The sequence below is a fragment of the Spermophilus citellus genome (genome assembly GCF_964194105.1).
Source record: "Spermophilus citellus genome assembly, chromosome: 9".
Lineage (NCBI taxonomy): Eukaryota > Metazoa > Chordata > Mammalia > Rodentia > Sciuridae > Spermophilus > Spermophilus citellus.
In genome coordinates this window covers 138,284,034-139,373,481 of record NC_138191.1, presented here as the reverse complement: position 1 = coordinate 139,373,481, position 1,089,448 = coordinate 138,284,034, and the positions used below count along the sequence as shown (strand labels likewise).

Below are 1,089,448 nucleotides of genomic sequence, written 5' to 3'. Positions count from 1 at the left end.
TCAGACCCTAGCAGATGATATACCAGTAGTAGCCTCAGTTGAAGGGGCAGGAGGGAGATTTGGGGCACAGGCATGCCACATTCTTGGTCTAAGCACAGCACATCCCACCCAGACCTCACTCCCAGGTCAGTGTGGGCCCGGCTGGTGCCTTGGCTGTGGGTGAGTTGGTAACAGAAGCACAGTGGTCACCAAGTGGTCCACTCCAAGCCCAGCTGGGCTGGTGTCTGCTCCAGAAGGGGATGGTGAGCTGTCCCTCACTCCCACCCAGGCCTCCCTCCCCTTTTAGAAGGCGCTGTGCAAACAGGCCTGTGGTCCACCTGAGGCTCCCAGGGATGCCCTGCTGGAGTGTCTCAGGGGGTCAGGGACAGGCCTGGATTCTGTGTTGGGATGTGAGACCACTTTCTGGTGCATCTAACATGACACACCAAAGACAAGTCACTCTAACCAGCTCCAAGCTCCAGGGCAGTTCTCAGTTTCTTTTCCTAAAAAGAAACTCCAAGTTCATGCAGAATGGTGTGTGGGGTGGGGGGGCTAACCAGAAGGCAGACTGACCTGCCCCCAGAACGCCTAAGTGGGCATGGACTATCAGAAGCCTCTTTCTCAGACCCCCTCCTACTGGGGACAGAATGTAGTGGTGTACGCACTCATTTTGCCAGCTCTTCACCTTCCTCATCCCCACTCTGATTCAGTCAACTACTCCTGCCCCACGCCATGGCTGACACTGTCCTGAAAGCAGACATCCTAGATTTAAAACAGCTGTGTGTCATCAGGAGCTTCCTTGGCTTCTCTGATTCAGGTTCCCAATCTATAAAATGAGGATGATGATTAAAAAAAAAAAAAAAAAAAACCCTCAAGAGTGAACAAGTGCACTACAGGAAATTTCTATCCTTTGCACAGAACTCAAACTCTCCACAAATCCACAACCTCACACTCTGTACACGAAGAGAAGCACCCTGCAAACACTCCTACCCAGAGCCACAGGCTCACACACTGGAGGGGCCAGGGAAGCTGGATCATCCACCCGGAGAAAAGCCACCAACCCAGCTGCCCCACAGGGGGTCCCAAACTCAAGCCTGAGACCCAACAGTGACCTGGTGCCCCATCTGGCTCGCGTGCATTCCCCAGGGTCTCCCTCCCTTCTTTGCTCTGACCCGAGGTAGGGGGGGGGGGTGTGCAGCCTTGTCCCGCCTCACAAACTCAGTCGACCGTCACGCACCCCCCGCTGGAGCCCGCGCCCGCCCGCCGCGCCGGGGCTGTTTAAATGGGCCAAGTTGTGGCGGCGGCGGCGGCGGCGGCGGCGGCGGGAGTCTCCCAAGTCCCCGCCGGGCGGGCGCGCGCCAGTGGACGCGGGTGCGCGGCTGGGCAGCAGGGCGGGGCGGGGCGGGAGCTTGGGACCCCCGGGCAGGGCGGGGAGCGGGCCTGGCGACTCCGCGACTCCTCACTGCCCCGCACAGCGGGCAGCAGGACTGCCCCAGGGCGCGGGCTCCAGTGGACTCCCGACGCCCCACTGAGCGCCAGCGCGGGGCACCTGCGGCGCAGGGCGAGTCGGTCTGTGATCAATAGCAGCTCCGGCCACACCATGTCTGGGTCCGCCGAGACCCCTCCAGCAGACCGGGTAGCAGGCGGGGGCGGCCCGGCGGGCGGCGCGGCGGCGGCGGCGGCTTCGGGTGCCAGGGCGCAGTAGCGGGCGGGGTGGAAGCGCGGCCAGGCGCCTTCAGGGCCGGCGGAGACGCAACTCCAGCCAGGGCCAAAATAAGTTGCGCCGGCGACCGAGAGCCGGCTGCTGGGCCACCCGCGCGCCATGCCGGCGGTCAAAAAGGAGCTCCCGGGACGCGAGGACCTGGCCCTGGCCCTGGCCACCTTCCACCCGACCCTGGCCGCGCTGCCTCTGCCTCCGCTGCCGGGCTACTTGGCCCCGCTGCCCGCCGCGGCAGCTCTGCCCCCCGCCGCCTCGCTGCCGGCCTCTGCTGCAGGCTATGAAGCACTGTTGGCTCCACCACTCCGGCCCTCGCGCGCCTACCTTAGCCTGCACGAGGCCACGCCGCACCTCCACCTGCCCCGAGACCCACTAGCCCTCGAGCTCCTCTCGGCCGCCGCGGCCGCGGACTTCCAGCCGCTGCTGGACAACGGTGAGCCGTGCATCGAGGTGGAGTGCGGCGCCAACCGTGCTCTGCTCTACGTACGGAAACTCTGCCAGGGCAGCAAAGGCCCGTCCATCCGCCACCGCGGCGAGTGGCTCACGCCCAACGAGTTCCAGTTCGTCAGCGGCCGCGAGACGGCCAAGGACTGGAAGCGCAGCATCCGCCACAAAGGTGCGGCCGCCGAGGGGGCGCAAGCCGCCGTCCCTCTCCTTCGCTACTCGGGACCCGCGGGTCCGAGCCCTTCGCTCTGCCACTGGGGAGACTTGGTTTTGGCCCAGAGAGGGCGCTGCAGCTCCAGAGCTGCTGCAGGGACCCACACACACCCCGCCTGCCCCCGCACGGTTGCTTCAGTGGACACCGCAGAGCGCCCTCGGCCTCCACTGTCTTCCCAGTTCGGGCCATAGAGTGCTGGGGTCCCGAGCTACGCAGGAGCGGGCGCTCCCTCAGCTCGGCAGGTCTTTGTGAAGCCCCTGGGCCTTCAGGCCCAGAGGAAGTTTACAGGAAGTCGGGAGACGGGTTGGGAGGGACGCCTTCCCTCCCCAGGCTCGGAGCCACTGGTTCCCGCTCGAGTGGAGAGGTGCACGTGCGGCCGGGGTGCGAGTGCACACTGGTTGGGGCTGCGCGGGTAGGTGGGGCCGCGGGAGTGGGGCGGGGCGTGGGCGCGCGGAGCTGGAACAGTGTCAGCGAGACCTGGAGCAGCCCGTTTGGATGGTGACTCCAAAGGTGCGACAATACACCTTTGGGGGCCAGATCGGGGGCACCTGATAAGCGCGGCGACCGTCTGGCGCGGTGAGGGTCTTGGGAAGTTTGGGACCCGGTAGCGTTTGGTTTAGGAGTTCAGGCTGCGCAGTGGCTGCCCTTTCCTGCGTTGGGGACTGACGCAGGCCTGGGTCGCGACCGCGCCGCCGCTCACCAGTTCCCTAGCTCGACCTTCCACTGCCCGGCCACAGTTCGGGCGGGACCAGCTAAGAGAGGGTGGGGCAGGAGGAGGGGCGCCAGGGCTGAGAGGAAGCCGCCCTCCACCAGGGATGGGCCTCACCCAGGATTTGAGTTTCAGAGCCCAGCAGATCCCCTTCTCGTCCGCGAGGGTGGGGCGGGCAGCAGGCTCCGAAGTTGGACGACAGTGGGTTTGGAAGGTTGGTGTGCATTGCATACACCTTCCGGGAGTGGGGACTGGCTTTGCGGGTGACTGCGCCCCAGAGGCTCCATCTATGCCCTGACTGCCCCTCACCAGCTGTGCTCGGCTCTCCTCACAGGAAAAAGTCTGAAGACGCTTATGTCCAAGGGAATTCTGCAGGTGCATCCTCCAATCTGCGACTGCCCGGGCTGTCGAATATCCTCCCCTGTGGTGAGACCTGGGAATAAGCTGGGTTGGGGTGTCTGGACTCCCCTGAGAGCCTGGTGATCTCTAAGATTGGGAGTCCTAACTTCAGCCCTCTGGGCAGGCTGGAGGGAATCCTCCCAGGGCAGATGGGGTGGGTGGGGTTGCTTTGTGCTTTTCCAGACAGTCCCTGGGAATGGGTGGGAATCCTGGGTCACAGGATCCTCTCCTGTTTGGATGAAGGGCGGGTCCTGCCTGTTCTTGAGCAGCCTCCCTCATGGGTGTCTGGGAGCTACTTCTCCAGCCTTCCAGGTTCCAGGGTCTTCCCACTGTTATTGTCATTCATTTGGGCCTGGGGACTTCCCTGTCCCAGGTCTGGAGATCACCAAGTCATCTGGCTCAGCAGAGAGAGGTGCTGGGTGCTGGGGCAGGACTCTTTTGAGGTGTAACAGTGTTAGCTGGCCAGGTTGCACATCTGGGTTATCCCAAGGCTTGAGCCTGAGTGGTGTGTGTCTTGGTGCTCCTAATGTTGAAGTGCTGCCCTGCAAGGGTCTGGACCTCGGAGGTGGACAATCTCTGGCCTCCCCACTGGCCTGGGGAACAGGTATGAGACTCCAGGCAGTGAGGAGTAGAGGGTTGATCTGAAAAGGAAATTGCCTCTAGAGAGGAAGCTCCCCCTGTGGGGTACCTCTAGGGACATGGGGGTAGAGGCTGCTGTTCCTAGATCCACCCAGCAGTCCCCTCTTATAGGAAGGAGCAGGAGGGGTGGAGGTACCACTGGTCCTGAGAGGGCCCAGGCTGCCACCTTGGGTTTATTCCCTTTGACCGGGTGGTGGGGTATCCTGGCTTCCCTGTGGGCTCTGCAGGGTGCACGCTGAGCAGGCTGGGAAATCTTGGACACATGGATGCTGGCTGGGGAAGGAGAGCCACAGGCCCAGCCCACACCTGGTCTGCCACAGTCACAGCCTCAAGCCGCCCGCCCTACCCACTTGAGTCTACAGGAGCACAGGGCACCTGTACAAGAGCTCCCCAAGCAGGTGTGCAGAAACACCTTTTGCTTGCTGTCACATACCTACTGGGCAAAAGATTGAAGTCCCTCTCCATCGTTGCACCCCTTCAGGCAGCTGGAACTGGACGGGATCCTCTGGGTGCCCACCTCAGACTAGTCTGGGTTCTGTTTTCTGTTTGGATGGGAGTGCCCCACAGTTTCCAACCTGCCACCCCTGAGGCCTGCCACAAGAGAGGGGAAGAGGGTGGCCTGAGCTCAACATCTGCCATCACCTCAAGTGGCAATCTGAAGCTCAGAGAGGGATGGAGCTGCTGCCCTTCTGAATGAAGCTCCCTGGTACCTGCCCTGAGTGAAGGGCACTTCAGACCTGGGCCTGCCTGCCTCTCTGTGCCAGGTCGCTTCCTTGGAGATATCTCCATGGATCCCCTTTCTAGCCCCAACCTGTTGGTGCACAGAGGCTGTCTCCACCTACCCTTGTGGCCAGTTTCAAAGGTGTGTGCACTTCATGGTCACAGATACTCCAGGGGTAGAATATGGTGTGCATGTGACTGTGCATGCTGGAACCCACTCCTACCATTTCAGAAGGGGTCAATTATTGGTTAGGAGCCAGGTTCTCAAATTTGTTGAGCAGTGGGGAGCTAAGTCTCCGCTGTATGGGGGGGGCATGTGTTCCCCATCCTTGGGCAGGGTTAGAGTGGCCATCTGGGTTCTCAGCATGCTCCCCCATGAGCCACCCCAGACCTATCCTTCCAGGGTGCTTTCAGGGCATACCAGGGACTGGAAGATCCTGTGCCCAGCTCTGTGCCTCATGGGGCTAAGACTGGCATATAGCCTGGGCTCCTTCCCAGCCAGCCGGTCCTGGCCCTCTTCCAAGTAGCAGTCTTATAGACTTTGTGTCCCCCTCTTCTCTTCCCACAGATGAGAGGCAGAGAGATGTTTACTCCTAGTCTGGGTTCTACTTTCTGTTTGGATGGGAGTATTTCTGCCACAAAAGAGGGGAAGCAGGTGGCTTTGAGAAAATACCCCTTTTCTTTTCATGAGAGTATTTCACCTAAGGCTGAAAGTTGACTGAGGAGAAGGGCAGACCTCATCTCCAGATGCCTGGCACTGGGCTTTGGCAGGCTGGACAAGGCAGAGCCATGGGCCAAGGGGTGTTGAAAATGATACCAAACCTATGGATTGACAGAGGCCGAGGCATAGGTGGGCACTCACCACTGCCGTCTCCCTGTGCTCTGCTGTCACTGGACCCTGTCATCCTGTGGGCTGGCCCTGAAAACCCATTGGCCCCATGCCACCGTGCCCTTATATTGCTGGGTCTATTTCACTCATCATGTGACAGAGGGAAACAGGGTATCCTGGGCAGACCCCAGCAGATGTGTGAGGGCAGGTGTGGGGGATACTGTGGCTCCCAGAGCTGGGGGAGGGAGCACTGAGCTGGGCAGAGCCAGGCATCCGGAGATGATGTGGTGCTGAATCTGAAGAGAAGCGTCCTTGCAAGGACAGGACTCCATGCAGCAGCCCACCTCAGGATCCTGGATGACCTGGGGCAGGGACCCTCCTTGACCCCTTCCTCACTAAGCTCATGGGTGTGGTGAGGATCAACTCTTTCTGGCAATGGGAGGACTGAACAGGAGAGGAAAGTAGATACTCTGAAAGCCCATGCAGCCTCTGAGCCAGCAGCCTCTTAACCAAGTAAGAAAAAACCTCTGTACACTGGAAGATAATCAGTGACTTTTTTTCTTTTCCCTGGGGCAGCAGGACCTGGAGCCAGGAAGTGTGGAGAAATGCCAGGACTGGGGCCACACACTCATATCCACCGCTCTGTGCAGAAATGTGTGAGCTGGGTGCAGAGCTCCAAGCTTGAGCATACACAGCGCCACACACTCACACATGGTGCAGGGGGGACGCTGAGGAGAGAAATGAACCATCAGGGCTGGGGAACAAAGGGTCGGGGCTGTTAGTGCTCTCGGGCGGCCTGTGGCTCCCAGGCCTGCAGATTGCAAGGGACCAGCAGTCTCAGACAGACTTCCCCTGAGCTGGGCTCTTCATGGTGCTAACAAAATAGCAAAGAGGGGCTGGGGCTGCCGCTCAGTGGCAGAGTGTTTTGTGAGGCCCTAGTTTCACCAGCACTGCAAAAGAAAAAGAAAAGTGACTTTGCTTGTTGATATTGCTGTCAGTTTTCAGGGACTGACAGAGGAGATGGGATGTCAGCCAGACACGTTTAGAGGGGCCTGCTCCCTGACTGCACACCCACCAGGACCAGCCCCATGATCCCTGCCCCAGGCTGTATGCACAATCCCAGAAGACTCTGGGGACCCAGGAAAGGAGCTGAGGGTCATAGCTCAGGCATCTCCAGGGCTCCCTGCCACAGGGTGGGCACCCACACTCAGGCTGGGCCTGCAGAACAGCCCACACTCTGCTGTCCTCACAGGCTGTGCCTGCAGCAATGAGGCCCCTGGGCCTGGGCCCAGGCCCAGGAGGCTGATGTCTAACCCAGCCTTAACATTCTCCTCCTCCTGCCCAGAACCGGGGGCGGCTGGCGGACAAAAGGACAGTGGCCCTGCCCCCTGCACGCTCCCTGAAAAAGGAACGGAACCCCAGCTTTTCTGCCAGTGATGGTGACAGTGATGGAGGTGGCCCAGCCTGTGGACGGCAGCCAGGCTTGAAGCAGGAGGATGATCCGCATGTCCGGATCATGAAGAGAAGGTACTTATTCCAGATCTGGGCCAGGAGGCTCAGGCTCCTGTGGAAAGGGGCACCAAGACCCGGGGTCTCCTGGAATGCTGCTGTGGGGCGGGGATACAGGCAGAAGCTGTCCTCTCTCCTGAACTCGCACCCTGGAACCTTGTTCTGCCTCAGCCATGCCATGGTCACTTCTGGGTAGAGGTTGGCAAGCAGAGAGACCCAAGGTCCGGTACCCACCTGGGCTGACACCCACAACCTCCCAGAAACTTGTTTCCTGATATGGGCCTCGTCCTGCCAGCACCTAGGGGTTGGGTGTCTGTGAGTAAGGATGGTGGGGGCTGTGGTGCCTGGTGTTGCCCGGGGCTGTTCAGCCTGCTCCTCCTCCTCATCTCTGGGAGGCCAGAGCATCTCAAGCCCTTGGGTTTGTTCAGTGGAAGCCGCCACCAGGTTGAACTGGGCATGAGGTGCCACCCTCATGACTGCCCTGGCTTCTGGCTGGTGGGATGTTAAGAGTCAGGCCCACACCCCGCTGCTGTCTCTATGCCAGTAATGGAGCCACTAACCCTCTTTTCTCTCTCGGTAGAGTCCACACCCACTGGGATGTGAATATCTCCTTCCGAGAGACATCTTGCAGGTAGGAGCCTGGCTTGGGCAGGGGCAGCTGTTGCCATTTCTCCTTGGTCCCACCCACCCTGCCTCCCTCCTCTGCCCATGGTCTTTTGTCTTGTCCTCTGTCCCAGTCAGTGTGAGCCAGTGTGGGCCATGCGGTTGCCAGGCTGGTTTGGATGTGTGTCCTTACCTGGCCTGGAAGGTAGGTGGCATGGTGCCCAACTGAGATCAGGAGGCCCATCTCAGCCAAGTGCAGACTTGTGCCAGGCCTCAACAGCATGGGCAGGGTTCTAGACAGCCCACCCGTGGAGACAAAGCATGCTATGACCCTCACCACTGGACTGTCCATTGGAGCCCAACAGCTCTAAGATGAGGCTGTAATTTTCACCTCTCACCCTCCCATTGACCCACCAGGAGGTGAGAATGGTGATGTGTGAGCAGGTTCTTGAAGGATGCATAGGAGTTCACTGGGAAAAGGTGGTCTGCAAAGCTGTGGAGGGATGAAGGATGGGATGGAAGGGAGGAGAATGGGAACTTGGCAGGTCTGGCTCAATGGGATGCTAGAAGGTCTGCACCTTAGCTGCTGGACCAGTTGGGCTTTGTTCTCCAAGCTGAGCAAGCCACAGAAAGTTCCTGAGCAGGGAGTGACCAGGTATGTGTTTTGGAAAGATCCTTCTGGGGACCCTGGCAGGTTGGGGTTTCCTCACATGGATTTGGGTTATGGAAACAGGCTGGGGCCTGTGAATCCAAGACATAGAGGATAAAAAAGAAGCCCCCGAGGAGGAGGTCAGGTGTCAGGGACCCAGTTCCTGCTCCCAAGGGGCAGGGGCTGGCTTCTGGTTATTGAGGCCAAGTTTTTCCCCGGGACTTCAAGGGGAGCACCACAGGAAGGGCCTGATGGGGAGCAGTGGGCACCAAGGGCAGGGAAAGCCTCTTGTGACTCAAGCTGTGGGTGCCTGGCCTCCCCAGCCCAGCTGCAGGAAGGCAGCTTGTCCTGGATCTCTGCCAGAGGTGTCATTATTTATGTCTTCAAGAACGTCTGGATCCTGGAGCCGAATTACAATAAAAACATCTTTAAACTTATTTCCACCTCATTTTGGAGTTGCCAGCTCAACTGATCATTTTTATGAACCGTCATGAACATTGATGACATTTTATGAGCCTTTTACTCTGGACGCTACAGGATAAATTTGCCAGCAAGGCCTGCAGGGAAACCCAATGGCTGTGCCTCCCCTCCAGACCTGCACTTCCTTGGGGTACACCTGGCCTTGGGGTGCGGGGAGGCCCCAGGAGTCCCATGCTGAGTTCTCACCAGTACTGGCTGCTGCAGCCTGGGCTGTGCCTGGGAGGAAGCAGGCCTGCATTAGTGGAGACCCTGGTCCCACAGAGGATCCAGAGGGGCAAGGATGACTTTCTGGATTTCATTAAAGGGAAGGTTACAGTTCTGGAGAAGAGCACACCCCAGAGGACTAACAGCCCATCATATCCCGTCTGCTAACAGCCCCCAGTGTCTGGACAAGGAGGGCAGTGGACCGCCAGCTGCCTCACACTGGGTCATCAACTGTCTTTGTCCCATCCCGACTGTCTGTCCATCCGCATTCGTCTGTCACTCTTCACTGGTCTGTCTGCCTCTTGCATCTGTCTGTCCTCTTCGTCCTTCTGACCAGTCCTGCTGGGGATGCCTGCTGCTGGCTGCAAGCAGAGGCCCAGGGCCCCTCTGCCCTGTGATGCCCCTGCAGCCTGGCTTGCAAGAAGGGCTTTCTAGGTCCCTGACCTTCTAGGCCCCCAGCTGGTGAAGGCTACATGAGAGAGTTGGGATGGGGAGGCCCTCAGGGGGGAGTCGGGTCTCGCCCTTCTCCTGGCCTCCTCACAACCCTCCCTGCAGCCTTCCTGACCCTGCCCCAGTCTCCTCCCCACGTGCCACAGCAGCCTGCTGAGGCCTTGCCTGTGTGTAGTGGCCCCATACTTTGAAGACAGGTGCAGAGCTCTCAACTCTCCAGCCTGTGTGTGAGTCTCTTGGCATTTTTTTTTTTAATGAACCCAGCATAATTTGTTCAGTGAGTAACTGAGTGACCAGAACAGGTTTTCAGGACTGGCCCATCTTGGGACCTGAGGAATGAACCCCCAAGGCAGGGACTTGGGTGTGGAATGCAAGGGCAGGTCCTGTCTAGCCAAGGGTTGCCCCCATGGGCCTGCACCTCGAGAGCCCGGGTAACCCCCAAGTCATTGAGGCTGGTCCCAGATGCAGGTGCTGCTGGGGGTCCAGGCCAGGGCTCACAGGAAATTACTGTGCTCACCTCTCCAGTCCCTGGAAGCAGGAAGTGTCCAGTGCACTGTAGGGAGCAGCTCCATGGCAGCTGCAGCCCTGTACCCGACCAGCCCAGGCCCCTTCCCCATGCTGAGGACAGCAGTTCTGTCCAACATCCCACATCAGTGAGGATGATGGGGGATGAGCCTCCTGAGATTAATCCCATAAAGTACTTACTCCCCACCTGCCTCCCGCCTTCACGGGGGTGGGGGAGAACCTACATCTGGGTCTCTTAGGGGCTCTGGGGCCGCCCCTGGGTATCTGGTGCTGAAACTGATCTGCTTAGGGCCTGGCCCTGGATTAGCCTGGCTCCTGCCAGCCCAGGCTGGGGGCTGGGGGCTATTTAATAAGGTTCAGGGTCGGTTCCTAGGTCACTGTGAGGAGGCTCTGCTAGTGTCAGTGCTGCTGAAGAGGCTGCTCCACCACAGGTGGGCCGGGAGGGCACTGCTGGGGGCACTGGGCTTCCCTGCCCCTGCTCTGGCTGGCCTTGACTTCCTGTCCCCTCCTTCTCTGTTGATGATGGGGTTGCTCACATAACCCCAGGGGTGCCCCACTTTCTCCTCCCTCTTCTCTCTGGGGCTGTGGGTGAGGGCTCAGCAGGAGGGAGAAGGGACAAAGAATCACATGCAGGGTGATTCCAAGGCCAGGCCTGGGTGCACCCTGGGGATCACAGGTGTCCTGAGCCGGCCAGGGCAGATCTTTTTATCTACGGGACTTTGGTCTGAACCTCAGTTTCCTGATTTGGAGAAATGAGGGCCCCAAGAGGGTGTTGCAAGTTTTAACCAAAGTGGCACGTGCCAGGTGCTTGCTTCAGAGCTGGCAGCACATGGGTGACAGTGTGCCCTCTATATGTCTGTCCTGTGAGACAGCAGGCCATCCTGTCCTCCCTCTGAGGCAGGGAGCCGAGCACAGCACTGCCTCTCTGGAGAGAGGAAGGTGGGAGGGGCTGCTCTGACTCTGCACAGACCAGCTGGGTGCTGGAGTGGGGTCCAGGTGCCATGTCTCTGCTTTCTCTTGGCCTGCCTGCTGAGTGTGCGTAGGTGTGGCATCCCAAGCCCACAGAGGTAAGCGCACACATCACCATGCTCAGTGCACGCTGTCCTCAGCCCCAAGCACCCTTGTACTCATGCTCATCAGGTTGCACTGCCAAGGCTCATGGCTCCATCCTCTGTCTTGCTCTGCTGCAGCCAGGACAGTGACCTTCCCACACTCATATCCAGTGTGCACCAAAGCCGCCACCTCGTTATGCCCGAGCACCAGAGCCGCTGTGAATTCCAGAGAGGCAGTGTGGAGGTTGGCTTGGGACCCACAGGTGAGGAGGCCCCTGGGTCCTGAGGGCGATGATGGGGCTGCCAGGGCCACAGCAGCTCTGCCTAGGGACAGCCACCCTCCCTGTGTCTGTTCAGCAGCTCTGGAAGCCTTGGCGGGCAGCCAGGGAGGCCAGCAGAGGAGGTGGGAGGTGTGAGGCCGGCTGTCCCCTGGGGCTCCATGTGATGGTAATTGTGTTAATCCCAGCCAGTCAGGCAGACTGGCGGCCGAGGGTGGCTCCAGCGTGGCTGCTGCTGGGGTGGGCTTGGAGTTTCGAGGCCAGCCACCCCCTCCTCACAAGACAGGCACAGGCAAAGACCTTCCAGAGCTCACCTCCCACCAAACCCACAGGGCATGTCGGCCTGGTCCTGCTTCTCAGGGGTCCTGGGAGGGAAAAGGCCCATCCCCTGCAGCCTGGACGGCTTCAGGTAGGCCAAGAGGGCGCTGGCCAGGAGCTGCCAGGGCCACCAAGGAGATCTGGTTCCTGGAGGCAACAGGAACTCAGAGGGAGAGAGCAGCTTTGGGACCCAGGCAGTCTCCCAAGGAGCAGGTCAAGATGCCACTGCCGAGAGTGGGCACAACTTGACCTCAGGGGCCTTGCCACATGGGCCCTGGACAGGGTTGTTTCTGACAATGGCTACTGCTCTGGGAAAGCAGGGTGGGCATCACCCACCACCCTGGATACCCCCAACAGAGCCCCCATGAGCCCAGAAGGCCCTTGTGGATGGGGGTGGGGGTTGCTTCTGGAGCTGCTTTGGAGGTGGCTGAGCCAGAGGCTGATAAAATCTAATTGCCCCATCGATCGGGCGGAGCCCCTCAGTGATTGAGATGTTCTGAGGCGGCAGGCCCCCCCCTATGTACAACCTCCTCAGGTACACAGACCTGCATGTGCCCTGTGTGTCTCCTGCAGGGCTTGCTCAGCCTGCCAGGTAGCCCTCCGCACTCTACAGTGAGTGCAGGTCACATGCTGTGCATAGCTGCCAGGGTGGTGTGTGTGTGTGTGTGTGTGTGTGTGTGTGTGTGTGTGTGTGTCCCCCGTGGGCTTCCTCTGGGCCCTGCAGGGGTCTTTACTTGTCACCATGTCTCCTTCCTTCCTGTGGCCCAAGGGGGTGTCCCTCGAGCCACAGCTTCCTGGGCCCTGGACAGGAAGGATCCCAGAGGACTGAGGAGCTCAGCACAGGTCTTGTGACTTTGTGGTCCACCCCTGGTACGTGTGTCTGCCTCGTGTCACTGCCTACATCAGGTGTGACTCTGAGCTTATGCAGTCTCCTCAAGGCAGCTACAAGGCTAGGTCTTACTGCAGGGCACTCCAACCCCAGTATCACCTCCCCCAAGCTGTGACTCTCAAGCTTCCCAGGAGCAGAGAAGCCCAGCAAGGAGGCGGGAGTTGCCACTGTTGAAACAGGGAACAGACTGCAGAGGTTACCCTTGCTGACCCCTGAGCATGTACAGGGAGCAGGAGATGGGCAGCAGGTGTGGAGAGAGGCTGCAAGACCCACTCCCTGCCTGGTGCGCTCAGGGTGCCCTCCTGCTTGCTGGACTCTGACATGCAGCTCGTGATGCCCATGTGCACCTGAGTGCCCTCCATCTGTCCTACAGGGTCTGTCTGACCTGACCCCTCATGCAGGCAGTGGGGACTGCCCCCTGTCTTTGGGGCAGGGCCTGGGGCCAGCCAGCTAGACCAGTGGCAGTGAGGTGGCTGAGATCAATAAGTTATTAGCACCATTCTGTCAGCTGTAATGTGGAGATTGATCGGTGCTCTTGCTGCCGCCGCACTTCCCTAGCCTGATAAAAATGACAGATTAAAGGAATAAGGAAAAGGAATTAGGCTCCTGAGCTGACAGCAGGGCTTCCTGGGGGCACAGGTTTGGGACCCCCAAGTACCAAGGTGTCATGAAAGGCTTGAGTTCCACACGGAGCAGCCCCTCATCCCTGCCACCCTGGGTCCTGTGAGGAGGAAGAGATGCCAGAGGCAATAGGGTCTGGCCTGGAGGCCAGGATGATGACATGCTATCAGCAGGGCCCCCTGATGTCAGGGTCCTCAGGAGGAAGCAGAGCTTGGGGGTGCAGGGACAGGTTTGGAGATGGACCTATAGATGTGTGTGGCTTTTATTTTTATTTAATTTTTATGGTACTGGGGATGGAACCCAGGGCTTCTTACATGTGAGGCAAGCACTCTACCAACTGAGCTATATTCCCAGCCCTGTGTGTAGCTTTTGATGTGGAGATGTGATCTCTAGAGGGGATAGTATAGGAGCCAGGCACATAGGGTCTGTGTAGGGCAGGTCAGCTGTCCAGGGGTGACCTTTGGAGCGCAGAGCCTGGCTGGGCAGGTATGTGCTTGCCAAGGCTGAGTGCAGGAAAGAGGAGGGTCTTGGCTTTTGGTGCAGAGAGGAGGGCCCCACTGAGCACACCCCTTGTGTGGGGAGTGACATGTGCCTGACTCTCCTCCCCAGCACCTGCATAGCCCACCCCAGCCCTGCTCAGAAAAGGAAGGTAGTTCTGTTCTCCAGGAGAAGCTGAGGTGGGCTCATTAGCACACATGGGAATGGACTGGCTGGTCAGGGGCAGCCAGAGGCCCGTGGGGACACAGTCAGAGTCACGTGTCGCACCCATCACTTCTATTCAAATGCAGCCTGGGGCCCAGGGTCAGGGCTGCCCTGTTTCCTTGCCTTGCTCCATACCTGTCATGATGTCCTCCGGCCAGCTGGGTTCACCAGGTGGAAGCCTGGGACCCAGGGCTGGCAAGGCCTTGCCCACCAGAACCCAGGATGCTCCTGAGTGGAGGGGACTGGGGCTCACTAGACTGAGCTGGGGCAGGGGTGGGTCTTCCCCACCTGGTGTTCCCTGCATCCTCCTCCAGTCCCTGAGACTGGGTGTGGCTCACTCCACCCTCTGCAGGTGGCTTGCTAGGCAAGAGACTGGGCTGCTCCCCGCACGTCACCAGTGACTGCTCTTCAGAGAAGAAGGCCCGAAGCGAGTCTGAGTCTGAGTACCCTCGAGGTGGGAGCCCAACCCAGGGAGGAGGGACAGGTCACTGGAGGAGGAAGCAGTAACTGAGTGCTTGGAAGTGTTGTTAGACCTTCCAAAAGGGGCAGGTGTGCATGGAGGAGGGACTTGGGTTTCTTCGCAGCAGGGGTGGAAGGTCCTAGGCTTAGGGTGAGGTGTGCCTTCCCGACTTACCTCTCCACCTTGGTAGTATTTCAAGGAAAATCCCCTCCCTATGTGCTACCCCCACGCAGAGACTCTGCTGCTGCCAGAGCTGCGACCCAGCATGGCGCCTGAGGACCACTACCGCCGGCTGGTTTCTGCTCTCAGTGAGGCTGGCAGCTTCGAGGAACCACAGCGTCTCTACCACCTGGGCCTCCCCAGCCATGGTATGTGCCCTCCCCACCTGCCCCCCCCACCTGTGTACACTCTCAGTTGCCTCTCCACCCCAGAAGAGGGTGTTGGCTGCTGACATCAAGACCAGGATTGGATCTGTCAGTGACCCCCAGCCCTTTGTGGGTAGGCGATGAGGCCTGGCTGCCCCAGGTCTTGTTCCAAGTCCCCACTTTTCATCACATTCTCAGGATCCCCTCCAGGCATGCACACAGCTTACTCAGGGGTGAGCCCAGGTGAGAGGAAGGGGTAGGGGCTTGAGTAAGCCTACCTGCCCCCTATCCAGGAGACCCTGTGGTCTGTGCCCATTCTCCTGACTCCCACAGCAGTTGGTGCACAAATTTAAGTCAGTGGACACTGACCTGTGGTCACATTGAAATAGTGCCCGATCCTTGTCCTGCATGGGGGCAAGCCTCCCAGAAAGACAGGACCAAAAGGCAGCTGTGTTTGGCCACCATGGCTCTCCTGGATGCCAAGAGAGGCCCAGCTGGAGGCTGGGATGAGGCTCTTGCCCCTCTCCACTCACTGGGTCTGCTCTGTCCCTTGTGGTCATAGCCCAGGGAGCAGTCAGATACCTGTCCAGCTGCACTCTAGCCTCACAGGCTAGGCTCCTGTAGGTGAACTTGGCTTTTATGGTAGGAGGTGGATGGGGTGCGGTGAAGGGGCAGGATTTCCTCTCCTTGCACAGGGCACCGTCCCCCAGGGCGGCTTAGCCACCAAGAGTCTGAATAATTCACCAAATGTTAATAATTTAAAAATCTTCCCTTTTAATTGCTTTCCCTGCCCTGCCTGGGGCCGGCTCTGCTGGCCTCTGTGGGGGAGGGAGCGTGGTCGCGGTCGCCAGGGAGCTGCTGTCAATCACGGTGCGCGCCGCCCAGCCTCGGAGTCTGCTGCAAATAGCTGCGACCGCGGGCTGGAGGGCGGGGGTGCGGGCCCCGCTGGGATCGACGCGGGCGGCCGCGCCGGCTAGGCTCTGCGGGCTGGCACCCAGCCCAGGGCAGACCCACCTCCGCTTTTCGGGTAATTAATTTATAAACAGAGGCGGCGGCTCAGCGGCAAAGCTACGCAAAGGGGGGTGGCGGGGACTCGAAGGCCCGGCCCTGGGCAGGAGCACAGTGCATCAAACCACTGCATGTCCCGGCGTCCAGAGATTGTGGCCGGTGTGCCTGCAAGGACGCGTCTGCATGGGCCTGGTGTGGTCTTGCTGGATGCTGACTGTATGCGACCACTGCTGGATGACCGATGTGGACGGATGTCGGCGTATGCTGGTGTGGCCACGTGTACAGGTTCAGTTTCCTGCCTCCCATCTAGGAGGCGGTCACCTGGTGGAGTCTGGAGACCCACTCCTAGACTTGTCACAGTGACCTCCAGGAACTGGTCTATGCTCTCATGGATCTGTGCACAGTCCCTCCCCTCAAGGCTCCAGCCTCAGGTTCCACAGCCTTGCGTACCAGCACTGGGCTTTCCTCCCACCTCCCGTTCCTTCCAGGTCCTCCTGCAAACCTGTCTCTCCGCTGCCCTGGGGCTGCTCCTCGGCCCCAGTGACTGACATCAGGGCTGACACACAGCTGGGATGGTGTGGAAGTGGGCCCCTGGTTCCCTTTCTCCTGGGCTCCCCTGGGCCAGTGTCCTGTGCTCACTAGGATGAGGGGAGAAGTCCAGGGAAGGCTGGGCCTCAGGGTCGCTGCTGTTGCCCATCCCCTACCCCCCCCACCCCCCAGATCTCCTGAGGGTCCGGCAGGAGGTAGCAGCTGCAGCTTTGAGGAGTCCCAGTGGCCTGGAAGTTCACCTGCCCTCATCCACAGCAGGTCAGCGCCGGAAGCAGGGCCTGGCACAGCACCGGGAGAACACGGCTCCAGCTGTTGCCCCGTCCTTCTCAGAGAGGTACTGGGGCTTGGTATCCGACTTCTGCAGGCCCCATAGCCTGCACCTTCCACCCACTTACTCCTCCCCGATTGCAGCTGCACAGTCATGTGGGTATTGCCTGCTTTGGGTTTAGGGTCTGTTGGGCAAAAAGTTCCTGAGGCCGGCTGAGCTGGGCAGAGGCCCAGGAAAACATTTTCCGGGGCAGTATGTACCTGGGTGCCTACAACCCTGGGCAGGAATGTGAAGGGTCAGTCTTGTTTCTTTGTTGAGCAACTGGGAACCAGCAAAATCCAGGTGCCCCTGGGACAGTGAGGGGGGGTGAGGTTGGGGAAGCAGAAGGCAGAGCGGCTGGAAGTCTGGAAACCCAGCCCAAAGTAAGTCGGGAGGGGTCGGCCAGAGGACTAGAACTGGGGGAGGAGGGAAGCCCGCTTCGACAGTTCACACACACTAGCGGTCTGGGGAGAAGGCCTCCCGGGCGGGCGGGCGGGGACAGGGGGCGACCTGTAGAGAGCAGGGAGGCGCTCAGGGATGGGGCCCCCCCGCAGCGGGCCGTCTCCAGCCGGGCGCACCCCCGCCCCCCACCGCCGAGCGCGGCGTCTGCAGCTGCCGCCGCCTCCGGATTGCGGCTAATTACGCTTCGTGCCCCCGGCAGCGCGGGGCCCGCTACGGGGAGGGGGAGGGGGTGGGGAGGAGGGCCCCGCGCGGTAATTACCGCTGCAGTCGCCACGGCCCGCCGGGTCAGCGCCTCCTCCGAGATTAATTGGCGCCGCCGGCGGGGGCGAGAGCGGGGGCAGCGCTCGACCCAGAGCCATAACGAGCGGCACATCGACCGCCCGCAGGGCCAGCAATTAGCGGCGACGGGGATGCGCTTGGAGGTGGTTATGGGAATCCGGGGCGCGGAGGGGGCCGGGCAAGCCACGCACGCCCCTCAGTCCTGCCTTTCGCAGGGAGCTGTCGCAGCCGCCCCCTTTGCTGTCGCCCCAGAATGCCCCCCACATCGCCCTGGGCTCCCATTTCAGGCCTCCTTTCTTGGGGGTGCCATCGGCTCTGTGCCAGACTCCAGGTAAGGAATAGGCAGGTGTCCTATGGGCACGCTCCTTGAAACTGGTCCTGTAAGGTCGCCCATTAATGTCGAGGACGGACCAAGGTGGTGCAGAGGGCCAATTCATCAGGCCAGCACCATTTGACCACTTGGCCCTGGTCTGACCCTTTTCCCCAGGGTACAGCTTCCTGCCCCCCGCCCAGGCGGAGATGCTCGCCCGGCAGCAGGAGCTCCTGCGTAAACAGAACTTGGCCCGGTAGGTGCAGCCGAAGCCCGGAGGGGAGGTGGGTGGCCCTAGCGCTCAAGCTGATCCTACTACTCCTGGCCTAGGCTAGAGATGTCCGCGGAGCTGCTTCGCCAGAAAGAGCTGGAGAACACACACCGGCCACAGCTGCTGGCGCCTGAAGCGGCCTTGCGTGCCCCAGACAGTACAGAGGAGCTGCAGAGGCGCGGGGCCATGCTGGTGCTGAAACAGAGCTCCGCGCCACTTCTGGCCCTGCCTTCACAGGGTGTCTCTGGTCCGGAGCCTCCAACCTCGCCCCAGGAGCCTGCTGGCAGAGCACCGCGGAAGGGGGGCCCTAGTTCTGCCTCAGTTCGGCCCAGCGAATCCAAGGAGACAACAGCATCTGGGCTCTGGGCTCAAGATGTCTCAGAAGAGCCCCCCAAGGACTCAGATGGAGAGGACCTGGAGATAGCACCGACAGGGGGCCGGGGCTCCACCCCAGGTCAAGCCCTAGGAGGGACCAGCACTGAGGGAAAGGGGCTTCTTTCGGGGTCCACCCTGCCCCCTCCACTGTCCCTGGGCTTCCCCTACTCGGTCAGCCCATACTTCCACACAGGTGGGTGTGGAGACCCAGGCAAGCCACCCTTGGAGGTCTTGCCCGGGGAGGGGGTGCAGGGCCTCCACAGGCGAAAAATCTTAAGTCATGGATTGCATGTCTCTAAGCAACTAAGGCAAGCAAAGGTCAGCAGACCGGTGGGGATATGGGATGGGAGGAACAAAGCCCTAGTGACACCCACTCACACCTAGGCACCATGGGGGGACTCTTCGCTGACGGGGAGGCGGCCACATCCCCTGAGGACGTCAGCAAGTGGACTGTGGATGATGTCTGCAGCTTCATTGGGGGCCTGTCTGGCTGTGGGGAGTACGCTCCGGTGAGGCAGAGCTGTCCTGGGTGCACAGCGGGCCTGTCACTTGCCCTCCTCTCCCTTCCCTACACCCCTCAGCCCCACCTGCTCCTGCCTCATGCTGGCCCCTGCCCAAAGCAAAAGGGGATTCCTTCATTTGACCACTCCCTGAAAGCTACACAGCCTGCTTACTCTCCCTGGCTGCTCTCTGGGCCTTTGCTGGGCGGGACTGATAGGCCTGACCCTACCCCTGCTCTAGGTATTCAGAGAACAAGGAATTGATGGGGAGACCTTGCCCCTGCTGACAGAGGAGCACCTGCTGACGACTATGGGGCTGAAGCTGGGGCCTGCCCTCAAGATCCGGGCCCAGGTAAGCATGGACAGTGGGCAGAGGGCATAAAGGCTCTTTGAAATCACCCAATGTCCTTGGCAGGCACCCATCCAGGCTTTTCTTTATAGGTGGCCAAGCGCCTGGGCCGAGTTTTCTACATGGCCAGCTTCCCTGTGGCTCTGCCTCTGCAGCCGCCAACCCTGCAGGCTCCTGAACAGGATCTTACCTCCAGAGAGCAGCCCCTGTCCCCACCAACAGCCAACTCCCCCTATGGGGGGAGCCACCCACCCACTAGCCGAGCCTCACCCAAGCCAGAGAATGGAATAGCAGCAATACTCCCAGGGGCCCCAGATGCCACCCAGTCTCTGTGTTGAGTTGGCCAGCAGGCTGCCCACAGTCCCAGCACAGGATGCAGTGGTACCTCCCCCACAGCTTTCTCCCTTTCAGTTTTGGATGCAGAAACACCAAGAATTTTTAAAAGGAAAAAATGTGACTTAAAAGGACTGAATGAATTTTCAAAAACTTTCTGGGGGTGAATGCAGAGGTCCACAGACAAACCAAAGACAAAGGAGTAGAGGAACCAGGGAGCCACCTCTCTGGAGCAAGCTGCTGTGACCTGGCGGCAGAACCAGCCTCCTGTATAGGGCTGGCTCTTGCTGCCCAGGTCAGCACAGCTCTTGGTTCATCTGGTCTGTCGTGCTGTGACAATAAAGCCCTGTCCACTGTCTACTGCCCTCCTGCTGCACAGACACTGGCCTCAGGGCCTTTGGGGCACTGTAGGAGACCCTTAGTCCTCCTCCGAGAGCTGCAGATCCTCTAGCTCATCCTGGGGCCCCTGGGCCAGCTGCCACAGCTCACCAGGGTCCAGCCCCGCCTCTGCGTCTGGGCCTCCATCTGCAGGGAGAGAAAAGGCTACATAAATTCTGCTTATCGGGAGGAAGCCAGTCTTGGAGGTTAATCATCACTAATTAATCACAGCATTAATTAATTTATTGGTGCACTATAAGCTGGCTGCTAGAGCCCATGAGAACAGAGCAGCTGGCTGGGCACCCCAGGGAGGAGTGGGCCAGGCTTGGGGCTGCCCTCTCATGGATCTCTGTTGCCAGATGGGATTAAGGACCAGATCCCTTGCCCCAAGAACCACTCACCTTCTGAGTTGCTGCTATCCTCCTCATCCTGGTGGTCGTTATCATCTTCTTCTGCTTTGAGCCCCTGCCGAGTTCTCAGGGACCCAGGTGTTTCTGTGAACCGAGAAGAGTCCATGATGAGCCCCCCCACCCAGCGACCACCAGCAGAGGTCCACAGGAGGGTAAGCCACAAGCTAGAGGACCACCCTTCTCTCCACTTGCAGGTGGAAGACCAAACAGAATAGTTAGAAGTAGGGATGCTTAGCAATCAGCACAGAAACCCCTCTGGCTGTGAGGTCCCACAGCCATCCACACCCTCCCCATCTCCAGGAGCACATGCTTCAGCAGGGGCAGCCCCCACCTCTCTCCCAAAAGTCTGTGGTGTCCTCATCCTCAGTACTGTCCAGGTCAAAGAGGTCTTTAAATTCCTTCCTGTCCTCATCCTTCCTGTCCTCTATCTTCCGCCGTTTGATCTCTGGGAAGTTCAGATCTTCTAGCTGGAATAATCAGAACCAGAGGAGTAGGTAGGCATGAGCAGGGGATTCAGAGAGGCCAAAACTATTTCCTTCATAAGCCTCCAGCAGCCCTCAGGAGCACCATTCTTGGCCACTTGCTACTTGGCAACCTTTCTGCTCCCACATCCGTAGCATCCCTCCCAGGACAGCCAGCACCTTGGTGGCATGCTACTCCAAGAAGCAGTCTCTCAAGTCACCCCAACTCATAGCCACAGCCATGCCCAGGGTCAAAAGCTAAAGCCCTTCTTGCCTCTTCTACCTGCCTTCCTGGGGTCCACAGGCTGGCCTGTGTGACAAGTATGTGTAGCCGCTCCATTCCCCCCAAGGCCCCTACCCTTGGGAGATGCCTGGTTGTGACAACTCCTGACACCACCCCATAGGATCACCACCTCCTCAAACAGCCGTAGTCCTCCGATGCCCCACCCACACCACCACCAAAGTCATCCCCATCAAATCTCTGCCTGGTCCTAAAAGTCATGCCAATGTCCAAGATCTGAATCTAGCTGACCCACCCACTCCCTTGGCACCCCAGATGTACCCGCTCTTTGCCACTGATCTCCAGCTGTATCTCGCGGTCCCTCAGCTTCCGCCAGTGGCTATAGTACCTGGTGAGTGGGGTCCCCTCTTCTCGGGTCTGCTTCTCCCAAGCATCCTAGGGGTGGGGCAGTTCAGAGTCATGTCACACTATGGGCAAACCTCAAACCCAGCCATTCCCTGACAAGTGCCCTCAAGCAGCACCACCCCCACTCCAGATACCAGTTCCCTACTGACCACTGCAAGCTGGTCAGAGACACCAAAAGAGACCCTCTGGCGGTGACTGCGGATGTGCTCTGCATTCTCCTGCACCTTTTCCAACAACTGGCGCATCTGCCGGCAGTAGTTGGCCACCTTGCACTCCCGGAGGAAGGACTTGAGCTGCAGAAGTGGGGGGGCAATCAACCCAGAAGGCAGACAGGCTATCCTGCACCCCAAAGGAAGTCCAGGGCCCATCAAAACCTCATGGCAACTCCAGGGAGGTCCAGAACCCAAGTGCACACAAGTGGGCAGTGGGCCACAGATGAAATCAGGCTGCTCTCCAGCCTGCCCATCTCTGTAAATAAAGCTCTTCTGGCAACAGCTGCACTCATTCCCTCACATGCAATGAGCTTTCTGTGGCTGCTTTTGTACTGTGGCCAAAGACCAGTAGCCAGACTGAGAAACCATGCAACCATAAATCCAAGAACACTTATTGAAAATACCTGTTTACCCCTACTCTAGTCCCCTATCCCTGAGACCTTTGAATCCAGCAGCAGAAGCTTCCTGACTGCCAGGCACTCCTATCTGGGACCCAGGCCACTGCCAAGTGCCAAAGAACAGCAAGTGACTATGCATGTGTGCACAATTATACGACTGCAGCCTTGCACACACACACACACACACACACACACACACACACACACACACACCCTGTCTGGATGGGCCTCAGATGCAGCTCAGTTGTGAGCAGCAGCACTGACCCTCCCCCATGAGAGGTACAGGCCTGAGACAGGGAACAGCAGGCAGAGAGCCATACTCTCATGGGAGAAGCAGAGAGAAACTCCCACCCCAGCCCCAGGACCACATAGGAAATCAGTCAGGGACCAGCCCACCCCAGTGTAAAGACTTCTGCAGGCGGCTGGTCTGGTCCCTGGAAGGCTTAGACAGCCTTTCAATGGACCAACATGATGCTAGGACCCTTGGTGAGCCATCCAGATGTCCCAACCTCCTGAGTGACTGATAATCTCCTACACCCCCATGACCAGTACCACACATTGTGGTCCAAGGGGTCCAGCTACAAGGCGGTCCCTGTGTGGAGACCATAAAGGATCAGGCTCTGCTACTAGCCCTGTAAGCTGGGACAAAGACACCTCCTTTCAGTCCCTGTGTACAAAGGGCACTGAGTCCATTAAAAGATAATCGAAGTACATCATAAAGCAGGCCCCCAGGGGATTTGGGGAGGGGGCCAACCATTGGGTACACACCTGTAAGACAGCAGGCAGTGCCAATTCAGGGAAGGCAATACTGTGGGCCTGGCCCTGCAGGTACTCCAGCATGAGGTCATACAGCTGCTCCACTAGGCCATCCTGAGGCAGCAGGGAAGGACCAAGCTCATCAGGGGATGGGGCCCAGATGCTCAGAGTTCTCCAACTCAGGCTGATGAGTCTGCTCCAGGTCCAGGGTGGGGGCCACAAGGAAGTGTCCACAGCCTCCCAGCCACACTCAGGCTCATGGGGGCTGGAACTATGAATCCACTGGTCTCCAACCCAGGGAACCAGGAAGGTCCACACCCAAACATCATAGGATGGCAGGACCCTCCCATCCACCTCAATGCCCTCTGAGGTCCTGCTGTGACCTCAATGCAGCACAGCCCTAGGCCCATCTACAGAGACTTAGAGGGCAACTCACCCGGTATGCTTTTTCCTGCAAGTTGACATTCGATAGTTTCAGGACTACAGAGAAGTTGATGGGCCTGGAGCTCATGCGGCCGGGTCGTTTGTTGAAGTCCACCTGCTGGAAAACCTACCCCAGCCCATCCCAGTGCTCAGATCTTAGCCCATAAGCCCCATCAAGATAAGGGGTGAACAGCCAGAAAGCAGCACACCCCAAAGCCTGCAGACCCCTCCAAACTCTGTTTGCTTTCCAGAGATCTAGCCCCCTTTGCTTCTTCAGTGGATAGGGCAGGACCAGGAGCACTGGCCCTCCCTCAAAGTCAGGGAGGCCATAAAGACCAGTTTCAGAAGGCCAAGAAGGTGCCCTCTATAAAGAGCCCTGCCACTTAACCTACCCTTCCCAACATGCAGCACTGAGGCCTGGGCCTGGCACAGTTTCAACCAGTGTTACAAGGCCAAAGCAACAACAGAAGGACAGAGCACAAGAAGACGGGAGTCTTGGGAGGGTCTGACAGCTTACCACACCCTCCATACACTACAGGCTGTGCACCCAAGCCTTCCCAAAAAGGGGAGGGAGTGGGCACTGAGCCTGGCCTCTTGGCCTTGATATTCCTCCTCAATTCCTCAGTGGAAGAGACTGGGGAGACACCTAGAGCCAGTTGACAGGGTAGGAGGCCCTCAGTGGGGTGCCAAGGTAGAGAGGCCACAGCAGGGGCAGTTAGGAATCACACCTGGCTGTCACAGGGAAACACATGTGGCTTCCACAACAGCTTCACAAAGCACAAACAGCAACCTGACTCAGTGGAAGGGAATGGGAACAGGCATGGGTTCCCTTTCCTTGTGACCTGGAGACAGCGAGTCTTTGAACATCCTGTGGGCTGAGGCCCAACCTGACACTAACCTGCCTTCCTCAGAGCAGCACTGGTGCTCAAGTGCACAAAGTGGTCCAGGCAGAGCCTTGGAAGCTCTGAAACTACAAACCTGGGTTTGAAGCCCAGCTCTCCTGCCTGCTGCAGTCCTGAGCAAATATCTCTGTAGCCAGAGTCTGTTTCCTGACTGCAAACCCAGTGTCCTCAGGCTCAACCCTCAGAGCCTACGTGACTGCCACTCACAACCAGCTTAGGAGGTAAAGTGCTGAGCAGAGTGATGTGCTCCTTGAACCCATGCAAAGCTTAGGGAAGTGATGTGGACCTCTCACAGCAGACTCAGGGGCAGGCAGGAGAACTGAAGTACCCTGACCCAAGACTGCAGAACCCACTCACCTCAAGGATAAAAGGCAGCACTGGGATGAAGGTGCCGGTGCTCTCTGACAGCAGTGTTAAGGCACGCACACAGTGCATGCGCAGGGGGTAGAAGCGGGCAGTGGGGACCAGCCTGGGAGGGGCAAGGCAGGAAGGGGCAGAGGCTGGTTAAGTCATCACTCAACACCAGTTTTGGCTACCCACTGCCTCTGAACCCCCAGGAGGGCCTTCCTGTCACTCCAGCCAGGTGAGGAGTCACAATGCCAACAGGAAGTAGCATCACATTCCCCCAAACAGAACAGGGTACCACAAAACGCTTTGAACTTGGTGCTGGTCTAAGCACCTGCTTCCTTGCTCAGCGATGGGATCGGAGGAACACCCATGCAGCTTTCATATTCACTACACTTTAACATGGGTGAGGGCTGTTCATTCCTGGCTCCCTTTCTTCCCCATTCCCTGCTTTCAGGGCTCCCTCCCCTGGACTTCCACCTTCCCTCCTAGTCTAATCGCTAAAGCTCAGGAGGATGCTTTTCAGGACAAAGATGCCCCCTCCTGGTCAGACTGGCACAAAGCACCTCACAAGAAACCAAAAAGGCCTTCACACTGTTGCTGGGCCTATTCAGTCCTCAGAGCACAGAGCACTCTGCAGCGAACTTGACTGCAAGCAGCCCTGCCCAACAGGGATTGCCAAGACCCAAAGACCCTGGACACAAGATTACTGGCCAAAAACTTGCCCGATGAACTCACTTGATGCAGCCAATGACCACCTGCGAGAGGGGATAGAGCAGAGGCTGGAGGGCTTCGCTGGAGCCAAGGGTACTCAAGACGCGGCACCACAAGTAGAGGCAGTGGACATACTGCCAGTTGTATACTGACTGGTACGTGTCCTGGTCAGAGCAGAGTTTGCCTGAGTGTCAGCACCCAGGACAGGAGCCAAGTGTGCCCACCCATCACATCCACCAAGGTGCTAGGCCTGGATTCAAGGAGGCCCCCAGGCCCTCTGCTGGTCAGGCTCCCAAGTCTGGAGGGATGGCTGTGTGCACCTTTTTGCCCATAGTCATGGCACTGCGCAGGTGGATGGCGAGCTGGCGGATATAGAGGAAGGCGTGCTGGTAGGAGATGCTGGGATCCAGGGCAAGCAGCTCAGTCAATGTCCGTTGCATGAAGCTGATGAGGGGCAGAGTGCCTGGAGAGGTGAACTTGCAGTTCCTCACATACGTGATATACATTTGCTGCCAGAGAGACTCCAGTCAGAGGCACCCGAGCACCCACTCCCTGGCTCCCAGCCATCTGCCAACACCTAGACATTTCTCTTGGAGCTGCTGCCTCAAGCAGGAACTACAGCCAAGCCAATGGCTGCAGACCCCCTTGCACAGACCCCCAACTCCTCAGGATTCTGATGCTGCTCAGCCTCATGCATATGCCCAAGCGTATGCTTGCCAGACTTACACAGTCTAACCTACGCAGAGGGACCCTGCAGGGAAGGTGTGTGGTGAGGGGTGCTGCACGCTGGGCCAGTATGAGGGTTTCAGAGGGTCCCTGCACACAGATGGGCCCCCCTAGATCTGGAGTTGGACAGCAGGGTTTGCATGCTGACTGTGACCTCAGACCTATTCTATTCTTCCTGTAGAAAGTTCTCATCCACTAACAAGATGTTCCCCCTTGGGGACGGTTATGTGAAGCAGAGTCGAGGTAGAGCCCAGAAGGCTGAGGGTTCCTGTGTCTGTCAGCACTCCTACATTCTTGGTGAGGAATGGGATCTGAGGACCTTAGTCTGCCCTGAGCCGTGATGCCAGGGCCCAGCTAAGGGCACTGACCACAAAGGCAGCCTGTTAGACCCTCAGGCTGATTCCCAAGACAGAACCTAATGGACAGATTCAGGGCCCACACTACCTTCAGGACAGGGCTCAGAAAGATGTCCTTCTTGTGCCGGCAGACTCTAATGAGGACCAGGAAAGCCAGCACCCGCAAAGACTCCTCACCCGTGCTCCATAGAACCACCATTCTCTGAAAAGGGAAGATGTCACTGTCTGCCCCAGCCTTCTCACCCAGGAACCCCTAGAGCCAGCACATGCCTCCCTAAGCCAAGCCTGAGGCTCCGGTGTTACTGCTGGGAGACAGCCCTTCCCAAAACACATCAGGAGAAGCTGGTAGCAAAATAGTAAGAGGCACCAAAACACGGAACACAGTATGTCATGCCCTGTAGAGGCAAGACCGTGACAACTTGCCTTTACCATTAGGTGTGCGTGAGAATGCTCTCAAAACTTGTTAGGACACAGATGCCTGAGTGCAACTTGTCCTCACATCACCGAGTTATACTGGCCTGCCTGGGTCAGGGGATGCCCTAGATGAGGTACCCAGGTGGAGGAGGGCTGGAAAGGAGCTGGCCAGAAGCCAGTGTAGGTGCAGGTGACACTTCTGCCCTGAGCAGGAATGGGATGTATTTGTGGGGTGGCTGTGTGCACCACCAGCCACACCAACAGAGCGTGATGGGCCTGGCCTGCTCACCTTGAGCAACATGCGACACTGCTTGGGGAAGGTTAGGTAGTAAGGCACAAGGCTGCTGATGTGCTGCAGGACAGCCGCTGACACGGTAGCTTCTGCCAGAGAGGTCACCAGCTAGGGAAGCAGAAGGGGGCTGTGAGGCACTATCAGTGAGTCTGAGGCACAAAAACCACTGGACCACCCAATATGGCAAGGGCCCTGCCTGTAATCTGGGCTTCCATGCTCCTTCCCCACAGGAACAGCACCTGCATGACTGCACTTAGGTATGCCTTGATGTCCACGCGGAGTCTCCCCCAGAGTGCACTGCTGGACGGCTGCAGCATCCTGCAGAAACCAAATCATCCCCATTCCTGCAGCTTAGACTCAAGGCTGCCTCAGTGAGTCTCAGACCATACCTTGCCCTGAGCAGACTTCCCACCTCTTTCCACAAAAAGCTGAGGGGCTTTGTACAGCTGACAGACACAGCTGCCCACCCCCCCAGTAAAGCAGCACCAGCCCTTCCCACAGACCACCCACCCAGCCAAAGCAGAGCAACTGCCCTCTGAAATACTGAGTCCTATTCTTCCCAGAAGGGCCCAGTTGCATCCCTCATACACCAGCCTCCTCTGGGTTCCTTTGGCCCTGTCACACCACAACCTTCAGCAGCACTCAGGACCTTTGGGCCTAACCAGGCACCATTCACTGGTGCAGACTGGTGGCTCTGGCCCCTACGCACTGGGAAGAAGACCCAACCATGCACATTCACAAACATTTTTCCCTAAAACTCTGGAACCTTAAATCTTCTGGACTGAACATCTGACAACAAAAGCCGGGTTCCTGTAAGTTTCTCGATGTTCACAGAAATCGGCTAAACACACCAAGGACCAAGGGCAGGGCCCTGAGAGTTTTCCATTCAGCTCCCTTTTGGCATCTCAGTCAGAATCAGCTGTGGATCCCCTATTGCTGCTCCCCAAGGTCCAGTTGCATGGACCACTTGTCTTGTTGCCTGCTCATCTCACTGCTTTGTCCTCCACCCTCCTTGCCTGACCCCTTCGGTCTGCATTGCCTACACACACATGAACACTCTCATGCACTAGTGAAGATACTCCTACAACCCCTCATGATGCTGACAGCCCAGTGGAACCATTCTGCTTTCTTTCAAAGGTGTCCCGACAGAAGTTGGATTTCCAAGCCCTGGGAAAATCTAAGATTAAAACCAAGCACATGCTGGGCACAGTGGTGCACGCCTGTAATCCCAGCGTCTCAGGAGGTGGAGGCAGGAGGATCATAAATTCAAAGCCAACCTGAGCAATAGTAAGGCGTTAGGCAACTCAGTGAGACCCTGTCTCTAAATAAAATATAAAAATAGGGCTGGGGATGTTGCGCCCGAGTTCGATACCCAATACCAAAAAAAAAAAAAAAAAAAAAAACAAGCACACACCATGCTCTCAAGAAATCCTCAGCATAGATTTTCTTTTCTGGAAGAAAAAGGCAAGGAGTGGGGCCACCCCCACTGGCAAGAGTACATCCCCCAAAGGCTTTTGCTCTTCCTTCTCAGGAGCCCCCAAAGTCTGCCATGCCTCTGTCCTAGGTGGGCCAAGGCCCTGAGGACAGTGTCCTCTCTTGCAGAGCAGAGCTCTGATCACCCTATTTCTCTCACCTGCTGGTATCCTTTGGGGCCTTTCCAAACAGCAGCTTATGTAGGTATCCAAAGAGATCTCTGATGCAGAAGGTGACTAGAGCATTGAACACTGTGAGGAAGGGACACAGATGTCACTCACAGGAGAGCAAGTAAGCCAGCATGACCCGCCCTGTAGACCCTGCTCACCAGTGCTGTCTGTAACCTGAAACCTGCAGGCCTCAACACCTTCCTGGTCTCCTTGGGTGGTAGCAACAGCTGCTCTGAATGCCTGCACCACTTCATGGAACAGCTTGGGAGTGAGGTGCTGAAGGAGCAAGAGACCAATAACTCCGGGGGAGCAGGAGGTTGCACAAGGCAGAGCAAGAGATAACTGACTCCAAGAACCTGCTCCTGAGAGAAAAGAGACCCTTCCCCACACCCTCAGAAATAGGGCAGAGGTAAGGGCAGGGCCACTAAGCCGTGTTCTGGCAACTAAAATGGAGACAAGTCTATAATCCTCCTGGAAAGGGAATGAGCCCAGCTCAGGAGCCCCAGGGGAAAAGGCTGAGAGTCCTGAGTTGGAGGAGCAAGCTTGCTGTCTCACCAGCCATGTGATGATGCTGCACCATGCTGTTGTACTTCCCACCTCCAGAACTGTGAGCCAAGTAAACACCTTTTCTTTCTTTTCCTTCCTTTCTTCCTCTCTCCTTCCCTTCCCTCCCCTTGCTCTTTCTTTTTTTCCTAGTGCTGGGGGATTGAACCCAGAGTCCATACATGCTAGGCAGGCACTCTATTACTGAGCTACATTCCTAGGACTAAATATCTTTTCTTTACGAACTATCTGTTGGCATCCCACTATAAAGCAAGAGAAACTACACCAAGACACACTTAACAGATACACCCACAATGGCTTTACTTCAGGGAGCAGAGCCCCTGAGAGAAAAGCTGAACTATGACTGAAGAATCCCAACCAGGGCATCCTAGCACTCTACACACGTGGACATTGTGTGCTACTCAGAGAAGGGCTCTTCCCACCTGTACAGCCATGAGCACTTCAATGAGACAAGGGAGAGACTCCTGCCTGTGGTGGGGTCCAGCTGCTCAGACCACACTCCTTCTTCTCACCTTTGCAGACTGCTTCCATTTCTCCACCATGGCAAGGGTCACAGGAACAGACTCATTCTTCTTCCGCTGAGGTCCTCCAGGGACTCTGTCCCCATCCTCTCCTCCATCTTCTTCTTCGCTTGCTTCCTACACCAGATACAGAAGAGTCATGCTGGGGGAGGGTGTAGAAGCCACAGATGCCCTGCTGGACAGGTCTGTGCTGTCCTCACCTCCAGTGCACCTGGCAAGGAGTGAAACTGCTCCTCTTCCTCCTCAGAGCTGTCTGAGTCACTAAAGTTTAGCAGGCTCTGGTCATTGTCTTGCAGGAACTTGTAGAATTCTGGATCTTTTTCCTTCAGACGAGAGAGCTGGTCCTTGTGCTCAGAGGCACTGCCTTTATGCCCACTGAGAAGGCAGGAGTCAGTAAACCAGTGAAAAACCAGCAGGGGGTTGGCTTCTTGTCCATATAGCCACTTGTGGGCCTCCTCAGAGAGGCCACAGGGTTATTCTGCTCCCTGCCCAGCAGCCATCAACAACAAGCAGGAGGTTTCCCACAATGTTAAGTTTTCAGAAAACACAACTCTCTTCTGGACTCCTGTACCCAGAAGCCTCTCCCCATTGTTTTAACCTCTAGCACACAGACACTCAACCTGTGCTCTCCCCAGACTTGCTGTGCAGGCACCATGCTCTACTGCAGTCCCCACAAAAGATCTGTCCCTAGAACTCATCAACAACATCTTCAAAACCACCAAAGTCTCCTTGCAAACCACCACATCTCTCAACTCTCAATCACCATAATGGCCTCTCCATTCCCACCCTTGTCACCTATGATCCTTTTTGGCACAGAAACTGGAGTAACCTTTTCCCTTTTTTAAAAAATGTCACATGATGTTCCTTCACAGCTCTCGCTCTGAGGAAAAACCTGATTCCTCATCACCCACCCTTCTGGGTGCATCTTCAACTACTTTCCCACTTCTCCTGCCAGTCGCCCCTTCCTCATAGGTTCCCACTTCAAGACCTTCTCCGTTCCTGCTGTACTGTCCACACAGCCTACCCCTTCGGGCTGTCACTCAAAACTCAGGTTGTCGCCCTCCCAAGTTTGGCCACTTGGCATCCGCTTTGTTACTGTAGTTAGGACACTCGAGACTGACTCCAGGGCTCCTCAAGCGCTAGGTAAGCGCTCTTCTTCTGAGCTACATCCCCAACCCTTTCTGTTTTGAGACAGCGTATTGATAAATTGCCCAGGCTGGCCTCAAACTTGGGCTCTCCTGCCTCTGCCTTCCCAGTGGCTGGGTCCGCCGGCAGGGAGCCGGCCCGGCTCCCCGCGCAACGCTCCCTCCGGCCCCCCGCGTGGTTCCTTACCGCCCCTGCGCGCTACAGAACGGTCCGCCCCACACGGAACTCTCCCGGGTCAGAAACGCAACTCTGCGTCACCCGCCAGCGCCCGCCCCACCCGGAGGAAGGCTGGCACAGCAAGCCACCCAGGCGGCGCCGGCTTACCGGGCCGCGGGGCCCCTGCCGGGCTCCAGACGCCGCGCAGCTCCACGTCCGCGTGCCTCCCGCTCCCGCGTCGCCGCCTCCGGGGCGCCCTCGGACTCCGACTCGGACTCCGAGTCGAAGCCTGAGGCCAGGAATTCGTCCACCGTCAGGTCCGCCAGGCGCCTGCGGGTCACGGAGGGTCACAAGGCGCCAGCCCACTAGCCCCAGCCTTCGACAGGGTGAGGACAGCCCGGAGCACAGGCTCTCGCCAGGAATACAGCAGAGACTCACCTCCTGCGGCTCCTCGCCTCCGCCATGACGCCGAGCCCGCCGCGTGCGCCGCACTTCCGGCCCCAGAAAGCCGTGCGCTACCGCACTACCTCCGGGTCGGCCCCGCCCCCGGCCGAGCCCCGCCCTGTCGCTGGCTCTGCGATTCTCGACTGCGTAGCCGGTGGCTTCCAGGCGGGAGGGCGCGTTCGCACCCTCATGGCCTCAGGTGGGTTCTGGCACGGCTCTGGCATTCATTCGCCCAACGCGGGCCGGGCCAGGTCAGAGCTCTGCGTCCTTCTCCGTGACACGCTGAAATAACAGCTCCCACCTGGGGAATCGAGGCCCTGTCCGCGGCCCACCCGTGCGTGTACAGGGCGCTGACAACAGACAAAACGTGCGACAGTGGAGACTTCTATACTAAGAACACACAAACCAGTGACAAGCCAAGGGTCTAATGGAGAAAACAATGAAAACAGAAACCGCAGGGTTACAGATAGACAGTCTGACAGGAATCAGAGCATGCTGGGAGGCGGGACTGGCTTCGCCTGATGCGAGGTCGGAGCAAGAGCCCTGTGTCTATCTCGCTGGACGGTCAGCAGCCCCTGGCAGCACCATCCACATTCCGTGCAGCGAGGTCCCACGGAAAACGCACCCGAGTGTCTGGCCAGGGGCCCGGGGCTGGGTGGAGAGGATGCATTCCTCCTTCCAGGCTGCGGGGTCCGCGGGCCTGGACGGCTGGACCAAACGGCCAGCGCACGGCCCAAGACTTGACCCACCACAGCACAACCGGCAGGTGGCTGGCCATCTGGGGCCCGGAGCTTGTCCGCCTGGTGTAGTACGCGGGGCCCGAGGGCTACGAGAGGAATCGATCCAGTGGCGCGACGCCGGGCTGACCCGTGTCCAACGCGGATCCTCGAAGCCTCCTCGGAGCGCGAGAGATGGGGCGGGCGGCGCCGAGAAACAGCGTCTGCAGCCGGGGAGGCGCGCGACGCTGAGGGGCCACAGCTGCGGAGCATCCTTCCAGCAGTCGCGCTCGCTCGTCCTGCGCGCTTCGCGGCGGCAGTTCAGTGGCCGAGCTGATGCAGCCGCGCGGCGAGCGCCCGGCCGGCAGGACGCAGAGTCCGGAGCACGGCAGCCCGGGGCCCGGTCCCGAGGCGCCGCCGCCGCCGCAGCCACAGCCGCCGGCGTGAGTAGGGCGGAGAGCGGGCGGCGCCGAGGACCGACGGAGGGACCCGGGGACTCGGGAGGACGGCGTCGCCCGAGAGACTGCCGCAGGCCTGGGCCGTGTGAAGTCCGAGCTCCTCGGTCCTTCGGCCACGGCAGCGGTTCTGGGAAGTCCTGAGTGCTGCGGGAGGGCCAGGGGTGCTGACCCCTGGAAAGAGAGGCCCTAAGCCCCTTGCCTGCCCTTGAATCCCTCCACAACGGGAGGTCCACCTGCTGTACGGGGGCCAAGGGGTCTGCTTTAAAGCAGGCATTGGCCGGTCCCCTGCGTACACCTCCCACATTCCCAGTACTGCTGAGGGATGGGAAGGGTGGCTGGCAAGGCAGGAGCCCTATCCTGTAGAGGAGGGTAGAGGATACCTCTTAAGGGGAACAAGAGATGGGTGAACTTAGTAGCTGAGAAGGGAGGTGGGCAGAGGAAGCTGGACAGTCAGGGCAGCAGTGTCCGGATGGTCTCCAGTGGGAGTAGGCTTAGAAGAGAGTCTGGTCTGGCTCCAGGGTAGCTCCCTGTACAGGAGGGGAGGTCTTGCTCCAGGTGGGCAGCATGACTAGTTGGGCCTTGATGCAGACGTTACGGCCACTGGACAGATGGCTGACTTGGCTGCCCTGGCCATACCCAGAAGTCTGGTGGCACAGAGGAGGTGGGTGAGCAGCCCCCTACAGGGCTAACCCTGACTTGGCCCTGCCCACCTGCAGCACAGAGGCAGAGCGAGCGAGGCCCAGGCAGGCCCGGCCCGCAGCCCCCATGGAAGGTGCCATGCAGCTACTGAGCCGCGAGGGCCACACTGTGGCCCACAACTCCAAGCGGCACTACCATGATGCCTTCGTAGCCATGAGCCGAATGCGGCAGCGTGGCCTCCTGTGTGACATCGTCCTGCATGTGGCCGCCAAGGAAATCCGTGCACACAAGGTGGTGCTGGCCTCCTGTAGCCCCTACTTCCACGCCATGTTCACAAGCAAGTACCACAGTCTGGGTGGCACTTGGGGGCTCTCTGCAGCTCTCCCGGGACAGGTACCAGCCTGACTACTGTCCCCACAGATGAGATGAGTGAGAGCCGCCAGACTCATGTGACACTGCATGACATTGACCCTCAGGCCTTGGACCAACTGGTGCAGTTTGCATACACCGCTGAGATTGTAGTAGGCGAGGGCAACGTACAGGTGAGGCAGTGTGCCTCCTGCCAGGTCTCCCCATGCCCTGGCCCCTCACAGGCCTCTCCCCAAACCCTCCAGTTACTTTCACAGCCTGGGCACCTCCCACCAGACCCCATCTCCATGTTCCACAGACGCTGCTCCCAGCTGCCAGCCTGCTGCAGCTGAACGGCGTCCGGGATGCCTGCTGCAAGTTCCTGCTGAGTCAGCTGGACCCCTCCAACTGCCTGGGCATCCGGGGCTTTGCCGATACGCACTCGTGCAGTGACCTGCTCAAGGCAGCACACAGGTATGTGCTGCAGCACTTTGTGGACGTGGCCAAGACGGAGGAGTTCATGCTGTTGCCGCTGAAGCAGGTAACCTGCCCACAGGGCCCAACCCACACCCTGCCCCTTCCCACCCCAGCACCCTCCTTCACCCCTTGCTCTTTGTTCCCCAGGCCTCGTTCCCAGCTTCTGACCCATGCCCACCCTGTGACCTGTCGCCTGGGCACCCCCAACCCTGTTCCCATCTCCTGGCTCTACCCAGGTCTTTGCCTTGGACTCTTCATCTCATCTCATCCTTAACAGCCTCTGCTCCTAAACCCCAGTCTTGGTTCCATGTCCCCAAGACTATTTGGGATCTAGGCCCCCAGGAACCAATCCACAGCTCCTGACCCTGCTGGGCCCCTTCCTGTAGAAACACTGACCCCACCACCACCTCTAGACCCTCCCTCCCAGGTACCTTCAGGGGGCTCCCTGGACTCGCAGGACCCTCCCCAGATCTCATGCCTGAGGACCCCTATCCCCAGGTGCTGGAATTGGTCTCTAGTGACAGCCTGAATGTACCTTCAGAAGAAGATGTCTACCGTGCTGTCTTGAGCTGGGTCAAACATGACGTGGACACTCGGAGGCAGCACGTTCCAAGAGTAAGGCCAGGCCTCGGGACCCCTTGTGGTGTTGGGGAGGGACCATGGTGGCTGAAGCCTGGGTGTGCCTCATGGAGTCCCTGGCCTCTCCCGTTCAGGGACACCATGGGGGCAGTGCAGGCATCTGTCTCAAGAACCCATCGTACAGGTGGTACAGGCATCTGAGCCAGGGTCTCAGCCCTGGGGCAAGTGTGCCTGAGGGTCCCCTGACCCTGGCACTCCTGCCCCAGCTGATGAAGTGTGTGCGGCTGCCCTTGCTGAGCCGCGACTTCCTGCTGGGCCACGTGGATGCTGAGAGCCTGGTGAGGCATCACCCTGACTGCAAGGATCTGCTCATTGAGGCCCTCAAGTTCCACCTGCTGCCCGAGCAGAGAGGTGTACTGGGTACCAGCCGCACACGGCCCCGGCGCTGTGAGGATGCCGGCCCTGTGCTCTTTGCCGTGGGTATGCCCATCCGGCCCCTTCCTGTGACACCCCTGCCCTGGCCATACCCAACACAAGCCCAGCCCACCACATTGGTCAGGTCTTGACCTGCTCCCTCCTCCTCCATCCAGGGTCTCTCCAGGCCCTGTGGAGTGTGATCCACCCCCAGAGTCCCAACACTCTTGCTCTCAGGCTATGCTAGACTCCCACTGGTTGCCTCTCCTCCTATCCTGTCACCTCCCCTTTCCTAGGTGGCGGGAGTCTTTTTGCCATCCATGGGGACTGTGAAGCATATGACACTCGAACTGACCGCTGGCACGTAGTAGCTTCCATGTCCACACGCCGGGCCCGAGTGGGAGTGGCTGCTGTAGGAAACCGGCTGTATGCTGTGGGCGGGTAAGCACAGAGGCCAGGCTTGGGTCCGGGGCTTGGCACATGCCTGCTAGGCCTTCCTTGACCAGTAGTGGACCCCTCTCCTAGCTATGATGGGACCTCAGACCTGGCTACTGTGGAATCGTATGACCCTGTGACCAACACATGGCAACCTGAGGTGTCCATGGGCACGAGGCGCAGCTGCCTGGGCGTAGCTGCCCTGCACGGGCTCCTGTACGCAGCTGGCGGCTACGATGGGGCCTCCTGTCTCAACAGGTAGTAGCTGGGGTTGAGGCCCCCATGACCCTGCAGGGTGGCTCGGCAGCAGGAGGTGAGGCTGTACCAAGTTGTGTCTGATGGGGGATGGCAAGGGTACTGCCTGCCCAGGCCACCAGGGTCCCCAAAGCCTCTTTTACCTCAAGCCAAGTAGTTCTTAGGCTTGGTCTCTCCCCATCCCTTTTCCTTCCTGGGGTCCTCTCCTCCAGTCTAGGGCTGGGCCCAAAGGGGACACTTGTCCAGGAATACCCAACCAGGCAGCAACCCATGCCCACCCCGCAGGTCCTGCTGTTGGCTATGGTAGGACTTGAGTCAGAGTCTTCGTGGTGGCCTCCTTGGGATTTCAGCTGTTCCATGGGGGAGGGCAGGTCCTGGGGATGGAGAACCTTTCTCTTGTGGCTACGGGTCAGCAGCAGTCTGGTGCCCACAGCGCTGAACGCTATGACCCCCTGACGGGAACATGGACATCCATCGCTGCCATGAGCACCCGGAGGCGATATGTGCGTGTGGCCACACTCGGTGGGTGAAAGGGCCTGCTTCCTGTGGTGCCCATCCTCCTACCTGCACCCCCCACCCAGCAGGAGCACCAGGGTATATTGCCTTCCGCAGATGGGAACCTGTATGCTGTGGGTGGATATGACAGCTCTTCACACCTGGCCACTGTGGAGAAGTATGAGCCCCAGGTGCATAGTGCACCCCATGGCAGTCCCCCCCCCCCCCCCCAGCCCACTGCTGCCTGGGGGTTCCACCCTCAGGCCAGCCATTCATATCCACCCTGTCTCACAGATATCCTGCCTGGGTTAGGGTTTGCTTAGGGGGATGGGTGGGGTGCCCTTGTTGTGTCAGCCTTCAGCTCAGGCCTCACCACCACAGGTGAATGCATGGACCCCGGTGGCCTCCATGCTGAGCCGGCGCAGCTCTGCAGGTGTGGCGGTGCTGGAGGGCGCTCTGTATGTGGCCGGGGGCAACGATGGCACCAGCTGCCTCAACTCAGTGGAGAGATACAGCCCCAAGGCCGGCGCCTGGGAGAGCGTGGCACCCATGAACATTCGCAGGTTTGCAGGCCAGGTTGGGCCATTCTAGCCAAAGCAGTAGATCAGCTCCACTGTCTCCACTCCACTGGGGACACCCAGCCCCGCCCCCGCTCCTCCTGTGGCCCCGCCCCTGGCTCCTCCAGTGGATCTGCCGCCAACCCAGTGGCTCCTCCTGTGGTCCCACCCACACAATTCATTTGGCTGCCCATCCCCAGGAGCACACATGACCTGGTGGCCATGGACGGCTGGCTGTATGCTGTGGGCGGCAACGATGGCAGCTCCAGCCTCAACTCCATCGAGAAGTACAACCCAAGGACCAACAAGTGGGTAGCTGCCTCCTGCATGTTCACACGGCGCAGCAGTGTGGGCGTGGCAGTGCTGGAGCTGCTCAACTTCCCGCCACCGTCCTCGCCCACGCTGTCTGTGTCTTCCACCAGCCTCTGACACACAGCACCGACCACGGAGAGGCCCCGCTGCCTCCCACATGCCTTAAGCCCCTCGGGTCGACCCCAGCACCTCCCTCTCCTCAGCCATGTGTCAGGGGCTGGACGTGGCCCCACCAGAGACGTCCTGCACCGTCTCTTCACGTCTCTGCTCACTCCTTGTTCCTCTATGTGTGTGCTGTTTATTTATTTACTCACCTATGTATTAATTCGTTATTTATTGATGGATGAGCACCGTTGCAGTTACCAATTCATGTTTACTCTCAAAGCGTGGGCACTTGTGTGCACAGGGGACCAAGTTGCCCTCGGAGTGTCCTCCACCCAGTTCCTTGTTCCAGGCAGTGAGGGGTGATAGGGTGGCCACTCGCTGCAGGGAGGTCAGTGGCCCAATGGTACTCTATAGACCCTGGGTCAGGAGCAGCATAATAACCAGAGTTGGTGGAGCAGGAGCAGGGCAGGGATTTTTAAGCAGGTGCAGACAGGTAGTCTGAACTTTGCACACTGCCCTTACCTGGCCCAGCCAGGGCTGTCCCCAGGAAGGGCACAAAGCAGGCTCCCTTCCTGCATCCTGTGTCTGCAGTGTGGTGTCTTTTCTGGATCTCACATGGGGCTGGGGCACATGCACTCAGACCCTACTCAGCAATATGAGCCATCTTGAACAATAAACATGTTTTTTGGGCTCCCTGAGCCAGAGACTAAGCGTCCATCTCTGGCCCCTTTTAGCTCTTCTGTCTTGTGGAGGTGCAGCACAGCCTGGGGTTCTGTCTGGGCTCTAGTGTGAGGTTCTGTGGACAAGTGTGCAGCATGGCTAAAAGGGAGCATTAGTGCCTGGGGACTGCAAGGTAGCACTTTTGCAGGGGGAGGCAGGGGAGATGGGCTACTAACCTGTCCTGAAAATTCCCTGTGACATTCCAGGTTTGGGGGTTGGGATCACTTGTGGAGGATAGGCCCTTCACGCTGCCATTACTGTCTGGGCACCTGGGAAATGTGTGACCTTCTTGCATTTAGTTAAGTCTTGGGGACTCTGACTTATGCTTGGAGTGAGGGTTGGCCCCAGGCTTCTGGCTTCCCCTTCCCCGTGGTTGCAAACTCCTGCTTCTGTCAGACCAATTGGGATAAGCATAAAAACCGGATGTGTGCTCAGGTTGGGGGGTGGGCAACTAGAAGGGAAGGTCACTGGATTCCTGGGCTTTAGTGCCCAGTCACCCCCAACCTGAACACAGGCAGGCGTGGTGCCCACCAGAGCAGGCGCTACTGATCCTCCTGGGAGGCTGGAAGCTCTGGTCCCCACCTGAGGAGATGCCCTTTTCCTCTGCCCCAGAGCTGTGGAGAAGAACCCAGCCCGGGTCGATTGGGAGGCTGGGCTCAGGTGGAGCCAAGCCCCTCCCAGAAGGGCTCCTCCCCCCACCCGAGTAGGCGCGAAGCCGTCCCACAGCCCCGCCCACTCAGGGGAGGCGGGGGCAGGAGGATCCCGACCCAGGGACCCAGACCTGTCTGCCGGCTCGGTCCCAGCCAGCCGCCGCTTGGACCCATGGGGAACAGCCACTGCGTCCCTCAGACCCCCAGGAGGCTGCGGGCCTCCTTCTCCAGGAAACCCTCGCTGAAGGGAAATAGGTGAGAGGGGCGGCCTCAGCCACCCGGGAACACGGTCCCCCTCGGCCCGACCGAAGGCCGAGCCCCAAGCCCCCTTTCACTCGTCCCCAGAGAGGACACGTCGAGGAAGCTGGCGGGCCTGTTCGGCTCCGAGGCTGGCCCCGACGGGGACGCCGCGGCAGACAAGATCTTCTACTACATCCCGGGGACGGTGAGCCGAGGGCGTGTCCCGCCGGAGCGGCAGCTGCCCGCGGTGTTGCGGCGTTGGGCGAGGCCCCCATCTGTCGCCAGGCCTGGGGTCTGAGTGCAGCTCTGCGCTCTCTTCTGTGTCGTACGCCAGCGTGTGCGTCGCGGTTTTGCACAGCTAAGGGTCATCCCAGTCAGCTCAGGGGATTTAGATCCAAAGGGAGGTGAGGAAGTGGACACTGCCCCGCCCTGGGAAGCTCATCCGCCGAAAGTCTAGCCCAGAACGAAACCCAGACTGGGACTGAGTCAGTGGTGAGCCGTGCGCCTGGCCTGGGGGCGGGGCCTCTGAAGCTTCCACTCGCTTCTCGGGGGTGGGCGGCGCCAGCTCAGATCTCCAGCTCACCGGTGGAGCGCTCGCATCTCAGTTGCAGTTCCTTGGGTGATGTCTCTTGAGAAAGTAAAGGGTTTCAGGAGACAGAGAGCCAGCTGGTCACCTACTGCAGGCCTTGGTTTCTCCTTCAGGATCTCGCAGGAAGGTGCTCCCAGATATCCACTGCCCACGGCAATCCTACCTATGCTGGTGCCTCCTGCCCCAGCACAGAAAGGAAGTGACCACTAAGCACTTGTTAGGCTACTTCTCCTGAAGGAATTGAGGGTGCCCCTGTGGGACGAGGGACTGGCTGAGTAGAGGAGCCCTAGCCTCTTTCCCCAACAGCTGGCACTGGTTTGGGCAGAACCGCGGATCTTATGCTGGAAGTGGGGGCGAGGACTCTGGGCCAGGCCTGAAGCAGCTGGCATGGGCTCTCAGAGCCTACCTTTCTCACTGTCCCACCAGGCTGGGACCCCGTGTCATCCCCTGTCCCCTGTCTAAGGTCTCAGGGCTCTTGCAGTCAGCTGCTGGCTTCAGAAACTATGCTGCCTCAGAGAAGGGGCTACATCTCAGACCCTGACTCTCTCTGTTCAGCCCAGGATAGGCAGTGTGACCCTGGAGGGAGTCCCATGAGGCATGGTGTCCCTAGTGGTCCTCCCTTGGAAAAGGGTCAAGACCCCTTGAGCCTTGGGAAATAGGGGCCAGGGAGGGCCCTGGCCAGGCTTGGACAGCATCCATGCTTCCATCCCTACTGTAGTTCCTAGCTGTCCTTCCCGGGCCCCAAGGCTGACCTAGGCCACAGGACCAGTGGCATAGCCCTTATGGATTCATGGCCTATTTTTTCCAGAGTGTCATCTGGAATCATTTCCCACACTGGGTGTGGGTGCAAAAGGCCCCACCCAGAGGCAGAGAAGCCGGGGGAACTGTGATCTGTCTGTTCACATTCCTAGGCTTGCCCAAGGGGCAGCTTGACTTGGCCAGGACACAGCAGCCCTGCAGGTGACCCAAATGTGACCCCCAATAGAATTTGCCCCTAGGCTAGTAGGTCACAGTCCTCTCCAGTCCCTTAGCACCTGACTCCTATCTGACCCTGGCTCTGATATCAGAGCCCCCATTTGTAGAGAACGAACTCCCTGCCAGGACTACGTAAGTGCTGTGTAGACATTGGCCCTTCTTCCTTCCCTTCAGCATAATGCATTGACCCCCCCCCCCCCCAGCACGTTCCAGGCCCTGGAGACTCAGCAGTGGCAGATAGACAGGACGACTAAGTAGAAATAGAGTAAGTCACCTGTGGTCAGGCAGCTAACTAGAACAGGAAAGGCTGGAATTTTAGAAGAGTGTGCAGCCAGGGAGAAGGTGAGAGCTGAGCAAAGTGGAGAGTCAGTGCTGAGTGGCCCCAGCCAAGGGAACAGCCTGATTCAGACATGTGCCTGATTTGAGAGAAAGAGAGAGAGAAAGAGTGGAGGGGCAGGTCACAGAGAACCCTTAGTCATTGCCGTTTTTGTGTGAGAGACTGAGGCCCATGCTTGGTATGCTAGAGCAACTAGCACTTGAGCACCCAGAACTCATGTTGGTATCCAAGCAGGCTGCAGTGGGAATATTTACACCAAGGAAATTGGTGGATATTACAGATCAGGGCTTGGGTTTTTGCTTTTTTTTTTTTTTTTTTTTTTGGTCTGTTTTTGCTTATAGAATCAGGTATTAAACATTTACCAGTTTATTGGTAAAAGGCAGGGTTTTATGCACTACCTCACCCAGACACCCCAAAACTCTTTTGAAAAGTCTGGGGAGATTGAACAAACAAAACAGAGCTGCAGAACCAGGAGGTGGTGAAGATAAGGGTTGACTCCACCGAGTCCCAACTTCTCTGTCACTGCTAGACCAGGTAGCATGGACTGGGGAGCTGTGTATGTGTGCATGTTGTGTTTTCTGCCACCATTCCATGTATACAGGCTGTGTGCATCTGCCTGTGTGTGTTGTGTGGCCTGGCATGAACAGGTCAGGCCTATATGGGTGGCTGAGTAATGAGTTGGGGTTGCTGGCCCTATCTGGCCACTCCCCAAGCCCTGCTCCCCTAGGACTTTCCAGGCCTGGAGAATCAGCCGGAGAACTTGGAGCAGCCCATCCTGAGTGTGTTCAAGAAGGGGCGGCGGAAGGTGCCCGTGAGGAACCTGGGCAAGGTGGTACACTATGCCAAGGTCCAGCTGCGGTTCCAACACAGCCAGGTGGGGGCTGGGGGGCATGCTCAGGGACCCATACCCCACCATCCTGTCACACCCAGTCCCTCAGATGGGCATCTGCTCTCCCCAGGATACCAGTGACTGCTACCTGGAGCTGTTCCCTTCCCACCTCTACTTCCAGGCTCACAGTTCTGCAGGACTCACATTCCAGGTAAGGGGCCTGGGCAAGGGTTGGGGAAAGGCCCCTGAGAGTTCCTGCAGCTGCTACTACCTGTTCTCTGGCAGGGGCTGCTGCCGCTGGTGGAATTGAGCATCTGCCCCCTCGAGGAGACTGGAGAGCATGGCTTCCAGATCACAGGTATGTGAAGGACACTGGCCTCCTAGAGGGGCGCCTCCCAACCAGGGCCATGGATCAATCTGCACAGATCCCTTGGAGAGGGGCCTGTGCTTGGACTCTGGGGCTCCAAGCTGGGGCCCACCTCAGCCCACACTGCTCCTCCACCCCCAGGCCCACTGCCTGCCCCACTCCTCGTTCTCTGCCCCAGCGAAGATGAGCTCCGCTGCTGGCTCTACCACTTGGAAAAGCAGATGGCCCTGGTTGGGGGACTGCGGCGCTGCCACTCTGTGCCCCCGCAGGTCAGTGTCAGGAACCTGCAAGCCCCTCCCCCCTCTTTCCCTGCCAGCCTACCCTGATGGCCTCCTCCACAGGGCCCCTCAGGGGATGAGCTCCCCTGGTCCCTGCAGCGCCGTCTGACCTGGCTGCGGAGGGCATCTGGGCGTGAATCTGTGGGCAGTGCCATCTGTGCCTCAAGGGTCAAGCTGCAGCACCTGCCTTCACAGGTGGAGGGGATGTGGGAAAGGTATAGGGGAGGTGGGGCAGCCCCTGGTGCCCAGCCCCACCCATGCTGTCTTTTGACCCCTGGCAGGAGCAGTGGGATCGGCTCCTGGTCCTGTACCCCACATCCCTGGCCATCTTCTCTGAGGAACCAGATGGGATTGCCTTTAAGGTGGGCCCTCTGCAGGGTGGACCTGCCCAGGGAGGCATGCTGTGTGGAGTGGGGGCGGCAACTCGGGGAGAACCTGTATGTCAAGGCCTGTTGGGACAGAGCACAGGGCTCCACCCATCTGGCTCACTGCCTGGTCAGTCTGATCTCAGCTCTGAGGTGAAAGAGTTCCTCCCTGGAGCACCTTCCTCATCCTGAAGGGCCCTCAACCACCAGCCAGATCATCGCCCTGGGGCAGGTGGCATGAGGTGGGACCACTCCTGGGAGTCATTGGTATGTGCCCCTGCTGCCTGATGGGCATGTGCATACATGCCAGTGAGCATGTCACTGGTGTCCACTTAGGAGACACACAGGGGCTTCCCTGCCTGGGGGTCAGTCCCCATCTGCTATGTGAGCTGGTGAGCAGACCTGGGTGATGGTGTCCCCAGGATAGACTCTAGCTGCCCCACTCCCTCAGGGAACTGGCCTTGGTGCTGGACTGTCTGGGTGCCCAGCCCAGCTCTGGAAGACTGGGGGATGGGGCCAGGCAGGGACTGGGGCTGCTCCCAGGAAGGCATAGGCCTCACTCACTGCCCACAGGGGGAGCTGCCACTCACTGCCATCCACATCGACCTGGAAGAGAAGCAGACCCGCTCATTCCTGATCTCAGGTCGGTTCTGACCCAGACTCTGCCCCTGCCTCGGGGCCAGGGGGAAGGGCGGTGAGCCTGGTGGACAGCCCAGCTCTTTATGGGGACTCTGTGGGGTACACCTGTGCTGCCAGGCCCCACCTCATGGAGTCTGTGTACAGGCCGACTCATCCATACCATCCGGGTGGTGTGTGCCAGTCATGAAGATTACCACCACTGGCTGCTCTGCCTCCAGACGGTTTCCAGACAGGATGGGGGCCCCCTGCTGCTCAACCCTGAGAGCTTCCCAGGCCTGCAGGGGCCCACACAGGTGAGGGGCAGCAGAAGTACCTTGGCTCAGGCCCTGGGGATAGAGGGGTGGGTCCAGACATGGATGGGTGGGGAGAGGGATTGGCCACCCAGCTCATCCCCTGACTGCCCAGGTCACAGGTGGTGTCCGAGGCTCACTTTCCTCTGATGGACGGACCAGCTGGGATTCAGGGTGCCCAGCGCCCCCCTCCAACCGCACCAGCCACTCCCTCCCTGAGTCCTCAGTGCTGTCCACTGCAGGCTGCCCTGCTCCTGCCCAGCCTGCACCTGTGAGTACCTGGGGGAATGGCTGAGGAAGAGGGGTAGGAAGCATGAGGCTTCTGTGTACCTGGGAGACTGGTTCCCACGCCTCATCAACCTGAGCCTGGACCCTGGTTCCTGGGTTGGGGGGACTTAGACTGGAGGGAGTGCCATGGGGCCTCAGAGGATTGAGTGGGAAGGGCCAAGAGAACTTTCTGGAAGGTTTTGGTCCCCCACAGGGCCAGCCCAATTCTGAATCTGACTGTGCCAGCATTGGCCAACGGAGAGCAGATCTGAGGCGCAGCAGCCGGTTGAGGGCCCAGGCCCGAGGGGAGCTGCCTGGTCCTGCCGTACCACCACACATGCATCTGGACCTGACCAAGGTGGCCCAGCCCTGTAGGGTGGCTTTCCCTCCTGCCCTGCCTCCCTGGCCTGGTCTCTCAGCCTGGCTGGGCCTGCAGCTCCCAAGGCCTCTTTCATGCAGATAGAGGTTCTGCCTCTTCTAACTCAAGGACTGTCTCTTCTACACCTTCGTTCAGGTGGGCAGGCTGGGCCTGGAGTGTGGCCCAGAGGCCCCAGAGCAGCCCCTGGAGGCACCACACTCCCCGCTGTATGCTGATCCCTACACCCCACCTGCCACTTCCCATCGCAGGATCGCAGATATCAGGGGCCTGGATGAGGTCAGTTGCCTGCTGCTGACAGGGCTGAATGTGCCACAGCCTGAAGTCAGGGAGATGCCAAAACCTGAGGTTTGCTCAGGCTCTGATGGGAGGCTAAGGGGGTGCCTGGGGCAGGAATCCCTGTGCTCCCTGGTGGCCCTCACCCAGGGCCTCACGTTACCCACATTCTCCTGGCAGTTCCTCAGTGCAGTACGAAGCTCACCTGCACCAGAGCCTTCCAGCCCATTCCCCTTGGTCCCTGTGTCTGTGCCTGTCTCTGATCCCTGCTCTGGACTCTCCAGCTCTCCTGGCCCCCCAGCTCCCCATTTGGTCTCCAGGAAAGGAGCCCTGCAGTCCCGAGCTTCTCGGAGACACCGGGGTTCCATCAAGGACCGGGGTCCACAGCCCCCAGATTCCCCTCAGCTTGTGAGTAGCAGCCCCCACTGTGGGAGGAGGAGTGAGGAGGCCCAGTCCCTGGGCCCAAAGGGTGCTGGGCAGACCTAGAACTTGGAGCGAGCAGGAGAGAGAGAAATAGGAGAATGTGGGGCAAGCAGGACCAGGAGACAACGATGGGAGGGTTGTGGCAGGTTCTAGGCTGATCTTTATGCTCCCTTCCCGGGGATCTGCCCTACTCTCAGACTTGTGGTTTGGGGTTCCCAGGTCTCCCCTGCCAGGGAAGTGTCACCCAGCCCTCTGCCACCTCCCTCAGGTGAGTGGGGTTCCTGCCTCCCTGGGGGTAAGTACGAACCAGGATGTAGCTTCCTGCAGGCTGATGGGTCTCTGCCCTCCCTACCAGATGGTGACAAGACTTCATCTTCCTCCCACCAGAAATGGCCACAGCTCAGAAGGCTTGAGGCAGAGGGGGGGCTCATCCAGTGGATCTGATGGCCCCTGGCCAGGGCTGCTTGTCAGAACCACAGCTGTCCAGTTCTGACCCTGGAGAGGGATCTGCAGTCACCTGATCTTTTGACCCATGTCAAATCCCCAGCATGGGTCTGACCCCAGCAAGTCCAAGGAGTGTCCAGGACCTGAGGGCAGATGGGTAGCAGCTGGAATAGCTAAAAATAGGCGTCTCATCCCTGGGGACACCCTGGCTATGTGGCTGACCACAACCCAGCAAGGGTCTTCAGGGAGGTGCTGAACATCTGCAGATGCCATCTGCAGCTCTGCCCTCAGGGAGGGAACTTAACCTGGAAGTTGGGGGCCACATGGATGTGCAGGACAGAGGGCTAGGTCAGGTTGGCAGGGTCTGAGTGTGTGAGGTTGGAGCATGAGGCTCCTAGGTCTCAAGGTGTGAACCAGCACAGGCAGAGGCGTGAAGGTGTCCCTCAAAGTGGGCAGGGGTGGGGGTCAGTGCTTGGGTGTATGGATGGGGCTAGTCAGACACTGATGCCATAAACAAGGAAGAGAGAGGGGATTTTATTGGTGCTGTCTACCTGTGTCCTCCACCAAGGAACCAGGAATCTCCCAGCATCCTGAAGACCCTGTGCACACTGCCCTGGGCAGACCCCCTGCCACTGCTCTGCCACCTCCGGCCCCACTCACCTTCCCACCCCATCTCTGACTCTCAGCCTTGACCACCACACCAGCTGACCCATGGGAGCAGGGACAATTCCAAGCCAAGTCCTCATGGGTGAGGCCACCAGGTTCTGCCTGAATCCTCATCCAGGTCTCCTCAGAGGAGCCAAGGTCCTGCCCCATAGACTCCCCACCACAGGGGCTGCAGCCACCACTGGAGGTGTCTGGGTATCTGCCCAGGTCTACCCACCACCACTACCTTGACCATGTCCTTTGGGGCTCAGGGTTCAAGAGGCTCTTGTGAGCAGGGCAGATGCCCTAGAACATGCCCCTAGCTCCTATGGCCCCTAGCATCCCTGTCCTGACCCCACCCAAACCCAGCACTGCCTTGCCCCTCTCTGCCACTCCTAATTCCAGTATCTTCTCCTGCCACTTCCCCCCAACCTATAACCAGATGAAACACAATGCCCAGTTAAGTTAGATTTCAGATCATCAACAATAATTTCTTAGTGTAAATTTATCCCAAATATTGCATGTCTGAAATTCAAATTTAACTGGATGCCCTGTGCTTTTCATCTGCTAATTCAATACCCTATTAACTAGTTCCCTGCTCAGTCCCTACCCACCCAGAATTCCAAACTTCCTCCCTCCAAGGGGAGGGGAGCGGCCTCAGCCCCTGGCTGGGCCTCAGGTGGAGTCCAAGGGAGCCAGCTCCACAGACACTGGCTCCCTCCTGGACGCCCTGGAAGACAGGGGTCAGAGGGCAAGGAGGAGGGCAGCACCTCCTGGCACCATGCTTGTCTCCTGTCCTGCGTCTTCGTGGTCCAGGTCTGGCTGCTAGGAGGTGGGACTTGGGCTGCGGCTACAGCTGCGGCTGGGACTGCGCCCTCGCCTCACCCGCCTGCGGAAGTAGCGGATGGCAGAGATGGTGCCAAGGTTGGCCAGCAAGACTGAAAGAGAAGCACAAGGTCTCCTGGTGCCGGCTCCTGCCAGTCATCCCTTTCTGGCCACATGACTCAGTCCTCAGAGGGCAGGACAAGGCCAGCGGGAAAGAGCAATGGAGTGGAAGCCGGTCGGCAGGGGAGAAGCAGAGCTGGGGAGAATCTGTGCCTCCAGCGCACACCTCCTCCCTCGGTGCACACCTCCTCCCTAGGGGCCCAGGTGAGGCTGAACAAGGAAGCCCCTCCCTCTGACTCCTAGGCACAAGCTCCCTCTGCCCCCAGAGCCCCACACCTGTTTTCCAAGCATCCGGGGTATGTAGATCTGAGGTTCTCACAGCCCAGGTGGCAAAAGCCACAAACACCAGACACATGTCATTCTGACTGAAGGGAGAGGAGGCCAGGGGACTGCAGAGCTCCCCTAGGAGAGAGAAGTACACCAGAGCTTGACTGCTGCACCCTGAGACACGCCTGCCAGGACACGTCCACCCTGGGACATGTGTACCCTAGACACACCAGTCCTAAGAATCACCTGTGCTGCTATCACCTGCCTCACTAAGGCCCAAGTCAGAGCACCCCCAGCACCTATCCTGCTAGAGGTGATTTAGAGATGGGCTTTCCCGGCATTTGGGCCTGGACTCGGGTCAGACCCCTGAATGGCCATGGTGCCTGGCCTCAGCCACCCCATGTGGACTATGTCCTGGGATTCCTGGAGCTTGCCCTGACCTCCCCACAGGTTCCCAAGCCCCCCCCCACCCAGAGGATGTTGACCCAAGATCATGCTCCATCCCCACCCCCATGGCCCTTCTGGCTGGGCTCCCTGGACAGTGTGTTCCCAGACCTGGATGGACTTAGGGCCTAAGCAGAACGCACCTGCCCGCCTGACCGCCAGGCTGAGTTGTTCCACTGTGGCTGGGCTGGGCTCAGGCGAGATCCTGGGCCCCGCTTCCCTGGGGTGCTCTGAGGCCTGCAGCTGGAGAAGGGATGGCAGCACACCCCCAAACCCATCCTCCTCAAGGAAGTGTTCGTAGGCCTCAGGGATAGAAATGGGCACCAGGTCACCAGGGGGTGCCACTGGCACAGCCTCGACCCTCGGGAGTGGGGCTGCAGCTGGGGAACAGCACCCCTGATGCTGGGGCATCTGGCCCTGGAAATCCCGGAAGAAGAACTCGCATGTGTCCGGCCACTGGACTTCGCCTAGGGCCTGGCTGGCTCCCTCCTCTGCCACACTTTCGTCCTCCTCCTCAATGGTGTCACAAAAGAAGAACTCATAGGCCTCTGGGAGGGTTACTGCATAGCTGCTGCCCAGTCCAGGCCTCACTGAAGCAGAAGGGGCAGGGGGCGGCAGGTGCTTGAGGATCCGTGGCTGGGGGGGCCGGGGCCCAACTGCCACAGTGTTCCAGGCTGCAGACCCCTCATGGCCCCCCATTGCCATTCTGAGGGCTGAGGGCCGGGGTGTGACTGGAGAGGGTGGGCCCTCGGCCCCTGCTGACCTTGGCTTCTCCGGTCTGGGCACTGCCATAGAAAATCGTACCTTCTTCCTCTTGGGAGCCTGCATGGGGCCCTGCAGGGGCTTGCCCTCAGGGGGTCCTGGGGTCCCTTTAGAGGGCTGCTCTCTGGGCTTCTCTTGGGGTCCCCCAGGAGGAACAATCACCTCTGTCCCCACAGTGTCAGACCCTGCTTGGGGGACAGGGGCCCAGGAGGGCTCAGCAGCACTGGCTCTGGGGGCAGGTGTGGATACAGGTGCTTCAGACTCAGCCTTGGAAACAGAGTGCGGCAGAGCTGTGCACGGCAGGGCCACAGAGACAAGAGTAGAGGAATCCACCGCTGCTGCATGCAGGTCCACACACACTCTTGGTGTGGAGACAGGTGTAGATCCAGTCTGGACACGCTGAGGCTCAGAGGCAGATGTAGACATGGCCATGTCAGGTTGAGGCTTGGAGGCAGGTGTAGATAAAGCCTCATCAGGTTGGAGTTTGGAGGCAGGTGTAGACAAATCCATGTTGGGTAGACTTTCAGAGGGAGATGTAGATGAAGCCATGTTGGGTTGAGGCTTGCATGCAGGTGTAGACAAAGTCACATCAGACTGAGGTTTGGAGGCAGGCACAGACAAAGCCACATTGGGTTGAGACTCAGAGGCAGGCATAGACAGACCCATGTTGGGTGGAGGCGCAGAGGCAGGTGTAGATGAAGCCATGTCAGGCTGAGGTTTGGAGGCAGGTGTAGAGAAAGCCACATCAGGTTGAGGCTCAGAGTCAAGCATACACAGATTCATGTTGGGTTGAATCTTACAAGCAGGTATAGACAGACCCATGTCAATTTGAGGCTTGGAGGCAGGTGTAGACAGAGCCACATCTGGCTTAGCTGGGGAGACATTTGGGTGAGTTTCCTGAACAGATATGGATACCGTGTGTAGCTGAGCTCTAGGAGTTATTCTGATCTGGTCTGTACCTTGCTCAGTGACAGGCATAGGTGTACACAGACCCCAGTCTGGCCCTGGACTGGCAGCATGCTCAGGGGGACAAACACTCAGCTCCGGAGCACCTGCAGAGTCTGGCTCCAGTGTGTCCTGCTGGGCTCCTGCTGTCAGCTTTGCTGCCGCAGCCACAAACCCCTTGCCCCTGGACTCAGCCAGGCCAGTGCCCTCCTCAGGCCTGGTCTCAGTGGGCAGCAGGGAGCCCAGATGGGCAACAGCAGGGCCTGGGGCTCCTGAGCGCCCTCCCCCCTTTGCACCCACAGTACGTCTCTTCTTGCGCCCAGGGCTCCGTGCTGGGGCTCCAGGGCTGTCGGGGGGTTTCTGGGAGGTGGGGCTGAAGCCAGGAGACTCGGGACTCCGAGGGGGCTCACCAGGGGGGCAGGGGGCCGGGCCCTGCAGGAGCCTCTGCATCTCCTCTCTGGAAGCTGCTGACCGTGGGAGGACTGAGCACTGACCGGGAGGGGCAGCACCTGAGCCAAGGGACAGAAGAACTTCTGACTGTGCGGACGTGCCGGCTGCCTGCTGACCAGGTCCCAGAGCCAGGACAGGCTCACCCTGAGACCTTCTGACCAGCTGTCCTGTGGCCACGGCGTCCTCCTCTTCACAGCTCTGACAGCCCCTCCTCCTGGGAGCAAGCTGCCCAGTAAGAAGGGGTGGGGGCCCAGGGGGGCTGCTGCCACTGCTGTCCCCTTGGTCAATATCACTGGACAAGAGCTCATCTCCAGAGGCTAGGCCAGCCTGCAGGAGACCACACTCATCAGCAGTGGCAGAGAACTCAGCCCAGTCCTGGTCACTGAGCTGGACGCTGTACTGGAAGTTGTCCATCATGGGTCAACAGAGGTGCTGGAGAGGCAGCAGAACTTGGGGCCGGGTGGAGTCTTCACAGGTCCAGGCTCTGGGCACCAACCTGCTCACCTGGCTACCACCCCACCCACCCCAGGGGTGCCCCCCATCTCCCTGGTACACCATCTCCACCCTGAAAGAAAGCAAAAACCTTTCTTCTGAATTAAAAAAATCCTCGGCTCCCACTTGCCTTGTCTCCTAATCATCTCTAAATAGTAACTTTATCACAACACACTGCCACTTTCCTGCAATCAAACATGACCCTGGATTAGTGGGTAACCCAGCATTCATGGCATTTGCCTCCCCCCCCCCCCAGCAGCCCTGAGCCCTGCTCAGCAGCCTTTCTGACCTCCTGACTGCCTCTGCTCCCTCAGAGCAGACTGCACCAGGACAACCCGCCACGGATCAGGGCCCCCGGAGATGGTCAGCCCTGGGCGGTCCCAGCATGCTCTAGTTGGCAGCAGGTCACAGACTGGAGGCTGCAGTGTCCAGGAGGTGACCAGCCTTGGGCAATGACCTTCACCAGCTTTGGCTGGGACAAGATTCCTCTGAGCTCACCAAGGTCAGAGCTGGCTCAGGGGTCAGCAGGAAAAGCTTGGGCTGGATGTCACAGAGCAGAGCTGAGTCCCTGACTCCCAATGGCCCCCTCACATTATCCTCAGGATCTGCACCCCTGGCTGAGTTCACCTGAGCTGGTGAGAGCCAGCCTCTGCCTCATGGGGGCTGCTCTTAGGCTCTTGGTGAGACACTGCCAGACCCAGAGGAAAGGAGGTCACTGGCTGGGACAGTCCTGAGCCAAAGCTGTCTGGAGACCAGAGTACGGTGGCTTCCTGCCCACTGACTCGAGCCCTCCTCTCTGGCCTGGGGGCTCTTTGCTAATGGGAGCCTTGGACAGGAGTGTGGGGCTGATCACCTCCTACCTGGTCTAGGCAGCCAGCCGGGCAGTGGAATTGGGAGTTCACACAGCTTGTTCCAGGGCAGCATGGTGCTATGCTCTCCCTGCAGGCTCCACCCCTACTGCCCAAAATACCTCATCCCTGTGCACACATGACTCGTGCCAGTCAGGGCTCAGGCCACAAATAGATGGCATTTGAGGAGCCTTCAGTTACGTGATGGACGTCGTCCTGGTGCAGATCCAGGCCCAGAGTTGGTGCCAGCAAAGGTCACAGCAGACTCTGGCCAGAGAATGCTGACCAGTGACCAGCCCTGCACAGGCCTCCCTTTCCCAGGCAGGAGGCTGCCTGTACCTCCATCTTGCCACGAGCCTCAGGCCCATGTGTACCCTGCCTCCAGAGTGTCTCCCGCCCAGTTTTTCAGATGAACCCTCACCCACCCAGGGCAGGACTGTGCCTCCCTGGCCAACCTCCTGGGATCACAGAGTCCCCCCAAGGCACGGCTGAACCTGATGGTGGACTTGAGAGCAGGTGGGGGCATTCTTTGCTCTCTGTGGAGGCCTCCCATAATGGGCCTCAGAGAAGGTCCGGAAGGGCTGGGGGTACAAAGTGGTTTCATTCCTGACTCAACTCTTGTGGACAGACCCAGGATGGGGTGGCCTTTTCCTCAGGAAGAGTCTGGCAGGGCGATACAGAATCTTTGCAAGCCCCTGAACACTTCTCTGAAACTCATCCATTCTGAGAGGGGAATCAGGATTCCCTTATTCCTGAAGGTTATGAGGCACAGAGAGGGTGAGTAATGTGCACACAGCCACAAAGTCAGTGGCAGAGTTGGGTCACATGAACCTGTCCTTAACCCTGCTTCAGCTGCAGAGCAGGGGCACCCTCCAGGTCCTCTAGGGCAGGATTGGTGGCCATTCGCAGACAGGCCCCGAGTCAGAGGACAAGAGGAAAAGCAGGGGAGTCAGACAACATGCATCTGAACAGGACAGGGAGCAAGCTCATTCACAAGCAGCATGTTCTGGGAGATGGAGCAGGAGTGCCCAGAGGAGCCCAAGGCCTCGATGAGCCAAGAGGCTGCAGGGTCCGGCAGGAAGCTGATGGCAGGCCAGGTGGAGGGTTGGCTCTTTGATCTGAGTGTGTGTGCCTGCAGGAGGTGCTGGGAAGTGGGTGGCAAGGCAGACTTCTGCAGAAGGGTGTGGCACTGAACAGGCACACCTGGGTGGGCAGCCCACCTGCTTTTATCCCTAATGTAGTGCTGTACCCTTGCACTGATAGGAGTGCCTTGGGGTTACAATCTATGCAACTAGCTACTTTTGACATTGGGGTAGTGGAGAGAATGGCTGTGGTTAAAAATGGCTACAAGTGGGTCTCTACATCCCAGTTGAAACTAAATACTATATTCCGAAAATGGACCTCAAACTTTCTGCCTCTCACCAGCTGCCTGGGCCAGGCCAGCCCAACCTGGCTGGAGCTGTGAGAGGAGCCCTACCCCACCGCACTTCGAATCTGCTCCCCAACTCCAGGCTGCTCATGGTTCAGGAGGCAGCCATGCCAGAAGGGGCTGCAGTGGAGCGCCCAGCGAGGGCTGGCCACGTGCACATCTGCCCTGTGGCTGTCTGCCTGTGGGTGAAGTGTCCCAGCTGGCGGCTGTGCAGGCATGACTGCTGTGAACATTCTGGAGCTTTTTCAGGAGCCCTGGGTGAGCTGTAGAAGGTTCTGCCCAGGGAGTCCCCAAGCAGTGTGCCGACACATCCCCCAATCACAGGGCAGGGGCTCTGTGGCCTCCTTTGGGCATCTGTCTCTGCAACGCCATCAAGTTACTGTGAGGGTCAAACTTCATCACTGCTGCTGTGTGGACATGCTTCTGTGGTGCGCTCATATCACTCTGTGCCTGTGTGGGTTTGCAGTGTCTCCTCTTCCACCTTCTTTGTGCTGGGTGCTGGGATGGAAGCCAGGGCCGGCAATGTGGGGCAAACATCATTGAGCCACATCCTCAGCCCAATTAAGCATGACTTTTGATGAACAGAAGTTTTTAATTTAACATAGTACTTTTGCAAAAATTGTTGCTTAGTACTTTTTCATTGTTTTTTTTTTTTAAAGAGAGAGAGACAGTGAGAGAGAGAGAGAATTTTTAATATTTATTTTTTAGTATTTGGCGGATACAACATCTTTGTATGTGGTGCTGAGGATCGAACCCGGGCCGCACGCATGCCAGACGAGCGCGCTACCGCTTGAGCCACATCCCTAGCCCTGTTTTTTTTTTTTTAAGTAATATCTTTATTTCATTTTTTTTAATGTGGTGCTGAGGTTTGAACCTAGTGCCTCACGTGTGCTAGGCCAGCGCTCTACCACTGAGCTACAACCCCAGCTCCACTTCTTCATTTTTTAAAGAACTCTTTGCACCCCCCCAAACCACAAGAATATTCTTGTTTTTACACAAATCTTCATCGCTTTATCTTCCACACTTGGATCTGCAGCTGCCTGGCACTGGTTTTCCTGGGTCACGGCATACTGTTTCATGTCCATATGGCCCTGGGGCCCAGTACCACGTCCTGCCAGGCAGGGCAGTGGCATCTGGTCACGTCTCAGAGGCACCACGTGTGTGTGAAGGAGCACACAACCAAGTCCCACACGGCCCACAGGGAGATGAAAAGACTGCAGGGATCTTGGGGCAGGAGATGACAGATCTATCACAGGCTTTTAGACAACTACCCGCCGTCCCTTGGAGAGGGAACACAGGGCCCCAGGGAGGCAGGAGGCCGCTCCAGGCTGGGGAGGGGAGCTGTGGGCAGGACTGGAGAGAGAGTCAGCAGGTTTGATGAGAACAAACCTCATAGGTCAGGTGGAGCTGACCCAGCCTTCAGAAGACAGCCCTTCCTTCATTCCCATGCCCTGTGAACCTTCCTGGTGGTGGCCTGCCTCAACACAGGGAGGAAGAATATGCCACGCTCACGACTCAGCTCTACTGTGGAGCCTCCATTACTGGCAGAGACAAGCACCTGGTCAGTGGGCCAAGTGATTGGGTGAAGAAGAGATGGCCAGACCTATCCAAGCAGCTGAGTCCCCTACTACACAGGAGGGAGTGGGTCAAGGAAGAGTGCTGTACCCCTGAATACCACTAGAGGGCATCAGGACTCCTCAGCGAAAAAGACAACCTTAAAGCCACTCTGCCTGGGGTCCCTGGGTCCTGACCCCTGCCATCCAGATAGGAGAGGGATAAGATGGAGGTTCCTGGGGGATTGCCAAGCCCTTTCCTGAAACCATGTGGTCCCTTTCAAGCCCTTGAACTTGAGACAGCTCTCAAAAGCAAGAGCTAACTTTCAATGAGCAACTAATGCATTCCATGCTGTCTTAGATACTCATTAAAGCTGGGCATAGTGGTGCGTGTCTGCAACCCAAGTGACTGGGGAGGCTGAGGCAGGAGGATCTCCAATTCAAAGCCAGCCTCAGCAACTTAGGCCCTAGCAATACCCTGTCTCAAAATTTTTTTTAAAAAATTAATTAATTAAAAGAGGTTGGGGATGTGCCTCAGTGGTTAAGAACACTTAGGTTCAATCCCTGGCACTAAATAAATAAATAAATAAATAAATAAATAAATAAATAAGCTTGGTAAAGGGTGGGCTTCTTCCTGTTGTTTTGAAATAGTTTTACTGAGGCATGATCATGCATAATAAACTGTAAATATTTAAAGTGTACTATGTGCTAGGCTTTGACATATGAATATACTCAGAAATCATGGCCATAATACAGAGAGATGACATCTCCTTTGCCCAAAGGTTCTTGTGCCCCTCTGTGATTCCTTCCTCCCTCCTAGGGAACCATCAGTCTGCTTTTCGTCACTACGAAGTGGCACATGCTTGTTCATACAGTAAAAAAGAGAACAGTATGCCTGGCGTTGCCATACAGTATTAAGACTCACCCATACTACTGCATATATCAAAATTTTAAAAAAATTAGTTGTAGATGGACACAATATCTTTGTTTTATTTATTTATTTTTTATGTGGTGCTGAGGATCAAACCCAGTGCCTCACACATGTGAGGCAAGCGCTCAGCCACTAAGCTACAACCCCAGCCCCATACCAAATTTTTTAAATGATAAATATTCTATTGTTGGATATATCACAATTTGCTACCACTAATTAATATGTTGGTGAACATTTGGGGTATTTATAAATGTTGGCTATTACTTATAAAGCTGTTTTGAAATTTGTGTGAAAGTTCGTGTATGAGTACAAGTTCTTGTTTCTTTGGGGTAAATACCTGGGAATGGATTGGCTACGTCATGTAGTGGCTATGCATTTATCTTTTTAAGAAACTGCCCAACTATTGCCAGTGTGTTTGCTTTTAGTTTTGTTTTGTTGCTTTGTTCTGTTTTATATATTTATATATATATATATTTTTTTTCAAGTTATAAATGGACACAATACTTTCTTTATATATGTGGTGCTGAGGATCGAACCCAGTGCCTGTATGTGCCAGGTGAGTGCTCTACCTCTGAGCCACAACCTCAGTCCTGGTTTTGTTTTGTAATGGTGCTAGGGATGAACCGGGTCCAGGTCAGGTGGTCAGGCGCTCTGCCACTGAGCCACCCCCACTGGCCATCCAGGATGGCTATACAGTTCCACGGTCCCCCAGTGGGGATGGAATGTTCCAGATGCCCAGTCCGTGGCCTGGCCAGTCTTGTCTGGTCATGCCAGCAGGTGTGCTGTGGTGTCTCCTTGAGGTTTAATTTGCCTTCCATGTGACATCCTGTGTGCTTTCCTGGATGCATTTGCCATTCATACGTCTTCTTTGGTGAAATAACTGACCAAATCTAATTTTCTTATTTAGGTTGTTTTTTTATGATTCAGCTTGAGGATTCTGTGCACACTCTGTTTATCAGTGTGTCTCCACCTATGGAATCAGCTGTCACTGACCAAACACCTGAGAACCAACTGAGAAGGAGGAAAGACTTCTTCAGAGACTTTGGTCCATGGCTACTAGGGCCCACTGCTTTGGACCCGCGTCAAGCTAGCATGCCATGGGAAGGAGCAAGTGCTGGAGAAGGTCTTTACCTCATGGCAGCCAGGAAGAAGAGACAGAGCAAAGGGCCGGGTTCCAGCAGACCCTCCTCCCCTGGGGCCCTACCTCCTGCAGGCCTCACCAGCTCCCATCAGTACTGCAGGCCTTTAGCAATGGGCCTTGGGGAGACCGTCACGGTCTAAAGGGCAGCACCCTGCGTGTGACTTGCGTGTTTCTCCCAGGCTGAGGCTTATGTTTTCATTTTCAACAGTGTCTCTTGGAAAGCAAGCGCGCGCGTGCACATAAGCCCAAAACCCAAGCTTGCTGGGCAAGTGCTCTGCCTTGAGTTACATTCCCAGCCTTCAAATTTTTACTTTTGATAAAGCCAGTTATTCAGCCTTTTTTTTTTTCCCATGCACTGTTCTGGTTTTGTATCTAAATTTTCTCCAGAAAGTTCTGTAGTTGGACTTTGCTCTGAGGGCTGTGTTCTATTTGGGTTAACCTGTGGTGGCATGAAGTGGGGTTAACTGGTTCAGACATGCACATCCAGTTGTCCCTGAGTCTCTCCCTGAAGAGACTTTCCTTTCCCACAGAAGGGTCTTTCCACCTCTGTCCAATGTCAGCTGACCACATTGTACACGGGTCAGTTTCCACCTCTGTCCATGTCAGCTGACCACATTGTACACGGGTCAGTTTCCACCTCTGTCCATGTCAGCTGACCACATTGTACACGGGTCAGTTTCCACCTCTGTCCAATGTCAGCTGGCCACATTGTACACGGGTCAGTTTCCACCTCTGTCCAATGTCAGCTGACCACATTGTACACGGGTCAGTTTCCACCTCTGTCCATGTCAGCTGACCACATTGTACACGGGTCAGTTTCCACCTCTGTCCATGTCAGCTGAACATATGTATATAAGGGTCAGTTTCTGCTTCAAGTACTGTGAAGAGGTGACTGTCTTCTCTTTTGCATTGTTCCCACAAGAAATCTGCTGTCACCCGTTGTTTTATTATTCCTCCTGAATGTGCCTGTTTTCTCTAGTTGCACTTTTCTTTCTCTTGGTTGCTTTTGGTGGGGGGGGGGGGTTCAAAGCTTTATTGGCACGTCATACAATTCCTCCACTTACACTTGACTCTCTGGTCCGAGTTGTGCAGCTCCATCAGGATGGGTTCTGCAGGGGTCCCCCCGCCAGCTCCAGCCAAGCACAGATTCACCTTCCATCATTGGCAAACTGGAAGGGTCATGTAAATGGGCGAGTGCCGTGTGGCCTTCGTGTCCAGTGCTCTTTCCTTGGCACATTCTCAGGCTCACCCAGTCTGCAGGGGTGCCAGTGCCTCACTTTCTTATTGTCACATACTATTTTATGGCAAGGACAGACCATATCCTGTGTCTGGGATGCTCCTCCCCTGGGCCTGGAATTTCCATGGTGCATCTCCTCCTAAGGCTGAGCTGGAGGCAGTTGCTCATGCTCAACCAGATGATGCCCAGGTGAGTCTCCATTTACTTTCAATTCTTCCTGGTCCACCTCAAGGAAAAAGCTTGGCCTTACCCTGGGCTGGATGGGAGAGCCGAGGCCAGGGCTCCACTGTACCTGGGGCCTTGAGAGGTCATGGGAAGGGATCAAGAATTGAGGGTGCACCCTTCGCTGTCACTTCGTCTCTGAGGCCCCAGAGCCACCCTTCCTGCTTTCATGAGTTCTAATGGACAGATCATAGAATCCCAGAGCCATGATTCTGACGAATGTTGCAACCGTGGGAGTCAGGATGAATCGCCTAAGAGCACTTCTGGCATATGACAGAGAAAATGCCAGGAGATGCTCAAGAGGCCAGCAAGGGAAGAAAATGATCCGAAGGGACTGCCAAAAGCAGTTGGCTCAGAGACAATAATAGGCACTGGGAAAAGCAAGTACTTCTCGGAAGCAAAGTGAGAAGGTGTCAGGACCCAGGAAGAAGAATGTGAATATCTGGAGCCACAGGTGGTGGGAAAGGAAGTATCTCGTGGTACATGAAGAGATCAGCTACCCTGAGGAAGAAGACTGACTCTCTTCAGGGATGTGACCTGCCTGTGATGAGAAGCAAAATGTGGTGACCTTTTTTATAGTCATGGGCATGGATCTGAACTCCTGACCTTCAGGTGTATAAGCAAGTTAAAGAAAGAATTCATAACACTAAAGATTTAAGCATAATTTATTCTTACTATCTGCTATGTATTCTTTGGAATTTTTCTTGCTATGTGCCCAGCAATCTGTTAGATATTAGAGTTTGTTGAGCAAAACATATATCTAATGTATATATCTGTGTGTATCCATGTGCCTATTTTCAAAACCAAATAGTGTTAGATATTCTCTGTATTGAACAGCACTACCTTGCCTTTGTTCCTGGTGGGACTAGCAAAGATGTAGGCATTTAATTAGAATTTTTTCTCTGCATTTACACACACACACATACAGAGTACCACATGGGCATCTCGTATCTTCTTTGTCCCACTGCTAAGTTGTCTGTCTGGACAAGTACCCCTCAGTCTGTTTCCTGTTCGACACGTGCTTCCTGCTGCAAACTTCCATCCCTCATTTATCCTGCATCTGTCATGAACAATCGGTAAACATTTGCCCCCATGTAGACATGGCATTGGGCTGTGGGGATGACCCAGGTGAGGATTGTTGGAGCAGGGGAAGCTTTGCCAGCTAAAGGCAAGATCCCCTGTGGCCATAGGAGGCCCTTGACAGCGAGGTGCACCCTCTTCCTGGGAGTGTCCTACCCTGACCTTCTCCTACCTATCCACACATGCCTCAGGCCCTTTACTCACAGTAGGGCCAGGCAGGTGAGCCTGAAGCCACCAGGTGGGTGCTGAGACCAGGCAGGATGTCAGCATCATCTCTGAGGTGACCATGGAGGTGGTTTGTTTAAAATATATTTTTTTGTTGTTGTCAATGGATCTTTTATTTATTTTTTTATTTGTATGCAATGCTGAGGATCGAACTCAGGGCATCACACATACCAGGCAGGTGCTCTACCACTGAGCTACACCCCAGCCCTGGACATTTGTTTTAATGCGTCTGTCACTGTGGCCCCCATATCCCACTTGGGCAAGACAGTGTGGTCAAGTGTGTCTGTGCAGAAGGGTGGCAGGACCACCTGAGAGGTTGTCTGCCTAGGGTAGGAGGCACAGTAATCACAGCAACTGATAACTGTGCACACAAGTCATAGGTTCACATTCACCTGGGGACTGTGAGTCCTCACCTGCCCTGATCCAGGGTGCCCCTTCAGTTACAGCCAGACGGGACCCCCAATGCTGGCAGGGGCGAGGCCACCAGGGCGCCAGGCTGTTCAGGCACTTGGGGAATCTGTGCCAGGTGAGAGTAGGCGGTAGCACCACCTGAGTTCTGCACATCACAGTGGCCACAGTGGCTGCTCCTACTTCACTCCCAGCAACCTCTTCCTCACTCCCATGGCCTCTGGAATCCCTTGGGCACGTTTTCTAACCCCTGGGGTCTGTACTGCTAATGCTACTTGCATGTATTCAGTAAATTACATAGAATTTATCAATATTGTTACTTATTGCTGCATAACAAAAATTTAGCAGCTTGGGGCTGGGGTTGTAGCTCAGTGGTAGAGCACTCGCCCAGCACATGTGAGGCCCTGGGTTCCATCCTCAGCACCACATAAAAATAAATAAATAAAATAAAGGCCCAACTACACTAAAAAAATAAATATTTAAAAAATTAGCAGCTCAAAGCAACAAATGCTATGGTCTCACAGCTTCTGTCACAGGAGTTCATGCTGAGGTGCTGGCACAGGGCTTGTCACGGTCAAGGTCCTATCAAGGGATTCATGTCTAAACCCACTGTCATGGCTATTGGCAGGAGGCCACTGCTGTCCAGTGCCCCTCCATCTATTATGTTGCTCTCTCCATGGAAAGGGCAGCTGGCTTCCCCAGAGCAGACAGGAAGGAGCCTGCAGCCTTGCCTTGAATGACAGCCCGTCCCCTCTCCAGGGCCCCACTGTTGCATAGGCCAACCTTGGTGCAATGGGATGTGGCCCATGGAGGAGACTATTGGAGGTGCCCAGGAGGCTGCCAGGCCAGGGCCCCAGTTTCCTTGATGTAGCCCAGGGGTTCCAGGGAGCAGAGGGAGAGCATCCAGGCACAGGTAGGACTGTAGGAAACAGACAGCCTTGGAGCAGGGATGCTAGGTGAGGGGAGGAGGGGGAGGGGGAACAGTGGGCCTCACCTCTCATAAACCAGGAATCCAAGCAGCCCCAGCCCGGACCCTGCCCCAATTTTCCAGTGCATGGAGTTTAATGGGCCTGGCCACTAACTTTTGTCACCATAGGGATAAGTTCTTCTCCAGATTTCAAATACCTATAATCTGTTGTCATTGTTCAGTCCCCCAGCCACAGGAGAGGACCCAGTTAGACCCACCACACAGGCAGGTAGCCTGCCGACAGTGCACCTGAATTGAGCACTTATTGACCCTTGGTCCAGTCCAGGCATGGGGCTGGAAGGGGGGCTGTTGGAGATGAACTGGGAGGGCCCTGACCAGTGCCCCTCCACCCAGAAAAGGGGACTCCATCTGTTATTCAGCAGGAAGCCTCTGTAAGACAAGAGCAAAGACATGAACAGCTGGGGGGGGGGGCAAGGAAAGACCCAAATATATAGAAGGGTAGGGAGGAAAGGAAGAGGCCCCCCGAGAGTGGGAACACCCTGCATTTGGGGGCGCTGCTCCCACTATGAGGGCAGCCCTGCAGAAAAGCACCTGATGAGGGTCTATATGGCCTCAGCCCACACAGTGGTGGTAGGAAACAGGGTCAAGCAGTGTCCTGGCTAGTGTGTAGAAAGGCTGAGACTCAGATGCAGGGGACTCGCTGCTCCTGAGCCCCAGCCACTCTCAGTTGCGAAGAAGGGGGGCAGCCTGGGAGACCCAGAACCACCCCTTTAGTGTCCCCTGCTGGGGACCCAGCTTCAGCCCAGGCCATGCTTCCTAGGACCTCCCTATTGACTCAAGAGAGACCCCAACTCCCATTCTGCACACTGTTTACACCAATTGATTAGCTCAGCATGGGCTGAGGTTGGAGAGACCCCAACTCCCATTCTGCACACTGTTTACACCAATTGATTAGCTCAGCATGGGCTGAGGTTGAGCTCACTGTTTTAAGCAGGTGCTAAGTTTGAAAGGACACAGGTGTGGCTGGCGGGAGAACAGTCCCACTGGACCCAGACAGCTGAAGAAGCCTGAAGCAGGGGAGTGGTCTGAGGTAGATAGAGAGTGGGGAGAAAATTGGGGAGGGGACTGAGTTCAAGGAATAGAGATCAGGAGGGTCTGCCCATCTGAGAATAAGGGTCCTGTGGAGCCAAAGTAGTCCCCGAAGGCTAACTGGTCCCCACCACAGAGATTCCTTTGGCAACAGTGCCCATAACAGATCCAGGAATCAAGAAGTAAGGGGCAGGGGCAGGGGTGGATGATGCTACTGCTTCTGGGGAGAGGGGGGCATCTGAAGCCCAACCTCACAGGTGGCATCCTGGTTGGCCTCCTCTTTTTGGCCACCCAGGCAGAGTCCTACTTTCCCTGCAGGGTGTCTGGAACCCAACTCTGAGCAAGTGGCCTCCCCTACCCACCACCAGTCTCAATTCCCAGCAGGAGCCCTACCCTCCCTGAACATCTCCCCTCCTCCAGTCACCCCTCTGCAGATCCCTCCAACCCTCCTGCCAAGGGCAGCCTCCACCTTCTCCTTCCACCCAGATCTAAAGGGAGCAGGGTCCCTGCATGTACCTACACCCAAGGGTACAGCAGCTGGACCACATGGTGACCTGCTGTTCAGGGGCACTGCCCCAGCCCCCGGGAGCCCAGGGAGGCAGGGAGGCAGAGAGTAGGGTGACTGTCTTGGTAGAGACTTGGAGGCTTCTGCCAGGTTCCATGGTCCTGTCCAGGAGGACCCAGGCGAACCCATGGGAAGAGGTGAGATAAGCCTGTGGTAGAGGGACTCACCTCCCTGATGGCCCATCCAGGCAGGTGCCAGGAAAGTGTCTGATGAATTCGGCCACCCTGGGAAGCAGGTCTGGGTACACCTTGCACAGGGCTCTGGAAGACTCCCTGCCGTCTGAGCTTGCGGCTGGACTACTCCCTCAAGCACCTGGAGCCCAGCCTCCAGCAGCAGCTCTGAGGGTAGCAGGACTGTGGCTGCAGGGGTGCACAGGGTGCGTGCCCAGTGTGGCCTGGCATTTCTGCTTGGTGACCTGAGTTGCATCCAAAGGCAGGGGCTCAGGATTCATAGAAGGAATGTCTCCTGAGTCCAGATTACCATCTGCCAGCCTCTCCCAGACACCCTTCCCTGCTGGGACCCCTACCAGTGCAGGCCTGGGGGTCGGCCTAGGTGGACGCGGGCGGCTTTGTGCTGAACCTTGAGCTTTCAAGGAAGAAGACAGTCCTCACCCCAGCGAAGGACAACTCCCGGGGAAACAAGGGCATGAAAAGGCGGATCTCTACCTCCCAGGGTCCGGGGAGAAGTTGGGATAAGTACCCTTAAAGAAAACTTGCCCAGTGATGCCGTGCGACCGCCTTCCAGTACTGAGATACATTCCGGGAAGCCTTCCTGCCTGCGCCGCCTGGGCACGCTTCCCATTCCCACCCCAGCGTCGCCGAGCGGGTCGCCCGCCCGACCGCGGACCAAAGCAATCCCCACGCTCCAGAGGCAGGGGCGGCCCCATAGCAGGCCCCGGCTGCGGGGCGGGCCGGAAGAGGACCCAGTCTACGAAAGGGCTGGGTCTGCGAGTAGGCGGGGCCTCGGAAAAGAGGCACCCACCGGCGCGTCTGCCCAGGGCCGGCGGCCGAGCCGCCAGAAGACCACCAACTTGGGCGCTCTGCGGGCCTGAACCAGGCTGTTCACAAAGACCACAAAACCACCCCAAGCCTCTGGAAATAAATACTCTCTGCTGCAGTCTTGGCCAAGGCCGCGGCCCTAGGACCCGCTGCAGTTCACTGTAGCCACGGCCTCCAGGGTCCGCTCCGGCCTGGAGAACCCATCCTGGAGGCGGCGGGAGGCGCCAGGGTCAGCCTAGGTGGCAGGAGCGGCGCGAACGCGGCCCCTGGGCGCAGCAGGGGAAAGGGGCCGTCGAACGAGCGCCGCAGCGGGCGGCCCGCGTAGACCTCGGACTCCGGTTCGTCTGCAGCGGCGGGCAGCGAGGCAGAGCGGCGCGAAGACCCCAGCTGGAGCAGGCAGGCTGCCAGGTGGCCGAGTAAGCGGGAGCGAACTTCGGCTGGGACACCCTCGCAGCCAGCCAGGAAGCGGGTCACCTCGGCCAGGCACTCGTTGAAGCCTGCACGGTACTTGCCCAGGACAGCGGGGTCCGAGCTGAGTGCGGCTGCGGGAGCAGCAGAGACCAGCTGTCGTGTCTAGGGCGGTGGCGCTGTGCGCCTCCCGCCCCCTAGCCGCTGCCACCCGCGCCTCACCTGTCACCTGAAAGCGACGCAGGTTTTGCAGATGTATCACCGTCATCTCCAGGATGTCGGCCTTCTCCAGCTTCGAATGACGGGAGCTCTGGGGGCAGGGACAGGGTGGTGGTCTGTAACTCAGCCACGTCCCATTCTGCTAGCCTCAGTCCTTGGATGCCCCCTTCTCGGCCCCGACTTACATCCTTCCTGACCGCGTCCAGGATGAGGGTCTTGAGCTGAGCAAGGCTCTGGTTGATGCGCGCTCGGCGCCGCTTCTCCATGATCGGCTTGGAGGACTGCGGGTCGGGCAGCGGCTGAGTCCCGCGTTCGGCCGCCCCTCCCCCAACCGAGCCCCCCACGCCTGGCGGGAACCCACCTTACGGTGCTCTGCCGCGCTGCGGGGTTTATCTGGGGTCGGGCTGGCGCTGGCCTGCGCTCCTGCCCACGGCGAGGCGCTCGGCTTCTCTGGGGTGTCTGCCGGCATCCTGCACCCGCGCTCTGGTGCCGGGCAGAGCGTTTGCGCCCTCTGGCGGGTTCCGGCCAAAAGCCCGCGAACCGGGACAGTGGCGGGCTATATAAGGCCGCACCGCCGCGGGGCCTGTGAACCTGGCCAGGCGTCCTTTCCCACGCTAGCGTTGGCCAATGGGCAAAGCGCCTCTCCAGCTCCGCTCCGCGGGCGTGCGACCCCGCCTCCCCAGCTGTCACTCACTGGCGCCTGCTCCGCCAGCCGGGACAGTGGGACCGCGACGCCCCGCTCTGGCCGGTTCCCGGCGCGAGCCAGGAGGGGTGCTCGGGCTGTAGGCTCACCTACCCGCCGCGTGGAAGCCGGAGTGCACTGGGGATGCGGTCCGTCGCGGCGGTGCAGTAAGTCTGAAAGGAAATTTCACAAGCCCCTCTAGGAGTGGGGAGCCCGACCTCCACAACTCCTCAGTCTGCAAATTTGTTCAGGCTGCACGTGTGCAGCATGTAGTGCAGGCCTGGGCCTCTAGGGACGTGAACCGAGCTTTGCTGGGACGAGAGAACCAACGCCAGCCACTGGGCTGGAAAGAGGTGACTGGCTGAGCTCGGCAGGCAGTTGGTGGCCTTGGGTGACACCAGAGGGCAATCTGATGTGGGCAGACTGGCAGTGTCTCAGGGTAATGACCCAAGCCAGGTAGAAGGATGTAATGGTGATGTGCCTTTCTTCTGAGGGCAATTGTTAGAAAGTTTCTGTCTGTGGCTTGCTGTTGTTTTCATTTTGAATCACACCATGGGCACTGCTTTTCTGTTTAGCACTCAGGGTCCCCAGCATACATGGCCTGACAGACGTCCTGCATCCATGGTGGAGGTTTCCTGAGGTCCTGGAGACCCTCCTAGTGCTCCCAGTCCAGTGGAGGAGGCCTGCCACCCACCAACAAAAAGCCAACACACTTTTGGAGAGACAGAAAGTGAGGGGTCGGCTGTGGTAGAGAATCTCCTTCCTCTGGGTGGTCCTGAAGCCTGCAGGATGGATTCTTCACGGGAAGGAAGCTCTGCAAGGTCCAGGTGGAGGGATTGGCATCCCCAGAATCCTAAGGGGCACCGGGGCCAAGAGAAGACTGGAAGTGTTCGGTAGGGCCAGCAGGGTCCTGGGGGCTTCTGGCCCAGGGAGAGGTCTGGAGAGCCAGTCCTTGGGGCCCCATCTGAAGCTGCCCCTCTGAGGTCAACCCTAGTCTGGCCCTAGTCTAGAGGAAGCACAGCCCCTGGCTTCACCTTGGGTAAGCCCTCTGGAATCCCAGCACTGAGCAGATAGTCCTCCGGTTCTCATGGGGCACTGAGGTGGGGTGGGGGGAGAGTCTGCCTATAACCCCTGAAGTCTACATGGGGTGCACCCTCTGCTTGGCTGTCAATCTGGAAAGTATCCCCGTGTCCACAGCATCCCCTTCTCCTGCAGGGAGTCTCCTCTGAGGGCCTGAGCCTGTTCCTGTGTTCTGGGCCTCTCCTTGGGAAGACAGAAATCAGGCACACGAGGGACCCAGAGTGAAGCGGAAGCCTGAGAGCAAGGTTCTCCCTGGTCTCTCTGTGTTCCCTACCTCTCCCCACAAGGCTCCTGCCCTTTGAACCTTTGGTTTCTCTTTTTACCCTAGAGTCCTTGGGAAAGACAAATGAGATCTTATCCCCAAAACCCATTGAGGGTGCCCAGCACGCAGTGAGCACTAGATTCTCACCAGCCGCAGCCCTGTTCCTTCCCCAGGTCTGGCCACCTCTGCTCTGCCTGAGTGCCCCCTCCTGCTGAAGAAAGCCCCCCGAGGACTGAGGGGCCTGTACAAACAGTCGCTAGCAAGAGTACATGAGCACCAGCTTTGTCACAGGCTGGGCCTGCTGTCCAGCTGCATCTCTCTGAGACTCTTCCCTTGTCCCTCTACTGTCCCTTCATTGCCTCTTGAATATGAACTTGACCTCTAAAGATCTTCCTGGGGGCGTTGGGCCTCCACTATGAGTAGGAAGGGAGGGTCCTGGGCTGCACAGGGTCATGGCGGTGATTCCCTTGTGTGGCAGACTGGGTTTTCCAAAAGGGGCACTGACCTCTTGCTCCATAACCTTGTGATGTGTCCCGGTGAGGACCGGGGCCTGGCAAGACATGACTTCTCAGGCTGAGGGTTTTTTTTAATATATTTTTTTTTTTTTTAGTTGTTGATGTTTAGTTCCTTATTTTATTTGTTTATATAGAGTCCTGAGAATCAAACCCAGTGCCTCACACACGCTAGGCAAGCACTCTACCACTGAGCCACAACCCCAGCCCCTAAGGCTTAATTTTAAAGGTGCTGTACACACCCACCTGGCTGCCTTGGGACATTTGCTGTTGAGACCTGGCCCCATGCTATGAGGAAGCCTTCCCTGGCCTGTGTGTGTTGCAGCTGGCACCCTGCCAGGGTCTGATGATACAACAATAACAAAAAATCAGTGTGTCCTACTCTCTTATTCAACAATGGAGCAGCTGGTGTCCTCAAACTCAGATGACACTGTTTGCCTGGAGATCTCATCAGACTCCATGCATGGATTAAGGATTTGGCCCCATTTTGGATGTCAGCCACCAGCTCCAGGGGTCTTACCTATGCTTCTGACCACCGGCAAAAATTCAGGGTTCCCACAACCCCCTCCTTGGTTCAGTTAATCTGTGCCAGTGGATCACAGAATGCAGGGAATCACACTCACTGGTTTATCATAAAGTGTACTCTAAGCCACGCAGATGAAGTGACACAGGGGAAGAGGGTGGAGAAGGGTCCTAGATCTTCCATGCTCTCCCTGGGCACTGTCCTCAGGAACCTCTAAGTGTTCATCTGGAAGCTCTCGGAATCCTGTCCTTGGGGGTTTGTTTGGTTGGGTTTGGTTGGTTGGTTACCAGGGATTGAACCAGGGGCACTTAACCACTGAGCCACATCCCCAGACCCATGTTTTCAGGGAGAGGGGACCTAAGTTCCTAGGGCCTTGCTAACTTGCTGAAGCTGGCTTTGAGCATGCCATCCTTCTGCCTCAGCCTCTGAGTCACTGGGATCACAGGTGTGGGCCACCATGCCTGGCTGTTTGGGTTTTAATGTAGGCTTCTCATGTAAGCATAATGGATTAGAGCATTGGTCAGTGGTGATCACCTGGACTTTCATCTGCTCCTCAGGGCCCCTCCTGAAGTTACCCAGGGGGTTACTAGCCAGCACTTGATATACAAAGACACATCACTCTTTAAAAAATGTTTTGTTGTTGTTGATGGACCTTTACTTTATTCATTTTTTTAAATATTTATTTATTTATTTTTAGTTTTCGGCAGACACAACATCTTTGTTGGTATGTGGTGCTGAGGATCGAACCGGGCCGCACGCATGCCAGGCGAGTGTGCTACGGCTTGAGCCACATCGCCAGCCCTACTTTATTCATTTATTTATAGGCGGTGCAGAGACTCAGACCCCGTCTTTCACACATGCTTGGCAAGTGCTCTACCACTGAGCCCCAGCCCAAGACACATTATTTTGAAGTTACAAGGTATTTTTCAACTTGTGTGCAAGGAGACAGAGATCAAATATGTACTTCACGGTATCATAAAGGCCTAGCTGACAGCCAACACCAGCCCTGTACATGCACCTCCACAGGACACCAGATGGTCCCAGCTGTAGCTGTGAGTGGCCAGCTCACACGTACCGAACCAGGAACCACACCTGGCAAAGCAGAGGCCCTGCATGCCCATTCCAGTATCAACCCACAGAAAAAGGCAGTATTTGGGGGTCATGGATTATGTAGCATTATGACTGGGACATTGGGGATGGACTGAATCCTGGACCCAGGGTCAGCGATCTTTCCCTCCTCCCTACTTCCTGTTCCAGCAGAGAGCAGATAAGAGGCAAAGAATCTGTAGTGGTCAGATAAGATTATGAACCAGCCAAATAGATCGTTCCTGGCTATTTGGAGCTGTCAGAGTGTAGGCACTTATTCTAGGCCAAGGTTCTGGCAGAGGCAGGTTCACAGTGTCCACTTGGATGTCAACTTTAATTGTTCAGCTTGGAGGGGGCCGTGTGTGGGCATCACAGGCTGGAGGAACCACACCATGCTAACCCTGGAGCACAGATATCTGGAAGATCCTGGCTGTGGTGATTTTCCTGGGCAAGGCTCCTGACAAGTGACCAGGTGACATGGGCAGGGTGATGTCATGTCCAGTCTTGGGGTACCCCTCCTTGTATGGGCCTCAGGTGAGGGCATTATGTCATTTGGTGCTCTGGGGTGTTCGATAAGCTCATGGGCCTGGTTTTTCCGATGTTTGGTACACCCTGGCACCCCTGTGCTTCTGATGAATTTGATAAGTTCACAGGGGTCATTCTCATAAGCATGGTGAATTCATTCATTTATTATTTTGAGCCTTAAGGCTGTGCCAGGCAGATGGTGGCTGTTTACTTGTAGAAACAAGGTGTGGAGTCATGCACCTCAGTCCTTGTACTCAAAACAGAGCAGCCTATGGCAACCACTGCTTCATGACTCGGAGTACTCAGGGTGGGCACAGCCTGGGGACTGCTGTTGTTCCGCTGCGGGGGGCTCGGAGCCGGGCAGAGCCTTCTCTCCATGGTGCAGCTTCCCCACTCCCGCTGGGCCGTGGCGCCTGGAGCGGGCAGGCTCCCCCCCATTGCCACTTCCTGACCAGACCTGTGTGGAAGGGCCCAGTGCTGACCCTGCGCCATGCTGCTCTTTCCTAGATACTCCTCCTGGCTCCCGCCGCTCTCCCAGCCCTGCTGTCACAGTCCTCGGGGACTCCACAGTCTTCACGATGACCTTCCCTCCCTCCTGGCTCGGTGTCCTCCTCGCTGGCCTTGTGCTGGCCAAGGTCCACTCCAACCTTAGGGTTGGGGTCCCCAACTACCTCCAGCCTGGCAGCCACCTCCCTCTCCTTTAGCCCTGAGAGGTGAGTCCTAGCAGAGGCCCCAGTGCAGTGTCCTCACGCTGGGCACCCTCTCCTCTCTTGTCAAGGGCACTTGTCTGCGGCCCTGTGGCTGCTGCTGCTGCGCTGCCCATCTGCTCCACCTGCCTTAAGACTAAGTGTCACATGGTTTAACAGCCACCTGCCATCTTCCTCTCACCCGGGGGCTCTGAGGGAGCCCAGGCTGCCTGAGGCCTCGCTCATGAAGTTGCTGTTGGCTGGGGGTCAACTGGACTGAGAGGGCACTGTGCCGGATGCTCAGGGCCGCATCACTGATGCTAGGCTCTCTAGCAGCTGCCTGGAATCCCGCCCAGCCTACCCTGCCTTCTCAGGGAGGCTCAGCCAACATACCAGGAGGGTAAAGTGGAGGTCGGGGTTCCAAACCCAATAGCAAAACTTCCAGCACATTCCACCAGTCAAAGTAGGTCAGACCAGATTCGAGGGTGGGACCCTCAAAGTGCTGTGCTGCAGCTGCGTGTATCACCCTGGCCTTGGTCACCCCCACAGCTGTGCCTCAGGTGGCCCTGATTTGCCCAGGCGTGACACTAGTCCTGGTCAACCCTGCTCCTGGTCCACTCTTCAAAGCCTCTGTCTCTTCAAAGTCCTTGGGCTGATCCTTTGTAGTTGAGGCAGGTGTTCCCTCCTTATGCCACTTATGCCTCTGCCAAACCCACCATTCTCAATGCCTTTCTGCCCAGTGACACCACCTTTCCTCAACTCTGGGTGGTGACAGTACCCATCAACACTCAGGCAGCCATTTGATGTCAAATATGATTTTCAAGGTCAAAGCAAGACTTTCAAGTAGTGTGAGCACATGTCCATGGTCTGTCTTGCTCATAGACCAGGAAACCAGCAGATGGGAGCCCCTGAGGATCCTCTTTACAGGCCCAAGCAGGCAGGGCTGCAGGAGTGGGACTGCTCAGGCCTTTCAGGGTAGCAAGACCAGCCTTTCCCTGGGACAGAACCTCACAACCACCTCACAGTGTGGGGGAAGAGGCTACTCCATGGCACACAGCATTGGTGAAGCCACCTCCAAGGCTGTTGGGGACAGGCAAGGAGGCTTTGCCCTGACCTCCAGGTCTGGAACGAAGCTACTCAACCTGTGGACTGTGAGCTTCACTAGCACTGTTTCCTGGGCAGGTGCCACAGGGGCCTCTCTCTCCTAGACAGAGCTCTGACCCCGGGGCGGGGGATGGCTGATCTGTCCTGGTAGCCTCCCCACCTGAGCACTCCCCTGTCGGTTGGGTATCTGAGAACCAGAGGCCAGACATGTCATTCTGTGGCAGGAACATGAGGGGGCCTGGTTTGGCCTTAGCCCAATTCTCGACTGCCTGTGGCAGTCCCCACAGTCCTGGGTCTGTACATGGGTCTGGATTTAGAAGACAGCTGACCTCGTGTCATGTCATATACTGAGGGCTCCTGCTCCCATCAGACCTGCAGCTCCTTCTCCTCCTCCTTCACGGGCCTGGTGGGTTTGAACTGTCCCATGCCTGCTCCTGCCAACTGCTTTTCACAGATTAGCACCACAGCCCTGGTCACAGACCTGTCTCCTCCTCCAGGTTTCTCTACAGATATCACCACCCTGTCCTGAGAGCCCTGTCCCCAGCCCAGGTCTGTTTTACTAAGAACCAGAATCCAGGTGGTTCTGCAGGGTCCACTGGGCTGCTGCATAGTGTTAAAAGAGGTCTCTTTCTTGCCCTGTACTACATCCTGCTCTCCCAAGAGGCCCATTGCTAGGGCTGCCTCTGGGAGGGGCTGTGCCAGCCCAGGGGGCCGTGAGGAAGGAGAGCTCTGGTCTGGCTGCGACCGCTCAGTCCTCCTGGTCCTGGTGAAGGGTCTGGTGAGCTCCTGGCTGCTGTTTAATCAGCCCGGCCTGGGAGCCCCACCCAGGTCTTGGCTGACACTTCCCTGGTCATTGTCCACTGGCTAAAAAGAAAGCTCTGTGCTCCAGTCCTGCAGCCATAGCATACCTGTAGCCCCTGCATCAGGAGGCCTGTGGGGAAGGCCCAGCCCCTCTGCCCAGAGACATGGGGTGACCTTTGAGCTGTGACCAAAGGCCACCAAGGGACACAGGGTCAGGTGTCTGGAGTCAGCCAGATGTCATCCAGAATGGTGGCCTCGGGTGGTGACCAGCCCACTAGGGAGACGGGGAGAGGGGTCTGGATCTGACGCCGGCAGACTTGCACTGGATGGGAGAATCTGGTCCCTTGTGCTTCTAGACTCTCAGTGAGGCCAGGTCCGGGCACTGTCATGAGGAAGGCTCTGTCCCCCCTGGAGTCCAGGGACACAGTCTGTGCATCAGGACCCCAGCCCAGCCCTGGTGAGGCTCACCCGCCAGAGGCACCATAACATCTCAGATAGGAATGTTCTTGAGTGGGCATGAAACCAGCTAGGATTAGGTAGAGGAAGAAGCAAAAGCAGACTCCTGGTGCCTGCTGTGCAGACAGCATTCACCACATTGTCAGGGCTCTCCATGGCCATGACAGGAACACCATGTCAGACCAGATGAGCCTGGAGGCTCTAAATGCTGATTTATGGTCAATAAAATATTTAGGTTTATGCTTTCAGGCAGACAGTCGGGATGGTGCTTGCTCTCACCCTGAGTAAAAATCAGAATGATCTTGAGAACATAAGATCCAGCACATGTGTATAGGTTAACAAAGATAGATATATTAGATGTAATTAGATGTATTAGGGATTCCACTCCTTCACACAGTGTCCTCTGCATGGCTAGGGGCAGGCACAGCAGTGAGCAGGCTGTAGAGGGAGGAGAGGCTCAAGCCGCTGAGAAGTGAATTGCAGGGCTGCTGAAGGCCATAGGCACAGGCAGAAGTAGAGGAGAAGAGAAGTAACTGGGGTAAACCCCTTCTCTATGGACCCCCCTGTGGTCCTCAGCTTTGCAACACTGTGACAAAATACCTGACCCAGTCAACTTAAAAGGAAGACAGGTTTATTTTGGCTCAGGGTTCAGAGGTTTCAGTCCGTGGTCCCTTGGCTCTGCAGCCTTTGAGGAAGCACATCGTGGCAGGCATGGGGGAGAGCTGCTCACCTCATGGTAGTGCAGAAGCAGAGAGAGGAGGGGCCAGGGTACCAGGGCCCTTCCAAAGCAGCCCTGTCTCCTACTTCCTCCCACCAGGGCCCAACTCCTAAAGATTCTACCACCTCCCAGTAGTGACATGGGCTGGGGACTGAGCTGTCAATGTGTGGCCATTCCAGATCCAAACCCTAGCAGCCTTGTTCTGGACTTTTGATATCCTTAGTCTCACAGCAGGTGGCTTGTTTCATTCAGGACTGTGGTGTGCTGTGACAGAAGCTGGTTCCTTGTCCTGGCCGAGTAATACTCCATGTGTGTGCACACACCACATTTTCCTTGCCTATTTATCTGTTGATGGACATTTGAGTTGTTTCTACCTGTTACCAATTGTAAAAAAATGCTGGTGTTCAATTCTTTTGGATATGTACTCAGGAATGGAATTGCTGGGTTATATGATAATTGTCTGACATTTTGAAGGACAACCGGCCTGTTCTGCACTGCGGCTTTCACACTATGAGCAGCAGTGCCAGGGCTCCGGGTTCTCCAGGTGCTTGTCAATGCTCATCACTGCTTCTGTTACTGGTATCCTGCTGGGGCAGGACAGTAACAGGCTCACTGTGCCATTGAGCCATATGCCCACATCCCTCTTTATTTTAATACAGGTCTTGCTAAATTTCCATGCTGGCCTCCAACTTGCAATCCTCCTGCTTTAGCCTCCTGAGTAGCTAGGATTACAGGTGGGTGCCAGCACACCACCATGTCTGGCTCAGACTGGTTGTGGTTTGCATTTCCCTAAAAATTAATGAGTGAGTATGTGTGCACACGTGTTTGTGTATGTGTGTTGCTGGGGATGGAGCCCAGGGCCTTATGTAGACTAGGTGAGCATTCTGCCACTGAGCTACACACCAGCCCTTTTTGCTGGCTTGGAGATTGAGTTGAGCTGTTTGTCCTGCTGGTGTGTGGTAAGAGTTGTTTTTGTTTGTTTGTTGTACCAGGAATTGAACCCAGTGGCACTTAACCACTGAGCCATATCCCCCTAATAAGACTCAATTTAGGGCTGGGGCTGTAGCTCAGGGGCAGAGCATTTGCCTAGCATGTGTGAGGCACTGGGTTCTATCCTCAGCACCACATTAAAAAAATAAATTAAATAAAGGCATGCTGTTCATCTACAACTATAAAAATTTTTTAAAAGACTCAGTTTATTTATATATAACATGGAGTTAATTACTCTTTGCATAGTCATTGAATAAAGTTAAATTATGTATAAGTAGGTCCCAATATCAAGGCTACCTCATGGTAGGAACACTTTTTGTTGGTGGGGGGGGTACCAGGGATTGAACTCAGAGTGCTTAACCACTGAGCCACATCTTCAGCTCTATTTTTTTTTAAATAGAGAGAAAGAGAATTTTTTAATATTCATTTTTTAGTTTTCCGTGCACACAACATCTCTATTTTACTTTTCTGTAGAGCTGAGGATCAAACCCAGCGCCCCACGTATGCCAGGCGAGCGCACTACCACTTGAGCCACATCCCCAGCCTTTCAGCTCTATTTTGTATTTTATAGAGAGAAAAATTCTCACTGAGTTGCTTAGGGCCTTGCTTTTGGTGAGGCTACCGTTGAACTCGCAATCCTCCTGCCTCAGCCTCCCAAGCCACTGGGATTACAGGCCTGTGCCACTATGCCCACCCAGCCCTTTTTAATATTTTATTTAGAGACAGGGTCTCGTTGAGTTGCTTAGTGCCTTGCTAAATTGCTGAGATTGGTTTTGAACTCGTGATCCTCCTGCCTCAGCCTCCTAAGCCACTGGGATTATAGCTGTGTACCACTACACCCAGTTGTAAGAGCTCTTTATATATCCTGGATAGTGGACTCTTAGATAAATGATTTGAAACATTTCATCCCAGACTGTGGGTTGTCTTTTAACTTTCTTTTCTTTCTTTTTTTGTCTTTTAACTTTTTTGATAGTGTCCACGAATTAATTTTTGTACAAAATAAGATACATTTCTTTTTTTTAAATCTTTAATATTTATTTTTCAGTTTTCAGCGGACACAACATCTTTGTTGGTATGTGGTGCTGAGGATCGAACCCGGGCCGCACGCATGCCAGGCGAGCGCGCTGCCGCTTGAGCCACATCCCCAGCCCCAAGATACATTTCTTTCACTAAGAAATAATCTGAACAAATATTGTCCTAAACCAATGGTTATCTCTGGGTAATTTGGATTTTCCCTATCTTATGATTTTTTTCCAGATTAATCATGGTGAAAATTTCCAAGCTAACTAATTTGTAAACTGGTAAATGGAAAGTGAAAGTTATCAGTCATTAGTTCATGTTACTATGACTCTTGTGCATCTTGTAGGCAGACTGAGTGCTGGACATTTACGAGCTTCTGAATGCACACCCTGGTGGAGCCTTGGGAGGCAGGGACGGGGTCCTGGCCCTCAGGTCCTGTTGAGAGCCAGGCCCTCCAGAGTACCTCCCTGTCATTCTGTCTTGTTTCTTCACTCACGCTGGGGCACGCACTGGGAAAAGGAAACCGAAACTGAAGGCTACCAGCCACTGGTGTGGGCTGTGGGAGGCTCCGCCCTCTGACGTGTGTAGCTTAGACTCATAAATGGACTGTGGAGCAGCTAGAGGGGAGAGGAAGCCAACTCCTGAGCCCTTGAGGTGGACCAAGCACTGGAGACCACGGCCATGGTGAGGCAGATGGCACAGTGGGGCAGCTGGGCTGCTCCAGCCCACTTTCCTCCCTCCCCTTGCTGGGGTCTCCCAGCAGCAGAGCACCCATTGCCAAGCCCTGAGCTTGGCCGGGTTCCCAAGTGTGAGGAGAGGGGATGGGCCCACAGGGGGACGCAGAGGGTGACAGGAGGAACGTGGAGGCTGTGGGAGACTGGCCTTCCTGTGCACAGTGGGTGGAGGAGGCAGCCAGCAGAGAACAGCACCCAGGGCCTGTGGCCAGTGTGGGGAGCCCAACCTCTGTGATGCCCGCAGGGCTGGAGCCTGAAGGTGAAGATGCTGGGGGGCGAGGAGCTCCAGGTGCCCCTGAGTGACTCCGCCATGCTGTTGGAACTGAAGCAGCAGATTTCCCAGAAGATTGGCGTGCCTGCCTTCCAGCAGCACCTGGCCCTGCCCAGTGGACCCGTGCTGCAGGACAGGGTCCCTCTCACCAGCCAGGGCTTGGCCTCTGGCAGCACAGTCCTACTGATGGTGCAGAACTGTGACAGCCCCCTGAGCATCCTGGTGAGGAACGACAAGGGCCGCACCAGACCCTACAGCATCAGGCTGACGCAGAAGGTGGCGGAGCTCAAGCGGCAGGTTGGCCAGCAGGAGCACATCCAGGAAGATCTGTTCTGGCTGAGCTTCGAGGGGAGGCCCATGGAAGAGCCGCAGCTGCTGGGGGAGTATGGACTCACCCCTCAGAGCACTGTGTTTCTGAACCTGCGCCTGCGCGGGGGCGGGGCCCAGAAGAAGAGAGGAGCCCCAACCAGGATCAAGTGCTAGGAATAAAGATGATGTAAAGGATAAACTGCCTTCTGTCTGTCTGCCTGATCTCCCCCTCTCTCTGCTGATGAATTAGGAGGGACGAGGTTTGAGAGAGAACCAGGCCTGGGTGACAGGCCTGGGGAGAAGTCAAGGGACCAGGTGTCACAGAGCCTAGTGGTCTCCACTGTGACTCTTCTCCCAGAAATTGAAGGGAGACCTACTTCCACACCTCCTGGGGTCAAGGGGTCATATCTAAAGAATGATAAAGAGACACATTGGCTGGGGCTGCCTGGCCAGGCTGAGCCACAGACTCACAATGGCTCCACTTTCACATTTGGGTGGGCAGAATTAGGGAGGAACAGGTCAGGCCAGGTCAGGTTCCACAGGCCACAGTGTGTGGCTCCCTGGGATCAGCCCCTCCCAAAGCCCTGGAAGCAGTGAGGGTGGGTCCTTAGACCTGTGGGTGGGAGGGCAAGGGAGCCTCTTGCACAACACTGGGGGCTGCAACCTGCCCACCTGCTTTGTCCTGCCTGCAGTGAGGTGGGGATGGATGAAGGGGGCATGTGTATCCTCCAGAGAAATGCCTAATGAAGAGGCCAAGTGCAGCAGGCCGGGAATTGGTGGTTTACCCTGTCCACCAGGAGAGCATGTCCCAGACCTCCCCGGATGAGCCAATTCACTCCCTTCTTCTGGAAATGCTTCTTTCAGTCTTTTTCTCCTGTACCAACTTACCCAGTGAGTTCCACAGGAGCCAGGCCGGGCACCTAGGATCCGGGTACGGAAGAATGTGCACCTCTCTGGTCCCTGGACCACTACCTTGGGGGCACTTGGACCTTAACTTTCAAATGCCTCAGGATGATTTGGCTGGAGGCCCAGAAGACCACTTTTGGGTGCATGGGATGCAGATCTAAGACCGCCCAGGTCCCCCTTTTGCCATGCTGCAACAAAGCAAGTGTAAGTACAGATCCTTGGAGTCACTTTCTCCCGGAATCCCCCACCAGGGCCAAAGTGGGCTGGGGTCCTCCTCTGGGGGAGTGTCTACCACCCACCACTCAATGCCTCTGGCTCAGAAACCTGTGCCTCGCACACTGCAGATCCAGTTCTGAGAGGACAGAACGGTGTCCTTTCCCTCCATCTTCAGCTAGGCCGGGCTCTAGCTTGGACTCTCTGAGCCTCACCTATCCAGGGTAAGCTGGAGAGAGCGGCCTGGAGCGGCGAGGGGGCGTGTCTGGCGCCCAGACAGGACCACCAGCCGATGGACAGCAGGGGGCGCCCCGCTCCCTCGCGGCCAGGCCGCGATGCCCGGGCGGGAGGTGGGCGGGTCTGCGCGCCGCTTCCGTCAGTCACCGCCCGCACCGGTCCGCCGTTGGGGGGCACGGCCTGCTGGGGACGCCCCCGCGCCCTAGTGAGCAAGAGTCTGGACCCCGAAAGCTCGGTCGCGGAACCCAGCTGGAGGGACCACTCCCCCGCCGGGGGAGGGGCAGGCCAGAGGGCCGAGGGGCCGCGGGTCCGGACTCCAGCAGCCTCTCTTTCGGCCCAGTTGTCTCCGCGAACCCCTTGGAAGTCCAGTCACGTCGCCTCTAGATTATGCATTAACCCGACTTCAGCCGCATTTCCTGGGGGGGACGACCGCGCAGGCGGGGGAGGGGCGTCCGCAGGGGTGAAGCACAGCAGAAAGCCCTGGGCCCGCCCTGCCCCGCCCCCGGCCTGCCTAAGTCCCCGGACGGTCTCACCGCCACCCGGCGCGACGTAGCGCCCCCACCCCCGGCCTCCGCCCGGCGCCGCTGTCCCGGTGCTTTGTTCGCGGCCGGCGCGGGTCGCAGGGCGCCGGGCGGGCGGGGCGGGCCCCGTGGGGGAGGGGCAGCGCTGCCCGGCCCCGCCCCCGCCCCGCCCCCGCGCCGCCCGCGCTCCAGCCGCCTCCCGGGGCTGCGTCCCGTCCTGTCCAGTCCGGTCCCCAGCGCGGCCCGGCCCGCGCGCTCTCCCGGCCGCCTTCCGCCGTCCTCGGCTGCGCCATGGCCAGCCTGCGGCCGTCCGGCCCGGCTCCGATGCGGCCACTGCTGCTGCTCTTGGTGGTGGCCGCGCACACCCTGCCCATCGCCGGCGGGACGTGCCCGGAGCGCGCGCTGGAGCGGCGCGAGGAGGAGGCGAACGTGGTGCTCACCGGCACGGTGGAGGAGATCCTCAACGTGGACCCGGTGCAGCACACGTACTCTTGCAAGGTGGGCCCCGCCGGGACCCCAGCCCCGGGAGGCCCGGGCCGGGGCCTCTTCCCCGCGCTGCCGCCCCAAGGCCCTCCCCTCGCTTGCCGGCCGCGCTGCTGGGACCCCTATCCCAGGCCGTGGGAATGATCCCGGACGCTCCGCAGCCCCCGCTCGCGCTCCCTTGGCGACCGCCAAGCCTCCGGGTGGGGCGCCTGGTCCCGGAAAACTCTGGAGCGACAGGGAAAGTTCCTGCGGTGTTGCTGCGGTACCGCCCGTGGTGCCCAGGCCGGGCAACCGGGTGTTGGCTTCCCCTCCGCCCAAAGCCCTTTCCCTTATCGAAAACAAGTGCACCTCCCCCCAGGAAGGATGGGGGCTGCCGCGCCCCCTCCCCACCAGCCAAAGAAAAGGGGTAGGGTCGGGGAGCTGACGCTCCTTGCCTGGGGTGCGGACGGGAGCTCTACCTGTGATCAGTGCTGTTTCCCCCTTCTCAGAGGCGGATATACCAGTGCTAAAGGGGGTGCCGGGAGAAAGAGGTGCACAGCCTAATTTCCTAACGTAGGGAGACTGCTGAGGGGTGCTGCGGCCACGGTTGTGGGGGGCTGGGGCAGGGAGTGGGCGGGGCCGCTGCTGAACCTCGCGTGCCTGGGCCCAGTGGGGGAAGGGGAGCAGGGGCAGGTGCTCTATCCCGCTCCCGGGAATACTGGAGCTCCCCTGGCCCTAGGGAGGGGAATCTTGTTCCACTTCTCCTTCAGCTGGATCTGGGAGCTCCTGGAGTAGGTATGGTGGGTTTCCTCCACAATCTTCCAGGGAGGGCCCTGGAGACCCAAGGTTGGTCCTCCCTCCGGCCCCCCAGACTACCTCACTCGACCAGAAATGGATCATTCTTGTTCCAAGGAGATGGGGAGGGTTGCGGCTTGTTTCAGAGTGGTCTGTGCGGGCTACAGCTGGGGTCCCCCCTCACCGCTGGGCACTTTGCCAAGCCCCTGCAGGATTTTCCCGACTTCCTCCCCTGCTCCTGGGTGTGGCTGGGGTGGGGGGAGGCGATGAAAGCCAACAGGCCCTCTCCTGCCTGGGTTCTCTCCTGCTGGAGCCTACTGCGTGTGTGGAGGTTAGATGAGGCTGGACCAGCCGATGGAGGGGTCCCTGCAGAGTCTGCAGTCCTGAGCTGGCAGGTGGAAAGGCTCCTATTGTCTTTTCACTCCCACTCCAAGAGCCCTGGCCCCCAACAGCTCTTGAAGAAGGGGCCTCTTCCCAGAACTCCATTTGCAGGGAGTGAAAGGATCCGTGGACCTGTTATGTGGGCTGCCTTGGGTGGGGGCTGTAGCTGTCCCTCCTGCCACAGTGTCAGAGTAGATGCCCTCAGGATCCCAGGAGGAGAAGTGTAGGGTGGGGCTGCCTAAAGCTGCCCGAACTTGACTTTGTGGCTCACGGCTACCTTGGCTGCCCTGACGCTGGAACTGGAGGAGGGGGCCTTCATTTCCTGGAAGGAAGGTGTCAGCCCACCCACAGGGGTGTCAAGATCCTGGCTGGCCGCTGGCCCCCAAACCCCCCTCCATCCCTGTGTCCCAGTCCTGGCTTTGCCCAGAGTGTGAGCAAGTGGTGGTAGGCAGGGGGGGGAGAAAAGGAAGGGTGGAGGAGACAGGCACTCCAGACCAGGTGGGCCCCTCCCCAAATCCAGCTGGAGCTGAGGTGGACATTTTGGAGTTGGGGGTGCTGATCTTGGTTAGACCTGGAATAGGAGCTAACTCCTGGGGTGGGCATGTGTTCATGAGACATCACATGAAGAGGTCCCATGTCCTCACGTGACATAGGGGGGCAGCACCACCCCAGCACTGTGTATATTTACCTGCAGCCTCTGCCCAGGGGCAGTCCAGAGATCTCTGCCCAGGCCTGGTGTCTACTGTGGGCATTCTACCTGAGCAGCTGAGGTCGGAGCCCGAAGGGCCCGGGCCATTGTCTGGGGTCCTTCCCCCAGGAGGAAGAGGACCATTAACACCTGCCCCTGTGTCTACTCAGGTTCGAGTCTGGCGGTACTTGAAGGGCAAAGATGTGGTGTCCCAGGAGAGCCTTCTGGATGGTGGCAACAAGGTAGTCATTGGTGGCTTCGGAGACCCCCTCATCTGTGACAACCAGGTGTCTACCGGGGACACCAGGATCTTCTTTGTGAACCCAGCACCCCCCTACTTGTGGCCAGCCCATAAGAATGAGCTGATGCTCAACTCTAGCCTCATGCGGATCACCCTTCGCAACCTGGAGGAGGTGGAGTTTTGTGTAGAAGGTGCGTGGGGGGTCCGTGCAGGGATCCAGTGGGGTGGGCAGAGGGCTACCAGGTATGTGTGAAAGGTGGGCTTGGAGGTGAGTGGCAGAGCGTTGGGCCCAGGGAGAGTGAAGAGGGGTTTACTTGCAGCTGGAACACATGCTGTCTGGCTGTGTTCCCACCTCATTCCTACTTTGCTGCTCCCTGGCCGCATTTCTAGTCATCCAGCCATCAGAGCCCAAGGAACAGAAGCAAGCCCTGCAAAGGGACTGGCTTCCTCTGCTTCCTCGCCCCTTCCCCCTTGGAGGGCTCTTTCCCAGGGGAGGAGCTGGGACCAGGTAAATGATGGACACCAGCTGTCATGCTCTGGCAGAAGCCCCAGGTCTGCCTAGACTGGTTGCACACATTTGAGCAAAGCCCTTGTGGCCAGGCTTAGGGGTTGGAGGTTGGGGGCCTATCCTGTGTGTCCAGAGGCCCACGGTTTCTGGGAAGAGCTGCTGTGTGGGATGAGTGCTTCTGGGGACTAGACAGGTTAGTGCCTCTGGGAAGTGACCTGTCACATGATAGGCCAGGGAATGTGGTGGGAGAATGTAAGAGTTTGTCGCCTCCACTTCCTGTCTGTTCCCTTATGGCTATCTGGAATGGGATGTGGGGTGGGGGACGGAGAGAAACTTCCTCCTCAGGGCAGTGGCAGGGGTCATGACTTCCACTTATTTGAGGTGCTCTGTTGGCCAGTGGGGAAATCCTAACTATTGTCTGCCTTTCTGCTTTGATGCAGCTCCTGAGGGGGATCTCTTGGACCCTTCCCCACGCCCCCTGTGTTGTCTTGCTGGGGGCACTGTGAAGGAGGAGGGACATAGCCCAGAATGGGCAGCCTTGTGGTCTGTCCCCCAGCTGTGGTCAGCTGCTCCTGGGCTACCTCCAGGTCCCCTGGATTGGGCCCTGCTCAGCAAAGGCTGAGCCGTGGGAGTCTAGCCAGGCCATCCCCCTGGGCAAAGACCAGTCCTGGTCCTGCCCTGGAAGCTGTGGGCTGGGCATGGCATGGAGGCATGGGGGGATGAGTAGGACAGAGGAAGGCCTGGAAAAGGAGGGTCTGGGTGCTGTCCCTGCTCATCCCTGAAAGATCGAGAAGGAAAATCATTAACTCTCTGAGGGGTGGGTCCCTCCTCCCGAGGGTCTGTGACTCAGTAACTGAGGCCTGATAAGGAGTCAGAGGTCACACAGAGGAAGGTGTCCTGGGCCCAACAGATTCAGCTTCTGAAGCCTACTTTGCCCATGCCAGGCCTGGGCTTTGGTGTTAGGCATGACCAGGCCCAGCAGAGGGACAGCTGGGGAGGAGAGTTCCCAAGGAGACCCCCCAGGTAGTGTGGCTTGACCTATTGTGAGCCATGTGGCTCAGGGATCAGTTAGGACCTGAAAGCCAGGTGGGGGCTTCCAGACAGGCCAAGGGGACACAGGGGAGCCCCAGGAAGAGGGGACAGAATGAGGAATCTGGGTTCCGCGGTAAGGTTTTGGGGAGCCCAGAGAACTTGAGCAGGGTTGAGTGACAGGAGGCTTTGGAGGCAGACCAGGGTGCCGTGGCTGCTAGGACAGGGACCATGCGTCAGTGACGCAGGGTGAGACAGGCCACCCTGAGGCCTGAGGGACCCAGTCCTCCCAAGCTGGGTCCCTCTTCTGTTCTGAAGATGACCACATCAGCCCCCTCCCCAGTCCTAGTGATGGTGGACAGACAAGGCTACAACCTAGTCGACCCTTCCCCAACAGGGCACAGGTGGTCTAGTCCTTCAGTGGTCCCGAGACCTACAGGGCCCTCTGTGTGGGAATCCAGTCTGGGAACATGCCCTCCCCACCCCTGCCTAGACACTGCCCTGAGGGGTCCTGCTGCAAGGGCCTTTCCCCCTTCTAGAGGCTTGTTTCCTCAGTTTCTCCCCTGGGCCAGCTGGAACTTCCTGGCCCTGTCCAGTCGGCCCCTCCCCCAGCCACGGCCCCCTAGGAAGTCTCCTCCTCCCTCCTTTGCCTGGGGAGCCACATTCCTGGCATAACTGAGACAGGTATGTGCCCCTCCCCCTGTACCACCTTTGGGGGCCCCTCCTGCTCCTTCCAGAAGGCAACCCCACCCCCTGCTTCTCTGGGGAGAGTGGCCTGGCTTAGCCTCTCTCCTGGGCCAGCAGCTGCCATTTGGGAGCCTGCTCAGGGCAGCCCTCTGCCACCTTGTGCCAGTCTGGACATGGTCCCACACTCCTATCACCTCCCTCTCCACCTCAGGGAGGCCATCCTGGTGCTTCGCAAAGCCTCAAAGCCCCCAAGAGGGACACAGGCCTGACTGGGGGCCGGCAGGGCAGCCTGAGGCCCTTCCCTCCCCACTCCAAGCCAGTAGCAGAGAAAGGAAGTGTTGTCTGCCCCTGCCGGGGCCTGGCACAGGGACAGGGCAGGGGGCCAGGGTTGGAGTGAGCCTGGCACCTGCCCAGCTGGGCTCTGCCCAGCCCTGAAGCTGGGGGTCCTGGCAGCCGGGCTCCCAGGTCTGGCCTAGCCAGCAGTGTTCTGGTCAAGCCCTTCCTGCCAGGCCAACTGTCCAGGGCCTTCAGGAGGACAGTCCCAGGGCAGTGGGTGGGGGCATCCTGACCCCCAGGCCAGGTTCCTTTCTCCGATCTCTTGATCTCTTAGGCTGTGGGGAGGCTTCTGGGCTGCTCTCTGCTGTGTACTCCATTTCTGTACCCACCCCCCCCAGCTTTCCCACATTCCTCTGCAGATGGGAGGTAGCTTCTCCCTGTCCCTGCTTCCCTCTTCTAGACTCCAGGTTCTCAGCCTACCCCTTGGCCACACCTAGTGCCCTCCCAGCCCCTCCCCCAGGCAGGTCCAGGCTGGAGGCTGCTGGCACCGGAGACTGCCTGCCACAGGCAACCTGCCTGTGTGGCTGGGGGAGGGGCTGTCTCCTTCCCACCGGGTGCTGGTGCTGCTGGTGCACCTGAGTGGGTCTGTCTTGTCTTTGGCTTCCCTGGGTTTCTGGGGCAGTTCTGGGATGGGTGGGGAATGCCCTGGATTCTGTGGGGTGATCTACCTTACACAGGCAAAGGAGGGCAGGACTGGAAACAGCTCTTGGCTTTTTCCAGACCCACCCCATTCCCCCAATCCCCACCCAGAGAAGAGCCCCCACTTCCGTCCCCCCACCCCCCACTGGAAGTGGAAAAGTCTGCTTTGAAGCAGCCTCCCTCCCTCTCCTGGGCTGCCCAGTGGGTGCTAGAGGGAGTTCTGTTGGGGCCTGCCTGCACCTTCACAGCACCCCTGTGGGTGGGAAACTTCACAGGGGGCTGCATTCAAGGTTAGAGGCCACCTACTCAGGACACCCACGCAGGTCAGAGGCCAACTTCCCAGCCCCAGAGGCTGAGGTGGAGAGACTGGAGGTCAAAATGGGGCTGTTCCCACACTGAAGGGCAAGGGGGCCAGCCCAAGGTTGCTCCTGCCAGCTCCCTGCCTCTTCCCACCTGGCCCTTCTGCTCCTTTCAGAAGGGCTGATCCCCCAAACCTAGAAGATCAAAGCCTACCCCCATCACGACAGGGGGTGGGAAACTGCTGTGGCTGCTGCAGGGAGTGGGGGGCAGCTTCCACTGTCTCCACTGTGGGACCCAGGCCAGCTGCTCACATCAGAGCTGGGGGGGGGGGGCTGGATGGGGTGGGAGCTGCCCTCCTGCCTCTGTCAGCTCTTCCCTATGGGGCTCCCCAGCTTTGAGGCCTTGCTGGGCTGGGGGTGACTGCAGTCACCATGGTAGCCTTGTCTAGCAGACTTGATCCTCCCAGGGATAGTTACCTCTGGGAAGAGGCCTCTGCCCCCTGTATGTTCTGCTGCTGGGCCCCAGGCTGGGGAAGGTCTCCTTGAAGCCTCCAGTGGAGAGGGACCCTCCCCAGTGAAGGGCCCCCCCTCCCTCCAGCTCAGATCCTGAGAACTTCCTCTGAGGAAGGCCCCCTGCAGGGGCTGCTAACAGCTGGACCTGGGAAAGGGGAGATGGTCTCTCCCAGGCTTCCCTGCACACACCCCCACCCCGTGGAGTGGAAGCATGGGAGAGGGAGGAGAGCTGCTCTCCAGCAGGCTGTTTCCAGCTGTGCTTGTGTGTGCCTGGGGCCAAGCTGTGTGCAGTCATTCTGTACTTTCTATTGGCCTGGCTGGCAGTGGTGGTTCCTGATGCTCTGTCGAAGTGGAGAGAGGTGGAACCCATCTCCAGAGGTCCAGGGTCTGACTCCCTCCCAGATCTGCACCTGAGAAGCTAGTGTCCCTGGGCTCAGCCTGGGAGGAGGACGCTCAAGTCTTGGCAGTGGGCGCCCTCTGCCTGTGTCTGAGAGGCCTCTGCCTTCATGCACATGTATCACCTCTGCTTGCTGCTTATTGTCCAGTCTGTCCCCTTGCCCTGTCCAGCTGGGCCTTGTGCCTGCCAGGAGCCCAGCACCTTCTCCTGTGGGCTCTGCCCGTGGGAGTAGCTGAGGTGGTGAGATGAAGGGCATGCTTGGTGGGGCTGCAGTGAGGATAGTCCCTCAGGGCCTGCCTGACCCTGAGGCTGATGCAGACACTTCCCCTCCCCACACAGCCAGACAGGGTGCAGGGCAGTTAGGCCTGAGGTTGGCCTGAACCCTCCCTACCCTTCCCTTGGCCACACACGCTGGGCCCTTGGAGAAGCAGCCTGGCCTGTGGGGTGTCAGGCTCACAGATGTGAGGTCCCAGTGCATTCTGGGGCGAGTGAGCACTGATACTCAGGGAAAGCAGCGAACAGCAACTGCACCCTGTGCCTTGGATGAGGGTGGGAGAAAGGTGCCATCAGCATGGGGAGGACAGAGGACAGAAAGCCAGCCATGCTTCCAGGACCCCCTGGCTGGGAGAACCAGCTGACCCTCCTTTCCACCTGACTGACCTCCTCTGCTGATCCTTCATGAGGAGGCTCCTCCCTGACAGCCTCCACCAAAGCTCTCCCCTCTAGGGTCTGCCTCTGCCCTCTCCTTCCTGCACCTTTGGTCCTTTGTACCTCTCCCTTCCCTGTACATCCCAGTGCCCAGCTGGCCAGCACCTCCGGGAAGCTCCCTAAAACTCAGCCCTGGGCCGCGGAGTGGTACCAGCCCTGTTATGCCCACCTCCCCTGTGTCTGGTGCCTCTGGCCCAGCTCAGGACAGCTGGACTCAGAGGCATTGACCCACATCTGGGTTCCACCTGTCTCCACACAGTCTCTTTCCTCCTGAAGATGGACAGGGCCTGGCTGAGTTGGGTTTGCAGCTGCCTGGGAGAGGAAGGGCATATTTTATGGTACTTGCTCACCTGGCACCCCCTGGTGGTTGTGGCTGAGGCCCAGGGTCGGACTCCCCCCCAGATCTGCCTGTTGCCCCTCCCGCTGTCCCTGTTCCCCAGGCTTCACCACTGGCCTCCTGCTCTCCTGCAGCTTCTTGAGCTAGTTCCCATCCTGGGCCTTGGCAGTTGCCTCTGTCTGGGGCTCTTCCTCTGAATCTGTGGAAAAGCCCTCTTTCTGTCCCTGGGCTGTGTGCAGATGTCACCCCAGAGGCCACACTACTGTCTGGGCTGTTAGAAACTGCTACAACATAGCCTCCCTGAGGCTGTGCCTGGGACACTGAGCCCTGCCAGGGACGCAGACTGGCTGGTTAGAGCTCGTTTGTGATAGAGTGGGGCCAGCTGAGAAGTCAGGGGTGGAGTCAAGAACTGCAGGCTTCTGGAGTGTGGCTATTCTGTGTGCTAGCCCTCTGTGCCTCTGTCCCTTAATTTTCACTTACTCACCACCCTGAATAGCAGGCTGTTCAGGGAGGTGAGTACCTGTTTGGGGACAGGTAAAGGGCACAGGCTTGACCCAGACACCTCCTGGCCTCACCTGAAGTTGGCAAGAGGAACCACAGAAGGCCAACCCTTGGTGGCTGGCCTAGGCCCAGCAGGGACATCCTGCTGTGAAGCTCCCAATGTCTTCTGAGAGGGACAAGGAAGATGTGGCACAGCTTGAAACTGCATGAGGAGGCTGCAAGTGGTGTGGTGGGGAGCCAGGCTGACAGATAGAGGCTCCCCTCTGAGCAGGGCACCTCTGGGCAAAGAAGCAGAAGGCCTCGCCCTCCGTCTGAGGTCAGACGGTGCAGGTGCGTCTGCAGATGGCAAGGGGGAGGCCCCCGTAATGGAGATAGTGTGTGCCTATGTGCAGCATGTTACCGTCTGACAGCCCCGCAGTTAGGTCCCTGGGGCTCCCAGCCATCCCACCCCACCCCATCCCTTCCTTTCCAAGGGAGCCCCACCCCCTCCAGAGCGGGGATCATCTGCATGAGAATGGGCCAGCCGGGTGCCTCAGGGCTGGACTTTCTACCCTTTCCAGGCCCGTGGAAGTACCTGGAAGTTCCCAGCCAGATCTTAAGTGTGTACACAGCCTGTATGGGGCGGGTGTTAGTGTGTGCAGGCAGGTGGGGGCGTGTGACCCCAATGCTGCAGACTTGGCGGGTGGGAGTTCCTGCACATCCCAGAGGAATGCTAGTGTGTGGGATTGCTGTTGCTGCGGGGGGCTGTTTCCTGGCTCAGTATCCTGTTCATTCCCAGGGCATGGGACTGCGTGGGCTGCTCCAGGCTGAATGATTTTGTCTGAAGATCCCAAAATAGCTTTAGTAGCCTGAGCTCCCCTCCCCCTCGGGCCTGGAGCCTCAATGGCTCTTTGTCTCTCAAGACATCCCGCCCCTGCTGGGGGTGAAGACACTGCCTGGGGCTTAGTGGGGCTGGGCTGCCAACCTTGTTCCCTTTCCTATTGGCTGATACCAAAGGACCCTAAGCCCCATTCTCAGTGTTGGCTGGGGCCATCTCGGGCTCCCATGTGAGCATCCAGGCCAGCCTGTTGGCACTCCTTCAGTACCAGATCCCAGAGTCTCTGGGGGAGCCAGACTTTGCCAGGGGCTCCCACTACCACTCAGACACCCCTGCCCCCAGCCCCGCTACCCTATTCCTAGCTTCTTCCTGCAGAGCATACCTAGAACATTCTTAGTGTTTCCTGAGGCTTGGCCTCTGGCACTTTCTGGGAGGCTCTCTGCAACCCAGCAGTGAGAGGCCAATGGGAAAGCCTGCATGAGCCACTCTGGGTGCCCCACACCAAGTCTTCCATCGGCTTTCTGGCTCTAGGAGTCAGACCCTACCCTGGGCAGGAAGTTGCCAGCACCGCCTGGACACTTTTTAGTGTGTCATGGACAGTGTCAGGGGTCCAGAGGTGTTTGGGGCAGGAGCTCCCCAGAGAAGTGAAGGTGGCCAGGGACTGGGACTTCTTGCAAAGTTTCATTAGAACAATGGGTTTCAGGGCCACGAGAGATGGGAAGGTCCCTAACACAGGTGATGGGCAGGGGTGACTCCCAAGTGGGATGTGGCAGTGGAAGGAGTAGGAGCAGAGGGACAGGGTAGAGTGCGAGTGCCAGGAGGCAGTCGGTAGGTTGGGGGCTCCGGCAGGCTACCTGTGGGATGGAGGCCATGTGGGGGTGGGGCCATTTCTGGGCCTGGGAAGGACTCATTCAAGGACTGGGCAGAAAAAGCCCCACAGACAGACCAGGGACTATGGGGGAGGTGGGTGTGGTCAGTGCTTTTTTCCCAAGGTGGACTGACATGAGCTCAAGTGACCACCAGGTGGCACTGGTAACTGTGGCAGCAGAAGTTTGGCTGGAAGGGAGACCTACTGAGGACATGTAGAGCTGACAGCAGAGCATGTGGGTATGCCTGGGTGGTGCTATGGGAAGTGAGCACCAGGTGCTGGCAGGGTGCACAACCTGGCCTAGAGGAGGAGACCCCTAGTGCTGAAAGGACATGGCACACGTGGAAGCTTGTGGGGGGGGGGTGTGAGTAGGACCAGTGAAGGGTGGGGGCATGGGTGCTCAGAGATCTGTCCAGGATAGTGAAGGTGTTAGCCATGGAGGTGGTCACCTTGGCCTCAGGAGGACAGATGTGGCTAGTCAGGATGGCATGGGGATCCAAGCTATGGGACCTCTCCAACCCATGGTGCCCCCAAGTTTGGAGGGAGCAGAAGTCGGGGCCCGTGTGTAGATGCCCTACTATGGATCGTGGGAGATTCCAGACTGGCTGCCCTCCTGTCCCGCTCGGAGTTCCAAGGGAGGCCGCGGGGGGGGGGGGCGCTCTAGGCCCGTGGGACCACAACTGCTTTTTGCATACGGCTTATTTGCTTGGGGCTCATTTGCATTTTTTTTCTCTTTGCACTGAAGGGAGTTAAGGTTGCACTGATGATTTGAGGTGTTTGCTGCGAATTCCTAGGGGAGAAGTGGGCAAAGCAAATTCTGGACACATCACTTTACACCAACCCTCCTTCCACCTTGCACCCTACCTGGGGACCCTTGCCCACACACAACAGGGTGGAGACATCAGAACAGACATATTTGCAGGCACACACAGACGAATCCCAGAACCCCTAGAACCGGGTCGTATGTGCAGGTCGTATGTCCAAGCCCCCTATAGGTATGTTAAACCTTACTGCCCCGCCCCTGCCTGCGACTCAGCCCCAGCTCCTATCACCCTGGCCCCAGTGAGGTTCCTGTTCTTATCTTTCTCGCTCCCCATCCCCGGGCCAGCACTAGCCTCCTCTCCAGCCACCTCGCCAGCACCTGGCCCGCCTCAGTTCTTTTTCGGCCCCTCCCCTGGCCTCAGCCCCTACCTCCTGCCCCTGGCCAACCCCTCCCTAAGCCCGGGTCCCCTTTTTAGCACCATCCTGCCCCTGTGTCTGCCTTAACCCCCACATCAGCGCTGCCCCTCCATCTCTTTTGTGACTCGCGTCGGCCCTCATCCGCCCATCCTCTGCTCTGAGCTGCGACTCCCCGCGGACGCCGGGGTCCCCCGAGGCATCTTCCTTTGTCTCTGCTCCCCGCCCTCCCTCCGCGGCGCCCCCGGCCCCTCACTCACCGCCCCAGCCTCGCGAGGGTGAGGGCAGCCGCTGTTGCTGGAGGCGGGCGAGCGCCTCCGCGGCCGGCTCTTTATTCTTTCCGACGCTGTCGCTCCTCCCGCTGCTGCCATCGCGCTCCCGCCTCTGCCAGGCGCGAGCAGCAGGCCCCGCGCCCGCGGTCCCGCCGGCCTCTGTCTCTCCGGCTCCCGCTCCCGCTCCCGCTCGGCGGACAGCGCCGGCTGGCGGGCGGAAGGGTTGCGGCGGCAGGGGTGGCCCTGGCCTTCTTCCATCCTCCTTCGCCGGCTTCTGAGCCCACATTGGGGATCTCTGCTCCTGGATTATTCTGCGCACATCCCGTTATGAGCCTGGAGGGCCGGGGAGGGCCAGGCGTGCCCCAGGCTGTGAATGGGGCTGAACTTTGAGAGCGCAGCAGCTGTCCACTGCCCCAGGGGACCTAGAATGGGGGCAGTAGCCCCGAAGAGGCCTAAGGGCGCTCCGTGAGGACCCCCCACTCCCCAAGAGAGAGGCCAAGCCCCAGGCCATGCCTCCGTTGCCGCTGGAGCGGCCCCCCCGGCAGCAGCCTGGCGCCTCGCTAGTGGTGCGGTACTTCATGATCCCCTGCAACGTCTGTCTGATCCTGCTGGCCACCTCTACGCTGGGCTTCGCGGTGCTGCTCTTCCTCAACAACTGTACGTGGCGGCTGGGCGGGGCCCAAGTGGCCCAGCTTCTGCTGGCCAAGTCCTGCTTCCCTGCTGGCAAGGGTACAGGGCAGGCAGGGTCACAGCCAGGCCAAGGGCCACACATTCTTCTGGGGATGGAATGGATTGCTCTGGACCCCTTGAGACCTGTCCTTGGGCTCCTGGCCAGCTGACCCCCATCTTGATGGGGCAGAAACAACTTCCTGTGGGAGTAAGAAAGGGGTAGTTGCACTAGGAATGGGGGGTTGGACTTATTTGGTAAATCAGGTGACTTTACTGGGGACCCACTTGGCAGGTGATGGGTGTCAAGCCCTGACCATGCAGCTAGAAGGGCAGAGGAAAGTAAGGGCCCCTGCCCTCTTCTCCAGAGTCTGAGCCAGCCTATGGGGGAAGGGCAGAGTGGGCGTGGTGGTCTCTGGAAGGCCTTGCTCAGAGGGCCCTAACTTGGAGATTTGTTTTATTCCAGACAAACCTGGGACCCACTTCACACCAGCACCTCCCATGCCTCCTGACGGTGAGTGGGGCAGCCTGGGTGGAAGGCACAGCTCGGGGTAGCAAGTGGGCAGGGCACTCCTAGGGTGGGTTCATTCTAGGGTGTGTAGACCAGGGGTGCCAGGTGTCTGGAGAGGGGAGGCTGGGCCAGGCAGCCCGGGTTCCTCCTGGGGCATCCACTGAGTGTAAGCCCGGGGTCTCAGCTCCTGGCCGCGCTCAGGCAGGCTCTGGTTTCCCTGGGCCTCAAGATTGGGAGGAACCATAAGAAGTGAGATGCTGGCAGGTGGTGTGGGCAGGGTGGGGGTGGGCAGTGGAGTAGGCTGGTTGTGGGGGGGGGATTCCTCTCCTTTGTCCTCCCTTCTCCCTTTTCAGGAAGGGCTGGGGCCAGGCAGGGGTGGAGAAAGTCAGAAGTGCAGAGGGGAAACTGGGCTGGGGGATGGGGAGTGTCTTAGCATGACATGAGGAGTCAGAAAGGCTTGCATCTGTCTCTGGGAGGATGCAAGTGATGGAGGGGTGGGCTGACCTTCTTGACATCCCTGTGGGTTGGGATGTCCTCCCACCAGGCTGCTGGAGCATGGGCCTCTGTGATTAGGTTAATGTCGTAGGGAAAAAGAAGGTTCTAGTGCTGCAGAGGACAAGGACCAAGGGGTTGCCAGGGTCCGTTCACCTGCATCCTCAGCAGGCGGGTGGGAGCTCCCAGGTCTGCTCTCCGTCCTGTCCCATCACTGGGTTCTCTGTCAGGCAGATGTCTGTCCAGTATCACAGAGTCACATGTCTAGAGCTGTCTGACATAGGCAGGACATGGGTGGGGAGGACCATCTGAGAGAGCCCTGGGTGGCCTGGGGTGGGGGCATGGCCCTGGGCCTTCTTCTCAGGATGCACCCCTGGGTTGCATTAGTTAGGGCTGCTTACTGAATCATGGGGCACCCAGAAGCAGGAGCTGGATTCCTGGGTACAGGATGAAGGGGCTCTGCTGTCCTTCAGTGGCCATCTGGGCAGGGGTCACCTGTGACCAACTATTCTTTATTCCTGGAAGCTGCAGGGTGATTGACTGCTTTCTTTCTTTTTTTTTTTTTTTTTTTTTCCCCCTTGTGATGCTGGGGATCAAACCCAAGGCCCTACCACTGAGTCCCAGCCCTTGCCCCACCCTCTTTTTACTTTTTATTTTGAGGCAGGGTCTCACTAAATTTCTGAGACTGGCTTTGAACTTGCAATCCTCCTGCCTCAGCCTCCCAAGTAGCTGGTATCACAGGCGTATTTTCAAATGTACCAGGGTCCCTGGGCTGGGCAGCATTTAGGGTGGGGCAGTAGGAATGGGTGATGGTGGCTGTGGGGACACACATCCTGGCCCTGGGCTCTGCTGTGCAACCCAGGTCTCTGACACAATGCCCCTCTTCACGCTGCTCCCACCAGACCTGAAGGCCCCTCACAGGTCCGAGCCCCACCTGGGCTGTGGGAGGGGAGTCTGTGGCCCCTGGGGTACCTCTTTCTGGGGGATTGCAGTCCTTCTCCTGAGACACAGGAGCCTTGGGGTCAGAGCAGTGCAGCACCCCTTCATGGTCTGTGACCCTTGGTATTGGCACGTATTGTGGGGACCAGGGGCTGATGGGGTAAGTGGATGTGGGTACATCCCATTTGTCTCAGACCATTGTCCCCCTTCTGGCCTGGGGCAGGAGGCTGTGACCCAGACAGGTCCCACATCTTCCAGGAAGGGGCCCATGCCCTCCAGTGGGGTGACTAAGGAGGAAGCCAATCTGCACTGGGCTGGGGCTGAGCACTGAGGGTCTACAGCCTCTCTCCTGAGTCCCTCGATTTAACCCACCCTCCCCACAGCTGCCCACATGAGTCCCTGTGCACACCCTAGCCATCAGGGCACACATGTGGCCACAAGCAGGGCTCTGGGCGTTGGTTCCATCCCCCAACCCACCCTAGACCAGGAGGAGATTTAAATATACCAGCGGCATCTGTGGCTATAAAAAGCCCTTCCACCTCCGCACTGCAGCGAGAGATTGCTCCGGTGGGACGCTCAGTGGCCAGAGAGAGGCTTCCACTGGGGACTGAGCAGGGCATGCATGGTGGGGCCCCCAGAGGTGACCCACTAGGGAACCATGTCACCTGAATTTATGAGGGGTCACGGGCAGCAGGTGTGTCTTGAGCCCAGCTCTTCCGTTCCTTAGTGACTTTCAGGAGACCTCTGCCCTCAGTTTCCTCTTCTGCTGAGTGGGCTTGAGGAGGGGCATTATGTGTGTGAAGGAGTCTGCCTAGGAGGGCCTGGCTGCTGTGGCAGACCCTGCCTGCACCTGTGCGCAGGTGTTCCTGTGTGTGTGCTTGCTGGTGGGCCTGTGGGGGGGGGGTCGTCTCTGTGTTTATGACTCAAGAAAGTTCAATCAAGAAACTTATCTTCAGCCCTCCGGATCTCCTGGTCCCATGGGCCAGGGAGACACATAAAGGGGCAGTCGTGCTATAGGTACCAACAGGGGACCAGGGAGCAGCCCCTCTCCCAGCCGAAGCATGGGACAAAGTGGGGCCCATCCTGAAAGTGGGGTTCCTGAATTGACTTGAGAAGTTACTTGGCTCTGACCAGCTGGTGGTCACACATGTGATCCAGCTGCTCTGGGGAGTTTGGCAGGGTCACAAGTTCAAGGCCAGCCTGGGCAGCTCACCAAGACTACCTCAAAAATAAGAAATGTGAAAATGCCTGAGTATCTCTGGGTTCCATCCCCGGTACCTTAAACCAAGGAAAAAGAGAAGTTACTTTGTCCTGGCAGGGGACAGAAGTAGGGACCAGCATGGTGTGCTCTTAACTGTGGCTTTATAGTGGAAACATGGGTGGACTGTGGAGTGAGGACCAGGTTGTGGTGGGGAGGAGTGTGCTGCTCCCCAAGAACAGCTCTTCCCGGCTGTGGGGTCAGGACCTTGGGAGAGAGCTGGTGGATCCGGTGACAGAGAGAGGGAAAGCCCAGGGCACAGATAGCAGAAGCTAAGGAGCCCAGGGGCAGGGTTGACTCAGGTTCAACCTGGAGACCTTGATCAGCAGGTCCAGCTGAAGCCCAAGAGCACCCCTGGGCATTGGCACGGGCCTATGGGACTTGGCTTGGGAGTCACAAGGAGCCTGGGCCAGAAAGGGCTGCATTCAGAGGGATGTGCCACTAGGAGAGAGAAGGGGAAATGGAGGGAGCTTACAGCCTGGCAGGAAGAGGGGACACTGGCAGACATAGATGGAGCCAGATCGAGCCAGGATAGAGAGGAGGCCAGTGGTGGTGACCATCCATTATTGCAGGTGTAGCTCATCCTCCACTTGGTGCTTGTGCCCAGTGCCTCTTGAGCTTTGCAGTCATTTGGAAGCGGGTCCTATTGTCCCATTCACAGAAAGGGACACTGAGGCATAGTGAGGTGGGGGGAAGGGGAACATGGGTGGGGGCAGGGAAGGCAGGCTGCGGCCTCTGTTTTTTCAGCTTTCCAGGGTTGGGTCAGGCAGGTGGAAGCCTGGGGTGGGCTGTTGGAATGGCAACAGCTGGCTCTAGCTCCTGGGCTATGCACCTCTCCTAGGAGATGGGGAGGGGTCTTCTGCTACATTTCCACCACCTGCGGGAGTTGATGGGAGCCCTGACACCATGACTTATTAATGATAATTGAGCCAGATTAAACATTTATTAGATCCAGGCAGCTGCAACCCCTAATGGACCCGCCTCCCCCATGGGTACACTGACCTGAGGAGCCAACCTAGCCCCGGTCCCAGTGCTGGGCTCAGGGTGGCTACTTGGGGCTATCCCTAACGACTCTGGGTTTCCATGTCCCCGTTTGTACACTGTGACAGAGGGCCAGCCTTTCCCTGTGCCCACACGGTGGGACGCAGTGGAGGCCTAATGATGATGGGGCGTGTGCTGCACCCTGCTGTCTGCAGAACTAAGGGCTGAAACGGCAGACTCAGATGACAGGCCCAGCTGTGCCAACAGCTGCGCGAGGCTGTGCAGAGCAGCTGCCCTGGGAGGGGCTGTGGGAGAAGGCTAGGAGCTGGGAAGAGGCCGGGGTCAGGCATGGGGAACACCCAGACAGCTCCCCGATGAGGCCCCAGAAACTTATGGCCTGAGTTGGGATGAGCCTGGCCTGCATGGGGGTAACAAGATGGACTCTGGGGCTGATGTGGAGAGAGGGCTTTGGGCAGAGTGGGGCCTCGACTGCTTGCTTCGGACTTGGCCTGGGGTCCTCTCCTGTTGTGTGTTGGGGAATCTGCTGAGGTGGGATGGGAGTGGGTGGCTTGTCCTGTTATGGGGACAGGAGGCCCCTCTCCCCTGGTAGAGGGTATAGAGAGTGTTCTCCAATGAAGAAAGGTCCCTGGGTTGGCAGGGGAGCCATCCAGGGGGCCAGGCCCTGTGAACATGCACAATAGAGTGTCCGTGACACTTGTGGCCATGCGTGGGCTTGAACATGCTTGCACACCCGGGTGTGGATGTGCCTCTGAGGGCTGCAGCAGTGCCCAGCCCTGGGACCTGGCTTCAACAACCCCTTCCTGTGCCCGACCTCAGTTTGCAGGGGAATGCTGTGTGGCTTTGGCGCGGTCTGTGAGCCCAGTGCAGAGGATCCAGGCCGGGCTTCCTGCGTGTGCAAGAAGAGCGCCTGTCCTGCTGTCGTGGCGCCAGTGTGCGGCTCAGATGCCTCCACCTACAGCAACGAGTGCGAGCTGCAGCGTGCACAGTGCCGCCTGCAGCGGCGAATCCGCCTGCTCCGCCGCGGACCCTGTGGTAAGGGAGTGTGCCCAGCGTGGGGGGGTGGGCCAGGTGTTGGAGGTGGACAGACAGCCAGGGTGACCCCACCCTGCCATCCACAGGTTCCCGGGACCCCTGCTCCAATGTGACCTGCAGCTTCGGCAGCACCTGTGCCCCCTCCGCCGATGGGCAGACCGCCTCCTGCCTGTGTCCCACGACCTGCCGCGGGGCCCCGGAGGGCACCGTGTGTGGCAGTGATGGTATGGACTACCCCGGTGAATGCCAGCTGCTGCGCCGGGCATGCGCACGCCAGGAGAACATCTTTAGGAAGTTCGACGGCCCCTGTGGTGAGTGTCCGCTCCATGTGGGGCTCCTCTCCTTGGGCGTGCAGGCAATAACCCTGACTCCTGCCTGTCCGCCCCCAGACCCCTGCCAGGGAGCCCATGATGACACGAGCCGCGTCTGCCGTGTGAACCCGCGCACTCGCCGTCCAGAGATGCTCCTGCGCCCAGAGAGCTGCCCTCCCCGGCATTTGCCTGTGTGTGGGGATGATGGGGTCACCTATGCAAATGACTGCGTCATGGGCCGCTCAGGGGCTGTCCGCGGTCTGCTCCTCCAGAAAGTGCGCTCTGGCCAGTGCCAGCCTCGAGGTGGGCTGCTTCCCCTGCACACAGTGTGTCCCCTGCCTCCGTGTCCGTCGGGCCCCTGCTGTGGAGGTGCTGGTGTGGTTCTGGCCTCCCTGATCTCCTTGCCCACCCCTAGACCAGTGCTCCGGGACCTGCCAGTTCAGTGCCGTTTGCCTGTCCCGCCGTGGCCGACCCCGCTGCTCCTGCGACCGTGTCACCTGTGATGGGGCCTACAGACCAGTGTGTGCCCAGGATGGGCACACGTATGACAACGACTGTTGGCGCCAGCAGGCCGAGTGCCGGCAGCAGCGAGCCATCCCTCCCAGGCACCAGGGCCCGTGTGGTGAGCACCCTGTGGTCCCCGCCATCAGTCCTTGCCCACCATCACATGCCATCTTCATTCCTTGGCACCCACCTCCCAGGGTCTTGGGCCAGGGTGGGTCCCCTGGGAGGGTGCAGGGTGTGGAGGGTAGAGGCTGCGAGAGGGTGCCTGGATACATGGGGAGGCGGTCAGAGATGGGCCTGCACTTGGCCATGCAAGTCCAGGCTGTAGGTCCTCTAGTCTGTCTGCCCATCCGTCTCTGTTCTGCCTGAGGGTATAGATTTCTTGGGTGGGCAGGAAGTGGATACAACGGTGGGGTCCCTCACTCTTGGGACATAACTGTCACCAGCCCCTTCAGAGGCAGGATCTCAGTTGATCTTAAGGGGCCATTGGAGGGTGGAGGCAGCTGGGAAATGGCCAGCATGTCCCATGGGGACCAGGGCTGCAGTGACCCTGTGTCCATCTGGGTCAGTCCTCTGTCCATCTTTCTGGTCTGTCTTTCTGCGTCTGTCTTCTCCTCGGTCCTTCCCTCTCGGCTCCTCCTCTTGTGTCTTCCAGCCTGACCTGCTGGCAGGATGAGGTGCCGCGCCTGCCCACCAGGAGCCCACAGCCCGAGGTCTGCCCCTGGTGCGGCTGGGGGGGGTGGCTCGCTACTGCCTGGCCTTGTGGTTCTCAGAGCAAGTGGACAGACACCTCCTCCCCGTGCAGCCCTGGGTGTGACTCTGGGGTGCAGACTCCTCTTAGCCTGGAGAGAGCCCCCACATGCATGGGTGTCCCAGGGCTGCTGGTGGTCGGGGTCAGTGGCCTGCTGTGGGCAGTCAGGAGGCTCCTGTGTCCCCATCTGCCTCTGTCGTGTGTCTGTCCCTTTCTTTGCTATGTCCTGCACATCTAGCTCTTCCTTGACCACCCCACCCTGGGAGAGGGCCTGCTGCGTGGGGCTGGGGGCTTTGCCCAGTATGGGGGGTAGCAGGTGGGCTGAGTGCCCTGTCCTTCCCAGACCAGGCTCCGTCCCCGTGCCGTGGGGTGCAGTGCGCATTCGGGGCGACCTGCGCCGTGAAGAACGGGGAGGCTGCGTGCGAGTGCCAGCAGGCGTGTGCAGGCGCCTACGACCCCGTGTGCGGCAGTGACGGTGTCACCTATGGCAGCACCTGCGAGCTGGAGGCCATGGCCTGTGCCCTTGGGCGGGATATCCGGGTGGCCCGCAGAGGACCCTGTGGTCAGTAGTGGACAAGCAGGTCTGGGGGGGGATGGCCTTCCTGACACAGTGGTGACGGAGCCCCCTCCCCAGACCGATGCGGGCAGTGCCGTTTTGGAGCCCTGTGCGAGGCCGAGACCGGGCGCTGCGTGTGCCCCTCTGAGTGCGTGGCCTCCGCCCAACCCGTGTGCGGTTCTGACGGGCACACGTATGCCAGCGAGTGTGAGCTGCATGTCCACGCCTGCACACACCAGATAAGCCTGCATGTGGCATCAGCTGGACACTGTCGTGAGTGGGGCCATGGGGGCCAGTGGGCTAGGGTCCCACCACTCTCCAGCTGGGTCTGCTGACCCCTGCTGGCTCCATATGTTTCAGAGACCTGTGGAGACACAGTGTGTGCCTTTGGGGCTGTGTGCTCAGCCGGGCAGTGTGTGTGTCCTCGTTGTGAGCGCCCCCCGCCTGGCCCCGTGTGTGGCAGCGACGGTGTCACCTACCGCAGTGCGTGTGAGCTACGGGAGGCTGCCTGCCAGCAGCAGATACAGCTTGAGGAAGCCCGGGCAGGGCCCTGTGAGCAGGGTAGGCTGGGGCAGCTGCCTGAGCTGTGGGGCACCAGCCTCCGGGGAGAACCTGTGGGTGAGCTGCCCTCCTTCCCCACAGCTGAGTGTGGCTCAGGAGGCTCCGGCTCCGGGGAGGACAGCGAGTGTGAGCAGGAACTCTGCCGGCAGCGTGGCGGGGTGTGGGATGAGGACTCAGAGGATGGACCATGCGTCTGCGATTTCAGCTGCCAGGGTGTTCTCAGGAGCCCGGTGAGCCCCCACCTCCCCCAGCTAGAGGGGGGCAGTGAGGAAGGGGCCAAGGCTGCCCACGCTGACCCCACCCCTCCAGGTGTGCGGCTCAGATGGGGTCACCTATGGCAGTGAGTGTGACCTGAAGAAGGCCAGGTGCGAGTCTCAAGGAGAGTTGTACGTCGCAGCTCAGGGACCCTGCCGTGGTGAGTGGGCCAGGGCACATTCTTGTGGGCTTGTGCAGCAGCCTCTGCGCTTCTGTGTGTGCATATTCAAAGGTGTATGCCTGCACTGGTGTGGGCATGTGGGCATCCATGTGTGCTGTGGTATGCTTGTGGTCTTGTGTGTTCTTCTGAGTATAAAGCACTGATACGTGCACTGTGGACACAAGCCCATCTGTCAAAGTATGCACCACACTCGGGAGGGTGGGCAGGAGGATTGTGAGTTTGAGCTCAGCCTGAGCCATGCAGTGAGATCCTGCCTCATAAAAGCAAGTGTCTGCTAAGTACCTACTGCAGGTCAGGCCAGGCTTCTATGCAGGAGGCAGCAGGAAACCCCAGGGCACCTTCTGGGCAGGAACTGACAGTGGTCTGTAAATGTCACATGTCACACACGAGTGCTCACGGTATGCTCATGCACGTTCACAGATGTGTCTGTACAGTTGTATATAAATGTGCATGGTTTGGAGGAATGTGAGTGTGTGTCCGTCTTCATGTGTGTGTGCTGCCTTTACACTTAACTGTAGGTCCATAGCTCTGTGTACACACAGGGCTGTGTCCGTGACTTTGGGTATTCTGTGTGTATGTGGCCCTGTATGTTTCCTGTGTGCTGGGTCCTACATTTGGCCATTGCATGTCCTTGTATGATTATGGTGGCCTCACCCAGGGCCTCAGCCTCAGATTCCAGACCTGAGGGGCCTGGTGTCAGGCTGAGTGGTGGTGTGGAGGAGGTTGAGGCAGAGGGGTGGGCATACAGCACTGCCTCGAGTCTGACCCCACACCCCTCTCTGCAGGCCTCACCTTGGCCCCACTGCTGCCTGCAGCCCCTGCTCACTGTGCCCAGACCCCCTACGGGTGCTGCCAGGATAATGTCACTGCTGCCCGGGGTGTGGGCCTGGCCGGTTGCCCCAGTGAGTACCTGAGTACCCTCACCCCGAGCCTGGCACAGCTGTGTGACTGGGCTGACCCTGTCCCTCCCCCCTGCCCTTGCAGGCAGTTGCCAGTGCAACCCTCACGGCTCCTACGGAGGCACCTGTGACCCAGCCACAGGCCAGTGCTCTTGCCGGCCAGGTGTGGGCGGCCTCAAGTGCGACCGATGTGAGCCTGGTTTCTGGAACTTCCGTGGCATTGTCACTGACAGCCGGAGCGGCTGTACTCGTGAGTGACAGGGCCCCAGGGCTGGCTGCCAGTCAAGTACTCCTGCCTGTCCACCCCCATCACTGTGCTCAGGCCCTGGCCTGAGCTGCACCTGGCAGGCTCTGCAGCAGGTGGAGAAGACTGTCTAGGTACAGACTCAGGCTCCCCTCCCCGCAGCCTGCAGCTGTGACCCCCGGGGTGCCGTGCGGGATGACTGTGAGCAGATGACTGGGCTGTGCTCCTGTAAGCCAGGCGTCGCTGGGCCCAAGTGTGGGCAGTGTCCTGATGGCCACACCCTGGGCCCCACCGGCTGTGAGGCAGGTGAGGACAAGATCCGGGCTGGCCTGGGGTTTGCTGTACAGAGGGACAGCCTGAGCTGGTGGGGTTTCTGTGTCCACCCCAGATCCTTCAGCACCGGTGACCTGTGCGGAGATGCACTGTGAGTTTGGCGCTTCCTGCGTGGAAGAGGCAGGTTCTGCCCACTGCATCTGCCCAGCCCTCACCTGCCCAGAGGCCAGTGCCACCAAGGTGAGCCAGGTGAGGGTGGAGAGTGTGAAGGGCAGTGGGTGGGGGAAACGCCTGAGTGCCCCTGCCTCGCGCCTCAGGTCTGTGGATCAGATGGCATCACCTACGGCAGCGAGTGCCAACTGAAGACCATCGCCTGCCGCCAGGGCTTGGACATCTTCACCCAGAGCCTCGGCCCGTGCCAGGGTAGGGTCTGGGAGCCACCACCCAGCACTGACAGGAAGGCCTGGCCCGGCCCTGACTGCAGCCCCAGCTTCCCTCTCCTTCCAGAGGCTGTTGTTCCTGGCGCTCACCCAACCTCCAGGGCCACGACAGCCCCGGGGCGCTTGCCAAGCGAGCCTCTGCTGCCTCCACCCAGTGCCCTCCCCCTGGCTCCCAGCAGTACCCCCCAGAGCCGGCCCACCCCTGCACCCACCTTACGACCTCGGACCACAGCCAGCATCCCCAAGACCACAGCTCGACCCGCACTGACCATGCCCCCCATAGAAACCTCCACCGCAACCAGTCTCTCCGCGTCTGCCTTTGGAGAATCTGGCAGCACTGACGGGAGTGGCGATGAGGAACTAAGTGGGGACCAGGAGGCCAGTGGGGGGGGTTCTGGGGGTGAGCAGGGGCTCGGGGACGTGGGTGGGCCTGGGGTGAGCAGGGGCTCTGGGGTGTGGGGCGGGCCTGGGAGGTGAGCAGGGGCTCTGGGATGTGGGGTGGGCCTGGGGTGAGCAGGGGCTCTGGGGTGTGGGGTGGGCCTGGGGTGAGCAGGGGCTCGGGGACGTGGGGTGGGCCTGGGGTGAGCAGGGGCTCTGGGGTATGGGGTGGGCCTGGGAGGTGAGCAGGGGCTCTGGGGTGTGGGGTGGGCCTGGGGTGAGCAGGGGCTCGGGGACGTGGGTGGGCCTGGGAGGTGAGCAGGGGCTCGGGGACGTGGGGTGGGCCTGGGGTGAGCAGGGGCTCTGGGGTGTGGGGTGGGCCTGGGGTGAGCAGGGGCTCAGGGATGTGGGGTGGGCCTGGGGTGAGCAGGGGCTCTGGGGTGTGGGGCGGGCCTGGGAGGTGAGCAGGGGCTCTGGGGTGTGGGGTGGGCCTGGGGTGAGCAGGGGCTCGGGGACGTGGGTGGGCCTGGGAGGTGAGCAGGGGCTCGGGGATGTGGGGTGGGCCTGGGGTGAGCAGGGGCTCGGGGACATGGGTGGGCCTGGGGTGAGCAGGGGCTCTGGGGTGTGGGGTGGGCCTGGGGTGAGCAGGGGCTCTGGGGTGTGGGGCGGGCCTGGGAGGTGAGCAGGGGCTCTGGGATGTGGGTGGGCCTGGGGTGAGCAGGGGCTCTGGGACATGGGACAGGCCTGGGGAGTGAGCAGGGGCTTATTGGGGCAGGGCCCAGAGAGGCTCCCACCTGTGGCTGGACTCAGACTGCGCATCCCTAGGACTGGAACTCTCCATGGACAGCAGCGTGGTGACACAGGGACCACCCATTGAGAGAGCCTCCTGCTACAACTCACCTTTGGGCTGCTGTTCGGATGGCAAGACACCTTCACTGGACGCAGAGGGCTCCAACTGTCCTGGTGAGTGGGTGGCAGGGCAGGTGGAGCTTGAGGAGCGGCCTGGGCAGCCATGGGTGCTGCTCCTACCCGCTGGCAGCAGGTGGGTCCAGGTTTATGGTCTTTGGTCTCAAATGTGTATGAGATCTTGGGGATCCGGCGCCCACGTGCACACGTGTGGTCTCAGCCCGAACACATGGGCATGCCCAGGACCGTGTACCTAACCCGTCTCTCTCCTTGCAAGCAAGCCTGGGGCAACTGCTCTGAGGAGTCTGCCTGGTAACTGACGCCAGCCCTGCCCTGGGGTCCCCACTAACCTCATGACCATCTGACTAACATCCACCTGCCCCTGCACCCTACGTGGCTCGCTCCAGGGGCCGGCACCAGGCGGGTGCCAGGCAGGGCCTCACCGCCCCTTCTCCCACAGCCACCAAGGCGTACCAGGGCGTGCTGGAGCTGGAGGGGGTCGAGGGGCAAGAGCTGTTCTACACACCCGAAATGGCCGACCCCAAGTCAGAGCTGTTTGGGGAGACAGCCAGGAGCATCGAGAGCACTGTAAGTGGGGGCGTCCTCCCAGGTGAGACCCAGAGGGGGCCAGGGCAGGAACCCCGCAGGGTAAGGGGACCGATTTCAGTGGGTTGGGCGGTGTCCAGTATCCTCACTCACTCCCTGCCCACAGCTGGACGACCTTTTCCGGAACTCAGACGTCAAAAAGGACTTCCGGAGTGTCCACCTGCGGGACCTGGGGCCTGGCCGATCAGTCCGTGCCACTGTGGATGTGCACTTTGACCCCAGTGAGACCCCCGCACTAAGTCTCTCCCAGGAGGTGATGGGTAGGGGCTGCACAGGGCCAGGCCAGGCTCAGTACCCCCTCTTCCCCAGCCACAGCCTTCAGGGCACCTGACGTGGGCCGGGCCCTGCTTCGGCAGATCCAGGCCTCCAGGCGCCGGGCCCTGGCGGTGAGGAGGCCTCTGCAGGAGCACGTGCGGTTCATGGACTTTGGTGAGCACCAGGCCAGGCCTCCTGGTCTGTTCCCATCCTCCACCGCCCCGCCCCCTGCTCCTTGCAGACCCTGACCACTCCCTGCCCCACAGACTGGTTTCCTGCATTCTTCATGGGAGCCACCACAGGAGCCACCGCTGCAGTGGCCACAGCCAGAGCTACCACTGTGGGCCAACCACCTTCCTCCGTGACCCCTCGGGTCCACCCCAGTCACACCAGCAGGCCCATTGGAAGGACCACGGCCCCCCCACACACACACCGGCCCCCCACCACAGCTCCCGGCCATGTGGCTGGACACCGGCCTTGGCTCCCCAGTCCCAAGCAGCACCCAAGGTCCTGTGATTCTCAGCCCTGCCTGCATGGCGGGACCTGCCAGGACCAGGACTCTGGCAGGGGCTTCACCTGCAGCTGCCTGGCAGGCAGGGGAGGCACCTTCTGTGAGGACGGTAGGCGCTTTTGTCCACCTCTCTGGAAGGACAGGGAGGCTGATGGGGGCAAGGAGGGAGGGCAGAGATAAGCCACCGGCAGGAGGTGGTAGGGGCAGGGTCCTGGGTACTCTTCCAGCTCACCCTCCCTATCCCCTGCAGTGCTACGCCCCTCTGTCTCTGTTCCTGCCTTTGGGGGTGCCTCCTTTCTGGCCTTCCCCACCCTCCGTGCATATCACACGCTGCGCCTGGCGCTGGAATTCCGATCCCTGGAGCCTCAGGGACTGCTGCTATACAACGGCAACGCCCATGGCAAGGACTTCCTGGCACTGGCGCTGCTTGGTGGGCGCGTTCAGCTCAGGTGCAGAGAGGGCGGGTGGGCAGGGCTAATGCTCAGTGGGCGGGGCCAGGGCCTTCCAGGGAGGAATTTGTGGGTGGCTCCTGACCAGACTGTGGATGGAGCCAGGCCAGGGCTCTAAGCACCTGCTTGGGTCTCCAGGTTTGACACAGGTTCTGGACCAGCAATACTGACCAGCTCAGTGCCTGTGGAACCAGGCCGGTGGCATCGCCTAGAACTCTCACGGCATTGGCGCCAAGGCACACTGTCTGTGGATGGCGAGACCCCAGTTCTGGGCGAGAGTCCCAGTGGCACAGATGGCCTCAACCTAGATACCGACCTCTTTGTGGGCGGAGTCCCAGAGGACCAGGCTGACGTGTGAGCAAGAGGGTGGAGCATGCATCAAACTGGGTCTCTGACCTTGATCTTGACCTGGGATTCCATTCCACCAGAGCAACCTCCATTGGATAGCAAATGGGATCAGAAGAATGGTGTGGGTGTGGCTAGGACCCTGAGCTCAGCTGGGGCTCCTGGCCCTTCCCTGTCCCATTTGGGTGGCTTACCTTTGGTGCCAGAGTGAGGAGGGCCTGGGCTGACCCTTACCTCCAGTCCTGACCCTTAACCTCGGCCCCACCCTCTGGTGGGTCCTCTCTGTGGGGCTGGCCGCTTTGTCTAAAGGGTGATGGGATGGAGCAGCTCTGACTTCTGACCCTAACTGTACCCCTGTGACTCTGGCCGCGAGAAGGAGGCCTCTGCCTGAGCTTACTCTGACCCCTTCCTGGTGGCAGGGCCCATGAGCGGACCTCCGTTGGCGTGGGCCTGAAGGGCTGCATCCGCCTGCTGGATGTCAACAATCAGCGCCTGGAGCTGGGCCCCTGGCAGGGCGTCGTGTCCCGCAGCTCCGGTGTGGGAGAGTGTGGAGAGCGCCCCTGCATGCCTAGCCCCTGCCATGGTGGGGCACCCTGCCAGGCCCTGGGAGACGACATGTTTCACTGCCAGTGTCCACCTGGCCGCTTTGGTGAGGGCAGGCTGGGATCCGGGTGAGGGCTGGGAACCAGGTGTCAGGGGGCCTGCCTTCTTGGAACTCACCTCCATCTCCCTCCAGGCCCAACCTGTGCGGAAGAGAAGAGCCCCTGCCAGCCGAACCCCTGCCACGGTGCAGCCCCCTGCCGCGTGCTACCCAAGGGCGGGGCCAAGTGCGAGTGCCCCGCGGGACGTAGAGGCACTCTCTGCCAGACAGGTAGGGGCACCAGGCTGTCGGGAGGGGACAAGAAGTCAGGGTCAAATGTTCAGTTTGAATTGTGGCCCAATCTTCAGGTCCAGGAAGAGCTGGGATTTGGGTCCTGTGGGTTTCAGCCGAGTTGGGCAGGACAGTGGGGTACACAGCCTGAGTAAGCCCTGTCCTCCCTCTGCAGTGTCTGAGATGGATGGTAGTGCCCAGCCCTTCCTGGCGGACTTCCATGGCTTTTCCTACCTGGAGCTGAGAGGCTTGCACACCTTTGAAAGAGACCTGGGGTCAGTAGGGTAGGTGAGGCAGAGGAGGGGAGGCAGCCTGTAGGGAAGGGGCAGTGAGACACCCTGACCCACGTGACCCAGGGAGAAGATGGCCCTCGAGGTGGTGTTCTTGGCCCGAGGACCCAGTGGTTTGCTCCTGTACAATGGGCAAAAGACAGATGGCAAAGGGGACTTCGTGTCACTGGCCCTGCATGACCAGCACCTGGAATTCCGCTATGACCTGGGCAAAGGGGCAGCAGTCATCAGGTGGGCAAGCATGAGGGCTGTGGGCTCTGTCCTGGGCTGCCCACAGGGAGGGCCTGGAGGCCTGGGACTGGACAGGGGTAAGGTTGGGGCTCCTGACATTGTCACTCAACAGGTAGGCAGAGCCCACAGCCTGCTCACTCAGCCTCTTCCTCACAGGAGCAAGGAACCCATAGCCCTGGGCTCTTGGATTAGGGTCTTGGTGGAGAGAAACGGCCGTAAGGGTGCCCTGCGTGTGGGTGATGGGCCCCGCGTGCTGGGAGAGTCCCCGGTGAGTGTCTGAGGTGTGAGGAGGGCCCAAGTGTCCCCCCACCCTGCCCTGCTCCTGCGCCTCCTCCTCCTCCTCCTCCTGGGGGCTTGGCAGCCCCCATGCCAGTTCTTACAAAACTCTTTTCTCTCGTCTGTCCTGTGCCTGGTCTGTCTCCTCTCTGCCCTGCTCTCTGGCTCTTACTCTGCACCCCCATGCTCTCCGGATGTCAGAAATCCCGCAAGGTATTGTCTGCTGCTCATACTGCTCATTGTCTGACACCACCCTAGAATAGCTCCTCCCCATTAAGGCCCCTGTCCACCATTTCTGTGTGGTTAATGCTGCCTGCTAGTTAGCTAGGGGCTGGGGTGTGGGTGTCAGGCAGTTGGGCACCCTGGTCTGGGACTCAGACCTGCCCCTGCCTAGTGGGTAGGCCCTGCACACCCTCATCCAGCGCCTTCTGCAGGTGCCGCATACCATGCTCAATTTGAAGGAACCACTCTACATCGGGGGTGCCCCCGACTTCAGCAAGCTTGCCCGGGCAGCTGCAGCATCCTCTGGCTTCGACGGTGCCATTCAGCTGGTGCGAGGCATGGGGTGGGGCCCTCCTGCCAGGGCTCTCCACAGCGGGGGAGGAGGGGCTGCCCCGGGCTGACTGCAGGGCAGGGAGGGTGCAGCTGCTGAGACACAGGCTCTCACCCTGTGCCCTGCAGGTCTCCTTGGGAGGCCGCCAGCTGTTGGCCCAGGAGCACGTGGTGCAGGCGGTGGACGTCTCATCCTTTGCAGACCACCCTTGTACCCAGGCCTCAGGCCACCCCTGCCTCCATGGCGCCTTGTGTCTCCCAAAGGAAGCCACCTACACATGCCTGTGCCCCATGGGCTTCTCAGGGCTACACTGCGAGAAGGGTGAGCACCTGTGGCTGGGCCAGGGCTGCAGGCCTGCACCTGCAGCCCACCTCACGCTGCCTGTCTCCCAGGGCTGGTTGAGAAGTCAGCAGGGGACCTTGAGGCACTGGCCTTCGATGGGAGGACCTACATCGAGTACCTCAATGCTGTGACCGAGAGGTAATGCATCGCCCAGGAGCCGGCACATCGTGCACCCTCCGCTGTCTGTCTGGTCCTGTCTGTACACACCCCACAGGGCAGGACACCATGCTCTGGCCAGGCGGGAAGCCCCAGTGTCCACCCCTCCTCCCCCTCCTTCCTTCTCACCTCTCTGTCTCTTTGTTTCCAAGCGAACTGACCAATGAGATCCCAGTGTAAGTAGCCCCTCGGCCCCCACCTGCACCTTCCACTCATCCATGCCCATCTGTGCTTCCCTGACCGTGCCACAGCACAGTCCTGAGCCCCTCCAAGGGCAGAATGTCCCTTCTGGATGGAGGTGGGGGTTAGGGCCTTTAGTGCTGTGTGAGGCTCAGCTTCTTCCCTGGGAAATGGTACCCCCTCCCAGGACACGTGCCTCATCCACCCTGCAGCCACCACCCTACCCCAGGCCGGCGTGAGTGTGTGCTTGTGCCTGTGCCTGTGTGTGCGTGCACACACTTAGACATACCTGTATGTGTGAGTAAAGGTGTTCCTGTGTGTGCCTGTGTCTGTGTGCAGAGATGTAAGGCGTGTTTGTGTGGATCGTGGGTGAGTTCATGCGTGTAGGAGCGTGTCTTTGCTTATGTGTCCATGTTCTGTGCACATGCATGTGTGCTGGGGCATCAGGGCCACCCCCAGGCAGATGAGCCCTCTGCTTCCATCTGCCATTCACGTCTCATTCCTTGAACTCTGCACTAGCTTGGGCCATGCCACCAGCTGTGTCTGCACACGCGTGTTGCACACACGTCACTTCTATGGCTCTCTGGTGGGTCATCAGTGGGGCCCAGGGCCACGCGTGTCCAGGTGTCTGCTGGCTTTTCCCAGTGCTGGAAATGGGACTTGGGCCTGTGCTTGGCCTGTCTGTCCCTGGCTCACTGCTTCCCTCTCTTCCTGTTTCTAAGCCCCGAAACTCCGGATTCTGGGGCCCTAAACAGGTGAGCATGTGGCGGTGCCTGAGGGGCAGAGTGGCTGTCACCCCACGGTGTGCCTGCCTGTCATCCTCGATCTCTGATCACCTCTGCCAGTCCCTCCATCTGTCTGTCTCTCCTCCTCCCACCGTTGGTGTTTCCCTCACCCAGCCACCAGCCCCCGTGGCCTGTGAAGTCCAGGCTCTGCCCTCCTGCCTTCCCCATCCACCCTGCCGCCTTCCTGGAGGCCTGACCCACCCCTTCACCCTCCAGCGAGAAAGCACTGCAGACCAACCACTTCGAGCTAAGCTTGCGCACTGAAGCTACGCAGGGGCTAGTGCTGTGGAGTGGCAAGGCCACCGAGCGTGCGGACTACATGGCGCTAGCCATTGTGGATGGACACCTTCAGCTGGCCTATGACCTGGGCTCTCAGCCCGTGGTGCTGCGCTCCACCGTGAGGGTCAACACCAACCGCTGGTTGCGAGTCAGGGCTCACAGGTTAGCGCCAGCACTTTCCCAGCCACTCCTGGTCACCAACTGCCTGACCCAGGGTCACTGTTGGGGGGAGGAGAGGAAGGAAGGACCAGAAGATGCAGGAGAAGCAGTTGTGGCAGGAGGCTTATTACTGCCACCATCCTGGGCTCCAGGGTGACCCTGGTGTGGGCCCAGCCTGTAGCAGCTGTAAGGCATGGGGGGGCTCTGATCTGGAGGAGGTGGGGAGGGACCCCTGATAATCTTGCCCCACCCGTACCCTCAGGGAGCAGAGAGAAGGTTCCCTTCAGGTGGGCAATGAGGCCCCTGTGACTGGTTCCTCTCCACTGGGTGCCACACAACTGGACACGGATGGAACTCTTTGGCTCGGTGAGTGCTCGAGAGAGGTCAGGCCAGGGGTCGTCCAAGGGCCTCTGCCCATCAGCATCACCTAGCCACAGCTGTGTGATCTCCTGCTGTCTGTCCTGTAGGGGGCCTGCAGAAGCTGCCTGTGGGCCAGGCCCTGCCAAAGGCCTATGGAACAGGTTTTGTGGGCTGCCTCCGGGACGTGGTGGTAGGCCAGCGTCCACTGCACCTGCTGGAGGATGCCCTCACCAAGCCAGAGCTGCGGCCCTGCCCAGCCTCCTAAACTGACGCCGGAGCACCCCCATCTGCCCACCCTACTGTAATTATTTTCTATTTTTGTAAACTGTTGCTTTTTGATATGATTTTCTTGCCTGTGTGTTGGCCAGAGGGACTGCTGGCCTGTCCTCCCTTCCGTCCAGGCAGCTGTGCTGCAGAGACAGACTGGTATCAAGAGGCTCCCAGGGGTGGTGTGGCAGCTTCAGGACGTGCCCCTTTGCCTCAGGGCACCACACCAGCCCTTTGCACTGTGTGTCCCCGTGTGTCGGCCCCCACACTTCCCTCCTGTACCTGGTCCACTGGCAGACCCTGCTCCCGACCTCACCCTTGCTGCGTTTGTCCCAGAGCAGGAGGGGGTTGCCAAGGCTTGAGGGGGCCATTCCACTGACACCCCCATGGGACCTTTCTTGGTCCTGACTTAAGCTGCTGTTTCTTCCTTTGTGCTGTGGGTAGCCTGGACCCCAGGACTCCTGTGCCAATACTGTGACTTAGAAATGATGTTACCCTTGATGTCATATTCTGCCATGGACCTGGCCCCCACACACACACTCCAGGCCCTGTGAGCAGCCCCTGAGAGGGAATGGGCCACTGTGCATGATGTGGTTGACCTCTGTTGCCTGTGTCCTCCTCTAGAGTGATGGATGTCCAGGCCTGGCCACCCAACATGTTCTTGGACCATTGGTTTTATTTGGTGCCCAAAGCAGAAGAGCTGTTATCTTTCCTGTCCTGACTCCAGAGCATTTAAGCATCCTCATCAGGGCCAGTATGAGAAGTGGTTATCTTTATCTGAAAGTGACTGGGGTCTAGCCAGTGTCTGAACAAGACCAAAGTGTAGGTGCAGGGGTGGCAGAGGTGGCCACAGAGTCAGAAATGCCTTAAACTGCCACGTCGACCCCCATTCCCTGCCTGGATGCCCTTCCCAGTCCTCTTGGGAGTAAGACCAGACAACGGTGGTGGAGTTGGCAGCCTGGCCATCCTCTGCTGGGGGTGGGGGGCTGCAGGAAACTGCCCTGGTGTATCCTTACTAACTCCAGTATGTGTCTTGTCAAGCACCGTGAAATAAAGTTTGGAAACTTTAAAAGAAGGGCCACGTCTGTCCTCCCCAACTGCCAGCCCTACAGCCTGGCAGCGCCCTGCTTGGCTTCATGGTGGGGACACAGGCTTCCAGCTCCCTTAGGTGGCCTTGTACTGAGAGCTGGGGCTCCAGGCTCTTTTTGGTGAGGAGCCCAGTGTGTGGATGAGCACAGTGCTGTGCAGTGTGGAGACAAGGTGGGGCCACAGACAGTATCCAGGTGGCCCCCCAGGTGTGGGCTGGGTGGGGTCACAGAGACTAGTCCAGGTGGCCTGGGGGTGTGAGGTGGAGTTCTGGGAGGGCTGTGGACTAAGCCCATGCCCATCTGCACTCACACACCAGCCTCCCTCCACCCCTCCAGGATGTGCAGTGGGCTCAGGGGGCCTGCCAACTGCACTGGGGCAGTCACGCTTGTGGAGGCCAGAACCAGGGCGGGTGGGTGTAGGAGGGTCTTGTGTGGTGAGTTGGGTGGCAGGCAGTTGCTGAACTGGCTCCAGTGTGCAGGGCCACCCATGACCACTTCTGGGAGACACTGACAGGTGGCCCAGATGAGGGGTTTCTGAAGGGTGGTATACAGGGTGCTGTATATATAGGAGCTTCTGCAGACGCAGCCCATCCCTGGCAGAAGTCTGAGCTTAGAAAGGAAAGGGAGACGAAGGGGGCCTGTGTGGTCACATAGGTGACCCCTCCCTCAAACTCATGACTTTAATTGAAGATAATAAGTGCACCTGTTTGATTTTTGTATTAATGAGCACCCCCTCCCAACAAAAAGACCCTCAACCTCAGACCCAGGGACCCAGGGAGTCCTCGGGCATTCACTTCCTACCCCCTCACTAACTTGTTCCTTAAGGAGTGTTGGCTGCTGCACACCAGGCAAATCAGATGCTGGGTTGGGGGAGGCAGGTGCTGGGGGTTGCAAGAGGCAGTGGTGCTGGTGGGGGCTGCCCTAGTTTAGGCTTCAGGGAGGGTTGGGAGCACTCGACCAGCTAAAGATATCAACCCTTACCCAAGCACAGGGATTGCAAGACACATCTGCACCAGGAGTGGCACATGTTAAGTGTCCTGAGTCTGGACAGAGGTTCTTGGGGCAGAAAGGAAGCATAGGAACAGCCAGAGGCTAGGGCCAGGTCAGAGAAGCCATTGAGGGTGAAGCTGTTGGGGCTTGAGGAGGACTTTAGGCACGAAATATTCAGGTTTCATGAGAAGGCCTGCCCTGGGACACAGGGTGCTTGGGAGAGACCTGTGGCCCAGCTGGATGGGGTTTGGGTCATTTAGGACAGGAAAGACAGGCCCTGGTTGGCAGCACCTGGCCAGGACCCCTGGCTTGGGGAGCTCGGGCCCCTCATGGACTCCAGCATTTACATGGCCTGCTGCAGGGTGAGCCAAGGTGGAGGGGAGAGCCACAGGGAAGCAGGAAGGGAAGGTGAGGACCCAGAAGGGAAGACAAGGAGAGGGAGAGGGTGACATGCCCTTCTGGGATCAGGGGTGAGTCAGAGAGGAAGTCAGGACAGCACTGACCCTGCTCTCTGGGGCGACAGTGCATCGGGATGCAGGAGCCAAGGTTGAAGTCAAAGACCCCAGGGGAGATGGTTCCAGGCCACAGTGGACCCTTCTTGAAAGTCTGCATGACCCCAGAAGAGTAGTGGCTGTGAACCCCAGGACACAAGCAGACTTGACCACAGCCTGGTGCCCCTGTGACAAGGAAGTGAAGAGACTGCAGCAAGGAAGGGGATGACCTGGTGTCCACCTCCCACCTCTGCCCGGAATTCCGGGGCTGCAGTGGGGGAGGGGGGTTCTACTCGCCCTCCTCTGGCGGAGATTCTTCGAAGGAGCAGCTTCCAGCCTCGGGCTGATCCCTTAGTAATCGTGTAGACTGAGTGGCAAGGCCATAGGCCCCTAGGGCCCTGCGGCCGGCCGTGATACTCCTTAACCTTCGGAACCCGGAATCCCGTGCGCATCCCTTGGCTCTGAAGCGCGGATACCCTGGGAAACTTCAGCACCTTTATCCGGAGTTCCCAGGCTCCAAGGCCGATGGGGCGGTTGCAGCGGCGGGGGTTTGCATTTTAATGAAGCCGGCAGGGGTGGGGCCTCTGCGGGACTGGTTAGCCCCAGGGCACAGCTGCGGAGTTGGGTGGGGGGCGGCTTGTTGGAGAGCGGCTCTGGTGCTGCCGTGACCTCGCAAAGAGGAGCCTAGCCTGCGTGCGTCCGGATACGATACGTCATGCCAAGAGATGCGCTTCCGCTCCGACCAGCTCTCACCAGTGGGCGCGGGATTCTTGCCACCCAGGACTTCCCTGTGCTTCCAGCCTGTTGCCTCCAGGCCCGATGTTCTGACACCTAGCCTCCCCAGAGATGTGGGAGGGACGCTCTTCACTAACTGCAGAGGCTTGGCCTGGATGAGGTCAGCTGCTCCCCACCCTAGGGAAGGTGCCCTGCAGGTAGCCCAGGTGTGGGGGGTGGCTGTGGAAGGACAGTGGCACCTCCTCCTGCTTAGTGTGGCAGGCCCTGCTCCTGCTCCCTTTTGCCACCAGAGATGCAGCCTGTTAGAGGGCACTGAAGGCAGGCCTGGAGGTTTGGGGTAGAGACCCCATTACCATCAGCCTGTACACACTTGGGCTGTCTGCAGAACCAGCCCTCCCTCAACAGGCCTCTCCCCTCCAGCCCCCCCAGGGAGCCCAGTTCTTTGGAGCAGGATTCCCTGGCCTGCTGAGAGGTCTGAATTGAGGCTCAGGGCTAAACCTGCATGAGAGCTGGGTCAGGCCACAGGCCAGCACTTCCTGCTCTGGCTGTGGGACCCCTGCTCCTGTGCACCCCATGTAAGTGCAAATTCTAGCTTGCATGTGGGCAGGGGTAGGGACCGGCAAAAGCATGATCCACATAGCCCTGTGTCCTGGCATCTGGCATATCACCCAGAGTGCCCACCTCTGGTGCTTGGTTAGGCTGGAGTTCACAGGAGAGGTCCCCAGTGGCACTGAGCAACCATCCTCAGATCAGGGTCCTGGGATCTCTGGGTAGAGAGTGAGGTATGGGATGCAGAGAAGACAGGCCTGGCACAGTCTTGGGCCCTCACAGGCTGAGGAACTGTGGAAGTGAATTGGATCACAGAACTTGCAAGCCAACAGCCTCGTGATTCCAAGGTATAATGTCCAGTTGAATACCAAGAAACAGAGCTATGTGTGTATGATCCATCTCAGAAACTGGTTGGTATGGCCCCTGGGTCCCCTTGACCTCATTCTTACTTGTCCTCTGAATACAGTACTGATTCTCAGAGAGGGCCATGTCTGTCATATGCGGGTAACCCAGGTTGGTCTGGGAAAGCCCCAGATTGGGCTCTACTCACTTGCTCTCCCTCCCTACCTCACCTGTGATGACTGTTCCTCCTCTGGTCCTGGGCCCCTGCCCACAACCCTATCAAGCCTGGCAGGCCCCACCAAATTGTAGAGCCAAGTCCTCCCCTGCCCTCTCACCATAGTTTGTGGGTCAACAGGCACCACTCACCCCCCTCCCACTCAGCATAGCGAGGCAGGATGGGGACAGGACTGGTTCTGTGCCCATGCTAGAACCTGGGAGGATCTGCACCCCATGGGGACCAGCCTACTGTACCCCCCTGAGTTGGAGAGGAAGCACATCTCGGTCCACTTGGTCCTGTAGAGTCAGGACAGATCCTGGTTGGATTTTTCTGGAATAGGAATAGCTGGGGCCAGGGAAGGGCTGGGATAAAGACCTCCAGGTTCTCTGGGGAACTGACCCTCATCCCCGGAGTCTGGCCTAGAACACTTTCCCCGGCCTTATGTCTCCCACCACCACAGACAGGCACGTCTGCACCCATGTGTGCTTGATCCCTTTGAACTGAAGTTCATGCTCTGGGTGTGTGCAGGTGTCCTGATGAGCTGTGGTGTGTCCCCTGACCCATATTTGTGGGGTAATGTCCCTGGGTCCATATCTAAAGGGACATCAAGGCCAAGGCTGTGAGGGGATCTGGGCCCACCATGGCCAGTATGGGTTCAGGCTGACCTCTTGGGTGTCCTTGACTGTCCCTGGGTTCCTGAGTGGCCTAGGCCCAGTAGGCTCTGCCCCCGGGTCCCCTCAGGAGGCCTGGTGTCGCCAGGTTAGATTTACGCCACACCCTGGAGCTGGCCAGCCCCTGAGCAGCATCAGGGCAGCAGGGCTCTGAAATGGGCACCTGTGGCCTCCCTTCTTCCCTCCCTCTTCTTACCAGCCTCGGCCAGATGCAGATGCCCACTGGCCTACTGGGTACCCACTCCACCATCAGACCCGCCTCAGACTGGCGGGAGCCACTGCAGCTAGCCCCCATTGGAGGTTTCTACCCGATGGACTCTTGGCCGCCTGGTGGGAGGACAGGGGATTAAAAGTATGATTAAGAGTCCCCAAAAGGACAAACAGGGGCCCTTCACCCCTGTGGCTTTGAAGCTGGACCTGGGCACTGCCCTTGCCCCCAGCTCTGCTACTGCCCATCTGGGGCTGTTGGACAGCACCTGGGTTCAGGATGTGGGTCAGCATCGTGGGCAGCCCAGGCAGGGGCAGGAAGGCACCTCTGGGTTCTGTCCCTCTTCCTCTGCAGTGTCAGTACTATGCAGGGACATGGAACCTTTGCCTGCCTTTTTCCTGTGGCCTTGCCTGCTGTCCTAGACTGGCCCCAGGGGTCACCATCTAGCATCTCCTCCTGCAGAAAGCCCTCCTGGGTTCCAACCCACTGGCCCCCTTAGTGGGAATTGTCCAAGGTCTGCCAGCGTGAGAGGGAGCTCAGGCACCAAGCCCAAACTCTGCCCAGAAACCCCTCTTCCTCACAGGGAAGGTGGCACCGGAGTGTACTGCTGGACCACCCTGGAGCAGCCCCTGGAGCTCTTGGTCCCTTTGAACTGAAGTGTATGCTCTGGGGAGCCATCAGGTTCAGAACAGAGCTGCTGATGGGTTCACGCCTGGGCAGAATCCACAGGGCGGCAGGTCAACACTGAAGTGTACAGGGGGACACTTGTTCCTCGCACATGCCACAAGCTCCAGTGACGTACAGAGGGACAGTCATGGAGGCACAGTGGCATTGGGGTGGGCCTCTCAGGCAGTGTGGATGCCTGAATCCATGGGGCACACCTGCTGGCTGGGGGACTGCTTTGCAGGACTCTTGGTACTTCCCAACAGCCGAAAGGCCGATGACCAGCAGTAGGCAGGTCCAGCTGGAAGTTCTGAGAACACAGCCATCTGCCATGGGGCCAGGGGTGGGGAGAAGGGAGTGACTCTGCGCATGCTGCAAAGGTGTGACCAGAGAGTGCTGATGGATCATTGCTGGGGTTGAGGCCCAGGCAGTGAGTGCACAGTGGCGTGCTTTGCTGAGAGGGAAGATGGAGAAGGGGAGACAAATCCTGCAAATATTGCGAAAGATGCTGCTCTCTTTACAAATGGAGATGCTGAGGTGTCTATGAGCTTGCAGCTCCATGCAGAGCTAGGGCTGGAGGTGAATGGCAGGTGGACTCAATGGGACCCCACATGAGAAGCCAAGCACCATGGCCAGGCCCCGGAGGTGGGAGAGAAGCATGGACTCCTGAGGAAGAGCAGGACCTGGGGCCAGAGGTGGGGAGGAGCCTGGAAGGAGGTCTCAGTGGGGCTGGGGAGGGGGAGGCAAGCCCAGGGACACCTGGAGGGACACAGAGCCTCCCTGCCTGCACTTACTCGGAGGCTCATGTTCAGTGGACAGCAGCACAGGCTCTGAGTCTTGTTGGGAGGGGAGCGGAGGCCTGCCATGTCTGGGCCTGCTGCTGCTCCTCCCTCCCAGCACCTGCCTCTGTCCTGCCGTGCCCTGTAGTCAGTGAACTCGTGGCCTCTGGCTTTCTCAATGGCTCCTGCCAGCTGCTGGGCTTCCACCCATCCATCCACCCATCTACCCATCCACTGACAGCCCTCTGCCATCCACCGCCTGCCATTCTTAGTCATTCACATCTTCTTTTAGTGGAGCTTTAAGGTCACACGTGGTAGTTGGGTTTATATCAACAAACTCCTACAGGCATGGAATTCGACTCCAATTCCTGATCCCCCTCTCCCTCCTCCGCTCTGCTAGACTTCCTTCACTTACATTGATTTGTATTTGGTTCTTTATGTTATCCTCTCCTTCCCTCCCCGTCTCCTTTGTTTTACTCTAGCTTCCACAAAGGAGAGAAAAGATTTGACCTTTGGGTTTCTGAGTTTTGCCAGTTTCATTTTGTGTAATATTCTCCATTTCCATCGATTTACTGGCAAATGCCATAATTGCATTCTTTTTTTATGGTTGAGAAGAACTCCATTGTGTGTGTGTGTGTGTGTGTCACGTATCACATTTCCTTTTTTTAATATTTATTTTTTAGTTGTAGTTGGACGCAATACCTTTATTTATTTATTTTTATGTGGTGCTGAGGATTGAACCCAGGGCCTCGAACATGCCAGGTGAGCGCTCTGCCGCTGAGCCACAGCCCCAGCCCACAATTTCTTAATCCATCATCTATTGACAGGTATCTGGGCCAATGTCATAACTTCCCTGTTGTGAGTTGTGCTGCTGTGAATGTTGATGGTGATTCACTTCTTTTTTTTCAAATATTTATTTTTTAGTTGTTTAGGTGGACACAATAGCTTTAATTTTTTATTTATTTATTTTTAAATATTTATTTATTTATTTATTTATTTATTTTTCAGTGGGCACAACATCTTTGTTGGTATGTGGTGCTGAGGATCGAACCCGGGCCGCACGCATGCGAGGCGAGCGCGCTACCGCTTGAGCCACACCCCCAGCCCCTATTTTATTTTATTTTTATGTGGTGTTGAGGATCGAACACCAGTGTCTGGCGCATGCCAGGCGAGCACGCTACCGCTTGAGCCATATCCCCAGCCCAGGTCATTCACTTCTTGATTCAAATGTGACTATTTTCTGATCCCAGGCACTGTTTTCAGCCCTGGAAGACGGCAGCACACAGAGTGGCACTTGTGGAACTTAATTTTTGAGTAGGAGACATTCAGCAGGCTACTCAGTGTGGTGCCTGTGATGGGGGCTGAACAGCAAGTGCATAAGCCAGAAGGGCACAGCAGCTGCCGGCCTCTGTCAGCCAGGGCAGCGCCCCCCAGAGCTGGACAAAGCCTTCCTTCCTGCAGCCAGGAAGCTGAAGTCTTCCAAGACCCAGGGACCAGTGGGGTGGCTCTGGGGGGTCTGAGCAAGGGCTCATGCTTGTGGCAGGCCCCAGCTCCACCCTGAGAAGCTGGGTCATGCAGAAGGGTGCTTCTGACGGCTGTCCTGTGGACGAGCTGGAAGGGTCTCCCTCACCCACCTGGCCCCCGCCTCCTTCCTCATCATGGCCCATCGCCAGCTTTGAGCGTGGGGAGGCCCACTTGGCAACTGTGGGTGTGAGCTGCAGAGATGATGCAGGGGCTGGGGCAGGACTGGTCAGCAGTCTCCAACTTCCTGTCCCCATTCCAGGTGGTTTCACCCCAACACCAGTGGGGTGGAGGCAGAGATGCTGCTTCTGTCCCAGGGCCCCACAGGAGCTGCCCAGGCAGGCCCAGCAGAGCAGCCCAGGGGGCTTCACGCTGTCTGCAGGAGGGTGGGCCTGGCCAGGCAAGGGTTCTGAACACCTGAGGATGCTCCCAGAGGGTAGTGGGCAGTAGCTGAGGGAAACTGGGTGCTGGGGGGCAGCTGCTATGCCTCTGGGCAGGACTCTGTTGGGGTGGCTCAGGGAGGTGAGGGAAAGCTGGTCCCACTGCCTGCCCTCTGGGGGCCAGCTCCTGGGGACTGTGTGGGAGGAGAGGCAAGGAAGGAGTTCTGACCAGCAGAGGAGACAGCTGGACCCATGTCTGCCTGGACTAGGAGGCATCAGTCCGTGAGGAGAAGTGGCCGCTGGGGCTCTCACAGGCTTCAGATCTGCCGAGGTTCTCTCCTAAGCCTGAGGCAGCAGGCTCACTTTGAAAAGAGAGAACTTCTTCCCCAGAGCTCCCCAACTGTAAGGTGGCACCCGGGACCCTGACTTGAGCACACAGGGGGTGGGTAGGGGCCTGAGCCTGATTGTGGAGCTCCTGGGCAGGACCACTGGTGGTGGGCTGCCCCAGCCTTGGCCTCCAGGTTAAGGAACTTGGGCCCCGGGGTCCCAAAGCCTAGTCCTGGGCAGGGGGTGGGAGGAGGTGCCCACACTGACTGGACAAGAGCTGCACTGGGGAGGGTCCTGGCCCCACCTATTTCTGGCAGGAAAAGCCCAGAGACTGTCCTGGAGGCTGAGTGAAGGTGGGAGGCGGGGGATGGTGGGAGCCAGGCTGCCTTCCCATAGCTGCCCTTGAACCTGCCCTCCAGGTGGTGCAAGGAGGGACCCACATCATGATCCAGAACGTGGGTGACAACTGTGACCTGTAGGGAGGGAAGGAGTCTGCCACGCCGGCTGAGCTGGTGCAGCATTGCACGGGCCAGTGTGGGCGGCTGCTCCATGATCACAGCAGGGCCCCCTGCGCTGCCAGGACCCCATGTCAGAGTGATGAGCCTGGGCTACTGGCACCTGTGTGTGTGTGTGTGTGCAAGTGTGTGAGTCTGCTGGGGACCGCCTCTCACCTACTCTTCAGTCACCCGGGTGCAGTGGCCACCAAACTGAGAGTGTCGGCAGCCCTGCCCCCGTGTGCTATGAGGCCGGTGTCCCCCAAGTCCAAAGCACAAGTGCAGGGGTGAGAGAGCAGGGGACTGGGCCCTGATGCCACCACTACCCTCCTGGCTAGTGACTGGGGTGAGCCAGCTCCTGCAGTCTGTTTCCCCCACTACAGGAAGCTGCTTGTGCCAGGGACCTGGTGGGCTGGTCTGGGAGGCCACTCTGCTTCTTGTTGCCGAGCACCAGGCTGCCACCTGGCGGCCACCCCGCACCCTGCTCAACACAGCTGTCTTGTCTTTTAGCACTCCTGGGGGAAGAGAGGGTCAGAGGGTTGGGCCAGCTAGTCCCAAGGCCGTTGGGCCTGAGGTCTGATGCTTGTCTGTCTCTGTCTCCGTATCTGTTTCTGAAGTGTCAGCTTCCTCCGAGTCTCTCCCAGGCTAGGGCCTCCAACCTCATCTGTGCTTCACCCTGGGCCAGGTGGTACCACAGGCACCTGTCTGGCCAGGAGGCTGAGAAGCTGCTGATGGAGAAGGGGCATCCGGGCAGCTTCCTGGTACAGGAGAATCAGAGCAACCCTGGGCAGTTTGTGCTCACAGTGCTGACTCAGGAGCCAGAGGAGGCACCGGGCACCGACCGCAGCCACGCATCACCTACATGATGGTCTGCTTCCAAGAGGTAGGCGGCCTGGGAGGGCTGTGACTCTGGGAGGGGCGGGCTTCACAGCCAGGCCCCTCACTGCCACCCCACAAACAGATGGGAAGTATGGCGGGAGGTAGGGAGCAGTTCTACATCCTGAGAGACCTGGTGGGACACTACAGGAAGGCTTCTCCAACCCCTGGGTGGAGAAGTCGGGCCGTCATGCAGCTCAAGCAGGTAGGCTGCTGCATGAGCCCTGGGGCCCCAGGGATGCCAGCACTGACCCGTCCACGAAAGAGGCCAGGGGTAAGACTTCCTGCAGGCCTGCCCTGGGAATCTGAAGGACCAAGAGAAGGGAGGAAGAGGCAAGGCCCCTGGACATGGCCCCAGTGTCCTCTCCAGAATGAGGGTCCTGGGCCTGGTCAGGGCGTGGTGGCCACCTTGGTGAAGGGTGCTGGGGGCTCTGCTAACCTCAGCTCAGGCCTCTGCCTGGAAGCCCCGCAAGGCCACAAGAATCAGTGCCGAGAGTCGCGTGCAGAAGCTCACCCAGGCTGCAGATGCCCGTGGGAAGACAAGCAGGGCCTCTGGGAGGAGTCTGAGGTGCTCCCTTCCTGCTGCGACCTCTGACTCCATCCTCCAGGGCTGGGGCGGGGTGGTGGCATTGAGGGCTCTGCAGAGGGACAGGGCCACAGCTGAAGCCTCCATTCTCCCAGGTGTGGCAAGAGCAGGAATGCTGGCTCCTATAACCCTGGAAGAAGGGACAGAGGCCAGAGAACAAGCCCAATAACCTCTGCAAGAACGTCCTTCCCCGTCAGGCAAGTGCTTCACTGTCATGGGCATATGGAGACCACCTGGCAGGGGTCCTGGGGGAGGCAGGGAGTGCCCACCACCAGATTTGGCTCCCTCTTACACACAAGGCCCCAGACTTCCCCACCTCTGCTCACCACAGGTCAGTGGGCAAGGAAACAGGGTGTGTCGTCTCAACCCCAGCTCCAGGGCCTGGCCCTGGCTCCAGGTGGCTCATGCTCACATCTGCCTCCCCAGGTCTCTGCCTGGCTCCTGTCAGCAGCTGTCTTCTCTGGGTGCCATTGGTGCCTATTCCTGCCCTGGGCACAGATCCTTCCCCCTTCCCAGCAGCACAGGGCTCTGATCTGACCAACCACCTCTTTGTGGGAGGGTCCTGCGAATTCCTCAGGCAGGAGGCTGGCTCTGCCTAAACAAAACTCCCTGTCCCCACTCCTGCCCTGCCATGCTCCTTCTTTCCTTCCCTTTCTGTTCCACCTCCATTTTCCTTTCCTTCCTCCCCTCCTGCTTGGCCTTGTCTGGTCCCCAGCCCCTCCACCTTCTCCCAGCTCACCCCCTTTGCCCCTCCCACCGAGGGGTCCTAACAGGACCCTCTCACCCTGGTGGCCCTACCTGGGAGCTGCGACTCACATTCTCCAAACCAGACCTGCCCCACCCAGGAGGAGCCACCGCGCACAACCAAGCACTTTCAGTACTTGACCTGGATGAGGTGAGCCCTGCCAGGCGCTGGGCTCATAGTGGTGCATGGCCAGGTGCTACCAGGGGTGGGACTGCAGGGAGCAATAGGACCAGGCCTTCTGGTAAGGATGGGACCAGGGCTTCGCTCCTTGAATTCACTAAGAGGTCGCCTGGTTTGACCCCAGCACGGGCATTAGACGCAAGGGCACCACCATGGTGTTTGACTTTCTGGTGGACCTCATCCGCAAATTTGGTGAGCAGTTCCGGCCCCTCCCCTCCCGGAGGCCACGCCCCATAGAAGCCGCACCCTCCCCGTTGCCCCTCCCCCAGGCTCCATTCTCCCGACTTCATTCTCCCTGCTCCTGAGCTCATGGCCCCGCCCTCCCACGGGCCTCGCCCCTCCGGCCCGGCCCTCCCCGCTAGCCCCACCCAGAGCCCACCCTACGACTCCGCCCCCTGCGCTGCTGACCCCTCCAGCTGCCTCCGCTTGCCAGCTGCCCTGAACGCCGTTGGTTGTCCCTAGGGCTGGGCGAACCAGCTGGTGCGGCAGCAGCGCTGGCGGATGGTGCCAACCTAGCGCGACAGCGCTACATCCGAGGCCAGCAGCTGCGCTTGCGCGAGCAGGTGGGGGCGGGGCGGGGACTGCGTGGGCCCCCAGCGGAGCGCGAGTCCGAGCGGAGGACTAGAAGCTCGGCCCCAGTCCCCGACCTGCGCAGTCCCGGTCGCCCGCGGCGTGAGTTGGCTGACGGTCTGGGGTGCAGGCGAATCCCACCCGTTTTGGGGTGGGATCTCGTGGGAGCCAGCTGACCTGCTTCTCCGCCCGCAGGCCTCTATGAGAGCCTGCAGAGCCTGGGGCTGAGGGGCCTCTGCCACCCTCCACCCACGCCTCCCTGTCGGTGCCCTGGGGTAGGGCTGGAGCCCTTAGAAGCTGTTGGCTCCTCAGAGGGCTGCTTCAGGGCCTGAGATAGTCAGGTGTTGGAGTGGGGGGGGGCTGGAGTCCACCTCTCAGACTTGCGTGCCAGACCTGGACCCGACTGATAGGACAACAGTCTGGAGATCCAGCGTCCTTGGCCTTGTGAGGACTGCAGAGCTGACAGTGACCACATGTGAACCTGAATGTGCCTCAAGTCCAGCCACTCCATGTTGGCCCGTGTGTGAAGTGAGCAACAGGGACAGTCCATGCCTGACATGACTGCAACCATCGGTATTAGTATCCTGCTGACCTGTGTGCCCTGCCCATCACCACCATGCCTGTGCAATAAGGCCTGTGGAATGAGAGCCTGTGGAGATGCTCATGTGACCATGTGTGCAGACTCACGTGCCTGGCCCTGCTGGTGGTGAGGTGACTCTACATATGCGTGACTGTGTGTGACAGGGTGACACCCCGGCCTGTGTCCATGGAGGCACCCTTCCTTCTCACAGCTTCCTGTGGCATCAGGGCATCTCTAGAAAAGCTGGTTTTAGTTCTGTTTTTAGGCTGATCCCTGGCCCCCCTAGTCCTGGGCCAGGGGTAGATGTGGTCCCTAGGACTGGACCCAGATTCTACAGGGTCTCTCTCTGCTCTCGCTCTGCCCCGTCAGAGGCCCTGCTGGTAGGAGCAGGAAGTATCTGGGCCTTGGGGCAGGTCTGGGCCTTCCTGGTCTCACTTACCTTGTGGTACAGGATTCCTGGGGCCATGGCAGAACCTGGGTGGGGTGAGGTGGGCAGGATGCCCAGCCCACAAAGCTGCATGCACTTGCTCCAGCAGGTGGGCTAGCTCAGGAGGGCTGAGGGTCTACCAGAGGGACCCAAGGTCTAGATCATCAGGCCACCACTGCTTGTCACCACCTCTGCTTCAGGGACCCTTGGGCCTTGGTTTCCACAGGGGTCTTGGGTCCTGTGGTTCCCTAAACAGCTCTCCTGGTGGGCCTGGGGGTTCACAACTTCCTGCGGGTATGCAGGGATGGCCATGGTGGGAGATGGGGAAAGAGAAGCCCCCTTAGAGCCACTGGGTGCTGGGCCAGGCTGAGGCTCCAACCTGCTGGGGTGCCCTGGGACTTTCCCTGTTTCCCTAGGGGAACCTCATGGTACTAGAGCTGGCCCCCTAGTCCTTGGTCCCACCCATGATCCAATGGGGAACCTGGACAGAGGCTAGGCTGGGTGGAACAGGAGGCTTTCTGGAGGGGTGGGGACTGAGTGACCGTGGGGACACAGAGTGAGAACATTTTACCAAACATGGATATAAAATATTTTATTTTAAAACGTACTGTTTGCAAGCATAGAAGGGCATCTGGGCAGTTTCTGCAGTGGCCTGGGCAGAGGGCCTGCCCTGCCTCTGCTCTCTGATCCTTCCAACAGAAGGGGCCAGCCCTGCCTAGAGAGAGCCCTGGGAAGGCCCTGGTGAAATGGCCTCAAAGACAGTAAGCCCTCCATGCACTGCAGTGTGTGGAGGAGGGCAGGGGTCTGGCCAGCACCTCCTGGGTCCCTTCCACCACCTGTGTGACAGGGGAAGGGATAGCTTCTAGGGCCTGTAGGAGCCAATCAATCTTAGAGACTTTGGGCACCCTTTGTCCATCTCATGAGGACCCTCAGTGGGGTCCTAGGGGATAAATTTCCAGTAGCTGCTGTGCTCCTGACCCCAGCAGACCAGAGGCCTGGCCATAGGCTGGTGACCCTAGTTGCTAGCCAGAGGCTCAAGGGAGAAGGCAGTGGCAGCAGTGCTGGAGGCGGTGGGTGGCCGGGGGAGGCAGCGCAGGTTCCCAGTCTTGAGCGCACACTGCACGGGCCAGAGCACCATGCAGAATAGCACCAGCAGCAGGACAGAGACCAGTGCCAAGCGCCGCCAGTCCCTGCAGCGGGCCCAGCAGTGGGCCAGGCGGCCCCGGCGTGGGGCCAGGTCTGGGACAGGCACAGGTGGGGTAGGTTCAGCAGGCTTGCTCAGGCCCACATCCACACACACAAAGCCGGGTGCCTCACGGCCAGGTGTGGCAGGCAGTGGGCGGCAGCACAGCTTGGTGCCCTCTAGCCACACTGGCTCCTCTCGTTGCAGGTGTGCGGGCATCTTGGCCTGCAGCTGGCGGCTGGTACGCAGTGCAGGGGCCCCAGCAGCTGGCACAGCTGTGGGCTTCCGGCAGAATGGGCAAGGCACAGCCTCACTGCCGGAGCCCGTGGGCTGGGCGGCCGCTAGCCGGGCCAGGCACTCCAGGCAGAAGACATGGGTGCAGGACAGTTCCTTTGGTGTCTTGAAGATGTTGTCATAACCTGAGAAGCAGATGGAGCACTCCAGTGGGGAGGCCACCTTCTCTGAACCAGGGGTGCCGGGTGACCCAGGTGTCGAGACTGTGGGGCTGCTCCGGCAGTGGGGTGGTACCACCGTGTGCCATACCTGCTGGCCTGTTGACATGGTGCTGGGCTGTGGAACAGAGGCTGCTGTGAGTGTCTCCTGCCCATCCTATGAGGTCAGTCTTGTCCAGCATCAGCCCCCAGATTCCAGGGAACACACTGTCCGCTTGTGGGGTACCTCTAAAGTTTCTGTGCCCCTGGAGCTCTTTCACCCCAGCTATCACCTACCCTCCCCTACTTGTCCCAGGGCTGGGTGTCCAGCGGGCCCCAGGCCTAGATGGCTCAGAGGGTGCTGGGGTGCATCTCACGGCTCAGTGGACACCTTCTGCCCCCTGCCTCTACTTATAATGGCAGTGGTCTGTGATGGCTCCTGCAGCATCCCATCTTTGGGGGAATGGGCCCTGTGGGAAAGGCAGCTTGAGGGTGGGTAGCTCCACCAGGTTGACTCAACCCGGAGCCTGCAGGATGGGGGCCCTGGGCTTGTGGGCTGCCTGTAGGCGGCTGAAGTGATGTGAAACTACGTGCAGCGGGCGCCTGGGTTGGTCCGCACGTGCTGGAGTTGTAAGTGGCCAAGTAGAGTGGGTGGGGGTCTCTGGGTCAGAGGGCAGCGGAGCCATGTGATGGTGGGAAGACTGGGAAGGGCTTTCCCAGCTGCACCCTGGACACTTTGGGGCCCACTTGTCTGGCTGGTGACCAGGGTCTGGTGCCAATGACCAGGGATTGGAAATGCCCCCCGGCTAGGGTGAAGCAGGCTTCAGCCACCCTCTCTGTGCCCTTGAATGTCAGGTCATGGCTGCCCTTTGAAGAGGAAGCAGGATGTTGAAGGGTCCAGGGCCTTCTCTTCCATGGCCATTTCTACGTCCCTGATGGGCTCAGAAGACCCCGCTGACCAGACACCTGCCCTGCCCTGCCTGCTGCCCCTCCCCAGCCACAGGGTTCTGCCTAGAGGACAGACAAGTGACAATGCCTTTCATCTCAAAGGCTCTGGTCCCAGGACCCATGGAGCCCAGGAGGCCTCACTAGAGGTGGCCCCTTGCCTTCCTGGCCCTGATCTAGGCTTACTGGCCAGTCCTGGGGGCAGGTGGATGGTGCAGGTATTGCTAAATTGTCACTGTGATCCTGTGAGTCACCTGACATCACCGTGATGTCACGAGGGCCCCAGGCTCCTGGCATGTGATGTCACCACATCTCAGGGATAGCTGTGGTCCTGGCAGAGCCTGGGAGGACCTCGGGACTGCCCTCCCCCACCTTTCTCCCACAGAACTTGCTCCTTGGCACCAGGCCTCACCCTCACAGAGGTGCTCCGCCCGGGGCCTATTCAGGTGAAGGGTGAGGACAGGCTGAGCAGCCTTACCTGGCAGCGGGGGGTCAGTAGCTCCTGGGCATGATCCTCTCCACCCACCACAGAGGGGTTCTGAGCCTCTGGGCTCCCCAGCTCCAAGACCGTTTGCTCCCCCTCCTCCAGTCCTGGCTTGGCCTCGGCTCCACCTGGCAGGTGTCTCTCCTGGGGCCAGTGGCCAGCAGCTGTCCTGAGGTACTGGCAAGTGTACCTGGGCTGTCAGGAGTAGAGGATGCGTATGCTTGTCCTGGTGTGGGCTGTCTGCGACAGGTGAGAGTTCTCAAGGCATGAGCTGTGGGCAGGTGCCTTTATACCTCCAGGGTGGCTGGGGGTGTGGCTTGGGCTTCAGGATTGGCTGGCCATCCTCTTTACCTAGCAGGACAGGCATGGCCGCCTGGGGATCAGAGGTTCTGGGTCTGGGGTCAGCCCAGGCCTCTGCAGCATGGGGGTCTGGACTTGGGTGGGTGCAGAAGCAGATCTGTCCACTCTGTTCTAGTTCCGGCTGCCCATGGCTCCTGGGTGGGCCCAAAGCAGGGGAACCCACAAACACCTCACAGTGATAGCCCAGCTTGCCACCTGCACTGCTACCTGCCTCCCCAGAAGCTCCACCCCCTCCCACCCATCCACCTGTGACTGTCCTCAGGATTCTCAAGCCGAGCACTCTTCTGCCTCTGCCCAGGGTCCCACTCCAGCCCAGCCTCCCTCTGTTGGGGTCCAGGAAGTGAGGTGAGAGGTCAAGGCTGGGCAGGGCCTGAGCAGCAACTCTGAGGATGAAATCAGAGCGAGGACATTTGTGATCTGGGTGGTCACAACAGCTGGGGGGCAAGAAGCCTCCCCCCTCCCGCACTGTGTACCGTGGGGCAGGGACCAGGGGCCGAGGGAGACCCGGGTCCAGTAGAGGATCGCAGAAGCTTTCCTGGCTTTGGCCAGTCAGCCTGGGGCTCTAGTCCACCACAGGGCAAAGGCCCGGGCGTGTGTCAGTGTTCACCCAGGGCTGAGGCTGGAGTGGGGGGAGGTGAGGGGACCACACCAAAGCCGGATAGGCCAAGCAGGTAGCCAGTGGCACAGACAACCCCCTCGCCAGCTCGCCTGAGCGCCCATGGTGAGCGAAGGTGTACTGCCCACTCCACTCCAGTGGATGTCGGCCCCTCCCCACCCTTTCTGCCATGGTTAGGCTCTCCTCCCAGGTCCTGAGGTTTCCCTGCCTTCTGCCTAGCACAGTGGTGGATTCACCAGTGATGCTGAACTGGGGATGTGGGCCCCGCTGCTAGCAAGAACCCAGGTTCTGAGGTTGGAGCCCACACACAGGCCTGTAGAAAGAGGGCAAGGGATGCCCCTGCTCCTCAGGGGCCCACCCACCTGCAGGCACCACTGACCACCTCAGTGGACTGGGCATCAGAAGCCCCTGCGGTGTTGCTCCCCAAAATCCTGGCGCTCAAGGACAAGACTCCCAGGACCTGAGGGAGAGCTGGGGGGTGATGCCTTACCAGAGGGGAACCTGACCTCAGGAAGAGACCTAAGTTCCCTATCTGCTCCTTGAGTGGAGAGAAGTCTCAGGGCCAGGAAAGGAGACGGGGGCCCAGAGAGAGAGGGCCCAGATAGGAAGTAGGGGAACAGAGAGCAGTTGGGGTCCTGGAGAGGGGTGGGGCCCCAGGGGGGGTGGGGACCAGAAGGAGGTAGTGACTAGAGAGGGACTGGCTCCCTGAGCAGGGTCAGGGGCTCTTGGGGTGCCGTGATCAGCCCCTGGAGCCAGTTCTGCGAGCCAAGTGACTCAGCATCACAAGCCCTCCAGGAAGTAGACTCCTGGCTGCCCTGAAACCTCCTCCCCAGGCTCCTGTGAATATTGCCACTGTGAGGTCACCGGGCTCCTCAGGGGACAGTCAGTACCCAGAGGCGAGTGTGACATAGAGGCCCAAGGAATGTACCAGACCTTGTTGCAGAGGTGGGGCCAGAATCCCTGCCTTCCCCCACCTGGGCCTGGGGGAGTCCCACCCAGCAGTGAGGGGACTTGGCAGGCTGTGTCCAGGGCAGTGGGTGGGGCATGAGTAGGCAAGAGAGTGAATGGGGTGTGTGCACCAGCACCCTAACAATGGCTGAGTGAGCACTGTGCATGCATGAAGCGTATGGGTGCATGTGTGCACACAGGGTCTGCCTCACTCTCTCCTGTCTCCTCTCCCCCTACCCCTCACCCTGGGGGCTCCCTGGGCAAGGCTTTCACTCATCCCTCCCCACCCAATGTGGGTGGCAGATAGAGGAGCTGTCCTTGTGCAGGTGAGTCCAGGAGAGCATGGCCTTGAAGGGGCACCCTGAAGCCCATGGTTCACAGCTCTCCCACTTCCAGGGCCATGGGTGAAGCTGGTCTCCCATTTCTGACAATGCTGTACTTGGGGCCAGAGTGGAGAGGCACTCCGAGCCAGGGTGAGCCTGGTGCTGGTCATTCTGCTGACTGCCCACCCTCCCTGAGTTGCTGCACCTGAGGCTGTCTGCATGTCCCAGTGGCTCTGCTGGCTCCAGGCTGGGATGCTTTCACGCAGGCCCAGGTATGGATGGAGGCAGAAGCTGGAAGGGGAAGGTAGGCTCTGGGGTGGAAGGCACACTTGGGTCTGCCCTTTGCCCCACCTTCTGGGGCTGGCACCAGGCCTGGTCCCCAGCCTCTGGAAAGGAGGCAGCCTGGACAGCATTGTCCCTTTTGTACTCAGCAGTGAAACTGCAGTCCCCAAAGATCTCTTGATAGCCCCTGCTCAGAACCCCCATCTGCTGAGCCTGATACACACCCCACTGTGGCTCAGAGCCCAGGCAGCCCCCAGACCCAGGCCCCATCTAACTGTGCACCCACCACCCACCTGACATCACTCTCAGGTCCACCTGAGTCCTTGCTCAGCTGACCCTTCCCTGGTCAGCTTGGGCACCTCCCCCAGTGCTGCCCAGGGAATACTGAATGAGCAGGTAAGGGAATGAAGGGTGGGGGGCTGGGCTCTAGGGAAGAATGTGCAGGGGGCTGTAGTGACCTGTTTCCAATTTTGGCCATGGGTGGAGGCGAGGGAGAGGTCCCAGGTCGGTATGAGTGAGAAGGGTCTGGGCAGGGGTTGCTCAGGATGACCAGAGAGGGAGGGGGCCTTCTCTGTCTGCCACAAAATGTCCCTTCCTACCTGCCATCAGAAATCATGTTGGTGGGGCTGGGGTTGGGGTTGTGCCTCAGTGCCTAGCACGTGAGAGGCACCAGGTTTGATCCACAGCACCACATAAAAATAAATAAAAATAAAGGTATTGTGTCCACCTACAACTAAAAAAATATTTTAAAAAATCACGTTGGGGTCCCTCAGTCTGGCCAAAGCACCTGTCCTGCTGCAGGTACCTCGGGATGGCATGGCCCTGGGGAGGTCCCGGGTGCAAAGAGGCATACTGGGGTCAGACTCCCTCCTGTGGTTCTCGCTGCTCCTCATGTTCTGTCTCCAGGGTGGGGTCCTTTGTTCCCAGAACAAGGTGATGGGGGTAGGCCTACTGGGGGCCTTGTTCCCAAGCACTTCTCAGGTAGGCAGACCTCAGGCTGGGCCTTTCTGAGGCTGGGCGGCAGCAGGTATCTGAAGACACAACCCCCAGTCCATAGTCTGGGCAGAGGGGCTGGGGCAGGGCCAGGACTCTGGGCATTCCAAGTGTTAGGTGCTCTGCCCTCCTCTGGGCAGACTCTCAGTGCCCAGGGGAGGGGCAGTAACTGCCCTGCTCCAGCTTGCCCTCCTTGGCCAGTTCTGCTGCCCATCAGCAAATGCCTCCATGCCCACCAGCCTCCCAAAGAACTGTCCACCTGTGGGCTTGAGGAGGGACTGCTGCCCTGGGCTCAAGTGGCCAGGACACGGGGGTTTCCCCAAGGGTGAGTCAAGCCCATAAACTGCTATTTGTAGCCTCATCCTAAGGGTTTCTAGGGGTGTGAATGAGGCCTGGCAATCCCTGCCAGGTCTCCATGGCCCTGTCTGCATGCCCCTGCCAGGCCTGGCTCTTCTGCACAACAGCCCAGAAGAGATGCCCACATCTTCCCATCTTGGGTCCCAAGGAACCTTGGGTGGCCCTCTCCAACAAGGGGATTTGGAGCAAGCTGTCTTTTGGGGGACACCCTGAGAGCTGAAGGGGTGAATTCAGGGGTGGGCCCTTGGCAGGAACCAGGCAGTCCCTGATTTGAGGCCCCTGACTAGGAACTAGGTAGTAGCGCTCCTGGATCCTGCTGTCTCCCTGTCCCCTGCATATGGCAGTGGGGTGGGTGGTACCAGCCTGGAAGGGGGTGGCAGCCACACATATTTAAAAAAACAGATGACCCTTAAGACCCTGAGAAGGCAGGGAAGGAGAAGCTCTGAATAGTTTACTCGACTTGACTTCAGATCGGCACCTCACCCCTGTTGCCGGGCCAGTGGCTGGCCAGCCTCAGAGATCAAGTCCACCACTTGCGGATGATGAGCTACACACAGAATCACAGTGCCAAGACCACAGCCACGTCCCCAAGAAGTGGGCCAGGCTCGATAGAAATGAGGCAGGACACCTGAGGACAGTGACAGACCACTAAGTGCTGAGCCCAGCACGTAGGAGGCGGCCACCATCAAGCCTCCTCTACAGGAAGCCTTGGCTGGTGGCCCCAGCCAAGCTAGCCATGTGCAGGCAGTGTCTGGTGGCCTGGGATGGCTGGGACAGGACCACCGGGCAAGGGCCGCTGGCCAGCATGCCTTCCACAGGCCCAGGACACCTGGGGATTCAGATGTGGAAGACCCATGTGTGGACACTTCGCTGTGGGTGCCCAGCCTGGGTGTCTGCTGGCCAGTGTGTCATGCCTGGGGTACCAGGCCTGGGACTGGGACAGCGGTGCCTCAGGGAACTCAGTTCTGTAGCTCCTGAGGGTGTGGCTGTGGCCTCCCGGCCACCACAGGAGCAAGACAGCCTGGAGGCCTCAGTCTCAGGCGGCTGGTTCACAGCTACATCCTGCCTGCTGGCCAGGCCTCAGCTTCACTCCTCTCAGAGGGGTCTGTGGGGGCCACTGGGCTGGGTGGTACTGGAGGGTCCTGCTACCATGGACACCAGAGGGTAGAGCCTCCCCTGGTTTCTCCAGGTGCAAAGCAGCCTCGGGACCCCTGCCGTCTCCTAACAGTTCTGGCTATGTGGGTCTGGCTGTGGCCTGAGCCCCCCAGTCTCACATCGGCCCGCTCCTGTGGGTCAAACCAAGCAGTGTGGATGGAGCAAAAGGACTTTCAATGGGTTCCCATTCAGCCTGTCACTCACTGGGAGCCAGGTCTGGCCTGTCCCCAGCCCCAGGTGACAAGCCCTTTGTGTGGAGGGCTCATTGAGGGGGAGTCCTCCAGCTCCAAGCTGCAGGCAGTGCAGTCTTGATCAGCTTCCAGGTCAGACGTTGCTGACTCGGGCCTCTGCTGTGGAGAAGGCAGAAGGGTCCATGGCCCGGTCCAGAGGCCGCTCGCGCCTGACATATCTTGGTTTTCGCACTGAAATGGGGCCAGAGATGAGCTGTGTCAGAGCCAGGGACAGAGGCTCGAGGACGGCAGAGGATGTAGCTGGAGGTGTGGGGCGCCACAGGGGCCTGTTGACTCTGACCCCGGAAGAGACCAGGCGCTCCTGCCTTAGAGCTCCCACAGGCTCCCACTTGTCAAGAGACAGCTCCTCCTGCCAGATGCCCCCGGGAGCCCAGCCTGGCTGTTTCCCATTAAACCCTGGGACCCTGCACCCACACATCTGGGCCTGGATCAGGGCCCAGCTGTCCCTTACGCCTAAGGTGCAGGCATCATGCATTTCTAGGACCATGTCCTAAGCCCCAGAGCCTGCAAGTGTGACCTCATTTGGGAAAAAGGTCTGGGAAGATGTGCTTTAGATCTCAGATGAGACCCTCCTGCCTCAACCAGGTGGGCCCTAAATGTCATGACCAGTGTCATCCTCCGGGGGGGGGGGGGCAGAAAGAAAAAGACGTGAGGGAGCAGAGACAGAGGGCATGCAGCCACAGCCCAGGGACACCTAATTGCCTAGGAGCTGAGAAGGTAGGAGGGCCCCCCTCTCCCACTCCTTGAGAGCTGTCAGAGAGCTCCTGCTGTCTAAGCCACCTGGGGTGTGCTCTGCCATGAGGCCCCAGCCACCTGGGGCCCCCGTGCTCTTGCAGATGCTGTGGATGAGGCTGCTTCAGACCTGAGCCAAGTGCTGCCTGGAACAGGGTAGGCTGGGCCTCGGTTAGGAACTGCTCTGCCCCAGAGGGGAGGAACACGCTGCCTGTCCCCACCAGACCTCTGCACAGTGGGAAGGGCATGGCCTGGGGAGGGAGGCTGGGTGATTCTGCTCTGGGCTCACAGCTGTGACTGTGGTCAGGGACTCAGCTTCACAGTCTCCTCTTAGAGTGAGTGGTCACAACTGGGTGGGGGTGCCTGGTGGGGCAAGACCCAGGGGCGGACCTGCTCCCTGTACCCTTCAAGCAGAGATGGACTTGAGCAGGGCTGGAGGAAGTACAGGGGAAGGTCTGGCCCTGTGTTGGGTTCTCCTCTCTCAGTCTCAATACCTGAAGAGGAAGGGACAGCACACAGCCATGTAGGCTGATGGGCACCAGGGGTGCCTGTCAAGCGCCTGTCCCTCCTTCATGTAGTGGTCTCCTTGGGACCCAAGAGGTGGGCATGTGTGTCTAGGGACAAACCTGTAGAGGTCCCTGGGTCTGGCATTTGGAAACTGGCCCAGAGACAAGAACCCCCGGGTGACATAACCTGCCTTTACCTGAGGACTGCGGTGGGGGGATCATTGCAGCCTTGAAAGGAGAGAGAGGCAGAGTGAGATCTTGAGTGCTCAGCATGGGACACGGAACCCAGGACGCTCAGCCGGGAGGGTGCAGATTACTTACGACTTCGCCAGGCTGCAGGCCTGGGGCTGCAGAAGAAAACAGCACATCACCCTGGAGCCAAGCAGCTGCCTGCATCCAGTGAGGTCCACAGGCAGGCAGAGGCTCTTCCCAGGATCCAGGCTGGGTCTGGTACCACTTCCACACTTCTACCCAGCAGTGCCCTCAGCTGAGTCTCAGCTTGGCCACATTCATGGCCTGCACCTGGGGCAAGCCACTCAAGCATCCCAGGAAGAGCCACCTCCCAGAAACCTCCCTCCCACTTTCCCAGAGCATACAAGCCATGCTCCTCAGGAGGTTTCTCCGGCTCAAAGAACCCAGTGTGGGGGACAGAGACCCCTCCACCCTCTGGGTTCCCAGAGGTGCTGCAAGTGAGGCAGTGGCCATCAGCCCCAAGTTATTCATAAGGGCATGGGTGCCTCCACTGGGGTTCCCTGGGCCACCTGAGATGGCCACACCCAGGGTCTACTCTGCTCTAGGGATGGCCTGGAAGGCGGAAATGCTGGGTGGGCATTTCTGGGAGCTGACCCCAAGGCACCTAACTTGACTGGAGACCCCAAGACTCCTACCAGCAGCAGACGCCCAGCCTTGGACTCTCAGGACCTGAAGCTATAGTAGCCCCCAGAAGGCACCCAAATGTTGGTGTAGGGTAGGCAGAGAGGGGTCCTGGCACTTGCTCTGTCCCTTTGGGCACCACCTGGGCCCCTGAGTGGGAGAAGGAGGGGTGAAGTACCTTTGTCTCTCCTGTAGAAGACCCTGGGGAGCTTACTGGAGCGCTTGAGGTAGAAGAACCCAGCCACAGAGAGGATGAGACCTGCGCTGACGAAGAACGTCCCCAGGAAGAGGGAAGCTGCCACATGGGAACCCCCTGCAGGCAAATCAGCCGCTCTAGTGGCCAGTCTCAACTGTGGCATGCCAGGGGCCCCGGGTCCACGCCCAACCCAGGCCACCATTCCTGAACACACCTGACACAGGCCCAGGCTTCCTGGGGAGAGGGAGGGGGAAGGTAAAAGGGAAAGAAGCTTTCATGAATTCCATGCTCCAGAAGTTCACACCCTAGGCTCCCCCTGAGACTGTGCAGGGTTGGAGCTCCAACCTGCAGCAGGTACTTCTGCCGCACTCTACCTCTCAGGTGCTGGCAGCTGCTCCTTGCCCATCTGTACCTGCTTAGTGTCAGGACAGGATGGCTCAGGGCCAAGGACTGTGGACAATCTGTGACCATGGGATGGAGGCGATGCTTTAGGTGCCTGGGGAAGCCACTTTTTCACCCTGAGGCACAGGTGCCCTTGCCAGACCCATGGCCTTGCCATCCAACTAGCCCTGTGCTGTAGGAGGCCATGAGCTGTCAGGCTGGCCCTTCCCTATGGGCCACTGCTCTGTGCTGCTGGCTTCTGCGGTCCAGGCCAGTGCTGGGCCTGAGGCCACCTTGGAGCTCAAACATATTTTCTGGGGAGGGGAAGGCCAGGCTCAAATTCCTGGGAAGAGCAGAGCCTCTCAGAACAGAACTCTGAGCCTAAGATCTAGGACCCAGGCCCAGCCCAGGGCTGCTAGATGAGGGGCCGGGATGATGTTCCCCACAGCAACTCAGTCACCTCGAGCAAAGGAGGCCACCTTGCTCTGGAGCTGGGTTCACTCCCTGACTGTGGTGCCCTCCTGCTGGGTGCTGGCCCCTCTCCCAGCTCCGGCCTTGTCCGGATCTTCCCTCTCACCTGGTCCCACCCTCCCCAGCCACTCCTAGCCACACTCCCACCTCTGGCCTGACCAGGCCCTCAACTCAAGTAGACTGCAGGCCAGGGAGAAGTGACTACCTAGAGACAGGGAACGTCCCCAGGACAGTGCTGTGGCAGGCATTTCTGTGTGGCCCATATGCCTGCAGTCTGGGAAGCCTCTGCCCTGGAGAAACCACTTGGGACGGGCAGACTCCTGCTGGGGCCTGAGTTCACAGGGGCCACGGCAGCCATGGAATGAGGCAGGGACCAGACAGCAGGTGCGGCAGTGAAGGCTTCCACCAACAGCCCTCTGAGACCACGGAGGATATGGCACCCCCCCCACACCAGGGCACACCCAGTACCTGCCACACTCAGCCCACAGACCTCAGCCTCAGGAGCCACTGGATTCTCAGAAATCCCTCTTTCATGGTCAGGGTCCCTGTCACAGAGCGCATGGCTGGGTCTGAAGTCTGATCGTGACCTCCAAGGTACCCTGCTGTGGCCCATCAGCTGTCAGGGTCGGTGCTGCCATGGCTCTAAGGAGCCTTGACCCCAGGCCTGGCTCTGGCCTGGTGAACTGAGACTTACCAAAATGTGGCCGTCCAGGCAGCCCTGTGCTTCTGTTCATGGGGAACTGCGCACCCCAGGCAGCAACTGTGGGGAGCAGAACAGAGGGGAGGCCAGGGCCAGGCACAGGACCCGAGCAACACCCCAACCTGCCTGAACCTCAGACCAGACACTAGAGAGCCCTCGCCCCACCGCTGCTCCTCACGGACACAGGACTCAGGAAGAAAGGGCTCCTGGGGGCTATTTGCTGATGGATAGTGGTTCTGTGGGGACATGGGCAGCCACTCCAGTTTCCCCTGTGAGAAGTCCAGGACCTGGGAGGAGTAGGGGGCAGCAGTCTGGGAGACATACGGCTTCTGCACTCAGAGCTGTTATAGGTCAGCACCGTCCCGTTCCTGCACTGGATGCAGCTGGTGCTCCCGTCCGCGTTCCAGCGTCTATAGCAGCCTACACAGGAGGCAGGCGGCTCTCAGTAGAGGCAGAATCCAGGCCAGTTCACTGTATCCTGGGGCATTTCTGTATCTTTTGAGTTTATAAATCAACCGTCACTCAAAAACACGGACACTGGAAGTTTGGGTGGAACAAAAGGCTCTAACTCCAGAGAAAGAAAGAAACACCACAGGAAGCACGTCACTCTGGCCCCAGAGTCCTGTGGAGGCTGGTGCTGAGGAGGCCGCATCCTTTGCTGAACACCGTAAGAGACAGTCCAGAGGCTGGTGATGGGAATCTGAGATTCACAGTGTGGTGGCCTCATGCTCTGGAGGTCTGGAGGCCTGGCCTCCACCTCCTGCCACCCAGGCTCATGGACCACGGCTCCCCCAGGACCACGCATGCGTGCAGCTGCCTCAGGCACTCCACACTCACTGGGACCCACTCAGGACAGATACAACCCTCATCTGTAACTACTGCATCCTTGTACTGTCCCCCCCAGGGTCTCCCTGCAGGATCAAGCCAAATTTCCATATCAGACTATCACTACCTGAAGTCCCACCCTCTCCCTGCCCAGGTGCTGGAGTGGCCTAGCTCCTACTGGCCAACAGCATGTGAGCAGCTGTCTTCCAGCTTCCTGTAAGGGTAGCGACTGGGTATTATTCCTGTACTTCTTTCCAACATTCAACACAGCACTGAGGCCAGAGACATAGGGTCCATAAATATCGATAGTGGGTGTTGAAAGCTAGCACTGGACATGAGCTGTATTGGGGCTAAACCATTCTTGTCCTCACCACTGAAGAGGGGCAGGTGGGGACACATGCCTACCATGGGCTGGTGGCTTGGTAGCTGTTCAGGGGACTGCTTATGACAAAGTGGCTCACCTGGGCCACACAGGCCTGCGCTTGGGCATGTGGTGTTGGCGTCCATCACGTCCACACAGCACTCAGGCTGCTGGGCCTGGAGGGGTGACAACAGGCAGGCTCTGCAAGGGCAACACTGTCAGTCCACTGTGAGCGTCCATGGCTCTGCCTCTGCTAGTCAGCCACAGGCTCCCAGCTTCCCCCTTGGCCTAGAAGCAGGTGAGGACACATGGCTGCCCCTGCAAGAGCCCCACTCTGGACAGTCTCCAGGGAAAACTTCAGGGTAGTACAGACTGATCCAGGGAGATCCAATGCAGCAGGGTGGAGACTGGACTACTGACCCGGCATCTCAAGAGTCACTGCTCCATTCTCCCCCGGGGCCCTGGGTGCCCCTCCAAGGTGAGGATAGCACTGTCTGAGCTGTGCAGGGCACGTGGCCATTGAACACTGGATGACCACCTGAACTGCCTGGGGCCCAGACCCACCAGACAGGTTCCACAGCAGCCTCCTCACTCCCAAAGGCCAGGCAGGAGAGGCCCGGGGAGCCTGATCTGCACTGCGGCCTGGAGGTGATGACTCAGAATTCTGTGCATCTGAGAAAGAGCAAAAGCAGGTCTCTCTGACCTCCTCTGCCCTCTGTCCCTCAGGCAGACCAGGAGATCCCAAGGGAGAGGGCCTTGCCCAGGCCCCAGGAGAGGAAGACACAGAGAAGAATCTTGACCAACCCGCCTGGACAGATCCTGGTTCATGGCCATCCGATCACACTCTCCATCCAAGCACACTGGGTCAGAACCACCCCTCTTCCTCCAGCCTCGCACAACCACTCAGCATCCCCACTTCTCTGGGACACCGGTTCCTTAGGAAGGCTCCCATGTAATGTAAAACTTACATTCAAATGCTTTCTCTCATACGTCTGTCCCTTGTCGCAGGAGCCTCAGTCACACGGCTGAGGGAAAGAACACTTCCTCACCTACGGGGGTAGGAAGGTGTCCAGCCCCACCTGGGGAGATGTCCCAGGCTGTGGGCGTACATTCATGGGGTCTCCTCTCTCTGCCCCTGAAGACCTCACTAGGGAAGTTGAGGTGGCCAAGGCCCCTTCTCCACAGGGTCTCCCTGGTCAGGGCAGAGCTGCTCCAGCCTCAACCTCTCACCTTGTGGGCCACAGGGAGAAACAGGGCAGACACTCCTGTCAGTGAATCATTGATATCAGTCACTCCAGGAACTGTAGTGCCAGTTCTAATGACACTGTCTTGAAAAAAAGACACTCTTCTGGACCACGAGGAACACTGGGAGGCTGGCCAGGGCCTTGCCAAGGCTTGGCACGACCAACATACCCCCACAGGGATGGGCACTTCACTGATGCCCTCTGCAATTCCACTTATGCCCTTGATTTTGCAGCTTGGTCTCAGACATAAGTGCCCAGGCCAGGTCAGCCGTTCAGGGGAAATGAACTCATGCCCAACCCTTGAACCCAGGTACAATACACATGCTGAGCGCTGGCCTTCACTGACAGCAGGGCAGCTGACAGACCATGAGGCAGGGGGGTCCCCAGGTGTGACTCTACTGTCACTGCTGGGCCATTGTTTCCTGTGACTTTAGTTTGGTGAACAGTGAGGGGCATCTGAGGAGTGTGAGTGACACAGGGCAGCATCAAGGCCACACAGGAGGGGCCGAGGCCCAGTAGCTGCACCCTCACACTAGCCTGGGCCCGGTCAGTGAGGGATGCCCCACCCTCTTGCCACCTGGCCCTGGCTCAGCTCTTCTGGACACCAAAGCTCAGCATACTGGAGTGTCACCAGCTTGGCAGAGCCATGATACCCCACTGTCACTCTCCTGAGCAAGTAGCAAGTGGGCAGGCAGCTCCAGGCTGCATCTGCAGAGACCCTGTGCGCTCCACAGAAACAAGTAGGTCTGGCAGTCTTCTAGAAGGTAGAACCAAACAGCCACCGTATGGGGGCATGTCTGCTGCCCTCTTCAAGACACAAGCCCCTTGGACCCCAGCAGGGAACTCCATCATCCCTAGGGCTGAGTGCCAAGACTCGTCAGGTTACAGGGGAAGGCCCACTGCCTCCCTGGAGGATGGCCACCGGGACATGTGACAGGAACACCAACCTCGCTTTCTGTGGACTTGCTGGCAACTCCCACCAGAAGGCCAGCCAGGAGCGCGAAGCGTTGCAGTGCCATGCCAGGAGCAGGAGGACAGCGGGGCCTGCGAGAGAGGAGGGCAGTGCCAGGGACACAAGCAGGAAAAGAAGGGAACATGTCAGGGAGGTGGAGCCATAGCTGGAAGGGGCGGGGCTGCAAAAGGAGCAGCTCTGAAAGGGGCGGGGCTGCAATGCCAGTGAGAGTGCCCAGAGCTGGGGAGGACCTGGCAGGCTTGATGGGCTGTGGCAAGCAGGGGCGTGCGCACAGGTCCCTGCCTTGTGAGGCCTGTGGGTGCGGTCCAGGGCACCCTTACCTGCCCCTCCAGGATGAGAGCTGCAGACATCAGCTCCTCACCCAGGTGCTCAGTAGAAAGCCTGGCCAGAGGGCGTGGAGTTCATGGGCCTGACCGTTGAGCTCTGCAGGCCCAGGGTCCAAGGCCTGTGAATCAAGACCATTAGGTGAGGCCTGCTGCTGGTCACTGTAAAGACCACTTTCCCAGCAAGGTGAGTCCAGAGTTGGTCAGAGGGGCATCCTGATCTCTCTCCAACAGGTTCATTGGGTTGGCGTTTGCAAACGAGGTCACTGCATCTCTGGTCTCCCAAGACCAGATGACACCTCTCAAGGGTCTGTTGGAGTTTTGGGCATGGTCACCCAGACTTTTTCCCCGTAGGTGGCTAGGTCCCTAGGGCAGGCAGACATGGGTCCAGAATAATGCTAGAGTTCAAAAAATTCTAGTCCTGGGCGGAGGGACTCAGGGAGCAAACACATCGCAAGGAGACTTCTTCACCCTAACTCCTGACACCTGACCATCATGTGGCTTAGTAGTCACACCATCTTTATTGTTTTTTGGTACTGGGGATTGAACTTGGGCTGTATCCCCAGTCCTTTTTTTTTTTTAAGACAGGGTCTCAATTAGTTGCTGAGGCTGACCTAGAACTTGGGATCCCCCCTGCCTCAGCCTCCCCAGTTGTTGGGATCCCAGGTCAGCAGGTCTGGCTTCACCTCACATTTGTAACATAAGAGAGAGCATGAGCAGCACCCACCACACAACCTTGAAGTGATATCATTTGTACCACTTTTTTTTTTTTTTAGTTGTAGATGGACATAATATCTTTATTTATTTTTATGTAGTGCTGAGGATGGAACCCAGTGACTCACATGTGCAAGGCAGGCGCTCTACCACTGGGCTACAGCCCCAGCCCCCCATTTGTATTACTTTCAACAAATTTCACTTAACTCACAGGGTGATTCTCATGGCGTAATGTCCCAGACACTGCTGGATACATATTTTCACATTAGTTACCTCCAGGAAACTCTGCACTTAAACACAGCTGCGGGGTGGGAGCAGCACACTGTAGGACACCTTGGCACCAAGGACACTCTTCCACAGCAGCAGTCCCCACTTCCTTTCCAGGCAGGTCCTCAGGAAGAATGCAGAGATGTTCCAGTTCGAGGCTGGGGAATAAGGAACGGTGCTCTCTGACTGGCCCAGGGCAGTGGGCAAGTTCCCCCTTGGGGATCCTGGGGAGAGGACTATGGGGTCCACACAGCCCATAAGGCAAAGACTGAGGGCACAAGCTCTGGTCCCTTGACAGGGAGGGGCCCACATCTGTCCTGTAATTTGCTTTATGCCAGATTCATCCAGGTCTGTTGGCAAAGTAACCACACGGTATGGTTCAGACAGTGTCCAGGCCTGCAGGATAGTTTTCTATGAAGCCAGGTCCAGTGCCCTCCTGCCTACAGCAGCGCTTGCCTTTTCTGGAAGAGTGCCAGCGATCCACCCCACTATAAGTGCACACTTCCTGAAGTCCTCCTTCACGGCTAGTCCTCTTAGATGGTGCCTCTCACCTGCAGGATGTGGTCAAGTCTCACCCTTTCTTTTTGTCCATTTAACATGTGCTCAGTAGATCTCCCCATGCCCCGGGGAAAACTGGTGTCAGGGTCCCTTCTCACTTTCTGGGAAAGGTAACCAGGGCCAGGTCAAGTCACAAAAGGAACCAAAAGTCCAAGACTCCAGTCACACTGGCACTGCTTAGTCAACTTTATTGAGGTTCGATTGGCACACAACACACAACCTGGGGGTTCTGGAAAGCTGTGCACACCACACATCTGTGAGACTGCACATCATCAGGGCATCTGCAGTGCAGCCCTCTGCAACCCTTCCTCCTGCAAACCCTGGCCCAGGCACCCACTGACTGGCTATCACCACAAATCTGCTTTCTAGAATTTCTTTGTTTTTTTTGGTCCCAGGGATTTAACTCAGGGGTGCTTAACCACTGAACCACATCCCTAGCCCTTTTTTGTATTTTATTTAGAGACAGGATCTTACTGAATTGCTTACTGCCTGGCTAAGTGTCTGAGGCTGGCTTTGAACTCGCAGTCCTCCTGCCTCAGTGTCCCAAGCTGCTGAGATGAAAGGCATAGGCCACTGCACTGAGCTGTATTCTAGAATTTCTTACACAGGGGTCACTTAGCAGGTATAGCTTTGTGTCTGGCTATGTCACATGGCACAGGGCCTCTGGAAGTGCCTCGTTGATCTGCACATCTGTGCCTTTCAGTGGCTAAGTGGCACTCCACCCAGGGAGGCTGGGCCTCCTCTCCCTCACCACTGCCCACCCCTGTCTGGGGTGCCCCTCAGTCTTTTCCTGGCCTTGCAGTAAACCTGTTCTAACCACCATCCCAGCCTTGCTGTACTTGTCTCTGTGCTGGGCAGCTGCTCTCCTCTTAGGCATCACTCCACAGCCAACTCAGCTACAGGACACTCCACTGCTGAAGCTGTGTATACACAGCCAGAGGTCAGGCCACAAGAACCCACTTTTGACAACAGTGTGGGCAGTTTTAGTCACATGCATATCCACGTTTGAGAATCAGCTTGTCACTTCACAGAAAAGGCTTGCATGAGTTCTGCAGGGAGGACTGGTCTTCCAACAGTGTCAAGTCCTCCACTTCAAACACGTCTCCCCCATGCTAGGTCACTTCAGTTTCCCACAGCCAGTGTGCTGTGTTCTCAGTGAAGAGGTTTTGCATATCTTTAGTTAGACTTACTACTAAATACTTTATTTCTTGGTATGATTATAAACAGAAAAGAATTTCTGATTTCATTTTCTAATAGTTTGCTGTTAATAAATAACAGAACAGTTAATTTCTGCATATAAACTTTTATTTCCAAGATCTTCGTGATTTTACTTAATATACTCAGCTTTTTTTTAATATTTCTTAGGATCTCTACATAACCACATCACTTGCAAATGCAGTTTTACTTGTCCTCTATGATCTGATGAAACCAACTTGGTTTTTACCTCTGACCTTACTGCCAAGGTAAGGGCTCCAGGCGCAATGCTAGCTGCTTGATTTTAGGGATAAAGTACTTCATGTTTTCCACTGCTAAGTACAACATCTAGTGTAGGTTTTCCACAGATGCCTTTTATCACACAGACAAAGCTCCCTTCTCCTCCTAGTTTGCTAAGAGGTTTTTCCTTCATCACGAAAGGGGTTTAAATGTTATTAAATGCTTTTTCAACATTTACTGGAGTGATCATGTGTTTTTTCTCCTTTTTAATAGGGTCATTACATTATTTATCACTGTTTTATGGTTTTAGCCAATGTAGTAAAAAAAAAAAAGAAAAAAAGAAAGAAAAGAAAAGAAAAGCCATAAACATTAGAAAGGCTCAGCAACTTAGTAAGGCCCTATTTCAAAATAAAAAACAAAAACAGGCTGGGGATGTGGCTCAATGGTTAAGGACCCCTCAGGGTCAACCCCTGGTACCAAAAAAAAAAAAAAAAAGGTTTAGAAAGGAAAAAGTAAAACTGTCTCAATACAGATGATACAATTGTTTACATATAATCCTAAGGAATTTACAAAACAGAACAACAACAACAAAAAACTCCACTGTAACTCACAGAACTCTGTGCTCTACTTGGTAACTTTTTCTAACGAGCCTAAGGGATATGAGGAACAATTCTGAGGGTGCTCTGCATGCACACTGGGGCTGAATAAAGAAGGAAATGGGCTGCAGATGGTGGGCAACAGGGTCTTACCCGGAGTGGCAACAGCCTAACAGCATGTTCCAGGTTAGAGATTACAGACACACAGATCTGACTGTGTAATCAGCTCCATCAGCAAGTTCTGTCCACTGAGGTCCTAGAAACAAAAGGAGCACCTGGGCCTTGATTCTCATATCTACCTCTATCTCTCTCTCTCTCTCTCTCTCTCTCTCTCTCTCTCTCTCTCTTAGGAATGAGGGCTCCCTGGAGAAGTGGCTGATCCTGGGTCTAGGGCAGGAAACATAGGAGCATGAGCCCAAAGTACCTTATAGCATGAGAAAGAAAGTGCTCAAAAATCAAAAACGACAGTAGCCAGATGAAAGTGCCCCAACACAAAGCTGAGACTACACAAGCAGAAATACACGGCCGAGCCCCAAACCACAGCCAGTGCACAGTGCCACACTGGTGACAGTACATGAGCCACAGCCAGTGCAGGCACGTCCACGCTGGCAACAGTGCATGAACCACAGCCAGTGCACAGTGCCACACTGGTGACAGTACATGAGCCACGGCCAGTGCAGGCACGTCCACGCTGGCAACAGTGCATGAACCACAGCCAGTGCAGGGCACGTCCACACTGGTGACAGTGCATGAACCACAGACAGAGGAGGGCACGTCCACACTGGCCTCAGTGCATGAACCATGGCCAGTGCAGGGCGTGTCCATGCTGGCAACAGTGCATGAACCATGGCCAGTGCAGGGTGTGTCCATGCTGGCGACAGTGCATGAACCACGGCCAGTGCAGGGCACGTCCACGCTGGTGAAAGTGCATGACTGATAGCCAAACACCACGAAAGAGACACTCTTTACAGAGGAATCTCAGATAGCATCCCCAGCATGGGCTGGACAGAGACTCACTGTAAGACAGCAGGGACAGGGGAAAGGAGCAACTCTGCAGCAGAGACACCTACAAACACCATCTCAACCAGGCCAGGGGTATTCTGTGGACGTCAGAGAGGCCCTAAAGGGGTGTAATGGGATCAGCACCTCACCTGATCACCCCTGGTGCTCCTTCAGTCTGCCATGAGTGACGTGACAGTCCCTCATGTCAGTCCACCTGAGGAACCCAAACAGGATGTTCTACAAACACCCCACCAAGCCTCTTCAGATCCTAAGAATTCACCAGAGAGTGAGACACAGCCACAGCCTGGGGAAGACACAGCAGCCAAACACAATGTGGGGTCCCGCATAGGGTCCTGGAGGGGCAAAGGTGGGGACATGCACAGTGATGCCACTGCAGCCCCATAACTTATAAGGGCACCAAGGTCAGGTGAGCCCGTCGTTATCTCAGGGCAAGTTCAAACAAGGTCAGGTGAGCCATTATCTCGGGGCAAGTGCATCTGTCCCAAAATAAGAGTCTAAATCTGTTCCAAAATAAAAAAAATGTAAATTACACTACTGATAACATGAATAGGCAGTTCAAAGAATGGGACTCTGGAGGCCAAGGCAATTTAGTGAAGCCCCTCAAAATCTTAAAAATGATTGGAACATAGCTCAGTGGTAAAGAACCTCTGGGTTCAATCCCCTGTAGCCAAAAAAAAAAAAAAAAAAGAGTGTGGGGTGTTAATATTTGCAAGACAAATACTACCTAACAAAAGCCCTGTTTATAGAATACAGAAGAGACTGTCACAACTCAGTAATAAAAAACATGATGAAGCCTTATGAGACACTTCAGAACAGACATCTGAGCACATAATACACAGAAGAAAAATGCATGCCACCATCACACCATGGGAGATGAATGACAGACACCAGGCACCTGGATGGTGGGGATGCAGAGCTGAGGAACTGCACACTTGGCCATGGCGGTGGCACTCCTGCTGTCTTCCCAAGAGAAAGAAAAACACATGCCCACAAAAACGGTCCAAAATTGCACATAACATTTTCAGCCACACCAGAAATACACCCATATGGCTGAGTGGTGGGTGGCACAGCTGTAGGTGGGATGTGACTCCATGACACTACAGAAAGTGGTCAGGTCACAAACACTTGCTGAGGCAGGGTCCTGAAAGGCTTGAAAGGCAACCTCAAGGGATGATAGGCAGGTTCTACACCTGACAGGAGCATGGGGTAAGTGGGTGGATGTGTATATCAGAACTCATGGAACTGGATACAAGACCTGTGCCCCTCACTGGACATAAATTACACTTCAACAATTAACTAAATGCAGTTCATTTTCTACTTTGAAAATCTCAAGACCAAGCTTTCAACAACAAACTTAGCAACCCAGATGGGACCCGAGAGTAGCCCCTGCTCCAGCTTTCTTGGGCAGGCCTGGCTCTCCAAGGAACCCTATTCCCATGATGAGGATTCATGGTGCTGTTGAACTTGTTGACAGCCAACTGCAGGACAGTTAGGGGACAGTACTGGTTGCTCCATCATGGTCCACTTTGAGAAAAAGGAAACTGAACTCAGGACTAAGTCACAACTTTGGCCATCTGACTGGTGAAACAGGCTTGCTGGGTGTTTAAAACCAAAAACTTGGAGACCAAAGTCAAGGAAGTAACAGGGCCAAGGAAAAAGTAGCCAACATTTTGACCCTTGTCCTCTAAGGTCAGCCAGGACAGAGAATGATGAGACCTCTGTCTGGGTCCTGCAACTCTAGTGAGTCACTCCATCTGCTGATGAGGAAGATCGAGAGGACCTTAGAGAACAGAAAGCTCGGAACCGGTGAACTTACCCTCCTGATCTAAAATTCCATCTTGTGCTTTGACAGAGAACAAGCGCTGCCAGCCATCTGATGGGCTGTAAAAAAAGAATTCTAGACCTCTGGTGTTGCTGCCACCAGAGCAGGGCTGGACCTGGGGCCTATCCAGGGTGGCTCCACACTAAGGGTACCAAAACCTCAGTGATATGGTGGCAAGAGGTTGTTCTTTAAACAAGCTACCTGATAAACCCCAGTTAACAGGGAGAACAACCAGGATGAAGGGGATGGGGGGGCCGGAGGTGCATTCGGCACACAGGGATGCTACCTATGGTCCAGATAGCTCAGGTGACTGCCTGTCAAGATGTTTGCTTACTTGGCTTTTGGGAGCAGGATGTGTCAGGAAAATAAAATCCAGATCTCGTTTCCTTCTACGAGCTACTAAAAATAAAGTAGCCATTAATCGTGGCCCAACACAAACTATTGGTCAGTAGCTCTTAGCAAGAAATAAAACAGGACAATGAGGTGCGCTGTGAAACTTCCTTCCCAGCCTTGACCGCCCAGGCTGGGCCTTCAAGCAAACACTGTCCGCCAGGTTTTCACCAGAGGAAAACCGTGGGGGAAGCGGTAGGGCTCAGCAGCAGAGCTCACACGGCCTAGCACATGTGAGGCCCAGGGTTCAATACCCAGCACCACAAAAACCAACAACACAAACAAAAAAACGCGAAGAAGCCCCTCTCACTTCTGCCTTCCCTGTATACAACACTAAGAGACAAACGACCACAAAAAGGACAAGTCTGACACCTTCAAATCTGCAGGGCTCTGCAGTGCAGAATTCAGCCAAGAGGTGCGGGGGCATTTGCCGACGTGCAGTAAGAAACGCGTCCACACCCAGCCCAAGCTGCACGCTGAACGCCGCTTCGGCGTAGTGGACCAACAGAGCTGGAGACCCAAGTCGCTGACCGCACGACTGGGCAGCCCCGGGACCCGGGGCCGCCCCCGCCTCCTCCGAGCCCGCGCTCTGCCGGCTCCAGGGCGCCTCCTCGCAGCCCTCTGGCCCTGCGTCCGTCTGCGCGCCCACCGCACTTCCTCTCGGCTCCCGGGCGAGGCGGCGGCGGACTGCCGGACACTGGGGGAGTCCGCTGGGCCTCAGGCGGCCCGCAACAACCCCTTCCTCCCGGTCTTTGTCCGGCCTGCCGCCCCCTCCCGCCCCAGCCCTTCACTCACCCCGCGCCCCGGGGTTCCTCTTTCGTACCCCCCGCCCTGCGGACAGCCACGCAGCGCCACCTGGGACTTGTAGTCCCTCCTCCGTCCCCGCCCCGGCGCAGGCGGGTGCGGCTTCTGGAAGAAGACTACAACTCCCGGCGGCCCACGCAAGAGCCCGCTTGCCGGGTGGATCCGGCCAGAATTCTCGCGAGACTTAGGGAAATACGCACGGAGTGCTATGGGAAATGTAGTCCGGATGACTGGGTCCCCAGCGGGCAAAGAAGAACTACATTCCCTAGGATCCCTCGCGAGGCGGCTGTCGTGGGTGTTGCTAGGAGAGGTGCTCCGGGAGGCTGACGCCTCCTGCTGCCGCCTCGTGGGTCCACCCGCTCTCCGGCCCCTGAAGGACGCACCCTCGAAATCGTGACCCCAAGGCGGCCAGCAGAGGCACTACATCCTTAGGATATTTTCCTGGCTCTGGCGGGTCACCAAGCCGAGCTCCGGGGCGTGCCAGGGCCCTGCGTGCAGGCCTTGCTTGAACCCTGCCGCGAAGTCTGCTCCTGGCCACTTTGTCGCCCACCCCCGCCACGGTGGAGACGTCGGCGGCTTGGCAGCTGCGGTCCAGCGCGCTCCGGCCCCCCAGGGGGGTGGTTGTCTCCGCGGGCAGTGCCAGGAAAGGACACGAAGGCCGGGAGGGTGTCCAAGGAGGAGGCGGGTGGACGCGGGCCTGGGTGGGCTGGCCGGCCGCGCCCAGGCGTGGAGCTGCCGCGTGAGCATGTGCTCGCCCTAGAGAGGTTGGGGACCTTGGCCTGGACCAGAAGGACCCAGCCCTCCAACGCTCTCCCGCACTCCTGTCTGGCATGAATAGATGGTATCCGAGCTGGTGGAGCGGGTCCAGAGGGTCAGAATTGTCACTTCGTTGTATTCACTTCCCTGGACTCTACCTCATCCCCAATGGTTCTGGAGACTCAGGCATGGGGGCGTTGTGGTGCTTCCCACGGCCAGCCCTGTCCACCAGAGTCCTAGGGTGGCAGGACTGTCTGGCATCCTTGGCTGGCCTCCCAATAGGATAGGAGTTCTGCTGTGGGGTCCCAGACTCTGCCTCAGAGCTGCTCCAGAAAGAAGGTGTGTGCGGGCCCCCAGGTTTATTTTTGGCCAATATTTGTAAAGGCTCTCCCTGAAAAGATCATTTATGTGTATGCTAATCAGATGCTTGGATCACTGCCCCTGGGAAACCCAGGAGGGCCTGCCCATCAGGCCCTCTTTCCTGACCCAGGGGTGGAGAGATGGGTGTTGCAGGCAGTTGGGGCTCAGGGGCCACAGGAGGTTGGTGCCTGCCCCTCCCAACTCTCTCAACCCGGCAGCCTCTTTCCCAGCCAACCTCTGCCCAGTGGCTGTCCAGCATTAGCCCTGAGGTTTGGCTGTCCCCTTTGTGGAGGCCACCTCAGTACTTTTGTCCCAAGTTTAAATGTCTAGAGATTTCTGTGGAAATAGAGCTCCAGTTGTACAGTGATAGCATGTTTTCTAAGGAGGAGTATCAGGCACCAGAGGGAAATCATTAGACTCCCAGGGCCTGTGTGGCAGCAGTTGACGTCATCTGTCTCTAAGTATCATCCTGGAAATGGCTATAAGTGCTTCTGGCCACCAGTGCTTAGGTGAGTGTGCTAGAACCACAGGATTCCCTGAGCACTGTGGGTTTCGGAACAGTGCAGCTGTGATGGTGACAGTGAAACCTGTTCGGAACAGGGTGGTTCATGTGCACCATCTGGTCAAGAGGGACTGTTGGGGGAAACTGGCATTGATGGACTGTGGGGAGAGTTCCACCCATACCTGCCCCTGGGAAACCAGACTACGCGACAGGTCTTTTGCTATATGCAGAAGTTTCTTTGGGCCCTGCACCTGTCCTGTTTTCTGAAGACCAGGGACACTGAAGCCGCATTTCATGGTTGTGGGTTTCTTTTTCTCAGCCCCAGTCCCCCCCCCCCAATTCTTCCTTCTGATCTTTTGATTATTCATAATTGATTGATGCTTTCTATATATGCATAAAGATGGATTTTCTGTGGTGTATTTGTAGGTGTAATTTATATGGTTTTGTTAACACCATGCCATGGCCCCTCCCCTTTCCCCTCCCTCCTCCCCCTTCTCTGTCTTCTACTCCATTGATCTTCCCTTTATGATTTCTAATCCCCTGCTTCTTTCCCTATTTTGCTCTAGCTTCCACTTATGAGAGAAAATATCAGCCTCAGGGTAGAGCACCCCTGGGTTCAACCCCCAACACCACTGGATGAGTTCTTGCAGAGGGTGTATGTCTGGGTGGGAGGGCTACATCAGGACATTTGGCAGGCTAGGTGAACATTGGCAAGTCCAGGTGGACATAAAATCAGCTCTACCTTCTGTCTTGATGTCTCTAATACCCAGCGCCCCTGCAGCCTCTACTGGGACACCTAGTTGGTGCCTCATGCCCCATACATCCAAATGGAGCCCTGATCCTTTGGCTGAGAGTTTTGTTTTTGTATTCAATAAAGAGGTTGGATTTTGTAAAATACTCCCCCCCACCATCTGTTAAAATACCATGTTTTTTTTTTCTTGTTTTTCTGGTGAATTTGTTGAATTTTCTAATGTGAAGCTAATATCACATTCCTGGGGAGAGCCCCAGGATTTGTTTTCCTTTTTATGTATTGCTATATACACTTTTCAGAAACTCCAAATAATTATTATTTTGTTAAGAATTTTTGTATCCAGCCAGGTACAGTGGCACATGCCTGTAATCCCAGTACCTCAAGAGGCTGAGGCAGGAGGATGGCAAATTCAAGACCAGCCTGGGCAGCTTGGTGAGACCCAGCAGTCTCCAGAGAAAGGGGTGCCAGCCCACCAGGGATACTATCTGAAGCCTCTGTGCCTCCTCTCCAGGTGGGGAGGGCTATAGAATCCTGGCTGGGAAGATCCTTCTGGGTACCCAGGCCCTGTGCATGGCCTGCATCCCTCTGCTGAAGCCCTTCATACGCCACCCCCACTCAGAAGTTTCTCTGTGGCCATCTGCCTGACTGAGTGCCTTTTCTGTCATTCTGGGACTGTGTCTGTCACTTTCTGAGGTCACCTTGCTGTGGCTCAGATGCTGGGCCTCTTGAATGACTCGTAATGTCCCCATGTTTGCATCCTGTGTCCTTCCTTCAGCCTTCTCTTTATTACATGTCCTGTGTGACACTGCTGCTGCAGTTAGTTCAGGAGAGTCTCTTGCCTGGGCAGGAGAGCTGGCCGTGTGCCCACTTCCTGTCCACATGTCCTCAGTCAGTGCTCAGACAGCGTCACTGTCACTGTGCAGAGCAGTAGCCTGGAGGCCAGGGCCAAGTGGCTTGTCAGGGAGGAGGGCAGGGCCCCTGCTGGCAGGCACAGGTCTGAGAGTGCCCTGAGGTCTCTTTGGGCAGCCAGGCCATAGCAAACTCATGCCCAACTTTTGAGTTCTATTCTGCTTTCCGTGTTTCCTGTGCACATCGCTCTACCTTTCTAGAACCAGGCAGGAAGTTAACAGTGCAATGGCTGTGGTTGTTATTCATAGGTGGTGCCAGTAAAGCCAAGTGGGCCCTGCCCGGGCATGGGGACAGGTGCAGACCATGGCCATGCGAGGGTATTGTATCTGAGGCAGTGTGCCCACCACTGCCCTTGTCACCACTGGAACCACCAGCCACGGCATCTCAGCAGAGGTGCCAGTGCTGGGCACACTGGGAGGCGTGAGACCTGGCCAGCTGCAGTCAGGGCAGCCAGACCCAGACCCAGGGGCCCACCAAGCTGGACCAGAGAAGCAAGTCGCTCGTGCCTCTCTGGGTGTGAACTGGTGCAGCTGCTTCTCCGAACACACGCTGACCACAGAACCAGTGGCCAAACTCCCTGGCACTTATTCCTGAGGACCGAAGGCTTTCTTCACACCAAGCCCACAGACTGCTCACAGCAGCTCTATGGCAGCCCAAGCTGGAAGCCATCACAGCACTCTAGCTGGTGCATCTGCCATGGGAATAGCATAGCCATGAAAGGGACCAGTCACTGATGAGCAGCCTTGAAGTGAGGGAGAGGTGGTGAAGACAAGGTGCTGTGGGGTTATTGTAGGGACAAATGAGGCCAGGCACCAAAGATAGCAGGAAACAGTTTTATTTGGCTGCAGCCAGGTTCAGAGGGTACAGCCTGTAATCAATCAATCCCCTGAACCCCGAGTTCAGGGAGTTTCAGAGTTTCATACCCAGGTGTAAGGGGAGGGGCTCAGAGGTTCACAGTCTGCAGAAGTTCACATAAAAGCAGCTTTTTCTCTCACTGTTCTGGGCAAGTTAACCCTCCAAGGACCACACCTGAGAAGGGGAGAACTTCTTCTCCCCTCTCTTTCCTCCCCCTGCCAGCTGTTACCATGGGGCCCATTTGTAACTTATCTTAAAAATGTAGACATCTCTGTGAAGCCCAGCTCAAGGCCAGAGGCCTGGTTTGCACATTTCTACAAAATACTATACTGGATACCTTTGTGAAAAACTAGTGAGGGGCTGTCCAGCACCTGGAGGGCTATCTTCCCGGCCAGTGGCCAAGTAAGCAGGGCGACACGGAAATAGGAAGCTTATCTACAATGGACTCTCTTGCTGACAGTCCTAAAGTCAGCCCTGGTGAAGAGGGCTTTTCTGTGGAGAAAGGGGGTGCCACTTCAGGGTCACGGTGGGGCAGCAGAGGGAGACCCTCCTGAGCACGCATAGTTGTGGGGACCTGAGGCACACAGGTGACGAGGGGATAGAAGCCCACAGGAGCCTCAGCGGTGTCCTGGTGGCAGGATGCCACCCCTGGTGCAGGTGAGGCCCACAACTCCCAGACACCTCTTGAGGTCCCTGAGGCTGTTACTGGGACTGGGCTTGACCTCCTTGGGTCTTTGACTTCTGTCCTTTTTCCTGCAATGAGGCAGTCTGGACAGAGTTTATAAGACCCTGCACTAGAAAGAAAGGACCAAGGCAGAGCTCCTGAGAGCTCCAGGGCCATTCCATCACCAGGTGCCACCACTGCATGGCTTCAGGGCTCCTCGGAGAGGGCTGCAGAGCTCCACTGCGTCACCTGTGTAGGGTGGGCCCCAGGGGCAGGCGTGCTCAGGCCTGCCAGCTTCCTGCACACACAGGGACACAATTATCTGAACTCTGCTCCCAGAGGGTTGTTCCTCCCAGCAGCCCCTGCTCCTTGGCTCCAGGACACCGTTCCTACATCCTGGGACCTCAGGGCCCACCCAGCTGGGCAGAAGCTCTGGAAGAGCTCAGTGTCCCCCAGGGCACAGGGACACTTGCCCCTCTCTACAACCTGAGTTGCCAGGGAGGGGCAGGTGGAAGTCCTCAGCTCTTCCCAAACAGGCTGTGAGGGGCGGTTCAAGGACTGCACACCCTTGATCCTGTCATTAGAAGGCAGCCTTAATTGCTGTGTTTACTGCCCAGTCAGGTACTGTCCCTGGGCTGCCAGCTGCAGGTGCTGTGTCCTCCTGAGGGAGAATGCAGAAGGAAGCAAGTGGGGATCATGACCACAGATCTTCCTGCTGGTGCCCAGACTGCACCCTGCAGGGGACTGTGTCCACCTCATCTCCAAATGACGTCTGCTCTGCAGTGGAACCAGGGAACCCTGGCGTCCCAAAGCCTTGGGTGCAGGGTGACCTGGCCAGGAGCCTTCTTTATGGGGGGGCATGTCGGGTGAAGACCACCTCACAGCTGCCCTCGCTGTGGGGGTAGGAGCCTTGCCTGTGGCCTCCGTCCTTACCTGGTGGGGGTTACGGGGCTTCAGCCGGCCCAGCCCTCCTCTTTGGCCTCATTGGGCTTTGAACCCCGGCTAGAGACTTTCAGGGATTTAGGATCATGGGTCAGCTTTGGGGGCCACTGGGCAGATGTGGGTCTCCAGGGGTGATGGTCCTGAACTGGCCTGCAGGTGGCACCCCTCTCAGGACCAGGCCGCTTGCTCCAGGTGGGTCGCTGCCCCAGGTGGTGAATAGGCCACAAGAGGGTGTCGGGCAGAGAGCAGCCTGGGCCCCTTCCAGTGGGTGCCCCAGGGTACAGCCTGAGGCAGCCTCTTCCCTGGACTACACTGGGTGTGGCATGAGGACGGGATTCCACCTTGAACCCACTACCAGCTCCCTTCCCAGAAGCCCCACCCAGGAAGGGCCCACCTCGCTAGCCCTCCCCCGCAGACCACAGTTTCCTGGGGTCCTACAACCTCACTGGTGCCCCAGGGTGTGGGCCCCCATGATGCCCCCCAGCCCACAGCTCCAGTGCTGACCCCATTCTTGTAGAGGGGGCTCTTCCCAGATGGCAGTGGCTGGCCCCTCCCGAGTCCTCTGTGAACGGACGGGGACCCTCACGCAGAGTTGGCCCTCATCTGCCCCAGGCGAGCGTGGGGTGCGGGAGTTCACACCGGGTGTTCTGTGAGGACCTGCTTCAGTGCGATAAGCCAGGAACCAAGTGAGTGCAGACTGGAGTTGATGTTTGGAAATCAAGTCGCATGCTGAGAAAACCCGTTGAGGATGTCAAGGCTGCTGCCCGGGAGCCCTGGGCAGGGACACGGGCTGCGAGGGGGCCCTTTCTTGGAGACTTCTCTCCAGCCCGCGGTGGGGCGCTGTGCACGCTGCGTTTCTGTGATTTAAGTGAAAACAAAATGCTGATCTGGCTGTATACTATTACCCAACCAATCACCAGTCCATCAGCAAAGACGGACAGATCCATATGTAGAACAAATGTTTTCCAGGACTGGTCAGAGCAAACAGACCAAGGGGCCAGGACTTGACCAAGGTGGCCACTGGTCCCCTCCCCACGCCCACCAGGGGCCCAGAGGACAAGCAGGAAAGGGATGGGCAGTAAGTCGTTCAAGACGGGGGCCTCTCTCTCTGAGGTTCACTGGGGGCCAGCCCCAGGGCAGCCAGCAAAGGCCCCTGGAAGAGTGGGGAGGCAGCCTCCGCCTGAGACAGTCAGTCATGGCAACCACATCCTCCTGGCTGCAGCCTTCCTCAATAAGGCCACTCGCTACGCAGCCACAGGTAGCAGCACAGGATGCCAGGTGAACTGGGGCGGGGGCGGGGGCTGACGTGGCTGCTGCTCCAGGATCCTCTCCCTGCATCCTCCACCTGCTGGTGGGGCTTCCCTAAGCCGTCCTTCCCGGGGGGAATTCAGCTCTGCACATGCTGGCCATTGCTCAGAGGGTCCGCTCAGCCTCTGGGGTCTTTGTGCCTGAGCGTTGGGGGCACCAGCCTGAGTGAGCTGGAGAAGCTGCTGAGGGAGACCAGGGGGGTGCCTTTCTCCCCTGCCCCCCTCCCCCAGGGCTCAGTCACCCAGGTCTCTGCGGCACTGTCATAGGATCCTCTGACTTTAGACCTGTTTAGTACCTAACCCTGAGCACCAAGCCCCACCCTGGATAAATATTTATTGGCAAATAAGGGCTTGCCGGGACAAGGCCGTGGGCGGCTGCTCGCAGCCCCTGCAGCTCAGGAGCAACCCGCAGCATCCATGGCCCCCGGGGGTGGGTGAGTGTGGGAAGGAGGGAGAACAAGGCCAGGGTGCAGGGCGGCCGGGGCCAGCCAGCCCCAGGAAGGGAGCTGGGGGCTTCGGGCCCCTGGAGAGGACACTGGAACACTGGCCGCTGGCCTGGCCCCAACCAGCCCTCACAGAGCCTGACGTTGGTGCCCCCTGCTAGCCTGGTCTCTGTTCTCAGGGGCGACTGTGGAGCACTCGAGCAGAGCAGCCCTGGGCTGGAAAGACGCTCCCGATGCCAAGGGCGGTGCTCCATGAGAACTGAGATGGGGCCGCCTCCTGGCCAGCCAGGCAGAAGCTCCAGTGGCCTGCAGCTCCCACCCTTTGGCCATCCCGGGGTGCAGCACTGGGACCCCAGAGCCCTGAATGCCGTGGGCCCAGCAGGCATGTCTGCCCCTCAGGGCTGAGGGTCACATGTCTGTCTCTGGGGTCTCCCGGAAGCCCTTCTCTCAGGCCTTGCTGACACGAAGACCAGCAGAACCACAGGACCCAAGGCTAGAAAGAGGCTGCCCAGTCACATCCGAACTCTCCCTGTCCCCAGGGCCAGGGGTCTGCCGGGCTGTAGAGGTGTGTTCTTCGTCCAGCCTCGGTCCCCCAGCCCTGGGAACCCCTGGCAAGCCCAGGCTCTGAGGTGGGCCTGGAGTTAACGGAGTTGGGGGTGGAGGGTCGGCACCAGGGAGACGGATGGGACCCTGTCCTTCCCAAGGCTACGCAGAAGCAGCTCCAGGCTGGGGCCTGTTTCCAGTGGAGGCCACCACGGTGTGGACGTCGTGAGGCTCTCCAGAGCCACATGAAGTGCTGGCTTCCAATAAGCCAGAGCCATTGGCAGCCTGGAGCCGCTCCCCAAGTCACCTGAAGTCAGTCTGGGGCTCGTGGGAAGACCGAAGGCAGGCGGGAAACCAGGAGACCCCTGGGGCCCTCACAGCTCCAGCTGGCAGCAGAGTCTGCTGGCTGCCCTGGAGGGCTGGTCAGCCCATAACTGTCCATGTCCTAAGAGCGCAACCCCCCGCCTCCAGGGGCTGCTCCTGGCCTGACGTGGGCCCAGCACCCAGGCCACCTGTTAGACAGAGGTGATCACTGGCCCTGCTCCCCTGTGGTGGCCACATCACATCACACCTCCTGGCCATTCAGCCCTCAGTGAACAAGGTGTGACACTGTGGGAGGAGGTTCCCAGCACTACCTGCATGCAGAGCACGGGGCCTCTGACACTGTACTCGCTTCTATCAATGCACAGAATGAGGCCGCAGGGAGACTGACACCTCAGTGTGTCCCTCCGTGGCAGGGATGGTGGCTCGCAGCCTGCCTGTGGGTGGCACCATCTTCTGAGGCTGTAGGAAGGCGGATGCCTGGATGGATGGCCTCTATCCCCGGACAGCTGCTGCCCTGCATCTGGGTCCCCCTCACAAGGTGGGCTTCTGCACTTGCAGGCAGAGGAGGCCTTGGGCAGGGTCACCCCACCTGGTGGTCTTGGAGCTCTGGGCTCTACTGGTTATGGCCTGGCCCTGGTTGCTGCCACTCGGGAAAGTTGGGGGGCAGATAGGTGGACAGGTTGGTGGGCAGTTTGATGGAGCCTGTGGGACACACTGTGCACACATACGCACCCATATCCCCTGCTGTCACGCACCCTGTGAACACGGGCAAGTTCATCCTGGTGCTGGACCTTCTCTGCAGCTGAAGGGCCTCCAGTTGATGCAGCCCTTCCATCTCCTGGGCGTTTAAAGTCACTGCAAGCAGAGAAGCCCTCCCAGCTGGCAGGATGGAAAGCTGGATGCAAAAGAGCTGTCAGGCCTGTCTAGAGAGCAGCCTCCACCTCTGCCCCCAGCAGCGGGATCCCCTGCTTGGGGATGGGGCCCTAATTCCACACGTGGCCCCCTCCAGCCTTCTCTGACCTGGCCTACTGGCCCTACTACCTCAGACAGGTCCTGGACAGCAAGGCTTCTCCTGGCCCTGGTTCCTGGCCCCAATGCTCACTTCTCCCAGGGTGGGGCAGCTGAGGCTGTTGGGCATGCTGTGGCTCCCCTGCACTGCCTGCCCCAGCCCTTCCCTCACTGGCCCACATGTCCTCTTCCTTCCTGGGGCTGTGGTCCCTGCTGCTGCCCTGCTTGAGACCACCATCCTCCTTTTCCTGTTCAGTACACAGGTCACCCTACTGGCACCACCTCTCCAGGCCTGGCACTCATCCCTCGCTGTGCCAGCCAGGTGACTGTTTCTAACCAACCAGGTTAAAGCTCAGGCACCACCTGGGCTGGCTGCAGGTCCTTCTCAGCCCCTCTGCAGCTTCAGCGTGCCTAGGGAGGGCTGTGGCTGGCCCCGGGAGCTGCGGCACTCCTTCCAGGTTCTCTTCTCTCGGGTCTGTAGCAGAGGCTCCCCAGCACCTCGCCGCAGTTTCAGCCCTGGAATCAGGTTCACTGTACAGGCTGGATGCTGGCTTCTCTGGGCACTGGGTATTTCCAGGAGTGACTCCCCAGGAAGGTTGGTGAGTGCCAGAAGGCCTAGTGCTATGGGTCTTCCAATACCCGTGGGTCAAAAGGTCAGCGTTTTCCTGCCATGTTCCCCACTGCACGTCATGGCTTCCTGACATAGGCCTCTCTGCTCTCTGGTCTCTTTCTGAGAAGGACACAGACGTTTCTAGGCGCGCGAGAACTCACACACCACAAAACAGTGACGAGAGCAGTGACTTTGAAGACTGCCCCCTCAGCAGCCCCTCAAGTTCCCAGGGCTTCACGATGTCCTGATGTCAGGGAGGGACCACCCCACCTGCCGTGCCCTCCTGCTGCAGCCACCTGCAGGAAAAGGGCACAGGGTCTGGCTACAGCTCCCCTCTGCCACCTATCAAATGCCTGTTAAAAACCACTTAGTGTGTTCCCATGGCTGTCCTAGGAAGGCAAGGAAGGATTGATGAGTAAAAGCAAATAATCTGGTTACTGCAATTGATGCAGAGAAAGCCAATAAATTTCAAAAACTACTTATGACTTCAAAAAAAAAAAAAAAAGACTTCTTAGCTGGGCACGATGGTACTTGCCTGTCATCCCAGCAGCTGAGGAGATGGAGACAGGAGGATCACAGGTTCAAAGCCAGCCTCAGCAAAAGTGAGGTGCTATACAACTCAGTGAGACCCTGTCTTTAAATAAAATACAAACTAGGGCTGGGGATGGGGCTCAGTGGTCAAGTGTCCCTGAGTTCAATCCCCAGTACCCCCCCCCCCAAAAAAAAAAGACTTGCTGGAAAACCAGGGGTGGAAGGGAAGTTCACTCCTAGAATGAGGGTTATAACCCTAAACGCCACAGCAAACCTCACTGAAGGACCATATTTCTCTCGAAGGACCAGCCCAGCTCTGGGGCACCCAGCACAGGCCTGGAGGTGGAGGCCCACAACCAGGAGAGGAATGCAGGAGAGGTCAGGCTCTGCAGAGAGAGAGGGTCGAACTATGTGCAGAAAACCGTGGCTCTGTGTAGAGAAACTGAAGACTCCAGGGGGAGAGCATCGGGGCGAGAGGTCAGCGGGAGTGCAGAGCAGAAGACCAGCCCAGAAAAGCCAGCGGCAACCCCAAGGACCTGCCAGCTGCACCCACCAGAAGGCTGAGGCCCGGCCAGCGGGGCCAGACAGGGTGGATGGGTGCCAGGTAGGGAGGGGAGCCAATGTTTGATGGCGTCGGTCTTGGCTTGGGAGGAGGGGCAAGTCTGCAGACAGAGGTAGCTCGACCAGGTAACTAGCTTGCTACAGTGAGCAGTCCACCTAGAGGCCGGAGAGAGGAGCCATGTGTGGGGGCAGGGGACACACCCATCATCCCAGCCACTCAGGGGGCTAAGACAGCAGGATCACAAGCTGGAGGCCAGCCTGGGCCACTTGGAGACCCTGTCTCAAAATAAAACTTTTTAAAAAGGGCTGAGGGTGTAGCTCAGTGTTCAAGCACCTCAGTGTTCAATCCCCAGTACATCCCCCCCCCAAAAGTCAATCTGGGAAATGTTGTTACATTTATTTTCCCACAATAAAAATATCAGTAGTATTAAAAAAGTAAGGTGCAACAAGTCACTTAATGTGTGATTTTGTTTGTAAATGTCCTGAAGACTTGGATCTGCAGAGACACTGCCAGGGGCTGCCAGGGCTGGGTGGTAGGGGTCTCCCTAGGGTGACAAACTGTTAGGGAAGCAGACAAGGCAGGGCTGCTCAGGGCTGTGACAGTAGTAAATGCCTGAAACGTACTTCAGGTAGGTTAATTCTATATTAGATAAATTTCACCTCGGTTTTTTTAAAATGATAAAACAGTATTGCTTCACACCAGTAAAACCAATTAGCAGACAACAGAATTCCTAAGAGCAAAAAAAGCTATGAATTAAGGTACTTTAGAAGGTTGTCTACCAAAAGCTTCGAAACCCAAGATGCCCCCGCTGGACAAAGGCACCAGCTCTTGGGAGGGGGGTCGTATGCCAGCCAGAAACCAGTCCCTCACCTGCAGCCCCCAACACCCTGTTCAAAGCCACACCTGGAGACTCTTTAAGAGCTAGACCCAATCACCATAAAATTTATGGATGAAAAAGGCATGTGTAGCCAAGTGAATGTCAAAACAGACAGAAGCGGGAACTAGCCCTTCCAGATGCTGGGGGCCCAGCAAAGACAAGCAGGCACTCGGCCCAAGGGGCAGAATCGAGCCTGGGCAGAGACCCTTGTGACCACGATGCACAGTGACAGCCTCACGGGACAGCAGGACGTGGGTTTGCCGGATGATGTTGGGAAACATACTCAATGTGTGGACAAAATGAAGCTGCATCTCCCTGTGCCACCAGGCTCGAGGCGAGCTGCCCACGGGGAGGCCCAGGGGTGGTGACTGCATGCTTCAAGACAGAGCAAGAAGGGTGCCAAACCCAGAGCTCCATATGCTCAGATCACAGATCATGTCAGAACCAGGGCTTTTCTCCAGTGAGGGACAATGTGACAGGATGCCGGCCATGCTCAGTGTGAGCCGGGCTGGTGTGTGGGACCAGTGGGTCCTGCAGCCCCACAGGAATGCCATGGGAACAGCCTCTTCAGAAGGAGAGACCCTGAACCTGGAGGTCCCACATGTAATGGGCAGCTCAGCAATTTCAGAGGCAGGTGGGGCTTCCCTCAGTGGCCAAGCCCGAGCTTGTGTGGGGCCTGTGCGGGGTGCAGACGGGCAGTGTGATGGGACTCCTGCAGAGGGTGTGCAGGACAGCACCTAGCCATGGTGCTGGTGATCAGGGGGAGAGGGGAGGGGTCCAGAGCAGGCGGGGGGCCCACAGCACCCCTATCCATGCAGAGTGGGGGCCACGGGCACACAGAGAGTGAGCACCCCCTCCCCAGGTGAGAAGGGCAAGGACCCCATCTTCAACTTTCTGGGTCCACCCGTGCAGGGCAGACCAGCCCACTGACCACCAGCTCCCATGAGGTGTACATGGACTGGTCTGGTATGGGCCTGGCACAGCCCTCACCCAGGGAGCAAAACCCAGGGGTGTGTAGGGCCTAGGAGATCCTGGTGCTGAGAAAGGGTCCACACTGCAGACCCGGGCTCTGCCACTTCCACCCCTGTCCCCAGCACAGGAGGGCCACTGCCTGCAGCAGCTCCAGGGAGGCTGAGCCTGTGGCCCACGTGGCTGGGCGAAGCAGCTGAGCAGCAGCCTCCTGATCCCTGGCCACCTGGGCCCAAGTCCCCTGAACTGGCCCCCATGCCCTCTTTTGGTATCAGGGGCTCTGGTGATCCTGGGGGCCAGGCACCCCCGACCAGGGGCCTGGAGTGGTGGTCCGCACGTCAACCCCAGCTGGTGAGGCACATGGTCTCTGTGAAGGGAAAGTCTGGTTTTCCTGGGTGACAGTCACTCGGGGCCAGGCTGGCTAGGCTGTTGCCCCTGCCCAGGAGGCCGCAGGCCCTTGGGAGCCCAGCACAGTGTCTGCTTTGTTTAGCCCCAGGCCCTGAGGTCAGCATCACTGCTGCCTTCTACTGGGGCTGAGGCTGGGGGGAAGGGATTGACCTGCAGCTGGGGCCACAGCCTTGGGGGAGAGTGGAGCTGACCCCCTCAGGGGGCCCCCCTGCCAGTGGCTGACCCTGGAAGCTGATTGCAGGTTGCAGTTGGATCCTGGCTCAGCAATTCCTAAAATACAGAGCTCTAGAGATGTCACAGGACTGGGCCCTGGGCTGGGGGCCACTGTGTCCAGAGACCTGTAGGGAAAAATGTCTCCACCCTACCAGAAACTCAAACCTGCTCTGGGCTGGGAGTTGTCCTGCTTCCATGGCTTTTCCACAGGGACAGGTGTTGTCCTTGAGAGGACAGGTCGTGGGCCAGCCAGGGCTGGAAATCACCAGGGTCCACAAGCCCTGGACTGCTTTCCTTGTGTGTGTGTGTGTGTGTGTGTGTGTGTGTGTGTGTGTGTGTTTAGTTGACAATGAACCTTTATTTTATTTATTCATTTATATGTGGTGCTGAGAACCAAACCCAGTGCCTCACATCTGCTAAGCAAGTGCTCTACCACTGAGCCACAACCTTAGCCCTTTTTCTGTTCTTTTTTGTTATTTTTTTCTCTTTTCCAAGGCAGGCTTATTCTGGATACCAGGTCTTTACTTTTAAATGAAAACCACCCGGCATTCCTGTGTAGATGGACACTATACACAAACCTGGTTTTTTCTCAGAGCAGAAGTTAAAAATTATTCAATGCAAAATTCCTGGGCTGTGGAACAGTGGCCAGTTGTACCAGGCAAAGGTTTCCACCACATTCCGCCCGCCAGGCCCGTGATAAGACAGCCCTGCTGGACCCACACTGCCAGGCCGACCACGGCCTTTGGGAACCAGGTAGGACTGGGGCTCCTCTGGAGCTGGAGGGGAGTGCCCAGGAGCAGGGTCTCTGCTTCTGAACAGCCTGAAATCCCCATGCTTGAAAGTTTCTCTTCCTGACCCTGTGATGTCCTGGGGAAGGTCTGTTTCCCAGCGGGGCAGGGGCCTGGGGCGTCCAGCCAGTGAACCTGGGCTTAGCCATGTGGGAGGCTGGAGCCTGCAGGAGGGAGCAGCTTGCGGGGGTCTTGCAGGAACCCGAAGTTCCTCCTGAGTGTTGGGGGCGGGGCGAGGGTTGTGTTGTGAACTGGGGTCATTTGAAAATATCCAGGAGAGCTGGGCCAGGGCTGTGTCTTGGTAACCGAGGGCTGTGGCCGGCAGGAAAGTCACAGAAAGCCATGGGTGTCCCACATATCCCCTAGAAGTTGGGGTTCTCCGACTTCTGTGATGTTTTATGGGTGTTTTAACCTTCCTGGTGGGAAGAGATGGCCATAAAGGCCCTATACTGTCTATAGGGTCTATTTATGATGTCAGTGCATGGCCCCATAGTGCCCAGGAGGAAACCACCCTATTCCATTGAGTGGCGGTGTGTGTTCTGGGAGTCACCCTGCCAGGGTGGGGTCTGGACTCCCAGCTTGCTTTACCAAAGCCAAAACTCAGTCCTGAGGGGTCTACAGCAGCCCTGGTGCCATGGTGAGCGGCCTGCCCTCCACGCGGACAGACACCAACCTCCGCAGCAGGTGGAAGGGGGACGGTGGTAGTCGGCTGTTGCAGGAAAGGCCAGTGAAGATGCACCGACAGGACAGAGCAGGGGTTCTCGGCCAGGGTCCACCATGCCCTTAACAGCAGGCCACTCCTGGGCCTCGGAGAGTGTACACCACACTGAGTTCATTTCCTCTGAGTCAGAGACAAACATTTCCATAAGGAATGGACAACAGCCTTCCAGCCACCCATAGGCCAGGCAAGGCCTCTGCTTCCAAAAGCAGGCGGTAGGACCAGAATAGCTTCCCAGTGTATCCACCGGGCTCAGCTTGTTCCTCCCACACTCTCCTGTCCCCACTGTCACTCCAGCTCAGCAGGTTCTATGTGGCCAGAGCTGCACGTGAGGTGTGACAGATGACCGTGCGTGCCTTCCTCCTGCTGGCTTGGTGTTCTCCAGACTCATTCCTGATGCATGCCGGGCCCCCAGTGCTCCAGTTCCAAGGTCCTGGGCATTCCTGGGAGGCTGCTCTGCCTGGGAAGGTCCAGGGCAGGGCAGGTACTGGGGAGGTGTCCTTGTCTGCATCCTGGGGACACCCCAGGCCTCCTTTAGTGGGGCTGGATGTCCCTGCTCCCCACTCTTCCTTCCTGGGTAGCTGGAGCCTATCTGTTGGTAGCCCTCCGAAAAGGACTCAGGGACATGCGTGGCTTTGAAATGTGGGGCTTTGGGGCTTGGGCGCAGATGGGGCTGGGCCTTGGGTCCAGCCCAGTCCTCTGGGCTGCAGTGGCCTCGCTGCTCCCACTCCTGGTTCTTGGTGTGAGACCTGGTATTTGTCTCTTCTCTGCAAGTCTTTGGGCCTCTTATGTCTGCTCTTCTGGCATTTCATGCACATTGAACCTTCCTGTGGATTGGGGTTTTTTATCCCCTCTGCTAGGTGCCCAGTGGATCCTTCCATCTGGAACTTCTTTCCATCCATTCCTAGGAATTTTCCTGAATTATACTTCTATTTTCTCTGTCCCCCTCTCAGTGGTGGACACTGAGAGTGGACCTGCTGCTGGGGTCCAGCTTGGGTGTTGGGCCTGCGGTGCCTGGTGGAAGGCGGAGTGAGCTCCCCCAGGCTGGCTGGGCAAGTCTGGGGTGTGTCTCAGCTCAAACCACAACAGCAAAACACCACACCCTGGGGACGCACAATAGCAGTCCACTTCCTCCTGGTCCTGGGGGCCAGAGCCAGGTCAAGATGTGGGCAGGGCTGCTTCTCCAGGCCTCTCCTCCTGGTGAGATGGCTCCTGCCTCATCCTCACTGGTCTTTCCTTCATACCCATCCCTGGCATCTCTGTGGGTCTCCTCTTCACGAGGAACCAGAGGGAAGGGCCTTTCTCAGGGCCTCATTTACCTTAATCGCCTCTTCGAAGGCTGTCTCCAAACACACATTCTGAGTTCCTGGGGCTCTGGGTGGAGCTGGACCAAACGTGGACAGGTGTCTGGGCCTCCCTGTGAGCCTGCCAGGTGACCCGCCCTGGCCTGCCCAGCGCCAGCCCTCCTGGGGAGCGGGAAGACAGCCAGACCCACTCTCACTTGCTCCCTGTCGGTCCGCTGATGGCCTCGAGCCTGCACAAGCCGGCCCTGCGCCTCAGTTGCCAGTCAATGCCGGAAACTCTGGGCAACCCCCCAACACGGTCCAGGGAAAGGGTGGCACAGGAGTTCCCAGGCAGCCTGGAGGGGGCAGTGCTGAGGTTTGCCTGTGGTGGGGGAGCATCCGAGGAGGGAGTGTCTGTTTTGATTCAGGAAGAGAAAAAAAAAGTTTTGATGAACTTGTGCTGACTGGGCGCGTGAAGCTGGTGTCGGGAAGCTGGGTCTTCTCCCAGGAAACGGCCCTGTGAGCATTCCCAGTGAGCATCGGTCCTCCAGGTCCTGTCTCTGTCCTGTCCCTGTCCCAGGCCCCATCTGCTGTGGTCAGCACAGCAGGGAGCCTCCTGGGCCACTCCTTCAAACCATCCCTGCTGTCTGACTCCTACCCACCAGGAGGGGCTGCTGTGCAGGACATCACAGAGTGGCCCTAGCAGGCACCGTGGCCTAGAGGGTCCCTGCAGACTTTGGGCACAGTATGGCTTAGGACACAGAACTCTGGGCTGGGCCCTGGTGGAGACCAAGCCCTTGTGGTCACAGCCTGTGAAGCCTGCGGGACTCTAGGGTCCACCTCAGTGCCCAGCACTAGACCACACAGAGATAGTAGTAGATGGGGCATCCACATGTGGTTCCCACACACAGGGCGTGCCAGGCGTCCACTTCAGGCGTCCAGGTCTACTCTGGCAGGACAGGCTCCAGGAAAGGAGTCAGAGGTGGGTGGGGTTGGTAGCAAGGGTGGAGCCCCAGAGAAGCACTGGCCCTAGTGTGACAACGCGTGGGGAGGGGGTCTGCTGACCAGTGAGGCCTGGGAGGACAGGGTGGAACCAGGTCTGTGGCAGGCACTGACCCCAGCTTGGACCTTGAGCTCCCAGCAGCCCACAACTGCTGGAGGAGCTGCTCTCCCTGCTGGTCCTCTGAGGCCTCATGTCTACACCCTGGTCACTCCTACAGCCACTGCTGTCCTGGACTCTGCCCCACCTCACTCTCATACCGGACCCAGCCCTCTCTCCTCCCATCACAGACAGCCTTTGTCTTCTGGGAAGACTCCCCAGTCCCTGTTGAACAGTGTGTCTGGGCCCCAGCCCTTGTTCTGTGGGCGGCCTAGCAGAGATCACAGCAGTCCCTGCCCTGCCCCCACCTCCTTCCAGGTGGGCACATCACGGCTGCCTGGGACCCAGCCATTCAGGAGGGGAACAGCTATGCCAGGTGGGGCTTCCTCCACAGGTTCCTGGAGGTCCAGGAGGGGCACCCAGCTTCCTGGACGCCCCCCCCCCCTTTTATTTGGTACCAGGGATTGCATTCAGGGACACTCAGCTACTGAGCCACACCCCCAGCCCTATTTTGTATTTTATTTAGAGACAGGGTCTCACAGAGCTGCTTAGCATCTCGTTTTTGCTGGGGCTGGCTTTGAACTCGCCATCCTCCTGTCTCAGCCTCCCAAGCTGCTGGGATGACAGGCGTCCACACCCAGCTACCTGGACCCTTCTTGAGTCTGACCTCAGTCAGGTTCCCGAGGCTTCAGAGGGCTTCAACCTCTCCAGTTTGGGAGGCCAGCAAGGCCCCTTCTTGATAATCCCACCTCCCAAGGTGGGTGTCCTGCTGTAGCCTCTGACCACCCCAGGACCACTGTCCCCTCAGCTTCCCCTGCCCCCATGACCACTGCTGACCAGGCTGGAGACTGCAGGGGGATTCTGGGCAGTGGAATCCTCGGGCCTAGGTGAGACCAGGCAGGACTAGAGAGCCTGGCCACCTCCCTGTGCAGGGAGGGGCCTGGGGAAGTCTGGGAGTGAGGCTGCAGTAGGGCCAGGGGCATTTGCCTGGTACCTCCACACTGCCAGGCTCCTGTCAGGCTGCAGACAGTGACCTTGGGGCGCAGGAGAGAAAGAGGGGCAGCCAGTCAACAGGGCACTTCCAGGGTCTCCCTGTTTTCTGATGGGGAACTTTGGGGTGTCCCATCTGGAATCCCTGCAGTCTGTGGGCAGCTTCCTCTGCATGGACCCCGCACAGGTTCCTGCTCACAAGTCCTGCTGCTGTGGAAATGGGACTTTTGCATTTTAAAATCAGAAATGGGTCCCTCTGCCTACAGTGGCCAAAACCTGAGTCAGAAAGCAGGGCCTGTGGGGACGTCTGTCCCACAGGATGCCCACATGCTGCCTGCCCCTCCTTCTCCACAGGGACATGGAGGCTACAGGAATGACTCATCAGTTGGGCCATACTCCCAGTGACTCAGAAGGCTGAGGCAAGAGGATCACAAGTTCGAGGCCAGTCTCAGCAACTCAGCAAGCTCCTTTCTCAAAATAAAGGGTGAAAAAGGCTGTGGATGTGGTTCAGCAGTAAAGTGCCCCTGGGTTCAGTACCCAGTACAAAAAAAAAGTGAACAGTCCACCAGCCTGAGCACTCAGCGCCCCCCCCCCCCCCAGGGAGCTGCTGCAGCCCAGGGCTTGTGGGGTGGGGTGGGGAAGGGCGGGTAGTTCCCTGATAAAACCAGGTTGGGGGGACCCTTGGTAGGGTGCAGATGCATTGTAGGGGTGGTGAGCAGAGAGCATAAGGTCAGAGGTGTGGGAGAAGAGAGGTTTTGTGTGCCAGGCATAGGGTCATCCTCCTGAGCCTGTAAGCCCTACAGGCCGGTGTCCACTGAGTCAACCCATTCGGGGCAGAGCAGCTGCACCAGGGCAGGTTGTGGGGAGGGGCCCATCTCCAGGGAGCCCTGGGCCTCGGCTAGACCTCCCTTTTCAGGGGCTGATGAGAGGTCCCAGGACTGGGGAGGCTGTAGTGGCTTGCTCGGATCCTCCCCTTAAAAACCTGCAGGGAAAGTGGGGTCCCGACTACTGAAGCCCCTTAAAATCCTCTAGGGTGAGGCAGGAGTACGGAACAGCTGCTGAGCTGGGCCTGCGACTGGGGCATCTGCCCGGATGTCCCCACTGCTGGGGGCAGGGCGGGTTCACCTTCATTTGGGAGGGGTTAATTGCACGCAGGTGCGATCTCAGGCAAACAAAGGCGCGGTCCGCCGGGCCCTTCCCCGCACTGCGGAGCCTGGAGGCCTGGTGTAAAAGAGGTCGCCTGGAGGTCCGTCAGTTTTCTGACTTGTGGAGATGGCTGTGCGGGGCCTGACCAGTTTTCTGACTTGTGGAGATGGCTGTGCGGGGCCTGACCCCGTGGACGCGGCCGGGAAGGGCTGGCGCAGGTCGGGAAGGGACGGAGAGGCTGCCCTCACCGGGGCCCTGGAGTCCAGTGGGCGCACCTGTTCCTGCCTCCCCAGACCCGCCCTCTCCTTGGTTTTCGCGAGGACAATGGTGTGGGGGTGCCCCGCGACGCAGCCCCCTTATGCCTTTCTGGGTTCCAGAGCAGGAGGAGCTCTGCAAGAGGAAACCCGAGCCCCGCCAGGTGCGAGAGACAAAAGCGGCGCCGCCGGGCCCAGTCCTGGGCGGGCCTCCTGGCTCCCCGAGCTGGTGCGCCCAGGGGCCTGCGAGTCTCCCGGGTGCGCACCGCGGCCTCGCCCAGGGCCCAGGGAAGCCGCCTTGGCCGCATCCGCAGGGGCGCCGGGCGTTGACCTCTCTGAAGTCTACTGCGTCCTCAGTGCGGGTTTCCGGAACAGGGTAACTGCTTTCGCGGGTGGGAGTGTCCTGGATCCGGCTCCTGCCCCCACACTCTCAGCCGTGAGGTCCACAGACCTCCCTAGCCCTCCTGGTGTCCATGGATCTGGGTCTGGCTGCTGCTCAAGTGGGTTCTCCTGGGGTCTCTTCCACTCAGGGAGGGGCTTCTTAAAGAGAGGACTCCATAGCCCCTGGATGTGGCACAGCCATGACCCTGCCATTCTGTCACCAGGGGGCAAGGTCCCACCTTCAGAATCCCCGCTCCCTCTTCTGAGGGCTCCACTTCCAGTTTCCTCCCTCCTGTGCTCCACACTCTCCTCTTCAGACATGGTCACAGGCGTGTGCAGATGTGATATACATGTGCTCACACTTGGTAATACACGTGTGCATACAGAGAGACGTGTGTGGGGTCACATACTTGGTCACATGCACATGTGCACAGAGACATGCTCACACTGGCATTCACACGTGTGGTCACATACATGAGCTCACACAGTCACACACATTCAGACAAACGCACACCCTCCCATACTCCCCTACACACAAACACAAGCACCGCCTTGGCCTTGTGCACACACACAGGTATATCCTGCAGCCTTGCCAGATTCCTACCTGGCAAGTAGGTGCTCTCTGCCCCAGCCTGGGGCTCCTCTCATTCAGTTCTTGCCCAACGTCCCACCTCAGTGGGATTCCTAGGCTTCCTGCCTACTGCTGGCCTGGGACAAAGTCCTTGGGGCTTAGGAGGGGGCAGGGCAGCCCACAAACAGAAGTGCAACTTGGCTTTGTTTTGGGGAGGGTCCTCTTGACCTGCCACTGACCTCTCCAGGTTGGAGGCTGGACCTCCTCCAAGGCAGGTCTGGGAACCTCCAGCCACCCCCAGGCACTCCTCCAGGAATCCCTCCCTGCTGCTCCTTGCTCTGCACTCAGCATGGCTGACCTGCCTGGAGGGTGGAGAGGAAGGGGGCCAGGGCAGCAAACTGCCTGCACAAGGCTGGCCAGAAGCGCTGCAGGCATGAGCAGGAGGACCCCTCCCAGAACCCAGACAGGCTCACCTCACCGGCCTCCAGGCTGCACCTCAGCGGTCTGGGCAAGGTTTTCAGGACCGGGAACGTTGTGAATTTTCCAGAAAGCCAAGTATAAACTGAGGCAATTTAAAGGAAACCTCCCTTATCCTGAGAGTTTATCCACCTCTCAGTGCTAAAATGTCATTTGTGGGGATACTGTGCAGCTCAGTGGGGGAGCAATACCCAGCACCTGGGTTCTGGCCCTGGGTTCTGTCCTCAGAACAACAACAACAGGTCATTTGCTTTGTAAAGTGACTGTTAGTAGACAGTGGCATTTTAAAATGCGCTTTTTAGCAAATAAACACCTGCTAGTTCTTATGTCTGAAATGGTGGGTCCGGTACAGGTCTGTGGTTTTCTGTTTTTGTTTTTTCTTGCATTGCTGAAGATGGAACCCAGGCCTCCCGCATGCTAGGTAAGTGCTCCATCACTGAGCTACACTCCACTCCAGGCCTAGGGTTTTGCGAGGACAGTGGCATGGGGGTGCCCCACGGCGTTGTCCCCTTCTGCTTTTCTGGGTTTCAGAGGGTTCCTAAGGAAGGGGCAGACAGTGGCTGAGTCTGCTCCAATGTGCGATGTGGTCCTGCAGGTCAGGAAGCCCATTCATGCCCGCCAGCCTCATAAGTGGTCTACAGCTTCTTTAGCTGTCCTGAGTGTGATTGGCCATCAAGGAACAAGGGTTTCTGTAGTTCCAGGTCCTGGTGCCAAGTGTGGTGGTGTGAGGTCAAGGATGATGCTTGGGGAAGGAGAGTGAACTAAGGTGTAGGTATGCCAACTTAGAATCCAGGTGTTTGTGTCAAGGTGCGCTCCGCTTCTGTCCCCAACTGGTGCAACCTTTGTCCTAAGTCGATGTCCAGAAATGAAACAGGGTTTGCTGCAGCTCTGCCGAGAAACTCAAGTGGAAGCGGTATCTGCCGTGCCCACGCATCTTGCCATCTGCTGCTGCAGTTGCCCTGGGCTGCTTCCTGCTCCCAGCCTTACCTGGGAATCTGACTTAAAAAAGACAAAAAGAAGGGGGAAGGCAGGGCTGTCCCTTACTGTGAGCCCTTGTGAGGCCAGGAATGATCTTGTGTGGCCAGGAGGGTTTGGACAGGAAAGGGGTGGGATGGGCTCCCTTGGCAGCAGTTCCTCCTGGCCCAGTGCCCTGGGTCCCTTTGCCCTCTGGGTTCACCTCTCTGCATGGTGGGCGTGCTCTTGGTCAGGCCTGCAAGGAGGCAGTGGGCACAGAGGAGTCCTGGGAAGGCAGTGACACATTCTAGGCGTCCGCCCTGAACCTGTGAGATGTGGCTGTTGTGTGTTGCTTGAGTTTTGATTTTGATGGCAGCATCTTTCCTGATACCATGCTTCCATTCGTGTCCTCTGTTGGTCTTTTGCTTCTGTTTCAAGAAGGCTTCTTCCTCTGTGGTCATGAACCCTGAGGGTTCCTCTCAGCCCTCGGCCTTTGCTCCCTTTTGTAGCTCTGGGACCGTGGGTTCGAAGCTGCTCCACTCTCCTTGTCGATTTCCTTAATGGCGTGTGGCTCCACACTTGGCAAGGGGCTCTGCCTTCCCTCCGGATGCCCCATGGCTGTGAGTCCTCTGCCATGCCCACTCATCTGTTGGGCCTGCACTGGGTGCCTGATTTCAATCCTTGCAATTCCCGTCCGTCCGTTGCCACCGTCAGGCTCCTCAGCAGGACTGCCCACCTCCCTTCCCAGCGGTGCTGGAGCAGGCTGGTTGGTTCCTAGAGCCTGGAAAAGCTGGGTGGGACTGGCATTAGAAACAGAATTGCCCTGGAGGAGTGGGCTTCTTTGCGGTGACAGTCCTGGGCCCAGCTCAAGGTGAGCTGACCACACTCGGGTCCCAGGAGACCTTTGGGATCGACACCTGGACACTGCTCCATGCTGGAGGCCTCTTGGCCTGCTCCCTCCCAGGCCTGGCTCACCTGGCTGGGAAGACCCTCCGGCGAGGGCAGCCATGATGCCCTGTTATTGTGCTTCCGGGGGCTTTTCCAGAGCAGGGGTGGTCATCATCCTCTGCTGGCCTGAGGTTGGCTCCTCCTCTGGGCCCGCGAAGGAAGGAGCACAGACAGCATCACTTTGCCAACGTGGTAGCACCTGGAGCCTCCTGTTGGCTGGACCCACCTCTGCCCCACCCCCCCTCACGGCTCCTGTCTCGTTCGCTGTTACACCCAACTCCAAGAGAGGCGGACCAGTGCCAGTGGGTGCCTACTGTGTGTGTGCCCACTCGTGCGCTCACCTGTGTGCAAGCACCCACTAATGTGTGCCTGGCTGCATCAGAGGACCTGCTCACCCGGGCGCCTGCCTGTGTTGGCCCCCCTGCTCAGAGCCCACATGTGCGGCCTCCTCCCTGCAGCCGGGCTGCTGTTGAGGGGCTCCAGGCCTCCCTGAAGGGCAGGGCACCCCTTGTCAAGGCCGAGTCGGAGGCCAGATGCCAGGCGCAAGGGACTGCACCTGGAGAAGGTCTGGGAGTCTGTGGGGTGAGGACTTCAGGGAGAATCCCCAGAAGGGTCAGCTGTCCAAACAGAGCATCCACACACCAGGAGGGACAGGGACCTGGGGCCTGAGGTGCATGGTGACGGGTCCTCAGGACTCAGTGGTCCTCCATACCCCTTCCTGGGGCCCAGGCCGACTCAGTCTCCAGGCTTGGAGGCCTGGGCACCATGCTGGGCAGGGATACACTTGTCAGGTTTGCTGGCCTCGGGACCCCCCAGAGGTGCCCAAGGGTGAGGTCCAGCCTGGCTCTGTCCCAGGGTCCTGGGGGCACCAGATCCAGGATGAAGTTGGAATGGACTCCTGGATGAGACTGGTCCTCGGCCCCCCAGGCTCAGTGAGCTGCTCTGGCACCTGGGGGCAGCAAGATGGGGGGTGGGCAGAAAGCATGGCCGCTGATGACCTAAACGGCCTCTCATGCAGGGCCACAGGGCTCGGCCCTGGAAAAGACCGGGAGTGGGGCCCTTCTAAGTGCCACCCATCACCCTCACAGTGACATCGATGGTCCTGCAGCTGGGAGCCGGCTCTGCACCTTCAGCCTCTCCCCCACCCCCTCTGGGTGGGTGAGGGTTCCTGGACACTTGCCCTCTCCAGGCAGACATTTTCCTTGGAAGACTGGAAGCCCCAGATGAGAGTCAAGAGCCAAATACCAAGTGTGTCCCCCAAGGCCATGTCAGCGCCCTACGGGGCTGGTGCAGGAGCTCAGGGTGTATCGGGCTGTTATTAGAAGTGTGCAAGCCTGCGTCACCCCAGGAGAGGACAGCAGTCTGTGCTAGGCAGTGCCATTGCTCCCCACAGCTCCCACACTGCCTGCAGCCCCTGCCATTGGCTGCTCAAAAGACACGCAGAGTTGGCTTTCCCACGAACGTCACTGCCACAGCAGCCAGCTCTGCACACCCGAGCTGTGGGCAGGCCTGATGGGCTCAGACCCTTCCAGCAGCTTGTGGCTCAGGGTGTGGGCCCCAACAGAGCCCAGGCGTGCGCCACGCTCCTGCTCATCTCTCTGCAGTGAGCTTATGGACCACCGACAGTCGGCTGAACATCCAGGCCCCTCCAAACAGGAGCTCTGGGGGAAGGACAGATTTGTCTGGTCCTGGCGTCACATAGCAGGGGACACCCAGTGCCCTGGGCAAACTGCCATGATGGAGGGTCCTTAAGGAGCTCAAGTCACAGCAGAGGTTCACAGCTCTGGGGGCTGGGGGAGGCTGCCCGGTGCCCAACTTGTCCTGCCCCCTTGGGGCCTGGGCCTCAGGAGCACAGTCCTGTGGCCTGGGGCTGGCCCCGGCCAGCCCTGGAGTGGGCCTGGACCCCTTCCAGGCTGCAGCTTCTCTGCCCCTGGTGTCCTCTCCCTGCACCTGCTCCCACAGCTGGCCCCAGCAGTAAGAAGCACTGGCTGGTGACCTCCTCTGAGAGGAGCCGGCAGGATGCTGTGCCCCCCTGGGTGACCCTTCTCCTTGCTGGCAACTCTCCTGTTCCCAGGACACACCCCCATCCCATGCTGGGCCTGGACTCAGCAGTGTCCTCCTTTGCCCCTCAGCACCTGAGTCTGTGTCCCCCACCTCTTCAAGAGACCCTCCTTGCCCAGTGGGACCCTGCCATGTCTCTGCCTCCCACTCCCCACCTCTCCTTGGCACGTCTATCAAACCCACAGACTGAAAAACAAAAAAACAAAACCCACAGACTGACTGCTCCTCCCGCTACACCCCCAGTCCTCAGGCCAGGTCCAGTGACCTCCTCCCACTGGCTTGGCCTCCCTTCCGTGGCCCTTCTACAGCCAGGACCTCCTGCTCCCCGACTTCTCCATCTCCTCCTGTCCCACTCTGAGTGGTACAGGCCCAGGCTCTGTCCCCGGGGCTCCTGCTTGTCCATCTACATGGTTACCCTGGACTGTGTTCAGCCTTACAGGTCAAACGCCCGCCCACCCAGCAGGACCAGAATCTCTGGGTGCTGTGGTACAGGAGAAGTATCCTGGTCAGACCAGATTTAGTCCTGGTGCCGCCCAGACACCCAGCCTCGTGTCCCTGGCCACAGGTCTGAGAAAACTGTCCCACAGCAGGTGGGGACAGTCTCAGTAGAATCCTTTCCCCAGGACATCTCCATGTGGTGTTGAAATGTCAGCTCTCACATTCTTATCAGGTGCCCCTCTGCTGGGGCCCCAGCTCGACAGGCCCCACAGTGCTCTGGGCAAGGCTGACCCACTGGGCAGAGAGTGTGGAATCTCCTCACTAATCAGCTCGGTCCAATGCCAGCAGGCGTGGAGGGCCATGGGCCTGTCACCAGCCCTCCCAGGCCCACAGGCCCACGCCTGGAACCCAGGACACTCTCGACTATGGGAAGAGGGACATTCTTGGGGACCCTGGCCAGACACAAAAGGACACAACTGTGCTGTTTGTAGAAAGTGCTGGATAGGCCAGGGGAACAGCTCCCTGGTGGTCTTGGGGATGTGCAGCTGCTCAGTGGGTTTCCCTTTAGGCAGTGGAACGTTCTGGAGCTGACTCAGTGAGGCTGCCCTGCATGGTGGAGCAGCAGGTGCCGCTGACTTGCTGCCCTGAGGTGGTTGGTTTGGCAGGAATGTGGTCCCGGGTAAAACCGAACTCCATGGCCCCCCGCCCATCCCTGCCCGGGGAGTGCCGGGGCCTCAGTCCAGCCCCTGCCTGGTCCTGAGTGCCAGCCAGGAAGGGCCTTGCCCCTGGGAACAGCTGGAGTGAGCCTCCCTCCCCAGCGTCCCCCCACCCTCGGTGCCTCTGAAAAACAAGCTCGGAGCTGGGGGCGGCCCCCGAGCTCAATTAGACGCCAGCGCGTGGAAAAGGGAGTGATTGTCTCGCTCCCCATCCGCAGGCCCCAGCTTCTCAGTGACACTTTCCTGCCTTCAGAGACCAATTACCGGGGTGGAGCCCAGTGGCCTCATTAAGTCAAGCGGCTGTGGGGAGCCAGCTGTGGCCCCCCAGTGTGGCTGGTCCAGCTCAGGGCAGCTCTCAGCGTGGAGGGGCTGCACTCTGGCCCTGCGGGGCTCTAGCCTCTGCCCAGGAGCAGGGGTCTGGGGCTGGCACCAGGGCTGCAGAGGGCAGGCCCCTTCCTGCCAAGGCCACGGCCCGCAGTGACCATCTTTCTGAGCCTGGGTTGCATCAGACGCCGCCCTGGGGGCCCAGCTGCAGCACCTGGGGCCTGGGGAGCCCAAGAAAACAGGGACGCCCTCCCCCGCGGACTTGCCAGGCAATGACTCCCAGCGCTGGGCTGGTGCTGCCTGGTCTCATGGTGGAGCAGTCCAGGGCCAGGCCTGGGTTTCTGGGGGTCCTGCCTCCCTCCTCCCTCCTCTGCACTGCCATCTGAGCACTAGTCCCAGTCCAGACCGGGGGCTGGCTCCAGAACAGGTTCCCTCCAGGGCCTCTCAAAGTTCTGGAGGCAGGAGCTGGAGTCCACAGCCTTCCTGACCCTGCCCCTTGCCCTCAGAGCAGGAGGAGCTGAGTCCACATCTTGCTCCACCTGGGCTCTGGCTCTGGTGAGGCCCCTCAGAAGAATGTCCCTACCATGGCCTCTTGGGCTCAGGGCAGCCATTCCCTTGAGGGCGCCAGGAGGCTAGCAGGGCCTTGGCACAGGGCCTCTAGGCTCTGCCTCCCTCCTCGGGGGTCTCCATTACCCCAACCCTGCACCCCCTCAGGGCTGGTGCCCCTGGCTCCTCGTGGCCTGGTACCTGTACCCCCAGCCACCCGGGATTGGGAAGGCAGCCCTCCCCAGCAACCTCTTCACTGACCTGAGAGGTCCTCGTGGCCAACCCAGGCCCAGGCCTCTTACTGTGCTGGTCCCCAGGGTCCTGGGATGGATGGAGCCCCAACCCCTAGGCCCTTGCCACCCTAGGGGGGTCAGAGTGAAGCTGTATCAGTATTGGAGTGTGTATCAGAGTGTGCCAGAGAGGGGAGGGGAACCCCAGGGCCTGAGTCGTGAGGGTTGACTGCAGGGTGTGGAGGGGGAACCTTCTAGAACAGGCACAGCCTGCCCCAGATTGGACTGGGCTTCTGAGGCCTCACGGGGAGTGGGACAGAGCTCAGGGGAGGAAGGGCTGGAGGTCAGACACAGGAGCCATCAGGGCTGGGAGCCACTGTGGGCTGCACTCTCCAACCAGCACCTGGAGCAGAGGGGGAGGCCAGTGTGGGTCCCAGTACCCGGGAGCCCCACAGCAGAGCAGGTGTCTCCATGCCTCGTCTGGCCCCGTTCTCCACACACCTGGAGAGACTGAAGTGGCTGTCACTGTCCTATCCCACCACAGGCTCAGGGAGGCCAGCAGGTCAGGGCCACAGACATCTGGCCCAGCTGGGTCAGGGCTGCTGGGGAGCCAGACGAGGACCAGAGTGCAGGGGCAGGAGATCTGGGGCCAGATGAGACCCCACCTGCTGAGATGACTCTCCGTCCCACCCTGGCGGGGACAGTGGCCTGCTTTCCACAGGTGGGGGGCGGGGGATCCGTCCTGGCAGCCCAAGCCCTGCTGGTGCTGTGGGCAGCTCTACTGGCTCTGGGACCCCCTTCCCTCCCCCAAATCTTAGAATCTTCACTCAAATTAGATGCTAATACTGCCTCCAACTGCTGCTTGGAAACGCAAATCTGTCACCTGCACAAATGCCACCTCCTGCCAGCGCCTGGGTTTGGGATCGAGCCAAAGCCAGGGTGGGGAAGGCAAGGCACTGAGCCCAGCTGCCAGTGTCAGGGAGCCCGCCCAGACCCGACTCCGTGCCCTCCAGCATGACGGTGCCCTGGAGCATGTGCCCCGGAGGGGCACTCACAGGCTCCTGTTGTCACTGGATCTGCTCCTTCAGCACAACCCACAGGGTTGCAGAGGTGGCTACAGAATCTGGCCAGATTCACCCACGGGGGTCCTGGGCTGTGGACTCCGATGGGGGAACTAGGCCTCCTCCTCTGGCTCTAGTCAAAGTCTGAGCAGCCCCTGCCCCCTCAGGGAGGGCTCAACTGAAGCTATTTATTTATTTGGTACACCTGTAATCCTAGCAACTCCGGAGGCTGAGGCAGGAGGATGGCAAATTCAAGGCCAGCCTCAGCAACTTAGCAAGACTTTGCCTCAAAATAAAAAAATAAAAAGTGGTAGATAAATTGGGTTCCCTCCCCAGACCATGCACAGAAGCCTGTGTTTAGACATGCTCCCGCCATTTCACCCAGGCAGGTCTCCAACTCGCAGGCTCGAGCTGTTCAGCCTCAGCCTCACAAACAACAGGGACCACAGATCCCAGAAAGAGCCACTTTTACATAAAACCCAAGCCGGCTACCTGTATGGGGTTTCACCTCCACTGGGACAAGAGAGAGTGACTCCTCCAGGTTCTGATGTGGGGGCCAGGCAGGGCATAGAGCTGACCTGGGTCCACCAGGAAGTGGCTGGATCAGGGGCTGCTGTGGGGGGGCTCATCCTGACTCCTGGCAGTAGGGAGCTTGCGCCTAGGCGCTCACAGGCTCCTGTTGTCACCGGCTCTGCTCCTTCAGTGGATGCCGGGGGCCTTCTGCAGCTGGCACCTGGACTCTTAGTTACCCCCCAGGCAGCACTGAATCCAGCTTGGTGGGACCCACCTCAGGCCACATGCAAAACCCATCAATAAGTCACACTTAGATTTTGGATGAGGCAGTGGCTGGCCCTGAGGCTCTGAGCGTCACCAGGTGTTAGGGCCCCTGAGAGGTAGGAGGGGCACAGGGCTGCATGGACACTGGAGGTCGCTCCCAAGGGACACCCACTGTGCAGAGGAGGGGAGGGGAGGCCGACCTGGGCAAGTGTTGGGTTTGGGGCTGATGCCCACAGGGGTCTGTGCTCAGGGCCAGCTGGGGGCAACACCCAGCTCCCTGTCTCCCCGTGTAGCTGTGTGACCATGGACTCCTGGGCCAGGCTGTTGGCCGGGTAAACGCAGATGCTAAGGAGGCTGCCCAGGTCTTGTTTCCAGCCCCTGCCGGAGGCCCCACCCCAGGCTCTTTGTGCCTCGTCCTGGAGGGCTGAGTCATCTGGTCCTGTCCCCACCTGAGACGCCACACCTGTGTCCCCAGGGCTCAGACAACTCCATTTCCCCTAGCACATTGAAGCCAGGAGCCCTGGCTCTGCAGGCCCTCATCCTACTGGCTCAGGAAAGCATCCTGTAGTGGCCTGGCTGAGCGGGCGACTTACGTGGTCTTCACGTGGCCCCCAGGGTCCCAGCCTCAGCCACCCAGTCCACTCCTTCCTGCCCACAGTCTGTGAGGCCACTGCCGAAGATGGGGCATCTGCTGGGCATAGCATGGGGCCTGGGGCACAGCCACACACCCTGTGGCCCAGGCAGAGGCAGAGTTCCCAGGGGGCCAGCAGCACCCTGCAGCTAATGGGGGCATGGCCAAGGAGCTGCTGCTGGCCCCCCTCTTCTGTGGACATGGAACAATGTGGGCCCCAGAGGGACTGGGCCCTGGTTTGTGTGTCTAGTCGCCCAGTGGTGGTTTGTATCCTGCTCTGTCCTAGTCCTGTGGTGACATCAGGGGACAAAACGGGCCTCACCCCTCCCCACAACTGGGAGTGGCCCGTTGACTTGATGCAGATGAGGAAGTGGCCAGCAGCCTGCCAGACTCGCCTGCAGGTGTGGCCAGGAGATGCCACTCCCCTGGGTGTCTGTGTCCATGCTGAGGGTAGGGCCAGTGTCCTCCAAGATCTGGGAAGCCACTGCCCCACGGGTCTTGCACTCTGGCTGCTGGACAACTGGAAAGGAAGGCTGCATAGAGAGGGAGGCTGGGAGACGCTGAGGTCAGAGGCTGAGAGTTTGGGGTGCAGGGCCGGGTGCCCTGGAGGTCAGGTGGTAGGTAGGGCACAGCCAGCCAGACTCAGGCAGGGTAGCCCTTGCTCCCCCGCAGCTTTCCTGGCTCAGGGGCTTTGAGGAATTCTGAGCTGAGGGATCGGGCAGGAGTTGGGGCTTGGGCCCTCCTCACCTCCTCCTCCAGTGGCCCATCCAAGGCCCTGCTGTGCCCACCCAAGGCCTCTTGGCTCTCCAGAAAAAAAAGTGGCTGCCTTGAGGGCCACTCAGATCCTGGGCATCTTCTCAGAGTCTCAGAGCATCTTCAAATTCTTCAAGGACTCCCCATGGGGACCACCCCCATGTCCTTATCTGCTCCCAAGTCCCCAAAGTTCCCTATGAAGCCAGAAGGGGTGAACCCACAGCAGAGTGGGGCTGCTGGGGCAGTTCCACACCCGGGCTCCTCCCTGCAGCCGCCTCAGGCCTTCCCGCTCCCCTCTGTGCTGGGCCCGGGGAGCAGCAGCCCTGGAGACCTGGCTGGTGGCCCTCAGGTGCCCAGAACCATCACAAGGTCAGTGTTAGTTACTCAGTGCCCATGATGCCAAGGCCCGTGGCAATCCTCTGAAGGGTCCCAGATTGGTCAGGAGGGTTTCGACCAGAGGTGGCCCTCAACAAGGACCTCATGGCTCACGGTGTGTTCAAGAGTCAGGCCTCACGGTGGCAAGGGACGGCCATCTGCACCTGACACCAGAGAGGGTGCCCCTGTACATGGGAGACTGGAGAAGCCTGACTCCTGGGCCTGCTGCAGCACCCGAGGCTGCACCCTGGGGTCAGCTCACCTGCTGCAACCCCCACCTGCCCCCGAGCAGGAGTGTCCCTTCCCTGGCCTCTGCTGTCCCAGGCAGGGTTCATCTGACTCTGCTGATTTGTCCTGCTGGAGATTCACTGGGCTTCGAAACCTGTTTGGAGTCTCTCAACTGTCACGGGGCATTCTCAGATGGTATCTCTTCTGAGTGAAGTTTCAGGGGGTCACAGTAGCACCTGCCTGCCACCCCAGCAGGATTGGAGACTCTGCCTGCGAACAGGAGCCTGGCTGAGGCAAGAGCGTCACTTGAGCTCAGCAGCTCTAGGCCCACCTGGGTGACACAGCAAGGCCCCATCTTACAGAACAAAAACAGGCAGCCGCAATCGTCCCCGCCTATAACACCGGCTACTCAGGAGGATCACAATTTCGAGGACAGAATGGGCAACTTAGTGAGGCCCTGTCTCAGAATTTTTTAAAAAGGAATTTTTTAAAATATTTGTTAGAGTACCCCTGATTCCATCTCCAATACCAGAAGAAAAAAAATCTTTATTCCCTCTCCTGCCAACTCCCTGTGTTTTAAATTTATATTTTATGCTCCTGTTATCCACATTATCTTTTTATTTATCTGTCTTAGTTATTCTGGGTGATTTATTCCTACGTAGCTTCCAGTTCCCCAGTTTTCTCTTCAGTGATTTTGATCTTCCGGCAACTCTCATGAGTTCTAAATGGGGGTCACTGTGTTTTCAGCCATGAGTCCCCTCGGCCTTTCTTCCAGTCTACCATACACTGTCACGGGCTCGAGCTCCCGGCAAAGACTGAACTTGCTGTTCTGTGCTCCTGGCACGGACGTCTGACTGGCTTTTGGTCTGCGCCTGATAGTCCTGGGGCGGAGGCGCTGGCCCGACTCCCTGGAGTCCCTCTTCTTTCTGGGGAGATTGTGCCTTGAGGCCTTGTTTGCCTGGTGACGGTCATCTGTGTGGTGGCCCTTGCACTGGGCAACTGTCTGCAGGGTTATTTTGCTTTCCAGTGAAGCCCTGTCCTGCTTTGGCTGGTCCTGCTGGGCTCCTGGGGCCAGCCCTCCTGGGGGTCCTGGCAGCCAGGAGCTGGACCTGGGCGGAAAGTCCTTGCGTGGGGCTCTCTGGCCTTGTGCCCACTGTGGGTGCACCGTGGGGCTCTTGCCGGACGGCCACATGCGTTCAGTGGGGCCCTGAGGTTGGTCGTGTCCTGAGTTCTCGTGGCCATCAGCGCGGATGCTCACACCTGATAATCCCGGGAGGCAGTGCCTGGGCACATTGGCTTCTCTGAGTGGCTCCCTTGGCCGGGAACCCTACCAGCGCTCCTCAGCCCTTAGAGCTTCAACTGGGTGGGGGGGCCCTGGGGCTGATTTCAGTGAGGAGTCCAAGGACCTCCCCAGGGCTCCTCCACTGGGCAGTTAGATGGCCATGTGCCTCCTCCTCCATCTGCGGAGATGGGTGAAGGCCTTCAGACTCTGGGCTCTCTGCTCACATTTTTGGATTTGGAAGACACCAGGGCTACGTGTGAGGATCCTTGGAGGACACAGGAGCAAGTGGAGCAGAGACTGGCGCAAATCACTTTCATGGAAAGTGGTTGCCAAGCTTCCAAAAAACTACGAGTTTCCTGAAATCTCAGCACACATTTTTTTCACCCAATCTTGATGACACTTTCAGGTAATGATCAGTACCCCAATCCCACTTGGCTCACCAAATTTCGTTCTTCTAGGTTAAACCGTTCGTTGGCAGTAAGGGGGTCCAGGCCAAGATGAGCTGTGCATGGCCAGCAGAACCTGTGAGTGTCCTGCTGGGCCCTGGCTGCACACTGGGGCTGGCCCCGGGGCTGGGTTCCAGAGAGAAAGTTGGGGAAAGGTGCATCAGGACTGGCTTAAAGGCTGCTGGGATTTCCTGGTGGCGCTCTCTGGCTTGGGCCAGTCTGCCCTGGGGCGCTCTTTGGAGAGACAGCCTCACCCACACGCGGGCCCAGGACAGCTTCACCAGGCTGCTGAGGGCCTCTCTCAGGCTCGCCTTCCTGGCTGGGACCCTCCAGCACTGGGTGGGCTCCGCCCACTGGGTTCCTGGGCCCTTGAGGAGAAGCCAGAGCCCGAGGGTGGAAAGGAGATCACAAAGTGGGTGCAGGAGGGTCCTTTGTTCTGTGAGTGTCCCACTGCTATGGGGCCACCCTACAGCTGGGGCTTATCTGGCAGCTCGCGGGAGGGAGGGGCTAGTATGGGAAGCACCTGCCTGAAGATCAAAGGTAGGTCCAGGGCCGGCCAGGGAGCTTCAGGCTCTGTGCCCCACCCCAGGGCCTTCCTTGAGGGTGCGGCAGAGTCTGTGCTACAGAGCAGCTCAGAGCAGGAGCGGGCAGGGCTGGGGCCCAAGGAAGTACCGCCCGGCTCCCATTTGCAGGCAGAGTCTCCATCCTGCTGGAACTCCCGATGCTAGGGTTGGACTCTGCTGGGCCCTGGGGCTGCCCACCAGCACCACCCTGCCAGACCGGCTTTCCTCCCAGGTTTCCAGAAAGCAGGCCTGTCTGTGTCCCACCCAGACCCACCCAGCATAGGCAGAGGTGAATTCAGCCGGCAGAGCCAGCCCCCAGGTGGAGCCCCACAGCGTCCTCCTCCGACATAGCAGAGGACTAGGGACTGGTGACCTCCGGAGTCAGGCCCCTGGGGCTGGGTGCTGGCCCTAGGGTAGGTGGCTGAGTCCAGCCCACAGAGGGCTGGAGAAGTGGCCCCCAGCACGGCCAAGCCCAGGCGGAGCCTACAGGAAGGTTCCTGTCCCTGGTCAGAGTGCAAGAACCCATGGACGGCTCCCAGCCTGGGCCCTGGATCCCAGAGCCGGCCCTGCCTGGGAAAAGTCTCAGCCCTGAGTGTGGCTCCAGGGCTCTCCTCCCTTCCCCAGGCTACCCCAGCCAGAAGGCAAGGCCCTGGCCCAACATGGGACCCTCCACCAGCCTGTTCTGGGTGCCGGCTGTGGCTGGCGGCCATGCAGGAAGTGGCCTGGACACAAGTACAATGGCCCTTTGTCCTGCTGCCACACCCAGGGAGGCCTCAGGCCTGGCCAGCCTGGGGCCTGGGGACTGAGTCCCCCAGGCTAACTCTGCCATAAGTCATCAGTGTGGGGGTCTTCTGCCATGCCTCCTAGGTCAGACTTTCCTGAGAAGAGGCCAGGCAGGACCAGCCATCCCTTCCTGGTACCAGGGCCATACTGCACCCAGCAGCAGGCTACCCTTTGTCTGGATGGCAGTGATTTTCCAGAGATCCTGATGCCCAGGGAAGCTGCTGCCACCAGCCTGGTGTGTTGTGTGGAGCAGCCCAGTTGACCAGTAAAACCACCACGGCTCTTCCCTTCAAGCCTCCAGGACCTGCCAGTGTCCCCCCTCCATTCATGTCCTTGATGGGCGGGCTGCACAGGAAGGGCCTTTCTGAGGCTCAAAGCCTGCCCAGAGAGACCTGTCTAGGAGACAGTCCCAGGCCTCACCGCGGCACCTTTGCCTGCAGCAGGTGCTGGGCAGACCCTACTGCTGCCCAGAGTGAGGCTCCTCACTCCAGCTCAGAGCTAGCCATCTGCACAGGAGTCCAAGGGTCCGCAGGGCCCAGGTGGGGGATGGAAAGGCAGGAGGTCTGTTGCTGGTTGGGTGAAGCAGCTGGCCTGGGCCGGTGATGCTGGAACTGGTCATTGATGACCACATCTAGGCTCATCCCTGAGGGAAGGAGGGCAGTAACAGGTCATTTTGCTCAAAGCCAAGCGACATTCAAATGCATGTGGACCCTGCCTTCCCTGGACCAGCTGGCTGGCACCATCCACTCTGGTCATTTTCACCCCACTGAGGAATCAGTGGTGGGAAAGCAAGGCCGGCCAGAGGAGACCGCAAAGTCAAATTTGCTCGCTGGGGACACACACACCAGGTCACTAGGTGCCCAGTTGAGGGCTGGGGCTCCACCCAAGCAAAACTCAGCCTCCGGCCTCTTCCTGTCTTTTCCCCTCTGGGGCTGAATCCTTGCCCGGAGCAGGAGGGATGCATGGAGGAGCTTCCGCTCCCAGGGCTGGCTGGTGCCTGGTCCTGCTGGTCCGGCTTCTGGGTGGAGCTCTTCGGTCAGACCTCCATGGAAAACCTGGAGGAGCAGGCGCTTCTCAGTGAGGCTGCCGAGGTGGCCAAGGTGGGCTGCGGGCTGGGAGCCGGGGGGTGCTGGGCTCAGCCGCAGCAACAGAAGGGGAAAGAAAGGCCCGTCCTCACCGGGCCACTGTGTTCCTGCCAGGAGCCCCTGGGCAATAGCCCTCTCCACCTGGGCAGCAAGCATCCTGGCCCTCCAGCTCTGCTGGCCATAAGACCAAGGCCCGTAGAAGGAAGGCCCTGCCCTGCTGGCCAAGGCACAGAACCTGCCCCTGGCCACACGGTGCCCCCGGCCTCCACGCTGCACACCCGCTGTTCACCCCAGCCAGTCCCAAGACCTGTCCAACCCTCTCCTCCCTGGAAGCCACAACTCACAAGGCCATCTCCTCGGGCATCCTTCCTGCCAGCCCTCTGCCACCTACAGCAGCTGCGCCTCCCCACTGCCGGCACCACCCCAGCCTTGTCCACAGGAGCTCTGCCGGGCCAGCCCCCTGCTCGGGGCTCTTGTGTCCTGCCCTCCCCAGCCTAGTCCTTCCCTTCCCAGGAAGTAGTGGGCACTGTGTGGGCAGTCCTGAGGGGGACAGGCCTCCGACTGGTACCACTGTGTCCTGGCTGCCCATCATTCTTAGGGCCTTTGGCTGTCTGTCCACACCATGTCCCACCCCTCAGGAATCGTTTCTGGGATGGATGAGAGTCCTGCCATGCAGCGGGCAGTGTGCAAACCTAAGGCTGAGGGTGGGGAAAGCAGCCTCCTGCCCAATACCAATGACAAAAGCCTGGGTGGGATCCGTCGGCAGCACCTCTACTTCCAGATCCCAGGCGCCCACTGGCCAGCTGAGGGATGGTGCCCAGGGGTGAACTTGGGTGGTGGCAACTCGCTCTCTGGCCGTGTCTGTCCCTGGAGGACCGTCTTGGGACCTGAAGGCCAGGCCAGGTTGGACCCACCAGGCCTGGTGAAGCTCTGCTCCTGGGTGCAAGACGAGATCGAGAGGCCGGCCCTGGGGACAGTCTCTCTGTAATTAGGCGTTTCCAATGGAGTTGGCTGTTAGTTATGGAAAACAGCTGGGTCCCTGGGGTCTCTCTTCTGGTTGGGCTAATTGCTGAAATCGTTTGCCGTTTCATTATGGCCCGTCCACTGGGAGCCCAAGAAACAAACATGTCTGATGGAGTCATAAGGAAATCCCGGAAAGGGGCTGGAGGGTCTCCCCCAGACCCTTCTAAGTCCCCAGGAAACCAGGCACTCCAAGCCCAGGGGTTCCACTGTGAGCCCCCAGAGCCACAGGAGGGTGCTTGGGGGCTGTGGCAGTGTGCTCCTCTTTGAGGAGATGGAGGCAGCTGCCCTAGTGTGTGCTGGGTGTTCCAGGGCCACCTGCTCACAGGGCTGAGGCTGGGCGGTGCTCCTCCGAGCCCTGGAGAGTTGGGTTCTGGCAGCCCCCCACCCCTGCTGCCACAATAGGAGTGGAGCCTGGAGGTGAGGAGAGAGGCCTGCCCCCTGCTAAAGCAGCCCAGGAGCCACCTGCGCCCCAGGGGCCAGGTGGTACCTGCTGCCCACGGCGGCCCCTGAGGCCAGGGCCTAGGTGATCTGCTGCCCGCGTTCCACCAGGGCCAGGCCCTGCAGAAGCCTCCCCACCCTGGTTTTTGTTCAGCCCTGGCTTGGCGGGCAAGGCAGGAGCAGGAACGTGTGGGCCTGAAGCCCGCCCTCACCACGTCACGGCAGCTGCCTCCTCCTGGCCTATGGGAGCCCTGGGGACACACCTGTCGGTGGCCAGGAGCAGAGATTGGCCGGCTGGGCGCAGGCACCTGCGTGGGGCGGGCTGAGGAGTGCATGTAAGGCGAGCCCGGCCACGCCGCCTCTTCCTTCCCGGCCGTCTGTGGCGCCCGCCATTGTCCCCGGCTGTCTACCTGTCCACCCTTGATCTATGCTTCCCTTTGTGTCTGAGCCTCACCCGGAGGGAGACAGTCCTTCCTGTGCTTCCTGAGCTACAGCACCTGAGGCCAGATCTTGGTTGGGAGAGGCTGGGCCGAAGTCAGGTGTGGGCGCAGGCCCCGTGGACCACGGGCTGGCAGGTATATGGGTGAGGGGCGCCAGGCTGCTCCGCGTCCTCTCTGAGGTCTGTCCATACCCCACTGGGTCCTGGGCTTGGGGACAGCGCTGGCTGCTGAGCTGGGGGCGGGAGCAATTCTCACCCGGCTCCTCAGCTGAGGAACCTGTCAGGAACCTGTTGGGGCAGGTCAGGGCGGGCAGGCCCCACAGGCCTGGGGGCCTCTGTAAGAAGCTCAGCAGCCGACGGAGCAGGGTGACCGTGACAGAGGGGCCACGCCGAGGACACGGCCACGTCCAGGCGGTTGGTGGGCATGGAGTGGGGCAGGTCCTTCCTTCCTGTGGAGAGGGTGAACCCCTCGGGCTGCGGCGCGGCTGGGTTTCAGGTGTGGAGCCATCTTGAGCTAGACTGGGAGCCACCCTGGTCCATAGGCCGCACTCTGTCCAGGTGGGTTCCAGCACCAAAGGAGAGAACGGACTCCCAGAAGGGCCACAGACCACTGTCGACCTCGCAGTGGGACCTTCTCAGAAGTTCTTTTCAAAGTGGCCCCTGATTTTTCCAAAGGGAAGGTTGTGGTCCCAGAAGTGGGGGGGGTCAGCCAGGTTTGGGGGTTTCTGGGGCTGGTGTATGACCCTGTGGCCAGTCGGCTGGCCCAGGCCTGCGGGCTGACGAGTGTGGGAGGCTGGGCTTGTCAGGCCTCTCCGGGGCTTTTCTAGATGCTGGTTGCTGAGGTGCAGCAGAGCCAAGACCACCGGAGGAGGAAGGGTGGGTGCCCTAGCTGTCAGTCAGGGCCAGGGCCAGTCTAAAGATGTTTCACTGCACAGTGTGGGTGCTCCTGGACATCGGCCGGCCTGCAAGGTCGGCCGGGCCCTCTCGTCTCATGCTGGTCTCCCCAGATGGGCCCTGAGAGTCCCCAGCTCTAGAGGCTGTGGTGTGGAGGGAAGGGAGGCTGTTCTGTCTGAGGCACGATAGAGAGTGGCTGCTTTCACTGTTCTTGAGCAAAACTTTCAGGCCAGAGGAATCGATGTTGTGATTAACCTGCTGAATGTTTTAGGCCTTTTTTTGCTGAGCATCTGGAAAAATGGATGAGTTTTGTTTTTCTAGTAATCCAGATCCAGTGTTAGAGCGATTGGCAGATCACTGAATTAGGCAAAGTAAGTTTTGCATTTATGAAAACATAATGCAACCCTGAAATACAGATGCAGTCCTGTTAATTCTCAGACATTTTGGTAATTTGCAAATACCTTATTTGCAAAATCGGTGTGTCAGGAAGTTCTTGGTGTACTTAGGATCAGGTGAACCAACCACTCTAAGGAAGCCACCCACCAGGAGCCTGCCCCCTCTTCGGGTGCAGGTGGACAGGGGTAGATGCCGCCAGACCTGGAGAAGGGCCGAGGGACCATGCCAGCGTGTGGGCGAAATGGCGGTCCTGCCTCTAAGACACGTAGCTCCAACCGACGCTGAGGAATAGCCAGAGTGCAGACACGCCAAGCCTTGGCCACCCCCACCCCCCCGCAGCTGCTGGCGTCTGGGTCTGGCTGATCCCAGGGCCGGGAGGAGAGGTTGGGTTTCAGGCTTTGTTCTCAGGCAGCCTCGCCATTGATTAAGGCCCGAGGGCAGGTGAACCAGCCTGTGCCTCACCTGGGACTGCATTCCTCCTCCCGCCGGTGCAGGTGGGGCCCCAGAGGAGCTAGCAGAGCAGGGGGGCGCCCTCCTGGCCTCTTGAGGCTGCCTCGACTTTCCCAGGCTGAGCTGGTGGAGGTGATGATTAACGAGTCAGGGACCATGACACTGGTGGCACTCCCCAGGCTCAGCTGACCAGGAGGGCGCCAGGCAGCCAGGAAACGTCTATTTCACTTTTCATTTCTCGACCTGTGGCTTTGGTGCGTTGTCCTGCCCTCAGGCGTCCCTCCCGTTCCCGTTCCCCACCTGGCCAGGCTCGGCTCTGGTGCCCAGGGGCAGCCTTGGGTGAGGAGTTCGCTCCAGGGGTGCACAGGTGCTGTGTTCAGTGGGACCCTCCTGTCCACATCCCTGTGGTCACTTCTGACCCCCTGGCTTGTGGTCAAGCCAGCTCTGGGCCCTCCAGTGTCCCCAGCCTCAGAGCTCCCCAGGAAGGTCTGGCCCTAACAGCCAAGGGCACTGGGGAGACCAGGCTCTGCCCGAGCCCAAGCCTGGGGAGGCCCGGCCTGTCCACTGGGTGCTAGGAGAGGTGTGGACCCAGCCAGGAGGGAAAGAGTTCTCACCCAGCCCCACTGCTGCCCTGGAGGGGGCTGAAGTTCCAGTCCGCAAAAAGGGTTCCCGCAGCTCAGGAAAAAGTAGACTTGTGAGGGTTTTTGTTTTGTTTTGTTTTGTTTTCATATTCTGTTGTTGTCAATGGAGAATCGAACCCAGTGCCTCACCCATGCGAGGCAAGAGTGCTACCACTGAGCCCCAGCCCCAGCCCTGGAGCTGTGTTCTTGAAGCACTGACTTTCAGGGGTCGGTGAAGCAGAGCTGAAAGAGCAGGAGGAGCAGACAGCACCCCTACCCACCAGGCCTGTGCTGGGGGAGGTCCCCTGAAAAGCGCTGGCCGTGGGGAAGACCAAGTCGAGAGCCAGGTGCACCAGGCCGTGTCTCAGGGTGCCGTGGCCTTTGTGGTGGTCTCTGGGAGCCCCGGGGAACCAGCATGGGGCTGGAGCCCCCTCTGTGGGTGGAAGGCGCTAAAAACTGGAGAAGCCGCCCCAGCCGGCTCTCCAGGCCCAGACGGCAGGGTCTGGCCTGGGAGGGTGTGCTGCAGGCTGGCCCTTCCTCAGGCCCCATGTCCCCCAGGGACAGTAGGCGAGGCCACAAGAGGTCAGGGGGCTGAAGAGCCCCGACCCAGACACTCCTGTCCGGAGATGACCTGGCCCTGAAGGTGCCTGGCATTCTCAGTGTCTTCGGGGCGGCTGTCCCCATCGACTCTGCAGTTGGACCTCAGATTAGAGGCAATGAATCCTAAAGCCGGCCAGGGGCTCCCCTGTGCCCAGCACCTTCCCACCCTCGGACCAGAGAAGGAGAGACAGACAGACGCACCCACACAGAGACACATGGACACAGAGGGCAGTGAGGGCCCCAGTGGGAGGAGGCTGTCCTGCCTCTCTGGAGCCACTGCCGCTCCATCCCTTGTCCTGTTCTCTTCTGGGTCCTTGAGAAGGGCGAGCGGGGGCTGGGCAGGGACACGCTGTGGAGTTGGTGTCCTGAAGACAGAGGCTCATGGTCCAGTGGCTGCAAACCCCCCAGCCCCAGACCCACATACCAACACACATACCTGGAACCCTGAGGGGGCTGGACCTGATGTCCAGGTTTTTCTGTGGGACACCCGAAGGGTGTGACCTGACCCTGACCTGGTGTTGGTCACCTGGCCTGCTCCACCAGCCCCTGCCTCCCATCCCTTGTGGCTGTCAGCCTCAAGGTGGGACACCTTGCCCCCACCAGGTGCCCACTGGTGTCCCAAGCACAGTGGGCTGGGCAGGGGAGGCAGCCTCTAGGCAGCCCTCCAGCGGAGCACCTCACAGAGGCGGAGGCCTCTGCCCTGCCCTGCCCTACCTGGGGCTGCTCCCCCCCAAAGTGCCAAAGAGGACCTGGCTCTGCCTCAGGCTGAGGAGCAGGTGATAAGCACCCCCATCAAGTTCCTGCTTGAACCCCAGCCAGGCGGCCCCCAGACCCATTCGGGCAGCCGTGGCCATCTTACTGGGCAGCATTGGATGCTGTCTGATCTCTAATACTGCCTGGTAATGATGACGGCGGAGCCCTGCACGCAGCGAGGGGGCCGCCTCCCCCCCCACCTCCCCGATTGTCCCCTAGGGCCTTTTCTCCCAGCTTGCCCACCCTGTCCTACTTGGGTGGCTTCTGAGTGGGCAGAAATCTGACCTTGGGGAGGCGTCTCTGAGAGCCCTTCAGGCCTCAGGATGAAGGCTGCCAGCAGCTGCATGGGGGGGCACCCCAGCACCCCCCACAGGGTTCTGCGGATTAGGACGCTCAGGTATCCGGGCCCTGCCCATGGGGCCCTGCCCATGGCGCCCGGGCAGGTGCTGCCACCACACCTGGCAGGTGTGGACTGGGCGGAACAAAGGGCTCTGGAGAGCAAAGGCCCAGCCTGGGCCCAGAAAGCCTCCCGCCAGGAGCTGCCACCCAGAACTGGGAGCTGTGTACTGACCCAGGAAGGGCCACTGGGTCCAGACCCCTCTCCCTTCCTGTGTCCAGGATGGGCAGGTCAGCTTGCAACCGCCAGCCTGGGTCGCAGGCCAGCAGCCCCGGGTCTCCTTGCTCTGGACAGACAGTGTGGTCTCAGGATCTCGGGAACTCTCTCTTGCTGGCCTGGTCCAGCCCAGACGCAGCCCTGGCCGCTCACTGTACTGGATCCTGGCTGGGCCTCCACCACCACCACTCAACCCGGCCTGTAGGAGCTGCATGGCTTTGGGCCGAGGTGCACCTGGGCCTCTGTGGGCATCTTACCAGACAGTGCTGGATTTCTTGGCTCAACTCTAACACTGTCTGGTAACGATGTTCAAAGGTGACCCACCACTCGCCGGGAGATGGCCCAAGGATGCGCCATCCTGAGCTCCTGGACTCCAGAGAGGCGCCAGGCCAAGGGCTGAGCTGAAGGCTCTGCAGCTGGCAATCATCGGGAGCTGGCCTCTGCCCAGGATGGGCCCTCTTCATGCCAGGGGCTCCCCATGCCACTATGGGGCACAGGGCAGGCTCTGTAGCACTGCCCCCACTCTTCCCCTAGGCTGGACTTTGGAGTGATCTGGGTCCTGGAGAGGCCACAGGGGTCCAGATACTGGGCTGGGTGGGGAGACCTTGTGGGCAATGGGCTGTTACCCCCGTGGGCCCACTGGGGACTGGGGAGGCAGAGTGGGCTCCATGGGCCTAACCCCACACAGAGGTCCCTGCAGACATGTCCTGGCTGTTTCCTGACTAAGGACAAGGAGTCTCCGCTCCTCCCCCTGGCAAGAACAGGAACTTTGTCCAAAATCACAAGCCAGGATCACCCATTGTTTTATCTTTTTGATCTGAAGCCAGGACTGGGGACTCAGGGCTCGGGGCTCGGGAACCCACCCAGCCTGAGCCCCGGTGGCCTCTCCCTAGGGAGGGGCCGAGGGTCTGCCCTGTGTTCTCCGGTTACTTATTAACCAACCGGGAGCCACTCTGGAAACTGGCAAGGTGCTGGGGGAGTGCAAGCCCAAGATCAAGGGCAGGTGGCTGGGTCGCTCCCCAGCTGTGCCTGCAAACACCCCACCTGGGGCCCGGTACTGTGGGGGGCACCCCCAAAGTCCTCAGAGCAGTCCTGGGGGGCTCCAGACAATCCCAGGGCCAGCCCTCAGGGCTCTGCAGATGTAGGAGGGTCAGGGGCCAGCATGGGATGGGCAGGAGCAGCCCCCACCTCCTCTCATAGGCACCAGGACTCTCGCCAGGACCAGGAGCAGCCCTGCCATGCCTCTGATGGGCGTCTTACCAGACACGGTTAGATCTCGATGCCTCTGTCTAATACTGTCTGGTAATGCCGTCTATCCAGGGCCCCATCACCGCAGGAGGACCGCTCACCTGGGTGGTACAACTGCCCAGGGCTGGGGCTGGAGCCCTGGGCGAACTCCCCACCTGCAGGACGCTGGCTGCCTCTCCTGACAAAGGAGTGCCAGGCCCTCACAGCCCCTGGTACTGCATTGAGGGTGTGGGAGCTGCAGTCACCTCCAGCCAGCACTCATGGGACAGAGGGGACCCTGAGCCCAACCTGACCCTCAGTGCCCTGTCCATCTGTACCCAGCAGTGGAAGACAGGCATGAAGAGCCCTGCCCCACCCCAGTGTTCCCCAACCTAGAGAAGGGGAGAAGACCCAGCCTCTCAGCACCACATGTCCTAGGCAGCATCAGGACCCCAGACTCCTGGGAAGGGCCAGAAGCAGGCCCTGAGGTGGGGTGCAGTTGACATCTCCCTCCACCGGGCTGAGTGGCCCATGGGCCCACGCGGTCAGGGGGCACTGCCCAAGTGCCAGGCCTGGTGAGAGGGAAGGCAGGTTCTTGGAAGGCGCAGAGCCCGTGCCTTCTCGGCTTGCCCGCTGCCCTTCTCTCAGCAGCCCCAGCTCCAGGATCAGGGAACTGCCCCCTCAACCAAGCTGGGAATCATGCCATGCCACCTTGCGCCTTGGTCCCCTGAGAGTGAAGCAGGCCCTTAGTAAAGCTATCAGGGCTTGGAGATGGTTCCGGGCAGTTGGTTCACTGCTGCATGACATGTGATAAGAATTCAGAGTGAGCCCCACTCTGGAGTGCGACGTCCTAGCCCTCAGACCTGGAACCTGAGCCACTGATTTCAACCCGCGACTCCAGAACACAGGCTGCACCCAGAGGGCCACACACCCAGCCTGGCCAACCCCTCACATGCCCCGGTGTAGGGTGCACCTCAAGCTCCACCAGATGTCGCCTCCCTCTCTCCCCACAGCACTGTTGAGGCTGACACCCAGTCCTGCTGAGTGTCCCCAGACCCCTCCTCCTTACCCGCCCTTTGGAGACACTGGGAACAACAACTGCAAAGATCTCTGTACAATAAACCCCATGACTTGAAAAACTTCATTCTGACCACCTCCTTATTCTAACCATACAAAACTGACCCAGAGCTTTGCAAAGGACCCTGCTGTAGACAGCCCTACTGCGAGCTCAGAAGGCCCGCAGCCCCAGCCCCAGGAGAGGCACCCCCCCATTCTTCCCTCCCCCCTCCCTTTCTCCCTCCCCCTCCCTCCCTCACTGAGTCTGTCCTGCCTCTTCTGTGGGCAACTCAGAGACACTGAGATGCAGGAAAGCCCCCAGCAGGAACCACAGGGATGAGTGGTCACAGGGCAGAGTTTTCCTGAGCACTTGGTGCCACCATGTGGGCAGGGTGTCACATCCCCAGAACCTGGCTGTGGTGGGGCTCCATCCGAGGGGAACCCAGGGACGAGGGCAGTGGCCTGGCAAGAAGGTTAGACTTCCAGGCCCCTTGAAGGGAGGGAAGGAGGCACTGGGGGAGGTCTGTAGGCTCTGTGCTCCTACCAGGCCTTCAGGAGGAGGGTATGAGCCCACACGCCCAGGTGTCCTCACACAGCCACCACAAAGCTGGAACAGGGATATAAGCAGTCCTGTGTGGTATGTACCCCAGAACATATCTTCCAAAGGTCAGGGTGCTCCTGAAATGAGGCTCCCCTCCCAGCCCAGGGGCCCCTGCTCCGTCTGGGGAGCATCAAGACTAGTGAGGGTGAGTGCATCCTTCCCACCCAGGGTCAGCAGCTGCTGGCCACCTGCCCAGACCAGAGGTTGGCAGGGCCAAGGTGCAGGCCCAGGCTCGGGGCGTTTGCCCACTCAGCCCAGGCTTGGGGGAGCAGCTCCCTGGCCAGCCCGACTGCAGCCCCCACAGGCTGACCTATGGCTACCTAGGACAAGGATCTCCTGGGCCATCACTGGACTAGGGTGCAGAAGCTGCCGTCAGGCAGGGTGGGCTAGGGCCACCTCAGGAAGCAGTCTCCCACCCACAGAAATAGGAAAGGGTAGAAGACCCCAGCCCCACCCCACCCAGCACCTGGGGCTCTGAGGAATGGCACCAGGCAGGGGGGGACTCTGGGGGGGTGAGGGAGCCCCAAGAGTAGGCAGGAGCAGCACCCAGCCGGGCCCCTGGAAGGTCCTAGGGGGCTGTGTGAATGTCCTGTGCAGCTACCACAACCAGCCGGGACTGGTGACTCTCTCTCCCAAGGCCTTGTGGCTGGCTGTCCTGCCACCAGGGCTCTAGGGGACCTACCTACCTCCTGAGCTCCTGAGGGCTCAGGTCCCTGGGCTTGTGGCTGCACCACCTCCATCTCTGCCCCCAACTCCATCTCTCTTCCCTCTGCCCCCCCCACCACCGAGGAGGATGCAGGTCACTGGATTTAGGGCCCACATGGTTGATCCAGGACAATGTCATCTGAGATCTCACGTAATCACATCTCTGCAGATCTTTCTTTCCCAGTGAGATCACATTTGCAGGCCCCTGGGCTTAGGACATGGTCCTGTCTCTGGGGACAGCCCCTTCAAGGGACTCCTGTGACCCTCACAAGGCTCTGAAGACTCCTGTGACCCTCACAGGGCCCACATAGCTGGAGGCTCAGTTTGGAAGCAGGGGTCACACTGTCCCAGGAGCCTCAGCTGGGAGCACTTCACAAACTGGCACCCAGGGCCTCTGTGAGCTAGGCATGGAGTCAGCTCCTAGCACACTGGGCTTGGGCTAAGGGGCCCCTGAGAAGGCTCAGAGATGATCCTGGGCGGATTGGGAGGAAGGGGAAATGGGAGACAGTGCCCCAGGTTATCCCCAGGGGGTGTTTGCAGACAGTCCCCCTTCCCAGCCCCAGCTCCCCAGCCTCCTGCCACCCAGCGTGATCCCCCATCCCCACTTGACTCCTGTCAGGTCCTGGGCTGGCTGCTGCCCATCCACTAAAGCCCTTGTTTACCTCTGGGCCCAGCAGGATCCCAGCTGCCAGGTAATGGTTGCTGGGAAACAGTTGCCAGGTCACCACTGTTGTCTCCCAGCAGAGGGCTCCCGAGACTTGTGGGGCAGGTAAGAGAGACAGGAGGGCCACCAGCCCGGGTCCTGGCTGGGGCTGAGGCTGGGCCTTGCCCTCTTGTGCTTCTCTCCAGCCCCTGCCCAGAAGCAGAGGAAGGAGGAAGGGAACAGACAGAGACTGGGGTGGACGAGTCTTTGGCCCAGGACCAGGTCTGTCTCCCAGAACTCATCCCCGGAAGGGCAGTCTCCTGAGATCCACGGGGACTGACTCCGTCCCCAGAGTGCCGCTGGCCGGGGTGTCAAGCCCCGAGCCACTTCAGCACTTCCTGAGCCCTGTGTGGCCGACTGTGAGCTGCTGGGTGCTTCTAACCCTGGACTCTGACATGCAGTCATCTTCCTCAGGGTTAGAAGCCTCTCCTCCCCATCAGACCAGGGTGCGGTTTCCTGCCTTTTTATCTGACCAGGTAAAAAGTTGACCTTAAATCTATTACAGAGCTGTGAGCCTTCTGCCTGGTCCCTTGCCCTGGGTTTTCGCTCAGTCTTTGCCAAACGTCCTGCTCAGGAGCACGCCCTGCTCTGAGGACGACTTGCTCCCCCGTCCGCCCCTCTGGCATCAGCCTCCTTTCTGGACTTGGGTTGCATCCTTCAGAGACCCTTAGCTGCAGTCCCCAGAGGAGGGCCGGCACTCCCTTGAGCTGTTCCCACTGCCAACACCCCTGCCCGGTTCCTTTCAAAAGGTCTCACATCAATGTGGATGACAAGAGTGATGGCGGTTCACAGTTTATTAACCAGGCTGTGGAGAGGTGTCCAGGGGCAGAGAGCCGGGCTTCTGGGCCACTCTCCTGACCACCTCGTGTTGTTGCTCCAGAGTGACCATGGCCCTCATTGTCACCCCCTCTGCAGACTTCTGGCCACAGGGCCAGGCAGCTTGCCCTGGGGTCCTCTCTCTCAAGTCTCCTGAGTTGTCCCCACACCCTGGCTTTCCTGGAACTGTCCAGTGGGCACCCCAGCCCGACTGGTACCCGCTGGGCCACAGGCACCATCCCAACATGCTCCTGGGTGTCCATGAGTCCAGCCACCTCTCAAAGAACAGGCACAGCGCGATTGGGCAGCAGTGGGTCGACTTCTCCTGGGCCCCTCACTCCTGGGATTCACTGGCCAGATGGGGAGTTCCTCCCAGCGGGCTGGAGGGCTCTGGTGGCCCTGCAGCTGCTCCCTGAAGGTCCAGCCATCTCCACTCCCCCGTCTCCTCTCTCAACATCCCTGTGGCTCCAAGGCCAGTCCTGGAGGTCTGATAGGGGGTCTGTTCCTTCAGGCCCTGTCCTGGGTTCTCCTGCCCACGGGATTCCTCCCCTCCGAGTTCTGACCATGGCACTGAAGGCTTCACTCCCACAGGGTCCTTCCTGTTCTGGAAGCACACGACTCCTCCTGGCGGGGGCAGTTTCTCCCCAACCCCAGGCCTGCTCCAGGGGTGAACTGGCTGCTGAGGGCTGCACACCATCCCCTTTCCTCTGCTCACACCTGGGAAGCCACCCTCAGCCTCTTGGGGTCCCATACCCACAGCAGGGCTCCTCGGATCTACTTGGGTGCTGGGAACCAAGTGGGAAGGGTTGGGGTCTCCTGGCCCCTTTCTCTGCAGGCTGGCAGCCCCAGCCTCGCCCCAGGAGTCTTCCTGTTCTATGTGGGGTCTCAGGGTGCTCCCAGCCCAGCCTCACGCCAGGTGCCCACCAGCCTGGGCTGCTGCTCTCCCCGGCTCCCTGGGCTTCCCTCCGACTGTGGTTTTACTTCCTTCCTCCTCATGGTCACTTTGTGTGGGCAGACACCAAGCCTGCTCAGCTGAGAGTCTTGCTGACCTGCCCCACCTGGGAGCCGAGACTCCTGCCCCAGTCGTGGGTCCTGTGCTGTCCCTCTGTCCTGCCACCTGCTGTAGCCTATGGCTGGCATTCTGTTAAGCTTCAGAAAGCCCTCGCCTCCCAAACTGGGTTTGCTTTGTTTTCTCAAGGGTGAGACAGAAGAACTGTCAAGGAAATGCCGAGAACTTCCCTGACATGTTCCCAAATGGGCCACGTGTGCAAATGGGGTAGCATCCAGGGATCTGGGGCAGGCAGGGCAGTGGCCTGCAGGCAGAGGGGCCATGAAGGACAGCAGTATGAGCTGGGAGGCCCCCTCTGGACCTCTGTTCCTCCAGATGGACACCCCCCCCCCGGGCAGGCCTGACGGCCACTGTCTTTTTTTTTTTTTTTAAAGAGAGTGAGAGAGGAGAGAGAGAAAGAGAGAATTTTTAATATTTATTTTTTAGTTCTTGGCGGACACAACATCTTTGTTGGTATGTGGTGCTGAGGATCGAACCCGGGTCGCACGCATGCCAGGCGAGTGCGCTACCACTTGAGCCACATCCCCAGCTGGCCACTGTCTTTACAGCCAGCGTCGGGGCTGTGTGCAGAGGGGCCAGGACAGTCCCTGCAGCAGAGGACTCGCCCAGCAGAGACAGAGATGGCCACCCCCGCACTGGCCACCAGGCCCCTCAGCCACCATGGAGATGGGAGCCAGCCACAAGCAGACGCCACAGTGCGGGACTCAGGGAGGCGCCCTTCCCCGGGCAGGGTGGGCCTGGCCGCCTGCCCCATCCAAGGGCTGAGGCCTCGGGCTGCCCAAAGACCCCGACGGGGGGCGGGGGCCGCCTCTTCCCCACGGGACACTCACTCCCGTGTCCCCATGCCCGCGCCCCACAGCCGCACCCGCTTCATCCACCGCCGCCGGGGTCAGCCTGCTCGGACCCACATCTGCTCCAAGAGACCCAAGCGGCCCAGGATCCGGCGGTGCCGGGCCAGGGCGCCGAGTGAGTGCGGAGCCCTGCCTGGGGCTGGCTCACCCCCCACGCAGAGGGAGCACTGCTCTCCACCGCCTGAGCGCTCTGCCTGCCCTCGTGCCACCCCTGCAGGCAGACACAGTGGGCACTGCCCCCTCACCCTGCCCCGGCAGCTCCCATCTCCCCCAACTGACCATGGCTTCTTGGGTCACCCATGATGTCATCATGGGCATTGTGACCCGGCCCTCTGGGTACCTCCCGGCACCATGTCTGCTCCAGGCTGCAGCCTCAAACCCCAGCCCCTTCCCTGCACAGAGCTCCTGCCCGGTTGGTAAGGAGGGTGGGCATCAGGCTCCCTGCTGGCCCTGCCCCACCCCAAGCCTGGCCCTAGAGGGTGGTAACTCTTCCCTCTGGCACATACTGGCCCCCAGGCTCCTTGTCAGGTCTCGGCTGGGCTGAGGTGGGGCCCAGAGAGGCTGGAGTGAACACCCAGGAGCCCCTGAAATGGGCTGGGATTGGACAGGCAGAGTGGGGACCCCCTCAACAGCACTGACCCACCCATCCCCAGGCTGGGCCCATGAGAGACAGATGGGGAGCAGTGGCAAGGAGGGTGTCCTGCCTCAGCTGAGCCAGCAGGACCAAGATGCAGGTGGGCTACAGATGACCCTGAGGGGGCAGGGAGAGCCCTGGGATCCAGGAACCCAGGGCCTCTGACCAGCTGCTTGCCTGCAGACCTCCTGGACCACACAGATGCTACCGGGCCCCCAGTGGCCTCCCCAGAGGGGCCCCTCCTGGAGGGGGACAAGCAGTCACCCAGCACCGGGCAGGGCCCCTTCTTCTACATCGGAGGCACCAACGGGGCGTCCATGTGAGTGGGGCCGGTGGCCCTGACTGCCCCACACCCTTACCTCCGGGTCTGCCCCACATGGTGGCCGGCAGTCCCCGCGCCGTCCTCCAGGGACCCTTGGCCCCGGGGGTCACTGCTGCCTCCACCCACAGAATCAGTGCCTACTGCAGGAGCAAAGGCTGGCAGCGCACGCAGGACAGCCGGCGCGAGGACTGCAAGCTCAAGTGGTGTGAGATCAAGTGCCGGGACAGCTACTGCAGCTTCCGGGAAGGTGGGGGGCACCCCAGCGGGGGGCCGGGCCTCTGGGTCCTGCGGCGCTGCCCACATGCCACCCCTCCTTGTCCTGCCAGGCCAGCAGCTGCTCTTCCAGCTCCCCAACAACAAGCTGCTCACGACCAAGATCGGGCTGCTCACTGCCCTGCGGGAGCACGCACACACACTGAGCAAGGCCAACAAGGTGCCCCCGGGCGGCCAGGCCAAGTGAGCCCCCCGCCTGCTGGGTGTCACCCCGCCCTCAGTGTACACCTCCTCTGTCATCCACCTGTCCCTGAAAGACCCGGTCCCCCAGACCAGGCGCCCACTGCTCTCCCCACCCGCGGCCCCTCAGGGCTAACCCCGCCCTGCCACCCCCAGGAATCTCTGTCCTCCTACGCAGGTCCCTCGGGCATGACTGCTCACCACCCACCCCTACCACTCATCCTCCCTGCCCATTCCCCCTCCGGCCATGTTCCTCGTCTCCTGCCTTCAACCCCACCGCACAGCCAAGCCCTCCACCCAGGAGCCCGGGTCCTCCATCCACTGCCCAGTTCAACATTCATCTAACACGCCCACCGTCTGCCCCTCATCACCTGCCCGCCAAGCAGACAGCCAGAGGCGTCCATCCACCATCTGCTCATCCACGACTCATCTTAACATCTGTCCAGTGTCCATTTCCCACTCTTCTATTGGCATCCACCTGTGCTCACAGTATCCATCTGTCCAGCAGACCTCCTGCCTGCCCCTGTCCACCTCCATAACCAGCCGTCCTCCATCTCTCCAGGCCCCCATCCATTCTCCACTGTGGAGGTGGTCACTCAGGCCAGGGCCTGTGTCCCTCTCTGCAGATGTGGAAAGGACACGACAGTGACCCTCGAGGAGCCCACGTGGATCAGTCCGGGATGCCTCGGACCACAAAGGTAAGTTCACCCCGTTCTGATCCTGGGCTCACAGCAGGGTGCCACCAGAAGGGATTTGGGCAGGTGGCAGGGCGGGGTGGGCAGGGCCTCCAGCCTCTGCTGCCGAGAGGCCAGTGGTGTGGTGGCCAGAGGCAGGCCCCTGGCCAGGCAGAGTGCAAAGGCCCTGCGGGGACGCACTGGGTCATCTGGGGCCTAGGTCAGGCCCCCAGAGTACCGCCAAGCCCCAGGGCAGGGGACAGCCCTGCCACGCTCTCTCCACCTCCCTGCTCTCCCAGGGCTCTGAAAATGGAAGATTTTTTCCCAGAGACCTACCGTCTGGACGTCAAGGATGAGAGACAGACCTTCGTCACCCTGTTTGATGGTGAGAGGCTGCAGACAGCCAGATTCAGGGGGACAGCAGCCTGTAGGGGGCAGTGCACGTCCTGGGGGCATGGAGGAGTCTGGGGGGGAAGGCTGGGGAGCGGGGAGGGTCAAGGCGCTGGAGGGGTGTCGGGGCAGGGCCATGGATGGGGGCCCTGGTGGGCGGGGTCCAGTGGAGGCAGGGTGGGGTCCCTGTCTGGTCAGGCTGAGGTGAGAAGTGGGGAGTGTCATGGCCAGGTCCCAGGGAGGTGACTAGAGCTCCAGTGTGGTCAGGGCCAGGGCAGGCCCAGGATGGGGGTGGGGTGGGGCCGGAGGCTCAGGGGGTGCTCCCTGCAGAAACCCAGATCTGGATCTGCAAGCCCACGGCCTCCAACCAGGGCAAGGGCATCTTTCTGATCAGGAGCCAGGAGGAGGTCAACGCCCTGCAGGCCAAGGCCCAGAGCATGGAGGACGACTCCATCTACCGCAAGATGCCCTTTCGGGCACCTCAGGCGCGGGTGGTGCAGAGGTGTGGGCGTGGGCTCCAGGAGGGGCCTGGGTGGGGCTGATTCAGATTAGAGGGTACCTGTGAGGGCTGTGGTGGTCAGCAGGCCTACCGAGCAGTCCCCAGATACAGGCTCCAGGACGGGGTAGGTGGGGAGGACTTGGCCAGTTGCCCCTGTCGCATCAGCTCCTCTACTCCCAGCCAGCTGTGGCTTGTCTGCCTCCAGGCAGGTCCAGCCCCTCAGCACCCCAGGGGCAGGGTTGGGGGCTGGTTTCAAGAAGGTCCCCTGGACCTCAGCCTCTGCCAGCCGGGACTCAGCTCTCGTCCCTGCTGTCCAGTCAGCCCTCCTGGGCCCTGCTCCCTGCCTCTGGTCTTGAAGAGCTGAGCTCCCCTGCTTGGAATGCCTGCTCCCTTCGGCCCCAAGCCACTCACTCTTCATGGCTCTCAGTAGCCTCCTTCCCCCTGCAGGGGCCTAGTCCATCCTGACTCCAGGCTCCTAAAGGAGGCTGTGGCCAAGGTCTGCAGGCCATGCCCTTCCTTCTTCCCAACTCCCCGACCGGCTCAGGCTCAGGAATGTCCCCTGCCCCTGGACACGTGCCCAGCCAGAGGCCACTCCCATGACAGGGGAGTGTCGGGAGAAGGCAGGGGGAGTGGGGACGCCGGCCAGGCTGGCAGGGCAACTCAGCCCCAGTGGCCACCTGGGGTGCCCAGGTACATCCAGAACCCGCTGCTGCTGGACGGGAAGAAGTTTGACGTGCGCTCCTACCTGCTCATCGCCTGTACCGTGCCCTACATGGTGTTCTTTGGCCACGGCTATGCCCGCCTCACCCTCAGCCTCTACGACCCCCATTCCAGCGACCTCAGTGGCCACTTGACCAACCAGGTAAGGAGCCCTCGCAGGTGAAGGTCTTCCCTGAGGCAGGGGGTGGGACGAGAGGAAGGCTCCCACCTGCCTCTCACAACAGCAGGGCTGCTGCCCTCAGCCCCCAGCTTGGCTCCACCTGGTGGGCTAGAGAAGGGCCTCAGTGGAGGACTGCAGGGCAGGAGGCCCCTTGGAGAACCCAGGGACCTGCTGGCTGAAGGAGTCTTGGTGGACCAAGGTGTTTGCAGGAGGGTCTCCATAGGCAGGTGCCCAAGGGCCTGGGGCAGCCGGGTCAGGGCCTCCTCAGTGGAGGTGGCCTCCAGGCCCTGATCTTTTCCCCAGTTCATGCAGAAGAAAAGCCCCTTGTACGTGCTACTGAAGGAGGACACGGTGTGGAGCATGGACCACCTCAACAGCTACATCAACGACAAGTTCAGGAAGACCAAGGGACTCCCCCGAGATTGGGTCTTCACCACCTTCACGGTCCGTCCGCAGCTGTATCCACTCCTGCTGTGGGAAGGGAGGGTCGCTGAGGTCGGGAGCTGTGCGTGTCCACCTGGGCTGAGCTGGAGGTGAGGCTTGTCGTGGAGCCTGGGGCCTGTGGACACTGAAGCTTTGTGGCCCACCTGCCAGGGTCCCTGCAGGGCCGGTGATGGCAGCACAGTGTGAGAGCTGACAGTTCGTGACTCGCAGGGCCACTAGAGGAGGTCACAGGCCGGAGAGGACAGGACTTCCCTGCTTACGGGTCACCTGGGGCAGGTGTCTGTTCTTGGGAGTATTTGTCTACTGTGCACTTTGGAGGGGCCTGGCAACAAGGGCCACAGAGGAGTGGGCGGAAGCGGGTGAGCACCAGCCCCACAGAGGGACCGGCCTCTCCTGGGCTGGCCAAAGCGGAGGTCAGCTGCTGCCTGGCCACCACTCCTGGTCAGGGCCCTGTGGACTGTGCAGGTCACCAGTGTGAGGTGTCCCCAGTCATTTTCCCCTGCCCCCCAAACGCACACAACTCAGAGTCCACCATTTAAAGCCACAGGGCAGTGGTTCCCCACATCAGGCTGCGGCTGCCCCACTGTCTGACTCCAACGCTGTCACCCAGAGAGAAATCGGCAGTGGCCCTCCCACCTGGCAGCCACTCGCCTGCTGTCCTGGGTGTCCTGCCTCTGGATGTCCATCCAAGGGTGTCCCTCAGTGGGTGACCTGTGGCCTCCTTCCTAGGTGTCCCTCAGTGGGTCACCTGTGGCTTCCCTCCTAGGTGTCCCTCAATGGGCCATCTGTGGCCTCCTTCCTAGGGTGTCCCTCAGTGGGTCACCTGTGGCCTCCTTCCTAGGTGTCCCTCAGTGGGTCACCTGTGGCCTCCTTCCTAGGTGTCCCTCAGTGGGTCACCTGTGGCCTCCTTCCTAGGTGTCCCTCAGTGGGTCACCTGTGGCCTCCTTCCTAGGTGTCCCTCAGTGGGTCACCTGTGGCTTCCCTCCTAGGTGTCCCTCAGTGGGCCATCTGTGGCCTCCTTCCTAGGGTGTCCCTCAGTGGGTCACCTGTGGCCTCCTTCCTAGGTGTCCCTCAGTGGGTCACCTGTGGCCTCCTTCCTAGGTGTCCCTCAGTGGGTCACCTGTGGCCTCCTTCCTAGGTGTCCCTCAGTGGGTCACCTGTGGCTTCCCTCCTAGGTGTCCCTCAGTGGGCCATCTGTGGCCTCCTTCCTAGGGTGTCCCTCAGTGGGTCACCTGTGGCCTCCCTCCTAGGTGTCCCTCAGTGGGCCATCTGTGGCCTCCCTCCTAGGGTGTCCCTCAGTGGGTCACCTGTGGCTTCCCTCCTAGGTGTCCCTCAGTGGGTCACCTGTGGCTTCCCTCCTAGGTGTCCCTCAGTGAGCCATCTGTGGCCTCCTTCCTAGGTGTCCCTCAGTGGGCCATCTGTGGCCTCCTTCCTAGGGTGTCCCTCAGTGGGCCATCTGTGGCCTCCTTCCTAGGGTGTCCCTCAGTGGGCCATCTGTGGCCTCCTTCCTAGGTGTCCCTCAGTGGGTCACCTGTGGCTTCCCTCCTAGGTGTCCCTCAGTGGGCCATCTGTGGCCTCCTTCCTAGGGTGTCCCTCAGTGGGTCACCTGTGGCCTCCTTCCTAGGTGTCCCTCAGTGGGTCACCTGTGGCTTCCCTCCTAGGTGTCCCTCAGTGGGTCACCTGTGGCCTCCTTCCTAGGGTGTCCCTCAGTGGGTCACCTGTGGCCTCCTTCCTAGGTGTCCCTCAGTGGGTCACCTGTGGCCTCCTTCCTAGGGTGTCCCTCAGTGAGTCACCTGTGGCTTCCCTCCTAGGTGTCCCTCAGTGGGCCATCTGTGGCCTCCTTCCTAGGTGTCCCTCAGTGGGCCATCTGTGGCCTCCTTCCTAGGGTGTCCCTCAGTGGGCCATCTGTGGCCTCCTTCCTAGGGTGTCCCTCAGTGGGTCACCTGTGGCTTCCCTCCTAGGTGTCCCTCAGTGGGTCACCTGTGGCTTCCCTCCTAGGTGTCCCTCAGTGGGCCATCTGTGGCCTCCTTCCTAGGGTGTCCCTCAGTGGGTCACCTGTGGCCTCCTTCCTAGGGTGTCCCTCAGTGGGTCACCTGTGGCTTCCCTCCTAGGTGTCCCTCAGTGGGCCATCTGTGGCCTCCTTCCTAGGGTGTCCCTCAGTGGGTCACCTGTGGCTTCCCTCCTAGGTGTCCCTCAGTGGGCCATCTGTGGCCTCCCTCCTAGGGTGTCCCTCAGTGGGTCACCTGTGGCTTCCCTCCTAGGTGTCCCTCAGTGGGTCACCTGTGGCTTCCCTCCTAGGTGTCCCTCAGTGAGCCATCTGTGGCCTCCTTCCTAGGTGTCCCTCAGTGGGCAATCTGTGGCCTCCTTCCTAGGTGTCCCTCAGTGGGCCATCTGTGGCCTCCTTCCTAGGTGTCCCTCAGTGGGTCACCTGTGGCCTCCTTCCTAGGTGTCCCTCAGTGGGTCACCTGTGGCTTCCCTCCTAGGTGTCCCTCAGTGAGCCATCTGTGGCCTCCTTCCTAGGTGTCCCTCAGTGGGTCACCTGTGGCCTCCTTCCTAGGTGTCCCTCAGTGGGTCACCTGTGGCCTCCTTCCTAGGTGTCCCTCAGTGGGTCACCTGTGGCCTCCTTCCTAGGTGTCCCTCAGTGGGTCACCTGTGGCTTCCCTCCTAGGTGTCCCTCAGTGGGCCATCTGTGGCCTCCTTCCTAGGGTGTCCCTCAGTGGGTCACCTTGGCTTCCCTCCTAGGTGTCCCTCAGTGGGCCACCTGTGGCCTCCTTCCTAGGGTGTCCCTCAGTGGGTCACCTGTGGCTTCCCTCCTAGGTGTCCCTCAGTGGGCCATCTGTGGCCTCCCTCCTAGGTGTCCCTCAGTGGGCCATCTGTGGCCTCCCTCCTAGGGTGTCCCTCAGTGGGTCACCTGTGGCTTCCCTCCTAGGTGTCCCTTAGTGGGTGACCTGTGGCTTCCCTCCTAGGTGTCCCTCAGTGGGCCATCTGTGGCCTCCTTCCTAGGGTGTCCCTCAGTGGGTCACCTGTGGCTTCCCTCCTAGGTGTCCCTCAGTGGGCCATCTGTGGCCTCCTTCCTAGGGTGTCCCTCAGTGGATCACCTTGGCTTCCCTCCTAGGTGTCCCTCAGTGGGCCATCTGTGGCCTCCTTCCTAGGGTGTCCCTCAGTGGGCCATCTGTGGCCTCCTTCCTAGGGTGTCCCTCAGTGGGTCACCTGTGGCCTCCTTCCTAGGGTGTCTCTCAGTGGGTCACCTGTGGCTTCCCTCCTAGGTGTCCCTCAGTGGGCCATCTGTGGCCTCCCTCCTAGGGTGTCCCTCAGTGGGTCACCTGTGGCTTCCCTCCTAGGTGTCCCTTAGTGGGTGACCTGTGGCTTCCCTCCTAGGTGTCCCTCAGTGGGCCATCTGTGGCCTCCTTCCTAGGGTGTCCCTCTGTGAGCCACACGTGGCCTCCCTCCAGGGGTCCCTCTGTGGGCCACACGTGGCCTCCCTCCAGGGGTCCCTCTGTGGGCTATATGGTGGCCTCCGAGGTTCTCCACCTTGCTGCACACCTGCTGTGTTCCCTCTCTGGCATCCTAGTGTGAGTGGACCACGGTTGTCCACTGAGCCCAGGCCGCTATATTCTGTAATTGCCGTCCTGAGTCAGTGTGGTCCAGACACAGATGCATTTCTTCTGAATGTCCTAGGAAGGAGCTGTGGGCCCAAGGGTGACTTGATCACTTTGGGGGACAGTCCCACAGTGACTGCAGTGTTGGACATTCCCAGCAGCAGCTTGGGAGGCTCCAGCTTCTGCATCCCCTCACCATCAGCTGCTTCTGTTCTGTTTTTAACAGTCTGCTGTGTTCCTGCTGGGTCTCACATGGAGCTGATTGGTATTTCCCTAGGGACAGTGACCTTGAGCATTTCTGTGCTCACGGGCTCCCTTCTCTAGGGAAATGTCTTTGGAGCCTCTCTGTGTTCTCTATTCAGCTGAGACACTTCTTTAGATGTTTTGAATACCAGAACCTTGCCACGTACATGATCCGAAAATATTTTCTCTCGTTTTATTGTCTTCACTTTCTTGATAATGTCCTTGTTCGTAAAAGCATTTAGTTTTTGCTTTGTTTGGTGCTGGGAATTGAACTCAGCACAAGTTGCGTGCCAAGCACACACGGTACCATTGCCTTACACTGAATAAAGTCTAAAAGCTTTTACTTTTTAAATATTTATTGTGGTACTGAGGATTGAACCCAGGGGCACTTTACTGTTGAGTGGCATCCCCAGACCTTTTTAAAATTACTTTTATTTTGAGACAGGGTCTCATTAATTTACAGAAACAGGATTACAGGTGTGTGTCACCATGCCTGGACAAAAGCTTTTAATTTTGATGGAGGCCCATTTTATCTATTTTTTTCTTATGGTTCTTCATGTTTTGGATGTCATATCTAAAAAACTATTTCCAGGTTTGGGTGCAACTCAGCAGTAGAGCACTTACCTACATAGGGTGCTTGGTTTGATCCCCAGAACCACAATGAACAAAAATCATCAAATTTTTTGTTTTCCTCTAAAGGCAATGTAATCTTCCCCATTTTCTGGATAACTGGTTTTGTGCCCAGTGGGAGGGAGGGATCCAGCCTCCTCTGCTGGCGTGTGGCTTCGAGTTCTCCTGTGCTCTGTTGAACAGACTGTCCGGCCCTCCCTGAATGGTCTTCGTGTGGGCTCCCTTCTGGACTCTCAGCTCTGTTGGTGCATGCAGTGACGTCCTGAGGCCAGCACCACACCTTTCAGTCACTGCAGCTCTGCTGTGAGTCTTGAAATCAGGAGTGTGAACCTTTCCGTGTTGGTCTTCTTCAAGATGGTTTTGGCTCTTCTGGGGTCCCTTGCAATTCCATGTGAATTTAAGGATTCGTTTTACATTCCTGGGAGGCAGTCCATTGAAGTTGAAATAGGGGTTACATTGAGTCTATAGCTTTCCAACCTACGAACAGGGGAGGTCTTTCTACATCAGCTCTGGCGATGTTTCATAGTTTTCAGCGTACCAGTCTTTCACCTTCATAAATATTGATCATAGCCATGTTATTCTTTTGGGTGACATGGTGAATGGAATTATTGTCTTAATATCTTCTTTGGATTGTCAAATTGATAGTGTGTGTGTGCATATTGACCTTGTAGACTGCGACTTTGCTGAATTTATGAGCTCTAATTTTGTAGGTGGATTTTTAGGATTGATACATATTATGTATATAGGGTCATGTCACCTGAGAATGGAGAGAGTCTTATTCTTTCTTTCAAATCTGGATGAATTTTGCCTCTTTTCTGCCCTACAGTCCCAGTACCCCACTGGTCTCCTTGTCTTGCTCCTGAGCTGGGGGGTTTCCACAGCTCCCTGGTCATGCCGGGTTCCTTTCTTCCCCTCGTTTGCTCAGTGGTTTCATCATGGAAGGTGTTGAATGATGCCGTCACTTTTCCTGATTGGGTGTTATCTCCCCTCACTCAGTGTCTTGTATTGCACTGTTAGCCTTTCTGTGCTGAAATACTCTTTCTGGGGTAAATCCCACTTGATAGTGGAGGTAATCACGTAAATATGCTACTAGACTTTGTTTGCTAGTTTTTATTGAGAATTTTGTGTTTATGCTCATCAACAATATTGGTCTGAAGTTTTCTTGTCTTCTTCTGGTTTTGACGCAGAGCGCATCAGTCAGTTTTCTGTTCCTGTAACAGACACTGAGCTTTCTTGTGGCTTACGGTTTTAGAGGTTTCGGTTCATGACCAGTTGGACCTCGTTGGGGTTGGTTGATTTCAACTAATTTGTCTTTGAATACTGTCTATTAAAGACAACCTACTGCAGTTTTTAAAAAAATGCATTCTGCCAACTCATTTGAGATTCTAACGCATTATATAATTATCAATAAGGTAGGATTTACATTTCTTTTTTCATACTCGGGATTGAACCCAGGGGCACTTTACCATTGAGCTACAACCATGGCCTTTTCTATTTTTTTATTTTGAGACATCCCAGGCTGACCTCAAACTTGCCATCCTCCTGCCTCAGTCTCCCAAGTCCCTAGGATAACAGGTGTGGCCCACTGTTCCCAGTTTATTACTCTTCAAACATTGTTTCTGCTCCTTTCTCTCCTCTCCTTCCGGGACTCCCACTATGCATGTGTCTGCTTTTGATGATGGTGTTCCACACCCAAGTATCTCCTTTTTTTTTTTTTTTTTTTTTTTTTGTGGTGCTGGGGATTGCACCCAGGGCCTTGTGTATGCAAGGCAAGCACTCTACCAACTGAGCTATATCCTTAGAGAACTACCACAACCAGGTCTCTAAGGCTTTATTTTTCTTCATTATTCTTTCTTTTCCTCAGACTGGCTAATTTAAATTTTTTTTTTTAACAAACAAACTTGTTTTTTTTTTTTTAAAGAGAGAGGAGAGAGAGAGAGAGAGAGAGAGACAGAGAGAATGAATTTATTTTTAATATTTATTTTTTAGTTCTCGGCGGACACAACATCTTTATTGGTATGTGGTGCTGAGGATCGAACCCAGGCCGCACACATGCCAGGCGAGCACGCTACCGCTTGAGCCACATCCCCAGCCCTGGCTAATTTAAATTTTAAAAAAAAATTGAGACTGGGGCCAGCCTGCACAACTTAGAGATACCTTGGCCCCAATCTCATGGGCTCAAGTGTGGCTGGGGCTACAGAAGCATGCCACCACCCCCAGCACCAGTGGACCTTTTATTTTAGTCACAATACTTGTCCACTCTAGAACTTCTACTTGCCTTCCTTCTGTCAAGAAGATTTGTTCCACTAGGTCCACTAATGGGAGATATTTTCCAAGGCTACTGCTGAGCTGGGAAACAGGAAGTGAAACTAATGAGGCGAGTCTGAATACTAGAGAGCTCCCTGTTCTTAAAAAATATTTTTGGCTGTAGGATGGACATAATATTTTTTTTTTTTTTGATGTGGTGTTGAGAATCGAACCCAGTGCCTCACACATGCTAGGCAAATGCTCTGCCACTAAGCCCCGGCCCAGTCCAGAGCTCTGTGTCCTTGCCAAGATTTTGCCCGTCCCATTGGTTGTCTTGTCCTGCTGTGAGTGAGCCATTCAAGGACAGAGGTTTCCTGTTCCCTTCACCCTTGAATCCTCAGCCCTCCTGCCACACAGGAGGAAGTCCATGGGTTTGTTGAGTGAGTTTCTGGCTGTAAGCCCGTGACTCTCAGAGGATGGTGGGGTAGCGGAGCAGGTAGAGGTGGGAGTGTGACTGACAGCTCAGGTCAGAGACTGTGATCCTCCCCTGCTTGACTCACAGAAGCGGATGCAGCAGATCATGGCCCACTGCTTCCTGGCAGTCAAGTCAAAGCTGGAGTGCAAACTGGGGTACTTCGACCTCATTGGCTGTGACTTCCTGATTGATGAGAACTTCAAGGTGCTGTCCTGAGTGGATGAGGTTTGATTGGCAGGTGCAAGGAGGCACCGTCCATCTGTACACCTCGACCACACCACAGGCCCGTGGGTGCACTCTGCAGTCAGACCCACCCTGCCTGTTCCCAGCCCCAGGGTGCTGTATCCATAAGGCTCAGCTCCTACTGCAGCTGGGGCAAATCCATACCCCCTCCTCAGGGCAGCCCTGGACAGAGGCCCTCAGACTGTCAAGGTGTCAGACCCATGGTCAAAAAAGGGGATGGAGGTTACAGGGGAAAAAGCCATCTGCCCAGAGTCACTTGGCTTCCTGGGAACCAGGGCCCCAGCCTCCTGCTGGCTGAGTGGTCTGTAGGTGGGTGGGTGAGTGGGAGGGTGAGTGGGGATGTTCACCAGTGTCCTGCCCAGGTGTGGCTACTGGAAATGAACTCCAACCCTGCCCTGCACACCAACTGTGAAGTCCTGAAGGAGGTCATCCCTGGTGTGGTCATGGAAACCCTGGGTGAGCCTCAGCATCCCGACCCCACCACTATGTGGAAGGAACCCTCTCCCTGCCTGCCCAGTACTGTGTTCCATCCTAGCCTCTCCCAAGATCAGATCCCACAAATCTAGCTCTGCAGCAGGCCCAAACCCTGCATCCTGCCCCAACCTGCTGCTAAGGTTGTCCCCCTACACCTCACCCGAGCTGGGTCCCACCCTTGGAGGCCCCCTCTCCTCCCCTGCCCCCAGAACCCCAGGCAAGTTCTGGGGAGGCTGGACCTCCTTTCCACCCCCGCCAAAGCCCCACTCTTCCCACTCCTCCCCCAGACCTGGCGCTTGAGACCTTCCAGAAGAGCTTACGGAGTCAGAGGATGACGCCCCTGCTGTCGCAGCGCCGCTTCGTGCTCCTGCACAACGGCGAGGCGGACCTGTGGCCGCGCCTGGGGGGCTCGCGCACCTTCCCCCGCCGGCCGCCACCGCCCCGGCCAATCTGCGAGGCCGCGTCCTCCGCGCCCCCCGCGCCGCGCGCCGCGGACAGGCCCGGCGCGCGCAGGCCCGCGCCTCCCCGGGGCGCGCCCGGACGGCCCCTCTCCGCCCCGCGCCGTCCCCGGCCGCCCGGCCTCGGCGCGGGCTCTGCCGGCACCCAAGGCGAGGAGACCGCGGCCCCCGGCCCCGAGCGGCCGCGCGTGGACGGCAGGGACCCGGCGCGGGAGCCCTCCCCGGAGCCGCCGGAGGAGGAGCGCCAGGAGCGGAGGAGCGCGAGCCACCGCGGCTCCTAGACCTCGGCACCCGCGCCCGGCGGCCCCAGCGCGCGGCCGCGCCCTCTGGGGACCTATAAAGGCTACTTTGTGACAAACGCGGCCTCCACCGAGGGTCTGGCGGGCCGCCGCCCCGGCCCGCGAGCCGACCCACCTGGGCGACCCGCGTCCTTCCCTCTGCCCACCCACCCCGACTCCACCGCCGTCCTGAGGGCGAGGTGGGGGCTGCGGGAAGGAGGTGTGCCCGCCCCCACAGGGCCCGCCTGTCCTCCCTCATGGCGCAGCCCACCGGCTCCTGATCTCCTGCCCAGGGCCCAGTGCTCCTCATCCCCCAGGACCGGCCTGCAGCCCTCTGACCCCCAACTCCAGCCTGGCACTGGGATCCGCCACAGTGAGGTTTCTCCAGGAAAGGTCTGGATCCTCGTGGACTCTTCGGAACCCCTCTGGATTGCTCTTCTGGGGCTGCCCAGGGCTCGCCCGACCCTGCCCAGCACGGCTTTTATCTGGGCCTTGGACACCAGGCAAGGGCACTCTCCATAGCCCCACAGCCCCCCTTCCCCACAGAGGCCCAGACCTTGGAGGAGGAGGGTCCAGGGCTTTTGGTAGTGGTCCCCGAAGAATGTGGGGTCAGCACTGGCCCCAGCGATCCTGAGGCCTCCCACACTACTCCCTGTGGGCCTGGGATTTGAGGAGAGAGAGCACTCTGGGCCCTGAGGTGTCTAGGCCCTCCACCCAGTGGCCAAGGCATTACCTTACCGGCGTAAGAGGCTCCCCTCTCCAGGGGTCCTGCAGGCCCCCAGCTTGCACACACTTCTGCTGGTGCTACCCCAACTCCACGTGGTCATGGCCAGGCATCAAATCCTCCTGAACTGCCCCACTGCTGACCTTCCCTTGTCCAACAGCGGAGCCAGCTCCACCCCAAATGCAGAGTGGCTGCTTTCTCTCTGTCTGCATTGGAGTGATGGAAGCATCTGAGGGGGCCAGAGAACCTGTCTTGGGGTGCTGGCTCCCCTTGCAGGCAGGGCTGTTGCCATCCAGGGATGCAATTCCATGTCACCACTAGAGGGCGCTGTCTGTCACTGTTTCTGGCCAGCATACATAGGGACCGGTGCAGTAGGCAGCCAGGAACAGACAGGGACAGGGGCTCAAAGAGGTAAAGTGAAACACCCCCCCCCCCAATCACAGAGCCCCTGGTCGTGGAGACCCTGGGGGTACACCTGTGGTTAGCCCATGCCACAGCTCCCATACACACTGCCTGCCCTGTCCTACGTGCTCTATCCAAACCTAACCCAAGTCTAGTCACCCTGCTGCTGTGGCCCACAGCCTGGAGTCCCACCTGCTAGGCAAGAGCACACAAGTGTTCCTGTGGGAAGGGCCCAACTCTGGAGTCCACCAAGGCCAGGGAGGGGCCAAGACCCTTTGAGGCCACATGGCCATAGCTCCTGGCTACTGCAGCCATGTCACCTTAGGGTCACCTCTTGCTCTCCCTCTGCTCTGGTCACTGAAACCCCTGAGCCTTGGTGCCTTATAGGCCTCTTGCCCACTCTAGCGCCCAGCCCAAGTTGGGGTTCTGTTCCATGGTGGCCTCACTACTGTCACAGAACACTGCAGCACTCCTCACCTGCCACACTTGGGCTATTGACCTCAGGTTCAGGGGCCTCAAGATGTCAGCAGAGGTGACAGAGCCCTTGGGAGGTGCTCCCTGCTGCCTTGGGGACGGGAGCCTGCACGAGACCTGTTCTGAGAAGGGCCCATGGCAGTGCTTGGCCCTGTTTCTGATGGAGCTCCCCAGAGGCCAGGACTGTATCTGGCAGCCCTGAGAGCCCAGATGTCAATAAAGGATGTTAGTCCTGAGATTCCCTGCTCCTCATTCGTTCCACAGGAATGACAGCCACATCCCGCCCCACGGGGCCCGCCCCAGCTCCTCCCAGCCCACATGCATGCTCTGAGGTGCCCTCTAGTCCAGGACTGCCAGGAGTCCCAGGGAGAGGTGGGCTGCAGAGCACTGAGCCCTGGGTATCTGGCAGGTGTGAGGTCTTCAATTCAGGCAGAACCAGCAGGGTCAAGGGACCTCACAGACCTGCTGCTGGAGAGGTGACCCTCCCTATCACACTCCCTCTTTCTCCCTCATCCTCTCCCTCTCTCCTCTGCCCACTCCTTTGCCCTCCTTTTCTCTTCCAGGGCTAAATTCTGGGGTCCTGCTGGTGGGCAGGGAATTCAAGAAGTGTCCTCTACCAGCAGAAAGTACAGGGAGTCGAGTGGCCCCCAGGCCTGACCCGGCTCCCATCCCTGCAGCCCACAGGGGCCGACCAGGACAGACCCTCACAGGGCACACACTGGGGCCTGCCTCAGCCAGGGCTACTGAGCACCTGGTGTCAGCCAGACTAAGGTCTATTGGGGCTGTCTGCTCACCCACCCCTCAGCCCCTTTCCCCTTGGAAATATCTAGTGGGATGGGGGGCAGAGGCCAGAGCAGCCCTGGACCTGAATCACCATTTCTGGAAAGCACCCCAAATCTTGGAGCTTCCTGGAAAAATGAGGTGATGGGTGAATGTCTGCCTTCCTGACCAAAAAGGGGGTGAGCAGCTGGCTGAGGGGCAGCCCCTCAAGAGTGAGCCGTCCTCTGGTAGGGAGGATGGGACAGGAAGATGGCCCAGTCCAGGGACAGTGCCCATCTGATCACGTGGGGACACATCCCAGCCACTGGGGCTGCCAGGCCCCACCTGCCCTCTAAGGCCCCTCCAGTTGTTCTGAGACTTGGGCTGGGGGCAAGGGCTAGGGGCCGGTTCTGTCTAGCAAAAAAGTCTTTTCCCCATCCTCACCTTAACTCTCCCCAACTGGAAGGAATCTCACCCTTAGTTTGAGTCCTACCCTGCCTGAAGGCAGATCTCAGTGAAGGGAGGTGTCTTTGAGAAAGGTGAGTGGGTGGAGCTGGGCTGGCAGGCACCAACTGTGGCCGGAAGCACTTCTGGGAACAGAGATGGCCTCTGGGGCCTTATCTGAGGCTGAACAAAACCTACCCAGTGTGGGGCGGCTGGGGAGAGTGGAGGCCAGGGGAGCTGCGGTTTTCCCGGAAGAGCTGGAGAGCCTTCTGTGGGAGGGGTTAGCCTGGGCCGCCTCTGGGGTGGGGGGCAAGCCTGTCCCCACGCCAGCAAGCCTCACCTGCTCTCCACCCCAGCCCCTCTGGGTCTCCACGCGCCTCCAGGCAGCCCTGGGCTCTGCCCCCACACCTGGATCTCAGGCAGGTGGACCGGCCCGGCAGGGGCTGAGGGGGGACAGGGAGTGACGCTGGCTGAGAGCCTGGAGGGGGCTGGGCCAGCAGCGGAATCCCCCACCTGCTCTGCACAGACAGCCTTCCGCCCCCACCCCCGTGCTGACGTTTGGCCCAGTCGCCCCCACGGGGCCGCCCCCCAGGGGTTTCCAGCTGAGTCAGCCCTGTGTAACCTTGGCCTACCTCGGTGCTTTCTGGGGACACCCCCAGAGGTATCCTGAGGGGGAGCAAGGGTGGGGTCCATGGACCTGCAGGGGCGCAGTGAGCCCAGAGAGCCCCCCAGTGCCTCTTCCAGCTGTGCCAGGCCTGGTTGGCCCAAGAGTTGACGTTGCCTGATCTGCCTCACTCCCCCACCCTGGGGTGAGGGTAGGCTCCTGGCAGCTCCCAGAGCACAGAGAAGGTGCTGGAAAAATGCTGATGCGGTGTCTTAATAAATGGGTGACCAGAGGTAGATGACCAACTGTCCACTCTCCAGCACGTCCCCAGCTGTCCCTGGGCTTTTCATGTTCTGGGCCCTGCTGTCATCCACTCCCACCAGTCTAGGCATGCTCTGGCCTTCAGTCTTTCCCAGGAGCCTGTGTGCTGGGGTCCTGACACCCCAGACTGCAGGTCACTTATCTGCTGTGGGCTGGGCCCACGGCCCACTGCCACTGGGAGCTGAGGGGGCTGAGGGCAGATGGAGATGGGGAACGCGTGGGGGGCTGAGGGCCGTGGCCAGGTATGCACATGCCCCAAGGTGCTGCTAAGACTGGTCCCCACTGGTCTGCCACTCCCTGGACAGCCTTGCCAAGACGTCCGTATCAGATCTCTCCAGGAGCAGCTGCAGCTGGGGCTGCCAGGAGGCTGTGAACATGCTCTGCAGGGTGGGACCAAGTGCCATGCCCTAGAGAGAGGGATCCCAGGACAGGAGAAGGCCCAGTGCCCAGGCAAGCCACCTGGAGGCTGCTTCACATCAGAAGTGCGGGGTGGAAAGTGACCAAGTCTGAGTCCCCGGGTATGGGGCACAGTGAGGCAAGTCAGGTGGTGGGCAGTGCAGAAACCAGTCTCCACTGGCTTTCAGAGGGGTGGTGGCCCAGAGACCACAGGTCCAGCACGTGGCAGCTCAGTGTGGGCCAGAAAAGCAAGGAGAGGTGGTCTGGCTGAGCACCAAGAAGGCAGATCCACTGGAGCCTCTCCCCCAGGAAGCCCCCTGAGCTCTGTGGCCCCTGCCAACTGCCTGTGCCCAGGACTGCAGAGTCCTGAACTGGGCTCCCCCACCCCAGCTGGGAGCTCCTGGGACGGGACTTGGCTCTGCCTTTGAAGCCTGGGAAAGGGACCATGGGTGTGGATGGACAAAGTGCCCCGAACCCCAGCCCTGGGCTCCCTGCCCTTCTGTCATCCCCCATTACACATCCACTCAGGTCACTGAACAGTGTTTATTGAAAACCACCTGCAGCCAGGTCCCCTGCTGGACACTGCACACCCGTGGGGGGACCACAGACCCCACCCCAGCAGGGCTGGCCAGGGAGGAAGGCAGTCATGGCTGCCCATCTCTCCCACAGGGCCAGCCATGGCCACCACCCTTCTGCACAGTCTAGGGAACTTGTCACTGTCACCATCCTGTACCCACTTCCACCGTTGAGGGGAGCAGGGCCGGGCCCAGAACAGATGGAAAGCAGAGCCCTGGCTCCCAAGGGTCAGCCTAGGCAAGCTCCTGGGGAGGGTCTGGCTTGGGGTGCAGCTTCTCCTGAGGATGGTCAGCCTCACACCCACGGACGCCCCAGCTCGTCCTTCTCCAGCCGCTCCCCCCGCTCCTCCTCAGGGAACTGGCAGCTGCAGGCATCCTCCGCGGGTGGGGGGAGCACCTCTAGAAGTGGCTGGGTCTCTGTAGGGGGGTCGTGGTCAGCGGCAGCCTGAGCCCTCCACCCTCTCTCCACCCCTAGGACCCAACTGACCTTGAGGCCACATGTGCTTCCTCCTCAGCTGCCAGATGTGCAGGCTGAGCTGGGCTGTGGTCAGGACGAGGATGCAGGTGGCCATGGCCAAGAGGAGGATGGTCAGCTGGCCATGTGGCTCAGCGGGCAGAGGCCCCAGGATGCATACGGCATTGTGAGTTTTGTTCCCATGGAACATGGTGAGAAAACCAAACTGGTCGCAGCTGGGACACAGACACAGACATGGTCAACCTTGGTGCTCTGGGCTATTTAGGGGATCACAGGCTATTTTGGTGGCCACACTGGGAGGGACAGGACAGGATCCCTTGGAGCTACATGGCCAAGGCCTCACTCAGCACTCACTCTGTCCACGGTCTGCAGCGGCCCTCACGGCCACTGGAGAAGGTCCCCACAGCGCAGTCCACACACCTGAAGCCAAACTTGAAATTCCCTAGGAACAGACAGTTGACAGACTGCAAGAAGCACTGGGGTAGGTGAGGACACAGGCCGGCGACAGGGCCCCCTGAGTTTGACCCCATGTTTTCCATTCACCAGAGGTCTCTGATGCCCAGAGGACCGGAGTCCTGCACAATCAGTGCCCGTGTGTACCAGTTACAGAGCTGGTGCAGATGGGCAGGGCAGGTAGCAGGCCCTGAGTCATAGTTAAGAGTGAGGGGCTGGAATCCAGACAGCTCCTGGACACCCCCACGGGCCCTCAGAGCCAGCCCTGAGGGTGTGAGCAGCACAGGCCCAGGATATGAGGGCAGGAGCTCCCCTAAAGCTGCAGAGTCAGGAGGCGGAAGATATCCTGGTCCACGTGCTCAGAGGATGCACCCACACCCCAGCAGACAGCACCCTGCCCTCCACACTCCCTGGAGCTCTAGGTCTGCCTCACACGGCCAGCAGTGGCCTCCCAGGGACTCACCTTCAGGCACGGCTTCCTGGCCTGGAGGGCAGGGGTGGTGGGTACAGGTCTGGCATCCAGGGTCCCCACAGTGGAATTCGGACTTGACACATATACAGTCAGAACAGTTCTTCTCATCTGGGTGGAGGGTGAGCCAGCCTCTCAGCAGCCAGCCCGAGTCTCCTCCTTCTCCCACTTCTCTTCTGACCTCCACCCTCAGCCAGCTCCAGGCCAGGAGCCTGGGCTTTGTCCAATTCAGTCTCCACCTCCCGGGGCCAGCCCCTCAGCACACATGGCTGGCTGATGGTGGGTGTGACTGGACAGGAAGTCACCTGGGGCTTCCTGAGAGCCCCCTTCTCCCTTCCCATCCTGCACTACCCCCTCCAGGCCCCAGGGACACTTCAGAGGCTGTCCACTGTCCACCACAGCCTTAGAGATGTGGAAAAAGTGGGGTCAAACCCCAGAGGACCCTTTCACTGGCCCTTTCAGAGCTGTCCTCCCCACCCCCAGGCCTGGGAGGGTGCTTTCCTGCAGTCCTCATCCTGGCACTACCCCCTACCCACTATGGCAGCGGCAGCAGAGGGGCAGAAAGAGGTGCCTGGACCCCAAGCTGCGCCGGAAGTGGCCTGGGTGATGGCCAAGGTTCCACTAACCGACAGGAGACAGGGAAGCCTTCCTTCCCCAGAACCCCAGGCACTCTTGGGGTCTCCAGCTCCCTCAGGCCCCTAGCCCTGTTCCCTGACCTTAGGCACCGGACTCGGCTAGAAGCCTCAGCCTCCCTGCGAGATCCCACGGAGACCCAGGCTCTGGCCCTCCTTGGCCCAGCAGCTGGGTCTGCGCACGCGAGGAGGCGCCCGTCCATCCCCCGCTCCCGTGCTGCGTCTTACCCGGGGCACAGGAGCCACAGCAGCGCGTATCGGTCCCAGTCCCTTGCAGCCAGCGGCCAGGGCCGCAGCGCTGCCCTCGCGCGGGACTCAGACCCAGACCCAGGGCGCAGAGCAGCACGACCCCGCACAGGGATGCCTGCGGGCCCATCGCGCCCCTCGGCGGTCCTGCTCCGGGGATTTTAGGAGGCCTGGCCTGCTCGGACACGCCCCGCCCCCGCCCTAGTTACCGCCTCCCTTGCTGCCGCCAGGCCTCCCCACCTCCAGCCTGCCGGGTGGTGTCGGGGCAGGGCTCTTAAAGGCCACTCAGAGAGGGTGGGAGGAAGCCTCCCATGAAGTATCCAGACCCCCCAAAGAACCTCAGCATGGGTCCCACTGCTGGGAAGCCTGGGAAGCTAAGTGGGGAGCTAGGACCAGCCCCTCCCACCCAGCCCACCCTGCCTCCTGAGGCTGCAGAGTGTATACCGGTGCACAGCTGTGGGCTGGCGCTGTGTGGGTACCCCCCTGTGGCTTAAAACCTCCAGGGGATCCCCTTTGCCTCTCCCACCGCAGGGAGCTGACACAGCTTAAGAGCCGAGAGGCATAACCAACACCCTGGGCCTTCCTGCTTCTGCAGCCCCTGACAGCTGGTGGCTGCAAGTCTCAAAGGGACTTCTGATCAGGTGTCACAACTAGGGTCACATCTCCAACCTGTGGGCAGTCACCTCCCTGAGCTCCCTGCTCCAGGCCCATCCAGCACTCCTGGGCATCACCACCAACTTTCCCAGTGACAAGTCTCACCCGGGGGCTGAGAAGCAGAGCAGTCCAAGGAGGCTTGCTGATAAAGCAACCCTTCAAAGAGGCTCAGAGAGACAGAAGCCTTGCTCTGAGGTAGAGACCAGAGTCTCATCCTCTCTTCCCTCCGGGATGCCTGGATTTGAAAATGAAAGGGACTCCAAGGCAGGCAGGGTGATGAGCACCAGTCATCCCAATGACTTGGGAGGCGGAGGAGGAGGACCTCAAATTTGGAGGACAGTCTCAGCAACTTAGTGAGCCAGTGTCTCAAAATAAAAGAAGAGCCAGGAATGTGGCCCTAGGTTCCATCCCCAGCAGCAAATAAATAAATAAAAGGATTGGAGATGCAGCTCGGTGGTAGTGTGCTTGCCTAGCATGTGAGGCCCTCGGTTCCACCCCTAGTACTCAAAACAACAAAACACAAAACAGAAAGTGGCTCTGGAGAGTGCAAGCAGAGAGATCCAGAGTGGAACCAACCCTTGCAGTCAGAGCAGGGCCTGTGCAGTTGGTCCTGCCCTGTGCCCTGGGGCCTGCCAGAAATGCCCAGCTATGGGCCTTCTTGGAAAGAAAAAGTACAGGTGCTGGCCTCTCCCGCTCTGGTCTCTGGATGCTGGGGCTCAGGCCACCCAGAGCAGAATCCCTTCTGTGAAGAGCCCAGAGCTCTCTGTGCAGCTCTGGTGGGTCTGAGTCCTGGAACAGAGAGGAAGCCACTGGCCCCACCTGGATTCCAGGTAAAGGTGTGGAGGGAGGGCCAGTGGAGTCTGGACCTTGCTCCTGCTCATCTTAAGGACCCGAGAGGTCAGGCAGGTCCGGGTGAGCACAGGGTCCCCCCAGTCATGGTGAGCACCCAGTACCCGTGGCCTCTGGAACATGGGGCATCCTCGACAACAGTGCTGTTCGTCTGCACCATGAGCCCCTCATCTTCTGGAAGCAGTGAGGAGGGGCTCCTAGAAAGGAGGAGCCTCCTTGCAGGGTGGGGCCAACGATGCCTTGACCTGCTGGCTTTCAGCAGTCAGTGCAGTGTCCCCTGGAGGGGTCCTGTGGAGGAGATGGCCCTGGTGTCACAGGGCAGCTCAGAGGAGTAGGCTCTGCATGGAGGCTGCTTCCCAGAGACCTAGGGCCCTGGTGGCAGCTGTGGAGACTGGAAATCAGGATGCGGTGGGGGTGCTGGTGAGGTCAGCAGCCTTCCTGCCCCACGCCCTCCCGGGGCCCTCCTGGCGTTTCCGCCATTGAGTGGCAGAGCCGTGGTTTCTGCTGCTTGCTCTGTTGGCCCACATTTTGTGAGCAGCTCCTCAGGCTTCAGACATCAGTGGTGTGTGCTCACAGCAGCAGGGTCCCTGGCCCAGGCCCCATGAGTCCCCACCTTGTCCAGCAGGGGCTGACAGAGGGCGTGACGCTCCTGGCAGAGCAGCTTCTGGGGCAGAAGGTGGTAGTGGCTGACGCCTGGGCCAGGGCCTGGGCCCTAAGGGAGGATATGGCAGGGCAGCCAGGCCTGGGGTCCAGGTAGGGCCTGGGGAGATCCGGGGATTTTCAGGGCCAGGGGGATGGAAAGTGAGCCTAGCAACAGCACAGAAGCAAAGAGAAGGTGACCCAGAGTCCCTGGGGCAGGTTAGAGCATCCTGCAGGGGCAGGGGCCCCAGATTCCGAAGTGGGAAGGGAGCATCGGGAAGCTGGAGGGTCTTGCCCAGAGGGACGGGGCAGTGGGTGTGAGCTGTGGGGGAAGGAGGATCCCTCCCCAGCTAGAGGGGCTGCAGCCACAGCCAGCTGCAGACCACGGACCTTCCAGGCCTCACAGATCCCACCCCACAGCCCCTCCCTCCAGGTCCCCAGCTCTGCCCCCCGCCCCCCGCCTACCCTGCTGCCCCAGCTCAGGGCAGGGCTGCATGCTGTCCTGCTTGTTGCAGAACCCAGCGCAGGGGACTGAGCCATCCAGGATGGCTGATGCCCTCGCTGGTAGACTCAGGTTGTCAGAAAAAAAGGTGTTTGGGAAGGGGAGTCAGAGCCCTGGGAGCAGGAGGGCCAGGCACTGGGGTCATAGAGTCAGGCCAGATGGCCCAGGTGGCCAGGCCAGTGAAGGCTGTCCCACCTCAGCTCTTTGTGCTCCCGCGGTGAGTGGCAGCTCCCGATACTAGCCCCTCTCCCGACTTGTGGATTTGCTCATGTGTTGGGCCACACCATTTCCCCCATGGGATTAGGACCCTCCCATGTGGCTTCTGTCTTTAGGTCATTGAGCATCTTATCAGGCGGCTGTGGTCCCAGAGCTGGCCCTAGGACCCCTGAGCAGCTGAGGGCGGCTCTGGGACCTTGAACCCCAAGGGGGGGTCACGGCCTCCTGTCTCTCAGCATGGAGTTGGTGTGGCCTGGGAGGCCGTCTGAGCTGTCTTCAGTCGACTGCTTACTCTGCTGTCGGTGGACTTTGGGGCTTTTCCACCTGGGGATGATTTTTACATGAGGTGGCTGTGGACACTGGTTCACATTCAAGGGCACTTGTTTTTGGGGGGGTAAAAGCCCAGGAGCAGAACAGCCAGGTCTCAGGATAGAGTTTGGTCCAAGCAGAAGCCCCTAGTTTTACAAAGTGGCTGCCCCATGGGGTGCCCCTGCAGGGACATGGGGACTGTGGCCAGCTACCACCAGGGACTCCCCAGGCAATGTCCTCCCACCAGGGACTCCCATGGCCACTGCCCACCAGGTATAGGGGTGGGGCTTAGAGGCTAGAGAACAACCACAACCCCAGGCTTTCCCCAGAGCCGCAGAAGCTGAAAGGAGGCTGGGGCTTGCAGGGCCCCTGTGTTGACCAGGGCACTAGGGTCCTTCTCTCTGTCAGGGTTCCCCCCAATCAGCCTGCGGTGTGGGTCCTTTGGAACAGAGGCCTCTGTACAAGCTCTCGGGCCCGAGCCCCCAGTGCTCCACTCTGTCATCTCCAGTCCCTCCCAAGACCCCAGGACTCCACTAGGACAGTTTCAGTCGCCTCCCACTTCCCACCCTCAAACTGGAGCCTGCCATGCCCACTCAGATGAGCCTCTGAGCGGACCCCCACCCCGAGCTTGGCGGAGATCCCTCCCCAGCTAGAGGGGGGTGCAGCCACAGTAGCTGATGTGTTTATTGGGGTGCCGTTGGGCAGGTAGTATGCACAACATACGTAGGAGAGCCCAGAGCCGGCCCAGCACCTAGAACGGTGTGGAGGGCACAGGTGGGTGGCCTGTGCCTGGGGCGCCGCCCCACAAAGCCCACCCCCAAGATGTTCTCAAATCTTGGCCAGGGTGGAGTGTGCGTTGGGCTGTTCCTCTTGAATGGGGGTCCGGAAGCTGTTTCCCCCTAGGGAGAAGAGGGAGGTGGCTGGAGGTGGGGTGTCTCTCTCCTCCAGGAGGGGCCTGGGCTGGTCACAGTGGACACTCACCGGATGACCTCCAGGCCCTTCCGTGCAGGTGCAGGGCCAGCAGGACAGCCAGGGGAGCCAGGAGGCTCAAGCCCAGGCCCAGGACAGCAGCCAGCGGGAGGCCTGCAAGGAATGTCAGTGAGGGGGCACCCCCTCCCCACTCTCCATCCCTACTCCCCTTCCGGGCAAGGCCCCTTACCCCTGGGGGCCTCTGATGGGGGCGTGGAGGGCCCTAGAGAAGTCCCAGGCAGGGCTGCAGTGGGCAGGGCAGTGGTGGGCCTGGCTGTGGGGCCCTGGGTCTCCCAGGGTAGTGTGCCTGAGGAAGTCCTGTTCTCGCAGAGGGTGTCTGAGCTCACGCTGCCTGGTTTTAGGGTGCGCTTCCCAGTCAAGGTGCAGCTGGGGGAGGGGGAGTCGGTCAGTCAGGGCAGATGGTGATGGGCTCCACACCCACCGGATGACCTCAAGAGCCTCTGACTCTAGGCCAAAGGTCTTGGAGGTAGCACCCTACCCCCCTTCCTCAGGCCACACGCCTTGCTGCACCTACCCTCCATCCCCGTGACCCCCAACCCCTGGTCCCCATTTTCCCCAGCTCCCTGCCACCTCTGCACCCCAAACCCACACAGCATGCCTCTTCCAGCTCCTGGAGTAGAACCCTGGAGGATGGGGGCCTCACACTCCTGGGGCCCCGAGTTAAGATCCCACAGGCCCCCACTCTATCCGCAGGGACCCTGCTGTTGGGGACAGGCCCCAGGAGCTCCCCAGCCAGGGCTTCCTGCTCCCTGACCTGGCCCAACCCTCAGTGGGAGCCCAGCGCTCCCCCACCCTGAGCCCCAGCCCCAGCCCCTGCCCCCACCCCACTCACTTGGTCCAGGGCTTGCAGGCCTTGTTGTCGCCTGGTGAGAAGTGGCCGGGAGGGCAGGGGGCACAGTCTGCAGCAAAGACCCCCGGGGGGTCTTTGAGCTCTGACCCCGGAGGTTCCTAGAGTCGGGGCCTGTGGGGCTGGTGCTCACCCCCATGGCAAGCGGGTGGGTGGAAGGCCTCTGGAAGACCCCTGTGCGCTCTGCCCACTGACCCTTACCAGGGAGCTGATGGGGAACCCCATTCTTGATGTGACCCTTGACTGTGTGATGTGAAACATGGCTCGTTCACACCCTTACCAAGGCCTGTGGCTTGAGGGTACCACCTCAAGCCACTGGACATGCACAGACACTCTCCCACCCCGGGCCAGGGCCACCACAAGGCTCACCGACTCCAGGCTTAAAGCCATCCAGGGGCTGAGTGCCTGGCCTACAGCGGCAGACAGTGTCCTGCGTGGGTGTGCATTTCTTCTTGAGCTCACTCCCACTTCCTGGGGGAGCAGGTGGAGGCTGTGGAGGAGGCTGGGCCTGCCCAGGCTGCAGACAGTGCCCCAGGAAGGGGGAGCTGGCCTCCTCTCCAGCCTCATCCTAGGCCCCCTCTGCCAACCCCAAAGCCCCAGGGTCTCAAGCCTTCCCTCCTGTGACCGCTCCCTGGCCCCTCTGTTCCTCTGAGTCACCAGACCCTGGTGAGGGCCCTGGGGTCGCTCTGGCTCTCTTCCCCACCCTCCTTCCACCTGTTAGCCTGCAGCACCTGAGCTGGACCCTGGTGGCTCCTGGGCTTAGGTAAGGCCACATGTTAGGAACTCCACGTGGCCCCAGGCAAGCCACAGCCAGAGCAGAGCAGAGCCTCCGCCCCAGGAGGGGGTCTGGGATGCAGGGCTTGTTTCTGCAGCTCCTGGGAATGTGGTGCTGGTTGTGGCTGCCCCCCTGCTGGCTGGGGCCCCGGGTGGGGGGGGGGGCTTACTCTGGTTGCACTGGGTACAGGGCTTGCAGGCCTCGTAGTTGACTGCCTCATTGTAGGAGTCCGGGTCGCAGGGGAGGCACACGGTATCCCTGGGTCCCTCACAGCGGCTCACCATCCCACTACCTGCAGCAGAGCTCAGCACATTGGCGGCTGACCCAGGCTGGCCCGTGGGTCCTCACAGGCCACTTCTCTGGGCTGCACAGACCCGTGCCTTCCTTCTCAGGACAGGCCCCACTCAGGCCAGGTCCTCCAGAGCAGCACCCAGTTGCTCCTCCCAGGACACCATGCCTGTGTCCATGTCACCTCTCCTCTGGGCGTTCCCCACCTGGAGGCTACTCACCTGGCTGGCACTCTTGACAGCACCTTTGGCCATTGGGATAGGTGTTTCCGACACAGTTCAGTGCAGCCCTGACTTCAAGCACGAGCCCAAGGAGCAGAAGGGCAGCAGGCCCCCAAGCCCCCATGCACGTCCTCATCTCTGCGTTCACAGGAGTCTGGGGTTTTTCCTTGCAGGATGTGGCTATAAGGGCTGCGGGGGAGGGTGGGGAGGGGCGGGAAGACAGTGTGTAAGCAGGTGCGTGCCTGTTGGCGTGCACATGCGTGTGTCCCTGCATCCCTGCCGACACTCCTTGCTGATGGCCTGGACAACCCTGTCTTCCAGAGAGCTGATTGCAGGCTGTGGGAGACCAACCCCACATGTGACTGGGTTACACTCTCCGGCTGGGTGCTGAGGCGCTCAGTCGCAGAAATGTGGCAGAGCTTTCCCCACCCTTCTTGGGTGCAAGGGTCGCTGTCTCGGGCACGGGTGTGTCTTGCTACAGCCCCGTGGGTGGAGCTACGCTCCCCTGTTCCTTTGTAATCTAACCCTTTGCCCTGTTTAGGATAGAATCTTCCATGGAGGTGCCTTGTGTGTGTCCCCTTCTCTTACTGTGCCCTGGGGTGTGGCTTACCCAGGTGTCAGTCAACCTGCTGACAGTGGACATCATGAAGATACTCAGCCCCCTGAAACCTGACCCCTGGCCTCATTTGAATAGCTTCCCTCAATAAAAGGGGTCAGCTTGCGCTCTCTCCTCCTGCGGACCCTTAAGGTCAGAGGAGCCGTCACAGCGACCCCAAAGAAAAAGGTATTTGTGTCTCTTGTGTGGGTATTTTGTGCAGCCCAGTCAGCCCAGTTTAACTGGAGTGACCCCTGAGCCTTTTAGTCGCGAGAACAGAAACCCACTCACAGGCCACTCACAGGACAGGGCCACCCAAAGAGACAGGAACTCCTGGGGCATTCATTCCTGAGAGCAGCCTAGTGTCCATGACCCAGGGCAGAGTGTGCATGCAGCCACCTGGGCATGTGAAGGGAAGAGCACACACAGGTGCACACCCACGTACACATGGGTGCAACAGGGACACATACATGTGCATATGTTATTTGTGATAAAGAGGAATCAAACCCAGAGGCACTTTACCACTGACTACATCCCCAGTCCTTTTAGTTTCAAGACAGTCTCACTAAATTGCAAGGTTGGCCTTGAACTTGCAATCTTTCTGCCCCAGTTTCCCAAGTAGCTGGGATTATAGGTTGGGCACTGTGCTTGACTGTTTTAATTTTTCTGCAGTACCAGGGATTGGACCAAGAACCTCATGCATGCTAAGTGCTCTGCCACTGAGCTACATCCCCAATCCTTTATTTATTTATTTATTTATTTTGGAGACAGGGTCTTCCTAAATTGCCCAGATTAGCCTTGAATGTAGGAACTTGAACCCCACTGCCTCCAGAGTCACTGGGATTACAGGCATGGCCCCCACACCCAGCACATACTTTCTTTTCTTAGATTTGGACACCCTCTGATACCACTCTTGCCTTGAAGAAAATGGGTTGGGTAAGGACGGGGAGGGCTCTCTGTCCCTTCTGTACCTATTAAATTGTGCCATGACAGGATCATCTATTCCCGAGTTAATTTTAAAAGCTGCAAATGCAGTTCCCCACCCCTGCAGGATGAGCAGAGGGGAGGGGCTGGAAATCCCCCACCCACAGGCCACACAGGTGAGAGTGGCCTGGCCCACCTGCAGGAAATTCCCAGCCTGGAGGCGGGGCCAAGTGGGGACCAGACAGCGGTTGGCAGGAAGTGGAAGGAGAGACCCCCCCCAGCCTCTAAATGCAGTGGGGTCTTGAGGAAGGAAGGTCCTCATCTTTAAACCCGTGGCCCATGAGCAGCGAGAAGCCTGCATTTGCCAGATGGTTTCTTTTGAGAGTGAGCTGGGGGTCTTGATGTGCACCTCTTCCACTTTGAAGCAGCCTTCCTCCTCTGCCTGCCCCTCTGGCAAGGCTGGTCTCTTCTGCCCGTAGCTGTGCATGACTGGCCAAGGGGCTGGCACCTGCCCACAGGTGACCTGAGGTGCCCTGAAACCTGGATGCTGGCTGCCCACCCTCCAGCAGGTTCATCTGGGAAGCAGCCTCCCCTGCTTGAAGCTGCCCTGCCTGTAGTGACGGTGGCACTGCCTGTGCAGTTCCCATGGCCTTGGGTGGGAAGTCCCAGGTCTGCAGAGGCACTGTCAGGAACTGCCTCCACTCTGTCCACGGGACTAAGGTCCCTGAGGTCTGCAGGGGAGACCACAGGGTGAGCAAAAGGACCCGAGCACAGCCTCACGTCCACGACCCAGGGCAGTGTGTGCATGCGTCCCACCCTCCCTTGAGTATGGCAGTCACAGGGGCACCCAGAGCAGCTGGGTCACAAATGGCTGACCTGGGGGCCTCAGAAAGAACAGGTGCGCACACCACAGCATCCAGCCTGCCGTCAGCTCACACCTTGGCTGCTGCACTGCCCACGGGCCAGTTCTCAGATGCCGCCCCAGCCCAGGGCCATGAGCTGAGGGGGTCCAGTAGCACTGGCTGGCCAGGACAGGCTACAGGCCAGCCCAACGTGGTCACACCCCAGAAGGGTGGGCATTACCATTTGGGAGACGTTACAGAAGGCAGAGCCTGGGGGGACTTTCCTGCTGACACGACGGTCTGGGATCTGAAGTCTTTCTTCTGGTCTACAAACCCATCCAGATGCTCACACACCCTCACAGCTGTCAGGGTCCCCCCCATACTGCACAGAAGCAGGTCCTGGAAGATGGCCAGTCACACGGGAAGGCAGGGTGGGCCCAGGATGGCCAGAGGCAGGTGGCACATCAGCCATCCTAAGGCACCCGTCCTGCTCTCCACACCCCCCCACCGTGCTCTGCTGCTGACCCCCACACAAAGCTGACTCATTGAAGCCACCCACCAGCTCCATGGGCACAGTCCCCACTGGTCACAGCTGTCTCATTTTCTGCAGGCTGCCCTCTTCCATCTTTAGTACAATCAACTGTTTAACAAAAGCTGGGAACCCCTCACGTTAACCAAATGCCCACCTCAAAAACTTCTAGTGAGGGCTGGGGCTGGGTGGTCAAACACTTACCTAGCACTGGGTTCGAGTCTCAGCACCACATATAAATAAATGAATACAGTAAAGGTCTATCAACGTCTTAAAAAAAAAAAAAAAAGATAGAAACAAAGAAAGACTCTAGTGGAACTGCCTGGCCTGAGACACTCCCAGCTGTCGTGTTCGTCTTTTCCACCAAAAGGAGGGAGCATGAGAAAAACCAACTTATTCTAGATCAACGGTCCTTGTGACAAGGAATGCTGGCGTTTTCCCAGGCTGCATGCGGTCCCGTGTGGTCTGACAGGCCCCAGGCCTGCCCAGTGACCCACCCAGCCCTCGTCCAGGAAGCAGGGCCGTCCTGACTGCCCGACCACTGCCAGTAGAGCTAATTCTGTCCTTTCAGTTTCCCAGGAAACGGCAGGAGGTACGCTATTTCCCACGGTGTGGGCAGCCCGCGAGGGGCCCAGTGCTGACGCGGTCAGCACCTTCAGCAGAACTCAGCAGTTCTCAGAAGAGACGGAGCCATGGAGGCCCAGAGGGCAGAGCCATGCTGGGCACGCTCAGCTCAGTCTGGCCTGGGGACTGGCCACCCGCTGGACCCGCACTGCGCAGGGACACACAGGATAGTGAGCAAATCTTTAATGAACCTGGGCCACGCTGTGGTTGGGAACTGAGCCAGAGGTGTGCATGGCCCGCAGGAAGGAAGGTTCTGGGCAGCACACTGTGGCTGGTGGTGACCCCTGCAGGTGGGATGACCCCCCCCCTCCCAGGGCCAGAAGCGAGCTGGGCCCAAGTCAGGGCCACTCAGAACTCCTCGTGCACGTTGCGGGCATAGTCCATGAGCTTGCTGCCCGTGAAGAACTCGCTGTACTTGAGCACCTCCTCGGGCTCCAGGTGGTGGTTCTGGTTCTCGTCAGCAATGGCGATCATCTGCTTGGCCTCGTTGAGGGCGTTGTACTCGTTCATGGGGTCCATGTAGTTCTGTGGCAAGTACTGGCATCGTCAGCAGTCCACTCCCCACACCCTGAGTGGCCCAACCCAGCTGGTCTTCCCCCACACACCTGGACATGGACACCGTGACAAGCTAAAGAGTGGCACATTCTGTCTCGGGGGAGAGGCACAAGGCTTTATTGTGGTGACCACTCTTGTGGCTCCTCGATTAAAATGCCCCCTGGTTGCAGGACAGGGATGTGGGCATGTTCTGGAATGCTCCAGAAGGGAGATGATGATGGATGGGAAGAACACAAGCAGCAGCTGGGGGCCCTGAAACACCTGCCTGGGGCCTGCAATGGGTCATACCAAACACACTGATGTGGCCACGAGGCAGGGAGGGCCCGGCCGGCCGTAGAACCCAGGGCCCATGAAGGGCTGAACCGCAGCCAGCCCTGCTCCACCGTCAGAGAACCCCATGCCTCTCGCACAAGGGGAAACCACCAGGCAGGACTCCAGGGACAACACTCCCACCCACACAGCAGAGGGCAGGCCCTGCCCTGTGACCCCCCACACCCGCAGGCCAGCCCACAGGCCCCTTCAGAACTGGGTCCAATGTGTGCTTCCTTCTGGGCCTTGAGAAAGGATCCAGGAGCCCGACACAGGGCAGGGTGTGCAAAGTGACAGAGCTCTCGTCCATGAGGCCAGGCCACCCCAGCACCACCAACAAACAGAAGGCGACTGTGACAATCTACTGCAGTGACAGCTATTTAACACTAAAAAAAAACCAGGAAAAGACAGAATCCCAACACCTCCCAAGGACTGACCGAGCCGCCAAGTCAGGAGCAGGCCCGATGGTCTTCCTGGGAGTTTCTGTCTGACGTGTCTGGGCAGAAAGGCCAACGCCCACCCTGGGGGGGCCCTCCTGGAAAGTGCTAGGTACAACCAAGGACACGCCACGGCCAGCCTTACCCAGGTCCACGGCCGCCACTGTGGTCGTCCCCAGTCACTGCTGTGGGCTGGCAGGATACACCCCTGTCCCCAGGGCTGTCCTCGGACACACCATGTTCCCTGTGTCCTCACTCACCTCCAGCTCCTCCATGGTCACGATCCCATCGTGATTGGAGTCAATTAGCTCCTCAAACTCTCTCTTCCTGTCTTTCACCCAGCTGTCGTCAATGTCCTGGCCCTGCTGGTTTTCAACGGTGCCCACAGGCAGCGAGATGAACTCAGGCAGAGAGAGCTGCTTGTCGCCGTCCTGGTCTGCAGACACGGGGCAGGGAGGGGGGACACTTGCAAGACACCTTGTGTGGCAAATGCAGCAGACTGTGCCACAGACGTTCAGCTTGTGACATTGGCCTGAACCCCACAGGTGCCTCTTATGGACCTGTTCCAAACCTGGCCAGGCCTGGCCTACCCTCCTTCCCGGCCTCTGGGCAGCAGAGTGGTGAAACCTGGCCACTCAGGAAGCACAGGCACTCCAAGTCCACTGGTCACCCCCAGGCCTGAGGCCTGCTGGGCGGGATGCAGCCCAGCCATAGGATGGGCCTTACCCAAGTCCCGGATGATCTCCTTGACCATGAACTTGAGCATGCCCCGGCTGTGCTCAGGGTGAAGGAACGACAGGAACTCATCCTCGGTCAGCAGCAGGTCTGCAGGGGGATTGTCTGCCTGATACCAGCGGTCTCTGAGGTTCTCCAGGACTTCCTGTGCTGAGAGAGGCAGGCCTGTGGGCAGCCTGGCACCAAGGCCAGGAGGCTCCAAGAGAGCAGCAGGCAGGACACACTGAGCTGAGGCCCAGGGCCTGGCCCACCTGGGAGGGCAGGGCCTACGAGGCGAAGCACAGGACCCCCTGACACAGCCCAGACCCCCGTGGCCCTGACCCCGCACACTCCGGCTGTTTGTTCCTAGGCAGAAGTGGAAATCACACAGCGGGCTGACTCACCCCCGCCGTCTGCAGGAAAGACGGCATCACCCTGCTCCCTTCTCACTGCACGTGCAGCCTCACCCGGCAAACACGGCGCTGCAGAAAACCCAGTTTCTAGAAATGACTGAGGTGGTGAGCAGAGCTTCCCAGGGGCCCTCCCGGCTGGGCCCACGAAGACCTTGCGTACACGGTCCTCGCTCTCTGAAGTGGCAGCTACCTATGTCTGGGACATCCCCACACATCCCCAGGCAAAACAGGATACCCTCATCCTCCTGGGACCCACTGTGGTCAGTGACCACGTCCTGGTGCCTGCCGCGAGGCTTCACCTGGGTCCTGACTCAGCCCAAGGCCCTATCCTGGCTAGAGAATCCCCTCCAGAACCCGGAGCCCTCCTAGCTGTGGCAGCTGGGGGTGACCTTCGCATCTCAGCGCTTTCTGCTCAACAGGCCACCCTGTGGTGGCCTAATTCACAGGACAGACTCCGAAAAAAGATGGGAGCCAGGGGTGGTGGCACAGACCAAGAGTTCCAGCTATGGCAGAGACTTGAGTCAAGAAGACCACCTGAGCCCCGGAGTCAAGGCAGCCTGGGTGACCGAGATCCCATCTCAACAAACCAAAAATTAAAACAAAAAAATTTAGGGAGGTGGGAGACACGGGGCTTGGTAAACACAGGCTGCCCCCTTCCCTGCCTGCTCCATGGATGGCAGGACAGGGTCGACCCTGAGACCCACATGGGACAGGCCCATCCCAAGACCCTCTCTCTGGGCAGGATCATTCCACAAGACAGCACTGTCCCACTGAACTACCCTAACACCTGCCGGCCAACCCCCAAGATACACTCCCTGGCTCCTGTGGATGGGACCTCTGTGGGAAGAGGATCTGGATGTGAACCTCCGGATCTGGGGGTTCCCTGGAGAGGAAGCCATGACAAGACACGGAGGGACGTGAAGTGTCCGTCAGAAACACAGCCCAGGACTCAGCAGTGCACCGAGGTGCCCTGGGAGCCACACGAGGGAGAAGACAAAGACCCCAGGCCTCCCCGTCCCTCGGATCCCCCAGAGGGGAGCGCCAAGCAAGGAACCTGGAGCAGGCTGAGGTGGAGAAGGTTGATGTACAGGCCGGAGCCTGGGCTGGGACCCTAGGGGCACACAGGCACCCAAGATGCCATGAATCCTGACACACCGCTACTGAGACCAAGGGCAGACAGGGACTTCGCAGGTGCAGGAAGGACATGTCCTACAGAGGACAGACACACCAAGTGAAGGGGCCCAGAATGACCAGCCCCCAGAGGAAGATAGGCGGAAGACAGGGCCAGCCAAAGCAGCTCCCAACTGCTAGGCAGGAGGACAGACCCCAGGGTCCCCCGAAGGGGAACTCCAGGGGCAGCAGAGACAGGCAAGCAGGGAGGAGGGAAACCCAAACATCCCAATCCCACCTTGGGGACAGAGCTGGGCTGGGCAATGGGGCCTGCCAGCCCAGCATGGGGGGCTGAGGCAAGAGGACTGCTGGGGCCCAGGAGTTTGAACCCATCTAAAAAAAAAGAAACCGGAGAGAAAAGAGAAAGACAGGGGCAAAGTATCACCATGGCAGGGCCTGGGCACGGGCAGCAGGAGGCTCACGGCTCCCAGGCTTCCCCGCAGCCCTCTGGGCCCCGCCCCACCAGGGAGCCACACGCCCAGCTGAAGGGTGGCATGCAGGGCCCACAGGCACCAGCCCCCACGGGGACAAGGTGGACCGAGAGGACACCATGGGCCTAACCTATGTAGAGCCGGACGTGGGCCGAGGGAGTCACCAGCATGACGGGGCGAGGGCACAGAGCCAGATGGGTCTAGTCCCCTCATCCTGCTCCACAGGGCATGTCCATGAGACAGTCCTCCCCACAGTCCCCTGGAGCCAGGCCCTGCCCCTGCCCCTGCCCCCTGGTGTGGCATGGCTGACACCAGGCTGAGGATTCCCCATCGGCCTGCTACCCACACCCTGACTGAGGTGGGGTCCCCCGGAAGCGACAGAATGCTGCCTGCTCCTGCCTGCCCTGCTGCTCTGTGAAGGTCTCTGCCAGGCCCTGCCCCACGTGCCTACCACTGTGCCTGGGATCGTGGCCCAGGCTCTTCTCTCCATGGGAGCCTCCCATCACGGGGCCAGCTCTCCCTGCCTCCCGAGAACAGAGATTTGCCTCAATTGTCACTAAACCATGGCACTGAGGTGTCGAGTGTGCCTGCCAGTTATGCACCCCAGAGCACCTACCCACCACTCGCCTCAGGGTGCCTCAGGGTGTGTGGATCTCTACACAGCCCCCCGTTTCCCTCTTACCCACCCACCCACACTGTCCAGAGGACACCACACGCACAGGCACAGGGCATGTCCATGAGACAGTCCTCCCCTATACAACTGGAGCAGACCCCCAGGCCCAGGCCTTGCAAGGTCTGCCAGGCATCCTGTACAGACCTGTGAGGCTCAGGTGCCCTCTAACCACACCTGGCCACACACACCCAGCCAGGTGACCCACTGCCCAGGACCCAGCACTCACTCTCCTCATCCACCTTGAGCTCCTCGTGGTTCCTGATTGCATCAGCAACCTCTTTCTCACTGTGGCCTTTGCTTACCAGAAACTTCACTTTGTACTCATCCCAGGAGACACGGCCTAAAAGAACAGGTCTGTGAGGACACTTGGCAGGAAACACTGTGAAAGAGACTCTTAGTTATTGTAGGACATCTGTGAGAGATCCTTTGGCCACACCTGCTCTCAGCATGCCCCCAAGGCAGTGGTCAAGGGATGGAGCACCCAGTGCCTAGCCTACCCTGGACCTGCCTGTTCACCAGCAGGGCCAGCGGGGGTCTCCATCACACAGGGCCAACTGAGGCACAGCCTGGCTGTACACAGGGCAGGAGGCCCAAACTCCTAACAAGCTGAGTTTCTTTCAAGGAAACATGAGGACCACACTTGCTACTCTGTGTACCCTACATCTTCAGTGAATGCCGGCCACTGTGAAAACAAACTAGCTGGCAGCAGCTCTGTGTCCCTAGGGTGCCCCCTGCCATGCTCAGGGGCCCCTGCCTCCGGCTTCCTTGATCTTCTGGTCCCTTGCCTGGAGCCCTATCCACCAGGCCCCAAGGTACCATCGCCATCAGGGTCCACAGCCCGGAAGTGCATCTTGTTCTCCTTAACAGCCTCCTGGAAGTGCTCGGCCGTCTTCTCCATGATCCAGCGCTGCATCTCCTTGGCACTGATCCTCCGGTCAGTGTTCACATCCACCCTGTGGAAGAGCAGACGGAGGGTGAGATCAGACATGGCCCCCAGAACCCCTGTCAGACAAATGAATGAACATCACTGGCCTTCAAGACTCCAAAGGCTGCTGCAAACCTGCCAGGAAGAGTGACACCATCCTCCCCATGGTGATGCAGAAAACCAGGGCTTAGGGTTTTCTGGGGGGCTGTTGGAACCATGGAGAGGTGGGTGGTGTGGTCCGCAGCTGCCACTGGTGGCAAAGTCCATCCTAGGAACAGACCCTCCCTCAGGCACAGCAGCAGAACCATCCAGACCCTGTGGCTTCCACTCATGACGGTTCACCAAGCACACTGTGCAGCAGGTGGCCACACAAATGCCTGCACATCTGCAGGACTCAGAGCAAAGACCCTGTCAAAGGAGGAAGAGACCCAGGGCTTGGGGACAGGCAACAGGAACAGAGGAAGCAACAGAAGCCATGTGCATGTTCTGTGACTGTGGCCACTGCGTTGCTACCCCATCTAGCTAGAAGTGCAACCTTCTGAGACCCCACCCCACCATGCCCTTGACCACAGTAGTGGCCAGCAGAAAAGGTAGGTGTGAGAGTGTGTGTGAGAGGGAGAGTGTGTGCGCGTGCGCGCATGGGCTAACACATAGCCCCCGGGGAGTCTCCTGGTTCAGAGTCCTCAGACAGCTCACCTCTGGCCCCTGAACCTCTTGCTGACCCAGGCTTGAGACACAGCTCAGGGCCAGCAGCTCCACCCTCAGCCCAGCACTACAGATCTTATGAGCCCATGCTTGTAGTGCTGTTCCTTACAGGATATCCTCAGCCCCCCACCCCAATTGTCTCCCACAATAAGCAGCCAGACTGGACCTCGTGGGTAAACATGGCATGGGTGGGAACCTACTTGGAGAAGATAACCATCAGCTTTCTCCGGCTCCTCCGTGGCTCCGCATCCTCATCAAACCCGTCCATGTCTTTCCCCAGGAAGACCTCCTGGTGGAAGTCCTTGTTAAGGTGCCCGTCCATCTCCAGCTTCACCCCATTCAGGTGGTCTGGGGGCAGGATCTCGTTCTCCTCCCTGTTGACTGCCCTCTCCCGAGTGGAAGAGTGGTTGGCGGGTCGAGCAGATGCGTCCATCAGAAGGATAACGCCCAGGAACCAGAGGCAGTGTGCAGCCAGGCCACAGAGGGGAGCCTGCCTGGACACCATCGCTGTGAGCCAGAAAGGGTGGACAGCTGGTAATGTGCAGGCCAGGAGCTGGACACAGGGGAGCTGCAGAAGGCCGTGGCTCCAAGCAAAGCCCCAGGCACCACCAAGGGCTGAGGCACGGGTTGAGGCCCAGGGCCCAGAGCCTCCAGACCTTGAAAAGCAGTTAATGGTCTAGAAAAAAACACAGATCCACCATTTAGTGCAACTCAGCAAACACTTCAGCAAACATGCTCATCTTACAGCCAGAGGCAGAGGTCCCCATTCACAGGATCAGGACCACGAGTGGTAGTTCTTTTCTCTTTGCAGTGCTAATGGAACCCAGGGGTAGGCAAACACTGTCACTGAGCTACAGCCCTAACCTCCTCCCTGCTTTTTTAAGGACCCTGGGTCTCAGCCAGGCATGTGGCTCACGCCTATAATCCCAATGGCTTGGGAGGCTGTGGCAGGAGGATCACAAGTTCAAAGCCAGCCTCAGCAACTTAGCAAGGCCCTAAGCAACTAAGCAAGACCCTGTCTCAAAATAAAAAACAAAAAGGGCTAGGGATGTGGCTCAGTGGTTAAGCACCCCTGGGTTCAATCCCCAGGTTTCCAGCCGTCTCTTGCTGAAAGCGGTCAACTACCCCATGACAACGGTACAACCTGCCGACACAGTCTGACTCTACCCCTCCTCCTCCGACACGTACCTGGGGCTAATCACTCACTGTCCAGGTTCTGACTTGAACACTCTGGAGCTCCATTACCTTGGCTAAGTCACCTGACCTTTCTGACCTCAAGTGTTTCACTGAACACCATGAAGCTCACCACCCCACACATGGGGTTTTGTGAGGACTGGGGACCCTCATGCAGAGTGCTGGCAAACTCTCCCCCTCACCCAGGAGGGATCCAGCCCCTACTCCCTTCACACTGTAATGACCGACCCCTGTACACATGTGCAGATACACATCCCTCTATGCACGTGTAACCCAATACACACATCCTCATTCACATCTATTGGGGAACACCAGGAAGGTGTTTCATGTGCCCATGAAATCTGTCCACCTGGCAAACCCCTGCTAGCCCTTCCAGGTACCTCTGTGCATTGTGGCATCTCCTGCTCTGCAGTTCTGTGGATCCTAGTGGGGTACCTTATGCAGCCTCTGTCTCCTAGAACTACCACGCTATCCAGATACTCGGCAAGTGCTGCCTCTGGAGACATAAACAGCAGAGATGCTGCTCTCAAGGTGGTGGGTGGAGGTGGCATGCAGCCCGCCAAGAGCCACAAGCTGAAGGGACCTGGGGTCTCCAAGGATAGAACTCAAGCCTGCCCTGCTGCTTCCTGGGGCAAGGACCAAGACAGCTGTCTTCTGGTGTTGACTTCATTAACCACTGATATAGACACACACAGTTGCCAGGAGCTAAGCTCTGCCCCTTGACACCATCAAGTCAGTTCTCAAGCCTACATTTTTTTGGAACTGAGGGTTGAAGCCAGGCTGTTCTACCACTGAGCTACATCCCCAGCCCTTTTCATTTTATTTTGAGACAAGGTAAGTTGCCCAGGCTGTTCTCAAACCGCCTCAGCCCCCTGGAATTATAGGCATGCACCACCACACCCAGCTTGATCCTATTTATTTTGATGCATCATAAGGAAACTGGTACTTACACAACATTTAGTGAAAAGTAACTCAAATAATCACAAACATCAGGAGTCCATCCAGTGAAATTTCTCCTGGGTTCTCAGCAGATAGTTATCTTAACGTGAAAGCAACAATAGGACTGAACCAGTCGAAGCTCACTTCCTAGCCTCTCCAGTCCGGAATGGGACTTCCTAAGGAGCAGGGCTCCATGCCTCACTTCCCCACGAGGACTCCTTCCCACCCACAGAAGCTGGAAGCACCTAAGAGGGTCTGTCAACCGCGTCCCAAAACGTTAACATCTGCCTTGACTCTTCCAAGAGATGGGGCCACACTCAGATAAACTTCCAAGACGGCATGTCCTACAACGTTTTATTTATCACTCTCTGAGCTCCTCCTGGCCCCGGTTCCTCGGTCCCGCGAGACTGTGCCACTGGTGTGGAAGGGACAGCAGTGCGGGGGCGCGGTTCTGGGACCGGCTGCGGCCGCACTCATGCGTAACAAGGATCCAGAGACCGAGCCACAGTCCGGGGCTCTGCGCTCGGCTCCAGGCTCCGAGCCCCGCCGCCGGGTGGACGTGCACGGAGGCAGCAGGAGTCGGGGCTTCCCGCGGGCCCGAGGACGCCGGCTAAGCCACCTCAGCCCGCGAACCCAGACCCGGAGCGGACAAAGCGCCTCGACCTCCGGACGCGCACTCGCGAGCCGCTGAGCGCTTCCGGCACAGCCCTCACTCACCGCCTCCTGCACGCGCCGGTCCCGGAGCGCAACGGAGCGCTCGCGCCGCTAGCCACCTCGGCTCAGGCCGCCGCCATCTTTCTTCCGGGAAGAGGCGGGCCAGCCCTAGGGCCGTCGGGGACGCGGGCGCCGCCATCTTTCCCCCGGGCGGAAGCACCCGCGCGGACGTTCCGAGGCAGCCAATGAGAGTAGCATGCGGGAACACGTGATGAGTGTCCTGGCTCCGCCCTCCCCACCCCGGTAAAAGGCCGGATCCAAGCACTACCGAACTGGCTGCCTCAGGGCGACTTCCGCCCACGGCCCGCCGCCCGGTGGAGCACCCAAGGGAGGCCCACACGCCCGGGAGTGTCGTGCGCACGCGTCGCCCCCTCGGCGCCACGCCTGCGCATTCAGCGCGGCTACTGCCGCGATGAGACTTCCGCGGCGCGCGTGGCGGCGCCGGGCGGCGCTGGGCCTGGGCGGCCTCGCGCTTTGCAGCGTCGCGCTGCTGTATCTGGCGCGCTGCGCGTCCCAGACAACCGCTCCCGACGCCGCCTCGGCGCCCCGCGCCGCCGCCTTTTTGGCCGTCCTGGTGGCCAGCGCGCCCCGCGCCGCCGAGCGCCGTACCGCTGTCCGCAGCACGTGGCTGTCGACGGTGCGGCGCGGCGACACCGGCGACGTGTGGGCGCGCTTCGCCGTGGGCACGGGCGGTCTGGGCGCGGAGCAGCGGCGCGCCTTGGAGCGTGAGCAGGAGCGGCACGGAGACTTGCTGCTGCTGCCCGCACTCCGCGACGCCTACGAGAACCTCACCGCCAAGGTGCTGGCCATGCTGGCCTGGCTAGACGAACACGTGGCCTTCGAGTTCGTGCTCAAGGCAGACGACGACTCGTTTGCTCGGCTGGACGCGCTGCTGGCCGAGCTCCGCGCGCGCGAGCCCGCGCGCCGCCGCCGCCTCTACTGGGGTTTCTTCTCGGGTCGCGGGCGCGTCAAGCCCGGAGGTCGCTGGCGCGAGGCTGCGTGGCAACTCTGTGACTACTATCTCCCCTACGCGCTGGGCGGGGGCTACGTGCTCTCGGCGGACCTGGTCCGTTACCTGCGCCTCAGCCGCGAGTATCTGCGCGCGTGGCATAGTGAGGACGTGTCTCTGGGCGCCTGGCTGGCACCGGTGGATGTACAGCGGGAGCACGACCCGCGCTTCGACACCGAGTACAAGTCGCGCGGCTGCAGCAACCAATATTTGGTGACACACAAGCAGAGCCCGGAGGACATGCTAGAGAAGCAGCAGATGCTGCTACGTGAAGGCCGGCTGTGCAAGCGCGAGGTGCAGCTGCGCCTCTCCTATGTCTATGACTGGTCGGCGCCACCTTCGCAGTGCTGTCAGCGGAAGGAGGGCATCCCCTGAGTCCCAGGGACACAAACTGATCTGCCAGGCCCTCTAGAAGTACCTGGCTTATGCGGTGACAGTGGATGCCAGGCGGCAGCAAACAACACCTAGCCCCCTTCACCCCAACCGCACGCCCAAGTTGTGCGCTTTTGTGTCCACGTTTGTGGTCCTAACCAAGAACATCTTGTGGGTTTGGAGACTCCTGGAGGTGCTGCATAATGCAGCTCCTCCTACCCCTGGTCTTGGCCTGCATTTGCCCAGCCTAGCTGCTGCTTCCCATTGGGTGAGGGCAGGAGGAACCTCCCTGGCCCCTGGGGCCAGCAGCTCCCCTCACCTGCGGCCTAACTATGTCACCATCCAAAGTTGTCACTGCATTATTTGGATAGGTCACTCTCTTGTGTCTTGTCAGTTGTGGCTGTCACATGTCAGATTTGAATTGGTTTAACATTAATTAGCTTTAATGGCATTTTGATCTGTTTCTTGAGGGAGTTCATGGTAAATATAATTCAGTGGTTGCCTGTGACCTGTTTGTAAGTATTGTACATTTGTGTCAATGAGAGTTCCACACAGACGGTGTGCAGGTGTCTTTTTACTATTATTTAAGAAAAAGATTTTTATTTCAGAACTTGGAGTTTGTGGGTTAATCTGTCAGTTAACTTGAGTGGATGACCAGGCCCCTGTATGTTAAACACAGAAGAATTTTAAGCTGTCCATTTGTTTTTAAAGTTTTCACACAGGTCAGTTGTGTGTGTGTTTCTGAACAGACTTTCCTTCTAAGGTTTCCACACAGGCCTTCAGATTCCTGGTTGCCCAGACTTGGCACCATTCTGAGGAATCCCAGCCCTTGGAGTGTTGACCAGGACTTACACACTGGCACACTGACCACAGGAACCACCATATTTTTAACATCCCTCATCCGTCCATTCTTTTGGGCCCATTGAGTATGAAAAGCTGGGGCTGGGATGTGGCTCAGTGTTGAAGCACTTGACTAATGTGTGCAAGGCCCTGGGCTCCACACACAAAAAAATGAAAACCATGGTGGTTTCATGAGGTGACAGATGGTTGGAGCCACTGCAGCCTCCAACCTGTGCGGATGGAGCCCCTGCTTCTTGTCAGGGTTGGGTTCTGTAACTGGATGGCTGATGTCTTTCGGAGTTCTCGGGCTGTGAATTTCAGGCACAGGATTGGGTTATTTTGTTGAAAGGTGGTGAAGGGGGTCTGTGGCCAGCAATCTGAAGACTTATCTCCCACCCCAGAGCATGGGGCCAGACTGTCCCAGGCTGCAGGGTTGAGAGGAGGTGGAGCTGGCAGTGTCCAGCAGGCCCCTGAAGCCAGGATGAACACCCGGCCTGTACATCATTCCTAGATGGGACTGGAAGAATCAGGGCAGCAGAAGGGCCCTGCCCACTGAGGGGGTGCAAGTTCCCCAAGGGTGTTGGTAACGCAGGACCCAGATAACTACTTGCCGTTTTCAGCTGGGGTCTCTCGTCTAGACCCTAGAATCAGTTGAGCAGCTGGCCTATCTCCACTGTTCAGGGGAAGAAAAGGAGCCTGGAGAGACTGCAGACTCCAAGGACCACATGGCCTGGGGCAGAGCCAGGACTTGAGCCAGGGCTGCACTCTCCTCTACAGTACTCCAGAGAGCACCGTGGGCATCACGTGCCCGAGACGTCCACGGTTAGGGTGAAAACATCCACACATGCACTTGCCAATTGTTCAGGAAATATTTAGGGAAGATTCCTGAGGCCAGGCCCTGGGCCTGTGCATTCCTGTGGGCAGGGCTGTGAGCTTTAGGATTCAGACTAACCACATGGAGTTGCCAGTGTGCAGCTGGTTTTGACCTGCAAGGGTGAGAGTCTTGAATCCAACTTGGAACACCAAGTTTGTCAAAGCAGAACAAAGCCTACTTTGGTTGATGCCCCACATTCACATTGTATCAGTGCAGTATCAGGACTTGGGACCTAAGACTGAAGCCTGGCACAGATGGAGTGGCCATCGCCACCTGCTGTCCTGGTCCTGGAGATGGGGACATAGCATCAGGGCCTTAGGAGGCAAGGGGCTCGAGATACTTGGGCTTGCAAGGCAGGGCGTGCAGTTGGGCAGAGGGCACTGGGACACCTGGGGGCTCGAGGACAGCACTCCTTTTCTGCCCCCCATGTTGGCATGGAGGCACCTGCATGCAGAGTGGGTCCTCCCAAGGCACCCCTCCACCCAGACCTTTTCAGAATAGCCCAAATGAGGCAAAATTGTGAGGGGAAAAAAAAAAATTCTAGCATCCTCAAGCAAACAAAGTGCTTTTGAGGGACCACAGCCCAACCTCCCAGGGATCTCTGTTCCTGGGACCCTGAAGCCCCAGCAGCCCTGTCCCCTCCCCCCGACCATCAGCTGGCCTCTGTGGGCACTGTTCCCTCTCCTTTGGAACTGCCAGCCCCCCTCAGCTCTGTTTCCAAAAGTGTGTCCTCCTCTCTCGGCTCCCCACCCCGATCACACCACCCAACGCTGAAACCATCCTAGGCCGTCCCACTGCTTCCTGGGGCCTGTGCGTTACCCCACATGCCTGGAATTCCTTCAGTATGACTGACTCTCTGGACCCCCTCATCCCTTCCTCCCTGGGAATCCCCACAGCGGGTGGGCTTAGAGGGAGGGTGGCTGAGGCCCAGGACACTATGGGGAGAAGTCAGGGAAGGCAGGTGCAGAAGAATCCAGAAGGCCAGGTTCCCTGAACTCTCCCGTCCTGCTTCCTGCCAGACTCAGGCCTCGACACTGGCCAGCAGCATCTCCATGGGCTGAGGCTGGCACCTGGCTCCAGTGGGGCCACAAAGGAGGTCCACAGCCAGAGTTGGCCAGCAGCACTGGGAGCCCTGTCCCATCTTAGCTGCCCCTGGAGCTGAGTGCAGCATGAAGCTGGGGAACAGCCAGGAGCTGTGGAGTGTGCCTGTAGGAGCCTGGACAGTGGTCATCTCCATTCTCCAGAGTGAACACTACAAGCAGAGCCCACCCTCTGAGTCAAGGTCTGGTGGGGCAGGAGCCCAAGCAGAGCCCATGTCCAGCTCCACCTCCCACTAATCTGGAGCCTGACCCAGCCTATGACCAGAGAGGGAGGTGACCCAAGCCCTAGCCCTCCCTACAGTGGCGTCTGAAGGTCTCAGCTGGCCCAGCCTCCCCCGAGGGGCCCCACACTCCCAGCCACCCACCTCTGATCCCCAGAGGAAGTGACATGATGGATGGCCACGCCAGCTCAAGTCCCTGTAGGCGGTGACAGAGGGTCAAGGACTCACCCTCCAACCATGTCCCAGTCAGGCTTCCCAGCCCCAGAGAAAGATCCACACACAGCCGTCTGGAAGTATTTCCAAGAGTCAGGCCTCAGTACATCCTGCCGCTGAGGGAGCCCTTGGGGTTGAAGTGGGTCTGCAGGCCTGGGGGCCTTCAGGGAAGGGTTTGGGGCTAGAGGTGGACACAGGCTTAGGGGACTGAGTGGAGCTCATGGAGACACTTCACTGTGGAAAGGAGTTGCTGGGCCTCCAACCCCTGACTTCTCGTTTGCTCTGCCCTGGCTGCCACCTTGCACACCCATGTCCCAGCAGGGCAGTCTCAGGGCTGTGGGTACAGGTGAAGGCAGGAGCCCCACCGGGCCAGGCGGGCCATGTGTATGACATGCCCGCTGTTGCAAAACTGATGTTATCACACCGGAAGAACCCATGAGTCACTGCCCCACAGGAGGGGCAGTGCCCTAAATCCTCCCAAACAAAGACCCTTTGTCCCCAGACTCCACACCAGGCCCACCCAAACAACCACCAGGCGCACAGCAGGCAGGCATGCCCATAGTGACACTGTGCTGGCAGGCCAGGGGCATGTGGCCCACACCAACAATGCTCTCCAGCCCAAGTGCCAGGCTGCAGAAGACCTCAGGCGGCTGAAGTCCCAGCGATGGAATCCTGCCTGCGGCAACAGCCTAACCTGGGAGCCCAGTCAGTGAACAGGATGGAGTCCATGGATGACCCGAGGTTCCTGCTGCCACCCAAGGGGCTTCTCCCCAAGACAGGGCGCCAGGAGCCCCTTGTTAGGGGTAAGAAGCCCCTCGCCTTTGACCCTTTCACCAAGCTCTCCCAGCCAGGGAGCACCAAATGCCCTGGGCAGCCATGACGGTGAGCCAGATTGAGGCTCTAGATAGCAACCTCTCTACCTTGGGCCACCAGCCATCTCTATCCATAAGTCCGTAAGACTGGGGCTCCTTGGTGCCAAGGACCACTTCTGAGCTCAGTGACTCATCTGAGACCTGCCCCATGATTGTAGCACAGGGACCTGGTAATTCTGGCCCTGAAGCAAGCCCTAGCTTCAGAGCAGAGACCCCTGGAAACACAGAGACCCCACACACACTCCCTCCACAGAAACTCAAGACATTCAGGGGCACCTGTGTGGGGACACTGGGACACACCCTCAGGTTCCTGATGTCATCCGTGTGAACACTCAGCCATCAGCATGAGCACCCGGGACGCTGACTGGAGAGGCACAGGCCATTCTTGTTCTGGGTCTGGGGTCCCTGGCTGACACACCGAGATGGCTGCAGGTGGAGCCGGGCACCGGGAGGGGCCCACCTCAGCCTGGCCACCTGCCCGAGTGTGGCTCTGCAGTGCTGGCCTCGCTCTTGGTGTCTCACCTCTCATTTCCTTGTCTCTCTGCCTGCCTCTCTCTGTGGGACCCCAGGTCCCATTCTCTAGGGCTCCATCTTGAACACCACAATCCTTGCAGTCAAGAGGACCCACAGCCCAGAGAAGGGTGGTGGGAGACCCCACCAGGTGCAGCCAGGCCAAGGCAAGCCCAGTGTCCTGGGAGGCTGCCTCTGGCCCTAGCTCACTCTGCCCAGGGTGGGGCCGCCGCTCCTAGCGGGGCAGAGAAGGGAGGTGTGGACTAGCGATTCAGGGCTGGGCCGGCAGGAGCCCCTGGAAATCAGATGTGAGTGGGGTATCTGTGTCCCGGGCTCCCGCGTCTCATGGCACTGCAGACATGACACGAGGACACGCGTGTGCCCAGGCCGTCCTCTCAAGTCTGGCTCTGCCTCCGCCAGGACTTGGGTCCTCAGTGCCTCCACCCATCTGCTCATCGTCCTTTCAATGTGGCCTTTCTCTCTATGGCCAGTGGGACTGGGGCTGCAGGGAAACCCCAGAGCTCCACCTTGGCCCAGTGAGGTGGGCGGCACCAGCAAGGGTCGTGGCAGAATTGCAGGGGGCTCCCAAGTCTGGACTTCTTCACCTAGCCTGGGCCCCTGTGACTCATCAGGACCTCAGGAATTGGGAATTTGGGGTAGGGATAGTCACCTGCCCGAAGCCTGGGCCCTCCAGGTAGCCCTCCCTTCTCAGCCTCCTTGATGGGGGACCCAGGGGTGCTCCACACTGGCCCTCGCAGGTTGTAAGGGATATCCTGCCAAACCTGGCGGCAACAGCCGCTGTGAAGCAGAGACCCCTGCCAACAGGCCCAGCCCCTGACGCCACTCTGGGGGGATCAGGGAGAGAGGTGGGGACGGGTCAGTGGACAAGCCTGCTTGGTACTGCTTCAATGCCTGGCTGGATCAGCCTTCCCACTGCAGATCAGGCTTCAGGGAAGGGCCCTCCTCTGTCCTCCCAGAGGGATCAAGTCCCCAGAGGGGGGGCAATAGCCTGGGGCACAGCCTCTTCCTGCCTACTGCTGCACCCCACACCCTGCCCAGAGCCTGCAGACACGTCCCTCTGCCTGCTGGCTACCTCCCACCCTGACTCTGGGAGATGATTCCAGGGCCGAGGTGGAAGGCTGCTCTGCCAAGCCCACCCTACCTACTTCCACAGCCCCTGGCCTTTGGGATGTGGAGGCCATCGCTGGGGAAGGTGTCCCTCTCCTGTCTCAGCTGGGCCGCCTGACGCAGCCCACACCTGTGGCTAAGCACACGTGGGCCCACAGGTGCTCGTGGTGTGGTCTGCACGCACGTGAACAGTCGCACCCATGGCCTGCACAGGCCTGAATGCTCTTCTCTCCCCCACAGGATGCAGCCCCCAGAGCTAGCTGCCTGTCGTTCCACATGGCCTGCTCCCCAAGATGAGGCTTCCAGGGCCCTGAGGCCCAACAGGTTGCCTTCTAAGGCGGCACAGATCCTAGGAGAGGGGGTTCCAGGCCATGGGCTGGGACCCACATGGACGTCTGTCCTGGTCCCTCAGAGTCAACACAGCCCCTAGCACGTGTGGAAACTGCCAGGAGGCCTGGCTGCTGCTGCAACCTCCCCCAGAGGCAGGAGAGCCTGGGGGCTATGTGGTAGGGACCTCATTAGCCCCCAGGTCTACACTCTATCCTCCAGGGCTGCACGCACACCACCAGGCAGACCACAGCCACCGGCCCACCTCCACCAATGAAATAACCAGGCAGTACCCCGGGGGCAACAGAGTACTGGGGCTTTTATTGCTGTGACCACAGGAATCCACTGGGGGTCTTCTCGCCTCCTTCCTCAGAGGGGCAATCACAGGTCCTGACAGGGTGCTCCCTCTGCACCCTCAGGTACCCAGAAGCAGCCCAGAGAAGCTGGAGCCACTCTGGATGGTGAGGACCACCCCGGAGCCGTTGTCCACAAAGACGGAGGCATACTGCCCAGCCTGCAGGCACCACGGTGGGCATCACTGCCTGTGGGTATCCTGGTCCCACAGCCTCCCCGACACAGGAAGAGCACCTGGGGCCAAGGCCCAGCCCAGATGAAGGACCACCTATGCACCTAAGAGCTGACCCACCAGGCAGTGCCCTCCCGGGCACTAGGTCCAGGGTCCTGAGTGACTCCCGCTGGGCTGTCAGCCCCTGGCCCTGAACCCAGCCACTGTCTCCCTATGGTCTGTGCAGACAGTGGTAGGGGAGGGGCTTCAAGACACACAACCCAAGGGCAGACCCCTAGTGGCTATGACCTGAGTCAGCATGCCACCCTCACCTGCAGCTGCAGCAGCCCCTGCAACTGTGCCGTGAAGACCCTGCTGTTGCTCTCCAGGCCTGAGATGGCCTCCAGGGACCTGGGCAGGGCCAGAGTGAAGGCTCAGATACACTCATGATGCTTGCCTGTGGTCCCAGCCCCAAAGGTGGACCCAGGGACTGGCACACTCACGTGTGGCGGTGACACAGGGACTCGATGCAGATGAGGACACGCACAGTGTCCCGGGCCCGCAGCCGGGCCCTGCCCTGCAGCTCACTATGGTCTGTGGAGACAGTGGTAGGAGAGGGGCTTCAAGACACACAGCCCAAGGGCAGACCCCAAGGGGCTGGGGGAGGGTGGATGTGTGGCCCCAGAACACAGGGCCCCAAATGGGGCAGTAGCATCTCCGATGGCCCCACAGTGTCAGGTGTCCACCCCTGAGGCCTAACCCATCCCCACCCTCAAACACACGGCCCAGCTTGGCTCACCCACGTGTAGGCTGGCGGAAAACTGGAAGATGGCAGAGACTGGGGCTGTGAATCGGCCTGAGGCCAAGCTCAGGCCAGACCCCCGCAGGAAAGCACCCTGGGCAGTGGGCTGTAAGGGGCAGTGAGTGAGCGGCTGGCTGCAGGGCCTGGACCCTCACCCTGCACACCTCACCACGGGGAGACGCTATTGGCGACAGCCACTGAACCAAGCGGTTCTCATTCTCATGGGAGAAGAACAGGGCTGACCCCTGTGTCTACCTCCATCTGAGTTTCAGGGCACAGAACCCAGGCCCCAAAGAGTGGATGGGGACCCAAGAGCCCCACACAGAGGGCTTCCCTGCTCCCAGGTTACCCTGGCCCTGCCAGAGTCCTGGTATAAGGAATAGTCTGGGCCTACTGGGGGTCCTAACCTTGACCAAGGCCACCCCCACCCTCTGCATGGGCTCCCCAGATGGCCAATGTGTACCTGTGCTCAGACACTGCCCAGTCATGTCCGTGGGCCCATCTCACCTGTAGGGGCCCCACGCTGCTTCCTGTCCCCATAGACCCCTCTTAGTGAATGAGAACTTGCAGTGGGTGCCCCAGAGACGTCAGGACCTGTCCTGGGCCCACATCCCCACTCACAGCCTGGAAACCCTGCAGCTCCACCAGTGTCTTCTTGTCTACCAGCACGGGGCCCTTCAGCCGGCAGTGAAAGGCCTCAACCATCAGCCATGGGCCAGCCCCACGGGACAGTGGCGGGTCTGGCCATGCTGAGAACCGCCGTTCTGTGGCCTCTGCAGGGAGGAGGCAACCTGGGTGAGGCCCCTGAGGGCCGTGTGGGGGCTTCCTGGGCCTGGAGAGGGTTAGGGTTAGCCTCACCCTTCAGCATGTCCTTGAACTCCTGAAGCAGGGCTGCTGGGGCGACTTCCACACCGGGGGGCCCTGGGGGTCCTGGAGGCCCAGGGGGCCCCGGGGGACCCAAGAGGCCTCGCTGGGGAGGCAGGAGAAAGTGAGGGTCCCGGGAGGAGCCAGTGCCACCCCTGCCCTGGGTTTAAACCCCCTGGAGGATCCTGGGAAGGCTGGCCCCGCGGCAGCCCAGGGGCTCACCAACTTCTTGACTTGGCCTTGACAGCGACAGCGTTTCTTGGAGGAACCATCTTCTGGCCGTCGGACAAAGTTCAACCACGTCTTGTGGGCATCTGAGAACTCAGGCCCTGAGGGCTCCAGCGACTAAAGAGCCAGGGGGGCAAGGCTAGGAAATGACCACCAGACCCCAGTGGCTCCTGCTTGTCCTACTGCACCCCACAAAGAGCTGGGAACCACAGGTCACTGGGGGAACTCAGGCACATAGGAAACTGCCTTGACCAGTAGAATGGGTCACCCCAGGGACTAGAACCTGATGTCCTGGTGGTGGGACACAGGCAGGACAGGGACAGGTCCTCTATGGAAGCCAGGGCCCTGTTACCATGCGGAAGGGCACACCTGGGTGCACACAGCCTAATGTGTCCCTGACGGTGAGCCTGGTCCTGGATATGGTATGTGTGTGGGTGTGGGGGGTGGGGGGTGTCAAAGAGAAGGCTGTGGACTAGAGAGAGGATGGCCAGTGAGAACGAGTCCTGTCTCGGGGAGATGGGTGAGGCCGGCAAGAGTACATGACATGGACAGAAGCATGGCACTATTGGCCTGGCCACTCCAGGGGAGCTGCCACCAAACCAGGCGAGTGGGCCAAGGGGTCCTGACCCAGGGCAGGGTCCCGTCCTGATGTGGACCTAGACCCAACCCAACCAAAGCAGGTCCTGTCTGCTAACTGGTGTCCCTTCCCAGTAGATCAGAGGACTCCATCCTGGGGGACTTGGAGAAGCAGGCAGGATGAGATTACCCACCCAGGGAGAGAATGCACCCCTAATCCTGAAACATGCAGAATCTGCTTGTCCCCTCAATGTCTTGTATGGGTCAGTGGTCCCGGGGCCTCAGCACTGAGCCACAAGGGCAGAGGCTGTAGGGAGCAGGCAGTGAACAAGCCCACCTCCACCAGGAAGAGTAAGGACATTTGGGTAGCTGTCCCACAGAGGTCCTTCCTACTGATCAGTTCCCAGACTGCCCCCTGCCCTTTCCCTAGAGGAACAGCCCTGAGCAAGCAGATAACTGCCACTAATGGCAGCATCACCTGAGGTTTGTGCACTAAGACCCTCTGCCAGTGCCAGGGTCTCCTTCTCCAGGGACATCCCAGGACAGGGCACTTTGCAGGTGGATGCTGACCACACAGAATCCCCAGGAAGCACAGGGATCTGGAGTCTCCAACCTTAGAGGCTGTGGGGCGCCATGCTCTCTACCCCCACCCCTGCCTGAATTAGCAATTACAACTAATGGGAGCAGGTTGCCCAAAGTCCAGGGCCTGTGGCTGCAAAGAGTTAATTGTATCTCCCCCCAAGTCCTCCCTCACCTGGGCTCTTGGTTAGTGCCTCTCTTCCCCAACCCCTCTCCAGGCCTGTGGGGATTGAGGGGGCCCCAGTCGAGGCTGCAGCAGACCCCACCAAGGGACCTCTGTGGCAGAGCCTGGGAGGGCATCCGATGACCTCAGTCCCAAAGCCGCCCCTGTGCACCTGTGCCCGGGGCCCACATGTGCCCGGCCTGTGCATACCTTGGGAGAGCCAGGCAGACCTTCGCTGTCGGAAGCTGTGGCGTTGGGGGCCTCTGTGCGCTGGCCGGGCTGCTGCAGCCTCTTGGGCTCCCGCCATGCCCCGACTCCCCAGAGCAACGCGAGCTGTGGCCAGAGGAGGGCCAGGACTGCGGCCCAGGCCCAGCACCGCATGGCTGGATGTGGGCGGCAGCAGTACTGCGAACCCCAGCGGCCAGGCGCTCTCACGGGGGCGGCGACACTCAGAGTCCTCGCGCGGGGGCGAGGCCCAGGGGCGCGCCCGGCCGCTGCCGGTGCATGTCTGTGGGGCGCGCAAGAGCGGGGGCGCAACAGCAGCGGGGGCGCAACAGCAGCGTGTCCCCTTGAGGCCGGCGCCAACTCGCCTTGCGTCCGTGCAGTGCCCTCCCTGCTCCCTGACACGCTCCTCTCCCCCAGCCTCTGGGCCTCTGGGCTCCAAGGGGAGGGCTCACGTGGAAACAGTTTGCCCAGCGCCCCGACAGCGGGGTGGGATGGGGCGGGGCGGGGCGGTACAGGGGGCGGGACCCAAACTGACCGTGGACTCATGCCCTCCTAAGGAGCTGGGGGCTATTGAGGCTTTGGGCCTTGCCTCTCCGGCTGTCTAGTCCTTTGGAAATAGCCCCAGCCTGCCCCTCATCCCTCCTCGGGAGGGTCCCCATCCCAGCTAAGGAGGGGAGGTTGTTCACACTAACCTCTGGCATCTCTCACACCCACCCCTCAGGGCCAGGGTCAAGAGTGACCTTGGGTACAGAACCCCAGCCCCTTACTCAGGTCCTGGAGGAGCTCCAGACACAGCTCCCCACCCCACCACACCCCCACCCACCACCCCACACCCCTGCCCCTGGAACCAAGGGAATAACTGGCTGGTGGGACTTTCCCTCCCCCCAGACATTCCCAGTATAGGGACCCTCCTCCAGTGGGGATAGGCCCACAGGGAGGGACTCACTGGCCTCAGGGCAGGAGTACAGAGGCTGGAGGTCCCAGTTGCTCAGCCCCACACCCTTTGTGGATGTAGGCCTGACCCTTACTGCTTGCCCACTGGGCGCAAAGCATGAGCAGAGAGTTCAGCACAAGGGTGAGTCCTTCCCTCCAAAGACCTCTGGCCAGCAAGATTTTTTCCTTCCAGAGCTAGGTAGGGAGGGTGTCAGGGAAGTGCACACTCTCACCCTCCTGCTCTCAGACAGAAGGGCGACCTTCAGGGACAGCAGAGGCCAATTTGGCATCTCCCAAGCACAATGCTAAGGCCTCCACCCTTCAGGAAGCAACATCAGCCCTCCTGTCCACTGGTGAATGGTGGCCATGATGGTGGGGGTGGGTTCAGTACAGCCCCACCCTGGAACCCCAGCACATGACCTCTAGATGTGCTTTGCACCCAGCATGCTCAGGACCCAGGTGTGGAGTTGGCAAATCCTCAATTCTGGAGTCCCCACCCAGGGCTGCCAGACCTCTCCACAGGTCAGACCCTGCTCTTCTGGGCCACCTGCCTCCTACAGGACTCACCTTTCTGTGCGTGAAAGCAGAGTGCACTGGCAGTAAACCCCAGCTCTGTCTCACAGAGGTTCCCCATGGCAGAGGGGAAAGGGTGGGTGGCCAGATATAGGCCTGTAGCAGTGAGGTACTAGGGCAGACTCCACTCCCAGGAGCCCGGAACTCAGGGACAGGCCCCATACAAGTCACCAGCTCTCTGGCTTCAGCATCCCCTCCTTCAAAATCACCTCAAGACACCAAAAGGATCCTCCCTCCTTTACGGGATCACATGCACTATAACCCACTCCCTGCTGTCACTGCACTGGTTTTGGACTCCATGCGCCACAGATCTGGGCTCCAACTTCAGGCTGCCCTAGGAGAGGGGCTCGGCCTCAAACCCAGGCTCCCCAAGCCCTAGAGAAACACAGAGCTCCCTGCTGGCTGCCCACCAGCTGGATGCAGAGGGAGGGTGCTCCCTCTCACAGTCTAAGCTCTGTGATGAAATCCCCAAAGGCTGGAGAATTTTCCCAGGGGAACAGTAGGAGGCCACTGGAGTGCTGCTTCCAGTGTCCATGGATAGTAAGCTTTGTGAGGGACTCTTCTTCCTTCTGCACAAGGAAGGTCTTCCTTGAGAGCGGTGGGGTATAGTCAAGGGCACCCACAGACTCCTTCCAGAAAGGGCAACACGAAAGAAGGGAGACACACTTGGTCCAACAGGACAAAGGTCATCTTTTATTGAAGCCAATGCAGGCAACAAGCCATGGGCACCACAGGGTCTGTCTCCACCACTAAGGGCTGTTAAAAGTTGAGATTTCACATACATAAATAAGGTGTTGGGTAAACTCTAATAAATCTGGTTACATTCAGCCTCCCAACAGCCCCAGGAAACATCAAGGATTTGGAATGGACGCCAGTGGTTATAGAAGTGCCCTTAAAGCAGGCCATGGACCAAGTGTTGGCTGGCTCCCAGCAAAGGAGGAAGTATGCTCCACCCACTGTGGCCATGCACAGATAGCTCCTGGCCAGGGTCCAGGCCAGGTGGGCCAGGGTCCCAGCAGCACCACATTGCCTCCAAGACTCACCCTCAGGTGGCAACACTCACTGTCCCCAGGCCAGGCAGGTGTGACCCCAAAGACCCCACCTGTAGGCCTGAGCCACTCAGCAAGGACAGGAGTCTCCACCAACACAGATGAAGACAGCATGAAATTCAGGAACAGAAGCATAATGAAAGATTTTTTCCCCAAAGAGGTGGGTCAAACACACTCAAGCGGTGAAATACAGAGCAATTTTAAATCCACCGACCACAAACAAAGCCAGAGTCGAGCATGCAGGCTGTGCTTCAGCTCTGCCACTTGTCTCTGGGATGAGTCTGGTTTGTGGGCCTCACTGGGGACCCAGTGGTGACTGATGGATGGGAGGCCACATCTGCCACTTAACAGCACCACTGGCTCCGTCAGTGCCCCACAGATGTCAGTTTTCCCAGTGTGATGCATCTTCAAAACACTCAGTGCAGCTGTAGTCATTAGACACAAATGTTGAAAAGGGAAGACATGGGCCCTTCAGGCGACACAGGTCCCAACACGGAGACCATGCCAGCTTTGACAGTGAATCCACGTGTCCTCCAAGGGCAGCTTCCTTTATGTGACCCAGAAGAGCCAATGATGTGCTCAACTAGTAAGGACAGTACAGCCTACCTCTAAGGTGCAAGAAAGTACTTGGACCAAGTGGAAGGGTCCAACAGTGCACAGAACCCACCCTGGGACCAAGGGTCTCCACCTAGTGGTTCAGTAAGACAAGTTTCTGCCAACTGGACACGAGAAATTCAGAGAAAAGATTCTGCAGACACCCAGCACCCACCCTCCCGCCCCACAGCACCCAGAGAAGCTGGTGGTCCAACTAGGCGGACCACAAGCTAGCTGCCTGCCATTCTCAGAGGCTGCTCCAAGTAAAGGGTGACACCTAGTGGCCACAGAGCAAGCAGACTCTTCTATCTGGACAGAAAAATGAAGGAGCACTTTCCAGAAGAAATTTGATTCACTCCAACTGACCATAAATATGTTTTTATGATGAGTCAAATCTCCTCTCTCCTGGGTCCCTGTCCATGCTGTCGCTGGCCCGCCGACTGGCTCTACCACTTGGGATGGTGCCACAATGCAGGCCCTACCCCAGCTCCAGCCCTTTCCTGCTGAAGAGTCCAGAGCTCTGCCAAGAACACACGCAGAGTGTTTGATAGGCATTGAGTTTTATATTTTTAAGTGACCAAATCTAATAAAATGAAAAACAGGTTTACTAAACAGGTCCAAAAGACAATACAGGAGATAAGCTATAAAACCAAACGTGAGCGGCCCTCGTAGACACTGGCCCCGACACACACCACACCAGGTGAGCAGAGGGAGCTGAGGATCTCGTGTCTCCTCCAAATCACACATTTTGGTTTTTGCTTTCCTTTTAAGGTTTTTAAAAAGAGAAACCCAGGAGTCCGGTGGGCCCGCCCTGGCTCAGCAGCATGTCCAGCCCGCCTGTGTCGAGCTCTGGCACTTGCATCTGCAGCGACAGGGTCCTGGCTCTGGTGCCTCTCATTCCTGTGCGATGCTCCTCAGCACGTACTTGACCGTGTAGGCAAAGGCTGCAAAACCCACTATGACAAACAAGTTCGCCAGGGCACCGCCCAGGAGTCCATGGTGCCGGTTGGCCTGCTGGAGCCCTGCAAGGTGGGGCCCGGCCCCCGCTGCATGCCCATTGAGAAGCTGGACCCCATTCTGGCCATGGTGCATCTCCCCATCAGGAACCACATCTGGCAAGGGCAGAGTCTGTGGCCTGCTACTGAGTTCATCTTGTGCTTTCTGTTTTTGTTTAATTTCCTAAGAGAAAAACACAGGAAACCATGGCTGGTCTGAACAAACCAGTTCTCCAATTCCAAGGAGCCCAGGGCCGTCACTGAGAATGAAGGACTCCATTCTATGGCCAAATCCTGACACCCTGAGGTGGGTATGGCTCCTGGTCCCATTTTACAGGTGAGGGGACCAAGCAGGCTGCCAAAATCACTACCCTGTGCCTCTCAGCCAGGTTAGAGATACCAAGGCCTCAACCACCAGGCAGCAAGCTACCTCTGTTTACTGCCACATTCTCTGCTGCAATGCCAAAACCAGAGAGCACCCAGCCCCACATGGCAGAGGAGGCTCAGCCTTCAAAGCAATAAGCAACAGATGAGCCTCCTCACCACTCCTGGCCCACCTGGGGGTGGCCACTCTGACTAGCAAGCCCAGACCCAACACCACCCCCACCCATTCCTCTCTGGGCTTCTTCTGCCTCTCCTGCCTTGAGGATCCTGGAGGGGGCCTAGCCCTGTGTCCCCAGGGTATGTGTCTGGAGGCATGTCCAGCAGATGACCTTTTGAGCCTGTGTGACACCTGTGACATCTGCAGGAACACAATGGGGACCTGTAAATATCTTCTCTTTGGAAGACTGGAATTTGAAAATGCTTTTACAAAAGGAAAGACAAAACCGAGCTCAGCTTTCACTTTCTTACCTCCACAACTTCAGGGAACAATTCACAAAAGACTTTATCTTTTAAATTAAACACTAGACTCTGTACAGCCAGTTGTCTTTTCTAGGAAGAGAGAGAAGGAAAATGTCACTCAGAAAGCTAATTTTAATTCTTTCAAAATTCTAAAAACAGACCGTTCTAGAGTTAAGGGCTGCCTTTTTTTTTTTTTTTTGGTGGTACTAGGAATTGGACCCAGGGCTGTGTGCATGCGAGGGAAGCACTCTACCCAAGGGCTGCTCTTCTTGCTGGAGAAAGTGCCTAAGAGTCTGCTCTCCCCGAGTCAAGGTCTTACGAAGGTTTGTGTGTCTTCTCATTATAATTAATAACATTAAACTTGACTCCCGTTTTAAAAATGGAAATGCAAGCTAATAATGAACACACAGTGTACTCCCAGTCCCCCAGACCCTCTAAGAAGAGCTGGAGCCATAGTGATGCTTAATTGCTTAAGGCCAAGAGACTCCATCAGCAAGCACAGAGCAGAGCAGTTCCAGGAAGTGGCCAGGAATGAGGACACCATAGAACCGCGCATAGCTTCCACCTGCTGACGAAAAAGTGGCTGTGCATCTGAGGAACACAAATAACCATAGAAAAGAGGGAAGGCCAAGGTGCCATCAGAGGCCTGGAGTGAGGCGCTGCTACACCTCACCGTGAAGTCCGAGGTCTCTATACTGCCCAGGGTGGGGCCCTTCTCCACCATGAAGCTCAGGAGCCCGGTCAGGATGGTGGAGACAGACCACGCTGGGTTCCACGTGTCTGGGTGGAAATCCGTGATAGAGAGACACAGCCTGCAAGAAAGGTGCTCTATGAGCAGAAGTGCACTCCCTGTCAGCCATGGTTCAAAGCACTGCCCCCTGGAAGCTTACCTCGTGTTGCACTTAAACCTTCCATTGGGAGTTATCATGTAAATACTAGGAGGCTTAAAAGGAAATTCTCTGGGAAAAATTAGCTTTCCATGATAATAGCCACCTGTATTGAAACAGAAAGGAAAGAGCCCTGTCATCACCAAGCACAAGGAGACCTAGCCCCAGTCCCTCTCCATTGATTTCCACCACACGCAGTCGCCACTGCCCTGTCCCCGTCCTGGCTCACAGGTTCAGCACCACTGGCATTCTCCAGTGCCCAGGCTCCCCTAGCACCTTATCAGTCTGACCGAGCACCTCACCCTATTCCCCATCTCCAGAACACTCCCTGGGAACTCATGACCACTGTGAGCCCCACTATGGCTATGGCACACCTCTCTTCTCCTGGGACCATCCATGTTCCCCTGAGAGCAGAGTAGCTAGAAGAGAACATGCAGGTGTCTGCCAGCCTGCAGTGCCTCAGGAGCTGCACACAGCTCAATCCTCCCCTATTCCAGGTCCCGATCCAGCAATTCTCCGGCGCTTACAGTGCCCATTTCTTCCAGCCCAACCATTCAGAGGTTAGCAAACCCTTCCTAAAGAAAAGTACACTTGAACTGGGTGTGGTGGCCTAAACTTGTAATCCCAGCTACTTGAGAGGCTGAGATAGGAGAATCAAGAGTTAGAAGCCAGCCTGGGTAACTTAATGAGATCCCATCTTAAGATTTTGTTAAAAGGGGTGGAGCCTGGCACAGTGGTACACATTTGTCCCAGCTACTCAGGAGGCTGAGGCAGGACTGCTTGAGCCCAGGAGTTCTGGGCTGCAGTACAATGTATTAATCAGGTATCCAAGGTAAATTCAGCACCAATATGGTGCCTCATGGGAGCAGAGGACCATCAGGTTGTCTGAGAAGCAAGCAGACCCAGGTCAGAAATGGACATATTAAAAAAAAAAAAAAAAAAAGGTTGGGGTCTGGGAATGGATCTCAGTGGCAAAGCCCAGCATGCATGAAAATCTGGTCGACGGCGCACACCTGTAATCCCAGCAGCCTGGGAGGCTGAGGCAGGATCTCAAGTTCAAGGCCAGCCTCAGCAACTTAGCAAGGTCCTAAGCAAATCATAGAGCCCTTGTCTCTAAATAAAATATAAAAAAGGGCTGGGGATATGGCTCAGTGGTTAAGTGCCTCTGGGTTCAATCCCCAGTACCCATCCCGCCCCGCACGCCAAAAAAGAAAGAAAGCCTGGTTCAATCAAGTACTGAGGGGGGTGGGGGTGACAAAGAAAAAACACCTGAGCCCACACTCCTCCAATTTCTGCCAACTGTTCCCTCACTCTCATGTAAGCCCCTGGAGACCCATCTGCAGTGTTTTTCACCAAACCCTCTGCCTCCATGCTCACAAGTACACCCTGCTTAGGCTTTGGCCCTCACCATGGTGCACCAAGCCTGACCTCAAGCCTACCCACAGGTCCCCATGGCATCTCACCACTTCAGCAGCATGGTCTTAACAGGGATCACTACGGACTCTGTGTCCTTGAAGCCCTACAAGGCTTAGTTCCTCCCACATGTGGCTGCCCCTTATAACTCCCTCGATGGCTCCCCAGCAGCTCTCAACCCTGGACCTAGGGACTCCCTCCCTCCCCAAGCTCCAGAATGGTACACTGACCATCTACACCACACTGCCCCAAATGTACACATCCAAGATAGAAAACATTTCCCCCAAATGTCTACTACATCCCATCAGCTATTCTGACTAAAATCTGGGACCCCACTGTGCCCCTAATATTGCATCCACTCTATAAGCAAGGCCATTCTATAAGCAAGGCGCCCCCCTTCAATCAATCCAGAGCCCAACATGCCAGACAAGCTCTGCATCCCCTGCCTGTGACCCTTCACCATGACTTCAGGGCAACCTCAGCCCCGTCACTCCAGGCCTCATACCCCTCCCTCCCAGCTGCATTCAGGAGTTGGCTGGAGACGCCTGAGCAGAATGTGCACTGGACAGGACTCCCTGACAACACACACAGGGGTGTGTGTGACCATCAGGCTTGAGAAGTACTGGGCTCTTTCCCCTCTCCCAAACTCCCTGCTGCCCAGAGCATAGTCCCTCCTCAACAACCCTGGACACCCTTGTCCCCAAACAGCCACAGGTCTCCTGTGCTCCAATGCCATGCTGAGTAGGGTGCAGTGCCCCACCCAAGATATGAGCTGTACTTCTTTACTCTTTGCCACTCCACAAAGTGACAAGTGCCTGAGCATGGGATGTAGTGGCTTCCTCTCTGGGCACCGCCCTGGGGCCAGCATTCAAGGACAAGGGAACAGTTGTGGAGCCAACAGTGCAGGGACAACATGGGCAAGGGTCATCTGTGAGGCAAGCTCACCAAACTGGAGATCAGAGCACACACGTGCACACTCAAGAAGATCAACAAGAGAAAATCAAGAAATGAGCAAAAGCTTTCAACAGGCCCTTTTCCAAAGAGAAGGGAGGAGCAGCCAACATGTATGTGAAACTCCCTCAGCTCAGGGCTGATCAGGAACCATGTGACTGAGACAGCAAGGAAGAGGGCCATTTTTAGCTTAAAGAGGGTGGTAGTGATAGGCACCTTCCTGCCTTGTTGTGCACACAGACTTCCACTGGCTGGTGGTCCTGCTTTGTTATGTACTAAGGGCAAGAGAACCACACACATCAGCACTTGTCTGCAGAAGTGAAAAGTGGGCAGCACCCACCTGCCTTTCAAGAGAAGGGTCAGGTGAACGGACACTGGGCAAGAACCAAGCAGAGCAGGAACCTGTATGAGATGTGAACTAGTGCAAACTGAACAGCAAGCCACAGAACAGCACACACACTGAGCTCCTCACTATGGAAAAAAAAAAACAGAAGTATGCATTTCTCTGTGTACAAAAACATGTATTTTAAACTGCAGAAGATTAAACTGACAGTGTGGTTATTAGCATTTGCAGGAGCCCCAGGAGATTTCATCCTGGAAGTATGAGGAGGTACCAGAAGGGCACTTTCATCAAACTATCCAAAGAAGCCAGATCCTCCTTCAGAGATCAAAGTGCAGCTCCTTCAAGGACATAACTAGAGTCTATAAGAGCTCCTCCACCACCCCAGCCTGCCCTGCAGAAGCAGGGTGAACAAGCTTCCCCCAGGTCCATTAGGAGTGGGCCACGGTGAAGCTTGGCCAAGCCCTGGGGAAACAGACCCACACAGGGCACTGTCCAGAAGCCCCCACAGTGCCGACTCCACACCTGCATCAACACCCACTGGCCAGGCAGTGCAGCACTGCTCTGGCTCCCCACTTGGCTCCACACTGTCTCTCTCATCCGGGCACCTGGTCATCATTGCTGGAGCAGCAGAACAGGTCTGCAGACCTGTGGCTCTTCCACTTGACCGTGCTTTTAAAACGTGACTTTTAGCAACTCTAGGTCCTTTGCCTTTTCATGTAAATTTTATGATAAATCTATCTAAAACTCTGTTGGGACTTTGACAGGATTGTGTGAATTCCAGATTATTTAGTGAAAATTCTTTAGCAACACTTCCACAGGACTGTCAGCACGGGTGGGCCTGAAAGCGCCAGGAACAGGACTGCCACAGAGGAGCCCCGGGCAGGCAGGGTAGGCCAGAATATCAGGAAGTTAGAGCTCATAGTGCCAGGAAGGAATCAGTCAATGGTGTCAGATACCAGCACAGCCCCTGGCTGTGGCATCTCAGAGGGGCTCCTTCAAGACCCTGTGAGACTGGTGTCAGCAGAGGATGAGGTTGCAACTGCCAAAAGGGCTTAACACACTGACAGCCTGGGAACAGCCCCACAGAGAGCTGCACAGGGACAGGGGACTAGGAAGACTGGAGTGAAGGACCCCAGAATTGGGCAGGGCCATACAAAAATATGGAAGCACAATTGACAGGTTAGGGCAGGCAGGGATTTGGCTGACCCCAAGGCCCCACCCTAAATACCCTCTTCTCAAGCCTGCCTCTTCTCAAGCCCCGGTCCTCACCAGAGACAACCTTGGCTGGTCCTGTGGAGGGTGTGGGATTTGTTACAAAATTAATAAATGTTTACTATTTATTTGGAAAATATGAAAAGAAAAAGGACTAAAATAACTTACAGACCAGCATAATCCACTTGCTTGAGTTACCCACTGCTCATTCATTTTTGGTATATGTTCTTCAAGTTTGTTAGCAATACACATGTACTCCCTAAGTATTTCCATTGTATCTGGACCAACTCTTTTTAAGCCTTTCACCACATCTCTAGGGACTCTTGAGGGGACTTCTCAAATACATGGGCCACATCCTCCAGCTCATGCCACTGTACACAGCCTTGTCACAACATGCCCACCCTGCAGGAACGCCACTCTAGATGTGCTTCCCTGTGATCTTAGAACGGGACTCCTGGGCCAAAGGGAATCCACTGCAAGGCCAGCAAAACATCAGCCAAACCACCTTTGAGAGTTGTCTTTCAATTCTTAGCTACCCACAGCTCTCCCTTGACCATCCAAAGCAGCAGTTTTTTTCTTTCTTCTTTTGGTGCTAGGATCCAAATGAGGGCCACACTGCTGAACCACAGCCAGCCATAGCAGTGCTTCTCCAATTCCTCTCCACTCTTGGAGTCTTATGCAAAACCTCCATGTGCGGGCAGACAAAAGCCTACTACTCTGGTCATGTAGAGTCAGCCTCATGGCTGAGAAGCCAAGGAAATGCCCACCTTGACCAGTACTCTGCCCTGGGTATGCCTGCAGACCTGGTCCAAACCCAAGGCTGCCACAATTCTCCCCACAGGCTCCCAGAGACTTGCTGGCTGACAGCTCCTGCCTACTTTGTGAACAACCAAGGACCCTAAATGGTATCTGGTAACCTAAGGGGTCAGGCCACTGGGTGAGGCCTGGTAGCAGTTAGGAGAGCTAAGGAGTCAGGCAGGTCCTATGTCCTCCTGAAGCCACAAGAGAGGGCCCCATTTAGCTCAGAGATTGTTCTGAAGATCACACTGAAAATGCCTAGCAGTCTAGGCCTCTTTGAAGATACTGCCCCTGGCCTTAGAAACATAAAAATATGGTCACGTTTTACTGTTTATCCCAACCTGGTTTTCGCACCTCCAACTGTGCTAGAGGCTGGTAGAACATGAATGCTTACAGTCAGTCCCTGGAGACTTAGACACACCAGCAAAACCAAACTGCACACACACTTCTAGGGCTTGGAGGAATACCAGGAGACGTTCCAAGTAGGTGCACTTTAACCACTGTACATACAAACTAGAAGGCCTATCCTCTACAGAAATCGATGTTCAACAGGCAGGTCCATTCAAAAAACACTCACTCACCTTCGTAAGGGGTCATCTCAGGGCCGCGGACAACATAGTGCCTGGAAAAGAAGAGAAGAGAAAGTTACTTGGGTCTGGGCTGGAGCTGTAGCTCAGTGGTAGAGCTCTTGCCTAACACGTGTGAGGCACTGGGTTCGATCCTCAGCACCACATAAAAATAAATAAATAAAGGTATTGTGTCCCACAGCTCCAGGTCCTCAGCCACTTGTACTGCAGGCACTTCAGACACTTTGCAGCAGGAGCTCAGAGGCTGCACGATTGTTTCTTCCACAGAACTGGGAACTGAACCCAAGGAGCACCCAGGGACACTCTACCACTGAGCTACCTCCCCAGCCCTGACTTGAGACAATGTCTAAGTTGCTACGGATGGCCTTGACCTTGCACTCCTCCTGCCTCAGCCTCCTGAGTGGCTGGCATCACAGGCATGGCTACTGTGCACAGCAGAGGCTGCATGTTCCAAGTTCCCTGAAGCATTTCTGCTTCCATCAGGCAACAGACAAGGAGTTAGCCAACTATAATCAACTGAAGATTTTAAAACTTTAATCTTATAATACATTAAAATGTACTTGAGGGACTGAGGTTGTGGCTCAGTGATAGAGCGCTCGCCTAGCATGTACGAGGCCCTGGGTTAGAACCTCTGCACCATATAAAATTAAATAAAATAAAAGTATTGGGTCCAATGTACTTGATAATCCAATGATTGTATTACTGCCATTAAAGGATTCAGTTATTTAAAAACAGAAGCAGAAATATAGAATTTACATTTTTTTTATATCAATCACATCGGCTAGACAGGGCACAGCTGGTGATGTGAGACTAGCTTTCTGTGTTGCCCACCTGACATGGATGATCCTGAAGAAAAGGAAACTATCTCAGCACAACTTTCTTGAGCAAGAGGGACAACTTGTGATTGACTGCCCCAAAGCCACAGTACTCAAACAGAGCTCAACCCAAACCAGAAGTGCCAGTGAAGAGACTACATTCTCCCATGCAAATAAAACAGATGGTGGCTTTCGAAAGGCAGCAAGGTGTCTGGGCTTTACCAGTTCTCACACAAACCAACCAACCAGAAAATCATGAAGCAGGTGAAAGCAATCAGCAGCCAGCACCTGCTGACACTTGGGACTCCAGATACCTTTCACACCAGGACACGAGCACGTGGCATCAACAGCAATGAGGCCACTCGACCTGGGCTAGCTGCTAAGATTTACAGTGGTTTCTTGTATGCAAGGTTCCAGGACGTAATCCCCCATGTTGGGGACATCAAAGCCCACAACAGCTGCTCAAGCGCCTCCTATAAGATGGTAAAGTACTTGCACAGAACCAACACATACCTCCCCCGACACACACTTCAGATCATCTCTAGAGTCCTTACCATGTCTAAAACACTGCAAGTGCCTTGAGAATGGCTGTTATACTGTACTGTTTAGGAAATAATAACAAGGAAAAAAGTCTGTACACATTCAATACAGACACAACTTTTCTCATCTGAATATTTTCAAACTGTATTTGTTGGTTAAACCCATGAATATAGAACCTGCGGACACACAGGGCCGACTGTCACCTTATGTATGCCAGGGGACTAGGGACCAATCAAAGGGCTTAAAGCTAAGGACACAGTGCACCAGAAACATGGCCTAATTAGTACTGCTCCCAGGCACTGTGCCCAATCTGAGAAAACCAGGAAGTGCTGATGAGCACATCTCTCCTTGGAGCCAGCAGTCTACTATGCTTAGAGGGCAGGACCTACAGGCTTCAGCTCATTGTAATCCTTTTTTTTTCCCCCTAGTTGTAGTTGGACACAATACCTTTTTATTTATCTTTATGTGGTGCAGAGGATCGAACTCAGTGCCTCATATGTACTAGGCGAACACTCTATCGTTGAGCCACAGCCCTAAACCCCTCATCATAATCCTTGTCAGGAAAAGCCCAATAATTCTTCTCTCAGCAACAGGAGAGACGCCCATGGTGCCATACGAAGCTCTCACAGCAGGCTTGAGCCACCCGTCCTGGACGGTTCCCACCACCCCAACTGACAACATGGGCATAGATGGTATAGTTCACACTGAATCCTGCTCTCCTCCTAGGAATCTGGAATTTGAGTGGGTACCAGGCAGAGGGTGCCTATGTGACCAGCGCCCAATGAAAGCCTGGGTGCTGCATCTCTGAGGAGTCTCCCTGGTTGACATTCCATCTCTCATTGCCAGGAGTTCAGGGCATCCTGTATGCACACCCAGGAAAGGGACCTAGCTGCCATGCTCTTCCTACCCACCTCTTCCCTCTGCTGATTCTGCCATCTTTTCACTGTAATAAATCTAAATGATGGGCTGGGGATGTGGCTCAAGCGGTAGCGCGCTCGCCTGGCATGCGTGCGGCCCGGGTTCGATCCTCAGCACCACATACAAACAAAAGATGTTGTGTCTGCCGAGAACTAAAAAATAAATATTAAAAAAAAAATTCTCTCTCTCTCTCTCCTATCTTTAAAAAAAAAAAATCTAAATGATGAGTCCTCCTAGCACATCAAAAAAATCTAGGTGGTCCTGGGAACCCCTGATCCATAGATTCGTGTGGGGAAGGATTCCCATACAATAAGGATGTTCCCATGAATCAAGGAAGAGGTAAGCCACCATGGAACAGCCCCCATACCTGCCAGCTATGTCCTGGGAGCAGGGGAGCACTCCGGTGCCACTGGAAGCCACCCATGCTGAGGGGCTTGACCTCCCCAGCAGGAGCCCCACCTGCCAGTGCTAGGCCTCCTCGGTGATCCTGGGAGGGGATCCTGTGCAACCTGCATAATGCTTCTTTGTAACTCAGTTAAAATCTTTTTGCTTCAGATTTTTAAAAAAGTAAAGTATTTTTTGAAGACCAAGACAAAAGATCCAAACAAAGAGAAAGTGCTTTCTAACACCTCAGCCTTATATTTCACATCTCATAAAATTGCCAGCTGAGCTAGCCATGACATTTCAGTAGAGGTGTGTAGTTCCTTTTAATTCGGCCAAAGAGGTAATGGTGGGGGCTGGGATTGGTGCTCAGCGGTAGGGCACTCACCTAGCACGTGAAAGGCCCTGGGTTCAATCCTCAGCACCACATAAAAATAAATAAAAATAAAGATATTGTGTCCAACTACAACTAAAAGATCATTTTTTTTTAAAGTTTATTAAAAAGGGGGGGGTGTGGTATGGTGGAATGGATGCTTTCCACAGGCCCTCTGTCAGTCCAAAGATCAGGGGCACCTGGAGTGTCACAAATACTCCCAGGTAAATTCAAAAGCAAAGTACAGGAGAGTCTAGAAATACAGGCTCTCCTCCAAGAGCTGCCTGCAGGTACACATGATCATCAGGCATCCTGCACACCTGAAGCCTGCCCTGGGACCCCCCCAAGAAGAGTCTCTTTCTAGCTCCGGCCTAAGCCAAGCAGGACCCTGTAGTATCCCTGGCATGCCACCAGCTGGGAAGAAGACCAGAGTGTGTCCTCAGGTCTCTTGGTGTCCACTACAGCTAAGGGTGCAGCCATGCCCAGGAGCACCAGGCCCTCTAGTTGGGCTAGTGGAGAGCCCGTGTGGAGCAGCAGGGCACAGGGGTGGCACAGACAGTCTTACCATTCGAGAATATTGGAAGGGAGGGGCTCGGCGCAGATGTAAGGCACCGGGTCTTTCTTGATCCGAAGGTAGTCCTGCTTCAGTCGTTGGGTTGCTGTCGTTGGGGCTCTCTTGCTGCTGCTGCTGCTCATCTATTAAAAAAAGCACTCCTGTTTACAGAGAGAAGAGATACACACTGGCTCTCCCCACCTTCAGGCGCTTCAGCAGTCATGCACCTTGTATTCCTTTACACAGCGGGTCATCCTTCTGGGCCCCTAACCCTCATTCTCTTTCCGTCTGTTCCCCAACATGTACTACTGAGCACCCAACAGATGCAAAAGACAAGGAGAGCCATGAAGGCTCACGCCTGTCCTCTAAGAACTTATGTGAGTAAAGACAACTCACTTAACAGGTTGTAGGTAAATGTGGTGAAGCCAGCCTGGACTAGCTCCAAAGAGTAGCCAGGCACATCTTCCAACTCTTCTCAGCAAGGCCTCAATAATGGAGAGTATTCATATCAAGGAAAACTGGCAAGCATCACAGACCAGCCCCAAACTCCCACCCTATAAGTCTGTCAGTCCAAAGATCTAACATTTACCACTGGTCTAAGAGACAGGAAAAGAGAAGCTCTGAGGTTCAAGAGACGAGGACTTTGAAAAGATTCTGAAGCACGCACTGTTTAAGCGGGAAGGCATGCCTAGGGGACTGCACTGATCATTGTGTTGGATACCTAAGCACAGCAAAACATTGGGGGACAAGACTAGCTGGTGAGGCAAGGCAAGGACAGGTGGGCCAGGCTGCCAAGCAGAACCCCAGAAGGGTTTTAGATCCCAGCCTTAAGCAGATTGGGTCTTCTGTGGGAAATGTCACTCTGGAGCATGGGAAATGTCACTCTGGAGCATGGAACATACAGGATGGCATCTTTGTGCGTGGGGAACGAGGCCACACCATAACAGAGTGGATCATGGACCCTGGAACCCCTCAGTCATGCTCCTGAGGTGAGGAGGGGGCAGCAATGAGGTATACAAGGCTCCCTACTGACATAGACATCAGAACAGCTCTTATTCATTCTCTTTTCTACACTGGAGTTTCTCATAAATTAAGATAAAAATCTTTTTTTCAGCTAAAAATAAAGTGTGGTAACCACTGGCTCAAATATGACAGAGGGGATACATGGGGATACACCGGATGAAGAGGACAGGAAGAAGCAGGAGATGTGCTCGGATAGACTAGGAAAGGTTGGAGGTGGGCAGTCAGAGAGCCATGGCTATACCTTGTTACACTGCTCAGACTCGCCCCCTCTGTAGCCTCCTCCTCCTCCTGCCACCAACAAAAACTGCCACTGTGTCCCCAACTCATCTCTCCTGAGTGCTCACAGGTCAAAGACTTTAATAATAACCCCAGACACCAGAGGACATCAATAACAACCAGTGATCTCCATCCTAATCTCCCAGGGAGTACAAACCAGAAGTCAACCCAGGTTTGGGGATGTGCAGGTATGGTTCCCCCTGGAGGGCTGCGTGCTCCTTCACCCTCTTCAGGGTCTGCCTACATGTCATCTTATCTAGAGGTCTCCAGACTCTTGGTCCCTGGCCTGGCTGACTTTTCCAGAGCACCACCACCACAAACTATTGTATCTGCCTCCCCACCTGCTAGCTCCTCTGTACCCTCAGAGCCTGCAAAAGCAGGGCTCAGCCAAAGCACCCACTGCACTACTCCATGGACATGGCCTCAGCACAAATGCCCACCCAGCTTCCAATGGGGGTCCCCGATCCTTGTAACCCTTATTCACTCTTTTTCTGTTCCTACTACACTAATCCCAATGCTGGACCTCATTACTCTTCCTGTCAGTCACAAAGGTTCTAGTCTCCCCCATTTCAATCCATCTGAGGCACTTATGTCAATATTTTTGATCATCACCTCCCTACAAAGGTCCTTCGGTATTCCCCACAGCCAAGCAGACAAACACCAACAGATCCCCTGTCTGCCAATCCCTTGAAGTAGCCCAGACAGTTCTCCTACCTCTCAAGGCTCCTGATACAGCCTGACACACCCACCCATTCTCATGGCTGCTTCCCAGCCCAGTCTGAAGGACTGAAAATACACCCAGGCCCTACTCATTTCGTTCACCACATGCCCCTCACAAGCCCAGTTGCTCTAGACAAATGCACCACCCCATCCTTCACCATCAGCCTCCACAGCCCAAACCACACCCAGTAGAGGCCTTTTAGGCATCAGCAAAGGGGAGGACAGGCTCCATTGCTTGACCTTCCCCAAGAGTGTCAGCACCAAGAGAAGGGTAGAGTCCTTCTAGGAAAGGAATGCTTCCACATAGCGCTGTTCCCAGGCCTGGAATGGGATGCCCTAGAATAGAAAGCTTACTTCACACCAGCACCTGGTGAGAAACCTGACAATCCACAAGCAGGTCCACCACCCAAGATGGAAATGTTCGTTCCTGTGATTAACACTCCACCATGAACAAAATAATTCACTGCGTAGCTCAAATACAAACTCTGTCTAGACTCAGCTGAGTAGCTGGGTCAGACCCTTAATGACAGTGGTCAGCCATACAAAATGAACAAAGCAGATCCCGCCAAGTTAGTCACAAGAAAAACTTCTCTCTCAGACTTGCCTTTATTTATTCATTCATTCATTTTTGCAGTGTGGAGATGAGCTCAGGGCTTTGTGCATACTACGCAAGTGCTTTCCCCCTGAGCCCCGTACTTGCTTTTAGACGCATAAGTTTTAGTCATATTTATGATTCAACAACTCAGTTTCCCCAACTACCCTCCTCTGCCTCACTCAGGACAATGGTCTCCATCCCCTGGGACAGCAGGCAGCTGTCTCTCAATTCTCTCCACCAAAATAAGACAGGGCAAGGACAGGGCAAGTCCCACAAAGAAGTGGAAACACGAAAACATAGTAAGAAGTGTATGTGCTTCAGGCTCCCTTCCAACCAAGTTCCCACAAAGCATCCAGGTGTGTCACATGAAGGAAAGAGTGCACACAGAAAAAAACACAAATGTGGCACAAATTAAAATATAAATATATATATACACATACACAAAAACTGACAGCAAGCAACCTGAATCACCTTCGAGGCTGGGGGGGGTCACTATGCCAAGGTGGTGCCTGACCGATATCCATTTTCCCCATTCCTTTCTCCTCTAGACCTCTCTCACATGAGTGCATAAAACTCAGGTGATAGTGTGGCACGAGATCTTGGTCTGACTGAGCACATGACATACCCAGGCCCAGGACTTCCACACAGTTTTTCCAGACTGCTACATAAGCTGGAAAAGAAAATCCAGGGGTTGACGAAGACAGCCCCCCACCACCACGCAAGAACAACACTGCCTGAGAAAAGAGCTGCTGCAGAAGTCCACAAGGCCAAGTTGTGCAGATCACCAACTACAAGTTCTAGGCACCCAGATCTAACATGCCTGAAGTGTAGGAAGTGAACTTTTCAATTAGGTAAAACCCTGAAGTCCCTCTCTTCTAAAGCCATATTATACCAGACCACCTGGACTGAACAGAGCTCTGTACCATTGCCTACAAATAAATGTGCGAATTGTTCCATACTTATTAGCTGCCTGCCCACTGGGTTGTGTGCAGCCTTGCTGCTCTTTATCAGCCTTCTACCTGACTCTGAAGGAGTTACCCGCACACCTGCTAAGTGGTATTCACTGAGGCGGCGGCCGGAAGCTCACTGGTGGGGACGGTGCAGAGGTGGGCAGGGAGGCCGGGCACAGGGTGAGCGCTTGCTCACCAGGGTGGGCCCCAGGCCCACCCTCACGGCCGCACCTCCTGCTCCCCCACGCCCAGGGCACGATGCTGGCACGCTCTGCTGGGAGCTGCCAAGTAGTTGAGGTTCTAACTGTTGGGAGTGAAGCGGCGGCGGGCTCAACGACAGCCGCCCTGCAAGCTCACGACTCTCCAGACACGTTTACAAACCAACATCAACGCTAGCTCCGCCTCAAAGTACCCGCAAGCGTCCCCAACAGGAGGCCTCTTCACGGGAGACCCTGACGTCTGGTCAACCAAGTCGCCCAGCCGGACGGTGGACCACCCGCGGCCCGGACCCCGGGCGCCCCGCCGTAACCGACCTCGGCTCCGGGGCCCCGCGGGCGGCGGACGCGAACCGGGAAGGGCCGTGCGGTGACCCCGAGGCCCCGCGCCCCCCGTCCGGACCTGTGGCCGGCTCCGGCGGGGCGGACGAGCGGCCCGAGGCCACCGAGCAGCCCGCGCGCCCTCACCTCTCCCCGTCGCCGCACGTGGGCCGCCGCCGCGCTCAGGCTCGCCGTGGTCGAGGCCGGAGCAGGGTGCGGAAGAAAAGGGCCCACGCCGCAGAGCCGCACCGCGCCGGGACCGAGCGCACAGCACCCGCCGCAGCGCCGCCGCCGCCTCAGCTTCCAAGATGGCCGCTCGCGAGGCGGGCCCTGACCCCGTTTCCGCTTCCGGTACGCGGTTCGCCATAGCGACCACTCTAGGCAGCTTGGAGGACGGCGCCCGTATCTCTCTGTCACCCCCGCCCCGCTAGGTTTGGTCTCCGGCTTCCGAGATGAGCGACGGGCGCGTGCGCACTGGTGGACAGCGCCGTGGGGCTGGGCCGCGCCCCTGGGCCGCCAGAATCTTTCCTCCCGGCTCCTCCCAGGCGTCGCCCGGCGCGGACGCTGTCCCGCAGAAGACCAGGAGTCAGCGAGTGGCCGCCGGCCCCCACCACTCAGGGCGCTACCCTCCACACAGGCCCAGTTGGAGGGGAACCCCCGGCCCGGGGTCCAGACTAACTCCCGAGTGCCGCGTCCTCCGAGCCACCCTGCCAGTCAGCCCGGCCTCGCCCGCCCTAGCCCCTCCCGCGGGGCCCGCGAGGGCCACGGGCCAGCCCGCCCGCCCCGACCGCGGGGACTGCCGTCCTCATAAAAATAGCTCCAGTGTCTCCTGCCAGAGCTTCCCACCCAGCCCGTGAATGGGCTCTTTATGCCCATGGACACTGGGCCCAGGCTGGACTTCCGCTCCCACGGCCCCTCCCTGGCCCTGGGGCGCAGCTCGGTGGGGCAGGGGCGGCAGGTGGTGGGTTGGGGTGGAAGAAGGAGCAGGTGGGAAGGGGGCGAGGTTTAAAACCCACCCACGCCCACGCACAGGCCTGGTGACCTCCCCTGCGTAAGGAAAAGCGGGTCCAAAAGATAACTCCTGTGACTCCCGTTTTAGGATTCTGTTATGCTCTGTATGTCACTGTCACGCTCTCAATCAGACCCTCAATATGACTCGATGAAGGACTGTTTAAATTCACACAGCAGAGTGTTTACACAACATGGTTCCTCTCCAACGGCCCACACTGCCCTATCTCAAAGTGTGTACTTCTTGCTTTCTGTCAATAAAATCCTTCTGTGCCTCACTTTGACCGGTCCTGAAGTCCCTTCCTGTGATGTCAAGGGCCCTCACAGCCCAATTTGAGTCATTGAAGGCACGCTCCTGCTCCCAGCCCAGCTCCTCTTCAGTGTTCCCTTCTGCAGCCCCTGCAATGCTGGAAGACACAAGTTGATTCAATGTCAGCAACCCCCAGAGAGCCTGGGGCCCTTCACCTTTCCTTCCCGGCTGCTGGGAAGGAATATGGAAATGGCACCCTCACACAGGCCCAAAAGATCAGGACTAGGGCCTGAGAAACCCCAGGCCTGTGCTGAGTCTGGGGGCTGCACCAGCTGCATTAGTTAGTCCATCCTTGGGCTGGAAGAGAAACTTCAGCCCCAGGTTACATTGAGGAAATAGGCTCAGAGGTGGAGTGATCTGGGTAAGGCCATGAACCTGGTGAATGACAGAGCTGTGATCAGCACCAGCCCAGGCCAGTCCAGGGCCGGCTCTTCCCCAGCTTGACTTCCTTCTCCCAAGTTGTCACACCCCAGCCTCTGCCTGCTTCCAGAGCCATGGGACCAAGGACCTCAATGTGCCTTAGAGTCAAGGCTGTGCAATCTGGACCCAATGGGAGTAGGGCTCCCTTCCTCATCCCAACCCAAGTCCTTTGGGGTGAAATGTCAGGAACCCAGAGCTTGCCCTGATGAGGTGGCAGCAGGGCTGGAACCTACCCCTCCAACTGGGACCACGATGAAGCGCTGGCCATTTGGAAGGCAGAGACCACTGGTCAACCTGGGGAAATGCAGGCTCCCCTTGTAGAGACAGGACACGGGCTCCTGTCATCTTGCCTTCAGCCTTACACAACCACACTGTGGGTGCCCTCTCCTGTGCTGTGCTTTTAGTACGTGGTATATGGTTTTAGCATGTGACCTGTCATCTCAGTGTGGTTGGTGGTAACCTCAGCTTGGGAGAGGGTGAGGCCACCAGGTGCCTTCTGCAAACCCAGGACTGAGGTTGTTCTCACAATTAGTACCCCTACCAATGTTGAGCCCTTGTCTCAAGAAACATCTGTGTTCTGAGAGTGAGGCCCCACCCAGGGTCCCTCAGCCACAGACACCTATAGTCAGGGCTGGAGGCCTGAGCCAGGCAAGCGGGGATGAGCCGGCCTTCCTCCAGGCCTGGCAGGAGAGTGGGCCGGGAGGGGAGGGGCCCAAATCTCTGAGAGCCAGACAGAGGCTGAGGGGCCAGTGTGATAGAGGGTACCAGCCCAACAAGGGCCTCTCCTCTCCCCCTCCAAAAATGGCTCCCCCTCACCCCAGCCAGGGTCAGGGGCCCAGGCCTGCTCTGCATAGCTCAGGCTGAGAAAGATTTACCTGGCAGAGGGACCCCACATCTCTACCTCCTGGAGAATTCAGCTTCCAGTCCAGAGCAGGTATGGCTGCCCCTGCTGGCTGGGCCCCTCCCATGAAGCCCCACCCCACACCCAGCAGCTTGTTAAAGAGGCAGCTGCCCAGCCGTTCTAGAGCCACATCCTGCTCAAGCTCTGAAGCTATCACCATCTGGGTCACATACCACACCATTGATGAGGAATGGAGGCTCCTGCACAGGAAGTCCCCAGACTCAAGGTACTGAAGATGCTTGGCACGGGCTCCACTCCCTGCACTTGGCTCCTGGGGGTCAGGGCGGGCCCTTCGTGGCAATCAGGGTAGGTCATCTTTTGGGTGGACTTGGCCTGGAGCAAAGGACACCGCACACACTGTGGTGCTAAATAGAAGCCGAAGGAACACCACAGACACCGTCTGCACAGCACCTGGGGGAACGCCCCCAGTAGCGTGTGTCCCGGGGCCAATAACCATACAGAATACACACGATGCGAGCCATGTGTTGGCCACACTGTAAGCATGGAGCCAGGCAGGGCAGAGGGGTTGGCCTGGTCCTGTCTCTCACACACTCCGACATGAAGGACCAGGGCAGGAAGGGTGTGCAGCCATATGAAGCAGGGACCAGTTCATCCTCTGTTGTGTGGCCTGCTGACTGAGGGCTCCCATGCTGGGCAGCACTCTTGGTGAGTGTGAGCAGACGTGTGTGAGTGTAAGCACCTGTTTGTGCTTCAGGGCTACACCTGATCTCCTGCGGTGACAGAGGCCTCTGGCATCTGCAAGGGCACCTCTTGTGCCCACTTCTTGTGCCTCCAGTCCCCTCTCTGGAGTTCCCCCACCCTTCAGAACAGGGGTTTCTGTTTCTAAGAAAATTGGACCTTCCAGGCCTCCCATAACATGCAGTCCCCCTCCTGGCTTACCTGTGAGGGCTTGGCATGACCGCAGGATACTGGTGTGGCCACTGTAGGCACTCAGGACTGCAAGGCACATGGGGGCCTCCACCCCTGCTTCCAGGGACCCCAAAAGCTAGTTGGCTGGCCCTGACGCGCATGTTCCCAGAGCACACTGGAGCAGCCTGCTTGGGCACACCCAACAGGGCACAGGCAGGCTGGGTTGCAGCAGATACCAGCCCAAGCCTCGGCAGAGGGAGGGTGCTGGGCCCCAGCAGGCCATACCCAAGGCACAAGAAGTAATTCAGGCCAAGATGTGGACAGTCCTCAAAGTCTGTCAGGCTGGGCTGTGCCTCTGTGGCCAAGGGACATGAATGTCCATATATTCCAGAGACAGAGATCAGAGAGAGAACTGCCAGATCCTGGGTGGGGAGACCTGGCTGGACTGGGAGTGGGTGGTAGCTGCTGGTTGGGTCAGGCAGGGAGCCACCTGGGTGGCAGGCAGGGGCCTTCTGAGGTTCCCTTCTTGAACACAGGGTGGAACCACGGCCCAAGTGTCTGACGCAGGGCCTGGGCCCTGGAAGCACCGCCAGAGCTAGCTGGCCCTGCCATCGTTTGAGGAGGAAGGGGGTGGCTGGTGGAGCTGTGGGCCTCCTTCAGAGACCTGCTGGCCTCCTTCTGCTCCAATGCCACCAACATGGCCTGGTCGGCCTGGTCTGCTCCTGCTGGAACCATCTCCAGACTACCTCCTGGGGGCTGCTGCTTCTGGGCACCCTGGGGGTGCTCTGCTGGCAGCCTGGGCTCCTGCTGGAGCAGTACGGGCACCACCCAGTCATCATGACAGTGTCCATGCACTCGGAACGCAAGCTCTTCTTCCCTCAGTCACCCTGGGCGACGTGAACTCACCCCAGTGAGGACCTGAGGGGTGGGCTCCCTGTCTCTTCACATCCTGGGACTTCTCCCTGAGCACAGTCTCCTGAAGCCTGGCCCTGGGTGATGACCTCTGCTGTGCCCAGCCAGGACTTCCGAAGGGACACCCAGTCACTGGGAGCCCGGGGAAGAGGAGAGGAGGGGCTCTTCCAAAGGGCAATCTGAGCTGGCCTGCACGCTTGGGTTCCCCCAGGAGGGGGCAGGAACGAAGGGAGGTGGGGGCTGTGAGCATGCAGGAGGACGACGGGGAGCACTGGGGGAGGGCCAGGTGAGGGGTCTGATCTCAGCTCTGCAGCCCTGGGGAGAGCCCAGGTCCAGCTCCCAACTCAAAGTCCCTCTCCTGCATCCTGAAGTGGGGGAGGGGCTGAGTCCTCATGAGGTATAGAGATGCTGAGGCTGCAAGGTGCTGCCTGTTGGGGACCAGTGAGGGGCCCTCACAAGGGTCTCTCCAGGAATGCCCGAGGGGATCACATGGGGGGCCCTGGGACAGTGGCTCTGATACCATGTGCCCCCAAGCCGAGCCCTACTGCGTGCCATCTGGAGGTGCTGGACACTTTTGCCCAGGAGAACATCTACTCCCTATACAAGCACAACTTCACCAAGGGCAGCAATGTCCCCTCTGCCAGTGTTTCTGGCCCCAAGCCCCCCCCATCCAGCTCCATGGGATCCATCTGCCAGTGGCTGAGGCACCTGTACAGAGAGCACAAGGCGGGCTTCAGACTGGTGTGGGGGTGCTGGCATGCTGCCCGAGGAGAGTGCTCCTGGTCATGGGTAGGTGAGGAGTTGTGTCTGAACTGACTCCCCACCTTCCAGTGCAACAGCAGCGGAGGTGACTGCTTCTACCGCACCGCCTTGTCAGGAGTGGTACCGCTTCCACTACACAGACGTCCTGGCCCTACTGCCCACTGCCTGGGAGGATGGCCAGCACACCCATGGTGGCCATATCATCTTGTCTTGCCACTATGACAGCAAGGACTGCCAGGTCTGGTGAGCAGGGCAGGGCTACTGCTGTCCTTTGTCCCACCCGGTGGAGTGCAGTTCTATCCTGGGGTCTGGCTGGCTAGACACCTAGGCTGCCCAGGGCTAGCTGCAAACAAGGCAGGCATGGCCCCTCAGCATCCTGGGTGGGGAGGCAGGCCACAGGCAGGCATGACCTGAGCCGGCCCCAGGTTCCAGGCACTTCCAGATGTCCCACCACCCTACCAATGGCCGCTGCCACACCTTGAAGGGTGTGTGGGCTGCACAGCACGCAGGTATCACCCACAATGAGTGCCAGTCCCTGGTGGACATGTGGCCGTGATGGTGCAGGAGGGACGGGGGCTCACACCTCCCTCTCAGCTTCACCAGGTATCAGTCTGGTCCTCAGGACTGAGCTGCAGCAGTATCTCACGCTGCTGTCCACCGAGGCTGGTGTCAAGGTTATGGTTCATGGGCACAACCACACGCTCTTATTAGAGCACCAGGATTTCAGTATCCAGCCAGGGATGGAGACCACAGTTGACATCCAAGAGGCGGGCGTGCTTGGGGACCCTCTGGGCCCACCACCCTGGGGGCCTGGGGGGCAGGGTCGGCAGAACTAAAACCCCTCCCCGCTGGACGTGGTCCGCAGAGGGCGTGGGCCTGCCGCTATTGTACAACGCCTCCTACACCAGGCTGGTGAGTGTGGGCGGGCTGGCAAGGTCCGGGAGCTGAGAGTGGTCCCTGCGCAGACAGGGCCTCCGCTCCAACTCTGCTGCTCTCCAGTCCTGCCTTCCTTCCAGAAACTGATAGTGGAGACCTGCCCCTGCGCCTACCACCTCTACCCACTGCCTGCGGGGGCTCAGTCCTGCAGCCACGCAGCACCCAGTCTGGGTTGAGCCCCGCCCTCCTCCCCTGCAGAGGGTGGCTGGATGGGGGGCTCCTAACCATGGTGGCTCCTAACCAGCCCCCACGACCCCTCTCCAGGTCACTGCTTCTACCACCTCCTCCAGGACCTGGAAACATACTAGCTGGCATGCGCCTCCTGCTGTCCCAGGTCCTGCAGGTGAGTTGGGAGATGGGGCCCAGGGTCAGGGGTCACTGCCCTAGGCTGCTGCATGGTGTGACCACTGGCCTGTTTCTCCCAGAGAGTCTTCATACAAGCTCTCTGCGGGGACCTCTAGGTGGCCTTCAGCCAAGTCTGTTGTGAGTGGCCAGGGCATGGTGGGGACGGGTTCAGCAGGCTCCTGGGTAGTCCCTGCCGTCACACCTGCCTGCAGTGCCCTCTGGAGAGGGGAGCAGTCGCTGTGCTTGGCAAGTGGGGCCTGTACAGCCGCAGGTGAGTGCAACCCTTCCTCCAGGGGGTGTCCTGGCTGAGCCTCTCCCGGGTGAGCCCCTCACAGCTGTTTCCACTCCAGCAGCAGTGTGGCCAAGGTGAATATCTTCTACCAGGAACTCAACTACCAAACGGTGGGTGAGGCACCCGTGTACCCTGTGAGTGACCTGAGATCCAGGGCTTGGGCTGGGGGAAGGCAGGGCAGCATCTGGCCACTCCCACTGGTGGCCACCACAGTGCAGCCCTGCTCAGAGGTTCCCAGGTGCGGGAGGCCCCCAAACCCCACTCATTGTCACCCACCCGCAGATTCCCCAGCTGCTCTCAGCCAGGGGCAGCCTCTGGAGCCCGTGGTTTGGCTCATCAGTCCTCTCTGTTCTTGAACTGCTGGAGTTGTTGCTGGATACCACGGCCCTAGCCTTCCTGCTGGGCCTCTATTGGCTCTGCAGAGCATGGGTGTCCCAGCCTGGTGCCATACCAGTCCTGAAGCCCGGGGACTGCAGGCATACCTGCAGAGTTCCAGAGGGAACCGCTGTGTTTCACTTTTACAGAGAGTCCCAGGAGCACTGGAAGGAGTTTTGGCAGAAGAGATAGGCTGAGCTCTTGTCCCTTGACCCTCCTGACACCTGAACCAGCCCTGGGGCATCTGACCCCTAGGCCTGACCCTATGGGATAGTGGGCTTCCCTGGACATCCAAGATGGGCGAGACTGGCCCACCTGGTTGGGTCCACCCAACAGTTCACAAAGACTTGAGTCTGTGGGCATGCAGATACATCAGGGCTTCTCTTTGCCCACCCACCAGTGATTTCTTGGGTCTGGAGCAGGTCGAGGGCAGAGAGGAGGGGAGGTCCCCTCCTATCTAGATTCCTGAGTTCCGGGTATGATTGTGTGCATGCTTGTGTGGGGGCAGAAGTGCCTTTCCATAGTGGTGCATCTGGCGTCCTGTCTGTGCACTTCTGGGTGTCTACATCTGTGTGTAGGTGTGTGTGCATGTCAGGCAGAGCCTGCCTCGGCTTCAGGGCAGCCTCTGGCCAGGCAGGAAGCAGGGCAGGACCAAGGCAAGGTTTGTAATAAAATCAGTGATTCACAGTGGCCAGAGTGTGTGTGTGGCTCTCCTCTTACCCATGCTGGGGTGAGCTGCAGACCTCATATCACACCCCAACACTTCCTTGGAACAGACCACAGCAGTCACACTATGGGGGCCAGAGAGACACTATATAGGACCAGGCCCAAGCCATCCTTACTGGCTGGGTACAGCCACCCCTGCTACCACCAGGGGTCACCAGCTAAGCTAGAGGAAGTTAGAGAGGCCAGGGAATGGGGGCTGGGGATGCCAGAAGTCCTTGGTCCCCCATCAGGCCCCTGGCCTTTGGAAAAGGGACACTGGAGGGACCCTGCTCAGAGCTGCTGCTCAAGGAGGGCAGAGGACCCATTCACATCCCCAGATGAGACGGAGCAGTGCAAGGCAGGTGAGCCAATGAGCAGGCAGTGGGCGCAAGCGGCAGAGGTTTATTAACCGTGAGTGATTGGAATGGGAGGGGGGGGATCCTGCCAGCCTAAGGGTGGCAGGTGGCAGGGTGGGCGGTGGGCAAGCTCAAGCAGGGAAGAAAGAGCTAATTCTGCTCTTTAGGGTCACAGCCAGCAGGCAGGGGAATCGGGGCCCCAGTCCAGTGCCCACCTTGCTGCCGGTGGAGCCTCCCTGGGCAGCATTTGCATAGTGACCAGCAAGAACCCACAGTTGTGGAGGGGCTCAGCCTGTCCTGAGGCTCTTTTACAAAAGGAGAATTTGAAGGCATTGGTGGGTCCCCAAATTAGCAAAAGACCCCTGGGCCCATCAGAGGGCTCAGTCCCAGGGGCGAGGCCAGTGAAGGGGCAGGGCAGAGCTATGGGGGCATCCCCCCAGCAGCAGGCAGAGCTGGGATCAGGGTGGTCCTTGAGAGTCCAGAGAAAAAAACGCAGACAAAGTCAGAACAAGGCCGTTGTAGAAAATCCACTCAGTGGGTAACAAAGAACAGTGGGTGTGGTGGGAGGTGCCAGTGGGGTTAGTGTACGCCTGGCTCTGGGCAAGTTCCTCCCTGGAGGAGGCAAGGAAGGTCTGGGGCCAACTGGCACCAGGGGCCGTCGTGGCCAGCCACATGGCCTTGGGACGCCTGCGTCCGTCCCAGGCAGAGAGCCCAGGCCAGAGCCCACCCACCCAGCACCTGCAAAAGCCCAGCCTTGACACTGGGGTCACTAAGTGAGGTACTTGGGTTGGTTCCCTGGATGGGCTGCCACTCCTGCTGTGGGAAGGTGCTGGTGGCCAGCCACCAGCCCCAGGCTAGAGGAGGGGCTCTGGGGGGTGAGTAAGAAGGACCCAGCTAGCAGGTCAGTGTTCCGCGGCAGTAAAAGTGGGGGCAAGAGATGACACTGACCCTGAGGGCAGAGAGGGACAAGGTAACACAGGCCTCGAGTGATTTGTGACGTTAGCAATCCAGGCCCCTGAAGAAGGGGTCACCTGAAGACAGAGATTCCCCAAGTGGGGTGAGGGGCACCAGAAGATGCAGCACCCCCAAAAACGTGGGGTTTCAAGACTCAGTGCTGGGGTCCTTCACTCCCGGCCGGGGGGACCAAGGGTAGCCGGGAGGAGGGATGAGCAGGCGCGTGGGGCTCCAGGAGCACCAGGGCACTGGGGCTGTAGGATGTCGGGCCCATGGACCTTGCGCAGGCAGGGCTGTGGCTGGGTGGGGGACCAGGATTTTCAGGGGCATGCAGGGTCCGGGCCGGGCGGGCCGGGCAGGGCTGGGGTCCCCCGGCTGCCCGGCCTGCGCAGCCCTAGCTCTCCTCCAGGTGGAGACTGATGAACTCCTGGATGCACCTGCGGTATTGCAGCTCGGTGGGGCTGCTGCCCGCCAGGGGGCCCAGCTGGCCGGGGGCCGCCTCAGCCTCTCGCATCTCCTCGGCCATGCGCGCGAGACGGAGCCTGCGGGAGGGGCGCAGTGTGAGGCAGCACCTCTGAGGACCCGGGACTCGCAGAGTCCCGCCCCCACGGCCGCGCGTGCTCACAGCGTAACGATGTCTGCGTTGGCCGCCTGCACGGCGATGGTTAGCGGGTCCTGCTGCTCCTGGTCCAAGGCGTGCTGGTCGGCTCCACGTTTCAGGAACAGGCAGACCTGGCTGGGAGCGGAGGGCCGTGTCTAGGCGAGGTGGGCTGGGCGCGGGTGAGGCCGGGAGGGGCAGGCTCAAGAGACTCACCCGGTGCGGCCCAGGAGCGTAGCGTGGTGCAGGGGCGCCCGGCCCCGGCTGTCTCTTTGGTTAACGTCTGCTCCGTTTTGCAGAAGGAATTCACAGATGATCAAGGAACCCTGGGGAGCCGGGCGCCTAGGACTGAGCCAAGAAATGGCCCCCTACAGGGCCCCCACACCAGGGCCCTCGGCCCTGCATGCCCAGCCAGGACAAGCCTGCGCTCCACCCGGGAGAGGATGCACACGTTGGCGTGCAGCTTCCTGCCACACTCACCCCTAGCACGGCCTGCACCAGCGGCGTTTTGCCTTCGTCCTCTGCGTCAGCCCAGTTTACCTCCGCCCCGTGGGCCAACGCTGCAGCCAGCGCAGGGAGGTCGCGAGTACGCGCTGCGCGGTGAGCCAGAAGTCCAGGATGCAGCTCACGCACATCTGCCAACCCCCAGGCCTCGGCCTCGGCCTCGGCCTCGGCCTCACCACTGGACTCCTCTGACTCTGCACCCTCTGCGGGAAGATGGACAGGGTTAGGGTCTTTGACTTCACTGGGTGGGGGTATACCAGGGCTGCCGCGAGATGGAAAGGTGTGTACCAACCTTCCTCAGTGACACTGTCCACCACTGAGCCCGCACCAAAGGCCAGGACGTCTGAACTGCCATCAGAGCTGCCTCCCAGGCCACTGTCGCTGCTTAGACCTGCAGGGCCACAGGCTGGTGAGGCCCCTGACTCTTCCCAGAACCGCAGGGAAGGCTTAGCCCCACTGGCCCTCCAGGGGACCTGGGAAGGGGCAGAACCAGCCCTAGCTAGGAAAGAGGAAAGGATGAAGAACAACCAGGCCTCAAAGGAGCCAAGGGTAGCCCAGGGCCAGGTTTTGAGGTCTTCAGGTACTGGAAGCCCAGCCTGGCCAGCAGGGAAGAAGCCAGACCTCAGAAAAGCCTGAGGCTTAGGGCCAGGGCCACAGCGCCCTCTGCTGCCTGCAGTCACCCGCTCCTCATTCCCATCATGCACATAGGCCCTCCAGCAGTGTGGGTGCACGCGCGTGCACACACACACACACACACACACACAGCTCTTAACAGTCCCAGTTTCAGCCTCCAGGTTGGTGAACAAGAAAGCCCTGCTAAAGCTCCAGCTCTCCCCACAGCCAGCCCAACCTCCTTGTGACACTGCCTAGCTCTGTCCCTCCTATGTGGAAAAGCTGTCCTTTCTGTCCCTGAGCACTTGTCCATACACCAGGGAGTCTTCACTGGCTCCCCTTCTTCTTTCCTGGATGGGGTGGCAGCCCCCAAAGGGGGTGGGCAGCAGGGGATGGGGCCTCCCAGAACTTACTGCGTGGACCGGCCCCCGCAGCCCCTGCATCGAAGTAGGAGAAGAGGGAGTCCAGCTCATCGGGACAGAAGAGGGAATCCCGGCGGAACTTGCGCTCCAAGGTGCCTGCTGCTGGGGGGTGGGCCACATGTTCAGAGGGGGAAACTGAGCACCAGGATAGGAGGGTGCCCCAGGCCACATTGGGAGTTGGACAGAGTCTCCAACCCACCTCCCACCATGACTCTCAGGGATCGGGGGCTCAGACCCAGAGAATGGCAAGCAACCTTGTTGGTGATCCTGCCCAGGTTTATAAATGGGTGTGGCTGCTAACAGCCCTCTCACCTGAGGACAGAGCAGCCACTGAGGGAAGGACAGGTTCAAGCCGGACCTTGCGGCGGGTGGTGGGAGCACGGGGGGAGCTGTGGGAGCGCTGGCACTTCTGTGCTCGCCAATGCCTGGGGGCATCTCGGGCCAGTGCTGTTGGAGGCTTCCGCAGAAACTTCTTTTCCACGTATTTGTCCTTGATCCAGGCCTCCTTGTCCTGCCTGGACCAGGGGCAAACATGAGTCTGCATTCACTGGCTGAGGCTCCTCTGGCCAAGTTGGGCTGCACCCCACCTCACCTGGGGCTGCTGGCTGTGGGCTTCCTGCTGCCCAGGCCCTCATACTGGGCCTCATAGATCTGGTTCATGGTGCTATTTCCAAGCTCACACATCAGCTGGTGAGAGAAGGGTGTGTGGACGTCCGTACAAGCTCAAAAGACCCCACTCCCACCCAACCCAGGGTCCTAGAGGACTTTAAGAGCACCCCCCCCACACCTTCAGTAGCTCTGGCTCCCAGGAATCCAGTGTCAGGGACCGAACCTTGGAGCAGTGGACACCCAGACTCCTGGGCAGCAAGGAGATAGGGCTGGGTCAGGTTGCAGCTCCACCTGGCTTGGCCCTGCCCCACCCCACCGAGTCAGGGAGGCCACCTGTGGATGCCTGAGCACTCAATGCAGAGTAGCACGCCAAGGTTGATGCTGGCCCAGCGGGGGTCTGGCTGGCCACAGTCGCCACACTGGCCATTGCCAGCCACGCTCTGTACCCGTTGTAGCACACTCTCACCCTTGACACCGCGTTCCCGAGAGTCCGTGGCAGAATCGATGCTGCTTGTGGACGGAGATGCTGTGCGGTCCAGCCTCTGGGACAGTGTGAGGGGCCATTCAGCCCGACTCCCCTGCAGGCCCTTCCCCCACCCCAGTCAGGGGCCCTCGAGCACAATCCAAGACACACACAGGTGTGCACACATTCAGCACGCACACGCGTGTACATGGCACAGCACACACACATGCAGCCTGCAGGAGCTGCCTCAGGGACACACAGGCAAGCATGTACAAGTGGAAGGGCAGGGTGGGCCCCACCTCGCCGTAGCAGCTGTCTGGGCTCTCGCGGTAGGCAGAGGCAATGCTGGCCTGCACAGCTTGCACCCAGGCCTGCCTGAGCTTCTCCGAGTCGGCCTGCAGCATGCAGCTCCTGGAGGGAGGGGCTGGTTACGCTGGGTGGGTGGGGCTCCCCCCCCTGCCCTGGGCTGGGCCTCCTCACTTGGTGGGCGACACGACCTCAAAGCAGAACCTCCGCTCGATGTCCTCACAGGGCTTCACGGAGCACAGGCGGAGGTCATCCACCACCACAGTCAGCGCATCCTGTGGGCAGCAACACCACTGTGGACATCTATCTGCTCACCCCCACCTGGCACCGACCACCTGTTTTCTTCTTCACCTTAGAGATCTCCAGCAATCTATTCCAAACTCCCTGTTACCTGACCATTCGGGCCTGGTGTCCATCAGTATCCTCAGCTCTGTGCCAACCCCCATTGACTAACCCACCCCATAGTCCAGGTGGGGAGGGGTCCAGCCACCAGGACCCCAACCCAACGCACCTTGAGTTTCTTCTGGTAAACAAGTTGGCTGTTCTGAATGGAGAACCAGCGCCTGGTGAAGTGGATGGGCAGGGGGTCAGGCAGCGCTGGCCCCATGTCCACTCTGCTCTTGGCCCAGCCTGCCCTCAGCCCTGCCTGAGAAAGGCCCTCACCGGTTCCATGTCTTGAAGGCATTGCTGGCTCTCTTGAAGAGGTAGCCCTCCATCACCACGCCACTGGGCGCATCCACGTTGAATTCCACTTTTGACTCATCATAGGAGAAGTCCTGGGGAATGCAGAGCCAGCCCTCAGGGAGTGGCCACCACCAGAAGACCCCGCCATCCTCCCAGGCTCACCCAGAGTGAAGGACAAACTGAGGTACGTGCTCAGACAGGAGACCCTCTGCCTGGTACTGCAACTTCCTGACTGGGTGAGACCCCCTGCCCAAGACCCCGCAGGCAGACCTTGGCATTCACAGCTGGGCTGGAGCTCTCCAATCCCCCCCCCCCCACCAGCTTACAGGACAAGAGGGCTGCAATCAGGAAGGAAGCCCCCTCCACCACCACCCCCCCCCCCCGCATCCTGAGTGCCCCGTGCATGTCGCCAGCTGGGTCAGCTCCAGCAGCCTGACAGAGCTCCATTGAGGAGCCAGAGCCTTGGGTGTCCCGTGTGTCCTCCGTCCAAGCAGGCCAGGCCAGAGGAGGAGAGGTCTGGCCACCTGCTCTCAGGCTGAGTGGGGGCAGGAAGGCACAGCTGCCACCACTCCCTCAGGTGGGGGAAGGGGTCCGGCTTCAGCCTGCATCTTGCTGGTGTCAGCAACCAGCCCACAGGTGGCGGGTGCAGTCCCGGCCTTTGGAGGTGGTGGGAGGTGTCCGTGGTGCTGAAGTGCCCCAGGCGGGGAGGGCCTGGCTTCCCCTTGCAATGCCCATGCCCACACGCCCCAGAGTGGATAATCTCACCTGCAGTAGTGTCTGAGGGCCAGAGGAGGAGTGGGTGGGAGGGGAAAAGACAGCCAGTGAGTGAGGGCCCTCCCACCACCCACAGTAGCCCCACCCCTACCATCCCACTGCCTCAGGCCCACCAGAGTGGCTCCCACCTGCAGCCCACCCCCATCTGGGTGATGGCCCAGGCCACTGTGCAGCAGGTGAGCCAAGGCCAAGGACCAGCAACCCTCGGGCAGGAGGCCTCAGGTCCCAGCTCCAGCCCTTCCTCGTGCCCAGCCCACACTGTGAAGCTCCCAAGGATGGGACTCATCCCTCTCGCTGCACATTCCAGAGGGACGCAGCCTCGGCCTGGCAGAGAGGGCATGGGCCTGGCGGGGAGGTTGGGCCTGCAGCTCTGCCTATGGCCCCAGGTTGGGACCTCAGGGAGGTGGGCAGGGGGGTGGGGGGATTGGGGGGTGAGGCTGAGAGCAGGCTCCGGGAGCCTCACCCGCTGCTGGATCGCCGCGTGCTTGCGCTCCATCTCTCGCTTCTCCACGGCAGAGTCGATCACCAGCTGGTCCAGCTGTGGGGTTGGGGGCATCAGAGAGGCAGTGAGCCCCTCCCCTGAGACCCTGGCCCGGGTCCACCTTCCCCAGGCTCACCTCAGCTGCCAGCTTTTTCATGTAGGGGTCCAGCTGGTGCAGGAGGCTGTAGCCCTGCTGGAAGAAGCTGTGCTGGGCGTGCATGAAGGACAGCATCTGCAGGCACAGGGGCCAGTGAGCAGGGCTCTCTGCACGGGCCTGCTCACAGGTACCCCCCACAAGCACTCACAGAATCCAAGATCTCAAACTTCTTCTTGGCCTGGAGGACATTAATCTGCCAGAGGAGGAGCAAACAGGCCAGGTCTCAGGGCCAGGAACCCATGGCTTCACCTGACCAGAGCCCATTCAGGCTGCCAGTGGTCCTGAGAGCCCCAGGTCATCCTCAGTGTCTTGCCATGCCAGCCTCAATCTCCCATGTTGGACACAGGGTCCTATCCAGGCGAAGCCAAGAATCTCACCCCTGCCTTCCTGTTGAAGGTCCTCAAGCCCCCAGCCCACACCGCTCATCCCCACCTCTTGACTCGTGCAGGACAGACCCCTCCCTGTTTCAGGAGCCAACCTCTCAGCTGACCTGGAGCACATAGTCCAGGGCTAGGTGGCGGAAGCACTTCCGGGTGAGGGTGAGGGCACCCGTGGCCTCCTCCACCTCATGGGGCCGATGCCTTGGGGCCTGAGCATTCCGCACCAAGGAGAGCTCCATGTCCTCCCGCACCTTATCAAACTGCTTCTTCGTCTCCTTGAACTTCCGTACATCCCTGAAGGCCAGTGTTGGGTCAAAGGTCAGAGGCTGGAGAAGGGATGTGCTGACCCAACCTCTAACAGCCTTTCCTCTACTCCCAGCTTCTCCTCTGCTGCTGGGCAGGGCCTCCTTTCTTGCTCACTCTCCTGGCCCCCACCCCACCCCGGCCACCAGCCCCTTCCCCTGCTCCCTGCTCCAGGATCTCTCCAGCCCTTCACACCTTACTCCAGACCCAGTGATCCAAAGTCAACAAACATCTCCCCTGGGGTACCCCCAGCAACCCAACCACACCTATGGGGACTGAGCTGGACCCTGGGTCCTCCAACCAGCCTTGAGACCTTGGTCTGGATACCCTTGGCCACTCCCCTGTCCTGGAGATGAAGCACAACCTTGGGGCTTGGACCACTCACTCTTTGACAAAATTGTGCAGCTGCTGTCTCACAGACCTCTGGGCCTGGTCAAACAGGATCTGGGGACAGAGGCAGGGAGGAGCTTGTGGGGGTTTGTCCCTACAGAACAACCCAGTGGAGGCCCCATCCATCCCCGCAGTGAGAATCAGGAGAGTTCTGCCCTCCTACCCAGACCTGCCTGGGCCCAACTCTGCAGAGGGTGCTACCAGTGCAGCCTGTTCTGTACCAGGAGCTGGCCTCGGGGGGCCAGAGAATGACTCCCAGCCTGGGTTGGTGCCCAGAGGCAACAGCTGTGACCACCTGCCCCTCTTTCCACCTGGCCCTCAGCCAGTCTACAGACTAATGCTGTCAGATGGGCTCCTCCTTCAGCTACACCCACAGTGCTCACATGGGCAGCACATAACAGCCACCGGAGGCTGCCCACCCTTAGCAAGAAGGGCTCCATCAGAGCCAGCCTGGGGAGAAGTGGGGCATGGTGGTGAGGGCTTCATAGTGGAGGGGCTTCAGGGTCCCCCCACAGCACTCAGAATCAAACCCTCATGTAGAGGAGGGCTGGGCCCAACCAGGACAGGCAAAGAGACAGGAACTCAGCGGAGCCACCCTGAGCAGGTTTATTTCTGAACTTCCCTGCAGGGGTGGGGGCCCCCGCGTTTACTCTGGGCTCCAGTTCCCAGTCCACGCCCCGCCATGTGCCTCAGCCTGTTCTGTGTGTCTGTCCCCATCAGTCCTGGCCCTGCCCAAACGGCGAGGGCAAGTCTCGCAGGGATGATGCAGGGTCAGCTGGGACGATGGAAGGAGTACTCTGCTTAGCTGGGAGATCTGGATGAGCTTCGAGGTCCCCCCCACCTTGAGACCCCACTGCCCATGGCCCTAGGTTGTGCTACTTCCCCTGCCTCTAGGACCCAGTCTGTCTCTCACCTGGGACAGGGCAGGGCTCCCAAAGGAGGCCTCCACACCCCACTGACTCACAGACATGGGTGGCCACCACTCTCACAGACTGGATGTGTAGGACATGGCCTCCCTCATGGGTGGCCACCCACTTGGCTCCCTGTGAGCTAGTTAGTCTGTTCCAGGCCAGGGAGGGCCTTTGGGAGCTGGTGGAGGCAGCATGATGGAGGCTGGGGCCTCACACCCATGAGGCTCACCGTGTGGTAGTTGACCATCTCCTGCAGGCTGTCTCCAAACCTCTGCAGACATTCCTGGGGAGAAGAGCAAGAGGGCTGAGGCCATGGTGCCGGTGGCACCTCACCATGTCCAAAGGGTCCCCTCCCTGCCCACAGGCTACCGAGCTGCACCTGAGCAGAGTCCAGACACCTGCTCATGAGCCTGGGCACCCTTGAGGGGCTGTCTCCCTGCTCCACCCCCACCTGGTGGTCAAAAGCCAGCTGGCACCTCACCGAGATGACGGTGTCACCTTGGCACTGCTGGGACAGGTCACGGACACCACTCACAAAGAGCCTGTTGGTGGTGACGTAGGCCTTGCCGGCCTCGATCATGCCACTGCACAGCTTGACCAGCTATGGATGGGACAGAGCAGGAAGGGTGAGGGTCTGGCAGCTCCTATGAGCAATGCTCACAATGGCCGAGAGGTCCATTCCAGCCAGAGAGAAGTACACAGCTCCCCAGGGAGGTCAGTGCGAGGTCAGAACTCAACTCAGGGCCCACTGGTGCCCAGGATGCAGCTGCCCCTGAGCAGCCTGCATAAGCCTGCTGGCACACAGGACAGTCCATGGTCTGGGCTCTGGAGCAGCAGACTGGGCAGGCCAGGGGAACTTAAAGTAGGGTGCCAGGGCTGGGGTGTGATGTGGCACTTCAGACTTAAAGGCAGCCAGTGTGGGCTCATGGCACTGACAGTCCCTTCTTCCTCCCCGGCACTGATTCTGTCACCCCCCAGGTCCCCAACCCAGGTACACTGGGCACAACCACACAGCAGCTGTCCCTCGTTCAGCAGCCAGCAGAGGCCTGGGTGACATGCCTGGGTCAGCCCCTCAAGGGGATGAGACTCACGTATATGCACATGGTATGTGCACCCTGGGATGTGTGTGGGAGGACACGGATGGGGGAGTCAGGGGCAGATCCAGGTACCGAGCATGCACATGAGTGTTTGCACACTGCTGGGTGTGCATGAGCTCCTAAGTCCTGAAAAGCCAGTCCTGCTTTCAGACTAGGGGGCTAGGATGGGCAGGCAGAGCCACACTGACCCTCCCTGTGCCCCAGGCCTCCCCCTCACCTTATCCAGTTTGGCCTCAATCTCGACCACATCTGTCTCTACCTCATCGATGGTGGCCCTGCAACAAGAACAGGTGGCTGGGATCAATCTGCAGCCCGCTGTGCTGACTAGGGGACAGACTTGGGCTTCATCTCCCCTTGCACCTCCCCCAGGGGGGGTCTGCTATAGAAAGAAGCTTCCAGGAAACTGAGGTTGGGAGAGGTGATCACTATGTCCTGAGGGCAAGAGGGAAGAGACCCAGGTTCAGCAACTCTGGAGCCATCCAGCAACCAGCATCACCCCAGGAAGAGGCTACATTGGTGGTAACACCCTCTGCCCAACTGAGACAAAAGGCCTCAACCCCTGAGGACACCTGGGAGCCAGAGAGCCACAGAGGTGGTGCTCATGACAGCCTGGGCCAAGCCTTGCTGAGGAGCAAAATAAAGCCCCAAACCAGCTGAGAAGTGGGGTCCACCAGCTCCTCAACCCCAAAACTCCAAAAAGCACAGTCCGCCTGGAGGGAGAAGTGGGTCAGGTCTCCCCAGAGCCCACTCCCATCAGGGCAGCTTGACAATGGGGCTGCCATGGGGCGGGAAGAGTTAAGGAATGACATCACCGGGAGAAGCCAGGGGAGAATCCCGGAAGCCAGAGGCAGATGGATCAGGCACGTGACACCCCCACCCTCTGGGAACAGGAAATAAGGAAATAGGGCCAGGATCCCAGCAGTCCCCCACCCTGCACAGTCAACTCAGCTGGTGAACCAAGCCCATCTGACCGGCCTGGGATGAGGAACCCGGCGGGGGGGGGGGGGCAGGGGGGGGTATAGGCACAGGCTGGGGCAGAGGCAGTCTTCCAGGGACAAGTCTTGGGTGGGGGGTCCAACAGAGGGGAGGCCACCCAGGTCTAGCATCCCCTCACCCCTTGCTATCCCCACTCCCTGGACAAGCAGAGAAAGGAGGAGTTTCCAAACTTAGAGAACGGACCTACAGGTCACATGGGACACGGTCTGGTGGGTCTGGTGTGTCCTTAAGTAGGAGCTGGGACTGAAATGGCCAGGCTGTCCCAGCCAGGAACTATCAAAGGTCCTGTCTGCCCATGCTGGCCGGACATCAGCTGTTCTGGGAGCAGCCCCCACCTCTGGAGAGGCTAAGGGAACCTAAGTCCTGGAGCAAAGAGGGGACGAAGGAAATGGAGTTTCAGCAGCTGCTTGGACCATGGGTGACCTGTGTGTGCCACACCAGCCTGCCAGGCTTAGGAAGAGTGCCTGGAACTACTGCCCAACCCATACCTCCTGGAGGAGTGGACACAGGGAAGTTCAGACTCTGGACTTTTGACCACTGGTTTGAGAGTCCCAGAACAGAGAAGGGAGCGCCTGCCCAGAAGAGTGCTATGGGGTCACCCTGGCTCCCCTGAGAAGGCCAGATGACTGGACAGCTGCACCCAGAGCTACTGCCCTTGACCAGGAGCCTGTCTTTAGGAGATGGCAAGGGCCGTGCTGGGCCCCGAGTGACAGCCGTGCTCGCGGGGACAGGGTGGGTGCTCAGTAGAGGTTCAGCAGGAGCCCTTCTTCTCCTTTCCTCAGTCTGGGACCTGAGGTCTTTCTCTGGCTCCCTGTAGCTGGGCCAGGGGAGGAGGCCCCTCCACCAAAGCCCTGACTCAGCGCCTGAAGCCCCACCCAGGGGGCGGGCCATGACACCCTGAGGTGGTGCCCCTTCCTCAGCTTCTCAGGACCCCCACCACAGTGCCCCTGGTCGAGGGGGTATCCCTGAGGCTGTTACGAGCCCCTCCCCAGGCCAGGAGACCCCAAGCATGCTTGAGGACTAGGCTCTCCATGCTTCCACATACTCCCACAGCCCCACCCTCAAATGAGCTACACCTGAAGGTGATGGACAGAGGCTCTGCCAGCTCCAGTTAGATCACAGCCCACCCCAATGCATGGAGCCAGGCTTCCACAGCCTTAAGACCAAGGTGCAGGAGGCATCTTCAACCCCAGCCCCTGCTCACAGGCAGGCTCCAGGCACCTCCCCCCAGAGAGAGACACTCCAAGCAGTTCAACAGGCTGGCTGTGGGAGGGGAGGCCCAGGATTAAATGGGGTTCCAGTCCCTCATATGCCCATCCACAGTGGGAGGAAGAGCCACAGGCTTCTGAGTAAGGGTGAAGTTGGGTGCCTCAGTCTGGATCAAGCCGCAGGTAAGAGGCCCTGGCCATGACTCCCCCACAACCCAGGTCCAAGATTCTGGGCGCCTGAGTCACTCAGATCAGTCAGCAATGGAAGATGGGAGAACCCAGAGGATGACCTCCAGTCTCTCTGCCCAGGGCCTGGGGCCACTCTGGGCCAACCCTGACCCTCTGAACTCCAGGCTCCCGAAGGCGTCTGTTAATGACTCCTTGTGAGGTGGTTTTGCAAGAGGCTGGCTCTAAGGATGCTGAGGCAGGCTCCCAGAAACCCAGCATGCACATGCAAGAATGTCCAAGAATACACATGCAGAAGCATGACACAGGCTCATGCACAAACATGCATGCATGCAGTGGCAGAGTGTTTATACATATGTGCTCCAGAGAATGGGGTGCAAACATGTGCGTGGACATGTGTACCTGGTCTTAGAACACACCTCTACACAGACTAAGGTGTTTACAGCACAACACACTCAGTATGTGAATCCATAGGGACAGGTAATACACACACATGCGTGCCTCTAACCATCATCAGTCTAAGTGAATGCACAAAGCATGTCAGTCCAGGGTACAGCTCACCCACACATCCAGGTACATGGTGTGGCACCTCAAAGGGGGCAGAGTGGCAAAGCTCACACATGTGCACCTACACATGTGCATGTGCAGAGGCATGTGGCCTCACGAAGGGGCGTACTTGCAAACTGCATATGGGAAGTGCTTCATTACTGTTTGCCAAATGTCGTCCAACCATTGAAACAGATGCACACTTGTGTACACGTCCATGAATATGTGGTTCATGCAGATGTGCATGCCTGCATGCTCAGGAATAATGAAAGGTACACAAACCCCCAGTGGATACTTGTCCTTTCCCACCATCCTGGACAGCCCCCACCCTCCAGGCCCTGTGGTCAAATTACCCTTCATTCCTACCAAGTGGCCTACTCTAGGCCCTAAACGTAGCAACAGCTGCCTGTACCCATGCATTGCTCTGGACACATGGGCTAAAACAGAGTCGAGCGAGGGATGAACACCCTGGACCCAGACAACCTTGCCCAGAGCTGGGCTGCAGGGTGGCTGGGGGGAGGGGGGGGACCTCAGCCAGTGCAGGTTGCTACAGCAGAAAAGTGTAGATACAAAGCGGGGGTGGACAGTGCTGGAGATGGCCGTCCCCACAACTGCCCAGCCGGACACTGATGCACGGGGGCTGGGACGCCCACGCTCACCCCCTCCGAGCGAGGTGAGCCACACAGGGGCGTCTTTTGTTCTAGTCCCCCGGGGCGGGGGCGGGACGGGGCCGCTGCTTTGTCCGGAGCGGGTCCCTCCGCCTCGGTCTCCGGCGGCCACAGCTCGGTCGCAACGCTGAGCAACGCCGCCCGCACAAAGGCGGCTCGCTGCCCCCGCCCGCACCCCTCTCCCGGCGGCCAGGACGCACCTGAAGCGCGGCGAGTCCTTGATGCACTCCTCGAACTCCACCGTCATGGCTGCAGTGGCAGGGCGCTCACTGGACCGAGGACCGCGGCGCGCCGAGCGGCACCCCCGGCCGCCCGCCCGCGCTCGGCGCCCGCCCGCCCCGGAATGAGGCCGCCGCGCCGCCGCCCCGCCCCGCCTGTCACTGCCGGGGAGCGTCGCCAAAGTCCGCCGCCGCCGCGCGCGCTGCCTGCTGTCACAGCCAGGGAGCGTCGCCGAACCCGCCACCGCGCACCACTGCTTTCACCTCCGGGGAGTGTCACCAAACGCCCTCCCTGTGTCCACTGCCACAGGGTCGGGGAGTTTGATGGGCCGAGACAGTTGGGCTTCGGGGACCGTCGGCCAAACCCAGGAACGGGGAGGGCGCGGGCTCCGCCCGCTCCAGCCATCCTAGCCATTGCGCAACTTGGGGCGTTTGCAAAAACCACATTTGGGAGGTCTTGGCCGCTACTCGGCGGACAGACACGCCCCTGAGGACTGGGCGGGCGGTGGGCGGCAGAGCGGGAATAGGGAGCTAACCAGTGAGTGGAGGCGGGCGCCTGAGAGCGTGCGGGGCCATAAGTGGCTCTGAGAGCGCCTCCAGGGCGCAGTCGCGGTCCGGCAGGCCGCTCAGCGGCGGCGGCACTTTCCACCCGCTCCCTAGGCCTCGCCCCGCCTCAGCCCCGCCTCTCCCCGGCAGCCTGCGGGAAGCGCGCAGGCGCAGGCACGGTGGGCGTGGCCGGCCTGAGGACACGTGGGACACTAGCCTCGGGTCCCTCCGGCGCAATGCGCTCAGTGCGGGCGCGCTACCTCGTGTATTTCCAGTACTTGGGCACTGGTTTTAAGTACGTATCTCGGCCTTCCCCCGACATCCGTCACCTGGCTAGCAGGAAAGATGCGACCCGGCCGGGGAGAGCTCGCGGGGGTTAAATCCAGGGTCAGCGGGCAGACAGGGTGGCCCGGGTACAGCTTGCCCAACTTTCGGGCCCAGGAAATGCTTTGTTTGGCCTTAGGGCGGGGTGGGCAGGACGTGATGGCCTTCATCAGGTAACCCCACTCGCCTCTGTCTGCAGTGGAGTCGCGGCCGTCAGAGGCTCCCAACGTGCCATTGGAGTGCAGAACTACCTGGAGGTGAGGTCTGCCCGGCTGGGAGGGAGGCAACTCCCCGGGAGGCCCCGGTGGGAGCCTGGGGATGTGTCCCCTGCGGCTCTGGCCCTAGCTCCGCTGCCCCAAAGCTTTCTCGCAGCAGGAGGCCGCAGAGCGACTGAACTCAGTAGAGCCAGTCAGGTTCACCATCTCCAGCCGTACCGATGCGGGAGTGCACGCGCTGAGCAACACGGCACACCTGGATGTCCAGCGCCGCCCGGGCCAGCCGCCCTTCTCCCCCGAGGTGGTGGCCCAGGCCCTCAACACTCACCTGAGGCACCCAGCCATCAGGTGAGCCCCCAATCTGAGCATGGTTATCCTGTGCCCTACTCTTCCTTGACACCCGTGATCCACAGTGAGTGGAGGCTGGAAGTCCAGACTGGGCAGAACCTGGAGGTGAAGGGGCAGGCACTGAGGTGTCACCTGGATATGTGGGTGGGGTTATTCCTTGCTGAGCCTGACCTGCCGCCACAGGGTTCTGCAGGTCTTCCGGGTGCCCAGTGACTTTCATGCTCGCCATGCAGCTACCTCCAGAACCTACCTGTACCGTCTGGCCACTGGCTGTCCTGGTCCTGACCAGCTGCCTGTGTTTGAGCGAAACCTTTGCTGGGCTCTCCGAACAGAGTGAGTGTGGGTAAATGCAAGTCAGGAGGAGGGGGCTCACAAGGCCCCTTGCTGGGCCTTCCCTCCTGACTGCCTGCCTGGTGTCCTGCAGCTGTCTGGATGTACCTGCCATGCAGGAAGCTGCCCGGCACCTCCTGGGGACACATGACTTCAGTGCCTTCCAGTCGGCTGGCAGCCCGGCTGCTAGCCCAGTGCGCACACTGCGCCGAGCCTCAGTATCCCCTGGCCCCACCAGTCCCTTTGTCCTCCCCCAGGAAAACAGGTGAGGAAGAGAGCTTTGCACTGTGGTCCTACCTGGTGCCACTTGGGAGGCCACCAGGGCTAAATGCAGCTCCAGAACCTCTCCCAACAAAGACAAGGCAGCACTCCCCCACCACTGCCTGGGAGTGGGGACAGAGTATTACCCTCCTCTTGAGAACCTTTGCCTGCCCAGCAGATAGGTTTTGGCAGCCATTGAAAGGTTTCACTGGGACTAGTGGTTCCAGCCCAGCCTGGGTTCCACTGCCCTCAGCAGGCCTCCTGCAGAGGGTGGAGACAGCTGTTGACTTCTAGAACCTTCCCAGTCAAGGGCAGCCCCAAGGGAGACTTCTGCATAGTCAGGCAGGAGAGCACCAGGCCTAGGGGTTGGGTGTTGGCAGTAAGCAGGCTGTGCTCCCCCTCTGAGCAGCCCCATCCTAGTGGTCTCTCCATGTGAGGGCCCTCGGTACACTGCTGCCTCACACAGGTTGTGACTGCTTTTGATTCCTTTCCATGGGCCCCTCCTGGGGATGGGTGGTAAGTGAGGGCTAGTACTTGGAGAGCTGACAACTAGTCCCCATCCCCAACCTATCAATAAACACTCTTGTCTGAAAGCACATGGTGGGATTGGGTGGCTGGGACTGGCCTTCGGCTTGGTTATCACAGGCATCTCTGTCCTAGGAAGCTGCACTTCTGGACTCTGGAGTTCGAGAGCCAGTCCTTCCTGTACCGACAGGTGGGCTGTCCTGGGTCCTCCTGGGGTGGGCCAAGGCAGGCCCCTGTAGCAGCTTCATTCTGGGTTGCAGGTGCGAAGGATGACAGCTGTGCTAGTGGCTGTGGGGCTCGGGGTTTTGACACCCACCCAGGTGAGGGTGATTCTGGAGAGCCAAGATCCCCTGGGCAAGTACCAGGCCCACCCTGCTCCAGCCCATGGGCTGTTTCTGAAGTCAGTGCTGTATGGAGGCCTCAGGGACCTTGGTAAGAGGCAGCACCGCCCATCCAGGCTGGGTCTTCCCTCGGGGAGGGGGATCTTGAGGTCAAGATATAGAAACCTGCTGTCCAACACATAGAAACCCAGGTACCCAATGGGAAGGCTGCAGGAGGGGAGCTGGATTGGCCAAAGGATACCCAGCTGGCGAGGAGTTGCCACAGCATGGGATTCAGAGCCCTGTTTTCAGGCCCCTTGAGCAAAATCCCTGGGGTGGTGGCTCTAGGGTGACCCCCACCCCAGGCTGACCTAAAGTCTATCCACAGGTCCTGCCTCCTGCACCCTGCAGGGTCCACAGTATGGAAATGATGACCCTGGCCACAGAACCCTAGGTCTGGCTGTTGAACCTGGTCATCTTGATCAGTATACATAGCACATCCACCTCTCTTGCTTCCTTTCAATCTCAACCTCCCCAGAGTCCCTGCCACCCTGGACAACCCCCCCTCTCCTCTGCCCTGGAGGAGGCTGACACAGGTTGGGGTGCAGGAAATAGGTGTAAGCACCCAAATGTCCCTGGTTCTGCTTTTCCAGGAATACTACCCCTATCTTCCAGGGGCCTGGGAGCAAGAATAAAAGGTGAGGAGACCCCTGAGGCTTGTTTATTGACAGAGGTATCCACTTAGGCCAGCTGTATCTCTGGCCTTGTCCTAGAACAAGTTCTGCAGCCAGCCTGGCCATGGGATCTGCCCACACAGAGCACCCAGAATCCAGGAGTGGAAGCTGAGTTTCTTCTGCTGGGCACAGTGAAAGGCAGAGGTGAAAGCCTGGGTGGTCAGTGCATCAGCTGGGGGCCTGGGGGAGACCCTTCTTGAGCAGTGCCGTGAGGAAGCTCCCCAGCTCCTCATCCTACAAAAAAGGCGAGAAGGCCGTCACCCTGCTCCAGGCAGCACAGGCTGCCAAGGGAGAGAGCCCAGCTACCCTTCCCCATGGGGCACTGGCGATTCCAACCACCTACCTGGTATGTCCAAGAAACTAACAGCACCTTGGTGCCTGGGTCCTCAGAGTGGGCAGCAGCCTGGATAAGGATAGACTCCACCGTCACAGAGCCATCAGGGAGGTGCTGCACGCAGTGGTCCTTCAGGGTGCTGTGGAGAGGCACAGTGAGACCTGCCTGACCCAGGCGGAGGGGGTGGGGTGGAGAGGAAGGCCAGGCACACCTTTTGAGGTGGCTGTAGACTCGCAGGGCTGTCTCCTGTTCCTTGCGGGTGTCCTGCAGGTGCACACGGCAGGTGAAGCGCAGCTGGTGCTCGGCCAGGCCTAGCTCCTTGAGGGCTTGCTCTGAGGATACCAGCCGGAAGCTCTGTGGGGCAGGGACAGTCAGGACAAGTAGGGGTGCTACCCCCACCCTCCATCCACACACTCACACTGTCCTTCATGATCAGGGTGCCATGCAGTAGCCGGGGCTTCTTGGCCTCAGGAAGTAGCCCTGTGAGAAGAGTGTGGCTATCAACACATGTCACCCACTCACCAGCCACCCTGCCTGGTGCCCAACCTGCCCCTCATACCCTGCGCCATCTCCCGCTTCAGCAGTCCCAGAGAGATGCCCACAGGGATGCTGGGGCTCGTAGGCAGTGTCACCGTCTCACCGTTGGCTGGCATGTAGCAGCTGACCCCTGGGGGTAGAGATGGTGCAGACAGAACCTCAGTCTGAGCTGGCCAGTCCTGTCTGCACCAGTCCCAGGGGTGGGCCCTGCTTGGTGACCCTCTGCAGTGCCCTATGGCCACCTACGGAACTCCTGCTCAATCTTCTGCCGGAGAAACTCCATCTTCTTGGCCTCCCCATGCACCAGCAGCACACGCTCTGGCTCTGCCTGCCCCACCAGCTGCATGATGCCCTTGGCGTCAGCGTGGGCGCTGAACGACATGTATTCCACCTGCATCTTCACCTCCAGCTGTAGCACCAAGGTACAGATGTCAGTGCCAGGGGGCCACTGTCCCCAAGCCCATGGGCGAGGATGAAGACTCACCACCTGTCGCCCTTCCATCTCCAACTTGCGCTGCCCACTGAGAATCTTGTGGCCCACAGTGCCCTGCACACAGTAACCGGGCATAATGACCTGTAGGGCAAGGATAAGGCTCAGCCATGTGGCCACCCAGCTGCGTACACACCAGGGCTTCCACCTGGAAGTGGAATACCCCCACTGGAGGAGGCTGCTTCCACTCGGCCAGCTGCAGACCTTGGGGGACCAGGCCCAGAGCCCACCATCACGGCTGCTCAGTTCCCCAGATCTGAGCTGCCTGAGTTGGACACTGGCACCCCCACCATCAGTGACCTCAGACCAGCCTAAAGCCAGGTCCATGGGCAGCTTGGGGACAGGGTGGGTAAAGAACCATCCATCTGCCCTCTAGCCGTAGGGAGCTCCTGTGGCCACCTCTCAGGAGCTGGCCCTGGGCCCAGAGCCCTCACCATGTTCTTCTCATTTCCTGCCCACTTTCGGAAGATCTGCAGGGACTGGCCAGCATGCAGCATCCCTGGCGTGGCAAACACAACCTAAGGGATGGATGAGGGTGGTCAGGGCAATAGACTCCTTGCCCAGCCCCACCACAGGCCCCAGCTTCTGACCAGGAATCCTCTGTGCCTGACATGGGATGCTGCCCACAGGGTCTAACCATGGGGCCTGGGTTGTCAGCAAATGCCCGGTCGAAGGCTTTGATATGCTTGAATTCAAACATATTCCTCTGAACAAAGGTCTTCCGAATCTTCTGGTTGGTCCAGGTGATGAAGAGCTTGTAGTAGTGGTTGGCCTTCTCCGTCAAGCCCGTGGAGAAGTAGATGGGCACTTTCAGGTTCATGCGTTCCCTGTGGGCCCACCGACCTGGTTAGTGGTCACTGCCAGGGTCAGCCTGGGCCATGTCACTCATGCCCTTCACCTCACAGCTTGGCCAGAGTCGAGGAACTGAGCTCCCAGCTCTCTCCACCCCAATGGCCATAAGGCCAGTACCAGCAGCCTGTGTCCTATAACACGCAGTGTCCCAGAGCTTGTGTGGCAAGTTTAGAGCTGGACTAGAGACCCTGAGACCAGCTACCAATGATGTTGATGATGCTGGCCTGCAGGTACATGGCCAGCTCCACCCACCAACACTGAGCAGGGCCATGTCGCTGGCACCCTAACCATGGGGCTCCAACAGTGGTCTGTGCTGCCTTGACTTTTCAGGCCACCTCCCACCCAGGCTGTGCACAGGCCATGTGCCCCCCGCTACCTTCAGGCCAGGAGTAGTCCTCTCTGCACCTACCAGAAGGTCTCCAGCAAGATGCAGAGCTCCTGAGCACGGCCCAGTGCAAACACAGGGATCAGCACCTGAGGGAGGTGAGGCCAACTCAGGTGGAGCCCCTGGCCATGCCACCCACACCCAGCATAGCAGGTGATAACTTGCTCATTGTGCCTATCTTTGTGAGACTGTGCTGGCTGATTTCAGTGGTCAAAGGCAGTGTCCAGTCAGAGGCATGGCCCAGGCCCCCACCCTGCACACAGCCTGGTTCCCAGCCACGAGTAGACAGCAGGGGCCATGGGAAGCTCTGGATAGCCCTTCATCCAATCTGAAGCCGGGGAGCTGCCATCTCCTAAGGAAGGTTCTTCAGGGTTTTTCTCCTCGTGCTAAATAAGCAGCACCCCACCACCACCCCCCAAGACCTGACACACATCAGGGTGGCAGGGCCTGCATAGCTGGGTGGGGCTGGCTTCCATCCCAGAGCAGACACAGCTACCTTCCCGCCACGCTCCACGGTCTCGTGGACTTTCTTCAGGAAGTCTCGCTCGCGGCAGCGCTTGGAGTCCCGGATGGTTGTGGCATAGGTGGACTCCGTGATGAGCAGGTTGGGACGGCACTTGTCAATCCAAGCAGCACTATAATGGGTGGGTGTGGCTGGTAGTGGACTGTCCCAGCCCCACTCACAGCCACCTTCCTGAACCACTCTGCCAGCAGCCTGCCCCTCTCCTAGATCCAGTTGTACGTCACGGGTAGCACCCTCAGAAGGGCTGGTAGAGGCCCCAGCCTAGACCTGTGCCTTCCTGCCTCTGGGTTCCCAAGGTTAGGAAAAGGTTACGAAACTTGTTGGGGACACCAATGCGCTGACCGCTCAGGTGCCCAGCACCATCACACCACAGGTCTCTAGTCCAGAAGGAACCCACAGGATGAAGCACAGAGGCCTACTTACCCCAAGTGGCGGTCCGGGGTCATGTTATAATCACCCTGGCAAAGAAGGCAACAGTGAGGAGGGTCTCCCTACCCCAGGCAGCCTTGCTGAACCACAGGCCCCTCCACTGACCGTGTAGACCACAGACTCTGAGCCCACTTTGATCTGGAACATGGCCGCCCCCAGCACATGGCCCGCGTAGTAGGCCTTGATCTCTAGCTCATCATCCACCTGCAGAGAGAGCAGAGGGTTGAGCTTGGGCCTACAGGTGCAGGGCAGGTGCAGCTGAAGTCAGCATCTCCCAAGTCTCCCACCAACTCCATCCCTCATGCAAAAGCCACCACAGGAGGTGAGGCAAGCTGGAGAGCAACAGAGGTGGCAGTTTAAAGCCTGCAAAGTTCCTAGACACTGTTCCAGACAACATGGCTTTAGGTGTCCTCTCAGCTCCCAAGAAGGGGATTCTCCAGGCCTGTGTGGCACAATACATGCTGACCACTCAGGTGCCCAGTACCACACCACAGGCTCTGGTCCTGAGGAACCCCACAGACCCTTACCTCCACAGAGAGAAAGAGGCAAGACTGAGAATAGAGGCAAAGTCCAAGAAACTACACAAGAGTGAAGATTCTAATAACCTAAATGAATTCAGTAGGTGAATTTACCAACACATTGAAGAAAACCAGGGCTGGGGTTACGGCCCAGTGGTAGAGCACTTGCCTAGCACATGTGAGGCACTGGGTTCGATTCTCCGTACCACATTAAAAAATAAATAAAAATTTAAAAATGAACAAATTTATTAAAAACAAAACAAAAACAATGGGCTAAACTTTGAGGGTGAAACAGCATGAAGCACAAGACAGAAGGATAGAGGAGACAGAAGACACCCCAAGGGCTGAGAAATCAGCACGCAGGCCACAGCACAGCCAGGACCGACACGAGAACAGCAGACAGAGGTGTGCTGGAGTGTGGGACGAGAGACTGTTAGCCTGGTCTTTCCTCATGAGGGTGGCCCTGCAGGAGCCTCAGAGGACAGGACCATGGCAGCAGTAGAGGAGGGACATTCCTGTGCTGCAAGCTGCAGTCCTGCAATCAGAGCCCACAGGGGTGGCCCCAGACAGCTACCCAGGCCTTCCTTCTATTAAAATGGGTCCTTCTGGGCTGGGGTTGTGGCTCAGTGGTAGAGCGCTTCCCTGGCAGGTAAAAGGCCCTGGGTTCAATCCTCCTCAGCACCACATAAAAATAAATAAAAAAACAAAGGTCCAACTACAACTAAAAAATTTAAAAATTTAAAAGGGTGGGGGGGGCTTTTGAACACAGACCTTTCTTTCCCAGACTCAGAAAGAGAATCCCAAGTAGGGTGCAAGAATCCAGTCTCTAAAATCCCAGCGGACCAGCCTTGCAGTGGTGGGAACGTTCCCATTCCTCATGAGCATACCTGGCCCCGTGCACTCCAGGAGGTCAGGGTCCTACCACATGGATGAAACTCAGGCTCAGAGAATGGTGGGGCTGGAGAACCCAGCATGGCCTTTGCCTGCCATTCATCTCAGCAGGAAGACCGGAGGACAGGACAAGAATCACTGGACTGTCAAAACGTGTCCTCCCGGGCTGGGGATGTGGCTCAAGCGGTAGCGCGCTCGCCTGGCATGCGTGCGGCCCGGGTTCGATCCTCAGCACCACATACAAAGATGTTGTGTCCGCCAAAACTAAAAAATAAATACTAAAATTAAAAAAAAAAAAAAAAAAAAGTGTCCTCCCATGGGGCTGAGGCTCAGTAGTAATGAACCTGCCTCGCACGTGTGAGGCACTGGGTTCGATTCTCAGCACCACATATAAATAAAGTCTTAAAAAAAAAAAAAAAAAAAAAAAAGCACCCTCCCAGTCAAAGTTGCCTCCTTTGGCCTGGGTTTTGCGTGTGAGCCCTGAAAACAAGAGGGGTCACAGAAGGGGTGTGTGATGCTGGAGGTGCCACATGGGTGTCTGCACGCCGCCCTCCTTCCTGATTCCTCAGTATTACTTAAGGAACTCTCGGGGACAAGGCTGCCCATTTCCCATTAAGTCTGCTGTGAAGGGTCACCTCACTTCCAAGGTGACCACCCATCAGGGAGCGGACTTTAACACCAGCTTTGCTGCAGGAGCTCACAAGGCAGGTCCAGATGTGCAGCTGGAGATGTAGGATGTCAGCTCTGCTGGGCCACTAGCACCTCTTTGGCCACAATGACTGGCCACCAGGTAGGTCACTGCTTTGCCCATCTGCCCTGCAGTGGCATCCAGGACACACCTTAGCAGGTGGAAAACGTCCCTAGCATATGTCTTACTGGCCTTGCCTCACTGGTTTCTGCTGGCCCAGTTCCCTATGCCATGGTGCCCATGTCAACCAGTACCATCCAGGATCAGATACTGACATGACCAGGTCACCAGCTGAATGACCTCACCTGACCCACACCCTGTGGGCACATTCTACTTTGGAGAAAACAACTATAGAGATCTGCAAATGGAAGACAGAACCACAGTATATCTATGGGCTGAGACAGATTCGCCAGTCTCTCGACTACTCCAATACACAAGAGCTTTCCCAGCTCTCCCCCAGTCTGAGGAGTAAAAGTCTGTACTGTACAGTGAGAAAAGAGTCCTTCAAGAACGAGGAGGCTGCGCCAGGGCGGGGGCTAAGCAGTAGAGCACTCGCCTAGCATGTGTGAGGCCCTGGGTTGGATCCTCAGCACCTCATAAAAACAAATAATAAAAGAATTGTGTCCACCTACAACTAAAGATAGATATTATTAAAAGAAAAAAAAAAAAAAGAATGAGGAGGCTGGGGTTGTGGCTCAGTGGTAGAACAATTGCCTATTATGTGTGAGATACTGGGCTTGATCCTCAGTACCACATTAAAAAAATTATTAAAAAAAAAAAAGGGGGGCTGGGGATATGGCTCAAGCGGTAGCGCACTCGCCTTGCATGCGTGCGGCCCGGGTTCGATCCTCAGCACCACATACCAACAAAGATGTTGTGTCCGCTGAGAACTAAAAAATAAATATTAAAAAAATTCTCTCTCTCACTCTCTCTTTAAAAAAAAAAGGAGGGCTGGGGTTGTGGCTCAGCGGTAGAGCGCTTGCCTTGCATGTGTGAGACCCTGGGTTCGAGCCTCAGCACCACATAAAAATAAATAAACAAAATAAAGGTACTGTGTCCATTTATAAATAAAAAAAATATTTATAAAAAAAAAGGATGAGGGGGGGCTGGGATTGTGGCTCAGTGGTAGGACAATTGCCTATTATGTGTGAGATACTAGGCTCGATCCTCAGTACCACTTTAAAAAAAAATTATTAAAAAAAAAAGGAGGGGGCTGGGGTTGTGGCTCAGCGGTAGAGCGCTCGTCTCGCACATACAAGACCCTGGATTCAATCCTCAGCACCACATAAAAATGAATATGTGAAATAAAGGTATTGTGGAGGAGGGGGCTGGGGATGTGGCTCAGAGGTAGAGTGCTCACCTAGCATCCGTGAGGCACTGGGTTCAATCCTCAGCACCACATAAAAATAAATAAAGGTATAGTGCCAACCTATAACTAAAAGAAATAAATATTAAAAACAAAAATAGGGGAGGGGAGGGGAGGAGAAGGGGGATAGTAGAGAATAGGATAGACAGCAGAATACATCAGTCACTAGAATGGCAATATGTAAATCAATGGAAGTGTAACTGATGTGATACAGCAATCTGTATACGGGGTAAAAATGGGAGTTCATAACCCACTTGAATCAAACTGTGAAATATGATATATTAAGAACTATGTAATGTTTTGAACGACCAACAATAAAAAAAAATTTAAAAAAATTTAAAAAATAAAAACAAAAATAAAAGGAGGAGGATCAGGAATACCTGGAAAGAAAAAATTCAAGAAAACAATGAGAGTAAAATAAATCCATTTGCAGACAAATTTTTTTTTTTTTAAGAGAGAGTGAGAGAGGAGAGAGAGAGAATTTTTTTTTTAATATTTATTTTTTAGTTCTCGGCGGACACAACATCTTTGTTGGTATGTGGTGCTGAGGATCGAACCCGGGCCGCACGCATGCCAGGCGAGCGCGCTACCGCTTGAGCCACATCCCCAGCCCTGCAGACAAATATAAATCAAAGGAATTCATCCACACTGGTATTCTTTAGGCAGAAGGTAAATTATCCAGACCAAAAGGTGAAAACTGGCGAGAAGCAGTGGTACACACAGGTAATCCCAGCAACTCAGGAGGGTGAGACAGGAGGACTACCAATTTGTGGCCAGCTTCAATAACTTAGGGAGACCCTGTCTCGAAATTAAAAAGGAAGTGGGGAGTGGCTCAGTGGTTAAGCACCCCTGAGTTTAATCCCTGATATGGATGGATGGATGGATGGATAGATAGATAGATAGATAGATAGGGCTGGGGGTGCAGCTAAGTGGTACAACGCTTGTCTATCATGAGTGAGGCCATGGGTTTAATCCCCAGAGCACAGCTAGAAAGAAAGAAAGAAAGAAAGAGGAAAAATGCCAGGTGTAGTGGCACACACCTGTGATCCCAGTGGGTCAGGAGACTGAGGCAGTAGGATTGTAGATTCAAAGCCAGCCTCAGCAACTCAGTGAGGCCCTAAGCAAGTCAGTTACCCTGTTAATAAATAAAATATAAAAAGGGGCTGGGGATGTGGCTCAGTGGTTAAGTACCTCTGGGTTCAATGCCTGGTACCATAAAAAAGAAAGAAAAGAAAAGAAAAGGGAAAAAAGTGGAGTGGTAGGTGGCATAACTATATTACCAGGATCTCAGATAAGATCTCAAGATAAGAAACATTTAAGGTAAATCATACCCTTTATATTGACCAAATAGTCAATCAGAATAAAATGATCCAAAATGTGTAGGCACCTAGTAATGTAATTTCAAAATGTATAAAGCAAAACCCAGAGGCTCTTAAGAAACAGCAAATCCACAATCTTTGTGAACAGCTTTGTTCAAGCTGACTTGTTACTCACCTGTTTAAAACCCTCACTCCCTCTTTCACCCTCACTCCTCATAGCTCGATCTAGGGCACCCATCAGGGCTTGCCTATCCCGAGGGCTGGTCTCTGCCCCACACCTAGCAACACGCCAGGAGACCAGGCGACAGGCTGTGGGTAGAACTCAGAGTCAGAGCCCTTGCCTAGGATCTGCAAAGCCCTAAGTTTAGCCCCAGTAACAAAAACAAAACAGACTCCCTGAGTGTCTGATAGACCACATGTGTCCTTTATCTCCGTGCGCTCAGACAGTACAAGTGTCCTGAGGCAGAAGGTGGCAGATGGTCTCTTTAGTGTCACCTGAACAAAAGCCTCCTGTCACACAAGTGCACTCCCCCAGGCTACATGCCAAATCTGGGTCACCTGCCCACTGCTGCCTCCTGGTGGTCCTACAGGCCTGGGGTGATTGGAGTCCAAAGCCACTGGACCTCACAGACTGTATGCAGGAGGAGCCCTAGAGAGCACTGTGCCAGCCTGGGCACTTGGGGACCCTGACCTGAACTGTCTGGTGCAAGTGGACAGCTACCACCTTCTTCATGCAGTCTTTGATCATCTGGGAGGTAAAGAAGTTGGCCTCGCCTTTCTTGTCCACGGCAATCTTGCGGTAGTCCTCCAGCAGGATTGGGCAGATGGCCTGGGTGGGATGGGTCATGTAGATGGGTCCATCATAGCCCACCATCTCGCTGAAGTAGGGGAGTGCTCCACAGTGGTCCAGGTGGAAGTGGCTGGAAGGACAGGCACCAGTTGGCCTGGGATCACCCTCTCTCAGCCACCCCACTCCAGTTCTGGGCTCATGGGTCACTCCACTCATTCACTGAAGACACCCTCCTGATTACTGAAGTCAATGATAACAAATACAAGAACCGCTATCTTCCCAAATGTGCAGCCTGAACACTCAGAGCAGGAAACAAATCGGTAACTAAAACACGTCTTAGCTATAGACGTGCTCTGCACAGAAACAAGGCAGCTGAGGGGGATGGCATCATAGGAGGGGAGAGCTGTTGTCTCTACCCCAGGGTAGGCAAGCAGCCCATGACCATGTCCCAAACCACAGACATCCAAGCAGCCGAGGACCCAGCTTCCCAACATAGGGTGCTTCAGCCCAAAGGACTCCTCTGGCCACTGAGAGACAGTACCAGAATGCTGAGGCAATCAGGCAAGGCCACTCAGAGGAGGTGGTGACAGCAGGGATGGAGGGGATAGAGCCTGAGGGTGAGAGCAGGGAGGGGGAAGGCAAAGTTGCCTCCCCTGAATCAGCCTGTCAAGCTGGGGAGGTGACAGGTGGCTAGCAAGACCACGAACCTAGAGCGAAGTGTTAGGATCAGGGTCAGGAATGAGAACAATCAGTGGGCTTAATGTTCCAGAGACAGCAAAAGAACGGGACCAAGGCTGGGGTGGGGGAGAAAGAGCAAGGAGATGGGGTGTGTGACCAGTGAAACAGGACAGAACCAACCTGAGGACCCAATCTCTGCTACCCAGTCAGGGCCTGAAGAGCAGCCTGGGATGAAGGTGAAGCCTACCATCTCAGCACTGCCCTCCCCCACTCAGCTTCTTAGGGCACTTACCAGGCTCTAGTCCACACACTTGGGGACACAGTCAGCAAGGACAATTAGCATGGAGTGCCCCTAGTTCTGAGGGGCTGACCACCACCCTGAGTGCCACACAGGAAACCTGGGGCAGGACTCCATGACACAGTCAGTAGGCAACACAGCACACCTGTAGCCTCTGTGGGTGGGGAGGAGAAGGGTCTAAAGGAAGCCGACCTGATGATCACACAGTCCAGGAAGTCAGTCAGCCGGCCATTCTGGGTGATGTAGGAGAAGTCAGGAAAGCGCCTCTGAGGAGAAACCATGGGAGAGGTGAGGACACAGCAGGCCACCCCAGTCTCCAGGAATGGGGGCATACAGCCGGCACCCCAGGAATAGCATACACCCAGCTGATAGCGTCAACCACTGGCTGCTCACAGCTGCCTGGAAGGACAAGCTGCTGGCTAAAGTCACCACCAACCTCACTACCCAGCACCTCCTCAAGCCCAGCCTACAGAAACCCAGCAGGAACCAGGGAGCCTCAACCCACCCTGAATGGGTACAGCTGGCCAGGCATTCTCACTGCTGCCCACTTGCCCTCTCACTCCAAGACCCAGGGATCGTATTACCGACAACTACAAGGAGCAACTGAGAGATGGACCCTCCCTCCGGGCACCTGCATTCAGGACTCACATCATCATTGAAGCCCATGTGCATCCCGCAGTCCAGCATGACATTCTTGCCCGCGATGGAGACCAGGATGCAGCTGCGGCCCACATCCTGCCCAGCCCCTGCTCAAGAGAAAGGGCAGGTGATAGGTATGGCCATACCTCCTCCTTCTGCCCCCAAATTCCCTCTTTCACTGCTGCAAGTGCTGCCTGCACTGTCACCTCCCAGACTCTGCAGAGCTGAGCTGGGGCACTGGACCCCAAGGCCACTGTATAGGCAGAGCATGGGCTGAGAAGACAGCCACCTCCACTTGCAGGCAAGAGAAATACACAGGGAGGGGACGAAATGCTGAGCTACTAGCCTAGGGTCAAAGTGCCCTCTTCCACCAAGCTTCCCCTCAATTCTCAAAGTTGGGGGCAACCCCAATGGAGGATGCCCAAGCACTGGCTGTGGTCCTAGCTCCAATAACAGGCAAACCACTGCTCTGTGGGTCTCACTGCTGCTCCCAAGTTCCAGAGCTTGACAGGGCCATTTGTGGGCACTTAGCCAAGCTGTGAACTGAGGTCTTCTCTTTTGGGACTCATTGGGGGGTCCAGGGTGCCTTATGGTGGTACTGCTACAGAAAGACACCCAGGTGGCCTCAAGTCACTCACAGGGATACAGCCCTGAATGTCCAGCAATAGCCGACAACTATGGCTACAGCAGGAACAACCCAACCCAGGCAGTGGGAATGCTGTGCCACACCACTGCATCCCTAGCTCTTGCCAACCATGGTCCCACTCATTCTTCTGACTTCCAAGAGACCCCACCAGCTTCTGCAGTCTAAGGCCTTGGCCAGATGGAAACACACCTGACCCTATGTGGCCATCTGTCACTTCCTCTGGAGCCTGGAAGCTACAAACAGAGGAACACAGCCCAAGCCTCAATGGGGATCTGAGGACACCGAATAGTCTGGTTTCCACCTTGAATCCTACACATCTGCTTTTGCCATCTACCTGAACCAACCATCTGGCAGCATCATACACATCAAGTTGACCTGGCCATGACCCATCAGCCTGCTGGTTTCAGGCAGGCATGGCAGGGGTCTTGGGTTGTCTTGCAGACAAGAGCCCCAGAGGAGAGGGTCCCAGCTGTCTCTTCCCTACTGCACCTCTAGACTTGAGGCCAAGTCAAGTCCAGAGACCCTCCAGATGTTTATGGGAGGGGAAAGGGAAGGACCTGGGGTCATGGAAGCACCCATGAGCACACAGCCACAAAGTACAGGGCCAGGTTTGGTTATCTGAATTCCAACACTAGTTCTTAGGCACTGGCAGTTCTTCCAAAGCTCCGGAACCATGGCTGGAAAGACTCTGGAGAACACGACTTCCCAGCAGGGGGTGAGTGGGTAGGAAGATGGAAAGACAGCTGTGCAAAGGCCCTACAGTGGAGTAACCTGGGGAGACTATCTGGCCAAGGTGATCTGGAATCCTGAGCAGGACATCCAAATGGAAAGATCCTCCAGACACTCTGTTCAGGGAAGGAAGCAAGTTCTAGGGCCACAAATAGCATATGTGCACAAAGAAAGCCAGAGATATTGAGACAGTTTCTGGGACTCTGGATTTCAAGACTTCAAGAAGAGCTGGAGTTGTGGCTCAGTGGTAGAGTGCTTGCCTTGTATGCATGAGGCATTGGGTTCAGTTCTCAGCACCATATAAAAATAAATAAACAAAATAAAGGTATTTTGGGGCTGGGGATGTGGCTCAAGTGGTAGCGCGCTCGCCTGGCATGCGTGCCACCCAGGTTCGATCCTCAGCACCACATACAAACAAAGATGTTGTGTCCACCGAAAAACTAAAAAAATAAATAAATATTTTAAAAAATTCTCTCTCTCTTAAAAAAATAAAGGTATTTGTCCATCTACAACTAAAATAAATAAATAAATATACATATATACATATACATATATATATAAAAGACTTCAAGAAGTGTGAATCTATACTTTTTTTCCCAAAAGTGAAGCTATTTTTTTTTTTAACGTTGCAGAGACTGGCAAGACAGGATGCTACTGAAGGTTGGTTGGGGGTAACCTTGGCATGAGCAGCAGAGGGTGGAGGTGGGACACAGCCAGAGAGAGGAATCAAACGGTGGAGGTAGAGGGGAGCTGAGGAAGCAGAGGTGGGCACAGAGGGTGTTCAAGCAGCAGTTCACGTGCAGGGAGGGGTCAGCACGCTGATGGAGGCACCCATAGCCATGATGTAGACCCTGTGGCTGGACTTAAACCCACTGCCCGGCTAGACACAAAAACAGCACCTCCGCAGGACCCACTGTACCTGCTAGCCACCTAACCCCAGGTGGTCTCATGCTGGTTTCAGTGCTAAGGAGCCTGAGTATGGTAACTGAGCCCCCTTGAAGTCACAGCAAGCTCTGGAGCCAAGACCAACCCCAAAACTTTTGGACCTCGAGCCAGGAAGAGGAGGCGAGGAGGCCCCGGCTCTGACCTGCCCCTACTCCTGCCCCGCGCCGCCTGCACACAGTCTCCCAGTGGGTACAGCGCAGGCGGCCCGCGGGGGCAAAGGCGCCCGGCCCTCAGAGTGCGCAGACTCAGGGCAAAATGCCGCACGTCCTCGGCGGCTCCGACTCACCCAAGGGAGTCACTCTGATCTCAGGCATCCTGCGCTCGCGGCGGGCCCTCAGCCCAGATCCTCCGTGCTCGGCTTACAGGAAGCGCCAGGGACGCGCCACCCAACTAGCCGCGGCGACGCACTGCGCAGGTGCCACCACGGCGCCAACTTCCGGTCTGCTCGCCGGAAACGCGGGCTGGTGCGTGGAATCCGGATTGGACGGGTGGCAACCAATCAGAGTGCACAGGAAGGGCAAGGAGGCGGGGCGAGGAGGGGCGGGGCCGCGCTCGCCACACCTGCCCAACCGCAGGTTAGGAGAGGTGAGGCAGCCTCCCAACTGGTGAGAACTGGCGCGGGGGAGGCGGGGCGAGCGAGGAGCCGGCTCCCCAGCCGCTCCTTCGCCGCGCCCCGCCGCGCAGATCTGCGGCCTTGGTCCACCCTCCCCGCCATCCGGATTCTGCCGCGCCCTAAGTCCCGCAGCAGGAGCAGAGACCCGCCAGCCCGGTGCCCGCTAGACTGCTAGGTGAGACTTGCAGGCGGTCAGCCTGGCCCGCAGGCCAGGCTGGGAGTGCCAGAGCGGACGTGCTGATGGACGTCCAGTCCGCCCTCCTGCCGCGCCCTATCTTCCCCGGGGGAGGCTCAGAGGTACTTCAGGGAACTGGCAGGCTGCCGGCTCCCGGCTGCACAGACACTGCCCTTCCTGTTCCCACCCCTCCGGGGACAGCGCTGAGAGGCCCCTGGCAGTCCTTCCGCTGGCTCGGGTTCTGGGCAGGAAGGCTAGACCCCGAAAGATATTGGGTGGCCAAGAAGGAACCCCTGGAGTCTTGGAGGCATCTGCTCAGTGAACAGCACTAGGCCCTGAGAGAGGGGAGGACCCCGAAGCCATGGTCCTGAGGCCCAGGCTCTGCAGCCCTCCACACCTGAAGACACGGTGAGCCCATCTGCTCGGGCTCCACCCTTACCCAGCAGGCAGCCCAACCCGTGGAACCGGCTGGTTCTCCACCCGCACTGGCTCACAGGAGGCGGGGGCAGCCTGGGCCGTGGGAAGGGCAGAGAGTGCAGAGTGTTCTCCTCAGAGCTGAAGGACTTTGTGAGTGGAAGACAGAACCTGTGTGGAGATCCAGCTGTCCTGTCCTGTCGGGCTCTCAGGTAGGGAAGCCAGACAGGGCTCCCAGCATCAAGGGGCACAGGAACCTCCAGCCCCTAGTGGGGTGAGTGTTCATCCTGGACATAGGTGAGCCGCAGTCAGGTACCCAGAGCCCATTAAGCACTCCCACAGGTTTGCCATGAGCCCCAGGCCCTTGGGGCACCCAGGAAGGTGGGTGCCGGGGTGATTGGAGGCAGACCAAGGTGTGGGCACTGGGATGTCTGTGGAGTGACCTCAGAGACACAAGCAGAATCCAGAGCCTGTTCCCACCTTGAGAACTTGATCCTGGACCATTTCCAGAATGTTCCCTGGAGTGTTCCTTTGGGGAGGGCCTGTGGCAGTCTTCTGAATGTGGTAAGACCTTTAGCCGAGCCACCCTTCTGTATGAAATGTATCTAGGTCCAACAGCAGGAGGAAAGATGGGTGTCCACCTGTGCAGCAGATGCTGGCCCCACAGCCTGTACCCTGGCCTTAGAGTACAGCCACAAGCAAGGAAGAGAAGTCTGCCCAGCCACCCTCCCACCTGCTCTGGCACTCCTATCTCTGTCTTCCACAGTATCTGTCTCCTCATCTACTGTGTCAGAAGTGCCTACTGACTCAGAGTCCGTGTTTCTATTAGGATCTAAACTCCTCCTCAGAATGTTGCCTTCACAGGGGGCTTCAGGTGCAACCATGCTGAGGTAGTGCCTGTCTCTCAGAAGGATTTCCCCACTGTGAAACAGGAATTTTAGGGAAAGAAATCAAAACAAATAAGCAGGAAGCCTTGACAGAGGGGCCTGCTGCAAACAGGAGGCAGCTGGGGGTCCTCAGGTCATGGGCTGACCTGAGTCAGTGGCATGAATGACAAGGAGGAGCCAGGGCCAAGTCTGTGGGTATGGGGTCTGTGAGAGAGCCTGTGGCTCCGGGGAGGGGGCACTCAGCGTAAGAGAATGGGGCTTCGTCAGGGGCAGACAGTTGCAGGACCCCAGCTATTTCAACTGTTCCTCCATCCTCCCACCTCCCTGAAATAAATGAGCTACAGAGAGAGCTGACCCAGCAGAGGACCCACAAGCTCTGTGTGGAACTGTTTTAGTTTGTGTTAGAAAATGGATGGCTTGGAGGCGGAGTTCAACCTGAAGGTTGTGCTGGTCAGCTTCCAGCAATGTCTCAGCGAGGAGGAAGAAGTACTGTTGGACCACTACATCGCCGGCTGGAAGGGGCTGGTCAGGTGCGTGCACAGGGCACCTTCCTACAGAGGTCCCCAGGATGGCAGCTTTCCCTGACGGAATCCACTTGCCAGGGCACAGAGCAGGCATGCTGGTAGGCTGTTCTCTGCCAGTCTTCTCGCCCCTGCCTCTGGGCCAACATGTGCCCACAGTCTGAGGGTGGTGTCCCTGGAACAGGTTGGGTACTCTGGGTTTGGGTGAGACCACAACTTCTGTCTTTGCTGCACAGGTTTCTGAATAGCCTAGGCACCATCTTCTCCTTCATCTCAAAGGATGTGGTCTCCAAGCTGCAGATTATGGAGCGTCTACGCAGCAGCCCCCAACATGAGCACTACATGAGCCTGCAGTCCATGGTGGCCTACGAGGTGGGCAATAAGCTGGTGGACCTCGATCGCCGCTCCCGCCACCCAACCTCAGGCTGCCGGACCTTGCTGCGCCTGCACCGAGCTCTGCGCTGGTTACAACTGTTCCTGGAGGGCCTGCGCACCAGCCCTGAGGACGCGCGCACCTCCGCACTCTGTACCGACTCCTACAATGCCTCTCTGGCCGCCTACCACCCCTGGATTGTGCGCCAGGCAGTCACCGTGGCCTTCTGCACCCTGCCCACACGCAAGATCTTCCTTGAGGCCATGAACGTGGGGTCCCCGGAGCAGGCTGTGGAGATGCTGGGCGAAGCCCTGCCCTTCATCGAGCATGTGTACGAAGTCTCCCAGAAAGTCTATGCAGAACACTCCCTGTTGGACTTGCCATAGTGGCCACTCCCAGGCTGGGTGGGCTTCCCCTGCTGGAGAGCTGGACTTGGGCAGCCAGGGCCCATGCACTCCACAACAAAGCTTTCTGGGTGCCACCCTCACCCCTGCAGGCTGAGCTTATTGAGAGCCATCAGCTGACAGGAAGGCAGGCAGCTGGCCTAGGAGAGGTGGCACAAGCCCTCCTCTTGGCCCAGAATGAGACCCTCCTCAGTTACAAGAGTGCTCAGTCGAGCCTCACTGAGGTGTGGAGACTGGAGGTGGTGGGGGCGCATAATCCTGCATGAGCAACAGCCTGGTGACTGCCCTACTGCTATGTGTGGATTCTGTGAAATGGTGTGAGGACACAGGTCCCTGGGCACCAAGGCTCTGTGCTGCTCCAGCCAGTATGCCCAGCCCACATGTATACTTCCCATGCTTGTCCTAGGCCAGGCCTCGGACACAGCAGGCCAAGCTGCCCGAGTCCTCTCCATACCCTGGCTGGCTATCCCGAGGCAGAATGAGAACCTTGGGCAGGGTCTGGGCACTGAGGACTCTCCCAGGCCTTTACCTGCCTCCTGTTAGCCTGTCTGCCTGCTGAGCAAACTGGAGCCTTCATGTCCTTGGCACTGGCACCTGGAAGCTAAAGTCTTGAGCAGAAAGACCTTCCCAGCTATCTAAATAGCTCCTGCAAGGGGGGCTTGAGCTCCCCCGAGGGACCCAGAGATACCATTGCAGGCCACCCCTGCATGGCCCAACACCACTGGGTGGAGCCAGGCATTCCCTCTGCCCCTGCTCTGCTGCCTTTCCCCACAGTGCTCAGGAGATGGGGGGTGCCCAGACTAGGAGGGGGCTGGACCCCCTTAACTAGCTGACAGTTATCAGATGGCCACACCGTCCAGCCATCATGCAATGCTTAGGGGCCTGGTCACCCCCAATGCTCTTCACCAACCCACAGGGACAGTGTTCTCAGTGCAGCAGATGTGCGTGAATGCAGCTTCCAGGGTGTGCTTGGCCCTTTGGAAAGTGATATGTGTGATACTGTCCAACATAATAAACAATGCTCATGGGACTAGTTATGGCATTCCACGGTGGGGTGTTGGGTACTCCAGGTGCCTGGTTACTTTGGGGATGACCATGGAGGTAATCTGCAAGGGCATGGAGGAGCCTGACTCCAGACAGGCCTTAGGCATGTGCTCCCAACCCCAAGAACTCAAAAGGCTTTTTTGACCATGAGCACACAAGGCATGCCCAGGGCAGAAGCCGGCTCTGTGATGCTGCTTGTGCTTGTTCTGAAGGCTTTATCTTGGTTCCTCACCATGAAGACCAAATCATCCCCATTTTATAGGGAGAAATCTGACACCCAGGGTCACCTACACGAGAGGCTGGGTAGGAAGGACAGGCCTGAAGCTACACAGTTTGGAAGAGAAAGGTCTTCCCAGGCCAGGGCCAAATGTAGGTGGGGACTGCTCTTTGCCAGGACAGCCAGCTGGACAGGAAGAGGATGCACACTGGGCACGGTCCTCTTGGCACTCCCCACAAGGTCAGGGTCCACTTGGGACTGGCCAGAGAGCAAGGCTGCAGGTGCATTGTGTGTGTGGTGCCCACGTGTGCACTCTGGGCCCCTTGCCATGCAACAGTGAAGAGGCACTGGCTGGCTCCACCTCCCATCAGTCTGTGCTGGGCCCAGTGGAGCCCAGTCTCCCCCAGCTCCTCCCAGTGCTCCTCCCAGGGGCTTCGCAGACTGGGGCTGAGAAGAGGCCCAGGGTGCCTACAGCTGTTCCAGCCCATTTGGTTATGACCTTTCCTCCCTCATTTGCATGAATCTGTCCCCAGAGGGGTTACCTACATATCAGTCAAGGTGAGAGTACCTGGGCCAGGAGTTAGCTGAGTGGGGCGTAGTAGGAATAGGGTTCTCACAGCTTGCAGGGATCAGATCCCCAACAGAGGAAAGGCCAGATCCTCAAGGGGTCCGTCCTGCTCCTGCACAGCCTCCACCCCAAGACCCATTTCACACCCCAGTGGTATGGCAGAGGACTGGCTGTCTCCCAGCTGGTCTGTAGGCCTGGCAAGGCCATCCCTGCAGCCTCCTAACTACTGACAGTGCTGCTTGAATCGGAAGCCAGGACTCCCAGAGCTAGAGAGAACCCCCCAGGATATGGCACCTCTTGCCTCTCTCCCAGTCACTTGAGACCCCAGGGCCCTAGACACCTCCTCTCTTCTAGTCTGGCAGGTGACTCCAGGAATGGGGGTGATGAGGGTCTTGGTATAAGCAGGATACAGGCCTCAGCTGCCTGCCAGGTCACCGTTGGCCAGAGAGCCCAGTGGTGATGTCGCGGTAAGTTCAGGAGCACAAACCTTCAAGGCCTGGATCACGACATTCCTGGGGGCCCTGGAGGATTGGCAGGTGGGCGTGGTGCTGGTTTTGCTAAACAAATCTTTTACCTCCCCCTGGGCTTTACATCTGGGGCTCCTGTCTGGCACACCCATTTGTCCTTGCTGGAAGTAACTGCCTACCATGCCAGGCCTGGCTGTGCTAGGCCTCCTCCTGGCAGCTCTCCTGGGCCTGGGGACAGGGACCTCCTTGTGCCTGTCACGGCAACTCAGGATGCAAGGAGACTACATGCTGGGTGGGCTTTTTCCCCTGGGCTCAGATGAGGAGGCCCGCCTCCACCACAGGACACGGCCCAGTGGCATTGTGTGCACCAGGTATGAAGGTGGGCAGCTGGGGCAGAGGGAGGGTGTGTGCCCAGGTCTGTGGTGCTCCCAGGAAGGGATGAGGTGCAGCCACCTGCAGCCCTGTGTGGCTTCAGGTTCTCATCCCTTGGCCTGTTCCTGGCGATGGCCGTGAAGATGGCTGTGGAGGAGATCAACAACAGTTCTAACCTGCTGCCCGGGCTGCACCTGGGCTATGACCTCTTCGACACATGCTCAGAGCCCATGGTCACTATGAAGCCCAGCCTCATGTTCCTGGCAGAGGCAGGCAATAGCAGCATTGCTGCCTACTGCAACTACACGCAGTACCAGCCCCGCGTGCTGGCAGTCATCGGGCCCCATTCGTCAGAGCTGGCCCTCATCACGGGCAAGTTCTTCAGCTTCTTCCTTATGCCACAGGTGGGCCTGCCGCTCCTGTGTCCCCCATGGGCCCTGCCTGAGGGAGCCCTCATGCCAAGGGTCTCTTGGTCACCACAGGTCAGTTACGGGGCCAGCATGGACCGACTGAGCAACCGAGACACGTTCCCGTCCTTCTTCCGCACGGTGCCCAGTGACCGGGTGCAGCTGGAGGCCATAGTCAAGCTGCTGCAGAAATTTGAGTGGAACTGGGTGGCTGCCTTGGGCAGTAACGATGAGTACGGCCGGGAGGGCCTGAGCATCTTCTCAGGCTTGGCCAACGCACAGAACATCTGCATTGCACACGAGGGCCTGGTGCCACTCCTTGGCGCTGACACCCTGAAGCTGGATAAGGTGCTGGACGTGCTGCACCAGGTGAACCAGAGCAACGTGCAGGTGGTGGTGCTGTTTGCTTCCTCCCAGGCTGCCCACACCCTTTTGCGCTACAGTATCTACCACAACCTCTCGCCAAAGGTGTGGGTGGCCAGTGAGGCCTGGCTGACCTCAGACTTGGTCATGACACTGCCTGGCATTGCCCAGGTGGGCACTGTGCTTGGCTTTCTGCAGCGGGGTGTCCAGCTGCCCGAATTCTCCCAGTATGTGGAGATGCACCTAGCGTTGGCCTCTGACCCAGCCTTCTGTGCCTCTCTGGATGATAAACCAGACCTGGAGGAGCACGTGGTAGGGCCACGCTGCCCCCAGTGTGACCACATTACCCTGCGGAACCTGTCGACAGGGCTGCTGCAGAACCTGTCGGCTGGGCAGCTGCACCACCAGATTTTCGCCACCTATGCAGCCGTGTACAGTGTGGCTCAGGCACTCCACAACACGCTGCAGTGCAGCCCCACGAGCTGCCCTGCACGGGAGCCTGTGCGACCCTGGCAGGTGAGGATAGGGCTCCAGGGTTCAGTGCTGGCCCCTTACTGGACAGGGCCAACACCCATCTTAGCTGGAGGTAGCTGATGGGTCAGCCCCGCTTCCCTACCCCATCCCCCAGCTCCTGGAGAACATGTACAACATGAGCTTCCGTGCTCGAGGCCTGGCACTGCAGTTCGACTCCAAGGGGAACGTGGACATGGAGTACGACCTGAAGATGTGGGTATGGCAGAAGCCGACACCCAGGCTGCACACTGTGGGCACCTTCAATGGCAGCCTTTGGCTCCAGCCCTCACAGATGCACTGGCACATGCCAGGCAACCAGGTGAGCATGAAGCACCCAGGTCCCCACCACGGTGGTGCCCCAGGGCCAGGCCGGTCTCGGGAACGGGGAGTCTCTGGGTCTCCAGGTGCCCGTGGGTGGAGCCAGACGCTGCATCCCCACACCCAGGTGCCTGCATCCCAGTGCTCTCGGCAGTGTGAAGAGGGCCAAGTCCGCCGCGTGAAGGGCTTCCACTCCTGCTGCTACGACTGCGTGGACTGCAAGGCAGGCAACTACCGGCAGAGCCTCGGTGAGCTGCCCTGGTGAGGTCTGCACGGCTCAGAGCCTGGGGAGAGTCCTGAAAGCCCTGGCTCCATGGCAGGGCCAGGCTGGGGAGCCTGTGATCCCAGTACCAGCCCCCAGCACCCTCTCTCCTACCCTCCCACAGATGACTTCGTCTGCACCCCCTGTGGCCAGGACCAGTGGTCCCCAGAACGGAGTACACGCTGTTTTCCCCGCAGGCCCAGGTTCCTGGCATGGGGGGAGCCAACTGTGCTCCTGCTGCTCCTGCTGCTCAGCCTGGTGCTGGGCCTGACACTGGCTGCTCTAGGTCTCTTTGTCTGCCACTGGAACAGCCCACTGGTTCAGGCCTCAGGTGGGCCACTGGCCTGTTTTGGCCTGGCTTGCCTGGGACTCGTCTGCCTCAGTGTCCTCCTGTTTCCAGGCCGGCCAGGCCCAGCCAGGTGCCTTGCCCAGCAGCCACTGGCACACCTCCCACTCACTGGCTGCCTGAGCACACTCTTCCTAAAGGCAGCAGAGACCTTTGTGGAATCAGAACTGCCACCAAATTGGGCGACCCGGCTGCATGGCTGCCTGCGGGGTCCCTGGGCCTGGCTGGTGGTGCTTCTGGCCATACTGACAGAAGCAGTGCTGTGTGCCTGGTACCTGGTGGCTTTCACACCAGAGGTGATGACAGACTGGAGGGTGCTGCCCACCGAGGCACTGGTGCACTGCCACATGCGCTCCTGGGTCAGCCTGGGCCTGGTGCACATCACCAATGCCTCGCTGGCCTTCCTCTGCTTTCTGGGCACCTTCCTGGTGCAGAGCCAGCCTGGCCGCTACAACCATGCCCGCGGCCTCACCTTTGCCATGCTAGCCTACTTCATCACCTGGGTCTCCTTCGTGCCCCTCCTGACCAATGTGCAGGTGGTCTACCAGCCTGCTGTGCAGATGGGTGCCATCCTCCTCTGTGCCCTGGGCATCCTAGCTGCCTTCCACCTACCAAAATGCTACCTGCTCCTGTGGTGGCCCAGGCTCAACACCCCTGAGTTCTTCCTGGGGGCAGGTCCTGGGGATGCCAGGGACAGGAGCAGGAGTGGGAGTAGGGAGGGGCCTCAGGGAAACGAGGGACCCTTAACCCCACACCCTCATACCTAGTGACTCCAGCCCTAGTAGAGATACCCCCAAACCCAGCAGCCCCCCAGACTGTGCCCCCACAAAGGCCCTCAAGCTCTGGATTCTGACCCCAAGTGTCTGCAAACCTTGAGCCCACTGTGATGCCGAGGCCCGTACCAAGTGGGAGAGGACCTGTGACCCCACATGCAAGCCTTGTCCCTGACTCTGCCAACCCAGGTCTGACCAGGAGGCTTGGGCCCACCGTCCTGGGAGGTGGTCCACAGAGGGTGCCCTAAGACCTGCAGCCACACCGTGAACTCTGCAAAGCCCTTTCCAGTCACCAGTAGCCAGGTAGCGTATTGCTCACCTGGCTGCATCCAGCCTGGGGCCTCCACCTAGCCCCCTGCAGGTGTTAAAGGAGTGGAAGGTGGGCATGAGCACATGACCAGGGCAGGATGGGAGGGCCAGCAGGGCAGAGGGCTGCTCAGGGAAGAGAGGGTCTCCTTTCTCCTTGGCCTACCCAAGCCAGCACCATGGACAGAGCCCAGGCAGAGGTGGGGGTCAGCACCATGGCCAGCGCTGGCCACTGGGACCCCTGAAGCCAGGAGCCAGCACCAAGGACAGAAAACTGCTGCCAGGACCCCTGCTGCCATCCAGCACCAGGGACAGAGCCTCACAGACAGAGGAGCCGGAGGACAGCAGCTGTCCAGGACCTCGGGTCAGAGACCAGGGACAGCTCCAGGCTGGGCCCTGCATCCTGCCGAAGCCCAGCCAGTGAAGGGACACGGCTCACACACAAGTCCCATAAAATTAAATGCTTTTTAGTGTTTAAAATAGCATTTACACAGAAGCAGCTCTACATGAACTAGACGCGGGACTGACACAGTATCTACAGCGCAGTGAGCAGGGCCGGGTGTGCCCGAAAGGACAGTGGCACAACGGCCCCAAGGGAGTCACGGTGCGCCGGGTGCCCCCTGACCTGCCCCCCACCATCCACCACACGCTTCCAGGCTCAGCCTGTGCTCCCCTCCTCTTTTGGTCCCAGGAGGGCAGGGGAATAGGCAGCCACCCCCAGCTGGGCAGGGAGGGAGACAGCCGACTAGCCATTCCCCCAGAGTGGGCAGGCTGGCAATAAATAAATAAGTTAGACCCCACTCTGGGCAGCCAGAGGGGTCTGGGGGCTCTAATCCTGCCACTCAAGGTCCCCACCAGGGCTGACAGGTGAGGCCTGTGCACTGGGTGAGGAAGGCTTCAGGCCCACCTTCACGTGGCTCTGGAAGTGGGAGCAACATGAAGCCAAAGAGGGCATCCTCATCCCCAAGGGGGGGTCAGAGGGTCCCTGAGGCTCAGGCCAAGGACAGAGATGGTCTCCCCCACAAGGCTCTGCAGATACAAGCCGCTCTACCGCAGGAAATGCCGGATCACAGCAATGGGCTGACCTCGGCCCTCGCCTCCAGCCTGCTCCCGCGACCCCTGGCCGACCTCCACCATGTAGGCCCACAGAGCTCCTGTGGGGCGGGCCACTGCTCCCCCATGGGCAGGGTTGAAGGCACAGGCGGCCAGTTACATGATGTCCACAAAAAACTCACAGGGGTTCCCCATGGCCTTCTGGAAGGACTGGCGACTGCCTGTCAACTCTGGGGGGACGGCAGCCAGCTCCCGGACAGGTGGCCCACCAGGTGGCCCACCCACCACTGCATAGGCCTTGGTCAGGGGGTGTAGTGGGGGGAGCCCTGGGGCCACGGCTGAGAGCTGGCTGTGGGGGCTGCTGCCCCGGCTGAGCTGGCTGACCGGTCGCTCCCGCCTGCCGGTGCCGCCCGACCCACTCAGCACCGTGTGGTCTGACTCGCTGCCACTGCCCCTGGCTCCAGCTGCCCGGCGCTCCTCCTCTCGGCCCAGGGCCCGACGGCTGCTCCGGGTGGACCCGCTGCTTTTGCTCCCTGGGGGTGAGAAGGAAGAGAAGGATGATAGGGTCAGCTAGGCCTGGCCATTTCCAGGACCCCTGGCTGCTCCCAGGCAGGCAGGCAGGGCAGGATGGGGTGGGTCTGAGCAGGTGGAATGTGAGGGACAGCCATGCAGACACAGGGCAGGGCTGGCCCCACCCCAGGAAGCAGGAACAGCTGCAGAGGCAAGGGGGCAGTGGCTGGCAACAGGGGCACAAGCCAGTGTGGTGCCCACACCTCACCCCGATGCTCAGACCAAAGGCTGGTCTCCAGCCGAGTGATGGAGGCACCAGCAGAGACCTGTGTCCTGGCCAACGTGTCAGCACTCCTGGGCTCCCACCCGGAGACCTCTGTCCACCCAGTCCCAGGGCCCTGGACAGCTAATTGGCTCAGCCCCTCTCCTGGGCTCCCAGGAAGTGGTGGGAACCTGAGGACACAGGCTGGCTGGGGACACGCTGAGAGGGACGCCGGGGGGGACCCTGGCTTACCGGCCCCGAGGGTCCACTCCGCTAGTCCTTCAGTCTAAGGCTTGCTCAGCACAAAGCAAGGGATACATGAGTCACACACCAGCCGGGCACTCACACCCGCCACCAGCGAGGCCTGACCAGAGCTGGGTAGGGCTGGATGGCTGCAAGGGCCTGTCCAGGGTTCATGGATACCCAATAGCTTCCCCTTGGTCACTGCCACCCTCTGGCCCGCCTCTCGTTTCCCATCCTTCTCTGGGTCCCCTGGGCTGGCTACCTGCAACTCTCCCAGACCCTGCAAGCATGGCCACGGGCCTCACTGTACTCAATGTGGCCTCACACGTCTGCTCTAGCCAGCCAACTCCCTGGGCACTCCCGTGTCCTCTGGGCCCTGGGGCAGGGTCTTCTGAGGCACTGTCTCCTGGCTGAACTGCAGGCTCCACAGGAGACATGGTCTGTCCTCTCCTGTGTCCCAGGGTCTGATGCCTGGAGCCACCCCCACCCCCGCTCCTGTCACACCACCTCCTAGCCTCCTGTCTGCCACACCTGGAGCACCAGCCCCCACCCCGCCAGGCACAAGCAGCCAAGCCTCCAGGTGCTTGAGGTCCCCTATGGGACTCGACCCTGTCCCCCAACACTGACTCAGTTAGGAGCCTGCCCCTGGCAGGCACACAGCGGGAGTGCAAGGGCAGCAGCAGGGCAGAGCCGGGGCGGGGCAGGGCAGGGTGGGTCAGGGCCTGAGCGCTCACCTTCACTCTGCTGGCTGCCAGCACTGCCACTGCCGTAGCCAAAGCCAGGGTCCTGGTAGGCAGGCGGAAAGCAGGGCGGGGGCCCTGGGTACTGGTAGGGGTAGCCCTGACCCAGGGGCCAGGGTGCTGCCGGGTGGGGCAGTGGGGCCAGGGTGTCCTGATCGGAGGCTCCACTGGAGCCACTGTTGAGGGTCAGGGCTGCGAGATCTGGCAGGAGAGAGGGGGTGGGTGAGGGTGGCACAGGGCCGTGGGGTGAGCCCACCACGCAGCCTCACTCACTGCTGCACAGGTCCCCGAAGACGTAGTAGCACTGCTCAGAGAAGGTGACCTTATTGACCGTGTGCCGCAGGAAGCCGTGCTTCAGCATGCCGCTGGCGTACTTCCTGGCCTCTCGCCGCTCCTTGAAGCCCTCCACGTGGGTGTACAGCCAGTCCACCACATCCGCCCCTGGCCCCACGCCCGCTGCGTCAGGCCAGGTCACTCTGGGCTGGCCACCCACCCTGCAGAGGAGCAGACTCAGGCCCCTGCCCCCACGGCCAGTTAGGTGTACTCAGTAGGGACTCACCAATGACGGCGTTGGCAATGGTGATCTTGAGCCACATGCGGTCCCGGATCTCCAGCCCCGAGTCCGGCAGCTGCATGACCCGGACAACCGCACTCATGTCACTCTTCACCGTCAGGGGCGCCTCCTCCAGCTCTGCGGGACACAGCTCCCTCAGCCACGGGCAGGCAACAAATGGCAGGAGCAGGGAGTGGGCAGGGGCCAGGTGGGGGCCTTTATCTGAGCCCTTGAACACCTCTCTGCAGGTTCTGGGGCCAGACCTGGGCAAGGCCACCCTGCCCCACAAACCAGAACCAGGCACCAGACAGCCTCTTCCCTTCCCCAAGGCCACCTCCCTGCAAGCTCAGGGCATTAGTCGTGTTACTGGCGGAGAAAGCAGAGGGCCACACACATCCCCCACCCTAACGGGCAAGGCCCAGGAAGGGCCCAAGGCAGCACGAGCAGGGACTCCAGGCTGGGAGGCCCTGCCCTTCCGCCTTGGATTCCCACTGGGCTCTAGGGAGCTGCCACTCACGCGGGGCGCCGGGCACAGAACTGGTTAGTGAGGAGGAGCTGGTGCGGGAGACAGCGCTGGAGCAGGGGCTCGCACCGTAGCGGGGCAGGGCGCCGGTCAGCGCTGCCGTGTGGGACAGCCAGGCAGCAGGGTCGATGGGCCGCACCGGGTCAGCTGACGGCCACCGTGGGGCAGCAGGCGATGGGTGATGGGCAGATGGGCGAGGTCGGGAGGGCAGGGCACAGGGAAGAGGAGAGAGGCCCTTCAGGCTGGCTCTGGCTCTGGCGCCCCCGCCCCGCCCCCGCCCCGTGGGGCCACTCACCCCTCGGGATGGTGAAGTAGCTGCGGGGGGTCGGGTCCCAGCACTTGGCCACTGTGAGGCTGATGGGCCTGCGGGCAGGTGGTCACGTGGGTGAGGCCCGCACCCCCTCCCGCCTGCATGCCCCTCGCCCCGCGGAAACGCCCCTCACCCCGTCTGGGACACGAGCTCCCGCAGCACCCGCACAGCGTCATCATTGCTCATGTTCTCGAAGTTGACGTCATTCACCTGCGGGGCTTGGGCATTAGGGTAGCACGGCGGGGCCACCCAACCCGGCCCAGCCCCCAGCCCCAGGCCCCAGGCCCGCACCTGCAGCAGCATGTCGCCCGGTTCGATGCGGCCGTCTGCGGCCACGGCCCCGCCCTTCATGATGGAGCCGATGTAGATGCCCCCATCGCCCCGGTCGTTGCTCTGGCCCACGATGCTGATGCCCAGGAAGTGGTGCCGCTCTGTGGGAGGGGCCGTGAGCAGCTGGCCGCCCCGCCCGCCCCCCCAGCCCGGCGCCAAGCCTCACCCATGTTGAGCGTGACCGTGATGATGTTCAGGGACATGGTGGAGTCGGTGATGCTGCTGAAGGAGGAGGCCTGTGGAGGGACCTGGTGAGCCGCTGCAGTAGCCGCGCCCCCCACCGGCTGCCCACCACCTACCCGGTCCGTCTGCCGTAGGCGCTGCTTCCGCCGCCGACGCTTGTGCTTCCTAATAAGCCGGGAAGAGGTGCTCTGCTCCGTGGAGCTGCTCAGCCTGGTGGCAGGGTCAGAGGTCACGGGTCGGCAGCGCGTTCAGCTCCCGGCACGTGCGCCCAGGCCCTGCGCTGATGGCCTGTGCCTGAGCAAACACGGGGCAGGAGCTCCGCAGCCAGCCAGCCGGACACTGCTGCCCACGCCCCTGCCCACCGGCTGGTGTTGTCCTCCTCGTCCGAATCAATGAAGCTGCTGGATTCTAGCTCGCTGCTCAACACGGTGGACGCGCTGTCTGGAGGGAGCCCCACGGCCCGTCGCCGGTCTCCCCTCGGGTGCCCATTGGCCCGGGCAGCTGTGGGGGCAGCAGGGTTGAAGTTGAACACATGGCCCAGGGGTGCTGAGGCCTGAGCAGTCTGCACCTCCAGTTCCTGTAGTCTGAGAGTTGGTGAGGTGACCGGGTCGTTGGGGTCACCAGGCTTGGGGCCTGACCTCCTCTGGATGGGGTTAAGTAGGTGCTGGCAGGGCCTTGGAGGTCCTGGGGGTTTATGGCAGACAAAGCTATAGTACCTTCTCCTCGGTCTCGCCGTCGGGCTCTCTCCCGCCGGTGACTGACCATGGACTCCGTGCCAGTCTCATTGTCCATTCCATCACGACTGCTGGCCACATTTGGGCTGTGCGGACAAGAAGGGGGTGGGACAGGGCAGGCCAGGCCACCAGTGCCTCAGATATTTTCCAGATCCTCCCCTGCACCAGGTGAGCCCCTGACCCCCCAACCCATGTGTGCCCTGGCCTGTGACAGCTCCTTCCCTCTGGGAAGGTGGTCCTTGGGCAGCAGGTACGCGAGTAGCAGGGCTTGGCCCAACCAGAATCCTTACTGGAAGGAGGGTGGCCGGGAGTCCCCAATGCCACCTGTGCGCTCGAGGGGTGGGGGAAGGTCAGTGTGGCAGTCAGTTCCCTGGGACCCTGCATCTGAATGAGCACCCTCAGCTAGGACCAACTGTGGAGGGAGAGCGGGGGCTCAGGACACCCTCCCTCTTCTTGACCAGGGTACCCAGGACATGAGGGCCAGTCCCTCCACCCTCCCTCACCCCGCCCCACACCTGCCTTCTCCCCCCAGGGAAAGTACCAGCCCCCACCATGCACACTGCCCCTGCTGATCACCCCCAGGAGCCTCCAACAGACCATCCAGGGGCTCACCCAGGAGACCACGCGACCGTTGAAGCAGGGCAGCTTGGCGTTGTCGTCCAAGATCTCCTCCTTCACCACCCTGCTGGCAGACGAGGCCATGAGACCCCACCCCAGGCCCAATACAGAGACTGGGGTGCCTGTCACACCACAGATGCCATCTCTGGGTGCCCAACCCAGCAGATTCTACTCTTATGGAATCTTGTTATCCTCTATTGGTCCCAACCCCCCAACACTGGGGACAGTGGCTATTGACAGTTCACAGAGTCAGGCCAGGGTTCCCCTGTACCCCCAGGTCACACTGCCAGCCCGGGGCAGGCAAGGGGTTAGGAGGGTGAGGCTCCTGAGAGGGCCTGGCTCCCAAGCTCCCTGCCCTTCCCTGGCCCCATCTCAGACACCTCCCCAGGGTGATGCTGGTTCAGCTCCAGGCCCCCTGTCCTGGGTCCCCAGATGCCCACTCAGCAGCCTCTCACCACGGCCACGTGGCACTCAGGGGCCCCGTTGGCTCTTCCACACCCCTCACCCCAAACCCATGTGTATCACACAGCTCTGCCTTATGACCATTCCAGAATCAGCCTCCCATCAGTCTACGCCCTGCTCTCCAGTCCTGCCTGCAGCCACTGCCCCCCTACTGGTCCCCAGGGTCTCCCAGAGGGACCCTTTCTCTCCAGCTTCCATGGGGTCTGGGCCACATGATGTGGTCTCACCCTGCTCACTGCTGCACCCCTAGCACAGAGCAGAGCTGGGTGCACAGCTGGCCTCAGCAAGGTGCAGGGACGGCCAGGCCTATTACAGACTGGGGTGGCAGAGAAGGCACACAGGCCTAAAGGCAGTCTGCTGCTCTCCTGGGTCATCCACTCAGCCAGGAAGACAAAACAGACCCATGTGCACTAGACCAGCTCCAACTCTCGGGGGTCCATGGTCTCCTGCAACTGAGGACCAGAATAATCAGGGACAGAACTGACCAGATGCTGGCTATACCCATTAACCAATGTCCAGCCCTGTCTTAATGCTGCCCCCCTGGGCTGAGGGCACCCAAGCAGTCTGCAGAGAGCGTGCAAACAGGGAGACCAAATGACCTGGGGTCAGGGCTCACAGGGCAAGGGTAGCTGGGAAGGGGCTGCGGCCCAGACACCCAGAATGCAGCCTCCAGGGCCCAGCTATCCCAGCACCTGGCACTCCGCTCTGCCAAGCACAGTGGGATTTTCCACACCCAGGACTCAGCCTAGCAGAGAAACAGGAGCCGGGAGAAAAGGCTGGGCCTGGACATGCACCTGGCAGGAAGCAGCCTCCTGGCCTGGTGGGCCTAATGCCAGACAGGGCCACCCCTGCCTGCCACTCCAAGTCCAATGGCCCCAGGACACCTCCACCCAGCTTGCCCCAGGCGGCAGCAGGTGGCAGGAGGCCCCTGCGGAACTGGCCACCCCCTCACCTACCCAGGAAGCAAGGCCTAGCCTACCCACCCACTGAGATGAGGCCCCAGGACTAGGGCAGAATGGCTGGTAGATAGGACCAGCCTAGGAGGGAAGGGTACACCCCTCTGTGGTCCTGCTACTGCCGCCAGGTGCCTCCTAGGGCCCCATGCCAATGAGGTGTACACCCAGTGGACAGAGTCATTTCTTAGGACCCTCTCAGTATCCGTGTCTCTACTCACTGGCCACACCCTGCAGAACTGGGCCAACCTTCAAGAGAGGCTGCAATCCCATCCCTGGCTGGCCAGGAGGTCTCAAGAGAAGCTCTTGGCCCTGGGGCGGCTGAGGGTGGGACAGGGGAGCCCTTGAGGGCCCTGGGGCTCCACCCACTGCCACCAATAGTCCTTGGGAACCTATCCATAGCAGACCCCAGCCAGAGTCCCCACCTTAGCCCAGCGATGGCCCCAGTGGGCCTAGCAGCTTCTCCCTGCCACACCCAAGTCCCAGCCCTCTCTGACTCACCCCTGGGAACAGGAGCAACCCCAGCACCACCTCAGGCAGGCTGCCTGGTCCCCTACAGGCCCACTCCTCTCCCCAGCCTCCCCAGCCAGGGCCCCCAGAGGAGCAGGGCCCCCTCAGGTATGGATGGCTCTTTTTTTTTTTTTTTTTTTCATCTTGCTTTATTATTTTAGCTGTTGGGGACTCCAGCCCATTTTCCCTTGTAGCATCAGATTCAGGCAGGGAGCCTTTTCCCTGGGAACATTTTCCCTTGGCGCTCAAACCACCAAGCCAGGCTGCGGTTCTGGGGATGGATGCAGACATTGCGTCGAGCCAGGTGAAGCACGAAAGCCTGGAGATGACAGTCCCCATCAGCCTCCTGCAGTTCCACCTGAATGACCTTCCTCAGTAGCTTTCTGGAGAGTGGCTGTCTGTAGAGCTGAGTACAGCAGGTAGTGCTGGGTGGCAGTAGCAATGCTTCCTGGTTTTGCCTAGTTCTGTTGCAGGAATGTCAGCTTGTCAGTAGGGGTCTGGACTTCCAGACTCAGCCCCTGGCTTACTGGGAGACATCAGACTCGAAAACAAAATTACATCTCTTTTGTTCTATTTGAATTCCAGCCTCTTTCCACTGTGGGCCTAGAGAAACATTACCCGCTTGCTGCCTGGCTCAGTAATACACACTTTTCCAACCCCTACACCTTCTGCCTCCCATCCTATCACTGTAGCTCCTAATGTATTTCCTTCCTATCCTTCTTTCCCAATCCCACACCTAGGCCTTCCTCCTCTCCTCCCCCGCCCCCCAAAGCAACACTCCTACCCTTCCTCATCTAGTGCTTTCCAGAATGCTGGCAACTACCTAGGGTAGGGCAGGGATGGGGACAGGTTGTTGGGTTAGTGGCCCAGGTCCTTGCAAAATGTCCCACTCACTTCTGATCTTGGGATTTCCACCCTCAAGTCTTGCACTGTATTTGAAACATAAACTGAGTCATAACCCATTAACCCAGTCCTTATCTGGATGTTTCAGGGTGTTTTCTAGTCTTCTGATTTGGGGACAGTCATCCTCTAAGGGGTAGGTTTTTGGGACAGAGTCACACCTTCTCTGAGCACTGTTTCTGTTATAGGACTGCTTCAACAGGAAAGATGTCAGCTCCCAGACTAGGGACTAGTTCCCCTTCAGGCTGAAAACCTGACCTCTCCTTCGGTCCAGGCTGAGGTGTGAAGGCCCCTCCCTGGAGTTTGTCTCAGGGCTCTTCAGGTCTTCTGACAGTATCTTGGTGAGGTGTAGGCCCAGGACTTGACACAGCACTCCACATTTGAAGGGATCTCTGATGTAGACATTGTTAAGAAATAGCTTAAGAGCTTCGTTGCTTTCTTCAAAGAGATAACCTAGAGGTGACTCATCTTGAATCTTTGGTACCAGAGACCTTAGGATCCCTCTCACTCCCAGTCTGGACTTGTGCCCCAAAGCTTGGGTGTAGCCACTGAAGAACTTCCGAGGAACTTCCCCAAGATCCCCGTCATCTTGTCATAAACCTTCTTCATCAGTTGGTTGCCTGTCATACACTTTGTGATCTTTCCTGGACTTGTCAATTCCAGAGAACTTTGGAAGGCAGAAAACAAATTCTAGGTGTACACCCGTCTCTCCCCTTTGGCTTTTCCAAAGATCAGGCCAAGTCTGCTGTCCGAAGGGGCAGCCCAGGCTTAAAGTCATCGGTCCCTAGAAACTGGGCTGTCTTTGTAACTTAATACCCTGGTGTCCTTTCTAATGTTGAGGTTAGTCCCTAACTAAAAGCAGGCTAACAAAGAAGTCCTCTGCTTTGGGAGTAGTCTCACCACATTGGGAGTTAGTGGAGCCCAGGTTGATTTGAGCAACACAATAAAATGGGATGGCAGGGAGCAGTGGCCCTTGGACTTTACTAGGGAAGTATCAATAACAGCTAGGTGGGTTAATGCTAAGAATATCTAAAACTGGAATTAGCCTGGAGAAGCCAGGTTGGGGTACCAACTGTAGGAAAGGCCTCCAACCCACATCAGTCTCCTGAGGCAGGTTACATGAAGAGACAGCTTCTTAGGAATCTACCCTCCTCGGTCAGCCTACTTCCCACAACCCTGGCTTAAAGTGTTTCAGATTCATTCCCAGGAAGGGAAGATTCTTCAGATACCCAGCAAAATTCTGGCTAGGGGGAAGGTGGTGACCACGAGATGGGGCTGTGGGAACATATCAGCATGGGGATGAGGTGGACAGGAGATCAGGCCAGGATTATTTACTTCTCTCCATATAAGACTACTGACAGTGAAGGGAGTTGTTTGTTTTTTTTTTTTTTCTTTTTTCTTTTTCTTTTTTGGTGGTGGGGGCACAGGAAAGGAATCACTATTGATAGTAACAGGAAGCCTGACTTGATAGGGGCCCCTTAGGCATGGGGGCGGGGGAGGGGGTGATATGGAAAAGCACCCCACCAGGGAGGAAGATCCTGTCGGTATGTAAATAGGTGTGGAGAGGGGCTCCCAGTCCGAATGATGGCATCGAATGGTGGCAGCGGCAGCAGAGTCAGGAAGGCAGTATGGTGGGCTTCGCTTTAAATTTTTAATGCACCGGCTGTCTGGGCAACTGTGGCAGGGGTGCGGCAGAGGAGGCCACGACCTGAGCGATGGAGAGCAGGGCCCAGGCCGCTTGACAGACAGCTCATCAGGCCCCGCAGAGGCTCCAGCTTCTGCTCTCGGGGGGGTGCGCAGAGCTCCGCTCCCTGCGCCACATTCGCAGCCAGGGGAAAAAGTAGAAACAGCCCCAGTAGATCTCCTCCTCCGCCTCCAGCGCCACCTGGTATCTCCTCAATCCCGACATGTCCTAGGTTCCGAACGTCTCCTGGAGGGGGGCTGAGAGGTCGGCGCAGCCTAAACTCTCAGGTATGGCTCTTGCCCACGTGGCAGCTCTTCCCAGGGCCCAGCAGCTCTGCTCCCCCAGCCCTCCCAGTCTATACAACCCAAGTCCTGTCTTCTACCTGGATGTGGTGCCCTGGGGGGGGGGGGGCGGGCAGGGGCAGGGGCCGGGCAGATGTGAGAATGAGTGTGTGAGGCTGCCCACAGCAGCCAGCACAACCTCCCAGGAGCACAACAGGGTCAGGACTAGTGAGAAGCAGAAGTTACCGCCATACTTCGATACCCTAGACTGCTTGTGAACCTGGCCTCTCAGGTGGCAATGGCCTCAGCTGCCCTGCTGGCCCCTGGGCAGCCACCCAGAGCACCCCAACCTAGAATTCCTAAGGAAATCCTGGTTAACCTCAAACCTGTGGCTCCTGGGTTCTGCCTGCCGCCCTTTGACCCACCCCAGGGAGGAGTCTGCCCTAAGGCAGCGTTCTCAGAGCCTGGCACCGACTGGCCAAGAAGGACCACAGACTCCCAGAGACCACAGCAAACCCTAGGCCAGCCTCCCCAGCAGTGCGGCTCCAGTGCACCTCCTCTCCCACAGAACGAGCTGAAGGGGCAGTGCGGAGCCATCCTGAGCCCTCGAGGAGGTCCCTGTGGGTACCTGTGAGTCAGGGTCCCAACCCCCACTAGGCCTTGGGGTGCACCAGGCCCTGATCCCAGGCCTGTGGTCTCACCAGCCACAGGCTCCCACACTCAGTTGTGAATCCCTGGGCTGCTGGCTCTTCCACCTGCCCGGCAGGCAGCACTTCCCCAGGCTGAAGCTACATAGGCCCAAATGTCCCCACAGCTGGCCAATGTGCCACAACTACCCAGACTTCTAACACCAAGGAGCCACAGGAGGTACAGAGAGGCCAAGTCACTGATTCCAGATGGCTCAGCTGAGGAGAGCAGAGGAAGAGGTGCTCAGACGTTCTGGGTCCTCTGGGCCATGAGGCACCATCAGAACACTTGTGCCCATAGACATGTGACCATGGAACCAAGGGCTCCCAGCCCTTAACCTTGCCAGGACCATCCCCAGTCTCTGGGCCTGGGTCACATACCCTTACTCCTCTGCCTGGATGCCTACCCTGCACTTCCGATCATCAGACCCAACACCGGGCACTTCTGTGGGACCCAACAGAGGCCTTGCCCCTAAGTCCTGGGTCATCGGAGTGGGAGTACCCTTACCTGATGGGCCAAAGATGCCAGGTGGGGAGTGCAGCCCAGCCCAGGGGAGGCTCTGCTCCTTACTTGTGGCCAAATGTGGTCAGCGGAAGCTCAAGGAACCCAGGACTAGCCCACAGGGGACTAGGGTTGAGGCAGGAAACCCAGACTTATCAGGGTACTCCTCATAGTAGCCAGTCTGGGTCCAGCCCTGGCAACACTGCCCAGCACAGTCAGGACCTGCCTTCTCACCCCCAAAACCAAACTAGATCCACTTGACATTTAGATAAGCTTCCAGCCCAGTGCTCATTCATGCTAGAGTGTGAGTGACTGGCCAGCCTTTCCCATATGCAATGTATTCCACAGAATAAACGGTTCTATAGACTAAGTAGAGCTTGGAGCTCTGCAGGTAGAACTCGGGGGAGGGAAGCAGCTGACACAAGTCCGCCGTGGGCTCCTGAGACCACCAGACCATCAGCCAGGAGGCAAGGAAGAAAGAAGGTGAGCCCGCCCTGTCTGCTTGCTCACTGCCATGACAGCCCAGCCTTGACCTTTGACCTTCCCTCTGCCACCCAACTCTCGTGGCTACCCGAGGTCCCCAGGCTGTGCCTCTCAGCTCTCTGCCTTCTCTCTCCACCCACCCATAGCCATTCCCAAGCCTGCCCAAACACCCCCAGGTCTGCCCTCAGCCCTGGCTCCCACCCCACAGAGAACAGCATGCCCTGATTCAAGACCCCAGTCAGCCACCCCTCCTCCGTGAGGGCAGAGGCTCTGCCACTGCTGTGTGGTGGCAGCCCCCAGGGAGCCAGGACTGAGTGGGTCCCTGAGAGATGCACCCCAAGTGGCTCAAGATGGCCCCTAGGGGTAGGACATCCTCCTCACCACACCCTTCCTGGGAGCATGAGTTTATACAGATGAGCATTGTGACTTTGATTTTAGTTAAATTAATAAACTAAGTTAAAAACCAAAGCGCCCTTTCTTCCATCCCGTTTCAAAGCCAGGGAGGCCTAGGCTCAGAGGAGTTCCAGGAGAGTGTGAGGGCGCCCAGCCAGAGGAGGCAGGCCAGGCTTGAGCACCCCAGGCCCTGACCTCAGGCAGCAGGAGCACCCACGCTGGGGACGGCCAAGGACGCACCCTCCCCTCAGCTTCTCCTCCTTCTAATGGGTTGGGAGGACAAGAGAGTCCAAAAAGACTCTCAGCCCCCCTGCCCCCAGAGTCACGGAGTGGCCCAGGCTTGACCTGACCTGGGTCTGCCCAGGGACTGTGCAACCACAGAATCCAGGAAATGGCCTCAATGTCAAAGTCCCAAGACATGGCCATACACAAGGACACTGCTTGCCTGAGGGCACCAGGCACACCTGCTAGGCCCACAGGGCCTCAGTTAGTCCTCCCCCCTGAGCAATGCGGAGGGGAGACTCAGGTTTCTGTGGCTGAGCCGGGTCAGGCCCTACTGGACAGCCACCTCCTGCTCCCAGTCCCAGAGGCCCAATTCAGCACAAGTGGGAAGTCCCTTCTCCCAGGAAGGCCACCACAGCACTCCTGCTCCAAGATGCCCAAGTCAGCAGACAGCCTGGGCTTCTCCCAGGAATGCAAGGAGGGACCAAGACCCAGCATCCAGGAACCTCAGGGAAGGGTGGGTGGCTCCAATCTCTGAACTGTCCAGGTGCCTTGGAAAAGGCAGCCAGGAGGAGCCTGCCCTGACTCCAGAAACTTCTGCAAGTCCCAGCAGACTGCTTGGGGTCCCCACTGCACCCACCCCGCCTTCCCAATCCCAACTGGGGGCGTTCACTGGGTGACCTGTCCCACCCAACTCCTCCAGGCTTGACCCTCCCCTGACCCCACCCTCCATGAAGCACAACCCCCCAGATCTGCCCTCAGCCCTGGTTCCCACCCCACAGAGAACAGCATGCCCTGAGCCCGACCAGGATCAAAAGAAGGGGGCTTAGGTTTGGGATGGACTGTCAGGGCACAGGGGACCAGCTGGACTGCCCTCAGGAAGCCAGGGTCCCCACCTGCCCATCATTCGGAGCTCTCCGGCCCCCGCTGGCAGTCAGGGTCCCGGGGTCCCAATTTTGGCAGACAGATAGGTGCACACACCAACAAGGGCCACTAAGGTGTCGGAGCAGACCCTGGCCCTGTACACACCCTGCGCGGGGGCGCAGCTGGGCCGCGGGCGCCCAGGATCGCTGACAGCCCAGACCCCGAGCCCTGCCCCACACAGACAGGTGCCCTCCCGCGCCCGCCCAGGCCGCGCGGCCCACTGACCCGAAGTCCTGATCCATGGACTTGAAAAAGAATTTGTAGGCGTGCACCGGCCGGTTGCTGAGCACGTTCTTGAAATCGGCCAGCGTGACGCGCTCGGGGGCCACGGGCAGCTTGACCAGGTACGGCGTCTCCTCCTCGTCCATGTGGTAGATGATCTTGGTCTCCGCCATGGCGCGGCGGCGGCGCGAGCCCGCGCGGCGCTCAGGGCCCGGCCCGCGGCTCGGACACGGGGCGCGCTCCCCGCCCGCCGGCCCGCGCCCCGCCCGGCCGCGCCGAGGCCCCCGCGCGCCCCCGGTTCCCGCCCGCGCTCCGGTCGCTGCCCCGCGGCCCGCGGCCGCCCATCCGCCGCCGGCCCGGGAGCGAGCGCGACGGACGCAGCACGAAGGGCCGCTGCTGCCCGCCGCCCCCTCGGGCCGCGCCGTTCAAGGACCGCCGGCCGGCCTGAGCGCGCGGCCCGCGGGGGCGCCCGAGAGCCGGCTGACGTCACCGGCCGCCCGCGGCGGGGCGGGCGGGGCTGCGCACGCGCGGGGCGGCGGGGCTGCGCGCGGGGCGGGAGGAGGGCCCTGGATGCACGCCCGCGCTAGCTCCCGGCTCGCTCGCCCCGGCGCCGCCCGCCCTGCCCCACTCTGCGCTCGGGCCCGGGGTCCCCGGCCAGGCGCGCGGGGCGCCCCCAACACGTGCGCCGGCCTCAGCTCCGGCTCAGTCCTGGAGTCGGGGTACCCGGACAGACTGACGCGCCCGGGGTATAGGCGGAGGGACTCCCAGGAAGCCCCGCCCCCACCTGCGCGTCGCGTCCCCAGCTGTCAAAGGGAGGCCCCTCCCCCCGGCCAAGGCGCGCCCCCCCCCCATCGGAGATGCACGGGGACCAGGGGAAGCGTCCACCCTCTCCCGAGGATGCACGGGTCCTGGGTGCCCAGAGTTCGGAGGCGTCCGGTCACTCTGGCGGCCTGTGAGGTGCACCGCAGGAAGCTGAAGATACTTGTGTCATACACCGAGCCAGCAGCACTCGGTTACTCTGCTCCTGGCATTAGCCTCAAACTCCGCCCACTTCCGGATCCCATGGGTGCTCCAGGAAACTCTGGCAAAGTGAATGCTTGCCCGCGCGAGTGGAGAACTCGCGTGGCCATGGGTGTGCACAGAGGTGTCCAGGTGTGGTGCTCTGGCAGCTGCTGAGCCAGAAGAAGTTTGTCCTGTGTAGATTGGGCCAGCCAAAGGTCCTCTGCAGGGCAAGGAAGACCCAGTACACCCCCCAGGCTGTGAAGGGTCCAGCCATTTGCTGCTCTGCTGGCCTGGAGGCTTTCCCTGCCCCCACTCCAGGAGAAAGATTCCAGGCCACTAGAAGGAGTCGCAGGCTGGCCAGAATGGGGGCAATCCTAGGATGCAGTAGGAATGATGGGGGAAGGCATGTGTCAAGCCCCTTGTGACCTGGGACTCTCCCATCTGCCTGGTGGTGGTCATCCCAGGCCCTGGACCAACACAAAGAAAGACCTCACTACTGCCTGGAAGACCCAGAAGTTGGACAGAAGTTCCCAGTATAGCCTAGGCCAAGTGTCCTGGCCCCTGTAACTTCAGCTTTGATGGGTAGGACTAGCAGGATTCTGCCATCCTGGGCACCACCTTCCCATCACCTGGAGGCAGGCCTCTCCCTTCAGGCCTTAGTTTCCCCAGAGGTAACCTGAAGAAACAGGCAGGATGGCCTTGGATGATCTGACCCTGAAAGGTCTCTGCTGGTGCCCAAGGAAAGAGGAAACCAGTCCCTGCCTTGAGAGCCCCATAGGCCGGACACAAACAGCTGTGGGTTGAGTCAGGGACTGGGGCTGGCTGCCCTCTAGCTCCCAACATTCAGCCCCAGTTGTAGAAGAGGACAGTACCCAGAGGCCTGAGGCTGATGCCGACACTGGGGCCCCACTGGGTGAGTGTGTGGCCAGAGCCTGAGCCCCTGCAGGAAGGGCTTGTCCAGTGACAGTGTAGGCACTAGTAGGGCCACAGGCTACTAGGCTGGAAGAGAGGAGCACCTCCCCAAGCCAGCATTCCCACATACCTTGGCACTGTGGGATCCTTGAGGGCGACTGCCACCCTTTCCTGCTCCCACTATAATTTTTTTTTTTGTACCAGGGATTGAACACAGGGCCAAGGGGCACTTAAACAGTGAAACAAATCCCACCGCCCTTTTTTGTTATTTTTTTAGACAAGGTCTCCCTAAATTGCTTAGAGCCTTGCTAAGTTGCTGAGGCTGGTTTTGAACTTGCGATCTTCCTGCCTCAGCCTCCTGACCTACTGGGATTATAGGCATGTACCACTGTGCCCAGCTCTGCCCCCACTAATCTGAGGGCACTAGAGGAGGGGCCGTGGTAGCAATTCAGGTCTGTGCATACTTTCTCCCCTCACCTATACCCCATGCTTGTGTCCATCTCCTGCACTCCATCCAGTGTCAGACCTGCATCCTGGTGAAGCCTTCCTATCCACTCCAGGTCTGCTCCTCAGAGGACTGGACGAACGTGGTCCCCTCTGTCCTCATGTGCTTCCCTCCCCACTGTCCAAATAAACAGAAGAACTGAGACCCCTTCACTGTCAGGAGTAAGCAGCAGAACTGGATCCAATGTCCCCTTTCCAGGACACTTGCTCCTAAGAGGACCCAGACCTTCCACTGGCAGGGATGGACATAACTGAGGTACTTCAAGGAGAGTAAGAACACTTGTTTAGGGGTTCCTGGGAGGACTGATGGACACTTTTGTAGACATACCTGGGCCAAGTCTAAAAGTCAAATGTGGCCTTTATTGTGATGTGGCAAAACCCCCAACAAGACCAAATGTGGCAGCACACAGAATTGTCGTCACCCCCAACTCTGTCCTCAGTCAAAACAAAAACCAGATGTGGCCCCAGCCCCAGACTCCAGCCAGGGAGGGGCATTGGTCAAGGTCATCGTAAGGAGCCCAGTGACTGTCAAGTGGGCTATGGAAAAAAGGGAGAGAAAGCCGGATAAAGGGTCAAAAGCAGAGGCAGAGCCAAGGGGTATCCCCATTGGCCCAAAGCAGCACAGAGGGCCTGGAGTCCTCAGTCCAAGCACAGATCAGGCAGCACCCAGAAGGGATGCTGGGCAGGGCAGTTCAGACAGGCCCTTGGGGGCTCACAGTGGCACAGAGCTCCCCTGAAAAAAAGGGGATGTGCCAGCCTCCCAGCTTCCTAAGCCACCAGGTTCTGACTGAGCGTCTCTGAACATCTTCCCGCCCCTAGCAGGGAGAAGCCAGGAGGGCCTGAAGGTTTGGTGAACATAGAGGATCTTGGCTGTGGCAGAAGTGGGGACAGGGCCACCAGTGGACAAAGGTGGCCAAAGTGTGGTGGCCACTGTGGCAGAGTCCCTAGGAGAATGAGGGTTATTCCTGGAAGAGGGAGTGAGGGCAGCCACTCTGGCCAGTCTGGACCAAGTTCCAGGAAAGCAAGCGGGCCAGCCGCTGGGAAGGAGCCCGGTGAGCATGGCAAGGTCAGGGGACATCCTCCAAGGCAGAGCTGCTGGCCAGCCAGGAGCCCAGGCTCCCTTTATTTGCAGTACTCTTTCCTGAACTCTGGAACCAACAGAAAAGCTGGTGTCAACTCTCTGCCCCATTCCGTGGGAAACTAAGAGCAGACATTCTACAGAACTTCTCAGACTCCTGAGCAGAGATGGTGAGGGTCTTCTACCCGTGGGGCTTGCTGGAGCCCATATTTGGGGTTTTGCCTGGGTCAGCAGAGGGGTGGCAGAAACCTCCCTCCCAGTCAGTGCTCACCTTTGTGCAGGTCAATGCTCTTGGCAGGCAGGGGGCTGTGGGCCAGCTCAGCCCTCTCCTTCAGGATGTTGTTCTTGTAATCTGTGTGGGGGGAGCAGGGTGAGGTCCTCCCAGGGGCGCCCTCCCCTGCCCAGGCCTTTGTGTCCGGCCTACCTAGCTGAATGTCTTCACTCCTGTAAGGAGCCTGGTCCTCTTTGGCCGCAGCAAACTCCGCCAAATTTACATCCTTCCTGGAGAGGCAGCAGGTTAGAGGTGTGGCCGGCCTGGGCGGGGGCGGGGCGGGAGGCGGCACTCACCCTGGGGCCTTTGCCAACTTCTTGTCCGGGTACTCATAGCCTGCCGATGGAGGGAGACGGTGTTGCGGGCAGCCTGCCCCGTCCCCGAGGAAGCCCCCCGCACTTGGGCTCGCCATCCCTGGGGTCGCAGCATCCCTGAGCCCCTGGGTCTGGAATGCTCCTGCCTCACCTCCGCGGCGGCGCTGGCGGGTGGCCAGGACCACAGTGATGAGCAGGAGGATGAAGAGCAGGAGCGTGGCCAGCACGTAGCCCAGTTGCTGGAAGAAGTGGGCCCGGCCCTCGGGGACGATGACGTTGATGACGCTGCGGCCTCGCGCCAGCGTGGGGTCTGCGGGCCAGAGGGAGGCGTCAGGCACAGGCACCAGGGGAGGAAAACTGCCGCCGCCCCCCCCCCCCCGGGGGGCGCCCTCACCTGGGCCGGGGACACTGCCGTGGCCCGAGCCGTTGCCGGGCGAGGCCCGCGGAGGCGGCTCCGCGGCGGGCTCAGTGACCCTCAGGTGGAAGACCCGGCGCTCGTGCAGGCCGCAGTAGTGGTGGTGCAGGTGGCAGGAGTAGGTACCCTCGTCAGCCGGTTCCAGGGGGTCGATGCTCAGCGAGAAGTCCCCGCGGGCGAAGGCGTCGGCGCCCACCGCCACGCGGTCGCGCAGGAAGGGCGGCCCGTAGGCTCGGCGCTCTCCGGACGCGTACAGGTCCAGCAGGCGGTCGGCTCGGTCGTGTGGCACCCCCGGCGGCTGCCGGTCCCAGTGCGCCACCTGCTGTGCCTCCTCCAGGTGCCGGTCGGTCCACACGTGCGCGCGGTTCACGCAGGTCAGCAGCGCGGGCGCGCCGCGCACCGCCGCCAGCACCTCCTTCTCGCCGTCCCAGTACGCGCGTGCGGCTTGGGCTGCGGAGGGGAGGGGACGGTCAGCGTCCGGCGGCGGGAGGGGCGGGGGGCGCGCGCAGGGCACACTCACGGTCGTCGGTGACCTCGAGGCGCACGGCCAGGCTCTCGTAGAGGTGGCAGTAGTGGTGGTGCAGGTTGCAGGTGTACAGCCCCTCGTCGCCCTCCTCCACCGCTGCTCACGGCCCGCAGGGAGAGAACCGCCGGGTGAGTTTTCCCGGCCACGCTCGCGCCCCAGCAGCCGGCCTTCCCCGGGCACCCGGCGGGATTCCATCTCCTTACCGCGGATAAGCAGTGAGAAGTTGCCGTCATGGAAAGCAGAGGGCGATAGTAGGAGGCGGCCCCGGTCGCGCGGCTCATATACGCGCTGCTCCCCAGCCGAGTACATGTCCACAAGTCGGCGTGCTGGGCCTCCAGGTCCACCGCTGAGGTCCCAGTGGACCACACGCTGGCGGTCGTGCAGCCGGTCTTGGGTCCACACCATGCGGGGGCTCTGGCAGCGCAACACGGCCTGGGTACCCGCTGCCCAGCTCACTGCCGACTCAGATACCACCGAGCTGCCAGCTGTTGGAGACCCTGAGGGCCCTGGTGGGGAAAGGAGAGTCAGCAGGCTCGGGCCCAAGAGGACTAGTAGGAGTGGGGCTGGAAAGATGCAAAGAGGACTGGGCCCATGATAGGGGTAGAGCGGTCACTCACCTGAGGACAGGAGGACAGCAAAGCCTGGAAGGAGAGGAAGAGTAAAGCTGGGGAGGGGAGCCCTCAGCCTTGGTACCAGTCACCCCCCAGCCTGTGGTCACCTGGTTTCTGGGCCCCTCCTGACAAGGCTGTTTCCATGATGCCCACGGAACTGTGGTGAGGGTAAAGCGGGAGAAGTGGGGACACGGGGTGGGGCTCCTGCAGCTGGACACGGGCAGTCCCCTCACACAGATCCTCTACCCTCACTGCCACCCTGCCTGGGTGTAAGCCAGGATTTGGCCCTTTGATGGCTGGCTCTGGGGTGTGGGCTTGTCATCCAGGCCATTCTTAGGTGGCCATTACTACATCACTGTATGGAGTCCACCCAAACTCCTCAGCCTGAGGCCTGCTCACATCCTCATGTGGAAGGGCCACACTGCTTGAGCCCTCAAGGATTCTGAGACCTTAGACCACAGGGGTCGCTGCCTACCACCAGGACTCAGTGGGGCCCTGATAGCCTTCTCCAAGGTCAGGAGCCTGAAGCCAGAGGAGTGGACATAGGGAAGGCACCCCCATCTACCACCCCACAGGACCAAGTTCCTACTGCAGAGAAGTGGCCGAGTGCCCAGAGCTTCAGAGAGGAATGTGCAGGGTCAGCAGGCCAGCCAGGGCGGGCCCAGGGGCCCTGGCGGGGGCTGGGACAGACCCTGCAAGCCCAGGGTTCTCAGGCACCCCTTCAGACCCCCTCTGCTTCTCCGTGGAAGTGCATTCCTGAGGGGCTGGACCTGGAGCCCCACGGTGAGTTGGGTTTGGGAGGATCTGTGGAGGCACCTTGGCCACAGTCTCCTGCCCTTCTGGGCTCCAGCCTCCCCACGACCCACAGGCAGGACTGTCAGAGGTCTGTCTGGATCCTCAGGCCCTCAGGTGAAGGATCTTTGTGAGGCCCCCCACCCTAGCCCCTTCCCTGCAGGGACGCCTCACCCCTCCCAGCCCAAGCTCAGACAGGCAGCTCTGCCCAAGCTTGAGTTAGCCCAGAGTCCTGGGCGCTGGCACCCCAGCCCCAGCCTCCCTACTCACTCTCCAGGAGCAGGAGTTTCCACAGCAGGGCGCCGGACGGCAGCTCCATGGCGCCAGCCCAGCCCCTCTGGCTTTGTCTCCCTCCAGCCTAACTCTTCAGAAAAACAGCCGACCACCTCCCCCCGCCTAGCCCCCGCCGTGACATCACGGAGCCCGGGGCCGGCGGTCTGTGCCCCGCCCACTCCCGCTGCTCCAGCCCCTTGGCCTCCCCATCCTTGGCTGGCCTGGTGGGGAGGGGCTGCCTTGCAGCCAACCTGCCCTGCAGGGTGGAGTGGAGCCCGGGCTGGACACTCACTGGCCAGCATAGGGAGGGGTAGTACCCAGTCCTTGTGGGGGTCACAGAGCCTGAGGTCGGACCCCTGAGGCCATGTGGGTATCAGTGACATCTGGGACTTCCTGGTGGGGGCTCCTGTGTCCCCCAACTTCTGGCGTCCCCCACAAGAGCTGCCTCCCACCTACTGGCCTCTGTGCCAGATGGCCCTTTGCCTCTGCCTCTTAGCTGAGGAGGACCTTGGCACCCTTCCAGGGACCCTGGTGGGCTCTCTGGGAACAGCATTATGGGCACTGCAGCGCAGTCCTCTTTAGGACCCAGAGGAGCCAACCAGGGAGGCAGGGTAGCGCCCCTGGCCTTGAGGCCAGAGAGGTGGTCGACCTGGACAGAGCCTCGTGACCCTGAAGTCAGACCCCCACCCAGGGGAGCCAGGGCGTAGGACCCCCAACCACTCACCACTGAAGGAAAGGCACAAATTTGAAGCTCTGGGAAAACTTACAAAGTCACATAAACAGATGTAAAATAACAGAGCAGGCACTGCGCACCAAACCCACTCCTGCTTGTTAAGCAAACCTCAAGACAAAAAGAAAAAAAGAAGATTCTGAACAACCACAGAACCCCTCCATGCAGCCGCAGCCCATTTGGATGGGCTCCTCACAGGCCCCAAGCCCTGGGGCAGGATTCTGAACCCTGCCTTGGTTCTCAAGTCTTCAGACAGGGCTTCTACCCCTGGGGCTGCTGCACCGGAGGGGACAAGTGGGGACAGAGGGCCACCAGGACCTGAGGGTCCTGGCTTCTCTGGGCTGGGTGGGGCCCATTTCCCACCCCAGAATCCATGTGGGAACTCGACCCCAGGCTCCTCCCTGCCTTCATTCTGGAAAAACAAGCCCCGCCCGCCCGGCGGTCCTTCAGCCTGGCCTCCCCTCTGTTTGTCTAACTGGTTTCCATTAGTGCTCAGACCTCTGTGGACATCTCACCACACACCCTGGGAGCAGGGCCTCGGCTGCCTGTTTCTCCCATCCCACCTGTCCCAGGCTGTCCTTCACTCACATTCTCTGATCCCACAGAAAGAGAAGGTCTAGGCCACAGGCAGATGGCTGGACTCTGGGGCCTGGGAGGGACCCTGGCTACAGTGGTAGTCTGGGGGGAGTTAAAAGGAGCCTAGAGGCACTGGGTCTACTCCTCTGCTCAGACCAGGTCACCCTAAGTAGCCACAGGGCCTTCTCCCTCCCTGTGGGTCCCCTGGCCTCAAGTCCTGCTGAAATTTGGGAGGCCCTAAAAAAGTGCAGAAGCCAGAGCAGGTCATGAGCCACCCTGCCCTTTGAGAGGCTTCAGGCCAGGGGGTCAAGGGAGCAGTCAGGCCCACTGCTCCCTCCCATCCCTAACAGGAAATGGGGGGGGGGGTAGGCTGCCTGGGCTGCGGACCAGCGCCTGCTCCCCCCCCACAGCTGAGGGCCTGGGACCCTCCTGCTCCTTCCTGGGCTAGGCTGTGGAGCCCCTGCCAGCCCCTGGGCCGCCTCCCATGCTGTGGACTCACAGCCCACTCCCCACTGGTGTCTTCATCCCTGCAGGACGAGGGCAGGCCAGGACAAAACAAAACCACTGACCTCACTGTGCTCTGGCCAGGCCTCCAGCGGGACCAGGGCCTGGGCCCAGCACCTCTCCTAGGGGCGTGGCCAGACAAGGGGATTGCCAGCCCACTGGCTCTAGCTGGGATCCAGGATCCGGTGTTGGCTCCTGTTGCTGGTGACTCGGACATTCCAAGCAGCAGGCTCATCGGCACATGGGGAAGAAAAGCCACAGGCACAGAGACAGCCAGACCCGATTGTGCACACAGCTGTGCACACGCTATCACGCTCACTCTCAGGTTTGGAGTGGTTTGGGTATTGGGAATGGGAACCACCGAGGCTCTACCACTGGGCCACATCTCCAGCTGTTTGACTTCCTTTGCTGACGGGGTCTCACTAGGTTGCCATCCTCCTGCCCCAGCCTCCTGAGTAGCCCGTGGTACTCACTCACACGCTCACACAGTCACCCCACACCATCACCCCACACACACAGTCACACTCACACACACTCACATATGACTCACATACACTCTGCCTCAGTCGGTCCACAGGAACAGTGAGACCAGACGCACACACAGACAAAGGGGCCCCCTACACACTGCTGCTCCTCCACAAGGGTCCACGCTGGGCTGATTGTGGCTCTGTGGTAAAGTGTGTGCCCAGCCTGCTCGAGGTCCTGGGTTCCATCCCCAGCACTGCAAAATCAACAAAACAACCAAAAAAGGTAGCTTCTTTTAAAAAACTGCACATGGGTTCTTTATTCAGCAAGCACTTACTAGGCATCAACTGCATGCCAGGCCTGCACCAGGCACCATCCAGCACTGCAGAACGCTCAGGCCTGCCCTGCTGGCAACCTCACGCTGGTTTCTTCAGATCATTCTGGGTTTTGTTTTGTTTGTTTCTGTTTTTTTGATACCTAGGATTCAACCCAGGGGCACTTAGCCACTGAGCCACATCCCCAGCCCTTTTTTATATTTTATTTAGAGACAGTGTCTCGCTGAGTTACTCAGGGCCTCACTAAATTGCTGAGGCTGGCTTTGGACTTGTGATCCTCCTGCCTCAGCCTCCTAAGTCACTAGGATTATAGATTGCACCACCACACCCAGCTCCCCAGCCATTTTTTATTACTTATTTATTTATTTTTAAAAATAACTTTATTTTGTTTATTTGTTTTTATATGGTGCTGAGGATCAAACCCAGTGCCTCACATGTGCAAGGCAAGCGCTCTGCCACTGAGCCCAAATCCCCTCCCCCATATTTTTAAAAAATCTCTTTAGCTGGGTGCGGTGGCACATGCCTGTAATCCCAATGACTCCCAATGACTGAGGCAGGAGGGTTAGGAGTTCAAAGGCAGCCTTGGCAACAGCAAAGCCCTAAGGAACTCAGTGAGACCCTGTCTCTAAATAAAATACTATAAAGGATTGGGGATGTGGCTCAGTGGTTGAGTGCCCCTGAGTTCAATCCCTGGTACCAAAAAAATACACACACACACACACACACACACAAATATATATATGTATATACATACATACACACAGACACATACATATATACACACATTTTTAGTCATAAATGAATACAATACCTTTATTTTGTGTGTGGTGCTGAGGATTGAACCTAATGCCTTACATGTGGGAAGCAAGCACTCTACCACTGAGCCACAACCACAGCCCCTGTATTTTTATTTTGAACAGGGTCTCACTGAATTGCTTAGGGGCTCATTAAGTTGCTGAAACTGGCTTTGAACTTGTGATCTTCCTGCCTCAGCCTCTCTAGTCATTGGGATTACAGGTGTGCACAACTGTGCCTGGCCCTGCTGATCATTCTGTGCACTGAGCGAGTACCAAACAAGCAAGTATCAAACAAGGTAGACAGACACTTGCTTGGCTGGACTGGCCAAGGATGGGCTCCAAGGGCTGAACAGGGGGATCGAGGAGGTGGTCTCCTGTATGGCAGGGCAGCAAAGGAGGCCTGGGCTGGGTCTGCACAGGAAGGGAACACGGAGCTGGTGGGTGAACCTGTCAGGGAGTATGTGGACACAGAGGTAAAGGGCTCCACAGTCCACAGTGGGCAGAACTAAGAAGGTACCCAGGATTCCTGGCCCCTGGGGCCTGTGTCCATCCAGCCCCTCCCTGTGAACGTGGGTCAGATAGATCACATCTCGGCTGGTCAGTGGGGACCCTGATCTGACTAAGGAGAGTGTCCCTGTCCTGGCAGCCAACACAGCCAACTCTGGCTGAGAGCAGCAGGAGCCCGAGGAGTGGCCGGCATCCGCAGAGGGTGGCCCTCGGGAGCCAAGGGAAGACTGGACCTCAACCCCACGGCTGCCAGAAACCAGACTTTTCAGTGGCCTCCTCAGGGACAGCCCGGCAGAGAGACAGGCCCTGGCTGTGGGAGCTGTGTGTGATGTCCGGCGGCAGCAGAGCACCAACCTTGCTCCTGGAAGGAGAGCCGGGCTGGGGTCATGAAGGCCAAAGTCCTGTCCACGAGGAGGAAGCTTCCCCAGGCCCACCCTGCTTGGTCTCCAATTTGGGACTGGCTACTGACAGAGGGGCCCAGTGGGTCAGGAAGGCCAGCCTTTCCTTCCTGAAGCTGGAGCTAGGCAGCTCTAGAGAGCCGAGTGGGAGGCCAAGCCACAGTCCTCTTGCCTCAGTCCCCCAGGTGGGTGGGACTGTAGGTGTGCTCTGGGTCTGATTGTTTTTTTTTTTAATTTTGTTTTTTTTTTTGCTGTTATTGTTTTTTGTCTATTTATTTATTTTTAATTTTTTATACTTTTATTTATTTATTTTTTCAATGTGGTGCTGAGGATCAAACCCAGGGCCTCGCACATGCGAGGTGAGCACACTACCACTGAGCCACAACCCCAGCCCTTGTTTGTTTGTTTATTTTTTGTACCAGGGATGAACCCAGGGGTGCTCAATCACTAAGCCACTCCCTAGCCACTCCCCCACCTTTTTTAAAAATTTTGAAACCAGTTCTTGCTAAGTCGATTAGGACCTCCCTAAGTTGTTGAGGCTGGCTTTGAACTGGCGAGCCTCCTGCCTCAGCCCCTAAGCCACTGGGATTACAAGTTTGTGCCACCCTTCATGGCTCCGTTTATTTGATTTTGTTTTGCTTTGTTTGAGCTGTGTTCTTCTTGTTACTTTAAAAATAATTATGCTGGGCTGGGATTGTGGCTTAGCGGTAGAGCACTTGCCTAGCACTCTCCTAGCACGGGTGGGACCCGGCTTCGATCCTCAGCACCACATCAAAATAAAGGCATCGTGTTGTGTCCATCTACACCTAAAAAATAAATAAATATTTATTTTTTTTAAAAAGAGAGAGTGAGAAAGGAGAGAGAGAGAATTTTTAATATTCATTTTCAGTTCTCGGCGGACACAACATCCTTGTTGGTATGTGGTGCTGAGGATGGAACCCGGGCTGCACGCATGCCAGGCGAGCGCGCCATCGCTTGAGCCACATCCCCAGCCCCAAAAAATAAATATTTTAAAAATATTAATTATTATTATGCTTTTTCATACAGAGGATTGAACCCAGGGATGCTTTACCACTGAGCCACAGGCTTTACCACCCAGCCCTGAGATCATAGATGTGCTCATGTCTGTTCTGATTGTCACCAAACCACAGGAGCATTTAGACACAGAGATAAAGCCAGCATGAGAGTTGTGGGTGGCCTCAGCACCTGAGCAAGCATGTCCATGCCTGCCTGAGGAGTTAGCTGCTGGACGCAGTCATGGGGTGTGGCTCTGAGCCTCGGCTCAGGACAGCTGAGCAGTCCTTCCTATCTCATTCCCTGTGGCAGGGGCTTCGTAACAGGGGAGCTCTCCAAGTTGTGGGGTAGTGGTTAGCAGATGGCAGAACCCTCCCGTTATGTCTGCAGACCACCTCACCTACACAGCCAGGCAGGTGGTTTTGGTATAGCTGGGGTCGCATGGGGGCCCCCACAGACAGGCGAGGCGTAGAGACATGCCATTTTGCATATTGGAAACTGGGTTCCAGTTTTGGCAAAATCAGAAGGCACTGTTGGGGAGACATACCAGTCAGTGTCACCCTCACGCAGGGAAGGAGGGCCACTGTCATGGTTCTAACGTGCCAATATTTAAAACCAGCACGGCAGTGAAGGATCCGGGAATCCCTTCCTGGGGGAGTCGCCCGTGGCTGGGGGGGGTCTGGGGGCCTCAGGGTGGAGGAAAGCACCTCTGGGCTCAGAAGAAGAACCTGTGCTTTCAGGACGGGCTTTCTTTTCTATTATGTGTGCATACTGTTCCTAGTTGAACAGTAGTAGCATGCCTTCCTTAGAATGTGTTTGTGTTTACGTGAATGCTCATGTCAGATAACAAATCTAAACCTTTGGTTTTAGTCTTAACCACATTAAAGTCTATATACCTCAGCTGGATATGGTGGCACACCATATCTAGACCCAGCAACTCTGGAGGTTGAGGCAGGAGGATAGCAAGTTCAAAGCCGGCCTCAGCAACGCAGACCCCTTCTCAAAAAATAAAAAATAAAAAGGGCTGTGGATATTGCTCAGTGGTAAAGCACCCATGGGTTCAATCTCCAGTAACCGCTCCTCCAAAAAAGAAATTGACAAGACAACCTGTATGTATCCGACTCACATCACTATACAAGTTGACGGTAAAACAAGCACTCTTTAAATAGTGACCTACTCTTTCTGTAATCTTTTGTGGATTTTAGCATCTTTAGAAGTTATTCAGATGTTTCCTATGAACTTCACCACAAGACAAGCCTTGTTAACACCTCGAGGCTGACAACACTGTGGCAGGTGTGAGCAGAGCTGACGGGCCATGTCACCAATGGGCTCCACTGGTCAGACTGCACTGCCCTGGGTGGGAGTGTCTTCACGGGTCTCCCTCTTTCCCAGCCAGCCGTAGACAGAACTGCTAGGATGGCATATGGAGCCTCGCACCTGGGCCCCAGCTGAAGGGTGCGCCTGGTCCTCCATATTGTCTTAAGACAAGCCAGGCACATCCTAGACAGGGTGGTGGCACTTCTGTCCTAACTGGTCACCACACCTTCCTCCCGACCCAAGCTGGGGGTCCAGTTGGCTTTGCTGCCACATAGGACCAGACTTCTGTCAGCGAGTCCTCAGGAAGCTGCACACTGCACAACCCTGGACTTCCCTCTTCTGCAGGATGCCTGGGTGGCCCTCACACATGGGCATTTGTTCCAGAACAAAACACCAAGCACTTGTTAAAATGCAAGGAGCTAGATGTCATCCAAGCAACTTGGGAGGCTGAGGCAGGAGGATCAAAAGTTTCAGGCCAGGCTGGGCAATTCAGCAAGACCCTGTCTCAAAAAATTATTAGAAAAGGGGGTGGGTGCAGGGAGGCTGGGGATGTGGCTCAGAGGCAGAACACCCTGGGTTCAATCCCCAGTAACGCACACATATACACAAAGTATTTGAGTCATGAAATAGTGTTGGATTATAACCCAAAGTGTGCAATTATCATCCTCCAGTCCATGCTGATCTGCATGGGGAGTGAGTCAACCAAGCTTGAGCAAGCTTGAGTCCACACACAAGGGACAGGAGGGCCAGACCTGCCTCTGCGGCCAACCACCTGCTGCCACTCGAGACTCTGCCCGTCAGGACTTCTCAAGGACTTGGTGGGGACAGCTTGTCCGTGCTCCCTGTGGTGTTGGCAGGGACGGATCCCAGGACTGGCAGACCCCAGACAGCTTCTCTCCATCGCCGGCCCCCTCTGTCCCTGTGCCCCGTGTCCTACCTTGAGGCCTCCTCTCATGCAGTAGTGTAGGCCTGGCTTCATCCCACGGATGGCACTGCAGGTCCCACAGTGTCTGACAGGTCACAGGCCCAGACTCAAGGGGAGGCAGATGGAGGGGAGCCGCCCGTCACCACCCAGTGCACATGAAGGAGGGGCTGCTGCCCGTCTGAGGAGACAACCCCTGGGGGCACCCACCTGGCAGTGACCTCAAACTGTCTGCAGCACTGTCTGAGGCTCCCAAGGATGACCCTTCATAAAAGATGTCAGGTATTTCAATTTTCCATAATTAAAGAAATACAACCTTAAATATCTTGTGGGGGAAAAAGGTAACTTGCCTGACTTCTTGGACAGACTAGGAAATCCAAGAAAGCAAAATTCATTGAGCTTTCATAAACAGAAGCTAATTCTTCCAGGAGCTGTGATACTGTTACAGTTTTATACATTTTGACAAAGTCAGGGGAAAGACACACAGTTGCTTCACATATAAATTACAAAACCAGACTAATTTGATCAAGGCTTCTTAATCAAAAAGAACTGATTAAAAGAACTACCTGGCAGTGCGCGGTGGTGCACACCTGTGATCCCAGAGATTTGGGAGGCTGACACAGGAGGATCACATTTTTTCTTTCTTTCTTTTTTTCTTGGTACTGGGGATTGAACTCAGGGGCACTTAACCATTGAGCCACCTCCCCAGCCCTTTTTTTTGTATTTTATTTAGAGAAAGAGTCCCTGATTTGCTTAGGACCTTGCTAAATTGCTGAGGCTGGCTTTGGACTCAGGATCCTCCTGCCTCAGCCTCCTGAGCTGCTGGGATTAGAGGCGTGTCATTTACCATGGCACCCAGCCAAGGATCACATTTTCAAGGTCAGCCTCAGCAACTTCACTAGGCCCTGTCTCAAAATAAAAAATAAAAAGGGCTGAAATGTAACTCAGTGGTAAAGCACTTGCCTAATGATTAGGCCCTGAGTTCTATGTTTAGCACCACCATAATAATTAATTAATTAAAATAAAATAATCAAGTTTTGAGTCAAACAGAATCTTAGCAACTCAATCTCTGTATGTAGGGTCCTTGCCTATGATCTGCTAAGAAACAAACGATTCCTGCAGGAACTGAGTGCAGACCTGAGGTGGAAGGGACTCTACTTGATGTGTCCATTACACACTTCCTCAATGAGCCGCCACAGGATGAGCCCTGAGAAAAGGACCACATAGGAAAGGGGACAGCAGGGACGCCTTGAAGAGGCTGAGAGAACACCCTGGCTGTCCCTGGCAGCCCCGCAGTGCAGGAAGGAGGGTTTGAGGAGGGACCCGAAAGTGTAAGAAGTAATGGTGCACGCCTGTGATCCCAGCAGCTTAGAAGGCTGGAGGATCATGAGTTCAAAGCCAGCCTCCGCAATTCAGCGAGGCTCTCAGCAATTCAGCGAGGCTCTCAGCAATTCAGCGAGACCCTGTCTCTAGATAAAAAGGGGATGGGGATGTGGCTTAGTAGTTAAGCACTCCTGGGCTCAATCTCCAGTACCAAGAAGAGAAAAAAGAAAAAAAAATTACCGACATAGCCACACCAAGAGTTCCTGAGCAGCCGTCTCCACTGGATGGTGTCCTCACACAAGCCTGGTGGCACCATATCAAACAGAAGCAACAGAGCCAGCCAGGGTGGGCCACACAGCTTTGGGGCCATAGCCTCTGCCCCCACCCCAACTCTGACTCCCCACGTTGGGGCTCTGCAGCCCATGCTGCGGGCTGCTGCTCCCCTGACAGTGGAACAACTGGATGGGTTTCAAACTCAGCAGATATCTCCAGCCCTAGGCACCCGTTCCAGCACCCTTTCTGGGGGAGCTCAGCGGGCCTTGGCCCAGCCTAGGGAAGTAGCCTTATGCGAAGGACCCACTGCCCTCCCCTAGACCACAGGGAAGGAGGCTGGCTGGAGGTGCAGGCCTTGCTCCACACATCCATGCCTGGCCCAGCACAGGAGCCTCTGAGTGGGGATGCCTTGGCTGGAGGGCCTTGAGCACAAGGAGCCATCACACTGCAGTCAGGCAGGTCTCGGGACCCAGCTCAGTGGACACTCACTGGACACTGGCCATGCAGGCACAGGTGGGGCAGTGGGTGCCTGAGCTCATGCAGATGCCCCATTATTGAGGTGGACGTCAGCTCCCAGCCCAGGGTCCAAGAGATGTCACGTCAGAATGTGCCTGACACCACCCTCGCCAGCCCTGGCCCTGGCTGGAACTCAAGGCCCGAGTGCTGCTAGGAGAGGGGATGAGGACAGTTGATAGCCAGACCAGGCAGCTGGACAGGCTCCACCCTGCTGCACCTAGCCCACCTCTGGCCAGGGATGACAAAAAGGAAGGAGGAGCTGGGAAGCAGGGTTGAGGCCAAATAGGGGAAGAGAAAACCACCTTTTGAAGCCTGAGAGCAGCTGTGGAGATAAAAATAAAATCCCCAAATTGTCTGTTGAGGCAGTGGCCAGGATACAAAGGCTTCCAAGCCACAGGCAGAGAAACCGCTGCAGTCCAGGCCCCACTCAAGGGGGCAGGGTGGAGAGGAGGAGGGGACTAGAGATACGTGGGAGCTCACCCTTGCAGATGCTGACGTCTGAGACTGGTTCTGTGGTGGGCACCCTGTCTCGTAGGTTTGGCAGCATCCCTGGCCTCGGCCCCCATTGTAACCACCGAGAGTGTCTCCAGATGTAGCCCAGGGCTCATTTAAGAACCACTGCCCTGAAGGCCCAGGAGGCAGAGTGGCCTGGAGCCACCTCTGGCCAACACTCCAGGACCTGGGATGGAGGGGCCACCTGGTGTGCTACTCCCACAGGCTACCCCACCAGGCCCCAGAGGCTCAGGCTTCAGACAGCCCACTCTACTCCACACTTCTCCCACAGCAAGGAAGGGTGGGGTGAGCTGCAGGGCAGCTCCTGTGGTAGGGCTGGCAGGAAATACCAGGAGCAGCTGCTTGGCAGCCCTGGGCGCTGGCCAAGAGCACCAGCAGCAGGCAGGAGGACTAACTCCAAAGGGAATCCCCTGCTTCACCCAGGGGAGGCTCCACTGCTGACAACCTGGTCCCAGGACCCCAGCCCCACTAACTGCAGGGGAAATCTAGATCCAGAAAGGTGCCTGTGACCCTGCTGGAAGGCCTGTGGGGCGTTTCCTGCCTGCTGTCCTGGTCCTCAGCCTGGTCCCAGGAAATGCCAGAGATCAGGCTGCTGCCCCCTTGTGGCAACCAGCATAGGCCGCCAAGCTGTGGTCAGCCTACTTACAAAGCCCCTGACAGGCGGTACTGACAGGGACCTGGACATGACCCTCCTTGTCTCTACCTGGCTCCCAGGACCAAGTGGGGTCACCTGTGCAATGTCCCTTCCACTTCGAAGCTCCCACCTCTCCTGAGACCCAATTTGCAGGGACTTAAGCCCAGGTCTCAAAAATGTTTTTTTTCCTTTTAAATATTTTTTTGTTGTTGTAGTCGGACACAAAACCTATTTTTTTAATCAATTTATTTTTATGTGGTGCTGAAGATAAAACCCAGGGCCTCCACATGCTAGGCAAGCACTCTACCACTGAGCCACAACCCCAGCCGCCCCCCTTTTTATATATATATATATATATATATTTATTTATTTTAGTTGTAGATGGACAAATACCTTTGTTTTTATGTGGTGCTGAGGATCAAACCCAGTGCCTCACACATGTGAGGCAAGTGCTCTACCGATGAGCCAAAATCCCAACCCCAATGTTTGTGTTTTTTGGTGGGGAGGGGGGTACTAGAGATTGAACCCAGGGCACTTCACCACTGAGCTACATTCCTACACACTGCCCTTTTAAAAAATTCTGAGACAAGGTCTCAGTAAGTTGCTTAGGGCCTAAATTGCTGAGGTTGGGGCTGGTTCTGTGGTGGGCACCCTGTCTCGTAGGTTTGGCAGCATCCCTGGCCTCCACCCCCAATGTAACCACTGAAGAGTGTCTCCAGATGTGGCCCAGGGCTCACTTAAGAACCTCTGCCCTGAAGGCCCAGGAGGCAGAGTGATCTTCCTGACTCAGCCTCCCAAGTTGCTGGGATTACAGGTGTGCATCACCACACCTGGATTCCCAAACATGTTTCTGTGACCAAAAATCAGGAAGCCCTGAGAGTCCTCACGAGAGGTGTCCTGGCCCTGAAGTGGGCAGCAGACAGAGGCTGCAGTCTATATACAAGTCTGTATCCCTGGCATCCAGGGATCCCTGGCAGGGAGCAAGGCGGATGAGCCCCCACACACTCCTGGTGTGCTAACCAGGCTCCCTGCCTGCAGTCCAGCTTCTCCACAGCTTGATGCATAAGTGCAGGGGTTGGTCCCTCTGGGACAACTCTTGGGGGTGATGTTTTCCCTTTACCTGAGGGAACTGGGAATCATGAGCCCTCTGTCTCAAACTAAGGCTCTGGGCTTCTCCAGCTCTTTGAATAGCATCCCATTCTCACCCCCAGCCCTAAACCTTCCTAACCACTCTCTAGGCCCTCCACCTAATCAGTCCCCACTCCCACCGAGAACCCAGGGAAGTGTCAGAGGATGAGAAATTAGGCAATGGCACCTGGAAGACTGACGGCCATGCCAGTGCCTGCCCCTATGGCTGGATATGGCTATCTCAGCCAAGCAGAAGGGCTCAGAGGACCTAGGAACCTTCAGGGTACCATTCCCATGTCTAGGAAAACCAGGGCCTTTCCTGCCTCCTCAGCAAGCCCCACCCACACCTCCATCCACAAAATATATTCTAGTTACCCCTGTCAACCTGTCCCTCAGCACTTTGCCATCTGTGTGTGCACTGAGTCCCCCAATCCTGGGCTGTACACAGCTGCCTATGGCAGACATTTATTCAGCAAGGTCAGGCAAGACAGTGAGGGCCATGGACAGATAACTGGACCCCTTGGGCCCTGAGACCCTCCAACAAAGAGGCCAGTGGCCCCCATCTTAAGAGAGCCCATGCCAGGCAGAAAAGTCCGGGGCAGCCCAGAACCCCATGACAGGCAGATGTCCAGGACAAGTAGGAACAGTAGAGAAAGGATCCCAGTCTCATTTATTCTTCACATAGATCTTGGGGGTCTGCCAACCCTCGGGGGCCTCCTTCAGGCCAGCTTTCAGCCAGATGCGCTTCAGGTCTCTCTCGAACTTGATCTGCAAGGGTAAAGAAAGTGACCACCAATTGACTTTTGGCAAAGGGACACACTATCAGTCACTCACTCCCCCTAAGCCCAAGAAGGTGCCCTGACACACCTGCTTCCGTTTTAGGCGTCCTTCCCGTACCTTCCGCCGCAGGAACCGTGTCCTCTTGACCAGCTTGCGGTACTTGTGGTGGTTCATCTTTCGCCGGCGGATCTTCAGCACATTTTTGCACTGTATGTGAGGGGCATCCCAGATACCCTCATGCTCCTGCCTAGCCTCCCCCTTCACCTGACTGGGTGGACACTGGTAGTGCTGAGTGGGAGCAGCGGATACTAGAACCCCAGTATCCAGTCTGGGCAAGAGGTAGCGGGCAGTCATCCAGCTCTCCAGAGGACTGATGGCCATCTTCCTGGGGACCAGCAATTCCTCAAGCTCCAACTGGGACCCCTTGCCAGGAAGAGATACAGCCCTACTTTGGCCAGTGGGCTGCAAGGTGTATGGTGGCCGGCAGGCATGGCTGCCCAGCACCCCTGAGACAGGCCACGGCCGACTGCAACCTGCAAGAAACAATGTAGCATAGTTACCATTGGTGAGGTGACACGAGACAGGAGCACTGCAACCACCCAGGCCTGGGCAGCAAGTCCACCCCAGGCCCAGAATGGATGACCTGCACCTTATTCCTGTTCCAAACCCCAATGATGTTCTCACAGGAAGCCTATGGCCACATCCCTACCTCCAGCTGAGGGTGAGCTGGGCCGCTGTGACAAACACGTTCCTAACCCAGGCAAGTATCCCAACCCTCAAGGCTCTTACCTGCCCAGGGAAGAGACCTGACCAGCTGAAAAGTCAGGCGCTGCAGGAACATGGTCTTCCTGTTGGAGGCGGCGTCCCCAGGTGCTCAGGGGAGCTGGAACACAGGCGGCTGCTGGGGTCAAGCGCGAGCCGCGACGGGGCAGGCCGCGCAAACCCGGCTTCCCAGCACTCTGGGTCCCTCTGGCCCGCAACGAGGAGTCGCCTTCACAAGCCGCTGGCCCCTCGGACGTCCAGAATCCAGATCGAATCCCGCCTCCGCCACTCCGGCTAGCCGCCCTCCCTCCCCGAACCTCAGTTCCCGCGGGCACCCAAGCCAACAGCACGGGGCGATCAACGTCCGAACTATCTGCAGGGCCCAGGCCTGGGAGCACAGCCCCGCCGGAGCCTCGCGACCTCAGAGGTTGTGACCCCGGCGGCTCGAACAGACTATTTCACCGCCGCGCTCGGCACTTCCGGTCCGTTGCCAAACCGGCTCCCGGGTGGGTCTAATGCCCAGTTGCCCCTGGCGACCTCCGAGCGCCGGAGTTCGCGGCGGCACAGGCCCCACGGGGCTCAGTAGGCGGAGACTTCCGGTTCGAAGGGCCGCCCCGGAGCATACGTCAGTTCCGCCTCGTCCCAGCGGAAGGAAACGACACTCCGTACGCCGGGGTATCTACAGAGCATGCGCCGCCTCAAGGCGCCTCGGGACTCACCCTGGCTCGGGTTTCCTGCGGCGGGCGCAAGGCTGTGGCGACGGAAATGCTACACTCTGGGCGACGGAAGTGGCTATGGCTGCTTTTGTTCAGGCGGAGCTCCCTCTGGAGTTGGGGACCAGCTGTGGGCGGGACGGGACGAGTGGAACCGGCGGTAACTCGGTCGAAGCTGCCGCCGCCCGGACACTGGGAACCGGGGCCCTTTCTTAACTGGCAGCTCCCGCTGCCCCTAGGGCTTGACAGACTCCTTTTCCTTTGTGCATCTAATGCGTCCGCAAGGAAGCTCCGAAGGAAAAATCAGACCATAAGCCAAAAGCAAGTTCTGCAGGATTGGTTTTGGCTGACACCTTAACGTTGCTCCAGCGCACGGGCTGCCAGGCCGCCACTTCATCTACCTCTACAAAGGCCTGCTGGCTAGCATGGACCCCGCAGTGAACCTGCAGAGGCGGCTGGTGCTGAGGCTGGCCTTGCAGCAGGGACGTCTAGGGATTCTTAGCAGGAAGAGGCCAAGCAGGTCTTCCCCAGGCACCATCCTGGCTAAGGAGCGAGTGGCAGGGAAGATAGGCCAGTAAGGACAGTAACTGCAGGCGCCAGGTCCAGCTCTGTAACTGAGCAACACAGGTTCCTGCCTCCTAGAGGAGTTGCCCAGGACTCCCAAGCAGGAAGATTTTTGACCACGTTTGGGAACCCACCTCTCACCTCAGTCACACAGCATATCCTAGTAACTGGTCTTGTCACAAAGGGCAGGTTGGTGCCCTCAACTCCAGTCCTCACCTTGGTGTGGACTTCTTTCACCTAACCAGGGTCCAGGAAGATGCAGAAAACCAGGTCATCAATGTTAATAACAGTCCAGGCAGGGCAAAAAGAATCGGGGGGTCGGCAACCTTGGCCTCCAAACTTTTGAGGAGTTGGGCTGTAGATAAGAGTACCTCCGGAGAGACAGGGACTAATGGGAGAGACAGTGCAAGAGCTCCAGTCTGAGTCTTGAGGAGGCTGGATGAGGCCAGAGCACCCACTTTCCCCATCTCGGGAACCAGCCAGGCTCTAGCTTTCAGCCAAGCTTGTGAGGGTTCCTGTACCATAGCAGACCCCAGGCCAAACGGGAAGGGGTTCATCTGCAGCAGAGAAGCTAGCTGCTTGGTCACCTTGGCCATGCAGCACATACAGGGCTGGGACATCCTCAGTCACAGGTGATGCTAATGCCTCCCCCACCCCACCCCACAAAATGCCCTTGCCAGATCTGACTGGCTGCTTCCCACAACAGTGGCAGAACACTTGTAGGGATGTGAACAGCCCCTGCCGAGCTAGAGATGCTAGAACCTGACTAGGGAGATCAATTTTTCATAAAGATTGGAAATGAGAGGATTGGTGTGTATGTGCTGTTTTCTAATTTTTATTGTGTGGCATTGGGGACTAACCCAGGGCCTCACACGGGCTAGGCAAGCATTCTACCACTGAGCTATATTGCCAGGTGTCTCTACAGCCAACATTAAGTTGCCAACACAATTTTCATTGTGGTGTCATGTCAGGTTTCACTAAGTTGCCCAGGCTTCCTTCAAACTTGAAATCCTCTTGTCTCAATTCCTACATTATAGCTGAGATTACAGGCACGTGCCATCAGGTCCAACTTCTAGTTTTGTGGTTTTTTTTTTTTTTTTTTTTAATCAATGAAACTCTTTAGTCTCAATTACTGCATGCATTTCTTTTCCCCAAAATACCCATTTGCCTTCAGGAAAAGGTTTTCTTCAGAACTTTTGTAGAAATTTTGCAGTTCTGGCCTGGAGGCTGGAAAGGCATCAATGCTGGTGGCTGAGGGTAGGCCAGGCTGGAGCTTACGCTGTAGCCTGAGCTGAGTAGCCCTAAAGTCCTGGGCTACAGAAACCTAAACCAGGCAAAGTGCCTGCTGCCTCGCCACAGCCCTGCAGTGGAGTTCTGCAGTCAGCTCATGCCAGATCCCACCACGACAGCTAGCTGTTCATTTTCACTTTTATACCCTGCTTTTAACATAGCATTATCCAACAAACTGTAACAAAAGGGAAATACAGGGCATATTGCTTCCTAGTTGTGTACTTTTCTTTCTTTTTTTTTTTTGGTAGCAGAGTTTGAACTCAGGGGCACTCAACCACTGAGCCACATCCCCAGTATTATTTTGTATTTTATTTAGAGAGAAGGTTTCACTGAGTTGCTTAGCACCTCACTTTTGCTGAGGCTGGCTTTGAACTTGCAATCCTCCTGTCTCAGCCTCCCAAGCCACTGAAATTACAGGCATAAGCACCACACCTGGCATAGTTGTATACTTTTATCTATAACCATAAGATCATTTGAGTATTATAAAGTGATGGAAACACTGTAGAGTAGCTACTTCATTGAACAAAACTGTGTTGGCAAGTTAAAAATCAGCCATGGGAGTCACCTGTTGATCTTTACCAGCATCCCTCAGTATAACTCTGTACCGGTATCAGTATAGCACAGTTGCTCAGTGGCAGGTATCAACAGAAGCAAAGCAGAAGCAGTGGTCTCTCTATCCCATGCTGCATGGACTCCTCACAGGATGAGGGAAAAATTGGCCCCACAGACTCACCAGGCAGGGCCATCAGGATGAACCATCCTAGGTAGCCAGAGCTCACACATCCCTGGCTGGCTACAAGATGGAGCACTGTGTTGGCCTTGCTAAGGTCCAGGGCCATGAGCAGGTGCCAGTGTGCCCTGGGGAGGGGCAGGGAATCTCCACAATCCCAGCATGTTGTAAGGCTTGCAGAATGCACCCCAAGCTTACTCCAAGCCCCAGCACTTCCTCTCAGCACTGGGGCTGCTGAAAGTCCCAATGGATGATGTCTTGTGCCCTTGCTTCTGAGCCCAGAAGGGGGCCTTGGGCAGCAGCTGAGGAAGGAGTTTGAAGCTGTGGCCATCTCTTACAGCTGCAACACTCAACATGCTCCCTGGAGGGTCAGAATGAGGCTTGAGTATCAGGTTCATGATATGCTGGCATGGACATAGCTCAGGCACCACAGTAGCCACATGCTCACCAGACGGTGCAGAGGTGCTATCTGCCATTGCCAGGCAATCCCAGAGGCCTAGGCTGGCAGGAACTCCACACATCCTTCCTCTCAGATACCTGTGGGGCTGTCCTTATCCATGGAATCTCAACCTCTCTGGTGCTTAATTGAGGTGCTGGTTTAGGAAGGTAACCACTGACAGAAGAGCCAAAACCAGATAAATGACAGGCCCAGGTGAGACATGGCACCATCCACCTCAGGAACATGAAACAGCTCCAGGCCTAATCTCATCTGCCCAATGGCCCTGCACACGGCAAGGCCCAGCTCTGGGGACACCTGCCAGATGCTCTGCTTCTGGTTATCCTGTGCTGAGATATGCTCCAGGGCCCTTCAGTACTTTCTTGTCTTTACCTCTTCCCCCCTACAACCCTCCAAAAGCAGCCTTTCAAAAGGCAAATGGTTTCAGGAGGTGCAAGGGGGCTCAGTACAAATCCAACACTTTAATGACAGCAGGGAGCAGGGATGGTAGCTCAGACGTGCCACAGCGGCTCACAAGCAAGCAGAATAACAACCTAGAAAGCCTGTAACATCCCAAGCATCCTGAGAAGAGAACTGTTTATTCAACCACGTAAAATGCATATATAGGAAACTTCTCTATTTGAGAGCTGGTGGCCAGCACACAGCATTGCACAGATAAAAATATACGACTTTCAACACAGACCTAAATACCTTCACATTTTAAAAATCAGAATTCTCTACACAAGTTTTAAGCTGGCAGAATTCCAGTTCTGAGTTTTCATACATAGCTTTCCTTGTATTAAACACATGTTTATTTACAACGTGGATAGAGAATAAAGGGCTATTAAGGCCATTTTCTCATTGTGAAACACCGCAAAATATGTACATAAGTACAACCTAATATAGGCAAAGGTTCTAAAAATCATCTTTCTTGGCTTAACGTAATTGAGCATCAGTACGGGAGTGAAGGAACAGCTTGTCGATAGCACCCAGCCACGCCAACAGGATGTGTGCCTCTGCTTTCCCAAGGAGCCGCCCACAGGGCTCAGCTGAGGAGGACCTCACCTGGGACAGGTGTGTGCCATGCCCCAGGCTACCCTAAGGGCACCTTGCCACCCCCTCAAATCCATTTCCAAATGCATCTCAAGGTCCAGAGTCAAAAAAGTTTTCCAAAAACTATCATGGCCACAGGGCCACTTGAGCCACATGTGCCCTATGGGAGGGTCCAGGACAGCCATGCAGGACCCACCTCACCTCCGATGCCTGCTGTGTCCCGGGTGGTCCCGCTCATAGCGATGGCCTGTGCGTTCATATGACCTTGAACGCTCCCGCCGCTGATCTCTGTAGTAATGACTTTTCTTCTTGTATTTTCCAGAATTATCTGCCCGTTCCCGTGAGCGGCTTCGAGATCGGGATGAGCTCCGACTCCGGGATTTGTGTGGCTTCTGGGTGGGGTACTTGCAATCCTTGGATTTCCGGGAGCCCCTCATCTCAGAGCCTTTGTAGGGAGCACCTCGGTGTGCTTGCCTTGGCGGGGAGTCACTCCGGCTCCGAGAGCGGCTCTGTGACTTGGACCCGCCAGATGTAGAGCCACTGTCGCTTTTTCTGTGAGGAAGGACAACACACCTGGGACCACATGCGTGAGTGCCTGTCCCAGCCAGGCCGGGACACACCCACAGGGGCTGACAGAGGCACGACCTCCAAGTTTAGAGAAACAAGAAACCCGAGGGTAAGAGCCACTGTCTTCAGGGGCAGCCCATCCCCTCCTACCACCCTGGGGAAACCCCCATCATCACCAGACCCACAGGCAAGCCCCAGGCACGCACCTCCTCTTGGGAGAAGCAGACCGTGACGGGGACCTTGAGTAACTCTGCTCACGGCTCCTGCTCCGGCTCTGGCTCTCTCGTGCCTTTGGCAAGCTGCAGACAGGAGTGGAGCAGTTACACACCAACAGTGTCGCCACCCCCACACCTGGCGACCACCTGAGCAGCTCTGGGTGCCTCACCCGTTCACGGGGCTGTCGGCCTCGGCTTTCTTCCTGCCCTCCACTTTTCTCTTGGCATTCTTCACAGACAATGGGGAAGGCTTGCTTCCTTTACCTTCTTTGGGGGATTCTACCAAATCAATATTAAGTTAAAAACCAACAGAGAACTGTGCCAGTAAGAAACCCATTAGCAGAGAAAGAAAAGGCTACTTCTGTGGGGGGACAGACACACACTGATTCTAACTTCCAGCCTGGACTCAGAAATTAAGCATGCACCAGGAAGATGCAGAAGGCCCTTTGTCTAGGTTCTTCCTTAGGGACGAGGCAGTGAGCACCACTCTTATCTCTAGGTCTGGTAACACGATCTATGTCATAGAGTATACAATTTTTCATCACATGACAAGCTAACTGGGTAGGTAGAGTAAACCAAAGCATTTCAGAAAGGCTGCCTGCAAAACATAACAAAAACATAAACACAAAACCCTTGAGGGTCCCCATCTGATTTTATTTTAAAAATATATATTTTTTTAGTTGTAGTTGGACATAATACCTTTATTTATTTATTTGTATGTGGTGCTGAGGATTGAACCAGGACCTCGCACGTGCTAGGCAAGCACTCTACTATTGAGCCACAACCCCAGTCCCCCCATCTCATTTTAGATATCACCAATGGTCGGTCAGGGATTCCAGCACTTCTGTAGCCCAGACCCACTGCAGGCTCAATTCCCAGGAAAATGGATGGCAGGACTATACCTCAGGATGAAGGCCCAGGAGGGTCACCAGCTCCACCCTTGTAGCAGCATAGTCCTGACCTGACATACTCACCCAGCTTGGGGGCAGGTGAGAACCCTGCAGCGCTGTCCGTTACTGGGGCTCCCCCAGGCAGCAAGCCCCTGGCCTGCGCCTTTGCCTCTTCAATAGCATGCTTTCTCTTTTCCACTTCACTTTCCAAGAGTGTTAAGTCGACCTGAAAAGCCATAATCCCTTTATTCAGAACCAGATGCTTTTAACCAAACACAGATGAACATTACATAAAAATATCCAAAAGAACCTTTTTCCGTGTGTAAAGCTGCAGGATTTTTAAGCAGATTTCTTGAATTTCTTCTTCAGTTGCTCCAAACAAAAGAAACCAGTGGGGACGATTGGGCAAAGGGATCTGTGAACACAAACACCATCAGATCACATTTTCTCAGCAACTTCAAGGCCAAAAAAAACTTTTTTTTTTTTTTTTTTTTTTAAGAGAGAGTGAGAGAGGAGAGAGAGAAAGAGAGAATTTTCAATATTTATTTTTTAGTTCTTGGCGGACACATCTTTGTTGGTATGTGGTGCTGAGGATCGAACCCGGGCCGCACGCATGCCAGGTGAGCGCGCTACCACTTGAGCCACTTCCCCAGCCCCCAAAAAAACTCTTAAAGCAACTAAGAACAACCTGCTGCAGCAAGCAGCTCTGGCAGATTGAGCAACTTAGCAGGTAAACAAATGTCACCACAAGTGGAGAGAGCCATGCCGTGCAGCAGAGCACTGACCTCTAGCGTTCGGGCAGCGAGGTAGATGCAGGCACAGGCGATGCTCTCAGGCTGGAACCGCACGAAGACATCTGTGCGAAGACTGTCATTCATGTAGTTCCTGAAACCAAGGCACAGCAAGAGTTGTGGACCCTGGCAACCACAGCACCGTCTGCATTACCTAAGGTAGCTACACCTCTACATGGTCTACTGCTAGGACTGAGACCTAGACAGTCCTGTGAATCCCAGGAGTTAATGGAGAAACATTTTAGCTGCTTTTTCTGAATACAGGACAGAAAGAGAAATTACTGGGGGGAAAAAAGCTGGCTGAATGTCAGAAATACGGGCTGCTATGAACGAGAACCGACTTTAACTTCACTTTTCCCTCAGCTTTTGGCCTGCTATCATGCAAAGCACAATGCCTCAGAAAGAAAACACTACTTAGTGGTTAAAATGTATTTGATTAAAGAAATCTAAATGCTCAAAATCCATAGTGCAGAGAAACATGCAAACTCAAATGAACAGGCTGAGCACGAAGCCTCGCAGCTGAGACAAGCTGTCCTGTGTTCCTTTTCTGCGGAGAGTGCTTGCGGCCTGGTCCTTCTCCAGATAACCGAGCCACAGCTTCCACGAAGGAGTCCACTTGCATAAGGGAAAGGCCCTTGGTGCAGTTCAGGTGTATGGGAACGTCATGCAGGAGGCCAATGCCCGAGGGAGTCCTCTTCTCGGGCTTACCAAAGAACGTTTCCAAACTGTCCCATTTCAACAAGGAGTCTTAAAATGAACATTCATAAAATCAGACAGCAGCAACAAAATACTAAAAAATACTTAAAGTTTCAACACAGTAAGTACATTCTTAAAACTTTATCATATTTTAAAAAATATAAAAATACAAAACTTTGCATAAAACTAACTATATTTTTAATGTTTTCCTTTAGGCATATTTCTCAAAAACTTATAGACTACAATCAAACCAAATACTGTTTTTATTAATATTGCAGAAACAAGTAATTCCATGAGAAAACAGTTGAAGAGATCATACATTCACTGCCCAACATGCTCAGATAATGGCACCCACCGGTGCACCACAGGCAGGAGACTTGAGGGATACCACCCGATATCTTTCCCCTAAATAAACCCCAGAGTAGGTAATATCCAAACCCATTCAGATGCTAAACAATAAATTCCACAGATGCCTACAAGAGGCGGCTGGTCTGGAGGTGCTGGCTCCAGTGTTCAAGAGGGAAGGCAGTGTGGTGGCAGTGTAGCCACTGGTCCAGGAGCTACTGTGGGTGAACAGCCCAAATGTTGGCAAACATTTTGTTTCTAATAACAAATTTCAGTATTCAAACAATAAATAACATTATTCCATTATCTTTTAAGTTCTAAAAACAAATGAAACCCTCAAAACATATAAACTTATTGCTATATTTGAAATAATTTACAACATTTTTGTAAAGAGTCCAAGGAGTAATTTAAAGATGCACACCTTTACTGAAGGGAGCCCAGCTGAGCTGCTGCAAAGAGCAACATCAGGGCCTGGAGAAGTAATGGCACAGTCCCACACCAACAGCCTCAATTCCCATCGGCCAATTGTCATTTCAGCTCTTACAGCTTCCCACAGATGTTTTAGAGAAAGGTACTGCATCTTTATTGTACAGGTACAGCAGTTTTAAGGGGACAAAGCCCAAGTCAAGACATTACCAACTCTAATCGATACAATTACCAAAGCACGACAGGATCAACAAGAAGCACAATCGTCAGAGAACCACAAGCAGCAGTCGGCCATGACTATACTATCGTACGCATACCACCAGTCTAGAGCCAGCCTTCGGTGGAGAGCCTGCACTGGGTTGGCTGGAGACGGCCGCTGTCCCTGCACCAAAGCGCTTGGACAGCAGAGGAGAAGTCTTAGTCACTTACCCTCAGAGGCTACCCTTTGATTGAAAGAGTACAGAAAAGAAAAGTCAAAATGGGTTCTCTGCAAAGCAGTCACAGCACCAGACAATTCAGTCAGCAATATGACCCTATAGACTTAACTCTGTGGGGGAAAAGGGCCAGAACACCCCAAAAATCAAACTGATATTTCAGGCTTCATTTCTAGCCTATAACTATTAGAACCAGCCCAAAATTCTTACAAAACTTCATCCCCACTTTCTCCCACAGGATGCAGCTCCCAGGAAATTTCCTGTGCCCAGTCAATGGCTCCCAGGGGAAGCCCACCGACTGCTCTCTTCAAGGCAGGGAACTTAGGGAATCCAGGGGCAGGGATGGGCCACCTACCGTTACACCAGTGCCTGTCATTTTGGGAGGCTGCCAGGCATTTACACGGCAGATCACTGGGCATGGGGACAACTCCAGCCCACAACCAAGTCATGGGACCGACTACCCACTGCCCAAGTGCCTCAAGTAAACATTCCTGCACTGCCCTTGCTGGTCTCGTGAGACAAGGAAGGTCAACTCACCATGCGGTCTGGACCAGGTGTTGGTTACGCTCACACTCTAACACCTGAAGGTACATAACGATTATCTGGAAGATATGGGTCAGGCAGTTATTACCAAGAACCTCATGAGAAGGGAACTCAGATCTTGTGGATATCCATGCAGCAAAAGAACCTCAATCTAGATCCCAGGGATGGCTCCTGGTCACGTCCGGCAAACGGCTCAGCTGGAGGGGAGCTCCTGCAGGTGCACCTGCTACCTGCTTCTGCAGCAGGGCAGCATGTATGCACCTCAGGACCAGCCACACCCTGTGGCACAGAAGGCTGTGCCTCTCTCGTGGCCCACGTTCATTCTCATCGCCACAACTTTTCCGCCAACGAGATTGGCCTGCCCTAAGCATCAGTGTGCCCCAGCAGCGAACATACAGAGCAGGGCACAAAATACTTCCAGCAAGTGAAGAAAAGCATTTAAGTCCTTGGTAGATAATTTACCAAGAATCTGAATAAATGTCAGAAAATCAAACACTCAAGAGAGAAACTACAATGAAACTCACCAATGAAAATTGGTAAGACTGAAAGGATAAACAGTAATCTTTCTTTGTTTGCTTTGAGGGGAGGGGTACCAGGGATTGAACCTAGGGGCACTCAGCTACTGAGCCACATCCCTAGTCCTATTTTGTATTTTATTTAGAGACAGGGTCTCACTGAGTTGCTTAGTGCCTCACCATTGCCAAGGCTGGCTTTGATCTCACAATTCTCCTGTCTCAACCCCCTGAGCCGCTGGGATTACAGGCATGCGCCACCACACCCAGCCCTTTTTTATTTTTATCTTGAGACAGGGTCGCACTAAGTTGCTTAGGGCCTCACTATGTAACTGAGGCTGTCATCCTCCTGCCTCAGCCTCCCAAGCTGCTGGGAACACAGGCATGCGCCACCACACCCGGCAATGGTAATCTTTTTAAAAAAATTTTTTTTGTTTGTTTAGTACATGAAATGCCTACAGTGCTTTGATTAAACTTAAAATACAACAGCATGCTCCTAACCAACCAATGCAGGTTGCAAAACTTGAAGTTCATCTTAAAGCAAAAGGGTTCAAAATTCTTCCCATTCTCCCATAAAAGAAAGCGAGGCTATTACTAAGGTAACTTTAGAAACCTAACTGCTCAGGAAAGAAAAATGGATGCTGACAAATTTTATTTCTACAACTTCACCACTGTTTTTCTGAAAACCGAAACCTAAAAAAAATGCAATTTCCAAAACTCTTTTAAAATGCAACTAGAATTAATAGCACAAGAAGGCTAATCACTTGCAAGGTTACAGCTATGACCTGGAAAACTGAGTCAGGGACATAGGTCATCTCCAGGGACATGGGGGGTGAAAACCACCTTATACCCACCTTGTGAGGGTGCTTCACGTGGACACAGAAGCCCAGCTCCTTGAGGACTCGTCTTTCTGCCTTTATGATCTGGTTCTTCAAGTTGACATAATCTTGATCCAAGAGAAGAGGCACAGGCTTCCTGCAAGGACAAAGAACATGGCCACATAAAGATTAGACAAAATAAGATGTTCTGGGGTTGCACATATGGCTCAGTGGTAGAACACTTGTCTAGCACAAGTGAGGCCACAGGTTGATCCCAGCACTGCAAAAACAAAAAACCTCAGAAAAACAAAAAAGCAACACCTTTCAGGGTACACTATCACCCCCAAGAGGGAGGAATCTAATATAAACATCACCACACAAGACATTAGATGAAGACTCACTTCCTTTAACAAAATTATAGAACAGGCTTCCAACTCCAGAACCAACCTACTTATCCCTTCTCTACTACCTGCCCCATCCTGGTTGATAAAAGGCATTCTGGTGCATAGACAAATACTGCCTGAATGCAACGAGGTCTAAAGATCTCATTGCACAGATACTAAAAGTTAAGAGCTCAGTGGTACATGCCTGCAATACCAGCAAACTGAAAGCTGAGGAAGGAAAATCACGAGTTCAAGGTCTCACTTAGTGAGACCCTGTGTCAAAACAAAACATAGAAAAGGACTGGGGAGGGCTGGAGTTGTAGCTCAGTGGTAGAGTGCTTGCCTAGCATGTGTGAGGTGCTGGGTTTGATTCTAACACCACATATAAATAAAATAAAGGCACACTGACAACTAAAAAAATATTGGGGGCTGGGAATATAGCTCAGTTGGTACAGTGCTTGCCTTGCCAAGGCCCTGGATTCAATACCCAGCACAAAAACAAAACAAAACAAAACAAAAAAACAAAACACGACAACTAAAAAAAATTAAAAAAAAAAAAAAGGACTGGGATGTAGTTCCGTGTTAGAGCACCCCGGGGTTCAATCCCCAGATGTTGACAGTGGTGAGGACGAGTCCCTGCTCTGGAGCACTCAGGCCCACACAAGAGACAACACATCACAGCTGTGAACTGCGGTGGGCCCTCCTCCATTCCTTGGGGGATCCTGGCTGATGGGAGCACACTAGCAATCATCCACAAGGACACAGCCTCCCATCTGGAACTGTCACAGAAACGGTAGTGACTGGGCACTTGTGACAACTCTGAAGACTCACTTTTTTTCTCTCAGGTGTCGAAGGCGATGAAACACATTGATGACGTCCCTGATTCGTCTCGGAGCCTCTTCTATTTTGGAGGCCAGGTGCACACAGGCCATAGACACATGCTGAAAGGAAGCATGGAGACGCGGTGGTCTGTTCCCATCCTGAGGTCCGCCCAAGGCCGAGGGGCTACTAGGAGAAGGTAGACACAGAGGCCGCGGCCTCGGGGAGGGGCCGCACCGGGGCTTCCCGGGCCCCGGGACGAGCCCACCCGGCAGGCGGCGCAGGCCGGAGGGGGGGCCTACCTCCATGGAATGCTTCACGAAGGACTTGGTGTAAAAGAACCGCTGGAACAGCACCTGTCCCGTAGCCATGGCCACCTAGACGGGGAAGCTTCCGTCACTTTTGGACGCAGACTCCAGAGCTCCGCACTGAAAGTCACCCCGTCACGTGGGACTCCCCGCAGGGCCAGAAACTCAGCCCTCCTCCACGACCCAAAGGCTCCCGGCGGCCCGCGGTCTCAGCGCCCCGACCCCGGGGAGGTTCGCGGCGGGGGGGGGGCGGGGGCGGGGGTCTGGGGCGCGGCGCCGGGGTCGGGCCCGGTTCCGGGCGGGGTGGGGGGTCCGGGACCGACGCAGCGCGGGCCGGTCGGCTAACAAAGGCCCGGCCCCTCCGGGCCGGCGGTTACCGCGAGCCTCGCGGCCGCGCCCTCACCTGCGGCAGGCGGAGCAGGATGCCGGCCGCCTGGATGAGCTCGCAGCCCACCACGCGGAGACCGGTCTCCGTGTCGGTGTCGAGGCCGCTCGACATGGACGGCGTGAAGCGGAGCTTGTCGTCTGGCAGCAGGCAGTTCTCCAAGGTGATGAGCACGCCAGAGTACAGCCTGTCCCCGATCAGCACCCCTTGCGAACCGGGCGCGGCGCCCCCCGAGCTCGGGGTGCCGGCCGCCGTCCCGGGGACCGCCGACCCCGGAGCTCCGGCCGCCGCCGCCGCCGCCGCCATTTTGTGCCGCCGACTCCTTTCGGGACCCTTCCCTGCAGGGCGGCTCCTCGCGACACTCAGGCCGCCCCGCCCAACCCCATGCTATTGGCTGTGATCGGTCGCTGCCTCATGGCTATGGGTTGCGTCAATTGCCCGTCAGCCTTACGTCAGGCGTCGACGCCGGAACTCGCGCGGGAGAAGCGGGCTCGTTACCCAGAACTCTCCACGGCCCGGCTCGACCCGGAAGCGAGTCTGCCTTGAGAGGCCAGACGCTCCTAGAGGCTTGGGTCAAGGGGCTGGCCTCTCAGAAGCCTGTGGCGTCCAGGAGGCCGGTCTCGGTGGAAGCTGGGAAGGGACGACGCTTCCCCTGCAGTCCCCGGAACACGACGCTGTGCATGGAGCCGGTGCGAGTTAACACGGGGCGATTGCCTGGTAGTTAGTGCTCCACCCTGGTGGCTTCGAGTTGCGGATGCACCTGTGGGTCCTGGACCTCACGGGTTCCTGTTTCAAACCGCAGCCCACGAGAAGGTGGACGGGTAATAAGGAACCGAACTTGTCGGATTTGATGACCCTACAGAGCGCTTGGCGACAGGTGCAAGCACAGGGTAGCGGGGAAGCGAGGCGCGAGGTTCCAGCGCTGGGTGGGAAGGGACTTGCTTATTTGACTCTACAGAATTCATGAAGCATTTGTCTTGACTCTTGATTCCCCAGGCCTTCGTGGGTCTGCTCAGCGCCGCTGTGGAGGAGAATCATGTGTGTTAATTCCTGTTGTTACCCCGAGTTTTTCACCAGGTTTAGGGTTAGGAGACCGGTGGGGAAGCCCAGAGATGCTGGTTTAGACGTTGGGGGTAGATCGGAGGGTAGAATGTTCCTGGATGGGGTCAATTTAGACGCTTGAGCTCCCTGTGACTGCCTAACTGAAACCGAGGCTCCCAATGGCTCTCGCCCAAATCCAAACGTGGGAAGACTTCTTATCTCAGTTCAAGCAGTGGCAACTGAGACCCAATTTCTCCTCTGCACTTGGACTGCTCTGGGCAACACGGTTGCATTCCACCCACCCCCTCTACTCCCAAGGTTGGCAGCGCCAGGGTGTCTCCCCTGTTGTCTGCAGTTGCACCCAACCCCAGGAAAAGAGCAGACCTTGATTTTCTTTGGTCCTACTTGGGCTGCTTGACTATCCTCTGAACCATGAATCCAGCCACTCAGATCAGGCCCTGGCACCCAAACTTGCACCAGAATGAAAGGAAACTGGAGCAGGGCCACAGTGGTCTACCACATTCCCATCTTCCTTTATTAGTGTGAAGTGCATAAAAGCAGCTCAACCACAGTACCATACTGACAAGTGAAATGCATTCAACACTTGTGCACATGACCAGATCTTGGGAAAGATGGAAGTTGGCCCTTGTCCTCCAAATACCTATGGTAGTGTCCACCCTTAAGCTGGGGACAAAGTCCAGGAGGAAGGGCCTCATAGGGGGGTTCAAGCTGTAATGTGGGCCATAAATGATTTGGGCCTACAGTGAAAGTGGACGAGAGTGGACAAAGATATCTAGGAGGTAAATGGCCAGGGCTTGACTGGCTCCATGTGGGGCCGGAGTAGGTACTGTGTACAAGGAAGAATATGGAATGACTCCCAGGCAATGGTGACATGAGATGAAGGATGGTGTCACCAAAGGGCAGTGTGGCTGCAATTGGAAGGGAAGAAAGGTGTGCTTTGGGAGCAGGGATAGCCCTCCAAGGTCAGCAGTACAAGCAGGCCTGGGCCACAGGTATACACTGCCTGTATAAATGTGGGAGTCCCCAGCAAGAAGGCAGTAATTGGTAAAGAGCTTCAAGGGTTTTCCTGGTGCAGAAGGAAAGGGAAGTGAGATGGGGTGAAATTCTTGGGGGTCATGGTACCTATTGGAATTTTGGTTCTAGAAAACAGCTTTGCTGAGAGCTCTTGAGTTATAATGGGAAGGAAGCAGTTAGAGACCACAGTGGAGACAGCAGACTAGAGCTAGAGAGGGGGTGTGCAGATGAGTTGCTCAAAACCCAGATGACAGGGCTGGGGATGTGGCTCAAGCGGTAGCGCGCTTGCCTGGCATGCATGCGGCCCGGGTTCGATCCTCAGCACCACATACCAACAAAGATGTTGTGTCCGCCGAGAACTAAAAAATAAATATTAAAAAATTCTCTCTCTCCCCTCTCTCACTCTCTCTTTAAAAAAAAAAAAAAAAAAAAAAAAACCCAGATGACAAAGGCTTTGGGTCACTGAGGACAAAGGGTTGGGCTGGTCCTGGGCAGCTTAAATACACATCTTTCACTACTAGAAGGAGTGGACAAGTCTATGGTGTGGAGCTGCTGTGAAGTGGCTCCTACTAGTGAGTTTGTCAGGAACATAATACCTGGACTTATGGGAGCAGTGTGTGTGTTGTTAAAAGCCCTCCAAGGCCATAAGAGTTCAGAAGTTCCCCCTTTGAGCCAGGAGTGCTACCTGCTTGCTATGTGGATGTCCCTCCCATCTCTACTGGTTTGGGGGAGCATGGAAGGAGATGGGAGGGGAAAAGGTTGGTGTTTGGAGTGTCTGAAGAAATGAGCCACAGGATTCCTGCTATACGTAAGGAAGAGACCAGTGGAGGATGGAGACTGAGGTGAAACCTGGCCAGGATGAGTACGGACTGGGGAAACTTGGGGTAGATCAGGTAACTGTGGGGTCAAAGTTCAGAGGCCTGGTGCAGATCCCTAATTTGCAGAAGGAAGCAGCATGGTCAGTGACATCCTACCACTCGGGACTCCTGCTCAGCAGTCTTTCCCACTGTCCATGTGGTCACTGATGACATGTACACAGGCACCTCAGAGCACACATCAAAGTGTTCGCTGGGTAACAAAATATAACAAAATCAAAGACTACAAAAGCTTTATGCACATGATCTGCATAAGACATTCTGTGACTGTCCCACCCAGAGAAGGCAAGACCTATTATTGAAATGGCAATGAACACAAAGACAAATCAAACTCAGACTTGACTCAGTTATCACATAACTCCTGGAGCTCCTATCTTAGCTATGATCCTCCAAGGAAAAAGCCTTGTCCAGATCCACTGTGCTGTTGCCCTCAGTGGTAGTGCACCACTCTGGAAAATATGCCCTCAGGCTCCTTTCCATCCCCCAAGGCAGCAGCAAACCCTTCCTGTCGCCTCCTTTGGGCCAAAGCAGCCAAAGATTTGAAAGTCTTCGGTTCATAGATGGCCAGGTCTGCAAGTGCCTTCCTGTTGAGCTCCACCTGGCACTGGGAAGAGAGAGAGCAGAAGCCTGCAGTCAGCATCGCTACTCCAGTGGCCTGCAGGAACACCCCACTTCAGTCAGGCTGGAAAGAAACGGCTCAGAGACCTAAGGTCTGAGCCGCCCTCCTCCTGTCAGCACACCAGATTTTTCTCCTTTCCTGGCCCAGGGCACAGTCTGCCTGGCAGAAGGTCTGTCTGCACAGCACAGAAAGGTGCTATGGGATAAATGTGATCAAGGACAGGGAGGGCTCCAGTGCCAGCCCAGGGAACCAAGGGCAATGTTTAGATTCAGTAGTCATCACTTGAACAACTAGGTCTCCTGGTCAAGGCCAACCCGTAAATCAGCCCATGAAGTCAACCTAGCCAAGGTACAGCTTGTGACAGAGCACCAAAGTTCAAGTTCCTGGGCTTGATTCTCAGTACCCCAAAAAGAAGAAGAAAAAGAACTGGAGGTGTTCTCAGAAACCACCAGTGAGTCCAAGAAGCAGAAGAAAAAGGAACAGCCATCAGGTGCAGCGGCCATTCCTGTAATCTTAGCTACTCTAGAGGCGTAAGACAGTAGGATGGCAAATTCTAGGCCAGCCTCAGCAACTTAGTGAGAGACCCTATGCACCCCAGGAAAAAAAAAAAAAAAAAAACACCTGGAAATGTAGCTCAGTGGTAAAATGCCCTGGATTCAATTCCGAGTACCAAAAAAAAAATTAAATGAAAAAAATAAAAAGGATGAGTCTTATACTTTTTCATAATGAGGAAACACTAGGGCTCGCATTTCAGTACCATGTCCTGTTTCCAACATGGTCTGCTACCAGCAGGGCGAGGGAGAAGCAACTGTGATAAGCCCTTGCCAGAGTTCCACCTCAAGAACAGAAAGCAACCAACAATAAAATAATTAAAAAAAAAAAAAAAAAAAGAACAGAAAGCAGAATAGAAGGTACAGGGCTATGCTGGGGAGACAACTGCCAGGGGAGCTCAAACCTGAGGGGTGGTTCCTACAGATGCTCAGCACCTCGGCAGGACCCTCTAAACTGTACCTTAATTAAGTTGACAATGAATGCCGGGTACTTCAGACCGTGTTCCTGGGAGGCAGCTGTAATTCGATTAATCCAGAGCTGGAATAAGAAAACATAGAGATGCTTAACATCAACTGTTGAATGTTTTGTCCATTCTTCTAACAAAGGCTCTACTGCACTAAAAAGTACTTGTAAAAGTCAGGAGAATAGTGGGTTTTTTTTCCTCCAGCAAACAGACTTGCAGCACAAATAACAGCAAAGACTGATTTGCTTCATCCAAACAAGTTCAATTCTAAATAAAAAACTGTAATACACGCACCATGAATACAAAGATAAACAATTCTGCAGCAGTGTGGCTAAATTCCTACAGCCATGAGTGAGTGCCCACAAAGGCAGTTGTGAAACTCAAGAAGCTCCAGGGAGGCAAACAGACTCAGAGACCAGAGCAAACAGTCTGAAGGTCCTCAGAGAACCTGGATGGCAAGGAGTAATGGGGTCTGTATCAGACTAAGAAGTGAGCAGGGAAAAAACCTAAAAGATGAGCCACACTGACCACTGGGCAGGACCTAGTGCAATGGGCAGTTTCTGGTGAATGGTGTGTGCCTCTGTTCTGATCCATTAAACAAGGTGGGTGTGTGAGGGATGTCTCTTCTTAAAGGCGTTCTTAGATGTCTTAAAGCAGTCTTCAAGCCCATTTTTGCTCTTCTAGCTCGGTGGTTCTCAAGTTTAGACCTACATAAGGCTCCCTAGAGATTTAAAACAGACCACACACTGGAGGTGGGTGTGGTGGCTCACACCTGAAATCCCAATGACTTAGGAGGATGAAGCAAGAGGATTCACAAGTTCAAGGTTAGCCTCAGCAACTCAGCAAGAACCCTGTAATGTGGCGCATGCCTGTCATCCCAGCGGCTCAGGAGGTTGAGGCAGGAGGATTGAAAGTTGAAAGCCAGCCTCAGCAAAAGCAAGGTACTAAGCAACTGGGTGAGACCCTGTTTCTAAATAAAATACAAAGAAGTGCTGGAGATGTGATTCAGTGGTTGAGTGCCCCTGAGGTCAGTCCCTGGCACACACCCCCCACCCTCCCAGCTAAAATGACCCCATCTCAGAAGAAAAAGACTGGAGCTGTAGTTCAATACCTCTGGGTTCAGTAACAATAACAAAATGAAAATACCAGAATGCTAGGCCCACCTTCCAGAGCCTCTGATTCAGCAGGTCTGGGGCAGGACTTGAGGATGTGAACTTTTTTTTTTTTTGCATATATATATATTTTTAGTTGTAGATGGACATTATACCTTTATTTTATTTGATTTTATCTTTATTTTATTTTTTATGTGGTGCCAGGGATTGAACCCAGGGCCTCACGCATGCTGGGCCAGCGCTCCACCACTGAGCCACATCCCTGGCCCAAGAATGTGAACTTCTAACAAGTCCCCAGGTGACACAGTGGCTATCCAGGGCCTCCTCTTCAGGACCCTCCGGGCTGTGAGCACCTCTGCCCTCCTCGGGGGCAGCCAGTGTCCCATCCCTTCCTGTGCACCACACTGCTCAGGTACTCAAAGCACCTCACATGCACTCTGGGCCTGGCTGGAGGCCTAGGAGCCTGAGGCACAGACCCACCTCCCCACAAAGGAATAATCCTGAATGGGGGCAGGGAGTTACAGTGCTGGGACCACAGTCTATGGGCAGTGAGGCCGCTCTCAGGCTTGCTTTTGTTCCTTCGGCTGAATTCTTAGAGGGACACTAACCTAGGGGGGTTACAGTTGGACATAACAGAAAGACCCTCTGCAAAGCTTCCTGGGATACGTGCTGCCCAGCAATGAACAGCGAGGCACAACACAAGCAGGTGGGATGCAGAGTTCGGGAGGATGGGGTGGGAGTGATGCGCGGCCTGGCGGAGGAGGAGGAGGGCAACAAGGAGGACCGCAGGGCAGCGGCGGAGGAGGACGACGCCGGGGAGGACACTGAAGCCCCGGAGGAGGAGATCGGCGGCGCGCTTACGGTCCGCAGGATCCGCTTCTTCAGCCTGCGGGCTCGCGTGCACTTCACGAAGGCTCTGGTCACCGCCCTGACGGCCAGCCGGTAGCAGCGGTTCTTCCTCCCACGAAAGTGCTAGGGCGAGGACGGGAAACGGGGGTGAGGAGGCGGCGGCGGGTGCCCCGGCCCGCGGGCCCCGCCGCCCAGGCGGGCGTGCTTACCCGCGCGTGCTTCAGCACCTCCTGGACGCGAAAGTAGCGGTCGGTGACGCGGTTCCGCAGCCAGAGCCGCGTCGTAAGGAAAACCATGGCTGGCGGCCGGCGCAGGACGGCACCCACAGGCGCTTCCGGGTCCGCGGCGCCGAGGACTTCCGGTGCGCCTCGTGCCTTCCGGTGCGCCTCCGCGCTCGCTTTCTCGGTTCCGCGGTGCGCGGCCCTCCCCCAACCCCCGGGAGCAGCCCACCTCTGGTCGTGGCGACGGCCTGCCACGGCCAGCGATGCAGACGGTGCGCGCTGAAGGGGTAGCCCGCTTCGACTTGCCACCCTTGACCTTCTGGGTTTGGCTTATTTCACTTAGCATGATGGCCTCAAGTTCTATTCATTTTCCTGCAAACCACTTCATTTTTTATTGTGACAAAATACAGACTGCATAAGCCGGGCGCAGTCCGCGTGGGTCGTGACAGTCCCGACAGACACAAGCCACCGTGATCCCGGCGACTCCGTAGGCCCAGGCGGGAGGATCGCAAGCTCCCGGCCATCCTGGGCAACTTGGCAAGATGCTGTCTCAAAATATAAAATAAGAAGGGCTGGGGATGCAGTTCAGTGGACAAGTGCCCCTGGCCCAGTCGCCAGTCAAAAACAAAAACAAAAATACTGAACTGGGAGTGTATAATTTCTTTGTTGCTTTTTTTTTTTTTTTTTGGGGGGGGGGGGGGCTGCTGGGAATTGAACCCAGGGCCTTGCGCATGCAAGGCAAGCAGTCTACCAACTGAGCTACATCACCAGGCCATTTTGTTATTTTTTTACATGGAAATAGTTTCTTTCTGGGCTGGGGATGTGGCTCAAGCGGTAGCACGCTCTCCTGGCATGCGTGCGGCCCGGGTTCGACCCTCAGCACCACATACCAACAAAGATGTTGTGTCCGCCGAGAACTAAAAAATAAATATTAAAAATTCTCTCTCTCTCCCCCCCCACTCTCTCTTTAAAAAAAAAAAATAGTTTCTTTCTTTTTTTTTTTTAAGAAAGAGTGTGAGAGAGAGTGAGAGAGAGAGAGAATTTTTTAATATTTATTTTTTAGTGGACACAACATCTTTGTATGTGGTGCTGAGGATCGAACCCAAGGTTTGATCCTGCTAGGTGAGCGCTCTACTGCTCTTACAAACCGCTCTTGTAGTTGTAGATGGAGAGCATGACTTTTATTTTATTTGTTTATTTTTATGTGGTGCTGAGGCTTGAACCCAGTGCCTCACACGTGTGAGGCAAGCACTCTGCCACTGTGCCCCAGCCCAGCCCTGTCATGTCTGTTTTAGTATAGATGTGGAATATCTCTTCAGCCTGACTTGTCTTTCCTGACCCTGGGATTCCTGAAGAGAACAGACTGCTCTACAGCATCTCCCTTGACCTGAGTCTTTTCCTGGTGATCCAAATCAGTCTGTACTTTTTTGGCAGAACGCCATGAAGTCCTATTGCATCCTGATCACTCCCTGATGCTGGGAGACTGAGACCCTCTCTGTCCCACTTGGTGATATCTGCTTTTTGGCTCATGTTTGGGAGGCTTCTCCACTGTGTCCACATTTGTAACTGGCAAGTGACTTGGGAAGAAATACTTTGTGTGTTCCAGGCCTTCTGGTAAGCAGATGTGGAGTTAAGTGAGCATTTGAGGTGTGCGCCTGATGCCTGCAGAAGGACTCATGACTGGGCGCCTCTGTTGAAGCATATTGCTAACCCAGTGGTGCTGAAGCAGAGACAGCCAGATAGAGAAGCCCTGTATCTGGTAAAGATGGCCAGTCCCCGGTGCCCATCTGTGCTCAGCATCCCAGCCGAGAAAATTGTGCCCCTAGCTGAAATGCAACTGTGGGCTTGCAGCACAGCGGCAGACATGGTGGAAATCTGAGCAGCGCCCTCCGCGGCCGTGACCTTCTGAGATAAGGCAGATTTCCCATCCCTCGTTGATCTCGCACTCACTGATCTAAGTATTCATTGGTGATTTTCTAATCTATCACCTGTACCATATTAACTTGGCCTTCTATATCCTTTGGGGATATAGATTTAAGAAGAGTTAAAGCAGGACAGGGATAGAGCTTAGTTGGTAGAGTGCTTGCCTTGCATGTACAAGACCCTGGGTTCAATCCCCAGCACCAAAAAAAAAAAAAAAAAAAAAATTAAAGGGGGCCATGGTTGTGGCTCAGTGGTAAAGCAATCACCTAGCACGCCTGAGGCCCTGGGTTCCATCCTCAGCACTACATAAAAATACATAAAAAAATGTTTTTAAAAATGAAGAAGAAGAAGAAGAGGAGGAGGAGGAGGAATTGTTTAAAGGAATCTGCCCCAAGGAGGTGTGTTTGAGTGAAGAAGGAAGAAACTGATGACACCCAGCAAGCCTCTGAGAGAAGAAAGCCCCAATGAGCACAAAGGACCAGAGTCAGGAGAGGAGAAGCCAAAGTGCCAGTGTGGCTGGAGCAGTGCAGGTGTGTGTCCCCAGGTCAGCCTTATGAATGGGCAAGCAGTAGGCTGGAGGCCAGGCAATGATTGGGTAGGGCCTGGAAAGCCTCCCAACGGCTTTCATAGTCCCCATTCTGCACTCCTATAAAGTTACCTTGAACTTAGTGGCCCAAATGGTTGCAAACATCCAGCCGGTATTATAGACATTACCCCGGATGGGAGTCACTCAAGAATGCCTAGCAGCCAGGCATGGTAGCACATGCATGTAATCCCAGTGGCTGGGGAGGTTGAGGCAGGAGGATCACAAGTTCAAGGCCAGCCTCAGCAATTTACTGAGGCTTTAAGCAACTCAGCAAGAACCTGTCTCTAAATAAAATATTTTTAAGAGCGGGAAGCTGAGGGCCTTGGGTTCCATCTCCAGTACAAAAAAGAAAAAAAAAAGATTGCATTGCAAAAAGGGCATGTGAGATGGGGGAAGTTCTTGGGGCCGCCTGTAAAGCATATGATGGGCCACATTTGGGTTACTCTGGATAAAAGGAAGTCATTGGAGGACTCTTGAGCAGGGGAATACTGTTGTCCAATTTGTTAAGAAAGGCTGTTGTTTTGAGAATGGATTGCTTGGAGGCAGGGCTGAAGCAGGGAGACTAGTTGGACAGGGACTGGCCATGGCCACATTCCAGCAAGGGTGATGATGGCTTGGGCCAGAGACAGGGAGGAGGTGGAGAGCCTCCCGGCCCTGACTGTGTTCCTGAGACAGAGCCCTGCATGCAGGTGCATGCTGTGGCCTTAAAGCCATCCTGCTCCAAGGGCTCCAGAGGTGCCATTTACCCCTTTCCACTACTCTGTCTTCTTGGAGATGAAAAGTCCTCTCATTCCTCACACTGCCTCTGCCTGAGCCTAACCTGCAGTCACTGCTATTTCTCTTTCCCACTCACCTGATATCCAAGTCATTGGTGAGTCCAGTGCACAGAATCTACTTTCTTTCTTCCTTCCTTCCTTCCTTTCTTTCTTTCTTTTTTTGTGTGTGTGGTACTGGGATTCTCTACCACTGAGCCACATCCCCAGCCCTTTTTATTTTTTGAAACAGGTCTAAGTTGTCCATGTTGGCCTCAAACTTGTCACTAGGATTACAGTTCTGCGCCACTGTGCCCAGTTGTTGGCCCCTGTCATCTCTTGCTGTCTTCCTCTCCCTACCCCTGGTAGGGTCATTTTGCATGGGGCACACACTCCTACTTATCTCCCTAAAGGCTGTCCATCACCCTGGGAGTAAAAACCAACAGCTTTCATGGCCCCTAGCACACAGAGTTGCTAATTTGGCACAACAACCCTTGCTTTTGGAAAATGAAGTCTGTTCTACAAAGCTGTTATTAAAAAAACAAAACAAAACTAAGTGTGGATTATACACGTCTGTAATCCCAGCCACTCAGGAAGCTGAGGCAGGAAGATTGCAAGTTTAAGGCCAGCCTGGACAATTTATATATATCTTTTAGTTGTAGATGAACAAACTTGTTTATTTATATATTTAAAAATAAATAAACAAAATAAACCTATTTTGTTTATTTATTTTTATGTAGTGCTGAGGATCAAACCAAGGGCTCTGCACGTGCTAGGCAAGCACTCTACCGCTGAGCTATAACCTCAGTCTCCTGCCTTGACAATTTAAAAGTATTTTTTTTTAAGAGAGAGACAGAGAGATAGAGAGACAGAGAGAGAGAATTTTTTTAATATTTATTTTTTAGTTATCGGCGGACACAACATCTTTGTATATGGTGCTGAGGATCGAACCCGGGCTGCACGCATGCCAGGCGAGCGTGCTACCACTTGGGCCACATCCCCAGCCCATGCCTTGACCATTAAAAAAAAAAAAAAAGGTTTAGTTGCAGATAGACACAATACCTTTATTTTATTTATTTATTTTTTAAAAGTGATGCTGAGGATTGAACCCAGTGCCTTGTGTGTGTTAGGCAAGAACTCTACCACTGAGCCACAACCCCAGCCCAGCCTGGACAACTTTTTAAAAATATTTTTTTTAGTTATAGGTGGACCTTTGTTTTATATATTTATATGTGTGCTGAGAATTGAACCCAGTGCCTCATACATGCTAGGCAAGCGCTCTACCACTGAGCCACAAACACAGCCCCAACTTGGACAATTTGACAAGACCCTGTCTCAAAATAAAAAGGAAGGGCTGGCCAGGCATGGTGGTGCACTCCTGTAATCCCAGCAGCTCAGGAGGCTGAGGCAGGAGGATCACAAGTTCAAAGCCAGCCTCAGCAAAAGCAATGCACTAAGCAACTCAGTGAGAACCTGTCTCTAAAATAAAAATAAGAGCAGTGTGAAGAAGAAGAGGCGAGAATGACCCCGGACTGACCAAAGCCAGCCGCTGCATCCCCTGGTCCAGCGCCTGCATCCCGCCACCATTGCCACCATGCCCAAGAGAAAGGCTGAAGGGGATGTAAAGGAGATAAAGCCCAGGTGAAAGACAACCACAGAGAAGATCCGCAAGGCTGTCCGCTAACCTGCTCCTCCAAAGCCAGAGCCCAAGCCTAAAAAGGCCCCTGCACAGAAGGGAGAGAAGTACCCAAAGGGAAAAAGGGAAAAGCTGACCCTGGCAAGGCTGGGGATAACCCTGCAGAAGATGGAGATGCCCAAAGAGACCAGGCACAGACAGCTGAGGGGCTGGAGACGCAGGGCAGTGTGTGCCTTTCTGATAACTGTGGACTTCTGGTGGCTGTACAGTTTGAAATACTATTTTTTATCAAGTTTTATAAAGATGCAGAATTTTGTTTTCCTTTTTTTTAAGCTATGTTGTTAGCACACAGAACACTTCATTGTTGTTTTTTTGGGGAAGGAGCATATGTCACTAGTAGAATGTCTCCAAAGCTGGATTGCTGTGGGGAAACACACCTTTCCCTTCTAGTTTTGAGAGACTTCCTCTTTGTTCCTAAGAGGAAGGGATTCCCTGATGTTGGCACACACAGCCACCTCGGCACAAACGCCTTGTGATATGGAGAAACTCAGACTCATCTGTATGTCCTCCTCCCCCTCTCTGGCATCAGCATGGACTTAACTCCCCTAAACTCAGACCTCTTGGGACCCGATTCCCAGCAATGGGTTTCACCAGTGTGGGGGGCAACCTGGACTTTCCAGTGACATCATTGAGAATAGTGTCCCTCAGAAGAGCAGCAGTCCCTTTTCTAGATTGGGGATCTTCAGATTAATGATTTTGGCCATTCTCCTTTCATTTCCTGAAAGTCAGGGTCGGCTTGTGAAAAGTTGTTAAACATGCTAAATGTGAAAGGTCAACCCTCACTCTAAACTTCTCCTATTCAGAGCATCAAATGAAGACTTCATTGGATTTTATAGTGGCTTTCTGATTTTGGTAGTCTGTCTGCCTATGACCTGCCTGAAATACCATGATTGTTTATTTTTTTTTTTTAAAGAGAGAGTGAGAGAGGGGGGGAGAGAGAGAGAGAGAGAGAGAGAGAGAGAATTTTTTAATATTTATTTTTTAGTTATCGGTGGACACAACATCTTTGTTGGTATGTGGTGCTGAGGATCGAACCCGGGCCGCACGCATGCCAGGCGAGCGCGCTACCACTTGAGCCACATCCCCAGCCCCCATGATTGTTTATGAAATGTATCTTTAATAAAGCTGGATACAGTTTGGCTTGGAAAAAAATAAAATAAACTACAAAATAGGCCTGGGGATGTGGTTCACTGGTTAAGTGCCCCTGGGTTCAATCCCCAGTACCTAAATAAATAAATAAAAACTACTTTTTTGTTATTTTGAGACAGGGGCTCACTCTCTTTCCCAGGCTGACCTGAAACACCAAAACTCAAGCAGTCCTCCTGCCTCAGCCTCCCAAGTGCTGGCACTACAGGATGTTATACCATATCCAGCTGTACTTAACAACTGTCCCCATCTGTGTTATACCCATGGGAGTTCAAATTCACAGAAATGACAGAATTAAGACATGGAGAAGCAAATGATGTTGAAAGAAGACTTTGTTGTATTAGATTTTCCAGAGGTGGAAGTGTACCATGCCCTGGGGGCAAGCAAGGCACACAGGGAGCACCAGGCTCTGCTCAAGAGCCAGGGCGAGTGAAGGAAGGACATGCCCTCGCTGAGTGCCCCCTGGAGGAGCAGAGCATGGCACACAGCTTAGAACTGGCTAGTCTGGATAACTCCAGTGGGCCCTGGCACAGATGGGCTGACCCTGCTTGCCTGTACCTGGCCCTGGGCAGTGAGCAGGAAAACTGGCCTGGCCTGTGGGAATTCCTGAGGAGGTGGTACAGAGCAGGGGTGAAAGGGGTGAGGGGAACAATTCTGCCATTAGTTTGGTCAATCAGGAAAATACAAAATCTAAGAAAATAGAGTACCCCCATGCACGGGAACAGGTGAGGGGATGCCTCCATGGTGGACAGACAAGGGGAGACCATCAGGTTTGGTCAGACCTGTTGCTGTGACTCAGTCTTCACCCAAGAGTGGGGAGAAAGCTGAAACTGAGAGATGGGAACATTGAGGTCTGGCCACAGGCCAGTGACCAAGTCTTACATGGCTCTCTCCCCCCACCCCCAAGAACCTCTCATCTGATCCCTCTCTCCACCTAGGCAGGTGATCTCAGTCCAGAAGAGAGAAGCTGGGCACCTCTGGGCTGAGGAGCTTGCTGTGCCGCTGTGTGTGGAAGCTCAGTCTCACAGAGAGTTGCTTGGGACCTGCAGGGCTGTATGCCCTGAACGAATCTGCTGCTCCCCTTGAAAGGCAGGCAGCACCTGGGGAAGCCCCCCATTAGACATCTGGGCCACCTCACCCCACTGTGTCCTCAGAGTGGGACTAGCCCCTCGGCTCAGCAAGAGTTCCATAGTAGGACTGTGGCCATATTCTGCAGCAAGGTGCAGGGGGGTCTTGTGGAGCCAGCCAGCAGCATTGACCTGTGCACCCCTGTCCAGGAGATGGCTGGCAACCTCCATGTGGCCTCCCAGAGCTGCATAGTGCAGGGGTGTGAGGCCCAGTGAGTCCTGAGCATCTACCTCAGTTCCCCAGGCCACCAACAGCTGGACAGCAGACAGATGCCCACCAGCAGCAGCCCTGTGAAGTGCAATGCGGCCATGCCTGTCCCTGATGCTTGGGTCTGCCCCATGGCCCAGTAGCAGCTCAATGTCCTAGAAAGGAGGAGAGGGGAAGGCATGAGTAGGCCTTGACACAAGTGGGTGAGAGGCTGGGACCTGGAGACATTTGCCTGGCCCTAACCTGTTCTGACCTTCTGTTTGGTCAATAAGCCAGAACCTAAGGCAGCCTGCAGCCCTTCTGCTTGGAGACTTCCACTTTCCCCAAATGGCTGAGATCATATCCAGACTCTGCAGTGCCTCCTGTCCTCCTCTGGTGCCTAGGAGCTAGCTGGTCTCAACTGCAGACCAGGTACTAGATAAATGTTTGTTGCTGTCGGCCACCAGAACGAAGTAGCAATGCAAGCCCGGGTCTCCAGGGCCTCCAGGAGATGGCAAGATTATAGGAGGAGAGGCACAGCCAGGACGGCTCTCAGTGATTACACCCTGGTGCCTCTCTCCTGCGCTCGCGCCTGCTCCACCTGCCCAGCCTCCGTGTCCGCCTGGCCCCACCCCGCGGTGAGGGGAGTGCGGCCCGGAGCTTCCTGCCTCGCGCCCCTACCCCAGGCACCAGGCTATTGCCTGGGAAAGCAGGACTCACCTGTTGGCGGCCCAGGCCGGCCGCCAAGCCGAGCGCGGTGACCCCGGAGGAGCCGTCGGGGGCGTCCACCTGCGCCCCGCATGCCATGAGGAGGCGCAGCGCCGCTGGGCGCCCGGCCACAGCCGCCACCAACAGGGCACCGTCCAGGTCGGCGCCCCCGCCAGCCGCCAGCAGCTCGAGTACCGGCAGCCTCCCGCCGGCGGCCGCCCAGTGCACTGCGGTCCAGCCGAAAGCGTCAGTTGCCTCGGGGCCCAAACCCGGAGCGGCCAGTAGGCGCGCTGTCAGCAACGTGTGGCCCAGTGCCGCGGCCCAGTGCAGCGGCGTGAGGCCCTCCCCGGAGCGTGCAGCCACCGGGGCCCCTCGCCGCAGCAGCAGCTCGGCCACCCGCGAGTGCCCTTGCCAGGCGGCATCATGCAGCGGCGTGTGCCCCGCGCAGTCCGCTGCGTCCACTGGGGCCCCGCGCTGCAGCAAGAGGCGCACCAGGGGCGCGTGGCCACGCAGCACAGCCAGGTGAAGAGGGGTCCTTCCAAAGCCGTCCCTGCAATGAAGTAAAGGTGTCCAGGGCGCCGGCAGTCTGCTGACCAGACCCTATCCTGCCCCTCCCCAAGAGAGCTTACTTCTCTTCCACGCTGGCCCCTTGCCTCAGGAGCTTCATCACCAAGGCGGCAGGACCATGCCACACAGCCTGGAGCAGGTTCCCCTGGCTCTGGGGGGCCCTGGGCCCCTTTGTCCTGGCTTCTCGGGCCCCCGAGCTTAGTTCTATCCACCGCAATTCCTGCTCTGCAGCCTCCGCCCCGTCCTGCTCCATAGGCTCAGGCCTGCTGGAATCCACCTGGGGAGAGTATTCACCTTGGAGGCTCTGCCTTGTGGGCCCAGGTGTCCCATGCCAAGGTGGAGGCACGCACGCACACACCTTCGCCATGGAAACCCAGCCTTCTGACTTTGAGTTACCCCCAGGGAGAATTTCCCCAGGGGCTCTGTCCTCTGGCTGGGGGGTCACCTCCATGCTGATTCTAGCCCAGTATCAGCCTAGTGACTGTCCTCAGGAGACTCCTTCTGCAGGCTGTTGTGGGAGTTTCACCTGAGAGGCCGGGGAGAAGAGGAAGCTCCTACTTCTTCCTGGGCCAGGCTGGAGCCACTGGCACGTTTACCTAGTAATCTAAGGAGAAACCTGCCTGCCTGGCTGCAGCCCCTGCCCAGCACCCTTACCCCCTGCAGACTGCCTGGCCTCCCTCAGACCGCCTGCCAGGAACCAAGACCAGGGCAGTCTGGGAAGTGCAAACAGGAACATGCTCCTGGATGACGTTCCTCCCCCCACAACCTGCACAAGGAGCATGGCCTCTGATGTGCCTGGACTTGCCCCCAGTCACCTTTGCTCTGACCCTACCCCTGCTCCTGTTCCTACTGGCTAAAAGGACCTGAGGATGGAGCCACCTCTCCTGAGTTGGGTCAGAGCTGGGGAAGAGTTCAAGGTGCGGTTCTTGTTCACCACTGACACCTGGACAGAGAGTGGCATGGGGTGATAGGGAGGCAAACCCCTGGAGAGCAGGTTGAGTGGGGTCAATGAAAGTCATGGAAGGCAGACACCTGGGCAAGAGAGGATGGAAGTGGGTGGGGAGTATTTCTGGCACAGGAGCTGCTAAACACCTTGTCTTGGGTGGAAAGTGATCCTGCCAGAGCACAGTCTTCAGGTGGGTATCTTGACTCTGGGTGCTGGGGTGGGGGGGTAGGCTGGTCACTTGCCCAGAGCTAGGCAGGGGAAGCTGGGCCTGTGTCCAGGAAGACTACCTCTAGTGACAGCTTCTGCATTTCTCCCCCACAGAGACTTGTGCTGGCCAACAGGAGACAGCCCAACTCTGGAGCTGCCCATTACACCCACCCCCATTACCCCCAGGCTGCAAAGGATGAGGTGTTTGGAGGGTTGTACCCTGGCCCCTCCCTAGCGGGCAGCCCTTCCAGGTGCCCCAAGGCAAAAAGTAAGGGGCCCCTTCCTACCCCTAACCTACCTGGATCCTCCCCTGGGGACCTCATCAGTCCACTCAGCTGTCCCCTCCACCCCCATAACACCTGGAGCCTGACCGTGGAGCTGAAGCAGTCTCTGTCTTCAACCCTGTCCTATTTTCTTTTTGGCACTTATCACAACACAAAGGTCTAAGGTCTATTTATTTCATTTTATTTTATGGTACCAGGGGATTGAATCCAGGGGCACTTAACCACTGAGCCACATCCACAGCCCTTATTATATTTTGAGACAGGATCTCACTAAGTTGCTTAGGGCCTTGCAAAATTGCTGAGGCCAGCTTTGAACTTGTGATCCTCCTGCCTCAGCCTCCCAAGCAGTGGGGATTACAGGTGTGTGCCACCATGCCTGGATATTTATTTGATTTAATGACTTGCCTTCCTCTTCTAGGATGGACAATCCCTGAGGGCATACCCCAGCAGGCTGGCCAGCAAAGAAGCAGCGAGCTCTGGACTGATGTGAACACCCAAAGCAAGAGGAGCTTTGGTCTCAGCATCCGCCCCGTGGCCTTCGTCCCACAGGAGGACCCAAAATTGAGAGGGATAAGGGCACTTGTGCTAAGGAGTCACCTGCATGGTACAGTTGTCCCTGGGGATCAGTGGAAAGACCCATACCTCATCATAGTAAGGGAGGATGTAGAACTGCCTGTGCCAGCCTCCCAGAAGAAGGCAGGTGAGACAGTGGGCCTCATGTGGCTCCCTGGACAGCCTGCCTTCCCCAGCTCTGCCCAGGCCTAGGTGGATTGGATTTGCCTTGCCTCTGGGTCCAGGCAAGGCTGCCAGGATGCCAGCTCAGGCTCACCTCTGGGAGGCAGGCCTTTGAAGCCCAGAGCCAAGAGCAGTTCTTGGCACCAAACTGTGGTTTGAATGTGTCCTTCAAAAGTGCATGTGTTGGACACTTAATTCCCAGTTATATGTTGATGGCATTTGCAGGTGGGCCTTTGAGAGCTCATTAGGATCAGTTGAAGTCATGAGGGAAGGGCCTCCATGATCGCATTAATGGCTTTGTGAGAGAGTGGGCTGGGGAAGTGGATCAGTGGTAAAGCATTTTCCTGGCATGTGTGAGGCCCTGGATTTGTATTCCTAGCACTGGAGAAGGAGGAGGAGGAGGAGGAAGAGGAGGAGGAGGAAGAGGAGGAGGAGGAAGAGGAGGAGGAGGAAGAGGAGGGGAGGAGGAGGGGGGAGGAGGAGGGGAGGAGGAGGGGAGGAGGAGGAGGAAGAGAGGAGGAGGAGGAGAGGAGGAAGAAGGGAAAGAAAAGGAAGAGGAAAAAGAGGAGGAGGAGGAGGAGGAGAAGGAGGAAGAGGGGAGGAGGAGGAGAAGAAGGAGGAGGAGGAGGAGGGAAGGAGGAGGAGGGGAGGAGGAGGAGAAGAGGAGGAGGAGGAGGGGAGGAGGAGGAGGGGAGGAGAAGGAGGAGGAGGAGGGGAAGAGGAGGAGGAGGGGAAGAGGAGGAGGAGGAGGAGGGGAAGAGGAGGAGGAGGAGGAGGGGAGGAGGAGGAGGAGGAGGGGAGGAGGAGGAGGAGGAAGGGGAAGAAGGGAAAGAAGGGGAAGAAGGGAAAGAAGAGGAAGAGGAAAAAGAGGAGGAGGAGGAGGAGGGGAGGAGGAGGGGAGGAGGAGGAGGAGGAGGGGAGGAGGAGGGGAGGAGGAGGAGGAGGAGGAAGAGGAGGAGGAGGAAGAGGAGGAGGAGGAGGAAGAGGAGGAGGAGGAGGGGAGGAGGAGGAGGAGGGGAGGAGGAGGAGGAGGGGAGGAGGAGGAGGGGAGGAGGAGGAGGAGGGGAGGAGGAGGAGGAAGAAGGGAAAGAAGAGGAAGAAGGGAAAGAAGAGGAAGAAGAGGAAAAAGAGGAGGAGGAGGAGGGGGAGGAGGGAGGAGGAGGGGGAGGAGGAGGAGGAGGAGGGGAGGAGGAGGAGGAGGAAGAAGAAAGGAAGAAGAAGAAGAAGAAGAAGAAGAGGAGGAGGAGGAGGAGGAGGAGGAGGAAGAGAGAGAGAGAGAGAGAGAGAGAGAGAGAGAGAGAGAGAGACCGACAGGACCTATCAGGCTTGCTCTGTCATTGCCATGAATGAAGTAACATAAGGCCCTGGCCAGATGCCAGCACCATGCTCCTAAACTTCCCAGCCTCTAGATCTATGAGCCAAATAAGTACCTTTTCTTTACAAATTACCAGTCTGGTATTTTGTTATAGCAACAGAAAAATGGCCTTCATCACACAGCAGCAATTCAGTGTTGGTTGAAGGAAGAACAGCCTTGAAGAGAAGATGAACTCATTAGAGAGATGCTCTGCCAGCTGGGGATGTAGCTCACTGGCAGAGGGTTTGCCCAGCAAGAGTTGTTTTGCAACATTTTTACCCCAAAGTCACTATTGGAATATACAAACAGCCACTATCACATCATGGTGCGTGTGGTGTGCCAGCGGAACAATTGAGTTCCTTGTGTGTTGGGGCAGGGGAGGCTCAGCTGTCCTCATGGGAGCATGTCACATGCTCTCTGTTGTTGATGTCATACCCCTACCCCTTTGATTTGAAGGAAGCTGGCTAGCTGGAGAGGGCTGAAAAGTGTTAGAAGGAAACTTAGGAATGAAAAGCCCCCCACGGGAAAAGGTGTCAGGTCAGTGTGTGCTAGAGCTGAACATTGTGTAAGACTGGTGAGTGTTCAGGTACTTTACTAATATCAGGGGCAATCTCTTCTTCCCCCTTGCAATAAGAGAACATGTATTCCCATCATCTGAAAATCTGTGTTAGACCCACTTTCAGGATGGATTGGACTCACACATATAGGATGCTCGATATCTTAGCTGGTGTTTACTGAGCACCTACTGTGTGCCAGGTCTCACATTGAGCACTTTCCAGGCACCCTTCATGACCTGCCCTACAAAGTAGGCACTGTGATTTTCCACATCACTAAAGCTTAGGGTCTGGGTTTTGAGATGAGGGACCAGCAGAGCTAGGGCAGGAAAGTGGGGTGGGTGTCTGGCCTCTAGGTGGCAGCTGTGACAGGATCTATGAAATGAAGTCATTGTGCAGGGGAGCTGGAAGTGGGGGTGGGAGGGGCGGACAGGAGGGAGGAGGGCCCCATTGCCAGGCTGAGCTGCAGGGACAGCTGGGCAAGGCCTGACCAAAGCACACAGGAGCTGGCTGCAGGCACCTGGCAGAGAGTGGTCCAGCCTGTCAGTAGGTGAAACAGACAGGGGTGTGGCCCTGGAGACTGGTCATCAGGGCTGGACCTACCTGGGCCAGTGTCCACCATCTGGTGGGTGAACTCTGGATGGGAGTGGAACCTGGGGAGGGTTAAAGGGTCTCTAGTCTGATCCTGGGGAGCTTGGTCTTGCTACCTTACCACAACTGTGAGCCCCCCAGGTCTGCTGCCTGGGGAGCATGAGTGATCAGGAGAGGGAGACAGAAGAGGATGAGGGAGGGGGTACCTTGGACACAGCACCCATGCTGCCTCAAAGGCCTCCTGACCATCACACCTCAGCCCTGAGAAGCCCAGGGTGGTCTGGTCTGGCCATCCGAGGTCTCAAGACCCTGCTGCTGCCTGGGAGGGCCCTGGCTGTGCTCCTGCTCCATCTGCTGCTGCCTGGAACCGTTTTTCTGCTGTTACTGCTGCCCGCAGCTGGCATTGTCTACCTGGGATTCCTGTGCCACTCCAGGGTGAGCCTGGGCCCTCTGTGGGAGGGGTCCCTGGGAAGTAGGGGTCCTGCAGAGGCTCAAGGACCCTGGAACTCATGGCTCCTCCCTGGGAGCCCCTTTTTTGCCAAGTCCCTCACTGGCTGCAGTCAGAGAAGGCTTCTATTTGTTCCCAGGGGACAGTTCTCTTCCTCCCAGCTTGTCCCAGGGATATCAGAGCCTGAATAGCCGGGTAGAGGTGGGGAGGGGAGGCGGGTTCCAGGAAGAGAAGATGGAATCATTGTCAAATTTCACTAGTCCTCAGCCTCGTCTCACCCTTGGCCCTCCCCCCAGTCCTTCCCAGACCCCTCCTGGCCTGGGCTGGGCTTCTCCACCTGTGCAGTGGGCTATGACGTGGTCTGGGAATGGAGGGTGAACAGAGATGGATCCTGTTGTCCCTTTCTGTAGCCTATGATGGGGGAGGGAGAAGTGGTGCTGGCTGGTGACAACCGGGCAGGGATTCAAGGTCTGCTGCCAACACAGGGAAGGGCCATGGGGGGAGGGGGCAGATGGGGACAGGAAAACGAAAGTGGGACTTCGGGGGCGATTCTTTGAGTCTGTCAAGGTTCCACCTAGGTCTCGAATTTCCCTGTCGGTCCTCAGCACTACCTGGCCCACAGCAGCTCTGTCCACCCCAACTCTCACCTGGCCCCGCCCAGGCCACACCCTTCGCCTGGCCCCGCCCAGTCCCCGCCCCGCTCCCGCCGGCCCCGCCCCGCCGCCCGGCCCCGCCCCTCCTGACCCTCCGCGGGCTGGTCCGCAGGTCCACCCGGCGCCCGGCCCTCGGTGCCGCGCGCTGCTCTCGGATCGCGGCTCCGCTGCGCTCATCGTGTTGGGCTTCCTCTCGCTGCCGCCGCTGCTCGTGCTGGCCTCGGCCGCCCGCGCCCGCCTGATCCGACATCTCCGCCTGCTGCTGCCGTCCCCAGCGGGGAACCCGGGGTCCCACGAGGAGCAGTTCTGTGCCGGGGCGTGACGCCGGTTCCCGGACTCCCGGGAGGCCCCCTAAAGCTCCGGGTGGGGCGGGGCGGGGCGGGGCGCGGGGATGACACCGGACTCCGCCAGACCCTGGCGGCCCCTTCCCCACCTCCGGAACCCCGACTCCCGCTGCCGAGAGGCTGGGAAGCACGCAGAAGGAGACCCCCGGAGGCAGCCTCCGAGCGCTGCTGCCTCCGGAGGCCCAGCCCCTGCGCCCACCTGTGCCTGAGCGGGTGAGGCCGGCCTGGAGACACCCACTCCCGCCGAACCTCAGTGGGCGGCCAGCAGCAGCTGGCTTGGAGGGGTCAGCAGGCTCAGTCTGTCTTCGGAAGTTCTCGTTGAAACAGGCCGCAAAGAAAGAGAGAAAGAGAGAAAGAAGTCCGTTCTTGTGGATAATTTGGACGTCTTCGGCGTTCTGAGGCTTCACCAGCATGTTTCCGGGTGTGGGTTTGTCCTTCTGTTGTCCTGGGGTTGAACCCAGCAGGGGTGCTCTACCACAGATCACTTTATGTGTTTTGAGACAGCCTCGCTAAATTGCTGAGGCTGGTCTCATACTTGAGATCCATGTCTGCGGATTCATATCTTATAACAGTTCTGGAATATTCTCAACCAATATCTCGTCCTTATGACTCAGTGTTTTCTTTCCCCCCTTTCGTATTTTCCATCTGCATGTGCCTGGTCTGCAGTCTGAACAATTTCTTCATCTCCTTCTTCTAGTTCGTTGAAATTCATCCTTTCTAATCAGCTGATCAACTCACCTATTTACTAGAAGAAGAAGAAAGAAGAAGAAGAAAGAAGAAAGAAGAAGAAGAAGAAGGAGAGAGAGAGTGGTGCTGAGCATAGAACCCAGCGCCCCACGCATGCCAGGCGAGCGCATTAGCGCTTGAGCCACATCCCCAGCCCCTAACCTATTTACTTTTAGGTTATTATCAGATTTAAAGTTATATTTTGTCCTTTTTCAATTTTATCTTTTTTGGTTTGTTATTGTTGTTACTGGGGATTGAACTCAAGGATGCTTCACCACTGAGCTACATCCCCAGAACTTTTTTAATTTTTTTTTTTTTTTTATTCTGAGACAGGGTCTCACTGAGTTGCTTAAGTTCTTCCTAAATTGCTGAGGCTGCCTTTGAACTTGAGATCCTCCTGTCTCAGCTTCCTGACTTGCTGGGATTACAGGCATGCACCACCACCTCAGTTAAAAATCAGTTTTTATTTTGTTTTTGGTGGTGCTGGGGATTGAACTCAGGGAGTTTTGCCTGCTAGGCAAGCACTCTATCACTGAGCAATAACCCCAGCCTAAATAATTTTGATGGCTTCTTTGTTTGTGGTTTCTGGATTCCAGCTTAGATTCCTTAAACATTCATACATATATGCTATACTTAGTAATGCCAATTTCCTAGTGCTTAGTGTTTGGGGGGAAGAGTGTCCAAATCTATTATTTATTGTTTCTGCTGAGCTCAGTAATAGCCTAGTATTTTTTTGAAAGTTTGGTGGATTTTTTTTTTTTTTGGAGGGGCGCAGGTCCTGTACATGGTAGGCACAGACTCTACCCCTGAGCTATATATACTCCCAGCCCCTGGTAATTTATGATGTCAGCCCATATACTAGGCTATTACTGAGAAAGAGGAAGGGAGGGAGGGAGGAGAAAAAGGCTTTTTCTCCTCCCTCCCTTCCTCTTTCTCTCTCTCTCTCTCTCTTTTGAGACAAGAGTCTTGCTAGTTGCTCAGACTGACTTGAACTTGTGGTCCTCCCAACTGGGCCTCCCAAATGGCTGGGAAACAAGTGTGTGCCACTGTACCTGTCTGCTGATTTACAATGTCTAATTGTGTGTGGGGGGGTATTTGAGATATTTCTTTCCTTGTAAGTCCAACAGTGTATTAAAAATGACTGCTCACTGTGATTTAACAGAGTCTTATGGTAGCTGAAAATCCTTTTAAAGGATCCAGCATGCCATACTGCCAGCAGGGCTCAGCCTGTGACCAGTGTTGGATCCACAGTGGCCTTGAGCAGAGACCAGTGTATGGCTGGGCTGGGTCCAGTGGGTGTCTTGGGGTTTTCCAACCTTCATCTGTGTCTGGCTTTGATGTCTTTCCTGAGCAGACAGAGCTGGCCAGTTGCCAGCCTGCGTACAAGAGCTTTCCCGAGGCTGAGGACGCCTTCCTTCCCCTCCTGCCCAGGCTGGGCAGGCTCTGGCTGCTGCCACCAGGGGCTGACAATAAGGAGTCTCCTGGGATACCCTGGGCTGAGGATCCGCCTGGCCCTACATCATCAAAACAACAGCTGGGCCTGGTGGGGGCGGGGAGGTAAGTGGCTAGTTCAGCGCCCCCCTCCTGCTAAGCTGGTCGCTAGTCACTGACCATTGACCCGGGCAGGGAGTTCTCCAAAAGGTGTTTCCCAGCTTCCCAGGCTCCCTCTGAAACCCCTGACAGCCTCCGGCTGGTCCTGGGATATAGCTCAGTGGTAGGATGCTGGCCGGGCATGCAGGAGGCAGGCCCAGGATTCCACCCAGGCCTTAGCCCTGGAGAGCAAAGCTGAGCCAGCTGCCAGGCCAGCAGAGCCTGAGGGGCTACAGCTGCCTGCCTGGAGCTGAATGCAGCTCTGCCCTCTCTGGGTCCTCTGCAGGGCCCTAGGAGTCTTCCTTGTCATTCTCCTGAGGGGCGGGGACCTGGCTCTCTAGCCACAGACTCCCCTCTCAGGCCTGAGGTATCCACTGGCCTCTTCCTAGCTCTCTTCCCTGAGTCCCACAGATTTTGTCCCCCAACTTCTTCCCAGCATGAGCTTATGACAGAAACCTCCTCCTTCGGGGTCCTAGTCCCCAGCCCTGGCCCTGCCTCCATCTCCTCTGCTGGCTGCTCTGGAGTCCTTTCCCCTACCTGGAGGTCTGAGCTTCACCCCTTCACTAGCTCCAGTCCCTCGGGGCTGCAGAGCCAAGCCAGTGGGTGGGCCAGAGGAGACCTACATTTGTGGGGACACAACTCTTTCCCCTATGGCTAAAGGCCCTGCTTCCTGAGAGAGAGCTGGAGTGTGCATGTGTGGGTGTGTCCTGTCCTACCTACTATCCTCTTTCTTCTTGGATGAGGGATGTTGTCCCCACCTCACAGGTAAGAGGAGGGCTCTGCAAGGTCCCCACCTTGCCTAAGCTTGTATTTTTTTTCTTCCATTATTGATGGACCCTTATTTATATGTGGTGCTGAGAATCAAACCTAGTGCCTCACACATGCTAGGCAAGCGCTCTACCACTGAGCGACAACCCCAACCCGATAAGGTTGTATATTTTATTCACAAAATATTTGCAGGCACACCCTGCTTGAGGGGCAAGGAGGGCCCATGCTTAGCTAACTGTTCCTCCAGCCTCAGCTCTGAGCTCCTGAGAGGCATGCCCCACCAAGGCACGTGGGCTGGGCACCATGCTGGCAGTGCCTGAGCCGGAGAGGGTGGGCTAGGAAGGAGGAGGCAGAGTGAGGCCCCTGCTCCTAGGCCCTGACACTAGGGAGGCTGCCCTCAAGGTGTTGATCCAGGCCTGCCCCTTCCTGCTTCCTCCTCCATCTGAGCCCCTGGGTGCTCCGTGAACCTGCCTGGACCCTACCTGAGGATGGAGCAGGACCTGGCAATCACCTACAGAAGAGCAGGCCAGCCAAGAGGACCAAAGCTGGGGTGGCCCACCTCAGAAAGGCACATTATTGTTTGGTGGCACATTCTGGACACCCGAATCCAGACTCTCACCGAGTCCCTGCCCTACTTCTGATGGCGGCTTACCCAGTATCTCCCTCAGGGCCTGGGATCAGCCCTCTGCCCTTCCTTGGCACTGCCTTCTCCACCCACTTGGAGTCCCATCACCTCCCTACTGCCTGAAGGCCCTACACTGGCCCTTCCCTTGCTGTCCGCCAGCCCAGGTCCCCTGACTGGCAGGCATGCCCACCCCCACCCAGGCCCTGGCACTCACTGTCCCCCTCTGCCTTTAAGGCTCTTCCTTTGTGCAGCTCTGCCTCAGGTCACTGCTGACCCTCTGCTGCCACAGGGCCCCATCCTCTACAGGGAAAACAAGCTGTCCTGTCCCTGCTAGCCCAGCATCGCCTGTTCACGCCGAGTCGGGGGTACTGGGGGGGGGGCTCTGCCTGGTAGCTGGTGTCCCCAGTGCAGAAGCTGGTTTGATGAACACTGCCTGGCACTCACCCTCCCATGCCTCTTCCCTGCTACCTTCACAGCAGGGACTGGGAGAGGGGTTAGCTCGGGGCTCTGGGGGTGAGACACGCACCCCCAGCTCCCAGGACTGGACTTGGGCCCTGCCTGGCACGATCCTAATCCTAGGCAGACAAATCAAGTCTAGAGGAAGGGGGGGCAGTGGGAAGGAGCGGTAGGGCCCTGCTGCTCTTGGCTGCCCCTTCCCCTACCCCGCTGCTTGCCTGGATGAGGCAGGGTCACCGGACCCAGCCTCACCCCACTCCCCTGGCCAGGGCCCATGCAGCTGCTCCTGCCACTTCCTGTTTTTGTGTCCCCCGTGGATGTGAGCGTGGGTTTGCATGTAGATACAAACAACTGACAAACAGCAGCTCACAGCAATGGGGTGGGGGCCCAGGCCACTCTGCTCTCAGCTGGGGTCAGGGGTGGGGTCAGAGGCCCTAGGAGATGCCCTTTTCTCTGGGGTTGAACATGACTACAGTGAGCTGGGGACAAAAGGCCCTTCTTCTCTGCAGAAGCCTGGATTGTGTGGAGGAGGGAGCTTTCTCCAGGACCTCAGTGGGGGCAGGGGCTATGCCCTACTGAGAGCAGTGTCCCTCAGTTCAGGGAAACCCCCCACCTGCTTGCAGATAAGCAGCTGGGCCAGCTCTGGGAAGTGAGACACAGCAACTCCCTGCACCTGGGCCAAGGTGCTCTCAGCCTCACCTGCTGCATCTTCCTCTGGGTCCCCAGGATGCCAGGCCCAGGCAGAGACTGCACCTGGGCAGGCGGAGGGCTGGGGGATGGGCCCTGCTGTTTGGCCTGGCCAGTCCTTGCCTTTGTCTATGTCTCTGCCCCCTTTACCAACTGGGCCCTGCTCCCTTCAGAGAAGAGGCTTCTGGATCATTCTATTTGTGCTTCCTCTGGTGTCTGCCTAAAGCCCAGGCCTGGCTCTGACCACCACAACTCAGGCTAACTCCCTCACCCTCTGGGATCCCATCTGTCCACAGCTTTCCTCTGGAGGTAGGGAGAGCACTGGGGGGCAGGGCACAGGAATAAGGCTTGCTTGGACTGAGTAGGGGAGTAGGGCTGATGGGGAGGGTCCCCAGGGGGTGGGGCAGCAGCAGTGACTGGGTAGAGGCTGGGCAGACAGGACTCAGTGGAGGCTGGGCCTCCAGTGCCCCTCTCCTTCTGATGTCAGGCTGGAGGAGGGCGCTGCTTCCTTGAGGCCTGAGTCACAGCAAGAAGACCCGCTCAATTTTCCAGAAGGGACGGAAACTTCCCGTCAGCTCAGCCAGGCAGGCTGAGGTGTGACTGTGGGCCTGGGCTGCTGTTAGCAGCTGCCTCCCCACAGGGCGGATCCACTGTGGCCCAGCTCCCTGGCAGGCAAGCTTGAGGATGAACCGTCTACCTGGGCGTGCCTCACAGCAGTCGGTGGTGCTGCCACCTTGTTTGGTCTCTGCTCAGTGCCCATCTCCAGGGCAGCCCTGTGTGCTAGGGGCTGGGGGCCATGTGAGACCCCCTGGGCGGCTTACTCGACTGGGTGAGCCCAAATCCACTGCTCCCCCCACGGGGCCCAGGCGGAAGCACCAAGCAGCTTCTGGTCCGTGCTGAGGCCTGAGGTCTGTGGAGCAGAGCCAACACCCACTGCCAAGATTCCCGGCAAGGGGGTGGGGGATGGCGGCAGGGACACAGTTCTCACTTGTTCCTGCCGCCAGCTCCTGGGGCTCAGCTGTGCGCTTCCTTTTTTAGGCAAAGCCCAGCTCAGGCCATCCTAGTCCCGCCACTGAGTCTCACCTGCCAGAAAGGGAGGAAGGAAAACCATTTTAAGTCCCATCCGTCTTCCCCACCAGCATCCTCCTGCAGAGGGTGAGAGGGGAGGGACATCCTGGCAGACATACCCCTGCCACATGTGTGTCCCCAAACTCAACTCCATGGTTACCCCACAGGAAGGGATCTCAGGAGGGCTGCAGCCGGCTCCTGCACAGGGGAGGAGGCCCAGTGTTCCCAGGGAACACTGCATCCCCTTTCTGGGTCTAGTCAAGATTACAGAACCCAGGGGCTGGGGCTGGGGCTCAGTGGTAGCGCACTTGCCTAGCATGTGTGAGGCACTGGGTTCAATCCTCAGTACCACATACAAATAAATAAATAAATAAACAAACAAATAAATAAATAAATAAAATGAAGGCATTTTATCTACAAAATATTAAAAAAAATTACAGGGCTCAGCTCTGTCTAGTGGGCCCCTCCAGTCCTGCTAGGGTCTTATATCTGTGGCCTCGGGCCCTTCCTTGGGTACAGTGTATGAGGCCAGCAGTAGGGCCATTATGGGCATGGCGCAGGACAAGGCCTGAACCAACTGTCTCCTGTTCCTGTGTCTTGTCTTCAGGCTCCTGTCCCCACTCTAAGGCCCTTCCAGTTCCTGTTGATTAGTCCTTAGGGACACCTATCCCTCAGCCTCGTAGCCAAGGTGCAGCCAGGACCTGGGGTTTGGCTTCAGGGGCCCCTAACACTTGGGAATCACAGGCAAAGGGTTTGGAGTGCGGGCGACCCCACAGCCTTACAGCCGGGAGAGGGGAGAGCCTGTGTGTGCCTGCCCACAAGTGCGTGCCTCGGTGGTGCCTGGGTTAGTGCTGCGTGTCGCCTCTTGTCCAGGTGGCTCGTGAGGGCTCCCCTGCCAAGTCCGCGCAGGTCGTTTCTGGGGTGCGCGCTTGGGTGAGTGCGTGCGCCCGCGGCGTGGGCGTGGCCGTGGGTGTGGCCTCCCGGGGGCGGGCCCTCTCAGGCCCGCGCCCGGCTGTCCGGGAGCAAGCCAGCAACAAGCTGCGGCCGAGCGCCCCATCCCACCGCGCGCGATGCTCCCCTGGACGGCGCTCAGCCTGGCCCTGAGCCTGCGGCTGGCGCTGGCGCGGAGCGGCGCGGAGCGCGGTGAGTGCGGCGGGGCCAGGGCTCTGACTCCTGACGGCCCCTGGTTCCCGCTGCCCACGCTGGGCTGCGAGGCGGGTGGGCTGGCGGTTTCGGGAGCTGAGCTGGGAGCGAGCCCAGCACCCCAGCCACCTGTGGGGCGCGCGCCCCGGTGCTCCAGGCGGCGCGACTGAGCGGCGAGGCCGGCGTCTGCCACGCCCCGCCGGCAGGTCCACGGGCTGGACCTGGAGGGGAGAAGTCTGTGGGAGAGACCGTCCCGCCTCAGTTTCCCTACCTTCCGAAGGGCCCTCGGTAGAGGCGGTAGGAGGTTGGAATCGCCCTACCGCTTTGGGGAAACCCCAGGCCTAGGACTCCTTGAACTCTCCTCCCCCCTCCCGCCCCACTCCCCCCACCCGTGGCTTAGTGGTGGAGGGGCCCACGTGCACACCCACCCCGCAGGGTGCCGGCAGGAAGGGGAGGCCCGCCAGGAGCTGGGCGGGTCCTCAGGCTGCTGGGGGGTGTATCCTGTTTTCTGGGTCCAGATGGAGCTAAGGATGGGGGCCAGGCTCGGGGTGATGTCATCTGTAAGTGGGGTCACGATTCCAGCCTGGCCATCTGGGCTGGGGGGGGGGGCTGTGTTCAGAGCTCTGCCTCCCCATCCCTGCTGTGCTCCCAACCCTCCCCTGCTGCCTTGTGCATGCCCGAAGAATGCCTTACCTGGAGCTTGAGCTGTGTGGCTGAATTCCAGCCTCCATGTGGCCTCTCTGAAAACCAAGCCTGAGGGAGTGGACCCCAGACTCAGACCTTCAGGGAGGCCTAGGCGCCGGCTTTTGGCTCCACCTACATTGGATGTCTGCTGAGAAGGGAATGTAGGGTCTTGGAGGGTTAGCACTCCTCTGCACAGGGGACCTGCGCCAGCCCAGGGTGCACTAGGTCACATGGCCTGTGTAGAGAGCTGGAATGCACCGAGAGAGTGTGAGCCTCCTGATTGGTCCAGAGACCTTCTCCCCTGAGGTACTACCGTTTGGACCTCAGGGCAAGGGTGAGCACAGGCTCAAGGAAAGCCGGGGCCTCAGGGGTCTCTGCTCTGGGTGTGGGATGATCTGGGGCCACCATTTGGGGTTGACCCTCGTCTTTCCCCAGGTCCCTTGGCATCAGCCCCCCAGGGGGACCTGTTGCTCCTGTTGGACAGCTCCGCCAGCGTATCACACTACGAGTTCTCCCGGGTACGGGAGTTTGTGGGGCAGCTGGTGGCACTGCTGCCCCTGGGCCCTGGGGCCCTGCGTGCCAGCCTGGTGCATGTGGGTAGCAGGCCACACACCGAGTTCCCCTTCAACCAACACAACTCAAGCCAGGCTGTCCAGGACGCCATCCGTGCTGCAGCCCAGCGAATGGGTGACACCAACACTGGCCTGGCACTGGCCTATGCCCGGGAGCAGCTGTTTGCTGAGGCAATGGGTGCCCGGCCAGGGGTGCCCAAGGTACTGGTGTGGGTGACAGATGGTGCCTCCAGCGACCCTGTGGGCCCCCCAATGCAGGAGCTCAAGGACCAGGGCGTCACAGTCTTCATTGTCAGCACGGGCCGTGGCAACCTGCTAGAGCTGTCTGCAGCTGCCTCAGCCCCTGCTCAGAAGCATCTGCACTTCGTTGATGTGGATGATCTGCACATCATTGCCCGAGAGCTGCGGGGCTCCATTCTTGGTAGGTGGGAGGAGAGCCCTCAGAACTCAAGTGCTTGATGCCCCCAGGTGGGAATGGGAGGCAGATAACTCTGAGTTTCTCCATGCACCTTCAGGAACACAAACCAACTCGGTGCCCTCATATGCTCAGACCCCTGGGCTGTGGAGAGACGGGAGCAAACCTTAGTGGTCACCTCCAGGTGATCTCCAAGGGACTGAGGGCTACCTCTGTAGGATGTGGGGGATAAGTGGAAAGGATCGGGAAGGAGGTCCTTGGGCTGAGGAAGCCAGTGGCAGCATGTGCATGGTGCATGTCCAGGCCTACCCCATCCAAGAGGGAGGAACTTGGAAGGCCGGGTCTGCCTCCCAGAGCTCAAGCCTTACCTGTTCTGGGTGAGGACAGCCACAGAAGGATCTGTGTTGGTTTGTACAGCAAGTGTGTGGTGGGAACAGCTGGGGATGAAGCCAGACCAGGAAGTCTGCCGCAGGGCGGGGCAGCATCCAGGGGCCTTTTTCTGGATCACCCCCTCAGCCCAGCCTCAAAGGGGGAAGGGCTGGAGATGAGGGGCCTGATGGCTGGTTAGGCTTGCTGTAGCCACAGAAAAGTGCCACCACCCCAGGATTTTTACCAAATCTCTGCCTTTGGGTTACTCACCTACCCTGAGCAGGAAGGTGTGGGTCTGTGGACTGGGAAGGGGTAGAGGGTCCTCCCCCAAAGTCTTCCCCAGGGACATCTGACCCCTAGTGGCCCTTGGCAGCTGAGCCTGGAGAGGAAAGGAGAAAAGGCTGCCTTCAGAATCAGGGAGTGGGGTGGTGGCTCCTGGGGCTGGGGGCAGAGTCTGAGGGGGAAGATTGGCAGGCCCCACACCCAGGCATCAGGAGAGGAAGGTCAGAATCTGAATGTGCTTCCCAGCCTCATTCACCTGCACACCACTCCAGGGACCTACAGGTTATTCTCTGGATCCTTCAGAGCTCCACCAGCTGGCGCCGTAGAGGTGTCTTCTCCCCTGACCTCCCATACCTTCCACAGATGCAATGCAGCCACAGCAGCTCTACGCCTCCGAGGTGACGTCTAACAGCTTCCGCCTGGCCTGGCCGCCCCTACTGACCTCCGACTCCGGCTACTACGTGCTGGAACTGGTGCCCAGTGCCGGCCCGGGGGCCAGAAGACGCCAGCAGCTGCCTGGGAACGCCACCGACTGGACCTGGGCCGGCCTCGACCCTGACTCAGAATATGATGTGGTGTTGCTGCCCGAGTCCAACGTGCACCTCCTGAAGCCTCAGCACTTGCGAGTGCGCACGCTGCCAGGTGAGGCGCGGGTGGGAATACGCCGTGGGGAGGGGTTCGTGGGGTGGAACGCCCCTCCTCTTGACCCCCACCCCTCACCCCCGCAGACGAGGCTGGTCCAGAGCGCATCGTCATCTCGCATGCCAGGCCGCACAGCCTCCGCGTGAGCTGGGCCCCAGCACTGGGCCCAGTTGCCGCGCTCGGCTACCAGGTGCAGCTCGGGCCACTGAGTGGCGGCGCTGCACAACGCGTGGACGTGCCCGCTGGCCGAAACAGCACCACACTGCAGGGCCTGGCGCCCGGCACCGCCTACCTGGTGACGGTGACAGCTGCCTTTCGCTCGGGCCACGAGAGGGCGCTGTCCGCCAAGGCCTGCACGCCAGTGGGTGAGCGCAGCCGAGCCCCGCGCCCAGCACCCCGGGTCGCCGTGGGCCGTGGCGGGTGAGCCGCCCGCCCGGAGGGGTTCGGAGAAGTCGACCGATAGCCCCTCGTACGGAGCCGGAGCCGGTGGGAGGAAGTGCCAGCCTTGCCTTTTACCCCCTAGTTCTCTCCTCGCAGCCTCCTCTGACTCTCGGCCAGAACCCCCTTTGTGTTGTCCTTTGCCAACATTTGGTAAAGAGGTGGGGAGGGCGTCTGAGGGCGAGTTGAGAACATCAGACCCAGGGGAGGCAGGGGCCTGGGCTCCAGCTGGTGTGAAAGGCCAAGCATGCACAGTTGGAGGAAGTGCCCGAGGCCACTGAGGTCTTGCATATGGATAGAAAATGGGTGGGGCAAGGGGAGGAGCAGCTGGCATAGGCCTGTCTCCAAAGGCCTCTTGAAGAAGGAAAGGACTGGAGGGCACTGGGAGGCTGATGGTGTGGCCCAATGGTCTTTGCCAGGACCCTTGAGCTTGGAAGGCAGTGCCTACTGGGCACACTGGCTCTGTCTCCCTGCCCAGGACCCCAGGTGGGCCCAGCTAGCAGCCCCTGGGATGAAGAAAGCACTTTTCTGGAGGCATAGACCCAGAACCTGGTGCTCAGGATGGTGGGGACAAGGGCTATCCACTCTTGCCTTGGCCAGGCTCCAAGGCCAGCACTCACAGGGGGCCTCCCCTGTATGGGGCCCTAGAGCTCCTTGAGGAGGAACAATGTTGCTCTGGGTGAGTTCACCTCAGATACTTTGCAACACTATCTGACCCCAGAGGGTCATGGGCTACCTCCTGTCACCTTCTACTATCCTGGAGCTCTGGAGAATTCACCAAGGATAGGGAGGACCTGGCTGCTTCTGTAGCCCCCACTGGTCAGGTCCTCTTCTCAGAATCACCTGCCCAGGCTCACCTTGCTTCTCTTCCCCACTAATGACCCAGATTCCAAAATACAGTAAATCATTTGTATGCTGAGCCTGCTGTCTCCATAGAATGCTTTGCTCCTGCCACAACACTCCAGCCCGGGTCAGGGCAGTGTGAGAGGTCCAGTGTGCAGGATCATGGTGCATCTGAGAGGAGCTGGGGCCAGACTCCAGTGCTTGGATACAGATCACCTGGACTTCTACAGCCCTCTGGCACTTGCTTTTGTGGCCCCGGATCCAGTTTGGATAGGGGCAGACTGCTGGAACTCAAGAGGACAGAGGGCCCAGTAGTTCTGCAGGCCCGTTGCCTACTGCCCAGTCCCCCAATTGTGGGCACCCACTGCTGGCAAAGCCATGCCTCCACTGTACCCACTTTTGTCTACCTTAGTGAATCCCAGGCAGCCAGGGTTGAGCCGGTGGTTTCTGGACCCTACGTGTGTGTGTGTGTGTGTGTGTGTGTGTGTGTGTGTGTGTGTTTTCTGAGAGCCTATGTGACACAGAACCCAAGAACCTTATTGAGCATCTGTGGCCTGAACTGGTGCATCTCATGATCCACAGGTCGTGGGCATGGCAGGTGGCTCCTCACAGGCAACTCTTGAGAGAGTCCCCTTACAGCCCCTTCTAGAGTGTCCAGGGACACAAAGGCACTTTGGAGGCCATAGGTTTGGGCAGGGCGGGGCAGGGCAGCTGAAGGCCAGCACTAAGGCCACCCATGATACATATGGCCAGGAAGTGTGTATACCAGTTAATGGGTTTCACTTCAGGGCCCTATAGGGACAGTGCTGGAGACTCTTGAGTTTCCAGCTGGGGGCAGGGGCTGCTTTGGGGCAGAGAACAGTGCATGGGGTCACCATAAGCAGGCAATGGCTAACCTACACATAAACCCTGAGCAGGAAGATGAGCTATACAACTGTGGGAATCCCAGAGGGGCCTGTGAGGTTTGGGCTCAGCCCTAAATCACTATAGTCCTGGGCCTGCTACCACTACTCTTATTTTCTCTCATGAACCACCATACCTGGAGAGAAGCCACGAGGGGCTGGCAGGTCACAGGAACCCTACTATGGTGGGTTAGGGTGGGAACCAGTAGCCCAAGGCCCCACCCTAGAACCTTGGCCAGGCTGGGCAGCTTTTCTTGTTTGTTTGTTTTTTGGTGCTGGGGATCGGACTCGGGGCCTTGTGCATGCAAGGCAAGCACTCTACCAACTGAGCTGTATCCCCAGTCCCATGGGCAGCTTTTCTTTTGGCTGAGCTTGGGCCTGTGTGTGGGGGATTAGGAACAGGAGGGGAGTGCACATGCCAGCAGTGGTGGAGGCAGGCCTGCAGGTGGACTGTGGTGCCATGAGCAAGTCTGGAACCAGTGAGTCCTTTTGGAAATGGAAGAAGAAGAGGAGCAGGAAGGGACCAGCTGGCTGAGGAGAGAGATTGGCTCCTCACTTCTGGAAGCTAGACCACTGCCCAACAGGACAAAACTGCAGAATGATACTGATGGTCAGCAGCAAACCTGTGCTGGTCACAAAAGGGGCTTTAGGTTTAAGGGGAGAGGCTTTGCACCGGCACTATCCTTGGAAGTCAACAGGCAGCTGGCAGCTGCAGCCTTGGTGCTGGGAGCCCCAGGGCTGGGTTGCTGGGGGCAACAGGTTGCAGTGCAACTCTGAGATCTGGTCAGGGTTAGGGGACTCAGAAACCATTTTAGCTGCACACATTCTTGGAGCAGACCTCTTCCCCACTGATTAGGTGGGATTCACTTTGAGAATCCTGCCCCAACTCCTGCTAGCCTGTGCTCCCGGGGAGGGCTGCACACCCTCTGTTGGGATCCAATGCTCAATAAGGTTCTTGAGTTCTGTGCCACAAAGGCTCTCCTCTCCGGGCCTCCAGCCTGTCAGCCTGCATCTTTAACCTCTGCGGTCTCTCTAGGTCGTTAATGCTGGAGGACTCCTGTTAGAGAAGCTGTTGGGGAGGTCAGAAGGGATCCCACAAACAAAACAGCAGAGCCTAAGCAGCACCTCACATTTGTCAGTTAAATGGAAATGCTTCAGGTAGAAAGCACACTCACGACTCTGTTTAGAGTCTTTAGGGAGGGTATGTCTGTCCTCCTAAATGGTATAAGATTTTAAGTATCAAACATGTGGATGGGATATTCTAATAGTCGTACAACCAGAGACCACTGCGGCTTCGGAAACATCCAGGGGGCCGGCGGAGGACTGCTCTCCAGGCCCGCCCTTCATCTGAAAGACGAAGCCTTTCCTGGGATCCACTAGTGTCAACTTATTAAGGGCTTCCTGCGTGCGCCGCGTGTGGAGATCTTCATTCAGCGCAGCCTCATGCCTGCAGGGCTCCCGCTCGCCCCGGTGGGGCCCAGACTCCAGGGCCGCTCCGGGCCAGAAGGCTGCGGGTCACCGAGGGGGCGGGCGGAGGGTTCGCAGCACGGGTCCCTTCCCTCGTCCCCTGAGGTCGCGGCCAGGCGCACGCTCCCCTGCCCTGGTAGCCGCGTCCCCAGAGTTCCCGGCGTCCATATCCGTCCAGGGAGGGGGTCTCTCCCAGGCTGGGCTTCTCCAGCGCCCACAACGGCCGAAACTCCGGGGCTGCTGCAAACTGACAGTGCTACGGTGCGCGCCCACCAGTTCCGACAAGTTTGTCCAAGCTTGGTATCCTTATCCTGTGCCACGCCCTCCCGGTGGCGTCACGGCCTTTTCTCCCGGGCCAAGGGCTGTGTGCCGCGCGGCCTCGCGCACTTCCGCTGTTGGGAGGAAGGGGTGTGTGTCGCGCTTGCGCACTGGCCCTGCCGCCGGCCCGCGGCGCGTGGCGGCTCCTCTGAGTTGTGGAAGTCACAGTCGACCGGGGTCCTGGTATCGTGCAGCGCTCTCGGGTCATGTCCTGGCTCTTCGGCATCAACAAGGGCCCCAAGGGCGAAGGCGCGGGACCACCGCTGTCCTTGCCGCCCGTACAGCCCGGGGCCGAGGGCGGCGGCGAACGCGGTGCGGGAGACCGGCAGGCGCCCAAGGACAAATGGAGCAACTTCGACCCGACGGGGCTGGAGCGCGCGGCCAAGGCGGCGCGCGAGCTGGAGCACTCGCGTGAGTGTGGAGGGCGCCGGGACGCGGGAGGTCTCGCGGGCGCCAGCCGCCGGGCCCTGTAAGCGCCTCACCGGGCGAGACTGGGTGCTGTCGGCGGCCCCGAGCCGTCCTGCGTGCCAGGGTCCAGGCCCTGTTCCTCTTTTGCACCTTCAGCTGTCGCCAGCAGGCCGGAGCAGGGGCTTCAGCGTGCAAGTGCTGGGTGCCCACCTGGGCCCTGGGCTTTGGGCACTGCCCGGCGCGTGGGATCCTTCGAACTTGCAGCCTCCACGTGGGGCAGGCCAGGGCGTGGCCAGATCCCGAGATGCTTGTGCGCGGGGTTGGTGGCAGTTTTGCACTTAACAAGGAAAGCATATTTTAGTTATTGCGTTTTAACGAGAATGTAACAGATTTTGCATTTATTATTGGCAAACGTTGGCGTTTTGGTGGGTGCGGGAGCGTTTGTAAAGCCACAGGCCAGAGGGTGTTGGCCCAGCTGGTGACCTCCTTGAGCCAGTTGTGAGCAGTGACTGAAACCCAGGTCTTTTCCCACCTTCTTTTCTCCAGTGGTTTTGATGATTTACACCAAAATGGCGCAATTTCATGTGCGCCAAAGTGCCAAATAAATACTGACTAAAGGAATACAGTAGTCTCAAACTTGTTTAAGAGGGTGTCCTTTTTTTTTTTTAAAGAGAGAGTGATAGAGGAGAGAGAGAGAATTTTTAATATTTATTTTTTAGTTCTCGGCGGAAACAACATCTTTGTTGGTATGTGGTGCTGAGGATCGAACCCGGGCCGCACGCATGCCAGGCGAGCGCGCTACCGCTTGAGCCACATCCCCAGCCCCCAAGAGGGTGTCCTTTTATCACTGGAAGATCCTGTAGGGAAGCCTTGGTGTGAAGTAGGTGTAGGCAGAGCCACCTTGATAAGAAGGGAGAGGGCTTGGCACTTGGTGTCTCAATCCTCTGCCCTTTCCCAGGAGGCTACAAGAATGTCTTGGGCACTGGTCTCTGGGTCTGGCTGGCTGGCTCTTATATTCCCAAAGGAATGCTCAGAGCATTCAGATTCGGTTCACAATGTGTGTCACTTAAGGCCTGGCTGGGTGGACGATTTCACAGGTGATCTTTTAGTTTATCTGTTAGTTTATTAGCTGGCTGGAGTGAGGAACAAGCTTCAGGGCATCTCATACCATAGCAGACTTAATCCCTGACCAAACTCAGCTGGGGGCACCTTTCTGCCCCAACTCCTGGGGTTTTTTACCCACTTACCATACCCAGAATTTCCAAGCTGAATCTTAGTTGTCCCTATGACAGGCAGTTACCCAGGCCTGTGGGACACAGCTGTGGGTGTGTCTGAGCAAGTCTCTTGGTGTCTGTGCTTCTCTGCCCTCTGCACCATCCGACCTGCCTGGGTCCATTGCCTAGAGAGTACTTGTCCAGGCCCTCGGTTCTGGCCCAACACATGCAACTCTGGCTGTGGCTGCTGCTGCTCCCTCAGTACCTCAGTATCTGTTTGCATTCTCCACTTTTTTCGTTCTTCCTCTTCCTTTCCTTTTTTTTTTTTTTTTTGGCAGTACTGTTGATTGAACTCAGGGCCTTGTACCCTTTAGACAAGTGCTCTACCACTGAGCTGCATCCCCAGAGCTTTTATTTCATTCTGAGGCAGGGTCTTGATAGGCTGCTCAGGTTTACCTTGAATTTGGGATGCTCTGCCTCAGCCTCTGCGAGCATCTTGTACTCTCCATTTGTATTCTCACCACCCTTCCTGGCCCCACGATGGCTATGTTTCTCCCCAGCCCTTCTTCCCAGGGTGCCTCATGCCTGTCTGCTTGTCAGCCCCTTTGCCAGGCACCCTCTTTGAAGGCTCCCGGCTCATAAGCCCCCTGTTCACCCAGATTCATGCAGTCCCCTGGGCTTTGCCACAGGGTCTACTATGTTTTGGCCTGAGCCTCTGTACTGACCCCACTGCCTTCTCCCAAGCCAACAGGAACTGTCCTCAATGGTCCTCTGCACAGTCTGACTACCTTCTTTGTTCCTCAAAGCCCAACCTAGTGATACCTTGTTTCCAGTGTCTGCCCAGATCTTCTGGGTTCGTTCTTAGATGCCAGCTTAGTTTATGGGCCTAAAGTCTTTTATATGCCCCAGACCATGTCTCAGACATCCCACCAGGGTGGGTGCTTGAGTGTTGTGGGAGACAAAGCTGCTGGTACAGAGCGGTCTTAGGTGGTGAGCTACTGTCAGGCCTAGCTTGTGACTCTGGAGTTTACATGGATACCAGTCTTGTGCTGAAGTTTTCCTTTTATTCTCCAAGGAGAACTATAATTGCTTCACTGTCAGGAGAGAAAACAGCCTCAATGAAGTTAACAGAGAGGGTGGGTGCATGCCTATATTCCCGTAATCACAGCATAACATGTACTAGTTGCAGCTTACCCTGAAGACTTCAGAGCAACTCAAAGGCTGAGGCAGGAGGATGGCAAGTTCAAGGCCAGTCCTGGCAACTGAGCAAGACTTTGTCTCAAAAAGTAAAAAGGGCTGAGGATGTGGCTTGGTTGAAGAGCGCCCTGGGTTTAGTCCCCAGCACCAAAACAAGAAAAGTAGGCAGGATGTGGGGATAGAAGGAATTCGATGGGCCAAAGAGCAAGCCAAGGTCACTGTGGCATCAGGGGTTTCATTTGTCCCTTTTCTTGCCTGTGTGTGTTTGATAGCAGATTCATGGTCATAGATATGGGAAGCTTAAGAAAAATGTGTAATATGAACAATTAAAGGCCACTCTAGCCAAAGCCCGCATTCTGCCCAGTTGGGAAATGCCTGCTGTTTTGGCCTGTTCTGAATGGGTGTGGGGTGGCCTTTCTGAGGTAACTCTACAAAGGTGATAGATCCTTGGGGATGAGACCAGGGCCTGTGCCAGGCTTTCTTGGGGATAGGGCAGCAGCCTTGAAAGCAGGGGTGTGCCAGGTCTGGCCAGGATTGAGGGCAGGACTGGGAAGTAGACAGGAGCACTTCAGGCTGAGGCATGCGGTGGCTTCTCAGAAAGCCCCTTGACATTAGTGGGTGTTGCCCACTGGCCACAGCCACATTGTGTCTTGATTTCCTCTGTCTGACACCCCACAGGCCACGCCAAGGAGGCACTGAGTCTCGCACAGATGCAGGAGCAGACGCTACAGTTGGAGCAACAGTCTAAGCTCAAGGTGAGAGGGCCTAGAGGACACCTGGACGGCAGGCGCAGATGCCAGGAGCAGATGCCAGCTTGGGCGCTCCTTCAGGAAGGAAGCAGGGGAGGCCAAGATGGGGCCTCGGGTGTGGCTGAGTCCCCACAGCAGAGTCCCCTGAAAGAGCGTATAAGGCGAGGGGCGTCTGGTCTACTGGTCTACCTGAGGGCAGGGGGTCTTTCTTGGAATTCTTAGCTTCATTCTGTGCACTTGGTGGGACTCAACATCCTTTCATGCATGTAAGCTGGAGAAGGCTCTGCTTTCAGCCCCTGGCTGCTATGGAGTAGTCATGGTATAAGCCTGGGGGAGGGTGATGTGTCCCTGTGGGACCGATCATTTGTGTCTGGTTTGATCTTGCTTCCTGGAGGCCTTTCCAGATGTTTTCTGGTGCTTCTCTGCTGGGTCTGGGTTCCTTCCAGGCCTGAGCTCAGGTGGGGGTATTGGTCCAGGCTGCGTTTTCCAGAAGTGCACAGACCAGCTGGGTGTGCCACTGAAGCCACTGCTCCAGAGCCCTGCAGCTTGAGGAAGAGGGTTGCAGGGAGCCTTCAGCCTCTAGCCAGGTATTCTGAGTGGCCCTGTTCTACAGGAGTATGAGGCTGCTGTGGAGCAGCTGAAGAGTGAGCAGATCCGTGTGCAGGCTGAGGAAAGGAGGAAGACCCTGAGTGAAGAGACCCGGCAGCACCAGGCCGTAAGGGCACAAGCGGTCATTCATACCAGGAGGCCTGGGGTGACCAGGAGGGGGAGTAGGGTGCAGCTTTGGATCTCTCTTTCACTAGCCAACCAAGGATTTACTGGGTGTCAGCTGTTACCCTTGTAAGACCTTGGAATACCCTTGTGCAAACACCCAAAGCCTGTAGATCCCTCCACACTGAGCTCCCCACCCCCCAGCACATCTGATTGTCTGTGGGAGGTAGGCAGCTTACCTGAAGCCCCAGCCCCTGTTGAGGCTGTCGACATGGTTTATCCAGCTAAGGTGTGTCCTCACCGTTCCCTTCCTCTCTAGAGGGCCCAGTACCAGGATAAGCTGGCCCGGCAACGCTATGAGGACCAGCTGAAGCAGCAGGTGAGCAGGGCACATCTCCCTGAGGGGTCTGCCGTCCTGGAGGTCAGCAGCTTCATGGGCTAGGCAGGCTAGTCCATGGATGGGAGAGCACATGGTTAGTCCTGGGGACCTTTGTTCAGATGCCCACAGGCACAGAGGTGGGCTTTCCAGGGGCTTTGAGGCTCTTGCCCAGGAGGCCTAACCCAGGGGCTCTGGCTAACTAGGAGGTCAGTGAGGGACTGAGTAGAGTCGGGCAGACCAAAACCTGGGTGCCACTCTCCCTCTGTGGGTACTGGCACCCTGCTGTTGGTGGTCAGTTTCTGTGAGTCCTGGCAGCCGTGCTGCCCCAGGAGGCCTGCGTCAGGTCATAGAGGCTGTGAGCCCCTCTGGTGAATACCCAGTTTCTCTGGCTCGGAGCAGCTGTAGCCTGTAGGCTTGGTGTTACTGTTTTCTGGTTCTGAAAGCTTCTCCCTTCTCTGTGGCTTCTTCTCAGCAACTTCTCAATGAGGAGAACTTACGGAAGCAAGAGGAATCTGTGCAGAAGCAGGAAGCCATGCGGCGAGGTAAGGGTCACGCTCGGGTGGAGGAGGCTCCAGGAAGCAGGGGTCCACTGGGGGGGGGTGGCTCTATGGGTCCCTCAGTCCCTTAGAAGCATCTCAACAGCAAGCCAAGAGTACCAGTTTAGGCCAGCATCCCAAGCCTGGGCGCTGCAGTGCATCAGGCAGTCCAGATTCTTATTCTCGTTGGTGGGGCTGCTCTCAGTAGAGGCCCCTCTGCAGCCTGGCCACGTGCCTCTCCAAAGGGTGCTGACACTGTGCCTGGGTGGGAGTCCGTGTTTGCCACCCTGTGGAAGCTGCACTTATGAGTGGCCATGGTGTCAGCGTTGCACGCATGTGTGTCCAGAAGAAAGGACCACTATTTCCTGTCTCTGTGGGCCAGGGGGACCTGAAGCCACCATGTGGGCTTCGCTTTGTCGTGGCTATGGGCATTTCCCCCAGACGCTGCACGGAAGAGCACTTGGCTGTGTCCCGTGGGTCTGGCCACACGACAGCTGGTCTCAGCGTCAGTTGGCTTGCCCTGTGATCCTGTGTGCTTCATCTTGTTTCCTTAAGTATGCACAGTCCTTAGAAGGGTGGCCTGGTCATGGGATTCCCTTGCTCGCTGGGGCTGGACCCCAGGCGGGTCTTTTCGCTGAACTCTGTACTGTTCCTGGACCACTTTTGCTGAGGTCTATGTGTTGCCCTTGTGGGCAGAGGCTGGCTCTGCCAGGCTGAACCCTGCTGTCCTGCCTTTTCTGGGGCAGCCACCGTGGAGCGGGAGATGGAGCTGCGGCACAAAAACGAGATGCTGCGCGTGGAGGCCGAGGCCCGGGCGCGGGCCAGGGCCGAGCGGGAGAATGCGGACATCACCCGGGAGCAGATCCGTTTGAAGGCCGCTGAGCACCGCCAGACCATTCTGGAGTCCATCAGGTGAGCATTCAGCAGGAGCCCTGGCTGTGTGGTGCTGGCCGTGGGATGCCCCCTCTAAGGTCACTAGCTGGGGTCATCATGTTGGTGGGGTTTCTCTGCCCCTGTGTTTCAGGGCTTGCGTCTGAGAGTATAGGAAGCTGCAGGGGGGTGTCGCCCTTGACCTTCTCCAGCCCTGTGTCCAGGTCCCACATCCCTTCCTATCCTGTGGCTGTTCTCCCCCAACAGGACGGCTGGCACCTTGTTTGGTGAAGGATTCCGTGGCTTTGTGACAGACTGGGACAAAGTGACAGCCACGGTATGTATCATGCATCCCCGGAGGTGTGCCTGGCAGGCAGCTCTGGGTGTTCTGGGGCCTCTGGTGTGCTGCAACTCTGTTCCTGCTGACAGGGTGGAGCAGCTGGTGCTCGGGGCGAGTTGGAGCTGGAGCAAGGCCGGGGCTGCCTCTGCTTGCACTGCTGGCTGCTGCCGCTGCTCCTGTTCCTCCTCAGCCAGGGAGAGGTGGTGCAGCTAGATGAGAGGGAGCCTTTTTGGATCGATTTTAAGCGATTTGGTCTTCTTTTTTTCCCCCCCTCTAGCAAAATACCCAAAGCTGTGTAACTTATAAAGAGGTTTATTGGCTTCAGATTCTGGTGCTGGAGGGTCCAAATGACATACTACTGGCCTCCTGGCCAGGGCCCACTGGCTGGGACACAGTGTAGCAGAGAAGTGGAAAGGGAACCAACCAGTCACACGCAGAAGGGTTGGGCACAGGGGGTGGCCTTGCTTTATGATCTCCTGCTCTGGAGAGAACTGACAGTCTGTCCAAGAGACACTGATCCATTCCTGATGCTGAGCCCCCGACCTCATGACTCTCTCCTAGGCCCCGCCTCTTTTTTTGGTTCTGGGGATTGAACCCAGGAGTACATTAGACCACTGAGCTGTATCTTCAATCCTTTTTTTTTTAACGTTATTTTTTTGGTAATTTTTAAACATTTTTTTGAAAGAGAGTGAGAGAGAGAGAGAATTTTTTAATATTTATTTATTTATTTTAGTTATTGGAGGACACAACATCTTTGTTGGTATGTGGTGCTGAGGATCAAACCCGGGCCACACGCATGCCAGGCCAGCGCGCTACCGCTTGAGCCACATCTCCAGCCCTTGTTGTTATTTTTATGTGGTGCTAAGGATTGAACCCAATGCGTCACTCGTGCTAGGCAAGTGCTCTGCCACTGAGCCACAACCCTGGCCCCTTCTCAATCCCTTTTTAAATTTTGAGACAGTCTTGTTAAGTTGGTTAGGGCCTTGCTATGTTGCTGAGGCTGGCCTTGAACTTACGATCCTCTTGGCTCAGCCTCTCCAGTCACTGGGATTACAAGTGTGGCCACCACTCCTGGGTTAGCTCCCACCTCTTAAAGGTTCTGCCCCTTCGCCTCCATGGACAGGACCAGGCCCCCAGCATGTGCTCCTGGGCACAAGCATCCAGCCATGGCAGTGCCATGTTTGAGGCTTTGGAAGACTGGAGGACTGGAGCTGGCTTGCTTGCTTTGCAGCATCCTGAAAGGATGTGACTAGAGTTTTCTTTCTGCCACCATTTTTTTTTTTTTTTTTTTTAATACTGGGATTGAACCCCAGGCACTTTACTACTAAGTCACATCCCTAGTGTGTTTTTATATTTTGTTTTGAGAGGACCTTTGCCATGTTGCCCAGGCTGGCCTTGATCGTTTGAGCCTCCTGTCTTAGCCTCCTGAGTTGCTGATAGGTTCCACCATACCTGGCTCTTCCTGACAGCTTTTGTAGAATGGGCCTACCTACTTCCACTGGGCAGGGACTCTGATGCTGAGCGGTGGACGTCTGCTGCTTCCTCACACCGTCTCTAAGGGCTTTTCAGTGTAGCAGGGGTTGATCACCCAGGGAAGCACTCATCGGGGTGCGGTCTGGCTGGCATGGCTGTGGGTCCACAGCCATAGGGCCTGGCTGAGGCCAGCCTTGCCCACTCAGCTGGGACTCCACAGGTGCAGTGTGTCTGTTGAGGAAAGAAGCCCTTCTTTTCTTCTGTGACTTGTGTTTTGGCATTTGCAGCGTTGGGGTGAACCCAGGGCCTCGTGTCTGCTGGGCCAGCTCTGCCTGAGCCCCGGTTAGGAGGTACCTTCTTACCATGTTGTGAAGTAAGGGAGCTCCCAGTAAGCTGGTTGTTGACTGGTGTGTCTATGTGTGCGTGTGCATGATATGGATTAGTTTTTGAATGGGTTAGTCATTTGGGCTTAGTCTTGTTTTCTAGGAGTAAACTTTTAACATTTTCATTGGGCAGAAAAGCAGTGGAGGCTGTGGCCGTGATAGCCACCTGGCCCCATAAGGCTGTCCTCAGCCTGCAGCCTCAGGGTCAGAGGAGTTGCAATGCGGGTCACAGAGAACACAGCTCTGAGAAAGGTTGGGGTGAGCAGCGTTCTGATCTGACTGGGCCAGGCCTGTTAGGGACTCCCAGGAGGTGAGGCTGCTGACGGGCGTGCTGCCTGCTTCTCTGTTCCAGGTGGCTGGGCTGACACTGCTGGCTGTCGGGGTCTATTCAGCGAAGAACGCAACTGCCGTTGCTGGCCGCTATGTGGAGGCGCGGCTGGGGAAGCCGTCCCTGGTGAGGGAAACCTCCCGCATATCGGTGCTGGATGCTCTGAGGCACCCTGTGCAGGTATGGCTCAGTGAGCACCTGCCCCCTAGAGCTCTGTGTCCTTGCCAGGCCCCTTCCCACGACTGGCAAGTGCTGCCTACATCACACACCATCACCTTTCCCTCCCTTGTGCCCAAGCAGCATCTGCTTCCTCCTGCGGAGGGTTCTCCCAGTCTGAACTCACCTTCAGGCCCCCTTGTGTCAGTGTGGTGCTGTAGGCTGGGTGACCAGCACCCTAGGGCACCGCTGGCTCTGTACGAACCCTGGGCCTGTAGTCCAAATGGGTGGCGCCCAGATCTCCTCCGTTCATTCTGGGCTGGTGGGTAAGAAAATAAGTTTCAGTGAAGGATCCACAGATCACCCCAAGCCCCCCAGCAGTTGCCATGTGTCCCAGGGTCTGGCTTGCCAGCTCCGAGAATGAGGTCCTTGCATGTCTGCGTCTCTGCTCCCCCAGGTTAGCAGGCGGCTCCTCAGCAAGCCCCAGGATGCACTGGAGGGTGTCATTCTCAGTGTAAGTCAGTCACCATGGGTGGGGTGCATCTGGGTGGGCTATGAGGTCCTGTAGAAGTCAGCAGAGCTGGGCCCATGGGTCTCCTGTTGATGGCCTTTGGCTTCTGAAATTCACTTTGCTAACTAGAGCCAGCCTGTATTCAGCTAGTTCAAACTAGCACCCGGGAGTAGACTGCAGCAGAGTGTCCACATGCCCGCCCCCAAGGATGTCTCCAAACACACTTCCCCTGACAGCCCAGCCTGGAGGCACGGGTGCGGGACATTGCCATAGCAACAAGGAACACCAAGAGGAACAAAAGCCTATACAGGAACATCCTGATGTACGGGCCGCCAGGCACTGGCAAGACACTGTTTGCCAAGGTAAGAGCACCCACTGCAGGAGCACCGTCAGTGTGAGGAGGCCCGTTCTTGCTGCGGCTAGGTGACCCCCACCTCTCGGCACCACTGTGATGCTCAGCACCAGTGCTTCTTGTGGGGGCTAGAGTGGCTGGTGGGCTGTGGGCTTTGCAGAGGGTGTAGAACATCTGCTCTCTCTCCTTCCTGCACCCCTTCTGCCCAGAAACTCGCGCTGCACTCAGGCATGGACTACGCCATCATGACAGGCGGGGACGTGGCCCCCATGGGGCGGGAGGGTGTCACCGCCATGCACAAGGTCTTCGACTGGGCCAACACCAGCCGGCGAGGGTGAGAGTGTACCCCTTGTGCAGGTCCCTGGTCCCCAGGCCATTGGCCACCCCGGGGATGCTGTTCTGTAAAGCGGCCGTGTTCACCACTCCACCTCCACAGCTGGGAAGCAACTCTTTCTGGTTGCTAGTACCCACTGTCCCCTTGTGTTCAGTCCTCCATGCTGTGCAGGCCACAAGCAGCCTCTAGCCTTTGAGCAGTGGGGACTTGTCAGAGGGTCCCTCTTGGAGCAGAGGGGGCTTGCCAGAAGGTTTTTGAGAGCAGAGGGGCCTTTCTGGGGGGTTTCTGAGCAGAGGGGCCTTGCTGAAAGAATTTTGAGAGCAGAGGGGGTTTGCCAGAAGGTCTGTCTAGAGCGGAGGGTCCGTCAGCGTGCTGAGGATGGGCTGTTGGTCTTTCCCCTCCAGTTCGAAGGGGCTACTGGTTAGAGATTAGAGACTAGAGAAGTGAGGGGTGAGCTCAGGTGGGGAGGGTCTGCCCCACACAGGTGTTCCATTGAGTGTGTGCACAGGTGGTGTGCATGCGTGCAGGTGGATGTTCCTACGTGAACCTCCTCCTCATGACCCCTCAGCAGGATAGTCTGGCAGTGGCGTGGTCAGCCCTACTAGTCGCCCCAGGCGTGCCCCCTCTCCTGTCCCCTGGGCTTGCACCTTCCCTGGCTGCTCGAGCCGGCCCTGCACCAGGCCCTGCACCCGCTCCTCTGGAAGCTGCAGGCAGCCTGCACAGGTTTCCCCTGGCCTTGCTGCATGGCTCTACTGGATGCGTGTTAGAGGTCCTGGTGGGTAGAGCCTGTGGCCGTGGGGCTGTCTTGTGGGTTCAAGCATCCACTCGTGTGCCACGTTCTTGTTCACAGCCTCCTGCTCTTTGTGGATGAAGCAGACGCCTTTCTTAGGAAGAGAGCCACAGTGAGTCCCCTGGGTGCGTCCCTGGTCATGTGAGGATGCTGGGCACTCTGGGCATTTGCAGCTGGAGCCAAGAGCAATTTTGTGGTGATGTGGTCAATCAGGACCCTGGCTGTGCCAAGCACATGTGCCACCACTGAGTGCCCCAGCCCTCTTAGCATTTTTGAGGGCTTAAAGTGCAGTTTCAGCTTTCAGATGGGGTTGAGGCTCAGACTTGCCCTGTAGGAGTGGCCTGCAGAACCCTCCCCACTTCTGAGGCTTATGACCAACGCCAAAGCCTTCCCTCTGCAGGAGAAGATCAGTGAAGACCTCAGGGCTGCCCTCAACGCCTTCTTGCACAGGACTGGCCAGCATAGCAGCAAGTGAGCCCCTGACCTCCCCTTGCCCTGGGCAGAGTACCTGCAGCATTGTCACCCTTGGCCTCACAAGGGAAGTGGGGGCACTGCCCAGGCATGCCCACTGCTAACGGCTAGGGTCAGAGTCCAGCACTTGGTGCCTGGGCAGCTGTCAGGGCTGTTCTTGACACCCTTGTCTGGGAAGGGCAGCACGTGTCACTGAGAAACCATGCCAGGTTCTGCCAGGCAAGGCCACCAACTCACATGACCCCTCCCACCCTTTGGCTTCCAATCTTCCACTTGACTTTGAGGGAGGCAAAGCTGAGACCCCCGTTGGGGCTGGTGTCCCTCGGGATTACAGGAGGCTCACCAGGGGCATAGGTGGGCACTTTGGGTGGGAGCGAGGGCAGGAGCAGTTCCCACGTATCCTGGAAGGAGCACAGGACCTTGGCTCCAGAGCGATTCAGGTCCCAGGGTAGCCTCCAGGCCTCAAAGAGAGGTCTCACTTGGAGGAGCTTCTTGGGCTGTTCCAGAGGTAGGTCAACCTGGGTGCTGTGTTCCCACACACTCCTTTCCAAGTCCCCTCGTTCTGTTCCTTGCTCACTGGTCACAAAGCATTCTCAGACGCCTGCTAGCTGGGGCTGCTGTTTGAGCCCGGATGCTCTGAGGCAAGTTGTGGTTCCTGCCAGGCCCAGTCAAGATCCCCGTCCCCAGCCTGGCCAAGCATCTGCTGGACACCATGGCCTTGTTTGCCCAGCACAGTGAGGCTTCTCAGCAAGAGGGAGCAAGTGTCACCTGCTGCTGCTGCCTGTTGGTCTGGGATCTGTACTGGAGAAGCCCACTGGGGCGAGAACAGGAACGTGGACACGGCAGCTGGGGCCTGCCCTGTGCAGGGGGCCTTGCTGGGGGCTCCCAGGGTTTCCTGGGCTGAAGTGCTAGCCAGGGTGGGTGCAACTCAGCAGTACAGTCCTGGCCTCCCATGCATGGGTCCCTGGGCTCGGCCCCCAGGTGCCAAGTGGTTCTTCTGTAGGTTTCCCTGAGGAGCGAAAAGCCCTCTGCCTGCTGGTTTCAACCTGTGTGCCTGTTGCCTGCAGGTTCATGCTGGTCCTGGCCAGCAACCAGCCTGAGGACTTCGACTGGGCTGTCAGTGACCGCATTGATGAGATGGTCTGCTTCCACCTGCCGCGGCTCGAGGAGCGGGAGCGCCTGGTGAGGATGTATTTTGACAAGTTTGTTCTTAAGCCAGCCACAGAAGGAAAGCAGTAAGTGTCCAGGCCCTCTTGCCATCTGCTGTCGGCAGCCACCCCACCCCTCCTCCCTTTGGGCATGTCCAGCAGGTTCCACCTCCTGGTGGCATTTCCATTTCCCTGGGGTCTTGTGGCCATTGGTGGGGTCCTGTTCGGACCAGGCATCCTTCGGATGGTTCCCCGGGGCCCTGGAATAAGCAGCTCTGTTGTGGGGTCATTGACCCTTTTCTCCAGCCACTTTTTACTTGAGGGCAGCAGCCGATGTATCTAGTGTCCACTTTACGTTCTTACCTTCCCATTATTTGAAGCACCCGGGTCACTTGGGAGCTTTAGGGAAAATGTTGGGCCCTGGGGTGAGGCTAAACTCTGTTCCCTGAGCCTCACTCCAAAGTCCTGTGCCTGTTGAGGAGGGGGTGGTCATGGCAGTCCATGGCTGACCAGGTGGCCTGGCCAGATGATCAAGTCCAGCTGCCTGTACACCGTGCTGCTCCCAAGAGCTGCTCAGAGGGGCCCTGAGCCTCGTGGGTGGGGTGTGGCTCCCCGTGACTGTTAGGTGCTGGGTGCAGGGCGAAGCCATTGGGCAAAGCCTGCCTGGTGGCAAGGCCCTGGCTCTCCCTGCTCCCCTTTCTGTTGCATCCAGGACGTTCCCAGTCAGCTGAGGCTGCTCTGCCTTTAGCCTCTCCAGGGGCCTAGGCTGGCAGCGCCTGGCTCCAGGTCCTTCCATGTCCTGACCTGAATCCTTCCTGCCCGCCTCCCCACCTTCTGCAGCCTGGTGGGCTGGCTTCTGGACTGCTGCTGGCCAGGCCCAACCTCCTCCTGGCCCAGGCAGCACGACCTCCTTTCTCTACCTCTTATACAATGGCCACTCTACCTTTGGCCAAGGTGACATTGCTGGAAACATGGAAGGTGCAGCCTACCCTTCCTGTTCGCTGCCCTTCCAGGACCCTGCCTGCACTCCGCTGGCTAAGAGTTTGGAGTGGCACCTGCTGCTTGGCTGTTGAGTGTGCAGATGTGGGCTGGGTCTGGAATGGGTGGAAAGTGGGGGTGCAGGGGTGCAGCGCCGCAGCCTGGCCCCATAGCAGGTTAGCCAGGAGGATCCGGGTGTTGGCAGATCCTGGCTTATGTTCAGAGGAGCGGCCAAGGGGTGCCCAGGACAGCCCATGATTCTGGTATGAGGTGGGCGGCCTTGATGCCCGTCTCCCCAGCTCTGTGCCGTGTGCAGCCCTGGCTGGCTGGGCACCACCTGAGATCTCTTCCTACAGGCGTCTGAAACTGGCCCAGTTTGACTACAGCAGGAAGTGCTCAGAGGTCGCCCAGCTGACTGAGGGTATGTCGGGCCGTGAGATCGCCCAGCTGGCCGTAGCCTGGCAGGTGAGTGGAGCTCTTGGGCTCTGAGGCCTATGGAGGGTGTGGCCCTGCTCTACTCCCCCTCACCAGGGGCTGCTCCCCCATGGGCTCATCCTGTCTGGGCTGCATGGGAAGGGCTTGTGAACACAGAACACATCATCCCAGGGAAGGCCAGGGTGCCCGGGCAGACGTACGGGAGGCTCTGAGGCAGGTGGGGGCCGAGGTGCTGGTCACCTAGCCCGTCAGCTGGGGAGCTGGACAGATTCTGAGCACCTACTTCAGGTGGAACCTCACAGCCACCTGCTCTGCATGAGCCCTCTTGAGGTTCTGCTTTTTAGGACACGTCAGCTGCAGAGTGGGAGCAGGTGTGTTGGCTTATGTGTGGCTCAGGGCTCACAGGGCAGGTGCCCCCTGTTAACCCCAGTTCAGCTCCTGCAGTGCTGGGGGCACCTAGAGACCACAGCCTCTGGTGGCTGCTGAGAAAGCCGTGGTGGGCGCCATGCCCACCTGGTCACCTGTGTGCAGGAGGTTAGTCAGAGAGATATCTGTATCCGTCAGGACACTCAGCTGCTCTTACGGATAAGACCACCTCCAGGTCTAGCCAGCTGAGGGCTGTGCTGTGGGCCATATTGTGGTCGACAAACCAGAGACCAGAGTACGCGGTGGGGTGCAGGTGGTACCATGGCACCACATTGTGTTCCCGGTTCTGAGGCTGTGGTCTGTCCCCCAGAGCAGCTCCTGAGGCCTGCAAGGGCCACATGCTGGTGTGTCCTTGGGGGTGGTGAGCGGCTCTTGGGGTGTCTTCTGGTGGCACTGACTTGGGGGCAAGCTCGCAGCCTCATTCACTTCCACGACTCCTCCAAGGCCCAGGCTCCAAATGCAGGCCCCGAGGCCTGTGTGATCGTGGTCATTGTGGCCTGGGGAGGGTCATCTGGCAGGGGGTGACCTGGCGTGCTGCTGTGGCCCGTGTTGCAGGAGCAGCTGACCACACCGGACGGCTGTCCACAGACCCAGCCCTGGGCCAAAGCTCAGCTCGGTGTGTGTGAAGTGGGTCCTGTCCTGCCTCTGCACTCACCCTCAGGTTCACCAACCCGGCACCATCTTGACGGGCGCAGGCTGTGGCATCTGCTGGGGCCATCACTGCTGTGCATTGCTGGAACTTCCTGTCCTCCCAGATAGAAGCCCTGTGCCCTCTGACCTCTCACTCCCCCTCATCCCCAGCTGCTAGGCAGCCCCCCTTTCTTTTCCTCATCTTCTCCCAGCTGGCGGAGGGTTCTCAGGAGCCAGCTTTCCGTTCTCTACCCCAGAGTGGAGCTGCTGGGCTGGGCCGGGCCATGTGGCAGTGCCCACAGACGACCTTCTCTGGGGCCTCGTCTCTCCCCAAGCTCATCAGCATTTGGTGTTCTCCCCCCGACCCTTTGTACCTTGAGACAGGGTCTTGCTAAGTTACTGAGGCTGGCCTGGAACTTGGGATCTTTCTGCCTCTGCCTCCCAGGTCACTTGGGTACCAGGCATGGCCACTGCCTGTCAGGGTTGCCCTGTGGGTGTGAGCTGTGACAACCAGGACTTCTGTGGTTGCCTCGGGGTTCGCGGGAGCCCTTCAGAGTGCAGCATGCTGGTTTCCAGACAGTCGGCCTCCCATGGCCACGTCTCTGCACCCATGGGCTGGGCCAGGTCTCAGTGCTGGGCAGTGTGGGTCTTCCCAGTGCTGGTGCCTGAACAGCAGACTGCAGCACCCCAGCGTTCAGTGTGTAGCCACGCTGCTGGTGTCCTGTCTCCTGGGGCCTTGTGTGCCCACAGTTGCCAGGGCAGCTCTGCCGTGTGCTGGTGGCCCTGGTGTTCATTCATCCAGGGCTTGACGTGGGTGCTCTGTCCCTCAGCCATACTCCTATTCCTTCTCTTTTTTATTTTGAGGTGGTTTTGCCGACTTGCTGAGGGATTCTCTAAGCTGCTCAGATTGGCCTCTAATTTGGCACCTCCTGCCTGGGTCTCCCCAGTTGATGGGATTATAGGCATGGCTGTGGCTTGGGCTTCCTCTCTGGGTGGGCGTGGGAGCACCACACATCTGCTTCAGTTGCTCTTCCCTGGTCACCAGCATCCTTTTTGGTGCTTAGTCGCCACCTGTGCCTGTTTGAAGACATGTCTCTTCAGGTCCCCTGCCCACTTGAGATGGGTGGCGGTGTTCAGTCTTGGCTGTGGGTGTACTCTGGGTCTCAGCCCCTCCCCAGCTGTTCAGGGCAGACCTTTCATCCGCGCCCTGGTGAGTGCTGTAGAGGCCGACTCTTGCTCTGCTGCCTTTGGCTCGTCCAGGAGGATGCCAAGTCCAGTCTGTCGGACTCCCGCCGCCACTGTTCTTCCTTTTTAGGGGGAGGTCCCAGGGGCTTCACCAGAGGTGCTGTTAACACTGAACTGCATCCCCAGCCCCCTCACTCTTCTGTTTTGAGACAGGGTCTGTGTATTTCTGAGGCTGGCTTTGAGCTAGCAGTCTTCTGGTACCACTGTGGCCACTCCTGCCCTGTGGTTTTCCCCTGGGGTTTATAGTTCTGGTCGTTTTCTTTGGTGCATAACTGGCATGAATGCAGGGCTCTGTGCACACTGGCCAAGCGCTCTGACACAGAGCTGTACCCCAGCTCTGGCTTTTGTGAGGGCGTGAGTTGGAGGTGCAGCCTCGTGTCGTTGGCTGCGGATACCGTTTTCCAAGCTTCCGTTTTGAGAAGACCGCCCTTTCCTCACAGAGGGGTCTTCACAGGAAGAGGATCTTGGGTTCAAAGCCAGCCAGGGCAACTCAGCAAGACCCTGTCTCAAAAGAAAGATACTTGAGCAGCTCAGTGATAGAGCAGCTCTAGGTTTAAAAATGTTTATTTTTTAGTTAGAAACAGTATATTTATTTGTTTTTATGTGTGCTGAGGATTGGACCCACGGCCTCGCACGTGCTGGACGAGCACTCTACCGCTGAGCCACAAACCCAGCCCCCTTTATTTTTTATTTTGAGACAGGGTCTTGCTAAGAGGCCCAGGCTAGCCTCAAACCTGAGTCCTCTGGCCTCAGCCTGAGCTCCACACCAGGCTGTTTGCACCACCTCCTGTGTTCTTCAGTCCCACTCGGTGGTATTGTGCGGTTTTCACGTAAAGGTTTTCATCTCCTTGATGAATTCCTAAACATTTTATTCCTTTTTATATTTGTATAAATGGAATTACTTCCTTTTGGAATTTCTGTCAAGGTGCAGAACTGCAGCTGCTACGTGTGTTGACCTTGTGTCCTGATCAGTTCTGATGGGTTGGTTTTTAGGAGAGATCTGCAGGCGAGTGCATGTGTGCAGGGTGGTGCTGGGCGGGAGCCCTCTGAGGAGCTGGGGCTGTGTGGTCTCAGTGGCCCCCAAGCCCTGCCACCCATAGGGTCACAGCATCTGGGAGCCGAAGCAGCTGGCTCCTTTCTTTCTGGCTCAGTCCACTCGTCTTGCCCAGTTGCCAGGGAGGGCTCCAGTGCTGTGCTGTGGAGGGGCTCAGTGGTGGTCTGCCGGCCTGCCTTAGGGAAGCCGGCGGCTCCTGACCTGTGCTCCCACTGTGTTGAGAAGTCTCTTTCTGTACCTCTCTGTGGGGTGTTTTTATTAGGAAAGGGAGGCTGAGGCAGGAGGATGGCAGGTTCCAGGCCAGCCTAGGCCACTTGATGGCATCCTGCTTCAAAGTACAAGATAAAAAGTGTTAGGATGTGGCTCAGTGGTGGAGCATTCCGGCCACCTCAGGCCACCTCAGGACCGCAAGGAGGGAGCTGGCCAAGTGCCACGTGTTGGCCCTGCATTGGCTTCTGCTGTGTGCATGACAGTGTTCCCACGGGAACACCCTTGCATCCCTGGGGCCATGCCTGCTGGTCTGCTGCTGCACCCCTGGGTGTCTTTGGCCAAGGCGTCAGGGTGGCATTGGGCTTGAGGAAGGAGTCAGCTGTGACCCTCCTTGTCAGCATCCCACGTGGCCGCAGTTCTTCTCCATTTCATTTCAATGTTCCTTCCTTTTCCCCTCCTCCCTACTAGGGATCAAACCCTGGGGCACTTAACCACCAGGCTGCTTCCCCAGCCCTTTTCAAAACTTTGTAATTTAGAGACAGGGGCTTGCTATGGTGTGGTGAACATGTGATCCTCCTGCCTCAGCCTCCCGAGTGACTGGGACTCTAGGTGTGGCCACTGCACCTGGCTTGTTTGTTCATCTCACTGTGTTGTTCAGGCTGCCTTGAACTCCTGGCCTCAAGGTGTCCTCCTGCCTCGGCCTCCTGAGTGCTCGCTGCAGGCATGCGCTTCTGTACCCTGGTGAAGGGGTCTCTTGGGCTAGTATAGACTCGAAGGAGGCCAGGACAGCAGCGTGACTGGTGCTGCCCTGCGTCCTGCCACGCAGCAGGTCCCTGCCTTGGGGGAAGCATGGTCGCTGCGTCCTGCCACGCAGCAGGCTCCACGCTGAGCAGGGCTGGGCTGCGCCCTGTCCACCCGCCAGGCTCATGTGCAGCTTCCACCTTACCTTCTGCTCCCTCCCCAACTTGGTGGTCTGGCTTCAAGGTGCGGTCTGCTCCTGCAGCAGGCGGAGGTGAGGCAGGGGCCCTGCACTCCGGCCCTCGTGGCACCGTGCCAGGCAAGGTTGTCAAGGAGGCTGCCGCCCTGCACGCCTGCCCCTGGGCGGGGGGAATCCAGTGTCTGGGAGGAGGGCCCAGGCTGTGGTGAGGGTCCCACTCAGGTGGCCTGGAGGCAGGATCCCCTGCTTGGGACTGCCCTGAGTTTCCTCCAGGCACCCCAGCTCCCCTTCCCTCCCGAGGACAGTGCTGTGAGGTCCCTGCACCCTGGCCGGACCCCTCACCCCAGCCGCCGCACCCTGGGGCCCACCAGCCCTTTTGGTGCTTCTGGAGCTCTTGTTGCCGGCGAGTTGCAGCCTCAGCCACCCAGGTGCAGTGACTCTAGTGACGTCCTTAGGATAGGGAGTGCAGGAGTGGCAGCCTGTCCAGAGGTGACCACTCGGGGTTCCCCTGTGTGCCCAGAGTCACCTGCGGGTTTTGCATTTGTTCTGCCTGGGCGGGGCTTGTGGGCCAGCTGGGTGTGCGTCTGGACTTGGGCTCTCTATGGTAGAAACTCTGGAGCCCAGAGGCCGTGCTGGGATGTGCAGAGCCCCTGTAGACGTGGGTCAGACCACACTGGGGCCCCTGGGAGGCCCCTGGGCCCTGGGCAGGGTGAGTTGCCCCTGTGCAGGCTGCTGGCCTCTTTCCTGCAGGCCATGGCGTATGCCTCTGAGGATGGGGTGCTCACGGAGGCCATGATGGACGCCCGGGTCCAGGATGCCATCCAGCAGCACCAGCAGAAGATGCAGTGGCTGACTCTGGAGGGCCCCAGGCCCCAGGCTGGCGAGTCCCCGCACCTGAGTCCACAGCAGGCCAGCTAGGCTGGGACGCCTGGCCCACCCTCTGGGAAGTGCAGCCACGCAGCCTGCAGTGCCCTCCCACCAGCTCCCCTTCAGCCTTGACCCCAAGTCTGCCCTGCTGCCAGGGGTGCGGGCTGGGGGAGGGTCGGGCCTCCAAGGCGAGCTGTGTACCCAAGGCTGGTGGCTACAGCCTGGCCAGCAGGACCGGGGCCTGTGGGGACCAGAGGGGCAGTGAGGTCACTGGCTCAGCCTTGGCCTGGATGTGCCCTGCACATATTTGTGCCAAGAATTAGCCCAGCCCTGACCTCGTGGGGTGGATCCAGAGCCAGATAGCCACTGGTCCATGACGCCTGGTGCTCCAAGCTGCTGCCCCCTCCAGCAGGCGGGGGGGCCCTTCTATCCAAAATCTAATAAAACTGATTGACCCTTGCTGTGTGTCTCAGGGTTGATATGAGGGGCGGGCCGTGGGGTCCTCTCTGCAGCCCTCGGGGGTTTCAGGTGACGGAAGAGGCAGAGGCCGGAGCTTTCTGGAGAGTTTACTGGCCAGGCAGGGTGGGCTTCACAGTGAGGTGCTGGGGCGCCCAGGCCCCACCCTTATTGATCGCTGCCGCCGAGGGCCGGTCCCTCCTCTCCCACCCTCAGTCGCACACGCCCCATGCACATGCTCCCGTGTGCTGACGGCGTACCCCTGGTGCCTCCCCCCACTCCAGACCAGATGGACGGACGGACGGATGGACGGACAACACAGTGCACAGGAAACAGCAGCTTTCAATCAGATGTGGCCTGAGTCCAGTCCTGACCCTGGCCAGACCTGTCCCTGCCTGTCCCCACTGAGGACCCACCCCCCTTGGCCCCCAGCACCTCTAGGACAGAGCCTGCCCTTGTGTCCTGCCCTGAGGCCCGGTGGCCAGCCCCACCCCAGCCCCCACCCCAGCCCCTTTATAAAAAGAAGAGACAGCACCTTCCGCTGGACCTGCCCTGTAGCCACAACCTGGCCAGCCACAGGCCAGGACACCCTGGGCCTGAGGCCGCAGTCCCGCCCGGCCAGCTGGGCCTCCGCGGGGTCGGTCTGGTCTGCACAGCAGCCCTGAGTCCTGGGCGTGGCTCACAGGTGCCGTGGGCTCGGGTGCCCGTTGTGGTAGAGTTTCTGCTTCACGTGCACCATGTTCCCCGCCGGCTCCTCGAAGGGCCTGTGCGGCCTCCGGCCCAGATCCCGCAGGCTGCACAGCTTGGGCAGCCAGGCCCACGAGCCATCTGCAGGGGACAGGGCGGTCAGGCGGCCGGGCTGGCCCAGGGCTTCCCAGCGGTGGGTGGGAGGCACTCACCATAGCGCCGGCCGGCCCTCCAGGCACGCACGGCACAGTGCAGCACGCCGTCCATCCACACCAGGAACCAGCTGATGCAGAAGCCCAGCAGTAGCCCCAGCATGAGGTCGATCTCCTGCTTGGTCACATTGTCCGTCACAAAGTAGTTCTCTGAGGCGTCCACCACCGACTGGTCCCCGTCGTATGGGATCACGTAGTGGATGTGGTGCCTGCGGGCGGCAGGGCGGGCTGGCACCTCTCCCGCCAACCCTGGCCTGGCTTCCCCGGGTCCACGCTGGGCAGGCTGGGGGTCCCCGAGGCAGGTGGTGTGACTCCCACGGGGCACCTCAGGGAGTTCTTTGAAGCAATCCCCGTGCGCTGGTTGGGAAGAATCATCAGACCCGCCCCCCAGCCCCAGGCTGCCAGGCAGAACTGTCAGGGCAGGTGGGAGGCCAAGATCCTGCTGCCAGCAATGATGTCTAGGGAGGGTCTGGCTAGGGGATGTACCCCCACCCAGCACCTCCCTCTTTCCTGAGGGCCCCAGGCATGAGCCCTGGTCCACCTGCTGACTGTGGGGACTGTCGAGGCCCGGCAGAGCCCGAGGGCCAGTGCCCACCAGACCTGGTCCCTGGCCTGTATACACAGGCCAAAGAGCAGCCTATACTCCATGCCCTCGTGGTACTCCCGGCCCACCCTGGCTTCTGGTCCCTAACTTGTGCCTCCCTGCCTCACTCCGGGCTGGAGGTCTTGAGGACTCTGCCCCACAACCCATTCTTACATCCTCACCCACGTCCATCACTGCCCACTCACTGCCTGTGGGATGGACGCCAGAGTCCCTCCCCTTGAACCAGCCACACCATGCCCCCAGGAGGCACTGGGCTCTCAAGGACTGGGGCTCTGCTCTCCAAAGCCTGTAGGTGGCACTACCGCAGCTTCCTCTCTTCCTCTGGTGGCTTGCCCCAGTTCCAGGGAGCCCTCCAGCCCCAGGACTCCCAGTGGTGGCCCTGCAGGGGGAACTGGTCCCCATGACAGCAGATTTGAACATCCTAGCCGGGAAGAGGGGGTTGGTGGCCCTGGGGCCCAGAGTGCCAGGACAACATGCCCTGGTGGCACCCTCTTCTTCCCAGTCGTCCGGTCTGTGGCCCCGTCCTTTGCTCCTGCCGGCCAAACAAACCTCACGGCCACTCTCCTCCCTGCTCCCTCCATGTCTGCTGGGCGCTCAGCTGCCTGAGCGTCTCCACGTGGGATCTACAGACACCTCAAACGCGTGCTGAAAATAGCTCCTGGCTCCCCAAACCTGCTCCCCTCCTCCCCTCAACAAGCTGCAGCAGACCCTGTGGCTCTGCCCATCAGCCTTGCAGTCTTCCTGCCCAGGCCTGATCTTCCCTCCTTCCCCCACCCAGAGGGACCTTCCCCCCAAAAGAAAACTGACTCATCTTCCTTGAGCAGGGCCCATGCTGTCCACCTCCCACCCAGAGGCAGGGGAGGGGCAGCCCCCAGCCAGGCCACTCAGAACCTCTCCTGCTCTTCCTGGGGCTCAGCCCCTTCATCCACACTGGCCAGTCCCAGTAGGCAGGGCTTGGGCTGCTGGACCATGCTCCACTTGTGAGGAGTGACCAGGACTGACACCTGGCAGCTGTCACTCATCTGATCACAAGCTTAATAGACATTATCTGTCATCATGATGGAAAATCACTGATGGTTAACAGAGAACATGGGGTTGGGCCAGTCCCTGGGAGGAAATGCTTCCTGACCCATTAGGGTCCCCGGGGCACTGAATGGACTCTGACGCCCCCCAACACAGGTGGCTGGGCAGGAAACCCCCAGGAACCCTGAAAGCAGGGCCAGGCAGGGTGCCAACAACTGGGCTTGGGACTGCTGCTGGCCTGGGCATCTGCATCTCCCCCTCCACGACCCTGGGCCTCCTCCTAACTCCAGGTCCAGCCATGGAGGTGGGCGCTCAGGTCTCCCAGATGAAGGCAGAGGGGTATGCTGTGTGCACATGTGTCTGTGATAGGTACAGACATATGACCCGCCTGTGCCACACATGCTTTTCATGTGTCCACCCAGGGCCCAATGCATGTCGTGTATACACACTGGCCACATGCACAGAGCACAGTGTGTATACTGTGGACCAGCGTCCCACAATCCCACAAGCCCCACATCCATGCACTGAGCACACGCCGGCATGAGCGTGGCATGTCACACATGGATGCACATCACTCCACGTACACAGAGCCGGCCTCTCTGTGGGGTGCTGTCCTGTGCACAGATCCATGTGCACAGGCACTGACGCTGCCTGCTAATGTGCATGCTGCACAGAATTCACATACATGTCCTCTGTATGAAATTCCATGTAGAGGCATGTACGAGACACAAACGTGTATACGTTTTCTGCATGGTGTGTACACAGGTAGAATCTGTTGTGGCAGCACGTGTACATGGTGTATACATGGATACCCCACATGCAAACCTGTAATCTGCACATAGTCGCTGCACCCACACAGAGACGATCTGGCAGTCCTCTGAGCACACGGCACTGTATATTGTTCTATATACATGTACTTTCCATACACATATATATGCTGTCAATATACAAGAGTATTTTGTATGAATTTACATATCCCGTATGTAGAAATGTGTACAAAGCACATACATGTAGACACACGCAGAGACGCTCAGTGTGCATAGTGGGGCGGGGGTCTGCAATACAGGCCTCGAGTCAGCCTCCACTCTGCAGGCGCCTCTTCCACATGAGTCCACATGTGTCCTGGAGGCTACCTGAGAGGCATACACACGCCTTGGGCAAACACACTCTGAACAACGCCCTCTGTCTGCCCAGGCAGCCCTTCCGTGTGCGGCCCCAGGCAGAGCCACGCTGGGCACATCTGATGACCCATACGTGTTAAGTGTGTGTTCCCAGAGCTGAGTGTCTGGGCCAGGGCATGCACACTGTCCACCTGAGAGGGTCTCAGCTCTACCATGGGCACTGCCCACAAGCAGGGGGTGTGCCCTCGTGCCTCTCTTGCGCTGTGGGCCATGCTGGGCAGACTAGGCACACCAGGTGGCACCCAGATTTCTCAGGGAGCATGTGCCCACCAGCAACCTCTCCCACTATGTCCAGCACATGCGAGGGCACACTCGCTGTCCTGCAACATGCCTGTCTGCACCCGGAGGCATGTGACACACTGGGGGAGACATGCAACTGCCCTGGCACCCCGACCCTCCCCCCCACCCTCACATGTCCACAGAGCCTAGGAAGGGCCCTGCCAGGCAGGGTGAGGGCAGGTTCTGTGGTCGGAGTCCCATCCCCTCCTGGCTGCATGACCTTGGGTGAGTCCATCCTCTAAAACCTCTGTCCGCTTCCTCGTCTGTCCAGCAGGGACAACAGTCACCGCGGGAGGGCCTCTCTGGGATGAGTGCATGCGGTGTGTGCACTGTGTGTACGCACATGTATATGCACAGACGGTACACACATGCGCGGCTCATGAGAAGATGTTTATTTCGTACATGGACGTACAGACATGCATGGGCAGGAAGACTCCATCACTACACGTGCACGGGAGCAGAGGCCACTCAGGGGCATGTGGCAGGGGCTCACTGTGACCTTGAGCAAGCCTCAGCCCCACCCCTGCCTCAGTTCCCCCTCTCCACTCGGAGGGGCTGTGCCAGGAGCTCCTCAGTGTCGGCCCTCCCCACCTTGACCTCCTCCACCTGCCTGCCCTGGCTCACAGGAAGGTCCGCGAACACACAGCGGCGGTGAGGAGGACCGGCTGGGCTGGGCCGGGCTGGGCCGGGCCTCCACGGTGGCCACCACACTGGACACTGAGCTGTTGTTCTCCAGCCTCCAGGCCCTGGACCAGGAGGCCGGCGGCCCATTCCGCCACCCCCTGGCGGCCCTTTCTCTACAGGCTCTCTAGGGCAGGGAACGGCTGGTGGGGGGGTCCTCAGTCCCGGTTCCCGGCAGGCAGCCCCTCCCCCAGCAGCTGGTAGGCCGAGGCGGGCCCCGCGGCCTGGCGTGGCTCTGCGGCCCGCGCCGGCCCCCGGCCCCGCGGGCCCCGCGCACATGTGTGATCACGCGTGTCGTGCCCCGCGCCGGGGCGCACTCACCGGCCACAGTTGCAGTGGCAGACGCGGTCCTCGCCCCGCAGGTGCGGGAGGATGTAGTTGTGGAATCGGTCCAGCAGCGCGTTCATGTCCATCAAGCACGCGATGGCCTGGAAGAACCCATGACCGGTCAGGGCGAGGAGTGGGCCGGGCCGGAGGGCCGGGGAGGGGGCAGCGCCGCCGGGGAGGGCGCGCGGGGCGGCGGAGGGCGGCGCGGGCCGTGCGGGCCGGTAAACAAGGCGACGAGGCGGGGGAGGCGCGCGCGCGGGCGGGGCGCAGGGGGCGCGCGCGGGAAGCCCCTCCGCTCACCATCACGATCGACGCCCCCAGAATCATGAAGATCATGGTGTTCGCACTCATGGACATCGGGCGGGGCCGGGCCGGGCCGGAGCGCCGCCCCCCGGCCCCGGCGCCCCCCCGGCCCCGGCCCGATGCTGAGCCCCTGCCGCCTCCGCAGAGGTCAGCGCCGCCCGCGCGCCGCCGCAGCCCGCGGCCCGGGAGCAGGCGCGGCGCACGGCAGGACGGGCCGCTGGGGTCGCGGCAGCGGCGCGCTGCGCTCCGCCCTCGGCTACGCGCTCCGCGGTCGGCGCGGCCCCCGCCTCCTGCGCCCCGCGAGAGCTGCCTCCGCCCCGCGCGTTGTCTCCGCCCCCCCCCGCCCTCGCCGCGCGGAAGGGACGCGGGCGCCGGGCGCGTGACGCCGTGGGACCCTGCCCGACCCCGCCGCGAATGCCCCGTCCTTGGTTCCCAGGTGAGAGCCGCAGGGCAGGCTGGTTGGCTTCTGCTGCGTCGGACTGGATAGCGCCACTAGCGGGGAGGGAGGTGATGCTGGCATGCTGGCAGGAGTTGGGGGGGGCAAGGTCACCAAGGAGCCCGGAGGTCACTCAAAGCCAAGGCCACACGGTAGCAGGTAGGGCCAGAGAGCTGGGGGCGGGCTGGGGGGCAGGAAAGGCTGACTCCAGGCTCATGAATTGTGGGAGTATGGGTTCTGGCATGGTCTTGGTGTCCAGTCTGGAGGCCGTGTGTCCACAGCTCTGTTCTGGCTGCCCCCGACCCTGGGGAACCAGGCTCAGGGTCCCCAAACCCTTACCCACCGCCCAACACAAGGCTGACCCAAGGGCTCAGGAACCGCTTGCCCGGCCCAACATGACACTAGACGGCCTTTACCCTTCGTTCCAGGACCCAGAGCAGGCAGGAGGGTCATCTGGAAGTAAACCTAATTGGTGGACAGTCTTGACACCCAGGACAATTGATTGCAGCCATTGGGAGAACACCATCTTGCTGGTGTGTCCTGCCTTCAGCAGCCCCTCTCCCTCAGGAGGTCCTCAGGGGCCTATACCTCTGCAAGAGGAAGGTCTGGCCAAGAAATCAGGACAAAGCATTGACAACTAGCAGCATCTATTTATTGGGTAATTCCAGGTTCTTTTCTTTAAGATACAGCTCGTTGCTTTATTCAGATATTTGTACAATCCAGCAATTGGGGGAGAAGACAGCAAGGCAGAGCAACAGGCACACCCTAGGGCAGTGGGCGGTAACTTTTGGTAAAGAGAAGTGGGGTTGAGAATGGTCTTTAATCTGGCGGTTCTGTGTACCTTTTCATCCTATATGTACAGTCCATACACCTTCCACCAAGAATGCCTCCAAGTAAAGACACTTGGGAGGAGGAGCCTGAAGGAGGTGGAGCTCAGTAGAAGCAGACTGTGTGCAGGAAGGCCCTGCCACTCTTCTCCTCGAACTCCTGCAGCAGCTCGTCAATCTCATTCTCCATGTCTTCCGTGTGCTGGATCTGCAAAGAGCATAACCCTGAGCAAGGGGCACCTCCCCTGCCCATGCCCAGAGCCACAGACACCAGGCCTCCAGGACGGAGCATCCTGACCCTAACTCTACCTGGCGGCGCCTTGCTGTGGAGGGGCCTCTGCACTGAGCACATCAGAACCCTAGGCTGGGAGGAGCATAGAGCAGGTTCAGAATTTTGGTTTGGGGCAGGTTTGGGGACCCAGCCTGGTGCTTCAGCACACTCTTTGGCCAGTGAGTCCTCAACTTGCAAGACAAGAGGGCAAGGAAGGTACCTCCCCAAAGTCACTGAGCAGGGAAGCTGGTCGTGTTCCCAGTTGGGGCACACCTGAGACACCAAGAGCCTTGCTCCTGGTTGTGAGAATCATAAATGCAGGCATGGACTGCCAAAGGCACCCTAATGAAGAACCCCTTCCCTAAAGTGAGGCAGGCTGGCACCGGAGCACAGCTGCCCTGGCATGATGGCTGGTCTCCCTAGTCCCCTAGCTAGCCCCCGTGACTCGGCTGACGACGTGGCCCAAGGAGAAGTTGCAGGCACAACTTCTGGGACATGTCTTGCTCTTCAGCTTGCTCTTGCATACAGACTAGGTCATAAGCATAACTACTGGAGCTCCAGCAACCACAATGGGTCACAGGGCAGGCTGGGAATGGAGGCTGTGCCAAGCTGAGCATCCAGAGGGCAGGAACCTGGGTCCCACACAGCAAATGGACTCCCAGCCCAGTATCTACTGACCTCTCTTGGCTAAGCCATCATTTCCTACACACACAGCTCCCAAAGGGCACAAGATAAGACCAGGCACACAGCTCTCCCTCTGGGAAGGTCCCATCAGAGGCTGCAGAAGCCATTGAGTGCTAGGAGAATACCCAGGGGTCACAGGAAAGGACAGATGTCTGGCCTGACAAGGCCAAAGGGCAGAGGACACAGGTTCCTGCCCATCTGCTGCAGAAGTACCTTGGGGGTGCACTTCTGACCCCACCCGAACCTGGAGTGCCATGGGTTCTGCTGGCCACTTAGGAACTAAGATCCAGCACAGGGGAGAGGTGAGGCACCCCATCTTCAGAAGGGCCTGCGTGCTGGGGGCTCTTGCTGGACACAGCTGTCTTCACATGCTTCTGTCAGATGAACCAGAACACCAGGGTGGGTGCTTCAGCCAAAGCAGCGTGGTTAGATCTCAGTTCTGTGCATGCCTGTTTTTGCTGACATTTCAGCACTGGCTGTAACTGGACCTGGAACTGAGCCACGCAGCCATGGCGAGCCATGGGAAGCCCCTGCCCTGTCCTGGGCAGGAGGAGAGGGCCTTGCCTCTTCTTGGCAGGGACAGCTCAGACAGAAACTGGTACTTACACACTGGCAGAGCTCACAGATGAGGAAGGCTCCCAGGGTGGCTTCCTCATGGTTGTCTTGGATGTCCACATTGACCACGTGCACTGGCTGACAGGTCTCTTGCTCTCTGGAGTTCAGATCTGGTTGGGACAAAGTGACACAGATGTCAGAGGTTCTCAACAGGAAGCAGGTGGCAGATGTGCTGGAGTACTGGGCCTTGCATTGCTTGGTCTCCTGAACTTGAGGGTTTGTACAACTGAGGATACAGCAGCCAGGCAGGCCCAGGGACTTTACCTGAGGAAGAACCTCATGAGAGAGAGGCCATGATTCAAACAAAATGCAATCCAAGGCCTTCTCTTGCCCAGCCTGTCCTTGCATCTCCGTGCCAGGCATCTTTTGGTTAGGTCAGCAGCCATGTGGGTGGTTTTGCTCTGGTGAACTTTAGCATAAGGGCCACAAACACCTGCCCTTACCCACTTTCCTGTTCCTTTCCTTGGTCACCCTGCCCATCACCACAGGGCTGTGCAGGTCAGTGGGGAAGCACCCACTGTCCCCTGCTATTACCTCAGAGCCCATAGCTGGCCTGCCTCTGCAGGAGCCAACAATCAGCAGCCCTGTGCCCAGTGCACAGCTCCCATGCATGCAGGGCCAACCTGGCTGGCAGGTGGCACACAGCCCTGCTTATGACTCTGCCCGTGGCCACAGGCCTTGCTCTCACCTTCCACCACCTGGTCGTAGACCCGCTCTTCACAGGTGAGGATCAGGTCAAACAGGTCCTTGCAGTTCTGGAACCTTTCTGGACGAGGCTTGATTCTCTTATTTCTGTCCAACATGTGTAAAATGCCATTCTGTGTATAGCTAGATGCTTGAGTTAAGGAGCTCTAGATAAAGCCTGTTCAACCTAAATGTGCCGGGGTTGCAGCCCTTCCTGCTTGTGGCCCCTAGGGTCAGCAGGGTCCTAGAATGGGCTGTACCAAAGCCATTAGTCCTAGAAGAGGCAGGGTCACCCGAGAGAGGGTCACTCTTGGAAGCCCCAAGCTCTGCAGCCCTGCACCAGCCAGCCCCATCATTCTGACCCAACCCTTGGGCAGAAGCAGAGGCCTATGCCCACCCCTGCCCGGGAGGCATTCCTCACTGTCACATGGAGCCCCCTTTTGCGCTGTCCTTCAGCATTAGCTGCAGTGTTTTGGTGACTTTCCCCTTCTGCTCTAACCCCCATCCTAGAGTGCAGTGCTTGTTCCCTCTGAAACTGGAGCCTCAGCAGAGGCAGCCCAACCAGTCCCAGGTGCAGCTTAGTCATGTCAAGAAAAACATCTGGAAACCCCTGGTTTCCAAAAGGAAGTTTCAGTAGCAGGAAGGCCTGGAAAACCCTTGACAGAATCAACAGGTGAGATGTCCAGGAGAAAGCAGCTACAATCCAAGTGGAGACAGAGACAACAAAGGCCTAACAAGGCCCAGGAAGTATGCAGCGCCCAGTTAAGCCCAAGGGGACAGTAAAGGAGTTGGACCCATAGCCCTCCCAGGTCCACCATGCTTGAGGCAGGGCGGTTCCAACCCCCAAATGGTGCCTGATTTCAGGGGCCTGCAGGGCAAGAACTTACTATGGAGCCCTTGTTCTAAGGGCTCATCTGCACCACTGCATTGAGGGCAAGCACCTTGTTAATTATTTTTAGCAAACTTGACTATTCAGAAATTCTAGGGGTTTTGCTGCTGGTAGTGAAACCCAGGACTAGGTATGTGTTCTTCCACTGAGCTACACCTAGGCCCAAAGTTTAGGAATTCTGAGTGATACATTTAGTTATCAACTTATTTAAACAAGCCCATAGCTTAAAACTTTTTTTTTTTTTTTTTTTGAGAGAGAGAGAGAGAGAGAGAGAGGGGAGAGAGAGAGAGAATTTTCAATATTTATTTTTCAGTTCTCGGCGGACACAACATCTTTGTTGGTATGTGGTGCTGAGGATTGAACCTGGGCCACACGCATGCCAGGCGAGTGCGCTACCGCTTGAGCCACATCCCCAGCCCTTAAAACGTAATTCTTATCTCTGGAGAATAAAAACAGCTTTTATTTATTATTACTACTACTAGTAGTAGTAGTACTGGAGATTGAGCCCATGGGTGCTCTACCACTGTGCTACACTCCACACCCCTATTTTTTATTTTGGGATGTTTTGTTAAATTGCAGAGGCTGCCCTCAAACTAGTGATCCTACTGCCTCAGGTCTAGAATCACTGGGATTACAGATGTGCATCACCACGCCCAGCTCAAAATAGCTTTTAGTGTTGTAAGTGGTTGGGCTATGGTTATACCTCAGTGGTAGAGGGCCTGCCCTGCATGTCTGAGGCAATGGGCACAATTCTCAGCACCACATGTAAATAAATAAAATAAAGGTCCACTGGCTACTAAAAAAAAAAAAATGTATAAGTGATCAATCTAAGCAGTTTAACTTCCAAAGACAGCTGACCATGACCTGCTAGGTGTTTCTGGTTCCCAACATCTTCAGCTGCTCCTGGACTGGGCTGTTGCCCTGGATCCAGATCTCTGATAGGCAATGCTGCCCAAGTAGCTCTGCTACTATACTTACACCCATTATTGCAGAACCAAAGCCATCAAAGGCTCGGAAGCGAGCCCCTGAAGGTATGTGGAAGGAAACCAGCTTGAGAAAGGCCCAGTGTGACTTCCAGGACATGGGCATAGGAGACAAGCCCACAGGAGGGACACAGGCAGGGCCCAGGTGTGTGGAGGCAGCTGTAGGGCAAGCTCTTCTTGCGCCTGGTCTCTACAGTCCTGCCACCTGGACAGCAGGGCTCTCTCTGGTGGGCTGCCCTGAGGCAGTGATGCTGTCGGCATGCTCCTCCACCAGGTCTGCAAGGTCTCCCAGGAGCCCTTAAAGAATTTCCTTCCTCCTTAACCTATTGCCTAAATATTTACACAATATTTCATTGTGCGGCAACAATCATGTCGTTAAGGAGAAAATGTCTAGTTTAGGGGTCAAAGTGGAGGCCACATTTATTTAATGGGAAGTATTGTTACCTTGATAATAATAAATTCAGCCAGCTCCTGGCAAATAGAGAGAGGCAAAGCTGAGGCGGATTCTGCAAGTCCTGTAGGATGCCTGCGAGGAGCCTAAGGAGCACATTTGCCCAAGTCTACCTTAAGCTCACTTCAGGTCCCACAGGAACAATAAGTGCAGGTAAGGAAGAAAAGGGTGTACAAGCCAGGCATGGTGGGGCAAGCCTGTTATCCCAGCGGCTTGGGAGGCTGAGGCAGGAGGATGATGAGTTAAAAGCCAGCCTCAGGGGCTGGGGTGGTAGCTCAATAGTAGAGTGCTCACTTAGCATGCATGAGGCACTGGGTTCCATCCACGGCACCACATAAAAACAAACTAATGTATCCACCTTAAAAAAAAAAACTAAGATACATAAATAAATATTTAAAAAAAAAAAAAAGCCAGCCTCAGAAATTTAGCATGGCCCTGTCTTTAAATAAAATATAAAAAAGGCTGTGGATATGGCTTAGAGGTTGAAAGCTTCTGGCTTCAATCCCTGGTACCAAAAAAAAAAAAAAAAAAAAAAAGAAAATTTTTTTTTTTAAAAAAGGGTGTACAAGTAAGAACTGAGTGTAACCAAGACAGTTTGTTGTTGGAATAAAGGCCAAAGTGAGGCAGCTCTGACAAGGTTTCATGGAGAGATGCCCACTGAGCCAAGGGCCACCAGGGAGCGCACCCTGTCAGCTACGAATCTGGGGAAGACAAGGTCTACACAGCTCTGAGGGCGAGCACTGACAAATGCAGGCACCTGTAATGGCAGACTCACCACTAACCCACCAAGACAAAAGCAGAGTCCACCTGGCACCAGGGGCAGGGGTCACTAACATGGCACTCCCCACCACTGGGGTCCAGGGCCCTAGAGCACTCCAGGGCAGCAATCACAGGAAGACCCTGGTTGGAAAGGACAGTCTGTGTCTCCACATTCAGAAAGAAGCATCAAGCCCGTTGGCACCCAACTTGAAGTGAATACCTAGGTTCTTCTGCAGTGCTGGAGATTGAGCCTCAATCTGAGCTCAAGGCAGCCGCACTACCAGAGCTGCACCCCTAACTCAGGTTAACACACTTCTAAGAAGTAAAACCACACCACTGGGCATAAAAAATGGGTTCAGGGGGCTGGGGATGTGGCTCAAGCGGTAGCACGCTCGCCTGCCATGCGTGCGGCCCGGGTTCGATCCTCAGCACCACATACAAACAAAGATGTTGTGTCCGCCGAGAACTAAATAAATAAATATTAAAAATTCTCTCTCTCTCTCTCTCTCTCTCTCTCTCCTCTCTCACTCTCTCTTTAAAAAAAAAAAAAAAAATGGGTTCAGGGGGCAGACACACAGGTTGAGGTCAGGGTGGGGCAGCCCACTCTTCCAGCCCATGCTGCATATGACCTGGTAACTGAAAAGAGCTGCCACCTACCAACGCCTTGGCCTCAGTAAGAAAGAAAGGAATGGCCCCTGAAAGTGTGGGGCTAGTGCTCACCCAACATGGAGAGGGAAGACTCCTGACCAAGCCCCGGAAGCTTTAGGAAGGCCGAGGGAAGTCTGCCATAGTGTTTGACCCCAGTAGCTCAATCTAGATCACGGAGTGAGGTTCTGAAGGTTGGGAGCTGTGCGCTCTGGCCCTCCTCTGTTTGCAGAGGAGACAACAGGGACCATCATCCAGCTTTCTCCTGAACAGACAGCACCTTACACTGCCCCTGGCAGCCTTCAGAGAGGACCCTGCCTGGCCTGGGAGGTTGTGGGAAGCAAGGCTCCCACTAGGTTCACTCTGAGAGCCCCAAGACTTTAAATGTTATCTTGATAACAATAAATTCAGGATTATTCAAAAATTCTCAGGATTATTTAAAAATTCCTTTACCACCAGAAAAATAAGTCAAGCCTTCCAGTCCATGCATGCACCCTTCAACACCTGTGCTCGGTAGATACTAATGGTACAGTGAGGAGAGCCAGGGGACACCAAAGGTAGAACTGGAGCTCTTCGGGGGCTTTCCTCAAAAAAAAGAAAAGAAATAGAATAAACAAAAAGAAGAGCAGCAGCCTTAGGAGAGATTTCTTCAGCCTCACAGGTCACAGGACTGCCAACATACTGCCATGCATCCCCTGGGTGCTCCAAGTCCATAGAACTAGAAGACAGGCTGACACGTCACAGGCCCACTTCCAGGGTCGTTCAGCAGGATCGTTCAGCACCCATCATCTGAATATTTGCTCTTTTACTGAGTCCACATACCTCTTCAGTTCTAATTCAACTTTAAAGCTGACATCAAACTTGGCCGTAACCACCAGTGAAGCTAAAGGACTTAACACTCGAGCGTTTCACCACAGGGAAGCTGACTTCCAGTCACCCTGTTGGACATCAACTGTGGGCTCCTTGTGCTCAGCAGTTGCAAGCACCCATCGAATGGGAGTAGAACTGGCCACCCCAGAACCCACAAGGGGCTGACCTTCCAGCCTGTACTGAGTGGGGTACCTTATCAGAACACCTGCTCGAGACAGCCAGACCTGCAGGCCCACGCCGTCTAAGCGGACGAGATGCTCATGGTCTGCCGGTAAGACACCAGCCCTGAAACTCACTAGCTGCTGGTACCAGCACAGGACTCAGTCCAAGTTCTCAGCTGGGTCTAGTCACCTGCTGGAGCCTTGGAGGTTCATTCTGCCATGGCCACACTCAGAGCAGAGATCACCTACAGAGGAAGGCTGAAGGAGAGGAGAGAGCCAAGAACAAAGCAGGCAGGGAACCATTGCTCTGCCAGCGTCTCAACCGTCCTTGTAGCTGACCATTCCCCAAACTGTCACACTTAATCCAGGATTCTATTTTCTGGCACAATAACAAATCCAATCATGTGGATGAGTCTGCAGGTTTGCACAAGGAATCCACTTTGTGCATGTGCCTTCCCAACCAGGGACAAGTCAAAGAACCTGCAATTCTGAATCTTATTCGTCACACCTTCAACTTTGATCAAATTAAGATATAGGGGCTGGGTTTCAATGGTAGTGCACTTGCCTAGCATGTGTGAAGCACTGAGTTCGATTCTCAGTACCACAAATAAATAAAATAAAGATCTATCAAAAAAAAAAAAAAAAAAAAGGGCACAAAGTAGAATTCCTAAGTGGGAGCCCACTAGGAATTCCCCTGGGGGAAAGAATTCTCAAAAAGCAGGACTCAGAAATGGTACTCCACTACTATCAGTCATGTTTTAACAAAACTTGTGGGGCTCAGTGTCAACACCATCAGCCTGACTAGCCCTCATTAAACACAAACCCACAGGCTGGGGATATCACTCAGTTGGTAGGGTGCTTGCCTTGCATGCTCAAGGCACTGGATTCAATCCCCAGCACCACAAAAAAAAAAAAAAAAAAAAAAAAAAAAAACACAAGCACTAGTCTCTGGCCCTTTTGACTCAAGGGGATTCTGCATGGGAACTCCATGTTAGTGAAATGGCCACATCACCAGCTCATGCATGCTCCCCGAAGGGCTGGCAACAGGAAGCAAAGCACTGTAGCCTCACCATCTTCCAAGAACAGCTGCAGACTGTGGGCCACAGTGGCTGCAGGAAGTGCAAACAGCATCACTGTCACAACAAGGGTTTAATTCAGGTGGAAAAACAAAAACAAAAGTTAGGAAGATGACGGGCAGCACATTCATTCCAAGTATATGACCCATAGCTCTATAAAGCCTCTGTCAGCTGCCCTGGGCCCCGTGGGAGAACGAGGGGATCCTACAGGCAAGCAGCAAAGGTACAAGGCAAGGCATCACAAAAGCTGACGACAGCCTATTCCCAAATCACAAGAACAGCAAAGCAGGGCTGGGGTTGTGGCTCAGAGGTAGAGCACTCACCTAGTGTGAGGCACTGGATTCGATCCTTAGCACCACTTAAAAACTAAATAAATAAAGATATCGTGTCCACCTATACCTAAAACATAAATATTTACAAATAAAATAGTAAAGCATTTTTTTAAAAGGGCTCGGGTTGGCCTTAAACTTATGATCTTCCTACCTCAGCTACCTAAGCAGTGGGATTATGGACATTCACCATTGCAGTTATTTTTATTAGGCCAAAATCAATGAAAGATGAAAAGCAGAGAAATCAGTATAGCTCGAACAATTTACTATACACATTAATACAACCAAATGCTACCCACACACTCAATTTCCCGAAGCACAACTCCTGAGCTCGACACCCTGAGGCAGTGCCCTCCCAAGCCTGGTGGTGGCCAAGAGGAGGGCAGCTGTTCCTACCAGGTTCCTTCCCTCTGCCACCTGGCCAGAGCCAGCATTTGCAACAAGGATCTTGCTGAACAGGCTCCAAGGACCCTATCCCAACATCTCCTGTTTACACTTTATATGAACAAAGAAACTGCGGTGCAAAGACCCCCACCCCTAAGAGATGGCATGTCCCACCCAGTGCACTCAGAAGGGTGGCCTCCTGACAGATGTGCTCCCACCCTGGGCATCTGACCTTCTCCACACACCTGCCAGTGGAAGCAGGTTGAGTGTCAGACCTCCACTGATAAAACAAACACAACTCTATATATTCACTGAGAGACTCCATCCCAAACTGGAGGTTTCCTCCATTCCATCAATTCTGCGTACACAAGGAAGGCTGATGCCAACCTGGTGTGCAAAAAGCTCCCTGGGGATGCTTCTTGAGTGCTCTGCTGCTCAGGGTAGACAGGCCACTCCTCACCCTGGCCAAAGTGGGCATGGCACAGTAGTAGTAGCTCTGAGCATGCTCATCTCAAGCTTGTCCACACCAGGATCTGTGCAAGAGGTCAGGAGTCCCCATGGAGTCAGAGAGTTATCAGGAATGGAGAACAGGCAGAGGAGTCCCGGTGTCCTATACTAGCTCCCTCCTGCTCAGGAACCTGGAGGCACCGGCAACAGAGCCAAAGGGTAGGAACCAGTCTTGGGCTATCTTTTCCAGTGGGGCCCACACACCATGTGAGGAAGGTTGTGGTGTCTACTTTAGGACTTGAACTGTGCCAGGAACACCAGGTATGTCTGTCTATAGCCCGCATCTTTCAGCACCAGGGAAGGCGAACTGACCTGGAAGTGACCACGGCTTCCCTGAAGTCAGCTTGAAGCTTAAAGCGGACTGATTACAAGATAGTTTTGACAAATATAAGGGCGCTGTAATACACTATCTAATTATGTTAAGATTTAAGGGGCTGGGGATGTGGCTCAAGCGGTAGCGCTCGCCTGGCATGCATGCGGCCCGGGTTCGATCCTCAGCACCACATACCAACAAAGATGTTGTGTCCGCCGAGAACTAAAAAATAAATATTGAAAATTCTCTCTCTCTCTCCTCTCTCACTCTCTCTTTAAAAAAAAAAAAAAAAAAAAAAAAAAAAGATTTAAGTGGCATACCACCAGGTCCCTTTAGCCCTAGCTTCTTAAGAGGCTGAGTGAGACAGGAGGCCCTCTGTAGCCCAGAGTGTTCAAGGCCAGTCTGGGAAACATAGCAAGATATAACCTCAAAAAGAAAACAAACAAAAAAAATAGATTTTGTTTTTTGGGGGCTCGGGATCAAACCCAGGGCCATGTGCATACTAAGCAGACATTCTACTGCTGAGCTATACCACAAGCCCCCAGTAGATATTTAAACAACAAAAATGGTAGATCACTGCTGGTTCAAATAAGGAAAACACTACATTTATTTAAAAATTTCAGGAAAACACAGAAAAAGTAATAAAATTTTAACAAAGAAATTGGCTCATTAAGAAATAAAAGAATAAATTAAGCCAGGCATGGTAGCTCATGCCTGTAATCCCAACAACTAGAGAGGCTGAAGCAAGAGGATCACAAGCTGAAGACCAGCCTCAGCAATTCAGCAAGACTCTTTGCAATTTAGCAAGACCCTGTCTCAAAATAAAAAATAAAAAGGGCTGCAAATGTTGCTCAGTGGTAAAGTATCTCTGGGTTCAAGACCCAGCATTAAAAAAAAAAAAAAAAAGGTTTAAAGAAACAAAAAATATAGCTCTGCGTGGTGGTGCACACCAAATAATCCCAACAACTCAGGAGGCCAAGGCAGGAGGACTGCAAGTTCAAGGCCAGCCCCAGCAATTTAGTGAGGCCCTAAGCAATTCAGCAAGATTGTCTCTGAAGAAAATATAAAGAAGGGGTAGAGATGTGGTTCCGTGGTAAAGCACCTATGGGTTCAATCCCCAGTACCAAAATAGAAAGGAAATACAATGGAAAATACTATCTTTTGTTTGACATACTCAGCCCTCTCTCCACTGTTTAGGGTTGGCATCATTATATGCCTCAAAGAAAAAGAAACTTAGCATTGAGTCAGTTTCAGTAAAACCTACCTAACCTTTTAAACTTTCCTTCAGAACAGGTCTTAAATTGTCCTAAGTAGTTCAAACCCAGATAACCCTGTGCTGCAGCAGGTAGACAGATGGAGGCCTCAACATGACCAGCACAGCACCATGCCCCTTGCACAGAGGTGTGTGGCTGGGCAGATGCCGCCTGGGCCATCACCTAAGTAGCATCCTGCTGGCCAGCAGGGGCCTGGGGCAGGGCTTGGGACTTCCACTAGTGCTGGAGATATATGTGCACTCTGGGTTAAAGGTAAAACACTACACTCATTGTTTTTTTCCCCCAGAAGATCCTAATTATTTTTTTATTTTGGGTTTATTACCCCCCCCCCCAAAAAAAAAAGAAAAAAATAATTTTCAGAGGCAACCTTCAGAGAAAAAGCCAAAAGCATCTACAGGACAAAAACACTCAGTTGGTAGAGTGCTTTCCTCACATGCATAAAGCACTGGGTTCGATCCCCAGCATCACACACACACACAAAAAAGTTAAGCACAGTGCAAGTGCGCTCCGCTGTAGAATGCTGTGTGCCCAAAGGTGGACTGCCTAAAGAAAAAGGGAAGAGCACATCCACAGGAGTTGTGGTCACAGCAGTCCCCACAGGGCTGCTCCTGGGGACCTAGGCAGTAAGGGCCTTTAAAGGAAAGCTGACAGTGAAACAAGGCCGACCTCAGCAGACAACAAAGCTGAGCTGAGTGCATTGAGCAAGAAAGAGGGATGCTGGCCTTCCCCAAGCCTGTCCTCCAGGCCTGGCCACACTCAAGATAGGGCCCCTCGGTACTGAAGCGCCAAGAACACCAAAAGCATGTCTGGGCAAGAGCTTTCCCTGACAGATTTTGAATGTTTCTCTTTGGGGTGATGATGCACCTGGAGTGCTGAATGGGGCTGGGATGGCACTCAGCTGCCTTCACCTGCACCAGAGAGATTCTTAGGGCTCACAGGCAGCTCGCACAGGGGAACTCTTGATGTTCACAAGTGGAGCATCTGGCTCCTAGTGCACTTGCAAGGCAAGCTCACAGCCAGGCAAGACAAAGCCCAGTGGGATGATGCCACGTGGCTGCTGAGACCCTTGGCAAGCCACAGGTGGGGTGCAGAGTCATTCAGAAGAGAGGTGCCCATCACTGCCAAAATGATGCAGGTGGCACAAAGAACTGTGCGCTGGCCCATTGTGTAATGTGGAAACGCTGTGCCAAAAGCAGAATGTCGGTCACTGAGACATTAGAGCAACTCTCTGGCTCCCCTGGTGTCAACGCTCTCAATCCCATGGCCACACCATTCCCTGACCACCACAGCTCCTAATAGCTTCCACTGCCCTTCCTCTTAATCAAATTCCTGAAGGAGCCACATTCCTTCACAGAAGGGTGGGTACTGTCCTAGAGCCCTTTGCTGGCTCCTCTCCCCAGCAGGCCTGGAGAGCCTGGCCCTTACGAAAGGGGACACAGGTGTGAAGCCCTGCTACAGCAAACTGGGTGGCCGTGCCACACTAGACAAGAGGGCCAGCTGTCCTCTCATGGCCAAGTGGTGGACGATACAGGAATCTTGGAGGCTTCCCACCTCTCCCCAGACACCAAAACACTGCACATAGGGTCACATTAGTGCCTTAAACAGTTAAGGCCTCGAAAGCCAGGCTGGAGCTCAGCTGGCCTGTTTCCAGGATGGGTGCTTAAGTCACACAGGACATGATGCCACTGAGAAGGAGTGCTGCAGGAACATGCTGCATGGGCTGCAGCTCAGCACAGCACAGCAAGAAGAGAAAGACCAGTGTTTGGGTGGCTGGAGTAGGCCATGACATCCTGGACAAGGGAGGCCAATTATGTCTATGCAGGTGGGAGACAGCACCCACTCTCCATCCCTGGGACACAAGAGGGCTGGGCACCTATGGAGGGAGAATGCAGATGGTCAAGGGCATCAACATCATTAAGCAAAGAGCCATCAGCTCCTGTCCCTTTGGGAGGGCTACTACACCAAAAGCTCGGAAACAATGACTACCTGAAGTAAATTCATCTTGATGAGCAGTATTTTCCTGTGGGACAGGCTGCATAAGCTTGAAGAGCCACTAGGCACTCAGCTGCAACTGGTGTTCAACACGGTGCCTCGGACGCTGTGGCCAGGAGGTCTGCCCCATCTACAATGGCCTTGTGCCTCCTGTCCCCAGGAACTGAGAAACTGTCAGCATTACCTTATACTTAATGGACAGGCAGTGTGGCAATATCATGTCCAGACTCAGCAACCACCTTAGTCAATAAGCTCTGTTCAACTTCTGACCTCTGATCAGATGAGATGAGCAGGCAAACACCACCTCTGACCTCACCCAAAACACCCAAGACCAGAGTTTTTTCTTCAGGGATGAGTGTTTTTACAAAACCTTGAAGTCAATGTGCAGGCAAAACCTAGATGAGCATTCCTCTAGGAAGTGGTACCTGGGTCAGAGAACAGTCATGTCAAATATCATTTTCAAACCTTTTTTCCACCCCCCTGAGATACAGGAGGTTTTAGCCCAGGGATGGAAGCTAGGATCCTATGTGTGTACCACTATGCCTGGTTTCCAAAAACACAGCTACCAACCAGAGCAAAAACAAGATGAGAAATGAGTGGCCTGAGGACCACAGGTCAGTGTGCTAGGCTGGCCACCAGATCAGCAATTCAGCAAGGGGGACATACCCAGGACTTAAGACAAAGGGGAAATCAGAGTAGCTGGGTACCAACTGTGTGGATGGAGGGGGGTTCTTCAGGGAGAACACCCAGAGGGCAGGAATCTGGAGACTGCCAGCCAGTACCGCCCAGAACAGTTTCAAAGAGGAGTTTGGTGAGACCTCTGAAGAGCAAGTTTTAGAACAGATCCTTGGTCCTAGTTTACAAAATGAGTGATGGTGTAGAAGGTGAGAGAGAGGGACACACCCCCCCTCAATGCTGTGCCTAACAAGGGTACCCAGGATGAGACCAAAGCAGTGGAAACTTAGGATCCTGGCATTTTTTTTAAACATTTTATCTAAGAGCTGGGGCTATAGCTCAGTTGGTAGAGTGCTTGCTTCGCATTCACAAGGCCGTGGTTCAATCCCCAGCACCACAAACAAACAACAACAAAAAAAAACTTTTACCTAAAGATATGAAGACATACACAGAAAGAAAGTGGGTATACACCTAAATTAACCCAGGCCCTAAAAAATGAACTGAAAGGATGTGAGGAAAGATACATGAATAGCTAAAAACCAATATAAATTCCAAAGGTGAATTACAAGAGACCCACAGGATTAAACAAAAAGGTATGTCAGAATGCCAGCTCATGTGCTCAGCCTTTACTTCAAGCACACAGCCCTGACCCAAGAAAAAGTGCTAGTTGTTCCTGCACTTCAATGTTTAGGGAACAACTGAGGCTTGGAATTAAAATCACATTATAACATTCAGAGCCACATTTTTACTTGCTTTTTAAGGAAAGTGGCTTTGTAAATCATAAAGCAAGTATCTACTAAAGGCTTTAATAAAATAACCAACTTACGAAAGCAGCCCCCAAGGCATACCTGTAATCCCAGTTACACGGAAAGCGGATCACAAAATTCAAGGACTGTTTCAAAAAATACTAAAAAGGGCTGGGAATGTAGCTCAGTGGTAGAGCACACCTGGGTTCAATCCTCAGCACCCACATGCACACGCACACACACAAAAAAAAGTGTACAGAAGATCCTTTTCTTCCATCTTAAGCACATACCACACAGCCTCTGGAATGGCCAATAGGACTGGCACGGAAGGAGCGGGCTGCCCAGGTAGCTTCCCTGCGACCACCATGCTCCAGAAAGGCCCTGTAGCTCCTCTTACAGCTTCTTAACCCCTTGCTGACTCCATTCCCGGGTCCAATGGCTCTTCATTTGGCTTGACTGGCCACTCCGCACTTTTACAAGCAGAAACAACTCATGTCTTTACCAGACATGCTGCAATTAAGTCTGATAAACCAGTTTTCACTGAGCCAGAGATTAAAAGGCCCTGGAGCCAACTTAATTTTGAAACCTGACCCTGAAGGGGCTGAGAACAGCACTGAAGGGAGCTCCCCGACGCTTGGTACTCAACATGATTCTAGCTGGGCACAGTGGCCACACCTGTGATCTCAGCAAATGAGGCGGCTGAAGCAGAAGGATTGTAAATTCCAGGCCAGATTGGGCAACTCAGCAAGACACTGTATCAAAAAAAAAAAAAAAAACGGAAAGGTTTGGGATGTAGTGCATTGGTGAAGTGCCCTGGGTTCAATCCACAGTACCAAAAAAAAAAAAAAAAGTTTCAGTACATGCCACATAGCATGGGTGAGCCTTGGGAACATCAAAAGCAGTCAGTAACAGGCGGCCACTTGAAGAGGCCATGTGTTATATGCTTGCCTTCATGCCAAATGTCCACAGTAGGCAAATCCAGAGGGAAAGCACATCAGCAGTTATCAGGGGTTGGGGGGTGGTTAAAATGTTCTAAGATTAATTTTAAGATATGGCTAAACAGTACAACACACATGTTCAGTATGTGCAAGGTCCCCGTTTGATCCCCAGCACTGGGGAAAGCGGGGGTCAACTGCAGTGATTATTTCACCATCAAGAATAATAAAACTGTGGAATGGCACACTTTGAATGTGACTCTTTACAAAAATGAACTGCTGGGCTGGGACATAGCTCAGTGCTAAAGGGCTTGCCTTGATATACAAAGCTCTGGGTTCCATTCTCAGCTACAAGGGGAAAAAAAATTAAACTGCTGGACACAGTGGTGTATATCTGTGATCCCATTTACTCAGGAGGCTGAGACAGGAGGACTGCAAGTTCAATGCCAGCCTCAGCAACTTAGGGAGACCCTGTCTCAAAATAAAAAATAAAAAGTAATGGGAATATAGCTCTTTGGTACTATCCCTAGTACCAAAGAAAGAATATACACTGTTGCCCTCATTAAAATGACAATCAGAATATAAAACACTGAACATTTTCTTCCCCCTTGAGATAGGGACTTGCTGTGCCACCCATGCTGCTGCAAATATTTCTCCCCCCTTACCCTCCAGAGCAGCTGGGACCACCTGAGCCTTGCTTAGAACTCCTCATTGTCTGTCTTTGGAGGTCAGAGGACTTAGATTTTTCTATCTCTGATCCATGTACCCATAACAGGAGCAGGCAATTCCCAAAGGGAAAATGGTGAAACTATTAACCAACCAAGTCTGGCTTCATCAGGAAGAAGTAAGCAAAACCACAACTTTTGATTGATTCAATAAGGTTTCCATTTGGTGCTGCAAATACAGCCCTACTACCCTAATTCCCACCAGTAGGTTTACAACTACAGGTAGGCATCGAGTCTCAATCCTTCAGGAGCAGTTCTACATGTGGAAACCAAAATCAAAACCACTGTTTTATGCTCAAGTATTTAACAATTTGTGAAGATGGGCTGTTTTTTAATACCAAGGATTGAACTTGGGTGCTTAAACACTGAGCCACATCCCCAACCCTTTTTTAGATAGGTTCTAAGTTGCTTAAGGCCTCACAAAGTGACTGAGGCTGGCTTTGAACTCACAATCCTCCTGCCCCAGTTACTAGGATCACTAGTGTGCCCTACTACATCCTCACAGCCGCTGATTTGATGGATTAGCTTTCAATGGTGCAAAAGTGATGTAATTTCCAGAAACTACTTTGATTCGGGTCTGTCCTCAGCCTGGTCAAACAGTCTCAATATCGTAGGCAGGGGCAGCCTCAGATTCCAGCCAGCCCTGTGGTCAGGAGAGGACGAGACACTGCAGGGCACTGCTGCTGACTGAGGACCTGCCAGGCCCAACTACCTACACTTGGTGGGTCTATCAGACACAACCACACCCCAAGTCCAGGGGCACCTGGGCTTCAACACCAGCAGAACTACTGGCCAAGATCTACTGAAGGATAAAACACAGCCCTTCCATGGCCTGGGGATGGAGCTCAGGGGTAGAGCACTTGCTAGCATGTGAGGCCCTGTGCTCGCTTACCAGTACTGCAAAAACAGCAACCATGTGCTCTCATTTACTCTATTATCAAGAACTCTGTGAGGGGGCTGGGGATGTGGCTCAAGCGGTAGCGCTCTCGCCTGGCATGCGTGCGGCCCTGGTTTGATCCTCAGCACCACATACAAACAAAGATGTTGTGTCCGCGGAAAACTAATAATAATAATAAAAAAAACTCTGTGAAGTGGGAACACACAAGGAATGTGAGGCCCTGGCCACAGCAGTCATCAGTCCCTTGGTGCGCCCCTGGATTCTAACCCAGTCCCAGCTCTGTTGCAAGTCACATCCTCCTCTCCCTTGAAAGTTTAAACACTTCACAGACCTTTTCCATTCCCCTGCTTGTCTTCTAAGTTGCTGGGATCACAGATGTAGCCACTATGCCCAGCTACCTTGGAGTCCTTTTAAGTACAGAGGGTCTGGAAACTGGTGTCCTACTGACACCAGTGCACTGAAGCCTGGGGCACCGACTGAAGCAGTGGAGGCAGAACGCCATGTTCTATCTTTGAGTGACATCTTGAAATACCCTTCTAGCTTTGCACTGGAGACAACCAGCATCACTTCTGCATACTGACAGGTTATTCTGCTAGATGGGTGTTTAGCTTTTATTTGCATGTATCACATTGGTCGCATCCCCATTGCTAATCAACTAATGCTACCAGAGTGCCCCTCAAGCAGACATACCACCCACACAGAGGCTGTCCTGCACTTGAGCCATTCCCACTGTGGAAAAGGAGCCCTACCAGAGCTGTGCATTCCTGTATCAGAAAGGATGCCACTGCCCACCCCAGCTTCACACCAACATCCACAGTGAACTTCATGGAGATGTCCTTCTTCTCCTGACCACAAGCGTTGGGAGGAACTTAGAAAAGCATCATCTTGGCCCCTACTACCCCAACCTAGAAAATGGAGATCTGGCCCCAAAGAAGCCCACAAAGGTGGCCTCATCCCCAGGGGTGACCACAGGAGGCGACTCTCCTACACAAAGTCCCAGAAGCAAGGCACAGTGGTGCACATCTGTAATCTCAGTGACTTGGGAGGCAGAGGTAGGATCAAAAGCTGTAGGTCAGTCTCAACAACTAAGTGAGCAAGTTAGCAAGATCCTGTCTCCTTGAGCTGGGGTGTGGCTTACTGGCATGTGGCAGAGTGCTTGCCTGGCGTGAGAGGCCCTGGGCTCGATCCTTAGCACCAGGTATTACTAAATGAAGGCACCTGTCCATCTACAAGTACAAAGGAAAAAAAAAGCAGCTGGGACTGTAAGTGGCTAAAAGTGGCTAAGCGTCCCTACTTCAACAATCCCTATAACCCCCACCCACCCCCCAAAAACAAACAAAACAAAAAAAGGTTCCCAAGGTGAATACTTCACAAAGCTCCAAAGGTGGCCACGAGCTTCCCCAGCTCTACCACCCCGCAATCCATGAAAAGCCCACATATAGCCAGGAATGGTGGCACCTATCTACAATCCCAGTTATTTGGAAGGCTAAGGCAGGACTGCAAATCTGAGGCCAGCCTCAGCAGCAACTTAATAAGACCCTGCCCCAAAATAAAATAGGCTGTTTGTGAAGTAGCTCAATCCCTAGACCTGTAGGGGGAGGAAAGCACATGTGTAGCATCTTCTGGACTAACTGACCTGTGGAGGAGATTCCGAATCCTGGTGGTGCTGCAGCTCCCTTTGAACCACTAGGCACAGGCATCTCTCCCTCACCAGGTCCCCAGTGAACCTGCTGCTGAAGCTAGCCTTGATCCTTGTAAAGTGTGCTAAGTGATATTCCACCTAGGAGCCCAGGCCAGTTGGTTCCTACATGAAAGAGCTGAATTTGTAACAATTAAGTTAGTGTGAACATGTGCATACCTGTTTTTATTTCTCTCATTGAACACAGGAGTTTCAAAAATGAATGCTGCCAGTTGAAGACAATTTTCAAAAGCAGAGGATCTCGGGGAAAGATTAATGGCACACTTGTGTTTAAGTAATAAAAACCTTGAGCTTTTCCCAGAGTTGAGGGAAGCACCCAGAACTAAAACGAGATTCTCAGAAAGGGGCTTATGCTTCTTAGTGAGGCTGAGAGGAAAAAAAAAAAAAAGGGACAGCGCTCTCACCAAATGACTTCTTCAGGGAGGTACTCTTCCGAGACAGCCTGGCCACCTCCTCATCCAAGTATGTGGGTAGAGGAGAGAGAGAACACTGAAAACCCCTAGGGACAGTTCTCCTAATGCAGATTCCTTGCTTCTGAGCAAGGAGAAGCACCGGATGTGCTCTGAGACCCCTGGTGGGTCTTCTGCCTGGAGGCTCCCAGGACCGTACACTCCATATGCCCAAATGCTCCGCAGGCCAGGCAGTGGTACCAGCAGGAAATACCCATGTTTCACCCAATATTGCCACCAACAGCCTTTCAACTAACTGGAAGAGAAGAGAGCAGGGAGGGTAGAAGATACAGTGATTACCAGGACTTAAATTCTGCTAGAACTTCCAGGACCCTCCCAGCTACAAAAAACATTTTCAGTTTATTAAATACTATTTTTTGTTGCTGTTTTTGACATAGGAACTGGCTATGTTGCCAATGCTGGCCCCAAACTCCTGCATTTAAGCACTCCTCCGACCCAGCCTCCCGAGTAGCTGGGAACACAGGTATATGCCAGCACACCCAGTTTCACTTTTCAGTTTATTAAATACTCTAATACAAATATAAAGATAAGAAGTTTCCTGTTTGATACTTATATTCATTTCCTTAGAATATGTTTGTGCTCCATTCTGAGAATTAAAAAGCATAACAAAAGAAGGTCCAGATATTTAAAGGCGCTGAGGATCAAACCCAGCACACATGCTCAGTAGGCACTCATCCACTAAGCTACATCCTCAGTTCCGGGAAATTTTGAATCAGCTGGAGGTTCACAAGATGCTCTGGTCAAAAACCCAGGCCAGGCTAGGCGCAATGGCACTCGCCTATGATCCAAGTGACTCAGGAGACTAAGGCAAGAGGATCGTGAGTTCAAAGCCAGGCTCAGCAATTCAGCAAAGTCCTAAAGCAACTCAGCGAGACCCTCTCTAAATCAATATAAAAAAGGACTGGGAGGGCTGGGGTTGTGGCTCAGTGGAAGAGCACTTGCCTTGCACTTGTGAGGTACTGGATTTGATCCTCAGCATCACATAAAAATAAACAAAGGGATTGTGACTACCTACAACAACAAAAAAAAAGTTTAAAAAAAAGGGGGGGGGGGAGGAGATGTGGCTTATTGGTTAAGCACCACTAGGTTCAATTCCTGGTACTAAAACAAAAAACCCAGGGCATTGCCAGGCATAATGGCCATGTATGTGATCTCAGCAGTAATCTCAGGAGGCTGAAGCAGAGGATGGCACGTTTGAGGTCAGCCTGGCCTACTTAGCCAGAACCTGTCTCAAAATAAAAAATAAAAAAAGGATTGGGGATGTAGTTCATTGGTAGAGCACCCTGAGTTTACCCCAGTAATTCAAAACAACAAAAGAAGGAGTATATGGATCAACTTAACATTATATAACTATGGTGTCACTTATAAAAACCTATTTTAATTACCATTCTTTTCATGAGTCTTAAGTAGCAGATCCAGCCTGTTTTGTCTCCCTGAAATGAAGTGCCCTGAGATTATCTGCTCCTAACATACTTTATTTGGTAGAAAACTTGGCCTTCTTCATCTGGTCCCAAGAACCAGAGAGATGTTAAAAGCAGCCAGATTACATGTCAGTGCACATGCATGTACCCACCTGAAAGGGAGGCAGTTAGAGCCCTGCAGTGGGAGTGCAAGGCACTCTGGTGCTATCTCCCCACCTAGGTGCCTTTGTTCACATTATGCCTGGGCCTCTGCCTCACCATGTCCATGTGGGTTTCACATCTGTCTGCATGTCTGCTTTCCATGGCCACTGCCTCAAATGGACCTAGCACTGGGACCTGCCAGCGGGCAGCAAAGAGAGAAAGGGGCCCACTTCACCCAAACATGTCCCTGCGAGAGGGGGTTAAAGCAACATGCCTGTCACCAATCACACCTGCCTGCAGCTGCCCCCTGGGTTCTCTAAGGGCAACCCGAGGGATACAGTTCTTTGTCTTTCCTTAGAAGATCATTGTACATCTGGTCATATGTAGTTTTGAAATCATAGACATTGGGCTTGTCAGGTGCTGGTCCTGGGAGCTTCACGTGAGTTCCTGTTCCGAAGGACCGGACACTGAATCCCCGCTTGCTGGAAGACAAAGCAGAAAGGGAATCAGTTGGATTCAGACACAACATTCTAAAACTGAGTAGGTATCAAATGGAAATGAACAGACTAAGCAGCTTCATTTGTGGACATTAGAGAATTAAGTTTCTAAAATATTAACCTAACGTTATTTAAAATTGAGTCAGGTATGTGGAAACACACACCTATAATTCTAGCAATTCAGGAGGCTGAGGCAGGAGGAACTCAAGTTGGAGGCAAGCCTCTGCAATTTAGCAAGATCTGATCACAAAATAAAAAAGAACGGGGAATATAGTTCATTGCTACAGAACAGAATCTGCCATTTCAGGGCTACATGCAAACACTATAGCTTTGAAAGCTGTTACTCTAAACTCAAAAGACTAATTGTGGGGCTGGGGATGTGGCTCAAGCGGTAGCGCGCTCGCCTGGCATGCGTGCGGCCCAGGTTCGATCCTCAGCACCACATACCAACAAAGATGTTGTGTCCGCCTAGAACTAAAAAAAAAATAAATATTAAAAATTCTCTCTCTCCCCCCTCTCACTCTCTTTAAAAAAAAAAAAAAAAAAAAAAAAAGACTAATTGTGCATTGGAACCCTTGAGCCATCTGCCCAATGCCATGACCTCTTGCAGGATTCACTTCTCAGGATCTGTAAGACACCTGGACAGACTTGTCTACTTGCTGTGAGCACCCCTTCCCAAACTGATCTGCTCCTAGGAGACTGTCCCTGCAAAGTCCCAGTGCCCTTGATGCTGGCTGATCCACCAGACCTAAACAACCATGAGAGTCCTCTGCAACAAAGAAAGTCTCAAATAACCTAGCAATCATAGGTATGGAAGTATACACCTTAACACTAGATACCCAGGAGGTTATGGGCCTCAAAATAAAACAGAGCTGGGTGTGGTGGCGCAAGTCTGTAAACTTGGAAGGCTGAGGCAGGGAATCTAGAGTTCAAAGCCAGCCTCAGCAAAAGTGAGGTATTAAGCAACTCAGTGAGATCCTGTCACTAAATACAATACAAAATAGGGCTGGGAATTGCTCAAGTGACTGAGCAATCCCTAGTACTCAAAAAATAAAATTAAAACACAGGGGCTGGGTTGGGGGCTCAGAGGTAGAGTATTCACCTATCATGTGTGAGGCCCTGGGTTTGATCCTCAGCTCCACATAGAATAAATAAAATGAAGGTATGTGTCCAACAACTAAAAAATACTAAAAAAAAAAAAAAAAAAAAAAAAAAACATAGAAAGGGCTGGGAATGTGGTAGCTCAATGGTAGAGCAGCCCTGGTTTCAATCCCCACTACTGGGGGGAGAAAACAAACAACACTAAAGCAAAACTTCCAAAGTTCAGTCCCCCAGTCAAAAGTAAAGCTTCATCAGCAACAGCAAGGCACTAAGCAACTCAGTGAGACCCTGTCTCTAAATAAAACACAATATAGGGCTGGGGGTGTGGCTCAGTGGTTGAGTTCAATCCCCAGTACAAAAAATAATAATAATAATAAAAAATAAAAGCTAGAAAGCAGCAAGGTCAACCGTTGCTGTGGCTGGGAGTGTGACCTGGCCCAACAGGCCTATGACAATAGCACACCTGAACACACACATTCCTGATGGGGCAAGCAGATACCTTTCTCCCGAAGTTTGAAAGTATTTCCTCACAAACTCCAAGTTCCAAAAAGTATTTTCCATCAAAGAACAAGCACACTGCCCAGGCCACCCTGACCAGCCAAAGATAGGACCCCTCACCTAGTCCTCATGGCACCAGCCACCTGCTTGGCACTAGGGGATGGTAGGCAGAGGTCAGCAGAGCAGATCTCATTTCCAAAGAAATCCAGGCTGCTGAGGCAGAGCCCTCTGGGACTCTGGCTCATCAATTCTGACATACATACTGCTCATTCTTTTTAAATGAGAGCTCCATCCCAACTTCAGGGCTGACAAAATGTGAAAAATGTGAATTGAGGACATGAGGTGACTATTACTAAAACCAACCCTGGGTCTATAGGTACATGCCTCCTGGGGTTAAACCCTGTTACCCTCTGGATCTCCTGAGCTGAGCATGTATTAAGAACTTGGACAGGGCTGTGATTCATTGACACAGGCATCCAGGAGCACCCCTTTGGACAATGGTAACCAGACCCCACCAATCACCTTTGCCTCTGCTGGGGCAGTTCAACACTGAGGGTGCTGGGGCCCAGAGCAACACTTTCCTCTCCCTCAGCCACCCCAGTCAGGATTCCTCCCTGCCTCAGCCCTTTGTATTGGACCATTCGCTCATCTAAACCAACAGGACCAGGTTATTGCCTAAGACAGGCTTTGTGCTGGGATAGGGCTTTAGGAGGCAGGGACCTGTCTCCAAGTCAATGGGGGAAGGATTAAAATTGTATAATAAGCATGTTTACTATGAACACATGAACCCATAAAAACAAGATTACCTTAAAATGACTGGAACCAAGGCCTGGCAGAGCCAGGACTTGAGCTCAAGGCCCTGCCTTGGGAAACACAGGGAGCAGGGCACCCTGTGTAGACTACAACACAGAGGCTGCACTGAACCCAGAGCCTAAGTTACCTAGGATAGAACTTCTGACCATAAGCTGCATACAAAGGGACTCTGTATATGGGTCTGGAGCAACTCCTGTGGCTATGCCTCAAAGGGTAGCACTTTTTTTTTTTTGGGGGGGGGGGCGGGGTAGGAGGGTTACTGGGGATTGAACTCAGGGGCACTCAACCACTGAGCCACATCCCCAACCCTATCTTGTATTTTATTTAGACACAGGGTCTGAGTTGCTTAGTGTCTTGCTGTTGCTGAAGCTGGATTTGAACTCCCGATCCTCAAGCCTCAGCCTCCAAAGCCAATGGGATTATAGGTATGCACCACAGGGCCCGGCTAGTTTACTCTTTAGTACTGCAAAAAAAAGAAAAAAAAAACAATATATCATAAAGGAGTGGGGGATGTAGCTCAGGGATAGAGTACTTGCCTATCAAGTGTGAGGAGGCTGAGTTCTATTCCCAGTGCAAAGAAAAAAAGTCACTGTAAGGCTGGGGATATAACTCAGTGGTAGACTGCTTGCCTAGCATACATGAGACCCTAGGTTTGATCCCAGTACACACACAAGAGAAGCTAATGTGAAAAAAATGTTCAATTAAGGAAAACTTTTATCATTATCACAAAGCTAAAATGAACATTGTACAGAATCCTAAGGAAATACTCAAATTAACAAACTTGGCCTGCAGTATTTTTCTAATATTCTGCACTAATTGAATTCTTCTCTTAGTATTGGGGATTGAACCCAGAGACACTAAGCCACATCCCTAGTTTTTTTTTTTTTTTTTCCCAATACTGACAACTGAACCCAGGACCTCATGCTTGCTAGGCAAGTACTCTACCACTGAGCCACATCCCCAGCCCACTCAAAGTTGAAGATTTATTTTTATTTACAATCTTTCTGAAATGGGACTTCCTACTAATGATGTTAGCACACACCTGTACTGCCAGAACTCAGGAAGCTGAAGTGATAGAATGGCTTAAACCCAGGAGTTTGAGACCAGCCTGGGCAATGCAGCAAAATCTCACCTCAAAACAATCTCTTGAGGCTAAAACAAGGGTCTGAAAATTCTAGGCTAGCCTCGCAAGATTGTAGGACCCTGCCTCAAATGTTAAAAAAAAAAGGGGGGGGAGGGTGGCAGGCAGGGGGATATTCAGTGGTAAAGCACCCTTGGATTCAATCACCAGTGCTTTAAACAAACAGACAACTTTTCATAAGCTCTTCTAGCTTCTAACAAAAAGCCAGTGGCATATGCCTCTGATCCCAGTGATTCAGTATAGGAGGCTGAGGCAGGTGGACCACAAGTTTGAAATGAACTTTGGCAACTTAATGAGACCCTGTGACAGTGCTAGAACACCCTGAATTCAATCCAGTTAAGGAAGGGGGGGAAAAAAAAAGCTGTGGTGGCACTGTCCTGTAATCCAGCAGCTTGGGAGGCTGAAGCAAGAGGATCAAAAGTTCAAAACCAGCCTCAGCAACTTAGTGAGGTCCTAAGCAACTCAGTGAGATTCTGTCTCTAAATAAATTTCCAAAAAGGGCTGTGGATGTGGCTCAGTAGTTTAGTACCCCCGAGTTCAATCCACAGTACCAATAAATAAATAAGAATTGCCCAAATGCAGTGTTGAGAGATTTGTAACAAAATTAACGGCTGGACAGGAGCCCCTATAAGTTTCATAACCACCCCAGTTATTCAGTATGAATACTGAAAGCCAGTGATGTTTGCTGTATCAGTGGAAAGCAGATTACTCAAGTTATTTCATCTCCCTAAATGTGTGCACACATATAAAAAGATACCCAGGAGGAAGTACCCCAAAGTGGTACTAAGTAATCTTCATTCTCTTCATCTTTCACTCCATTGTGCATCTACTCACTCACAAGGAAATATGAAGGATGTCGAAGCAGGTAAAAGCAACATAAAAATTTACTTCCACCTGGTGATTATTTGGAGGGGCTCTTCTGCACCTGGTGCCATTCCAGACTTAAATCTTCACTGACTGCCTCTGGGGAGGCTTAGGCTTTAACACAGCTGTTAAGTCTCAATTCATTAACAAAATTGTTAATGAATCATCAGTGGAGGAGGTCTCCCAATCAACCTTGGATAGTTTTCCAGGGGTGTGGACTTTGCACTCTTTTACTTAAATGTACCAAATATCTAATGCTATGTTCAACAGAAAACTGCAGACATAAATACACATCCAGATGGGCAGGGTGCACATGCCTATAATCCCAAATATGTGGGTTGAGGCAGGATCATCCCAAGTTCCAGGACAATCTAATCAATTTCAGAAGAACCTATCCCAAAACCTAATTTACAAAAAGGTGGGACATAATTCACTGGTAGAATGCTTGCCTGGCACGTGAGGCCCTAAGTTTGATCACCCAGAACTGCAACATACATATAAATAAATACATGAAGACACAACTCAATGTAATTCTATCACATTTCTGGCTTAAAAACAATCTTCACATGGATTTGTTAGGTTCAAAGCATACCACCATCTACAAAAAAAAAAAAAAAAAAAGAGAGAGAAAAAGACACTAAGTGAGCATTGTGGACTGCGTGGTAAACTGTAGGAGAATTAAACTCAGGATTAGCAGATTACACCTGTTACCTTCAGCCTCCCTAAAAGATGTAAGGGGCCTTCCAATTTTTAGAGGGCACTCAGGAGAGCACAGGCTGGAGCATCACAAGAGGACGGCGGCTTTTTTTTCCTTAAAATCTTAAATAAAATGTGTCTAACTACAACTAAAAGACACATTTATAAAAGTTTACATGTAGTAACTTCGGGGAAAAAAAGCATTTCAACTGCGCTCTACTATTCCAGTTGACATTTACACCGAAGTTCAACTGTAAAACAAGAGGTCAATGTTTCATCTTCTCAGGGGCTGAACGAAAAAACCTGTGTCAGGGAGGAATAAGCTTTTATTAACATACACAAGGGCCAGGAAAGGTGAGCCGGTAACGAGACGTAGGCCAGGACCACCGACCCCAACTCACGCCGCGTCCCCGCACTGCCCGAAGCAGGCGGGGAGGGAGGCCGGGCAGACCCGCAGACGTGGACAGCAGCGCCCAGGCGCTCGAGACGCGGAGTCGGGCCACCACTGCTTCCAGACTCGTCCCACCGCGACTAGACGCGGTGCGTCACCAGACCCGGCCTCGCTCCGGACCCCCGACGCCAGCCGCCGCCCTCGGGCCCGAGGCGAGCTCAGGCGGCGGCACCCGACCTCCGCGTTCCGCAGGGCGGGCGGACGGCCGCGAGCGTTCCGGCTCCGCAACGGACGTCCCCGCGCCGACCGCCCGAGCGGGAGCCACGCGCTCCGACGCCGTCCGCGGGGCCTCCGAGCCGCGCGCCGCCAGCACTGGTGGGGACGGGGGTCGGGAAGGGAGTGCGCTGGCCAGGGCGGAGCACCCACTACCTGAGGATGTTGTGCGCCTCCATGCTCCGATTCTGGTTACTCGAGCACACCACCGCCACCCGCAGCGGCGACGACGGCATGGCGAAGGCCGCACCGTCTGCCGAACCCGCTCCCGGGCTCCCACCCAGCCGCGGGCTTCCGCGCGAGCAAGATGGCGGCGACCGGAAGTCCGCGATGCCGACGTCGCGCGTGCGGACACCTCCCCTCGGCCCCGCCCCTCGGGCGCCCGTTTCTCTCAGAGGGAGCACTGGCGTGAGCCGCCTATGGCGTCGGGCAGCGGGTCTCACCCCGAGCGCGTTCCGGACGTGCGCCACGGAGGCCCGCGCTCCCGACACCCAGGGCCGGCCGGCCGGTCGGCCTGTGGCGTCACACTCCCGCGACGGCGCCGAGAGTGACGCGCGAGGAGCCACCCCCTCCCGAGACGTCAGCGGCTCTCGCCGCAGTCGTCGGGAGTGAAGAGTAGGTACGGCGCCTACCGACACGTCGGGGGTTAGCGGTTCTGGGAGGGCTCCGCGCGTTCCCCTGGTCCCCTTCGGGCCCTGCTTCTCACTCCTGTCTCCTGCAGCCGCCAGTCCGAGGCCCCGGAGCTCGTGCGTCCTCACGTCGTCCCCGAGGCGCCTCCTCCGCCCTACGAGAACTTCCTCGTCCTCCAGGCCCCAGGCTGCCACGCAGTCGCCCGTCGCTCCGCTCCGAGAACCCGTCCCGGGCACCGGAGTGTTCGGAAGGCTGGCTTGTCGTCCTGGCAGAGGCTGGAGGGTCGCTTGAGGACAGGATTTTGGCACCTGAGCAACATAGCGAGACCCCTATGCTGGGAAGGAAGGAAAAGACCAGCTGATACAACTGGAGATGACCCCTGAAAGGTCCGGCTGGGAGGACAGACCGCCAAGGTCCTCGTGTTGGGTCTGTTGCAGACGCTGTGAGTTTGCTGGAGATTTGGGGACCTTTTGTTTGGGTAAAACCAGACCCGTCGCCAGATGCGGTGGCTCACGCCTGTGATACCACCGGCTTGGGAGGCTGAAGCAGGAGGATGGCGAGTTCAAAACCAGCCTCAGCAACGGCGAGGCGCTAAGCAACTCAGTGAGACTCGGTCTCTAAACAAAAAATAAAAAAGGTCTGGGGATGTGGCTCAGGGGTCCAGTGCCCTTGAGTTCAATCCCCAGTAACTCCACCCCCCAAAAAAAAAAAAAAAAAAACAGGTCGGAGTTCTCCTGCTGCCAGCATTCAGCTGGAAGTGCGCAGTGAGTTGGTGTTTGCTGTGGAAGTGCAACAGAACGAAGAGGGCCGAGGATTGGTGGTGATCCGCTGTAGAACAGACCTGGATAAGGCCGTCAGTGATAGCTAAAAGCGACTGCCACGAAGAGACACCATGGCACTGAATCATGGACCCCAGTGGAATGCCGGAACTCCTCTGGAGCAAAACACATGCTTGAAACAAGGATGTGGAGGAGGTGGCCAGTTTCTTCATATCCAAGGAAGGTGGAATTGGAGGCACACACCGGTGGCAAACAGGCTCTCTGGAGAGGAGGCCAAGGAACTCAACCCCACGTGCTGGGGAACTAGCCTTGATAAAGAAGTTTCCCATAATTGCTCTTGGTGTTTTGGGGAAGAAAGTGTTTGAGAACCAGGTGTTCAAATTCTTTTTTTTTTTTTTCTGGGGATAAACCCAGGGGTATTTGCCCAACCCTCATATTTTATTTTGATAGAGGGTCTCACTATGTCTCCGAGACTGGCCTCAGTATTTTTTGCCGTTTGCCTGCCCCACCCTTCCCAGTCACTGGAATCACAAGCATGTGCCCTCATTATAATAAGTCGGGTGTCAAAAATGTTTTGTAATTTTTTAGTTGTAGATGAACACATTATCTTTATTTTATTTATTTTTATATGGTGCTGAGAATCAAACACAGTACTTCACACATGCTATACAACAGCTCTACCACTGAACTAATTGCAGCCCCAGGTATTAAAAATCTTTTTTTTTTTAATGTTTTTATTTTTTGGTTTACGGTGGACACAACATCTTTATTTTTATGTGGTGCTGAGGATTGAACCCAGCACCCTGCGAATGCCAGGCGAGTGCACTACCGCTTGAACCACATCCCCAGCCCGGTATTAAAAATCTTTAAGGACCTCCAGGGTACAGTTAGGGAAATGATATAAGGAAGCATGTGCTTTGTAGGATTTGGCAGGTTGAAGGATGAATTAGGGCATCTTCCCCACCTTTGCTGTTTTATTTGAATATTTTGAATGCAGATCACAAAGTCTAAAGCATATCAGTCATTTATGGGTGGGAGTGTTACCTGCAGACCAACCAGGGCGCCCGCCTGGATCTCAGCTGGACAGATTCTGCTGCTCATCTTCATAAGAAATAAGCAAATGATGTTTTAAAAAAATAATAATCACTTGCTTATTAATTAAGCAGGCAGGCAGCCGAATCCTGGCTGAACTGAAGACCACTGGAATCCTACGGCCCCAGCATAGACAAGCCCCAGTCTTCTCTTTAGGATCCTTCCACAACCCACGGCATATGGCCTTCCCTTGTGACCATGAAGTACCAATAAAAACGAAGATACAGGAGGGGGTACTGGGCTAGGTGACATACCTATTATCCCCAGTAACTCAGGAGGCTGAGGCAGGAGGATTGCAAGTTCAAAGCCAACCTGGGTAATTTAGTGAGACCCTCTCAAGACAGAAAAAGGGCTAAGGGTGTAGCTCTGGTAGAACACCCTTGGGATCAATCCCAGTACTGCAAAACAACACAGACAGGGCTGCTAGTGAAGATCCTTTGGTATATTTGATAAATCGAAGGATTATTTGGTGGGTGATAAGAGATGATCTAGAGCTGGCCATGGTGGCACATACCTATAATCCCAGAGACTCAGGAGGCTAAAGCATGAAGATCACAAGTTCCAAGCTGACTTGGACAACTTAGACCCTGTCTCCTGAAAAAAAAGGACTGGAGAAGTAGCTCTGTGGCAAACCCAGCTCCCTGGGTTCTTTCCCTAGTAGCCCCCCCCAATAAAAACCATCGGGGAAAAGGCTGAAATAAGCATGTCAATCCTTGACAAGTTTCTGGAAATATGTGTACGTCTGTGAAACAGTTGTAAGAATGCATCTATTATTCTGGGAAAATCTCATCCTTCCTTGTAATTCTTGTGTTCCCTTTCATCCAACCCGTGTGTCTCCCAGGCAACCACTGATCTTCCTGTTGCTGTAGGTTGCATTTTCTAGAATTATGTTTTTAATTTTTTTTATTATTTTCAGTTATCATGACTGTAGCATGTATTTTGCCATATTTTGCATACATGGAGTATAACCTTCCATTCTTGTGGTTGTACATGATGTGGAGTTCCACTGGTCATGTAATCATATGTGAACATAGGGTAGTAATATCCAATTCTTTCTACTCTCTTTCCTATTCCCATCCTCCTCCCTTCCCTTCAGTCCCCTTTTTCTAATCCAGTGAACTTCTGTTTTTCCCTCTGCTCCTCCCCCCTTATTGTGTGTTAGCATCCCCTTCCTTATAAGAGAGAACATTCGGCCTTTGGTTTTTTGGGATTGGTTTATTTCACTTAGCATAACAGTCTCCAGTTCCATCCTTTTACTGGCAAATGCCATAATTTCATTATTCTCGTTTTTCTAGAATTATTATACTATGTATTCTTTTTTTTTAAAAGATAGAGTGAGAGAGGAGAGAGAGAGAGAGAGAATTTTTTTAATATTTATTTTTTAGTTATCGGCGGACACAACATCTTTGTTTGTATGTGGTGCTGAGGATCGAACCCGGGCCGCACGCATGCCAGGCGAGCGCTACCGCTTGAGCTACATCCCCAGCCCGATACTATGTATTCTTTTAGAGTAGGGTTATAGCTCAGTGTTAGAGGGCTTGCCTAGCATGCATGAGGCTCTGGGTTTGATCCCAATACCACCAAAAAAAAAAAAAAAAGTGTGTTCTTTTCTCTGGTTTCTGACCCTCAGCAGTAGTACCCAGATCATCCATTATCAATAGTTGGTTCATTGTTGCTGAGCTGTTTGCACCCTGTGGTGTGGACATACCCACTCTCCTGTTGGTGGGCATTTGCACTTTGTCTAGTATTTAGCTACCACAGATAGATATTTTATGACTGCAGTGAACATATATGTGTGTAAACACATGCTTCATTTCCCTGCATTAATACCTAGAAGTGGAATATTGAAGCATGGTGGTTAGTGCACATTTGATATTTTAAGAAACTGTTAAGAGGCTGGGAATGCAGCTCAGGGGTGGAGCACTCGCCTATCTCATGTGAGGCAATGGGTCTAGTCCTCAGCACCACATAAAAATAAATAAAAGGTGTTGTGTCAATCTACAACTAAAAGCATTTTTTAATATTTATTTTTTTAAATTTTATGTGGACACAACATCTTTATTTTTTTATTTTTACATGGTGCTGAGAATCAAACCCAGTGCCTCACGCATGCTAGGCGAGCGCACTACCATTTGAGCCACATCCCCAGCCATAAAGACATATTTTTAAAAAAGAAACTCTGGGGCTGGGATTGTGGCTTAGCGGTACAGTGCTCACCTAGCATATGCAAGGCCCTGGGTTTGATCCTCAGCACCACATAAAAAAATAAAGATTGTGTCCAACTACAACTAAAAAATAAAAATTAAAAAAAAAAAAAAACTGCTAAGGGGCTAGAGATGCAGCTCGCCTAGCATGTTGAAGTCCCTGGATTAAATACCCAGTACTGTCAAAAAGAAAAAAAAAAAAAGTAATTATCAGCTGGGTGCAATAGCACACACCTTTAATCCCAGCGGAGCGGGATTTTGCATGGGACAAAGGATTACAAGTTTGAGGCCACCTTCAAAACATTGAGAACCTGTCTCAAAAATGAGAAAGCTGGGTGTGGAGACTCATGCCTGCAATCCCAGCGCCTTGGGAGACTGAGACAGAAGGATTGTGAGTTCAAAGCCAAACCTCAGCAATGGCAAGGCACTCAGCAACTCAGTGACATCCTGTCTCTAAATACAAATACAAAATAGGGCTGGGGATGTGGCTCAGTGGTTGAGTGCCCCTGAGTTCAATCCCCAGTACCTAAATAAATAAATGAAGGGATGGAGTCTGGAGTTGTGGCTCAATGGTAGAGGGCTTCCCTGGCATGTGTGAGACCCTGGGTCCTTTCCTCAGCACCACATATAAATAAATAAAAGATCCATTGACAGCTAAAAAGTATTTTTAAGTGTTTATTTTTTAAGTTTCAGGTGGACACAAATATCTATTTTACATTTATGTGGTGCTGAGGATCAAACCAGTGCCTTGTGCATGCTAGGAGAGCACTCTACCACTGAGCCGCAACCCCAGCCCCTAAAAAGTATTTTTTAAAAAATGAGGGGTGTGAGTTGGTTATAGAGCACTTGCCTAGTATGTGTGTGCCCCTGGTTCAATCCCTGGTACTGCAGAAAAAGAAGAACAAAGAGAAACTGTCAAGGTGCTTTCCAAGCTAGACATAGCATTTTGTACTCCACCAGCAGTGCCCAAGCATGGCTTGTCTTTTCTATTTTAGATATTTGAATAATATGTCATGGTACCTCAATAGTGTGCTTTTAATTTTTACGTACCATTGACTAATGAAATTGAGCATATTTTCATGTACTTATTCACTATTTCTATGTCTTCTTTTGTGCATTTATCACTGTATTATTTTTAAAAATATATACGATTATGCGGGCTGGGGATGTGGCTCAAGCAGTAGCGCGCTTGCCTGGCATGCGTGCGGCCCGGGTTCGATCCTCAGCACCACATACCAACAAAGATGTTGTGTCCGCCGAGAACTAAAAAATAAATATTAAAAAATCCCTCTCTCTAAAAAAAAGTCACATAATAAAAAAAAGAAAACAAAAAAATAAATATTAAAATTCTCTCTCTAAAAAAAAAATATACGATTATACACATTTCTCATATATGTAGATCTGAGATCATGGTTTGTAAATAATTTCTCCCTGTGACTTTTATTCTCATCAATACCTATCAAGAATAGAAGTTTTTAAATGTATCAGGAAGCACAGTTTATTGACTTGTATGGGTCATGCTGCAGTGTCCGAGAGAAAGTTCTGGATGGGGTTAAGTCTTCTGTACAGTGAAGAGACAGTTGCAACGCTGCAGACACAAATAGAAACCAAGATGGGACAGTGAAAAGGACAGAAACGCTGGGACACGAGTGTCCCCGAGCCTCAGGCAGCCCTGTGTGTGAGAGCAGAGTTCCCAGAGAGCCTTCACCTTCCAGCTGTTGGTAGGCACTCTTCCTCCTGCTCCAGCTCTTGGTGTTGGCTTTCATGGACTTTGAGGACTTTCAGACACACGGGTGCCCACCCGCAGGCACTCAGAGGCACCCCAGGGCTCCTTCCCTCCAGTCGGCTTCTGCGCTAGCTGTCCTGCTTGCTGGAGCCCGGTGCCGTCCTCCCCATCCTGAGAGACCACTCTTTGCCTGAGTTCTTCTCCCCAGCCCACCTCCAGAAAACCTCCTGTGGTCAGTAAGTCAGGGCCACAGCACTCAACTCATGCCTGTCCTTTAGGGCCACCCCTCCACCCCCTTAGTCCTGTGCACTTGGAACTGTGAGGTTTTTGAGGGTTTTTTGTTGTTTCATGTGGTAGGGTAATTTTGATCTGTTACTTCATCTTGGCTGGAAGCAGAAGTCTCAAGTTCTGAAAGAGCAAATGTGGGAAACCCTTCCTACAGGTATTAAAGATAAGGTAGTGGCAGTGAGGGATGACAGACCTGCCATGTGTAACAGCTATGGAACAGAGCGTGCTGGTGGGCGTGTGCTGCATGATAGGGAGTACCCCAGCACCAGAGTCGAGGGGTGGTGTTGTGGATGGGGCTGGTGACATGTCGACTGGTGCAAGCCATCCGTGGGCTGTGTGAGCTATGTGCATTTGAGCATGTGAGGGAACCGGGCTTACGTTGCTGCCTGATTGGGCTGTACGACATATGTGTGCCTTTTCTCTGGCTCTGCCTATGATCCCACACATCACCTGAGGTGGGCATAGCTTTTCAAGATGTCAGTCAAACTGCTGACCACAGACATCACCAAGCAAGGTTCCACCCTCTGAAATCTAATCCCCTGCCTTATTTGGGTGGAATATTCTATGAATGGCTTCTCCCCAATGAATAGGGGAGTTTCAGGTGTGCTGGCTCTCTTGCCTGCCTCTTGCCTCCCTTGCTCTCCATGCCCTCCAGGACGGGAGCTTGATTTAGGCTGCAAAGCTGTCCTGGACCCTGAAAAAGGTATTTTCTGTGTGTTTTTTTCCCCTGCCAGCCCGATCCACCCAGGATGAGCCTGATTCCATCACATACTGCAACAGTGGACTCCCCACTTTACAGCACGTACGAGGGTGGCCACCAGAAACAGAGTGTAAGGAAACGTTTTTGTGCTCTTTGGCTATGCCAAGATTTCTTAATATAAGAAATATATAAGAAAAATTATAAACCTGTTACAGGTGGTACACACCTATAGTCCCAGTGACCTGGGAGGCTGATGTAGGAGGATCACAAGTTCCTGGCTAGCCTAGGAAATTTAGTGAAACCCTATCTAAAATGTAAGGACTGGGGATATAACTCGGTGGTAGTATGTGTGAGTCCCTGAGTTAAATCCAGGCAACACACACACAGAGAAACAATAAAGACAATCATCTGAAACGTGCCATTGGACCCAGCACCCAATCAACACATATGCTTATTTAAACTTAAGTTTATTTAAAATGTGGCTTCTCAGCTGCACTGGCCACATTTCTCATGTTCAGTATCTACAAGGACTAGTAGCTGGGTTTGTTGTGGGTAGAACTGTGGTCTCTGAAAGGATGTGGTGATGTTTGTGTCCCTGGTAACTGGGGGCTGCTGGACTGTTGGACACGTGGCACTTCTGGAGGGAATCCTGCATCACAGAATCCTGGTGTCACTGCTGTCATCTGGCACCAAGCACGTGTGCATAGCATGACTGTGGGTGGTTCCAGTTGGCTTAGATAGGGACACACACTGTGACCAAGTTCAGGAGATGGGCAGGGCTTTATTTTGGACACAGAAGGATTAAAACACTGGAGACATTGTACTAGAATTTCAAGAAGGGCCACACATCTAGCTAGGAGCCAGACAAAGATGCACCTCAGGGGTCTTTGTCTGGCATGAACAATGGCTGCAAATAATTCTTCTCCACCTGCTGGTAAGTTGAATTTGATTACTGTGTCCATTTCACACACGAGGAAAAAGGCACTGAAAGGTTTCGTGGCTTTGTGTGGCTCTGGAGATCCAGCCCAGGACAGGCTATTTCTAACTGCATGTGCGGTGAGCACTCTGTCACTCCACTCCACGTGCAGCCCAGCTGCAGGGCTCCCAGAAGGCAAAGCCAGGTTGAAATCCCTGGCAGCCCACAGGACGTCAGAACCACTCACTCTAGTCCTTGGGGGAAAGTGCAAGGTTACGAAGCTTGGGCACCGGTGAGGTGATGCCAGAACCTTCTGAGGTCACCTCTAGGACAGGGAAGCCATGGAGGTGTGACAAGGAGAGTGACATGATGGCCATCACCACCGAGGCAGGAGACACAGGACAGAGAGAGGGACAAAACAGAAGGAGAGAGATTTGTTTTTTGTGTTTGTGATGCTGGGATCCAGTCCAGGCAAGTGCTCTAACCCTGAGCTGCATCCCCAGTCCTGCCAGAAATGAAGAGATAGGGAGAGGAAAAGAGGGCACCAGAGAAGGGGATGGGGCTGGAGGACTTTCCAGTAGACTCAGAGGTGGACCTCTAGCCTCTCAGGTGGAACGGGTGCAGGAAGAACCAGGGTGTTCTTGGGAGGATGGTGGGACCTGCCCAAGAAGTGACCCCTGGGGAAGGAGGGGCCTAGGGGAATGCCTGTGAGCTCAGCAGCAGGTGCTGCTGGCTGGGACACCGGCTTCAGGCTGTACCCTGCTCACTGTTTCCTGCAGTGGCAGGTCTGCTCAAGCCCATCTCTGCAAACCCAAAGTGGCCTCTGGGCACTGCAAGTATTACTGGCAGGCCTGTGGACTTAGGTGGCAGGAGATTAAGCCAGGTCAAGGGCCTGAGGAGGCTTCGTACAACTTCAACTCCCAAAGCTTGGGACCCTGATTGTACCTGTGAGCTCCGGGTGGGACACTGGGGTGCCTCAGACAGGGTGCTGCCAAGGGCTCCCCCTCCTAACATCTGTGGCTGAAGGTGGCTTGGGCCCCAGGGAGCCAAGATAGGAGGCAGCTCTCCAGAACCCCCTCCCACTTCTGCTAGGCTGTCTAGACACTTTGCTGCATTGGCCCCTGGGGATGAGTCACTCTGCAGAGCTCAGCCTCTCCTCCAGCAGCCATGTGGCTCAAGGACAGGCCCCTCCTCTGCCTTCACACTGCCCCACCCCAGCTCCAGCACTGGACAGGGAGGCCCCGCTGAGGAGAGCACCTAATTGCTGCTTGGCACAGCTCAAGTGGGTCACCCATGAGACCAGCTATTTCTAACTGCAGCAGGTGCTACCTCCCCTCCCCCGCTCAACACAGCTGGCCAGCCTGTTTCCCAAGGTCTGGGGAGCAGGGGAGGACAGGCTGTGGGATGCTTGTCCTCCTGCTGTGACAGCCCTCAGCAGGCTTGTGCACCATGCCTGGGGCCCAGCCTCAGGCAGGAAAAGGGTTTGAAGCTGCCACCAGACTGATGCTAAAAGACCTTGGAGAGGTCCCAGCCTTCCCACCCCCACTTCCCTCCCCATCTCAAATAAACACACAAGACAGTATTTTTGGTCTGAGAATGATGGACATTTAGACATTGGCGCCAGGTTGGAACCTGACCAGCGCCATGCGGGGTGTGGGCAGAGCGTAGACAGAGGTAGGGTGTGGGGTGCTGCAGGGGCACCAGCCAGGGCCCATGGTTGCTGGTGGTCCCTGGGGTAGGAAGATAATTAGCCATAGTGGCCAGGAGGTGCAAGGGTCAAGTCCAGGTGATAAGAGCCAGGGGCTCATGGAGAGCCAGGCAGTGCCACCCTCCCATGGGTGCCAACATCACCAGGTGGCTGGGTGACCTCAGCCAGGTGTTCAGATCTGCCAGGAGGTGGGCAAGCCCAGCCTCTGTCCATGGTGGGCGGATGGGCAGCATCACTGGGGTCAGATCCTGGACTCTCAACCCCCAATCATGAAAAGAGTTGGGAGTACTGCAGCTGGTCACACTGTGGCCACTGAGGTCTCCTGGATTGATTGAGGCTTAGGATCCAGACCACTGTGGCAGATCCAGCTGGGCTAGGCTGGCAGCTCTCCTTCTACCCTTGGGGTCCAATGCCATCCTTCCAACCACCTGCCCTCACTCCGCACAGAAAGTCCTGACCAGAGGCAGTACACATAGAAGGAAAGGGGGGGCCTGGCCCTGGGGAATCACCAGCCTCCCCCACCTAGAGGACACTCACCCCTGGATGCAGCAACCCGATGCTGGGCCTGGCCTGCTGAGCTACATCGTGGCTCTTGGCTGGTCAGACCCACAGAAGACACTAAGAGGCCTGATTACCCTTGCCCCAGGCTTCCGCAAAGCTTGAAGGGGGTGTTCCCAGGGGGACTCTGGCCAGAAGCATGCAAAGCCAGCCAGTCTCAGAGCCACAGACCCCCTGGACAGCAGTGGGGTGGTGGCTGGCTCCTGCGGTGGGCCTGAGGAACTAAGGCACAAAGCTAACCTAAGCCCATTGGGGTAGGGCAGGGGGGAACACGGGCTCCAAGGGGCCACTCCCCCAACCTGTAAAGCACAAAGCGACCAAGCAATGACCATGGCCTGTCTTCGATGACTTGGCAGAGGATGGAGGTTCAGGGTGATGATCCCAGGTGCCACTGGCTCTTGCTGGAAGGGGCTATATGTCCTGGGCCCCCTGGTAAAGGCCTCTGGAAAGCCTAGAGACCTGGATGCAGCTGGCACCCCATCCCAGGCCCAAGGGCCAGTTCGGAGTCAGAGTCTGGAAAGCAGACGCCCGACTGAGAAGGTCTTGTGACGATGCAAAGATACCTGTGTGGACCGGCTGGTTCCCTATTCGTCTCCATCAGGCCCTCCGTGGGGATCTTAAAGAGGGAGCGGGAATGAGGAGGAGGGAGGGGAGCAGACGTAGGGCCTGGGGTCTCAGGCGTACTTGGGCAGGCTGTGCCCAGATGGGCAGACCGCCTTGCGCTTCAGGCCTGCCTGCGCAGGCCGGGGCGCCTGACAGCCGGGTGCATGAGGTTCTCGGTGATGTAGGCCACCAGCAGGCAGATGACCACAAGCATGACGCAGATGGAGCCGCCCACCGCCGTCATGGCCACCACGATCTCCTGCATGGCGGCCGGCTCGGCGGTGAACTCCACGCACTCGGCGGGCTCCGGTGCGGCGGCGGAGGCGGGTTCGGCGCGCAGCGGCAGCGGCTGCAGGCACAGGCGGTAGTGCACGCTGTCGTGCACGTCCGGCAGCAGGTAGTCGCGGCAGGAGGCGCCGAGCAGCACGCGATCGCAGGGGAAGCGCATGTAGGTGCCGCGCCACGAGCAGTTGAGCGCGAAAGCGCGCACGCGGCGCGCCTCGGCCGGCGCCAGGCGCCACTGCAGCAGCACGCTGCGGTTGCGCAGGACGTTCGCGCGCAGCGAGCGGCCGGCCGAGGAGAGCGCCACACAGCTGGGCGCCTGGCAGCGGAAGCCGCGTGCGGGGCTGCGGAAGCACAGGCGCCCGCCGCCCGCCTCGGGGCCCTCGGGCAGCACCTTGTAGGGGCACCAGGGCGCATCGGGGGCCGGTTCCCAGCCTGGCGGGGTCGGGGCGGCCGCGGCGCCGGGCGGCGGCGCGCAGGCGGCCAGCAGCAGCAGCAGCGGCGGGGCGCGCATCCTGCGGCTGGGCCGGCGCGGCGGAGCGCGGGCTCGCGGGCGCACGGGGCGCGGCGGTGGGTCACGCGGGCCGCGCCGCCACCGCCGCTGCTGCTGCTGCTGCCGCTGCCCGCACTCGCCCGGCGCCGCGCCCTCCGCCGCCGCCCGCTCCGACCCGCCCCCGCGCCCCGTGCGCGCTCGGACCCGGCGGCGGAGGCGGGGCGCCCCACGCCACGCCCCCCTTAACCCTCGCCAGGCCGCAGCCCGCGGGCGCCGGAGGGCGGGTCTGCCACTGCCGGGGGCGCGGCGGCTTGCGGGGCGCGGCGGGCCGGGTCTGGACTGCGGGCTGGACCCCCCTTTCTGCTGGCTGTGGTCCAGAGGCATGCATCTCTGCAGCTTCCCTTGACAGGCCGTCAGGGACTCTGTGCATTTCGGAGGGGGTACGTAGTGGCTGGACCCCAGATCCTGAACTCATGGTGGGGACCGACAAAATGAGGGTCCCGCCTCGTAGGTCGCGTGGGTGAGGATCCAATGTTCCTTGGCCCAGGGCTCCTGCAACTTTGGAATGGAGCTCCACACTGCAGGAAAGCCTGAGGTGAGGCTTCATTAGGTGCAAACTTCATTAATTCCGCACACCTTAAAAGTGCAGCTACAGAAGGGACCCTCTGTAGCGAACCCCGTGGGAGAGCCCTCCTGATGGCTCATGAAGATCCAGGGCTATACAAAGGGAACAAGGCACACAAGCCCATCCAGTGCGTGACCTGGTAGGCATTGCAGGGGGAGGGGAGGGGGGGACTAACCTCAGCACCCTTAGGGTCCCTTCCTGAGGACCCTGCACTACAGATCTCTGGGTAGCCATGTTCCCCCACACACCCATAGAGCCCCCTCCTTGGCACCACTCCTGGTCACCTTGAAAACCAAGGTCAGCACCAGAATTAAGAGGTTCTGCTACAGCCTGAGGTGAAGGGCCAGGAGACCTCCTCCCCTAGTCTGGGATACCCCCACCCAACACCAGGCAGCTAGTGAGGCCTTTGTACCTGGTGAGGGAGCTTGGGGGGCAGAGGCATTGGGAGAGGCACTCCTTGCTTCTGCCTATCCCTCAGACAGGCCAAGCCCTGGCTCTGGCTGGCCCCCAGCTTTTCGGGGAGATACCAGCTTCACAGGGAAGCAGAAAGTGAGGGTGACCTCGGAAACTCCCTGAGTCCTTGCCTCCAGACTCCCAGGGCTCTGGCTAGCCTGCTCACAAGTTCATGGTAGAAGCCTGAGGCACCACAGGCTCAGGGCATAGGTGACATGGTGTGGAGGCATCTCTGGCCCTAAGATACCTGGGTGGCCAACCTCCAGCCCACTCCAGGAAGCAGAGGCATGGTACACACAGATCAAGCTCTTGGCCATGCTGCAGGGCCAGCTGAGTGGATACCCACCAAGGCCAGTTGGAGGCCTGTGGGTGTCTGTCTTGACCATGCTTAACCTGTGCTGGGGCGGGGCGCTGCAGTGCAGAGCTTCTCCTGGCCAGGGCAGCTCCTTGCCAGCTGCCCCCAGTGGAGGGAAGGCTGCCCTCTCCTCACTGGGTTGCAGGCTCTACTCTCTCCCTGTCTGGACACATGCTCTGTCCACGGCATCTTGTCATTGTGGGTCAAAGAGAGGACCAGGTGGGGGAAGGCTGTGCCAGGCAGCCCAGGGGAAGATCTTTAGGTTGCAGTAGAATCCAGCAGGTGCAGTGGATCCTGCCTCCCACCCAACGCTTCCGGGACAGTGAAGCAAAGGAGGTGGAGCAGTGCTGTCCCAAAGACCCTGAGAAGCCTCCCCAGACTGCACTGCACAGCCGGCATCACTTCTGCCTCTGTCCACCTCTGCAGCTGCCCTTTCCAGTGGCCGGCAAGGCCCCAGGGTGGTTTTGGGGGCTGGGGCTGGGGACCCTCTTGAGTCCTGCAGAGGCTCTCCCAGCCTTCACTCTGCAAGGGTCTGCAGTGTCTCTCACCCAGGCAGAGCCTGCAAGGTCAGCTGGTGCCCTGGCCATTTTCAGGAGCTCTGTCAGTGCCTCTGTTCAAGGTCTCCTTACGCCGTCTCTCCAGGTCCCTGCCCAGGCGGTCACCTTTCAGGCACTGCCCACCAATCATCACAGAGCCCTCCCCTATGGGCAGAGAGCACAGCCCCGAGGGTGGGTGGAACAGGTGGCCCTACTGGCTGGAGCCAGCTTCCTGGGCAGTCCCAATGAAAACCAGAAGGAAGGAGATTGGGGAGGTCATCATGGAGCCTAGGCTGTTAACCTGCTGAGCCCGGGCGCGGCAGTGGAGGAGCAGAGACCAGCCAAGCTGAAGCAGAGTCCCCCAGAGCTTCACCCCTGAGATCAGTCCCACTGGTGGTAGCGCTGCCTCCACTTCCTGTGAGAGGCCCCTTTCTCCATTCTTGATCGGTCATGGGGGCTTGGGTGGAGCGATCCTTTCCTGCCCAGGAGTTGGGAGGTGACCCAGCACCTTAACATCAACCTCTTTGCTGAAGCTCCTGGGAAGGAGGTGGTTGCCCTGCCAGGGCTGGATTGCCCCACTGCTAGCATCCTGGCCCCAAAGACCTCTCAGGGGAAAATCAGCCTGTCTCAGAAGGAAGCCAACTCTCCGGCAGGTAAGGAACCTAGTCTACCTACTTGCTTCGGGCCTGGGATCCAGCCTCACTGAAGCAAGCCACGTCCTGGACTTTAACCCATGGAATCCAGTGAGCCCCTGCCGTGCTAACGCTGAAGCACTGACCTTCTGGCCACAGTGACTGATGGCTCCCACGGTGCCCTTGAGTACAGGCCCTACAGTTTCTGGCCTAGGCCTCCAGCTACAGGCTGTGGACACACACTTAGTTCTGGGACTAGGGTCCTGGTGAGAAGCTGGTGGTGAGGGACAAGGGACCCACAGGAAAAAGCCAAGCTAAGAAAGCTGTGTAAGAGACAAACTGTTCCCCAGATTTCCTGTGGTCGGGGGGACTTGATGGTGGGAGATGGGGCTGGCCCTGAGGAAGGAGGCGGTAACAGGGGCTTCTGTCTGGTATCTGCAGTGCAGCTCGGAGGCCGTGATCACACCTGCTTCTGAGGACCACTCTACATGCACACCAAAGTGCTCGTTTGGGTTGATTTTTTTTGTTTGTTTGTTTGAATCCTGAGGATTGAACCCAGAGCCTGGCATATGCTAGGTAAGTGCTGTACCATTGAGCTACATCCCCAGCCTGCACCTAAAAACTGTTTAAAAATGGGCTGGGGGGGCGCTGGGGCTGGGGCTGAGCAGTAGAGCGGTCGCCTAGCACATGCAAAGCCCTGGGTTCAATCCTCAGCACCATATAAAAATAAATACATAAACAAAATAAAGGTATTGTATCCAACTACAACTAAAAAAATCTATTAAAAAACATTTTTAAAAAATGTTTAGGGCTGGGCTGTAGCTCAGTGGCAGAGCGCTCGCCTAGAATGTGCGAGGCACTGGGTTCAATCCTCAGCACCCCATAAAAATAAATGCATAAAATAAAGCCACTGTGTCCATCTACAACTAAATAAAAATATATTTTTAAAAATATTTTTCCAACGGGGAGTTTGTTTTGTGACCATGAACAGAATCAGTCACTGTCAACAGAAGGCATTGGAAACATGAGCGTCAGGTGCTCTGCCTCTTGGGGGCTTCCGACAGACTCTGGACAGGGTGTCCCTGGAAGCCTCTGCAGTCTTTGTCCCTCTGCCACAGCCTGTGAGTACCCACAGTCCCCACCCTTGTCCTGGGAGGGGACATCCATCAGTGACTCTGCCCAGGGTACACCAGCTACTTCAGGGACAGCTCTGGGCCACCTTGGTCAGAGCTGCCAGAGACCCCAGAGGGGGGCTCAACCTCCCTTTAGCCAGGAAGCTGCCTGGCCTCTAGGCAGGTGCTCTCTAGGGACCCTCCTTGTCCCCTGCCCAGCTCCCAGGTGGCTGGAAACTCTCCACGCAAGGGAAGGTGCACCTGTGTGCAGGGACAGTGGAGACTAGGGGCTACCTGGCCAAGTGGCCCTTCCAGCCAGGACTTCAAGAGAGCCTTGCAGCTGGTGTAGATCTGGAGGGACATGGTGCACGTCAAGCCACAGGGACCAGGGGAGGGGCCTTGGTGCCTGGGTTGTCTGAAAAGAACCTCAGTGCTACAGGGCTACAGCTGCCCACTCCCTGTGCCCCATGGCCCAGGCCAGGTGGGAGGCAGCAATGTCCTGGCGGACAGGCTCACAGCAGCCACCCTGCTCCAGTCCCCGCACCTGTCCTGTGCCTCCGGGAGACACTCTCTTGCCCTTCCCAGGATGTGTGGTCCTCTCAAGCCCCCACTTGTCTCTGACCAAGATCCCAGAGGGCCAGAGCCCCTGGGGAAGGAGAGCTGTTCTGCCTGGGTGCCGCACCAGGACAGTGGCCTGTGGAGAGGCTGCTCCCTTCTCACTAGCCCGTGGGCTCTGGGCACTGGGCAGTGTTGACCTGAGGTGCAGACAAAGCCTGAGCTCCCTGTGGATGGTGTCCCTCCAGGGCTCCTTCAGGGCCTGGGCCAGCATCTGCAGGCTCCTCACCACCCACACTGAACCAGAGGTGCTGTGGCCCATGCACGCTTGTGGCCCTGGCTGGAGAGTGAGATGACCTCCAGGGTCCCCCTGCCCTGCTTGCCAGGCCAAAGCACGTGACACATGCACAGTGTGATGCAGCTGAGAGTGCAGCCCGCGGACCTGCACCCAGGGCATGGCATCGGCGCCCTTCTCACCTGCAGCCAGGCCACTGGCTCTCCAGTGAGGGATGGAGAGCTTTGACTCCCAGGTCCTGCTGCAATGTGGGTGTTGGAAGTCCCCCAAAGGCATGGTCCCCAGGGTAGGGCTTTAAGAGGTGGGGCTAGTGGGAGGCTTTTTTGCACCAAGGATTGAACCCAGGGGCACTTTACCACTGAGCCACAGCCCAGCACATGGGAGTCTTTAGGGGGAGGTGTGCCCTTGAAGGCATGTTGGGGCCCTGGAGCCCTGTTCTCTGTTTCATGTCTTGGCCGTGAGGTTAGCAGCTTCACGCTACCATGCATGATGTGCTGCCTCACCAGAGGCCCAAAGCAATGGGGCCAGCTGGGGCCAGGTGCACAGGCAGGGCGCCTGGACTAGAACCTCTAAAACTGAACCAGCACAACCCTTTTCTCTTTATAACTTGATTGTCTCAGTATCTTGTTATAGTGATGGATAGTTGACTACCTCAGTCCCCTGGAGGAAGCCCAGCCTGCCCAGCTCCAAGGACTGTAGATCTCCAAGGGCCCCATCCAATCCAGGTGGGTGGGAGTACAGTGCTTTGTGGGCTTTGGGTGCATGGACACCTCTCATCTAGGGGAGAAGCCTGTGCCTGAAGGCTCCTGGGACACAGGAACCCCACTCCTTTGACTCCCTAGTTCAGACAAGGGGGAGTGGCAGTATGAGGGGTAGCAGCTGGGCCCACAGGGCCACCTGACCACAGCCTGAACCAGCCACCTGGTGTCCCCTGGTGTGGAGAGGGAGACATGCTCAGAGGGTCCTTAGGCAGTTGAGCCAGGTCCCACCCAGGGCGTCACTCCCTGTGGAGGGGGCTGGAGGTGGGAGTGCTCTGCAGGTTCTCACGCTGTCCTGTCCGTCAGAAGGATGAGACACAGGGCTAGGGTCAGGGTGGGGGCACCCTGTGCCAGGAGCAGGACTCCCTGCTGGGACCTCCTGCTGGACAGAGGGAGGCTGCAGGGCCAGCGCAGAGCTGCGCTCAGGACAAAGCTGGTCTTGTTCCTGGTGGGTGGCAGGGGGCAGCTAGGCTGGAGCTCAGGGTGTGAGTTGGCCTCCAGTGCTTTCCAAAAGTTGGTGGTTCTGAGCAGGGCGGTCAGCTGGCCATCCGAGAGGCCACGTCCTGTGCGGAGTCGCTGTCGCTGTGGAGAGCCCCAGGGGTGGGGGGTGAGAGGATCAAGTTAGGGGGCTGAGAACTTGCTGTTCCAGTGACCCACAACTTGACCAGGTGTCGTCCTTGGAGACTCCTGGCCAGGGTATCCTCGCCTGCCTGTGCACCTGGTGTCTGAGGCCAGAGACTCGAGATTTACAGGGAGAGGTCCTCACAAGCCCACCAGGCTGAGTCAGGACAGCAGTGCCTCTGCCCTGCGGGGCTGGCTGGGCAGGTCTGCAGGGCTGCTCCTTCCCGGTGCCTCTCCCCATGTGGACGAGACAAGGAGTCAGCTTTTGCCCACCCTCCACTTAACTGAGCGGAGTGTCGAGCCAAGGGGACCCCATGTGTGCTCCCGGGCCAGGCCCACGGCCCGTGGGTCAGTGGAGCCTATGGCAGCCAAGGCCCAGCAGGAAGGCAGGACAGGGTGCAGCTGGCTGGCCGCTGTCCACCTGCTCCAGGTCCCTGAAGGACTCCCATCTACTCAGACTTGTTCTGGCTCCTGCAGCGCAGGTAGTCACATCTGCTCTTCAGGCCCCTAGGGGAAGGACTCCATTGCAACACTGACCTGTGCCCCGGCTCTCCTGAGTCTTCAGCAGCTCTTCCCATGTCAGGTCAACCAGGAAAGGCCAGCCTCCAGCCCCTGGTGACCACAGCAGGAGAACAGCGTGAGCCCCCAGGAGCCAGGACTGAGGCAGACATGGGGTCCCTCTTCTCCAGCTGTGTGTCGTGGGTCTCTTCTGGTGCTAAGGGTGGGGGGAAGGAGGACTTACAAGGGTGGGGGCCCATCACCCCAAACCCACCCCGGAGTGCTGCCCTGTGCTCACGCTCTTCTGCCGGCTCGCCGGCCTCTGTGAGGAGTGCTGGGCAAAGAGTTCTGCCGATGGCCCTGTCTAAATGGAGCTGGGTCTGTCTCTGTTCACACCATCCCTATCGGGGGCTGTCTGTGGGCATCACTCCCTGGGGGTACTTCAGGGCTGCTGCTCCTGGTGACAGGAAGCTCTGTCCACCTCAGTCCTTGACTGCTGTTCTGTCCCTCCTGTCCCCAGCTTCTGTCTGTCTCTGGGTCTCTGGCTCCTCTGTTGGGCAGCCCGACAGCTGCAGCCCGACTCCAGGTCTCCTGTCCAGTGGATGAAGGTGCAGATCAGCTGCCCGGCATGCTGACACAGTCGGGCATGCGGCACAGTCGGGGCTTGACAGGAAGACAGAGGAGAGGACAGGAATTCCTCCTGGGGATGAGCCCAGAGACCAGGCCTCTGCCTCCCTCCTCCCTGCCTGCTCCCCCCATGCCTCACCCCATCCTCTGGCCTCCTGCCTCTGGAGTCTGGGTGCTCTCTCTGCAGTCTGGGCTTGCTCCTTGTGCATGTGACTGCTGCCGGTCAAACGCTGCTCCCCTGGGAGCCCAGGACAGCCTGTCCATTCCCCTCAGGGCTGTTACCCAGGCCTGTCCCTCGTGTGCCCTGGAGGCCTGTGGAGGGGGCTGGGTACCTGCTGTTTTTCGGGGCAGTTTTCTATTGATTGATGAGGTTTGTTTTCATTTTTGCTGCAAAAATTGACCTGAAGCTGGGTGCAGTGGCCACATCTATCACCCCAGCAACTCGGGAGGCCAAAGCAGGAGGACAGCAAGTTCAAGTCCAGCCTGATCAACTTAACAAGATCAAAAAGTAAAAAGGGCTGGAGATGTAACCCAGGTGTTGAGCACCCCGGGGTACAATTCCAGTACTACAAAAAAATTAAAAGAAAAAGAAAAGAAAATTACCGTGGATCATATGCCTCTGCTCGGGTATTGGGGGCAAGGGAGGTGGGCTTTGGGGTGTTGCTACATCTTTCTGACCACGTCGCCACCTGCTGGACACACCCCAAATCTCCATGCTGGTGGGTTCCTTTGTCAGGCAGGCAGGGCTCCGCCTTCCCTTCCACAGTGGAAATGTGCTGGGCCCACGCTGCTTGTTATCACACCCCCTTTCCCAGCAGCAATAGTTCTGCCCAAGGTAGGCCCTGAGGCAGAGCAGAAGAGACCCTTTCTAGGTGGAGAGTGGGGTCTGTGAACAGGACCAGCCACCGTCCTCTCCGAGTACCAGATCACCTAGAACAAAAGCATCATCGACTTCAGCATCACCAGGTTCAAAGCCCTGGACAGTGTGTCCACACTGAGTTATGGCTGGGCTGCTTAGCCAGGAAGAAGCATTCTGAACCCCAGAGCTGCTCTGCCCTGGGGGTGTTGCTCTTTTTTTTGCTGAGAGTCAGACACAACTTCTTTGTTGGTATGTGGTACTGAGGATCGGATGGAGCCCGGCCACGCGAATGCCAGGTGAGCACGCTACCGCTCCAGCCACATCCCCAGCCCTTTATTTCTTATTTTGAGATAGGGTTTCACTCAGTTACTCAGGGCCTCACTACGTTGCTGAGGCTGGCTTCAAACTCGGGATCCTCCTGCCTCATCCTCCCAAGCTACTGGGATTATGGGCGTGCATCACTGCACCTGGCTAATTCATCAAAGTGTTGTTGTTGTTTTCAATATTTTTTTAGTTGTAGATGGACCCAATACCTTTATTTTATTTTTACGAGGATTGAACCCAGTGCCTCCCACGTGCGAGGCAAGAACTCTACCACTGAGCTACAACCCCGGTTCATCAAAGTTTTTATGCTGATGCAGGTCAATTGAGCTGATTTTTTTGTTTTGTTTTTGTTTTTTCTTTTCTTTTACCTCTCATTCTTTTGGAAGATCCATTGCCTAATTTGAGATCACGAAGGTTTGCACCTGTATTTTCCATTAAGTGTTTATTGTGTTAGCTCTCAAGTTCAGGTGTTTGATCCCTGTGGGGTAGAATTTTGCACGGGTGTGAGGTGGGGTGCACCCTGTTCCTCCCACATGGACCTGCAGTTGGCCCCAGCACTGTTTGTTGATCAGATCTCCGCCCATGAAATGACCTTGGCTCTCAGAGTGAAGGCGTGGACGTGCTGGCTCTGCGGGCCCTGGGTCTGGGTCCTGCAGGACAGTGTGGCTGTGAGGTAAGCCTTGTGTTATGGTTTAGACGTGAGTGTCCCCCAAAAGCTCATCTGTGAGACTATGTGAGAAGGTTTACAGGTGAAATGATGGGGCTATGAGAGCCTTAACCTAATCAGTGCAGTAATCCCCCCATAGAGATTAACTGGGTGGAGACTGCAGGCAGATAGGGTGTGACCAGAGGAGGCGGTCACTGGGACATGCCTTTGGGGCTTATATTTTGTCCCTGGTCTCTGCTTCCTGATTATCAAGTCCTGAGCTGCTTTCCTCCTCCATGCTCTTCTTCCAAGAGGTTTGGCCTCACCTTGGCCCTGAGGAGTGGAGCCAACCTTCTACGGACTGACACCCCTGAAACCATGAGCCCCCAAATAAACTTTTCTTTTTTCTTTCTTTTTTTTTTTTTTTAAAGATAGAGTGAGAGAGGGAGAGAGAGAGAGAGAGAGAGAGAGAGAGAGAGAGAGAGAGAGAATTTTTAATATTTATTTTTTAGTTCTCGGTGGACACAACATCTTTGTTGGTATGTGGTGCTGAGAATCGAACCCGGGCCGCACGCATGCCAGGCGAGCGCGCTACCGCTTGAGCCACATCCCCAGCCCCCCAAATAAACTTTTCCTCCGTAAAATTGTTCTTGTCAGGTTTTGGTCATGGCAGCAAAAGACTGCCTAAAACACCTTGAGATCAAACAAATGTAGCCCGGTGCGATGACGCACGCCAGTAATCACAGTGGCCAGGGAGGCTGAGGCAGGAGGATCAAGAGTTCAAAGCCAGCCTCAGCACTTTAGCAAGGCGGTAAGCAACTTGGCAAGACCCTGTCTCTAAATAAAATACAAAATAGGGCTGAGGATGTGGCTCAGTGGTTAAGTGCTCCTGAATTCAACCCCTGGTACAAAAAAAAAAAAAAGAAAAAGAAAGAAAGAAAGAAAAGAAAAGAAAAAACAAAGTGAGTCTTGACTGTTCAGAGACCTCTGCACGGGAATTTTAGGAGCAGCTCTTCCATTGGTGTAAAGCAAAACGAACAAAAACGGATGTTGGGCTGGGGATGTGGCTCAAGTGGTAGCGCGCTCGCCTTCCGTGCGTGAGGCGCTGGGTTCGATTCTCAGCACCACATAAAAATGAAATAAAGATATTGTGTCCACCTAAAAAACTAAAAAAAAATAAATATTTAAAAAAAAAACACGGATGTTGGAATTTTAGTGGGACTTGCATGGAGTCTGTCGATTGTGTTGAATAGTAGCTGTTATCCCCCCACTTTCTTTGTGTGTGACCAAGAAACACAGAGTTCTCTGTGTTATGCTTGAATTCAGGACCCCCAAAACACCAACAGAGACCAAGATCAATGTAAGCAGCAAAGAGGTGTTTATTGCGAGCTAGCTGGGTCCTCCGCGCACACACAGCAACTGGTGACGCTGAGAGGCCCCCAGCCCAGGGTTTGCAGCAGTTTTTTTTTTTTTTTTTTTTAATATTTATTTTTTAGTTCTCGGCGGACACAACATCTTTGTTGGTATGTGGTGCTGAGGATCGAACCCAGGCCGCACGCACTCCAGGCAAGCATGCTACCAGTTGAGCCACATCCCCAGCCCTTGCAGCAGTTTTATACACTCTTTGGGGAAGGCAGGGACCCCCACATACATCACAGCATCTCTTAGCAAATCACCACACACCGCGGGAAAATCATAAAGCAACTCTAAAACATGATTAGCACAGTCACTGGCGGGAACAAGTTGGGGAGGGGTGGTTGGTTACTACAAGAGGGGGATTCATTTGAACTGATTGGTTTAGGCCACGAGGGGTGTACTGCTGAACTACATGGTTTCCCAATATGTTATCAACCACCATAAACTACTGGGGGGCCATCTGGCATCCCAGGTATTTCCCTGTCTCATGCTGATTGGTGGCTGCTAGGGGGTTGCTATGGGTCCCCACCTAGCCTGACTGAGTCAGGGACACCTGGTGCCGCAGACCTCTCCTGTTATTTGTAGATAAACCACTTAGCAGGTGGGTGTGTGCCTAGGAATGCTCTGTGGGTCTTTCCCAGGACTAGGGTCCCGCCGCCCCCTTCCTTGGACAGGCTCTGCTCTGAGGTAGAGGCCTGTTTTTCACTCTGAGTGCTCTGTGCCTGGACAGCTATGTTTTCCCGGTGTGTCTGAGCCCAAGTTCAAACCCTGCACAGTCCCAGGTGCTGAGAAAGGCTGCTCAAAATCACTGCGGGTGGGGCTGGGGTTGTGGCTCCGTGGAGAGGGCTCGCCTTGCCTCGCCTCGCGTGTGGGACACGCATCTATCTGCCCAGCATGCCTGAGGCACCCTCAGCACCACAGAAATGAAAAACGGTCACGTTCCTCACAACTGAACACGCAGGGTCACTCCAGGGGAACTGGGCTGCACAAAATAACCACACAAGAGACAGACCATCTGTGATGGCTCCTCGGACCTTAGGGGTCCGAGGAGAAAGAGAGCGCGGGAGCATGCTCTGCCCTTTTAATCGAGGAGAAGCCATTCAAATGAGGCAAGGGGTCAGGTTTCAGGGGGCTGAGTGTACCCTTGTGATGTCAGGTTCACTGACAGCTAGGAAGGCCACACCCAAAGGCAGAGCAAGACCAGGGGACGCACAAAGGGCGTTTCCATGGAACATTCTGTCCCAGACAGGGCAAAGGGTCAGTAGCATGTAGCTCAACCCCATGGGTGACTTGTCTACACCTGAAGACACACCTTCGACTTCCCGGGCTGGGTCAGCGTCCCAGTGTCACCGCTGTTTGCTGTTTACCGGTGACGAGTCCCTGCTTCCCCGAATGCTGAAGTAGAACACCAGAGAAGCAGGCCGAGGCCAGAGGAGAGTGGACAGTGCAAGACTTTATTAAAGGACAGCAGAAAAGACTTCTCCCGGAGGAAGAAGGAGCCGAAAGGCGGAATCCTGGAAGGGGGGGTCTCCCCTTTTTTATAGCTAAGGTCTTCTTTCAGCTTTCCCACACTCCTGTCCCTTGTTGCCCGCTGTCCTGCAGTGACAGCATGCAGGTGGGAAGGCCCAAAGGTGGGGGACAGGTGGGCTGGAGGAGTCATCTGGGCAGGAAGGGCCTGGGGCGGCCTTTGGACCAGCACCTCCCTGCTTGCTGGGAGCTGCTTCAACAGTTCCTTAGGGTGGGTTCCCGGCCTTGGGGACACTAACATTTCAATTTCCCCGAGTGCTGCTCTGCTTCCCTGGATCCCTTCTCTATAATGGCCTCCATTGTCTTTATCTTACTCCATCGATATTAGACCGGATTTACCTGACTACACTAACTACCTACGTGTAAATCTGGCCTCAAGAGTCACCACAAAATGTAGTGATGGGCCAGAGCCTCTTGCTTCAGGACTGGAAGGTGAGGGTCATTCAGAGTGGCTCCCCACATAAAATATATTGTGTCCACTTAAAGCTAAAAAAATAAATATTTTTTTAAAAAACTACCGAGGGAGCCAGGCACAGTGGCCTCACCTTAATCCCAGCAACTCCGGAGCCTGAGGCAGGAGGACGGAAAGTTCAAGGCCAACTTCAGCAACTTAGTGAGGCCCTGTCTCCGAATAAAAAATAGAATGGCTGGGGATGTGGCTCCATGGTTAAGTGAGGTGTCAGAGGTGCCCCAAATCCCCAAAACAACACAAAAACAATGAGAAATCAACTATCTAGAGCCCTAGCCACTGCCCTGGGCCAAATCCCTTCATCCTGGAGGGAACTTCACAACCTGACCCTTCCTGGACATGAGTAGAGCACCCCCTCTCACTGTCCCTTGAGGGGACCGTGGCAGCTTTGTCAGGAGCTCCCCTGTCGTGGACCAACGTCCAACCCTGACCCTTGGGTCTTCTCTGGCATCCCAGTGGGCCCTGCCTTGGGATGGTCTTGCGTGGGGTCCTCCTGCCGCCCTGGGATTTGAACATGAGGACGGCTTCCATGCATGAACATAGTGAATATTTTTCAGGTGTTTCTTTTCTTTTTCTTTTTCTTTTAATTTTTTTATTTGTAGATGGACACAATATCTTTATTTATTTATTTTTATGTGGCACTGAGGATGGATCCCAGGGCCTCGCACGTGCTAGGCAAGAGCTCCTGGGCCCAGCCCCAGCCCCAGCCCCACGTGTCTGTTTCTTTAATCTCTTTCAGTCAAGGTCTTTGGCCACTTTGGTGTTTTATTCTTTTGGATGCTAGTATAATGGAATAGTTTCTTCACTTCTCTTTTAGATTATTTCTTTCTGGTGTTTACAACTGATATTTGTGTGTTTTTGAATCCTGTGATTTTGCTGATTTTGTTAACTGTTGTAATTTAGGATTTTAAGATGGGGAGAATCTTTCTATGATTAGGAGAGTCACAAGGTAAAAATAAAGACCTTACTTACAGGCCCTGGGCTGCATAGCATGCCTGGAGGCCACACCCTGAGGTCAGAAAATTCAAGGGGCTGGGGAGGAGATGGGAGAGAGACACGGCACCTGATTAGATCTAGGGGTTATCCAAACAGCCTTCTCACGTTTTTTTTTTTTTTAATATTTATTTTTTAGTTATACACAGACACAATATCTTTGTTCTATTTTTATGTGGTGCTGAGGATTGAACCCAGTGCCTCACACATGCTAGGCGAGCGCTCGACCTCTGAGCCCCAGCCACAGCCCCTCTCACGGGTTTTGGGTTTTAACCGGCAGGTTCGCAGGAGGCAGCCTGTGAGGACTGCCGAGTCTGTGAGGGCTGAGGGGTCAGCAGGGCCACTCGGGGGCAGTCCCACAGGGAGGAGGCCTGACCACATGAGGAGCTAGAAGGAGGATGGAGAATGACAGCCCTGTTTAGCATGAGAAAGTCCAACTCAGACTCAAAATAGATGCAGAGGCCATGGGAGAAATCAGTTCCACTGTGACATGGATCTTTTTGTTATTTTTTTCCCCTGAGGTACGGAGGAGTGAACCCAGGGCCACATGCATGCTAAACCAGCCCTCTACCACTGAGCTCCATCTCCAGGTCTTTTTAGGTTTATCTGGAGACAGGGTCTTGTTGAATTGCCCAGGGTGGCTGGACTGTGTGACCCTCCTGTCCCAGCCTCCTGAGTAGGTGGGATCCCAGGTATGTGTCACTAGCCTGGCTTGTGGATTTTTTTGGAGGGGGGGGTTGGCTAGGGGGTTTTGTACATAAAATCACGGCTAGAATTTCCAGGACTTTTAGCAGTGGACTCACTCGTCTGTGGACTGACACCTCTGAAACCATGAGCCCCAAGAAACTTTGGCTCCTCTAAGTTGTGAGGTATCCTGGTCATGGCTACACAAGGCGGACTAGAGCAGAAATGGCACCAGGAGTGGACCTGTTCTTCTGACTCACCTGATGGTGTGATTCAGAAGCCCTTGGAACTGGTTTGCAGGAGGAATTGTGAAGAGTTTAGAGATGCAGGCTGGAAAAGCCATGGAGTGTTGGAAGCAGAGCTCACCGGGCACCTGTGGTGGGAGGTGGAGGACAGCACACTGATAGGAACACAGACCAGGTTCACTAGGTTGTAGAGGGAAATGAGGGCTCTTTTGGGAACTGGACTAGAGGACACTCATGTGGCAAAGACCTGTCTATGTTTTGCCCATGTTCTGAGACTTTGTGTGAGGCTCTATTTAGCAGTGATAGACTAATTAATCTTGCAGAGGAAATTTCAAGACAGCAAAGCATTTGTTCAGTGGCATAGATATTGCTGGTGGTTTTTAGCCAGAACTGTGAGAATTGGGAGAAGATAGAGCTAAAGGAGTTTAAAACTTGCAGTTTGATCAGTAAAGTGCATGTACAGCTGGGGTCTAGGAAGGTGTTCTTGTTGAAGAGATCACAGCTCCTAAAGTACATTGCACAAAGACACAGAAAGATGCCTGCTGGCACCTTGGGAATTTCCAAGACCACACACACTCCAGGCTCAAGGCCGTGAAGGGAAAATCCTTTTGAGATCATGTGAGCACCCTGGTCACACAGGGGAGCCTAGGAACTTTTCACCATGCTGAGCTGCTCAGGTATCCAGAGGCAGCCGTGATCCCAGGGGCCAGGTCTTGTCTTGCATGAGCTGGTAGCGGGCCTTGGCATCACCGTTGGTGCTGATTCTGTAGGACTGCGTTAGGATGCCAGAGTTAGAGGATCATGGAGGCTTCCACTGAATTTCAAAGGAAGTCCTGCAGGACAGGCAAAGTGTAGCTGGGTCTGAATACCTAAGAGCTGTCCCTAAGTTCCCACTTAGGGGAACACATGAAGCTGTAAAGGGGAAGCCAAAGCCGTGAGGGAGAACTCAGGAACTAAAAGATGCAATAGTGTGGACTGTCTGCTGGATGCAGAGAGCCATGCTCAGAGAGAGCCCAGGTGCACTGCACCAGGCCAGGCCAAGGAGTGGGGCTGCCGAGCCCTGGGGGGCACACTGCGCTGCCATGCATCCCAGATGCCCCGCTGGGACCTGTTTGCCTGGCTGTGTTTGGGACTTGCTTTGCCCCCCTTCTTTCTTAGCCCCTATTCTTTTCTTTTGGAACTGGAATGTTCACTCTCTGCCACTGTGTGTTGGTACTGTGACTTGCTTTTGATTTTTACAGGGGCTCACAGGCAAGAGTTTGCCTTGTTTCAGAGACTTTACACTTGAACTTCTTTTTAGTTAGATGGACACAATATCTTTATTTATTTAAAAAATATTTTTCAGTTGTAGGGGGACACAATACCTTTATTTATTTTTCATGTAGTGCTGAGGATTGAACCCAGGGCCCCAAACATGCTAGACGAGCGCTCTACCACTGAGCCACAACCTCAGCCCCGAATTTTTTAAATATTTATTATTATTTTTTTAAAGAGAGATATTTTTTTTTAGAGAGAGAGAATATGAGAATTTTAACATTTATTTATTTTTTTAGTTTTCGGCGGACACAACATCTTTGTTTGTATGTGGTGCTGAGGTTCGAACCTGGGCCCCACACATGCCAGGCCAGCGCGATACTGCTTGAGCCACATCCCCAGCCCCTTAATATTTATTTTTTAGTTGTACACAATACTTTTATTTTCTTTACTTATTTCTATGTGGTGCTGAGGATTGAGCCCGGGCCTCACGTGTGCTAGGTGAGTACTCCACCGCTGAGCTACAACCCCAGCCCCACAATATATTTTTTTTAATATTTATTTTTAGTTCTTGGCGGACACAACATCTTTGTTGGTATGTGGTGCTGAGGATCGAACCCGGGCCGCACGCATGCCAGGCGAGCGCGCTACCGCTTGAGCCACATCCCCAGCCCTGCCCCACAATATCTTTATTTTTATGTGGTGCTGAGGATCGAACCCAATGCCTCACATGCGCATGGCAAGTACTGTGCCACTGAGCCCCAGCCCCAGCCTCAGACTTGGACTTTCGGGCAATGCTGGAACTGTCAGGACTATAGGACTCTTGGAGATGGACTTAAGGCAATTTACATGGTGAGATGGTTGTGAGCTCTTGAGGGCTGGGTGGAATGTTAGGGTTTGGGTATGAGGCATCTCCCTAAAGCTCCTAATGCAGGAATATTCAGAGGTAAAGCGATTTTAAGAGCTGTAATCTCATCAGAACATCCTAGTTTGACTGGGTCTTAACTGCAGGCAGGTGGGGTGTGGCTGCAGAGGGTGGTCACTGGGGGTGTGCCCTGGAAGGGTGCATCTTCTCTGCAGCCCCTTCTCAGCTCCCTCCTCCACTTCCTGATCCAAGAGCAGAGCAGCTTTCCTCCAGTGGCCCTTCCCCATGATATGCTGCCTCACCTTGGGTCCAGAGCAACGGAGTGGGTGGTGTCTAGACTGGCACCTCTGAAACCAGAGCCCCCAATAAACTTTGTCCTTTAGGCTGTTTTGTTGGGTACTTTGGTCACACCAACTCAAAAGCTAAAACATCCTGGAAGTGTTCTACATGGGAGGAACCTTGGCAATCCTAGATAAGAGGTCATGGTACCACTCTGCTTCCCCACATAGGAGTCCTGCAGCCCTGCCCAGGCCAGCGGGCTTCCCTGTTCACACTGTGGTGGTTGCTTGCTGTTGCCCGGCTGAACTGAAGCTACCTCCCCACTCCCCCCACCTCAGTTTTTCTGCCTTGCAGTGACAACGGAATGCATGTTCTCTGCAGTTGTTACCAGAGGACCCACTTCAGCAAGATAAGAGTAAAGGAAGCCAGAAAATGCTACAGGTTGCAGGAACAGGGACCCGAGACAGGAGAGAGAAAAGCTCCTGCCCACAGCCTGGTAGCAGGCTGGAGAGCAGACGGCCTAGGTCGGAACAAGGGGGCACCAGGCTCTGTGGGGTCTCCAGATCAAACACAACTGATGTGCCTGAGTCCTTGGAAAAGGTTACAGACAAGACGTGGCGTGTTGGAGCCTTGAAAAAAAAAAACTACGATGCGTTAGTAAAAAGCTGTATACGAAAATACTAGGTTAACTCAAGAGGAAAACCGAAGACTACAGGATGGGAGGCACAAGCCATGGCTTCATGCCATGGCAGCAAGCAGCAACAGCAGGGGCGCAGGGATCCTGAAAAGATAAGGGACAATTAGGGAGGCAACATGAATATTTGAGGGGGGGCCAAGCTCACTGATCTCAAGGGAAGTCCTCAGGTTCGTCTAAAATTACCAGTAAAGGGTTGGATTGTGGCTCAGTGTCTAGCACAGGCGAAGCCGGGTTCAATCCTCAGCACCACACAGAAATAAATAAAATAAAGATATTGTGTCCAACTGTTTCTAAAAAAAAAAAGTTAAAAAAATAAATAAAAATAAAATTAGCAGTAAACATGGGGCTGGGGATGTGGCTCTAGCGGCAGCGCGCTCGCCTGGCATGCGTGCGGCCCGGGTTCGATCCTCAGCACCACATACCAACAAAGATGTTGTGTCCGCCGAGAACTAAAAAATAAACATTAAAAAAAAATTTCTCTCTCTTAAAAAAAAAAAAGCAGTAAACAAACAGGGGTTTCCTACTGGGGCAGGGGCCTGTGCAGTGTGCCCAAGTCCCAAACCCACTCCGAATGTTGGTGAAGAGGCCTTTTGGGCCGGGCAAGGCGGTGCCCGCCAGTAATCCCAGCAGCACGGGAGGCCGAGGCAGGAGGATCGCGAGTCCACAGCCAGCCTCAGCAAAAGCGAGGTGCCAAGCAGCCCAGTGAGAACAGGGCTGGGGTGTGGCTCAGTGGTCGGTGCCCCGGAGTTCAATCCCTGGTACCCCCCAAAAAGAGGCCCCTGGGGCATCCCTGCAGTCGGCTCAGACGCAACGAAACATGCCCCCGGGCCTGAGCCACCTGCTCGGCGCCGGTGGAGGTGTGGTGCGGCTGCCGGGGTGGTCGCGGGGTGGTCTCCGGGGATGGCGCCAGCGGGCGCAGAGCCGCTCCCCGCCTCCCGTCGTCCCCCCGAATGTGCCCGGATGCTCCTGAGTGCAGCTTTCCAGTTCTCCTCAGGGTCTCCCAGTGAACGCGACCCGCTGCGGTGTCAGGGCGCCGCCCGCCCGCCGCCCGGGCCGCGCCCGCAGCGTCACGCGCGGGGCTTTTGGGGAGCCGCCCGCCCCGCCCCCCGGGCCTTACGCCGCGTGCGTGGAGCGCGGAGCTTCTTGGGAGCCGCCCTCCCCTCCCCGTGGAGGGGCGTCGCTCTGCCACGCGCGGGGCCTCCTGGGAGCCGCCCGCCCCGCCCCCTGGCCGGGCGCCGCGTGCGTCACGCGTGGGGCCTCCCGGGAGCCGCCCCGCCCGCAGTCCGGAGCCGCGAACTACAGCTCCCGGCGGGCCTTGCGGCTGCCCGGGACCCGAACCGGGGTCGCGGCTGGCGGCCGGTGGGCTGCGCGGCAGCGGGGCGGCCTGGCCCGGCGCTGCGCAGCAGCCGAGGGGCGGGCGCCGCCGCGCGCGCTGGGACAGCCGGCCAACGCTGGCCGTCAGCCTCGCCGCTGCCCGGCTCTCCCGCTCCCCGGGGCCGAGCGGGCGCGCGGAAACTCCGGGCAAGTGGGGGCCCGGGGCGGGTGCCCGGGCGGCCTCACGGAGCCGGGATGGTGGCAGGGAGCGGGCTCGGTGGCCGGGCGGGTGGCCCGGCCGGTGTGGACAGCGTGGGCGGCGGGCCTCGCGTCCCTACCCCCGGGCGGCCGCTCGTGCGAGTGCGCGTCCGCAGTCTGGGCCGGCACGCAGCGCGGGGCGCCGACGTCCGCAGGCTCTGGACGACCCTGGGCGCCCGGCTGCCGCAGCGGGTCCCGGCCGCCGGTCCCCAGTGACCCTTCCGGGTGGGCGGGTGGGCGGCAGCACCGGGTGCGCGGCCGGCTGGCAGGCAGTAACTGCAGGTCTCGGCTCGTCTGGCCGCAGGGTTGGATCGTTTGGTGCTGGCGCTGGAGCTCAGCACGGCAGAGGCCAGTCCCAGGTCTCCAGGCATCAGGGTTACAGCCCGAGTCTCAAGGCGGGCGGCGGGGGACAGTGGGCGGCCAGACAGGTGAGCTCTTGACTGGCTATGGCCTGATAGTTGGGGTTCGGTGCCTTTGCCCTAAATGAGGCCTGATGTCCTGTCAGAGGGGCTGTGTCTGTGTCTTGAGTGTGCTTGTGTGTGGGTGAGGGAGAAATCATTTTGCTTTTCCTTTGGGTTCAGAACTGATGGAGAAAAGCAGAAGTACCAGGTGGGCTCCTGATGGGGCCAGCAGACTTAAGGACAGACCAGCCCAAGTGCAGGAGCCCTGGCCCTTCTGGGAAGGTTCCTGGCTCCCCATTCCACTCTGACCTGTTGCTCCAGATGCAACAAGTATCGGTCACTCTCCTGCCAAGGTCAGCCTGGAAGTCAGTGGGATGACCCCTCAGGCTGCAGTATGCCTGAGGGTCTTCATCAAGGTCACCAAGAGTAGTAGTGGTGACATGCCACACTGTATGTCTTTTCCCCCAGAAGGTCTATTTTTTTTTTTTTTTTAATGGTACTGGGGATTGAACCCAAGGGAACTTAATCACTGAATCACATTCCCAGCCCTTTTATTTTTTTTTTTTTTATTTTGAGACAGGGTTTCACTAAGTTCCTGAGGCTGGCCTCCAACTTGTCATCTTCCTACCTCAGTCTCCTGAGCTGCTGGGATTGCAGGTGTGCTCCATGGCACCCAGCCCAGCAGGTGCCTTGATGTATGGTGGGTCAGGTTTCCTTGCCTCTGTCTCAGGGCTTCCCCCCCACCCCCGTTTCCTAGGGGCTGGACTCCGCTGGCACCCAGGAGCCTGTGATGTACCAGTGTTTGCCAGCAATTGTGTCACACAGTTGAGTAGTGTTAGAGGCAAGCAGGGTTAAAGGGAGGGGGAAGTAGGAGGGCAGCCTCGTGTCCCGAATGTTCTCAGTTTCATGTAATGTTCTGCTGAATAAAGGACCCTGCATCTTTACTACACATGACTTAATATCTATGGCTGTATACAACTTTCCAATAAAATACTCACAGACAGTGGACAGCATCCTCCTGAGTTGTCCCAGTACTTTTGTCCTGTAAGGGACAGCTGTTGCTTGTAGAAAGGAGCTCTGATGGTCAGCAGCAGCCCTGAGGCCCACATGCTGAGTGTGTAAGACTGGCTGGCTGCCTGCTGCTTGGTTTGCTGTATTCTGTGTCAGCAATGGCTGCTAGTTTCCCACAGGAAATCTTGGTGGCTGAGCACATTTGTGACCCAGGAAGTGGCAACTAAGTGCTTGGGATACTGACTCGAGGCTGCTGTGTGCTGTGAGGTGAGTTCTGATTTTGTTGAAGCACAATTGCCAATTGAGGCTGCCTTCTCTGACTGTCCCATGGTGGACAGCTGAAGCACAGCCTTCCAGGTGTTGGGAGTCAGCCAGAGTATGGCTCTCGGTCCGGATGGATGGCAAAACCTAGGGTTGCTGGCAAAGGGAAGAAGTTGACAACTCTGTGGGCGCTTTTCCCACTGAAATGGCTACATGCACTGCCCATCACAGCGTCTAGCACCCTGCAGCATGAGTGTTGGCTTTGTGTTCACAAGCAGGAGTGGTTGGCAGCTGTTTCTGTGGGTCAACAGTAAGGCCCCCGTACACCAAGGCTGTGATGGCTGCAGTTCTTGGACCCTGCTGTCAGGGTGGTGCTCCCTGGTGCCCCTCCACATGCACTGGGTCGAGGCTTGTGCAGGGCTGTGGGCTGTTTCTGGGACACTTTGGCAGGTTTGTGTAGGATATCTGTCATCTCGGTGGCAGCCTGGGCCCAGAGAGAGCCAGCAGAGGGTGGCAGTGGGAACCTAGCTTATGTGCTCAGGGCTCCCAGGTACTTCCAGGAAGGTGGGAGAAGTGCAGAGGAAGAGCTGATGTGCTGCAGTCAGGGGGCTGTGGCAGGGTATTTCCTGGAGGCGGCAGAGGTGATGAAGTGCCCTCCGGGCATCCCTGTCCAAGATTGTCTGTCACCAGGACAGGGCCCTCATTCCTGCCCTACATCAGGAATTCCTGTCTTGCAGGTGCCCTGGGAAGGGACTCACTTGAGGCCTGCAGTGTGGTCTGCCTGGGTGCATGGTGCTGTCCAGGCGTCTAGGCCCCTTCCTAGACTTGCTGAGTTAGACAGCAGATCCACTCTCTGCTGTTCTTAGGCTGTGCCCAGTGCCACTGGGGGCCAGGTTCTCCCCAACCCAGCCCTGAGTGGTGCTTGTTCATGGCCCAAGGAGGACGGTGATAGCAGGGAAGCCCAGGGATGAATCCTTTGTCAACAAGCTCCATTCTGAGGTAGACAGGCCACCTGCGAGGCCTCATGTCCCCTAGCTCTCTGTGAACAGTGGAGATGGGCAGGCTCCTCACTGGTGGTCAGGATCCCCATGCTGCCCTAAGAGTAGAGACTTCCCAGGTGGAGGGGAGGGAAAACCAAGAACCCCTGGGGTTCCCTTCCTTCAGAGTTATTACTGCTTCCCCATTCTTGACCTCTCTCTTCCCCACTCACTGCCCCGTGTACCTGGTGGGACCTTTTGAGATGAAGTAGTGTTTACCTTTTGGATCACTGTCGCCAAAATTCCTGACAAGAACAAGTTAGAGGAGGAAAAGTTTACTTGGGGCTCATGGTTTCAGAGGTTCTGTCCGTAGATGGCCCACTCCATTGCTCTGGGCTCGAGGTGAGAGCACATCATGGGGACAGGCCCAGTTAAAGAAAGCTCCTCGGTCGGTGGCCTGGTTGAGAGGGAGGAAGAGCACCCCTGTGGTTCCACATTAACAGGAGTTTTGGGGGGACACTTTATATCAAAACCATAAGTAGTGAGCCCTGAGACAAGGCACAGGAGCTCAAAGGCGGGGGGAACATGACCAGCAATGACATGCTGGGCCCAGGAACAACAGTGACCAAGGCCAGGCAGGGGTGAGGGAAAGGTGAAGGGTGAGGGAAAGTTGTCGGGTCTCCCTGAGAGGGTCCTAGGGTGCCAAATCCCTGTGTTTCTGAGTCCCAGAAGCCCCGTCCCTTGTCTGTCCCTGTGGTGACTATGAGAGGGTGGCAAGGGGGCTTTATCAGAAGACCAGCTCAGGCGGAGGCCCTAACCAGGGCCGTGATGCCGTGTAGCACCGAGGGTGCTGCCTCTGAAGACCTGGCATGGGGTGCTGCAGGGAAGGAACCCTGGGGGCCACCACGACTGGTGCTTCTCTGTTCTCGCACCTTGGCACCCGGGCGCAAGCAAGCGTACCGAGCCCTGTGTGCACTCCTCCAGGTCCTCCCTTCTTGTCCAGGCAGTCCTGGGTGTCAGGGGGTGCTGGTATTTTAAGTAAGCCCTTCCCACGTCCTTCCTGGCTGCGGTCCGTCTCTGGTGGGCTCATCTGAGTGACAGTCTTCCAGAATGTGGCGGTTTGCGGGCTAGGGCTGAGGGGAGTTGTTTGGCTGTTCTAAAACTACCAGGTGTGGTGGCAGGCAGATGCTGTCACAGGCTAGACTACCTGGTGGCCTTCCTGCTAGGCAGTTGTCAGCTGAGGTGTGGGCCCAAGTTTTTCCAGACATTGCCAGACACCCTCCACTTTGATCTCCCTGCCTCTGTCCCTTCTCCTGAGGGAGAGGTTGGGCACCCCCCATGTCTTGTAGAAGGCCCAGCAACAAGCGGCCGGTGGGGCGATAGCTGGCAGGCAGACATGGCAGCTGGCCCGGGCAGGCAGGCTCAGGCTGGGAAACTGGGTTCACAGAGACCGGCAAGCTGCTTGGCTGCAGAATGACCACAGCACCAACTCCTAGTACTTGGGTCTTTTCCTGCTCCAAGTCTTCTCTGTGCTGGGCCAGGTTCAGGGATTGTTGGTCACAGGCCCCCTGCTGGTATAGCCTCCTGTTGGGCCTGTGGTTGCCTGTAACAGGGGTATGGGGTGTGGACTGTCTCCTCAGTTTGCCTCCCAGCTGTGATTAGGGTGACGGGTTCCTGGCAGGAGGGAGGGTGTGTGTGTGTATCATGGAGGTCAGTGGGCTGGTGCGGGGTCACCGTCTCTACTTCCCCTGCCTCTGCCATGCCTGCAAGGACGGCCCTGTGCAGAGGAGACTGGGGAAGGGTGGGGATGCCTGCCCTGGCTGCGCCTATGCTTTCCCAGGATCTCCGTGGACAGAAGGTGAACTCATTGCAAGGGCCCAGGGAGCAGAAGCCCAGCACAGTCTGCCCCTAGCTGGTGACTCTGCAGATCTGGCAGTGGGGAGCCACTGGGTCCTGCTGGAGAAAGGTGTGACGTCCCTCCCAGATAGTTTTCATGGGGACTGGAGTGTTTCCAGCAAAAGGTCAAGGGAGCTGGGCCAGCTAGTGGAACTGGGCCCCAGGGCCAGGTGTAGCGGTGCTTCCCGATGACTTCCAGTGCTGGGATGTGGTGAGCACACAGTGTGTGGGTGAGGCCAGAGTGGCCTGGCCGGCTGGGCCCCGGGACATTGGGTCTGCTAGTTGTCCCAGGAGCACAAACTTCCTGGGTGCTGGAGTGTTACTCGCTGTCATGCATTCAGTGATTGTGGAGGCCAGCAGGGGCTAGCCAGCCAGGGATATGGCCATGAGTGGGCGTGGGGGCAGCCCTTGGAGGCCCTGCCTTTGTGGGCTTGCTGCCTGGGCAAGGGAGTTGAATGGCATTGTGTGGGGCATTCTGGTGGCCCTAAGGGCAGTGAGGGGCTGCTCTGGCTGTACTTGTGGTAGCAGAGATGTGGGTGGCACTGCTGTACAGGCGGCAGAGATGGCTAGAAAGGCAGAGGTGGCTGCCCACCAGACCCCCCCCCCTGCACTCGCAGGTGCCCAAGAGCCTGGGGCTGTCTGGGCCTGAGGCATCACTGGCCACTGGTGCTGTGCCTTCTGGCCTTGGGCCTCAGTGCCACACCTTGGCAGGGTCCCAAGAGCCCAGAGAGGGGAGGTCCCAGACCAGCGCGGTACTCTCTGAAAAAGCAGAACTCTGCTGCTCAGGACGGCTCCTAGTAGGCCCTGGTTCAGGAGAGAGTGAGCTTTAATCCTCCTGTTTCTATGCCAGCCCTGGTGGTCCTGGGTGGTGGGCAGCAGGGAGAACTGCCCAATGCTGAGTTGACCAGATGATTCGTGTCCCTGAGGATCTGAAGCAGGTACAGACCAAGAGCTGGACATAAGCTTTGGACTGGTGCTGGGATGGCCTGCGGGCTTCCCACCTCTGCCTCTAGCTGCAGACACCCATCTCTAAGCAGAGCTGGAGTGGGGGCCTCCTGTGCCCACCTGTAGCTTCCTAGGAGGCAGACTGTTTCCAGGACTGGCTGGCCCAGCAGACTGAGTGTCCGGCTGGGGCAGGAACAGGGACCTGAAGCAGAGCCCGGTTGGAGGGGTGATGTGTTCATCTCTCCCCTGGTCACTCTCGGGCCTAGGCTGCCTCTGTTCTGTGAGCTGGAGGGACAATGGCTGATCGACAGCATCCCCTCCAGCTTCAGCTGCACCAGCCAGCCAGGGCAACCCCCAGCCTCTGTTGGAAGCTGAGCACGAGTGCTGTCCCTTACTCGGGGGCCGGGGGGGGGGGGAGCTCCTTCGCAAGCCATGGGCCCGACATTTAAATGAGAGAGTACATGTGACTCCTTCGTGGTCCCTGTGTCCCCTCCCCCCGTTCACGTCCTGTCTTTTAGATGCATTTGTATTAACAAGACTTCCTTCAAGATTAGCTCAATACAGAATTCTCAGGCCGTAGGTCTGAAGGAACGCCTGGGACCAGCCTCGTGGTTGGCCTCCTAAGGCTGTGACTTGGCTTGTTGCTTTTGCAAACTTGCTGTAAGTGTAGTGCCTGTAATGGCCTCTCTCACGCTAGGCTCTTGTCCTCCAAGCTGTTTGTGAACTGTGCATTGCTATCATTCATGGTGAGGTGGGTTTGTGCTCCCTTGGGGACTAAAACCTCGATGTAGGTCCCAGTACTCCCTGAAGGACCAGGGCAGGTGCTTCTGTAAGGGTGCCACCTCAGACCAGGCCAGACTTCTCCAGAGTAGGTCCTAATAGGGCCGTGTGCCCTCACTGTGCTGTCCCCGACTCGCGGGGGCCAAGGGCTGTGCCCTTCCTGTGAACGTCCTCGTGGTGCTGTGTGGGCTGGCGTCTGGTGAGCCTGCGTCCTGCCCAACTTGCTGCTTGTCTGACTTTCTCGTGGAGCTGTGGGAGTTCTTTCCCTGTTCTGGATGCAAGTCGTGGGGGCCATGCTCTGCGCAGCTCACCTCGGGCCCTGCTGCCTGTGCAATTGCCAGATGGGGTCCTGTTGAACAGCAGCCCTCCACTCAGTACCTGTCTAACGAGGCTACACAAAGAAACAGTCTGTTTTCTCCCAAAGGCTGAGTTGTTTTACCTTATCTATCAACTAGCTGGGGTGTGGCTCAGGCAGAAGCCGGCCTAGCATGAGTGAGGCCCTGGGTTCCATCCCCAGCACCACAGGAACCACCAGCAACCAGCCAAAACCCTAAATAAACCAACCGACTGAAACCAGTTTACTAGCGTGTGCCACACCCTGCTCAGTCTGATTGCTGTCCCTCTTCCAGGCCAGGTTCCCCGTCTACCTTGTCTCCTGGCCTCCCCTGGTGCCAACCTATGTACCTGAGCTCCCACCGCCCCTGGACCCAGGCCATTTGTTCCTACTTCCTGCCCCTCTGCCTCCCCCTTTTGTGTTGATGCTATCTGCTCCTGGCCTGCCCTCTCTCCCAGGTGGCCCTTTAGACAGGTGTCTGTGGGTAGGCTGGGCCTGGCCTCCTGACATGGCCTGAGGGTGCTCTCTGCTTACAGGTCCTGAGCAGCCCCTTGCACCATGGACCCTGACCCCCAGGCGGGTGTGCAGGTGGGCATGCGAGTGGTGCGTGGCGTGGACTGGAAGTGGGGCCAGCAGGATGGCGGCGAGGGCGGCGTGGGCACCGTGGTGGAGCTCGGGCGCCATGGCAGCCCCTCCACTCCAGACCGCACAGTTGTCGTGCAGTGGGACCAGGGCACCCGCACCAACTACCGCGCCGGCTACCAGGGTGCCCACGACCTGCTGCTCTATGACAATGCGCAGATTGGTGCGTGGCAGCACGGGTGGCGGGAGGGTCAGTGTGCCCTGGTGGGTCACTGCTGCTGACCCTACCCTGCCCCCAGGCGTCCGCCACCCCAACATCATCTGCGACTGCTGTAAGAAGCATGGGCTGCGGGGCATGCGCTGGAAGTGCCGCATTTGCTTCGACTACGACCTCTGCACCCAGTGCTACATGCACAACAAGCATGACCTCACCCACGCCTTCGAGCGCTACGAGACAGCCCACTCACGCCCGTGAGTCCCTCCCCCGCCCCCGCCAGCCTCAGGGAGCACAGGCCCTCCTCAGCCACTTGGAGGTGTGTGCATGGCTTCTCTGTGCTGGCACCCCTTGGTGCAGCTGCAGTCTGTGTCACTGAGTGCGGCCTGTGTGTGGCCATGCCAGCAGCAGTGGTATTGAAGCAGCGAGCGTTCCCGTGGAGGTGCCAGGCCTGGCATTGTGGCCTCTGGCAGGGCAGCCCACTCTGGACCCAGCCCTGTGGCACAGCATGGTGCTGGCTGTCCAGAGTGCTGTGCTGGACCAGGTACCCAGAGGCACCACCCCTGTTCCCTAATGCCAGCTGTCTCCTGGAGCCTCCCCGTGTGTGTTCCAGGGCCCAGTGGCTGTGTGCTGCTGGCCAGGCCAGGCCCCACCCACTGGGAGGGCAGGCTTATCCAGACTACACAGGAGGCTGTGCCCTGAGGGGCAGCCTGAGTCCCCTCCCAGCCAAGGGTATCTGATAGGGGGCTGAGTGTGGAAGGCACTGCCCTTCTGGGAAGGGCATTCATGGGCAGGAACTGGGTGCCAGGACACCCATCTGGTAGATCCCACCTGGTGTGAGAAGGAGCCTGGGGGTGGAGGAGCTAGTCTGGGCAGGGCAGGGGCCTGACCGTAATACCTCTCTCCTGCATGGCTCAGGACTCACTCTCTTGCAGTGTTACCCTGAGTCCCCGCCAGGGTCTCCTTAGGATCCCACTAAGGGGCATCTTCCAGGGTGCAAAGGTGGTGCGAGGCCCCGACTGGGAGTGGGGCTCACAGGATGGTGAGTGGTGGCCGGAGGGAGAGATGGGAGGTGAGGCAGTTGGCTATGGTCAGCCTTGAGGCTCAGCCTTTGGGTGGGGACACTGTCTCCCCAGGAGGGGAAGGCAAGCCAGGTCGTGTGGTGGACATCCGTGGCTGGGATGTGGAGACAGGCCGGAGTGTGGCCAGTGTGACATGGGCAGATGGGACGACCAATGTGTACCGCGTGGGCCACAAGGGCAAGGTGGACCTCAAGTGTATAGGCGAGGCAGCTGGCGGCTTCTACTATAAGGAGCACCTCCCCAGGCTGGGTATGGGACTGGCCCCACCAACACTGGCTGCCCTCCTGCCCTGGTTGGGCAGGGGCTAGCCTGTGATGTCCTGGGTGGGGGTGCTGCCTGAGGCCTGGCCTGCCAACCCCCCCCCCCCAGGCAAGCCAGCAGAGCTGCAACGCAGGGTGAGTGCAGACGGCCAGCCCTTCCAGCGTGGGGACAAGGTCAAGTGTCTGTTGGACATAGACGTCCTGAGGGACATGGAGGAAGGCCATGGCGGCTGGAACCCCAGGATGGCAGAGGTGAGCTGCCTCCCCACTGAGCCCTGTGTGCCCTCCCCTCCCAAGCCCTCTGGACCATCAGCCATAGTCTCTGCGACCTGCCACAGTTTATCGGACAGACGGGCACCGTGCACCGCATCACCGACCGTGGGGACGTGCGTGTGCAGTTCAACCACGAGACCCGCTGGACGTTCCACCCCGGGGCTCTCACCAAGGTGCCTAGGGGCTAGGCTGAGCCTCACCCATTCACTTCTGTAACCCTTCCATGTACTTAGGCAGCCCTGGGAGTGGGCAGGCAGGATTATGGCCCTGGTGCCCCCATGAGTCCCCAGATCTGAAGGAAGGGGCAGCCTGGTGGGTGAAGGTGGGGCCCAGGAAAAGGGGATCCAGGCATGAAGAGACCCAGAGGAGAGTGAGGCACCCTGAGGCTGCAGCAGGCAGGCCAGGGTCTGTCTGTCTTGAGGATGGAAGGAAGGTGGACACCATAGTAGGCTGGAAGTGGGGTACTGGGCTTGGTTTCTAAGATGCTATCTGTGAGTGGGAGGTGGATGCTGGGCCCAGGTTGGTGGGCACTAGCAGCGTGGACAGGGTGGACACAGTGAGCTTCCTGGAAAGCAGGACTTGGGGGATGGAGGACAGAGGGAGCAGTTGGGGCAGGGACGAGTCAGCCTAAGACACCGGGTAGAGAGCTTTTGAGGGGGCACTGCAGAGCAGTGCCAGCGCCTGTGCGCCTCGCAGGGGAGGGGCGTCGCCCTTGGCTCCGCCCCTACGTCCAGGGCCCCGCCCCACGCGGCTCGCCCTGCTGCTGGCAGTCGGGTCAATGTACAGGGTCACGTACAGGCCGCGTGGGCCTTCACACCTTCCCAGAGCCGGCTTTTGTCTGATCTGGATGCTGCTGCCCAGCTGCTTCCCCAGCTGTGGCCCCCATCCTCTGGGGCTGGGCCACCTGGGGCTGCTTTGGTCACCTATGGTCCTTGTCCAACCAGACCCTTGGGTTGTGCTTGGGGCAGGAACTGGGGTCAGGTTCATGCCTGCCTGACCTGTGGAGCTTGTTGGGGGTACCCTCCCCGTCCATGGGCGGCCACATGTGGCTGGGGGGAGTCCTTTACCTGCTTCTCTGTCACCCAGCACAACTCCTTCTGGGTGGGCGATGTGGTTCGTGTCATCGATGACCTGGACACTGTGAAGCGACTGCAGGCTGGGCATGGCGAGTGGACAGATGACATGGCCCCTGTGAGTCCCCTTGCCCGTGTTGTGACCTTCCCTGCTAAGACTTGCTGTGACCCTACATTTCTCCCTCAGGCCCTGGGCCGCATCGGGAAAGTGGTAAAGGTATTTGGAGATGGGAACCTGCGTGTGGCAGTCAGTGGGCAGCGGTGGACCTTTAGTCCTTCCTGCCTGGTGGCTTACCGACCAGAGGAGGACACCAATCTGGACGTGGCTGAGCGTGCCCGGGAGAACAAAAGTGTGCACCAGCCCTGGCAGCCTGGGGGAGGCAGGGTGGCCCTTGGCCATCACTTACCCAGTTTTGCCCCCAGGTTCACTGAGTGTGGCCCTGGACAAGCTGCGGGCTCAGAAGAGTGATCCAGAGCACCCAGGGAGGCTGGTGGTGGAGGCAGCGCTGGGCAATGTGGCCCGGGCTCTTGACCTGCTGCGGAGGCACCCAGAACAGGCAGGCCCCTTCCCTGACCTCCTCCCAGTGGCCAGCAGGAAGGCCAGAAGGTGGCAGGTCCTGAACTCACTTGCTCAATCTCCTGTCAGGTGGACACCAAGAACCAGGGCAGGACTGCCCTGCAGGTGGCTTCGTACCTGGGCCAGGTGGAGCTCATGCGACTGCTGCTGCAGGCAAGGGCAGGCGTGGACCTGCTGGATGATGAGGGCCACACTGCACTGCACTATGCAGCCCTGGGGTGAGGCTGGGGAGGCTGCTGGGGTCCAGAGGGGCTGTGCCTGTGGGTCCAGCCAGCACAGTGCTCCTTCCTACTCCCTCTCCCACCAGGAACCAGCCTGAGGCTGCCCGGATGCTCCTGAGTGCAGGGTGTGGGGCAGATGCCCTCAATGGTGCCCGGAGCACAGCGCTGCACTTGGCTGTGCAGAGGGGCTTCCTGGAGGTGGTGAGGATCCTATGTGAGCGCGGCTGTGATGTCAACCTTCCTGTGAGTGTTGGTCCCCAGGTGCCCTTGACCCTAACCAACCCTGGATTAAGGAGGCAGCTTGACTCCAGGGACAGTCACCTCTCAGTGACCACTGGCCCCCACTGGCAGGATGCCCATGCCAATACACCTCTGCACTCTGCCATCTCCGCGGGGGCCGGCGCCAATGGCATCGTGGAGGTCCTCACTGAGGTTCCGGGCATCAACGTTGCTGCTGCTGACAGCCAGGGCTTCACACTCTTGCACCATGCGTCCCTCAAGGGCCACGCGCTGTGAGTGTGGGGTGGGCACCAGTGGCTGCCAGGCTCTGCCCTGCCACCTGGCCACCCCGGGAACAGCCCAAGGCTGGGGATGATCTCCCTGCTCTCACAGAGCCGTCAGGAGGATTCTGGCACGGGCCCGGCAATTGGTGGACGCCAAGAAGGAGGATGGCTTTACTGCGCTGCATCTGGCTGCCCTCAACAACCACCGTGAGGTGGCTCAGATCCTCATCCAAGAAGTGCGTGCAGGGTTCCCCCACACACACACACACACACTGGAAGGCAGGGGCCCAAGGGGGTCTCTGGGCTGAGTTTGCCCCCCACTCCCCAGGGCCGCTGTGATGTGAACGTGCGCAACCGGAAGCTCCAGTCCCCATTGCACCTGGCCGTGCAGCAGGCCCATGTGGGGCTGGTGCCCCTGCTGGTGGATGCTGGTTGCAGTGTTGACACCGAGGATGAGGAGGGGGACACGGCCCTGCATGTGGCGCTGCAGCGCCATCAGCTGCTCCCCCTGGTGGCTGACAGGGCTGGGGGGGACCCAGGGCCCTTGCAGCTGCTGTCCAGGGTGAGGAAGTGAGGAGTGGGTGCTGGAGAGGTGGGCCCACCTTCCATCTCTGGTGACGTCCAGGGAGTCGAGCTCTGGGGAAGGGGGCAACTTGGGGTGGGGGCATGATTTAGAGGAGCCATTCGGTGCACCCCTGGCCATCCTGGGGAGGGGAGGGTGTGGTAGCTGAGGTGGCATCTTAGAACTCGTTCCTTAGGTTGCCCAGCAAGGGCACCTCTCTTACCTGCCCTCCGCACTGTTCCTGGAGCTAACAGCTTCATACAGGAAGGGGGTACCCTTGGCTTTCCCCCCGAGGATAGGGGTGCCCCTTGCACAGGCTGCTGGAGCTGCCTGGCGCCCCAGAGGCTTCCCTCAGGACTGCGCCAGCGCCCATCCTCAACAGCATCTGTCCTGCTGCCCAGCTACAGGCCTCAGGCCTCCCAGGCAGCTCGGAGCTGACGGTGGGTGCTGCGGTGGCATGCTTTCTGGCACTGGAGGGTGCTGATGTGACCTATTCCAACCATCGTGGCCGAAGCCCTCTGGACCTGGCCACAGAGAGCCGTGTGCTCAAAGCTCTGCAGGGCTGCGCCCAGCGCTTCCGGTAGGCCGCACCACCAGGGGGGAGCCCTCCACAGCTAGGGGCCTTTTCAAGCCCCCTCCTCCAACTGCAGGGAGCGACAGGCCGGCGGTGGCGGCGGCGGCAGCGCGGTCCCGGGCCCCAGGCACGTGCTCAGCACTCCCAACACGGTGACGAACCTGCACGTGGCTGCCACTGCGGGGCCCGAGGCTGCTGAGTGTCTGGTGTGCTCCGAGCTGGCGCTGCTAGTCCTGTTCTCGCCGTGCCAGCACCGCAGTGTGTGCGAAGGTGAGTGGGGGCCGCCGAGGGCCAGGGCGTCTCGGGCCGCCCTGCCCCGCCCCGCCCCGCCCCGCCCAACCGCGCTGCTCTCTGCAGAGTGCGCGCGCCGGATGAAGAAGTGCATCAGGTGCCAGGTGGTCATCAACAAGAAGCTGCGTCCAGGTAGGTGGGTGGGGCCCTGCCTCGCGCGCCCACCCACCCCGATTTACCCGCCTACGGCTGACTCCTCCCCACCCGGTCCCCCGCAGACGGCTCCGAGGTGGCAAGTGCTACCCCGGCGCCTGGTCCGCCGCGGCAGCTGGTGGAGGAGCTTCAGAGCCGCTACCGGCAGATGGAGGAGCGCATCACCTGCCCGATCTGCATCGACAGCCACATCCGCCTCGTGTTCCAGTGTGGCCACGGCGCGTGCGCACCCTGCGGCGCCGCGCTCAGCGCCTGTCCCATCTGCCGCCAGCCCATCCGCGACCGCATCCAGATCTTCGTGTGAACGCGCGGCCCTCTGGAGCTGCCTCGCACCCCTGTGTTTTATAAAAAGATTCTCGGACTTGCCGCCTGCTGCCTGCCTGCCTGGGGCACTGGGCGGGCCGTGGGGTCCTGGGCGGCACGGGCGGGTGAGCCTGGGGTGGCCCTCGCCGCCCACCTTGCCCTGCTGCTGCTCCTGGGTCGACTCTGCCCCGAGGCAGAAACACCACCGGCGCGGCACTGACCCAGGCCACGCGCTGTCCTTCTGCCAAACGGGGTGGCCCTTCCTCCCCTGGAAGGCCAAGGCCCACCTTGACCCCCCCCCCACCTCCCGCCAGGAGCTTTCCGTGTCCCGGGGCCTCCTGGGTGGGTGCCGAGTCTCGGGCCGGGCTCCCGTTGATGGCCTCGGGAAGTTGAGCAGGGACGAAGGGAACATGGTCCTGTGGAAGAGGCAGGGCGCATGCAGAGGGAGGCCGGTTTGTTGGAGCAGATATTTAGCCACGAAGAGGGGAGTCCTGCATCCAGCGCTTTCCAAGAACCACCCGCACTGCTCAGCCCGGCCGCCCGCCAGCTGTTTGGCGCTGTCCTGGCTGGCCAGAACGTCGCTGTCACCCTGGGCTCGGAGCCGGCATGGAGGATGGGGAGGGACAGGACGTTGACCATATCTGGCCCGGAGCAGACAGCTCCTCGATCTCACCCCCAACTCCCAGCCCCTTACCCCCAGCTGCCCTGGCGTCCCCCAAGATCCCGCCTTCCCGCCAGCCTTGCCTTCGGCCGCCCCGTCGAGCCTTCCAGGCTGAGCACCGCTCCCCGCCCCCAGCCAGGGCCGTTCCAGACCTCCACGCCCGGCGTCTGGCCTTGCTTCCCGTCTTCCTGGCTCCAAGAACCCCCTCCCCGCGGCGTGGCGGGGGATTCCCGGCCCTGCACCCTCCCCACCTCAGCCGGCCTCCTCGGGGGTCCCTCCGGGGCTCAAGGCCCGCCCCTCCGCCAGCCCCTTCCCGGCTTTTCGCGGGACCCTCGAAGCTCCCTACGCCTTGCCCTCTGCGGGCCCTCGCCGCCTGCCCCTTCAGCCGCCCGATACTCACTGCCACGTCCCCTCGCTCTGCGTCCCCTCCCCTCTCGCGGGGACGCTTTTTGAGCTGGCTCCCGGGTCACGATGCGCTTCGCTCCCGGGTCTCACTGGGGGTTCACGGGGTTGGGGTGGAATTTCACTTGGGGGAAAAGCCAACCCGTCCTGAAGTCTCACCACCGGCATGGGAGCCCCCAACTGACGCCACTTTAAGCGCGAGCCCCGGGGCCTGTCCCACTCCAAGCGACCCCACCCAGCAGGCCGTGTCTGGGCCACCGCCACCGGCCACAGGTCCCGAGTCCCGGAAGCCCCCGGGGGAGCCCGTTGCCGCTCCCCGACAGGCCAGCTGGTTTCCCTCATGGGCGCCGCGCCCCCCACCCCCCCACTGGGCTGTAACCCGAGCCGCCCGCCGTCGCCTCCCCCCCCGCCCCCCCCTCTCCTCGGCGGCTCCACGGCCCAGGTCCCCGCGCCGCGCTGCCCCAGCGGCCCCGAGCCCGACAGCGAGTCTGCCATGGGCCGCGGGGCCTGCGTCCCCCCGAAGGTGTCAGGGGCCGTCCAGGACCGCCGGCTCGGGGCCGTGCTGGGCGGGCTGTGCCTGCTCCCCGCGCTCCTGCTGCTGGCCCGGCTCGGGGCCCCTGCGGCGCAGGCCTGGAGCGCAGGGCAGGTGAGCTGGGTGGAAGGCAGGTGCGCGAGTCGGTCCGGTCTGCGGCCCCGGCGGGGCCCCCTGGGGTGGGGGTCTGTGGATGCGGATGTGAGTCCCTGGGTCTGAGCTTGACCGGAGGTGGGAGGCTGCATCTGTCTCGGGCTCCGCCCACTCCCACCGGCTCTCAGTAACCTTTTTCTCTCGCTCAGGCAGAAAACTTAAAAGGGGGGGCTGTCCAAACCCTCCCTCACCCCATTGCTCTTCCACCCCCCCTGGGTGTGGGGACCGTCCCTACGACTTCCCCATGCCCACTTTCTTCCCGTGAAGAGAGAGGCCTATTCGCTGGATGCACCAGGGATCCCTACAGCCCAGGTCCCCAGCCCATTTTCCCCGCTGGTGTCCCGAAAACGCCGCTACACGTTGACCCCGGCCAGGCTGCGCTGGGACCACTTCAACCTCACCTACAGGTGCGACCTGGCCCTAGGGTGGGGGCTCGGCCACAGCCTAGCCCCTGTCCCTGACCTTGACCCTCACCCCAGGATCCTCTCCTTCCCTCGGAATCTGCTGAGCCCCCGTGAGACTCGCCGGGGCCTGGCTGCTGCTTTCCGGATGTGGAGCGACGTTTCCCCCTTCAGCTTCCGTGAGGTGGCCCCTGAGCAGCCCAGCGACCTGCGGATAGGTAGGCGCGCTGTGCCCCTGCCCCTGCCCAGCCCAGTGGGCTCTATCTCAGCCCTCCCCTCTCCACAGGCTTCTACCCAGCCAACCACACGGACTGCCTGGTCTCTGCTCTGCACCACTGCTTTGACGGTCCCACGGGCGAGCTGGCCCACGCCTTCTTCCCACCGCACGGTGGCATCCACTTTGACGACAGCGAGCACTGGGTCCTGGGCCCCACACGCTACAGCTGGAAGAAAGGTGCCCCGCCTCCCATGGGTGCACTGTCTGCACCAGGGTGGCTGTGTGGAGAGGGCTTGGGGGCAGAGCAGGGGTTCCTAGGGTGCGGAGGGTCCTGTTCTTTGGGGTTAAGCAGGCCAGGGAAGGGAGGTTGTGGGGCTGCTGCTGGTTCCGGCAGCCCTGAGACTGCCTCCCCCATGCTGCTGGAGGGGAGCTGGGGCTGCATTCCTGGGGACCGAGCTCACCGCCCAGGCAGAACATTCTTATCTTCCCTTGGCTGTGGCCAAGGGTGGCTCCACACCGCACTCCAGCAGATGTGCTGGGCTTGGGGGTCAGGCCTGAGGGCTGCAGGGCCAGGCTGGGGCTCCAGGGAGCTAACTCACAGGGTCAGCAGGTGTGTGGCTCACAGACCTGGTGCACGTGGCAGCCCACGAGATCGGCCATGCACTGGGCCTGATGCACTCCCAGCACAGCCGGGCACTCATGCACCTCAACGCCACGCTGCGTGGCTGGAAGGCACTGTCTCAGGACGAGCTGTGGGGGCTGCACCGGCTCTATGGTGGGTGTCTTGGAGAAGGTGGTGTGAGGGGTGGGCAGGCTTGAGGTGGGCCCTGAACCAGGCTGCCCTTCCCTCAGGCTGCCTGGACCGGCTGTTTGTGTGTGCGTCCTGGGCACGGAAGGGCTTTTGTGACACCCGCAGGAGGCTCATGAAGAGGCTGTGCCCCAGCAGCTGTGACTTCTGCTATGGTGACGGCTGGGGCAGGGGCTGGGGCAGGGTCACATGCCTGGGTCTTCCAGTTGTGGCCCCAGTCTGGGGAGGGGCACACTGATGTGACACCTTCCCCTGCCACGTGCAGAGTTTCCCTTCCCCACGGTGGCCACCACCCCATCACCCCCCAGGACCAAAACCAGGCTGGTGCCAGAGGGCAGAAATGTGACCTTCCGATGTGGTCAGAAGATCCTCCACAAAAAAGGCAAAGTGTAGTAAGTGACCACTGCTAGCCAGGCCCATCCTGGGGGGAATCTGTCTAGGGTCCAAGTTGTAGGGGGTAGAGCTGCCCAGGGTCCTACAGGGTGAGGGGGGATGTCCTGGGGGCTCAGGCTGCCTTCAGGGGCAGAGGGCAGGCATGCAGGACCCTCCTCCCACAGCTGGTACAAGGACCAGGAGCCCCTCGAATTCTCCTACCCTGGTTACCTGGCCCTGGGTGAGGCTCGCCTGAGCATCATCGCCAACGCTGTCAACGAGGGCACCTACACGTGTGTGGTCCGCCGGCACCAGCACGTGCTCACCACCTACTCCTGGCGTGTCCGAGTGAGGAGCTAAGCTCTTCTCCTGGGCCACAGAGGCCTGACAGATAAAGCGCTGTGTTTGATGTGTCTGTGCCATTTCTTGGGTGGGTGGCCCCCATCTGGCCTATCACTGGGATGTGGGGATTCTGAGGGGCACCGACTCTAAGAATAAGGATATGACCTTCAAGGTGAGAACAGCCTTGCCAAGATAGCCTCAGGAACACAGCGGGCAAACTAAGGCCCAAGTGCCCACAATATCACCTGGGGTGGGTGCTGAGGACCAGTTTGGGGGGTGGTACAAGCCCAAGGAAGTGGTGGGCATCTGCTGCTGCACAAGGCTAACACTCCTTGATTAGCTCAGGAGCAGGAGCCCAACCCAACAGGAAGGACCAGCCCACATGGGGTCCCTTTTGATCCAGTCATCCCCAAGCCCAGGTAGCCAGAAGCCCTCCTCCTGGGTGCACCCAGGGGATGCAGTTTGGGGCCAGCTGGCTGCAAGGCCATCCCAGAGCTTCCCTCAAGCCTAGCTGCTGCACCTCAACAGGAAGGCAGGTGCATGCAGCACGCTGTGGCTGAGGCTGCCCCACGCCCAGGGCTGAGGACGGGACCTAAACCTGTGGACAGGGCTACTCTGAAAGCCTTGCTTGTCTACGCAGACAGGCCTCCAGCCCCAAGATGGACAAGCAGTGAACCCCAAGCTGCTCCAGTCCAAGCTGGCTCATGGGGAGGGGTGTCCATTCACACTGGCATCTGTAGACATACGCCCTTCCCCACTGGGCACGTCAACACAGCTGAAAGCAGTCAGCTTTTCCTTCCACAGCAAGGAAAATGCAATTTAATTCTACAAATGTACAAATGAAAACAATATAAAAATCTCCACGTGGAAGCCAAGTGAGAGGAGGTGCTCCCAGCCTGGGGTCAGCCCTGGCTGGGGTCTGGGTCCTCACCACCAGCCAGGCTGCTGAGCTTCAGAACTTGAGGCTGAAGCCAGGGCCTGCAGCCGAAGCCCCCTGGTTGGTGGTGGTGAGGTGGAAGCCCGTCTCCTTCAGATCATCGTCCCCCTGCAAAGGGAAGTGGATACTGTGAGGGCTGTGACCCAGACAGCCCACCCCTCTGGGGACCCTGTGGCTTTGCCCCTCACCAGCTGGCTGTAGCCCAGGCCACCCTCAGGGGGCCGGGGGCTCGTGCCCCGCTTCACCCTCTGCTGCTCGCTCTTGGCAGGCCATGTGGGGAACATCGAGGGGTCAATGGGGAGAGGGGTCTCGCGGAAATATTCGTGCTTGAGGCCATCTTCAGCATTGATCCTCCTCCCGGGAAAGTAGGTCAAGAACCTAGAAGAAACAGCTTTGGGGCACTGGGCACCATGTGGGAGGGGATGCGGTGTGCATGGTTGCCTCAGGGCCCAGAGCCCAGCTGTGTTGACCAGGTGGGTGCTGTGGGCAGGCAGGGGTGGGAGGCCAAGGGGGTACCTGCCACCTCAGAGCCTCCAGTGTACCCTGAAGGCCTAAGGTGTGCAGGATCAGGGTGTGAGTCACTAGGGCAGCTGTGGAAGGGTGTAAGCAGCTCAGGGCTGGTGCTCCTGCAGCTCCAGACCAGTCATCTCTGGGACTCACTTGTTCATGAGGTCGAAGCCCTGGTCTGAGAGCAAGGCCCCAAAGCGCTTGCGAAGGTTGTTGTAGGGATGTTCACTGAAGGTCATCTTCTTGACAGCCGGGAGGTCATTGTAGCCAGGCCAGATCTTCTCACTAGGTGTCCCCAGGTCCTGGAAGACAGGGATGCCTGAGCTGAACTGCCCTGCCCTGCCCTGCCCGCCAGGAAACATCCTGCCCTGCCCGCCAGGAAACATCCTGCCCACTGGCCTATGGCACTGATACCTGAGTCATGGTTCTCAGTGAGGACAGGTCATTGAGAGGCCACACTGCGGCCTCGGGACTGCAGCCCAAACCCATCCTGCACACACCCTGCTGCTGCTCCTCACGGTGCCAGTTGACCAGCAGGGCCAACATCCACAGCAGGGCGTGGTCCCCATACCCACCTTAAACACCTTGTTGATCTGATCAATTTCCGACTTCCCAGGGAACAGGGGCTTCTGTGTTAGCAGCTCTCCGAAGATGCAGCCCACTGACCACATGTCGACAGCTGTGGAGTATTCCTAGGAGTCCAGGGGACACGGGTCAGGCCCCTGGGCCAGTGTCCCTGGAGTCCACCTTGAGGCAAAGGAGGGTCTCAGACCTGACACTCACCTTGGCGCCAAGCAGCAGCTCTGGGGCCCGGTACCACAGGGTCACCACGACCGGGGTGTAGGCTTTCAGGGGCGACCCATACTCCCGAGCCAGCCCAAAGTCACCCACCTGAAGAAACAGAGGGCAAGCTGTGAAGCATGGCGGGGACAGGACCCCTGGGAGAGGCCGGCGGGGCCCACCTTGAGGATGCCGGCGTGGCTCAGCAGCAGGTTGGACGTCTTGAGGTCCCGGTGCAGGATCCAGTTGTCATGCAAATGCTTCACCCCACGTAGCAGCTGGATCATCAGGGTCTTTACCTCCCCTGGCAAGTGACAGGGTCACATGCACGACCAACCCACAGTGAGCCCCCCAGAGGCCCAGGGCCCTCAAGGGTTATCTATGCCCTCAGTAGCAACCAGAGACTTCTGGGAGGTGGTTATCTGAGAATGCTTCCAGCCCAGGGTGGCCCTTGTGCCTACTGGTCACTGCACACCACAGAGTGTCACCACGGTCACTATAAGGACAGTGGTCCTGCCTTTGCTCTGACAGCCCCTGTGATGTGGCAGAGGGTAGCGTGTCTGCACTGCAGCTCAGGGCTGAGTAAGCAGGCACCCTCCTCTGTGCCCATGGTGTCACCTGGCAGGAACGGCTGCTTCATGGTCTCCATGAGGCTCTTGAGGTCATGCTCCACATAGTTCATGACAATATAGATCTTGTCCATGTTGCTGCCCACCACGATCTCCTGGGGGACGAGTGTCTGTGAGTACTGGCATGTCCTCCAGCCCACCCTTGTGGCCACTGGCTCTCCCAGGCCTCCTGCCCAGAGAGGGTGTGCCAAGGATGGGGGCCAAGCTCACCCTAACAGTGACGATGTTGGGGTGCTGGGCTTTGAGGATGGTGTTGATCTCCCTCAGAGATGTGATGGGGAAGCCCTCCTTTTCCTTCTCCATCTTCAACCGCTTCAGAGCCACAATTTCATCTGAAAAGAAAGCCACGGATAGACAGGCTAAGAAAACACACAAATAGGTTAAACATCTCCGGTGTGTTTAGTCAGGACTTAATTTGTTTAAGAAGCATTTATTTCATAGTAGGTGCTCCTGTTCCGGCTGTGATCCCAGCTACTTGGAAGGCTGGGGCAGGAGGATCTGAGGATCTTAGGTTCAAGTTCAAGGCCAGCCTCAGCAACTTAGCAAGACTCCATCTCAAAATATAAAAAGGAGGGGCTGGGGTTGTGGCTCTGGGGTAGAGAGCTTGTCTCCCATGTGAGGCACTGGGTTTGATCCTCAGCACCACATAAAAATAAATAAATAAATAAAAGTATCCTGTTCCTCTACAGCTAAATATATATTTTTAAAAAATAAAATCAGGGGCTGAGGTTGTGGCTCAGTGGTAGAGTGCTTGCCTAGCATGTGTGAGGCACTGGGTTTGATTCTCAGCACCACATATAAATAAATAAAGGTCCATCAACAACTAATAGAAATATTAAATAAATAAAATAAAATAAAGAGGACTGGGGATGTAATTTGGTGGTGCAGCAATTGCCTAGCATGCAAGATGACCTGAAGTAAATATCTAGGACTGCAAAATAAATAAGAGTGTGCTGCCTGCTGTCACAGCCAGCAGTGAGCCAAGTCAGGCTGACCTCTGGTTTCTAAAGGCACCAAGGGGCTCAAGATAAGACCTGGTGTTTGCAAGGCACAGGGACAAGGACAGGGAGAGGGTAAGATCTAATCCAAAGATCCTGGGGCCATGCAGAGATGAACCCACATTCAGCAAACATGGGCTGAAGCTATGTGGACATGGTCGAGGCCAGAGGGTACAGAACCAGTTGCCTAGGCCTCTGTTGATGTAGGCCGCTCAACACCCCTCCCTCCCAGAGAGGGCCTCCATGGAAAGTGGTGTCTGTCACCAGGACTTCTAAGGCTGAGCCTGCACCACTGACTGGACCTCCTCAGGAGGGACCCCTGCCTGTGCTAGAATGGGCTAGGGACTGGCTACCCAGGCCCTGCTGGCCCCACTGGGGACACTTAGGACTCTCCCCACCTGTTTTCTTGTCCTTGGCTCTGTAGACCACACCATAGGTACCTTCTTCAATCCTGTTGAGACACTGGAACTCTTCCACACTCCGGCAGCCCTGGGGGGAAGCACAGAGTGAGGGCTGAGTAGCCACACTGGCCTGAGGTCTCGTCCACACCCGCATCACTCCGTGCACAGGGCAGGTACACAGAAGACCCCACAAACATCCTCAGGAGGCTGGTGCATGTAGATGTGTGCCTATGTGTAAGTGACCCAGGACCAGAAGTACTCTGTTCTCTTTTCTTTGGAACTACCTAGTATGTGAATGTGAAACAAGGGCAGCACGAGCCAGGGCCACCGGGCGTCTCCTACATAAAGCACCCTTCCAGCAGATGACACCTGGGGAGAGCACAGCCCGCCTGCCATGTGCTGCTGCCCTCCTCCAAGGGGTGGGGGCCATGTTCTGCAGCACATAGCAGGCTCTCACTGGAGGAAGGACCAGGGGGCCAGCAACGGGCCTGCTGGATCTGTCAGACAGTATCTTTTCTACGATGGCACTAACGTCAGGGGCCTGTGGTGGTGCTCTAGGGCCCTGGGGGCCACCAAGCCCTCTCCTCTTCCCCAAGCAGCCTCACTAGCTGCTGTTTCCCTGAAGAGAAGTCACCACCTTGCGTACCTGTGCTGACACACTATCAGCATGGGCGGGTGTTGAGGAGGCCTTGGTGCCCCTCCCAACCCACCTATCCAGGGTCAAAGCAAAGGCAAAAATGAAAGCAACCATCTCCTGGCACCCAGGACACCTGCTCAGTACTGCCGGCCACTAAGAAGGACCATGACCAGGAGTCACAGGAGGTGGGTCACCATGTGTGGCCCAGTGACCTTGCTTCACAGGGACACTTCTGCTCAGACACCTGTATCTCTGGCCACCATAGCAGGGAGCCAGCTCAGGCGAGGGGGCAGGGGGCAGGGGGCCTGACCTGTAGGGCTGGCAGGTACTTGGGCAACTCCTGCTTGAGCTCAATAGGCGATAGAGCTGGGGAGTCAGGCACGTAGTCCCCTTCCGTTGGGGCGCTGCTCTGTGGGGTCCCCTCACCCACTTCTTCCTCCCCTTCTTCACTGTCCCCGGAATCTCGGTCAAATCGTGACTCTGGAACTTTAAAAGTTAAACCTAATTATGGAACAAGTAAAGAGCACCAACACTCCTCCTAATCTGGGGGGACCTGAGGGCTGGAGAGGCCACACGTCCTATCTCCTCCACACCAGGTGCTGCTGCAGGGCCTGCTCCCTGGACAAAGGCCCACAGGTCTGCAGTCCCAGTACACTTGGCTGAGCCCGATGCTGAGTTCTGAGGACATGAGCAGGTGCCACGCAGGGTGGACATGCCCAGAATTCATGCCCCAGGCCCTCACGAGAGTGTTGCTGCCTGTTGGAGGCCATACCAGCCCTCCACTCTCAAGAGAGTGTCCACCCCTGATGACCCAGGACCTGCTGTCCAAGGCAGCTTCCTTCCCTCTTAGGATTAGACCTAGAGTGGCACTCCCCAGCCTCCTCCATCCAGCCTCCAAGTCACAGCGGGCACTTAGAGGATGCTGCACAATTAAAGATGCTCTTGGCTAAGTTACATCAGCACAGACTCAGAGGGCCACTGCTGTATCCCGGTGTCCTCCCTGCAGGGACAGGTGAGGACAGGGCCAGCTGCTAAGGGAGTTGCTCACCAACCAGGACGTGGTTCTCGTCTCCTCGCTCTTCCTCTTCACTCATCTCTTCATCGCTCACTTCCTCTGTAGGAGAAAAGAGCACTGGTTGAGTGCTGGCCTGGGAACCCCCAGAAGCCTGGCCCTGACAGCTCTGAGCTGTGTGAGCTGCGGGCTCTTCTGGGCTCTCACTCAAGTCCCACAGAGGAAGGCAGCTCCACCCTGGAAATGCTAAGTCAGACTTCGAAGGATGTTCCTGCAGTCCCAAACCCTCCCGTGAACACACAATGCTGTTCCGTCAACAAAGACCATAGAGACCCACCAGTTCCTCACCTGCAGACTGCTCGGAGACCTCCTCAGAGTTGCTCCCAGTCTCCTCCTCCTCCTCCTCCTCTTCCTCCTCCTCCTCCTCCTCTGACTCCTCACTGGTGCTCCCTTCCTCCTCCTCTTCCTCTTCTTCTTCTTCTTCCTCCTCTTCTGAGCCTGAACCTGATTCTGCTGCAGGAGAAAACAGCCACAAGGTGACCCTTGGCCTTCCCTGGGCAGCAGCTGCAGGGCCTTGGCCAGGAGGCTCAGTACCTGACGAGGACTCAGCTGAGCTCGTTTTCCTCTCGCTGTCACTGATGTCCTGGAGGTCAGACAGCAGGTCTCTTTCTTCCATTTTCTCTTCTTTCACTTATGAATTAAACCAGCAAAGATGAATTTAGGGAAATGTTTTTAGGTTAGCAACGTAGTACCACCCAAAATTCAGACGTTATTTCTCACACCTTCCCTCTACGTGTAAAAGTTCACCCACGTGTTTTTAACTGGGAGACAATTCCCAAAAGGACTGGCAACAAATGACTGTCTCAGCTGAGAAATGAGTCCCTGATCCAGTCCCTTTGAGACACAGGGCACTGTGACAGGAAATCATGCAGCTGGGTGCTCCTTAATTTTATAAATTGTTAAGCAAATTTTTATGTTCAACACCCCCCCCCAAAAAAAAAAGACACCCTGTGCTGGCTCCAAGCAAGTATGAGCCTGGGCTCACCTGGCTTCCTGCCGTCTCCAAGCTCGAAGCGTTCCCTCGGTGGCCGTGACGGGCTGCGGCTCCAGTGGCTGGCCTTCCCCTTGTCGCTGTGGTCTTCCCGCACTGTGCGATGGTGTGCAGAGACTGGGGCCCATAGGACAGAGGGAGAATGGGTGCTGGCAGCAGCCTGGCTGACAATACACAGCCCCCCTCCCCACCCCGGGTCCCACTCCACACACCTGGACAGACACACCAAACAGCATTGGAGCCAAAAGCCAATAAACCCAGGAGAAAAAGCTCCAACCTGAAGGCCACAGGAAAATCCTGATAACCCAGGGGCCACATAGGAAGACATAGGACAGAATCCGTCTTATGCAATTAATGTGAAACTCTATAGAGAAGGTATGCAAATTTCAGGGGAGGCTTTGACAGCAAATCATGGTTAATTCTGGTCAATTTCAGCTCTTAGCAAAGCAGCAGCTTCTGGCTCTGGTCTCCGGGGCAAGGAGTTGCACATGAGTTTCCAGAGCAGTTGCAGGAGGAGGATGGGTGAGAGAATCCTGCCTTCCAACACCAGAGACTGCACCCCTGCTGCTGCATCTCACCACAGGAACAAGGCTGCAGCTGTTGATGCTGCATCCTCCCCTGGCTAGTGACCTCCAGAGGGTTCACCGCTGGGAGCCCTTATCCCCACTTTTTTTTTTTAAATCCCCTTTTGGAAGCCAGACATTTAAGGACAAGGACATTAAAGCAACTGCACATAGGAGGAAAACTGGAGTGCCCCTGTAGGCCCCGAGACAGGCACAGGCTCAGACAGGATGCTGGAAGGTGTGTCAGCCCAGTCCTCAGCACTGAGAGTACCAACACGCTCCACAGCAAAGTGGCAGTCCTGGGAGGGTCTCATTTCCAGAACTATAACAAATGTCCAGTTTCCAACAACAACAAAATCATGAGACATTCCAAGAAATAGGGAAAAAAAAATAAACCGAGGGAAGCCATCCTGGAGACCTGAAGGCACACTGCCTGAGGACAACGTGCGGCAGCGCCTGGAGGAGGCTGGGTGCCACCCACGGGCAGAGTGCTGCCTAGCACACGTGAGGCCCCGGTTCAACCCCAGTGTTAGGAAGTAAGTAAGAGAAGTCTCAAGGTAAAAGGAGGTGGCAAGAGTAGGCCTGAGCCCTCAGCAGAGAACACACTGGCATCTGCATCCAAGCCCTTCCATGACACCCCAGCCCACATGCCTGAGCCCCCGGCAAGGAAACCACCTGCCCTGGGACTGGGGAGGGGCAAGCCTTCACCATGTGTGGCCCTGCTGGCTGCCCAGCTGTGGCCCAAAGGTGACGGGGCAGGACAGAGCTCCCTGTGCACCAGGCCCAGGAGGAACAGGACAACAACCACTGGTCCTGGGGCTCAATCAGCCCTTGGAGGCCTTGCCCATTTGGGTGTGAACACAGCATGAGTAGGTTGTTGACCCTTCCAACAGCACCATCTGTGAACAGGGCTCTTCAAATCATTGTTAAGAAATTGCCTTTGGGGCTGGGGATATGGCTCAGTTGGTAGAGTGCTTGTCTTACATGTACAAGACCCTGCGTTCAATCCCCAGCACCCCCCACACACACACAAAATCACCTTTGTACAAAGAAGCAAAAGTAAGACTCTGGGACAACTGTCTAAAAGAACTACAGTAAGGGCTAGGCTGGGGCTCAGGGGTGGAGCACTGGCCTAGCACGGGTGAGGCCCTGGGTTCAATTCTCAGCACCATATAAATGAATAAATAAAATAATGGTCCATCAACAACTGGAAAAAAAAAAAAGAACTACAATAAATCAATGCACCAATATGGCAATACGAGTCAAGAGAGAGGAACCCTGGGCTGGGGCTGGGGCTCAGAGGTACAGCACTTGCCTAGCATGCGTGAGGCTCTCGGTTCAATCAGTACCACATGAAAATAAGCAAAGAAAACAAGGCATTCTGTCCATCTACAACTACCAAAAAAAAAAAAAAAAAGTCGATCTTAAAAAAAAAAACTACCGCCAAAAGTGCTATACTGGTTGTGTTCAAAATAATTCCTAAGAAGAGAGGGAGAGACGAACTGGACACACAAGAGCCACAGGAGTCCACATCACTTGACTGTCCTGCAGGAAAAACTCAATGATGGGGCTGAGGCTGTAGCTCAGAGGCAGAGCACTTGCCTAGCAGGCATGAGACACTGGCGGGGGTGGGGAGGTGTTTGGCGACAAGGGATTGAACTCAGGAACACTCGACAACTGAGCCCACTGAGCCGCGTCCCCCAGCCCTATTTTGTATTTTATTCAGAGACAGGGTCTCACTGAGTTGCTTAGTGCCTGGCTTTTGCTGAGTCTGGCTTTAAACTCACAATCCTCCTGCCTCAGCCTCCTGAGCCACTGGAATTACAGGAATGTGCCACCACACCCAGCTCCCAGCCCTTTTAAAATTATTATTTTGAAACAAGGTCTCCCTAAACTGCTGAGGCTGACCTTGAACTTTCAATCCTCCTGCTTCATTCAGCTTCCAAAGCTACTGAGATTACATTCATAAGCTATCATGCCTGGATAAAAGTTACTAGTTTACATTTACGGACAGCCAATATACAAAAATGCAATTTTGTGACAACAACAACTAAAACAGGTGGGGATGAAGATTTAAGAGAACAAGGGTTTTGCATATTTCTGAATTGAAGATGGCATCAATTCAAATTGGTGTACCACTTTAGGAGGCTAAATATAATCCCCTTGGTGTAACAATAAAAATAGATATGAGTATACAGGAAAGGGAATGAGAGAGGAACTTAAACATTTCACTACAAATTCAACAAAACACCAAAGACCACAGTAGTGCAGGAAATAAGGGACAAAAAGGCAACAAAGCCCAGAGAAAGCAAATAGGAAAAGGACACAGGTTAGCTCCTGCCACCAGCTGATCTTCAAGGGAGTAAATTCTGGCACAAGGGATGCGGCTATGAGCCACAGTCAGCCGAGAGCCACAAAGCCCTGGGGCTCCCCGCAGAGCAGAACAGAGGAACCTGGTGTGTAACGGGCATCCCTCAGTCTTCCCAGAGGAAAGGGTTCTGGACATGGGTGGTGGAGGGGAAGCCATGTAAACATCCTTAAAAACGGTCATGATGGTAAACATGGATTTTGACGTGTAAAACTAGAAAAACAGGGGCAAAGAAAGCACAGGAGCCAAGAACCTAAGCACAGCCGGCAGTGGGCACTGGACAGCAGCGCATCGGCTCTAGAGCCTTGACCGTAGTGCCCCTGGGCCTCATGACGTCCAGCCTGCTTTCCCTTCAGCCCAGTCCTGCCTCTCACCCAGCCCACGGCCAACCCCTGGGGCAGGGTCACGTCTGCAGAGTCTGCCCTAACCAGTGGCACTGCTGGTCACCCTCTGGGGAGCAGCCCGGGAGGCCTGTGTAGCAGGGGCAGTCTCGGCCTACCTTCCCTTCGGGCCTCTCGCTCCTTGCGCCGCTCCTCGGCCCTCCGCTCCCGCTCCTTCTGCTCCCGCTGCTCCTTCTGCTGCTCCCTCAGCTTGCGCTCCCGCTCCCTCTTCCTCTCTAACTGCTCCAGGCGGTCCCTGAGGAAGGAGGCACCAGGCCTTTAGTCCAGCTGAACCGAGAACCCACCTCTGTGCATTGTCACTGCACAGAGGGCTAAAGAGTTAAAGACATAAGTGCACACATTCCCAAGTGCCACTTCTGAGGGAACATACCAGGACGAAACTAAGTACTTGCAAAACAAGACAAATACTTGTCAGAAATCAAAAATCCTGGTGCTAGTATCTATTAAAACAACAAGCATCTCACCAAGCATACCCAATATAAATCCAACAATCAGCCAGGCACGGTGGCACACAGCTGTAATCCCAGCTACTCAGGAGGCTGAGGCAGGAGGATTTTAAGTTTGAGGCCAGCCTCATAGAAATTAATGAAATCCTCATAACTTAGCAAGACCCTGTCTCAAAATAAAAAGGGTAGGGGATGTCACTTACTGGTAAAGTGCCCCTGGGTTCAATCCCCAGGATCACCCCCCTTCCTGCCCCTATCCAAATCCAACCACAAGGAGGTGAATATGCACTGGCTGCAAAAGAGGCAAAGGAGTTGCTGCAAAGGGGAAGGACCTGGGCAGAGGACTCCTGGGCCACTTCTACCCTTGCCTAGTCCGGGTTGGAACATGAGGTAGGAGGGTACAGAGGCAAGTTGCTTGCACACAAGTCAGGCGTCACCTGACATGCAGGTAGTATCAGTGACTAGAGAATGTGTTTCTGCAACATCAAATGGCCAGATGTCTAGAATTGCTCTGAAGTTAATTTTTGTATTCCCAGAGTTCAAGTGCAACCCAAATAGCTAATACAATGTTTTTAAGTATCATCAAACACACAGACAAATGATCATGTGGAAGTTGGTGAAAGCTGAATAGACTGGTGGGTCAGGTCACAGCCCTGCACCCATAGCCATCTATCTATGTAATAAGTCTAGGCTGGAGGAAGCTTGTCAGTTTCAGAATTGTAAAGTCTGCTGTACTGGGGATTACACCAAGGGTCTTGGACATGCTAGACAAGCACTAAACTGTATCTCTAGATCTTTCCTAAAACTTTTGAGACAGGTTCTCACTAAATTGCCAGGAGTGGTCTCAAACTTGTAATCCTCCTGTCTCAGTCTCTGCAGTAACTGGAATTCCAGGCATAGGCCTCATTAATTTCATAGTGGTTGCTTTAGGGACTGCAATACACTTCACATCAGATTAATGCTAATTCCCACTGAAATACAGCAACTGTTATGCCACAGCTCCCTCCCTTCCTGCCTATTCTGTGTGATATCACGCACGGTGTTAGGTACAGCACAGTGCTCCAGAACTACTGCTTCACAGATCTTTCATCTTGGAGAAGTCAGCACTGAGAAGAGCTGGATTTACTTTTTTTTTTGAAGCAGATTTTGAGGTTCATTAAAATAAAGTATTAGCAAACAATATGCAAAAACAAATTTAAGAATTATGGCTTTGAAAAGCACAATGTAGTAAAACCTAATACATTTTTTTTATAAGTATCAAAGGATAGCAGAATTGAAGCATCATGCTAATTTCATTTTCTACAACATGAATAGAAGCAAAACAAGAACAAATAAGCAGTCGCGGGCTGGGGATAGAGCTCAGTTGGTAGAGTGCTTGCCTGGCATGCACAAGGCCCTGGGTTCAATCCCCAGCACCAGGAGAAAAAAAAAAAAAAAAAAAAAAGCAGTCCCACAGTGCAGCCATTGGTTTGGTCTTTATCATCTATGTATGAAATATCTTCTTAAAGAGAGTGTAGATAGGCACATACATGCAGTTTCAATGATCTGAGCTGAATTTAAAATAAGTGAATTTCAAATTGGAATTTTAACCCAGGTTAAAAAGAACCTCGAGTCCAACCATCATTATCATTTGTGTGTTCCGCTAGTAAAATCAAAGCAACATCATTTCCAATAATATCATAGAGGAAAATCTGACCCTATAAGATTCTTCTTTTACAAAACACTTGGATTCTTTGGCCTAACTGGAGTTTTCTTATAGCTAACACCAGTTAGTTTAAAGAAAGGCACTACTTCTTTTTTTAAAGAGTAATAAAACGTTTTATTTAAAATTTCAATATTTTCATTATGCAGAAAATTCTACCTTTTTTATATAATTTTTATTGTTGGTTGTTCAAAACATTACATAGTTCTTGATATATCATATTTCACATTTTGATTCAAGTGGGTTATGAACTCCCATGTTGCACATCCCCAGAACTACCTCACACCAGCAGATGGTGCTGAGTTTCACCTACTTCTAGTAAATCTAAACAGGTAGGGAGGGTGCCATCCAGCATTGTGCATGGAATGATCCCCCCACACACTGTGGCCTGGCTGTTCTGCCCTAGCAGAACCTCTACTGATCAAGGTCAGGGAGGTGACAGCGGAGGGAGAAGCTTCTGGGTTAGAGGGCCAATTTCTATTGTTTTCAACCACTGTTCCTTAGCTTTCCAAGTATGTGTACTTTTCAGATTATCTTCTGGTTAATTTCCAAAGCACAAATGAGTGTTTTAATGAATTTTGTCCACCTTAAGGTGTGTTTTGAGAGAAGACTGGCAGATCACGTTCATTCCACACCAGAAATCTGCCAACACGTGCCCTCTGTTCTTTTTTTTTTTTTTTTCGTTTTCTATTTTCTTATTTATTTATTTATTTTTACAAACCCTTGTGTGGAGGGCTGACTTTCAATAGATCCCAGCGAGGGAGCTGCTCTGCTACGTACGAAACCCCGACCCAGAAGCAGGTCTTCTACGAATGGTTTAGCGCCAGGTTCCCCACGAACGTGCGTTATGTGACGGGCGAGAGGGCGGCCCCCTTTCCGGCCGCACCCCGTTTCCCAGGACGAAGGGCTCTCTGCACCGGACCCCGGTCCCGGCGCGCAGCGGGGGACCGGCTATCCGGGGCCAACCGAGGCTCCTTCGGCGCTGCCGTATCGTTCCGCCTGGGCGGGATTCTGACTTAGAGGCGTTCAGTCATAATCCCACAGACGGTAGCTTCGCCCCATTGGCTCCTCAGCCAAGCACAGACACTAAATGTCTGAACCTGCGGTGCCCTCTGTTCTTTTTCCTGCTTTGCCTTCCAGTAAATCTAAACAAAAGCTCAAAGCCCATCCCCCAAACTCGACTCCCATTCTAATCCTGCCTCACTGGACAAGCCACACTTGATACTCAGTACTCACTCGGTGGGATGAGCACGGACACCCACACACTGCTGGAGACTTGCATACCCGCACCGGGCTCAGGCTGCTGTTGCTGGGTCACGTCTCCCACCTTGCTCTGCACTAAGAGCAACTAACACTTTTCTCATACACTTTCTTTACTCACTGTTCAGTGCTGCCTGATGAGAATGGGCAATACCTCTGCCTTCCAATTCAGACACCACCCTCCCATGCAGCAGGCCAGCTCTGAAGCTTTTCCTGGACATGAATTCAATGCACAGGAAGTGGACCCAGCATTCAACCTTGACTGGGCCACAGAGAAGAGACCCAGGCTAAAGCCACCTGTTCCTGGGAGTCCAAGCTGTCCCGGTGGCAGCTGAGTAACGTGACATCCCAGCTCCCGGACTATCCAGAGGCCCTGGTATCTGCTTTTATTATCCCGTCCCCATTTGTCTGAAAGAATTATAGTCTATTTTTTTGGGGGGGAGGGAGCGGGGGACCAGGGATTGAACTCAGGGGCACTTGACCACTAAGGCACATATCCAGCCCTATTTTGTATTTTATTTAGAGACAGGGTCTCACTGAGTTGCTTAATGCCTTGCCATTGCTGAGGCTGGCTTTGAACTCACAATTCTCCTGTCCTAGCCTCCCAAGCTGTTGGGATTATGTCTGGCTTGTAGTCTACTTTTAATGTGACCCAAAGGACCCTAAGTGATCTATTTTCTGAGGTCAGACCACCCAGAACAGTCTGGTACTGAGCAGGTGCTTAGGAAACACCTGGTGAATAAATAAACCATGCCACCACGAGACTTCTCTGGAGCACTGTCCTGGGAGGGTTCATAGACATGGGCTCAGCTGACTTTCTTTTTTAGACTTTTTTTTTTAAGTTGTGGTTGGACACAACACCTTTATTTTATTTATTTATTTTCTTGTGGTGCTGAGGATCGAACCCAGGGTTTTGCACATGCTAGGTGAGTGCTCTACTGCTGAGCCACAATCCCAGCCCCTGACTTTCTCTTTACCCTTTTTTTTAGTTGTAGGTATCTTTATTTTGTTTATTTATTTTTTTATGTGGTGATGAGTATCAAACCCAGTGCCTTCAACATGCTAGGCAAGCACGCTTCCAATGAGCCACAACCCCAGCCCCACTTTACCCCACTCTTTATCACAACCTGAATCAAGGTACCTTTACCTACCCCTAAAAAACACACAGACCTCGTATTCCTCCCTGTGGGAAAGTGACTCATGTCATGACATGAAAGGGGCATTCTCCAGGAGCAACTCCTTGCTGCACCACCCTTTTCACCTCCAGGGACTCACACATGGCCTAACCCTTACCTCCTTGTACCTGAATTCCCACCTGTGACCTCCAGCATTGCCCTGCAGTTTTCCTTCTCCTGCCGCCATCACTCCAAACCAAGTCTCTCAGGGAATTTCAACTCTGACTGGCTAATGATGACTCCCACGCCAGCCTTGAGTGGAAGGCTACTCAGAGTTCTGGGGCCTAGGTCAGCTTCTAGGTCAATTCAGACACACCTGCCTCACTTCCTGCAGGACATTCCTCCAGGCGACCACCACCCAGGATCTGCCATGCTGCATCCACTGTCCATATACTGCTCTACACGAATCGTGCTCAGGTATGGAATGCTGCGCTGGCCCCTGCAGGACCCTGACCATCATGGCCTTGGATGAAGGCTCCTGAATGGGCCAGGCCTCACCTCTCTCTCCTGGAGTGCTCGCGAGCCAGCTCTCTCCGCTTCTGCCTCTCCCATTCCCGGCGAGCTTTGTCCTGTTCTTCTCGGTGGCGTTTGCGGCGCTCATGCTCTCTTTCCTTCTCCTTCACTCTAGCATGCTTCCCTGAGAGGGAGTGACAGGTGTCACGAGGGACAGCTCCACTTCCCAAAACACAGCTTTGGAGATTAGACGCAAAAACCAAGATGATGGCTTGGGAAAATTCAGATGGGGTTTTATGCTCAAAGACGAGCCAAATGTACTAGTGCACACCTATAATCTCAGCACCTGGGGAGGATGAGGCAGGGGACTGCAAGTTTGAGGCTAGCTGAGGCAGCTCAGTGAGACTCGTCTCCCCAAAAATAAATAAAAAGGGTCAGGGATATAACTCAGCACCCCTGGGTTCAATACCCATGCCAAAATAAATAAATAAGTAAAAGCAATACATAAACTACAAAGTTTTGTTCCTTTATTTGACAGACTTCTATATTATAAAACTAAATTAATTAACCAACTGCATTTATAATAATGAAATTTTAAAAAGGCCCTCTGTTCCTAGTGCCCCTTAGTACCCCTTGATACTGGCATGAGATTAAACCTCTAAACAAGCCAAATCTGTTACTTGAATTTGACCAAATACCCATTCTTTTTTTTTTTTTTAAGTTATTGATGGACCTTTATTTATTTGTTTGTTTGTGTGTGGTGCTGAGAATAGAACCCAGGGCCTCACACATGCTAGGCAAGCGCTCTACCACTGGGCCCCAGCCCAGCCCCACACCCATTCTTTTTTATGTGTGTATTTTTCTCCAATTATTGGATTGACTATTTTTCATATAAATAAATTTTAAAATAATGTAATGAGAGAAAAAACACCAGAAGGAAAATGAAATGGTTATTCTAAAGGAGTTTACTTTTTTGTTAAACTTCTACTCCCTTTGCTATATTCTGGAGAAGGCAGATCATGAAAAAAGGAGAAAAACACAAAGACTACTGGTACCCCCTTCTGCTGAATGGCTGCGATGCCTGCGTTTCTCTTTTCTCTTTTCGTCTTTCCTGTGATGAGCCTTTTCTTTCCGAGACATCTGCTGGGGTGGTTTGATAGCAAGAGAATCATCTTCCTCTCCTCTGAAATAAGATACAAGACACCACATCATGCTGCAAAGCCTAGAGAGAACCAGGCTACTACAGTTTCTCCAACTTAGAAAAAAATTCAGGATTCACAACAGAATAAAGCTGCATTTGATCAATCATTTAAAAAGATAAAGTAGGGGCTTGGGTTGTGGTTCAGTGGTAGAGCACTTGCCAAGCATGTGTGAGGCACTGGGTTTGATCCTCAGCACCATATAAATGAAGTTATTTTAAAAAATGTATCAAGGGGCTGGGGATGTGGCTCAAGTGGTAGCGCGCTCGCCTGGCATGCGTGCAGCCTGGGTTCGATCCTCAGCACCACATACAATCAAAGATGTTGTGTCTGCCAAAAACTAAAAAATAAATATTAAAAAAATAAATAAATAAATAAAAATTTAAAAATGTATCAAGGGCTGGGTATATAGCTCAGTTGATGGAATGCTTGCCTTGCATGCACAAGGCCCTGGGTTCAATCCCCAGCAACATACACACACACAGACACACACACATGATCAAGCTGGGCACGGTGGCGCACACCTGTAATCTCAGTGGCTCTGGAGGCTAAGGCAGGAGAATTGCAAGTTCAAAGCCAGCCTCAGAAAAAAGCAAGGTGCTAAGCAACTCAGTGAGACTCCTGTGTATAAATAAAATACAAAATAGGATTGGGGATGTGGCTCAATGGTGGAGTGTCCCTGAGTTCAATCTCTGGTTATCTGCCCCCCCAAAAGTATCAAATTACACACTTAAATCTTTGTAGTTCATTTTGTCATTTATAGCTCAGTAAGGCTGTTAAAAAGGTCTTAAATGTTATCAACCCTTAAGATCTCAACAATTCTTTTTTTTTTAAATATGTATATTTATTTTTTGTTTTTTTAGGTGTAGATGGACACAACGAAATGCCTTTATTTTTATGTGGTGCTGAGGATCCAACCCAGGTCCCACCCGTGCCAGGTGAGCGCTCTACTGCTGAGCCACAATCCCAGCCCCCAAAAATTCTTTTTTTTTTTTTTTTTTGAGAATTTTAATATTTATTTATTTTTTCTTAGTTCTCGGCGGACACAACATCTTCGTTTATATGTGGTGCTGAGGATCGAACCCGGGCCGCACGCATGCTAGGCGAGCGCGCTACCGCTTGAGCCACATCCCCAGCCCCCCAAAAATTCTTAAAAAAAAAAAAAAAAAAAAAAAAGATCCACACCAAACCCACAAAAACAAAAACAAAAAAAGAAAACACTCACTTAATGGGCTAAACATTTCTGACTGTGGCCCTCTCAGCATTCTACTTTAGATACATATAGAATCTTGAACTTTCAACAACATGCAAATATCTAATTGTATGATCAAAGTGGTGCTGGCCTAACTGAAGAATTATCACTGAGAAAGGAATACATGCTCATTCAGTCTTTGTGTTAAGAGGGAAAATAGGGATAATGGACTCCATCTAGCCTCAACTGTGAGGTGAATCTGAAGTCACAACGCTTTTCAAGTAACAGTGAGGACAGTCAAGACCTCGTTCATGTAGTGCTCCCCAGTCTGCTCACTCTTGCTCCTAATGACTTTGCATTCTCACCTGTCTTCCATAGAATCCTCACGTCGGTATGGTGAGTTCCTGATTGTAATCTCCATGCGGTGATCTCTCAGCTCCCCCTCCTCAAGGGAATCCCGTTTGGAATCCCGGTCATCAGACTAAGAAACAAAGAGAAAATTAGTCACTTTCTTATAAATGTATTTTTAATGATAACCAAACTTTGTCAACATACCAAAGGAAGCTTTCATGAATACTTTGAAAGGATAAATATTATACAATATAAAAAGTAATTCAAATCCCATGGCATTAAAATTACAACTCTCTGTAACCCAAAACCTGGGATAGAAAATTTAAAACCAGCATACGTGACAAAAGATATTAGACCCTGTTAGTTGCTGAGGCTTAAGCCACATTTTGTACACCAAATACTTCTGATACCTCATATAATACTTATATATACTTTGAAATAATCTGTTCCTAATCTTATCAGAAGAGGTTCCTAATGCCAATGCCTCTTATCCAATTACTAAAAATCTTTTGATGTGTTATGCAAATCAAGAAAAATACGAAACATTCATATTAATTTTAAGGCAAGTTCCCACTATATTAAAAATACTTGGAAACGGTACTATGAATACGCTAATAATGAAATGAGAAAAGTTAGTCTGTTCACACTAACGATTCTAGGTTCAGAACATTTTATTCTCCACGTAGACATTCTTATCTAGACACAGCTTCAGTGTTATCAATCTGCTTTCAATGTAAACTGAGCATGTGAATGTTTTTGTTAATTTTTAGAATAGATTTGGGCTCACCTGTGACATTTGGAAGTACAAAAGAACTTCACCGAAGAAGCGTTGTTCTAATGGAAAAATGAGGGCAAAGAAATTAAATCTCCTTTAAGAAAATCACTTACTTAAAAAACATAGCTTACATTTTTTAAGCGTTTTATCTCTGCTTTCTCCTCTTGTTCCTTCCTTCGTTTCTTTTCCTGGAGAATTTCATCTAAAGTTTTCACTTTCCAAGAGTCCTTTTCATCACCCATTTGAGTTAAAACGCTGCAAAAAGAAACATAATTCAAGCGACCTCGGGACACAGCAAACTATGGTTTGATGCTCTGCTGCTTCTGAACTTAGTCACTTTTGAGTTTTCAGCATAAGTCCTCGTGAGGAGGGCTCTGAAAAGTGACTGTTGGCCTCTCGTCTCTTCTCGCTCCTCCGAGGTCTTGGGCAACAGTGCACTCGGCTTTCCCACCGATGGGAACAACACCTACCGAAAGGGATCGCGCGAGGATTACAGGAGATCATCCAGCTAAAAGCTCCTGGCTCAGTGCCTGGCACTCATCAAGCGCTGCCCTTGGTGTCAAAAGAATATGTCAGAAAGACCACTGGGCTAAATGATGGCACTGGCCGCTGGACAGCTGCACCCTCCGTCACAGGGCACCGAGGGGCCGGGGGAGGCAGGTGCTCGGAGAAGGAGCGCCCGGCTCAGGAGAGCGCCGGGGCCCGCCACCCCGTCCGCCCGAAGCTCGGAGCGGGACGCGACCGGACAGCGGAGCGGGAATGTCGCCCGCCGCCGAACCCATGCCCCCTACAGCCCCGAGGGCTGCTCGCTCGCGAGACCTCGGGGCCGCCGGCCGCCCCGCGCTCCCAGGCCCGGGCCGCCCCGCCGCCACTCACCCCAGCGCCACCGCCGCCGCCGCCGCCGCCGGTCCCCGAGCCTGAGAAGAAACAGCGGCCGGCGCGCTCCAGAAGCGTCGTCACTTCCTGCTTTGGCGCCCGATGATGACACACGAGAGTAGGGGCTGGGGAATTCCGACCCAGGACTCTGAGAGGAAACAGCACCTGTCAGGCGTCAGGAGTGTCGCCACTTCCTGTGTCGGCGCATGCTGATGACGCACGGGGCAAGGCAACTTCCGGTCTAGGACTAGAGGCGGGGACGTCCTGGCCTGCTGCGGCTCTGAGCGTCACGGGCTGGTGACGCAGGTGTCGTGGCGCCGTCCCGGGCGAGTCCTGCTCCGAGAGCGACACTGGGGTTGGGCCGGGCTTGTCTGCTCGAGGGGCGGCCGGGTTCAGCGACGCGCTGAGCGCTCTGTTGCGGAAGAGCTGCCTCCTCCCGCGGTTCCCGGGGGCCCGGGGCCCCGCGACGGACCACCGCGCCGCGCTGGTGCTAAGGCCACACCACGCAGCGGAAACCTTCTGAGCCTGGGGAAAGAGCGTCGGGGCTCGGGCTGCAGGAAGCCCCGCTCCAGCCTGTCCACGCGAGCAAATTCTGGATGATCAGACATTTTCCTTGGCATTTTTCTGTCGTAACGACTTCTCTGCTCAGGGGTCCAGTCATTCGATTCACTCCCATTTTGGAATCGCAAATAAAGCCAGTTAAGAACTTTTGTTGTAACTTGGGGGGGAGAGTCCGTGCTCCAGAACCTCGACAAGCGCTCTGCCAGCTACATGCCCAGTCCTTTTTGTTATTTCGAGACAGGATCCTGCTAATTACTCAGCCTGGCAGGAATTTGTGATCCTCCTGCTTCCGTTTGTTTCCCGCCTTGGATGACACGTCTGCCCCATGGGCACCTGGCTGATTTTGTTTTGTTGTTTGGTACCAGAGATTGAGCCCAGAGGTGCTTAATCACTGAGCCGCATCTCACTTTTTAAATTTATTTTGAAACATGGTCTTTCAAAGTTGCTTAAGACCTGAGAAAGGTCTTGCTAAGTTGCTAAGGTGATCCCCACCCCAGCCACCTGAGCTGCTGGGACTACAGGCGTTCAGTCACTGTGCCTGGCTCATAATTTTGTTTGTTTGTTTTAATACTTTTATTTTTTTAAGAGAGAATTTTTTAATATTTATTTTTTAGTTTTCAGTGGACACAACATCTTTATTTTTATGTGGTGTTGAGGATGGAACCCAGCCCCCACACATGCCAGGAGAGCACTTAACCACTGAGCCACAACCCTAGCCATAAGTTTTTTATAAATCTTTACTATATTTATTTATTTTTATGCGGTGCTGAGGATAGGACCCAGTGCCTCACGTGTGTGAGGCAAGCGCTCTGCCACTGAGCCACAACCCCAGCCCTTATAATTTTGTTTTTTAAACGTGTACAAAAATAGAGCAGGGAGAGAGCTTCACAGTGTGATGCTGTTGCATTGTTCTTTTGAAAAGATGCCCTTCAAATCCATGGGCAGTTTTGTTTTTCAGGGTCCCTAAGTCTCACTCAGCCTACAGAATTCAGAACTTTCCTGGGAGACTTGCTAAAATGGGACTAGCATTCCATATATCCATGTCAAGTAATGCTGTGGACTTTTTAAAAAAAGTCCAGCAACATCCTGAATCATTTTGAAGAGACTATTGAAGTTAACCAGCCATGGATCTGAAATGGAAAAATGCAGAAGACTAACAAGAAATAGACAAGGGCATAAAAATGTTGAGGGGTATTGGGATTCTTTCCCCTCTTGAATGAAATGCTTACTTCCCGAATTTTAGTTACCGGAGAGCCTTTATTTTTCCCCTCCCTCCCTGCCAGAAACTGGTGAAGGCAATAAGAAACCGAGTTTGATAATTTTGTTAGCATAAATGGAAGAGATACAAAGGAAAATGGAAGAAGTGCACACTTGACATTAATTCCCCTTTTGCAGAACATGAGCCACTGACCATGGCTACCTTAGCTGCTTCATTTAGACAAAAGTAACCAGGAGGCATCCACAGGATTAATTACACAGTACCAATTTATTACCAGAGTGGAATTAACAGGGATTCACCTAAGTTATTTAAGAGAACCAAATTTTTTGAAAGCATTAATCTAGTCACATAAATACTGAAATAGGTGACACACAAAACAGCATAAACGTTTTGTATGATAGTTCTCCACAGTCTTGTTTGGTATAAAGCAAATGTAATTTGGCTCTGATGCAGGCAATTACTGATATGATTATCAAGTTTTTCAGCGTGGGAATGTCACCCTACTGAAGTCCTCTGGGATGGAGTCTACAATACCCTGAAGGCAGGAGCATATGTCTGCAAATAGTTTAGAAATTGCAAATGAGCTGAATGCACTTTTCCAGAAATGAAAACAAAAGACTTTTCAAACTGAATTTGGATGTCTGAGTAATGGTCCAGCAACTACCAAACCCAGAATCAAGAACCCCAGCAAAACGGAGAAATATCCCAGAGAGTGTGAAGTTGAAGTTTTCTGTGCTGAGTTGGAGTTAGCAGCAACTCACAATCAGCATGACCTGAAGGATCTGCTCTTGGCTCCCTAGACAGGGCAGAGGAGCAGGGATGTTCATCAGGAAAGCTGGGATGTTCTCATTTTTCAATTTAATAGGTGGAGGGCTTAGCCCTGTGGTAGAGCACTTGCCTACCATGAGCTAGGCTCTGGGTTTGATCCCACATAAAAGTTCCAACCAGGCAGTGAACATATTTTAAGAAGGAATGAAGCCCTTGGTAGAAAGCCCCACCCCCCACAAAAAATTGGGACTGGGGCTGTAGCTCAGTGGCAAAGTGCTTGCCTAGCATGCCTGAGGCACTGGGTTCAATCCTCAGCACCACATTAAAAAAAAAAAAAAAAAAAAAGTAAAGGCATTCTGTCTATCTACAACTACTAAAAAAATTTAAAAAATTGATTTCTGTTTATGATAACATAGGTGCTTACTTTTTCCAACCCAGGGTAACAGTGTAAATACTTCCAGACCTTAGAAAGAACAATGCTTGGAGCTGGGCACAGTAGCGCACACCTGTGGCTACAGCAACTTAGCAGGAGGAGGCAAGAGGATGGCAAGTTTGAGGCTAGCTTGGGTGATTTAGTGACTCAAAATAAGAAATAAAAAAGGCTGGGATGTAGCTTGGTGATGGAGTGCCCCAGCACCTAAACAAAACACACAAGCCCATCACTTGGACAGGTATAAAAGCTGCTGTGCCTCTGCTGTCCACTGACCCGTTTTAGTGGTCATTCACAGGGAAGCTAAGCCCACAAGTTTCTGACAAGCATTTTAAGACATGCTACAAAGCAGCTCTATTTTGCTGATTTCTTTATGTAGCATTTTTTTAAACTGTCTCTGACTCACTGTTCATTTTTCAAAAATTAAAGACACATTTTGAATTGTGCAAGAGTATTCTCAACTTCCCAGCAGGCAGACTCTTAATGCTGATATACAGAAAATTATGACTATCAGATTTTTAAAAAAACATTTTATGCAGTTAGTAGTGGAGGTTTTCATTTTTCCCTTGTAGTGCTCTGGATGGAACCCAGGGCCTTGCATACTCTAGACAAGTGGTCGACCACTGAGTTACTCCCCAGCCCCCATGGAAGTTGTTTCAAAATTTGAAATCTATACACATCGAAGTATGGGTTAAGGAAGAAGCAGACACCCCACTGGGAAGGTCTGGTTGGTGTGCTGTTTACAAGGCACAGACCAAGGCCACAGGAGGAGTTACCAGCCCAGCAGTAGTCCAGCACCTGGGCTCCCACACCACATCTGTCATGGTTCCATAAAAGACTAGACAGACATAATAAGAGAGAATCGTCAGTACAGCGCCAAGCCAGGCCTTGGGTATGTCCTAGAAGTGCCAGGAGAAGTAGGGGTTGGTGCAAGACGGGAAGGAAGGTGGGCGTGGGTGAGGGCTTGGTGTTGGCCAAGCTAGGCTTCCACCATCTTCCTGCCCAGGATGTATGGAGGTTTCCAAAGCATCATTACAGGAACTGCCTTGCTTGCTAGTGATTTAAGGAAATCAAAACAAGCTGAGCGCTGCTTTTGAAGCAGGAGGGGAGGGGTGAGTCACAACAGGCAACTTCCTAATTCCACAGGAGATAGCGCACCAGAAATTCCAAACAATACTTGGAAGCCAGGCGCCTGGACCTCTCAGCAAACTCAAAAGTGTCTGCCCCTCACTCTGTGTCAGAGCTTGGTAGCATGTGCTTGGGAGTGGACCAGGCCTTGGTGCAGATCAATCCAACAGCACCACCCAAATGCCACCTCCACCTCTTTTTCTTCAGTTTTGGGGGAAAGCAGAAGAGGAAGGAAACAGAAACCTGGGCAGAATCACACAGGAAAATATCTTCACAGTGGAGGTGACCCTGCGTGCAGGAGCACACAGCTGGCCCATCCTCGCACACAGGCCAGCTTCTTTAAAAAGGCGGCTTGTGGATTAAAAGACCTCATTTTGATCCATCATCATGAAAAACCTTTTCAAGTAGGTGGAAAGAAATGAGGCATAATTATTGCTCTTTGTTTCTGGGAGTTTACTTCTGGGAGGAACTGTTTTCCTGTTCCTCAGCTGAGAACACAACTGGAATACCAGTGAGCTGATGATGGTTGCCCTAACCTGATGAGTGGTGGGGGATAAGCCCGGGAACAGTGGGTGCCAGTGGCTGCAGCCCACAAGCCCAAGCTCAGGGCACAGAGGTTTCAGACTGGCTGGCCAAAGAGTGCATGCACCCAGGTCAGACTCCAGTAGGACGAAGGGCAGAGCCAGTGCCAGCAGCTCTAGTACCCAGTTGAGACTCAGTCCGCCCAGTGGCTGGGGCGCTATCATATCGTGGTCCCTCAGGGGCAGCCATGGCCGTGTGCCTGGACATGGCCACCTGACACACCAGGTCCACAAGCCATGTGGCTGCAGCTTTGTTGGAAAGTCGAGTGTCACGCAGCATAACCTGAGTGCTAAGTGCTCTGCAAGGGCTCCCCTGCTCAGCTGCCCGTCCGCGGAGTCCAGCAGGGCGGTCCAGCAGGAGATCAGGGACCTCAGTACAGCCTGCTTCACACACATGAGTCTGAGATGTGAATGGAGCTAACCCCCCAAAGAGATCTGTCCTCAGCCTCCAGAATGAACCACCACCCCCGAGGTGAGGGGCTCAGTGCCAGGATGTGAAGGGTGAGGGGCACGGTGCCAGGCTGTGGCGGGTGGCTTTTCCCCTCACAGGGCAATTCAGTGGACAATCCCTGTCACATGATGTTGTGGCTATGGCATCAAATGGCAGCCATAGGGCCCTCCATGAGGACAGCTCTGAAGCAGCGAGAGGAGTCTAGCCCCCTCTCTGCAGCTGAGACCTCTGCTTAGGGACCTGTCCGCCTGCTCTGTGTTTTGCAGGCTCCTGTGGCCTTGATGCCCAGGTCTGGCACCTGGGATGGTAGCCCACAGGGGAGACTGTGGCCAGTGTCTGTGGATGGCTGGAGATCAGGCAGCTTCGGTGCCTGTGGTGGCTGGTGTGGGAGCTGAGGTCTCTGTTGGCACCAGGCAGGAAGAAGCTCGTGTTGGCACTGGAGCCCGGGCACATGTGGCCCAGTAGTCCCTTCAGAGGTGGTGGGGTCTGGCCCAGCTGCAGCCTGGTCAGCCTGGGGGTGCAGGCTGGTCCCTCCTCCAGTGCTCAGCTGTCAGTGGAGTCTGTGTCCCACGAGGGCTGGTCCCTGGAGCCTCTGGCCCTCAGCCCACTGTGTAACGCAGGGGGCAGCCCTGGCTGGTTTCCAGGGACCATGCAGCGGCAGGGGGAGCATGCAGTGCCCAGGCAGCCAGGGGCCTCCAGTGTTCAGGGGTGAACATGCTGTCTGGAGTCCTGGGGACCCACTGGTTCTGTGTCGTCCTCGGGGACCCGGCTGGTGGCTGTGGACAGGCTCTGCATGACCTCCTGCTGGTGCTGCCTGGCCTTGTTGTAGAGCAGGACGCCCACCATCACGAGAACGGTGCCCACAGCTGACAGGCCGGTGACCTTGTTGCCGAAGACGATGATGCTGAGCCAGATGGACAAGGCATGCTTCACGGTGCTGGCGACGCTGTGGAAAAGGGGCAGAGGCAGGGGACGCTCAGCCCAGGCCACGTGCAGCCAGCCTGGAGCGTCCTGTGGGCACCCAGGTGGAGCTGCACGGGGCCTGTGGGAGACAGGGCGTCACCCGGTCCCTCCTTCCTTCCCTCTTTCTCTGGGGTCACTTTTTGTGATGAAAAATTTCAAACAGAAAAGTAGAAAAACCTGGCAGCCAACAGCCACATACCCAGCAGCTAGATTTGGTGAATAGCTTTTGCTACATGTGCTTCTTTCTTTCTTTGTGTTGAGATATTTTAAAATAACTCATAGACATTGCACCATTTTGCCACTAAATACTTCAGCCTGTTCTCTAAAGAATGAGAGAAAGGGCCAGGCATGGTTGCACACGCCTATGATCCCAGTGGCTAGGGAGGCTGAAGCACGAGGATCACGAGTTCAAAGCCAGCCTCAGCAACTTGACAAGGCTCTTAGCAACTCATGAGACCCTGTCTCTAAATAAAATACAAAAGAGGGATGCGGGTGTGGCTCAGTGGTTAAGTGCTTTGAGTTCAATCCCTGGCACCAAAAATAAATAAATAAATAAATAAGTACCCCGAGTGGATGCAGCTGAGGCACTTGTCCAGCATGGGCCAGGGCCAGGGCCAGGGCCAGGGCCAGGGCCAGGGCCAGGGCCAGGGCCAGGCCCTGGCCACCACCCTGGCACCATACGCAAAAGGGATCCCTGTTTGGTGCTGCACCTGCTACATTCCGAGTGCTCAGGAGCCATGTGTGGCCAGCGGCTCCTGTGCTGGACAGCACAAAGACAGAAGGCCCCACTCTCACAGACAGCGCCATTGGCTGTTCTGTTGAGAAAAACACTCAGCCAGTCCCAAGAACGTCTCCAATGTCGACTTCTAGTGGAAACCTGTGGGGACGTCTCCTCTCAAGCTCACTGCACTCCACATGGTGCTGGTGCAGAACGGCCCAGCGACTGGGCACGGGGGCACCAGGCGTCACCACGGAAGGTGCCAGACTTCAGGTCTGCTCTGCAAAACACCTGGACACACTGTGCCTCTTGGGAAGCCTCTGCTTACCTGAACGTCACCGGGGAGATCTTCCCCATGAGGGCATACGCAGTGACACTCTGAAGGTGGAACAGGGCACCATCTGTCAGGAGCAGGATCACCAGGTCCTGGCTGTAGCTGAGGCTTGTCCCGCTCCTCCCAATCGTGGGCACGTCCTAGGGCCAGAACCAAAGGCTGCTCTGCTGCCCGCTAAGGAGGGCACAAAGGAAGGTCCCTGCAGAACTGCCACACTCGGGATCCCCCGCAAGCACACAGACGCTGTCACGAGGGACGGCAGAACCACCTCACACTTCTGTGAGGACAGCTACCGCCAAAAGCCAACCAAGCCAGAAAGTGCTGCACAGGGTCTGGGGAAACAGGAGCCTGCGCAATGGTGTGGTGGTGACCAGGGTGGCAGTCCCTTCAGGAATCAAACACAGGTCACTGCAGCATCCCGCAGTCCCACTGCCAGGCACATACCCAAGAAGCTGAAAGCAGGGCCTCCCAGGGAGACATGTGAGCGGAGTTCCCAGCAGCAGCACTCTCGAGGACCAAAACAGGACCAACTCGAGTGCCTATGGATAGTGAGTGGACAAACCAGAGTGGTCTGCCTACACTTGGGGAACACTCGGCCTTAAGGAGGAGCTAGGCTGGCACATGCCACATCAGAGAAGAACCTCAGAAAAGCTGTGCTGGGCGGCGGGCAACCTGGGGACAAGAGCGCCCGTCAGGCGTGTACGAGGCCTGGGTTCCATGCCCAGCACCACACATACAAAAAAGGTCGTGCTGATCAGACACAAAAGACAAGCACTGTGGATCCCACCAGCAGGAGCCCTCAGAGGAGTTGACTGCCCAGAGCCAGAGAGGAGGTGGTGGCAATGGGGCTGGGGACGGAGGGAAGCCCTGGACAGGGTGCAGGTCTGGGCTGGAGAGGAAGTTCTGGGTGGGCTGTGTGATGGACACTGGGAACATGTGCTGCTTAGTGCCCCTGGACTTGACAGGATCGAGACAGGAAGCTCTTGTCCTGTGCGTTTCATCACGATAAAGAAATATGCAGACACGCAGCACGCTCCAGCTCTGAGAAGGTGACCCAGGAAACGCCCTCGTGGGTGTACGGCACACGGGTGGGAGAAACTCGCCACTGTTCCCAAGAGGAGAGGGCGGGAGGCAGCCAGGGCCCCCAGCTGGGCGTGTCCATGGTAGAGGGAGAGGTCTGCACAGGTGTGACGCGTGCATGGTGCGTGCGTTGGCACACGCGTGGACTCACACCATCACGCACAGGTAAGTGTGGCAGTGAGGCCAGGGAGGGCAGCTCGGGCTTCGCTCCTAACACTGACTGTTCTGCAGCAGGCATTTATCACTTGCTGCACACCTGTGATCCCAGCGACTTGGGAGGCTGATGCAGGAGGATGGCAAGTTCAAGGTCAACCCCACAACGTAGTGAGAAAAGTAAAAAGGGATGCGAGTGCAGCTCAGTGGTAGAGAGCCCTGCATTCAATCCCCAGCACTGCAAAAATTAAATCCAGTTAAAAAAATAATTTAAACAAATCTAAAAATCCTCACACAGATATATCTGCAAGTTGCTGCAGCTGTGGACAGCTCCTGTATGTACAGCCCACTCCAAAGCACATACCCCCCAGCCATCCACTCGCAAAGGTAAGTCATTGTGTCAGAAATTGCCAGAGAGATGGGGCCCAGCTACAGTGGGAGGCCCACTTCTAAAACCCACCATGAAGAAGATCCAGGCAGGGATCAGCATGGCCATGGCAGCAGCGCTGGTGTAGAACTGCAGCTCCGGGGCCCTGTGGGGACAGAAGACTCCTGACCTCCCCGTGCCTGGGGGCCGGATTTCCCTGGGGATTTCATGAAAGAACACATCACAGTGCTGACACACAGACGTGGACACCCATGGCTGCCCAGAACTGAGAAGGCAATGAGGACCAGGCTGGCTGTCAGACAGGCCTACAAGGAAGCTGAAGGGTCCTTTCCCTGAGTTTTCTTTTTCTCCTATTTTTTTTTTGGGGGGTTGGGTATCAGGGATTGAACTCATGGGAGCTTGACCACCGAGCCACATCCCCACCCTATTTTGTATGTTATTTACAGACAGGGTCTCACTGAGCTGCTTTGCGCCTTGCCTCGTTGTTGCTGAGGCTGGCTTTCAACTCATGATACTCCTGTCTCAGCCTCCTGAGCCGCTAGGAGTACAGCCATTCCACCATGCCCGGCCTTCCCCTACTTTTTGACAAAATACTTCCAAAGCCCCCTAAGCCCCGGAGGAAACAGGTCATGTCTTCCAGGAGCATCTGGAGTCTTCTTTCTTGGCACTGGGGATGGAACCCAGGGGCACATGACCACTCCCTTGCCACATCCCCAGTCCTTTTTATGTTTTATTTTGAGACAAGAGCTCACTAAATTGCTGAGGCTACAGTTTGAACTCTAGGTCTTCCTGCTTCAGCCTCCCAAGTCACTAGGATCACAGGTGTGTGCCATCCTGTCCAACAGTATTTGGAAACTTAAATGGGCAAAAGTCCTCATGGGCCTTACAAAATCAGATGTCCACCCTCTGTGATACTTACGAGAAACGGTATTTGTCCCCGCTGAGGAGCTTTTTTGAAAAAACATTCTGCAAACTAGAACAGAGAGAAGAGAAGGTTAAGGATGGAATTGAGTCGGCGTGGCCCTCAGGAGAAGGGGCTGGGCTTCCTGTTAACAGTGACATTAATGGCCATGCCTGGTGGACAGCGCTGAGCACCTGCTGGGAGCAGGTGCCCCACCAGGGGTTCCAAGCATCTGCCTGCTTGGGAGGTGGGCACCATGCCGCCCCTCACAGGTGGGCAAGAGGAAGTACTCAGGGTCCTGTCTCCGGTTTCACAAAACCCTTCTTGGATAAAACTCCCATGAGTCACAGCCTGCCTCAGTCAGGCACCTGGGGCTCTCAGAGGCGGGCATGACTGAACAGAACAGACTTCACCTACATGGAGACCCTGTGGGAAAACACGGCCAGAGCTCACGAACACCAGGCTGTGGGGACACACACGGCTGGGGTACACAGGACATGTGTCTTCGCCAGCACCCAGCACAGTGTGAGCTGTGACTGACTACGCCAGCATCCTAAAGGACAGGCGATGTGAGCACTACTGGCCCGCCATGGGCCCGGACTAGGGCTCGGGCTCAGGCTCGAGATTCTGTGACCCTGGCCCCAGCCCCTCCAGAGGTTCCCAGCTCCGGCAGGCAATCTATCTGCCTTAAGATGCTCCAAGGACAGCCAGAAACCAGGACCTCGAGCACAGGATTCAGCAGGCTGCCTGTGAACACGAAGTCCTGCCTGTGTATGAACAAGAGGCCTTCCTGCAAATCAGGCTGTGGACACCTGATGCCGTGATGCCCCTCCAACAAGCTGACAGAGACCTACCACACACACAGGTGGTGCGGCCCTGGCACGCTCCTAGGACACAAACACAGTGCGAGAGAGTGGCAAGGGCTGTCAGGAGCTCAGGATACAGCTCAGGGTGGAGCTCGGGGTGGAGCCTGGGTGGAGTGTGGAGCTCGGGGTGCAGCTCAGGGTGGAGCTCAGGGTGAGCACCCCAGTTCAACACCAGGACCAAAACAGAAAGATGATTTCTGTCTTTTAGAGGCAGCTGCACCATTCAGACTTGCCAGCTCTTCCCTGCTGTGAGAGGAGTGCCAACCTGCTCCTGGAAGCCTGGCTGCTTTTCCCCACCTCACTCAGAAATGAGAGGGGCCCAGCAGTAGTCAGTAACCCTGAGAGAAGGTTCTGCAGGGCTGACAACGGGTGGGGAACCACCTGCTTTGCACCCATCAAAACAGTGGCTGGAAGGCGTCCTGGCCTCTGCCTGCACAGGACCCCAGCAACACCGCACGCCTCCCAGGGCCTGGCTATGTGGCAGTTTCTTGCCACCAGAGGTGGCCTCTTTGCAGCTGAACGTGGATGGCCACTTCACCAGGAGAGCAGACGCACCTGTGAGCACCACCATGACCCAGAGCCTTGCTCAGCCCGAGGCCTGGTGACGGTCAGCCGGAGCAGCGTCTGAAGCAGGACTGCACCCTCAGGGTCAGGCTTGCTTCTGAGAAGAAGGTGTCTCACTGGGGACTCACCGCTTCACTGCTCAGGAAAAGGGACTGGGAGCCCTGCTGAACCGCAGGAGTGGCTCTGAGCCAGCCTGGGCGCGAGCACCCGTGGGTCCAGGAGGAGGGCCAGCGCCATTTCCAGGCACCCCCATCCTGCACATCTTTAGTGACTCACCAGTCCATGATGTTGGTGGACAATGCAGCTGAGAAGCCCAGGATGTTGAAGCTCATCTCAGTGGCTGTGCACAGGGCCAGGCCTCCCATGACGGGGATGAGGGACAGGTTTACCAGCAGTCCTGGAGGGCAGGACGCACAGGCAGGACTGGCACAGATCCCTCCAAGGGCCCAGGCACCTCCCACCCCCTCGGATGACAGGTGGGGCTTTCACTTTGACTCAAAAACAAATGCCACCGGCTCCTCAAGTCACAGGGAGACAAACCAAGAGGAAGCCCAAGTAAGGCCCACCCTGCAGCAGCCTGCACACTGGGGCCCTCAGAGACCTGAGACCCACAGACACGCTCTGGCCACATGGAGACAGGGGAGGGCCCCAGAAACGACTGCCCGTCCTAAGATGAGCCCAAGAGCTGAGGCTGAGATGGTGGAGCCACTGGAGACAGGCCCCACCCCGGACACACTGCTGCCTGTCTCTCCACCAGGCTGGGGCCTGAGGCACAGCTCCCTCTGACCTGCGAGCACCCTACTCCTGATCGGCACAGGAGACATCTGTCAGGTGGCCCGTGAGGCACTCATGACCCTAAGCAAATGTCAGGGAGGGGAGGCCAGGGGCCGGCACTTTGTGACCCCAGGGCTGTAGCTGCTCTGAGCTGGCGCACACTGTACGGAGGACAGGACGGTGAGCCGGGCTCCAGGGCCACTCACCTGTGTACTCCCCCAGGATCATCCGAGACATGATCACAGTGAAAATAGGGGCAGAGCTCTTCACTGTCTCGGCAAAGGAAACTGCCACGTTCTTCAGGCTGACCAGCCCCAGAACCACTGTTGCGAACCTAACAGCAAGCACGGGCATCCTCAGCACTGGCACTCTGGGTCAGACCAGCCTCGCCAGTACCACCCTGCCGGCCATGGCTTAGCGCCCCGAGTGTGACTCCCTCAGGTGGCAGGACACCCGGGCAGCACCCTGGGAGAAGGCACCTTCCCTCCAGCTGATGTAAACTGGTTCTTGACAAAGAGTCTGGTGAGGACACACGGCATGGAGACGCACAAACTGCCTCCTCAGGCCCAGGCCCGACACTCCCCAGCAGGGCCCCAGCCACGGCCGGCAGAAGCGCTCCCACCATCAGTGGTCAGAGGCATCTCATGCCTGGAGTAACCGGACACTCGGCGAGTGCCAGTCTTTACCTCATCAGGCCCACAAAGAGCATGGTCACGATGAAGTTGGGTGGGTAGGCCAGCCGGGGCTTGTGCTGGTATAGGCAGCAGGGCAGGCACGTCTTCACACACCCGATGACCGTGGTCGACAGCATCTGCACGGCACCTGAGGGGCGCGGGGGCCACGCTGACCACACTGCCCGCTGAGCCCTCCGCCCACATTCCCTCCCGGCCGGGCACTACCTAGCATGCTGGGTTCGCCCTCCAGCAGGGACAGGATGTACTTGTTGAGGAACAGCGTGCAGAAGCTGAGGAAGAACCAGAGCGACAGGTAGCTGAGGGCCCGCGGGCTCCACACGCCCAGGCCTGACTCGAGGACCGTGGTCTCCGTGATGGTGACAGTGAGCAGGCTCTCCTCCGGGCTGCCCTCGCTCCTGGTAAAGGCCATCTTCTCACTTCGGTGACCGAGAAGAGCGCCCCAGGCTAGAGCCGACTGTCCCTTGGGCTCCTCTGCAGGGTCGGGAGCGCTCTCCGGAGCCTCGGGTTTGGTGGAAGATGACATGCTGGGGTCCTGCCCGGGAGAACCAGCTTATCTGGAGGGCGGGCAGCATAGGTCACGGCCACTGCCCAGGTGCGAGGATGCTGGCAGAGGAGAGGACGCCGTGGTCCCGACTGGCACGCACATGGCCCCTGACACTGCCTGTCCCCAGCAGGGCGCGGGAGCAGAGGCTGGGCTGCTGAGGAAAGGAGCTCAGTTACCACGAGAAGCCCCAGAGCCAGAGCTGCAGGGGAGCTGAACAGCGCATGTGCACTCAGGCTTGTCTTCAGGTCGACAGAGAGTCCACTGCCCCTAAAGAATGGACCAACTCCAGGGCCACACCCAGCTGACCCTCCTCTCCCTCACACAGAAGCTCTCTAGCAGGTCCTGAGGGCTGTGTCCACAGTGTAGGCCAGGCTGACCTTGGCCCTTCCTCTCCCACCCCACCCAGAGCCCTGCAGGCCTTGGTCACTGCAATAGCTCAGCCTCAGTGGTCACCCTCCTCTGGGCTCGCCCTCCTTCCTGGCAGGAGACCAAGACCACCTGCCCCCAAGACCCTGCTGAGCTCCATGGTCTCCAGGCGGAGGCTGCCCCTGCCCGTGCCCTGCCTCAGGCCTGTACAGCCATGCTCACGCCAGATGGCCACTCCTACAGCTGTGGGCAGGGCCAGATCTGCCCACCTTCTCCCTTGTGCCAGGGCACTCTCCTAGTTCTTGCTCTATACAACCCTCGGTGACAAAGGCCTGCTCCATCACAAGGACCAAGGTCCCCCTTCCAAAGTAGACAGAGCCTCTGGAGCACACTCCTGGGTCCTGGGTTCCTGCCTCGACACCTGGCCACACTTTCTTCTCTGGATTCAGCTTTGCATTTAAAAGGGCGCCCTTCACCTTCCCTTGCTCTCCCAGTCACCCGGCCTGCAGCAGGGTGGCTCTGCTTGTCCCTGAACTCCCCAGGTCCACCTCGGGACAGCCCCACCCACACCTCACGTCATGGGTGAGTCCTACGCTGCGGCCTCCCAAGGCCTCCCGGCTCCCTGCTCATCCACCTGTGTGCTCCAGGCTCCCCAGACAGCCGTGGAGACCCAGCCCGACGCCCCGCAGTGTGACTGCGACCCTTCCCTGCTCCTGGTGCAGGGCAAGGCTGGAGGCTCTGCGGTCAGCCCCCACCCACAGCTCCACCCATCTGTCCAGCCAGCTATTACTGAGCCAGCAAACGCAGTCTCTCTCAGCCACCCACGTGCACGGGTCCCGCTGCCCCAGGGTGAGGACGGCTCATCCAGTCCTCATTGTCCCAGCACAGCAGCACCATCTGCCCTGGTGACCATGCTGCTGGCTCTTTACTGGGCTCTGGCCTGAGATGGGGACACAGGGAGAGCTTGCTCTATCCCACCCCTTCCTACCGGGTCCAGGGCTGGCTGGAGGTAGACTGGTCACCTTGCCATCATCCAATGCCCTGGGCACTCTGGGGGCTCCTTTCTGAAGCCGCTAAATAGCCCGTGGGACTAGCCAGCACAGCCCCCTCCAGATGGCTGCCCACGTGCCTTCACCAGCACACCACTGCCAGGGGGCTGTTTCCCAGCCCCTGTGGGTGCCACCTTCCACGGCCGACCCAGATCTTGATAAGGAGACCAAGCGGCACCCTGTCCCTCCGGCCTGGGACCTGTCACACAGGCGCTGCCTGAGCTTGGGGGAACACCACCAGCTCCCACTGTCCCTGTTCTCTGCAAGGGAAGACGAGGTGCGTGGGCTTCCTGTCTGGCGACGGAACACAGTCTGGACTCAGAGCACAGGCCTCTCAGCTCACCCTTGGCTGAGCAGCTCCCTCTGCCAGGAAGGTCTCCCACGGTTCCTGCTGAGGAAGTCACGGCATTCCAGGCAAAGCTGCCACAGAAGCAGGTCTTGCTGGCCCCAGAGCCCAGGGCCCTTGTCTCTGCTGAGGCCATGAGGCTGTGTGACACGGGCAGCGTCATCCAGGGCTGGAGGCAGCCTGACACCTGCCCTCCCACTGCTCACTCTGGTCGTGAGATACCAAGGGCCCAGGGTGCCACCTGGGACGCTCTGTTCCTGGCCAAGGCCTCATAGAGGAGCCAGACACATGGTCCCTTCACCTCACTACCGCAGCGTTCCCTGAGAACAGGCTGCTGTGCCACTCCTCCACCAGCCAGCACCTGGGCCACACCAGCACCCACAGGGTGAGCTCCCTGGCCATAGATGTGCACAGGACAGCACAGGAAGTCATCATACAGACCCTTTCTCCCATGCACCCGCTGCATGACCTCAGTGGCCACTGTCTGCCCTGCTCCTGTGCCCACGCCATCCTCTGCCCTGTTCCCCTCTCCACTCCCAAAGGACATTGATATGGTGCAACCTCCTCCCGAGGCTGCAGTGGCCAGCAGAGAGGCCACAGCACCTTGAGAACGCCCCCTCACTTGTGCTCAAGGGTGGACAGGCGGACAGCCTCTGTGCCGCGCCACCCCTGGGTCCCAGGCCCTGTGCACATTGCTGCCCAGGGTAGTTGGCAGGACAGAAGCAAACAGATTCCAGAGACTCTGCAGGATGTGACCTTTCTAGCTAGAGCAGGTGACAGGAGCAGCAGGCGAAAATCACCCAGGCACTTCCTAAGCCAGGTTTAGCAAGAGCCAGGCGGCCCCGGGAGGTGTGCTCCCCTGCTGGAGCTCTGCGGAGTCACTCAGAGCAAAGACGGCCAAAGAAGAAAACAGCCGAGTGTCTCACGGAGGAGCTGGCAGCGTGCCTTCACAGCCGCAGGCCAGGAGGGAAGCCAGGGCCGGGGCTCCCCTGCCAGGGGCACACCTGAGACTGAAGGGGCAACTCCAGGCTCCGAGAGCAGTCGAGGTGCACAAGCCCACAGGCCAGGGCGTGACGGTTACACACCAGGGTTCCCATGAATCTCCTCAAGTCCAGCCACTCTGCCAGGACCACTGTCAGATCTGGGAACACATCACCATGGAAACACTGCCCGACAGCTGAGAGGTGCAGGGTAAGGTGAGTGGCCCTGGGCCCAACCGCCTCTCTCCCGGATGCCTGCTCAGCAACTCTGGAGAGGGCCATCAGGTCTTCATGGGGCCTGGTCTCCAGTGCGCACTTCCCGGAGGCCGAGGGGAGGCAGAGTTCCCTCTAATGCTCCACTTCTGGGACCAGTGCATCCTGCTGCCCAGGGCTTGCCTGAGCCACTCAATGCAGAAACTCCATTCTACCCCAGAGAGGCACCGGCAAGTAACAGCATATTCCCATCACTCAGGAAATGCCAAAGGTTTTAAGAGTCCTGTGCCAGGAACTAAGGACAAAGACCAAAAGTAATCTCAAGATTATCTCAGGCCCCCAAACAGCTGAAGTCCCAGGAGAACTGCAGGTGTGACTGCCAGCTGCCAGGATGCAGGATGGAGGGAGCGCCTGGGAGCCCTTCCTGCAGACCCCCTGCCCTGCCCTTGCTCCTGCTCCCTGGAGTTGAGACTGGCCTCCACTGCCTGTGGAAGGCCCCAGCAGAAAGGTGGGGTGTGCCAGTCCCTGGCTGCCTGCGTCCCTGCAGCCATAGCCTCCACAAACTGGCCTTGGCTTGCTTTGTAGGGCTCCCTCAAAACAGAGCCAGGCTTGGGGACAAAAGTTTGCACCAGGGGGGCGGGGCAGAGAGGGCAGGAGGAGTAGTGGAGGTGGTGGCCACTCCCTCCTTTCCGGGAAACAGCAGAGCAACCCAGTGGACAGGGCGATGCCCACAGCCGCTGTTCTTCAGGCTGAGTTCGGAGCTTCTGTGTCCTCCCAGGCAATGGGCCACAGTGCCACCCCCAGGACAGGCGTGGACATTGTGGGACAGGCTCTCACTGCCTCCCTGTGTTCCGCTGTCCATCTCCTGAAAATGCGGAGCTGGAACCCAGGGAGCCAATGGCCTGCGTTGTCCAGCTGCTAGGACACACGGCCGAGTGTGCACATGTCCAGGTCCACCTGTCCTCCCAGTGAGGCAGCCTGTGTGCTGCTGGTAGCATCTGCGTGGTGAGACCAGCCCATCACTGGCCATCGGCCCGATGGCACTGGGTGAATCTTGAGCTCCCCTCAGGGTCCAGGGCAGAGAGGAGCAGGTGGGGGACCTGGGCCTCTCAACAGACCCACCTGCTACCCACCACATCTAGAGCAGGGCCAGGAGACCTCAGCTTCGGGATGCATGCTCACTCTCGGCATGTCTTCAGGACAGTTGAGCTCTCTCAAATGCTCACTCACCTATTATGACCCATAGGTGCCATGAGGAGGGAGCAGGGCCAGGTGAGGGCCAGCAAGACCCACAGGCTTTACCCAGGCCGCTGTCCTTCCTGGAGGCCCTGGACAAGGGGGCTCTGCACCCACCTGGCCTCTCTTCCACCCCGGTGGCAGGAGCCTGCCGGAGCACCCTAAACACCAGTGTGGACGTCTGCGACAGAATTCAAGGAGGCCGAGGCCCAGGCAGCTGAGGGCTCACTGCTCCAGAAGCCCAGGTCGTGGGGGAGATGAGGAGGGGAGGCAGCCACAGACCCCTGGCAGGCAGAGGAGCCGTCTCTGGGGAATGCGGCAGGACCAGGACCTGCCAGGGGCCTGGAACAGGGCGCCTGCACCTCCAGTGGCCTCCAGGGCCTCTTGGCAGAAACCAGCAGAGACGCACAAAGAAATGAGCCCAGAGAGGAAGGAGGGAGAAGAGCGAAGGGAGAACCTCAGCTGCCACAGACCTGAGACAGCCTCGGCTCCAAGAGGCCTCCACCAAGCAGCACGCCAGGGCCAGGGACGCTAGTCAGAGAGGCAGAAGCAGCATCTCACCAGGTCTCACCAGGGAGCTCCTCAGCGACTGGGAGGCTCTGAGACCTGTCACAGCTGAGAAGAAGCCAGGGAACAGGAGGCGGGCAGAGCCCAGAAGGGGACCGCAGAGGCAGGAGCAAGTCCTCTTTGCTGAAACACTTCCGCTGTGGGGCCGGAGAACATTTAGATACAGATCAATGCTGAGGATCAAAGATCAAGGATCAGCAGCTACCAGGCCGCCAGCAGGGAGGAGAGGCTGCCTGCAGCCTTGGGGTGGACCCAGAGGCCTGAGGACAGCAGTCTCTACAGCTGCCAAACAGGACACCATCAGGCAGACAGACCAGCAGACAGAGCCATCAGGACTGACAGGTAGGGAAGAACCAAGCCCTTGCACAGAGCTTGGCAGCAGAGCTGCACCCTGCGAACCCTCTCCCCACAGAAACCAGGACCTGCATCACCTGCAGGTGAAGGACAGGAACCTGTGGCCAGAGGCAAAGCTCCAGACAGGAGACCAAGGCTTGAGCTCCGACCACCCCAGAAGGGGTCTTCCTGCACCATGGCAAACCTAACCCAGAAAGGTGTCAGGCAGGTCTGAAACACATAGGTGGCACAGTCCTGGCACCCACCCGGGGGGACCCCAGGGGGCACCACAGCCTGTGGACTAGTCCACTACACTGTGTTGGAGTTAACTCCCCACGGCAGACAGTCACACCGAGACCAAGTAAAATGTCAACGTTGAGGTAGGCAGAGGGTGCACAGGAACGCTCACATGGCTCTTCCCGAAGTCTGAACTTTTCTTAAAATACAAAGTTTGAAGTCTGGGTGTGGTGGCCCCATGCTCAGGAGGCTTAGGTAGACTGAGGCAGGAGGATGGCAAGTTTGAGGCCAGCCTCAACAACTGAGCAAGACCTTGTCTCAAAATAAAATATAAGGGCTGGGGATGTGGCTCAAGCGGTAGCGCGCTCGCCTGGCATGCGTGCGGCCCGGGTTCGATCCTCAGCACCACATACCAACAAAGATGTTGTGTCCGCCAAGAACTAAAATATAAATATTAAAAATTCTCTCTCTCCTCTCTCTCTCCTCTCACTCTCTCTTAAAAAAAAATATATATAAAAAGGGCTGGGGGTGTGAGGCAGTGGAAGAGGACCTCTGGGCTCAGTCCCCAGTGTTTAAAAAAAGAAACGAAACAAGAGACCATTTACTCTCTGAGTCCCTCTTGCTGTGCAGGCACACAGTGAAGAGGTGAAGATCAGTAGCTCCTCGTGTGGTGAGGGCAGGGGCCCCTTTCCACCTCCTCCTGGGGCAATCCCTTTGCTCAGGGTCTGGAAGCCAGGCCTGCACAGACCCTCTGCAGGGGGTATGGGGTCACCTCAGAGGCTGTCTACTCCAGCCTCACCCCAACAATCAGGGATAAAAAGTCAACCCCCCGAGACAGCACTTCAAGCCCACACTGACCAAAGTCAGTTCCAAAGTTTTTGCAAGGTGGCATGGGGACAGCAGGCAGCAGAAGTGAACCAGGAGCAGCCACCTCAACAAGGTGCGAGTGACCGAAGGAAGGACACTCTTCCACCTGTGCCTGGCTCAGCCTGGGGCTTGGATCCTGCGCAGCATCCACTTGGGGAGGCCACAAGACCCCTGGGGGCTTGTCAGCCCCTCTCAGGCCACATGGGGTTGAGCCAGAGCTACACAGTCTAGCAAAGCCTGGAGTCCCCACTGGATTGGGCCCACCATCCCTCTTGGCCTCAGTGACTCAATTCCTATTCTGCAAAGGACTGAGGTCAGCAGCCATCTGGTACACAAATGCTGGAAGGGCGTGCATGGCCAACCTCACCTGGGGACAGAGCTGCTAGAGCTGGGGAGTGGGCGTACTGCCCACCTGCTCGGGCCAGAAATGGAGCGGGGTGGCTCCTGTCCCTCCCGCCCCAGCCGGAAGGATGTGTGCAGGTTGGGCTCACAGGGAACAAGCTGCACAGTACTGAGCCCCAGTGAGCGGGCAGATGCTGGGCTTCAAGGTCCCCGAGCTGCCAGCACTGCGTGCACCAGACCTGCTGGCCAGAGAACGTTCTGTGGGATCACAGAAAAGATGCCACTTTTCACGCCAACATCTTCACTGTCCCTAGATTCCAGGCCATGGACCCAGTTCAGAAGCTGTTCTGAAGCAAAGCAGATGTCACCAGGTGTTCTGCCTGACTGGTCTCCATTTTGGGTGAGGGTGTCAGGGCACATCCACGCTTGACAAATCCTGCTCATGGGGTTCCGAATCCTCACCCGAGTGGCTCCAGCCTCTGCCTGGCCTGGGGCTGCCTGCTAAGCTCTGGTCTCCCAAGTAGAAACTGGAAGCCCCCAGGAATACACACCAAGGAGTGGCCGAGGAACTCAAGCACAGAGTGCGGACAGATGCTGCCCGCCACCCTCGGCCGGGATGCCAAGCTTCAGCACACAGCACGGTACCGGCTGTGTCCAGCTCCAGCAGGGGGACACCAAGTCCATTTTTATTCCTTTTCTCTTCTACATTCTCTAATTTTTCTACACTGAAAATGGATAATGTGAATGTGAAAACCTTCCTATTTCCTCTTTTTGTTTTCTTCAGTACTGGGGACTGAACCCAGGGCATTCTACCACCCCCGACCGACCCTTTCTAAATTTTTACTTTTGAGATAGAGCCTTGCTGGCTTGACCAAGCTAGCCTTGAACTTGCCAACCTCCTGCCTCAACTCTCCCAGTCACTGGGATCACAGGCCTATACCACCAAGCCCAGCTTGCACTTCTGTCTTAATGTCCCTTTTAATGTTAATAGTTTCATTCGGTGTTAAAATGTTATTTGCAAACTTATAAAGTACACTGAATTTGGGGGAAAAGGACCTTTAAAAAAGCCACTGAAGAAGAAATTCCTGTTAAACAGTGGTGTTGTACTTTTTGTTTTATTCTTTTGTAGAAGCCTGCAAAGATGTTCCCTGCTCAGAGAACAAATTTGCGGGGAACTGCCTGTTTGTCAGAATGCCGGGAACACGACGGTTAAAGCAGACTCCCCGCGCGGGGACCTGCAGCTCTGGGCCTGGCTGGGGCAGCGCTGCCACCTCGCAGGGCCCTGCCCTGCACCGAGGTTCCAGTTTCCCAGCGTGCTGCCCTCCCGACGGAGGAAGGGGCGACTTCGCGAGGCACATGCCATGGGGCCCTGGCCCCTGTTGGGCACCTCCCTACCCGCGTCCCCGGCCCCACGTGTCCAGGTCCACCGCCCGACTAGTGTCCCGGGTTCCCGAGACCCCGCCCCCGCCCTGTGTCCCCGCCCTACCTGTGTCCCCGGCTCCTGAGACCCCGCCCCCCGCCCTACCTGTGTCCCCGGCGCGCGCGGCCGCCGCAGGAGGGACCGAGGCCGCGTCTCCGCGCGGACGACCGCAACGTGGTTGCGCGCGGGGCAGAGAGGACCGACCGGCGCGGGGCGCGGGGGCCGCCCGCCCGCAGGGGTCCCGGGCCAGGGCCGACGCGGGGCGGGCGGCGGCGGCGCGCAGTCATTCGTGCTGGCTCACGTGCTCGGCGGACACCGCCCGGGCGCGGCGGGCCGGACCCGCCCACCACCGCGGCCGGCCGGAGAGGGGGCGGCGCTCGTGTGCACCGCGAGGCCTCGCGGGAGGGGCCCGCAGGCCCGGGCTGGAGCGGGGACACGCCGCGGCGGGGGCCGGAGGTGACGCACAGGAAGCCGGCGCACTCCTCGCCACCCTGCGGGCGCCCGCCCCTCGGTGCCCCGCGCGCCCGGCCGGCCGGGAAGGCCGCGGCGGGACAGCCTCGCGGCCGCTGGGGCCGCCCTCGGAGCCACCCACCACGCCCGGCGCGCGCTGGTTGGCCGAGCCACGGAGGACCCGCCCCGGGGCGTGGCTTCAGGGCCGTCCCGCGCCTGCGCGGCACCTGCGGTTCCGGGTTCCGCCTGTGGGCGGCCCAGCCTGCTGCGGTGTGCTCTTGTGCGACGTCACGGCAGGGCCAGAGGCTTAGCTTTGAAAGTTATTGTGCGGTACTGGGGGTGGAACCCGGGGTGCCCTTGTAGTGGCACTCTCTCCCCCACAGGAAATCGAAATTAAACTTCTCCAGAAGGCGTCTCCATAATTGATCTTAGGAATATCAGCAAGAGCCTCTGCAGGAGCCCAGGGTCCTGAGCTTCCTGGCTCCTGATACCTTCCCTGGCCCCCGGCCTGAGCGGTCAGCTCGCCAGGTGTGCAGCACCGCTTTGCTGACTCCTCACAGACATTTATGAACTCTGTTGCATGTGTGTGTGTGAAACGATTTGTAAAGGCTTTCAAGGGAAGTGTGTCTGCAAATGCAGAGTGTGATAAGAAAAATAGATTCTCTTAACTAGATCCCTGGCCTTGATGTTTACATATCAAAGATAAGGTCACTAACTGGGCTCTGTGGAAGCAGCTGGCAGGGTGAGGGAAGGAAAGGGGAGAAGACTCCCCTTCTCAGTCGCTGTCCTTGAAAGGTTAACATGCCCAGAACAGTAAAAAGAAAAAGCTGTTTTTGTGTGTGAACTTGACTGTGAACTTCTGAGCCTCTCCTTACACGCTGCACATAAAGTTCTGAAACTGCCTGAACTTGGAGTTCAGGGGGATTAATTGATTACAGCAAAAGCTGTACCCTCTGAACCTGGCCGCAGCCAAATAAAACTGATTCCTGCTACTTTCTGTGTCTTGCCTTGTCTCCTGAAACACTACCACTGAGCTACATCCCCAGCCCTTTGGGGGACATATTTCTTGGTTGGCCTCCAACTTGTGATACTCCTGCCCCAGCCTCCTAAGTCACTAGGATCACAGGCAACTTTTAAAATATTACACTTGTTTTTCGTTAGTTTAGTTTCTCCATCGTCATATAGCTAAGGGTCTGTTAAGGTCAGCCTCCTCTGTCTGATCTCGGGGTAGCTGCCCTAGTGTCTCCCACTCCCCCAGGGACATTAGGGGCAGGTGGAGGGGTAGTGGGTATTCAGGGAGTGGGTCAGGGCTTGGGCCTAAAAATGGAAACATTTTTAAATGAAAGAAGTAGAAGTGAAACTCTAGTGTTCACCTGAATGGGAACCCCAGCCTGGCACAGTGGCCAGGTCTGTGATCACAGCCAGGCTTTTACAGGGATTTGGGGAAGTATGTATATTTGGAGGCTGTGGTAGGGCCATCACAAATTCCAGGCCAGCAGGGTAACTTAGTGAGACCCTGTATCAAAATAAAAAATAAAAGGATTGGGAGTGTAGCTTAATGGTAAAGTGCGCTCGTTCAATCCTGAGTAACTACAAAACATAAAATGAAATAAGAAATAAGCCCGCACAGTGGCGCACACCTATAATCCCAGAGGCTCGGGAGGCTGAGACAGGAGGATTGCGAGTTCAAAGCCCGCCTCCTCTAAGCATCTCAGTGAAACCCTCTCTCTAAGTAAAATACAAAATAGTTTACTGGGATGTGAGTCTGTGGTTGAGTGCCCTTGAGTTCAATCCCGATACAAAAAAAAAAAAAACAGAACCACAGAACGAACAAGATATCAGTCTTCTCTTGCCTAACTTTGGCATCCAGAGGACTGCACTGGTCTTGGAATTGGCTAAGCCCTGGTCACATCTGAACAGAAATGCCTCCAAGAAGCCTCCAGATCTTTCACTATTGACTCTTAGGATATGGAACCGGCTTTTCAAGATTGGGCATGAGCAGGAGCCAGGGATGTCTGAGGAACCAATACCCCAGAATTAATGCTTGGCACCCACCGGCTGTGGCCAGGAGAGCCGTCCCCCAATCCCTATACAGGGTTACTGCCGCAGCCCCTGCGAGGTGGCACATAGGCGAGAGCCCCCCACTTCCGCCAGTTGTCTGTCACTCTCAGCCCTCTCCAACACTCTGCCAGTCACTAGCCTCAGGGATAGCCTAGAGCAGGACCTTTGCCAGCTACAATCAGGGCACAGCTTCTGGGGCAGAATTTCCTGGTTGGCACGAAGCCTACCATGCTGGCAACCGCCCATCTGTCCCGGCTTTATTCAGCAAGCTGGCTGTACCTGGTCATTTCAAAAGCAAATTTATAACAATATTGTAGAGATTTTTACATTTCACGTGGGATGTTGCATTTTACTGACTTTGAACAATGTCAGGGAGCCTGGGCAGCTTCCCTCCTGGGCAGGGTCTGCACAGTGCCCTGGCTCTGCTGCCCACACACAGACCCAGAGGCCTGGGAGACCCAGACCCCATGTGTGCGCCTACCCTCTGCATGTTGACAGCATTTGTCCCCAGATGCTCCTAGGTGATGCACATTTCCCCCTTGAAAGGAGGCTCTGCAAGTCCTTTCACCTTGGAGATACGCCACGGCAAACTGGCCTGTGTTTGTCTGAATTTGCTGGAGTTTACACTTCTTCCTTTGGTGGGAGTCAAAGTAGAACTCTGGGGTGAGAAAGTATAGCTAGCAAAGGCCCTTCGCCCTCCGCAGCCCCAGGATTCTGAGCATGTGACTTCCTGACCCTTTGCTGGTTTGAATGGTGGGGTGGGCATGGACTTCTGATGATGTACAAGTTTGGTCATTTACTATTTCCTTATTACATCTTTGTATTCTTCCTTGAATCGTCAGTTTCTTTCCTTGAACAACTTTTTCAGGCAATGTTTTATGTGGACTGTGTGTTTTTTAGGTACCAGGGATTGAACCCAGGAGCACTCAACCACTGAACGACATCCCCAGCCCATTTTTCTTTTTATTTAGAGACAGGGTCTCACTAATTTACTTAAAACCTCACTAAGTTGCTGAGGCTGGCATTGAATTTGGGATCCTCCTGCCTCAGCCTCCCAAGCTGCTGGGAATACAGGTGTGATCACTGTGCCCAGATGGGCTGTATAAGTCTTTGTTACCAATCTTAGGCTCGGAAGCTTGCTTCCCAGACAGACCAAGGCCCAAGAGAGGAGTGTTGGGGATAAAGAAAGTATGCGGCATCGAGGGTGCGACAGTCGTTTTAATGTCTCAAGTTCCCCTTCCAGGTCTTCAGTGATGTGAGGTGTCTCCATGAGGATCACGCTGGGGGCCACCTGAAGGACGCGGTTTCCCAGGAGCTGGCCTTGGGCAGCCTGGTGTATCGGTGCCTACTGTGCCCACTATGGGTGGGAACTCCTTGTGGCCACCTTCTTGTAGGGCAGGATGGGGGTCAGATTTGTGGTAAACAAATGTTTTTTTGAATTAGCTCAGGAAAAAAACAAGCCAGCCAGGCACAGCGGTGCACACCCGTGGTCCTAGCAACCCGAGAGGCTGAGGCAGGAGGATTGCAACTCAAGATCAGCCTGGCAGTGTAGCAAGACTCTATCTCCAAATAAAAATCTAAAAAGGTCTAAGAGTGTGGCTCAGCAGTAAAGCACCCGATTCTATCCCCAGTAACACAAAAGCCAAGTGAGGTCACAGGATAAGAGTGAAGGCCATACCTGGTGTGGGGAAGGGAACAGAGCGAGAGCAGGACGGGCACAGCCTCTGTCCTGTGCACTCCTCAGCCTGAGGCCGCGGCCCAGGACCTGGCAGCTCCCTGCTGGACAGGGTGCAGGTCTGGGCGGGAAAGACCCACCTGCAGACCACAGGCTGTTTGGTCAGCAGGTGACTAGAATTAGCAGCCACCTGGTGGCTGTGCAGGTGGTGAGTGCCACCGTGAAAGGAGCCAAGTAGGTGGAAGGTGCAGCCACACACTGTGAGTGGAGCATAGAGAAGCCAGAGACGCAGCCACACGTCACATCAGGCTACTCTCGTTCCATTCCAAACGGTTCCATGGGAAAGGACCACTGGGAAAAAAAAAAAAAAAACTACTTCTGCCAGACACAGTGGCGCACCCTGTAATCCCAGTGGCTCGGGAGGCTGAGACAGGAGGATTGTGAATTCAAAGCCAGCCTCAGCAATGGCGAGGTGCTAAGCAACTCAGTGAGATCCTGTCTCTAAATAAATTATACACACCCAAAAAAAAGGCTGGGGGTGTGGCTCAGTGGTTGAGTGCCCCTGAGTTCAATCCCCAGTATTAAAAACAAACAAACAAAACAAAACAGCTGGGCGTGGCAGTGCACACCTGCCATCCCAGTAGCTCAGGAGGTCAAGGCAAGAGGATCACAAGTCCTAGGCCAGCCTGGACAACTGAGGGAGACCCTGTCTCAAAATAAAAAGTATCAACAGCTGGGGTTGCCGCTCAGTGGTGAAGCCAACCAAACACCATCCCCGGGGGCAGCGATGTACCTACATCAAGGACCCTGGTCAGAGTCGTGGGCTCTGCTTGTGTGTGGAGTCTGGTGACTTGGCTTCTGCTCCAGTTACTGGCACAGACCCGGCTCTGCCCCACACATGGTCCACTTGTGGACACCTTGAGATCTGCTTTTCCACCAGCAGGCCCTCCCCTGGCTTGGCTCACTGCAGGCCTGGGCTCTACTGGGGAAGGGGACAGGCAGTCAGTGGGTCATCAAGGCAGCTGGGACGGGCCCAGGAAGGAGGCGTGCAGGGGCCTGCAGCGCCCCGGCCAGCCCATCCCACTGTCACGCGACAGTCTGTGCAGCTCTGCTTTCCCTGAGTTACCAGTGTGACCTCTCTTCATTTCGAGGTGCTCACAGAGGATGGGCACAGGTGGGTAGAAGGGAGTCCGCCTGGGCAGAGCCTGGAAAGGGTCAGGCCTTCACGGGCACCTTGAGACTTGCCTGGCTGTGGAGCTACTGTAAAGGGCCTTTGCAGATACTTTCAAAGGGGGCACAACTTCAGACTGGGGCCAGGTGGCATCCCCAGGGGTATGGGCGTGGGTCTGCTTGGGCCTGTCCCTGTCTGGACTTGGCATCGATTGGGGCTGCAATGCCCACACTTCCCTGGTTCTGGGGATGCCCCAGGCCAGGGCTGTCAGGGTACTGTGTTGGGCCTGGAGGGAGGGACAGGCAGGGGACAGGAGCCAGTTGACTATTCGTCAGCCAAATGAGCCTGGGCCTGGGCTGCCTAGCTGTGGGGCGCAGAGGCCCCCAGGGTTCTGGAGCCCTGCTGGGCCTTCCTGAGTGTTCTCACCCAGGCTGCGGGTCCAGGTGAGGCCTGGGGACATTTGGGTGGATGGACACTGTCCTGGGGCATCCAGGTGCTGAGGGCCCAGGGTGGTCCCAGCTGTCATCCTGGTTGACCCTGCTGACCGGGTCCTGCTGGGCCTGAGCCCTTCCCACCAACAGGTGAGCATCAGGTGGGTAAACTGAGGCTGCGGGTCTTTCCAGGTCATTCTGTGGCCAGGCTGCACTCCCCCCACTCCTGGCCTGTGGCTGACTGGGCGGCCTGCTGTCCCCCGAGGCTGTGTCTGTTTCTGTTGCTGGTGACACGCCCACAGTCTGGGAAGCTGTGGAGAGGTTTATTTTGGCTCATGGTTCTGGCCCAAGGTCGAGAGGCTGTCTCTGGTGGTGCCTGTCTGTGGGCAGGGTCCTGGAGCACCATGTGGAGAGAGGGAGCACGTGTGCACACCGGGTGCTCATCTGGTCTGTCCCTCTTCTCCTAAAGCCACTGGGATCCAAACTGGGGCCACATCCTGCTGACCCTGTCTTTGCCTTGACCCACAGTCACAGTAAGTTGCTTGCACGGACACCCCACAGCAGGGACTGCGCTGCAGCCCACGAAGCCTGGGGACACTCAGCCATGCCACGCCCCATCGGCGTCTCTGCTGTCTCCTTGAGTCCGTCCCTTGGTGTCCCTGTGTCCTGGGTTTCTGTATGTCAGTTCTCACTTTCCTGCCAGCTGTGTGGACCGGCTGGGACTGGATTCTGGCTCTCAGGACCTGCTGGTGCAAGTGGAGCTACTGGCCAGGGATGCAGTGTCCTGATGCAGCGCTTCCCCGGGCACTGTTCTCAGAAGGGTGGGCAGTCCTTTGGGCTGGTCCTGGCCAGCCCTCCTCTGCAGGTCTGCACCTGCTGGTGGAGGCTTCTGGGAATGGTGTCTTCAGCGTCCTCCCCCCGGGTGGCCTCAGTTTACCCACTGGTAAACGCTATTTCCAGATTCTGAAGGCCACTCGGCTCTGGTCTGGGTACTTCTAGGAGCTGAATGTGGTCAAAGTGGTAAAAAGCCTTCCACCTGGCAAGCGGCCAGTTGCTGCCAGTCTGTTCCCAACCTCTCTTCCATCTTCCCTGGCACCCTGCCTTCTGCCTCCCTTGATGGCTGCCAGTCAGACTTGGCCCTGGCACACCCAGACCCACAGGGGCCATGCCAGTCTGTGTACGACTCCTGGGTGGGTTAACAGCAGCCTTGGGCCTGGCCAGGCCACCTGCTGGGGTCCAGAGCTCGAGGCACAGTCTGCTGAGACACTGGATGCTGTTGCCTGAGGCTGCCAGAGGCCCGGGGCCTGAACCCACCAGTAAGGCCCACAGGCTGTGTGTGGCCTCCGTCCACCCAGGCAGGAAGGTTAAGGCCCTGAGGTCAAAGGCCTCGGCTGGGGAGCAGGATCCTGGGGTGGGAACCCACCACTGGCGAGCCCTCCCTCTGCAGGGCTTACTCCCTGCCTCTGAGTGCTGGTGGCCACAAAGGCCTGCAGGCCTGGGGCAGGGCAGCACCTGCCTCACTGCGGTCAGTGGCACCTGGGGCCTCTGCAGCACTGAACCCATGACCAGTGCTCTTAGGCCACAGCCAGCCTGTTTCCCAGAGCCACTGGGCAGCGAGGTACTAGGTACCTGTCCCTGTCCCAACAGCAGTGGCCATCACAGAGGTCCACTCCTCCACATTTCCAGAGAGCCAGTGGGAGGCTGAGCTGGCCTGCAAGGGTGGGTGTGAAGGGGCCGACAGCTGGACCCACTGATGGTGCTGCCACGGCTGCTCGACCCTGAGCGCACTGCTGACCACTGATTGCTTACCTGCACCCACCTGGTCCCAGGACTGGGCTCCCTCCTGGCTGTATGCACAGCCAGGCTGGGGGAGCAGCCGGGGGGCAGCATCCAGCACAGGGAGGCCCTGGATCGGGCTGACGGGGGGCCGGCCCCCACCTGCCAGGGAGATGTCCCAGAGTCCTTAACTGGTTGCCAAAAGCCAGAGAGGCTGCTGCTCAGCCCAGCTGTTTTAAACAAGTCTGTTTATTGAAAGGATCTGAAAATAGTAGTAAGGCCTTCAGCCAGGAACACGTGTCAGGACACTGACAACAGGAGGCCACGTGGCTTCGCTTCCCAACTCCCCAGTGCGCTCGCTGGCCACAGGCAGATGCAGACCAGCCCACGCTGGGTGGCGCGCTCCACCAGCGGGCTGCCTCCCTGGGGCCCCCTGCCCAGGCCACACCGGGTTCCCGGGTGGAGGAGCAGGAGGTCAGGGACCCGTGGAAGAGGAGCTTGTGCTCCAGCAGGCCCGGAGGCCCTTCTGCCCAGTGCGAGCGAGGCCTGCGAGGAAGCCCCATTGAGGAGGGCACCGCCTCCCGCTCTGGCCAGTCAACAGGTGAAGGGCAGCTGGAGCCTCCAGACACGAGCCCCCCGACACCTTGGCACGGCCCAGGGCCCCGGGGCTGCCGCTCCTGCTCTGCTTCCAATAGGCCTCGCTGTCCCCCCATGAGGAGATCATCTCAGAACCCTCACCATGGCCTCAAAACAGGGGGCCCCACCCTGAGAAGTAGTGGCTCCTCTCCTGGACCCTGGACCATTAGCGCGGGGCTGGACACAATGTAAACACTGGACTACAGGATGGTCCCCCTCTAAATCTACACAAAAGTGTGTACAAGAAAATACGTACATAAGCACTTGAGAAAGTTCAGAAGAGTCTCTAGAAAGTACATACAGGGTTAAAACACCTTCTGGGAGCTGCCGCAGCCGCCCTGCTGCAGGAGGTTCAGAGCGGACCCTGGGGGGCGTGTGGCTACCCCAGAAGCCAGGACAGCAGAGCCCCTGGTGCCCCTGAGCCCCAGAAGCACAGGGCGGAGGGGAGAAGCATCGCACCTGAAGGAGACTCTGGGCTGAGGCATTTATTTCAACACGGAAGGACAGATCAATCCTCTCCAACCCTCTGAATTTCAAGACTGATTTATGGAAAGTCCCCAACCTGGAATTGCAAGAGCCTTGCTGGGGGCTGCAGGGTGCCCAGCACGGCTCTCACTGTACTTTAGAAATGAAAAAGAGTCAGATTAGAAAAGGTAAAAAGCTGATCTGGTCGGCAAAAGGCAGACCGGGCTCCCCTGCTGCAGGCGGCAGGTGGGACGCGGTGGGATGTGGTGGGACAGCGAGGCCGGGCACTGCCCGGTGCTGCTAGCTGTCCTCTCCGTCCTCTTCATCCTCTGCAAAGTGGGCTTGCTTCTTCCTCACGTTCCAGTGCAGACACTGGGCCAGGCTCTCGAACCAGTCGCTCACCGGGTCTCGCACACAGATGGAGGGCAGTGGGTAGCGGGAGGTGGTGATGGTGATGCTGCCCGGGGTAGGTGCACGGTGAGCCCCGCCCACTCCAGCAGCCCGGGGCCTTGCGCCCACAGTGAGCCCACCCACTCCAGCAGCACTGGGCCTAGCACCCAAGAGAAGGGGGGCAGACCCTCACCAGCCTCCTGGCCCGTCCCAGTCCTGGCTGACGGGCCTCCCCATGCTGGACAGCCCACCCAGGAGGTGGCCTGAGGGGTGAGATGCCCTGGAGGACCGAGCGGCTGCCTGAGATGGTGCAGCTGTGGACCTGTCACCCTAGGTTCAGCAGTGGTGGGCGGTCACCATGGCTGTGCAGAGGGACGCCCAGGCTTGCTGAAGGCCCTCTGCTGCACCATGTGGCCACCCTGCAATAGGCCCCGGGCAGTCTGGCCCCAGCCCACACACACCTGTCTCCGTGGCGGATCTCCTGCCGCTTCCGTCCATCCAAGGATACCCATGCAGTGTTCCTAGCTTCTGGTGACAGCATGATCTGAAGAGGTTGAGAAGGGACAAGCGTAGGCCTGGCCGTGAGCTCCAGGGCCTCCTGCAGGCATAGCCTCTCTGCCACCAGGCACCTCATGGATGTCTGGGGCTGGGGACCAGGAGGCCAAAGGCCAGGCAGGGACCTGTGGTAGGGACTCCTAGAAGGGTCTTTCCTCACCTGGAGCCACTTTGGCCACCCCCACTCAACAGGGCCCTTCCCAATGCAGCTGGGTGCCCCGTGGGAGGCTGGCCCACTCTCCCTGCTGCCAGGGACAGAGACAGGGACAGGGGTGGGCCCTCTCCCCTGAGGCCCAGGTCTCTCAGGCCCATCTGAGCCCCAGCCAGGTGGGACTGGCCTCCCAAGGGGCACCAGCCAGCCTGGATCCTGAGGCCATGGCCTCATGGTCAGCTCCATGGTCAGCACCGAAGGGGGCGGCCAAGGCTATAGAGGCAGCTGGTATACCAGGGGCAGAGGGGTGTTGGCCCTGACCTTCAACTCAACTCCTGCAGGGACCACGATGGGCCGGAAGGACAGTGAGTGTGGGCAGATGGGTGTGAGCATGATAGCCGGCACGTTGGGGTGGATCATGGAGGCTCCCGCTGCCGCTGCGTACGCTGTGCTGCCGGTCGGGGTGGACACGATGATTCCTGCAGGGACAGGGTGCGGGTTTGCTCTCCAGCCTCCCAGCTCCTCAGGACGCAGGGGGCGCGCAGCCTTACCATCGCCCTGCACTGTGGTGATGAGGTGTCCGTCCAGGTAGACATCCACGTTGGACAGGTATGAGGAGGGGCCTCTGTCAATCACGACTTCGTTCAAGACCTGGAGGGGACAGTGCGGCCACTGCACTCAAGGAGGATGGCAGGGCCTGGGTCGCAGCGCACCACCAGTGCCTGCACCCTGAAGTCTAGCCTCCATCATCCCCGACCACTTCCCCAGACTACAGGACAGGAAGGACAAGGCCAGATCAGCAGGGGCATCCACAGACCTGATACTGCATGGCCTGCTTCCCAACCTCGGGATCCAGGCCTGGGGCTGGCAGGCCATTTTCACTGAGTCCATTGTGGACGGTCATCTTCTTGCCTCTGAGCTCCTTCACCACCCTGACCTTCAGCCGGCTCCGGAGAACAATAGCTGCATTCCCTGGGGGCCAGTGGGGTCAGCAGGGCCCTGCCCAGGGAGTAGGGGTCCACCCGAGGGCACAGAGACCCTCCCTTTCTGCGCCCCAGGCAAGTGGCCCTTCAGAGCCTTGGTGGAGCCAGACCCCTCTGCGGAGCACCCCCAGCACTCCAGCCCGTGAGGTCCCTGAGGCGGCCCGGGGTCAGGGACTCTCAGCGGTGCTCCCAGGGTGGCGAAAAGGGCAAAAGGGAAAAAAAAAAAAAGCAAGCAGGCGAGCGGGCGTCCCCAGCCCCAGGCCACCTCGCCTCACCTTCTATCACCTGAGTCACTTGGGACTGAAAGTTCTCAAAGTTGAAGGGAGTCAGGAAGCCCAGGGAGCCCAGGTGGAAGGCCATGACTGGAGGCACACTGCCCTGTGGAGAGGAAGGAGGGCGCTGAGTCCAGCCTGCACCAGAGACACAGCTGCGCTGCAGCAGATGTCCAGGCCTTGGGGACTCAGCCCTGTGCCCAGGCCGCCTGCACTCCAAAGACAGCACAGTGTAGCTGCGGGGCAGCTGTGGAAGTGGGGGTGGTCAGGGGAGGGGCCCTGGATGTGGGGGGTGCTCAGGGGAGTAAGTGGTCCTGAGACACATGGGCAGTCTTCCAGGGAGCGGTCACCGCTGGCCCTGGTGGCTGGGAATGCTGATAAGAAAAACAAGACCAAGCAGTTCTCTGGTCACAGAACAGGAAAGAAGTGGGCGGTGCCGGCCGCAGGGCTCTGACACGGGAGACCAGGCCCCGCAGGCTCTGGAGGGTGAGGAGACCTGGCAACCCTAGGGTGGCGGCAGGGCAGCGTGGGGTCGTTTTGACAGCCCCCACACATAATGGGGTGAGCAGAAGCCACGGTCCCCACAACAGGGCAGCCTGTGGCCTCATGTAGGATGGGACCACTCCCTTCTGTCCCAGGCCACTCTGTGCCCCTTACTCTCATCCCCAGCCAGTTTCTGGGCTCCTCATTGGCGTTCAGGAGGCTGCCCTGCCCACGTCCAGCTGCTCTCCACAGGCCTCCTCGCCTGAGGAGGCTGCCCGAGGGCTGGGTCCTGCCTTGCATGGGGTGAGGCCCGAGGGCTCTAGTTGGCCCCTGGCCTCCTTGCACCACACCCCCCTAGCTGCCCTGATGCCCTGGCCACACCAGCTGTCCCCAAGGCTGTCCCATCTGGACCTGCAGCCGCCCTGGGCACTGTCTCCCACCAACGTCCCTTCCTGCCAGCCGGGCGAGGCAGTCCCGGGCCCCGGCCTTGCCAAGTACCAGGCGGCAGCAGCTATGCGGCTGGCACCGTTGCTAACAACGGCCTGGAGAACACTGGTCTCCCCAGGGTAGGCAGGCAGAGCAGCTCACCACCCTGGGCCAGGAGCTCTCACCTGGGGTCTGCACCCACACCCAGCTCACCTGGAAGAGCGACGAGGCGTACAGCAGGGTCCCGTCTCCCCCCAGGCAGATGATGAAATCAATCTGGTTGGAAATGTCATCATAATCTGGAAGCAGACAGAACCAAGCAGCAGCGGTCAGAGCCTCTGGGTACCCACGTGCCCAGAGCAGACAGCAAAGGGACGGTGAGGGAGGGGCTGCAGCACACCTTCCCGGAAAGTGCAGAACTTTTTCTTCACAGGCCCGAAGTTGTCGTCGCAAGCTATGGCAGGGTCTTCCAGCACCTTCTTTTCCACGTACACGATCATGTTGTTCTCCTGGAGGTGGGACGTGAGGCAGAGCACGCGCCTTAGCCCACCGTGTGCTCTGCCCGGACCACGCTGCTCCTTCTGCACTCCTGCAGGCTGGGCAGGCTGGGACAGGGGTGGGAAGGGTGGCCCGGCAGGCTGGGACCGGGGTGGGAAGGGTGGTGAGCCACTTCCTGCCTGCCTGCTTCTCCCACGCTCAAGGCCTCAGCGCCTTCTGCTCCAGTGGCTCTGGAACCAGGCACCCTGCGCCCTGTCCCCGGGACTCGCGGGTAGAGGCTCACCCCCACTCAGGCACCGGGAGGAAACTGAGCTCCACGGTGCTACTCATAGGAGGGGCCTCTGGAGGGGATCTGGGTCAGCAGCCAGCAGGGCGGAGCCTCTGGCTGAATCACGGTGGCTCTGAGGGACAGAGACCACATGTGTGTGTGCTGCCTCTTGCCACATAGTGCCCTGTGTCACCTTGGGACTTGGCCAGCAAGGCAGCCATCGCCAGATGTGGCCCTTGACAGGGCGTCTCCAGAACCGTGAACCAAAGTAAGGCTCTTTGGTTAAAACTGACCTGGCTGGTGGGACTGTGCTACAGGTAGTGAGGGCCACCCAGCTGCGAAGCCCGCCCTCCCACACTGCACAGCACTGGGAGGCAGGACAGAGGAGCACTGGAGTGGTGGGGCGAGGAGGGTGCCACCCTCTGGGCAGTGCCCCCCTGCCTCTCTGTGCGCCCTCCTGCCTTCCCTCTGCCACCTGAGGGTGAGCAGGCACAACCCTCTAGCTTGGACTCCTGGCCTCAGACCCTTCTCCACAGAGCTCCCTGTCTGTGGCGTTCTGTGGAACAGACGCCTCAGGACCCGTGCAGAGGCTGTGGGCCCCCAGCTCCAGGGTCCCCTACTCGCGCCTGCTGCCTACACCTGGGATGGGGTTCCACCGCCTGCCAGTGTGCACAGGAGGCCTCCTCGGCCTGACTTGCCTCCATGAGGTACACGCACAGCTCTTTGAAGGGCTGCAGCAGGCTGGCGTCCCGGATCTTCTTGATGACAAGCACGCTCTTTGGAGACTTGTTCCATGTCAACCTCTGGCTCGCAGGGTCCTGAATGTGCCTGGCGGGAGGAGAGAAGTTAGCAGGTGTTGGCCCTGGAGGAGTTGTCCCTGAGAGGGGCCGTGCCTCCTGGGCACACTGCACAGTGCTTGTGGGAGCCTGGCACAGATGCCAGCACCAGGGCACAGCAGATCTACTCTCTCGGTTGCTGTAGACCCAAAGACCCTGCCTTGCCCTGCCTGCTACCTGCAGGGCTCAGCCAGGTCCCTGCAGGCACCCCCACTCGCCTTTGCAGGCCTGTGCACAGAACCCGTGAAGAGAAGAGGCCAGGAAACCAGGAAAGCCCTCAGCCCCACGAGGACACGGCCCACCCAGTCGGCTGGGATTCCACCCACTCCTGGGCCGGCCCCAAGGACACAGCGGTGCTTCCTGCACAGACGACACCACCAGGTGAGGGGGCTGGCCCTTGTGGTCACAGTAAAGGCTGCTCGCTCAGAAGGTGGAGGCAGCCCTGCTGGCCCAGTGCCCACGGCCCTCTACTCTGCTGCCTCAGCGCACCAGCTCGACGCCTCACACGGCACGCTGAGGGGCAGGTGGGGTCCTCCAGAGGCAGGGCCCCCCAGCAGGCTCTTCTATAACTCAGCAGTCCCAGGAACCGCCCTGGTCTACAGTGCCTGGGGCACACGTGGACTGCATGTGCCCCAGAGCCAGCTGCAGACGGTAGGCATGACAGGCAGCTGGCACTTTCCCTGGCGCCATACTGCCTGCCTCAGCCCCTTTCCAGCAGGTTGTGCCTCATGGGGCAGCGAGAGCCCACCACAGAGCCTCAAGCCAGGCTGCACAGCACCAACCACAGCAGCAGTGCCTGGCCTTGTCCCGTCACTGCTGGGAGACGAGGGGCTGCTCATGGCACCCTCTCTTAGCCTCACCACCTGCTCGCACCTCGCTTGCAGCTACGAGGTGACCTCCACCCTCCAGGGGGCAGCCTGCATATCCACAGCATCTTGGTTCCGTCTGCTGCAGGCGGGTGTGCAGCAGCAGCCCCTCACGGCCAGCTCCACATGCCCTCGCCCCACGGCCAGCTCTGCACACTCGAAGCTGAAGGCAAAAGGTAGCTCGCAGGACTCACGTCTTCAGGGCGACTCAGAGAGCTTCCCAATATGACGAGAATCAAGACAGTGGGGTGGCTTTCTTACTGTTCCCGCTCCTCCATCCACGTAAGAGGCCCACTCTACCTGTTCCTAGCGGAGTGCCATGGCAGCCAGCCTGCCCAGCTCGGCCTCGGCTGCAGCCTGTGCAACTGGCCAGGCCTGCTCGTGGGCCACGGGCGGGTGAGAGGCTGTCGGGTGAGAGGCTCCAGGAGGGAGTGTGGGATGCTCACAGCCCTCTGCCCTGTCAGGTGGCGAGAGCCCTGCTCTCCGCACGTGGCCGCCCAGCAGGCCCGCTCCTACTGCAACTGCCCTGGGCAGTCCCATCAAGACTCTTCCAGCCCTGAGGCCTCACTAGGCCCAGCCCGTGTCGTGACCAGCAGTGTCATCACACGTGGCCTGGGCACCAAGCCCTCCGTGTGACCATAAACCAGTCTCTCAACTTCCTGCTGGGTCATCTGCACAGTGGGGTGCTGACCCTCCCAGGCCCACAGGTGCAGGTGTGGTGTGAAGCCTCAGCCCTGCCTGCCCGAAAAAGCTGCAGGTGAGAGTTGGGGGCCCACAGGTGAACCGCCAGTTGGCCACACCCCCTTGGGTGCCAGTGACGCCACAGCAGAGCACACACATGGCAGGCAGGTGGGAAGGGTGTGCACCGCAGCACCCCCTGCCCCTGTGAAGCCCAGGAAGGCGTGCAGACAGGAGGGCCGTGGAGCCCGCCCCCAGCTAGGGCGTGACAGCCTCCATGTGGTAGAGAAGACGCTGCCCAGGTGCTCACCTTCCACTCTGCCAGGCCCACCTGCCTGGGGAGGCCTGACTTCGGGAAATGGCTCAGAGGCCATCCTGAAGCCCAGCCTGGCTCGGACAGCGACTCTGCGCCTGGCCCTGGTGACTGCTGGCTAAGGGAGGCTGGGCAGTGGTGAGCCCCCTCAGGGCTGCCACTAAGTGAGTAGCCGTGACAGGTGTGCCAGGAGGGCCTCGGGCAGCCAGGGGTGGGGCCACATGGAGCCCTGGTCACAGGAAGTGACAGGCAGGTGCGCCACCAGGCAGGGCTCTGGAGCAGCTGGGGTCTGGAAGGCTGGGCGGGCTGGGCAGAGGACAGACTTCAAGGCTATGGGAGGCCACTAAGAGTCCACACAGGGCAGGGTGCAATCCGAACCACTGGGCGGAGGGGCTGGGGAGCAAACGTGGGCTCAGAACCATCTTCCCAGTCCAAACTGTACAAGAACAGCTCCTGGAAAGCATGTGGGGTGATGCCAGGGGCCCGGGGACCTGCAGTTCCCTCATGGACAGGAAGGTGACAGCATCGCCACAGGGATCCGCACTGCCAGGCCACTCCAGTCTGTAAAGCAGCTCCTCCAACAAGCTGAAGGTGATGGGCCCATACTTCTGCTGTCCCCACGCTGCAGTTCCAGGAGGTGGGCCAGGTGTCTCACCCAGGTGGCACTGCAGCACCGAGCCGGCAGGCACAGTGCAGCCCCGGGGACACCAGAGCTGGCCAGCCCAGCCCCTCACCCAGTGCCGTAAAGGTACAATCAACAGGCAACTTCCCGGCTTCCACTCTCGAGTCCACCTGCAACCTCCAGGCACAGCACCACCCTCGACACAGCCACCGGCCCCATGGCAGACCCACACAGCACTGCATGTGACCTAGCCCTGGCGGGACGGAGACCCGAGCGGGGTGCTCCCCAACTCCAGGAGCACAGAGGGCCAAGACGTCCTTGGTGCAGGGCGAAGGTGGGAAGAGCAGAGCTCTGACCCTTTGAGGTCGAAACACTAATGTCAGGTCACTTTGGTTTTTCCCTCCCACAAGCCCTACCCGCAGCCAGACCACCATGCAGAGCACAAACACTGGCTCCGTCAACACCACATAGAGCTGGACTGCGGCGCTGTCACTAGTGGGGTGGGGGACGCTGACTGGCACACTCCCAAGCCTGCCTCCTCCAGGGCACGTGGGCCAGCAGCAGAGCCAGCACAGCGAGGAGGGGACCCTGGGCTGGGCGTGGCCCTGTGACAGAGCATGTGCCTGGCATGCTGAGCCCCTAGATTTGGACCCAAGCACCAGGAAAGAAAAGGACAAGGCATCCTTCAAACAGCTACGTCTGACGGAGGGAAGCCAGCTAACACCTCTGCACTCTATACACATATATACATAGCTTAGTTATTGACAGGCCTTTATTTTATTTAGTTATTTTTATGTGGTGCTGAGAGTTGAACCCAGTGCCTCACACATGCTAGGCAAGAGCTCTGCCGCTGAGCCACACCTCCAGCCCCACACCTTTGTATTTTGAAACGACTGAAGGAAAAGCCAGCAGGTTGACACGGGGCAGCCCATGCCCAGAACTCTCACTGCTGGAATCAGAAGCAACTCAAGCTTCTCACTGCAACGCCACTCAACCTGACTTGGGAGGCTGAGGCAGGAGGATCCAAGCTTGAAGCCAGCCTCAGCAACTCAGCAAGACTGTCTCAAGATAGAAAATAAAAAGGGCTGGGGGTGCAGCTCAGTGGGGGCATCCGAGGTTCAACCAACGCCAGCGCGGGCCCAGAGTCCACAGGCTAGGCAGTGCCCAGCTCATCCCTCCACTTTCCAAAGCCACTAGAGGAGATTGCCACTCAGGGGCTGGGAACTCAGCAGGGTTGGGAGGTACCTGCTTCTCCCCGTAGCACCCCAGGATACACCCCGCCCTGGCCCACACACTTACATGATGGTCTGGGGGTTCTGTAGCACACAGGCCTTTGGTCCAAATGTGGTCACTGGGCAGGGCCCATGGAGAGAGCGTGTCCTCCTGCAGGGGCACAGAGGGCTGCCGTCAGAGCAGTGTGCAGCTGGCGACACGCAGTCACGTCAGACTCCGAGGACACGCATGGCGTGAGCCTGAGCAGCCACCACCGCCTTCAGGGTCAGCCCAGAGGTCCTGCCCCGGCCCCGGCACCAGGCTGAGCTCACAAGACACGTCCTGAGAACCAGTGAGTGCCACCTGGAGGACCTGGGCCAGACTGGAACTCCAAGGCACCCTCGTCCCCAGAAAGAATGAGCTCAGCAGCCCAACTTCCGTGGTCCCCGAAAAGGGACTCAGCCAGCTGAACCCCGACAAAGGGCCTGCTCCAGGCCATCACCTGGGGGGCTGCATCTGGGCTGCCCACCTGCCCAGCAATGGTGGGCAGCACCATGACTGCCCTCCTCAGGAGGCTCCCTCCCTGGCCTCCAGGCCTCATAATCCCTCACGCACCAAGGTGACTGTCACCAAGCCAGCGGACCAGGACCTGCAAGGTCGCTCACCTTCCACTGTCCATCTCGCAACTCCTAAAACTGCCCAGTCCTGATGCAGATAAAAGACCTGCCCTGCCCTGGGCGATGGGCCGCCTACGGGCCATGGAGTCTGGCCAGGCCTATGCTGACACGGAGAGGGGTCACCTGGGTGCCAGGGCCTTTCTGGACTAGGCTCTAGGTTTGTCTACAAAAGTCTAAAAATCATGCAGATTATCACACAGAACTCCCGCTGGGAAGGTCAAAGGTTGTTGGAAAGACGGTCCAGTGCCTGCAGAGACTACAGGTGGCCAGGTGGACGTCCAGTTTCCCTCTCTGCTCCTCAGAACAGCTGTGTGCCACGCTACTTCACCCTGGGACCCCCAAAAAGGCTGCCCAGACCCTCACCACTCTCATGGTTCAAAGTCCCGTGGACACAAAAGGTGTGCTGTGCTAAGTCCACGGGAACAGGGGGCAGCCAGCCGTCATCCCAGCCAAAAGGGAGCTGAGGCAGCAGGAGGCAGGTGGGCTGCTCGGTGAGACCCTGTCTCAAAATAAAAACTCGGCAGAGTGGGTGCAGCCCGGGGTGGAGGCCCGGCTGCCCTGTTGCTGCACACAGATGCGTGTGCACCCATGGCCCACCGGACCCACCCCGGCTGTCCCCTCCCCACCCCACCACCAGAGACTCGGAAGGCCCCTCAGCTCCCTGAACAGACGTGGGCTTTTTATTTCATAGGGTGCTTTGCCCTACCAGAGCTGGACTGAGACTCCCTCCTCGGGTCGATGGTGCAAGGTACGCAGCTTTGTCAACGTCCCCAGCGCCCAAGCAAGCAGCCTGCTCTGTACCCCACTCTCAAGACGCTGGCTTTGTTTAAGCATCTTAACACCAACATTCAAAAACCAGAGCTCTGGTGTTAGTATGACCTCTCTCCATAGGTGGCTCCATCACTCAAGGTCACCCACAGGCTGCAGCACCGAGGGTCCCCCAGCCCTGTGGCCTGCGACCCTGGAGAATGTATACAAAGAGTTGCGCCTCGCCCACACCCCAACCCCACCCAGCACAGACACTGCTGTAGACCACGCTGGCTCCTGGCGGGCTTCTCTATGAAAGGCACCAGAATCACTGTCCCCAGGATTGAGAGCCACGCCCCAGGCGCCACTGGAACCCTGCGTTCATCAGGCCGCCTTCCCAAGGCCCTGAGTGCTGCTGTATGGGTGACACTGTACCAGGGCAGGCCACCGGAAAGGGCCCCATGGCCCTGCACCTGAGACCCACGTCCCCGACGTGAAGGGCTGGCCCAGCACAGGAGGCTGGTACCTCAGCCCTGCCCGCCTTCTTTCCCTGCACTGAGCAGGCTCCACCGAGCCGGCACCCCCAGCATGGCTCCCAGGTGGAAAGAAGACAGACACGGCTCAGCTGCAGGTGGCCCTGGACATACCCGGCTCTGCTCTTGGAGGCAGCTCCCCGGGCAACACCTAGCCCAGCCTGTGGTGAGTGTGGACCTGCTTAGAAGGACTGTGCAGTGCGGCAGCCACACTGCAGCACCTTCCTGGTCCTACCTGGACTCCTTGGTACTGCCCAGGGCAGGTGAGGCCGACAGGCTCCGAGACTTGGCGCGACCCCGGACAGGGCGGCTGTAGCTCCAGGCCTCGTCCCCATGACATGCTGAGCAGCAGTACGAGGCCGCGTCTGGGCTCAGCTCCTTACTCACATTCATCTTCTCTTGTTCCATTTCCATAGTTGATAAACGAGAACTTCTGCCAGAAAAGCAGACGCCTTGATCCAATGAGATAAAGAGAGTCAGTCGGTGTGAAGTTGCCCTGGTGTGTGTGTGTGTGTGTGTGTGTGTGTGTGAGACACACACACACACACACACACACACACACACACACACTTGCGCGCGCGCGCCCCTCCCTCTGCCCCTCCTCTGCCATGTGGAGTGGAGCAGGGCCTGGCAGCGGCGCGCCCACTGTTCTGCCCACAGGCTCCTTCCAAGGGAATGAGCGCCAGAAGCCGCTGTACCCAAGTGCTTTGAAAACGGGCTGCTTCCACCCCAGAGATGTTCAAGAACTCAGGGGCCCACCTGAGGCTTGTGAGTGAACCTAGAGAGCTAAAGCAGAAAAAAATAACCAGTGGGGGCCACAACAGAGCAATGGCGGCTGCATCACAGGGCAGGCCAGGGACTCAGGGGTGGATGCTGTGCCCAGGGGCAGAGCCCCATGGCCAGCGGAGATGCCTGAAATGAAAGGCCACGCGGTGGACTGCACAGCATGCCAAGTGGAGAGGAGAAGGCCGAGTGCCTCGCCCATGACCTCCTAGCCCAGGAAGGCTGTAAGGGCTCCGGCGAGGTCCCTGGCAGGCCTGCCAAGAGGATGAGCCCGACCAGCATCAGAGCCACAGAGGAAACCCCAGCTCCAGGCAGCAGCGAGGGCAGAGCTTTGCACCTCTGACCAGGCTCAGGAGAGCAGAGGCCAGGAACGAAGGACAGCAACCTTACCAATCACGATTTCTGGAACTTTCTCCCAACCAGCTCAGGGGTCAAGGCCAAAACAGAACGCACAGGTGCACCATCATCGGATGAGTGGCAGCAGACACAGCCCCAAGCACCAGCCCCTTAAAGCTGTGCGAGAGCTGTGGAGTGGGAAGTGGCCAGTGGCAGGAACTGGCACACAGAACAGAGAAGCCTGTCGTCCCACCACTCGGGCAGGAGGGTGCAAGGTCCAGGCCAGCCTGGTCAACTCAGCAAGACCCTGCCTCAAAGCAAGAGACAGAAGAGCAGGAGCTGAAGCTCAGCGGTTCACACCCAAGTCCCATCTCAGGAAAGAAGACAAGGAAAAGAGGGTCTGCAGAGGAACTGAAGGACGAAAAGCCACAATCTCCACGGAGGGTCCATCAGGAGGCAGGCTTCTCCTCAAAGTCACCAGGGGGTCATGAGAGAAGCCCACGCGTCCTTGGCGACAGCCCCTGTCCCCCGGAGGCCAGCCTGCCTGGGCAGGACACCCTGAGGCTCCGCACGGGGCAGAGGGGAGAGCAGCCAACAGGGTCCTACAGCTGGCCTCCAGCGGGCAGGAAGCCCTAGACGGCTGGATGGAGGCTGGGCAGAGTAGCCCAGGGTGTGTTCTCCTTACAGAAGAAAACTCCACCAGCCAGGACGCCGCAGCAGAGGTGCTAGGCAGGCCGAGGCCACTGGACTGGCCTTGCCGGGCCAAGCAGGGCTGTATTTGGGGATGGGGCCTCAGCAGGTGATCAAGGGAAACACCCATGGGTGGCCTGACCAGGCAGTGTGTCTGCAGGACTCCACCCTCCACCCCGAGGTCAGGCCACACAGGGCCAGGAACGTCAGCCAGCCACTGGCGCCAACGCTGGGCGTCAGTCACTGCAGTCCGAGAGCCAAGACACCTGGGGCGCTGGCAAGGGGCAGCATCAAGGTTAGAGGTGGGGCAGTCTCTGAGTCCTCGCAGCTGGCTCTCCTTCTGGGTACATTTTACAATTGCCTGAGGTACATCAAAAAAAAAAAAAAAAAAGAAAAAAGAAAAAAAAATGCCAACTCTTAGGTCTCACCTTCTCTAAGGGACCAGGGTGAGGCCTCACCTGTTGACAGACAAGGCTAACATGTAGTTAGAGCAGAGAGCACTGCTCTTGTGGTCAATATCCTCCTGAAGTTTACTGAAAATCAGACCTACACAAACTTGTCGACAGAACCATCTGGACCCATCGGTGCACTGGAGGCCAGAGCCAGCACAGTCCGGCAGGAAGAGAGGCGCACAGGCGGTCAGCAGGCACGCACCAGACACGGACTTCTCTCTGGAAAGCCACAGAGCACCTACAAGCATCTACAAGACGGCCACACCGAGCAGGTGAGTCTGCCTGCAGGTCTGCAGGAGGCAAACCAACAGGCAGACCAGGAGAACACCCCATGGACGCAGGAAGAAAGCACCTGGGGTTGAGACACCACCGACCACACAGCAGGCAAACACCAGGCCCCACAGGAGCAGTGCAGGCCCTGGGCACAGCTGGCAGAAACAAAGGGATGGCCAGCGCACCCCATGCCCGCGGCAGAGCCCACCCGACAACCACCTACAGACTCCCCCCAACCCCGAACCCAAGCAGGGCTCTACACGCTCTGTCAGTCAGAGCCTGCTGTTCAAGCAGCAAGGTGAAAGGTCCAGAGTACCTTAAAAACAACTCAGAACTAGACCAAGGTGGAAGTCCAGTGCCATCTGGCGTCACGCCTTGCTGTGCAGCTGCAGACGCCAGACACAGCAGGGCTGGCACCAGAGATCTCAGGCCAGGAAACAGCGGCGAGCCCAGAAATGCACCCCATAACCGCAGCGCATTCTGGGCGGCTGTGCTGGGCCTGAAGCCAGAGACTGGTGCATGCAGATGCTGGGTCCAATCCCTAGTATCACCAAAGGGAAAAAAAAGCCAAAAAATATACAAGTCCCAGACAAAGAGTTTGCTAAGCACACTGTGATAAAGGACTTGTACACGTAAGGAACTTCCACGAGGGGCTGGGGATGTGGCTCAAGTGGTAACACACTCGCCTGGCATGCGCGGGGCGCTGGGTTCTATCCTCAGCACCACATAAAAATAACATAAAGATGTTGTGTCCACCGAAAATTAAATATTTAAAAATTCTCTCTTAAAAAAAAAAAAAAAAAAAAAAAACTTCCACGATTCATTAAACAAACCCCCCAAGAAACACGAGCAAAAGATCTGAAGAGACACTTCCCCTGGGAAGGTCAGGCACGGACAAGCACCTGAGGAGATGCGCAGGGCAGCAGAAGGCCGGCGGCAGGACGGGGCAGGACCCGGGCCGCACTGCCTTTCCTGCTACTGGTGGCGTGGAACGGCACACAGCCAGTGTGGAAGACAGACTGGCGTCTGCTAAGCTCTATGTGCTCTTCCCAAACTGGAACCGACCCTCATCCGACTTGTGCTCAAAAGCAGCTCCCAGGGAGCACCCCTGCCTCACCACCATCCTCCCCTCTCCTTGGAGCTGACCAGACACACCACCTGCCCTGGCACTACCCTCCTGGGGGACTCCCTGAGCTCGGGCCTCGAACTCAGCAGCCCAGCCTGGGGCAGCACCAGGAATCCTACGTGAACGTGACTAGGGAGTTCGGAGAGGCACTTTCCAGCCAAACTGTCACTCCTCTCTAGGCGGGAGGGAGACAAGAGCTCCGTCTGCACGGCTGGCACTGGGCACTGACTCCGAGGCACCGGCTACGAGAGCAGGCAGGAAGGCTCTGGACGGAGGCTGAGGGGCGAGGGTGGGGAGCACCGCTGCGCAAGGGAGCTGAGCAAAGCCCACAGTGCTCCGACGGCAGCAGAACACGTCAGCAAAAGACACGGGATGGCAGTTCCGCCTCAGTGTCTGAAACATGAAGCGTCATGGCTGGGAGACGTGGTGCCCCCAAAGCTCCCCAAGTGCCAAGGCAGGGGCACTCACTGTGAAATGACTAGATGGAGACCGCCTGATCCGCCCAGTGTATTACCTGGGTGGTGGCCACAGGCAGGTGGGTGTGGCTGGAGGAGGCAGGTCACAGGGACGTGGCTGTGGGGCGCATATTTTGTTCCTGGTCAGTCTGGCTGAGCTGCTTTCCTCCTCACACCCTCACACCTTGATGTTTTGCCTCATCCGGGCCCAGAGTACGGAGTCGGCCACCTACCTCCTGAGCACCAAGGGCACTTCAGACCCTCAGAGGGCTCCTGCCAGGAGCGGGGAGAAGCTGCCTCACAGGCAAGGATGCTCCCACTTCAAGCAGCGCCAACGAATAGGTGCCACTCCACTGGCATGAGTGTCCCACCAGCCCTCGTGGGCACACAGCCTGGCTCTTGCACCACACCTCGTGTCCTTCTTCCTCCATGGAAGACCCAATGAGAACCCAAGGTCCAGCACCAGCCTGCAGCACCCGCAGCCAGCCCCTGCCTGTGGTCTCCGCTTGTTGGGAGGTTCCAGAATTCCCTCACTCTCAGTGTCCTCTTCTCTCTTTTGACACTGGACTTGGGTGCAGGGTGCTCTGCTACGGAGACACGCAGCAGCCCTTTCTATTTTGAGACAGGCTGGCCTCGACTTGTGATCCTGTGGAGCTGGGGCTACGGGTACATGTCACTGTCAACGGTCCCACAGTGTCTTTTCAAGGGACCCCAAACAGTGCTCAGCAGACCATCAAGCATCCACAACCAGGCAACGAAAGACCAGGGAGAAGGAACCCAGTGACCAGAGTGAGGCTGGAGGCAGGGCTTAAAGGGCAATGTCTCCAGGCAGCCAGGCCGGTGTGGCTCAGGGCAGAGTGCACGGTAGAGCACACACACCAGTTGCAGAACCAGAAAGTTCTCAGTGCCGTCACCACCTGGTTCCTCAAAGACCATCAACAGCCTGGAAGCCACACTTGGTTTCCAAAGCTCTTCTCCATCGACAGGATGCTGCTCCCCACCCTGAGCTGAGCAAGGAAGGGGTCCATCAAGACCACCTCACAGGAGAGCTGTGAAAACAGCCTAAGACCAAGGGTCTCACAACATGACTCTTGGGGGAGGGACTGTCACACAGGAGCAGTGCTGGCCCTGGGCACAAGCCGGGTCAGAGCAGTGGGAGCAGGGAGCCAGCCGACAGCTGAAGTCCAAGGGCACCAAAGGAGCAGGAACCGCAGCCAGGATGCACGACCTCCTGATGGAGGCAGGGCTGCCCCCGGCCAGAAGCTTCCAGGCCCATCCTGACCCTGGTGGGAACTGGACAACAGGACCCAGCACAGAAGGGACACCCAACAGAGGGGCACAGGGCTAGAGCCAGCCAAAGGTCCTGGGGGAAATGGCCACACAGACTCAAAACTGTGCCTCTGGTGCACTTCCTTCTAAACACAGAAAGTGCCACAACCACCTCGTCTCCAGCAGCGTGGGGTCACGGAGGGCGATTTCAGGCCATAAATCCCAAGCTCTGGCCAAACCAAACTCGGGACCACAGCTGGGGAGCACACCACACAGGAGGCCCACCCACAGAAACGCCCCCATGTGGCGGCACAGCTGAATCACCTGGGGTGCCCCAGGTCACCAGCTCTGAACCTGCACCCCAAGTCCGGCTGTGCCCCAGGAAGGGTATGGAGAATTCCATCACTCCAGGAGAAAGAGAAGCAACCATGCAGCAGCCTGTGCCTCTGACTGACAGGCCTCCAGCCAGTCCCCTCCCCGTTCAGACGGATCACAGAGCTCAGGGAAACATCCACTGGTTTATTACACAGGATATCACCAAGGACGCAGATGAAGACACGCACAGGTGGGGCGTGGGGAAGGGGCGCAGAGCCTCCTGCCGACCCAGCACTGCCCTGCAGGACCCTCCCGAGCTCTCTGGACCCTGCCCTCGGGTTTCATGGAGGCTGCACTGCATGGGCATGGTGCAGCACTGTGCCTGTGGGCAAAAGGTTCTGATCCAATGCTAACAGACCAAGAGGAAAAACCAGCAAGGCCCGGCTGCTCATCTGTCAGTAAGGATTCATTACCCAGAAGCTCTGTAATATTTACTTGCAAAGACCAGTTTGATGACCAAGCAGTCAACTAACTCAGACTCATATTAAATACTAAAACTAGCTTTAAAATTTTAAGTCATCTCTACAGTGTATTTTTTGACAACTGTGAATCAAGATTCACATTTAATTCAAGGTTTGTTGGCATGCTAACCTTTTTTTTTTTTTTTTTTTTGATGGTGCTGGGGATGGAACCCAGGGTCTTATACATGCCAGGGAGGCACTCTGCCACTGTTAACCATTTTTAAAGAACATGATTCTGACTCCATCCGAGTGTGCTCTGATTCCTCAAAGCACACAAATCTAAGAGCGACTTCTGCGTTAGGAAGTTTCACTGGGAAAAAAATTGAAGCATAATAATGAAGTATTCATAAAGGAGTCATACATACCGTTATACCGTGTACATGTACAATATGTAATAAGGGATCCCCCTATTACATATAATCATAATGCATCAATAAAATTAGGGAAAAAAATTTTAAATAAAGAACTTGGGGCTGCGGTTGTGGCTGGCTCAGTGGTAAGAGTACTTGTCTAGCATGTGTGAGGACCTGGGTTCAATTCTCAGCACCGCATATAAATAAATGAATAAAATAAAGGTCCATCAACATCTAAAAAAATATGAAGAACTCATACAGCCAGGCACTGAGACACTGTGGCACAAGCCTGTAATCTTAGCAACTCAGGAGGCTGAGGTAGGAGGATGGCAAGTTCAAGGCCAGCCTCAGTAATTTAGCAAGACCCTGTCTCAAAATAAGAAATAAAAACGGCGCTAAGCATGATGACACATACCTGTAATCCTAGAGGCTTGGGTGACTGAGGCAGGAGACTGTAAGTTCAAAGCCAGCCTCAGCCACTTAGCAAGGCACTAGGCAACTTAGCAAGACCCTGTCTCAAAATAAAATTAAAAAAGGGCCGGGATGTGGCTCAGTGGTAGAGCTCTCCTGGGTTCAACCCTGGCACTGCAAACAAAACAAAACAATTCAATACGAAATGGTGAGGAAAAACACCAAGATGCCAATAAACACAGGTTCAACAGACAGGAACAAAAGCTGCACCCATCGACTAGAGCACAAGAGTGCTGGGGGGCAGGCAAGTGTTGAGCTAGCAGATGTGAGAGAATTTGTCCAGAGACAGAGATGGGGAGAGGCTCCTCAGGAACACTAACTCCCCCAGCAACAAGGCCGGGCTGGCAGAGACATGGTGGACGTGCACCACACTGCCGATGGGAACCAGGCCAGTGGGCCCAGCCTGCATCCCGCAAGCTAAGACCACAACTGGAAGGCAGCTTTCTAGAAAGGTGGCTCTGCTGCGTCCTTGGGCATCCAGGAAAACCTGAGACCAGCGCTTCCCAAATGGGAAGCCAGGTGACGCCCCTACTCAGGGTGTGTGGCACCCTCTCCCTGCCTGCACCTTCTCCATTGTTACCATCTGTCCAAAGAACCAAAACTCTTACTTTTATTAATTTACCTATTCCCATGCAGCAGCCCGGGGCCCACAGTGATGGGTCAGGAGATGCTGCAGATGATAAGTCACCAGTACAAACAGGACACTGAGTCCTGAAATTGCAAAGTGACACCTTCCCGTCCAGAAAGGCCAGATGCATGTGGTAACAATCAGTAGGTGGAGGTGGAAAGTAGGGCTGCTGGAGGAGGCCCTATGGTCACAATCATGTCCTCCTGTCACCTCAAGGTCCCTCCCAAAGGTGCGAGGCCTCTGAAAAGCTGCTTTCTGCTGCTGAACTATCCCACCTACAGATCTGAGGTCATCAAGATTGAGGCCATCCGCATCCTTAAGCAAACCATCTGGCTGGGCACAGTGGCACATGCCTGTGATCCAGACTTGGGAGGAGATAGAGGCAGAAAGACCCCAAGTTCAAGGCCATTCTGGGCACCATAAACAAACCTCATGTAAACAACAGGACTGCCAATTGCTTGAGCAGCACAAACTCATGAAGAAGTACCAGGAACATGTAGAGGGGCCACTTTGCGATAATGCTCCTGTATCAGGCTGTACAAGGACACCTGTTGAGCCACAGGAGGGGCTACAAACTCAGTGAAGAAGTGACTGCTGAGGGCAGACTCCCCACACCCAGGAGAGTCTCCAGGGGCTCAGGGCTAGGGGAAAGGGGAGACCCTGGAGCAGGAAGCATGTCATCCAGGAAGGCGCTAAAATAACACCAAGGTAAGCCTGCGGGCACAAGCACCAGTGAAGACAGCCTGGAAAGCCCTGCCCTCAAGGCCACGCAGAATGAGTAAGTTTTCAGCTAAAATGGAGAGTGTTCCAAAACAAGAGAGGAAAAATAACTTGTGATCCAGAATCAGAGCCGAAGGAGTCCCATTGCTATGGAGAAGGGAAGGGAAGGAAGGCAGGTCCGTGGCCAAGAAAGGAGACTGCCATCAGCGGTGCCGGGCACGCCCTGTTCCACAACTGAGAGAAAAGGGGCCCGCGCGGTGGGCTGCCATCCCCGGACTCCCGCGGGCTCGGGAGGCGGAGGCGTAAGACCCCCGTCAGAGGCCAGCCTAGGCCACTTAGTGAGTCCCTGTCTCAAAAAAGAAAAGGGCTGGGGTGGTAGGTGAGTGGCAAGCGCCCGCATCCACCCGCAGTACCAGGGAGCGAGCGGGACCGGGCAGCGGAAAGGACCGCACGGCCAGCGGCACCAGGGCCGCGCCGGCGGCTGCGCTGCTGACCTGGGCCGCGCGTGGCCGCTGCCTGTGGAAACATCACCGCGGACTTTGGAAACTTTCGAGTTTTCTGGCGAGGACTGGGTACCAAGTTAGCACGTGACTTTGGCGAAGTCCAGACAGCCCGGCCCCAGGATCCTCGGCTCACCGCCTTCCTCCAGGTCCTCCAGGTCCGGGTCCCCTGCGCGGTCACACGCTAAAGCCCCTCGGCCCCCAGCGACGCCCCGCAGGACCAGGTCGGCGCCGCCGCCCATCGAGCCTCCAGATCCAGGCGCCAGCAACCCAGGGCGCGAGGATGGCCAGCGGCCTCCCGAGGATGTCCCCGACCCCAGACCCTCCAGGCCTGAGCCCCGGCCGCGGCCCCGCCGGTGGCCCCTGCCAGTTCCCGCCACGAACCCGCGCCGCGCCGCGCTCGAACGCAGGGCGGAGGGCCAGCGCCTGCGGCGGCCACGGCGGGCAGGTGGGCAGGGCCGGCGCCCCGAGCCCGGACACCCGCGCGGCCTCGGCGGGGCTCCCGCGCACTCACCGTCCGCTGCCGCGCACCCGCGGGGCGTCTACATGCCGGGCCGAGCCCGCGGGCCCCGCCGCCCCGCCGCTACCTGGCCCTCGGCGTCCCCGCCGCCCGCCGCCCCATGGTCGCACGGACCGGCGCCGGCGCCGCCGAGCAGCACTGCACCTCCTCTCAGTGCGCAGGCGCGGCCGCCGCGCACGCGCACGCCGCCGCCCTGGAGCTCCCGCCCTGCGCGCGGCCGAGGGGAGGGGGGCCGAGGGGAGGGGGGCCGAGGGGAGGGGGGCCGAGGGGAGGGGGGCCGAGGGGAGGGGGGCCGAGGGGAGGGGGGCCGAGGGGAGGGGGGCCGAGGGGAGGGGGGCCGAGGGGAGGGGGGCCGAGGGGAGGGGGGCCGAGGGGAGGGGGGGCGCGGGGGCCGACTCCTGTCCTGGCTGGCCTCGGCGTCTCGGCCTCCTCCACGGCAGCTTGACCCTCACCCCCTGCCCCACCGCGCCCCTCGGGGCGGGCGAGGCCTGGCGGACCGCATGGCCAGGGCGAGCGAACCCAGTGGGCTGGCCTCGGGTGAGGGGGCCGCGAGAGAGGTGTCCAGTCCGCCGCCAGAGTCCTTGATGACTCGAGCGACACGACGTGGACCGGGCCCACTGCGGGAACCAGAACTTGCGAAGGAGCCCGTTAGCGCTGTGCTCCCCCAGGGCCGCCAGGCGCGCTGAGAGGTGGCCCTGCCCCTCGCACCTGCATTTCTGTCCCTCGGCCACCAGCGAGCTGCCCGATGCGCCTCGCACACTGGCCTCGATGTGGGGGGTCTGGGAGTCCCCGGAACAGCGCTGTGCCACAGCCCACAGCCTGGAGGCAGGGGACGAGTAAGAGGCCAAGGCCACCAGAGCTGACCTGAGCTTCAGGCAGAGCTGTGGCCCCCAGCAGGGGTTTGCTGAACTGTGGTCATCCATTTGTACTGCCTCCCTGGCCGCAGATGTCTCAGCAATGTGCCAGGTGCTGTCCTGGGCTTCTGGGTCCTGGTGGGAGACTGACCAGAGAAGGGCACCACGGCGTGCTTTGGACCAGGCTGGCCTCCCACGCACCAGCCTGGGTTTTCACATGGTCATTCCTTCCCCATGGTGGGGCTCCCTGACATGGCACCCCTGGCCTGGTCCCCTGTGAACTTGAATCCTCTCAGCAGCTTTATGGGTCTCCCCACTACCCCATACCTGCTACTGTCAGCCTGCTCTCCGTTGGGGGACTCCCAGGATCGGTCTTGTGTCTTCCTGGGAAGAATGACACTGCTGTACATGGACCACTGCACTGTGGAGGCCCCAAGGGTGACTGGGAAGGGGGCAAGCATGGTGGGAATTTCGGGGGGATTTCTTAAGCTCTGTAACTTCCTCATGGGTTATTTTGTAAACTCGACAGCTTCCCCAAAGTGACTGCCAGCCACACCCACAGCAGGCTTGAGCTGTTTCCAGCTCAAGAAATTATTGGCATTATAGTGTTAGATCGACATTGAGTGATAGATGCCAGGCACTGGCCTAGGCTTCGAGAAACTTCTAGAGTGGGAGCAGTCACCTGCAGAGGCACCCAGCTCACATCCTTCTCATGTGATCCCTCTAAAGGGAATTGACAGGTGCACAGTGGTGGCCAGGGGAATCCCTTGTCTACCTTGGCCCAGCAGCCTGTGCAAGTGGCTTCCCCATTTTACAGGAGGAAGCAGGCTGTGGCTCCCTTTGGTGACCTTAAACATGCAGCTTCACAGGGCAGGGGGTTCAGGGGCCAAAGTCTCACACTGGCCCATGACAAGCCTGCTCCAACAAGGCCAAGGGTGGCAGGGGTCCTGAAAGCACCCAGAAGATTCCCAGAAGCATTTCACTTGGGTGAGTCCAAAAAGGGAGGGGAGGGCCCAGGGCTGGAAGGAGGTCAAAGTCCATAGGGCTGGAGTTGGGTGAGGAAACTGATCATATAAAAAGGAGGGGCCTGGGCTGGGGATGTGGCTCAAGTGGTAGCGCACTCGCCTGGCATGCGTGCGGCCCGGGTTCGAACCTCAGCACCACATACAAACAAAGATGTTGTGTTCGCCCACCGAGAACTAAAATAAATAAATATTAAAAAAAAAGTCTTAAAAAAATAAATAAATAAAAAGGAGGGGCCGGTCCAGGAAGGGGTGGCAGCAGGGATGGGTAACCTTGCCCTTTTTCAGGCCCCAGAGCTGCTAAGTTAGCTGTTAGAGTAATAATTGTGTTAATTTGTTGTTTGGTATTCTTTCTCTTAAACATGGCCCCCATGTTGTTTACGCTTCAGACCCCCTAATGTGGTCCCCACCTCTTCTGCAGGTTAAATGAGGAGGCCAGCAGGTTTGAGAAGCAGAGGGAGAAGCATAGTAGCCTGCACCCAGAAAAGGGCTGTCGCTGGGGGTGCGCCCCTTGTTCCTAGGAGCCAGGGTGGAGTGCTTGGTGCAGGCTGCACTTTTGGGCGTTGTTCAGCTTTGGGCAGGAAGTTGGCTTCAGGTGGCCTGGCTGCATGGGGTGAACAGGGTGAGCAGAGGCTGACCAGCATCCAAAAGGGAAAGTAGCAGCCAGAGGGACAGGTGGGCAAGAGGTTAGGGCCCTGACTATTCCAAGGTCATCTTGTCTGAAACTCAGCCTCTGGTTTCCAGCCAGTGCACCCGGCACAGGCTAGGCCCAGCATTCTCTGGCTTGGGAACAGAGAAGGGGGCCATCCCATCCAGCGCTGACTCTGTCCTCCCTAGGCGTCAGTCTCCTGCCTGGGCTGGTGGGGGCAACCAGCTTTCTGAATGCCATGTGCCAGACAGGTCATGCCACAGCAGAGAAGAGAGGTGGGACAGGCAGATGGAGGAGGGGTCACAGAGCATGGGTTCAGTTTTGCCCAGGAGTGCTTATGTCCCTTAGGTAGGGGGAACAGCAGGTGTAGGAATTCCTAGTGGCATGAGCCCAGGGTGGTGGAGCGGGTACTGGGACAGTGGTGGGACTGGGAGGCTGCGGAACAGAGGGATGAGCCAGTTGGTGGGGACCTGGGGGGGGGGAGCTAGGCAAGCCCCCTCCTAGCCTCAGGTCCCTGTCCCTGCACCCAGGCCACCCAGATGACCAGGGGTGGTGCTGATGGAGTCTGTAGCAGCTGCCCTGAGCCCCAGATGTATCTCTGTGACCAAATAGGCCACAGGCAGGGCCCTGCTGTCTGGGGTCACTGCTGAGGGCCAAGCTCTGCTGTATGTGGGGCAGTACAGAAACCTAGTAACACAGGACATAGAGGACACGTGCAGTTAGTGCCGGAGACAGGACCATCTGGGAGCAGAGCCAAAGAGGCCCCTTAGTTGTTTCTACCTGTGACAGGTATGCCACCCTCCAAGGGCAGGGCCAGTGCACATGCAAACAGCAGGGGCTATAGGGCAGACTGTGGGGAGTGATGTGGAAGGACTGGTACCTCCTGGTCACCCCTCAGGGCTGCAGGTGGTGATGCTGCTCCTGTCCCAGTCAATGGTGGACACCATCTGTGCAAACTGGACCTTTGGAGCCTACCATCTGAAAACGCCTGTGGTTCATCCCCAGTTGGGAGAGAACGATCCTTCCCTTTTCACAACCTTGGTCAGTACTGCTGTCCACATGCCCACAATGGACACCTGTTTCAGTGACATTGCTAAGTAAAGGGAACAGTGGCTATCAGCCCCTGTCCCCTCTGGGTCTGATCCCACCTGTCAGCTCAGGTCTGCTTGCCAGGTGCCAGGCTTGGACCCCCCAGGATACAGGAACTCCCAAAGAGAGGCACAGAGTAGGTGAGGTGACGAGCCCCTGTGGACTCCACCCTCCAGCCCAGGAAACCTACGGCTCAGCCGACCAGTCACTTCCACTTCGGTGGCCTGAAATAGCACCTTACCAGGTCCATCCCAAGAGCTGCTCCTGAGGGGGACAGACACCTGCATCCAGCAAATTGGGCCTGGCCACTCAGTCCTAGGACCAGCCTCTCTGCTGTTGCGTAGGAGGCAGAAAAGGGACATTTTCCACTTGCATATGAAAAAGTGCCAGCATCCAAGCTGTGAAGATTGGCAGTCACCTCTAGGCTCTGCAGCTGGGAGGCCCGGAAAGCACTGGGGTGAGTGCAGGAGGTGGGTGGGCGCTGAGGCACATGAAGCCTAGCCCTCCTTTCCCATGCTCCTGGGCAGCTCGGTCACTCAGACAGATGAAAATGCCACCTAGCCAGGAGGAAAGGGTGTCTCTGGGGCAGCATGGCCTCAGGCCCTTAGGGGACTACAAAATAGAAGTCAGGGTTCTCAGCTTCCAAGGAGGGGATGGCAGGGCAGGGACCTGGGGAGATACCACCCAGGATGGCCCAGGTGGTAGCAGGGGGACCATGCTGTTCTGCAGGCCTGAGACTGGGGCTTCCCAGGAACTTCAGAGGGGCCAGTGTTCTGACACAGGGGGGTACATGTGATGTGGGGGGACCATGCCTATCAGGCCTCACAGCAGCAGGGGCAACCAAGGGCAGGCAGCCACCCCATACACTGAAATCCCGCAAACAACCAGCACAGCAAAGTCCCTCATGTCAAACTGCTTTATTACATCTTAAATAACAGTACAGTTCAACATAGCATCTACCTTGCATCCAGCCTCCTTGCAGTACACCGACTTTAAATACAGAAGGGGAGAAGGGGGTGAAGAGAGCTCTACAGAGGTGCAGGTGGAGAGCAGGAGGGCCACTGCGCTCTCTGCCAGGCCCAGGCCCTCTGCAGGCCACAGCACAGTTTTGTACAGGTGGTGCAGAAGACAGGATGGCGAAGCCTCTACTGCAGCTAGGAGGAGCACTGGGCGAGGGAGGAGGGGCCCTCGAGATGAGAGTCGGAGGTCTGCCTTGGGTGCAGAAGGCGGTCCTGGCGCAAGGAGGCAGGAGGGCTCTCTGTCACTCCCCCCACCCCTTCCCTCAGAATCCAACAGCAATCGTTTGCAACAGGACTGTATATTTTTTTAAAGAAGTAAAGAAAACAGTGACTTATCCCGCTACTCAGACATGTAGAGCGCTTGCTGCTTCCGATATGTGTGCAGAGTAGCGACAGGAAGTGGACAGCCGCCACGGTTACAGCTTTAAGAGGGTATTTCTTAAAAGAAAAGAACACCTAAGGACTGAGTCCTATGTGCAGTGAGCATTTCTACAGCATGCGATTCTAAGAGTAAACCACCCAACATGGCAAACAATCAAAGTGTTTAAAATTCAACTTAGAAAGTCTGAGATCATTATTTTCAAAACATTGATTTGTACATTGTTTCATACACAAATAACCGACTGACTATCCAAGCACAGGACAGGCATCTCTCTTGAGAACAGGTTCCTGACGCGGGGCGGGGCAGGGTAGTGTTAGGGGAATACAAACGTCCCTTCACAGGAAACCCAAGGTGAGAGTGGAGACAGCTGGGCAGAGCTGGCCAGGAGGACGGGCTAGGAGGGAACTGGAGCAGGACTCTGACTGCGCTCTTGCTTCTCAGCACTCCTCGTCCACAGCCATCTGGGACCAGAAGAGAAGAGCCAGCTCACCGGCAGTATCAGAGGCCTGCCCCAGACACCCGTCGTGCTCGACTTCTGAACAAGGAAGTGTGAAAGCATCCAGAACCCTGCTATGGACCCGACTCGAAATTCAGAAACAATCACAAGCTCAACAGAGTCCTCAAATGGCTCTGCATGGGTGCCACAGAACAGGACCCTGGTCTGCAATTCCACCCGCTAGTGCAGAGGCGTCTGTCTCACAATTACACTCAGGGTGGCCTTCTGGTTAACATGTTTATTGTAGTATTTCCTTTTAAAATTTATCCAAGACAAAAAGAAAACAAAGACAATGGCCCCGGAAGGAATGCACAATTTGTTTTAGTTTACAGCACAGAGACCTTCTCGTAATGGGAATTGTGCTCTTGGTTTCAGCAATAGGTGAAGGAAAAAGATCTTGCCCTTTGAAGTTCTGAGGGGAGGTGTGGGTGTCCACGTTAGTACGGTTGGATAGGATATGCTATCACTGCAGCGCTTCAAGGTCGGAATGGTCTTCCAGTCTCCGTGGCGTCCACCTGCTGCTGTGAACAGAGCGTGGGTCAACGTACAGACACGGGCACTCAGGACTCAGCCCTACAACCAGTGCCACTGTCCTCTCTACTGCTCCTGCAGCAGCCATGGCCCAGGGGCCATCCCTTGGATCTACTAGGCTTCAAGACCACACTACGTCCACGTGACTCTACAAGCCACGCAGCAACTACCTCAGGTCCTAAGAGAAACACATACAGCTCTACTCGGGGAAGGGCACGTGGGCTGCTCCATTACCTACTGGTGTTAGTTCCAGATCTTGAGGAAGCTGTCCCAGGACCCTGTTGCCACGGCCATGCCATCATCAGTCACCCCCAGGCAGCTGACGCGGTTGTCATGTCCAGCTAAGACACCTGGGAACACAAGGGTACAATCACACACACATCCAGGGGTGCTTCGCCCACTATCAGGCTGGGACAAGTGCTGGATGGCCACACCTCAGGTGGCAAGGGAAGAACACCAGCAAGGGGGAAAGCTTTTTGTTTTTGTTCTTTTTTTGGTACTGGGGATTGAACTCGGGGGCACTCGACCACTGAGCCACACACCCCAGCCCTATTTTGTATTTTATTTAGAGACAGGGTCTTACTGTGTTGCTTAGTGCCTCACTTAGCTGAGGCTGGCTTTGAACTTGGGATCCTCCTGTCTCAGCTTCGCAAGCCACTGGGATTACAGGTGTGTGCCACTATGCCTGGTGAGAGGGGCAAGTTTTGTCCACAAGGAAATTACACCAAAGGGTGTGGCCAAGTCCAAGCTTATTAAAGGGGAGTGGCTAAGACGAGTGGACCCACTTGCAGAAAACACAAGCATGCTCCAGAGGATGAGGAGGAACCACCTGGACAAACCCGGGGCCACCCGGACCAACTGTCACACTCACGTGAGAAGCTTAAATCATCAAAGGAGTGTGTGTGTGGGGGAAACAGGCAAAAGAATCAAAACCCTCTCAAAGCAGCTAACCGCATAGGCTACGGACGTAACTATCCCTCCGTCACGGTGCTGTGACACTCCCGCCCACCCACCAGGATCCCCCTTGCTCTCCCAGAAGGGCTGAAGAATGTGGAGTCCAGCTGAGCACAAGAGCAAACAGTCCTGGAGTCAAGCTTCCTGACTTCCAGACTCAGACTTGCTAGAGGATTCCCAAGATCAGCCTCCTTCAGTTAACGGCCATGCGTCCACTTAATAAGAAAGCCCTTTAGCCCCCTTGACAGGGACACACAGAGTGCAGACCAGTAACACACTGTTGCGGGCACTCACCAGGCCCACTGCCATGTTCCAGCTGGGTGTGGCTCTCCTGCCTGCCACCCGAGTGCACTCCTCTCACAGGGGGAGCGCAGGTACCCTGAGAGTCAGCTCACTGGAGCGGATCCTGGTCCCGTGGCTACATGCTCAGCAGGGGCCCCGTGGCCACCTACCTGCCCTGTCTGCTTTGAGCGCATCCCAGACGTTGCAGTTGAAGTCGTCGTACCCGGCGAGCAGCAGGCGCCCGCTCTTGGAGAAGGACACAGAGGTGATCCCGCATATGATGTTGTCATGGGAGTAGGTCATGAGCTCCTGGTCGGCACGGAGGTCAAACAGCCTGCAGGTGGCATCATCTGAGCCAGTGGCAAACGCGTTGCCGTTTGGAAAGAACTGGAAAGAGAAGGCAAATCAAGACCATACGCAGATGCTCATAAAGAAACCATGGTAACATGACTGCTCAGTGCTGGGGCCACTGCAGACATGACCAGAAGGAAAGGGCAGCAGGTTAGGCTCTGGCAAGACGGGGTTCCTGCTCCCCTGCAGCTGGCAGCCCAAAGCTGGCTGTGTGGAGAAAGAGCAGAGATCCTCCCCAGCCCAGCAGACATGTCCCTCCAAGCCACCCTGGGAGGCCAGAGGCCCAAAACCCTGTACTGAAGTCAGGTGTGTTGTGGCACCTGCACCATGGTGTCCCGGGTGGGGACGGGCCTGGCACAGATGTTTGGCAAGGCACAGCGTGCCATCAGCTGGCCTCCAAGTTCCTATCAGACTGCAGCCAGTGTTTCACAGGGTTCCAGAGTCCTATCGACAAGAAGAGAGAAGCCCCAGCCCAGAGGTAGCCCAGACTCACGCAGATGGCATTGATGTCCGACTCGTGGCCTGTGAAGGTCTGCCTGCACATCCCCTCCCGGACATCCCAGAGCTTGGCCGAAGCATCACAAGCACCAGAGACAAACAGTCTGGTGTCAGGAGCGAGAGACAGGCTCATGACATCTCCAGTGTGCCCAGTAAATGTGGTCGTCTGCTGTCCGGTCTCAATGTCCCACAGAGCACTAAAGCAGGGACAAACAAGTCAGTCTTACGTCTCAGCCCATGGGTCATCTGATATACTACCTTCCACCCACTAGGACCACAGGAAACATCAGCGCTCTCACAGAGGGCAAATGGGAACTGCTGTATGTGAGTGGCACTGGATTGAACCCAGGGGTGGTTCACTACGGAGCTGCGTCCCCAGCCCCTGTTATGTTGAGACAGGGTCTCCCTAAATCACTGGGGCTGGCCTGGAACTTGCAATCCTCCTCCCTCAAGGTGCTGGGATTACAGGTGTACACCACTGCACCCAATGTAATATGACTTTGTTTGGAGGAGAAATAGCAAAGCAAATAAACCCAGAGGCAGGGCTGTCCCAGAGCACCTGGGCCCAAGGGCAGTTCACTCCAGCACAGGGCTGAGGCTCTTCAAAGTGGGGACATGTAGGGCTCGCGGAGGACAGTGGGGCTCCCAATGGCTGCTGCTGGCACTCCATATGCTGGTGCTGTTCAAGGTGGGGCACCCACACCACTGCACAGGGGTGGCTCAAGGACAAAGCCACTGCTGCCCCCAGCAAAGCAGCAACAGCTCTGAAAAGTGCCCCTCTATGTCGGCCTCCAGGGGAGCCTTGCTGGCCTGGCCACGCAGGTCCATTAGAAGTCCCACATGCTGTACAGAGGCACCCTCACCAGGCTTGAGGGACACAAAGGAAGCAGGGAGCACAGGAGCTTCAAGGAAGTGACCAGATGTGAGCTTCAAAACCATCTGACCAAGTCTAGATCATGAGCTCCTGTAAATCTATGGGGTTACACTCCTAGGACACTCTGACCCTATAAAGCCCCAGCTGAAGGGGCCGAAGCAGGCCGTGTCCCACAGACTCTACCTCCTCACCAGATGTGGGCCAACCTCATCTCAGGGGTGGTTGTCTGTGCCACAGACTGGCTAGTCACAGTAGCTCCTGGCCTCCCACAAATACCTCTGAAGACCAGAAGACTAGGAGGAGCTAGAACAACTCTCAGGAAGCATCTGATGACACCGTTCACTCGCGTCCCAACTCTGCTGTCTCACGCTGTGCTCAGGAACCCCTTCCTTAAGAGCTACAGATATACGTAGCCAGGGGGAGACACGCAGAGCAAACAGAGAAACCAGGCACCTTCATGCATGACTGCAGCCTGGAATCATCTGTACTTAGTTCCAGTTAAAAATGGCCTGATAGATGCCAAGAACCATCCTTCCTGCACATGTGGACTTACCAGTGAACAGAGGAGTGGCCTCAGACTACACTGCCAGCCCTGGCCAGGTGGCCAATTTTCTTTATTCTTCAGTGATGGGCACTGAACCCATAGGTGCTCTACCACTGAGCTATAGCTCAGCCCTTCTTATTTCTTGTTTTGAGACAGGGCCTTGCTAACCTGCATCATGAGTCTCTGGGACAACAGGTGTGTGCCCCGTGTCCAGTGCTGGTCTGGTACTTACCATGTGGTGTCTCCGGAGCTGGTGACTATCTGATTGTCATCCAAGAATCGGCAGCAGGACAAGTAACCTGGCAAAGAGCAGACACAAATGATGACCCACACCTAGCAAGCTCAGATCCCATAAGCAAAGAAAGGCACGGTAGCCAATCAGATATGCCTGGAAGACTCTCGTCTAGGCCGGGACAGTCTAAACATTACCTTTGGTTCCATCTGTGCACAGAGAAGCAGCTGTGTCCGAGTACGCACTGCTGAGCGAGCTGAGAGCAGGCTCGAGCAAGAGACTCCAGGACAGCGGGCAGCACCTCACAGACCACGTGCTCTGCAGCAGGTGGTGGGGCAATCGCACCTACCAGACACCTGAGCCTGGTGTGAGGAGGCCAGCTCTCCACCCCAGAGTCCTGCTAAGTGGGCCAGGCTGGCCTGGAGCTTGCAGCCCTTCTGCCTGTGTCGCTGGGATGACAGGTATGGTCACAACTACTGCACCTGCATTTTTCACCTGCTTTTCTGCTCAACAAAGTATTGCCTCCTGACCTCACTGGCCCTTCACCATTGTCCAGGGTCCAGTGGAACACAGCCTTGCATGAAGTGGATACTGCTTGCTCTGGTGGAGCTCACTGGAGTGGGTGGAGAGTGATGGTTAACGCAAAGATCATGCGAGGGAGAAGTCAGAGGCCATGCCACAGGGCCAGGCCAGACAGGCCTCGTAGGCCCCAGAAGGACCAGTGGTGATAGGGGAGCCCAGCCTCAATGGCAGTAACTCCAAGGAGTCCAGTGGTGAGGCTGTGTGAACAAGGGGCATAGGCTGGCTTTCCAGGGCAGTGGCCATGATGTGCAAGTTGGGGTGGGAACGGTCCCTGCCAAGGAAGTGAGGCCATGGGGCTACCAGGATGTGGGCCTGGGTGCAGCACATCCTACCCCACGCAGCCTGAGGAAAGAAGAGAGGCAAAACCAAGGCTGCAGCTGGGCCTGAACTGCCACTGTGCAGAGCATCGGTTTCCTGCGGCACCCATGGAGCCACGTATTTACCACAGCTCTGGGGTTCAGGGCTGGGGATGGCAAGCAGAATGGCCTGAGCCTGGCCTTTCCATGGGATCATGGAAGCACTAGGGAGTCTCGAGAAGATTCCCATTTAGACTGTGGTTATGGAAATTCTTTCCCTCCATGTTCATGCCAGAGGGCCACGTGGCACTGAGTCACATGAAGAGCAGAAACAACACACACAGCAGCCCACTGAGGAGCTCAAGAGGAAGCGGCAGGAATATGGGAAAACAAAGCACCTATTCCACAGACATCATTAATCTGGCCCCACAGGAAAAACACAGAGGTGATGGACCCCAAAATACCAGTAGGTGCCTAGAAAAGGACATGTAAGCTGAGCGTGGAGGCCTAGACTAGGGAGGTCAGCAAGTTAGAAGCCAGCTTAGGCAACATCGTGAGACCCTGTCTCAAAATAAAATGAAAGATCTGGGGAAATGTTCTTGGGTTTAGCCCACAGGAACAGATCTGTGGTCAAATTCTTCCCAGAAACCCCAGGGACATTAGGGGCCACATAGGAGCTGTGGCCTGGCATGGCGGGTGGGCCCAGCTGTGGCTGTACCCCCACAGCTCCCGTGGCTGTCCTGGTCCTCTTCCTGCCCTTCCTCCCAGAAACCCCACCTTGTGGGGTGTGCAGCCAGATGGTGCTGCTCGGCCTCACAGCTCTCCTCTGGCCCATGTGTGAGCACAGAGGGCAGAAGAAAGGGGGAGACCCCACTGACCTCACTAGGCTGGGCAGGAGAAACACAACCTCAGACCAGGAGCAGTCCCGTAAGCCGGTGCTTTCCCGCAGGACAGATGAAGTGATAAGCCCCAGCCCTGCAGCCCTGACACAAGGAGCTGGATGACTGTCTTTGGATAGTTGACAGGCCTCAGCTCACCAGGAGGAGCCACGAAGACCTGAGTGGCACCTGAGGTCCCCAAAACTGTTAGAGCCCAGACACCTTAAGGCACAGCAGGGGTGGACAATGTAAGTCAGAGTTTCCAGGGTGCACACCAGCTATCTCTGTGGCATGTGAGGAGGGGGCTGTCAGCTCACAGTGTTACAACTCACTGCCTGTGAGCTTTCGTATATGGAAGGAATACAATTTAACTGTGCAGATACTATATCTTTTACATGTTCTATACATACTGCCTCGCTCAGGGAGAAAACGTAGAAACTCTAACTTAGCCAGCAAACGTGCGGCTTATTAGGGCTCCACGAGCACCAAAAGAGGAGCCCACCAAACATGAAGTGGGCAACACAGCAAGTGGACACTGCCCAAACTGCCCTGTGAGGCCTGCCCTGCCCAAACACACATAAGATCACAGGCTCTGAAGTCACACAGGCCTGCCCCAACCTGTGTGGTGGCTACTCAGAGGCCAACAGTACTAAAGGTTCTTGTGGGTTCTCCGGAGTCCCACTCTCCCTGATAACGAGACCCGTTCGGGGAGTATCAGAAGAGCCAGCTCTGCACATTAGAAGTTCCCAGTGGTCTGAACCACTCAGGGGGCTGAGCAGGAGGTCGCAAGTTCAGGCCAGCCTGAGCAACTCGTGAGGACGTGCCTCAAAATGAAACAGAAATAAGAAGGGATGGGGGTGTGGCTCAGTGGCAGAGCACTCTGGGTTCAATCGAAGGAAGGAAGGAAGGAAGGAAGAAAGGAAGGAGGGAGGGAGGGAGGGAAGGAGAGGAAGAGATAGCAGAAGCAGTTCTCAGTGCAAGGAGAGCCACTGAAGCAAGGTGAGTTCCTGTGTGCATGCCCATCGGGTAGAGAGGCACGCGCTGGCCCTGTCCTCTGGGTGGTAAAGGCAGGATGGTCCTGAACCACTTGCTTGGGGACGACTAGCTGCAGAGACAGGCTTGGGGTGAGGTTGAGCAGAGGCAGAGGGAAAGGTACACTACTAAAGCACAGGACAGGTTACCAATGAGGGTCCTTGAGGACATACCAAGGGGACATCTCGAAAGCAGATGTCACCAGGCTGGGGAAAGAATGGAATATAGATACACACACTCATTTACCCGGAGTAGCTGCTGTGGCCAAGTGCAGCCCCCTAAGGTAATGAGTCTCAAGTGCCCACTTATAAGGACAGTCTCCCTGCTCCACGTCCACAATGGAGAGCAGAAGATGGGAAACCACAATGTCCAACAACGGAGACAGCTTAGCACTGCACAGCAGAATGCTCCTCGACTCCCTTGAAGACAACACTGTGGTTCTAGTTAGGATTTTATGTAAAAACCACAAAAGATAATTCAAACTTCTTTCCCTCAAGTTCTACAATGAATACACATTGGCAGCTTTAGCCTCCCAGCCCGCACAAGGAGGAGGCTGAAGAAGATTCTGGGCAATGGTGCCAGTGCTGACCACTGGCAAGGGGACACCTGGCAAGGTCCTCCAGGAGAAGGGCCAACAACTCCAAGAGCAAAGAACCATCCACCTACAACTGCAGGAAAAGCCAGCCGGGCCCATGCTGGACGGCATACAGGGGCAGGAGACAGAGGTGAGGAGTGCAGGACACCTGCTTCACCAACGAGAGAAAAGGCAAGTGAGGCCACTGGAGGGACCTTCTGTGAGCAACCAAAGGCAGAAGAAAAGGTGTGCAGCTCCAAGGCTTCTCACACTGTCAGGGGACCTGGGATCCATTCTGGCTAATGGCAGCTTCCTTCTGGTGCAGCAAGGCTGGTAAAATGCAAAGGTGGTCCAGCTGAGCCCCAGGAGGCCCAGGGGAAGCACCTGGGGCTGGCCTGCAGCCAGAGGGAGCGGAGTTGCTGGCAGTGGCAACTGATGGCTGGCATGACTCCCGCCGTGGATTTCATGGAGACAGTATATTTCCTTCTATGTCTGAGTTCACTAGAGCCTATGAGGAAAGACCCACACATTTCCATGGGTATGTCTGACATTCAGCTTCTCTCTGGAGAAGAAAACTGCCCAGAAAATGAAGTTGAACTTTGTCATGAACTTTGTCATGTCCCCCACGCCGGAGGACAATGCTTGGTCATATCAGGAAGACATCTGGCCAGACCTCTGCCACAATGCTCAAATGCCTGTGGCCATCTCAAATGGAAGGCTATGTGAGGGCCAGAGTGTTGTGCTTGTACCAGTAAAGAAGCGGCCTCTAGGACAGGGATGGATGGATTCTCTCTTCTTTAGCCTCTGGGGCCAGGACTGAGAACCATCTGTGTAAGTGGGCCACACAGTCTTGTCAGAAATGAGTGTTTAGGGAATTGATTATTTTTCAAATTATTTTCATCAGGACAGAAGTTGTAAAGTTTGTTTTCTTTGCAATATAGTTAAAATATTAGACACTCTGTCCCAGCCACTATGAACTCACTGGGTCAACCACTTCCAGAGTGTCCTAATTTTAAAGTCAGATGCCTGTGCACTGCCATCTCTGCAGTCCTGCCACACTCCCTGAAGCCTGGGTGGCAGGCTGACGGTGGAAGCCTCGGCTGATACCACATGTCCCCTTCAATTCAGTGGAAATAGGAAGACATCCTCGACTAGCGAGAGCCCACTCAAGAGGCTGACTGTAAACAACCCCTGACTTCACACTGCTGCACAGCACCACGGGCTCAGCCAGCCTGGCTGGGATGTCTCTAGATGTGCCAAAGAGAAAGATGCAGAGGGAGCCCTGGACCATGCTCTCAGCGCCCACACCAGACACCTGATGTACAGTGATAGAGAGGAGACCCCACCAGTGCCCTGCTGTCCACAAAGGAAAGGTCAGCACCAGAGCCCGGAGGGCAACGAGTGTCTGCAATGAGGTTACTCCAGATGGCCAGCGCACTACTATAGCAAGAGGAGTCAGGCTAGAGCCACAAAGACCAACCCTGGAAGACCAGGTGCTGGGATTAGCAGACAATGACTGTGAAGGCAGCTACTTACACTGGGTTCAAGATCCAGATGAAATACGCTTGTTTAAAAAAAAAAAAAAAGTAAAACTTTAAAGCCTAAAATTAAAACTGCTTTAAAAACAGAAATAAATGTAAATTCTAAAAATAAAAATTAAAAAACTCTGCCATAATAAATATAAACCTGTCCATTTCCTGGACATCCTCTGTGGCTCACAAGCTTGACAAGTGTGCTTTCATGCAATGGTGTGAGATGCGCTTCCCTCTTGCTGGGACATTGCCGTTCTGACGTGAAACCACCCAAGGGACGGCCCGTGTGCTGGAGGCGACAGACACCAACTGGACATGCAGAGACACGGACACATCTGAGCCAGCAGAGAGGCCACAGATGGGAGAGACACTGCTGAGCCCAGAGGGGGAGAGCAAGGGGCAGAAAAGGCACATGAAGGGCTGGGGATGTGGCTCAAGTGGTAGCGCGCTCGCCTGGCATGCATGCGGCCCAGGTTCGATCCTCAGCACCACATACAAACAAAGATGTTGTGTCCGCCGAGAACTAAAAAATAAATATTAAAAATTCTCTCTCTCTCTCTCCTCTCTCACTCTCTCTTTAAAAAAAAAAAAAAGGCACATGAAGACATGACCCAAATCACATGAGCCTGATGGAAGAGAAACTTTCCGTGTTCCAGATAACAAAGCAAAACAAATACAAAGAAAATCACACCCAGGCACATAACAGTCAATTTTCTGAAAGCCAAAAATAAATCTGTAAAGCGGAAGTGGAGGAGACAATGCCAAAAGCCAACACAGAGTTGTATATATCCATTGGAGTACCCTTCAGGAATAAAGGTGAACCCAGCCTAGACGACTTCGCAAGAACCTGTCTCAAAATAATTTTTTCCCATTCGTTACTACCGTCAGTCCCTTCTCTGCCTAATACACAAGTCAAACCACTACAGGTTTGGATGCCTTGGGAAAGCATAGCACAGGGTTGGTGCCATCTGCAGCTTCACTGGGGGCAAGGGATCCCTGAGGAAAGGGATCTCCAACACAAGACACATTCAAAAGCTAGTTATTTTTTTCTAATTTATCAAGATTCCTAAAGCTATTTCTTCAGAATGTTTAAAGGCAAAAACTGTAACAATGCATTGCAAGGGTGACGGCACGTGTTCATGTGATACTGATTACAAAGACCCAATGTACGAGGAGAGGAGACAGTGGGCCCTATGTTCATATGGACTTGCACAGCATTAACTGCCTGGACTGTGAAAAATGATGCATGCATCTGTAAACCCTAGAAAACCACCAAAAATGCCACAAAGATGTTTGCCTAAAAAGCCAACTGCTAAAACAGGCTTTTATTTTTTTTTATTTTTTTTATTTTTTATTTTTTTTCTAAAGAGAGAGAGAGAGAGAGAGAGAGAGAGAAAGGGAGGAGAGAAAGAATTTTAATATTTATTTCTTAGTTTTCGGCAGACACAACATCTTTGTTTGTATGTGGTGCTGAGGATCGAACCCGGGCTGCACGCATGCCAGGCAAGCGCGCTACCGCTTGAGCCACATCCACAGCCCTAAAACAGGCTTTTAAAAAAGTCCAGTTGGCCAGGCACGGTGGCGAACACCCACAATCCTAGTGGCATGGTATGCTGATGCAGGAGGATGGTGAGTTCAAAGCCAGCTGTAGCAACAGCAAGGCACTAAGCAATTCAATGAGACTCCATATCTAAATAAAATACAAAATAGGGCTGGGGATGTGGCTCAGTAGCTGAGTGCCCCTGAGTTCAATCCCAGTACCCCCATCCCCCCGGCAAAAAAAAAAAAAAAAAAAAAAAAAAGAAGTCTAGGAGAAGCACAACATGGCAGAGGGAAATAGAGCAGGGCCCAGCATCAGAGATAACCACCACACAGGCAAGGCTGGGATCTGACTAGGAATTTCGTCCAGCACTGACCAGGTGCTGCATAGTACCCTGGGGATGCTCAGAAGTAGCAGCAAGCCTCATCCCTGAGACAGCTTTGCCATCACAAGGATGCGTAAGGCAAGGATGTGTGTCCGGTGCGCTCGACACACTCTCAGGGCGGAGACTCCCCATAAAGTGAAGAGCCCATGCATGCAGAACAGGTATGAAGTAACAACCCTTTAACAGGTAGAGGCCTTCCGAGGAGGGACAAGATCCATGGCCCAACTCACGCAGTGTCCAAGAGACCATGAATAAAGACACACAAAGGGGAAAGGAAAGAAGAAAAAATATGGCACATAAACCTTGAGCACAAGGGTGGACCGGCTATGTGAGGTTGGATAAAGGAGACTTTACAAGAAACCCCATGTGGGGCAGTCCCATGAGGGATGTGGGGCATGGCAAGAGGACACCACACAAACATGCAGATGTACCAGCTAGCTGAGCACAAAACACAGGAAGTAAAACTCGACAGACTGAAAGGGAGGGATAAGGAAGGACATCCTATCAACAGCCTTCCTCAGTACTTCATGCAAGTGAAACAGAAAATGTGGACATGTCACAACTTGTTCTAATCAATTAACACGTACACGGACACTGCCTAACACAATGTGGCCATCTTCACAGACCACAGGCCCACAGTTTTAAGAACTGCTTTCTGAACACAATGGCATATAATTCAAAATCAATAAGTTAACCATGAAAACTTCAGATATATGCCCTGTGAGCCAAACATTCACAAGAGCATTAGAAATATATCATCTGGTATGATAATTTAAATATGGTATGTCAAAATTTGCAGAATGCAACTTAAATTTAAAGCCAGACTTACAGGCAACCTGTATCTTCAAAAGTGCTTATGACTGTAATGGTGTAAATATACTTTGTATACAACCAGAGATATGAAAAATTGTGCTCTATATGTATGTATGTGTAATATGAATTGTAATGCATTCTGCTGTCATATATAGCAAATTAGAATACAAAAAATTAAAAAATTTTAAAAAGTGCTTATGTTTGAAGAGAAAGCAAAGTTTAAAACCAGTGGGCTACGGGCCCACCTAAAGAAGTTGGAAAATTAAGGAGAAAGCAACCTGAAGTAAGGAAGGCTATCTTAAAGAGGACAACGGACATGCTCTTTCCTGGCCCTGAGCCACTCACTCCCAGACTGCCAACAGAGGTGAAGAGCAGTGCTGATCACCCGGGTGAGGATCTTGTCCCTGGCTTCACGTGAGGCAGGGAGCCCATGATGTGCTGCCAAGAGTACCCTGGGGGACAGGGTTCTGAGGTTGGGGGACACAGCCATAGAAGTGAAGTACGAGATGGGGCCTTCTTTTTTCTGAAACTCTGAGCCTTGTTACGAGGGCTGGGATCCCAGGTGAACCCAGGCTGGCAGAACAGTCTGTGTGTGGAAAGCCCCTGTGTTCAGATGAGGAACCTCCTGCAGAAAGGTGCTCAAGATGAAGACATTGCAGGAAAAGTCTCAGTTATGCTACACTGATGCACACGAGAAGGTGGGGACGCCACAGGACCAGTTACAGTGACAAGCCCGCAGGTCCTGACTGGTCCAGGTACTTCAGGCCTAGCTTTCATGTCCAGGACTTCTGGCCATTACTGTGACTTTGATTTGAACCCATCTTATTCATGACTGACAGGAGGTGAGCATCAAAACACGCTCTGAGGACCCTGAGTAAGCAGCTTGCATCCTTTGAAGGTTATTAATGAGTGTGTACCTGTGTGTCCTGCCAGCTCACGACTCACACGCACATTCCCTTCGCGAGTTTTCAGGTTGTAAATGGAGCAAATGTTGTCCAGGCCACCACAGGCCACGTAGTTCCCAGAAGGGGCGTAAGCACAGGTCATGACCCAGGAAGAGCGCAGAGGGATGGCGTGGACCTAAACGGCAGAAACACAGACCAAAAAAAAAAAAAAAAAAAAAAAAATGCCCATAAGCTCAAGAACACTGACCTCCACCAGGTTTGGTGGTGCACACCTCCAGACCCAGCCACACAGGAGGTGGAAGTGGGGTGACTGCTTCAAGTTCAAGACCCGCCTATGCAACACAGGGAGACCCCGTCTCAGAAGACAGCACGACTCAGCTTTTGCTTCTCAACATTCAGCCCAAGCTATTGAGAGAGAAATGCCTGGAAACCCAGTGCTGCACACTGCGATGCCAACCTAACGCAGAGTTCACTGAAGGCATGACTCAGAGCAAGGCAGGCATCTGAATGACAGCCGTGCTGCCTCCTGATCCAGAGATGGTAAAAGGCAGCACTTCATCAGCTTGCCAGATGGCTGAGGTTTCATTTAAAAAACAGAACATCTTTCCTGAAGCAACCAAATGCCTGTTATCAGTTGGTCACATATACCTCCCTGTGTTTTAGATATACTTACTAGAATTTCTGCGATCTTTAATACACATTTAGTATTCTTTAGTAAAATATAATCATATTAGATTGTTTATATTATCTGTTTGGGCTCCTGACAGTACTTTTTTCTTTAAAGCATTAGATCATTATTATTTTTTAGTTTTAGATAAGACACTACACCTTTATATCTGTATATGGTGCTGAGGACTGAACCAGAGCCTCCATGTGTAGGCGAGCACTCCACCACTGAGCCATGACCCCAGCCACACGAGACAACATAGATTTTTAAAAATTTGCTTTTGGGCAATGCTAGGGATTGAACCAAGAGCCTTCTACATGTTAGGCAAATGCTCTATCCCCAGCCTCCCCTAACTTTTTTGAAAAGGGGGCTCACTATATGGTTCAGTCTGACTCAGGTGACCCTCCTGTCTCAGCCCCTAAGGAGCTGGAATTATGGGCATGCAGTCTCATGCCCAGGTGATGGGGACAGACCAGAGCCTTACATTCCCAGGTCTGGCTAAATTCTAAAAATAATTTAATTTATGATTCAAAGTAAAATGCCTTTCAGATTATCCTTTGTAAAAAGCTGTAACTAAAAAAAAAAAAAAGAGTAAGGAAAAAAAAAGCTGTAACTAAATGAAAATCTGTATTTTTGTATTCTACAAAGCCAGGCATGGAGGTGCACACCTGAAATCTCAGTTACTCAGAAGGCTGAGGCAGGAGAATGCAAATTCTAAGCCAGACTAAGCAACATAGTGAGACCCTTTCTCAAAATAAATAAATTAATTAAAAAAGGGTTAGGGATGCAGCTCAGTGGTAAAACACCCCAGGGGTTAATTCCCAATTCTCGGTGGGAGAAGCAGGCGTGTAAGAACCCCACCCCCTAAACACACACAGGCAGCTAGCTGTTCCATCTCTCCTATGGGACCTCACCATTGAACACAAGACTTTCTGAGAGTGCCCCCTGCCAGCCATGTCAGGTGAGGTGGTAGGAACAAACCACTCTCTGGGGGTGTTTCAGGGAAGGGTCTTAAGCAGCCTACCTTGTTTGTGGTATAGCTATCCCAGATGATGAGCTTTCCGTCCTGCGAGGCACTGACGAGAAGCCTGGAGAAAAGATAGAAGCAAACCATTAGTTCCACTGGCCACAGAAATCCCACAAAGGAATGGAATGGAATGGAAACTCAAACTCTGGTGACTTCCAATATGTGCTTCCATGTTACACTGGCTTGAGACAAAACACACCTACTGATAAGAACCCAAATATACCAACTGTGAAGACATGAACTCATGGCTCAGACTGCAAAGAGCTGGGCATCTACAACCAGACCACCAGGTTCCTCACTTGTAGGTGCAGACAGACCCACCTCCTCTCACAGCTGCCACTGCCTGCCTTCCCCTCAGTAAGTCAAATTGGAGCAGATCTCTCAAGAGCCAAAAGTGATACAAAATATTTACTATACAATTTTCTGTTCCATTCTGGCAAAGAGAAAGCCTGGATATAAATAAATAGAAAGCTTATAGACCTTCCAAATTCATGAAACATTTCTCATCCAAAATCCCTATCAGCTGGATGCAGTGACGCATACCTGTAATCCCAGTGGCTCGGGAGGCTGAGAAAGGAAGATTGTGAGTTCAAAGCCAGCCTCAGCTAAATAATTTTAAAAACCACACAACAACAACAAAAAACCAAACAAACCATCAAATGCAGCAGCCTGTGTGAACACTGGAATGCAGGTCTCTACCTAGCACCCACCTCCACAGTAAGGAGATCAGAAAGGATGCAGAACTGCACCTCAATGGCAGAGACCATGGAGTGTCACCGACCTTTCACAACTGCTCTCTTGCTCTGGGCAACCATGCAAAGTTTGGGATCTGTGTGGAGAAGCTGCCCTACCTGTACTTGCAGAATTAAGACAGGATGCTGCAAAAGTAAAGCATGACCAACGGGCAAAGGAATTAAAGTCATGTGGAAGACAAGCAGAGTGAGGGTGGTTCTGGGAGCCACAACTACTCATGAGCATTCTACAGCATGTGCTGTTTTGTCAGGTGTGGTGGCCATGCCTGTAACACCAGCTACTTGGGAGGCTGAGGCAGGAGGATGGCAAGTTCCAGTCCAGCCTGGGAAACTTAGCCTGACCCTGTCTCAAAATATAAGAGGACTGGGGAGGTAGCTCAGTGGGAGAGCACCTTAGGGTTTAATCCCAATTACTCCAAAACAAAAAACACACAGGTTCCAACAGTTTTAGCTGTATGCATAATGTGGCTACTTGAAGCTAATCAAAAGCTTGAGGTAAAATTCAAATATGGATCCCTGTGACACTAAACTACACACAAACTTTCTTTACAAAGAAGTCAACAAGTTGGGCAAAGAATAAAACCTCAGCACTTTGCTACAAAACCAATGAGAACTAAATCAAAAGCAGAATCCAATCCTATTACTTTGCAGATACTCTTCTCTGGTGACAGGGATGGGACACTGCCTTGTGCATGCTAAGCTGTGTCTACAACAGGCCTGTACCCCAGCCCTCAGGTGCCATTCTTAAGGCCAACTTCTCCAGGTTCAGACCCCATGAGCCTCCACTTCCCTGAGACAGCAAAGGTCCCCTCTGCTGCTCTATTTTTATCTCGCCTTTCTGAGCCTTTATATGAAACATCAGAGCCACCCTTAGCAGCTCATCCTCCCAGTCAAGGGGGGCAGGGGTCACCTTCAGAGAGGTCTCCCGTTCAAAAAGCTTAATAACTGCTGACTTGCCCAGGGGTCAGGGCAACGTTAAGCTGTGTGCTGATCCTCCAGAAGGTGAGAGAAGACAGGACTCCTAATCCCAAGGTCAGGTACCTGTTGAGGAATGAACCCAGCTCACTAAGTCTCCCGAGGTGCCCTCAACACCAAGGCGGGAGCTGGGAGCAAGCCTGAGGACTGCAGGCCACTGAAAAGAGCCATCACAGCCCCAGTGCAGCTCACCGTCATCATCCCAGAGGAGGGTGGGCTCTCGCTGCCGGGCACAGGCCTCAGCAGACTTTTTGAAGAAGGAGAAAGAGAATTAACATTAACCCCCATGCCTGAAATGGTGTCTCCAAAAGCACCACAAACCCACACGTCCTGCACCCAGCACACAGACACAAGCCCTCCCCAGGCTCTCTGGCTTGAAAGGGGAATTGTCAGCACTACCACGACTAAGTGTCCCCATCCTACACAGGAAGGAGCAACCTTGGTCATGACCTCTGGCCCAAGCCACAGAGCCAGGATCGCGCCCAGTGCCTTTTACCCCAGGCAAGGGCTCCACTGTCCTTGTGAGGAACAACCTGTACAGTTGCTCAATGAAGGCAGGAAACTGAGGACGGCAATACAGGAAGACACAAGTCCCAGAAAACCCCAAAACAACTATTTTGGACTTGCATCTCGGAAAACATGGCTACCTAGAAGAAACAACCCCAGAATACTTTGAACAGCAGAGGCCCAGCTCCACACTTGTTCTTTGGTTCTGTTCTGTGGTTGTGTGTTATGAAACACAACGGTTCAGCTTGAAGAATGATAAAGAACAAAGCCACACACCTACCATCTACCCAGGAACAAGGGCACATCAGCAGACACCCAGTGGCCTCTTGGGCACAGGAGTGCCACCATCCTGAACTCAGTCCAGCTAATGTGTGCTCTTCTTCCTCCCGAATCCGGGCTTTCAAGGTCAGACTCCAGTTTGAGACCACATGGAACACGAGTCGCACACAGCAAGTGACCTGGTGCAGTCCACCCACCTTGCCCAGCCCTGCTCTCACGCCACTGCTCAGGCCATTTGCCCGAGTGCACCTGGCCGCAGCTCACATGTACCCTTCAGGCAGGAGCCCACACCAGGCTGGGGAAGGAGAGCACACGGCTGATATGAGCTCTGCAGACAGCATGGCTACAGCGCTGTCCAACCCAACAGCGGACACACAAGGAAGCCATATCCTGCGTCACCATGTACTTCTGCTAACAAATCTAAGGTGGGATTATCAGTAAGGATATTCTTTCTTCTCCCCATTTACAACTTTTAAAAAACTAAACAAAATTACTCTTGGGCTAGGAAAGTAGCTCATTGGTAGAGCATTTGCCTGCCAAGTTCAAAGAACAGGGTTCTGTCCCCAGTTCTGAAAAATATAAGAATGAAAGAACTCCTAATATCATCATCACTAACTACGGTCATGGTGCTGTGTGCTCGTCTCTGAAGTGTACCCTTCCCATCTAGCTGAAACCCTAACCCTCTTGGCAGCAGCTCCTCACGACCCTCTGTTCCTTTTTATTCTCTCTTTGATGCCATCATTAAATGATCACGAGGGCCTATCTGCACATGCAATTGCGGGACCCTGTACAGAACAAACTAAAGATAGAATCCTTTGTTCTCTCCCTATTTACACTCTAAAGCAGACAATTCAAAAAAAGAAAGCCAAGCAGAAAATTCCACTTTGACAACTGAACACACACACACACACACACACACACACACACACACACTAACTACAAGGAAAGGCGTGTTAACACCTGTATGTAGGGTCTGAAAGAGCATGTCATGGTCACACAAACCAAGTAGCAATGTATTTTATTATTTGGGTTGAAAAGCAGAAAAGCCAGGTTTTCTAGTTACCTCTGAAAGAAAAGAGGAAAAGGAGAAGAGTTTAACTAACAGACTCTGCTTTGGCACAGCTGGCCAGTTCAAACAGACAGGATGAGCCGGGTGTGAACAGGGTGAGGAAAGGGAAGGCCAAGGGAGGGAGGGTGGTGGAGGGGAGATACCCAGAGGAAGATGTAGATACCCCTGAGCAAGGGGTAGAACTCAACTCAGAACAGGAGCCATGAGGGGCTTCACCTCCTTGGGGTGGCAAGCAAGTAGAAGGGGACACACAGATCAGGTGGGAAGTTGGGGTCAGTTGCTAAGGTGCACAGCCCCACATGCCTGCCAAGTGAGGGCTGGCGAGACCAACTAAGCCATGCACACTCCAAGTTCCAGTGACCAGAACAGGTCTGGAACCCCCAGGAACATGCTGGGACCAGAGGACCCAGGGCACAGAGAGGGACACAGCTTCCTTGAGGTCCCATGAGCAGCAAACAGCAGAGCTGGAACAAAGGTTCAGAAACCAAAGGACAGGTGAGGGAGAAGGGAGGCAGAGCTGAAGTGGTGACTCTACTGGGGCCATGAGTGCAACCTTGGCCAGTGGAGCCTGTCCAGGGAACGAGTGCCTGTGAGCACTGGACCTCGCCTGCTCGGTGTCTGACCCGACTTCTGAGTCAGCGTTTTCCCCTATAAGAGCAGAACGTGCCACCCTCGCACTGGTCAGGCCCGTACCTGGAATCAGTGCCCCAGTGCATTGCGTAGATCTTGGCCAGGTGCCCCCTCAGTGTTCTCCTGGTGCGCATCTGGATTCTTCCCACAGGGTCGATGTTGTTTGTGATCTTTAAAATAAGAAAGTCAGTGCAGATGAGCATGGGTGAGGAGCAACCCTCCAGCTTCAGGCTCTCTCTCCCACGTGCCAAGACCTAGCTCTTCCATGGCTGTTGGACAGCATTCTGCACCTTCCACTGTAGGCGCACACATCCTCGGCCTTCCTTTCCCTCTCCTGTGCACAGCAGAGGTGCTGGCTTCTCTCTTTCCCCTCACAGGTGAGGTCTACAGAATATGAAGTACCACATTTTGGCTGCTACCCTGCAGCACTCAGTGCCTGCCCAATGTGATGCGGCCACCACCACCAGAGGACAGGAGGCCTGCCCTGGGAGCCCTGCTCCCCAGGTCCCTCCTAGCCCCTGCACACTCACTTCCCTCCTCTAGACCTTTCACACTGACAAGGGTCAGAGTCCACAGCCATGGGCCTGGCTTTTGTCCTGGTCACAGTGCCTACGAGGCCTACCAAGTGATGCTGTGTTGCAGAGGCACTACAGTCCTTGTGCACGCAGTCACCCAGTCCACTGGCTGCCGTGAGCAGGCCGCCAGCCCCATGCTATTGGTGGCTTTGCTCTTTACGACTTGTTCCCTAAGGTCAAACAGTCGGAAACTCCAGATAGGAGCAACTGCCCTTGTCCAGCGTGCCCATGCTGTGAAACACACCATCTGCTCATCAGTCACTGGGCAGCTGCCAGGTTTCCAGCTTAACCTCAACACACTTGCATTGATGGTGGGCCCACGTGGCCCCTCGGCCAGGCACGGTGCAGGCTGTGGGCAGCAACACACACCCCCCCACACACTGGGGCTGCACAGCTATTCCTCTCATTAGTTCCTGCTATGGCCTATTCCTAAGCATGGCGCATGAGCCAATCTCATCACAGGTAAGATGTATAGGATCAGGCCGGTGCATGTGGGGCTTGGTACCACGGCTGCAGGCTCCATGGGGATCTCAGAGCACACCCCAGGGATGAAGGGGCTCCTTAACACTGCTTGTTTGAAAACCAGTTTTCAATTCTCTTGGGCACATATCTAGCAGCAACTGCTAGGTCATATGGTAATCTTACATTTAACTTTTGTTTTAGTTATTTTTTAATCTAATTTGTTAAATATGACAGCAGAATGCATTACAATTCATATTATACATATAGAGCACAATTTTTCATATCTCTGGTTTGTATACATATTAGAGTCAACATTTATGTCTCCATACATGTACTTAGGGTAATGATGTCCATCTCATTCCACCGTCTTTCCTACCCACATAGCCTCTCCTTTCCCCTCCCTCTCCTTTGCTCTAACTAGAGTTTGTCTAATCCTCTCATGCTCCCTGTCCCCATCCCCATTATGAATCATCATCCTTATATCAGAGAAAACATTCAGCACTTGGTTTTTGGGGATTAGCTAACTTCAACATTTAACTTTTTGAGGAATTGCCAAAGTGGACATTACACAGTGAAGTTCTAAGGCAGATTCCATTGATTAGAGAATGGTCAAACCCACCTTAAGACAACAGTATTTTATAACTATCACTTTTGTACCAGGAAGAGATTCTTTAATGCTGGAGAGACACTGCTTTCATTTAGAAAAAAGCCATGGCTCCTCATGCCTAGATTCAGAAGGACTTCTGAATGAAGCACCCTGCAGTGACCTTCCACCTTACTGCACAGGAGCCCCAGGAGCAAGGTCACTCCAGTTCTGTGGGCAGGTGCCAGCCCCCACCAGCCTCTGCCCTGGGAGGGACACTGCGCTGTGCAACTGTTTCCTACCTGGGAGAGAGTTGCATCTGCACATGCTTTTCGAGCATCCTGAAAGACAAGGACAAAGTTAGTTAGTGACATCTCTTACATTCAGTCCCAGGACTCCCCCCACATGCAAGTTTCAGAGAGTCTCCACCAACTGCAAACAGCACGAGCAGAACAGGGTGGGGCAATCTCCCCTGCCTCCCCTCTTCCCCAGTGCACTGTGCTTGTGGACTGCCCAGGCCACCCTGGATAGACACTCATGATACCCAAACCCACCCAAGCCTGCAGTACCCACAGGTCTCAGAACTTCAGGCAGCCCTGGAAAGAACACACTGGAAGCTGGGACAGCAAAGAAAAGCACGGGAACCAACACTGCCTTTCCAGGACCACCATACACGTGCTTTTGTCCAGAGGCACCTGAGGGTAAAAGGGGTGGGCCCCCCAAAAGACCCACTACCCAGGCCAAACAAATGTTCTTCTAGATTGCGTTAACTAAGGACTTTGCTTTCAAGCCATATAATCATTAAATCTAAATTCTATGTAAACAGCAAGGAATCAGGAATCAGACACTCAAACTCTGATTAAATTTCCTGGTCAAAGCTATCCTGTTATCAATCTGTATTCGTTCTTTTTCTTCTTTTGGTGCCGGGGATTGAACTCAGGGGGACTCAACCACTGAGCCACATCTCCAGTTCTCCAGCCCTATTTTGTTTTTTATTTAGAGACAGGTCTCACTGGGTTGCTTAGAACCTCGCTTTTGCATAGGCTGGCTTTGAACTTGTGACCTTCCTGCCTCAGCCTCCCAAGCTGCTGGGATTACAGGCATGTGCCACTGTGCCCGGCTCTTCATTTTTTTAAACCCAGGGGTGCTTTGCCACTGAGCCACATTCCCAGCCCTTTTTATTTTGGAATAAGGTCTTGCTAAGTTGCCCAGGCTGGCCTCAAACTTGCGATCCTCCTGCCTCAGCCTCACCAATGGCTGGGATGACAGGTGTGTGTCACCATACCTGGATATCTATCAATCTGCTTTCATCTCTGTAAACCTATGGAAGCAGGTAAGAACTGTGAAGAGATACACCATGAATGTTAAATTGTTTTCACCACTAAGAAGTGATCAGGGGCTGGGGATGTGGCTCAAGTGGTAGTGCGCTCGCCTGGCATGCGTGCGGCCCGGGTTCGATCCTCAGCACCACATACAAACAAAGATGTTGTGTCCGCCGAAAACTGAGGAATAAATATTGAAGTTCTCTCTCTCAGTTTAAAAAAAAAATTGTTTAAAAAAAATGATCAAAAGTTACTAGAAAATAAGTCCTGAAATCTCAAATCAGCATGTGTTGTTATAAGTAGAAAGCTCTGTATCATGAAGGAAAATGAGGCGACAGCTTTATGAGGTTCAGCATCTGAGTGGAGCGTGACCTGAAGGAACCCACCACAATTCCTAGTAAGAAAACACTTTGCCATCTGACCACCTGTGACCACCATGCCAGCTGGGGCACTGCCAGAGCAGTATTTCAGGACAAACCACCTCACTGGAGGTGACCATTTTTTATGAAGTGGAGGGCAATACTTGGAAACTGATAGCATGGAAATATGCTGATTACTATTACTACATACCAAACCTAGATTCCAAATTCTTCTTTAATGGAAGTTATTAGTGATTCTGCTTGTTATTAAAACACACCAAAAAAGCATTTTTACATCAGTAATAAAATGAGGAGAGCTGGGCTGGGAATGCAGTTCAGCAGCAAAGTGAGCAGCCGCGGGGTCAACTGAAAACAGATTCTGGAGTAAAGTAGATGAGAAAGATTCAGAGTAGCAAGTCTTCTCATCAATTAATTTTTTCTGCCAAGTATGAAGCTTAATATTTATTTCCAAATACATGTGTGTTAATATTACATATGGCTTTTGCTTTAAAAAAGGCACAACAGGAATTTTTGTGTGTGTGTGTGGTGCTGGAGATTGAACCCAGGGCAAGCACTCTACCAACTGAGCTATATCCCCAGCCATACAACAGGAATTTTTTAAACAGAAGAAATAAAATACGGCACCTAAACAGCTTAACCCTGGTTAATTTCTAACATCCATGTGGGCATCTAGACACGCCTAGAGCGGGCTGTGGTGAGACCACTGCTGAAGAGCAGGGAAAGCACAGGCGAGCCCCGGCCTCTCCACTTTGGCCAGCGTGGCTGTCAGGGAGCTCAGTGCCTCTCAGAACACACCCCTTCACCTGCAAGCTGTAGAAAAGCCTCCTGGTGCAAGCCAGCCCTGCACCTGCTAGAGGAGGACAGTGCAACATCCCTCAGTTAACTTCTAGTGCAATGGACACGCACAGAAGAGCACATTGTCCACTCCTCCACTCCATCAGAGGGAATGATCAAACAAACAACCCTTCTCCTATTTTGTGCAGACAAATGTTAGACCCTAAGCAATGCCACAGGAGAGGCTTCACTCTTTTGTTATGCGGGTGTCCTGCTATCTCACACATGGAGCTAAGGCCTGGGCTCTGGCCAATTCCAGTTTCTGTATCATGTGTCCAGGGCAGCTGGTCTGTTCCTGAGTGAGTTGTGCCCTCTGAATATTTAAGCTATGCCTTGTTTCAATCAGCATCTCCAAGAACCCGTGTTTCCTCAATAATACAATCAAAAGAATAATGAAATGTCCTTTGGGGTCTTTTAAGATGAAAATCAAATCTAAGAAAGAAAAAAAAACACCCCTCTTGGAATCACCTGCTGTTTCCTGTTCGCTCTGCAGCTTTAAACAGCATGCCATCCTCAAATACTCAGAAAAAACATACTTTTTGAAAGAAGTTTTCTCTTCCCATTTGGGATAATGGACTCAATGGCCTTCAACTCACCCCCTGGTCCTGTGCAAAGGAGGCAGCACGGTACCGAGTCCTCACTTCAGAGACAAAGCCCAAACCCCAGGCAGGTGTCTATGGAGTAGATCCTCATCAGGATAGCAAGGGTACAGGAATGGCATGGAGCCACGCTGCCCACGATGGGCTCCTGGGCCTTGACCGTGTGCATGTGAAATGCACTGGGGTGAATGGAGGCATTCCCTTGAGGGTGGGCTATGAACTGAACTCTGAAGACAAACATCTCAATAAAAGGGCACCAAGCACATACTAAAACACTGAAAGGAGACTTGCAAGGGCTGCTTGCCTCCACGTTTTTAATATGGCAACAAGAGCATTTATCAAAGGCCATGTGCCACCACGTGGGCCCAGGAGGACCCTGTGCATTCCACATGTGAGGGTGAAAACACAGGAGAGTGTCTCCTGTCAGTCTCCCTCTACCACACAGCCTCTTGTGAACAGAGCTGAGTCCACATTTATGAGCAACAATTTATGAAAAATTTTCACTTGTTAGAAAAACAAAATGTCCCAGGGACTCAGGAGATAGAGGTAGGAGGATCACAAATTCAAGGCCAGCCTGGGCAATTTTTTAGAAAGTACTGGGTCTGCAGCTCAGTGGAGTGTGTGCCAAGCACATGTGAGGACCTGGCTTGGATCCCCAGGATCACAAAAATATCGCAGAGCCATGGAAGGCAACATGTCTTAGCAGGACAGTCACACATGGGCACATGTCCACTCCATCGGGCACACAGGCAGGGCTTCACAACCCCTCAGCCTGTACCACTCTGGTTACTTTCTTAGCCATTGGGTTTTGGGTAAAGAAGAAATATGATCTCAAAAGCAGTAAACCAGTTAGAGTGCTTTGAATTCAGGGAAAATGACTCAATTACACTAACATTAATATTAAGCAACAACATCACAGTTTTGCTTTTTAATTTACCAAAACCAGTGCTTACTTCAAAATGAATTATGTAGAAGCTTAAGAGTTTGTTTTTTGTACTGGAGATTGAAACCCCAGGGGCTTTACCACTGATCTAGACCCCAAGCCCTTTTAATTTTTTCTTTAAATTTTGAGTCAGGGCCTCATTAAGTTGCTGATGCTGGCCATCAATCTGGGATCCTCCTGCCTCAACTTCCTGAGTAGCTGGGATTGTAGGCACATACCACCACTCCCAGCTAGAAGCTTAAGCTTTTAAATCAGACAAATTTTTAGGCAAGACAGGGATGGAAGTTCTCACCTGTGATCCCAGCTACTCTCGGGAGACTGAGGCGGAAGAATCACTTAAGCCCATAAGTTTGAGATCAGTCTGGGTAACAGAGAGAAACTCCATCTCAAAACAAACAACCCCCACAAACCCCAAAAAACCACAAATATAGCTCAGTTATAAAGTTCTTGCTTGCCTGATGGGTATGAGGCCCTAGTAAGATTCCCAGCATCACCAAAAAATAAAATAGAGAAATATCTTTTGGTTTTATTCAAACAAGTATGTCAGGGAATAACTTTATATCAAAGCAAATATTTTAAAATGTATTTCATTAGTCCTGGGTAAAGACACACATTGAGGAAGCCTGACCTAATAAAGCTAATAAAAATCTAGATCCTTCTCACATGCATTGAATTGTAGCAGGCCATTTTAAACATCCAGCTGTAAAATTCCTAAACTAGAGGATATTTTCTATTTTTTTCCAGCTGTAAATTTCAGTAATTCCATTGTCTTTTCTCAAGTCTGAGACAAACGTGGCGAACATGAGGTTGGTGCTTCTTTCTCCCGCAAGGCTGCTAGGCATGACTGGCATGTAGAAGGAAGCCTGCGGCTTTGTCCTGGCACTGCACTCAGAACTGAGCTGCTGTTCAGAAACGTGCTCAACACTGTGACTTCTTGTAAAGGGGTGCTCTGAAGGACAGCCAGAGCCTCACAGAGGAGACCAAGCCAGTCAGAGGAAGTTCTCAACAGACAAAAGCCCAACCGATGCTGGGTTTCTGCTGATGAGCCTGTCTCCTCTTCCCTCATTCATCATGGCAAGAGGGAGGACACACACACTGTTGCATTAATGTGTCTCTAAAAAAAATGTTCACAGAGGGGACCAAGCAGAACTAACTCCTTTTAGATCAACCTCTCCCTTATAAAAAGCCTGTGGATTCTGCAATTTAGCAATAGGTGTCGGGTGGGGGTATGGCTTAGTGGTAGAATTTGCCTTTTAGACAAGAGAACCCAAGTGTCATCCCAGCACTATCAAAACAAGAAAGCAGGAAAGCAAGAGAGAGTTAAATGGCCACTTAAATGTGGCCTTTTGTTAACCTTTATTTGTTTATTTTTACGTGGTGCTGGTGAGCGCTCCACCACTGAGCCACAACTGCAGTCCGGAGAATTCAATGTTTTAGAATTCCGTTGAAGTTATTCATTGTTCGGTTTTAACCTCAATCAGATACATCTAGCTTTCAGTCTCTCAAAAGTCGTAGGTTCCCACAGCCATCCCTAGGGAATACTCCTCTTTGAAATTAAGAAAAGAAAAGAAAGAAAAGGCACAGATAAAATACTTTTGCTTTGTTGTTGTTAAAGCTCTTGTCTGAAAGCACCTTGTCTACCCTCAAGTTGGTAGCCATTATCTTCAGGGGAAGGGGCAGAATTCACCCTGTGATACAGTGACCAAGTCACAAAACTATTTCCCAAGTGAAGACAAAAAGCACAGAAGAGCCAGGCACGGTGGTACATGCCTGCAATCCCAGCTATATGGGAGGCTAAGGCAGGAGAGTCACAGTTTCAAGGAAGCCTGGGCAACAAAATTAAATAAAAGGGCTGGGGATGCCTCTCAGTGGTAGAACATCATGGGTTCAATCCCCAGTACCAAAGAAAAAAAGAAAAGAAGACAAGGAGTGGTGGTGGTGGTGGTAAAACAGACCTTTCTGAATTCTACAGAAACATTTCATATGTATTCAAATAACCAATAATTATAATGTGCATGAAAACAAAGTACTGGATCTAAGACTAGCACATGCTGAGCCAAATTCAGATTCAATTTCAACCGGATGAGGTAGCAAATGCCTGTAATCCCAGCAGCTCGGGAGACTGAGGCAGGAGGATCATGAGTTCAAAGCCAGCCTCAGCAATGGCGAGGTGCTAAGCAACTCAATGAGACCCTGTCTCTAAATAAAATACAAAATAGGGCTGGGATGTGGCTCAGTGGACAAGTGCCATTGAATTTAATCCCTGGTACCAAAAAAGAGAAAAAGATTCCATTTCTGTCCGAAAGACCAAAAGCCTGGCTCTATAACCCCCTTCCTGTGATGGTACCGTCTGGTCTGAACCACATGACTAGTGAGCCTGGACACATGCAGGTACGTACTCTGATTTGGTTTTTCAGTTGTTCCGCCTCCTGCCGCAACTGGTCAAGTTCACTCATCTTCAGGTCTTAGTGCTTTCAGTGCCACCTCAAAGAATCCGTGATCTGAGACAGAAACAGCACAAAAAAATTGGTAAGTGAAGATGACCAATTACACACTGGCTTTGCATAATGTGACCATGTCTCACAGGACTTTGATAGTGGATTGAAAAAAGAAAACTTGTTTTAGCACTCTTCAGGAAAATGCAAATGCTTAACACTGTCGTTTTCTGAGTCTCCCCTATAAACCAAGAACACAAGACTAACGTTTAGAGTAGACACCACACCAAATGCCAGGGGCAGTTACCTTAGGAAACAACCACAGCTATTTGGCAAACTAGCACCTTGAAGCCACAGCAGTAACCACAAAGATGCCAGGATGTCCACACAGCAATCCTGAAAGGACAGAGGTAGTATCCAGCAGTCCTTCATTCCCACCAAAATGGGCCTTCTGGGCCCAGTGGAATCAGGCTAGTGGGAGCCCGTATGCCTGCCCAGTTCCCTTATCAAGAGTCTACCAAAACCGTCCTCTTGAAAAGCCTTTTCCCAAGAGGATATCACAGGAGATGGCATTTCTGATTAGGATCTTCACTGCTGAGTCAGTCATAAATAAGACCAGAGCCTTATTCAGCTGGAACCACCTTATTCACTTCGGAACGTCAGCTCTTACATGCAAACACGGTTCCCACACGGATCTCAGTTTCTCATGCAAGTCACACAGGCTCACAACTTTACCATCACAATTCCATGTAAAAGTATTAGGGTTACTACACTATACATCAAATATCTAATGTCCCCGAGATTTAAACACATCTGGGGGGCTTTATCTGAATGACCCACAAAGCCTAGTTTTTTAATGTTCCTCATCACCTTCCTCTGCACAAAAGCATCCAAAATTCATCATCCCTTGCTCCTCATTGCCAAGTCCTGATGTGTGCTCACTGATGACACCAGTCTCTCTTCAAACAACAAAGTGCCTTTGGGGGCTTCACCCGGCTTAGCAGGGACACAGGGGTGAGTGTGCCAATCAGCACTGGAAACTGCAAAAAAGTGTCAGTTAAACACCGAACTCAGGGAACCAGAGTACTCTCAAACTCACAAGTGGTGAGAGTGAGTCCGCAGAACTACCAAGAAAGGCCTGCACAGCTCGGCTGTGACCTGAGGCAGAGTCCCCAACACGCAGACCAGGACCTGCGGTTGCTACGGTCTAGGAAAGCTCAGTGTACAGCAAGTTTCAGAAAGACTGCTGACCCTGGGGGCTGCTTCTCCAGGCATTCCTCATGAGGGACAGGAGCCACGAGGAAAGCTCCATAGGAAGAGGGCCCAGGCCCAGGCTGCCTGTGTGAACAAAGTGTAGTTGGCACAGGACAAGGCAAGTTCACTGGGCAGGCCACTCTCGTAGGGAAAGACTGGGAGTCCCTCTTTTCTTTCTTGAGACACGGACTCGCTTTTTTTCCTAGGCTGGTCTTGAACTGCTGGGCTCAGACAATCCTCTGGTCTCAGCTTCTTTTGTAGAGGGACAATAAGTGTGAACCACCATGCCTGGCTCTAACTCTTTAGCACACAAGCCTAAGGACTGCAATTTATGAACATCACCATGTGAGAGCAAGAAGGATCAACAGAGTACGAAACCATGTTTAGAACTGAAAGCTGGTTCACACGACTGCCCTGCTTGCATTTCATAGCAGGTTACAGTGCCAGTTTTTCCCAGTCCAGCACCCCAACAGAATGGTTCTCAGTTGTAAAGAGGCTCCTCCATCCCACCATCTGGAGGCAGTGTGAGGAAAAGGGGCAGTCAGGGTCATCAGGAGGCACAGTTCTAGTCAACAGGCAATTTAGTCAGGTGCAGTGTCATGCACCTGTGATCCTCGCAACTCAGGATCCTGTGGCAGGATTCCAAGTTCAGCCCAGCTTTAGCAACTAGAGAAAAACTAGAAAATGTAAATTTTAAAAATTTTAAATGCCTGGGGCTGGGGTTAGGGCTCAGCGGTAAGAGTGCTCACCTCGCATGTGCAAGGCCCAGGGTTCGATCCTCAGCACCACATAAAAATAAATAAATAAAATGAAGTTATTGGGTACAACTACAAAAAAAATATTTTAAAAAATTTAAATGCCTGTCAATAAATTTCTTTCTCACTAGTCTTTGTAAAGATGAAAAATTTAAACACTATTTTCCACAACAAAATCTGGAAGGGGGTTTTACAGCTGAACTGCTCTGGCCCACCTGCAGGTCACAGGCACATGGCCCCAGCTGAGCTGCAGGGCAATGGATGGCACACACCGTGAGCAGGCCACCTTCTGTTTATCACATCGAAGGCTTTCCCCACCTGCTCAAGTTCACGGTCACTGTGAAGAGACAGCAGGGGAACAAGCAGACCAGCCCATAAGGCAGGATGCCCTTCCACGTGAAGAGGACAGGCAGCAGTGCCAATACTAGATCATCTTTTTTTCTACACATAGGAAAAAAGACCAGCAGTGGCTGTTTTGCAAGAAGGCACAGGAAGAGCGGGGCAGTTTCTACTCTTCCCTGGGGGTTCATAAGTGGTCTGCTTGCCACCAGCTCCCCAAATTAACAGCTTCTCTATGGAGTCAAGAAGCATTTACATTATTTTCTCTACATGTTTTGGTTTAAAAAAAGGGGGGGGCTACTGTTAACTTTTTATAATTGCTAGATAAAGTGTGCTGTATCACTGATAATAATGAAATAACAATGCAAAAATTGGGGGGATTGTTAATTATATATTAAATTTAAAAATAACATAGATTTGAATGCAATACTTCTAGTTGTTTTAGAAGAATATATACTTAGAGGCTAACTACACTTTCATGAGAATCGTTGGCCATGTTTTTCTATCGAGTCTCCCAGCGTTGGTAAAGCTGCTCATACTACTTTCAAAGTTTAAGAATGAAATGTCTGTTAAAAAGTCCTACTTACATTTACTCACTACTGCTTTTCTCCAGGCTGTGCCTTGTCCCCCAGCTCTTCTGGGAAGCCACACCATCAATTCTGCCTGCCTGGGGCTGCTCTCCTCCAACACACCCAGGTAAGCTCTGGTCCTGCTGAGGCCGCACTTTCCACCTTAATCCTCTAAGACAGGTCCTGCTGAGGTCTCATGTCTGCTCATGACCCACATCTGCCAGTAGTTTTTATTTAGAACTTTTGTTTTAGAAATACTACTCATAGAAATTTAAATGATTTAAAAGCAGCAGACTGGGAGTGCAGTTTATTAGTGCCTAGCATGCATAAGGCCCTGACTTTGATCCCCAGCACCACAAAATACAAAAACTAGAAAATGTGTACTAAAGGGATCTGCCCCTACTTGAGATGGCATGCAACACCTCTGTAAGCCGCGTGTTGGCAGGGTTCTCCCAGAATAACATTCCACACGTGTGGCACCATGCTTGACAGGAAGTGCCTCTACCACCTCCTGACAAACTCAGGACAGTGGCATGTGCTTCGGACCAAGGCCCCTGAATGAAGCGGAGAATGAATGCCGACCACCACTGACAGTGCCCCCCAGGGGCACCAGGCTGCAACAGCTACTACAGGGGCCACACGCATGGAAATGCGCTCAAGATTCTGGTTTTGCAAACGTGAAGATTATGACCCTCACACTAAAGCACTCTTCTCTGGTCTGGCTACCGCAGAATGGGAACAGTGTTATCTATGTTACAGAGCTGAAATGAAGATTATACACACACACACACACACACACACACACACATACATGATGCCTACGCCGACATCTGAGCAGCAGTCAGGTGAGAGCGCGCACTGCTGGTCTTGGCTGGAAGCGCAGTCTTCAACAGCGGTGATCCCTAACATCACACTCCTGTGACCAGGGAAAGAGGGAAGATATGTGGATTCAGGCAGTTAAGGGATACCCTGACCAAGCAGAAAGCAGACTTGTGGAAGGAGTCACATGAACTGTGCAACTCTGTAGGTGTGACAACAGCAGTACACGTTTAATGGGGCTGTATCATTTAAAGACAACAATGAAATCTCTGAAGAACAAAATGGTATCTCTGAAATTTGCTTTGAAACAACCAAGAAGGGAAATAGAGGGGGGCACATAGAAACAAGGCCAGCTAAAGCAAGTAATAGTTTAGTCTGCTGATGGAATTTCTTATGCAGATACTTTTGTATGTATTTCAATTTTCCATTGAAAACCACTTTTTAAACTGGATGTGATGGTGCACACCTGTAATCCCAGCTACCTTGAAGGCTGAGGCAGGAGGATTGCAAGTTTGAGGCCAGTCTGGGCAATTTAGCAAGACCTATCTCAATGTAAAAATTCAAAAGGGCTGAGGAATATCCCCCCAAAATAAACAAACAAAAATCACTTTTTTTTTTTTAAAGAGAGAGTGAGTGAGAGAGAGAATTTTTTAATATTTATTTTTTAGTTTTCGGCGGACACAACATCTTTGTTTGTATGTGGTGCTAAGGATCGAACCTGGGCCGCACGCATGCCAGGCGAGCGCGCTACCACTTGAGCCACATCCCCAGCCTCCAAAAATCACTTCTTAAGATACTGGGGTCTGCTGGGCATGGAGGCATACATCTGTAATCCTAGTGGCTCAGGAGGCTGAGGCAGGAGAATCTCAAGTTTTGAGGCTAGACCAAGCACCTTAGTGATTGATGTAGCTCAGTGGTAAAGCACCCCAGTACCAAAACAACAAGGACAACAGAGGAAGAAGGAGAAGGGGAGGGGGAGGAGGAGGGGGAGGGGGAGGGGGAGGGGGGGAGGGAGGGAAGGAAGGAAGGAAAAAAGAGAAAGAAATAAGAAGAAAAATGCTGGGATCTTGGATCTCAATTCAAAATCCAAATGTACAAACTGGGTGAGGTGGTGCACACCTTAGTCTCAGTATTTAGAAGGCTGAGGATGGAGGATCAATTGAGCCCAGAAGTTCAAGACCAGCCTGATTTTTTTTTTTTTTTTAAAGAGAGAGGAGAGAGAGACAGAGAGAGAGAGAGAGAATTTTTTTTAATGTTTATTTTTTTTTTAGTTCTCTGCGGACACAACATCTTTGTTGGTATGTGGTGCTGAGGATCGAACCCGGGCCGCACGCATGCCAGGCGAGTGCACTGCCGCTTGAGCCACATCCCCAGCCCCAGCCTGATTTTTTTGAAGAGAAAATTGGGAAGACATCCAGGTATCAGATGACAGGAAGGAACTTCTGCTCTTTTGCTGGACATTACAATGCAACCCTTAACAGCTACAAGTGCTTGTCACTGGTAAGTGGAATGACAGATTTTGGGATTTGCTTCAAAGTCCTTCAAAGAAGTACTGAGGAAAAGGGGAGACAGACAAAGATGGCCAGTTTCTGAAAATGTTGAAGCTGGGTGACCACACAGTTATCTCTGTGTTTGCACATTTTCTTACATTAAAAAAAAAAATTTTTTTTTTTAGTTGTTGATAGATCTTTATTCAATTTATTTATATGTGGTGCTGAGACTCAAACACAAGTGCCTCACACATGGCAGGCAGCGCTCTACCACTGAGCTACAACCCAGCCCTCTCTTACATTTTTTAAGAAGTCAAAATAGCTTTTGGTCTTCTCTGACCACATTATAAACATGTGTTCAATACCTCTCAACAGAGCCCAGGTCTGAGTGAATCTCCTGGCTCTGGGAGATGTGAACGCCTAGCACTGCAGGAGCAGGTCTTGCCAGGACACATTTTCTGCAGTGACTTTGGAGCACACGGCCACTTTAGCTGGTTGGTTTTGAGAAGAATTCAATGTCAGTTCTTACCGAGTTTGTGTGGCACCCAAACGGCCAGCCTGACATGTCCATGCTTCACCCCGACATGTTCTCCTGGTTCTCTTCCGCTTGCCACAGTCCCCACCTCCCCCGCTCACTGCACAATGTGCAGCTCACCCACAGCACCTCACCGCCCTGGACTGACTCCCCGCTTCCTTGCCTTTCCTCCCACTCAGGATTCTCCTTCCCACAGGAAGGCCAGGACCACAGTCTACACACGTGCCAAAGTGTGCATGAGAGCAGGAGCCCATCCCTTCAGGACAGGAGTGTGTCTGCTACCATGGTGAGAGGTGGTCTAACCAGGCACAAGGACTGCCTGGTGAGCACAGTTCGTCCTAAGAGTGTTCTTCCCCAAACTCAGTCCAGACAGCCAGAGTGCCTCCCCACAGAAGGAGAGGAAACAAGCTCCGCCATACTAAAACCTCCGCGTGTCCCGCTCGTCTCCACACAGCTCTGGTGCACCTTCACACCCATCCACTCTGCTAAACATCACTTCACAGTACAAACTGCAGCTCATTTGCTTTCTGATCAGGCTGAGTCAGAGTTCAATCCCAAGAACTATAATTTTCTTTTTAAAAAGCTCAGCAGTGCTCCGAGAACCTTATTCACTTTATTCACTGCTGCCTGAATGCCTTCCAGGGGACAGGACACTGGTGACAAGGCATGCCCCTGTCCTCGGGACCACAGCAGAATCCAGAGGAATGACAGACTAACAATCATCTGAGCAGGTGGCGCAGAGAATCCCTGATTTCACCACTTGGGTTTCAAGCACTTTGGAAATGAAAGGTGGGTCACAATTTGCCCCCAGATCTCCAGGGTGCCTCAGGAACCTGCATCCTACAACAGAGGTCTCAGTACACCATGTACCCGCAACCCTGCCCCAGCAGTCTCACAGCTGCCAACCAAACCCCTGGTTCCAATTTAGCTACCCTGAAGCAATCCATGACTGGCCAGTGATTGTCAAAAGACCACCCAAAGAAATCTCACTTCCTCAGTCACCACTATCATCAACCAAGATGTAATGAAAACACTACAGTCTTCTGTAGGGACAAAGTGACAACCTTCCTTTTAACTGCAGGTCCTCCATCTGGAAAAGGGGATTCTAGTCTCTCCACTTCTAGAGGAAGCAACTCAAAACCACTACCTACCTAGTATGCTGATGGGTTTAGCACAGCTAGACATCTCACCTTGGCTCACAGCTCTCTTCCAGCCAGGAATCTCTCTGAACCAGCACTGTTACAGTGGTTTAAACAATTAAAAGTAAAATGAAACCACCTGATTTTAGTACAATATTTAATCCAAAGTGTCAGAGACCTTACTTCAACATGTAATCAATATAAAACAATTATACCACAGCCACTGGTGGCACTAAGTCTGGAGACCTGGTGTGTATTTCAGTTTGATTTGGACTACGTCAGATGACCCCACCACCTGTGGTGCGTGGCCACCACCACCTCAGTAGACAGCACAGTCAAGCTCTCCCTGCATGAAATGGTCCCATTCCCACAGGGCCAAGGGTCAGGAGGACTCTCTCCTGGCTCCTGAGTGCCACTTTCTTCACAACAGGTACAAGGCTGCTCGCTTACCCACCAGGTGTGGTAGTGCAGGTAAGAGCAGCCTCCCCAGTGTGATGAGCAAGTGTCTAGAAAGCCAGGCTACTCGCCCTCCTCCTGGGGCATCACGCCCTTCCAAGTTGATCCCCTTTACTGACTTCGTTAGCCCTGGCCTCTTCTTGCTTCCAGGACTAAGCACATCCTAAGCAGTCAAAAATCTCTTGATAAATACAATGCCTTCAGACATGTTGAAGCCACACAGGAAGTCCTACTTTAATTTTAGAACCAAGCCTTGCATGTGATAAATGGAGTCTTAGCAACGAATGCCTTCCACTCACAGGATGACCTTCCAGGGTGGGTGATGAGACAACTGCAAACCACACAAGGGTCTGTGAGCACTCAAGTCGGCAAAGACTGCTCTTCACCACACAAGGCCTCCCCTGTGGAGAAAGGACCCGTTTCACACCTATTTCCTTCCTTTCAACCCTGAAGGACAGTGCTTCCGTTGGCACCTGCAGGTACTGCCTACCTATGCAGGACTCATGGCACCTGACAGCCCTGCTGGTAGGAAGCAGCATGACAGCCTATGGTTGGAAAGTGGCAAGCCCAGGTTCCAACCTAATGCTGCTCCTTAGTGCCCTGTGACCTCAGGCCAGGCTCCTGGGTAAGCCTCTCAGCAGCAAAGTGGGAGGTGTCTGAAGGTGAAGACACCAACAGTGCCCACTGTACCTGCTACACAAAGTCAGTGTGTGGCCCCTAGGACAGAGACTGACAGAGGTGATACCCATTAAAAATTTGTTGTGGGGCTAAGGTTGTGGCTCAGTGGTAGAGCACTTGCCTAGCATGTGTGAGGCACTGAGTTTGATCTTCAGCATCACATATAAGTAAATAAATAAAAATAAAACTCCATCAATAACTAAAAAAAATTTAAAAGGAAAACACTCATTGTGAAAGTAGTTATGGAAATTTTGACCTAAAATTTTTAAGCAATGGGTAGAATTATAGAGGAACAGGTCCTTCCATTGAAATTGAGTCTGGACACCAGAGGACCAGCAGAACCCAAGGCTGTGTGAGAAGTGCTAGTGCTACTTTCTGGTAGTTGGTTTGGTTTTCTGTGTTGACAGATGGGACATAAGAGATGTGTATCACCTGAGGCAGCCTGAACACGTGCACGCCCATGAAACCACAATTAGGATAATATACACATCCACGAACCCCCAAATCTCCTCGCACCCTGCTGCTGTCCTTGCCCCAGCCTGCCCTAACCCAGATAACCACAAACATGTTGCGTCGCGGCACGTCATTGTCATGTCTTATAGGAGTAGTGTGTACAGAGAAGCACATGCCCTGTGCCTTGCAATGGTCTGGCTCCCGCTGTCAGCACGCCTGCCTGGAGACGCTGCCACACTGCTACCTACACAAGTTTCCATTTCTCCTGGGTAGATGGGCACCTAGGAGTGCACACCGTTGGTGCTCACCTAGGAGTGCTATGACCAGGCATACCGTCGGTACTCAGCATTTTCAGAAACTGCCTCTTCCCACCCCAGCACAGCGTGGTTCTGGTCCCTTGTGTCCTTGCCCCACCTAGTCATGTGGTTACTCTGATGGGTGCTCAGTGGTCTCACGGCATTTCCCTGATGGCTAATGGTCCTGAGCACTTCAAGTGCTCACCTACTGTGTGTTCTCCCATGCAGCATCTATTAAGTCACCTGCCTTTTTCGAGTCGGCTGCTCTCTTACTACTGAGAGTCCTTTACATATTCTGTTACAAACCATCTAGAGTTTGTGATCTGTCAATGTCTTCTACTGACCCCATGGTGTGTCTCGTTTTCCAGCAACGCCCTTCAAGGAGCAGTGTTGTATTTTGATGAAGTCCAATTTACAAATGTTTTCCTTTTTGGATTCTGTCTTTGACGCCATGTCTCTGCTTCACTCAAACTCCCAGTGGTTGTTTTCTTCCGGGAGTTTTTGAATTCTAGAACATATATGCAGTCTACAATCCACTTTAGATAGTTTCTGAAGATGGTGCCAAGTTCACCTTTGCACAGAGATGGATGCCCAAACTTCAAAGAATGACAAGAAAAACACAAAGAAACCGCATGCCCTCGCCAGGAACCTCTACCCACCAACACGGGGCACGCCGGTTTCATCACTGCACTTCACACATGCACATAGGGGCTCCTGCACTGGATCATGCCTCTATCTTCTTCCACATCAGGTGTTGGTGTTCCAACCAGCATCCAATTTGAGAAAAGGACTCTCAGGCTTTCTGATGGAAAATAGTGGAGAAATACTGCTCCTGTCCAGACTGTAATTCATCACCTCTTGGGACCTGAAGACTTCTTGCTAAATGCTGAATGGAAGCTTGCTTTAAAAAAAAAAAAAAAGATGGGTGTCTTGGGCTGGGGGGTGTAGCTCAGTGGTAGAGCACTTGCCCAGCATGTGTAAGGCCCTGGTTCAATCCCAGTTACCACCACACAAACCCCTGACAAAATTCACACATTGTATTTTAAGAATTGACTCATCTGGGTGCAGTGGTGCATGCCTGTAATCCTAGTGGTTCAGGAGGCTGAGACAGGAGGATCTTGAGTTCAAAGCCAGCCTCAGCAAAAAGTGAGGTGTTAAGCAACTCACTAAGACCCTGTCTCTAAATAAAATATAAAAAAGGCTAGGGTGTGGCTCGGTGCCCCTTAGTTCAATCCCTGGTACCCTGCCTCACCTCCCCTGACAAAAAACAACTGATGAGTATCACTTAATACATGAAATTACCTTAATTCAGAAGTGCTTCTGGTCTGGTCTCCAACACAGGTAAATCTGTCTGTAACTAAAAGAAAATGCTGTTTGCACTATGATCAGAGTGTGATGAAAATGTTCCATTGTACCAACAGTTACATTTAAGTAACAATACACTCCTCTACCTCTCCCCTATTACTGTGCCTCCCCTCAAACTGCTTCACTTGGTACCATTGTAACACTTTCTTTTTCACTATAAAAACAAAGAAATTTGGGCTGGGATTGTGGCTCAAAGGTGGAGTGCTCTCCTAGCATGTGTGAGACACTGGGTTTGATCCTCAGCACCACATAAAAAATAAAGATATTGTGTCCACCTAAAACTAAAAAATAAATATTAAAAAAAAAAAAAAAAAGAAAAGAAATCTGATCTCAACTTCATATGAAAACACTTAGAAGCGCTCTAGGGAAAACATCTGGCATTAAACCAAAAGGAAGGTGGGCAAGAAGCATTCAGAGCACCCACTGTGACAAGAGGCCCCAAGGCTGCCCTGGCCCACACCCCACACGTGGCCTGTTACTTAGGGCCTCCATCTGAATCCCTAGGAAGCCATGGCTGGCTGTCTCCAAATCCTGTCCAGCCTACAGGGGACCTTCCAAGCTGTGCCTCTGTTCCACCCACTGCCTTGTCTGAAACAGCCTGAGATTACAGGGGAGGCTCTGACTCCTCAACACAACTCCAGACAGAATGAAAATGCTCAATTCTAGATTTCTTCTGGAATGTCTGCTTGTACCTTCCTAGAAATTAAGTTTCAAATATATAAAGATGGTTTTTGTAACTCCCCAAATTAAATTCTGTAAAAAAAGACTACTTCTGGCTGCTCACTCTTCAAGCCAGAACTTGTTACTATTGAGAGTCCTTTACATGTTCTGATACAAGTCATCCAGGACTTGCGCTATGACCCCTAGTGTGGGGCAGGAGAGGCATCAACAAGCCACTGTCCTCTAGGTGGACTGTGAATTCTAAGGCACTTAACAAAGTAGTTTAATTTTGGAATTACACTACTTATGTAAAAGCAAGCATGTTTTTTGGAAGTAAAAGCGGGCATGCAAGAAAAACAGTTCCATGGTTCATTAAAAGTTAAACACACAGTTACCAAAGGACTCAGAAACTGTACTCCTAGGTATATAACCAAAAGAACTGAAGACAAGGATTCAATAAGTTTGCAGAGGCCGCACAGACACACCTACTAGCCAGAAGGTGGAAACTACAGGTGCCCATCAATGGGCTAGTGGGCCAGAAACACATGATGTATCCACAAAGTGGAACTCTACTTAGCCATACAGGGAGCAAAGCTCTGATACACACTACAACGTCGCGAGCCTCACAAACCCTGCTCAGTAATGAGGTCAGACATGGTCAGTGGCCACGCCTGTGATCCCAGCTACTTGGGAGGCTAAGGCAAGAGGAGATCACAAGCTTGAGGCCAGCCTCAGCAACTAAGAGAGGCCCAATCTCAAAATAAAAAATGAAAAAGGGCTGGGGAGGTAGCTCAGTCACACAGCACCCCATGTTCAATCCCCAGTACAAAAGGGGGGGCGGGGCCTGGGGTTGTGGCTCAGTGGTAGAACGCTCACCTAGCATGTGCAAGGCGCTGAGTTTGATCCTCAGCACCACATAAAAAGTAAATAAATAAAATAAAGGTATTTAAAAAAAAAGCCAGACACAAAAGGTCACACATATTTATATGGAATATCCAAGCAGGCAGATCCAGAGAGACAGGGCGCAGTGTCTCCAGGGGCTATGGTGATGAGCAGCAGCTTATGGGGCTCAGAATTTCCTCCTGGGGTGATGAAAGTGCAGACTGGGTAAAAGATGGTAGCTGCACAACATGTGAATGCATTAAATGCCAAATTGTTCTCTTTTAAATGGCTTAATTTTATGTTATGTGACTCTCACCTCAAAAAAGAAAGGGTGGGCGTGGAAGTCAGGGAACACAAATCCATCAGAGAAGGCAAACCACCGCCACCGCCACCAGCCACAGTAGCAAGGGGGGGCGCCCTGAGACCGCCCGGGAGTCTCCAACCTCAACCTGGGCACCACTGACCTTGTTTCCAAGGCCATGGGGATGTCCAGTAGCCCCGTTCCCGGCTATAACTGCCCCCTGGTGTGCCCAGGGGGTGGCCCCAGTCCCAGGTGAGAATTCCTCCTCTAGAACAGCATTACAATGTATCCCTCTCTCTAGACACAAATCCTTCCAGGCATGTTCCACATCAAGAGAAAGGTAGGACAAGAACAAGTCCGCAAAATAAACCACAGCTTCTCTACTGGGAATTCCTAGATGGTTTTGTGGTTCAGGTGCTACAGCAGAGTTCAAGCTCCCCATTCTTTCAGAGGAAAACAGACGCCCACCATGTGCAGTGCACTAGACGGACCTCCAGAGCCAGGCTAAGGTGCAGTCATGGAGGACTCTGGACTCTTTTTCTGGCTAACAGCAAGGCCAGGGCAGGCCTGCCTCCCCAGCGCATGAGCCTAAACCAGCAGCACTACCCTTAAAGAAAAATGGGAAACTAGGGACTTAATAAAACCAAGACCTACATTCAACATTTTGCAACATGACTACACTTGCTAGAACAGAAAGTGTGGTTGAGCCAGGTGCACACCTGTGTGGCACACGCCTGTAATCCCAGTGGCTCAGGAGGCTGAGGCTAGACAATCACAAGTTCAAAGCCAGCCTTAGCCATTTAGCAAGGCCCTAAGCAACTTAGCAAGACCCTGTTTCAAAATAAAAATTCAAACAGAAAACATAAAAAAAAGGGCTGGAAATGTGGCTCAGTAGTTAAGTGCCCCTGGGTTCTATCCCCAGTACCAAAAAAAAAAAAAAAAAAAAAGGAAGAAAGAAAGAAGAAAAAAAAAGTTCAAAGTATTTATGGTCAAAACTTAAAATAATTAAAATTCAAATCAGATTTAGGAGTAAATTCAGATTTGTCATCAATTTTCTGAACAAACCCAACATACACAAACATCTTTTTTTTTTTTTTTAAGAGAGAGAGAGAGAGAGAGAATTTTTAATATTTATTTTTTTTAGTTCTCGACGGACACAACATCTTTGTTGGTATGTGGTGCTGAGGTTCGAACCCGGGCCGCACGCATGCCAGTCGAGCGCGCTACCGCTTGAGCCACATCCCCAGCCCACACAAACATCTTGAATACTCCAAACCTTACCCAACATAGCCATCCTATGCCCTCTGGAGCCAAGTGGCAGACTCTTGTCTTCTGTGGATAGACCTGTGTAACACCTGCATAGTACAAAGGTTCCAGACCATTCCTTGCCATAAGGAGGAAGAACCAGCCACCGCACAGCAGACCCCTTCCTTCCTACCACTATTTAGGGTGCCACTGGCTAAATCTCAAATGCTGGTCTTTGAAGTTTACCTGACAACTCCATTTTATTTTTAAAGTCATTTATGGGTCAAGTCCTCTGAGCACCTATTCATCAAGAAATTCTGTTGAGCAGGGTGCACTGGTGCATGTCTGTAAACCCAGTTAACTAGGGAGGCTGAGGCAGGAGGATCACAAGTTTGAGGCCAGCCTCAGCAAATTAGCAAGGCCCTATACAACTTAGCAAGACCCTGTTCTCAAAATAAAAAATAAAAAGGGTTCTGGATGTGGCTCAGAGGTAAAGCATTCCTGGGATCAATCCCCAATATCCGCCCCCACCGAATAAATAAATGGTGTTAAGTTTCTATAATGTAATTTCATCAATCTGCCATACATTGAAGACACAAGTCAACAAAACAGTTGTTGTTAGCCACACATAAGTCCTGCATTCAAGTAGAGAGGACATGGGAAATTATCCTACAACTCAAAGAGAGAGAGGGATTCTAAAAATGCAAATGAATAAAACCAAGAGAAGCTGATTTCAGAGGACCTGCAGCACTCAGGCAAGGCCTAAGAAATACACGAGCATGGCTGGGCTAAGATCCCGTGGCTGGGGGTAAAGAGCTGAAGCAGGACACATGCCACAGGTGGGGCAATCCAACTGTTTATGGACATCAGGACGGTTTCATCAGGCCTGCCTCTCCGTCCAGAGCAGAGAGGCCACATCACACAAGAAAGTATGTAGTGCATGTCAGCCATCTGCAGTGCTTATGAGCACCACAACCCTCTTAGCCAAAGAGCCCAATTGCAAAGGTGGTCTGTTTTCATGGTTGTATTAAGTTAAAATCCTTAGGGGATTTCCAAAGATGAAATTACTACGTTAAAGATTAGGTGCGAGTAGGGCATGGCGGCGCACTCCAGTGGCTCAGGAGGCTGAGACAGGATGATCAGGAGTTCACAGCCAGCCTCAGCAATGGCAAGGCCCTAAGCAACTCAGTGAGACACTGTCTCTAAATAATATACAAAATAGGACTGGGATGTGGCTCAATGGTTGAGTGCCCCTCAGTGGTTGAGTGCCCCTGGGATGTGGCTCAGGGGCACATGTGAGCATTACTGTAGTAGTGACATGCACTACTACCAAAAAAAAAAAAAAAAAAAAAAAAAAAAAAGAAATAAAAAAAAATTAGGTGTCTTCTCCAATGATAAAATCAACCCAGCCTATGTTTTGATTCTGTAGAGCTAATTAAGCAATATAAAATGATTATATTCTTTATATATATATATATTTTTTTAGTCCATCTTGAGGTTTTAAGTATGATATTATTTATTTATTTTTTACAATTTACAAGCTGAATCCTCTTGAGAATTTCTTTATATGCTGCATTGACATTTTGAATCAAGAAAAGGTATCTATCAGGAACGATTTCTCCAGTTTCAGCATAGCAACAAGTCGGGAGAACACATAGGCACACCCTGTTACTCATGTAACAGGTTAAGAGATTCCCAACACCAGAGCAGAACAGGCTCATGGCATCAATTCTTCTTTTCCAGTCAGTGTGAATAGGCTGTGCTCATATGTCTGATTGGAAGCTGCATAGCACATGCACACCTGATCTTTCTAAACCTGGAAAAGGTATGAATTCCAAGACACTCCCAGCCCCACGAGCTGTACGTAAAGAACTGGGGCTGCTGAAGACTACGTCAAGTCACTGCTGAAGAGGTCTCGGATGGAAACGTAATGAACAAGCAGAACATGAGGTACTGACTACCACAACTAAGAACGACAGCAGCTCTACCATGACCTCCAACTGCACGGGTCTGAACTAATGCAAGGACAGACAAAAGCTTGAAATTCTTTCAAACAAAACAAGAGCTCAACATCAACAGCAAGACCTTTTAAAAACCACCAACAACAAATGAGTCACTAGACTGTATGTACACCTATGGGTACACTGAAGGCAAAAGGAACAATTAAAAAGGTCTGAAAGCTGAGCTTCATGCTGCAGGACAGAGTAAACAGTGAGGTACACCTGGGAACCAGGGCTCTGACAAGAGGGCCACACACCCTGCAGTGTGAAGGCAAGGAGGGCCCTCTGGTGTTTGTGTATGTACTCCTGCACAGTTATCACATACAGACAAATGTCCCTCTCCCAACCCTCGCCAAGCAAGCGCTTCTGAAGCAAAACCCAGGCTCCTGAAAAACTGCAGGGCTCCTCTGAGAAGTCACTCATTCAAGGTCTGGCACTGGAAATAATCTTGCTTTGGCAGAAGGGAAGGAAGTACTCCCAGGCTAAAAGGAAGGTGGCAAGGGCTGGCGGGTAGCTCAGTGGTAGAACACTTGCCTAGGATGCTTGAGGCCTGGGTTCGGTTCCCACTCTGGGGGAAAACCCTGCAATCTTGAGCATGGGGCTCATAATGGATAGACATGCATACAATCACAGGTGTACCTCCTATTCCTAGTCATCCAGGGGTAAAGTGCTCTCCTAAATGCTGGGACTTATTCTAGCAAAATATTGAACTTGTGGAGGTATCAGGGAGCCTCCCAAGCTCCTGACCAGCTGGTCAGAAGCGCAGCTGGCCTCTGAATTGAGGGTGGCTTTGCTGGGTATTGTGCCACATCCAGAGAGCTACCATTCATGCAGACTGCAGGTGCATGACAACCCTGCCCAGAGAAGCTCCCGATTCTCACAGAGCACATGTAGTACAGTAAACCACACAGCCCCCGGGGAGAAAAAGTTGTTCCTCCACCTTCAACTTGAAAACACCTCTTCTCTGGGTATGGAGCTCTGGATGGCCAATTCAGCCCCTTCAAAATGTCACTCCACTGTCTTCTCACTTGAAGTGTCTAATAAGAAGTGCAGGGTAATTTTTTTGATTCTTTTTTTCTGTAGCTATATTCAAAATGTCATCTTTTTCAGCAGTTTGGTGCCAGGAGCTTCTGTCCCTGTTGGTGTTGCTTGGAGCTCTCTGAGCATCACAGGCCTCTGTCACCCACAGTCTTCCCTCACTGAGAACCTCCTGGCCACTGCTCTTCAAACAGCCTCTGTCCTAATCTCCTCCCCCCCCCCAGCCCCAATTATATGTAGCCAGTCAGTCTGTCACCTCCGGGGGCCCCAGTGAGTCTGTCACAGCAGGGCCCCAGTCAGATGTCACAGCAGTCAGTCTGTCACAGCCAGGATACCCTGGAGACTCTATCTTTGTCGTAGCCTTTTCCTTCTCTGCTAGCATACCTCACTGGATTTCCACTGACCTGGTGAGCTTCAAGATTCCTTCCTGGGTGCTGAAGAGTGACATGTCTCTTCAGCAGCTCCCTTTCTATGAGTGACATGTGTACACTGTCATCAGTAAAGCTTTTTAAACCAAGTCACTTGACTGTTCCCATCTGGCAGCTCCAACATCAGCTCATCACTGAGTCTGTAGTTCTACCGATTTCTTTATCTATTGGCATGAGATTATTATTATTTTTTGTACCAGTGATTCAGCCAAGGAGCACTTGACCACTGAGCCATACCCTAAGCCTTTTAAATTTTTTATTTCTAGACAGGTCTTGCTAAGTGGCTGAGACTGGCTTTGAACCCGTGATCCTCCTGCATCAGCCTCCCAAGCCTGTGGGATTACAGGTGTGTACCACCACACTGCTACAAGATTACTTTTTAGTGTGTCTCACATTTATGCTCAGAATTAACACACTCTCCTCTGAAGGGTCCCGAGTATGCACCAGAATGCTTTTCTTCAAGAATACTGAGTAGAGAGGAAAGCTTACTATAGGCACCTGCTGAAGGCCAAAACAAAGCAGAAAAGCAAACCATCCAACTTCTGCTCACAGTTTAGTCTCACGTAAAGACAAGGCTGGGGGCTGGGGATGTGGCTCAAGCGGTAGCAGCTCGCCTGGCGTGCGTGCGGCCCAGGTTTGACCCTCAGCACCACATACCAACAAAGATGTTGTGTCCGCCGAGAACTAAAAAATAAATATTAAAGATTCTCTCTCTCTCTCTCTCTCACTCTCTCTTTAAAAAAAAAAAAAAAAAAGACAAGGCTGCCTCAGCCCAAGGAGTGGCCTTTGCTTCATTCTGGCAGATGAAAGGCTAGCGTCTGTAAAAAAGGCCCTGAAAGAAATCCAGTGCACTGTCATGGGCAGTCACACGCAGGTGCCTGTGATGAGCTCAGACACCTGGCCCCCCAGCCTCACTCCCACCATGCAGGGCAGGTTTCCTCAAAGCACTGAATGCACATGCTTTCTATACAAAGCCATGATCGGTCTGGGGACACTGGCCACCCAGATATCCAGTGTCACACCATTTAACAACTTCATAGTCACATCTTACGTCTCTCCAATCTTTCTTGAGTAAATGAAAAAACGAACTGTGCTGCCACTGAGACCATCAAGGTCTAAGATGAATTCAGCTATTTACTTTCTTTTTTGCAGTATGAGGGATGGAACCAGGTGCCTTGCACATGCTAGGCAAGCACTTTACCACTGACCTCCATCTCCAGCTCTCTCACGTTGCTGAGTGGGGTTGTTTTTTGCAGTACTGGGAACTGAACCCAGGGCACTCTACCACTGAACTAGATCCCTACTTTGGGACAGGGTCTTGCTAAGTTGCCAAGGCTGACCTCAAACTTTTCAACGCTTCTGATCAGTCACCTGAGTAGCTGGCATTACAGGTATATGCCACTGTGCCCAGTGAATCTAGCTTTATGCTGTATAGTATAGCCAACAAGCTCTCTCCAGACTCTCTCAACTTCAGTATTAACAGGGGGAGGACCTCAGACTTAGCCAGAAAAAAGTCACTTTGACATTTGGAACAGATGTGACCACTGAATATTTGACAATTATATAAAACTGTAATATGCTCAGAGCACTTAGAATCCAGTACGGAAATGGGGAGGCACACCAGAAACAGCCCCTTATAGATTTAACCATTCCCACAAAACATAGAAACACATTTCCAGACTGAAAATATTTATGACAGCCTGGCACAAAAGAGGAAAGGCTGACATCAAGGCACCTACGCTCCAGGTGGAAAACAGGGGCCACAAGAGACCAGTTCAGCCTCCCCACAACAGCAGTGGAAGCTGGAGCAAAGAGCACCATCCTAAACTGCTTCCAACCAGAGCCCCATACTCAAGAAAGCAGTGAGGATGAGGTGAGAATGGTATGTGGTGCCTATTACCAGAGGCTGTTCACAACAGAAGAGATATCCCCACACCCAGGGCTGAAGGCCCAGTGGAAGTGAAGCCTCCTTTGCCTCTCTGGCCTTGTGAGGCCCTCATTCCCACTCCACACCTATGCAGAGTCACACTTGATGCAGCAGTGGTCCCCACTAGGTCTGGCCCCAGACATCTAGCTGTGCCAAGCTGCACGGAGCACCCTGGGCATCTGAGGTTCACAGCAATGCACAGTGAGCCTCGAGGATATCCACATTCTAAGCCATCAAACTAGATTTTCAAAATATAGCTGGGGCTGGGGAATGTGGTTCAATGGCAGAGCACTTGTCTGTCATGCTTAAAGGCCTTGGGTTTGATCCGCATCACAAAAAAACAAGAACCCAGGGCTGGGGTTGTGGCTCGGCAGTGGAGCGCTAGCCTAGCACGTGAGAAGCACTGGACTCAATCCTCAGCACCACATAAAAATAAATAAATAAAATAAAAGTCACTGTGGCCATCTACAACTAAAGAAAAACAAACAAACAAACAAACCCCAAACCTGATACCCACCCGCCTGTAATCCCAGCTACTCAGAAGTTTGGAGCAGAAGGATTACAAATTCAAGACCAGCCTGGGCAACTTAGTGAGATCCTGTTTCAAAATAAAAAGGGCCAGGAGCTTTCTTTCCCTTTGGAGATGACCTGCATTCTCCTAGAATATACTACTTGCTTTATCCCAAGGCCTCTCTTGAGATTTCCCCCATTTTTCCTTGGAGGGGAAAAAAAAAACAGCGGGGCTAGAGAGGTAGTTCAGTGGTAGACCAATCTCCAGGGAAGCCGGGCGCAGTGGCGCATGCCTGTAATCCCAATGGCCCAGGAGGCTGAGACAGGAGGCTCTTCAGTTGAAAGCCAGCCTCAGCAAAAGCAAGGCACTAAGCAACTCATGAGACCCTGTCTCTAAATAAAATACAAAATAGGGCTGGGGATATTGCTCAGTGGTCGAGTGCCCCCGAGTTCAATCCCCAGTACCAAAAAAAAAAAAAAAAAAAGATAAGGCAAGACAAAATTTCCAGGGGTGCAAGCCTGTAGTCCCAGCTACTGGGACAGGTACTACCTGAACCCAAGAGTTCAGAGCCAGCCTGGGCAACAAAAATACTTTATTATATAATTTGTACATATTATTTAAAATTTATATATATTATATATCTGGAAAAAAGTATAGTGCACACCATTTTTAATGAACGATCAAATGCATCAAGTACTTATGGGCCAGATGCAAGGAGTCAGATATAATGATGCCGAGTACCACACACATGCACCATCAGATGGAGTGTCCCCTCATGCTTGGATGAGGCCAGGACTACCACCATCACTCCTGGGATGGTCAGAGGACAGAAGCTACACAAAGAGGACAGGACAGTGAGGGTGACACCATCTAAATCCTGCACCCAGTGGCAGACATGAACACTTTTACTCCCACTTAGAACAATGTCTGTGTACATTTTTTTAAAAAAGAACAAAAAACCCCAGATGCAGCTCTGACATCTGCCCCTTCCTCACACTCCTCTTATGCTCAGAAGGCTCCCTCCTCCTCCTTGCCTGCCTGCCAGGAAACTCACTGCCCTACCCCAAGGCTCATGGAGGCCTCTGTGTCAGCCCTTGCTTGTCACCTCTCTCCCTGTGAGCGGTTCTGTCTCCCATGCTCTCCATCCACTGCCACTTTCCTATGTGAGGGCCTATGAGCAAGAGTCATGCCCTATCCTCATCTCTGCTCTGGGCCCTCTGCTGGGCATGAGGGTTCTGTTTAGTTTACAAGCCACTTTTAAAAGTTTCCCCTTGTCCTCCACGTTCCAGTCCTGGATGGCTGCTGGCTCCTGGCAGCACCTTTACCCTGCATGATCCTGTTTCGCCACCATTCACCCTGATCACAGGTACCCAGATCGGAACAGACACCCAGCTCAGCTGGACCAAACAAACTCTTCTCCAACAATGAGGCAGAGAGAGGTGCAGGCTCTCTGTGTCTGGAAGGTCACAGAGTAGAGTAATGCAGAGGCGAGGGAGCAAGCACCACTCAGCTGTTTCCCTTTCCTGTCCCTTCCTAAACTCTACATTCCAGTCCTTACAACTCATTCTTTTTTGTTTTTTCTTAATTAGAGCTTCAGTTGGTTAACTTCTTGAAATGAATAACTCTAATAATGTTACAGGCATCCCCATACCTATCCTACCACCAAGCATCCACTCCTAGGTGCCAGCGCATACATTTATCAGATCCTCATTTCACAGCTGCATAAATGGTCTCTCCGAGGATTCCCGAGTCCCCCATCTCTGCCCTGTCCTCCAAGCTTGAGTCCTCTGTCTGCCATTGCCCATCACATGTTCCAAAAAACACATCTTTCTTTTAAAAAAAAATACCTTTATTTATTTTTATGTGATGCTGAGGATCAAACCCAGTGCCTCACACGTGCCAGTCGAGTGTTCCACCACCACCACCCCCAGGCGGTCTTAGCTGACCCCCCCACACACACACACACACATCACAGCCACAGCCAACATCCTCTGGCTGATTTAGGGGAAACTGTTGTTCTTGAGTTCTCCTCCATTCTTGTTATTCCCCTTTCCTGGCTATAGCCTAGGAATTTCTAAATTCCTAGAAAGTTCTACCTCTGCCATGTTGTAAGGGCTCAATTCCCTATCCTATGCACTGGCTTTCGGACTCCCCTTCTAAAGCAAAGCTTGGGAGAGCTTTTTCCTCACAAACCCACTGAGGTCCCACCAATCTCCTCCAGCAGACTCAAAAGCTCCTTCCACCAAGTCACCACTCCATCCTGTCAATGTCCCTCACCTTCTTGCACTCTGCACCCACTGCCTGGCCTCCTTCCAACTCCCCTCCCTGCTTAGCCTACTACTAATTTGCTTCTCCACCCCACCTCTTTTTTTCTTCAATCCATCTTAAGCATCACTGCCTAATTTATCTTTCTGAAGGACAGCTCTGACATGTGACTCCTCCGCTCAAAAGTCTTCAAATACTCCTACGGAAGAAAATCAAACTTTTTTAGCTAAGCCTTAACTCAAAACCCTCTTCCTTACCAACTGTATCCCCAGGTACTCCTGCCCAAGCCTCTGGGTCAGAAGACCTAGGAAGGCCACTGGGTGACAGTGGTACACTCTGCTGGATTTGGATCACCAATCCAACAGAAATGCCAAAAAGTGTTTTGCCCTGAAAAATTAGAAACAATTTTAGAAAGTAAAATACTTCCCACAGACAAGGAAAGAGACATACTTCCAAAACTCAGCAACTGAAGACATGAGTACCTTATTTCCTATAAAAAACACAAAACATAGAAGGTTTCTGGCTTGGCCATGACTCCAGCTCCAGTTAACCTGTGCTGGAGAAGCAGTCCAAGGAGGAAGCAGGCCTCATCTAATACCACGTGCCAGTCTGGGCAGCAGTGAAGTAATTAAGCACATGTGTACCTGGAGTCTAAGTGCAAACACAGCCACACACCAAAACCAAACAAGAGGCCCATTTTACATTGCTGATGGGCATGCAGTAACAACATGGTCTCGACAACCAGGTGAGCCTTCCTTCGCTTATGTACCAAGCCCCCACCATGCCAGGCACTGACACTAGGATTTGCTGTTGTGGAGCACACTTTCCAGTTGAGGCAGATATAAACAATGTCTTCAGTTTTGATACATCAGGTGCTGTTCACTGAAGGAAAACAGCACTGGGTGAGAAAGCTGCATAGGTGGGATGGGGTCTTTGATACAGGGTAGCCAGAGAAGGCTGCTCCAGTGCGCTGACAGAAATCCAAGAAGGACAAACACACTAGTTGATTTCTCACCTGCTTACACTAACCATGACAAACCAGCTGCTTCTATCTCTAGACGTGAGAAGCAAATACTTTACTGCCTCCATTCCAGGTATAGAAAAGTCCAGTCACGCAAGGGGCTGGGAAGTCCACATGAAGTTCAAACATTTGCTACAAAAACCTGTTTTAAGGATATATACATTTCATTTTATCCCTCATCTTCCTTCCTGGTTAAGCTTTAAGCAAGCAAAACATTCAAGGAAAATAAAAACTCTGATCAAAACCCCCAAAGTCATAGGAATTCACTGAGGCTAGTGAATACAAGAAAACCAGGCTAGAAAAACAAAATTCTGCACAGGTGACTCATTGATGTGGACTGACTACAAGCTCCGTGAAACAAACAAGCCCCTGGTCTTTTACTCCCAGCCAGGAGAGTAAATCAGAGGGACCCAAGGTAAGGGAGCTACCTGGCATTTGTCTCCACAAAACTGGACAGCAGTGGGGACACTGAAGTGGGGAGGGGAGTGGGGGGAGCAGGCCAGGGGCATGGAGCTCAGGGCCAGCCTCTACCCACTCCTCACTGCATGCTTGTGCTGTGGGATGGGAATGCAGCAGCCACTTAAATACTTGCTTAACCTACTGGTGGACTTTTTCTTTCTTTTTTTTTTTTTTGCCTCCTCCGAATCCTACCAAATGAAGTCCAGTGATGAGCTGGGACAAATGAGAATGTGAATTCCAACAACCAGTTTTTCTTTTAAAATTCAAAAACAGCACTGGTTCAGAAGAGACAGAGGCTCAGTGTGGAGTCTCCTAAGGGAAGCACCCTAGAAACAACAACAGAGGAAGACACTCCAGGGGCATAGGGCATGTGGACTGCATGCCAGCTCCGACCTGGTCACTTCCCATGTTTCACTAGGTAGATGAGCTTCCCTGCCTCAGGGATGAGGGCTGGGGTCCCTGGAAGGAAGCACCGGTAGGCTAGTGTCTACAACACAGTAACAGATCCTCTCCAAGTTACATAAGCCTCTGTCTCTCACTCAGGCACTATCTAACTAGCAGAAGAGTGAGTCATAAAGCATCAACACAGATCCAAACAGATAAATCAGTTAACAATGTAATTTCCCAAAATACAAGTGGTCAACAGATGAGTGGCCCCTAAAAATGAGACTCAATAGAGAAACTCTTTAATGTTTTTCTTTAAAAGTATTCATGACTATCCTTATTGTCTTAAAGGCTTACTTTGTGAAGAACAGAAGGGCCCTGCCAGAATCTGGTTATTTGATGGAAGTAGTCACCTGGTACCTAACAGATCACTTATGTTTTCAGTTTACCTGTCACACTTGTCAAGAAAAACTACAGGCTATCTTCTCCAAGTCTCTTTTGAACTATACATTTGAGACGATACATTTTGCTTTTTCCACAGAAGCATGGTATGAGCACTGATGAGACCCTTTATATTGTCATCCACTGTCTTTCCTGATATCTTCCAGTGGCCCCTCTTGTGACAGACACTTTTTGGCAAGAAAGCCACTTCCTCCCTAGCCAGCACTTCCAGTGGGTGGGGCCCTTCTTGTGAGAACACCACCCCACCAGTACACAGTGCCAAGTTCAGCACAGACTGCAAGCCATTAAAAGTCTCATATCCCAAATTGGGCACGGTGGCACACCCTATCATCCCGGCTACTCAGGAGGCTGAGGCAGGAGGATTGAGCATCACAAGTTCAAGCCCAGCCTCAGCAAATTAGACCCTTAGCAACTTACAGAGGACTGTCTCTGAATAAAAATTAAAAGGGAAGGGGAGGTAGTTCAGTGGTAAAGCACTCCAGGTTCAATCCCCTGTATCCCACCTCCCAAAAAATCGCATGTCCCAAACTGAATGATGAGATACCCAGGACTGTGATGAACTCAAAATTGGACAGAAGTGAGCTGCTAGCTTGAGAAGTCAGGGCCCGAACAGCAGGTGGCGCTACACCCTCCCTAAGTCCACAGGTCCTGACAGTCAGGTTCTCCCTGGTCTTTGGTAAGAAAAAGCACCTACCATATGTACATCAGCATGGCACAGGAAGTGAAGCGGGTGGAGTCCAACCCGATTCTGAAGTATAAGAAGCTCTACAGTCCATTAACTAACAATCGTGGCTATTTAAGAATATAAGTATCTTTCAGTTTATAAGTATTATTCTTCCAATGGCTACCAAGCTCTTCTCACAACTCAATTTCTGGAATTTTTTTTTTTTTTTTTTTTTTGGTGTGGTACAGGGATTGAACCCAGGAGTGCGTAACCATTGGGCCACACCCCCAGCCCTTTTTGGATCTTATTTGAGACGGGTCTCATCGCATTGCTGAGTCTGGCGTTAAACTCTTCATCCTCTTGCCTCAGCCTCCAAGCTGCTGGTATGTTGCCAGTATCACAGGCATGTGCCACCGTGCCTGGCAGTGCAGGGAACTTTTAGTGCCTTTACGACTCTGGGCACAGTGAAAATCCTAAGACACTAAGGGTGCCATGAATTTGGGGCTCTCTCGGTCAAGACCCAAATCTGGACCTTACATGACAGTCCATCAGGGTGGAGGGTATGGGTGGAGAAGGGAAGGAAATGGGCAGAAAGGACAGGCCAAACTGAGGAAGGGGAAAAAGAGGAGGAGACTGGCAGAGAGGGGCAAAGAAAGGAGGCAAGGCCCTCACACCTGCCATTCTTGGCTCACCTTCAGCCCCACCCACAAAGCATGCCCTCTGATTTAGGAGTGGGCTGTATGCCATACATTCGTCAAGAACAGGGAAGATTTCCCAATCCTATGTCTCAGAACAAAACCCAGCAGGTACCTGCTTATTGAAGGCACCTCCCAGTGAAAGTGCAGTTTGCAATGCAGCCTGAGGACTAGGAGTGGGAAGGAAGGTCAGGAAAGGTGAGGAGACAGCAGAGACAAAAGCAACCTCAAGGAAGTGGAATCCAGCAGCCCTGGAGCCGACTCTTCAGAAAGGCCCAGGACACATCCCTACAATACTCTGCCCAAAATGAAAACCTCGATCCAACCATGACCTCAAGTGAGAGTCACTCCACAGGACAGCTGGCCTGTACTCTTTAAACGCAAGATAGCAAAGAAGAACAGACCTGATGTCTAAATGTGGCACATGTTGCTGGACTGACTGGCCACAGCCTGAGAGAAAGTGGTGTAGACTCTGAAGCTCATTGATCTTGACAACTGTAGCCATATACAAACAAGCCCATGTTCTCAAACCCTGAAGTCTTTAGTGATAAGGGTGAAATTTAATGCGAAATTTTCATCCATTTTATAATGTACTCAAATTTATTTTAAAATAAAAATGATGTGGCTTTAGGAGAGCAACCAGGACCAAGAGCCCCAGACACCTGCTGAGGCCTCCTTTCCCCAGAGCTGCCCTTTGGTTAGGAGGGCAGTGTACCCTGCAGGGGCAGTGTAGGAACATTCTCAGTTTCCCACCCTTAATACCCACAGGTTACCAAGGATTTCCCCTTCTTGAAAGTAGAACTAATAAGCCATTAAAAAAACAAAAACAAAAAAAGATACTGAGAGTACTCAGTGGAGCACACAGGAATCCCCACTTGGATGGATGCAGAATCTAAATCGCAGCAAGTCAAGGCCACACAAATGCTGCCCCACACACAAAACAGGGAGCCAGCCCCCCCACCCCCGCCCTGCACAGCACTGCTGATCATGTGGATGGACCACCTCCTCTGTGGTGGTGTGGAGTGGGCCTGTGCCTGCAGTGTTGAGCCGCATCTGCCCTCTGATGCTCCAGGCTATGACAACCCCAAGTGTCCCTAAGAACTCATTCCTCAACCCTTGAGAGCCATTAACAGGCTGTGGGGTGCTTCTGGCTAGGAGTGGTAATAGGAGGGCCACAGAGAAACAAGGAAATGGCAAACATCCAACCGGGCATGGGACTGAGCTCAGAACTTCCCACCTCCATGAAAGTACACCACAGAAAAGCTCCCGCAGCCAGCGCTGGCTGGGGAAGCCCCAAAGCCGACAGCAAGCTCCCAAAAGGCACTTCAGGGATTTCCCAAGGACCTATACTCAGGAGACCCAAATGTCCTCCTCATGGCCAAGCCACGGTGGTTAAGTCCTGGCATCTTGCACATGTGGTCATGCTGTCAACTCCCAAGAACTTTACTAACATCCCCTGCTCTCTCCTCATCCAAGTCCTCCTTCTTAGACACTGCAGCACAAACACCACAGAGGAATTTTCCTAAGGCATTTCTATCCTGTGAGCATCAAAATTTCAGGTACGATAATAAAAGACTTACCCTGTTACAGCCATTGTCCTACACAGATACCTACAACAATTTAAGTTGAACATTTTAGACCTACCTGTTTCTCATGTGTAGGATACCCCATCATTGGACCAGCACAAGGTTAGAACACAACTGATAACCAATATTATTAAAGGAAAAGGAATTTTTCTGTGGGAAGCAGGACTGCACAGTGATTGAAAACAGAAAGCCTGGGATCAGAAAGGTGTGTCTGGGTGCCAGTTCTGGAAGGTCAGGCAAACTGTACCTGACCCAGGGCTGCTTCTCTGCTGATAAGAGACCAAAGGACAACATGGTAATCAGAGCTCATGCAGAGTGGCAGGTCTTCCTGAGGAGGCCAGACAGCAAATATCTTGTGCATTACAGGTGTCATGGACACCACTATAGTAGAGGGACAGCCATAGACTCAAATACAGCATGCAAAGGACCCTAGGAGCATGCCAATAAAACCCACAGTGAAGGAACTGGAAAATAAATTTCACACAAACTGCACAAGTCAAAAAAAAATAGTATTGTTCTTTTTGCTTTCGAACCATTTAAAGACATAAAAAACATTCTTAGTTGCTCACACAAAGAAATGGTAGGCTATAGTTGGCCAAGCTCTGGCTCACAATATAGTGCCTACCACACAGTAGGTGACCACAATTATCATCCTTTTATTGGAAGGGTATCTTTAAATTTGAATTAACTTCAGCTTATAAAAACATAAAATCGCACACATTTATGGGGTGCCATGTGAGGTTTCCATACACGTGCATACTGTATAATGTTCTAGTTAGGGTCAACTTATCTGTCACTCAACTATTTCTAATTTCCTTAAGGTAAAAACATTCAAACTCGGGGCTGGGGATGTGGCTCAAGCAGTAACGCGCTCGCCTGGCATGCACGGGGCGTTGGGTTCTATCCTCAGCATCACATAAAATAAAATAAAGATGTTGTGTCCACCGAAAACTGAAAAATAAATATTAAAAAAAATTCTCTCGGGCTGGGGATGTGGCTCAAGCGGTAGCGTGCTCGCCTGGCATGCGTGCGGCCCGGGTTCGATCCTCAGCACCACATACCAACAAAGATGTTGTGTCCGCCGAGAACTAAAAAATAAATATTAAAAATTCTCTCTCTCCCCCCTCTCTCACTCTCTCTTTAAAAAAAAAAAAAAAATCTGTCTCTCTTCTCTCTCTTAAATTTTTTTTTAAAGAGAGAGAGAGCGAGAGAGAGAGAATTTTAATATTTATTTTTTAGTTCTCGGCGGACACAACATCTTTGTTGGTATGTGGTGCTGAGGATCGAACCCGGGCCCCACGCATGCCAGGCGAGCGCGCTACCGCTTGAGCCACATCCCCAGCCCCTCTTCTCTCTCTCAAAAAAAAAAAAAAAAAAAAATTCAAACTCCTTTCCTCCAGCTCTGAGATATATGGAACACTATAAGGTAAAGGAAAGTTTATTTCAGCTCCATGGCTGAAATTCAGGCCAAAGAGCTCAATTACAGGCACAGCTACCAAGTAACAGGAAGGGCAGGGCAGCAGCACAGATGTAACGGCTGGAGCTTTTCTTATTGTCCACGTTTCCTCCCCAGTGAGTCTCCCAGCCTTAGCCAACTGAACAGTGAGCAGAGAGAACACGCAGAGGGCCCACTGGTCTAGCCACAGTCAGCCTCATTTGCCAACTCCTCTGTGCCTCTTCCAGATGGCCCAGCTAGATCTACACACAAGCTGCGTCTGGTTCGTAACTACAGGCACAAAACTTCAGCTACTCATACTCAATGTGAAAGAACAACACATTAACATGCTAACAATGCTGCTTTACGACATCCCTCCCTCTAGGGCTGAGTACACGAGTAGCTCAGTAGAGTCCTTGCTTAGCCATGTGGGAGACCCTAGGTTTGAATGCCAGCACCACAAAATAAAAATAAAATCCCTCCCTCTGGCAATCAAACATAGCTTTCCTTTTTTATTCTTTGTTTTTTGTTTGTTTGTTTGTTTTGCTCTTTTTGTGATACTGGCAACCACACTCAGGACCTGTGTATGCTGGGTAGGTGCTCTGCTGTTGAGCTACTGCCCGAGCCTCAAACCAGCTTTCTCGGTCTTACCTTGTCTCTTCCAAAACCTAATATTCTGAGCCCAGTAAGCATTTTATGAAGACTATTATGCATGAAAGAGCTGCAAATTTATGACACAATATTATTGTCTGCTGAGGCCAACCAGTTCTATCCATTTCTGTATAAAATAAAATTTTATGCTAATTCAAACTGCTATTCAACCAGAGAGTTAACAAAAATAGGTCGACCACATGTCCCTGTCATATCTAAACTGCTAATGAGAGGGCCACACACAGAAGAAGAGAATATCTGAAGCTATGAAACCAGATGATTAAAAGGTCATATGACTATTAGCTCAATCCTAATAGCTGGCCCCATGAGCCAGGCCCAACGACACAAAGAGATGAGAACTGTCAACCTCCTGCTTCCTCCTTTGCTGTACCCATTCTCTCTCCTGTGACATAGATTGTGCTCGTTTCTTACCCTATGGTCCATAAAATAGCAATACCAGTGTCTGCTGGAAGCCACATCATTTTTCACCAACAGTCTCCTTTAAATGACCTCTATTTCTACATTTTCCCCAACAATCCATTCTTCATCAATCTGAAGAATTTTTTTTTTTTTTTGGGGGGGGACGGTTTTACTGCAGATGAACCCAAGGGTACTTTACCACTGAGCTATATTCTCAGCCCTTTTGTTTTTTAAGTTGCTGAGGCTGGCCTTGAACTTGCCATCCTCCTGCTTCAGCCTTCCAAATTACTGGGAGTACAGATATGTGCCCAGCAATCTGAAGAATCTTAAGAATCTTAAAACCCAGTCAGCCAGGCACAGTGGCATACACCCGGAGGATCACAAGTTGAAGACCAGCCTCAACGATTTAGCGAGAACCTAGGCAAATAGGTTAATGATCCTCTCAAAATTAAAAATAAAAAGGGGTATGAAATATGATATGTCAAGAGCTTTATAATGTTGTGAACAACCAATTAAAAAAAAATAAAAATAAAAAGGGGTTGGGGGTGTAGCTTAGTGCTTAAGCACCCCTGGATCCAATCCCCAGTACAAAAAAAAAAAAAAAAACCCAAACAGCACCCACGGTCACTGTCCATACTGAGGCTCTTTAACTCCTTGACTCACTCTTCCAGCACTGCTCACTAGAAAGTCCCCCCCCAGGTACCCCAAGCCAAGTGTCCTTTTTTTTTTTTTTTTTAAAGAGAGAGTGAGAGAGGAGAGAGAGAGTGAGAGAGGAGAGAGAGAGAGAGAGAGAGAGAGAGAGAGAAAGAGAGAATTTTTAATATTTATTTTTAGTTCTCGGCGGACACAACATCTTTGTTGGTATGTGGTGCTGAGGATCGAACCCGGGCCGCACGCATGCCAGGCGAGCACGCTACCGCTTGAGCCACATCCCCAGCCCGCCAAGTGTCCTTTTCACGCAGTACCTCCACACACTCACCATATGGTTTGAAACTGGCTTACTAACTAGTCTGCTGTCTCCCCCAAGAGAATAAATGATTAGAAGATGAGATCAACAAGCATAATTTTGGGGGAGGGAGTACAGTACTAGGAATTGAACCCTCACGGCCTTGAGTACACTAGGCAGAAGCTCTACAACTGAGTCACCTTCCCAGATCTTTTTGAGCCAGTCACTCACCAAGTTGCCCAAGCTGGCCTTAAACTTTCAATTCTCCTGTCTCAGCATTGTTTTTTTGGTACCAGGGATTAAACTCAGGGGTGCTAGACCACTGAGCCACATCCCAAGCCCTATTTTTTTGTATTTTATTTAGAAGCATGGTCTCACTGAGTTGCTTAGCACCTCATTTTGCTGAGGTTTTGATCCTCCTGCCTCAGCCTACTGAGCAGGCAATTCTAAAGGTAATGTTATAGAAAGGCTGTGATGGATCTAAATAGGCCAATCTTTGCAGCTGGCTCCTCAGATCCATTCAGAGTCTCTGCTGTGAGTTTGTACTGACTGACAGAATGCAGCTCCCCATCTCCTGGAACCCACACACTATGGGTGAAGGTCTGAACCTTTAAGCACTGGAGAGGCTAGGCAGAGGCTGAAGCACCCTAGCTAAAAGCCCATCTGGGGGACACCACCTGGTGGCTGGCTGCAAACCCACAAGTGACAATCCAGTGTTTTGGGGTAGTCTGATATGCAGCAATAGATCACTGATAAAATGGCATGGTGACTTGGTTTTTTAAATTGCAGGACAAATTTCTCAACTTTGGCAATGCTAAAAGCTTAGGCCAGATGATCCTTTTTTGTTGCGATGCATCCCTATAGCATACTCCAAGCTAGGACAATCAAAAGTGTCTTCAAAGAAGGGCAGAGACAAAACATGAGAGCAGAGTACATACCCACCCTAAGGGAAAAATTCATGGCTCTGGGGCATTCTTTGTGTCACCTTCTTAGAGACTTCTGATTTAGACTACTGGTCCCCAAAAGACAGTGATGAACACTGGCAACAGCCTCTACCTATTCCTGTGAAAATCACCAACAAGCTCTTTTGCTCCCACAAAAGAGACAAGACGGAACACAGAAGGGACATAAAGTGTCTCAGCAGCTGGCCCCTAGCAATTACCCAAACCCCAGATACTGAGAGAAGCTAAGGACCACAGGAGATAGGGTCTGCTAAAATTAGCCAAAACTAAAATTCTTTAAGTGCAGCTAGTTTAGGAACTATGTGTTTTTAAGTTAAAATATTTAAAAGTAAATTTGACGAGAAAAATTTAATTTTGCATACAAACTATCTTTTAAAATTTAAAATATATTTGTCATTAAGTTTTTTAAACCTAATTTTATTGGGTCCACATCTTATTTGGAAAGAGATTTCTGCAGGTCACACTGAATTAGTGTATGCCCTAACCCAATGACTAGTGTCCTAAGGACAACAGAGATTGTCAGAGAGAAGGCTGTGTAAAAAGTGGCATAAAACTAGAGTGATGCATCTAGGAGCCATTCAACAAAGATTGCTACCAATAAAGAGGGTAAGAGAAGGCTAGGGGGCTGGCTCAATGACAGCACATGCTTGCATGCATGAGGCTCTAGATTCAGGGTGCAGGGTGTCTTCCCTGAAAACTTCCGAGTATGCCTTGTCCACACCTTGATTTCTGATTTATATCCTCTAGAACTGTGAGACAGTAAATTTGTTCATTTAAGCCACCCAGTGTGTGATAATTAGTTACAGAAGCTGTAGGAAGCAAATACTATACCAACCTAAAGCCCAGCAGAACCCCTGGAGACCTCAACTAAGTAACACCCAGTACAGGAACCAAAGGCCAGGAAGGAGTGGGGAAGCATATCAAGAGAGGAGGACCTGTCAAAGGAGTCAGAAGCAATCAGCAGTAGCTGTGGAAGCCAACATTGTCAGGCCTACTAAGCATGAGGTTCCATGTTTTATTTGCACCATCTCATTTAATCCTCAAAATGCCTGAGACATGAGAAAACTGAGGTAGAAGTAGCAGAACTAGCGTGTTCAACAGATGGACATGGCCCATCCAAATAAAAAGGGTTGAGGTGTAGCTCAGTGACACAGGACCGCTGGGTTCAACCCCCTAGTACTGCAATATAAATATAGAAACACACAGTTAACAAAGAAAATCAAAATCTAAAAATCTACATATACAATATGATCCAAACTCTATAAACATGCATGATCAAACAAAAACTAAAAATAAATAAATAAAAACAATCTTATAAAGTTATTTTCTTACAAGATACATAGGTTTTCCCTTTGAGTTCTCCAATAAACACAGTAAACACTTTTATTTTATTCTTTCTAAGATAGGGTCTCAAGCTTATAAGCTCAACTGACCCTTCTGCCTCAGTCTCTCAAATAAGTGGGACTTCAGGTGTGTACCACCATATCCAGCCAAATGTCTGCATTATTAAAATGCAAAGATCAAAGACAAAAATGAAGACAACAGGAACAAGATCCCCAAAGAATGAGTACAGTATAGATGGTACAGGAAATAAATAGGTGGTGGAAACAGAATGCCTAACTTTAAAAGAGAAAAGAGTAGTAGCTAGAAAAGATATCAAGACTGTCAAGTTGCATAATACCTGTCGTCTCTGAAGGTAGAACAGAAGCCACTGAAGGAAACACTTCAGATAAAATTGTTAATAAATAAACTTCCAAGCGGACTGCGCCCCACTTTATAATACAAGAAGGCAAACAGACCACTTCTGAAATAAAGAGCAGAGACAAGTTCCTGCCAGGAGGTCCACAGTGTCATACTCAGAGCAGACTCCAGAGGCAGGCAGCCCACAGCCCAGGTTCAGACACAGGTTCCGCTTACACCTGGCCAATGACCCTGTCGCCCTGCACATCTGCGAAATGAGGTTACTGACAGCGTGTGACTCGGTGAGGCAAGGACCTTACCATTATCAGCACCCAACAACTGCATACTGAGAGCAATAGCAAAACCAAACTCATCAACATGTGGCAGGACTCAACAAAAACATGCCACAGCACTGGCACCACCACCAGGCAAAACCCAGTTCAGGGTGTTGGGTAGAGGGATTAGAAGCCAGGTTCAGAGGAATCTATTTCAACAAAAAATTAGAGTACCTCTCCCAACATAATTTTATCTGAATCTATGCCACACCGGAATGTATATCAATTTTGCAGGACTCACTTCAATTGCCAGAAGAGCCGATTTGAGCCTCCATGTGCCTGGACCTCTTTCCCCAGGTTCCTGATCTGTTCTCCCACCTGCTGCACTTCATGCTCCAAGGTCTCAATCACCCTTTTTAATGTGAGGATGCCAGCAGCCCCAGTGGCTGCTTACAGTCTTGACCCCCAACAGGGTAGGGTGACTGCTGTTACTGCCCCTCAGCAGCCCCTCACTGGCCCAGCTCAGCCCTGAACCCACATCTTACTGAAGACCTTCATCTCTTCCCCTTCGCAGCTACCTTCCTCTAAGCATTCCCATCTAAAACCAGTGTAGACCACAGCTTTCCTCACCTGCCCCCTAACCCCTCTGCTTCAAACTCTCCTCAGCCCACACTATTCATTTGCTCTCAGGAGCCCCACAACTGCCAAGGGCTCTATCTATTCCCAATGTACCCCTTCTGACCATGCCCTGGGCTCTGAGAACGCTGCCATGGGCTGTGTACATGCTGGTGCTCTCCCAACTTTTCTGGTCACTGCTTTGCGAGCTCCATAACCTCTGCACATCACTCAGTGCTGTCTCTGGGTTGTTCTCCTTCTCCCCAGGAAAAGGCACAATCCTAGTGTTGTCCATGGGTGCCTGTCCCCTGGGAAGGGCCTCCAGCCCCTACAGGAAACCTGGGTCAGGCCTCTGATGTGCTCTGGGTTCAACCTCAGATGAGCACTGCTCAGACGCCTTGGTCTCAGGCCCCTACAATCCCAATTGCTGAGAATCCCAAGGGCTTTGTTAGATCTACCAGGACTTATTAAGTAAGAAATCAAGACTGAGAAGTTTTTAAATGTTTATTAAGTCACTTGGAAGTTAAAAGCCTATTACATGTTCCCAACAGTAACTTTTGTTTGTGTGTGGGGAGGTGCTGGGGATTGAACCCAGGGCCTTGTGCATGTGAGGCAAGCATTCTACCAACTAAGCTATATTCCCAGCCCCCAACGGGAACATTTTTATGGAGAAAAAAAAAAACAAACTATTTTCGCTCCATGCAGTGGCACACCTGTAATTCCAGCTACCTGGGAGGTTGAGAGCAGGAGGATCACCAACTCAAGGTCAGCCTGGGCAACTTAACAAGGCCTGTCTCAAATTTTTTAATTTTAAAAAAGGCTAGGCATGGGGCTGGGGTTGTGGCTCAGCGGTAGAGCACTCACCTAGCACATGTGAGGCCCTGGGTTCGATCCTCAGCACCACATAAAAATAAATAAAGGTATTGTGTCCAACTACAACTAAAAAAAAAAAAAATGATTTAAAAGAAGAAGAGGAGGAAGAGGAGAAGCAAGAAGAGACTGGAACTCTTAAAAAAAAGGGTGGGGGGGGCTAGGGATGCAGCTCAATGGTAGAGTGCTTATCCAGTACAGAATACAAAAGGGCCTGGGTTCAATAATCTCCAGTACTGTATGGAAAAAGTAACTATTTTCTAAGAAAAAGTATGTGGTAAGAACCTGTATTTTGGACTGGAGATGTAGCTCAGAGGTAGAGCACTTGTCTAGCATGTGTGAGGCCCAGGGTTGAATCTCCAATGTCACAAAAATAAAGAACAAAATTATATTAACCATATTTTACTCTTTAGCACATCTTTTACTGTCTCCCTCAACAGAGAAGAGCCAGATGCCTCTACCTCTTGTATACAGTTACAATGCATCCTTTTGGTTGACATCTAGGAGAAAACTCAACCTCAGTTGAGTTGGAAGAGAGAAGTCTTTTCAAATAAATGTGATAATCTTCTTTGGTACTAGACTGAAACAACAAATAGTCATGTTTTTCAGTATTTGGGATTGAATTAGTGACCTCCACACACACTCTGCCACTGAGCTGTCACCAGCATTTTTTTTTTTTTTGAGATGGGGTCTAAATTGCCCAGGCTGGACTTGCATTTTGACCCCCTACCTCAGCTTCCTTAGTAGATGGGACTATAGGTATAGTTGCAGACAGTTTCTTAAAGGGTAGTTCTGATGTGGAACTCAATTAAATTTTCGAAGTTTTATCCAACTTCATTGGTTTTACTCCATTCTTCTGTTCTGAATGGATCATTTACCCATCTGTGGTTTTTCACACCATGCAGAGACCATTTGGAAAATGTGAGCTGATATTGAAAACACTACATCCACATCACCAGTGATCTCATAAGAAAAGTCTAAATACTGGAAAGCTGTCTGTCAAGCTCATGGTTTTCTGAAAATCTGATTTTTTGTTTGAAAGCTCCTATTTTTTTTATTGCCAACATAATTTTAAGTATCTGGTTCACTTTGCTCTTTTTTTGGTACTGAGGATTTAACCCAGGGACACTTTACCCCTGAGCTACATGCCTAGCCCTTTTTAAAACTTTTTATTTTGAGATAAGGTCTCACTAAGTCTCTGAGGCTGGCTTTGAACTCTCAATTCTCCTGCCTCGGCCTCCCAAGGTGCTGGGATTATAGACATGCACCACCAGCCGAAGCCATCACTTTGTTAGTTTTCAAGAAAATATCTGGGGCTGGGGATATGGCTCAGCGGTAGTGCACTTGCCTGGCATGCGAGGGGCACTGGGTTAGATCCTCAGCACCACATAAAAATAAAGATGTTGTGTCCACCGGAAAAAAAAATTATCTCTCTAAAAAGGAAGAAAAAGAAAATATCTGCCAGAACCCATATCTAAATAGCCACTCTTCTTTAACTCAACCCCAAAACCAAGCACAATCACCTCCTCTGCATCTTTATGCCTACTTCTCATTGGGATATAGAATAGCAATGATACGGGTACTCAAAGCTTATGTTACCAAATCAATTTCTGCTTCTTTAGCAAGGACATTTGATTAATCGGGTTTTTTAAAAAATATTTTTTAGTTGCTAATGGATTTTTTACTTTATTTATTTATATGTGTTGCTGAGGATCGAACCCAGGGCCTCCCACATGCCAGGCAAGCGTTCTAACACTGAGTCACAACCCCAGTCCCTAACCGGATTTTTTAAACTGCAGGTCAAGAGGTGAAGAATATTTATTTGAGCACTGTGACAATGACTACGACCACTAGTGTAGTATCACAGCCTTGATTTGTATAAGGAGCTAGCAGTTCCACCCACCATTCGTGTAAATGCCAACGAAGCAAAAAGTCAAATGTCTTAATCGTTACAGATACAGTTTTGATCTAATAAAGCCCTGAAAAGGTTTCAGGCACAGACTGGACTGAGACCCGCTGCTCTGATTGCTGCTCCCAGGACTTAGAGTATGATCTAAATACTGATAAACACCCAAAGGCCTCCTGCTTCCAGGCCTCTGAAGTCACTAATTCAACAAATATTTGGGGTGCATCTTGCTTTAGGGGCTGGTGATGCTGCAGTTGAGCCCAACTGCCAACCTCCAAGGTGCTTACAACTAGTGAGGGGTCAACATTAGTCTACAAAAACAGTGAGATGTGGAAATTAGGAGGTCAGAGGATGCTGTGAGCATGAGCTACTCACAAAGGGAGGGAGTGAACTAGTGGTCCAGGCCAGAGGCCTCCTGTACCCATGACACAGAACGTGAGGACACACGTGCCTCAAACCTAGCATGCACAAGCTAAACTCATTATGTGCCCCACAAAAGTACTGCCACCCAGACATCCAGGACAGAAACCTGCACTGACACCTTATTTACCAACCCCCCTCCCATGCAACCACAAGGCCTCCTTTCCACACCAGCCAAAGTCCCTACCAGTCCTCCTACCTGCTCTGAGCACACTCAAGGCTTAAGTACAGGTAAAGATCCCCATCAAGTCAATCTCCTTAAAACCCTTCAAAGGCCTCCAGGAGCCACCCAGATAATTTTTTTTTTTTAAATCAAGATTCTGATCCCTCTCTGTGGAATTGCCATTCCTGTGTAAGTCATGCTCTTAAGCTCTTGTTCAATGAATAAATAATTAATGAGCACCTATTATATACTTGACACTGTTCTGGCAGCCTGGAGACACCACAGGTGAAGGAAACCAACTGGCAGCTGCATGAAAACCACTCACACCATCTACCTGCCTGTCAGACAAACCCCAATAATCAGGTCTTGACTTTTTTGGGGGCAGTACTGGAGTCAAAACCAGGGCATACTAGGCAAGTGCTCTACCACCAAACTATGTATTATCACCAGTCATTGATTTAAAACTTTTTTCAAAGAAATCTTCACCAAACTCTAGATCAGGTCAGGTGTCCCCAAGACCCATTACCCTTCCTTGTCCCTGCTGATCACACACCCAACTAAACTATAAACTCAAAAAGGTCCTGGACCTTGCCTGCTTTACAATTTCTATCCTCAGTAACCAACAGAGAAAGCGGTGAGTAAATATTTGAAAGCCAAGATTCATTCAGCATTTGGGGGGTAAGGTCCCCTAAAAATAAACTTTGCCAGTTTTCAAAATGAAGTACCAGTTCAACATTATCCTATCAAGGCAAAGAAAGTCTTTCAGAAGAGTAAATAATGTGAGTGAAGATTTGGGAGAGGGGCTGGGGATGTGGCTCAAGCGGTAGCGCGCTCGCCTGGCATGCGTGCGGCCCGGGTTCGATCCTCAGCACCACATACCAACAAAGATGTTGTGTCCGCCGAGAACTAAAAAAAAATAAATAATAATAAAAAAAAGATTTGGGAGAAATGGTAAACAAGTGATGGCATTTGAAAAGTCAGCTGATGTGTGCTTGATACCCTAATATTCCTCTAGCCAGGCACAGTGGTGCACACCTGGATCCCAGCAACTCCAGGCTGACACAGGAAGATCACAAGTTCAAGGCCAATTTAGCAAGACCCCAAGCAACTTATTGAGACCTTGTCTCAAAATAAAATTATATATATATATATATATATATATATATATATATATATATATATATATATATATAAAGAGCTGTGGATGTGGCTCAACTGTAAAGTACCCCAAATTCCACTCCCATGTGAAAACCATAAATTTTGTGTGTGTGTGTGGTGGTGGGGGGGGGTTATATTCCTCTAGAACCAAGAGGAAGAACAACCCAATCTCTCAATAAGTTGTCTTCTAACAATGTGACCTAACACTATCAGAGTTAAGTATTTTACAGTGAGCCCCTAACAATAGAATGACCAACTCTTGCAGACTGCACGGAGAGCTTTCCACACCAACCGCACGCAAAGCTGTTGTGTGCCCTTCCAGACAAGGAAACACCAGACGTACCAGCACCACTAGTGAAGTGACAGAGCTGGGTTCTAACTCAGTGCCAATTCTTTTGAGAAATGAGTGAATTCCTCTCCCTCCCTAGAATTTAGGAACTATTTCAAAATTCCTATGACAAATATTTTGAAACCTACTGCAGAGGCTTTGACACGCATCAATTTGAAAGTATCCAGTATTTTTAAAGCTGTATCAACTACAACAGTGGGACAAGTGGTTGAGAATCTGTAATCCTCACAAGGAATTTGGTTTTATTTTGTTCGCAGAATTAGGGATGGAACTTAGGACCTCAAATGTCCTGAGGAAATCCTCTCCCACTGAGCTACATCTCTAACCCAGGGGGAACCCATGTTATAATCGCCTCAGGACTGAGTCAGAAGACAACCACAGACAGACAGGAGGAACAGACAAGCATATGGTCCACCATACTTAGAGTCCCACATTAATAGGCTAGAGAAGCCTGTTAATAAATGCATTAAGTTTAGACAACTAATTATTAATTTACAATAATCTATTACCAACAGCAAAATGAGTTCAATTGAATAACCCTAAGGATTACCTTAGATAATCTTTTCTTTTATATTAGTAAGCTTTTAGGAATGATTCTCTCAGAATTCTAATTTAGAAGATTTAATAAATGCTTGAAAAAAAAGGAAGCAACTGTGCTTTATAAAATGGAAACCTTCTCCATCACTGGAAGCCAGTAGTAGTTCTAGTGACCACCATGGCTCCTGTAGGGCAGCACTGCCAAGAGCATGAGGCTAAATGGTTAGAGTCCCCAATTACCCACCAGCCAGCTCCAACGTCTGCAGATTTGACCTCTGAAACGAGAGATGTGCAACCAAATGCAGAGCTTTGAAAAAGTGTGGTCCTCCACACCTGGTGCAGAACAGGGAACGTGACACTGCATCTCCCCACATATACATCTACACACACTCCTCACAGTCCACAGGAACTGCTCTTTGTTCACTATTGAATGTTTCAGATTTGTAAATTATTTCTCTGCTTCATTACAATTTAATTTGTTCTTGCCAGGGGTTGTAGCACTTGCCTATAATCCCAGCAACTCGGAAGGCAGGAGGATCACAAGTTCCAGGCCAGCTTGGGCAACTTAGCAAGACACTGTCTCAATAAAAGGGCTGGAGATATAGCTCAGAGGCAGAGCACTTACCTAGCATAAACAATGCTCTGGGTTTGAAAAATAAGTAAAAAATAAATAACATATCTCCTTTTATCTTCATTCTATGTTCACTAGAACTGTCCACGTCATAATTTCTCCAACCACTCTCATCAACAAATGCAAACCTCAGCAACATAGCAAGGCCCTGAGCAACTTAGCAAGATCCTGTCCCAAAGTTTTAAAAAGGGGTTGGAGAGGTAGCTCAGTGGTACAACACCCCTAGGTTAAATTCCCAGTACCAAAAAATAAAGATAAATGCAAACCTAAAGTTACACTTTTTTTTAAAGATGGACACAATATATTTATTTATTTACTTACTTACTTATTTATTTTATGTGGTATGAGGATGGATGGAACCCAGTGCCTCACATATGCAAAGGCAAGTGCTCCACCGCTGAGCTATAACCCCAGCTCCATGAAGTTAGACTTCTTTAAATATATTTTTCTTTTTAGTTGTAGATGGACACAATACCTTTACTTCATTATTTACTTTTATATGGTGGTGAGGATCAAATCCAATGCCTTACGTGTGTGCTAGGCAAGTGCTCTACCACTAAGCTACAACCCCAGCCGCCCTGAAGTTAGAATTTAAAACAGGGTTAAGATTCTAAAAATTTTTGTTCCATGTCTTATGAGACTTACACTAAACAGGAGTTTCAAAAAAATATGGTATGCCATATGGTCAAGCCCAGATAATAAAATTGAGAATATCTATTACTAATCCACTAATGCTAAAGCCAAAGTCCACAGACAGTAAGAATTTAATCCAATTTTGAGACTGACATGAGCCAAATCTCGGGCAGAGAAAAACAATCCAATGAAGAAACTATAATAAATGCCAATACTGCACTGCTAAAACAAAATCAATATTATTCATCAAAGTAACTATTAGCAACAAAACCAAATGATGTCAGTAAGTCTAGAGATACCAGGAAGACCTTCTACATCCCTTTCTCAAAGCTATATATATATATATATATATATATATATATATATATATACCTTTCCAAATAAAAATGAATGGATAACAATTTTTTGGTAACAAAGCTTTCATACCTGAGAGCATACCACCTTTTTCAAGAAATTAACTATACCCTCATGAAATCAATTTTGCAAGTGTTCAATAATTCTACCTAGATGACCCAAGCTTGGAAACTACTCTTCTAGGCATAAAAAAAAAGACTTAAAAGACATTTACTCTTTAAAAAGAAAAAAGGCGGGGGCTGGGGATGTGGCTCAAGTGGTAGCGCGCTCGCCTGGCATGCGTGCAGCCCGGGTTCGACCCTCAGCACCACATACAAACAAAGATGTTGTGTCCGCCAAATACTAAAAAATAAATATTAAAATTCTCTCTCTCTCTCTCCCCCCCTCTCTCTTTAAAAAAATAAAAATAAAAAATAAAAAAGGCGGGCTGGGGGTGTAGCTCAGTGTAGAGCGCTTGCCTAGCATGTGTGAAGCCCTGGGTTCAATTCTCAGCACCACATATAACTAAGTAAAATAAAGGTCCATTGATAACTAAAAAAATGTTTAAAAAATAAAAATAAAAAAGGCAACACACTTTTCTGTAGCTTTTTAAATCTGAGTAAACTTATTTCAGCTCCCCTCCCCCAAAATCAGAAATAACTAAGGCTGTCAAATAGAGAAAACCTTTTTTTAAAGTGCAACTAACAGGCACTTGGCTTAAGACTGGTCTGAAAAGATAAAGATAGCTTTCTGTAAACTCAGGTATTACAGAAAAGGAGCTGTTTTTGTCCAGTAGATGTTCATGTAAGACAGCGTCAATTCTGAGTCAAAGCTGCAAGTTCAAAGAATCTTCTGTATAAGGACACCCTTGAAACGGCCTCACAGAAGATGAAAGGCGGTCCTGACAGCCTGAGGCCAGGCAGCCCAGCATGGGCAGGACCAAGCAAGCTAACAGGGGCCCAGTAGTGGAGGACAGTGCAGGCTAACTGGGAGAGGTCCAGGCTTAACCAGAGAACTTGACTTTGACTTTCCAGATTCTTGCCTTCTGTGAAAGACTTGTAGCACTTGCAGCACCTGTGAACACACAAGGCAGGACAGCCTCTCCCTCACAGAACCCTGAACCTCCCAGCTGCATTCCATTTCTGGACAGCACCAATTGTCAGAAAGGTCAGTCTTGTGTTAAATCAAGCCAGAAGCTGCCACTCAGTTCTGCTCTCTGGAGGCTCACAGACCTGTCTGACCATCCAGGGCACCAGTTCCATTCCTGGTCACACACCCAGTGTCAGTAAGGAAGCAAAAAGGGAACTGCTTATTCACTTTCTTTTTGCAATATGTACCTTCCGGAAGAATTCAGAAAAGGCTATCTTAGCATGAAAACTAAAAATCTAGTTCCAATCTAAAAGCCCCTCCCCCCAAAATATAGTGTCAAATCAGAAAATAACTTGTGGTATTGATGAGAAACCTCATCAAAAACAATGCTTGCTCAAGAGACTTTACACAGTCTCTACAGTGGATCTGAATTTTTCACAAAACTAATCCTTCCATTTATTTGCTAGTCATGCAAGATAATCTACATATTTTCTTAATCTCCCAGGTGGTCCTGCAGGCCTGTAATGGGAGGCTGAGGAAGGAGAATCCCAAATTCCAGGGCAGACGGGGCAACTTAGTCCCTATCTCAGAGTAAAGCGGCTGGGGAGGTAGCTCAGTGGTGGAGCGCTGGCCTAGCAAGGACCTGGGTCCGATTCCCTAAAAGTGGGGGTGGGGAGCCACTCTCATAAGCAATTGTTGACCATCTAGTATTATCTGAGATTCCTGCTGTCAGACAGCAACGTAAAACGCAGAGAACCCCAATGTCCCCCAAACTGACACTACCTGCCCCCGAGACCAGTACCAAACTCTTGGGCTTCTAAATGCCCGACTCCCCTTCCCAAAATAAAAATCCTCGCATCGCTGCTTTTGCCAAAGCCATAACTGGAGAGCGTCCCCGCAGATGAAGAAGCGCGTTAAGCTGATGCCACTTCTGAACCCTAACCTGCCGTTCAAAGGACCCGAAAAATGCCTAAAAGCCTCGACGGGTCAAGCCCCGGTGTCAGTTCACGGCGGAAGCCAGGAGGCCGCGGGGAGCGAAGCGGGTCCGCCGGACGGCTCGGCCACGCCGGGGGCCGGCCGACCCGCCGCCGTCCCCGCCGGTCCTCCGCGCCGCGGGCCGGGCCTTTGTCTTCCGGCGGCCCGCGGGCGGCGCGCATCGCCATCTTGTCTCGGGGCCGCTCTCGGCGCCCATTCATTCGCGGGCGCCGGGGCCCGGGCAGCGGAGGGGACCCGGGCCCCGCGTCGAGCAGGGCCGGAGCCGGCGGGGAGGGCGCGGCCGGGGTCCCGCCGCCGCGCCCGCCCCGCGGGGCTCCGCAGCCGCCGTCCGCCCCGCAGCAAGGCGCGTCCCGGCGGCCTTTGTTCCGCCGCGCGCCCAGCGCCCCGCGCAGGCCCGCCCGCCGCCCCGGCCTCCTCGCGGGGCCGCCGGCCGCCCGCCGCGCAGGATGCGCCCGCCCGCCGGGGGTCGCCGGCCGCGCCAGCCCCACCCGGACAGGCCCGGGAGCCGTGGCGGCGGGCGAGCCCGGCGGGCGGGCACCGCGGGCGGGTCCGGAGCTTCGGGCAGGGCAGGGCCGGGCCCCGCGGCCGCGCTCACCTCGCCCTCGCCCGGCCTGACGCGCCCACGCCGCCGCCTGGTCGTCGCGCTCGCGGCCCGCGGGCAGAGCCGGCGAGGCTGGTCGGGTCCGCCGCGGTGCTCCCGTCCCGGCCCGTTGCCCTCGCCGCCCGCGCCCGCCGCCGCCGCCGTCCGCCCCTCAGACGCCTCCAGCCATCGGGATGGGCGCGGCGGCCCCTGCCCGCATCCTCGGGAAACCCCACGCCGCGTCACCGCGCACGGCGGGCATGCGCACGCCCGCGCTTCCTCCCGCCCGCACGTGCACGAGCGGCTTAAAGGGGCAGCGTTCTGCCTGCGACGGCCGTAGGCCCCGAACGAGAACCCCCCCGGGAAAACCACTCCCGCGACGCCGGCAGCCGCGGGCCCTAGGCCTGCTGGACCCTGGGAGGTAGCTCGGTTCCTGTGCGGAGCCGCCTGGGCCGGCGGACAGTGATCCTGTGGGGAGGCCGGCGGATGGGCACCAGGTCCCACCTGGGAGGCTGGGCGCGGGGACGCGGCCAGGAGGGTCGGAAGGCGCCTGGAGCCCAGGCCAAGGAAGGGGTGGACGGTGCGCGGGGGAGCTGGGAACGCGAAACCCAGGGGCGCAGGAAGGCGGTCAGGAAGGGCTGGTGTCCTCTGAAACCTCGGGGACCATGGGTTACCCTCGGGCCCATCCGCCTTTCCTGCCGCCTTCCGACCCCCCTTCCCAACCCCTCACCTCCTCCACCTCACCTGATTCTTCACTCCCACCTTACCGCTCCCCTCAGCCCGGGTGCTGTCCTTTCCAAACAAAGCCCAGTGCCCTTTTTCCTCTAGGCCCTATCCACTGGCCTTCCAGAATCCAGCGCCATAGCCCCCAGGTGGCCCATCACCCTGCAGTCTGCTTCCCACCGTCCTCCCTGTACCCTTAGGCACCTTTCTTTGCCTCCCCGCAGTTGGGCTGCCCTTCTTGTTTTGTCTAACTGGAAGAAATAAATGCAGCTTCCAGAGCGTCCACAACCTTCTCTCCATCCTACTCCCTGCTCCTCCTACAGAGGAGGCCTTCTCTTCCCCTCTCCTCTGGGTGCTTCCTGTCAATACCCAGACACCCAGGAGTCCCTCCTTGCTTTTGACACAAGACAGGTTCCTTTTGTACTTTCCCTGCCCCAACCCTGAACTAGGTCAGTTCCCCAGCAGCCCTGGTTGAGCTAGTGGCAGGAGTCGGGAGCAGCCAGATCCAGGTGCTGCCTGAGTGCTCACTGCCACTGGGGTATCCCTGATTCTAGTGCCCACCAGGAGTCAGCTGGTGGGAGCAGACGTGTCCACTTGCACACACCTATATGTGCACACAGCCACATGGATATCCTCAGCTGTCTTCCTAAGACTGATGGAACATGGAGCACATTCAGTGCCAGGGGACAATGGAAAGGCAGAGGGGCAGGGGTTTGGGGCATTGGCAGGTGGGTCCCAGACTCTGAGGGTCAGAGACTGTCCTCAGATCCCACAGGGCTGGTGCCACCCATTAATTCCCGCCTCAGTCAAGGATTTAAAGTAGAAATGAGAAGAGCGAGGGAGTTAGAGGGGACACAGAAGCAGCAGCAAGGCTTCCCCAGTGAGTGAGGGGACAGTCATTTCTACAGAGCCCTCTGCTGCTGTGGGACCTTCAGGCCCAGATCCTGCCCTCCTGGGTCTCTGCATGCCTGGCCCAGGGCCTTGGTCGGGGAGGTCAGACTGGGCAGCACAGGCACTGTCAAGGCTGGGCCCTGAGGCCATCCATGCAGTTGGGCCCAGAACCATGGAGAAAAGCCACACGTGAAGTCACCAGCCCAGTGCTTGCCCCAGCCTTCCACCTTGGAGGTGCAGCCCCAGGGATTGCATATCATCTGTAGGCATTTGGGGTGATGTGGGACCTTCCCTGAGACTTACCCTACAACCCTGACAGAAATCCTCATTTATGTGTTTATGGATGGGGTGTGAGGGGCAAAGTTGAGCCAGGGAGGAGGCTTCCACCTGACTGTTGCCTTCAGATATGCACAGTCAGGCCTCTGGCCCTGGGGACAGGTGCCTGAGACCTTGGCCAAACCCACCGGGAACCCTCAGGAGCTTCCAGACTCCAGCCAGGGCCCCTCCCTGCAGATGATAAGGAGCCAGCCTTCCCCTTTGTACCTTAGAAGGTCCAAAGGGCCCAGCTTCTGTCCTCCCTGACCCACCCTCCACCTCTTTCAGCCCAGGCCTTTGTATTTTTTGGTTCACATCTGCCACCCAGCCCCCTCCACAGTGGGGCAAAAATCCTTCAGCCAGGAGCCCAAGGCTTCTCCTGATCCCTTCCTGCGACACTACCTTCTCCACAAGGATCATAGACATCGGCCTGCCAAGGGCCAGGCCAGCGGTCAGCTGCAGAGCTGAGCAGGGCCCCAGGGTGGAGGCACTGCCCAGGATCTGGCTTGGCGCCCAGCCTTCTCTCAAAACCCAGGGAGCTTGGATGTATAACTCGGATGCCCCTCCCCCATCTGCTCTTCAGCAGGAAATGGTCTAACGGGAAAGTAGGTCTTTTTAAATCTGAATTATTCAAACAATCTGTGCACATGACTGGGACCCAAAGCAAGGCCTGGACGCACCCAGGTGCCTCTCTCCAGCCAGGCTTTGAAGGCTCTCTCTCACAGCTGCAGAGTGACTCTCCATATCTGGATACAGTAAGAGGGCAGGAGTGGAGAGGCCACTGCCCCTTTGTCCTGCTGGGCATCTGTCCCTGTCTTTCTCAACACTCTGGTCCACCATGCGGACCTCCACATTGCCTCCAGGAGGTGAGATGGAGCCTGGCCCTGCCTCCACACTGCAAGGACAGGGAGGAGCACGTGGTGCCCAGGGGATGCAGAATGTAGGTGACCAAGAGGAAAGCTTTAATTAGTTCCTGCAGGCGACCTAAGGCAGGGTCTGGTGAAGGAACAGGGCCACACTCCGGGGGAGACCACACTCCTCCCTAACCCTTGGCACTCTGCCCAAGTGCACTGGGAATGGGCAGGCCCAAGGCCCTTACCTCAAGAGTCCTGTCCAGCTGCACAGCTGTCAGCTTGCTGGAAGGGATGAGGAGGAACATAGGGAGAGCTGGGTGGGCAGCTCTATGTGGACTGGTTAGTGAGACAGTAAGGGTGTAGACTGGAGAGACCTGGTGGTGAGTGGCCTGCAGACCAGGGGAGGATGGTGACCAGATGGGGGTGCCTGGCGAGGTCACAGGTATGCCTTCAGGAGGATGCTATGCAGCAGAGCCAGGGTGGGGCCTCATCGCCTCCTCAGGCTCAGGGAGGAGGCCAGTGTTGCCTGTGGGCCCCAGCAGACCTTGAAGGATCCCTGAAGTCCTTCCCACAAGTACAGGGAGCCAGCGTCTGTCCCCAGCCTCCCATCCCACTGGCTCCTGACCCTCCTGGTCTCCCACCTCAGTCATAGACCAGACATCCCTGTGCAAGGGCCCCAAAACATGGAAGACAGCAGGAAATCGTGCAGTGCCAGGTGGGGCAGAGGGCATGTTTCTCCCTCCCCCAGAGTCGGACCAGAAGCCTAGGGAAAGTTCAGGCAGCTCCTGGAGGCTGATGGTGTTGCCCAGCCGAGCCGAGACTAGGACTCGGGTGTGCAGCTCAGACCTGGCCAGAGGGGGCTGCCTCTAGGAGCCAGGTGAGAGGATCTGCTCTCCTCTCTGGGCTTCCTGTAGTGGCATGCCCCCTGGAACTGCATGTGGGGAGATACCCAAGTCCTGACTCCACCCAGTGTCACCCTCATTCCTGGTGTAAAACACAAAACTTTCTAATGGAGAAAGAGGTATCCATGAGCAGGCAAAGCAGAATCCCTGCATGAAACACAGGAGTCAGGTAGCAAGTGGTAGAAGCTTAAAACAGCTTGTGTGGAAATGGGAAATTGAGTGGCAGATATCTGGGCATCCGGTATAGCCGGATCCAGGCCCTTAGTGAGGAGTTAGGGCTCTGTGGCCCACCCTGTTTTTGCTTTCCTGGGTGGTAGCTCCTTCTCTGCTTGGCAAGGAAATGGCTGCCAGCCTCAGGTACCCTCGCCCCTGGAAGAGCACCACAGAAGACTCCGATGTCTGTAGGCTAACCCCATAAGGACCCCAGACAGCCTCCCTCAGGTTCCTGGGGCCCTGGTGGCAGGGAAGGGAGGGGCCGTAACTAAGGGCTCTGTTGGGTCAGTGTGCAACACCCAGCACAAAGGCAGGAGGTGGGAGATTGCTGGATGGCAGAAGCAGCAGCCTAGGTGGTCCCTGCCAGCTTGGTGGCTAAAACCTGGGTTTGGCTCCAGCTGAAGTGCTTCGCTGGCTGTTGGCTTTATAGCTGAGGTTAGTTTGACTAACACCTGCAGCTCTGACTGCCCTCTCCTGGAGCCCTGGGCCTGACTGCAGGGGTGAGGCATGACCTTGACAAGGTCAGCCAAGGCCTCTCCGAGACACTGGCTTCTCCAAGTGTCCACCTAGCTGCAGAGACAAGGGACAGCTGGGAGAACACAGCCCAGGGCCTCTCCTCCTCACTGAGGCCAGGAACCCCCTGGCCTGAGGGGATACTGGGGTGCAGCAGGCCCAAGTCTTCCCTCCCCAGGCATCCTCGGGGGCATCTTCTGGGGTAGGGGTACTATGGACCCAAACACAGATAAATGGGCAGGGTGGCCACAGCAGGCATCAGGGACACAAGTGGACAGGGATGCAGGGACATACACCTCTGCCCACAGGAGGAAGCCAGGTGGGTGGGCATCAGGGTGTGTAAAAGGGACGGCCCAGAGGTAGCCACCTAGCTAGGCCTTGGGGCTCTGAGCCCTTGGGACAATTTCTGGGCCCCCAACCTCCTCCTCCCCTACCTCCTGTCACCCGCAGACGCTGGTGTGCTCAGAGAGGGGCCCCTGAGGCAGGTGAGCGGGGACATACACACCCTGGGTGACCAGTGCAGGGGACCCGGGCTTCCTACCCACACCCCAGAGCCCTCAGCCTGGAGCAGGTCACACAGTGACTCCAGGAGCAGGGACAAAGGCAGGCATGGTCTCGAGGGTCAGAACACGGCGCCCAGGAGCCAGCGGGCCGGCTCTCAGGGCTGCTGGACCGCTGTAGCCTGGGCTCTGTTGGCCTCCCGGGCCAGCGCCTTCTTCGGGAAGGGAGCTACGGCTGGTGTGGGGATTCGCCCCCTGGGATGGTGCTCTGGGGTTTGGTTCCTCCGACGCCTGCCAGGTAAACAGCTTGCACTTGGGGCGCTAGCTGGGGAGCAGACAGACCAGCCCCCAGCTTCCATGAGGTCTAGTCCACGAGGGGCCTGGCTAAGGGGCCACAGGTGCCTCTGAGAGCAAAGCCTTCCCAAGCCCCTGCCCATGGCCCTGTTGGGCCCTGCCAGGTGACTGGGCCGCCCGGAGGGGGTCCCAGTGCCTCAACCAGAGTGCTCTGGAACTGCCCTTCACCCAAGATGTCCGGCAGAACCACCTCCAGTGTTCATCAGGGGTCTGGCCAAGGCTCCACCCTCAGAGCACGCCTGCGGGTGTTGATGCTGCAGTGCACCCGGCCCCTGGACACCGAGCAGGCATGGCCTTTCCCCTGGGCCTCCGTCCTGGCCACTGTCCTCATCGCTCTAGGGATTCCCGCTGGTCACTCCCAGGCCGCTCTGGCCGGCGCTGTACCCCTTTGGCCTGCGCGGACATCGCGGTGCCCGCCTTTCACTGTTGTGAATCGAGCCGCGGTAGGACACCTTGCCGAGTTCCTGTCTGAACATCCACTTACTGTTCTTTGCCTCGTCATGAGGTGGCTCCACGTGGAACTTACTGGGGACTCCACGTCAGAGGGTCCCACAGCGGCTGCACCGCTTTCCTTCCCAGCAGTGCGAGGGGGCCCAATGTCTACACATATGACCAACTTGTTTCCTTTTAAAAAAGATAATAGCCATTCCTGGTGGGCTTGAAGTGGTATCTCTCCGCGACCAGTAGTGACCTGCAGTATTTTCCTTGTCTTATTGGCCATCCCTGGGTCTTCTTTGGAGCAATGTCTATTCAAGTCTATGTTACTCATCTTTATGTCTCTGTGACAAAACACCTGGGAAAATAAACTTAGAGGAGTAAAGATTTATTTTGTCTTGCAATTTCAGAGGTTTCAGTCCATGGTCACTGGCCCCATCCCTGTGGGCCTGTGGTGAGGCAGAACACCATAGCAAGCAGGTGTTCACCTCAGGGCAGTCAGGAAGCAGAGAGAGAGAGGGGGGAAGGGGCTGGGGACAAGCTGTGCCCTTCTTCCTCCAACTGGGCCCCACGTCCTACGGTCCACCACCTCCCAGTGGTCCCTTCAGCTCTGAATCTACCAAGGGGTTAATCCACTGATGAGGCCAGAGTCCTCGTGATCTGATCACTTCCCGAAGTCTCACCTCTGGACACTGCTGCATTGGAACCAAGCCTTCCACACACAAGCCTTTGGAACATTCTAGAGTCACACCATGACAAAGTTCTTTGCCCATTTTTGTTGTTGGGCTGTAAGAGTTCTTTGTATATTCTGGAAAACACACTCTTACTGGCCATACGATTGTCAGACTTTTCCCCCTTTCTACGGGTATCTCTCCTCAGGTGTTTTTGATTTGCTTGTTTGTGTGGTGCCAGTCTCACTCTCTCAATAGTGTCCTTTGAGGCATGTAAGTTTATGATGTTTTATTTGTGGTCCTAGGGATTGAACCCAGGGCCTTGCACATGCTAGGGAAGGGCTCAGGCACTGAGCTACATCCCAGCCCTTTTTATTTTATTTTGAGACAGGGTCTGGCTGTTGCCCAGGCAACTAGTCCTTTATAGCCCAAGATGCTTGTTAGATATCTGGGTAGAGAAGTAGGCACAGGTAGGGGTGTTGGGGCCTGGAGGGCCACGAGCCTGCAGGGGCATGTGGTGGGAGTATGGGTAGCCAAGTCCTATCCTGAGACTGTCAGTATAATCCCAGCAGCTCAGGAGGCTGAGGCAGGGGGATTGCACATTCAAAGTCAGCCTCTGCAACTTAGCAAGGCCCTAAGAACCTTAGTGAGACCCTTTTTAGAAATAAAAAATAAAACAAAAAGGGCTGGATATGTAGTTCTGTGGTTAAGTGCCCCTGGGCTCAATCCCCGGTACCAAAAAGAAAAAGACAGAAAAAAAGAGGGGCTGGGAAAGGGGCTCCAAAGGTGGGGTGGGCAAGAGGTCTTGGATGGGTGGAGGGCTGCCCGGCCCAGGGAAGGTGTGCAGGCTACACCTGGGCCATCTCGACTGGCCATTGGGAGAGGTGAGGCAAAGGGGAATGGGTAAGGGGGAGGCCTTCTTGGGGTCCTGGAGGTGACTTGTCTTGGTCTTGGGGAGTCCATGCTGTACAAGGTCAGGGCTTCCCAGGCTGAAGGTGTGGGCTGGGAGGCCAGACAGAGGGCTACCCTGGGCTTGGCACAGCCAGGATGATCCCTGGGAGAGGGGCAGGGACTTACCATCCTTGTGGGTCACTGTGGCCAGGGTACCAAGGAACCCAACATAGGATGGGTCTCAGGCAGCAACCCAGGGAGCTGTGGAGTCCGGGAAGTGGTGGAGTGCAACATGTGAACCCAGCCAGGAAGCAGGAAGGGCTGGGCGCCAGGGGGTGAGCTGGCTTCACGCAGAGGGCGCTGCAGGAGGAAGACAGTGGCTCTGCCTGGGCCCGCCCACTCCTGCTTCCTTCCTGGATTCCTATTATATCTGTCCATGGAGCAGGGACCCCCTCCTCACCCACAAGCTGTTGGTGGGAAGAGGGGTGATGGGTGTGCTGCTGTCTAGAGGGCTGCACCCCAGTCCTGCTGGGCCCGGCTCCCATCCAGCGCCCAGTGCCAGGTACCAGGCCAGTCTTCAGACATGGAGTAGAAAGGGCTCTTCCTTCCCCTTGGCTCCCCTTCCCTGTCCCCTCCCTGCCTTGGGAATGGGGTGCTTCCTTGCCCCTGCGCCTGCTGTCCTGGCCCTGTGTGGGCTCGGCCTGTCAGCCCTGTGGAGTTGTCCCTGACTAGGCCCGAAGCTCAGCCCTGGCACCTTCTGCGGTGGAGTTGGGCACTCAGGGCGCTGAGGTCTGGACCTATGGGGACAGGCGTTAGGGGCTACAGTCCCTGCCCTCCCCACCCTGTGGCTGTCCCAGCCACTGTGCTGTCACGTCCAGCAGACACATCACCCTCAGGCCAGGCCACGGCACAGGCCTGGGGCTGGGAGTGGGAGGGCCATCCAGGCCAACAGCCCTGTGCTCACGAGAACCACTCGGGCCACAACCCTACCTGACACGACTGTCCTTGGGGGAACTTGGATCCGAAGAGGCAGCTTCCTCCTGGGAGCACCTCTGGGGCCTGAGGGCTGTTTGTCTAAGATCTTGTCCCTGAAGCTCAGGGCACCAGCCACCTGAGGGATGATGCAAGGTGTTTCCAAAAGGTGCAATGGGGGGGGGGGTGGGGAGCAGGGCCTACAGCAGGGTGGTGGTGGGCCGTGGGGCCTGAGATGGAAGAGGAATCAGAGGAATGTGACCCCAGCTAGCAGGGATGCACCGTGGAGCTCGCAGGCCTGGGGAGGCTGGGCAAGCGGGTGCTGGGCGTTTTGGAAACCAGCAGGTGTGACCAGGCACATGGGGAAGCTGCCTGGAGCCAGGGTCCCTGGAGACTCTCACTGTGACGTCCCTCTGAGACAGGCTGGGACTTGTTGCATGCCCCCTGGGACCCCTCCTGCCCCGGCCTGCCCCTTGGGGTCCCCTGGGGGTGGGTCTACCTGCTGATCAGACTTCTACAATTATTCTGTCCTAACTCTTTGCCCTTCCATCAGCTTCTGGGGTCAGGAGGGTCATTGCTCCTGACCTCTGAGACACTGTGGAGAGGAAGCCACCCACTGCAGAGGGTGGTTGGAGGAGGGGGGGGGTTCAAGTCAACCCTGACCAGGAGCTCTTGGGGCACTGCCAAGGCCAGTCATGCCTGCCAGTCCCTGCTGTACCCCCTGCCCACTACAGTTTGTGGGGGTTGCTTCAGGCCAGGGCTGGGCAGAGAAGCCAGGTATTACCAGTCCCCATTGGCCAGGGGCTTGCCTCCTCCAGTCTGTTTGTCCTGTGTGAAGATGAGGGCAGGACAGGACAGATGCCCTGGTAGGCACGGAGGTCCCTGCTCCCTCTGAGGGTGGGGGTCGAGGTCGAGCACGCTGGACCCTATGCTGCAGAGTAGTGTGTGGAAGCACTTGATGCATTTGGACAAAATGACCCAGCTGTTGTCACAGTCAAGAAGACTGAAGGGAACAGGATGAGCCCCCAGCCCACAAATACCCTTGAGGGCGCCAAGGAGCAGGAGCACAGGTCTGCAGGCTGGCCTACTGCAGGCTCACAAGGGGCATCGGGACCCTCAAGTGGTACCCCGCTGGGTGCAGGGCCTTCCGGGCTCCCCTGGTGGAAATGCGGGCCCACAGGGCAAGGAGGGCTGCTTGGGGATGGAGGCGCTTTGGGGATAGCCTGGCTCCTGCGAGGACCTCTGGGGCCTGGACGTTTAGAGTCAAGTGGCATCCGTGGACCAGGTGTCTGCGCCTTGGAACTAGAGCTGCGGTCACCCTCCAGGAGGGTAAAAGGGACATTTATATCTAGCTTTGTTCCTGCAATTGTAGGAACCCGAAAGAGAGACTTTAAAAGGAGCGTTTTGAAACCGGGAACAGAAGGCGGCGCTGGGAGATGGCAAAGCTCGCACTGCCGCGGGCTCTGCGCCCCAACCCGGCCCACGCTCCAAGCCCAGGCAGGTGGCCTCAAAGGCCAGGTCGGTGCCGCCCGGCCCTCGGGCGCCTCCTGGTGGGTTCTCACGGAGCAAACGCCGGGCGGCCCTGCTTCCGGGCCGAGTGACACGGCGGGGCCAGCAAAGAGCAGGGGCGGGCCGCAGCCGAGTGCCGGGGCGGGGCCGGGGCGGGGCCGGCAGTGAGCGGGGGCGGGCCGCAGCGAGGGCCGGGGCGGGGCCGGGGCGGGGCCGGCAGTGAGCGGGGGCGGGCCGCAGCGAGGGCCGGGGCGGGGCCGGGGCGGGGCCGGCAGTGAGCGGGGGCGGGCCGCAGCGAGGGCCGGGGCGGAGCCGGGGCGGGGCCGGGGCGGGACCGGCAGTGAGCGGCAGGCGGGGCGCGACCTCCCAGACCGCCGCCCGCGCCCTGGAGGCTCTGGCTGGCAAGCTGCCTTCGCTACCCAGCCCATGTAGATCTTGGAAATCGAGAAACCCCTAGAGCTGCTTTAGTTTTTATTTTGATTAATTAATTTTGTTGTGGGACATGGGGATTGAACCTAGGGGTGCTCTATCATCCCTTTTTATTTTATTTCGAGACAAGGTCTTGCTAAATTGCCCAAGCTGGCCTGGACCTTGCCATCTTCCTGCTTCAGCCTTCCTAATAGCTGGGATTACAGGCGTTCTCTCCTTGGCCAAATCCTTTGCCTGTTTTAATAGTTGTTGTTAAGTTGTAGAAGCTCTTTATATATTCGGGATATTAGTATTTTATAGAATAAATGATTTGCCCATATATTCTCCCAGTTTTGTAGGTGGCCTTTTCAGCCTATTTATGGTGTCTTTTGATACAAAATGGATTTTATTTTGTACTTGGGTTATAATCCAAAGCTACTTGATTCATATTGTTGCCCAAATGGTACCAGCTTTGGACATTAGGAGCTCTTTCATGCAGGTGGATTAACTTTTTTCTTTTTCTGGTTCTGGGGATTGAGCCCAGGGCCTTGTTCAGGCTAGGCAGGTGGTCTACCACTGAGCTACACCCCCACCCCTTTTACAGTTTATTTTGAAGCTTTCGGGCTGTGTTGTTCAGGCTGGCCCTGAGCCAGAGTTCTGCTTCACCTCCTGAGTAAGTAGGATCACTGGTGTGTGGCAGTAACCCTACTTGCTCAGTAGTAGGTGAGCCTAGTCTGCATGCCCTTTTGTTGCATTACCTATGTTTTCTATGCTGTTTATCTTTTAACCTTTTGCACATGACAGTGGGTCTCTTGGTGGCACAGGTGTGCATGAAGAATGGACTTGGATCGTCTCCTTCCCAGTGCTCCCATGCTCTGTCCTCCCTCCGGCTTAGGCTGCTTCCTTTGTTTCTTTCTCCCTTCCTGGGCTCTATTAGATTTTCTTTTTCCTGAATTGAGATCTGTGGCCCTCTCCGGAGCAGCACTGTGATCTGTAACTCACATCCTCTCCTATTTTGGGTTGGTTTGGGGGTTTGGAGTTTAGGTTCCCCTTTGTTTGTACATTCCTTGTCCAGGCTGGGCTCCCCACAAGCAGATCCTGGGGTGAGGACTCAGTTTTTCTAGGAAATCCCAGGAAGCCATATGGGGAGCTGAAGGTGGAAGGGAAGGAGAGACCGGGGCTGAGCCAGTGAGGTAAGAAGGTAGGCAGGGTCCCCAACGCTGCGACCTGGCTTGTGGTTGCCAAGGAAGCCTCATTGTTGGTAACAGAAGCTGCTCCCTCACCTCAATCCACAATAGCTAAACTATGGAACCAACCTAGGTGCCCTTCAGTGGATGAATGGATAAAGAAAATGTAGTACATACAAACAATGGAATATTGCTCAGCCATGAAAAAGAATGAAATTATGACATTTGCTGGTAAATGGATGGAACTGGAGAATATCATGCTAAGTGAAATAAGCCAGTCCCCCAAAACCCAAAGGCTGAATGTTCTCTCTGATATGTGGATGCTAACTCACAATGGGATGGGGATAGGGAAGAATAGAAAAACTTTGGATTAAACAAAGGGGAACAAAGGGAAAGGAGGTGGAATGGGAGTAGGAAAGGTAGTAGAACGAAGCAGACATTACTATCCCATGTTCACATATGATTACACGACCGCTGTGATTATACATCATGTACAACCACAAGAATGAGAAGTCATATGTTGTACATGTACAATATGTCAAAATACGTTCTACTGTCATGTATAACTAATAAGAACAAATAATTTTTTAAAAATCTGCTGGTGCCTGTTGGTATGCGGGTGTGCATGCAGAATCCCACTCCCATGTGCCATCCAGGTGCATGGAATGCCGTCCAGGTGTGTGACACTGTGTGGGCAGCTCATTCCCCGCCGGGTGGTATAGCCGCTTAACCTTCTTTGTCAGCTGACAGCTACCAGGGTGGGCTCAGAGGGACTGATGTTGTTCCAGCTTTGGGAGGGCATCAGCTCTTCAGGGAGAGGCAAGCAATCAGAGGGGCCTGGGGATCAATCTGTGGGGGACAGCCACCTGGATGCCCCACCAACACCTGACCTTGACCTTGGGTCCCACTCCAGTGGAAGCCACGGGTGGGGGCTCTGCTGCTCTCCCCTCCTGCAGGAGGTGGAGGCAGAGAAACTGTGACCAGGAGGCCCCTGACGCACTTGGCTTCCAGTGCTCAGGAGTTTCCCTCCCCTGACCATTTGGAGCACTGCTTGGCAGCAGCCTCCTGACCACCTCCCCTACATCCCAGCTCACCCCCAGTGACAAATCCAATGTGCCCAGGGCCCCTGCCTCAGCTGGGCATCCAGAGTGGATTCCAGTGCCAGGTCTTGTCACCACTCTGGCTCCCCGAAGCCAATCCAAGATGGAGTTTGGGACAGAAACCGGGTGTCAGGGCTGGACACTGCAGCAGGAAGAGGAGGAGGACTGGGCAGAGGGAGCCTCTCGCCAGCCCTGAGGGGTGTCAGATTCCTCCTGGGATTTCAGTGTCCCCTCCTAGCATGGACCGCAGGTGAGGTGGGCTTGCAGCAGTGGCTGCTCTGGAGGGCTGGGTGGTCCCTGTGTGTCTTATCACTGGAGACCCCGGAGATGAGATGATGTCTGTGTCTCCCCTCTTCTCCAGGAAGGGATCACGGTCTCCTGCCCTGGGAAGCACCAGGGCCAGGGAAGGCCAGGCTCTTGTTGCTGCACATTCAAACCACCTACTCTGGCCTGTCTGCAGGTTCAGGTGCCCATGACTCTGTCCACACCTGCTCAGTGAATGCACTGAATGCCCTGTGCCTGGAGCACACTGTTCCTGAGATGTCACAGACTACTCTTGGGGAGCCGTTCCCACCCCATGGTGACCTCCCATGTGAAATTCTCCAGAGAGACAGGAGGATGTGTATGCAGATGTACATGCTCATGTCTCCCTTTCTTTCTGGTAGAGATGGGGATGTAACCCAGGTCTTCATGCATGCTTGGAAAGCACTCTGCCACTGAGCCACACTACCAGCCTTTTAATGTTATTTGGGGACAGGGCCTCACTAAGTTAGTGAGGTTGGCCTTGAACTTGCAAGCCTCCTTCCGCAGACTCCTGAGTTACTGAGATTACAGCTGTGTGCTGTCTCGCCCCACTGGGACGAACCTCCAGGACATAATTAACTCTTAAGTGAAATACACCAGAAACAAAATGAGAAACTGCAGTCTGATCCCACATACTCGAGCTATTTCAAATAGTCAGACTGTTAGAAACAGAATAGAAAGTTGGGTGCTGGGGCTGGGGGAGGGACCTTGGAGAGGGAGGACAGGGCGCTGTTCAAGGGGAACAGAGGTTCTGTTTTGCAAGATGAGAGTTCTGGAGACCTCTGGCACTACAGGGTGCACACATTAATACTACTGTATTGTGCACCTCAAAATGGTTAAATGATGGGAGGCTGCGGTAGGAGGATGACAAGTTCCAGTCCAGCCTGGGCAACTTAAGAAGATCTTATCTCAAAAACCAAAAGACCTGGGGATGTAGCTCTGTGGAAAGTGCCCCTGGGTTCAATCCCCAGTACTGGGGGAAAAAAAGGTTAAATGGTGTTTTAGTTGTTCTAGGATTTTTCTGTTCTTTCTTCAGTGATCAGAAGAGACACAAGACAGAAAATATTTGATTTCTCGCAGGGGCCACACGGCCTGCCTGGAGGCCACACAGAGGTGAGGCAGCCAGGGGAAAGGTGGGGTGCTGCCTCAGCTCTGACTTGGCTCCAGGGGTGCAGCTGAAGCATGGATCGTGAGGCCACCGAGATGTCTGGGACCTTCCGTGCTGCAGCCTCGGAGCGTCAGTTAAGGTCTAGGGGTCCCTAAGGCTAAGCCTGTTGTCCATGGCTGTGAGCCACAGGCAGGAGGGAGTTGCTGGGTGTGACTGTCCAGGCCCACAAGGACATGGTCTCTAACTTGCTGGCTTAGACCCGGACCTCAAACCCTGGGCTTGGATCTGGGTGCTGTGGCTCACCACATCCTGTGTTGTTGGGAAAGGTGTTCAATGCACACAGCCCGCTGCCTCCAGGGGGAAACAGGGCCAGAATGCGGCCAAAGTGAAGGATCAGGATCCCACTCCACCCCCAGACCCAGAGCCAGGTTCTCTTCCAGTCCTGCCCTGAGCTCAGCCAGGAGATGCCCCTATGGTCAGCACAAATCTTTCAGCATCAACAGCTGGCCTGGAACCGAACAGGGAGCACCCTGCGGCCTTGGAGGTTCTGGCAGGCAGAGGAGGAAACTAGGTGGGGCCTGTCATGACTGTCCCTGAGGGCCAGCCCAAGAGGGACGGGAGGGGCACCGTAGCCCGCTAGGGCTCTGGTCTGCACTTGAAAACCTGAGGGCTGTGGCCAGGACCCTGGCTGGCTGGGGCAGAGAGGATCTAGGCTGGGCTTTGGGGCTAGCACTGCTGTGTGGTGGGTGGTTCAGTAGACCTGGCACACTTCTGGGGAGGGAGCAGGCGGGAGCAGAGGTCTGTGCGCCACTCTGGCGCCTGGGCACATGGCTCCCAAGGGAGCCAGCTTTGCTGTTCTGAGTGGAAGGCAGGTCAGGTTTCCTCAAGAAACCTCAGAATAGCCCCTGGCTGCCGAGGAAGCCTGGCCCTGCCTCCCAGCAGCAGTCCGGTCCCAAGGCTGGCTGCCGAGGCCACCTGGGCTCACGTTCAGCAGTCTCCTCCCTGAACTGCCACTCAGCCTGGCTTGTGCAGGCGGCTGGGGTCCTGATGCCCTGACTCAACCAACCTGTCTTTGGGAAGTTTGGGCCTGTGGGGGTGGAAGAGCATCTAGGCGAGGCCCGTCAGGGGGCCTTTCACAACAAGTCTCACAAATAGGTGACACCAGCCTAGGAAGAGGGTCCCCAGAACACAGGAAAGCCAGCTCTGGGGGTGGCCAACCTCTGGGGGGATATCCTAGGAGGTTGCACCATGAAGAGGAAACAGCATCAGGGCCCTGCAGCTGGCCAGTCCCTCTCTGTCCTGTGCTTGTCTCTGGCGTGCATCTTAGGGTAAGGGGATGCCCAGGCCAAGGAGACCAGGAAGGGGCCTGTCCCAAAATAGGGCCGGTAGGATTTCCACCCATAAAAGGCTTCTGGAGCCCGGACCCCAGGGACCCCAGGCAGCTAAAACGCAGCTGCCACCACTGGCCGCGTGCTCTGCCCACAGGGTCCCTGTGCCAGTGTCGCGTTGCTCTTCTGACCAGCCACAGACATGGTAAGGCTGCTCCAGCACCAGAGAGCCACTGGGGGCCGACTGGGTGGCTGAGCCCGAGCTGGGCAGCCTGCAGTGGGGAGGGGGCTGGGGTAGGCCTCTGGGCGAGGAGAATGGCTAGAGGGGACCTGGAGGTATAAGGGCCTCTCCGGGAGCCTGAGGAGCGGCTTGGGGAAGGGGCTGAGGAGCGGGTAGAGGCTGAGACTCTGCCACAACACTGCCCTGTGTCTTTGTGCCCCACCAAAACCCTTGCTGAAGGTTCACTCAGGACCACTGCTGCAGGGGCTGGCAGAGGGGGCTGGCAGAGGGGCTGGCAGAGGGGGCTGGCAGAGGGGGCTGGCAGAGGGGCTGGATGCTAGACTTTCCCCAGGACTCTTCCTCCAGCTACCCCTGGGGCCCTGGCTGCAGGCTGGCCTTCACCTGGTCTGGTTGGGCTCCTCCCTACACTGTTGCCCAGTGCCCTTTACCTGGTCTCACCTGGTGTCCACTGCCTTGGCCTAGGTCTGGCCCACTGCTTCTGCAGCCTTGCTGTTTCCCTCCTGGCTCACCTGTGCCCTGGCTCCTGTGTGCCCACCTGGTCCCCTTACCTGAACCCTCTGCCTCACTTGTTCTTGTCCCTTTCAGAACCCTGCTCACCCTGAAGCCCTTGCTCATCTAAGAGGCTTGTTCTGTGCTGGGGCCTGGGGGGGGGGCTCCTTTTGTGTGTGTGTGTGTGTGTGTGTGTGTGTGTGTGTGTGTGGTGCTGGGGATTGAACCCCAAGGGCCTGGTGCAAGCGAGGCAAGCACTGTACCAACTGAGTTACATCCCCAGCCCTGGAAGACCTCCTCTTGAAGCACATGGGTGCTCTGAAGGGTGGCCAAGTGCACAGACCTGGACAGTGGGGCAGGAGAGCCCCCGGTGAGACTGGGTGCGGGTGTCCCCTGCAGACGGAGCGCCTGTCCGCTGACCAGATCAAGGAGTACAAGGGGGTCTTTGAGATGTTCGATGAGGAGGGCAATGGGGAGGTGAAGACCGGAGAGCTGGAGCGGCTCATGAGCCTGTTGGGCATCAACCCCACCAAGAGCGAACTGGCCTCCATGGCCAAGGACGTGGACAGAGACAGTGAGCTGGGGCCGGTGGCACAGGCGGGGTGCAGCCCTGGGTTGGTTCACGTCTGTGAAGAGTGGGGAGGAGGCAGAGCCACCCGAGGGGTGGTGTGGGGCCCAGCCCACCCCTTACTCGAGGGGGACGGGGGACGGACTTCTTGCAGACAAAGGCTTCTTCAACTGTGATGGTTTCTTGGCGCTGATGGGGATTTACCACGAGAAGGCCCAGAACCAGGAGGGAGAGCTGAGGGCAGCGTTCCGGGTCTTCGATAAGGAGAGCAAGGGCTACATCGACTGGAACACACTCAAGTAGGGTGGAGGGGTTGGATGGTGGGGTGGGCACAGGAGGGCACGGGCAGGGCCCATGGAGTGGCTCAGTGTGAGGATCCGGCAGGTACGTGCTCATGAATGCAGGGGAGCCCCTCAATGAGGTGGAGGCTGAGCAGATGATGAAAGAGGCAGACAAGGATGGAGACGGAACCATCGACTATGAGGGTGAGTGGGGCAGGCCCGGGGGCTGAGCGGCCAGGCCATCCAGGCTGCTGACCTGTGCCTCTGCCCCCAGAGTTCGTGGCCATGATGACCGGAGAGTCCTTCAAGCTGGTTCAGTAAGAGCAGCTGCTGTGGCTCTAGGAGGCCTTCCCAGGAGGCCATGGCCTGCCACTGCCTCCCCTGCCCCTAACTGTGTCAAATAAATGCTGCAATCTGACTCCTGTGTGCTTCACTGTCCCCAGCCTGGAGGGAGGGGTGGCCATGGGGTGGGTCTGGAGAAGCGTCTTCTAGGGCAGCCACAGGCACATGGCCCTGGTCACTCCTGGTGAGACACTTGACCTGTCTCTGAACAGTAGCCCTACCTGCCACACGGGGGGTAACTGCTTTGGGGCCCTCCTTGAGCCCTGGGGTCCCAGAGCCCTTTCCATACAGGCAGAGACCATTCAGACATCAATTTTATTCTCTCTCCAAAAAGCCATGGACACCACAGAGAGCCCTGAGTTCTCAAGCCTCAGGCCTCTAGGGACTCCTCCAGGATGAGGTCCTGATGGGGCCAGGGGCTTGAGCCAGGGGCTTGAGCTGAGAGCATCAGCCCGCCCTCGGGGGTGGCTGACACAGGGCGGGCGGGTTGGCTGGCTGGCTGGCATTCCAGGTCTGCAGCAGTGTGCCGGAGGGCTGACTTCCCAGGGGAAAGCAGGATGGGACAGACCTTGGCTCCCGGAGTCAGGACTCCAAGCGCTTTGGCTCTAGGAGAGCCCTTCTGCCTGCTTCAAGGGGCACGGGGACTACTGCTGGGCTGTTGAACATTGGGGCTTGGCTCCTGGGGCCCTGGAGTGGTCTCTAGGCCCGAGGTCCCAGGAAGAGTTCCGGGTTTCTGGGAGGGGGCCGGCTCCTCTTGTCTGGGTTTTGCCATCTTGATGGCCTCATCATAGGAGGGGGGCAGCTCAGGTGCATATAGGCTATAGGCAGGGGGGACCATGGAGTCAAGGTCCAGTGCCCCCAAGGGCAGGGGCAGCTGCATGCCCAGTGGGTACTGCACGGAGCTGTAGGCTGCAGGGAACCAGAATGCGTTTATGGAGGTGGGGTTGGCATTCAGCACCCTAAGTCCCCACCCACTGCTGGCTGGTGGGCCACCAGGCACTCACAGGTCACAGTGCTATGCACAGGGCTGTCACTGTCCACAGGGATGACCGTGAGGTCGCAGGGCTGCCATACTGCGGGCAGGTGTGTCTGTGTGTGCACCTGCTTCCGGAGGCAGCAGAACCGGACACAGCTAGCGGTGACTCCACACAGCAGCAGCAGGAGGACAGCGAGCAGGATGAGCCTGGCAAGAGGAGCAAGGCCCACCACCAGACTGACCCTCGGCCACCAGGCAGCTGCACCCTGGGGCCAACTGTGGCCCAGCCACCTAAGATGGGACAACAGGCAAAAAGAAACCCAGAGAATGTCTTTCCATGCCAGAGACCTCCCTGGCCAGGGCCAGACTGGAGAAACCCGCCTGCTCTGGCCGCCTGCTGCTGGGCCTGCCCTACTGTCTCTCCAGGGCTGGCCAGGGGTGGCCTTGGGCTCAATCCCAGGACACACTGTCCCCAGTCAACCGCAGGATCCTGTGCCTTCTGGTGACTGTGACCAGGCTTTGCTCTGAGCCAGCCCAGGGCCCTGAGCCTTGCACCAGCACCAGCAGAGGCAACTAGGTGCCGCGTGGGGTCTCATGTTTCCGACAGGGTCTCTCCGGGAGGTGAACCATCTGACCAGCGGCTCTGAGCAGCGGCCTACTTACCCCACGTGCCACAGGCTGCTCCAGCGGGCCTGGGAAGGGCACCTGTAGGGACAGCAGCACCTGGAGCAGGTGGGTACCGGCCCCCGACGACCTCACCACCCAAAACCTCCCCGCGGCGGGCGCGGGCCAGGCCCCGCCTCCCTCATCCCCACTCGGACTTACTGGTCCGAAGGGTCGCAGCTGCGGTCCGCGGAGCCCAGCGCCACCTGCGGGGACAGGGATGAGCCCAGGCGGGGCGTGGCCGAACGCAGACCCACCCCGAGTGCCCGAATCTCACGCGCGGCCCAACCCACCTGCGGCAACGGCAGGAGCGGCAGCAGCAGCAGAATCCCACAGGCAGCAGGTGGCCCCGGGGCCATGCTCCGCGCTGACGCCGGAGCCGCGCCTGGCTGGCTCGGGGTTTTACGAGGCCCCGCCCACCACGGCCCGCCCGCCCCCTGGGATTGCTCCGCTCCGTGTGAGCCCCGCCCCTGACGCCCCGCCCCCGTCCCGGTCCCGCCCTTGGAACGCCGGGCTCCTTGCCGCCCCGCCCGGTGTCTCCCAGGCCCAGGGTCACCCAGGCTTGAAGTGGGCCTCCTAGGCCCTGTGCCGGTAGGTCTCCTTGGTGCTGCGCTGACCTGTCCTGCAACTGGCTGAGCTTGGCTGCTGACCCTCCTTCCTCCTGCCTTGACCGTGCTTGATCTTGCAGGGCCAGCACCGGAGTGGAAGGAGGAGTGGACACCCAAGCACAGCCAGAGCTGGAGTCCTGAGCCAGGTATGCTCTGCTGTCTCACAGGAGGGAGAATCTTCGTGGAGTACCTCCTTCTGAGGCCTGACATGGCCAGTGGACCCTGCCGCCCCCTCCCATCTGGCCAGGAAGCACATCCTAGGGTCTGGGGGCGGGGAGGGGGGGGGGCAGTCAATGCTGGTCAGCCCTAGTGGGGGCAGCGAGGGGCCTGAGTCTGTCACTCTTTGGTCTTCTGGACAGAAATCCTGCAAAATGCTACAGCGTCCATGTCACTCAGAGGCAACAACTGGCTTCTAATGCCAAGGGCACTGAACAGGCACCAGAGACACTACCCGTCCATTTGCTCCTGATGGCTGGCCCTGGGTTGGGATGGCAGGGGGCCAGGCTGGCTTTGTGCCCAGCAAGTCACTCTCTTGAGGAAAAGAGCTAGCAGGTGGTAGGTGGGTGTGTAGGAGCATCTCAGGGCTGGAAGTGATCTTCTCCCTTGGAGGGTGGATCAGAACCCAGAAAGCAGAATCCAGGGTTCTCAGACAAGTGGAACCCAACTCACAAGCTGGGCCTCATTCTGGCCCCTGGATGGGCCTGAGTGAGGAGTACAGGTGAGCTGGGCCCTTGACATATTTGCTAAATCCGTGTTTGAGGCCAGGGTCCTGGGACTTTGGTGGTCCCGGGAGGAGTAAGGGGCCTGTCCTGGATTTTGGAGTCCCTTCTCCCTGTACCACTCGGAGCCTGGGTCAGTCCCATCTCCAATCCTGTGCCCCCAGCACCCTGTGCTGCCTGCTGTTGTCCCTGTGATCCAAGTTTGGGCATCTCCCTGTGTTTGGGCAGATTCCCACCATCCAGGAGGTCCCCGCCCAGCAGGCTGCTGCTTCATAAATGTGCACGCACGCAGGTGTGTAGGGGCTACTTCCCAGAGCTCTATCCTGCCCACTGGGCTGGTCATCCAGACTGCAGTGGCATGGTTGGCTCCTGGAGTTTATTGAAAGGCCTGTGGGGGTGGCTTTCCTAGGGGCCTCTGAAGTCTGGGCAGGCTCTGGTGAGTGTGGGTCCCTGGCCAGGAGCAGTGTGAGCTGACCAAGACTTATCCCTGGTTCTGAGGGCTCAGGGAGAGGGGTGCTCTTGGGCCTTGGGCTTGTTGAGTCCTGTGCAGCAGGAAGTGGCCATGGATTGGCGAACCCTGGTCGTGGGGCCATTCAGGAGGCTGACTATTTGAACCTGCCCAGCAGGGGATGCCCAGGTCCCGGCCCCTGGGGTGTTTGGCCAGGCCGACAGCCTCTGAGGGCTTTAAGGGTGGATGGGAGAATGCGAGGAGTTCATGGAGCTGCTCCTTGGTCTCAGGGGCCAGTCACCACACTGGCTACAAAGATGACCTTGTAGGTCTCCTTCACGTCCCCTTTGAGCTGCAACAGGGCTGATACCATGAGAGGATGGTCCGGCTAGAACAGGAGGGAATAGGAAGGAGGGGACTCTCAGCTGGTCTCAGCCAAGACAGGCAGAGGCCCCTCTTTCCTGCCGTTCTGCCTGTCTTGCCCCCACACTGGTGGGGCAGGGCTGGCACCCTCCCAGCCTGGAGCTCCCTCCGGCACCTACATCAAAGTCAGTAGGGGGCACCCAGGAGATGCTGATGGTCTTGGTCTGTCCGCGTTCCACGATGCCCTTGGAAGGCTCTATGGAGAATCCCTTGTGCTGCAGCCACGGGACACTGTCCAGGCTGAACTCCACCATCTGCAGGGCGTCAGCATGGCTAGAGGGTCAAGGCTAGGAGAGGCCAGGGCTGCCCAGGGCAGGGAAGGCCAGGGGTGCCATCACCTTCTTCGGAGATGGTTGGGTGGTCCTGATGCAGCCCACCTGCAGCTCCCGGGTGGCGGGTGGGGCTGGTGTGTCTGTGTCAAACTGGACGTAGTCCAGGGTCAGCAGGATGGGTTTCAGCTCCTCCACGTCTGGAGAGGGAGGGCCTAGCTGGGACCACTCTGGTGGGTCCCAGGGCAGTGAGGGCAGTTGCCGAGGGTCAGGCAGAGGGCTGGAGGGCAGGCTGGTTGGCAGTGCCAGTCCTGCCTGGCTCTGCAGGTGATGAGCAGGGAATCCCTGCCGTCCTCTGCTGGGCCTGGGTGTGCCCACTTGCCTGCTACTCCCTGAGGTGGCTGTGACCTCCTCTCCCCTCCCCAGGCCAGGCTCACCCTCTCTGTGCTCTGGGTCGAGGGCAGACGTCACAGTGAGAGACTCCACGGGCACATCCAGGGGGTCCCCGCCCTCCACAAACATCATGTGCTCCCGGGCGGCACCCTGCAGGAGGATCTGGTGGGAGATTTTCTGGGGACAAGAAGCATAGTTGTCTGTCCCTCTAGCTCCAAGGCAGGGGCTAAAGCTGGCTCAGACTGGAGCCCCATAGGGCCAGTGGTGCTAGACGGTCCACCCGATGACCCCCAATGTGATGCCCTTGGCCTGGGAAGTGGGAGGCACAGGGAAGGGGAGGGTTAGGGAGGGGCAGGTGCCTGGAGGAGGGGGAGCTGTCCCCTGGAGCACCTTTCCGAAGAGCACCACTTGGAGCCGGTCAGAGAAGTAGAGGCTCTCGTGGTCCGGGCTGAAGGTCACAGTGAAGTCCTGCGCCTTCCCCGGCTCCATGACCCCTTCCGCTGGGATCACACTGAATACGCTCTGGCCATGGTGGTTCTGTGGGCCTGCGGGTAGGGCACTGGATGTCCCCAGTCCTGCTGCTTGAACTCCACCTGCAGCCTCAGCACCTCCCCACCTGACTCCCCATCTGGCCCTGCGCCTCTGCACACCAGTCCTTCCCACTTGCTGAGTCCCCCCAGCCCAGCCGCCCGTCCTGCCCACGGCTCCCGCACTCCTGATGCTCGATGCTCCCCCTGTCCCGCTCTCCTCCCCTCAGGTCCAGCCTACCCGGCACCGTCCTCACAGCCCCAGCAGCTCACCAACCAAGTCCGTCCTCTGGGTGGGTGAGACCAGGAACTGAGGCAGCTGCTGTCGGGCCAGGGCCCTGGTGCTGGAGAGGCTCTCCAGCCGCATGGAGAACTTGATGGGGAGCGAGGAGTCATTCTGCAGCTGCCAGGAGGGCCTGGTGTCACTAACTGGCCCACACCTGGGCTGTCCTCTCCCTGTAGTCAGTGCCTGTCATCTGGTCACCTGCAGCTGCACTCCACTGGGGACCGGGTGGCTACACCTCCCAGTTCCACTTGGCTGTGTCTCCAACCAGTGCTGTGGGCTGTGGGTACCTCCTCCATCCCACCTGAGCTCTTTCCCAAGTGGGTGGCCAACTTTCCTGTCCAGCCATGGGACCAGCTCGGTGCTGCCCCCAGTCCTGCAGGCAGAGCTCCTCTTTCACTGCACGCACACCCTCCCCTGCCTCTTCCCCGCCCTCACTGCCCGAGAGCTCCTTCTGAACAGGACGTCCTCCCCTGGCTCCGCTCCCGGGATCCCACCTGAGCAGCCTGGGAGGCAGAGGTCCTCTCAAGCTGCCTGAGCCCCAGACTGGGGCGTCCCTCAGAGGGGCAGCAGGAGTCGGGACCTCCCTCAGGCACAGGGAGCCCACAGGATAGGGTGGCCTCTTCCTGGAGGTCTGATGGACTTCCTGCCCCTCAGGGGTTCCGGAATCCAGCTCAAAAGGACCCAGCGTTCAGTACAAAGCAGGAGAGTGGTGGCAGAGGGTGCAGGAAGGGACCACCTCAGCTTTTGCAGAAGCCAGGGCCCCAGGTCCCCTACTCGAGAGGGCAGCAGCAGAGAGACAGCTGCTGGGGATAGCCTGTGCCTCCACTGGCTCCCCAACCAGCTGGGCCTTCTAAAAGCAGGGCTGACCCCTGGCAGGACTGTTCACCTTGAAACTCGAGGAGACGGACTCTCTGGCCAGCACGTAGCCCATGCTGAGCACATGGCCTTCAATGGAGCAGGAGACCATGGACGCCACGCCCAGGCCCGTGAGGGTGAGCGTGAGGGTGCCTTTCTTGCTGATGACGTCCAGTGTCTCATGAGCCTAAGGAGACCACGTCCCTTAGCCTGGAGCAGCCACCTGTCTGCCAGGCACGTGGTGAGCCCTAGTTCTGTCTGTGAGCAGCTGCCTGGTGGCCTGCCCCTGCAAAACAGCCCTGAGACCCTCGCCGCCCCTGACGTGCCAGCCAGGGCATGAGGAGGGTCTGCTGCTCAGACTGCTCCCTCAGTCCGGGCCTTGAGGGCGCAGTGGTGACCACAGTGCCCAGAGCCCAGGGCTGCAGCGGGGGACTCCCCAGGCCACACCTGCTTCCCAGGACCCTGGCTCCGAGGGTCTGGGGGCTGGCGCTCACCAGGAGGCTTTCGCGGGGTGAGAAGGACAGCAGCAGCACCTGGGTCTCGCCTGAGCACAGCTTGTTGAAGGGGTTCAGCAGAGCGAAGGGACCACGGGGGTTCAGCACCGAGAACTCCACCTGAGGCCCACGTCAAGGAGGGAGGCCCCGCGGCTCCGGGCCCCGCCCAGCCCCACCCAGACCTGCTCCTGCCCCAGGGCTGCCTGCGCCAGGCGTGGACCAGGATACGGCCAGGTCCTCGGGGCAGATGTTCTGGAGGGAGATCTTCTTTATACCACGGTGTCCTGAAACGGCAGGGAGAGTCCTGTCAGTCCTGGCCCAAGGAGCGTCTGTCCCTCGGGTGGAGCATGGCTGGTGGTGGCTTGGTAGGTCTGGGTCCCTGGGCTAGGGGCAGGAGGGGTGCTGATGTCAGGGTCGGTCAGGACTCACCTACAGCAATGTCGCCAAAGTTGAAGGTGGTCTTGCCTTTGTTAGATGTCACCACGATAGACGGAGCCACGGCGGGACACCACAGCTCCAGGTACAGGGTGTTGTGGGGGCTGGGGTAGGCAAGGGCACGCTGGAGGCACAGCAGGGCAGCCATGCCCACCTGGGCTCCAGATCTGCTCAGTAGTTGAGGAGGGGCAGCAATTTTGCAGCTGACCATGCCCCTTCCTGGCTCAGTGTCCCACACCTGAAACCTTGGGGTTCTGATCCCTTCCTGTCCTTGACGTCACCACTGGTCATGACACATGGGACCACAAACTTGTCAAACTTCGCCTGGAAAGTTCGGACCAGGGCAGACTGAGCAACCTGGTACTCATGGGAACTGGAACGAGAGGGACAAAGTGTGCTGTGGCCCCTGCTCACTGCCCACCTGGGCCACGGGTCCCTGCTGGGCTGAGCCCCCTGGGCTCCACGAAAGGGATCCCCAAGGACCTGCTTCCTAGGACCCTGGGCTCAAGTGGCCTCTCCAGGGGGGACTACAGGGGTAAGGGTCCTGGGTGGTGGCTGCCCTCTGTTCTCCGATGAGCGGGTCTTCCCGCCCCCTCCGGCCGGGGAGCTCCTCCCTGCTCCAGCCCCTGGAGTCAGCCTAGGGGGGGGATCTGTTCAGAGGGTGACCAGGTCCAAGAACGGCAGCCGGTGCCCAGGAGGGAGCCCCTGGACAGGTGCTGGGAGCCTGCAGGCCTAGACCTCCAGCACGAGTCTCAGGCAGCCGGGGGCCACCTCTCCCGGCCCACCTGACCCTGAGCTCCTGCTTCTCCTGCTGGGGGGCGTGGGAGGTGACAGCCTGCAGCATCTGTTCCTGGGTCCGCAGTTGGAGCACAGAGAGGGACTGTCTCCACAGCTCCTTCTTTTGGCTGAATGTATCCTTTCGGAACTGTGAGGGGGGCAGCTGGCTGTGGGGCTGTTCAGGTGCTCTGCCCTGTGTCTGCAGACCCCACACTGCCCCTGAGGCTCCCCCAGGGCCCGTCTCGCAGGCCCAGCTGACTGCTGAGGGGCAGGCCCCACCAGTTCAGCTTTGGAGCAAACAGGACCCAAGAACTGCCTCCAGGAGAGGCCAAGGGCAGGGTTTGGGGGTCAAGCCATGAAGACAGGGGAGAGTGTGGGGCCATGAGCCCCAGTGCAGAGACCCCAGACTGCCCACTGACTCACGTCTGCAATGGGGAAATTGAGGCAAAGAGGGACAGGGAGTCTGTGGACTGGGGTTCCAGGTCCCTGGAGCCTCTCTGAGCCTCTCTGAGCCTCTCCACCTGCAGAAAGCCTATGCTCCTGGCACTGAGGTGTGCACCACAGAAAACACATGGCCAGTCGAGGAGCGGCCACACAGCTCTCCAGGGTCAGTGCAGTGTGCCCGGGCCATGCATGCTCTCGGGATGAGCCGTCTGTGGGGCATGTCCCCTGAGGCAGCTTCTGTGCCTTCCCCTGGTGGTGCAGGGGGCTGTCTTTGCATTTATCCCAGTCCTGCCCACGTCGAAGTCCTGGCCACCCTCTGGGGTGGCCCGACTCCCACTGCCCGGTGCTGCTTTCAGGAGGAGGGAGGGGTCTTCAAGAAGACCTTCTACCCTCTTGAGACAGTGCCGGAGTCTGCCCTGCGCTCCTGTACCACCCCCTCCCCCGATGCCCACCTTGCCCCTCCCTTGGGGCTCCACGCACCACTTTGTTCTGAATTTCTTTGTTCAGGATCTGGAGGGCTTCCTCGTGGATCACCTCATGGGACAGCACAGGCCGGAAGGCCACCTGGACCAGGCATCTCTGCAGGGAGACACTGGGACTGCCACCCTGCTCAAGGAGCTCAGAGGGCACCGGTGGCCCTTGCTGGTGCACTGCCCTCCTCAGCTCCCTGCTCCTTCCCTTGGCCCTGGGTACTCCTAACAGCTCCCCACTTTGAGATTTCAGCCTAGATGTGTCCCTTCCAGGAAGGCCCCCCCTGACCACTGCCCCAAAGAAAAGGGGGTGGGCTGCAGCACAGGATATCCAGCCTTCCACCATGTGGGTGGGCACTGAGAGCAGGGTCCTGAGTGGGCCAGGACCTCACCCACTGTCCTTGAGGCTCAAGTGAGAATGAAACTTCCTTTCCAGCCCCTGAGTTGCCCGGGTGAGTTCTTGTACCCTAACTCGAGTCCTGTGTGCACCAGCCTTTCCCCTCTGGGGCTCTGTCAGCCTGTCTGCAGCGAGTCCCAGAAGAAGTCTTCTCCAGGACAGTGTCCAGGAGGGCTCACTCACCACCCCACCCCACCTGCTCAGCACAGGATGGGACAGAGGGAGAGAGGAGGAGGGAGGGAGAGGAGGAGGGAGAAGGCAGGTGAAGGAAGAGAGGGAGAGGGAGAGACGGCTACCACCTGCAGCACCCACTCGGACAGGAGAACCCTGATCTAAGTAGCATTTTCTGTTTAGTGAGCAGCATGTTACATGCCTGTGTCCACTGAGAGAAGCCCTGCTGGGTCCAGACAGAGCACCCTGGGCTCCTAGGACAGGCCCTACTGAGCCTCCCTGTGCCCATCCACTGTGAGGTCTCGTTCAGCTGGTGTGAGGTCTGCCCACCCTTCTTCAGCCCCCCGACATGTGCCTGCTGGGGCAGCTGCCGGGGATGCTCCCTGCCTGCCGATCAGGTGGCCGAGGGCAGGTGGGCGGGGGCACATGGCCCAACCCCCACTCGGTGGCTGTGTAGGCTTCCCCAGCCCTGCTGGGGCTAAGTCCCTGTGTGCCAGGGTGGGTCTAACCAGGCACTCCACCCCGCAGGGCAGTCGCAGGTGGCCCGAGCCTTCACCTCCAGCCCACTGGACTAGGCCCTGCTCACCTTTCCTGGCAACACGGTCCCCACCAAGGGTGAGATGGTGATGGGCAAGTCCGAGGGCAACAGAAACTCAAAAGACGTGGCTCCCGCGGGGGAAGCCTCCTCTGAGCTGACCCGGGGCCCCGAGCGGGGCAGGGAGCTCACACCCGTGTGGGAGTTGATGACATACAGCCTGGCCACGGAGGTGTCGTACAAGGAGGTGGCCGCAAACTTGATCTGGTAGTGGGACAGCTCCAGAGGCGGGTGGACTGCCACAGCTCGGCAGGACAGCTTGAAGCACCTGCAAGTCACCGGTGTGAGCAGGGCCTAGCCACACAAGGGCATCCACGTGCCAGGAGGGTGGCCAGGATGGGCACTGTGCAGTGCCCAACGGGCCCGGACCTGCTCCTGCAGTTGCCACAGTGGCTTGCTACCCTGTGGATACGTGGGAAATACCCTGCCTCCCTGTGCACGATTTTGGTAGATGGCTAAAACAAGCTTAGGGGATTGTAAAGGAGGTGATTTGTGGCTTATTATTTTAAATATTTATTGACATTTAAAATTAAAGCTGATAAATCTCTAAATAGAGGCAGGGAGTCCTGCATACCATAGTGAGATGATTCCTGCCACCTTCTGTTAAAGAACAAGAACAGAAATTCACATTTTTGGGGGGTGCACTAGAGATTGAACCCAGGGGTGCTCTGTCACAGAGCCACACCTCCTAGCCCTTTTTATTTTATTCTGATACAATGATATTGCTAAGTTTCTGAGGCTCTCCCTAAGTTGCTGAGGCTGGCCTCGAACTTGGAATCCTCCTGCCTCAGCCTCCCGAGTCTCTGGGGTTACAGAGGTAGACCACCATGCCCCGTGAGATGCCCCTCTTTTGACCACTGGGAAAGTTCACATCCGTGTTTTCTTTGTACTTCTGTGGCCACAGCATTTTCCCCGTCAGCATTTATCTACTTATTTGTTTGAACCCGGGGGTGCCTTACCGCTGAGCTCCATCCCCAGCCTGGTCACTTTTGAGATGGGGTCCTGCTAAGTTGTGAGAATGGCCTTGAACTTGCAATCCTCTTGCCTCGGTCTTCTGAGGCCCTGGGATCACAGGTGCCGCCTCCACGCCTGGCTTCCCCGCAGCTTTTATCCCGTGGTGTGTGTGGGGGTGCTGGGGTTTGAACCTGGGGCCCAGTGCATGCCAGGCAAGTGTTCGGAAGGGAACGGCATCCCAGCCCCGAATGCGTTATTTTTTATGCTTTAAAGGGTGGCACTGATTATCTTGTCATCTTGTTCTATAATGAAAATGTGTTGCTGAAACGTTTCAATACATATTTTCATAATCTGTGACACAGGCTCTAAATATTAAAAAATCTCTCTCTGGGTGGAGATAGTCACATTATTATTAGTATTCAACTAATTGAAAAATAGGAGTGTGTCAAGCGTGTGAAAATTGCACATGGGCTCTCGGCTGCCCCCCTTTGGGGGCCGGGCTGCAGGCTCACCTGTTCACCTCCGACTTGCAGACCAGCTCGAAGCTGTACTCCCTGGCCTTGGTGGGCTGGAAGACCACGTCCAGCTGCAGAGCCTCCAGGGGCAGGACTGTCCCAAAGCCGTCGTTGGGCTGGACGTCCACAAACTGGGAAATGGAAGACACCAACTCCACAGTGAAGACAGTGCAGGTCAGCAGTGTGGGGGCGTGTGGACCCACGTGCAGGGTAGGTGTGAGGGCACACTGCTGTGAGACGGGGTCGCAGGTGAGTGTGCCTGAGATCCTGTGTGTGTGTGTGTGTGTGTGTGTGTGTGAGTGTGCACACGCACAGATGTGAGCAAATGTGTGTGAGAGTGGATGTGGGGGCAGCCCGGGAAGGGAAAGTTCTGGAAGGCAGGGATGGGTGAGGGTCCGGAGCCCCATGGGTGCCCCCCGCCAGGAGAGGGAGAGGGCTGGGGAGATGAGGACCAGGGAGGGTGGCAGGGACCAGGAGAGGGACAGTGGGCAGGGCGGCAGGGTGTGCCGGCAGGAGGTGGCTGGTGCCTGGGAGCCGTGTCTGGGGCTGAGCTCAGCAGGCACCTCGGGGAGTCCGACGAACCCAAACTCCTGGGGCAGGAGCGAGTGGTTGTAGAGAATGATCTCGGCCCTGATGGCCTCGTGGATGGTGCAGTGGCCAAAGTCCAGCTCCGAGGGGCTGAGCTCCAGGTCAGAGGTGGTGACGATGGCCTGCACGGTGAAGCCCACTGGCTTTATCTGTGGCACAAAGGGTGGGTAAGTGTCCCCGAGCACCGTCCCCCTCCCCTGCTGTGCAGGTGCCGGGTGGCAGGAGGCAGAGCTGCCCGGCAGGCCAGAGAAGGCGAGGATGGGCACTGCAGCCAGGCGCTGCCTCGGAGGCCTCACTGGGTACAGGGCCTGGCCCCCTGAGCACTGCTCCATTCCCCGGGGGCTGGCGTCCCTCCCAGGAAGAGCCCTGTGCAGACCTGGTCGGCCACCCAGATGGTCATTGGAGCCTCCAGGACTCTGCTCTCCTTGTCAAAGTACTTGCCAGCATCTTCGGGGAGGGAGTGCCTGCAGGAGAGCGCACACCAGCTCACCTCTCTTCCTTGTCAGGAGACAATGGGGAGGCTGGCCCAACATGGTGCTCTGACACCCTCAAAGCCACACAACAGGGGACCCAGGTGTGCAAGCTTCTCCAGGAGGCCGAGCACACACACAGTTGAACTTCAATAAACAAGCAGGTTCAGCAGCTGTGTTCAAGGTAGACGGGCAGTGACCCCAGACAAGTCCTACACAGCACCTTGCCAAGTCAGTGTAGAACATAGTTTGCTCTGGCCAGGAGTGGCGGCACACCCCTGCACTCCCGAGGCTCGGGAGGCTGAGGCAGCAGGAAAGTCGGAGGCCAGCCTTGGCAGCTTAGCAAGACCCAGCCTCCAAATAGGACTTGAGCTGTAGCTCAGTGGTAAAGTCTCCCTGGGTTCAATAAATAAAACAATAAAACGGTCTGCTCTCTGACTACAAAAGGAAATTCGAATTATTATAGAAATATTGGGGAAAACACCAGAAAGCAAGAAAAAACGCCCTTTGCCATGATGCCTCGCCCCCGGCAAGTCCCACGGCTCTGGCTTCCACAGACGGCCCAGCACCCTGCTCCCGCCCAGCCGCTGGCCCACGTGTCCTGCCGACAGCCGGTGCCCGGACCCTGACCCAGGGCCCTGGGCTGAGGAGACCCACCGGGGCAGGAACTTGAGCTGCACTGAGTAGGACGACTGGGCCTGGATGTAGCCCATCTCCGGCAGGAGCTCCATGTGGCCTTGCAGCTCCCTGCACACCTCGAACTTCAGGCGCAGGGCCACCTTGGATCTAAGCAGGTCACAGGGCGCCCGTCAGGGGTCCAGGCCTGACCCGGACGGGCCTGACCGCGAGGCGCTCACAAGAGCGCCCCGTGCACCTTTTGCAGCTGCTTCTTACGAGTCACTTTCTCTGAGATGAAACCTGACGGGAAATTCTTAAAAATCAAAATAACTGAAATGTGCCCCAGATCTGAGAGGCTGGAGTGCTTTTGGGGGAACCTCCTGCCAGGGGCACAGGGAACTGGAGGGGGCTGGGGCGCTGCCTCCCCCTGCCCAGGGCTCTGTCTGGGCACTCTGGAGGCTCTGGGTGGCCGGGCCCCCAGTCAGGACCGCCAGCGGAAGCCAGATGCTCCCAGCTCTCCCAACCCTGCTTGCCCTGGGGGTCTGCCAGAGGCAGCCGTGGTGGCCAGCCTCCCTGTGGTGGCCAGCCTCCCTGTGGTGGCCACCCCCATGACCCTGGGACCGCCCAGATGTCCAGGATCTCCTGCCTCGGTCATCCTAGGGGACCCTTGGCAAGGGCTACTGCTGGTCCACAGGTGCGGCCACCAGGGGGCTCACCGCGTGTAAATGGGGACGGAGTCCTGGTAGAGCCGGTCGTACATGCAGACCTTCAAGTCCACGTGGGGCTTGGGCACCCAGACTGGCACGTCCAGGGCCACGCCTGTGGCTCTGAAATACAGCTGAATTTGGACATGTGACTCAATGGGAGTCCTCCCCGGCAGAGCAGCCAGTGCTGGGAGAGCTCAGCAGGAGAATTCAGTGGGTCGGCTTCTTGTAACTCAAATTATAAATGTTGGAAGGTCAGTAATGACACCAAGCCACACTTCAGAGTTCTGAGGCATGTTTTCATGTCACTATACTTTTTAAAATATTTATTTATTTAGTTGTAGTTAGACACAATACTTTTATTTGTTTGTTTGTTTTTATGTGACGCTGAGGATCGAACCCAGGGCCTCACACGTGCCAGGCAAGTGCTCCACCGCTGAGCCACCACCCCAGCCCCTTGTGTCACTATACGTTAAAATTATTTTTATTAACAAAAATTTCAAACTTAAAACAATAGAATAGAGCCCGTTACAGGGGCACCACCTGTATCCAATCCCACCTACCTGGGAGGCTGAGGCAGAAGGATTGCAAGTTCAAGTTCTGCCTGTGCACCTGAGAACCTGTCTTAAAATTTGAAAAAGAACTGGGATGTGGCTCAGTGATAGAGCACTTGCCAAGTGTGCACAGGCCCTGGGTTTCATCCCCAGCATTGCAAAAAAGCAAAAATCCAATTTTTCCTTACACAATAATGCACTATACAGAAAAACGTAAAAATTTTACCCATTAGGTGTAAAAATTTTATCCCTAACACAAACTTGTAGCTATAGAAGAGCTCGGAATTCAGAGCTCTCATGCAGGGGCACTGGAGGAGTGGAGGCAATCATTTTCTCATCTGTCACTTTGTCCCCAGACTCCGACTCCTGAGATCTGGGGAGTCTGGGTAAGAAGAGTAGCTCAGTGGAAGAGCACCCCTGGGTTCAACGCCCAGGACAAAAAAAAAAAGAGAGGAATGGAAAAAGGGTTCTATGTGTGTGCTTGAGCATGCGTGTACATGTATGTGTGTGCTGGTGCACATGCATCATGTGCAAGCTACATGTGTGTGCCAGTGTGAATCAGCTTGGGTGCCCACCATCTGTGCTGCCAGCTCACAGTCCAGGGAACAGGGTGGCTCACGTGGCTGTGGACGTGGGCCCTCCCAGCACTGGGGCTGTGTGGGCCGTGTGGCAGCAGGGGTACTCACTGTTGGGCACTTGGGATTCTTGAACACGACCTTGAACTTGGTCTGGACCTCCCCTGGGGTGACCGGGGTGAACACGATGGGCACTCTGATGGAACTAAAAGGGCCGATCTCCCCCTCCGTTATCTGCATGAAAGGGAGGTGCCCCGGGTCAGCAGGCCTCCTGGCCTGACCCTTACTGCAGCCACAGCACAGGAGGGCGGGGGCAGCACCATGTCTGTGGGGCCACGAGGTGACACACGGGCACTGGAGCCTGGCCTTTCCCTTGACGACTTGCTGCCATGGGGTCCTTGCCGTGGGAGAAGACAGCCTGCCCCTCCCCTCCTCCCCCTGGCTCCTGCCTTCACACTGCGCTCCATCCTGGAGGGTCTGCGGTCAGTGTCCTCTGCCTTGGCAAACCAGCCCCGCTGCTCTGGTCCTGCCCAGTCCTCATGGGGGGCAGGCCACTGCCCTGGCTGAGACCGCAGGTTCCTGGAGGCTGGATTCCAGCCTGCCTCCAAGCAGGTGGGAGGGCCCAGGGGTGGGGTGAGGAGGATGCAGCTGGGGCTGGTGCCCGGTGGGGGGTGGGTCCCGTTCCAGCCTCTGGCAGCTGGGGTGTGAGCAGGGCGGGTGGGCTCACCTCCCCCAGCGTGATTTCTGCCTGCCCCTCGCTGGGAAACATTCCCAAGCCCCCCGTCGCAGAGGTGCCCTCTTGTTCTGGAAGGCAACAGGAGAGGAGAAACAGTTCAAACATCAGTCACTGCCTGGAAAAAGTCAAAGACATCTGATAGACCCCAAAAGTACGGGACCTCCCCCCAAGAACTCTGAAGCCCCGAGGGAAGGCAGAGAACTAGCGAGCGGATGAGGAGCAGCACCACACTGTGACCACAGGCTGTCTGCAGGACGAGCCTCCCAAGTCCATGGGCAGACTCAGCTCCGTGCCCGTCTCGTCTGCTCTAGGTTGTGTTTTTTTTTTTTTTTTTTTTTTTTGTGGAAATCCAGAAACTGATTCTAAAACTGATATGGAAATGCAAAGAACCTAAACTATCCCGAGCAACTCCCCTGAAACAGAACACAGGTTTCCCCAGCTCACCATGCGCCTTAAGTCCACAGCAGCCAGGGCGGCGTGCTGAGGGAGGGGCAGCTGGTCAGCTGAGCAGGGCAGCACCAGAAATGGCCGTGCCCACAGTACCCATGAGGCCCACGGGCAAAGCCAAGTCCTTTCAACACGCATTCAGGAAGAGCAGCCACATCCAGGGAAAACTGCACCCGCAGCCCTGCCCCACAGCTGGACCCCAGCCTGACCTCAGAGCTGTGTCCTGGTCTCCATGACTTTGGGACAAGGAGGTCACGTGCACACGCACACACATACGTATGATCGATAAGTTTGGAAATCTTAAGTTTAAGCAAAGACGTCTTAGAGGTCGCACCGGGGCTACAAGAGCAAGTCCGAGGGACAGACTGGACGCAGCCAGAAGGCCTCAGAGGGAAGCAGGAGGGCAGCTTGGCTCTCATGCAGGGAAACAGGCTGGGGGACGAGGGACCCGGGAGGCCACCAGGAGTCCAGATGATCTGGACGACAGACCTGGCCAGACCTCCTCTGTGGGCCATAGAGCAGGACATCCTAGGGCCTGGACTGTGCCGTCCAGCAGGATTTCTGGGCTGTCCAACCCAACCCTGCCCCTGGTCACCGCTGAGCAGTGGAAACGTGGCTTGTGTGAAGGAGGGGTGGATGTAAATGGCCCAGTGTGGCCAGTGACAGCCACGCTGGACAGCTCGGCCGCCTGTGGTGGGGGGTCCTAAACCAGCTTGGCCACTTTTAGAAAGTCCTTGAAAACAGCTACTGAAAGCACAGAGGTGCACCCTCGACCTGGGGTCACAGAGGTGCGTGGGGAGTGTGGGGTGGTGCTGGCCACAGTGGCCCACCCCACGGGGCTGCCCAGGGCACCCAGAGCAATGTCTGTGAAGAAACACCCACATGGTGCCGCAGGACGTGTGCACGGGGCGCGGGTGGCCTCGCCGTCAGGGGGGCTGGAACAGGGAGCCCGCTCACTGCTGGCTTCCAGGGGCACACAGAAAGCCCCAGAAAGAAGCAGGGAGACAGCCGCAGTACCAGGGAAGGGGGCAGCGGCTGCTGAGCGCGGGGCTGGGCCGGGGCTGCCCTCTCCAGCTCAGCACCAGGGACACCCAAAAGTCGGCAGGGCTTCCCCAGGTGCTGGGTGCACTTCTGCAGTGGACACGAAGCGCATAGCCCCCAGCCACAGACAGGGACCCGTCCCGTGGTCAGGGCTCCCTGGCCCTCAGCGCACTGCCCAGCTCCTGGATGCCTCACGCTCCTTCAGGGTCCACATGGATGCGAACTTCAGCCCACCCCCAAACCAGAATGGATTTGAACATATGAATGATTTCCTGTGGACTGTCACTCTCTTGGGGACTGTCACTTACTACGGGACTGTTGCTTAAAATGGAAGCCCTGGGTACCACTCCACACCTTCACGCTCTCGGGCCCTCAGTCTGTGGTCCACACAGAGCTGCCCTGCTGTACTTAGAGTTCAGAGTGGCCCTCCTGTCCCACCCCTCGGCCTGTCCTGGGCAGTGTGGGAGTCGAGGCAGGGACGAGTGTGGGGTGGGTGGTGCCCAGCCACCTGCAGGTGCCCTTACCCTCCATCTTGTCCGACTCTTTCCGGCACTGGGTGTCCAGCGGGGAAGTCCCATTGCCTTCCAGCTGTTGCTCGGACACACTGGTGAGACCCTTGTCATCGTAGGTGAACAGGCTGCTCTGGAAGGGAACTGAACTTCACCTCTCCCCTCCATCCAGGCACCCCCAGTGGGGCCATGGGAAGATGTGGCCGGGTCTGTGGCTCCTGTTCTGCACGTTTGGGTCTCAGGCACAGCAAGGGCTCTCCCCGGGGCAGCTCTGACCCCTCGCCTCCTTTATCTGGCCAGGACAGCTCCTCCTGTCCCCTGCAGGGACACCCCATCTCGGGTGCCATCTCTGAGCTGGGAGCCCAGCCCTACCTGCCCTGCCAGGCCACTGTTCCAGAGCAGGCTCTGCTCCGCCCGGGCAGCCCATTCCTCCTCCTCACTGGTGGCCCAGAACCCTGGTGCCCAGAGGGGCCCCAGACGATTCGTCCCCTGCCTGCCCAGGGGAAGCTCTGCCCCCAGGCTCCCATCTCCTGCCCTTGAAGCCCCTGCTCTCCACCCTGCCCAGGCAGCAGCTGCCCTGTTGGTTCTGTCCTCCCCTGGGTGAGACCCCAGAGGGCAGGCAGGACTGAGGGTCGGAGCCCACTGCTTCCCGAGGACTGTTCCAGTCTTAGAGCTGAGTGAGCAAGGCCACCTGCTCCTCCACTGACCCTGCGCCCTGCTGTGGCCAGGGCTGTCTCCTGGGTGGCCCCTGCACAGCCCTCCTGGGAGATGGAGGCCCACCCCATGCTTCCTGGGCCATGCCCCCAGCCTGGGCTTTGGGGTGCCTTGGGGAGGGTGGCCCTGGTGCTCCTAGCTGCTGCCCTGAGCCCACACCTGAGGGGGCACGCTGTGCTGTCCCCTCCCAGATCCCAGCCGACTGGCGCGTCTCACAGCCACTTTCACACACACGGGGCTGTGTTCGGGTGGAGACGCTGCCCTGCCCTGGTGGCCGCGCTGCGGGTCAGAATCGGCAGCCCACTCACTATCTTCAGGAGGGGCAGGGACTCTTCGTCTGTCTCATAGACCTCGGAAGCTGGAAGAAACTTGAAGCTCGTGCCGAGGCCCCCGGAGTTGGTCAGTGTGATGGTCTGGGATGTGGTCTCACCCACCACGTAGCTGCCAAAGCTGATGAGCTCCTTGTCCAGGGACACCTGCCAAAGGACCCCACAGTAAGCCGCTCTGGGCTGGCAGCATGTCCAGCACCAGGGGCAGGCCCGGCAGAAGCCAGGGGACCACGGAGCCTACAGCAAAGTCGCCACCCGCCTGTCACCTGAAGCCCCCAGGGACCACGGGAGCCTGGCTTTTCTTCCCCCTCGCGGGGAGCCTGCACCTGGCTCCGGCAGGACAGACAGGGCCACTGTAGACCTCTGCACCAGCAGGGCACCGCATAACCCAGGGACACGCCCAGCCCACAAGCTGCAGACCTGAGTATGGCTCACGACAACCGGGGCACCCGAGTCCAGTGTTAGGGAAAGTCAGACCTGTAACTCCCTTGTCCAGGGGCCATGAGGCTGCTTGACAGGAGACACGTGTGGCCGGCGGGGTCTGGACACGGGCTGTCGGGGCTGGCCTGCTCAGGACCCCGCCCTGTGGCGCAGCTCTGGTCCCCCGTCCCTCTGGGCCTCCTCTCCCCAGGGACAGTCCTCCAGTCAGGAACCCCAGGAGACACCAGCCGACGGGGCGCTTACGGAGCATTTCCTCATTGAGCATTTCAGAGGGACGGAGAAGCTGCCTGTCTGAGCCAGGAATGAGATGCTTCCTTCCAGATCTTGATCTATCTGAAAAACAGAACCAGCCCAGCCACGTAAACCACTGTGACGTGAGCCACGGGCGGTGTCACACTGTGGCGCCTGCCTGCCACCCACCAGGCAAGGCCCGGGGAAGAGCCAGAGGTGTCTCGGGAGGGGCCACCATGGCAGAACCTGCAGGAGCGTGCCAGGGGGCGGGGTTCCATGTGGTTGGCTGTCCTTCTGCCTCTCAGGGTGGTGGGAGTATTTTTTTGGATAAAAGTGGAAACAGCACCCTGCGCGGCCCTTTGACTCACCATGGGCTTGAACGTGACCAGCACTTCACAGGACATCCCGGCTGACATGGGCCCAGGGGGGTCAAAGCTGCAAACACAATGTCCAGGGCCCACGGTGGTCAGGCCTCCTGGTCTCTCCTCACCCAAGCTGCTGCCAGGCTGCCCCAGGTCCCAGTGGACAGGAGATGCTGAAGTAACAGTGCAATCTGTCCCGTGAGCGAGTCAGAGAGGCCAGTCCCCTGGACCTCTCTCCAGGAACGGGTCACTGAGGGTGAGCAGGGCCCTGACTCCCTGAGGACCCAGGACCAACGGGGTCAAGATTTAAAGCCAACATGAGGAGGGGGACTGTGGGCACAAGCAGTCCAGAAAATAGCCGCAACTGAGGCAGGGGACTGTCTCTGCTGGCCGGGCCCTGGGTGAAGGAGAGTCCCTTAGGGGTTCCCAACACCAGGCCTCTCCTACAGATGTACGTGGGTTAGAAACGGCACAGACTGAAAGTTTACTGCAAGCGCCCGTCCCTGGCTGGCCGTGTCCCCCTGGCCAGGCAGAAGGAGACTCCAGGCTGCTCCGATGGGGAGGAAGCACCGTGTCACCGGGAGACACAGAATCACCAGCACAGAGCCCCCTGGTGAGGGGGTCAGGACAAGGAGCCAGGAGGTGTGGACACCACGAGGCAGAACTGAAAGACGCAGGGACTCCACCCCCCCCCCCCCCCCCCCGAGAGCCGTGGGTTCCATCCCCAGCACGGCGGAGACACCAGTAAGAATAAACTGAAAACTAAACGTGCTAAGGTGTCGAAGTGAGCAGGCCCCAAAGTCAGGCGCCAAGCCCAGCTCTTCTGGGAGAACTGGCCTGTCTCCTGTGGCTGGTCATGGTGGGACCCGGGGACTGGGTCCTGCTCGGGACCAGGACGTGGGGTGGCTGGCTGGTGGCACAGGGGCATGGACTTAGAAGCAGGACCCGGAAGCCAGGCTTTCAGAGCAGCGGGTGGGTGGACAGGAGCCACGTCCTCCGCCAGCAGAGGGGTCATTCAGGAGGGAGCAGCCTAGTGGCCTCCACTGGACCCGGGCCACGCACATGCCCTCCAGAGACCACGTGGGCCAGCAGGAGCAGGCCGCAGGCACAGACAGAAAGCCTGACTGGAGACAGAGCCACCAAGACTTCAAGCCAGCGCCCCCAGCCACCCTCTGCAGATGGCTAGATACAGGGAAGAGAGGAGGGGGCACTAACATTCTACAGCCCCTCCCACCCAGCCCCGGAAGAGAACAGAATATCCCAGTGGGAAAACTGGCCAGAGCCTGGGTTGGCCAGCACTGCTCACCAGGAGGGGCTGTCAGGGAGACTGGCCTTCCTCTGCCAGACGCCCTCTTCAGAAATGGCACATCGCACACCGCACGTCTCTTTTTGTAGTACTGGGGATTACCACCCAGTCACATTGCAGCCCTTTTTATTTTTTATTTTGAGGCAAGGCCAAATAAATAGCTGAGGCTGGCCTCTAACTTATTTATGCTCCTCCTGCCTCAGCCTCCCCAGTCAGTGGGATCACAGGCATCACCACGCCCAGCTGCACTGTGAATCTTAAAGCCATTCTGAGCCTTCAAACCTGCTCTCCAAACCTGGAGGGAGGTTGGGAAGGAAGCACAAGAGAGCCAAGCTGTGGTGAACCAAGGCCAGATGTGAGGAGCGGAGGAGCAGCACCCGTGTGCAGGAGCAGCACTTGAGGCTCAAGCCCCAAGTCACAGGCACAGGCAGGTCGGGGAGGTGGTCCCCGAGGGAGGTGGCTGTGCTTGCCCCCTGGAAAGGCTCTCTGGCTGCCGGGTGCCTGCCGGGTGAGTGCCAGCATCAAGACCCGGATGCAGGAGGACGGATGGCCTCCACGCTGCCCGGGGACGGGGTTGGGGACTCACCTGACGTGGATGAAGTCCCGCAGGTCCTCGCTCACGCCCACCAGCGAGCAGTAGTTGATGGTGTAGGTGGCGTTCACCAGCGTGATCTTCTTCCTGTACGCTTTGCCAACCTCGAAGTCCTGGAGAGTCAGCAGTTGCTGACCCCAGGCCTCGGCGGCGGCCTCAAGTCACCTAGGACCCTGCTGCTGCCCATCCTCAGGGCAGCTCAAGGGGTGGCCTGGCCAGCCTTGGCAGATGTGGCTCCACAGAAGCCGTGGGGAAGAGACAGGAGGGATGCTCAGGCTGGCCACCTTGGCCTCACCTGCTCCTTCACCTGCTGACATGGGCCAGCAGGCCACTGGGGCTGGACTCCTGGGGGCCTTCTCACGTGAAGCCAGAATCTGCCAGGGCAGGGGCCTGGTGGCAACTGCCCAGTCACATCCCCTTCCCGAGAGGCCCAGGGTCCCTGTGGCCCACGGTGCCTCCTGAGCCTCCCGCCCTCTCGGCTCCTCGCACCAGAGGCAGCCCTACGGTCCACACTGTCTGCAGAAGTCAAGGCAAGAGGCACTGGGGCTGACCATGGGCTACCCAGCCCCTGCCCAGTGCCGCCTCGGGCTCACCTTGAAGTGGACCAGCTGGGGCTTGCTGTCGAAGGGGCAGCCTTTGAACTCCCGCCCCGACGCCACCTGCTTGTGCACCACCCCGCTGCGGAGCTGGGCCATCGTGCGAGCCAGGATGTCCTTGTCCATCTTGGTGCCGCCCACAGGCTTTTGGTTCACATCCTCCTTGTGCTCCTTGGGTGGCAGAGACAGAGGCCGTGTGGCTCAAGGCCCGGAGCTGACCAAGGGCAGGGCTGAGCCAGCTGCTGAGGAAGGCCACTTCAGGGATCGGTGCTTCCCAGAGAGAAAAGTGGGAGGAGGAAGACAGCTCGCAGGATGCAGGGGACCCTCAGGAGACGACGGAGGGGAGGGCTCTTGTAACTTGCTGAGTCAGGATGAGAGGGAGTTTGGGGAAAGTTCTGCAGGGAGAGTTCTCCAGGGCAAAGTCGGGCCAGGACAACCTCTCGGACATCAGCAGCAGAGCCAGAGTCCAAGACGGCCCCAGGCTGGTTCTGTTCCTTGTGGCCAGGAATCTGCTCGGGTCCTTGGCTCAGTCAGCTCATGGGACAGCCCGGGCCTGACCGCCATGGTGGGAAGCCACCTGGTACCTGCCTGGCACCCACCTGCCCACCTCTGCCTGCTGGGTCCAGTGGCACGGCCAGCCAGGCCCGTCTTGCTGCTGCCCACCAGTCAGGCTTTGCCAGAGCCAGTCACGGCCTTGCCCTGACTGAGGGAGCCCATGTCGACAGGAGCCGGGCAGTGGGCAGCCCCTCCCCAAGGGATGGAGCACACGGCGGCCACCACAAGCCGGGGACAGGCCTTGCGATCCCGAGGTCCAGCACTCTGGGTGGGGCTTCCCGAGGGGCTGTGGTCATCCGCACGCAGCCTTCCTCTAGAAACGCTTCCCAACAGAGAGCGGCGATGCACGGCTGACCCCTGGGGCCCAGGGACAGGCAGCTAGGCTCAGTGGGGAGTGGGACCATTGTTCCCATGCCCAGTGGTGGGCAGAGGAAGGAGCCAGAGATGGGCAGCAAGGAGAGTCCTCAGAGCCAGGGACGAGGGCCAGGGAGAGTCCCGCCAGGCCCTGCCGAGGAGAGGAGAGCTGTTACCTGGTATGGCATGGAGTCTTCCCTCCAGAGCCCGGGGATCTCGGGTTCAGCCAGCGTTTCCTGCTCTCCACTGGTGGCCCCAGCGACCCCTTGCACAGACTCACTGGAGTCGGCTTTCAGGAGCCAGGAGGGCTCAGGGTGCGCCGCAGCCTTGACCTCCTGTAGGCAGGATGCAGCAAGACACACTCAAGTCAGGACTGCAGCAGCAGAAGGAAGACAGGTTGCGGGAAGCCGCAGGGAGCCCAGCCTCTGCAGCCCCTCCTCTGCCTGGAGAAGACCCACGGCTCCGCTTTCCACCTAAAATGCAGCTCCGGCCTTTTTACACAGAATTCCACTTTTCTGCAGTGCTCAGCAGAGTCCTCAAGAGACTCCCTTTCATGCAAGGCGTTGGGATGGATGCATGTCTGGGACCGGCACCGACCCCCACTGCTCTGTGGTGCTGGCAGGGGCTCCTCCTGGGGGACCTGCTGCAGGCCCAGATGAGGAGCGGGGGAGTCGGGGTGCTGAGGGGAGGCCGGAGGCATCGCAGGACAGAGGAGAACGGGCAGGGAAGAGCAGGGAGGGACAGTGGCAGAGGCCCTGTCCGCTCGCCGGGAGCCCGGCCCCAGGGGAAAGGCAGGGCACAGCCGCGCCATAGAGGCCTCGTGGGCTCGGGAGGCCCAAAGGGTCACGTCCCTGCCCCCTGGCACCACACAGGCCTGGGTGTGGCAGGCGGGCAGAAGCCTGTCCCTGGCAGTGGGTGGAACTGTGGTGGGCTGCCCTTGGGCCAGACCCCGCTTACACTTGGGTGCGGCAGGTCTGCCGAGGGTGGCAAGGGCCCTGGCAGAGCTCAGAGGGAGCCCATCCCCTGGGCCCTCCCGGTCCTCCTCCGCACCTGGCCCAGGCCCTTCCACTGCAGCCGCCTGACAGCAGCAGCGTCTGCTCACCAGCGGGTAGCTGGAGGCCACGGCCGTCTCCCCGGTGCAGACGTGGGCGATGTAGCTCCAGGTCCTGTCTCGAAGAGTGCGTCCCCGGGGGGCTCTGGCGGGGGGCCGCTGCTTCTTCTTCCGGCTGTCCTCCGCGGCCCCCTCTTTCACAATCCGACCGACGATCTCCTGCTTCCGGAGCTCCTGCTCCTCCTGGAAGGTCCTGTTGGAGGGGCTTCTCAGACAGGATCCGGGGGCCACTCGGGCCCAGTGTGGCTCCGCTTGGCCTTGCTGGCCGCCTCCCAGAGGCTCAGGCCCAGCCCAGCAGGGCTCTGAGGTCAAACATCCTGGTCTCAGTGAACCGCTGGCCTCTTTGGGGAGGGTGATGGGGTCCCAGAGGGCTGCCACGCTGGACACCCAGGACTTGAACGCCAGCCCGGCCTCCCCTGCCTGTCCGGCTCTGTCCTGCTGGCCCCTCGGGCAGTCCCCAGGATCGGCCTGGTCCTCACGGGCTGCCCTGTCCAGGTTCCCAGGCTATCTGCTAGGCACAGAGCAGGGCAGTGCCAGGCCCGAGGACATCACGCCTCCTCTCTGTTGCTCCTGCCAGGCGCTGCCCAAGAACCAGGCCGAGGCAGGCAGGGGCCATGACAAAGGCCCAGTGGTGACTGCAGGACTGAACAGGTCACAGCCAGGCTCCATGACACCTCGCTCCCTGACACAGTCCAAGAGAGGGCGGGAGGCCAGCAGGGCGGGAGGAGAGCAAGGAGGAGGCCGAGGCCTGAGAAAGACCTTTGCAGGGAAGTTCCTGGGGCCGTGTGTGCAAGTGGGCAGCCCTCCTCAGAGCCCAGTCCAGGAGCCTGTGGCAGGACAACAGGTAGCACCAGCTCGCCCTGGGGAGAGCAGACCCAAGCCCGGGCAGGGTGTGGAGGGCGAGTCCCAGCAGCACCCAGGAGGAGGGACACGGCCCAGGCCCCCCACAGATGCCATGTGGGTGGCAGGAATGGAGGGTCCCAGCCAGTGGTGGGCACAGGCCCACCTGCTCACCTGCTTCTGGGAAGGTGAAGAGTGCAGGGCCCAGGCTCCCTGGGGACCCCCTGCACCTGGGGGCCAGGGGCGGGCAGGGGGAGGTGCAGAAGGGCTCTTGGCAGGAGCCGCAGACTGGCTGGGGTGAGGGCCGTGGCCCTCTCCCCCTCCTGTGCCCGCCTGCCCTGGAGCAGGAGTGGGCTTTGCTGCCACCTGCCCACCCTCCTGCCCTCACCTCCTCTGGGCCTCCAGGTGCTGGCGCCGTTGCTGGTGGACGAGGTGCCTGAAGGCGTCCCCGCCCTGGGCCAGGATGGCCTCCTTCTCTGCCTTGGCCTTCCGCTCGGTCAGCGCCGCCCGGGCCCGGCCCCAGGCCTGGACCCTGCGCAGTGTCTCCTGGAGAGAGGGCGCCCTGAGGCCGAGGCCCAGGCCCACGCCCACGCCCAGGACCACGCCCATGCCCAGGACCACGCCTAGGCCCATGCTCATGCCCAGGTTCACGCCCACGCCCACGTCCAGGACCACGCCCACACCCAGGACCACGCCCACGCCCAGGACCACACCCAGACCCAGGGCCAGGACCACGCCCAGGTCCTCGCCTATGCCCAGGACTACGCCCAGGACCACGCCCACGCCCAGGACCACGCCCAGGTTCACGCCTATGTCCAGGACCACGCCCACGCCCAGGACCACGCCCATGCCCAGGGCCACGCCCATGCCCAGGGCCACGCCCAGGACCACACCCGCAGGTGCCTACCCGGCTGGCTGCGATGCTGTTCTTCAGGGCCAGCACCGCATCCATGCGCTGCCTCAGGTGCTCGCGGGTCTCCGACTCCTCCCTGCGCTCCCGCTCCCGGACTCTGGAGGAAGGTGGGCTTGTGACAGGGGCACTTGTGACACCAGCCCACATGCCCACGGCGCTGCGGGAGCGGGCAGCTCTGCGGTTTGGGTGATCAGGTGGTGACGGGAGGACCAAGGAGGTGCTCAGACGCCGCGGGGTGCCCACAGCACGGTCCTGGGGGTGGGGACGCACCGTCCCAGGGAGGCCTTCAGGAACTTCACGGCCACCTTGTGGTTCCTCTGGGCCTCTTCCACCAGCGTCTGGTGTCGGAGTCCCAGCCCCTTCTGCACTTGCAAGGACTTCCTGCAGAATCGTGGGCCAAGCATTCAGCCCTCGGGGCTTGAGTCACTGTGGGAGCGGCCTGCCCAGTCCCTGCGCTCTGTGCCGCCCCACACAGCTCTGGCCAGGCTGGGAGGGGGCACCGGGCAGGCTGGCACTGCAGATTATGGTGTTAAGTGAGATGCTATGGGGGGCTCTGGGTCAAGGAGCCCTGCAACAGCAGGGTCTGGCTCAGGGTGGGCAGGGGTGTGGGAGGGGAAGGGACCAGCAGCACTGCTATCGCAGGGGAGGAAGAGATGGGGGGGGGACACTGGAGACGGAGGTGGCAGGACCCTGGGTCCACAGGAAGGAGCAGATCTGGCCACCAGCTGGGCGTGGTGGGGAGTGGTAGGGGTCAGGAGGACCCTGGTCCTGGCCTGGCAGCTGGATGAAGGTGGAGGCCAGTTGTGCAGAGGAGGCTGGAGTTTGGGGCTCCAGAGGAGAGGCCTGCTTCCAGGTTGGGGAGGGAGGAGATCCAACTGCCCTGAATCCCTGGGGTCAGTCTGGTAGGTGGCTGAGCAGGAGACCCAGGGACTGTTCCAGGGACTGGGCAGGAGCACTGATTGGGGATGCAGAGAGCAACCTGGCTGAGGAGGAGGGGGAAGTGGGCAGGAGGAAGAGCCTGCAGGTCTCAGTGACAGCGGTCACTGTTACTGAGGCTGGGAGCATTTCAGGGCAGGGAGCCTGGGCTGGGCCAGGGGGACAGACACAGAGAGGTTGGCAGTGAGAGGAACTTGGCAAGTCCTGGTGCAGAGGGCAGAGGGGTGAGCAGGAGCCAGGCAGGCACTCTGGGGCGGGGGCTGGGGCGGCTCACCGGACCCTCAGCTGCTGGTTCTTGTCCGCCTTCTCCAAGGCTTCCTTCTCCTTGAAGAGCTGCTGGGCCTCGTGCACCTGGAGGCTCCTGCCCCTGGCCTCTGCCTCCTCGCGGTGGGACTTTCGGAGGGCCTGGAGCCGCCCCTTCTGGATCTCAATGTGCCACAAGGCGTCCCTTGTAAACAACACCACGGTTTACAGGAGGCCGAGACCTGCTGGCGCTGGGACCCGCGGGAGGCCTGGGTTCTGGCACCGCCTCGACCAGCACTCCAGTGCTGGACACTGTCCAGGACAACCGTGGGCTCCTGCCTCTAGGAACCCTCTGGGCCCGACCTCAGCTGCAGACTGAGGTCCCCTTGTTCTGCCTCCAACCTTATGAAAATCACCATCTTGTCCAGTCCAGCCTGGCCAGCACCTGGCTCCCCACTCCCGGTGCACCGCAGGCCTGGGTCAGCTATCGTGGTGGGCCCTGCTGGGCCTGGGGAACATCATGCTCAGAGCATGGTGGCAGCCAGTCCTGCCCAGGGCCATGGTCTGGCCATTAGCCAGAAGGTGAGGGACTTGTCCAGCCTCTGACCTTGGGCAGTTGTGTCCACCATTGGATAGTGTGACCTCTCACACATGATGCCCCTTGAGCTTCTAGCTCAGCTCGGGTGGGATGGGGGTGCAAGCAGGGGAACATAGAGTCTGAGAACGTGCTTCCTAGGCCTCAGGGGCCCGCCCTGGTGCGCAGCAGTGAGTTCCTACCCACCAGAGCCCACACACCTGGACAGCTGCCCTGGGCCTCCCCAGCAGCTCTGTCCGGCACTGGGCTCCATCTGCACCCACAGGTTTCAGCCCCCGCTCTGCTTCAACCTCAATCGCACCCCATGTGGTGGGTGCGGGAAGCGCTGGGTAGATGCTCTTAACCATTTTAAGAAAATCCCCTTCTGAGCCTTTTTACTGCTCTGTGCTGGGGATGGAACCCAGGAGGCTCCGCTGACCACCCCAGCCCTTTTCATTGTATGTGGAGACAGCGCCTGGCTAAGTTGCCCAGGCTGGCCTTGAACTTGAGATCCTCCTGCATGAGCCTTCTGAGGAGCTAGGATCACAGATGTGCACCTCTGAGCCTGGCGGCTGAGAGTGTCTTGAAACAGAATCGTCACCGTGGAGTTGAGGCCATTCTCTCCATCACAAGACCTGTGGCGGGTCCCCGTGCGGTGGCGCCCTCGAATGAAATCAGCCTCACATCCCCCACAGTGCTGGGGACGGAACCCAGGGCGCTCTATCACTGAGCCACCCCCTCACGCCTGGGTATTTTGATTTTGAGACGGGGCCTTGATGCGTGGCCCAGACTGGCCTTGAGGGTGCCATCCTGCCACAGCCCTCCAGTGGCTGGGATCGCAAATGTGGCCCGTGGGCCTGCAGACAGCCTAACATCTCCCAGGGAAATCACAGCTGCAAGCTGGACGGGCCTGGTCCCTGTCCCCTGCAAGGTGCTCACTCTGAAGACTGCCATGCCATCCATTTCCCTCCAAATTCTATGATTTTGTCATTTTTTAATGCAGAGTAATACTCCATTGTGTATAGATGCCACATTTTTTTTATCCATTCATCTATTGAAGGGCATCTAGGTTTGTTCCACAGTCTAGCAATTGTGAATTGTGCTGCTATGAACATCGATGTAGCAGTGTCCCTGTAGCATGCTCTTTTTAGGTCTTTAGGGAATACACCGAGAAGGGGAATAGCTGGGTCAAATGGTGGTTCCATTCCCAGCTTTCCAAGAAATCTCCAAACTGCTTTCCACATTGGCCGCACCAATTTGCAGTCCCACCAGCAATGTACAAGTGTACCCTTTTCCCCGCATCCTCGCCAGCACTTGTTGTTGTTGGATTTCTTAATGGCTGCCAATCTTACTGGAGTGAGATGGTATCTTAGGGTGGTTTTGATTTGCATTTCTCTGACTGCTAGAGATGGTGAGCATTTTTTCATGTACTTGTTGATTGATTGTATGTCCTCCTCTGAGAAGTGTCTGTTCAGGTCTTTGGCCCATTTGTTGATTGGGTTATTTGTTATCTTATTGTCTAATTTTTTGAGTTCTTTGTATACTCTGGATATTAGGGCTCTATCTGAAGTGTGAGGAGTAAAAATTTGTTCCCAGGATGTAGGCTCCCTATTTACCTCTCTTATTGTTTCTCTTGCTGAGAAAAAACTTTTTAGTTTAAGTAAGTCCCATTTGTTGATTCTTGTTATTAACTCTTGTGCTATGGGTGTCCTATTAAGGAATTTGGAGCCCGACCCCACAGTATGTAGATCGTAGCCAACTTTTTCTTCTATCAGATGCCGTGTCTCTGATTTGATATCAAGGTCCTTGATCCATTTTGAGTTAACTTTTGTGCATGGTGAGAGAAAGGGATTCAGTTTCATTTTGATGCATATGGATTTCCAGTTTTCCCAACACCATTTGTTGAAGATGCTATCCTTCCTCCATTGCATGCTTTTAGCCCCTTTATCAAATATAAGATAGTTGTAGTTTTGTGGATTGGTTGTCAGTGTGGTGACGCAGTGTGCAGCACGCGGCCCGTCTCCCTCTTGCTTCACCTGCCCGCCTGTGTTTCCTGGGGGACGGCTGGGTGTGCGTTTCCTTTCTTGCACTGTCTTCGTGGCTTTAGTAGCAAAGCGATACCACTGGTTGGGAGCTGGGGATGAATTGTGGGCCCGTCTGAACGCGCGGTGTCACCCCGACCTCTGAGACTGCTTCCTTGCCTTGGCAAACGCCCTGTTCAAGGAGAACCCTGTGGTACGTGGAATCTATTGGCTCAGACAGGTTCAAACACTCCTCCCTGGAGGTGGAAAGAGATACCAGGGCGCCCAGGTAGCCTCGAGAGACCAGCTGCTGGCGGAGGAGGCACCACCAAGTGAGGTCCCCAGTCAGGCCGGCCTCGAAGGACCCTCCTCACAAAAAGACCCTTTGGTGTGTTTCACTACAAATGAAGCCTTCGCCGGCTTCTCCCTGTGTTAGGGTCGGACCCATGGGGCTCTTCCATCCTAAAACCCCTGCTTTCAATGCGTTTCTTGTTGTTTGTTTTTTTTAATTTTTTTTTTTTAACCAGGGCCTTGTGCATGCGAGGCAAGCACTCCACCAACTCAGCTCTTACCCAGAGCCTGTTTCAGTTCTTTTTAAAATATGTCTTAGTTACAGGTGGACACAAGATCTTTATTTCCATGTGGTGCTGAGGATGAGCCCCGGTCCCACCCGTGCGTGGCGAGTGCTCACCGCTGAGCTCAGACCAGCCTCTCTGTTTTCAACTCGATTTTTTCAGCCTTCTATTTCCTGCCGGCCCACACCTGTCGCGTTGCACAGGGCCACACAGGACGCACGTGACAACCACTCCACTCGACACTCGGGCCTAGTGTGCTCTTTGTTGGGAAATTTGAAACAGTCGCTGGCTTTTTAATGATGGGCCCCTTCAACTCTGAGACCGGAGTGTTGCTGACTGCCCCTGAGGCTGTCCCCAGTGCCCTGTGGCTCTGTGGCTGGGCCACGCGACTCCAAGCTGAGGACTTGTGCTGTCAGCAGCTCCGGACGGTGCCACGTCCTGTTCTGTGGAGGACTTGGGTGAGGGGCCCGTGCAGCCGTGGCAGAGGCGGAGGCTGGTGACCTACAACCAACCCCCTTGCACCGCGCAGTCCTGGAGGCGGGGGTCCAGGGTCAAGTGCAGGAGGCCAGGGTCTGGTAAGTGTCAGGTGCAGGACAGGCTGAGTAAGCTGTCTGCAGGGCGACCTGGCCACTCCGACCCTCTGTCTGGCTCTTTATCCCCTGTTTGCTTCAAGCCCAAACGCCCAAGCCCCTGCTCCAGGCTGAGCGCTCAGCCCCCCTCGCACCAACAAGGCAGCTTGCAGACCCAGAGGCCCCGTTAGATTTGGGCGATAAAAACTCCCTCCTGCCGGGCCCCCCCCCTCCTCTGTTGCCTTGCTGCAGTAAAGATCCCTTGGTCGCTCCAAGTACTGTGGTCACTTTCCTTTCAGCAAGGACCTGTCCTCTTGGCCATGCTGTCTGGGCATCCTTGCAGGAGGGGACAGAGGGACAAAGGCTGCCATGAGCCCCTTCAGAAGGACGCTGACCACCTCACAGAACCCCGCTGGTTCTTCACCTGGGGACAACTTCCAGACCACAGTGACTCTGCTGGGAAAGAGTGGGCTCCTCGGCTCGGCTGTGGGGACAGGGTCAGCGCAGCTGAGCCGCAGACCCCTGAGCACCAGGGACAGTGACAGCAGAGCCTCCCTGCTGGACGACGCTGGTCCTGCTCTGCCCTCCCAGGCCAGCTCCTCCTCCATCATGCGCGAGGGCGTCTGCAGGGTGCCCGGGAGCCGAGTGCCCTGCAGCACGGAGCTGGCTCCCTGGGCAGCTCTGCATCTCTTCAGAAGCCACTTCTTGTCCCCAAAGCTCTGCCAGAGCTCTTCACTGGGTGCCAGTGGTCACCTGTCCAGCCAGGGAGGTGCCCTGGGCAGCTCGGCCCGGCTGAGGGCTTCTGTTCACCAGCCACTACGTCGCCTTCCAAGCCCCAGATCGGACGCTGCGGTGGGGGGCTCCAGCCCGCGGTGGGTGGGTGGGCCCAGGGCCAGGGCACGGGGGCGGTGCCCCCATCTGTGGGAACGTGCTCGCCCTCGCAGAGTCCCTGGCACGCACCCAGGGCTCCACCACGTTCAGATGCCCTGTGGTCCACATCACTGGTCTTCAGCTGAGATCCACAGCCGGTCAGCTTGTCCAGCCCCAGGACAATGGCAGGCCACCACTGCTGGTGAGAAGCAGCAGGAGACCCCCACCCTGAGGGGCCCTCATCTCAGCCAGTGCGTCGGCACACCCAGGACGTCCCAGGGTGATGACCTCTCAGGGTCCAGCAGCAGTCCAGCAGTACCACCCGCACCCTTCCTGGTGGAGGCCCATGGATGAGGCCCAGCTCTCGGCTGGTCAGCTCCCACACAGCCAGGGGCTCGAGGACAGAGGAGGACAGTGTCCTGCCTTGGAACTGAGGGGTGGTGGCCATCTGAGCTAAGCTGCCCCTATGGCCCTTGAAGGTGTCATGAAGGCTTGTCTTCTCTGTCCTGGTGGTGGCCAGAGCCCACGTCACTGCAGTGACAGGGATGGTACTGGCATCTCAGAGCAACAGGTGTCACATGTAGGGACAGATCCAGGACTGGCAGGAGAGGCCAAGGAGAGGCTGGGGAGAGGCTGGCAGGAGAGGCTGGAGAGAGGCTGAGGAGAGGCTGGGGAGAGGCTGGGAAAGGCTGGGAAAGGCTGAGGAGAGGCTGGGAAAGGCTGAGGAGAGGCTGGGAGAGGCTGGGAGAGGCTGGGGAGAGGCTGGGAAAGGCTGAGGAGAGGCTGGGGAGAGGCTGGGGAGAGGCTGGGGAGAGGCTGGCAGGAGAGGCTGGGGAGAGGCTGGCAGGAGAGGCTGGGGAGAGGCTGGCAGGAGAGGCTGAGGAGAGGCTGAGGAGAGGCTGGGAAAGGCTGGGAAAGGCTGGGGAGAGGCTGGGGAGAGGCTGGGAGAGGCTGGGAGAGGCTGAGGAGAGGCTGGGGACAGGCTGGGGAGAGGCTGAAGAGAGGCGGCTGCAGCCTGGGCGAGTGTGCTGGCCAGCAGCATGGCTGCTGGGGGAGCATGGATGTGGGAGCCAAGATGCCCACAGCCCCTTGGCGACCCCGTATCTGATGTAAAGAGCACAGAGGCCTGCCGTGTGTGGGGACGCGCCCTGCGTGGCGGCACAGGGTCCCCCAAAGGCACCGCAGTGGCCCTCTAGGGAGGTGGGCAGAAGGGGTTTGGCAGCTAGCAGAACTTGGGGTCCCTAGGACGGAAGCAGAGGGGAGCCCACTGAGGCCCCGTCACTCATCGGGGTGGTGGCCAGGGGAGGTGTGCACACTGGGAAGAGGGCCCTGGGGTGGAAGCTGACCCACACGTGAGGGATGGCGGGTCGGAAACCCGCCCCCGAGCACCACAGCACCCCCAGGTGGACAGTTCGCCGGGGGGCCGGGGAGGGAGAGGCAGGAGCGCCGGGACCCACTCCCCCAGCCCTCGCCCGCTGATTCCCGCGGCCACGTCCCTGGTGGCTCTGCACTTCCTGGGGGCCGCGGAGCGCCAGTGTGGATGGTGACTAGTCACAGCAGGGCAGGCCAGGGGCTGGACGTCCAGGCCCAGGGGCCAGTGTGGGTGCGGCAAGAGCTGGAGCTGCCTCTCTTGCAGCAAGGGGCACCCAAGGGAGCCCTGGCTCTCCCTGTGCCTGCGGCCCTTGAGGCTGGACAGCCCCGCTTGTCCCGGGGGTGTCACAGCAGAGCCCCCATCCAGCCCCCCGGCTGTGCCCAGGAGGCTTCCTGGTGCAGTCAGTGACCAGCTTCCGTCCCCCAAGAGCCTTTCTGCCTCAGCCGTCCAGGCTCGGCCACCAAGCGCCACTGGGAGTCTCAAGGCCCAGCTGCCTCCCCGCAGGGCCTCTGGAGAATCGTGGAGGCACTCTGTGTGTGAGGGCCACCGGGATTGGACGCAGGGCCCTCGGCCACTGGGCCACCCCAGCCTGTTCTGTGTTCTCACTGAGTTGCTGAGCGCCTCGCCTTTGCTGAGGCTGGCCGTGAACTCACGGTCCTCCTGCCTCAGCCTCCAGGGCCACGGGGCTCACAGGCGTGGCCACCACACCTGGCCTTTGAGGTGCTTTTTAACGGCTTCTGTGGAAGCTCAAAGAACCAGAAACAGGAAAAGGAAACAACCAATTCACAGCTTCTCACCCGCAAACAACCAGAGAAGCGTGTGCACTGTCTCCTCTCAGCTGCCCCTTTAACACCTGCCTGCTGATGGGCACCTGGTCCTAGGCCCGCCCTCCGCCCTGGCCCCGGGCGCTGCCCGCTTACTCGGTCTCCCTCAGCATGGCCGCGATCCTCGACTGTAGGTCCTGCTCGTTTTGCAGCTCTGTGTGCAGGCGTCTGGACGTGGCCTGGAGACGGCCCACGGCGGCCCTGGAGCACCGCCATGGGGGACGGCACGGGTCAGCACCAGGGGCCTCGGCGTTCTCGGGAGTCAGTCTGTCTGAACTGGTCAGCTCGGGGCCTGGGGGCGGATGCTCACTGCTGTGGCCTCTCCTATTCTCTGGGGAAGCTGCGGGCCCTCAGAGCACCCAGGGACCCCGAGTCCCCCCGGCCTCTTCCTCCTGGGCTGCCACCCACCCAGGCGGTGAGCAGGGGTCTTCCTTGTGGTGACACGCTGGGGGCTCTGCCTGGGGGAGGCCCTGCTATGTGGGGACGGGCCTGAGTGAGTGGTCAGTGGTCAAGTCGGGCTGCCACTGGAATCGGGGTCGAGGGGCCGTGGGGCCCTGGACCGCCCTGACAGCATGGTCGTGCCTGGCCCCGGCCTACTGGCCGCCTACCACCTACATGTTGTTGGCCGCTCCCTCCCTGGCCATCTCGGCGGCCACGGTCTCCTGCTGTTTGCTGAGGACGTCCACCCTCTGGCGACAGGCCCGCAGCTCTTCTCTGAAACGCCCAACAAGGACTGGGTGGTGGCTTTGAAGCTGCAGCCTCGCCCGGCTGGGGGCTGGGGTAGCACATCTTTCCCAGGTCCTCTGTCCAGTGACAGGACAGGGCCTTGTCACCCACATTCCCAACATTCTGCCAAGGGACTGGCTCTGCGGCCAAGGTCACCCACAGCCCAAGCGTCCATGAGTCATGAGCAGTTGGCACTGCAGCTGGCCATTTCAGAACACTGGCTGGAGTGGCCCTGGGGGCCTGACCGCACACTGGCTCCTGTCACGTGACTTTGGCAACAAAAGAGAACCCCAGGGATGGCTGAAGGGATGTTTAGAGGAGAATTGGGAAACAGCAGCTGGAGGTACCCTGGCATGATGCTAGGCTGGACCAGTCTCCCTGGGAGCCTCGGGGGTGGTGGGCATGAAGAAGAGTGCTCTTTAGAGAGCAGCCAGGTGGCATGGTCAGCAGTCTGCCGTCAAATAGTTCAGTAAGAGAAACGGACGACGCAGGACCCGGGTGACTGCGGGGAGGCCGCCTGGGCCGCGGCCAGCAGCTCACCTGGTCTTCTGTTGGAAGAGGCCTTTCTCCTCCTGCATCCTGTCCAGCAGGTCCAGGTGCCTGCGCAGCTCGGTCTCCTGGGTCCAGTCTCCCCCGGGGGCCGCACTCCTGCCCTCTCCCGCACCGGCTGTGGCAGCACATTCTCCCCTCGCGGAGCTTGAATCCAGGAGGAGGGCAGCGGGGTTGCCCCCGGCACGGTGCCACCCGCAGACCTGCGCCTGCCCGCCCTCCCCGCTCCACTGCAGGAAGGCCCCCCGGGAATCACCCGCAGTCTCCCGCAGCAGCCGCGCTCCCGGGACCCTCGGGGAGAGACTCCACCTCCAACTCCAGTTCCGGGTGTCTTCCTGGAAATCGAGGTCAGAGTTAGACAGCAAGCAGGCGCAGCGGCCCCGCCTGAGATCTCAGGGACTTGGGAGGCCGAGGCAGGAGGATCACAAGTTCAAAGCCAGCCTCAGTGACTCAGTGAGGCCCTGAGGACTCGGCACCCCTGGGTTCAACCTCCAGTAGGAAGAGGAGGACAGCAAAACCAGCTTAAACTGGATGAGCAAGGGTAGTTCTCAAAGTGTGGTCCAGGGAGCCCTGGGGGTCTGTCGGTTGTCTCAGCACAATGTCCTGTGCCTGCAGTGACGTGGCTGGAGGCCACGGGACAGGCAGGTGCAGTGTCCTCCACTGACCCAGAGCACACTGCTTACAATAGTTTATTCCTGCTATGGGCTATAAGTGAATGAGTGTGGATACGTGAATGAGTGTGGGTAAGCGAATGAGTGTGGGTAAGCGAATGAGTGTGGATACGTGAATGAGTGTGGATACGTGAATGAGTGTGGATAAGCGAATGAGTGTGGGTAAGCGAATGAGTGAGTGTGGGTAAGCGAGTGAGTGTGGGTAAGCGAGTGAGTGTGGGTAAGTGAATGAGTGTGGGTAAGCGAATGAGTGAGTGTGGGTAAGCGAGTGAGTGTGGGTAAGCGAGTGAGTGTGGGTAAGCGAGTGAGTGTGGGTAAGCGAATGAGTGAGTGTGGGTAAGCGAATGAGTGAGTGTGGGTAAGCGAGTGAGTGTGGGTAAGCGAATGAGTGAGTGTGGGTAAGCGAGTGAGTGTGGGTAAGCGAGTGAGCGTGGGTAAGCGAGTGAGCGTGGGTAAGCGAATGAGTGAGTGTGGGTAAGCGAGTGAGCGTGGGTAAGCGAGTGAGCGTGGGTAAGCGAATGAGTGAGTGTGGGTAAGCGAGTGAGTGTGGGTAAGCGAATGAGTGAGTGTGGGTAAGCGAGTGAGTGTGGGTAAGCGAGTGAGTGTGGGTAAGCGAATGAGTGAGTGTGGGTAAGCGAATGAGTGAGTGTGGGTAAGCGAATGAGTGAGTGTGGGTAAGCGAGTGAGTGTGGGTAAGCGAGTGAGTGTGGGTAAGCGAATGAGTGAGTGTGGGTAAGCGAATGAGTGAGTGTGGGTAAGCGAATGAGTGAGTGTGGGTAAGCGAGTGAGTGTGGGTAAGCGAGTGAGTGTGGAATTACTTTCAACTTGACTTCTTAGCACAGTAAATATGGAGTCTGGGAGCCCTTGGTTTCCAGACCTTTAAAGAACGTCTTGTAGCTGGTTTTCAGACAAGGCCTTTGAGGCTCCTGGTCTGAGTCACTGTGGACTTCCAGCTGACCAGGCCAATGGAACCAGGGGCCCCTCTCCACGCTCGGCTAGGTCTCTGTCACAGAGACTGAGAAAGGACTTTGAAAGGCACAAGTGCATCCACCACCACAAGGAGGGCGAGAGAAGGACACACCGTCCAGAGGGGGACGCTCAGGGACAGGGTGCTGCAGGCAGGGCCACCTGTGCAGACTGACAGCTGCCTGGGCAGCGAGGTCCAAATCAAGGACATCTCAGGAAGATTTCAGATCATCAGAAAATCTAAAAAGAAAATCTAAATGGGTCCAGGAAAAGAAAATAAAAATAGGTCACATTCAAAGGACGGGGCTAAAAATGGCATCAGTTTCTCAGTAGTGACGCCAGGACTGGAGACTGTGGTCTGCACTGTCAGAGCCTCAGCTGAAGACGGCAGGACCAGCTCCCGGGCTGGGGAGAACGTGGATTCAGTGGGCACGGTCTCGCGGGGTCCAGGGAGCCGGGGGGCAGCCGTAAGGCGAGTCGCCTGTTTTTCCCGGGCCTCCTTTACCATCATCCATGGGCAGGATGCTGTCTGCAAGCTCCTCTCCAGAGACCAGGCTAGTGGCTCTCTCCATGTCGAGAGACAGAGATCGGCTGCAAGAAAGTTATCACAAAATACAGATCAACAGGACCCGAGATCTTAAAATATGGACTTTATAATAATCAATAACTCACCTTAAAAAGACATTTAGAAAGAGAATAGATACTTCACCGATTAGGGAAAAAATACTCGTACCACAAATATCTGACAAAGGTCTTGTATCCAGAATAGGTAAAGAGTTCCTGCACATCAATACTCAAAGTCCAGACTCCAGCTTAGACAGACAGAAGGTCTAGAGTGGTGTGACACGAGAAGACACAGAAATGGCCAATGATCACGGGACACGTGGTGTGACACCCAGAGTCACGAGATGAAGACTAAAGCCCTAGCGCTATGTGCCCCCAAGGTGGCCAGGAGTCACTCCAAAGGTGGCACAAGCTCTGGCAAGAACTCGGATCCATCTGCAGCCGTGAGTGTGACTGGCGGGAATTTCTTGTGAACAGACCCTAACAACAGGCCCCTGATCCTAAGGACGGCTGAGAAACTGCAAAGTCGTGAAGTGGACACAGGAGTACGCTGAAGCCCAGAGCAGCAAGCTCGGGCAGGGGACCGAATTCGTATGGTGGCTTCCGCGTACCAGGATGGACAGCCAGGGAACTTGCGGGGTCTGGGGCCACCCTATACCTGGCTGCACAGATGTATGCCGTTGTCAAAATGGACCCAATCAAACGTTTCTGACCTCTGTGTCTGCCAGCTGTGGTGGCCATGCCTGGGACCTAGCTACGTGGAGGCTGAGGCAGGAGGACTGCAAGTTCAAGGCCATCAGCAACTTAACAAGACCCTGTCTCAAAGTCAGAACCAGAAAGAGCTGGAGATGGAGCTCAGTGGTTGAGCCTCCGGGGTCCCTTCCCAGCACCACACACATGTTATCTCAGCAGAACACACTCACACTCACACTCACACTCACACTCACACTCCGCCAAGGTTCAGGGGCTTAAAGAACTTGAGAACACTGACCACGCCCTCCTCGTCTGGGGATTCTAGGAGGACGCCCGTGGACACTCTTGGAATCGTACATCCATTGATCAAAGGTGCTTCACGCAGAACAGTGTTGGGCACAGATGCTCCTTAGTACCTCGTCATTTCTTGTGAAAGTCAAGTCTGATGTACGACTTCATTTACTCTCTGTCCAACCACAAGCATGTGCTTGTTCTAACGCCCATCGTCAGGTCGTGCTCACACCGTGGTCGATGGAAAGAGTGCGTGGTGAGTGCTTGTGTCAGTGTGTGGGCACAGACGTCCCGTGTGAGGACAGTCTCTCCCTGACCCCAGGGCTGAGTCCGGGCGGTGAGCCCAGGTGTCCGTGCGGGAGATGCTCAGATCTGGGAACTGGTTTCTGTTGCTTAATTCAGCCACTGCCTCAGACCCATCCGCTAGGAAGACGTCCGATGTCTCAGGATGTTTCCCGTCACATTACGAATGAATCAATGCCCGTGATGGAAACGGCAAAAAACACTTTCATTAAAGTCCCAAAGGGTAGGATGCTCAGTGCCCATAAAACACCCCCACCTTCTCCCCACGTGGAAGGACAGACTTGCCCACTGCTCTGTGCCCTCCGGGGCTTTCAGAGGACACTGGTAAGTGGCCAGACCTGTTCAGCTCTGTCTCAGGAGCTGGGTGCGGCTACCCGACTGCCTCGCTGGACGCACAGTGGACCGCAGCATACGGATACTCTGAGCGTCCAGGCACAGAGGCCCGCCCTCCTGGCGCTCAACTCTCACCCCACTCTAATCCTCTGAAACGGTGCAGATTCCTGTTTCCACACACGAATCTGCAAGGACTCGCCAACTGGGAAGTGGAAGGACGAGTGTGAAGGCCCCGGGGGTGGGGGGACCTGGGCCAGCACCTGTGCAGGGCTCGGGCACAGGAGAAGTGGCTGGAGAACCCAGGGTCACTTGGCAGCTCTCAGGAGGGCTTGGAAGGGCCACCTTGGGTACGGAGGCTGCCAGTGCGCCAGCCAGCACACTGAAGTGATAAGAAACGCTGTTTTCAAAAACAGTCCCAGGGCTGGGGATATGGCTCAAGCGGTAGCGCGCTTGCCTGGCATGCATGGGGCGCTGGTTTCGATCCTCAGCACCACATACAACAAAGATGTTGTGTCCGCCGAGAACTAAAAAATAAATGTTAAGAATTCTCTCTCTCTCTCTTAAAAAAAAATAATAATCTCAAAAGTCTAATTCCCTGCTCTCCAGAGGCACTGCCTGTGCTTTAAAGCTCAGAAAGAGGTGCACCAGGGTGGCCGTGAGCAGGGAGCAGGAGGAGGCACCCAGCACACAACACTCTGGGCACAAGCCGTGGCAGCAGTAAGCAGCCAGCCGCCCCCACCCCCCGCTGCTCAGCGACAGGGGCACGTGCCCAGCAGATGCCCAGCATATCCCGGCAGGAGAGCAGGCGTGGCCATGAGGGGCCCCTGAGCACATGGGCACTGACCAGCAGACCCCAGGGGGTCACACCATCCACCCAGTAAGCAAGAAAAAGGATCCATAAAATCCAACATCCCTTTATACTTAAAAGAGTCGTGAACTTGTGTTAGAAATGAACATAAGTTCACAATACGAACGTCAACCAACAAGAAAAGATGCTCACCATCACGGCCACTAGAGATGCACATTAAAACTACCCCAGGAGCCATCGCACTCCAGCAGAATGGAGGTCATCAAGAACACGGTGACCAAAGTGCTGGTGAGGGTGCAGGTGAGGGTGTTGGTGAGGGTGCTGGTGAGGGTGTTGGTGAGGGTGCTGGTGAGGGTGCTGGTGAGGATGTTGGTGAGGGTGCTGGTGAGGGTGTTGGTGAGGATGTTGGTGAGGGTGTTGGTGAGGGTGTTGGTGAGGGTGTTGGTGAGGGTGCAGGTGAGGGTGCAGGTGAGGGTGCTGGTGAGGGTGCTGGTGAGGGTGCTGGTGAGGATGTTGGTGAGGGTGCTGGTGAGGGTGTTGGTGAGGGTGTTGGTGAGGGTGTTGGTGAGGGTGCTGGTGAGGGTGCTGGTGAGGGTGCAGGTGAGGGTGCAGGTGAGGATGCTGGTGAGGATGCTGGTGAGGGTGTTGGTGAGGGTGTTGGTGAGGGTGCTGGTGAGGGTGCTGGTGAGGGTGCTAGTGAGGGTATTGGTGAGGGTGCTGGTGAAGGTGCTGGTGAAGGTGCTTGGGCTGCAAACTGGTGCAACCACTCCAGAGAGCAGTATGGAGATTCCTCAGAAAACTGGGAATGGAACCACCATTTGACCCAGGTATCTCGCTCCTCAGCTTATACCCAAAGGACTTAAAATCAGCAAACTACAGTAACACAGCCACATCAGGTTTACAGCAGCTCAATTCATAATCCCAAAGCTATGGAACCAGCCTAGGCACCCTTCAACAGGAGGGTGGGGTAAATACACACAATGGAATATTACTCAGCCCTGATGAAAAATGGAATTTTTCTGGTAAATGGCTGGAAATGGAGAACATTGTGCTAAGTGAAATAAGCCAGTCCCAAGAAACCAAAGGTGGAATGTTTTTGCTGATACGTGGAAGCTAACCCACAGTAAGGAGAGGGGAAGAATAAAAGTTCCGTAGATTACACAAAGGGAGTGAGACAGGAGACACGTATTTTTAGTTGTGGTGAAAACAATCGATATTTGTACATTTAAAAATTGCCGAGAGAGTAAATTTCAAATGTTCTCACCACAAAAAGTGTTGCGTGTTTCTGTGACAGGTTGACCGGCTCGGTTTAATTGTTCATCGAGGACACCACCTCATGCTCCACAACTCACCAACTGTCAGCCTGCCCATTCAGGGCGCCCTCCACAAGCCGCAGGCCCAGCCACAGACCCTGAAGCTTCAGGACTGGGAACCAGGGGCCAGGCGCTGCTCAGTGCGCCTGCCCAGTGCACCCAGGGCCAGGGAGGAAGAGAGGAGGAAGATCAAGAACCCAACAAGGAGGTGCTGGGTCCCCAACGAGAAGGTCCAAGCGAGCAGGAGGAGAAGCATCTGGAAGGCAAGGTAACGCGGAAGCTTGCTCACGTTGCGGAGACGCCTCCCTGACGAGAACCGAGCGCCTTTCCATGATTCAGAGTAAACAGCAGCTACCATTTACAATCACAGCGAGAGAATGAAGCCCTTAAGAATAAACACAACAGCAGACGCTGGGACTGCTGAGACAACCGGCAGAACCCCGCGGGGACATAAAGTAGACCCCCGAAAATCAGTGGGGCCCATGGCCCAGTTCCTTCAACAAACAAAGGTCCCAGGGAGAGAGGGGAGGGGCCACTGCAGACCAGTGGGCCTCCCCACAGTGGGGACCCTGCCAGCTCAAGCCAACAGAGTGGCAGGCTCTGTGACCATCCCTGAAAACAGCACAAGTTGGATTTCATGAAGAAATCACCGCTGAAGCTGGGCGAGGAGCCCACTTGTGATGCCAGCAACCTGGGAGGCTGAGGCAGGAGGACTGCAAGTTCAAGGCCAGACCCTGTCTCAAAGTGACCCCACTCTGGTGGCTTAAGGGATGTAGCTCAGTGGTAAAGCACCCCTGGGTAAAGAAGGAGGAGGAGGAGGAGGAAAAAGAAAGGAACTGTGGGAATTGACGATGATTTTATGGTCATTGGTAAAGGCCACCTTCATCTACCTGGGGGTGCACACTAAAGCTCGCAGTGAGCCGGGACACCTCCGTAGTCCCATTCTGGACCAGCAGGGGCCCAGGCTGGGTAGCTGCTAGTGCAGGGTGGCGGCGGGCCTGTGGCTCATTATCTTTCTTCCTGTTCTCTCTCTCTCTCTCTCTCTCTCTCTCTCTCTCTCTAGTTATAGGTGGACATAATATCTTTTTATATTTATGTGGTGCTGAGGATCGAACCCAGGGCCCCACGCATGCTAGGTGAGCGTGCTACCTCTGAGCCCCAGCCCCAGCCCCTCTTCCTGTTCTTGACTCTGAAATTTCCCATAAAGAAAACGTGAAAACAGAAGAAAGTCTCAATGGTAAACACAGCTTCAGGAGACTCGTGTTTCCGAGGTACCGATTCTTTCCCAATTTGCTCCATCTTCATTAACCCCTCCAAAGTCCCACCAGGAGAGAGGGAGGGAGAGCACACACAGGACAGTGAGGGACCTGTCCCTGACGTAGCACCTACTGGAGACGGGGCAAGGACAGTGTTGATGAGGAGCAGGGGCAGGCATCCTGTGGCACAAGACAGACTCTAAAGCAGGACTTGGATGGGTGGCATTTGCAGAGACAGATGCCCCGGGGGAGCCGGGAAGCGCAAGCCTGACACTCTCTGGTGCTGGCACGGACACAGAGCTGTGGGGGGCATGCTATGGGGGTCTGAGAGGCAACTGGCGCCTGTGACGAGGTTGAAGGGCTTGGGTGCTCTGCTTCCACAAGTGACCCCACTCTGGGGTGACCCCAGTTCTGGAGGCCACATCTGAGATGACCTCACTGGGCTCCCTGAGGTCCCGTGTGGGGATCCAGCCCTCTTGGTACCACCACCAAGATGTGCGTCCGCGTGGCTGCCCCTGACCACCCTCGCTGGTCTTTCCTGCACGTCCTCCCCACAAACCCCATATTTGGAGCCTGGCCCCTGGGCCCTGTCTCCCTGTGCACCTGGCTCTTCCATGGTGTCTGAAGGCAGACCAGGTACCTTCCGGACAGGATGGGTCCTAACTCTTCTCCTGACCTGGTGTGCGCTTCTGTCCTCATGTCCCCAGGACACTGCAGGCTGAGAATCCTGGACCTGCGCTCTTAGCCTCAGGGCCGAGGGTGGTCCTCCCCCGCTGGGCTGCTCTGGGGCAGGGAGCCGCATTTCTTCTGGAGACCCTGCACAGAGTCCCCTGCTCCCTCTCCCACCTTCTACAGCGCCCTCACTCCTGCGCCCCAGGCCCCATCCCGCCGTGGTCAGAGCCCGAGTGGCCAGCTGCGGGGATTCTGGTTCTCTTCTGCCTGAAAGGACTCTGTGAGTACCCTGGGCCCGCCCTGGTGACCTGGGGACACCACCCACTTGGGCCAGCCACCTCACTGCCCTGGCCTGGACTCTCAGGTTCAGAGGACAGGGCACAAAGTCACGGTCCAGCCTCCTAGGCCCTTTGGCCAGGGGGCTGTCCTGGGAGTGCCCCTACGGACTCTGCCTGGCGGGCCTGCTGCAGGCCCCTCTTCTGGCCGGGGGCTCCTCCAGCCCCTGGTGCTCAGGGCCAGACCCCTGCGCCTTCCCTGCGCGGACAGGGCTGTGTCCAGATCTCTTTCTTACCAGGACCCCGGCGGTGCCCCGCAGGCGCCCGGCTCAAGATGCCTCACCTCAACTACTAACAACCGACGGCCCTTCCAAAGAAGGCGTCTGAGTCCGCGGGCCGCGAGGGTTTGGGAGATACAGACGCCAGCCGGGCGGCACCCACCTCCCCAAGGCCTGCTCGGCCCTGTCCGGCCACAAGCCCTCCTCAGCGGCGGCGCAACCCGGCGGTGGCCGGCTGGTCCTCTCGGCGGCCCTCGGCTGCGACGCTGGCGTCTCCATGGGAACGCGCACACAGCCCCGCGCAGGCGCGGCCCGCCCAGCTCGCGGTGGGAAGGACCGGCGACTAGAGAAGCGGTGGCGTTGCGGACGGCGGGCTCGGCCTCGCGCAGGACTCGCGGCTGCACCGCGCGCCCACCTGCGCGCCCCTGCCCGCCCCTGCGCGCCCCTGCCCGCCCCTGCGCGCCCCTGCCCGCCCCTGCCCGCCCCTGCGCGCCCCTGCCCGCCCCTGCGCGCCCCTGCCCGCACCTGCGCGCCCCTGCCCGCCCCTGCGCGCCCCTGCGCGCCCCTGCCCGCCCCTGCGCGCCCCTGCCCGCCCCTGCGCGCCCCTGCCCGCACCTGCCCGCACTTGCCCGGCGCTCCGGGGCTGCACGGTGTGCGCTGCGGATCCCTTTCACCAGGCTCCGCGGACGCGCTGGGCCAGGATGAGTGGGACCTGCCCCTTCGCAGCTGGTGCCCGAGGCCGCGGGAGGCCTGGGAAGTCCCTGGCTAATCCTGGGCCTGGACATCCTGAAAGTCAAGAGGTCTGCCACCCACCGCGGGAGGTGCTGGGTCTGTTTTCCTCTCAGAATTCCCGCGCTCCAGGGTCACCCTATCAGCCCACCCTATCAGCCTGGTGACGTTTTCCTAAGAGGAGTTACACTTGGGCTACCCCCCCCGCCCCCCCCCCATTATGGAGTTCTTTCCTAGGGCTTCGCTTCTCTGGTCCCAGTATGGGTGATGGACACACTCCACGGGAGAGGGGCAAGACAGTCAGAGACAACACAGCCACCCACAGGGAGCTGGCCCCTGGCAGGTCTCCTTCTGTGTCCTGCCGTAGAGTGGCCTCCAGAACATACCTAAGTGAGGAAATCAAGATGCAGCACCATCAGCCCCGTCTTGTATCTACCAGGGGCAATAAGAATACACCTGTTTGTCTTCCTGGCCAAACTAGGCTGTTTATCTGAACCTCCAAGAAATCAGGAGAGAAAGAAATCAGAGGATCCCCACACAGGCAGGTTTTAGCAGGGACGATAGGGAAGCCCCTCGGCTTTAGTCCTCACAGGGAGAACAGCTGAAGCCACCCCCTGTCAACCCTGTTCCGACCACTGCTGGATTTTACCAACTCTGCTACCATGCCCACAGAAGCACCTTTTGTCAATCTGGAGATGGAAGGAAGTCCAATTCACGAATTGTTGGTAAAAGCCAATTGTGTGTTCAAATTGAATTTGTTGAATTTTTTTGCTGCAGTTGTTTTGAGACTGGGTCTTGCTGCATGGCCCAGGGTGGCCTCTGACTGCAGCCCGCTGAGTGCTGCCCTACAGGCATGTGCACTGGGGCCTGAATGAAGGCTTGTTCTTTGACACCTTTGTCTTTGCAAGGCCCTTGGGTGGTGAGACCCCTGCCGGTGTGCCTAGAAACCTTTCAAACTCGATGGAGAGGAAGTCAGGGCCACAACCTGGGGACACCGAGCCAAACACAAGACAAAGAGCCTGGTGACTTAAATGTCCATGCCCAGGAAGAATGTTCTAAAGAGCAAAGGCAGGTTTTGTGTGGTGCCAAGTATCAGTGATAAAGCCGTAATTTTAAAAAGCTATTTTGATAAATGAAGATAGCCTGGGGTGGACCTCAGCGGTAGAGCGCTCGCCCCACAGGCACACAGCACCGCAAAATCGATAATTAAACAAATAAGGGTACGTTTCCACCTATGGCTGACAAGGAGCAAGACAGACAGGTTTCCCTCCACCTGAGACAACTGAAAACTGGAACAGAACATTGGGAGGGCAGAACACCCGAGAGCCCAGGATGCCGTCCTAGGAGGTGGACACGGAGGACGGGAGCCCGCACATGAGCCCCGGGAAGCTCCAGACCGCGGCTCAGGGGAAGGAAACAGAGGCAAGGACTGGTCACATGGGTCATTTCAGCACCACTAAAGCCCTGGCTCTTCAGAAGACGCTGCTGGGAGAAGGAGCCGGGAAACCGCTGGCCACTAAAGATCCTTACAAAACACATGCAGCCAAAGACTGGTGTCTGAAAAATATAAATAACTCACAGCAACAGAAGGGTCAGCATCCTCATTTTCTAAAATTAGCAAAAGACTTGATCAGAGACCACTGGATCAAGCCAACTCATCCAAAGATGCCTAGCGTCCCTGGGGTAGGGCACATGAAGCCCACCAAGAGGCGCCCCCGTGCAGCCGTGGAGTGGCCAGCAACCGGAGACAGACGGGAGCACCGCTGCGAGACCCGAGTCTTGGCAGGAGGACTCGCGATTCCCCATTACTCCTGGCGTGTGGTCACAAGCTGCTGGGTACACAGCACAGTAGGGAAACAGGCCACAGAGGACCAGAGGCCGCTTGCAAGGCTGCCCACCTTGACATCATGTCTTACGATTCCATTGGTGTATTTCAGAAAAGGCGAATCCGTGGTGATAGAGGACGGAGGCTTGGGGAGGAGTCTGACTGCCCAGGGCTGGAGCCCAGGGCTCACGCAGGCTAGGTGAGTGCTCCACCTGGGCCCAGTGCTCCACCTGAGCCACACCCCAGCCCAACTTTTCTTAAGTGATAAAATGTCGAGGATTATGAAGTGGGTGATGGCTATGTGGCAGGTCAACATTCTACTGTTTTGGTTTTTTTTCTACGTGGGGTTTTGAACCCAAAGCCTCACACATGCTAGGCAAATCCTCCACCCGGAGCCACACCCCAGCCTTTTTTACTGTGTTTTGAGACAGGGTCTCACTGAGTTCCCCAGGTGGACTTGAACTTGTATCCTCCTGCCTCAGCCTCCTGGTCTAGGATCACAGGTCGGGCCACCACACTCAGCAACATCAGCGTTATAGTGGAGGTTCCCTAGTCCTGCAGAACCCCCCAAATTGCATACTTAAAATTAGTTATTTTGTTGTACATAGATTTAATCTCAACAAGGCTGATTAAAGGTAAGATAATATACATGTAGACTCCAGGCCATGACCTAATGGGTTTTGCCTAATCTGACCCTGCTGCCTCCATCTGCCAACCTTCCTGGTCCTCACAGCAGGCCGCCACGGCCTGGCGTTGCTTCCCCTTGGACTTGCCAGTGGGGCCCTGCCTCAGGGCCTTTGCACCATCTGTCCTCTTGGAACCCTACCTGGGTTCTGGCTTAAGTCCCTCCATGGTGTACATTATTTTGTAAATTACCACTCTCCGTCTTTTTAGTGTGGTGACCTATTGTCCATCTTCTAGGGGCAGGGATCTCTTATTCCTGTACAATGCTTAGACAAATCCTTTGCACATGTCAGGATTATTAATTCTGCAAAGGGCTGTTAAATGAGCCCAGGTCTGTGCGCTCTTTCTTGAAGAAGCTTACTGGGTGTCCTCCAGCACCAAGTGCTGAAATGACCACAGCAAACCTGCTTCTGTGACCTAAGAATGAAGGGTCAGGGTCCAGGACAGGGCAGCCCTGCGGCTCTCCTTATGTGGTGTCCAGGTAGCCTACAGGGGCTCACTGCAGTCCCGGGGTGTCTCAACTCCCCAGCATCCTGTTTTAGGAGTTTCCATGCTACAGACTCAGTCATGCTTATACGTAATGTGAAATGCGTCCCTCACTTGATGGACAGTCCTTTTGTTAGAAATGTTAATTTGTGTTTGACACTTTCTGTCTTTTGTCATACAAAAGAATTCAAAATGCCACATTCAAATACACAAAATCCAAGAATGGAGTTCCAACTTCTGCATGTTAAACACGGTGATTGTGTTTGAACACCCAACTCCATCGTGGGAAAAAAGGCTTCCAGTGCCCGAGTTTGGCCGTTCATTGGTTCTCAGGGATCAACGACAAACCAGCACCCACTCAGCCCGTCTTCCAAGGGGACTGCACCCTCCAGTACTTTGCATTTAATCCTCTCTGCCAAGTTCCCTCTGCTCATCCAGATGAATGGATTCCATCTGAAAATCACAGGGTTAATAATTACAGTCTAAGCTGATGAAACCCTGCTCTGCATCACGGCCATTTTCTCTCTGGAGCGCGGTTTCCCAGGAAAATAACAACTTCCCGAGGGCATCAGGCAGGGATTTTAAGTTTAGCCAATGCAGTTTCCTTTCCAGGCTGCATGAGTCACCTCCACCTCCCGGGGCCCGGCCTGCTGCCACAGAGCCGCCCTGATGGATACTAGCCAGCTGTCCTCCCAAGCCTCCCGCTGGGCACTATCCCTTCCCCTGTGCTGCGAGCATCCAGCATCCGGCAAGGAATAAACCGTATCCTCCTGCCTCAGCCGGATAAACCGGATAAACCGGCAGAGCTGTGGGCCACTGACCTGCACAGTGGAGCTGTCCGGTGACCTCCCTTCTGCGGCTCTCTCTGAGCTGCCCCGGACCGTGCTCTCAGGTTTTCACACCTCCAGGGCTTATGCTGCCTTCTGCCCAGGGCCATATGGGGAGGCAGAAGGCCTCCCTGCACTGAGCACAAGACCCATAGCCACGGCCCCAGCACCCCACCACACAGGGACTGGGTGGATCCGCAGTGGAGAGGCCAGGGCTTTACATGTCAAATGAACGACAAGGGAGCCTTCCGGAGGCTGAATAGATGTCCAGGGACCCAGAGCCCAGGCCTGAAGTCCTGGTTTCTTTCTCTTGCTGTCCCTGCAGTCACATAGCTGACCCCTGCCCTGCACTCTTGGTGACACCAAGACAAGGGGAGAGGAGTGTCCAGGTGTCTTCCAAGAGCACCTGAGACAGAGTTTTCCATTGATAGAGACCCCTCCCCTGCTGCCCAAGGAACAATGACGGAACCCCGTGAGCGTGGGAGCGACCACAGTCCGCCGAGTGACTGGGAGTCAGAGTGCGGCTCCAGGAAGCAGAGTGAGAGGAGAGGGGACACGAGAATACGTACCCTCCCAGGACTGGCTCCAGGGACCCTCCTCCTCCAGCCACAGGCACCTGCTATGGTCACCACGTCATTCGAACCAGGATGCACGATTAGGTCACAGCTCTCGAAATCTCATCCCTGTGTTTCTGAACATTCCTGCATCAGTGCAGGAGATTTGGGGGGACGTTCACATCCAAACCATAAGAGGGGGTTACAGGCTTCTGACACCCGGCCACTCTCACCCCTTCATTCTGTGCCTGAAGAAACCAAAGCCAGGGAATGACTTCCCCGAGCCCCACACAGGTCAGGAGAGGAGGTACAGCACACAGGCCCCTGACCACAGGGAAGGGGAGCTCCTGCCACAGGGCTGGCCACAGCCCAGGATGGCCATGCAGGACCAACGCTCTGGCTCCTGCCCTGGTGTGGGGCCGTTTCCCGGGTGCCTTCCTGGTCTGGGGTGGCTGGAGCTTCCCCGGGTGGAGCTGGACCTGGGGTGGGGATGGTCTGGTGTGGCAGGAGCTCTGGGACGGGAGCTCAGAAGTGGGGGCAAACGGATTCTAAAGATCTTGAAGAAGAAGGAAGGAGGAAAATTGCCATTCTTTACCTTCAGGCTGAAGCCCCGTCAGGGACACAGCAGAATTCAACAAAGTGTGAGACTGGGATGGGAACACACGTTTGGCTCTCAGTTTGGTAAACACCCAGGTGCTTGGAAAGGGACGCCCTTCGTCTGTGGACTTGGTCACTGGCTTCTCCACGCAGGTTTTCAGATACATTTGCTCCCAGGACCCAAGCAGAAGAGAGGGGTTGAGACCACCAAGCAGCTAGATCAATGGTTGAGTTGTCTGTGCATCCTAGCCTGGGCTATGCCCAGGAAAGTTCAATGTCAGTTTTGTGCCCCAGAAAATGGAGGTGGAGGAGCTAGCCATAGAGCATAGCCCACCCAGAAGGACTGGGTCAGGGGCATGGAGGTGGACAGTATCTCCCAGTCACCAGCCTAAGACCTCCAAGGTCAGGAGGACAGCGAGGGCCAGCTAACCTTGGTGCAACCTCCAAGATCAGGGATGCTCAGAGACACTGAGGGGATGCGGCCCAGGGTGGTGTGGGCTCTTGTTTTCTTACATCAGTTAAGCACCTACTGTGTGCCAGTTCCTGCTGTAGGGGGTGATAACAATAATACTCGCCCTCTCTCTGCTTCTCGAGCACCCTGTGAGCTGCTTCCCTCTGCCACACTCTCACCATGATGTTCAGCCTCACTGTGAGCCCTGTGGAATGGAGCTGGCCTTCTATGGACTAAGGCCTCTGAAACCCACTTTAACCTGAAACTGCTCTCAGAAGTCTTCCCACCACGTGAAGACTCTGAATGAAGTCCTCACGGAAGAGAACAGAGTTGAGAGATGAGAAGTTCACGACTCCCAGAAACTACCTTTTAGGGCCACAGTGGGGGCAGCTTCTTTGCTATCCATCGTTGCTCTAGGACATCTTGATTGCTTCTACCAGCCCCAGCGCTGAGTGGAGCGGCTGTAGAGGAGAGTGGAGGTGACACAAGCTCCTTGGAGAATCAGTGTGCATGTCCTCACATTCCACACCGACAGCTGCTTCCTTCCAGACTCAGAATACCTGCAGCATGGGGTGTCACCAAGCGCGAAGGAAGACATTCTGGAAGGTATGCAGGAGAAAACAGCCACACAGTCAAGCATAGAGGTCTTTGTGGGGCTACAGGCTGTGAGCAAAAGTTATTTTAACAATTCAAATGAAATAAAAATAATATATAATTTTAAAAAATACAGAATGTTCACAGCTCCTGGTAGGCTCCACGCCTGGGCCCTTTGTCATGGATGGATTATCTCCTTCACTCTCTCAGGGGACAAAGGGGACCATGCCCAGGACAGTCTGACAGGAGCACAGGAGGTCAGCGTTTCAGCACCAGAAGAACCCCCTCTGGGTGGGGAGGGGACCCTGGAAGGGGGCACAGGCTGGGACCTGACCGGCTGAGACTGGCTATTAGGTCTGGGAGAGCCAGCCGGGAGCCCCTTCTCTGTGCCTCCTGCAGGATGGGGCTGGACGCCCCTGGCACATCCCAGCCCTCCATCCATGGCTCTGGCCAGTGGCCAGTCATGCAAGGGGACTTAGCTCACTGGAGGACAGTCTGCCCTTTTAAAATGTTTGCACAAGAAGCTCATTTACACTGTCAGTTGACAGGTGCCCAGCCCTGAATAAAGCAAAGCAGGCGATGAGTAAAGTTCGTAATCAGCTTTTTAAGGGAAATTGTGCAAATTTTACTTTTGAAAGAATTAAAGTGCAGGTGTGAGGTCTCCACTTTCTCAGCCCTTTGGGGGCACAGAGGTGGGGGCAGATCTCACTAGAGGGCCCAGCCGCCTGCAGGGCCCTCCCAGGGGGTGTGGACAGGTGAAGGGACCACGGGGCCCTGCTGAGCAGCGCCACCTTCCTCTGTGCTCAGGGAAGGTCCCCAGGGAGCACGGCTGTTGGCACGGCATTGTTAGAAGATGCAGCGCCTGTGGGTCTTCCCTGACAGGAGAGGACGTCGCTGGGGCGCCTTAACCTTCCCTGCCCCCAGCCCAGGCTGCCAGAACCAGCAACCCCGGACCTGAGACATCCCCGTGCCCCCAGACAGCCCCGGGAAGCCCCGCTCTGGAACGAGGTTCTGCCCTGCCCGTCGGTCCACCGTGTCCAGTGGGTATGGCGCCCGGGGCGCCTCCTGGGCAGACACGAGCAGGGGCCGGTTTGCAGCCGGCGGCAAGGGCAGCGGTTTGGGGGTCCCGGCGCGGCCGGCAAGGGCGGGGCGCAGGGTGCGCAGCTCGGGGCTGTTTTGGAGCGGGGCGGGCGCGCGGGGCGGGGCGGGCGGGGCGGGCTCGGCGCTCCGTCCGCCCCTCGCGCGGCGCCGCGCTCCCCGGCGCTCCCGCCCCTCTGGTGCAGCGGCGGCCGCGGGCGAAGCAACTTTGCGTGCGTCCAGGCCGGCCGGACGGTCCCGCGCAGAGCCTGCGAGGCCATGGACGCGCTGGCCTGGCTGCTGCCCCCGCTCCTGCTGCTGTGCGCGCCGCCGCGCCGCGGCGCCAGGTGAGCGGGCGCCCGGGCCGGGGGAGGTGCGGAGCGGGCGGGAGCCCCTGGGTGCCGGGGCGCTCTCGGGCCGGGGCTGGGTCCCTCGCCGGCCCGAACCCGAGTTCGGGATGGAGGCCGGTGCGAACCTCGCGCACCCGGACCCGAGTCTTCGTCCCGGGGTCACCTCGGTTTGCCCCCACGCGCGCTCCCCTCCCAACTCGCTGCCCGGCGGCGGCAGGACCCGCGACCCTCGCTCGGGCGGCCGAGGTGCTGTCCGCCGTCCCGGTGCTGAACGCGGCGCGGCGGGGCCAGACCCGGGCGTCGAGCCGCTCCCGGTTCCTCCCGCCCCCGCGGAAGAAGACAGGTCGGGGGTCCCCAGCCGCACCGCACTGGGCCGCCCGACCCCGGCCTGGCTGCTGCCCTTCCCGGCGCGGGGCTGAGGCTCGCAGGACTTGCTGCGGGCAGAAGAAAGGAGAGACCCCAGCGCTGGGGGTGGGGAGGGGAGGAGGCCTCGGGTCGGCAGGGCGCATCCCACTGTGCCAGTAGTGGGCCCAGGAGCCATTTCAAATTGCACGGACTGAACTCCGGAGTGTGCAGCTGGATGGCAGCCAGGGGCCCCCACGGCAGAGAGTCTGGGTTTATTCTGTGGGGGAAGGAGGAGGCTGGGAAGAAAGCCCCCACCCCGGGCTGGAGCCCCCTCCCTCTGGCCTCCAGCACATCCCGGCTCTTCCTTCTGTGGGATCTAAAATGGGCCCCTGGTCACCAGGGCATCTTGGGCCCAGCACTGAGCCCAGCCACCTGCCATGAGTCCTGAGAGGCCACTGAGAAGTCTTTCTGGAAACCGTGTGGGTGCAGAAGGTAGAAAAACAGCACCCCCAGCACCCTGGACTTCTGGGTCACCTGACTGATGGACAGCAGACTGTTAGGAACCAGAAATGGCTGGACATCAGCCCGTGTTGTGGCTGTGGGCACTCCCACAGCATATAATGGGGGTTCAGAGTTTCCCTGAGGGTGGTGGGGGAGAGGCCCAGAAGGGAAGGCTATAGGTGTGGCCATCGGGCTGGAGACCCCAGAGCGAGCCTCTGAGCAGTCCTGTTCTCTGTCAGTCCCTAGGGACCTCTCTCCCCTCTCCTTTCCTGACGTAAACTCAAGGAAGGTGCCGTGAGAGGTAGAGCTGCAGGCATGGGGGTCTGCTGCTGGCCCAGGCCCTCAGTCCCTTCTCCCAGTCTGAAATTCAAGCAGCTCTGAAACCCCAAAGTTTGAGCAAAACTCACTTGGTGGCAAGCCCTGTCCTGCTGTGGCCTGAGGGTTTCTGTGTTTATTTCCCCTATTTCAGGGCCTGTTTCTAGATCTCCTGCTGGGAAAGTCTGCAGCCTCCCCACCCCCAAGTCTGTATATGCAGCACATTCCCTTCCTAAAATCCCAAGCATTCTGGATCCTGACATGTATGTGGCTTTCTGGGGCGTTGGGTAAGGGATTGTGAGCTGTTTCCAGGGCAGGAAAGTTGGGAGACCCCAGCCCCAGGGGGAGGAAGGTCTGAGGCTTGCCGGCGTTCCCATCCTGTGTGGTGGCGGATGCCAGGTGCCACTGCGCTGCATCCACCCTCTGGGGTAGAATGTTATCATCTTACCACGTTTCAGTGTCTGTCCTTTTAGACGGTTCTCCCAACCTTCCTGCTCTTGGCCTTGGCAGGGCAATGACCCGGCATGGCACAGGGACTAAGGCTGTCCCCGAGTGGGAAAGGGCCGGGACAGCAGCCCTTGAGTGACCTCCAGATAGCATGGGCCTCCACACAGGGCCTCCTGTCCAGTAGCTTTTGAATCCCCTCCACTCTAGACAGTGGCCTCCTGCTCCCTCAGGCTCCAGGTCCTGGTTCCTGGACTTTTGTGGGGGGACAGTGGGACTTTTCTGGCTCACCCCTCCTTCGATTTCCCAGTGGTTGCTGGTGAGAAAGGCTTGGGGGATTAGAGGCAGGTGTGTTGAGCCATATTTGTGGGTCAGGCCCGACTCTGAGGACCCCCCCACAAGCTCAGCGTGCACTGAGCTTGCCAACTGCATGCCTGTGTGGGCGTCACCCCCGCTGCTGGCGCCTCCACCTCCCGGAGCTCGCAGTGCGATGGCTGGAGTGCTTCTCTTTGCCTTGGTAACTGGGATGCCGCTGGTGAGGCGTGTGGCTCTAAAAGCAGAGCTGTTGGATCCGTGGGCTTTGTGGGCTTGGTGGACGGGCCTGCAGGGAGGAGCCCCACTGCCCGGCTCAGCTGCGCCCACTGTCCCTTTCTGTCCTCAGGGGTACAGGCAAGTGACAGGGGCCGTTTTGTTTCTCAGAGGGGCCAGGATGGGAGGGAGGCCCTATGGCATGAGGAGCAGCCCGAGGTGACAGCTCTGCCCCATGGGTTTGAATTCCTGACCTTGACGGAGATCCGGGAGCCTGGCACATGTCTCTGAGCTGCTCTGTCAAAGGATGCCCAATCCAGGATGCCCCGACTCCACGGCACGCAAGGAGCCAGTAGCCCTCTCCCGAGATCTCCATGAGCTGCCGAGGGGAGGGGGGACTTCCTGCCCTGTGCTGAGCTCCTGCTGGCTGCAGCCCTGCCTGCCCTGTGTGTCCTGATCAGAGTGAGAGACAGTGGGGCCTCCGGGACCCAGTCCTGCATGAAGCACACTCTACTCTGTACCCAGGCCCTTCCCCTCTGTTCACGGCTAGGAAAATGGACACTGCCTTCCCAAGAGAGAAATGACACAGGGTGGGGGCTCCTCCCTTTTCACTCCCAGGAAACTCTACAGTCTTTCGCCTGCCACTCCAGGTGAGCTTCGTGGGCACTGTCTCCCGGCCTGGGCTTCAGGCCCCCAGTAGACCTGGGACTGGGGCGAGGGAAAGTGCACACATGGTGTCACTGGCCTGAGACAAGCGAGAGGTGGGGCCCAGAAAGGACAGTGTCTCCTGATGGCCTCATGCCAGGCTAGATGGCAGCTGGACTGGTCCAAAAATAAAGCACGACTCAAACTCTTTATATCTGACCTTCAGGGCGGCTTTGCCTTCTCTCTCTCTCTCTCTCTCTCTCTCTCTCTCTGAGAACTGAACCCAGGGACCCTCAGCCACCGAGCTACACCCCAGCCCTTCTTATTAAGTTGCTCAGGCTGGCCTTGAACTTGCGATTCTCCTGCCTCACCTCTGTGGCAGCTGGAATCCCAGGCGTGGCCACCGTGCCTGGTCCATTTGCATTCTTACTTGTGCTTTTCTGGGTCCTGGACTTTATTTAAGGCCATCTTACCTCTTGTTAGCACATTGCCTGCTCTGGCCGTTGCCATGGTGGGTGGGTAGGGTGTGTGGGCGCTGGAATGGACAGCAGACCCCGATGCCTTGTCCTGTCCACTGTGATGTGTCCAAGTGCTCAGACAGGAAAGGTCAAAGACCTGCAGAAGTCCATTAGCTGAACCTCTTCCAAAGAGAAGTGGCTTAGATGAGGAGAGAGGGCCTGGGTACCTAACCACGATGCCTTTCTAACCAGGCGGCCCTGGGGCTACTGGGACCTGCCTGGGAGTGAGCTGGCCAGGCAGGAGCAGGGAGAGCCAGGCCGGGCTGCTTCCCCAGCCACCACCCAGATCTCCATCAGAAGCGTACGTTTAAACGTGACCAGCTGCCCCTGTCAGAGTCCCTGCCCTGGCTCTGGATGGAGGCTCCTGGGTTATCCTGAGCTCAGCGCCCTCCCCTCCCCCCAAGGACTGATGCCCAGCCTGGACGCTGAGCCTAGCCCCACCGTCCCACGGCTGGAGCCCCTCCCCCTGCCTCTCCCTGACCACTCTGGCCTTTGGGCTCGGAGGTCACTTTCTCAGGGAGGCTGTGCCCTTCTAGGAGAGGGGCTCCCTGCCCCTGCTACCCTCTGGCTCTCGTCACACTTAAAGCCACTTGTCTCCCCCCTAAGTCCTGGACCCCTGCATGGCCTGGGCTGTGGCTCTGCTCGTGGCTCAGCCATGTCCCCAGAGGGGGACTTGCATCCTAGGGTCACTAGCTGACATTTGTGGATAGATGGTGGGTGGACAGATGGAGGGTGGGGAACAACCTCCGAGGGGCTCCTGGGGCAGGCAGAACTCCGGGGGTGATCCGCGTGGGGTGACCTTTGGGAAGGAGAGGAGGGGCGGAGGTCCCAGGGCCCGGCAGGTGGGTAGGTGGGGGAGGCAGGGGAGGCAATGGGCAAGGAAGAGCTGGGCGACAGGAGAGGAGGGATGCGGTCTGGGGAGGAGGCCCGGCTGGAGAGACTGGCGTGGGGCGGGAGGGGGCTTGCGGCTGGCCTCAGGCGTGGCTGCCACAGGCAGGGGGAGGGTGTGCTGTGAGCCCAGGCTGCCGTCCCTGTCCCCAAGGAAGCATGAGGCTGAGTGGGCTGGGCCGGGAGCCATCAGCGTCTGGAGGAGCCCAGGATGGAGGGGCCTGAGGGCCTCTGTGGTGGCCAGTGGCCCAGGGTGGGGCGTGGGTGTCTCTGGGCGGGACTGGGATTTTACTGGCTCAGTTCCTGCCCCTCCCCTCCCTGCGTCTCCCCTGAGGACTGGCCAGGCCCAGGGCTCAAGGTGACCTGAGCACCCTGCCTCCATTTCTCAGTGAGGTGTTAGGAGCCACCCCTCCCCTGCGGGGGGCTGTCCTTACTGTGGACAGGAGGCCTGGTGATGTGACACGTGACCACAAATGAGGGGACTCAAAACTACAGAAGCTTGGTCTCTTACACTTCTGGAGGCCACAGTCCAGAACTGTCCGAAAGTCTGGGGAAGCTGGCCGGTCCCGCTCCTCGGGTGGCCAGCAGCCCTGGGGCTGCTCTCTGCCTGGGTCTGCACCTGCCTCCCGCTGCCCGTCCCTTCTCCTAAGGACGGGGTCACAGGGTGCAGGGCCACCCTGATGCACTGGGCCTCGCCGTCACTGATCACACCTGCAAAGACCCTGTTCCAAAGTAGACCTCTTCTGAGGTTCCAGGGGACAAGAGCCTGGGGGGACGCTGTCCAGCCCCGTCCAGGTGAGCAGGTGGGTGGGCGGGCTGCGGGGTTCCCTGGCTCTGGCACTACGGTGCGTCTGGGAGGACAAGGACAGTATGGGCTGCTGTGGGTCAGGCTCAGCCTCAGAAGCACATGGCCATCTGGGGACCCAGCTTGGACCCTCCCCCTGGGCCCTTTTGGGTCCCCCTCCAGTGGCTTCCTGCACATTCCTTCCCCTCAGGCCACTGCGAGGGAGGACTCTCAATGGGGGCCTGTGGCTGCTTGGGGACAAAGCCCAGAGGGCGACTCTGCGGAGGCCTCCTCCTGGTCTCAGTGGTGCCCTCTCTGGGAGCAGAGGAGGGAGCCATGAGGAAATCGGGGAGCCAGGGGCTCAGGGCACGCTGGGGCCGCACAGGGTGGCCCTGAGGTAGGGTGAAGAGGGCACAGAAAGGCCGAGAGAAGGGCCAGGGGCCTTCCGGGCTCCTCAAGTCCGGTCCAGGTTGCTGGAGGGGCTCCCACCTCGTCCTCCCTGTCCGTCCAGCCCAGGCGTCCCCCCCAGGGAAGGGACTGGGGCTCCGGCCCTGGTGCCCTGCCTGCCGGTGACCACCTGCTTCGTATCCCCAGAGCCATGAATGACATTGGGGACTACGTGGGCTCCAACCTGGAGATATCCTGGCTCCCCAACCTGGATGGCTTAATGGAGGGCTACGCCCGCAACTTCAGGCCCGGCATCGGAGGTGAGGGTAGGGCTGGAGGGGCAGCACCTGCTGGCCAGGACCGTGTGCCCGTCACTGTGGGGACAGCCTGCTGGACTCTTGGCTGGTGAAGGCGTCTTGTTCTCCCCGGGGTCTGTTGGGCTTCAAGCCCAGACCCCAGGGAGACAGGAGAAGGGGTGCCCATGTCCCCAGGCCATGGAGGCAGATGTGCAGTCCAGGCTCCCTTAGGGGCCTTGGCTGTGGCCTCCCAGGCGGCCCCTCTGGGCATGGTGGGGTGGCTGGGGCGCGGGGCCGGGCCCTGCGTGCTGGCTCCAGGACCCCCTGCTCCTTCACAGGCCCCCCTGTGAACGTGGCCCTGGCCCTGGAGGTGGCCAGCATTGACCACATCTCAGAGGTGAACATGGTAGGTGCCCCCTGCGCTGCCGGCCGGGCCCCGTGTCTCCGCGGAGCGGGGCTGACCCTGCCCCTGCCGCCCTGCCCCCCGCAGGAGTACACCATGACGGTGTTCTTGCACCAGAGCTGGAGGGACAGCCGGCTCTCCTACAACCACACCAACGAGACCCTGGGCCTGGACAGCCGCTTCGTGGACAAGCTCTGGCTCCCCGACACCTTCATCGTGAACGCCAAGTCCGCCTGGTTCCATGACGTGACGGTGGAGAACAAGCTCATCCGGCTGCAGCCCGACGGCGTGATCCTCTACAGCATCCGGTGAGCTGGGCCCTCTGTGCTGGGTCGCCCCTGGCCGGGAGGCCAGGACACTTGTGCCGTGAGCCTGGGAGGGGCACTGGGACCTCGGGGCCCTGCCCAGCTCCCAGCAGCCGCGCAGGACACCACGTCCACTACCAGGGCTGCTTCCGGGAGGCCACAGGCGGGCTTTCTGGCCCAGACAGGGCCTTTCTGTTTTATGAATGGGGTTGAATTCAGGGACACAGATCCACCCCCACCAGCAGCCCAGTGGCACTTACGCAGTTATCACGCTGAGCCGCATCACCTTCATCCAGCTTCAAAACATCTCATCCTGGGCTAGGGCCGGGGCTCAGTGGAGGAGCACTCTCCTGGCGTGTGTGAGGCACTGGGTTCGATCCTCAGCACCACATAAAAATAAATAAGTAAAATAAAGGCATTAAAAAAAACCAAATATCTTGTCACCCCAAGAAGAAACCCATACCCTTTGAAAGCAGTCACTCTGTCCCGGTCCCTAAAGCCCCAGGCAGCCACCAACTCACTGTCCCCATGGACGTGCCTGTTCTGCCATCCTGTCTTAGTGGAAGCCAGCTGGACCTGTATCTGGCTTTTCCTGCAGATTATGTTTTTGAGGGTCATCCGTGTTGTGGTACAGCAGTGCCTCCCTCCTTTTCTTGACTGAGTAGTATTCTACCACGTGGTGCTCATCTGCTCTTCTGTCGATGGGCATGCGTGGCTTCTGTCTTTCTGCTTCTGGGAACACATATTTACCTTTTGAACACTGTCCAGGCACATGCCTTTAAAAGATGCAGTGGCAATATTGTAAAAGTCAGGAGCTTTCACATCAGAATCTAAATATCTGGTCTCTCCCAGAAAATCAGAGCTCTGGGCCTCAGGCGAGGGACCCCAGGCTGGGCCTTGCCTCATGAGTCCCCACCTGGACAAATAGCAGGCACTTTTAAAGATGGACGCCCTGAAGGAGGAATCACACCGCGGGCACCCTTTTCAGCCTCACCCTGACCCTGGGCAGCTGGCAGACAAAGCCTGGGCAGCCGCAGGCCCAAGGTGGTGCCCCTGGCAAGCAGGCAGCTCTGGGCTGGTGCAGGGACATCTGTCTGTGGGAGCAGGGGGCTGCCAGCCTGGCAGAGGCTCCGGGGCCTCACAGCACGTGTGTCTGGTCAGAATCACCTCGACAGTGGCCTGTGACATGGACCTGGCCAAGTACCCCATGGACGAGCAGGAGTGCATGCTGGACTTGGAGAGCTGTGAGTGGGCCCCCTGGGTGGGCCCCCTGGGTGGGCTCCCTGGAGAGCTGTGAGTGGGCCCCCTGGGGGGGGTCCCCTGGGTGGGCTCCCTGGAGAGCTGTGAGTGGGCCCCCTGGGTGGGCCCCCTGGGTGGGCTCCCTGGGGGGGGTCCCCTGGGTGGGCTCCCTGGAGAGCTGTGAGTGGGCCCCCTGGGTGGGCCCCCTGGGTGGGCTCCCTGGAGAGCTATGAGTGGACCTTTGGGGTGGGCCCCCTGGGTGGGCTCCTCGGGCTTCTGTAGCCTGGAGGGGGACTCAGACTTGGCTCTTGGGGCCTGTGAAGTGGGGGGCCCATGCAGTGGGGGGCCCCTGCAGTGGGGGGCCTGGACAAGGCTGGCTCAAAAGACAGGGGAGCTCTCAGGACGGACCTCTATATGCGAGAAGAGCCTGAGGCCTGAGCAGCTTGGCCACGGCCCGGCAGGACAGCGGCCTGGAAGAGCAGGCTGATCGGTGCTGGCCGCCCACTGATGCAGGTCCAGCCGGCACCTCTGCACCCCTGACAGAGGTGGCCCTGCTTTTGCCAACACTGCTGGCCTGTGCACCTGCCAGAGGCGTGGGCTGTGGTCCCAGCACCCACAGCCTCCCTGCTGCCGGCTCTGTCCCTGTCATGGGCAGCTCCACCCTCGGCCTCCTGGTGTGGATGGGGTGCCACTGCGGGGGCTGCCAGCGGCTGGGCCAGACCCTGCCGCCCACCCGTAGGCTCTCTTGCAGACGGCTACTCTTCCGAGGACATTGTCTACTACTGGTCAGAAAACCAGGAGCAGATCCACGGGCTGGACAGGCTGCAGCTGGCCCAGTTCACCATCACCAGCTACCACTTCTCCACGGAGTCGATGAACTTCAAGTCGGGTACCGTGGGCTCTCTCCCGCGCAGGGCAGTGCCTTCTCAGACCTTCTGGCCGAGCCCAAACAGCTCTGAGGTTCCCCGGGAACACAGCTGGAAAACCACTTGTTGGGCACTTGCTGAGTGGCACAGGCGGGGGCACAGGACGGGGACGGGTCGCTGTTGTTCCTCGGCCCTTTCCTCCCAGCACTCCGGGCTTAGGGGGATCCTGAGGACTGGCGGGCTCAGGGGCCACGCCCTCCTGGGCCACCTTGTCCTGGCAGAGCCTGGCTGTGCACTGAGGGGTCTGCAGAAGAGGCAGACAGACTTCCCTCCCCTGCTGGGAGGGCCCCACAGGGCCGGCCGCCCAGCAGGCTCGAGGCAGCAGGAGCGTTGCCCTCTCCTCTCCTGTCTCTGGGGACCCGGTGCCGCCTCACTCTCTGTGGCCAGACCTAGGGCAAGGGAGACCCCTGGCTCATTAGGCTATTGGGTCTCCCCTCTGAGCCTCACGTGGGCCCAAGTCCCCGCCACGGCCTCTTTCTCCTGTCCTGTGGGGTCAGTGGGTCAGGCAGGGAAGGCCACCTGACAGTGGGCTGTCCCCACAGCTGGCCAGTTCCCCCGGCTCAGCCTGCACTTCCGCCTGCGGAGGAACCGCGGTGTCTACATCATCCAGTCCTACATGCCCTCTGTCCTCCTGGTCGCCATGTCCTGGGTCTCCTTCTGGATCAGTCAGGCAGCAGTGCCCGCCAGGGTGTCTCTGGGTGCGGAAGCATGAACCCGCCCCAGTGCCACCTGTCCTGGGGGCAGCAGACTGGGCCTGGTCAGAGGAGCCCTTCCACACTCGGTGGGGGAGGGAGGGCTGGTGGACTCCCCGTCTCCAGGTGTACGGGGAAGTGGCCGTGCCCCAATGACAGCCCACCTGTGTCAGCAGGCATCACCACCGTGCTGACCATGACCACGCTCATGGTCAGTGCCCGCTCCTCCCTGCCGCGGGCGTCGGCCATCAAGGCGCTGGACGTGTACTTCTGGATCTGCTACGTCTTCGTGTTCGCTGCCCTGGTGGAGTACGCCTTCGCCCACTTCAATGCCGACTACAGGAAGAAGCGGAAGGCCAAAGTCAAGGTCGCCAAGCCCAGAACGGAGGTGAGTGCCCAAGGGCGTGTCTCAGGGCTCACAGCCAAGAGACAGCTGCCCCCAGCCCTCTCTGCTGGCCAGCTCCTGGTGGGTCACTCTCCGCCCCGGGCCCTGGCAGCCACTCTGGGCTCCTCAGCCCAGCCTGCTGCAGGTCACAGTGGCACTTGCTGAGTGCAGAGGGGATCTTGCCACTGGCCCAGATGGGGTCCTGCATGGGAGCCTTGTCCACCAGGGCTCAGCCCTGTCCCCTGCTGTGCAGATGGACGTGAGGAATGCCATTGTGCTCTTCTCCCTCTCGGCCGCCGGAGTGACCCAGGAGCTGGCTGTCTCTCGCCGGCAGCGTGGCCTCCCTGGGAACCTCATGGGTTCCTACAGGTCAGTGGAGGTGGAGACAGGGGAGATGAAGAAGGAGGGGGGCGCCCGGCCCGGGGGCCCCGGGGGGATCCGCGCCAGGTTCAAACCCATCGATGCGGACACCATTGACATCTACGCCCGCGCCGTGTTCCCTGCGGCCTTTGCGGCTGTCAACGTCATCTACTGGGCAGCGTACGCTATGTGAGGCAGGACGGTGGCTGCCTTTGCCTGCCCTGCTGCCGGGGCAGAGGCCGCCTGGAGACTCCGGGGAGGAAGGACGCCTCTGCGTTTCTCGGTGGGCGGACAGTTGGCCGCGCAGTACGGGAGGAAGCCTGTCTCCTGCGCTTTGACCCCGTCCTTCTGGGGAGGGCCACCAGCCTGAGCTCCCTCCAACTAAGGGAGACTGTTGCTGAGAGGGGAGGACCTGGCCTGGCCCCGAGGCCGAGGCAGGCTCCGCATCTTTAGTCTCAGGCTCACACTGATGTCTAGGCCTTGGCCCTGTGGCAGTGAGAGGGGGAGAAGCCGTGGCAAGTCCTCCTCGGTCCCAGCATGAAATAAACCTCAGCCTGGCAGCCTCTCTGGTCTCCGTCGCTGCAGCTGCACCACAGCCTGGAATGCTGGCGTCCTGCGGGCTTGAGGGGTGCCCTCTGGGGGGACAGTCTCGGGAGACTCAGAACACTCAGTGTGGGCGTGCTCCTTGTGCTGGGAAAACAGCGGGGGCTGGGGGCTCAGGGAGGAGAGGAGAGGCTTGGTGACACTGGTGTCAGCTGCTTGGTGCCCTTCTGGCCCTGCGCCTGGGCTGTGATGGGTCACTTCCTCAAACACAGACGCAGGTCCAAGAGCCCAGGTCAGGGCTGGCTGACCACTGAATCACCTGCTTTTGAGATGCCTTCCTGAAATCTCAGGGCTGGGGACAGACTTGGGGCCAGAGGAGCTCAGGGGCTACATCCCAGAAGATGAGCCACCTGGCTATGTCCAGGACACCAGTGAGGGGCAGGGGGGCAGGGTCCTGGAGTAGGCTCCAGGAGGCACCATCCCTCGGTCCCTGGTGGGTGCCCAGGCCGAGGGTACCACTCCGATGCCTTCCTGGGTGAGGTGATAGAGACTCAGAAGACACTGGAGGCCACACAGACACCCTACCCATCCATCTGCTGCCACCAAGGACTCAGGGTGACAGCATGGCAGCCCAAGAGCCTGGTGGCCATTGGAGCATGAGATGGGCAGCTCTTGATGAGGGTCCAGTTTTTCCATGGCACTGGGTCATCCACACGGAAGACACAGGGTGCAATTAGCAGAACTGCTGTCCACCCCTTGATTGCTGTAGGGTCCAGCCAGCAGAGCCAGAAGAGGCCAGCTCAAGAGGTGAAGTCAGCCAGGGCCAGCACCCTGCCTCATGGAGGTGGCATCCTGCCACCGCTCAGTAGCCCTTTGTCATTCTCCTGGTGGACCCCACCCCACTACACTGGGGAGCTTGGTGGTGACAGTTGTGGAGCATCAGAGTGCCCCCTGGCCACTGCCCATGGTGTGAGCTGACCCACAGCCCTCAGGACCCCAGGCCCATATAGGTGCAGAGTAATGAGGTCCCTTCTGGCCCAGACATTTTGCCAGGGACACGGGGGTCCAGCTATTTCCCCAGGGGCAGAGGAGGGCGTTAGTACCTCTGCTCAGACCATGGCCTGGCTCGCCACTCTGCCTCCAGCTGAGACCCTCACTTCCAAGGACCCCCCCACACACCCTGGCTGGCCTGCCGGCCCTGCACTAAGGATGAGGCTGGGAGGCTTGGGACGGGCTGGACTCCAGGGTGACCAGGAAATGGGGCCTCAGAGCCAGCAGGGAACAGGTGGCCAAGCAGCAGCAGAGCCGGATCTGGGTCAGCTGGGGCTCCAGGCCACCTCCTGATGGAGGGGGAGGCACAGAACGGGAGGCCCCATGTGGTCCAGGCACAGCTCCTGTCTCACCTCGGGGCCTCTCAGCATGGTGACTGCTTTCTACCTCTGTGGGCCTGGAGAGCTGCCCAGAGTGGGGGCCCGAGCTCCAGATGGTCCACACTGCCTCCCCTCTCCCAGGGGTGGCCAGGGTCACTCGCTGCCAGTTCTGGGACTTTGGGGAAGGGGTGGGTTCCAGTTCACCAAGCTGCTGAACTCATCTGGACCCAGAGGCCAGCAGGCTGACCCCCGGCAATGCCAGGCGCCCCCCCAGCGCCCACCTCTGCCCTGCCTCCTTGCCGCCCGCAGGCTGCCCGGCGCTGCGGCATGTACCCACGAGGAGCTATTTAAAGCCACTTTTGAGGCTGCCTCGGGCTCCCACGCAGCCAGGCCCACTGAGCTGCAGCTTCGCCTCATTTTGCACCAGCAGTCCCCCCTCCAGCGTTGGGCTGCTATTTCTGCCCACATGTTTACAGGCCAGGAGGGAGGACTGGTGCTTTTCAAACAGCGGCTTCTATTCCGGTGGTGATGAGAGGAGCAGATTGAAGGCCAGGGGCGGATCAAAGTTTGCAGCTGAGAGGAGCCAGCGCAGGGAGGGGCACCTGGGGCAGTTGGCAGAGGCAGGCAGGCGTCTCATCCTGGCAGGGACAGGTCACTGGGGTTGGTGGCTTCTTGCTCTGATGGAGGTGGGGATGTGTGCTGGGAACAGGGACCTCTGAGCCTCCTGGCTTGGAGTGAGGGGCCCAGGGTAGGGGGAGACAGCACCCAGCCTCTCCCAAGGCAATGGCAGGACAAGCCCCAACCACACACAGCCTCGTTCCCCGCCCCTCTCTCAGCCGGGACTGCAGGGAGGGGTGTCCCTGTCCTGGCTCCCTGTAGACAGAGCCTAGCAAAGGGTTGGGTGCAGGGAGTTTACGTGGGGGCCAGGATCGCACTCCTAGGGCTGCCAGAGCCAAGTGCCTCCAACTAGAGGGTTTGAGGCAGAAGCCGATTCTTTCAGCTTTGGAGGCTGCAGTTGCACAGCCAGGTGGGGGCAGGGTGGCCCCCTCGGGAGGCTCCAGGGAGCTCCTGGGCCAGGCTTCTGTGCTCCTGCTGCTGGCGGCATGGCCCCACGGCTGCCTCCAGCGTCGTCCATGGCATCTGTCTCGGGCCTCCCCTCCAGGGCACCTCCCACTGGATTCCAGGCTCACCCACTTCAGCAGGGTGTTCTTAACCGTCTACACCTGCAAAGACCCTGTTCCAAGTAAAGTCATTCTGAGGTTCTGGGGGAATGGTATCCAGCTCCATCTGGAGGGCAACCCCAGGAGCAGCCAGGGGTGTGGAGGAGAGCTCAGGAAAGAGGCCCCAACCCTGGGGGCACCTGCCCACCAGCTCCACTCCCCGAGGGCTGCTCTCAGACTTCGACTGGTTCCCTCCTACCATGAGGGCCTGGGCTCCAGGGGGGGGGGGCTCTGTTCTTGTGGAGTAAACCCGTCTTAGTCCGGAGCTTGGCAGCAGCAGCAGCTGCCCCTCTGCTCCCTGCACAGGCTGGGCAGGCCCTCGGTCCCACCTACGGGTTTGGGACGCAGGGGAGAAGGCAGGTCCTGAAGAGGAGAAGCACAGAGTGGGAAGTGTCCCCGAAGAATGCCCAAGTCCTGACCCTGGTACTGCAAAGGTGACCTTAATTAAGACAGTCTTTGAAGGTGTAAGATGAGGTCACCCTGCATCAGGATGAGACCACGACTGGTGTCCAACCCTGGTGTCCTTCAGATATGGGAAGAAGGCCAAGGGAGGATGAAGGCAGCAGTGGACGCTCCTGTGAGCCGAGCAACACCAAGATGGCCAGCAGTGCTGGGAGCTGGGAGGGTCTGGACAGGTCCCCTCACAGCCCTCTGCAGGAAATCACCCTGGCCACCCCTCCACCCCAGATTTCTGGCCTCCAGAACCATGAGACAATGAATTGTGTTGTCTTTGGTCACCCAGTTTGTGGTCACTTGTTATGGTGACCACAGAGAACCAACGCAGCAAGCTCAGTCTTCCGGCAGCGGGGGGCACTTCCTCGCCTCCAAGGACCATCCCCAGGGGATTCTCATAGATGACGCCAAGCCACCAGGACCCAGTCCCACTGCCAGGAGACCGCCAGTCAAGCCCACGAGGCTTCCCAGGGTCCACTCATGGTTAGTCCCTGGGCCTGGTTTTCAGCACTGCCTGCCCTCTGGCTTCCAGAGAAGTGTCGTCACACCCCCAGGAGAGCTTTCACCCCCCCGCAGGGCCATCACGGCCTTCAGACCCAGGTGTGGCAAGGGCTCTGCAGGCCAATGGTCACCACCCCGGGTGCCATCAGAACCCCCATGTCACCATTCTAGTGGGCAAGCTGGCCCCAGAGGACAGACCCACCAGAGGACAGACCAAAGCAGAGCCCAAGGTGGGAACTGTGGGCGGGAGTTGCTGCAGGAAGTGACCAGGAGGTGGGGTGAGGCAGGAAGGAGCAAGAGCCCCTGAAGGCTGCAGCGGGCAGCTGTGTCCCCCCACCCCGAGGCTGCAGCTCTGAGCTGTCACTGGGGTGTGCCCTCGAGGGGACATGGGGATCTGGCTACCTTAAGGTGGGCAGCTTCCTGGCTACCCTAAGGTGGGCAGCTCTGCTCTGCACAGGCTCCCGGCCACAGTGGGCTCCAACGCCGTGGGCTGACCAGGCTTCCCTTGGTGGGCTCCTCTCAGGGGTCTGTCACCAAGATGGAGCTCCTGGGCACTAACACCAGCCTGCAGAGCAGGCCTCTTCCCTGTGGGGCCACTGTGGCTATAGCAGGGTCCCTCTGGGCAAAGAACCTTCAGCAGAGTCTAGCTCCTGCTGTCACCAGCAGCTGTCACTTATTTCTTCATGTGGCCCAAGGCTCCCATCTGGGGGCAACTTGTCTTTGAGAAGAAACGCAGAAAGCAGGCCAGGTGGATTACGTGGGACGGCAGCAAGGCCTGGGCTCTGCAGGCTGCCCATTCTCTTCAACCCCTCGGCCTCGGCGACTCTGGGAGACTCATGGTGTGGTGAGGCGGGTCCCAGCACCCACCCCCTGAGCTGGGAAGGCCCCTCACCGCCCCTGGGACTGTGGAAGCAGAGGAGGAGCCCCCAGGGGCACCTCTCCCCAACTCCTCCCTCAGGGGCTTCACCTCCGTGGACTCAGCAGACACGTGAGGGTTCTGACTTTTAGTTCCCCAGAAGGCCGGGTGTGCAGGCAGGGTGTGGATGTCGAGGGCAGCCCGTCTTCCAGGGCCCCATGGTGGGGATGTGGCGGACTGTCCAGCCTGCCAGCCTGAACCTCTAGGGAGTGTGTCCCCTGCTCCCCGAGGACAAGGGAGGGACCCTGGGAAGAGGCTGGGGCCGTGCAGAAGCCAAGGAGCTGAGTGGACACCCAGGCAGCAACTTAGAGGGGTCACCTTCCAATAGGGGAGGGGGCAAGGGGCAGTCACCGCTCCTGGAGGGACTTCCGGGCTCCCAGAGGGGGGCTGTGACGCTTCCGCTTGCTAGGAGGGTGCTCCCGGTGGTGTTTCTGCACACCTCGAGCTTTGCTCTGCGCTGGTCTTCAAGGATGGCGGTGGCACAGAAAGCTTGGACTTCTCTCCCTCCAGGGCCAAGGGTGGGCTCTCTGCTGCCCACTGTCAACTTCCCGAGCCCTGAAGCTCAGGGTTGGTCCCCCATTGTGTAGCACCATGCTCCGGTGGGGCTTGTGGGAAGAGGGCCTGGTGCAGATGTGCCCATGTGGGAGGAGTGACCACGCGACTGAGGCAGACCAGCTGGTAAAATCTCAGACCCTCCACAGGGCTACAAAGTTCCAGCTGTGGGTGCACATGACGCTCCGGGCAGCAGGCAGCCCTCTCCCAGCCCACAGGCCCACCTGGGCTGCACGATCCCCTGCCTGTACCCAGGGGCCACCTGTGGGGTGCCCGAGCAGCAGCTGAACAGACCCAGAGCACGAGTGTGAGTCGTGGCTTCAGAATGCCTGTTGTTTTTTGCCCTGTGTCCATTAAGAAAAGGTGAGTGGCCTCTTCTTCTCCAGGTCCTGTGATGTCGGACACTGCCCCACCCCGGGCATCCTGGGAAGGGCTGAAGTCAGGCTGCCCTTCCCTAGGACACAGGAGACACCATGGAACCCCACGGCATCTGAGCCCCGCTCAGCTTTGCAGAAGGACCTTGAGGCTCACTAAGGCCACCTGCCCTCTTCCTCACAATGGCCAGAGCTGCAGGGCTCTGTACCCCTTAGGCTCCACTCAACCTGGAGAGGCCCACGCTGCCTGCAAGGAACCCAGGCCAGGAAGCTGGGGAAGGACTCCTGGGCAGGTGGGGGGAGGGGGTCCAGGGTAGCTGACTGCCCACCCAGGTCGGCAGAAGCCTCCCGAGAAGATCCCACTTGCATGTGCCATTTCAGCAAGGCTTTTGGCCACTCAAGGTCTCCTCTACTCAGCATGGTCCTTCCTGGACAGCCCAAGGCACAAGTTCTGGCCAGCTGGCTTGGCTGGGTGGGCTGGCCCAAGCTTTGAGTCTTCAGCCTGGGCTGGCCGCACGGCCCCATTTCCCTAGCCGTCAAGGACTCCCCACTTCTAGGAGGTGCTGGGGCAGGGTGAGTGACATCTCCTGGAGGCCCAGACTTACATGGGTTACTTCAGGTCACCCCGATGACACAGCTCTCGTGGACCGGTGCATTGAGGCACGTGCCCCACACGCCCACAGTGGACCCAGAGAAGGTGGCTGCGTCTCAGAGCTGCAGCACCTCCCCCTGCAGTGAGGGTACATGCTCTCTGAGGCGTAGTGAAGACCGAATGAGGTCCCGCCCTGAAGGAGGCTGACAGGGGAGGGTCAGCAGTGGTCACAGGATGAAGTTTGGGGATCTTCTCTCAAGAGGAAGATGGGATGCTTCCTAAGGAGAGGGACGCCTGAACAGCCAGCCAGCAAGGCCGGGGGGTTGAGAGCCTCCTGCTGTCCCTCGCTGGGGCCAGTGGCCTCCTGCCGTCCTGGTGGAGGGGCTTCCTGCTGGCTCAAGTGCGTTCCAGGGTGTGTGTGCCCATGTGCTGCTGTCCACAGCGGCCTCCCACCTGGACACCCAGCAGCTTGCAGACAAAGTCTGGTGCTACAAGAGCTGTCTGTGTTTCCAGGTCTTCAAAGGGGACCCTGTCAGGCTGGGGAGGCTCCCTGGAGGACAGTCCCAGGTGGGCGGTAGGGGGGCCTTCCCCCACAGCCCAGCCCAGCCAGGACCTGAAGGATACCACCCGGCAGCCTGACCTTCGGGCAGTGTGTGAACAGCGCCCGGACACAGGGAGCTGGAGGCCTTCCCCACCGCCTCCCGCGCTGTGTCTCCCGCATCTTGGCCTCACTCTTCTTGGGGCTGAAGCACCAGGAGAAGCCGGGAGAGGGCGCCAGCATGGCCAGGGCGACGCGGCTCTGCAGGCTCCTCGGCCTCCCCTGGGTCTTAAATAACCTTAGGGCCCGAGGGAGGCCGACTCCACTTCCTGGCCTCACCTATCTGGAGCCCGGGAGCCCAGCGTCCGTCCCGTGCTCTCGCCTCACAGGCTGGCACCCAGGGAACAGAGTGCAGATGTGCCCTGGCAGGGACGTCACGGCGCAGCCTGCGGAAAGCCTTGCTGGCCCTCAGTGTCATCCAGAGGACGGGCCAGGACTTCCACACCCTCAGGAAGAAGGGAGGTCACAGCCCAGGTGGGGACGGAGGGGGAAGGGACCGCCCTTCCTGCCAGCTGTTGGTGGCATCCCAGCCCACTGTCCCCTGTCAGCCACCCCCTGTCGAACCCATGGGTGGGGCAGACCAAGCCTTTCCTGGCTCTCCTGCCTCTGCTGGGTGCAGCTCCAGGCTGACCACATGAGAGGGCGGGCGGACAGTGCAGTCACACAGAGAGTCCAGCGCACAGGGACAGAGTGAGGACACACACGCAGATCCAGGGTCCAGGTTCAATTCGCAGACACTCAGCAAAAGGACAACCAGAAGCCCTGCAGCCAGCGAGCAGAGCAGGAAGGGCCAGGGTCTGAGGAGGCTGCCCCAGGACAGACCAGGAGACCTCAGGCTGGCATCCCCTGCGTGGAAGGGTACTGTGCCCACAGGTGGGGGTCTGTGGGCTGCTGTCCAGGCTGGGGCGGGAAGCAGCCCAAAGACGGGATGGGGGAAATGGGAGCAGGAGACCAGAGCCCACACACCTGTGCTGGGGGCCAGAGACAAAGCATCCTGTGACCCAGACCAGCAGCTGGGCGGAGGGTCCAGGACCCAGGCACCACTGTGGAGAAGCAGCATCCCTCCTATGCCCCCTCCTGGGGAAGCCTGGTACTGCACTCGCTGAGAAAAAGGGAGGCTCCTGGCCACCAGCACCAAGAGGTGGACACCAGCCCTGCCAAGGTCAGCAGCACCAGGCCGGGAGCCTGGATTGAAGGGGACACGTGTGTCCAGTCACGGGCAGAAAGCCAAAGTGGTGCCCAGAGGAAAAGCACATGGACCCCCACAGACAGAGGGAGTGCAGGCATCTGCAGCCCCACAGGAGCTCGAGGCCCGCGGGCACTGTGGGCCCCCTCGGGACTCCCCTGCCACAGGGTTCTGGGCACACATCTCAAGTCCCAGAAGCAGCCTCTTTTCCAGGACGGCTCTCCTGGCCCTGGCGGAGCTGCCATCTTGCAGCTCTGTGTGGTACGTTGGCAGGGGCCTTGTGGGTACACCTAGCCACACTGCACCCTGGAGCCACTGCTGGCCCCTCCAGGCCCTCAACACCGCATGAGTGAGGGACGAGGCGGGTGTTGTCACTGGAACCAGCGTCTCCAAATCCCATGATGTGTGACACAGAAAGGAAACATCTGCTACCCGGCCCCTTCGTCAGCTGGTCAGCTATGAGCGCCCAGCACTGTCAGCAGAACTTCTGGCCCTTCCTGTGGCCAGGGGGGTCCTGGCCAGCCCGTGTCAGACTCGCACCTGGCAGAGGACTCGGGATCCCAGCCTGAGCCAGCACAGGCATAGAGCTGTCTGCCTGGAGGGGCCGGCCGGGGCCGGGACTTGGGCAGAGCAGAGACCCTCAGCCAGCAGAGCAGGAAGGGCCAGGGTCTGAGGGGGCTGTCCCAGCACAGACCAGGAGACCTCAGGCTGGCGTCCCCTGCATGGAAGGGTACTGTGCCCACAGGTGGGGGTTTACGGGCATTTACCAGAGGGAGCCGAAGGGTAAGCCTCGTGCCACTGGACAGCCAGTCCTCTGCCCTCTGCCCACCAAGGTCACCTGCTTAGACCCCTCCCAACACGGGGGGGGGGGGGGGGGAGGGAGTGTGAAATCTGAAGGCTAAGGAAAGGATGCCCCTCCAGGGCTCTTCTCTGCTCCAAAGGTCACTTCTTCACCGGTTCTGCCCCGCCTGGCAGGTTCCAAGGGTCACCTTCATGCCCCACCTGCCCTGGGAGGCCCCTACAGAGTCCTTGAAACCTGTCTTAAGCCACAGACTGCCTCCTGGGTGGCCTGGTGGAGCTGGTGGTGGCCCTGCCCTCCCTTGTGGGGACAGAGCCTGAGGCCCTAGAGGCTGGGACCAGCAGTCCCTAGGGACACTAACCTGTTCACTCACACCCTCTACCACGAGCCAGCTGCCAGAGAGGCCAGGTGGACACACAGGGTCCCAGCCTGACAGGGGAGTGTTAAATTTGGGAACAAACACTGTGCCTGTTGCCAAGCAACATGGTGACCCTGTCCTGTGAGCTTGCCTGCCTGTCCCTCAGCACCCCTAGCCCCGAAGGCCTCCAGGCTGGGGGGCTGTTGGAATTCCAGAATCCCTGGTCCCTCTTCCTCCAGGCGGCCCCAGGGCCAGGGCGGAGGCCTGTTTTGCTGGTCTCCTCAGTGGGAAGAATGCAGATGGGAGGCCTCCACCCTGCAGGAGAGGAAGGATGGGCCGGGTGGGTGGAGGCTTGGGAGAGAGGCCTGGCAGGCTTTCCTGGAGGCCTCCTCCTGGATTAGGTGCCCTCTCCTCGGAGCCCCATAGAAAACTGAGGCTTCACTCTCCAAACGGCAGCCAGCAGCCCCTCCCTTGTTCCCTCCTGGACTGGGGGGCCGGCAGTGACCCTGGAAACTAGCTTCCCAGCAGGCCCCCTTGACCTCTCACCCAGGAAGGGCTGCTCTGACTATCAAGAGCTCCAGGGCTGGACATGGGCCAGGGTGACCAACGGGGCCTTGGGTGGGGCATGTCTGAGAAATGGTGTCCAGTGGACAGAAAGAAACACTGGCTGACTGGCCTGCCTGCAGAGGGCAGGAGCATCAGGGCTGGGACCTTGACGTCTCCTTCAATCACACAGCCATGGGGAAGTCCTAGGGTACCAGAGGATCCCTAGGGTCCTTCTCTCTTCTGGCCCCTTAGGAAGGGATCAAGGCCTAGTGCCAGAGGGGGCTCTGGATGGCCCGGGGGCCAAGGCCACAGCCCTGGTAATGGCTGGTCCAGGGGGGAGGGGGTGGTTCTGCCAGTAGGCCCCCTTCCTCCTGGGTGCTGACTGCTGCCCATCACTGCCCCATCCTGCCAGGCTGCCTCCCCCCTGGTCCCCTTTCCCTTCATGCCCAACAGAGGACCCTAGAGTTCTGCATGACTGAGCGGGGTCACAGAGCCGAGCAGGCAGGGGAACAGACTGCTCCTGTGGCCATTGGGAGAGTCAGGCAGATATCTGGGAAGGCGCTCCTGGGAGTGGGGGCTGCACTGCAGGGTCCTGGGCCAGAGCCAGCAAGGAGGCCAGGTGGCGGGGTAAGCCAGGACGAGCGAGGGGGAAATGGAGGCAGAGAGGATTCTGTGGCCCCAAGTCCGGGAGGACCTGTAGACCATACTGAGGACTTGGCTGTCATCCAAGAACAATGGGGACTGTGGGGGCTTTTGGACACAGGACACCAGGGAGTGGCTTATGTGGTAAGGGAACTGGAGGCAGCACAGGAAACAGCCATGGGGAAGTCCTAGGGTACCAGAGCCTGTGGTGGTGGGTGGCTAGGTTCTGGCAGGTGTGCAAGGTGGAGTGGCGTGGATTTGCAGGTGGAAGGAGGGAGGGCCAAAGGAGACCCCAAGGTCTTGAGGTGAACCCTCATACTTCAGGAGGGAGCTGGCCCCGACGAGGTGCGGACGGGCAGCTGAGGGAGCTCTTGGGAGCATGTAGTGTGTGAGAGGCATGGCTGAGGCCAGGGGCTCCCAGTTAAAGGGTGTGTGACTAGGGGAAGGACGGATGGAGGCCATCTGGAGAGAGACGGTCCCCTCCAAAGTCAGAGATCAGATGAAGCCAGACTTTTGAGGAGGACAGTTGTATCTAAGATGTGCAGGGGGACACCCACCTAGACTCCCAGCTACTGCCGCCAGTGAGACCCTGCCTCAAAATAAAAAATATGAAGGGCTGGGGGTGCAGCGCAGTGGCAGAGCTCCCTGGGTTCAATCCCACTTCTGCAAAAATAAACAGAATAAATTAAAAAATAAAGTGTGGGTGTTGGTGGTGTCGGGGAAGGGGGGCTGGTGCCAGAGATCTGAGGGGTATCTTAGGTGGGAATACCGAGTGTGGGGCGCTAGGCAGGTCTGTACAGAGGGACAGAGAAGTGGGCAGGTGGCACTTGTCGAGAGAGTTTACCAGGATAGGCAGGAAGATCTTAGCGCACCCGAAGTAAGCACTGTAAATAGGTGTCTGCACGTCACTCATCTCCAGGAAGTGCTAGGACCCTAAGGGTATCCGCGCAGTCCTCTAGGGTCACCCCAGTGCCAGGCACCAGGAGAACCTGTGAGGTGAAAACGACGACCGAGAAGTCCTTCCAATGGTCCAGGATTTGCCCAGGTCGAGAAGTGAACTGGAGCAGAGGCAGCGAGTGTAGATAACTCTTTCCTGCCTGGGAGCTTAGATTCCGAAGGGGGAGCACGGGGTTGGGGTCTTGGGAGTCCTCCCCGCGGCCTTACGGATCCTGGGTCTGAACTGCGGACCGCGCCTGACGACGGCAGGCGGAGTTCCCTCGGGCCGCGCTCCTGAGCCACTCGCGACCCCAGACCGGCGCCGCTGAGCGGCGCTCGCCGCAGTCGCCCGGGCTCGTTAGCGCGGACGACTGGAGTTTGCACTCAGTGCCTAGGTCTGGGCGGAAGCCGAGAACGTGCACGTCCAAGTTTGCGAGGCCCACCTTGGCCCTGAGGCCCCCACCCTGGCCGGCTCCGAGGGCCGTCGGGGGCCGCGGGTGGTCCCCGAGCCCGGGAGAGGTCCGCGTCGCCGCCGGTTGCCGGGCAGAGCCGCGCGGCGCGCGCTCCCATTGGCCGCAGGTGGCCGCGCCCCGCCCGACAGGTAGTCCGCCCCGCGCGCGCCATTGGGCCGCGGCCGCACGGTCCCCCGAGGATTGGCCCAGGTGGCGGCACCGCCTCGCCCTCATTGGTCGCAGGTGCCGCGGCCCCCGCCCCAGGACCGCCCGCCCGGCGGATTGGCCTTCGCCTGGCCCAGTCGGCGAAGTTCGGACACCGCCTCCCGCCGGACGCCGGGCTCCGTGCGCGCCCCTAGCCCCGGCGCGTACCCGCCGGCCGCGCCCACCCGCCCCGCCCGCCGCCCAAGTTCCGCGGAGTTGGCGGGGCCGCGCCGTCGGTCCCTGCCGCGCGCTCCCCTTCCGCGTTCCGCCGTCCGCCCCACCTGGCGCCCCGGTCCCCGGCAGGCGCCCCAGGCTATGGCCTGAGCGTCCGGGGCGCGGCGCTGACGGCGGCCGGCGGAGCGCGCCATGCCCAGCAGGTCCAGCCCCAAGATGGACGGGAGCGGCGTCCGCGTCCGCCTGAAGGTGCACTACGGCGGGTGAGCGCGCGGCGCCCGACGGTCGGGCGCGCGAGCGGCCGGACCGCGGCCTTCGGGAGGCCCGGTCGACGCCACTGCGGGCGGCGCGGCCCCTGGGGTCCCGGGGCGTCCCGGGAGGTCCGGACACCGCAGGCGGTGTCTCCAGGCGATCCCGCGGTCGGGACGCCCTGGAACGTCTCCCGCGGGAAGCCCGCAGGGCAGGGCGGGGTGGGGCGGGTCTGCCCGGCTCTCGGGGCGCGCGTCTCCCGGCAGGCCGCCCCCCACCAGCGTCTGGGTTTCCCGGGACTGGCACCTGCCGCGCGGGACCCCGCGACGCGGGCGGCGGGCGTTGCTGCGCGCTCCTCCGCCCTGGTCACAGTTGTTGACATTTTCACTGGAAAGTACGTCAGGCCACAAAGCCGTGAGGACTCCGAAGTTTTTGTCAAACTGAAAACTGTAAACTAGTCCCTGGTTTAAGACGTCCCAGTTTAAGGAAAGCCCGTGACTGAGGTGAAGGCCAGGGCCTTGAGCCACCGGAGTCATGGGAAAAGGGTCCTTGGCAGGTCTGGTGGCACTTGCACTGGGGACTGGGTGAAGACCCCTCAGTTGACTGGAAGGGGGCTTTGGAGGCGGTCCGCTCACCGCGCCCTGCAGTCCGCAGATCTAGCTGTGAAGTGCGGCCAGCACACCTCCCTGGGGTCGGGGGTCGGGAACTCGGGGAGCCCCGGGGCCAGGGGAAGGCGGGGGCGGGGGGCTTGTTCTGGTGGCTTACTTGCCCAAGCATAGCGGGAGGATCCCACGGTCACCGCCCGGTGTAGACAGTGGGTGGGGAGGACCCGCTCATGGGCTTCTTCGTCCTGCTGGTGCTCTTGTGTTTCCTGGGACCCAGTTGAGATGGTGGGCGCCCAAGATTAGCCGGTCCCCTCTGCTGGGAGGGGAGCACAGTGAACTGGACTCTCAAATTCCTTAGGGTCCTGCAAAGTGTTCCTCTCCTGGACCATCCTTGGGAGGAGTGGACAAAGGTGGTGGGATATTGTGACCCCAGGTGGTGTCCCCCTCCTGGGCAGTGCCCTCTGACTCTGAGGAGGTTGGGCTTCAAGGGCTACTTGACCCCTGGGTCTCCTGTGGAAACTTGGTTGTCTCTCCCTGGGACCCTTGGGGTCCCTCCAACCTAGTGCCTCTCCCTTTGATATGCACCTGGGTGGGGGTGGGGGTGGGGAGGTGAGCCGGAAGGAAGAGGGATTTCTGGTGACCTGACCTTCCAGCACCAACCTGAAAGGGTGGAGGTCAGTTCTGTCTCCGGCCTGGACAGGGGAGAGTGGAAACTGGTGTGGTGTCTTCAGACCCCAGAGCGTCCTGGCCAGCCATTCTGAGTGGAGCACCTGTTAACTACCAGGAGACTTGTTTTCCCTTCCTGGAACCACCCACTAAGCTGGGACTGGTCCTAAGATCTGTACCCAGGGCTTCAGGGTGGGTGGGCACCACACCCTCCAGCATTGCCCCAGTGCGGCTCAGCCATCACCTCCAGGTGTACCAGGGGACCTTGCAGGCAGTGCCCGCCCCCAGCCCTGGGCCATACTGCCCAGTCGCCCCTCCCCTTGCTCCTGCCCCTGGGGAGCACTTTGGTTACACTGCAGAGTAATTCAACCTATTGACTCTGGTTTCCAGGACTGATTAGGTGGAGCCCCCTGCCCTCCTCTTTTCCCTACTTCTCTCCCGCCTCTGTTGCCTCTGTCCTCTTCTTGTTCCTCTTTTTTCTTCCTTCCCTTTCCTCCACCTCCCTCTGCTCCTCTCCCTGCACCCTCCCTCCTTCTTCCAGCCTCCCCTCCATCTCCCCCTCCCTCCCCCTGCTCCTCTCCCTGCACCCTCCCTCCTTCCTCCAGCCTCCCCTCCATCTCCCCTTCTCTCCCCCTCTCCTCCTCTCCTTGTACCCTCTCCTTCCTCCAGCCTCCCCTCCATCTCCCCCTCCCTCCTCCTGTTCGTCTCCCTGCACCCTCCCTCCTTCCTCCACCCTCCCCTCCATCCCCCCTTCCTCCCCCTGTTCCTCTCCCTGCACCCTCCCTCCTTCCTCCACCCTCCCCTCCATCCCCCCTTCCTCCCCCTGTTCCTCTCCCTGCACCCTCCCTCCTTCCTCCAGCCTCCCCTCCATCTCCCCCTCCCTCCCCCTGCTCCTCTCCCTGCACCCTCTCCTTCCTCCAGCCTCCCTTCCATCTCCCCCTCCATCCCCCTGCTCCTCTCCCTGCACCCTCTCCTTCCTCCACCCTCTTCTCCATCCTCACTCCCCTCCATCCCCCCCCCCCCCCGTCCCCTCCACCCCCCTCCCCCTCTGCTCCTCTCCCTGTACCCTCCCTCTGTCCTTTACCCCTTCCTCCATGTCCTCCACATCCCTTTCTCCTTCTGCCTCCCCCTTTCTGTGTCTCATGTCCGTGAAGAGGGTCCTCCCACCCACTCCCCCTGCCTCCGCCTTGGCTCCTGAGTGCCTCTGCAGAGCACCTCTTCAGGGTTGGACACTGAAGCAGTGGCTGCCTAGGTTAGCCCTCAGCTTTGGAAAGACCTGGGTCTGGGTAAAACTTTGTCCAGGACAGAAGGTATGCTGGGGGCCTGGGGTGAGACCCTGCCCCTGGGGAGGCCACCAGGCCACAGGTGAGGATCCTGCACACTGAAACCTCTTCTTAGCTGAGAAAGATGTGATGGTCATTAGTCCCCTACCTGTCCCAACCCCTCTGAGGCCCAAGATGGGGGTCTCAAGTCCCACCCGAGTGGTCATCCAGGAGTCTGCCAGGGTGGTACAGCACCCATATTTTCAGGAAGCCACAGGTAGCTGGCCCCCCTCTTCTGCACAGGCTGTTGATCCAGATCCAGACCTTTCTGTTCAGGGTGCAGGGTCCAAGGAGTTGGTCAGCTGGGCTGCTGATGACTCCTGATGACTCCCCCTGCCCAGGGCTGTGTCCTAAAGGGTTCAGAGGCACTGCTTCTCCCAGTGGCCAGCCTCCTGCCAGGCAGTGCTGAAGCCCTGGGGTTTACAGGAGTGGCCTCCTGCCTTCTTGGGAAAGAGAATAGCTTCCTCTTAGTAGCAGGAAGGGGTCAAAGGTCGAGAGGTGGTGGACCCTCAAGAATCTTGAATTCTTGGCTGCAGGACTAGTAATGCTGGCCAGGCCACCAGAGTGCCTGCAGTGTGGGTACCAGGTCTGGGCAGCCCCAGGTGACAGGTGGCGGGAGCTTGGACTCCAGAGTCCCCCCAGTTGGTTAGGGTGCGTCCGTGCCCTACTTTCCTTGTCTGCCATGAGGCTGCAGGCTGCAGGAAAGACAAGCTGGGTCAGTCCCTGTGGAGAACGTGGGGCGCTGGGGACAGCGTGGGGCGGCCAGTTCAAGAGCTCCAGGCAGGCAACTGGGGCATTTTCCCCTCCCCTGGGGTGTGGCAAGGGTCAGGTGAGGCTCTCAGCCAGAGACCCTGGGCTGCTGGGCGGGGGGGACTGTGCGCTGTGGCTCAGGTCCTCCGTCCTCAGATGGCCTGGTGGGAGGCCAGGGCCATGGCTGTTGCTTGGGACTGAGATTCTCAGGTTTTGCCCACCCTGGGCTCACCCAGGGAGATTTCCCCACAACTTCAGTGAGCCTGGCAGAGGTCCTGCTGAGAGCAGCAGGGGGAGGGAGCGAGGAGGGAGCCATGTCCCACTTGCTCCTGGGGAGTGGCAGGTTGGTCTCCCGGGAACCAGTGACGGGCACCCAGGATCCCTGTTCAGGTTTATATCCTGTTGACATGGTTCTCCAAAAAAGCACCTGGAAGTAGCAGGAGGCCACAGTGCAGGAGGTTGGTCCAGCCCCCTCCTGGCCGGGAATGCCACTTGACAGAGTATTTGGTTTTTCCACTTCCTGCAAGCTCTTACCTCCAGGGATGCCGTGGTCTGCACCTGGCAGGTCCAGGGGGAGGTCGGACTGGGTTCTTTTCCTGTGGCAACACCACAGGGCTTAGCTGACCCATTTGTGTCCACCCCTGGGTCCCCCTGTGGCCGCATTGGCGTCTGGTGCCACTGCCCCGCCTCCACCAGGGGGCGTCTGCCCTCGCTCAGTCCTCGGGGGTGGGGCCGTGTTCCTGGGGAATTTTGAAGAGCTGGTCAGTGGTTGTGTTTTGTGGGTTTGTAGAGGGACGCTTGTAGAGGGACGCTGGTGCTGTCTTTGGGGAAAGGCTCAGTTCATCTGTAGCCAGCAGTCTGTTTAACAGGCAGTGTTCTCGTCACATGTGACCACGGTGACGACCCGTGTGCTCTTGCCCCAGGGACATCCTGATCACCAGTGTGGACGCGGCCACGACCTTCGATGAGCTCTGCGAGGAGGTGCGGGACATGTGCAGGCTGCGCCAGGAGTACCCGCTCACCCTCAAGTGGGTGGACAGCGAAGGTGGGCCTCTGTCCTCCGCGGGCCTCACCTGCGCCCCTCCCAGGGAGAGATGTCCACAAGGAGTTCAACCTGCCTGGCCCCCTTGCCCCCTTCAGGGACAACTGGGGTGGGATTGGCTGCAGGGGTGGACAGAGGGACTGGAGGCCCGGTCATGAACAGCTGGAGAGGCTGTGGGCAGGCCCTGACCCTCCCCTGACCTTTCTTGGGTCTGGCCTTGCCTGCAAGTGGCTTTCCTCAGGAGAGTGGGGAGGTCGGGGTAGGCAGTGTCCACCTCCCTCCTTGCCCACGTCTGACTCTGTCTTCTCTAGTGCCCCCGCCCCCCTCCCTCCTCCCTGTCCACCTCCGTCTGTTCCCGCCCTCTCCCTCCCGCGCATGGTCTAGAAAGGGGTGTTGGGGGCATCCAGGAGCAGCCCCTTCTCTGCAGGGCGTGGGCAGAGCTGCTCTTGGGTGGGAATGTCGTCACGCGAGGCTTCTTCCGCACCTCTGTCTTTGTCCAGACTGGCAGAGGGCTCTTGGTCTTGCCTGCTGCTTGGCTCTTCTAGGGCCCCTCAGCTGCAGGGACTGAACTCCCTTGGGGGCACTAACTGATTCTTATGTGGAGGCCCAGGGCTGGCCGCTTGCTCGCTGCTCTGGATGGCTGGTCTTGCATACCTGGCCCCAGGTGGCTGCTCTCAGGCAGCAAGACTTGCGTGTGCTCTGCCGAGCCAGCACTGTCTCGGGCCCCTCTGTCTGCGGTGGCCTCAGCAGTATCTCTTGCCCTGCATAGGTGACCCCTGCACTGTGTCCTCACAGATGGAGCTGGAGGAAGCCTTTCGCCTGGCCTGTCAGCCCAAGTGTGAAGGGCTCGTCATCCATGGTGAGTGATGGCTGGCCCCTGCCCTCTCCGCCTGCCCAGGAAATCTGTGCAGATGAGTGTCCCTGGGGGCCACCCCCGTCTGTGGGCATCTCTGCCAGGCCGCCTGGGGGATCAGGTGGCAGTTTAAAATCTTATGATGCCATGAATCGATGGACGTTAAATATAATCCGTGTGGGTTTGATTTTTCTCTCTGACTCTTTATTCACCCCGTAGTCAGCAAGCTGCCGTCTTCTCCCCAGGCAGAGGGTGGTCCTGGCCGTGGACCCTCCCTGCTCTCTCCTGCTGGGCCAGCTTCTCCCGGCTCCAGTTTTCACCGTGCTCTGGGCTCTGCGGCCATGCAGGGCCATGGTGCACCGGCCGTGGGGTGGCCTCATAGCCCTCCCTGCGCCCACACGCCGGGCAAGCCCTCCACCGAGCCGTCCCCAGCCTGGACTTTCTCTTGGGAGCTGGGGCTTGATCGCAGGCGTGCTGAGGCCAGGTCACGGGTCACATCTCAGTCCTGTCCTCAGGTCGGGTGTTTCGACCTGCTGTCCAGCTCCTTCAGGTTCCAGGGGTGCCTGTGGGGGCCACGAATGTCACACCCCTGTTGGCCAGCCACATCCTAGGCCACTCCAGGCTCTGCCCAGTTGTTTCCCAGGGATGTGGGTGTGGACCCCTGAGCCTGAGAGTGGGGATCAGGGCCCGAAGCCACCCACCTTTATCCTGTCATTCTGCCAGGCCCGCAGGCAGCTGGTTGAAATGACTGATGGTCTAGCCCTTTCTCCAAGTGCAGTTCTCAGGTTAAGTCACTTATTTGTCGTGATGGTAAAGGATACATCTCTACATCTAAAGCTGTGGTACCTAAAAAATTCACTTTATGTTGTAGAATAAGAAAAAGTTCCCCTAAGTTTTCTTGTCTGTGTTTTGGACGGGGGTTGAACCCACCCAGGCCTCACGCCTACTGGGCAGGTGCTCTGCCGCTGGGCTGCGCTCCTGCCCTTAAATGAGTGCAGTGCTTTCTGAGCGTCTGGGTGACCGTTAGTGGACAACGCTCAGGTAGGTGTTTATTAATTTGAACTCCATGCTGGGGAAGAAGAGACCTAATGTGCGCTTGAAGTCGGCTTTCAGGCTCGCAGCCGCCCTTCCCGTCTCGTGTGAGGTCATTGGTGCAGGTCTGTATTCTCCTGACCGCTTGCTGTCTGGATGCCGCTGGTGGCTTCTCCCCTGGGTTTTCTGGGGACCTGGAGGCCTCTCAGAGCTGGTCAGTGGTTGTGTGGTTCTGCCCCAAGGAGCAGCTCCAAGTCCTCAGAACCAGGGGCACGTGTCCGTGGTCAGCTGCGGCAGGAACTAACGCGGCTTTCTTTCTTGTTGCGCAGCGTTCCCGAGTGTCCCCGAGCAGCCTGGCATGCCCTGTCCTGGAGAAGATAGTGAGTGCTGGGCCCGTCCCCCACCTGCCACGGGGCGGGTCGTGCTTGGAGCCTGGTTGGTGTGTTGTGGGCTGGGGCTGGCTGCCCTCGCTGAGGGCTATGTCCGTGGGCAGCCATCATGGCCTCCTGGGATTTCCTCTGTGCCTGGTGCTCTCACAGTTTCCCAGGCCTATAGTCTGGTGGGCACTGCGTTAGGGAGGGGGCGGGCTCTGCCACCTGGTGGCACAGCAGAAGGTCCCGGGCACACCTGACCTGCCCCCAGGAGGGAAGCCAGGCAGACGACTGGATGCCCCCTGCTTCGGCTTGTTCACCTCCACGTTGGGTGTGCTGGAGGGACCGAGGGGGGCAGCCCAGGAGCCGGGTTCCCGGGGGGAGCTCTGTGTCCTTCTGACGGCACCTGGAGGCCACGTTGAGAAGGTGCTGGGTGAGGGCCAGCTGCTCCGTGAGACCTTTCTGGGCAGCGGGGCCAGTGAGGGAGAAGGACTGGGGCAGGGGGTCGAGGAACAGCAGGAATTTGGCCCGAGTGCAGGTTTGCTCCCCTGGGCAGGACAACTCTGGGGGCTGCTGGGGTGGGCCAGGGGATACTAATGAGGCCGGCTGTGGGGTCTTGGATGGCTCAGGGCAGTGTGCAGAGCCTGTGGCACAGCCTAGGGAGGCCTCTGAGCAGATGGCCAGCACTCCAGTGCCCGGGTCCTCGTCCCCTGCAGGGTGGCCCTGGTGGCAATGTGTCCTGGGGTGTCTGCATCTCTCAGGAGGGGCATGCCCCCAGAAAGGGTGTCTTTATGGGCATATAAAGAGTATAACAGGGCCGGTGTCGCAGGAGGGATGTCAAGGGCTGCCCTGTCTGTGTGCTCCTCTGCCTTCACGCTGCTGGTCATCAGGAGGGCATTGAGCGGGTCTATTGCCACCCGGATGACTTTCTGGCTGTGCTGACACACTGTGTGGCTGGGCGTTTGCTGCAGCTCGGGGCACTTGTGCACCCCAGGCCAGCCTGCCCCAGGGTACTGCAGCTGAGGCCTGGGCATGGGGGTGCAGGATGCCCGACAGTGGAAGTGGGGTGTGATCTGGCATGGGCATGCAGAGAATGCCACTGGGCACATGAGTGGGTCCTCGAGGTGCTTGGCAGGGGTGGCTCCGAGGCTTTGGGGCCCACCCAGCTTTGTCAGAACATTCCATGGAGCCTTCGCTGAGGTCAGAAGCTGGGTACTGGGACCCAGGGGTGGCCAGCGTGGCTCATCTCTGACCTGCACCCCCTCCCGTGCTGCCCTCTGCCTGGCTGGATGGGAAGCTGCAGAGTGACCTTCATGGCCCTGGGGTGTCTGGCTCCAGGTGTCCAGCCTGAGGTCCACACCAGGCTTGGGCATGGAGAGCCCTGTTCTGGCCCTGGTGTGGGACGGTGTGTTTCAGAGGGAGCAGGCCCATCCTCCCTCAGTCCTCTGGGAGAGCTGGGCGAGGGCTGGTGCGGGTCTCCAGTCCAGTGCATGGGCGGTGCCCCGGCCAGGCTCCCCTGGGAGCTGACTGGTACGGGGTCTGCCCTGCTGGCCCTGTTCCCACTGCCCCTGTTCCTGGGCTGTTGAGGGTGTCCCCTGACATTCACAAAACTGGATTTTCCAGGACCTCTGTCCCCAGTGCCCACTTCATGACCTTGTGGGTGGGGACAGGCACTTCCTGTGTCTGTCTCTTCAGGTCATAATGCTGACCCTGGTCTTCATGTTTGTGTGTGCTGTGGGGGCCGGTCTGGGCCGCAGGGCTCACTGTGGCTCAGCCCTTGCGTCTCTCCGCTGCCGCTCTTCCTCTTTATGCTGAGTCAACGTGGACTTGCTGGGTTTCACACTTCCCTGGGCTGACCCCACCTTTGGCCCTCATGGGTAGTGCCACTGCAGGCTCTCACAAGGTGCGGTTCTTGGAACGTTGGACTGGTCACTTGGTTCGCAGTCCCCTCACGGACTTCAGTCTGGGGGAGTTGTGCCGGTGGCCTCCAGGTCAGCTCCTTGGTGCCAGTCAGTGCACGAGGGGGCATGCCGTAGGGTGTGGCTGGGAGGCTGGGCTCTGCTGTCCGGCAGTGAGGGTCCCTCCCTGGGGGGAGTGTTTCTGGGCCAGGACTGCCGGGGGCAGTGGTGCCTGAGGAATCCAGCTCTGCTGGTTTGGGGCAGGTGAGGACCATGAGGTGAGTGGGCTGCCTAGATGGGTGAGTCTCCATGGCCTCCTGTCACTCCTTGAAGCACAGAGGTTGCTTAGTGGCACTGATGTCCGAGGTCACTTGCTGCAAAACGTGCTGGGCAGGGGGGGCTGAGGGGGCAGGGGCCCAGGGGCTCCGTGGTACACGTGGGCACCTTGGGCCCCACTGCCGTGCTCCCGTGTGCCTGAGACTGCATAGGCGTGGCCACGTGTCCTCAGGCCGGGCCCTTCCTGTGCCTGGCAGTGCCTGCTGTCACCTGGGTCCCCGCCTGGCTCTCCCACAGCGGGCCTGTTAAGGCTTCCCTGTCCAGCTCTCCCTGGTGGTGGGAATGTTTTGTTTCTTGTGTTTTGATCTTTGATCCTGGAACAAATGTCCATGTCCAGGGTGGCATTGACCCCTCAGCTGACCGTGGCACGATGTCTCTTCTCTCAGACACAAGTGTCCACAGCCCTGGACCCCAGGTGCAGCGAGCACGGGTCCCTTAGCCGGTGGGCTCACTCTGGACACTTGGTGGCCTGCAGGTCTGAGCCACCACGGGCACCTTCCCGGGGCAGGGGACTGAAGCAGGGCGTTGAGAGCCAAGGAGCAGCTCCTCCAGCAAGTGACCATGGCCAGCCATGCTGCTCCATCCCTGGCTGGACAGCCCCACGAGTCTCCAGACAGGACCTGGAGGGTGCTTCATCTCCATCTGCCCACCCACTCTGGACAGCCCAGCCAGGCCGTGGGCCGAGGCTGTCCAGAGTGGGTGGGCAGATGACCCCCATGAGTGGGGGGGTCAGCTCAGCGGCACCTGTGACCCAGGAGGGCCAGTGTGACCTCTGAGCGCCCCAGGACAGCCCGTCCATGTGGTCTCATTAGATGAAGACACGTCCTCCTGGGAGGACAGCCGGGTGCAGTGGTCGTGGGCCAGGCCTGCCCTCCCTCCAGAGCCTGGTGCTGCTGAGGCTCTGGGCACTGGCCCCGTGCTGGGCCTGCAGGTGGAGAGCGAGGGGCAGCGAGGCTGGCTCCCTCAGACCCCCCGGCACCCGGGGGGCCATGGTGCTGCACACCCTCTCTGTGTGCCACCTGGGTGGCAGGACACTCGTCCAAGATCTGAACTTGATCACAAACTTAATCTGCAAAGTGCCTTTTACAGATGAGGTCACATCTGCAGGTTCAGGGAGCGGGATGCCGTGTGCCACTTTGGGTACCATAGTTGGTGGCCAGGTGGAGTTCCAGCTGCCCTCGGCCTCCTGTGCGGTGGTGGTGAGTGCGGTCCCACTGCCCAGCACCTGGGTGGCTTTATGCTGCCTCAGGTGGACGCCCAGCAGGATAGGGGTCTCGGTGCTGAGCTCCGTGGGGCGCCCTGGGGCTGACTGAGTGGTGGACTCACTCTAGGCCTGACTCTTGCCCACGTGTCCCTAGCACCTGTGTCCCTAGCCCATGTCTCCTGCTGCCCATGTCCCCTGCCCCCAAGGTCCTCTGTTGCCCCTGTTCCCCATGCACCCCTCTCCCATGTCTCTGTCCTGTCGCTGTCGCTTTCCCCCATTCCCCTTGTGTGACGCCCCCTTATGTCCCCTGCCCTCAGTCCTCTCACCTCCTCCACCTGTGGTGTCCTGGCTGTGTCCACCTCTTTTCCAATTTTGAAGCCTTGGGTGCCTCCTGACCCAGACAGTGTGCCAGAAGTAGAGTGGGCAGAGGGATCCAGTGGGTTTCGGTCCCCACAGTGGGCTGCCGGTGGGCCTGGTGTGCTGAGGTGACAGCCTGTCTGGGGCAGCCTGACCTCGGGTGCAGGAGGGCATGGCGCTGGCACTGTGTGGCACTGCTGTCCTGCTAGGAGCCCTCTGTGACTTTAGGCAGGCGGGCAGGGTGCCCTGTGCCTCAGTTTCCCCTTTGTAGAAGGGCACCACGTGAGGATCAGTGCATCGGGAGGGGCCCTGGAGCCTCCTCAGGGCAGGTGGCACGGGAGGTCCCATCGGGTGTGCCCAAGCCCACTGCCGCGTCCCCCCTGAGGAAGCCAAGTGCGGGCGGGGACCCTGCCTGTAGATGGAGGACTGTCCGCCAGGGCCAAGCACCTTCTCCGTGGGTGGACGGTTACCCCAGGCTTCCCCAGCTGGCGTAGTGCTGTGACCACCCGGTGGACAGGTCTGTCTGTCTGTCGGTCGGTGCGTGAGACACCCAGGCTCGTTCATTGCAACAAAATGGAAAAACTACTTTTCTGCCTAAAATAGGCGTCCAACAAAATTAGCCGTCTGCCTGTTCAGCCTGAACTTCTCGAGTTCTGCAGAGCTGGACATTTGGGAAGGGACTGGGACAGAGAAGCTGGCTGGGGGCCGTGTCGCGAAGGGACGCTGAAGGTGTGGTGTCCACGTCGGACCCGAGGCCAGTCTGCTTTTCCTGCCGAGGACCAGCGTGGATCCGGGGTTCTGTTGCTGTGTGACAGTGTGTCCCTGGCCTGCAGGCCTTTCCACTGGTGGCCAGGTGCTCGGGGCCCTGGGCTCGTGGGCCAAGCAGAGCTGTGGGCACTCATGGCCTCTGGGGGTGACCCTGGGTGAGTGGGGGCTGCAGGTTCCCGAGCTGTGCTCATCCCTCAAGGCCTGATGGCTCTTGTTCTTCATTCAGCCAGTTACTAACGTAGAGCGAGTGCTCGTCTAGCTGGCCTAGGGCACCTCGGGCCTGTGGTGCGTCCACACTCCAGGAGGCTGGGCCGGCCCTCTGCTTGGTGCCATGTCCTTGAAGTGCCTGTGCACCACTGGGTGCCTCTGCCCTGGCACAGGTGCCCTGAGCCACTGCCTGCAGTGGACACAGACTTACCAGCCCAACAGTTGTTTTGTGATTCAGTTGTGGCAGGGCCAGCAGAACAGGAGATGACCAGGAGGGATGCATTGAGAAGCTGGCTGGCTCAGGTCCCTGGGGGAAGGGGCTCCTCAGGTCGCACAGGGCCACTTGGGGAAGCGCCGGGGCAGTCAGGTGGAGAGGGAGCCAGTGTGTGGGAGAGGCTCCTGTGGCTTCTGTGGAAAGGCTGGGTGAGGCCGGGCAAACAGACTGAGGGCCAGGCGGTGGGATCATTGCAGTGGGCTCTAGGGTACAGGGGTGTCCCTGGTGACCTGGCCTGAAGTGTGAGGGCCCTGAAGGGGAGGAGGCCTGGGACGTGTTGGTTGTTTGTATTTGAAACTTCCCTGCAGGGTAAGTCTCGTGCCTTCTCTAGGAATTGACCGTCCTGAGAGGTCAATTAGGGTCCTTAGGGTCACCCGACTCCAAATGCCAGCCCATGAAAGACATCAAACATAGACCGTAGTTGGACCCTGGAGCCTTCTCATGGCTGTGGCAGCAGAGTTTCAGTGGGAGGAGCCCCTCTCAGACCCCTGGACCTGCCGCTGCAGGTTGTTGGCTGAGGAGAGGGTGGCAGAAGTCCCCTGTGGCTTCCATGTCCTGCAGCACGAAGCCCACCAGTGTGGGCACCAGGCAGGCTCCGGGGAGGCGGCCTCACTCCTGGCCCAGGCCACTGCTGGGCACCAGGGTGGGGGTTGGGGGTCAAGCCATCCATCGGTGGCCCAGGTCTGCTGCAGCCCGGCACCTCACCACGTTGGGTGCTGAGCACCTTCCACCTTAGGCTGTGGCATGTGGGTTTCATGCCAGGAGGGGATTCTCTCCTCCCTGGGGAGCTCAGCTGCCAGTGCCCAGGGTCCCCTGCATGTGGTGGTGCAGCACACCTGACCCCAGAGTTTGGCCCGCGATGGCTGGGACCACAGCACCCCCATCCCGGCTCAGGCCTGGTGCCCGCTGCGCTCAGCGTCCGTGGAGCCCCCCGGATGTAGGTCAGAGGCTGCTTGCCTGCCCCCGTTGCTACTCCCAAATCCCAGCCCTGGGTGGCCTGCAGGACCATCAGCGGGCTCCCTGCCCTGCCCTGCGCGTCCTCCCTCAGCCCTGCTCGTGCGGAGCGGCTTGTTTTTGTGTGACGTCAGCTCCTCGGTATCCATGCCGTGTTTTAGTTTGTGCCTCAGCTGCCGGCTACAGCTTCCCGGGGGAGCCGGTACCACCCGGGCCCGGAGACACGAGGAGGCAGGGATGTGAGGGGGGGCGCGCAGCACGGCCAGCCTTCCCCCAGAAGCCGCTCTCCAGCAGAAGTCCACCCTGCCTGTTGTCGGTCGGGAGACGGGGCCGCAGCCTCGGCTGGCGAGGGAGGAAGATGCCTGCCTGCACGCCCACCCTCCGCCGCCGAGCATAAAGAATCCCTTGCTGAGGAGGCAGGAGAAGAAAGCGGTGAGCCGCGCGGCCTCCCTGGGGTGGCTGCAGGCCTGCAGCGCAGCGTCGGTGGCAGGCCCTGTGCCTGCAGCTCTGGGGCTGCCGGGCGGGGGGTCTCGCGTCCTGGCGCTACCACAGCCTGTGCTGCACAGATGTTCCGGTGCTGAGTCCGCTGACTCTGACTCGCTGCCGGGTCTGGGATGTGGCCGTGGCAGCTCAGGATGGTGTCGGGGGAAGTACGGTGAGGAGCGCTGGGCTTCCCAGGCTGGGAGATTTCTAGAAAGATGCCCGCCGCCGGGCTGGCGAGGCGGGCAGCGCGGGTGTGGGGGGAGGAAGCGTGTGGCACGGTGGTGCCCCAAGCCTAGGGTTGGGAGCTGCTGCAGAGACCGGCATGGCGGGGCAGCCTGGTCTCCTTGCCACTCGGGCCCTGGGGAGGTGCTGGCCTTGGGAGTGGTGCCGGGGCTGGTGCGGTTGTGCCGTGAGCGGAGCAGAGGTGCGCGTCCCGCTCTCTCTGTCCTGCATTGCTGCAGGCAGGCAGATGGTGGTGACGCCTGGGGACCAGGGTCGTCGCTGGGGCCACGCGTGAGCCGCTAGCACCTGTTTCCATGAACAACGCCGTGCTCGCTGCTCGCTCGCCGGGGCTTGCGGGCTTTCAGGAGCAGCCTGCCTCCTGCCTGTCTGACAGCAGCGTCATGTTGGAGCCTGGGCGGCTCGGGCAGCACTAGCGGCTCCCTCCACCTCTGTCCCTGGATGTCTGCAGGGAGTTGTGGTTCTGGAGTCCCCTTCTCTATTCTGAAATGGTTGGAGGTAGATGGGGACCCGGGGCTGCGCGGTCTTTGGTGGGGATGGGGGAGCCGGGATGCTTCTCTGACGTCCATTTTGCAAGGTGCTTTTAGAAAAAAACCCACCACCACCAGGCTCCCCGCCAGGCTGAGGGGAGCTGGGCCTGGAAGGACCAGGAAGGGGCCCTGGGCAGAGGACGCCCTCCCCCCAGCACAGGCTGCTGTCGTTGGGATCTGGGACCGGACCTGCTGCTGGTGGTAGGCACGGCGGGGCCTGTGCACCCGGTGCTGCTGCACGGATCGGATTGAGCTGTGTCACACTCCCCGATGCCTGGGGTGCTGGGCCTTTTCCCTTCCTGTGGCCACACGTGGCTGTGTATGGCCGACAGGCCCCACCGGGTAAATGCGGCCAGGGTCTCTAGAGCCAGGGCCAGGATTCAGACCTTGTTGGTGGCTTCTAGTGCTGTGGCCCTTGGTTGGGTTAGTCAGGGCCTTGACCAGGGACATTTGAGGGGTGAGGGCCCCTCCCCCGAAAGCCCCTTACCGAGGCCACTGGAGCGGCTGTGCCTGTCTTGGCCAGGGCTGCGTTGAGCCACCAGGCCCTGCCTTGGCCATGGGGCCAGCAGTGGCTGCTCCGTGGCTCCTTCAGAGGCAGCCACAGCGTTACATCAGGAGCGGTGCCTGGCCGGCCTGAACTCAGGCCTCACCTTGACTTCATCCCCCTCTCATTACCTGCTGGGCTGCCCATCTCTCCACCGGACCACATGGCTTGGCGCGTCCACGGAGCCAGGCCATGCCAGGGGCTGCTGGTGCATGCTGCCGCAGGCTCCAGACCTTCAGAGGGGTCTGGCAGGGACCAGCAGGGCCATCTCTGGGCCTGGCATAGACTTCCTGTGAGTGCTCTCAGCAGCTGCCCGGGTGTGCGTCCACTTCTCCTGATCATCAACTAGCCCAGCACAGGGAGGTCTGGCCGCTGGGAGCACCGTCCAAGTGGATGGGCTCCTGACTTCTGAGTGTCCCAGGCTGGGAAGCTGTCCCTTCCTGTGCCAGGCTAGATCTGCTGAGAGTGCCTGTGGGTAGGAGTTGCCTGGGTGGGGGCTGCCCATGGCCCTGGAGAGAGCCCTCCTGGGTTGACCGTCCACAGAACCTAGGGCACTTCTCTTCTGTGTTTGCCACCCGGCACCAGGATTGGCGGGTCTGGCCCCGTCTTGCTCCTCTTGCTCCCTCTTGTCTCCGTGCTGCCTCTGCCACAGGGCCTTTGCTCAGGCTATGGCCTTCACTCCTTGCAGGGTGATGGCATATGGGGCCACAGCTCCCCCAGCTGTCATCCATAGACTGGCCAGGCAGGCGGAGGGGTGCCTAGCTCCCACTTGGGCTGGGCTCCAAGCAGGCACGTGTACTGTGTTTGAAGGAGCTGTGTGAAGGGGTCTGATATGTGGTTGGGACCCACCTGTCCAGTACTCAGCACTCTTTATGGTACCTTCACGCAGTCGCTGCTGTGGGTTAGGGCATGGAGGCTAGTTCTCAGACTTCCCTACATACCTGGAGGCTACCCCTGCTCTCCCAAGGCCTCAGGCAGAGCCAGCTGCCTACACCTCCCCAGGCGGCTCAGCTCCTAGGAGGGGCTCACGTGGTGCAGGTGGCCAGGTGGCCAGCAAACCCATTGGCAGATGCTGGGGTGAGGGAGGCACTTGGCTTCAGTCCTCGTGCCCGTGCGGCTCGTGGGATCCGCTTGCTCTTCTTTTTAAATGTCTCCTCTGGGGAGTTAAAAAGAATTGGATCTTTAGCAAGATGAAACCTCCCTGGCTCAGGCAGGCAGTGAAGGACCCTCGGTGGAGAGTGGGGCCAGCGCCCACCAGGGCACCTGGGAACATGGCCCTGGATGGCTTGCTTGCCTGGCTTGCCTCACCGTGAAATGGGACTGTTGGAAGAATCCATCAAGGTCGCGTCAAGCACAGGAAGGGCGCCCCCGGTCTTGTCCTGGTTGGGAAATTGTGTCCCCGCTGTAGAGTTTGCGGTTTGCTGGGTGCCATGGCCACGCCCATGATCCCACTGACTTGGGAGGCTGGGGCAGAAGGATCATGCATGTCTTAGCAACTTAGCAAGACCGTGTTTCAAAATATAAAATAAAAAGGGTTGGAGCCATAGCTCAGTGGTAGAGCTCCCATGGGTTCAAACCCAGTACAAAAAAAATAAGAAAGCTTACATCACACACTATTTGATGTGTAAAGACTTACTTGGGGACTGGTAGCTCAGTGGAGGCAATCAGAGGAGGTAATCAGTGAAGGAGCTCAGTGAGGGAGCTCAGTGGAGGACCTCAGTGGAGGAGCTCAGTGGAGGAGCTCAGTGGAGGAGCTCAGTGCAGGAGCTCAGTGCAGGAGCTCAGTGGAGGAGCTCAGTGGAGGAGCTCAGTGGAGGAACTCAGTGGTGGACCTCAGTGGTGGACCTCAGTGGAGGAGCTCAGTGGAGGAGCTCAGTGGAGGAGCTCAGTGCAGGACCTCAGTGGAGGACCTCAGTGCAGGACCTCAGTGCAGGACCTCAGTGGAGGAGCTCAGTGGAGGAGCTCAGTGGAGGAGCTCAGTGCAGGACCTCAGTGGAGGACCTCAGTGGAGGACCTCAGTGGAGGAGCTCAGTGGAGGAGCTCAGTGGAGGAGCTCAGTGGAGGACCTCAGTGCAGGACCTCAGTGGAGGAGCTCAGTGGAGGAGCTCAGTGCAGGACCTCAGTGGAGGACCTCAGTGCAGGACCTCAGTGGAGGAGCTCTGTGGAGGAGCTCAGTGGAGGACCTCAGTGCAGGACCTCAGTGGAGGAGCTCAGTGGAGGACCTCAGTGGAGGAGCTCAGTGGAGGAGCTCAGTGGAGGACCTCAGTGCAGGACCTCAGTGGAGGAGCTCAGTGGAGGACCTCAGTGGTGGACCTCAGTGGTGGACCTCAGTGGAGGACCTCAGTGGTGGAGCTCAGTGCAGGACCTCAGTGGAGGACCTCAGTGGTGGAGCTCAGTGGTGGACCTCAGTGGAGGACCTCAGTGGTGGACCTCAGTGGAGGACCTCAGTGGTGGAGCTCAGTGCAGGACCTCAGTGGAGGACCTCAGTGGTGGAGCTCAGTGGAGGAGCTCAGTGGAGGACCTCAGTGGAGGAGCTCAGTGGTGGACCTCAGTGGAGGACCTCAGTGGAGGAGCTCAGTGGAGGACCTCAGTGCAGGACCTCAGTGGTGGACCTCAGTGGAGGACCTCAGTGGAGGAGCTCAGTGGAGGAGCTCAGTGGAGGACCTCAGTGGTGGACCTCAGTGGAGGACCTCAGTGGTGGAGCTCAGTGGAGGACCTCAGTGGAGGACCTCAGTGGAGGAGCTCAGTGCAGGGCCTCAGTGGAGGAGCTCAGTGGAGGAGCTCAGTGGAGGAGCTCAGTGGAGGACCTCAGTGGAGGAGCTCAGTGCAGGGCCTCAGTGGAGGAGCTCAGTGGAGCACCTCAGTGGTGGAGCTCAGTGGAGGAGCTCAGTGGAGGAGCTCAGTGGAGGAGCTCAGTGCAGGACCTCAGTGGTGGACCTCAGTGGAGGACCTCAGTGGTGGAGCTCAGTGGAGGAGCTCAGTGGAGGACCTCAGTGGAGGAGCTCAGTGGAGGACCTCAGTGGAGGAGCTCAGTGGTGGACCTCAGTGGAGGACCTCAGTGGAGGAGCTCAGTGGAGGAGCTCAGTGGAGGAGCTCAGTGGAGGACCTCAGTGGTGGAGCTCAGTGGAGGAGCTCAGTGGAGGACCTCAGTGGAGGAGCTCAGTGGTGGACCTCAGTGGAGGACCTCAGTGGAGGAGCTCAGTGGAGGAGCTCAGTGGAGGACCTCAGTGGAGGAGCTCAGTGGTGGACCTCAGTGGAGGACCTCAGTGGTGGAGCTCAGTGCAGGACCTCAGTGGAGGACCTCAGTGGAGGAGCTCAGTGCAGGGCCTCAGTGGAGGACCTCAGTGGTGGAGCTCAGTGGAGGAGCTCAGTGGAGGAGCTCAGTGGAGGACCTCAGTGGAGGAGCTCAGTGCAGGACCTCAGTGGTGGAGCTCAGTGGAGGACCTCAGTGGAGGGCCTCAGTGGAGGAGCTCAGTGGAGCACCTCAGTGGTGGAGCTCAGTGGAGGAGCTCAGTGGAGGAGCTCAGTGCAGGACCTCAGTGGTGGAGCTCAGTGGAGGAGCTCAGTGCAGGACCTCAGTGGAGGACCTCAGTGGAGGAGCTCAGTGGAGGAGCTCAGTGGAGGAGCTCAGTGGAGGACCTCAGTGGAGGAGCTCAGTGCAGGGCCTCAGTGGAGGACCTCAGTGGAGGAGCTCAGTGGAGGAGCTCAGTGGAGGACCTCAGTGGAGGAGCTCAGTGGAGGACCTCAGTGGTGGACCTCAGTGGAGGACCTCAGTGGTGGAGTTCAGTGCAGGGCCTCAGTGGAGGACCTCAGTGGTGGAGCTCAGTGGAGGACCTCAGTGGAGGACCTCAGTGGAGGAGCTCAGTGCAGGACCTCAGTGGTGGAGCTCAGTGGAGGAGCTCAGTGCAGGACCTCAGTGGAGGAGCTCAGTGGAGGAGCTCAGTGGAGGAGCTCAGTGGAGGACCTCAGTGGAGGAGCTCAGTGCAGGGCCTCAGTGGAGGACCTCAGTGGAGGAGCTCAGTGGTGGAGTTCAGTGCAGGGCCTCAGTGGAGGACCTCAGTGGTGGAGCTCAGTGGTGGAGCTCAGTGGAGGAGCTCAGTGGTGGAGCTCAGTGGAGGAGCTCAGTGGTGGAGCTCAGTGGTGGAGCTCAGTGGTGGAGCTCAGTGGAGGACCTCAGTGGTGGACCTCAGTGGAGGACCTCAGTGGAGGACCTCAGTGGTGGAGCTCAGTGGAGGACCTCAGTGGTGGACCTCAGTGGTGGAGCTCAGTGGTGGACCTCAGTGGAGGACCTCAGTGGTGGAGCTCAGTGGAGGACCTCAGTGGTGGAGCTCAGTGGAGGACCTCAGTGGTGGAGCTCAGTGTAGGACCTCAGTGGTGGACCTCAGTGGAGGACCTCAGTGGAGGAGCTCAGTGGTGGAGCTCAGTGGTGGAGCTCAGTGGAGGACCTCAGTGGAGGACCTCAGTGGTGGAGCTCAGTGGAGGAGCTCAGTGGTGGACCTCAGTGGAGGACCTCAGTGGAGGAGCTCAGTGGTGGAGCTCAGTGGTGGAGCTCAGTGGAGGACCTCAGTGGTGGAGCTCAGTGGAGGACCTCAGTGGTGGACCTCAGTGGAGGACCTCAGTGGAGGACCTCAGTGGTGGAGCTCAGTGGAGGAGCTCAGTGGTGGACCTCAGTGGAGGACCTCAGTGGTGGAGCTCAGTGGAGGACCTCAGTGGTGGAGCTCAGTGTAGGACCTCAGTGGTGGACCTCAGTGGAGGACCTCAGTGGAGGAGCTCAGTGGTGGAGCTCAGTGGTGGAGCTCAGTGGAGGACCTCAGTGGTGGACCTCAGTGGTGGAGCTCAGTGGAGGACCTCAGTGGTGGAGCTCAGTGGTGGAGCTCAGTGGTGGAGCTCAGTGGTGGAGCTCAGTGGAGGACCTCAGTGGTGGACCTCAGTGGAGGACCTCAGTGGAGGACCTCAGTGGTGGAGCTCAGTGGAGGACCTCAGTGGTGGACCTCAGTGGAGGAGCTCAGTGGTGGACCTCAGTGGAGGAGCTCAGTGGTGGACCTCAGTGGAGGACCTCAGTGGAGGAGCTCAGTGGAGGACCTCAGTGGTGGAGCTCAGTGCAGGACCTCAGTGGAGGACCTCAGTGGTGGAGCTCAGTGGAGGACCTCAGTGGTGGAGCTCAGTGGAGGACCTCAGTGGTGGAGCTCAGTGTAGGACCTCAGTGGTGGACCTCAGTGGAGGACCTCAGTGGAGGAGCTCAGTGGTGGAGCTCAGTGGTGGAGCTCAGTGGAGGAGCTCAGTGCAGGACCTCAGTGGAGGACCTCAGTGGAGGACCTCAGTGGAGGACCTCAGTGGAGGAGCTCAGTGGAGGACCTCAGTGGTGGAGCTCAGTGGAGGAGCTCAGTGGAGGAGCTCAGTGGAGGACCTCAGTGGAGGAGCTCAGTGGAGGACCTCAGTGGAGGAGCTCAGTGGAGGACCTCAGTGGTGGAGCTCAGTGCAGGACCTCAGTGCAGGACCTCAGTGGAGGACCTCAGTGCAGGACCTCAGTGGAGGAGCTCAGTGCAGGACCTCAGTGGAGGAGCTCAGTGGAGGACCTCAGTGGTGGAGCTCAGTGGTGGAGCTCAGTGGTGGAGCTCAGTGGAGGAGCTCAGTGCAGGACCTCAGTGGAGGACCTCAGTGGAGGACCTCAGTGGAGGAGCTCAGTGGAGGACCTCAGTGGTGGAGCTCAGTGGAGGAGCTCAGTGGAGGACCTCAGTGGAGGAGCTCAGTGGAGGACCTCAGTCGAGGAGCTCAGTGGAGGACCTCAGTGGTGGAGCTCAGTGCAGGACCTCAGTGCAGGACCTCAGTGGAGGACCTCAGTGCAGGACCTCAGTGCAGGACCTCAGTGGAGGACCTCAGTGGTGGAGCTCACTGCAGGACCTCAGTGGAGGACCTCAGTGGAGGACCTCAGTGGTGGAGCTCCGTGGAGGACCTCAGTTGTGGAGTCCAGTGGAGGAGCTCAGTGGAGGACCTCAGTGGAGGAGCTCAGTGGAGGACCTCAGTGGAGGACGTCAGTGGAGGAGCTCAGTGGAAGACCTCAGTGTAGGACCTCAGTGGAGGAGCTCAGAGGAGGACCTCAGTGGAGGAGCTCAGTGGAGGAGCTCAGTGGAGGAGCTCAGTGGAGGAGCTCAGTGGAGGAGCTCAGTGCAGGACCTCAGTGGAGGAGCTCAGTGCAGGACCTCAGTGCAGGACCTCAGTGGTGGAGCTCAGTGGAGGACCTCAGTGGAGGACCTCAGTTGTGGAGTCCAGTGGAGGACCTCAGTGGAGGACCTCAGTGGAGGAGCTCAGTGGAGGACCTCAGTGGAGGACCTCAGTGGAGGAGCTCAGTGGAGGACCTCAGTGGAGGACCTCCATGATGGAGCTTTATCAGACAGGGCCTTGCTAAGCTGGCCTTGAACTTGGATCCTCCTGCCTCAGTCTCCTGAGTTGCTGGCATCGCAGGTGGGTCCATGGTGTCTGCTGAACTGCCACATGGCATCATGGTGCCTCTCGGACACAGTCACAGACCGCAGACTAGTGGTGTGGCACAAGAGCTGGACCCTCTGTTTTGAGAAGGAAGCTCAAAGGACAATAAAAAGTCTCTTGGAAGTTAAAAGACATGGTCATCCCACTGACTGGCCCCAGGATCCAGCCATGTGGGGCCGGAGGTGGCCCTGAGAGTTCCCCATAGGGAGGCTCCCTCATCCCAGGAACCTCCACACCTAGAGGTGCCTGCTTGTGACCTCCTCAGTTCCCCAAGGTCAAAGTTCTTCTCACATTCCCTAAAAGATAAGGAAGCCAGGTGCAGCTGTGCGTGCCTGGCCTCTCCTTCTGTTTGCCCCAGGGAAATACCAGAGTTCCTTCAGACTGGTCTCAAAGGGGACGGGGCGGGGTTGGGGTGTTCACATCACACTTCCCCAGGCCACTGGTGGAGGTCTCCTTGGAGGGTCCTGGTGAGGCAGGCAGGTGGGCGAGGCTGCTGTGGGCCCACAGGCCCCTGGCTGATTTATTTATTTACTAATTTCTTGGGTGCTGGGGTCCCTCCCGGACCTAGCATGTGGGTGCTGTGCTCTGCTGCCACGTGCCTTCCCTTCTTGCTGGTCACAGGAGAGGATGACTTCTCTTGGACACCCACCTGGCCCAGGAGGCAGAGGTCTGGCAGGGCCCAGTGGCCTCAGGCAGATGTTTTGCTGGGCAAAGACGGTAAGGCTTTTAAAAATAGACTTCATTTAAAAAAATGAATCTCCTTTTCTATTCTGTATCCTTAGAGCATTTTTATATATTTTTATTTGCTCTAATCAGTTATACAGACATCAGAATGCTCTTTGATTCATTGTACATAAATGGAGCACAATTTTTCAGTTCTCTGGTTGTACACAAAGTAGGCTCACACCATTCGTGCAATCATGCATATACCTAGGGTAATGGTGTCCATCACGTTCCACCATCTTTCCTGTCCCCAGGCCCCCCCCTCCCCTTTGCCCTTTCCAGAGTTCCTCCACTCATCCCATGCCCACCCCCGCATTATGGATTAGCATCCACTTATCAGAGAAAATGTTCGAGCTTTGGTTTTGAGAGATTGGCTTACTTTGCTTAGTGTGATGTTCTCTAACTCCATCCATTTACCTGCAAATGCCATGATTTTGTTCTCTTTAAATGCTGAGTAATATTCCATTGTTTCTTTATATACCACAGTTTCTTTATCCATTATCTACTGAAGGGCATCTAGATTGGTTCCATAGTTTAGCTATTGTGGTTTGAGCCACTATAAACATCGATGTGGCCGCATCACCGTAGTATGCTGATTTTAAGTCCTTTGGTTGTAGACCGAGTCTGGGTCAAATGGTGGTTCCATTGCAAGTTTTCTAAAAACTCTCCACACTGCTTTCCAGATTCGTTGCGCCAATTTGCAGTCCCACCAGCAATGTATGCCTTTTCCCCACATCCTCGCCAACACTTATTGATACTTGTATTCTTTTTTTTTTTTTTTTTTTTTTGGGTATTAGGGGTTGAACCCAGGCTCTCTACCACTGAGTCACATCCCCAGCCCCTTTTTGTATTTTATCTAGAGGCAGGGTCTCACTGAGTTGCTTAGCACTTTGCTTTTGCGTAGGCTGGCTTTGAACTCACAATCCTCCTGTCTCAGCCTCCCAAGCTGCTGGAATTACAGGTGTGCGCCACTATGCTTGGCTTATTATTGCTTGTATCCTTGATAACTGCTGTTCCGACTGGAGTGAGATGAAGTCTTAGAGTAGTTTTGATTTGCATTTCTGATTGTAGAGAGGTTGCACATTTTTTCATATATGTTTGATTGATTGTATATTACCTCCTGAGAAGTGTCTGTTCAGTTCCCTGGCCCATTTATTGATTGGGTTGTTTGTTTTTTGGTGTTAAGTTTTTGGAGTTCTTTATATATTCTGGAGATTAGCGCTCTATCTGATGTGTGTGTGTAAAACTCCCATTCTGTAGGCTCTCTATTCACCTCACTGGTTGTTTCTTTTGCTGGGAAAAAGCTTTTTAGTTTGAATTCATCCCATTTATTGATTGCTGATTTTATTTATTGAGCTTTAGGAGTCTTGTTAAGGAAGTCGGGGCCTCATCTGACATGATGAAGATTTGGGCCTCCGTTTTCTTCTTAGATGCAGGGTCTCTGGTCTAATTCCTAGGTCCTGGATCCCCTTTGAGTTGAGTGTTGTGCGTGGCGAGAGAGAGGGGTTTAATTTCATTTTGCTACATACGCATTTCCAGTTTTCCCAGCACCATTTGTTGAAGAGGCTACCTTTTCTCAGTGTATGTTTTTGGCACTTTTTTCTAATATGAGATAACTGTAATCATGTGGGTTAGTCTCTGTGTCCTCTATTCTGTACCATTGGTCTACATGTCTATTTTGGTGCAATACCATGCCATTTTTGTTACTATGGTTTTTTAAAAAATATTTTTTTAGTTGTAGTTGGACACAATACCTTTATTTTATTTATTTATTTTTATGTGGTGCTGAGGATCGAACCCAGCGCCTCGCATGCGCTAGGCAAGCGCTCTACCGCTGAGCCTCAGCCCCAGCCCCTACAGCTCTATGGTGTAGTTTAAGGTCTGGTACTGCAATGCCACCTGCTCCACTCTTCTTGCTAAGGATTGCTTTGGCTATTCTGGGTCTCTTATTTTTCCAGATGAATTTCATGATTGAATTTTTTTTTCCTATGGGGAGTGCCGTTGGGATTTTGATTGGAATTGCATTGAGTCTGTATACTGCTTTGGGTTAGTGTGGCCATTTTGACTATTCTGCCTATCCAAGAGCATGAGAGATCTTTCCATCTTCTAAGGTCTTCTTTGATTTCTTTCTTTAGTGTTCTGTAGTTTTCATTGCCGAGGTCTTTTACCTCTTTTACCTTTTTTTTGAGGCTATTATGAATTGGGTAATTTTTCTAATTTCTCTTTCAGAGGATTCATCACTGATGTATAGAAATGCACTTGAGTTATGGATATTGGTTTTATAACCTGCTGCTTTGCTGAATTCATTTATTAATTCTAGAAGTTTTCTCGTGGAAATTTTTGGATCTTCTAAGTGTAGAATCATGTCGTTGGCAAATAGTGATAGTTTGAGTTCTTCCTATTCGTATCCCTTTAATTTCTTTTGAAATTGACTTCATGGTTTGGAACAGTTTTGAAAGTCTAGACGGATGGGGGTGGAGGTGATGCTCGGCAGCCCTGTGGTCTGTCCTCCACAGCGCTCCAGGCCTTCGGCAGGGAGCCAGCCACACCTGCAGCCCAAGCCCAGGTGACTGTGTGGGGACTTCTTAGCTGCTCCTGGGTCCACTTCCCTCCCACCACCACGGGTGTTGGTTTGCAGCGTCTCCTGGCTCCGTCCCCATGGGACTCAGCCAGGGGACACAGCTGGTGGTTGTAGAAGGACCTCGATTTGGTTTCTCTCATGACTGGACTGGGTTGTGGGTTTGGGATGAAGATTCCAAGGCCAGGCGTCCTCTTGATACCAAGTGCTGGTGTTGAGGTGGCATGGCCCCAGGACAGTGCTGCGGGGCCTGGGTGCCAGGCTGGCTGTGGCCCTCCCCGCCGTGGCTCTGCTCTCCAGGGTGCTGTTCACCTAGCCCCACTCTCTGGGACAGGCGGTGCGGGGGCTGTGCTCCGGGTGGACCCCAGGCCTGCTCTAGGAGAGGTGGGGGCTGTGCTCCCGGTGGACCCCAGGCCTGCTCTAGGAGAGGTGGGGGCTGTGCTCCCGGTGGACCCCAGGCCTGCTCTAGGAGAGGTGGGGGCTGTGCTCCCGGTGGACCCCAGGCCTGGTCTAGGAGAGGTGGGGGGGATGTACTCCAGGTGTACCCCAGGCCTGGTCTAGGAGAGGTGGGGGGGGCTGTACTCCAGGTGGACCCCAGGCCTGCTCTAGGAGAGGTGGGGGCTGTGCTCCGGGTGGACCCCAGTCCTGCTCTAGGAGAGGTGGGGGGGATGTACTCCAGGTGTACCCCAGGCCTGGTCTAGGAGAGGTGGGGGGGGCTGTACTCCAGGTGGACCCCAGGCCTGCTCTAGGAGAGGTGGGGGGGCTGTACTCTAGGTGGACCCCAGGCCTGCTCTAGGAGAGGTGGGGGCTGTACTCCAGGTGGACCCCAGGCCTGCTCTAGGAGAGGTGGGGGCTGTGCTCCAGGTGGACCCAGGCCTGCTCTAGGAGAGGTGGGGGGGATGTACTCCAGGTGGACCCCAGGCCTGCTCTAGGAGAGGTGGGGGCTGTGCTCCAGGTGGACCCCAGGCCTGCTCTAGGAGAGGTGGGGGGGATGTACTCCAGGTGGACCCCAGGCCTGCTCTAGGAGAGGTGGGGAGGCTGTACTCCAGGTGGACCCCAGGCCTGCTCTAGGAGAGGTGGGGGCTGTACTCCAGGTGGACCCCAGGCCTGCTCTAGGAGAGGTGGGGGCTGTGCTCCAGGTGGACCCCAGGCCTGCTCTAGGAGAGGTGGGGGCTGTGCTCCGGGTGGACCCAGGCCTGCTCTAGGAGAGGTCGGGGCTGTGCTCCGGGTGGACCCAGGCCTGCTCTAGGAGAGGTGGGGGCTGTGCTCCAGGTGGACCCCAGGCCTGCTCTAGGAGAGGTGGGGGGGATGTACTCCAGGTGGACCCCAGGCCTGCTCTAGGAGAGGTGGGGAGGCTGTACTCCAGGTGGACCCCAGGCCTGCTCTAGGAGAGGTGGGGGCTGTACTCCAGGTGGACCCCAGGCCTGCTCTAGGAGAGGTGGGGGCTGTACTCCAGGTGGACCCCAGGCCTGCTCTAGGAGAGGTGGGGGCTGTACTCCAGGTGGACCCCAGGCCTGCTCTAGGAGAGGTGGGGGCTGTGCTCCGGGTGGACCCCAGGCCTGCTCTAGGAGAGGTGGGGGCTGTGCTCCAGGTGGACCCAGGCCTGCTCTAGGAGAGGTGGGGGCTGTGCTCCGGGTGGACCCAGGCCTGGTCTAGGAGAGGTGGGGGCTGTGCTCCAGGTGGACCCAGGCCTGCTCTAGGAGAGGTGGGGGGGATGTACTCCAGGTGGACCCCAGGCCTGCTCTAGGAGAGGTGGGGGGGCTGTACTCCAGGTGGACCCCAGGCCTGCTCTAGGAGAGGTGGGGGGGATGTACTCCAGGTGGACCCCAGGCCTGCTCTAGGAGAGGTGGGGGCTGTGCTCCAGGTGGACCCCAGGCCTGCTCTAGGAGAGGTGGGGGGGATGTACTCCAGGTGGACCCCAGGCCTGCTCTAGGAGAGGTGGGGAGGCTGTACTCCAGGTGGACCCCAGGCCTGCTCTAGGAGAGGTGGGGGCTGTACTCCAGGTGGACCCCAGGCCTGCTCTAGGAGAGGTGGGGGCTGTGCTCCAGGTGGACCCCAGGCCTGCTCTAGGAGAGGTGGGGGCTGTGCTCCGGGTGGACCCAGGCCTGCTCTAGGAGAGGTCGGGGCTGTGCTCCGGGTGGACCCAGGCCTGCTCTAGGAGAGGTGGGGGCTGTGCTCCAGGTGGACCCCAGGCCTGCTCTAGGAGAGGTGGGGGGGATGTACTCCAGGTGGACCCCAGGCCTGCTCTAGGAGAGGTGGGGAGGCTGTACTCCAGGTGGACCCCAGGCCTGCTCTAGGAGAGGTGGGGGCTGTACTCCAGGTGGACCCCAGGCCTGCTCTAGGAGAGGTGGGGGCTGTACTCCAGGTGGACCCCAGGCCTGCTCTAGGAGAGGTGGGGGCTGTACTCCAGGTGGACCCCAGGCCTGCTCTAGGAGAGGTGGGGGCTGTGCTCCGGGTGGACCCCAGGCCTGCTCTAGGAGAGGTGGGGGCTGTGCTCCAGGTGGACCCAGGCCTGCTCTAGGAGAGGTGGGGGCTGTGCTCCGGGTGGACCCAGGCCTGGTCTAGGAGAGGTGGGGGCTGTGCTCCAGGTGGACCCAGGCCTGCTCTAGGAGAGGTGGGGGGGATGTACTCCAGGTGGACCCCAGGCCTGCTCTAGGAGAGGTGGGGGGGCTGTACTCCAGGTGGACCTCAGGCCTGCTCTAGGAGAGGTGGGGGGGCTGTACTCCAGGTGGACCCCAGGCCTGCTCTAGGAGAGGTGGGGGCTGTACTCCAGGTGGACCCCAGGCCTGCTCTAGGAGAGGTGGGGGCTGTGCTCCAGGTGGACCCAGGCCTGCTCTAGGAGAGGTGGGGGCTGTGCTCCGGGTGGACCCCAGGCCTGCTCTAGGAGAGGTGGGGGCTGTGCTCCGGGTGGACCTCAGGCCTGCTCTAGGAGAGGTGGGGGCTGTGCTCCAGGTGGACCCAGGCCTGCTCTAGGAGAGGTGGGGGCTGTGCTCCGGGTGGACCCAGGCCCACTTTGCTGGTTTGTTGCTGCAGCTGGCCCAGCCTTGGGCTCTGGGGCACGGTGGAAGGTTGCCTAGCTGCAGCCAGACCACGAGGGTCTCTGGCTGAAGGGGGCACCGTGGGGCTCTTGAGCATTCCTGGGCTGGAGGTGTGACCCCCAGGGAGGGTCCTTGGCACCAGAGATGCAGGAGCTGGTGTGGCCCTTGGGAGAGCCAGGGTCAGCCAGGGTTGAGTGAGCTCTCGGGGGTAGGCTCCCCTCACTGGGCCCCTCCTGACCTGAGCTGTGTGGCCATGTTGGGCGTGGCAGCACAGAGTCTCTCCTAGGCTAGCTCTTGCAGGGCCCATGTGGGGTCAGACTGGCCACGCTGGCACCTGGCTCCCCTGCCCTTCATCGCCTGGCTTCCTGTGACACACTGCAGGGTGCTTAACCACCGAGCCACACCCCAGCCCTTCTGATTTTTTATTCTGAGACAGGGTCTCACTAAGTAGCTGACGCTGGCCTTGGGCTTGCCGTCCTCCTGCCTTGGCCTCCTGAGTAGCTGGGATGGCAGGTGTGGCCCCCACCTGGCCTCACACTGCACCTAGTCTGATGACCCCACAAGGGCAGAGAGGGCTGTGTGGTTGGGTGCCCGCTGCAGGACGAGAGGCCCCCCTTTTCCACGCAGTGTCTTCCTGTTGGGCAGTTATGTTGAACAGGCCTCGTCCAGCCGTCACTGCTCCAGCAAGCCTCCACGTCGAGGCTGTGGGTGGTGCTGGGCGAGGGCCTCAGCTTCCCTCACATGCTCTCCAAGGACTGAGTGGTCAGGTGTGGAGCAGGACAAGCGGTCCTGCAGGACCCCAGCGTTGGTGTCACAGCACTAGACAGCAGCTCCCCACCTCCTGCCCCGAGCGTGGCCGGGCGACCTTCAGGGCGACCGGTATGGCTGGCTCGTCTTGTGCCGTCTCGGGTCTGCCTTGATCTGACTGGAGGTTTTGATGGGTCACTCTGTGGGTGGAGGTGGCTTCCTGGGGCTCCCGGCTGATGAGGTCAACACCCGCTCTTTGGGGAAGACTGAGGAAGCCGGGCTGCCCATGTGAGCCCCCACGGGCAGCAGAGGCGTGTCGAGTGGACTCCCTGGACTCCCGGGAGGTGCCCCTCTGCCAGAGGAGGGTGCCAGGGAGAGACCAGGTCCCCACTGGCCTTGGCGGTGCCCCTCTGAGTGGCACTTGGAGGTCTTGTGGCTGTGAGTGGGTGGGTGGTGTGGGGAGCAGCCCCGGGGGCTGCAGGACAGCCGTGGTGTGAGCCGGCGGAGCCTCCCATGTCCCCACAGGTCCCTGCGGCAAGCTGCCTTTGGGCTGCCTCTTTCCAGATGAGTGTCTAGCGCCCAGGCCGGTTCTGCAGCAGCACGGTCAGCCTTCCGCAGGTTGACACTGCTGGCCTGGGTGGACTGGGTCCCTGGAGGGACCGTGTGGGCCTCTTTGGCGGCACGGGGGCCCTGTCTGATGACGTCCTGACCTAGGAGGCTGTGGCTTGTGATGATGTCTGGGCTCAGCCCCACCCCTCCTAGCCCAGACGCTCCACAGGGGTCCTCAGGGGAAGGGGTTGGTGGCCCGAGGACCAGGGTCCACACAGTGCCCTCCTCTGCCCCTCTCCACTGTCCTCTGATTTCAGCTCCAAGCTCACTGACAGCTCCAGGCCGGTGACGTGGCCAGCATCCAAGCTCAGGGAAGTCGCCGAGGTTCTCAGAGATACCGGGCGCGTGGCTTAGTTAGAGGAGAACTTGCCCATGGGTCCCGAGCTCCTTGGGGGGCTGCCCAGGCTGCACTGTTGGTGAAGTGTGGCTGTGTGTGTGGTGCTTGGGTGGACCTGGGATGGACCTGGGCCCAAGCAGGCCGGGCGAGGGCTCTGCCTCCGAGCTGCACCAACAGGACTGTTTTCCAAGCAAGAAGACCCTGCGAGGAGGCCTTGGGGTCCCTGCATCACCTGGGGACCGCTGGAGCGTCGTCTTCTCAGGTCTCTCGGGAACTTGACCAGTGCTGGTTTCTTCCTGGCTGGTCACAGTTGGCGTCTAAAACCCTCTGGTGCCGTTTTCCTGCCCTGGCAGGGAGGTCCACAGCCCGTGTGGCACTTGAGCAGGTGTGTGCTTTCGTAAGCCACACCCAGGCCCCGGGAGCAGGCTGTGTCGCTGGGTTCTGCAGGTCTACACGTGCAGAGGGGACCCTGGGCTTCGGGACAGCTTCCTCGCAGCTCCCCACAGGCCTGGGACTCCAGGCCTCTCCAGGCCGCCCTGGGCATACCAGGTGCTTCTGCCTCCCCGACGGCTCACAGGGCTAGCTGACCCTCAGACGGGCCACCCTTGTCGGACCTATGTCCTGTAGCCCGTGTGTGGTCCCCATGTCCTGGTCTCTGGCTGGGGACTGCAGGTGGTGGTGAGCAGGGCACCGAGGTGTTCCAAGGCCTCCTCTGCTCCTCGTGGCAGTGCCGTGGGCGAGGGGTCGGGAGGCAGTCCCGGGCCTGCGCCTGCCCAGCTGGGCACTGAGGCACCAGACAGGAGCATGGGAGAGGCATCTGGGTAGCGGGGTGAGGGGCTCGGAGCAGACAGAGGGTCCATCTCCGCCCTGTGACCTTGGCTTCTGCCACACATTGCTCTCCGTCTGCCAGAATCACCGAGGGGTGCTTTCCGACAGTGGCCATCCTCGCACAACTGGCACGTGCTGGGCAGGGGCTGCACCTCCGAGCTGCACCCAACCCCTCACCAGTGGCATTTTCAAAATTTCTGTATATTTCTTTTTTTTTAATTTTATTTTAAAGAGAGAGAGAGAGAAGAGGAGGGAGAGAGAGAGATTTTTTTTTTTTTCAGTTTTCGGTGGACACGTCTTTATTTTATCTTATGTGATGCTGAGGATAGAACCCAGCGCCCCGCGCATGCCAGGCGAGGCGTGACCGCTTGAGCCCCCTCCCCTCTTGCCCAGCTCTGCCTCTCTTCCCTGGGTCCTTCACATCCTTTGGCATCGAAGGTGGTTCTGCCTCAGACCTAGGAGCTCCCCTTGGGTCCATGGAACAGAGTGGACAGTGGGCAGCTGCCGGCCTGCCCTCCCTCCCAGGCAGGGTCTGCATCTGCCAGTGGGTTCTGCCCGACACCGTCTTGCTGCTGCAGACCCACCGGCCAGTAGACTCTTGTCCTGCCCTCTCCTTCACCCGATGTGGCCAGTGGGCCCTCCACTGTGCACCGGGAGACCCCAGAGTCTCCCACTGTTGTCCAGGTGTGGTTCCTCAGGTCCGGTAGTGGGGCCTCCTCTGCAGCCCAGGTGTGCTGGCGTTTCCTGTCTCTGGTGCGCAGGTCCCTGGCCCTCACCCACTTCCAGCCTAGGAGAGGACGCCTCTCCAGGGAGCCGGCTTCCTCCAGGTGGAGAGTGGTGTTTGGAAACCATTCCACGTGAGCTGAGGCTGCCGGACCCCGGACATGGCCTGGTGCTCACCTGTGACGGTCCTGGGTCTGCCGGCCAGGCTCCCCGTCCCTCTCACCCGTGGTCCACGCCTGGTCCTGTGTGTCCACCATGCATTCTGGCTTCACACTGGCAGAACAGGTGCAGAGCCCTGACCCCTTGACCACTTTAGCAGGCCGAGTACAGAGGGGGCCAGTTTGCAGCTCTCCTGACTGGGACACCCCCAGGCCTGCTCTGCTGGAGTGTGGCTCTGGAGTGGCCAAGCTGCTGGCCCTGCTCTCCGTCTGTCTGCCCATGACTTAGGAGGGTCGTGTGAGAATCCGCCTGATTCACACAGGAGAGCTGGGGTGCGGGTTCCTGCCTCTGAGCCCAGGCGCCGCCCGCCCTTCCCGGCCGAGCGTCCTGAAGGGCAGGAGGTGTGCAGCCTCCTCGCTCCTGTTCCTAGGCCGTCCCTGGACTGCCTCGCGCTGCCGCGTCCCTGGTGTCCCCTTCCTAGTGACAGCTCTTCGGTGTCCTCCACACAGAAACTGCGGGAGAAGCGTCTTTCTTTTAGTGCGGTCAGCAGTGAAGAAAGCTTTCTTGACCATTTAGGATTTTTTCAGCTTTATAAGTTGCTGTTGGTAATGTGACATGGGGTTTTAGGACTGTTTTGAATTTGGGGACAGCCTCACTGATTCCTCTCAAGACCTGTCAGGTGGCTGAGGGTTTCCAGTGTCCCGGTGTGCACAGCCGCGGGAGACCCAGGCCCAGGCAGCATGTTGGCAGACCGTCTGCCTGCCACCCAGAGTGCCCTGCAGGTGGTGCTGCTGGGGACAGTGTCTGAGTAGGGGCTCGCCGCTAGGCCCCCATGCCTTCTAAACCAGCAATTCTTTTTTTGTCCTGGGGACTGGAGCCAGGGTGCCAGGACACAGCTCTTGATGTTGATTTTGAGACTGGGCCTCTCCGGTTGCCCAGGGACCTGTCATCCTCCTGCCTCAGCCTCCCAAGATGGTAGGACTGCAGCTGGCCCCATGCTTGAGTGGCCAGGGCCTATAGGGCAGCTGTGGGGGAGGTGATGGTAGTTGTGGCCATCCAGAGCATCTTGGTAAGCCAGTCCCGTTCGTGGGCACCTGCACTGTCCGCGTCTTTAGGTGGAGTCCGGAGCTGGGCAGCAGTCTGAGCTCTCCTTGGGCCTTCTTTTTGGCAGTACCTGGGGCTGGACCCAGGGCCTGTGGGTGGTGGGGGTGCTGGGCCACTGCCCTCTACCAGCTTTCAGAAGGGACGCTGAATGGACAGAGAGTAGGGGATAAGTGGGTGCCGCAGCCGCCGGGTGGCCTGGGCTTCTGAGCTGCTGGTGAGCCCTCGGCTGGGAGGTTGCAGGACGCCTTGCTTCGCTTTAGTGATCTGGCCTCGGCCCCTCACCCAGAGGACCCTGGAGGAGCGTGCCAGGGCATCTGGTCGCCCGTACATCTGCTGTGCAGAGGAAGGGGACTCGGGTCACATTCTCTGGCTGGCACTCGGCTCCTGCTTTTGTGACTGTCCGAGTCTGCAAAGCAGGGCAAGGACCCCATTTCCCACGAGGCCTGCCCTTGGGGCCGGAGACCTGCGTGGTGATTGGTGCGTGCTGGCCGCTGGCAGCCAGGCTCTGGCGTGAAGGCCTCCTTTGTTTGGAGGGTGGGGGAGCAGCTCTGAGTAGCGCTCTCTCCCTGCGCTCCCTGCAGGGTGGGGCCCAGGGCCGGGGCTTGGAAGGGGCTTGGAGCCGCTTGGAGCCGCTTGGAGTTGGGAGGTCCCTCTGCCATTCCCTGGGCCACCTGGCCCCAGCCCTCCATGCCCTGCCCCTCTCCCCTCGGCAGCTCCCTCCCCGACCTCTTCAAGGCCAGCAGTCCTCCTCCTGCCTCCGCCACAGCCTCTTCCTTCCACCCATGTCCCTGCCCGGCTCAGAGGCCGCCTCTCCTGCGAAGGCCCAACTCTGTCCTCCCTGCTCCATTGAGGCTCCCAAGGTGGGCCAGCTGCTCCCTAGGGCTGAGAAGGGTGCCTGGGGCCCACTGGGCTCCCAAGATACACAGGACGTCCTGCAGCAGAGACGTCCTGCAGTGGTGGCCAGAGGTCCAGCTGTCCCCGCTGTCCGGGGAGCTGCCTGAGAGGTCCTGAGCCAGGTCTCTGGGCAGTGCTTCCTGCACAGAGCTGCCTGCAGGATGCCACGGCCCTGGTCTGGTGAGGTTGCAGGGCCCTCAGGCCAGCTGAGAGGCCACGTGCAAGGCTCATGTCCCCAGGGCCCCAGTGGCAGCACCAGAAGGAAAGGACCCGTGACATTTTGTTCAAAGAGCTGCTTCTGGTCACGAGAGCAGCACAGGCCGACCACAGCCAAGTGACAGCCGGAAGTCGAATCGCCCCTTGGTTCGGTGCTCTCCGAGGATGACCGATGACCTGGGGTCAGCTGACCCCTGACTGACAGCCTCTGTCCCTGCCACCTTCATCCCTGCCGGAGAGTCTCGGGAGAGCAGTTACCCCGTGCAGCAGATGGACAGTTTTGCCTTTGGAGGCCGAGAGGAGGGGACAAACGGTGTGGGGGGAACTCGTCCCCTGGAGGCAGGACATTAGGTTGCCCACCATGGGCCTGCCCCCAACAGCTTCCGCCGGGTCGTCTTCATCCCCGACCTGGGTGTCAGTGCCCGCTGGTGTCGGCTCTGCCCCCAACCTGGGTGTCGGTGCCCGCTGGTGTCGGCTCTGTCCCCCTGGGTGTCGGTGCCTGCTGGTGTCTGCTCTGCCCCCGACCTGGGTGTCGGTCCCCGACCTGGGTGTCGGTGCCCGCTGGTGTCGGCTCTGTCCCCCTGGGTGTCGGTGCCTGCTGGTGTCTGCTCTGCCCCCGACCTGGGTGTCGGTCCCCGACCTGGGTGTTGGTGCCCGCTGGTGTCGGCTCTGTCCCCCTGGGTGTCGGTGCCCGCTGGTGTCGGCTCTGCCCCCGACCTGGGTGTCGGTCCCCAACCTGGGTGTCAGTGCCCGCTGGTGTCGGCTCTGTCCCCCTGGGTGTCGGTGCCCGCTGGTGTCTGCTCTGCCCCCGACCTGGGTGTCGGTCCCCGACCTGGGTGTCGGTGCCCGCTGGTGTCGGCTCTGTCCCCCTGGGTGTCGGTGCCTGCTGGTGTCTGCTCTGTCCCCCTGGGTTCGGTGCCCGCTGGTGTCGGCTCGGTCCCCCTGGGTGTTGGTGCCCGCTGGTGTCTGCTCTGCCCCCGACCTGGGTGTCGATGCCGGCTGGTGTCTGCTCTGTCCCCGACCTGGGTGTCGGTGCCCGCTGGTGTCTGCTCCGTCCCCCTGGGTGTCGGTGCCCGCTGGTGTCTGCTCTGCCCCCGACCTGGGTGTCGGTGCCCGCTGGTGTCGGCTCTGCCCCCAACCTGGGTGTCGGTGCCCGCTGGAGTCGGCTCTGCCCCCAAACTGGGTGTCGGTGCGCGCTGGAGTCGGCTCTTCCCTGGGGCATGTTGTCAGTGGCTTGCTGCTGCACTGGCCCTCTGAGACCCCACTGTCCCACCAGCCTGTGTGGCTGTAGATGACCTCAGAGTCCCAGGACTCCCTAGGCAGGGGTCTGGCAAATCAGCTCCTGGTTTCTGGAGGTGTGGCCTTGTGTGGGGACCCTGGGGACCGGGGCTGGGGGCAGGCTGGCTGACACTGGGAGGGAGTCACTCGCACGACCCTCGTTGGCCAATCAGGAGTGGCCTGCAAGGCCAGTGTGTGTGGGGCCAGGTCTGGGCTCAGGGGTCTAATTGGAGCCACCAGGGGACATGCGGGGACTGTGGAGGCTGGGCTGGAGGGTCCGTGCCAAGCACCCAGGTGGGGGGGGACACCCAGGTGGGGGGGGACACTCAGGTGAGGAGGGACACCCAGGTGAGGGGGGACAGGTCTGCCTGTCGGTTGTGCTCAGGGTGCATCTGAGGGCTGAGATGGGGAGATGCGGCCACTGGGCATGGGCAGGCAGGGCGGCCTCTGGGTCTCTGGTGTGTGGGGCCTACACAGAGGTCCCGCCAGCACCGTGTAGCTCTTCAGGGAGGGCTGAGGGCCAGGAGCACCCAGGCAGCCTGGAGAGCCCCCAGCATTCCCTCTGCAGGGGCCCACCAGGGCTTCTCAGGGGACTATGGCCTTGGTCACTGCTGTGAACTGGCACCAGTTCTACAGAAGGGCCACCTGGGGCTGAGGGCCACCTGGGGCTGACGGAGGACCCGGGGACTCAGCTGGCGGGACATGGAGGCTGCAGGTGGGGGTGCAGGATGCAGGGGGTGGAGCTGGCGGCTGGCCTCTGCTCTGGGCAGCTGGGTCCCTGGGATAGCAGCTCTGCGGCTCAGCCTGCATCGCATTCACCTGTGGAGGTGGGGGCAGTGCCGGGCACCAGCGCTCCTCCGCGGAGTAGCCGTGCTGGCCAAGTCACGTTGCTCTTAGCCAGTCCCTCCACCCATGGAGGCCGGCTCCTGGGCTGCAGAGGGGAGGCAGCAGCAGGGCTGGCGTGAGGCTCCCTTCCTGACCAGCACAGTGCCACGGCCCTTGTCTGGTTAGGCTGCAGGGTCTTCCCTGTGACGGCAGCGAGAAAATCCACGGTCCGGTGGCCTAGGGGCAGCAGACGCTGCTGGCACCTGGCCGTGCCTGGAATCCCTGCAACTCTGGAGGCTGAGGAAGGAGGCTGAGGCAGGAGGACGGCAAGCTCCCAGCCAGCCTGGGCAAGTTAAGGAGAACTTGAGTCAAAATAAAAAGTTAACAAGTGGCTGGGGATGCAGTTCAGTGATGAGCACCTGGGGTTCAGGCCCCAGGACCAAAAAAAGAAGCAACAGGTGTTATTTCTCCAGCACTGGGGGCAGGGAGTCCAGGTCAGGGACCGCAGTTTCTGGAGGGACCTCCTTCCAGGTTTAGAGGCAGAGCCTTCCCGAGAGGTCCCGGCGGAGGGAGGGTCCAGTGAGCTGGAGCTCACCCTGCCTCTGGCAAGGCGCCAGTCCCAGGCCTGGGGCTCTGCCCTCCTGGCCTGGCCTTCACCCCATCAGGACCCATTGCAGGCTGGGGAAGGGGTTGGGGCCATGCACGTGTGGCGTGGCACCAGGGCTTGGACCCCACAGCACCGACAGCGGGAAGGCTGTCCCTGTGTGGAGGCCAGGATGGTCCCTCCTGAGCTGCGTGGCCCTGAGTGACAACTCTGGCGTGGGTGTGGAGGTTGAACTTGGCAGTGCCCATGCCAAGGATCTTCCATCTCCAGCAGCCCCTGTGCCTCTTGGCCCTAAACGGGCACCCCAACCCGCCCCGGTTTGCATGCCTGTGGCTGCGCAGTGGGTGGTGTGGAGGTGGCTGAAGAGGGAGGCGAGGTCGAGCCCTGGTGGCAGGGCCCAGGCCCAGGGCCTCACAGGGTGCTGCTGCTGGCCACTTCCAGGATGCCGCTGGCCAGCTGCTGCTCAGGGTGCGAGACTGCCAGAGTGGCCCCAGTCCCCGGGATCAGGGCCACCCTCGGTGGTTTGGGGAGTGACCGACGTGGCCACCTGGCCTTTAGAAACAACACCTGGTCTTCTGGACTGAGGCCTCCCGTGCTGGACAGGGGCCACACCCCAGGCTGAGGCCTGTTCCAGGTCTCGTTCCCGCCCGTGGGGTCTGACTCAGGCTGTGGACCGGACCCAGGGCCTCGTGCGTGCTGGACTGGCTCTCCACCAGAACTCCACCTCAGCCCCTTCTGTTCTTTATTTTGGACAGGGTCTCTCTTAGCTGCCCGGCTGGCCTTGCCTTGTGACCCCTCCTGCTTCAGCCTCCCACGTGGCTGGGGTCACAGTGTGGCCACTGCACCAGGCTTGGTTCACTTGTTTTCAGACTTTGTTCCTGCAGATATTTAAAGATCTTTCAGTTGTAGATGAACAAATGCCTGTTTTGTTTGTTTCTATGTGGTGCTGAGGATTGAACCCAGTGCCTCACGCATGCGAGGCGAGCGCCCGAGCCCCGAGCCCCAGCCCCTCGTGCAGATGTGTTATCAACCGTCCCCACACAGCATGCAGGACCTGGTTTTTCTTGACATTATGACCTGAGCCTATTACTTAACAGACTACAAGTGACACTCGTCAAGCGCACCCAACGAGGGCTGGGGCTGGGGCTCAGTGGGGCACTTGCCTGGCACGCACGAGGCCCTGGGATCGTCTCCAGAACCCTACACAGACTGCCAAAGGCGCCACCTGAGGTGACCTTGACAAAGGGATCAGAGCACCGTTCCCGTCACTCTGGGTTCCAATTGTGGCAGAAGGCACACAGCACCGAGGGCTCGTGTGCAGCCGAGGGAGGAAGCCCCTCTGCGTGGTCAGGCAGCGTCCCCAGGACATCTCTTTGTGCAGAGCCAACACTGTCCCCATTAAGCACTCACTCCCGTCCCTCCCCACAGCCTCCCTTCCACTTTGTCCCCAGGGGCCTGATGGCCTGCATGGACTAGCACGAGGTCTCTCCTGTCACCACCCTGTTCCACTTAGCGTGATGCCCTCGGGGGCCACCTTTGTGTGACAGTCCCCTTCCCTCTGGGCTGCTTGTTGCTGCGCTGTGCACACCCCACCTCCTTACCCATTGGCCGCCAAGGAGGGGCCTCCTGCTGGCCATGGGAGCAGCTGTGAGCCTGGGTGCAGAAGGCGCCTGCGTCCAGGTCCTTCTGTCCTTGACAGAAGTTCACAGCTGCCTGACTCCCGCGGCCGGGCCGAGGCTCCCATCTCTGTCTTGTGGTGCCACCCTGGGGGTGTGGTGACAGGTCCCATGGTGCAGGAGTGCCACTCTCTCCACATACAAGTCAGCCACCGCACGTCCCCTCGGAGATGAGTCTGTTGGAACCGCTGACCGCGTTGGAAACAAGGCTGCTGTGTCGCGCTCTCCACGGGTTCTAATGGCAGACCTCAGGCGGTGCACGTGGGTCTCGCCTCTTTGGCTGGAACTCTTGGTTCTAGAAGCAGAGGTGTGGGCAGCCTTGACTTCCAGGACAGAGAGTGGACGAGCTTCCCATGCGGGCAGCGGGCAGTGTCCCGGCTCGTGCGGGTGGTCCACCTCTTCCTTTTCTTGATATTCTCAAGTCTTCGGTTGGGTTGGGTTGTAGTTGTGCGGTGCTGGGACATGGACCCAGGGGCGCCTCCCACTGAGCTGCCTCCTGGGACTTTTTTTTTTTTAATCTTGAGACAGGGTCCTGCTGAGCTGCCCAGGCTGGCCAGAGCCCATGATCCTCCTTCCTGGCCTCACGTTGCTGGGATCACCGGCGTGCCACGTGCCCTGCTGGGCCTGTCGCATGGGGTCAGGCCTGTGCGGGACACAGCTGCTGTTGGCCGGCACGATGCAGCTGCAGGAGCTGCCTGTCTGTGGGGGACAGTGGGGTGACCTGTCCTCACTGCCCACCACAGTGTGAGCGAGATAGGATTTCGCTGCTTCTCTGAGATTCTTGCTCCTGCACGGGATCCAGCCGGGAGTGCCTGTCCCCTCTGCTGGCCCTGTCCCAGTGCGTGATCCCTTCGTGCCTGGGTTTCCTGCGTGAATCCCGATGGGCACGGACACAGCACCTCGATGCTCCTTTGAGGGCAACGAGGAGAGAGGTCCCTGCTGCTCTACTGGGCACTGTGCAGAAGAGGACCCAGCCCAGCAGAGGAGGGAGGAGTGTCCCTTCCCAGGCCCTGCCTGGGCGTCCTGCATGCTGGGGGCCGGGGACCCCAGTGGGTGAAGCACCCGTGGCTGTGCCGGAGCCAGCTGCACTGGACACTCTGCACTGCAGAGAGCGGCCGAGGGTCTGCGGTGTGGGCCTCGGGCATAGCTGTCCCCTGGGAGTGGGCCATGGGGCCAGGAGGACCTGCAGCTTTAGGGGTCCGCTGGGGAGTGCACCGTGGTTCCTCAGGGAATGTCAGCTGGTCTGTCAGTCAGTCTGTCTTTTTTTTTTTTTTAAGACAGAGAGAGAGAGAGAGAGAGAGAATTTTAATATTTATTGTTTAGTTCTTGGCGGACACAACATCTTTGTTGGTATGTGGTACTGAGGATCGAACCCGGGCCGCACGCATGCCAGGCGAGCGCGCTACCGCTTGAGCCACATCCCCAGCCCAGTCTGTCTGTTTCTTAACGGGGGATTTAAACGTGACCATCTTTAAGCGTTAAGGGATGGTGATCCGGGGAGGCCTAGGCCCAGTTTCCCGTGAGCGCTGACACGGTGGGGCCAGAGGGCAGGACGGGGCGGGCGGGCGTGGAGTCCTGGGGTTGGGCTCAGCTCCGTCCCCAGTGGCCCTCCAGGTGTCCTGTCCCAGCACACCACCTCCCGGTCTTTTGGGAGCTGCCCCTCGTTTCCGCAGTTGTGGGTGCTGGGGTTGAACCAGGGTCTGTTTGTGCCGGGCAGCACTCTGCCACTGGGCAAGGCCCCGGCCCTTGTCCGTCTTTCTGGACCCGTCTCTGACTTGCGCTGGGAGGGTCCAGCTCCAGGCCTCGCGGCCCCGCCAAGCCCAGTGGCCCTGGGGACCCACGGCCTCCCCCACCTGCCTTCCCTTGTCGCGTGCCTGGGCGGCTGTGGCCTCGGAGGCCCTGCGTCCTCCCCCCTCTCCCGGCCTGTGCCTGACACTGTGCGGCCATTCCCCTCACAGCTCAGTTTTGACCTCTCTGCTCACCTGCCTCTAGGAAGCACCCACCCGACCCACCCCAGATGTGGACACACGTGATGCCGGCCCTGCGTGGACACCCGTGCTGGCCCACCCCGTGACTTCTCGGGCGGGGTGCTCTGCATCTTGGCTGCCGTGGATCTGCTGGGTCCCGGGTTGCCCCACACTTTCCCACATCCCAGGCCTGGCCGTGCCGTGCCTGCCTCCCTCTGCAGGTGCCCACGGCCCTGGCACTCGTGACACCAGCTCCGTGGGAGTTTGTGCCCACGGTGGCAGTGAGCCAAGCCCTTCACTGTTTCCACTTTTGGGGGAGGATCTGTTGCCCATGGCAACGGCATGTCACTGTGGCTGGTTCCCCGAGGCTGAGAATCTCCTGTCGGCCACCTGGGTGGGGCGAGAGAAACCCACGGGAAGAGGCACAGAGGGGGCCCCGTCCCGGGCTGCCGTCTGGTCTTCGTGAGGGCGGTGGGCGGAGCGGGGTGTGCCTGGGGTCCGAGGTGGACAGCATCTCTCCCGGCAGCTCCTCCACCTGCAGTGGGTTCAGGGCTTGGCTGGGCGGCAGACGCTCCACTGGACCTGGTCCTTGGCCTGTGGGCTCAGCTTTGCACTTGTCTGGCCACGTGGTTCTACCGAGTGTCACTCACTGCTGTGCTCAGGGCCTCTGGGCAGGGCTCCCTCAGGAGCAAGCTCGGTGGCTTCCTGGGTCCATGCTGGAGGCTCCCGTTGGGCGTCCCCCAGTGACTTCACCACCTGGTCACACGGGCCGTGAGTGCCACGTGTGTCCATCAGGCCCAGGACAGCATCTGAGGTCCTCCTGTTGTGGTTGAAGTGGTACCTGAGGCAGACGCTGCGGGGCGGCTGAGCTGGGGAGCCAGTGTCAGCCCTGCTCCTCTCTGTGGCCCCGGGTGGGTCCCCTCTCTTCTCTGGGCCGCAGTTCCCTCAGATGGCAGGTTGGGGACACAGGTAACTTCCCTGGCTTTCCCCAGGGTCAGACCCAATAATGTGTACTGGTGCTCAGTACCAGTACTCAGTACAAGGACCGGCCCCAGGCTGGTTTCGAGCAGGTTCTCGGACACTGGTGGCTTGCCTCGGGGGTGGCCAGACTCCTGGGTGAGCACAGCCCTCCTCGAGGCTTGAAGTGGCCTGGGTGCCGCTGCTCCCAGGAAAGTGGGACTCGGTCCTGGCTGGCTGTGGGTGGGCCGCCTGGGTCTGAGGGGCTCCTGAGCGGGGGTCTGCACCCCATGAACTACCCGGCTCCCGCGTTCTCCTGCCCAGCCCAGGCGCTGCCAAGGGGAGGACAGCAAGCTTCAGGGCCTCCGCCTGTCCAGCCTTTCCTGGTGTCCACTCCTGGGGCAGGGCTTGGGGTGAGGCCTGGGAGCTCAGCACCCCAGCACTGGGCGGGGGGTGCTTGCTCGTGGCCTGCACAGGGAGCTGCTACTTGAACTCGCCGTCGTTTCACAGCCGTGGGGAGGAGCAGCGGGGTTGAGGGGCTCCTGTGTCAGAGCGGTGCCTGTGTCATCCCAGCAAGGACGGCCCTGACGATGCTTGTCCCTCAGCGTGGGTGCTGATGTCACCTGTTGGCGTCCTGACTGACGGTCCCGGGGGCAGCTGGTGTGAACTCCGATCTCACTGGGGGGTTGGGTGGAGTCAAGCTGCAGCCGCCCCGGAGCCCCGCGGGAACAGTGAACAGGGAGCCCAGCTGGGCAAGGCCTGGTGCGGAGGGTCTGCCCTCGGAGCTTCCCTGCCCACTCCGCCGCCAGGGGTTTCTGCCAGGGGCCACCCAGGTGCATTCTGGGTGTGACCGAGGTTCCGGGCACCAACGCCCCTTTCTGGGCCTCTCAGGAACTTGGGAGAAGGCAGGGGTGGCCAGTCCCCTGTCCGCCCCCAGGGGAGGGCTCTGGTGAGAGGGCTGGGGCTGCTCACCTGCCCTGCGGGCCTGTGCCTCGCATCTTCTCCAGACTTGGACGCTCCACTTTTTAAGAAAAAGAAAATCTGGAAGACGTGGACACTCCTGTCGGGAATTCACCCTGCGCGCGGCCTGCTGGGAACAGGGCAGCCCCAGGGTCCCCATGCAGACCGACCCGCCTACTGCCCACAGGGCCGGCATTGTGCCCTGGCCCCAGAGCTGGTGACCACACTGTGATAGACATCCTGGGGACGAGGCCAGCTCATGGCCAGAAGGGGCCAAGACTCAGTTTGGGCACCAGCTCCCACTCCTGCCTGGGGGACTTCTGCTTTACCTCACTGAGGCCACTCCTGACATTGTGGCCAGGGCCACCCACTCATCTGACCCTGGGCCACCTCGGTGAAGCCTGCGGCCCGAGCTCAGCCGAGGGTAGAGCCCACAGGCAACATGGCCCTGTGGAGGCTCCTGATGCCAACAGACTTGCTCTCAGGGGTGCTGGGTACCTGACCACACCCGCCACCCTCCGGGTGACCTGGGGGCTCCTTGTCTCCCACAAGGCCCTGTCGTGAGTTGCTGGGATGAAATCGGGTAATAAATGTGAGAATGCAGCGGACGTCACCTTACTTTCTAAAAGTGCCCTTGATGACACGTACAGGTTTTCTGACCTGAGGCCCTGTTGTTCATTCACTCCAGGTACATTGGCGGGGTCCCCAGGTGCTGGGCTGGACGGTCCTCAAAGCCCAGCACGCCCCTGGTAAAGAGCAGACCTACAAAAACCAAGCAGGTTCATCCACACAGGCGGATAATTAAAAGTTCCAACTCGTAATTCATGTTGGGCCAGCTGCTGAGGGGCCAAAGTAGTGGGCAGCACCAAGGAGTGACCAGAGGTGTGGCGCAGAACCAGACAGACTGGCCATGGCAGGAGAGGCAGCGAGGCAGCTGGGGCCTTAGCCTGGGGTGGGGGGTGGGGTGGGGGGGGTGCAACATGTGCAAAGGCCCTGGGGGCTGGGCCTGTTTGTTTAGAGCAGCTGAGGGAGAGGGCAGGAGGCAGGGCAGTGCAGGAGCTGCTGGCCTTTGGCTAGCTGAGCAGTTGGTGAGGCTCTAAGGAGTCAGTTCAGTGAAACCTGGGTGTGACCTATTTCCTGTTCCAGTTAAGCTGAACGTCATCTGTCCCTGTCGAGCTAAATGGGATCACTTGCAAGGAACAGAAAACCACGCTTTCAGATCCGTGCCAGCGTGGTCAGGGTCCTCTGTGGGAGAGGTGACCGCAGCGACCGGGGCCCTGCTCTGAACAGCCGCTTGAGCCAGTGCTCCTTTCCTGTTGGTCTTCCTGGTCCCCTTCCCATCCTCTGTCGCAGGCGGTGATTCCAGTTCCCGAGCCGAGACCACTGACCTGGGCTCTGCTCCCCGAGGCGCCTTCTGGGCTGGGCTCTGCTCTCCAGGTGCAGGTTTCCTTGCGGAGATTGTTTCAGCGTCGGCCACATTGGAGCCAGGTGCTGACTGCGCCTCCAGGGTCCAGAGACAGTGACTCTGCGCCCTGTCCTGACCCTGTCACCTGCCCGCGACTGTCACAGGCTGCCAGGTGGGCCTCTGCTGACCCCACTGCTGCCCTTGCCCTTGGTCACCTCCAGGGCCTCGGGAGTGGGCTCCTGTGGACAGTGTGACGGTGGCCGTGATACGGGGGTCACAGGTGGATTGTATATTAGCGTCCTTCCGAGAGGTGAACAGAAGGCGGCAGCCATGCGCCCAGCAGGAGCCTGGGTGGTCAGACCCTCTCCCAGCCCAGGGCCCTCTGACCCATGCCGCCCCAGTCGGCCCAGCTTGTGGGGCTGTGCCCTGAGCAGACTTAGAGGAGAAGGTGGGTCCAGGGCCACCGGAGTTCTCACCGTCAGCCTGGGGGCCTGGTGGCCGGGGTGGCTGCCCTCACAGAACCGTCCTCCATCTCCTGGTGGCATTAGCATTTCTGTGCCTCAGGGTCCCCCGCCTTTGATGTAATCTGTCACTCATGCTGCCCTGGACAGGTGGGGTCTGCAAATCCCTCCGGGCAGGAAGGGGACTCAGTGAGTGAGTTTGGTCTTGCTGGGAATTCCATGCAGTGGAGGACCGCGTCTTTACTCGCTGTGGAAATGGTCTGCAGCGTGCCCAGGATAAGTGCCCGAGTCCCTGCCTCTGGCCTTGGTGTGACACCGGGGATCTAGGCTCCTTCTCGAGGCAGCTGAGGCTGGGCTTCAGGGAGACCCTCCGTCTCTGTGTCGGGCTCCAGCGCTGCTGTGGCCTCCCGGGGAATCGACACGGCCAGGCAGGGCCAGGGCCGGGCCTCTGTGGGAAGGCCGTGCGCGGGGCCTCCCAGGGCCTCGGGCCACTTGCCCTGGCTTTCCCTGACTGTCCTCAGGGAGCTCTCCTTGTGTCCGTCCTCTCGCTGGGTGTCAAGACCACAGGCCCTTCCCGGGTCGGCCACTCTGCAGCACCTGGGCAGCATGGCGAGTCCTGGGGGCCCAGCTGCTCTTCTGGTAGAGGGAGGGGAAGGGGCTGCCTTGCTGGTGAGCATTTCCCTCGCCTGGTGCCCTTCTGGCCCGGGCTCCTCGTCCCCCAGCAGTGGCCACTGCCCCACCGTTTGCTCTCTGGCTCTGGATGTCATCTGTCCCTGGGCCCCGGCAGGCCAGGAGCCCAGGCACGGGGCGGTGTGGATGCGAGCAGCACTCTGTGTGTGCTGCGTGCCCCAGGCCTGCCGCTGGGTGCCGAGCCCAGGCCCTGCCACCGTGTCCCTGGGAGGCTTCTGAGAAGGGCGTGAGTGCACGTGCTCTCCGCCCGGCAGGAGGGCCACCTGCGCGCCTCGCTGTGACCCCAGCCCGTCCTTCCCCTGGACACGTCCCTCTGCTCTTCCCCAGGATTCAGGTTGTGTTCTTCCCAGTGGGCTCTGGCCTGGGCTTCCTGAGGCCTCCTGGCCCCTGCTCCTGTCGTCCAACAGTGCGCAGCCGGGGGACGGGGTGGGGGGCAAGGCAGGTGTGCACAGTGTGACCCGGGACAGGGTGGGGGACATCCCTCCCAGATTTGTGTTTCTGAGACCAGCAGTGTGGCCCGAGCGGCCAGCACAAGGTTCCCGATGGACCCTCTGCTGCTGGCGGTGGCTGTGGCCCCAGCACGGCTGGTCTCTGCAGTTGGATCCCCTGGACACAATGCCTGGGTCTTTGCCGTCCCCCTTCCCAGAGTCCCGCTGGGCACTGGCCACTGGTGGAGCTGCCAGTCTCCACTTTACAGGTGGGTTGGGGAGCAGCGACAGGAGCTGCCCTGGGGAAGCCCGACCAGCAGCAGGGGGAGCATGGAGGCCCCGATGGAGCTGGTGCGCCGCGTGGGCAAGCGCAGCCCCCACGCCGGACACCTGGACCGGGCCCCTGAAGTCCCGTTGCCAGCTCTAGTCCCCCAGAGCTGGGACAGCTTCACCCGGATGTGGTTCAGGGATGGTCACTGGTGCTGCTCCTGGGATGAGGTGTCTGGGAGGCGCACAGGGTTCCGAGCTGGGCAGGAGGGCTCAGCACAGTGGAGGGGGCCTGGGGGTCAGCAGGGCTGAGGGAGGCTCATCAGCCCATCCAGGTGTGGGGCCGGCCGAAGGGGGCTCCGAGGCCATCAGCCGAACATCGAGACCAGGTCGCCGCCCTCTCTACGACCTCTGGCTGGACTAGAGCTGGAGGGAGGCTGCAGTTGGTGCCCACCCCAGAGTGGCCAGGGACGACAGTGGGGCCTCTGTGCAGGTGCCATGGGGACTTTGTGGGTCCCGGACCAGGTGGCACCTCCTGCCCACAGGAACTAGCGTCCTGGAGGGCAGAGAAGGAGCCCACGGAGCCTGGGCAGAGCCGGCTTGGAGCTGAAGGGGAGCAGGAGAGCCTGCGTGGGTGACCCCAAGCCAGGACTGGACAGAAGAGAGGGAGGAAGAGGACCCGCAGGTGTGGAGGGCAGCTGTGACAGGGCCCTGGGGGGTCGAGCCCAGAGGCGGGTGGGGGAGGCCACTTCTACCCAGGAGAGGCCAGAGCTGTGGGGCAGGGCGCGGCCTGGAGCTGAGCGGGACAGGAGGCAGCACTGGCCCACCGGGCCGCGGCTGCCCAGCAGGCCGAGGGCAGGGGCCACAGAGGATCCAGGAGAAGCCGTTGGAGTCAGAGCAGGAGTGATTGACAGGACCCGGGAGGGCCGGAGGTGGCTCCATGTGGGGGTCAGTGTGGCCACGGGAAGGTGTCGTCCTCCACAGGAGGCCAGCATTCATACTTCTCACATGGTGTCATGGGTCGCTGGTTGGTGTCCAGTGATGACTGCAGCGCAGTGTTGGACCTGGGATTGCTGTCCAGCGCACATGTGACCCGGCACCACCGGTGAAAAGAACCGTCCTGGCTGACCAACACTGGCCTCCCTGCCCTCGGACTCTGGCACTGTCAGAGGCCCACAGCCAGAGTCCTGCAGCTGTGGCGGAGGGTGTCCGTCACAGCACGCCCTGAGACCCCAGGAGTACTGCTGCCTGCCCAGAGGTGGTCCCTGCCTTGGTGGGCTGGCTATTCCACACGTGGGTCAGCCGTCCGCCAGCCAGGCCCCCTGGGGGGCCGTGTCCCTCCTCTTGGTGCAGGTGGGATAGTGGCCCTGCAGTGGGCAGTCCCCACCTCCGTGGTGTGCCAGGCTGATGGAAGGGTCTCGGTCCTTCCATCTCTGTGATGGACAGCCGTGTGGTGACTCTGGGGAGGTGCCATCCCACTTTACTTCCCTGCCAGGGCTTCTTGGGGGGGACTGGCGGTGGGGCAGGGAGCCCTGGGCCAAGGCCTGTGGTGAGCTCCCTCCTGGGCACCAGTGGGGGGAGGCGCTGAGCTGTCTGGGCTGTGGTGCTGCCGGCAGGAGGGGCGGGAGGAGGCAGAGGACTGGGACCGAGGGCAGGGCCTTGTGGGCAGCCTGCGGACTTGGCGGGATGGAGCATGTACAGGTTTGAGGCCACCTAGCCATGCCCATGGGCCAGGATTCCTGGAGCATCTCTAGTTGGCGCAGACAAGACACCAAGCGTTGAGCAGCTGAGGGGCACACCCCAGCACCGCAACCTGGGTGTCCACTGTGTCCAGGCTACTGCATCCAGGTCCGTGGGTGCCGGCTGCAGGGGAGGTTGGCTTCATTGCAGCCATGTGGGTGGCTGCAGTGACACCTCCAACCTCTGTCCACGTGGTCAGCCTCTGTCCAGGCACATCCGCAAGACTCAAGTCGCGGCCTACTGGCCTTAGAAGAGGCAGGTCTCAAGTTTCCAGGGCTGTGAAGAGAGACTAGCCAATGTGCCCTCCACCTCTCCTGGACTGGTGGACATGGATGAAGGTAGGCTTGGGCCACGTGGACCTGAGTAGATTCCTGGGCAGGTGGACGTGGGTCAGGTGAAATGGACCAGATTTGGATCAGGTGGACATGATTCTTGTGGACATGGATCACCTTCCCTGGGCTGCTGTAACAAATCAGCACAACTTGGTGGCTTAAAAACAATGCAGGTGTATTTCCAGAGTTCTGAAGGTGGACCTGGGCTGAAGGCCAGGTGTGGGCTGGGCCATGTCCCTCTGGAGGCTGGTGGGGTGTTTCTTCCCTAGGGCCACCTGCAGTCTCCCTGGGGGGCAGTCCTCGACCTTAGGTGCCTGGGTTTTCTCATCTGTGAGTGGAGGCCTCCCCCTCCCCACGAGATGATTCTGGTGGTCATGTTGGTGATGAATTTAGAACATGCTGATGGCCCACTCCCCTGGAGGGCCGACTGCAGGGAGCCAGGGCGGGGCGGGGCTGCGGGTGGAGTCTCAGCCCCCCCCCCCCCCAGGACGGGAGCTGGTCGCAGCTCACGCCCGCCTGCTGCAGGGCAGCACCCGCTGTGTCTGGTCCTCAGCCTGTTGGTGGGGACCCAGCACCTCCTGCTTATAGACCACTCGGCACTGGGGGTCCAGACCCAGGCCCGTGGGCCATGCTGCTTATCCCAGGTTTCACAGCGTGGCTGGGGAGGGTCAGGGGAGGCGGCCAGCTGGGGCCATGGTTCAGATGGGAGGTGTTGGGAGGCAGGACAGAGTCTGGAAATGTCCAGTGGTCGGGGAGGTGGACTTGGTCGCTGACTGGGTAGTGGAGACAGTGGTCACAGGGGGTTCAGATCTCAGCCGATGTGCTGGGGCGGGGAAGGAGCTGGGCATAGGGCCTTTCCCAGGGCTCTTTCCACGAGCAGAGAGGACCTGAAGCCCAGGTCCCAAGCAGAGCTGCCTCCAGGGGCTCCACTGAGCTCCCACTGGGGTCCCTGGCCGCGGCCTCCTGGAAGCCAGCAGAACCTGGCTTCCTTCTCAGCCGTGGCCCTGGTGTTTCAGCTTGGGCTTTGACCTCACCTCAACCAGGTGCATCTTCAGGGTCCCACATCCTCAGGGAGGAGCCAGCCAGGGTGGACAGTGGAGGTGGCCCTGTGAGACTGTGGGCTTCCCAGGGGATGAGACCCCGTGGGGAGCCTCAGCTATACTGGTCTCGCCCCTCCCAGGGTCTCACCTGTCCTGTGTCCCGCCTATCCCGGGTCTCACCTGTCCTGGGTCTCACCTGTCCTGTGTCCTGCCTATCCCGGGTCTCACCTGTCCTGGGTCTCACCTGTCCTTTGTCCTGCCTATCCCGGGTCTCACCTGTCCTTTGTCCTGCCTATCCTGGGTCTCACCTGTCCCGGGTCTCGCCTGTCCCGGGTCTCTCCTGTCCTTGGGTCTCTCCTGTCCTTGGGTCTCGCCTGTCCTGGGTCTCGCCTGTCCTGGGTCTCACCTGTCCTTGTGTCTCACTTGCTTGGGTCTCACCTGTCCTGGGTCTCACCTGTCCTTGGGTCTCACCTGTCCTGGGTCTCACCTGTCCTGGGTCTTGGCTGTCCTGGGTCTCACCTGTCCTTTGTCCTGCCTATCCCAGGTCTCACCTGTCCTGGGTCTCACCTGTCCTTTGTCCTGCCTATCCCGGGTCTCACCTGTCCTTTGTCCTGCCTATCCTGGGTCTCACCTGTCCCGGGTCTCGCCTGTCCCGGGTCTCGCCTGTCCCGGGTCTCTCCTGTCCTTGGGTCTCGCCTGTCCTGGGTCTCACCTGTCCTTGTGTCTCACTTGCTTGGGTCTCACCTGTCCTGGGTCTCACCTGTCCTTTGTCCTGCCTATCCCGGGTCTCACCTGTCCTTTGTCCTGCCTATCCTGGGTCTCACCTGTCCCGGGTCTCGCCTGTCCCGGGTCTCGCCTGTCCCGGGTCTCTCCTGTCCTTGGGTCTCGCCTGTCCTGGGTCTCGCCTGTCCTGGGTCTCACCTGTCCTTGTGTCTCACTTGCTTGGGTCTCACCTGTCCTTGGGTCTCACCTGTCCTGGGTCTCCCCTGTCCCGGGTCTCACCTGTCCTGGGTCTTGGCTGTCCTTGGGTCTCACCTGTCCTGGGTCTCACCTGTCCTGGGTCTCACCTGTCCTGGGTCCCGCCTATCCCGGGTCTCACCTGTCCTGGGTCTTGGCTGTCCTTGGGTCTCACCCCTCTTTGGGTCTCACCTGTCCTGGGTCTTGCCCCTCCTTGGGTCTCACCTGTCCTGGGTCTCGCCCCTCCTTGTTCTCACCTGCCCAGGTCTCACCTGTCCTGGGTCTCGCCCCTCCTTGGGTCTCACCTGTCTTGTGTCTCACCCCTCCTTGTTCTCACCTGCCTGGGTCTCACCTGTCCTGGGTCTCGCCCCTCCTTGGGTCTCACCTGTCTTGTGTCTCACCCCTCCTTGTTCTCACCTGCCTGGGTCTCACCTGTCCTGGGTCTCGCCCCTCCTTGGGTCTCACCCATCTAGAACGTGGGCTTTCAGGAAGGCGTTCCCAGCAGGTGATGCCTCCACTCAGATCCAGAGGCCAAGGGGACATTCCCAGGTAAAGAAGGGCAGCAGCCGCATGCCCCTGTGACGGGGCAGGAGTGAGGCTGTGTGGCAGCGAGGTTGGTGGGAGCGAGGGCGACCAGCTCCGTCCGAGCAGATGCTCAGGTGGGAGATGCTGAGGCCCCTGCCACACCTGCAGGTGACGAAGCCAGGCACGGAGGCCTGGGAGTGGGGGGTCACATGTGCAGAGGGGGCTAACGCAGGAGTAGCCAAGGTCACTGAGCACTAGGAGTTTGGTGGGAAAGAACAGAGAAGGTGTTTGGGGACCATGTTGTGGAGAAGCCACACTCGACTAAGAAGGTGGGGACACTGAGCCATGGAGCATCCGATTGCGGCCAGGACATGCGCCTCTGAGAGGTGGTATGCAGGGCTGGGAGGGAGGGGACAGAGGTTCTGGATGGGGACACACCTTGAAGGTCGCAGGCCCAAGAGAGGCTAGTTCTGGGCTGGGATGGGATGAGGAGGACGGGAAAGACCCCGATCCTGGAGCCCCCACTGCACCCCACCAGCCCCTGTGTGACCCCTAGGGCTGCCCAGGGCTTGTTGCCGCGAGGCGACATCACCTGCACCCTGGGGACGCTTGGGCCGACCCACGCCAGACCCTGTCTCCTAAGCCTGTTTCTGATAGCTTGACCCTGGCCCTGTGCATTGCAGAGCCCGGCACGTGGCACCTCCAGCCTCCTGGGAGGCTCCTAGGTCCCCCAGAGGGAAGGCCATGCTGGGGAGGACCGTCGGCTCTGTTCTGAGGGCATAGCGGGGCAGTGCCTCTAGCTGACCAGCTCTGTCACCCAGGCGTGGCTGGGCAGAGCCTTGTCCCAGGTGTGAGGCTGCTGTCACCTGGGGGGAGCTTTGACGCATCACAAGGTGCTCATCAGGTCAGACCTGGTTCCTGGATCCAGGAGGTCAGAGTGCAGGAGATGGCAGCAGAGAGGCCCCACCTGAGCCTTTCCTTCAGCCACCCTGCAGACCTCTGCAGGTGGAAGCCGGCACCCGAGTCCTTGTCAGGTGAATCCAAGCTGTGTTGTGCGGAGAGTCTGCTCTCTGGCTGCTCGAGCAAACGTGTGGAGGGGCACGGTCAGCTGGCCCGTGCCCATAGCCTGCAGCCAGCCCTGGCACTCTGCCTCCCGTTCCCGAGGTTCCCCACGGGAATGGCCACTTCCTCAGCCAGCGACAGGCCTCTCTCTCCCTTTCCTTGTCTCGTTCCCAGGCACCGATCATCTTTCCAAGCACGTGGGATGGATGCTGCCCAGCAGCATCCCCCTGTGCCTGTTACGGGGAACGGCCTTCAAACCTCTCCACTGGAGGGGTCGATTGTGGAGTGTCTGCCTGGGAACCCCTCCTCCCATGAAGGAGCTCCTGCCGTGCTCCTGGGGACTGCCCCGGGGGGCAGCTGTGTCCACATGCTGGGCCTTCCTCCTGCTCTGCCAACCCTGGCCTTGGCAGCTGACCAGCTCTGTCTCCCTGGGGCGTGAAGGTTGCTGATGCTGTTGGGTGTCATGAAGCAGAGTGGCCTCTGACTTTGCTGTTAGGTGATGGACGCTGTCCTCTGGTGGCTACTCGGAGCTGTGCTGATCTTAGAAAATAAATGGAGCTTTTTAAGATCCTGGGGAGGGGCTGGGCTGTGGGTCAGTGGCAGAGCGCTCGCCTAGCACGAGTTCGGTCCTCAGCACCACCTGAAAATAAATAAAATAAAGGTCTCATGTCAACTACAACGAAAACATGAACATCAAAACAAGGCCGTGGAAGTTCTGTGGAGGATGATGCTGTTCCTAACTTCCGTGGAAGGACTCACCAGGTGGGCCTGGAGCCTGCTCGGAGGGAATGTTCTGGTAAATGGCGGGCTGAGTTTCTCAGGTCGGGTCTCGGACCTCGTGCTTCTGCAGTGGGCTGTGGCGAACGCGTGCTCTGACCGCCCTCCGTTGGTGCCTGTGTCTCACTTTCCCGTCTTTGCCACGGTCCCGCCTGTCCTGAGTCAGGGTCTCGTGACACTGATGTGGCTGGGCACAAGGTGGGCCTTTGCCGTTGGCAGAAGGCGTCCTGTGGCGGTGGAGAGGACCCTTCTGTTTCTCCTTTTCCCACTGTCAGTGAGCTCCTTGGCCAGCCAGCCCTGGTCCTCCTGGTCCCATGGTGGCCTTCTGGGAGTGCCTGGCAGGGCTTTGCAGTTTGCCTAGGGCGTCCTGAAAGAGTACGGGGTCCCCATCTCTAGGCCCCACGGGCTTCTGCGGTGGCCTCTGCCTCCGCGGGTCCCGCGGCTCCTGGGGATGGAAGCTGAACGTGGCTAACGGGGGCTTCGGGGCACTTCCGCCCGGGACCGCCGGCTGTCTGCAGGGCCTGGGGTGTGGGAGTGCTCTGGGGTCCACCAGTCTTGCAAACACCTGTCAGGTACATGGTCTCCTCCGTCACCTTTTCTGGTGCTGCCCTGTGTTTCTGTTCTGCTGACTCCCTCTGCCCATCTGCGTCACGTCCACCCTCTGCGGCTCGGGCGTCCTTGGTGCTGCCTGTGGAGGCAAGGCTGCACTGGAGAGCTCTTGGACCCCTCCTCCTCCCTGCCTTCTGTGGTCTGCCTGTGCCCCTCCGAGCAGGGCCTCCGCAGCGTCCACCGCCCTTACCACTTTCTCGAGGGCGTCCTGACACCTTGGCCTCCCTCCAGAGCTGCAGGTTCAGAGGATGTTGCTTGGTCTCCAGGACCTGGGCATCCTGAGGTGCCCTTCTCCCTTTCACTCCTGGCCTGGCTGCACTGTGGGGAGGGAGCCCGGCTTCCCGTCTCCTGAGCCACTGGGCCTGCTTTCCTGGATGCTCCAGGCACGCAAGAGCCACGTGCGCTCTGGGTGGACACATCGGTCACGTTCATGTCATTTCTGCCTGTCTTCTTGGTCAGCTTCTCATACCTGTTACCCAGAAAGAAACGCCAGCTGTCTGGCTGCAGGTGGGCATCCGCCAGCTTCTCTTTTGATGGTGTTAGTCCCTCCTGTGCTGGGCTCTGGGCCACGGCCTGCACCTGTCGGTCTCCGGGGGAGTCAGCAAGGGCCTGACTGCCCACCCCAGCCCTCACGCCTAGCCCCCTAGAGGCCTGTGTGCATGTCCATTTCGGCCCTCGTGGTCACAAGGCTGCCCTGTATGTCACTAGCCCAGGAAAGTTCACAGTGGAGCTCCTGCCTGGCTGTGCCGACTTCTCACCTGGGCCCGGCGCCCTCCGCACACTGCTGATGGGGGCACCGCGCCAGCTCTGGGGTTGCGGGAGGGCTCACTGCTGGATGGTGCTTTCCCTCCTTGCACTTGTCCCTGGTTGGCCAGGCCACTCATCTGCAAGCTGCCCGACATGGCCTAGTGTCTGCCGGGACCTCTGCACCTCCACGGACTGTCGGGCACCTCTAGAGGTGCTCCTGAGGTAGCGCCAGGCCCCTCAGCGGCTGTCACACGGCCTTGTCGGTGTCGCAGCCAGGCAGGTGCCCACACTCAGTGCTGACCCGGCCCTGACTGCTGGACTCTCCAGGCAGAACCCTTGGGCACTGGGGACTGACTGCTCTGCTTTTCTATGTCGGGTCTTGGACCTGGTGCTGGAGAGCCACAGGGAGTGTCCCCTCTGGCCTGACAGTCACTGTTGGGTGCAGTGCTGGGTCCATTTGTGCTTCGCGTGGGAGCCACGTGTCAGTCCCGGTCAGTCCTCCGCTGTCATCCACGCTGTTCCCACCGGGTCCTTTCCCGCCCTTTTCTCACCCAGGGTCTTTGGGTTTCTTTTAGCACCAACTTGCTGATGACGGATCGTCAGTTTTTGCTTATGTGGAAAAAGGACATTTTTCTTATTTTTTTTCGGTACTGACTGTCGAGCCCAGGCCTTGCACATGCTAGGCAGGTGCCCCACCCTGAGCTGCACCCCAGGGCCTCACTAAGGTGCTGAGGCTGGCCTCCAGCCTGCAGTTCTCCTGCCTTAGCCCCCCGAATTGCTGGGATTGCAGGTGTGGCCCCGGCCCGCTGCCTCGTCTGGCTCCGAGAGTGCTCCCCGCTGGGTGTCGGGATGTGGTGGGTGGTGGTTTCCTTCTCTGCTTAGTGCATTATCTGGTGGCTTGGTCACCTCTGCTGGAATATCACCTATGGACCCTGTTCCCTAAAGGTGACCTTTGACTTTCTCCTTAAAATACGTCAGCATGCTTCTATTTTAGCAGTCTCGGGAAAAGGGGGGAAACATTGAATTGATCCTAATTGAGTTTGTGCTTTGTAAATCTGGGGCATGACATCTAGTGTCTCTTCCTGCTTGGTACCTTGGGTCTTGTCCTCCACTGTGGCACGTGCTGACCTTCATGCTGACCTCCAGGGTTACTGCTCCATAATTCCTTTCCTCCCACATCTCGAGAGGGACCATCCTCTAAGCCACTATGTGCCAGGAGGGCAGAGCATCAGAGGAGAGATTAGCTGCTGGGCCCTGGGCCTGATGGGTTCTGGGTCTGCTGGGCCCTGGGCCTGCTGGGTTCTGGGTCTGCTGGGTTCTGGGCCTGCTGGGCCCTGGGCCTGCTGGGTGCTGGGCCTGCTGGGTTCTGGGCCTGCTGGGTTCTGGGTCTGCTGGGCCCTGGGTCTGCTGGGTTCTGGGCCTGTTGGGCCCTGGGCCTGCTGGGTTCTGGGTCTGCTGGGCCCTGGGCCTGCTGGGTTCTGGGTCTGCTGGGTTCTGGGCCTGCTGGGTTCTGTATCTGCTGGGTTCTGGGTCTGCTGGGTTCTGGGCCTCCTGGGTTCTGGGTCTGCTGGGCCCTGGGTCTGCTGGGTTCTGGGCCTGCTGGGCCCTGGGCCTGCTGGGTTCTGGGCATGCTGGGTTCTGGGCATGCTGGGTTCTGGGTCTGCTGGGCCCTGGGTCTGCTGGGTTCTGGGCCTGCTGGGCCCTGGGCCTGCTGGGTTCTGGGTCTGCTGGGCCCTGGGTCTGCTGGGCCCTGGGTCTGCTGGGTTCTGGGCCTGCTGGGCCCTGGGCCTGCTGGGCGCTGGGCCTGCTGGGCGCTGGGTCTGCTGGGTTCTGGGTCTGCTGGGCCCTGGGCCTGCTGGGCTCTGGGCCTGCTGGGCCCTGGGCCTGCTGGGCGCTGGGCCTGCTGGGCGCTGGGTCTGCTGGGTTCTGGGTCTGCTGGGCCCTGGGTCTGCTGGGTTCTGGGCCTGCTGGGCCCTGGGCCTGCTGGGCGCTGGGCCTGCTGGGTTCTGGGCCTGCTGGGCCCTGGGCCTGCTGGGTTCTGGGCCTGCTGGGCCCTGGGCCTGCTGGGTTCTGGGCCTGCTGGGTTCTGGGCCTGCTGGGCCCTGGGCCTGCTGGGTTCTGGGCCTGCTGGGCCCTGGGCCTGCTGGGTTCTGGGTCTGCTGGGTTCTGGCTCTGCTGGGCTCTGGGTCTGCTGGGCTCTGGGTCTGCTGGGCCCTGGGTCTGATGGGCTCTGGATCTGCTGGGCTCTGGTCCTGCTGATTTCTGGGTCTGCTGGGCCCTGGGCCTGATGGGCAGCATCCTTTCTTCCTTTGCTGCCTCCCCTCACGGGGCCGTCTCTCCCAGGCCTGTCTCATGGCTATTTTCTGGAAGCTCTGAGCCCATGCAGTTGTGCAGGTTTCTGCGGGAGAGGAATGTGGCCTCCGGGTGGCTCTCACCTGCCTCCTTGAGTCTTACTCTGGTGACTCAGTTGAGACTGGGCCTTCTGCTGCAGAGGTGATCTGGAATGAGGTGAGACCTGAGCTGTCCAGCTGGAGTAATATGGAGACGCAGTCTGGGGGCCGTGGAAGGAGCCTTATAGACTGAAGGTCTGTGCCCCCATATGTTGAGTGGGGCTCTGGGGGTCGATGAGGGTCCTGAGACTGGGTGCCCAGGTAGGATCCGTGGCCTCGTAAGAGACCCTAGGAGCTGGCCCTCAGGCTTGTTCGACCTGTGAGGACACAGGGAGAACCCCACCACTTGCAGGCCAGAGAGGGGTGTCCCCAAGCTCCCTGTCTCAGATCCCCGCGTGAGGAGCCCTGGTCCCTTGGCCGTGGCAGCCCAGCTGAATGGGGCAGCTGGTGTCCTGTCCTAGACTTGTGATGCTGCCAGTCTGGTCTCTGTAGCCCTGAACCCCGGTTTCTATCTCCAGCAGCTCCCCAGGGTGGGCCTGGGGCACCTTCCTGCCGCCCCCCGCCCTCGTCTCTGCTGCAGGGTCTCCTAAGGCTCCAGCAGGCCTGTTGTGTTGGACTGGGGTGCTGTACCACCTCACTGCATCCCGCCCTTATTTTTCATTTTGAGACAGGGTCTCACTGAGTGGCCGAGGCTGGCCTCCTGCCTTAGCCTCCTGAGCTGCCTGGATGCCAGGCGAGGCCCCGTGCCTGGCCAGCACAGCGCCTCTTTGTGTCCCAGCTTCTGTCCATTGTTCTCGAGGCGAGCGGGGCTCCTGGCTCTGCCCTGCGAGTTGTGTCTGCAGACCTCGCTCTCCAGGGTGAGCTGCCTCTGCTGCAGCACGTCTGCCTGGCCGTGGCCATGGCTGGGGCCGGCGCATGGGGCCCTGGCAGGCGCCCAGCCTCAGCCTGCGCCTTGGATGCAGGCTCCTGAGCCCGGCTTCGGCTTTGGGTCTGCGTGAGAGGTGGGTTCAGTCGGTCACCACGTGGAAGTGGGCAGTGAGGAGCAGGGCAGCCTGTGGGCAGTCTGAGAAGGCTGGTTCCCAGCATTGCCAGCAACCTTGACTTGCATCCCAACAGCTTAAACTCCTTGCAACTCCAGCTGCTGCAGCAAGTCATAGCTGCCTCCGACATCTCAGGCTTAGTGACCCCATGGCGTTTGATGATGACCCAGAGGCAGCCTCCTCTCCCACAACCACTGCAGCAGGTGGGGGGAGTACTGGCTGGGGTCCACTGTTCTAGGAATGCCCCCCAGCCCTCACCACTCCCCACACCAGTTCCCAGGAAGCCCAGTTACTTAAGCATTTTCTCATTTTAAGAATTCAGAGATGATGGAGGTCGAGGCAGGAGGATGGTAAGTTCAAAGCCAGCCTCAACAACTTAATGAGACCCTGCCCAAAAATTTAAAATGGGCTGGGATATGGTTCAGTGGTTAAGCACCCTGGGTTCAATCCCTGCCGCCAAAAATAAATAAATAAATAGAATCCAGGGACGTGATCCCTCAGTGGGTCATCTGTGGGTGTGGACTGTCTTATGCCGGGGTCACTGGCAGGAGTGGATCAGATTCTGTGGAGGGGCTTGACCCCTGGGGCCAGAGCCAGCTCCGCCGGCGCTCTGGGCTGCTCCTGCGCCATGCCGCCGCCGTCCAGCAGGGGGCCCACGTGGGCAGCAGAGCTCAGTGGCTGCCCTGGGAGGTACCTGTGGCTCTCCTCACAGAACGCACCTGAGACGTCCCTTTGGCCCCTGGGCCCGCTGGCCGGGGCCTTCCCACAGGCGCAGGCAGGGCTGGTGAGGTCCAGGGACCTCCCCCTGCGGCCCAGCGCCCCCAGGCCCCTCTGGTCCCTACCCACCAGGCTCCAGAGACTCCTCCGAGTCGTCGGGACCAGGCTCCATTTCACAAGTCGCGGCCTCAGAGCCACAGACTGGCCTGCTAGGGGGCCACCCAGGGGTTGCTGGGCTGCAGGCCGTGGACAGTGGCTGGAGGGTGTCCTGGGTTCCCTCCCTGCCCCACCCTTCAGACTGACCCGAAGTCGCTCTCCAGCTTGATGGGGCCGTCTTGGTCACGTGACGGCCTGGCTGCCCGTCACTGGGGCATGTCCTTCTCTGTTGTGGACCCCAGGTGAGAATTCCAGGGCTGGGGCAGGACCACCTGTGGAAGCCAGGAGAGTGGCCTGTGTCCCCCACGAGGGAACCTGAAGCTCACAGCCCTGGCGCTCACAGCTCAGGGCTCACCTCCGGGCTGCGCCACATCTGCAGTCACCTTCTGGTGGCCCCCTGTCGGCTGCACCCTGGGGTTGTCCACCCTGAGGCTGCTGTGTCTGCTGGGGTCACCCTGGCCCTGTTGTTGGCAAGCCCACCTGAGGGCAGTGTCCCCGTCCAGGTGGCCTAGAGCGCAGGAGGTTGGTCCAGAGCAGAGCTGGCCCGGCCTGGCCTGCCTCGACCCCACCGCGTGTTCTGTCGTCTGCGTCTTCCGTGTGGCGTGGCTCTGGAGGGACATTCCCTGGGCACAGAGGACTGCGGGACCCTTGGCTGTTGTCCCACCCAGCGGCGCAGCCAGGCCCCAACCCACTCCTCCCGAGTCCCGTGTCAGCCAGGGGCAGATGAGGGGCTAGAAACGCCGCGTGGGAGCCGCAGCCTGCAGCGTGGAAAGGCCCCGGGGGTGGCACCCTCTCCCGGCTGCGCCTGCTGCCCGCAGTGCTCAGGTGGGGCCCAGCCCTGAAGGACTGTGGTGGACGCAGCCACAGTGGATGTGGCCGAGCCCTGGCGCGCACGGGCGTCCTGGGGCTCTGTCTATCTACACGGCCTGTGGACCTCCAGGAAGGCCTGTGCCTGGGTCGAGGGTCCAGCGGGTCCGTGCCAGGCCCAGTCCACCTGAACACCCACACTCCTGTGCCCGTCGGCTGCGTGGCAGCTGGACATGGCTGGGGCCTTGGGGGGCCACAGTCAGCCAGAGCAGGGGTCCTGGGGTGGGTCTGCCACAAATGGGCTCCGCCCCTGGGAGGGCACCTGAGAGCAGCCACCACCGTGTCCCTGCCAGTCATGTGCTGGGAGGCCCTGTGGGGACCTGGGGTCCAGTGGAGGTCACCATCCTGGGGGGCCCTAAGCCTGGAGGTGGCACCCACTCTGGACTGCCCTTGGTGACAGCTGCTCCCAGCTCTGTGGGGACCTTTGGCCTGAGGACGCCTGCCCGGCCCAGCACCCCCTCAGAAGGCCCTGGGCCATCGTCCTGAGGCGCTGGTATGCACCCAGCCCAGGCCCCCGGGGCCAGCCCAGCACACCCCGCCCGTGCTGGTCCTGACCTGTTGCCGGGCTTAGCTTTTGAGAGTGTGTTCTCGCCCGGCAGGCAGAGTGCTCGGCTGCTGGGTTGCCCTGGAGACAGAACTCCCCACTCCTGCAGCCAGCCTAATTATAGAACCTCAAAGGCAGGCGGCTGCGGGAGGTGCCAGGGTTTCAGCTGAGAGAAGAGCGGCCCACGCCTCCCTGACTGGCTGTGCATGTGGCCACCCAGGGAGGTGGTGGGCTGAGGCCCCGGGGCACGTGCGTCCCCAGCCCTCTGCCCCAGCCGGAGCGCGACCCACCACCAGCAGCCTGTCCACTGTGCGCGAGGTGTTGAAGGAGCCCGGCCAGCGGGGTCCAGAGCCCCGACAGAGGCCCTCCAGCCCACCTGGACTCATCTCCTCCGGGTGGCAGCCTGGGGTTGAGGACTGTCCCCAGAAAGCTCCACACACATCTGTCCATCTCTGTTCACATGCTGCCAGGTCAGGAGCAGGACTGTCCCCTTCCGGGCAGCACCCACGTTGGACAGTGTGACTGGTCTGCATGGCGCAGGCAGTGTGTCCCCATGGGGGGGGGTGCTCAGGCCTCCTCACTCCCTGCGTCTCAGCCTGTAGAGCCAGGGGGACTCCGGCCGTGTCCAGGGCCACCTGCACTTAGGGGACCTTCCAGTGAGTTGTGCCAGGTGTGAGGCTCCCTGGGATCGAGCAGCCACAGCCCTCGGGGGAACGTGGCCTAAGAAAGGTGCTCACCAGGTCAGGACCCCCCACCCCGAGACCTCCTCAGCACTGTCGGTCATCCAGGGAGATGCCAGATGTCACATGGGGTCCCGGCAGCATCTAGGTGGGAGTGCAGGTGTGGAGGGTGAAGGGTGTGGACCGCAGTCACCCCATGCTGACAGGGCAGGCAGCAGGGGCCCAGCCAGGGGCCTCGGGTCCCCGCTGACCCTGGTCTCAGAAAAGCAGTCTGTCGAGGAAAGCGAGGGGCACTGGTGAACAGGAGCCTCCGCCGTCAGCCTGGACAGGCCGGCGGGCAGCAGGCGGGCAGCGTGAGCATGGGAACTGTCCCTGTCACCTTTTGAATATAGAGTCCTGAAGTTATTGCAGAATAAAGTTTCTACATGTTGGTGGGGGGCTGAACTCAGGGGCACTTGACCACTGAGCCACATCCCTCACTCTACTTGAAACAGGGTCTCACGAAGTGACCTCGCATGGTTGCCCAGGCTGGCTCCGAACCTGCCATCCTCCTGCCTCAGCCTCGTGAGCTGCTGGGGTGACAGGCGTGGCGCCACCGTGCCCAGCTAAGGGTGTATTTTTAAAGTGGGGGATGCCTACCGTCACTGTGATTCCCAGCGGTGTCCCAGGTGTGGGTCGACACCCCAGGGGCCCCTCAGTTCTGCCCGCTGGAATCTGTTCATCACTGGGGAGCCAGAGGAGGGAGGGCTGGGCACACCCTGGACTGTCCTGAGAGCCCCTGCGTCCGTCAGGGCATGCCCGAGAAGCACTCCAGACTGTGCCGAGGGAAGGCAAGTCGGAAGGAGCTGGCTCACCTGGGATGGAGGAGAGGGAGTCCAGCGTTGCCGCAGGGGGCCTGGCGGGCTGGCGGCCCAAGACCAGGAAGGAGCCAGTACTGTAGGTCATGTTAACGCCAGGGGGCTGCCCAGATCCCGCTCCGTTCTGGATGAGGCCCGTCCATCTTAGGGAGGGCCACTGGCTCCACTCCAGGTCCACAGATGAAGCCCGCCCTCTTTGTACTTTATTTAGAGGCAGGATCTCACTGAGCTGCTTAGGGCCTCGCCGAATTCTGAGGCCGGCTTTGAACTTGCAGTCTTCTGCCTGGGCCTCCCGAGCAGCTGGGATCACGGGTGTGCACCACCATGCCCGGCTTAAATGAAATACTTATTGAAAGGTCTGGGGCTGTGGCTCAGTGGTTAAGCACCCCTGGGTTCAATCCCCAGACCCCAAATCAACCAACCCATCAATCAAGTCCACAATTTGGGTGTCAATCCCATCCATTCTCACCTTCACAGAAACATCTGAGGCTGTGGCCCAGCCTAGCTGCCCCTTTCCTCTGGGTCCCCATGTGCATCTCTTAAGCCACACCCAGCGATCAGGAGGAGAGGCCAAGGCCATGCTGCCGCCCAGCCTGGCGGGACGTGTGTGCGTGGACCCTCGTGCCTTTGCCTTTTCCAGAGGAGGCCCAGTGCTGGGCCTCCTCAGCCCCTGGCGAGTGGGCCTGGACTCTCCTCTCCAGCCTTCAGGGAATCCCAGCTCTCTGCATTCGGCTCCTCTGTCAGGATGGACTGGGCAGCAGTGTCTGTGCCTATGGCTCTCGGTGGAGCCTCACTGACCTTGAACTGCCACGGGCAGCACCTGTCTGTGAGTGGGGAGTTGAGGGCAGCTGCTGGCGCCTGCAGGGAGCTGGAGTCCCCCAGACTCGGAGCCCTTGTTTCTTTTAACACGGGACATGCTCCCAGGCGCAGCCGCACAGAGACCCCAGGGACCTTGGAGGCCAGGCTCAGCCACACACTGAGACCCCGTCTGCAATCAGAAGGGCTGGGGTGCAGCTCGGTGGCAGAGCGCCACTGGGTCCAGTGCCAGTACCGGCCCACACAGGTGCACCCACAGACCCGAGGCTCACAGATCAGACTGGAGGTGGACTTTTCATAGACCAGAGCCCGGTGTGTTGTCTGGCAAGGCCTCTGTCACAGTGCACCCTGGAGAGCATTCGAGGGCAGCAGTGTGTCCACTGAGGTCTCTTCACCTCTCACGGAGCACCAGGGCCAGGGGGCCCCACCCTGGTCGCCTCTGAAGGCATCAAGGTCTGGCCATGGGGATTGAGTTTCCACCCGACCACAGCCGAACCCTGACCCTCAGGAGGCCAGGTGGAGCTACTTGAGGACCAGTGGAGGGAAGTGTCCACAACCACCGTGGCCTGGCCCCGTTTTTACCTTCAATGGACATTGTTTAGTGTGACGGCACGTGTGCCGAGAACACGTAACTCGTGAACATCCCAAAGCCTAACCATGCCGCGGACTCGCGTGGCCCGGTGCTGTCCCAGAGGCCAGGTCCTGGACTTGGAGTAGGCCAGCCGGCAGCAGGGGCGCCTCCTGCCAAGGCTCTGCACAGCGCCGCCTGCTCCACCATTTCCTGGTCCCGCAGTGCCCTCGGGTTCCCGCAGCCTGGGCTTGGCCAGGTGGACGTGGCCTTGCAGCCGCAGTGCATCACCCTCGAGCAGACTTCCTGGGAGCACTCCAAGAGCTCCAGGTCTGAGGGACCCCGTGTGGCCTCCGGTTCCGCGGGCCGAGCTGGCCTCCGGGGGCCTCCCAGGACGTGCCTGCCCTCCCTTTGCTTTTCCCTGCTCACTCGTGGCTGTCCTCCCGCCTCCTGGCTGGCCACCGCCGGTGCCTACCCCCGGGTGGTGCCCCGGCCCACCGGCTCCCGCTGCAGGGCAGGTGCCACAGGGAGGCGCCACCTGAGGGGTGTGTGTGCCGCAGGAACTTGCTTTCACTCAGGCCGGAGGCTGCAGTGGGCTCCAAGCTGACCCTGGGGCTCAGGGAAGGGCCACCTCTGTCCACGTCCTCAGGTGGTGGGGAGAGCGAGGACACTGATCCCGTTAGATCAGGGCCCCACCCTGGGCCCTCGTTTTCCCCTCGTCATCCCCTTGAGGCCTGGTCCCCTAGTAGAGTTCCCTGGGGCCCAAGCTAGCACATGTGTTTGGGGACAGTCCAGCGCTGTGGTCACGGCGAAGCTAGGCTTCCTTGCTGTGGGTGGCAGGCGCACTGTGCACCCCCGCCACCTGTCACCACTGTACCCCACACCCTGGGGGCTCAGGTCCTCTGTCCTGCCCCCTGTTCTCTGGGGACCCGCTGGTCAGTCTTGGCCTCTGCTGGGTGCTTTAAGCCCCTGCCTCTCTGGAGATGTTAATCGAATCTGAAGGGTCAACACTCAAGGGACAGGCGTGCTGGGTAGAAGGAGCCAGAGGCCAGGTCCCAGTCTGTCCTCGCCACCCAGTCGTTTCCTCCTCGGCGTCTGGTTGTTGGGGCAGGGACCTGTGTTGGGCCAGGCTTCCCCAAGGGGCTTCAGTGGGCAGGGCAGGGCAGGGCTGGGCAGGACGTGTCCAGTCCTCATGGGCAGAGGCCAGTGGGGCTCTCAAGGCTCCTCAGAGCCCGGGGGCAGATGGGCCAGGGGCCACCACTCCCCCTGGCTCGCGCCCCCGGTGGTCCCCAGGCCTTAAGTCCCAGGTGGGTGAAGAGCTGCCACCCGGGCGTCTCATCTGAGGTCGGAACCCTCAGGGGATCAGGTGACACCAGAGTTGGGGGCATGAGAAGCTCTGTGGGGCCTGCCGAGGGGCTGAGCAGGCCCGTTCCTCCCCGGCTCCCAGAGGGGCCTGGCCTCTTGCTCTTGGCCCGTCCCCCATTTCAAGGAGCGAAGCGGGTTGCTGGGACCTGCGTGGCCATTTCCAGCGGGAGCTGAGAGGGGCTGAGAGTGTCCTGCGTGGTCCACTCCCTGTGCTGGGGCACTTCCTCTGGGCTCCTGCAGCTTTGTGGGAGCCCAGAGCTCCATCCTCTGTGGCGCCCCTGGGGTGGTTTCCGCGGGTGTTTTCCCGTGTTTGGGGCGCCTGGGGCCCTGGGCTCTGCCCGCTGCCCACTCCCCACCAGTCTGAATCACTGACCCGTGCGGTAGGTCACTTGCAATCTGCTGGGTTTGGCTCTTTGCCCACCCCCCAATCTCCAGGGGACCTGCCTGGAGTGCTGGGCCTGTGAGTCCAGGTGAGCTGATACCCTGCTCTCTGCCTGCTGGCTGACCGTGGCCTGCAGGGCTCTGCCCACTCAGGCGGCTCTATTTACATACCTCGGCCCATTTGAACGGGGTTCCTGTGGGGAAAGGGCCTGAGTCTCTTGGAGCTGGCTGGAGGGTGGGCGGGGAGGAGGACAGGCCCGGGTGGGGCTGCTGGCCTGCCTGGCAGGATCTGTCTCTGCCCGTGCTGTCCGTGGTCCTGGTCGCGTCCCCCTCATCTGGACGGCCTTCTCTAGCAGTCACGGCTTTGAGAACTGAGCTCCATGTGAGGAGAGGCCGAGGTCACTGGGGAAGCTGTCACTGCAACTCTGGTGTCCCCCAGGCCACCTGGACAGGAGCAGCCTGTCCTCACCCTACCCTGGGTAGGAAGCAGGCGGGCAGCCGTGACCCACCTTTGTGCCTCTCTCCTGTCCTTCCAGAGTCCATCTACCGCCGGGGAGCCAGGAGATGGAGGAAGCTGTACCAGGCCAACGGCCACCTCTTCCAGGCCAAGCGCTTTAACAGGGTGAGTGGCCCTCGCACCTGCTCCTCCCAGGCCCCCGTCCGGAGGGGGGAGGCCAGACTTCTGCCAGCTGGGCTCCTGTCGGCAGGCGGTGGAGAGGTGTCCAGGGCTGTTTTGAGCCCTGGGGGCTCATGGTGTCCCTCAGCCGTCCCTGGTGACCTAATCCCTGATGAGTGCCCAGTGGCTCTGAGGGCCTGGCCTCCTTGTGTCCAGAGTGCACCTGCAAGTCTCCAGGCAGCACCCACCTCCCCTGGGCTCTGTCCCTCCTGTGACCCCAGGTGTCCTCCCCTTGGCCCATCCTCCCTTGTTTCACTGTGCTGTCCTCACGGTGAGGGGCGGTGCCCAGGTGCCTCGATGCCAGAGTGGACGGGTGCACGGATGCCCGTGGGCCAGTGTCCACTGCAGGACTCTGCACAGAGCTCCCTGCAGCCACCTGTGTGTCACCGCCCACTGAGCCCCTCACTTTTCTACCGTTGGTCCCCAGCTGGGTAGCTGCGACCTGGTGACCTCCCACGGCACACACAGAGGCTGTGGTCTTGCTGGCCCAGTTGCCCTCAGGGTTCTCGGAGCCTTATCTGGGGGTCAGGGTTGTGGTGACAGGTGTCCTCAGGCAGGGTGCACCATCTCTGAGCTCTGTCTGCAGACCAGTGCGGTGGTGACGGGTGTCAGGTGGCCACAGGGAGGCTGTTTCGTCATCTGGGCAGCTTTGTCCTGCTCCATCCCATGGCTGCCACCATCGGCACTGACCCTCTCCCCTCTCCTCTGGGGTAGCCCAGGCCAGCCCAGCTCTCAGTGGGTGCTGCCCTGCCCTGGACCTGTCCTCTAGCCTCCAGGAGGTTCTGTGGGCCTGGGTCCCTCCTCCTCCTTGGTCCTCTGGTGTCTCAGGGCCTCTGCCCCTCGAGGCTGACGTGGAGTCCGAGGACAAGGAGGAGATTAGTGCCTAGGGCTGTAGGCCAGGGGACCCGCGGGCCCGCACCCAGAAAGGCCAGCCAGCACTGCCCAGAGTGCCCACGGACTTGCCGGAGGAGGCGGCCTGAGATGGTACCACCTGGAGGTGGGCCTGGAGGGCCCAGCAGCCCCTCCTGGGCAGCCTCCCTCAGGGATGTGCCTGACACGCTGTAGGTTCCTCGTGGCTGTGAATGAGGCTATTCCATGGTGCATAGTGCTCTAGGAACAGGTGGGGACAGGGACTCCACCCTCTCGAGGCTGTGTCCCCGCACTGGCACCCAGTAGGTACAAGCTAGGTGCTGGTTTGTCCTGTGTTGTAATTAGTGAGCAAAGTCACTGGGAGTCCCGGGGCTGCTGGGGACAAGAAGAAACGGGGCACGTCTGCCAGGAAGGAGGCGGCTTTGGGGAGTCCAGGCAGACTCAGGGGGCTGTGGAACACAGATGGTGGAGAGGCTGGTGTCACCGGCGTCACCCAGCAAGAGGCCAGGGAGGTCATCAAGCACCAGGTGCTGCCGCCAGTGGGTGGGGGCCGCAGGGCAGGAGTGATGGGCCCGGGCCGTCTGGGCCGAGCAGCAGGGCGTGCACACGAGGCTGTTCATGAGCCAGGACAGACGGAAAGCCGGCTGCTGCTGCATGCGGAAGTGGAGGTGCCTGGCCAGGACCTGCACCTGCCGCCCCACATCCATTTACAAAGTGGGCAGCGGACCAGCCCCTCGGGGGCCGCAGCTTCTCTCTCCTAAACTTGGGAACCTGCCTGGTTCTGGTGAGAGGAGGCATCTCCAGCAGATGCCCCAGCCCACCATCCCGTATCAGAGGATTCTAGAACCCTTTCCCCGTGCCTGTGTCTGACTGGCTGGTTTTGCCAAGATGAAGCTCACACTCAACCCCAAGACCTGCCAGGGACCCTGGGCAGCACCAAGGGCCCTCACTGCTCTGCAGGGCGGGCTCAGCCCCGTGGCTCCTCGTGAGTCGGCTTCCACTTGGCCTCCCCTGTGGCTTCTGGAAAAAAAGTCACAAGGAGAGAGTTTGCAGTGACAGAGTGGTCCTGAGCATGTGACGTGGGTGGGGTGCGCTGCTCCATGCAGAGCTGGGACCCTCGGGCTGAGCCTTTCCTGTGATGAGGAGGGATCACCCAGCAGCCGTGTGGGTCAGGCACAGGGTGGGGGAGGCCCATGCCCTTTGCTCGCAAAGTGACTTGCAGGTGGCTGGAGGTTAAAAAGGCATCAAAAGAAGCCACAAGGGAGCAGGACGGTGGCTGAGCCCCTCATGAGGCTGAGGCAGGAGGATCGCGTTCAAGGCCAGCTTGGGCAACTCAGTGAGACCCGACCTCAGAACTGGAGGGCTGGAGATGGAGGCTGGGGGCAGCAATTGCCTGTTCCACTCTCGGCCCTGGGTTCGACCCCTGGTACCAGCACTACCCCACCCCACCCCCTGCCCAAAAAACCCCACAAGAAGTGATGCAGATCATAAAGAGGGGACCAGCCAGGGATACTGCAGGTTTCTGTAATTTCCAAACAAATTGAAACAGCCATAGAGAAAAATGTTGATAACAAGAAAAGCCCAGAAGAACAAGAGATCAAGATAGTGAGGTGGTCAGCGATACCAGGCCCCTGTAGCTCAGCTTCCCGGTGACGGCCAGGGTGGAGTGGGCTGTGATGGTCGTGGGCGGCAGATGGAGGTGCAGTGTGGCTGTGAACATCTACAGCTTGAAGGCATTCATGCCTGGGGAGAATGTGTGTGCAGCGGGGGGCACAGACTAGGGCCCTGTTTTGGGGTGCATAGGAAATGTGCGGCCGTGGCTCCTGTATCTGTCCAAAGGGAGGGACGTGCCACCCACAGGTTTGCAAGTACGGAAGATGTGCCCAGTTTCACAGGAGGCACTGGAGTCACTGTGGATGGACGACCCGTGCTTGGGGCTTGAGCCACAGCAGTTGCTGAGTGGCCGGACAGCCCTGTGCTGGTGCACACAGCCCCCCACGCGGCAGGGCCTGCCAGGTAGACTGTCCGAGGACGCAGGCCTTTGTTCTGAGTGGACTGAAGGCCATGTGCTCACTGGGTGGCGAAGGAAACGGGCTCAGAAGATGCCTCTGAGGTGGGCCATCAGGAGTTTGTCCCGGGCTGGGCTGTGGCTCAGTGGTAGAGCACTCACCTAGCACGTGCGAGCGCTGGGTTCCAGATGAGCACCACATAAAAATAAATGAATAAAATAAAGGTATTGTGACCATCTACAACTAAAACTAGATTTTCAAAAAAAGCTTCTCCTGAGCTCTTTGGTCCAAGCCACTGTGATCAGTCAGCAAGCACCTCCTGTACAGGAGCCAGGTTCATGCCTTGGCCTTTGGGATGTGCACCCTGCGACTGTCCATGGGCAAACAAGAGAAGGGCTGGGTTTGGCTTGCAGCTGAGGTTTGCCACTACCCTGCCATCAACATGAAACAGCCCCAGGCACAGGCCCAGAGGACAAGAGGGGTCCTGAGGCTGCCTTAGCATCCACGTGAAGAGGACGAAGGGCTACTGTTCCCAAGGACTTAAAGCATCGAGCTGGGCCTCACACCTGCAGCCCAGATTCATACCCTTAAGTGGGCCCAGCCCAGCAGTGCCCCCAGGTGGCTGGCAGCCGCAAACGCAGTTCTCTTCCAGCCAGCCTCAAAGGATTCCCACAGATGGATGCACCCAGAGTCTGAGCTCCCAATCCAAAACCACACAGGGACCTGGACCTCCAGAGTAAGAGCTGGCGGAAGCCCAGACGGAAGGCTTAGACTGGCTGGAAATGTCAGAATGTGTTCACTGTCTTTAAAAATTAGAATATGTGATTGAAAATATGAGCAAGAAACAAGACTTTATTGATCATTTAATTTGTGTGAATTTATCACAATAGAAACTTGACTCTTTTGGTTTTATCTTATTTTTTAATGGCACATTGTCTGAAATGTCAGTAATTCAAGTGTAGATTTTAAATAAGGGCTGTTGGCACAGCGTTGGCAGCCTCCCGTACAAACCACATGTGGGAGAGGTCAGCAGAGTCTTTGTGAAGGCACCTGGGAGCTGCGAATTCGCCGCTACATGGGATCCAAGCATTGCAGATCACCATGTTAAACGGAGACTTAGAAGAGCTAAGTGCATGGGCTGCGTGGTGGCTCAGTGGTAGAGTGCTTGCCTGGTGTGGGTGAGGCACTGGGGTTGATTCTTGGCACCGCGTATAAATAAACAAAGGTCCATTGACAGCTAAAAATATTAAAAGAAAAGAAAAACTAAGTGCATCTAGCACATTAGATCAAAAACTTGGCCTTTTACTAAAGAGTTCCACAGGTGGTGACTGGTGTCTCTGGGGACTGTAGATGCAGCAGGAAATGGAGACTGGCCTGCATTCGGGAGCTGTGAGACTGTGTGGCCCGGTTGGGGCCCTGCCTCCTGCATGCGCATCAGAGCATTCCAAGGTGCGGCTCCTTCCCTGGTGGGGAACGGTCCCGGAAACATGCGAGGACTTGGAATGATTTTTTTCTGGTACTGAAGTTAAAGGCAGTGGTGTGTGTGTGTGCGTGTGTGTGGACACACACACGTTTTCTTGTCCATGACAAGAACATGGTGGGAGCCCATGTGTGGTGGGCACCGTCCCTGGTGCTGGCCTCGGCCTGCCCGAGCCCTGAGCCCTGGCTTCCTGGGTATGGCTCTTCTCTGATGAGTGCTCCGGGGCCCTGGTGCCAGGGCTCGGTTTTCTTGGGCAGATTCAGTCACCTCAGATGCCTAGGGCAGGAGTGATCTGAGGATCACTGAAGAAGGACATGGTTGAGAGTGATGACCAAGAGCAAAAGCACAAGAAAGTCCAGAGGGGACGGGACGTCCAGGGCCTGTGGACACCACAGACGCACGGGACTAAGCCGGATTCCAAAGAGGTTCCTCCGTGTGCATATTGCGAAATTCAGAACCCATGGGACTGTCACAAGACAAGCGATGATCATCAGCTTCAGGTTGACGAGAGTCACAAAGAAGAAAAGATCTGTTCAAAACTGGAAAATAATGTCAGGTGCCGTGGCCACACATGTCATCCCAATGACTCAGGAGGCTGAGTCCAGGTGACTTACAAGACCTGTCTCAAAATAAGAAATCAAAAGGGCTGGGCTGCAGCTCCGTGGTGGATGGAACCCTGGGTTCCGTGCCCAAGAACCCCCAGGCTTTGGCAGACTGCCCTCCCAGTCAGTGGGCAGTGGCGTCTGGTCGCCTGCAGGCTCACTCCCCAGGTCCTCGCTCCCAGGTGACAGTTTGAAGGAGGGTCAGGGAACCTCTCCCCTGCACTTTGCAGCCTGGACCGCCTGACCAGACCCAGCGGCAGCACTGCAGCCTGAGGCCAGGCAGGCGCCACGCGGTGGGGCCCAGGCCGCTCCGGCCCGGCTCCTGGAAGGGAAGTGGGGGGCTCCTGGCGCCCCAGCGGCGTTTCCTGAGTGAATGTGAAAGGGTGCGGCCCGCTGGGTCCTTGGCTGGGCCCCGTGGCACGGGTGGGCCCCGTGGCACAGCAGGGCTCAGGGGGAGTCGGCCCTGGCCTGACACCTGCCCCTCCCACTGCAGAAAGCGTACTGCGGCCAGTGCAGTGAAAGGATATGGGGCCTCGCCAGGCAGGGCTACAGGTGCGTTCACTGCAAGCTGCTGGTCCATAAGCGCTGCCACGGCCTCGTCCCGCTGACCTGCAGAAGGCTTATGGTGAGTCGGGGCCCAGGCCTGGGAAGGTCAGGGTGGGGGCGAGACCCGGACTCCGGCCTGTGGTCCAGGCTGGCCTTGTGACCCGTCTGTCTTGAGGGGTCGTGGCCCTGTCCCCACCCTAGCCCAATGGGAAGGATTCCTGTGTGTCCCTGTGACGGCCGCCAAGTGTCTGGGACAGGGCCCGGGGCTCCTGGGGACTCCAGTGAGTGCCCTCTGCAGGTGGGTGGGGAGGCCCTCCTGTTGCCAGCTGTGGCTCAGGTCTCCAGGGCTGCCAGGCTGCACCCAGCGCTGGGGCCCAGCCCTGGAGCAGCCGTGAGGGCCTAGGGACCAGGTGGGGGCACCTCCCTCTACAGCTCGTCCCGAGCGCCGGGACTTGAGGAGACCGGGCCCTTGGGCACGCTGTTGACCCATCTTCCACCCCTCGTTCTTCCAGACACCCCGGCTCTGCTGCACCTTGGGAGTGGGCACCAGGGCTGGGCACGAGACCCCAGCCCTGCTGAGGGCCGGTGGTGGTGGCCACGCCCCATCTGGAGGTGTGTGTGGGGACAAGGCTATGGGGCGGCGTGCCCACCCGTCCCAGACACAGGGTACCACAGGCAGGGGTGGGGCAAACACTCCTGGGTCCTTTCAGGCCTGTCTGCCAAAAACCATGACAGTGCCTGGTGACAGTTCCCCCCGAGGTCCACGGTGGCTTATGGACGCCAGCCCAGCCCAGGTGTGGTCAGCCAGAGCTGCACGGGGCCAGGCTGGGAGCCCAGTGGCTCAGGGCTTCATTGTGGTGCCAGCCGTGTGGGACCCCAAGCGCCCTTGGGTGAGGCATGTGATGCGGGGGCGGGTCACCACCCGTGTGAAGCCCTCCGTGTTTTAAGTCACCTCTTCGGGGCACAGTGCTACACCTGTGGTCCTGGCAACTCAGGAGGCGGGGGCAGGAAGACGGCCAGGGCAAGGCCAGCCTGAGAAACTCAGCTCAGTGGAGAGCACCCCGGGGCTCAGTCCCCAGTACCTCGAAATAGTAAAATTAAAGTTAGAAAATAGAAGGCCCGGCCAGGAGGCCGCGGCCCAGGGCCCTGCAGTGTCCTCTGCCTGCTGTCCTGGGCAGCTCGTCTCCTTCCTGAGCGCAGTGCAGCAGCCTGGCCGCCGTGCTGTGGGCGGCACACCCCTGGCACACAGGGCACAGCGGCGGTCGTGGACAGCCACGGTGACGCGCCCGTCTCTCTGGCAGGATTCTGTCATGCCTTCCCAGGAGCCTCCAGTAGCTGAGAAGAGCGACGGCGTGGACATTCCCTCGGAGGAGACCGATGGAAGTAGGCACCCTCTTCTGCTGGCCCGGCTGGGCTCCTCTCTGCCCAGTCTGCCTCCCGCTGCCTCCCTTTCCTGGCCTCCTGGTGCCCAGGGGTCAGCGTGGGCAAGCTGGGTGCCCTCCCTCAGGGCTGGGGAGGCACTGGGGGCCACCTGAGGACCTGGCCAGGCCTGGTTCTTCTGTGCCCTGGGAACCGTGGAGTGAGGACCCTCCCCACGCGGACCTGAGAGCACGTGGTGCTAGGGGCTGGTCTCACGGGAGGGCCTGAGGGGCTGCTGACGGTGGCTGCTGCCCGGCCCTTGGATCTCTGTGTGGGGGTTTCTGGGAAAGGGTGCCCCTGGTTTCCACATCCTAACCAGACTCACCTGCTCAGGAGAGTCTAACCTGACCAGGTGCTCAGCTCCTGAGAGCAGTGAGGTCAGGGCTGCGCAGTGGTGTGTCCACAAACCTTTTTTTTTTTTAATGATAAGAGATTTCAGATCCCAGTTGGGTCGCGGCCCAGCTGTGAACTTGCTCCCCTTGGATAAGAGTCCCCTGGGGAACTTGAAGGATGAAACAAGGCCACAGAACACGAAGCACTTAGTTCAGCACCCCACAAGAAAAAGACTCGTAATAGACAGCTACCTGTGCATCTAGCCATCCATCCACTGCCCACCATCCACCCATCCGTCATCCGCCCAGCCAGCCAGCGCTGAGCTCCTGCCCCTTCTGCGTGGGCCTGTCCTCAGGACCAAGGCTGGAAGGTGTCCCAGACTTGGCAGTGGTTCCTCTCCGGATGTCAGTCTGAGGACCGTGCAGGCGGCGTGTCGGATGGGGAGACGTGAGCACGTCCCTCGTGATGTTGAAAGGGTAGATGCACCAAGCTCCTCTTTTGACTTGGACCGTTGTCAGCCTACACAGAGTGTATCAGGAGCTGACGCCCAGTTCCCAGAGTCCCAGGGAACCCTGTTGGCCTCGGGCTCCCAGGCCCTGTGTTGAGATTCCGTGGTCTGAATGGAACCCAGAAGGCTGCGTTTTCCTAAGACTTTAAGCCGGAGTCCAAAGCTGGGGTCTGGTGTGGCCGCCCTGGCCAGGCCACCACGTCCCCCTGGAGGACCCTGACACCGGGTGATGGCCTTTTTCTCTCCCTTGCTTCTCTAGTTGCGTACATTTCTTCCTCCCGGAAGCATGAGGGCATCAAAGACGATTCTGAGGTGAGTGTCCCCTCGTCCAGAGCCAGGGAGCCGTTTTCTGGGCAGTGGAGGACACTTGGGCAGGAACTAGGTGTGTCGGGGATTGTGGCTGGCCTCAGCTGAGACAGGGCTCTGTGGCGTCCGGGAGAAGGACCTCGTCCTGGGGTCCGGCTGCTGACGCTTGCTCCACGAATCCCTCTCCCCGGGGCGGGCGCCCTGCAGGCTGTGGGGACCCACATCCCGGCCTCAGAGCCAGGCCAGGGCTGGCCTCTGAGCTGCCATTGTCATCCCATCTTATCTGCATGAAGACCTCCTTGTTGCCTCTCCCACCCTCTGGCCTGGCCAGCATTGCGCGGCCCCCTCCTGGGCGTGGACCAGGCGGTGGACGGGCCTCACAGGCAGCCTGGTGAATCATGCAGGGAGAGCTGGGCTCGGCACCCTCCAGGGCGCCCTTCCTAAAGTCACCAGCCACACATGGCCACCCCTGTCATCCCAGCGGCTCAGGAGGCTGAGGCAGGAGGACCGCTGGCCCCGTCTCTGCTACTTAGTGATATCTGGTCCCAAAAAGCGCTGGGGGTATAGCTCAAAAAAAGACAACGGGGACCACTCAGGTCTTCTCATGGCCAGTCTGTCTGGAAAGAACCCGGAGCCCGCTGGGACCACCCCAGACCACCCCCTTCCACCCACAGATGTCTGGCAGGCCGCTCTAGGGCTGCCTGCTGGGGGCGGGGCAGACCTGGGCAGGCACTGGGCTGTCCAGCCTGTATCCCCTGCGGGAGGCCCTGCCTGGTGGGCTGCAATGCCATCCCAGGGTCCAGGGGCACCTGGAGGAGCATTCCTCCCAGCGACCCTGGCAGACACATCCCTCCCCTTCCCTGGGCTCCCTCCCTAGGACCTGAAACCTGTCATCGATGGGGTCGACGGGATCAAGATCTCTCAGGGGCTCGGGCTGCAGGACTTCGACCTCATCAGGGTCATCGGGCGCGGCAGCTACGCCAAGGTCCTCCTGGTGCGGCTGAAGAAGAACGACCAGGTCTACGCCATGAAGGTGGTCAAGAAGGAGCTGGTCCACGACGACGAGGTGGGGGGGCCCCGCTGGGCCGAGGGCAGGGGGCGGGGCCGCGCAATGGGGAACACGTGGGCAGGTGGGGGGGGGTGCACCCTGGGTCCACTCAGGGATGGAGTCTGGACATGGGCTGGGGTCTCTGAGGGGGTGGGGACCGGCTGCGTCTCTGGGCAGGAGGAAGCCGCTGCAGGCCATGGTGAAGGCTGGATTCCGTGAGGGGAGCCGCTGGGCTGAGTCACCGGCTGGCTTGATGTGTCAGCTGCAAGCTCAGAATGGCTGAGTCTGGTGACATGGCAGTGAAGCCGGAGCCGGTCGGGTGGTGAGGGTGGCACTGTCTCTGGGCACATGCTGAGCGGCAGCTCCATGCCAGCTGCTGCTTTTTCTCTCTGTGGTGCTGGGCCACCAGGCCTTGTGACTGCGAGGCACGACTCGGCCGCTGAGCCCGGTCTCAGGCCCTGGTGCCGGTGCTTCTGGGGAGAAGTTAGGACTGATGATTTATTTCTTGAAATCTTGATTTCAACTTCAAGATCTGTTTTGTTTAGTTTTGTACCCAAGATTGAACCCAGAGGCAGTTGACCACTGAGCCGCATCCCCAGCCACTTCTGTGTTTTATTTTGAGACCAGTCTTGCTTGAAATTTGTTGAGTCTGGCTTTGAACTGGCCAGTGAAGTTGTGGTGAAGTGCATGTGACATAGAGCCTGCCATTTAGCCACGTTGAGTTGGATTGTCACATTATGAACGACTGCCTCCATTACCCAGTCCTGAACCTCCCTTCCCCTGCCAGACCTGACCCCACCAAGCTGGGCTGGCATTCCCCTCACATCGGCCCCCCAGCCACCCACCGCGTCCTGTGTGGACTTCTGGTGGCTTCCTGTGCTGGGCATGTCACTGGCCCCTGCTCAGGATCCCCTTGTGGTCGCGTGCATCAGGATGCCCAGTCTGTGGTCCCAAGGCCTCGCTCTGTGCATCTGTCCATCCACGGGCAGAGCTCTCCCACCTTTGGCTGCGGACAGTGGGCGTGCAGTGAGGGCCAGAGTCCCTGAGCTCCCGGGAGGCACGTCTGGGTGGAGTTGCTGGTCACCTGGGATTTGCGCTAACTCCCAAGGACCCGGGGCAGCTTCAGAGTGGGGCACCTGCTCCCAGAGGGCGAGGGCTCCAGTGTCTGCACATGCCCACCTGCTTCTGGCTTCTCGTCCCTTGGTCCTCAAGGGTGTGCAGTGGTGCCTCCCAGTGGCCCAGAGCCTGGGGCTAGCACTGAGGGTCTTCTCCGCCTGTCGGCCTTGGCACCTGAGTGCTCGTTTGGTCTCAGGAGCAGAGGGCAAGGTGCAGGTTCCAAGGAGCTGCTGTCACCCAGCCCCTGCTGCATGCCAGGTGGCCAGTGGCCGCAGAAGGGCTCCCCACCTGGCAGGGCTCGGGGCTCAGAACTGGGGCTGGATTTGAGTCTTTTTTGTTTGTTTTTTTGTATCAGATTGAACCCGGGGCATTTTACCATCCTTTTTATTTTTATTTTTTGTGGGGGGCGGGGGTAGGGTACTGGGGATTGATGTCACAGGCACTCAACCCCTGAGCCACATCCCAGCCCTGTTTGTATTTATTTAGAGACAGGGTCTCAAGATGGTGGTGATTGGTGATGGTGGTGATTGGTGATGGTGGTGATTGGTGATGGTGGGGTGATTGGTGATGGTGGTGGTGACTGGTGATGGTGATGGTGGTGATTGGTGATGGTGGGGTGATTGGTGATGGTGGTGGTGACTGGTGATGGTGATAGTGGTGATTGGTGATGGTGGGGTGATTGGTGATGGTGGGGTGATTGGTGATGGTGGGGTGATTAGTGATGGTGGGGTGATTGGTGATGGTGATGGTGGTGATTGGTGATGGTGGGGTGATTGGTGATGGTGATAGTGGTGATTGGTGATGGTGGTGGTGATTAATGATGGTGGTGATTGGTGATGGTGGGGTGATTGGTGATGGTGGTGATTGGTGGTGGTGGTGGTGATTGGTGGTGGTGGTGGTGATTGGTGATGGTGGGGTGATTGGTGATGGTGGGGTGATTAGTGATGGTGGGGTGATTGGTGATGGTGATAGTGGTGATTGGTGATGGTGGGGTGATTGGTGATGGTGATAGTGGTGATGGTGATGGTGGTGATTGGTGATGGTGGGGTGATTGGTGATGGTGATAGTGGTGATTGGTGATGGTGGTGGTGATTAATGATGGTGGTGATTGGTGATGGTGGGGTGATTGGTGATGGTGGTGATGGTGGTGGTGATTGGTGATGGTGGGGTGATTGGTGATGGTGGTGGTGATTGGTGATAGTGATAGTGGTGATTGGTGATGGTGGGGTGATTGGTGATGGTGGTGGTGATTGGTGATGGTGGTGATTGGTGATGGTGGTGGTGATTGGTGATGGTGGGGTGATTGGTGATGGTGGTGGTGATTGGTGATGGTGATAGTGGTGATTGGTGATGGTGGGGTGATTGGTGATGGTGATAGTGGTGATAGTAGTGATTGGTGATGGTGATGGTGGTGATTGGTGATGGTGGGGTGATTGGTGATGGTGATAGTGGTGATTGGTGATGGTGGGGTGATTGGTAATGGTGATAGTGGTGATAGTGGTGATTGGTGATGGTGATGGTGGTGATTGGTGATGGTGGGGTGATTGGTGATGGTGATAGTGGTGATTGGTGATGGTGGGGTGATTGGTGATGGTAGGGTGATTGGTGATTGGTGATGGTGGTGATTGGTGATGGTGATGGTGATGGTGGGGTGATTGGTGATTGGTGATGGTGGTAATTAGTGATGGTGGTGATTGGTGATGGTGGTGATTGGTGATTGGTGATGGTGGTGATTAGTGATGGTGGTGATTGGTGATGGTGGTGATTGGTGGTGGTGATGGTGGTGATTGGTGATGGTGGTGATTGGTGATGGTGATGGTGGTGATTAGTGTGGTGGTGATTGGTGATGGTGGTGATTAGTGATGGTGGTGATTGGTGATGGTGGTGGTGGTGGTGATGGTGGTGGTGATTGGTGATGGTGGTGGTGATTAGTGATGGTGGTGATTGGTGATGGTGGTGGTGATTGGTGATGGTGGTGATTGGTGGTGGTGATGGTGGTGATTGGTGATTGGTGATGGTGGTGATTGGTGATGGTGATGGTGGTGATTGGTGATGGTGGTGATTGGTGATGGTGATGGTGGTGATTGGTGATTGGTGATGGTGGTGATTGGTGATGGTGGTGGTGATTAATGATGGTGGTGATTGGTGATGGTGGGGTGATTGGTGATGGTGATAGTGGTGATGGTGATAGTGGTGATGGTGATAGTGGTGATTGGTGATGGTGGTGATTGGTGATTGGTGATGGTGGTGATTGGTGGTGGTGGTGGTGATTGGTGATGGTGGGGTGATTGGTGATGGTGGGGTGATTGGTGATGGTGGTGATTGGTGATGGTGATTGGTGGTGATTGTTGATGGTGATGGTGGTGGTGGTGGTGGTGGTGGTGGTGATTGGTGGTGGTGATGGTGGTGGTGGTGGTGGTGATTGGTGGTGGTGGTGGTGGTGGTGAGCTGGGGATGGGTATATGCTAATGGTTGATAGTGATCACAACGAGGGTTGGTGGTATCACAGTAATGATGGTGGGGTGGGTGGTGACTGTGTTGGTGACGTATTTCTTTGGTGGGTGTGTTCTTTTCGTCTATGCATTATCTTCTCAAGAGCAGAGAACAGAGGGTTTTGCTTTGCCTCCGCCTTCTGCAAGACGTGGGTGATGAGTGTTGAGGAGCCTCATTAGCACCCCCTGGTTTCTATTTCAGGATATCGACTGGGTGCAGACAGAGAAGCACGTGTTTGAGCAGGCATCCAGCAACCCCTTCCTCGTCGGCTTACACTCCTGCTTCCAGACAACCAGCAGGTAAGGAAAAAAGGTGTCCTGGAGATTCCACTGACTTTCCACTCGAGCCTCGTGGAAGCCGAGTCCGGCCTAGGTGTCACTGTCCTCCACCTTCTGCCAGTGGCCAGGGCAGGGCATTTGGGTCCTCAGGCTTGCTTTGTGTTCTCCTTGTTGAGTTCCACAGTCGAGCCTGAATTGTGCGATTCCCTTTATGAAACGTGCAGGAAGCGCCCCACAGTGCACCACCATCAGGCCGGGTGCTGGGTGCAGGGGGTCGGAGGTCTCCTCTGCAGGAGCCTCTGGCTGATGGAGGGCTGTCAGTGAGCACCGACGGCCTTGCTCACGAGCTCTGTGCTGTCTGGGATTCTGCTTTTAGATGCCTGAAGGCTCTTGGTCTCGGCATTGAGTGTGTGCTGTTTAGAAGGCGGGCACCGCTGACGGGGACTCGGTGTGTCTGTTTGAAAACTTCTGTCGCGTGCCCATGACCACCTCGGGGTACTGTGCTGTGATTTATTGCACCAAAAGTATAAGGGAAGACTGGCCAAAGAACAGGCCTCCAGGTTCTGGAGGAAGAGAGGCACGGCCTCCCCAGGCTCCCGCAGTGAGCTGGGTGGCTCAGGGCTTTACCAAGGGCCGGCCGTGGAACCCTCCCCCAAGACGTGCCAAAACCCCCAGAGAGGCAGCAGTGTGTGAGAGAGAGAGGGCGGCTTTGCTGTAAAGCGTTGGCCGTGAGACCACGGAGGCTGGGGAGGCTAACGGTGTGGTTTAAAGGCCTGAGAAGCAGGAGCCCCGATGGCTGGAAGACACCCCGGCCCTGCAGGACCCAAGTCCAGCCTTCCTCCACCTCTGCTCTGTGGGGTGTCACACCCACATGGGAAGGGGGCCCCCGCCCAGCTGCGCACTCAGAGGCTGATCTCCTCCAGAGGCCTGTGACCAGCTACCTGGGTGTCTCGTGGCCCAGTCAGCTGACGTAAAACCTCAGCTTGAGGCGGGGTGTGCAGCTGGGCCCAGTGAGCCGCCCTTCCTGTCGGGGAACACGCTACACGTGTGTAGGGGACTGGCCACCCGCTGAGGCTGGCCTCGCCTGCAGGCCTCTCCCCTCACAGCAGACTCAGCCCTGGGTGTGGCCCAGCCCTATGCAGAGGCTCCCTCCGCCCCCACCGTCTCCTCTCAGGGCCTTGTCACCTGCTCACAAAGCGCTGGAGTGAGCTGAGCTCCCGTCCCCCACCCCCTCTGTGGCGCTCCTGTCCTCCCCATCGCCCCAGCTGGGAAATGGGCAGTTGCCCCTCCCGTCCTCACTGGCCGCACCTCCTGAACCCACCTGAGTCTCCCTCCTGCCTGAACCCAGCCCCCCGAGAGGCGTCTCCCTGAGGCTCCCCACGGCTCCGCTCTGCGCCTGGCGCGGCGCCCACCCATGGAGGTACGCCACTCTGAGCTGCCTTTGCCAAAGCTCCTGGTGCCTTTTCCCAGCAAATAAAATCCTCGTTTCCTGTGTGGAGGCCCCGGATCCTGGCCCTCCCTCCCTCTGGCCTTGCCTGCTGGAGCCCGCCTCCCCTCCCACTCCTTCCCAGAGCCCAGCCCCGTCAGTGGTCCCCTGCGAGACCCCCATCGCCCTTGGCCAGTGGCTCCCCATTACGGAACAGTCCTGACCCGTTCCCAGAGGGCGAGACTCCAGAGAGGAGCTTTGTCTCCATTTGTTCCCTGCCTGTAGTGGTAGGGTGCAGATCTAAAAGGGTCCACTGTTCCAGACTCGCTTCCACCAGGTGGCCCAAGGTGTGGCCTCTGCGCCCGGCCTCCAGAGACCTAGGTGTGAGTACTGCGTGTGCAGAACTGGAGCAGAGGAGAGCCTGGGCGGCATCTCCTGTGACCGCAGGGCTCCCTGCCCTGCCCTCCCAGTGGAGGGAGGCCTCGCAGGAGGGAGTGATGTGCACCCCTGACTGCTCACTGAATCTGTCGCCAGCCGGGATCCCCGGACACTGGTGGCCGGGTTTGTCTTTCCCCAGCTGTGTCCCTGTGCCTGCCTCGACCCCTAGGCTGTCTCCCCACAAGGGAGCTGCTCAGGAGCAGCCGTGTCCTGTGCTCTTCGTCCCCAGCTTTGGTTAATTCTGGCCCTTGGTACCCAGCAATGTGTCACATGGAACTTTTTAAAACAGGGAAACTCGCGCTTCTTGTCCAAGTGCAGCGTGATGGTGGCTGGTTTTACGTGACCCACTCGTAGTGAGGGAAGAAGGAGTGAGGCGCCACCTGCGTCAGGAGACCCCTGGGTGATGCAGAGCTGGTATGGGGACCTCCCTCGCAGGTCCACGGCAGCGTCCTAGGCCTCTTAGAGTCAGAGCACACCTCCGGGACCACAGTGGGCAAAGAAGAGAGCCCGCACCAGGCATGGCGGGCAGGCAGGAGGATGGCGAGTTCAAACCCAGCCTCAGTAAAGTGAGGCACTAAGTAACTCAGTGAGATCCTCTCTCTAAAAAAAAATACAAGAAAGGGCTGGGGGTGTGGGGATATAGCCTGGTTGGTAGAGTGCTTTCCGCACACGCACAAGGCCCTGGGTTCAATCCTCAGCACCAGGAACAAAAAAAAAGGGCTGGGATGTGTCTCAGTGGCCGAGTGCCCGAGTTCAGTCCCTGGGAAAACTGGCCAGGGGAGGAGCCGAGCGCCAGGACACTGCTGGACCGTGGTGAGAGTCAGAGACCCTCCTGATCCAGGGGGTCGGCCTGGCAGGCCTGGCCCGACACTGGCTGGGAGGAGCTTCTCGGCTGTGCCCAGCTGCTGCCCCAGCCGCTGAGCATATGGAGGCACCTGAGGACTCACCTGGCTCTTTGGTTCCCCTGAAGCCAGCACGTGTGGCTCTGCCCGGCCTCTTGTGAGGGGCCGGGGAAGCCACGGTCCCCTCCCCAGCAGGATCCCATTTAACAGGAAGCTGACCCAGCAGGGCAGGACACAGGCGCTCCCTGGCCGCTGCCGTGGAACCTGGTAGATAGGGCACACATGGGCTCACCCTCCGCAGAGGAACCTTGGATAGGAAGAAACAGGATCGCTGTCTTTCCTCCCAGGTCCAGTGGCACCGCTCTGCTCGGACGTCCTCCGCGTCACTGAGCAGCTGTATGGAATTCCCAGATCTGTAACCGAGCGCTGGTTCTGCCACGCGGATGCCAACGTTGTGGTTTTTTAATAGGAATGAGCGTCTGTTCACAGGAAGGCCGTACCCCGTATCTAGACAGTCCACCTTGTCCCAGTAGTAGCCAGAATTATTATTGCCACCAAGTCTCCAAAACAGGGAAGCCTCCCGTCAAGCTGCTCCAGGAAAAGAGGGCGACCTACAGACTGCACAGAGGCGATGCTCTCGGCGCAGACCCCTCCCACTCCACCCGGGCCAGGCGGTCTGCACCCTGCCACTCCCTCGGCACAGGGAGCAGGGGCAAGCCTCCACCCCTCCAGGAAGCCCTGTGAGACCCTCGAACACTCTGTCCTGGCCCAGGTGGCTTGGAGTGCTGCCTGCCACCTGGGCAGCTCCAGTGGGGGTAGCCTCTCTCTGGAGCACAGGAGCTTCCCTGGGCTTAGTCACAGGGAGCATCAGGAGGGACAGCAGAGAGCAGGGGGCTCTGGGGCAGCTGGTGACTTTAGTCACCATGCAGAGGAGTGGCAGGAGCTGTCGCCTGTGAGGACCTTGGCTGGGTCTCCCAAGGACAGGCAGAGCAGATGGTGACTGGGCTGCGCAGGCATCGGGGCCACGAGAGGAGGCCTGGGGCTCTCGAGGCGTGGCCAGCTCTCTTGCCGCTGGCCAGCTCGGCCTGGGGGTGAGGAGCGGCCAGGGGGAGCCCCTCCCCAGCAGGGTGCCTGTGGCCTGATGCTGGGATCCTCCTGGCGGCCAGGGGAGCTGGACGAGGCAGGCCCAACAGCCCTCAGGCGGGCAGGGCCGGGAGAGCGCCCAGCCGGAGCAAAGGGGAGGGGTCAGTATGGTAATAACCAGGGGGGGTGGAAAGGAGCAGAGCTGCCAGGTCCAGCCCTCAGGCCACTGCCTTGGAGGGCTGAGGAGGGGGGACATGCTAGGGTCGGTGGGTCCAGGGTTCCCATGCAGCCTCTAGTAACGGGGAGCCAGCCACTACCCCAGTGCCAGGACGGCCCGGGGTCTCCAGGAGCCTGGGAGGGGGCAATCCAGGTGCTTGGGCCGCTGTGCCTGCAGTGAGGCAGAGGAGGGCGGCCTCCGCAGGACCAGCGTGGGGCAGCCCAGCCTCCCTGTGACCCACCTGCTGTGCCCTCTTTATCTGGAATGCTTGCCGTGGTTAGATGCAGCTCAGTCCTTGAGTCCTGGACAGGCTCCAGCTGGTGGACAGGCTTTCCAAAGAGAGAAAGGTGGAGGTACTGGCCAGGGACGCAGGAATTTAGGGGGTTATTTTTGTCAAACATGGGTCGATCGTACAATCTTGGGAACACTGTGGACATGCTGGTGAGTCGTCCCGAAGCCCTGAGCAGCAGAGTCTGTCTAGGACCCCATGGCTATGGCCTCTGTCCACTGATGGGCAGAGGGAAGCTGTGTCCTGCTGCTGGGGCATGTCGCCTGCTGTGGGGACCACACAGGGAGCTCCAGTGGAAGTGGGTCATCCCTGGCACCTAACCAGGAGGCGACAGGCGGCTCTTGGAACGAGATAGATCGGGGCGGGGACGTTTATTGCCACTGGACTCACGCTGTCCCAAGCCAGGTCCCTGGGCCGTGGCATGAGGGTGCAGTGGGGTGTGGCCTCTGCCTCCACCAGACTCCCACGGCATCTGGGGTGCTGTGCTTCCCCCCGGGAGGCCTCCCTCCGCGGAAGCTCCTGGGCTCTGTGTGGAAGTGACTCCGGGGACACCTCTGAAGTGTCATCCCTCTTGGTTCTGATGTCTCTTGATGCCCCTCTCTGGCTGCTGTCATTGGCCAGCTCTGGTGGGCAGTGGACACTTGGGTGTTTGTGCCAGGACAGTGCTCGGCCGCTGCAGGTCAGAAGGGCCTGTTACCTCTGCACGCTGCAGACCTACGGTGCTGGTCCAGGGCAGGGTGGGGGTGTTGGGAGCTGTGGGCTCTGCCCGGCCTGGAGGGGCTGCCCCTGCCCCGCTGCTGGAGAAAGGATCCGTCTCCCCAGTTCCTGGACCCGCCCATCTGGTGTCCTTTCCACTAGCAAAGGACCCAAAGAAACTTGAAGTTTCTGTGATGGGAGAAGGTTCTGGAAGGACTGGGAGGCAGTATGGGGTGAGAAGAAGGCTGATTCCTGGCAGAAGCAGTCCAGTTGTTCAGGAAGTTCACTCCTCTCCTTCCCTCCCTCTTCCCTTCCCTCTTGCCTTCCCTCTTCCTTGCTCAGGTGGACAGGGGACTGGACCCAGGGCACTCAACTGCCCAGCAGCACCCAGTCCTTTGGTGTACGTTTGTTTTTAATTTTGAGACAGAACCTCGCTAGGTTGCTGAGGCTGGTCCCACACTTGATCCTTGTACCTCAGCCTCCAATCGCTGGGGTCAGGGGTGCACCACCACGCCCAGCCCCTTCTGTGTGTGTGTGCGTGTTGCTGGGGTCAGACCCAGGGCCTCTCATTTGCTGGGCCAGCCACCCCTGCCGTCCTCTCTCAGGGTGCCCTGAGGCTGCTGGCCCAGGGTGTCCCCCTTGTGTCCAGCCCGTGGGGGCGCCTCCTGACTCCTCTGGGAGCTCTGTCCTCCAGCAGGCAGGGTCTCCTGACCTGGGAAGTGGGGCCTCGCGCTGTGACTCTCCCAGAGCACCCCTGCCCCAGCGCCTGCAGCTCTGAGTCCATCCTCAAGGACAGCTGAGGCTGCCCGCTCCCCTCCCACCTGCAGATGTCACCCTGGACCTGCCCCAGCAGCACCGCCTCCGTGTCTTCCCCTGGCCCATCCCTGTTGCTGGTGGTTGTCCCCGTCTTGTTGGTGTGACAGGGCATTGGTGCCAGGCTGCCCCCTGAGGGCCGCGGCCTCTGGGCCTTGGACTCTCTGGGCTAACCCCTTCCTGGCTCTGCCGTCACTTGGCCACCCTGCAAGGCATTGCCGGGGGTGGGCTCTGGGCTCACCCAGGCTGTCTGGGGCAGAGCTCGTTGCCATGGTGATGTGGGCTGGGCACTTCCCCTCTTGTCCCTTGTTTGTCCCATCTGTAAAATGGGGAAGTCCACCTGGAGGCCTGGGAGTAAAGGAGTTAAAACACAGACGGGCTCGGAATGTCCCGACACGGCAAGGACGTGGCAGCTGTGATCTTCATCGTCACCACTTGGGGGGTAGGCAGACTCGGTAACACGTAGGAGGTTGATGTCCTCATGCATCTCTCCACCACGGGGGGTGTGCAGAGAAACGCGTCACTGGGAGATTTCACCAGTGTGTGGGCACCGTGAAGCAGCCCGGCGTGGTGGCCAGACCTGTCATCCCAGCAGCTCAGGAGGCTGAGGCGGGAGGATTGCGAGTTCAAAGCCAGCCTCAGCGTGTATAGAGGCCCTAGCAACCTAGGAAGACCCCATCTCAAAATTTTTAAAAGCCGGGCTGGGGGTGTGGCTCAGTGGTAGAGCCTGGCCTCATAGATGTGAGGCACTAGGTCCAGTTCTCAGCACCACATAGAAATAAACACATCAAATAAAGGTCCATCAACAACTGAAAATATATATAAATTTTAAAAAGAAATTTTAGAAAGCGCTGGGGGTGTGAGTCGTCTGACGCCTGGCTGTTCCCGCTTCGTGCCCCGGGCCTTCCTGCTGCAGCTGTAGGCAGATGTGCAGACACTGGGCTGCGCCGAGGGCGTTGGGTGCCGTTCTTCTCTGGACCATCCAGCGTGACAGCTGAGCATGTAGCGTGGCGTGGTGCCAGCCATGGTGGGATCCAGGGGTGACTGAAGAGTGGGGGTTGCTCTGGGCCACCACGGGGGGTTCGAGCTCCCTCCAGGTGGGGTCGGGGTCCTGGGGTGTTCCTGGGCCCCAGGCAGGACCGTGCATGTGGCGCTATGGCTGTGTCCGTTTGCGTCTTCTCATAGCAAGCGGCAGAGGACCAGCAAGCCCGGGGCAGTGAAGGCAGGTGGTGTCCCTAGCGCATCCCTCAGAGGCAGGAAGGAAGGCCTGCCCAGCCCCACACAGACTGCCTGTCCCGGCTCCGCCCGTCGGATTTCTGCATGTGCAGCTGTTGTTTCCAGTCTCCGTGGTCACGGGGCCTTGTTCTCCTGGAGCCCAGGGCAGGCGAAGGATGGGCACGGCTGCCAGGAAGGGTATTCGGCTGTGCCCACTGGGCCTGCCCAGGGCTGTGCAAGCCCTGCAGGAAGAAGTGGACTTGCTCATCCCTCCTTGCTGTCCAGACCCCAGGCCAGGGGAGCAGCCGGTGCCCTGGGGCCAACAGCCTGGGCTCCCAGGCAGCCCAGGACGCAGATCCACCCTGTGCCCCGGCAGGGCGTGTCTGAAAACCGGGCTTGAGTTTGGTTTCCCTGGAGTGGTCTCACCACGTGCCCACGTGCGGGCGAGGTCTTCCCAGCAAAAGGAAGCCCGTCTCTGGCCAGGGGTTTGGAGACTGGAGGGACCTGTGCAGTTGAGGTCCTGTTCCTGAGCTCATGGTCACCTCAGTGGCCCCAGCCGTCCTTCCTACCTGTCGGCCTGGAGGGCTGGTGGCATCTCAGACGCATCGTGGCCACTCCTCTCTGGGACTTTGTGTTGTCCCCACACTGGAACATCTGAGTCCTGAAGGCCAGGCTACAACCCAGAGTCCCACCCTTTCCTGTCTTTCCTGGTGGTTGGCAGGTCTGGTCAGCTGTGCCCACCCCTTCCTGCTGCCCGTGTCCCTGGTCCAGACCACCCCTGCTGGCCCTCTGTGGCTCCTGGCCTCCCTCCCAGGAATCCCTTCAGACGAGGCAGCAGACCATGGAGTCCCCACGAGGTCCCTCACCCAGCTCGGCTCCAGGTGGTCCTGCAGCTCTGCCTCCCCTTCCCTGCGTCCTGTCCAGGCCTCCACGCCTGGCAGAGGTCACCTCTCCACACGGTCCCCACCTAGCAGGCCTCGGGCCTCAACCCCTGGAGGGCAGATCAGGAGGATACAGCTGCTTACCGGTCCCTCTTTCCTCGTCCTCGTCCTCTGCCTGGCGCCCTGAGCTGCGTCTGCCCCCGGGTTGATCTTAGATGTTGGGAGAGCCAGAGCCACACCCACCAGCCCAGGCACAGAGCTGGCCTCAGCCGCCTTCAGTCTGAGCTGTCCCTGCTGGTCCCAGGAGCCACCTGAGTCCCTGGTTTCCTCCTCTTTGGGCCACCTGGGAGGAGCTGGACGTGAAAGGCTACAGGCCAGCAGCCAAAAGGCAGCTCTGTCTGCTATTGAAGGTCAAGTTCCTGCAGGCACCGTGGCCGGCCCCTGCAATCCCTGTGGCTCAGGGGCCTCACACCTTTGATCCTGGGCATCCTGGGCAACTGGAGCGATGGCGTCTCAAATAAAACGGCACAGGACTGGGATGCAGCTTGGTGGCAGGGCATCCCCACTTCCAGACACCGGTGGCCGTCACGGAGGCTGCCACTCCCGGGCAGCTCTCAGCTGCTCTGCCCGAGGTGAGGCCGTAGGTGCTGCCGAGGGACGTGAGCCCGGCCCCTTGTCTCCTGCGCAGGTTGTTCCTGGTCATAGAGTACGTCAATGGTGGGGACCTCATGTTCCACATGCAGAGACAGAGGAAGCTCCCGGAGGAACACGCCAGGTGGGTCCCGGGCGGGGCAGGCGTGAGGACCCTCCTCGGGAGTCGGCAGGAGCTGGGAGGAAGGGCAGAGTGGACACTGCTGTGGGGCAGCCATCCTCCGGGAGCCAGGTCTTGTGGGCGGCCCTGATGTCACAAGGCCCCGCCTGGGAGCCATGGGCTCCAACATTAGACTGCCCAGTGGCAGAGCGTGCCAGGAAGAGCGGTCTCCGTGTCCTTTGAAAACGACTGAGGGACACCTGCCCCTTCTCGTGGCACTGGTGTCTGCCCACAGGCCTCTGCCAGCCTCGGGCAGTGCGGCCCCCAGCAGCCTCCCCCACCAGCTCTCCTCCTCCGTCCCCCACCCGCCCTGCAGTTCTGAGTCCCCAGGACCCTCTGGGGACGTGGAGCCTGTGGTGGCGTGTGCGCACGGCCCGCTTCCCAGCGTGAGTGTGGTGGCATTGTGTGCTTTCACGCTGCTGTGTGGCCGTCCTGCCACCACCTCCCAGGCCACAGCTCCGTCCCCTGAGTCAGTGGGCACCCGCCTCCATCCTCTGAGAGGAGCTCCTCATGGTGCGCTGGTCTGTGTCCCCTCGTGGCTCAGCATGGTGTCTTCATCCTGCTCTGTTCCCACTGGGTCGGGATGTCCTTCTAAAGGCCACGCAGTGGACAGACTTGGCCTCCTCCTTCCATTCACATGTCCTGGACTTGGGTCACCCCGCACTTCAGTTGCTGGGAATAAAGCCGCTTTGTGCTGGCGTGCAGTGCTGAGGCCTTGCTCTGGACTCTGGGCCTCCACACCCGAGGGGAAGTGCCCAGTCACGTGGAGTTCTGTCTTCATGCTCAAGGGCCGTCCCCTCCTGCTGTGCACAGTGGCTGCACCGCAGAGGGCATGGGGTTAGTTTCCCCACACTCGCTGCGGGCGATTTCTGGCCATTTTGTGCTGTCGTTGTGGCCACCCAGTGGCAGAGGGGCCTGTGTGTGCCTTGGACTTGCATTCCCCTTGCATCCAGTGGTGCTGGGTGCCCTCTGGGTCTTGGGGGCCACTCATTGGCTCGTCACACAGAAGACGCAGCCAGTGGCCAGGAGCTGGGTCAGGCAGTGCGGCCTCCGGCTGGACCTCTGCACGGGCCGCCCTCCGCTGCTGACGGCAGGTGCCCCCCAGGTTCTACGCTGCTGAGATCTGCATTGCTCTCAACTTCTTGCATGAGAGAGGAATCATCTACCGGGACCTGAAGCTGGACAATGTGCTTCTGGACGCTGATGGACACATCAAGCTGACAGACTACGGCATGTGCAAGGTGAGCAGCTGCCCTGCCCTGGCACCAGGTCCCCCACCCTCCTGTGGTCCAGGGGGACAGCACCTCGGCCTGCCCTGCCCTTGGTGCCCCAAGAAATGCCCACCACCTGGATACAGCTTGATGGTGGGGCTCCAAGGTGCCCTTCCACCTATAGTCCATGTACAGTCCCCTCCTTGAATCTGTCCCCACAGGAAGGCCTGGGCCCTGGGGACACCACCAGCACCTTCTGCGGAACCCCAAATTACATCGCCCCGGAAATCCTGCGGGGAGAGGAGTACGGTGAGTGGGTGCCACGCAGGAGCAGACGTGGCCAGGCCTCTGCCCTCAAGCAGAGAGGGAGGCGGGGCAGCTGGGCCAGCCCCCAGGGTCCAGGGCAAGGCCTGCCTGGCCACCAGGGAGAGGCTCGGCTGGCCATCTCGCGCCCCGCGTGTCCTGGCAAGGTCGTCACCTGCCTGGCCTGCCAGCCCTGGCAGACCTCCTGGTGTCCAGAGCCGGTCCTTGAGGGCCCTGCCAGGACTTTCCTTACAAGGGCCCCGAGGCTGGGGCAGGGAGAGGATGAGGAGGCAAGGACAGGCAGGGGTCAGGGCAGGTGCCCTGCGTCGGTGGGCACCACCCCAGGTGCAGGGGAAGAGGTGTCCCCGGGAAGGCAGACGCACCTTCTGCTCCCGTCCTGCTCTGGGTGGGAGGCGCCGCGGGACGTCATGTGCACCCACGTTCACCTGTGTGTGGAGGGTGTGCTGCGTGTGCACACCAGTGTGCCCACTGCCCTGACACACCTGTGCCAGGAGACCAGCTGGAGCCGGCAGGCCAGCCAGGCCCTGCCCTCGGAGTAACTGGGCCCCTGAAGCTGCTCAGTGGCCAGAGCAGGAAGACCAGACAGGCAGTGGACTAAAACACAGTCCCGAGCGGGCTGGGCTGGGCCCTGCACATGGTGGGCAGGGTCTTGACTTAGTTAGGGCAGGTGGCCAGCTGGACTGTGGTGGCAGCTGCTGTCCTTAGGCAGAATCCGAGGCTCCCCGTGCGCTAAGAGAGTACCCGACCGACCACCTGAACGTCAGGAGGCCGGAGAGTGGATGTAGCAGGGGTCACGGGAGCGTTGTGCTGTCGTGGGGGCTTTCCAAACTCGGTTAAACAAAAGCAGAAACAAGAAATAGACTGGCCAGGAGTGGTGGCCATGCCTGTGATCCCAGCGATCTAGGAGGCTGATGCAGGAGGATCGTAAGTTCCAAGCCAGTCTGGGCAGCCGAGTGAGGTCCTGTCTCAAAATAAAATGTTAAAAGGACGGGACGCGCTCGGTGGTGAGACCCCTCCTCGGTTCAGCCCCCAGAAAAGGGAGGATGACTAGGTGGGCAGCGTATCGAGGACGCCTGAGCAGAACTGAAGGCCCAGGTGGCCACCAGGGAGCCACAGTGTGGGCCGAGGGTGACAGCTCAACTTGCAAACAGTCCTGCAGCTCCAGGGAGACAGGCCCAGGACAGTGGGTGGCGGGAGCCGCCGAGGAGGATGCGGGCTCCCTCGGTCGAGGCTGCGCCAGCTTGGAAGCATCCCCATTTGTGTTGGCTGAGCCTGTCCAGCAAACCAAAGACGGCTCTTCCCAGGGTTCAGCGTGGACTGGTGGGCGCTGGGTGTCCTCATGTTCGAGATGATGGCCGGGCGCTCCCCCTTCGACATCATCACTGACAACCCTGACATGAACACAGAGGACTACCTTTTCCAAGGTGCGTGGGCCCAGGCTGCTCCCGGGCTTCCTCCTGGCCACCCTCCCTCTGGCCAGCCTCGTTCCCACACGTGGCTCCCAGGCTCTATATGAGTCAGGGAATGGCCATGTGGTGGTGAGGCACTTCACGTCACCATGGGTGACCTGAAAAGAGAACCCTGACTTAGCCCAAACCCCCTTCTGCCCAGGCCAGGCACACCTGGAGGCCTGGACAGTGCCCCGGCCGTTGTCACCTGGAAGCCCTGACACCTGCCCTGGTCAAGGCCACTGTGCCAGGAATGCAGGGCCAGGGGCCAGGCTGTCCCTCGGCGCCCTCTGCTGGCCAGTGTGCTGAGGCTGCCGTGCGCCTGAGACAGGGCTGAGTGTGGGGAGCAGTTGGTTTGCAGCCTGTGGAGCCCTCCTGCAGGGTAGGACGGGGGCCTGGCAGGGCACCCAGAGGCCCTGTTCAGAAGTGGGCTTAGGCCGCAAGTGCTGGGCAGAGCGGGCTCAGCAAGGCCCTTCCCTGCCCCCTCCTGGCAGTTATCCTGGAGAAGCCAATCCGCATCCCCCGGTTCCTCTCCGTCAAAGCCTCCCACGTCTTGAAAGGATTCCTAAACAAGGTACGCGCCTGGCCCCACGCCTGTCCAGGGGCCTCCGTCGAGGGCTCTGGGTCCTGGGCTGTGGGAGCCCTGCCCTCGTTGGGCCTTCATTCTTAACAAAACAGAGTGGGCATCATGCCCAGGAGGAGAGGGGAGAGCAGCCCAGCCCGTCTGGGAGAGAATTCCAGTAAAACTCGGGACTCTCGGGGCTCCGCAGAGCAGTTCCATTGCGGGTGGCGGGGTCTCCTCTTGAGCATGGGCCTGTCTTGGGAGGCTGACTGGCCCTTGTTTGAACCCTAACCCCAGGACCCCAAGGAGAGGCTCGGCTGCCGGCCACAGACTGGCTTTTCGGACATCAAGTCCCACGCCTTCTTCCGCAGCATCGACTGGGACCTGGTAAGGCCTCAGGGAGCTGTACATCCCGGCGCGAGCAGGCCTCCAGGCAGGCCGTGTGGGAGGGCCACGCACCTCGGGGTCCTTAGTGGGGCCCCAGGGCTCCAGGAGTGAGGGGGACACAAAGAGAACTCGGCCAGTGAGCTTCATGAGTGGCACTTCCTAGCCATCTATGGGCAATTTCTTTGGTGTCCTAGTCGGTTTCCAAAAGCTGCCTGGTCTCAGTCTGTCCCCACTAGTCACCAGACAGGTAGTGGCACCACACTCAAGTGTGGGTTTGGCTGGTTCCTGGGACTGGAGAGGAGCCGACGCAGTGTGTCTCCGTGATGCGAACAGCCATGAAGGGGAGGCAGCAAAGCTCAGGGCCAGCGTCAGCTTCTCAGCCCCACCTGGTCTCTGTGCCACAGCAGCGACGTCCACTCTGGCCCTGTGGTCAGAGTGGGCTCCCTTCCACACAGCCAGTCAGAGGGCTGTCCTGCACACCTGGGGACCCTGGGAAGGCAGCGGGTCAGGGGACCAGGCAGGCCCTGGCCCCTCCTGGAGCCCAGCAGCTGTGCATGGCAGAGCCAGAGCCCCATGTCCTTCCTCTCTGGGCGGAGACTTCAGGAGAGAACTCTGCTGTTTTCTGTTGGATTTCACTGCTCTGCAGTCCCAGGGAAAGACGGGTTTGGACTTGACTTCCCACCCAGGTGACCCCGCCCCTGGCCCACACGGACACCTCCTGCCCCCACCCAGCTCAGCTCCATCTCCAGGAGTAGGTGGCTCATCCTGACAGTCTGTTCTTTCACCAACAAGGCATCACCCAAATCCAGGGCCAGCCCTGCAGGCCAGAGGGACACCTGCTCCTTAGAAGCCCGAGGGCCGGAGGTGGCTGTCCCCTACAGGTCATGTCTGTCACCACATCAGCCATCAGCCTTTTCATCCCTGTGGAGGTGCATCTTGACATGCGTTCACACAGACACATGCCCAGTCACGCCAGGGGCTCAGCGGCACAGAGGACCCACCTGGCCCTCTGCCCACATCCCCCCTCCCCACCCCACATCCTGGACCCAGCCTAGCTTCTGTCCAGGGACCTCCCGCCTGCCCCCGTCCTTCCTCCTGTGCCTCTCGGGCCCCACGAGTCCCTCAGCAGATAGGGCGTGCTCCTGCCACAGGCCTCTCAGGCAGGGCGCGGCCTGCATGGCGTTCCCAGGCTGATCTCCCTGGCCCATGGCCCTCAGTGGCAAAGCACAGCCTGGCCTACTGTGTCCTTCCTGCCCCCATGGTTGTGGGCCTTGGGGGCTCCGAGGCAGAATCTGCTTCGTCCACTGCTCTGTCCTTGTGGCCTGGGATGATGGCTCACACCAGCCGATGCTCAACAAATATCACTTGAGAGGAGGCCAGGGTGGCCAAGAGAGAAGGATGTAATGCTGGCCTCTGTGTCCACTCTCAAAGGGAGAGAGAGGCCGGGGCAGGGCCAGCACCCGGCTCCAGTTCTGACTCGTGTAGTGTATCTCAGTCCCTTTCAAGCAGCCAGACCTAAGATGGAGAAGACAATTCAAGAAATGCCCCCTTTGACACTTCCTTATCATGAAACACGGAAACTCACTGACAAAGAAACGGGCGGTCCTGGGGGAGGGAGAGTCTGTCCCCACAGCTGTGCCTGGGACACACGCAGGCCACGCGCACATCTGCAGGAGCCTGTCCTCCTCTGCCCCTCCCTAGAAGACGGCCACCTCCCAACAGCCATCCAGCCTCACATGAGAAAGATCTCTCTCTGGCATCCTGCTTTCCTTCCCGACTTGGGCTCCAGGACAGGGACGGGGGGGGGGGGGGGGGGGAGCAGCCAAGGTGGGGGGATGGGCTTGTTCACTTGCAGAGTGACTGTGGCTTGCCACCCTGGCCAGGATCAGCCACACCCATGCCCGGTGCAGGACAGCCATCTGACTAGCACTGCTCTGCTCTTCCATGGGTGACGGTGGTGACAGCTGGTCCACAGTGACCAGGTCATCTGCCGTGTGGCCCAAGCTGCTCTGGGAGTAGCTGGGGGGGTCCAGTGCCTCAAAGGGCCAGCTTGGAGTCTGTCTCCTCTCAATCCCTGTCCCCCTCCACACCTGGCAAGGAAGGGCGCTGACCCAGCGTGGCAGACCTCCTGGACTGGTCAGGTAGCAGCTCCATGTAGGAGAGATGGGGCCTCTCACAGCTGGAGCTCAGTGTGTAGGGACAAGCCTGGCCCTGTCCAGGAGAGCGGCACCCGTGAGTGTGAGTGGGTGAGCTGGAGGGGGTGAGAAGGGAGGGAATGGCTGAACGAGTTAGTGAGTGGGTGAGAGAGTGAGTGAGTGGATGAGTTGGTGGACGGTGAGTGAAGGGATGAACAGGTGAGGGAATTGGTGAGTGAATGGGCGAGTCCGTGGGGGGAGAGGGAGGGAGGGAAGGCTGAGTCTGAGGAAGAGGAGCCCGGGAGGGGACGTCCCTGTGGCTGTGGCGGAAGCTGGCTGGCAGTGTTGGAGAGCAGTGGGGTCTGGTGTCTGCCGCTCTCTGCCTCCTCCCCCAGCCTGCGGGCGAGCCCATCCCACGCCCTCTTGGTGGCAGCACTGGCCACCCAGGGACGGCCCCTGCCCCACCTGGCCACACTGTGGGACCGAGTCCTGCAGGGCTGGGGCTCCCTCCACACCTCAGCTAGCAGAGCCTGACTGACTGTGGCCAGGGGTAAGTGCTGCGCCTGGGGACCAGGGGCCCTCTCAGCAGAGTCACTGTGACTGGAGCCCAGGCAGGGCCCAGCCGGGTTTCCAGCACCCGTGCTTCTAAGACGTAGCGGAAGAAAACTTCAGCCTCGGTCCCCCAGTTCGGTGGCAGTGGCTCTCAGGCCAGGCCGGCCAGCATGGAGGTCTCTGCCTGGGGTGGGGCGCCTCACCACCCGGGACTGGCCTCGCCCGGGCCTCCAGTGTTTTTGAGCTCAAGTTGGATTTTTCTGCTGTTGGATATTTTCTCCTAGGTGAGTTAGTGAATGGATGAGAGAATGTTTTCCGTGTGTGTTTTTTTGTTTTTGAGTACCAGGGATTAAACTCGGGTGCTTGGCCACTGAGCCAGATTCCATCCCTGTTTGGTATTTTGTTAGAGTCAGGGTCTCACTGAGTTGCTGAGCACCTCACTTTTGCTGAGGCTGACTTTGACTCGGAATCCTCTTGCCTCGGCCTCCAAAGCTGCTGGGACCACAGGCGTGTGACACTGCGCCCAGCTGTAGGTTTTGTTTTAAGAAGAAGGGGTGTTCGGCATCCAACTGCCAGGCAGACCAAAAAGCAGGGTTTCTCCTGTTTCACTCTGTGGTTTGAGCGAGTGCCGAGGACTAGTCTGGGGGTGGAGCCGGCACTGATGGGAGGCTCCTCGCCTGGTTTTCCCCAGCTAGAGAAGAAGCAGGCCCTGCCTCCCTTCCAGCCGCAGATCACTGATGACTACGGCCTGGACAATTTCGACACGCAGTTCACCAGCGAGCCCGTGCAGCTGACCCCAGATGATGAGTAAGTGCTGGGGCAGCCCAGGGGTCGGGACGCCCTCCTGGGCTGCAGAGTTGAGGTGCAGGACACCAGCTGCTTCCAGTTAGGCTCCCTCCCGGCCTCCCTTTCTACCAGGGGTCTGGCAAGGGGGTTTCAGCAGAACCCAAGGGAGCAGGCACCCGGCCCCCCACCCACCCCTTCTCTGTGCCTCCAGGGATGTCATAAAGAGGATCGACCAGTCTGAGTTCGAAGGCTTCGAGTACATCAACCCGCTTCTGCTGTCCACCGAGGAGTCCGTGTGAGGCCTCGTGCATCTCTGCCGTGGACATACCTGTGAATGACCCCGTGACCTCATCCTTCACCACAGCATATGCATGCCAGGCTGGGCACGAGGCTCTGGGCAGCCAGGGAGGGACGCTGGCCCGAGACTGTGGAGGGAGACATCCCCTCAGGCGGGCGCCTCTGGGCAGAGCAGCCTCTTGCATCTGGGCCTGGAGAGGCTGGCTTCGTGCTGGGGAATGGCTTCTTGGACCTGCGTGGTGGACCACCGCGGCGCCACCCAGGCGGAGACTCGCCGTCTCGAAGGTGCACCTTTTCCACAGAAGCAGGACTCGAGGCACTGACGTGCTCCTCCAGGAGTTAGTGTTGTGTCCTGAGGAATAAAATGTCCCGATGGTGGCCAGCGTCCCTCTGATGCCTTTTTTCCGAGTGGCACCTGCAGATGCAGCCCAGATGTGAGGAGGAGCCGAGCTTGGGAGCAGTCGGGATGTGGGTGGGGGACGGGGTCCAAGTGCCTGCAGGGGTACACTGCACAAGGAACCTTTGCCGATTGGGAACGTTTTCTAGACCCCGGTAAGTTCCTGACGTGACATTTACAAGCATTCCCCCACCACGCGCATGACCAGCCGCGGCAGTGGGCTGGTCCTGATGCCCTGGCCAGAGCGGCAGAGCTGACCTGCCCGCTCCACGGACCCGGAGGGGAAATTGGGATCCCAGAGATGCTGAGACGTCGCTCACCAAAGCACCAGTAGACCAAAAAAAGGAAAAATAAAATCTGAAAACGAAATCTGCACAAAATGTGTCTGAAGACGCTGACCAGTGCCTCCGGGATTCTTGTGTTCTGTGTCAGAGTTTTTGGAAAATTATCAGTCACATGATACTCTCAGGGCCCTGGCCTTACGGTCAGCAGTGCTGCATGGCCAGGTCAGGGCTGCTTCCCAGGTTTCTAGAAACAGGTGAGCCAAGTCCTTAGCCCCTCGGTGGGCCAGCCACCTCTTAAGCCCCCCCAGCCATTGGGCAGTGTGTGGGAGGCCTGGCTGCAGTGGCCAGGGGGCTCTGGGCCCCAAGAGCTATCCTGGCGTGCCTGGGGGACACCGCCATACAGCCCTCTGGCTCCCCACAAGGCTGTGTGGAGGCCAGTCTCACCCCGGGGGCCTCCCAAGGAGGTCATGTTAGAAACCATCACAAAAAGTGTAAGGTGCAGCAGAGACCTGGGTAGACCAGTCCCGCCTGACACACTCCGGTTCCTGAGGCCACTGCAGCAGCTGGCACTGAACAGGTCACAGATTCACACTGGGTCCAGGTGCTGGACAGGCAGGCGGAGGGCTGCCCCGGTGCGTTCGGTGACCCCACCCCAGCTGGGGCTCCCAGGTGGTCCTGTAGCACTCCCAGCCTCAGCCAGTGAGACCCCCTCCAGGGACAGAGGCCGGAGAGATTCGGCCCCTCCAGGGTACGGCGGCCCCCGAGCCCTGGTCTGAGGGCCGTGCAGTCCACCTGTCCGGGGGCAGCCACCTCTGGGAACTCCTCGCCCCTGGCTTGCCTGGTTCAGGGTGTCCACCCCGACACTGCCACACTGCCCAACGTGCCAGGCGCCAGTGCAGCTGCTGACAGGTAGGTGTCGGTGAGACTGAGCTCGCGGGAGCGGGCGTGTTTATAGGTAGGAACTTGTTTTATGAATTAAAGAAAGTGAGGGAGGTATCGAAGCTTGGCTTGGAAGAGCCTCTCCTTCGAACAGTCCAGACACGAGCTCAGCTTTTGGAAATTGTTCATGACATCTGGTGCCTTGGTGATGGTGAAGCGTCCCGCACGCCTGGGCAGAGCCCGCGTGCCATCTCTGCTGCAGACGCTGTCCTTGCCCGCACGGCCACGGCGTCGTGTTCCTGTGCATCTATTAAAGACTGAACGAAGCGCTCGTCTCCTGGTTGCTCCGTGTGCGAGGCCCCTCTGGGAAGCGGGTGGGGCTGTCTCCTCAGGCGGACTTTGTTTCCTAGAGCAGTTCTGGTTCACAGCCCCGCTGAGCGGAGGGTCCGGTGCCCTGTGTCCCCTCACGCACACGCGTGGCCTTACCCTCGTGATCCTGCCAGTGGGCCGCACTGTCCCGGCTGCACCCTCCCCCAGTCCACACTGCGTCTTGGCTGGGCCAAGCTGAGGCCTTCCCTGGGTTTGGACCAGGGCACAGCACGTGCCAGTCCTGGAACCCCAGGCTCCGCCCCTCCCCACCAGGTACTGGGACAGGGCAGCAGGGCAGTGGAGGAGGGCTGGACTCTGGGAAGCTGTGCCCTGGAGGCCGTCCACCTGGCAGGAAGGCCCAGAAGGCTGTCTCCTGCCCTGCACACCTCCCAGTCCAGTCGCTGAGGGCCCAGCAGATGAGGACCAGAGAGGACGCCACTGTGCCTCTACTGGGCTGGGATGCCCTCTCCCCTGGCCAGACACAGCCCTGGGACCCCAGCTCCTGCCAGAGGCTTCCCACTCAGGACAGTGCCTCGGGCTCCCTGCCCGGCTCTGGGGGCATGAGTCTGGACCCAACTGTCTGCCCTGGCCTGAGGACAAGAGCCAACCCCAACCTTCCCGTGAGTCCACGCACGGTTCCCAGGCTTGCTCTGCAGAACGCCAACACAGTGGCCCTTCCCTGCAGGTGCCTTCAAAGCTTGTTCAAAGCCATTTTTTTAAAGGAAATTTAATTTCTGGATGTCACCCCGGGTTTCATGTCCTGCTCGTCCCACCGGACCCTGTGCCTTGCTGAGCACCCAAACCCGGCTCCTCAGAACCCCTGGGCCAGGCCCCAGGAGAAAGCGGCCCAATCCCCTGAACGAATGTCGCTGGTAAGCCGGTGCAGTGGCCACACCTGTGCCCCCAGCAAGTCAGAGGCTGAGGCTTGAGGACCCAAGCCCCAGGCCCACTCGGCAAATCACTGAGGCCCTGTCTCACAATAAAGAAAGGGCTGGGTGTGGCTCGGTGGTAGAGCACCCTGATATGATCCACGGTATCAAAAACCAAACCAAACCAAAGGTGGCTGGCAGGAACACGCCTGTCCCTGCTTGGGGAACCACTGACCCTCAGCCAGGAGGCCGTAGGGCCCCTGGTGCCATCACCTCTCCTGCCCTCCGGGGAGCTCTCTGTCCTGGAGACATCGTGGCCCCTGCTCACACCTAACACCCAGGGCAAGGACCTCACCCGTGAAGCCTAGGCTGTGACGGCCACCTTGGTGACGCCACACCTGCCTGTGCAGGTGAGCACACCAGGGGTTAACAGTGTGGCTGTGCTCTGGTCTGGATGCGAGGGGCCTCCAAAGCTCCTGTGTTAATGCAGGAACATCCAGGGGGGTAAGGTGGCTGGACAGAGCTACAGCCTGACTGTCCACCCTGTTAGAATGGGCTGCCTGGTGGGAGCTGGGGCTGCCCCGGGCAGCGTGTCTCCCCTGCAGCTCTCCCCCTCTCCCTCCGGGCTGCCCTCTCCGGAGCGGGGTCCTGCCCCATGCCCTTCCACCACGGCACGCTGCCTGGCCTCAAGCCAGAGCAAGGGGCTGAGCGGACATGGACCAAGCCTCTGAACCACGGCCAAAGGAAAAGCTTTCCCTGCCCCAGGTTGTTCTTTTAGGTCCTTTGGTCCCAGCAGTGACAAGCTGCCTGGCACTCTGGCACAGCCCGTCAGGCTTCACAGCGGGGAGGGCATGCTGCCCCGAGCAGGCCCAGCTGAGTGCACACAGGTGGTGTGGGCAGAGGTGTCCAGCTCTGGGGAAAGCACAGCCTCCCCACCTGGGGCCGGGGCCATGGACTCTCCACAGTGGTCAGGACTCTGCCCGACTCCCACGTCAGAAACAGAGGAGGCCAGCGTCCTAGCTTTAGCACGCAAGGCGGGAGAGCCCCCACCCCAGTTTTAATGTGCATGTTCAGGAGCAGAGAGGAAGGTCAGTGACGACAGCCCAGCCAGGACCCCCGTCGCAGCTCTGCTCTGGACACCGGTGGTTTACCATGCCACATCATCCGTGCTTTCTGCCAAGCACTGTGCAAGGTGGCTGTCCACGTCCAGCTGGGCCAGCCTGCGAGAGAGAACAGACACGGTCACTCAGCCCCTGCCTAGAGTACTGGCCATAGGACAGGCACCTGCACGCCTCCCCAGTGCTCCCCAGAGGTCCTGCTGGAGAGGAGCCCGGGGGCCTTCTTCACGGCCAGTCAGAATGAGAGGCAGGGACATCAACCTCAGGCACCTTGCCCACTGCCGGAGAACTGCCTCCAGCCAGAGGCCACAAGGCCCTGGACTCCTGCCCCGGCCCCAGGGGACTCAATGCCTGCCTGGCCACAAAGTGCACTCATCATGGGGCTGACCCCGAAAGCCCATCTACAGGTGGACAGCAGCAGAGATGGGCAGCCTGCCCCCCGTCTTCCACAGCAGGAGGTCAGGCCTGTGGGGGGGGGCAGATCTTCCAGGAGCACCGTCAGGGAAGAGCCAGCCCCCTGAGCAGGAAGGCAGGAGCCCTTGCAGGGCACCTCGCCAACCTCACACAGCGGAGGCCAGCTCAGGCCTGGGATCTGTGTCCCTTTCTTTGGTTCCAGGGACTGAACTCAGGGTGCTTTAGCACTGAGCCACATCCCCAGCCCTTTTCTTATCATTTGAGACAGGGTTTAAGTTGCTCAGGGCCTTGCTAAGTTGCAGAGGCTGGCCTCGAACTTAGGATCCTTCTGCCTCACTGGGATTACAGGGGGCGCCACTGCGCCTGACTGAGAATGTTCTCTCCCGTGGAAGAAGCCAGCCCCAGGCAGGACTGTCAGCTGGGCGGGGCCTTCCGCTGGCCCCAGGGAGGGGCAGCAGGAGGGAACCCACCAGAGCCGGAGAGCTCAGGGAGGCCCCCGGACCAGCAGGCATGCTCCATGCTCAGTACCCCCACCAGCAGCCCCGGGAGAGAAGGTCAGGAGGAGCTCGTGGCCGTGGGTGGGTCCCAGCTGTGACTCCCAGAGGGTGGCCCGGCAGAGGTGCTCAATAGAGCTGCTGGGGACCATGCCCAGGGACTGAGCAGTGGCTTCAACCAAGACTTGAGCCCAGGTCTTCCTGGAAGCCACATGGCCAGTGTCCCCCTGAAGCAACACACTAGATGTCCACCTGTATGGCCCAGAGTCCACCAGGCTGTAAGCAGAGTGTCCCCTTGCCTCCTGCCACCCGGCTCAGGCTGCCACAGCCTCCCTCCTCAGACCAGGCGCTTCCAGGCGGCGAGCACCATGGTCCCCTGGGCTCTGCTCTGTGCCCCTCCCTGTGGCTCCTCTACCCATCTGTGCGGCCATCACAGCCTCCATTTCACTTCCCATGGCTCCCCTCAGAGCAGGACTCTGAGGTGGCTTCAGCGGGACCTGGCCTGGGCACGCGCCCGAGGCTGGCTCTCGGATCTGGGCAGCTGGCGCTGGCCTGCCCAGGAGCCGCATGAAACTGTGAGTCCTAAGGACCCTCTAGACATGCTGCTGGCCAACCAGATGCCTGCTCCCTGTCCTACAGACCTCCCAGGACACGGCCTGTGTGTGCCAGGTAGATGGCCAGAAAGGCACCTCTCTGCGAGAGGAGACCAGAATGACCAACTACCTCTTATGACAAGGGGACACCCAGGCCCAAAGGCTGAGTGCCCCTGACCACAACAGGAAGTCCCCTTGCCGAACCTGACCCCCGAGACAGCGCCTCTCTGCTCCTAGTCCTGGTAACCACCAGTGGTTCTCTCTACTGGCAGCCCCCAGTCGAAGTACCCTGAAGTCCCCAGGAGCTCCTCAGCCCCTCGGGGACCATGGGCTTCAGCCTGTCCTTGGAACCAGTCCCTCCTCCACATGCCTTCCCCAGACAGTCCTGTGAAGACCTGGGTCATCCTGTCCGGGGGATTCCAGGCCAGGTACCCTGGACATCTGCCCCGCAGAGCTCTAGTTCAGCCTGAAGTGTTTTCGAACACCACCATCCTGACCCCATGCTCATGGCTGGACACCCTCCATAAGATCAGAGAGCAGGGCCAACGACCACAGGTAACCAGCTGGTCCAGCAGGACGCAGGACAAAGTGGTAGTTCATGTACTGCATCTTAGCAAAAGAAGAGGTTCCACCCCCTTACTTAAGAAAGAGGCACAGACCAGTGGCACCGCCGGTAATCCCAGCCACAAGGGAGGCTGAGGCAGGAGGATCCCAAGTTCAAGGCCTTCGTCAGCTTTAGCAAAACTCTAAACAACTTAGCAAGGCCCTGTTTCAAAATAAAAAGGGCTGGGGCTCAGCAGTGCAGCGCTTGCCTAGCATGTGTGAGGCACTGGGTTCGATTCTTAGCACCACACATAAATAAATGTTTTAAAAGATGAAAGTTAATTGACAGCTAAAATAAATAAATAAATAAGTTTTTATTTTTAAATAAATAAATTTTTATTTTTAAATTAAATAAAAGGGGCTGGGAATGTAGCTCAGTGGTTAAGCACCCCCCGGTGCCATCCCTAGTACCAAAAAAAGACATAAAAATATAGTAATTTCTGTTTGTTTTGGTTACTGGAGAAGGAACCCAGGGGTGCTCTACTCCTGAGCGACATCCCCAGCCCCTTTTACGTCTGAGACACAGTCCTGAAAGACTGCATCTGGCAGAAAACGCAAAGCCTTTGTTCTGAAAAGGCCACTGGCCCTGGAAGGTGTTCATGTGGCTGCTTCTCCAGGAGACCAACAGCCCACAGCTTGGCTGATCCTAGAAGCCCCCTCTGGGCTAGGAATGCTGCACGTCCCCTGTGACCTGGAACATCTGGGCAGAGTGTTAGTGTTCACTGGACTCCTCCCACAGCACACAGAGCCCAAGAAGGTGGACAGCAGGTAGACCCCAGACCTGCACAGCAGGAGCCACAGGGAGCCCTGCAGGGTCACTGGGTTGTGCAAACCTTCCATCAGTGGCATGTGGCTTTGAAAGGTGATAGCTGGGCCCAGGCCTCCTCTCAGCCTCTCAGCAGGTGTGGTTTTTCACAAAGGGATTGGGTCCCTGGGCCTGCAGGATGGGTGGAGGACTCACCCGGGACTGAACTCCTTCTGGCACATGGGGCAGCTCTGCAGGGCTGGGGGCCCCTCCACAGACAGCTGCTCCTGGACGCTGGGGGTCCCGCAAGGATCAGGCTCAGGGTGTCCTTTCAGGGACCCAGTGGGGGACTCTGGGTGACACCCAGCCCAGGAGAAGCAGCCCAGGCCCCCCAGGGCCGACGGAAAGGGTGTCCAAGAAAAGGCCTTGGGTCCAACGGTGAAGGTCTCAGGAGGCAAGGTATGCTCGCGGTCAGGCCCAGGTTCCTGCAAAACGAGGTGGTTGGCCATGCCCAGTGGCACCTGGGCCCTCCTGAGCCTGGACAACCCACCCAGCTCTGATGGAGAACCCCCGTAGGTTCCGGCCACACACCTGGCTGGGGAAAGCGGGAAGGGGGGGCAGCAGGTCGCCGTCGTCCAGGGCCTGATCCGAGCTCGCTATGCGCAGCAGCAAGGCCCAGGGTTGGCTCTCGCTGCCCGCCAGGAGAAACCAGGGGCCGCCGCCGGGAGGCCTGGGGGCACAGTGGAGGTCAGCCGGGAGGAGTGTGGGTGGAAGCAGGGGCCCGGGGAGGCGCTGGGGAGGAAGGACTGCGGCCGGCGATGAGGGCCTGGAAGCCCGCGCCCCGAGGCGGCTCCGCGAAGCGGAGTCGCAGAGTGGAGGAGTGGCCAGCTCGCCGCCCCGGGGCCCAGTCCACCCGCGCGTCCTGACCTCACCCGTCCCCCGAGCGCGGCCTCCGGCGGCTCAGCCTCCCGCACGGCCTCCTCCGCGCCGCCTCCATCTGCCCGCGTGCGTCCGGCGGAAGTGAGATGCTGGGGCCGCGGACCCCGCCCCGGACCTGACCACGCCCGGGCCCGAGGCGGTCGACCCCGCCCGGCCGGACCCCGCGGAGCGACGGGGGCGACGGCGAGGAGGCCGCCGCCCCAGGCGCCTGGAGCCCAGCCTTGGGGACCCAGCGGAGTCGCCCCCGCCAAGCTGCCGTGGAGCCCGGGTGGGCGCCACCTTCCCGGACCGCGGTGCCAGCTGCCCAGGACGCCGGCCAAAGGGCTTGTCCCACCCGCGTCCCGCTCCCTTAACACGTCCAGCGGCCAGGCCGCCCTGGCCCTGCCACCTGGCCACCGCTCCCGGCAGCCCCTGCCTCCAGGAGGGCGCCATAAGTAAACAAGGCGCGGGGGCCCTCCTCTGCCACGAGCCTCTCCTTACAAAAGAGGGAGGCCCTTCCGTCTCCTACACTGGAAGAAAGTAAAGTCCCGGCGGCCAACCCCGCGGGGCGCGGGAGGCGGTGCCGGCGGTGGCAGCCCCAGGCCTCCCCCGTCCCCTCCCTGCACCCCCTCAGTCCACCACGTGGTGGCAGCAGACGCCCAGGCGCCCCTGTGCAACCGTTTGCTGGGCCGTTGATCGTGGGGGTCACTCCAGGGGCAGCGCGGGGGAGGCAGGGGCTGGGGCCCACAGGAGGCCATCTAGCTCTGAGGAAGACACGGGGCGCTGTGGGCCAGTCATCAGGCAGGAGACTGCTCAAAGGGAACCTGACACACTGGGGCTCATGGTCTCACGTGTGACAGGCACCTCTTTCTTGGGTGCCACGGAGAAAGGAGTGGTGCAAAGCATGAAGGAGAGCGGCTCTAGTCACGGTCCTGGGGTGTGCACTGGTGCCAGGTTTGCAGGACTCCCCCAGCCTGGTTCTCCACAGACCATGAAGGAGCTCCCAGGTGCAGAAGAGGGGTGCGAGTGTGAGCCTCCGCTTTCAGGTCACTTTCTCAAGTGACCAAGTCTTCAAATGCAGTCACAAGACCTGACCCCAGGCAGTACCCTCTCACTTCCAGGCCCAGGGGTGTTCTGGGTCCCTCTGGAATGCGCCTCCCAGGGTTGCTCACTGGACGTGCACCCCGGGCCTCTGGAGCCCTGTGCAGGGGCTGGGCCACCCTTGGCCTGATTTTCCAGTACAGGAAGCAGCAAGGGGGACGTTCACGTAGTGTCCTGCAAAGGACGCAGTGGGCAACTCAGAAGGTCAAACAAGGGGCCAGACCTAGTAGGGAACATTGCCTACCCTGCACAAGGCCCTGGGTTCCATCTGCAGTGCTGTAAGAAACAGAGAGTCCAACACGTGCAGCCGGCCTGGCCGCCCATGTGTTAAGTCCTGTGTCCACCTAAAGCACTGCTAGGAGCCTGTGTCTCAGGCAGGGCCGAGAAGGTACAAGGGCTCGGCCTCAGTCAAGGGACTGCCAGCAGCAGGTGTCCTTACAAAGGCAGTGGGTTCCACACCGCCTCTGGGGCGCTCCACCACATTCCAAAGCTTTGTCTCCACTTGGTTTTTTTCCCCCAAAGGAAGGCACCCCCAGGTCCCCACTTCCACTTGTGGGGACGTGATAGGGGACAGAGGGCACAGGAGCCTCCTGGAATTACCCTGCATTCCCATTGTGCTGCAGGAGAGCCCGGAATGGCAACAGGGTGGAGGCCTGGGGGGTTATTTGGGGGAGGGGATGTCAGAACAGGGCCTGAGGCCTGCGTGGCCTGTCACCTGGGTGGCAGAGTCCCTGGGCTGGAGAACTGGTCAGCCGTGGGAGGGTTTGAACAGGGAGTGACAGTTCACTGAAGGTTTGAAAGACTGCTGTGAACAGAGGTGACCAGGCTGGGGTCTCTGTCCCCAAGAGTGGCTCAAATGGGAGCTCTGGAATAGGGCCAGCCCCTCCCCAGATGCCCCTTGGTTTGGGGGCCTTTGGGGTTGGGGATTAGAGGCTGCACCCCAACCCTGAATCTAGACTGCTGACCACTGGCAGGTTCTAGCCTGTGGACGCTGGGGCACGCCCTCACCCGGGCCTCATGGGGGGCCTGAATGCCTGTTATGTGCCCAGCAAATCCTGCGATGTTTCCCAGGCAACTGTCTCGTGCAGCCTGCCTGCCTGGCACCCCCGAAACCTGGAACTGCCGCGGTGCCTGGCTCCAGCCAGGCAGCCCTGCCTGCTCGCGCACATGGGCCAGCAGGAGTGGTGAGCAACGCCCATGGTCCAGCCACGCTACAGGCCACACATGTGCAACAGGCAGCCCGAGTCTCTCAGCTGCCCTCACACAGGCAGCAGGCACTACCGGGCACCCTGCGGATGTCGAGCTGTTCTGCCACACGATGGGGTAGAGGCTGCCAAGCACCATGAGCATGCACCCTGGTGTGCCTGCCACCACAGGTCGCACTTAGAGACAGGAAGCCTGTGCCACCTTCTGGGGCTGGTCATGGCGACCAGCCACTGTCTTGGTCCCATTTGCAGGGGGCCAATGGTAGAACCAGTCCCTAAGAAATTGAGGAGGGTATTGGGAGCTGGAACTTGGCTCAGTTGGTAGAGTGCTTGCCTCGCAAGCACAAGGCTCTGGGTTCAATCCCCAGCACCACAAAAAAAAAAAAAAAAAAAAAAAAAAGAAAAGAGAGGAGGATGTTGGGGAGCCAGATAGCACATGGACCACTAATGGCTCAGGGCTGGGGTCTGGCTGACCGGCTGACCAGCCCTTGCCAGTCAGGACCCCAGGGGATCAGTGCTGGGCCAAGATCAGCCTTGCCCCTGAGAGAATGAGGAGCCCCTTCAGGCAACGGTGAGGACATCAGCTACAGACCTCTGCTCCTTGGCAGGGAGGGGAGACAGCCCTGGCCAGCTGGCAGGTAACCTCTTTGGTTCTGAAAACAGCTCCAGGGAGGGCACCTCTCAGCTGGACCAGTCTGCAGGGTGGGCATCCTGACACCTGCACACACTTGGGCTCTTTCTGCCGAACCCAAGGGTACATCCTTCAAAAGACGGAAATACTTTTTGGTGAATATGGGTTTCCACAGTGTGTCAGTCAGTCCTAGCGGTGATTTCCTGTCACCATAGCAGAGGGCTCAGGAGGACCTCTTCAAGTTCAACTTGACATCTGTCTTGCTGTGACCTAGGGAGAGCTAGGACAAGAGGGGTTGGTGGGAGGTGTCCCATGTCCCCACTTGCACTTCAAAGTGGCTGGTCCTGTTGCAGGCCCAGGGGGAGATCAGGGACCAGGAGAGAGGGCAGGGGTTCCTGAGAAGGGTGGCCCCTGCCCAGTAGGGGTCACTCTCAGTCCCTCTGTGGCAGTGAGCTGGGGTGCAGGTCCCAGGGCCCCACTGGACCCCCGTCATGGTAACTGAGGGGAGGAGGTGGATCCTGGGCAGTGGATGAGACCAGAGAGGACAAGGCCCCAGGGGACCTCTCTCAGCTCCAGGTCCCAAGAGCACCAGGCCCACAGGCCCTGGATTCTGCCCTGGGGTCACTGCCCATCTCCCCCTGGCAGCCAAGGGTAAATGAGGCCCACTGGGGTAACTAAAGCCAAAGGAGGGGGGCGCTCTACCTTCTTTGTCCCAAGGGCCTACACTTCCTGGCCCAGGGCACCTGCTGCTGAGAGTTCCTCAGGGAGCCAGCAGGGCTTGGGTCAGCCCTCAGACCAGCCCAGGTCTGGCCTCTTAACACTGTCCCTGCCCTCGCTCTGCCCTGCCTCTCGGGCCAAGAGCCCAGCACCTCTACAGGGAAGCCAGGGCCTCCTGGTCTTTAGGGGAGGGGCAGGGAGGGCCCGGGTGCTGGGTAGGCCTGGGCCCTCACCCATGCATGGTCCCCTGAGCCGTACAGTCCGCCCTACACCCAATACTGCAGTGGAGACAAGGCTGATGGCCACATTTACAGATGGGCCAGTGGAGGCCCAGGACATCCATCATCTGCTTGTCACAGGTCCCATGACAGGATCAGCCAAGCTAGCTACAAAGCCAGGCCCAAGCTGGGAGCCCTGCTGATCTACTGGCACCCAGTGGCCTCCTGCTAGGGGTCAAGGATCAGGGTAGGAAGTAGCACCCTGGGGTGGCTCCTCCAGCCTAGAAGACCCAGCCAAGGCCAGGCAGCCAGTGAGGCTAACTCCTGCCCTGTCAGGTCCCAGCACATTCCATGGGCTGCCTCCCAGGCTTGGAAGGCCCCAGAGGTGCACAGGAAAAGGGCTGTCTACCCTTTGCTCTGCCCCCACACCTAGCCACCCCATGTCACCTCCTACAGCAGCCTCTGGAGGCCAACTTAGCAACTCCAGCTGCCCATGGCCCACCACCTCTGTAGATAGTGCTTGGCGTGACCCCCCAGCACCCAGGCTAGGGCCCTGGCACACACTTGTCCTGCCAGTGTGCTGAGCCAGCGTCCCTTCTGGAGGCATTTGCCTCTTCTGAGATGTTCCGCGTCCCCCAATATAAGCTTCTTTCCTGCACACTATAAAGGCTCCCGGCTGTGAGAGGTGGGGAGGACCAGGAAAAAGCCCAGCGGCCAGGGTCCAGAGACCTGAAGATCCTGCCTATGCAGGGCTTTCCGGATCCCATGGCCCCGCCCACGGCCCAGCAGGCCTGGGAGTTAGAGGGCGCTCGGCAGGGTGGACGTTGTGGTGGCTTCCTTCCACGGCCCAGCCTTTCCAGGACCAGCAGGAGATGGACCTGTGCTAAACTGGCCCATGCGGGATGCGGTCCTGCGGAAATGGGCGCCGAGCTGCTGGGTCTTGGCCGGCTCTCCCCGCCGGCCACCCACGGGCACTGCCTTCTGTTGGCCCGTCAGGGTTCCCGAGCTGCGCCCAGACTCACCCTCCCCCTGACCTGCCTCCGCTCCCCAGCCTTTGTCCATCTGCCGACCCTTCCTCCCGGCGGTCTCGGGCGCCCCGCCCGCGGCACCTCCAGCCGCCGCCCCCCCCCGCGGCACCTCCAGCCGCCGCCCCCCCCCCGCGGCACCTCCAGCCGCCGCCCCCCCCCCGCGGCACCTCCACCCGCCGCCCCCCCCCCCGCGGCACCTCCACCCGCCGCCCCCCCCCCCGCGGCACCTCCACCCGCCGCCCCCGCCCCCGTCCGAGAGCTTCCCACGCCCCGCACCGCCCCTGGCACCGCCCCTGGCACCGCCCCCTCCGCCCCCGGAGACCTCCACGCCCCCACCCAGGCTCCTCCCCGTCACGCCCCCTCCCCGTAACCTCCCACGTCCGGCCACGCCCTGTTCCTGTCCTCGGCGCCTGGGTCCAGGGCCGCTCGCCGTGTCCTTCGAGCACCGGCTCTGGGGGTCAGCGCACAGCGACCTCGCAGCTCTAATTTCCTCCAGGTCCAGCGAGCTGGGCCTGGCGCGTTCCGCTTGCCTTGCGGGAGTCAGAAGTACTCCAGGGCACCTGCCCTATAGGTCATGTTAATTGTATGGTAGCCACCTATGGAAAGGTGAAGGGAGGTAGGTGGATTCATTTTAATTGGTGTATGTTGAACGTGGCGTGCACGTGGACTCCACCGCTGCACACAGTACGAGCACACTGAGCACGTCTTTGCTCCACGAGGTCTTGGGAGCCAGGGTGTTGTGCGTGCCGTGCAGCTTAGTGGTCCCACCGTATTTCAAGTACTGGTGGCCCGGACAGGGGGAGTGGCACCGGAACTAGGAGGAGGAGGGGCTGCCTGGGTGTCCTCTGCCCCCTGTGGGCGTGTTCTGCCCCATCCAGGCTGTGGGAGTCGGGGTATCTTCCCTCGAATGGCCCCAGAAATGCTATGTCGATGCACACGGCATCCCAAGGGCGGCCAGCAGCTGACCAACTCCTACCCTGGGCCCTAGCCCTCTGCACCTCACCGGTCCTCACACCTGGGGTTCTGGAAGACCCTCCCCTGCAGAGAAGATGAGACCTCACTTCTTCATTCCTATTTAGCCTGACCTGAGAGTTGATACCTGCTCACAGGAAGGACACCCCTAGAGTTGGCATGCAGGTCCTCTTCCAGGGATAGTCCAGGAGGAACCAGAGCTCTCCTGGATCACGGTACTTTTATGGTGGTTAATTTTCCCCCTGAGAAACTGTGGAGGAGGAAGACCCTGGCAGGGGGTCCTCGGGAACCCCTGCTTCTCCTGCAGCCCTGCACAGTCCCAAAGGCATGCTTTTTTTTTGGGGGGGGCTTATTTGGACCTTTGTCAAGCCCACCACAGAAGTGCACTTCCACGGGTGGTGAGTTGGAAAGCTGTGGCAGAGATGTATCTGGCCCAGGATGGGGAGTTGAAAAAGAAGCAGTTTAACTTGAGTGAAGGAAAGCGGCAGAGACAGATAACAGGGAGGGACGGGGTGGCTCAGAGTGTCTTTCATCCCACCGGTGAGACTCGGTGACACGGAGGCTCTGGGAGTCCAGAGTGCCCCTCCCTGGATGGAGACCCACTCTACCACTCTGGGCCCCCATTCCTACTGGGCACCTGTCCGTCCAGTGTTGTCCTTCCTATAGTGGAAATGACATGCTCTGACTCAGGAAGAGGTAGACTTTTTTGCTCAAAGGCAATCAGGAAGAAATACAGAGTTGGGAGGGCTACGTTTTTGCCAGTGAAAGTCTGTGTTTTGACTCTGGAATGGGGTGCATTGGTGAGGTGCGGGAGTAACGTTTCACCTGGGATCTGGGGCGGGGCCAGGGCACCAGCGCTACTGATAGATTTGGATCTTGGTGAGGGGACCAGGCTGGCCCCAAGTGGCCTTTTGGGGCAGGACCCTCCCCAGTGACCCTTCAGCCTTCTCAGGTGTGTTCTGCAGGACACCTGGAGCTGGGAGAGACCTGAATGAGAAACAGGCCCAGGGAGCCGCTGGGGGGAGGCAGGGGCAGAGCTCAGTGCTCCTGCCCCGCAGCCCGGCCTTCTCCCTCTGCTCCTAGCAGCACCCCTGCCCCGCTAGCCCCCATACTCCCACTCACTCATTGAGTGTTTCTGGGCACCTTGAGCTGGGCAGGTGGTGGACAGGCCAGAACTGCCCCAGAAGTCGCAGTGCTTCCTGAGGTGGGTGAGGCACACCAGTAGAAGCATTATCTAGTCAGGGCAAGGGTGGTCAGCCCTGCAGGCACCGGCCCTCAGAAGGGTAGGGGCTTGTGTCACAGTGGCCTCTGTGTAGGGAGAACCCTGTGCCAGCTCCAGCCTGCCCCCCCCACCAGCTGGGACCTCAACCTTGTTACAGCCTCGGATTTTCTCAGTGTCTGGGTTGAGGCCTCACAGCTACAGGCTGCCACTAGCACCTGTGCACAGTCTCTGGGTGTGTATGTGTGTGCCCCCCCCGACCCCCTCATTGCTGGATCCCAGGCTTCCTTCTTGGTTCAGAGTGGTTTCTGCTAGGAGACTGAGGCTTGGGGTCTTCAGCTACACGTCCAGCATGGCCTGCCAGCAGGCTGTCCTCAGAAGTTCATGCCTGGGGCGGGGGAGGGGGGGGTCCTGTGGCCCTAGGCCAGGCTTTGTGCAGGTCCAGGACCTTGGCTGCAGATCCATGGCCATGAGGCCCAGGGCCGAGCTGTCCACCAGCGGCGGCTGCCCTGCCCGCCTCCTGCCCTCCTTTCTTCCTCCCAGCTTTGCCCCTCTCCCTCCCTTCCTCCCTCCAAGCCTCCCTCTTCCTCCCCCTCCTGGCAGGCAGATTGCAATCCAAACCTCTTGTTAACGTCCCCCCTTCCAAGTTAAATATTACTCATGGAGATGAGCTCCCACTGGGCAGAGCTTGGCCTAGAGGTGGACTGGCCTCTGGAAGGTGTTGAGCCAAGGCAGATCCAGCCCTGCAGCCATGAAAGACCCTCCCTGTAGTCAGTGGAGCAGCTGGGGATTTGGGGGCAGTTGGGCACCCCAAGCCCATCCCTGGGTCCCTGAGCCTCCACTTGAAGTTGCTAACTTGCCTGTTTATTTAACCCCCAGGCTCCAGGAGAATGGGCAGGGCAGCGAAGGTTCCCTGGGTAGGGTGGGAGGGGCCAGCTAGGGGCTGCAGAGGGTCTTGGGGTGGGCCAGAAGAGGGCCCTCCCCTCAGCCTGTCACCCTGCCCTGTGCCAGGCTGGGGGTGGGGCTGGGAACAAAATGTTCAGAACAACAGCCTCAGCTGTCCCATGTCCATTCCTCTTGAGGAGGCATAGGGGTGCTGTTGGCTCAAGGACTTGGGGATCCCCAATAGCTAGGGGAGGCATGAAGGCCTGAGCCTCACTCACCCTGCTCACACCTATCCCCCAGGGAATAGAGCTAGAGCTTAACCATAGATGGGCCCTGTGTCATCTGCCTACCTCCACTCTCATTTCATCTCCCACCAACCTGACCTCTATCCCTTTTCATGGGTCCTACCTCAGGGCCTTTGCACCTGCTCTCCCACTGCCCAGAATGCTCATTCTTATCTGTTTTACAGCTTTGCTCAGATGGAGCTTGTGGGGAACTCCCTGCCTCAGACTCATGACCCCAGCCCTGCACCCTGATCTTCCTTCTAAGAGCATGGACCCTGTCCAACATGAAATATATAGAAATTTCATCATCTCTTGCAAAGACACAAACTCTTGAGAACAAGACGTCTCTTCTGCTGCTCTGTGCTTGCTGTGGATAGGCACTGGGCACCTAGGTGGAGAAACCAGTTCCGCACTCCCACCTAACCAGGGGCTCACCCCCAGATGCCACTACCCTTCCACATCACACCCAGCTCCTCCTGGGCCTCCACCTGTGCAGACATGGCAGGCTGACCAGCATGCAAACCCAGGGTCTCCCACAGGCCTTCTGGGCACCCCCGGGCCAGGAGGGAGGAGCAGTGCAGACAGGCACCTGAGCCCAGGCACAAGCCCTGAGGTGGGTGGGTGTGGAGAGGCTTCCTGGCCTGGTCCTGAGCTGTGAGCTCGAGTGGTGGACGTACCCTCCGGTGAGGCTCTGCTGACCCTTCAGACCCCCAGGGCCCCTCGGCTTCCCCCTGCACTATCCAGACAGAGCCTGTGGAGTGAGCGCTGTACTGGACCAGCTATGTCCACCCTGCTGCTGTAGATAGAGCCTCCTGCGTGGTCACCCATGTGCAGGGCCTCTGTCCCATTGGTCCTCTGGCCCTCTCCAGAGGGGCCTCTGGCCCAGCACTGCACCCCTGAGACGGCCATGGGGTGTGGCTCCTGAAGGTGGGGTGGCCCCAGGTTGTACATGCACCTGGTTGGTGACAGGGTCTCTGGACTCTGGAGAGGGCCGCCCACCTGCTGCCTCGTGCCCAGACCTGCGGGTGTGCCTGCCAATGTCAGGGGCGAGTCGGGACTTCGTACCTGGAACCAAGCAGGAGGCAGGAATGTGGGCCTCGAGACTGCCTGTGTCCATGCCACCAGAGGAGCAGCCAGCGGAGCCGGGAGGACCTGCAGATGTCCTCTTCCCTACCTGGGCAGGGCAGGACAGCGTGGCCCCTAGCCAGAGAGCCCAATGCCTGACCTTTCCTCCTTGACTAACCAGCACCTGCTTTGGGGGCTGAGGCTTGGGGGGTGCACAGAAGAACAGGCGCTGAGGAGGGGCAGGGCCAGCAGCCCACCTGCAGGTGGCAGGCTGGGCAGTGCGTGGCTGGATGGGCTCCTCTGTGGGCTTCTTGCCAGGAGTGTCCCTCCCTCGTGGCCACGGGAAACAGAGTGGTCTGAGCCATGCTCACCCCTGGCACTGCCAAGACCCCTCCACCACTTCAGCAAAGACCTCGTGCTGTAAACACGGGGCCTGCCTGGGTCAGGTAGCGCACCTCCCACCCCATTCTGGTCACTGGTGTTCCCATCCATTCCCAGTTTGGCTGAGGGCTGGCCCTAGACGGGCACTGCAGGGGCAGCTGGATGAAGAGTGGCCCCCAGAAGGACATAGGCTGCCCTGGGAGGCCTGGCCAGGTGAAGGGCCCCACCCCAGCAGCCTGGCCAGGACCTGGGTACCTGCAGAATGACCTGCAACAGCTCATGTCCCAGGTGTCCTGGCAGCTTTGTCTGAGGGGCCTGCGTGCACACAGGCACCTGGACAGGCCTGAGAGGCCACCCCAGGCTGTCCCAACCCTGGCTGTACTTGTGGGCTCCTTGGCCCCTACACGGTGGCCGCCTCTCTTAGGAAAGAGTTTGTGATGAGGGGCCACAGGGAGCTGGCCAGAGGGGCTGTGCCGGGGCCAGCTGCCCCTCCTCCCTCTCTGCGAGGGCCTTTGGTGACTCCACAGGGCAGGGCGGTCGGCATGGCTGGGATCCCAGAGTGGGAGGATGGCTGCTTCTGGGTCAGATCCCCTGGGCCTGTGCCCTCCGCCAAGGGGCTCCATCAGAGCCACTCCGAGGGGCATGGAGAAGCCCGGAAGCTGCCCCCCACCGAGCCCCTGATCCCTGGGCCAGCAGGAGCCTCGGGGTTTCAACCTGGGGGAGCCGAGGAGATCTGGGAGGGGGTCTGGGAAGCTCCGCAGTCCCTGGGCCCCAGGCAGCGCCTCAGAGGCCTGGGCCGCAGGAAGGGGAACGGTGACGTCATTGCCGCCTGGAATCTGCTGTTTGGAGGCGTCGTCATGGAGACCGGAAGGCTCAGGGTGGGTAAAAATAGCAAACCCAAGAGGGTGTAAGTTCCAAGAACCGGGCCTGAAAAGAGAGGAGTGGTATCTGCTGCTGAGGCCAGTGGCGCAGTGGGGGGGCCGCTCTGCTTCCGCTGGGCCCCGCCAGTCACACAGCTCAGGGTGTGGGTGTTTCTGCCACCCCCCACCCCCACCCGGGCTCTGCCCCCTGGCAGGCAGGGTGTGGCCTGTGGACAGGCTCCCTGCAGGGGACGCAGGAGCACGTTCCCTTTCCTTTGGACGGCACCGGAGCCTCCTGGAGCAGGGGCAGCTCCACTGGGACCTTCCCTTCCTTGGAAAGGGGAAGTGGCCGGCCTCTGAGCGGCTTCCTGGCCCCTTCCCAGCTGACCCAGGCCTCCAGGCTGCCTCTGCGGGGCAGTGGGCAGAGCCGTCTTTGCTCTGGGCCTGTGTCCACTTTTCCTGCCCTGACTGCAACAAGAAAGGACTGTCCCATAGGAAAAGTCCCCTCCACCCTCCTTAGAGGGTGGTTTTCCTCCCAGGAGTCAGGATTCCCCTCCACACCAGGCGAGGCCTGGCCAGCAATGCCAGCTGGCTCTGCTGTGTCCGCCTGGGTCCCCAGCAGGCCCAGGCCACAGAAGATGCAGCAGGAGGTGCAAGGACCTTGGGCCCCTCTCCCCAGAAAGGGAGGGGTGGGAGGACCCCATGCATCTCTGGACTGGGGTTTGCATCCCAGCATCTGGCAGGGGCTTCTGGGAGCAGAGGGAACCCCTGCTGGGCAGTGTGGAATCTAGATGCCGATTCCTCCTGTGGCAAGTCCAGGTCCAATAACATTTGGTTCAGGACCTGAGGATGACCAGGTGTGCTTAGATGGGCCAAGACCCTGGGGAGGGGGCAGGTGGAGGCCAGTTGGAGGGGGAAGCCCATCCCTGGAGAGGGTGGCTGTCCACCCCAGCAGCAGCCTGGGAGCCGTTTCCTCCCTCCCTCCTTGCTTCCTTCCCTGAGGCTCTGCCCTGGTTCCCGGGGTGCCAAGGCCTGGGTATCTGGGTATCTGCAGTTGCTCCTGTTTTGCAGACACCATGGGCCTCTGTTTGGGGATGGGGCCAGGGGCAGGCAGAGTTCCCTTCCCACAACACAGCAGCACTGGGGTCTCTCACGCCCAGACTTCCCTTGTTCCTTCCCTCTGCACGGTTGGGGTAGCTCCAGGGGTCCCTCCTCTCATGCCCAGATGTCCCTTGGTTTGCAGTGGTTGGTGGCTGGTAGTTGGAGAGGGCAGGCGAGGGGAAATGGAGCCCCACAAAGGGGGAGCTCGTTCCCCCAAGAAATAGCTCACATGCCTTATATAATGAGTGAGCTCACTCAGAGGCCCTGCCAGAAATGACGGCAGGAGGGCGGGAGGGGCCTGCTTGCTCAGGAACCAAGTGTGGCTGAGATTTAGAAGAGGCCAGGAAGTGGTGCCTGGAGGAGAGAGGGGCCTAGGGCTTATATGGGGAGAGGGCTGCTGGCCAGCCTGGGCACAAAGGCTACCAGGGCACGGCCTGCGTCCTCCTGGGGTGGGAGAGACAGAAGGGAGGAGGGGCAGGTGCAGGGCAGGGCCATACTAGGCTCTCACCACAGAGGTGCCTGGCCAGACAGTGCCAGGCCCAGGCCATCCTGCTCCCCCACCAGCCTGGCACCAGCAGGACCGTGATGTTAGAGGAAGGGCCCTCCTGAGTCACCCAAGACCCCCAGACCAGTTCTGAAAGTCCTGGAGGGGGATGAGCGCTCTTTCCACCCAGCCCTGCTGTCTTCTGCCCTCCTGTAGCTCCATCCAGGATAGCTGGCCAGGCAGATGCTCTCTGAGGCAGCCCTGGGCGGGACTGGTCTCCAGCTCCCCTGGTAGACTCGGCCCCATCCAGACCCGCTCCGTGTCCCTCGAGTGTAGCAGCACCACCGTTGCCACCAGCCCTGTAGAGGCCCAGACTCCAGGGGGCTGTTTGGGACTGGGCTGGGGCAGCTGGTCCAAACCACCCTCCATCTCCTGGGGCAAGACCCAGGCCCAGACAGGAGAGGGACTGGGGGGCTGCGAGGGGCCCTCCTGCTTTTCCTGGGGCCTCATGGGGCTATTCACAGAGATGGGGGGGGCCCCTCGCTGCTGGCTGCTGGCTCCCAGGTAAGGGGGCAGTTCCAGGGCTGGGTCTTGGCCTGTACAGCACACATGGTCAGGGCCATGTCTGGAGAGGCCGGCAGCCCCTGGAAGGGCCCTGAACCTGCTCTGAAGGCATGAAGCTGGAGAGTGGGAAGGGGTGCCCTCTTGGCAAAGCCACCTGCCAATACCCTGCCATGGGCAGCCTGCCCTGGGCCCCAGCCCCTCGCTGGCCGCTGCATGGCAGGCACTGACCATGTTGATCCAAGCTGGTGAGACTGGGATGGAAGCAAAGGATGGGACAGCCTGGCACCAGGGCTCTTGAGATGTGGCCCGCAATGTCGCCCTGGTCCCTGCCTCTGCAGGAGCCACTGAAGCTCTCCGGTGACAGCAGTGCTACCTGTCCCCGGGTGCTCTCTGCCCACCTGTGCTGCTCAGTGGGATGTGTCCCTCAGAGGGCAGCAGAGAGGGCCCGGGGTGCTCATGGTGCACAGGCCCTGGCCTGGGTCTCTGGCCCCTCTGCCCAGCAGCCTCTCAGCCCCACATCTTACACATGACCTCTTAGCTGGCCTTGGGGCCCTTGCTGGGCAGAGTGCTGCAGGGCATAGGTGAAGCGGCCACTCTGTGATCTGCATGGCATGGCCGGAGCCCCAGGCAGGCTGTGGCCAGCTAGGTGTACATTCCAGAGCAGCACAGGACGCTCTGGGGCACAGGGTCCAGAGGATGAGGTGTGGCCGCAGGGCAGGGTCATGGTTTAGTATGCAGCTTCTCCAGCCTGGCTTTGCTGAGTGTCTTGCTGGCTGTCCACAAGCCAGCACCTGGACTACTCAGGGTCGGGGGACCCTCATCTCCTGCAGGGGAAGGGGTCCAAGGGCCAGCTTTGTCTTCCTGCCCTGGCTGGCCAGGCCCCATCACACCTTCACTGTGGACCCAGAGCGGGGGCTGGCACCCATCTGACTCCTGGGATTGTCCAGCGCCCTGTTTGGGCCCACAGAGTCTGATGGCCTCATTGTCACCGCACCGCTTTGTCCGGCAAGTGAGGCCAGACCTATCGTTGGCAGGAGGCCTCTGAGGAGTGGACAGAGAGGAAAGGGAGCCCCCTCTCCCCCCTTCCCGCTCCTGGGATGATGCAGGTGACTGCTGGACAGGAGGCAGGCCGGGGTACTGCTGAAGTGGGAGTGGGAGGAGCTGGGCCTGCGCTGGGCGGAGTGATCAGCTGCCAGCCAGTTCCTGCTGCAGTGTGCTAGGTTTAGTCTCTTGTTCCCACTGGCCACACGGACAGGACTATCCATGGGCAGGCCCCTTGGACAGCTGCCCACATAGCACTTCCTATGCCTCACCTATTGACCCTAGGAGACAGGTCTGGGCTACATATGGGCTGGTGGGACCCATGGATGACCCTGACAGGCCCAGCTCTGGGACCACCCTAGGGGAGGCTGAAGCACACTCAGGGCCACCTAGGCAAATGGCCCTTGTATGGACCATGTGGCTGACCCTCAGAACTCCACTGTAGGGGAGATCCCTTCCAGCCAGAAGGTCCAGAAAGAAACAGCAGGGAGCCAGGCACGGTGGCCAACCTGTGATCCCAACAACTTGGCTCGGGAGGCCGAGGCAGGAGGATGGCAAGTTCAAGGGCAGCCTGAACAACTTAGTGAGACCCAGCCTCAGAATGAGAAATTAAAGGGCTGGGGATGTCTCTCAGTGGTAGAGCACTCCTGGGTTTAATCCCCAGTACCAAAAAACAAAAGAAAACAATTCCAAGTACCATGTCAACCACATCCAGGAACTTTGACAATTTTCATTATTGTTGAGTTTAAAACATTCTGTGATTTCCATTTTTATTCCTTTTTAATTGATGACTTACTCAGGTGTGTTTTGTCTTGCCCCAGACTATGGTTTTGTTTTGTTTTGTTTTGTTTTTTGGCGGGGGGGGGGGATACTGGGGACTGAACTGAGAGGCACTCAGCCACTAAGCCACATCCCAGCCCTATCACATCTCCAGCCCTATGTTTTTTTTTTTTGGTACCAAGGATTGAGATCAGAGGCACTTGACCACTGAGCCACATCCCTAGTCCTATTTCGTATTTTATTTAGAGACAGGGTCTCACTGAGTTGCTTAGCTCCTTGCTTTTTGCTAAGGCTGGCTTTGAACTTGGGATCCTCCTGCCTCAGCCTCCTGAGCTGCTGGGATTGCAGATGTGCGCCACAGCGCCTGGCTCTTTGTTTTGTCATGGGATTATGAGTTCATTTTCCTTGTTTATTTTCAGTTTAGAGTTCTGTTTTTTGTTGTTTTTTTTTTTAATTTGATTCTTACCCAGGAAAACCAGATATATAGATAAAAGGAACAAAACCCCCAAATATGGGGGTTCTCAGTGTATCTGTAGGACAGCCTACAACTCTCTGTTGGCCCTGGTCCGGTGCCTCAGACTTACCCCTCCAGTTCTTCCAGCTGCTCTTATTTCTCCGTGGCTCTACGTCACGTGCTCTCACTGCTCTTTGAGCCATGGTGGCTGTAGCTGAGGATGGAGGCTCGGCCCTTCCCCCGTGCCATCCTCTCTACTTTCTTTTCTGTCTCCCCAAATCGACAATTTCATGATTTTTTGTTAAGTCGTCCACACTGTGACAACTATGCAAGTGTTATTCACCACTGAAGCAAGTAGTGGAGTTGGCTTTAAATTTCCTTTTTGTTTTTCCTGGAGTTAATTTTTACCTTGCTTTTTTCATCTGCTGAGTTTTCTCTGGGTCCCCAGTTATTCCCTACTACCTCCACACAGTCCACAAAGTTCTCCGTGTTCTGAGGGGCTCTCTACCCTGCCTTGGTCTGTCTGGGCTCCACGTCAGGGCTTATGGGCAGATTTTTCCACAACCTATTCATGGAGTGGACAGCCCATGTTGGCCTTAACTGCCAGGCCTCAGCAGACCCAAAGCTACCCCAGAATTCCAGTTGGCTATCTGCTCCTCATTTTTATTTTTATTTTTTTGGTACCAGGGATTGAATTTAGGGACACTTGAGTACTGAGCCACATCCCCAGCCCTATTTCGTATTTATTTAGAGACAGGGTCTCACTGAGTTGCTTAGGACTTCACTAAGTTGCTAAGGCTGGCTTTGAGCTCGTGACCCTCTTGTCTCAGCCTCCCAAATTGCTGGGAGTATAGGTGTGCACAAGAGCACCTTGCTCCCACAGTGCTTTTGAGGTTAGCAGCCAACATGATGCTCCACTGCACCCCCAAACAAAGATTCCTCTTACATACCCATAGGGTGTCCATGGCAAGGAAGTGTGGGGACTCAGACTCTGTCCAGGGCTTCCTGGTTGTCACACTAACATTCTTTGCAGCAGAGAGATCAGCCTAGTTGGGTCCATGCATGGCACTAAGTCACTCTATCTTCTTCGTCTCCATTAGTCCAGAACATTCCCGGCCTTTCTCTGACTGCCATGACCCTGGCGCCTTCAAAGATTCTGGGCCAAGGCTCCTGGGGTAGGTCCCCTGTTGGCTTGGTCTGAGGAGCTGTCACAGGAGGATGGGTGTGTGTCTTTGATGGGAGAGTCACAGAAGTAAGCTGCTGTGCTCACCTATCCCACCATGTAGCCCATGGCCATGGCCAGGATCCTCTTGGGCTGCACAGTTGAGTGCTGTCTGCCAGGGTCTGTGGTGGGGGCCTGCTGATCTGGACAGGGGTGCCCCTGCATGCCAGCTCTGTGTCCTCTGCAGGTGTCCCCTCTTTGGGGGCCCTTCCTCCTGCTTGTCCACACTTATCCTGGCCCTGAGGGCTGGTTATTTCCCTGCAGGATCCTGGCTGCCTTCAGGAGAAGGGAAGGCAGAAGCCAGCATCTGGGCCCTGCTGTGGTCCTTGCCTCTAGTGTCCCTCCGCTCATGGACAGAGCTGGGGATGGTACATATGTTAGCACAAACACATTTTCACATCTTGGTTTTGTTTGTAAATATGGACCTGAGATCTCACAGGTGTGGCCAATTCCCGGAACATCCCGGAACTGTGTAGGCTGGTGGCTTGACCTCATAGAGTGCTTCTGCTGGGTCTGAGTTCCCCCAAAGTCGGGATGCCCCTTTCACTGGCAGACCCACATCTCTCATTCCAGAGTGCTATCCTGTGCATCTCCAAATTGCTGGCCTCTTAGGCTTGGGGCTGAACTCCAAGGCCAGCGCCCCCAGGAAGCCTTCCCTGGCTGACACCAGCCCCCTGCCCAAGTCAGGCTACTCAGAAGTGGGTGACCTCACTGCTGTCCAGGCAGGCCTGTCACTGGGTTGTCAGTGTCCCACACAAGAATAGAAGCCACTGGGCTAGAAATTGGTTCCTTCCCAAGGGTGCAGCACCTGGCTCATACCTGCATGGTGCTGATGAACAATGTGTCACAAGCTGTCCCAGCTCCCTGGTATGGTGAGGGCTTGAGCAGGCCCTGTCTGTCTGCAAGCTGGTGTTTTTTTTTTTTTTTTTTTTTTGTTGTTGTTTTTTGCCGACAGGCACAAAGCCAACCCTGCTCCACCCCCAACATGGCTGTACCTGTGGCCTGGACCCTTCACCTTCTGATGTAGTGGCCTGGCCTATGGCATGAGTAGGCCACAGGCCAGAGTGGCTGTAGGTGGCAGAAGGAGGGCCAGCAGGTGGGGCACCCCTGGGTGCAAGGGGAAGCAAGGCCCCATCAGCTCCATCCCAGCTGCCCTGGCCCTTGGTGGGCTGTTCTGGAATGCCAGCATCTTGGAGGAGGAGGCCTCAGAGGCCAGCCTGAGGCCTTGCCCGCGCTGCTGCCCAGGGCCCTTCAGCCGGATCAACCCCTCCCACACCCCTCCTGTGCTCAGCCTCTTTATTCTCCTGCATCCCCATAGCTGCTTCACGGTTTTGGGTTCTGTAACTTGCTGGTCCCTGGCCTGGGCCTGCAAAGCCAGAGGCATCAGGAGTGCAGCATCTGCATGGGCTCTGGCTACTGGAGCCAGTCCTCAGGAGCCTGCTGAAGCAAGAGAGCCAGAGATCTCCTCACTGGATGGGAGACTTGTCCTAGCCAGCTCTGATTCTAGTTATCTTCTTCGAATTACAATGTATTCTTTTCAGTAGTGGGTATTGAACCCACAGGCACTATACTACTGAGCCACATCCCCAGCCCTTTTCTAATTTTTAATTTTTGGTACCGGGGATTGAACTCAGGGGCAGTTGACCACTAAGCCACATCCCCAGCCCTTTTTTGTATTTTATTTAGAGACAGGGTCTCACTGAGTTTCTTAGTGCCTCGCCGTTGATGAGGCTGGCTTTGAACTCGCCATCCTCCTGCCTCAGCTTCCCAAGCCGCTAGGATTACCAGCGTCCACCATCTCACCCAGCTCTAATTTTTAATTTTTGAGACAGGGTCTCACCAATTTCTGAGATCCTCCTGCTTCAGCCTCTTGAGTAGCTTGCACTATAGGTGTGCACCATTGCGCCTGTCTGGATTATAATCTCCCGGAACTGTATGGAATTCAAATCTAGATGGAAGGAGATGAATCCCTCGAGCCATGTTAACTTTTGGCGGAGGGGTCTAAATGTGGGCTAAGAAAACCATCTCCAGGAAAACAAATCAGTTCCTTTTCTTGTTTTAAAAATACCCCTTTTCAGGAAACAATTGTCGTATTGGTTTTCTTATGTGTGAGCATAAGATGCCTTGTGGTGGGGATTGGGTACTGCTGGGGCCAACAGCGCAGGGGGAGCAGCAACTGTGTGACAAGGAGGGATAATCTCAAGGCTCCTGTAGGCCAACACAGGGAACTGGGAGTGGGCTCACGTATGCTTGGTGACAAGCCATCCAGTTTTCAGACTCGGATAGGCACTCTAAATCTTGAGCCCAGACTTGGGGTCACCCACTGATCTCGGCTGTCCAGACACCTGCCCCTGGCACAGAGTAACTGAGGCCTGTCCAGGGTTACTTGCCAATGCCCCAGGGCAGGAACTGTGCCCCAGGAGTGCTGGTATGGGACCATTTCCAGCTTCCAGCGGGGAGGAGAGATCTCCAGGCTGAAATGAGTGTGGCTCTCATATCTCCATCGAGCTCTGAGAGCCTCTCTCCCCTGTTCCCCAGAGCCCAGGCCAGCTGAGGGCCTGGTCATGTGGGAAAGGTACCACTGTCCAGCTGGAAGTCCTTTGGCCTCAGGTGAGCAGAGCCAGACCCATCCACCCCTCTGCTGCATGCAGCTTCTGTCTAGGGCCACCTGACAGCCTGCTCAGCTCCGCTGTCCCTCCTGGCCCTTTCTGGCTTGTCTCTCCCACAGCATAGCCACAATGTGGAGGGAGGTCAAGTGCTGTCTCATTCAAGTCGCAACCTGGGTGCCTGACCCATGCAGACAGAAGCAAAGTTCTTGACATGCACGCTGCAGAGTGAGAGTCACATTAGCTGCTGGCTTGAGACACACTGAGGCTGAGTTCCTGGGGTTGGACCCTGGCTAGTGGGGTGCCTCAGGGAGAGGCTGTGCTGGTGAGCACAGGGCTGGGCTCTCAGCACAGAGCCAAGTCCCAAAGCCCCTTCCCTGAGAAGCAGGGAGATTCCTGCACTGGGACCAGGGTTCAGGTGCTGCTGCTGGCGGTGTGGTGGGAACCAGAGCCATGGGTGGTCCATGCTGCCTGCTAATCAAGGGGTGGGATGGGCCTTCCTGAATCTTGTTTTCTTCAGGTTAGGTCGTGGCGTCCCTGGGTGCTATGATCCTAGGTCCTAGCATGTGCAGTGTCCCCATATTGTCTAAGTGCGGCATTCCTTCCTGTGTTGGATTCCAGGTCCTGGTCCTATGTGGACGATGTGCATTTCCATGTGTGGAAATCCAGCATGTGCTCTGGGCATCCTCGTAGCCTAAGGACACCGGGGTAAGCTGCGTGGCCTCCCTCTCCAGTGGGAACCCTGTGGTGTACCCTGCAGTGTTTCGCGACTTCCCTTTCGGGTGGGGCCTCTGGAGCTTGTTCCGTGACGGGCGCCTTCAGTTGCGGGTCCCAGTGTATGTCGCACGGTAATCTGTTCAGTAGAAACCCCGGGACCTGCGGTGGCGGCTGCAGAGACCGGCCCCGGACCGCCCCTCAGTTGGTCTGCGGTTGTGGCGGGGACCCTGTGGGTTTCTGGGCCTCGGGGCGGCGGCGGGACGGGCGTCTACCCAGCCGCGCAGGAAACGGCCTCGGCCGGAAGGGGGGCCCCGGGCGCAGCCGCCACCAGAGGCCTCCGGTGGGCGGGGCCGAGGGGACCGAACGGAGCCGAGCGGGGCCGAGCTCCGGGCGGGCGGTCCCGAGCGGAGCCGAGCGGAGCCGAGCGGAGCCGAGGTGCGGGTGGGCGGGGCCAAGCTTGGCCGAGTCTCGGCCGGGCGTAGCCGAGCGCGGCCGAGCAGAGCCGAGCCCGGGTGGGGGAGCGCGCGTTCCTGGAAGAGCCGGCCGGCAGCGGGTCGCATTCTTGGCCGGCGCTCGGGCCGAGGCGGACGCACGGCAACAAACAGCGCGGGGGCGGGGCGGCGCGGGGCGGGGCGCGGTGGCGCGGGGCGGGGCGGCGCGCGGCAGCGTGAGCTCAGCGCCGGGCACTCAGTCCGAGCCGGAGCGAGCCGCCGGGAGGATGTGCGCCGAGCGCGCCGAGCCCCGCGCCGCCGCCGCGCTCTGAGGCCGCGGGCCAGAGGCGCCTCCGCCGCCCCGGGAGCCGCGCGCGCGGGCCGGCGGGCGGCCGGGAGCCGGCGGGCGGGCGGGCGGCCGGCGGCCGGGGGCCGGCGCGGGCGCGACGCGGCCGGCCAGCGCCGCCGGGACGAGCCGGGCGGGCGCCGCGCGGTGGGAGGAGCGGGGCGGCGGCGGCGCGCCGCGCGAGGACGGCCCGGCGGGCCCCGCGCCCGCGCCCCCGCTCCTCCCGGGCCCCTCGGCCTCGGCCGCCGCGGCGATTCGCGCCTCGCGGCGTCGGCACCTGCCCGCGCGCCCCCCGCGAGCCCCGGGCCCGCGAGCGTTGGCGTTGGCGTTGGCGGCGCGCGCCGGGGCATGCCCCGCGCCTAGAGCCCGGGGGGCGCGCGGGGGGCGCGCGGGGGGCCCGGGCGGCGGCGGGCGCGGCGCGGGGCGCGTGGATGTGGCGCCGGGCCCGAGCGGCGGCGGGCTCCAGCGGCGGGACCCCTTCGCCCCGCCCGCCTTCGCCTTCGCGCCCCCGGGCGAGGCCGAGGCCGCGGCCGTGATCGGCCGGGAGCCGGCGGCGGGGGGCGGCCGGGGCCGGGGCCGCGGGCGCCGCCGGGGCGCGCGGGGCGGCGGCGGGGGCCGCGGGGGCCCGGGCGCGCGGGAGCGGGAGCGGCCCGTGGAACCCGAGCGCGCCATGGAGGCGGCGGCAGGCGGCCGCGGCGGCTTCCAGCCGCACCCGGGGCTGCAGAAGACGTTGGAGCAGTTCCACCTGAGCTCCATGAGCTCGCTTGGCGGTCCGGCCGCCTTCTCGGCGCGCTGGGCTCAGGAGGCCTACAAGAAGGAGAGCGCCAAGGAGGCGGGTGCGGCCTCTGTGCCTGCGCCGGTGCCCACAGCCGCCGAGCCGCCGCCCGTGCTGCACCTGCCCGCCATCCAGCCGCCGCCGCCCGTGTTGCCCGGGCCCTTTTTCATGCCGTCCGACCGCTCTACCGAGCGCTGCGAGACCGTGCTGGAGGGCGAAACCATCTCGTGCTTCGTGGTGGGTGGCGAGAAGCGCCTGTGCCTGCCGCAGATCCTCAACTCGGTGCTGCGCGACTTCTCGCTGCAGCAGATCAACTCGGTGTGCGACGAGCTGCACATCTACTGCTCGCGCTGCACAGCCGACCAGCTGGAGATCCTCAAAGTCATGGGCATCCTGCCCTTCTCCGCGCCCTCGTGCGGGCTCATCACCAAGACGGACGCCGAGCGCCTGTGCAACGCGCTGCTCTACGGCGGCGCCTATCCGCCGCCCTGCAAGAAGGAGCTGGCGGCCAGCCTGGCGCTGGGCCTGGAGCTCAGCGAGCGCAGCGTCCGCGTGTATCACGAGTGCTTCGGCAAGTGCAAGGGGCTGCTGGTGCCCGAGCTCTACAGCAGCCCCAGCGCGGCCTGCATCCAGTGCCTCGACTGCCGCCTCATGTACCCTCCGCACAAGTTCGTGGTGCACTCGCACAAGGCCCTGGAGAACCGGACCTGCCACTGGGGCTTCGACTCCGCCAACTGGCGGGCCTACATCCTGCTGAGCCAGGACTACACGGGCAAGGAGGAGCAGGCGCGCCTGGGCCGCTGCCTGGACGACGTAAAGGAGAAGTTCGACTACGGCAACAAGTATAAGCGGCGGGTGCCCCGGGTGAGTATTCCTGGCTCCCAAGCCTGGGAGGTGTGCTCTGGGCGGGGGCTCTCCTGGGCTGGGACCCCGTCCTCCCAAGGCAGGAATGAATGTGCTTGTGTCCTGTCTTGCCAGGCCACAGGGATTTGTTTTAAGGAAATCTGGGGAAAGAAACTGTCCACTCTTGTCTTGTGTCAGTGTCCCTATCTTTGGCCCCACCTTCTAGGAGGAAGGCCCTCCTGCCTGGTGGGCTTGTCCTCAGGGGTAGCCTGAATGGAAATCTCGGTGGCCAGGCCTGGCGAGTGTAAAGCCTCCCCCAAGCCCTCAACCGTGGCCTGGATAGGTTGGGCCTTGGGCAGTCTATGAAGAGGCTCTGGGAAGTCCAATGGACTGAACCCCAGCTGTGGGCCTCAGGCTAGGGCCCCCATGGGCCCCCGTGGGGGCGTTCAGACAGGGTTGGGGTGAAGTCTCTCACATTCACCCCAGAAGTCTCCCAAACCTGCAGAGGGGTGCCTGCCCTTCCATCCCAGGTGAACAGCCTGATTTGATTCCTAACTCCCCTGAAGTCTTGGGACACGGACCTAAGAAATGAAGCCAAGCCTTGGCTGCTGTGGCAGGTGCTGAGATTTAGTGACTGCAGCCCTGTGCCCTGAGTCCCTGTGGTCGTGGGTCCTCAAGTGTCTCTGAAGCACATGGGCTGGTGTGCAGAGCTGCCCACCCAGGTCCTGTTGTTTGTGTTGTCTCTGGGCAGCTCCTGGCTACTAGATGGTGAGACCGAGTCCACAGGAACTTTCTGTAGCACACGTCCTGAGTATCTGTGACTCTTAAATATTCTGGCTTACTAAACGGCACACACAGACGCTGCATTGGCTCAGCTATTCTTGGGAGGCCTAATTAATTCAGCTATTGCATCAAACTTTTTTTTTCTAAATCTGTGAATAGATGCTGCAGCCCGGTTTTCTCTGGGCGCCCCTCCAGCAGAGTGTCAGAGTTGTGGGGGGAGGGGCCGTGAAGAGGGCTGCTAGAGCGCGTGTGCTATGTGTTGTGTGTTCAGTAGCTGTCGCAGTGGTGGTTCTGACCTGGCGAGGCCAGCGCCCAGGTGCAGCTGCCTGCAGCCCCAGCAGGCTGCTGGCCCTTCATTTCGGATGGGGAGTTGGCTATGGAGTTCCCTGTGAGCAGGGTCTGTCTGTTTGGGGTGCCAGCTTGAGTGGCCCAAGGATGCCACGTGTGCGGGCTGCTGGGGTGGGCCCTGCCGTGGTGGAGCGGGCGACTGGCGAGGCCCCGCTGCTGGGCAGGCTTCACTGATTTCCAGAGTGGGAGTGAGCCAGGGAGCACCAGGTCCCGCCTGAGCAGGGCGTGTCTGGTTTGTTTTTGTTGACTCTGGGTCAGGTGTGTATTGGAGGTCTCTCTTTCTGGGCTTTGCAGGCCAACAGGGCCCCTCTGTCCCAGCTGTTGCCTGGGGGTGGGCCGCAGGTCTTCCCCTTCTTTGCAGCCAGCCCTGGGATTCTGATTTTGAGGGTCCTCGGGTGCAGAGAGGGCCAGTGCTGCTGAAAGGAAGGGGGATGGCACCCTGGGTCCTAGGGACAAGGCCCGGGTGGCTCCTCGGGTTATGGCGGATGGTTTGGAGCTTCTTTCCCCGCATGTTCTCCCTGGCAGGGCTCTGGCACTTCGTTTACTGATTTAAGAGAAATTCCTCAAAGTGAAGAGGAAGACCCTGGAGTGACTGGGGTTTCCTGGCTGGAGTGACAGCCCTGCCCCTGCTTAGGCAGCGGTGGCCTGGGCCTGGGCGGCTCCTGCATGCTTTCCTGATGAGGGAGGAGGGTGGGACACTCCCCGTCTGTGTGCCCCCCTCTGCCTTCAGCCCAGAGTGTCCTTGGCTCTGTGACCTGCAGTTGGGGGTCCTCCACATCCCCCGAACAGCTGTGTGGTGGTCATCTGTGACAGTTATGTGCCATGTGGAAATGGGGTCAGTCTAGGGGGTGTGGACCTGAGGTTGACCATGTCCATGCACTGCCCTCTCTGCCGGCTCCTCCCACTCCCCTCTGGGAAGCCTATTCATGGGATATGTTTTGATTTCTTCACTTCCTTAGTAGCTTATTTTAATATTTTTGATCTACTGAGGAGGAGGGCTGAGGAACAAAGACCGGACTGGAACTCTGTGCAGGGCCGTGGCTCCTGGCAGACCTGGGCCTGCTGACTGGCATGAGCTGAAATCCTTCCTGGCCTTGGTGGGAGGTGGGTGGGGCTCCCGTCCAGTGAGGCTGACGCCCTGACTGCCTCGGCCTGTCCGCTTGGCCATGGCCTGGCTGAGCTGGTGCTGGGTTCGGTGGGGCTCCAGCTTTGAGCCCAACCTTCATAAAGGCAGATATACCAGGGACCTTGGCACGTTGTTGGGGCTGTGACAGTGTTTAGGGTTGGTGACCTTCTCTGATGACAGGAACTGTCTACTCTTGTCTAGAGGTTGACCTGGGGCCTGCTGACAGCTTCCTGCTGGCATGGCTTAGAACACACAGGCTTCCTGGGTGCTCAGTGAGCCACTTGTAGGACTTCCATGACTGCTATCCTTGGCGTGTGTCCTGTGTGTCCTGCAGTGAGCCCAGCCTACCCAGCTGAGGAGCCTCTTGGGATTGTGCTCATATTCCTCCTCTGTCCCTCATTGGCTGTGTGACCTTGGGCGAATTGCTTAACCTTTCTGGTACACTTTCTTTTCGTATAAACGGGGGCTAATACTTTCTGATCCTGGGTGTCAGGTGTTGCAGGACAGGTTGCTTTGCTGCGGGCACACAAGGTGGATGGAGGGAGCCTCTCAGCCGTCCCCACCGGCTTCTGCCTGACAGATCCCTCTTCCTCGCTCCGTCTTCCTATCAGCATAGATTGCTGTCTGTCTGAAAGGGAGACAGGCGGGGACAGTTCGCGCTGCCACTTGGCTTGCTGCCTGGGATGAGGCTGCTGTCCTCAGGCCGTCATGCTGTAGCCCAGGGTTGCCCTCCCAGGCTGAGACCAGGGCACTGGGGTGCCTCCCCTGGGCTGGAGTGGGCTCTGCCCCTGCGTGTGTTGGAGGGGGCTGCCTTGCTTGACACTGTGGCTTGGACATTCTTATGGTGAGAAAGCTGGGTTCTTGGTCGCTGTACCTGTGCCCTTCAGAGGCAGCTTCCCGGGGGACCCATAGGTCTAGTTGTCATGATTGGTGGTTGGTGTGGCCGACATGCATTTAGGGGACTGCAGTGCGGATTGTCTGAATTCCTCAGGTGGGACGTTTTTGCCTGGGTGCCTTGATGCCCTCCCCTGGCCCCAGGTAGCCTTTCAGTCAATAACTGGCTAGCCGAGTCCTGAGGTGCATTTTGCACTCCACCTGAGACTGCTGTGAGAAGGCTGGCCTCAGAGTGTGGGGACCCATCTGCCACCTGGGTCCGTGCTCCCGGGTGGCCTGTGAGCGTGCTTCAGGCGTGGCTTCCTTGGGACTTGGGGGTGTTTGGAAGGGGGCATGCCTCTGTGCTAACCCTGAGCTTGGGCCCTGGCCTGGAGCCCCTGCAGGAGGAGGGGCCTGCATCTGGTCTGGTCTGGTTGCTGGCTGAGGCTCCAGAATGATGTCCAGCAGGGTCTTTCCAAAGGGACGACAGTGGCTTGAGAGTGGGCTCCAGGCCCGGCCTTCACCTGAGGGCCGTCCTGCAGCAGGGGAGGTGTGGGCCAGCATGACCCTGCCTGCCCACTCCCACGGCTGGGTTTCTTCTGAAGGGAGCCGAGCCATGCATGGGTCCTCCAGGGGTATGGTCCACCAGTTTCCAGGACCCTGGGGGACTGAGTAGGTTCCCTTAGCCTCTGGGGCAGCAGGGTGGTGGAGTGCCCCTGTCTCCGTCCCCGGCTGTCCCTTTGGAGTCTCTGTTGGTCTGGGCTCCGGAGAGTAAGGTCATTGGCAGTGCGGCAGCGTCTGGCTTCCCCGCCTCCCTGCAGCCGGTTTGTGTACTGTCTGTCTGAAGTGTCGCGTGAGGGCAGACAGGATGTGGAGCTGAGGAAGTCTGGGTGAAGTGTGAGCCGCCCCGCCCGGAGCCGGGTGTGGGGCGCCCCAGCCCAGGTCTGAGCCGCATGCTGCCCGCAGGGCTGGAGGCGGCGGTTCCGGGGGCCGTGCCCTGGCTGTCTGGCAGGAGGTGTCCGGCTGCCGGACTCTGTGGCAATACTGTGTCTCTTTCTAAGGATTGCGAAAGTCTAGGGAGGTTTCTCCACTGGAAGAGTTGTGCAAGTTTCAACTGAAATGTTTTTAAAAAGTTTCTTTGTTTTGAGTCAAAATACGGAGGTTGGATTACTTCCGGGAGAGGTGAGAGAAGGAGCCCCCAGTTCTGGCCGGCAGCCCTCGGGGGAAGGGGATAGGTGTGAGCGGATGGGGCTGTGGGGTGGGTTCTCCTGGTGCCTTGGCCTCACCTGCAAGGTCAGGAGCTGGTTTTGATCCGCGTCTGTCCTGCATCCCAGTGTGGCCACTGACCCGAGACTTCCTGATCTGTTCCCTACTCTGGACAGGTGCTGCGTCGGTGCAGCGAACAGGGGCTCTGGGCTGTGGGCCCTGGGCACCCTGGGCCAGCGAGTGTCCCAGTGTGCTTCCAGGGGCAAGGCAGGTGGGGCAGGGTCCCCCAGCTTCAGGTGAATCCCAAGTGGGCTGTGGAGAAGGGCAGCCTGCAGGCGGCCTCTGTGTCCCTGCGTTGCTCTGCTCTTTGCTGGAGGTTCCCGTTCTTCGGAGTCTTGTTTCTTTGGGCAGAAGCAGGTAAAAGGGCCTTGGCACCAGCCTGGGCGGCAGCTGGACTCCGTCTTGGCGTTGGCGTTTTTATCTCTTGTGACTTGACTTTCTCGGCTTCTGAAGACTTTTTAAAGAGTGGCTGCAGCGTCAGCGGGAAGTCAGGTGTGGCTGGTGGGTGTGCGGCCTAGTGGCCTCTGGGAGCTGTGGTGGCTACTATCAGGTCAGGGCTGGGTGGGGGGTCGCAGCTGTGTCCTAGCTCTGGAGGGGAACATGTGGGGCTGTGCGGCTGCTTCGAGGGCTGGCAGCTCTGTGTCCACGGATGGAGAAGGAAGGTTGGCAGCCCTCGGGGGTGAGCAATGTCTTTCTGGGGTGTCCTTCCCTCACCCCTTCTGTGTTTGGAAGGAAGCACTTCACCCAGGTTGTAGGTAGGGACACGGCCAGGGGTCCCTGTCGGTGTGCTCAGAAAGGTCTGGAATGTTGTGCTTGGCTGGTGCCTGAGCACTGGTGTTCTTCCCAGCCTGCCCTCCCTGGCTGTGGCTTCCATGGAACTTCCGCTGGTCACTGTGAAAGCAGCAGCTGTTGGGAAGGTCTCCCTGGGACTCCCACTGCGCTGCTTGTTTCAGGGCAGCACAGCGGCTGCCTGGTGACCCCGGAAATCCTGGGTATAGGCTGGTCCTGCTAGGGGACCCAGGGAGCGTCACCACTGTCCCCAGGATTTGCAAAGCTAGCTTCACACCAGGGCCTGAGGGAGGTGAGGGTGTCTCCTGGAGCTGACCAGACGCTGGTGTGGCCCATTCCCACCGTGATGCCCCAGGAGCCCGGGGGGGGTGGTGGGGTGGGGGTGGGGGTGGGGTGGTGACCACACTTGGCTGCCCGAGCAGTTCAGTGGGAAGTGGGAGTACTGGGGGAGTGCCCAGAGGTGTCCCACCCACGGCACAATGGCAGCTCACTGGCTGACCACACTGCCCCTTTCTGCAGTGTCCTTGGTCATGTTGTTGGGGCCACATGGGCGTCTGCTGAAGATCTCCTCTGCTGTGGGCTCGTGTCTGTGCTGCTGCCAGGTGTCCTGCTGATTACTGTGCTGTCGACGTCTGCGTGCTCAGAGCAGGACCTGCTTCCCCTTCCTTCAGACCCCCTCAGCCGGGCTGGGCAGGCATGTGCACACAGGGACTGCGGGTCCAGCTGTTGGGACGGTGGGCTGCGCGGACCCCGTACTGGGAGTGACAGGAAGTGTCTGTTTACTGTGGATCATGTCTTTCCTGTAAGCAGAGAAGTCTTTCTTTGTTTACTAAGCAAAGCCAAAGGGTGTCCTGTGAGGTACAGGCTGGCTGGGCACCTAGCTTGACTTCCAGGATGTGGGAGAGCATCTGGTACCTGGGACCCGGGGCCAGAGACGGGCTGTGTGAGCCAGGGGCCACCGTTGCACCAAGATCCTGCTGTCCTCAGGTCTGGGAGCAGTTCTGCTGCCCTGTGCGTGTGGGCCTCAGAGGCATCTCTGGCCAGGCGTGCTGTGCTGCATTCACCTGGTGGTCTCTACCCAGGGCAGCTCCTGTGTTGTCAGGGGCCCAGGAGTGGGCATCCCTGGGCCCTTCCCTGCTGGCCCCGGGAAGTTTTGTGAGCACAATTGGGCCTCGTGCTCATTTGGAGAATACACACCCCTCGGCAGGTAATTTGTTCTTGTACTTCCTTCCAGTGGCTTGTGGGCAGTGGGCAGGCCCCTGCACTGGCTACAGCACCAAGCCCACCCACACCTCTGGCTCTTCCAGTTATTGTGGTTCCCCAGGTGGCCAGGCTATGTCAGGCCTTTTTGCCCTGGAATGAGCTGCTGTCCTCTGCTGTCCAGGAGGTGGGTGGCCTGCAGTACCTCCCTGGTGCACAGACTGGGCCAGTCTTGATGTCAGCGCCCTGTCTGCCTCCTTGGTGCCAGTGCTGCTTGGGCACCTAATGTGGCACTCTGGTCTCCTGGCTCAGCCTCGAGGCTCCCCTCTCGGGAAGCAGGAAGAGCCCAAGGCCCCCAAGTGAGGGGCTTATGCTTGTTATTGCAGTGAGCATAGGGCTGGACTTTGACTTGGCCTCTGTAGGAGCCGAGGAGGGGCTGTGGGGACTTGTGCTGCCAGCATGGTTGTGGGGTGTCCTGGGTGCTGTGGTGGGATGCACAGGCTCTCAGCTTGGTGCTCTGGGGAAGGGGCTTGGCTGGAAGGTGCCCAGACCCCGTGGCTGATGTTATGCTTTTGAGGCCTCACGGGTGGCTCCCTGGTCCCCGTGTGGAATAGCAGGGCATGGGGACCCTCCTGGTCCTGCCATGCTGTGCCCTCCCTGCCTCACCTGCTCCTACAACCTGTGTTGCCCAAACCATTAAAAATTTATACTCCCGAGTCGAATGATATGCAAATGTAGTCAATTAAGCGAGGGGATTTTAATTAGCAGTTTAAGTTCATGTGTGAAGTGCCTTGCCTTAATTACTTGACAGTTTTGTTGTAAATTTGCTAAGTTTTTTTTTGCAGAACTATCAAAACTGTGATATTTTTTTTTTAACATCCTTGTATGCAGTAAGTGTCGCCCAGCTTGCCTGACCCTCGTGGATTTCGCCTTGATTTATAAAGCTCTTTAAACTGTGAAAACAAGGTGAGCCCCGTGGGTTGCCTGGGTGCAGCGTGGAGAGTTAGGCTGTGTTCCCTGGTTGGCAGAGCGAGGCTGGCAGAGCTGCGGAGAGCAGGGGTGCTTCTCTCGCAGCCTGTCTCTGGCTAGCTGGTGGAGCCTGCACTGTCCACAGGGACACCTGGGAAGGACTCGGGAGGGTTTCCACCTGGCTGGGGTCCTAGAGCTGGGTGTGCTGTGGCCAGGGACCTGTGGGTTGTTGGAATCCTTGATGCTTGCAGTCAGCTGTCCTTGCCGGTTTGTTCTCACGCCCCCATGGGCTCACAGGTGAGTTTATGAGAGGCCAGGGCTCCAGTTCTGAAGTTTCTTGCCTGACCGTGTAACAGCCTTCAGGCCAAGCGCCTGCCAGGTGCCCTTCCCAACCGCTGGGCCTGGGCCCCACCTGTGTCCCTGGCTGGAGGCTGGGGTGGTGGGTGGTTGAGGCATGGGCTACCTGCTGGATTAGGATGTGCGTCCACTTCCCTGGGCTGCCCTCAAGGCCACCTATGGCAGGGTCTTGGGTTTTCAGCCCGACTTGCTTTCATTACAGTTGTGTTGCTTAGTGACTGGTGTGTCCTCAGACAGGTTGTAAGCATCTCAGTGCGGCCGCAGCCCTGAGCCCCCACAGCCCTTGAGTCCTGCAGGAGCAGGGCCCGGGCCTCCATGTTGGGTCTTTGCCAATCCCCTTTTCACCTGTCTGTGGTGCTGTGATTGACACCAGGGCTTACGCACACAGGTGTGCACTGTACCACTAAGCCACGTCCACGACCCTGCTTTCTGTTTTCTTTTGTGGTCCTGGGGATTGAACCCAGGAACTCTTTACCATCGAGCTGCATCCCCAGCCCTTTTTATCTTGAGACAGTTTTGCCAAGATCCCCAGACTGGCCTTGAACTTGGCATCGTCCTGCCTCAGCCTCTCAAGTTGCTGGGATCACAGGTGTGGTGCCTGGCGGCCCTGTGCTTCTGCAGTGTCCTGTGTGAGGCGTGCTGCAGGGCAGGCCTGACCAGCCTTCCCACAGTCCTGCAGGCTGCTCCCAGGCTCCACCAGACAGGCCCGGAAGCTCCCACCCGCTCAGTGGTTTAATTAAGCCTGTGCATCGAGACATACCCCAGCATGGAGAGGCCCAGAGGAAGTGCTGGGCACACGAGCTGCCGGGTGGTCCTGCAGGGTGTGCCTGTGTGGCTGCACCTGCCTCTAGAGTAAGTGGTTTGTTTCCTCATTTAATGAGCATTTTTCAAAAATTTTGTGATTTCTTTTGGTGATTTGATTGCCCCCTCCTCTGCACCAATGGGAGGAGGGTGGTGACCAGGAGGTATCACCATGCGTGGCCCCAGGTGGCTCTAATGTCACTCTGGTTGGCTCAGCTTCATCATGGGTAGCTTTGCTGTGTGCCTCTGGGGACAGGAGCACAGAGTGCCCTGGAGTCTCAGTGTGTGTGTGTGTAGGAGCCGCGGGCTGTCCGCAGCAGGCCTGGCCAGGAGGTTCCGTCAGGCCCGCCTTCTGGAGAGCTGCCCTGTCTCCGTGCGCGTCTCCTGGCTGTTGTGGGTGTGCGGTGTGCCGTGTGCCCGAGGAGAGCGTCTGGCTGGCCTGCCGGCACAGCGCACCTGCACGTCCTTCACGCACTTCAGTCACACAGGTGACCTTGGTTCTCGGCTGGTGTGTTCCCAGGTGGCAGGGCTGTTGCCTGGCATGTAGGAGGCCCTGGGTTCCGTCCTCAACACTGGAGAATAAAAAAGTCAGCTGGTGCACATTTCGGAACAATTCCTTGGTAGACTCACCCCCAGAAGGCAGGGCCTTTTCAAGGCGCTGGTCGCCCTTGCCAGGACTCTGTGGAGCGGGTGCAGAGCTGCAGAGCTGCCTGCTTCTCTGCATTTTTAAAAATTAATTTGTTTCCTTTTACATGGTGCTGAGGATCGAACCCAGGGCCTTGCTCGTGCTAGGCGAGCGCTCTACCGCTGAGCCACCACCCAGCCGCCCCCTTTTTTTTTTTGCTTTTTAAATTGTTAGTTTCAGCAGGTTTGCCTCGAGTGTTTCTGTTTATCGTGGTAAATCATCCATGACACAGTCTCGTCACCGCTGTTTCTAAATGTGTGGTCCGGGGTACCCGTGGCACTCGGGTTGCTGTGTGGCCATCGCCACCTTCCGGCTCAGCTGCCTCCTCTGCATGCTGTGCTGTCCCTGCCTGGCTCCTATCCTGCCAGCCCTGGACGTGCAGTGCAGCCTTGGGGCCTGACCCTCTGGCGCCGGGCTTAGCTGGCTGAGGGTCGGGGTCGCACCTGCCAGCCCCCCTTCAGGACCGAGTGACGCTCCACATCATGGAGGTGCATGTTTCTGTCACCATTGCTGGGATCAGCGGCTGCTTGGGGTGCTTCTGCCCCTGGCTCTTGTCACCCTGCCATGGATGTGGGAGCCTGAGCATCTGTTTGGGTCCTGTTTCCAGTCCTCTTGGGGTCAGAGTGGGATTGCTGGACCATGTGGCTGTTCTATTTTGAGCTTTTGAGGAACTGCCCTACTGGTCCGCCAGGCGGTGTGGTGTTGCTTCCTGCCAGCCTGCGGGAGCGCCAGGGTCTGCACTGCCCCTGCGTTCCTGTCTGCTGACAGTGTCCGCCTGGCGCGCAGAGGCATCTGGCGGTGGCTTTGAGCGTTTCCCTGGTGACAAGTGGTGTCCAGCATCCTTTGGGCCAGCACCTGTTGGCATGCGAACATCCTCTCTATGGGAAGGTCTGTTTGGGTTCTTCTGCCGGTCTGAGCCAGTTTGTTGGGGTTTTGTTCAGGGCTTTGTGGATGTCAGGTGTAGTTGTTAGTAGGTTTGTGAGGTGTTGGGTTTGGTTCAGGTGTAGCTAGTGGGTTTGTGAGGTGTTGGGGTTTGGTTCAGGTGTAGTTAGTGGGTTTGCGAGGTGTTGGGGTTTGGTTCAGGTGTAGTTAGTGGGTTTGCGAGGTGTTGGGGTTTGGTTCAGGTGTAGTTAGTGGGTTTGCGAGGTGTTGGGGTTTGGTTCAGGTGTAGGTGTTGGGTTTGGTTAGGGTGTGGTTCTCAGTGGGTTTGTGAGGTGTTGGGTTTGGTTCAGGTATAGTTAGTGGGTTTGTGAGGTGTTGGGTTTGGTTCAGGTATAGTTAGTGGGTTTGTGAGGTGTTGGGTTTGGTTCAGGTGTAGTTAGTGGGTTTGCGAGGTGTTGGGGTTTGGTTCAGGTGTAGTTGTTGTTGGGTTTGTGAGGTGTTGGTGTTTGGTTCGGTGTAGTTGTTGGGTTTGTGAGGTGCTGGGTTTGGTTAGAGTGTGGTTCTCAATGGGTTTGTGAGGTGTTGGTGTTTGGTTCGGTGTAGTTGTTGGGTTTGTGAGGTGCTGGGTTTGGTTAGAGTGTGGTTCTCAATGGGTTTGTGAGGTGTTGGGGTTTGGTTCAGGTGTAGTTGTTGGGTTTGTGAGGTGCTGGGTTTGGTTAGAGTGTGGTTCTCAATGGGTTTGTGAGGTGTTGGGGTTTGGTTCAGGTGTAGTTGTTGGGTTTGTGAGGGGTTGGGGTTTGGTTCAGGTGTAGGTGTTGGGTTTGTGAGGGGTTGGGGTTTGGTTCAGGTGTAGGTGTTGGGTTTGGTTAGGGTGTGGTTCTCAGTGGGTTTGTGAGGTGTTGGGTTTGGTTCAGGTGTAGTTAGTGGGTTTGTGAGGTGTTGGGTTTGGTTAGGGTGTGGTTAGTGGGTTTGTGAGGGGTTTGGGTTTGGTTCAGGTGTAGTTGTTGGGTTTGTGAGGGGTTGGGGTTTGGTTCAGGTGTAGTTGATGGTGGTTTTGTGAGGTGTTGTGGTTTGGTTCGGGTGTAGTTGTTGGTTTTGTGAGGTTGGGATTTGGTTCAGGTGTAGTTGTTGGGTTTGTGAGGTATTGGGTTTGGTTTGGGTATGGTTCTCGGTGGGTTTGCAAGGTGTTTGGTTCAGGTGTAGTTGTTGGGTTTGTGAGGTGTTGGGTTTGGTTAGGGTGTGGTTCTCAGTGGGTTTGTGAGGTGTTGGGTTTGGTTCAGATGTAGTTGTTGGTTTTGTGAAGTGTTGAAGTTTGGTTCAAGTGTAATTATTAGTAGGTTTGTGAGGTGTTGGGGTTTGGCTCGGGTGTCGTTGGTTTTGTGAGGTGTTGAGGTTTGGTTCAAGTGTAGTTGTTAGTGGGTTTTTGAGGTGTTGGGTTTGGTTAGGGTGTGGTTCTCAGTGGGTTTGTGAGGTGTTGGGGTTTGGTTCAGGTGTAGTTGTTGGCTTTGTGAGGTTGGGGTTTGGTTTAGGTGTAGTTGATGGTGGTTTTGTGAGGTGTTGGGGTTTGGTTCGTGTGTAGTTGATAGTAGGTTTGTGAGGTGTTGGAGTTTAGCTCGGGTGTAGTTGTTGGTTTTGTGAGGTGTTGGGGTTTGGTTCAGGTATGGTTCTCAGTGGGTTTGCAAGGTGTTTGGTTCAGATGTAGTTACTGGGTTTGTGAGGTGTTGGGTTTGGTTTGGGTGTAGTTAGTGGGTTTGTGAGGGGTTTGGGTTTGGTTCAGGTGTAGTTGTTTATGGGTTTGTGAGGTGTTGGGTTTGGTTTGGATGTGGTTCTCAGTGGGTTTGTGTGGGGTTGGGTTTGGTTTGGGTGTGGTTCTCAGTGGGTTTGTGAGGTGTTGTGGTTTGGCTCGGGTGTAGTTGTTGGTTTTGTGAGGTGTTGAGGTTTGGTTCAGGTGTAGTTGTTAGTGGGTTTATGAGGTGTTGGGGTTTGGTTCAGGTGTAGTTGTTAGTCGGTTTGTGAGGGGTTGGGGTTTGGTTCAGGTGTAGTTTATGGGTTTGTGAGGTGTTGGGTTTGGTTCGGATGTGGTTCTCAGTGGGTTTGTGAGGTGTTGTGGTTTGGCTCGGGTGTAGTTGTTGGTTTTGTGAGGTGTTGTGGTTTGGTTCAGGTGTAGTTTGTGGGTTTATGAGGTGTTGGGGTTTGGTTCAGGTGTAATTGTTAGTGGGTTTGTGAGGGGTTGGATTTGGCTTAGGGTGGTTCTCAGCAGTTTTGTTGATCGCTCTGGGCTGTATGTTGTTTTATAGGGCACCTTTCTGCTCCATTGTAGCAGGGTGTCATGGCTGCTGTTGCTGGAGGGCCAGTTCTGGGTATCTGCTGGCACCTTGGGAGGGGGCCGTCTCTGGGCCCTGTGAGCCTGGTTCCCCGGGGCTGTGACTGCAAGGTCTCTACCTCCACAGAGCGGGTTGTGCCTGGCTGTGCCCGGGGAAGGGCTCCTGCCTGTCTTGGCTGAGAGCAGCCTGCTAGGGCAAGGGCTGGGATGTGCCTCACGTGTGGAGGAGGTGGGCCAGGCCTGGGTGCTGCTCTGGAGCGCTGCCGTGTGCCTGGACGGCAGTGGCCACAGAGGTCAATGTGCCCAGGGTCAGCTTGCTTGCTGTCTGAAGGCTCACCCCTCCCCTCTGTTGGGGGTGTGGTGCCTTTGAAAGCTCTGCTGGTGTGGGAGGTGTGCGCCGGTGGAGGCCATGGCTGAGTGACTTATGGCTGGCCTGGGCAGAGCTGCAGGAGGGATACAGGCCCAGGGGAGCTGCTGATCCCTGCCGGCTCTTCCTTCTGGCTCTGAGTTCCTAAAAGCAAGCCATGGCCTCTCTGAAGGCCACCACGCTGCTTGCTAAGTCCACACTCCTCGTGACCCAGAGCAGGTCCCAGGAACTGTGTCTGCCAGACAAAAGGGGCAGCCCTGCCCTGCTGCCGGGGTGGTGTCCACCTCTGGCTCAATCTCCACTGCCCCCTCCCCTCAGCAGGAGAGAGCCCCAGGACTCCTGGACGCGAGGTCCTCCTCCTCCCTGGTTTCCTGAGGGAACTCAGGACACTTCCATCTGGCTTGGGGACTGAGCTGACCCTGGCTGTGGCTCTCCTGCCCATCTGCATCTGTCTGCTGTCCCTGATGTGCCCTTTCCTAGGCCGCTCAGCCAAGGCCTGTTTTGTCCCAGCTGGGGCTGGTTTGGCGCTGTTGGTGGCAGGTGGCCTGGCTCCAGCATCTCATGGGGAGATGAGTGTGAATGAGCCAGGCTTTGGGGGCCTTGGGGACCTTGCGGTGAGCACCCTTCCCAGGAGACCCATGGCCTGCCCTGATGTCTCTCTGGATGGTTGGTCATGCCTCCAGGATCTGGAGGTGGCTTCTGGGGGACAGCAGTGACCATACTGACTGTCCCTGTCCCTGGGGGTTACTCTGACTGAGCCAGGCCAGCAGCCATTTCTGTGGGGTTTACACAAGCCCTCCCTGGCCTCCAGCGGCAGGCTCCTGACCAAGGGGCCAGCTCTGTGCTTCTGTCAGGCTTTGTCTTGGCTGTTGAATATTAATGAGGGGGGCTGGGGCGAGAGGGTGGCTCTTGAAAGGAGGGTCCTTGCTTTTTGTTTTGCAAATACCTCTGTGGTCTGCTGCCTGCTGGTGGGAGTGACTTTACTGGTTGGATTCAAAGGGCAGGCCTGTCCACTGAGCCTGGGTGGGCAGCCTTTGACCCCAGGTGGGAGGTGGCCCTCTGCTTGGTGTGGAGGCCCAGGGGAGTCTGTAGCCTTCCCACCTCGTGGGCTCAGCTCTTCCTTCCCTCCCCTTCCTGGTGCACACGGGGTTGTGCGGTTTCAGTGCTTCTGGCTGAGTGTGGTTTCCCGCTCAGAGGGATGCCCCTCAGCGGCTGGAGGCCTGGGTTGCCGAGGCAGTGCTGGTGGGTCCTGGCTCGCGTTCTGCACTCTGGCTCTCAGCTACCCTCTCTGCACAAGGCAGTGCCCGGAGCCTGAAGACTGTGCTGGGGTGCTGGGTGACGGAGGAGAGGCAGCTGGGCCCACTGCAGACCAGCCCAGGAGCCACAGTTGGCCTGAGCAGAGCGCGGTGACCACAGCCACGGATCAGTGGTGGATGCCAGCAGGCGCTGTGAAAGCCCAGGGAGGCCCCGGGCCAGCTGGGAGCTCCCCCTGGCAGAGTGCCTCCCACGGGACCTTGCCCTGGGCCCTGTTGCTGTAGGCCTCATTCACCACGACGTGGGTGCTCTGGGGTGCAGGCCGGATTTGCATGGGTGTCACTGCAGTGCTCACCAAGCTTGGGTGACCCAGCGCTGTTCAGAGCTGGCGAGGCGTTCCCCTCGGGGTCTCCTCGGCACCTACCTGAGAGCGCCCTGCCGCACAGGTGTCCCCGCGGGGCAGGAGAGCAAGGCTTTCGGGAGAGGAGCCCTGGGGTGCCATAGCAGGGGGCCAGGGGGGTCTGGAGCTCGGTGGCTGCCACTTCTCTGCCTTCTCCTTAGCACTCAGCTCTAAAGCCTGCTGCTTTAGCCCAGGAGCTTCTGCAGGGGTGGCTTCCAGGTGAGGCGCTCATCAGCCCACACACTAGAGCCTCAGGACTGGGCGGCCACCCCCAGGAGCAGCAGCTGGGTTGTCTGTCTGGAGACCATCACCCCCAGGCGTGAGAGCCTTGGGAACTGCTGTGTGGAGGGGCAGCCGCTGCCCCGCCTCAAGGCTCCCTCCTTCCTGGTGGTCTTGTGGGTTCTGAATGGCCAGGGGAGGGCATGCCCCAGCTAGCGGGCCCCCAAGCCATTCAGCGCACAGAGATACCTTGAATGACCGACTCGGGGGCTCCCCACCGCCACAGCCCGTTGCCCACTCCCTCAGGTGCCCATCATGTGGACTGGGCCTCCAGCCTGGGTGTGCCTTGGCACCTGGAGAGGTGCCAGGGTCAGAGCTCTGCAGCCTGGTGTGCTCCCTGGGAGCCTTCCCTTGGGTTAATGGATAACCGTGGGGAGACTTTCGACCCTGCTTGTCCCATCCCTGTGAACTTTCTCCCACGGGCTGCAGGCCCCTGACCCCGCCTGGCTTGGTGCTCTGTGCCCCTGGGAGAGAGTGCTCCCTCCTCCTCAACCTGCCTGGACTGATCGGGGACTGCTTCCTGGAGAGTCGCTGCACAGCCCCTGGTGCCGCTCTGATGCCCAAGGTGCCCCTGGTTGGCACCCTCTGGGGCTCTGGTGGGTGCTGGCTCACATCTGATCTGGGCCACTGTGCTTTAGGCTCATGAGGCCCATTCTGAGGTGGGCACTGTCCTCCCAGTGGGTGCCCGCCTCTGCGGGGTGCTGTCCAGTGACCGCTGTCCAGCAGTTGAGGATCTGCCACGACCTTGCTGCTGTAGCGTTTGAGGTACACAGATGTTTTCAGGCTGTGCACAGAGCAACTTCTGGAAAAGTGGGCAGCAGAGTGTTTTCCGCAGTGTCACCTTCCCGCCCTGCTGTCCGCCAAACCTCGCAGCCTCCGCCCGCAGTGTGCTGCTTCCCTCCTGTGCCTCGTGCTGGTACTGCCTCGTCCCAAGCCATGGCGGTGCCCAGACACCGTGTGTGCTGGGCTCAGGCTCCTCCTTGCTTGGGCTCTGCTTGTCACGGAGCTGCCTTGGAGTCTCCAGGAGGCCTGCACGGGCCCGCCAGGTTTTTGGGTAGGTCTGTGTGTCCCGTTGCGGGTGAGGGTGTGAGTGGCCCTGTGGTGTGGGTCTGAGGGTCTGAGTGGTCAGTCGGACGTGAGGGTCTGAGGATCTAAGGGCCCAGGAAATGAGGGTCTAAGGGTCTCAGTGGCCCTGGGGGTGTAGATCTGAGAGGAAGGGCAGGCTGGGCAGGGCTGTCTTCCCTGAGGATTTGAAGGCTACTCTTTTTCCTCCAGTTTTAAAACCAACTTTACCCCATCTTAAAATTCCAAAAGTCTTGTAGGGTAAAGAGTCTAGTCTGCCCTCAGGTGCCCCAAGGGAGGTGAGGGAGAGGAGCGCAGTGGCTGCAGGAGAGGTGCCTCCTCCACACTGCTGGTTGCAGGTCCTCTGGACCCAGCAGGGTCGCAGGTGCACTTGGCTCTGGCAGATGGGGACCCCGTGGGCCACTGGTGGGTCAGCACCATCTGAGGGTCCTAGAGAGTCAGCGTGCTCTCTGCCTGCCAGGGCCTCTCGTGTCTCTGAGCTGATGACCGCCGAGCAACACCATGACATTAAACAGAAGACAGATGGCTCAGTGCCGAGTGCTAAGGAGAAGGCAGAGAAGTGGCAGCCACCTGGTGTGGCCAGTGCACACTCAGGTGTTTCTGCAGAGGATCAGGCCCGTGTCCCCACAAAGGTGCAAGCCGGGGTGTGGGCTGTTCACTTGGGCCACACAGGCTGGCCTCCCTCTCTTGGAGGAGCCTGCTGGTCCTCCTGGGCTGCAGGAGGCGGCTGACAGACTGGACTTGACTGGGAGGGTGCAGGTTGCAAGTTGGAGTAGACACTTGGTGCTGTGATCCATGAGGCACGCCAGCTGCCCTGCGCCCCCACACAGTGTCCCCGACCTGAGTTCCAGAATACCTAGGCGTGGCCAGAGACCACCTTCTCCACCAGCATCTGCATCTCCAACAAGGGGGCGTCACAGGCGCTAGGAGGTGTGCAGGCATGGGGGCCTCAGGCACCCTAGGAGGGGTATGTGGAAGGTGCCTTCCAGGTCTGCGTGTTCTTTGTTGGCACTTTCTGTGGAGGGGACAGGGCCACGCTCCCTCCGTCAGCCGTCCTGGAAGGTGCTGGCCTCTGTCGGGGACCCTGCTCTGGTTCCTGAGGCTCATCGGGAAGTGAGCCCCCATGCTGCACAGGCCAGCGTTTGAGGAAGGGCGGAGCTGAGGAGAAGCTGCCCCGGAAGGTCAGGAGGGAACGGGCTGGGCTCCTGCTGTCCTGTCTGGCAAAGCCGCATGTCTCTAGGACCCTGTGGGATCTGTACCCTGGAGGGGACGTCTCTGAGCCATCCTGAGATGGGCTCTGGCCTCAGGGGCAGATGTGTCTGCAGAGGGCTGGGGCTTGTGGTCTGTGAGTGTCACGGGCACCTCTGCAGGGGAGGGTGTGCCCCCCTGAGGCCCACTTGTAGGAGCGCGCCTGAGGGGAGGCGGTGGCTGGCGGCAGGGCTGTGGTGGTGTCTGGGGGTGTCTGACGCCGGGAGTGTCTCTGGGCGCTCGGCTCTGTGAGTGGCTACTTGGCAGGATTTTTCCTGTTGTGCTCCAGAAGGACCGTGATGATGGGGTCTGGGCAGCACTGCCCAGGAGGGGCTCGCCACGTGGGGGGTTGCTTGGCCAACTCCAGACAGTGGTTCTCAAGGGTGGCCGTGCAGACGGGGCTGCTCTAGGCTGGATGCACCACTTGGAGGTGGCCTGGTGTTGGTAGATGGATGGGCAGGAGCATGTGCCTCTGCCCTCCTCCCTGTGTGCTCCCGTGCCGCAGGAGGCTTGGGGGCTTCCACCCAACTTTGGCCTCTGGGTTGTTATGACCTTGTCCTGGAGCAGCTCTGTGGTGACACTGCACCATTCCCAGAGTCCAGCAGCCACAAAGGCCCAAGATCCTGTTTAGATATCTGCTCGGCTGCCTTTGCTCTCGGTGCACTTGACACTCGCCTGGGCACATGGCCTGTGGCTCACTGCTGCCAGTTGTGCTGTGTGAGGGTGATCGACTTGGTGGCTCCCGCCACCTCAGGGCTAGGTGAAGGACATGGAGGGCGGGGCGATGGGGAGGGCTCCTGTTGCAGTCCAGTCCCAGCTGGGCTGTTGGGACGTTTGTTGGTAGGACAGCGAGGCCGTCAGCATGTTCTAAAGTACCTGGTGGTGGCCCCTGCTGTGTACCCGTGGGCCTTGGGGTCAGGTGAGCTTTGGGTCTCTGAGATGGAGATGCGGCGCACACAGCACCTCCCTCCTTTGAGCCTGTGCTGCATGGTGAGCAGGGGTGGTCTTTGGTGGTGCTGGCATGGTCTGGTCCCCCAGGCCTGCTCTCAGGTCTGTTTGTGTTTGTCTGACCTACCACTCAGGTTTCCGGTTTATGATTGAACATGGGTTACAGAATCCCAGGACATGGCCAGAGTCAGGGGATAGTGCGAAGGTGTCCCTGTTCTCTCTACCACCATGTGGCCACTGACAGGCCTGTGTGTTCTCTTGGCCCCACATTTCTGGGTGGTGAGCACTGGGGTGCTTGACCCCGGCCACCTATTCTCACCTGATGCCACTGGGTCTCAAGCTCCAATAAATCTGGTCTTTTGTGATTATTGACTAGCATCTTCTGATCTCATTTCCTATTGGTGCTGCTGTGTTCTGATATCATTTCCTGCTTGGAACACCACATTTTGATCTCATTTCCTGCCTGGGTCACTCTCGGTTCTGATCTCACTTTCTGTCTAGACTGTTTGTTGACCTCATTTCCTATCTGGGACACTATTCTGACCTTATTTCCTGTCTGGATCATTCTGTTCTCACATCATTTCTTATCAGGGAAATTCTGTTCTGATCTCACTTCCTATCTGGAGCACTGTTCTGACTTTACTTCCTTGTCTAGATTGTTCTGTCCTTCAATTCCTTCCTGGGCTGCTCTGTCCGACCTCCGTTCCTGCCCGGACCACTGTCCTAAGCTCACTTCCTGCCTGCACCGCTGTGTCCTGACCTTACTTCCTGTCTGGAACTCAGTCCTGGCCTCACTTCCTCTCTGGACCTCTGTCTTGACCTCACTTCCTTCCTGGATCACCAGTCTGACCTCACTTCCGGCCTGGACCTCTTTTCTGCCCTGGAGTGGTAGGCTCTCACTTCCTCCTCACTTTGTGTCTCCCTGGTTTCCGTCATCTCGTCTTTTCCTGGCATTTGGTTTTCTCAGGATCTCTGGCTGCTGTGTCCCACCCAGTGCTCTCCCCTGCCTCTGGGCACAGTGCTGTGTGGTTCAGTAGCCTGTCCTCCTCCTGCGCACTACTGCTCCTGGGCCTGTCTTCTTCCTGGTGTGGGCTCCAGGGTGCCCTCCGGGGTCTGTTCCCATCTATGAGTGAGCACGGCATGCTGTGTGAATGGGGCCTGGGCTCAGAGTTTGGGCCTTGCATGGCGGAGCGTTGACTTTGATGCCCTGGGTTGGCTGGGCCAGGAGAATGTCTGCTCCACCTTCTAGCGTCTGTCTCCTGTGTCCCACAGCGTCCCTGCCTGAGCCCCCTGACTTGGGCCTTTGCATGGGAAGGCCCTGCATCTGTCGCTCTAGAGCTCTGGGAACCTTGTCTTGGCCTGGTGTCTGTGGTGTCCCTGCAGTGTGTTGTCTTTGCTTGTCTGCAGTGGCCTCTCCTGCTCTTTCTCCCCAGAGGAGCTGCGGCTGGACGTTGGTGCTCCTGCATGGTGCTGCTTTCCCTGTGTCTCGGCATTACTTCCTGGAGCGCTCTCGGCCCTGTTAACCAGCTCTTCGTTCTGTGATTTCATTGCAGTTTCTAAGCGTCTTTCCCTTCATTTCTTTGTACAGGCTCCACCTGCCCGTTTGTCGGCGAGTTTCCCTCTCATGGTCTTCTGTTGGTCCCTCTGTGTGCGGTTGCCTGGTTGGCTTTGGACCTCAGCTTTCCCAGGTCCGCAGTGCTTCACCCGCCGGTCGAGGCTGCAGGGCAGGAGCTGCCAGGAGCGGGGCCTCCGAGTGCACCCTGTGGTTCCTGTGGCTGCGGTGACTTAGCACCCTGAGTTCTGGTTGGGGTCCCCTGGCACCTTCCTCCATGACTGCGCCAGAACAGGCTCGGGCAGGGTCTGAGTGGACGAGCCGTAGTGTGTGCTGGGCCTCTTGAAGCTGGCCTCTTCCTGTGCTGCTCATGAGTCCTTATATCTTTTGTCTGTTTCTCTAGATTTCACAAGTCTTGGGGGCAAGTGTTGGCATTTTAAACATTGAGGAAAGAAGGACATAGAAAGCTGCTGGGCAGGGAGCGGGCGCGGCCCTTGCCTTGGCCCAGGAGCCAGACCTCCAGGCTGCGCTGTGAGTGGGCCCCCGTCCTTGGGCCTGACATTCCTGGGTCTGTGGCAGACTCAGTCCATGATCTTTGGAGGAATGACTCAGATGCCCCAGTTCCAAGGTCATGAGATTTGATCGCCCCTGAAGGACGGGTCAGTGGTCATTCTGTTGAATGTGATGTGAATCAAGCATGGGAACTACAGCCTTTTAGAATTGTTTTGTGAAAAGGGTCGAAACTCGTCAGGAAATGAGAAGAAGCTGCAGGAGCCATTGATCGGCGGGTGTGTTATGGGGAGGCCGTTTCCTCCTTTTTATTTTAAAATATTGTTTAGTTGTTGATGGAGTTTTATTTATTTATTTGTATGTAGTGCTGAGAGTTGAACCCAGTGCCTCACGCATGCCAGGCAAGTGCCCTGAGCCCCACCAGCCCCTGTTCCTTCTTCTCTTCCTGCTTTTGGGAATGAATGTTCTTGGTGGGTGAACCTAGTGTGGTGCTGGGCAGGCACTTCACAACTGTTCTGCGCCCAGCCCTGGACTTGTCCCTCAGCAGAACTGCCCCTGCTTGCTGCTGGTCAGCAGTATTGAGCTCGAGCCTTGGCCTCCTGGTCTTTGCTTGGGGGTCTGGAACTGTCCATGGCCCTGCCGGTTCTCTAGATCAGTGGTTCTAGCATAAGCTTGGGAATAATGGGATGTCCTCTTAAATAATGTAGTCTGGGTCCAGCCCTAGAGTTTCAGATTCCTGGTTAGAGTGGCCAAAGAGGTGCTTTTTAAATTTTTTTTTTTTTTTTTTTTGTGCTGGGGATTGAACCCAGGGCCTTGTGCATGCAAGGCAAGTGCTCTATCAACTGAGCTATGTCCCCAGCCTCAGAGAGGTGCATTTCTAGCAAGGTTCCACCGTGGCTAGTGACCGTGGTCCTAGGAACTGCTGGCTTTCACCAGGCTGCTGGCCCAGGTCAGCGGCAGTGCTTGGTGCTTTGTAAATGGAGTGTTATAGGCACAGGGGCGCGCCCACCCCTCCCTGCTGCTGGTGCTCCTTCTGTGCCAGTTGGAGTTGGGACCGCAGGGCCCACAGAGCCACACGCAGCTGTGACTCGGTCCTACACAGCAGAGACCCCTAGGCTCCCGACCCAGAGAAAGCTTTGCTGTCTGCAAGGCTGGGAAGGAACAGGGCTTGCTAGTGTGGGCCACAACAGAGGGTAGCCTTGACCTGTGAGCCTTCAGAGCAGCTAAACAAAACCGTGCAGCAGTTCCGCCTGCCGTCTTGCCACCGGGAAGGTGGTACCCCAGGCCAGCCTCAGCCACTCATCAAGACCCTGTCTCAGAATAAAAAACAAGAAGGGCTGGGGGTGTGGCTCAGTGGTAGAGCTCCCTGGGTTCCCTCTACAGTGCAAAACACAAGACAAAAAAACCACAGGACAAACGGATCCTGGAATGGGAGGCCCCGTGGGATAGTTGCTGTGAGAGTTTTTTTTTGTTTTTGTTTTTTGGTACCGGGGATTGAACCCAGGGATGTTCTACCCCTGACCCACATCCTCAGCCCTTTTTAATTTATTTTGAGACAGGGCCTTGCTGACTTACTGAGGCCAGCCTTGAACTTGCCATCCTCCTGCCCCAGCCTCCTGAGCCACTGGGATAGCAGGCTGTTCCACCTCTTACCTGCCCCGGCCACAGCTGCTGTGGACGCTCATGCCCAGGTTCTGTGGGCTGGGGCAGGTCCTGGCCTTGGGCCGCTCCAGTGTGCAGGGGCAGGAGCGGTGCTGCCAGATTGCCTTCCTCCCGCTTCCCATCCCCGGCTCCTGTCGCCTGGTGCCTGTCGCCTGGCGGTGGTTCTGACCTGGCCTCCCTGCTGACCAGTGGCGCTGAGCACTGTGGGTTCTGCGTGCGGTCCCTCTGCTGGGCCTGGGCTGCCGTCCCCACCCAGCGCCCTTGCTGCCCTGGGTGGACCTGCTCTTGGGCTGTTCCCTCTGTCAGTGGCTTTCTTCTCAGTGGTGCCTTTTGAGATGTGTGGTCTTCAAGTTCTCCTCTGGTCCAGTCTGTTCCTGGGTAGGACTGTGGTCTCGTAGCTGAGAGGCCTTTCCCTGTCTCTCGTGCCTGTCCTGTTTCCTCCTGGAACTTTTAATGCTTTGTGCCTTGCACTGAGGAGGCCTTGGTCCACTGGGAAGCTAGATGCTGTGCTGGACGAGGTGTGGACCTCGTGTGTATTTGTGTGTGTGTGTGTGTGTCTGGCCTTGGGTCGCCCCCTTGGGCTCTGAGGCGTCCCCCCCCCCCCCCCCCCCCCCGTGGAGCTCATGTGCCCGTGGGCCGTGCCTGCTGGTGCCCTGAATTCCGAGGGTGAGCACCAGCTTCTGGCCCTCTAGACTGCGATTCCCTGTGCGTTTTCAGATCAGTTTGTCGGCTTCTAAAGAAAGGATCTTGCTGAGTTCTGATTGGGACCACGTTGGTCTGGGAAGAGCTGATGCACAACCTCCTTTCCTTGGGCTGCTTCCCATCTCTCTCTCACCTCTCTTCACACCTTTGTCAGGTGAACCTCCAGGTTTCCCCGCAGTGCTGGTGGGAAGCCAACCCAGCCTGCGTGCGTGCGAGGCAAGCCCTGCACCACTGAGCTGCACCCTCAGTCCTTTTATTTTCTATTTTACTTCCTTAAGTCATAACACCAAGTCTCAGAATTCTTTTCTTTTTTCTTTTAGTTATAGGTGGACACAATACCTTTATTTTATTTATTCATTTGTTTTTTACATGGTGTTGAGCATCAAACCCAGTACCTTGCACGTGCTAGGCAAGTGCTCCAGCACTGAGCTGCGTACCCACTCGTTTTTATTTTGAGACAGGGTCTCAAACTTGCAGTCCTCCTGCCTCAGCCTCCTGGGTTGCTGGGATGGCAGGTGTGACCGCTGCACTCCGCTGTCTGGGTTTTTCTTGGGTTTATGTAGATAGTATTGTTGTTAAAGTCCACTCCTCTAGCTCACTTACTGGCACTAGGGCCTTCCCCTAGATCTGCAGGACTGTGTGCGGGTGACGGGCGCTCCAGCCAGCTGCCTGTGTGTCCCCCAGTGCGGGCTGCTCTCTGCAGGACAGGAGGACTAAAGGGCAGTCCTTGTTCCCCATCCTCTGCTGTGAAGTCCATGTGACCTGCTGGGTTGTGTTGATTCCTTTTTAGACCAGGAGCTTGTTAGAGTTCTATCCCTAGTGTATTTTTATCAGGTGCATATTGGGTTCTGTCAAATGATTGCTCTTCATTAATTATTGAGATTACGGACGTGGTGAAAGTCCTTATTTTTTTGGTTCATTAACATGGCAAATTATATTGATTGGTGTTTTTATTTTTTTTATTTTTTTTATTTTTTTTTTAAGAGAGAGCGAGAGAGGGGAGAGAGAGAGAGAGAGAGAGAGAGAGAGAGAGAGAGAGAGAATTTTTTTTTTTAATATTTATTTTTTAGTTCTCGGCGGACACAACATCTTTGTTGGTATGTGGTGCTGAGGATCGAACCCGGGCCGCACGCATGCCAGGCGAGCGCGCTACCGCTTGAGCCACAACCCCAGCCCCACCCGCTGAATCGTGATGCATCATTCTTTTAGAGTCTGGCTGGCCATCATGTGCTCGGCTTTGTTGAGGAGGGCGAGTTGTTCTTGAGCTGTTCGCTGGTCTGCGGCTGGCTGTTGGCATTGCTGGCCTACTGGAGGGCATGGAATATCCCCTTGCCAGGCCTCAGCAGCCACTGCGTGGGACTGGAGCCCGGGAGGGCGTCCTGCTGGAGAGGCCGCTGTGGCTGTCCCGTGCGTGGCCTCCCTCTGGTCTGGAGGCCCTGGTTCCGCCTGTCCTCCTGAGAACCAGCTTTCCATGTCACTGGGGTGGCTTTTCCGTCCTCTCTCACTGGTGCAGTGATCTCTGCCTTTCTTTGCTTACTCTGGTGTCAGGAGGCATGGAGTTGAGTTTCCCCAGGGCAAGCATCGTGCTCAGGTCGTCTTGGGGTTGGTGGCTGTGTCACCCATGTGACCACAACGCCTGAGGAAAGCAGTGGGAAGCAGCCGGGCTCTGGGTCCAGTGCTGCCACCCTGGCCTCAGGTCTTCGCTGGGCGGCGCCTCCTGGTGGAAGGGCATGTGGGGCCAGCTGCTCGCCTGGTGGCAGCAGGAGAGGGGGGCAGGAAGGGCCACAAAAAGAGATGCCCTTGCTGCACACGCCTGTGACCTGCGCCCCCGGCGGATCCCACCTGCTGTGGTTTCCACCGCCTTCCAGAAAGGCTGTCAGGCGACAGACCTGCCCAGGGGCCTGGGGACTGGGCTGCAGACCCACGCTGCGCCGTCCTGTCTGCGGCTGGCTTGCTCTCAGGCTGTGCTCCCATCGCCCCGGCTGTTCCCCCGAGTTGCTCAGGTGCAGATTTGGGGGTTTTCCCAGAGACATTCTGTTGCTGGTTTCTGACTGAGTTCCTGGGTGTCAGGGAGTTTGTCTGGTGTGACGTCTGGTGGTCCGAGTGTGGCGTCTCGGTGTGCCTCTGTGTGCTGTGGAGGTCGGCTGGCTCGCCGCCGGGCGCAGGGTGGGCTCTCGGGTCACTTTGTGGTCTGCAGCCTGGTTGTGGGGGCCTCCGTGTTCTTGGTGGTCAGACAGCCCTTGCCTGATTGCGAGGCCCGACCCCCCTGAGCTGTGTTAGTGTGGGGCTCTCCCTGCTGCCCTCTGCCCTCTGAGGTGAGTGCCTGGGCCGCCGGGGCCACACGCTCCAGTCTGACACTCCTCCTCCCAGTGGGGCAGGTCTGCCGCCCCTGGGGTGCCCTCTGCTTGTCCCATTGTCCTTGGCCCTTTGGGATGATTTCTGCCTGATTTCTGCATGTGTCCAGGTCATCTTCATGGCCCCTCCAGGGCTCTCACACCGTCATACCCAGGTGTCCCGGTCCCCTGGAGGGTGAGGGAGGCCTCAGTGGAGACACCCTTCACCTTTTGGCCCTTCCTGCAGCTTGTCTTTGCCGGTGCGGGCCTGCGGCACGCCAGCAACATGGTCGCCCTCAGCAGAGGGCAGCTGGGCGCAGACCCACAGGCTCATGCTGCCGCTGCTCACCTGGCTCAAGCAGTGCTGGCCAGTGCCTGCTTCCGCCCACGGGGCGTCCTGCATCACTCCGGAGCAGGCTTGCTGACCAGCCCCCTGCCCAGCGTCCCTGGTGTTGGACGGTGTGGGGTCCCCGGCCCTGGGGGCTGCACCCTCTGCAGGCTCGCTGCCTTGCCTCTTCTGACGTCGTGCGTCTCTCCTCCAGGTGGAGCCGTGCACCCAGAAGCCCCTGTGGGGGTCCACTCTGGTTAAGCTTGGGCACTCTGGCCATGGTTTCTCAAGCTCTTGGCCCTGCTGCCCGTCCGCGTTGGGTGCCCAGGCCCTGCTGTGCGCCTTCCAGGGTGCTGGTGCTTTGTCTCCAGGGGCTTGTGGGGACTCCCTGTCGTCTGGGTTGGCCTGCTGCGGGGTCTCTGCTTCTCCAGGGGCCTGTGTGCTGCTGGGTGCTGCTCCTGCTGCCACGTGTCTCCTTGAGCTTCCTCCGGGGTGCAGCGAAGTCCTTTGGACACAGTTTGGTGCTTTTGGGTTTTGTTTTTATGATTTAAAAAAAATTGTGGTTTTTAAAAATTTTTTTAGTTATAGATGGACACAAGGCCTTTATTTCATTTGTTAATTTTTATGTGGTGCTGGGGCTTGAACCCAGTGCCTCACGTATGCCAGGCCAGTGCTCTCCCACTGAGCCACAACCCCAGTCCCCTGCTTTTATGATTTTTTTGGTGGTTCCAGCGCAGTGCTCAGCCCAGAGATAGTTACTCCCCATGACTGGGCAGAGCCGTCCAGGGGACCTGGTGCCCTGTGAACCCTGGGCTTTCTGGTCTACGGGAGGGGAGGGTGCCTCCCAGTAGGTGAGCCCCAGGCCTGGTCCCTTCCCTCCCTGTGGGGTGTCTGCCCGTGCTGCGCTCTAGAGGACCCTGCCGCCACGGGCCCTCTGTGCGCTCTCCTCTCAGCTGCTCTGTCCTGTGAACTGTGGCCCTCAGCTGCATGGCGCCTGGGGCCTGGCTGTGGCAGGAGGGCTTCCCTGGGATTTGTCTCTGAAGCACCTTCCTGCTTCGTGGTCTCTTGCATTTCACCTCTGGGATTGGTTCTGGGTGACAGGTGGCTACAGGCGCCCCCTCCCCAGGAGGCTGTGGCTGAGACCACACCCCTCCCCCCTGTCGTGCGGGAAGGTGCGGGAAGGCTGCCCCACTGCTGAGGCAGAGCTGCCAAAGGCAGGAGCAACCGAGACAGGCCCCTGGTCTCCACTTGAGGGACCGTGAGCGGTCGCCCCGCCGCAGCAGGTTTGAAGAAACCCCAGTTTGCTGACTGGCACGTCCTTGTGAGCGGATGAGCCTCCCTTCTGCAGTAATTTTGGCTACATTAGATCGGTTTTGTTCACATCTTCATTACCGCCTTTTCAGCCTCAGTTGGGGTTGATTGTGAACAAAGTGCTGTGATTTTGACTATTCAGGCTGCAACTGCCAGCAGCCCGCGCTCAGCCAGCTATGGAGCAGGCGTGGGGTCCACGCAGCGCTCGGTAACATCTGCGGAGCAGGCGGAGCCGGCTGTCAGGAAGCGGGGATCGCCGAGTGCCACTCAGAATTTGGCTTGAGCAGAGATGAAATGAAATTTTTTTGGTTTGTTTGCAAGAAGGTCAAGGCCGTCCCTTTACCATGGGTGGTGGCGTCTGGTGTGGTCAGGCTGTCAGAAGTGGGGGGAATGGTTGCTCTTCCATGTAGTCAGTGGACAGACCTGTGCTCATTCCAAAGGCTTCTCCAGTTGAGAGGCGCTGGGGACAGCTTGGGTGGGTCCAGGCCTGCGGATTGCACATGTCCTGGGAGATGCCCTAGGGGGGTGGGGGGCTGCCCTGTCCTCTGCGTTTGGGCAGTGGCTGGAGCACAAGGACAGGCTTGCTCTGAGAAGGCATGCCCAATGAGGTGTGTGGCCCTCCTGGCCTGCATCCCGATCTTCCTCCAGGGCCCACACTGGCCGTCCCGAGGTGCAGGGCTGACTCGGGCTCTCAGCTTCCGGCCGTTGTCTGCAGGGCCACTGTCTGTGATCAGGCTTTCTGAGCAGAAGTACCATGCTGGTTCTGCAGTGTCTGCCAGAAGATCACCTTTAGTTCCGTTTCACAGCTAACCCTGGGTCACCCCCGGCTGGAGACTAGAGATCTCCTGGGCAATCCTGGCCCAGTGCTCTGTGGCCATAGTTATGGCCACACCCGTTTAGGGGCTGGGCAGAGACCTTGCAGGCTGGGTAGCCCCTGACTCCACCGTGGATGCCCACTTACTCTTGGAAGCCCTTTCCCTCTGCTGGGGTCAGAACTCCGACCAGGGGCTTCCTGCGGTGTGTGCCAGGTCGGGGAGCCCAGCTCTGGTGCGCTAAGGTTGCTGGACCCATGCTGGTGGCTGTGTGCTGCAATTCCTGTGCTCATCTGCACCCTCAAGTCCCTGCCATGGCCAAGCGTGAGGGCCTGGGGCTGGACCAGAACCCCTAAGTGTGGAGTTATTCCCCGTGGCCTGTCGTGTGGGTGGCTGGGGCATAGGCCACCCTTCTGGCAGGAGCCAGGGCCCCTGTGGGCCTGGCAGGATCCTCCTGCTGCACAGAACTCCCTGCATCCATGGGGTTGTGCTGGGCTTGGGTCTTAGAGGGCTGCACTTTCCTGTCCCCATTAGCAGGCTGCCCTTGCCCTGGCTGGGTAGGGGCAGTGCCTCCTTTTCCACCTTGACAGGTAAGGCTCCTTTGGGCTCACAGGGGCTGCTAGGGAGGGACCGGAGGCCATGGGCACAGTCAAGGGGAGGGGCAGCTCCTGCTGGAGGCTGGAGTCCTGGCCTCCTGTTGCCGGCCCCTGAGGGAGGAGCTGGCTAGAGGCAGGATGCAGCGCACAGCCAGAGCCTGTGGGGTGGGGAGGGGGCTCTGTGGTGGCAGGACCCTGCAGCAGGCTGCCTCAGTGCTGGCCCTGGGCACTCTTCCAAGGCTGGGATGTCCTTGTTGAGGGCACGAGGCTCCAGCAGCGTCTTTCTCTAGGTGTGACCGTGAGCGCTGCTGCCGAAGAGGCCTGGGCAGGCTGGTGTGGGGGCCGCTGGCCAGCGCAGTGCACCTGGCTGGCAGGATCGAGCTCCTGGGAGCCGCCCACCCCACGGTCCTTGGCACTTCCCTCTCTGCTTCCTGGGCCACTGCCTCTGATCTGGCCTTGGGCACCGGGGAGCTGCCAGGGCACAGCTGTGCACTGGGCCTGAGGCTGGCAGTGGCTCTTGAGCTCTGGAAAGGAGCCTGTGGGCCCAGTGGTGTCCACAGGGCTGTGCAGAGGGGGGCTGGTCCTGGTCACTCTTAGCCCTGGTTGGGCAGTGGACTGGAGGTGGAAGGAGAGGTCTCCCTGTACTGGGCCCAGACTGGGCAGGCAAGCCAGCCAGCCACATCGGGACCCAAGTAGCCATCACTGGGGGCTGCCCAGGTCATTCAGCTCCCTGTCAGTCTCCCGTGGGAGACCCTGGGAGACGCTTGTCACACCACCCTGATGCCAGGAACCAGGACAGCAATGGGACACAGCCCTGGTGACCTGGAGCTTCCTGTGCTGGTCCTGGGAGGGGCTGGGGGTGTGGCCATGTCTTGGGCTTTGTCCTGTTTATGGGAGGTCAGGCGGCCACAGGGCTGTGGGCCTGTGGCCCCTGGGCTGCCATCTGGCCATTGTAAAAGGGGCAATCCACATTTTTGGTGGGGGATGGTGGGGAGCAAACTGCGGACTGATGGATGGAGGCACCCCTCCCCCGTCGTGCCTCCTGGCAGACACCTCTTTGGCCTTTCCCTGGGTCTGTTCCTGAGGTGAAAAGTTCAGGCTGTCCCGTCTCCAGAGGGGCTGGAGGTGGGGTGGGCTGGCCACTCCCCACAGCTCTTGCTCCTGGCTGCGTGGACCTGGGGGCCAGGGCTGGCCTTACTGTTTGTTGGAAGTCCCAGCTGGCACTGGGAGGACTTCCCCAGCATGGGCCTGCTGGGGAGCAGGGTAGGCCCTCCAGCCATGCCAGTCCTCACAGGCACCTGCCCCACGAGTGCACAGGGGACGTCTCCCCAGCCCCCAAGGGCTCGTTTTAGGAGGACCTGTGGAGTGCCACAGTGGTGGAGGGGTGGTCGCTGGGTGCTCTGTGGGCCGCTGCCCTGTGAGGACCTTCGTCCTCCAGAGCTGCCAGCACCTGGGGCCCCTTGCCTGCCCCTGGAGGCCCAGGTGCCAAGGGCCCAAGGTTCTTGACATTTGTGCCCCAAAGGCTGGTACCCTGGGGATGACAGCTGGAGACATTTCCAGAGTGGTTTCAAGATCCACCTGGTCCCCCAAACAACAAGCAGTGTCCTGGGAACTAGGGGCTAGTAGTAGCATCTGTTGGTGGTTTCCTTCACCTCTCTTTTTCTGGGGAGGGAGAACTTGCCCCCATGGGCAGGTGCAGGGCAGCCACACTGAGAGCTTGCCGAGGAGGAGGCTGGGCACCCACCCAGCCCAGGCGGCTCTCTCCAGGCCTGCGCCTGCAAGGAGGCCAGTTCAGAAGGTCACTGCCCTGATTTTTATTGCTGTCTCCTGTGTTCTCACGACCCCTTGCCCTCTGCGCAGACCAGCAGGACAGCAGCTTTGACAGGGCCTAGCCTTCAGGGGATTAAAACCCTCTCAGAGGCCTGGATCTCAAGCCACCAAGGTTAAATGTGGTAGTAGCTTAGAAAGCGGTGTGAGAAACTGGGAGAGAGGCAGGGTCCTAGAGTCAGGACAGGCCCAGACGTGCGGGCCGGCTGTTCCCCACACAGGCGGCCAGCTGGGAGAAGTGGGAGGCACTCCCGTCCACATGGGCCCCTGTGCGGGGCGTCCATGGCTTCCTGTGGTGGAAGCAGCTGTCCTCACAGCCTGGCTGTCTGTCGCAGCCAGACAGGGAGGCCCCTTTCCCAGCTGAGTCTTGGGGTAGCCCTGTGCCTTCCCGCGTGGCCCTGGCTCTCCTGCAGCAGTGCTGTGCAGTGGAGGGCTGCTCTAACAAGGACTTCCTGCCGTCGCTGTCCTAGCATTTCCTGAGTGGCACGTCCGGCTCCCTGGTTGGCATGTGCAGACCCTAATTTTCCCGACCAGTGACACCTAGAGCCCTCTTGCAGTGGCCCCTCGTGCCCCAGGCTCCCCTCGGGGGTGCGCATCTCCCAGGGATGGTCAGGTGGCAGGAGCAGGTGTCTAGAATCAGGGAACTACCCGCGTGCAGATGTTGCCAGAGCTGCACGCAGAGTGGGAGCAGGCACTTGCCCCCAGAGGTGACCCCAGAGCCCTTTGGCCCTTTACCCTGGGGACAGATGGAGGCCTGCCTGGGTGCCTCGCCTCGCTGGCCTGCTGGAGGCGTGTGTGAGGTGTGTGCCTTTTCCCTGGGTGCCTCGCCTTGTGCTGGCCAGCCACCCTGGGCCCGGAGGAGGCCAGACAAGGCTCACGCGGCTGTCCCCTGGCTCTTCCCCTGGCTCTTTTGCCTGCAAGGAAACAGAAAGCCCCAGCTTGGCTCCTGCAGTGAACCAGAGCTGTAGCCTGTGGCAGAGGGTGGTCCTCAGCCTGTGAGCAGGCGAGACCACACTGGGTCCCCAAGTCAGGCAGTGGCGTGTGGGCAGTGAGGACATCCAAGGAGAAGCAGCAAGCCCCTGGTGAGGGACCCGATCCGCCACCCTCCCCAGGTGTCCACCCGAGGGGCCCTGGGCCAGCCCTTGGGTGGGTTGAGCCTCAGTCAGCTTCTCCCAGGCTTGTGCAGGTCTTGGGGGCATGGCCATGCTCACCCGACGCTGCTGCCTGGCACAGCGGGCCTGCTCTCTGCTGTGGGGGGGGGCAGCACCCAGCCCACTCAGCTGCCTCCCTGGTCCCAGGGTGGTAGAGCATGTGCAGGTGGGCAGGGCTGCCTCCCGGGCCCCTCCAGGGGCACGGAGGGAGGATGAGTCTCATTCTTTGGGTGCTGGGGACGGAACCCAGGCCTTGTGCATGCTGCTATCCTGGTGCAGCTCTAGTGGGCGGCGGACGCCAAGTCCAGCTCTTGCTTTTCTTTGAGGCACTCTGTCCTCGTCCTCTCACCATCCACAGTGCAGAGGCTTCATTGACTGAAGGAGGGCGCTCCCCTCTCCTGCTCTGGGGTCCTGCCCTGTCAGGCCCAGGAGGTGCTGTGTGCTCTGTGCTTCTGCCCTTGCCGTGGAGCCCTGGGCCCCAGGCCTGTGTGGGTGTGGTCTGCCCGCTGGGGCGGCGAGGCCTGTTTCCTGGTGGCCCCAGTGCGCCTGTCACCTGCATGTCTCCCCTCACCAGTGTGTGGGAAGCCCAACCCTAACCATCCCAAGGGACACGGTGCTCACCCCTCAGTGCCCTGAGGTTCTGTGGCCCAGTCATGGCCATGTGCATCCTGGAGAGGGAGGGCCAGTCTTCCCAGGGGTGCCCTGGCCGTGGCTGGCCATGAGCCTTCCTGCAGTGTGTTCCAGAAGTGAAACTCCACGTTGGCTGAGATGGGCATTGCCAGCTAGCCTGTGGTGGCCAGTGTGGGGTTTGGAGGGGTCTCTGGAAGTGTGACTGTGTGCTGGGCCCCAGAGAAGAGTGACCGTGACACAGGGGCAGGTGAGGAGAGCAGGCATCCTGGCTGGTGATGGGCAGGGTGCCCGGATGCTGGGTCTTGGCTGTCCTTGGCTCTGAGGGTTTTCCCAGTGCCTCTGGGCTGTGCGCCATTCCACATGGTGGTGTCAGGGAGGCTGGATGGCAGTAGCCATGTGGGGCAGCAGAGGCCCCCTGACCTGTGAGGGCTATGGCCCCATGGGAAGGACCTAGAGGGGCAGCACCCTGCTGGGCAGGGGAGGGATGTTGGCACATCCTGGTCTCTAGTCTGTCCTGAAAGGAACGTGCAGTCCCTGAGTGTCCAGCGCAGATGGTGGGGGTCTCCAGGCCCTGGGAAGGTGCTCGCTGTCTCTTGGCTCTGTGAGGGTCTCATGCCTGTGGCTGTACCCTGGCAGGGCAGGGCCGGGCAGGGAAAGCGTTTGGTGTTTCCCAGATACTCCCCTGGTTCTGTAAGCCCTGCCCCCAGGAGGTCCTCTCCTGCTCTTGGGCAGCCTCAGTGCAGGGTTTACAGGCTGGGCCTGGCTCCTGGCTGCTGTCCCTTTGCTCCTTCTGCGTCTTTTCCTTTGGCTGTCCCCTGAGCCAGGGGCAGGACCCCAGACCCCTGCAAGAGCAGGTGCTCCAGGCCCCACATCCTCGCTCATCGCCTCCCACCTGCTGTCTGTCACCTGCACCCTGGGCCTTCAAGCCACCCAGGAGCACCCAGTCCCCGGGGCTTTGCAGGAGGCCTGGCTCCCAATGTGGGCCTGCCCTCTCCTGGCCACAGCCCCTGCTCCTGTGCCGCAGTGCTCCCAGTCCCCTTGCCACCTGCCCAGAGGGCTTCCAGACCTCACAAGCACCACTGTAACGAGGCCCGAGGGCTGGTGCGCAGTGGTGGAGCGCTTGCCTAGCGCGAAGCACTGGATTTGATCCTCAGCACCACATAAAAATAAATAAAATAAAATAAAGGTGTTGTGTCCATCTACTATATATATATATATATATTTTTAACTGAATTTCTATTTGTACGTAGGAAACGTGCTCCCTGTATAGGGTTGGGGTGGCTGTCAGCCTGCGTGGACACACCCTTACCTGGGACTTTGCTACAGGAGCCAAGAAAGGGCTGTCGGGACTCTGTCACAATGGCAGAAGGTGCGACTTACGCAGTCAAGGGGGAGAAATAAAGAATGTCCACGCGCTTCTGCCCTTTCAATGCTTTATTCACTCAAATCACTCAGTACAGTTTCACTCTAGAGGTTTTTAATCAAGAAAATGACAATCCTTAACGCTGGGCACTGCGACAGCACAATCAACCTGCGGCAAACAATTCTGCACACACACACACACATGACAGGCTCGCGACGGACATTCCCTCTGCGTGCTAAGCTCGAGTGTCAGATCTAAAGTCTCAAGGCTTAGGTTCTGAGTCCAGCAGATGCCCACGGTGACCAGGTAAAGGACCAGGGCAGACTTCTCCTGGGGTGCAGCTGACGGCTGTCAAGGAGAGGGTTGAAGGGAGAAGTCGCGGGGCTCAGCAGGTCAAGACGTGGCTGTAGCACTTGAGAGCCGTGAAGAAGGTGCAGAGGGTCTGGCAGACGAGGAGAGTGGGGGTGGGTCCAGGTCCTCACCAGGCTCTCCAGCCCGAGGGCATCAGTGTGGCTGGCTGGATGTCTGTTCACTCGCTCCATCCTTTATACGAAATTTTGGGTCTCGTGACCACCCTTTCCATGCCTTTCAGCTGCCACCGGATTTCTCAGTGATGTCATTTGCCCTGGGGTTGAAGCATCTGGTCTGGTGGTCCCCATCCTGCTTTTCTTGCCTCTCCTGCTTATGGGGTAAGGACAGTGTGACAGGGCTGGGGATGTGGCTCAAGCGGTAGCGCGCTCGCCTGGCATGCGTGCGGCCCGGGTTCAATCCTCAGCACCACGTACCAACAGAGATGTTGTGTCCACCGAGAACTAAAAAATAAATAAAAATTAAAATTCTCTCTCTCTCTCTGTCCCCCTCTCTCTCTCACTCTCTCTTTTAAAAAAAAAAAAGGACAGTGTGACAGAGACTTCACTCTGAGCCTGTCGGGGTGGGGATGATTATATTGAGGGCTCTGGGTGTGCCAGTGAGACGGCAGGTTTAGAGTAGAGTTTTTAAGATGGAGTTGCTTAGGCTCAGGCCTCAGGCCATCCTTACCGAGTCCCCTGCCAGAACAGTGGAGTGACTACGCCCGTCGGCTGCCGCCCTGGCTTTCCCCCGGGTCCCCCGCCTCCTTTGGGGTATGGATGGGTGGCTCTCTACCTAGCCTCGGACCCTGGCTTTCCAGGGCTTCTCAGGTGGGAGTCACTGCCAGTCGCTGGGGGCTGGGATCTGCCCAGAGCCTGGCTGGGCGCAGGTCAGTCCTCTGCCTCTCGGGCTCGAGGAGCAGATTGTGTACGCAGTACAGCAATCAGTGGTCTGCCTCGGCTTTACCGAGCCTGGCGTTGGTGGGCATGTGGCTGTGCCAGCCCAGTGTCCAGTCGCTCCAGGTAAGAACGTGTTCTCCTTGACTTGGGTGGAGAATGGGGTCCCAGCGTCCCACTTAGCCCGGGTGACTGTTTCCAAGGAAAGCCACAGGGCGATGCGCACATCAGGCGGGTGCAGCGGGAGCTGCAGACTCCATCTTCTCCCTGTGTCCTCGGGGAGGGGACGGTGAGGTCTCCCCAGGGCCTCTCTCTACAAGGGCTCTCAGTTGCCTGGCCTGGCCCTTCTGCTGGAGGCCTGCCCATTGCTGGCTACGAGTGCTGCCAGGTCCCCAGGCACCTTCTGTGAGCAGAGCCAGCAGAGCCTCTGGCTGCCATGTCCTCTAGGAGGGAGAAGGGCTGCTGGTAGTCTGGTGGCCCAGGACAGGCCTGGGCCACAGCTGCCCACTGTCTTCTCTGTCCCTAATACCATCAACGTCTCCCTGCTCTTGACTGCAAGCTGCACTCAGGCAGGGTGTGGCTGTGGCCCAGGCGACTGACCCGTGGCCCCACCTCATGCCCTGACACCTGTGTCCTGGGGAGGACTGCCAGGCGGGGCTGTCAACCTGGTGGGGCTGGAGAGCTCTGTCCACGCGGCTGCTGTTGGGCACAGGTCCCTGGGAGCGGCAGCCCCACAGGCCTTGGGGGACCTGCCTCCCACCTGCTGGACTTGGCCCACACGTCTCTCACCCCCTGGGTCCTCTTGGGGGGGCGGAGGCTGGAGATGGCAGTTTGTACCTAGCAGAGACCATCTTCCTTGTCCAAGGGCCAGGGAAGCTGAGGCACCAGAGGAGGGCCAGAGGGCCACCTGTCACCATTGCAAGGTGGCACTTCTGAGAGCAGCCTGCCCTGTGACTGGTTGGACAGCACCTCAGAGGACTGGCCTCACAGAGTCCTGGACACCTGTCCACCTGCCCCCTTTGTCCTGGAGAGAGCTCTGGCTCGCGGGGTGCCCGGCCGCCCCCTCTGCCTCTGGGTTTGCCACCAGCGCAGGGGTTGAAGGTGGGTGGGGAAGGCCCGGAGCTCCCCCCGGCACAGGGTGCTGCCAGCCGCAGACTAAAGGTCCTTCCGCCCCATCTTTGGACCTCTCTGCAGGCCCTTGGGGGAGTCGAGGACCCAGGAAGGGTCCTGGCTGACGTGCAGGTCTCCTGAGCGAGAAGCCTCTGTGTGGTTTGTGGTGGGGTGTGTTCAAAGCCAGTCAAGTTGGGTCCCCTTCCCTTTCCCACGCCAGCGTGCTGAGCCATCCCTCCCACCCAGGCCGTCCCCGTCCCTCACAGCGGACACCTGCCACTGGGCATGCCATCCAGACTCCAGAGCTCCCCAGTGGTCTCTGATGGCCTGCCTCCTCTAGGTGGCCGGACAGTGTGCCTGTGGAGGGGCTGCTGGTCACCCCAGCCCTACCTGCAGTCGGGAGGAGGCTGGCCGGCCTGCTGAGCTCTGGGCTGAGGCGCAGCTCCTGGGGAACCCTGTCTGCCCAGCGCACACTGCCTGCCACAGGAGGCTGCCGCCGCCGCCCTGGCCTGGAGCCTCACGGCTGGCCCAGTGACCTGCAGTTCCTGTCCGGGTCCCAAACATGTCACCAGGCCTGCCTCAGCTGTGGCTCTGGAGTGTCAGGTCCCAGCCAACTGGCCAGCCTGGAGCCCTGGGTGAGTTCTGAGGACCTCCAGCCCTCCCGGGCAGGAGGCGAGCAAGTGGAGGAACACCTGGGGACCCTCGCTCCATCCCACACAGGGCCGCGGCCCCGCTTGGGTCTGACCCGCGGCCGTGTCCGGCTGCTCTCCCCTCCACCTGCCGCAACAGGACCACTGACGGGTTCTCGCGGGGGCCAGGCCTCCCAGGAGCTTGGTGTCTGGGGCAGTGGAGAATGTGCAGTCCCTGTGGGAGAGTCACTGCTGCTAGGGTGGGGGAGGGCTGGTGGCCTGGCCTTGTCGTGTGGCCAGGGGCTCTTTGTGTGTGGGATGTGTTTGCACCTTGGGATGCCTCGGGTCTGTGGGAGGCGCTGAGTTCTGCCGGTGACTCCTGGCTGCCCCCCACCCAGGTGCCAGCAGCTGCTGCAGGGGCTGTCCACTCCTGTTGTGTCTGTTTCTATAGAGAGAACACAGTGTGGGCGTCAGCTGGGCAGAAGGGAGCAGGCCCCTGCTGAGCAGACCGCTGGCTGGCGGGCGGGCGGGCGGGCGGGCGGGGTGGGGCTAGCCCAGCCTCCCCTTCCTGGTGGAGCAGGAAGCATCCACAGAGCCCCCGGGTGAGGTCCTGGGCCAGAGGTCATGTGGGCAGGTGCCGGGCCCTGCCGCCTCCCCTAGACTGCAGCCCCCACAGCCTCGTGGCCAGGGTGGGGCAGGCTGTCCTCTGTCCCCTGTGTGGTAATAGCCAGGGCTTCTTCAGAGGTGACAGCAGTAGGTCTGGGCACCAGGCCACATGTCCTGCCCGGCACTGCTGCTGCTCTGGAGACAAGGTCCCTGGGAGGAGGCTGTGGGGACCCCAGAAGGTGGCCCTCCTCATCTGGACGGCTTGAGACATGCCCCGGAGGTCCTCTCAGACAGCTTGGAGCAAGGAGCAGTCTCCGGTTCTGACACTTATCTCCCAGACGCCAAAAACCTAAGTGGGCCGCTGTGAGCGCAGACGGGTGTCTGGGGAGAAGTCCCGGCGGGGCGCAGGCAGCCGGGGTGGGGGCCGAGCTGCGGGGTGGCCGCCTGCCGGGAGGACAGGGCCCCCGTGCGTGCTGGTGCCCCGTGGCCTGCACACCCGGCCTGTGAGAGGAGTGGGAGAACGGCTCGGGAGGGCGGCGCACCCCGGGCAGTGCTGAGGCCCCGGGCCTGCGCGGACCCTGCCCCCTCGGTGCTGGGGAGGCCCTCTGTGGGAACACGTCGGGGCGGACCTGAGGGTTCGGGCTCAGCAGCTCTGTCCCTGTGACTCACCGGACAGGAACCCTTTTAGTTCCCACCGGCTAAAGGCAGCTGCGGCCAGGTGGGCTGCGATGCTGTTCAGGGTCTAGGAGAGGTGGGTGGTGGGCAGCGTGTGTGGAAGCCCACCTCCTGGGGTGGGGCCCAGCCCTGTCCATGAAGGCCCAGCCGAGTGGCGTTGTCCGGAGTCAGAAGGGATGAGCAGATGGGCCCGGGGTCTGGTGGGTGGGCTGTGCTGGCCCCAGCACGAGCTCCCCGGCCACGTGGGCTCCAGCCCTGTCCCTTGAGTGCCTTCAGGTTAGGCCCTGGGGGCTGTTTTATTCAGGATTTGAAGATGGGAAGGTATTGGCCTTGGACAGAAAACGTAGCCCTGTGTTTTTCTCGGGCACGGAGACGTCCAGTTTGAAGAGAGATGGAAATCTCTAGACGTTGGGTCCCACATCCCGGAGGCAGCATCTGTGGGAGGGTCCTCTGGACATGGTGCAGGTGCTGGGCTCCACCCGGAGGGGCCTGCTGCCGAAGGCCTGCCTGTCCAGGACTTTCCCTGGGCGTGGGTCAGCAGGACGGGTAGTGTCCCCTACCTGCTCCCTCCAGTGGGAGCTCCTGTGAGTGGGACGAGCTGTGGGCAGGGCCTTCCGCGGAGGGCTATTCCAGAGCAGGAGTCCCTTCTTGGGGGCGCTGCCCAGGTTCTGTGCATGTCCTCCCTCCTCAGGCCTTTCCTGGGGTCTTAACGCAGGTCCCCTGATGAATGAGTTTCCTGGACACGTTTCACTGAGCTCAGGGGACGTGGTCCTTGGCACCTGCCCCGTAGAAGCACTGCCCTCTGGGCCTTTGGCTTAAACGTGAACGCTCCCAGCCATTTTTATTTTGAGACAGGACCTTGCCAAGTTGCTGAGGCTGTCCTTGAACTTGCGATCCTCCTGCCTCAGCCTCCCCAGTTGCTGGGATGTCAGGTGTGACCACTGCACCTGCCTTAGGTTCTGAAGTCCAGTTCATTTTGAGGTTGGCAGCTTGGGCTCTCTTGGTGGCCCGCCCTGTGAGGACAGTGACCGACTCCTGTGTGCGTGTGTCTGGCCTGTGGGTGTGGGTGCCGCAGGCGTGTGTGCATGGCTTCTCCCCGCCATGTCCTGTCCCCTCCCACCCCAGGTGGCCTTGGGTGCTGGGGGCCACAGCGGTTCTTGGCTTTCTGGGTCAGTGAGGGGCTGAAGGGGAGCTGCCTTAGCCCTCAGGTTTGGGGGGCTGCTGAGGTGAGTGGAGGCCTCTCCAGGCCCCAGTCTCTCTCCTTTGATCCCTGTCCCCAACTCCGGCCAGGAGCCCACCCTGAGCCTGGCCTCCGCACTGCCCTTTGCTTCCTGCGGGTTGCGACGTGCCCTGCCTCTTCCTGCTGGCGGCATGTCCTCGTCACTGAGCTGTGAGCCTCACCTGTCACCTGCAGGGACCCCAGGCTCTGCATGGGAAATGGAGCAAATGGGTGGTGTTGGGTGGGAACCTACTGGACTCTGCTGCCCGCCTTGGAGGAGGGGGATGCGCCCATGGGGGGAGGTGGGGTCGGCCTCCTTCCTGGCTGCGCTGTTGGGACTTGGTGGCCCATGCTGCTGTCCTTTCCAGTATCTCCCTGGCCAATTGGAAGGGATGGAGGTCGCTGCCCACACTGCCTCTGCAGAAGGGCCACTTCCCTGGGCTTAGTGGGGGCGGAGCTCACTGCTGCCCATCGGTGGCTTTCCCGGATGCCTTGGCCCCTAGTGGATCAGACTGGGTGCACCTGTGAGCCGGGCCTGTGGGGTGCAGTGACTCTGGGGACAGGAATATGGGGAGGAGGTGGCCTGCTTGGATGTGTAGCCCAGGGGCCCCAGCTGTGTATGGGTGCAGGAAGGCTGAGCTTGCTGAGGGGCTTGGGCTTGGGAGGTGGTGCTGCGCGTTTCTGGAGAGGCGGTGCCAGGCGCCAGCAGCCACTTGGAACAGGACCCTGGATCAGCAGCATGCAGTCCTGTGTGAAGCCTCGCTGTTTGGGGTAGGCCCTGGGCCTGTCTCTCCCGCCTCATGGGCTTGGGAGGGGAGGGCCCTTCCTGGGGGCCACCCTGCACACCTCTGGGCCAAGTCCTCGCCCCCTGGCAAACTCCTAGTTAGGCCCACTTCTTGGTGAGCCGGCCTTCCAAGAACAGTGGCCGCTGCCTCTCGTGTCCCTCCCCACAGCACTTCCCCTCCTCCTCCCAGTGGGTGGAAGGCCTGTTTGTCTTTATGGACTCTGGTGAGGAGTGGCAGGCAGCCAGGCGTCCATTACAGGCCGCCCCGCCCGCCTGCGAGTCACGGCGATGGAATGTCTGCTGGGCGCCCAGGGACGCCACCCAGACAGAAGCGGTGAGGCTAGAACAAGCCCAGACCCTGAGCCGAGGTGCACGGCCGCCTGCCTCTCTGGGCTTCGGCTAAAGTCCTCTGACGCTGGTTCCTCCGGGGGCTTGAGAGGGAGCAGCCCTCGTTGCCTTTGGGGACTTCCCACTTTCTCTGCCTCTGAGGTCTGTGGGGCCCGATGTCCTCTGGGAGGTGCTGGGGTATGCGCCAGTTGAGACACATGTCCAGTGTCGCCAGGTCAGTGTCGGCCACAGCCTGGTGTGCTTGGTGCCCCCCCATCTCCACAGGACCAGCTGCTGCCCCAGGACCCAGGGCCCACAGGTCCTCCTGCCAGCTGGGTCTCCTTATGTCCCAGCCTCCACACAGGAGCCTGTCCTGCAGCTAGCGAAGCCCCTCACGTGCCTGGCTGGGGGTCAGAGCAGGGGCCCACTGGGTGTCCCCGGAGGACACAGGGTAGTCCTCGGTGACTCGGTTTCCTTAGAGAAGACTGTCGCTATTGAAGTAACCATGAGTTGACCTAGTTAAAGAAAAATCAAAGTGAGCCTTCAGAATCGGGATTCTTACTCCATTTGGGGGCTTGGGGTTGCCTTGCAAATTTAATCAGCTTCCTCTGTACCACAGTAATCAGAAAACTGGGTTACCCCGAGCAGGATACGAGCGTGAATTATCCCGTGTAAAATATCAGTGGTGCTTATAAAAATAGCTTTGCAACTTCTGGAACTGTGGAGCCTTCAGAAAAGGCCCTCGGCTCAAGTTGAGCTGGTTCCCAGTGTGGGGACTTGGGACGGCACCTGCTGGAGACAGCTGAGGTCCACAGGCCCTGCCCACCCAGTACCAGTTCCTGCAGGAGCCTCCGTGCCACCTAGAGCGGCCCTGCCTCCTCTAGACCTGGGCCCAGATGTGGGGTGGGCCTGCCCAGCTCCTTGCCCTGGGAACCCAGGCGGGCCTGAGCAGACGCGTGAGGAGCCTGGGTGGGCCAGGCGGGAGAACCCACCCCGCAGGAGGGGCGGCACCGGGGTGTGGTTTGTGGATGGAGGGTGGTGTTCTAGGCTGTGCCCATCTGCCGAGGGCTTGCTGCAGAGGGTCCCTTCCGGCTGACCCTCGCCAGGTGGTCTTTGTCAGCTGGCTACAGTGCCAGGACCCTGTATGAGGCACAGAGAGGGGAGGACCCAGGCCTGGCAGAGGCTGCTGCTGGCCCTGGCACAAGACTGGGAACTGTGCTGGGCCTGCCTGCTGCCCAGAGGGTATGAGGGCCAGTTGCTGTTCACGGGCAAGGTGGAAGTCCTTTGGGGGCAAGAGTACTACCCGGGCGGGTCCTCTGGTGCCCTCTTGGGATCTTGAAGCCTAGGCTGCTACAGCCTGCCTCTGAGGAGGTGGTGGCCGCCCAGGGACAGCCGTGGGCATCTCCACCAGTCTGGCTGTCTCGGCTCAGCCTCGAGCAGGCCTGGGGATGTGGGTCTGCAGGGTGGGGTGTCCCCTCTGCCCAGAGCCCCTTTTCCCACAGCAGTCTTAGATCTGTCCTGGGTCCCAGGGGGAACAGGGACCCAATGGCCCTTTCTGCACAGGTGGGGGGCCGCTGGGGATTGGGTGTTCAGCCTGTTCGCTGGAGCAAAGGTCCGTGGGTCTGGTGGTGTCTGACAGGAGGTGCTGTGCAGGAAGGTTTGTGGTCTTGGTGACCCCAAGAAGTCAGTTTGGCAGTTGGGACGGACTATCAGAGTGACTGGCACCGTCGGCGTTCAGGGGGTGTCTTATTTGCCCGCCCGCCAGATGGCTGGAAGGTCACTGAGCATGCCTTGGGGTGGGGCTGTCCCCAAGAACACCCCAGCACCATGGCCTGGCCGTCTCCTGTGTCCCCGCTGTGGTCCTCGCAGGCCTGGCCCTGTTCTGCCCCATCCTCAGGGCTTGGAAACTCGGCTGGATGAGAGTCGGGGTGTTTTGTGTCTTAAACGCAGATTCTCCAGTGACTGAACCGCAGGGCCGCATCCCAGTGTTAGATTTCTGCCTTTTTTCTGACTTGGGAATATTACGTGGTTGAATTTCACGATAGATTGATCGACTAAGAAAAGCTGGTTTTCAGTTCATCTGTGAACAAGGAAGTAAACGAGTGGACGGCGATTCCCGGGGGTTTTTGAGGGTGGCCTGTCCAGCCTCCAGGTCAGGACGTGTTGGTGGGTGGGCCGCCTCTTCTCCTAAGACCCCGGCTTCAGGTGAGGGCAGGGTCCATGGGAGAGAGCGGGTCTGGTGGGGGCGCCGGGCCTTGGCCTGTTGTTGTGGCCATGGTGGCCTCTAGCAGTGGAATTTGCCCCTTGGCCGGGTGGCAGAGGGAGCCTGGGTTGGGGCTATTGTCCCCCAGGATGTCTTTGGGGCCATTTGGGGTAGATATGGAGCAGCCCACCCCTGTCCACCAGGCCTGGCCAGGCCACCTCCTGTGGCCGTGGCTGCCGACATGGCCTGGCTAGTCAAGTTTGGGTGGAGACTGGCCCCTTGGCCTCGCCCAGGAGCTGTGAGAGCTGCCGCCTGCCCAGGGAGGGTTTGCAGTGACTGTCCCCTGCCTGGCCCAGCCAGGTGGCACCAGAGTAGAGCAGGACCCCACCCGCTGAGGAGTGCCGACTGTCCGCCTCACAGCTCACTGCGGAATGTTCCGTGTACTTGGGTAGAGTGCGTTGGCCCAAGGAGGGCTGCCGTGGGGCATTGTGGCCTGGCCATGGTGCCCCTGGTGGCAAGGGCCTGCCTGTTCCCCCAGCAGGAAGTCGGGCCATCTGCCCTGACAGGGCCTCTGGACTTGGTCTCCGCAGGAACCTCACAGGGTGGACCCTGGCGTCAGCTCTCGGCCAGGAGTCCTGTGTGTAGCTGGCCTTTGGAGGTGGACACTCCCCAGCCTCAACACAGGCAGCCTTGCAGCTAGCGGGAGTGTCCACGGCAACAGATGCCGCGCTCCGTGCTTAGCCCTGGGCGCAGTGAATCGTGGCCGCCTCAGCTCGGCCGGCCGGCCCAGAGGGCGTCGGGCTGGGTTTCAGGCAGGTGTCTGGTTGCCGCGCTGCCTCCCTTTCGAAGAGCTCAGCCACCCGTGTCCTAACCTGCACGCCTGCCCCCGGAAGGGACCCGCACCAGCCGCTGTCGGGCCAGGCCCCGAGCTGTCCCGTGGCTTCCTGGCAGGACACTGCAGTGAAGTCGAGTCGCAGGGCCGTGACTGAAGGTCACAGGGTCATCCGTGTCCGGGCCCTCGCTGCTGCACCCCCGTCTTCTGTGGTCTTGGGAAAGTCCCTGGCGGGGGGGACGCCAGGTGCGTGGTGGCTCACGTCCTGCCAGGAGGCACAGCCTCTGCGTTCCCTCACCGGCACTCCTGTGTCCACGTCGTAGGAGCCGCGCTCGGCTGGGAGACAGAGTGGCCCTTTGCTGTGTCTCTTCTCGGGGACGGTTTTGGCTGTTGATGGCCTTCCTTTCCTCGGGCGCCCAGGGTGCCTCCCACGCAGGCGAGCGCTCCGCCCCAGCCCAGCCCGCCCCGCGCCTTTTGAAATGGTGCTTTCCACCTGAGGCATGCAGACAGTCCTCTTCCTCCACATCCCTCCAGGCAGTGTCCCTGCCTCCTGGGGACAGTGTCTCTGGGTGTCTTTCGGCCACCGGCCAGCTGCTCAACCCTGGGAACAGCCGGACTGCCACAGCCGCAGCAGCTCTGCCTTCCCGCCAGCGGTGGACGAGGGCTGCGTGCAGCCTGGTGAGCGTCGCGCTCTGTGCCTGCCGTCCTGGTGGGCGAGAGCTGCCCAGTGCCTGGACGCCGGCCATGCTGCTGCGCTCACTGGCCATTGGTGCATCTCACGGAGGAACATTTGTGTGGCCGTGTCCAGTTTTTGCTGCACCGTCGGCCGGCGTCTGGTGACTGACGGCACACGTTTTCCTCCGGCTCTGGCTCCCGTCCCCGTCCCCGTCGGTGGGGCCCTTTTGAAGGGAGAGGCTCCTTCAGCTCCAGTGCACCCCTCTTCTCTGCTCCTCTCAGATTCCTCGTGCTTCTGCGCCAGCTGAGGGGCCTCGGGGGCCGGCTGTGGCGTGTCCCTCGCAGACCCCTCCCTGCGTTGCGGCGAGGCACACTGCACTGTCACCACATGGGCTCTTCAGGACAGGTTGGGTGGCACGGACCCTGCAGTCTCTTCACATGACAGTCCACCCCCAGCGGGAGGGTGACCTGAGAGCAGAGGACGTCTGGTTACATGCTGCAGGGGCAGCTGCGATGTGCCCTACAGGAAGCATGGGCACCTACAGAGCGTCCCCGGGGGCTGCCGCGCCCGGCACCTCTCCAAGCCTGGTGCTCTGCCGCTGTGGGAATGCTGGGTCCCCAGGGTGGCGCTGGGCTGCTGCTGGGCTGCAGAGCAGTGGGAGCCTCTTCTCCAGTCTGCCGAGTCCCTGTTGGTTGGAGAAGTTGTGGCGTCGTATGAGGACTGCTGTGTGCCCTGCTGTGTCCCTGTGCCCAGGGCTGACTGCCCACACGTGGGATGGCAGGCAGGCTTCCTTAGGGTTCTCGCTGGGGCACACCTGTTGGGTCTGCTTGCCGCAGCAGTCCTGGACCTCTCGGAGGTCTGCCCCTGGAGGCCAGGCCTGTGGAGGCCCGGCAGAGGCCCTCAGGTAAGGTCAGATGTGGAGAGGGGTTTTTCCTCTGGTCTGGGGGTGGCACCCAGGGCTCTCTCCAGTGAGTCACTGGGTCTTAGTCAGTTGCCCAGGCTGGCCCTGAACTTGCGATCCTCCTGCCTCGGCTTCTTGAGTCCTGGACTCGGAGTCTCTGCAGGACTTTGAGATGGTTCATATTGGTCTTGGCTCCGTGGGTAAGTGAAGCCGAGGGACTGTGCCCCAGGTGAGAGGCCCGCTGGGCTTCCCTGATGGCCTCCGCAGCCTTGCCCTTGCCTTGCCAGGAGGCTGGGGGGGGGGGGCTGGTGCCCCTGGTGCACCACACAGCTGCCCACCAGCCCCTCCTCTTTGCAGTACGCCCCAGGCGGCCAGTGAGGAGTGGAGGCACCACCACCTGGGCTGCCCCGTGGCCCCTGGTCATTACCCCCGGGTCATGGCTGTTTCCCACCCAGGGAGCTGCCCTCTGGTATCACCCCGCAGTCCACGTCAGGGCCCCACTGAGAGCTCCCTCACCTAGAAGCCTGCGTCTGCAGCCTTGGCCCTGCACCCCAGGCACACCCTGCCCTAGCCAGTCCTCCAGGCCAGGCAGAGGCCACCGATCACACAGCAGCCTCGCGTGGCTGCAGGCGGGCCCTCCCAGCTAGCCACGTCCTCTGAGTGGCTAATTTCCAAACACCATGAACCACAGATACCCACCTTGTGAGGCGTCCAGGTGTGCCGCTCTGCTGCAGTGAGTCCACAGCACTCAGGGCTTGGTGCTGCTCTGTGCTCTCAGTATCCAGGGGCCACCACGCCAGGACTCTCACGGCTGTTCCCGGACACGAGGTGGCCGTGTGCTTGTCAGGCTGCGCAGTAGCTGCTGTGTTCTGATTGGTGCATGGCCCCTGGCATAGGTCCCAGCCTGAGAGGTGCGAAGTCCCCAGGGAGGGAAGGGCCAAGGACGCTGCCCAGAGCTCCATGCTGAGTGAGTGGCCGTTCTGCCTCAGGCCCCAGGTAGAGGACAGTGGATCCTCTGCGTCAGGCTCGTGGGGCCTTGGCCTGCCCCAGGGGGTGGAGCCCGGCTCTGCTGGGCTGCTGTGGCCCAGGGAGGTCGCCACAGGGGGCTTCCCAGGTGTCTGAGGGTAGCCAGTCGGAGCAGGCATCCTAGGCTGGGGCTCAGGGACCCGCTGCTTGGTGGTCCTGGTCCTGGTGGGCCCTCTCCTACGGCAGCTCGCTGCAGGGCAGGAGAGGTGGAAGCTGCCTTGCCCACAGTGGACCAGGGTTCCTGGGAAGGAGTCAGCAGCCCATGACTGTCCTTTCCTGGTCCCTGAGGAGTTGGGGCCAGAACTCAGCCCCAAGCCCCAGGCCCTTTGCACTGGTTGGGGCCTCCCTGTGTCCCTTCGTGCCTTGCCTTTTCTGCGTGGCTCTCAGCCCAGATCTCTGCTCCCCTGGACACTGGCTCTTGCCTCACCAACAGGCCTGGCCTGCTCTCCCCATCCTGTCAGGCCTGGCTGTGGGTGGCCCTGCACACACGCCTCTGGGGGGGACCTGGCCCCGGACAGGGCAGTTCAGAGACTTTCCCTATGGGTTCATGGGCATTGGTGCCCGGTACTGGTGCCTGGGCCGTGGCTGTATAGGCGGGGAGCTCCCGCTGCGAGGCCCAGCGTGCGGTTGGGCCAGAGGGCACCTGAGCCCTGCTGCGGCCTCCACGGGCCCCGAGCCAGAGGCCCCGAGAAGCAGTATGGTGTGCTCAGAAAGCCACAGCGAGGGCCACCTGCCCTGGGGTCACCTGTCTCTGCTGATGGCTCCAGAGACTGTCCCTTGCCTCAGCCTCCCTGGCGCCTGCCATGAGTTCCTGAGAAGCCTGGTGCAGCTGGGGCTCATGCTGGCTCCGCAGCTGGGCTCAGACGGCCGTGGGGAGCCCAGGTGGAGGCCCTAGTGGAGGCCCTCGTGGCGGAGATGCTCCTGCCTGAGCAGGCTGGGTGGAGGTGTGCTTGTGAGCCGTCCATGGGCGACAGCAGGAGCCCAGGTCCCCTCGTGTCCTGGGAACGGGTCTGTGGGCCCGAGATTGGGAAGCGGCTTGTTCCCGTAGCCTCTCCCCGAGTGTCCACTTCCTCCTGCTGTGGAAGCAGATACAAGCTGGGCCAGATACAGAGGCTCCTCCAAGTGGCTGTGGCCTTCTGGGCAGCGTGGCCTCATTGGTGTCAGGGGTGCCAGGCGAGGTATTTCCCCACGATGTGGCCGAAGCCTGATGAGGACGCTGGTGTGCTCTGGGTGGCTCCCTGCCTGGGCTGTGCCCTGTGTGGCCAGGTCATTGTAGCTGGTCTTCTCTCCCTGCTGCTCAGCAGACCCTGAGGACCATCCAGTCGGGCAGAGTGGCCAGGGCACTGTGGGGAGGTTGGGCAGTGTGCTGGTCAGTTCCTCTCCCTCGTCTGCCGCCCCACTTGCCCCAGGGAGGGCGTGAGGAGCGGCTGGGAGGGTGGCTAGGCAGGCCCTGCAGCAGGGAGCTTGTTTCTCTGAGAAACAGGGAGGGGACGCTGGCCCCGTGTCAGGGTCCCTCAGTGGCCCCTCCTGCAGTGTCCTCTGGGGGTTTCCCTACTTGGGTAGCTGCTCAGGTGGGGCTGCAGCCAGGTTCAGGGCCACTGGGAGGAGCCCTGGGGCTCTGGAGGTGGCAGGCCCCTGCTGGCCACCCCTGCGCCATAGACACCCTGTCATCTGGCTGCTCTGCCTCAGCCCAGGTCAGTTGGAGGCAGGGCGTGTCCCCCCTGAGCTGTGAACACACGCAGGGACCCCTCGGCTTTCCCCTGCTGCCGGTTGCCACACTGCGGGGTCTTTGCCTGGTTCCCTGGTCTTCGGGGGGCTGAGGTACCCACAGCCCTGAGCCTGGTCTTCCTGCCCGCCTGGCCCTGGACAGGCTTACACCTGCTGGTGGGGCGTGGGGAGCAGCATCTCCTGTCGGGGTTCCAGGGGGAGGTGGCCCCGGGGTAGGCTGTGGCCTGCGACCCCTGGACGTAGGGCTGCTCTGTGCAGCCCTGCTCAGTCTCTGGCCTTGTGAGGCGTGTGAGGGCCCTAAGGAGGTCACAAACCAGAGCCCCTTGTCTCAGCCAGTCCTCAGAGGGTGACGCAGTGCGCAGTGTCTGTCACTGTCGGCGATGCTGGGCCCCCTGGTGCTGAGGGCAAGTTCCCGTGGTGCCTGGTTTGAGAACCAGTCAGCCTCGCCTCGTAAGAGGTGGTGTTCGCGGTGGGGGTGAGAACAGAGTCTCAGGAGGATTGTCCCAGCCCCCCCCCCCCCGACCCTACCCTGGGCATGGTGGCCTCCGCAGCCTACCCCACCCCGTCTCCCTCCACACCTTTCTCCAGACCCGCCGGGCTTCTCCACTGGGCACGCGGGCATCTGAGGGGCGTCTGACGCGGCGGCTGTGGCTTTCCGGTGCGAACAGAGCTCACTTTCCACTCCTGCCCTCCGCCCGCTGACAGGAAGCCCCCACTGGCAGCGCCAGCCCTCGTGCCCTCACGGTAGTTCCCCAGGGGGCCCTGCCACCCCCCCCCCCCCCGCAGGGCATGCAGGGCCTGGGGCAGCCCCGGAGTGGTCGCCCTGAGAGGCTGAACACGCTCCACGCCTGCCCAGGTGGCTGTGTGGCAGCTTGAGAGCAGGTTCTAGAAACTGCCCACAGCAGGGTTTCTGCACCCGCCAGGTCCTGGCTTAGAGGAGAGGGGGTCTCCTGCCCTCCTGGCGACCCTGCCCTGGGAAGCAGGGTCCTGCTGCACCCCACAGGACTAGCTGCTGACAGTGTTTCCTCAACTGTCCCTGGAAGGGAGCCTCTCTCCAGGCCCAGGTTGGACCCTGGCTCTGCCGCCCGAGGCCCTCCCTGCGGTCCGGAGAGCCGGCCCCGCGTCACTCCTGCTCTGGCTCCAGGCTCAGGAAGGACGGTCGGTCTCCTGTCTTTTTGCTCCCTCAGGTTTGGAGCCTTGGCTCAGGGACATCTGGGAGGTCGCTGGCTTTTCCACGTTGACTGGGCCAGGAGCATTGGTGTCTCTGGTTCCAAGGGCACGTGTGGGGCACCCGGGAGCCGGAGCTGGTGCGTAGGACACGCTAGGGCGGAGGGCACACCTCCCAGCTCTGACCGGAGGCCCCCAGGGCCGCGCCCGTCAAGCCTGTCTTGCTTGCCGGTGGACAACTGAGACGTCTGCTCTCTAGCAGAGTGGTGGCAGTGGCCACGCCGGGCACTCTGCGGTCTCCTCGCCCACAGGCAGCATCACATCGGGTCCACACCTGGCCAATGAGCCTCCTGCCAGGGTGGCCCCTTCCCAGCTACTCTGGGTCAGCACCGACGTGCTTGGCCTCTCAGCAGGTGCCATGGCTCGGTGGCTGGGTCATCCTCCATCCCTGCCATGGGCAGGACAGCAGCTCCCTCTGGGTCTCTGCAGGAACACAACATGCTCTAGGAGGTGGCGTGAATGGACAAGGGCAGGGAGTGACGGTCAGGCGGAGCCTCTGTGGAGGCCAGAGCCTGCAGCTGTGGGGTGAGGTCACCTCGTCACACCGCACAGGCAGCACAGCACTGCTCTGTTCCCCTGGGGATGATGGTGGCCTTTCTGCCCGAGGCCTCCGGAGCCGCGAGCTGGGCTCTCGGGTGCTCCACACGCCACGTGCCTGTGTGCCCACAGGGCTTCTCGTGGCTGGGAGCCGTGGTGGCCCAGCAGTGCCAACGGGGCCTTTTGTGTTGATCGCAGGTGTCCTCTGAGCCCCCGGCCTCCATGAGACCCAAAACGGATGCTGCCTGCTCTCAGCCCCCCGCGTCCCCCGAGAAGGACAAGCAGTCCAGCTGGCTGCGGACCTTGGCTGCCTCCTCCAATAAGGTGCTCCACCAGGACCTGCGGGGTCCCCGGGAAGTGGACCTGGCCTGGCCTCTCCGTCCGCTGACCGTGCGACTCTCTTGACAGGGCCTGGGCTGCGTTCACCCTCGCCAGCGCCTCTCTGCTTTCCGACCCTGGTCCCCTGCAGTGTCCACAAGTGAAAAAGAGCTCTCCCCCCACCTCCCAGCCCTGATCCGAGACAGGTGAGTGCCCGACCTGCGCCTCTGGCCAGGGCCCTCGGGTGCCAGCGAGCTTCCCACAGCTTCCCGTGCTTCCCCGTGGCTTGTCCACGGTTGGCCTGCCGGGCAGCAGGCTGACTGAGGGTCCGCGTGGGGGAGAAAGTGCCTCCCGGACGCCGCTGGGGACTGTCATGGTGCGGCCTGTGTGGAGGGCAGGCGGCCGTGGGCTCGGGGCCCCTTCCCAGCCCACGCCTGCAACGCCCTTGGCAGCTTCTACTCCTACAAGAGCTTCGAGACGGCTGTGGCCCCCAATGTGGCCCTCGCGCCACCGGCCCAGCAGAAGGTGGTGAGCAGCCCGCCGTGCACCGCTGCCGTCTCCCGGGCCCCCGAGCCTCTCGCCTCATGCATTCAGCCACGGAAGCGGAAGTGGACCACAGACACCCCAGGAGCTCCGGAGACGGTGGCACCCGTTGCTGCCCCCGAAGAGGACAAGGACTCAGAGGCCGAGGTCGAAGTTGAGAGCAGAGAGGAGTGTAAGTTCCCTTCGGTGCTTCCTGCGGGCAGCACCCTGGGCAGAGCCTGCTTGGCCGTGTCCTTGGCATCCCCCAGCCCTCCCTCGAGCACCCCCTGACTTCAGCCTGTCTTCCCCAGTCACCTCCTCCTTGTCCTCGCTGTCCTCGCCGTCCTTTACCTCGTCCAGCTCTGCCAAGGACCTGAGTTCCCCGGGAGTGCACGCCCCGCCCGCAGCGGCCCCAGATGCTGCAGTCCCTGTGGACGCCCCGAGCGGGCTGGAGGCGGAGCTGGAGCACCTCCGGCAGGCCCTGGAGGGCGGCCTGGACACCCGGGAAGCCAAGGAGAAGTTCCTGCACGAGGTGGTCAAGATGCGCGTGAAGCAGGAGGAGAAGCTGAGCGCGGCTCTGCAGGCCAAGCGCAGCCTGCACCAGGTGAGCTGGGCAGCGGGGCCCTGAGGGACCCCAGGCCCTGGGCACCTGCCTCCCTCCCAGCTGCCTCATGGGTGCCCTGCGCCTCTGGGGGCCTTCCCAGTGTGCCGAGGTCCTGACGGGGCCATTTCATCTCCAGAAGTCCCTCGGGGCTTCCAGGGAGGCCCCTGTGGTTGGTTTGGCCACCACATTCCAGCCATAGGCCCGTGTGGAGCCCAGTTCAGGAAGGGGCACCCCGTGCAGTGTTCTGCAGGCTGGACTCTTCAGGGGCTGAGACCGTCTCTGGTTGGGCACTGGGCGTGAGAGCCGCGGCTGCTGCTGAGCCGCCGCACCCTCCAGGGTCAGCAGCAGACCTCACTGCGCTGCGCCCGGGCTGCCTCGCCACTGTGCTATGGCCAGGCCCCCTTCCACCGCTCCCGCAGGAACCAGGGGGACGCAGGCCAGGCCGCCACCTGGGGAGGGAGGCTCGCACGGCAGCTGGTCCTCACCCTGGCTGGCGTGGGCAGCTCTGGGGGCTCCACCTGCGTGGGCTGTAGCACAACTCCCTGGGGCCCCGGGGAACTGCAGGGTTTCAGGTGGCCCCAGTGTCTGCCCTGCCCCCACCACATTGTCCCAGTTCTGGGTGGAGGTGGGACTTCCCACGCGTGCTCACGAGGCGTCTGCAGAGAAGTGTGAGTCACCGGTGTTCTAACAAGGGGGACGGCCTGGGCCTGGGGCCTGGATGCTGTGGCCCCACTGTGCGCTGGCCCCAGGAGTCTGTGGCATGGGCATCTGGGGGAGGAGGTGTACCCAGCAGTGACATGGCTGGCTGGGGTCATCTGGGCCTGGTAGGTGTGGACAAGCTCTGGGACGTGGGTGGACGTGGGAGGCAGGGGCTGGCCATGACCCGGGCCTGCCTGCCCTCAGGAGCTGGAGTTCCTGCGTGTGGCCAAGAAGGAGAAGCTGCGGGAGGCCACCGAGGCCAAGCGCAGCCTGAGGAAGGAGATCGAGCGCCTCCGCGCGGAGAACGAGAAGAAGATGAAGGAGGCCAACGAGTCGCGGGTGCGCCTCAAGCGGGAGCTGGAGCAGGCGCGGCAGGTCCGGGTGTGTGACAAGGGCTGCGAGGCCGGCCGCCTGCGGGCCAAGTACTCCGCGCAGGTAGGCGGCAGGGCCCGAGGCGCATGGACAGGTGCCACCCGATGGCTGCGGGGCTGCGTGGACCCTGGTGGCGGGCCGCCACGTGCTCACGACGGGCAGGGCTGTGTTGCAGGCCAGGCCAAGGGCCTTCCCCCGTCGGGACCCGCATGGCCCCAGCTCTGAGGGCTCCCTCCTGTCCACGTTCTCTTGGTGGTTTTTTTTTGAGAAACAAGCTCTGAAGTGAGCCCAGGGTGCAGGGAGCCCGGGGTGGAGGGGGGTCTCTGGTGGATCACAGGACTGGGCCATACCACCCATCAGGCTGGCAACACAGGCAGGGTGTCCTGGCGCAGAGCAGAGCCTTCCCAGATGCGGGCCGTGGGGAGACGGGGAAGGTGCAAGACTTCATGCAAGTGGGCACCAGCTGGCCCAGGCCCTGGGACCAGGGTAGGGCGGGGCTGCTGGCCTGGTGTGCCCGTGCCGCCCTCCAGGCCCTGCCTCGCAGCCCAGAGGCACAGAGGTGTGGTGGGCACGAGGCAGGTGAATAGGAGCCAGCCCAGGGAGATGGGGCCTCAGGCAAGAGGCCTAGGGCCAGGCATCACTGCTGACTGCCTGGGTCCCTTTCAGATTGAGGACTTGCAGGTGAAGCTCCAGCACGCGGAGGCGGACCGCGAGCAGCTGCGGGCAGACCTGCTGCGGGAGCGCGAGGCCCGGGAGCACCTGGAGAAGGTGGTGAAGGAGCTGCAGGAGCAGCTGTGGCCGCGGCCCCGCCCGGAGAACACAGGAGGCAAGGGCAGTGCCGAGCCGGAGCCCTAGCTGAGCGCCGCCCGCCCGTGTCGGGTGCGGACACAACTCGGGGCAGCGGGCCGCAGGCGGGGTGCAGCCCCCAGCACAACGTCTCTTCTGTGCCTACTACCAAGTGAGTGTTGGCGCCACGCACTGTCGGGATCCACTGCAGAATCCCCACTGGCCCAGTGCCGGGGAGCAGCCGCGGCGCAGCCTCTGTGGCCGGAGGTTCTAACGTGGACACTTTTGTTATAAGCTATTTAAAATCCACAAGGAGACTTGATACTCAGAAAGCCAACACATTTTTTAAAAGACTGACTGCGGAGCCCCGGCCGTCGCCATGTGAGGCCCATGTGGCGGGCGGCGTGTGCCCGCCCAGAAGCCATCACCGCTCGTCTGCGCCCGCGGCTGTGAGGACAGCAAGGGTTTTTCTTCAGAGTCTATTTTTTCAGCAACAAGGACCCGGGTCTTCCTGCTGCTGCCTCGAGGAGCAGGGAGAGCGCCGCGAGCCGGACGAGCCCAGCACTGCCCGCCTTACGCCACCCCTGGCCACCCCCCCCCCCATGCCGCTGCCCCAGGCCCCAGGAAGCAGAGCCACGTGGGCGCGGGACACGCCAGCCCTGGGCTCCTCTGCCCCCAGCTCCACCACCCAGCGCCCCCCCCCCCCAGGTGCTGGCCCGGGCAGGGCGTGGCGTGGCCAGGCAGGAGCACCTAGGCCACGGGAGCCTCTCCAGTCGGCCACGGTGCCCCGTTGCGGGACTGAGGCTGCAGCATTGGAACAAAACACAGCATTATATTACTTTTTTATTTGTTCATTTAAATGTATACTTAGAACTGCACTTTGTCAGAACCTGCCCTGTCTTTCTACTCCTGTTAACTAAGGTTTTTACCGATTTCTAGAGCAGTTCAAACCCTAAGTGCTGAGTGCTGGGAACCCCTCTGGTGCTTGGTTGAACAAGGGAATCACAAGAAACGAATCGCAGAAACTGAACTTGGGGGTCGCTCTGTGCCTTCCAGCGTCTTGTACAGCCAGCCCGACTCGTCTTCTCACCCCCACAACATCGTCTCAGCAGCGACTGAACCTGCCACTGTCAGAATAGGTTACTTGCATTTATTCCAAATAATCTCGTTTGCCCTCAACTGTTATGCAATTGTATAAGGTTTCTATGCCCAAGCTTGAAGGATGATTTCCCAGTAGACAAAGGCGGCCACCCTCCGAAGTTGTGGTCTTCGTTACGTGGGTGGTGGCACAGGAGTCCGCTCGAGTCCTGGCGCCCAGGCCCTACACGCGGGGGAGGCAGGGACCCCGTGTGCAGGGCCGAGGGCCTTGGAATCGCCCAACGCCGCCAGCAGCGACCAACAAAGACCAGAGACTGCTAAGCCCTGTCGCCCGGGTGACGAAATTGCCTATGGGGTCTTGCCCTTGGTTTACTAAGGGGGCTCGGCTCGGTGGCTGCCGGGACCCCCTTGTGAAGTGCAATGCAAAGGGACATCGTGTATAGGCAGCGTTTGTTTGGGGTTTTTCTTTGGCTTTTCTTTTCCTTTTGCAGTTACGAGACCTGTATGCATGGGGTGTCGCGCCCTGCCGTAGGTAGACCCGTCCATGGGCATTATTACCGTGTCTTCTTGTAAAGGGTCCGTTTTGTTACGCAGCACGCAGAACGCTGTTTCCAGCCATGTTTTTCCAGAATTGTGTTTTTTCAGTCATTTCTTGAAGGGAAACTAAAGGATTCAGTTGGAGCAAAGCTTTAAGTGTGTGGCGTGCTTGTGTGTGGCTCTTTCTCGCCAGGTCTGAGGATCGCAGTGTGCTGGGCCCCGGAGGGACACGCTGTTCTCAGCCACTTTGGGGCAGGGCCTCCTGGCCCTGCCTGGTCACCATGGTACCCAGGCCCTCTTCCAGTATGGGAAGTGCTGTGACGTGGTGGAACTCCCGCGTGCCAGCTGGCCCTGGGAAGGTCCTGTTGTCTCGCGAGTCTGTCCCACCTGGGCCCATGCCTGCCACCACTTCCTGCCAGAGCCAGTGGGCGGTAGGATGGGGTGGGCAGGCTCCTTCACCAGCAGCTTGTGCTCAGGCCTTCCTGGGCAGCTTGGCTGCCTCTGCCTGGCTCCCCGGGTCCCTGCCCCGGGTGAGTGGGTGGGGCGCTGGGTGGTCCCTGCCGATTCCCTCCAGGGGCAGCCCTGCTGCGGCCCCCCACCTGGCCCCCCACCCCCGTCAGTGAGGTACAGTGAGGTTCTTTTCATAAAAAGGGAGAAGAGGTATCTCGCGTTGGCTGTTGACTCTCCCTGTGTGTAGCCATCGTCGGGGACTGTGTGGCCTCATTGTCTCTCTGCGGAAGAAGATTGTTAACGAAGGGAAAAACAACAGCAATAACATTCGTATTTGTGGAGCAGCTGACCGTCCCGCCACCCTGCCTTCCTGCAGGACCAGCCAGTGTGGAGCAGCTGACCGCCCCGCCGCCCCGCTCTCCTCCCGGACCAGCCAGTGTGGAGCGGCTGGCGTGTGAACACCGTCTCGTCTCACGCCCTGTTTTATACCTGTGTATGGCGGGTCCTTTTTAGAAACTTTTCTTACCTGTTAGTCGTCTTATTTTCTGGGTTGTTTTTAACTGAGGGAAAAGATGCTCATCCGCTGGAGGGACGGAGCAGCCCCGGGCGCCTCCAGCCAGCCCCCCCCAGCCCCCCCCCCCGCCCCCGGGACCGCCCCCACCCTGGCGGGAGGCGCCCTTCTCCGCTCAGGCAGGATGGCGGAAGCAGACCCCACCTCCACCTTATAACCTGCACCCGCACCCTGTCCTATGCTGCTGCTAATGACAGTCGATGGCTTCTCTGCTATTGGAAAACTATTTTTATGTAATTAATGTATGCTTTCTTGTTTATAAATGCCTGATTTTAAAAGGAAAAAGACGCTTGGCATATTTCTCTCACTGTGTACCTGTTAGTCCTGCCACCACACACGGACGGCGTTGTGCAGCAAAGGACCGAGGGCGCTGCGGGCAGCTGTGCTTGTGCCCCCCAGACCCTCGGGGCCGGTGCAGGTCTGCCCTGACCTCCCATGCACTTGGGCCATGGGTCCTTTGGACGTCAGCTGGAGCCCTGGCCTGGTGCTCCGGTGGCTTGGCCAGGCCTCCACGAGGAGCTGCTGGAATGGTCCCTGGGGCTTGGTCCCTGAAGAGCCAGCAGAGTTGCTGGATAGTGGCCTCCGACCCTGGGTCCAGGAGGCTGCCCTGAGGAGCGAGCAGTGATGTGTACAGAGCCCACTTCACCAAGGGGGGACTCACCACAGGGCCCTGGGGCTCAGCTGTCACCTTTTGACACTTAGCCACCCAGGTCCAGCCTCCCCAGCCTGGCCTGGCCCCTCATCAGAGGTCATCTAACCTCTTTCAGCAGTGGTTTGGGGAAGCTCTGCCCATCCCCTGGCAGGACTCCTGGGTCCCCTTCGTCCCCAGCCCAGGGCCAAGAGAAACCGCCCTGCCCTGCCCTGCCCTGCCCTGCCCTGGGAGGGCCCACCCTGGGAGCTGTGGGGAGAGCGGCGCAGGGTGGGATCTAGTCAGGGTCATCCCCACCCCTTGCCGTGGAGCTGGGAAAGCCCACCGTCCTGGCCTGGCCTCCCATGCAGGCCAGGTCCTGGTCGGGGGACTGTGGGTCCCAGAAGAGAGCGTTGGCTCACCCACTAGGGGTCACGTGTGCTCTGTGGCCTGGACGTGAGCTGGGGCAACGTCTGTCTGCAGCAGTGGGAACTCGGCCTGCTCTGCCCAGTGCTGCCCACGGGGCCACCCAGGAGCTGTGGATGGGTGTACGGCAGTGGGCCACCTCCGCAGCCCGGGGACTTGCCAGCCGACTGGCCCTTCCTTGCCACTGGGATTCCCTCTGCACCGTACGCGGGGCTGACCTGCAGAGCCGCGGAGGGACGGAGGGTGGGCAGCCGGGGTCCAGTGCGGCAGGGCTCAGAGGCAGTAGTGGGCAGGTAGCTGCCGGTGAGGCTGTCCTGGGGAGGCTACGTGCAGTGAGGGCACCCTGCCTGCCAGGGTCTTGGGCTGGGCCCCTCCTCGGGGCCTGCCTGCCTGCTGCAGGGGTGCCCAGGGGCAGGGGGCAGGGAGGCGGGGTGGGGGAAGCTCGGCCCCTGCTCGGGGCCCCAGGCTCAGGAGCCCACTGTCCACCCCGCCGGGGCCGACGCCTGGCCCCTGCGGCAGCCGCTCTGCACCCTCTTCCTGGCTGGGGTCTGGGTCCGGGACCCCCAAGACCTGGGCAAAGGTGGGCCTGGGCTGGGAGGCAGCGTGGGGGGCGGCCCTCCAGCTGGGCCCTAGTTTCCATTCCTGCCCTGTGACTCCCGTCCCAGTTTCCATTTCTGTCTTGGTCACCAACAGCTGCGCCCCCGCCCCCCCCCCCCGGCCACCCTAGGTCACAGCTGTGCCCGTCTCCCCTCCTGGAGCCCCAGTCTGTGGTCAAGGGGGCTGACTGCGGCCCACCCACAGCGTGCCCCTGGCCCCTGCCCCCCGCCCAGTGGGGTCTACGTGACAGCCTGTGCCCTGGGTGTGCCCTGGGTGTGCCCTGGGGTCCTGGGTGCCCAGTGGTGGTCAGCAGCCCTGCTGCTTGGCTGCTACTGGAGGAGGGCACTCTGAGCTGGATGCCCCCGGGCTGGGAGGGCTCCACCCCCTGCCCTGCCCAACCCAGGTGTCCAGCCTCGGCCCGGCACCGGCACTAACGACCCCACGTCCAGCCTGTCCCAGGAGACAAGGCCCAGGCCCCACCACACAAGACTGGGGGAGGACCTCCACCCTAGGACCTGTGGAACCGGTCACCTGCAGGAAGGTGGAGATGCTAAGGAAAAGGGACCCAGGGACAGTCTTCCCTGAGGAAGGGGCAGGGTGGTGACCCAGCAGGGCTGGCCTGGGAGGACACTACCCACCATGACCAAAACCCACTCTGCTCCCGTGACCCTGGGGAGGAGCGGGCACAGGACATTTGAGGACTGGATGCCTGCCCTCCTCTGCCACCCTGTGGTCTCTGACGCACATAGCCATCTGTGACCAGGCCTCGCCAGGTGGGTGGAGGCCTCAGAACCGAGGGCACCCGGCCCGGAGCAGGTGGCCCACTGCAGGCGGGGGACAGGCCGGGGAGCCCGCCAGCCCGGCTAGTCTTTGCAGCATCCTGTGCTGGGCCAGGAGTCCAACCAGGCTGGGCTGGGCTTTCCGGCTCCCGGGGCTGGGCCTGGCAGCCTTCCCTGGCAGGAAGCCGGGTCCGGGCTCTCGCCCGTGGTGCTCCTGCTGCACAGGGGCCTGGTCCTGAGACCCAGGGACCGGGCACCCAAAAGAGAGAGCTCAGTGTGGGGCCCCTCCGCAGAGACCCCAGCCAAGGACCCATTCTGGGTCCGGCCCAAATAACAGCATCCCTGAGCCCCTTGTCCCTGAGCCCCTGGTCCAGGGCCGGATGACGTCTACCCTCCCTGCAGCCATCCCAGGCCACTCTAGGATGGGGGCCGTGTGCTGAGCCCCAGCTTGGAAGGGGGAGCTCTTGGCTGCCCCGCGTAGCTCAAGCTGCAGCGGTCAAGGCCTCACACTGCTTGTTCAGGCCAGGCCAGGACAGAAGGGGACGGCAGGCCCTGGAGTCCCAAATGAGGGCTGCTGCCCTCTGGGGCCCCACTGTGCCTAGCATGCTGCCTCACGCAGACGGCCCTGGGCCAGGCAAGCTGACCCCAGGGCTGGGGCCCCGCCAACAGCAGGCTCTGCCCAGGACTTGGGACACTTCACCCCACTTGGCAGGGGACACCCTGCCTAGAGTGCCCTACGGTGCTTGGTGGCTTCCTGAGCTGACAGCTCAGGGTGCAACAGATAGAGCGTCGTACCCCATCCCGAGGGCCAGGGACACCCAGCCCAGAAAGCTCTGCCGTGGGGCCTGGGCCCCCCGCCCTGGCTGCACCCTGGCCTCACAGCGCCCCCATAGTGTGCCCATCTCAGGGAAGGACACTGTGTGATGTCACCCAGGAATCGTGCACACCCCAAATTCCCACTCCCTCTGGCCATGGGTGGGGTCACCAGCCTGGACAGTCCTGCTCTTGGGTGCCAGGTCCAGGAGGGCTCAGTCGACCCGTGAAGGGAGTCACCTCCACGGGCAGACGGGGCGGCCCTTCCTGTCCAGTACAGCTGCCTGCTCCCTGAGCCCACCTTTCCGAGGCCGGCAGGGGTAGCTGGGGGCTGGGGTCTTAGTGGCTCCAACCACAGGAGCCCCCACATCACAAAGTTTGCAGAGAGGGACCCCAGAAATATCTCTCCTTCTGGGACCCCACCCTGCCCCCTCGCCTCCATCAGGGAGGTGACCCCATGATACCCGCATACCTGTCCCCTGTCCCCACAGCTTGCTTCTCCCCTCAGGGCCATCCTTGGCCCACTGCCCACTGAGACCCCAGCCCCCACGGCCTGGACCGCTCCTCCCATCTGCCCCCACACCCAGCTTCCTCTGGCCAGTGCCTAACTGTCCCCGAGTGAGGGCTACTGTGACACCCTCCACAGATCCCCAGTCGAGGTTAGTGTAGCTGATGAGACCCAGGAGGGGCAGCCTGGGCTTCAGAAGCCGGGCGGACGTGAGGGCCAGGCCCACCCAGGCCAGGTTAGGATGGCAGGGCACGGAGCCGGCCTGAGCCTGTGACAGCCTGGTTCTACCACCTTGGCGAGAGCCAAGGCTGCGGGTTCCCAGGGGAGGCTTCCTAGGGGCGGCCACAGGCCGGGCAGTAGGGAGCCAGCCGCCCAGGGTCGGTCCAGCCAGGGCTGGGTCCTGGCTTCCCCTGTTGGCACTAAGCAAGTGGACCGTGCCCGGGAGCCAGAGGTGCCAGGACCCTGTGTAGGGGCCCATCCCTGCTGCAGGCCCAGGATCCAGGGAGGCCTGCTGCTGGCCCTGGTGGCTGGAGTCTCAGTGGGCAGGTGGCCCTGAGGGGCTCCCTCACACTCAGGCCCACTCCAGTGGGCTCTGGAGGTGAATCACTCGGGGGCCCCCCTGTCCAGGGTTGGGGTGAAGGCGGAAGTGTTCCTTCCTATCGATGCACACTGTCCCCCTGAGAGTCACAACTGGCTAGGCCTTGCTGGGGCTGTCCAGCTGACCACGGGCAGCCTTATTTATGGTCTTTATCCTTGGCCATGACAAAGGTCAGCCTATCTGCTCCTCAGAGACCCGAGTTCCCAAGCCAAGAGAAGCTCAGAAGGCGCCACTCTGATGGATGTGGGCTGCCACCTGGCCCCTGCTTCCTACTGTCCCCAGGTCCCCACAGGGCTTCCCCAAGGCATGCTGAGGGCCTCTCGTCCTGGGTCTGGGGCCTCAGCCCAGGGCCACCAGGGGCCACAGGCAGCCTCTTCCCACCTCCTAGGGCTTCCTGGCCTTCATGTCCCTCTTGGCAGTGCCCCCCAGGGTCTCCCCCCTCAGCTCTGGGTGGCTCTCCCTGCCCTCAAGAGGTGGGAGCGGGAAGGGGCAGGAGAGTCGTTTGCTGGCCAGGGGTCATGCTGAGACAGGCCTGGTGGCTGCCCACAACATGGCCCTAGGACGGCGGGCTCCCAGGCAGGCAGTGGGCTGGTAGGGGCCGGCCAGGCTGCTCAGGAACCAGTCTGGCAGGCTGGGCACCCTCCAGGAAGCCCTGCCTGGGAGGCGCCCAGGCTCCACACAGCTGGCCTCATCTCCTTCTGGCACTGACACCAGGCAGGCTGCCCAGGCTGCAGACAGGGCTCCGGGAGGCCTCCCCTGGGAGTGTCCTGAGTGACCAGTCTGGCCAGCAGCAGAGGCTGGGAGGAGCCTCCTGTGCCAGGTGGCCCAATAAGAAGGTGGCAGGGACTAGACAGACCTGTCCAGCTCCTGTCCTGGGCTGCGGCCTGCTCATGCTGTCCTCTGCTGACCCCCTGTGCATCTCGTGGTCTGCAGGGTGCGCTGGCTGAGGCCTTGCTGGGCACCCCTCCCTCCCTCCCTCCGAGTCCCTCTCCCTTGGTGGGTCTGTCATTTCCCTCCCCACAGAGACCACAGAGGACGCTCCTTCCTTCCCATCAACGCAGCATATCATTAAGGGGTCCAGTGAAGCCGGTGTTCCCTCCCTGGGGGGGTCACAAATCAGGAGAGGGGCACAGGGGAGGACTCAACAGAGCCTGGGAACTGGATCCCCTGCCCAAGACCCTCCTGGGGCAAGAGCTCCTTGGGGTGTTCTGGGGGTACAAAGGTCAACTCATGTCTCTGGGGTAGCCAGCCTCATGCCCACCCCTGTCCCGGTTCCCAGGGGAGGCACCCAGAGGCCCTGCCTGCACCCGCCCCTGGGCCTGCAGGCCGGGGGCAGGCACGGCCCACCTCATGCTCACCCCCACCAGCCTAGGGGCGGCCGACTACCATCAGCTCCCATCCAGCTATGCTGGCAGGCTGACTGCCACCTGGGCCACCCCGGGCCACCTGGGGTGAGACGGGAGCTATGTCAGGCCTGGCCTGGCTCCCCGGGAATCAGTGCTCAGACCAAGATGGGCCAGAACCAGAGGGCAGCTGTGACAGGCCACACCCTGGACCTGGTCCTCCCCAGAACATGATCCTCCTCCTGGACACGATCCTCCTCCTGGACACGGTCCTCTTGCCTGGACATGGTCCTCCCCCTGGATATGATCCTCCTGCCTGGCCCTGCCCTAGGCTGAGCACTCAGTTGCTAGTTCTGGCCACTGTGGGTGGGCCGTGGGAGAGTGGCTCCCATAGGGTGGGCCAGGCGGACTCCTGAGTGGGCCCACCAGCTGACGGCCTGTGGGCGAGAATGCACCATCCCCACAAACCCCAGGACAGCGAAGGGCCCTCCGAATGAGTTGCCAGACCTCCAAACTGCCCAAGAGGTTGCCTGGACCAGAGGGGACCCTGGCTGCCTTCCTGAGTCCCTGGGGCCTGCGCTGCTGGCTGGGCTGGCCCCAGGGAGCCCTGCCCTCTCCTGGGGGCATGTTGCAGACCTGGGTGGGAGGGACCCTGAGCTGCACAGCTTCCTGGTCCACCACCACCCCTTCCTGCTCCACAGCTGGGGCTGGACCCTGCCCCTCTCGGCCCCCTTGCAGACCCCGCTGTTCTCCCTCACCTTCTGCGTCTGGGACAGAGCCCTTCTCCTCTGGCCTCTTCTATTGTCGGAGAATTGAAAATTTGCATATATTTAGTTTGTGGGGAAGTTTCAAGGTGGGGCTGAGGTGGACGTGGTCTTCTGGCCCCATGGTGGTGCTGGCCAGGCCCAGGGTTGGACTGAGCTGGAAGAGGCAGAGCCCGTCCACGGCCACCTCTACTGTCGTCACTGGGATCCCTTTGGCAGGGGTTGAGGGACAACCAGAGGACAACCTGGCAGTGAACAGCCACCTCGGTTGCTCCAGGCTGGGACCAGGAGGCCCTGGGTACAGTCTCGGGCCCTCAGGCCCTGCCAGGAAGCCGAGGGGCAGAGGACCGAGTGTCCTGCCTGAGTCCCCCATGCTCAGAGGCCCACAGGCAGGTTTGGGTGGCCGCTGGCCCTGGGAAGGAGGAGGTGTAGAGGGCCTCCTTCCTGTAGAGCCGCCTGCCTGAGCCTGCAGGACCCACCGGGACTGGCCTCTTGTTCCCAGGGGAGCCCTCTGGAGGCGCAGACCCGCCCCCGTGCCTCCGGGGTGGAGCAGTGGCTCTGAGCTTCCTGCTGTGGGTTTGAGACTTTAAAAACCACGCATGCTTTGGGGGAATTAAATACCAAAGGACGCTCTCCACATGCTGGACGCAGCAGCTGCTGCCGTTCCCAGCAATTTTTCCTTCCTAAATTGAAACATCATTTTCTTTGTTTTTCTCTGGACAGAAATGTGGTTTCATCTTGAAGCAGAAAAAAAAGCTGCAGAGCACCTCTCGCTGTGTCTGAGAGGAGACCGGGCAGAGGGTGCCCAGGGCAGATACGTGGGGGTTGGCGGGTATGGCCCCGAGTCACCCACACGGCTCCCCACCTCCTGGCCCTCCTGGTTCCTCGGAGGCAGATGGCCAGGTGTGGGGGGCGCTGAGTGCAAGGGAGTCTGAAACCCGAGGAGGCTGGTGGCCGGTGCCCAGGGTCAGGCACGGGAGTCTGATGCCGTGGTGGAGAGGGGCTATGGCCTGTGGGTGGCCCAAGATTGGAAATGCAACCTTGCCCTGGGGCACTGCCCTGGGCTTTGGAAGGCGGAGAAGGACTGCCTGCCCTGTTCCCCGTGGGGACGGGTGCACCTGGGGCTCAGCTCTGCTCACCCCAGAGCCACGGGGTGCTGGACCTCTCCAGATGAGGCTGCTGTGCAGGCAGGTGGAGGTAGGTGTGTGGGGCAGGAGAGCATGGCCCAGGTGTGTGGGCACGGGAGACAATTGTTGGGGTAGGACAGGGGGCTGTGGCTGGGGATGGAGAGCCACCTCGCAGAGAGCTGGCAGGAGCTGGGTTTGGATGGCCCCCCTGTGGCCTACTCCTCCCTGGGGGAGGTGGTGCATGGCCAGCTGAGCAGCTGGCTGCCAGCAGTGACCAGGAGAGCATGCATCAGGCTGAGGCGGTGAGGCAGTGCACAGACGGCCAGCACATAGGGCCTGCACGGAGTCCAGGAGGGCACGGCCAAGCCAGGAGGCCCTTCCAGGGGTCATCCAGGTAGACCGAGTGGCCAACTTCCCTGGGTCTCCTCAGTGGCCAACATGCCCTTCAGGGGCAGCAGTGAAACCCCTGGATGACCCTCCTTTATCACTGCGGTAGGTGGTGCCCAGACACACTGCCTGCTGCTGACCTGGCATGGGTGGGCAGTGCCTGGCAGAGGCAGCTGGGCCACCCCTGTCCCCAGCCTGAGCTGGCAGAGAATTTAAATGCAGGCTTCTGGCCTGGGCATGGCCTGGATGGGGCAGATGTGCAGGCCTCAAAGGGCATTGGCCAAGCAGCAAAGGCCCCAGTTACAGGGTGCAGAAGTGACCCCACTTGTCCTGTGGGACTTCTTTGACTTCCCAGCTCAGTGCTGGCCAGCTCCACCCACATGTGCACCTGGGAGGGCCATGCACGTGCCACTCAGGAGCTGGTGTGGAGTGCTTTATTGAAGCCAGTGGCCACGGGACTCCCGTGGGCAGCCCTGCACACCCAGGCTGCTCAGGCCACTTGGGGACATGGGACATGGGCTCCTGGGGAGGCAGCAGGAACTTGCCTTCCAGACGAAGGTGGCCTCCGAGGTGCTGCGCTCTTAGGTGTGTCATGAGCTGCCTCTGGCTTCAGGATCTGACGCCTTCTTCAGGGTCTTGGGGCTTCTGGCCGGTCCCCTTGGCCAAGACCCGCAGGTGTTTGAAGGCAGTGGGCAGTGTGCGGCCCAGGAAGGGCGGGGTGGTCACGTCATCGATCATTATCACATACTCCCCTACAGGGAACGGGTGGAGCTGGTCCTGGGGCCCCTGGTGGACACGGTCGCCCAGGCTCCTGCCCACCCTGTCCAGGCCCCTCGGCCTGTGATCTTCACCTGCCACCCTGTTTCAGGACCCTGCCCAGTGCCCACCTGGGGCTCCAGGTGTCCTGGGATGCGGCTGCCACCCCCCTGGACGGTCAGTGGGTGATCCTGGAAGAAGGCGATGAGGGATAGCCTTCGGGCCCTGGCCCTATGGATCTACCCTACAGCCGACTGGCCCTGGGGGTCCACCCACAGCTAACTGGCCATGTGGCTCAGCGATTCTCCTGGAAACATTTTCCTACTTTTTTCAGGAGGAAAATTACTTGATTCCTCTAAAATGTCTGAAGGAAGCAGGCCGCTGAGGCATAGCGCGTCTGCTTTGGTTTAGACATCCCCGGCCCAGCCCGATGCGGGAAAGGGGCCATCCAGGACTCGGGGAGCCTGAGGGCTGCCTGCTGGGGGGCTCCCGAGGAGGAAAACGACTTTTCCTTTCTGCAGTCTGTAAACTGTCTGGAGAGCTTCAAAGTTGGAGAAACCATAAAAAAGAAAATAAGAAATAACAAAAAGGGAGGTTGCCATAGAAACGGTCCTCTCCCCCTCCCTTGCGCCCGCCGGGGCTGGCACCAGAGCAGGGAAAAGGCTCCCCAGGCTGGCCCAGCTCACACCAGGAATGTGGCCGCAGCTGAGCAGAGCAGATCGACATTCCAGACGCCAGGCCTGGAAAACGGGCCGCTCTCCTGGGCGGCCGGGCGGGGGCTGGGGACGCCTGCACATTCCTGGGGCAGGAAGAGGGGGCTCAGGGGCCGGGAGTCTGTTCCCTGAGTCAGAAGAAGCCACGGTTCTGGGGGCTGCAGGCTGGGCTGGGGTGCCTGGGGGGAGGGACACATTCTGCAGCCGGGCGGCCAGCATCAGGTCAGCCTCCCCAGCGGGCCAGGGTGTTCCCAAGCAGCCTGTCTCTAGGCGTTCCCAAGAACACGCAGCTGCGCCAGCCGGCCAGGGCAGCTGGCTGTGGAGCCAGGGTGAGCTCAGCTGGGCAGTGGCCGGGGAACCCAGGCTGCAGGCCTGATCTGACCCCGTTCCTAAGCACCGGGTCCATCGGATGGAAGAGGCTGGCAGGAGGGGGCTCTGGTGGTGGCCACGTGCTAAGGCCTGGGTCTGGTGTCACCTGGCCCCTGGGTGGCCCCTCACTCCCTGGAGCTGCCACAGCTCTGGGAATGAGTCCCAGGCAAAATGATCCTTCTCCCAGGGTCTGCGGCTCTACGGGAGAGAGCAGGGTGCTGACCCCCAGCACCCTGGGTGCTCCTCCCGGAGCCAAGCGCACACACCAGGGCTCCTCAGAGCCTCCTGTGGGCTCAGCAGTGGACCATGTGAGGGCTGCTGTCCAGCAATGAGGGACCCTGCCCGAAATCCTGGTCCTTCTCCCAGCCTAAGCACTCCTCTGGGGCGGCTGGACAGTGGGGGCTGTGGACCTGGGACTGAGTGGTGGCCCTGTCTCAGCTGACCTCCGGCCTGCCATCAATCCTAGCCGTGTGAGGCGTCCATTTCTCAGGCCGTCCCAGACTCTGGAGAGGTGGGGCTGGGCCATGGAGCCTGCTGGCCGCCAGCCACAATCCTGGAGCCGCAGGGCAGCAGCCATTTCGGTGGGCCAGGCAGACAGAGGCAGCCTTTCTCTGTTGGACACACGTCAGCTGCCCCATCCCCCAGCCCTTCCAGGTGTCCTCTTCCTCTGAGGAAGCTACGGGCATTCAGCTCGTCTGGGGTCTGGGGCCTCGGCCCAGAGGGTGGGGCTGAGGTCCAGGCTCCTGGAGAAGCCCAGGCCTGAAGCTGCCTGCAGGGGTCACTGGGCCCCAAGAGCTCTGTCCGAGGGCTGCTCAGGCCCTCGCTCTGCCCTATGAGGCCTCTGGGGTCAGGAGGGCGAGGGTAGGAGGAGCTTTGTTGCTGGGAAAGCTGGTGTCTGTCCACAGGGGCCCAACATGAGCCCCCCTGGTCTCCCTGGACCTGCCACCAAGCCTGCATGGCCTCACTGCAGGGAAGCCCTTTGCTCGTTTGGCCACCGCCATGGCAGCCCCCTCTGTGATGGCAAGATGCCTCCCATGGCGGCTCTCTTCCCTTCTGGAACATTCTCATCACCTTCCAATCCTCCTGGGCCCAAGCGCCCGACCCTCCAGCAGCCCGAACCCCTCCCCATCCGGGCCCCGTCTCCCAGGCCCAGGGCCTGGGGTCCACACCCCACACTGCTGGCAGCCCCAGCGTCCACTGTGAGCAGGTTGGCTGGCTGGGGTGCCTGCTGTACTCCTGCCCGCCTCTCCAGATGTGGACGAATGGCCATGGGCCCTGACCGTGGGCCACCACAGCTGCCTACCTGGGTATGCGTCTGCCACCAGCTCTGCTGTGGTCCCATCAGGCCTGCAGGGAGAAGAGAGCTCTCTGAAAGTCCTTCCCGGGCCCCTCTTTGAGCTGCGTCCACCCAAAGCAGGGCCAGCAAATGGGAAGGGGTGATGAGGGCCCAAGGAAGGCAGAGACCCGCGTCCCCGTGGGCTACTGGGCAGGCACATGTGCCCTGCTGCTCTCTGGGGTCCCACCTCTGCCTTCAGAGGCAGAGTGCTCACAGCTCCCTGGTACCACTATGGCGTCCACTCCTGGAGAGAGTCCCCGTGTGGCCTCTGGCCTGGCTCTCTGCTCCATGGACTGTGGGTCTCAGTGAATGAGCCCTTTGTCTAATCCCAGGGACGCTGGGCAACAGGGTGACACAATCTGTGTCCAGGGCCGCCCCCCTTCTCACAGAACTGAAGTGCAGCTTCTGGGCAGCTGGGGGCTCAGGGCAGTGCAGAGTGCTTTCTGTAGCATCAGCGACCTGGGGCCAGTGAGGCCCAGAGCCTCCTGGAGGCATGGAAGGATGTGCTTATCTTGTGTCAGGAAGGGGCACCAGGCAGCTGGGTGCTGGCAGGCTGAAGCACCCACATGTGGCTGTCCCCCCTGGGACAAAGGGCCAGTGTCACGTGGAGCCTCCTGAGTTGGGGAAGCAGAGTTGGCAGGTAAAGTGGGAGAGTGGCCAGTCCTGCCTGAGTCTTCCTGTCTGGAGATGGCTCCGGCTAAGGGGTGTGACCTCGCTCTGGCCACGCTGGCCACCAAAGACTGCCCGGCCCCCGAGGTGGATAGAGCCTGTGCCTAAGATTGGCTGCTGACCCAAGCCCAAGTTTCCAGGGAGGGGGCTCCGAGGTCCTGCCCATCAGGCTCTTTTCTTCTTTTGTGGTAGTAGGGATTTGACCCAGGGGTGTGCCGCACTGAGTGACATCCCCAGCCCTTCCATGTATTTATTTAGAGAGGGGATCTCGCTAAACTCTCCTGGAACTTGCAGTCCTCCTGCCTCAGCCTCCTGAGTTGCTGGGATCCAGGTGGTTTCTGAGCTTCAGTGAGGGATGATGGGTTTGTCCCACCTGCCAGGGCGGTCGGTCATTCGCGGGGCTGGGATCATCTTCAGGGAGGGAAGTGCGGCCAGCAGAGCCCTCAGGTAGTGTGGTCAGCATCTGTCCCTTGGATGAGCTCTTGGCCTTTCTGGCCTCCTGATGAGCGGACAGGGGCTGACTTGGCAAGGCCACCCAGCCTGGAGGTGTGCGCTCCAGGTCGAGGGCCGGTGTGTCAGGCTGGGCTGTTTCCTGAGGTCCGTCCCAGTGGATCTGGGGAGCCCGGAGGCTGGCACTGTTTGTAGCCTCCTCCTCCACCCCTGCCTTCCGAGGCCAGTGACTTCCTGTCACTCAGGGCCCCGAAGTGGCTAATGGCCAATGCAGAGCTAGAGGCGGAGAGTACCAGGACTCAGTGACTGGCCAGGTTTCGACCCCTTGATAAACAAATGCCACATGCATGGTTTGGGTGATAAAAAATTAAAGACAAAAGATTTTAAAATTACTTCATTGTGAGTGGGGGAAAAATGGGCCTCTGCTGAGCCCCAGGAGCCATGTTAAAGATCGTGGAGTGCGGGTGAGGAGGGGAAGGGAGATAAATAATTTAGCACTAAGAATAACCAGAGTCTGTCAGGCTGCCAGCGTTAAGAGAAATAAACGGGGTTACAAGAATCCAGAGAGTTTTTAAAGCACCCCCAGGGCTTTGAGAACGCCGAGGCAGAGCCAGGAAAGAGCCGGGCGGCGGGGGCAGGGAGCCCTTGGGGGCTCTGATTAACGGGCAGCGGCGCGGGAGACATGTGGTCAGACCCGAGGCCAGTTTCCGTGGAGACCTGGAAGGCTGGGCCCGGGAGAGCAGAGGGCAACGCAGGGCCGCAGCAGTGTGAGGGAGGGGTTCCACTGACCCCAGATAGCAACTGGGCACCCGCTGTGTGTGCAGCCTGGCTCAGCCTCCAGGAGGCAGGAGAGGTCAGAACCACACATCCTTGGAGTCCGCTGGGGCAGAAGGCTGGCCAGGGCCACGCAGGGCTGGTGTCCAAGGGTGGGCTCAAAGCTCTACCTTCGAGGTTTCCTTCCTTTCTCATGCTCCCGTGGTTGGGGGTCCTTGGATCTCAAGTCTTCAGTTCTCATCAAATTCCGCCCCCGCCATGGTGAGGTCTCTGGGGCATGAGACTGTCCTGGCCAGGAGCCCCTCCCCAGGCCTCCAGGTGTCCGCACCTCCTGCAAGCTCCTGCTGGCCCGGGGCAGCGAGCCCTCGATGTCCTACACTGGCCCCTCTTTCCAGCCGTCCGTCCCTCCTCTCCTCCTCATCTCTGGGCCAGCTTTGCTTGCTTTTCTTCCCTTGTGGCTTGCATTCTTGGCTAGTGCGGTGATCTCTGATCCCGTGCCCGACGTTGCCAACTTCACCTGGTGGAGTGCTGGATGTTTCTGGGCTCCTGCAAGTATTCCTGAGGTCCTGGAGTCACTTAGAGATAATGAGCCCTCGGGTGTCGCCTTGAGGCTTGTCGGTGGTGTTTAGGGTAGGGCTGATTATTCCAAGCTGCTCCACAGGGCCCTGCCCCCTCGGCCCCCTGAGCTCCACCTGTGTCCCCAGCTCCTCTGGTCCTCTCTGGTGGTACGCCCCTGGCCTCCACAGCTTCCTCTCAGGCAGACACTGACCTGGGCTCTGCTGGCCTCGAGGGCTCCTCTCCTGCTGGGCCCCTGGGGCAGACACAGGGACGGAGCCACCTCCTCGCTCCCTTCTGTCTCCCAGGACAGTGGCGTGGAGGCCCCAGGGCTGCAGACCAGACTTCCTCAGCCAGCATCCCTGGGCCGTGTAGGGGGCTGGGTACCAAGGCTGGGGCATGCAGCTCTGCTCAGGGGCCTGGCTAACTCTCGCTGCTGCCGGTTTACCAGCCTGTGGCACAGGGACATCCTCCCCCACAGGCCCTGCGCCTGACCTGGTCAGGGACTGGACAGCAAGGCCTGAGACCTGTCTTCCAGTGGCAGCCCTGCTGCCAGGCCAGGGAGGTGTTGACTCAGGGGTTAGGGGTCCCCTCCTCGGGGCAGACCAGCTTCTGGGCATCCAGAGAAGAAGCCACCTGAGCAGCTGGGGTCAGGGCCAGATCTGGGGGATGGGCCCAGGAGCACCTGCCTCTGCTCCCTGGGGCTGGCCCGGCCCTTATGGGTACAGGACGCTGGCTTAGGGAACTGGGAGCTGTTGAGTCAAAAGCCAGTGGAGGGGCCCGGGTGGGGGCTCAGTAGTGGAGCACTCGCCTGGCAGGCGTGAGGCACTGGGTTTGATCCTCAGCACTGCATAAAAATAAATAAAATAAAAGTATTGTGTCCATCTACAACTAAATATATATATATATATATATATATATATATATATATATATATATATATATATATATAAAAGCCAATGGATGGCCAAGTGTGGTGGCACAGGCCTATAATCCCAGCAGCTCCAGAGGCTGAAGCAGGAGGATCAAAGACAGCATCAGCAACTTAGAGAGGCACTTAGCAACTCAGCGGAACCCTGTCTCTAAATAAAATATTTTTGTTTTTAAAAAGAAAAGGGCTGGGGATGGGGGGCTGTGGCTCATTGTTAAACGTCTGTGGGTTCACTCCCTAGTACCAAAAAAAAAAAAAAAAAAAAAAAGGCCAGTGGGCCCAGGAATTGGGAAGGGCGGCTACGTGAGGGCAGGCAGCTTGGGAGAAGCCTGAGGGTGCTCCCAGCCTGCTCTCTGGGGACCTGCACCCTCAGGCTTTCTGCAGCCCCAGGGAGAGCCCAGACAAAAAGTTCCAAAATTAGAACAGTCAGCTAATTGCCAGAGCCCAGCAGGGCCCTGGTTTGGGGCCAAGCTGGAGAGGCTCACAGCCTCCTTAGCACCCCTAGGAATAGGAGCCGCTGGGGCCTGAGGCCTGGGTGAGTGGCAGCCTGGTTCCCAGACACGGTCTCAGCTCGGGCTCCTTCTCCAGGGAGGATGGCCCATGCTCTGCCCAGGGCACTCGCCCCCTCAGGGCCTCCGTGCAGCCCAGGGTAGCCCCCGTGGTTCTGTGGCTGATTTCCAGGCAGCAGAAGGCAGGGGCTTGATGACCTCTGGGCCTGGTGCCGAGGGACAGGACTAGCCAGGGCCACCAGCAGCTTGTCCCCAGCAGGCTGTCAACCTCAGTGGTCCATTTGGAAGACCTGCGATGGCGTGCCCAGGGCTGAGGCTGCTGCCCCCTGGGCCTCTCCATCTGCCGTGGGGCTATTCTTCCAGCGGGTTAGGGCACCGGGTGTGCTCCGGCCGGCCTCACACCTGCTGGGGTCATCATTCCTGCTGGACAGGACAGGGCTTAGGTGTCTGGAGAAGTAAGAACCCAGGCCACCCTCCTGTGGCTGTCCCTGAACTCCACCTGAAGGAGCTTCCCATGGGGTGGGGGCTCGGGCAGCAGAGGCCATGTGACCTTGGTGACCTTGGGGCCTCAGTCCCACAGCCCCTGAGATTCCCTCGTCACTGCCCTTTAGCCCTAACAAGGCACTGCCACCCACAGGTCTGCCCAGCCCCTCCTCATCCTGGGGTGCCTGGCCCCGGGGCTCATCCCTGCCCTGTCTCTGAGCACGTGGAGAAGAGCCAGGGACAGGACCTAGGGTGAGCTTCAGGGGTGGGCAGGCCAGGCCGGGGCCTGCGGGCTTTGTGGCCACATCCTGTGGGTCTCTTTGGGTCCTGCCTAGAGTCACTTTGGGTGGGTTCTACAGATAATTAGAAAGCACCTGCTCCAGGTCCCCTGCTGGACCTGTGTGGGACACAGAGGAGCAAGGTGCCCAGGTGGGCACTCAGCATTCACCGCCTGAGGTGAGCGCAGCCTGCAGCTTCCTGGAGGCACTCAGCAGAGGTCACCTCCTAGGAGGCTGGGGGAGGTGGCGCCCATGGCCATCACACTACCTGCTGTGCTCGGGGGTGGGGACGGGCACTACAAGCTGCTTCTCTGTGCCCCCCATCCCAGGGTCTTCCTCCATGGGGTCTGCAGACCCTCACTGGGCTTGGCAGGGTGCTGGGCTCTGTGACAGTCAGCTCCTCAGGTTGCGGGCCCAGATGTGCCTGGTGTGCCCCGTGGCCCTGGCTGCATGGCTGCTCCATGGCTGGGCCGATCTTGCTGGTCATGGCCACTGACCAGGGCCCATGTTCAAAGAAAGGTCTCAGCATGACCCTGTGCCCATCCTCTTCCAGGCCCCCTGAGCCTGGCCGCCCTGGCCAAAGTGTCCCTGGGGGTTGGTATTCTGCGGCCAGCTGGAAGCCACTCTGGGCTGTCCTGATGGTGTGGCTTCTTCATGCTGGAGGAGGGAGCAGCTGGTCACCATCCTGCATCTCCAGGCTGAGGAAGGTGGGGCCCAGGACACTGTGTCTCCCTGTCAGGAGTGCAGCAGCCTTTGGAGGGAACAAGGCTGGAGTTAGGTGCCCGTGGTCGCCCGCGGTCGGCTCAGAGAGGCTGCGCAGACTGGCAACATCATCTTTTGAAGTAAAAAAAAAAAAATTAATTGACTCCATCTGTGTTGCCCTAATGACTGATTAAATGACTAATCACGGAAGTCTTAATTAAACCCATTTTTCTCTGAGCCGGAGAGGAGAAGGGGTTCTGTCAGCCTCCAGCGTGTGTCAGGCACCAGGCGAGCTGGCCCTCTGCTGAGAGCCACCAAGGAGCAACTGTGCCCAAGGTCACCCAGGGCTAGCTTCTCCTGAACATCGCGGGGCTGACTGGACCAGGCTGGGCTGATGGGCTTGCAGGCAGACGCATTTTCCCATCACCCAGCTTGAAATTAGGATGGCTGGGGGAAATGCAGGCAGAGCTGTGCTGCTCTTTGGAATGCTGGTGTGCGGCTGGGAAAAATCAGGGCCACGTCCACTAAATCAAGTCCGTTTTCTGCAGCTGACACGATTTCACGTCACTCAGGGACTGACAAGAGCTCTTGGTCGCGCTGTGGAATTCCGTAATGGGCCTGGAATGTGTCCACAGGAATGCAGCCGGGGGCCCTCCACAGAAACGTGCTCCCTCCCGGGGAAGCAGGCAGCCGGGTCTGGGGGAGCCTCCATCCACCCGTTCAAGGAGGCCGCCCGCCCGGTTCCCCTCTCCTGAGCCAGTCCTGGGCACAGGGAGCATGGTGAGGCAGCAGTTCAGGGCCTGGACTCTGAGGATGCAAAGCAGCCCCTCCTGAGGCAACAGGAGCCCTCCTGGAGCCCAGGATCCCCTCAGGTCTGCAGCTCCAGACGGGCAGCCACGGTCCTGGCAGGCCTGGACTCTGCGTGGCAAGGCCTGGGGTGGCCCTGATCTTATCAGAGGCAGGAGTAGTAGCAGGAGTAAGGGTGCTTATGCTCTCCTAGCAGATGGGTCCAGTACCTCTGCACTGGCCTGTCCATGTGGGGCCCTTGCTGCAGGCTCCCCTCGTCAGGCCATCTTGCACACTGTGACCTGGTCTGCAGGCCTCACACGTGAGGCTGGGTTGGCAAGCCAGGCACGGACCTCTATGCCCAGATACTGTGCCCACATTGGGGCACGGTGTTTGTGGGACCCTCTGCCTCTCTTTCCTCCATCGAGACCCCGGATTCAGGAAACACAAAGGTAACTTTTCTTAGCCCAGGAGAGATTATAGAAGCATGCTGGAGGTGAGGCAGAGGCCAGGGCTTCTCCAGCACTCGGCCCTCCTCCCTCCTGTGACTCAGAGCCAGCTGCTCCTCTGGAATTTCAGGCTGGTGTGTCCCTGTCACTCTTGGGAGGTGCAGGGGCGCCCTCTCACTCCCTCCTATAGTTGGAAATCTTCGGATACAGCGGTGGCTGCTGATGTGGGCAAAGGTTGCTTTGGGGGAGGATAAGTGAGGTCTGCTGGGGTGTCCAGGGTGTCCAGCAGGTGAGCACAGGCAGGGAAGCTGTGAGCTGCCTGCCCTCCCCAGTAGGCCGTTGGGTGCTGAGGGTGGCATCTGTCTACAGAGTGGCAAGAGAGGGGCTTATGAGGGCCACAGGGTCCCCGGGACTGTAGCTCAGCCTGGCTACCTGTGGCCACTGTTCCTGGATGCCAGCGGCAGAGTGAGTCCACCTGTTCTGGCCCACACCTGGCCCCTCTGCAGGATGGCAGCACCTGGACTCTGCTCCGTCCCTATCTCGAACCTCCTGGGAGGGACACAGAAGCCGACTCCCATGTCCTGCTGGCCTCTTCCCACTGATGCTAAATGCCAGGCAGGCTGCCACTGACCTGACCACTCCTCACTGGCCACTTAGGGGATGACACAGGAGCCCATCGGGTCTGACAGGCCAACTTAGGCCACTGGAAACTGAGCTTCTGCCCTAGGGATGGAAAGGTCCCCGGGCGGCCCACGGCCTGCCTGACCTTTGCCGGCAAGGTATGAGGAGTAGCTCTGCTGGGCCAGGTGGGTGGCACACAGGGAACAGAGCTGGTGTCCCCACTGGGAAGCCTCACACCTACGCCTGCCTTGCATCACCTGGTGAAGTTGTCCCTAACTTTGGAACCCTGATGGAGCCAAGGCTGGCCAACTGGCTGAGATTACCAAGCAGAAGACACATTGTAACAGTTTGTTGCAGCCTCTCAATACCCGCATCTTAGGCCTGCGGGCCAGTGAAGGCACTGGCGAGAGGTTGAGAGGTTTGGGGCTGGGGAGGTGGCTCCAGCGGTAGCGTGCTCTCCTGGCATGCGCGGGGTGCTGGGTTCGATCCTCAGTACCATATAAAAATAAAATAAAGATTTGTGTCCACTGAAAACTAAAAAATAAATATTAAGAAAAAGGAGGGAAAACATCCCAGCAGTGGCTCTGGGGACACCAGAGGGACAGAGCCATGGCCCTTGGGTTCCTTGGACTGTGGGCTGAATCCCTTGGGGGGAGGTTTGGGGGCTGAACTCTGTTTATTGCCACAGGGTGAGGCCACCAGGCTCCCCTGTCCCCTGTTCCTCTCCACACCCACAGTTGCTCCCTCCAAGGAGCTCACTCTGGGATGGAGTCAGACCAGAGAAGGAAGGAGGGCGGAGGAAGGAGGGACAGAGTGAGGGAAGAAGAGAGGGAAAGAGGAAGGGGGGAGGAAGGACAGAGGGAGAGAGGAAGGGGGGTAGGAGGGTGGGAAGGAAGAGCAAGGAGGCACAATCAGGAACTGTGACCCCAGGGGCGGTGACTGACCTGGCTGGGCTGGACAGGGGGCTGTGACCCTGCAAGCCTCACTCCACGTAAGGGAAATGGGGGGTCACCAGTGATGGCGATCTCTGAGGACCCCTGGAAGAGCTAGAAAGGGGCTTCCTCCGGAAACTGGGCACTAACTAAGCTGGAAAGGGGAGGTCATGTGTTGGGTGGGGTGGCAAGAACATTCTAGACAGAAGGTGCAGAGGTGAGCAGGATGGAAGAAGGTGCAGAGGTGAGCCGCTCCTGGTGTGGGCAGTGAGAGTGAGGGTCTCTGGGCACTGGTGGCAGAATCCCAGCTCAAACTCCTGCTGGTGAGGGTTGAGTCCTGAGGACAGTGGAGACCCTGGCCTGCCTCCCTCCCACACCACAGGGGTCTTGCCCTGGACAAAGTGTCAGGAGCATTCATTCCTCAGCCCCTGCCTGACCACTGGTGGGCAGCAAGCCCTTTGCACACTCTGCCTGGGAGAGGGACTCAGGAATGACACCTTCAGAACTTCCTGGCTTTCTCATGCGCAGACCAGAGGTGGGCTCGGAAGGTGCTCCTGCTTCTGACTGGACACGGGCTGGGCTGCTCAGAGCACGGCTTCCGGAGTTCTGCCAGGTGGGGTCCTTGGATTGGCGACTGCCACAGGGGGCTGGTGGGAGTGCAGGAGGCTCTGGGGATGTGGCTGGGGTGGGCCCTGCCTGAGGCTCCCCCCTTCTTGTTAGGCAAGGGTGTCACACAAACACCCACAGAGACTGAGTGGCCCCCAGGGGACAGAACTGGGGAGTCCCTGGAAGGTGACTTGAGGTCAGTGTGCAGTGTGTGGGCAGTGGAGGCCACAGGGCTGGAGGGAGGCCGGGGGAGCTGGCACGGGAATGTTCAGAGGCCTCTTTAACCTGAAGCCATGCCAGGGCCCCAGGGGTGCACCTCACAGCTGGCCCCCTCCCTAGAGGGAGAACAACTCTGGGAGAACTCAGGATTAAAAATCGCTCTGGGGTTTCTAAATCCAGAAAACTCTGACTGGTTACAGAGAGCGAAGAGGCTCCCAGGGAAAATCAGCCTCACCTTGGCCTAGAGGAGGCCCTGTGCCCAGCCCGGTTGGTGCCAGCGCAGCACCACAGCCCCAGGAACCCCTGAGGCTGGGAGAGACATGGACACTGGCTGCCAGGCACAAGCCCACTCACGAGCTGGGATCATTTGAAGGCTGGAAAGTCGGATGTGCCGCCTGTCTTCCCTGGTCACAATAACCCCAGTGTGTGGATGTTTAATTTCGGCCTCCTGGAAGCCCTTGGTGGGCAGGCGGCAGGACGAGCTGGGGCCCCTCCGTTTCCTGGGGAGGAAGCAGGCAGCAGCAGCCTCCTGCTGGGACCAGCGTCTCCAGCCCCCTCAGGCCCACTGGGCGGACAGGAGCCCCTCAGTGGCCGGATCGGCTGTTTCTGTCAGTGCTTCAGCTGCGAGAAACGAGCTTCGCGAGCTTTGCGAACGTGACTCAGAGCCGCCTGGGGATGCACCCCGCTGGCAGCGGCTCTCCCAGCGCCGCCTCGCAGGGCATCAAAGGCTTGTCAGCGCGCCAACACCGTGCCAGCCTCCAGGGTCCCGGCTGGCCCACCCCCGGCGTCAGCGACGAGCAGTCTGATCGCTGGAGCAGCAGCCGGGCGTGGACTGCCGCCCCCGTCCCCAGCCTCCCCGGGAAGACTCCCCTGGGGCTTCTCCACGCAGTCCCCAGCCCCCAGGCAGGCGCTCGCGGCATGCTCCCGGTGGCTCCGGCCTGCTCCCCGGGACCTAAAGCCCAGGAGGCTGCGGGTCGGAGCGCGGGCGTGGCAACGCTCCGGCACCCGGGGCGCCCGGAGCCCTCCACGGCCCACGGAGCTCTTTTCTGGGCGGCTGAGGGGCAGTGTGGTACGCCCGCGCCCCGCCCACCTCGGCGGCCCTGCCCACCTCGACCGGCCCCGCCCCCACCACCGCCGGCCCCGCCCACCTCGACCGGCCCGCCCACCTCGACCGGCCCCGCCCCCACCTCCGCCGGCCCCGCCCCCACCTCCGCCGGGCCCGCCCGCCCCGCATGGCTCCGCCCACCTCGGACCGCCCCGCCCGCCCGGCCCCGCCCGGCCCCGCCCACCTCGGCGGCCCTGCCCACCTCGACCGGCCCCGCCCCCACCTCCGCCGGCCCCGCCCACCTCGACCGGCCCCGCCACCACCACCGCCGGCCCCGCCCCCACCACCGCCGGCCCCGCCCACCTCGGCGGCCCTGCCCACCTCGACCGGCCCCGCCCCCACCACCGCCGGCCCCGCCCACCTCGGCGGCCCTGCCCACCTCGACCGGCCCCGCCCCCACCTCCGCCGGCCCCGCCCACCTCGACCGGCCCCGCCACCACCACCGCCGGCCCCGCCCCCACCACCGCCGGCCCCGCCCACCTCGACCGGCCCCGCCCCCACCTCCGCCGGCCCCGCCCGCCCCGCATGGCTCCGCCCACCTCGGACCGCCCCGCCCGCCCGGCCCCGCCCGCCCCGCATGGCTCCGCCCACCTCGGACCGCCCCGCCCGCCCGGCCCCGCTCGGCTGGGAGGACGCTGCGCAGAGTGCGCCTCTAATTAGATCCGGAATCTCACAGAATCCTACGGGTTCCATCAGGCGGAGGTCAGAGGGAACCCCTGGCGGGTGGCGGTGGGTGCCCGCTGCTCTTCCAGAGACCCGCCCCGTCCTCCCTAGCTCCTGGGCCGGCCTGCAGGTGCTGAGGGCTGCAGGGTCCACCTTGCCCGGGGGTCTTAGTCCGGCAATAGGAGCGCCAGGCTCCTCGCTTCCCCCTAGTTTGACAGGCAGCCCTGTGGTCTGTCAGACAAAAATCCAGACGTGATTTGGGCAAGCTGTTGGTGAACTCTGAGACCCTGACCCTCGGTTTCCTCCTCTGTAATGGATGCTGGTTATGGCATCCCACTTGGGCATGACTGCACCTGGCCTGGCATAGATGCTGAGGAAACTTGACCAGCTCGCAAGCCCCTCCCCAGGTGCCCCTGCCTCACGTGGACCTTTCCCCAGCTGGGTGAAGCCGGGGGAGCCCCCTGGCTCTGCTCCACCCAGGGCTCTCCAGCCTCCTGAGATAGGCTGCAGGAGGCGGAACACTCTCCCCTGGCAGCCAGACACGAGTGGGGCTGCACTTCCACCACCAGTCCCTGGAAGAGACCCCTTTGAGCAGCTGCATTGTGGGCCTCTCCTGGTCACACCCAGGAAGACCCCTTGCCTGTGCAGTCCTCTGTGTCAGGGGAGACTGAGGCATGTGGGGGGCAAAGGGCCAGGCCCAGGGGATGGTCAGAGCCAAAGGCTCCCCCAGGTCCTGGTGGGAAGACCAGAGCTGGCCCTCTGGAACCCCTGGAGTGGGGTCCACCTCCTACCTGCTGCCTCCTGCAGCCTCCTGGGCGGTGGGCATCTCTCTGGGCTTACTGCCAGCCTTCTAGAGGGTTGACAGGAGGAGAGAGAAGCAGGCTCAGAGAGGCCTGGCCAGGGCCTCCATGGACACACATGCCCACCGTGTGGGCAGTGAGCCTGTGCTACCTCATGAGGGCTGTGCAGGAACAGGAAGGGCTGGCGTCCAGGGGGAGGAGGCCCCAGGAGCAGGTCCCGGAACTCAGCACAGCCTTGCTCCACCCGCTGCCGAAGGTCCTCAGGACGGTGGCAATGGCCTCCCCTGGCTGAGAGGAAAGAAAGGAAGGACCCTTGAGTCATGAATCAGACAGCCAGAACCTTCCACAAAGCATGGGGCGGGCTGGTGCTCATGGGTGCAGATGGCCACATGGGCTGGGAGACAGCCCAGGACGCTGGCCATCCGCTAGCTCACATGACCATGTGGGAAGAAGGTGGAACCTGGCAAAGGATGGACCTTTGTCCTGTGTCTCACTTTGTACCAGCCAAGTGTACAGGCGTGTGGACAGGCAGGGTGGACAGGAGTGTGGACAGGGAACTGTAGACAGGGCAGTGTGGACAGGGAGGGTGGACAGGGAACTGTAGACAGGGGCAGTGTGGACAGGGCAGGCAGGCTCTGTGGTGGGTGAATTTGGGGTCCCACACCTCCACCCCTGACTGGGGTCCAGCACAGCTCCTCGTAGGCCAGCTTTGGGCTGGGGTGGGCCGCACCTCCACTTCTCTCAGCCGAGGTGTCCAGCTTTTATTTAAGGCCTGGCAGGGACATAGGACAGAGAGGCTGGTGCTCAGCCTGAAAGCCGAGCCGAACCCTCTTCTCTCCACAGGGGGAGATGGGAAGCTTCTGCTCAAATGTGGCTTCCAGCTGGGCCTCATGTAGGCCCCAACCACCGCAGATAGAGGCAGGAGCTCGGGCAGGGCAGCCCCCACTGGAGCAGCAGCCCCAGAAGACCTGGAGCGGGCAGAGGGCCGGTGCCCTTTGCAGACCCTGCCCATCTTGGCTCCCTCCTCTCCAGGGTCCCAAGGTGTGGTGGATCAGGGGTGCTGCCTGCCCACCACTAGCACCCCCTTCCTCCTCTGATACAGAAAGCAGCTCAGCAGAGGGTGAGCATTTGCCTGCTAGGCTGGTGCAGGGGTCCTGGGAGCCCCCCGGGGTGTGTGCATGGGCGCACACAGGCATGCACACACACACACACACACACACACACACACATGCACACGCATCAGAAACCACTTTCCTATGGGGGCTGGGCTTGAGGACCCTCCTGACAGCCTCCACCCTGATATTCCTGAGAAGGCTGGAGGCAGGGAGGTTCTGAAGGGGGAGCCTGGGCGAGGACAGTGGCCTCAGCCATAATGGAGGGTCCCCAAGGCAGTGACACAAGGGATGGTGCTTGGTAGCAGATGGAAGGTGGAGCAGGGGGTGCACCCAGGCAGGGATGGAGCAGGGCCTGGAGAGGGGTTGGCCGGGGCCCAGTCTGTCTGACCCAGCTTCACTAGAGGCAGGGGACATTACAGACGGGGCAGGGTCTGCAGGCAGGACCCCACTCGAGGAGATAGAATAGCACAATTGTTAATAATACCCAGCCTACATAATAAGTTCTCTAGTCATAATGTAGAAAGAGGTTCTAAGGGATTAGGCTCCACAGGTGTAGATTGGGCTATGTTGTCTTTAAATTTAGATTCTCGCCCAATGCTAAAACTAAATATTTGTTATGGAAAGTTGCCAATGAGGAATTTTGCACGGAGACAGCTAGGTGAAATGCAGCAGCTGGTTACCCTCAAAGAAATCTAGAAATGCTTTTAGGAAAAGGACCTTATGAGGGTCAACGGCAACAAATTGAATATGATCCTGCTGTATATGCACAAATTGCTGTAGACGCAGTTAGGGCATGGAAGACTTTACAAGGACATGGAGATTCACAAGGTCAGCTATCTAAGGTAATACAGAGACCTAATGAACCTTACGCTGACTTTGTAGATAGGCTTATTCAAACAGCCGCCAAAATTTTTGGGGATACAGATCAAGCAACGCCATTAATAAAACAACTTGCTTATGACCAAGCGAATCGTTGCTGCAGAGATATCATTAGACCATGGAAACAGGAAGATTTAAACACATATATTAAATTATGTAGAGACATTAATGAACAAGAGCAAGTCATGGCAGCTGCAGTAAAACAGGCTTTAGATGCCAGGCCAGAAACATGCTATAATTGCGAACAAACAGGACATTTTAAAAGGAGTTGCCCTGTAAGAGGAGGTTTTAACAAAACTAGAAATCAAAGGAATAGAATACCGGGTATTTGCCCACGATGCCATAGAGGGAGACATTGGGCTAATGAATGCCGTTCTCAAACCACCATAGAAGGTACTCCGTTATCAAAAAATGGACAAGGATCAGGTATTTACCCACGATATCGTGGAGAAAGGCATCAGGCTTCATTGCCAAAAAACGGAGTGAGGGGCCCAATGCTCCGGGGCCCAAAACCACAAATATACGGGGCAGTGGAGGAACCCAGCAACACCATCAGGGTGGTGCCCAGGACACATTGTCCATTAAATCCCTCATCAGACAAACCCGAGGGAGCACAGGGTTGGACATCTGCGCCTCTGCCAGAGCAGTATTAACTCCAGAGATGGGAGTTCAAATCATTCCTACAGGAGTAAAAGGACCTCTTCCCCAAGGAACAGTAGGCTTATTATTGGGATGTAGTTCATCTACATTAAAAGGACTTATGATAAGTCCTGGGGTAATTGATCCCGATTATGTAGGTGAAATAAAAATTATAGCTAGTTCTCCAGGAGGTATATCAGTAATTTCACCTGGAGATAGAATAGCACAATTGTTAATAATACCCAGCCTACATAATAAGTTCTCTAGTCATAATGTAGAAAGAGGTTCTAAGGGATTAGGCTCCACAGGTGTAGATTGGGCTATGTTGTCTTTAAATTTAGATTCTCGCCCAATGCTAAAACTAAATATTCAAGGTCACGAGTTTAATGGGCTACTGGACACAGGTGCTGACCTTAGCATCATATCTCGTCGAGAATGGCCAAAACATTGGCCATTACAACAAGCCACTCAAATGCTTAGAGGCCTAGGAGTGGCGACTAATCCCCATAGAAGTTCTATGGTATTAGATTGGAAGGATCCTGAAGGATGTGAAGGAACTATACAACCATATGTTTTGGATCACCTTCCTATTAATCTATGGGGACGAGATGTCCTGGATCAACTAGGTTTGATGTTAACAAATAACATCAATTCTAATGCGCCCACTACTAGGACTAGACAAGGTGTTAAGAAAGAAAAAAGATTAGGAAAACAAGAACAAGGTTTAGCAGCACCAGTTCAATTAGATCAAGGAACAGACAGACATGGGTCGGATTTTCAGAAAGGGCCACTGAGACAATCAAAATTACTTGGAAATCAGAAAGACCAGTATGGGTTCCTCAGTGGCCCTTGACTAAAGAAAAGATACAAGTAGCCCATGATCTGGTCAAACAACAATTAGTGGAAGGACATTTACAACCTTCCGTATCTCCCCATAATACTCCCATTTTTGTCATCAAAAAGAAATCGGGTAAATGGAGATTATTGCAAGATTTAAGAGCCATTAATAATGAGATGGTTATTATGGGACCTGCTCAATCAGGGATTCCTCAATTGTCTGCTTTACCAAAAACGTGGCATGTTTTATCTATAGATATTAAAGATTGTTTTTTTTCGATTCCAATTCATCCCGAGGATAGTCCACGTTTTGCATTTACTATCCCTGCATTAAATCATGAAGGTCCTGATGAGAGATATGAGTGGAAAGTACTCCCTCAAGGTATGGCTAACAGTCCAACTATGTGTCAAATCTATGTAAATAAAGCAATCCAGCCACTTAGAAATCAAAATCCTGGACTAAAAATATTTCACTATATGGATGATGTATTATTAGCACATAAAGATAAAAACACATTGCTGGAATGTTATGCCACACTTACAAATTTATTAAAAAATTATAATCTAGAGATAGCAATAGATAAAGTACAATTAAATTTTCCAATTAATTACTTAGGAGTTCTATTATCCTCAACCATGGTCCGTCCACCGAAAATTCAAATACGAGTAGATCAACTCAAATCACTCAACGATTTTCAAAAGTTATTGGGAGACATAAATTGGATAAGGCCTTATCTAGGCATACCAACAGGAGAGTTGGGACCTTTATTTGATATTCTAAAAGGTCCATCAGATCCAAATTCACCCCGAATGTTAACTCCTAAAGCTAGAAAGGCATTAAAAATTATTGAAGCATATATGGAAAATATGCATCTAGATAGAATTGATATAAGTTTGCCTTTATTATTTATTGTACTACCAACAAAAAATATTCCTACAGGAGTATTTTGGCAAGAAGGTCCATTATTATGGATACATTTATCTTATTCTCCTAACACTATTCTTACTAGGTATCCTGAGGCTGTAGGACAATTAATACTCAAAGGAATAAAAACAGCAAAGGGAGTGTTTGGGATTTCTCCCAATAAAATTATTACTCCATATACTATGGATCAAATTGATGAGTTAGCTAATGAGATAAATACTTGGGCAATAATCATGTGTAAATCTAATGTTTCATTTGATAATCATTTGCCATCGAATCCTTTGTTGTCTTTTTGGTCTAAGCATCCTGTAATTTTTCCTAAAATGACAAGGAAAACACCTATCATGAATGCTCCAAATATATTCACTGATGGGTCTAATAATGGTACAGCAGCTATAGTTACCCCTGATCAAACTTTTACATTTTTAGTACCCAAACAATCAGCTCAAAAGGTAGAGCTTAATGCAGTTTTACAAGCTTTTGTGATGTTCAAAGATTCTGTATTTAATTTATTTTCTGATAGTCAATATATAGTTAATGCTATTAATTCCCTTGAAGATGCTGGTAGGATTTCCCCTTCTTCTACTGTTTTTTCTTTGTTTTCCACTATACAAAGTCTAATATGGGACAGAAAAGATCCATTCTTTATAGGACATATCAGGGCACACACAGGATTGCCTGGAGCCCTTAGTTTGGGCAATGATTTAGCAGATAAAACTACACATGACATACATATTTTCTCTACATTAGAAGAAGCTACAAATTTTCATAAAAGGTTTCATGTCAATGCTAATACTTTACAAAAGCGTTTTAAAATAACTAAGGAACAAGCCAGGCATATAATAAAACAATGTCAAAATTGTGTGACCTTTCTACCACAAGTTAATCTTGGAGTCAATCCTAGAGGACTGATACCTAACCATATTTGGCAGATGGACGTCACACACTTGCCAGAATTTGGAAAATTAAAATATTTACATGTTACAGTTGATACTTCTTCTGGATTTTTGATGGGCTCCCTTCATGCCGGAGAAAAAACTAAAGATGTTATAGCTCATTGCTTACAAAATTTTGCCACTGTGGGTGTTCCTAAACAGTTAAAAACTGATAACGGTCCTGGTTATACATCTGCCTCTTTTAAACAATTTTGCTCATCATTTGGTATTACTCATATAACAGGAATCCCATACAATCCACAGGGACAAGGCATAGTTGAAAGAGCTCATCAAACTATTAAAACGTACCTATTAAAGCAAAAAGAGGGAATTGGTAAGGGGTATATATCCCCCAAAGATAAACTTAAAATAACCCTTTTTACTCTAAACTTTTTAAATTTGGATTCATCAGGACTTAGTGCTGCAGAAAGACATATGTACCCGAAAAATGTACATAAGCCTAAGGTACTTTGGAAAGATGTTCTAACAGGACAATGGAAAGGTCCTGATCCAGTTATTGTCTGGAATCGGGGTTCCGTCTGTGTGTTTCCACAGGGAGAACAGCAGCCGATTTGGATTCCAGAGAGATTAACTAAAGCAATTTCTACAGAAAAAGAAGATGATTTGACTCAAATCCATAACAGCTGATATCCAGAGCTCCAGCTTGGCTATTCTTACATCTGCGACAGTGATTAACCACGGTGCTTTTTTTCAATATCTATTTTATTATTGCATTTTTCCCACATTGTAAAGTTCTATTTTATTTTTTGAACTCATACAAACCTAGGTTAATGTTTTTCTGATCAGTTTTATTTTTTGACTGGGTTTTATTTTTTGACTAGAGTTTTTAAACATTGCAATGGAGATTTCACCTAGGTAAAACTACAAGGCCTTTATTGTCTTATGTGTTGTATGTTATGTGTGCACTGTTTTGTGTTGTATGTCTGTATGTGTGTATGTCCATATTTCATATATGAGGAGCGCTCATGAAAAAATGGATCCGAATTTTTTTTTTATTCACGTGATTTAAATGGTTTAATTTAAATTAGGTAAACAGCTGTTAATGATTGTTTTTAAAGGTGGTTAACAGATCTGTTTGCTTACTAATTTAAATTAGGTAAACAGCTGTTAAGGATTGTTTTTTAGGAGGTTAACAGATCTATTTGTTTACTTTCACCTTTCCTTTTCATTATATTTAATAATTCTGTTCAGGATAATGTCTCTTTAGCATCATTGCCAGAATTCCCATCTCCATCCCAGTGCCGGTGAAGACTAAGATAAAACCAAACTACAGCTTCTATGATAGTCATCACAGTAAACTGCATAAACTGATGCATCAATGAAATTAACTCAACAAGTAATGCTCAATCAAGGACTCGATTTACTTTGGGAGGAAATGGACATATTGATAGACTCCTCCGATTTGAATTGCCTGCAGAACTTGCCTGGACTATATATCAGTTGCATGCATTGTGAACTATCGTCTGGTGCAGTGAATTGTGGTACTGCTGGCATATCTTTGCTGATGGTGTCACCAGTGACGCAATTTCCTTGCCAGCGCACCCCATGTTAATTGTGGTAGTGCTGGCATATCTTTGCTGATGGTGTCACCAGTGACGCAATTTTTCCAAAAGAGCCGTCAATTGCCTTGGTGTCGTGGCATTTCTGTATCTTCCTCCCTTCTACTAGTGATGGTCTAAAATTTGGGGGCCAACAGAGGTGAGGCAAGAACCTCACCCCCCCACTGGCACCAAGGATATTTGGGGGCCAACAGAGGTGAGGCAAGAAACCTCACCCCCCCACTGGTGCATAGGCCTTTCCACAAGCATGGCTAAATGCTGGACCAGTAGTCAGTGACGGGTTGATCTGATTACAGTGGATTCAACCTAAGACAGGAAGCTGACGCCTAAAGGTCAGTTCTCCCATGACAGGTAAGAACCATATGTTGAATTGGACAACCTACCAGGCACGGTCCTTAAGCCACATTGCTTGTTGTTTAATTAATCAGAAGGGGGGAGATGCTGAGGGCCATTACCAAGTAGAAATGACGCATCGAAATTTCCTTGCCAGCGTACCCCATGTTAAATGGACTTGCCTTGGAAATCCGCTGTGACCTTGCATGTGTGTTTGAGAAAGGTGACCCTGCTCAACAACCAGGGTGGATCCAGGATTAGGGTGTATTGGTCCTTGGGTTTAGGGCATTCCCAGTTTAAGACCTTGGGTTTTAGGGAAGTTCATGTTGAGGATTATTGCTGCTGGAAATAGGGCGTTCCTGCTACCTGAGCTCCCTTGGAGTTCTCGTGAGATTCAGAGAGCATTTTGGGAAAAAAGCCTCGTGGAGTAGGTGAATTGGGTGGCAGCAGAACTGGGATTGCGAGAGAACGTGTGTGGAGGCTGGTGTGAGTTCGGGAATAAAGAATTGCTGTTTGAATCTACAAAGCTGTGTGGTGGCTTGTGATTCTGTGCCCAGCCAAGACTGTGGCAACCTGCCACATGCCATTCTCAGGTGCGGGGTCAGAAGGGGCACAGTTTCTGCTGAGCAGATAACTGTGTGTCCAAACCGAGCCCCAGGGGTCCACCTCTCGGCCGCAGGCTCACCGGCGCTGTCTGAAGCTGTGCCTTCCCTGAATGTCACAGTGACTGCTGCCTGTGGGCCACCAAGTTGGGCCAGGCATTTGCAGGCGGATCTCATGAAACCAGAGAGTGAAGCCCTGTCACCCTGCCCAGATGGGCCGGCCGCGGGGCCCTCCGGGAGCCCTGACCTGGTGGCACCGCAGGAAGAGAACCTGGAGCACCAGGGGCCCAGGAGAGCCTGTTCTGGGGACTGCAGCGCCACTCCCCCTCCGCCGTCCCTGGCTGAGGGGAACGAGAGCAGGGCGCTCTGAATTGGCAGGGACCCGGCCACTGCAGTAAGAGGAACCCGAGGGGGAGGGGGACCATCCTGGCAGGGAACCTTCCAGGTCCGGCTCCTGTGGACCCAGGAATCCCTCCCCAGCAAGGCCACCTGACCACACCGAGGGCCCTGGGACGGCTGGCTTTGCTCTTCCATTCACTCACCCAGATGCCTGCTCCCCGCAGCGACTGCACCAGCCACGCTGACCACGCGGGCTCTCCCTGCTGCTAACCACCCGCTGCTTCCACGTGTCCGTCTCACATACGTCAGACGCCACCCCCAAATCTGCCCACCGCTCCCCCGACGTCGGCTCCTACCCCAGTGCTGCAGTCAGAAGCGGGGGTCAGCCCCCAGTCACCCCCAGCCTGTTCCCTCCACCCCGCAGTTTGTGCCACAGCAGTGGCATGAGGTCACTGACTTTGCCTCCAAAACACGGTGGCTCTGGGACCCCTCCAGCTGCCCCTTGCCCTGCCGCCCTGGCCCTGGCACTGCCTTCGTCTGGGCCAGACTCCTGGGGCCCTCACCCCTCTGTCCGTTTGTCCCCAGGGCAGCCCTTCCCCTGCCGAGCAGAGCGGCTGGGTCGCTGCCTCCTCCACTCCTCGGTCTAGTGGACAGCTGGTCACTCAGCAGGGTGGTCTCTGACAGGCCACGCCCAGAGCACCTGTGAGGGGCGGCTGGCGACACAGGGCCGGGCGTGGGGCAGCTGTGGGGGCAGCTGAGCCTGTCCAGGAGCCCCAGACAGTGCCATCCTCCGGGGCAGGGTCTGGCGAAGGCTTGGCAGGCTGCAGAGGTCTTGCAGAAGCGGCTTTCCCTCCGGGGGGCAGGTGGCGTCCCTTCCGAGGCAACTGCCCGGAGCAGGAGCATGCTTCCACGGGCTTCTCTCCTTCAGCTGGAGGTGGGTTTTAGGAGGCCACAGTCCATGCACTCCTGGAATCTGCTGAACCTCGCTGGGCCTCCTTCTTCCCTTGGACACTCCTGGCTGCTGCTGGCCAGCCCCCTCACTGCCCCTGGCTCAGGCCGGCCCTGGTGCAGGTCAGTTTCTCTCTGCCCCCGGGCCCTCTTTGGGCAGGCTCCTCACTTCCTGTGGAAGCGAGAACCACCCTGACTCATGCGAGCCCCTCTGAGCTGGACGCCAGCCCAGCCTGCAGCAGACATGGGCTGCCGTCCCCAGAAGGTCACACAGCACAGCCTCGGGAGCCCGGTCCCCATCCCTGCTCCACCTGCTCCTCGATCCCGCCTTCCCCCACATCTGCCCGTCAGCCAGGTCTCCCCAGATCTCTCTCCACTCCTCCCCTTGTGGGCAGCATCAAGGCCACGTCCCGGGGCCAAGGCCACCACTGCCTGCGGCTGGGATGACCGTGGTGGGTCCCATCGCAGCCCCCTGGCCCTGTGACCCATTTCTCACCCAGCACTGGATGGGTTCAGGTCATAAGGAAGCCCTGGGCTCAGCTGCCCCGGCTCCGGGGTTCCCTTCCGCCATCACCGTCAGATGCCCGATGCCTCCTGCGTGTTGATCAAGGGGTTTCTGCCTCCCCTGCTGGCCCCGGCCTTGGGGCACTGCCCTGAGCTTGTCCACCCTGTGTGCAAACTCGTTCTATCAGGCCACACCGTGGAAAGGAAAGAGCTATCATCTGAAGGCCGGCGCCCACAGGGACGCGAAATTCTGACTGCAGAGAGAACTGTAGACGCTGCAGACGTGACTGCAGAGAGAACTGTAGACGCTGCCGTGTGCAGGCCAGCTGTGGTCACGGGGCGCCCTCAGGGTGTCTTCCAGCCCCAGATGGGGTGGCTGCTGCCAGGCTGGGAGACTGATCCCAACTGTGTGCTCCATGGGGCCCCAGGAGCCCCAAGAGGCCCACCTTGCCAGTGCTCTGGGGGAGGGGCTGGGAGGCCGACGTGTCCTCCAGCCAGGCTGACCCTGAGGCCGGGGGCCAGCTCTGGGAGTGACTTCCAAAGCCTTTATGTGGATACTAATTACAACAATTATGGCTTTATCAGCAAGATAAAGGTCGGCAGGCACCCGAGGGAGGGCGTCCTGGGGAGAGGCTGCGCAGGGATGGGAGCGGGCAGCCTGACCTCTCCGGGAGGGAAATGTCGATTAATTATCCTTTTACAGCTGAGTCAATTAGACTCCCCAGTCACCTGTGTAGGACGCTGAGGCGGAGGCAGAGGGGTCGCAGGGACGGACAGGCTGGGAAGCCAGCACCGCGAAACGGCTGCCGCAGCTCCGGCGCCCCAGAAGGAGCTCGGGCCCAGGCCCAAGTGCGTCCTTCGTTTAAGCGAATTCAGAAGATCAAACATGATCGGCCCCGAGGGGAAGAGAGTGGCCCAGCGTGGAGGTGACCAGACACACTGCGTCAGTCTTCAAGGTGGACTCCACTAGCCCAGGAGCTGCGCTCACTGGGGGGCCTGGCGCAGGAATGCCCAGAGCCGCGAGCTACGCAGAGCCGTCCAGGCGGTACCGACACGTGGGGTGGGGTCTTGAAGCCCCCACAGGGCTGTGCAAGGCCAGGTGGCACCTTTAGGCCTTCGTGAACTGCCTAGGCCACCAGCCAGGGGCTCCCTCTCTACTGTCCACCCATCCAACCTGCTGTGGCCAGGGATGGCCTGGCCGGGCTGCTCTCAGTGGACGGAGTGCCATCCCCACTGGCCCAGAGACCACAGGGCACGTCCTCTCTCTCGGTCCCTGTGGCTGTTGGTCTCCCTGCCTGTGCCTCCCCCAGCATCCAGGGTCCCCGGGCCCTCCTCTTCCCCTGGGCTGCCACCCGTGGTCCTTATCCAGCCCTCCAGGGGCCAGCAGGGACGTGGCCCAGGATGGAGTCTTGTCAGGCACCTTCTCCACGGTCTACACACTGACCTCGCCCGCTATCCTCACTCCCCTCACAGAAACCCAGGCGCGGCCCGCTCGGGTCCAGGGCCACACCGCTCTGCAGGCACCCCGCTGCAGAGAGCCCCTCCCGGATCCCTGGGGTGCCAGCAGGTGGTGCAGTGTGCCGCAGCAGCCCGTGGCCCCTACCACCGCACCCTCCAGCCCTGGCGGCCACCTGCTTCCTGAAGCACAGAGAATGGGCCTGATTCCATTTGCCCAGATCCCCTCGGCGCATCTGGACGACAGCATGCCGCACGGATGCCCCCAGAGCGCCAGCCACCGCCAGCCAGCAGGGCCTGGGTCTCTCTGGGTCTTACTCTCAGTTTCTGGAGGCAACCCACTCAGGAGCAGTAGCCCCAGCCTGGGCGGGCAGCAGGAAGTGAGAAGAAGGGGCAGGGCTGCCCAGGGGCAGGCGGGGGACTGCCTCATTCCTGCAGCAGTCTCAGCACTACCCCGCAAGTGCCCAACCCTGGAACCAAGACCCCCCACTCCCCACGGGACTGTGGACACCCTGATCAGTCCCAGCCCCAGATCCAACCGCTGGCCAGTGGACAGCCACAGGCAGTGTGAGCTGACGGGGACAGGGGCCAAAGAAACTGGGTGACCCCTGGGTCTCTGAGGATGTAGTCACTTCACAAGAGCAGAGGCCGAGCAGGACAGCCCTAGGCAAGGACAGCCTGAGCCCAGCCCCGACCTGAGACGCCGTGGTGACCAGGGAGCAGTGCCACAGCAGGGAGGCTGCTGTGGGTACACAGAGCCGTGGCATACGGGACCTCAGCCCGCCCAGCAGGGCCAGTGTCACGTGGAGATGGACTGCTGGCCAGGAGACACTAGAAAGCAGGCTCAGAGCCAGCGGGTGCCAGCGTCACCCGGAGGTGGACAGAGTGGTGGGTAGAGGAGGTTGTACCTGACCCTGAGATGCCCAGTCAGTGGGTGAGTGGGCACACCCGGGACCCGCTGTCCCCGACCCATGCCCAGGTGTGGCCTTCTTTGTTCCTGGGCCTCTCCTGGTGCCTGGCCAGCCTGGGTGGCCCTGAGGTCACCTACTGCAGCACAGCAGTGGTCAGCCGGCCCTGGAGAGGCAGCTGCCAGGAGCACCATGGAGGGGCAGAGCGGGGCGCGGAGCTGTGAGGCAGGAGGAGCCTCCGGGGGCCTGGCCTGCTGCGCTGCGCTGCCATGGGGAGGAACGCGCCCCCCTCAGTCCTGGCGTGGACCCAGGCCCAGGAGGCCTGCAGGTTCCTGCTACATAGGTGGATGGGCTGACAGCGCCAGGGCAGCTGGCCATCTGCCCGCGTCAGGACCATGCCCAAGAACACTGGGCACCACACACCTCTTGGGAGAGAGGGCGTTTTCCTCTTTCCTCGTGGGCTGGGGATGTGGCGCGAGCAGTGGCCTAGAGGGCAGGTCCCCGGGTTCCGCCAGTAAAAAGCCCGGCCCGTGGCCCTGGGCACAGCGCTCCCTGAGCCGCGGGAGAGCGAGCTGCTGACCCCACACCCGCAGCAGGCCTCCGACAAACCAGGACCTCTCCCCCCACGTTCCACGTGCACCGTCCACGGCGGGGAGCGGGACGTGGGCCCCTCCAGGCTTCCCGGTTGTTGCTGTCACATCCCCTACAGTGGAGACCGGCCTGGTGGGGTCCACACGTGGCACCAAGTCCCTCTGTCTTCCTCTTCCCCTCCGTCCAGAGCACTCGTGGCCTTTCCCTGACGTTCGCAGGTCCCTGGCCAGGACTCCTGGGGAAAGTCCCCGGTTGGTTGGCTTCGTCCGAGGCGCTGTCACCTGAGGATGGAGGGTGTGTCTTTGGCAGGAGACAAGACACTGGCCCACCCGTGGGGCGGGGCGGGAACCCGCACGTCCTTGACCGGGGATGTGGAGCCGTTTCTGCCAGGGTCCGCGGCCGGAGCCTGCTGGGTCCCCTGTACTCTGTGGCCAGGACTCTGGGGAGGGGCTGACGCCACCACCAAACGCGCCACGCTGCCCAGCTCGATCCTGTTGGTCCAGGCCCAGACTCTGCTCTGGCCTGGGCCATCGCCCTTCATCTGAGCGCTCCACGTGCCCCAGGCTTCCTGGAGGTGCCCACTCCATGGCTGGTGCCATCCTCTATCCTGCCTGCCAGCTGCATGGCCACGCCCACCTTCAGGTTCTCCTCAGGGGACGGTGCTTGGTGGGGAGCCGCTCGGAATGACCACGCCTTCCAGTCCTGAAGCTCGAGGCTCTGGCCAGTCACTACATTTCGTGGGACTTGGGCGTTGTCCCCGCTGGGATAGCAAGGCTGGCTCCGGGTGCAGGCGTCACCCAGGGGTTGAGCGAGCTCCGCTCACTGTTCCTTGGAACCCTACCCCTGGCCTCATTTGAATGGCTTCTCTCAATAAGAGGGTTCACACGTGCTCCTCGCTCTCTTTCCACGGACCCCTCAGGTCAGAGGAGCCAAAGAAGGGTCTCTCTGTCTCCGTGTGGTCATTTCGTGCAGCCCAGTTGCCCTGGAGTGACCCGAGTGCTCAGTCGTGGGACGTGACAGCTTGGAAACCCTGTTCCAGGGCTGAGCCTGGCCAGGGCTGCTGGGCTCCTGCTCGCGGACGCACCCTCGAGCACACCCTGGTGCACGCCACGTCCAGCCTGCCTCTGAGGGAGGCAGACCCCAGCTCGCATCCCAGTTCCCGCCCGGCAGCTCACGGCGCAGGGCCTTGCTTGGCCTGTCCCCAGTGTCGCCTGTCCCCATCACCACCCTGGCCCCACACAGAGCCCTGCTCAGCCCCGGGCTCCAGCCACTCCTGTGGTGTCTTCCTGCCCCACGGGGCTCCAGGCTCCACCCCACCGTCCCCCACCGTCCCCCTTGCCTGGCGGCACTCAGCAGCTTTGAGATCAGATTGTTCGGGGGGCAGGGGCATAGGGAGCACCTCAGAGGAGAGATGGCCTGGGAGGGCAGGCGGTGAAGGACCAGGCTTTCCCTCGAAGGAGCAGCTGTCCAGCAAGAGAGCTGAACCCTGGGGGCAGAGGTGACGATTCCCCGGCCACGCCGGGCTCTCCCTGCGCCGCCCTCTCCCTGACTTGCTGCGGGAGGCACAAGGACTTGCTCCCTGCAGTCACCTGGGACCCCGCCCCGCCCCACACCCTGCTGCTTTGGTTTGGACAGACACACACCAACGTCTGAGTGAATTTCCATTTTTATCCACTGTTTTGGCATTGGAAGCAACACAATATCTTTTTATACTGTATTTTTCTGGGACATTCCCTCTGCACGATATGATTCCTAGAAAAAGAATTTATAGCCCAAACTTCCTTTGAAAATACGGCTCTGGTGCTACTCGGCCGTGATCAACCACAGCAGATTAACATTAAGATGTGGTATCGTCCCACGAGGCAATGAAATTTCCAGAAATTCTCTGCCACACATTCCGCCCCTTTTATTGGCAAGATTGAATCAGCGACAGAGGGCACCTTGATTTCTGAAATCATTTTACAATAATGGTTGATTCCTTATACATCCATCTGATACACACTCAAAGCCATTTGTCCAACGTGTGAAAGAGAGAAAGCGCTCAAACCAACGGGAGGCATTCACCGGGAGGGTTTTGTGCATTCAAGAAAGAAAGAAAGAAAAGCAATCTGACCTTCTCTGACTGTGTGGCTCCTCTGGGTTCCCAAATCCAATTTCAGGGGATTGTCTGAGCTCCGGGGCCCACAGTGTCCGTTCTGCAATCAGGGGCACCTGCTTTATGAGTCAATGGGCCCAAATTACGGGGGCTGAGGCGGACGCCCCACCAAGAACAAGGAACACAAAACAAAAGGGCTCTGTGCTTCAAGCCGTGGGTGGGAATTACGAAAGGTTACGAGACTAAATATAAAAACCCTGCTGAATATAAAATCAGCGTGCTTTGTTGCTAAAATCTGGGTGCTGTAATTTATCCAGAACAGGGTTTGGAATATCTGGCAACAGTTCACGTCTAGGAAACCGTCTCTCCTCCCCAACAAAATGAAAGGCGTCTATTGCAAAGTCAAAGACAATTGAGCAGCTGAGATGGTCCATATCAACAGAATAGTGAAAGACTGCATTTTGCAATGACATATCACTGATATTAGTCCCCTGGAAAGAGAAAATGCTTCTCTCTTCATTTCCTTATTTATAAGAGTGGAAATCAAGTTTTTGCAAGGTGCGTTTTCTTAATTGCTGAGTCCCAGCCGGGCCAGGTGTGGGCCAGGGTGGGCATCCAGAGCAGCCCGGTCCACCTGAGGGCCAGTGGGTGCTGGGCAAACCCCAGGGGTGTATCTCTGCAGGTAGGGGCCTGAAGGTCTGGGCAGTGGACAAGGCTGTGGAGGCAGGGTGGCACGTGCCACTGGGGAACCCAGGGGCCTGGACCAGCAGGCGGGTCCCCCCTTCACGCACAGTGGTGCCTAGCTCCACGGCACAGCCACTGCGTCACACCCCAGGCAGGGAGAGTCCTGCAAACGTATGTGGCCATGTTCTTGCAGTCCAGAGATGGAGGGTGAGCCGGGGCCTTGCTGCTCCCGCCCCGGGTTGTTGGCACCGGGCCCCAGGCACACGCTGAAACCACCACCGTGCTGTGAAACGCACGCACGCGGCCCCTGCTCTGCCTTCACCCGGGCCTCCCTGGGGCAGAGCTCCTGTCCCGGGGCTGGTGCCCTTTCCCGTCTCCTCCCCGGGCGCCCGAACTCCTGGCCACAGAGAACAGAAACCCCACGGCCCCGAGTGAGTGCATCCAGGGTTGTGGAGAAGAGCTGGCAGGTCACTCGTCCTCCAGGGCACATGTGGCAGGTGGGGCCGGGGAGCAGCACGTCCCCACCGAGGCCCACTACACCCACCTGGCACCAGCCCCACCTGGCCAAGGCCAGGCTGGCCTCAGGCGCTGCGTGAGCTCCATGTCAGGCCCCTAGCGCCTGTGTTCTTGGAGCTGTGCCCTGGATGATCACACACAGCTGCCTCCCACACGCCCAGCTCTGACAGAGCAAGCAGCCTGCTCACCAGCAGCCTGGACTCTGACTGCTGAACCCGCAGCCCACAGCTGGCCTTACAGTCCTGTGGCCCGTACCGCAGGGCACGGTGCGGGCCACGGTCGGGGCCGCCTCAGTTACAGATTCTCCTGGGGCTCATCTTGCAGAGGCGGCTGGACACTGCCACATTCTTCTGTGCATCTAGCAGTGCCCAGGAGGTACAAGTCCATGGCTGGACGTCTATTCGGCAAAGGGCCTTCCTTCCCTTCTTCTCCGATAACCGAGCCTCATCTTTCTTGGCACATTGTATTTCTTCATGTGGCCTGGTGTGGTTGTGGCCATGTAACCAAGTTCTGCAACTTCTGCTTCTCCCTTCCTGCCAGCTGGAACAGAGCCTCCTGGCTGGAGCTTGTGCAGCCACTTAGGGCCATGAGGTGGTACATAAAGATGACAGCAGCAGAACAGGAAACAGAAACTGGAGTCCCCTGTGTTGGGGAGGGGCCTCACTCTCCCTCTGGTCACCACTGTGCTGCAAGCACACAGCCTGCCCATACTGAAGACAAATTTAGCAAGTGTTCATGCCCCTCCATTCCACCTCCAGATCAGCTGCAGGGAGAGGTGGCCAGTGGGTACAAACACCCTGAGGCCTGGCCACGCCGCGGCCTGATGAGGTCACAGAAGGACCCGGGCCTTCCGCACCTGCCCTCGATCCCTGCGGGAGAGCCATCTAGGTGGCTCCACAGGCTGGCCCTGCCTGGCACGACCCCCGTGACCTGAGCTGCTGGGGCTGTCGTCCCTGTCCTGCTCTGGAACTCTGGCTGATGGCAGTGGCTGAGCGGCCACCTCCCAAGACATCCAAGCACACGGGGCAAGAGCCTGCTCGTCCGGAGCCCAAGGGCACCTGGCCTTCACCCCGGGAGGCACAGAGGCTGGCCGGACTCACCAGGCAGGACCACAGACGTAGGACTCCCAGGTTGTTGGCCAAGGTGCGGCGAGGAGGAGGGTGCCACCACAGGGACCCCACACCCCAGCGTGCTCCCTTGGACAGAGGTGAGTCTGCAAGGGACGATTCCTGGCTTCTCTCCCGCACGGGAGCCTTTGCTTTCTTTCAGGGAGTGGACACACACCTGCACTAGTGATCCCTGCTGGCTGGTTGCAAGGCCTTGCCTGGTCCTGGAGTCTCCAATGGGGTGGGGCTCAGACCCCCTGGAACGGGGCTCCCGGCCCCCACACTAGCCGGAGACCTGCCGACTCACACCTCCTTCCCGCTGGCCAAGGAAGGGTCCAGCGTTGGGGAGACGGGGCTGGGTGCGCAGCAGAGGGCTCCTCCCTGGGCTGTCACAGCAGGCTTCCTGGCACAGGGCTGCCAACCTCTCTTCTGCTGAAGCTGTGCCAGCTCCAGGCTCCCTCTTGCCCACGGCGGGCACTGTCCTCGGCAGGACGGACTGAGCTTGGCCAGGCCTTCACCCTCTTTTTGCAGGATGCCTGAGGAGAAGACCCACCTGCTCCAGGGTGGGTGGGGTGCGGGAGCTGGAGTGGCTGGCCAACCCTGGCCAGCACCCTGCCCGGTGGACAGCGGGCTGCAGAACGCCCCAGGGGTCCTCGGCAGCAGGTGTGGGACCTTCGGTAGGACTTTCAGTGGGAGAAAGAAATCGGAGAGGCTTATTTTGAATGCTCCCTGGAGAGGAGGGTGAACAGTTCCCCTGGATTGAGTCTGTCCTCTGTGGGGTCACATAAGGGAGACAAACACGGCGGGCGGGGGATGCCTGGTTCTGCCACGTCCCGCCAGCCTGGGCTGCGCGGCTCCCTGCTGCGGACCTGTCTGCTCAGGTGTGCTCGGGCTCCGTCCAGGGCCCCCGGGGCTGGCTGGTGGGTCAGTTGCCATGGTGACCAGCCCTCCTGGGGTCTGGTGGGAGGCTGAGGGATGGGCTCCGTGGTGCACAGCTTCCTGTGGGTTCAGGACCACCTGCCCCTTCCAGATCCTCCACCCCAGCGGCCGCCACCAAGAGATGGACCAAGTGAAGATGCCCACCCAACAGGCCGTGGAGGCCGGGGTAGGACAGTGGTCCTGCTGTGTGGGGGCGACCAGCCCTTTTCCTGGAAAGAAAAGTGGAAACGGCAGAGAGCCCCCTCCCGCCCCGGGCCCCTCCTAGGCAAGGGGGGGACCAGCAGGTCTGCCCGCAGACAGCCTGGGCGGCGGGTGGCTCTGCTCCTGCCACACGGGCGGCTGTGGCCCTCATTTGACAGAAGAGGAAACCGAGGACGGAGGCTCAGCTGGAGGCTGCGGGGGGCTTAGTTCCGGATGTGCCACGTGGGGGCTGAGCAGAGCCACCCCAGGGGGCCGAGAGAAGGGTGCCCAGGTCCCCAGCTCCCTCCAGCCTGCAGCTGTCACCCACGCACACCCTGGTGTCCTGGGAAGCCTGAGTCTCCCGAGAGTGAGCCACTGCTCCGGACCACGCCTGGGGTGGCCGTGGGGCGGGCCCAAGGGCCACCTCACAGGTCACACACACAGAAGATCGATGACCAGACGCTGAGCCACGGCTGTGTTCCGGGGCCTGGATTCCATCGCGCCCTTGGAACCGGGCGCCGAGTCTCTAGGAGCGGAAGGCGTGGCGCCCGGGGAGCACCTCTACACTGAACTGTGAGAGCGATTCTGCCGGAGCTGAGAGATGGCTTCCATAACTGAGGAGGAGGCCGACGGGGGACACGGCCAGGTCCCGCCTGTCCTCAGAACCCACAGCCTGCCCCGGCCAACCAACTTGCCTTCCCCAGATGCTGGGGTCCAGCTGTCCCTGCGGCCTGCAGCCCCCATGAAGATGGAGCCCAAGGCCGGCCTCCCTCCTCGTGCTCTTAGATGGAAAGCAGTCCAGCCACCCGGCAAGGACAGATCACCCGCCCACAGGGCCTCAGAGGCCGCAGGTGTCCGGAGGCTCAGGTGTCCCTCCTGGGCGGCAGCAGAGCCAGGGACAAGCCTCTGCACACCGCTAGGGAGAGAGCACCCTGGCAGGAGGGTCTCCGTGCAGAGCGGAGGCCGCAGGCTGGACACGGGCTGGGCAGGGGTGGGGACCTGGGTCTCGGGAGGGGCCCTGCCAGGGAGAGGCCCCTTGTCCATGTCTGCTGGAGGGTCCCGGGCACAGCGGCAGGGGGCAGCAGGGGGCAGCGCTCCCCACCTGGCTGTTAGCCCCTGGAAGGGGTCTGCTTGTCTCCTGCTGTTAGATGACATGCGAGGTGTCCCCCAAAGCTCCTGTGTGACACAGTGCAAGGTTCAGAGGTGAAATGACTGGGTTTTGAGAGCCTTCACTCCATCAGCAGATTGATCCACCCGAATGGATCAGCTGGGAGGGGACTGGGGGTGGGGTGGCTGGAGGAGGCCGGTCACAGGGGCGTGCCGTGGGGTTCATACTGTCCCTGGTGAGCAGAGCTCTGGCTCCTTCTGATGCCCTGTCCTGAGCTGCCTTGCTCCTCACGCCCTGCCCCATGGCCTTTGGCCTCCCCTCGGCCCAGAGCATGGAGAGGCCTTCTGTGGATTCAGACCTCGCAAACCCTGAGCCCCACGCGCACTCCCCATCCTCCAAAACTGCTCTTGGTCACAGCAGTGAAAACTCTGAGGCCAGCTCAGGCCGGAGCCCTGGTCCCCAGACCCTCTGTGCCCCAGTCCCTGGGGGGCTTTGCTCGCCTGCCCCGATTCCAGGCACCTGTCTGGCCACATGCCCCTCACTGCTGGCAGCGCCAGGCCAATCAGTTGCTATGTTGACCACTCACCAGCCGGGCCACTGGGGGTGTCCCCTTGGTCTCCCTCTGGGAGTGGTGACTCATCTCCGGCACTTTCCTGGGCAGCCTTGGGCTCCGGGCCCCGCCAGGTGGGGGTGGACAAGGGATAGGAGATGCACTGGAACCCACTGGGAAGGGAACACCAAGGTCAGGCCTGAGGGTCAGGGCCGGAGGCCAGTACAGGGGAGGCCTGTGGCCTGGCCCTACCCCCGGTATTGGCTGAGGCTCGGAGTCCAGGAGCACTATCCAGGCACCCTTGGGGGGCTGTGTGGGTCACCCCAAGATGCCTGCTGGGGAGGGACCAACTAAGGCCAGAGAGAAGGGCCAGTCAGTGCCCTGCGGTCCCCTCCCCGAGGCCTGCCAGCCCCCCATGCTACTTAGTTGCCCTTCCTCTTGGCCACTCCCTGTGCCTTTGTGTCCACCCTCCCAAGTCTGCTGCAGCACAGGTCACGTCCTGCGTTGGTCCTGGCCCGTGGGGACATGTGGCTCCCTCCAGTCCGACTCCTCCTCTGCCTGTCCAACCCCAGTGAGAGGCGTCACCTGGTGTCACGTCACTCACAATGGCGTCTGCATGGGCGTCTCTTGGTGGTCTTCATCCACTTTGAAAAAGCTGACCTTGGAATAGGTTGGGAGCTGCACGTATCTGATGCCGGCGGAGATCCTCAGGACCCGGCCACTCTCACCTTCCAGGAGAGAAGTTGGGGAACAAGGCCTTAGACGGCAGCCCGTAGGAATGTGGACAAGGGCTCAGCTGGACCCCACCCCGGGCGGGGCTGCGTGGTGGGCCTGTCACACCCCACTTTCAACTCAGCATGACCACCTTCAGCTTGGGTGGCCTCCCCTGGGTCTGTCCTGCAGCGGTCTCCTGGCCCTGGGATCTCCGGGCCTCCTCATGCACCCCAGTATCTCTGCCTTAACCCTCAGCACCAGCTGCTCTCCTTCCCGGCACTCCTCTCTGTTGGGTCTTGCAGCTCTGCCGCCTGCCCCAGGAGGCCTGGAGAATGCTTGGGGACAGTGGTGTCTGCTCCTTGGTCCTACGTTCCAGAGCCGTCTGCAGATGGAACCCAAGCATAAGAGGCACAAGGAACCATCGCACGTCACATCATGACCAGACTGCCACAGGGGCGAGGGCTGCCCGAGTGACTGGCCACGGGGACAGAGACCAGGAGACCTCTCCTGGGGACCGGCCAACCAGGAAGCAGTGGAGCAAGGCCTTCAGCCCACTGTGGGCTTGTGCCCACCCACGCGGCTAGAGACTGGAGGGTGGAATCCAGATGTCTGCAGACACAGAGATGCTGAGAGAATTCACCAGCAGCCCCTCCACCACGAGGGACGACGGAGTGAGTCGTCTGGGTCGACAGGAAGGAGCACGGAGGACCAGACATAGGAGTTAGGTGGATAGATGAGATTTTTCTATCTATGAAATACTATTGAAAAATAGGTGGATGGGTGCTGTGGCACATGCTGGGATCCCAGCCACTGGGGAGGCTGAGGCAGGAGGATTGTTAAGTTCAACACCAGCCTCAGCAACTTCGTGAGGCCCTGAGCAACTTAGGGAAACCTTGTCTCAGAATACAAACTACAAAGAGCTGGGAATGTGGCTCAGCGGCTAGGCCCTCTGGGTTCAATCCTCAATACACAAAAAAAAAGGTAAGTGGCATTTTCAACAAAAATAACACCAGCGGGGCTGGGGTTGTGGCTCAGTGACAGCTCGCTCATCTGACACGTGTGAAGCACTGGGTTCAAACCTCAGCCCCACATAAAAATAAATAAATAAATAAATAAAGGTATTGTGTCCACCTACAATCAAAAAAACATTAAAAAATAACACCATTATGTCATGGAGCTTATTATATGTGTGGATGTAAAAAATGTATGAAAATATTAGCATAAAGCTTGGGAGTGGAGGAAAATGGAGACTGTCACAGAGTTCTGAGTGTGACGTGGAATGAAATCACTTGGAGGTGACTGTGGTAAGTTAAAACGCTCTTGTCACCTGAGAGCAACCCTCAAGTAACAGAGCAACAGTCCCAGGGAAGGAGCCGTCAGAGAAGGCACAGAGCAGTGTACAAAACTCAGCTCAAAACAGACACAAGGGTAGACACCTGGGCCAACGAGAAGCAGCCAAGGGTGAACTTGAATCCACTACCTCAATGATCCCATCAAACATGAAAGGCGTAAGACTCCAGTTAAAAGGCAGAGACTGTTAGAGACGGAATCCAAGGCAAGACCCAGCGGCGTACGCCTCCGAGTTCTCACGGTGGAGGTGAGACCCCTGGGCCCAAAGGAGAGGGCGGGTCGAGAGCCCAGGTTAGATGGTTGAAGAGGGGAAGGTCGCTGTCCTGATGTCACAGGAAGTGGGCGTCAGACCCGGCCAGGGGTGAAGAATCAGAAGACCTGAAACCTGAAGCATTCATGCGCCATAACAGCTTCAAAGTACAGAGGCAGAAACGGACGGGTCATAACGAGGGCCAGGGATGTCGATATGTCACTCTCAGCATCTGACAGACACAAGCAGACCAAAGACCAGCGAGGACACCAGACTCAAACGCCAGCACGGGCTCAGCGTCTCCTGTACAAAATGCTGGGGACCAGAAATGCTCCAGGTCGGGGAGTTTCTCAGATTTTGGAAATTTTGCAAGGACTTTATCTGTTGAGCATCCCTAATGCAAAAAAAAAAAAAAAAAAAAAAAAAAACCCAAATCTGAAATGCTCTGAAATCTAAAACATTGGCCCTCAAAAAGTTTTGGATTTTAGATTTTAGATTTTTGGACTAGGAATGCTCAGCCTATAAAAACAAGATTGACCTGACTGACATTCATATAATACTCCATCCAACAAAAGAATGCACATTCTTTTCAAGTGCACACAGAACATTTACTGAAGTAGACCCATAAAAATTCTCAATTAAGGGGCTGGAGATGTGGCTCAAGCGGTAGCGCGCTCGCCTGGCATGCGTGCGGCCCGGGTTTGATCCTCAGCACCACATACCAACAAAGATGTTGTGTCCGCCGAGAACTAAAAAATAAATATTAAAAATTCTCGGGGGCTGGGGATGTGGCTCAAGCGGCAGCGCGCTCGCCTCGAATGCGTGCGGCCCGGGTTCGATTCTCAGCACCACATACCAACAAAGATGTTGTGTCCGCCGAGAACTAAAAAATAAATATTAAGAAAAAAAAAATTCTCTCTCTCTCTTTCTCTCTCTCCCTCTCACTCTCTCTTTAAAAAAAAAAAAAAAAAATTCTCGGGATTCCACCTCTTGGGTCCCCTTCTTCCTCTGGGAGAAGTCTTTTCTGCTGTCCTTTAATAAACTTCTAATTTCTACTCTGAAAAAAAAAATTCTCTCTCTCTCTCTCTCTCTCTTTAAAAAAAATTCTCAATTAAACTTGAAAGAAATCGATACATACAAAGTATAGCGCTAACCATATGGAATTAAGTTACAATTCAATAGCAGAAAGAGCTCTATATTTGGAACTGAAACAACACACTTGTAAGTAACTCATGGATGAAAAAAAGAAATTAAAAAGGAAACCAGAAAGTATATTGAACTGAATGAAAATGAAGATACTACATCTCAATCTTTGCAGGATGCGGCTATAGCAGTATTCGGGGGAAATTCATAGCAATAAACCTTTATATTATAAAAGCAAGGTCTTAAATGAATGACCTTAACTTTCACCTTAAGAAACTAGAAAAAAAGGAGAGCAAATTAAATCTACAGTGAGCAGAAACAAGGAAATGAGGCTGGCCTGGGACACCTGTAATCTCAACAACCAGGGAGGCTGAGGCAGGAGGATGGCAAATACGAGGCCAGCCTGGTCAACTTAGCAATCCTCTGTCTCAAAAAAAAAAAAAATGGCTGAGGATGTGACTCAGTGGTAAAGCACCCTGGGTCCAGTCCCCAGTACTACAAAAAAACAGGCAACTTTTGTGTTTCAAAGGGTACCATCAAGAAACTGCAAGATGGCCCACAAAATGGGGAAAAGTGTTCTCAGAGCAGGTGTCTGATAGAGTCTTAAATCTATACATGTAAAGAACTCTTAAAAATACACAAGAACGGGGCTGGGGACATGGCTCAGTTGGCAGAGGGCTTGCCTTGCATGCACAAGGCCCTGGGTTCAGTCCCCAGCATAACCACCAAAAAAAAAAAAAAAAAAAATCTGAATCGACATTTCTCCAAAGGAAATCCAGCAGCAGAGAGCTCAGCACGGCTCCCTCAGGCTGAGGGGGAAGACTGTAAGTAGGTCCAGACTGCACGATCCCATGGATTTGGAGACTCCTGAGGAGCCCTCAGAGAAACCAGCACTGATAACTGAGTCCAACCAAGCTGAAGCCCGCGGGATCCACACACAAAACTCACCTGAAGCCAGCATTTGAAATGAAGTTCAGGCCATCCCCTTCACAGTAGCACAAAAAGAATGAATCAGATTCATGAGTGACCATCAACAATCACACTAATCAAATAATTTAACCAGACATCTAATAACAAACTTCAGATTATTAATGATTCATTTAACAAGAGGCACAAGACTCATGCGTGCAGAACGTCAAACACTGGGAGAGAAAGCAGGGCTCCGACCACGTGAGGAGGAGCCGCTGGGATGGCGGTCCACCCCCGGAGGCAGCCCCATCCCCAGTGGAGTCCAGCAGACATCAACAGGTCAACCCTAAAGTTTATGTGGAAACAGGAAGGGCCCAGAAAAGCCAAAACCATCTTGAAAAGTAAAACAAGGTTGGAGATGTCTCCAATTCCCAAGGGTACCGAAGGCCACGGTGATCAGGATGGAGTGTCCTGGCAGAGCCAGGGTTTGCCTTATAAGGGTGGACACACACACAGACCAGTGCAACGGATCCGAGTCCAGGCAGGCGCCTTCACTCTTGGGGTGAACTGATTTCCCGTTCAATGGGGGAAAGGACAGTCTCTCCAACAAAGGGTGCTGGAAGATGGATTCAGAGCTCAGTTTCATCCAGAGAAAATAGGTCAAAATGGATCACAGACCTAAATATCAGAGCTAAAACCATAAAACTTCTAGAAGAAAACGGGGACATCTTTGTGCCCTTGGTTAGTAGAGAATTCTTAGTTATGGGACCAGAAGTCTGATCCATGAAAGAAGTTGGCAGGTTGGGCTTTACCGAGATTGAGAACTTTGTGAAGAAGAAAGACAGCCTTTAGAGAGTGGAAGGAGGCGCCCAGCGGGAGGCGTTTGCAATGGCGCCTCTGTCTTCTTTCGCACACCAAGAACTCGAGGTCAAAAATAAGAGCACACACAGTGCGGATTTCTAAAGTGGGTAAAGCGTTTGGACAGACGCTTCTCCAGAGAAGATACACGGACGGCCCACGAACCCATGAAGAGCTGCCCAGCAGCCCCAGCCAGGGACACGCAGGCCCCAGCTGCGAGGAGCCAGCACTGGAGACCTTGGCTGCAACCAAGCAGAGAATACCAGGCTGGAGGAGCGGCAGCCGGAGGGCCTGCACGCAGGAGGGACGCAGACGTGCCCATTCTGGGAATAATGGACACTTTCTTGAAGCTGGACTGTGAGTCCACTGCATGGCCCAGTGGCCCCACTCAGGAGAGCCAAAGGCAAGTGTTTCAATAAAGACTTGTGCCCAGTGTCCACAGTGGCACCGTCCACAAGAGGCCAAATGTCCACGGTGGGTGCCAGGAGGGCCCTGATGACGTGGCCAAATGCAGGAGGCTGACATCGTGCAGGAGGGAGGACGGAGCCTGAGCCACAGGCAGCGAGCTCCCATTCACATGAAGTGTCCAGGAAAGGACAGTCTGCAGAGTCTGAGGACGGCTAGGGCTGGTGGGGGGCGGGTGTGGGGACAGGGTTGCGAGCAGGGGTCTTTCCAGGGGCGGGGAGATGTTCTGAGAGAGTCATGCTGTGCTGGTGGCTGCCCAGACCTGAGGGCTTGGCACAGGTTTGTCTCATGGCGTGAAAACGATACCTGCCCGAGGCTGTTAAGCAGACCGGCTGGCCATGACCGAGGTGTCCGCCACGCCCAGGAGGGGCGTCCTAAATGCAGCCTGCTGGGCCAAGGGGAAGAGCACGGACTGGGGCTCGCAGCGTGGTGGCAAGGGCTTTGGGAAGTTGGCGGGCCCATCTCTCACAGCAGGAGGGGGCTGAGCTCCTAACAAAGGACCTCATCCTCCTTGACCACCCCAGGGGTGGACTCAGCCAGACCCACAGCGTCTCTTCCCTCTTCCGTGTTCTGTAAGATGCGCGCTGACCCTGGGCAGAAGCCCACACGCAAGCCAGACACGGACTCTTGCGCGCACACCCAGAAACCAGGCTGCCCCACCAGTGGGAGGGCGGCCAGCTCCGCTCCTTCTGCTAGGTCTGGGCCACCGGCTTTGGCACACTCAGCACGGTGCCAGGAAGCACCGGGGGCATCTTTCCTGGGCATTTGCTGCCCAAGAACCCCACCCCGGGCCTCTGCCCTGGGGAGAGGCGCCATCATCCCCTGGTGGAGCTTACTCTTGGCAAGGTCCCCGTGGGCCTGCTGCAGCTGGACCCGCAGTGTGAAGGGGGCTCCTTGGGCCACTTCCAGCACCTCTGGACCCAGAATGACGATCCTCGTGGCTTGTTCTGGGAGAGGGCAGAGGACAGCGTCAGCGGCTGGGAGGGTCGACCCCTGCAGCTCCAGCCCTCTCCTGCCTGTCAGAGGAGCTGTCCGGAAGACAGTGTCATGTGACATCAAGCCCGAGTGAGGAGCCCAGCTGGGGCACAGGGTCGCTGGGGCTGAGGCCACCCAGGTCCCACCAGGAGCAACAGAGGAGCAGGAATCATGGCCCAGTGAGGTGGCCAGCCCCTCTGTAGGCCATAGGCCACCGTGTGGTCACTTCAGAGTGTACAGCATCAGGGGAGTCAGACTGAGGCTACCTGGGGGGCAGTGCAGCCTGACCAGGCCACTCCAGATGCCTGTGGCTGGGAGGTCCCTGGGTGGGGGTGTTGTGAGGGGGTCTGCAGCTGGGAGGCCCTGCTGCAGCAGGACCCTGCATGTCCCCAGCCCTCTGGAAATCAAACCACAACATGCTTCTCCTAACGGGGAAGGGACTTTGGGTTCCATCTCATCCCAGGCCTTGCCCAATGTGCTTGAGGCCCAGTGTCCCCAGTGGGACTTCCCAGGGCCACCTGAGAAAGAGGCCAACCCCACAGGAAGGTCAGGGACACCTACCCACTGGGTGGCCGTTGATCCACAGGCCACAGTAAGTGACTCCTGAGTAGTGGGCCAGGCTGCCCAGCCCACTGAAGACATCACTGTGCCACTGTCCCTGCAGAGAGGACAGAATGGCCTCAGAGGTTAGTTCCACAGGGATGGGGCCTCTGCACACCTCCAAGCTCCGGGAGCGCAGCCCAGTGCTTTCCTGAGTGGCAGGCCATTCTGCTGGGGTGCCGGCCAGCTTGCTTGGTCAAGGGTCTCTCCTTCAGCTTTAACACGCGGGGAGAACAAGCTCACAGCACCCCGGAGACTGGTCAGAGACAGCCTTGTGTCCATCACAGAGACCCGACCCCGCCCAGGGCGCCAGGACGAGGTGCCCGTCAGGCTGCACACTCCTAAGTGGAAAGGCCATTAAAGCACAGTGACCGCAGGCCCCCTGGGCGGGGCCTGCTCGCGGCATGCCCCCTCCAGCAGCTCCTCAGCAACAGCTGGCCTCCAGTCACACACACAACGGAGGGTGGAACAGCAACGTGACAGAGCAGGAGAGGCATTTCCACGGAAAATCCCAGGGTGTTGTGTCTGACTGGGTCACTTCTGTAAGGGGAACTGGCCCAGAGTGGCTCTGTTCCAGCCGCTCCGCTGCAGAGGTTAACCGGGCTCCAGGATCCCCGCCCACCCTAGGCCTCAGGCTGCACGGTGGAGGCACGGGCTCTGCGGGCACCGCACTGGCCCTGGGACACAGGCCATGTGGGCACCGGAGGGAAGGCAGCCCTGAGGGGCGGCAGCAGAACGGGGGTATGGTGGTATGGAACCCTCAGGCCTCGGGGACTGGGAGGCCGAGGATGCCCAGACTGGGGAGAAGGGCCGCAAAGGGCTGGCACCCCAAAGTCTAAGAAAGAGCTTTCCCTGGGCCCTTGGGGACAAGCCAGAGACAAGTGTGGAGAGGGCCTTGGGCCGGCCACATCAGCAGGGGTGGGCAGCTCAGACCTGTCCTTCCCACACAGCCGGTGCCTGCAGACCTCACCCCTTTCTGATCTGGGCAGAATCTCCCTCCCACGAGCTGCTAAGTCATCCCTATGGGGTCTCGAGGGGCCCCAGGCGGCCCTGTCCCTCCTGCACTGAGACCTGAGTAGCCCAGCACGGATGGCTCCCAACTCCCACGGTTGCCCACTGGCCGTGCTCCTGGAGTGCCCAGTGCTGAGTGCTTGCCGGTGTCGCCCATGCCCGCCCCAGGGTCGTCCTGGTAGGAGGAGCTGCAACTCACATGGCCTCCGAGCCCCAAGCAGCCCTTTCCCCTCGGTGCAGCCATGGACCTGAGGCCCCAGAGCCAGGCGCACGGAAGAGGAAGGCAGGGCCTGGGGCCAGGTGCCAGAAGTGGGCTCCAGGCTTGCAGTGGTGTGGCCATGTCCTGCCGGGAGCCGGCACGCGGGTCCTCACCCTGGCCTGGCCTTCTTGGTCACGTGACTACACTCCCCAGAAAGGGGGCCATAGTCCTCATTTACTGCTCCTTCCTAGTGGCCTCCTGTCCCCTCCTGGCACTGCCGTCCTCACTCCTGTCCCTGGTTTCCTCCGTTCCCGGTCCAGCTCTCCAGAGAGGCGATGATCTAACACACATGCTGGAGTGGACACTCGGTCTGCAGTGAGGCCTGGGGCAGGCACACCGCCTCCAGACCAAGGCTCTTCAGCCAGCTCCTCAGAGGAGGTGCAGCCACGTATCTGTCCACGGGTGGATGCCCCAGGCAGACAGGCCAGATGGATGCAGGGCCCCCACAGTGCTGCAGAGAAGCCTACTCGGGCACACAGCAGGGGCGGGTGGTGAGAAGCGCTCCTTGCACGTCTGCCAGGAGCCCTGGCCACTGTGCTCCCTGCGGCCACTCGAGCATGGCCAACAGTGCCCATCATCCCTGGTGCATGCCACCGCTGCGGCAGAGGTGACTGTGCGAGGCACTCTCGGGTCCGAGCCCTCTCCGTGGTTCTGGGGCTTCGGCACAGCACTTGGCTGGTCAGATGGCTAACCTGTGGGCTGGTCCCGGCTGCACAGATGTGAATCCCGCACTCGGACACCCTGCTCTTGCTGGTCCACCCGCACCCAAAGAGGGAGCCGTACATGCCAATGTGTCTTATCCTCGGTGTGGAGAGGTTCCTTGCCACACCAGGGACCAGGGGTCCTGGGGCCACCTGGAAGCAGCCCGAGGGGCCAGGTGAGCAAGGCTGGCCTGGACTTGAGAGCCAGGCACGTTCCGGGTCGGTGCCCAGGGCGGGCTGCAACACACGGCAGCCTCAGCTGGGCCAGGGTGGGGCACAAGGCCACTGACCAAGCCCCTGGGGTGGGCCTCGGCTGGGCCAGGGTAGGACACAAGGCTACCGGCCCAAGCCTCTGGGGTGGGCACCACTGTTCTCCCTCCCCCTAGTCATGCTGCTGCCTGCACCCAGGTGAGGACAGGGTGCAGTGAGGGGACACAGGAAGGTGCAGGCGATGACAGGGTCAGCCAGGGAAACCCACACCCAACATAAAGCAAGAATGGGGAACACGGGAGACCAACGCCAAGGAACGGTGTGCAGGTGGGAGGGGACCAGGGTCAGCCTCCAAGGCGACCTCAGGAGGAGGGGTGCCAGCCCAGCACCTTCCCGCCCGGCTGCCACCACCCTGGCTCTCCCAGAGGCCTCCTGACTCCCGGGGCAGGTGAGTGCAGCCAGACAGGACGCTCGTTCAGTGATGTCCCCACGACACTCTGACAAGCAATGCCCCGTGGCTTGCAAGCCCTGGGCGCCGTCCAGCCACGGGCAAGCTGAGTGTAGATGGACCGTGAGGAAAGCGCCCGGCTCCATCTCGGGCAGCGGTCTTTCTGTGGTACTTAGGGGTGAGCCCAGGGCCCGCTGCTACTGAGCGGCACCCCCAGGGCCTTGCTAGGTTGCTGAGGCTGGCCTTGAACTTGCCAGTCCTTGTGCCCCAGCCTCCAGGTTGTGGGACAGTGGTGTGGCCAACGTGTCGAACTCCAGGAAGCTCTTTCCAGCTCATCGAAGCTGGTTTCCCCTAATTTTAATTAGAAATGACTCTGCAGCTGCCCGGCCTCCTTCCCGCAGTGTGTGCCTGTCCGTCCTCGTCAGAAGTCCACCTCTCAGGCTCTTGCCCACCGCAGTCCTCCCTGGGTTCCAGGGACCTGGCTGATAACAGCAGGAAGAGCCTGGCAGGGGTGGGGAGCCACAAGCCTCTATGCTGCTCTGTTCTGAAGGAAGGAACTGTCCCCAGCTGTAGCCAAGCCTCAGACCTGAGCAGGTGAGTGCTGAGATCACTCCCTGTGGGTACCTCGTGGGCAAGAGCGGCTGGGACCTTCCTCCTGGCCCTGGGGCACGACGGTGAGATCTGTGCCACCCCTCAGCCACCAAGGACAGGTGGCCCCTCACTTCCCAATGAACGGCGGGGTCCACAGGGTGCTGCTCCACCCGGTCCTGGCTGCACCTTCCTGGGACTTCCTGTCTGCGGTCTCGACATCACCCATCCCCATGTTCCGGCGGGTCACTGACCTGGCCCAGGCTTAGCCCTATGAGTTCCTGTGGTGACTGTGGCCAGTGGGGAGGGTCCATGCTGAGTGGTTGGCTCCGTAAAAGGCCACGGCTGGGTGTGGATGCTCCAGTACCCCCAGTTTTGCCCGGGATCTGTGGGGACCTGTTCTGGGGTCACTAGCCTGCCTTCGTGGACTTGGCCTTTCTGACCCGAGGATGGGGCACAGGATGTGGGAGGGGCTCTGGGCCCTGTCCATCGGCCCCTGGGTCTCTCTGGAGCAGCGTTCTCACAGATCCCAGATGAGGAGAGAGGGGCTGGAGATGGCTGCAAGTGAAGGTACCCGTAGGCTGGCCATCTGCTCCCCGTGGGAGACCAGCCAGTCCCCTGGAGCCATCTCTTCTGTCTGGAACCACAGCCACCGCGCTTCACCAAACCAAAGGTGCCCCCCGACCCCGCTCCCCCGGTGCACTGCTCTGGGCTCCACTAGGGCTCCCCGAGTGTTGCTGCTCTCCGGGGGCTACCCTGTGCCTTGGGGCGCCACCAGGCCTCCCTGGGTCACCTGCCCCGTGGAGATGTCCTCTGGGGGTCTCTGCGCTCCTCAGGTCTGGGTCTGACCTCTGCACAAGCCAGGACGACCCGGGCTACTGTGAGAAACGGCTGGGGCCGAGCCTGGAGGGCTGAGAGCCCTCGCCCAGAGTGGAAGGATGAGGGAGGGGACTGGCTGCTCTCCAGACTTTTCAGAAAACAAAGCTGCACCTGAAATAAGTGGGAAGTAGCTGGTGGGCCTGGGGGCTTCCTGGAGGTAGCTGAGCACCGGCCCATCCGACAGGCAGAGCCCAAGGCCAGGCGCAGACGTGGGAAGGCTCTGCACCGAGCCCCAGCACAAGTCCTAGCAGGAGAGAGGGCCTTGGCGTGGCCAGCCCGGCCAGCGGGGTGGGAGAGACGGACACCAACAGAAGGCGCAGATCCTGCCTCAGGGGGAGGGCGAGGGTGGAGGGTGCGGGCGCATCTCTGCCAGCTGCGGTTAGCAGGGCGCATGCTCATGAGGATGGCGCCGTTGACACAGCCAAAAAAGGAGGGTGGGCAGCAGGTGCAGAGACTGAGCCCCTGGGCACCTCGGTGGGAACCAGAAAGGGTGCAGCCACTGCCACACAGTGCCGTCACCCATGTGGGTCCACACAGCCCCACAGAGCGGGCTCTGGAAGGGACCTGCACACCAGCAGCCTCACCACCGCCAAGGCTGGAAGCAGCGGCCCTGGCGCCTGACAGACCCAGGAGAGAAAACGTCACCTGAGTGGACGCGGTGGCCACGGCTGGAATCCCAGGCGGAGGCAGGGGGATCACAAGTTTGGGACCAGCCTCAGCAACTCAGCAAGGCCCCGGATCAACATTTAAACAGGTGGAACGGGCGCTGTGGTGGTGTGCGCCTAGAGCCCTGCTCTGGGGAGGCTGAGCAGGGGGTGGCAAGTTACTGAGACAGTTTCCAATTTCGGATGGTTTTTAAAGGTCGGGGAGGTAACGGAGGGTGGAGCCCCCTGGGCCCGATCCCCAGCACCACTCAAAGAGAGTGGTGTGCACCCCCGACGGAGGAGCACTCAGCCTCACAGAGGGAATTCCCACACGGCTGCAGCGAGGACAAACTTCCAGGATGCGGTGACTTACGCCAGACACACAGGGCCCAGTCCCTGGGGATTCCTTTCACGTGACGCCCCAGTAGTCAGAGGTACAGAAGAGAAAGGAGGACGGGTGCTGGGCTGGCAGGGGACGGGCAGCCTGGAGCTGGCGGGTGGAGACGCACCCGGTGCGTGTGGATCAGTGCACAGAGCTGCATGCCGAAACCCAGCACGATGGCAGATGCCATGCCACCCGCATTTTGCCACCAGGGTTATTCTTACAGGAGAGGGCTCTGGTCCACACTGGTCCTCAGCCACACCAGGGCTGCTGAACAAGGCGCTGGAGGGAACGGAATTCAGGGCTCACATCATGTGGCCCTGGGTCCTCTGGTCACTCTGTGTTCCTGGCAGTAGCTGCTTCAGTTCCTGCCACCACTCTTGATGCCATGAGAGTGTCTGGGCCACAGGCCAAAGTGGCACAGAGGACGGGGACCATCTCCTCCCCTTCCCTGGACACTGCCAGGGCTCCTGGCCCAGCTGGTCGGCCACGGGCCAGGGGCCAGCCAGGGCTGTGTGCACAGGGCTTGGTGAAGGGCCTGCAGATGGGCCGAGCGGAGGACGTCCGGGTCCTCACTGACAGACATGCAGGCCGCCCAGGGGTGAGGCCTCTCTGAAACGTCCTGTGGAATTCCAGCCTCTGGCCCCAGGACAGGGAGGTCACAACCACAGGCAGGCCTGCGCTCCCAGAGAGGCCTGGGCTTCCTCGGTGGCCCGGCACCGGCTGGGAACTGAGGCTGGAGGCTGGTGTGGTGCTGCTGAGTGGCGCTGGGCTGCCCCCTGGTGGAGTGGTGGAGCTGCCGCAGCTGGAGAGGCACTTCCACCGCCCTGTCCCCAATTTCCGGCTTCAGGGTGGAGGTGCAGCATAGAGCTGGGTCCACTGGTGACCAGAGGCAGCATGGCCTATGGTAATTGGGGAGAGACCTGCCTCTGGGGTCAGGATTTGGCTAGGGGAGCACAAAATCTTGGTGACTCCCCCAACTCTGCCATGCTGAGGGCTCTGTCCTGGCCACCAGCAGACACCACTTCCCCTTGTGCTTGGGCAGAGGGTCAGGCCCTGGGGGGACCCAGCAGGGCAGTCTTCCCTGAAGCTCAGGGCATGCAGCACTGGGCTGTGGCCGAGGCCCTGTGCTGAGGCCGAGGGCTGCGCCGTCACTTCCTAGTTTGGGAGATGTCCTGTCTCAGAGGAGCCCAGGCTGACACCGTGAGGAGCTGAGCAGGGAACTGTCACGTAGCAGCCACACCAGACACCCTGACCCACAGCCGTTGGGCAGGTGGGGTGCAGGGCGGAGGTCTTAGTGGGGTCCTGGCTCTGCGCTCTGCCATGGCGCCTGAGTCAAGCCCCACGTGGGAACGCTGGTCCTGAGCAACGGACCCTTGGGCCCCACTGGGGGAGAAGATGTGGCTTCCTTCCAGACTCTCATGTCCTACAGGCAGCCAGTGAGGACCACTGCCCGAGCTCTTGTGGCTGGCCACCTCCAGCAGAACCCACCTCTTCGCAGCTCTGACGGGAGTTCAACCACCAGGGTCACTCTGCCAGGAACGAGGCCTCCCTCAGGGGCCTGGCACCTCTCGCAGCTGGGGCTGGAGCTGTCCAGAGGCCTGAACTCGCCTCCTTCCTGCTGAGACTGTGGGACGCTCAGGGGACCCCTCAGCCAGTGCAGTCACCATCGCTGCCATCAGCCCAGTGCAGCAGTGCTGGGCTCCCAGGCCCTGACCCCGCTGGCGCTTCAGGACCAACACAGTGACAGCTCCAGCTGTGAGAAGCCCCAGCTCCGCCCTCCTGGCTCCCAATTCCCACGGCAAGGAGCTCACCCTGCAGTCAGGCCCTGGGGCAGCAGGCTAATGCCACCAGACCGCAGGGCCCTGGGACAGCAGGATGGCGCCACCCCTCCTGGAGGGCCCTGGGACAGCAGGTCAACACCGCCCCATCCTGGAGGTGCCTTGGGGACACTCTTGCATTGCTATTTTGGTGTTGTTCCTTTGCCCTTTTCCTGGTCGGTGATTCTTTCGTTGCACTTCCTCTGGTGACAGTTCCAGAGTGGCTTCCTCTCCTGCTGCATCTGGAGCAGGTACCTTCTCCTCCCACGCTCAGGCCAGGAGCCCACCAGTCCTCCTTGTGTCTCTTCTGCCTGATGCCCACCTGTCAGTGAGCCCCACACCTCTGTCCAGATGCGCCATACCTGCTGGCCGCGCCCTGCAGGCCGGTACCTGCTTCCTGAAGAGTGTGCAGGGCCCCCTCGCCTGTCAGTCTCTACACGAGAGCCAGAGATGAGAGGGGCTTCGTGACGGGCCGAGGCTCTGGGACAGCAGGATGCCTGGGCCCTGACTGCTCTTGACCTTGCCCTCTTTCTGCGTGTTAGTCTCTCTGCCCTGCTGCTCCACGGCCTGGCAGGCTCTGCCCTTCCGTCTCTAGGTGGCAGCTCGTCTACCTCCTGGCCTCAGCTCCAAGGCTGGTCCCTCTGGGAGGGCCCCCAGGGCAGGTGTCTGTGCCCGGCTCAGCGGAGGACGCACTGCCCGCTGGTGCCCACACCAGCCCAAGTTGGCCCCTGCTTGCTTTGCTCCTAGCTGAGCTCTGCTCCTCATGGTGAAAGCCATGACGAGGGCCTGGGAAGGTCTCCCTACCTGCCTAGCTCTCCACCTGCTTCCTCAGAGCCTGAAGTCCCCCCGAGGGAGGGGACCACTCGAGCCTCACTCCTGAGGAGAGAGGGTGGGGCTCCTGCCTGTAAATGCAGGGGACCTCCTGGACCCAGGTGTCTCTCATCAGCATGCTTTATGTGACCAGAAGTGACTCTCTCCTCTACAGGGCACAGTGTCATGGTCCTTCGTGACTCCAGGAGGTGGGCAAGCTGGTGCCAAGGCCTCTAGGGCCAGGTGTCAGCTGAATACCCAAACTCAGCTCAACCAAATCACCCTCATTAAGCTTCAGTTTTCTCATCAGTAAAATGAAAATCTCAGTGCCTGCCCCAGGGCGTCTTCAAGGGACCAGGGTCCACCCCATGGCAGGCCTCGCTGGAGTTCAGATCAGGCTGAGAAGCAGCCGGCACTGGAGCAGGCTCTGCAGACAGACCCAAGCTGCCAGGTGGTGAGGGAGGTTTGGGCCACACAGGGCCTCAGCTCCTGGGGTCTCCCTTGGCAGCAGGAAAGAAGGGCGCCCTCCCCAGGGCCTTGTCGGGGTGGCCCCAGAGTGGGCTGCCGAATGCGCCGCAGAGCAGACGCCTCCTCTGGGTCTAGCTGGAGAGGGGCCCTGCGTCCACTGGGCTCTCGGGGCTCCTGGGTGGGGGAGCCTTGTGCTGACTGACTGGCTTTCTCATTCGCCTGACTTGGCACAAGGCCTGTCCAGCTGAGGACGCTGTTGTGGAGGAAGCCTTGCCCCTAGGGTGCCGAGGGCTGGAGTGTGTCACCTGGAGGGTGCCGCCCACCTGCCTGCTCCCTGGGGAGCTGCCTGGCCACCCAGCCGCCCACCTCCCCTGTGGGTGGTGAGCGGATACCTCATAGGTGGATCCGTCAGCGCAGTGCAGCACCCCGTGTCCCTGACGCCGGTCCTGGACCCAGTCCCCTTCATACTTATCACCGTTCCTGAGGGGCACAGCACAGGGCCCTCAGCAGGTAGCCAGGTGGCGGCTGTGACTCAGACCTGCTCCTCCCACTGGGCTCAGCACGCACCACCCGGACCAGGGCAAAAATAGGCCCCCGAACAGATGACCTGCGGGTCCTGCCTCCCCAGGGCCAGCTCAGGAGGGCTGGAGTCGGGCAGGATGTGTCTGCCTGACCCTGCAGGACCCGCTTCCAGAGCAGGCCGGGCTCCACACCCTGCGAGCTCAGGGAAAGGGTGGAAGAAACAGGAGAGGGCTGGGCGCCGCAGGGCGGGTGGAGTGACAATGGCTCTGGGACATGGCATTCAGGCCCCAGGCCTCATATCCTCGCCTGGAGGGGTGGCTGTGCCAGCCAGGAGGCACCCCTCATCAAACCTGGGGGTAAGGCCACCTCCCCAGCCCACTGCCCCACCAGGTGCTTTTAACTTGGTTGAGTTGTAGACTGAACGCTTTCCTTTCATTTACTTATTTCTACGTGGTGCTGAGGATGGGACCCAGGGCCTCCCACGTGCCAGGTGAGCGCTGCCCCACTGAGCCCCAGCCCCAGCCCACCAGGCATTTTAGTTGGGGGGGGTTTGACTTTTCTCTACTAAACACATAACCCGTTCGAATGAGGAGAGGGCAGGGCACAGCTCAGCGCTTCCTACACGTGCAGGCCCTGGTTCCACTCCAGCACCACAAGAGAAAGAAAAGAGGGTTTACAAAGTGACCCTGGGCCAGCGTTCAAGGACTGGACACCCATGGCCTGGGGCTCTGCAGAACCCACCCCACCCAGGGGCACCCCTGCTCTAGCTCCGCATGGCCCACACCGAGACCCATACTCACTTAAAGAGCATCTGTCCCCGGCCATGCCTTCTGTTGTCATGGAATGACCCCTCGTACTCCTGTCCTTCCCCGTCCACCAGAAACCCCCGTCCTAGGAAGGAGCCAAAAGACACAAGTGTATTGCTACCTCCTGCCAGGGACGGCCTGCTCCTGGCTCTTGGGGTGACTGCCTTCCAGAGGGACTCTGCCTGCAGCCCCGCGGTGGCCCTCCCTGGCAGAGAGGCCAGCAGGAAGGGGTGAGCCGAAGGGAAGGCCGGGGTTCCATGACCCTGCACCCAGGAGCCAGGCTGTCCTTCCAGGCTGGGCTACACAGGGATCACGGGCACTGCCTGGACAGGAATAGCAAATGTGACTTTGCCACTAGTGGGCTGACCCGCAGGCCATGAGCCCAGCTCCAAGAGGCTGAGGGAGGGCTCTGTTGGAGGCCCCCAGACCCAGTGTCTGAGATGGAGAGAGCTGAGCAGCGCCGGGTGGTTTGAGGTCTGCACACGCTGGCTGGTGTCCAGAGGAAAGTTGAAAGAGAAGGTGGCCTCAGGAACTTGTCAGCACTTCACATCTGGACACAGACATGGAACACAGCCAGCCTGGGAAGAAGGAAGCCACCCCTATAGCGGAGGTGGCCCTGCCTGCCCGACTCCTTTCCAGATGTAGCCAGTCCTTCCACCAGTGGCTGGGCAAAGGGACAGGACCCCTCGAACCTGCCTCCTGACTTGCTCTGGTCAACAGACTGAGAAAGGGGCCGCTAGGCCCTGGGAGGGCCTGCAGTCTCCCCTGGCAGTCCTGAGACATGGAACCTTGGGCAGCACCAGGCCTGCTGAGCTGTGGCTGCAGGCCTGGGGCAGCTCAGGTGAGACCAGAGGGCCAACCTGAGGACCACAGGAGCCTGAGCAAGTGACCCCAGTGTTGGGCATGAGCTAGGGGCAGCAGACAGCTGAGGTATGACCAGTGTCACTGGACACAGCAGGGGGGGCTTAGCAGGGGGGGGCTTAGCAGGCGGACCTATACTGGATGTGGTCTGGGAGCAGAGATGAGGGCATGACCCTGCCTCCAGGGCCCCCACCTCCTTTTCCAAGCTCCAAAGCCAGACAAGCTGAGTTGGTGACCCCCATGCCGGAGTGGGCATCTGGCTCCAGCCCCCCGCAGCACCCTGTGCACACCAGACCTGCCCTCAGGCCGTGAGAGAGCTCCCCTTCATAGTGGCCTCCGGCTTTATACTTCATGATGCCATGTCCTTGAGGCTCTCCCAAAATAAAGTGTCCAGAATAGGTGTTTCCTGGGTAGACAACAGGAAGAAGTTAGTCCCATGTCCTGCATGTCCTCTCCCCTGACCAGTGTGGTGGCAGGGGCCATTTCCCAGTGGACATCCCTGTCTCTCACTCCTCACATGGTTCATGGGGGAGAAACAGGACGACCCGGGCCTGGTCCTCCCTGCCTTGGGGCCTGCTGCTGTTCCAGGTGACCTTCCCTGTGGGCACTTGGGGTCACGGTGTGGGTGAGACTTGTCCCCAGGCCCTCTAAAAACAACTGGAAGCAGAGCCTGAGGGAAGAGTTCCCTTGATCCCCCCCAACCCACTGCCTGTGGGCTTTGAGGTTCCTGGAGCTCCCTGCCACGGGGCACGGAAGCCAAGAGCACTGTTCCCATCGGGGACACAATGTGGTTGAAATGTCCTTAACAAAAAAGGAAACCGCAGCTGCAGGATGACCTTTTTCCTGACAGTCTTCCGAGGTTGCCCAGACTGGCCTCCAGCTCTTGAGTGCAAGTCAGGTGAGCCTCCTGCCTCAGCCTTTTGCAGAGAGGGGACAACAGCCCAGTGCCACCAGCACTGGCTCTGTGATGACAAATCTTTCCAGCTCATGTCTGGCAAGGTGGGCACACAGCCCCAACTGAGGTGTCCTCACTGGACCAGGTTCCGCCTGGGCACAAAGGCTATCTTTGCCGCTGGTATGCTGTGGTCACACTGCTGTCCCAAGCTAGGGAACCTGGGGCCTCTTGTTTCCTCACAACACTGTGTCCAGAAGCAGGGGACCCACCTGTGCCTGAGAGCGCCTGGGAGAGGAGGCCACACTGTTCCTCTGCACTCACCTGACCAGGCCCAGTACCGGCACCCGAGCCCTGTGATCTCGCCATCCGCAAACTCGCCCTCATAGTAACTTCCATCGTTAAACAGCAGCTTCCCGTGACCTGGGAGGACCACGGAAAGTCAGGGACCCGGTCCTCACTGCCAACGAGCCCCGACTCGCCAGCCTCGTCTCAGAGTAAGGGTGGCGACGCCTAACCCTCAGATCTCTCTGGCCCTGTCCCATGTCCACTGTGTGCTCTTTGCCAGTCACCCACGTCCTCCACGTTTACCTCCAGAATCCTCCACCAGGAGCCAGAAGCAGCAGCACGGCAAGCTTGAGGCCAGCCTGGGCAACTCAAAATAAAAATGTGGGGCTGGGGGTGGCTCAGTGAGAGGGCGCTCGCCTGCCATGCCTGAGGCACTGGGTTTGATCCTCAGCACCACATTAAAAAACTAAATAAACAAAATAAAGGTATTGGGTCCATCCACAACTAAAAATATTTAAAAAAATGTAAAGAGGGCTGAGTGGAGCCCAGTGGCAGAGCACCTGCCTAGCAGGCAGGACGAGGTCCTTGGTTTCATCACCAGCATCACAAAAAAAAGAATACAGTTCTCAAAACATCTAGTGACTGGAGTGCTCTGCTTTGTTCCTCAGCACTCTGCATTGGCTGGAAGGACCACAGAGGCCCAGAAGTGTACATGTTCCTATCTCTCTCCCAGAGGGAGGCAGGCCAGGAGTGACTGGGGGCAACCCCCCACGCAGTCTGGGCAGGAGCTTCCACACCCTGGGTGTGCCAGATCACCAAGTAAAAGCTGAATGTCCAGAATGGAAGAGCAGAAGCCAGCAGATGTGGCCAGCCCAGCCCTCCGGGGGACACAGGGAGGACAGGGGCAGGTGGGGCCCAGCGACAAACAGCAGATGCTGGTGAGTCCAGACCCCAAACACTCACAGCACTTGCTATTGCATGTAGGGTATTTCAGGGGGTTTTACTTGAGGCTTTCTTTCCTCTATTCTTCTATAAAAGTAGGTCATCGCTTTATAATCAGGAAAAATCCTTAAAGCACATTTTCACTCTGGAAAAGATCAGCTAGCTAAGACTCCAGGGAGGACTTCCAAGCTGCCACTTCCTTTGCTGAAAGTGCCCCAAGGCTTGTGGTACCGCAGCTTGCCAGGGAGGGGTGGGAGCGGCTCCCTGGGTGCCTGTTGCTCCTCCCAGCCTTGCCAGTGGCTGCCAGCTGATGGGGGTAGCACCAGGGTACTGTGAGTGGGAGCAATGTGAAAGGGACTTACTCAGCACCAGCATGAGCCAGAGGATGCTGGGACCTGCTGGCATGTCCCAGGTCATGCTTGTACAGGGCCATGGCCCACCCCAAACTCCCCAGGAAGGTGGCTGCACCTGTGTGTGGGGTTTCCTACCATGTATCTTCCCCTCTTTCCATTCTCCTTCATATCGAAAGAAAGAATTTGGGTATATGTAGACACCATAACCTGAACATTGAGAAGAAAAAGAACATTAGTGACGACCGGGCACTAAGACTGTGATATTAACAGACACCCGAAGGTGGACAGCTCTGGGCTCTGGAGGAGGTGTCTGTACGCTGTTGGCCTTTCAAGGAGTCTGTCCACTTCACCTGGCTTAACTGCTGAAAGGCTGTGTGAGGTTCAGTTTCCTGCTTACTATGGACCCGACCAGGGATCCTTTGGTTCCTGTGATACATGAGGGGCACCCACTTAGTGTGGAGAAGACAGGACATGGAGAGCAGGGCCAGGACCAAACAAGAGGGCCCTAGGGAGTCCACATGTCTCAGGGGTGTTGGTGGGGGTTGGGAAGGACTGACCTGGTTAGCAGGAAGGTAGGGATGCAGTGTGAGAGCACAGAGGCCCTTCTGGGACCTTCAGTGGTCCGGACAAAATCCGGACTTACACCTAAGGAGGCCTGGCCAGCCTCCTCTCTGTCCATTCAGCTTTGGGCACCATCCCCACTCCCAACTCCGGGTGGAGCGCCCGCCACCCGCCCAGGCAGGGGCGAGCCCCCAGCTCTGGCTGTGCGCCGATCTCGGGCCAGTTTCCACCTCACGACCCGCGCAGACTCTGGGTTCAAGCTGGTCTTGCTTTTCCCGGCTTGGGGTCAACCCCTATTAGAGTCTGCATCTCGCGGCCTACGTTTCCAGGGCCCCGCGTCGGGTGGGAGGTGGGGGGCCTTGCGCGCCCGCCCCGCTCGGTCTTGACTGCGCGGCGCCCACCGGTGCAGCCCCGCCGCCCGCGAGCCCACAGCTTCGCCACCCCGGTGTCTGGGCGGCCGGCAGCGGGTTCAGACCCTGGCGGCCGCGAGCTCCGGGGCTCTTGGGCCTCGTCCTCGCAGAGGGGGTATGCTCCCGACGCGGCGCAGTCCGTACCGTTCCGTGGAGGCCGCCCGGGAGAATCCCGTCGCTGAGGGAGCGAAGCCGGGCTCCTCTCGTTGGACGCCGCCATCTTGCTGCTAGAGCTTCACTAGCAACCAGCCACGCCGTCTGCCATTGGCCTCGGGTCGTTAGGGGGCGTGGCCTCGGCCAGTCCGGGCTATAGAAATCTCCGGAGCGGAACTTTCGGACCGGAGCCCGCGGACGCCACTGCGCCTGTGCAGCGCGACGACTTCCGCCAGCCCGCTCCTTCCGCCGAGGGAACCGCTCGCCAACGGCCGCGGTGTCCGCACCGGAAGCGGAAATGGTTGGAGCTCCTGGCCCCGCCCCGCGGCCATCTTGGAGGCCGGAGGCGGCGCCGCAGGACGGAGCGGAAGTTCCCGTGCAGCTTCCCGGAGCCCGAGTGAGCGCCGGCGGCAGTCCTGCCCGCCGTCCTCCTTCTGCGGCCGTGAGGGAGACCGCGGCTCGGCCGCAGCGGAGCTGCGAGGTGCCGGGGGTGGGCTGGTGGCGCGGGGCGGCCGGGCGGCGCCGCCTCCGCCTCCCTCGGGCTGTCAAGGCTGCGGGCGGGCGGGGCCAGGGAGGGTCAGCCGGGCCGCGCGGGGACTGGCCGAGCCCCGGGAGGACCCGCGCGGAGACTGGCCGAGCCCCGGGAGGACTCGCGCGGAGACTGGCCGAGCCCCGGGAGGGACCGCGGGGAGACTGGCCGAGTCCCGGGAGGAGCCTGCCGAGCCCCGGGGAGGGACCCGCGCGGAGACTGGCCGACCCCGGGAGCGGGCCGCGGTCCTGCCCTCCTCGGCCGCTTCTTTTCCCCCACGGGGCGGGGCTTCTGGGGAGAGTGGCCTGTGGCCGCCCGCACACTCGGAGTTGGGATGGTTTGTGGCGGGTGACCACTTCCCCAATACCTGTTCGCCCGAGACGGAAGACGGTGCTGAAGGGGCTCAGGGAAGCCCCTGTGTCGGCCAGGAGCGTTTGGTGGTAGTGGTTCCGGCTGAGCGTGAGGGCTTGAGTCGTGCAGGACTGCCCGTCGGTGTCCTCTGATGGAGTCAGTGTTTGCTTCCTAGGCAGGATCTTAGAGTCCAGAGGGCTGCCTTCGTCCCGAGAACATTCAGTGGCACTTCTTAATTTTCAGATCTATTGTCCTGGAACTGCTCAGTTTTAATTGGGTTGACTTTCCACTTCATGGTAAAATGGAATTTTCCCATAAGTGAGTAAAGTGTCCTCAGTAATTGAGACTTAGCCAGTGAGGTCATGATGTTAACAGGTGACTGGAGTGGAGGTAGGGGTATAAAGGCCAGATGGGATCTAGGTGCCCAGACTGGAACGCAGCCTTGGGAATAACCAAGAGTAGGGACAAGAAGCTATTCCAGGGAGAGAACAGCACAGGGGCTTTCATGGTGCCTGGAGTCAGTGACCATTTCTTGTCCAGGAGGAATTGACCCCAGAGGCTAGGCAGAGGGCTTTTTTCTGTGCAGTTCCTAGTTTAGGAGTGATGGATCATAGAAACTAGCCAACTAATGGGTTCTAGAACAAGGCACATGGAGAACATTCTCTACAGTTTCTGGTGGGTACTTAGTTGTCTCTGCCTGGAATGGTTTTTGTCTCGTTTTCTTTGAGTGTAAAGCAATTACATTGAACAGGTAATTGGTTGACTTTCTTTTATGTAATGGGCACTTCCAGGTGGTAAGGCCCGGCTGTGACCCAGACAGGGGCCTCCTCAGGAGCTTGCACTGTAGTGGGAGGAGATTGAAAAATAAACTAAAAGGCATCAGAAACAATTGCTGCACAAAATAAAAACATTAGGGACTGGTGGTCAGTTTGGACAACAGTCAGGCCTCTCTGAGGAGGAGGTGACCTTTACACTGAGCAGAAGGAAGAGAATTGTAGACAGAACAGCTGGTGTGAGGGCTGCCCTAATCCAGGAACTAGTCTGACGTGTTTTTGGGGCCGGCACACACATGGTGCCAGGCTTGCAGGCTCTCCATGCGCTGCCACGAGCTCCTTGGGAAGCCTGGGCATAGGGTGTCACAAGTGCTGTGACCATCCTGCAGATCCAGCCCCACACATTCTTAGGTGGCTCACTCAGGTCCTGCTGCTGGGAAGTGCAGTGCTGGTTGTACTCCAAAGTTCACATTCTTGATCAGGTTACAGTGCCACTCGCATGTCATTGGCAGCAGGTTCAGTTGAGATGTGGAGTCATGGCTGAAGTGCAGCTCAGTGGCAGAGAACTTGCCTATTACGTGTGGGGCCCTGCTCCATCCCCAGCACAGGAAAAAAAGATGTAAAGTCATATTTTCATATGTATGCTTGTTAGATAATCAGTTTGTGACTGATGCATGTTTTACTGAGTTTCTCACATCAGCCTGTAGAGTAAAAAGTTTTAAGTAGTTAGCTTCTAGTACATACTTTAATGGGATAGCCAGGTATTTTGTTTCTAATATTACTTTTGGCACTTCCATTCACACAAAAGTGTTTTTTCAGTAAACAATTGGTTAGAGTAAAATGAGGAAAAGTTTGAAAGCCCTACACTATGAAGACTATGAGTGAAGTAGCTTTCTGCAGGCTGGGCTTTGGTGTAAGGAGGGTGGTCAGTCTAGATGTGCATGTAATGTAGCCTTTACTTAAACTGGGAACCCCTCTGGTGAAGTGTAAAGATGCTCTTCCCAGAAGGGATCGGGAGGACTTGGGAGCCATAATGAGCTTTTATTTTATTTTATTTTTTTTCTTTTTTTAAAGATAGAGTGAGAGAGGAGAGAGGAGAGAGAGAGAGAGAGAGAGAGAGAGAGAGAGAGAGAGAGAGAGCGCGCGCGCATTTTTTTAATATTTATTTTTTAGTTCTCGGCGGACACAACATCTTTGTTGGTATGTGGTGCTGAGGATCGTACCCGGGCTGCACGCATGCCAGTTGAGCGCGCTACCGCTTGAGCCACATCCCCAGCCCCCATAATGAGCTTTTAGTTAAACTGTGTGTCTTTGGTTTACAAGGCTCTCCTGACCAAAGGGCATTTCTTGGACAGCTCTGGGCACTGTGCTCTTGGGTCCTGGAAATGTATACATGCTAAAGACTGGACACTGTGGCCTGCTCAGCTGCAAGCCTGTGTTTAAGTTGTGATTAGAAAGCTGTCCACTCGAGACCTAGGGACTCATCAGGTGGCTTGTTGACTTCCACTTCAGAAGGAGGGTTTTCCCAGTGCTCACAGTGAAGATGTGGTTAGAAGGTTTTGGACTTAGGCAGGTGTGGGTTCTGGTTCCAGCCCCAGCATATGGCTGATTGCTGGGGACAGCACCCTGACCTTTGTGAGCCTGTTCTCTCTTCTGTGAGTGGGAGCAGTAACAGTAGCCTCAAGGCTTGCTGTGGAATGAAGATTGTCCTTGTGTCTGGTGCTTAATAGGGCTTCATTTTGCAGATGGGAAACGGGCTGGCTAAGTGGCCAAGGGGGTCTGCTGAGGACCTTTTCTGCTCAACATAAGTGGAACTTAAGCCTGACAGTGGAGTCTGTTTCTCCTCTTCACTGTCATGATAGTTGCAGAGGGAGTTTGGGCAGTTTGTCACCCACAGATTTGGGTGGGGGATGAGCCCTGCCTTCCCTATCTTAGGGCCCACAAGTGCCTTGTCTTTAAAGTGGGAGGGTCCCAGTTATTTAGCAGTGTGTCTCTTGAAGAGTGGTGGACCTCCATGCTCAGGAACCAGGTGTAAGGCTGGGCTCTAGGCCTGCTCAGGAGCAGAGTTGTGGCATGACCTTGTACTTCTTTGTGAAATGTGGATAATGATGTCCCTTCTCTTAGCCATGTGGGAATTAAGTGGGACAATGTGAGGACCTGGGATTTGGCACCTGCGTTCTCAACAGGTGAATTCTGCCTGGGATCACAACAGCATGTCGAAAGAGTCATAAGCAGATAGGATTACTTCCAGTTTTCAGATAAGAAACTGGGACACAGATAGATGGGCTGCCTGCGAGTCCTGGATGACATCTTTGAGTTGATGGAGGATAAACCCAGGACAGGCCATAGAGAAGACAGGGTGCTTGCGGTAGGCTGGGGATCCTAGAGGAAGAAGTACCTGGAGGGTACTTCCTGTGGACTCACCAGGAGACTCCAAGCTCAACAGGTTAGGGTGGACAGCACTCCTGGAGAGAGAAGGGTTGGGGAGAGAGATTGTGGTGCTGGCAGTAGAAAACAGTTCTTCAGTGCTGCTCAGCACATCAGCTTGCTCTGTCCTTTTCTCCACCAGAGCTTGTCACCTGCTTGTTTCTTTGTCCCGAATAATTCAGTGTAAAAACACAAAGAAATAGTTTGGATGAAATACTGAGTATGGGAAAACCTTGACAGATTGGTCAACAAATTTTCAAATCTTTGAGTGCTTTTTATTTGATTTAATAGTATTTTGTGTTTTTCTAGTTACAGAATGTCTGAAGGGGACAGTGTTGGAGATTCAGTCCATGGGAAGCCATCAGTGGTGTACAGATTTTTCACACGACTCGGACAGGTTGGTGCATTTATAGATCAGTGTAAATATTTGGAAGAGAAGTTTTGGCTCCTGACACATCCTCAAGCGTGTGAGTTTGCTGCATTGCTGAGGAGAGCTAAGCACTAGCTGGCCCTACCTGACACTGTGCTCTGTGCTGGACTCTGCTCTCCTGTGAACTCTTGCATGCATGTTTTCCAGAAAGGCCTGGTAGAGGAGAGTCCAGGTGCTGGCTGGGGGCCACATGTGGTCTTGGCCACATTGGCCACATGTATTTTTTTCCTTTTTTTTTTTGGTGGTGCTGGGGATGGAGCTGGGGCCTTGTGCATGTGAGGCAGGTGCTCTAGCCCTGAGCTACACTCCCAGCCCTTTTTAATTTTCTTTTTTTTTTTTTTAAAGAGAGAGTGAGAGAGGAGTGAGAGAGAGAGAGAATTTTTTTTTTTTTTTAATATTTATTTTTTAGTTCTCGGCGGACACAACATCTGTTGGTATGTGGTGCTGAGGATCAAACCCGGGCCGCACGCACACCAGGCGAGCGCGCTACCGCTTGAGCCACATCCCCAGCCCCCTTTTTAATTTTCTTTTTAGCAACTTTTAAAAATGCTCTGCAGGGGCTAGGGATGTGGCTCAAGCAGTAGCGCGCTCGCCTGGCATGCGTGCGGTCCGGGTTCGATCCTCAGCACCACATACCAACAAAGATGTTGTGTCCGCCGAGAACTAAAAAATAAATATTAAAAATTTTCTCTCTCTCTCTCCTCTCTCACTCTCTCTTTAAAAAAAAAAATGCTCTGCAGATATGGCTGGTGGCCTTTGCTCTGCTCTTGCTGGTCCTCTTCTGCCACCCACATCTAGTTTTCCCTGCAGGCCTCACCTTCTTGGCCTGTGCATGGCTATTGGGTGCTGCGTCCTAGCGCTGGCCTAGGTGGATGTGGGCCACCATATATCTGTAATCCCATATATGTGGCTGTTTGGGCTGCTTGGTGGAGTGGTGGGGTTGGAGCTATTGGAACACTTCGTGCTTAAACTTGAGTCTAGAAGTCTAAGTTAGTGAACACTTTTTGATGCTGATTCTTTTAACTCAATAAAAAATTTATCAACTTTTTTTTTTTTTGTACTGGGGATTGAACCCAGGGGCACTCACTGAGCCACATTCCCAGGCCTTTTTTGTATTTTATTTAGAGACAGGGTCTCATTGAGTTGCTTAGGGTCTTGCTAAGTTGCTGAGACTGGCTGTGAACTCGAGATCCTGCCTTAGCCTCCTGAGCTGCTGGAATTACAGGCATGTACCACCACTCCTGACAAATTTATCAACTTTTAAAGTAGTATATGGCAAACTATTTAATTAATGAATCTGGGTGATGAATGTGCGTGGTCTCATTTTATGATTCTTTGAAAATTTTCACAATTTAAATTTTAAAATAAACCTGTGTGTATGAAAAATGAAGAGCTCCCTTAGTAATGTCCACAGCTGCCTTGGTGCACATCACATGTGAGCTCTGGCTGCTGTGGTCAGGCTGTGGCTGACCCCTTGTGAGTGAAGGCAGGACCAACCTGGGGTTGCTGGGCCAGTGGGAGATTCTAGTACCTTAGGAGACGCCCGTGGAAGGAGCAGGCTTTGGGTCAGGACTTGGGTTGTGAAACCTGTTGTATGGGATGGTGACTTCAAGATGGGTGCCTTCTCCTTTTCAGTTGATGTCCTTTTAATTGGGGTGAAATTGGTCTTACCCATAATGATATCTTTGTGCTAATGCCGCAGTACTATCTTCTAATTTTGGTTGTTTTATAGTGTTTTTGTTGAGGAGGTGAACCACTTTAGGAATTATTGTAAATTTTGAATTGTCACTGCTTTTAAAATTAAAATAAACATGTATGTGTATGAAAAATGAAGAGCTCCCTTAGTAATGTCCACAGCTGCCTTGGTGCACATCACATGTGACATGTATATTTATTGCTGTTTTAATGAACTCTTTAGAAAATTTTTTTTAAAATATTTATTTTTTGGTGTAGATGGACACAGCACAATGCCTTTGTTTTTATGTGGTGCTGAGGATCGAACCTGGCTCCCGCCCCTGCTACAATCCTAGCTGAGCCACAATCCTAGCCCCTTTTGAAAATTTAAAACTAACTCTAGCTGGGTATGGTGTCATGTGCCTGTAATTCCATATATTTGGGAGGCTGAAGCAGGAGGATCACAAGTTTGAGGCCAATTTAGTAAAATTTGAAACAAGGGCTGGGGATGTAACTCAGTTAGGGAGCACTGGCCTAGCATGTGTGAGGACCTGGGTTCCTTTTTCAGTATAGCCGAAAATAAAAACAACTATAGTGAGAAGTACACTTTGTAGCAAAGTTGTTGTGAGAGTTCCAGGGTGGACCTAATGCTGTTTAACCCTTGTCTCTTTAGATTTATCAGTCCTGGCTGGACAAGTCCACACCTTACACGGCTGTGCGGTGGGTGGTGACACTGGGCTTGAGCTTTGTCTACATGATTAGAGTTTACCTGCTACAGGTAGGTATGGACTCTTATATCGGATGTGGTGTGGGTTGGGACATTGGTGATCCAGTATCGAGAAGGAAACGATCTATAATAAGCACTTTTCAGTTCAGCACCAATGTACGACGAATTTCAGTGACTGTCTTAATTTTTAAAGAGGATTGTTTATGATTCACCTTGCTTGTCTCATTCTGTAGCTTGAGTTCCCAGTGCACAGGCCAATCTTGACCTCTGCCTGTGTTCTGCCCTTGAGTGACCTGCTCTGGACCATGGGCTTTCTCATCCCCTTATCCTGTCATCCCCCCGCCACTCCACCTGAACCTCAGGCACAGATAACGTTCTGTGGCAGATACCTCATTTGTCGGTGAAGACGTGGGCATTCACAGGGTTTAGCTGTTTTTTTTTTTTTTTTTTTAATATTTATTTATTTTTTTTTTAGTTTTGGGCAGACACAACATCTTTGTTTGTATGTGGTGCTGAGGATCAAACCCGGGCCGCACGCACGCCAGGCGAGCGCACCACCGCTTGAGCCACATCCCCAGCCCAGGGTTTAGCTGTTTGATGAGGCCTTTTTATGAGGCCAAGGAACTGAGTGAGCTCGCTGTGGTCTGTGAGTGAGTGGTAGGGCAGCTGCAGCCACTTGTTGTTTCCTAATGAACACCTGTCCTCAGGGACTCCTTGCACACCTGGAGAGGAGACTGTTTCTTATTTGTAGGCTCGGAGGGTGTACAGGTTAAAAGCCTTTTCTCCAGAGTCCAGAAGAGATGTCCTCACTTAAAGCATACCTTCCTTCCTGCTACCTTCCGGGACTTGGGAGGTTGTCAGCCCGTGAGTGGACAGGTTTATTGCTCAACCATGTGTCTGGAGCTATGTGAAATTCTCACTTAAATTGAGTATAAGCTGGGTGTGGTGGCCACACCTGTGATCCCAGTGACTCAGGAGGCAGAGGCAGAAGGATCTAATCTTGAGGCCAGCCTCAGCAACTTAATGGGGCCATGTCTCAAAAAGTAAAAAGGACTAGTGGTATGGCTCAGTGGTGCAGCAGCCTGGGTTCATTCTCCAGTACCAAGAAAACAAAACACCAGGGCTGGGGCTGTGTCTCAGTGGTAGAGTGTTCACCTAGCATGCACGAGGCACTGGGTTCGATCCTCAGCACCACATAAATGTAAAATAAAGATATTGTGCCCACCTAAAACTAATAAATAAATGTTAAAAAAAAAAAGATAACAAAACATTGAATGTAGAGCTTGAGTTTTGTTCTCATTCATCGTTTGTTCCTGTGAGTGAACCAACTTGGATTGGTATGAAGGTGGTGGCTTTTCTTATGTATCATAGCAGAACCCAGACTGTACAGAATGTCTGGAATTGGTGTTGATTTTTAAAAAATTGGAACTTGGCCCATTCACTAACGGAAAGACTGGTCCAGCAGCCTTGAGTTAGGGGTGTGGTGGTGGTGCGGGGGGGGGGAGCGGGGGGCAGCACACAAAGGTTAGTTCCACTCTGTTTGGAGGCAGATTTGTGTCTGATCTGGTGGCCCTCAAGGCTTGGCCCTACATGTGGTTATACTTTGCATTAAGGGGATTTTTCATACCTACTTTGTAGTTGTCTGATTTAAAACTTTTCTGCAGAAAGATTTCCTCTTGTTTATGAAAAAGTGCAGGCTTTATACTACAGTTATAGTATTCACCAGGAGGAGCTTGGTGCTTCGGCGTGTTGCACGTAGGGCCTGCCATAGGTTCTCAGTTCTTGGCATCTCTAAGGAAGGCTTGGCTCAGAAATTTCTGTAACCCTCGTCCTCGACAGATGTCCTCATGTTCTGGTCCTGGGAACCTGCAGGCAGGCACTACTTATCCATCAGAGGAGCACCAGCCACCTTGTCTTTGCTACCAGCTGAGATTATGTCTTGGGTCTCGTGAATCTGCTCCCCACGGGGCTTGTGGCCAGAGTACAGGCCAGCGTCCCCCGGGGTGTCAGGCCACACCCCAGCCCCATGGTGTACGGCAGGCCTGTGATTTTTGAGGAAAGCCTCCTTTTCTGTTGCACTTCTGGTTGGGAACCCTTGGCTGCAGGTGTCACGTGCATCTAGTGGGACACTTGAAGGAGTTTGCTGCATGGTCCCTGGGTCATCACATTAGTCTCAATACCCACAGAGTAATTTGAGGTAAATGGTCACCATGGACATTTCCATTGTCACTTAAGCTGGCGTTTCTTGCTGTTCCCAGGTTAGTCCAGGTTAAGGGGCACAGGCATGGTGAAGCACTTCGGGCTGTGCGGTTGGGCTGCTCACTAACGCTATGCTTCCTTCTCTTCCAGGGTTGGTACATCGTGACCTACGCCCTGGGAATCTACCATCTAAATCTTTTCATAGCGTTCCTTTCTCCCAAAGTGGACCCTTCCTTAATGGAAGACTCAGGTAAAGCAGAGGCCATCCACAGTGTTGTGTGGGCAGTGGGTGCCTCTGTGCCTTCCTGGGGAGGCCGCACGTACTCCAGGGACGCGCAGGGCTGTGCTCCAGGTGCTTGCACGTACCTGTGGTAGCCAGGTTAGCGTGAGCACTCTCAGCCTTCATACAGCCTTGTCGGGGTGTTCTCTGATGTCCCCGTTTTATGGATGAGGAGACTGAGGCACGTGGGGTTATCTGGCAGAGAAGGGGACCAATGGAAGGGGCGCTGAGCCTGCCTCTAGGTTTCCACCTTCTATAGGCAGCCCATCCTGGCCCTGCCGTAGGACTTACCATTTGGCTTCTCAGGTGACCAGAGGTTTACACGGGCTCTCTGCTAGGATCAGCACAGACCACTAGACCCTGGCTGCTGGTGGCCAGGCTGGGGTGAGGTGGCAAGCACTCCCTGGTTTCTGAGACAGTGAAATGTGCTTGGCGTGTTTGTGTCATGTCTGCGAGGTTCCTGCTGTTCCTGCCCTGCCTGGGCCAGGGAGGGGCTCGGGGCACAGACGATGTGTGATTCTGTCAGGGCACACTGGCTGCCTGGGCCCCAGGGTCCTCTGTTGTGGGAGGTGCTCGAGAGTGGGGTTTGAGTTGGAGATCAGAAGTCTGTGGTTTTTCTTTATAGAATAATTAATGAAAACACTAAAGGAAGTACAGCCCCTTCCGTTTAATTGCTATCTGAAGGAGACTAGATAAGACCCTTTCCTGGGGCCTCAGTTTCTCTCTCTGTAAATGAGGTGCGGTGGGTGAGCAGAGCATGGCCCGCAGCAGCTCACTGCAGTCCCACAGTGTTCTTGTGGGCAAGGACACAGCCTGCCTGCATTCTTTACTGCTTGTTTTGTGTGAATGTAATTCTTCCTTGTTTTTTTTTTTTTTTTTTTTTTGGTGGTACTAGGGATGGAACATGCCAGGCAAGCATTCTGCCACTGAGCTCCATCCCCAGTCCCTTTGTTTTCTTGATGTCATATAATTGATGAAAAATCTGTGCGTAATTGAATTCTTTTTATGCATACAAAATGTGTAGAAGTCTTTCAGAAGAAAGTCTAAATTGAATCTTTTAAAGCATTGAATTGATTTGTAAATTGGCAGTAGACCCCCATTTTATCTTTGGCTAAATAATGTGAATCTATTTCCGAATGTGAGGCCTGCTAATTAAAACTTTTAGGGAAAGCTTCTGAATGTAGTGATAGAAATAAAAAGATGAGAGGCAAGTGCTATATCTCGGATTGGTAATCTGCCTTTCAGATGATGGCCCTTCCTTACCAACCAAACAGAATGAGGAATTTCGCCCCTTCATTCGAAGGCTTCCAGAGTTTAAATTTTGGTGAGCTATTTTTTTTTCCTATTAAACTTTTTAAGCTGTATTTGTATTTGACACGTGGTGACTGTGTGCTTACGGGGTACAGTGTGGCATGTCAGTGCATGTGTACAACATGTACCTGTCAGATCAGGAAGCTGGCATGTCCATTACTGCAGGTATTTGCCACGTCTTTGTGTTGGGAATAGTCACGATCCTGTTACCTGCTGTGAAGCATGCAGTGTACTGTCCCGCATAGATGCCCTCCTGTGCTGTGCCACACTTGACTGCATCTCTGACTCTGAAAGGTGTCTGTCTGGCCTGTGCTTGAGTGTGGCTGAGGAGACTGAGAAGAGTCAGTTTGTTCTAGTCAGCCACCAGTTTGGTGTGCTTCATTTTTTTGCAATCTTCATTCACCCAAAATGTGTTGGCTGGGTGGTGTGGGGCAGACTACCACCTTGTGATGTCTGGAGCTGGCAGGCATGAGGCTTGTTCTGAGAGGTAGGGAGCTGCTGTCTTGCATGCTTGAGTCTCAGAAGGGCAGGCCCAGGTAGCTGCCCTCTGGGCCCTGTGGCCTCCCATGGCCAGTAGAGTTGAACTAATTTTCTGCCTGCCTAATTCTTTTTTTTTTTTTTAATTTATTTTGTTGTTATAGATGGACAGAATGCCTTTATCTTATTTGTTTTTATGTGGTGCTAAGGATAGAACCCAGTGCCTCACATGTGCTAGGCAAGCGCTCTGCCACTGAGCCCCAGCCCCTGCCTAGTTCCTGAGAGAGGTGGCCATGTTGGTGATGGGTCTGGGCCTACCCTCAGGGGCTGGTCCTTGTGTACACTAGGTCCCGTGTAGCTAGAAGGAGGCAAGGAGGAGTGTGATGCAGGGACATGTGGTTGGATCCAGCTCCTCATGTACCCCTCTGCCGGAGGGTCGGGAGCTCTGTGACTAGCCCTCTGTCCTGTTTCTGGGACCCAGGAGGAACTGAAGTCTTTGTTGGGTCACTAAATTGAGCAAACTGGGTTTCTCCAGCTACAGGCACTAATCCTACAGCCCTGGCACTGGGCATGGGACACAGTGTGAGGTGCTGGAGTGTGGGGCAGTTGGGGAGAGGGAGTGCAGGGCGGGGGATCATGGGCCCTGGAAGCAGGGAGGGAGAGCAGTGGGGTTTAAGCAGGGAGTGTGGAATCTGTTGGAAGTGAGGGCATCACATGCTGGGACCTCGGGTCAGACAGCAGGCCTGGGCAGCACACGGGTGCATCGGCTTCAGCATGGCATGTTGTACTTTGTGTAAGTTTAAGGCTTTTTCAGCTTGAGGGACTGAAAGGATGACGCGGTTAAGGCTCAGGGTAGTGCACACACACAGTAGGTGCTCATTTGTGGGTGAAGATAGGGAAAACTGGAGGCTAGAGGGGGCTGGCAGTTGCCAGATTCTAGTCACAGGTAACACTGCTAACTTCTTTCCTCATGTCAAGGCATGCGGCCACGAAGGGCATCCTGGTGGCAATGGTCTGCACCTTCTTCGAGGCTTTCAATGTCCCGGTGTTCTGGCCGATCCTGGTGATGTACTTCATCATGCTTTTCTGTATCACAATGAAGAGGCAAATAAAGGTAAAGACTTCAGCGCTGCTGTGCTCTGTCCTGTCACTGCCGTGGGAGAGCGTGCCCAGGTCTCTGCTGTGTAGCAGGAGGTAGGGCCTGCTAGGAGTGGCCAGCACTGCCTGGTGCATGGTGAGGACCCCGTGCTCCCCATCGTGGAGGCAGTGTGCACAAATCTGCAGGTCTCCACACGTGGGAACCAGCAGGCCCTCGGGCAGCTGTCTGGGAGCTGGGGAGAAAGTGCCAGGTCATTCCTGGGCCTGCAGGGTCTCAGTGGCTCTTCTTAATTTAAAACTCAGGGCTCTGCAGGCGGGGTGGTGTTGCCAACCCCTCCCCTCCTACACAGGGCTCACCAAACATTCCCTGAAAGTCGGGATTTCAGGTAGGGTTCGGACAGGTCAGCTGGGCTTTGGCAGTTTTCATGACTTGTGACGTGTAGAGAAGACTGAGGGGCACCTTTGGCTGTTGAGATTAGGGGAAGAGTGGCCCCTCGGGGGACAGTTGTGAAGTAACTCAAGCTTGTTTGTGTTTGTTTTCCCAGCACATGATTAAATACCGGTACATACCATTCACACATGGAAAGAGGAGATACAAAGGGAAGGAGGACGTGGGCAAGACGTTTGCTAGTTAGAAGCTGGACTGAATCTGGCACACGTGTTCAAGACGGTTTTGAGCCATTGTAACAATGCCTTTTTCTTCACATAAAGTAGTTGATTACAAGGGATTTGAATTTTCTTTTTAAAAAGGAGCCTCAATGATTTGTAACTGAAATACAGGTTCTTGAAGAAACTGGCATTTAAACCAGATTGCATTGATTTCTATTTCAGTGGTGTCCACATGTTTCAAAGGATGGCATTGTATTAACCGCAGGCTCAAGAGGCCAGGCGGGCAGCAGCAGTAGGAGCAAGGGGTGGGAGGGAGGAGAGGAGCGAGGCTACAAGAGGAGCTGGCTACTCTGCGTGGGGCTGTTTCCCAGCCACGGTGAGGCCGGAGGGACCATGCCAACCCGATTCCTGCGTGCCAGAGAACGTAATGCTGCACAGGTGATTGATTTCAAGTAACTCTGGGGTTCTCATGCCAGTTTCCAAACCTCACCTCACTGGAGGTGTTTTCAAGCTGGCCTCTATCGATGACTCAAAACTTTGTTCTTAACTACCATGATTGCTTCTGAGGGCCTGGAATTATAAACATATTATATTTTAATTGTTTGAGATTATTTTGACACATTTCTTTGATACGTATGAAGAGTTTGTTTTGCTTTTGACTAATAAATGTTTTCAGCCCCTGTAAGGAAACACCAATACTGGTCAGAGCAGGCCAGGTTTGTGAGTTTAACAGCTTTTCATTTTCTACAAGGGAAATAGAACCTACAGCATGTCAACTTTTTTAATATGATAAAAAAAATACTCTTAAACATTTTACTAAGTGACTTTTTAATTCCAGTTTTATTAAAGACAGTGTCCTTTGCTTGCATAGTCTATACCTAAAGCACTAGTCCTTGCACCAAGGTCCAGCTTGCTCTCAGCCGCCCCGGGAGGGGAACAGTCTTTGACGGTAGCCAAGAGACACCCCTGCAGGAGGCACAAGTGCTCTGGCCCTCTGGTGCCTTGGCAGCAGGGCTTCCCATGCACACACAGGGTTTCAGACACTGAGCCAATGGTCTGGACGGTCTTTTGTTGACTTCTGATCTCAAGTTGAGCTCCTCTGAGAGGTCATATATAAGTCCTTCTGTGTACCTGAAAGTTCACTTTTTGTATGTGTGTGTGGTTCTGGGGATTGAATCCAGGGCCTTGAGCCTGTTAAGCAAGTGATGTACCTGAGCCACACCCTCCAAGATCCCTGTAAATTTTTTTCTCTCTGCCACACAGTCTAAGTTGCCAAAGCTGACATCAGACTTTCCTCTTGCCTCAGCCTCCCTAGTAGCTGGCAGTACAGGCAGCACCTGGGATTGTCAAACTCTGCCTGTGATGGGAACTCAGTGTGCATCTGTCCAGGGCTGAGCATGGTTGTGCAGAGCTGTGCTCCAGGCCCCCTGCAGGGGCTGTGGAGGCTTCTGCTGCCAGCAGCCCTGGAGCCATCCCCAGTGCTCCTCCCAGCCTAGGGCGGGCAATTGCCTGTTGCTGTTCGCTGGCCCTGCTCACTAGGAACAGCTGCACAGCAAAGCCATGTTGCTGGCTGGCCTCAGCCCCACATTCCACACAACCTAGAGGTCCTGCCGGGGGCAGCTCCGCACATTTTATGAGATTCTTCCAGGTTAATCCTTTGTTCTCCATGGACCAACATTTCTGTGGAATTAGTTTCTTAAACGTTGCAAGTTGTCTCTGGCACCAGTTAAGTTTGAAACCCTGGAAATATCAAATAGAGGCAGGAAGCAGGCTGGGGACAAGCTGAGGGGGCTGCCACAGCATGACCTTGGGTAAGCAGCATGCTTGCCCACCTGGGCCTTTTGGGGAGGGCACTGGCTCACCTAGGCTCCCCAGAGGGGCCTAAGAGCAGAAGCAAGTTAAGATGTAAAGAAAACAACAGGAAATTTCACTCACGCTGGCTCTGCCCCTGCAGTTGGGGAGACCCCTTTTCCCATTTGTGCTAAAGCCAAAAATGGGAAGCAAACGCCATGAATTAAAAATATGTGCCAAATATTTAGTCAGAGGTACGGACCTTTGGTTACTGTGTGGTCTTGACACCCAGTCCTATGGATGGGCTTACCTGGCCTGGGTGCTGGGGGCCTCTGTGACCACCCAGCTGGAGCACACTGCCCCCTCCCCACTTGATGCTCAGCTCCTGCCTCCTGAGAGTCCTCTGCTCAACAGAGTGAATAAAATTCTTTCTGAACAACTTTTGAAATTAGTTCTCAACTCTGTGGCTGGGGAAGGGAGGGAATCCTGAGACCTTGTCCAAACGAGGGACCTCTGAAGAAGCCCTAAGCTGAGCCAAACCTGGGGCTTTGGCCCTTCCCTTGGTGGGCCACAGCCACCTGCCAAAGCAGCCCTTATAGTGCCAGGCTGGTCACCCTCGTCAGCACCAGCTTTTTGTCCTCTAGCCTGGTGGCGGGAGTTGTAGCTTTACGTGGCAACACAGTGCAAAGGGTTCTATGATTTCTGTACAACTAAGTGAATCTCGAGAATAAGCTTCTTGAGGTTCCTCCATCCACTTTCCAGGGTGTTTGGTGACAGTCAGCGGTAGTGCCTCAGGTAGACCAGTTTCTGGGGAGGGAACTTCTCCCTGCAGAGGGGACACTGCGCCTGTGGGGGATGGCAAGGTCACTGACAACACATGGGCTGCCCCTTCCTGCTGAACCTATGATCTGCAGCTCAAGACCATGGAACAGCCTTCCCCAGTTCTGACAGGGTGGTGGTGCTAGGCATGGTCAGTTCTGGCCCACAGCAGCTGTGCCCCTGGACACTCAGGGTACCACACAAGGGGCTCCTCATTCACCCTCAGCACCTATGGACCACTGGTACTGGGGACCTTCCTGTTGGGCTTATTCTGCCTGAGCTTCACTGTATCTGCCCAGCAGTGCTTGGGCAGGCAGCTGTGGAGGGCTTCAGGCTTCGTCAGGAAGACAGATATTGGGCCACATGAACTGCTCTGAACCCTTTCTTTTAGGTCTTCCCACCAGATCCCATTCTGGATGCACCCTGTCCTACCCGTTGGGAAAGGGCTCCCTCTGCACTGCTGTGCACGAGTTCCACACTTGGTACACTGGGCTCTCAGAAACGCCCATCCAACTGGCATTACTGAGTCTCTTGGGTGTGTTTCCAGAAGAATGAGTTCTCCTGTCCTTGTCCTGCTCCATGATGTCCAGGGCGCCCTCCCTAAGAGCTGTCTGGCTAGAGCCATTCTGTAGTCCCTCCCAGCAAGGGAAGTGCCCAGCTGCCTAGGGGATGCAGCATGTGCACTCTGCCACTCGGCACCTGTCCTGCTAGAAGTGGAGTCCAGTGTGGGCACAAGGATGCCCTGGTGGGTGCAGCCTGGCAGGGCAGGGTGAGGGCAATATGGCCTGGGCCTTGTGCTCACCACATGGACTTCTACCTAAACACGGCTCCACGCCTAACTGACCTGGGCGCTTTTAGAAGAGGCCACCCTCCACCCCAGACAGAGGGACGTTTAGAAGGGCTCGGGCTGGCCACACACCTTGGTGCTGCACCACTCAGTGATGCACTCCCAGCAGAAAAGGTGGCCACAGGGAGTGGCTGTTGTGTGCCTGCGCTCTTCCAGGCACAGGGTGCACAGTGGTGCGCGGGAAACGGCTCTGTCTTCCAGCGAGCTCCTGGGGAGGGCAGGGCAGTTGAGGTCAGAGTGCTGTCCAGTTCTTGCAGTATGCCCAAGCACCCCAATAGCCCTTGCGCACCTGCGGTGGGACAGATTGCGGTGCAGCCTCCACTCCTTCCTGGCTCGCCGCCTCTGCCTGAAGCCGTACAGCTGCAGCCCCACGGAGAGTGCCAGGTGCAGCAGGGAGACAAGCCCCAGCAGCCGGTAGCTTGCGCGAGCCCGTGGGTCCTCTCCTGACAGGTGGTGGATCCGCAGCTGTCAAGGTAGGTGGCCCCAGAGCCATCAGCACCCTGAAGGGGACCTGGCTCCAAATCTGCGAGAGCCCCTGTTCTGTCAGGCCCAGGCCTCCCAGGGTGCTGGGAGTGCCCCAAGAATGAGACCAGGCCTGGGGGTGGGTTTGGGGAGACTCAGGAAGAGGCCCTAGGCAGGAGACTGACTGCTGGCCATCCTCAGCATAATTGGGGTGAGCCTGAGGCTGGACAGGACAGGGGAGTGGGTGAAGATTCTGTGGTCATCCAGTAACTGCCTTTTGGGGAGAAAAGGGACTAACTGGAAAAGGGCCAAAGAGAAGCTGAGGGGACATGGAGCTGGACATGTGGACACTCCTCATCAGCTGCACTGTTACAGGGACAGACATGTCCCTATTTTACCAAGGTATATGGCTCCCTGACCCTACACACATTCCCAGTCTCTCCTGTACCTAGTAATGTAACTTCTGGCCATGTTACTGAAGAAAAAGCCCATTGGCCCCAAAGCGGAGACAGTCCAGCCAGATAGGCATCTTGGGCCAGAGTGGGAGCACATATGGAGGTGGCAGACCCCACAGCCAACCTGGCCCTGCTGCCCTTGTGGAGAGGAGCCCCATGCCTGCCCGGTGCCTGGCCAACAGTGGCCCTGGAGGGGGGAGAACAGCCACTCAGCAAATCACCCAGATCCTGCAAGGTGTGAGGACCTACTAGATACCTTCAGGTCTGGGTGCACTGAACATGGAGACCCCACCACAACTCTGCAACTGATCCTGGTGACCTGCTTATATGTGGGGTGGGGCAGGCAAGATTGAGAGGGACCTGGGAGGGGCTCAAGGCAGCAGTGCAGTGGCCAAAGAGAGTACTGGGGTCCTACTATTCCTCCCTGGACCAAGACCAGTCCACCAGTCCCACCTGTCACCCTTTAACTCATCCCCTTCAGGATGTCACCCTGAACCCTGGGCATGGCCAACATGACCTCCCTTCTAAAAACTCAGGCAGCATTGTAGCCCAGGAGGGAGGGCACCAAGGCTGGGGGCAGAGAGATGCTCCATGGGTGCCAGTGGAGAGCCAGGATAGGAAGAGTCGGGGTGGCTGTCAGGAGCAGACGAGGGAGGCCTGGCAGAGATGCTGTCCACATGATCAGCTGTTGGAGAAACATCCCTGGACCAAGACCCAAGACACTGCCCCTGTGCCAGGACTGCAGAACAGTGTGAGTGGGGCCCTGGGCACTGGGCTGGAGCCTGCACTCGGCACTGACTGGGACCACTTGCTCCTTCCCCAAAGCAATAAAATGACACAGCCACAGTCTAGACCTGTGCTGCAGATCTGCCCCAAGACTGGACCAAGGTCTCTGTGTTTAGTGACCTATCCCCAGCTCCTGGCAGCCCTGCACAGCAAAACAGACTTGCCCTACCCTCAGAGTTCATGGAAGTTGGACTTTCCCAGGTCTTCCAGCAAAATGTAACTGAGTAAAAACTGTGGTTTTCTGAGTAGACTGCAGCACTTGACTGATGACATCATCACATAGATCACTAGCACAGACCCTGCAGCAGTGATCTAGCTGTCCAGGCGGGGCCCTTGGCTCTACTACTTACATAAGTGATCCCTGTGAGCCTCTTGGCCAGGTGGTAGAAGATGCCATGGATGTAAAACCAGGCTACGTGGAGGCGATGGAGGCAGGCGAGGCCCTGTCTAAGGATGAAGGCAGCCCGCTGAAGTGTCCTCCTCTGTTGCTCGGTCAGGGTAGCCACGTGGCGACGAACCCATCGTCGTGTCCCTGACCGGCCACGCCCACTGGGCACCAGGCTACCCTGTGAGGGCCGCATGCTGTCACCTTCAGCCTGCAACTCCTGCTCCAGGGGCAGCAGGGCCTTGTCCAGCAGGTAGGGCAGGACTGCATGAAGTGTGACCAGCATACAACGGCGGAGCCTGGAGGGCACATGCCGCTGGGATGGGTCCACCTGGATGATGCCCACATACTCCTCCCCAAGCGTCTGGTAGCCTAGAAGGACAAGGACAGGTGTGCATTGATGCAGGGACAGGCTCCTGTGGTCAGCCTGTCCTCAGTCAGCTTCTGTACCTGAGCATCAGTCCACTAGTCCCACCTGTCACCTTTAACTCATCCTCTTCAGGATGTCACCCTGAACCCTGGGCATGGCCAACATGACCTCCCATTGCAAAATCCACCATAGCCTCCTTGTGACCTCAGGGACACAACCTGCCACTCAGGCTGTCCTCAGCTCCTGGGATCTGGCCTGTTATGATTGGGATCTGGAAAGTCCCCCAGACTTATATGTTGAAGGTTTGGTCCCCAATGTAGCGATAGGGCTTTTGGGAAGCAACTGAGGCACTAACCCACTGGTAAATTCATAGTTGAGTGGGCTACTAGGAGCTGGGGCCTAGCTGGAGGAGGCAGGTCACTAAGGATATTCCTTGGCCTCTTCCTCTATTCTCTGCTCTGCTTCCTGGCGGCTACAAGTCAAACAGCTCTGCTCTTACATACTCTCCACCATGGTGCTCTGCCTGGCCAGAGGCCCAAAGCAACGGGGCCAAGTGAGCCAAAATAAACCTTTCCTTCTTCAAGTTGGACGTTTCTGCTTTTGTTGAAGCAATGGAAAGCTAACACACCTGTGCTCCCTGTTCCCCCAGGTTCTGATCCTCTTGAGAGCCTGTGCTTGTTCCCCTTTTCTCCCCTGCTGCCCCTCTACTCCCTGCCCATGCGGTAGGACTCAGTCTTGTTGCTCCCTACCTCCCACACACTCCAGTGCAAACCCAGACCTGGCTCACTCCCAAATACCCGGCTTCCAGGTCAGCTGCCTAGCAGATATCATCCCCAATTCACTGCTACCAACAGGGAGCTTCCAGACCACCTGGGAAAGCCTGCTCCCCACTCCCTGTCTCCATGGAAAACCATGCTGGCCCTCCTATTCTTGAGGTCAAGCCCATAGTGCATCCTTGACATCTCTTCCTGTGTGTCTCCCTGCTTCTACCTCTGCCTGACCTCTCCCTTCCCATGTCCTTGCAACACCCCCACCTTTCAGAGGAAAAGCTAAAAGATCACAAAACTACTGTCTCTCAGGGGCACTCCCAGCCTTCTAAGGAGGCCTCCTTATCAGGGTCTTCTTGGCCCTGGGAAATGCTCTTTCTCAAAACTGGCCCTTTCCCCTAAAGAGCTCATCACCTCCCACAATACTACACAATGCAGTTATGTGGTGCTTATCAGCGACCAGAGCATTCCAGGGTGGCAGGACACCCCTGGGTGGCCCCCTTCTTTACAACTGGCTGGCATTTAGCGTGTGTTCAGTGATCTTTGCTGGGTCCCAAAATGGAATTGGCAATCCTGAGGGCCTATCAGGTCTTTGTAAGGATGACCATCACGCTTGACCTTCTCACTCCCCCATCAGAGATTACTGCTAGCACCCCTGGGACTCGGGTGACCACTGTGACCCACTTGTGTCACCAAGGTAGCCACTGAAAAAAACACCACCCTGGGCAAAGTCCTGGAAGAAGGTCTCCAGGGACAAAAATGATGGAGGGCAAGGCCCCTGGCTGGGGGTTGAGCCCTGGGCTCTGGGGAGTCCCAGGCAGCTCCTCCTCTGGTCTGTGGTCCCTTCCTTCCTGGGGCTGCATGTGGGCTAGTTTCAGGAGCTTCTCACTCTGCCTGGAAGCCCCCATCCCATCCCCGTCCTTTGACTTTGACTTGGGTGGGTTGTGGATCCCTCAGTGCCAAAGGCCTGCTGAGGGTGGTACCTGCAAGTGTGGTGAGGCCAAAGTAGGCTATGTCTGAGAGCAGCTCGATCTCTTTTCTCCACTCCAACCACTTCTTTGCACCTGAGAAGAGAAAAACACATTCCTGGGGGAAGTGGTGGGGTCCTTTAAGGGTGAGGGCCCACAAACTTCCCCAGGTGCTCAGTACCAGATCAAGTTCCTCCCCTTCCTGCAAGCTGAGAAAGCCCTCAACCACCCTTCTCTCTTCTGGCCTCCCTGGGCTCTTCCTCCTCCGGCCTGGGCCTGCGGCACAGACCGCTTCTGAGAAGTACCCGCTGCAGCTGTCTCCCGCTCCAGGGCCCGCCGCCCCAAGGCCCCAGTCTAGGCAGTACTGGGCCACAGGCTGGAGGCCGCCTGCCCGGCGTCACGCCCGGCTCTCCAGCTGCCTGGCCGAGCGATCCTGGACCTGCACTTGCCCACCTGTCGCGAGAGTGACGCCCACAGGTCCTATCTGTGGGGACGTTTGAAGAGTAAATGGGTGACCTTTGGACAAGCACGGAGAACAGCGCCTGGCACAGAGTACGACAAAGTGTTTGACAAATAAACACGCCACGTCCAAGCAGCCTATTCTGACCGTCACCCTCTCGCGGCCGCCGACCCGGCCTCCAGGGCGGGGCGCCCGCTGCGGCCCGGGGTGGAGCAGCTCCCTGCCGCCAGGGCCTGGGGCCGAGCCGCCACGGCGCCGGCCTCTCTCCCGTCGCGTCCTCCCGGGCGCTCACCCGCCAGGCTGTGCAGGGCGCCGCCCGCCGCGCTCCGCAGGCCGCCGCGGTAGTACTCGTCCTTCTGCGCTGCGCGGATCACTTCGGGGGGGGCGGCAACCCGCGCCATGGCCCTAACTTCACGACCACGCACCGCACGCTACCCCCGTGGGCGTGGCCTGATGGTGCACGACGTCGTGCGGCGCAGGCCTTGTGCGTCACTCGGACAGGGGCGTTGATTGTGGAAAACTTGACGGGGACTCGAACGAGGGCGCAGCGGGGCGGGGCCGGGGCGGGCGGGAGGCGGGGCCTGAGGAGAACTTGACAGGGACTCGACGGAGGGCGCAGAGCGGGGCGGGGCCGGGGCGGGCGGGAGGCGGGGCCTGCGGAGAACTTGACAGGGACTAGACCGAGCGCGCAGCGGGGCGGGGCCGGGGCGGGCGGGAGGCGGGGCCTATGGAGAAGCGTGCCGGGGGCGAGACCAGAGGCAGGGTGAGAGCTCGAGGCGCGCGGGCCCAAGGATGGGCGGCGGACACCCACCACTGCCCGGAGCCTCTGGCTAACTGAGCTGGGCCCGCGGAACCTGCGCTGGGGAGCCCTGGGACGACGGTGGCCGTCAGCCGCCAGCGCCCACCCGGACTCCTGACTCTTCCCAGCCGCTCTGCTCTCGGGAAGGGACGGATGGACCTAGGCGCGTGCTAAGGTCACACGCCAGCACGCCAGCGGGGTTGGCGCCGCCACAGGCCACAGAGGAACCTGGTGTCTGGGCGGCCGGCTGGGGGTCCGGGGTCGGAGGGAGAGGAAGACGAGTCCGGGGAGAGGGGAAATGGCCGGGCAGAGCGGGGCGGGGCACAACGGGAGGGGCGGGAACGCGGGAGGGGCGACTGGGAGGGGCGGGGCAGGGCACGACGCGGGCGGGGACAGGCTGGGAGGAAGGGGCGGGGCACGACGGGAGGGACGGGAACAGGGGGCAGCGTGGCTCAGGAGAACACTAAGCGAGTCCACAAGTTTCTGGCCAACTCATGCAACAGATTGAAATGCATTTCTTTGTTGGTCCAAGGCCGTTCTAGTCCGCGGGTCCACGGGGGTCTTGTTTCCTTGATTCATGAGCTCAGTTTTAGGTTAGGTGTATGAGGTGTGGCCCGCTCTGGGCACCCTTCACCAACCGGTCCCTGCACAGGAGTATATTTTCCTGATTCTCTTACGGGCACGATGAGTTGAAAATCCCAGCCTCAAGGAGGGAATTCTGGTCCTCTAGGACCAGAAACAGTATCCAAGTGTGTGTTCCCAGGGAGATCGGGCTTAAGGGCACCCCTGATTTTAAGTCTTAGCCCCAGATCTTGGCTCCACTATTGAATGGTGCCTCTAATCCTCAGTTTCCTTATTTGTTTTGGGGTGCATGCAGTAGTGCACCCCAGGTCTCTGTCTCCTCACAAGGGACTGAGCCCAGGGCAGCCAGCAGATGGCGCTGCCAGCCCATCTGCTCTTTTTAAGTCTTGTAGAATTTTCGGGGTTTAGGGAATATTCCTCCAAAGACTGAACCAACTCAAAATGTAGGCCTCAGTGCACAGGAAAAGAATAGGAAGGTCCTAATGTGGGCTCTCAGAGGAAAGAGAGAGTGAGAAAACAGAATGGGCATCCTTGCCACATCCATAAATCAGTTTTCCATGCCCCCAGGCCGGCTTCAGGACCTGGGAGTCCTGTCTGCTGCAGTGCTCTGGGTTCCAGGATTATGGAATGGGGTGGGGAGAAGAGCTTTTGCAGGGGAGAGGACATCTGCGCTTGCTTCCTCCCATAGGTACCCTATCAACTCTCTCTTGGCTCCTAGGACTGATGGCAGGGAGGCACAAAACCTTGTGGAATTCAGCAAAGGCAGCCATAGGCATGGGGCAGAAGTGACTGAAGTCCAGTCCTGTCCTCGGGACGCTGACATCTGCTTCCTGGGCTTCAGCAGGGGGTGACCTCAGCCTTCAAGCCAGGTGTCTTTCCCATCTTCCCACCAAGGTGAAATGCATTGATGACATTGCACAAGAGCGTCCTGGGCTGGCCTCTGACTTGTCCAGCAGGGCCCTCCCAGCCCTTTGTCATTCACGAGGAGTGTTTACACACACTCCTGGGCCTCAGTTTTGGTCTGTGGAATAGGAACGTATGGTTAGATATGAGGTACCCCCCAAAATCTCATGTGTCAGACAGTAAAGAAAGTTCAGAGATGAAATGATTGGGTTTTGACAGCCGTGACCTAATCAGTGCGTTAATCCACCTGAATGGATCAGCTGGTGGTAACTGTAGGCAGCTAGGTGTGGCTGGAGGAGGCAGGTCACAGGAGCATGCCTTTGGGAGTTACATTTCTTCCCTGCGGAGCAGAGCTCTTGCTGCTTCCTGGTTCCAGGTCCTGAGCTGCTTTCCTCCTCCACGCCCTTCTGCCCAGAGCATGGAGTCAGCTGTCTGTGGACTGAGTGAGACCTCTGAAACCATGATCCCCAAATAAACTTTTCCTCCTTTAATTGTTTTTTTTTTCACATCTTTCGGTGGTAGTGACAAATAAGCGGACTAACACGGGGAGTAACTGTAATGATTAGCTAACACTTACTGAGAGCTTCCTAGGCGAGCGGCTCATCTGGATCCTGTGGAGAGGCAAGCTGAGTCTGTGATGTGGAGGCTGCAGGAGCATTGACCACCCCTAAAAGCAGTGTCTTCAGCTCTTGCCCCCGTTGCCCCCGTCAGTGGTTCCACTTTCTCCAGTGGCACCAGGTTTCTTGTTGTCCCACCTAATGTCCTACCTCTGGGATGCTCTTTGTCCACTGGCTCTCACAGAGTTCAACTGGCGAGAAGGCCAGAGCCCCGGAGGTCAGGGAGTGGGGAGGGCCAGGGAGGGCAGCCCTGGTGCATGTGCTCCGCACCTGTTCCTCTTTTGTCCCCATCCCCAGCGCCAGCCAGTGGGGGAGCAGACAGGAGGTTTCAGAGTAGGGGTTGCTGTTTTGGTGGCTACTGTATCCCTCACTGTGGGGACAGGGCCTAGCATACAGAAAGGGAAGGAAGAGCGAGATGAGTTCATTTTCCCTGCACCCCCCATGGCAACCCAGGTAGTGGCACCCTGGGGGGACACCTGCCCTGGGACTAGAGGAGGTGCTCCTGGGCCATCCTTCATGGCCCCTGTGCCCTTGGAGGAAGCAGCAGGTATGCGTCCCATTCTCTGCGGGGACAGTGAGGGCAGGGCTGCTGCCTAGGCCCTGCCCGGATGATGGCTTCTTAGTTCTGTGTACGGGGTCCAACCCCGGAGGCCTGTCCCACAACCCAGGAAGGCAGGGTGGCAGGTCTGGGGCTCTGGGGAAGCAGGCACCCAGGGCACAGAGCAGGGGTGCCACTGGTGTCCTCTGTGGGAGCCCCAACCCAGGTGGCAGTCAGCTCTAGATGTGTAGCCAAGTGTCATCCCCTTCTCTTCAGCTGTAAATGGGTGAAAGGACTGAGGCAGAGCCCTGCCCACCTGACCTGAGGTCCAGGGACAGGACTGTTGGGGTGTAGCCCTGGGAAGGAGGCTCCTTAGCAACAAACACTGGCCCCACCCCTGGAGAGAGTGTCCTGCACCCAGCAGGGGAGCCCTGGGAGCATGTGTGCCCGTGTGCTGCAGGTCAGGAGCCCTGGAGGTGCTTTTGGGTGGGCACTGAGGAAGGGCAGGCATTCTGGGCGCTAGGAAGGGATGTGAGGCCCTAGCACTCAGGGAGACTCGGCCTGGCCAGCCGGGCCAGCCTGGTAGGCGGAGGCTTCCAGGAGTCTCCATGAGAAGGCCTGGCGGCCCTCCAGCAGTGCCTCGTCAGGACCCTTGTTCAGTGAAGTCAGGACCAGGGGCTGAGTGAAGAGCCTTGGTCTGGGAGCTTGGACTACCCTGAGACGTGACATGGTACAATTCTGGAGGCACAGGTGGCCAGCACATGTGCTTGGCCAGCGCCAGGGTATAAGAAGGGATAGAAAGACACAGATTTCTGGTGGAACTGTGAGTCTGACAGAGCAGAGCCAGCCTGGGGACTTGGCACTGGGGTGGGAAACGGCCTGGGGGCTGAGGAGGGCGGGCTTGCAGGGGCTGGGCCTAGTCAGAGGCAGGCATGGCGAACCAGCTGTGTCCAGGCCCACACCTGTGCCCTCTCTCTTTACCCGCTGCTGGGGGTGGGAGCAGGACCTTGTTGAGGGGAACAGGGACCCCAGGTGTGTAGCCATCGACCTGAGCTGAGCTGGTTGATAATGAAGGGCTGGACAGAGGGTCCAGAGATCTAGGAAGACTTCTGGAAGAGGAGGCAGTGCTTGGGATGGGGGTGAGCAGGGGTCCGTACATGCAGAAGCTTGCTGGCCAGGGGTGTTGGGCCATGTGGGAGCTGAGGACACTCCAGGTCAGCTTTCCCACCCCCTGTGGACTGTAGGGAGGGAGGCTGGTGGCCCAGGACCTCATGGCGTGGGGCACCCAATGGGCACTAAGCAGGCCAGAGAAGCTGGACAGGAAGCAGAGTGGAGGAGCATCCATTCTGGACATGGGGTTTGGACAGCATTAGAAAGCCTGGTCCTGTCCTGAGGGCTCTTCCTAGACAGGGCTGGGGCCAGTATGGCTTTTCTGCAGATGGGTGAAGGGTCCGCTGGAGCTCCTCTGCCTTCAGCTCCCAGATCCTCACGGTTTAGGGGTGGGCCTAGAGCCATCTATCCTGAAGAGCAGGGGGACCAGCTGCCGCCTTTGTATTGTGGGTGAACTCGGGCAGGTCCTGACCTTTCCTGGGCCTCACTCTCCTGGTCTGCCAGATGGGGACTAGGGGTCTCATCCCCCATCCTCCAGTTATGGGAGAGTCCCGAGACTGCACTCACGGACCCCCTCCTGACCAGCCAGGCCCCCCAGCTCAGGGTTTGCTGAGAGGTGGCTGGTGGGAGGTGAAGGTCTCAGACTGGAGAGTGCGGGTCTGCTGGTGTTTGGTGGCAATAGTCCGGGCTGTGATGAGGAGAGGATGAGCCAGGGACATCTGTGTCCTGGTCCTCTCCGAGTGCAGAGGAGTAAGAGTAGGGAGTGAGTGGTCAGGCCTGATGCAGTCCTACTCCAGGAAGAGAGCACGAGGAAGGTGGGGGAGGGGTCCAGGCCCAGGACCTGAGCCCTCCCATTCCAGCGTGCCAGCAGTGCCCAGCCATGAGCCTGGTGCAGACAGGCACTCGGGATGAGCGAGGAGCTGCCGTTGGCGGTGTGGAGATGCACAAGTGGGCTGAGGTAGAGAGGACTGGCAGCTTCCAGCCACTCCTCTGCTGGGCTCGGATTCCCAGAGACCAGCACTGGGTATTCCAGCTTCCAAGTGCAGGAAGCCATGCTCTCAAGGCTGAAGCGTCCCTGCCTTAGGTGGGAGTCCAGGAGCTTCCTGCAGGGTTGCACCTAGGTCCCAATGCCCCTGGCAAGAACTCCCACCAGGACTGCTCTGAGCAGAGGGAACAGGGCCCTGTGCCGAGAGAGCTGGCTCTCCGGGTCTGTTGGAGTCCAGTCGTCAGGCTTGGAGGCCTGCTTCCCTGGGCTCTGGCTATCTTGAATGACAGCAGGGGCTCCGGATCTTCCTGCCATGCTGCTAGAATGAGAGGGCTCATGGTCACAGGCTCAGCATTACCTCACGCCCCCCGCCCCCGCTTTCTTGTGCTCTTTTCCTGGAATAGGACTGCATCGTGCCTAACCACTCACTCCCTGCTCTCACTTCTCTGCCCCAGAAACTTCAGGATGAAGATTGTCATTTGATGCCCCCTTGGGCAGTAGGGGCACCTGAGAAGCTGTTCTGTGCAGGATCCCCCCCAGCCAGGCAAATGCCCCTTTAGTCCCTAGGGCGCACCCCGAGTCTCCTAACACTGGGCCCCAGTAGGTTGCCTCCTTTGGAGCAGTCCGGCCAGGACTCTGGGCCTGCTCTCCTTGTCTTCGCAGGCAGGTTGGACACGCTGTGTACTTGCTAGAGTGGTTTCTGTGTGCCTCTTTGGTGGATTTTCACGGCCTCTCCATGTTCCAGGAGGGTCTGGAGAAGTCTTCCTGAAAGTTGAAGGTTTGAATGGGCTGCCTGCCTCAAGCGGCTGCTCCTGGGCAGAAGGTCAGGTCTCCCGAGCTCCCGCCCAGCCCCTGGGGCAGGCACGCAAGGCAGAGGGACTCTGTGCAGCCCTTGCACAACAGGCCCCTCTGTTCCCCTCCTGGGCCCAGTGTCCAGCCATCCCAGAGTGGAAGCCCTGGCCTTGGACTCTGAGGCCCCTGGACTCTGGGGGTGAGGGTGGGTCAGCATCTGGGGGATGGGTACCCCACAGCCTGACTCTCCGGGCGGCCTCTCAGTGAAACAGAAGCTGGGAAGTGAGGAAGGACCTGGGTGTGGACTGCTCCTGTCGTCCCTGCTGCAGACGAGGCCTCCCTGGGGAATGGCGGAGGCTGAGGTGGTCCTGAAGATCCCGCACCTCTGGAGAGGGCATCCTGGCCCTCGGGCTGAGTCTGCAGCTGGAGCAGCACCGAGGTGGACATGGGAAGCTTCCCTGGGGCCTCACTGGGCCTCGCTCACCTACTGGGGTCCAGGGGCCCTGCAGGGAGGCAGCAAGGGCACCCCCAGGCTCAGGCAGTGGGAGAAGGCACAGAGCTGAGGTCAGGTCCAAGGTCTCTCAGTGTGATACCTGTCATGCCATCATCTTCAATTAGGTGCCAGGGTCTTTCATTGTCCCCAGAGCCCTGGGTTAGGGGGTATGCAGAGGGCATGTCCTAACCCCCAGGGCTGCTGACTGTGGGGGGAGCCTGAAGCTGCTCCCCTCTGGCCTGTCTCTGGCTTGATATGAACACCATGGGCCATGGTGAAGGCAGGACTCTGTTCTACTCCTCAGCTGGGCCAATCAAAGCCTGGCCCTAACACCAAGGCTGGGAAGTACAGTGGGCAGGGCCTCATCAAGGATGTGGGCAGCCATGCTGCTGGGTGGCTTGGTCTGTGCAAATAGGAGTGAGGAGTGTCCTGCTACTGTCCCTCTGCTGTCTGCGCCTGTGTGTGCGACTCCATGTGGGTGTGCCCTCTCTGCCTGATAAGCCCAGCCCCAGCCACGCCCAGCTCTCTGCCCAGCCCTGCCTGCCCGGAGGACATTCTGGGGTGAACTGTCTGTTCATTATCAGGAGGACCAGCTGGTGCTGCCTGCTGCACCCAGAGGTCATTCCCAGCACTCCCTTCCTGTCCCCTGCTTGGGGACACCCTCCTGGGAGAAGCTCACTTGACACTGCACCATTGTCAGTCCCAAGCTGTGGGCCTGTTTGTGTATGTTCACCTGGACCCTCCACACAGGCTGTCCAGGCTGTCCCCAGGGCCTGGCCTTCATGTGGAGGGTCTGCCCAGCGCAGCCTTCCTCCCCCGGGGTGTCAGGCTGCCCTGTTCTTTGGCTGTTCCTGTGGTCTGCCCCGAGGCCCAGGTCCTGCCCCATCTTGGCCACCCTGATGAGGGGGGCCTGTCATTGGGTTTCCACGATTGTAAGAGAACAAGTGTCCAGAAGAGAATGAAGGGAGCGGGTGCTGGGCTGTGTGGACGCTGGTGGTGGACTTTATGCCAAGGGTCTTTGAGGGTGCACTTTCCTAGCCCGGCTGCCCGAGAGGAGAGGGGTGTTCAATTTGTTGTTGACTAAGGAGCCCACCCAGCAGTGGGAAAGGGTGCCACTGTCAGTCTCCTCTGAGGACAGAAGGACAGGGAGGAAGCAGGAAGCAGGGAGCAGGGATGGGTGCCCACAGCTCTTTAGCCTTCGCCTACTGGCTCCTGCGCAGGTGATAGCCTGCCTCAGGGCCTTTGCACATGCTGCCCCTCTGTCCACAGACTGCCCACCCTAGAGGGCTCCTGCTCACAGGTGAAGCCCAAGCCAGTGGGGCCCCAAGTCCCCTCCGAGCCCCTTTGTGCCCTCCCCTATATGGGCACTGCCTCCCCACTAGCCTGGGTGCTGCTCTGGGGTTAGAGGTGTTTCTCAGCTGTACAAGTCAGGTCTCAGACTGAGCTCTGACCCAGAGACCCCACCCCTGCAGGGGGCCAGCATCACCTTGCAGCCCTCTCTTGGTTGACGGGTGGATGTACTGGTCACCCCCCTCTGCTGTCATGCCTGGCTGGCTCCCGCCTTGGGACCCATTCTAAGGAGTGCTTCCCGGTGCCTTCCGTGGCTCATAGCTTTCAGAGAGCTAAGTGTTGTGCTGCTGTATCTTGATCAGTATCAGCAGTGTGCAAGGTTTGGGTCTCGGATGCCTTTGCCTTCTTCATGTGGAGGCTCCAGAGATTTCTTGTGCAGGGGTATTCTTTCCCCAGGGTGGCTGGAGCCAGCTCAGACCAGCGCACAGGAGCCTGCTGACAGTAATTTTGTGAGCGTGTTGTTGAACAACCATTATTAAAATCAAATTAAACTAATTACATATGTAAAACATACAAATTACATAAAAACAAAGGTAATAAGCACTCAGAGCGCAAGCCTTCCTCATGGTTTACATCCCGCCCTCATCTCTGGTCTTGTGTGCGTGTGACTCGACTCGGCTGTGTCTGAGCAGTGGAAATACTCTGCTCGCCTCTTCCCACTCGGGTCCAGCAGTCGCACGCTGATCCTCAGCTCTGGGAGCGGCAAAGGCGCACCTCGGGGCTCCTCCCACAGGGCTGGCTGCTGGTTGACTGGCCCACCTCGGTTATCCCAGATACCTACACATTAGAAATCCCAGATGGAATTTAAGAATATTTATTTATGAAGCCTCGTTAAAAAATAATGCACAAATCCCATGTTAACATAATAACACGTGCATCAACATTTTACAAAAAATAAACAGTTCTTGTTCAAAACTAAACACGAACTCAGTGCGAGTGACACGGTTGACGTTTTTGCGCATCTCTCCAGCGTCTGGCGTACGAGGACAGGTGGGTCCTCCTGCCCTCCAAGCTCCCTCTCACGGCGCGTTGTTTGGTTGGAGTGTTGGGAGACGTGGCCCCACAGACCTGCCACCCTCCCACAGGGCACAGGGTGTTCTTCCCGGGTGCTGCCCGCAGCAGGCCCTTGCCAGTCTCCCTTGTTCCTGTCCTCTCAGGAGGGATTGAACCCAGGGGCTCTACGCTGAGCCACACCCCCAGCCCTTTTTAACTTATTTTGAGACAGGGCCTCACTGAGTTGCCCACTCTGGCCTCAAACTTGGAATCCTCCTGCCTCAGCCTCTGGAGTTGCCGGGATCACAGGGTGAGTCACCGTACTCTGCACTCCTGCAGGTCTCTGGAGCGGTGCAGTGTGGAATCTGAAACTATCGCAGGCTCTTTCTTAGGTTGCTACAGTAACGTGCACTGGTCTGTTTTCCACCTTGAATGATCTTTCCCTATGTATGGTTTTGGAATATGTCTGGTCACCTGGAAAAGATTGGTTCACTGAATTACGCAGATTTTCCAAATGTCGACACATTTCATTATGTTATCCCAAAATCCTGTCAGCACTACCACTGACCTCTGAGCAAAGCCTGGTTGCTTTGGAGCTGACAGTCACTGTGGTGACCTCGAGTCTTGCAAAGTGCTCATTTTCACCTGAGCTTGAATTTGGAAGTCGGCCATGTCAGTTGTCACTTGCTCCTGTGGCTTCCCTGATTTTTGAGTGACAACCTTGCTTTGTTCTTTGTTTTTTTGTTTTTGTTTTTGTTTTTGTTTTTGTTTTTTGAGACAGGGTCTCACACTGTGTTGGCCAGGCTGGTCTGGAACTCTGAGCTCCTGGGGTGGCACCACGCCCATCCCTGTGAATGTCCATACCAGCAGAAAGACAGCTCTTTTATTAGGAAAGTGGTTTGGACCTTGTGGGTTCTGGGGACTGTAGGGTTCTGTGGGGGACACTTTGGGAAGCAGTGCTGTGTGGCCTGTGCCATGCTCTGATCTTTATCCTCTTTACTTGGCAACATGCTTTCAAGCTCTGTCCCTGTTTCTGTCCCTGCCAGCTGCTCTCCTGCTCCAAGGGCCAGTGCCCCCTGTGCACCCCACTCCCCCTGCAGCAGGCCCAGGCTGCTGTGCATATCTTCCCTCCAAGCGCCCTCGGAAGCCCAGAGTGGCTTTCTCTCCATGCAGGGCCATTGTCCCAGGGCTGCCTGCCTGTGCTCAGCCCAGTGACCTCCCTTGCCCAGGTCTTGCTTCCCTTGACAGATGCCCTTCCTCTGTCTCCAGAGATCTGGTGAGTGGAGCCAGCGCTGAGAGCCCCCCACTGTCTGCATGGTCTCAGGGGCAGGGAGCGGGTTCTCTGCTCACACATGCAGCCCGCTGAGCCGGGTAGTCGGGCTCCACACCTGGGCTCCTGCTGCTCGGGCAGCTTGCACGAGGTGGCTGAGCTTGCCTGGGCCTGTGGCTTCTCAGGGCCATCCCAGTTCTGTGTTCTCTGCACCCACTAAGTCCAGGGCTGGGCAGCAGGGCCTCACAGAGTGGTCTCAGGACGGGGGGTGGGTGGCTCTGAGCAGCTGGTGGCTCCTGGGAGAGGGTCCAGCCCTGGGCTCACCCACTACGCCAAGGGCTCTGACTTGCCTCCTCAGTACTGGTTTCTGGGCCATGTTTCTCTGCACCTTGAGACCAACTCCCGGCCTGGACATCATGGACGGGGTAGGGGTACAGGAAGAAATAGGCTCTGTGTGGGAGCACGTGTCGAGGGGCCCACTCAAGGCCGAGACCCTTCAGGGCTGGGAGGGGGCTGGAGTGTGAGACCCTGGCTCCTGGGACCCGGAGGGAGGTTGGGGAAGACAGGCAGGCAGTCCTCTTGCTCTTGAAGAGGGTCAGCCCTTGGGGGCTTGAGGCAGCAGGTCAAGGGGGCCCTGCATCAGGGCTATCTGTGCCCCAGCTTAGCCACACCAGTTGGGTGGGGGTGGGGTCTTGCCATTGCTGAACCTCAGTTTCTTTCTTTGGGGAATTGGATTTGTCCGTGGCCTAGATACCTGGCAGGGCCTGGGCAGGAGGGAAAGGAGTCCTCTTTGACCTTCCCCTTCTCAGAGGCTGGGGCTTCCACCGCTGCCTTTCCCAGGGGGCTTCCCGAGCCAGGGATGCCAAGTGAGGGTGTGTGGGTCTGCTTCCTGGGCGCTGACGCAGCAGGTGGGAGGCGGCAGGAGGAGGCTGTGGGAGAGCAGGCTGGGACTTGAGGTGGGCCTCCCTTGCACTCTTGGGGACGCTTCAGGTGCACTGGAAGCACCGGAAACGGTGGCAGCCAGGTGGCCACCAGGACTGGGAGCTAGCTCAGGACCCTGTGGGTGGAGCAGCAGGAGCCTCGCCTCCTACAGGGGAACCACTCTGTCCTTCAGGGGAGAGGGTCTGCCAGTCTGCCATGGGCTCACATCCTGGGCACTAGCCAGGCTCTCAAGGCCTGGGCTGGTCTTCCTGGTTGAGCAAGGAAGGGTCAGGTGGACCTCTGACAGGAGCCAGTTCCCAAGGGCTTGAGGTTGGCATCCGGGTCAGGATCCCGGAGGCCAGAGGCCGGAGACAGGAGGTACCCTCTCCTTAGCACAGGGGCCTGGGATCCCATGGGTTGGCCAGAACCTTGTGGCCAAGCAAGGGAGCAGGCCTGGTCAGGAATGGCCCCGCCACAAGATCAACCCGGGATCCTCCTCCCTGGCCCCTACCCCCATGGGGCTAACCTGCTGCAGGACCTGGGAGCCGTAGGGCCTGGGTGGGAGTGAGGGGCCCCACTAAAGCCTGGGATGGCTCGCGGGGCAGGTGGGTGAGGGGCTCGTGGTGCCAGGTGCATTGGGCCTGTGCCCATGGCTGACCTCACGGTCCTCACAGCCACACCTTGGCTTGTGGCGGCCGGCGCAGTGCAGTTGCCTAATTAGGTTCCCCAGTGCCAGCCCCGTGCAGCCCCACGCCTGGCCCGGGCTCTGGCAGGCATGTCGAGGCACAGCTCCCGCTCCCACCGCAGCAGGAAGCTGACTCTCAGGCACCGGGCAGGCGCCAGTTTGGGACGGCGGCTGGAGGTGGTGCTGGCCGCACGGGCTGGTGGTCGAGGGGCTGCAGCAGTCCAGCTGCCTCAGGAGATCCTGGGTGGGGAGACCCAAACCTGCTGGTGAGCCTGGGACTGGGGCTGGGTCTGGGGAAGGAGAGAGGCCCTGGCAGGGGGCTGGCCTGGGCCTGTGGGAGGCCTGGTGCCCACTCGTTATGCGGCTGAGCCCAGGACCCCAGAGTGCATGGCTGGCTAATCCCAGCTGACGCTGGAGGAGGGCAGCGTGGGCTGGAGGGCCTGGGGCCTGGAGCGTGTGGGTGAGGGATGGCCTCGGGATCAGAGGGGAACCAGGAGCCCTGGCTTGAGGGGGGTGTGAGGCTGGGCTGGGAGCCTCCTTCCCACCTGGGCAGAGCATGACTCTGGGCATCTGGAGGGTCCAGGCCCCCGATGTTTGAAGCAAGGGCCAGAAAGCTCTGTCTTGGGCAGGTGGGAGGGCTTCAGGCCCAGTGGCTAAGGCCTCTTCCTGGCCCCTGTCAGTCTCTCTGTGGCTCTGGGTTGGGGGTAGGGAAGGCACCCAAGAAGAGGTGGCCAGGAGGGCTCTGGAAGAAACAGGCCTGGGAGAGGTGGCAATGGCCAGGAGTGAGGAGGTAGAGAGGAAGGTCAGCACGGGGGCTGAGTGGGGCCTGGGGCTGGGGCCTGTGGAGCAGGGTGAGAGGCTGTGTAGAGCCTGGGGTGCTTTGGAGGAGCAACAGGAGCTGGGTTCTGGAGCTCAGCCAAGCAGGGCCGCCCTTGGCACGTGGTTGCCTAGGAGACCCAGGATGGGGTGGGGGGCTTCGTTCACTGCAGGGGGGAGTGGTGACTGAAAGGGCTGAGACCCTGGACCTGAGTAACAGCAGAGGGCTGGAGAGAGGGCAAAGGGATGCCCTCCAAGGGCTCCTCGGGTCTGGAGCCCAGTGGGGTCGTGGGTTCCAGGCACCACAGGCACCTGGGCTTTGCAACCTTGCTTCTGTGAGGCTGGCTGGCCACTGTGAAGAGGCCACTGCCTTGCTTTCCATTCTGGTCAAGCTCTGGGGGAGTCCTAGCACAGAGAAACAGACTGGACACTGGGAGGAAGCGGAAGGCTTGGTCACTGGGTCTTGTCTTCCTCTGCTGCTCACCACCGATGTGGGGTCTTAGCAGGCACCCTGTGGGCCTTCACCTCTGCTCAGGGGCCTCCCCACGGGCCTGACCCCTCCCAGGGGGCTGGGGAGGCGCAGTGGAGCTGGGCTGCCATCCAGCCCCCTCCAGCAGGGGCCGCCCTGGTCCACAGACTTCCTGTCCAGGGTTCACCTGGCTGGCTGCACTGACTGTCCCTCTTGCTCTCTCTAGGTGTGGGATGAGTGGCAGCCCCAGACTCCACCAGACACCAGGGGCCCTGGGAGCAGAGGGTGCTGAGAGCCGCTTCCCCTGCCTCCTGCTGACGGCCAGCTCCCTCTGCTAATCCAGGGCTGCAGCTCCCCACCGAGAGCCCTCCATCCCTCTAGGATGGCTCCCCCACCAGCTGGCCCCCTGGTCCCTGCTCCTCCACCTGAGGACCCAGGACCCAGTCTGGACAACAGGTGGCTTTTCCTGAACGCCAATGTGCTGCCTGTGGGTGAGTGAGGCCATGGCCTGAGCTGGGGAGCACAGTTCTTTCCTGCCAAGGGGCTGTCCTTAGAGCCCCAGAGAGGATGTGATTCTTGTGATGTCACCTGGGGGGAGGGGGCCTCTGCCAGCTCCCCTAGAACAGGGATGCTTCCCTGGGCAGGGTACACAGTGCAAGGGAGGCTGGTATGAACCTGGTGCTTCCTATGGGCAGTCTACCTGTCTGGACACGGAGCACAGGCTATGGCCCACCTGGGAGAAGGGTTTGACTAGCTCCTGGGGTCAGCTCTCTGTCCCTTACGCATGGCCTGGTGCCTGGGCACAGGCAGAGGGCATCTGGCCCTGCGGTGGGGGGCTTCTGGTCAGGTGGATGCTCAGGAGGTGGCGGCCGGCCCTCTCGGCGCCCGAGTTTCTGTTTGCCTGGTGCTCTGTGGAGGGGCAGGTCTGCCTCTGCCTGCTGGGTGTGTGCGTGTGTGTGCACCCTGCACCCTGGGCTTGCAGAGCCGGCTCTGGCTTGCCCATCCCACATTCTCCAGATGTGCCTGGACAGGCCTCTGAACCGGGGGTGGGAATGTGTCTGCCCAGCTGCACAAAGTTCCTGCTGGGCTTGGGCCCTCATCACGGCTCTGCCTGCAACTGGACACCAGGGAAGGGGCAGCTGGGTGGGGGAGGGGAGGTAAGCAGAGCCCTCCCCATGGCCCTGTGGGGGAGCCAGAGGCCCTGGGTGCAGACACTCCTGTCAGTCCCCGCCTCCTCACTGCCCTGCCCCCGTCCCCTCCCCATGCCTGGTTGGCTACTCTGAGATCAGGTAGGTCTGCTGTTGGGTGCCTGGCGGGGGTGGGGGACCTGATCTGGCCTGGAGGTCTTTCCAGAAGGCTCCCTGAGGTAGCCCCACTGAGCAGTGGAAAATTCCCAGCTGAGAGGGCAGGACTGTCAGGTGCCCTGGCCGGCCATGGGCAGGCCAGCTGCTGCCTGGAGGTCATCCTGGGCAGCGCAGCAACTGCTGGCTTCTCTCTGCCAGTGTGGTCCCTTCTTGGTGCAGACTGCAGTGGGTCCTGGTCTGTTGGATAGTGCCTGTCCTACTGACGCAGGCTCAGTTTCTGGACCATCAAAAGGCCCACGTGTGTGCTGGGTGGGGAGGGGTCCGCAAGGTGGGTTTAAATGGAGCCTCGCATGGCTGGGGGCCCGCCCCAGGCGCTCTTCTTAGACTCCTGGCTTCTCCATCCATGAGGGGACCGGCTGAGGCAGCGAGGCCACTGAGAGGCAGGAGCTGGGCCTCCACCCTTGCCCCTGGCAGGCCACTCCAAGGGGAGAACTGAGCTCTGGGGCTGGGGCGGGGGCAGGGGGAAGTGCTGGAGGCTGCTCCGCGGTCCTTCAGGCCATGGCCGACAGGCCCCATGCAATTTGTCCGACCTGGTTCTGGGTGTGGTGGTCAAGGGTTTCATTTAGAGGGGTTCATCCACTGCAGGCCAAAGGGTGGGGACGTGCGTGAGCTGCTGGCGTGTGGGCAGGTCTGGGGCTGGCACTGCCGTGTGGCTATGGCCTCCTTGCCAGGGGAGGGGGGTGTGTGGTTACTGAGGCCTTTGCTGCCCCAGGCGGGGTCCCTCCCTGGCCCTGACTGGTCACTCATCAGGCTCTGGGATCATCACCACCTCCTCCTGGCACCCACCCCCTGGTACCACTGGGTGGTCAATGGCAGAGGCAAAAGTTTGGAACTGGGGGGTGCTGAGTTGCAGAGACATGGGGCACTCCCTGCTGGGCGGTGGGTCCCTAGCTGACGCCCCGGGGAGCTGTCAGGGCAGTCGCTCTCTGTCCAAGCAGCCTCCTTCCTCTTCCCCAGGGTGGCAGAGGGTTTGGCCTCTAGGCAGCTGCCCCGCCTGTTGCCCCCTGCCTGTGTCTGCCTGTGCCTCCCCGCCTTCCATGAGGTGGGGCTGTGTCCCTCTGGGAGGAGCTAACAGCTGGGTGGCTCTGCAGTGGACAGTGCCCAGTGGGCTGGCGGGGGCTCTTTAGGCTGCCCACATACTGAGCCAGCAATGCAGAGGGCTCCTTCTACTCAGGCCTGCCAGACAAGACGCTGCCTCAGCTGCTCCTGCGCTCCTGGTCGGGGCAGGTAGGGCTGGCTAAAGCTGCAGAGCCGCCAGACAGTGGCCCCCACTAACCCAGGGGCACACAGCTGACCGGGAGGACCAGCACTCAGAGTGCCACTGATGGGACAGTCTCCGGGGGTCGATGGCATGTGTGCCAGGAGTGCTGGCCAGTGCCCTCCTCGTCCTGGAAGTGCCAGGGGAGGAGGCTCTGGCCATCAGGGCTGCGGGCCAGCTGGGGCGTATCCCTCTGTTAGAGCTGGAGCTGGCCCTGAGGCTGGGGGAAGGGAGTCCACCCAGGACATGTGCCCCCAGGGACTTTCCCATTTCAAAGGTGCTCAGATCCGGGCTCTCTCATGTTTGTTTTCTCACTATGAAAGCAGGAGTAGCTCAGAGGAGCTGCTCTGGAAAGTACAGAAAAACATAAAGAGCAAGTGAGATCTGCCGACAGGTCCCCGCTTCTCTGAGCCTTTGTGTGCGGGGCTCTGCTGTGATCTGCCCAGCTTTGTCCCCCTGTTCCCCCGCCCCAGTGCCGGTCCGTGAGGAGCCCCGCCTGGGTGCTCAGGAGAGGGCCTTGGGTGGCTTTCAAGATTCGGGTTTTCTCCTGGAGTCTGACGTTAACAGCTGCCTCTGGTGTTAGTGGGTGCTGCTCCCTCCTGGCCCTCATCACCAAGCAGCTCAGGAGCTGGTTCTAAGGGACGGCCCTGCTGTGGTGCTGGCTGTTCCTGAGCAGCATTCAGTGCACCCAGCTTCTCACTGAGGAAGAGAGAGGCTCCTGGTCGAGTGACAGGTAGAGCTTGCTGGGAGGACTGGCCTGGAGCCCCTGGGGAGCCCCAGCACCGTTCCAGTGTCAGCCCCACCTGGTGGGATGTGAGAGGCTTTTCTAGAAGGAGGGAGGACATGTGGGTTGACCTGCGGGCCGTCCCAGGGGAAGGTGGCTCAATGCAGCTTTTCAAATTAGTGGCTCAAGGTTTCCTGAGGCTGGAGGCTGGAGGCCAGGTAGAGGCTGGATGGATGTGTGTGAGGCGGGGGCCACAGGTGGGGGGGTCCCTGCAGGGATGGGGAAGGGCCTGGGGCCTCAGTGGGATTCTTTGCAAAGGGCAGGGCTGGGAGCAGCCAGTGGGGGGCACCGTATCAGATCACAGCTCAAGGGGCCTCAGCTGTGGTCCTGAGGAGGGGTCTCATAGTCCCTGGGGGGTGCTGAATAAGGCTAAGAAAGGGAGGCAACAAGCCATCTGGGGGCCTGCGGTCCAGAGGCCACTGCGGCAGGAGGCCTGGTCCCTGCCTGGTGCAGCCCCAGCCCTGTGTGGACTCGGTGGAGGGCCATTCTGGGGACAGGGGCTCACTTGCTGCCTGGGACCAGTGCTCTGAGCTTCTCTCCCTGTGGCCAGGGAGGGGCGAGGGGTGCGCATCCTCCCCTCGGGGCACTTGCTGGGCCGAGTTCTGGCCTATGGTCCCGTCCTGGGGAGGATGGAGGGGTGTGGCCCAAACCCAGGCGACTCCCATCCCCTGCAGCTCTGCACCTGGGCTCTGGACCCAGTGGGCACAGGTGGCTGCCTGCAGGGCACAGCTTCTCCTGACCTTGGCAAAAGGGGCAGGGCTGCCTTCTGATGGGTGGCGGGGTGGGGGTCTGCTGAGGGGAGGCATGGGCAGCATGGCCATTCAGTTGCAGAGCCCCAGAGGGCGCTCCTGGACCTCTACCAGAAGGCACGGGGGGGGGGGGGGGGGCTCTGAGGGGCGGGTGCACCTTAGGTGGGGGTGTGGGTGGGTGTGCGATCCTGCTCAGGTCCCTCCCCGGGGGAGTGCAGAGCCCTGGGCTTCAGTAGGGCTGGCTGGGACCTCTGGCCTTTCCCCTGAGGGTCAGGTACACCGTTGGTGCTCAGTGCTGGCTTGGGATTCTCAGGGGCTTAGATGGCTGGGCCCAGCTGGCAGAGGAGGGGGCAGTGGGTGCAGACCTAGCTTGTGGATCAGGAGTCTTCAGGACATCTTCTTAGTTTTTGGCACTGGGGATTGAACCAGGTGCCCTTGACCACTGAGCCACATCCCCAGCCCTTTTTATTTTTTATTTTGAGACAAGGTCTCACTGAGTTACCTAGGGTCTCGCTAAGTTGCTGAGGCTGGCTCTGAACTTGCAATCCTCCTGCCTCAGCTCCTAAAGTCTCTGGGATTACAGGTGTGTGTCAACACACCTTGCTCAGGTCTTCTTTCTTCCCAGCCTCTGGGGGGTGGTCAGGCGGTAGCCAGGTAGCAGGCTGCACCCCCTTTCCCTTAGTGTGGTTTCCTGTTCCTCAGACTCAGGTTCACCCCACGAGCCCAGCCCAGGAATGCCCAGCTCGGACTGGGACCTGCTGTGGCCAGTCAGATGGCTTTTTCCATCTCAAGCCCCTCGCCATGGGTTCAGACGCTGACCAGGCAAACAGCACCCACCCTGCTGATGTCCCCAAGCCGACACCCTGGGGACAACCTTCCGCCAGGGCTCCTGAAGCACTCCTTTGTCTGGCCTGCTTGGCTCCACCTCTGCAGTTGGCCCCACTGGAGCCACCCAGCCTACACACCCCACGTGTGTACAGGGACTCACCTTGGTCTCTGAGGCCCTCCATAGCCTGACCCCTGCCTGCCTCAGCAGCCTCCCCCAGCCCCTCCTCTGCCCTATAGCATCCAGGCCCTGCCCTTCTGAAGGGCCCTGGTGTCTGCTGCCCCAGCTTTGATGATGTGCTGGGTGCTGGTTTCACGCTGGTCACGGGGCCAAGGCCTCCTCCAGCAGGGTCACGCTGAACTCTTAGCTGCCCAGCCAAGAGCCCTGGGGACGCTCAGAGCGTACTTGTCAACAGTCGCAGGATGAACGAGTGAACGGGTGAGTGAGCCCTGGGCCTGGCAGCCGGGCTGGCTGCTGCGTGTGGGCAACAGTTGGTTGATGACGGAGACGCCTCCATGGGCCTGGCGCTTGGTGTGGGGTGGGGAGATGGGGCAGCCCAGTTGCTGGGTTCCAGGAAGTCTCTGCTCCCGGTGCCCCTGGGAGCAGCTCTGTGAGGCTGAAGGACCTGGGGTCAGCCAGAGGCCCTGGGGGACCTGTCCTGGGGATTCCCTCCTGCCCCTGTCCCCAGCACCCCCTGGCAGGAAAGGCAGTACGGGCTCTGGGAGGGGATGTTTCTCTAAAGGATTCTGTCCCAACCAGGGCCCTGAGGTCCTGGCCCCAGTGCACGGGAGGAGGGTGCGTGGGCCACCCCTGGCTTGGGCAGGTGAAGAGCCCGTGCTCTGTCCCCTCTCTGAACCTAAGGTGGCCCCAGCACCATCCACACTTCCTCCCCACCAGCCTGGGTATTGACAGCTCAGTCCTGGACCATGAGTTTTCTCCTAGGTTGGCCTTGGGTTATGGGGTTGGGAGCTGGCCCACCTGCCTTCCACCCATCCTTGAGCTGGGGGGGCCTGCCAGCTCTGGTCCCGTGGTCACCTCCTCTGCAGGTCCAGGGGATGGAGTGCCCAGCCCTGGGGCAGCTGGGCAGTTTGCCTAGGCCCAGGTGCCAGTGAGACCCAAGCTGGCCCACAGGAGTGGCCCATACTGAGGCTGCCCTGTGCCTACTTGGGCTCCCTGTCCTGCAGAGCCCGTGTGGAAGTGTCGCTCTGACAATGAGAAGGGCCATCTGGGTCCAGGATGCCCGGGCTCTGGGTACTCTGGGCAGGTCACTTTCTCTCTCTGTGCCTCAGTTTCCCTCTCAAAGAAAATGGGGTGTCAGGCACCCATATTTCCAAGGGCCCACAGCACCCAGAGACAGGGTATACCCACAGGTCCTCCTGGGTGGCACCAGCGGGACACAGCCAGGTGCCTGGGGTCTTGGGTAGAAGGTCAGCCCTGCCTGGCTGGAGGCCTGTCACTACCCCTCTGCTGGTCCCTACAGGGATGACCAGTGCTGGCCAGGCCTGCCCCCTCCCCTGGTTCCACATGGTCTTGAGTTCTGATTGAGAACGGTACGTCTTAAGACCAGATGCTGCTGGAAAATGAGACACACACTTGCTAAATTTAGCCAGTTGAGAATTGCACATTTCCCAATTAGACTCATTGATTTGGTGGCGAGAACTTGCTCCTCTGCGGTGCCCTGGCTGTGCCACTCGCTGCCTCCCTGCGGACATCTCTGCAGGCCTGTGGGTCCACGGTGGTGACCGTGGGCTGCAGAAAGGCCCCTGAGCCCGGCTCCTGCCTTGAGACATCTGTCACACCTGGGGCTGGAGCCTGCTCCCAGCAGGGGGGCATGTGAGGGCACATAGGAGGGGACTGGGTCTGGCTAGATCCCTCTGCACTAAGGAGACCATTCGTGAGGTCACTGAGGCCAGGCCTATCTGCCCAGTTTGGAGGAGCAGTGCTATGCACCTCCCTGCCTGTAGGCCTCACAATCTTGTTGGGGAGGGCAGCCTCAAACAAGGGCAGGTCAGGTCCTGGGACACAGTGGAGGATGAGGCAACCAGGAAAGACCCCCTGAAGGAGACGCCATGCTCCAGAGCTTGGAAGCCAGGCAGGAAGGAGGGGGACCTGGAGCAGGAGGAGGCCCCAGGCCATGACAGGAGGGGAGGGGCACACAGCAGCGGGGAGCCAGCCAGTGGCGTGCCTGGGAGATCTGGGGGACCTGGGGAAGGAACCTCTGGGACATGGGGGTTGTGGAGGCTCACAGGCCAGGGAACAGTGGTGGCCTAGGAGAAGGCTGTCTGCCCTAGACAGGTCCCCAAGAGCACCTGGCCGACACAGTGGGCACATCCATATACCACCCTCTGTGTGAGGTGGCTGGCCTCCCTCTCCACCCTGGCCCCACCCAGAGATCGGGGATGCTCGGAGCCTCTGCTGGTGGAGATCTCTTGAGGTCCCCAACTTGCATTTCAGTTTTGGCTCTGGGTAGGAGGAGACCAGGTTTCTGTGTCTCATTGCTCAGTTTCTGTCTCCCTGGGTCTCTGGCTCTTGGTTATGTCCCCTGGGGAGCCCCAGGCTTTGTGGGTCCTTTCTCCCGTTGTTTTGTTGAAGCACCCGAGTTCCCCAGGCACCTGCTGTGCCCGAGGGTCTTGCTCCCAGGAAATGGCATTGCCGTCCCTAATCCCAGCAGAGCCCCAGACTCTGAGAGGGGGTGCAGGTGGGCATGGCTTGGACGGTGCCACCTACTTGAAGTGCCCAGGAGGTGGAAGGGTCTGGGCTTTCTCTCCCTGCCTGCACCCAGCCCCAACGGTCTCTAAGTCAGGAGGGAGTGCTCGGGCTGTCACTTTGAGTCAAGTCTGTGGAGGGCTGGGAAAGTGCAGAAGTTCCCAGCCACTGCCCCGCTGCCCGGCCAGTTCCATGCTGTTATCTCAAAGCCAAGAAGCTGCGGGTGGGATCACAGCCTGCCTGCCAGCTTCTAAGAGGGAATCCAGTCCTGGCTCTTGTTGCGTGTGGAAGTCACAGGGCTTCGTCCACTCACTCACGCCCTGCTCATCATCCAGCCGAGCACTCTCTGAGCACTCTCCCTCACTTTGGGGTCCTGGATCAGCTCATGCTGTCTGGGTGGGGGTGGGAAAGAGGAGTAGGTAGCCCTGCTCTCGCTGGGAGGTGGCTTGAGAATTTGCTGGAGATAGCATTTGAGGACAAGGAGCTAGGGCAGTGTGGGTGCCCCGGGGACCTTCAAGGGGAGCCAAGAAGCAGCCTTCCAATCTGTCGCTGGAGTCTTGCAGAGGTCCTCTGATCACCTCTGCTCACCCCACAGCCCCCGTCAAGGTGGCCATAGCTCCTGGGACAAGGCTCTGACACTCCGCCATGATGACGGAGACTAAGCAGGTGGCTGTGTGGGAATGCCCAATGCTACCAACCTTGGGCGGAGGCTGCCAGAGGAAGCCTCCCAGAACCCACACCAGCAGGAGCTTTTGGAGCTTGCAGAGATGGAGCTGGGAGGGGCCCTGGGTTCCTGGAAAGCAGAGAGCCTTGTGTGTGAGGTGGCTGGCCTCCTTCTCCACCCTGGCCCCACCCAGAGATCGGGGATGCTCGGAGCCTCTGCTGGTGGAGATCTCTTGAGGTCCCCAACTTGCATTTCAGTTTTGGCTCTGGGTAGGAGGAGACCAGGTTTCTGTGTCTTGTTGCTCAGTTTCTGTCTCCCTGGTCTCTGGCTCTTGGCTATGCCCCCTGGGGAGCCACAGGTGCAGGATTCAGTCCCTCTGGGTCAGCTTTGGTCCCAGGGTCTATGGCACAGCTGTGGGATCCTCTGAGTGGCTTTCTGAAAGTCAGGAGTCTTGAAAGAACTTTGGAAACCGAGAATCTAGACCTGGGAAGTGGCAGCCCAGGAAGGAGAGCCGACTCCTCAAAGTCTGTGGAAGCCAAGACCTGAGCTTGTGTCTGGTGTGTCCTCTTAAGTCACTACAGGGCCAGGGTAGACAGGGTCTGCCATGGGGAAAACTGGGGACTTTGGTGACATTTGTCTGCAGTGAAACACCCCCCCCCCCAGCCCCTCTTCCAGGCGTGTCTCCTCCTCTGTCTCCAGGAACCTAGGGCCTCACTCCAGACTCAGCCTTGCCTTCCCCTGATGGGCAGTGGACCACGTCCTCTTCTCGGGCCTGGCCAGGATTCCTCCTCCCATTAAGGCCCATGTCAGACCTTAAAGGATGGAGTCCAGAGGCCCCCCATCAGGGGCAGAAACATCAAGGTGTGGGTGGATGGGCTGCCTGGGCTAAGTGCTGTGGCTTCCCTAGCAGCCAGGCTCCGAGGGGCCTGGAGCAGGCTGCAACCCTCCCTGCACCATAGCTGGCCAGGTGGCTGACCAGAAAGCTGTTTCTTAGCTCCTGGCCAAGACAGGCCCAGGAGGGAGTCTAGGCCTCCTGGACACCCGTGTGGGCTGAACATTTTCTCTTGGCTGGTCCCCCTGTCCTTTTCACGGTGGCCTGCTGCAGGTGGGTGATGAGGCAGGCGAGGGTCACTCTGGATAGAAGAACCAGGGCCTGAAGAGAGGCCTGGTTGGCAGGAAGGTTCTAGGAAGCTCTCTGGGGCTAGGGCCTGTCTCTATTGGTGCTGTGGGCACCCTCCAGCACCTGACTGTGGGGAAGGCTAGTGACTGTCCCAGCCCCTGCAGGTAGGGCTGGGTCTTGGTCCTCTTGCTGGGCCTGAGGGGTGGTTTCCAAGACATCCTCACCAAGCCTCTCTCTCAGACCCAACCCCATGGGGCTTCTCCATGAAGTGGGCTAAGGGGTGCTCCTGGATAGCAGGGGAGCCCTCTTGGGGCTGGGCAATCAACCCTCCCCAATCAGTTCAAGACACTTTCAGGTCTCAGCACTAGTCTCCTGTCATCTTGGTGGGGAGGGGAGGGGGGAAGGTGGCCTAGGCCCCTCTTTTCAATCACCTTGGCGGCCAGGGTGGGGATGGATTAGGCAGCAATGCCTGGCCCAGCGTCCAGCCTTGGCTGCACTGAGCTGCCTCAAGATGGTGAAGCGGTCTCGGCCCCGCCTCCGGGACCGGTCTCAGGGCCACGCAGAGGCAGAGGAGGGAGTAGAGGGAAGTGCTGGGAGCTGGGAGGCTGCGGGTGCATCTTTGCGCAAAAAGTACTTTGGCTGCAGCGAGAGTGGGGCGGGCGCTGGCCCAGCTGTGAGCTGTGAGCTGTGCGCCTAGTCGGTCCCTGATCTGTGCATTGCGCTTGCCCTTGCACCCCGTTGCGCCCCGCTCATTGCGCCGCGGAGCCCGCGCCCCTGGCCCCCTCCCGGAGCGGGGCGGGCAGGGGGTGTGGTGCGGGCGGCACGAGTGACAGCGAGCTCCTCGCGCGGCGCCTCCACGGGGCGCAGTGTCACTGCGCCCGAGCGCGCCGCGCGCACAGCCCGCCGCGGGCCGCCCGAACCCGCGGGCGATGCCGCCGGAGCCCGAGCCAGAGCCTGGCCGCTGACCGCCCGTCTCCGCAGCCGCCGCATCCACCGCAGCCGCGGAGACAATGGACGCGGGAGCCGCCCCGCAGAAGCACAGTAGGTGCCGCTCCTGTTGCTGCGCCGCCGCTGCCGGGGCCGCGGCGGGTGGACGCGCGGGGGCGCCTCTGTCCCTGGCGCGGGTCGGGGCCGCGTCGGGGGAGGGGTCGCTTTTGGTTCCAGTGCGCCCCGTGGGGCGGGATGCTTACAGGGTTCTGATGGAGTGGAGGGCGCTGGTCTTGGTGGGCTTCGGAGAAGGTGCATGTGTGGGACGGCAGTGGGACAGACAGGCATCCAGGCTGTCTTTGGTGGCCTCAGGTGCTGGGTGAGGGCCACCCTCTGCAAACTTTCCTCCCCTGGTTTTTCCTGAATATTTTACTGGGGCTGTGACCCTGTAAGGAGACAGACCCTTGGGACACAGGCCCAGCTCCCCTATGCCCCTGGGAGGGTGCGTCAGGGGCACACACAGATTCTGCTAGAGATGCCCAGTGGACATGCTGCACATCTGCCCAAGCTGCAGGTGCCGCTCCTGGCCCTGGCCAGCCTCTCTAGCACCAGTGTGTGTGTGTGTGTGTGGGGGGGGGGGGCGGGTGGTGGTGGTATAGGTGCTGTGGTCACTGCTGGGGAAGGCAGGGATCCTAGGGCCCTGGGTGACCTGTCAGGCAGTGTGCAGGGTGGTGTGGAGGTAGCATTTTGAGTCCCCTGCTGAGAGGCACTTCTTGAGGCTCTGGACCTTCGGGCAGAATGATGGGGCTTCTTGGGGGAAGGTGGGCACTCTGGAGCTGGAAGTAGTGAAACCAAGGAAATAGGAGGCCCCCCTCTGTCCTGCCTCCCCCCCCCCCCGCTTGCTTTCCTCCTACCCTCCCCCCACACTGCCTGGTGACCTTTGAGGCAGATGGGGTGATCACAGACTCCCCTGTGAAACAGGCCTTTCTTCCGCTGCCTTCTCCACTCCTGAATGCACCTGGCTTGTATCTCCTGTCCCCTAAAGCCCTGGGCTCCTGAGGCAATGCCCAGCTGTCCCATGCCTGGGCAGGAGGGCTGGTGGCACTCATACGTGTCCTGCCAGGCCCGCAAGCTGAGGCCTAATCAGAGCTGCAGCCATGAAGGTCGTTTGGAACTGTGAGAAAGAGGAAAGTTCAGAGGTCGCAGGTCACCATCCCACCTCCTGCCCGGCTGGTGGGCACAGGAGCTAGCCCAGGTATCTCCCCTCACACTCTGGGCTTATGGAAGAAATTGGTCCCACAGCCTCCAACCCCACTGCCCATCACATTCCCTCCGGGCTTAACTCACAGCCACATTCTCTGTGCAGCCCGTGGGGAGGGATTGTGGGGACAGGATTACAGAGGCCACAGGTGCTTCTGGCTGTAATGAAGGTCCCCATGAACCCCTACCAGAGGCCAGCTGTCTAAGGGCCTGCTCTCTGTGTGGGGAGGGCTGGCCTTTCTTGTCATTGCCATTGCCTGGAACCAAGTCACCCCAGGGACAGGGGCAGTGAGAAGAGAGGCTGCAGCTGGCCCTGGTAGTGGCCAGGGACTTGGTGGGCACTCCTGCTGGCAAGTGTGTGCCGTGTCTGGGGCTCCTGGGGTGTGGGTCTGGAGGTCCTGGTGTCTTGAACCCCTACCTGTTGAGGTGCATGGTGAATGTGAGACTGGGGGCAGGTCTGTTACCCAGGTCTGTAGAGCTGATACACAGCCAGGTGGGGTCCAGAGGTGTTGGGCAGCTGGCAGTGGCTCTTCTAGAGGTAACCAGACAGGGACCCCACTCTCAGCTGGAGCAGGGGCCAGGGCCCCCCTGCAGGTCTTGGTGCCACTCATGGGGCCAGAGGGTAGGGGAGATCCCCTGTAGAGGGTCCTTGGGTGCTGCAGGGGGCAGGTGGCCCCGGTTCCTGAGGCTCTCCCCCCCCACCCCACAGAGAGTTCAGGTTACATAATCCCCCACCCTACACATGGATTGCTGTAAGCGGCAGCAGCCAGGTTTGACAATACGAGTTGTAATTGGATTTTAATTTTTAATGTTTGCAATAGATGAAGAGCTATGGGCCAATTTGTATATATTCTGTTACTCTGTGCCTAATAGGACGACTTCATTAGCCGCTAACTATTCCGCCCGCCCCACCGCCTGCTCCCCAGAAGGGCAGGAGCCCGGCCTGGAGCGTGTGCCAGGGACCTGCAGGCTGCCTGCCACCTGCTCCAGTGGAGGGGCGTGCTGAAGGGATGGGATGCCTGCTGGGCCTCAGGGGGCTGAGAACCAGCCCAGAGGGTCCCCTCTCTGTCTGACTGGCCTTCCTATTACCTGTCCTGCTCCTCTATGGGCTCTAGCCCCTAACGTGTGTGCTGTGGGGTCCTGGCTGCCCCTGGCTGACTGAAGAGATGGCCATTCAGGGGCCCGGGCATCAGTACACCACCCCAAATCCAGCTTCCTGCAGCTGCCTGTTCTTGAACCATTTGAGACCTAGCTGGGACTCTTGACCCCCCAGGCCACTGGGCACAGGTAGCCCTGTATTCTCTGGGTTCCACTCACCACTCCTAGCTTGCCCTGTGAGCTTGGGGTGGGGACAGGAGTCAGGACTCTGCAGCCCAGTCTCCCAGGTGCTGGGAGTGGGGCAGCCTGGGGCGGGGGCGGGGGGCGGCGCTTCGACTCCAGGCAGGCCAGGCTCTGAGCAGCACCAGGACCCTTTGCCCAGCAGTGTCTCACTCTGCCCCAGCTATAGGGGTCCCAGGGGCGAGACAGCTCCGTCTGCGACCGCCCTCCAGATTATTCTTAGGTCTGTTGTGTAACAGGAAGCTTCGGAGGCAGAGGGAGGGAGGGCTCGTGGAGATGTCTCCAGCGGCAGCAGCTAGCCAGCCGGGAGTCAGCTTTTGTCCTTTCTGCTGCCCAGCATAAAGGGACAAAGGAGGCTGCCTCACTGCCCAGCCTAGCCAAGAGCAGGCCAGGCTGGGCTGTGGAGGGCGGCCCAGGGCCAGTGGGGTCTGGGTGCCCCTTCACCTCTGGGGCTCCCTGAGGATGAGGCTGAGCCTCCTGCCCCTGCATGTGTGTGCACGTGTGTGCATGTGTGTGCACGTGTGTACACATGCCAGTGCCCATCCCTCATCCTGGGCCAGCTCCAGAGCAGAGTGGCCTGGGGATGGAGGTGAGGGGCACCACCTTGACCTGGACTGCCCGCATGGCCCCTCTGCCTGCTTTCCTTTCCCATCCCCTGCTATGCCCCCAGCAGCCTTTGGACGACAGTTCCTGGGTCCCCACCCCCACAGAGCAGGCTCTTCACACCTGTTTTATGAGCTCTGCTCTCTACTAGGCCCCAGTGAGTGGGAGGCACCAGGAAGAGTCAGGCTCAGGGCAAACAAAGAGGGACCTTGGGGCATCTGAGAGCAGGGGACGCTGTCTGTTCTCTGCCAGAGTCTGCAAGGGAAGGATCCGCGTCCCCGCCCCCCTGTGTCCTGCAGCATCGGGGCCCCTGTCAGCTCTTCCTCCTCCTTTACTGGATCCACAAAGACACACATGCCCTCAAACACCCGCACACATCCAGGTAGATACCTGTGGCACGTACACACGACCCCCTCCAAGTGTCCAGGCTGCCTGGGAAAGGGGCCAGCTGGTCAGCGCTCATGGGACTCTTGTTTTCCCCCTGAGGCTCTGCTGGTGGGATCCAGCAGCTGGGATGTGCAGGAGCAGAGGAGATGTGGGTGTGCTAGGGACCTGTGGCTCTGGGCTCTTTACAATTCATGACCACCACTGAGCTGCTGACCCTGGAGAGAACAGAAGGCAGGGGGCTGGGAGGATGTGAAGGGGAAGTGGCTGAAGCGTCCTTGGTCTGGGGAGGGCCTCAGGAGGGCCCCAACCTGAGCCTCAGCCAAGCCTCCTCCCTGACGTGGCCCCTGGCCCGAGTGGATGGCACTGACAGATCTGGGCCCCAGGGCTGGCACTGCACCTCTGGGCAGCTGCCACATTTGTGTGGGCATGCCCTGCCTGATGGGAGGGGTACGCAGGGGGGCCTCTGAGGATGGGGCTCCAGAGTCCTTTGGGCAGCCCTGGAGCCTGGGCCCCCTGGCTGGCTGTGGGACCTGGCAGGCCGCCTGACCATCTGCCCTTCCCTTCCTCTACTGAGCAGCATCTGGAGCCTTGTGCTCCAAGGGGGCCGCTGGGCCTGACCAGATTGTTCAGAGGAAGCACACTGCTCTATGCGGGCCCTAGGGAAGGCTAGGGGTCCTTGTTCCCCACCTTGTCAGAGAGCCTTCACCTCCAGCTGGCCTGTCCTCTTCCTGAGCTCCAGGGCCATTCATTCCCTGGGCTGCTGGGAAAGTGCCACACACCGATGACTTAAAACACTAGGAATCTGTCTTTCACAGTTTTGGAGCCAGAAGTCTGTGATCCAGGTGTGAGCAGGGCCGCGCCCATCTGGAGGTGCCGGGAGGTGTGGCTGTCCTTGGCAGTCCTCGGCGCCTGGCTGAACGGCTCCTTCTGGGCCTGAGTCCTCACAGGGCTTCTCCCCGCCTCCTCCCCGTCTGTGTGTCTTGAATCTTCTCATTTCTCTCGGAGGCCACTTGTCATGGGATTAGGACCCACCTGAGTGATCCCTGATGAGCTCCTCCTCTCAAGAGCCTTCACTTGGTGACATTGCAGAGCCACTTTCCCAGATGAGCTCAGCTGGCAGGGGGCAGGTGTGCCGTCGTGTATTTGGGGTGGCCACCACGCTGCCCCTCGAGGGTCTGCCTTCTCTGCTCTGCAGAGCTACCCAGCTGTGGGAGCCCCTGACTGGCCGCCTGCCAGGCTCTGCTTGGGCCCAGCACTGTCTCCAGAGGGTGCTGGGGAGGGGAGGAGCCCCTGCCACCACTTTGGTCTCCCAAGTCTCCTTTTCTTCAAACCAGTAGACACTGCTCCATTTCCAGTGGCTCTAGAAGGCCCCCAGGACTGTTCTGATGAGGCTCAGATTGGGGCTGGACTCCTCTAAGACTCCTGCCCCAGTACTGCCCTGCACTGTAGCTGCTTCACAAGTTTACCTTGAAGCCAGCAAAGTGTAGGTCTGAACCCCTACCCTGCCAAAGCAGCCATTTCTTCTCTTTCTCTCTTTTATTCTCCCTCCCTCCCTCCCTCCCTCCCTCCCCCTATCTTTCTGTCTTGTACTGGGGATTGAATCCAGAGGCACTTAACCACTGAGCAACATTCCCAGCTTTTTTTTTTTAATCTTTTATTTTGAGATACGGCCTTGCTCAGTTGCTGAGGCTGGCTTTGAACTTGCAATCCTCCTGCCTCAGCCTCCCGAGCTGCTGGGATGACAGGTGTGGCCACCTGCCCAGCAGCCAGGGCTATTTTAATGGGAGATATGCACTATCAGCAGGTGTCCAAAGGGACCCTGCAGTCATGCTGGGGCTGTAGGGAGGGAATGTGGGGCTGGGGGAAGTGGGGTGGGGACCAGCTCTCCGTGTGGCCTCTGCTGTTCCTGGGGCTGTCATCTAGGCTGGACATTTGTTCTTCCTGGGTGATGGAGGATCAGACCCTGTCCAGGTCAGTCAGTGGGAGAAGCCATGGCCCTGCCACTAAGCAGAAAGATTGGATCCCAGCTCCACAGCTGTGTGTTCTTAGGTAGTGGCTTGGCCTCAGTGTCCTCTCCTGTCCAGTGGGCTGGCAGTAGCAGGCTGTGGGCAGGACTGGAGGCTGTCATGAAGCTCTGCTCCAGCAGCCTCTCCCAAAACGCCCATGTTCTGGCCTTTGAGTGAAGGCGAGGACAGCAATGGAGGGTCTGATGCCCCTCCTGGCCCCACGCTGGTCCGGGCACAGGTGGGCCTGCCTGTGGCTGAGCTTCAGGACAGCAAATGCTGGGAGCCCCTCCTGGAGGGACCTGGTCTTCGTTTGCCAAAGCCTGCAGCTCCTCTGGAGACGTTTCAAGTGCTTCCAGTGGCCCTTCACTGTGGGGCGGCCGGCCCTCCGAGTGCCTTGTTAAGGAACCACGAGATGCCCCACTTTTCCGAGAGCTCCTGCTTGCCTCCCTGAGCCTCCCGCACAAAGCCAAGACGCGCCGGCCTTCTGCGATCTCTCCAGCAGCCTTCAGCAAACATGAAAAAGGGCTCCCCCCAGGGCCTTCCGCCTACCCGGCTCCCCGACGTGGGCTGCTTCCTGCTCTCCTGGGACCTCAGGACAGGCTTGTCGGAGGCTTTCCTGGGTCTGGGAGCTGCCAGCCCGCCCCGAACCATGCCTGTGCCTCTTGCCTGCTGCTCCTGGGCTGTGGGTGCTTGGGCCGGATGCTGGCTTCTCTGAACCTCAGTCTCCTCATTTGTAGGAGGGGGTGGTGGTGGCTGAGAGTGCATGGTCACCAGCAGAGGTGACGAGCCTGTGGACAGGTGTGATGGGCCAGCAGTGTTCTCCCTGGCTCTGCAGGTACATGGGCTCTGGGAGGCGATTTGGCTGGTGGCTTCCCTGGGGCCCACTGCTTGGCCCTTGTCCACCCTGCTGAAGCAGGTCTTGGTGCAATATGGGACACAGCCTGGCAGAGGGCAGCAGACAGCCCTGGCGTGCCCTGGAGGGAGGACGCTGCCATCTCCACCTCTCCCAGTTGAGGGCAGGTTGGTGTGGGCCTGCCCCAGTCCTCACTGTGGGCTGTGGGGCCAGAATCAGGGGTGCCTGCCCTCCCCTTGCAATGTGCCACAGTGTCCTCGAGGAACACTACCTGCAGTGACAGGTGAGAAATTGTAGCTGAGAATGCGGCTAATGAAGATGGACCTCAGGGCTGTGCGGATCAATGCTGGCTCCCAGCGGCTCCAGGGGTAACTTCCATGCACCCCACTTTCAGATCTGGCTCCCTACCTGCTCTTTATTCTCCCCTCAGCCCCAGGTACTAGCTGCAAGGGCCACTGCTAGACCAGGGAGCCTCGACCCCATCACAGTCCATCACCGTGGACAGCAGCCCTATGGCTCTGATACGGGCAGGCTGTGGACCCTCCTGGTGCAGAGGAAGCCTGCACACCCCGGAGGTCAGCTGCAGATGGGGTAGACCGCGACCCAGAACTGCAGCCTGGTGTCTATGGTTGCGGCCCCTCCCTGGGGGTCGGGGATGGACCTCAGCCCCTGGAGTCCCCCCAGCCCCGGACCGTGGCGTGTTCTGGCTCTCCTCTTGGCTGCCAGGGGAGGCAATGATTCAGGCTGGAGCTGCAGAGGAGGACTCAGTCTGCGTGCTGGTGCGGAACTGTCTGTTCACACGTAGAGCATGTTCCAAGCCCGGGCCTTTGTCCTTCCTTAGTAACGCCAAGCTTGTGAAGTGCGGCTTGTGTTCCGCCTCGGGCCCGTGGGGGCTGGGGCTGAGCAGAGCCTTCCATCTGGCCCCTGGTGGCCTGCCTGTGGGCAGCAAAGGTAAAGGTCTCGAGGTCTCCTGGGGATGGGGGTGGTGGGCAGCCCTGGCTGCACAGCTGAGCTGGTGTCACTCTGCACTTGCCCCCACACTGTGGGGGACCACATGTTCACCCAGGTGTGTAGGAGAGTTGAGGCTGGGGGGTAGCTGGGCCAGGCTATTGGACCAAGGACTGTGCACCCTCAGGGCAAACCTGAGGTTCCCCGGGAGTTGCCCAGCCCAGGCTCCCCGCCACCCTCCCCCTGGCCTTGCCTGGTGGGAGAGCAGCCCTGTGGAAGTATTTCATCTCAGCTCAAAGGCAGCAGCTGCCGTCCTGGGGTGTGCCCCCCGGGGAGGGGTGGTCACCGGCAGGGACAGGGAGTCCTTGGTCCTGCCCTCCTCTAGCCCACTCCACCTGCCACCCTGCTCTCTGCCTCTCTGGCCTGGGGAGTGGCTGCTGTGAGCAGCAGGCGGCTGGGGCTGGGATGGGTCCTGAAGTATCACCAAGCCGTCCCTGAGCCATCCCAGAGAGCAGCAGATGGGCCCAGGCTGGTGCTGAATAATTCACAGGGACAGGGGACGTTTGGCTGGGGCTCCCTACTCAGGGGCTGGGCGGGAGGCTCCTGTGCTAGGGACTTGGCCCTCTCCAGGGCCACCCATCAGTCCTGTTCCTGGAAGGGCTGGTGTCTAGCAGCACCCTCACTCGGCCCGTCAGGGTCCCTCGCCAGTTTACCCTGATCCCTGGTGTCATGTGCAACCCGTGCCCAATCCTAGCCAGCCAGGGAGCGCCTCGTCAGCAAACCCAGAAGGGCTTCCCTCGGGTCTGTCCAAGGGCAGGGCTGTCCAAGGGCAGGGCCCAGATGGCAGCCTGGAGGAGGATCCGGCTGGTAGCATTTCCTCCCACCCTCCTTGGGTCTGGTTCCGGGGGTGCCTACTGATGCTCCCAGACCTGTGTCTCCACGCTGGCATGGCCCCTGAAGGAGCCTCCTGCCGGGTGCAGCTCTGTCCTTGGGGCCTGCCTTGGGCCACTCCCCTGGAGGGCAAGGTGTTCCTCCTCCACTGCCCCTTCTGTCTACTCCGTTTATGGCCCAGAGCTTCCAGGCTCCGCAGGGAAAGCCATACCTGGCACCCACAACCTGCTGTCCCTTTTCTGGGGTCCTCTGAGCCCCTGGATGCCCTGTCACCCGCAGATGCTAGCAGTGGCCCAGCCAGCACCTTCCATCAGCCAAGTGTAGGTGGGGTCAGAGGGCCCCCGCTGTCTCTGGCACCCCGAGCGGTGGGCAGGGACTGCTGGGTAGCCCCTTTTGCATTTCCCAAGCAGGAAGGGCATTGAGAGAAGCCTCCAGCCCTGGTGCAGGGGAGCCTCTGTGAGCCCAGGGTTTGGGGGGGTCTGAGGAGCACCTGGGGCCCTCAGCAGGAGGGCTGCCCAGACCTGCTCTCCAGGAGCCTTTAGGTGGGGGTGGAGGGCAGGAGCCCACAAGCCAAGACCCAGACTCCTTCTGCCGTAGCCCTTGCTGGCCACCTGCCGGGAAGCAGATCCCGTGACTTGCCAGTGTCTGAGCAACCGTTTCTAGGCCAGGCCTGTGGCCCACTTGTCAGGAGTGGAGACATTGGTCACAGTGAAATTCCAGATCAGAGGTGGCCCTGGAGCCCGGGGGGGTGAGGGGCCAGTGGTAGCCTGTCTGCATCTTGGGGCAGGAGGGGCAGCTCTAGAGGAGATGAGCTAGAGAGCCTGCTGGGCTGAGCTGGGCCCCACACCCACTGTCCTGAGCCCTGTCCTGTGGTCCTTGTCCTCACCGTCCAGCCTCCCCTGAGTAGTGCCTGCTGTGGAGGCTGCTGTCTGCCAAGCACTCGTGGGCCCTGGAACCAGGGGTGAGAGGCCCAGACCTGGTCTCCAGTCTGGGAGCCCCATCAACAGCACCCTTTGCTGACCTGACCTGCAGGGTGACCGGTGGTCCCATCAGGAGCCATGGGCTGACGGCTCACCTGTCCCCTTCGCAGCAGATGCTTGGATCTCTTTCCATCCAATGTTTAGGATGACACTCAGGGATACCCAGAGAGCTCCCAGAGGGTCTCACGCCGGCTGAGAGGCTCTGCTTCCTGCCTGTGGGGATCAGTGGTGTGCTCTGTTTTGGCACGAGTGACACGGCATAACCTGGTGTGGCATGACTCCCGCCTGGGGCTGCCTAGGAGTGTGGGGGTCCCCCAGCAGCCTCTGCCCATACTGGGGGTGCCCACCTCCCCAGGGGCCCACTCCTTCCCACTGCCTCTCGGGCCAGGTCCCCGTGATGCTGGACAGACTGCTCACACTGGTACTGCAGGTGTTCTGGGCCAGCCCGTGCCCGGGACCCTCTGGTGGGAGAGAAGAGGACAGTGGGCACCTGGCACTGGCTGCTTGATGCTGGTCTGACGTTTGAGCTGCCTGGAAGCCCGTCACACTCTGCCTGTTGTCCCTGTCCCCTGGCCCCCGAAGCCTAGGAGCAGCCTGGAGCTGTCCCACTGAACCCTCAGAGGGAGCCCAGAACCTGCTGCCCTGATGGCACCCTGCCTCCCCTGGAGTGAGTCTCCACCTTGAGAGCCGGGGTCCTGTGGTGCGAGAGGTTCAGCTTTGGGGTCTCTGCGGTGACTGGGAGACACATCTGCCCTGCGCCAGCTGCTGCTGGGGCCCATCCTCTAGCCGTGTCCCATCCTCACCCCTGTACCTGCCAGGCAGCAGGCGGGGGTGGAGGGCTGTGTGTGTTTGTGTGCCTTTGTGTGTGTTTGTGCGTGTTTAGTATATTTTTAAAGCGACGTGCAGCTGTGTTTGAGTCAGTCCCGTTCCTGCGAGGAGCTGCAAGCCGCACACTGTGGGTTATTTTGGGCTTGGCATTATTGGGAATTATTATATTCCGCATCTGTAAGGAGACGGCGTTGCCTGGGGATCATCAGACTGAGTGGTGGGGGACTTGGAAGGACCTAGAGAGCCCACCTGTGCCCCTGGGACCTGGGGCTGCCATCGGGGTCCCCAAGTTGCCAGACACCCCCTTCCAGGCTCCCTCTATTCTGGGCCTCTAGGCTCCCTGGGTGAGGCAGGAGTGGGCAGAGATGCCAGGCCTCCCCCTGACTCCCCGGAAGGCCTGGCACTTCCCAAGGACGCTTGCCAGACAGCAGGCAGGGTCACCAGCCCACCTGGCCAGTGAGCACAGCCACTGCCCACAGGACCTGGTGGCCAGCTTCTCTAGGAGCCTTAGGTCTGGTCAGGCCCCTGCCCCAGGACTGGGAGAAGCTGGCAGGTCACGCGGAGCCCTCGTCTTCGGCCGGCCCAGCCTGCGCTCTCCGCCTCTCGCTCTGGCATCTCCTCAAAAGAAAATTGCCCTGTGCTCAGCTGAGCCTTCGGGAGTTGTGGGCGTGACTCAGCCGTCACCACTGCCTTTGCCCCTGGGGACTGGTGAGGTCACAGGGTGGCTTGCCTGGCAGCCCAGCTAGGCTGTGGCCCCCTGTGGTCCCCAGCAGATCCCTGATCCCTGTGGGTGGAGGGGAACACGGGAAGGCACAGGCAGCGTGGAGACCCGGGCCCCCTGAACTTCTCCCCATGGCTGGGGACAGGCCACCTCCCTCCTGGATCTCAGCTTCCCCACTGGGCCCTCCTCTGACTTCGACTGGGTCAGGGCTCTTGGTGGAGAAGCCCACTTCAGCCTCAGCACTGGCCTCCAGTCTGGAGAGGACGGGGACGTGGAGTGGCTGTTCCTGGGCTTCCAGGCAAGAGGGGACCCGGGGGTTCACTGTAAAAGGCGAAGGCACTCTCCTTAGGCCAGTCAGGCCCTCTCTGTCCAACCTGGGCTCCAGTGTGTCACCTCTTTCCTAGGGGCAGAGCTATCCCCAGAACCCAGGGTCTGACCAGTCCAGTCCTCAGGTCCCAGGTGTGGCTTTAGGTGGTCATCTCATGCTGAACAGACCTTGTCCACAATGGCCTGGGGTTTGGGGTACCCAGGACTCTTGGGGAGCCAGTCTGGACTGGCCCCACCCACCATCCGGGACAGGAATGAGGTCTGGGCCAAGCAGCTGGCTGGAGCTGCCGGTCCCCACACCCCACTCTCCTCCACTCTCTGGCCAGGGGATGGGACCTGTGCTCTGGAAGCCCCCAGGTGGGCTGTGACAACAGGATGTGAAGCCCCTTGGCCTCTCGTGGCCCTGCTCTGGGACACACTGCTGCGATGGGGCAGGCAGAGCCCATGGGAGACCTGCGGCCCCAGAGGTCAGCCCTGAGGACTCTCCAGGCCGCAGCTTCCTCAGACTGAGTGGCAGTCCCCGCCTCATGCAGTACCCAGACCTCGGAGAGGAGGGAGCAGGGACGATTCCGGTCCTCGGGAGGGAGCGGTGCGGGGCCGCTGTGCTCAGCCTTCCCCTTGAACACCCCAGTGACTCACCCTCTTTCTTTCCTTTTCTTTTTTTACTTTAAAGAAAAAATAAACATCGGCCTGCATAGCGCTGGGTCGTTGTGGGCCATGACATAGGTAGGTGGCACGTGGTTGGGGGTGCAGAGGGCAGGGAGGTGGCTGGCACCAAGGGCAGGCCAGTCGACGTCATGGTGCCCAGGACAGGGCAGGGGATTTGTCTGGGGGGCACAGGTAACAGTCACCATGCAGCAGGCAGAGGGACCCGTCCCACCTGTCAGCAGCCCTGACAGTAGAGGGAGGTCACTGGCTAGGGTTGGGGCCTCGGAGAAGGCACTGGGCTGCCCAGGGGCAGGAGGAGGACCTGCTGAGCGTCCAGCCCCTGTGAGGCATGCAGGCGGTCTCTACCATCCAGAGACTTTGCCAAGGTCTTTTGTGGGAAAGGGGGCTGGCCCAGTATTTGGCCACCGTGGGGAGGGGAGGGCAGGCAGCGAGGCCCCCACCAGCCCTGTGCTGAGGAATCTGGAGCAGGGGCTGCCCGGTGGGACCCTCCCCACAGAAGTGAGAGGTGGAGCTAGAAGAGCTCCCTGGCATGCTGATCTGACCTGGGCCCCTGCTGTTGGGCTTGGGGGGAAGTGTGGCTTCACCTCTGGTGCCCTGGAGGTGGCCACTTGCTGTGTGGTCAGCCAGAAGGGGCTGATGAGAGGTCAGCTTGGGGAGGCTCATAGAATTCGCATCTCAGCAAGAGCAGGGCGAGGCTCGTGGTGACACGATGCCCAGGACTGAGCCCTCCCGCGGACAGTGCCTGCTGCCAGGGCAGTAGCTCCACTCACAGTCCACTGCACTGTGCTGGACCAGGCAGCTGCCCCCAGGCCCTGACACCTTGGCTGAACTCTGGCGGGAACCCAGATGAGGAAGTACTTGGTGTCTTTCTCTGGGCTTGAGGGAAAAGGAGGGGCCTCCCGGGCTGTGGGCTCCCACCCACTCTGTGCTGGGCTCCACACCTCTGGGCACAGTCAGCTGGGACGCGGCTCGCTGCACCTCCCTGCCGGCCCCGTGCATTTGGTGAGGCCTCTGCTCTCTGGCCTCCTTTGGCAGATCTGAAGGTTCGTCTCCCAGGGCAGAGTGTTGGGACGGACGCCCCAGGGCCTGGCCTGGGGAGGCCAGAGTGGGTTGAGTGCTGGGTCATGCAGTGTGGGTACTGGCTCTGTCCTCTGAGAGAGCCCCACCCAGACCCTCACCCCACAGAGGCACAGTCCCTACAATGACTGTGGGTCTGCCCAGGGATGGTCCTGCTGCCAGGTGGGACTCCCCTCGACCTCTTGGATCCCAGGGTCACACTGGCATAACACGACCGCTCTCTGAGGGGTGAGTTGGGGCTGGTGCGTGGCCACCCCTGAACCTGGACTGTCTCTCCAGAGCCCAGGCAGCAGGGGTCTGTGGACACTGGGGCACTCCAGGTGCTATGGAACCTAGTGACCCAGCTGCTCTTTGTAAAGAGGCAGCCCTGCCTTGCTCTCCCTGGCCACCAGGCCACGGCCCGCTGGGGGTGGGGCTCTGGTGGGCCTCGGGCCCCGTGGAACCTCATGGCTACCAGCTCTCACCACCTGCTGGGAGTCCACTGAGTCTAGGACCGAGCTGCGCTCTGCCTGTGGTGCCAGGCGATGAGCTCCCCCGGCCACGGCCCTCTCTGCTGGGGGCCTTCTGTTTTGTGTTGGGGACCCCAGAGCTCCCACTGAGGTTAACATTGGTTCTCCTTCTACCAGCAGACACCGAGCAGTGGTTCCTGAATGGAGCAAGGGTGTTTGAAAAGCACATTGGGGACACATGTAGCACATAACTAGCGAGTGAGATGAGATCGTCCGGGAATGCCTGGGGCCGGCCGCATGTGGAGGTAGTTTCAGTTTGGCTCTGGTGAGGGAGCTGTCCATCTGTGGCACAGTGAGGGGCAGGCGCTGATGGCCAAGGGCAGAGTCCGTCAGCAGTGTCCTGCCACGTGTGCTTCTGGCCCCGGTGCTCTGGTCACGTGCGCTGAGCTGCGTCCTGGGCCAGGTGCCCTGCTGGCAGGATCCAGCTGTTTAGGCCCCTTCCTGCCCTCCGTTTCCTTGCCTCCAGTGCTGGGCCTAGCTGAGGAAGGGGCCCTGCTCCCCAGTGGGGCTGGGCTTGCATACTCAGAGCTATCCTTTGCACCCCAGGCCTCCAAGAGCCCCTGCTCTCCAGGGGAGAGGTCTCTTGTTTCCAGGACCTTCCAAATGCTCTGGGACCCTGGGCCCACTGCCTAGAGCTCCCCACAGAGCCAGGTCAATTGCCATGGCTCTGTCCTCTACCAGCAGATGCCTTCTGGGGTTGGGAACTGCTTCTAATTGGCTCATTGAAGCCTCCCCAGTCCTCAGCCATCCCTGATACATAGTAGGTGCTTAATAAAGGCTTGCTGGCCATGGGGGTGGGATCAGGGAGGAGGGAGAAGGGCAGGGAAGTATGGCAGGGACTGTCCTGTCTCGGCACTGGGGTAGCTGCTCTGTGGGCCTGCAAGACCCCCTGGAGCAGGGCTTATTTGCATACATTTGCATGCAGGGTCCATGTGCTTCTGTTTTCCAAGATTTTTGTGGTTTTAATCCATGTGAGTGGCCAAAGGGCTGGAGCAGTCCCTGGGCGTAAAGACCAGCTGCCCGAGCACATGGTACTGCAGCACGGGCTGGGGCGGCCGGGAGGCAGCGCTCCTGCAGGACTGGCCGTTGGGTCTGGAGAGAGGCTGGGGCTGTGGAGCTGGTCTCAGGAAGGGCTTCCAGCAGATTCACAGCCTTGCTGAGCCCTGGCCACTGGGTGCAGGTGGGCCCTTGAGCAGTGGGTGACCCTGCCCTCTCCCCTTCCTCCAGCCCTGGGGTAGGGCCAGCCTAGTGGGCAGTGGGCAAGAGCCTCTCAGAGTCCCTCTCTGGGAGAGACCTTGGGAGCCCTGTAGAGGGAGAGACTGGGAAGGGGGGCAGATTGTGGGCAGCTCCCACCGGACCCTGCAGCGGGTGTGTCCTGGGGCCCTGCTGGTAGCTGCTTGGCCGAGTTGGTCCTGGACTCCTGCCTGCCTGTCTCAGTGCCAGGCTGGCTGACGTTCTGCATGGTTGCCGCACTTGGGCACAGAATCCAGGTCAGCCTGGTGCGGAGAGGCAGGGAGGGCAGCCAGGGCAGCACTGGCTGCCTCAGGTCTGCTGGGGCCGCTGCAGCCCAGGAAAGGACCCTGACCTGCTGACCTAGGCCCTCCCACTGGTGCCTGGGTGGGACTGTGAGGCCTCCTGGGGAGCGTGGAGCCTGGCGGCTGTGAGTATGCCTTGGCTGCAGCTTGCCTGGGTAGAGCCGGCTGCCGTTGGCCCACGTGGAACCTGACCCAATACCTGGGTGAGTGGCAGTGTGACTCAGGCCAGAGCCTTTCCGAAGCTCCCTGACCCTCAGGCTGCCCTGGCCTCCACCCCCTGGCCTCCATCCCCTGGACTCCACCCCCTTAGGCACCGCAGCACTGTCACCCTGTCTCCAGCCTCCACAGCCTTACCCCAAACAGGGGCCATCTGCAGCCCCTGCTCTCTGGCTGGATCTGGGATTGCAGCTGTCCTCCTGCCCTGGCAGCCCAGGGTGCTCTGGGGCAGTGATGGTCCAGCCAGAATGACCCCACGCTTCATGCCGCCTCGCACCTCTGCGGTCCCCACCTCCAGCCTCTTTGCTTTGCTTCTGGTCCCTTCCAGTCTTCTGCCTGGGCGTGGTGAACGCTGGGCCCGGGTGGCCGCCCCTCCTCCGTCCGACAGCCGTCTCGTGAGGGGTGCTGTGTTCAGGCCAGCTCCTTCCTGGCCCATCTTCCTCCTCTCCAGGCTGTGTGCCTCTGTGTAGCCGCTGAAGCTCAGAGCCAAGACCTGGGTCATATTCATCAGTGGGCCTGACTCCACGTGGGATCTGAGGGTCAAGGCAGCAGGGGACTTTTGAACTGGGGACATGCTGGGACCTGGGGGGAAGGGTGTCCCCAAAGACCAGCCTCCCTGCCTCACCCAGTGAGCCACTTGCCTGCCCCCTCCACCCCCGCCAGGTCCCAGGGCAAGAGGCTGTTCAGCCGGTACCGTGGGGGGTGGGTCTGGCCTCCTGCCCGGCCCTCCAGGGCAACTCAGTCTCCCAGCAGAAGCTGTGACATTGGCAGGACTCTTGTACTAGGCAAAAAGCAACACTGCATGGCTTTGATGTTGAATGATTAATACAACGTCTCAGACACGGGCTGCTGGCCCTGTGTCTCCTGGCATCGGGGCTGTGAGCACCACCTTGTCACCTGGGGCTGTGAGCACCAACTTGTCACCTGGGCCCTTGTGCTTCCCCCTTTACACACCTGGCACTTTTGAGAGGGAGTCCTGGCATCCGTGCAAGGCTGATCACGGGGCAACTGCTTGAGGGTCAGCAGGGCCACTGTGACCGCTGGGGACCGGCCCACCTGGAGGGCAAGCTGTGGGCTCTTGCTTCTGCCCCTGCTCAGCTGTGAAGCTTGAAGCTCTGGACAGGACACTTCTACCTCAGTTCTCCTACCTGGAAAGCAGAGCTGGTGGCCTCCAGAGGCCTCCTGACTCAGACATTCTGAAGTGGCTGCAGAGGTGCAGAAACAGAGACACACCGGGCTCTGGCTGTGCCCGGTGCTGTGCTGGGGGGTCAGCCACAGTGCCCTGCCTGCTCAGCTGGGTGGAACCAGGTGCATCTGGGGCACCCAGCCCTTGGGAGCAGCCTGACTTTCCTGAGAGATTTACCTCTCCAGGGATGGCATTGTAAGTCCAAACCTGAGAGGCCCCCAAAGGCTTCTGAGGGTACCAAGGCCCCACTCCCTTGTGGCCTCTTGATTTTGGAGGCTGCTGCTGCCCAGGCCCAGGCCAGGCCTGTGATCCTGAGAACAGCAGAGCCAGAGCTCTCGGCCCTACTCACAGAGGTGGCCACCAAAGAGGGCAGTGCACTTGGACCTCGGGTGCAAGAATGCCTGGCTCCACCAAACCCCCTGAGAGAGCCCACGGCCCTCCCCAGGGTCCTTCTCCTCAAGGCTTGGGCTTGCCAGCCCTCCCAGGTTGACAGATGCAGATAGGGAGGCCAGATGGGCAGTGAATTCCCTCAGGGTACACAGAGGCCCCCAGGACTTGAACCGGGGTTTCCAGCCTCCCGATGTGGGCACTGCCCTGCGAGTCTCTCTGAGCTGAGCTGGGCTCCTGTCTACAGTGGCATTGGCCGCCCCTTTCCCCCTGACATCTCCTGTACCACGCCTAGGCCACCCCCAGCTGGCCATCACTCTGGACAACCCAGCGGTGGGCTCTTGGGAGTGGGCTTTGCTCCTTGGGCAGCTGCCCCAGAAAGCCTGCAGTGCTGCCCTCTGGTCAGCAGAGGGCTCTGGGACCCCAGGGGAAGGCTTGCAGCCCAGTCCAGCCGGGAGAGGTGCCTGGGCCTCTGTCTCCCGAGGGCTGAAGGCCTCCTCGGGCCCCATCCTCTGGGAGGCCGAGTTCCGGGGTTCCACCCCTGCCGTCTCTGGGGCTCACTGCTCAACACAGCATAAGCGTGGCCCTGAGCCAGTCATCCTGATGCAGGCACGGCCATGGAACTCCCTCCAGGTCATCTGGGCACTGGAGGTGGAGGGCATCTGTTCAGGTCACCAGGAGGTCTCCTTCTGGGTGGACTGCGAAGCTGCAAGTGGAAATCCTATCCTGGGGGAATTGGGATTGGGCTCCGCCCAGGCTCGGCTGCCTCCTGCTGCTGTGGGGTGCTGCGCAGCTCCCTGGCCCTCCTGGGGCCTCTCTCCAGTCTGTAGGGCAAGGAAACTCCCTCCCTGGCAACTGAGAGAGACTTGAAGGGGACACTGTGTGGGGTCTTGGGTGGGCAGCATGAAGCTGTGGTAGTCACCTCCCAGGAAACACAAGAGAACAGGGAATGGACCCTCAGGGTCACCTCTGCCAAGGAGGACATCTGGAGGGTGGAGTGGCTACACGTGGTACAGAGCCTCAGTCTAGGACACGTGTGAACATGTGTGTAGTATTCCCATTGAACGTCAGGGCACAGAGAGGGGATGGGCTCTGTCCACCTGTAGGCCTGGCCCAGAACCTCTGCGCCTGTGTCCTTTGGTCCCTTTCCTGGCAGTGCCTGCATAGCAATGGGCAGGCCCAGTGGGAGCCCACAGCCAGATCCAGACTGGCCCTGCCCTTTAAGGGTGCCAGGCAGCCAGGCCCAGGGGCTTTCCTGGGGCAGCCAGCGGCAAGGTCGCATCCCAGGGAGCGGGGTCCACAGGGGTGGGGGACTGCCTTCTTTCTGCAGCAGGAGCTTAGGCTCAGCAGGGCAGTGTGGTGACCCTGCTCCTGATCTCAGGACCCCAGAGAGGATGGGGGTCCTGACTTTATTCCCGTGGTCCTCTTCAGAGGAGAAGATTTGACCTGGGGACCTCAGTTTCCTCACCACCGAGCCGCCCCTCCTGGGCCTAAGGCTCTTGAAGTCAGAACTCTGCCTACATGCCCAGAAAGGAGGCCTAGGAGAGAGAATCTTGGCAAATTAACATGTACAGCAGGGTTTTAATCACCCCTTTAATCGCAGCCGTGGTAGCGGAAATCATCTCCCGGCTGAGTGCAGGGGGCGGGGCTGGCCACGCAGATGGATTATTCATTAGAGTCTGAACTTGGGTTTCACCCGACTTTTCCAGTGTGCCTTCACCCACTCCAGGAGGTAGAAGCTGGGCTGGGCTCTGCACCCCGCCCCTGAGACAGAGGGGGGCCTGAGTGTCCCTCGTCCCTCGTCCCCGCTTTCAGTTCTCTTTGGCCTAGGTGTTCTGTCTCCTCTCCCTCGCTCCCCTCCCTGCCTCAGTTTCTCCTGCCCTGAGATGTGGTGCCGCTGGCTCTCTCCTGGGGGACTTGCCCAGGTGTGGGGCGACCTGGATCACCCTCGCTGCTCCCTGGCTTCTGGCCACACTAATGGACGGTTTCCCTCTTCTTGGCCTGGCTGACCCTACCACAGGGCCCTCTACTGCCCTGGCCAGCAAGGACCCTCACTCAGACTTGTGCCCACAGGAGGATGCCCCTTACAGTGGCTCTGCTCAGTGGTATGGACACAGGCCCTGGGATCCTGGCTGGGTGTGGCCTTGAGAGACACAGGTCCATCAGAGGACAGGTCCCAGAGTTCTGTCAGGGCACCATGAGTGTCAGTGGAGGGGCAGGCTGCCCTTTAAGGGTGCCAGGCAGCCAGGCCCAGGGGCTTTCCTTGGGCAGGACTCAGCTGGCAGCAAGACTGGTACTGGCTTCCCTCCCCCTCCGCACCTGGGGACCTCGCTGGGCAGGAGGCCGTCACACCCTAAGGTGGTGGCTCTGAGAGCCCAGAGGCAGCCCCGAGCTTTGCTGCTCAGGCCTGTCCTCCTGCCTGGCCTTCCCAACCTCGCGGCCCAGCATCCCTATGAGTGGCCCCAAGCCCCCTGGACCCTGCCAGGCTGGCTGCAGGCAGGGATGGCTGGGGCAAGGGGTGTAGAAAGTGGGGCTGCTGCCTGGCAGCAGGGTAGCTCCCCACAGGTCCTGGGGTGGCAGGGCTTGATGGCGGGCCAGGAGATGGGAGGGGGTGCAGCTCAGCACAGGCCTCAGCCTCTGGTCCCGGGCACCTGACAGGACCCTGTGCCAGGGCAGTAGGGTCCACCCTTCAGCATCCCCTGGTGCCAGAGCCTGCACAGCCAGGTGGTGAGGACTAGCCAGGGCACCCCTGGACACGGTGGGGTGGGGGGACTTGATGCAAAAAGGGTTGGAGACTTTACTAGGAGCTGGCCCTGGGGCCAGGCCCCCAGGAGGCTGGACACCCTCAGCCCAGGGCAGCTGGTGGAATGTCACCTCAGCTACCCCTGAAGTCTCAGCCCTGGGGCACTCCTGGATCCAGCCCACGGGGCCCTGTGGTAATCAGGTGGGTGTTGCCAGACTGGGCTTTTGGCTCCTGCCCCTAGCGGGTGTAGTTATTCCTGAGTATGAGGGCTGCCTCCTGGAGGGAGGGGAAGGATGGATGGCAGGTGGTCGCTGGAGCTGCTGGCAGGAGTGAGCCGGCTCCACCTCCCCTTCTGGCCTCTGAGCCAGCTGGCTTAGTGCCGCCCGAGACCCCGAAGCTGTTGGCGCCCACAGCAGCCTGGGCGGGTCGTCGTCGTTGGGCAGCCAAGGGTTAAGGGCAGGCGGGGCTCCCGCGGGAGGGGCGGTCCCAGTGGTGGCCGTGGTGCCTCGCCCCGCCCCTCCCCTCCCTTCCTCGGCCGGCGTGCCCAGCATTGGCGGCGCCGGCAGCAGGCTTTGAACGGCATGGGTGCTGTGTGCAGGGCGCCCCGGCTCAGGCTAGGGCTTGGAGGGTGCTGGGGGCCAGCGCGGGGCCCTGGTCCCCTCGGGCTGAGCCGGTAACAGTGGGGCTGGTGCCCGTGGGCCATGGCAGAGCCCGGGGCCCCCAGCGGGCTCACCCGGGACCAAGGTAAGCAGGCAGGAGGGTTCCTGAAAGGGACTGCGACCCTCCCTGTGGGATTCCAGGGCCAGAATGGTGTTGGTGGACCCCCAACTGCGAGAGCATGCTGGACCCCTCCCCTCAGGTCTCTAGGAATCCTACGATGACCCCATTCCCCAATGACTACCCAGCCCCTCGCCCTCCACTGCCCCAGCCCTCCACAGCCCCAGCTGCCATCCTGCAGGCAGATGCCCCCTGCAGAGGGTACGGAGGCCCAGGTGAGCAGCTGGAGGAGGTGACCCTGGCCTGACTCGCCCCCAGACTCCAGCCTGGAGGGGGCAGATCTGAGGGAGCTGGGGTGTCCAGTGGGGCTGCTCTCCTGGCCCAACCCCACTGCTTCCCGTGCCTGAGCTTCAGTCAGCACCATGGACAGGGCAGCATGGTCCTCCCTGGCGTCAAACATTCTTGCTCAGATCTGTCCCGTTTCCCCGACCTGGGGAACGGGCATTGCCCTAGGCAACCATGCAGAACAGCAGGGTGATAAGCCCTGAGGCTGCCCAGCGCTGCCCGCAGAATCCAGGCTGGGCGTGAGAAGGGGCTGCCCGCAGGGCTTCTGAGCTGGCGTCAGCAGCCCGGCAGGCAGGCAGCGCAGAGCCTCCCTGGAGCAGAGTTTCCGTTTGCCCCAAATGCAGGAGTGTGTGGGGGCTCCGGGCCAGGTGTGGGAGCGCCAAGGGTGAAGCGGAACGGCAGGAAGAGCTTCCTTCCCGGGCGGGTTCCCGGGAGAGTGGAGGGGTCTCCTGGTTGCTGTGGACCTGACTTGTTCTGACTTCTGATTGGCATGGATGCCTGGGAGGAGCTGGGGCAGTTGGGAGTGCTGTGTGCCCTCATACGGAACACCCACCCTCTCTGAGCCTCCAGGGACAAGAGGGACAGTGTGGGACCACTTCACAGGATAGTAGGCGAGCACCTGAAGCCAGTGTGTCTGCGAAGTGTTCCACAGAGGGTCCCGTGGGGTTCCGGGCCTGGCCTGTGCCCTGCTCCAGGATGAGTGTCCTCCTCGCCCTCCCCGTCCCCTCCCAGGCTGAGGTGCCTTCACGGAGGGAGGGCAGTGTGGCTGGGCTCTTGTGGGTGCAGGTGCTCTGAGGGGTTCCTCCTGCTCTGGGCACTCCCCACCATAGCCCCACCCCTGGGGGGCCTGGCTGTCATGTCTGGCCCACCTGGTCCCCGAGAGCCCACGGAGGCAGAGTCCTGGGCTGGCCACTAATGGGGCAGGGGCTCTCAGCTACAGGTGGTCCCCAGGCCCCGGGTCAGGGAGACTCAGCCTGGGTTTGCAAACCCCCAGGGGAGGGGACCTGGCCAAGGAGGGGAGGATACAGCAGGGGCAGCTGGGCCCATTCTGAGCCTCCATCCTCTGGGCAAGGGCCAGGTGCTGCAGGGAAGAGCCACACTGGCATGGTCCTTTTAGTCACAGTGTGCTGCCGAGGACAGAGCACCATGGGGATGTGGGGACACTCCCAGCTCCTGCTGCTTCCCCTGGAGCACCAGGGCTGGCCCCCACCCAGGGAGTGTCTCCTCCTGGGCAGGAGTAGGGTGCCAGGGTCCCACGGATGTGCCTGCATTCACCGTGGTTGGCTGGGAGGGGCTGAGGAGGGGCTGAGTAACTGGACGCATCTGTTGGGATTCGGCTTCCAGCACGGCCCACGCGGGCGCTCCACAGGCTGCACGGACTTCCTGTGTGGGGAACGTGTGGGGCAGGGTGGGGGCTGCAGCCCCATTCCTGGGTGGGATGTTTTCTCTGGCTCTTGGAAAGTCACCCCCTGGGCACAGGGACCCCATACCAGCCAGGTGAAGGCCCTAGGGCAGGGCCTTATGTGGGGTGGACAGCCTCAGGGGACAGGAGCTGCTCAGGGGCAGGAGTAGCTGGCCCCGGGAGCCCTCCAGCTCCACCTAGAAGGAGACAGGCAGGTCCTGGGGTGTGAGGGTGGAGTCCCAGCTCAGGGGAGCAGGCCACTCATTCCTGGGGGCAGGTCCTGTAGCCTGCTTAGGCCTCATAGCCCGTGGACCTCCAAGGGTCTCGGGGCATTGTGACTTCATGAGATGCCAGGAGCCTTTAGGGAGACGGACTGGGAGGGCCAGCTGTGTCTCCAGAACGCCCCCCACTGGCTACCTGTGAGTGCTGTGGGGCTGTGGAGGACCCAGGGCTCTCAGGAAGCTGCTCCCTGGCCTCCGGGTGGCCTGGGCTGCTCTGGCAGGATGGAGTGCCCCAGAGGCGAGGACTCACCCAAGGTGCTCAGCCCTCCTGCGTTTTCTTCTCCCAGGCTCTGCCTGGCCCCACTCGGGCTGCCCATCCCTCCTGACTGACTGGGCTCCAGGCAGCAAGGAGAAAGTAGGGCTGGCTCTGCCCACAGCCTGGAGGACTCTCCCTGGGAGTTTCGGGCCCCCCACCAAGGGCTCCATCTGGTGACCTTCCAGGTTTAAAAGAGCCCCACCCCAAGCCTCCTCCCTCTCCAGTTCCTCCTGGAGTGTTCTGGGCAGTGGCGTGGGGACCAAACCTGTCCCCCATGCTGGCCGTGCACCTGTCTTCAGGGAGCCGTGGCCAAGTGTGTGTGCATCTGCTCAGCCAGGCCTGCTCGAGGGCGAGGAGACGAGGAGAACGGAGGCTCGGGAAAGCCAGTTGTTGGTGTCAGGGACAGGGCCCCAGGGACATGGGGCTGAGGGGCGCCTGCGGGAGAAGGGAGCTGTGAAATGGGCTATTAATAGAGTCCTCTTCCTGGAGGACTGTCGAGTGTGATTAATGCCACCACTGTGAGCTGAGCTGCCACATGCCACCAGCTGGGGCTGTGCGGGGCAGGGAGAGGCGCATTCTCTGGAGGGACCCTCACTGAGGCTGGGACTTGGCCCTGGGGCTGAAAGGAGGCCTGGGCTCTGCTGGGCAGTCAGAGGAAGGCCTGATGTGGGGGTCTCCCTGGGCTGAAGGCGCTTCTCCCTGTGGCCAGACTGCCTGGAGGGGACAGGATTGGGGCAGGAGCCCAGGGCCACCTACACAAGAAGGGCCTTCTCTGTGGGGATGTGCTGGACAGTGGATACCCGGCCTCAGAGAATGTCCTGTCCATTTCTGCCACTGCAGGCTGTGTGGACCACCCCGGGACTGAGAGCTCCTGATGTTCAGCACCTTTGCATGCAGCTGGACACCTGTGGACCTCTGTCCGTCAGACGGTCTCCATCCCTAAGTCCCTATTGGGTGGTGAGACTATAAGAAGGCCCTGCTAGTGCTCTCCCTGGGCCAAGTGGGGCTGGATCCTGGAGCTAATGCCGAGAGCTGAGGATGGCCAGGTTGCTGCCATCCCCACGCCTAACGCAACAGCCAGAGCTGGCTGCACAAGCCCCAAGGACCTTTGGGAGCAGGTGGAAGGGGGGGGCTGAGGCCGGGGTGAGCCAGGTGTGTGGTGAATGGAGCATGGATGGCCACAGGGGACCCTCTTCCACTCCCTGAGTTGCTCGCTGTCCCTGCCTGGCTCTGGGGTCTGAGAGCTCTGATGGGAGAAGGCAGGGTGGACAGAAGCTGCCCAAGTGGGCACAGCAAGACCTGGCCAGCCTGCCCTGCGGCTCTGTCCTAGCTGTGGAGCTGCACGCCATAGGGTTGGGTCCTCCCCTCCCCTCCCCTCCCTCCCCAAGAGAACCCTCAGCACCCTGCTGAAAGCCAGCGGCCTGTCCTGCAGGAAGGGGGCTGCTGGGGGAAATTGTGTCCTCTGAGCAAAGCACCTGTCCCTGATGTCTCTTCCCAAGCTTGTCTGGGGCTGACCCCATCAAATGACCCTGGGCTGGCCACGGCCATCGTCTCCCAGCAAGCTGCCCCGGGGTCCCTCTGGGGAGGGCTGGAGGAGTCGACTCACACTCCCTGATAAGTAAAAATAGTTGGGGAGGAGGCGCCCAGACGTGCGGGGGGATGCGCTGCTGCTCTCAGACGTTTAAATTATCTCGGCCATATGTGTGTGGGCCCGTCCCTCCCTCCCTCCCTCCTGAGCGGCGCTGGGCAGGGGCTGGGCTCATCCCGGTGGGCGCCCTGCAGGGCTGGGCTGGGGCTGCTTCCTCCTACCTCCTCTCCTCCTCAGGCACCACCTGGGCACCTCCTGTGTGCTGAGCTGGGTTCTCAGATCGAGAGGCGGCACTGGGAGGGCCAGGGGAGCCTCGGCTCGTGTTCCACACTGCTGACCCTTCTACTTAGGCAGACATGGGAAGGGACCCTCTGAAGGGCCTTCAGGAAGGCAAAGAGGACAATGAAGAGGCCTTGTGGGGGGACAGCCGGGCCTTGGTGGGCCAGGGCAGTTGTGGAAGTCCTGGGAGAGGGCACCAGGAGGGCAGACGGTGCCCCTGTGCCCAGCCTGACTGCTCACTATGAGTGCGTGTGCATCGCGTGCCGTTCCTTGTAGTTCCTGCTCCTGGCTCATGCAAGGGGCATCGTGGCACCTGAGGGTGTGTGCATGGGCCACAAAGCCTGTGGTTGCAATTTGTGGACTTTGTGGGCTCTCCAGCCTTCCCCGGGGAGAGGCGGAGGTGCTGGGCTGTCCCTGGCCTTGTGGCCGCTGCCACGGGGCCTGCTGTGAAGACAGTGCCCATCTCTACCACAAGGCCACTCCAGCTGCCCTGCCTCCAGCAGTGTGGCCTTGTCCTCCTTCATGCAGGTGCTGTGTGTCCTGCGCGAGTTCTGGGAAGGAGGGCACCCGGCTGCAGGGGACGCTTTTTGATAAGGGGAAACTGAAGCCCAGAGGTGGAGGCGCCCAGGGGCACTGTCTCCTGGCCGCTCTCCAGGCCAGGCTATCGGGGCCAGCAGGGGCAGAGCTGAGCTGAGGAGGGTCACAGTGCCCTCTCGGAATCAGACGGGGGCCTGAGGCTCATGGACCTCTCCCTGTCCCTTCTTCCAGCTTCAGATGGTCCTGTCTGTCTGTCCATCTGTCCTGGGCATCTGGGCACAGGTTCTCTAGGAGAGGGCTAGAGCTGGCCGAGCGTGGAGGCCCAGGAGCCCACTGGCTCCTGCCCCTCCTGGAGCAAGCTACATGGCCTTGGCCCTCTCCTGTCCATCCCTGGCCCTACCCCACTTCCCACCAGGGCAGCTGGGTGCTGGGTGAAGGAGAGGAACCAGGAACAGGTCCTCAGTCCTTACCTGAGGAGCTCCCTGGGTCAGATCTGCGTTGAGGGGTTTTGGGAACCATGTGGCTGTGGCAGGGGATGGGGTACCACTGGTGTGTGCGGGGTGCAGCCTGAGGAGGGACCTGGGAGAGTCTGAGTGGGATCCTGGCCTTCCTGACCAGGGCTGCTGGCCCTCAGGTGGCCTGGACTGGGAACTGGGTTCAGCTCTGGCCTCCATGTGAGTGTGGCCAAGTGTGGGTGCTTCCTTAGCCCCTGAGCCTGCAGGGGTGGCACAGGACAGCTGGGCCAGTCTGCATCAAGTGTCCTGGATCAGGCTTGAGCCTGGGCCACCTATGTGTGGACTACAGTTGGGGTCAGGGCCTTGTGAAAAAACACAGGGCCAAGGGTAGTGCTCTCATCCCACTGGAGATACGCAGGGCAGTTGGTGCCCCATGCCGGGCAGGCAGGGTGAGTTAGGGCGTGCCGTGGAGGGGCCTTGGGCCCACCGAGTCCCTCTGTGACTTGTTATGGGGCTGGCCTCCAGGAATCTTCTGGGTAGCTCTCAGGCTGCAATTGGGGTGGGGGCTTCTTCGGTCCCTGGCCTGGGCCCTGAGTGTAACTGGTGCTGCTGGGTGGCTCTGTGTGGCTGTGGGGTCCTGGCTGGCTTGGAGGGGGCAGGGTGCTTCCCCAACTGTACTGGCTCTTTGGGAGCAGCCTCCCCACTCTGTGTCAGGAGTCGGGTAGGTGACCCTCCTGGCTTGGGTGGTCAGGCCTGCCTGCATCTCAGTGGGCCTGAGCCCAGAGGGACCAGGGGCCTGGCAAGTGGCCTCTGACTGTGCTGGTCTTGGCTCAGCTACACTGCATGGTGACAGAGCTGCCCGGGGCTGGGACGCCCCTGTGACGTCCCCAGCTTGGGACACTGGCTCATTAGCAGCTGCAGGTGTGTTCATCTGTTCCTTCCTGAGTCAGAGGTTGGGTGAGGGTCATCTGGTCCCCAGGGCAGCGAAGGGAGCCTCGGGCAGAGCCATTCATCAGGCGGATTAGCTGGGCCTTCCCTCCTGGTCAGAGGAGGATTACAGCCTGGGGCTGCTGAGGAGGTGGCAGGAGTCTGGGGTGCAGGGGCTTCTTCCCTGCTCCCTGTAATAGAAACCGTCCCGGCAACAGTGTGGGGCTGGGGCCAGGCCCACTCACTCTGGGCCCCCTCCCAGAGCCCCATCCAGGCACCCACGTCCCTCCCTGGTCACAGTGGGAGGCCAGTGGGTGACTTGAGGAAGGAGGGCAGGGGAGGGAGTGCTGCCGCCTGGGGGACGGGCCGGCCAGGGGAGGGCAGGTGTGTGTGTGTGGGGGAGCCCAGGGCAGAGGGGAGCAGCGTTCTTGGATTCCAGGAGCTGGTGGGCTGTGCGGCACGGACGCGGGGAGACGGTGGGAGCAGGCAGCCGGGAACCGGGTGGCCTCTCCCCATGCCCAGGGCTGAGGCGTGTGGTGGCCCTGGAGCACCACGGTGTGGGCCTCGCCCTCTTGCCCAGCCTTGGTGTCCAGAGGCCCTGGCATCCCCAGAGCTTGGCCTGCTTCCTCTCCCTGGCTCTAGTCCTGCTGCTCCCTGGGGGTTCCAGGCTCCCCCTCCCCAGGTGGCCATGCTGCCGGGGGCTCCTGCCGCTTGTCTTTCTGGGGACTCTGGGGCTCATGCCTCTTCCTGTCCCAGTGGCTGAAGGTTCCCTGGTCCAATTCAAGGCAGAAAGGGCAGGCTGCTGCTGACCTCCAGCCAGCAGATGAGGTAGGGCCTCTGGCCAGGGCTCCTAATTGGAGTCTGGGTTTGGCTTTGAGTCGATTATATCGGATCTCTGTGGCCAGCTTCCTGCTGCCCAGGGACAGGCAGGCCAGGGCCACTCGGGCTGCCTGGGACAGAAGGCCCAGAGGTCCTCATCACAGTGAGTGCTGTGGTCGTACAACAGCTGCCCCCGGCAGGGCTGGCCTGTGCTGTCGTGTGGGGCCTGGCGGGGGGAGCTGACCAGGGAGATGCCCAGAGATCCTGGAGGTGCGGAGGCCTCCATTTCCCTCCTCTGCCCCAGGGCAGCCCGAGCACTGTTTGCTCCTAGGACGTGTGGCTGCCCTGGGGCTGTCTGGGCAGCTTGTGGCTCCACTGGGACCCTTGGCCACTTGGCTGGTGGATAGGTGGGCCTGACCCCTTCCCAGGTCAGGAGGCTGTCACGAGGGGGCAGCCTGCCCAGGCAGGCCCGGTCTCAGGGGCACAATGAAGTGGTGACTGTGCCCCTGGAAACAGCTGTCCCATGGCTCAGCCCTGTGGGCATGGGGAAAAGCCAGGCTGGACGGCCAGCAGGGGCCTAGGGCTGGGGAGGACCTGGGGAGCCACAGACAGAGCTCAAGGGCCCTGCGCTCACCCCCCTGTGCTGGGAGCTGGAGCAGAGAGGTGTCCTGTGTGACCTGGGAGAATGGCCTGGGCAAGTGGCCTGCAGAAGCTGGTCACTGGGCCATGGGCTTTGGGAAAACACGCTGCCACTTCTGTCCCTGCTCCGGGCCTGCTCCCTCCTGGGCTTTGGGATCCACTTGGAGGTCCCTGTAAGCGTGAGGCAGGTGGGGTCAGAGGTTGGGGTGGAGCAGAGAGGAACAGACACAAGCCTTGGGCACCCAGGGTAGGCAGGACCTGGTAATGGCCCCAGGGGTGGACCCATGAGAACCACCTCAGGCCTTGGGGTGGTGTCTCTGGGTCCTGGGAGGGGCCCATCTGTCCTGCTGTCCTCCCTTAGTCCTCAGGCATGAGGCCTGGGGCCCAGGACAGCCTGCTGCCTTCCCCATGCCCCCTTGCAGCTGGGCGTTCCCTTGGCCTAGATCCTCTGGACGCTGGGTTGGATCCAAGCAGGATTAGCCGGGATTGGTCTGAGGTGGGGGCGCCGAGGCTGGCAGCTCCCCAGCCCCCAGGATGCAGCTTCTTCTGGTCTCCTGGGGCCCTGGAGGATGGGCGGGCTGGCCGGGGCCTTCTGGGGCTGCAGGTGGCCGTCGGGCCAATGCGGCGGGGCCTGGGGACAGCCTGGGAGAGACTTGGGGCTCTGAGGGGGAGGAGGAAGAGGTGGGTCAAGATTGACAGCACAGAGGAGCCCTCCTGCCCAGCACTGCCTCTGCCCGATCTGCTGCCCGGGCCTCTCGGGCCTCCGCGAGCCAGCCCCCACCACTGCCATCACTTGGGGATGTGCTGGACCATGGGAGCCGTGGCCCACCTGGCAGAGGTGCTTCTCTGGGTGGGAGGGAGTATGGTGGTGTTGCCATGGGGCAGGTGGACCCACTAGGTGAGAAGGGCCAGGGAGCAGTTTCCCTGCTGAGGACTGGCCAAGCTCTACAGGGCCATGGGTCTGTCCAGGTGCCTTGGGGCAGTAGGGGCTGCTCTTGGAGGTGCAAGGGGCCTGGGGTCTCCCATCCCATCCTGCATCAATCAGGTCTCCTTCTGGGGATGAACAGGGTCCCGCAGCGTTGGCTGTTTCACTCTCGGCCACTCGGGCAGCCTGCTGGGTACCCCGGCCTCCTGGGGGCTGAACCCGGGGTGGGAAGCCAGCAGGGCCAGTGCTGGGGCCTGGAGGAATGTGCTGGGGGCAGCTTGGGTGCTCGAAGATGCCTTCCAGGGGGTCTGGGGCACCTTCTGCCCAGGCAGGGTGGGCTGCTGTGCTGAGCTGGCCAGGAGGGCCTCTAGGGAGGTGAGAGTGAACGAGGAGGCGCGCTGTGCTGCCGGGAAGGCCTGGCATCGTGTCCTGTGGCCCCCGGAGGCTGTGGTCAAGGCTCTCTGCCTCTCCAGCCTGCTCTGCCTGGGGGGCCTCATCCAGCTCAACCCTCCAAAACCCTGTGGTGGCCTCAAGGACCTGTGTGTCCCCTGTCCCTGCTGCACCAAGCAGTCACACCTGTGTCTTCCTGAGCCTCGCTCCCTGTGAGTGCGGAGCCTGCGGCTCCTTTTTGCTTGTGGTCAGCACTAGCTCCCTCCTCAGAGTCCCCAGGTGGAGCTGCCCAGGTCCCCTGCAGCACCCACCAGGGGTCCCTCCCTATGTGCATCTCACAGTGTTGGACACTGTTGAGCATCAGCAGCTGTAGCTCTTAGGGCTTGGGGGCAGATACTGACCTGTCCCTGGGCCAGGGCCAGCTGACCCTGGCCTGGACTCCTTAAAGCCTATGGCCCCCTCTCCTGTGGACAGAAAAGGGAGATTTGATTAGTCCCTCCGACCTCAGATCTGTGCCCTCATGCTTCTGTGGCCTTGGAGAGTAGACAGTGGAGTGTCCTTGCTGCCCACTGGGGAGGAGGAGGTTCCTGGGGATGCCACAGGAAGGGGGTACTGGCTCTCAGGTATGGCCTATGGGCATGGGTAGCACCTGCTGGGTCTGCCCTATGCCTGGCTTAGGGGTCTCTTCTGCTCAGTGGCTCCTGAGAGCCAGGCTAGCCACTGGGCCCTGTGTCTAGCTGTGGGCTTTCCATGCTCATTCAGTCTGAGTGGTGGCCCCTCAGGGTCCAGACTGACTGTAGCATTGTCCAGGTGTTTCTGGGATGGGCCACGGCCCAGCAGAAAAGGGCAGGTCCCCCCTGGGGTCTCGCCTGGCCCCAGCCCTGGGTGGGTGGACGGGGGTAGGTAGGGCATGGGCTGCTGCAGCTCTCACGGCCCTGAGGTCTGTCTCTGCTGTGTCCAGTGGAGCGGTGCATGAGCAGCATGCAGGAGGGGACCCAGATGGTGAAGCTCCGAGGCGGCTCCAAGGGCCTGGTCCGCTTCTACTACCTCGACGAGCATCGCTCCTGCCTCCGCTGGCGGCCCTCACGCAAGAACGAGAAGGCCAAGAGTGAGTGGGCAGCTTGGGGAGCGGGAGGGACAGTCCCAGAGCTCAGGAGCCCTTCCAGAGCAGCTGCTGGACAGTTGGGTGCTGAGCCCCTGCGTCTGCGGTATCTCTAGACTCAGGTGGCTTTGGAGTTCCACGGTAGCCTCTGGACTACAGGGCGGGAGGGGCTGGGGCTGCTCATGGGCAGGGTCCTGGGGTGAGGTGGGCTGGGGGCAGGCAGCCCAGTGGGGGGGAGAAGAGCAGCCTGAAGACAGGAAACAAGACCTGAGCCAGGCGCCCGGGGTGGGGCTGGGGCACCGAGCACTGGCCCAGGCAGCCTGGGTGGAAGCACAAGGGGAGATGTGGCCAGCTTTGTGCAGGGGTCGATGGGAGAATCCGGACACTGAGGGCGAGGTAGGAGGCCAGGGTGGGAGGGACACTTGAGCCTTACAGACCAGGGGTAGGTGTGTCCAGTGCCTGCTCTGGCTTTGCTGAAGGGCAGTATCCAGGTGTGCCAGGGAAGGGCCTCAGTCTAGTGGTCGCCAAGGACACCACCACAGAGCCCCAGGAGGGAACATGGTGAGGATGTCCTGGATTGGATGGCTCCTCCAGACCCCCAGGGGCCAGCATGAACTGTCCCTTGGGTCCTGGGAGGTGGAGCCTCCCTAAGGCTGCTCAGATAGGAGAAGCCCCAGCGGTCTTGGATGTCCACTCTGTGCTGGGTACTGTTCCTGGCACTGGGCTTCCTGTGGGAACTGAGGCGTGGAGCTGGTGTGGTCATGGTGAGGTGGGCCTTTGCTCACCGTACTGACCACTGAGAAACCCAGAAGGAGCAGGGGAGCAGGCAGACGCAGGTCAGGGAGGCTGCCGGGGAGCAGCGGGGGCAGAAACCAGCAGACTGGGCTGGGGCCCCGCCAGCCTCCCTACCCCGGAGACCCAGCTGGTGCTTGGAGCCCCCCTGGCCATGAAAGCCTCCCAGTGGGGCAGGAGCAGCATGGGCCAGCTGTCCTCTGAACCGATATCCCGCCACATGCCAGGGATAGAGAAAGGCCAGCAGGCAGCGGGTGGCGGGGGCAGCAGCTGTGCTGAGCCCGGGGTGCCTGGTGCCCAGAGGGGCTGCCTGTGGCCTGCACATCTGGGAGGGTCCTGCTGACACCTGATAGGACTGAGCCACGCGGCTTCCCTCTGCACCACTCCACACCTGCCAGGACTCGTCACAGAGGCAGCTGCAGGACTGAAAAGGAGCTGGCCTGAGTTGGACGGGTGGACGGGCTCCTGAGAGTCCTGAGTCGGCCAGACGCCTCTCAGGAGGGAGGAGGGGCTGCGGGGTCAGAGCCGAGCCACAGGGGGGTCCTCAGCCCAGTGTGTCTGCGCTCATACTCCTGAAAAGGCTGGGGGCCCCCGCAGGCTTGGGGCGTTGCTGGCGCTGGGCCGTTTCCGTGAGCGGAGGTCAGAGCCCCAGGGTGTGCAGCCGGGGCAGGCGAGAGATGCCTGGCCCCTGGGAGGCCCTGACCCGCCCTCCCCACCACCCGCAGTCTCCATCGACTCCATCCAGGAGGTGAGCGAGGGGCGGCAGTCCGAGATCTTCCAGCGCTACCCCGACGGCAGCTTCGACCCCAACTGCTGCTTCAGCATCTACCATGGCAGCCACCGGGAGTCGCTGGACCTGGTCTCGCCCAGTGGGGAGGAGGCACGCACCTGGGTGACCGGCCTGCGTTACCTCATGGCTGGCATTAGTGACGAGGACAGCTTGGCCCGCCGCCAGCGCACCAGAGACCAATATCCTTGGACACTGGAGTAGGGACAGAACCCAGGAGCAGACCCCTTGACTGTCCACCTGGGTGGGGCACCTGCCCCTCTCTGGGTCGTTGGAGGAAGGAGGATGGGAGGGGCGCATGGGCTGGGGTCCTCCCTTCCGGCTGCCTCGGCTGCAGGTTGGGGCGGCGTGTCCAGGCCTGGGATCCTCATTGGCCCCTAACTCGGTGCCCAAGTGGCTGAAGCAGACGTTCGACGAGGCGGACAAGAACCGGGACGGCAGCCTGAGCATCGGCGAGGTGCTGCAGCTGCTGCACAAGCTCAACGTGAACCTGCCCCGGCAGCGCGTGAAGCAGATGTTCAGGGTGAGCCGGGGCAGGCCCTGTCGGACACCACAGGGGCTGCCAGAGGCTGCCGCCGGGAGGGGTCCCGGGTGCACCAGGGGAGCTGCGCCCGGGTTCTTCAGCAGAGGAAGGGGAAGGCACTCCCCCAGCTGGGCCTCTGCCAGCTCCAGGGAAGGGGCTGGGCACAGAACATAGGCCCGGCCCCAATTCTGGGCACTCGGGGCAGGCAGGCGGGGTCCCAGCCCCCACGATCCCTGGGTCTCAGAATGCCTTGGCCGGGGCAGGGCCCCCACTGACCGAGAGGCCCCGGTGAGCTGACGCATGCTGCCTTGGACAACCGCCTGGTGCTAGATGTTATGAAAATGTACCCCACAGGGAAGCGGAGGCCTTTACTGTGTGTAATTAGTTCTTTAGCTGAGGAACTCTGCTGTCAGCAGGTCCTGTTTGGGGCAGGAATGGGCTGAGCCAGCACCAGGCCCTGGGTCTCCTCACCTTACTGCAGCCTGGAGAGGGGCTCATGAGCTTCAGCACCATGCCTCCCCCCAACACGTATGTGTACACGTGTGTGGGCTCACACACAAGCACGTCCACGCTCTTGGCCTGACAGCACCGCTCGGTCCAGTTTCCAGACAGGTAGTCATGCCTGGCTGGAGTGGGGATGGCAGCAGATCTGGCCCACGTCTGTGATGGGCTGGTGCTGTCAGACTGCCCACCGAGGACTGCAGAGGCCCCCTGGGGACAGAGACTGCCTGGGCAGTGGGACTGGCGCATGGCTCACGCCTGGTGTCAGCAACCCCCTCCCCCTGACTGCTTGGGGACGGCCCAGCCCCACCCCTTCCGGGCCTCTGGGGGCAGCAGCCCCTTCCTCAGGGTGAGGCTCCTGGGACCAGGCAGCAGAGCCCCAGGGGAGCCTCACAGGTAGGAGGAGGAGGAGGAGGGTCGGCCCTTGTTGGATGGGCCTGCTGAAGGTCCAGCTCAAGGTCACGGTTTGACCTGTGGCGGACCTCTTGCAGCCCGTGCTTGCCCACCCTGTCACGAGTACCCTGGGCCTCTGGGCTCTCATGGGCTCTCAGGGTCCCTCTGTGCAGTTCCAGGCCTGGCTGTGCGCTGGCACCACCAGATTGTCTGGAGGACGTCCTGGGGAGGGGGACAGACTTTGCGCCGGGCTGGCAGTGGAGTGGGTAGGAGGGGTCAGGCTCCAGGGCTCTGGAGAGGAGCAGGTGGCACCTCACACCCCAGAACCCACGCAGTTCAGACCCAGTGGCCCTTGTCCATGGTGGTCAGCCAGCCAGAGATGGCCCCAGTGCCTGAGCACCTGCTCTCCCAGCCCACCCATGCAGCAGACCTCTGCTGGTGCTGGAGCCACAGGAAGGGAGCGTGGCTCCAGCCAGGCTCAGGTCACTCTGATAATTAGCATCAATTTGTTTGTAAGAAAAAAATCTTGGTATTATTTCCAGCTGCCTGGAACTGCCCAGTCAGAGTGGAGATTGATTAGACTCCAATATAATTTCATTAAACCCAGGAACGCTGGAATGTGGGGTGACCAGTGCCCACCCTGTGCCCGGCCGCCCAGAGCACCCTTGGCCTGCAGAGACCTGGCTCGGCAGAGGGCTGGGGGAGCGCATCAGCCCTGTGGCTGGCAGTAGCACTGCCCAGGGTGGCCATGTTGCTGGGGGTGGGGTCAGGCCCCCTTTTTCTTGGGGGGTTGAGACCTTAAGAGCATTTCACTCACTGCCGAAGGACAGAGCTCTGTGCTCACTGGTGACTGGCAGATGTCCCGCCTGGACTTGAGGCCATGCTGCTCAGCCCAGTGGGCAAGGAGTGATGCTCGCCCTGGGATGCGGCTGCTCGACAGTGGGTGACCAGCCCAGCTCCTCTCTCAGAAAGGCACCTCTGGCCTGTAGTGGGCATGGTCTGGTGGTCCCGGGTGAAGCCGTTAGCTCTCAGACTCAGGGCCGCCCTCCCATCTAGGGTCAGACACACGAGGTCCCGTCTGTGCCTGCTGGGCCTTGGGGCCTGTGGCCTTGGGCTATCCTGGCCTTGGCCTGGGACGCAGCACGGGCACTGGGATCCCGCTGCACACCCATGTCTGGGCCAGGCCTCAGCCAGGGAGTGGGCAGCAGGGAGCACGAGCCAGGGCCCGCTCACCCCAGAGCCCTCTCACGGAGGAGGGGACTGCTGGGCTGCTGGGTGAGTGTCCTGGCATGGAGGGCTCCTCGGGGGACCTGGCATCATCTCCTGGCCACACGAGGCTGAATGGCCACACAGGGAAAGGCCGTCCTGTGGCTGGCAAACCCAGCATGTGCAGCTGTCCATGGTGATGGGCCTGCCTCCCTTCTGGCCCCACCTGTGGACATGGTCATAGCCTGGGGGATGGCGCCTGTGGTCTGCTCCCTCAGTGCCCACATGGGCTCCTCCTGGCCTCCCTGAGAGCCCTGGATGGGCTACTGAGAACCTAAACCCCCTCAGCCCACTGATGGCTCTGGGCAGGGGACCCTGGGCTGTCTGAGTGCCTGCCAGGAAGCCTCAGGTGGCCACAGCTGTGGAGGGGCAGACTCAGTGCACTTCCATCCAGGCTGTCCACTTCACAGAGGACTGGATCTGGACGTTTTGTGCAGGCCCAAGGACTCCGAGTACCTCTGGATGCTGCTGGTCAGGCACCTGTGTGCCCAGGCCTGGGGTGCCAGGGCCCAGGACAGAGCCTGCCTTTGGGCAGATGGTCAGTGGAGGGCCAGGATTGAGGCAGGAGGCTGAGCCGTGTCCTGGGCCCCCAGACGTCCTGTGCTGCTGAGCACCTAGGCAGGCATGTGTCCAGCCCAGGGCCACCCCAGCCCAGGCCATGAACACTGCCACTCTGTGAAGTGCAGGGTCCCTCTGGCCAAGCACTCTTTGGTGAGAGGGCTGGTCTGGGTGCCACGCCAGGGCCCCTCACCTCCAGGCCAGTAGTGGGCTTGATCTGCCCACCCACCCCACCCTGGTCACCCAGCCTTTGCAGGGCCCCAATTCCTAGGGAACGAAGGCCTCAATTAGCCTCTTCCACTGTGGCCTTTCTGGCCCTCCCAGGGACCCGTGGACCCTGTGGTGCCTTAGGTCTCCTCTGGGCAGCCCAGCTTTCAACGAGGGGGTGCCCTTGTGCTCCAGTCTGCCCTGGGCTGACCCTCGCAGGGCAGGTGCTCCCCACGCCTGTGGAGGCAGAGAGGAGGCCGCGGTTGGTCTCACTGGGCTCCCTTGCGGGATTGCTCATGGCAGCCGTGGCACCTGGGGGAACCCCTCAGGCTTCCTGGGGTTGTCTGGTGCGTCCCCCTTGCTGCCGAAGGCTGAAGTGACAAGCCATTTACCTCTACCCCGGAGACCCGAGTCGGGACGCTGCTAGCCCCCGGGGCCCTGCATTTCTGATCAGTGGGCAGCCAGTAGTAATTGTGGGCTGTGGGGCCCAGCCTGGGGTGCAGGTTAGCCCCAGTGTGAGGTGGTGGTGACTCCGGTGTGGGGTGGCTGGGGCTGACTCACGGTGGTCAGATCTGTGTCTTCCAGGGTTGGGGGGCAGCAGGGAGCCCTGTGAGCTATGTGCCCAGAGGGTCTCAGGCGGTTCTGCGGGCAGGGGAGGAGGGGAGGCTGGGCTTGCGCCTGGGGCTGGACTGAGGAGGGGGTGGGCCTGCAGGGCCCCCGTGAAGGCAGGGGCTTGCCTCGTAGGAAGCGGATACAGATGACTGCCAGGGAACGCTGGGATTCGAGGAGTTCTGTGCTTTCTACAAGATGATGTCCACGCGCCGGGACCTCTACCTCCTCATGCTGACCTACAGTAACCACAAGGACCACCTGGACGCTGCCGACCTGCAGCGCTTCCTGGAGGTGGAGCAGAAGGTGAGGCCTGGCCGGGCGTTGCCTGGCCGGCTGCATGGCCGGTCCTTCAGCTCTGCTCAGCGTCTGGGCCTGGGGACAGCCCAGCAGCTGAGGCCAGCAAATTTGCTTCAGTGTCAATTTTCCAGGGTGCAAACCACCGGGGGGCTGCCAGGTGGGCGGGGCCTCCGTCCAGCTCTGTCCTGACAGAGGACCCCAAGCCTCCAGATGGGACCCACAGCTTGCCCATGGCACCAGCTTCCTATTGGGTATCTTGAGGACTAAGTTTTGTGGCCCAGCCTTTAGAACTGCCCCTTAACCACAGCGGTCAGCCACAGAGGCCTGACCTGTGTGTCCAGCAAACACCAGATGCTACCTCTTTATCTTGACCCAGGAAGTCGGTCCACATAAGAGGCCATACCAAGCTGAGTGGTCCCTGGGAACTGCCCCCCTGGGTCAGGTCTCCTGTCCCAGGCCATCACTGGGACCACATACTCCCTGGGTGGCAGGACTGCAGGTCCAGCCCAGTGGGGCAGAGTGCCCTGTGCGAGGGGCTCAGACAGTGTGGGGCCCTGCTGTGCTGGCCCTGGGCACTGTGAGGACCAGCTTCCTGGACCTGCCCTCCTGCCCCCCATAGGCCCTCTCAGGGAGGAGGGCAGGGCAGGGTCAAGCCTCAGCGCGGCACAGCACCTGGGGACAGCTCAGGCCTCTGCTGTGCCTAGCCTCGTTCTTCCAGTCAGGCTCATGGTGATGGCCACGGGCAGCTGCCCTGGGAGTGTGGCAGAGCAGCAGGAGGGGACCCCAGGCGGGGCTCGCGAGGGGCCACTATCGGTGCCCCTCCCCTGCCCCTGCATGTCCTCCCTAGGGGCTCCCCTGGGCCTGTGGTCCCAGTTCCCCTCCCACCTCACGGTTTGCTGGGCTCCGTCCCTTGGAGACCACGTGGGACCCCTTTTCCCGTCCTCTTGGCAGGACACTTGGTCGTTGTGTCCAGGAGAGACAGGCTGGCTCCTGGGGCTAGGTCCTACCGTCCTGGGTGACCTGCTCCCGCCTACCACTGTGGGTGGCATTGGTATGAGGCTGTGGGATGTGACCCTGGACAGCAGGCCCTCTGTCCTGCCCAGATAGGGATGGACAGAACTGACTCTCTCCCTGACCTTAGCTCCAGGCTTCCCAGAACTTCCCCTGCAGCCTGGGGCCCTCTGTCCTCTGGGCAGGTGGTTTGAGCCCTGGGCTTAGCCTCCTCCAACTCTGGGCTTCCCACGGGACATGGCTGGCTCAGAGATCTGACCCCACTTCGCCCACTCCGCACTGTTGCCTGGCTCCCGGGGACTTCCCAGAACCCCCCTGGGCTGTCCTGGCGGGAGAGCTCCGGGTCTTGACTGACAGCACAGGCTCTGGAGGCCGCTCAGCCTCCATGCTGGGCCTTCCTGAGCCGGGCTGCATTGCTCAGCTTCCCAGGAGGGTCAGTGGGCAGGGATTGGCTGGAGCAGGCCAGGGAAGATGAGCAACCTGTGCCCATGGGCCCTGGCAGGTGGGGTATGTCCTCCCTCTCCCGTGCTGCCCACGTGGGCCTTGGCTCCACACCAGGCCCCAGGGCCCAGCCAAAGACCCCTTCTGGAAGAGACCTGTCAGGGAAAGCTCTTCAAAAGTCACGTGACCCTCTTGTCCTCTGGTCCCTGAGTCCCAGGCAGTGTGACCTGGGTTTGTCTCCAGCCCACACGTGTTGCTCCCACTGTGGTCAGTCCTGATGTGACCAGAGACAGGGGCAAGGGGGGGTGGTGACGGTGGTGGGTGGAAGGGAGAGCTCTGGGGGGCACCCCAGACCAGTGATGGGCTGGCCTGGGCTCTCGCCCCTGCTCTGGCCTAGATGAAGGGTGTGACGCTCGAGAGCTGCCGGGACATCATTGAGCAGTTTGAACCCTGCCCAGAGAACAAGAGCAAGGGGGTGCTGGGTATTGATGGTGAGTGGGCATTGCCCCGAGGCCAGGGCACTTGGGAGGAGGACGGGCACTTGGGAGGAGGACAGGCACTGGAGGGGTGGCCTGCAGGCCTGGACCATGGCTCTGTGCCCCTTGAGGTGGGGCAGGAGGCGATGAGAGGGGCTGGGAGCAGCGCTGACCCCTCCCCTCCTCCCTGCACTGTGTGACCACAGGTTTCACCAACTACACGCGGAGCCCGGCAGGCGACATCTTCAACCCGGAGCACCACGGTGTTCACCAGGACATGACGCGGCCGCTCAGCCACTACTTCATCACCTCCTCCCACAACACCTACCTCGTGGGCGACCAGCTCATGTCCCAGTCCCGGGTGGACATGTATGCCTGGGTCCTGCAGGCTGGCTGCCGTTGCGTGGAGGGTGAGCCCATGCCTGCCCTCCCTGGCCAGTCTGGGCCTGGCCGGAGCATGGCGTCTCCTGTGGGAGGTGGTGGGCAGAGTCTCTGGGCAGGGGCTAGAGTCCAAGGACAGCCCACCCTGCTTGGTGGCTGAGCCCCAGGCCTGACTGGGGTCTACCTGTTGCAGTGGACTGTTGGGACGGGCCTGACGGGGAGCCCATCGTGCACCACGGCTACACTCTGACCTCCAAGATCCTCTTCAGAGATGTCATCGAAACCATCAACAAATACGCCTTCGTGAAGAATGAGTGAGTGGCCATGCTGGGGGTCTGGCCCAGCAGTGGGCAGGGGAGGGGCTCCAGGGCCAGGGGCTGTAAGAGCCAAGAGGCAGGTCTTGTTTTAGGTCTGTCTTTGAGGAGAGAGGGCAGGGAAGTGAGTCTGGGGAGAGGGCTGGCTGGTGCATGCAGGGGCCCAAGAGCCCGACAGGCCAAGGCTGCGCAGGCAGGTGTGTCTGCAGCCCGTTGGCACACTTGGGGCACCACCCCCTGGTCTCAGCCATCCACCTGCGGTGGCTGAGAAGCCACACTGTGTCCAAGCTAAGTTTGCTGTCACTCAGCGGTGGCTGCAGAAACTATTGAGGAAAATCCAATTTAGTTTCTGGAAATAGAAGGCCGCCTCCCTGCCAATGAACTCTCCCCAAGTCCTGGCCAAAGAGGCTCAGGCGAGGAAGGAGCTGATTGAGTGGAGGAGGGAAGCAGGAGCCCAGCTGATTTAGGAAACAGGAATGGCGTGGCCCTCCCAGGAGAGCTGGCCTGCGGTCCATGTCCAGCTGCGGGGCAGGCAGCAGCGAGGAGGCCTCTGCCGGCAGCGGGACACCAGGGACTGCAGGCGAGGAGAGTGCTGCAGGGCAGGTGGTTGGACACACAGGGGTCCGGTGTCTTTGCAGGAACCAGGCATCTCTGCAGCACCCTCCCCCAGCATCAGGCTTCTCCCCTGAGGTCCCTGTGTGCCCCTCCGCATCTCACCTCTGCCCATCTCTTGCTCTGGTCTGTGCCCTCTTGGCCTGGGTCACCTACATTTTCTACAAGGTCATGATCACCTTTTGTAAAATACAAGTAAAATGGCTAAAGGCAAATAGAGCCAAAGGACTTGGCTGGAAAGTTACGCGCTGTCCTCCCGCTCCGCGCTGTGCTGGCAATAGCCCTGTCCAACAGCTGGTGCGTGCCAGGCTGTGTCCCCTCCTTTATGGAGCATGTGAGGGCCTCGGGCCCCATAGCCTCCAGTATCCAGGTCTCGCAGTCTGGCCTCTGTTCTGCATTGTTCAGCCGATGTTATTTTTAAACCTTGACTTTTTGTTTTCCTGGAGTTTCTAATTCCCTTTATTTATTTATTTTTCTAATTTGGGGGAAGAAGCTCCTGCCTTCTTTATTTGTTCCAAAACCTCCAGCTCCTTCTCTATTAACTCACTGGTTTTTCAAACTTGAGGTGGGTGGCATTTTTTCTTCAGTACCAGGGACTAAACCCAGCAGTGCCTAACCAGGGAGTCACATTCCCAGCCACACCCTACTCTCATTTTTTAAAAAATTTTTTTGAGATAGGGTCTGGTTAAGTTGCTGAGGGTCTCACTCGGCTGCTGGGGTGGCTTTTCACTCCCCATCCTCCTGGTTGGGCTGTACCTTGAAGCAGCTGGCAGACCCACCTTCCTGGGCTGGGTGAGGGCCCTTTCTCCATCAGTGGCAGAGGTGCCCAGGGCCGAGCCCTCCGCCTGGTGCTGGCCTCAGAGCATGCTCCTCTTGCACTGGGGCCACAGGTATCCAGTGATCCTGTCCATCGAGAACCACTGTAGTGTCATCCAGCAGAAGAAGATGGCCCAGTACCTGACTGACATCCTCGGGGACAAGCTGGACCTGTCATCAGTGAGCAGTGAGGATGCTACCAAGCTTCCTTCTCCGCAGATGCTCAAGGGCAAGATCCTGGTGAAGGTGAGCCGCCTGCCATGGGGCCACAGCGGGCCTCTCACCTGGGCAGGCTGGGCGTCTCCCTGCTGCAGGCAGGTCCGGGGGGCCGGGCCCGGTCGGGCCTCATTCTCCCCATGGTGCCGGTCCGGTCAGGGATCTCACACCCAGGACGGTTTCCTTCCCATGGCTGCTGCTCCAGGAAGTGCCTGGTCAGAGCGGGAGGGCAGCTCCCTGCCCTTGCCGGCTGCTGCTGTGGGTGCAGGTGCTGGTCTGTCTCCCTCAGCGTGACCCCTGCTCCCTCCACCCCCAGGGGAAGAAGCTCCCAGCCAACATCAGTGAGGATGCAGAGGCCGGTGAGGTGTCGGACGAGGACAGCGCCGACGAGATTGACGATGACTGCAAGCTCCTGGATGGGGATGTGAGTGGCCGGGGGGTGGGGGAGCCCTCTGGTCCTGGCTCTGGTGGCGACTTAGGAAGACAGGCAGCCGAGGGGTGGCCACAGGCAGGGGCCGAGCTGCGGTGCAAAGCTGCCCGACTGCAGGGAGGCCTCCCCCGGGGGCTAGGGGCCCTGGCGGCCTGCCACGCCCCTCCCCATGAGAAACAGAACCCATGTTCCCAGTGGTGGGCCAGCCCCACGCCTGCTGGGGTCCTGTTTTGGTCCCCTGCTTCTGAGTTGACTTGGGGTGATATCCACTACCCACCCACAGTCTGCTTGGCTCTTCAGCAGGTGGGTGCCAAGTCCTGCTGAGCTGGACTTTGGGTGGCCAGCGGTCCTGCTCCGCCTCCCCCATGCCCAGAACTGGCCCCACTCCAAGCAGTGCCAACCCCAGTGCCAAGAGCTCCTGCAAGACAAGGCCACTGGCCTGGTAGGTCCTGCTGTGGCCCTCCGCAGAGCGCTCTGCACCTCTTTCTGCAGCCGGCCTGGCCGCTTGGCCTGGGAATTGCAGAGGGAGCTCGGGTCTTTGGGGACAGTGGCTGTGCAAGGGCAGGGGCTCTGTAACTGGCCTCTCTCCTCTTCTGTGCCTGGCTCCAGCTGTGGTTGCTGTGAGGCAGCAGGACTACTTCTCCCCCAGGGGCTATTGGAGGGAAGATGTTGTGCAGGAGGCTTCCCGGCCTGGGCGGCTAATTGTCTTAGGAAGCCCCGAGGCAGCAGAATCGTCCCACCCTGGGCAAGCCTGCGTGTCTGCCTGGCCCCCGGGGGTGCACACCACGATGGTGTGTCCACTTAGTGCCCACTCCAGCAGGACTCCCTCGAGGGGTCCAAGGGCATCAGGTCATGCTGGGGGTGCCCTGGTAGGGAAAGGCACCTGGCCAACCTGGAAGCTCCTCTGAATTCTACCCCTTGCCCCCTGTCCACCTCCTCAAGGTGGGTGGAACCTGTGTGGGCTTCTAGATCCTGTGTTGCCCACCAGGTGCCCTGACCTGCTCCCCTGAGGCCCACTGGACGGGGCACCAGGAGCGCCTGCTGCATCCCCAGGGCAGTCTGTACCCTGAGAAATCAGATGGACTTGGGTCCACGTTCTGCCCACTGCTGTTTGCAGATGGGCCCCAGTCAGACAAATCACAGCCTTTGTGAGCTGGGGACAGGTAATGGGGGGGGGTGCTGGGGCTGTCACCTGCTGCTGCTTGCTGGGCTGGGGATGACACCGAGGGGCCGGCCTCTGGCTCTTGCAGGCCTCCACCAATCGGAAGCGTGTGGAAAACATCGCTAAGAGGAAACTGGACTCTCTCATCAAGGAGTCCAAGATCCGGGACTGTGAGGACCCCAACGACTTCACCATCTCCACGCTGTCCCCATCTGGGAAACCGAGGCACAAAGCAGAGGCCAAAAAGGTGAGAACCCGATGCCCGCAGGTGCTCCGACAGCCAGCCTGGGGTCTGGGTGAGGGCCCAGAGCATGAAGTCTAGACACCCACGCACGTGCCTACACACAGGTACCCTGTGCACACACCTGCACACCTGACCTGAGCCAGACACACCCCCCGTGGGTGCACACACACACCTGATCACAGGTGCACCTGCACACAGCTGCACAGGCCTTGCAGGTGCACACGGCACACCACCTCTGCACACGGCACACCTCTGCACACAGAATGCTGTGCCCTGAGCTGCTGTGCTTCTCCTTGGTGGGCTCCCAGAGCTGTTGGTCCTAGTTGGCTTCCTTTGTGAGGACTCCTACGCTGCCCTCGTCCAGGAGCAGAGAGCTGGGGCTTGGGCGGCACTGTTCTTGAGGCTGGGGTCCCGTCCTTCTCTCTGCCCCCACTTGACTCTGAGAGCCACAGTCTGGCCGCTGACAGCTTGTGAGTGAGATTGAGCAGGTGGCCCCTGGGGGACCAGTGGCTCCTCTTAGAAGGGAATTTGAGCAATGCCACATTGGTGAGGGTCCCATGAGTGACGGGGGGGGGGGGGCATAGTGGGGTCTTGGCAGCTGTCCAAGTGGGCATGGCTCAGCCCTGCCTGGAGCGCTCACAGCTGCGTGGGGACGGCCACCAGCGACCTCATGGCAGAGGGACGTGTTTTCAGGGGTTGGGGTGCCAGCAGGGTGTCCGGGATGGGTTGTGAGGTGCCTCTTTGGGGGCAGCAGGCCTCGAGGAACAGGTGATCAGCCAAGCTGCCTGAGCACAGAGGCCATGCACTGCTGGACAGTCCACGGCAGCTGGGCAGCTGGGCCCAGAACTGAGCAGGCCTCTGTGGGGACCGCAGGCCCTTGGGAGGGGAAAGGGAGGGCATCCCCTGGCTGGGCTGTGCCCCCTGCCAGGACTAGTATTTTTGGAGGTGGGTGTTTGTGTTCCCGCCCACGGCCCAGAGTCCACTGCGCGGGAGAGTCCACGGGAGCAGAGTCCACGGGAGCCGCGGACACGCTCTGTGCAAGTGGCTCTGGTGGGTCCCTGCACTCAGTCCTGCCTTACGTTTCCTGCCCAGATGTCAAGGCAGCAGATTGTGGCCCTCGTGAGGCTCTGCACAGCTGGAGGCTGATGTCACCTTCTGCTCTCCTTGACCGCGGGGCACCTGGGGGCACCTGTGGCGACATACAGCCCACCTTGGGCCTGGGTGGCAGCAGTGGTGGGGGCTGTGCTCCGAGAGGACTTCCTGGGGGAGGGGAGGGGCTCAGGCTGAGCTCCGAGGTGGCAGATGGGGGTCCCACCCTGCAGTGTCGGCTGCAGGCTCTTCTCTGTCTTGCCATGACACAGGACAGAGGAGCTGAGACCCTCAGGGACAAGCGGGAGGGACATATGGTGGAGCTAGAAGCAGGGGAACATGGGAGGGCCACAGAGGACTCATTCACCCACCCAGGGAGTTCACAGGGGCCAGGTTGGCAGGCGGAGGGCACCTGTGGGCACTGTCGAGGAGATGGATGGTCCCGCCATGAGTCACTTGGACCCTCTCTTCCCTGGCTGGGCGCTGTCCCCTCTGTATGTGAGGACCCTTGGGGACATGAGGCCCTGCTCAGGGGTCCCTGTGAGAGGGCAGGGTAGATACCGGGGGAAGGGGAGAGGACCCCAGCCCCGGTGCTGGACTATAGCAGGCCTCACCTTCTGCTGGGGACCGTCCCCAGCTCTAGCAAGGTCCAGCACAGGACCCTCCTCATTGAGGGTGGGCCCGCCAGGCACTGTCTGTAGTGTGGCCCCTCGGAGGGTGGCCGGCTGAGCTGCTTCCTGTGGGGACCTGCGAGGGCCCAGTGTGGGCTGTGGCTAGCTGCCATCGCTCAGGACCACCAGCCACCTCGCCTTGGCTGTGCCCAGATTGGGGTCACATGGGGCTTAGCAGCAGCAGCATTCTGGTGATGCTTGAAAAGGCTTAAAGCACATCAGCCTCAGCCAGTCCTCGGCACACCTGGTGCTCAGCCTCCCGCCTCCATCCGTGGAGTAAGGGAGGCCAGGGGTGAGTGTCTCCAAGGCACTTGGGACAGATAGCCCTGAGCATCTCTGCTACTGTGGACCTCTGGGCAGGAAGCCCACTGACTGGAAGGCGGGGTCAGTGAGGCCCCCCGGCTACTCGGCATCAGGAAGGGCCACCAGACCCAGCCCTACTCCGCAGGAGAGTGAAGGAGGGGGACGGGTGCAGCGAGCGGGGAGCTGGCGGGAGGTTCCGGCAGGACTCAGTGGGTGTGCCTGGCTCGGGGTGTGGGTGTGGGTGGGGACCTGCTGTCCTGTCTGACAGGGTGGCCCCGGGGTGGGGTGGTCCAGGCCCAGGCTGCTCTTGGGAGGACAAGGAGCTGAGGGCTCTGCTGTCAGATGCCCTAGCAGCTCCCAGCAGCAGCCTTGGAGCATCTGTGGGTGCAGGTGAGCCTGCGTGCAGGGGCGTCTGTGTGTGTGCACGCGTGTGTGCAGGGTGCACACAGAGGCTCTGTACAGGAGCCCTCCCATGTGTGTGCTGCAGGACGCCTGTGGCTTCACTCGGGTGGTCCTCGGAGCGCAGGACCTGCCCCTCCCCACCAAGGTCCCCTGGCGCAGGTGTCGGGATCTTTGCTGCACCCTGGGCACCTCCAGAGCAGAGCTGGGCCAACTTTGGGGGCACAAAATGGACTGGTGGGAGTGGGAGGTGGGGGCTGCAGCAGCCTCGGGGGCAGAGGCACAGCTCGGGCTTCCGGCGGCGCCAGCATGGATGAGCTCAGGGACAGCTGCGTGGATCTGAGGGCCGGGGCGGGTGCTCCCAGGACTGAGCTCCGGGGTCCCGGTGGGAAGGCCCGTCCTGTGCTTCTGGGACTCGTGGGCATGGACTCTGGCTTTGGGGAGTGGGCCTGGCGATGCTTGTCTAGCCTGGCACTGCAAGAGGTGGGTCAGGACAGTGGGCCGCGCAGTGGGCCGCGGGGACCTCGAGGAAGGCCTGCGCAGGCGGTCACTGCTGGACCTTCCACTCAAGCTGCTTGTCGCTTCGTCGCCCTCTGCTGGACACAGGTTCAGAGCCGGGAGCTCGCGCTTCAGACCACACACTGTTGTGACCGGGCACACGAGCGCAGGCAGCCCTGGGCCTGGGGTCCTGTTCTCCAGCCCCTAGCCTCCCTCAGGCGGGCTCAGTTCTGCCTCTTCCAGGCAGGCTTCCAGGGCTGCAGGGACCTGCCTGGCAGGTGTCGTCCTGGTTTGAGGCCAGGCTCACCCTCTGTCACCCTCTGTCTCTCCCTTGGGGTCAGAGCAAGGCCGAGGAGGACATGGAGTCTGGGGAGGACGCCGGGGCCAGCAGACGGAACAACCGCCTCCTCATGAGCAGCTTCTCCAAGCGCAAGGTCCAGCGAGGCTCCTGGGCTGGGGTCCCTGTCCGAGCCCACTGTCCTGCCTGCACCAGATGCTAGCTGTGGCTGGTCTCAGGAGCCCAGGGGCAGGGGCTGGTCTGGGGCAGGTGCCTTGGCCCTTGGGTCACTGCACTCCTCTGGCCCACACGGACTGCTGCCCTGAGAGCCCACTGGAGCCTGGGTGGCCTGGGCACTGCAGACCCTGGGAGAGGCCTAGCAGGCTGGGGCTGCCGGGAGCCCAGGGCAGGCCCTCCACGCACCCTCCAGCCTCTGCCCATGGCCTGGCCTGACCTAGGGCTCCACGGGTCATGACTCTGCCCCCCTGCACAGAAAAAGGGCAGCAAACTAAAGAAGGCAGCCAGCGTGGAGGAGGGGGACGAGGACCTGGACTCCCCAGGAAGCCAGAGCCGAGGGTCAGTGCAGTCCTGAGGACCGGACGGCTGCGGGCCCCTCTCTGTCCCCTCAGGGCGTCACTGAGGCTGTCCTCTGAGTGCAGTGGGACGGGGGCAGGTGTGGGTCCCACTCCCAGCCCCATCTGATGCCCGTGGAAGCAGCAGGGGATGAGGCTGTTCTGCAGAGCACAGCCAGAGTGGGACGTGCAGACCAGCGCGGTGACCCCAGAGTCTAGCAGGGTTGGGCTTGGACGTGGGCAGGGGCCAGGAGGAGCAGCGTGCCTCTGAGGTCCCCAGGCTCTCCCGGGCCCAGACCCTGCTCTGCCCACCAATCCCACCTCCCTCCTCCTGAGGGCTCCACCTCGTGCTCTCCCCAGGGAGGGTGTCTGTGCCAGGCCTCAGATGTCCCCACGAGAGCAGCTCCTGCAGGGCCAGGCAGGCCACCAGGGTTGGCACCCTTCCCGTGCGTCCACTGCTTCTTGTGGCAGCTCTGGGACATGGCACCTAGCAGCAAGGAGCGCCTCTCCCCGCACCCCCTCCCTTCTCCCCACCAGGCTTTGTCCCCTGTCCCTGTCCCTCCCACTGTCACACCCACCCCTCTCCCACCCTCCCACCTCTTCATTGCCACTTCCACCTGGGTGCACGATGGCACCTGCTTGAGACTCTCCTGTGGTAAAACTTCCAAGGTCCCTGCCCGGAACCCTCCAGAAACCCCATGGGCCTTGAGTGCCGTTGGCCAGCGTTCATGTCCCTCTCACTCATGCCTGCAAGAGCCCAGGGCCTTGACCTGCCAGTGGCTCCTGGCCAGCCCATGGCCAGCAGCCTGGGTGTGCCCCACCCCATCCCAGTACCCAAAGTGCACAGTCTGGGGACCTGACGGATTTGCTCGAGCCCTGGAGCCTGATTCCTGGGGCTGGGCACCCAGAAGGCCCCGAAGGTGGGTGCCAGCCACAGGGCCCTGACCGCTCCTGTGTGCGCCCTACAGGACAGCCCGGCAGAAGAAGACCATGCAGCTGTCCCGGGCCCTCTCGGACCTGGTGAAATACACCAAGTCCGTGGGCACCCACGATGTGGAGACGGAGGGTGAGGTTCGCAGGTGGGGCGGCACGCTGGGAAGGCCAGCGGCTGGTTGCCCCGAGGCCTGGACTCACGCTGGCCGGTCTGCACACAGTGGTGTCCAGCTGGCAGGTGTCGTCCTTCAGCGAGACCAAGGCCCACCAGATCCTGCAGCAGAAGCCGGAGCAGTACCTGCGCTTCAACCAGCACCAGCTCTCCCGCATCTACCCCTCCTCCTACCGGGTCGACTCCAGCAACTACAATCCGCAGCCCTTCTGGAACGCAGGCTGCCAGATGGGTGGGTGGCTAGCGGGGCAGCAAGGAGGGGCCTGCCTGGCACAGACCATCCCTGCAGCCCAGCCTCCCCTGTTCTGAGGCCTTGGGGAGCTTCCAGGCCTGCTGCTGCTCCCCGAGTGGGTCCCCAGGGGTCCCCCAGGCCTCAGGCAGCCTGGGAAGACAGCCGGCCTGCCCCAGCTCCTGGGGTGTGCGGGACTGGGCCAGGCTTGGGCACCTTCTGCCAGTTCACATGCCCCATCTCATGGCCGTGAGCCTCAGGGCCTGCACACAGAAGGCAGTGGCCGCAGGTGGGGGGACACAGGCATGGGGACAGCTGCTGACCCAGAGGGTCTCCGGTCCCACCCACAGTGGCCCTGAACTACCAGTCAGAGGGGCGGATGCTGCAGCTGAACCGGGCCAAGTTCAGTGCCAACGGCAGCTGTGGCTACGTGCTCAAGCCCCAGTGCATGTGCCAGGGTAAGGCCCAGGGGCTGGGGCAGGCTCCTGCAGGACCCCAGGAAAGTGGGGGTGGGTGCCTCCCTTTGGGGCAGCAGAGACCCCAACAGGGCCAGGAATCTGGAGGTTCATGGGCAGAACTTGTCTGAGCGAGCCCTGGTGGGCTGGACCCCGGTGCAGGCCGGGCGTTTCGCGGAGCCCCCTCCTGTCAACCTGGCTTTCTGCCTGGTGTGCTCATGTACCCGCGGGCCTTCCCGTGACTCCGCCCTCTCTGCACGGTCTGGGTCCTGCTGGACAGTGTCACTGCAGAGCTCGAGGTTGAGGTCATTAACCCTGACAAGCCCGGCTTCCCGGTTGCCGGTCACCCCACTCATGACGCTGCCCCCACCAGGCCACGGCTCCCAGGGTAGTCTGTTGGGGTGGGCCGCGTGCAGCCTGCGCCCCGGGGTGTGGCAGGCCTCGCTGGAGGCTGTCCTGCTCTGCCTCACACTGTCCCTCAGGTGTCTTCAACCCCAACTCTGAGGATCCCCTGCCCGGGCAGCTCAAGAAGCAACTGGCCCTGAGGATCATCAGTGGGCAGCAGCTCCCCAAGCCGCGGGACTCGATGCTGGGAGACCGCGGGGAGGTAGGGCAGGCACCTGCAGACGGGACGTGGGGGGAGCACCTGGCCCTGGCACCAGCCCTGTCCTGTCCCCAGATCATTGACCCCTTCGTGGAGGTGGAGGTCATTGGGCTCCCTGTGGACTGCAGCAAGGAGCAGACCCGAGTGGTGGACGACAATGGTGAGTGCCCTGGGCCTCAGGGCCCCAGCCCAGGGCTCCACCGTCTCCCTTCCCGTGGGGCAGAGGGAGTAGCCCAAGGGCCTCAGGGTGGGAGCCTGCTGGGGACCACCCCGGCCCCTGTGACCCTCCCCCGGCGGCCTGCAGGGTTCAACCCCGTGTGGGAGGAGACCCTGGTGTTCACAGTGCACATGCCCGAGATCGCACTGGTCCGCTTCCTCGTCTGGGACCATGATCCCATCGGGCGAGACTTCATTGGCCAAAGGACACTGGCCTTCAGCAGCATGCTGCCAGGTGGGCAGGGGCCCAGGCTGGGGGGGGGGGTCCCGCCCCACTGCACCCCCAGCAGCCCCCATGCAGGCTGGCGCCCCACTCCCCTGGCTGAGGGCTCCAGGGCAGGGTGGGCTGAGTTGGCACTGCCGGGGCAGCGGTGCCTGATGGAGGGGTCTTACGAGGCTGGACTCCAGGCTCGGGACCTTTAAGGAAAGGTGGAGGAGCAGGGACGGGGAACGTGACGCTGTGCCCTGGCTGCCCAGGCTACCGGCACGTGTACCTGGAGGGGATGGAAGAGGCCTCCATCTTTGTGCATGTGGCTGTCAGTGACATCGGTGGTAAGGTGAGTGTGGCCAGGGGAGGGCTGCTCCCGCTCCTTACCCACCCCCACCCCCACCCCGGCTGTGTCCCTGGGCTGCTCCTCACCCTCGGCATTGTGGCCTGGAGACCAGCTCTCTGGTCCCCTCTCCCGCAACCCCAGAGCCTTCCAGTACTGAGCCCAGGTCTCAAAGGGGATCTGGGCAGCCCAGGGCAGGTGTGAGCTAAATGTCCTGGTCCCAAGAAGGGAGCCCCTGGGCCCCTCCCTGCCCTCCTGTGTTGCCCGTGCCAGGCCAGCCTCAGTCTCCCTGGTGGCCTTGCCAGGGGTGCCCGGCTGTCTTCTCATGAGGGGTGAGAAGAACTCACAGCCCTTCCTGTGGCTCTCCCTCCCTCTCCCGCCGGCCCAGGGCAGGGTCTGCCTGGACTTGCCCATTACCTGGCCCCCAGCACATTTGCCCCTGCCCAGACTAGGGCGGGATGGGGGTCTCAGCTTTTGGAGCTGGCTACTCTGGTTCGAAGTGGGCCTGGCATCCTTAGGGTGCTGCCCAGGGCAGCTGGTGCCTGGGTCTGTGACACACAGCACAGGGTCCTGCCCAGGGCCAGCACTGACCTTCTCTCCTGCCATGTCTGCGGGCCCAGAGGCTCTGCTGGCTCCGGCACTCCTGTGCCACTGTCTGTCCGTCTGTCACATGTCTGCTGTCTCTGCGGCCCTGGGTCCCCTCCCCACACAGTCGGGGCCTCGCCACCTTCACTCTGTCTCTTTGGTCTTACAGTGGGCTTCTCTGTGTCCAAAGTCTACTTTTAGACGTGCAGCCTTGTTAGGAGTCACAAGGTACCCCGCGCTGCGGGACAGTGTAGCCCGCCGCCCACCTGCATGCCAGGCCGCACCCCATTAGCATCCATGATTCCTGGTAGCATTTTCGAGACTGTCCGTTCATGTGACATGGGTCATGACATGGTTCCGGGGTCCCCTGGGCCATCCTCAGCCAGAGAGCAGCATTTACGAGGCAGATCCAGGATTGAGCCAAGACCACGTGCTTCCCCGCTGTCCTGTCTCTCCACCCGCTGCCCTCTTCTGTCTGGAGCTCTCCTGGGCTCCCTGTGCCCCTTCCCTCTCCATCCCTCCTCATGCTGCGACTTTGCCACTCCTGATCCTGCCAGGGCCTGGGGTGGGTCCACCTGGGCAGGAGCTCCGAGCCGGAATCCTGGATCTCCTTCTAAATGGCTTCTAGCCACGTGGACCAAATTGCACTGGATTTGGGATCTTGAATCAGGAAGCTGATTCAAGTGTGGCCACTTACTGCCTCTGCCAGAAGGGCCCCCGCCACAGGGGCCCTAGGCCGCTCCGCGCACGAGCACAGCCCGGCCTGGGGGAGCGGTGGGTGTTGTCGGGGCCTCTGTGGGATGCAGGGTGTTTGGCATGTGAGGATCCTCCTGGCCAGCCTTCTCCAGCAGTGACCCAGGCAGGGGCTGCAGGAGAGGCCTGTGGAGGGACCTTCCAGCCCGGGTGGCCAGGGAGCTGGGCTGTTGTCTGGAGCTGGAGGCCTGGAACCGAGCCTTCTTAGGCAGTGGTCCAGAGCCCACATGGTAGGCCCAGGCTCCATGAGCAGAGGGCAGTGGGAAGGCTGCCTGGGGATCCAGGAAGGCTTCCTGGAAGGGATGGCCCCTCCAGGCAGGAGCACCACTGGGAAGCAGGTGGGTCGGGGCCTGTGGTCGAGCAGGCCTTGGCCAGCCCAGCGACTGGCTTCTGTGGATGCTGGTGCCCACGATGGGTGGACATGACCCCTGACCCTGAAGTCTTCCCCTCGAGCCAGGGCTGCAGGTGTAAGGTGTGCTCGCCGGGTTCTAGAGTTTGAAATCTGTCCTTGAGAGACCCCGGGAAGGGTGTCCTCTCAGTCTCCATGTTCCCGCCACCTCCGAACTCCAGTCTGGACGGTGGGGTCCTGCCATGCTGGTGGAGTGGCCACGTGGCCTGCTCCCTGTGGCTCGCGTCCCACGTGCACTCCTGGCGGGCCCCAGCCCACCGAACTTGAGCTGCAGCTACACTGGGCTCGGTACCCCCAGCGCCAGCTATGCGGGCTCCTTCTCTTGCAGGTCAAGCAGGCTCTGGGCCTAAAAGGCCTATTCCTCCGAGGCCCAAAGCCAGGCTCACTGGACAGTCATGCTGCTGGGCAGCCCCCACCCCGGCCCTCCGTTAGCCAGCGGCTCCTGCGGCGCACGGCCAGTGCTCCAACCAAGAGCCAGAAGCCGGGCCGCAGGGGCTTCCCGGAGCTGGCCCTGGGCACGCAGGACACCGGCTCCGAGGGGGCAGCTGATGACGTGGTACCTGCCAGCCCTGGCCCTGCTCCCGAGGCCTTGGTGTGTGAGGGTCCCAGCAGTAGCAGCCCGCGAGGTAAGGCGTCAGCAGAGAGGAGCCCAGGGCAGGTGCAGCCCCCGTGTGCCCCTGAGGGCCCTGGGACTGCCGGGGTGGCCGCCACATGCATGAAGTGTGTGGTGGGCTCCTGCTCCGGTGTGGACGCTGAGGGCCTGCCGAGGGAGCAGCTGCCCAGCCTGGGGCCTGATGGAGGGCACACGGCCATCAGCCAACAGCCCCAGGCCCGGGCAGACTTGCTAGGGGGCCCCCACTGCAACCTGGGCCCTCAAGCCACCCCAGGGAGAAGCCACGAGGCCTTCAAGGGCCCCGGGGCCCGGCGGCAGGGTCTAGGCGGCAGCGGCTCCGTGTCCTCGGACTCCAGCAGCCCGGACAGCCTGGGGAGCCCCAAGGTGGCCCCCTGCCAGCCTGAGGGTGCTCACAGGCAGCCGGGGGCCCTGCAGGGAGAGATGAACGCCTTGTTCGTTCAAAAGCTGGAGGAGATCAGGAGTAACTCCCCCATGTTCTCCGCGGGTAAGGCAGCTGCCCCCCGCAGCCTGTGTCTACACCCCGGCATGCCTGGGCCATGTCCACTGCCTTGCTGCCCCCTTGCTGTGCTCCTGCATCTCCGCTGGCTTGTCCTGCAGCCCCATCTGCCCCAGCCCTCTCCCTTGAGCAAGAGGCCCTGGCACTTTGGAGGGGTGGGGATCTGGGGAGTTGGAGTCACCAGTGGCCTTACTGAGAGCCTGGAGATGCACGTGGAGGGCTGGGCCCCCGTAGGCCTCAGCCAGGGCTCCCTGGCTGAGCCCAACCCCCTCCTGGGTCCAGGCAGCTTCCAGCCCTCACCTGACCGTCCTCCAGGACCAGGTTCAGAGTCACCCTGCCACAGACCCTCTCGGGTAACCTGTCAGTCAGGGAACAGCCATAGGACAGCATCCAGGTTGTCCCCATGGGCCCTGAATGGTGCTCAGAAGTGGGGCCTTGAAGTGGGGCCTCGGAGTTTGAAAGTGCAGAGGAGCAGGTCCCACGTGTCCCTGGGGCCCTGGACCTGTGACTGTCAGATGGCATGGAGCCCTCCAGGTGCGCAGCCTTCAGGCAGACAGCTGCTGGCCTGCCCTTGCTCAGTTTTCTGAGCCCCAGCCCAGTGGGAGGGACGTGCACCGAGCCTTCCCCTGCCACCATGCTCCTCCCTCACCTGCCAAGCCTTGCTGTCCGTCTGTCCATCTGCCAGACCCACCCCGTGCTGACCACGTTCTCCTTTCTGTCCCTGCACCCCGTGCTGCCTCCGTAGTTAGGGACTGAGAGCTGCAGTGCCAGGTAACAGGCCCAGCCCCGTGTGCCCCTTGTTGCCCTGGCCTGCAGCCAGACCCCTGTGGACTCTGCACATGAGTGGACACAGGGCCGGGCACCTTGCCCGTTGGCCCCCAGCAGCGGTGGGGAGGGGGCACTGGCACTCTGAGCAAGCTGTGTGGGATGTATGCAAATGGACCAGCCTGGTCGCTGGGGAGGCCCTGGGTGGGGAGCCGGCCCGACTGCCCCTCAGCACAGAGGGTCACGGGACACCATTTCTTGACACGACTTTTCCTCCCTGTCTCTCCCTGTTTCTGTCTCTGTCTCCCTGTCTCTCTCCCTTCCCCCATGTCCCCCGTCTCTCTCTCCTCTCTGTCACTCTCCTCGCTCCCTCTTCCCCCAGATGCTCGCCCCTTCTCTGGGCAGCGGTCAATCTCCCCTCTGTGCAGCCTGGAAACCATTGCCGAGGAGCCGGTCCTGGGCCCTGGCCCCCCACCACAGGCAGCTGGCCCCACCAGCTCCCGCAGGGAAGGGCCCCAGTCCCCTGCGGGACCTGGAGCCAAAGTGGCCAGCACACCACGGACTGCTCTGGGAGCCTCTGAGCCCCTACAGCTCAGAACCAGGCATGAAGGGGACCGCGAAGAGCCCCCCAGGGAGCCGCGCCATGGTGGTGCCAGCAGGGCATGCCCAGGGTCCCCTGTCAGCCAGACGCACAGCAAGAGCCACCCCCAAGCCCTGGGTCACCTGCCCATGGTCAGAAGAGCCAAGAGTGAGGGCCAGGTGCTGCTGGAGCCCCTGGGTCCCTGGCGGCCCCTGGCCGGGCCCTCCCCAACCCCAGCCATGCACTCAGATGCCACCAGCAGTGACCGGCTGTGGCAGCGGCTAGAGCCAGGCAGCCACCATGACAGTGTGTCCTCATCGTCCAGCATGTCTTCCAGCGACACGGTCATCGACCTCTCCCTGCCAAGCCTGGGCCTGGGCCGCAGCCGTGAGAGCCTCACTGGGGGCCTGCTTGGACGTCTGCCCCCAAGGCCCTGCTCAGCCTCGGCCACTCGCCCTGACCAGCCTCCTGTGACCAAGAGCAAATCGAACCCCAACCTGCGGGCCGTGAGTCAGCGGCCTCCTGTGTCTGATGAGCTGCGACCCCGGCCCCTGGCCCCACGCCCGCCGGGCCTCCACGCCCGGTCACCCTGGGGCCGCCTCACCCTGGTGGGCTTGCAGGACTGCCCCGCGGCTGCCAAGTCCAAGAGCCTGGGGGACCTGACTGCCGACGACTTTGGCCCCAGCTCTGAGGGGAGCTCCTGCAGCCTGAGCCGCAGCCTGGGCACCCCGGGCTGGGCTGGGCAGGAGGTGCAGCCGGACGCACTGACGGAGCAGCTGCGCTGGCTCGTGGGCTGCGGGCAGGCTGGGGACATCGCATCACCCACGGCTCTGGGCCCAGCTGGGGAGGGGTCAGTGGGGGGTCCGGGCTTCTTGCGGAGGTCCTCCTCCCGAAGCCAGAGTCGCGTGCGAGCCATTGCCAGCAGGGCCCGCCAGGCCCAGGAGCGGCAACAGCGGATGCGAAGCCTGGGCCAGAGGGGCCCCCCGGAGGAGCGGGGCACCCCTGAAGGCGCCTGCTCCGTGGGCCCCGAAGGCTTCACAGACACACCCGCCCCCTCCAAGGGCACCCTGGAGCAGGCGTCCAGTGCGGCCGAGGGCTTGCTCCTGCTGAGGCTCTGACCTGCTCTGGGCCGGCGCCCAGTCCCCGACCTGCTGTCAGCTGGGGGCCCGAGGCACTGGCTTTGGTGTCCAGCGTTTGCTCAGGAAATGGAGCAGCCAGGTCCCCCCGCGCTCGCCTGGCGTACCCAGCAGCGTGCCCCTGAGAAGAAGGGGCTGCAGCTGCCAGCCAGGGCCCCAGAAGATGGCCTTGAGCTGGCCCTGGCAGGCAGTGTTCTCACTTTGAGCGTGGAGATTTACACTTTTAGAAGTCCATCTATACCACATTAAAGTGACCCGAGCCCCTTCCCACCATTCCAGCCAGCTTCCACCTGTGGGGGTGTGGTGTGCGTCTGCTCTGGCTCTCCAGCTGCTGTGCGCCTGTCCCTGGAGCGGCTCCAGGTCTGTCCTGGGCCCACCCTGACTGCACTCGCTGCTCTGTGCAACTGTCCTCTTCCCTGGATATCCAAAGACTCCTTGTAAACTCCCCACCACAACTCCCAATAAACGTGTCCACGCCAGTTCTGCGTGGGACCCACCTGCTTCCTGGTCTTTCTGGGCTGCTCCCGACACGGCCCCAGCCCAGTCCCAGAAGGCTCAGTGCACGGGCTCCCAGGGTGGGACTAGAAGGCCCAGTCCCTGAGGGAACAGGCCTTGCTCTGGGTGGGGGCCCTGGCCAAAGGCCCCAGCTGAGGAGGCTGTTGTGCCTCTGAGCCTCACAGTGTGTCCCTCCCCTGGAAAGCTGCGGTGCTGACCAGGCCATGGGACTGTGCTGGGGCCTGTCCTCCACCTGCCCCCAGGGGAGATGGATGGGGACAGGAGTCCCAGGGAAGCCAGACCTCAGTGTCTGCTGTTCCTTGAGACGTCACAGCCTGCTGCTGACCCAGGAAAACCACCTGGCCCCCAACAGGAAAAGCACTGTCTCTGGCTGGGACCCTTGGGAAAGTGGGCACTGGGCACAGGGGCTGCAGTGTCGGCTGGAGAACTCTGAGGCGGGTATCTCTGCCCTGTGTCCCCTTGAGCAGGAGATGTGGCCAGCCACAGGGGCTAGTGCCAACTTCTCCCCAGCTCAGCAAGGCCTGCCACACCCTGCTTCCTCCAGAGCTCCCAGGCCTGGCCAGACCTTGACCTCCTTGACCCTGGGGGCATCTGCTTGTGGGAGCTGAGGTGCCTGGAGGGTGTCCTGTCTGTCTGGGGCCAGGGAGGAGCCTGGCTGAGAAACCTGAGCTCTTCAGATGGAGGACAGGATAGGGCTGGTGTGGCCACTGCTGTGCCAGGCTGTTGACCAAGGTCTTACAGTGAGGGGTGGTGGCCACCCGCAGGGAACAGGGCAGGGGGCTAAAGCCTTTCTGCTCAAGATGGGAAGTCAGGTGGTCACTGGGCGGGGACTGTTGTTGGCATGTAGGACACTGGCTCAGGACAGCCCTTCCATGCAGAGGACACAGGCAGGCCCCGGGCAGAAGGTGTGCTGGAGTGTGTCCACAGCTTGTGCCCCTCGGCCTAAGGCCCTCCAGGCTGCTGTCCACTTCCCCACCTCCCGAGGGCCCAGCCTGGGGAGGTAGGAGACCCGGGAGCCATCAGAAACCCCAAGGAGCCAGTAGCCAGCTTGAGCCAGGCAATGGGGGCCTCCGCAGAGGACCATCTCCCCATGTGGATGTGCTCCAGGACCCAGCCGGGCAGAAGCCCATGGCTAACAGGGCCAGGCTGTCAGAGGGCAGGAGGCCAGAGGCTGCCCTGTCAGAGCTGAGGCCTGGGGAGCGCTGACCTTCAATGGGGTCAGTAAGAGGCTCCAGGCAGCCTGGCCTGGTGACTTAAGACCCTCTGGGAGGAGCTGGGAGCAGGCAGGGCCTCTGCCCTGGGGAACCAACTTCTAGATGGGCCTGGAAGTCACTCGGGTTGCCCAGTGACACTTGCTGCCCCCTGGTGGCCACCTGTGAGCAGCCAGGTCTGGAGCTGGTCCACAATCACCTGCACATAGGGCTGGGGCCAGGGTGGCATCACTGAGCACTGGAGTCACACAGCAGGTCTGGTGGGGCCCACACTGAGTCCCAGGGCAGAACACAATGGTGGGTACCTGGATGGCCACGGGACACCCCTGGGCAGCAGGCCCTAGCCCCAGGCAGGGAAAGGAGGTGGGGCAAGGCCCGAAGACACCTGGCCTGGACTCAGTTTGGGGTGTGCCCCGGCATCTGCCCTCAGACCCCTCCACACAGCTCTGTCTGGGCTCTTCCTGGCCTGGGGTCCCACTGGAGCGTGAGGGGAGGCCGTGAGGGAGGCAGAGCGGCAGTCATGGCCAATGGCAGCTGCTTGCCTTGTCCCTGGTGGGGCCCATTTCCCAACCTGGGGGTCTGGCAGAGCGGGCAGTCACTTAGGTCCAGGAGCAGCCCAGCATGGGAGGCCAGAGACCAGGGGCCTGCGCCCACCCCCACTGAGCTTCCCTGCTGTCCTGGGCACCCTGCCTGCAGTAGGCTGGGAGGGTCTCTGGCCACATCTGGGCGAGCCCTGCTGAGGGAGGAGCCCCAGTCTTCAGTGCTCCAGATGCCCTGGGCTCAAGGCCACAAAACCCAGAGGGTGCTCCGCTCTGTCCTGGCTCCCGCCAAGAGCCCTCAAGAGCCATAGAGGCCACGGCCTCCTCCTGGCATGCTCTTGAGGCAGGAGGCTGCTCCGCACCTCACACTGTCCACAGTCCCCAAGGGCAGAGGGGTGGGAGGGACAGTGAGTCTGCTCCCTGTGCCAGACAGGAAGAGCGGGGACCTGTGGTGGAAGTCAGGAGCCGTGGGAAGCTCAAGCACTCAGTGCCCAGCACCTCCCCGAATGGAGGGGAGGGGTCAGCTGAGCCCACACCTCTTCCCGCCAGCCCGTGTGCCCAGGCGCTGCACCCCAGCAGGCGCATGCGGAGGTATTCATATATTTATATGTGTGTGTGTATATATATATAAAAGATTATTAACAGTTAAATACATTCCACTTGGGGCGTCTCGAGAGACACACGTGGCAGCGGCTGGCACAGCAGCACGGTGCGGACACTTGGTGGGTGCAGGTCCCTGCTGCACTGAGAGCGTCTCCAGAGGGGCCAGGCCAGGCATCTGGCAGAGCCGGGCCTCACTCGGCTGGGACCTCGTACTTGAAGATGACGCTGAAGAGCCGGCCACCCAGGCGCTCGGCCAGCCAGGCGTTCTTGACCACAGCCAGCTTGAGGCTCTCACAGCGCAGCGCTGCATGGTAGTTGGTGTGCACGGCACGGCCCATGCCCTCGATGACCACCAGATCCGCACCCCGCTCCCGAGCCAGCACGGCCAGTCCCTGGTCCAGACGGCTTCAGGGAGGAAGGCACAGCAAGATCAGGCCAGGGCCAGCCGAGGCCTATGCTGACCACACCCAGGAGTCCCAGGCCTGCTTCCCGCAAAGGCAGCGCCTGGCGAGAGCACTGGGAACCCTGTCCCTACTGAGTGGGGTCTGCCCGGCCGCTGCCTCCCCCGCCAGTTGCTACTATTCCACTTGGACGCTGCTGCTGTCAGCCACCCTCCTGAGCTTGACCATGAAGACCTCAGTCCTTCCCACCCTTCATGCATCCTTCCTGGCTGGCTCCCAGGGGTGCCTCAGCTCCAGGGCCAACAGGCACAGGAAGCACTGCACATGTCCAGCCAACCCACAGGGAATAGGGGGCGGATGCTCAGCACCTGCCTGAGGTTGCTGAGGCCCAGAAACCAGCATGTTCCTGGGGTTGCCTCATCCTTGAGCCCACTGACCCCAAAAGGTTCCAGGCAAACATGGCTACCCAGGTCTGCAATTGGGGCAGGTGACAGGCAGTGCTGGCTTCTGCTGTCTTGCAGAGCCTGGCAGGGAGGGAGGGCTACTGGGGTTACCTGAGGTCGAGGCACGGGGAGCTGGAACCCGTCTGTACCAGCAGCAGTCGCTCCTCTTGGAGTGCAGAGCTGTGGGTCACCAGGAGGTCACTGCCCAGTGATGTGGCAGACAGGCACTCCCCTCTGTCTACCTCCCAAGACCCGCCAGACCCGCCCCTTGCCAGCTCAGGGCTGCAGCCGGCCCCTACTTACTGGACAACAGGGTCCATGGCTGCAATGCGGTCGGCCACGATGAGGGACTCGCTGTAGGTCACATCGTTCAGGGCGGGGCCCGAGTTGCACGCCAGGATAACCTGTAGGGGCCCAGACTCTTTGGTGCCTTGGCCGGGGCCCAACATGGAGCCAGCCTATGATCCTGTGTTCACCCAGGTCTTCCCTGTCCCAGCGCCAAGAGGTCAGCTGCTGAGGAGCAGGGCCCGAGAGTGACAGCACCCGCTCCATGGCCTCTGGGAAGGAGCAGATGCCCAGCAGCAGAGCTGTGCTCCGAGTGCACCCTCGACCCTCCCTGCCTCTGGGTCAGGGTGATGTCATATTTTCCCCCGTCCAGCACCACAGCTTCCCAGAGGACTGTGGGGCCATCCCTGGGTATGAACAGATGGATCCAAGGCCCTGGGTGGGGCCAATCCACCAGAGGCCCAGGCCCTCCTGGCCTCACTGCACCTACCCCACAAGAGCGAGCGGAGAGGCCCGGGGAAGGGTCCCACCCACACGGCCTCCTCACTCACCTCTGTCCCTCTAAAGAGTAGCTCCCTGACAAAGGGGAAGACTCCCAAAATGATGTCTATTCCACTGTTATCTGCGAAAATTAAGGCACATTTATGAGGGGGCCCCTGCAAGACAAAACCAGGACGTTCAGTTGGGAACAGGCGCATCAGAGCCTTCGACACCACTACACTCATGCCCCCTAGGGCGGGGCCCGGGGCTGGTCCCAGCACATAGCAGGTGCTGGGACAGGCAACCCCAGGGGCCCCACTTCTTCCAGCACAGCAGGCCCAGAGGACTTTTGTATTAAGGCCAGCTGACCTGAAAAGTGGTGGTTGCAGGTCAGGCAGGGAGTGGGGACATTTGACATGAGGTTCTTGGCTGCGGGACTGTGAGCTCTAAGAGGCAGGGCTGTGTGCACTGCCTACGTACGTCCTGGGCTAGCCAGGGCAGCTCCACACCCACCTTCCAGGGCCCCATGCCCCCTCTGACTACCCACCTGGGTCCCACCTGAGGCCCCAGGCTGGCTGTCCCCAAGGGCAGAGGCAGAAGGAAACTCCACATACCTTTAATCTCTGAAGCCACTTGTTGTAGGAGTCCACGAGCCAGGGTCGCTCTGTGTGGAGAGAGGGGAACATGGTATCAGGAGGAAGCCAGGAGACGCTGGCCAAGGCTCCTCCAGGGACAGCTTCCCCACTCCTGAGCCCAGACACAGCAACCACTGAGGGATGCGCCCAGCCTGACGCTGACTGCAGCACCCAGCACAAGAGCACCTGGGATGTCCCTACCTTGTAACTTCCTCTTTGCCTCTTCAAACCCAAACTGGGGATCAGACTCAAGGACACTAAATGGAGAAGAAAGGGAAGAAAAGAAGTTAGGAAAATGTAACCAAGAACTTGGGTCCACGCTGTTGAAGGAGCTCGCCCAGAAGAAGCCTCTCCAGCGCGAGCAGGCCAGCTGCCCCTGACCCTCAGCAGCACTTGCCAGAGCCTCGGCCACCAGCTGGCCCGGGGCCCAGGAAGCGGCTTCTGAAATGACTAAGGTGAGCACCACAGAACGGCTCCCTGTGAAGCCGACCCAGGTGGAGCCCCAGGAGGAGCAGAGGCACGCCCTCACAGAGGGGCAGAGACCCTCTGTGCTCCAGAGGGGAACGGCGCCGAGGGCCCACTACAGTAGTCCCAGGACTTTGCACTCTGACCACCGAAAGCATCAACCTCAAATTTCAAACAGAGGCCCCCAGGTCCCCAGGGCACATGCGGGTGGGGAGGGCACAGCCGAGCCCCAGGCAGCACCCTGCCCCTGCTATGGAGGTAGGGCTGGGGTGAGGCCCCTGGAGCAGCAGGTAAACGGATCGGACCACTTCAAGACTGAGAAGGAGGCGGCCAGGCCAGGCTGGGGACACCTACTCAGACACGGCCTTGGCCCCCCAGTCGAAGACGTTCCCTGCCAGCAGGCCCTTCACCAGGGCCAGCTGCCTCTCCTCCCAGCCCAGCGAGTCCAGGGCGCGCACCACGCCCTGGAAGTACTTCAGCGCGATGCCGTTTTCTTTCTGCTTCACCTGTGGAGAGAGGAGACACCCAGGATGAGCATGGACACGCTCCGTGGCCAGAGGCTCCACGCCGACTCAGCAGGGAGGCTGAGCAAGGGGGCCCACTGAGGAAACCAGGGCACTGGCCAGCCAGAGCCCGCTAAGGATGCAGCTCTGAGCTTCCACACTCAGGCACATGTCAGGGCCGTGCACATGTCCCCGCAAGCCTGAGGCCCAAGAACACTTGGCCTGAAACCCTTGACTCGGTGGTGCAGGGCGAGTGGGGGAGGAGACACACCTCCTGGCCAGGGGGTCCAAGGATTGCTGGCATGCCACAGCGTGGCCCCACACGCAAGGAAGCAAAACTGGCACTACGAAGCCAGTTCTGCAGCCTCGGGAGCTGGGAGAGGAGAGGCCAGCAAGGGGGTGCGGGAGGGGGCAAGGGCAAGGGCAGGGCCCACTCCCACCCCGTCCCGAGGGTAGGCTCCAGGGGCAAGTGTTCCCTCAGAAGGGAGGGCTTGCCCAGCCCCATGCACCTGCTCCCTCTCCCTTCACACCTGCCCACCAGCCCGTCTGGCTGCTGGGTCAGCCCTGGAGTCACCCAGCTCTGTGGGTGTCCGCAGAGCTTCCTGGTAGGTCTGCTGAGGCTGGCAGGCAGGATGCTGCCTCAGCTCCCAGGCCCTAGTGGGGCTCACCTTGGAGTAGGGGTCTGGGAAGCTGAACTCGTTCAAGCAGTGCTCCCGTGTGTCCAGCAAGCTACGCACCGTCAGAGTCCCGTAAGCACTAGGGACAAAAGCAGGTAGAGTACAGCTGACCATGGTAGTCTCATAAGGTCTAAGAAGCCCAGCAAGACCCAAGCTCAGGCCACAAGGAGTGGCCCAGGAGACCACATCATCTGGGCCACCTGGGCTGCCAGGCCAGTGGGGACCCATACATGCAACGGTATGGCCATTTTCTCAGAGGTGTCGTGGTCACCACCAGATGATGGACACTTACAAGGGCTGGTGTCGAAGTGTCTGCAGCTTGCTCCAGTACTTCTGCCGGAACTTCTCGGCCCTCTCAGCAGCATCTGCAGACTCAGGCTGGCTGGCCACAGCACGCTTCACCACCTACCAGGCATGTGGTTGGAGAGGGGCCTGCCTGACCCCTGGCAGGCCCCTCCGCAGGCAACCCCCTGGGGCCCATCCGCCCTCCCACTGCAAGACCACGGCATCAGCAGCGATAGTGGCAGCGTCCACCTGCGCGTCCCCCTCCCCAGCCTTCAGGGACCGACTGCCAGACCCGTGGCCTAAATCCACAGCCTCAGCTTGGAGCTGCTCAGGGTCTGGGGCTGGTCCCTCGTGCAGGGCAAAGCTGTCGTTCTGAGGCTCTATGGAGGGGTGGGCACTCCCTGTGCAGCCCCCAGGGCCCAGGTGGAGGAGTCGAGCACCTGAACTGGGTGCTTGGTCCCCACTGCCAAGAAAAGAGGCTCCTGGTGGGCCTCCGAAAAGTGGAAAAGGCACAAGCACCCCCTACCCCGGGCGCCTGTGAGCACAGGGCCAAGGGCCAAGGGGCAACAAGACTGGCCACCAAGCGAAGCCCAGAGCCATGTGCAGCCCCATGTGACAGAAGCGGGGACATCTGTCAAGCTGCTTGCTCTCTGGAGACATCATGGCCAGTGACAAAAAGAGCCACAGGGGCCACCTCGCCACAGGGCACTCATGACCCCCCATGCAAGCAAGGAGTGGGGTTTGCCTGAGGAACAAGTCGCCCTTCCCACGTGCAGCTGAGCAGGTCGGGCAGACGGAGCGCTTCTGGGAAACACTGCCCACACTCCTCCACCTCCTGGGCACCAGGACCTCGAGGCTGGAGCCAGCTGAGGCCCAGGCCCACACGGGCCGCCGCTGCCAGGGGCCTCTGGTCGCATCTCGTGCGCTCACCCCATCCAGGGCCTCCTCAAAGCAGGTGAGCCAGTACTTGCGGGCCAGGGCGTCATCAGTGAGGTCCACCGTGTCAGGCACATAGGAGGAGGGGTCCAGGAGGAGGGGGAGGTTGACCAGGGGCCTCTCCAGCCGGTCCATCTCCAACAGGTCAAACTGGAGCACAGCAGAGAGGATGGGATTGTCAGGGAAGGGGTCAGAAAGACTACACGTGCTGTCTTGAGCTGCGCTTTCTCCAGAGGAGCAGAGAGATCGGCTTCTTCACCATCTCTGGGCCCTCGGCCCCTCCCCAAGCTGCCCAGCCACCTGGACAGACTCCTTAGACTCATCCCCAGGCTTGGCAGTGTGGTGGGTCTACCCCAGAAGATTTCAAGTCTGCTCCCTTCCCACATCTCCTCCCCTGGCCACACTGGGAAGCACAGTGCCCTGGAATGACCACCTGGCCACCAGCTCTCCTGAGGTCATGCTGGGCAGAGGTGAAGCAGCTGCCTATAGCAGACAAGGTGCCCGACACTGCTGCGTGACACAGCAGCTTTGTCCAAAGGACCATCCTGGGTACACGGTGTGGCCTGATGGTGACCTCCATGCCCAACCTTGTGATGGCACACATCACCTGCTGGGAGCCAGGCCTGTCTCTGCTGGAGGCAAGGTGGCCCTAACAGGGCAGAGCAGCAGTCATATGCCAAGCAGGGACGCCTGGGCAGTGGGCTTCACAAGAAGTACTTCAGAAACACAGACATGTGCCGTGTGACCGGGTTCAGCAGGAAAGAGTGAGATGTTTGCAAACATGAAACGGAGATGCAGGGACCCCCCCCACGGACCTCCGCACTCAGCATCACCATGCCTCTGTGTCCTGCTGTGCGTGCCCTGTGGTCCAGGGCTCCACCTGCCTTCCTGGAAGAGGGTGCAGGCCCTGATCTGCTTCTGGGAATGAAAACCCAAGCACCCGTGTGTGCCAAAGGCTGGGCAGCGCCAGCGCTGACTGAGGCTGCTTGCCGTCGTCTGCTTTGTGCTGCTGCAGAGCCAAGGGGCAGGAACTGGGGCAGCTTGTGTTCAAGCCGCAGTCCTGGCCCGTATCCGGCCAAGGGAAGGACTAGCATGGCGCAGGGCGGGGGAGCTCTCTCCTGTGAAGGCACGCTATGGCCAGGCACCAGGAAAGACCCAGGTGCACCCCTGGAGGAAGCCATCTCTGTAGCCAGCCAGTGGCTCTCCACCAAAAGCACCTCAGATGCCCGACAGCAGGCTGTTCAGAGGTGTGCGTCTGACTAGCTGCCTTCACTTTTCCAACCTGTCTTTACCACTCAGCCCAGGGTCCCAAGAGTTTTGAGTTAAAAAAGTAACACACCAATTGGGACACTGTCAGCCTGACTCCCAGGAAATGCTGGTTCCTGCCCCAACAGCCACTAGCTGGCACAGGCCCCATGGGGTTCGGCAGGAAAGAGTGGCAGTCCTATGCACGGTCCTACCAGGCTCAGCCCCGTGGGCACTTGAGGGATGGGAAAGCAGACTCTGTAACCCACAGGAAAGCACCAGCAGGGAGCAAAGGCCAAAGGAGCTGCCCAGGAGCAGGGCAGTTCCCGAGACCCTGGCCTACCTCAGGCCTGCGGCAGACCTGCTCCCCTGCCTTGGGGAGAGGACTTGCCTCCCTGACCTCGGCGTGCCCTGCACACAGGGGCTGGACATGGCTCCCTGCTCACACTGGCAGTCTCAGAAATCAGCCCAAGGTCCTCCTTTTCCCTCAGCTCAATCCTGTGCGCTGTTGGCTAAGCTCAGTCTGTCATGACAGGCCACAGCAACAGGGGTTTCTCTCTGGGACATTAGAGTGGCCAGCACAAGCTGCCCAGGCAGGCCCTGGTACTCACGGTGCCACTCCTCGTTCGCTGTGTAGGGCACAGCTCGGGGGAGGTGCTCATCAGCCCAGAGCTGCCCGCATAGTTCTCTCCCCAGCTGTACTGGTTAGGATCTGCAAAAGCGAGACGCCGGGTGTGCATTAGCCTTGCCCTTGATTCAGAAGGAAAGAATGGGGAGGAACAAGGTAAATCACGTGCCTACTGGTCTAAAAGCACCCACTCCTGAGGCTTCCCAAGGCCTCTCCCTGTCCTGCCCAGGCCACCCTGACCTGGAGCGCAGGCCACCAGCACAGGCCTGGGGCTGCCCGCGGAGCATGGGGACGCTACTTACTGTCTTGCTCAGCTCCTTTCAGAAACGCACCAATGGCACCCAGGTAGCCTTCGTGCCTCAGGAATAGCGCCTGGACTTCTCCCTGCCATGGCCCAAGCCCCCATGTGGCCAGTCAGTGTCCAGAGTCAGTTCTGCTTTAAGCCACTGCACCTGTGGCCCGACCTCTGAAAAGCTGACCAGCCAATGGTCTGCCTATGTGAGCGGCAGGGGTGTCTGAGCCGCCTAAGGAAAACTAACAACCGCTCAGCTGGTTTGACCTGGAAATCAGCCTCACTCGGGGGGACTAGGTGGGAGCCCTCAACAGGTCCTTGCACCACCCAACCCCAGTGTGCCACCCTGTGGCCACTGGGCAGTCCCCACAAGTGCTGTGAGCCTTTGAGCCAGTGCGAAGCCTGCTGGAGCGAGGGCCATCCCTTGACTGCCTACCACTGGTGAGATGCTCACACTGGACCCGCAAGACACTCCGTGAGACAGGGGCAGGACGCAGCAGAGGCCGGGCTGTGGGCACCAGGCTCCTTGGTGGCTCATCTCCTGAGGACCCAGCTACCAGGGCACCAGTGCAGCCTATCCCTGCTCCTCCACATGGTGCCCCTACTATCTGTGCAGCTTCTGGTCAGCACAATGCCATTTTTGGAGACCCTAGGGATGGGTTAAGACTGATTGGGACAAACCCGGTCCAAGGCAGTAGTCCAGGGAGGGGAAATGAGTCACAGTCACCTTGGAGAAGAAGTTAATACTGTAGGTGATGGTGCGCATGGTCACAGGGTGGCCTCGGATGAAGAAGCCCCCAAAGTACACCCTGTCCAGACAGTGGAGCCTTGCGTATAGACAGGCTAGCTGCCCAATGTCATTGCTGATCATGTGCAGCAAGCTCTTGGCCATGTCTTCTTTGGAGAACTCTAAAAGGGGGACAAAGGCAGGATGCTCCTCAGGTCACTGGGCCCAGGGTGTGACGGGAGCCCCACTGGGTGTGGGAGGCACGGTGTGGGGTAAGCAGCAGGAAGTTCTGGAGGGTGAACTCGAGCTGGACAGGACCCAGGTCACAGGTGCCTCCCCCTGACAGGGCCAGAGGCCTGCCCAGTACCTCTGTCAGCAGTGGCCGACTTCCCGAAGCTGCTTGCAATGAGGTTGCCACTCAGCCCCAGGGTCTGGTGGGCCCCTCCGTAGATGTCCTGTACCAGCATGTCCACGTTGGCATGTTGGCCCTTGGAGGCCAAGTGCAACAGCTCATCAAACTTCTGCAGAGGCAGAGCAGAGTAGTGAGGTCCCTGTAGCTGGTGGGATGCTTGCTACCCCAGAAACCAAGTTCCTAGAGCAGGCAAGTCAGGTCAAGCACTGAGAGCCCTCCCTCAGCACATGGGCCCGGGAGGGTTGGGGAAGAGGCAACCTGGGTGCCGTGACCACTAGCTGAGGGTGCTTTGGCAGCCCCAAGCTTTCAGAATGCAAACGGCTCAGGCACAGGGTCCCAGGACCTCGTAACAGTCAGAGCGAAGGCCTGGAAGGAGCAACCTGGCCACAGCCTTCCCAAGATGGGCTGGGAAGCGGAAGTATCCAGATCCAGTCGTGCCCTCTATCGTCCTGAATACCTTTGTTTTGGTGAGGAGAGCCCCAAGCCCCCAGAAGGTGCCGCCTCCAATGGAGCTCCCACCGATCCACTCGAACCTGTCCTCCGTCTCCACCTGGAGCAGAACCAGGGCAGTGCGTCAGCAAGCAGACCCTCACCAGGCAGGCCCTGAGCACTGTGGTCAGAGCTGGACCTGCCCCTCCTGGAGAGCTGCCACAGGGACCACGCTCTCGGCGGCAGAGTCCAGGTGGCACTGATGTTGGCAGCGGGGGCTCGACTATTCCACCCGCAGGGCCTGCGAGCTGGTGACCTCATTGTGGCACATCAGGTCTGCCCCACACCCAGTGCTGCCTGTCACCATGCATTTCCCAAAAAGCCGCTGCTGCACTGCCCACTGGTCTGTCTGGGGAGTCTCACCTTCACGATGGAGACTCCAGAGCCAATGTTGACCAGGAGATAGGGGAAAATGTTGGGGTGGTTTGTCTGAAATCGGAACTCAGGGTCGGAATCTTTCTGATACATGAAGGCCTCTTGTGGGATGTTCTTCAGCACAAAGTTGCACCCCTTTATCAAGCAGGTCATCACGTCCTCCTTGTCTACTCTGAAAAGGAAAGAGCCCAGTCGTCTGAGGCAGTGCCAGTCCCACGGGGACACCTGTGACCCTTGGTCAAGGATCCACAGTACATCTGCCGGACAACGGAGCCGAGCAGCCACCCTGCTCAGGAGGTCCCCTGGCGCGCTGTGCTCTGGCTTCCCACCCTCCGGGCAGACTTGCTTTTGGCAGCAGCCACCGCCAGGCAGTGCCACACACAACACCAGCTGTGCCCTACGCCAGGCCCCTTCAGCTGGGCCACACCACAGAAGTCAACATGGTGCATGTCCCTGCCTGGGCCCCACTTACTTCAGCCGCAGCTTCTCCTCGATGAGGTCTTTGAACTTGTATGCCCCACCCCCGGTCGCCTGGATGACCTTCGTCTCTGTGTTGACCAGGTGGTCTTTGATGAAGTCCAGGCAGGCTTCAATGTAGGTGTTCTCAAACTTGACGAAATGCAGACGAGCCGTGATCTCTTCCTGGACCGAGATCTCATAGGGTGGCTCATGGTCCTGCTCTGCATCCTGCAGATAAGTCACAATCTGCATGGGGTGCAGCACACAAGCCCCCTGGTCCCTGAGCATCCCAGCCCCAGCGGTGCTGAGATGGAGGTAGTGTAAAGTGGGAGATGCTTGATGTCAACAAGGGGCCCAAGACCTTCCAGCCGCCCAGCCACAAAGGATGCTCCCTAAGGGGCAGGGCAAGTAATGCTGCCAAGGTGTGAGGATGGCCTTAGGCCTGAGCCTAAGCAACTCCATTTTTAAAACTCCAGTTGAAACCTGCAGTCTCACCAGGCACACCCAGAGCCCTCCATGTGGCCTCAGACAAGTCACTTTCCCTCATCCTGATAAACAGAGTAAAGCCCCTGGCAGGCTGTCCTCGCCTGATAAGAGGAAAGGGGAGAAGATCAGGGTGGAGACCACCAGACCAGATGTTTCTGACCCCAGGTAAATGATGTCACTGAGAAATCTGGTGATAGCTGTTAAGGACTGAAAGCAGGGGTCAAAAGTCCCAAAATTTAGTATAAATAATAGAGCTGATGAACAGGGATTCAGCCAGCTGAAACAAGGATGCACTCGAGCTGGGGGCCTGCTGAGGACCATCACTTGTCATCCTTCCTGATCCTCTGTATGGTCCTCGCCACTCTCAAACTCTACCACCTCGTCTGGACCTTGGTGAGAGCCGCAACTTCTCCCGACGACCCTCTCCTCAACCGGTCGTCCACTCCACGCCAGAAGCCTGCCTTAATTCCAGACCTGATCACTGCAGTCTGAGTGAGTGTGCATCTGCTGGACATAAAGCCTAAGGCTTAAGACTTCTGAACTTAGCGCACAGAGGGAATGTCTGCCATGAGCCTGTTGTGATTAAGTGTGTTCGCAGTGCTCAGAATTAATCTAGAATTGTACGCTGTGAATTGATTATGTCTATGGCAGTGCCTAGCATTAAAAACTGTCATTTTCTTGATTGAGAATTTATAGAGTGAAATTGTATTGAGTAATTTGAGTGAATACAGCATTGAAAGGGGCAGAAGAGCGTGGACATTCTTTATTTCTCCCCTCAACTGCATACGTCAAATTTTGCCCCCTCGAAACACAAGGTCAGGAAGAGAAACTGAGCAAGGAGTGGGGGGGTGGGGACACAGACACCTGCGACTTGCAGGACAGCTGAGGTGCCTCTGCGAGCAGCAAAGCGTTAACCAACAAGCAGCAACAGCACCAAGCCAGGACCTCAGCAAGCAGCCACCCCGCCCCATCGTGCCACCTGAGCCCAGGCAGCTATGGCAGGCTCACCTTTCCCGAGTGGTCAAAGGACCTCACTTTGGCCACCTTGTGCTGCACGGTTGAATAGTAGGCCAGCTTGGTCAAGGATCCACCTGCAAGGGGCAGAGTCACAAACTAAGCAATACTCAGAGCCAGGCAGAGGGAACCTGCGGTCCGACCTCCCATGAGCTCTCCTGGCACTTCGACACTTCAGTGAACAGCCTCCTCCTGGGACTGGGGTCTTGGCAAGGCATTTGGTGCTACAAGAACTTAAAATCTCTATGTATATACAGAACAGGGAAGGGGAAAAGAACTACCAGGATGCTGGGGGACAGTCCCTCCCTGTGGGACTGTCCCCCAGTATCCTGACCTTCTGTTTCCTCTTGGATGGGGAGTAGGAAGCCAAGGCCTCACCTTGATGGGTTTCTCAGGACTGGGCATTGGGTGGAGGTGGGACTGTGTTTTGTAGAAACCAGCCTGCCTGCCCTCCCAGTGCCCTACAGTTGATATGAGTTAAAACTAACACCAAACCAGGATCCGCAATCTGGGAGTTTGTAGTAACTTTTTTTTTTTTTTTTAATATTTTTTTAAGAAATGGTCATGTCTATTCTTTTTTTTTAATTTTAATATTTATTTTTTAGTTTTGGGCGGACACAACATCTCTGTTTGTATGTGGTGCTGAGGTTCGAACCCGGGCCGCACGCATGCCAGGCGAGCGCGCTACCGCTTGAGCCACATCCCCAGCCCTTGTAGTAACTTTTGATGAGTCTCTTAAAATATATTTCATCCCCTTTGCATCATCTGTTTCTCTCTCTTTTTAAATTTGTTTTTAGTTGTTTATTTATAAGTGGTGCTGAGAATTGAACCCAGTGCCTCACACAGGCTAGGCAAGCACTCTACCACTGAGCCACAGCCCAGCCCCATCTGTCTCTTAAAAACAGTGTACTCAGAGGCGAATCAGGCCAGTGTCCTAGTGAGACTCTCTGAGGCCCAGACCAGAACTGGGGGTTGGGGGAGGGGTCAGGAGGCTCAGGACCTTGGGCCAGTGGAGATTAGGCTCATGCACCTGCACTAAAGCAGGCATGGGCTTGTCTGTGGCAAGGCACAGGACTGCGGCAGGCAACTTGCAGCAGACCGCCTGTGGTGAGCTCAGAGGCCGTGGCTGGGTGTTGTTAAAAGGAGAAATGTGGCTTGCAGAGACTTTGGTGTTTCCAAATCTGTGTGCTGACTTGAGTGTCCTCCTGTGATCCCTTAGTATTTTCTCAAAACAGCCCTTTGTCAGTGACTTTAGTTTTCTTTCTCTCCTGGTGAGGGCTTTTGCCTCATTGCTGTCAAGGTGCCATAAGAAATGCAGTAAAGGTCACTTTGTAGCTGGTCTGGTCTTTTCATTTCTGCTCTGGTTGCTCACGGGCCTTCAGATCTGTGAGTAACCTATAACCTGGAGAGTTCTTCTCTGCCTGTAAGGGCAGCTGAGCTCATCCTTTTTTTTTTTTTTTTTTTTAATTTATTTTTCAGTTTTTGGTGGACACAACATCTTTATGTTATTTTTATATGGTGCTGTGGATCGAACCCAGCGCCCTGTGCATGCCAGGCGAGTGCGCTACCCTTGAGCCACATCCCCAGCCTGGGCTCATCCTTAACAGTGCCTTCTCTGGGACCCATCGTGGCTTCCCCTGAAGTGTGTCTTGGTGGACAGAGGCCTCTTCTGTTTCCCAGTTTCCTGGTGTTGAGCTCAGCGTCTAGTTGCATGTAGCATTTAGGAGAATTTGGAGACTTAGAGAGACTGGCCTGTGGAGTCTGACTTCCTTCAGTGACTTCAGGGGCTTGGGCTGGCTCCACCAGAGCTAGGAGCTGCTTTCTGGCCCTGATCCCTACCTGTTGGTGAATCCTACCTCCTGTCTGCATGCACCTGAGAAAATGTTCCGGTAGTGCCAGGCCCGCTTGTTAGGACGAATGGTCAAGTGTGAGCTTCTTTAAGCAAAAGACTTCTGGATGTGTCAGCCTACATCTTTGGGTCACTATCAAAATCAGAGTTTAAAATTAAAATTTCCTAAACACCTAGTGATAGCCAAGTGCACCCAGAGGCAGACATCTCCCTTTCTGCTTTAGGGTTTCATGCTGGGAGGAAACTCTTGTACTCAGATTAGCTAAGGACCTGAGAGGAACAGAAGTACTAAAAAAAAAAAAAAAAAGATGTTCCAGGGGCTGGGGTTGTGGCTCAGTGGTACAGAGAGGTAGAGTGCTTGCCCGGCATGTGTGGGGCATTCCATCCATTCTCAGAGTCCCTTGGAATCAGAACCCAGGTGAGGTTTCCCGCACACTGTGAGTACCAGCATGCAGCTGGGCTGGCTGGACACAGAGACGTTTGCTCACTGGGGCTCTCGAGTCCAGCCCCAGGCTGGCAGCAAAGCCTGACAACTGGGAAGGAGCGTCCCAAAGGTGCAGTCACCCATGACCTCTTCAGCACCAGAGCCACAGCTTCTGATCCATTCAGGCCCAGGAACTATTCTCCTGCCAGGGCTTTCCACTTTGGGCAGCAAGGAAGGGCAGGAAAGCAAGGTGCACACCACTTCCTTGGGGCCCCTTCCTGCCCAACATGCCCCCTAGGAAAGCCTCCCCACAGCCTTCAGAAACTTAGTGAAGTCAAAACTTCAAGGACATTTTCATAAACAAAGTGTCCCTGTTGCATCCAAAGAGGAGAATCAACCCAGCTGACGTTGGTGTCCCCATACAAGAAAGGGAAAGGGCTGGCCAAGAACACAGAGCAGCTGAGTTTCCTGGATCCACAGACTCGGGTGAGGGAAGAAGAAATGGGAGAAGCCTGTTGTCGCACAACACTGCTGACAAGCACTCTGGCTTCAGGAGTGTCTGGGCAGAGGACCTCCACCATGAGCTGTGACCCCCTCTAGCTGCAGTAACAAGGGTCTGTCCTCACAAACAGTAAGCTGTCCTTTTAAGACCAGACTCAGGACCTGTACCCTGGGGGGAGCTCTCAAAGAGCAGAATGAAGCCCAACCCTACAAACATCCCCTAGGAATCCTTCTGCCAAGGAACCCAGGGCCTGGCCTTGGGCAGCGGGACCTTCCACAGGCCTTCCTGAAGTGAGCCCCGTTGTTCCAGCTGTCCCCCAGTGACACCTGCAGTTGATCTCGATAGCTTTTCAGATGCATTTAGTGGACTTGTTCCCACTGACAGCACCCTCACCAGTGTAAGTCCACAGAGCCTTTCAGGCATATGCCCAAGTGGGGAGCAGCTCTTGGAAGACTCAGCCTCTGGAGGGCTGGTCACTTCCAGGCCCAATCAGGAGTCCCTTAAAATGCTTCTCCCGCACTCTGAGGTCTGCCCTGTCAAGCCCTCCGGAATCACCACCCCTCGTGAGCACACCACAAGGTGAGCAGTCAGGACAGGTCATTGCGTTGTACTTCCCTGGAGGACTCCTCCTCCCAGGATAGGGCACCTCGAGAGACTGATGCGCCAAGCCCATGATTCAAAGTGACCAGAGAACAGAAAAGCAATGAATGCTCTCAATGCCCCAGATGCAACAGCTGCCGGGGTGGGAGTCCGTCTCTGACCGCCCAACTTTTGCAAAGAGATGAGAATTCGGTGGCACACGTGTTCTTTCCAGGATTTACGGAGTGGCCTCCGGGGACGGCCACAGGACGGCACAAACTGTCCTGCGCGGTCCCTGAGGGTATCCACAGGGCAAGAGGCCTGCAGCAAATCTTCCAAGGCCTCAAGAAGCCCCCGACGACGGCGAGGGTCGTCTGGGCGCCAGTCCTGGCGGCCCCTCGCCCACCGGGTGACTCCACGCACGGCACGCCTCGGAGGCCAGGCGGAAGGCGCGAGCCGGGAGCGCGCCGCCCCCCGGCTCCCCCCGCCCCCCCCGGCTCCCCCCGCCCCCCCCGGCCCCCCCCGGCTCCCCCCGCCCCCCCCGGCCCCCCCCGGCTCCCCCCGGCCCCCCCCCCGGCTCCCCCCGGCCCCGGCACCCCCGCCCCCCTGCCGCCGCCCCGCCCCCGCCGCCGCAACCCGCCCCCCCCGCGACCCCCGCGCGGCGCCTGCCGGGAGCGCAGTGCGGCCGGTGAGCAGCGCGCAGGCGCCACGCGACGCGGCCCGAGAGGCAGCGCGGCCCGCGCCCCCGCCCTTCGTCCTTCGCCGCCCCCGCGCCGGCCCGCCCGCCCGCCACCGTGGCCCTCGCTCGGGCGCCGGCCCGCCGCTACCAATATCGATGGCGAAGCGCTTGGCGTTCTCCAGGTTGCGGAAGATCTCGTCGGGGGGCAGCGTAATGCTCTTGTCCAGGCTGTCCCCGCTGCTCCCGCCGCCGCTCGCTCCGCACTCCGCCATTTTGAAAGTGCCCGGCCAGCCTCATCAGCCATGGAGATATATGCGCATATATTTGACTGCTAAACGCCCCCGCGCATAGATTATGCTAATGAGGCCCAGGCCACGCCCCGCCTGCCTGGGCTGGAGGGCCAGCAGGGGCCAGTCCTGACTGGGCCAGGGTCTGAGAGGCCGGTGCGGTCTGCAGAGGGGTGGGCCATTGTCCTCCAGAGGTGGAGCATCTACAGAACATCTGGAATGTTCTTTTTCTTTCCTCAAGAGGGCCAGATGTGAACTCCAGTGTTATAAGCCCGCTGAGACCACTTCCAAGAGGCCACCTGGGTCTGGTGCTTGCCTGTGTGAGCTTGGCCCTGCAGGTGTTCACGGTGAACGGGTCCACGGGTCCGTGAACGTCTCTTTGCTAGGGTGCCCCACCCCTGCATCCAGTT

At 58.1% G+C, this 1,089,448-nt stretch overlaps 51 protein-coding genes, 5 long non-coding RNA genes and 2 pseudogenes across 172 annotated transcripts; 26 read left to right on the top strand and 32 right to left on the bottom strand.

The window, feature by feature from the left end:
- Nucleotides 1–1,235: 1,235 nt before the first annotated feature.
- Nucleotides 1,236–19,516, top strand: SAMD11 (sterile alpha motif domain containing 11). 6 transcript variants are annotated; one of them, XM_081306830.1, is made up of 14 exons: nt 1,236–1,350; nt 3,398–3,489; nt 6,996–7,177; nt 7,740–7,790; nt 11,261–11,385; nt 14,283–14,384; nt 14,624–14,758; nt 16,484–16,646; nt 17,576–17,691; nt 17,848–17,926; nt 18,001–18,509; nt 18,701–18,825; nt 19,058–19,168; nt 19,258–19,516. In XM_081306830.1, the coding sequence occupies exons 2-14, from the start codon at nt 3,418–3,420 to the stop codon at nt 19,501–19,503; spliced, it is 2,016 nt and encodes a 671-aa protein (XP_081162956.1). In that variant the 5' UTR covers nt 1,236–1,350; nt 3,398–3,417; the 3' UTR covers nt 19,504–19,516. The 6 variants fall into 6 exon arrangements, with proteins under 6 accessions (XP_081162956.1, XP_081162955.1, XP_081162953.1 ...); XM_081306829.1 differs by having other exon boundaries at nt 1,261–2,312; nt 18,001–18,395; XM_081306827.1 differs by having other exon boundaries at nt 1,261–2,312.
- Nucleotides 19,517–19,637: 121 nt separating this feature from the next.
- NOC2L (NOC2 like nucleolar associated transcriptional repressor) lies at nt 19,638–31,495 on the bottom strand. Of its 5 annotated transcripts, none has more exons than XM_081306833.1 (19): nt 31,400–31,495; nt 31,130–31,291; nt 29,860–30,034; nt 29,651–29,776; nt 28,733–28,850; nt 28,565–28,655; nt 27,171–27,249; nt 26,929–27,039; nt 26,314–26,427; nt 25,464–25,652; nt 25,168–25,307; nt 24,442–24,553; nt 23,196–23,309; nt 22,772–22,873; nt 21,543–21,686; nt 21,310–21,423; nt 20,618–20,753; nt 20,278–20,370; nt 19,638–20,023 (listed from the first exon to the last, which is right to left on the bottom strand). In XM_081306833.1, exons 1-19 carry the CDS (start codon nt 31,423–31,425, stop codon nt 19,917–19,919), a joined length of 2,253 nt encoding a protein of 750 aa, XP_081162959.1. In that variant the 5' UTR covers nt 31,426–31,495; the 3' UTR covers nt 19,638–19,916. The 5 variants fall into 5 exon arrangements, 4 of the variants coding, with proteins under 4 accessions (XP_081162959.1, XP_081162960.1, XP_081162962.1 ...); XM_081306834.1 differs by having other exon boundaries at nt 21,618–21,686; XM_081306836.1 differs by lacking the exon at nt 21,310–21,423.
- A 156-nt stretch (nt 31,496–31,651) lies between these two features.
- Nucleotides 31,652–37,893, top strand: KLHL17 (kelch like family member 17). 3 transcript variants are annotated; one of them, XM_081306839.1, is made up of 12 exons: nt 31,652–32,564; nt 33,263–33,555; nt 33,639–33,760; nt 33,886–34,107; nt 34,542–34,658; nt 34,889–35,102; nt 35,333–35,477; nt 35,562–35,729; nt 36,160–36,248; nt 36,339–36,412; nt 36,603–36,784; nt 36,979–37,893. In XM_081306839.1, exons 1-12 carry the CDS (start codon nt 32,458–32,460, stop codon nt 37,205–37,207), a joined length of 1,962 nt encoding a protein of 653 aa, XP_081162965.1. In that variant the 5' UTR covers nt 31,652–32,457; the 3' UTR covers nt 37,208–37,893. The 3 variants fall into 3 exon arrangements, with proteins under 3 accessions (XP_081162965.1, XP_081162964.1, XP_081162963.1); XM_081306838.1 differs by lacking the exon at nt 31,652–32,564 and having other exon boundaries at nt 32,576–33,555; XM_081306837.1 differs by lacking the exon at nt 31,652–32,564 and having other exon boundaries at nt 32,576–33,555; nt 34,757–35,102.
- Nucleotides 37,894–38,313: 420 nt separating this feature from the next.
- PLEKHN1 (pleckstrin homology domain containing N1) lies at nt 38,314–45,628 on the top strand. 2 transcript variants are annotated; one of them, XM_081306275.1, is made up of 15 exons: nt 38,314–38,820; nt 38,911–39,010; nt 41,434–41,580; nt 41,666–41,746; nt 41,821–41,893; nt 42,044–42,171; nt 42,244–42,375; nt 42,462–42,542; nt 43,119–43,188; nt 43,329–43,477; nt 43,590–43,745; nt 43,956–44,099; nt 44,256–44,396; nt 44,574–44,801; nt 45,036–45,628. In XM_081306275.1, the coding sequence occupies exons 1-15, from the start codon at nt 38,738–38,740 to the stop codon at nt 45,258–45,260; spliced, it is 1,938 nt and encodes a 645-aa protein (XP_081162401.1). In that variant the 5' UTR covers nt 38,314–38,737; the 3' UTR covers nt 45,261–45,628. The 2 variants fall into 2 exon arrangements, with proteins under 2 accessions (XP_081162401.1, XP_081162400.1); XM_081306274.1 differs by having other exon boundaries at nt 44,256–44,465.
- Nucleotides 45,629–45,778: 150 nt separating this feature from the next.
- On the bottom strand, nt 45,779–51,157 carry PERM1 (PPARGC1 and ESRR induced regulator, muscle 1). 3 transcript variants are annotated; one of them, XM_081306272.1, is made up of 4 exons: nt 51,071–51,157; nt 47,705–50,395; nt 47,127–47,252; nt 45,779–46,843 (listed from the first exon to the last, which is right to left on the bottom strand). In XM_081306272.1, the coding sequence occupies exons 2-4, from the start codon at nt 50,133–50,135 to the stop codon at nt 46,731–46,733; spliced, it is 2,670 nt and encodes an 889-aa protein (XP_081162398.1). In that variant the 5' UTR covers nt 50,136–50,395; nt 51,071–51,157; the 3' UTR covers nt 45,779–46,730. The 3 variants fall into 3 exon arrangements, with proteins under 3 accessions (XP_081162398.1, XP_081162399.1, XP_081162397.1); XM_081306273.1 differs by having other exon boundaries at nt 47,705–49,195; nt 49,283–51,089; XM_081306271.1 differs by having other exon boundaries at nt 47,705–51,088.
- A 5,259-nt stretch (nt 51,158–56,416) lies between these two features.
- Nucleotides 56,417–63,990, bottom strand: HES4 (hes family bHLH transcription factor 4). Of its 4 annotated transcripts, none has more exons than XM_081306280.1 (6): nt 63,858–63,990; nt 63,677–63,772; nt 63,495–63,582; nt 62,034–63,406; nt 56,936–60,641; nt 56,417–56,703 (listed from the first exon to the last, which is right to left on the bottom strand). In XM_081306280.1, the coding sequence occupies exons 2-4, from the start codon at nt 63,755–63,757 to the stop codon at nt 63,021–63,023; spliced, it is 555 nt and encodes a 184-aa protein (XP_081162406.1). In that variant the 5' UTR covers nt 63,758–63,772; nt 63,858–63,990; the 3' UTR covers nt 56,417–56,703; nt 56,936–60,641; nt 62,034–63,020. The 4 variants fall into 4 exon arrangements, with proteins under 4 accessions (XP_081162406.1, XP_081162404.1, XP_081162405.1 ...); XM_081306278.1 differs by having other exon boundaries at nt 63,853–63,986; XM_081306279.1 differs by having other exon boundaries at nt 63,495–63,772.
- A 225-nt stretch (nt 63,991–64,215) lies between these two features.
- Nucleotides 64,216–75,559, top strand: ISG15 (ISG15 ubiquitin like modifier). Of its 3 annotated transcripts, XM_081306281.1 has the most exons (4): nt 64,216–64,340; nt 72,586–72,660; nt 74,456–74,620; nt 74,915–75,559. In XM_081306281.1, the coding sequence occupies exons 3-4, from the start codon at nt 74,618–74,620 to the stop codon at nt 75,422–75,424; spliced, it is 513 nt and encodes a 170-aa protein (XP_081162407.1). In that variant the 5' UTR covers nt 64,216–64,340; nt 72,586–72,660; nt 74,456–74,617; the 3' UTR covers nt 75,425–75,559. The 3 variants fall into 3 exon arrangements, with proteins under 3 accessions (XP_081162407.1, XP_081162409.1, XP_081162408.1); XM_081306282.1 differs by lacking the exon at nt 72,586–72,660 and having other exon boundaries at nt 64,221–64,340; XM_081306283.1 differs by lacking the exons at nt 72,586–72,660; nt 74,456–74,620 and having other exon boundaries at nt 64,218–64,340.
- A 1,723-nt stretch (nt 75,560–77,282) lies between these two features.
- AGRN (agrin) lies at nt 77,283–108,916 on the top strand. 5 transcript variants are annotated; one of them, XM_081306266.1, is made up of 37 exons: nt 77,283–77,625; nt 79,624–79,885; nt 89,914–89,961; nt 94,466–94,681; nt 94,768–94,992; nt 95,071–95,295; nt 95,408–95,614; nt 96,591–96,809; nt 96,882–97,076; nt 97,164–97,364; nt 97,446–97,594; nt 97,674–97,779; nt 98,586–98,702; nt 98,785–98,949; nt 99,106–99,249; nt 99,332–99,456; nt 99,534–99,639; nt 99,724–100,056; nt 100,860–100,997; nt 101,401–101,528; nt 101,653–101,767; nt 101,856–101,975; nt 102,068–102,421; nt 102,563–102,761; nt 102,900–103,115; nt 103,526–103,755; nt 103,843–103,977; nt 104,153–104,261; nt 104,334–104,498; nt 104,655–104,766; nt 104,976–104,987; nt 105,209–105,325; nt 105,456–105,648; nt 105,720–105,807; nt 107,007–107,231; nt 107,491–107,594; nt 107,696–108,916. In XM_081306266.1, the coding sequence occupies exons 1-37, from the start codon at nt 77,419–77,421 to the stop codon at nt 107,851–107,853; spliced, it is 6,168 nt and encodes a 2,055-aa protein (XP_081162392.1). In that variant the 5' UTR covers nt 77,283–77,418; the 3' UTR covers nt 107,854–108,916. The 5 variants fall into 5 exon arrangements, with proteins under 5 accessions (XP_081162392.1, XP_081162393.1, XP_081162394.1 ...); XM_081306267.1 differs by having other exon boundaries at nt 104,153–104,252; nt 107,696–108,915; XM_081306268.1 differs by lacking the exon at nt 104,976–104,987 and having other exon boundaries at nt 107,696–108,915.
- Nucleotides 108,917–120,272: 11,356 nt separating this feature from the next.
- Nucleotides 120,273–129,576, bottom strand: RNF223 (ring finger protein 223). Its single transcript, XM_081307792.1, has 4 exons — nt 129,556–129,576; nt 126,770–126,855; nt 124,312–124,512; nt 120,273–123,027 (listed from the first exon to the last, which is right to left on the bottom strand). The coding sequence occupies exon 4, from the start codon at nt 123,016–123,018 to the stop codon at nt 122,290–122,292; it is 729 nt and encodes a 242-aa protein (XP_081163918.1). The 5' UTR covers nt 123,019–123,027; nt 124,312–124,512; nt 126,770–126,855; nt 129,556–129,576; the 3' UTR covers nt 120,273–122,289.
- On the bottom strand, nt 125,623–146,812 carry LOC308656557 (uncharacterized protein C1orf159). Of its 13 annotated transcripts, none has more exons than XM_081307786.1 (12): nt 144,364–144,780; nt 140,910–141,012; nt 138,175–138,326; nt 136,839–136,935; nt 134,748–134,848; nt 133,786–133,881; nt 133,456–133,521; nt 132,124–132,143; nt 131,892–132,026; nt 131,162–131,187; nt 131,038–131,068; nt 125,623–129,773 (listed from the first exon to the last, which is right to left on the bottom strand). In XM_081307786.1, exons 2-11 carry the CDS (start codon nt 140,933–140,935, stop codon nt 131,059–131,061), a joined length of 729 nt encoding a protein of 242 aa, XP_081163912.1. In that variant the 5' UTR covers nt 140,936–141,012; nt 144,364–144,780; the 3' UTR covers nt 125,623–129,773; nt 131,038–131,058. The 13 variants fall into 13 exon arrangements, 12 of the variants coding, with proteins under 12 accessions (XP_081163912.1, XP_081163904.1, XP_081163911.1 ...); XR_014023748.1 differs by lacking the exon at nt 132,124–132,143 and adding an exon at nt 133,252–133,306 and having other exon boundaries at nt 129,694–129,773; XM_081307778.1 differs by lacking the exon at nt 132,124–132,143.
- A 46,448-nt stretch (nt 146,813–193,260) lies between these two features.
- On the top strand, nt 193,261–206,437 carry TTLL10 (tubulin tyrosine ligase like 10; the record flags this gene model as incomplete). The annotated part of the gene is made up of 13 exons (XM_081308807.1): nt 193,261–193,606; nt 194,145–194,225; nt 194,309–194,444; nt 194,576–194,694; nt 194,774–194,903; nt 195,527–195,598; nt 195,874–195,959; nt 196,295–196,466; nt 197,154–197,325; nt 197,647–197,787; nt 205,069–205,185; nt 205,587–205,680; nt 205,986–206,437. The coding sequence occupies 13 exons, from the start codon at nt 193,261–193,263 to the stop codon at nt 206,435–206,437; spliced, it is 2,118 nt and encodes a 705-aa protein (XP_081164933.1).
- A 4,668-nt stretch (nt 206,438–211,105) lies between these two features.
- Nucleotides 211,106–213,581, bottom strand: TNFRSF18 (TNF receptor superfamily member 18). The gene is made up of 5 exons (XM_081308505.1): nt 213,391–213,581; nt 212,525–212,641; nt 211,963–212,050; nt 211,621–211,823; nt 211,106–211,550 (listed from the first exon to the last, which is right to left on the bottom strand). Exons 1-5 carry the CDS (start codon nt 213,536–213,538, stop codon nt 211,429–211,431), a joined length of 678 nt encoding a protein of 225 aa, XP_081164631.1. The 5' UTR covers nt 213,539–213,581; the 3' UTR covers nt 211,106–211,428.
- A 3,700-nt stretch (nt 213,582–217,281) lies between these two features.
- On the bottom strand, nt 217,282–220,268 carry TNFRSF4 (TNF receptor superfamily member 4). The gene is made up of 7 exons (XM_081308256.1): nt 219,699–220,268; nt 219,359–219,481; nt 218,784–218,885; nt 218,400–218,466; nt 217,737–217,933; nt 217,559–217,660; nt 217,282–217,476 (listed from the first exon to the last, which is right to left on the bottom strand). The coding sequence occupies exons 1-7, from the start codon at nt 220,054–220,056 to the stop codon at nt 217,406–217,408; spliced, it is 1,020 nt and encodes a 339-aa protein (XP_081164382.1). The 5' UTR covers nt 220,057–220,268; the 3' UTR covers nt 217,282–217,405.
- Nucleotides 220,269–223,477: 3,209 nt separating this feature from the next.
- Nucleotides 223,478–263,464, bottom strand: LOC308655252 (ubiquitin-conjugating enzyme E2 J2). 5 transcript variants are annotated; one of them, XM_081305211.1, is made up of 12 exons: nt 258,570–258,661; nt 256,347–256,393; nt 254,972–255,012; nt 249,677–249,779; nt 249,460–249,598; nt 248,796–248,876; nt 229,745–230,220; nt 228,731–228,867; nt 228,141–228,254; nt 225,240–225,398; nt 224,774–224,949; nt 223,478–223,737 (listed from the first exon to the last, which is right to left on the bottom strand). In XM_081305211.1, exons 3-12 carry the CDS (start codon nt 254,985–254,987, stop codon nt 223,561–223,563), a joined length of 1,578 nt encoding a protein of 525 aa, XP_081161337.1. In that variant the 5' UTR covers nt 254,988–255,012; nt 256,347–256,393; nt 258,570–258,661; the 3' UTR covers nt 223,478–223,560. The 5 variants fall into 5 exon arrangements, with proteins under 5 accessions (XP_081161337.1, XP_081161338.1, XP_081161339.1 ...); XM_081305210.1 differs by lacking the exon at nt 256,347–256,393 and adding an exon at nt 262,805–263,464 and having other exon boundaries at nt 223,510–223,737; nt 258,570–258,700; XM_081305212.1 differs by lacking the exons at nt 248,796–248,876; nt 249,460–249,598; nt 249,677–249,779; ... (1 more) ...; nt 256,347–256,393; nt 258,570–258,661 and adding an exon at nt 232,395–232,540 and having other exon boundaries at nt 223,489–223,737.
- On the top strand, nt 232,771–234,208 carry B3GALT6 (beta-1,3-galactosyltransferase 6). Its single transcript, XM_081305222.1, has one exon. The coding sequence runs from the start codon at nt 232,804–232,806 to the stop codon at nt 233,773–233,775; it is 972 nt and encodes a 323-aa protein (XP_081161348.1). The 5' UTR covers nt 232,771–232,803; the 3' UTR covers nt 233,776–234,208.
- C1QTNF12 (C1q and TNF related 12) lies at nt 240,182–244,632 on the bottom strand. The gene is made up of 8 exons (XM_081308775.1): nt 243,785–244,632; nt 242,251–242,373; nt 242,023–242,134; nt 241,786–241,937; nt 241,162–241,270; nt 240,866–240,956; nt 240,695–240,773; nt 240,182–240,371 (listed from the first exon to the last, which is right to left on the bottom strand). The coding sequence occupies exons 1-8, from the start codon at nt 244,343–244,345 to the stop codon at nt 240,273–240,275; spliced, it is 1,326 nt and encodes a 441-aa protein (XP_081164901.1). The 5' UTR covers nt 244,346–244,632; the 3' UTR covers nt 240,182–240,272.
- On the top strand, nt 263,110–269,980 carry SCNN1D (sodium channel epithelial 1 subunit delta; the record flags this gene model as incomplete). Its single annotated transcript, XM_081305657.1, is given in 14 exon segments — nt 263,110–263,242; nt 266,790–266,858; nt 266,861–267,033; nt 267,036–267,076; nt 267,290–267,364; nt 267,549–267,788; nt 267,910–268,083; nt 268,273–268,349; nt 268,444–268,615; nt 268,706–268,951; nt 269,041–269,119; nt 269,334–269,392; nt 269,472–269,547; nt 269,696–269,980. Coding segments are annotated over 14 exon segments (1,899 nt in total).
- Nucleotides 269,981–270,880: 900 nt separating this feature from the next.
- Nucleotides 270,881–284,484, bottom strand: ACAP3 (ArfGAP with coiled-coil, ankyrin repeat and PH domains 3). Its single transcript, XM_081305481.1, has 24 exons — nt 284,299–284,484; nt 280,712–280,769; nt 279,879–279,998; nt 279,627–279,680; nt 278,482–278,540; nt 277,904–278,087; nt 277,562–277,606; nt 277,393–277,488; nt 277,239–277,313; nt 276,767–276,778; nt 275,981–276,093; nt 275,829–275,880; nt 275,492–275,592; nt 275,311–275,422; nt 274,882–275,090; nt 274,727–274,796; nt 274,532–274,626; nt 274,252–274,454; nt 273,931–274,038; nt 273,198–273,296; nt 272,882–273,108; nt 272,618–272,727; nt 272,429–272,539; nt 270,881–272,345 (listed from the first exon to the last, which is right to left on the bottom strand). The coding sequence occupies exons 1-24, from the start codon at nt 284,343–284,345 to the stop codon at nt 272,198–272,200; spliced, it is 2,508 nt and encodes an 835-aa protein (XP_081161607.1). The 5' UTR covers nt 284,346–284,484; the 3' UTR covers nt 270,881–272,197.
- Nucleotides 284,485–284,672: 188 nt separating this feature from the next.
- PUSL1 (pseudouridine synthase like 1) lies at nt 284,673–287,894 on the top strand. 3 transcript variants are annotated; one of them, XM_081305473.1, is made up of 8 exons: nt 284,673–285,157; nt 285,326–285,443; nt 285,562–285,749; nt 285,933–286,082; nt 286,174–286,344; nt 287,001–287,055; nt 287,126–287,297; nt 287,574–287,894. In XM_081305473.1, the coding sequence occupies exons 1-8, from the start codon at nt 285,099–285,101 to the stop codon at nt 287,678–287,680; spliced, it is 1,020 nt and encodes a 339-aa protein (XP_081161599.1). In that variant the 5' UTR covers nt 284,673–285,098; the 3' UTR covers nt 287,681–287,894. The 3 variants fall into 3 exon arrangements, with proteins under 3 accessions (XP_081161599.1, XP_081161600.1, XP_081161601.1); XM_081305474.1 differs by having other exon boundaries at nt 284,952–285,157; nt 285,386–285,443; XM_081305475.1 differs by lacking the exon at nt 287,126–287,297 and having other exon boundaries at nt 284,952–285,157.
- Nucleotides 287,891–301,410, bottom strand: INTS11 (integrator complex subunit 11). 2 transcript variants are annotated; one of them, XM_081305471.1, is made up of 17 exons: nt 301,263–301,410; nt 298,666–298,763; nt 298,210–298,283; nt 296,943–297,171; nt 291,575–291,673; nt 291,464–291,498; nt 291,014–291,152; nt 290,542–290,606; nt 289,918–290,107; nt 289,715–289,798; nt 289,275–289,364; nt 289,037–289,199; nt 288,813–288,920; nt 288,672–288,733; nt 288,465–288,607; nt 288,263–288,392; nt 287,891–288,153 (listed from the first exon to the last, which is right to left on the bottom strand). In XM_081305471.1, exons 1-17 carry the CDS (start codon nt 301,288–301,290, stop codon nt 288,088–288,090), a joined length of 1,803 nt encoding a protein of 600 aa, XP_081161597.1. In that variant the 5' UTR covers nt 301,291–301,410; the 3' UTR covers nt 287,891–288,087. The 2 variants fall into 2 exon arrangements, with proteins under 2 accessions (XP_081161597.1, XP_081161598.1); XM_081305472.1 differs by lacking the exons at nt 298,666–298,763; nt 301,263–301,410 and having other exon boundaries at nt 298,163–298,283.
- A 105-nt stretch (nt 301,411–301,515) lies between these two features.
- Nucleotides 301,516–305,272, top strand: CPTP (ceramide-1-phosphate transfer protein). Of its 5 annotated transcripts, none has more exons than XM_081305480.1 (3): nt 301,516–301,764; nt 303,461–303,595; nt 303,823–305,272. In XM_081305480.1, exons 2-3 carry the CDS (start codon nt 303,474–303,476, stop codon nt 304,343–304,345), a joined length of 645 nt encoding a protein of 214 aa, XP_081161606.1. In that variant the 5' UTR covers nt 301,516–301,764; nt 303,461–303,473; the 3' UTR covers nt 304,346–305,272. The 5 variants fall into 5 exon arrangements, with proteins under 5 accessions (XP_081161606.1, XP_081161605.1, XP_081161602.1 ...); XM_081305479.1 differs by having other exon boundaries at nt 301,517–301,764; nt 302,788–303,595; XM_081305476.1 differs by having other exon boundaries at nt 301,517–302,390.
- A 1,357-nt stretch (nt 305,273–306,629) lies between these two features.
- On the top strand, nt 306,630–310,096 carry TAS1R3 (taste 1 receptor member 3). The gene is made up of 6 exons (XM_081305209.1): nt 306,630–307,030; nt 307,135–307,435; nt 307,514–308,317; nt 308,430–308,633; nt 308,760–308,880; nt 309,019–310,096. Exons 1-6 carry the CDS (start codon nt 306,840–306,842, stop codon nt 310,005–310,007), a joined length of 2,610 nt encoding a protein of 869 aa, XP_081161335.1. The 5' UTR covers nt 306,630–306,839; the 3' UTR covers nt 310,008–310,096.
- Nucleotides 310,097–310,765: 669 nt separating this feature from the next.
- DVL1 (dishevelled segment polarity protein 1) lies at nt 310,766–324,974 on the bottom strand. Of its 5 annotated transcripts, none has more exons than XM_081305205.1 (15): nt 324,604–324,973; nt 316,373–316,442; nt 316,051–316,172; nt 315,743–315,846; nt 315,389–315,527; nt 315,143–315,236; nt 315,010–315,079; nt 314,805–314,944; nt 314,647–314,723; nt 314,499–314,566; nt 314,198–314,350; nt 313,687–313,818; nt 313,401–313,568; nt 313,122–313,328; nt 310,766–311,905 (listed from the first exon to the last, which is right to left on the bottom strand). In XM_081305205.1, the coding sequence occupies exons 1-15, from the start codon at nt 324,771–324,773 to the stop codon at nt 311,529–311,531; spliced, it is 2,091 nt and encodes a 696-aa protein (XP_081161331.1). In that variant the 5' UTR covers nt 324,774–324,973; the 3' UTR covers nt 310,766–311,528. The 5 variants fall into 5 exon arrangements, with proteins under 5 accessions (XP_081161331.1, XP_081161333.1, XP_081161330.1 ...); XM_081305207.1 differs by having other exon boundaries at nt 314,273–314,350; nt 324,604–324,970; XM_081305204.1 differs by having other exon boundaries at nt 315,010–315,236; nt 324,604–324,974.
- On the bottom strand, nt 319,602–324,595 carry LOC308655250 (annotated as a pseudogene). Its single transcript has one exon. The product of its transcript is annotated as an uncharacterized misc_RNA (transcript).
- A 2,384-nt stretch (nt 324,975–327,358) lies between the features above and the next one.
- On the bottom strand, nt 327,359–333,190 carry MXRA8 (matrix remodeling associated 8). 5 transcript variants are annotated; one of them, XM_081308738.1, is made up of 10 exons: nt 333,174–333,190; nt 330,240–330,263; nt 329,826–330,128; nt 329,617–329,718; nt 329,076–329,546; nt 328,833–328,991; nt 328,664–328,703; nt 328,521–328,597; nt 328,368–328,448; nt 327,359–327,555 (listed from the first exon to the last, which is right to left on the bottom strand). In XM_081308738.1, the coding sequence occupies exons 3-10, from the start codon at nt 330,025–330,027 to the stop codon at nt 327,455–327,457; spliced, it is 1,233 nt and encodes a 410-aa protein (XP_081164864.1). In that variant the 5' UTR covers nt 330,028–330,128; nt 330,240–330,263; nt 333,174–333,190; the 3' UTR covers nt 327,359–327,454. The 5 variants fall into 5 exon arrangements, with proteins under 5 accessions (XP_081164864.1, XP_081164862.1, XP_081164863.1 ...); XM_081308736.1 differs by lacking the exon at nt 333,174–333,190 and adding an exon at nt 332,066–332,144; XM_081308737.1 differs by lacking the exon at nt 333,174–333,190 and adding an exon at nt 332,023–332,108.
- Nucleotides 333,191–343,903: 10,713 nt separating this feature from the next.
- AURKAIP1 (aurora kinase A interacting protein 1) lies at nt 343,904–345,245 on the bottom strand. 2 transcript variants are annotated; one of them, XM_081305224.1, is made up of 3 exons: nt 344,820–345,245; nt 344,118–344,563; nt 343,904–344,018 (listed from the first exon to the last, which is right to left on the bottom strand). In XM_081305224.1, exons 1-3 carry the CDS (start codon nt 344,869–344,871, stop codon nt 343,917–343,919), a joined length of 600 nt encoding a protein of 199 aa, XP_081161350.1. In that variant the 5' UTR covers nt 344,872–345,245; the 3' UTR covers nt 343,904–343,916. The 2 variants fall into 2 exon arrangements, with proteins under 2 accessions (XP_081161350.1, XP_081161349.1); XM_081305223.1 differs by having other exon boundaries at nt 344,148–344,563; nt 344,820–345,036.
- Nucleotides 345,246–347,145: 1,900 nt separating this feature from the next.
- CCNL2 (cyclin L2) lies at nt 347,146–358,725 on the bottom strand. Of its 9 annotated transcripts, XR_014023437.1 has the most exons (12): nt 357,729–358,717; nt 357,320–357,394; nt 357,030–357,139; nt 355,852–355,972; nt 354,480–354,544; nt 352,036–352,135; nt 351,561–351,665; nt 351,335–351,476; nt 350,531–350,639; nt 350,352–350,444; nt 348,538–350,130; nt 347,146–348,450 (listed from the first exon to the last, which is right to left on the bottom strand). XR_014023437.1 is itself a non-coding variant. In XM_081305215.1 (11 exons), exons 1-11 carry the CDS (start codon nt 358,014–358,016, stop codon nt 349,776–349,778), a joined length of 1,563 nt encoding a protein of 520 aa, XP_081161341.1. In that variant the 5' UTR covers nt 358,017–358,717; the 3' UTR covers nt 347,146–349,775. The 9 variants fall into 9 exon arrangements, 7 of the variants coding, with proteins under 7 accessions (XP_081161341.1, XP_081161347.1, XP_081161343.1 ...); XM_081305215.1 differs by having other exon boundaries at nt 347,146–350,130; XM_081305217.1 differs by lacking the exons at nt 347,146–348,450; nt 348,538–350,130; nt 350,352–350,444; ... (1 more) ...; nt 351,335–351,476; nt 351,561–351,665 and adding exons at nt 352,528–352,788; nt 353,938–353,951 and having other exon boundaries at nt 357,729–358,725.
- Nucleotides 358,726–360,877: 2,152 nt separating this feature from the next.
- On the bottom strand, nt 360,878–364,625 carry MRPL20 (mitochondrial ribosomal protein L20). The gene is made up of 4 exons (XM_081305225.1): nt 364,466–364,625; nt 364,269–364,379; nt 362,292–362,369; nt 360,878–361,265 (listed from the first exon to the last, which is right to left on the bottom strand). Exons 1-4 carry the CDS (start codon nt 364,550–364,552, stop codon nt 361,092–361,094), a joined length of 450 nt encoding a protein of 149 aa, XP_081161351.1. The 5' UTR covers nt 364,553–364,625; the 3' UTR covers nt 360,878–361,091.
- A 4,030-nt stretch (nt 364,626–368,655) lies between these two features.
- On the bottom strand, nt 368,656–381,163 carry ANKRD65 (ankyrin repeat domain 65). Of its 2 annotated transcripts, XR_014023590.1 has the most exons (5): nt 379,033–381,163; nt 373,232–373,446; nt 372,615–373,152; nt 370,784–372,070; nt 368,656–369,131 (listed from the first exon to the last, which is right to left on the bottom strand). XR_014023590.1 is itself a non-coding variant. In XM_081306669.1 (4 exons), the coding sequence occupies exons 1-4, from the start codon at nt 379,696–379,698 to the stop codon at nt 371,603–371,605; spliced, it is 1,887 nt and encodes a 628-aa protein (XP_081162795.1). In that variant the 5' UTR covers nt 379,699–381,163; the 3' UTR covers nt 370,532–371,602. The 2 variants fall into 2 exon arrangements, 1 of the variants encoding a protein (XP_081162795.1); XM_081306669.1 differs by lacking the exon at nt 368,656–369,131 and having other exon boundaries at nt 370,532–372,070.
- On the top strand, nt 369,124–370,326 carry LOC308656038 (non-histone chromosomal protein HMG-17-like; annotated as a pseudogene). The gene has a single exon. The product of its transcript is annotated as a non-histone chromosomal protein HMG-17-like (transcript).
- A 4,877-nt stretch (nt 381,164–386,040) lies between the features above and the next one.
- VWA1 (von Willebrand factor A domain containing 1) lies at nt 386,041–390,669 on the top strand. Its single transcript, XM_081305470.1, has 4 exons — nt 386,041–386,348; nt 387,468–388,025; nt 389,034–389,312; nt 389,399–390,669. The coding sequence occupies exons 1-4, from the start codon at nt 386,276–386,278 to the stop codon at nt 389,734–389,736; spliced, it is 1,248 nt and encodes a 415-aa protein (XP_081161596.1). The 5' UTR covers nt 386,041–386,275; the 3' UTR covers nt 389,737–390,669.
- LOC308655369 lies at nt 388,030–389,045 on the bottom strand. Of its 2 annotated transcripts, XR_014023461.1 has the most exons (4): nt 388,927–389,045; nt 388,659–388,767; nt 388,388–388,456; nt 388,030–388,163 (listed from the first exon to the last, which is right to left on the bottom strand). It is a non-coding gene; the product is annotated as an uncharacterized lncRNA (long non-coding RNA). The 2 variants fall into 2 exon arrangements; XR_014023460.1 differs by having other exon boundaries at nt 388,388–388,767.
- A 2,709-nt stretch (nt 390,670–393,378) lies between the features above and the next one.
- Nucleotides 393,379–412,871, top strand: LOC308657203 (ATPase family AAA domain-containing protein 3A). Of its 3 annotated transcripts, none has more exons than XR_014023883.1 (16): nt 393,379–393,691; nt 396,778–396,854; nt 397,462–397,563; nt 397,879–397,938; nt 398,411–398,480; nt 399,221–399,386; nt 399,612–399,681; nt 401,893–402,048; nt 402,482–402,538; nt 402,772–402,897; nt 403,097–403,221; nt 404,072–404,123; nt 404,412–404,482; nt 405,550–405,664; nt 406,965–407,073; nt 412,296–412,432. XR_014023883.1 is itself a non-coding variant. In XM_081308729.1 (16 exons), the coding sequence occupies exons 1-16, from the start codon at nt 393,487–393,489 to the stop codon at nt 412,461–412,463; spliced, it is 1,782 nt and encodes a 593-aa protein (XP_081164855.1). In that variant the 5' UTR covers nt 393,380–393,486; the 3' UTR covers nt 412,464–412,871. The 3 variants fall into 3 exon arrangements, 2 of the variants coding, with proteins under 2 accessions (XP_081164855.1, XP_081164856.1); XM_081308729.1 differs by having other exon boundaries at nt 393,380–393,691; nt 405,550–405,717; nt 412,296–412,871; XM_081308730.1 differs by lacking the exon at nt 402,482–402,538 and having other exon boundaries at nt 393,380–393,691; nt 405,550–405,717; nt 412,296–412,871.
- A 128-nt stretch (nt 412,872–412,999) lies between these two features.
- On the bottom strand, nt 413,000–418,480 carry TMEM240 (transmembrane protein 240). Its single transcript, XM_081308732.1, has 4 exons — nt 418,163–418,480; nt 417,857–417,963; nt 413,768–413,976; nt 413,000–413,696 (listed from the first exon to the last, which is right to left on the bottom strand). Exons 1-4 carry the CDS (start codon nt 418,217–418,219, stop codon nt 413,548–413,550), a joined length of 522 nt encoding a protein of 173 aa, XP_081164858.1. The 5' UTR covers nt 418,220–418,480; the 3' UTR covers nt 413,000–413,547.
- A 40-nt stretch (nt 418,481–418,520) lies between these two features.
- LOC308657207 lies at nt 418,521–419,469 on the top strand. Its single transcript, XR_014023884.1, has 2 exons — nt 418,521–418,601; nt 419,030–419,469. It is a non-coding gene; the product is annotated as an uncharacterized lncRNA (long non-coding RNA).
- On the bottom strand, nt 419,232–446,616 carry SSU72 (SSU72 homolog, RNA polymerase II CTD phosphatase). Its single transcript, XM_081308733.1, has 5 exons — nt 446,456–446,616; nt 440,364–440,507; nt 421,687–421,826; nt 420,990–421,108; nt 419,232–419,636 (listed from the first exon to the last, which is right to left on the bottom strand). Exons 1-5 carry the CDS (start codon nt 446,533–446,535, stop codon nt 419,535–419,537), a joined length of 585 nt encoding a protein of 194 aa, XP_081164859.1. The 5' UTR covers nt 446,536–446,616; the 3' UTR covers nt 419,232–419,534.
- Nucleotides 446,617–456,234: 9,618 nt separating this feature from the next.
- On the bottom strand, nt 456,235–459,132 carry FNDC10 (fibronectin type III domain containing 10). Its single transcript, XM_081308806.1, has one exon. It carries the CDS (start codon nt 458,660–458,662, stop codon nt 457,625–457,627), a length of 1,038 nt encoding a protein of 345 aa, XP_081164932.1. The 5' UTR covers nt 458,663–459,132; the 3' UTR covers nt 456,235–457,624.
- A 17,761-nt stretch (nt 459,133–476,893) lies between these two features.
- MIB2 (MIB E3 ubiquitin protein ligase 2) lies at nt 476,894–490,507 on the top strand. 11 transcript variants are annotated; one of them, XM_081305760.1, is made up of 21 exons: nt 477,110–477,124; nt 477,480–477,603; nt 478,157–478,276; nt 484,317–484,368; nt 484,662–484,833; nt 485,512–485,618; nt 485,713–485,907; nt 486,028–486,170; nt 486,257–486,364; nt 487,278–487,382; nt 487,452–487,614; nt 487,688–487,821; nt 487,911–488,059; nt 488,149–488,305; nt 488,414–488,574; nt 488,675–488,801; nt 488,894–489,127; nt 489,529–489,707; nt 489,778–489,971; nt 490,059–490,124; nt 490,211–490,507. In XM_081305760.1, the coding sequence occupies exons 5-21, from the start codon at nt 484,718–484,720 to the stop codon at nt 490,447–490,449; spliced, it is 2,577 nt and encodes an 858-aa protein (XP_081161886.1). In that variant the 5' UTR covers nt 477,110–477,124; nt 477,480–477,603; nt 478,157–478,276; nt 484,317–484,368; nt 484,662–484,717; the 3' UTR covers nt 490,450–490,507. The 11 variants fall into 11 exon arrangements, with proteins under 11 accessions (XP_081161890.1, XP_081161887.1, XP_081161884.1 ...); XM_081305759.1 differs by lacking the exon at nt 478,157–478,276 and having other exon boundaries at nt 477,111–477,124; XM_081305766.1 differs by lacking the exon at nt 478,157–478,276 and having other exon boundaries at nt 477,111–477,124; nt 484,317–484,585; nt 486,269–486,364.
- Nucleotides 490,508–491,706: 1,199 nt separating this feature from the next.
- Nucleotides 491,707–494,401, top strand: MMP23B (matrix metallopeptidase 23B). 2 transcript variants are annotated; one of them, XM_081308066.1, is made up of 8 exons: nt 491,707–492,157; nt 492,464–492,603; nt 492,676–492,815; nt 492,884–493,051; nt 493,425–493,589; nt 493,667–493,777; nt 493,888–494,014; nt 494,180–494,401. In XM_081308066.1, the coding sequence occupies exons 1-8, from the start codon at nt 491,852–491,854 to the stop codon at nt 494,352–494,354; spliced, it is 1,332 nt and encodes a 443-aa protein (XP_081164192.1). In that variant the 5' UTR covers nt 491,707–491,851; the 3' UTR covers nt 494,355–494,401. The 2 variants fall into 2 exon arrangements, with proteins under 2 accessions (XP_081164192.1, XP_081164191.1); XM_081308065.1 differs by having other exon boundaries at nt 491,901–492,157; nt 493,458–493,589.
- A 725-nt stretch (nt 494,402–495,126) lies between these two features.
- LOC308655244 (cyclin-dependent kinase 11B) lies at nt 495,127–638,910 on the bottom strand. 6 transcript variants are annotated; one of them, XM_081305196.1, is made up of 21 exons: nt 638,907–638,910; nt 514,050–514,080; nt 513,186–513,232; nt 512,413–512,528; nt 510,712–510,839; nt 509,702–509,840; nt 504,719–504,855; nt 501,283–501,405; nt 500,832–500,927; nt 500,586–500,750; nt 500,274–500,339; nt 499,536–499,711; nt 498,586–498,676; nt 497,400–497,521; nt 497,179–497,284; nt 496,743–496,864; nt 496,564–496,671; nt 496,356–496,472; nt 495,934–496,082; nt 495,462–495,651; nt 495,127–495,381 (listed from the first exon to the last, which is right to left on the bottom strand). In XM_081305196.1, the coding sequence occupies exons 3-21, from the start codon at nt 513,192–513,194 to the stop codon at nt 495,289–495,291; spliced, it is 2,253 nt and encodes a 750-aa protein (XP_081161322.1). In that variant the 5' UTR covers nt 513,195–513,232; nt 514,050–514,080; nt 638,907–638,910; the 3' UTR covers nt 495,127–495,288. The 6 variants fall into 6 exon arrangements, with proteins under 6 accessions (XP_081161322.1, XP_081161321.1, XP_081161323.1 ...); XM_081305195.1 differs by lacking the exon at nt 638,907–638,910 and adding an exon at nt 513,305–513,428 and having other exon boundaries at nt 514,050–514,068; XM_081305197.1 differs by lacking the exon at nt 638,907–638,910 and having other exon boundaries at nt 514,050–514,216.
- On the bottom strand, nt 515,863–535,711 carry SLC35E2B (solute carrier family 35 member E2B). Of its 4 annotated transcripts, none has more exons than XM_081308097.1 (9): nt 535,229–535,711; nt 526,828–527,321; nt 526,615–526,750; nt 526,135–526,262; nt 525,431–525,551; nt 523,743–523,796; nt 522,896–523,019; nt 521,197–521,342; nt 515,863–520,133 (listed from the first exon to the last, which is right to left on the bottom strand). In XM_081308097.1, the coding sequence occupies exons 2-9, from the start codon at nt 527,144–527,146 to the stop codon at nt 519,890–519,892; spliced, it is 1,272 nt and encodes a 423-aa protein (XP_081164223.1). In that variant the 5' UTR covers nt 527,147–527,321; nt 535,229–535,711; the 3' UTR covers nt 515,863–519,889. The 4 variants fall into 4 exon arrangements, with proteins under 4 accessions (XP_081164223.1, XP_081164224.1, XP_081164225.1 ...); XM_081308098.1 differs by having other exon boundaries at nt 526,828–527,318; XM_081308099.1 differs by lacking the exon at nt 535,229–535,711 and adding an exon at nt 535,190–535,202.
- Nucleotides 543,794–563,863, bottom strand: NADK (NAD kinase). 2 transcript variants are annotated; one of them, XM_081307767.1, is made up of 12 exons: nt 563,705–563,863; nt 554,534–554,750; nt 552,429–552,512; nt 548,513–548,642; nt 547,449–547,557; nt 547,262–547,347; nt 546,143–546,245; nt 545,702–545,856; nt 545,436–545,535; nt 545,206–545,363; nt 544,640–544,722; nt 543,794–544,245 (listed from the first exon to the last, which is right to left on the bottom strand). In XM_081307767.1, exons 2-12 carry the CDS (start codon nt 554,710–554,712, stop codon nt 544,089–544,091), a joined length of 1,344 nt encoding a protein of 447 aa, XP_081163893.1. In that variant the 5' UTR covers nt 554,713–554,750; nt 563,705–563,863; the 3' UTR covers nt 543,794–544,088. The 2 variants fall into 2 exon arrangements, with proteins under 2 accessions (XP_081163893.1, XP_081163892.1); XM_081307766.1 differs by lacking the exon at nt 563,705–563,863 and adding an exon at nt 563,185–563,403.
- GNB1 (G protein subunit beta 1) lies at nt 568,227–639,614 on the bottom strand. Of its 5 annotated transcripts, XM_081305203.1 has the most exons (12): nt 639,404–639,614; nt 606,149–606,203; nt 596,028–596,129; nt 589,853–589,891; nt 587,994–588,100; nt 583,716–583,779; nt 582,037–582,199; nt 573,488–573,554; nt 571,833–572,034; nt 571,159–571,375; nt 569,991–570,102; nt 568,227–569,739 (listed from the first exon to the last, which is right to left on the bottom strand). In XM_081305203.1, the coding sequence occupies exons 3-11, from the start codon at nt 596,082–596,084 to the stop codon at nt 569,996–569,998; spliced, it is 1,023 nt and encodes a 340-aa protein (XP_081161329.1). In that variant the 5' UTR covers nt 596,085–596,129; nt 606,149–606,203; nt 639,404–639,614; the 3' UTR covers nt 568,227–569,739; nt 569,991–569,995. The 5 variants fall into 5 exon arrangements, with proteins under 5 accessions (XP_081161329.1, XP_081161328.1, XP_081161326.1 ...); XM_081305202.1 differs by lacking the exon at nt 606,149–606,203 and having other exon boundaries at nt 568,227–569,742; nt 569,987–570,102; XM_081305200.1 differs by lacking the exon at nt 606,149–606,203 and having other exon boundaries at nt 569,987–570,102.
- Nucleotides 575,840–580,148, top strand: LOC308655247. The gene is made up of 3 exons (XR_014023433.1): nt 575,840–578,789; nt 578,976–579,702; nt 579,929–580,148. It is a non-coding gene; the product is annotated as an uncharacterized lncRNA (long non-coding RNA).
- A 7,332-nt stretch (nt 639,615–646,946) lies between the features above and the next one.
- Nucleotides 646,947–656,562, top strand: CALML6 (calmodulin like 6). Of its 4 annotated transcripts, XM_081307374.1 has the most exons (7): nt 646,947–647,212; nt 653,166–653,242; nt 654,723–654,770; nt 655,695–655,869; nt 656,018–656,162; nt 656,248–656,348; nt 656,419–656,562. In XM_081307374.1, exons 3-7 carry the CDS (start codon nt 654,768–654,770, stop codon nt 656,463–656,465), a joined length of 471 nt encoding a protein of 156 aa, XP_081163500.1. In that variant the 5' UTR covers nt 646,947–647,212; nt 653,166–653,242; nt 654,723–654,767; the 3' UTR covers nt 656,466–656,562. The 4 variants fall into 4 exon arrangements, with proteins under 4 accessions (XP_081163500.1, XP_081163503.1, XP_081163502.1 ...); XM_081307376.1 differs by lacking the exon at nt 654,723–654,770 and having other exon boundaries at nt 646,951–647,212; XM_081307375.1 differs by lacking the exons at nt 646,947–647,212; nt 653,166–653,242 and adding an exon at nt 653,264–653,808.
- Nucleotides 656,563–656,784: 222 nt separating this feature from the next.
- Nucleotides 656,785–730,933, bottom strand: TMEM52 (transmembrane protein 52). 9 transcript variants are annotated; one of them, XM_081307361.1, is made up of 5 exons: nt 730,833–730,933; nt 658,419–658,610; nt 658,126–658,167; nt 657,491–657,753; nt 656,785–657,395 (listed from the first exon to the last, which is right to left on the bottom strand). In XM_081307361.1, the coding sequence occupies exons 1-5, from the start codon at nt 730,916–730,918 to the stop codon at nt 657,115–657,117; spliced, it is 864 nt and encodes a 287-aa protein (XP_081163487.1). In that variant the 5' UTR covers nt 730,919–730,933; the 3' UTR covers nt 656,785–657,114. The 9 variants fall into 9 exon arrangements, with proteins under 9 accessions (XP_081163487.1, XP_081163490.1, XP_081163489.1 ...); XM_081307364.1 differs by having other exon boundaries at nt 656,785–657,304; XM_081307363.1 differs by having other exon boundaries at nt 657,491–657,669.
- On the bottom strand, nt 659,353–693,959 carry CFAP74 (cilia and flagella associated protein 74; the record flags this gene model as incomplete). Its single annotated transcript, XM_081308175.1, has 37 exons — nt 659,353–660,288; nt 660,443–660,577; nt 660,662–660,792; nt 661,030–661,162; nt 661,376–661,530; nt 661,786–661,915; nt 662,685–662,840; nt 663,148–663,267; nt 663,376–663,431; nt 663,577–663,686; nt 663,821–663,955; nt 664,368–664,507; nt 665,284–665,382; nt 666,428–666,704; nt 667,903–668,642; nt 668,870–668,957; nt 669,621–669,749; nt 670,298–670,419; nt 671,526–671,648; nt 672,142–672,218; nt 674,163–674,280; nt 675,170–675,337; nt 675,875–675,964; nt 676,231–676,297; nt 678,117–678,235; nt 678,716–678,889; nt 679,804–679,962; nt 680,730–680,931; nt 681,967–682,124; nt 682,486–682,588; nt 682,762–682,872; nt 683,702–683,875; nt 690,572–690,676; nt 691,091–691,189; nt 691,742–691,897; nt 692,007–692,085; nt 693,893–693,959. The coding sequence occupies 37 exons, from the start codon at nt 693,957–693,959 to the stop codon at nt 660,187–660,189; spliced, it is 5,307 nt and encodes a 1,768-aa protein (XP_081164301.1). The 3' UTR covers nt 659,353–660,186.
- Nucleotides 697,876–699,941, top strand: LOC308656903. The gene is made up of 3 exons (XR_014023796.1): nt 697,876–697,960; nt 698,756–698,828; nt 699,656–699,941. It is a non-coding gene; the product is annotated as an uncharacterized lncRNA (long non-coding RNA).
- Nucleotides 708,177–718,794, top strand: GABRD (gamma-aminobutyric acid type A receptor subunit delta). The gene is made up of 9 exons (XM_081307861.1): nt 708,177–708,344; nt 713,910–714,022; nt 714,337–714,404; nt 714,489–714,709; nt 715,868–715,950; nt 716,697–716,834; nt 717,414–717,569; nt 717,740–717,951; nt 718,202–718,794. Exons 1-9 carry the CDS (start codon nt 708,277–708,279, stop codon nt 718,499–718,501), a joined length of 1,359 nt encoding a protein of 452 aa, XP_081163987.1. The 5' UTR covers nt 708,177–708,276; the 3' UTR covers nt 718,502–718,794.
- Nucleotides 730,730–823,777, top strand: PRKCZ (protein kinase C zeta). Of its 6 annotated transcripts, none has more exons than XM_081307354.1 (18): nt 730,730–730,973; nt 735,240–735,361; nt 736,154–736,217; nt 737,573–737,623; nt 794,076–794,161; nt 799,670–799,801; nt 801,024–801,105; nt 802,242–802,294; nt 803,166–803,354; nt 807,147–807,244; nt 815,812–815,898; nt 817,040–817,175; nt 817,367–817,454; nt 818,774–818,893; nt 819,412–819,491; nt 819,777–819,866; nt 823,245–823,360; nt 823,551–823,777. In XM_081307354.1, the coding sequence occupies exons 2-18, from the start codon at nt 735,281–735,283 to the stop codon at nt 823,636–823,638; spliced, it is 1,641 nt and encodes a 546-aa protein (XP_081163480.1). In that variant the 5' UTR covers nt 730,730–730,973; nt 735,240–735,280; the 3' UTR covers nt 823,639–823,777. The 6 variants fall into 6 exon arrangements, with proteins under 6 accessions (XP_081163480.1, XP_081163478.1, XP_081163479.1 ...); XM_081307352.1 differs by having other exon boundaries at nt 736,128–736,217; XM_081307353.1 differs by having other exon boundaries at nt 730,730–730,987.
- A 52-nt stretch (nt 823,778–823,829) lies between these two features.
- Nucleotides 823,830–831,530, bottom strand: FAAP20 (FA core complex associated protein 20). Its single transcript, XM_081307373.1, has 4 exons — nt 831,334–831,530; nt 830,993–831,131; nt 830,618–830,886; nt 823,830–827,654 (listed from the first exon to the last, which is right to left on the bottom strand). The coding sequence occupies exons 1-4, from the start codon at nt 831,396–831,398 to the stop codon at nt 827,582–827,584; spliced, it is 546 nt and encodes a 181-aa protein (XP_081163499.1). The 5' UTR covers nt 831,399–831,530; the 3' UTR covers nt 823,830–827,581.
- A 5,094-nt stretch (nt 831,531–836,624) lies between these two features.
- On the top strand, nt 836,625–841,381 carry LOC308657051. The gene is made up of 3 exons (XR_014023846.1): nt 836,625–836,835; nt 837,299–837,406; nt 839,765–841,381. It is a non-coding gene; the product is annotated as an uncharacterized lncRNA (long non-coding RNA).
- A 10,390-nt stretch (nt 841,382–851,771) lies between these two features.
- On the top strand, nt 851,772–907,972 carry SKI (SKI proto-oncogene). Of its 2 annotated transcripts, none has more exons than XM_081307349.1 (7): nt 851,772–853,270; nt 901,930–902,055; nt 902,140–902,255; nt 902,502–902,764; nt 902,883–903,175; nt 904,079–904,433; nt 904,473–904,854. In XM_081307349.1, exons 1-7 carry the CDS (start codon nt 852,302–852,304, stop codon nt 904,511–904,513), a joined length of 2,163 nt encoding a protein of 720 aa, XP_081163475.1. In that variant the 5' UTR covers nt 851,772–852,301; the 3' UTR covers nt 904,514–904,854. The 2 variants fall into 2 exon arrangements, with proteins under 2 accessions (XP_081163475.1, XP_081163474.1); XM_081307348.1 differs by lacking the exon at nt 904,473–904,854 and adding an exon at nt 904,913–907,972 and having other exon boundaries at nt 852,036–853,270; nt 904,079–904,309.
- Nucleotides 907,973–912,099: 4,127 nt separating this feature from the next.
- Nucleotides 912,100–971,492, bottom strand: MORN1 (MORN repeat containing 1). Of its 3 annotated transcripts, XM_081307356.1 has the most exons (14): nt 971,396–971,492; nt 970,416–970,487; nt 969,022–969,120; nt 968,101–968,211; nt 966,939–967,029; nt 966,009–966,096; nt 957,358–957,454; nt 956,658–956,768; nt 950,737–950,860; nt 950,169–950,305; nt 930,516–930,652; nt 930,356–930,414; nt 918,800–918,843; nt 912,100–916,410 (listed from the first exon to the last, which is right to left on the bottom strand). In XM_081307356.1, the coding sequence occupies exons 1-14, from the start codon at nt 971,469–971,471 to the stop codon at nt 916,268–916,270; spliced, it is 1,389 nt and encodes a 462-aa protein (XP_081163482.1). In that variant the 5' UTR covers nt 971,472–971,492; the 3' UTR covers nt 912,100–916,267. The 3 variants fall into 3 exon arrangements, with proteins under 3 accessions (XP_081163482.1, XP_081163483.1, XP_081163484.1); XM_081307357.1 differs by lacking the exon at nt 956,658–956,768 and having other exon boundaries at nt 971,396–971,491; XM_081307358.1 differs by lacking the exons at nt 950,169–950,305; nt 950,737–950,860 and having other exon boundaries at nt 971,396–971,490.
- Nucleotides 971,493–971,725: 233 nt separating this feature from the next.
- RER1 (retention in endoplasmic reticulum sorting receptor 1) lies at nt 971,726–984,490 on the top strand. Of its 3 annotated transcripts, none has more exons than XM_081307370.1 (7): nt 971,726–971,885; nt 975,794–975,881; nt 978,262–978,366; nt 980,665–980,764; nt 982,040–982,118; nt 983,561–983,696; nt 984,226–984,490. In XM_081307370.1, exons 2-7 carry the CDS (start codon nt 975,801–975,803, stop codon nt 984,313–984,315), a joined length of 591 nt encoding a protein of 196 aa, XP_081163496.1. In that variant the 5' UTR covers nt 971,726–971,885; nt 975,794–975,800; the 3' UTR covers nt 984,316–984,490. The 3 variants fall into 3 exon arrangements, with proteins under 3 accessions (XP_081163496.1, XP_081163497.1, XP_081163498.1); XM_081307371.1 differs by having other exon boundaries at nt 971,735–971,801; XM_081307372.1 differs by lacking the exon at nt 971,726–971,885 and adding an exon at nt 974,350–975,503.
- Nucleotides 984,491–985,110: 620 nt separating this feature from the next.
- Nucleotides 985,111–992,856, bottom strand: PEX10 (peroxisomal biogenesis factor 10). Of its 2 annotated transcripts, none has more exons than XM_081307359.1 (6): nt 992,692–992,856; nt 991,955–992,035; nt 989,800–990,206; nt 988,036–988,211; nt 987,819–987,954; nt 985,111–986,926 (listed from the first exon to the last, which is right to left on the bottom strand). In XM_081307359.1, exons 1-6 carry the CDS (start codon nt 992,798–992,800, stop codon nt 986,858–986,860), a joined length of 978 nt encoding a protein of 325 aa, XP_081163485.1. In that variant the 5' UTR covers nt 992,801–992,856; the 3' UTR covers nt 985,111–986,857. The 2 variants fall into 2 exon arrangements, with proteins under 2 accessions (XP_081163485.1, XP_081163486.1); XM_081307360.1 differs by lacking the exon at nt 992,692–992,856 and adding an exon at nt 992,245–992,263.
- A 13,248-nt stretch (nt 992,857–1,006,104) lies between these two features.
- Nucleotides 1,006,105–1,071,093, top strand: PLCH2 (phospholipase C eta 2; the record flags this gene model as incomplete). Its single annotated transcript, XM_081307347.1, has 22 exons — nt 1,006,105–1,006,213; nt 1,046,106–1,046,252; nt 1,047,764–1,048,007; nt 1,048,219–1,048,348; nt 1,052,018–1,052,188; nt 1,054,032–1,054,125; nt 1,054,317–1,054,520; nt 1,054,685–1,054,805; nt 1,056,308–1,056,479; nt 1,056,766–1,056,873; nt 1,058,130–1,058,288; nt 1,061,587–1,061,679; nt 1,062,016–1,062,098; nt 1,063,063–1,063,160; nt 1,063,249–1,063,431; nt 1,063,779–1,063,886; nt 1,064,366–1,064,490; nt 1,064,563–1,064,647; nt 1,064,792–1,064,938; nt 1,065,181–1,065,260; nt 1,067,330–1,068,119; nt 1,069,279–1,071,093. 22 exons carry the CDS (start codon nt 1,006,105–1,006,107, stop codon nt 1,070,592–1,070,594), a joined length of 4,767 nt encoding a protein of 1,588 aa, XP_081163473.1. The 3' UTR covers nt 1,070,595–1,071,093.
- Nucleotides 1,071,094–1,073,464: 2,371 nt separating this feature from the next.
- PANK4 (pantothenate kinase 4 (inactive)) lies at nt 1,073,465–1,089,044 on the bottom strand. Of its 2 annotated transcripts, XM_081307776.1 has the most exons (19): nt 1,088,900–1,089,044; nt 1,084,713–1,084,795; nt 1,083,232–1,083,446; nt 1,082,748–1,082,931; nt 1,082,353–1,082,445; nt 1,081,851–1,082,004; nt 1,081,484–1,081,665; nt 1,080,767–1,080,848; nt 1,080,448–1,080,548; nt 1,078,586–1,078,741; nt 1,077,663–1,077,775; nt 1,077,362–1,077,449; nt 1,076,545–1,076,696; nt 1,075,927–1,075,982; nt 1,075,705–1,075,754; nt 1,075,162–1,075,266; nt 1,074,629–1,074,729; nt 1,074,437–1,074,505; nt 1,073,465–1,073,886 (listed from the first exon to the last, which is right to left on the bottom strand). In XM_081307776.1, exons 1-19 carry the CDS (start codon nt 1,089,021–1,089,023, stop codon nt 1,073,673–1,073,675), a joined length of 2,322 nt encoding a protein of 773 aa, XP_081163902.1. In that variant the 5' UTR covers nt 1,089,024–1,089,044; the 3' UTR covers nt 1,073,465–1,073,672. The 2 variants fall into 2 exon arrangements, with proteins under 2 accessions (XP_081163902.1, XP_081163903.1); XM_081307777.1 differs by lacking the exons at nt 1,081,484–1,081,665; nt 1,081,851–1,082,004; nt 1,082,353–1,082,445; ... (2 more) ...; nt 1,084,713–1,084,795; nt 1,088,900–1,089,044 and adding an exon at nt 1,081,218–1,081,460.
- Nucleotides 1,089,045–1,089,448: the final 404 nt, after the last annotated feature.

Bases quoted from the DNA above. Each gene is read 5' to 3' on its own strand.
- SAMD11 (XM_081306827.1), top strand. From the start codon at position 1,802: ATGCCGGCGGTCAAAAAGGAGCTCCCGGGACGCGAGGACCTGGCCCTG. The intron at 2,313-3,397 runs GTGCGGCCGCCG...CTCTCCTCACAG, and splicing joins GCGCAGCATCCGCCACAAAG to GAAAAAGTCTGAAGACGCTT. The intron at 18,510-18,700 runs GTGGGTGTGGAG...ACTCACACCTAG, and splicing joins CAGCCCATACTTCCACACAG to GCACCATGGGGGGACTCTTC.
- NOC2L (XM_081306833.1), bottom strand. From the start codon at position 31,425: ATGGCGGAGGCGAGGAGCCGCAGGAG. The intron at 24,554-25,167 runs GTGAGTTCATCG...TGCCCCTCCCAG, and splicing joins GTGGTCATTGGCTGCATCAA to GCTGGTCCCCACTGCCCGCT. The intron at 20,371-20,617 runs GTGGGGGCTGCC...CTCGGTTCACAG, and splicing joins CACAGACTTTTGGGAGAGAG to AAACACCTGGGTCCCTGAGA.
- KLHL17 (XM_081306839.1), top strand. From the start codon at position 32,458: ATGCAGCCGCGCGGCGAGCGCCCGGCCGGCAGGACGCAGAGTCCGGAG. The intron at 33,556-33,638 runs GCAAGTACCACA...CTGTCCCCACAG, and splicing joins CTTCCACGCCATGTTCACAA to ATGAGATGAGTGAGAGCCGC. The intron at 36,785-36,978 runs GTTTGCAGGCCA...GCCCATCCCCAG, and splicing joins GCACCCATGAACATTCGCAG to GAGCACACATGACCTGGTGG.
- PLEKHN1 (XM_081306274.1), top strand. From the start codon at position 38,738: ATGGGGAACAGCCACTGCGTCCCTCAGACCCCCAGGAGGCTGCGGGCC. The intron at 38,821-38,910 runs GTGAGAGGGGCG...ACTCGTCCCCAG, and splicing joins CCCTCGCTGAAGGGAAATAG to AGAGGACACGTCGAGGAAGC. The intron at 41,894-42,043 runs GTATGTGAAGGA...CTCCACCCCCAG, and splicing joins GCATGGCTTCCAGATCACAG to GCCCACTGCCTGCCCCACTC.
- PERM1 (XM_081306272.1), bottom strand. From the start codon at position 50,135: ATGATGGACAACTTCCAGTACAGCGTCCAGCTCAGTGACCAGGACTGG. The intron at 47,253-47,704 runs GTGCGTTCTGCT...TCTCTCTCCTAG, and splicing joins CCTGGCGGTCAGGCGGGCAG to GGGAGCTCTGCAGTCCCCTG. The intron at 46,844-47,126 runs GTGTGGGGCTCT...CTTCTCTTTCAG, and splicing joins CCCGGATGCTTGGAAAACAG to TCTTGCTGGCCAACCTTGGC.
- HES4 (XM_081306277.1), bottom strand. From the start codon at position 63,960: ATGCCGGCAGACACCCCAGAGAAGCCGAGCGCCTCGCCGTGGGCAGGA. The intron at 63,773-63,852 runs GTGGGTTCCCGC...CCCGACCCGCAG, and splicing joins GCGCGGCAGAGCACCGTAAG to TCCTCCAAGCCGATCATGGA. The intron at 63,407-63,494 runs GTGAGGCGCGGG...CTGCTCCCGCAG, and splicing joins GCGTCGCTTTCAGGTGACAG to CCGCACTCAGCTCGGACCCC.
- AGRN (XM_081306266.1), top strand. From the start codon at position 77,419: ATGGCCAGCCTGCGGCCGTCCGGCCCGGCTCCGATGCGGCCACTGCTG. The intron at 94,993-95,070 runs GTGAGTGTCCGC...GTCCGCCCCCAG, and splicing joins GAAGTTCGACGGCCCCTGTG to ACCCCTGCCAGGGAGCCCAT. The intron at 97,780-98,585 runs GTGAGTGGGCCA...CCCTCTCTGCAG, and splicing joins AGCTCAGGGACCCTGCCGTG to GCCTCACCTTGGCCCCACTG.
- RNF223 (XM_081307792.1), bottom strand. From the start codon at position 123,018: ATGTCAACAGGCCAGCAGGTATGGCACACGGTGGTACCACCCCACTGC.
- LOC308656557 (XM_081307778.1), bottom strand. From the start codon at position 140,935: ATGCTGTTAGGCTGTTGCCACTCCGG. The intron at 131,188-131,891 runs GTACTTCACCCC...TTTCTTCTGCAG, and splicing joins CTTCTACAGGAGAGACAAAG to CCCCAGGCCTGCAGCCTGGC. The intron at 131,069-131,161 runs GTAAGTAATCTG...TCTCCTTTCAAG, and splicing joins GCCTGCAGCCTGGCGAAGTC to GCTGCAATGATCCCCCCACC.
- TNFRSF18 (XM_081308505.1), bottom strand. From the start codon at position 213,538: ATGGGCCCGCAGGCATCCCTGTGCGGGGTCGTGCTGCTCTGCGCCCTG. The intron at 211,824-211,962 runs GTGAGTGCTGAG...TCTGTGTCCCAG, and splicing joins CGCTGCAGACCGTGGACAGA to CTGCGACCAGTTTGGTTTTC. The intron at 211,551-211,620 runs GTCAGTTGGGTC...ACCCCCCTACAG, and splicing joins GAAGCACATGTGGCCTCAAG to AGACCCAGCCACTTCTAGAG.
- TNFRSF4 (XM_081308256.1), bottom strand. From the start codon at position 220,056: ATGTGGGGTTGGTCTCCCACAGCCTGCAATCAGCTCTCTGGAAGACAG. The intron at 219,482-219,698 runs GTGAGTAGCCTC...GCTCTGCTGCAG, and splicing joins CTGTCAAGAGTGCCAGCCAG to GTAGTGGGATGGTGAGCCGC. The intron at 218,467-218,783 runs GTGAGCCTTGTG...TCTTTGCTGCAG, and splicing joins TGGCTTTAAGCCTGGAGTCG to ACTGTGCCCCCTGCCCTCCC.
- B3GALT6 (XM_081305222.1), top strand. From the start codon at position 232,804: ATGAGACTTCCGCGGCGCGCGTGGCGGCGCCGGGCGGCGCTGGGCCTG.
- C1QTNF12 (XM_081308775.1), bottom strand. From the start codon at position 244,345: ATGAGTCCACGGTCAGTTTGGGTCCCGCCCCCTGTACCGCCCCGCCCC. The intron at 242,135-242,250 runs GTGAGCCCCTGG...CTGCCTCCCCAG, and splicing joins AAGGCCAAGTCAAGAAGTTG to CGAGGCCTCTTGGGTCCCCC. The intron at 241,271-241,785 runs GTGAGTGGGGAT...TGCCCCTTACAG, and splicing joins AGCTGCAGGGTTTCCAGGCT to CCCACTGCCCAGGGTGCTTT.
- LOC308655252 (XM_081305210.1), bottom strand. From the start codon at position 258,700: ATGAGCAGCAGCAGCAGCAAGAGAGCCCCAACGACAGCAACCCAACGA. The intron at 249,780-254,971 runs GTGAGTGAGTGT...GTTTCAATACAG, and splicing joins TGAGATGACCCCTTACGAAG to GTGGCTATTATCATGGAAAG. The intron at 224,950-225,239 runs GTAAGGCCCATC...CCGTGTCTGCAG, and splicing joins GGAGATCATCCGGGACTTGG to ACCAGGACGGCGACAAGCAG.
- ACAP3 (XM_081305481.1), bottom strand. From the start codon at position 284,345: ATGACGGTGGAGTTCGAGGAGTGCATCAAGGACTCGCCGCGCTTCAG. The intron at 278,088-278,481 runs GTGAGTGGTCCA...ACTGGCCTTCAG, and splicing joins CTGCACAATTTTGTCAAAGA to GGATGTACGGAAGTTCAAGG. The intron at 277,607-277,903 runs GTCAGCTGAGAG...CTCCTCTGGCAG, and splicing joins CCCTGGACTATGTGCTCCAG to ATTAATGTCCTCCAGGCCAA.
- PUSL1 (XM_081305473.1), top strand. From the start codon at position 285,099: ATGCGCTCAGTGCGGGCGCGCTACCTCGTGTATTTCCAGTACTTGGGC. The intron at 286,345-287,000 runs GTGAGGAAGAGA...TCTCTGTCCTAG, and splicing joins GTCCTCCCCCAGGAAAACAG to GAAGCTGCACTTCTGGACTC. The intron at 287,298-287,573 runs GTAAGAGGCAGC...GTCTATCCACAG, and splicing joins TGGAGGCCTCAGGGACCTTG to GTCCTGCCTCCTGCACCCTG.
- INTS11 (XM_081305471.1), bottom strand. From the start codon at position 301,290: ATGCCTGAGATCAGAGTGACTCCCTTGG. The intron at 288,734-288,812 runs GTATGAGGGGCA...CTCTTCTCACAG, and splicing joins GAAGCGGGAGATGGCGCAGG to GGCTACTTCCTGAGGCCAAG. The intron at 288,393-288,464 runs GTGTGCCTGGCC...GCCTCTCCACAG, and splicing joins GTCTACAGCCACCTCAAAAG to CACCCTGAAGGACCACTGCG.
- CPTP (XM_081305480.1), top strand. From the start codon at position 303,474: ATGGATGGCTTGGAGGCGGAGTTCAACCTGAAGGTTGTGCTGGTCAGC. The intron at 303,596-303,822 runs GTGCGTGCACAG...TTTGCTGCACAG, and splicing joins GGCTGGAAGGGGCTGGTCAG to GTTTCTGAATAGCCTAGGCA.
- TAS1R3 (XM_081305209.1), top strand. From the start codon at position 306,840: ATGCCAGGCCTGGCTGTGCTAGGCCTCCTCCTGGCAGCTCTCCTGGGC. The intron at 307,436-307,513 runs GTGGGCCTGCCG...TGGTCACCACAG, and splicing joins GCTTCTTCCTTATGCCACAG to GTCAGTTACGGGGCCAGCAT. The intron at 308,634-308,759 runs GTGAGCATGAAG...CCCCACACCCAG, and splicing joins GGCACATGCCAGGCAACCAG to GTGCCTGCATCCCAGTGCTC.
- DVL1 (XM_081305204.1), bottom strand. From the start codon at position 324,773: ATGGCGGAGACCAAGATCATCTACCACATGGACGAGGAGGAGACGCCG. The intron at 316,443-324,603 runs GTCAGTGGGCCG...GTCTGCCAGCAG, and splicing joins TCCATGGATCAGGACTTCGG to GGTGGTGAAGGAGGAGATCT. The intron at 315,847-316,050 runs GTAAGGATTCTG...TTGTCCGCACAG, and splicing joins TCCCGGCCACCCTCCTTCCA to CCCAAATGTGGCCAGCAGTC.
- MXRA8 (XM_081308734.1), bottom strand. From the start codon at position 331,344: ATGGAGCTGCCGTCCGGCGCCCTGCTGTGGAAACTCCTGCTCCTGGAG. The intron at 329,547-329,616 runs GTGAGTGTGCCC...TCCCCTCCGCAG, and splicing joins CCTCGAGGTCACCGACGACC to CCCAAGCCGCACGCGCGTAC. The intron at 328,992-329,075 runs GTGAGGGCGCCC...TCTGGCCCGCAG, and splicing joins CGGCAGTGTCCCCGGCCCAG to ACCCCACGCTGGCGCGAGGC.
- AURKAIP1 (XM_081305224.1), bottom strand. From the start codon at position 344,871: ATGTTCCTGCAGCGCCTGACTTTTCAGCTGGTCAGGTCTCTTCCCTGG. The intron at 344,564-344,819 runs GTAAGAGCCTTG...TGTTTCTTGCAG, and splicing joins CAGGTCTCTTCCCTGGGCAG to GTTGCAGTCGGCCGTGGCCT. The intron at 344,019-344,117 runs GTGTGTCAGGGC...TTACCCTTGCAG, and splicing joins GACGCCTAAAACGGAAGCAG to ATCAAGTTCGAGAGAGACCT.
- CCNL2 (XM_081305215.1), bottom strand. From the start codon at position 358,016: ATGGCGGCGGCGGCGGCGGCGGCCGGAGCTCCGGGGTCGGCGGTCCCC. The intron at 357,395-357,728 runs GTGAGGGCGCGG...TTCCCCGTCTAG, and splicing joins TCCTGCTCCGCCTGCCGCAG to GTGGCCATGGCTACGGGACA. The intron at 351,666-352,035 runs GTCAGTGCTCTG...TTGTGTTCACAG, and splicing joins TCGCTGCCCGAACGCTAGAG to ATCCCTTTGCCCAATCGTCC.
- MRPL20 (XM_081305225.1), bottom strand. From the start codon at position 364,552: ATGGTTTTCCTTACGACGCGGCTCTGGCTGCGGAACCGCGTCACCGAC. The intron at 364,380-364,465 runs GTAAGCACGCCC...TCCTCGCCCTAG, and splicing joins AGGTGCTGAAGCACGCGCGG to CACTTTCGTGGGAGGAAGAA. The intron at 361,266-362,291 runs GTACAGTTTAGA...CTCTCTTCCCAG, and splicing joins TCATTGTCAACTTAATTAAG to TGCCAGGTGGAGCTCAACAG.
- ANKRD65 (XM_081306669.1), bottom strand. From the start codon at position 379,698: ATGCTGGTGAAGCCTCAGAACGCCGAAGACGTCCAAATTATCCACAAG. The intron at 373,153-373,231 runs GTAAGCTCTCTT...ACTTCATTGCAG, and splicing joins GGGGCCAGCGTGGAAGAGAA to GGACGGCTTTGGAAGGACCC. The intron at 372,071-372,614 runs GTGAGTCCTGCT...CCTCCTTTCTAG, and splicing joins CCGGCCTGGGCCGCCAACAG to GACATTGAGCTGCTACTGGG.
- VWA1 (XM_081305470.1), top strand. From the start codon at position 386,276: ATGCTCCCCTGGACGGCGCTCAGCCTGGCCCTGAGCCTGCGGCTGGCG. The intron at 386,349-387,467 runs GTGAGTGCGGCG...GTCTTTCCCCAG, and splicing joins GCGGAGCGGCGCGGAGCGCG to GTCCCTTGGCATCAGCCCCC. The intron at 388,026-389,033 runs GTAGGTGGGAGG...TACCTTCCACAG, and splicing joins GCTGCGGGGCTCCATTCTTG to ATGCAATGCAGCCACAGCAG.
- LOC308657203 (XM_081308729.1), top strand. From the start codon at position 393,487: ATGTCCTGGCTCTTCGGCATCAACAAGGGCCCCAAGGGCGAAGGCGCG. The intron at 402,898-403,096 runs GTAAGAGCACCC...CCTTCTGCCCAG, and splicing joins GCAAGACACTGTTTGCCAAG to AAACTCGCGCTGCACTCAGG. The intron at 404,483-405,549 runs GTGAGCCCCTGA...TGTTGCCTGCAG, and splicing joins ACTGGCCAGCATAGCAGCAA to GTTCATGCTGGTCCTGGCCA.
- TMEM240 (XM_081308732.1), bottom strand. From the start codon at position 418,219: ATGTCCATGAGTGCGAACACCATGATCTTCATGATTCTGGGGGCGTCG. The intron at 413,977-417,856 runs GTGAGTGCGCCC...TGCCGCCCGCAG, and splicing joins TGCCACTGCAACTGTGGCCG to GCACCACATCCACTACGTGA. The intron at 413,697-413,767 runs GTGAGTGCCTCC...TGTCCCCTGCAG, and splicing joins GAGGGCCGGCCGGCGCTATG to ATGGCTCGTGGGCCTGGCTG.
- SSU72 (XM_081308733.1), bottom strand. From the start codon at position 446,535: ATGCCGTCGTCGCCGCTGCGGGTGGCGGTGGTGTGCTCGAGTAACCAG. The intron at 421,109-421,686 runs GTGAGAGCAAGG...TGTCCCAACCAG, and splicing joins CTACGACCAGGTGGTGGAAG to ATCTGAACTCCAGAGAGCAA. The intron at 419,637-420,989 runs GTAAGTACCAGT...TGCTCTTTGCAG, and splicing joins TCTGTGAGCTCTGCCAGTGT to ATCCAGCACACGGAAGACAT.
- FNDC10 (XM_081308806.1), bottom strand. From the start codon at position 458,662: ATGCCTCTGGACCACAGCCAGCAGAAAGGGGGGTCCAGCCCGCAGTCC.
- MIB2 (XM_081305765.1), top strand. From the start codon at position 484,339: ATGGACCCTGACCCCCAGGCGGGTGTGCAGGTGGGCATGCGAGTGGTG. The intron at 487,615-487,687 runs GTGTGCACCAGC...TTTTGCCCCCAG, and splicing joins GCGTGCCCGGGAGAACAAAA to GTTCACTGAGTGTGGCCCTG. The intron at 488,802-488,893 runs GTGCGTGCAGGG...CCCACTCCCCAG, and splicing joins CTCAGATCCTCATCCAAGAA to GGCCGCTGTGATGTGAACGT.
- MMP23B (XM_081308066.1), top strand. From the start codon at position 491,852: ATGGGCGCCGCGCCCCCCACCCCCCCACTGGGCTGTAACCCGAGCCGC. The intron at 492,158-492,463 runs GTGAGCTGGGTG...CTTCCCGTGAAG, and splicing joins AGGCCTGGAGCGCAGGGCAG to AGAGAGGCCTATTCGCTGGA. The intron at 492,816-492,883 runs GTAGGCGCGCTG...CCCTCTCCACAG, and splicing joins GCCCAGCGACCTGCGGATAG to GCTTCTACCCAGCCAACCAC.
- LOC308655244 (XM_081305193.1), bottom strand. From the start codon at position 513,415: ATGGGTGATGAAAAGGACTCTTGGAAAGTGAAAACTTTAGATGAAATT. The intron at 500,340-500,585 runs GTGAGGAACTGG...TTTCTCCTACAG, and splicing joins GGTCTCCGAGCAGTCTGCAG to AGGAAGTGAGCGATGAAGAG. The intron at 498,677-499,535 runs GTCAGGCCCCCT...GCTTCCCCCCAG, and splicing joins AGTACCTGCCAGCCCTACAG to GGCTGCCGGAGTGTGGAAGA.
- SLC35E2B (XM_081308097.1), bottom strand. From the start codon at position 527,146: ATGTCATCTTCCACCAAACCCGAGGCTCCGGAGAGCGCTCCCGACCCT. The intron at 526,263-526,614 runs GTAAAGACTGGC...GCTTGCTGTTAG, and splicing joins CTCTTTGTGGGCCTGATGAG to GTTCGCAACAGTGGTTCTGG. The intron at 525,552-526,134 runs GTGAGTGGCCCT...CCTGCCCTCCAG, and splicing joins GATCCTGGGGGAGTACACAG to GACTGCTGGTAAACCTGTCC.
- NADK (XM_081307766.1), bottom strand. From the start codon at position 563,218: ATGTTTCCACAGGCAGCGGCCACGCGCGGCCCAG. The intron at 547,558-548,512 runs GCAAGTCAGGCC...TCCCACCTCCAG, and splicing joins TGTGCGTGTACCTCATGGAG to GAGAACAACATGATCGTGTA. The intron at 546,246-547,261 runs GTGAGCTGGGTG...TCCTCTCCACAG, and splicing joins ACGCCTCGTCGCTCTTCCAG to GGCAGTGTGCCTCCAGTCAT.
- GNB1 (XM_081305203.1), bottom strand. From the start codon at position 596,084: ATGAGTGAACTTGACCAGTTGCGGCAGGAGGCGGAACAACTGAAAAAC. The intron at 572,035-573,487 runs GTAAGTACCAGA...TCCCTGCTTTAG, and splicing joins AGCTCCGGAGACACCACATG to TGCTCTGTGGGACATTGAGA. The intron at 571,376-571,832 runs GTGAGTCTGGGC...TTCTCTTTCCAG, and splicing joins CGGACATCAATGCCATCTGC to TTCTTTCCAAACGGCAACGC.
- CALML6 (XM_081307374.1), top strand. The intron at 656,163-656,247 runs GTAGGGTGGAGG...AGGATCCGGCAG, and splicing joins ATCGACTGGAACACACTCAA to GTACGTGCTCATGAATGCAG. The intron at 656,349-656,418 runs GTGAGTGGGGCA...CTCTGCCCCCAG, and splicing joins CGGAACCATCGACTATGAGG to AGTTCGTGGCCATGATGACC.
- GABRD (XM_081307861.1), top strand. From the start codon at position 708,277: ATGGACGCGCTGGCCTGGCTGCTGCCCCCGCTCCTGCTGCTGTGCGCG. The intron at 714,023-714,336 runs GTGAGGGTAGGG...GCTCCTTCACAG, and splicing joins CTTCAGGCCCGGCATCGGAG to GCCCCCCTGTGAACGTGGCC. The intron at 714,710-715,867 runs GTGAGCTGGGCC...GTGTCTGGTCAG, and splicing joins GTGATCCTCTACAGCATCCG to AATCACCTCGACAGTGGCCT.
- PRKCZ (XM_081307350.1), top strand. From the start codon at position 730,917: ATGCCCAGCAGGTCCAGCCCCAAGATGGACGGGAGCGGCGTCCGCGTC. The intron at 735,362-736,127 runs GTGGGCCTCTGT...TGCCCTGCATAG, and splicing joins CAAGTGGGTGGACAGCGAAG to GTGACCCCTGCACTGTGTCC. The intron at 801,106-802,241 runs GTAGGCACCCTC...TTGCTTCTCTAG, and splicing joins CTCGGAGGAGACCGATGGAA to TTGCGTACATTTCTTCCTCC.
- TMEM52 (XM_081307361.1), bottom strand. From the start codon at position 730,918: ATGGCGCGCTCCGCCGGCCGCCGTCAGCGCCGCGCCCCGGACGCTCAG. The intron at 658,168-658,418 runs GTGGGTTGGGCC...CTGTCCCTACAG, and splicing joins CGCTCCTGCCGTTGCCGCAG to GTGCCCTTCCCAGGCCCGCT. The intron at 657,754-658,125 runs GTAAGTAGGCCG...GTCCCATCTTAG, and splicing joins AGCAGCCTGTGGCACGTGGG to GTGGCTGGGCCACAGTTGGC.
- FAAP20 (XM_081307373.1), bottom strand. From the start codon at position 831,398: ATGGAGGCGGCGCGGAGGAGGCCGTGCGGGAGGCTGAGCCGCCGGAGG. The intron at 831,132-831,333 runs GTGAGGTCAGGA...CTGTGCCCCCAG, and splicing joins AGGCCGCGCTCGGGGGACGG to GCCTCCCGGCGGCGGCCCCT. The intron at 827,655-830,617 runs GTGAGTCCTCCA...TCTCTCTCGCAG, and splicing joins CAGAAGGAGTTCAGTCCCGG to GCTGGCCCAGCTGGACGTGG.
- SKI (XM_081307348.1), top strand. From the start codon at position 852,302: ATGGAGGCGGCGGCAGGCGGCCGCGGCGGCTTCCAGCCGCACCCGGGG. The intron at 902,256-902,501 runs GTGAGTGCCCGA...CGCCCTTGGCAG, and splicing joins CCAGCCCTGATCCGAGACAG to CTTCTACTCCTACAAGAGCT. The intron at 903,176-904,078 runs GTGAGCTGGGCA...GCCTGCCCTCAG, and splicing joins CCAAGCGCAGCCTGCACCAG to GAGCTGGAGTTCCTGCGTGT.
- MORN1 (XM_081307356.1), bottom strand. From the start codon at position 971,471: ATGGCGGCGTCCAACGAGAGGAGCCCGGCTTCGCTCCCTCAGCGACGG. The intron at 968,212-969,021 runs GTGAGTGCAGAG...TTGTCTACCCAG, and splicing joins CCGGTACTGGGCCTGGTCAG to GAAACACCTATTCTGGACAC. The intron at 967,030-968,100 runs GTCTGGTGTGCA...GCTCCTTCCTAG, and splicing joins CTCTCACGGCCTGAGGGCAG to GACGGGGGTTTCTGGTGGAC.
- RER1 (XM_081307370.1), top strand. From the start codon at position 975,801: ATGTCTGAAGGGGACAGTGTTGGAGATTCAGTCCATGGGAAGCCATCA. The intron at 975,882-978,261 runs GTTGGTGCATTT...TTGTCTCTTTAG, and splicing joins TTTTCACACGACTCGGACAG to ATTTATCAGTCCTGGCTGGA. The intron at 980,765-982,039 runs GTAAAGCAGAGG...TCTGCCTTTCAG, and splicing joins TTCCTTAATGGAAGACTCAG to ATGATGGCCCTTCCTTACCA.
- PEX10 (XM_081307359.1), bottom strand. From the start codon at position 992,800: ATGGCGCGGGTTGCCGCCCCCCCCGAAGTGATCCGCGCAGCGCAGAAG. The intron at 990,207-991,954 runs GTACCACCCTCA...TTGTCCTTCTAG, and splicing joins TGGCCTCACCACACTTGCAG to GCTACCAGACGCTTGGGGAG. The intron at 988,212-989,799 runs GTAAGTAGTAGA...CTACCTTGACAG, and splicing joins GGCTCACAGGGATCACTTAT to CTGCGGATCCACCACCTGTC.
- PANK4 (XM_081307776.1), bottom strand. From the start codon at position 1,089,023: ATGGCGGAGTGCGGAGCGAGCGGCGGCGGGAGCAGCGGGGACAGCCTG. The intron at 1,082,932-1,083,231 runs GTAAGTGGGGCC...TTTCCTTTTCAG, and splicing joins GAGGAGAAGCTGCGGCTGAA to AGTAGACAAGGAGGACGTGA. The intron at 1,074,506-1,074,628 runs GTAAGTAGGGGC...GGTGACCCACAG, and splicing joins GCCATGGACCCTGTTGTCCA to CTCTGCACTCCAAGAGGAGC.